Consider the following 1113781-nt stretch of genomic DNA (forward strand, 5'->3'; position numbering starts at 1 on the left):
GTGAAAACCCAAGTATACCAGATATTGTATATGTATTTCCATACATGCTATTTATTTAATCCCCACAAAATACCATTAAATTAATGGTAAAAAGCTGATATTCAGAGAAGTCAATATTTTAAGCCAAATCTATGGCATTCTGTAGCAGTTATGTTCCAGTAAGGAAACAGAACTGGTCTAAATTCTTCAACCTAAAGAGAGTGAATACAGAGTAATGAATATACAGATATTAAAAATGCTCAAGCCAACAACTCAAAACAGCTATTTCTGAGAATATCTTTCTCTGAAAGCTATATTCACCTAAAGTTGAAAAAAAATCTAAGTAGTTAACTTAACCAAAGCCTCCAGTAGAATCTAAGACCACCGGAAGGGGTTAACTGGCTGAATCAAGGACCATGAATTGGAAGTACAGGTATTACTGAAGACTCTGCCTTAGGGACAAAACAAACAAACAAACAAACAAAAAAACTACTCTATTTTTCCCTTCCTTCCAGTTTTCTTTCAGTGCCTCCATTGGTTAATTTTACTCCAAATTTAGCATATCAGGGATTCTGGGAAATGTAGTTCTCTGTGATGATGCAGAAGAAGGGAAGAACTAGCCGAAACCAGTTTGGCTCAATGGATAGAGCGTCTGCTTGGGGACTGAAAGGTCCCGGTTTGATTCTGGTCAGGGGCATGTACCTTGGTTGCGAGCATATCCCCAGTAGGGGGCGTGCAAGAGGCAGCTGATCGATGACTCTCTCTCATCGATGTTTCTAACTCTCTGTCTCTCTCCCTTCCTCTCTGTACAAAATCAATAAAATATATTTAAAAAAAAAAAAAAAAAAAAGGAAGGGAAGAACTGGAAAGAACTGGAAACTGAATTGAGAACAAAAAGGGAAATGCCAGCACAGATCCCATGATGCTACCTAGCATACTAGAGTAGGCAGAGTAAACAAAGACATACAGGTGAGAATGTATGAAGTGTATTCTGGAATAATAAGTCATGCAATTCAGTTGCTGCACATGAAACATAAACCCCTGTAAACATTAGGGTTTAAAAATTGGGTATTTCAACAACCTAGGGAAATATGAGGACTAGGCTAAGTTGTTAAAATTTAATTTATTAAGAAGACAATATTTACCAGAGACATGATTCAATTGGCATTTTATTTGGAGAATATTAACTTGAAAATTACATGTAGAATGCTACTGAGAAGACTGAAAAACATCGCCTAGCAACGAAGCAGTTACAATTATTTAGGCGAAAATTATGACAACGTGGTGAAAAGCTATAAATTACTGTTCATCTAATATGTGCCATCTATTGTTCTACATAATTTATATGTAAGCATTATTCCAGCTCATTCTTACAACAATTCGTTAAGGTAGATGCCACTTTCTCACCACACAGACATACAGCAGAGAAAGTAAGTAAGATTCACACAGTCATGTAGTGATGAACTGGTCAGGCCTGCTCTAAACTACTAGTAATAAAATGAAATAAATGGAATTATTTCAAATTATCCCAAATCAGTGTGTTTATGAATACAAAAACTTGATGCCTAAAGTTGCTATATGTTTGCTACCAGGCCAGATATCAATTAGCTGTATTGTTAACCTTAATTTCTCTAAATGTTAATGCTAGAAAACTTTTGGGGGATATTTATTAATAGTTTTGTGTTTTGCTCTGTTTTAAGTGAAACTTTAATACTATTCAAACATGGGCTTTTCCCCTCTTTTCTTTGTAGGTTGGATTATTCTTCAATCAAAACTTTCCTGTAATAAATTATTTTTAATAAGTATGCTCATGTTAAAATAATGTCTTCAAGACCTATATTAGAATATTTTAAAAAGCTGAAAAAATGCTAATATGGATAACAAACATATAAGAATGCCTAAAATCTAAATGTTTTAATATTATCTCCCCATGGGAATTTAATATATTCTCCAGTTTTTCATTAATTGCTATTTGCTAATCATTCTTAAATACTGGGTATTTATTGGTATTCCCTTAATTTCAGTAATTGATTGGCTCTAAGTGAACACCTCTGTCACAGTAAGTTACCTGTATAGCATTGGTACTGAGGTCAGTTCATTCATTCTAAATCATTTTAATACCCTGAAATTCTTAGTAACTCTTGAAGTAATTATGACTTTAAAAATTCTATAGAGTTTAAATTATCTAAGAATATAAAGTGGATATAGGGCTTATATTTTGATTGAAAGCAAAGGTCATTGTTATTTGGTCTAATTTTAATTTATTTGTTTTTTTTTTTTCAACAAACCAGTAGCATTAAAGAACCACTAAAGACTAATTCTCCCCAAAATTGGAACTACTAATATAGAGAGATCTGAATTTGGCAGGTATTTCATCCATAAAAAACAACTAGATGCTATTCAATCTGCCCCCACCCTGCCTCTCTAAATATCAATTGCAAAATTGGTCTTAGAAAATCATGGCATTTTAATAATATGAATCATAGACTGAGTCAGAAGTATTCTTAGTATCAAAGTGACTCATTTTAAAAGTATTATTGTTCAGTTGAATCTATAATGACCCTGTTTTATATTTATGCAATAACTTCTAATATTATGCCTGTTTCTTCTCAGAATATCAATCTGATGAGGAAAAACAAAACAAAACAAAACAAAAACACTAGGTCACCCCTTCTGAAATGGATGGCAGTACAGTATAGAAAGTGTTTAGGCTTATGATTCTCAACACATTTGAGTCATAGCTTCTGGATGACATAAAACCCACCCATATTATTGCAAGTTCTCAGGATATTCATCCTTATAAAATGTTAGGCCAAACCACTAAAAATCTATTGTCGTGGCCTATATATACCCAAAATTCTGTAGTAAGACAGAGATGTATACTTTCCAATTTCTAAATGCTTTGACTTTTCTAACAACCCCTGGTTCAAAATTTTCAGTAGGTGACACTTCTATAATTTCTATCTATACAAGTTTTCTTCTCTATGACATTTGCAACCTTCCCAAATATTTACCAAGCATTCCAAACATCACTGACAGTGGTGAGGACTAAAGCGAGAAGGTACCTTGGCTAGTATACTTCAGGGTAAAGAGCAATAGATTAAATGACCTCTCAAGACCCCTCGGTCCTATATTCTATGGGGACTGCTAAACCACAGAGATAGCCAAACAAAGGGGACGCAGTGAGTCAGGTTCTATTATCCCAGCATTTAATGGCTTTCTGTGTATGTAGTTCAAAGCTGAACGTTTCAACAAAGATTCCACCAGCACAGTGTTTCCTGCACTTACCACTTTTCTGCTTACAATACTGTCTTACATTTTCAAAGGACAAGAAAATGTGCTTTCTTTGTAATTCCAAAAGTAGTTTAAGTAACAGGAGATAATATTACAGATTTAAGAAAATATGACACTGAAATCAGAGTAATAGTTTTTGGGTTAGGCCAATAGAGCAACCAAAGGGGGAAAAAAGGCAAAAATATGATTTTTTTAAATTAGGCAGATAGAAAAGTAAATTTTGAGTAGAGACATACATGCCAACCAAATGAAAAAGAAAGAGGGAGAGTTAGAGGATATTAAGAAAGAGGAAATGAAATATGCTGAAAGGTAAATTAAAATATGTTCAAGGGCTATACCTATCTATCATCTAGGAATAAATATGGTTTTAGTTAGAATAAAACTAAATGTGGAGAAGGAGAAGCGTCCAAGAACTAATCAGCACCAAGAAAGAAGAAAATGTACATGATAAAACATGAGGCAGAGAGGAGCACTGAGATTATTGAATGAAGTGAAAAGTGTAAAAAAATATGATAAGAAATTAAGGATAGAAAATGAAAGGAAGGTTACCCAAGAGTTGGAGATAAATCAGGATCCTTTCAAGTAGAGAAAGAATAAGGGGTCAGGGCTCGAGATAATGGGGCCTCCATGAAATGGAAAATGTAACATATTCATTGAAGTGGTGGGTATTGCTATCAATTTTAATGACTTTTTTGCATCAGTTTCAGACTAGATAATGGAGAAAAGATATTAGCAAAGAGACATATTTGCATATCTCAGGAAAGGAAGATGAAATAAATATCAAGTTAGAGCAATGATTAAGTTATTAAACTACTGAATTTCTGGCAAACTGCAGAAAAAAATTGAAAGTCAATTTGGATTTCTGAAAGCTGCATTAATAAATATGAAGATTTCTATCGGGTACCTTTTAAAACTTTATAGGATTTAAGGAACTGATAGGAGAAATAGCCAGGATTTTTAGACTCACTTATTTTTATGCCAGAGTCTGAAATAATTCTTGAATACATGATACTGTGGCAGTTATGCAAATAAATTGAGACAGTCACAGAAAGCTCAATTAGCTTTCTCTGATAGAATTTTGGTGCGAATACACATCCACATTAATTTTAATTCCACTTTACTCCGCCACGGGAAGGTAGAATTTTTTCTCTTCCAGGAAGCATTTGCACCTCCACAGAGTATAAGTGTTCAAGGGAGTCCTTGAGGCGGTCATTCACACGCCTACAACTGTGCAAACGATGAAAACACACACGGAGACCAGCAGTGGAAGACCGAGCATGCTGTAGCCTTCACTGCCTCATGCTGCTCGCAGATGGAAGAAGCCAAAAGACTCACATCAAATTATCCCAGCCAGAGCTTCATACTTATCCATATACCGATGGGGAACACAGACGAAAATTATACTGTTCCCACCCAGAGCATCGTATGGTCAAGTGATTCATTAGTAGACATGAAGTCAAATCATCATTATGTGTTGATTGAAAACAATTCTGGTAAGACTTCTGTTAAAATGGTGCATCATTTGGTCAACCCTGGAGGGAAAAAATCTAGCTCTAGTCATCCCATAAAATGCTAAGGATAGAACCAATCTCAGCAGTAATGAGTTTGACTTCACAAGAGGATGCAAGATGGCCTGGGAATTGGTCACACTGAAGGCTGGCTTGGAAGTTTGGGGGTGGGGGGGAAGGGACATCCCAGCTGGACCCCCAATGCTGTGAGGCTCTTCTCATTCAGTGTGAATGTGACTACTCTCAGAAGCACAGGCAGTCAAGCTTGTGTCCATCCACAGAGTAAAAGTTCAAGTAATTAAAATAGTAAATTAGAGTGATTAGGAATAAATGGCATACAAAAACTTAGGAAACCTAACATCTGCATTCTGCCACCATCTAGGCAAACAACCTTGGAAAAATCTCTTGAATGTTCCTAGTGCCAAGTACCCCAAAAGGGGTGTAGCGAATAAATATATTAGAATTTGGGGAAAAGAAGAGTTCACCTCTGGCTGCAAGAATCAGGAAATTATTGGCATTGTGGGTGAGATTTAGTGGTATGCCAAATTTAGATGTGGAGGTGGAAAACTAGACAAAGTTCCAGGTAGACCAAAGAGCATGAACGAAATCACAGAAATCAAGAAAGCTCTAGATGTTCAGAACAAAATACGGAACAAAAGGGAAATAAAGGGAGGAACGGATGAAGCTGAAATGATTAGAGAACAATTTAGAATGGGAATTGCATGTCAGGCTAAGTTCTTTAGAATTTATTCAATAGGAAATAACTGCACACTGTATTTTGAGCAAACTGGTATCATGTCCTAGCAAAATTAACTTTGGATGATGTGCAATATTGGCGAAGCTATTCTGGGGTCTGCATTGAGGAGCTGTGATCTGGAGTGGAGAGAGCTTGGCTGAGAGTCACTGTGAAGGAAGGAGCCACAGGACCTGGAGGTAACTAAATAAAAGGCAACCGGAAATCAGAGAGTGAAGTTGAAAATCACCTGAAAACTAGCGTGATGTCAATCATACGAATAAGACTATTACGAAGAGAAATAGGAAGATAAAAAATAGGCCTGGTTTTAAAATCCTAAATTGGAGGTGATGACAAAATGTAACAGGGAGAAACATATATTGTTATGTTGTTTACTAGTGACAGAAATTGTTCAATAGCTATATCTATTCAATACCGACCAAGCTAATGATCCTTTAAGTTATAAAAATAATATAACTTTAAAATACTCTTTTAAAAAAATGTATTTTATTGATTTTTTTTACAGAAAGGAAGAGGGATAGAGAGCTAGAAACATCGATGAGAGAGAAACATAGACCAGCTGCCTCCTGCACACCCCCTACTGGGGATGTACCTGCAACCAATGTACATGCCCTTGACTGGAATTGAACCTGGGACTTTTCAGTCCGCAGATCAACACTCTATCCACTGAGCCAAACCAGTTTCAGCTAAAATATTCTTATATAACATTCTATTTCTGTGAACTGATTGAGAGATTAAGACAAAGTTCTTTTCCCAGCCTTCGTGGATCAGTGGTTAAGCACTGACCTATGAACCAGGAGATCAATGGGAAAAAAAAAAAAAAAAAAAAAAAATATATATATATATATATATATATATATATATATTTTTTTTTTTTTTTTTTAAGGCAAAGTTTTTTTGAGGGGGAAATGCAGGTTTAAAAACATTTACAAAATAAATTCTAACATTAAAATTTAAAAAAATGCAAGATAGGCATTTAACTAATCTAATATTAACAAAAATAATATAAATTTGGGACTATTTGGAAGTAAGCTAAAACTCACTAGTCTTGACACACACTCAGGTTCTAATGAAATTGTTTTAAACTAGATTCTGGAAAATAAAATACTTTCTTCTTAACTTAGATCCAACCTCTCACATCTCTATTTGTTTTTCAAGTCAAACATGGAAACATCTTTGAAAGATTTCAGGGGTGAGTATAAATATTTCCTCTACATGATTCTTGCTGTAGAAGTACTATTTGCCCATTGAAAAGCTGAGAGGACTAAAAATGGGATCAACTGTTTCTACAGAAATAAAGTCTAAAAAATTACTTTAGCAGAATTAAATCTTCAGCATGTTTATGAAGTAAACTTCATTTTATTTTCTATTGACTCAACTGTTGTCAATTTAAAGAAATGATCATAATCTTTAAAAATGACCATTCCCTGATGTACAACTCTCCATTTATTTGATTAGACATGGTTTAATTGACACTAGCTCTGACAACTTCCATTGTTTTATATTTTTATTGTTTACATTTATGTATTATTGCACAGCCTAGATTTAAAATCAGTACTAAAATGTTTATTATGAAATATGCATGTGGTCCAGCTTTTTTGCATTCTGTCTTTGCTTTGGGGGTACATCTGGAAAGTGAAAGAAACTGAAGAACTTGAAAATAAAAGTTTTACAAACTAGATCAGCTTGTAAGATAGGTTTCAATTAATATTTTTTTTCTTTTTTTATAGATGAGAGGCCTCAGAACTTCCTTTTTACTGTTGAAGGTTACCCCAAATCAAGTCACTCTGATGTAGTGTTAAGGTCAATAGAATTCTTGGCACACTTAAGTGTGACCTTGAGTAAGAAAGCTCTTTGAGACTCTGCTTTTCTTATCTGGAAGTAGGCATGATGACACTTCCGTGACAGAATAATTTGCAGCTAAAATAAGCTAAATATAGAGACAGTATTACAAAATCCACACACACTCAGTATTTAAAAGCAGCTAATATGTAAAGCTTCTCTTAATCAACTTGTCACCTTTTTTAATGCAACCCAAACCAACTAAGCAGTTTCATATATTTGCTAGCAAATATAGTGATTTTATTAAAACTCATGAGCTGTTTAGTTTTTAAAACCTTAAGTGTATCCATAAGTTGTGAGGGCAATTGGGGCATTGAAAATAGAGAGGGAAGAAGGCAATTTGGCCTCTTCACTCTACTAACATTGATAAAAATCGATCATTGACTAATCAATAGCATTTCTGACATCCTTCGGGACACTTCAGCTGCTGATATACCTCCTAAGTAACTTGTCACCTGCAACCGCATGGCCTCCATTTATCTGCTAAAAACTGTGGCTATTATAGTGTAAGTATCTTTTTACTCTGGGCCTCATCTTGATATTATTATCTTTATTACTTTATTGGTAGCAAATCAAATTTCTCTTCATAATTATTACTCAAATGTCAACACATAAAATAATTCTGGTTGTGAAGTTCCCTTTTTACTTTATGAATTTTCATGATCCTCTACATGGTAATAGATGAATCTTTGATTAATTCTGAGCTAATACAATATGTAATCAAAAAAGTTTGGCACAGATATTAAAAAGATTTTAGATTTAACATTGCTTTATAAATTATATCAGTATCTAATAGATACATTCCAAAATTACCCAACAGTTTTCTTATTGTACAATACACATTCATGCACACATGTTTGCCTGTACAAAGGCTATTTGTTGAGATTATGGGTGCAAGGATCTCTCGCAACCAGTAAAGCTGATCCCCTCGGGATAGAAATTTGGGTACATGCATTGAACCAGAAGGTACCTCAGAGGTTCTAAAAGAGTGGTTCTCAACCACTATTTTCAAGAAGCAATTTGAAAATCTGTGGAGATATTCTAGGTTGTAACAATGATGTGGGATTCCATGCCACTTATGTGGTTGGGGTCTGAGATCTCTGATGTCCCACAATGTAATATAGCTGCACAGTTTTTAAATGTTCTACCAGGTGTTTATATACATGAAGAGCTCACTTAAACTTAGCTTAAAAATGAGATCCACTTGATATATAAGTTCAAAATATGGGGGAAAGGAGGGGTTTAACATACCCTGTTTCCCCGAAAATATGACAGTCTTATATTAATTTTTTCTCCCAAAGTTGCGCTAGGTCTTATTTTCAGGGGATGTCTTATCTTTCCATGCACTAGGTCTTATTTTCAGAGGATGTCTTATTTTCGGGGAAACACGGTATATTGAATTTCCAGAAATGCATAGAAATGCATGTACCATGTAAATCAAAGGAAGATTGAACTTTATCTTACTTGCAGTTTTACTAAAAGTTAATCACCATTTCAAATGACAGGTGATGAAAGGCAAGGCTGCCTGTGATATTTGAGTTGTCAATACACATGGCTGTGTAGTCTTGTTCTGTAAGGAAGCGTATTTCTACAAATGGTAGCCTCTGATTACCTGTCTCTCATTATAGTAATGACCAAGCTTTTAGAAATTAAAAATACATTATTTTATTAAAGACTAGAGGCCCAGTGCACAAATTCGTGCACAGGTAGGGTCCCTCGGCCTGAATGGAGATCGGGGCACATAGGGGCTGCAAAAGGTTGGTTGGCTAGGGGAGGGGCTGCAGGAGGCTAGTTGGTGCGGAGAGGGGCCATGGGAGGTTGGCCAGCCAGAAGGAGGGGTTTCGGGATGTCCGATGGTGGGGAGAGGGGCCAAGGTAGGTTGGCCAGCCAGTCCAATCAGGGTGGATGGGGACTGGCCAGCCAGGGGGAAGGGCTGCAGGGGTTTGGCCGGCCAGGAGAAGGGGTCACAGGAGGTTCTGATCAGGGCCATCAGGGCTGGCTGCTTGGGGGAGGGACAGCAGGAGGTTTGCCAGCCAGTCCTGTGAGTGCTGGCAGAGGGTGGGACTGTAGAAGGTTGGCCGGCCATGGGAGGTTGGCTGTGGGAGTGCACTGACCACCAGGGGGCATTTCCTGTGTTGAGCATCTGCCCCCTTGGTGGTCAGTGAGGGGCATAGCAACCTGTCAACTGGTCATTTGGTCATTCGGTCACTCAGGCTTTTATACATACACTTTTCTCTTATCCCTCTTTACAGTAAAGACTAGAAGCCCCATGCCCGAATTCATGCATCAGTGGGGTCTCTCCGCCTGGCCAATGGGATCCAGCTGAAACCAGCTTTCCAACATCACCAGAGGAATCTCAGATTATGAGAGGGTACAGGCCAGGCTGAGGGACCCCACTGGTGCACAATTGGGGCTGGGGAGGGATGTGGGAGGTTGGCCAGCTGGGGAGGGACTATGGAAGGACTCCAGGGCATGTCTGGCCCATCACATTCAGTCCCCAATTGGCCAGACCCCAGCAGCAAGCTAACCTACCAGTTAGAGCATCTCCCCCTTGGTGGTCAGTGCCCAACATAGTGAGCGGTTGAGTGGCCTTAGCATATCATTATCACATTATGATTTGATTGGTTGAATGGGTGACCAGACAGTTAGCATATTAGGCTTTTATTAGATAGGATAGTAGACTGATTCATTTTGATTTATCATGTGTGTTGATAATATATGAATGGATTTTATTTCAGAATAATAAGGATTATTTCAAAATGTTTCTTATAAAAAATGAAGTGTTAGTTCTAATCTAGACCAAATTAAACTGATTTAGAGTATATTGAACATTTTCTGTAATTAAAGAAGTTTCTCAGGTTCTCTGACTCAGATCACATAGGTTTGCTCCATCAAAGTCAGACATTCATTTCTCTTACTGAACAGGGGAGTGATTTCTGGAGAGTTTAGGATGAGTGGGCTCTTTTGCAATGTAAACTTTGCAGAAGAACCCTTAGATGACAGGATAATTTAGTCTTAATTAATGGAATATAAACATAATGGTCATCGGCCTGATGACAAAGAAAAATGAATCAAATGAGTATCTGGTTATAGGATACTGCATAATTACACAAGAGCAATAGTACAATCATTACATAGTAATACAACTCTAGGAAAGCTCAAATACGTTCTTGAAAAACTAGCACAGCCTAGAGGTGTCCCTAGAAGGATTGTCCTCCATGTTTCGTTTTGACAATAACCTTGAGCTCCAACCTGTAGAAGTTTCTAGGACATTTGGAAATAGACACCAGTTCATTTATTGTGAGCTCTGAAAAAAAGAGCAAGAAGAAGCCACTGCAAGGGTTTCCCCTGACTAGGGTTACTTGTGGAGGTAAGTGATCTGAGATGTTGTGTCCAGAAACTACAAGGAAGGTGATTTGCATGTGGAGCTACTGTCCACCTGAGTTTCCATACAGTGACTATGCCCACTCAAACAGTAGGCTGTACCTCTTTTTTCCTGCCTACTTTCTCCATTACTAGGACCAGTTCCAGAATCAGCCCCAACAGAGATAAAATATAGGACTCTGGCTACCCCATGCCTGTAGTTCTTATTGAAGTGTCCTCATTCTGGCCTCTTCCATCTTGTTCAAGTCTAGATGTAGGAAGAAGTTCCCCACTTTGCAGTCCTGTGTAAAAGACGCTGACTGGGTTAGTTTGTGCCCTGCTGGGCTCTGGCCAGTCCTTTCTACTCCTATCCTTTTACCATGTACGTGACCTTGGACTTGCCTCTGGGATCTAATGTTGGGCAAAAACAGTCACTACCCAAGCTCCAGTGGAATGTGATAACTAGCGTGGAAGACAGACAATTAAATTAACTCACAAATAAAATGACTTCAACTCTGATAAATACTACGAAGTGAAGGTACATGGTGTCCTGAGAGCTTGTAAAAGAGGTTTTGACCCCCCAGTTATGGGGACCAGAAGAGAATTCCATGTGAAAATAATTGAGCTGAGCTTGGAGAATGTATAGGCTCTAAATGATGTAGTGGGTGCTCTAGGGTCATGCCCAGACCACCCCTTGAGGACTAAGACACTAATCCCCACAGATGCTGGGAAAGTCGGTGCATGGCCAGTCACAGCTAAATTGTTCTCCAGCTGCAAACAGTTGGGGCTGGATGGGGTGGGGTTGGGGTTGACTAAAGGTCTGTCTGGAATCTTTAGCCATTCCTTCTATGTCTTCACCCATAACATAGAGTTAATAACATTAACTCTAATCACCTCAAAAAAATTTGGGGATAATTAAATGAATCATGTCTATGTTTATAAAGTACCTATAAACATATGCACAAAATGTACAGAAAGTGCCTAATGCGGGGCTATCTGTGTAGGAGACCGTTTGACCTAATAGTGATGAGCCTGAACTTGGTAATAGAACATCCTGGCTTCGAATGAGGACCATGCCATTTACTCAATGTGGTGCTTGGACAAAGTGATGGAGTGGTTACAAAGTTTTCTATCATGTATGTTTGCTGAAGGTACTGTAACCCAAACAGTAAGCATTTAATACTGACATGAATACCAAGTAACTCAACTGGTCCAAGGATATTTGCTGATTATTTTTAATCTTTATATTTTAGTGCCTAGGATAGCATTAGAGTTTCATAAATATTTTAAATGAATACATGATAATTTCCCACTAGTCATTGATCCACCAATACATATATTCATTAAACATATTTAGGAATTTTCTTCTCTGTGAGGAGAAGTAGGTAAAGTTTCCCTGGTACAGCTGGAGAACTGATGGATACTTAAGACTGCCGGAAGATGTATACAGCACGTGAAAATCTGGTTTCTCATGAAGAGTATGGGCTTCAAACAGAGGTCAAGCCCAATACTTACACAATAAGAATTTGCTTACCCATCCATATATCCTGTATGATTTTGTAGGCTTTTTTTTGTTTTGTTTTCATATCCCCGCCTGCCTGTATTTCTTCCTCTTGTTTATATAAAAGCGGTTTAAAAACCATCTGTGAATTATTAGTTATTAACTTCACACAAGTTTCAAGGTGGCAATATATATCTGCTTCAGATTGCAAAGATATGTTCAAAGCCATATCTACTCAATGCTGTGCCATAAATTTTGGGTAAAATATAGCAGTGTCAAGTCAGAAAGTCTCTTTTCGCTTGTCTCCCCTAATCTACCATCGTTCCTTTATTAAGCTGTCAGCCAGAAGAAAATGTCAACAGGATACAGGTAGGAAGTGGCCCTCACCTTCTCCTACAGAGACACACTTAAAAGACTGAATTGCTATTTTGCTTTCTTAAAGCAAAGAAACTAATTTTTTTTTAAAAAGAAAGTATTTGAGGCCTTAATATCAACACAAAACGAGTATATCAGAGGGCAATATGACAAACTTTAAGATATCAAAAACAAATAAATTACCTGGATTAATCTGCAGTGCTTTTTGCCCAGCACACAGCGTCAGAGCTCAGAGTCCTTTCTGCCCAGCCCACAGCTTTGGAGCCCTTAATTTGAATGGGTTTACTTTCATTTAATTTCATAGATTCAATATTGGGAACAGTAATAGCTCCTCTTCATTATTAAGTCCCTGCTGCAATTTGTGACATTAATATTTTAATGCTGTCCCCTTCCCAGAGAGCTAGATTTTCCATTTGGCGTTCTAGTAATATTTATCCTGCAGTAACAAGTTATTGCTAGAGTAATATTATTAACATTATCACATAAGTGAAGTTTAGCCATATCACGTCCCCCAAAGATAAGGATGACTGACAATATGCCACGTATTTCTGAGTCCAGACTTGAGCGATAATGATTTCTTAATTTCTTTCAATAACCATGGAAATCTCCATAATTTTTCATAGCATTATAGGGTGTAATGGAACTCCAGAAAAATTCATTATTCTCACAATAGCCAGTGAGGCTAATATTAAACATTTAAAGTAACCTAACCTTCTAACTAATTTCCATGAAAAACTACTTGGAAGCCTAGAATTTAGTAAAGTATTTGTAGAAAGTAAGGGCATATTCACTTAGAAATATTTTTGTGTTTCACAATAGTGTTGATTTTTCAAGCCTGGTTTTATGGAACTAAAAACAAGATATGAACCAGAACAGTTTCTGTACTCTTTCGAAGGTCTGAGATAACTGAGTAGGATTTAAAATGATAACATAGCCAAAACCGGTTTGGCTCAGCGGTAGAGTGTCGATCTGCGGACTGTAAGGTCCCAGGTTTGATTCCAGTCAAGGGCATGTACATTGGTTGCGGGCACATCCCCAGTAGGAGTTTGCAAGAGGCAGCTGGTCGATGTTTCTCTTTCATCGACGTTTCTAGCTCTCTATCTCTCTCCCTTCCTCTCTGTAAGAAAAATCAATAAAATATATTTTAAAAAAATAAAAAATAAAATAACATATTAACAAATAAAAAAATTACTCTGATAATAACAATAAGAAGAATCTATATTTACTATGAACTAGGTGCATTATATATCTTAAGCATAAATCTAAATGTTTTATACCCTTCTGTCATTGCTACAAAAATAGTAATAATGTGGTAGGTGTATACCACTAAAGACTGTGCCTTGGAAAACTTAATAATTTGTCCAACATTATTACTTAAGTGGTAAACTAGGGTTTGAGCCCAGATTGTTCAACCACAGTTTTTACTCTTAATTATCCTTAAAACATTAAAATGGGTTTAGTATATGTAATATAGTGTAATGGTAAGGTTTTATGTTCAAGTGCACACCTGCAGACCATTTGTTGGAAAACCCTGTTCAGCCAAATTTCTAGCTTTATTTAAGAGAATCTACTAGGAAAATACATCTTCCTTATACTTTCTGTATCCCCCTTCAGATTTTTATTTCTAAAAGATATTTCTAAAAAAAACAAAACAGTACTTCAGAAATTTTTTATGTTAGCCAAAGAAATTCTTGGCTAAGGAAATATAAGTATAAATGCTTACTCCTGAACATACTTTCAGAGATACATTCTCAGCAGTTTTCCCTCAAGTTATCTATAGAAGCAATCATATAGAAAACAAACAAGTGCAGGGAGACTGTTTCCTATTTACTTGAAACACTAAGTAATTATTTCACTCTGTTACACCAAATCTACTCAGTGCATGACAATAGGCTCAACTTGATGAAGTATGTAATTTCAAATTCCTAAGTTTGTAATTTGAATGATTACTTTCCCCTGTAAGCTGCTTAGGGATTTTTTTTTTTTTCATTTGTAAAAGCTAAAACATTTGGCTACCCAAACACAGCATCGACTGAACTTGTCACGCCATCCATTGTTTATTAATCAGCTTCTACTGATAATCTAAATTATGATTAGTCTTGCCCCAGTGAATTCTTTACTCTTCTAATGCACATTTAGTTTAATCCCTGTTACCTATCATGACCTGTCATAATTTGAAAAGTGGAATTAAGGAACAGTTCTTTCAAAAACTAAAGTAATTAAGGGGAAAGAAAATATTTTAAATGTAAGAGAAATTGCAAAACTATTATTTTTAGCAAGGCCAGATGTTAGATGTAACAGAAAAAAATGCTTATGTACTTTACAGTCACTAATCCTTCCAAATAATCATAATTTGAATGAATAAGTGAATTGGAAGATATCCCTTTAATTTAGATATGCAACCTATTTATTTTCTTACCAAATATGAAACTTTTACAAATTATAATAAACAGTAAAAAAAACAAAAAAAAAACACACACACACAAACAACGAACAAACAAACAAACAACCCCCCCACACACACACACAAGTTTACCTAATTACTGGAGCAAGCTGCTCTCCATGCAAGTGAAATTTCAGAAAATATTGGACTAAACAAAAAGTCTAGGGAATAGATTTTATTAAATGCTTTCCCAAAAATCTCTTTGCTATTTGTTAGAAGGGCGTAAATAGGCAGAACTGGACAACCCCCAGACAGATATAAATTCAGTTTGGCAAACCATCATTTTTATTTTGGAGTAAATCAGCTTTGTGTGTATTATCAAATCCGTTCTCAACTCCTTAGTTCTCAACACTCCTTTTATCTATGTGGACTCATTTGTTATAAGTTTCATCTCTCCAGCCCAACTTTGTATTGCTTTCTATTTTTCTAGTCATGCTTGTAGCAATCTATCTTCCTCTTTTCTACATTCAATCTAGTTTTACATTTACTTAAACAGAGTCTCTTCACAAAAATGAATATTTTTCTGATACTTGTCAAAGGCAAGGCCTAGCCTTTTTATTTTGAGAAGACAGAAGTATGAGAAACAAACGTATAGAATGACAAAAAAAAAAAGAAAAAATTTAAAAATGTTTTTAAAAGTATCTACTTTGGAGCTAACCACCTGCTTGGCTAATACAACTGCTCTTGCCTGTGTAATTTAGTCTGTGAGCTCCTGGGACAGGAGCAAGTCCTTCGATGTGGTTTATAAAGTATCAGGCTCACCAAACGCAACCAACAGGAATCATGAGAACCTTGACCTTCTGAAGTCTTTTCATCTCTAGTATTAACCAGAATTCACTCCATTGCTATTACTTGTTTGAACAATTTCACTGAGTTTGAAAATGGTATATAGAAAGTATTGTATTTTCTATACTCTGCCATCTTCAACCATGTATTATTATGCTCTAGAGAGTAAATGAGTGTGGATAGTAAAAATAATTTCCATTTATGTTTTTTACTCAACAAAATCATTAAGATAAAATATGGCAAGGGAAAGAATTCTGATAAGACTTTACGATGCCAGAGGCTGGTGTTTTCAACGATTAGATTATGTTGGTAATAAAGGCAAAACCCTGTGGCAAACAATGGCTCTGCTTTTTTTAAGGCACTGGTCCTACCTGTAACATAGGCAGATGACTGACACCTCCAATAGTCAAAGGGTAAGGGAGCAACAGAGTGAGAATAGAATTACAAAAATCCATCATCACAATTGAGAATATAGTTTGAAATGTCTGCCTATACTAATAGTGAATTAATAACAACTGTTTAGTTAATAAAAAAGAGTTGGTTTGTTAGCCTACTCTAGTTTAGCCAAAGCAATGTCCATGGATTTGCCACCTATTTTACAAATTCTGTACAATCCTAAGAACCTATACATTTCCAAAATGAAATGTTGGCATACCATTAAATGAGGAAGCACCTCTGTTTGTTATGATCAGTAGGAATACTCATCTGAAATGAATAATAACCAATGGTTAAATAGTCTAATAAAGTTTTATTGTTTGTGCTATTTTGGGCTGATTATTTTTAATATTGCTTGCTTTACATGGTACCTATGATGAAAGAAACCTTATACCCACAGAAGGGGAGAACAAGTTTGCCAGTGATACATTTGATAAGGGGTCAATATCCGAAATTTATAAACTCAACACCCAAGACATAAATAATCCAATAAAAAATGAGCAAAGAACCTGAATAGATACTTCTCAAAAGAGAACATGGAGATGGCCAATACACATATAAAAAGATGCTCAAGGTCACAAATCCTCAAGAGAAATGCAAACGAAAACCACAATGATATCATCTCACACCTGTCAGCATGGCTGTGATCAATAGATCAACAAACAATGAACACTGGCTAGAATTAAAGGGAACCCCCATGTGGGATTGTAAGCTGATGTAGTCAGCGTGGAAAATGGCATGGAGTTTCTTCAAAAAAAAAAAAAAAAAAAAAAATGGAACTGCCTTATGACCCAGCAATTCCACTTTGAAGAATATCTGTGAAGAAATCTAAACATTAATTCAAAAGAATTTATGTAACCCTATGTTCACTGCAGCATTAGTTACAACCAGAGGCCCAGTGCAGGGATTTGTGCACCAGTGGGGTCCCTTGGAATGGCCTGTGGGGATCAGGTAGAAACTGGCTCTCTGGCATCCCCCAAGGGGTCCTGGATTGCAAGAGGGTGGTTCTTGGGTGACACAGCCTGGAATCAGTCTCATTCCTATCTGGTTCTGAACCGCAGCTGCCAAGTCACTGCAGCTCAGCAGCTCCGGCGTTGAGCGTCTTCCCCCTGGTGGTCAGTGTGCATCATAACTACTGGCCATTCAGTCGGTTGCTTAGGCTTTTATATATATATAAATAGCCAAGATTTGGAAGCAGCTCAAGTGCCCATTAGATAAGTGGACAAAAAAATATGTGGTTAATTTATAAATGGAATGCTCCTCAGCTGAAAAAAAAAAGAAAAAAAAAAGAAAAGAAAATTTTGTTTGTTTATTTTGTTCATTAGATTCTAAAAAGAATGGATGGACCTGGAGAGTATTATGCTAAGTGAAATAAACCAGTCAAAGAAAGACAAATACCATATAATTTCACTTATATGTAGAATCTAATGAACAAAATAAACAAACAAAATTGAAACAGACTCATAGATATTGAAAACAGACTGACAGCTGTTAGAGAGGAAGGGGGTTGGGGCTGGGAAGGTATTAAGCAAAGAAACAAACAAAAAACTCATAGACACAATAGTTTTGGTAATTACTAGAGAAAGGGGGTGGATGAGGTAAATGAAGGTAAAGGGGGGATAAATGGTGATGGAAGGAGACTTGATTTTGGGTGGTGAACACACAATACAAAACACAGATGATATATTATAGGATCATATATCTGAAACCTGTATAATTTTATTAACCAATGTCACCCCAATAAATTCAATTAAAATTAAAAAAAGAGACATTATACTTTATGATTATCTTGTATTGATAACATTAAATATATCCTGCGCTGACTATCTACATCTTTGATGCAAATAAGCACCCACTCTTAAGAATATTTAAATCCACTTTTATAATCAAGTCAAGTCCTCCAAGGATGATTTCCTTTGTCAGCGGGACCCTGTGCCTAGTTCAATGCCTTATACAGAGACATCTCTTGAACATGCTTGTGCAATTTCCACTGCCCCACTACTGTGCCTCTGTACATCTACAGGGCAACAGTATACCTCTGAGGGGCATGCTGATGCAATAATGTGGGACCTGGGCCGAATATTTTAAGTTTTTATCAGCTCAAGTGGAAATCGCTTGGGCATAGGAAAAGAATGACAAATTCCAAGTTCTCGTGAGGCCAGACAAGTAATATAAATAAGTAATAAAGGGGAGAGTGCGAAATGCTAGAGGATAATTGGAACTGGCCAATGGGAGAGCACACTCTCTCTAATGCAGCTGCTTCTACTAAACTGTAACCAAGTATCACCATTTAGTCATGAGCTTCCTCTATTACCAAATAATCTGACTTCTAAGAGAATCTGGGAATTCAGAGTTTTATATGAAATCTCAGAACATTAAAGTTAGGAAACATCTAATGTGTATAAGAATGTCTCCACCAGGGCCAAACAGCCCAGCTGCTGTTGGCGCTAGCTAGCCCTCACACCATCCCGTTAGGATCTTTTGTGAACTGCAAAGAAAGTAGAGCAAGAATAATGCAGATCTGGGTCCGAATTACTCATGTTTCAATTTTCTTATGTAAAATAAAGATTAAATTACACTATTGGTAAGGTTTCTTTCTGCAATAACAATTTATCTCTTTATGCACAGAGATGTATGAAATATAGATCAAGGCCATTGAATAAGCATGTTTACCTATGTAACCCCGGGGACAGTCCAGACGTACACTGTGAGATTAATTAAAGAAAGGGGCTAAAAGAAAGTTACATGGGAAACAGAAAAGAAGAGCAGACTGGGCGCCATTTTACAAGGTGGTTCTGTGGTAAATATTCACAAAACATGACTGAAGTCAGTTTGCCTGTGGCAGGAGGAAATTTATACAGTCCGTGGCAGAAAAGATAAGATTACTCGGAAGGCTGGTGAGAAGTCTGTTTTGGTCATTAGATTTTAGAAAAAGAAGGTCAGAGGATTTATTCTGAAGAAGAGGCTTAGGGAATCGGCAATGAGGCTCAATAGTAAGAGATATATTGTCAACAAAAGAAGTAGGGAGGAAAGTTAAGAACAGGATTGTTGGAAATGCGAGAGCCAAAGGAAATGTTTTAGTTATGGGATAAGGGAAGTCTTATTTAGAGGCAATGTCTACAAATAAACCAGAGGTAAAGCAATGACAACAGGAGCTAGCTAAGGGATTTTAAGAGACTCACTCAAAATTGGCAGGACTAGAAAAATAAGTCTATTTTGGCAGTTGCTTAGTTTAAAAAAATTTTTTTGGACAAATCTACAACACTATTTATCTCAAGCATAATCGTTCTTACGTAAACCTGAAATATGCTGGATTTTTATCTTACAAATTAACAGACATTAAGAATTAATTAGGAATAGCTGACAATGGATCAGCTTTTACTCTATATTGATCTTCTCTATCTTATTTTGAATTAAGAATCCTCAGTGGGTCAGCCTACAGACCAAAGAGTCCCGGGTTTGATTCCAGTTAAGGGTATGTACCTTGGTTGCTGACTCTTCCCTCGCCCTGGCTCTGGTCAGAGCTTGTGCAGGAGGTAACCCATCTATGTGTTTCTTTTACATTGATGTTTCTCTCTGTTTTTCTCTCCTCAGGTAAGGATTATATTAAAAGAAAAAGAATGTGAAAAAAGAATTAATGGCAAAGTCAAGTCCACTTGTTATTTGAGAATTAACAACAACAAAAAACCCATACTGGCTTGGTAAGTGGCACTGTCCCATACCGCAGGAGATATGACTCAGAAGAAGGTATGCTAAGCTCTACTTATAAACCACCTATATTTTGGGCACGCTGCTAACAATTGTATCACTGTATTATCTTCTACAGCTGAAAAGTTGAGGATCAGAATAATTAAATAATTTGCCTAAAGGTACTGTGAGAGATTGAGCAGATTTTTAAATTCAGATCAGTTGGACACCAGATTCTCTAGTCAAAATTGCTTCACTGTGTATCTGCCTCCAAGTGGGGAAGAGAAATCCTTATGGCAATTCTCAAAATGTTTAATGTTAAAATGCTGTCGTTTTTTAACTTAGGTTTATTAAGGGAGACATTGGTTAATAAGATGATATAGGTTTCAAGTGTACAACTGAAACATCATCAGTATATTGCATTGTGTGCCCCAAACCCACAGTAAAATCTTCTTCCGTTATCATACATTTGACCCCTTTACTAACCCCTTAAACCCCAAACCTCTGATAACCACCACTTGTTGCTTTCAGTTTTATAACCCACATATGAGTGAAGTCATATGGTTCTTTACTTTTTCTGTCTGGCTTATTTTGCTTAGCATGATATTCTCAAATGTGTGTGTCTATGAGGATATATATATATATATATATATATATATATATATATATATATATCTTAATCCTTTCACCTTTTTCACCCAGTCCCCCAACCCACTTCCCCTCTGACAACTGTCAGTCCATTCTCTGTACCTATGAGAATGTTTCTGTTTTGTTTATTTTGTTCATTAGGTTCCACATATAAGTGAAATCATATGGTACTTGTCTTTCTCTGACTGACTTATTTCATACTCTCCAGGTCCCGCCATGCCTTCGCAAAAGGTAAAATCCCTCCTTTTGCACAGCCGAGTAGTATTCCACTGTGGAAATGTAGCACAGCTTTTTTATCCACTCAGCTACTGGTGGGCACTCGAGCTGCTTCCAAATCTTGACTATCTTAAACAACGCTGCAATGCGCATAGGGGTGCATGCATTCTTTTGAAGTAATGTTTAGGGTTTCTTTGGATAAATTCCCAGCAGTGGAATCGCGGGCTCAAGAGACAGTTCTTTTTTTTATTTTTTGAGGTAACCCCATACTGCTTCCACAGTGGCTGCACCAATCTGCATTCCCACCAGCAGTGCACGAGGGTTCCCTTTTCTCAAACGTCTTTTTTACTTACTATTCTCTCTTCCTTCAATGGGGTCCTCCAAATCCCCACTCAGCTAGGATGCTTTTCATCATCCACGTGACATGACATTCATTTGTCCCCTTCTCTAGAGACCTTCTCCACCTGAGCTATGCACAGTGGCTCCGCTCTCCCAGTCACACCCCACCCCTGCACTGTGCTATCTTACATCAACTCAACCATGTTTCTCCTCTCCATCTATCTCCTAGCTCTAGATTGTAAACTGTGAAAAGGAAGTCTTCTTACCTGTATTGTTGGTCGCTGTACACCAAATACTTAAAACCATGCCTTGCCTATAGTAGGCACTTAATATATGTGTGTTCAATTCAGGAATAAAGAGTAATTCTCTAAGCTGACTTATGAAAAGTCAGTTTTGGATAATAGACAGCTAAAGGTGGTGTTCTTTAAACAAAAAATAGAATGAAATCTTGCAGTGTCTGATTCACAATTAGCATGGAACTAACTAAAAATTAATAAAGTGTACCAAATCCTTGATGAACTTCATGCCCATTCATTGTCTTGGCCCTTCCCACCAAATATAATATTGTAATCATGAACTGTGAGCCCCAATCCCTCGGGGCTTACTGGCTTCCTCAAAGGCCTGTGCTTCTGAAATACTCCTGCCTTCTGTGGCTGGGAAACCACAGCTGATTCATACTGACAGGCTCAGTTTTTCCTCTCTTCTTCTTCAGAACTTAGCTCTCATTTCCAGTACAGACCTCATTTAAGAAGATTGTCATGGTTATTTTCATATCTTCCCTCCCACCACACTTGCAGCTCCTCAAAGGCTTGGGACCATAGAATAATTGACTTGAAAATGATAAATTTTATTGTGTCCTGCCATTCTTGATGGCTGGTCCATTGTGTCTACAGTTTAGACTAGACTAATCACCAAGAATGATGAACCGACATTGATATTCATAACAAAGTTTCAAATTATTTATTTCATACATAAATTTAAACAATTTTATGACTAGTATTCATTCATGATAAGCAGAAGAAGGAGGAGATGGAGGAGGAGGGGGAGATTGCTACAATTAGGGTGAAATAATGAGAACCAATAGCAATGTGCAAATAACATTCATGAAGTGGGTGAGTCAAGGGATTTCTTGAAGTCCTGGAAATATGACAAATGACAACTCAGGAATTAAAACCATAGTATCTCTAAAACATCAACAAAGCCTAATTAAGGATAACCACAGTCCTAAATTTAAACTCTATTTAATTATATATGTAGGTGTGAGGGTGTGTGTGTGTGTGCTTAGTATATATAATAGTAGAATAAAAAATTTGTCGCTTACTAATTGAACTTTAAATTAAAAAAGACATTTCTGCTCCCCTAAAGTAGCTTTAAGGACTGTCTCATTTTTGTGGCTAATAAACTTCCAATCACTTTTATCTTTAAAGAATTAGAGTGACCCCTACTGTTCAAGTCAAGCAGAGATTACCCTTCATTTTCTTTTAGGGAACTTTCAAATGCAAATTTTGACTTATTGCTTACAATTTCTAATCAAAGTCAGAATCCATTTTTTTTCCACCTTAAACCTGATATTAAAACAGGATGAAAAGAGACATTTGATGAAAGTTTTCCTTCAATATAAATGTATGCACCTAACTTAGCCTCACTACATAGTCTGATATTTCCAGCACAAAAAGCATTTTTGTGGAGTAAAATTCTAATAAGCTAAGAAAAGAGGAGCTGGGGTGAAATGTCAACTTGACAGTGAAAGAGGCATCTGAACATTTGCAATGATTTTTAATATAAAAGAAATGCAGAAAGACTGAATATAGGGTTGTCTAAAATCAAGATTTCAATAATTCTCTCTTTTAAAGGCTAAATTACGAGTCCTGGCTTTTTTTTTCTTCTTTTTCTTTTTTTGCACATTTTTTTGTTTTGTTTTAATGGACATTAAAAGTTAATAGATGGCTAAGCTGTAGATAATAAAGATTTCTGTCATTTGTTGAAGTAGTACAAATCAATATAAAAGCTAGAGACTGCAGTCATAACAAAGACCTCAGTATGGGGCTACGAAGAAAGATGACGTCTCAAATTTTCACAGAACAAAAATTATAAAAGAAGCTGTTCTTTGAACTTCTAGAAATCCATTCTGCCTTTTTAGATAATGTGCCTAATTGGATTTTTTAAAGCCATCTTTAGAGACCTTAAGAACTTTTTGGAACTCGCTTAGGTTTTATTATTGAATATGTCTTTTTACCAGAGCCAACATACCACATTTACTTTTATTAAAATTTAAAATATGTGGAAAACACTTTTAACCATTTTTGATGAAAACAGATGAGCTACAAAATTATGCTCTAGAAATCCATGTCTGTACACATGGGGTCAATAAAGGGTTGATACATTTTCAAATAAAATTAATTTTGGCAAATAAAATGATTTTCTCAATTGTAGAAGTAACTATAGTTTAGCTATGATTACTCCATAGTTGTTTTTATCACTAGATAGCTGCATCCCAAACTTGGTTTAACAAACCATGATGTTGCGATAGAAAGTACTGGCATAAGCAAATCCTTAATGCATAATGCAATATCCCAAGCTAACATTGTAAAGAGTAATGCTGTTTTTGCATAGGCCCTCCCTAACTAAGCAATTGATTTGATCCATTCTATCCATTCATTTTTTATTTTGATATTTAGGGAGCAATGTAGCTTGATAGGATAATTCTGAAAAATCCATGGCACAATGAATGGGGCTAAAATAGGGTTGGAGTACTGGGAATGAAATTTAAGGGGATAAAAGGTAACAGAGGTAGTGAGACACTGAAAGAGATATTAATGTGCTCTATATTACTGTTACTAAATGTATTTGTTCAGCATGGTTTATTTGGTTTCTGCTTAAATTATATTGATTGTTATAAATATGATGTTGTACAATTCTTTTTCTTCCTGCCATCACTAAATAATTTAAGATCTGTCATAAAGAAAAATGCCAACTCCTCAAATTTAAGACAGTTTTGATTTTATACCAATACATAAAATTAGCATAAATTTCCTATTAACAATATGCTTTTTAGATAGAGGGATAGTGATAGCAAATATTACATTACGTCAAAAAAGTTATAAAATACTTATGTTAAAAATCTCATCTATAAAAGGAGGCTCAAGAACAGAAAATTCACACAGTTGCTCTCGGCATAAACTTTAGTTTAAAAAAAAATCCATATACAATATACCATCTGTCTCCTAAACCATGTGAAAAGAAAAGCTTTGAAAATCCAGCCTCCACTAATGTGACATGTTGAAACATTAATCACCCCCTTAGGCCAATATAATTGTAGCTCCATGTTAATTACCTAACAATTAACAGCAGTAATTTCTAAGGGGCAATCAATGAATTAGCTTGTGATTTTCCCACAGATTCCAGTCCCACACTGCCAATCTCAATGCATTTCAAATTCTTCATCGTGGTTCATCAATGACACTTCTGGTGTATGAAATAAAAATTCATTTGCACCCTTACTAATTAGGCTCAAATATATCCCTATGAGTATTGCAAACTCTATTCACTAGCACAAAATCTCTGCCACAGGCATTTTTCTCCATTTAAAAATTCATTTTCTATTAAATTAGAAGGTCACCTAGCAGGAAAATGTACTAATCAAGATTTTATCACTAACGAATTAAAGGTTTTTAATAAGGAAGTTTAATTAAGTTATCCTAACAAATGATAACAGCTATTTACAACTTATGGGGATGTGTGCATGTGAACTAGAGCATGGAGAGTTTGAAATCATATTCCTTGAATTCAATAGATACTGCTACACATTCCATATGTGGGTGGAAGTTGACTAAGTGCATATTTATAGGGTTGAAAAGTTTCAAAACATACAATCATCTTGGGGTGAGGAGAGGAGAATGCTTGAAAAAAGTTAATTATTTGTATTTTATGTGATAAAAAAAAAACATGGATTATTTAATTGAATAGAATTTTTTCTTCTCTTGACCCAACTTGTCTTGGTGTCAGGTCAATGTGTTACTAATTTACATTCTATTCTAAATACACAAAATTGTAGTTGAATTTTAATGATAAAAATGTGTTTCCTGGAAGTGACATATCATTTAAACAGACAAAAACATTACTTTAATGGAATTATGATATGAGCACACAGATTTCTTATGAAAAGTGTGCTACTCTCCAAAAAGTAAAAATGAAACATACACGGAATGTAACTACATATCGGCTCAAAAATCTTATTGAATTTACTACCACTTTTTTTTATTTTTACTTTATTACATTATCCCCTTAGAAAGTTAGTGATGAAGCTTAGAAATATAGCAATGCTAAGATTCCAGCAATATGACAAACTGTTCTGCAGGTCTACACAACTGGATTGAGATTAATCAATCCCTAAGTCATCTGATTCATTCATGAAGCACACAGCATTCTAATGTCGTATCTGATATAAATCACAAATAGCTATTTTATGTTATTTAATGGTGTCCTAAACTCCATGTGAGGCATACACAATGTAATGTGAGCAGCTTTCTCGGTGAGTGGGAAAAGGGAGTAAAGCCATGGGGTTACCAGGAGGGAGAGCAAACCCACTCTCCTGCATGAGGTCCATAGTGGGTACTAATGGAGGAATGCACTGGGGCATAGATCATTTAAGAAAGGCTCAAAATATGCAACCCCAAATATTATGAAATGCAAATCCTTTTACTTTCAGATCTTTTTTTTTTTTTTTTTTTTTTTTTTTTTTTTTTTTTAAGCAGGGTTTAACACAAATTATAACTCAATCTCCAGACACCCATTGCAAAATCATGGAATTTTTAAACCAGAAAGGAACCTAAAGAGTCAATTTAAAAATAAATGAACTAAACCTAAGTGGTGTAAAATGGCCTATGTATAGTCACACAACCAGTTAATGGGGGACATAGATTTACTGGCCTGTTAGGCCTATGCCCTTTACACCACATTATGCTGCTACACCGTTAGTAATGCCATTATCTTTTGTCATTAAGGTCATATTTAGCAATAATTAATATATTTTATAAGAAATTTTGGGACTTAGCTACCTGCCTTTCTGACCCATTCATTCTTTTCTAACATTAACTGTTAAGTGGTCATACAAAGAACACTATAATACCACTTTAGTCCTACAAAATAGTAATCCAAGAAAGCCTCCTTTCCTGGCTTTGAAAGCACCTATTAGAATGGCTCTCATTTGCTTTTATTCATCTCTATTTCCTACCACTCCCTAATAAATTTATCTATAGGCAGGGATTAGACTTTTCAGGTTAAAAACAAAACAAAACACTGTATCCCAAACTTTACTCTCTACAGAACATATGCACAAAGTAACAGTTCTGGGGATTACCAAATCTGTAGAGACAATTCTTCTACGTGTGTGTGTGTGTGTGTGTGTGTGTGTGTGTGTGTGTGTGTGTGTGTTTGTGTGACAAATCAGCCTTAATACCCACAGTCATGTCACAGTCATTTCCACATCTATGCTCTCACTCTATTATCCCTAACACTTTGGCTTCTTCCTATTCAGATCCAATACATTTTTAAGACTGACACGCCATATGAAGTCTAACTACCCTACTCGAGGCTCCTATTTTCCCTTCTAAAACTCTTACACTTTTAATGAGTGTATGTCATGGGTTAGCTTTAGTGAATATCTGGTTAGTGTTTTTGCTTACATTTACATTAATGTATGTATGGTAACTGAGTTATATACCTCAACTCAAATATCACTTCCTCAAAGAGATCTTATCAACCCTAATCAGTCAAAAATATTACCTTCAGCCAAAATCCCTGCCACACATTTATTTGAATTGCATTTAAAACTCTCTGAAATCATCTTGTTTCTCCCCCACACACTTGTTTCTTTAGTGCCTTCCCCTCAAATAATGTAATTTTCATGAAGAATATATCTTACTTGTCTTTTTTTTACTATTCCCCGGATCTAGAATAGAGTCAGTTTCAAATACAGACTGTCATACAATCATACTCAACAGCGAAGAGCTAAAAATTTTTTCTAAGACAGGAGGAAAGACATAGATACCTTTTCTCTTGACTTCAATTCAATATTGTTCTGGAAGTTCTAGTCAGAGCTATTAGGCATGAAAAAGAAATAAAGGGTATCCTAAAATTGTCTTTATTTAAAGATAACATACATAGAAAATCCTAAACAATACACACACACACACACACACACACACACACAAGCACTGTTAGAAATAATAAATAAATTTAGTAAAGTTGCAGAATACAAAATTAAGACAACATTTGTTGCATTTTTATGTACTAACAACAAACTATATGAAAAAAATTTAAGAAAACAATACCATTTATAATGGTATCAAAAATAATAAAATTCCTAGGAATACATTTAAACCAAGTGGGTAAGAGACCTTACTAGTACACTGACAATTATAGGGCATTGATGAAAGTCAGAAGACAGAGATAAACAGAGAGGTAGTCAGTGCTCATGAGTTGGAAGAAATAACACTGCCATAATATCCATACACCCACCCAGCTGGCATGGCTCAGTTGGTTGAGTGTCAGCTCATCCACCAGGAGGTCACTGGTTTGATTTTTGTTCAGGGCACGTGCTCAGGTTGTAGTCTTGACCTCCAGTAGGGGGCATACAGGAGGCATCCAATCAATGATTCTCTCACTGATGTTTCTATATCTCTCTCCCTTTCTCTTCCTCTCTCTGATACCAATGAAAGAACACAGAACATACAGGTAGGAGTGCAGAAATTTAATCTCAAGTCTTTTCATTGGCATTTTGTATATGTGGTGGCAGTTTATTTGTTTGTCTATTTTGTTTCCTTGTTTTGGAAAAGGCATGTTTTGAACCCTCACCACAGCTTCTGTTTTCACAGGTAAATGGAAAGGAATTACTGTGAAGCACTTTATAGGCCCCACCTTTCCCTAGATGACTATTTGCAATCATTTCCCATCCAGAGCACTGCCCGTCTAATATAACCATAAAGTCATCAAAGTGTAAATACAACCGTGAGGTAAATGATAATTGAATGAGTGGCATCTAAACAAATGGATAGCCCTAATTTTTAATATTCCTTTCTTTCTTTCCAAACCAAATAAAAACACACAATTATACATAAAATCTAGAATCTTGGGCCTTAGAAATGTCAATAGAAATAATAGCACACATTTCTTTTATATACTAATTATTTCTCAGTTTAAGTAAATGACTACATTAGTATTCAATTTTTAAGCCATCCAAGCTTATGAACATCATGATGCTTAACAATACTTAAAACCTAGTTAATGAAACAAGGATATCTTAGACTGGGTTTTGTGTATTTTAGTACTGGTTTTTTTCTGTTAAGACTTACTCCCTAGTTTCCATAGAATTCATAAATCCAATTATTTTCACCATCAATTTTAAATTGTCAGTCTTGAAATATACCCCCAAGATGATTCCACCATTTTAGGGCCAGCATGCTAAATAAACTTAAAAATATGAAAGGTGGATGAAATAAAGAAAATGCATATTTTATGTATTTAAATATATGTACACATTTTCTATCACCTGCAGGGATTTTCCATTGCAATATGATCAAAGATCACTCAACAAAGCAACACCAGTCCCCAGAGAACTTTTAGTGTTGTCTTTGAAATATGTTTTAAGCCATGAGAAAAAGTAGAACTAGGTAACAAGGGAAAAAAAGGCAGCAACCAAAACAACTTCTTTTAAATGCAAAATGCAAGGAAATGGGAGAGGTGTATGTGTTTAATGAAAAATGAATCCCACAAATAAACATTTTTGCCTGTAGTTGATTTGAAGTTAAACATTCACAGGATTTCCTTCCTCCCAGAAAAAGTACGGTGTATCTCTCTCACTTGTAAAAATAATGCCAGTTCTGAAAAGTCTGTTCAATTCTTGTCCTTGAACTTTTTAATCACATGGTGCATGCAGCATTAGAATAAATTGAAGTAGTAGCAATCAACGTATAGTTTTGAAACTTGCTTATTGTAATTTACCTTTTTATTCAGCTTTTATTGTATATGCTATCCAAGTTAAAGTTTTAGTTACCATCTTTATCGAGGTATTATATGCAAAGGGAAATCAGCATTGCCATTTTTATGGAGTAAGGCAATGTGTATAATACTTTATGCCAGAGGCCGAGAGTTCCACAAAGAAATATTTCCAAATCATTTCTTTTCTCTGACAGATCCAGCAAAGCCAACTGAATTAACTAAAACTACCCAGGAAAGTGTATAGTATAGACGTATAAACGAATTTAAAAGGATTAAAATATAATACAGCCAAAAACATAAGCAAAGAGAAAAGTCACTACATGCAAATTGATGCCTAAGAATCATATGTTCCATGCCTAGAAAATAGATACAATGATCATTTGAGTAGCTGAGATACAATCTAAAGAAGATTAAAGGAATGAAAAGGAAGAGAGAGTATGAAAATGGAATTTCAAATACTGGGTCTCTATAGAATTGAGAAAAATGTACAAAATAGTTATTATTGAAGTTGATAAAATTTGAAACAATTTTGGTAATTGGTCAAATTTGGCACTATAACAGTACTGGCATATTTGTAACAATTCTAACATTTTTATTCTAGTAATGCGTTTTATTTTTAAGGCACTTCGGAACCTTTTCCCCCCAGAAAACAAAATGATGTAACACTGCAAATATCTACTGCTTAAAGGGAAAGTCTTTTAAGAATAACCGTTTGCCTATGAAAGCAAAACCACATTTCAGGAAGAAGCCGGTGCTCAACTGCCTGCCTCCAGCACTGAATAAACTGCCTTCCTGCACTGTGCTCCTGCCTCTGAGCCAGTCCTTAGAGGAGTATCTGGAATCCTATTTCAACCAAAAAAACTGAGAAACTAAGACTTTCCCCCATCTAATTGGAGATGCCCAGCTGTACCCCTATTAGCATCTTCACTGACTCATCAGAGTGGCCCCATTCTGACCAATCAGGGCAGTGCCTTTGGAACCAATCAAACTGTGAGGATTTGAAGTCCTCATTTGCATGAGGACAAATCCACCAGGAACTAGCTTTGAGAGTTCTGCCTGTATAAGTCAACTCCCCTCGCTGGAAAGAGCACTTTACCAGAAGGCTGTGTTCCCTGACTGAAGCGGAAACACCAGAGAAAAGCAGAGCAGGACAGAGCAGAGCAGACAGGAGCCTGTAGAGCAGAGCAGAGCAATTAAGCCAAAGAGGGGCCTCCCGCAAGGGCCACCTCACATCCACGTTGTTCCTCAGCCATGCTTCATAATCGCGCTGTCACACTACTGAGCTGCTCTCCCGGCCCTGCTATACTCACAGCCCTGCTGTATCACAGGTGAGCTGTTTGCGTTGAATCAAGTTTTCTGCTTTATTTTACCCCAAATTGGGGGTTTCTGTTGGCATGGAAATGGTGCTAAAGACCACTGGTCGATGGGATCATCTAAGTCTGCTCTGCTTATGAATGCATCCCCATGCTTCCTTCTCAAATTTGGACCTAACAGGAGTTTTCAAGAGAGATGGTCAAACTAACTTTGGCATCTCCCATTGGAGAAAGACTATAGATGCATTTTTGTCTCCAGAGCAGAAGACCAGTACCCTTTTTCTGGGCCATGGGCCTGAGAGAGCCGCTCCCTCGTCTTTCTTCATAGCAGCCGCTCACAGTGCAGACACTTAATGTGGTGCAAAGCACAGAGGCTTAGCAGGTCAGTAAACGTGGGTTCTGCCACTAACTGCTTTTATAACCAGCAATAGGTCACTTTATATTACCTACCTTTAGTTTCTTTATTTTTAAATTAAGATTTTAAGGTTCCTCTGAGTTTAAAAATAATATGACTTCCAATATAGCATTGGCATAGCTGCTGCAGTCTTTTGCAGCCTTTTATTTCCTTCCCTGGCATCAAGGGGGACATTGATAACTAGAGCTTCCATCCATCCCAGGTTTCTCTTGACCTCTGCCAACGCCTGGACTCATCTGTGTGTTTTTTACTTGATGGTGTTTCTCAAATTTTTATTTCCAAAGGTTAGGAATCCTCATTCATCCTATCATTCGTTATTGAATTAGCATCTTTTCTGTTCATGTTAATCAGCAAGTAATAGAAAATTTCAATATTCTATTAAAATTAATCAATAGAATAATCTGATTCTAAATAACTAGAAACTTGCCTAGTAATTTAAGTACATCAATTACTAGTGATTTGGACATAGACCGACTTAGAAACACTCTTCTTTTTTATTTATTTATAGGCATGAAAACTACAAATAGCCAGGAAGCAGCCTCTCTTTCTGATTTAATGGTATTATTGCCTGGATAGAAGCACCCTCCTTTGGAATCAAGGGTCTCTGTTAAGATTTAACTTTTAAGTGGATCAAAGTGATATTAACTGTTAAGTGGATTGGAGGTGATATTAACTATAAGAATTTATAAGAATTAGCCACCTATCTTTTATCACAGTCTTATCAAGGGCATTTAACAAAGTCTCTTGTCCAGATATCTAAGTTATTTTCAAGTTGAATTTATCAATGGGTAATCATATAAAAACTACTTGGGAGATTCAAACTACTATTTCACATAAATGCATCATTAAAAACAATTCCATATAGGTAACATTTTGACGCCAAACTTTATTTTTTGATGGTGAAATATCTTGCTAGAATTCCATTAATAACAAGGAATTTCTGGATTAGTTACTTGGTAATAAAATAATTTCTCTGGCAATAATCCGATAACTTTTAATTCCAGCATTTTCAAATAATTCCTTGAGAAAAAAAAAGTTTTTGGAAAATATTTCTACTCTTTGTATTTTGGGGAGTTAATATTTATCTGTCTTCTTGCACATCCTTTCGCTAATACTCCATGATATATTTGGAAATTTTCCCACTAAGATCCTTATATCATATTCTTAAATTCCGTATTTCATTGCTTCCCATTGTAGAAATTATTTAAATGGAATGAGGAAGCAGAGAAATGATGATGTAAACTATGGAAGTAGGAGATATATTTCCTTAGAGCAGTTTTTGACCTTCCACAAGGACTTAAACTTCTCTTTGCTTAGCGTCCCTTACCTATTCCTCTCCCCTGGAACTATACTACACTTTCTACCTTATTTCTCAACATGTCTTACCTCCTTCAATAAACTTTATCCTTAAAGAAGGGACACAATGATTTCTTCTTCAGATGTTTATTTTAGCACTATATATGAGGTAAATGGTAAATAAATGTTTACTCATGAAATAATCAATGGTTCTGAGTCAATGAAAGAGAGATTCAGTCATAACAAAAGTGCTCATTCTGATGGTATCCAATCATGACTATCATGAATCAGAATAATCTACAGGCTAATATGCTAATCCTATAAAACAAAGAGGTAATATATATATATATATATATGTGTATATATATATATATATATATATATATATATATACATATATATATATATTTTTTTTTTTTTTAAAGAGGTGATATGCAAATTGACCATCACTCCAATGCATAAGATGGCCACCCCATGTGGTCAAAGATGGCTGCTCCCATGTGGACACAAGATGGCCACCACAAGATGGCCATCAGGAAAGGGCAGTTTTGGGCAATCAGGCCAGCAGAGGAAGGAAGTTGGGAGGAACTAGGCCTGCAAGAAAGGGCAGTTGGGGGCCATCAGGTCTACCAGAGAGGGCAATTAGGGGTGCCCAGGCCTGCAGGGGAGGACAGTTAGGGGTAATCAGGCCAGCAGGGGAGCAGTTAAGCATCAATTAGGTTGGCATGGGAGTGGTTAGTGGGTGATCAGGCTGGCAGGCAGAAGTGGTTAGGGGCAATTAGGCAGGCAGGGAGGCAGGCAAGTGGTGGGGGGCCAGCAGTCCTGGTTTGTGAGAGGGATCCCAGATTGGAGAGGATGCACACTGGGCTGAGGGACACACACATCCCCACCCCCATACATCCCCATGCACGAATTTTGTGCACCGGGCCTCTAGTTAGTCATAATCTACTCCCCTCCCTGAGAATCCAAAACAACTGGATTCATGGGTCTTTTAAGAAATTTCATGTTTCAGCCGAAACTGGTTTGGCTCAGTGGATAGAGCGTCGGCCTGTGGACTGAAGGGTTCAGGGTTAGAATCTGGTCAAGGGCATGTACCTTGGTTGCGGGCACATCCCCAGTAGGGGGTGTGCAAGAGGCAGCTGGTCAATGACTCTCTCTCATTGATGTTTCCAACTCTCTCTCTCTCTTCCTCTCTGTAAAAAATCAATAAAATATATATTTTTTTAAAAAGAAAGAAATTTCATGTTTCAGCACCACACATCTAAGAGCTTAGTTGGAAACATACTGTCTGGTGCCATTTGACTCTATTGTGAGAGGGACTCAACTGGTTATTTCATTCCTTTTCCAACACAAAAAGGCCTGTCTTGCCATTGGTGGAAAATCTATTTTTTTTTTTTTTTTTGTAGCAACAGGATCAAACATCAATACATCTGATGGTATGACTGTACATTTTCGAGGAATTGAAAATATGGTAGATTAAAAGTAAAAAGAAAAAAAATGAAGGCAAATGTTTGAATTAAAAATCTCAGAACCTCCAAGTAATTTATTAAAATATTTTTATAAGTGATCTAATATTATTAGAAATGCTATTTTCCTCATGCTTCAAATATTCAAATAAGTACATAAATAGCAGACATATTATTTCCATTCATCTTTTAGAAGACATGGAATTTTATCTATTTCTTCAGATATTTCAGAGAATTTTTTTTTCATCTTTTAGTTCATGAATGTAAAATCTAGACTGCACAACTGCAATATTGAATAGCGTCCCAATATATTGCATATCACCTGTGTGTGTTCTGTTCAATGAGAGAGAAACTGTATTGCAATTGTGCCCTGTAGTTGACTATTCCAAGTCAATCCCTCTTCTCTGTAGACTTGACTTGGTTCAGGAATCTGCCCCATACATGGAGTCCTGTCCTCCGGGAATGTCCTCATTCTCAATCTTGTGTTAATTAACAATGACTGGGACTCCACGCTAATTGTGATTGTCCCCTTTGCCTTATCGGAGATTAGTGAAGTCATAGGAATTTAATGAGATTTTGGTCAATGAGGCTGGAGGAAAAATAATCCAGAGGCTTCTGGGAGACTCTGCCATTCTCTTAAACAGAGATAAGAAGGAAGAAGTGGTTCTTTCCTTCCTATGAAAATTTTTGTGTTCAAATGTGGACATGAAGACAAAACTGACACACATTGAAGAGAGCAAAGCAAAAAGTTACAAACAACAAACAGAAAAATGAAACCACATGTGGGTGAGTCACTAAATTAACTGAACCAGGAGCTGCCACAGTTGGTTACTTGTTTCTTATGACTTATGAGATGTTTTTGTTGTGATTTTCCCTGGTTGCAGACAAAACTGCCCCCACGTGAAATCTCTCTCTCTATATTTTTTCTCTAATATTATCTACCTACTAAAAATATAATATTTAGTGCTGTCTGTAAAAAGAAAAGATATAATGTCCTGAATTTATTTGAAATGTTGAATATCAGTCCTGTTATCAAATATTTCAAAACCAGTTTCCTCTATGTTATTGTGATTAATGTGAATTTTAATATATTCACTTAAGGAACCTTAAAATTACATTTTTAAATACTTGATGTGTGTCATAAAAGTATAAAACAGATTTGTTTTATTCTTGTATTCAAAAAAAAAGAACAATTTTATCACTTTTTCAGTAGTGTTTGTAATATATTTTTATATAGCCATTACTCATAATGTTCTAACATGTAATGTTATTATGAGAATTTCTTTTTCTGTTTTTGATACAAAAATCTTCTGGTCTTTATCAATAAAGTTTAATTTATTAAAACCTAATAAATATACAACTAACTTTAACCCCAACTGATTAAAATTAGATAGGCTGTTTGACATTTTTTAGCATCAGGCTTCACAAGTTTTAGGTTGAAAATGTAAAAATACACATACTTAAGGAAAGTCCATTTATCATCTTCTATATAATGAATATGCTTTACTTTAAAGAGATAGATATATGTAATTTTAATGTCAACCCCAGAATCACCAAAAAGTACTCTGGCAATCAGTGGAAAGGTTTAATAGGTTTTCTGTCTTGTTCTTAATTTGTTGAAATTACAAAATCAATACTTTCAGTTGTAGCTGCAGTTACCTGTTTTACTGCTTTAAGATAAAGTCTACAAGAAAGTAACCTTCACTTTCAATTTGTAGCTCAGGATGTCAGAGTGTTCTTGGCCACTGGTTAAATAGCCTGTTCTCTGCCATCCTATATAAGATATTCCAAATGTGTGGTGGTTCCATTCCCAAGGAGATACATACTAAAAAGAACGGTGATTAATACAGAACAAGCAGAAATTCAGAGTTTTATACTTACCCTCTTTCTTTTCTCTTCACAACATACAATATACTTATGTCTTTTTATTTCTTATATATATAATATGTGTGTGTGTGTGTGTGTGTGTGTGTGTGTGTGTGTGTGTGTGTTTTATTTTGATTTCAGAGAGGAATTGAGAGGGAGAGATAGAAGCATCAATGATGAGAGAGAATCACTGATCGGCTGCCTCCTGTACACTCCACAGTGGGGATGGAGCCCACAACCTGGGAAGGTCCCTGACTGTGACCTCCTGGTTCATAGGTCAATGCTCAACCATTGAGCCATGCTGGCTGGGCTCCTCTTATTTCTTTAGCATGGCCTCATCTAAATTCTTATCATAACTTACAACTCTGCACTGCAGATTGGCATCAAATGTCCACAACACTCCACCCAAATAAGAAATAGTCTCATTCTGTCTGAACTTTGTCTTACCTCTAAGATTCTTGTTACAAGAGCAAACCCCTGCCACTTCGAAGGTAAAGAAATTCTCCAAGATAGACTCAGGTTAACACAAAGTATATAAGTAAGTATATTTTTATGATTTTAGTTTTGGGGGGAAATACGATAGATCTGAGTCACTTTAAAATGTCAAAAATATTGGAAGTGAAAAGAGGATTTAAGTGTGAGAGCTATACATATTTTTCATTGTGATAAGTATCAGTAAACATGGGCAAAATCACTACTGAGACTTCAGTTGTATATTGTAGCTCAGACATAGTGGTCATGAGGTGACCAAACACCAGAACTTCATGTCTTTGCAACCAAAGAAAATATTGACAGTAAAATAATCTAAGGGATCATAAAAGCTATAATCACTATAATCACATTCTATTTTAATTTATCTGTTTACATGCCTGTCTGTTTCAACAGCTTATAGTTTTTTGAGGAAAATAATTTTTTATTCACCTAGCACAAAACCTATTAACATAAGGCACTCAGTATGTTCTCTAAAATATGAGAAAAAATTAAATAAAACTCTAATTGGAATTATGATAAATTGTTGATAAGCTGAACAGATGAGAGGTAATGTCAATGTTAAGATTGCTATGTCTAAAAGATCCCCATGATGCTATGACAGAAAAAAGAAAAATTCCCAAGATAAAAAAAAATCTTTATAATGTATAAAGAAGTAAATGTTATAATTTCAAATAGAAGTTAACATTTACTAACTAAAATTAAAAGGTTTAGCCAACTCTTTCAGAAATGAGCATATTTGAAAGACAAAATAAATTTTTAAATTAAAATTGTAGGAGAAAATGCTTACCGGTACATAACCTGAGGACTATACAAAGCCTTCTTAAGTAACATAAAAAAGATAAACTATAAAAAGGAATACTGTTGAATTTTATTGAATAATATTTTAAATTTCTGTATGCTAAGGGCTAGCATTAAAAGTTTAGACTCACCATTTAAAAAACCACACCTTTTTAAGGAACATAATTATTCCTTATAATACAAATACTTTAGCAAACAGTCATAAAAATCTCATAAAGAAGAAGTTTACAGATGTCCACTGCAGTTTTATTTATAACAGTGATAAAATAAAATACCTATTAATATGAAAACAGCTAATTTGATTATGATTTGTATCCATTATAAATAATAAGCTTCTTTTTGAAGAAGGAGACAGAGCGATGAACACTGGAAGGAAAAGTCTCCAAATTATGCTCTCAAGTAAAAAAGTTGCAAAATAATAAATGTAAAGGAGTACATTTATTTGTCAACAAATATTTATATGCATTTCTCTATCAATCTCTATCTCCTTGTCCTTATTTATTTATTATATTTGGGTATTCTACACTCTAGGAAAAATTTGAATACACATACACATCCTAATTAGTCAACATTTAATAGCAGTTATAACTGCAGCAATGAGTTGAATCTGGGGAGACGGGGAAATAACTTTATATTTTTATTATATATATTTTAAATAAAAAATATCTCCAAATTGTTCTACAAATGAAGGCAAATACCAAGACTCACATTCTCCCTATCTGCTGAAACAGCATTCAGTGGAGAAAACTACTAAGACCAGGTGAGTAGCAGGTAAGAAGGTCCCCAATTCCCTTTTATTCTTACATAACACATACAGCTCCATTAAGGCTGTCCATTAGACTCCAGGTGAGCAACCTGATTTTTAGGGTGTGTAACTTGCTAGTTTCAGGATTAAGGAAACCCTAGCCCTGGACCTGGTCACTCAAGGACTGGGATAAAACAGAAATACGATCTTGAAGATTCTTCATTCCAGCACTAGCCTGGGAGTTGATTGCAATTTGGGATACCACTGGCCCCTTCTTGTCCTGCTTAAGGGCTGTTGCAGCTAATGGTAGAGCACACTGGCTTCAGAGTTTGCTTATCAACATTCCTTCTTTTGGAAGCAACAGGTCCTTCCCTGGTATGATTAAGGGATACAGCCATATCCCTGAGTTATGAGGTGGGTCAAAGTTGACTCCCTTACACACTGAAATGTAACTGGTTTCTATGGTTTTGGTACCCCGTCATATTCTTTTGTTAAAGCTTAATCAGCAGGAAATTAATCTTGAACAAATGCATCACTTTTCACATCTATTACTTAAGTAATTCACATAATATGAAAATGTGATTTAAAGGTAAGAAAAAATAAATACCTGATGAATCTAGGGATAGCAAGTCCAATGGCAATCCTGGAGAAGGTAGCAGTGTTTGAGGTCAAAGACTGAAGTCATGAGAGAAGAGAATGTATAATGAGTGTACAAAACCATTTGAGAACTATGACTTTGAAGGAGAGTTAAGAAGCAGAGGACTAACTGCAAGATGGATGAGTGTGTGAGAACAGATCCAGAAAGGTGATTTAAATTCTGTGTGATACAGGGTGGTAGACAAGCTGCAAGGTGCTTGAGTGAGAGTAAATTGAGAAGGGATGAGATACATGGAAGAGATGACATGACAGAGTGGGAAGGGACACAAACCTATAGTGTGTCCCTTCCCACTCTGACCCCGGATGGAAGAATGAGTCTCCTTTTCCCTGGAGCAGGAGGAAAAGGAGGAAAGGTAAGGCAGAAGCTAGCGTTTTTGTAGACATTTTTGATGAAAAATCGAGGGAGGTCCAATCTGAAAGCTTCCGTTTGATCTAAAGTCAAAAGGAATTCAAGGTGTTTTTCTGAGAATCAAAGGGAGAATATTGTGGAAGAAGAAGGTATTTGAAACAGTTGCCATGGAAGAGTTGGATTTTTCCAGCAGGGTGACATGTGAAAACAACATGCACTGTCGGGTTAGTTCCCCGATAGCACTAAGCAGGCCGAATGCAGATGTGGAAAAGACAGGTATTCAAACTGATTCACAATTGGAAGTTTTCCAATTTCATGTGAAGGGGAAACCGTGAGCTAATGCTCTCCAAAGGGCCCAGGACATACAAAGTGCTCAACATATCTTAGCTATTATAGCAATCTGTGAATTATAGATGTCCAAGGATTTAAAAACCAGTGTGGTGGGAGCTAGAAGCTTACAAAGTGGGATGTGTGGTTTCAAGGAAGGGCAAAGTGTGTTTGTCATCAGATAGCAAAGTCACGTGGGGCCGAAAGGCATTGCAGATGAGGTGGGTTCTCAGCTCTCCTAGAATTTTACTGTGGTGCCCACAAGTGGTTTTGGTGTGACTAGTTTCTATTCTTCTAGGTCTTGGGAATTGGAGACAGAAAATAGCAATTGTCAGAGCAGTGAGCAGATCCCCGTAGTCCTGGCTTTCTGTTACTGTGTGGGGGCTCTGGATGTGGAGAGGCAGCGTTCTCTTTGCACTCTCATAATTTTTATGATCTGTCCTCTAAATCTGGTTTCTTCCGAGAACATTTGAGAGAGAGGAGTTATGCCATTTTGATTTGCCTCACACCAGAATACGACTGTCGTTTCAAGAAGTGGCTCCTTGTCCCTGAAGAGATACAAATACTTGCCTTCTGCCCTCAAAGAATTTTAGGCCTAGTCACCGGATATAATAGGTGTATGAGTAAAACTTTAGTATTAAAATTAAAAATTAAATTAGTATTAAAATTAGTTTTTTCTATTCTCAAGGCATTTTATTTGTACATCCATTACTAAATTGTAATGGTATAAGTTTTGGGAGGCTTACTTCAAAACATCTCTATTGTAAAATAAGTTCATCATAGATGGGACATGTCTTTTCATATTTATCTATTTAAATTTAATGAAGGACTAGATAAAACTATGGCTCTGTGAGATATCTGTGTTTGACAAAGAAGGGCTCTTAGGGGGAAAAAGTGCTTTAAATTTAAAGGTGTTGAAAGAAAATCGGCTGAATTATTCTGTCAAAAATGTACAGGTATGTAGATATGATAAAATTCAGTGTCCTTCAGGCATATAAAACTAGAATCTCTAAACACATAGTCCAGGCAAACCCTAAAGTTTTGACGGACATCTCTAAAGACAGAAAGTAGTTGTTTTGGACTTGGAGATGACAACACTAAAAATAGAGAATATAGCTTGGTTTATTGTGCTACCAAATTCCAGAGGAAAAGCAAGTTGCAATGACAACATTTATTTTAATGTCACTTTTATGGAACCCAAGAATTGACTTTCCTTAAATTTAAACTCTGACTAAATAATCAGATCTTGACAACACTAAAGCCATTTGTTTCATTTCAGGCTGAGAAAAAGTCAAATCGTTTGTCTACCAAATAAACACCTGCTCACTAATCTAATGACCATCACTACAGTTTGCTGTGATTGGTTCCTTCCCGTTTTCAGCACATGCATCTCAGCAGGGTCAGAACCTCAAATCTATATTTAACTTAAACACTGCACCAACACAGAAATCTTTCCACAACCTCACTGCCAATTGAAGGGGAAGGGAATAAGATATTCTTTACAGAAGTAGTTCATTATCTCAAAAGAAGTAATAATTTCAAATATGTAATTCTTTAAAATATATGTTTTATTGATTTCAGAGAGGAAGGGAGAGGAAGAGAGAGATAGAAGTATCAATGATGAGAGAGAATCATTGATTGGCTGCCTCCTGCACACTCCCGTAAGTCGATGCTCAACCAGGACAGCTGGGCTCAGATGTATAATTCTTTAAAATTCAAGTATTTATTTAAAAAATAAAAAACCCACCCTTTTCTTTTATTCTGTATTTTAACAGAATTGAGAGAAGTTTAAGTTTTAATTCATTTCTATTTTAACTTCATGCAAAAAGTGCAAGAAAAAATTGCAAAGATTTTAGACTTAAAAATTGACTTAGTTAAGCATTGAATTTAGATTTTCAATGGCCATTTTTATCTATTGCTCATTTCTGTTTCCTGGTAGGAAAGCGATGAGAACTCTTAAGAAGGATTCATTGGCAGAGGTGTAAAGGGGTTTAAAAGAACTGAGAACTGCCCTGGCCAGTTTTATATGAATGTTGTCCTATGCACCCAGATTCGATTCCCAGTCAGGGTACATGCCCAGGTTGTGGGCAGCCCATCCATGTTTCTCATATCAGTGTTTCTTTCTCTCTCTCTCCCTTCTTCTCTCTCTCTAAACAAAAACAACAACAAAAAAATTATGGAAAAAAAATAAAAACACAGAAGAGCTGCTGAGACTGGGCTCTGCTGGGCTGGGCTGGGCTGTCCTGAAAAGGCAGGAAGAGGAAACTGAGGCCCTGGAGCTCAGAGGGAAATGGAGGCCTGAGAATGAGAGGCCCTGTCACCTTACAGCTATGGAGGGTCCCAGCAAGTGCACACAATGTGGCCAGAGAAGGAGCAAGTACACTTCTCCCATCTCTCCACTCTCCCGTCTCCCACAGCAGGTCCCATTGGCTGGAAACAACTCAGTAAGGGAGGCTGGGCGATGCATGCTGGTGTCATCTCTCAGGGAACTAAGTAGAGTCAGGAAAGATGAGGATGGGTCTCTAGGTTCAAGGAGGGGAGACAGAGAATGACCAAGACAATATTAGCCCACGATGAATGGGAATTTGGATGTTCCATGAAAGATGATAGTTCTTCAAAGGCAAACTCTCAGTCATTTCATTGATTTTATTGATCAAATGAGCTGTATGCATCTGGGCGCCAATTGAAGTAGATTCAGCGATTCGATGGTTTCCCCAATGCAGTTTTCTATGTGGTTGAGCCTTTTTCTGTGCCATAATTCCTATCTGAACCTACTGACAGTGTGAAAGCATTAAGCACTAATCAGATATAACATCAATGACAAATATAAAAAGATTAACAAGTCAGACATCATAATGTCTACAGGAAGAGTCTTCAAATGAATTGGAAATATGATTGTAAAACCGGACACTCATGAACCTTTGCTTGGATTCTCTGCCAAGCCCTTGTTTAATATTCATAATCATAAACCACCTCTCCCACCCATCACTCTGCCATCCACCTGTCCTGGCATCGTATGCACACCTGGGCTCTGCTTTTATATCCTACTAGAGGCCTGGTATACAAATTTGTGCACAGGTGGGGTCCCTTGGCCTGGCCAAATATCCTGTCTGATTGGGGCTGGCCAGCCAGTGTGGGGGAGGGACCGTGGAAGTTTGGCAAGCCATGGGAGCACACTGACCACCAGGGGGAAGCTCCTGCATTGAGCATCTGCCCCCTGGTGGTCAGTGTGTGTCATAGTGATTGGTCAACCTGTCATTTGGTCAGTTGCTCGTAAGGGCCACTTAAATTTTATATATATAGTTTTCTTTGACTCTACTGGATTATGCAAAATTTGTGCAGATACATTCTCTGCACCGTGCAGTCAGTTCACCTTACTATTTCTAAATAGGCATATTTTTTTTTTTACAATTTGTTTCAGAAACCAAAATTGGGCAATTTTTGTTTAATATTTATAATCCATAAAGTTAAAAAGTATTTTTGGAACATGCTGCAAGCATTTGGAATTAAGGTAAGCGTTAAGGTGCAATGAAAAGGTGAAACAGTTGGGTCATAATCTCCCTTCAAGGAATTCATAGGCCCTCTAGCTGGTGTGGCTTAGTTGACTGGATGTTGCCCTGTGCAATGACAGGTCGCTGATTCAATTCCAGGTCAGGGCATGTGACTAAGTTGTGGGCTCGATCCCTGGTCAAGGTGCAGTGGGAGGTAGCCAATTGATGTTTCTCACTTGGATTGATGTTTGTCTCTCTCCCTTTCTCTCTCAAATCAGTTTTTAAAAATTTCATAGTCTAGTTGGGAAAATAAAACATGCAAATAAATTTATATTTTGAAACCCAAGACAGCAACAGAAAGATTATCAACAGGTCCAACACAGTAATCTATTCAATAAATTAAAGAACAGCAGTCCAGATAGTTAGATGAGCACAGCTGGTAAGTAGGCTGGGAAGAGAATGTTCTAATGTATGCAATATTGCAAGTGCTGGTAATAAGACAGGTGAGCAAAGGAATTACACTGAGTAAAGCTTTTACTAAAGAAAATGACAAGAAAGCATGGGCAAAGGCTAGAAAGAAGGCAGGGGGAAATGTGGGATTTAAATGACCCGCGACCATAAGTAACAGGCTGAGTCATTTAGAAACTAGAAATACCTTGAAAATGGGTAGTAATATGTTCATTTGTCTGGTGATGGGGAGCAGAAAACGAACAGGAAGAAGAATTGAGAGGCTATTGCAGTAGGTCCTATAACTTCCAGGATCAAGGAAGTCACTGTGGGGATAGAAGGAAGAGCTATTGTGAACAAGTAATAGCCACTAATTTAATTTAACTACTAGGAAAGAAGAAGAGAGGGGGAGTCAAAGATGATCCTGAGGCTTTTGCGTTGTGAAGATTAGTGCTCTTCGGTGGCAGTTTCGGAGAGTCATTTTGGTCTTCAGAGACACGAATTCAGTCTTAAATGAATACGTTCAGTGATACATATGCATGATACGCTGAAGTGAAGCCTGGAGTCTGAGACAGAAGCAGAGGTACACAGTTTGTGCGCGGCACAGGCGTGCTGTGTGAAACTACAAGATGCCAAGTTGGAAACTCTGAGAGAAGAGATGTACAGAGAGATGTGTGCTAATATTGTGATCAGGGACACGCCATACTGCACACGTGTTATTTGACAATGAGGAAGCAACATGCCAGCCTGGCCGCTCAGTAGTTTACCTGACAAAATCCTGATCCCCGCGAGAACACACACTGCTCCCTAAGAAGACCGCCGGGGACCGACCCTAGCATCTCTGATGCTGCCAAGTTAGTGTAAGTACACAGTCCAGCTGTGAATTTGGGGCTCCCAATGAAAACGTGATTGCTTTTACCAAACTTAAAAAGACAATATGTAGCTTTCATATCTGAGGCAGATGAACTCACATTGCAACCATAGTTGTGAACTGTGTAATTGAAAGATATATGATATTGATTTTCAAAGAAAAGCTACATTTTTGCAAATATATCATTAGATGGCAATGGTTTTAATACCCCTTGATATGCTAACTTGAATCATGTGAAAACTGAAGACCACAAATCGTCAAATACTGGCAATTTTATATATCCCACCTATAATTTATATTCTACCTGTAACAGATTTATGAATTTTTAAAATAAATTTTAAAATGTTCTAATCATCCAGTAGTAACTTTTTTGGTTTTATTTTCTTTGACTTACAAGGATTCTTTTTTCAACTGTCTTTAAATTTCATTTAAAATATTACCTAAAACAGATTATATTTGATTTGTAAAAATACGGAAAAAGTCAGACAATGACTATTCTACTATTGAACGAAATGGTCAATGAAGACCTGGTAATTATTTGACAGCTTGGACAAAATACACAATTTACTGAGTAGTAAAAACAAAGAGATACAACTTTGTCCACTTAACGTTGTGTCCACATTGATTCTGTTAACAAGATAATTGCCAAACTCTATTTTACTTTGTACTCTGTGGACACAAAGCCAGTTTACTTAAAAGTATTGAAATGCTTAGCAAAGGACACAAAAATTACTTCTAAAATATCGATCTATTTTTAAAGTAGATTGGACAGTTCAGCATCAGGACACCTTGAAGCTCAGTACAAAAGAGATTTTCTTCTGGCAAGGCCGATACTATCATAATGTACTTGCTAAACGCATGCATTTGATATAAGAAAATTATGGTAATGTGACATTCCCACTACATGATGGAATACTCTTTTAGATAGTGAAACATATTAATAACACACATGATAGAGTTCTTTGGGGTTCTTGACATTTAGAACCAAATTTTTCAAAGGTTGTCCTTATTATATATGTAGACAGTAAGTATAAACCACACCACACAAATAAACAAATGCCTCCTCCTCTTTGCTTCAGTAGACTTTTGCACAAATTACCAGTTATCATAATTTCCCAGTTCCTTGAACTACAAAGTCTTTAAAGGAAACTAAATGAAACATTTCTTGAGAAATAATTTGCACTGACACAACCTTTGGAGGTAAAGCCTCCCTTTTGATAAAAGTGTTTGGGATGAAGGGAAGGTTAAAGAGCTACTCAAAATATAATATAATGCTATCTAATGCTAAAAAAAAAAAAAAACTGTGCAAAATAACATTTACTAGGAATCTGCACGCTGTATATATTTACAAATATTTGTGTGCATTTACATAGACCTAGCTAACACACACACACACACCGATATATAGATAGATAGATAGATCATATATATATATCTATCTTTGTGACTAGAATTCAATGACGTACTAAGGAAGTCACTATTCTGATCTCTTGGAGACAGTTATGAGTGCTGTGAACCCACTCCCCACAGAGCAGCTCCTGCAGCCTGTGCATGCCCTTTCAGGGCTTCAGTACAGCGCCAGAGCCCAACCACAGAATCTGCAGGGCTGCCTTCACCTCTAGGAGTCAGCAACCTTGCTGTCTTTGCAGGTTTTTATTAGATGGTATTGTTACTTTTTTTTTTAATGTAAAAATGTCTCATGTAAATAATGTTTATGCACCCATCATTAATATTTATTAGAAAGTAACAAAAGGCAGCTATAGTACAATAACACAGAACCCCCATTTGGAAGTTTGGACTGCCCAGATATCTGAATCTCATCCCCCCACTATTGGGTTCATTGGTAAGTCTCTTGACTTCTCTGTTCCTTAGATGTTACCGCATCTTCCAACCACAAGTAAAAACAATCAGCCCTGCCAGTGTGGCTCAGGGGTTGGGTGGCCACCTATGAACCAGGAAATCAGAGTTCGCTTCCCTGTCAGGACACGTGCCTGGAGTGTAGGCTCGATCCCTGGTAGGAGGTGTGCGAGAGACCTGCTTGATGATTCTCACTCATCATTGATGTTTCTCTTTCTCCCTCTCTCTTTCACTCTGAAATCAATAAAAATATATTTTTAAAACAATCATAAAGCACATATAAGTGCCCCTAAAATACTTTAGATTTAAAATATCAAGCTTAAACAGCAATAATTATTTTATAAGATCTATCTCTGAGGTATTCATATAGCACTGCTCCATGTCTTTTTTGGCCATCTTCTAAACTATCATTTTTCATATTTTATTCTATCCCATTGCTATAATTCATAGGCTATTAAACATTTCCCTTTTAGTGGCTGGAAAGTTGGGCACTGTTTGTTTGCTTTGCTCTGCCATAGATCGTGCCTCCCTGAACTGAACGTTATGAACTGAGTACAACCATGATAGTAGTTGGCATTACTGTAAGGGATACAGAAATAAAGATAACTACAAAAATTGTGGAAAGGCAAATTAGAAGTCATATGCCCACTATTATATACTATTTTCTCTATACAAAAAGGTAAATATATTTTTATTATTAAAAACATAAGAAGCCGAAACCGGTTTGGCTCAGTGGTAGAGCGTCGGTCTGCAGACTGAAAGGTCCCAGGTTCGATTCCAGTCAAGGGCATGTATGTTGGTTATGGGCACATCCCTGGTAGGGGGTGTGCAAGAGGCAGCAGGTCGATGTTTCTCTCTCATCGACGTTTCTAGCTCTCTATCTCTCTCCCTTCCTCTCTGTAAAAAAATCAATAAAAAAAAACCAAAAAAAAAAAAAAAACCCATAATGCTGAAACCGGTTTGGCTCAGTGGATAGAGCATCAGCCTGTGGACTGAAGGGTCCCAGGTTTGATTCCGGTCAAGGGCATGTACCTTGGTTGTGGGGGGTGTGCATGAGGCAGCTGATCGATGACTCTCTCTCATCGATGTTTCTAGCTCTCCATCTCTATCTCTTCCTCTCTGTACAAAATCAATAAAATATATTAAAAAAAAAAACAACAAAAAACATAAGAAGTTCTCAGCCATAAAACTGTGACACTTGAATGTTCTTTTTTCTGCTGCTTAAATATAACAAATCATCAGAAATTTTAAGGCCGAATGCCACATTTTAAAAAATATTTTATTGATTTTTTTACAGAGAGGGAGAGGGATAGAGAGTTAGAAACATCAATGAAAGAGAAACATTGATCAGCTGCCTCCTGCACACCTTCGACTGGGGATGTGCCCGCAACCAAGGTATATGCCCTTAAATGGAATTGAACCTAGGACCCCTAAGTCGGCAGGCCGCTCTACTGAGCCAAACCAGGGAGGGCCTAATACCAACAGTTGATGAAAACTTGCCACTAGCTACTGGCTTTTGATAACTGGCTTACTATTATACAAATTTAGACAAAAGCTACCTTAATAAATCCATTAAACTTGGCTTTGTTGTAGATTCCACATGATTAGCCAGTACAATGTGAAATAGAAAGATCCTGAAGCCAAACAATTTGGCTTACACCATACACATCTAGGAACATGGTGCAATAAAAATCAATTTAGAAACTGGCTCTCATTTTCATTAAAACAGAATTTTGGTAATTCAGTAGTTTAGTGACACTGTAGCGCAAGTATTTGTCCAGAGAATGGTATAACAAGAAGAGAACTAAAATGGCAGGTCAGATATCACAGCCAGTCATGTAATTTTTCTAGAAAAGGGTTTTCATTTTCCTGAAGCTCAGTTGAGCACCTTCTACTATAAAGTAATATAATTTGGCTACATATGGAGAGCAATGTCAACGTTTACCAATGCATGATCACTCCTGGGACTCTTCATTAGACTCCATCTCCGACTGGCTACAGGGACAAGACGCCCCAGTGAAGGAGGGAAGACATAGCCACAGGTCATCTTGCTACTACTGCAGGATTACATAAATAAATAAGATTATTTTAGCTCTAAAAAGTATTAATTGCTTATGGTTACTATTAAAATGATAAATAATACTACTCTCTGCTGCAGCTTTTGAAAAAATAAATTTGAATACACAGTGATGCCATCTACTAAAATGTATTTGACCTGGTAAAGGAATAAGTGCAATATAATTCTGTTTTTTTAAATAGAAATGCTGTTTTTACCACAAACCCCAAATTATCCAATGTGACTTGGTTTCTATCATAGGAAAAAGGTTTTATGCTTGGAAAATTGTTTGCACTACATGGCTGACACCTGAGTCTCCCTAAATAACAGCCTGAACATGGGCTGTGGACAGACTAGAAATGCTGCTGATCCAGAAGCTTCTTGAAAACAGAGCCCATGTCTTAGTTAACCTTGTGTCCCTGCTTGGGGTCTGACATAGATGCTAGGCAAGAAACATGGACAAAATTATACAGTTGTTTGCAGTCGGTACAACATTCCATGCAAACATTCACTGAGTACTCATTGAATCTAGTGCTAAGCTATGTTGAGTTTTTATTTTTTCTCTTCAATCAGTCATTCACCATTTAAGGTTATTTTTATGGTCAAAACCACATTATTTATTTGTATTTTATTTTATTGTTGACAGTATAACAGATATCTCCCATTTTCTCCCTTTTTGCCCCTCTTCTCTACCCAGCCCCTGCCCCACCCCAGGCATTCTCCATGCTATTGTCTGTGTCCTTGGGTTATGCATTTATGCACTTGTTCTTTGATGAATCTCATCCTGTCCCCTCTCACTCCCACACCCCCCAGTGAGAGCTGTTATTCGGTTTCAAGCATCCATACCTCTGGACTTACTTTGTCAGCTTATTTTGTTCATTAGCTTCCACATGTAAGTGACATCATGTGATATCTGTCTTTCTCTAACTGGTTTATTCTGTTTAGCATAACAGTCTCCAGGTCCATCCGTGCTGTCTCAAAAGGTAAGAGCTCCTTCATTACATCAAACACTCATTGATGAAATGCCTTACCATGGCTGTGACCTAGTTCCTGGCTGCAGAGCGCAGGGAGAGAAACCTCTGGCCTCCAGGTCAGTTTTGCACCCTTTCTTAGCGGAGGCCACAGAGGATTCGCCAGTGAGAGGGCTCCCGGGGAGATACGCGTGCAAGAGGGTGATCAGCAGATGACCAAGGAAAGGGAACGTGTAAAAGCAGCAGGGGCCAAGTTAGAAATGGAACGGAGATGCAGCCTCCATGGTCTCAACATGCTAATGTCTGTGGGATGCTCTGGAGCTGGGATGAACCTTAGGAGTTGTCTCAAGATGAGGCTAAGGTGCCCCCATGTTTTTCACTGGGAAGGTGGCGTTGGGCCAGAAGCTTCTGTTCTGCAGCTGAGGCTTTGTCTCAGGGAGCATTCGCAGCAGGGAAGGAAGTAGGTCCTTCATTTCTGATGGGGGTTTGCATCCTGCATCACACTCTCTCCCACAGAGCTGTGGTTCTCTCTTAAGATAGTAGCAACTGTCTAAGCACAAGACAGCACCGTCATGAAGGCCACTGCATCCTATGCTTAGCCATCGTTTCTGAGAATTCTGAGAGAAGCAATGTCAACCATCAGCTGGTGAACCATTCATTAATTCGCGAGGCACGGGGCCCACTGTGGCTTGTCCCGGGCCACGTCACCAAGGTGGTGGGAGGTACAGAGGCCAAATCCACCCTACCCCTGACTTTGCAAGCCTCGTCCAGTGGTGGCTGTGTCTGCCAGAGGAAGAAGTTGTCTTAATGCAATCTGCCTGCCCAGGGCCAGCATTTCCAGCTTTGAAAGAGGTGCTGTGTGTTTCAGTAAGAGGCTATGTCTTTATTGCTGTTCTTACATCCATATAAAAATTGTGAGCACATGCATAGCCTGTTTTTATTCCTTTCTTTTTCACTTTTAGATGTCAGCAATGACTGTGCTGGCTGTGGTGAAAGAATTCCATCTCTGAACGCTAAGTCTAATGGGTTGCACATCATCAAGAATCACTATGTTAATACACACACACACTGCATGATGGAATCTAATTTATACACTACCCAAAACATGGCCAAAAGAAACCTGGCGATCTCAAGGCAATTTTAGTCATCAACTTACTGTTAAGCATTCTGAACGGCTAGTTTTTAGAACACCTGAAAATTTCTAAACCTAAAGTCCATAGGATTAGAAATTTAAAAGGCAAAATCTTGTAGAAAAAATATTAAGTAGTTTAATTTTATTTGTACTGAAAAGTTAACATGTTCATAAATTATAGGAAATGTGTAAGTCTTTAATCACATTAATTGTCATAAAATTTAATTGGCACTTCTACTATTTGACATACTGCTGGTTGAATAAATAAAAGTAATTCTAAGTAATAGTGATAACAAAATATGCCCCGATTTTTAAAGTTTGACATCTGTGTTCTCATTTGTTTACATACATGAAATTATATTTAGAGACAACCCATTTCCACTACTCTTCGATTCCAATCAAAGAGTATTTAGGTAACAGTGCCACCTATTGCTGTAAAGTTAAAGTAACTGTATTTGTTCTTCCCTTAGTGTTTAGTACTACAATTCTTATTTTTCTGTTTGTTATCCTGTTTTCATTTTAATTTTAAAGCAATAGATAATTTCAAGTAATTTAAATATATGCATGCTTTCAGGAAAACTATGCTTATAAAGAGAGATTTATTTGAAAGTTCAAATATATAATAGGTCACTACGCACTATAAAAAATAAAATAATTTAGGGTTGATAGTTTTTCTGTGTTTGAAAATCATCATTATAGTGAAGAATGGCAGAAACATACAGTTTTAATTTAATTTTATATCACTATCGAGCACTAATAATGATCCTTGATTTTAACTCTGACAAAACAGGAAAATATATCTAAAAAAGATCATTGAAAAAAGGAAACTGAGTTGTCATTGTTGTGGTAAAAAATGTGAATTTCTATTCAGAAAATAGTTCATAGCATTAACTTGGACTTATATTACAATATGTAATTGTAATAGTTTGGACATTTTATTTCATTGTTTCTATATTATAATAACAAAGTTCAAAATTCATAGCATATTCATGTAATTAATATCAATCACCTATTTCCAATATCACGTATATAAATATATTTTAATATAACTACAATTTCAATATGGGTAAAATTAAAATGTTTATTTGCTAAATTACTGCTGAAAGACTCTGTCCTCACTTAAATATATGGTGACATTTTATATTTATTCTTTGCTTATATTAAAAGTAACTGGTTAGGGAACTATAAATGATGAGACTATCAAAAAATGTAAAGGAAAGATCTTGAATTTTCCGGTAGCAAATTCATCAGTGTAAATAGAGAAAAGCAGAATTTTCCTTATCTCCCTAAATGGATTGTGGTATGAAGTGGTATTTGTGGAGTCTGAAATTTAAAGATACTCTAGATGAGCAGAAGAATGGTTGATGTTTAATATATGCTTCTCAGTCTTCAGGGAATATCATAAATCACATGTTTCTAAAACCTAATTATGTGGATTATATGGCTTTCAAAATTATACTTCCTGTCATTTGTGTATAATTTTTGCAATCTAAACACAAAAATTATTTCAATCTTTAAATTATATCTTAATTTTTATATTCAATTCCTTTGAACTATTTGTTAATGTATATATTTGTCTGAAAAACAGTAATATTCTTGAATCATCTCAAATTGTGCCATTTAAATTCAAAATAAACTTTATGAATGCTACATAAAGTCTGAATATGCTGAAATATTGAATTGGTTTAATATCACTGAGTGACTGTGTATTCAGTTATGTATATGTTAAGAAAATGTTTGAATCTAATGAAAATATAGCCAATTACATATCTAGAAGAGCAGGAAATATATTTTATTTTCTGTATTCTTAAATAATTTACACTATGGATAAAATGTAATCAAGTATCTTCTAAGTCAGAAATTTTGTTCACATGAGCTAGCAAATTTCTTGGCGAATAGTAGGTGTTAAATAACTATTCAAGGTTAAATTAATAAATATTGTCACCATTTGGCCTCAAATGGATCATTTTTTTCCTCAATTTCAAAAAAAGTTGTGATTTTTTCAATATCTCTTATGTCTAATTGCTCTTTGTATTTGATTCAATTGATTATCTTATTCAAATATAGATTGTTTTCAGAAATATGTTAACTCTACCTTACAAAACAATGTATCCTGAGGTCAAGAGAAAACTTTTGGAAGATACCTGACTACTGTTTAAAAATCCTGTATTACACAATATTTTTTTAAAAGACTGAAAATTACTGTCAATTAATGTCTTCACAAACTTTTTAAAATTCCTTACCTTTCGAATATTTATTTATGTCTCAACTAGAAAAATATAAACAAATAACATAAAATATAAAGGATGGGCTAGGGGGACAGTGAAAATGTCCCAAACAATGATTTTGAATTATCCAAATCTAACTCTGTCATAAAAAGCAGCAAGAAACATGCTTATGTAAAACGTTTGTTATTGTTCATAAAAGAACACTGGTAATATACTTTCTCAAGTAATGCTTGCTTGAGAAAAATAAGCTTGCACAACCCTATGAGGACTAAACTTGGCAATTCTTGGAGTCTGCATGGTTTGGTTTATTTTGTGCTGCTGGAATTAAAACAAGTATTTTACATAATGGTTGTCACGGTGTTGGACTTAAATTCGAGGGTCATGGTCCTTTATGTCATTAAGGCATAATTCAACCTGGGATAAGAATGGGGAGGGGTGGCTAATGAGGTCTAATGTTTAATTATTTGTCTTGGCTTCCTCGCATAATTTCCCAAGAATTCAGCCTAGAAATGCAGAAAGAAGATGGTTCTAACCCAACACCTAACATCCTCATTGCTTTATGTCTTGGTTGTACTAGATCATGGCTGTAAATGAGCAACACAAAACCAATGGAGCTTCAGTCTCTGCATTTCCTTCTCCTCATAACCGTTTCCAATTCACTTTTTCTTGCATGTCATCATTTTAATGTAAATCTTTCTTTTTCTTTTCAATAAAACGAAATGATTAAGTAATTCTGCCGTGTGCATGATTAAAGATGACGGATAAGCTTGGGTGGATAAATATCAAGGCTCCTCACAGAATTGGTGCACCTCACATGTCAGAGCCCTCCCAGCTTGCTCACGGGTAATGACAGGAGAAATTAGCATGTCTGTGGACAACCCAGGGAAAATCCAAAGATAAGAAAAGGGTATCATTTTTTTTAACTAAAATTTAAATCATTTTCTTTTTTTTCTTTTGCTGTAATTAATCTCTAGCAAAAAGAGTAAAAATTAAATTATAGGTAAGTCCTAACAATGCAGGCTCATATAAAATTAAAAAGTCAGTCATTTTTAATAATGGCTCGGTAAGTACATGGGTCTAAGCAAATATAAGATCAAGAGAAAAATATGAGTGCAAAGACATGTACAGAAGCATCTGTGATAAGAAACATTGGTTACTCTAATAGCTATATTTTGGTCATTTTGTCATCATGATTTAAGGGGTAATCACAAATAAAAGTAACCATGCTTACTACTTTAGTTTTCATAAACCCTTTATCTTTCATCTTTTCACAGTTTATTCAGATCTAAATACCAGAAAGAAACCATTACAAGAGAACACATATGACACTCTTATTGCTTCTAGATATAGGAACTAAAATGATGCTAAAAATTAGGTTCTGGGCCTTGGATTAACTCAATGTTTTTAGATGGAAGGCTGAACACCAAGGTGATTTTTTTATTTTTTAACATTTTGAAGGACTCCTTCATATTTCCTTCAGTCAGTCTTAGTTTTATAAAATGAAAATCTTGGCTTGGCCAGTGTTGCTCAGTGGTTGATTGTAGACCTATGAACCAGCAGGTCACAGTTCAATTCCCGGTCAGGGCACATGCCCAGATTGCAGGCTCAATCCCCAGTGTGGGACATGCAGGAGGCAGTCGATCCATGATTCTCTCATCATGGATGTTTTTATCTCTCTCTCTCCCTCTCGAAACCAATAAAAAAATAACAAAACAAAACAAAAAAAAAAAAGAAAATCTTTGGTGTAAACAGGGACAGTGATAACAGTAAAGCGCCTACATTTGCTTGATCCACCAGGACCACACTACAGTGCTTCCTGGTCTAGGTTGTGGAGACATCTGTATGGTGGGAGCCCTGGGTTCCTTTATCTGACTTAAGAAACCACTATTCTCTGACCTATTTTATCTATTTATTTATTTTTCGTGTGCTCTGGATGGCAAAAGACGGGCCACAAAAATGCTAATTTCTAACCTAACACCATGACAGCAATCCCAGCCATCACAGGACGGAATAAAGAGAGCAATCTAGCATCCAGGGGTATGAGTTTCTCATCAGTGGCTGGCAGGCTGCCGTGCAGGCTTACGGTAATCCCATTGGACAGCCCTGGCTGATGAAGCCTGGGAACAGGCAGCCACAGTGTGGGGAGCTCACAATTGCAAGCATTTGTCCGTAATTTAAAGCTATAGGAGAAGAGAATGCGCATGTGAACGACAAGCTATAATTTCACTGGAGTCACCCTTACACAGTGTTTAACCCATTAACTCCTTTGTTTAGGCACTGACTTTCTTGTTTAAAAAAAAAAAAAAAATGCCTTCCTAAAAGGCCATGCGCAAACACCTACCACACGCTTACTGGTTAAGCCGGGAAAACCTGCCACAAAAAATAAAAGCTTTTTGTTTGGAAACGGCATCGGTGAGTGGCATTTCTAAATCTCAAGCTTGGCAGTTTTTTGATAGTTTCCTCTTCTGCTTAGAATACTTGAAATTCATGTTTAGCATATCACAAGCATATCCAGGCTGGTATTTAGTTTTCTGGGTGTGTTTTTTTTATTTTATTTGTTTCTTCTTCCTGTGTGCTGGGTCTGTGTACTAGTCCAGCCTGAGATGCTAGCAAATGCAATTCTTCAAGTAACTCCTATTTTATCATTCACAGGGCGCTGTGTGTGCTTGTGTGTGCCTGTGGAAGGGGGTGGGGGTGGGGTTTCCCCTTGTTCTTTAACGGAAATGATGCAGAGCTTTGTAACTGATGCCTCATTTGCTTCTCTTATTACCTTAAAATTGGGCATGGCTTCAAGAAAAAGAAACAAGGTGTTTTGTTATGCCAAGAATATAGAATGGTAGTTCTTAACTGTACAAAGCACCCTCCTTTCACGAATGCCAGTGGTTAGACTATCTGATGAGTCTCTGAAAGGGAGGAGCTTGCCACCCTCTCAAGCTCAGAATTGGAAAGAAGGCACTAATGGCTCTTTCTTCTACACACTCCACCTGTTTCCTCTTTCCTTTCATACCTTCTTCTTAATATCCTCATACCACAAATATTACCCTCAGACTACATTTCTCTTGCTCTCCTAGCTAAAAACAACAACAAAACAAACAAACAAACAAAACAAAAAAACGAAAGGCATTCACATATCATGATATTATCGGGAATATTGATCCTACACCCAGTGTTTAAAGAGCATCTGTTTTTCTCTCTATATCAATGGTTATTTCTTCCCACCAATGTTCTTCACTCTCACCTTTAAAACCACAGAAAAGTCCTATGATAACTCATATCACAATCCTTAATACCTTAGTCTCCTGGTCCCAGTTACTTCCTTACTCAATAAGTTGACTGAATGTTACAGGAATTTTGCTTGCCTGCTAATCCAATCATTTTAAGGACATCTAGGTCATTACCTATATTGTTGAAGAAGCAACACACAGAAAGAAGATTTAGCCATTCTCTTAAAAAACAGATATTCGGACAAAGATCACATTCTCTACCATCTGTTGTAGCAATATACATGCTCAAGAGGCCAAAAGGCACACTAGCTTTGAACCACAGCCTGCCTGGTACCGGTAGGCCATCCATCCCTCTTTCCTGAGCTGCTTCCCTTAGTTGTGAGCCTGGCACAGATACACTGTAGATACTACAAAATGTCCAAGGTGTCTGAAAAACAGTTTCTTCTTCATTTCTGATCTAGAATTCTCAAGAATAGCCACGTGCATTGCCAGGGGATCCTAAACGTGGTGTTTCTGTTCACTTAGCTAATCTCAAAAGTATCCATTCGGGTTCAGAGGTAAGCCCGTATTTCTCCAAAGATCTGTTCGTTAAACTAAAGATAATCCATAAATAATTGCACATTATCAAATTCAAGTCAGACGCTTTGCCGTAGCACTCAAGGCCTCAGCCTCTCTTTCTAACCTTTGAAAGTCTCCATGGTAAGAGAAAACGCAGATCTGGAAAACCACTCAGACACAAATGGTGTTGCCTAGTGCCGTGGTTGGCAAACTGCGGCTCGTGAGCCACATGCGGCTCTTTGGCCCCTTGAGTGTGGCTCTTCCACAAAATACCATGGCCTGGGTGAGTCTACTTTGAAGAATTGGCGTTAGAAGAAGTTTAAGTTTAAAAAATTTGGCTCTCCAAAGAAATTCCAATCGTTGTACTGTTGATATTTGGCTCTGTTGACCAACCACTGGCCTAGTGAAATAGCAGAAGGCAAGACACAACCTCGGGCAGGTTAATAAATGGACCTTTGCCTGCACCCCAGAATACCCTCCACACCCTCCAGGGGAGCCCAGACTCTGCATGTGTGTGTGGTTTCACCCACTATGTGTGTGTGTAGCCCTAGTCACTAAAAAATTATCCTGCCAAAATTTTGACTTGATATCTTTTAAGTTTTAAAGAATCCATATTCCCTTTCTCTATCTATTTTGTTTCTATACAACTTTTGAAGTGAAGAACATGCAACTGATATTATGTAAAGAACCTACAAATATGTGACCTGAGGTTGTCCGTCTAGACTTTTTGACTGCATACTCATGAAGCATTTTCACAAGTTCCTCTGTCCTTTGGACTTCCTGAAAATGGGCAGTACCAAGAGAATCAGCCAGGCTAAGGACTGATTGTTTTGAGGGTGTGTTCTTTCATGGGGAGGCACAAAATGCCTTCCCTTTCTTTGTGATGTTTGCAGCTGGAAAGAAAAATGCCTAGATCCATTCATTCATTAAGACGTGCAAAAAAAGAAAATTTGCCAGGCAGCCGGCATGACTCACTCAGTGGTTGAGCTTCAACCTATGAACCAAGGGGTCATGATTCGATTCCCAGTCATGGCCTGTGCCTGGGTTGCAGGCTCAATCCCCAGTGTGAGGCGTGTGGCAAACAGTCAATCAATGATTCTCTCTCATCACTGATATTTCTATCTCTCTCCCTTTCCCTTCCTCTCTGAAATCAATTACACACACACACACACACACACACACACACACACTAGAGGCCTGGTGCATGAAAATTAATGCACTGCAGGGGGATCCCTCAGTCTGGCCTGCCCCCTCTCACAGTCCAGGAGCTCTCAGGGGTGGGAGGCAACCCAGCAATCAGAGGAAGGTGATGCCCCATCACACCTCTGCTGCTGCCACTGCCAGCAGTGCAAGCCTCTGCTGGCCCTGATTACCCGAGCCTCAGGCAGTCCTGGGCGGCTGGGCAACCACCATCTGAGGCTTGCCTGTGCCTTGGGCTGGCCATGGGTGGATGGAGGGCTGAGGGGACTGGTGGACTCTGGAGGAAGGCACATGGGGCCGGACCAGCCTTGCTGCACACCTGCCACCCCAGTGGGGCTGAGGGGACTGGGCACCACCATCTTGTGGCTATGAGTTCTGCCATGTTTGAGGGCATGGCAGTCAATTAGCATATTCCCTCCTAATTGGCTGTGGGCACCACCATCTTTGTGACAGCATGAGGGTCAATTAGAATATTCCCTCTTTATTAGATAGGATTTGCAAAATGGTGATATTCTAATTCTACGACTTTGTTTTCACTTATTAGGTGGGATGATTTCATAAGGAGCTTTGTAGGATAGAGTTAATGTGCAGCTGGCCTTGAAAAGCTCTCTCATCTCCAGGGAGCCTTGGATATCTGTCTTTGACTCCTGACCAAGATAAGTGTGATGAAATATACAATGCTGGTGACCCCCAAGCCCCAGAGCAAGTTTGTGTAGTGATAGTCTTCAATTGGCATAGCTGGTTAGAGAGCCTGGGTGATTATGTGAACAGAGGAGCACAGAAGGCCTTCTGGAAGTTTCTACATTGATTTCTTCTGAAGCAAAAATTCATTGCACAGATTGATTCAAAGACAGAGTGCAGCTGTCTGCAAGTGAGAACCATAGGGAGCCTGAACATCGCCCGACCCCCTCTGCCTGCCTTCACCCCCCCTCTTTTGATGTGTCATCCTCCCTTCTTTGACTTTAGATAATGGCCTGAAATGAGCATGTTCTGTTGAGTCTTACAAGTCTTTTCAAATATCAAAAACTAAGAAATATTTCCAGAGGCAACTCTCCTCATCTACTGATTTTTCTTAATCTAATGTTTTACTTCATATAGATAGACAGGATAATGTTTACTTCTAGCCTCTGGTTTAACCAGTTTCCAAGATTATAAATTGGTTCCATCATTCCCATTGTGTTTCTTTAATTTTTTTACTTATTTGTTTAAACATATTTAACAAGTTTAGGTCAATTTTGATGTTTATCCTCTTGAAGGCCAAATTACCCCATTTGTCTCAGTCACCACTGTCACTATGCCTGAGTCATCTTTTCCACACACACACCCCCTCCCCAACTTGGTATCAACCATTGCTCCAAAAGCAGAGCCTGCGTCATGGGATGCTCACTGCTGCTGGGTCAGGCACTGTGTCTAGGCCTTTCTAGTTCTACACTAATACTTTGTGTTCAATTTAAGATCTTACCACTGATTGGAATTGAATCCTTATTTTATGTGGAATTGCTTATGTATAATTTAATACTTTCTATTATTTCACTCATTTGCCTAGAGCTTTCTTGCACATGTGAATACACGATAAGGTCAGGATTCCTTCATTAACATTTTTTAAATTTATTTATTGATTTAGGTATTACATATGTGTGTCCTAATGCCCCCATTATCACCACCCCCCCACTCATGCCCTCACCCCCTGTTGTCTGAGTCCATTGGTTAGGCTTATATGCATGCATAAAAGTCCTTTGGTTGATCTCTCCCCTTTTACCCCCACCCTCCCCTACCTTCCCTTTGAGGTTTGATGGTCTGATCAATGTTTCTCTGTCTTTGGGTCTGTTTTTGTTCATCAGTTTATGTTGCTCACTATATTCCACAAATGAGTGAGATCATGTGATATTTATCTTTCTCTGACTGGCTAAACTTTTATTTTGAACAGTTTACTTGAACATTTTGTAAAACAATGTATGTTAAACATAAGTGGATCATAAACCAGTTAAGGTCCTAGGAATTAATTTGTTAGAAGTCACCAGCATTTAATAGGTAGTAAACAATATAGAAAACATTAAACTTTATTAAACATATTGGGGCAATTATTATTATATGAAACTTATTGCTCTTGTTTGTGCGTGTTTGTGCACATCTGTGCGTATGTGCAGATTGAGGCACAATTCTAAATAAGCTTCATACTGTAGGATACAATAAAAAGGATTGAAAGTAACTGCCATAGCTAAATTCTTTCAGATAATATTAGAATAATTTTTTTTAAGTTGCAGTCTCCCCATCAAAATTTTCCATGGGGATATTTACTAGCATTATATTAAGCAGCAACATCTTTACTTTCCATTTTAAAAGGTAATTTTATCCAAAGCAGTCTGCAAGATTAATCCAATCCATTCCCATTACATTTTAGTATTTTTCAATGTGTTAAAGAAATCTAATTTGGGACTAATATGGATTTGTCTTCTGTAATTCCTTCTCGGCATATCTCTGAATTTCATTCACTACTTGGGAATGTAACTTTTACTCATATGTAATTTACAACATTTCTTTGCATCCAGAAAACCTTATTCCATTGGCAGAGAGGTGAGAGCTATTTTCCATGTCAAATGGGTGTGCAGCACACCCAATCCTGGCCCATTTTTATCCTCAAGTTGAAAAAGAAATTGACATATCACCAAGATGGTACAGGTAGCAAAGAAACATTTGTCTACACTAAGAAATTGAAGGAGTAGAGATTTTACATGGTACCTGGTGTTATATGAGCTTGTGATAGGAAAATAGTGTTGAGATTATAATTTTTTATAGGCAAAGTGAAAATTCATCAATGAATTGCCTAAATGTTGCAGATGATAAATAATTTGCATATATCTGCATACAGATAATTCTTTAGCACAAAGTTCCACACTGGCATGTGATTTGTGCCCAGCATTACACCAACAGCTATACGTGGGCTATCTCATTTAAACCTATACTGTGAGTTTCAATCTTCCTGATAGAATGATGAAACTGACACCTACACATTTAAAAACTTACCCAAGCACACAAAACTAGTATGTGGCAGATCCAGGCCTGGAAGTTGGAGGGGCTCACTCTTAAGCACCATAACACAGGCAGAAAATGAGCTCTGATGGGCTCTGTTGTTTGGTAAACCAATGGACAGAGAGAAGTGCTGTCCAAGTCCAGAGTCCCTTGTGGCACATGAGGTCCTTCCTGGGTGAAGAGTCCTGATCCCCCTGTCCCTCCAGCCCTAACCTTAACCCCAGCTCTCTTCACCCTGCTACTCTGGCTCCCCTCCCCACCCCCAACTTTTCCTGAATCACCATTTTTCACTCATTTAACTTTTTGAGAGAATAAATGATTCCTCTAATTGAACTTCATATGCAGAACAAAACAAGACAAGTTGAATGTTTTCATTTTTCACTTTGGGGGGAAAAAATAAGCTTTTAGTCAAATCAACTTACGAAACAGCTTGGATTGCGAGATAATGCTGCTCCTATAAGTAATTGCTTATGTGCTTGTCCTATTCATGGTGGAAGAGCTATGATTTATGAACATTTTTATTTAAAGTATAATCTTGGATTTATTCCAAATAATTGTCATCTTTGAAATGTTGTCAACCTGGGCTAGCCACAGGGATGCCAGAATTAAAGTATTATATCAGCTCACCACATGGTCCGCCCGTCGGGCTCAAGTAGGTTTTTATCTGCCGCTCTTTTATCACATATTTCCTTACTTCCCATTTATATTTAATCCATCGACTCCCAGGATTTCTTTTATGCCAGTGAGCATGTAGAACACAGGGGAGAATGAGGAGACATACACTTAGCAGAAGTGTCCTTGTTGGATGTCTCTCTCCCTCTCTGGCTGAAACTCCATTAGGCAAAAGTGTCCCTGGTATTAATCTAAGATGATTAACTGTGAAGTGAACAGAGGCCAGCGAGGGGTGGAGCCATCTGAGGGTGGGAAGATGCTTTAGAGCAAAAGGATCAAGAAGAACATGCATTTAAGAGGCAAACTTTCAAATAAGACAAGGCACAGGAAATAATGTTAGCTACAGCTGCAAACCAAATGGAAAAATGTATTTGCCAGAGCAGAGATTATTGCTGGCTTTGTGTAGAGCCAGAGAGCAATGTCAGTATATCCCAGTGTTTCTCTCTTTTCCCCTCTCTCTCTTTCCCTCCCTCTCTCTCTCCCTCCCTCTTCTTTTTATTTTAAATATATTTTTATTGATTTTAGAGAGAGGAAGGGAGAGGAAGATAGAAACATCAATGATGAGAGAGAAACATCCATTGGCTGCCTCCTGCGTGCCCTCTACTGGAGATCGAGCCCACAACGTGGGCATGTGCTCTAGACCAAAACCAAACCCAGGACCCTTCAGTTCGCAGGCCGACACTCTACCCACTAAGCCAAATTGGCTAGGGCTCTCTCTTCTTTTTTAATTGTGATAATCTGACCTCTTTTCTCCTACACCTCTCCACATCTTATTCCTATAAATGGCCCAACTTGCCATTATTATTCTGCTTACCAATTATATCCCCTCACCCCTAAATAATCCAGTCTCCCTGCCATTTTATTAGGCCGTGAGACTAATTCCAGCCAGTACTAATCGATCACAGGTGATTATCCCCATTAAAGATAACAGCAATATTATGTGAGAAGGGTGACTGGGGACACTATTCACTGGGACAGTTAAGGAAGTCCTCACTGTCTTGTAGTTAGCACACGGATGGAATAAAGGTGCTAGTTCAGATATTCAGGGAGAAGTCCTTGGGTGTAAATGATCTTAAAACATCAAGGAAAAGGAAACCCAACATGACTGAATCATCACAGCACAGGGAACCTGGAGAGACAGTGTTACACGAGGCCAAGGAATGACACCCAGCAAACGGGGTCTCTGGGAAGGATGTGCCATTTTATTCTCAATTCTGTGATAATATACTGGAGAAATTTAAGCAGGAAAATCTCGTAACCATGTCTACATTTTTACAAGTTGATTCTGGGCACGGTGCAGAAGTGGATATATGTTTAATGCAGAACTGACCAGGCCCACTAATAAACTGGATGTGCAAGGTGAAGAAATAAACTGCAATGGCGCCCAGCGCCCAGGGCCCAGACTTGCTCAACTGGGCTCACAGCGATACCTATGGCTAAGATGAAGGAAGCTGGTGGAGAAACTTGCCTTCAGATGGGGTTTATGATGCCGGTTACACATCCAAGAGGCATTGCTCAGCAGGCAATTAGATATAGAATACTACAGCCCATGGGAAAGCTAGAGTGAGATAAAATTTGGGAATATTTTGATGCAAATTTCACTTCATGGCACTGGAAGGGTTAAGGTCTCTTAGGGAAAATCACAAGAGGAGTTATCTGAAGATAGTCCTATTTCAGCATTTGGCCATTCAGTCTTAATTTCTCAATCGCTTACTCCCCTTCAAAGCAGATGAGTCCAACTTGCTAACAGCTTTGTCATGAATCCATAGGAGTGATTCGAGCAAAATTTCCAGTTTGGTGGTAAGCCATTGGGAGAAATAAAATCAGTAAGAGAGCACTTTTGAAACACACACACACACACACACACACACACAAAAATAAAACCTATAAAATCACACTGTTTGGGTGGTTGCTTATTCTATCTGCCACCCTAACTTAATTATCAAATAGTCATCTAACTGAGAGAATTCTCCTCATAGGGCTCTACACAGGAAAAATAAGGGCAAAGTACTTCCTTTAATATATACTGGAAATACAGTCATAAATTTGAAATAAATTATCACCCTGCCACAAATCTTGATTGGTTTTCCATGAATAGCCCACCAGTGAAATATTCACTTAGTCAAGGAAGTGATGAGGGGGCCACGGGAATGAGTAATTGTTTCAGGAGTGGTCTGACCTAGTTTCTGAGATGGCTTGGGAACATCACTCAAATTTCCTGTGTGTGTTTTGAAGCGAGTGCTTTGAAATGGCCAGCAGCCGAAGTTCCATTTGCCATCTTCATGGCCTCTTTCCACAGGCAAACCATGACCATTGCTCACCGGGTAGCGCAGGCGTAGTTTTTATCGGTAACAAAAGAGACATGAGGGACAGGGGCAAAGGATGTCTCAATGAGTAATGATGTTCAGCTCTTTCAAAAGCACCGATGAATTCCAGAATGCCAGCCAAAGGCCTTCTCTATAGTCCCGGGACCGCTGTACCCAAACGAGAGAAAGAGGTTGAATACCGTGCCGGCACCACAGTCTTAATGAGCAATCTCGTGGAAGATCTTAACAAGAAGGCGTTATTTGGGGAGGAGAAGAATTCTTCACTCCATCTGCTTTGGTAATTCCCTGTGTGCAAACAACTAGTATATCTCATCCCGAGCGACAGGAGACAAACGGATTGGGCACAGATTGGTCTGACTTGCCAGGAGCTCAGTGCCGCAGAGTTCATGTTGCTGTGTGGTTACAGTTGCTGTGATAAATTCGAGGAGGGGGAAAATCGAAGAGGGAAGGGAGAAAATGAAATATTATAAAGGGAGAGAGGAATCTCCACCTGACGGGAAGCCTTGGTTCCAGGGATCCAGCACCCTGGGTTGCATATCACACTTGGCATTTTTGTGTACACACTGTCCCCTCTCCAAAGCTTCTCACACACCAACACATGCCCAGTTTACGTAATGGTTAACCTTCAGGATATCTACCATGTTCCTTCTTCATTTTCCAGTGATAGCCCTGACGCTCTTCATTCCCCTCTGTTTTCCCAGCATGAATTAAACTGGTTAAGAATTGGGTGATTTTTGGCCCTAGCTGGTTTGGCTCAGTGGATGAGAGAGCATCAATCTGCAGACGGAAGGATCCTAGGTTCAATTCCAGTCAAGGGCACATGCCCAGGTTGTGGGCTCAATCCCCAGTTGGGGGCATGCAGGGAGGCAGCTGATCAATGATTCTCTCTCATCATTGATGTTTCTCTCTCTCTCTCTCTCTCTCTCTCTCTCTCTCTCTCTCTCTCTCTCTCTCTCTCTCTCTCTCTCTCCCCCTCTTCCTCTTGCAATAAAAATATATTTAAAAAAAGAAAAGAACTGGGTGATTTCTGAGTACATCAATGTTTATGTTTGTTACCAGTGGAAATTCTGGGGTTAGCCTGAGGAATATGGTATATCCAGTCATGATATCCTGAATTTATATTTAGAATTTTGCTTAACTTTGCTTGAACTTGCATTATATCAAGCAGCTTCAGATAGCCATCCAATTAATTTAATCATTGGTTAACTATTTATTGAGCATTTATTCTACAAGGGCTCCCCCTTATGATACACTAGATTTAAAGCAGTAGCAAGACAGACTGAGTCTATGCCCTCAACATGTGGTCGATCATAGAAGCAGGCATTACATTAAGAATTTTACAGTGAAATTTGATGCCAGTTATGTTCAGAACGGCACTGGAGCTCATTATAACTATCATCAGGAGTACCAAATAAACCATGTCCTATTTCAATCTGTGCGAGATCTGAGTGAGGACTCTTCCCAGACCCTCTCCTGAATTCCGATTCACATCGGGCTACTTTCAAATAAATTAGTCTGATCAAACTCTTTGTCTTCGCAGCAACCAACCGGGGCATTTCTCCTGGCACACCTACCATGTGCATTCTTTGTTGCCTGTTCATGTAAATCCTGAATGCATGACCTCACACAAGGTAGAAATATCACAAATGAGAACCATCCACTTAATCACAGACAGAAAAGTGGTTCTTCCCCAAATGCTCATTTGCCCTTTGCTGAGAAAGGTTCTGGAGTCACATTTGAGATCAGCAAGAAAAGGGGCTGATTTTGTGACATGAACATAAGAGGAGGAGGAATGACTTCGGTTTATTTGTCACCCCTGTGCTAGGTTGAGCACGCCCCCTTTTGACCAGATAGATAGAGACAAGAACTCCTACGGGCTGGACAGTGTCCTGTTCATTCTTCATGTATATAGGGGCTTAATCATTATAAATGAGAGAACAATTTCATAGAGCCTCCTTCCACTGAGAAAAATTCTTCGCAATTTAAATCTATCTCACATTATTGAGACAAATGGAAGAGAATTTGGTGAGAATTTTCTTGGAAAAAATGACCCATCACCTCACTATTCATTACTACATGATCAAACTGTGCCTTACTAATTCATATGACGTTTTTCACATACTCATGCTGATGTTATTATTTTCTAAATCCATACCCCATCCAGAAAGAATGGACCTGCCAGATACAAGAAAGTTATATCAAATTGGCAAGGTATGACATACATGCAATAAAAGGGGGATATTTTGCGCTGGCTGTGTGACTCATTTGGTTGGAGCATTGTCAGAATACCAAAAAGATCACGGGTTCTATTATCATTCAAGGCACATGCTGTGTTATGGGTTTGATCCCCGGTTGGGGCTAGTACAGGAAGCATCCAATCAATGTTTCTCCCTCACTCTCTTCCCTTCCTCTCTCCAAAATCAATACAAACATATCGTTTAGGAAGGATTAAAAATAAACAAACAAAAAGCAAACAAATAAATGAAAGAGGGATATTTTCCTGCTATTTTTACTATATTTTTCAAAAAAATTGAAGTACCTATAGGATAAGAATTCATGGTGTTGAGAAAAAGGAGAAAAAATACATTTGTGCTCTAATAGACCACATGTAACTCCTTATAAAATCACCAAATTCGGGTAGTTTTCTCTCCAGTAAGAAGTATTTTATTGGTGGGGATGTATAATAATTGAATTTTTCACCTGAACAAAATGGCAAATTGTTGTGATGTTTGTCCTCAGAGGACTTTTTTCTTTGTTTCTTAAGGGAAAGGTGTTTTTACAATTTTCTTTTTACCAGCACATTTCCTGGGTCTTTCTCCCCCAGCGCACTGTTTGTTTTGAGCAACTTGACATTTCACATGCTTATTTGGCACTTCCCTAAGTGCTTATAAAAAGCCTTTCAAATAATCATTCAACCAGATTAAAATTTTAGAAGAGAATCCTATTGGTACTTTCGTCAGGGTGGGCAACAGTCAAAAGAAAATTGTTGATGTTGTCTATGCCACTTACACTGATTCATGGTGAAAAATGTTTCTCAGTTTATTGCCTCCATCCGAACAGCAAATCTATGTAGAAAATCTGATCAAAGCGCCGTCTTTAATAATGCAGCATGCCTCCCTATTGACATTCTTAAGTTGTGTTGACTTTTATAGCACCGGTAATGGTCAGAGAAGCCCAACATTAATAAGTCAACGGATATTTAAGAAACATATGCTCCACCTGAGTGTTTGGAAAGTCACTGGAATGCTGTCTGAGGTCAAGTACACTGTCCAGAGAGACGGGGAAAAAATCTCTCCCAATAGCTTATGGAGTAAATGCGGAAACACATAGGCCAGTGTGTGTGCGTTTCCTTCTCAGTCCGGGAGAAGCTGGCTGCTGAGTTTGAGGGCTGCACTTCAGGGACTGGGTACCCCGCGGATCGGTCCTGTAGTGGCTGATTGGTGAGTGGTGAGTTCCCTGATTTCAACACCCTCGAAGGTGTTCCAGGAGTGTTGTCTCCTCGGTCGGTATTCTAAGGACCTTTCTGTGCTGCATTGAGACAAAGCAATGCCGCTGCTAATGGGATTTGCTGCAGGGAGGCCCGTGGTGGATTGCTGACTTCACCATGAACTCTGGGGCTACAGAACACTGCAACAGCGGCCAGGGTGAAGGAAAGAAAAGCGAATAGGGCAGAAAGAGGAAGTAATTAAAAAAAAAAAAAAAACCTGATGTGAACTTTCAGAAATGGCGTAAAGCATCATGTGATGTTAACACACAATGATCTCGTTTGTTAAATCTGCAACCAGGTCGGTGTCTTCCAGGGGTTAACTGAGCACGTGGCCATGCCCTTGCTCTCACTCCGCTCTGCCTTCCTGAGGATGGTATTTTACATGATAATAAACAAAACGCAGGCGTGTCACAGTTGGCTACGTTCCTATCAATTATGAACTTAATTTTTACACACATTTAATACTTGCCTCATTTCAGACCTTGCCATACGGAGGAATTTTCTTTTCAAGAAAAATGATTCGTACAGTTCACTTCCTGCCATAATCAAGGTCTTTCTAACCTGATATCTGAAGGTTATGCTTCAGTGAATAATTCAGTAGGTTAGTGAAACTCCGGCAGCAAAAGAAAGTGCTAATCTTAGATGGAAGCTGTGAGGGATATTAAGAAACAATTGCAAAAAGTGACATATTTAATAGAGAAAGATTACGCCATGCTACATCTATTTAATTTGAATTGAATAAATTTTATGAGATGCGGACTAGAAATTACGTGGAACTTCACAGTGTCACTTTAATCTAGGGAAGAGAATAAGGTCCTTAAAAATATTTTATTGTGATTTTTCAAGACTTCTCTGTCATTGAATCTTGTAAAAGCTGGGGAAAAAAGATCTGCTGCAGGACTTTATTCATTTGAATTAAAAAATAAAGGAGAGCAGAAGGTGATTTATCAAGAGATTTTTAAAATGTGGAATCAAAAGGAATAGTGTCATTGGAGTGCTTGAAATCAGGGAATTCCTTCTGGACTGTGTTCCTTCTCCATTTTTCAAGAGAAAAGTAGGTGATATGGCTGAGACACGTCTGAAATTATGAACAATTGTTAAGTATGAGAGTGATAGTGGGGCAGGTCGTGGCCTTGATGGCTAAATAGATCCTCATATAAAACCTATCTCCAGCATAATTACCTTTGGCAATGTGCTCACCTGATATAATTTCTAAAAAGAAAACAAATACTTCTAATGCTTACCCTAGCATTACTTAATTTAAGAACTTTAAACAGGCAAATTTATCAACTAATTAACTTGAATTGCATTTCTCCGTGGGGGAGACTACCTAGTGTGAAATAGCACAGAATCCACCCTTCCTCCCAGAACGTGTGCCAGCAGAACGGATTCACATCAGATAACCTTGGGCAGAAATACATACGTGACCTCCTTGGCTATTCACAATATAGCTTAGCATCTTAAAAAATCTGACGTGTCCCACAGGAAAACAGATTACAATTTTTTTTCAATGCGTGTTAACCAAAATCATAATGCTTAACCTCACCTGTCCCTATTTCATTTGACTTCCATCATGTATCCTCTTCCATGTGATACCTATGAGCATTCCACAAAATATGTTTTGGGATGTTGTTCCTTATATCGCTGTGATGGACCGAAGGTTTGTGACTTCCCACAACTCAGGTGGTGAAGCCCTAACCCCCAAAGTGATGGTGGAAGTGACACCTTTGGGAGGTAATTAGATTTAAATGAAACCCAAGGATGGGATTGGTGCCCTCGCAAGGAGAGAAAGAGATACGGGAGTTCCCTCTCCACAAGCAAAGGCCCCCAGAAAAGGCCAGGAAGAGCCACCTCAGCAGAACCCAGCCGCCCTGGTACCCGGATCTTGGACTTCCAAGCCTCCAGAACCGTGAGAAAATAAATGCCTCTTGCTACACAATCTGTGTCATGTCGGCACAGCAGCCAGCCAGACAGAGACAACCGCTTTATCGTTTCCCATTTTATTCATATTTTATACATATCACCAAAAATTTTTCTTAACCCACCAAGAAACATACATCGTAGTCTTTTAAAAGGTAGTGTGTGGCCTTTGAAAAGTGAAAAACAAACAAACAAACAAACAAAGCAAAACGAAAACAACGGCCATCTGTCTTCACCATGAAATTTCGCTGCGATGTATCCTGGGCTAATTTCCCCGCTGAGCATTTGTCTTCCCACCTAAACGTTGACTGTGGTGATATGATATCATTGAGGAGATCTAAGGATTAAGCAGGTCACCGTATGTAAAAGTGTAGAACCGCTTCTATGCCCCGTAGACTTCAGTGTATGCAAGGCTATCCCTGGGACGATGATGAGAGAAAGTCTAAACCAAACTAACTAGACTTCTACTAGCTTGCACATAGTTACATGTTAACGATTAGGATCCTATAGTAATACCATAACTTCCCAAGCCCTTGTTGGAGCGGGGCCTTCGGAAAGGAGCCCACTGGTTTTCTGGCCTCTTTGTTCTGAGCGCTTCTGCGGCAGACCGAGAGAGGAAACCTTGCCTGCTTAGCTACAGGGGCGGATGCTGGAGGAGCCTTTGCTCACATCCTGTGGGCTTGACTCATTCCGTGTCCTGCTGCCAACATCCGTGTGCCAGCCTGCTGCCTGGGTGGAGTGTGCCTGAGAGGGCTCTTCAACCGGCCACGTGGCCCACCTGAAGCAGGATGGACATAGTACCAGGGAGATGGATAGCAAACTGCCCACCCCCTTGGAGAGATGGTTCTGGAAAGTTGGGCACAAATCCCAGCTCATTGGGCGGGATAGTCTGAGAAGAGTGTGTTTCTCAAAGTTTCCTTGGACCGAACTCACTTGCCTACTTTCTTTTGGTGATTCCTGGACTGGCCAAATAAACTATTTGCACTTGAAACTATGTCTCAAAATCTGCTTCTAGGAGAACGCAACCAAAGACAGCGGTGATCCACCCCTCTGAGAGGAAGTGGGTGCAGGGTGGGGTGCGCCCACGCAGCTTCTCTGGGGACCCTACGTTTTGATCAATTTACTCTGATGTCTAGGCTTCACCTGCAATTGTGAGTTCCAACTGATTCCATCGCCTATTCCTAAACATCTTAAAGGCGGATGATCTGGAAACACTATAAAAACGAACAAAAACCAAATGCACTTATGAGAACTGAATCCACATTTTTGCACTAGAGGCACAAACTGCAATACTTGACCCTTGAGTATGAAATGCTCTCATGTCCCTGAATTCCCCACGGAGACCAGAGTCCCTCTCAAATGTCCCAAAATTCCCTGGGAAGACTGGGGAATTCTCAGTCACCTTGGCCTCCAAGACCATGCCTCTAGGCTAGCCTCTATGAATACAATATCCCCCGCCCCTCCCCTCAAAACAGTTGCATCTTGATTGAAAACCAGGAGGAAATGAGAAATAGATTGTATTGTAACAATTAGTACAGTCACTGTTCTTTATTTTACTGATTTCAGAGAGTAAGGGAGAGGGGTGGAGAAAGAGAAAGAGAGAGACAGAGACAGAGAGAGAAACAGAGAGAAAGAGAGAGAGAGAGAGAGAGAGAGAGAGAGAGAGAGAGAGAGAGAGAGCAAGAGAGAGAGAGAAACATCAGTGATGACAGATAATCATTGATTAGTTGCCTCCTGCACGCCCCCTACTGGGGATCAAGGCACCACCAGCTCTGTACCCTGACAGGGAATCCAACCATGACCTTCTAGTTCATAGGTCTGCACTCAGTCACAGAGCCACACAGGCTGGGCCAACCACTGTTCTTTCATAAAACATTAGCCAACCCATTGTTAAAATATCCGGCTACCATATTCTCTGAACTGTTCAAACATTTTCTTTCCTAGAACAGATTCCACCCCAGCCTGAGGCTAAAGCCATCCCCTGAGGTACTGGGGGATACATCTTCCTTTGGCCTGGGATCATCTCAAAGACCAGATTGCTTGTTGCCTAGACCTCCGAGTTTCACCATCTCCCCAAAATCACTGCGGGTATTCTGTCCTCTAAGAAGAATTCTGGTGCTACCTCATTATACCGTACATATTTAATTTCTATAGAATGTTCATTATTTAACTAAATAGGTCAGCAACAGCCAAAGTAATGTTTTGGGGTGGGTTTTTTTTGTTTTGTTTTGTTTTTGTTTTGTTTTGTTTTTGTTTTGTACTCACAGAAATAGCTGTGTAAGAAGAAACGACTTTCAAAGATTCTAATTCAAATCGAAGTTGATATAAAACAGAAATATTATCAAGAAGTCAGTAACAATTCTGACATGGTCAACCAATAGGATAACAATTATGAATCCGGTGTTCGACTAGCTGGATAAAATTTTTGAAATATTTCCTTAGGGTAATGGTGAAGTATTTAATAAAAAATGGCCAGGAAAATGTTTGTCATTTTTCAGGTCCTGCTTTATTTATCTCAAGTTTTATTTATTGCCTGAAAATATGCTACTCCCAATTGGATTGTTAAATTTATTTTGTCAGAGCTGAGATACTCATTTCAATTAGTAGTAACTCCCCATCTATTATTAAAGATTTAATACTGATTTATTAAGGAAGCTTATTTTTCTCTGGTTATTTTTCTTATATACTGACTCATACACACATGCACATATAGGTAGGTAAGTAGGAGGTAGGTAAGTAGATAGAAGTGGAAACAGTGGTATCTTCAACTGTGGTTCTCTTTTAATGCTTTCTCTTCAATATTCTCACTTTTAAAATATCGCCTTCTATGCTCTTTAATCCAAGATTCCTATTCCCTGCCCCTTAAATTTCAAAAACCATGACTAACAGTGTCCTTTATGCCACTGTACTGGGATTTCATTATTTTAAGAGTTTTTGTATAACTTTTGAGTTACATTTAGATCGGTCTCTAAAATTTGACAAGAAAGGGTGAAGTTTATAGTAACCTTCCAGAATGCCTCTGATCATCATTGCCCATTCATTCTCCAAATATGTATCCACTATTATGCTCCGGTTAACATAAATTCAAACAAACCACAATGTACCATAAAATTTTATATTTCATTTGCCCATCTTTAGAGTAAATGCAGTCAAGTGTCATTTATACTAAATATTAAACAATCTTGTTAGGACTAAATAAACAGCCTAATTTCAAACTTTGGTCATCGGTACAATTCAAAGCAGAGACTGGAATAATTGACCAAAATATTCTTCATCTGTAATTCTTTCCTACCTTGTCTTTGAATAATATTTTATACCTTTTTCCCCCTCAAGATAACGTCTCTATACTACCTGATTTATCCTCACAACAAACGAACCAACTGGATAGACTATATCATTGCACCCACTCATCGGAGAAGTAACAGATGTGGCCCTTAAGAACCGCAAACACCTTGCTTCTAAGCCAGCCCCTCCCACTTTGACTCTGTCTCCCATCCCCTGCGTGGCCATGGGCAGCGGCTCTTATTGGAAAAGGAGAGCCTAGGGAAGCAGCCATTCAATGAGAGGCCTCAGCCACCCACCCATTATCTTGAAGGACCTGTGCCTTCGCCTCTCAAGCACTCCGTCCACACATTTCCCCGCCACTGCTATGGATTCCAGAACAAGCAAAAGAATGCCCCCGCTGCCTCTGTCCGGCATAGGCGATCCGGTGGTCTGTTTAGACATCTCACAGGAAGGACATTTGTCTTCCCAGCGACCAGCCTTTCCGCCTGTGCCCTAAATCCTATAATTTTCACTTACCTCCTATTTCATTTCCTCTCCATCCATCCATCTCCTCGCTTCTGCCTTGGAGCACACCCAGGACATGTACTATTAAAAGAAAAAGAAAAATTTTTTTTTTCAACGCTATAGCTTCCAACTAGTTTAGATTTTATTTTTTCCTTCCACTGTATTTCCAAAGACTTGCCTTTCCCCAATCTGTCTGTGGGTAAACTTCCAGCAATATAAAGAAGTTCTTGGGTATCCGTGAGAATGGAAGGGGACCCCATGGAAAACACCTCTTTCTCCCAGGCCCCACTGGCAGCCCTGGTCTGTCTCCCAGAGACATTCTCTCCTTTCGCTGAGCGATCTATGGAGGTAGGCTCACCATCTTTAAACAAATGTGTCCCTAGCCTGCTTGGCTTTTCACAATCAGTTAACACAGTGCACCTGGCTGCGGGGGCTGTTTTTCCTCCCGATGTTAACACATCCCAGAGGCCATCCGTCCTGGGACAAGGCCGGGGCCCATTTTGGTTGTTCCTTCTGCTTGCTGCTTGTTTCTCCAGCTTCTCCTCGTCCCCGCAGGGAGTGACATCATTGTCCCCCTGAGCACTCAGGTGTCTCAGCCGTGGGAGACTTCAATGGTCTAGCAAACTGACTCAATTCTATATATGCCACCGCTCAGGGCAAGTACATACATGCACGATCAATGCCTACAAGTCGCTCATTTAAAGACAGAATTGAGCCAGCCAAGGAAATAGAAACAGACTCACAGATCCATAGAACAGACTGGCAGCCGCCAGAGGGGAGGGGAGTCGGGGGGCAGGGTGAAGAGGTGAGGGGATGAAGGGGGGGGGGGGGGAACAAAACCTCATAGACACAGACATTGTGGCAATGGTCAGGGGAAGGAGGTGGGGGAGTTCAAGGTGGTGAAGAGGAGGTAAGTGGTGACAGGTGCCTTTGGGTGGTGAACACAATATCCTGATGATGCATTAAAGGATGGTACACCTGAAACGTAAATAACTTTATGAACCGGTAAGTGAAATAAAAATGTTTAAAAAAAGAATTTTTAAAAGCTTACCATCTTTTCTCCTCCTCCTCACCCATTTATTGGCCTCCTTTCTGCTGACAGTACTCTCGTGCCCTTTTCTCCAGCGCCCAGCCATCACCTCCACTCTCTCGGGATGTCCTCTCAGTTACCCAAAACCACCTCCTCCATGTCCAGGCCCCAGTGTCCCTCCTGCGAGGACATGTCCCTGCTTCTCATTGCCTCCGGAGGTGAACTCTCCTCACAGGGAAGCTCAGGATAGTTAAAAAGCTCGCTTCCCCACGGGCCGGCTGACCTGCAGGTTTGCACTGCGCGGGACCCCTAACCTGCACGAGTTTCTACCAACACAGTCCAGCGCAACGCGTGCTCCTGAGTTTCGCATCCGCAGATTCAACCTTTTTCCCGGATCGTGAATTGAAAACGGTGTTGTTGTTTTTTTTGTTTTGTTTGTTTGTTTGTTTGTTTTGGGGGGGGTTCATGGAAGGATGAGGGCACATATGCAATACCTTAATCAATAAATGAATTTTTTTTGAAAAAGGAAAGAAAACGGTGTTTTTGCATTCGCACATTCAGATTCTGGCTGCATGGAAAATACTGTTTGGGGTCTGTGGTGGGTGGTAGGTAAGTTTTGGGGAAGTCAAAATTTATAGCGAATTTTCAGCTGTGCCCCTATCCCTACATTGTTCAAGATTCAAATGCATTTGTATTAATACTTTAGTTCCCACCAAATTTTTAAAAATATATATATATATTTTATTGATTTTTTACAGAGAGGAAGGGAGAGAGAGAAAGAATTAGAAACATGGACCAGCTGCCTCCTGCACACCCCCCACTGGGGATGTGCCCTCAACCAAGGTATATGCCCTTGATGGGAATCGAACCCAGGACCTTCTAGTCTGTAGGCCGAGGCTCTATACACTGAGCCAAACCGGTTTCGGCCCCACCAAATTTCTTGTGTTTGCTTTTAGTTGCTCTTAGCCACAGACCTGCATATTCAGTTGACTCAATAAATATCTGTTGCATGAATATGTTTTTAAATAAATGAATGAAAGTAGGTGGATAAATGAGCAAATGGCGGACATCTAAATTCTGCAGAGAATCACGTTTTAATTCAGTCTGGGCCTTTGTCTGGATCTACTTGAAAATTGTTATCTCCGAGGCCTTTGTGAAGTGAATAGTCTTAGGGTGCTTCAACCTCCCAAACAAACAGAGGAAGTGCAGTCCCTGTATGTTCAATGTTTCCCAGGTCCCTTTGACATTCAAAAGAAGACGCTGTTAGGAAAATGCGATGCCACTCTCATTAATCCCCGCGAACTCACTGAGAACAATGCGCGGTTTGTGGAGAAGGGTCCTCTCTCTGCACCACTGCTTGAGGAAGTCTGTCTTCTTTGCCAGGCCTCTGTGATTTTCTTTTCAATTCCATGGGGCCTGGGGAAAAAAACCTGGGCTCCACGTACAGCAAACCGGAGTTTCCTGAGAGATACACCGTGGAGAGAACTGCCATCATAAGTCACTGCTAATAACCACTGCTGCTCACCCCATTGCATAAATAACAACATCCAGGCTGGTAGATAACAGAGCCCTGACTTTCTCATGAGGGCAAACTGTGGCCGCCTTTTTCTTGTCTCTGAATCAGAAGACTGGGTCGATTGTGGAATTAATCATTAGTATTGAAATTTTTTTTAAAAAAATTTAGACATTCTCAAATTTGATAGTTTAAAAAAAACTGTGTAAAAGATTATGGGACCATCTTAAGACTACTAAGTTAAAACTTATCATGAAGGACCCCATCCTGAAGCTCCCTCTCTGTCACATTTCCCAGGTCCGTTTCCTCTCTGTCCTCCATCTTCTCATTGAATAAATAACAATTTAGAGGAGAAAAATGTGAAGGCCCATTTACGTCCTAATGATCTATTTAGGAGTGGGAGCGCTGGAGAGAGAAAACCTGCCTCCCAGACACAGTTCCATGGTTTCGTGCTAAGTGAGTCTTGGCAAGTTATTTAAGTCTCTGAGCCTCCATTGTCTTATTATTAGTATTTTACTTGGGAGTAATGATGCCGAGTCAGATAGACAAAGTAAGGGGGGAAATTTAATTCAGTCACTCCGTACAAATAATAATTACAATAGTAATCTCATGTCTTTCTTAATTATGAATAGAGACGATTCTCATTCTTATTGCACAGTGGTGAATGCGTGTGGGGTGGCACACACTGGTCGCCATCACCTAAGCTCTAGTTTTTTGTTTGTTTGTTTGTTTTGTTTTTTCTGTATAAGGTTCAAAGCTTTGGGAAGCTCACATTGAATAATAAGCTTTCAATACGCCAAAAAAAAAAAAAAAAAAAAAAAAAAAAAAAAAAAAAAAACACCACAAAAAAAAATAAATAAAACCTCCTTTATTTTAGAGAAAGAAAACACCTCTATGAAAAAAGAGGGCCAAATACCACACAGGGGTATTAGGAAATGAGCCAATACTAAAAAATGTTTAAGCGTATTCAGACTCAGTAGGTAACATTTCACATTTTACATCTGAGTCCCAGACACTTTCCTAAGGACTTTGCATGCATTAACTCAGTCAATAGTAATATCATTTTAATGTTATAGGTGAGATTAATTGAGGAATATTTTAAGCAATGTAGTCATTATTTCAGATCACACAGTCAGATCACATCATCAGAGATTATGAATGTAAACTTCCAAGCTCATAAAAGGTGTCTAATAGCAAAAGAATGTAACTTAATAACAAGAATTTCTCCTGGCTCAGGTATCCTACAGAGTCACAGAAATAAAATGTTGTATTGAAACCTTTTCATTACTCCTGTGCTCTTGAATATAATATTAAAAAAATGGAAAGAGAAAGAGTCTGCATGAGATGGGTGGTCAGCATATAGCAAAATGAAGAACTAGGGGAAATTATTTGAAATTCGTGTGCTTTTTATAAGTTGGGAGCCAGAATTATTAACAGCAATGGTGGCATCAGGGTAAAAACAATAGTTAGCATTAATATATTAAAGATATCCCTGAATATCAAAAGTATAAAGAAAAACTTACTATCTACTTAGTTTCTTTGTTGTTTTTCTTTGATTACTTGCATGTCTTAAAAAAAAAAAAAGATTCCTCAAAATAGAGAGGGTTATGGGAAAGAAATTCCTATTATTAAGTCTATGTGCCTGCCCTTTGCAACAGCAATAGTATGTTGTTATTGTTTTTTTATTTCTTTATACACGTGTGAAGATTGGCTCTGTCTTTTTTATGATTTATGTTGCTTGGCTACAGAATGCAACATTTCCATAATCAGTAACATTCGTCTCTCTTCCAATTAGGAACTAAATGAAAAGTCTAAACCCATCAAACATTATCATTGCAATAATGCTACCAACTGGAAGCAATTGGAGATTTTGAGAAACAAACTTGACTAAAATGCTTCAGGCTTAAAAAGCTTTTAGAATCTAAGGGCAATTATATCACTGATTTTCACATCATAGGCTTAGTCAAAGACTCAAATTGGAAAAGGTTGTGTTTCACAGAGAGTGATTTATTTGCTTTCCATATACAAAATGTTGTTTTATTTTTAAAAAATCACAGGCTTCTTTAAAATGGCTGGCTGACTTTCCTGTGAGCGTGGCAGTAGAATCAAAGGGCCGTAGGCACAGAGGACACAGAGATGAGAGGAGAATAATGTTCCTGAAAACCTTAAAAACCTCAGAAGCATTTATTATGATCAAATGTAGTTAGTGCGCCTAAACAATTTACCAAAGCAGAGCAATCCAGAGTTTCCCTTCCGTGTGTGTATGTGTCTGCATGTGTGCCCGCATGTGTGCGTGTGTGTGTCTGCATATGTGTCTGCATATGTGTCTGCGTGTGTGTGTGTGTGTGTGTGTGTGTGCAAGCACATTTTTTACAGGAGCTGTCATCTGCAAGCGCCCTTCTGTGTGATTATGTCACCAGGTGGGATGTGGTCTTGTCAAAAACATCCTTGCACATTAGGATTGTATTTCTTGGGAAGAGTGAGATGCGCCGTCCTCCACGCCAGCAGTCGCCAACCTTTCGGACCTCACGGGCGGTCCAGGCTGCAGTCACTGTGCTCCGTGACCCACACGTTCACCTGCAGCTAGCACTGGAAATTTGCCCCCTTCCCCTCACCCCCATGTAAGACGGTCACGATAGGTCCTTTGTTTTACATCCGGTTTGTTCCTAACTAGGGAAGAGCATCCTTCTGCTGCTGCCCGCAGTTTGAAGTCCCTGGTCCCCAGGAAGGCACAGGAACAAGGGAACATTGTCACTTCTTGCAAAGAAAAAAAAAGAGGAGGAAATATATATCCCGGTAATATGTAATTAACAAGTAGTTTTCCTTAAAACAAGTACCTACACGCTTAAAACAAGCAATCCAGGCAAAAGCAAATGGGTGTGTCTGATACTTCCTTTAATTCTCGCATTTAAAAATAAAGCCCTTCGCTGTGTATGTTTATAGCCTAGGCATATGCCATACAAATTGCATCATATAAAAATGTAATGCAGCTGTATCCATAGATAAAGAAAGAGAGCAAGAGAGAAAAAGAAAATGAGAGGAGGACGCAGAGAGGAAGAGAGAGAGAGAAGAGACGGGTTTTATGAAGCGAGGCTCTCCGGGACCGGGAAACACTTCATTTGCTCCGATCCCCGTCTCCTGGCAGCAGAGAGCTGATGGAGCCTTCTTACCTGGCTTAGAGATAAAAGGAAATCTCTTTACCTCTTCTCTCCTGACCCCTTCAATTAAATCCCTGCCGACAACCTATACTCAGTCTCTGCGCATCTCTACAAAATGCCGGGGATTACATTTAACTATATTCGGAAATTGAGAATAACCACCCGATTGTATATTTCCACACATAGAAGGAAATTATAAAAATGAAACCAACTCAATCAACAGTCTATATTTTAGAACCTGAAACATTGAAGCAAGAATAAATAAGTAAATGTGAACTGGTTGAAAAAACCGATATTCAGGCAAAATATTAAATTGGAATGAGAGTGTTTCTAAAATGCCAATTAGAAGGTATGTGTTCAAATTGTGAAGATGAATATTCCTTTCACAGAGCATCATAAATGTTCAAGTTGTCCTAACCCTAAGAAAAATATAATTATATCTCCACCTAGTGGACATTTATGGCAAAGCAGGTGTAAGAGGTAAAAAAATCTTAAGAAATTTCCACCATCTAACACAAAAGCAGCCGAGCGGGCTTGCCATAAAAATCTTGGAAATGAACTCCATATTGGTTAGTGATGACTTGAGGGAGTCTAAGTAAATCTAGGGTACTCTTGTTTTCTTTTCTTTTTTTAATCTCGGACGGGATAATTCTCATTCTAAAAGTTAGAGAATGGCCCTGTCCCTTCTTGCTGGGCATGGTGCCTTCCCTGAGCAGTGTTAGGCCAACTTTATATCAATACATTTCCTGCACCTTACTGAGGCTCTTATACAGAAAAACGTAAATTTAAAATGGAATTTGGGGTTTATTTATTCGATTTCACGGATTGTTTGGATAGATATTTACTTTTAAATTTTTGCTAAAAGAAAATAGCAAGCTTGACGGTTATCTTTGAAAGCCAAAGGGAATTCAGATAAAACAAAAGTAAAAGATATAAAGAGATCCTTGGATTGTATTGAGTATTTGCCTATCAGCAGTTATTTTGATGCTAATGGAGGAAAAGCTGGGCACTTGGATAATTTAATTTCTTAAAGAGAACCCTAGTATTTTTTAAATCAGCACAAGCTTTTTTATTCTACTAGCAAAAGCAAATGAAAAATTTTATTTTGGCTTTCTCCCTTAAGTGTTCAAGGGAACGTTATAAATATTTAAAAGCTGTGATTTACGGCTATATGACCTAGGAGCAGTGGACTGAGGTAATCTGCACCGTGTAATATATTTAGCACAATAATGTTCGTCTCTAAGATGGAGATCTGGGGGCGGGGGAGGGGGAAATGCATTTTCCAAAAGCCAAAGAATACATGGCAATAAAATACCATGACTTCTCAACTCAAATTCACATTAAAATAAATCCTTTGGTAGAAATCCAAGATCATTGATAGATTTTTATTGGTAGACCCAAACTAAGGGTGACTTAAAAAAATCATACATTCATTTTTTTAAAAGAATGTAGAAAAAAATATATAGAAAAACTACTTCTCGCTGTTGAAAGCAGCAGAACCTATAGTATTTCCATGGAAGACAAGGATGGAAACTTCTAATTTATGGACTAAATACATGATATCTAGAAGAGTATATTAATACTAGGAGAAACAGTATTAATAACATTATAACATTATACTAACAATAATTTTGGTTGCAAATCAAAAGTAAAACAAAGAACAGTTGAAAATTAAAATAAAATTCCAAAATAGACCATCAATTTTGCAGAGATTTATTTTGCTTGTGCTTTTATTGTGTTTTTAAAAATATTTCTCTTAGTTTTGTTTTTAATTACTCAGATATATGAAATATGAAATTTTTCCAATACTTCTATTTGGAAATTTTGTGATATATTAGTTGTTATTTTAATAGTCAGGTTTTTAAAACTACAATGTAAATTGATAGTTTCAAATGCAATTTAAATAAAATTTCCTACCCAATTTTATTGATTCTTAGAGGATTAAAAGTTAACTTATAGCTCTACTATTCACAACCTGTTTATTCATTTTTTTAAATTATTTCTCACAATCTTTTACTGGCCTTATATTTGGAAAAGATTTTGGATGACATTTTCATAAAGTTAGGACATATCTAATATTCTGCTACCTAAGTCTACCATTTTCAAAAATTGTCATTAAAAGCAATTTATGATTTTACAACAATCTTTTAAAAATAACAAAAACTTATAAAAAACATTCATGGAGATTCCTCTCCTAAAACATTGTGATCGGCAAACTATCTGAAGATCAAAAAGTTGAATCATGCATATTAGTATTTAGAATAATTTTTAGGCCTCCATAATGAGAAAGCTAATTTAGTCATATATAGATGTGTGTCCAATATTTCACAACAGCAGCAAAACTCTTTCCTATATGTCTTCACAAATGTTTTTGAAATTTTTTCTTAGGCCTTCTCCTCATTTATGAAACTAAGCATAGATACTGTGCCCGCTGTTGTCCTCCTGCTAAAGATTTAAATTTGAGAAATAATAGCTCCTTGTCTAGACAACCCTAAAATTGTTTTAGTTACTGATGTATGGATGACTGATAAATGTCATCTCTTCTGCCCGCAGTGCATTTTGAATCTAGTCGACTGACATTTCCCTACAGCTGACCTGTGTCTGCATTTTAGATTTACATGAAACACTTAAGTTTTACAACTACAAGCCTTTTGATTTCATTGTTCGTCCTCTACATCCAATACAATAAAACAATTAGATCCTCTCCCATGTTCCTCCGTCCTCACATGGATGTTTTTAATTAAACCAGCAGGGAAGATTGTAATCAAAAGAAAGGCAATGGAATTTACTTCATCCCTTACCTAGTGAAACAATTATTAAATTCCCTAGCTTCATATTTCTCATACCGATAAAATTAAATCTGCAGCTCGGCGAGGCAGGGTGGAAAAAAAAAAAAGCAGTCCCTAGTTATCAGAGCCTATAGATCTTCAGCACAATAATGCAAAATATATAACTCTGCTGTCCGGGAGATGGTTAGCTCCTCGCGAGATATCATATCAGTTTTCCTCATTTTCACTTTATTGGGAAGTGGCCCTATATTTTATCCATAATAACAGAACAGTAGCCCTTAGAAATGCAGTTAGAAGGCTTAATTGCGTTATTTCTGAACGTTGTTCTTATAGGATAATGGCTTACCTCGGGTTGACCCACGGTTCTCCCGAAAGTGTGTTCTTTGCTGATGTTGTGTTATAAACACAAAATTACCAAGAACATGAATACCAAGAAGTGTTTTTTTTTTTTTTTCCGGCTGCATGTCTGTGGGTCTTGGTTAGACATCTCATTACCCTGATACGCTGTGACATGTGACATTTCCACTTTTCACCTTTTACACTATTTACGATGCTTGGACAAGTTTAAAAATGTATGTAAAAAACACCCACCGTTCATTTTAAACCTATGGAGGAGATCATTTACATAAATCCATGACCAACAACGAAGCAAAGACACTGAGCAGCTACCGTAGCAGTAACACATGAACAATGATTCCCTGACAGCCCCCATCCGAGGCAGGTCTGCACTCCCTGTGCCACAGGCCATGCCCAGGGAAGACGTGCTTGCCATGTACATACTTCCTTACCAGCCCTTACGTCTAATAGGTCCGCATTTGTCACCATCACTTGACTGTGAGATGAAGAGCAGAAAACACAGCATTTGTCTCCATCAGGCTCCTTGACTCATTAGGCACGCAATGGATGTGCAATGCATTAATTAATATGATGAGAATGAATAAATGCGGTCATCGTCGAAATGCTGATGTTACGTTACCGCCTCCACATCCTCTTTCCCAGAGAAATATCGAAAACACGTGGGAACCTTCTGCACGATCCAACAAGGAAGCCCCCCGGAAGTCAGGCGTGAAGTTGAGTCACAGGTGAGAACACGAAGACTGAAAGGAGAAGGAGGACAAGCTCAGTAAGCAGAATGTCGGGAGGGGCTGTAGAAGGAAGCAGAGTAAAGCCATTGAGATCTACATTCTTTTACAGTATTTGGGTGATGCATTTGAAGCGTTAGACTACATTCATGGAAGGGACTTTGTGGGCATGAGGCCGCAAGCCTAACTTCAGGACTATCCCTTATGATTTATTTTGTCTGGATTCAAAAAAGAAAGCCATGTTCTGCGAGGAATGCAGACTCTAATTTCCGAAGTGATTTATACGGGCAGATGCAGACGACTTAGCTGAAGCTGGTGTTCGGTCAGGGATCCAGGAAATGGAGTGATAGCTGTGGTAAATGTGACTATAGTCAATGCAAATTTTGCAGACAATATAATTAGTAGAATGATAATGATTTTTGAATGCAATTTACAAAGATAAATTATGCTATCGTGCACTGTTTTGGACACGGATATGGATATAGGAAATTAAGAATAGAGTACAGGAAATAAATTAAGAGTACAGGAAAAATAAAAGGAAATTCTCTCAGAAAAAAAAGAAATAAAGATTACTCCCCAAAGGGGATATAGTGAATGAAATAAAACAAAATGTAGGTGAATCCATTCTTACTCTTCTTAAGAGGATTATTATTGTCTTCATGAATGTCCTTAGCTATTATTTTTCATCAATTTCTTATTTATTCTCAGTGAACATAAATGGGAAGTAAAAAAAAAAAAGTGAATTCCTTGAACTCACAACCAGAATAGATCATTTATAAATTAGAAGATAGATTTAATAAATTTACCCAGAATGCTCAATATATAAATGGGCATTTAAAAGTATCACAGGCTGAGGAGAGGTATAAGTAGTGTCAATCTTTAAAAATGAAAGTTAAGCTTGCTACATAGGGTGGGGCAAAAGTAAGTTTACAGTTGTATGTGAAACACAGAATTAAAGCTTGTATTACTATTTATTAATTGTTGTATATTTTCCATATAAACAACTGTCAGCCAACTTTTGTCTCACCCTGTATTCATCAGATTGTCAGAGGTCTCTTTCTCTCTCTCACAAACACACATTTTCCTTCATTTTTCTTTTAGCAATCCTCTTCTATTTTTTTTTTTTTCTTACACAAAGTCCCATATCAGAACCTTCTTTCCTGGTTTGATTTCTACATGTTAATGTACTCAACTAATATTTGTCCCAGCCTTATCTACTCCCTTGAAACTTACGTTTGATACCATGTGCCTCGGAAGAGTGACCATGGATCTGATGAAGTGACACAGGGGATGGTAATTTGTTTAATTATTGAATTAATTGACAGAAATTTTAGACAAGTCCAGCAGTGAGTTTCTAATTTTTAAATTCCTTAAGTAGCATCAGGTAGGAAACTTACAAATTATTTAGGTACTGAAATTCCACACCTGCCATCACATCTCTATGTAAATTCAGGTAGTCCATGATGCAGAATCACCTGGAAAATGGACATATTATTAGTTTTGAATTCACACAAGGGTTTGAGAGTCAAATAAAAATAAAACAAAAAACACATAAAGTACTCTGTAACATATGTGAGAAATAGAAGCCGTGAAATAAATATTACCTACCATTGTTGGTATTATTTATCCCAAGTAATCATTAAAACAATTCAGATCCTGTTGGTTTAATGGCTTAATTTAACGTATTCTGTATTCAAATATTATAGGATACGAAATAATGCCATTTACCATGGCATCATCTTTAAAGTATCTTCAGACTTTGGAGTGTAATGACTCTGTGATTCATACAACAATGAATTAAACCTTTGAATACACGTCCGGTCAAATACAGTCCTAAATACAGTATTATTATTGTATTTTTTGTAGGTTCTTACTGATTTATTTTAGAGTATGATTCCATTTTATTAAATTTATTATATATTTTTAAGAGCAAACTCTCTCAAAAGCAGTGAGAGTCCAGTGTCAATTTCCTTACTTTGACTTGAAGAGCCAATAAAATAAGCATGGAGGTGACTGCTTTATTGATGCTGAGAAAAGGAAACTAAAGTCACCACGGAGTGCCACAGAGGGCAGGACTGCTAAAGATCATTTCTTTGGGGAAGTGCTGGCCGACCATCCTGTAGACATCAGTGAAGATGCCTTCATTACGTGGTGGCCGGACAGCATGCCAGGAACCACAACAACTGGATGATTGTAATGTTTTTGCTCTTTCAAATCGCAGATTTCAAATCAGACAGGCTGCCTGATTATTTGGTTTAAAAATCAAACTAAACTCTTAATTCCAGTTATCATCTTGTTGACAGATTTGAAACAGACTCCCAGAGCTACACTACAAACTGTTGGGGGGTGGGAAACAAGTTGTGTTCCATTCCATAGCTTCCCCAAGACCTGGTTACCATTTGGTATTCTTAAATTGCTTATTGGATTTTCACTCAAGCAGCCTGGGCTTCTTCTGAGATTGTAATGCTCTGCAGTTAGAAAAGAAAGCTCGTCTACAGAAGAGCAGGGCAATCGTGGCTCAACCCAAGCCATGCCCATTCGCTCATCCCCACCCCTTCCATGAGCGTGTGCCGTGTTTGGACACGACCATCACGGCACTCAGAGTGATCAGTTTCCGGAGAGGTCTTGGTGCAACGAGTACCGATGAAAAAGGGCTGGGGTGGAATTTTATGTCAAATTGAAGCATCCTGCTTCAAATCAATATGTATATTGCAAAATATTTTTATAGCTTGTGTTAATAAGTTGTAGTCATTTTCTAAACCGAGGAACTTTTTAGAATACATTTTTTTTTCTTAAGAAAATGAATGACAGCAGTGATTTTGTTTTACACATTTTTGACCTATTTCATTTTCAGGGCATTCCTTATAGTTCCTTATATTTCCTGCGTGATGAAAACTTTATGGAACTACCAATTATGAATGGCTACAGAAATTCAAGTAATTTAAATTAAGAAGAGCCTTGATATACACTGAGTGGCCAGATTATTATGATCTCTGAACCCAAATTGGGAAGCTGGATTTTGGTAGACAGGACTTTCCTCTTCATCTTTACCTCAAATTCACACCAGGCTGCCGGCAGCTTCATAACGTAACATTTTTTATATATTGGCATGTGTGAATATAAGCATAGCAGGACACCTACAAAAATGTGCCAAAAAATAAAAAATAAAAAAAGGAGAAAAAGATTGGTCACAGGAAGTTTCATATATGTCATGCATTCCTCATAGCATTTCTTTGCTAATTCCTGACTTCAAAGTTTTGTTTGTTTTTTTTAAGATCAATACCTTTTTTGTTCTCCTTCCCTCTTACCATGTTTTCCCCAAAATAAGACATCCTCCGAAAATAAGACCTACTTACAGGTTTCCTTCTGAGTGAAATATAAGGCATCCCCCAAAAAAGCCCCCCCCCCCAGGCTAAACATGAGAGATTTGGTCCACTGATTCTGAAAGAAATGGAGTCACAAGAAGTTCACCAGGAAATTCAGGAATTGGATTGTTATGATGATGTTCCAGAAGATGATGACATGATTGTCATTGAATAAATGAGTAAATTCTTGATACTGTAGGATTCACAGTTTGTCTGGTTTGTGTTGACAACTACCATACTACCATACCGTATACAAGTAACAAATTTCCTTTATTTTCATTTAACAATAAATGTGTTCTGTATTCTTCTTCATGGAAAAATAAGACATCTCCTGAAAATAAGACCTAGCGCATCTTTGGGAGCAAAAATTAATATAAGACACTGTCTTATTTTCGGGGAAACAGGGTAGTATTTAGACATCTCTTTAAAAACCCATGACTTCACACTGTGGCCCTTGGCAATAAATGCAGTAATCGGACAAACAAATTATCTGGTGCTGTGTGCTTATACATTAATATTATCTGTCATTGTTATCCGAGTGCATGGATGATGTACTGTGTGGAGTGTCTGATAGTCAATGATAACCTGACTACTCAAATTAAAATGAATCAGTCCAAATAAACATTATGGAACATATAGTCATTTTAAATGCAATTTGAATAAATAAGAAGATTGCTTTTATACCATTTGCTAAGATACATATTATTATTTTCAATTTTTTTAAAAAGCTTTTGCTATATTGTGATGGTTTAGTGTGAATTAGTTACAGTAATAACCCATTTATAGAATTCCCCAGAATCTCCTTGACTAGTTTTGGCCATTCTGTCCGGAAATGAATGGAAAAGACAGAGCAGAGGAAGAGCATTTTCTTGATATTTTATTCCATGTCCTGCAGGCTCATTTGAAATTTTCAAAGTCCAGCATCTCCTATCTGCCACATGCTCATAGAAATATGGCATATACTGCCTATATCCTAACTCCAGAAATTTGGGAGTAAACTTAATTTTCTTTTATCTGTCTTTCTTAAAATAATAGCAATAACATACAGTATCATGCATGTTTTAAACTTACAACAAAATTCAGTTTTTATCAGTTTCTCATTTGTCACGATCTTGTCGGTCAGATTATTGAACAATGTCATGACACTATTAAGTCATTTAATTGTGTTTGCCGCATAAAACCAATATCCGAAATACCCAGGAACTCAAGCTTGGATAAAATGCAGTGGTTTCAAAGAGCTTCGCTGTGTAAAATGTGCTTTCTCCTTTCTAGTGGTTCTCAGCCCTGTTCTCTCTCTCTCTTCCTCTCTCTCTCTAGATCAGCAACAGTTTGAAACAGCAACTGTTTCGAAAAAATAAACTATTTTTCATTTTACCTCCTGATTACGTAAACCCCTAACCTTTGGAGACAAACGTCACTCCTGATCATGACCATGAGGAAGATGATAGCATCTTCCCACTCTTCTCTCAGTCTTTATTCCAACAGGAAGTCTTTATTCCGACCGCAGTTCTGCCCCCTGACTAGGTTTCTGCAGAGACTGGAACCTGCTCCATGGCATGCGTTCCCTGCAGTCGTTCTCATTTATTCCACCTGAAAAGACCAAGCGCACTCTGGAAGCTGTGCAAAATATTAAGCTGAAAACAAGCAGAAGCTGACCTGCTTTGAAAAAATGCAAAGCAAAAGCAAAAAATGTGGAAATTCGCTGCAGAGGCACGTGCTGGTTGGACGCAGCGGGAAAATGGGGGAGGAATAACTCAGTGGGTCATGGGAGCTTTCCATCCTTTAGAGCAGTGTTTCCCAAAGTGTGGTACGTGTACCCCCGGGGGTACGGGAAGAGTTTGGTGGGGATATGCACTGCACCGTGCTTAGCTGCGCCTAATTCTACGTTCTCATGAGTACAAGGGGTACTCAACGTTACGAAAATTATAGAAGGGGTACACATATGTCAAAGGTTTGGGAAACACTGCAGAGAAAGAGCTGGGATGAGGTCGGACTGTTTGGCACTGAGGAGTGTTGTGTTCAGGCTGTGGGCAGGGCGGCCAGACAGACAGCAGTGAGTTCTGGACACATGGGAAGTGTGCTTGAGGGGATGATTGACTGCCAAGATGGGCACACAGCTCTAGAGATGTTTGAGCATGTGCAACAAGAAGTGAAAAGCTGTAAGGCTCACTAAAAGAACTTGCATGAATCTGAATTAGTCATGGGAGTTTGTGGAATTAATTGCAGGTTTTTTTTCCCCCCTACATAGATTGGATTAAGGGTAGCTGAGGATGGAACAGCTAGCTGAGATGGTGGGTCCTATAGTGAGGGGGAACAAAAGATTTCCACTTGTTTAGATACCAACATTACCATCTTGGTTCCTTATTCGGCCCTAAGGGCACTCACAGGAGGCTGCCAGGATAATGGTTGGCTGACTTCTTGCACCTCCGCTGGGAGCTCCTTTGTCCTTCCTGGGTTCTGCCAGAAACAGGACTTGCATTTAGTTCACTTCACTTGAAGCTCCTTTCATTAGCTTGTAAGCTTGAGGTGATGGTCCGATTCCTCAAGGGTCAGCCTTCTCAACATTAGCCAAAAGGGTTATGTATCTCCACACGTAGTTTGGGACCATAAAACATTTGTAATAGAAAATGGAAACATGAAATAGGAATTCTTCTGACCCACCCCTCACCCTCCAGAAACATCAATTTTGACCATCACCCATGGGCAAGATGCTTTGTGGAAGTCCGGGAGTCAAAGGAGAAGTTCCAAGAAAACCACTGGAGCAAAATATCCGAGGTTGGACTAATTTACATGATTAAAAGGAAGAGTTTCACTTTACCTATGTCACCTCCCACCCCCATACACACACACACACACACACACACACACACACACACACACACATACACAACAGCAGAACCTAATGTCAAGAGAGGTCTCACAACAAAGAAGAGTGCAAGATCTGATTGTTTTACTGGTGAATTCTGCCAAACATTAAAGGAGAAGTAATGCCAAGCATTCCAAAAGTTTTCCAAAAAGTTGAATAGGAGGGAACAATAGTAAACTCATTTTATGAGGCCAGCATTTTCCTTACACCAAAGCCAGACAAGGATACCACAAGAAGAAACCATAGAAGACAATATCGCTGATGAACATAAATGCAAAAATCCTCAAGCAATTACCAGCAAACAGAATATAACAGCACATTAAAATGATCATGCACAATGATCAAGTGGGATTTATCAAGTAGGATTCATCCTTGGAATGTAAGCACTGTCCAACATACACAAATCGAACAATGTGAGACACCAACCTTAATAAACTGAGGGATAAGTCATATGTCATCTCAATAGATGCAGAAAACACATTTGACAACATTCAACATGTTGTGTGTTAACATCACATGATGCTTTACGCCATTTCTGAAAGTTCACATCAGGTTTTTTGTTTGTTTGTTTGTTTTTAATTACTTCCTCTTTCTGCCCTATTCGCTTTTCTTTCCTTCACCCTGGCCGCTGTTGCAGTGTTCTGTAGCCCCAGAGTTCATGGTGAAGTCATCATCCTTTTGTGTTAAAAACTCTCACCAAATTAAGTATAGAAGGAATGTATTCTCAATAGTATAAAGACAATATTTAACAAGCCCCTAGCTAATGTCATACTAAGATCAGAAAAAAGACAAGAATACCCACTCTTGCCACTTCTATTCAACATTGTAATGGAAGAGCTAATTCAATCAATTAGTTGAGAAAAAGAAGTAAAGGTATCTAAAATGGAAAGAAAGAAGTAAAATTGTCTCTGTTGGCATATGACATAAATTTATACATAGAAAACCCAAAAGATTCTACCAGAAAAAAACTATTTAAACTAATAAATAAATTCAGGAAAGTTACAGGACACAGACTATATTACAACGCTCTAGTAATCAAAACAGTGTGGTAACTAGCATAACAACAAACACACAGACTAGTAGAACAGACTAGAGAGTCCAGATACAAACCCATATACACAATTAACTAAGTTTGACAAGGGTACTAAGAACACAATAGGAAAGGAAAGCCTCTTCAGATGGTGTTGGAAAACTGGATAAAACTGGACCCTTATCTGATTCACTCACAAAAATCACCTTGAAATGGATTAAAACTTAAATGTAAGGCCTGAACCATAAAACCCCTGTAAGAAATCAGGAGGAAGATGCTCCTTGACATTGGTCTTGGCAGTGAATTTTTGGACATGACACCCAAAAGCAAGGCAACAAAGTAAAAAATAAAAAAGTAGGCCTACATCAAACAAAAAATCATCTGCACAACAAAATGAAAAGGCAATCTATAGAATAGAAGAAAAATATTTTCAAATCACATATCTGATAAGGCATTAAAATCCAAAATATAGTAGGAACTTAACAGCAACACAAAACAACATCAACATACAAATCCTAGTTAAAAATGGCCAAAGAACCTGAATAGACATCCTATATAATAAAAGCCTAATATCCAAATTGTCTCCTTGGGTGGCCATTGAATGGGAGTTTGACTGATCGCTATGATGTGCACTGACCACCAGGGGGCAGCGTGGAACATGGCCAGCATTAATGACGTGGCACTGGCAGCAGGCAGCAGTGAAGGCACTGCAGGCCCCCATGGGCCCCGATGACAGCAGGACCACGGTAGGATAGTGGAGTAGGTGAGCAGGTGGTACCAGGCCAAGGTGGGGTGCCAGGTGGGGCTGTGGGGCTGCAAGGATGGGGGCGCAAGCTAGGGCCCAATCTCCGCAGGCCACTTTCAGGGACCCCACCTGTTCATGAATTTCATGCACTGGGCCTCTAGTTTTTCCATAAAAGATATAAAAATGATCAACAGGTACATGAAAACATTCTCCACATCACTAATTACCAGGGAAATGCAAATTAAACTACAATGAGATATTACTCCATAATGGATAACAAATGTTGGCAAGGATGTGGACAAAAGGAAACTTTTGAATACTAGGGGATGGTCATGTACAATAGAATGGCGCAGTATGGAGGTTTCTCAAAAAATCAAAATTAAACTACCAGATGATCAAGAATTTCTGGGTATATATCCAAAGGAAACAAAATCAGTTTACTGAGGAGATATCTGCACTCTATGTTTAGTGGAGCATCATTCACAATAACCAAGATATGGAAACAACCCATGTTCCCATTGATCCGTGAATAGATAATAAAGATAAAATTGCATATACTAGTAGCCCAGTGCACAAATTCATGCATGGGTGGGGTGACTTGGCCTGGCTGGTGATCAGGACCGATCAGGGCCATCTTGCACAGTTCATGAGGAGGGACTACAGAGGTTGGCCAGCCAGGGGGAGGGAACATACTGACCACCATAGGGCAGCTCCTGCATTGAGCACCTGCCCCCTGGTGGTCAGTGCGCATCATAGAGATCAGTCAACTGGTCCTTTGGTTGTTCAGTTGTGACAGTCATTTTGGCTATATATATATATATATATATATATATATATATATATATATATTGCATTTTATTATTGCATATAATATTGCATATTATTAATCCATGAAAAAGAAGGAAATCCTGCCATTTGCAACAACATGGATGAACTTAGAGGCTATCATGCTAACTGAAATTAGCCAGATAAAGACAAAAACTGTGGAACCTAAAAAAAAACAAGTAGAACTCATAGAAATCTAGAGTACAATGGTGGTTACCAGGAGTTGGGGGTGGAGGGGGGGAGGTGTAAGAGATGGCAGTTGCTAGTCAAAGGGTTCAAGCCTTCAGTTCCCAAATGAATATTCCCTGGGGATCTAGGCACAGCAAAGTGACTATAGTTAATGACAGTGTGTTGTACATCTACTGGACATTTGCTGAGAGTAGTCATTAAGCCACACACAGAAAGAGGTAAGTCTGTGAGGTGATGGATGTGCTAAGTACCTGATTGTGGATATATAAGTAAAATTTTCACATTATACACTTTAAGTATGTGCAATTTTGTCAATTATGCCTCAATAAAGCTAAAACAAGAAAACTAAGTGATTAACATTCCCATGTAAAGCATTTGGGGAAAGGTGGGAAGAAATAAAGCAATGGGAGAACACAGAAGACTAGCAATTATTGGCCATAGTGCTTCAGAGTCAAGGAAAAATTATCTTTATAGATATTTTTGAAAAGCAAAGATTGGGTTGTTTAGTCAAAAATAAAAGCCTTTTAGCTAGTTGATGTATTGTGACTATCTTACATAACGGGCAGAAACAATTACAAATATTATGTACTGAAATTCCCCTTAGTTAGCCAATCAATCACACACTGAATCTAAACATTTTTATCATACACACCCTGCCAACAGAACAGCACAAAAATTATTCTAACATGCAAACTAGCTTCCCATTTCTTCTCATTGACTTTGTTTCCACCCACAAATTTTAGGTACATTCTCAATATGTCACTGAATATTCCTAGTACATTTACTCCTCTAAGGAAATGCAGCTACTAAGACGAAATTTTTTGTTGGCTTGGAATTTGTTTTTATTTTTATTTTGTTTTCAGCAAAGGTTGGGAACATCTGTGAACTATATTTAGGGAGTTAGGCACCTCTTTGGCAAGCTAGTATGAAAAACAGCATTTACACGTTCGAGGTTCCAGGAAGGGTACACCTACCTCAGAAATACATGGCATGTTAGAGCGTCCGAGGCCTAAATGACTAACTTATATTTGCTCTTTATTTGTTTCTCAAAGAGTATTCTAAAGGCTCCAAATATTTATTACATTTCTTTGGTTAGTACTCACCATGATGTTCTTCAAGAGATGTTTCAATGAGATCTAATGACTGTGAATGGACACACATCTTTACAATGGAAACTCAGAATCAAGTACAGTAGCGCTCACCCATTAAGACTGGAGACTGAGTTAACACCTGAGATGCTTTTTCTCTTCTATTTCTCATGCTCGGATTGTCACCATACTTAATTGTTTTCATTGGTATGCCCATTAATTTACTGAATTGCTTCGGAAGACACTATTCTAGAGTTGATACATATCTCAAGTCTCCAAATACATATTTTATGAAGTAGGATGGAAACTAATTTTCTAATTTGCAATTTTCCATTGTCGGTATTTTCTTATTAGGCACTTCAATGTCAGTATTACTTGTTTGCTTTCCTTCTCTTTGTGAAGGTCTGCTCCCTCTCCCTCCCCACCCCACCTTCTCTCCCTCTCATAAAATAATCACGATTACCATTTATAAATGAACAAAACTGAATTCATTTCCAAATATCAACCTGTTACTATATCCTGTTCCTTTGGGTCCTCATGCCTTTTTCTGTGCTAGGATCAATTGGCATACTGTGCATTTTGATGGAAATAAAATTTAACTCTACCTTTCATCCTATTGTTATCATTTCCTCTAGTTACTTAATTATTACTCTCTGGTTTAAATTAGGAGTTTTAAATCTATTTTTCAAAACTTTGGTCACATACATTTTGTACAAAATTGGGGCCGGTGGTCATGTGTAGGTTATTTTGGGTCCATTGATTTCATGAATTTTCTGTTGGTTAACCTTTTATGAATATCTTAAATAACAGCGGCAATTAGTAAAATTATGAACTAAAATGTCCCTTTATCAGCCATCTGATATCACACTGAGTCTAACAATTTTATCATATACATGTACTCAAAATCCCCACAAATGATTAACCTAACGTGCAAACTAGCTTCATGTTTCTTTTTATGGACACTTTTTGTTTTAAAAGTTGAAAACCACAGGTTAATACTCAATGCAACAAGTATTACTAAGAATGATACTGAGCACATAAGAAATAATTGAGAATATGAACAGTGAAGACAACAAAACACAGAAGGAAACAAATATGTCTCTCCTTGATTTTGCTGGAAACTTTTCGACGATTTATATACCACCATATAAGTTTTTGTTGGTCCACACATGAACTATTAATGGTTGCCACATTTTTTAAAAAAAAATACGACAATCTCATGGAGAATGTTATTTTTTCCATTAGAACTCAAGCCATTAAATCCATTATCCATTTTTGTTTCCTTGTCAACGCAATCTGTCTCTTCGCTGTGCCCCTATTAACGCCATATTGAAAAATTGAATCTATTCCTTAAGTTAGTCTCTAATCTCTTTTATTACTTGAAAGAGAGTTTAGTGCTTGGAAACTTGCTCAGGGAAATAGAAATCCCTTCCTAAAAGTTCCCACAGCACAAACATCAGTATGGCGAGGGTGTACCCCAGTGAGCTCCTGGCGCGCTTTTGAAGCATTGTTGAGCAAAATGACTGAGGTCAATACAAGGCCTCCGAGAGGCTCGGCTAATTCATGTGTTACAGTGGATGCTGATCCCTTCGACTACAAGGGAAAGCCATTGCTGCCCAAGACCCACTGTGTGCAGATTTACGGTCTCTGGGGAGGTTGTTTGTCTGGCCTATCCACTTCCTGGACCTAAAGAGAAAAAGCTTAATAAACCCAAGGCAAGTTTCAGATACCTTAAGGCACATTTCCTTTTTAGTCCAAGGTAGATTCTGTCCTCCCATAGTAAATTACTTTATGTATTGCTTAACAAGGTTAATGACCCACATTAGACATAATTTTTATACATTGGGTAAACCAGAATAATTTGAGGGCTCGCTATTGAACATATATGTATTGTGGATGAGGTCATCTAAATAACAAATGAAGTTTTCCCCCCAGCTGTATGGGAAGACCAATTAGCAAACTTCAGTCACTTCAGCCACCCTGAATGCTGTTCTGTCTCCTGAACTCAACTCGGTGAAAGCACGTGGCTCCTTCAAATTTCTCTCCCCCATCACTGCCTGAGGAGTCCGATGCTCCCCGAGGGAGGAGATTGCAGGACTAACGTCATTTTCCCCCTTAAGGAACCATGACCCTGCGCTTTCCACTCTAAAACCGGCAGTTTCATTTATTTTGTCCAGCTTTCTGTCCCATTGTGGGAAAGTAAGTCCATTTTCTCGGAGTCCCTCATGACAAGATGTGGCAACCCCTTCATCCATTTAAGAGGTTCAGCAGGTCCTGGAACAATGCTGTTTCATTAAAGTGTTGATGAGATGCCGAGGAACTTATTCGTATCAGTGAGCCTATTGGTAAAATTGGTCTTGTTATGTATCATTGTGCTTACATTTGCAGAATCTGTCAGCAACGTGAAGGAGGACTTTCTATCTAAACTTTCTAATTACATGTAGCTCACATACACAAAGGTGCGCAAACCATAAACACAAAGACTAATTTTCATGAAAGAAACGTATCAGGTATAGCATCCAGATAAAACATATCAGCGCCAAGCCCGGCCTACACCTCTCCAACCACTGTAACCACTATTTATTTGTCCTTGAACACCACTGATGACCTGCGCTTGCTTTTATTTTATTTATTTAGTCATTCATTTATTTATTTTAAATATTTGTATTGATTTCAGAGAGCAGGGAAGGGGAGGGGAAAGGGGAGGGGAGGGGAAAAGGGAGGGGAGAGTTTAGGGTAGGGAGGGGAGGGAGAGAAAAATGATGAGAGAGGATCATTGATTGGCTGCCTCCTGCAAGCTCCCTCCTGGAGATTGAGCCCACAACCCAGCACGTGCCCTTGACTGGAATCAAATCTGGGACCCTTCAGTCCTCAGACTGACGCTCTATCCACTGAGCCAGACCAGCTAGGGCTGTGCTTGTTTTTAAACTGATGTGCGGTACATACTGTTTACACCTGAGTTCTTTTGCCCAGCGTATTTTTGTGATTAACTGTGATGCTGCATGTGGCTCATTCACCTTATTGTTGCAGAATATTCTACTCTGTTGTATCATCTGTCTCCATCACAGCTGGGCAGTCTGTGCTTTGGAGCTCTCAAAACGGTCCCTGCTGCCACAAGACCCATTCCCCAAGGGCTTGTTTCCCAGCATATGTACCCACTGAGTTAGGAATGGACCTAGAAATTAGATTGTTGGGCCATAAGGTATATATTGATTTAATACAACTGAAAACTGGAAAATAATTTTCCAAAGTAAATTGTTTACAAGTTCATTAACAGTGTATACTATTTCCTCAAAAGCACCCTCAAAATTTGATCCACACCCTCAAACACACCAAATATTTTCAGCTTGTCTTGTTGAGCTACCTGGGTCGGTGTGCATGGGTACTGCAGGGTGCTTTTAAATTCCTTTTCCTGATGCCTGCTCAAGTTGAGCACCTTCCCATGTTTCCTGGCCAAGTAGGTATCCCTTTTGTGAGATCCTGTATAAGTCTCTGCACATTTTATATTGGCTTGCTTCCTGTTTTGAAAACTCATTTGTATATATTCTTCTTTGAATCATTTGGCAGGTATAGGAATGGCAGATATCCCACTCTCAGGCTTGTTTCCTCCACCACCACCACTATTTTAATGTTCTTTTGATGAAAATATTGTTTTTTTATTTTAATTCATTGTAAGTTGCTCTGTTTCTCCAACTGGTTGGATTTTGCATCTTTTTTTTTTTTAAGCTTTGCTTAAACTAAATCATTATTGTCCTTCTCATTTTATTTTCCTAAAAAAAGTTTTGTTGCTTTTACCTGGAACATTCTGATTTTGATTTTTCATGTGGGTGAAGGCAGGCTCTTGATTCCTATTGTTTACATGAATATCCAATTATACAAGCTATTGAACACATTCTCATTTCCTCACCATCCTGAAGAGTTACCTTGTGATAATATGTGTGTGTGTGTGTGTGTGTGTGTGTGTGTTCGTCTGTTTCTAGACTCTATTCTGGACATTGTTTTACTTTTTTATCTTTTCCCCCATTTCTGCACTCTTAATTTTTTGACCTTTAAAATGGGTTGGTATTAAGGTGGTAGTATAATCCTCAAAAGTAAGAAGCTTAGCTGTACCAAATCCAAACAAATTAGCCTTCAAGGCAACAAGAATTGATAGAGGTCAACAAGGTATTTGCCAAAGATGAAATGTTGGCCGCAGAAAAAGGCATTCAGCAGATAAAGGACTCTCATTTTGTGCTTTAAGTTTGTCTTGCTTGTTCTTGGTAGTTTGCATTCTTTCTTTTTTTTAAAAAAAAATATATTTTATTGATTTTTCACAGAGAGGAAGAGAGAGGGATAGAGAGCCAGTAACATGGATGAGAGAGAAACATCGATCAGCTGCCTCCTGCACACACCCCACCGGGGAATGTGCCCGCAACCAAGGTACATGCCCTTGACCGGAATCGAACCCAGGATCCTTCAGTCCGTAGGCCGACGCTCTATCCACTGAGCCAAACTGGTTTTGGCGATCATTTCCATTCTTGAGAGCTTGTTTGGAGGTTCTAGCAAAGGAGTATACCCTTGACCCAAAGACTGGTCCTCTCCTCTGGGGGAAGGTCCTCTTCTTTGACCAAACGCACAGCGTGAGGAGGGATGCACAGGGATAGGTAAGGGAGGAGGGGATACTCGCCTAGCAGGCCGATCAATGGGGTGACAGATGTCGCAGCCAGATCACCCTCACATCCCGTTTGCATTTTTGTATAAATTTTAGATTCATCTTATCCAGTGCCAGAAAAATATTTTGTGGGGATTTTTCTTAGAATTAAATGGAGCCTAAAAATATTTTTTGGGGAAACTGATTCCAAGTATTTATAATACTGAATCTTCTAGTCAGTGAAGTCAGTATAGGTTAAGTTTTTCATTTCTATTACCATTCTATGGTTTTCTACAGGTGAATACAAATGAATCCATGTGTAGAAAAGCACCAAAATCTTGGGTCATACCATAAGCCAAGTGATATTTTTTTACAACCACTTGCATCAGCAAATAAATCGTTAAGTTGTAAAATGAGTTATATATGGTAAGTTTTGTCTTCTACGAACTTTGAGACAGTTTTAAGGTTTTAAACTGATATGACAATATGAAACCCCACTTACTCATGTGGGTGGCTTCAAGCTGACAGGCTTCACGTCTCTCTACCCTTCCTTGAAAGAGGCAAAATTGCAAGTTTGTTGAAGTCATTGTTAGGGCTGGAGGGTTACCACGGGAATGAGGAATCCCACGAAGCCGTCACACTGTATTTTATGTGTAAAAGTAAAAGAAAAACCCAAGGTTTTATCACAGTGATGTGGAAAATGTGATGAATACGTGGCTGTTTTTGCACCGTCTGCTTCCCGTCACCTCCCCTTTACGTGACTCATGGGAACAGACGGCGCTAAGCACTGGTACAAAGCTTAAATATTAACTGGGCCACGCGATTGTTTCAGCGGATCTAACTGGCCAACAGGGATCATGGAAGAAAATGTTCAGAAAGTTGAATGTGATCAATCCAGGTCTCTATCTGGAGATCACTTCTGTTCCTCAAACTTTTCCCCTGCCCCACATTACCCAAGACCCAGACCAGTTCTCTCCTTCACCTTGCTTTTTTGTGTTTAGATATGGCCTCGGTGTTTGCAGTACCATCTATGCAGTTGCTAGGTAAATGGCAATATATGGCTATATGATTATATTTATAAAATTATGTAAATAAAATAATATAAATATATAGCTATGTGTATAATCATATATGACTTAAGGATAACTCCGATATTCTATGTCATAAATAAAATCTTAATTGAACACTATAACCCACAGGTTTCTGATTGCACATTCCCAAGCCCAAAGTCCATTCCAATAAATGAGTTACAACCAACTAACAAGAAATACTGTTGGAAGTTTCTATATTAACAAATTAGTGCTCCTATTTTATTCTTAAATAGCTAATTCACCCTAAAGATGATCCTGCTTACACACTAGAAAAACTAAGGAAAATATCTGATTGGTAAAGGAAAAATGCTTTTCATTTATTTGTGTAGATATTTTCAATAAATGCTATTACAAGGTGGAATTGCCATGGTGATTATCTAGGTTTTCTAATCGGTTTACCTAATTAGACATTCAGTTCCTACTGTGGGCTCCTCTCACCTATCTCAGATCACTCCCCTTCCTGTTCTTGGTTCTTACCATACTTATATTTTCACCTCCAGATTGGGAAATCTCCTCTTTGGGATTAGATTGTACTTGCAATTTTTCAGCATAATGTAGTGTAAGAAAAAGTATTGCCATCTCACTTGGTCAGACTCTTGCTATGAAAAGTTTAGCCTCAAGCCCAGAGAAAGATGATTACAAATGTACGTACCTTGGAGTCTCATGAAGGTTCATATTTGAGAGGTTGGCAACATCTCACTGGAGCTACAAAGAGCTAGGTCACCAAGACCTAGGCCGCCAGGTTCCCAGGGTAAGACTCTGTACCTCAGTCCCTGGTGAAAATACAGATGCATCTGGAAGTGAACACTGGACTTCAGAAAAGAGAAAATTTTTAATTGAAGAAACAGTCGTGGAAAAACAAAAGGATAATATAAAGCAAATTTCAAAATACCTGAACAATATTTCTACTAGACAATAACATCAGGAATTATATTTAGAATACAGTTTTAAGAATAAATTTTCTTTCTTTTGTTAAAATATTTTTATGGAAAAATCTTCAAACTATTCTTTTGAAGACTGCAATTTTCTTTTTATTCTCTTTTTAAATTTAATTCTAGTTGGTATGCAATCTTATACTAGTTATATTTGTTTCTGGTGTATAATACATGATTTTGACATTTTTATACCTTACAATGTATATAATCACATAGTCAACATTCTATTGGCTTTATTTTTATTATTTCATTTGCTTTCCTTTCCTCTTTCTTATAATTTTTATGAATTATATATATATATATATATATATATATTTGTCTTTACCACTATTTGCTTTTCTTCCTCTTCCTCCTCCTTTTCCTCTCCTCCTCCTCTTCCTTGTCTTTTCCCCTTTTCTCATCATTTCCTTCTCTTCCTCTTCATTTTTTGATTAGTATTGCATACAGTCTATATAACAGTATAGGGAGAATTAAAATTCTAACACTATTGAATATTCCAGTTTTCAACTTGGTATATTTCCACTCTACTTTTACTCAGAAAATATTTTGTAGCACTCATCATAGAGATTTTGCATGACTTTTTTTTTCTTTCCTCTCTTCATTGATTAAGGTATTTCATATGTGTCCTCATCCACCCATTGCCCCTTCCCCGCAACCCTCCACTCATGCCCTCACCCCCCTGGTGTCTGTGTCCATTGGTTAGGCATATATGTGTGCATACAAGTCCTTTGGTTGATCTCTTCCCCTTACCCCCACCCTCTCCTACCTTTCCTCTGAAGTTTGACAGTATGAGTGATGCTTCTCTGTCCCTGGATCTGTTTTTGTCAGTTTATGTTGTTCATTATATTCCACAAATAAGTGAGATCATGTGGTATTTATCTTTCTCTGATTGGCTTATTTCGCTTAGCAAAATGTTCTTGAGTTCAGCAAACTTCCCTGATGTGGGGAAGAAAAAAGTCACACAAGCATAGAGAGAACCAAACAAGATGAACCTGAAAAGACTCACACCAAGACACATCGTACTTATGATGGCAAACATGGCAAACATTCAGGACAAAGAGAGAACCTTAAAGTCTGCAAGAGAGAGACAGAAAGTTATGTACAAGGGATCTTCCATTAGATTTTCAAATGATTTCTCAACAGAAACACATCAGGCCATAAAGAAATGGAAGGAAATTTACAAAGCCATGCAAGCAAGGGACTGAATCCAAGAATACTCTATCCAGCAAGGCTATCATTCTTGCATGACTTTCATTTAATTTATGTTTTATTAAGTTTTGATGCTATTGTAAATAATATTTTTATTTCATTTCCCAACTGTTACTTGATTACTATATAATGGTATTTTTTTTAATATTTATTGTGTATTGGTGTTTGTTAAATTTACTTTTTAATTCTAGTAATTTTAGTGTTTCCTATATATATAATGTAGACACCTGTGAATAATGACAGTTTTATTTTTTTTACCATCTTCATGTCATTTATTATGAACTAGAGGCCCGGTGCATGACATTCATGCAATGGGGGTGGAGGGTCCTCAGCCTGTGGGAGTGGGGGACCCCTCGTGGGATGTTCCATTGCCTGCTTAGGCTTGCACCTCAGGGAGCAGGCCTAAGGCAGTAGTCAGACATCCTGTAAGGGGTCCTGCCACCGCTGCTGTGCTCGCCAGCCACAAGAGTGGCTTCTGCCTGAGCAGTGCTTTCCTATGGGAGTGCACTGACCCTCAGGGGGCAGCTCCTACATTGAGCATCTGCTCCCTGGGGTCAGTGCCCATCATAGCAATTGGTTGTTCCACCATGAGGTCAATTTTCATATTAGCCTTTTATTATAGGATTTAACTTCCAATGCAATTTTGAATAGAGTAGATATTTTTAACTAGCTCCTTCTTTCAGGAGGAGAATGAATGATTTTGGTTTTTTTCAGATTGAACAAGTTTCACTTTTTTCTGAGAATTTTAATAAATTTTTTTTTTTTCTGCACCATTGAGACTGTCAAAGGAATTCCTTCTTTATTCTGTCAATATGCTTAATTACATTTAATGAATGATGAAACAATCTTGCATTCTTGCAATAAGTTGCAAATAAACAAATAAAATAATAATAGTTATAAATAATAAACTAGTTGTGATACATTTTTTAAAGGTACTCATTGTGGTGACGGGAGAAAAGATAACTCAAAGAAAGTCTCTATGAAAAGGTGGCATAAAAGCTGAGAGCGGTTTGTTATCAACACGTTAACATGAGAAGAGTATTCTGAATAGAGAAAACAGCATAGCTCTACGTTCCACTAACCAAAATGATGATGATGATGATGATGATGATGATGATGATGATGATGATGATACTGCTGCCAGACCAGCCTAGTGAGTCAAGAGGGTCCAATGTTAAGTGATTAGGCTGGAGAGACAGAATGTATACATTAAATAGGGTGGGGGGGGCATATCAATGAATTTAAGTTCTATTTAGAGAGTAAAGGGAAGCTATTAAAGAGTTTTTAAAAAGGAGGTGGGGCATGATCACTTACGTTTAATTATGACACACGAATACAAATTTTCAACAGAACTTCTTTTCTTGTTCTACTTTAACATCTTAGTTCGGTTTTATGGTTAACCAAGATATCTTTCTGAGCCAAATAATTTTTTAAAATGACTACCTCTTTCAAAAGATATTTTAAACAAACCGAAATATTTTCACTTGCATGAACTGTAATTTCACTGATTGAAAGGTAAATCTAAGTAAATAGCTTCTTTTTATACTTATTACTACTAAAATGCCATGCTTTTGTAGCTGGTAAAATACAGAAGTTGAAGAATCTCTTTGCAGTTTTTCCGAAGTTTTCCTAAGAAAGGCTATGTATGCTGTGTGTCTGCTTTTATCTGACTCCTCCTGGGAGTCAGGAAACGGTCATGGCCCCAGAGTGAATTGCTGTAAATACTTGGCCAGATCTCAAAAGCCATGTGTGACAAGCACTTTGAGCTTGCTGTGATTACAGAAAATTCTCAACCTTTAGGAATCAGCTTGGAGTGATTCTCATTTATGGCACTCATGCAATTCCACCTGTGTAATTATTTACAGGACTTAGAGCAGCAAGAGCACAGACTGTGTCACTCAGACTGTCTAGATCTTAAGTATTGCCATTTAAAACCTGAACCCCTGAGCTCTGCCTCAGGGTCACTCCCACTATCTGTTTCAGGTGCATCATCAATTCCAGGATGAGAGTTAACCATTTCTTTGCATATCTATCATTCCTTTTTTAGCCATTTATTTCTTAAATAATAATAAAAGTATGGCCAAAACCAGTTTGGCTCAGTGGATAGAGCATTGGCCTGGAGACTGAAAGGTCTTAGGTTCGATTCTGGCCAAGGGCATGTACCTTGGTTACAGCACATCCCCAGTAGTGAGTGTGCAAGAGGCAGCTGATCAATGTTTCTCTCTCATTGATGTTTCTAACCCTCTATCCCTCTATCTTCCTCTCTGTAAAATAATCAATAAAATATATTTAAAAAAATAAAAATAAAAGTATGTAATAAAGTTGCATATATATATTTGCATATATATTCTTTTATTAGATAGGATATATATATATCCTATCTAATAAAAGAATAATATACAGATTGACCGTCACTCCAACACAATAAGATGCCCCCATGTGGTCAAAGCTGGCTGCCCCTATGTGGACACAAGATGGCCACAACAAGGTGGCAAACAGGGAAAGGCAGTTGGGAGGGACCAGGCCTGCAAGGGAGGGCAGTTGTGGGTGATCAGGTCAGCAGGGGCAGTTAGGGGTGACCAGGCCAGCAGAGGAGAAAAGTTGCGGGCAAACAGGCTAACAGGGAAGCAGTTAGACATCAATCAGGCTGGCAGGGAAGTGATTAGGGGCAATCAGGAAGACAGGCAAGTGAGCAGTTGGGAGCCAGCACTCCTGGATTGTGATAAGGATGTCCGACTGCCCATTTAGGCCTGATCGGGCCTAAATGGGCAGTCGGACATCCCTCGAGGGGTCCCAGATTGGAGAGGGTGCAGGCTGGGCTGAGAGACACACACCCCCTGTGCACAAATTTGGTGCACCAGGCCTCTAGTATGTGTGTATGTGTGTGTGTGTGTGTGTGTGTACACACACACACACACACACACCGATGTCTGACTGCCATATATATAGTTATATATTTATAAATTACCTGATTTATAACTATTATTTATAACTATGATTTATAAAAAATTTATAACTATATAAATTCACAATGCTTTTTGGTATATAATATATAGATGTTTGTTTGTCATTTTGTAACTCAATAATGATAATGTTTCCAGTCATATTTATAAAATGTTTGTCAGTACATCCTTGGGTAGTATAAGTAGCAAACTACAATGCTTTATCAGAATATAAAAATAGCATTGTCATCTTAGAATATCAATAAAGAAATAATAAGCAATATGTTTAAAAATCCCTATATATATTCAAGTTATAGTCAATACAAGATTATGTAGATTACTTTTAGAAGAAGAATGTAACCTGATAATTTATTTAACTGGTTAAAAAGCCTGGAAGGCATGGCTCAGTGGTTGAGCATCGACCTGTGAACCAGGAGGTCATGGTTTGATTACTGGCAGGGGCACATTCCTGTTTGAAGGCTCAATTTCCATTGTGGAGTGTGCAGGAAGCAGCTGATCAATGATTCTCTCTCATCATCTTCCTCTCCCTCTTCCTAACCAATAAAAATAAAAAATAAAAATATATATTTATTCACCCAAGCTCTTAAAATTCACCTGACAGCATTAGGATGATTTATTATAAACTAGGGGCCAGTGCATGAATTTGTGCCCCTTGAAAGAACTATGGGCTGAGGCTGCAGTGGGCACAGAGGCAGGTCTCAGCCCATCCTCCACACCACCACCCAGCCCCTCCTGCCACAGCCCCCATTCCCATCTGCAAGCAGCCCCGCTCCTGCCACCACTGCTCCCATATGCTGACAGTGCTGGCCCTGCTTGCATCCACTGACAGTGTGGAGTGATTGGGGCCAGCACCATCAGGGTGTTGGAGCAGCGGTTGCTGCCCTAATCACCCCTCAGGAGCAGGGAAAGGTGGAGAAGCCCTCAGGGGTGATTGGGGTCAGCAGCCCCCACCATCACACCTGCTGATGGCATGGAGTGATTGGGGCCTGCCCTGGGCACCAGCAGCCGGTGTGAGTGGTGGCTCTGGTGCTGACAGTGGGTGCAAGTGGGAGGAAAGAATTTTCAGTAACCACTAGAGGCTCACCCCAATAACAGTGACTGGCACCCCACCTTGGTCTGGCGCCCCCGCTCACCTGCTCCACCATCCAGCCACAGCCGATGCCTGTCATGTTCCACGCTCCACCACCTGCTGCCAATGCCTGCCATGTTCCACGTGAGCCCCCTGGTGGTCAGTGCACGTCATAGCAACTGGTTGTTCAGTTGTTCCGTCGTTCGGTCTATTTGCATATTAGGGCTTTATATAGATAGATAGCCTGAAAAAGACTCATTATTTTTCAAAATGATATCTTAAAGGGAAATTTCTCCAAAATATATTCTACAATAAGAAACTAGAGAAAGAGATACACATGTGTTAAAATATAATTAAGACAATAATCTAATATCTACATTCAATCATGACTTTGAAATAACATCACAATACTCAATATAAGAAATCATTGATTTTAAAAAAATGTATTGGTTAGAGAGAGTAAAAGAGAGAGAAGCTTGATTTGTTGCTCCACTTATTTATGCATTCATTGACTGACTCCTGCATGTGCCCAATTAGGGATCAAACCTGCAATCATGGTATATCAAGACAATGCCCCAACCAGCTGAGTTATCCAGACAAGGCAGTAATCATTGACTTTTTTTTAAATCTGTTCTCTCAGGCCTCATTGTTTATACCATTAATAATAGCTGCTAGTTTTTTTTAGTGTTTACTAAGCCTAAGAGCCCATTATAAGCACCAGATTCCAATATGAGAGTGACTTGAGTGAATTACATTCTGATAAAACCCTTTGTTTTGATGTCACTTTTCACATATAAAAATATAATACATTTTGTGCTGCAGAGTATATTTTTAAACAAAGTTTGTACTTTAAAATATGAAAAATAAGTTGATAAAGTATGTCTTAAAAACATCTATGAAAAAAAAGTTAATATAGATTGGGACAAATGGTAATGTTTTTCTTACTAAAAATAGTTTTACAATTTTTATTTTAAAAATATGATAAACTGTCTTGTTCAAATAGTTACTATTTTATCTAAATATAATCCATCGAATAAGTATATTATTTTAATCTTTAGCACATTTCCTTCTTGAGCTTTATAATAAAAAATAATAATTCATAGTTGTGACTAATCTCTTATCTAGTTGAGAAATCACTACTGATCACCTATTAATTGCTGGGAATTCTATTGACTCTTGGGAATTAAAAATGTACCCAATGTGGTACCTACTCTTTGGTGGTTCATTCTAATTGACAATAAACAATAATAAAAAGTATTGAAATAAATTCTATAAATGGAGCACATACAACCAACAGAGACACATGAGGAAGTCCTTAATTTTGCCCAAGAAGGTTGAATAAAGTGTCCATGGAAAGGGGAAGGTGATATGTTAACTCTAGTAGGAGCACTAGGAGGCCAAAGAAAAGAAAATGACCACCAACATAGTCTGTGGAAAGGGGAAGCTAGAAATTTGTCATCTGGTCTCTGACATTACAGAATCTTTAACCATAATAACACTTTCTAACTAAAAACCAGATCTAGCCAGTTTTTTTTGTTTTGTTTTTACTTACTCACATATTTCCAAACAGCTGTAATTTAACTCCATCAACACATATAATGCCTTTCTTTCCTAACCTATCAGTCTTCCATGCCTTAATTTCTCTGCAAATAGATTAAACTCTCATAAATGTTTCATATCTTTAGTGTTTCAATGTAAACATTGCATGATCATGGCCAGGGAGGGACCATGAGAGGTCTTCAGGGTGTGTCTGGCCCATCTTGCCCAGTCCTGATTGGCCCAGACCCCAGCAGCAAGCTAACCTACCAGTTGAAACGTCTGCCCTCTGGTGGTCATTGCAGGTCATAGTGACTGGCCAAACATTGAACAGATGGTCGGACACTTAACATATTAGGCTTTTATTATATAGGATATTTCATAAACCTGATTTTTATAAATTTTATTTTTACTGATATTATAGTCTTACGGTTGATTAATTTCATTTTACAATTGCATACCGTAATACAAAAATATAAATGAATTTTACATGTTGTTTCAGGTTGAGATCCCTAGGAATCAGACTCCAAGATTATCATGTAGGACATTTATTCGGGAATGCTCTAAGGATCTACACACAAATGAGAGCATGGAGGCAAACCTCGGTAGAGAAAGGAGTTAAGCTGTGAAGCAAACTCAACACAGACTGCAGCCAATCCCTTCGTGAGCACTGAAAATGGGATGGCTCTTCCCAGTTGTCCTGAGATGAGGGGAGACGGCCAAGCCTCTGTGCTCCTTGGATGTAAGCTGCATCCAGGAAGGGGCCTGGCGATGGATGAGGTGGCTTTCAAACGAAGGAGATTCGCAGAGATGTCTGCTAGCTGAGAGCTCTTAGCCAGCTGCACTCCAGCAATGGGTGGAGTAAGTCCTTCAATCTGGATCGTTGACTTCAATGTAAGCCTTGTGCCTCCCACTCAGCTGCATATCTTCCTCTAAATGGAGGGAGCAGCTTCTCCATGATTCTGGTGAACTGCTTTTTGGGAACAACGATAAGAGGAAGGTAAGCAGGACAGATTGGATGGTGCGCCAAGGAAGCTGGACTTGAGGCCATAGCAAATACTTACCTCATTCTTCTAGAATCTAACCTAGAGTCTCCTCGCCTTCAGTTGAACCTCTGCAGTCTCAGTGGCTCGCCTGGTGGCATCCTGGGCTCCTGAGCCTCCAGTCATCGAGCTCTTTGCGAGTATTTAAACAACTTCTAAGTCAGTAAAATATTGGTTTATTAAGAAATTGGGAGGCAGTCGTGAGAGTTGAGTGTATACATAGGAGCTTTAAAACTAAAAACAATACTGACAAAATGTGATAGAAACATTTTCTCTACGTTCAAACTGTAGAGAGAAAATATGAGCAGCTGCATAGCATAATACTCTCCACATCCCTCCATGTTGAGCGAAATAAGCCTCCAGAGAAAGATAAGTATCCCATGATCTCACTCATATGTGGAATCTAATGAACAAAATAAACGGAAGAACAAAACAGATCCAGAATCATGGAAGCATGTTACAGACTGATGAATCTCAGAGGGAAATTGGGGGAGAGGGGAGAGATTAACCGGGAACTTATATGCATATATGCATAGCCCATGGGCACATACAATACTGTGGTGAAGGCCTGGGAGGGGTGGTGAAGGGTGGAGGTGGTCAATGGGGGGAAAAGGGGAGGGCATCTGTAATACTCTCAAAAACAAAAATCAGCTTTAAAAAAATAAAAATAAATAGAGCAGCTGCAACATTTGAGTGTTGCTACTGAAGAGCAGAAGTAGGGAAGAAGGGAATGGTGGGGTGGAGAACTGCACTATAAATTCAAGCATAATTGTGTTTTAAATATGGTGTACTCTTTTCCCCTGATAAAAGCAAAACTAAAATAAAAACTAGTAGACTTTTACAAAAACTATTGGTCCTCATAATACAAGAACATTTGCAAAGAAGCTTTAACTATAACTACAGAATAACAGATGTGAAAACATTGAGTTAAAAATATAGGTGCCAAGTGTACCTATATAATGTTGAAACTAGCCAGGGTCATACATCCCATTACTATGACAAAACTTATAAAGCAAGCAATACTACATAATTAACACACAAATGTGAGGATCGTCGCTTTAATCAGTGTCTAATTCTATGATGATTTGGAAATGTGCTAATTAATTTTGCTCTGGCATCTAAACACCAGTATTGTAGAACTCTATGCAAATTTAACTAGATGACCATATGGAGGATATTAGCATTATCTCTACAATTATAAAATAATTTCTGAACAATAATGAGGTACCCCATTTCATTTTTTTTATCTCAATTTTTATTTAGAAAGTTCAGTGAAACATGGTATCACAGTTTTGAAATATCTTAATCTCACTATAATTTAACACTTTAAAAATCTAGTAATTTTTGATTTTCAACAATAAAATTTATAAAAATAATTTTACATTTATAAAATGAATCATTATTTCACGATAAATTATTCCATCTTATTATATGAAAAAGTATTGTGCTATATAAAAGGAATAACTTTATCAATATTTTGAAAATATCAGTTCCTCTCATCCAGCACTGTTGGCAGATAAATATACAAAAATATATTACAAAGTCCCTGACCACAGTTATTAAAACAAAATTGTTGGCAATAATTTGTAAAAAATAACTGTTTAGTAAATATAGGCAGATAAGTTATAGGATTTACTAATATGACTTTGTTTTATATTTTAAAGTTTATAATATCTTCTAAGGGAACAACACAAAAAAGCAGAAATCTACAGATAATAGCTGTATTTATAACAATCAAAAACATTCTTATTCATCACATAGAGATACCAAAGTAAATATTCAAAAAATGTAAGTAAGACAACTTCCCTCTTCTCTCTCTCTCTCTCTCTCTCTCTCTCTGTCTCTCTCTCTCTCAAAGATTTCCCAGTGGCACGAATGTACCAGCTCTTGAAAAATTTATTGATTCTATTTAACCAAAGATAGCATCTAAGGAATCATTTTCTACTATTTTAAGAGTTCAATTTCACTTCAAGAACCAATGGATTAGTTAACATTTACTGAACCTTTTTATTTGTAGGGTAACTGGGGGTTATATGATCATAATCTTAGAAACTTTAAAAAGTCCTGAAAATATCATTTAATCAGTCTCTTTCAGCTTGGCATACTTCTTTGTATCATCGATAATTATTCAAATATTTGTTGCCTGCTTCAGACAAAGAAAGGGGGCTGGGGGGAGAGAGAGAGGTCATGGGTTCACAGACAACCCATCTTTAATTGTTTTATTAAGAAGCTCCACTTTAGATCGTACCAAATGGTTCAGTATCCAGTGAACTGTGCTCCTCGGTCCAGAGTTCGACATTCAGTATATCCCTGGGTTGCTGGATTGTTGCAAACCTGATAACTTCGTCATTTTGCTCTTATTTTTGTGATAACCTATCTGGTGTATCTTTTATTTTCTTTAATTTATTTAAAATATTATTTTAGGGGTAAGACTTTTATTAAAGTACAAAAGTGGTTTCTTACCAAGCTGCCAAAATGTGGCACTCACAGCTGACATGTAAACATGTGTGGTAGGTAACATGACTGATAGCATTCCATCATTAGTCAATAACATATATTTGAAAACCATAGCAAGAAGCTCACATTTTTCATCCCACACCAAAGATATGTTTATTCTCATGAAAGTCAACCAGACCCTGGCTTAAATGAGGCTCTCCTACTCTCCAGGTTTTTGAATGTTGCTCACATTATTTGAACCCTAGGCTAAAGGTTTCTTTATAACTGAAAGATAACGAAACCTCTTTTACAGGGTTGTTGTGAGGATGGGCTGAGGCCACACGTGTGTGTGATATGGGGGTGGTTAATTTGTCTCCTGGGATTAGTCTCCCCAAGTTGTAGTGTTGGTTGGTACAGGCTTCCTTCCTCCTCTCCCAGTCTCCCTGGGAATTGGGTTTGGGCATGTGCCAAGTCCTAGGCCATGGATGACAACTCCCAGGTATTTTTTTAGGATGGAGAAATAAATGTCTCTCTGGGTGGAGCCACTGTTTTAGGGATTTCTTTTTCACAGGTTAACCTGTAACCTCTCTGCTCAAGCTAACACCTTTTATCTTAACATACGTCTTCAAATGCAGTCAGATCTGAAAGAATACACAGTCATCCTTGGAATGGCTATTTATATTTTTCTAAACTGAAAACAGGCATATTTAACTGTGGACCAAAGACACTTCTTAAGCCACAGAATGTCCATGAGAAATTGTTCTTCAAAGAACTGTGCCCTATTTTACAGTAACTGCTTTACTGTTTTCTAATTTGCAATTTTAAAATTTATTAAAAACTTGATTCATTGTATATTCACCTGGGATTTCTGATATAATAATATTCTCAGACAAAAAAAAAGAACACTTAGTTTTGCATAACATCACCCTAAAGCAATTATTTACAGATTTAAATTAATATGAAGGCAACAAATAGAAGTGGTACATGAGATTCAATGGCTTAAGGCCTGGAGCTAGGGGAGCTGGGAAAACCATAGGGTATAAATGTATGGAAACTCAGATATACAATGGTTGCAACTGAAGGTTTCAGACAATAGCAAAAACAAACAAAATGAGTATAAAAACAAGAGAATATGTTACCATCTTACAACAGCACCATGAAGAAGCCTTGGCTAAGAGTTTGCCAAAAGCACTATCCTGAGATTTTCAAGACTGGCAATGTTTCACATTGAAGCAGTGCTGTTCAGAAGTAAAGTCTCCTTACAATGGCTTTTGTTTGGAGAGAGGCTGGTGTGAAATGACTGAAGCTTGGTTTGCGGCAATTTTGTATTGTTCTTGTCCAGAGCCTTGTGGTGGGGAGGGGAGTGGGGTTTCAGGAGTTGCTAAAAAAAAAAAAAAAGAATCAGAGAATTGTATGTGATGGCAACAGTCACCCTGACCCATCATCCCATTAAGTCCTGTATGACACCAATACACATAAAGACCACACAGAAAGTAGTGGTTTATATAACACTGCAGGCCTGATACACGAAAATTGGTACAAGAGTAGGCCTTCCTTTCCTGGCTGCCTGCTCCGGCTTCCCTCAGGCACCCTAGACCTGGGCTGGCTTCCCTCTGGCCCGGCTTTGTCAGGAAGGATGTCCGGAATGATGTCCAGTCTAATTAGCATATTACCCTTTTTTTATTATAGATTATCAGCTCACTGACATACCACCGAAGGTGCTCCCTTACTCTATTTCACCAAATAGATTTATATTGGACCAAATCTTTCTTGAAAACCTTAAAGAGTCCTTTTAAGATGTGACCTGCCTTTCTTAATAGCATTTGTGAGCATCTGATTCTCCTAAACACCCAGCAGAAAAGTTAATGAAAAGAATTAATAGAGTGCTAGTGGGTTTTTTTTTTTTCTTCAAATCTTAGATCTCAAGTGTTATAATCCTATCTAATAAAGAGGGAATATGCAAATTGACCATCACTCTGCCACAAAGATGGAAGCACCCATAGCCACAAGATGGCGGTGCCCAGTTCTCTCAGCCCTGCCAGAGTCCCACAGTCCTGGAAGAGTGGCCACTGAGAGCAGGCAGCATGAGCGGCCTGGTAGAATGCTTGCTTTGTCACCGTGGTGATGAGGCAAGCATTCCACCCAGGCCATGGAGGGCCTCTGGCCAGGGAGGGCAGTTGGGGGCCATTAGGCTGGCTGGGGAGGGCAGTTGGGAGCCATGAGGCCAGCAGGGGAGGGCATTTGGGGGTGATCAGGCCAGCGGGGGGATAGTTGGGGGCAAGCAGGCTGGCAGGGGGGCAGTTAGGGGCATGCAGGTTGGCAGACAGAGTGGTTAGGGGCAATTGGGCAAGCAGACAAGTGAGTGGTTAGGAGCCAGCAGTCCCAGATTGCAAGAGGGATGTCCGACTGCCAGTTTAGGCCTGATCCCACAGGGACGTTCCCCTGGCAATTGGACATCCCACAAGGGGTCCCAAATTGGAGAGGGTGCAGGCCAGGCTAAGGGTCACCCCCCATGCATGAATTTCGTGCACCAGGCCACTAGTTTTATAATAAAAGTGCACATGAAATAAAATATGTTTGATTTGGCTTCCACTAACTCAACCTTCATAGATGACATCTTAAAATGAAGATATTTTTCAAGTGCTTTGAAATCTATGTTGTAGTTAAAGGTAGCTGAAAAATACTGGCTTTGTCACATCAAAATTACTCTATTATAATTGCTCTTATTTGTCAATTCCCCTGTCAATGCAAAGAGCAAACCTAGCTATTTCACTGTTTAGAACAGTGTTTCCTCCCACTGCAAACTCTTTTCATATTATAAAATAATCTAGGAGCTAGTCTATAATTTTTAAAAAGTTAAAAGTATTTTAGTACTCAGACTTATTATTATTTCCTATATTCAATAGTGTAGAAAATATTTGATAATCAGACTGAAGCATTGCAAACTTTATAAATTTTCTTTCTCCAAATCAGTTTCTTAAAATTTTTTTGGGGAAAAATTCTATACAAATATGAGGACAAACTCCTTTTGCTTGGTTTTCTTTACTATTATAACTTTGGTATTATTAGCCATAGATTAGCAATTACTTAGGAACAACAGTTTGAAATAGTTTAATTGACAGAGGAATAAACCAATTGCTTTAAACATTTATTTCGGGATACTTAGGGTGTATCTGAAACTTCAGAGGCCTGCTCTAAAACACCGAGAAAATATGCACAATTTGATTTTTTTCTGTGCTAACGTGTACATTTTGGTTTGGATTAAAAGGAATTATTCTAAATGAGCACAAGAAGAGCAAAGCAAAGCTTTCCTTAAACAAGTCTTATAAATACTATATTGAAAAAGGGGGGGAAATGAAAAAATGTGATGATGAGATTCTAAAAATATTAGAGGCAACAGCATGCTTTCCAACTATTAGAAACCTGGCTTTTAAAAAGTAAAGAATTCAACCACCAGCACAATTGCTCAACCTTCTTGCCAGCTGATGCCTAGAATACTTAATGTGTTGTTAATGTTCTAAGTTTATGAATAACTGAGCTTAGAGACACTGCGCCGAGTATTTTGGTGTGACACTGAGCTTGCCTCTCTCGGCTCCTGACCACCTGTTACTTGAAAATGGTAACATCTGCTTTGCAAGGATATTCCCCAAACTGGCTTTCAAGTGCACTGAGACCCGCAGGTGAAATGTGCCACACTATCTCCAAAAATTGTATTTTTTTTCCCTAGCAATTTCATTTCCACCTCTGACACAGACTCAAAGGACTCCTGCTTCAGACACAATTACCTAGGTCTACCAATGCTTGTGTACTACACAGGAGATGTGAGAACACACATTTTTGTGGCTGCTTCTTTCCTGGCCACTAGGTAGCAGCCGGGTAGTCCCACTGAATCGCTACATCCCCTTGAACACTGAGGTAAAAGAGCATTATAATGAGATCATGAGTGGCCACTGTTGATTCAGCAGGTCGGTCATACAGCTGTGCATGATCATGGCATCACAGTAACTTAAGACAGCTCGGTGAGGCAGCTGGCTGAGTGTTCAGAGGCGATAGATCCCAGGTAAATCTGGAGTAATTACTATCAATTCAGTGGTAATTCTTGATATTTGGTCAAATAGAGATTGTTTTCTCCAGGACAGCTTGTAGAAATAAAACTGTGTTAAATCTGCAATGATATCAGATTAACCATCCCTAGTACTTATATAATCATTTTAGTTTCAAAGTGTTTGCCTAAGAAGCCCTCACTGTGTACATTTCTGATATGCACGGATCTCAGCAGCACAGCTCCTGGCACCAGTGCTGCAGAAAACATGGTCAAGAGTTGTTAGCATGGTGACTCCCAGATAACTGTGAGAACCGCATAACGAGGAACCTCGCTGCGAACGCATTCCAATAATCACCTACGCAACAGAGGTCCCGTGATCAGCGACCTAAGGCATCACGTCTTTCCTCCTGTCCATATTTTATTCATATTGGCACCTAATTTATTCCATTCACACACTGACAACAGAGTGTGTACTTGAGTTCCCTCCGTGTCTCCCAGTGATAAATCCACGTGACGTTTTGCAAAAATATAGACATTTGAAAGAGAATTGGCTAAAAAAACAACAATAACAACAACAACAAAAAAACCCCACACAACACGATTCAAGTGCAGCAAGGAAACAACAATAGTTCTGGGATCACAATTCAAATGGCAAGTGGATGGAGTTACGGAAGACAGCTGACCGTGGGAATGTGGGCAGGACTGCTGTTTGAGACGCTACATATGCTTCCAGGACCTTCGGGAAGGGCCCTCGTCAGCCCTCAGCGTAAGTGAGGTGACCGGCTGTGGTGGAAAGGACAACGACGCCCCAGAGGAAACAAAACTGGCAAAAACCTCACATTAAATGGATTCTCCTACATATTTCAGGACACAGAAATCGGAAATCGCAAAGACCAGCCCAGGAGATACAGTCAGTAACGTTGTAATAATTGTGTAGGTGCCAGGTGGTACTGAACATATGAGGGGGGACACTTTGCAAAGTATATGATTGTCCAGCCACTATGCTGCACACTTGGAACTAATGCAAAATAATATTAAATATAAACTGTAATTTTAAAAAAATAATAAAAGGAGGGGGGAAAAGACAAAATGCAAAGGGTAAAATGTTAGAAGCTGATCCAGACTTCAAAAGAGGAACATTCATGAAGGCACATAAAAATCCTAACTTGCTCTTAACAAGTTGCAAGAGGAGGAGGAAACAAAAATACTGTTTAAACTATGCTTCTTAAAATTTTTTTACAAATTAAAACTTTCATTTTCAGTGCTTCTGATGTTTTACATTACAGTGCACAAAATAATTATTAGGATTACTCTATTTTTCAATTTTCCTATATTTATTTTTCAAACTTCCCTATATACTTCTAATATATAGTTAAAAGGGTCCTAATGTTTTGAAAAATATTTTTGTTCATTTGTAACTGAGGTATAACTGACATATGGCATGATATGACAGACATTTTGAAAGGTCACAAGTAACTGTAATTTTCCAGTGATAATTCAGGTTTCTGTGCATGGTCATCATTTCTGTAAACCTGCAGACCAGCAGAGCTGGGATTGCCCATATATTATTTTCTGCTCCCAAAACCATGGAGTAGAAAGACTGAGCTACTATAGCTCCATCTTAGGGAGCAAACTCATGCCTGGAGAATATGTGACTTGCTGAATGTCACAGTCTCCTGCAGTTGACTGGAGGATAACATACCATATTTTCTGGCGTATAAGACTACACTGTGTTCTAGTAAAAAGCCTGCTCAGATTGGCCAGAGTCAGAGAGGCAGTCTATTAAAAAAAGAACTTGTGTTGCCTCGGAAGTGGGGGGGGGGGGGGAGGGGGGGAGAGGGGTAGTCTTATACAGCGAATATAGGCCTAAACCTATGTTTTAACTGTAAAATTAGGGGGTCGTCTTATACGCCGGAAAATACGGTACCCAAATCTTGCAGCTTCTGGGTACTCATAGATTCTTTCCCCCAATGCCTCTTTTCCTCAAGTCATTACGTTTAGGACAATTTACGGTTGAGAAGTAACCCACATACTTACAGATCTGGTCTGTATGCACCAGTGTTGACATGGGGCCGAGCAGTATGGTTTGTCCAGTTAATGGATCCTGAGACAAATGTGGATGCACCGGATGATGGAGATGGCTGACGTCATTGGAAGCACCTACAGAAGATAAAAAGATGGTCGCGTTGGCGATGTTTAATCAGAAATGGCAAGTTTACCCTGGAACAAACGTTTTGATTGACAACTTGAATATTGCTATTTTTGCAAAGTGCTTTTTGGGAGTTCAAAAATAAATTAATAGAACCGCTGCTGTATTAAGGACAATGTCAGCTTTCACCGTACACTGGCTAGATGAATGCTGTATCATATTATGTTGTCTATTAATAATGGACCTTGTATGCTGCTTCCTGGAATCATTAGGGTGGCTGCCTGTTGTTAAGGCAGTTCCAAGAATCACTTACCTCAGGTTTATAGTATTTGGGGTCACCCTAATAGCATAAACAATTTTTATTTCAGGAAGACATCATTAGGGACACATTAAGCACCAGAAAACTAAAAATAAAATAGAGCGATTTTATCAGGAAATTTAATCTATATCAAAAGGCTTTCCTAACTTTCCTAACTATTCCTGGCATTTACTGCAGTAATGAAATCTCATTCTTTCCCTTCTCGTTGTCTTGTGTCAATTAATTATTTCAGAAGCAAAGTGTTCATTTTTATATATTATATATAATATATACGTACATGTGTACATATATGCATACATATTTGGGGTTAGTTTGCAATTCTGATATCTTTGAGTTTTTAAAGGAGTAAAGGCGTAGAAAAATACAATGATACTTCAAGGACTATTACAAATTGGAAAAACAGTTCTAGTCACCACATTTGAAGGACCTGAAATGTGAGGTTACTGGGACCGTGAGAAGAGCTAGATGGTGGAGGCTAGTAAGAATGGGGATTTCCATGCGTTCAAGTATTTTGTCCCCGTCCAGTGAGGATTGCAGATTTTCTAAATGCCAATGAAACTGAATTCATTCTGTCACAGACAGAAAATGAAAGGGCCCAAGGTGCCCGGGAGCACAAGGTGGGATGCTAACGAGTCAGAGAGACTCACCGCCCAGCAGCATCTCCTGCAGCAGGTTGTCGATCTTCACCATCCCGAAGAGCTTCACGAACTGGATCTGCTCGATCATCTGCCAGGTGATGCTCTGCAGCGTGGGCAGCAGCAGGAGCAGCTCCCCGAAGCGCCCGCGGGAGTCGTACTGCCGGTCGTTGATATAGTCCTCCAGGCTCAGCTGCACCTGGAACCGCATGTTCTTGATCTTCATGGGGTCGCTGAGCCCTTTGGCATCTGGTGAAGGAACAGAGAGGGCAGCTGGAAGGTTGGATCTTAACAACGTGAGACGGCAAAATATGCCAATATTAAAAAGTAGTAGTCTTATTTTCATCAGAATTATTTTTTTAATGGGTCTTTGGGAACAAACCTGGATCAAAGAACACAATGGCCTTCAGACAAGCGTACTCGTTGTCATCTATCTGGATTTCCTGAAACGGCCGGACCAGCTCGTCCAGGACGCGGTTGGCCACACGGCTGATCTCGACCTCACAGCTGTTGCGCTGAATAATGTAGTTGTTTCCTGGGGGGGGGGAGAAATAATAAAGTCATCCTGCCCCCAAAATTGTCAGATACTGTTTAAATTTTTACAAACCAATGTTTGAAATGGCCTTCCCTTGCATTAATAATAATAGCACTTCATTTCTCAGCAGTGTTACGTTAGAAAATCTTAAGAACACTTAAAGGATCAATAACATTGATAATGTGATCACATGCATTTTAATAGCCTCAGTCACTGGTGATAACACTAAAGTACAGGCTAATGATCAAGCTAATAATTGACAAGAGAGAAGCAAAGTATAATGATTAGCTTTCCGCTATGTCAGTTTTCTACCAGTGTCTTACTCATTAATCAGCTTAATTCAAAGCCTACAGAATCTTTCTGGCTCAGAGTGGATTAAATACACCATCCTTTAGTGGGGCTGGTATATGTAGGTATGACGATGATTGAGACACTTTTTAACAAACCTAAGTGGATATATTTTATTCAGATTGGTAATGTAGGGTCCTCTAAATGCAACAGAGCATTTAATAAAAATTGACGGCATGGTCTCTACAGCCACATGATGAGGCTTAGAATTCTGACTCTATCCCTCACTCACCTTGAAACCTCAGTTTAACTTTCTCCACCTGATAAATTGGCTGATAATAATAGTACCTATCCCCTAGGGTTATTGTGAGGATTAAATGAGATAGTGCTGATCTACATATCAAAAAGCACTTAGAGCAATGCATATGACATAATGAGTGCTTGATAAATATTAGATATTATTATATTACATTCAATTTATCCATGTTTGGGAACAAAATATTCATCACATAAATAGAATAAACAATTTAGTTGTCATTTCATACAAGCCAGGAAAAGTTAAAGCTAATAAGCATGAGAGAGATCTTAACTCTTTCTATAGGAAATCACATAAGTAAGTTAAGTAGGGTGAGAAATTGGAGATTTGATGAGGACAAAAGCTTTTCCTTTGTATCATATTTTCTCCACCCACCTTCCCTTCCACCTGCCTCCCTACTTCTGCTTCTTCTGGCACTATTATTGGGTCATCAGAAATTTTCAGACACTGTCACCAAATTATTTTTAACTTGGGATTTTGCACATATCATGGGCAATGATATCATAGGAGATACATATGCTGATTAAAAATGTACCCAACAGCATATATTACAATTAGACATATTACAGTGACTAAGTAGACAATTACAGAGGAATGTGAAACACTGAGATTCGCTACGATTGTCACACAAGTCATTAATTCTTTGTCCTGATGATTTAAATAGACTCAAGAGTCTGTTCACTAAGCAACTTAATCTTAATAGACCCTGACTATACTCTGAACTTCCCTGCCATCAAAGCAAGGAAAAACAGGACCCGGGTGAGGGTCTGACCAATGAAACAGAGTCTGTGAAAGGAGAACACCATCTGTCAGTGTCTCAGAATGCTCGGGACACACAGAACAGATCCTGTGTAAGAAGGAAGCATGCAGAACTTTTTCTTAAATTAAAAAAAAAAACTTACCCAAAAGCAAAATATCTTTATATATCATGGACCTCTTTGTAGCTCCGAGCAGTAAATGCTCCCCAGCATGAGCTCTCAGCAGGGCCACCTGAATGAAAAATTCCCAATTGAACAATTAATGATAAAATATGATGATTAACAGATGGTATCAGATGAGTCTGGGACTAACTTCATGTTCTTTAAACCTGAGACTTTTAATTATTTATTTAACAAACTATAATATTCATAGATAGTTGCCATCAGTAAGCCTTCTATTTTTCTATTTGAGAATATCATAGAGGTTAACTTTTCAAAATTTCTAAAACTAATGAGTCAATGTCAGCAAACACACAAACAAAAAAACTCAACAAAATAACTAAGTGTTCTGGAATGAAGTAAAATCAAACCAATTAGTGTTCAAATTTTGGCTTGGCCACTTACTACCTGTTCGATCTTGGGTAAACCAACCATTTATGTTTGGGACTCATTTGTTTTCGTCTACCCAGTAGAGATAGTGAATAAAATTTCAAATTCTAGGCATGAGGACTACATTGAAAAAATACATGTAAAACACAATCTTACAGATAATAAACTGAATAGACAAGAGCGAAGTGAGGGCCTGTGACATGGTGCATCGAAATGCTAACACACTCAAGACTGAACCCATAATTCCTTGCACTAAGTTCTCAACTGAGTTTCATGCATATCCCTCATTGCCTACTGAATATTACCATTAGAGATAACAGGAAGTGTTTCTCATTTAACACTGCAAAGTAATGCTTCTCCAGCATCTTCATCCTTGTCCAACTTGCTTGTTCATGACAAAAACAGGACTTCAGTTTGATTCTTCTCTAATGGCCCAGCAAATCCTACACCGCCCAGACCAAAGCCTTCGCCTTTCTTGCCCTGGCCTTCACAATACACTCTAAGAACCTAACGGGCATTTCCTCTTCCTTCCTGGTTCCTCCATCCTAAGTTCCTCCTTCCTGGTTCCTCCATCCTAAGTTCCTCCATCCTACATCCTTCTTGACAGAGCTACCAAGATGAGATTTGTAAAATAATAATCACCTAATATCACTCCTCTGCTGAAAACTCCTCACTGGTTTCTTATTTTCCTTAGAATAACATCCAAACTGCTTGACCAAGGCCTCACAGGTTATAGCTCAATGCTTTGTCCCCTGTGCACCTTGCAACATGTCTGCTTGCCTTAGGGTCTTCGAACATACTCTTTCTATACTCAGAATGCTATCTTTCTCCTTGACCTTGGCATGATTGGCTTCTTGTCACCTAGGTTTGAGGAAAAATCTTCTCTGATCCACAATTTAAAGTATCTGTTACCACTTGACCCCCAGTCATTATCCAACAATTCATCCCATTTTATAGGATTTATCCCCACCTAAAATGAACTTACTCATAATCTATATATATTTTATTGTCTGTCTCTCCCAAATAGAAGGTAAACTGCAATCTGAATGCTCACAGTTCCTAAAAATGAACCACTAGAACACTAATCTTAAGTTTTTGGGTGAATTTACTGAGTGAACTGATGCAGAGTTCAGTTTTGAAAACTATTAAGTGGAGATTATAAAACTTAAGACACAGAGCTCCTGAGAGCATTAAGTAAAAGAATCTAATATATAATGCTACTGAAAGCTAATTCCCCAGTGTATAATCCACAATAGACATTGGCAAGCCATGGCTATTAATGCTATATTGTTAATATTAAAGTCTGAACTCGTAAAGAAAAACTGTTTTTTGACAATTTCCCAGTTTTTAAATCACTATCTTCATATATAAGTCAGCAACTTTTAAAGAGGAGTGATAGTGAACATATAAAACTGATAAATAACATAACCCTACTTATATGGCTTGGGGTGAGACAAGGAGGTTTTAGCAATTTAGCATTATTCACTGTGAAAGCACCTTCCCAGCCAGGCTATCTTTATGATATGTCAATAACCATGACTCATAACAGGAAGGCAGCTACAGAACATTTTGAGAATGATTTCAGATTTCACAAGATTTTTTTTTTGTTGTTCCCCAAGTGGAATGTTCTCCTAGAAATGTAATTAAACTTCCTATGATTACTTTTATTTTTTCTGGTTGTATAAATATTTTGTCCTTTGAATTTTAAACAACTGCACCTTTCCCTTTTATTGTTTTTGTTTTTATTGTGTGTCCATAATAAAGAACACTGGTCAGAGAATGTAAGACATACATGGGATAAACTACGTATCCTGGTTAATTCAATGTGCAGGAATTGGAAGTTTTCAAATTATTTGCATCTACATGATATTATCTACTGCTTAGATGGAAGAGTTCAAAATGAATCTGAAACTAATAATCTAATCTTCATAGACTAATTAAGAAACTAAAGCTTTTAGCTAATGATTAAAATACCTTAATGTATGTATGACAAAGCATGACAATATATGTATTAGGAAAAATCATTATATCTGAATTTTCTCGGTTTCTCTGTATATTTCAGAACATGATTCTACAGATTTTTTTTGCTAGATGTATAATTTTTATACAGTAATGTTAGAATAAAATTGTCAACATACAAAGCAAAATGGTATATGTTAATTGTATAATGTGCCCACAAAGACACCAATACACATGTATGGTTTCCTCTAGGAGTGGTCTGGAATTTCTGAGAAATTTCACAGGTTCCTTCAGTAAGTACCCAGACACATTTATCTCCCAGGCAATTGCTCTGCAATCCTTTGTCCCACAGTAGCAGGTATCAGTCTCAAGTTTTTTTTTAAAAAAATATATGTTATTAGATTTTTTTAATTTTTCTAGAGAGAGAAAAGGGAGAGGTAGAAGTATAGACACATCAATTCAAGAGAAACATCCATTGGCTACCTCTTGCATGCCCTCTACTGGGGATCAAGTCAGCAATCCGGGCATGCTGACCAGGAATCAAACCAGGGACCTCTTGGTTCTTGGTTTGACTTTCAACCAGCTGGGCTCACTTAAGCTCTTTACACTCAACTTCATCAAATCAATAGATATGTAAGATCTAAAATAGGAGTTAAACAGCTGAGCCTCTGACAGAACAAGGAGGTGAATGGATAAGAAAACCAATCTTTTTCTCAGGAGATAATTTCACCTTTGTTATATATGGAAAATCTATTATAAACATAATTAAAAGAACATAAAAAACTGGGCAAAGTTCAAAAAACAGTTGTGGGTTTTTGTTTTTGTTTTTTTAAGCATTCAGAATTTCTTTAACTTCTACCTGATCATCCAGCGGTAACTCGCAGAAGGCAGGGATGTATTTTGCCCATTCAACCAAGACCAAGAGCTGCTGTTTCATAGACTCACAGACATCACCAATGTTTGCAATTTTCTTCACGTTTATGTCTGTGCTCACACCAGGGCTTGAGGCTGACATCTAGCATGAACAAAGACATTATGTGAACTTCTCATTTAAAACAAGACATAATCAATGATTCCAGTAAGTGAATGCATTGAAGTGGCACCATCATTGTCACAGTATCTTGAAAGATGCTAAATTTTTAAACTGAGAACTGAAATACCTTTCAGTACAAGTTTAATTGAAAACATTCCCTGCATAGCACATACTGTGGGAGCAATATCTGATTTTAATGAACACACTTGTAGAAAAAGTTACCCAACTTTTGGGGAGTGCCATAATCTAAAATGATTACACAAAGAAATAACAGAGTATTTACATGAAATATGCTCTGTGGTTTCCTTTTTCATTAAAAAGTGATATTCCCATTAAGAAAAATCCATCCTTAATTTGTTGAAAATATTTACAGTGGATGAAGTTTAACAAGAAGATTTATGTTCTACACTAAATAGAAACCCATAGAAATAAAATCAAGAAACCAACCTTTAACCTAGTAACATCAACAAGCTTAACCTAATGATCATTTTTACAACTATATATAATTTTGAACTCTATAAAAATATAAGTGGGTCAACATGCCCTTCTGCTGAAGAAATGACTTTCTGAAAGATCTTATGAACTTTTTTGCACTTTCTGAATGTGTGTGTGCGTGTCTTTCTGTAATGTGTGTCCTTCCTCACACCTCCCCCTAAGCCATTCTCTAAGGGCTTTATATGACCATCAGGTAATCTGAAGGCAATGATGATGATAACGGTGAGGTTAACCTCTTCATATTACCCTTGTGTTATCAAAAACGAAAGTAGTTACACTGACTCATTATGGAACTGGATTAATAGTTAGCTATTTCATAATTTGCTTTGTGATAGAAAAAATATCACTAACGTTTCTAATAGGAGCAATGCTAAAATGAACTCACTGAAAGGGTTTATTTGATTATTTTTAAAATTGTGTTCTTTATTGATTAAGGTATTACATATGTGTCCTTATCACCCCCTCACCCCCTCACCCCTTCACTCATGCCCTCACACCCCTATTTGATTCTTAAGCCACTGCTACTTATGTAGATAACAAATGTCCTATGTCAAACTTTAGAACTGATGTTCTCACACTAGAAACTTCACCTTTCCCCTGCACTTTTCAAAATCTGGCTCTTCCCTTAAACACTTTTTTCCAAAGCAGGTGCCAAGGTGAGTTCTTGAGTCTAGAAACTGTTGTAAGGAAGGAAGCTCTGATGATCTGTTCCAACGAAACTCCCCAAAAGCTGTGGTAACTGGTTTAACGCATTCAACCAACAAACCGAGATACTCCTCCCAGAGCCCTGGGCTATACATTAAGTATTTCAAATGTACTTTGTAAACAAATGTGTTATTTTACAATCTTCCGCTGAAATACATTTCATCGTCCCATTCATAAATAGGAACTGGTCCAGAAAACATCACAGTGCAGTCAACAGCCCGGCCACCATTTTCAAAGTAAAACTCTTGAATTTGCATGAATGTGATTTAGGTTAGTAATGAGCACATTTGAAAAAAAGTGAGATTATTTCATCACTACACCTAAATGCTGGTGCATGTGATTCTAGAAGCGGGTGTGGTGCTGGTGCACGGTGGGTACCTGGCGAGACCTCATCTCTGCCTGGGCCAGCGTGTTAATGGATGGGATGTTGGTGCCATCGAAAGTGCTTCTCCGGGTGCTGATTCGATCGCGTTCATTCTGCACAGCTGGGGGAGAAAAACCACAGTGTCTATTGGTCACTTCTGTTCACTACGCGTCACAAAATAAGGTACGGAAAGTGGGAAGGGATGCTTCTAAAAGACCCAGATGTAGAGAAGTGTGACTGAAGATACCTCTCACTCGGTGTCACTTTTAAAGACAGACAGAGCCAGGCTTGTCACTTGAGCTAAAAAATATATATATTGCCTGTTGGGATTGCATGATGGCATGCATGTCAGAAAGTGTGGGGTCAGCCAGTTCAGGCATGCTGTGTTGTAATAAGATGGTTTTTCAAACTGTTTGAGTTAATAAAACCTGTGAGATAACTGAAGGAAGAGTATCGCCCATGAGTTTGACCAGGTCAAAGATAAGAGTGTATTCACTATCAAAGATATGAGCCAAGTTGAAACCTCCATTTTCTTATTCTCCTAAGCCATGAGCAAAACTGGAAAGAAATTTTAGTTTAGTTATGGTAATTGTAAGATTACCAATCTTATGATCTCTTAGGAAACAATGTTCTTGGAAAAGTTTACAAACAGGAATCAAGCCAAAGGCACAGCAGGTAGGACGTCTTTCCTGAGAAGGCTGAGGTTGGAAATGCAGCTTTGGACAAGGTGAAGAAATCCCCCTATTATAGACAGACCTTTTTTCAGTGGAGGAAGAAAGAAAAATGTGTGTCCCCAAATTTCTTATTGAAAACTAAAATTCTCAATAAAGCAGGGACTGGTTTGGCTGCCAGGACAGGTTTGGCTCAGTGGATAGAGCGTCGGCCTGCGGACTGAAGGGTCTCGGGTTTGATTCCGGTCAAGGGCATGTACCTTGGTTGCAGACACATCCCCAGTGGGGGGTGTGCAAGAGGCAGCTGGTCGATGTTTCTCTCTCATTGACGTTTCTAACTCTCTGTCCCTCTCAATTCCTCTCTGTGTAAAATCAATAAAATATATATTTTTTAAAAAAATAAATAAAAAATTATCAATAAAATTTCCTCAAACCAATAAGGATGAATAAGAGGGGGGCTGACTTGTGTATTTGTCACATAAAGAATAACACAGGTCACATGTTAAAGTTGGATTTCAAAACTTAGGAGGTAAAATGATCTCTTTTAACCAAAAAGAATGGAAACAAGTCCTGTAGCCCTTAAATTGTTTAAGTTAATGCTCTGGAAGGATAAAGCAGTGAACTATCATAGTTTTTAATGAAGTTATTTCTTTTATTTAAAAAACTCACTAATTTCTGCCCAGCCAATGTGTCTCAGGGGTTGAGTGTCCACTCAAGACCCAAGAGGTCACCAGTTCAATTCGTGGTCTGGGCAATCCCGGGTTGAGAGCTCAATCCCCATGTTTCTCTCTCATTGATGTTTCTATCTCTTTATCTCTCTCCCTTCCTCTCTTTATAAAATTATAATAAACAACTTTGTATTTTAAAAATTCATGAATTTCTATTATCTATCTATCTATCTATCTATCTATCATGAATTTCTAATACTATCTATCCAAAACATACAAGTAACTATTAACTCATTAATTTGTAAGAGAAAATACTGAATGTTTTGCCTTTAAGAGTGAGTAGATTTTAAGTTGGAATAAATCAATAATATTTTATTTTAAAATCTTATTTACTGGTAGCTTATCCTCCCTTCCTTCCTTTTGCAGAAATTGTCATTGACTTTCAGCCTAAACTAATGAAATACATTTATGGAGATAAAAATAAAAATGTAAGTTATGCTTTATGAATTGAACTTACATAATCAATCTTTAGAAAAATGCTAAAATATATCATGGACATTTGTAGCCTTTCTACTGCTAAAGTTTTCAACAGATAACCATGTTTATAGACATTCCCACCTTAAACTGGATATCATGCTATCATTGTAAATAAGGGACCATGCTAAAATCCAAAAGTTACTTCTAATCTATTTAGAAAATACTAATGTCTTATTCTGTGACTAGATGATACAATTTCACTATTTTTGAAAATAATTCATGTAAAAAAAAGAGTAAAACTCTTAAAGGAAATAAAGGATGATGATCTGCAAGTGGAGATGGATGAAAATGATGGGCAAAGTATGGAATCAACCCATAAACTATCGATATTTGATATGCCACTAGATATAAACTGTTTTTTTAAAATAGTTTATTGATTTTTAGAGAGGAGGAAAAGGAGAAGAGAGAAACATAGAAGTGGATTGATGCGTCCTACACACCCCCTACCAGGGACCGAGCCTGCAATCTGGGCATGTGCCTTACCTGGAATAGAACCAATAACCTGTTGGTGCAGGGACGACGCCCAACCAACTTAGCTACATGGGCCAGGGCAGGCATAAGACATTTTTAAATAGGAAAGTGCCTCTCCTTTAACTCTGGGGGCTTGCATTTGCCTTCTTGTTTGATACTAGCAACGTGAACAAAGCTATTGGAACTTTGATCTCTTTAAAATATTGAGTGTCAAAAGAAAAAAAACTAGCTATGTCCAAGATAGGTTTGATACATGTGACATTTCTAAAGAATAGTGATTTGATTCCATTAATTTCTTAATAGCTTGTGAAATAGTTCTGAAAACTATCTCTGTGTATATGACTGACACAGGAGTGTGGAAAAAACTGATGTGCATAAATCTTATAGTGACTGTTTCCTGCCAAATGTTTAAATGTATTCAGCACCTTTCTAAATTAGCCTTAGTTAGGATGTAGGATGATAAAACCAGATTATTTAATATGTTCAAAACAGAATTGTTCACACTAAAATAGAGTATCCATTCTATGTCTCTATTCCTCAATAGATGATAAGCTCCATGAGGGGGAGAAATATTCTATTGTATTAACTACTGAGACCTGGGCACCCAGGGAAAGGAACAGAGCTCAATAAACATTTGTTAAATAAACACATGAATGCAGGCACAGTCCTTGTTCAGTTCATGTTTATGAAATAAAGGTATTCAATCTTATTGACAGTAAAAGTGTGCTTAACAATACAGTTATAATTTCAATTGATTAATAGATATTGGCCATCTATTTTTTAACAGGATTTTGGAATGTTATTTAGACAACAGTTTTGTTGACAGGTGTAACACAGCAGTAAGAAAATGGCATCTGGATTCAGTCATCAGATAGAGACTGGGTGTCAGTGTCCTAGGGTAAATCCTTAAACTGAGGGAACCACAGACTCGTCATTAAGAAAAATCAGAGCTCATGTGAAAATGTTATTATGATGAATTGAGAATGTGTATATAAGACTCTTCATCAATAATGCTAAATATCATTAGTATGTTATATATTACCTTCTTTCTTCATTCCTGCTCTAAAACACTTTCTTAACCGACAATATCTGCATTGATTTCTTTTGTCCTTGTCAACAACACATTGCCGACTGAACCTATAATATTAAAAAAAAAAGATGTATTAATTTTTCAGATAATTTTTTACAAAGAAACAGACAAATAGACTTTAAATAAGTATGCCCAAATTTGGCCCAATAGAAAGAATGTATAAGAGCAATTAACTGAACGCTCATACATGATTTTAAAAAAACACACAATAAACTGACTTCTCCAGACTGTGAACATTTGTAGCTTTCCGCCTGCTATCATTTCTAACATAAAACCATGATTAGCACATACATGGGAATGCGAGCCTCACCTCCCATGTAGGCTTTAGAATAAAATAAAACTGAATGACAGTGCGCATGGTCATTTCTATCATGAGTCATGAAAGCCAAACCTAGTTTAAACATCTTTGACATATAAATCTCAATTGCCTGTTGCTCAGGGTTTTCTGTGTGATGGGGACTATATCAGAACTCCATTCCTCTGCACTTTCATGCTTTTCTCACTGTAAATATTCTTAACTCATTTTAAATGTGTTTCACATCCAATTAAAGTTTACTCTAAGTAGTTGACCAATTCCATATTAAGAACAGCATTGAGTAGTCTCTGCACAATTAGATGTCACCTCACATCCACAAAAATGGCTCTAATCAGGAAAAAAAATACAACAGACAATACCAGTATTGATGAGGATGCATAAAAATCGGAACTTTCCCACATCACTGATCATAATATAAAATGCTGCAGCTGCTAAGGAAGAAAGTTTGGCAGTTTTATAAAATGTTAAAATTAGAGCTATCATATGATCCAGCAATTCCACTCCTAGGCATCAATCCAAAAGAAAGAAGCCATATGTTCACACACAAACTTGTACACAAGTGTCCATAGCAGCATTATCCTAATAGCTAACAGGTGGGGACAACCCTAATGCTCATCAGTTGAGTAGATACCTAAAATGTGGTTCCCCACACAATGGATATTATAAATAACAATGAACAGGAATGGAGTTCCAATACATGGTAGGACTTGGCTGACCCTTGAAAACACTATTTTAAGTCAAAGAAGTCAGACACAAAAGGCCACATAGTATATCATTTCACTTACATCAAATGTCCAGAAGAGGCAAATGTGTAGACACAGAAAGTAGACTAGTGTGTGCCTCAAGTTGGTGGGAGGAAGTTGGTGGGAAAGAGTAGTGACTGCTAAAGGGTAAGAGGTTTCCTTATAGGATAGTGAAAATGTTCTAACTCAATTGTAGTGATGGCTGCAACTCTGTGGACTGAATTGTACACTTTAAAAAAAAGAGAGTACCATTTTTGGAAATAGAAGCTTGATTCCCATGTTCACCATTCTTGATAGGATTTGCCAATGTAATTGAATATCCCCCCTCCAAGTTAATTTACAATTGTAAGATAGTAAAGGCTTGCTGTAAAAGGTTGTTATGTGAATGTACTTTAGAGACTTTGGGACAAATATTAAACATATAGTAAGCAATAACATTTCTTTAAAATTCTGGCTTCATAGTATCCATATGTATATCCCTGATTACTTGTGGTTGATTGGTAATGATGAGAATAAAATAACATATTTTGTGATATATATAAAATATTTCTTATAAAAATATGCATGGCTACTAAATATGAACTTAGTATGAAGCCTACTATAGATGACCTGAGCTGGAAGAGAGACTAACTTTCTGGATGAGGAAAAAAATCATGGTTCATTTGAGAATACATGGCTAAGGAGACTCAGGAGAGAGGGCCAGCATACCACAGCCGGAGAACACATTCAATTAACATTAAACTAATGCAAAATGGGATACATATGCATTAAGCACCTATTGTGTATAAGATTCTGGTGTAGGGATTAAACAGAGAAATATTATCTATCTCTTCCATCAAGGAAACTATGATCTAGTAGGGTACACATACAAGTTTGCAGACAACCATAATAAAGAACCTAATGGGAGAAGTCCTGAGACAGTAATTTAAAGGTCTTGAAAGGGCAAGTCCAACTTCAGTGTGATGGAAGAGTTAGAGTGGAAATAAAATCAGTAAATCTAAGAGAATGGATAAATTTAAAAACCAGCAAAATGTGTTTTAAAAAAACCTTTATGATCCTAAACTTGCATCAACATAATAATTTTCCAAAGGAGAATTATAGCATTTGCCTAAGAGCAAAATATGTAAAGAAGGCCAAGGTGATAGCAATGCTCATGATGGGAAGGTGTGAGCCAACTCTTCATGTTGGTGGAATCTTTTCTGAATTTCCAAAAGTTGCTATGGTAACACTCCTTTCCTACTTTTCTCAGAGTAAGCATGAAAATCTTGAAAGCCCTTTAATATTCTGATAGATTCTGATTCTTAAAAGTTTTTGATGGATTTTATTGTTTGGATTGCTATTTTTCATGTCTATTGATTTCACCTTTAACAGAACACATGACTCAAAAAAGTACTGTTTACCTGTTATGTTGTATTTATTTTTGTTGATGATTTGGGAAATCTACTTGGTCTACCTTTTATCTTTGGAGTTTTGCTGTTTATAAAAGTAAGATCTATCTACATATTATTTTTTGGTTTACCAAAAAGTTGTTAAAGTGAATGATTTACATTTTTTTCCTACTAAGGTTTCCTGTAAAAATTACTAGAAAATACTAGTTAAATATTTGGAGAGTTTTATATTAACTTTTCTACAACTTTAGAAATCAAATGGCATAATGCTGGAAAAGAATTAACTTCTTCCCTGGCACAATCTTCACTCAAGAACTGTCATTCTGAACACTCATTGTGCCATAGCTAACTCTCAATTGTGCTAGGACATTGACTTGATATTAAAACAGAAAAGCCAGCCTATTGGAAATGTGGGACACATACAATATAGTTTTATATAAAATGTTAAATTCAATGGCAAAACTGTGGCATGAGAAGTAAATTTAAAATTTTAGAACTGAAAATATAAAATCATCCATTAACTTTAAAAAGCTTTTTAAAAAAGCTACCAAAATCATCTGTATTTTTATAATTTGGTTTGAAAAGACTCAGGATATAATGATGGAGAAAATAATACCAGTACTTCAAAAAGGATGTACATTGTGAAACCACTGAAATGCAGATTTAAATATGCCCATTGGTGTATGAACGTGCGGTAAAACGATAAAGAAATGCCAGAAAAAGAGAAACTTCTGACCACAGTCCCCTCTGGGAGAGAGGGGAGGAAGAGAAAGCCTTCGGGGAGGTGTCCACTGGGCTCCAACCACATTGGTCTACGTTGACTGCTAAGTATGTGGCATTTTTTAATATATTTTGTATAACTGGATGGTTTATAAAAGAGAACCACCTTGGCGAATATGCGTCCTGCTTACACACCCAAACATCTTCATTCCTAAAGCAGCTTACAGAATGTGCTCTCAGGGTTACAGAAATGGAAAAGCTCTGAATTGTGTCCCTTTCGAAACACCTCTACAGATGCCTTTCCCGAAAGGAGCGCTTCCGGTACCTGCAGGAATACACGTGGCTCTTGCGAATGCTGCGTCTGAAGAAGCCCTTGCACCCGTCACAGCTGGACGCTCCGTAGTGCTTCCCGGTGGCCCTGTCCCCGCAGATGGCACACAGACAGTTGACCCCGTTGTCTGCGGTATTCATACTTGTCGTCTCTGGGGCAGAACTCTCTGTTCAGAAAAAGGGGGTGGGGTAGAGTTTGAGTCAGTACTGAGTCTTTCTAGTGACATCACCCAACTCAACATTCAGAGGCTTGAAACAGTCCACGCCTTGGTTTCTTGGAGGCCCCACGTACTGCTTCCTCTGAACCACTGGCTGCTTCTGCCAGTCTTCGTCCATTCTCCCCTCTGACTATTAAACGCTGGGACACTACAGGGCTCAGTCCCCCAACCACACTCCTTCTCAAGGGCAGCTTATCTAGTCCCACAGAATTACATAGTATCTGTCTGATTGACAGCCCCAAATTTTATCTCCAACCCCTATGTCTCCCACAGGCATCAGTCTGAAATGCCCAAATAACTATTTAACAACCTCACTTTGCAATTTAAGAGGAATTATAAATTAATGTATAAAGACAGAGCCCCTCGATTTTCCTCCTAGAACATGTTCTTCCTTCAGTCTTCCATATAAGTCTATAGTACCATCCAGAACCCAAGGCCAATAACCTACTAGTCTTCAATGAATTCTCTCCTTATCACTCATACCCAATCCAAAAGTAAAGTCCGTTTTTAAAATACATAGAGAACCCATAGCTTTTCTCCTTTTTATAATAGCCAGCCTTATCCAATTCACCATATCCCTCCCCCTCCTCCCTCCCCTACCCCTACCCCACCTCCCCCACTGCCAGGGTCATTGCAATAGCCTCCTGTCCAAGTTCTGTCCTTTCATCCTTGCTCCCTACTGTTCATTACTCCAAAACCCCACAGTGCTCCTGGTATAAGAAAGCCACATCCTAACAGCCTTCTGCATCTAACCCTTAGATACAGGTAAGTAACTATGTGGCTTCTGAAGCTCCATGGATAGAGTCCCTTCCCACCTCTCCATGCCATCACCCATCACCTAGTACTATCTACTTATCACCCTGTTCACCATCCACCAGCAAGGTGGCCTTTTTTTCTCCTTATAGTCTTTTTATATCTCAGAGTGTTTGCATTTGCTCTTCCTTCTGCCTGGAAGGAAAGTTCGTCATAAAACACATCTTCCAACTGGTTTTCCAGTTTCTGTTCTACTCTCTCATTTTCTGTGAAATACTCTCTGAACCTCCCAGAGTCACTTCCCATCTTCCCTTCAAGTAGAACCTAGAATTCCGATTATTTAAAAAATAATAATAATAACTTATTTGTTGTCTTATATTATATTCTGTAATGGCTTGCCCATTTATTATCCATCTCTGTCTATAGAATACAAACTCTGTGATGGCAGAGCATTAATCTGTCTCATCTGCCTTTGCTGTCTTCCAGCTCTAAGAACTGTGCTTGGCATAAAGTGGGATCTACTATATAGTTATGAAGAAACAGGCTTTAAAAATCCACAGATAATTTTACTTAAGTATTTAAATGAGTTAATGTTGTTGACTACATCTTTAAAAATCTGTATGTATTCGCCCTGGTCTGTGTGGCTCAGTTAGTTGGGCGTTGTCCCAGGTCAGGACACACGCATGGGTCGTGGGCTCAATCTTAAAAGCCTAAGAGACCAATAAAACAACCAGAACAACCAGTCGTTATGATGCCCACTGACCACCAGAAGGCAGACGCTCAATGCGGGAGCTACCCACAGCCTGCAGGTCCCAATCGCCAATAGGGCCTGCTTGCCAACCTCCTAATCCCTCTCCCTGGTTGGGCCCCCTGGCTTGGGCAGGGAGCTGGAGGTAAGTGAGGGCAGACATGGGTGACGAGGAGAGGGGGGAGGTGGGAAGGTGGGGATGCAGGGAATCTGATTGATCCTGATCACCAGCCAAGCCTAGGGACCCTACCCATGCACAATTTCATGCACCTGGCCTCTAGTCATGTATAGTTTCATCAAGTGAAAAAAAAAATAGTAAGAATATGCTTAAGGTTAACCATGTGACTTATAGTACTCAAATGTAGGAATTTTTCTTTTGGTAACATAAATATAATATATACTAGAAAAAGGCAGCTAGAAGTATTTTAGAATTGACATTATCCTATGATTATATGAAAATATGAAAAAAATTCAACTGCTTTCAGTTTAATGTTTTACTCATATGCTATTAACCATATTATTAGAAGAAATTAGGACTAAAAACATTTTGAAAAATCAATTATTTTAGTAAATACTTATGGTAGGCCTATCCCTACTATTAGCAATCTATAGTCTTTTTAAAAAAAATCATGATTCTACTGAAATAAATAATACTCTGTTCAACATTTCTCCTCAAATCTAAACATAAGGAACCAAAACAGTGACTTTCTAAGATTTGCACTATCGGTTCATTTTAACTCTCTTTGTGCTAAAATTTCAGAATTCATCTTCTAACAATTTGTAATACTTGTTCCACCAATAATACAACATACAAGAAAATTAAGATGATTTGAGTATGTTAAATTCTCAATTCTGAACTAAAAACACACACTCACACATACACACATTTTCCAAACTACCCATAATTACTAGATTTTAGGAGTTCTATCGATTATAACTGATCTTAGACAATATTTTTACTTAAAAAATAAATTTAAAGTCAATGGTGAACTATTTTATAAAAAGATCTGAACCCTAAACAACTCATGTCTTATTTAAAGTTAAAATGTTACAGTAGATACACACCAAGATCTTTTGAGGCTAACCATTAGCTTGTTAAGTGGGGTTACAATATAAACCTTTATTTCCCTTCATATTTGTGTGCACTGCAAAAACTTGGTAGTAGTTTTCAATGCAGTTTCTCCCTGGCAGCAATGGGGACTGGAATAATGAAGGAGGGGACAACCAGAAAACTGCCCAGTGCTCTATGGAAACTCTGTCCCCACTTGTCATTAAATGTTGCCTAGAAAATATACTTTACAGCCAATCTGCCAGTCACTTATTACTGTGATTTACAATAAACAAAATAAACCCTTTTTGCCTAACTGGGCCATGACAGAATTTTGAGGTTACTTTATTAAGCATAACTAAGCTTTTTTTTCTATCTCAAACATAAAACGGGCAGAGCATTATTAATTTAAAATTTGTAATGAAGGCCAGAAGCTCAGATGTGTGGCTTTAAAATGAGAGTCCCAAAGGATCCTGCAGGAAAGCCTGGGACTGCCACCCTGGGAAGCTCACTCAACTTCTCCCACTAGACTTACTTAAAAAATATGGATTTAAAGCAGACGAGAACTCACCATTTGAATTATACAGAATCTGCATGGTTTCAAACTCCAAGGTTGTATACGTTGGGTCCAAAACTTCACTGTAATTTGCCATATCCATGTCCAGGATCGGTTCCGATACCCTCATCATTGACTTAGAGACACACATCCAAGGCCTTCACAAGCCCAGGCTGTGTGAGGGCTGCCAGGCTTTGAAACTGCGAGTGATAACCCCGAGTTAACTGTAACTGAGTGACTCAGGAGAGGCCGTGGGTGGGGCCATAGAGCTGTAAGCTCCTTCGGCAAGCCAGCTCGGCTCCTGGCTTTTCTGCTTTATGGCATACGAAAGCAATTTCCTGTGATAATCTTGGAATGCTGCATGAAATCACCTTACCTGAAGTGCTTAGTGGACTAACTTGATTTCCTAAATTGATTTCCAGTAGATAATAAACGATGCCATTAAGAGGATTCAACATAGAAAAGAGAATCAAGTGTCAGGTTTTAGATTGTAATTGAACCAAGACTTATCCCATGGAAGGGGCTGAAATCACATACTACATGTTCCCAAATATGGGACTTTACCACTGTAAATGTGATACGCCACAATGCTCAGTTAACACTTAACATAAGCTCTTAACAACTTCAAGTGTTCTTACCCATACAGGAAAGCTAACTTTGTTTATGTTGTAATAAAACAAGCTTGTAATGTGAAAGGACAGGGATTTATTATATATTTCAGTAGAAGCCTGGGCATAACCTTAATAAGGCCTTTCACATATTCTCTCTATCAATGTATGAGTCTGTGTCTCTTGCATGTTTGCAAACCTCCCAAGGGCAGAAGCATTGAATAAATAATTGTGACATGAATAAGGTTCCATTTCTTTAGACTTCTGATGCCTATTATATTCTAGGTATTCACCGGAAATAAAGCCTTCCCTCACCAGTGTGGACCTACACAACCCCCTCATCAACCCTCTGTATCTAACTTCCGTGTAGCACCTGCTATCTTTCATGTGTGCATGTGACAAAGAGCATTTAGAAGATAGTAGTCAATGATTATATTTTACTTCTGAGAATACATTTGTTAATTTTTTCTTCTAAGAAAGAGTTCCACCTATGGTTTCACTATGAAGGCAGAATTTTGTTTCTACGTTTGTTAAAGATTACTACAAGGTACTATTTATTAAAACCATAAATTTTCAATTTTTTAAAACCATAAAACTTGTAAATAAATTAGTAAAGAAATTACTGTATTTTTCACCTGGGCAGGCTGGGCTGGCCTCTTAAACTGAAAACCACATGAAGAATTGTGAAGACAACGGCAGAGCCATTTTAGCCGCAAGTCTCTGAATCAAACAGCGACCCCGAAATAGCTCTTTTACCTTCATATTCTGTAGTCTCTTAATTGTGAGAACAATATTTGCGGGATATATTTTATGGGTTGGTTTTCTTCAGTGAAGGCTAACTGTAATTATCAGTTTTTGGAGAAGCAGAGAGCAAGCAAATCTGGTGACTTTCATGTGCATGAAGTGGTTCTCATTTGTGGGGAACTTACACAAATGTGTCTCCTGTGTGAGCCAAAGGACTGAATTGTGCGCACTCTTTCTCATCCTGGTGGTGACTCACTAGAGCTGAGAGATGCCACCAATGGGGGTGCTCCAACAGAGGGAAAAGAAGAAAAATGTAAGGCAGAGAGACCACCTATGTGGCTGGGGGGTTGAGCATTGACCTATGAACTGGGAGATGAGTGGCCAATCAGTCTTAGCAAGGTTTCTAGCTTGATCCCTGGTGGGGAGGGGCATGTGGGAGGCAGTGATCAATGATTCTCTCTCATTATTGATGTTTATATCTCTCCCTCTGCCTTCCTCTCTAAAATTAATAAAATATAATAACAAATATATATAAGGCAGAGAACCATTCATTTTTTTTCCTTTTTATTGAATTTATTGGGATTGACAGCAGTTAACAAAATTATATGGGTTTCAGGTGCACAATTTTACATCACCTGTACACTGTATTGTGTGTTCACCACCCCATCAAGTTTCCTTTGAGAACCATCTATACTCTCTCTATATATAAAAGGCTAATATACAAAGTGTCCCTTAATGAGTTTGACCAGGAGATCAGGAGTTCAATTGCTTGCTATGATGTGTGCTAACCACCAGGGGGTGGCACGGAACATGGAGGGCAACCAGTGGAGTGCTGAGGGAATGAGGGAAGGAGAAGACAGGGAGGGGGGAGGCAGGGGAACCTCGTGGTGGCAGCAAGGGTGTTGCAGGAAGGAAGAAGTGGGGAAGCAGGGAACTGTGCAGTGGCTGCATGCATGTCACGAGGGAAGGAGGAGGTAGGGAGGCAGGGAACCTGATAGGCCCTGATCACTGGTAAGGCCTAGAGACCCTACCTGTGCACGAATTTCATGCACCAGGCTTCTAGTTTATTTATCAGATTGCAAAACACTAAGAAAATGTGGATGCTAATCCCTCCTTATCTGTGGGTCATATGTTCTATGACACCCCCCACACACACACACACACACACACTGGATGCTAAAACTATTGATAGTGTCGAACTCTATGTAATGCTATGTTCTTTCCTATAAATATATACCTACGATCAAGTTTAATTTACAAATTGGGCCCAGTCAGAGATTAACAAAATAAAGAATAATAAAATAGAACAATTATAACAATATACTAAAGTAATGTGAATGGCAATGGGTCCATCATCAAATAAAATAAGGGTTACTTAAAAGACAAGCAATCTGATAGCAGGGCAGTCACACTGGTCACCAGCACAGTTACTACAGGACTAATGAGATGTTGGGCAAAGGGACAGAGCAGGAAGGCAGGATTACAAACAGCATGATTTAAAACACTTTTTTTTTTTTTAACTTCTTGAATTTTCCTTTTTATATTTTCAGACCGAAAGTAACTAAAACCATGAAAAGCAAAACCATGGATAAGGGGGATGGGGCGATGTAAAGCTCAGGAGAACAATGCTGGCACCATGTTGTTGTTCTACCTCATCCCATGCCGATAGGCAGTATCCTATGGGGCCATGGAATTCCACTTGGCACGGTGGCCAAACGTAACCCCTGGCAATTAATCAGAGCTGCCTTTTAAGGTGAAACCTGTTTGCCATTCATGTTGTTATTATTTCCCTCATTTTAAAGAGTAAGAACTGGAGAATTTCCAGGAAACACTGAAGATCCAAATAGCAGGCATATCTCCTCAAGTGGGCAGTTTGTCTTTTTAATGATATTGGGATCTGGATACACACACACACACACACACACACACACACACAGAATTCAGTCAGCTTCAATCTAGTAAAGGAAAGATTATCTTTGCCCCAATCCCCATCAAATAAATTAATTCTAGGATTTGTCGTTTTACTTAACTGGTTAAGCAAATAATATAATTAAAACAGAGAATCACAAAAATACACTTCTTAGTATATTTGACTTAAATATATATAACTAGAGGCCCAGTGAATGAAATTCATGCATGGGAGACTCCCTCAGCCCAGCCTGCACCCTTTCCAATCTGGGATTGCTGGCTCCTAACCACTCAACTGCCTGTCTGTCTGCATAACCACCTCTGACTGCCTGCCTGGTCACCCCTAACTGCTCCCCTGCTGGCTGATATGATTGCCCTAACTGCTTCTGCCTCGCCCCACACCAAGGACCCAGGATTCCCTCCTCTGGCCAGTCACAGGCACCTGGGATCCAGGCTTCCCTCCGTCTGGCTGGTCACAAGCACCCAGGACCCAGGCCAGTTCCACCTGGGCTGCAGCTGCAGGCAGTGGCGCCTGGAATTGTGGGGCCAGTGGCTTGTCCCTCTCCCGGACTGCGGGTGCAGGCATAGCTACTGGCACCCAGGACTGCAGGGCAAGCAGCTTGTCCCCCTCCCAGACCACAGGTGCAGTTGCTGGTGCCTGGGACCTTGGGGACCATGGGGTGTGAAGATTCTCTCTCTCCCAGGCCATAGGCACAGGCACAGCTGCTGGCGCCCAGGACCCAGGGTGGGTGGCTTGTCCCTCTCCCAGGCCACAACCTGGCTGGTCCCCATTCCTCTCTCCTCAGTGTTGAATGTCTGAGCTGTTACAGTGTGATGACCATTTGCATATTAGCTCTTTATTATATAGGATTTCTTCCTTTTGTTTGAATAAGAATCCATTATTTGGGATTCTTTATTAATTTTTTAATAAATCCCATATGCTCCCTTGATATCTAGTCTGTTTTCTTTAGTGGATAATAAAGTAAAAGCTATCTATAAAGCAATCTGAATGTTGAAACCTTCTAGAATTTTATGCTTTTTTCAAAATATTTTATGTATTCTAATCAACTTGTTTTCATATACTTCCAAAGTATTTCTCATGGTTTTCATAGAAGAAAAAATATCTTTTTTTCAAGCTCATATTTCATTGGATTATGAAATATTTAATTAAATTACAAAATAAGAGGAACAAATGCATTAACATGCTCGGTGACAAATACTAGTGCCGCTTGATCACTATGTGAAGTTGCTGAGATGTCGGGGGACATTGCAGCCATATTCACAATAGCCAAGATGGAAACAGCATGGAGGTCCATCAGTGGATGAATGGATAAGAAAAAAATAGTGGATGAATGGATAAGAAAAAAACAATGTAATATGTTCAGCCTTAACAAGGCGTGCACTACCATATTACCACGATATGAATGAATCCTTAAACGCAATGCTAAGTCAAATAGGCCAGCCACAGAAAGACCACAACTTCTCAAGTCCACTAATCTGAGAAATCTAAAGTAGTCAAACTCATAGATTCAAAAAGAAGAACAGAAGTTGCTAGGAGCCAGAGAGAGGGAGAAATGGGGCGATACCAACCAAAAGGTAAAAAATTTCAGTTAAACAAGAAGAAACCAGATCTGCCGTACAACGTTGCAATAGTCAACAGTAACATGCTGTACACTTGAAAATGTGTTAGAAGAGCAGATCTCATGTTAAATGTTCTTACCCAAAGGAAATCAAATAAAAATATTGATGGAGAAATAAACTACATCATGGGAAAGTGTTCAACCTTTTTAGTAATCAGAGAAATATAAAATAAAACAACTAATGCTCTTAAGAAAAGAAAAGGTGCCTGCTACCTGAGAAAGTTAGCCTACCTTGGTGTGCTCCACAAAGGAAGTTGAGACACCCAGTTAAACCAGAGAGTTGGCTATCTGGAAACTGTCAGAGTTTCTCTTGCATTAATTTTTAATATGAGATAACTTGTCTTTCTACATTAATTTATATCCCTTCTTGCGCCCAATCTCTACTTCTAAAATGAATGAGGCTAAATTTAGAATATTTTTTATTAGCTTAAACAAGAGTAGGGAAAATAATAGGGAAAAAATGAAGATGGAGAAAAAGAATATGTCACAGAGAAACAATTTTAGCCATAGTTACTTTTGAGTTTTGAATTATGCATCATAAACAAAGCAAATATCACCCCCACCCAAAAAACAGATACTCTCTTTAGTATTTTTTGGTGTTTTCCATTCAATGGTGATTGTGGAATTTTCATAATTTAGTAGCTCTGATTTTTAGAAGCATGTCTGTGATGCAACTAAACAAAATAAAATTATGTAATTTGACTCTATAAACCATAGGTACATGAAGCAGTTAAGGTATGTGTTTACATATTTCCATGTTAACTATCAGTTATTTTCATGCAAACAACAGGCTGATCTCACCCAGGGAACTTTCCATTATTGCTTCAAGTACTTCTTATAAGTAAACTCATTAAGATTACATTAGGTTAAAAGTTTAACTAGTTATAAGAAAATCTTATTAATTTTATGCATAGGTGACATAGTACCAATTACCCTTAAATAAATGGGACTTACAAAAATATCATAACATAAAGTATGAATACTTTTAATTTTATTTCTAAAGGTTTAATTGGGAAAACTTCATATATTCATGCTAATTTTTAAAAACATTGTATATATTTTTATTGATATTAGAGACAGAGAGAAAGGGAGAGGGAGACATAGGAACATTGATGAGAGAGAAACATCTATTGGCTGCCTCCTGCTGGCCCCCACTTAGGTATCAAGCCCACAACCCCGCCATGTACCTGACTGGGAATCTAACCAGAAATCTCTCAGTGTACTGGACAATGTCCAACCAACTTAGCCACACTGGCCAGAGCTCATGCTAATTCTTAAGATAGTAACTTATAATAAGTAACATATATATTCTAAAGTGAAATATATAAACTTAATCTGTGCCATAAAATATAACATCTATATACTATCTAATAAAATATGCAAATTAACCATCACTCCACTACACCCACAAGCCATGCCCACTAGCCAATCAGGAGTGAGTATGCAAATTAACCCCAACCAAGATGGCTGTGGCCACAGAGAGAGCAGAAGGGAGGCTTGGGTTTCGCCGGTGATGGAAGAAGCCAAGATTTCCGCACACCCTGGCCAGCCCAGGCCTCCACTTAAGACTACAAAGTTTCAATGATAGAAGATAAATAAATCCCAACAGAAATGGCTACTGCCATGGTGGGAGCAGAAGGCTTGGCTCTGCTCCAGGCTACAAAGTTTCAATTGCAGAAGATAAATAAATCCCAGATACCAGGGCCTCTACTTGGGTCACTGGGGGGCATGGCCAGCCTGCAAACCACCACAGGCCCCTTGCCCAGGCTGCCCCATGCCCCAAGGGAACCCCTGCCCTGATCTGGGACATCCTTCAGGGCAAATCAACTGGCCCCCACCCATGCAACAGGCCTCTATCCTATCTAATAAAAGAGCAATATACAAATTGACCATCACTCCAACACACAAGATGTCTGCCCCCATGTGGTCAAATATCCTGCCCCCATGTGGACACTAGATGGCTACCACAAGATGGCCAGCAGGGAAGGGCAGTTGGGAGGGATCAGAACTGCAAGGGAGGGCAGTTGGGGGTAATCAAGCCTCAGGGGATGGCAGTTAGGGGTGAGTAGGCCAGCAGAGGGGTATAGTTGGGGGCAAACATGCTGGCAGGGGAGCAGTTAGACATTGATCAGGCTATCAGGGTAGTGGTAGTGATTAAGGGGTGATCAGGCTGGCAGGCAGAAGTGCTAAGGGGCAATCAGGAAGGCAGGCAGGCAATCAGTTGGGAGCCAGCAGTCATTAATTGTGAGAGGGATGTCTGACTGGATCAGGCAGTCAGACATCCATTGAGAGGTCCTAGATTGGAGAGGGTTCAGGTTGGGCTAAGAGGCACCTCACCTAGTATATATATATAAAAGGCTAATATGCAATGTGTCCCCTCAGGAGTTCGACCGGGAGAATGGCAGGCAGTTCAATCGCTCGCTATGGTGTGTGCTGACCAACAGAGAGCGGCACAGAACATGGCTGGTGACCAGTGGTAGTGTCAGGGCACTGAGGTAGAGAGGGAAGGAGAAGGGAAGGAGGAAGGAAAGTGGGAGGAACTGCGTGGTAGTGGTGCGTAGTGGCAAGGGAAGGAGGAGGCAGGGAGGTGGGGAGGCAGAGAAGTGGGGGAATCTGATCAGCTCTGATCACTGGCTAGGCCTAGGGACTTACCTATGCATGAATTTCATGCACCGGGACTCTAATGTTTGATAAACTAAGATCTATTGAAAATCTATCTTAACAGAAGTCACTAAATAGAGGTCATTGTGCAGGAAGCTGAGCAGAATATTACTGTTCTGTGGCATGATCTCATAGTTTGTGAACTAAAATGGACCTTCTTAATCCTAATTGGGTCACATACCTCAGAAAAAAAAGACAATATTACTTACAGATAAAAGGTTGATTTTAAATAACACAACTAATTTTCTTGAGAAATGCTTCTCTCAGAACAATGTTTCTCTAAACCGGCATGTGAAATATGGCATTTATGTTTATTTAAAGCAACATAACAAAAGATGAAAACAAGTTTGTTTTAAAAAACAACTCAATTTACTATTAACTATACAAGATAATAGCAGAAGCATTTCTATCTTATCTGTAAGACTATTAAACTAGTTAAATTGTTCTAAACTTTATATTTGACTTAATCATTTCTTCATAGCGTGCTTGAAAATAGAAAACAGGCTAATAAAAGTCAAGGTTATTTTCATGAAAATAATTTTAAATGTTAATATCAATATTAAAACATTCTATTTTTCAGTTATAGTTAACATTTTTTTCTGTAAACGTATTCCTTTGAGATCATGTTTCATTATCAAACATAAATACTAATTTCAAAAGCACATTAGTAGTTTCTCTTCTTTCCATATTTCACCTTTTCAAGTGTGAAGGTTACACACATGTGATCACTAAAGTTCAAATGAAAAAGAATGACAACCCAAATCAACCCAGTATATATTTCAGTGTCAGCAGGGAACCATTAAGCAGAGAACTCCAACAAATCAAATGGTTTATTAATTCAAAGCAAAGCCTCCTTTCATTTCTAAAATTAAAAAAAAAAACTCAATTAAAAAAAAATCATTTTCCTTACTGCTACTGTCTTAAGCTAACCAGTATTCCTCTAAAAAAGAAATCTCATCTTTTCTCCATTGTACTTTAGATGAGGGAAAATAAGCATATTAAAAAAATTAAACAAACACAAATAGGCATCACAATCTTCAAAGCAAGTTGCTATTACAGACATGGAAAGAAAGATGTCTGAAATTGGCTATAATAATCGGACTCTATTTTCAAAGAATTTCACAGATCCTTTCATAAAGCCCAGATTACATATCATTTTTAGATAAACAAAAATAAATGTTGCTTGTCTCCACCACCCCCTCCCCCCATTCTTCTAGCTGATGACCATGCTGTGACCAGCAGAACACTGAGCTCACCTGGTCATTTAAACCAGTCATTCAACATTTAAAAAGTCTCTTAGTTTTGAAACATACTCCTATCTTCTAATTGCTGACCATTCTTAAGTTAGACTGAACATTCATAGATTTGTTTGCATTTGTTTAAAATCCCCCTTAAATAATTATAATTATTCCGTAGTTTATCACTCATTTATATTGTTTTTCAATTGATGTTAAGGCCAAGAAAACAATTTAAATACTTATTTTAGACTCATCTTTAATCTTGTCAATGCAAACAACTCACATCACTACTACCCTGTTTTCCCGAAAATAAGACAGTGTCTTATATTAATTTTTGCTCCCAAAGATGCTCTAGGTCTTATTTTCAGGGGATGTCTTATTTTTCCATGAAGAAGAATATGGTATACATTTGTTGTTAAATGAAAATAAAGGAAATTTATTACCTGTATACGGTACGGTAGTACGGTAGTTGTCAACACAAACCAGACAAACTGTGAATCCTACAGTATCAAGAATTTACTCATTTATTCAATGACAATCATGTCATCATCTTCTGGAACATCATCATAACAATCCAATTCCTGAATTTCCTGGTGAATTTCTTGTGACTCCATTTCTTTCAGAATCAGTGGACCAAATCTCTCATGATTAGCAATAGCACTGTCTTTAAATGAGTACTTCTCATCAAGGTAGCCTGCTCGCAGTGCATTTGCAATGCAACTGTCAGTGATTTTCTCCCATGAATTCTTTACCCAAGTCACAACTTCTTGCAGTTCAGGTTTCACAAAGTTTCTGAGACAGAGCCAGGGGAGCCTTATTTCCGGGGGGATGCCTTATATTTCACTCAGAAGGAAACCTGTAAGTATGTCTTATTTTTGGAGGATGTCTTATTTTTGGGGAAACAAGGTAAAAAAAAATGCCATCCTATCTAATAAAAAGGGAATATGCTAATTGACCCTCAGATTGTCACAGAGATGGCAGCACCCACAGCTAATAAGAAGGAAATATGCTAACTGACTGCCCCACCCTCAAATATGGCAGCACCCACAGCCAATAAGGAGGAAATATGCTAATTGACTGCCACATCTTCAAAGATAGTGGCTCCTACAGCCACAAGATGGTGGCACCCAGTCCCCTCAGTCCCACTGGCAGATCTGGCCACTCTGTGCTCCTGCCTCTGGAGTCCCTCAGTTCCCTCAGCCCCCCAGCAGCCCAAGGCCAGCCTGAGGCACAGGCAAGCATCAGATGGCGGCTGCCAGCCACCCAGAGACGCCTGAGGCTCAGATAACCAGGGCCAGCCGAGGCTTGCACTGCCGGCAGTGGCAGCAGCAGATGTATGATGGGGCATTGCCTTACCCTGCTCACGGGGTTGTCTCCCACCCCTGAGGGCTCCTGGTCTGTGAGAAGGGGCAGGCCAGGATGAGGAACCCCCCACTCTAATGCATGAATTTACATGCACTGGGCCTCTAGTTTTATAACAAAATCTAAACAAGTTGGACAAAAATACACAGCATCTTGCCAAATAGTGAAATTCATTGAGATATACATTACTATTCTTTATAATATTTTTCATTTGGCTCATGTTCATATCTGTTTATTTGCTAACAGATTAGTAAAACTATCTCTAAAAATAAATGTAAAATGCAAAACTAAAAAAGATTTGAAACTGTAATATAACTAAATCAGATGCTCTTTGGATAGACAAAAGGAGGATTGCACAGCTCAGACTTAAATGTAATCAAGAAAATACCCTGCCTAAAGCTAAGAGGTGATCTGAGAAATCTGCATATATTAAATTTACCTTCAGGGTCAGTTGCCTTGTGATTCTAAACAGACTCTCCTTTTCAGAAGATAAGGAGCTGATTAGCATTAAATTATTAACTGGAATATAGATATCCTGGTAGGGAAAAAGCAAGTGTGGATATAAGGAACATGTTAGCATTTGACAGTTGTTATTTCTGCATTTCCTTTTACAATGGGCATTATCTTTGTTGCTGCTGCAAGCTCAGCAGAAGTTAGTGGAATATTTAAGATTGTGGAGGCACTCTGATACCAAAGTTGCTGCACTGCGCAAAATGCAGACAAGGAGGTTTTCAGTTTGGGCCAATGATATATGAAATATATTCCAAAGAGGTATAATGTTTAATAAAAAGGAAGCAGTAACCCCCTGCCGGTTTGGCTCAGTAGATAGAGCGTGGGCCTGTGGACTGAAGGGTCCTGGGTTTGCTTCTGGCTAAGGGTTACAGGCTCCTCTCCACCCTGGCCCTGGTCAGGGTCCATACAGCAGGCAACCAATCAATGTGTTTCTCTCACATTGGTATTTCTCTCTTTCTCTTTCTCTTCTACTCTCTCTAAAAATAAATGGGAAAATATCCTCAGGTGAGGATTTAAAAAAAAAAAAAAAGGAAGCAGTTAATATGTTGACTGACAGACTATAACATTGGAACATGTGTATTATGACTGTTAAACTTTAATATCTGGCGTTCCTGGGAGCCTATACATACTACATGCGCATATACATGCATTCATACATACATGAGTTACTATTTCTTAGTTTCAAAAATGTAGTAGTAGATTATATGGACAGTCATACATTCAAGAACTGCTCAAAACCCCTCCTGAATCTTATTTATATAATAGGGAGAATGACATATTAATGTGATATTAACAAATTAAATATTTGCACTCCATTTAATAAAGATAGGCATATGATGGCCTCAAATGAAATGATAGACATGTCATATCCTTTTAGATAAATTTATTTTTGAAAAAACATACAGATTGTTTTTTTAAAAACACCATAATAAAATGTTACTATAATTGTACATACCTAATTTTTATTAATCTTTTCCCTCCTTGAATGCTATTCTGTCACACACAGTAAAACTTTTCCACAATAATATAAGTGGGGACCAAAACCTTCAATCTCATTACTGTGAAGTTAATAAAATGACCCCAGTCAGCCTTTGGAACTAGCTGGCTTAGAGGTGAGTGTCAGGGGGCTCAACCATGTTCCCAGGTCTGATACATAAAATGCAACTCACTTACCCACAGCAAACCACAAGGCTTTCTTTTATGATTTCCATAATTTTATCTTGGTAAAATTATCCTTGCAATATTTATATAAATATATTTTATTTACATATTTATAAATATAAATATATGCATTTATATATAAATATATAAATAAAATATATATAAGATAATCATAGCAAATTCAGTCTACTTTTTTTTTATCAATTCAATAATCAGGTCATATTGGTTCATCCTAAGTAAACATTTCTTACTTGTCCTTACCTAGTCATTCCCACAATTTTCCTAATACAGATGGAATCACTCCCAGGCCTTTCACCTACTGCTTCTCCTGTTCATCCGAATCATCACGTGCACTCTGTTCTGTATGCAGGCTACTGCTCCTAAAATATTTATTTTCCAGTGCTATCATTCGGATATAATGACTGTGACAACATGAAAAGCATACAGTTTGTAGACATAAATACCTAAAGAAGGTTTTCAAAACTACTCATAATACAAAATTATCCAACATTTCTCATGATGATCATTTTAACCAGACAGTCTGATCTTGCCATCTCTTGAGTCTTCACTCCCACTGAAGAAGAGGTTAGGCATGTAATTATGGATGTTTTACATTTTGACTTGAGTTTCCTTTTACCATGTCTACCAAATTCACAGCATTTCCTTCCAGTTATAATCTTACCTAGTTATTCATATTCCTTGCTGTATCTAGGTTTTTTTAATGTATATACTGTGCATATATGTATAGCATAAATTTTTATGTAATAAGTATATTAAAAGAAAGTCAACCCATGTGAAATGTGTGTCCACCATGGGTTTTTCAGAGATACTCAGATCTCTGTGTTCAAATGCTAATCTATGGATATATGGGAGTGTATAGCTGTGCAACTTTATCAAGCTATATACAGTTAAGATATGTGTAATTTTCTTTATCTATATTATACTTCAATAAAGAGTCAAAAACTTAATCTGCTAAAAGATTATATCTTAAGGAAATATCATTATTACTAAGAATTCAAGGTAGCCCATATAAAGTGTCTTCCATTAAATGTTTCCTTATACAACACACATCGGTACACCAAGAATATTCTTAGAGCTGAGCCAGTATGCCTCAATGGTTGAGCATCAAACCAAGAGGTCACTGGTTCAATTCCTGGTCGGGGTACGTGCCCAAATTGCTGACTTGATCTCCAGTAGTAGCATGCAGGAGGCAGCTGATCGATGTTTCTCCTTCATCTATGTCTCTATCTTTTTTTAAAATTCTTTATTGTTTAAATATTACATAAGTCTCCATTTTTCCCCATTGACCTCTTCCCGGCCACCCTCATCCCCCAGCACATGCCCTCACCCCCCTACTGTCTATGTCTATTGGTTATGCTCATATGAATGCATACAAGTCCTTTGGCTGATCTCTTTATGTCTCTATCTTTCTATCCCTTTCTTTTCCTCTCTTTCTAAAATCTATAAAACCACATTAAAAAAAAAGAATATTCTTAGAGAAGTGAGAAATATTGATATTTCTAAGAAAAATATAGAAAACCTATTATACAGAATTGTTTTTTCTGGTCATTATAATCATGTAAATGTAAATGAGGTGTCTTGGTAATCTTTTTACTAATTCTAAGGCTTTGGGAAGGTTGTAAAACAAATAGTTCCAGGGTTCAGTAGTTCCACGTGTATGCTTATATAGCACTATTAAGTACAGAAGCTCCCTCACGCATTCAACATACACACACAGATACCTCCTCACATCTTCAACTACTGCTCATCACTAGGGTTCAAAATATTGAAACAATTAGTTTAGTCTATATCTAGTAGTAGGGCAAAAGAAAATGAAATAAATGATTTAATTTTTTTTCTACAAGAAGTAACCATCTCAGCAATGGATTTAGAGGCTCCTTAGAGAGCCTATCAGGTAGTGACAGAAATATAATGTCCCAATTCCTTCATTCCTGAAGGCAGCATTAGCATCGGGAAAAAGCCTGAGATGGAAGATTGATCATCCTGTGGATTCCAGGCGGTTACTATTTCTTTGCATCATTTCTCGAGATCTGAGATTCAACACAGTTATTTCTGGTTCCAAAATCTTTGCTTTTTCTTTTTCTGTGCCATTTGTTTTTATGGTACTCTTCAGTTCACTTTGCCCAGCTGTTTAGACAAGTAACCAAACTCCAGTGAAAGCTTTTCCCCCTCCATGGGCATGGCATATTTCCAACTTTACATGAACTTATATGGCATATCACTCTTGAAATATCACTTCACCTAAATTAGGGGGCATATTTGGAAACCTTCTAACGATAGCAGTGGTTTTTCCATGAGTGGTGAATTTCCCTAGGGAACATTTGAAAATATCCGGAGACATTTTTTTTATTGTGACAACTGAGAAAGAGGGGGCATACTGGGACCCAGCTAGTGGGTACAGGTCAGGGATGCTGCAAACATCTTGCAATGACAGAGCAACCACTAAGACCAAAGAGTTATCTAGGTCAAATGTCAGTGATGCTGAGGTGGAGAAACCTAGGCCATGTGTCCTCATTTAAAACTCAACATATTTTAAATGAGAATCAATAGTGATTGTGTATTTAAGTATTTTGAAAATTATCAAGATCAACTGTGATAATAGGCTTCAATGAGTCTTTTAGAAATTACATAGAACTGTCTAATTATGATGTGTTTATTTAAACATGTATTTATTTTTAGTTATTGTAAAATAAATGCTTGCATAAATATATTCTGGTATACTCTAAACCAGTGGTCAGCAAACTCATTAGTCAACAGAGCCAAATATCAACAGTACGATATTGAGAGCCAAATATTTTAAACTTAAACTTCTTCTAACACCACTTCTTCAAAATAGACTCACCCAGGCCGTGGTATTTTGTGGAAGAGCCACACTCAAGGGGCCAGAGAGCCGCATGTGGCTTGCGAGCTGCAGTTTGCCGACCACAGCTCTAAACTATACAGACATAACCTCTTATACATCATATAAACCCACCATCCCATGAGAAAGGCAGTCATATGCATATAATAAATTTGTTTAGCTGATGAACTAGTACAGAAGCATAGAAGTTGTAATTCCTGGGCAGAATCTTTTACATGGAAGTCCAACAAAAACACTTTTATAGCCTTCCAAGTTAATTAATCACTAAGTATTGGCAACAGCATGAGATATGGAGTGAACTATAACTTTAAATAGATATGCAACAGACATGTTAAAAGATAATTTTCATCTAAAAGGTCATGCTTTTTATTTAGTATCATTGAAGATACACTGTTAATACACTCTTTGAATTTCCTGTTTGGTGTTTCCTCAAGTGAACTTTCAATCCTATAATCACTTCTACTCAGTTCTTTCTTTTTGCCAAACTTAAGAGCATAAGAGCAAACTTAAGAGCAAACTTAAGAGATTGCCAAACTTAAGAGCATAAGAACTGAAATAGCAAAAATTTTTGCTGTTTCAGTTCTTATGCTCTTATCTTTGCTGTTTCAGTTCTTATGCTCTTAAGTTTGGCAATCTCATCCTCATGGTTGCAATTATGTACATAGGAATAAAATTCACATATATACACACATATATAGACATACAGAATATAAAGGTATAGATGGGAATAGCAATAGGGAAAGAGAGAGATAGAGACAAAGAGAGAAATATATTATGAAAACTATAAGATATTTATAGAAGAAACTGAAGACACAAATAAATGATATTTCATGTGCGTGGATTGGAAAAATTAATAGGGTTAAATAGTCACACTATTTAAAGCAATATGCAGGTTCAATGCAATCCCTATAAAAATTCCAATAGCGTTTTTCACATAAATAGAACAAACAATAATAAAATTTCTATGGAACCATAAAAAAGCTCGAATAGCCCTAGCCAATTTGGCTCAGTGGATAGAGTATCAGCCTGAGGACTGAGGTGTCTCAGGTTCGATTCCCGGTAGGGGCACATCCCCAGGTTGTGGGCTCCATCCCCAGTGGGGGCATGCAGGAGACAGCCGATCAATGATTCACTTTCATCGTTGATGTTTCTATTTCTCCCTCTCCCTTCCTCTCTGATATATATATATATATATATATATATATATATATATATATATATATATATATATAGAGAGAGAGAGAGAGAGAGAGAGAGAGAGAGAGAGAGAGAGAGAGAGAGAGAGACCGAGACCTCAAATAGCCAAAGCAATCCTGAGGAAAACAATGCTGGAGACTTCATATTCCCTGATTTCAAAGTATATTTCAAATGTATAGTAATCAAAACAGTATAGTTTTAGCATAAAAACAGAAATATAGATCAAAAGAATGGTACAGAAAACCCAGATATAAACACACACATAAATATATGGTCAATTAATTCAGGATGAAGTTCCCAAGAACATACAGCGGGAAAGGACAGTTTCTTAACAAGCCTGTTTGTTCTCTTCCTTCAATCAGGAAATCTAATTTGAATTAGAAAGCAGGTCAAAGGGAATGATAATCTAGTAATCAACATATATGCTACCTTGCAGCAATTAAGGGATATGAAAATGAGGTGGCTTGTTAATTATTTTCTCTGATTAGGTTACCTATTTTTACCCACGTACATTTAAATATTAATCAGAGATACGCTATAGTACAGCATTACTGAAAAGGATAAAATAAGAGTTCAAGATAAACAGTGGCTTCAAATGCAGGATAAGAGTTCCCTACTTACTAAACTTTGTATTTAATAATTACCGAAGCTGCTTGTAAATTTTAAGATAGATTCCATTCTTGCTATCTTGTAAAATGAACTTTTATGTTTATGGAATTAGCTTGGTGTTTGTTGGAACTTTCAAACTCAGATTCTTAGAAAAAAATCACTAAACCCTCTATTTTCAGACCTATTATTATGTAACTTTGAGCCTGGCTATCCAGTGTCTAATAGACCAGAAGAATGGTATGCTGTGGAGGATAAAAGGTACAACTGTCTATAATGTATGCTTGATTTTAAAATATTTATATAACCATTTTTAGAATACTTGGGTGTTTAAAATGTAAACTGTCTCATTTTCACTAGGAGAGAAAAAATTAGTTAAACGGACCCATTTTAAAAATGCAGTTATACCTCCAAGAATGTTAAACTCTGGGAATGTATTTTCCTAATTAAGAAAATAATTGAAATGCATTGTGTTAGTTATTACAAACAGACTGTCAAGGGTCATTCCATTTAAATCACTGAGTCCTCAGCAGAGTTAATTATTCAAAGCTCATGTACCTACAACATATTTAAAATGTAACTGGGAGTTGAATGGATTCGTCACATTCTCCCTCAGACCAGTTTTAAACTACATGAAAAAGTGGCAAAGACCCTCAAACGTGTATTACATTTGCAAGGCCTGTATCTTTACTTTTTTGCAAATAATATTCTGGAGCGGCAACAGCGCTCTCTCTAGCATCAGGTGCATTTGCATCTGTTTTCAAGTGACAAGACAGTGATGCCATCAAAGAGGTAAAACAAGCAAAGCTCTTGAGTATTTCGCTTTAACTTTGCCCATATTTTGGTGAGTGAATATCATTTGAATACACTGTGGTTTGAGGGTTTCAGACTTTTGAAGAATTTGTACTGCTTTGCTTTGTGTTGGAAGAAAAGTTATAGACTGAGCTAGAGAAGCCAATTCATGGTTGATCATGAACAACCTCAAATTCATTTGGAAATCCCAAAGAAATATTTGGAAGCAAGAAATGCATCCTGTGGATCCAGTCAGAAAGGTGTAGCCTGCATGAAGCCCAGAGACATCGTGGGCTAGCGCTTCATTTGCAGCTGAGGAGACCAAGAGGTTAAAGTGACCTGTCAAAAGTTCACCAACAAGTTAGCAGGAGAATCAGGTTTAGAAATCAGTAACTACATCAAATGTAACCAAAGCAGTAGCTGCACTCACAGCTAACCTATTCTTAGAGAGTGTCAGCATAGACAAACAGAGACCTTCTCTCTAAATCCTAAGAGACTACTGACACAATCCCCTGAAGAGAAAAGTCCTCAGTGATTGTCAGGGTAAGTGTTTAAGAGTTGAGTGTATCCCAGATTCTAGTAGAAATTTCTAAAACGTTCGTGAGTGGACTTATGAAATATCTACCCTCATTTCCACTCATGAACCACCAAATGGAATAGGTGTAATTCAAAATCACAACAGGATAGAAGTCTACAGTCTCAAACTAGCTTCCACAGTTCATAAGTCCCTTTATTAGAACCAAGGATTAAGTATTTATAAGCAATGAGGCCATTTTAATTTATAATAAAAACATCAAGAACCTAATAAACAAATCATCATCAGCGAAATAAAAATACACAATTTAGACAAAGGGAAATATAAATGGAAAACAAACATATGGGAAATGCCCAAAGTTGGTAATAATCAAAGGACATTAATCTCAAAGTATAATTTTATGCCTAGTAAATTAGCTTATTTTGTAAATAACATTATTTGCCACAGATAACCACTAGCATCCATATAAAGTTAAGTATGCAAACTGCCCTCCCCCAAAATGTATGTATACATGTAAGTGGATATGCGCCTATCAAGAGCTATTAAAATGCTTATACCTTTGGCCTAGTAACACCAGTTCTAAGAATGTGTCTTTCTTAGATTTAATAACCAGAGCTGCACCTGGTATTTTAAAAAGCAGAAACCCTACTGTTTAATGTAAAGAAAGGGTAAGGTTATATTTTGTTTTTCTTTCCTGATCATGCCCAAAATTTTATTGACTTTTAGGATTATGGAGGCAATTTAGGCTTGTGAAGTCTGAAAATAGTCTACAGTGATTTTTTTATGTTCCCAGATCATCTCCAACTTGGGTTTTACTGACCTGAAACCAGTTCCCATCCGGAGCCAAGATTATAGCTTGTGATGATGTGATTTTCTCATACGTGGCTCCCTCCCGCAGGCACACCCAGTGTTGTCAGCAGTTCTCTGCACGGTGGCTGTAACTCCACCCATTCCTGTCTCATTCAAAAACTCAGTTCTTACTTCAAGCAAGTGCAAGAGTTTTTATAGGCACAGCACTGATTCAGTTCTACATAAAACAAACAGTCCTCACTTTGGTGGAGTATTATAAGAAACAAGTTAGTCACAATACACACAATGACTGCAACACATCAGCTTTTGCTGGCACCATGGGGAGGAAGCTCTGATCGAGATCAGCAGCCACTGCTCCGTTGGTTGGAGCATTTCTCCAGTATATCACAACATCACATCAATGTCTGTCTGTCTCTGTGTCTCTCTCTCTCTCTCTCTCTCTCTCTCTCTCTCTCTCTCTCAAAATCAAGAAAACCATATCCTTGGGTGAGCATTAACAACAACAACAAAAAAATCAGTAGCCACTGCTACATGTATATGTACAACGAAATATTGCTCAGCCATAAAAAATAAATGAAATCTTACCACTTACGACAGCATGGATGGACATAGAGGGTATTATGCTAAGTGAAATAAGTCAGTCAGAGAAAAACAAGTACTATTGACTTCACTTATATTTGGAATCTAAACAATAATATAAGTGGTCAAACAAAACAGAGTCAGAGTTGCAGAGAATGAACTGATGGTTGTCAGAGGGGAGAGGGGTGAGTAGACTGGGTGAAAAAAAAAAAAAAAAGGTGACGCAATTGAGAAGTGCCAATTGGCAGAAGTGCAAACCTAGACGCGGGGATATAAAGAACAGCACAAGGAATCTCGTCAATACGAGATTGTAGTAACTACTGTAGTAACTATGCACGGTGCCAGGTGGGGACTGGAAATATCTGGGACACACTTTGTAAAGGGCATGTTTCTCTAACCGCTGTTCTGTACACCTGAACCCAATGCAAAAAAGTGGGGAGGCCTCTGTAATACTCTCAGCAATAAAGGTTTAAAATGAAAATAACATTGAATGTAAACTGTAACTGAAAAAAAGACCAGCAGGCACCGACAGAATGTCTTCACCTCGACTCTAATTGGAAGCCACACACTCTCTACATTACTGTTACTGTTATTAATAAAAATAACATACCGCATTTAATGGGTGATTACCCTTTGCCAAGCCCTGAGTTGCTTTTCATGTGGTCTTATTTAGTACGTAGGCTGGCTCTTAGGTGACCACCATCTTCACCTTTATTTTAGAGAGGAAACTGAGGCTTAGAGAGTTTATGGAATTGACCCCGTGAAACCAAACACAAACATAGGGCTATCCAGGGTCAGACTCTGTACTCTTAAGCAAGCGTTCGTTTACCCTAGAGAACAATGTATGTTGGCACAAAGCCGTGGCCAAGAAAACCCACACTCTCTAGGAGCAAACCTTGCCCGGAGAGGATGGCACTGAAAAGGCCTTGAAGCGAGAAGCTGTGACGGCCTTCCTGTCCGCAATGGCTTGCTGGTCCTGTGCCATCTCCTGGCACGGACTTGGCACAGCAGTCTGTCTGCATACAGCTGGCTTCCTCTGCTTAGGCACCCTCACAAGGCATCTAAAGCTTCGTCTTCGAATGGCTCAGTGCTTCCTGTCTCATTGAGAATCACAGTGATCGTAGAAATGTGGTTTCATGCTCTTTAGATTTCTATCATTAGAAACAACTGCCCACATGATCCTGTGGTTCTAATGTACAATTATCAAATGGCTATTTTCTTCATTCTCTATATGTAACTATTGGTATTATATAAGAATGCAATCATAAAACTATAAATCCTTTAGCAAAAATTACATATCAATAATGTCATAACTATTACAAATATCTAATATGTACATTTATTCTTCCAACAACTCTTTGGTTAGATAGTATTACTATTGTAATATTATTGTTATTATTTCTTTTTGTAGTAGTAAAAATGCTGTTATTTATGAAGACCTAGTTATTTTCCTCAGGTCAAAGAGTTCATAAAAATCTGTACTCTTCAACATAATCAAATGAATGTTAGGGAATGGAGGAGACAAGTAGCTTCTTGGATCTCCAAACTAGAAAGGGCACTAATATAACTCCAACTCTAATTCGCAAAGTGTGTACAGGTCCAGAGTCTAATGGGATAGAAAGCCAGGAAGATGGGAAGGGAGAAACTCCCATTACTAAACACAGACCTCTTTCTGTGGAGTGTGTGTGTGTGTGTGTGTGTGTGTGTGTGTAGTTTCAATCAGCTAAAAGTAAGCAGTCATAATTTTAAATTGCCCTGTTTACTGCACACAAAGTACATTTTCATTATTTAAATTATAAACATTAAAAGCTCAGGGTTCACAAAATGAAAGAAAAACCTAAGAGATGAGAATTCAGGAAAAAAGCATTTGCAATTTTTTTTTTCAGAACAATGATCCCACTACATCATGAATCAAATATGTACCTCTGCTCTGATAAATAATATTTTAATAGAAACTGTTTCCTCCATCATTAATACATGTCCTTCCAATACTTTCACTTTTTAGTTTGAGAATATGCTAATTGACTGTGTCCAATGCTCAGTCTAGAATAATTAGAGGCCTGGTACATAAAATTCATGCAATGGGGGGGGGGGGGTGGTTCCTCAGCCCAGCCTGTCCCTCTCACAGTTTGGGAGCCCTTAGGGGATATCCTACTGATGACTAAGGCCCACTCCTTTGTGGGAGGCAACCAGGCTGATCAGGGGAAGGCGCCACCCCCATCACCTTGCTGCTGATGCCACTGCCAGTTGCCACAGCCACAAAGGTATTCTGATCAACATGGACTCCAGTCCCTTCACCACAAAAAAATGACAACTTCTTTGGGCATTTTCAAGATGTGTCTTTCTTTCTTTCTTTCTTTCTTTCTTTCTTTCTTTCTTTCTTTCTTTCTCCTCACATGAGGATATTTCATTCATTGAATTTGAGAGTAAAAGACAGATAAACATCAATATGAGAGGCACAGTTCTATGGGTTGCCTCCTGCATGAGCCCTGATCTGGGCCCTGGCCAGGAAGGAGCCTGCAACCTAAGTACACGCCCTTGATCAGAATCAAACCCAGTCTACCTGTGGGTTTGTGTCCCTGCTCCAGTCCCAGCAGCCCAGCACCATGGCCATGGGGCTGGGGCTGGGGGGCTGGCCTCCCTGCGTGTTGTTCTCTCTGACTCTGGGCCCGTGCCAGACCCCTCCTCCTGAGTTGGTTGTGACCATTATGGCATCCCGGCCTAATTTGCAATTATCTCTTTTTATACACACACACACACACACACACACACACACACACACACACACACGCATGCACGCACACACATCCAGCAACTGTTACTGTAGAATGACCAGAACAACCAGTCACTATGATACGCATTGACCACCAGGGGGCAGACATTACACAGGAGCTGACCCCTGGTGATCAGTGCACTCCCACTGCAGTAGCATCACTCAGCCAAAAGCCGGGCTCATGGCTGAGCCTCTCCAGCCTCTGTGGCAGTGCTAAGGAGCAGCAGTGAGCCAAGCAGTAAGGAGTGAGCAGGCAGGCAGTTAGGAGCAAGGAGTCCCAGATTGTGAGAGGGCACAGGCCAGGCTGAGGGACGCCCCTCCCCCCTGCATGAATTTTGTGCATTGGACCTCTAGTGTGAGTGTGTGTGTGTGTGTGTGTGTGTGTGTGTGTGTGTGTGTATATATATATATATATATATATATATATATATATATATATATAGAGAGAGAGAGAGAGAGAGAGAGAGAGAGAGAGAGAGAGAGGCACTGAAATTTTTATGAATAAAACAGGAATAAGAATGACAAAAGGCAATTTTAATAAAATCAGAGCAGCTCATATTTTCAAAATAAAGTAGGAAGGAAAGGAGTTCCACGAGAAGGCTGTGGTCAGCAAACACAGCGAGACCTTTCAATACATATGAGACCTGAGAAATCACAAGCACGTCAGACAAGAAGAAAAGAGGTCTTTACAAGGTGTCCAAGCAATAAATAATTTACAAAGCAATTTAGAGATCTCAGCAGTCACCACTCACAAGGCGGTGGTGGGGAACGGAGTCTATATTTGTAGAGAAGAACAGAATCAATATCAGGAGTAAGCTGTCAGTTTTCCCTATAGTGTCAATATCTCAGACGGGCTGCTTCTGCTGGTGCTTCTGTGGAAACAATTTCCAAAAGTATACCTCCGAGTGACATGCGGCATGGATTAAATGATTTACTTTAATCCCCTAACCGCACGTTGGCAGGCCAACAGCCCAAAAGGAATATTAGAGGGCCTGCGGACAAAACAACCTACAAGAACGGTGTGATTTTGGAACGGTTTATACTTAAGAAAACCCTGGTGCCTCAGCCAGCTCCCTCCAGAATATCGAGTCAAAATTAGAAGAAGCCATGGCAGACCTACACTATCTGGCTACCAGGAGGATCATTCACAGTATTGAGAGATCCAATTAAATAGAATCATTGGTCAACGTCCCGTTTGTAAGTCATCAGATAAAATGGGAATTGGGTCTTGGGACAGCAGTTTTAAGTCTCTTTTTGTTTGGAACTATCTGAAAAGATCTAGTAAGATATGTCTGCAAGTGTGTCTTGTGAAATTCACACACAAGTTTTAGCACTAAATAATTAGGCATGCTTTATCTGATTGAATCAGAAGGTAATACTATTATGTTGACTGCAAGCATACAGCAATGAGCAGGTTTGGAGACAAGGGTGGCGGGACATCATCTCTAGCCATAGAGGAAGGCTGAGGAAGGCTGACTCACCAACTCCATTGCGATGTGACTTTTAATCATTTAAATGGGAAGATGGGTTCCATTTGGCTCTACCTCCTTCCAGCAATACCGATTCTATCATTATTAAAAACGTCAATCATTGCTCAGGCCTTACAGCAGATTAAGAATTTGTGAGATACTGAGGGGTGTGGGAACATCTGTCCTTAAGTTGGAACGCACTGTACTGTTGGGATAAGGAACGAAGATGTACATATAAGAATAAGCTTCTTTTCCCAGTTCAGATTCTATTCACGTACTTATTCTATAATTTTGGACAATCTTCTTGCTCTAAGATGCTGTTTCCTTATCCACAAAATACAATCAAGATGGTCCTCACGTCAGACATTTTTTGTGGTGTCTCAATAGGATTACATGAAAGGTTCTCAGCACAGTGCCTTCCATTCATTCATTCATTCATTCATTCATCTCTTCAACAAATATTTACTGAGTTCATTCTGTGTCCCAGTCCCTGGGCCAGGCATTGAGCAAACAAGGCTTACACAGTTACTGCTCAATGAAACTTCTAGTCTATTGAGAAAGACAGACATTCAAAAGATACCCAAGGTGATGAATTATAATTGTTACAGGTACTCTGAAGAAAAATGAGTGTTGTTAGAACATGTCACTTGGAGACATATCTGGTCTGAAGTGACCCTGAGATCATCAAATGCTTTCAGGAGAAAGTAACATTTAGTTTGGAACCTGAAGGAGGAGTAGCCAAGTAAAGAGGTGGAGCAAGAGAATTCCAGAAAGGGTCCTGAGATGGCAGGGGTGGGGGATGTCTGGCTCATGGATCACACAAGGGCCTTGGAATCATTTGGTCTGGCCCTGCCCAGGCAACATCAGGCGGGACTAAAAATGTAATAAATCTAGGCCATTTTTTCATAGCAACAAAAATTTATATTAAGTGAATTCTATTAAGTAAATGATGTTATAAATATCCAAATGACCCTTGGCAGAAAAAGGATTCCTTACCCCTGGCTTAAAGCTTTGTGCATTGGAGTATTCAAGCTCCTGACTCAGAGGCGGTTTCTATAATTGTGATCATATGTATCATATATTGTATTTCCTCTCCTTTTCACTTACCATTAATTTTTCCATGTTATTAAATATATAAATTGTTATGGCTACTTAATGCTCATAATGAAAATAAAAAATAATATACTTAATCATTCTACCCTGTTTCCCCGAAAATAAAACAGTGTCTTATATTAATTTTTACTCCCAAAGATGCGCTAGGTCTTATTTCCAGGGGATGTCTTATTTTCCCATGAAGAAGAATACAGTACACATTTGTTGTTAAATGAAAATAAAGGAAATTTATTACCTGTATAGGATACGGTAGTGCGGTAGTTGTCAACACAAACCAGACAAACTGTGAATCCTACAGTATCAAGAATTTACTCATTTATTCAATGACAATCATGTCATCATCTTCTGGAACATCATCATAACAATCCAATTCCTAAATTTCCTGGTGAATTTCTTGTGACTCCATTTCTTTCAGAATCAGTGGACCAAATCTCTCATGTTTAGCCTAGGGGGGCCTTATTTTCTGGGGATGCCTTATATTTCACTCAGAAGGAAACCTGTATGTAGGTCTTATTTTCGGAGGATGTCTTATTTTCAGGGAAACATGATATTTAATCATTTGATATGCTTCTAATAATTTCTATTTTAAGAAATGCTGAGATAAAAATTATTTTTATATATATTTTTATTGATTTTTTTACAAAGAGGAAGGGAGAGAGATAGAGAGCTAGAAACATTGATGAGAGAGAAAACATCGACCAGCTGCCTCCTGCACACCCCTACTGGGGATGTGCCTGCAACCAAGGTACATGTCCTTGACCTTTCAGTCCACAGACCAATGCTCTATCCACTGAGCCAAACCGATTTCAGCTGAGATAAAAATTCTTTAAGTATACTTGAGACTACTTTCTCATGATGTTATACTGGGTCAAAGAAAAAAAAATATTATTAATTTCCCAAATTTTCAATTTATCCAAAGAGTAAAAATTTACATTCTGAAACGTGGCTATCCACTTGACTTCATTAACTTGAATCTTTCTTAACTTTAATTTTGAAACTTTCATAATTCATATGAAAGTGTCATCTGTATAAAAAATTGTTCTAAGAGGTTGGCTATTCATCAATGCTGGGCAGTATCATTGACCAAGTATACTAACACAGGGAGCCTAGTTGTAAGCAACTATAATGAATAACACTTATTAAGCTCTTATGATTAGCCTGTTTAATCCTGCAGTGGATATTAAGATAAATTTTAAGGTAAATATCTGCTAATACCTAGTTTTAACAAAAGTATCTACTGTCTACTTAAATGCTAACATTTCCTGAGAGAGTAGACCTAATTCTAACATTAAATAGGATTTAATATCATTAAATAACACACTTTTATTATATTTATTTTTTTTCTCCCCCCATCACAAATAAGAGCACCTTCAGATCAATGATATTCAACTTCATTGAAAAGTGATACAGACTGTATATCTTTTTAGGGAGCAGGTGAAAGGAGTCAACGGACCAATTCACGCTGCAAGACCGCTGGCTGAGGAGCAGGGGGCAGTGTAACAAAGGCAGAGGGAAGGAGGGCTGTGCTGCTGAGTGCCCGTAGGCAGGAACCAGGAACATCTGCCCTGGGTGCAATAGGTGGCTGGTTCTTTTTTGGGGACAGAACATCTGACTTTGCAAACAGGACAGCTGAAAAGAAGAGGCGCTGAGGGTGCAAAGAGCACTGAGCCATCCAGGCCCCTTACACGATTCCCTCTGTGCTGGAAAAGAAAGTCAACTTCTCTTGACTGACTTCCGATATAATTGGGGACATTTTTTTTTATCCAATCCATTTGAAATAAATGGATACATATTTTACATCAACACTCTTTTTAGAAATATCATCAAAATTTAGGGTTATTTTCAGTAAAGTGTAACATGATTTTGGGTTCATTCTACTTGGGCATAGGTTCTAGTTAGAACATTGATGTTCTCAGAAAATAGGTGTTTCTCTCCTGCCTGAAGGTCCGTTGAGTGCCTTTCTGCCCCCTGTACACGTGTTTCCAAATCTGGTCTAGAAATTGCTGGTAATTGTTCTTCTACTTCTGTACATATAAAGAGACTTGAAGGATTTGATTCTAAATATACAGGATCCAACAGACAACAGTACTTCTTTTTCCATAGTGTGAATTTTAATACATATTTTAGCACTAAAAATCCATGGTTAAAATACTAAGCTAAGAATCCTTTTAAAAGGGTGGGTGGGTGGGTGGAGGTGTGCAAAGAGGGGAAGGCTTGAGGGACATCTGTAATAGTGTCAACAATAAAATTTAAAAATTAAAAAATTAAAATTACAGTAGGCTTTGACCTCAGGGAACACATGCATGCAACAACTTGAACAGTTTCCTTTTTTAATTTTAGGATAATGTATAAAAAGAAAATATTTATGATACTTGAAGCTACCCTAGCAAATGTTTCTAGTTCACTCTACAAACTCCAGCGTAGGTGCTGTCAGTAAAATTGACAAGATGTTGATAAAACAAGTAGATTGAAGGGGAGTCTAATTAATTCTGAAGTTAAATAGGAAGTCTTTCATTTTGTTTTGAAAGATAAGGAAGCCATATTATCAACCCCTACATTAAATGAAACTTTTATGCTAAACAAAATAGTATTGAATGTAAGCTGAAAATAAAAATTAAAAAAAAAAACCTTTTATGCTTACTGTTCAGGCTAAATCTACTCTCAACTATTAGAAATAGTAATGGTTAGGTGGGGGCACTTACTCCTCTCTCCCGGTGTGTATTTCGGTGAAACAGGTACTATGTCCTGACCTCATGTTAACCAGTTCTCTGCGCAGTCCCAAGGGAGGGAAGCCACTTCCCTGGTTGGCACATTAGGGAACCCTGAACTGGACCCTCCGGGCCCTCTTTCCTTGGGGAACATGTTGCCATAAAGTTCCCACAACAGGTTACCCAATAAGCAATTCCTACTTCCCAAATTCTGAATACAAAAATATGACATGGATAAAATTACAATATCTGTGAAAACACCTTTTCAAAATTGTGCTTCATTATGTTATCTCTTCACAGATGCTAACACAGTATAATCGTGTTAGTTTTGCCAATAACTTCAGCCTAACGAGTGTAAGAAGCCTGATACTGAAGTTGATAGACATACATTCAAACTCAGAAGTTCAAGTTTGCATTGGAAATCAAAAGAAAATTAGAAAGTCACAAACGAATTGCCAGCTATATTCATTTAACATATAAATCTACTTCCTCCTCCATAGTAAAAATTGTATTTCTATGGTTTGTTGTAAATGAAAAATGAAACTGGGAATTGGGCATTTTCTTTTTGGCACTTTAAAATAAAAACAATAAATGAATAAATTAAAAAAAAAAAAAAACCTCACTGAAGCTGTAGGTTTCCAGTGCTCATCAATATAACTCACCCATGAGCCATTAGCATGTCATAAAGTTAGAAAGCTCAATAAAATAATCATAACCTCACGTTTATTTAGTTCTGAAGTTTAAATGATGGACCTTTGTACCTCACCATGCCTGGAGACAGTTTTATTAAACACACACACAGACACACAAACACACACACACACACACACACACACACACACAGTTCATGTCTCTCTTAATTATGTACTCACATACGACACGTGCTCACGGGCCATCTATAATGCCATCATAGCTTTCCTTTCATAAACAGCCAAGGAGCATTATTTAGTTTCATTTTGAAATAAGTAACTTAAGCCATGACTTTTTATTTTAAATTATAATTATTTATAATTCTTGACTTCTGAATGGCAGACACACCCAAATCAAAAAGAAAGGCTCAACTTATGTGAACATATTTCAACTCCTTTTAATTATTTTTCTAGCTTTCATTTTAGCAAGATTTTTAAGGACAGTTGGATTTGGGGCAAATCCATGGTTTTCATTCAATACTCACCTTTCTAACACAAAATATGGGAAATGCTCAAAGTTATATAAATTCTCAAGTGACATTAGTAAATTAGACAAATTTACTCTTCCTTCCAAGGTCATCGCTTTCAAATTGTGCTGTCTTCTTCAGGTTCATTTCTAGTCTGTGTCTAGGGGCCTTTTTTTTTTTTTTTTTTTTTTAAGTCTCCCTAATTGACCAAGAAGATTCTCACAACTTCCTGACCCTGTGGATCAGGGGTCTTCAAACTACGGCCCGCGGGCCACATGCGGCCCGCAGAGGAGTCTGATCCGGTCCGCCAGGTTTTTTGGGCAGTGAGCGCAGCCGAGGTGTTACAGTAGGAATTAGTAGTTCATATAGTCCGGCCCTCCAGCTCTCTGAGGGACCGTGATCTGGCCCCCACTTTAAAAAGTTTGAGGATCCCCAGTTCCAGTCCAATTTATCCACTCCTGACAGAATAGGCTTCCTAATCATTCTAGAGTGGTTTGGCTAAATCCGGGCAGAGTGGAGGACTGGAGGACGGAGACAACAGATGGCAAAGAGGATTCCTAATGGTTCCGCAACAGCTGAAGAACCTGATGGATTCCGCTTCCTCTGGATAAACTTTTTCTTGATTTCTCTATTCTTTTCACCTCTGATTTAGCTAAACTGTTAAAGTCACTATTCTCCACAAAACCTTCTCATGCCTACCTGAGACTCTAGTATTCCCTTGTCTAAAAACCATGGCCTGTGGTGAGACATACATTTTAAATTGTGACCAAGTGCACATATAAGTGTAATTGTACATGTGTGTTTTATGTTGATGCCAGTAAATCTAATCAATTTTCATGACATAACTTTTTATACTTAAATCATGATCCACTAAACTTATTTCATCACCCAATAGGGAAGTACAACCCACTATTTAAACAGCCTGATTATCTAAATCCTTGATCATCTTCTAAATGCGATTCATTCTATGTTTCATTAAATCATTCACTCATTCATTCATTTGTTCATTCATTCATTCAAAAAGGTGGGTAATAATCCCCTGATGGAAGTCAGACATTCCTGCATGTGCCAGGGATAAAATGACAATGAGCAAGCAGTACGTCCCTGCCCACAGGAATCTGCAGCATCCATCCTCAAAAGACAGTGATTCTCCTTGTTCCTCCGTTCTTGAAGCATTTACTTACTCCAACCATTTCAGAGCTATATCATGCTACTTTATGTTTCCCCATCTTTCACATCAGAATTCCATCTCCATAAATAAACTATAACATCCTTTAAGAGAGAAATCTTATTTTGACATATTTGCACTCTGTACCTTCACTCAGAAAGGGGAACAATTGGGCAAAAGCAAAAGAACAACTGCATTCTAGTTTCAGCTCAGTACTTACCAGCTGTTCAAGTCTGGGCCAGTCAATGGACTTCTCTCAAATCCAGGGTCCTCATCTGTAAAAGAAGAGGGTGGGATACATCATTGGTTTTCAAATTCTACCACAACAAGGTTACCAAGGTTTCAGGATCCATTGGAGGTCCCGGAGCATGACAGTAAGTAATCTTCACTCAAAAAATGGGCCTAGGGGCTTGGATCCCCATCTCCTGCCTCATTGGAGCTTAGAATTTTGTTCAAAATAGTCTGAGTGCTATTTTTTAAATTATTAAATCTCATGATTGTGCAATCATGTGCCCCGCCTTTTCTGCCATGCAAGGTTGAGATGAAAAAGGAAGAATACAGTGGGAGGAAAAAGAAATGGTTAAGAGGGAAGGAGGGAAAAAGAAAGTGCTTATGGTAGAGTATACTGCACTGCTATGTTTCAGGAACTATGTTAGGGTAAGCATACATGTTACCTTATTTTTTTCCATTCAACAACTTCACAAGATATAAATCATTAGGCCATTTTGCACATGAGGGAAATGAAGTTCAGAAAGATCAGGTAACTTGATGTAAGTGCCCAATTAAGAAGCAGTGAGGCCAAAATCTGTTCTCTTTCCATTATCCACCTACCTTAAAAGAAGCTAACATGGACATGACATGTGGTTTGTTTTCCTTTCCCTAATATTTCACAAGACTTTATCCTAACAACTCTGAGAAGAATACATCAGTACTATTCTGATTTTGCCAATTAGGAGACCAAATTTCAGAAAGCTGAAATTGACCTGCCCAATGTCAATGTAATGTAATGGGGCAAAGACATAATTAAATGCCTGAATTCACATTCTGTGCTCTTTCCATACAGCTAACTTCCTTCTTTAAACAGAAGAAAGAGAGACGGGGGGGGGGGGGGGGGGAATAAGAGAGAAAGAGGCAGAAAAGTTGAGACTTGTGGAGAATTATGAGAATCCCACTGCTTATTTAAGAAGGTTAGTGAGTTAAATGAGCTCATTGAATGGAAAGCACCTTGAAAAATCTGAAACCCTCTGTCAAAGGAAGTCGTTTTTATTAACTATTAAACAGTGTACTCTGAGGAAAACATTTTATATTTTTATAAAGTTCCATGTGGGGACTGCAAATATAAGAGGCCTATATAATGAATTAATTGCTCAGATAGGAAATCACACAAAAGAAGGACAATCTGACACTCCTGAGATTATGATACAAGAGTCGGTTTCATATGCCTGCTTTCTGTTCATGATATACAGCTCCGACTGGCAGTAGAATAATTCAAATTTTCAATTTTTCTTGGATTTCATCACAAACTCAATCAAAAGCATGAACGTCAGTATTTCAATACCCTTGCACCATGTGAAAATAATAGCATGCTCTACTACCTGAACTCTTAAGGCATTTTTTATTTTGATTGTCTTCCCATTATACTGAAAGATTGTGGGGACTTTATCAGGAAGAGCATCCAAACAAACTAGAACATTATTAAGGTTCCAGCAGTGCAGTAACTCACTGAGTGTATGAGTGATTAAAAGCAATGCAGTTGTGACAAGGACCCATAAGGAGATCAGACAAAGAAGTTACATATCTTTAAAAGAAGAAATTAAAAAAAAAAAAGAAAGAACTAGAATGATTTAACTCCTTGTATCTTTTACCAGTGCTAAAACTGTGGCATGATTTGATCAATATCCACAGCCTATATGGCTAGATTCCTTATGGCAAATAACTTACCAAGGTCAAAATAGTGGAAAATAGAATTAACACAGAATTATAGCATAACTATCGTCTTGTCAGGATGCCAGGATTCCAAAAAAATGATACTTAACATGACAAGAGGCGCTGACATTAGTAAAACACTGCCACTTTTGGAATTTAGCATTGATTCTAGTTACACTTTTTTTGGTTCGTTGCATTATTTGGACTTAGAAACAAGTTCCCATTTCATTTAATATTTACAAAACTGTGAGTCAAATTCTTGGTATTTGCAGACGTGGCACTGTTCACTGGAAACAGTGTGAGCAGAGAACAGAGGCTCCGGAAGGAATGAATGGTGTAGGGTCAGAGACAAACAGCCGAATTCATTATCATAAAAGGATGCAATATCAAAAATGCCTATGCCATGTTGTTAAAGGAAGCAAACAACCTTAACACTGGTACTACCACAATATTAACTGTATTCTCTGAAGCAAAGGAAAGCAGACTTTCTTTTCTTAGAACAGACTTTTTCTTTTTAAAATCATATATGTTATCTGGTCTTCACAAGGATTTTTTAAAATATTTTTATAATCAAAGGTAAAGAATCCGAGAAGGAAATTCTCTCCTGGCTATTTGAGTAGAATGCCAGAGGAGGACCCTGAATGTGAGCCAGACCCAGCCTGAGAGCTCAGTGACAGTGCACGGGCCGTGCAGGGTGCGAGGGGGTCACTGAGTGGAGAAGAGAGGGCGTGAAAGTCAGATAGTGAGAGGACGGTCTAGAAAAGTGTTGGAATCATCACTCCGCTAGTGTGAGTGGTGGATGCGGAGAGGAGACAGAAGCTGGATGTTCCCTGGGTGAGAAAACACTGAGACCAATGTGTAAAGGGCTTTTGATGCCATCCTAAGACACCTGGGTTTCATCCCAAAGTCAGGGGGGATGCTACAAGCTCCAAAGGTCTGCAAAGTAAAACTCTTGGTTAAAAACAAAGCTTCACCCTAACTGGCTTGGCTCAGTGGATAGAGGGTCGGCCTGCAGACTGAGGGTCCCAGGTTCAATTCCGGTCAAGGGCGTGTACCTTGGTTGCAAGCACATCCTCAGCAATGGGTTTGCAGGAAGCAGCTGATCAATGTTTCTCTCTCATCAATGTTTCTAACTCTCTATCCCTTTCCTTTCCTCTCTGTAAAAAATCAATAATATATATATATATATATATATATATATATATATATATATATACAAAAAAAAGCTTCTAATAGAATAAAATTGAGTTAGGGATTTGAAAGGTGCTTTGAGTTGGAACAGTGGATCTCATAGCCTACTGGATATAGGGATGAGGAAGAAGGAAAACTTGAGGATAACTCAGAGAGATCTGATGATGGGAAATTAAAGGGCTGAGGATTAGGGCAAACCAAGAATTGATGACATCACCAGTGCATAGTGAGAATAAGGGGCCTGAGGAATATTCATTTAACATTTTGAAATACAGGTCCTGTATCCATGAGAGACACTGAGGTCCTTTCAGCTCTGACTTTCATTTCTATGACACTAATTATATGACTCTAGTGAGTAAATGAGTAACCTTTATAATCTTATAAGTGAAACTCTAAAAAAAACACACACTTCTCACAATGGCCTGGATCAGCCATATTATACCCCTGGGAATTTAAAAATAAATACAACATCACTGAGCCACTGAGCATTTAATGGTGTGAGTTTGTTGTTGTTGTTGTTATGCAACATCTTTGTAGCAATAGTTGACTATTATAGCTTCTGCTTTACCTTGGAGTAAAAAAATACAGAGGTAAGGGGAAAAAACTGTAATAATCTGAGCAATAAAGATTTATTTTTAAAAATACAGAGGTATTTGTTTTTCCTTCAAACTGTGGTCTGCTATAAAGTTACTAGAGGTCCTATGTACATGAAAATGCATGCACTGGAGGAGGGTCCCTCAGCCCAGCCTGCCCCCCTCACAGTCTGGGAGCCCTCAGGGGCTGGAGGTGACCCAGTGATCAGGGAAAGGTGATGCCCCATCACACTTCTGCTGCTGCCACTGCCGGCAGCGCAAGCCTCGGCTGGCCCTGGTTACCTGAGCCTCAGGTGGCCCAGGGCAGCTAGGTAGCCTACATCTGAGGCTTTCCTGGGCCTTAGGCATTAGCTGGGCAGCCACCATCTGAAGCTTGCCTGCACCTCGGGCCAGCTCTGGGGTCTGGGGGGCTGAGGGACTCTGGAGGCAGGCACATGGAGGGGCTGGGCCAGCCTTGGGGGCAGGCGCGGCCTTGCCATGCACCTGCTGTCCTGACAGGGCTGAGGAGACTGGGCACCGCCATCTTGTGGCTGTGGGTGCCACTATCTTTGAGGGTGGGGTAGCCAATTAGCATATTCCCTCCTTATTAGATAGGATAATCTACTTGTTAGGCTATGTAATGCTGTCATCTGGAATGCCCCAAATTTGAAGATATCAATAAACAAAAGATTATATCATGCTCATGAATTACATAAATCAAAGTTCAATTCTTTGCAAATTAATCAATAAAATTACAGCATTTTCAATGAAAACCCAAGCATGACTTTTAGTAAATATCAATAAGCTCATTCTAACCATTTATACAGTATTCAAAAGAATAAGAATAGCCAAGACAATCTTGAAGAAAATATTTTATTTGCTTTTATGCATGTACGATACTTAAAAAAATTTTTATATAAAATTAATAGAAATAATTATAGAACTAGAAAGAGATTAAATATATAATAACCAAAACATAAAATGCACCAGAAATCTAAAAAGTCAGCAATGAAAGTATTTTTTATGTAAAGAGCAAAAATACAAAGAGAATAAAAATATGAAATAGAAGAGAAAGCTCAAATAAAAAGAATAAAAGAGATCCCACAAAGAGAAAGGGAGAATGAGAAAATAAAAGCAAAAAAAATTGGAAAGAAGTAATCATCAAAGAAAAAGCTAGAAAATATCCCCAAACTAAAGCACAGAATATACATTTCAAAACTGAACAGGCTGTGGGGATCCCAAGACAATGAGTGGAAAAGGCCCACACTCACATTCTTTTGAAATTTTGGGACACTGTGAATTGTGAGATTTTCAAAAATAATGTGGAATTCCACAAGGAAAGTTTCCAGAGAAGAAAAAAAAATCAGACAACATAAGACTTAGTGGGAGGGAAGAATGAGAGAGGAGGACAGAGTAACAAATTTGGAGCAGGAAGCAAAAAGAAACACAATTTCAAGTCAAGATAAAAAACAACCCTGAATGAAAAAGTCAAGGCCCAGATATAAAGGATAAAAGTGTAAATTGAAAAGATTTTAAACTAGTGAGTTAAAAAATACACCAAAAAAGAGAATTCATTTGAACATGGTAAACTTTTTCCTACATGTGTCTGAGGTTTCAAACCTGGGGTGGACCCATGTTCAAGAACACACAGCACACTACGGGACTCACCTTGGGACAATATTTGTGAAGGGCTAACATGCTTTACACGTTTTCAACTTTTAGAGTCAATACATTTAAAAAGGAAGACTTGTCAGTGGTTATAAAAAATGTAAATATAAACAAGCTTGTCAACACAGAAGTGAAAGTTTAGCTTACAAAGTAAGCCACAGGGGGAAGGAACCCTTGAAGAAATGAATAGGAATATCAATACCTTGTCTTAGAAAGTGAAGAGTATAGACTTGTTGAAAAAGAGAAATAAATACCAGAAGGGGAAAAGAACAGAATACTGGACAGCAGAATACCATTTGTTAAATTAGAGGGCGGGGGGGGGGGGGGGGGGAAGACCTTTAGAATGTTTAACAGTTCCAGAAAATAACAGTTTTTGCTAGTTTATTATCAGACAGCATTGGTGACATTTGAGTGGCCCATGTACTATTTTACCTGCCTTCTCTGTTGTTTTATAAAAGTGAGAGAAGAAGCATTTGTTGATTCCTACCAGATGCGCTGAAATATGTTTCCATTTGTCCTGAGGAAAAAGAAATTTGGTATAGCTTCCCACCATATCAACGCTAAAGAAATGGCACTAAGAGATGTACCTGACATTAGTAAATGATGGAGCAAGAATTTTTCTAGATTCAAAACCACTTCTATTAAATCATGCCACTATCGTCATTTTAGTGATCATTAATCTGAGTATATTTCGAGTCTAATAAATTACAATATGAAAATATTAATTTACAACTGTACTATGTTTACCTATATCTTTTTTAACTTCTGTGGTAGGAGAAATAATGGCCTTCCAGAGGTGCACTAAGTCTTGGAAGCTGTGGAAATGTTACTTTTAATGGCGAAAGTTGACTTGTAGATATAAAGGTCTTAAAATAAGATTATCCGGGATAATCTAGGGGGCCAAATCAGAAGGATCTTAAAAGATGGACCAGGGAGCCAGAAGAGTCAGAAACGGAAGTCAGACTGATGGGGTTGCTAATCTGAAAGATGGAAGATGGAAGGAGGGGCCGTGAACTAAGGAACTGAGGAAGACAAGAGAAGTTGGAAAAGGCAAGAGAAGAAATTCTCTCCCAAGAAATTTCTTTGGAATGGAGATCTGCTGACACCTTGAATTTAGCCCAACGAGACCTCCTTGGGAAGTCTGACCTCCAGAGTTTTAAGACAATGGGGCTATGTTATTTCAAGCCAGACAGTCTGTGGTTTGTTACAGCAGAATAGGAATCTAATGCAGGGTCTGCTAAGAGAATCAGAGAGATCTGGACCTCAATCTTATCTCCACTATGTAATCTGGGCAAGATTCTTAACCTCTATGGACTGCTGGTTTCTTTATCTGAAAATTTGAAATTATAAAGACATCTATTCAAGAAAATGTGATGATTATTAGTCTACAGTTAGAATTCTTTAGAGCAAACATATCAAACTCGAGGCCAGTAGGCCACATGCCTTGTTTATTTTGGCCCGCGTTTGCCTTTGACAAATAAACGAGGCATGTGACCCGAGGGCCACTAGTTTGACATGCTTGCTTTAGAGGGTAGATATTAACTACTAATTATAGGAGAAAAATAAAACTTGTAAGAAAGAATGATTAAGATTGTTTTGTGGGGTTTTTGTTTTTGTTTTTTGTTTCCAAAGTCCCAAAGTTCATCAGCTTGGGATTCTTCATAACATACTGGCTACAAGTTGAAATACGGAGGAAAACTGCTCCAATATTGAAACCACTTCATGATTTGAGCTTATTCACTCACTCCTTTAATATCTAGCCTCTTCGGAGAAGAGGCAATATCCTTGACTGGCTATAAATTTATGAGTGTAGTTGCTTTTATGGCTCTGAATGTAATAGAACCTAAGTAAATACTGATAAGTTCTCTATTCTTCTGAGATGTTTCCACCCACATAATATTGTCCCATCATTGGAAATCCCCATAGTTTTGAAAAGAAAGAAGGCAAGATCTCTTTTATATATAATACTTGTCAATTAGAATCAGAACAGCATTCATCATTTTAGTCGGAAAGCCTGTGTGTTTTTTAAAAAACCCATTTGAAGTCTGTATAATGAAATTTCACCCTTATTGTCTTTGGAGCACCTTTAATTGGTTGGGGAGGTTAATGCTGGCTTTTCCCCCCCAAACATCCTTTAACATGGTTTACATTTATGGATTAAGTGGTAAATTCAATTAAACAAAGTATTTCCTGTCACCACACTCTCCCCACGTAAACAGTCTGGATTTGAAAATCATGTCCATCGGTTCAAGACTATCTTCATTAACTAGACTTGTGGGGAATGAGATTAACTCTTTTAAACCACTTAGTTACCTATCATTTTTCAGGAATTCTCTGTGTAGATCATGTACATAGAGATTTTTTTCCCACTCTAATGCAATGTGTTGCTTTAAGCTTTCTGTGTACAGAACCACAACATGGCATGAGTTAATTAGTATTCAGGAGGCGTCACAACCAGGTGAAGTCTCACTAAAAAACCATGATCACGCTACAGAGTATTAACTGTGACTAAGAAAACATGCTTTACTACGAAACTCTCCCTACCCATGGTGTATGGTTTTTCACTGATATGTGCATCCTTTCAAGACATGACCTAAGTCATTGTCAGATGACTCATTAAGGAACCATCATTGATATCAACCAAAAAAAAGAGTTCCGTTATTTTGCTCTGGTCTAAGTAAACTTTTGCTTCGGGTGCTTCTTATCTAGCATCTGAGGGTGAATTCCAGACATCATCACACAGCAAAGTCATTCATGCACACAAACATAAGAGAGTTCACAGCCCAGAAGTAGAACCTTTTCTAGAATATGAGCATTCTGAAGACAGGTGGCTGTCCATGCTAACATCACATCACCAGTGTCCGGGTCACTCTTTTATGGACAGAATGTTTGTGTCCCTCCTCAAGTCTATATGTCAAAACCTTAATCCCAATGTGATGGTATTTGGAGGTGAGGCCTTGGGAGGTAAATAATTCTTGAAGGTGGAGCCCTCATGAATGGGATCAGTGCCCTTATAAGGAGAGGCCACAAGATAAATGACAGGTCAGCAACCCAGAAAAGGCTCTCACCAGAGCCCGACCATGCTGGCACCATGATCTTGGACTTCCAGTCTCCAGAACTGTGATAAATCAATTTGTTAAGCCACCCAGTCTATGGTAATTTGTTAGAGCTGCCCGAACTAAGACAGAGGTATGAATGAACATGTACATGATTAAATGCATAAATAAACTAACAACCCAAATGAACATATCTATGAATTAGTTACTTGATTTTACACCAGAATGTGGCTGAGTTTACTTCTCTTTACTAAAATGAAGCCAAAGTACACAGTGCATTTGTAGACACCATTACACAAGCAATATGATGGAGTCAAGGCTGAAATGAATACTTAATTATCCAGAAACTCACCACCCAACAAATCAACTATCTTCTTTGTGCTCCTATTGATTTCCTGATCAGATTTTATATAGTTTATGTGTTTAGCACAGATAAATCAGAATATTTTTTATATTATGAGAAAAACTCAGGCACAAGTTTTAAAATTTTGTATATAAATTAGGCTTCATATTCTTGACAGGCCAAATATGCTCTCTCCTTCCTAAGAACTTGTGATACTTTAGGAATATCATACTGACAAGAAATACAGCCACAGACTGCTGCAAGACATGTTTGATATTATTATTTAGCCAGCATTCTGTTCAATTTTATAGGTATTGTTTACCTAGCTACTACGAAATGCCTTCCTATTAGGAAATATAAATTAAGTCCCCTTATATAATTTAATCTGCCTAGAAAGGTGTGAAAGATACATACAAAAATGGATGAATGGATGGATAGATAGATGATAATAGACAGACATTTGTTGACTGATTATAAATGAACTAGTGGCCTGATGCACGAATGAAGATTTGTGCAAGAATAGGCCTTCATTCCCCTGGCTGCTGCCACTGCCTTTGCTCTGGCCAGAGCAGCCTTTCCACTCTGGCCCAGAGCCACTTTTCTGCCTTCCCAAGCTGCCTAGAGGTCCGGAACCTTGGAAACAACTCAAGCATCCTGCCCCATCCCTGGCCCCTTGGTGCCTGTGTATGCAAATTAGCCCACCATGTTTGTTGTGTTAATTTGCATACTCGCTCCTGATTGGTTGGTGGGTGTCACAATGGTATGGTTTATTAACATGTTACTCTTTTATTACGAAATATCCTATACAATAAAAGCCTAATATGCTATGTGTCCAACCATTCATTCTACTGTTTGTCCAGTTGCTATGACCCACACTGACCACCAGGGGCAGACACTCCAATCAGTAAGTTAGTTTGCTGGGGTCCAGCTGATCAATATTGGTTGAGATGGGCCAGACACACCCTGGAGCTCTCTCTTGGTCCCTCCCAGGCCCTGATCATGCACCAGTAGGGTCCCTCAACCTGGCCTGTGCCCTTTCAAAATCTTGGGCCCCCAGGGGGATGTGGGAGAACTGGTTTTAACTCTATCCCCGCAGGCCAGGCAGAGGAACCCTATCGATGCACAAATCGATGCACTGGCCCTCTAGTAGTCATTATAAAAGAACAAAAAATAAATGGAAAAAATGTGTAATATTTTATATTGTTGTGTTTTGAATATAATTACAATAGCTTTTTCATAACCTATATCACCTAAAATAAACAGCACTACTTTCCTTTGAAAAATACACTTTCAGATAACCAGCATTTTTGGTTAATATATCCATTAAACAGTAGTTAAAAATACCAGAAAGTCATCGGAAAAATAAAATGGAGCAAGAAGGATTATCATTATTCTCTTTAGCTTTCACTTTGATTTTAAAAATCATGCGTGAGATGAAAACTGTGTTCTTAACTCTCACCCAGTTACGATGCTGAAGCTATTTGAACTCTGCCCCGAGTGCCAACCTGGAAGTGGAGGTTATTGCTTCTTCCCACGAGGGTGTAAATTCAATTCCCTAAATGCTCTGCATTTAGCAGACATTCAGGAATCAATGAAATGAAGAAGACACTATCCCTGCCTTCAGGGAGCTTACAGGATAGCAGATATAAGTGCGTGTATAAGATTTTTTGAATTGTCAAAGTCAGAACAGGTTTTTGTTTTTTTCAGTAGAAATCATGACTATTTGATCCCTGCTTCCTTTGGGAATAGGAAGCCTTTGAAAATCAGTCTGTGCCTCTTGGTTCTTAGGGTTTCCCTCATTTTGACAACTATTTCTCCTTGAGATGTAGGTAAAAGTTAGCAAATTAAAGATAAACAAACAGTGGTCCTCTTTTCCAATTATTTTCTTCCTTCCTCATCTCCTCAGTCAAGGTTTACATTTTCCTCCCATCCTGAAGCCAGGGTTTTTAACCCTGTCTTGTTATTAATTCAGGGATCTAACATCATAAGAGCTGCTACTATTATTTTATATTTTGAATCCTAACCACCTCCCACTGTGTAGGTGAGTCTTAAAGTATAACAACTCCTTATGTTTTCCTTAAAATTAGCATCACTCTCTAATTTTTCCTCTATTGCAAATGGCCATCATTTCATTCCTAGGAATATATACATTTATATATACACACTAGTATTTGTGTGTGTATATATATTTGTATGTATGCATGTGTGTATGTGTTTTTTAAAGTATAACTGCTGTTCCTTCTTTTTATATACTGCATTTATCATGAATCCACTTTGAAAATTCCTCAGGAAGGAGACACTGATTTCTGTAGCAATAATAGCAAGTTTTTATTTTCATAAAAATTTTAACCATCTAATGAGTTGGTTTCCTTACCATGCTCACTCCTCTATCACTTAATTAGTCATCCCATCTTGAGGCTCTTGAACCCACCCTGGTAATGATGCCAGGCTCCCCAGGAAGCTGCTCAGGGTCCATGGCTCACCCCTCACTTCAGCCACCAACAGAATTCCAACAACTCTTCCCAATAAGTCAGGCCCAGATCCACCAGATCTTAGATCCTGCCACCTCACTTCCAGAAATGGCTCTATCCTACCCTATGGCAATGGTGCAATGAGGAAATATCCCTTTGCTGAGCAAGATCTAAGCAGCCATTAACCCATCACCACCACCCTCTCAATCCAGATGTTCCACATGCTTTTCAGAAGTGCTCTCTAAAGCATGAAGCAGGAGACCCACCTCCTAGATTCAGTGCAATAAGTTAGGCTCCATGAACGGTTCAACCTCTCTCAGATATCAGCTCTCCCCTCCAATTATTCAAATAATGGCTTTAGAGGCACAGAGACCCAGGTTTTTAATTCTGGCTCTGCCATGTGTTTTCTCATCCTGAAAAACTTGAGTTTCTTCATTTAAATAATGGTCCTAGAAAGATTTACCTTAGGGGTATAGGGAGGGATAGGCCTAAGGTACATATCTTAAGGTGGGCACCAACCTCCCATCTAGCTTAAGGCCAAGATAGTTTTTAGAAGGTGCTGAGATGAAGTCAGTCTTCACACAGAAAATATGCAAATTGCTAATATTTTAAAAGAAGCAAAAGTAACTTGTAGAAGAAATTGTGTTAACAGTGCATTATGGTTATTTAAAATTTTTTTAAATATCCTAGCAGAAAATATAGATGAAATTATCACTTCTGTGAGCTCTTGCAATTATCTCACTAATTCAATGACATCGTGGATGTGTCTGCAAAATCAAACATTGAACTGAAATAGTTTATCAAGATAAATGTTATTAGAACATTTTCTTTAATTACTTGCACATTTCATTTTGCTTTAAGCTGAATTATGCAGAAAATTATAGTTTTCCATGTTCATGCATAACGGGAAACACCAGGTCGTAGCAATTGATTTAATTGTTCTCTGGAGCATAAATTACCTGAACATTACTCATCACATTGATTGTCATTGTTGAAAATGTGTATAACTAAAGATACCAACATTCTATGAAACATTTTCAAGTTATTATTCACTTCCTATCCATTTAGAAGCAATGTGATTACCTAAAAATAAATAGATAAAATGTCTCTAAGTAGAGACAGATGGGAGAGCTTTATGAAATATAACACTTAGGTTTAAAAAGTCCATAAATTTTATGTTCTCAAAAACTACAGTGTTCTCAAGAAAAGCATGGTAATGTGGTAGTCATTTCTTAGGAAGTCAATCACCCAGAAACTTGGTTAGTATTTTATTGCTTTGAGGGCTGATCTATATAATTTGGAAGATGAGTTGTTTGATTTTTTGATGGAATAGAAAAATACATTTAAGGAACCTGTTATTTGCACAAAAGCAATGGGTGTGGGAGCTATGGGGAGAGAAGGATTTAATACCTACATCTCATTTTTCATATATGATTGACATTGTTATGCCATTCCCTCCACAATACTAACATTTATAGTAATATACATATGTTAGGAGTTTTCTAAATAATTAGATTCTTAATAGCAGCATTTTCTTAAATAACACCTTTTATTCAGTAAAAATAATAATAATAATAATAATAATAATAATAAAAATAGGTATTTAATGGTGCTACAGACCCGGTACTTTTCTAAGCACTGGAGATAAAGCAGTTAATAAAAAGGACAAAGTCCTTGTCTTTATGGACCTCATTCTCATGAACAAGCATATTCCACTTTCCTTTAACATTTTCTGAATAAACTCAGGTTTTCAGAGTATAATGTTAGAGGAAATAAACTTGGAAGGGCTCAAACTCATATAACTGAAGACATGCACTTTCAGTAACATCTCCTGTAGATACCCTGCATCCACATAATTAACTTTTGAAGGTTTGCATAGGAAATAAGAAAGGAACTTGACTTCTGATAAGTTATGTGCTGAAGCTCACATAATAAAACTCTAGAGACAAAGTTGTTGGAGTAACTCATTGAACTACGGGCTGAACTAAGCTGAACTCAGAAACTCCATCTTGAAGAAGCTTTGTCTTTCTCTCTAAAGTATGACATCTCTCTTAAGGAACTAAATCTTATTTCTCTACTGTAGTGCTGGTAAAACAAAGAAAACTTGTAGAATCCTAAGAAATGAATAAGCAAAATAGAGACAGACTCAGAGAGAGCAGGCAGACAACTCCAGTGACAGGGGTGTTTGGGGAGGGGATATTGGGAGACGGGAAGTGTTGAGCAAAACAGAAAAAAGAGTGAAATACCTCATGGACACAGACAACAGTGTGGTGATTGGGGTCATGGAGGAGAAGGGAGGGGTAGAAGAGAGTAAGGGGGAGATATATGGTGATGAAGGGGAAAATATTGCAGAGAGAAAAAATAAAAAGCAATATTTTAGATAAATTAGTCAGTGAAATGTTGAATTTCAGGTTGAACCTATAACATAAAGAAACTCAACAGTGTACCAAGTGGAAAGTTCCTACAGTCTCCACCCTCTTCAAAATGGGATAATCCTATGTAATAAAAGCCCAGAGACCGAAATGGTGGAATGACCAAAATGACCAGAGACCACAATGACCATGAACCCTCACACCAGCCAGCTGCCCTCTAATGAGTGGTTAGGGGCAATCAGACAGGTAGGTGAGCAGCTAAGGGCATTTAAAGAGGCAGGCAGAGTGGTTAGGGGCGATCAGGCAGGCAGGCAGAGTGATTAGGGGTGATCAGGCAGGCAGGCAAGTGGTTTGAGGTAATCAGGCAGATAGATGAGCAGTTAGAGGCCAACAGTCCCAGATTGCGTGAGGGATGCCCGAATGCCAGGTTAGGTCTGATGCACAGGGATCCCTAAAGGATTGGGCTTAAACCGGCAGTTGGACATGCCCCGAGGGGTCCTGAATTTCAAGAGGGTGCAGGCCAGGCTGAGGCCCTTCCCCCTCCCATGCATGAACTTCGTGCACTGGGCCTCTAGTATAACATAAAGGTGTAACTTAATGCTGTTACCATTCTAATAGAGGGAATCACTAAAATCAAATACTGTTCTAACACCAATGTATGTTAAAAGGAATTTGTTGTAATTACTTCCTAATTGTTGAATCACAAATCTTCCATTTGAGTTATTAAAAGTAAATTTTGACTGGTTATAATTAAATCTTGTTATGGTGACCAGGAGTCCAAGTTTGTACAAGAAAGTGACAGTTTTTGATTGTTGCAAAAGCGTAATTAAAACTAGTGTCCATTTAGGTCTCAAAAGTTTCCTGGTTCTAGACATTAAATTGTTTGCAGTACAACACCTTTATCAAAACTTAAAATAGTGTGATAATTGATAACTAAATTAATTATCAGAGAGAAAAAAAGGAAAGAGTTAGAATTCACAACTTTCAAGTAGTACTAGTATTTGGTGAGCCACTGTGAATGCTTTTGGTGCCACATTGATTGACTCTGCCTTCAACTGAAATTGGAACTCAATTAAATAGGCTGGAATGGTATTAGTCCTAAGCTAGAAACTAAAACAAATAGGACTTCAGAGATAAGCTCTTTCTTGATAGAAATTAAAACTTAAAAGAAAATAAGGTAGCCTACCAATAGGCATATAGGACCAAAAGCTAGCAAAGTAGAAATATAAAAGCAGCCACATGAAGGACATATATATGCCAGGAAAACACACTGATTTAAGTGACAAACATGTCCATAAATAGAATGAATTTCATCTAAATTTAATTTACTTGAGCTGATCAGTTTTCTAAACAAGTTCATCTTTTTTGATTAACCACAGTTGTTAGTACTAAAAAATTATATGACCAGTAGAAAGTTATTTTTAATTAATAATTTTATTTTAATGAAAACAAAATGTACAACTATTATAAAAAATTCTGTAAAGTGTTGCCCAAACCCGTTTGGCTCAGTGGATAGAGCATCAGCCTGCAGACTGAAAGGTCCCAGATTCGATTCTAGTCAAGGGCACATACCTTAGTTGCAGGCATATCCCCAGTGGGGGGAGTGCAGGAGGCAGCTGATTGATGTTTCTCTCTCATGGATGTTTCTAACTCTCTATCTCTCTCCCTTCCTTTCTGTAAAAAATCAATAAAATACGGGTATATATTTTTAAAATTTTTTGTAAAGTGTAGACAAGTATAAAGGATAAAATAACCTATAGTTTTATTATCCAAATTACACCTTTAATATTTTCTCACATTAAATACCATACACACACACACACACACACAAACACACACATATATATATATATATGTATATATATGTATATATATATGTGTATTTTCAAGATACATTATCCATGAATGCATAAATATACATATTATACATTCATGTACATAAATATCTGCTACATACAGATTATTCTCTATTTGGAGTTTTTCAAACTTTTATTTATTTTGACACTATATTATGTCCTGTTCCTTCTACTATATCATTATTATTTCAAAAGCTTCTTTTAATGATTCCATGACACACTGTAATGATTTACTACATCACTGATTATGTTTAAAGAGAAAAGCAATCCTAAAGGCGGAGTCATTAAGTGAGATGGTGTGAATGTCTTTACAGATGTTGACCCGCAATGTCAATGCACTCTCCACAAGAGCGGTTATTTTCATTATCTGCTAATGTGGAATGCATGGAGTGGAGTCGGGGCTCAGACACTCACTAACCACAGGCTTTCGTCTGAATGTTTCAAACTTCAGAGACTCATTTGGAAAGTAGTGACAATAAATGTACTCATCTCTCTTTAAAAAAAAAAAAAATAATAAAAATAAATAAATATATATATATATATATATATATATATATATATATATATATATATTATTGATGTTTTACAGAGAGGAAGAGAGTTAGAAATATCAATGAGACAGAAATATCAATCAGCTGCCTCCTGCACACCCCCCACTGGGGATGTGCCCGCAACCTTGACTGGAATCGAACCTGGGACCTTTCAGTCAGCAGGCCAACGCTCTATCCACTAAGCCAAACAGCTTTGGCTATACTCATCTCTTGACTAAAAGATTGCAACAGTTATTATTATAAACACCAGAGGCCCGGCGCATGAAATTTGTCCATGGGTATGGTCCCTAGGCCTGGCCTGGGATTAGGACCATATTCCCCAGCTGCCTAAAGTTGGCCCCTCCCCTGCCTCCACCCACTCCCAGTTCCTCCTTCGCCATCTGGTGATCGGTGCCTGACAGCTGGGGGAAGGCACCAAGAGATGGTCAGTGCGCCTCATAGTGACTGGTCCAGCGGTCATTCCAGTTGTTATGCCATTAGGGTCAACTTGCATATTACCCTTTTATTATATAGGATTACTACTACAACTAGTAATGGGCAATGCCAACTCTGAGTATTATTTCTGTTCTTTGATAGTACTTATATCACTTATTGTAAAACTATAAAATAATGTTGAACTTATTTGATTACCAGTTTGGCAGAGACCACTAGTAGTTCCACCTAAAGATTTGTAATTGGGCACTATTTGGAAGTGGAGACCACATTTCCCAGCCACCCCACAGCTGGGTGTGTAGCCAAGTGGCAAAGCTTTCACTAATGGGATATGATCAAAAGTGATGCTTGCCATTTATTGTCTAGGCCTTAAAATACAATTCGTGAAATACTCTCCTCTCCCCTTCCTTCAATCTGGAATGCAAATGCCTGTCTGTGATTTAGCATCAAGGAGGCAAGGCAAGACAATGCCCTATGGCAAGGGTCATATACCTATGGAGCTGCATGTTTTTGTAAATAAAGTTTTATTGGAACATGGCCATGCTCTTTTGTTTCTGTGTTGTCTATGGCCACTTTCACTCTACAACTACAAAGCTGAGTTATTGCAACAGACACCATATGGTCCCCAAATCCTACATTTTACTATTGAGCCTTTACATACTCACAAAAAAGTGCCCAATACTGTCCTAGGAGATGGCAAAGCAATCACCCAGAAACAACCTGTCTGGCCTCCACTCCAGGCTACAAATTTTCAATTGTAGAAGATAAATATATTCCAGATACCAGGCCCTCTGCTTGGGTCACAAGGGGGGCATGGATGTCCTGCAAACTACCACAGGCCCCTTGCCCAGGCCACCCCATGCCCAAAGGGAACCTCTACCCTGATCCAGGACAGCCTTCAAGGCAAACCAGCTAGCCCCCACCCATGCAACAGGCCTCTATCCTATCTAATAAAAGAGTAATATGCAGATTGACCATCACTCCAATACAAAAGATCAAGATAGCTGCCCCCATGTGGTCAAAGAGCCTTCCCCCATGTGGACACAAGATGGCCACCACAAGATGGCCAGCGGGGGAAGGCTGTTGGGGGGGCCAGGCTTGCAAGGGAGGGCAGTTAGGGATGACCAGGCCGGCAGAGGAGGGAAATTGGGGGCAAACAGGCTGGCAGGGGAGCAGTTAGACATCAATCAGACTAGCAGGGCGGTGGTTAGTGAGTGATCAGGCTGGCAGGCAGAAGTGGTTAGGGACAATCAGGAAGGCAGGCAGGTGAGCAGTTGGGATCCAGCAGTCCTAGGATTGTAAAAGGGATCCCAGATTGGAGAGGGTGCAGGATGAAGACTGGGCTGAGGGGGACCCCACCCCACCCCGTGCACGAATTTCATGCACCGGGCCTCTAGTACATTTATAAACATTCAGATATGTTTCTGAGCTTTTGTATTGTTCCATTGCTGTATACTTCTTTTCTTAAATCAGTATCATAGCATTTTAATTATTATAGTAGGAGTTCAATTATATTCAGTGTGGAAAGTCACCCTTATTTATCTACATTTTCTGTTTTTAACATTGGGTGGAGGGTGAGGAGGGGGATGCTTTTTGAAAATTAATTTTGTCATGTGGTAAATATGAAATAAATTATAATTGGTTTTACTTGTCCCATCTACAGAGAAAGATGAACAGATATTCACAACACAGATTTTTAAAAAAAACACTTTAGCTGAAACCGGTTTGGCTCAATGGATAGAGCATGGGCTTGGGGACTGAAGGGTCCCAGGTTCGATTCCGGTCAAGGGCATGTACCTTGGTTGCGGGCACATCCCCAGTAGGGGGTGTGCAAGAAGCAGCTGATCGATGACTCTCTCTCATCGATGTTTCTAACTCTCTATCTCTCTCCCTTCCTCTCTGTACAAAATCAATAAAATATATTTTAATAAATAAATAAATAAATAAATAAATAAAAACACTTTATATTACTTATACCACAGGCTCGCATTCTGAAAAGTAAACTTGCAAAATATCTAATTTCACAGAATTCTTCATTGGAGTGAGACTAAGACTAATAATTTTTGTCTACTAACATCTAACATTAGACTTTTAATGTGTTTTCTCCTATAGTTATTTCTGCAATACTTCTGAGTTTTTCATACTACTGCTATTTTCACTTTAGTTACTAGAAAACTGGGTAAAGTAATTAAGTGCTTTGATTAAAACCATGAGGTCACTAAGTAGCAGAGCCTGAGACTGGCCACCTGCTCTCTGGTTTTCCACCACAGTGATCTGAGCATTTGTGCTACGAGGGGTCTGGCAGACTCAATTAATGTGGACACTTTAATATTTATTTTTTTTTATCCCAAAACACTTAAAGAACAAGGTTTTTAGACTGTCATGATCAAATCCCTATACTGAAACTCAGTATAAAGTAATGACTATCTGTCCCTCCTAGGCCTCAGAATATTTATGGGTGCTGATTTTTGAATTTTGTTTATTGTTTTTCTGACTCGAACCAAACCAGGTGTGTGTGTGTGTGTGTGTGTGTGTGTGTGTGTATATATATATATATATATATATATATATATATATATATATATATATATATATTCAGGTGGACTAAAAGCTTCATAATCCTGAGTCTTCCCATTTGGGAATGTCTTCCTATTCACATCTTTGTATTGGCCTTTCAGAAAAGTCCTATTTTTTTAAGTCGTACATATTTATAATTTTAGTAATTTTATTAAAAAACCTGATTTACTTATATATAAATATAAATATTTATACATACATATATATGTAATAAGATATAATACCTATTCCGTTTAATAATAATAATAATTAAATGAAGGGCCTGGGTCCCTTTCTTGATTGAACCCCACTCCAGGTGGTAAATTAATACCCTATGCTAATAATTTCTTACATCTCTTTTGAACTTTAACATGTATCTATGAAGGAAGCACCATTTAGTTGTCCGAGTTTTTATATAAATGAAAATGTTACCATAATATATTCTTCTTTAACTTGATCTTTTGTGTTGTTTTGTTTTGTACTGAACATTTTGTTTGGGATTTCTCTGTTGATGGACAGTGGAGTGATTTATTTACTTTCTCTGCTTTTTAGTAAATCATCACATGAGCACACCGCAAGGCATTACCCATTCTACTATTGATAGACATTTTGGGGAGTTGCCAATTTCTTACTCTCACAAACTGTGCTGCTATAAACATTCCAGTGCGTGTTTCCAGGTACACATATCAACACGTGGTTTGCGGGCCCAAGCCAGCTCATGAATTGTGTTACAAGTCCTTGATGGGGTGAGACAGACAGGGAAGGTAATCATTGAGAGGCTTTAATAGTAATGGGACCTGCGGTACTATCCAAGCCCGCCATCAGTGAACTCATCTCATTTAACTGGGTTTTACCAGTTTGACAGCTCAGGCCTTAAGTCACAACATAACAAAAAGCACAAAGGAGTCATGCGTGCTAGGACCACGTGATAGTTTTAAGTTTGATTGGCAACTGTAATCCAAAAGTGAATATTGGAGAACACATGAGTACACACATATTGTATCTGTGCATTATGATCATTGTGTACATCATTTCACCTCCTACTGCAGTCTTATGGTACCACATGCTTCTCATTCAATGAGCCTAGAGTAATTACAATTATTGACTGAGTTAATGTCTACCTTCAGCAGAAAGCTCCAAGAATACAAGGATATTACTTAACACATCAAGCGCTCAGCCTGTTTTGTCCTCCTGACCGGAAGTTTAGTGTCAGTCACTGGTGTTAACATACTGTTATCTCTAAGGAACAGTTTATTTTCTTCTTAATTGAGAACTATGTCAGAAAAGGAATCAGGTAGAGATGAAATATTAATTATAAGTGAAACGCTGAGTAACATTACCCAAGTGAAGAAAGAGCACTGCCAGTCTACGGGAGCCCCATTTATGTCTTTCTGCAATCACACGCTCAACTGCCCAGTACACACCAACATAATTAAGCATTACCATGAGATTTTTATCATTATTCCCACTCTTCCTTTTACAGAATGTAACAAATAAAATTAGCGCTCATGATCACTTAGTAAAGCATATGATTGTCCAACCACTATGCTGTACACCTGAACCAGAGGTACACCCTCAACATGGTTGAATCTTAGAAACATATAAAGCAGTCTTTTATTTGCCGTACTACTAATGACACTGGGGTTGATTGTTGATGTCTGCTGCCTCATACATGGCCAAGAGCTCATCTACAGCACACAGAAGAAAAGAACTGCGGGCTTGCAGTGCTACACAAACTTCAGAGTTCACGAAAATTAGTAAATACAAGTTATTTCATATGCTACACTATGCACTGACAGTACTCTATAAATGTTATTTTCTACATTTTTTCTCAAAATAACCCTGTTATAATTTAAATCAAACATTCAAGACATTTTACCTATTTCATTAATATATTGACTCATTCAACATATATTTATTGAGGCCCCTACTATGTGCCAGGGACTATACAAGAGGCCAAATTATTCTTAGTTTTTTTTTTTAATTTTATTGATTTTTTACAGAGAGGAAGAGAGAGGGATAGAGAGTTAGAAACATCGATGAGAGAGAATCATCAATCAGCTGCCTCTTGCACACCCCCTACTGGGGATGTGCCCACAACCAAGGCACCTGCCCTTGACCAAAATCGAACCCGGGACTCTTCAGTCCGCAGGCCGAAGCTCTATCCACTGAGCCAAACTGGTTTCGGCTATTCTTAATTTTTTATATCCTGCTTCTTAGAGGCTCAACACTCACTGGTCTTCAGAAAATAAGCTTCATCCTGATACTAAGAACCAGAGTGAGAGCAAAAGTAAAAAGATGCCTGCAAATAGCCAGTAAGAGGTATGCTATAAATTGTTGATAAAAAAAAAAAAAAAAGTGTTTTAAAATAATCATGTTATTGCCGAAACTGGTTTGGCTCAGTGGGTAGAGCGTTGGCCTGCGAACTGAAAAGTTCCGGGATAGATTCTGGTCAAGGGCATTTACCTTGGTTGCAGGCACATCCCCAGTAGGGGGTGTGCAAGAGGCAGCTGATCGATGATTCTCTCTCATTGATGTTTCTAACTCTCTATCCCTCTCTCTTCCTCTCCGTAAAAATTCAATAAAATATATTAAAATAATAATAATAATCATGTTATTATGGCCTCACTTCTCATGTAATAGCAAATACCTTTAAATATTAACTCTAAAACCTTTTTTTTTTTAAAGTAAAGTCACTTAAACAACATGGAAAAGAACACACAGATCTGAAATATGTAAATCTGATTTTTGTCTTCCTTTCAAAATAAATCATTGCATGCCTCGCCCAACCCGTCTTGATCCCAGGCCTGGAAATGCCTTCACCTGATGGAGCTTTAACAAGCGACTGGAATACTTCCGGGGCATGGATGTAAACACCAACATGGTGTGATCAGTGCCAGGAAACTGCACAGACTCAGCCAATCATGATCACCTCCCATCTACTTTTCACTTCAGGTCCTTTTCTCTTCCAATAAATAAGAATTGCAACCATGGAAACACTGTCTGATCTGTGTCTCAACGATATTATTAAGCCTCTCACACCGTGGTGGCTCTAATTTGGATGACCTGGAGAGAAAATATGTATTGCTGACACACCCTAACAAACAAAAGAGGCTTAATGAGGATGCATGAATGCCAGTGCGGAAGGAATTTCTGGTGCCCACTTCCTGGTTCAGAGGTGTGAGAGAGGACATAAAAGAATCCTTTGAATCTTGTAGAGAACGTGTGGCCAAAGAGCAGAAGACGGAATTTACAATTTTAAATGTATTGTTGTCATACCCGAAATAAAAAGTATGTTTTAAAAATCATGCTCACTGATCCACAGGAGAGCTCGGGATTTGTGTGGGGGGAAGGGGAGGGTTCTGGGTGCTGTGCTTCCTATGAACTCTAGTTAAACCCGGCGTCATTGGGCTCATTAACATAAACAAATACCTACCTGTCAGTGGACAGTGTGTGTTCAGACTTAGGGCGTGTGAGCGGTCACACAGGACAATGGGGAACAGAAAGGGACTAGTGAGAATGTGACTCTGGGCAGACACAGTGAATGGCATGAGCAAAACCCTTGAATAAAAACGAAAGTATTTATAATAATAGTTGGATATTAATATCACAATACAAATGCTATTTGTTACTAACAAATTCATTTAGGAATACATTTATGTAAATGAATAGCTATTCAGTTTCACTTGCAATAAATTCACACTGAAAGAAAGAAGGAATTTTTTAAGTTTTGCCATGAATTAGTTTGTACATTCAACTAGGTTACCGCTTTTCTAATTATTCATTATCTCCCCTTTTGTATGATGAGTATAATATTCTTACCACTTTACAATATAGAAATTTGTCTACTAGTACCTTAAATAGACTTTAAAACTTAAAGAAAAATGCTTCCAAAACATAGGCATCCTCTGTGACCCAGTAATCCCTCTTGGGAATATACCCACCACAAATGAGGGCTCAGGTCCAATAAAAGACTAGAAAAATGATCAAGGTGGTTTGATTGGTAATGGCCCCAAACTGGAAGCAAATCCAGTGTCCACCAACAACAGACTTGGTAAATTAACAATTATATATTCATCCAGTGTCACACTATAGACCAATGAAAAAGGACAAGCTACTAATATACACAGCAACACCGTAAAGTAAGCAAATGTAATCTATGTCTGTGTAGGAGCTCAATGGTAGTTTTTTAGGGAACTGGAAATACTCTATTTTAGATAGCAATGGTTATATTTTATGTATGTAGAAATCTGAGCATATCGTTAATATTAGCTACAACTCAATAAAAAGAAAAAGTTTTAAACCAATCATCAGTGAAAAAATCCTAATACGAATTAATCATGGTGAATAAAATAACAAAAACATGCCCACAAACACACACATGTAATACTGGACAAAAATGTGCAAAAAAAAAATAGGAAATTATGAGCAACTGAAATTTTTATTTAAGAAAATTCCTCAATTGTCATTATGATTCTGCTCTGATCATTAAGAATACGTCTAAATACACTGAGAGTTTTGAGAACTAATTAATGTAAAATGTTATTGAAGGGCAGATCTTTGGAAAAGGAACAGTGATTATATTTTCAGATAAAGTGAGTGGCTTAGGAGAGATGTGGAGGAAACAAGGATTCTTAATTATGCAAAAGGGAAAAGTTCTAGGCAAAATACTCAAGTGGCTGTGCAGTTGGATATAAATTTGTAGAACAGCAGGAGATCAAGGGAGAGTGGATCCCGCCTTATGAAGGTTGGAACAAATGAAGGCTGGATCTCAGAGAGAATAAAATGTTAAGAATTTCAGAACATCATTTCTGCTACTGAGTGGCTGTGTAACCTGTGTCTGGAAATAAGGACACTAATCATAGAGGCACTGGGTTGTGAGGAGGACTAATGAGGTACTCAGGTAATGCATGGAAAGCAATGCCTGCCAATAATAAGTGTTCAGTCAATATTAGATAAGGCAACAAGAAAATTAGAGCCTGCAAAGAAAATAAAGAGAAATGATTTATTTCACTGGATTTCCAGCCCCCACCCCTAATTTAATAGGCTTTGTAAAAAAAAAAAAAAAAGTCAAACTCGTTGTTTTATTAAAAGTACACTGCTATACTTAGCTTAGTCATGATTTTTGCATCCCTCAGAAATTTAACATTCATTTTACCCAGTATTCACACAAAAATGTGTCATGAAATATCAGTTTTCAAGTGATCTGTAGAATAAAAAATGTGTCATTCATTCTTTTCCATTTTATTAACTACTAGAGGCCCGGAGCACAAAATTAATGCACAGGGGTTGGGGGGTGGGGGGCAGTCGGACATCACTCTCACAATCCAGGACTGCTGGCTCCCAACTACTCACTTGCCTGCCTTCCTGATTGCCCCTAGTCATTTCTGCCAGCCAGCCTGATCACCCCCTAACCACTCCCCTGCCAGCCTGTTTTCCCATAACTGCCCTCCCCTGCAGGCCTGGTCCCCTCCAACTGCCCTTCCCTGCAGGCCTGGTCGCCCTCAACTTCCCTCCTCTGCCGACCTGGTGACTGCCCTCCCCTGCAGGCCTGGTCCCTCCCAACTGCCCTCCCCTGCTGACCATCTTGTGGTGGCCATCTTAGTCCTCATGGGGGAAGCCATCTTGTGTGTTGGAGTAATGGTAAATTTGCATAATACTCTTTTATTTGATAGGAGGATAGAGGCCTGGTGCATGGGTGGGGGCTGGCTGGTTTGTCCTGATGGGTGTCCCAGATCAGGGTGGGGGTTCCCTTGGGGTGTGGGGCAGTCTGGGTGAGGGCCTGTGGTGGTTTTCAGGCTGGCCACACTCCCAGGTGACCCAACCAGAGGCCCTGGTATCTGAGATTTTATTTATCTTCTGCAACTGAAACTTTGTAGCCTTTAGCAGAGCCAAGCCTGCTTGCATAGAGGCGGTAGCCATTTTTGTTAGGATTTATTTATCTTCTATAATTGAAACTTTGTAGCCTTGAGCAAAGGACAAGGCAGGCCAGGGCTGCGGAAAGCTTGGCTTCCTCCATTATGGGGGGCAACTCAAATCTCCTGCTCTCTCCAGCTCCATGGCTGCAGTCATTTTTGTTGGGATTTATTTATCTTCTGCAATTGAAACTTTGTAACCTTGAGTGGAGGCCTGGGCCAGCCAGGGTGTGCAGAAAGCTTGGCCTCCTCCATTGCCAGGGAAACCCAAGCCTCTTGTTCGCTCCATGGCCGCAGCCATCTTGGTTGGGTAATTTGCATACTCGCTCCTGACTGGCTACTGGGCATGGCTTGTGGGTGTAGCGGAGTGATGGTTAATTTGCTTATTACTCTTTTATTATATAGGATTGAATACCATGACTCCCTTCCTTCTCCTGCTCCCCTGGCCTTCTGTTTTATCCCTTTTTACAATGTGCATCCAAGCTTCTGCTGCTGAGACCTCCTAGCTGGCTGGGGTGGGGGTGGGGGTGGGGTGTGTGATTATCTCAGATCTGCAATACACATGGAGGATGGAACATTTACAAATCAGAGGGAACTCCTGAAACTTTCTCTGTAGAGGTGTCATTTAAACTGAGAACCACAGGATGAAGATACTCTTGTGATGTTTATGTGTGGGAGGTGGGATGTTTAAAAGATCAAATGCAAAGGAGAAAGGCCTTCAGATGAAAAATACTTGGCTTTTGGGAGACATGGAGAAAAATTGGATGTGGCCAGAACCTAAGGAGTAAAGGAGAGTAGTCAGAGGTAAGGGTCAGGAAGATGGGGAGGCCAGAACACCAAATGCCTCAGAGTATGGACTTTATTCCTGGTACTGTGGGAAGCCGTGGGCTGGGTTTAAGCAGGGAGATGACATGTTCTTATTCGTGGTTAAGAAGATCACCCCTGAAGGGAATGGTATGGAAACTGAGGGATCATTGAATTGACTGGAGCAGATGTCTGCCTATGCAAGTATCACGGCTCCTGTGATGACACTGAGCAGGAAGAGGGGAGGGAAAGTGGCAATAGTGAGGCTCATTGGAGGTCATGCTGGCAGGTCTGCGATTCACTGACGAATTAGATCGGGTGTGAGGAGAAGACATTCTACTCCTAGGTAATTCTATAAAGCAAATGACAGCACAAAGACTGTAAAAGACTGTTCATAACAGCTCTATTTGTAAAAAGCCAAAATTTGCAAACAACCCAAATGCTCGACAGGTCAATGAATTAACAAACTGCAGCACATCCATCCAATGACATGGTATTCAGGGGGGAAAAAGGAACAGAATGAATGAATCTCAGAGGAATTCACAGTAGAATAATGTATGGTCCCCGTGGATATAAAAATTCAAGAAAAGACAAATTAATTTGCAGGGACAGAAAGGACATCAGTGGATGTCTCAGGAACCAGAGAGGAGGTTTACAGAGGGCCATGAGCACACCTACCAAGCTGGCCATACCACTGTCCCGATTGTGGTGACTGTTTCATGAGTACATACATGTGTCAAAACTTGTTAAATCGTGCACTTCAAATATGTGCAGTTTATGGGATGCCAATTGTACCTCCTAGATCTGTTTTGTTAAAGAGGAATATAGGCTAATGATACATACAACAAGATGGCTAAATCTCAAAATGACTATACTAAATGAAAAAAGCAAGACACAAAAGGCTGCACACTATATGATTCTACTCATATGTTATGTTAGACAAGGCAACCTTAGGGACAGAAACCACATCAGTGGTTGCCTGGGGAGAGGAGGAGGGGCTGACTGCCTAAAGGGCACAAGACAATTGGAGGGGACAGGGGCAAACACTGTTCTGTGTCTCCTTTGTGGCAGTGGTTTCACAAAGGCGTACATTGGTCAAACTCACTGAAGTGTATGCTAAAAAAATAATGGATTTTAACTAATGTAAATTACATCTCAATATAATTATCTGAATAACTGTATTCGATATCAATAAATCATATCCCTTTTAAATTAAAAATAAAAATTCATATGTCATCTCTTGTGGTAGCTACTCCAGAAAAAGTTGGCATGGCTCTTATCACAGTGAGTAGAAAGAGTGTCATTCCTATCCCCAACCAGACATGACAGCCTTAGGAGAGAATGGTTATAGCCACTGTTTGATCCCAATACAGAGAGTAGTGCTTGAACATGAGATTCTCAACACATTTATTTTATTGGTATTTCACCTTCCTTCTCCATTACAATTACTTGCTTATTCAGTGAACACATCCTCATTAAGCTTGAATTAACAGGCCCAATTTAAAAAGTGGTTCAGAGTAACAGAGTTCCTACCCTCAGATGTCTAACAGTCACGTCTGGGAGAATGACTGTCAACATCCAACCACAGTGTGTGATGAACTTGGAAATTCTGACAGGGGAAGAACAAGATACACCAAATTGTTATACTGGGTCAGTAGATTAGAAAAGATTTTGAAGGTGGTATTTGAACAAAGATAAATGGAAGCTGGCTAGAATGAGGTAAGGAGAGAATGATAGGGATGGTGCCTGTTTCAAATGATAGAAACATCACTTTTAAAGGCACAGAGGACAGTGTATTTGTGGAACTAAAATACTTCTTCCAATTGAAGTTTTAAGTCTGTGACCTCAGAAAGAGAGAGATGAGGCTTGGAGTGGAAGTCACATGGGGCCTAGTGATGTGAATTCATTTGGACTGCAGTGTATGGGCATTAAGGCATTAAAAAAAAATTAACAAATTGTGGGTTTTTTCAATATGTTTTCCTTTTTAATTTGAGAGAGAGATGAAGGGATAGGGAGAGAGGAAGAAACACTGATGTGAGAGAGAAACATAGACTGCTTGCCTCCCATATGCACCCCAACTAGGGTTTGGACCCACAACCAGACAGAGAATTGAACCAGAGTCCTTTAGGTGCATGGGATGATGCTCAAACTACTGAGCCACACTAGCCATAGCTTCACAACTTGTTGTTAAAAAAAAAAAAAAAAAAAAGAGGGAAATTATCAAATTGGCTTTCTCTCCATCACTCTAACTGCCATCTGGGGACCTGAATGGAGGCCAGGAAGACAAGGAAGGGGGAACAGTTAGTTGTTGCAAAAATTCAGGTTAGAAATAGCAATTACTTTGCTGGAAATTAGCCCAAATTATGGAAACGATAGTCTTCCTACATACCTAACCACCTCAGTTAAACGACCGAATAAAGTTTAGTTTTGCCATACAGACTAAGCTTTAAAGCATGAACAACTTGTAAGAATAGTTTAAAAAGCTATGAATTCCTTACATTCCATTTAAACACCTCAGAAGCATCACTCGATTCTATCCTATCCTGTTTGCACCTTCCCTGTGGCCAGGGGACTCTTGTGAAAGCTTCCTACTGTTGCCCTACTGTCTCTCCCTCTTTAGTCTGTCCTCCAAAATGCTGTCATTTAACCTGGAGCAGAAAAAGGGAGAGGCTTTCATAACCCAATCTACTTGAAGACTTCAATGGCTCCCCATTGCCTAGAAGTCGCCAACTGCCAACCGGTGGTCCGCGGATCACACTGGTGGTGCATGAGGTCCAAAAGGTTGGCGACCGCTGGTTTCAGGAAACCTTTGGAACAATGGTTGCCAACTGGTAGTTGTGGTGGTCTGTGAGGTCCGAAAGGTTGGCGACCGCTGGCCTAGATAACTTTGCCCAAATCTTTGTCACCCTCATTCAAGATGGCCAGAATCTAGCCCAGAGCTCCTTCCCCATTTCATTTCTTGTGGCTCCACCTATTCCACGTGTAATATCCTCTGCCCTAAACATGTGACTCTTCTCTATTCAGCAAGTTCTAATCAGGAAGTCACTAACTCCTCCGTGAGATCTCTCCAGACTATTCAAACTATGCTTTGTGCTTCCATTTCCCACGGTGTTTCTATCTATGGCACCAATGCCAGAGTTATCACATATGATATGGAAGGTGATCTGTATTTTCCTTCCAAGTAAATTATTTGTGTTTGAGGGTAGAGATGCTGGTTATTTATATTTGTGTCCTGGGCACCTGGTACAGTGCACATAAGTTCGTTCCTGCTAAACTAATATATATATATATATATATATATATATATATATATATATATATATATATATATCAACTATTTGCAGCCTATAGCCATGGCCCAAGGAAGTCAAGAGCACAAGCAAAGCACACTCAGTGTGCAGCCAGAAAAGAAAAACACTCAAAGACCCAAAACATTAGAAATAACTAAACTAAACTATCAGGCCCAGATGATGTTCCCAGCGGCCACTTTTAAGTGATGGGATACAATGCCTAGATGTCCATGTGGATGCTTTGCTCTCATAGATAAATGTGATTCTTCTAGATTGAAATAGAGCATAGAGAAAGTGTCAAACATTCAACATTTAATAAGTAACATGCTTAATTTAAATAATACAAGAATTAATTAATCCATATATACTCTGAGAGTCAGGACTATTATTCTCATTTAACAATTTTTTTTAATTTAATTTTTTTGTTTTATTATTTTATTGTCTAAAGTTATACATAGGTCTCCTTTTTTCCCAATTGTCCCACTTCCCCCATCCCTTCCAGCCCAGGCAAGCCCCCACTGCCCCAATGTCTGTGTCTACTGTCTATGCTAATATGTATGCATACAAGTGCTTTGGTTGCTCTCTAAACCCCGCCCTCCCTCTTACCATTTGTCTCCAGATCCATCTACCCTTACAACTTTAACTGATGAGGCACAGGCATTGAGAACTTGCTTAGGACACCGCTGGGAGAGGGCAGAGCTGAGAATCACTGAAGTGTGGATGATGGCAAAGCCCAGGTCCTAACCACAGGCAGGGCGATCCTTCTCTACACTGCCTCACTGAAAGCCCCATGGATTCGGGGACTGTGTCTCTTATTCATCATTGTATCTCCAAGCTCTATTAGAGGCCCTGGCCAGGTCTCTAGGGATTCATAAACTCCTGGAGCCATATACAATTTGAGAATGTAAGTATAATTTCTCCAGAGAGAGTGCCAATAAAAGCAGGTGACACATTAAGAACTTACTGTGAATCAAGCAATGTTTAGATGCTTTATCCATTCTATAACAACTACAACAGCAATACCAAATACTTATTGGGTACTCAATAAATGACAAGCATTGTTCAAAAGGTCTTCTTGTATTAACATATGTAATAATCATATTAAGTCTATGAGACGGGTATTATAATCATATACTTCAAAAATGAGGAAAGTTGGCCTCAAAAAAGTTAACTTGCCCAAGTCCTCCATCCTCTGCCCCTCCATCCCCCTTTAGTAAATAGCTTAACAGGAATATAAACCTCCCTGTGTGACAATAAAGCCTTTTCTCTTGGCTTATACATGCGCGCGCGCGCGCGCGCACACACACACACACACACACACACACACACACACAAATTCCTTATACCTTTTCCAGAAAAATGTCTTGATAAAACCAAAGGTATTCACAGCCACACAACACCACAGGCTCTGAGCGAAGTCTTCCATGTGGAGAACATACTGGGTCATCCTGTACTAAATATAAGGTAGGAAGGATAGGTCTTTGTTCTTTAAGATGTATCCATAATGAATGGGCAAGACAGTGCTGAGTTCCAAAGGTCCTTACATGAGCATCCAAATGTGAATACCTGTAGCTCCTGATACATCAGGAGCAGGTGCTTTGGCCCTTACAGGTGTGCTGTGACCTAGAAAGGTGCCCTCCCTCTGGAATGCCCAGCCAAGAGCAAGAGGACATGGCATGGCCTGTGGGTCCTGCTGAGGTTCAGGTTTGTACTCCCCCCTCTGTTGGGCACACCTGTGCAGTGAGCAGCCAATGACCAGATGGAGCAGCCTGGTTACTCTTCTAGACTCGTGCCACAGTGCCTGGATTTGAATCTCTACGTTTACCCTTGTAGATGTGTGACCTTACTCAACTTTTAAAATTTCTGCTTCAATTTTCCCATCTAAAAAGGGGGAGAGTATTAGCATGAACTGCACATGGTTGTTTAAAGAAACCAGAAGAAAAAAAAATGCTTATAAGTGACTGGAGTACTATGTAGCACATATTAAGGATTCAATAAGTATTAGCTAAAAATATGTATTACAAATATTCCTAAATCGTTTGTTCAGCTATCAGAGTAAACCATATTTGAAGCAGCCCTGTGTCTGTGCTGATTAATAAAAATAGGTGAGAGATCCCCTGGGGAGGGTGGAGAGAAGTGATTCCACAAGGATGCATCTTTGTGCACTCCGCTGTTGTGTCTGCAGCTACAACTTCTTAAGGATCCAAAGCCATGGGATCTCATTTACAATCAGGCCTTCACTCCCAGAGAACGGAATCCTGCTAAATGAAGGTGGCAAACGTGTAAGGCAGGAGCCACAAAATCATACCACCAGCTAGCAGGCACACTGTAGCCACCTGTTCACAACGCAGACATCGCTCTTAGTGTGCACCACTATCCCCAGGTCTCCAGTCAATGGAGAGGTAATAACTAATGCAGTGGCATCTTTTAGAAGCTCAAAATAAGGTATTTTGAAATATAGCTAATTCCCTTTCTATTGTATTATATTTTTAAAGCAAAATTCTCAAACTCTGCAAATCAGGTGTTCCAGGAGTGGTTCATATGATTTCTAAATATTAAACTACAACAATGAGAAATCAATGTTTCAGCAATCAGATGAGCAACATCTTCCATCATGATTATCCAGCGTGGGTAAGAGCACGGTCAATATCCTGTGGATAGTGAGGAAAGCTCTTTGCAATACTTGGCAAATTTAAAGCAAACAGCCCCCGGAGCCAGCAATACTCTCATAATAAATATTCTGCAGTACTAGCGCAAAGAAAGTGTACACAAATATTCATGGCAACACTGTTTGGAATAGCAAGAAATTGGAAAATCCAAGCGAATATTCTGGGGATATTGGTTGGCTACACAGAGTACATACAATAGGAAAAAAAAATTCTCTCTATATTGACAGATAAATATTTGAAAACTATTAAAGAAAAATAAGTTTCAGAACCATTACACAATTTTGTTTAAATAATGAAGAAAATATTACTGTTTATACAGAAGGAGGGACATAAACCCAGCCGGCAATGGTAGTTACACACACAGAGTGAAACAAGAAAGGGGGTCACGTTGTACTTTACAGTAATTTTTACGACTCTTTGTAAGCGAGTAGTACTTTCAGAATTCATAGAAACAATAAGAATTTTCAAAAGACACAGGGAACTCAAAAAATAAAGTCATTATTTACATGCAGGCATTTAGAAAAATCTTAACAATCCCCAAAGTGAATCTGTACTATCTTATATGCTTACACTCACACTTGCAGAATAAAACGCTTATGAGATGTTAAAGACACACCTTAGTAAAAGGGTTGCACTACCTTCATAAGGCACATTGACAGAAATTGTGTATTTGTAGGCTTATAAATGGAGCTTCGGAGAAATGGGAGAAAAGTGAAAAATGAGATGTTACCAGTTCTACTGGCCACTTCCCCCCCGCCCCCCCAAATGGTACCAGAGAGGAGCCCAGCCTTACACTTGGCCTCTGACTTCAAAGGCACAATCAAGAGTGATAGCAGGTGCACAGAAGAGGGAGACAGAGGAGGTGTGTCCTGAGAGGGTGGAGACAGGGGGATTTTGATGGGAAAGTGGTGATAGCTGGAGAGGAAGAACGTTTTAACGATGAATAAATGCTTGTGCAGAGAAGAGAAACATATGAAATGAGGGGGAAATCAGGAAGAAGTAACAAAACAGGAATGTTCCCATCAGTGAGGTGTTCAGTCCTCAGGGCCTCCCAGGAGTTGAGAGCTTCCACAGGCCGCACTCTCCAGCTCTGGCCTCCTGTGAAGGCTGCCTGGCCTCCTGTGAAGGCTGCACGCTGCAGAGGGGCCTCGGATGGTGTGGAGGAACCCTCAGAAACAGCACATCAGGTGTGAGTCACCTGTGATGTCCAAAGCAGAGGTCTTACCGTGTGCTGGCTCATCCCGGTAGACATGGAGTAACTTAACTAGGGCATTGTCTAAACAAGCTTGCAAAGAACATTTCTTCCCAAGGGAAGCTAAACCGTTTAAATATATATGTATATATATATATGTACATATAGATATACTTACCTATACATACATAGATACATATACTTATATATGTAAGTATATGTATCTATGTATGTATAGGTAAGTATATCTATTTTTGGGAAGAACATTTCTTCCCAAAGGAAGCTAAACCATATATATATGCACTATATGTATATATGTATAGTATATGTATATATGTAAGTATATGTATTTATGTATGTATAGGTAAATATATCTATATCTATGTACCTATACCTATCTATGTATCTATATCTATATCTATATAAATGTACCTGCAGGTACATATATGTGCTTACGTACATGTAGGTAAATAAACGTATATACATACATATATGTCGTTTTTCCTATAACATCCCGGCAGGGTCACCGGAAGACGCCCACTCCCCAAATGTCTCTCAGAGAACCCAGGGGAGCTGAGCCTTGGGGTGATGCTCCAGGACCAAGCCCTTCCCCATAAGCCTGCCCTGTCCACAGGCATCCAGGAGCCCCAGCCTTGGCCCAGGCCACTGCCCCATCCACCACAGCCCCCAGGGCCCTGGCGGCCACGTGACCCTCTGCCAGAAGCCAGAGCTCTCTCTGCAGCAAACCCCTTTCCCTTTACCAGTCCCGGCCCGCGCGTGCCCCAGGCTGCCCCTGCTCCTGCCCTTTCCTCCTCCCGCTCCCCAGGCTGCGGGAGGTCTCGGGGCATCTGTTTCCAACCTGCCCGGCCCGGGGCCTCCACCTGGCCCCTCCCGGGCGCAGCCCCTCCTCCTCCCGCAGCCCGCGGGGCGCAGGGATTCGCGGGGCGCACTCACCTGCGGGACCGTGGGTCGCAGTCAGCCGCGCGGGGCCGCCCCTCCCGCAGGTGCCCGCCGCCCGCCGCTCCGCCGCCCTGTGCCGGGCTGGACGCCGGCCGCGGGCGCGGGCTGGGTGGGGAGGGTGGGGCCGCGCTGGGGCCAGGAGCTCGGGGCCCGCGCTGTGTGTGCGTGTGCGTGTGCGTGTGCGTGTGTGTGTGTGTGTGTGCGCGCGCGCGGGGCCCCGCTCCCGCGCGGACTCAGGCCATATGCCGGGAGGATATGAGGTTTGCTCGGTGGCGACAAGACAGCGGCGCGACTCCCAGCCGATCGATCCCCTGAGCAAACGGAGCCGTGGGCGGGGACGTTAAACAGTAACCAGCGGCCGCGGGAGAACCGAAAGCGGCCGGGCCGCTCCCTCCCTGCGCCGGGCGCCGAGGGCCAGCGAGTACCGGCCGGGCCCCTCCGAGGCCGCGGGGCCCCCGCCGCCCGCCGCAGCCACCCGCCCGGCCCCGGCGGAGGCCCCGGCTGTCCAGGCTCCGGGGTCCCCGCGCCCCCGCCTCCCGCGCCCGGGGAGCCCCTCCCGGTGCGCCCGCGGCCCGAGGCCCTGCCCGGTCTGGGGAGACCCGGGCGCGGTGCCCTCCTCGCCCCCCCCCCGCCCCCCAGGTCGGTGCACCCCGGAGCGGCGCGGCGGCTCGGGAGCCTGCCCACCCCCGATGCAGAGTAACTCGGAGCCAGTGAGGCCCAGAAGGGCCGGAAGTGTGGTTAGAGGATTAAACAGGTTCCTATGGGCAGCGTGAGGCCAGGGCCCCTGGGGAAAACAACCCTCTCCACTAGCTGCACCTGCGCCGCGGGGTCCCCTCCCGCCCCGGCGCTGGGACCATCTCGCTGGGCCCGAGTCTGGGAGCAGAGGGAGAGGAGGGAGAGGGACCCAGCTCGCCACGGCCACCTGTGGCCGCGGCCACCAGGCGCCTCTGTGCACCCCCCCTCCCCGCCCCCCGCCCCGGCGCCCTCCGAGGGAGCGTCAGGCTGGGAGGAAGGATGCTCAGACCCACGGGCACGCGGGCCACGGGCCAGGCTCTGGTCAGCCACGCCAGAGGGCCGGAGCTGGGGCGCCGTAAGCACATCTTCACTACGTAACCTCGCAACCTCGTGGTTGCAGGAATGAATGACTTCAGGTCCAACAAGTAATTATCCTCGGGAGATAAATAGTTATTTAATCCGTAAGATTTCTCTTTTCCGACCCGGGGGTTGGCGGTTATTTTAAGACCTTAATAACAATGCCAGGGACATCAAAGGGCTAGGGTTGGGGGTGGGTGTTTTTTCTCTCTCTTTCCTTTAAGATCCAGTTTACTAAACTTGGTTTCCTCGTTCTGAATCTCTTGCCGAAAGGTTCTTTTTAAAAAAAAAAACAAGTAGTAGGTTGTTTTGGAAATGAGAACAAAGGGGAAGAGATCCTATACTATTTTAAGTTGACCTCCTTGAGCCAAACACACCCTTTGGGTGTCCGTTGCCCAAACAGTGTCAGGAGAGCGGCCTCTGTCCCCTGGCCGCCGTCCAGGGGAGGCCGAGGCGGGAAGCGACAGTTAGCGGGTCCTGTTCGCGATGCCAACCGGCCACAGGTGCGCTGTTTACCCATCACCCGTGGGCGGTCTCTCTCAAAGTGTTTCCAGCGACTAAGATAGCGAAGGCGGTCTCATTTTATGCCAAAATATTAACTATTCAGTTCCCATAAAGCGCTGAAAGTCTGCAGACAGAAACTCTCCACACACACACACACCCCCACCCCCCTTTCACGGTGGCTTTGATGCCACAGGACAGAGAAACCATATTTCAGTTCCATAGTTTCTTTCTCTGCAGATTCAGGATGTTGGGTGGGTTTGGGTGCTCAGCTCCACATCGCTGTGTGGTGGGCGCGCTGACCACCGAGGCAATAACCACCACATGCTCTGTGTTCAGAATTATTTTGGTAGAAGCTCTGCCAGAGGGTTTTATCCACGCCAGCATGTTGACCAATGACAGCAGTGTCTTCGTGGAAGGATAACCCATCCTGCTAAGGCTGAGTTTCCGTCCGAAGGAAGCACTGCCTTTGTGGAACTTGGGAAACTCTCTAAGGGTTTGTGGACCGGGGCCAGTCCTCTGGAAGGCGGCGAGGGGGGCGATTTGGGTGACAGAATAAATAATAAATAAATAAGAGGCGAGAAGGGGAACCGCTGGGCTCCGGGGCTCCGCCGTTTTCACTGGATCAACCAGCTTCAGGGACCGAGCTTCAGCGCACCACTTGTCTTCTCCCCGAAACTAACTGAGCAGGGTTCTTGGTGGCGTGGGCTCCTGATGTGAACATGGAAAATGCGCTCCATGGAGAGCTGGCTGTTCCTGGAGTGCTGGGAGGGGGCGGGGTGAGCATTAGGAGAAGGAAAGAGACCGGGATGATTTTTTAGGGAAAGAGTCTCAGGCACAAAATTCCATTTCAACAGTTAGTGCTTAGGGAGGAATTATATGCACATCTATCGATGCCACATCTGATATTTGAACCTAAACAAAATTCGGCATTAAGAAATTCTTTACTTCCCTTTTCTGTTAGATGTCTTATGTAGCCTCTGCTTTTCCTTTCCGCTTCCATCACCTATTGGACATCATTTTTTTTCTCTCCTTAGCGCCACAGACGGTCCGCACAGACATGGGGCTTTCCCCCCAGTGGCTCTGATCCTGTTTATTAAAAGATGTGCAGCGCGCTCCGGTGGGGCGGGCGCAGGCAGGCGCGGGACGTGCGGGGGAAAGGTCTTCCAGGTACCAGCATGGAGACCCTCTCCCTGAGGCCGCCCTGCACACAAAACAGCCACAAAATGCGACCGGGACCGGCCCTCCTCCTGCCGCGGCTCCACCTCCGCGGCCCCGGTTGAGCCCGGGTCCTGGCGCGGCGGCCGCGCCCACGGGGGATCCGGCTGCGCTGGGCTGGGCACAGCCCATGGGGACTTCCACTCAGCCTTCCGCACCTCTGCTCGCAGGAGAAACACAGAAAAACCCCAAACAGTTCTCCACCCGCCGGTCCTTTCTGGTTTGGATAAAGCCCAAGGACCCCTTCCAAGCCCCCTGGCTGGTAAAGGACCTCAGGCGGGGAGGGAGGGACCACGGGGGCGCAAGTGAAATCAAAAGTCCGGAACCCTGCTAAGTGCATCCCCCAAACACCACCCTTGGGCCTGCGGTGGACCCCGGGGGCGAAAGGACAGGTAAAGCATCCTCCACCAGAATGTCCCAGACTCCCGGAGGCCTCTGAATGTTTAATGTATCAGATGGGAGGCCGAGATTCCCGTCGCCAGGACCTGGAGGGGAAAGGGCTCAGCCAGCAGGGTGGTGCGGGGTGGGGGCGACAACAGCCTGAAGCTATCCAGGCCCCCAGGCCCGGGGTGCAAGGGCCTTTTTCTCCTGCCGCCAACCACTACCCCGCACCCGGGTCTCTTCCTAGTGTAGCGCAGTCCTTTTGGTCCCTAGCGCAGCCCAAAGGGGGCACACAGATTATCAGGGTGCAGAGCTGCAGGCTTCGACCCCTGGGAATGGGTCATCCACAGCTGCTGCATCTCCTCTGACCCCACGCAAGGCCTCCAGCGAGGTCTGCCCCCCACCCCCACCCCAGGGCTCTGATACCCTGTCTGCTAGTCTGCTACTTGATGTGTGGGACCTTCAACATGATCAGCACAACAGGCAGATGGAACAGCAGGGGGCATTGACTATGGTCTCTCCAGCATCAGCACCCTGGAGATTCCAAAAAGCAACCTCCAGACCTTGCCTGGCCCCTCTGGGGAGTCAGGTGCTTAAAAACACTCTTGAAAAGCCACAGGCATGGCCTCCAGGCCGAAGCACCCTGCTTGGCCACACATTGAGGCAGGTAACAATTAGTCTTTATTTTATTTTCAGGTCACAGATCAGTAGGTCCCGGGGGTGGGGGGGGGGGTGGGGGGGAGACGGACCATGTGAATGAGGCCACAGGGATGTCCCCAGACCACAGAGCCTGGTGACGGAAATGTAGAGCCTAGATTTCAGATTGTGCGTCTACACTGAAACTGCTTTGCCTATGTTATGCACAGGCTGAGGCTGTGAAAATGGTACATTCGACACTTCTCAATGCCAGCGTCAGGTTTCTGTGCCAAAAAAGCAAACTGCTAGGCTGGATCTCTTTTCCCCGCCCCCTCTCTCTGTAGACTTCCTGCTGGAGTATTGATTGCCAAGGTCTCTGCAAGATTTGCAAACTTTTACAGTCATTTATGGTGCGTGCAATAAAAAAAGGAGGCGATATGAGCATGCTCGTTCAGGGTGTGATGCAAAGATGTATTCGGTGCCCTTGGCAACTATCAGTGGGACCTGTTTGTCTTTGCAGAACACGCCCTTCTCTCCGTGAACCCCTCTGGAGCTAAGATGACCCTTTACATTTCCAAGGCTCTGGCCCCTCGGTGGGAAGGCACGCATGTTCAAACCAGAAAATGTGGTTATTTCTATCTCATTTCAAACCAGGAGAAAAAAATTCCTAACCAAAACTATGAAGCAAATAATAATAATATTTTTTAAAGTTTCTTACTTCCCTATTATGTCCTATCATAAAGAGAAACAAAAAGGAAATTGAGTTCCAAGTTGTAGTGTAATCTCTAACTGCCCCTTACATAACAGAGATCCATCAGACCTTCCCACGGTGAGAAAATAAAATGATTGAAATTATACAGAGACACACACCATTTTAGAGTATATGGCCCAAGGAGAAAGGAAAAAAAAATCTTTAATGTTTTACATGAAAAATAGTTGGCTAGTTAAGTACAGATTTGTTGCTAGATTTTAGTTTTACCATTTTTCAGTAAAGAAAATAAATAGGCAAAAGGGCTGTTGTTGTTTGTATTCTGTAATTGTAGACTGAACCTAAAAGCCTTATTAGTAATCCTATACTCCTTTACCAGTTTTACCAGTTCCTTTTTTTTTTTTTAAGGTTATGTGTAAGAGATTGAGGGGGAGAAAGAAAGAGACTCATTTCTAAATTTCCTACTTTGAACCAAATCGGTTTTCTCATCTAGTGTTGCCAATAAAACATCTGACACCTAGTTTCTGGAAGGTATTCAGAATCCTACACCTGCCATCTAGTGGGCATAAGAGAAAGTGATTATTCTAGACATCCTGGACTGAGTCTCTAGCTATTTTTATATTTATAAAACAGGACAAGTCTAAAAGTTGGGGGAAGATGTAACTTTAAAGTTAAAGGAAAGGAAATAAATAATTTTATCAGGGACTTCATAATATAATTGTTCAATTGAACCCCAATTTCCTTTTGTTTTGAGTAATCATTAAGGTTATTGATCTTTGCTGAATAATCAATTTATTATCATACTCACTTTTCTTCTGCATATTCTCTTCACACAGATCTTATGCTGTTTGTCTTCTTTGGGATTAAACTTATTTTAAGTTTTAGATATAGTTAATATTCATATTAAGAATTTAAAAGGAAACTATTAAATATCCCCTTCCTTTTTGGACTCTTAAAATATTCACACAAGCCTTTCCACTTTGCAAGAGAGAGAGGAAGAGAGAGAAAAAAGAAAAAGGGAAAAAAGAAAGAGAGAAGATAGAGTTAATTATACACTTGTTGTTGATGCCTTGTTACAGGTAATTATACTCTTTCAAAAAATGACTTCATAAAATATCAAAACACAGTAGGTTAAAATCTAGTTAGTTATGGCAACATAAACTGTGTTTCCTTGAGGTTTACACTGAGCATACGTAGAAGGTATGCTGAGTGAAAAAGTCATTAAGAGATCTTGACCATATGTTAATAGCTGGGTGACTTTTTCAGGAATGCTCACAATGTGCCAGGGTCTGTTTTATGGGCTTTTAATCAGTTGACACTTTGAGCACTTACAAAACCCTGGAAGATTTATATTATTTATACCACTTTATACGTGAGGAAGCTGAAGGTCAGAATTACGAAGCTGAGAAAAGAGGCCAAAAGAGACCACTGTCATGGGGTAAAACAGACATGGAGATACATGCACAAATAATGTGTTTGAATTTTTAAATTTGGTCTGAAAAATATCAGATATCCATACAAAAAGCATAAAAATCAGTTAATTACCCCTCGTTGTAAAATCTGAGAAAAAGATGTGGTCAGAAGTAAATGGCATATTCCTTTACCTCATCTGTCTAGTACAGTTTGGGACAGATACCATTGCAAACTTGTACCATAGACCTGCCCCAGATTCAATGCCCACTTGTACTTTAATTTCAAGTAATGGAGTCACCAATGCTAAGCTAAACCATTCTTGAAAAGCCCTCCAACATACAACCAAGCATTTATCCCTGAACTGAACTGGCCCTAAGAAAAATGTGTAAACACTGTGAACCTATTTTCTCTTCTCTAATTATGCAAAATATCCCCCTCTTTTCAGGGCAGCTACTTTATAAACATGAGTTGGTTGGAGAGTTAAGAATCTGAAATCATCACAATGAAATGTATTTAGATCCTCTCCTTACCACTGTAGCATAAGAACCAGCTTATGCTGAAACCGGTTTGGCTCAGTGGATAGAGCGTCGGTCTTCGGAATGAAAGGTCCCAGGTTCGATTCCGGTCAAGGGCATATACATTCCTGGTAGCGGGTGTGCAGGAGGCAGCTGGTCGATGTTTCTCTCTCATCGACGTTTCTCTCTACCCCTCTCCCTTCCTCTCTGTGGAAAATCAATAAAATATTTTTTTTTTAAAGTCTTAAAAAAAAAAAAAAAGAACCAGCTTGCGCTTGTAGAAGCATATTGATAATTGCAGAAACTGTAGGGTGACCCTGGGTGAGCTGTGTTTTTTGTTTATTTGTTTCAATCCACATGTGGAATATTAATTAAATATCACTATATTACGTAGATATGAATTTAAGAGTAGTGAATGCTTTCAAAAGCTGCCCACAGCTGGCTCAGGATTTCTGCTATGGCTTAATCCTACAAGTGATAGCCCTAGTTGTGTCTTCCTGATCTCTCACACCTTCAGTCAAGATCAGACCTCAGATCAAAGCTCCAGGCCATGGCAGTCAGACTTTTTGTGCAGCCGTGTCTCTGCCGTGTATCCGTGAGGATCTGAGTGCACCGCCCTCTCGGGAAGAAATGCTGACACTCTCAGGGGAAGAGGAGATTCAAGTCCCCTAAAAGGTTAATCCCTCCACCTGCGTTCTTGATCCCCCCCCCCCCACTTCCTGCCTAGGCCTGGCCTTGTTCTATCAATTATTTCTTTTTCTTGTATTTTCAAATTCTCCCTTTCCAATGGCTCCTTTCCTGAAGGCTATAAATATGTTCAATTCCTACCAAGAAACTAAAAGGAAAAAAAAAATGTTTAAAGAAACAGAATTTGTTCTTTCTACTCCATCCCCTTTTGGTATTTCCCTTCATTCATTCATTGTTTATTTATTTATCATATTATTTTTGTCCTTTGCAGCCAAGGATCATTAGTCAGGGTGACTTATGGTCCCTTTAAGTAACACCTTCATTCACTCTTCCCCCACGTTAACCTGCCTTCCTTGGTCCTCTCCACTGCTCTTGAGAAGGGCCTTCCTTACGGCCTCATGGTCAGTAATCCAACAAGCACATGTTCGGTTGTTGTATCAAGTTCACCAGAGTCTACATCCAACCCCCTTACCAGTAAACATTATTTTATCTGTATTTCTTATGACTTGTCCCAACCTTCTATAACTATTTCTATCTCCTAAGACTTGCCTCTTACACTCCTTTCTTCTCACTCTATGCACTCTTCCAGGGTGATCCCAGGCACTCTAACCACGTTCCCTGCCACAAAATTGGCAGCTGATTATTCAAATTATATTCAAACCCAGAACTTTCTCCTAAGAACCAGAATTCTAGGAGCTTTGGAGTTCCAGTTAACTTTTAAATAGTGTTGTGTGGGTTTTTTTGTGTGTGTTTTTTTTTCACGTGCACTTCAAGCTCTATGTTTCCAAGTCTCCTAAGTTATCTTTCTCCCAAATGTGTTGTCCTTCCGGGTCAATGACACCATCATTCACCCAGTTGCCTAAGCCAGCAATGTAAACGCCATCAGCGGCTCCTCATGTTCCGTTACCAGAGCTAGTATTTCAGCTATCCTTGCCCTGTGGTTAACGCAGCAGTTGCCAAGCTTTTGGACCTCACGGACCACTAGTGGTCTACAGACCACTGGTTGGCAACCACTGGTTTAAAGGAAACACTGCAGTTATGGCTCAAGCTGTTTCTGTCTTCCTGCTCCTCCGTCTTTAGTGCGGGATTCTCCTACTCCTGGTTTATAATATGCACTCATTTTATCTGCATTCCAGGCAGGAAAGAGAAGAAAGAGCAGAGGGTCTAAGCATCATGTCCACTCACAGAATGGCCTCCCTTTAGAATATTTCACTCTCAAATGCCAACCAGCCATTCACATTATGCCTCCTTGGCTAGAATTGATCACCAAGCTACTATTTACTGCTACACATCACAAGATGGTATCTTCCTGACATATCCCAATATTAACTCGAATATTCTTTTGCAGACTGTGTAACTATGAGCATGAAACAATTTAAGAACAAGCATCATGGAGGTCACTTTTCTACACAATGAGCATTCTATTCAGCTCCTAAACAACTGGAAAATTGCTTTACCCATCAATGGAGAGGAAAAATAATCCCATATGCACTCTACAGAGTAGACAATATACTAAGTCAGCAGTCAAGACACGCTCAATGGAAGAATACTTTGGGAGCAGGCAGACAGAAAAGCAAGCATTAGTATCTGTGTTGGTTAGCATTTAGAGAACAGATCTAACTTTATTAGTTTAAGCAGGAATTGGTTTAGTACATAGTATTAAATAACTTACAAACATGTTAGGAAAGGTGAAGAAACAAATTTTAGGAACTGTGTCATTCTGTTCATTACTGTGTCTCTACTCTCCACATGTAACTTGTACCTAATACATATTTTTGATTGCATAATGCCAAGCATTCGTGGCTTTGATTCTTATTGCTCTTCTCATTGTGCCTCATTATCAGCAAATGTGTGTGTTATATGTGGTCATAACCAAACACTTCTCAGCACAAAATTATATTGACAGAGTTTACACTTATGCTTACTCTATAGCTGTGTAGGTGAAAGGCAGGATATGCATTCCACTTGGTGTTCTGAGAATTAAATTTCTCAAGAGATGAGTTTGGAGCTGCTATGGATGAGTTTATAGAGCAATCAGTTCCCAATGTTAACTGAAGCCAGCCTTCAGAGAGCCAACAAATAAGCCTTGCTTTAAAGTTGGTCTATTATTATTGAACCGCACCCTTCACATAACATTAATTCTATCATATATCAGTTATACCTCAATGATGTCGATTTAAAAAGTATTTTAAAAAAGTAGGACCCAACCAGTGTGGGCTCTGAGGTTGAGCATTGACCCAGGAACCAAGAGGTCACTGTTTCAATTACCAGTCAGGGTACCTGCCAGGCTGTGGGCTCTATCCCCAGTGGGGGAGGCATGCAGGAGGCAGCTGATCCATGTGTCTCTCTCACTGATGTTTCCCTACCTCTCTGTCCTTCTCCCTTCCTCTCTCTCTAAAAATCAATAAAAAAAAAAATTTAACAATAGGGTATTTTTGGTTTTCCAGGGATTTGTGAAAATGTTAATATAAAACACATACTCTAAGATCCTGAAAAATAAGTGGAGTAAAGAACTATTCAAATACTAGTAAAAGAGATTTACTTTCATCCAACAAATTTGTTTAATGACATTTTTTTTCTGTTATGGAAACCCATTTCATGTAATCTAATCTATTTCTTCCCTCTGTACCTCTTATGTATTATATAATACTTCATTATAGGAAAACAGTCAAATTTAAGCTAATGTTTAAGGAGTAGAAGAGCTATTTTTGCAGCTGGAAATTAATTTTTCTTTTTTTAAATTCTAGCAACTAGGTGTTTGAAACCTGAATGATTAAGAAGGAAAGAGTAGCCTTGGTCGGTTTGGCTCAGTGGATAGAGCATCAGCCTACGGACTGAAAAGCCCCAGGTTTGATTCCTGCCAAGGGCATGTACCTTGGTTGCAGGCACATCCCCAGCAAGAGGTATGCAGGAGGCAGCTGATCAATGTTTCTCTCTCATTGATGTTTCTAACTCTCTCTCCCTCTCCCTTTCTCTCTGTAGAAAATCAATAACATTTAAAGGAAAGAGTACAAAGAAAGGTCCGTTTTAAAGCAGCACTAGACCAGTACACATGGGAAAACATACTTTTCCCAAACCCTCTTTATTTATGTGAGTAAACCTGTTCATGAAAATGTCCCATCCTACCAAGAGACTGTCCTTATATCAGGCAGCATTCGGTGTCTTCCATTCTCTGTTAACATCGGCGGAGCACACCTGGGTAATTGTGTGGCAACTGTGCAATTAACGTATGTCACCGCTGTACCTTCTCATTAGCGCCACTGAAGTAGCATTACCCTCTCAGTGACCTCGGCGTAAGTGATAGCATCCTTGGCTGTTAAAATGAGGAAGTAAATTAATGAACTTAGTGTTGTGAAGGGTGATGGAGTGACAGCCTCGGAGACAGGAGCCCTTTTATCTGTCGCGTGGCACAAGAGTGAAAATGCAAGCCCCTCATGCAAGCTGCCTCATTAGTCCATCTCACCTCTTTTCTCCAAGAACAGAAGATTCCTTACTTACCCTTTTACCTGCTCAGATGACTTGCCACGTTACCCACTGTGCTCTCTCGGATGTTCCCCATGGAGGCTGATGGCGGTGAGAGCCCTCCCAAGGTCCCTGCCTCCTTCCACGCGCCCTCCTTCAGGCCAGGCCCCGTGCTCACTAACGGAGGCACCTGGCGCACCCGTTCTCACAGCACAGCTTTGGGAACCCTGTGGGTTCTCCTCTATGAAGTGTCTCCCGGGGCCAGAAGCAAAAACTGTTAAACATTAAGCACTTTTACAGAAAACTCTTCTGTTCAAGATTGGTCAGGTGATTGCTCTTAAGGCTCATGGTCTCATGAACGAAATAAACTGAAGAACGAAAAAGATCCAGAGACATCGGAGCGTGCAGCAGACTGACATATTTCAGAGGGAGGGTGAGGGAGCAGGAAGAAAGTAACCAATGAACTTAAATTCACATGAGCACAGCCCGACAGACACTAGCGCAGGGGTTATCTGGGGATGGGGGGGAGTGGAGGAGGGGACCAATTTGGGGAGAGGGGTAGCTGTTATACTTTCAACAATAAAGACAAAATTCTTTTTAAAAAAAGTTAAATAAAATTGAAACATTTAAAAAAAAAATAAGATTCTATATTAAATAGTGTAGCCTTTCATGAACTATGAGACACTGGAGGAAGAAATAAGCTGAGCGTGATGGGGGTCTTACTGATTGAGAGCATGGGATTTGGATCCAGGTGCCGCATTACTGTCCACTGAGAGCATATAAGAATGACCCAGGTATTGGGAAAGGCTTCCCTGAGGAAATACTCTTTTTTTCTGTGATATGAAGGAGAATTAAGAGCTATCTAGGCACAAAGAAGAACGTTAGACACAGAGACTAAGCACCTGGCATGGGAAAGGCCCTATCATCAGAGACAGTTCAACACATGCATGGGTTCTCACTGTGACTGTGTGTGAGTGTGTGTGTGTGTGTGTGTGTGTGTGTGTGTGTGTGGCTATTGCAAGATTTTAGGTAAGAAATGAGAGTATTTATCAGGGTGCTGGCAATGGAGATGGAAAGAGGGGTGCAGGATCAGAGGGTATTTAAGAGCCAGGTTGATGGATGTGATTGTTGGGAAGTGAAAAGACTGAAGATCACGGACAACCTCAGGGTTTGGCTTCTGGAACTAGCAGCTCGACTCATTATTGCTTAAATCTGGAAGCCACCATGATGCCCTTCAGTAGGTGAGCTCATTAATAAACCATTATACATTCAGGCCACAGAATACTATTTTGCTTTAAAAAGCAATTCACTATCAAGCCATGAATGATGAAGTGAAAGAATTCAGCCTGAACAGGCTGCATACAATATGATTCCAACTGGTCTGGAAAAGACAAAAGTGCAGAGACAGTGAAAACATCAGGGGTCACCAGTGGCAGAGGGCCGGGAGCTGGCGGATGACTCGGTGGAGCACAGGGGACTTTTCGGGCGGTGAAGATACTCAGTATGGCACCATAGCAATGGGTTCTTGTCGTTATACATTTGTTGGGACTCATGGAGCATACAACACCAAGGTGAACCCTAATGCAAACTATGGAATCTCGGTGATTACGATGTGTCAGTGCAGGTTCACCAATTGTGAGAATGTACCACCCCGGTTGGGGAATGTTGATAATGGGGGGAGGGGGGTCTATGTTGATAATGGGGGGAGGGGGTCTATGCGTGTGGGGAGGGGCAGGGGAGCAGAGGGTACACAGGAAATCTCTGTACCTTTCTCTCAAGTTTTCTATGAACCTAAAACTGCTCTAAAAATATAAAATCTTTAAAAAATGATATTACCCTTTTTTTTTTCTTGGCTTGAGGAGAATAAACTTGCACTTAGTGAGGAATTAAGGAAACCAGTTAAAGCCAGAGTTCTCATGAGAACTTATTCAGATCACCATTTCTAGAGGGAGATGTTGGAGTTGCAAAATATGTGCTGTTGCGTGTTTAATGTTTGCCTTGGTATCAGATTGATTGTCTTCTCAATGTGCATCCTTGCCTGACTAAAACTCTGTATATTGCTCCTATCAGCTTTATTGACTGAAAAACTCACTGCTCATAAAATTGGCAATGAAGTCATACAGGATAAAAATATTACGCATTTAAAAATCAATTCTAAGTAGGGTTTTCACTGGGGTAATACCTGTAGACAAGCCTCCATATTTAAGTGAACATTACATTAAATCTCATCTGCAATGATGCTGCAAAGGCCCAGCAAAACACTCTGTTACCGATAAAATGATTGTGTTATGCAAATGCACTGCTAACCTCATAGACTTGCTCTTTGAACAACACTTATTTAAATACATTGAGAATATTATTTGCCTTTTGGGAAAAATATGCCACATGGATTATTTTTCATAGCTTTTAATTTTGTTTTCTTTCCCTCTTTCCTCTTTTTATGTAGACATACAGCATAAACAACCATCTGGTGAATTTATATATTTGTTTTGTCTCTGCCTACAGAACTGCACTAAGAATATCTATTTTTTTTTCATTTCATCATGGTCATATTAAATTATAAACTTATTTTCATTTCACTGCTTAAAAGATATATATATTGAAAAGAAACTCTTTTCTAAAAGATATACTAAGAATATTTGTAAAATTATGTAGATGAGATATAGTTATATAAAAGCAGTACATATGCAGATTTTTCCTACAAGTATCTTTCTTTAGAATGACATGATCTTTCTCTGATTTTTATACTTTAGTGAAGTTTAACAATGTTAATGTATGCTTATATATTATTACTCATGTACTTTTTTGTTATTTATGAAACTTGAGCTATGCTTTTCATATGATTACAAACCTCACACTTATTAGTATATATGTATTTATATATGCATATTGGTTGAAAAGTTCTACATATAAATATGAATAATACATATGGATATTTATAAAAAGATAATCCATAATTATCCAACTTTAATTGCATAGTCTATGTAGGGCTGATACTTTAGAAGAGCTATTATCTTGAAAATGTAATGATGACCTAACTTACAAGTAGCAAAGGACAATAGTATCTTTTACTAGTATTAGAATGGGGAAAGCTAAATGGTTTAAAGAAAAATATAAAATCAAATATACATTTCATAATGAATTAAAACATTTTAGATAGTCTTTACAATCATACAAATATTAATTGAATATAAGAATTATTTATTCTTTCTATTCAAATTCAAATATTGATGGGCATATTCAGATGTATTTCCCTAAATAGCCACCAGATGGCTACCTGGGCCCTTTCTTTCTTGATTCTGAATTTTAGTGTTTGGGATTTTTCCCCTTACAAAACTAAAGATGTAAGCTATTCTTTGCATAATATTTATGAAATTTTAAAATAACTGAAATGTGATGATGTAATGGATATGAATGCAATGCTGTATGTAATTTTTTCTTTTGATTGTAGAATAAAAATTGAAGACCAATGTGATGAATTTTAAAGAACCCCAAATCACAGAACTTTTAAATATTTAGCTATCTTCAAGTCCAAACTCTTAATTTTATAGGTTAAGAACTTGATACCTGAAATATATGCATTTCTTCATCTTTTGGACTTTTTTTTCATGTGCAAACTAAAGTCTAATTCAAATGCAAGATTGAGAAAAGAACATCAAAAATATTGTTACACTATAAGGAAAAAATAAGAGATTTATATCTTTAAATTATTCGTGACCTTATATAAGTCTAAATGCTGAAATTTTCACTTTGCTTTCAATCTGTCAGTTCACTTATAGGGGAAAATTGGCAAAATAGAAGACTAAAACATTTTTTAAACGATTAAATCTTAGCATATTGTGCTCTGGAATACTTTTTTTTTTTTTTTTTAACAAAGAAATAGCTTTATGCTAACATATAAAGAACTAAAATAAGCCCTAGCCGGTTTTGCTCAGTGGATAGAGTGTTGGCCTGTGGACTGAAAGGTCTTCCTTCTTTTTCTTTCCTTCTTTCTTCCCTTCCTCTCCCTCCCTCCCTTCTTTCCTTTTCTTTCTTTCCTTTTCTTCCTTTCCTTTTCTTCCTTCCTCCCTCCCTCCCTCCCTCCCTCCCTCCCTCCCTCCCTCCCTCCCTCCCTCCCTCCCTCCCTCCCTCTCTTTCTTTCTTTCTTTCTTTCTTTCTTTCTTTCTTTCTTTCTTTCTTTCTTTCTTTCCCTCTCTTTTCTTTCTCTTTCTGATAAAAAAAGAATTTTATCTTTCAACAAAGCCTAATGGTCAAAACTTTCATATCTCTATGAAAGTATATTTAACAAATTTGGGACTCAAAGTAGAAAAATAAACATCTTATTTTAGTCTCTGCTCCCTTTACCATTGTGAAATATGGAATTAAAGAATTAAATAAATAGGGTAGAGGAAAAACTAGAATGTATAGTGGAAAATAAAACAATGATTTAATACATCAAATATACTATTACCTTTTAATTATTAAGACATAGTGGTAGAAACTCTCATGCTTAGTCATTGTATTCCTGATATTTCTCCATTATTCTCAGCAATGGCACAGAAATAGCATGAATTTTGCATTTAATTGCCACTGTATTTTGATACCTGCCCACTGGGCAGACCATGGGAAAATACAAATCTGTCTCATGTCAAAGTTCATTCACTTATTCACTCGTACGCTCCATTCATTCATTCATTCATTCATCAATCAGCTGCCAGATGAATATGAAAAAGAACTAAACAACAATAACAGCACAACCTCACTTTTAGTACCACACAGTGGTGCTTAAAGAAGTCCTCAAGACATTAAAATGCAAAACCAGAGTATCAGTTTATGGTTAATTTTTTCATGGTGCAGTAAACTTGAGAGAATCCTTTGGGAAAGAAACTGGTTCGGTTGCACTTGTTATTGCTCTTATCATCAGAAAAAAAGAAGAGAGAATATAATAAGATAGCATGATTTTGACCTGCCCTTGGCCTAGCATTTGGCACTTCTAATTACAAAATGAATGTACCCAATATCTTACAGAATAAAGCCCTTTTATAACAAATAACCTTTTGATGGAGAAGCCACACTGTTTGTGCACTAAAAAGCCATTTTCAGGCTTATGTTGAGTTAATGCCAGGGTAAACAGAAGCGGAAGCTGCTTGCCCGTCCTTTCTCTTTACCCAGGAATCAAAGCAGATCTGTTTCGGCATCCTGCTTTCACAAATATTCTACTGTAAATTTTATGCCATTTGCAAGGACAAAATCCCGTCCAGTGACATTTTGGAACAAAAATGAAAATTCTGGATCTATGGTTGTGTGGTGACTAGATTTTAACAATCTGTGCAGAAGAAGCCTTATTGTGAGGGAAGCCAATTTTAATACTGAAAGGTTCCAAAGAGTTGTCAACAGTTCATTTAAGGAAACATTAAGGAAACATCTTACTCTTGAAATTTAATTTTGACCCAGTTAATAAAAGTCGGAAAGCCAGAGTATTTATGTTTTAGTGAAGAAAGATTTTTTTTTTTTTTTGGAAACCTGAGTTTATCTCCATAACTTAATGTATAGAACCGTGACTACATTAAAGGTAGGTTTGTTTGGATAGGAATTTCAGACTGCATAGTTCTCAGAAATCCTACCGTAGCAAGCTAATAGAAAGAATTTTAAAAATCACACACACACACACACACACACACACACACACAAACAAAAAAAAAAAAAAAAAAAAAAAAAAAAAATCAGTTCTAAAAGTGAAGACTTTAGCCAAAACTGGTTTGGCTCAGTGGTAGAGCGTCGGTCTGCGGACTGAAAGGTCCCAGGTTCGATTCCGGTCAAGGGCATGTACGTTGGTTGCAGGCACATCCCCGGTAGTGGGTGTGCAAGAAGCAGCTGATCGATGTTCCTCTCTCATCGACGTTTCTAGCTCTCTATCTCTCTCCCTTCCTCTCTGTGAAAAATCAATAAAATATATTAAAAAAAAATAAAAAAATAAAAGTGAAGACTTTAATGTCTTAACCATTAATAATTTTATTGTGATAATTAAATGACCCCAAATGGGCAATTTATAGGTGCATTTCTTGCCACAATAAATACTTCAAAAACATCACCAATGAGTAGTTACAGATTAATAAGCTCAAGAGATCTTAATCACTTTTTCATATTGTGCTTTTTAAAATAATATCAGATAATATCCCCATGCCTTTTAAAATTTACAAAATCATTTCATGAATTTTATCTTATTTGGTCTTTTTATGATGCTGTAGGCTGACTGGCCTTTTAAGTAAATCATGGAAATTAAATAAATACCTTTAAGAAAGTTCTATAACTAAACCCTGGATACTTTGAAATGCAGGATTTCTGATTTCAAATTTTTTGGCAAAATTTAATTTTCCCTTTGGCATAAACATATCACTCTCCTTTACAATTGTGTCTTCTTTCTTCTTCCTCAATATTTACAGCATCAAGAAGTTGCCTCAGTTTGATTAGGTTAGTTGTTTTTAATGCATCTCTTCTTCTTAGCCTTAACCACTCCCATTAAGCTCCAATTAGCTCTCCCATGAATGGAAAGCAAATTCTAGAAGATAGGAAAAGTATCTAGGAGATTGCCGGCTTCTGTTCTGCATGTGAGGGACTTAAAAGTCACAACGCCATCCTAAGACATGTAAAAAGCTGAATAGAGTGAAATATTGCCAGTTCTTCCTGGTCCATGGGAGAATAGAGGACACCCTGCACACTGGCAGTCTACTGGTCAGTCTACTGGAGACGCAGACACCTGAGCACAGGGTCACAGCCTCCCAGAGGAGAGACTCACCAGCAGGAATCGCTGTTTGAACCCGTGTCCGGGTAAGAAACTCCAAACTGTAACTGGCAAATTGCTAGAGGCTCAAGGTAGACAATAGCTCTCACTGATCATTAAAAACTTATAAGGGGCCAAAACTGGTTTGGCTCAGCGGTAGAGCGTCCGTCTGCGGACTGAAAGGTCCCGGGTTCGATTCCGGTCAAGGGCATGTACTTGGTCGCAGGCACATCCCCAGTAGGGGGTGTGCAGGAGGCAGCTGATCGATGATTCTTTCTCATCGATGTTTCTAGCTCTCTCTCCTTCTCTCTTCCTCTCTGTAAAAAAATCAATAAAATATATTTTAAATATATATATATATATATATATATATATATATATATATATATATATATATATATATAAAATAAAAAACTTCTAAGGGACCTTGTCATGAGATCGCTCATACTTTTGTGAGTTTTTAGCTTCTGGAGCCTGACCAAAAATCCCCTCACTCTTCAGGCAAGAGGAGGAGAAAAGAAATCACTGTGATGTATGCCGAGCACTTGATTCTTATCAATGCTAGTTAGCGGGAGCCTAACCCACTGAGGTATTGTCGGAGCCTAGCCAACAGGGCAGAAGAGATAATCCCAACTCCAGCCCACCCTAGCTATCCTATTTTACTTAAAACGGGGGATAGAAAACCAGAGCAACACTTATGGAGTTTATCGTTTAGAGGTGTAGACTAAAAGATTAAGACCGAATCATAGGACTCTAGAATGTTTTCCCTCCCTGATATCTCACCACCACATTACTAAAGGCCAATTTATCACAATCTTTTACCTAGTACATTATGTGTGTCTATCAAGAAAAAAAAAAATGACAAGGTATACTAAAGACAAAAAGACATAATTTGAAGATGCAGAATAAGCATCAAAATGAAATATGACAGGTATATTGAAAAGATCAGATAGAAATATAAAACAATTATAATGTACATGCTAAGAGCTCTCACAGATCAAGTAGAAAGCATGCAAGAACAGACAGGCAGTGTGGACAGATAGATAAAAATCTTAAGGAAGTACCACAGTAAATGCTAGAGATTAAAAAATGTAGCAAAAATGAAGACTGTCTTGGCTGGCACTGTAGCAGGCTTGAGACAGCTGAGCAAAGAATCTCTGAGCTTGGGGCTATCTCAATATAAACCCAAGTCTGAAAGGCAAAGAGAACAAAAGCTAAAAAATAAAACAGAACAGAGTACTCAAGAACTGAGGGACAACCACAAAAGATGTAATATACACAAATGGGAATACTGGAAGAGAAGAAAGAAACAGAAGGAGTATTTGAAGGAATGACTAAGAATGTTCCCAAATTAAGGTTAGGCACCGAATCACAAATCTGCAGGAAAACCAAGCAGAAAGAATGCCAAGTAAATGATGCCTCTGCAGATCATTGTCAAACTATAGAAAAATCGAAGATAAGAAAAAAATCCTTAAAGAAGCCAAAGAAAACAATCTTCTCCTCTACAGAGGAACATAGATAAGGATTACATGTGACTTCTCTGAAACCATTGGAGCAGGAAGGGAGTGGAGTGAAATACCTCAAGTGTTGAGAGATAAAAGCCACCAGCTTAGAACCTGTACCCTGTGAAATTATCCTCTCAAAGGAAGGAGATTAAAGACTTTCTCAGACAAACAAAAAATGAAGAGAATTTGTTACAAAAGTAGACCTTGCAAGAAATGTTTTTTGAAAAAAGTTCCTTAGAACGAAAAACAATAGTATAGGTGAGAAATTCACATCTACATAAAGAAAAGAACATCAGAGAAGGAAAAGGTAAAGGTAAAAGGAAAACTTTTATTTGTATTTTTTTATAATTCTTTTATTCTTAATTTATCTAACAACAGTTTGCTAAAAATAATATCAACAATCATTTCTATTATATATATGCTTATGTGCACATCTAATGTATAAATGCATATTTATATTCAGCATATATGTGAATGAAATGACTGCATTGTTACAAGGGACAGGAAACAGGAAACAGGATTATTTTATTCTTATAAAGTACTTACTATTCCTGTGAAGTGGCATCATGTTATTTGAAAGTGGACTTGAATTAGTTGTTAATGTATATTGCGATCTCTAGGGGAACCAATAAAAACATTAAAAAAGAATTACTGACATAGGATTAAAGAGGAAACAATGGGGTCATATACTAGTAAAATGCTCAATAAAAACCACAAACGACAGACAAAGAGTAGAAGTCCAAAACAGGTACAAAGAACAAGGGCAACAAATAGAAATAGTAACAAATGTGGTAAATATCAATCCAATTATATTAATAATCATTTTTAATGTCAATATTCCAAATGCACCAGTTACAAGACAGAGACCATCAGATTGGATCAAAAAGCAAGACCCAATGGTACATTATTTACAAGAAACCCTCTTTAAATATAAAGGCATGTAGATTAAAAGTAAATTGATTCAAACAAATATACCATGCTAACCCTAATCAAAGCAAAGCCAGAATAGATACAGTAATTTCAGACAGAACAAACTTCAAAGTAAGGAAAATTATCAGGGATAAAGGGCATTAAGTAATGATAAAAAGTTCAATTTCCCAAGAAGATATAATAATCCTTAATGTATATAGTTAAAATAATAGAGTACCAAGATGACAAAAAATCAAATAAAACAGAAGAAATATAGATGAATGCTCTATCATAGATGAATCCATATCATATCCTCTATCAGAAATGAATAGATCCAGGAGTCAGAAAAAAATGAGTAAGGGTAGTTGAACTCAACACCATCAATCAACTGGATGTAATTGATATCTATAGAGTACTTCAGCCAACAACAGGAGAATTTGCATTCCTCTCAAACTCACATGGGATATTCACTAAATAACCTATATTCTGGGCCATAAAAAAACATAATAATAACAAATATTAAAGAACCAGGAGACATACAATGTCTACTGTTAGACCACAATGGAATTAAACTAGAAATTAATAACAGAAAGATAACTGAAAATACCATAATGTCTGGAGTTTAACCAACACATAGACAATAAAATTAGGCAAATATACCCCATGGGACTTGATTTAGGATGAATGGTTATGAAAGTCGTTAAAGAAGAGATAGCATGTGACCTAAAGCTTGAAGATTTGCTGGCATTTGGATACCACAGAGAAGGGAGAACCCACTGAAGACAAGGAAGACCACAGGACATCGGCAAATACACTGGGCTAAGGCTGCCCCAGCTAGTACTTTCACCTGCCATAGACATTTCTAGTAAATCCCAGCATTCTTGCCTCTATATTGAGACACCCTCGCCAGTATCAACCAATCATGGCCTGTACAGGGCGGGGAGCCAATTTGCCATTGTTAGGAGGATGTGTGGAAAGGTGGAGTAGCAAAAAAGAAAATTTGGAATAAAAATAGGGCCATTTAGTTAAAACAGAATTTTTATGATAAAAGTGAGGGGAAGGGATGTGAAAAGATATGTAGGGGGTCCCAAATGGCACACTAAGATTTTTCTACTTATATTTTTATTAACAAACTCCTAGTTTTTCTTTAACTACCTCAATATTTGATACAATAATGCTGGAAATATTTGTTAGAACTTATTTATTAATATATCTGCAGTCTCTGCTCAGTTTTCTTTATTGAACATTAAAGGTAAATACTAATTAATTTTTGCAGACATTTATTGAGAGCCATGCAGTACACATAGGGCTCTCTTCTCATGAAGCTAATGATACAGCACAGAGCAGAATCCACTAAATAGGAAGGTTTATAAGAGAGAAAATACAAAGTATTCTACTTTTTCCAAACTTCATAAGATTTTTTTTATTCTGAGATACACATATATATTTATTTAATTAATTTATTTTCTACCTATTTATTTATTTATGGCTCCAAAAAGCTTTTAAAATCACTATGATTTTTCTGATTTTTTTGGACATTTCTCTAGTCCCAAAATATACAACCATATCTTATGTTGAAAGGCTAATCCATTTTTAAAAAAATCTTTGAGTGTTCTTAAATTTTGGAACACAAGAGTTCTTATTCTTACGTAAAAAAGTACTAGATTGCTCTATTACCATTGAGTTCTCTTGATAGGGTGGTAAGTCCAGCATTTATGAAATACAGTGTGCCTCGGCTATCCTACATGGGCTTAGTATGTGGGAGAACTTCAAGAAGTAATCATAGGATAGCAAGTGACCCAACCAAGCAAAACCATGTGTGTTCCTTCTAAAATCTAGTATGGCAACACACTGCCTCTTCCCATCCTACCTCATGAGTTGCCTGTAGTTACAGGATAAACTCTGGGGTATTTCTAAATTTAGAATAAAAAAAATTACCTCTAAGACACATAAAAATGAGATTGGACATTACTACCTTATTTTCAATGAGCCACTCATATTTCAGAACCATGATTTAATTTTCATATATTACCAGACAGAGCGGCCGGTACCTTCAGAAATATGAATGTAAGTGAAATCTATGTGTAAACATGGGGAGCAACTGTTTCAGTACCCTGCACATCTTTTTATGAAATTGCATTTCAAAATATATTGGATGTTAAAAACCTGATGCCTTATTATCATGATGAGACAAGAACAGAAAATGGCAGAGGACTACAGGCAATTTATTTTCATGACAAGCCTGCAATATCATGAAGAACTGTGAGCATCAACCATTCTCACTGCCATCTCAAGACTATAATCTTGTCCTCTAAAGATGTCACCTGGGCTCAGTGATGTTAAATGATTTATTTCATATTTCTAGAAAGGCTTGACCAGTCTAGCTATCAGATCCAATCATTTCTAAAGTAAATGAATATTTTTCTTGTCCACTCTATTGAAGAAAATTATGCCAACACAGAATGCTAGGTTTAAATATTTATGAACTATCCATTCAACTTGAAGAGAATTCAATTGATTTTGTTAAAAGTATAGTTTTTGTATACATATTTTCATTTGTATATAAATAAGTAATTGCAAGAGAAGATGTTATTTTAAATCCCTTTTTAAAAATGAACTGGACATTAGTGATGTATGTGTGTGAATGTGTGTATTGGGGTGGGGTGTCTGGGGCATAATTAAAGCTCTCATAACCTCAAGTGCTTAAATTTTATTTGCTGACATGACAACATCAGACCAAATATGTCTTTAAAAAAACCTTAAATAACCCCACATCAGAGATTTAAATACATTTTATAATTCAAAATAAATACATATTTATTAGTACATGTATTAGAGAGGAATTACAGAAAAATCTTTAATTTTAACGAGGTAAATGGTAATCTTAGATTTCAGTAAACCTATTATTATAATGTACTAGCTAAAAATATTGACCTTGACCTAATAATGCATATTTTTATTGTGCTATGTCCTTTAAGAAATATAATTTTAATATTATATGAAGATAAATACTGCAATTATACCTATGCATTTCTAGATTCCATTTATTATAATTTATGAGGGGCAATTAATGAATGAACTGTGATTTCATTCATTCCTGTTTGGTTAATTAACTTGCTGTCTGCTGTCTCCAACTCAAATGGTTCTCCTCACTTCAGAAAGATGTCCTATCAAATAAAAAATATTTATAGGATTCTTAATGTGTACAGTGAAGAATTCCAAAAATATACACTTTTAAATAACTAGAAGACAGTATTTGATTCTCTGGAGCATAGCTGTAATCTTTTCCTTTGGAACACAGACTACAGTACTTTTACTCTCTGATGCAAGGACGGAGGTGCTCTCCCTAGAAAAATTCACATTTAAATCTCTATCCTAATTCTTCATGGACACTCATGGGGTTTATATATCTCCTGTAATTAAGCTATGCCCTGGTTATCATACCCTACAGAAATGATGCTGGACTAACTCTATAACTAAAGGTAAGTTCATTAAAGTAATAATGCCCTCTGTTTCTGCATCTGTTATGAGCTGGGCATTTTTAGTTCCTATTTTTTGATGTTGCTGTAAGGATGAAAGTGTCAGTATATGCTATGCATCAAGTTCATTGTTCGGCTCACGATAGCACTACACACATACTTGCTGTTATTGTGGTTGCTGTAACATGCTTTAATTTGGCCAAAGGGAAATGGAAGCCTAGCTTTTGTTAAGCCTTTCTTCATGAGAATCTTGAATTTAGGCTAGGTCTTGAGGCATGATTGGATTGACAGAGAGGATAGTCAAATGTTTAAAAAAACGGTGACTATACTTTAGAAGTTGGACAGTTGTGTGGCATGAATCCCTAAGGCACATTGAGAAGCAGAAGGCTCTGTGAGTGGAGCCAGGGCGGCCCAGAAGGGAGATGTCCCCGGGAGGGAAGGCCCCTGACACCAGGCTAAGGAAGTGGGGCTGGATTCAGTCACAGAGGATTTGTTTCCATTGCCCAGCCTCCTGCCTTCAGCCCCGTTACTTATATTGTGCACACGTCACACAAACTAACACTGAGAAGCAGAATACTTAGGCTCAAACAGGTTAAACATAGCTACTAACAGTAAATGGGAAAGAAAGGAAAAGAATACTTCCGAAGCAACATCCATGGACTCATGGAAAATTTTGCTAAATATGATGACATGACACCGAAGAAGAAATGGCGAATTAAAGAAAAATAAAAGATCAAAAGTAGGAAAATGATTTGGCCTCGAAGGTGCAAACCTGGCATAAAGAGTGACGGTGTGAAGGACCCAGGCACAGACTCTAACGCTCGTGGATTGCATTACCTTCCCGCACGTTTCATGGTCAGGAGGTCCGTTTGGGAAAACCATGAGTGTCTATTCTCTTTTCCCTTTGAGAGGACCTCCATCTTGGCAAGCCAGGAAGGTCTGTCCACCCGCCTGGTAGAGGGAAGTAGAAAAGGAGAATTCTTGTTTTGCCGCAGAAAGAATGAACTTATGTGCAGCTTTTGCTTCATGAGACAGGATCCTCCAGCCAGAAGGAGGGTTTGTCAGGGTGCCTTTTCCCTCCTGACGCGGTTCGCACAGCATTAGGGGGCCAGAAGGGGGCAGCTCCTGGAGTCCCCACAGCTGGACTACTTCCGGGGAGTTCAGAGGCTGCGACAGAAAGAGGAAGAGGAGAAGGCAGGAGAGAGAGAAGCCCCACGTGCATTTCTGGCCTTAGGGGTGGCGGCAAGAAAGAGAAGTGGGGGAGGATGGAGGCTATTTCTCCTGTTTATCCTGAGATTCTGACAGAGACATGTGCTGGGCACGGGGAGGGGCACAGGGGGGGGAGAGGCTTTGTCCCAGCTTCTTGTTTGGGTCCCTAAGAAGGGGCACACGTCAAGCTTCTCCCAGCACATGTCAGTGGACTAACAGGCCATTCAGTGGGTTTTATTTTACGGTTTTATTTATTTATTTATTTATTTATTTTAAATTTATTTTAAATTTATTTTTTTTTAAAAATATATTTTATTGATTTTTCAGAGAGGAAGGGAGAGAGATAGAGAGCTAGAAACCTCAATGAGAGAGAAACATTGACCAGCTGCTTCTTGCACACCTCCCCACTGGGGATGTGCCCGCAACCACTTGACCGGAATCGAACCTGGGACCTTTCAGTCCGCAGACCAACACTCTACCGCTGAGCCAAACCGGTTTCAGCTTCCCAGGACGGTTTTAGCGTTCAGATCAGAATAGGACTTAGATTAGATTGGCCTGGTTCTGTCCCCCTCTTGCTAGCAAGTGGGTGGAATAGTAAGAAAGCGCAATTGCTTAGAGTAGGGATGTCAAACTCAATCAGAGAAGGGGCCAAAATCTAAAATCCAGCCTAAATCGCGGGCCGAATGGTTTACTGAACAGTCATAAACTGACAATGTCATAAACTGACAGCGGAGTGCAGTGATGACAGCGCGGTGCGGGCCACATTGCAAGGCCTGGCGGGCTGGATTTGGCACATGTGGCTTAGAGAGTAAATAAAAGCTAGTTAGTACATGAATTTTCTGCCTATTTGAATATTGGTATGAGTTAAACTTATTCCATTAGACACACTTTATGTGCTTATTTTAAAATATGAAAGTGAGAAATGTCAAAGAAGAAATATTCAACACCTGCTAAAGCACTGCTGGGAAGCCTTCCTTTGAAAGAGGGATGCGACTGTGACAGGTTCAGGGACCATGGCAATGGCCTTTTGCAGTGGGAGAGTGAGATTGGGCTCAACCCTGACACTCCACATGCAAATGAGAAATGATAGCTAGCGAGCAGAAAGGTCAGCGGGCGGAAAATGATGAAAAGGAAACACGGGCGGTAAAGGGGATTCTGCCTTACCCAGGACACAGGCCAGGTGACCAGGTCTCACCTGGGGGAGGAAGCCAGTTGATACTGAGGATGGTCACACATTTAGGGTGGGGGTTCCTTCTGAACTGGCTCAGCAGGGGTCTTGCATGAGCTGAATTTTACAAGAAGTGTACAAATGCGTCTAAGAGAGGGCTCGGGGGCCTGACTAAAGTTTGGTCAAGCCTAGAATCTTTGTCAGAATCTGTACTTATAGAAATTACAATTATGCAGTTACTACACTGTGTTCCCTTCCAACACACAGAAATACAACCAAGTTCTGGAAGATAAATACCTTCTGTTCGAAGCATTTCCTTTTAGGGATAATATGCTTAAGTAGCAAGCTTGTCATAATAACAAAACATATTTCATTGTTTTCATTTTAAACATATTCTATTTCAGTTGTATTAATTATTTTCCTGTAGTCACACACACACACACACACACACACACACACACACACACAAAACAAAAAACAACAACACTGAGGACAGAGAATACTGTTTGTTCTATGGTTTTATTTTCTCCAGATTGTGGGATCTGCTATTCCAGGAAACAATGCATTCAAATAAAATTTTCTGAGTATTTATAGTATAGGTAAAGTCTGAAAAATAATCTGTAGAAAACAATGACGTCAAATAATCTAAACATGTGGAATTTTCCACAAAAAAAAAAATACTAGTTCAAGAGAATGGAGGGGTAGGAGGAGACATCTGAAGTAGAGTGTAGATTTTAACTAGAAAGACTGCATAGTAAGCTCCCAAATTCATAAACAATGATTATGCTGACTAACATTCAGATTTTTGTAAATATGTGGAAATAAAATAAAGACATGATTTGGAACTGGGGAGAATTCCAGGGTGGAATGAAGGCTGTTCACACTTCTCTTTCATGGCACTGCCTTCCACAGAGTAGATACTTAAAAAAAAATTGTTTGCTGAGTGAATCCATTATCCTGCGGAGCACCTGGAATCAGTTAGCCTGATCCATTCACCTGGAATGCGCAGCGCATTCTTCCAGCGCTGAGGATCTGTCCGCAGCACATTTGAATAATCCAGCCCTTTCATTTCCTCCATCTCATTTCCCTTCACCCTCAAACTTGGCTTCCCCATAAATGCCTTCAACTGTGCTGACAATTTCAACGCCGACTGCTCCTCGCAGTGTCCAGGCCCAGACCCACTGCCCGGGGGCATTGCCCTGAAGTAACTCGAACATTCAGTTCTGGCATTTGGATTTTAAAATATCTGCCAACAGTATACCGACAGCACAATGGGCTTCTGGATTTTTCTTGCTCTTTTATTGAAGCGATTATTTTTCATGCACTGGTTGCTTTTTTTTTCTTTTCTTTTTTTCTTTTTTTTTTAACGAGTGTGCACTCTTTTCAGCACTGGATCTTCAATGGAATTGTTTCACTGGATGCGAAGCAGAAGGACAAGATTGCCACATTTTTCAGTTCAGGTTTATTGTAGCTCCTGTTGTTCTCAGGAAGAGCTTCTGCTATAGCTACACTGAATTATTGCACTGACATTTTAATTAGAGGTTTGTCTTCCTTCAGCTCCTCTGTGTATTAATTGAAGATACTCTACAGTTTAGGGTAAAAAAACAAAACAAAACACAAAAAACTAGTTCAGAATTCCAGCACTCTTCTATAAAAGCTGTGGCTTAGGCAAGCCACCAGACCTCTCCCAGGTTTTCTTTCCTTCTCTTTACAACGAGAGAGATACAATTAAATGAGACCTTGTGTCCAGCATACTTGAATTATCTATGAAGGCCAGGTTCACTCTCTCCTTCACATTCTTGCTTCCAACTGAGAGAAGCCAGGTTGCTTTCTGTCATTTAAAAAAAAAAAAAAAATATATATATATATATATATATATATATATATATATATATATATATATATATTATTGATTTCAGAGAGGAAAGGAGAAGGAGAGAGAGATAGAAACGTCAGTGATGACAAAGAGTCATCCATTGGCTTCCTCCTGTGCACCCCACACTGGGGATCGAGCCCAAAACCCAGGCATGTGTCCCGGCCAGGAATGGAACCCTGACCTCCCTGTTCATAGGTGGACATTCAACCACTGGGTCACACTGGCTGGCCTCTGTTGTTTCCTTTAGTTAACAGTTTAGCACGGGTCTACAGTTCAGTAGATGCTAGTGTCACAGACCCAGTTCCCCCGGTGACCACATCTGAAGAGAGGGTGAGGACTGATGCTGCCAGGGCGATGGGCACACAGTTAGAAGAGTGAGAGTGAGTGAGTGCCAAGAGCAGTCATGCGGGGACAGATGTGAAGTCATGAGAAGTGACACATTGCTGTCCTGCCCACTGCTTCGTGACGGCTGTTTTGGCATGAGGGCCTTAAAGGGCGGGCTGCACAGACATATCACCTCCGAATAACCTGCAGGACTCCAGGAACGCCTGCTTTCCTTTGATCACAGTTCAACCATGAGGAGCTGTCAGCCTGGCCTCTTCTGAGCTGGGGGAGTTGACTTCTTTGGAGGTCTCTATAGGTTAGGACTCTTGACTGAGGTGGTATAGCATTTCTTTCTTGTCTAGAAGTGGGGACAGGGACTGGACAACTGGGGGACAGGTGACTGATGGGAATGCGTGCAGCACCCCAAAAGCAAAACCTGGTGGATCTCAGGGAGGCCCAGCGTGTTTCTCAGAAAATAGGCCTGAATTAAAGGAATTGCTCTATTAAAATTTGTCCTGTGAGCATTCTATGTGAAGATGTTTCCTCTCATTTTAAATTAGATACGACACTCAAGAGAGAGCCAAGGTCCATAAATTGTCAGAGGGACGAGGAAGGTGCCTGTGCTCAGTGCCTTTCGCTCTTGGCTTCCTGGTCGGGGAGTTCCGTGTCATCTCCTCGATTTCTATGGGGGCTCGGTCTGCAAGTCCTGTTCCCCTTCCTTCCACCAGAATGATGAGAGGATGAGTATCTGTGGACACGGTGCAGCCTCTGGAAACAGCCGTGGCAGGTCCCACTCTGAGCGCTTAGCTCCGCGTGCCGGGGGCATGGGTGGTGAACTGCTGACGGGCATTTCTTGCATCTTCACAGCAGCACTGCTACCTCCTCTGGGAGACCAAGCAAAGGCTGTGCCTTTGTCTGTGGCCACATCCATTGCTGACCCTTCGGGGACGATTCCCTTCTACTGCGTTTTGTGGGAATGTTTCATTGTTCCCACAGAAAAGCCAAGAATGAATGCTTTCTTTTTTTTTCTTTTTCTTTTTTTTCCTTCCATTTTACAAAGGGTTGGCTCAAGGCTGGCCAGGAGGTAATAGCTGTGAAAGATAATAAGTATTGTGATAGAAGGGGAATAAAATAGGTTTCTAACACCGAGGGGCAAACACAAATCCTGGTTCTAGCACTGACTACCTGTCTGGCTGTGAGGACGTTACTTGACCTTCCTGGATTTCTGGATTCTCACCTGGAAGAGTCAGTACAGGGGAGACTATTGTAACAGAAATGAAAAGGTGTACAAGTTGCTAAGCTTACAGTAAGCTCCCTCCGCATGGTACTTAATATCAAAACCAGAAATCTCAGAGTTAGATATGCAATTCTCTCATTTTTCATTTGGGAGACTGAAACCTGGCAAAGGTAAGCGACTCTCCCCAGTGTTGTATGGCTACTTAAACCTGCTTCTCTTTACAAAATCGAATGTGCCTTCCACCCTAAAACAATGCCACCTTTACTAGGAGTACTGCCAAGATCATATTTCTGACTTGGGGAATGATTACATTTCTCATTGTCATAAGAGCAAATTTGGGTAATCTTATTTTATATTGGGGAGTTATATCAGCATCTTCTTTTGGCTAGAGAAAAAAATTTGTACAAAAGCAAATGCGTTAGCAATCCATAGTTTAGCTAAGGACCATGTAACTAAGTTTAAAACAACTTGATTTCCTTGGTGAACACTCTAACCTTTCTCCCAGCCGTCAGGGATAGTATATTTAAAGGGGATTTAACAGTACTTAGTTGCTACGCTATTTAATTTATTGCATTGTGCGCCTACACAATTTCATCATTTTCTGCAAAGCAAGCTTACTGACTAAGTGCTTGGGGTACAGCCACTCCTGTAGTATTAGGATGTCATTTTCTCATTATTCATGTATCTATTTCATTTTCTGCCGTGATAATTTTGAAATAAAAGGCATTCCTTACTTTCCTGTGTGTAAATGTATATTTATGTAATGTCCAGAATAATCAAGATGAAATGCTGCTCAGTATAAAAGTCCTTTCATGTTCAGAAGAAATGGTTCTGCAAAATCAAGGTCCCCACTAAAAGGATAGCGCTGCATGTGTGATGGCCTAATGGCTTTCCTGAAAATACTCTGACAGTCATTTTCGTTAAAAAAAAAAAAAAAAAAAAAAAAAAAAAAAGGCAACAAAAAACACCACCCTGCAAAACCAACTTCACGTCTGAAAAAAACAGCAGTGGTTCTAAGGTACAGATCTTATGGCAAAGGAAGCTTTTTGGCATGGGTTTCTGTGGGCGGGAAACCACTCACAGTGGAATTCTGGTGCGTCTGTACGTCAGGATCTTCTTACACTAACTGGCCACTGTTACTTTGAGGAAAAGGAATTCTGGTTCCTCTCCTCCCTATTCATACATAGTCGTTGCCTAAGAAGAATGGGTATTTCACCTTCTGTCATCCTCGGAAGAATGTTGTGTGGAATTCATTTTTCCTCTGTATTTCTGTTTCCTCAGTTCCATTCTCTTTGTCTAGTAACTTCACAATCTTTCTTCCCCGCATCCCATTTTAACGTTTCATCAAACCAAGACTTGGTCTTGCAAGTATTCCTTCACTAGCCCGAAATCTCCCTTTTCCCTTCCAGAGGGAATTTTCTTGTTTTCTCACCTTTGGTATAACTGTGTGTCAGAGCAGAGAACATTACAACTGCACTTGGTAGGTGCAGCAGGAACAGGACTAGAGATAGAGTGAAATTAACAGCATAATCCGGGGAATTGCCAGACTCCCTCCTGCCTGGCATGAAGGGGCCTGGAAATGATCACTGTCCTAACAACAAGTCAAAAGTGGAGTCCTGGCTGGTTTGGCTCAGTAGCTAGAGCATCAACCTGTGGACTGAGGGGTCCCAGGTTTGATTCTGGTCAAGGGCACATGCCCAGGTTTCCGTCTCAATCCCCTGAGGGAAGGGGGGTGCTGGAGGCAGTTTATTGATTATCCTCTCTCATCATTGATGTTTCTATCTCTCTCTCTCGCTCTCCCTTACTCTCTGAAATCTGTAAAAATATAATTAAAAAAGCTTGGGGGGAAAACACACTGAAAAACCAATAACTCTTCTTAGCCTTGATCAAGGAGTGAGGTCATAGGGCCAACTGCTGCCCCCACGACTAGTAACTGGGGCACAGACAGGAGGGGCTGGGCACAGACAGGAGGGACTGGGCACAGACAGGAGGGACTGGGCACAGACAGGAGGGACTGCACACACACAGGAAGGACTGTGGCACACACAGGAGGGCCTGGGCACAGACAGGAGGGCCTGGGCACAGACAGGAGGGACTGGGCACACACAGGAGGGCCTAGGCACACACAGGAGGGACTGTGCACACACAGGAGGGACTGGGGCACACACAGGAGGGCCTGGACACAGACAGGAGGGACTGGGCACAGACAGGAGGGACTGGGCACAGACAGGAGGGACTGGGCACAGACAGGAGGGACTGCGCACACACAGGAGGGACTGGGGCACACACAGGAGGGCCTGGGGACAGACAGGAGGGACTGGGCACAGACAGGAGGGACTGGGCACAGACAGGAGGGACTGGGCACAGACAGGAGGGACTGCGCACACACAGGAGGGACTGGGGCACACACAGGAGGGCCTGGGGACAGACAGGAGGGACTGGGCACAGACAGGAGGGACTGGGCACACACAGGAGGGACTGGGCATACACGGGAGGGACTGGGCACACACAGGAGGGCCTAGGCACACACAGGAGGGACTGGGCACACACAGGAGGGACTGGGGCACACACAGGAGGGCCTGGGCACAGACAGGAGGGACTGGGCACAGACAGGAGGACTGGGGCACACACAGGAGGGCCTAGGCACACACAGGAAGGACTAGGCACACACAGGAGGGACTGGGCACACACAGGAGGGACTGGGCACACACAGGAGGGACTGGGCACACACAGGAGGGACTGGGCATACACAGGAGGGACTAGGCACACACAGGAGGGACTGGGCACACACAGGAGGGACTGGGCACACACAGGAGGGACTGGGCATACACGGGAGGGACTGGGCACACACGGGAGGGACTGGGCACACACAGGAGGGACTGGGCACACACAGGAGGGACTGGGCACACACAGGAGGGACTGGGCACAGACAGGAGGGACTGGGCACACACAGGAGGACTGGGGCACACACAGGAGGGACTGGGCACACACAGGAGGGACTGGGGCACAGACAGGAGGGACTGGGCACACACAGGAGGGACTGGGGCACAGACAGGAGGGACTGGGCACACACAGGAGGACTGGGCACACACAGGAGGACTGGGGCACACACAGGAGGATACAGAGAATCTAATTTCAGAGCAGAAATCCTCAGAGCAGGAACCCTGCAGGCTCAGGAGTCTAATTCTGGCTCTGCTGAGTCATCTGGAAGAACGATTGTTGGGTTAAGAATAACAGAACAGTGAATAAATGCGTTTAAAAAGAATACCATCCTCACAAGCTGCCATTCAGTAATACAGAAATTATCTGAATCCCCAGTGACTGGGAACCCTAGCATTCCCAGACATTTCCCTTATGGTACAGCTTTCTATTTCTAATTTTAAAATATAATGGGAAAGAGAATAAAAGCAAGTTATTTTAAAACAAAGGAATATGCTATTCACAAAGATAAAAGCTAAAGTAAGAAAATGGTGGAAAATAAGGTTAATATTTGAAGGATAAGATAGATACAATATATACTATATTTTAAAATTTATCTTAATCCTATAAGCAAATAGGAAGTAAATGGCGATTTTTTCTTCTCTATTATTCTTTGTGTGTTTTTTTTTTTTAAAAGGATAAATAAATTCATTCTTGTTACCAAATTAAAGAACATAGAAGTATATGTAATAAAGTATGAAACATTCCTTTCATTTTCCTCACAACTCTAATTAAGACAGAAGTAGTAAATTGTTTTGTTTGAATTATTCCAGAATTTTTGCATATAAAACAATATGCAATTTGTTTGGTATATACACAGAATAATACACATTACTCTGCAATGTATTTTTTTAATTTGAGCATTATTTCACCAACATATTTTCATATCTGTACAAATGGGTCTACTATTTCCTTTTAGAGAGAGGAAGAAACAGGGAGAGAGAGATAGAAATATCCATCTACAGCCTCCCACACGCCCCCTGGGATCAAGCCTGCAACCTGGGCATGTGCTCTGACTTGGAATCAAGCAAGCTATCATCTCCTTGTCCATAGGTCCATGCTCAACCACTGAGCACACCACCTGGGCTATCTCCTTTTTATTTTATTATTTTTTAAAAATATATTTTTACTGATTTCAGAGATGAATGGAGGAGAGAGAGAAACATCAATGATGAGAGAGAATCATTGATTTGCTGTGTCCTGCCACACCCCACACTGGGGATCAAACCCACAACGTAGGCATGTGCCCTGACCAGGAATCAAACCTCTTGGTTCATGGGCTAATGCTCAACCACTGAGACACACCGGCCAGGCTATATCCTTTTTAAATGCAGTGCGATAGATACTTCACAGGGAAAAGAGATCCTAATTTTTTAATGTTCATTTAAGTAGATGCCACTATTCTGCATAGTTTTTTTTTTAATTCTAAAATAATAATATATTAAACAAGTTTATAAAGCTCCCATACATTTTTAACATTTTACATAATCAGAGTAAAAAATCATAGTCAGGAAGTTAAAATCAGTATCACTAGTAGCCAATGAAGAAACTTCACTCAAACGTTTCCCAATTGAATTTGAAGTTGAGGTAGTGGCATGCCACCAGCGGCCTCTTTCCCGATTCGGGATAATGCACTGTGATCAGCTGACTGTTAGCCTCCTCCATCCTGGGAAGTTTGAACTTACAAACTTTCGGGATATGGGTGGAAGCTCCAACCCACTGACCCACCCGGCCAGGGCTAGATCTCTCAACTATGAGTGTAACTTCTGTTGCTCTCATATTTTTGATGAATAATGTGAGATGCTCATGAATATCAAATACCCTGGTCTGAGTACTAAAACTATGAAGAATCTAAAAACTGCCTTGGCACAGTTTTTATGACTGGTGACTCATCTCTGTGCCTGCCTTAGCAGTGGGCAACCAGTCCTGACATTCGTGATGTGCTAAACAGCCTTCAGCACAACCGACTGGCTGGATTGTTCAATTAGTTTTTCAGCAGTGGTCCAATTCTCCTGTGGTCATGTAGCCAGAGCCTAGGAAAACATTTCCCTGTGGATGGATGTTCAGGGTAATAGGACGTTTAAAAATAAAAATAATAAATTTCCACAGACTTTTGTTTCAACGGTCTTCAGATATTGAGTTACTTTTGATTCTAACAGAATATTTTGGAATATAACAGAAAGTATGCTGTGTGGAAATCAAAATGTTGGGTATAACATAAGAGCTATTCTATTCTATTCTATTCGTTCAAATATATATTGAGATCCCATTATGGGCCGAACAGAGTATCTGCCCTCATGAAGCATGCTTTCTGGTGAGGGGGTCTTTGTTCAAACAGGAGAGCATCAGAACTTTGAAAGAGCATGCTGACCCTTCTTGATTTCAATTTAAGTAATCATGGTCATTCCCAGCATATCATAAGTTTTACTTAAAAACACATAATAAATTCAATACTCTTACTAGTATATATATTTTATTCTTGTTGCAGCCATTTATACCTTCAACATTTACAAAAACTTTTTGGGGGGCAATGAGCTACTTCATAGTCTTATTACTTTAGCTGCTATTAATAACCAAAGGATGAGTCACAATTACAATGTAGGGGAACTTAATGAGCAAGTCAATGTTTACCCTACAGAAAAGTATTACATCCTGGCAGCGTGTCTTTCTAAACTCAAAAGACAGTGAGAAAATATTAGGTGACATTACAGCTCACAGAGCACAGAAGCAGATGAGTACATATGTTGAACACTCACAACTAAATCAAGCCAAATCATGCATATCTCTGCTAGCTATGTATTTTGGGCATGCTATTTAGATTCTTCTATTGATAAAAAAAATAATAATAAGTGTTTATAAAAGCAATGTGGGTCTGGATTATAAATTGAATATATTTTTGAAGAGGATGTTTATGTTTTTCTCCGTGTATAAAACTTTATTAATGGAAAAATGTGGCTGATGGCTAAATACCCCGTTTCCCCGAAAATAAGACAGTGTCTTATATTAATTTTTTCTTCCAAAGTTGTGCCACGTCTTATTATCAGGGGATGTCTTATCTTTCCATGCACTAGGTCTTATTTTCAGAGGATGTCTTATTTTCGGGGAAACACGGTAGTATAAATATACAACTGTGGAAATGGTTGAATCCAGAATAACCAACAGGTGAGAATATGCTGATTTCAAAATTTAGTTTTCATAATGAGTTTTTTAAATATGTAATTTATTTAATACTGCTTCCTATCAACAATTCTTAATTTTATACCTCTTAAAGTTGTATATATAATCTGTAAAAATGACAAACTGCATTTTATTTATTAAATTTTATTTTGAAACTAGAGGCTCGGTGCATGAAATTCATGCATGGTGGGGTCCCTAGGCCTGGCCTGTGATCAGGGCTGATTGTGGCCAGGTCAATCAGGGCCAAGCCAGAGAGGAGGCGACCGTCACCGGGCTGGGTGCAGAAGGAATGGACGCCGCATGCTGACACCTCCATCATTGATGCTCCACCACTGTGCAATTCCCTGCCTCCCCACTTCCTCCCCTCGATAGGGGCCTGCCAGCCAGGGGGAGGGACAGGGCACAGGAGGTTGGCTGCCAGCCCCGAGGAGGGAGCTGGCCCTCAGTCCCCCTGGGAATGGGGCCACATCCACTGCCACCCACCCTAGTTCCCCATCCTAGCCCAGGGCCCAGCCCTAATTGGGCAATGAGGGCCTGTCAGCCAGGTGGAAGGACCGCGGGAGGTTGGCCATGGGAGTACACTGACCACCAGGGAACACCTCCTGAATTGAACATCTGCCTCCTGGCTGTCAATGCACATCATAGCAACCAATCGTTCTGGTCATTCCAGTCACTTAGGCTTTTATATATATAGATAGTTGAAATGACATGAAAAAATTAAATATATTAATAGCACATTTAAAATACCAGAGATCTCAGATTTTAGTGTCCCTAAATATCTGAATTTAATATAAAAGAAAATGAAAGGACACCTGATAAAGATCCCAGAGATTTATATGGATGCAAACTAAGTTCTCTGTTCAATTTTTGGCACACCAACATTATGTTAATTTGCTCACATATTTGCATCCACACAGACCTCAGAAGCTCAAGTACTTCCATAACATTTGTAAATAATTTAAACTCTTTGAAAACAACCCCTCAGCATACAATCACAGAAGATGTATTCTTTAATTAATGAATTTCTTACTCTCAAGAACAAGTGATTTTGGTCATAGTTGGGTAGCTAGGTTGGTTAGAGCATGGTGCCAATGATTGCAAGTTCGATCCCAGGTTAGTGTACATACAAGATTCAACCAATGAATGCTTAAATAAGTGGAATAACAAATCTCTCTCTCTCTTTCTCTCATAAATAAACAATAACAAACAAAATCCTAGTGATTTTGACAGGCTGGAGTCTCAGCATTGTCCATTGAGTTTTATAGAATCACTAGGTTGCCTCACAAGGTGAATTGAGGAGAGAGTGGAGGGAATACTAAGCCCACTGGCCTTGCTTCTACCAGATGCTCTCAGAGCACTGCCACATCTCAATTCAGAAACAATGCTGGCTGGCCAATACAAATCTCCTTGCTCTAATTCTGCACTTGCCCTGGGAGATGCTGCTTAGGGATGTGGAGGAACCAGGTGAATGGCTCCAGTAGGATCCCATGAAGCAGGAGCAAGACAGGTCTCCTGGACACGGGTAATTCTCTTTCTGGGGTCCTTGTGCTAAATTGTGGAGCACCTGACCAGATGGTATAACCTGACTCCATAACTCCCTCATTCACTCATAGGCATTCTGAAACTGTCCTCTTCTGCTGAGACAAACATTTTACCTTCACTTTTCTGCTTTTCCTCCAGTCCCAGAGGAGAATGAGTAATTATTTTTTTAATCTTAACTATGCTACTAATGCTCATAATCAATCACCTCCTTTTTCTTAAAGAATGTATTCCAAAACTATCAAATTCTTATTTGGTGTTACTTCAAAAATAGTCTCAAACTTTCTTCTTAAAAGAAGTACTTATGTTCTCTTTCCATGTCTTTCTATACATTCAGGAAATAATATCTTTGACAAAAAAAGAGGTTGAATTCATTGCCTTAACACCCACACTCCTTAAGCTTTGTAAATATGGTTTCTGCATCCTATTAAAACTACCTTCTACTGCTTACCAGTGACCACTAAACCCACCATACTCTTTGGTTTTAGTTTCTATGCTTCATTGCCTTTTTTTTCTTTTTTCCAGCAACTATCATTTTTTTCAGCACCCCAGTGCTTGGCAATGCCTTAATTCATTCATCCATTTATTCAACAATGTTTTCTGAGACCTAGCATGTGACTGACCCTGTCCAGGTGCTATGGATATACAGCAAACAAAAGAGACCAAACATCTGCTTTCAGGAAGCAGATGTCATAAATGATATAGTATATTAGAAAGTGATAAGGTCTGTGTGGGGAAATAAATCAAGAGACCGAGAGTGAAAGCAAGTGGGTTTGCAGTCTACAATTTTCTTAACGATGGCTAAGAAAAACCTGTTCGAGAAGGTGCCATTTATTTGAGCAAAGGTACAAAGGAAGTGGGGGGTGAGCTGCATGGTAATCTGGGGAAAGAGCCCCTCAAAGAAGGCAGAAGCCAATGCCAAACTCTAGACACAGAGTGAACCAGGAAGAGGAAGCAGGACAGGAGGTCAGAAAAGTAAAAGGAGTTGGGCAGCTGGTTTATCAGAGGTGTTGGCTGCACAGACAGGGGCTCCCCTGGAGGGAACAATGAGAGTCTGTCCTAAATGATGAGTAGACGTGCTCTGGAAAGAGAGGACATGTGCAGTGTGTCCACATGTCGTGTCAGGCAACTTGTAAGTCATTTAAGGGAACTGGAGCCAGGGCCCTTGTGAGGAAGAGAAGGAGAGGAAGGAAGGAGGCAGATCATGAAGGGACACGAGCACAAGGCCAACATGGTTGAACTTCAGTCCATGGCCAAAGAGGACTGATTGCAGGCCTCAGACACGGAGAGTGGTGTCTGTGATGTGGAGAAAGAAGTCTGAACCACATGTGAAAGCTCTACAAAGGGCAAAGAGTTTCCTGACCTCTTGGGCTTCCTAAGTGCCCTTCCCCAGCCCCCACCACAGTTCTGACCACCACACCCCTAAGACAGTGTGCTACAGTCATTTAGCATATCTATCTCTCCCTACCCCTCCACTCCCGCCTGTCCCCTTGTGTTGGTTATCAAGCTATTGTCTCTCACTGTCTTCTATATTCTGGTTTGTGATTTGGGAGCTGGAACACAGAAAACTGTATTTTTATCTGTCAGCTGTTAGGTCCTAATAGGTCTGGACAATGAGGAGAGATGGGAGGCTGGAGGGGGACCAAGAGAAACCCACTTCCTTTCCACTACTGTCCTTCCCAGTGTCACCTCGGGAATTACTCTCCATGCCTCTGGGACAGCAGCAGTTGGTTTCAGTGGAAATATGTGACAATTTCCTTTCTTTTCATTTGTTTTATATCCTAACTAGCCAGATCAGAGATACTAACACAGCCAAGTGGTGCCCAGCTCCTCAGAAGGGTAGTTTCAGCTCCATCATTTCCTCTCCCAAGCTCCTGAGGGCCAGCATGGCCTGGAGGGGACAGCTGCCGTCCTTGGAAGGTGTGGGTCTCAGCCCTGTGGGAACCCTGCTCCCAGCTCCCAGAGGCTAATGGCCAACTGTCCCCTTTGGTCCCATTGGTCCTACAGAGGAAGGCTGACCTGGAAATCACTGTCTGTTATTTCAGTTTTGTTTGTGCTTCGCCTTTAGTCCTCCAGCAATAATGTTACCCATTTCCTATGCTCAATTCTCTCCTTTTAAATAGCTGCTGTGATCACTACTTTCTTGATGAGGCTCTGGCTGACACATTCTTTATTTTCCTCCTTTTTCTGAACTTTCAACTGAAAACACTTCATAGGTCTTTGTTCCTATTGAATCTTTAAGACATTCTTTGTTTTATGTTTTTTTGGACTCAAATAAAAACTCATTGCAAACTAACTAAACAAGAGGTCTGAGAGTTTGCAATGTTCAAGGCATTGTATTAGACACCATAGATTAGTGACAAAGCTATGGTGTTCTTTCTTTACAGATAGATATATAGATATAAATATATAGATGTAGATTAGTTATATAGATATAGATAGATATGAATATAGATATAAATATGGGCATACATATACAAGTAAGTATAGATAAAGAGAAAAATAAGTTATAGATAGATAGATAGATAGATAGATAGAGATAGAGATAGAGATAGAGATAGAGAGACAGAGATATGGGCATACATATACATATAAGTATAGATATAGAGAAATATATAGTTATATACAGATAGAGATAGAGATAGAGATATGGGTATACATATACATATACATGTAAATATAGATACAGAGAAAGATATAGTTACATATACAATTTGATATAGACAGATATAGATTAGATATTGCTACAGATAGAGCAATAGATACAGAGATAGATAGAGATAGAGATAGAGATCTGAACTCAGCAATAATAGATCTCCTATATAACATAAGATTTTGTATTCTATTTTGTCAAACACATTTATATCTTTTTAGCAATTGGAGATTTTATTAAACACTGTTCTGGGTATATGGGTCTTATTTCATCATGGAATTGAAATGTCATGTTTTTATTTTGCATAGAGAGTTCAATTTTCTCATTCGTAGACTGGCATAACAAAAACTGGCTCAATTACCACCATTTTCTTCACTCCAATGTGCTGTAGACCCCAAAGCTTTCAACATCATTCCTCCATATTTTCTCCTCTTGACTAGGCTGTCTGGTGGGGAGGAGGAGGGAAAAAGAGTTGGTAGGGGATTGTTAACTTATGTAAACAAAGCAACAGCAGTTTAAAATTTGGATGAGAAAAATCTGCAGGCCCAGAAGGCAAAAAGAGAAGAGGCTAAAACTGAGGAGTCAGCAGCCTTATTAAGAAGGAACGCTGGCACTAGTTAGAAACTTGGAAAATCAAACACCAGTTTAAAGGCAGTTGGTACATTGGGCCTCTTAGGAAGTGGAGAAGACACATTTCACATCCTTTGTTTGAGATGAATGAATTCTCAAGCTGCTCAATTTCAATGAACTGAAAGGTACATTATTTGTGGAATATATTTAAGAATTCCTAAGGGTGCTAGATCAACAGGAACTGGCATAATTTATTATATTCCAGCTGACAGAGTGAAGAATAAAGACAATTCTGTATAAGGGTCAGATGAAAAAGGAAGTCAAGTGTAAAAGAAATCGGATCTTATTTTTTCCTGATCTCTAGCCAAACATTCAGTTAAGAGGTGAACTTTTTTTTTTTTCCAGCAAAGAAATGTTTCTTGCCAGGAATGTGGAGGTAAGCTATCTTATTCCAGGCCAAACTGGGAATGAATTATGAAAGCAGAACTTATATCTTTTGGAAAACCAGATCAACTAAAGATCTGATGCAAAATATTAAAAAGAGTTGAATTCAGGAAGATCTGGATTCTAACTTAATCTCAGGAAATTCAAGAACTTTGTGGTTTTCTTTTTTCTTTCGAATAAAAATTTATAGCTCTTATGTTTGTAGTAAAAAAAAAAATAATGTGTTCTGAAGTTTGCATATGTTTTGTGGGGCGTTTAAATCATCATTTTGTTTAAACAACAGCCGATGGTATTATATGTTTCAGTATGGCAGTTCTGTAATCAGGTGGGGGACAAAGTTGTTTGAACCTTTCTGCAGTATCATCAACAATTGCATTGGCTTGCAAGTCAACACTGTCCCACAGAAAAATTATTGATGATTGAAATCAAGCACAATGGTGCTATTCATTCACGCTAACAGTAAAAATTGCAGAAGAAGTATGATATATTCATAATTTTAATGCATAACTCAGTTATTTTTTTATGATTTTTAGTTGGAATAAATAAAAACATCCATCTATGTTCAAAGAAGAACATAACCACTGTCATTTGACACTGTCTACTTATAATAGATGATCATTTGCAATTGGCCAGCATTGGATTCTCTTGAAACAATAAAGCATTTCTGGTAAGGAAGTGTAAGCTAATAAAGTAAGTATTTAAAAATGCATAAAAATTTTTACAGTGGAATTTATAAAGATAAAGAATGTGGAGTATTGTTTGACTAGTGTAATGTGTAAAAAATAATTATTAATCCTTTCTTCAACATTTTGGGAACTAAGGATGCTAATATCAGTCTATTGTTCAATGATTATTTTTTAAATATATTTTTATTGATTTCAAAGAGGAAAAGAGAGGAAGAAAGACATAGAAACATCAATGCTGAGAATAATTGATTGGCTGCCTCCTACACAACCCCCACTGGGGATGGAGTGCAATAGGGCCTGTGCCCTGACTGGGAATCAAACCATGACCTCCTGGTTCATAGATCGATGCTAAATCACTGAGCCATCCTGGCCAGGTTATCCTATCTAATAAAAAAGTAATATGCAAATTGACCATAACTCTGCTACCCTACAAGCCACACCCACCAACCCATCAAGAGCGAGTATGCAAATTAACCCAACCAAGATGGCTGTGACCAAGGAGTTGCAGCAAGCAGGAGGCTTGGGTTTTCCCAGCAATGGAGGAAGCCAAGCTTCCCTGCCACCCTGGGCAGCCCAGGCCTACACTCAAGGCTACAAAGTTTCAAATAAATTCCAACAAAAATGGCTGCAGCCACAGAACGAGCAGGAGGCTTGTCTCTGGTCAAGGCTACAAAGTTTCAATTATAGAAGATAAATAAACTCCAGATACCAGAGCCCCAACTTGGGTCACCAGAGGGTGTGGCCAGCCTGCAAACCACCACAGGCTCCTTGCCCAGGCCACCCCACACCCCAAGGGAATCCCCACACTGATCCAAGACACCCTTCAGGGCAAACCAGCCAGCCTACACACATGCACCAGGCCTCTATCCTATCTAATAAAAGACTAATATGCAAATTTAGCCATCCAACACACAAGATGGCTGCCCCCATGTGGTCAAAGATGGCTGCCTCCACGTAGACACAAGATGGCCAGCAGGGGAGGGCAATTTGGAGGGACCAGGTCTGCAAGGGAGGGCAATTGTGGGTGATCAGGCCAGTAGCAGAGGGCAGTTGGAAGGGACCAGGCCTACAAGGGAGGGAAGTTGGGGGCAATCATGCCTATAGGGGAGGGCAGTTAGGGGTGACCAGGCTGGAAGAGGAGGGAATTTGGGGGTGACCGGGCCTGCAGGGAAGGGCAGTTGAGGGGGACCAGGCCTGTAGGGGAGGGCAGTTAGGGGAAATCAGGCTGGAAGGGGAGCAGTTTAGGTATCAATAAGGCTGGCATTTGTATTTCCTGAGAGAAATTAAAAAGGAATAGCAATGAGGAATATGATTGATAGACAGCATCTAAGTGATCCATGTCTACTAATATTCACATGCTTATGTCATCTTCTCCTTAAGTGACTCTCTTCTATGGACAGAATATAAAGGTGATTGGATGTCACTTCTGAGATTTCTATAACATGATATTGGCTTCCATCTACTGGTCTCTCTTGCTCTCTCACTTGCTCTGGTGAAGCAAGCTGCCAGCCATGCTGGGAGCTGCCCTCTGTGTGGCAGAGAGCTGAGGGAAGCCTCCAATCAAAAGCCAATGAGAACCTCAGGCCCTCCGTCAACAGCCCACAGGGGACTAAACCCTGTCAACAACCACACAAGTGAGTCTGGAAGTGAATTCTCTCCCCACCTGGACCTTGAGATACCCACAGTGGTGGTTGATGCTCTGATTGAAGTTTAGACATGGAGACAGAGTTCATCATCACCAAACCAGTATTACATGAAATGTTAAAGGATCTTCTTTAAGGAGAAGAAGAAAAAAATAAGAGGAAAAATAAAATGGCAATAAATATATATTTCTCAACAACTGAATAATAATAAAAAAAGAACAACCAGAACAGAAACATACTCATAGATACAGAGAACATTTTGATGGTAGTCAGATGGGAGGGCGGTTGGGAGGATGGGTGAAAAATGTGAAGGGATTAAGAAGTACAAATTCGTTGTTACAGAATAGATACAAAGTACAGCATAGGGAATATGAAAAAAATAAAATTCTTGACCACTCAAAAAGAGATTTCAAAAAGCTGCTACATAATTTCTACATTTTGAGAATTTGCACATGGGTTATAGTTAATTTTTATTGTGCCTTCAAAAAAAATAACCGCCCCCCCCACAATTAAACCCAAGTAATTAAATTAAATTAAGTTACTTGAAACATGTTATTTTTTAAAAGGAAGTATCTTTGCAAAAATAATTACATAGAGTTTAGGAAACTTCTTTGTGGAAAATAATTTTTTTAAATGTCAGCTATTGATTTATTTATTTACTTAACAAATCTTTTTATCTCCCTTAATCCATATACAAAGGATCATTCAAGGTGTTGGGGCATCACAGTAAATAAGGTAAATAGAATTGTCACCCACAGGGAGCTCACATTTTGACAGGTACTTCAAATTTATGACAGAATAATGACACTTTCATAAAAGGGAATGCTTAACTATATAGCTACCTCTGAAGAAGGCCATGCAACTAGCTGTAACAAATACAATGTCACATCTTCCACCATATAAGAACCATTTTAATGAAATATATTTGTGAGGGAGAGAGAGTAGGGGTTGTTTTGTTTTATATATATATTGATTTTAGAGAGGATGGGGGGGGGAGAGAGAGAGAGAGAGAGAGAGAGAGAGAGAGAGAGAGAGAGAGAGAGAGAGAGAGAGAGAAACATCAATGACAAGAATCATTGATCAACTGCCTCGTGCATGCCCTCCACTGGGGATCGAGCCCGCAACCTGGGCATGTGCCCTTGACCAGAATCTAACCTGAGATCCTTCTGTCTGCAGGCCAATGCTCTATCCTAGGGGTGTCGAACTCAATCAGAGAAGGGGCCAAAATCTAAAATCCAGCCTAAATCGCGGGCCGAATGGTTTACTGAACAGTCATAAACTGACAATGTCATAAACTGACAGCGGAGTGCAGTGATGACAGCGCGGTGCGGGCCACAGTGCAAGGCCTGGCGGGCTGGATTTGGCCCGCGGGCCTTGTGTTTGACACATGTGCTCTATCCACTGAGTCAAGCCAGCTAGGACAGATTTAGAATTGTTTTAAATCCACTTTGGTATTATTCACTTGACAGCTGCTCCTCTGAGTTGTTAGTGTCTATTAATTTCTATTCCACTTCTTATTTCATTCTTTGCTGGTTTGGGCCTGGAGCTCATTTTCCCCTTAATTCCATGAAGGTATCACATCCCACTTCATAGGATCTGGCCTCAACCCTGGTTCAATTCTCGGCTTCCCCTTTCCCCACCAGGCAGGCCATGGGACCCAGGAAAATTCAGCAGTACATTTCTACACATATGACTTACTAAGTCAAGAATAGTGCCATGATTATGGTGAGCTCCAGTAGTCAGAGTCAGAGGGCTGATCTGAGCAGGCCAAAGCAGAGTAGTCTTTAGCACTCCAAGTTAAGAACCATCAAGGTTTGTTATTGACACTCATAGTGCATGCAAACATTTGAGGTGTGATGGTAGTGCCCCAAGTTTAATTCCAGTTGTAATCTTCCCATCTCTTTATAAGCAACACAAAGTCTGGGACAGTTATGTTTGGTGATCTATCTAAGCATTTACAACAATATGTAGCACAAGTAAACAATCAAGAAACATTGTTGCATGAGTAAATATGTGGGTATTTTTCTTACATATCACAGTTAAGTTGTGGTGTTATCACTGTTTAACTTGGTTCATTAGAAAGATGGTCTAAAAGAATAGGTCCTACATTTCATATATGGACTGGTGTGTTTTATTCATTTCTATAGCTCTAAACGCAACCTTTCAACAGAGTCTTACTGGACACATACTACCATGTCCAGAATTGAGGAATCTTCCATTGACCTGCATACGATACACTTCTTAATGAATACATGCTAGAAGGGACCAAGAAGGCAAAGAATGAAGTAAAAGAGTAGATTTGGGAGGACTAATACTCCACTACAACTGGGAAAAAATGTTCAAATCAATGATTCAGAAATTCCATCTTTCTTCAATGACAGGTCATTATCTTTTATAGGTAATTCTACCAAAGTGGTAAACATCTGCACTTTATAATGATCAGGATTAAAATGAAGCAGAGCATTGGAAAATTTCCAGCAAATTGGGAAACCGGGAAGGATAGTCAGCACACTTTTGACTACTTTGGCTCAATTAGGAAATGCCTTCCCATCCCTACTCTGTTTCTTCTACTTATAGGTAGGAATTGCTGTAGAGTTACAACCTTGGATAGTGAAAATATCATTACTGTTTACTCTTGCTGCTGCCCCCTACTTTTTGAAAAAATTCACAGTGATGATAGGAAAGTCTCTATGAGCTTCTGCTCTCTCTCTCTCTCTCTCTCTCTCTCTCTCTCTCTCTCTCTCTCTCTCTCACCCTTCTCCATCTGAAACAAATTAACTCCTAGGAAGGAGATGTTCAAGAGCTTTCAATGACTTGTTTCCAAGGAAACAGCTTCTTTTGTCCATATGAACCCTGCAGTTCAGACAGTAGATTGCTTTGTATCTTCAGGCAAGAGTCTGGAAAAACCAAGGAGTTCACATGTCTTTTAGAGTGTTAAAATCAGGCTAATGATCCCACTGAAATCTGTACTAGATCAACACTTTTCTAAAAAGTCTCAGTCCACTGTAGGGGTGTGTAAAAGATGCTATGGGTGGTGTTTCAAAACACGATTTTAGTATGTTGTGTATAATCATAAAATGGCTTCTTCGCAAAAGGAACCTCCTCAAGTCTGTGGAATATGACTTCCTTCAGTCTTGCGGAGCCCTCTACTGGAAAGCTCTGTGAATCAAAGAAGGCATTTTGGAAAATCCATCCAAGTGTGAATTATGTTAGTCAATGGTATTTAACTTTTACTTATGAATTTATCTGTATTTAAACAGTTTCAAGTTACTCTAAACAGGTCCTCTTCATTTGTTTGCTGTTGTTTCCCAATTGGAGAACACAGAGCTGTGAAAGGCACTGTCTCGTTGCTGTGAATCATTCTGAATTAAAATCCTCATATGAGTATTTTATTTTAAAATATATAAAAAGATGCAAAAACTAAAAAGATAATAGTATTTACGATGGCACAATGAAACTTCAGAACTGGATTGCTTTAGGCTGAAGAAATTACAATATTTGCCATGCAAAGGACAGAGCCAAAGTTCAAATTCAGTGTAAAAGATAAAGTCAAACTAAGAGCAATTTCTTGAGTGTGAAAAGTTTAGAACGACAACATTAAAAAATGTACCATTAGGGATAGGTTATCCTATGTTGCTTATGTACTCAAAATTAACTATACTGATATTTAATATGATAAATAAAATTATATTTAAATCATATTCACATAAAGTACAGGGATGTGAATTGTTATTACTTATAATTTATGGTTTCAGCTTTTTCCCCCAGTTAAAATGAACTTAAGTACCTATTACAAGAGTTTTAGAATATAGAAAGCATTCTGTAAATGTTTCATTGTGTTTAGAATATGGATATACCACTGACTGTGAGGCTGTGCTATCTCTATTAATGCAACTAGAATCTGTCATAGCCAAGAGCAATGTAGGATCTAGCCCCTCTAGGTTTAGTGAGAAATGTTAAATTAGGGTGTTCATATTACTAATGGTCCAAACAAGGAAGTGTTTGAGAGTCAAAGGATATATAGTATGCCATGGCAATAACACAAATCAAATTCCTCTTGGGCGACCTGGGGTCTATGAGGACACAATGCGTGACTCAAACACATCTGCTGTATGAAGACTTAGTTATTTGGGGCTGAGATGGATATGCCTAGAAGATAATATTGGAAGTACTGATTGTGCTAGACTCAACAATATTTTTCTATTTTTGCATTAAATGGTTTATATTTAAGCCTGAGAGCTAGGGGCACTATATTTTGAAACCTGAGTATACCAGTGGGTTGTAATAATTCTGCTCACTATAAGTCCTTATGCTTACCCAAAGTATTCTTCATTGGCCTTGAGAGAATAGCATATGTTAAGAGCATTGCTTTGATTCAATTACTGGATTTGAATTCAAATAATGGATTTGAATCCTACTTCCATGATTTAATGTCTGGCACTGAAGCCCAATTTTCTCCACGTGTAAATTGTACATAATATAAAACTTACAACTAAAGGTAGTTATGAGGTTTTAATGAGCTAGTAACCGTAAATAATAATTAAAAATCCTGGATATATCATAAGGGTTCCAAATATGAAAACTATTATTATTTACTAGAGGCCCTGTGCACGAAATTTGTGCACACGGGGTGTGTCTCTCAGCCCAGCCTGCATCCTCTCCAATCTGGGACCCCTCAAAGGATGTCCGACTGCCTGTTTAGGCCTGATTCTACATGGATCGGGCCTAAACGGGCAGTCAGACATTTCTCTCACAATCCAGGACTGCTGGCTCCCAACTACTTGCCTTATTGCCTTCCTGATTGCCCCTAACAACTTCTGCCTGCCAGCCTGATCACCTCCTACCCACTCCCTTGCTAGCCTTATTGATGCCTAACTGCTCCCCTGCCAACCTGTTTTCCCCTAAATGCCCTCCCCTGCAGGCCTAATCACCACCAACTGTCCTCCTCTGCTGGCCTGGTCACCCCAACTGCCCTCACCTGCAGGCTTAATTGTCCCCAACTGCCCTATCTTGCAAACCTGGTCCCTCCCAACTTCCCTCCCCTTCTGGCCATCTGGTGGTGGCCATCTTGAGTCCACATGAAGGCAGCCATCTTTGACCACATGGGGGCAGCCATCTTGTGTGTTGGAGTGATGGTAAATTTGCATATTACTCTTTTATTAGATAGGATAGAGGTCTGGTGCCTGGGTGGGGACCAGCTGGTTTGCCCTGAATGGTGTCCTGGATCAGTGTGGGGAGTTCCCTTGGGGTGTCAGGCAGCCTGGGTCTGGGGTCTGTGGTAGCTTGCAGGCCATGCATGCCCCCCAGCAACACAGGTGGAGGCTGTGGTATCTGGGATTTATTTATTTTCTAAAATTGAAATTTTGTAGCCTTGAGTGGAGATCTGGGCCTGCCAGGGTAGGTGGAAAGCTTGGCTTCCTCATTGCCAGGGGCAACCCAAGCCTCTTGCTCTCTCTGTGGCCGTAGCCATCTTAGTTGGATTAATTTGCATACTTGCTCCTGATTGGCTGGTGGAATGGCTTGTGGGTATAGTGGAGGCACAGTCAATTTGCATATTACTCTTTTATTAGATAGGATTAATAAGAACAACTGTTATCTATTATTCATTAGTACTTTTAAATTTTCCAATAGTTTTCATTTTCATGGCTTGATATTTCCCTTTATGATTCCAATTTATATTATTTATTTATATTTTCTAAGTGATGGCACTAACATTCACAGGGTGTATGTGCTTTAGCCAATCTGGGCCCTTATTGCAAAATGTAAAAATCACGGGCAGCTATTTAAGAAAAGAAAGAGTGGGGAAGGTAAATCAACCAATTTGGTTAGATGCACAACTAAACTAGAATTCTTTCAAAAGTGTTTGACTATTTAAATCCATCTTTGGAGAAGAGATTGCAGCCTCTCTTGGAAAGGTGATGAAGATTTCTGTTTTTTCCCCTGTTAATCCTCTCCTGAGGATATTTTCCCTTTGATTTTTTAGAGAGAGTGGAAGGGAGGTGGAGAGACAGTGAGTGAAATATCGATGTGAAGCAGACACATTTATTAGTTGCTTCCTGCACATGCTCCAACCAGGACCAGAGGTAGAGTCTGCAAGCAAGGTATGTGCCCTTCAGAGGAATTGAACCTGGGACCCCTCAGTTTGCAGCCTAATGCTCTAACCACAGAACAAACAGCTAGGGCAGGATGAAGATTTGTTAGATGACTACCGGCGTATAAGACAACTTTTGAAATGAAAAAGAGCCTGCTCAGATTGGCCAGAGTCAGAGAGGCGGTCTATTAAAAAAAGAACTGGTGTTGCCTCGGAAGTGGGGGGTAGTCTTAAACAGCGAATATAGGCCTAAACCTATGGTTTAACTGTAAAATTAGGGGGGTCGTCTTATATGCCTGGTCGTCTTATATTCTTTCAGCTACATACTTGGACCAGAATTAGATTTCCCCACCTGAGGCATGTAGCATGCACTCACTGAAAGTTTCCATGGAACTTTGAGAAAAGTCTGAAGCCTGCAGGTTTTGAAGTGCTGCTCTTGCACCCATTCTACTTACACTTACATCTGTCTGGGAGCGTTATCATTACGACCAAATAAATCTTCTGGTCCTGATGCTGTGGTCAACTACTAGTCAGGATGCAATACTGCCCATCTTCCTTTTATTTTCATAACTGAGGTCCTAAATTTGTCACTTTCTCTTTCCTAACTTACATCTTTTCATCATTACAGCACAGTGGCTAAGAATATTCACAGGTGTGAGACTTTCTCGCTTGAAACATTGGTTTTACCTCTCACCTGCATAAGTTTGGGCAAGTTGCTTAACTCTCTGTTCTTTTATCTATAAATAGGCAAAATCGTGTATATCCCAGGGGTTCTTGTGATGATTAAAAATGAGATGATATTACAGGTAAGATGCTTAGAAGTGTCTGGATCACAGGAAAGAAATTAAATTTGAATTTCTATTATCACTGATACACGTTCCACCTCCCCAAAATCTCCTGACCTGACCCAATTATACCTGAGCCAGATAACATTCAATTCCATGCTAAAGAAACTTCCAACTGTTCTAAACCTTCAGTCTCTTGTTAAAGTTAAAACCTGGCCCTTGGAAGAATTCTGCTTCCCCTGTAGTATCTTAAATGGAGATTGCTTGTTGTCAAAAATTCTACACTCTCTAGGCTAGAAAGAATGTTAGACTTCTACTTCTTTGCTTGCAAAGACATTCCATCCCACTCAGATAAATATTTCTCTTTCAAGTTTATACTATTATGTTATCCCACCTTACTCCTCAATGCTGGCATCCAACCTCTCCATGGTCAGACTCTTTGTTTATTGCACCTGGCTCACAGTCTTCTCCCACCCACAAATCCCACCACCACCCTAGATGACTTCAATGTCTATGTAGCCCTATCCAATAACCTTGTACAGTAAGTTGTTGCACTTCTTACTATCAATGAACCACACCTCAACTCTACTGTAGCCAACCATGCTCATGGTCATATCTTAGAAGTGGTTATAACTAAGACTGGCACAACATTCCAAATATAAACTCCAATGTTCCAGCTTCCAACACAACTTCACTCCCATCAGCTCCTTCACATCTGTGCTAACATATCTTTTACTTTGACCTCTTAGAGATATGTAACACATAATTATTCTCTCTTAATTCTCTCTCTCTCTCTCTCTCTCTCTCTCTCTCTCTCTCTCTCTCTCTCTCTCTCTCTCTCTCTTCTTTCTCTCTCTCTAGCTCTCTGCTACATTGCTAATATCTCATCACTTGTCTATTAGTCCTTCTTTACAAACTTGACAAAATTCTACAGTACCGCCAAAACCGGGTTGGCTCAATGGATAGAGCGTCTGCCTGAGGACTGAAAGGTCCCGGGTTTGATTCCGGTCAAAGGCATGTACCTTGGTTGCGGGCATATCCCCAGTGGGGGGTGTGCAAGAGGCAGCTGGTCGATGTTTCTCTCTGTGTAAAATCAATAAAAATATATATATAAAAAATTCTATAGTACCTCCTGAAAACATTCTAACCTTGGATTAATATATTAATATACTTATTCAGCCTCTTTCTTACAGCCTGGCTGCCAAGAATCCTATATAATAAAATGTAGTATGCAAATTGTCCCATCTACCAGTTGTCTGTGAGTTCTACCAGGGGGCAGGGCTGGCTGGGGGAAGGGAGGGAGGCCCCAGCCAGCAGCCAGCAGCCACTAGGAACCCTACCAGTGCACTCATTCCGTGCATTGGGCCTCTAGTTTCTATATAAATAATAATTTTGGTTTCAATCATGATAGATTCATGGTCTTTAGTCTCCACTGGAAGCCCAATGCTGTCTTACTGAAATTTCTCAGGTCCCCATAGAGATACAACTTCCATTTTTCAAAACAGTCACTTCTAACCTTCTTTACTCTCATAAAAAATTCTTTTTTATAGCATTTCCACACTCACACTCAGCAGAAAACCTTGCCTCTTAATTCTATAACTAAATAGGAACTATGTGATGGAAATTCCTTCAATTCCATCCTTCACTAACAAGCTCACCTATGTTGTAATAAACAATTTGAGTGAGAAATGGAAGTTTCAGATATTTACCTGCAGAGATTGGCCAGGCCTTCTGATAATACATATATGCATACATATTCCTGGCAAATAAGATATAAATCTCAAAGTCATCATGAGCTCAAGCTCCAATTCCAAATTGATGTGAATCTTCTGAATTGGTCTCTCTCTCTTTACTATCCGTCTCCACCAGTTCAGGATTTAGACTGTCAATGGACTTCACAAAATGTATATATAATCACCTGTGCCAGGCCTGCTGCTAAGAGTAGTGAGCTGAGGACAAGATAAAATGAAGCTTCACATTATCACATGTCTAAATATTTATAAGTGATAGCCAAATGTAACAAACTGTTAAATAAAATCAATATTATCCTCCTACCTTAATTTTTTTCTTAACAGTAAAATCATAATATATTGCAAAGCTATGTTTTATTCAACCGTTTGACAAATTATCAGATAAATTAATAATTATTAGTGCCCATGTCTAGGTTTTTTGATGTTGGAGTGATAATAATTGCATAAGTAGTAAAATAAAGGCATGTATAATTCAGCAATAAATATTTATTTTTTTCAACATATGTTTCTTGACTTCATTTTAGCAAAATCACATATTATATTATTATCAACATTTGTATTCTATTGATAGCAATACCAAATTAGAAAGCTTTTCTTGAATTGCTGAAGCTCCTAATAGCTTTTTATCAATGGGAATTTGAAGAAACTTTTCTCTGCTGAGACAATGGCAATTGAAACTATCAATTGAGCCAAAACTGGTTTGGCTCAGTGGATAGAGTGTCAGCCTGCGGACTGAAAGGTCCCAGGCTCGATTCCGGTCAAGGGCATGTACCTTGGTTGGGGGCACATTCCCAGTAGGAGGTGTGCAAGAGGCAGCTGATCGATGTTTCTCTCATCGATGTTTCTAACTCTCTATCCCTCTCTCTTCCTCTCTGTTAAAAATCAATAAAATATATTTTTTTAAAAAGAAACTATCAATTGAGAGTAAATTCTTAAAGAAATGTTTAAATCACAAAGGAACAAATTTCAAATATAATATTCAAATTCTAGAGTGATGCTAAACATGATACATTATTGTTGCAGTAAAGATAAAATATTTTAATTTTATAATATGAATCAATATTAACCATATAACCTCTTAAGACTTCTTTTAAAGCAACATCTAGACCCACATTTAATATAAAGACTTGTCACAGTTATTCATCTTTTATGGTGTATCCTCCTTACATAATTCTAAGTTATTATGCAAAATACTCCTCAGTTGTCACGTGTAACTATTGCATTTCCACACCATGTTGTGAGTGCCTCCCTACCTAGAAAAGAAACAATAAAATGGATGCTTGAAACAACCAGAAAGCAATAAAATAGATTCAAGAATCCATTATATTTATGATATCTGAAGGGAAGTATTTGACAAGTTAATAAAAATTTGCCTTTTTTCTTACCTAAATATTTCTGCAGCTCAAATTCTGCCCATCCCCCAAAGTAGTGTCTGTCTGTGGTATCAACAGTGGTACAACGCATAATCCTGCAGGGCTTTCGCTTTGAGATTATGCGAGGAAATTATGTAGGGAGGCATTTCTCTGGAGTGTGAATGGATTTAATCTTGGGAGTGGACGCTCAGGGTTATGGGTCACGGTGTGGTAGCCCTGAAAGCCGTATGACAGATAAAAGAGGTTAGGGAGACTAACCACACTGGTTTGCCTGTGATTGCGGGCCATTCCTGGGATGCAGGGTTTTTTGTGCTAAAACTGAGAAAGTCTCAGTCATGCCAGGATAAGCTGATCATGTTACTAGGAGACTATCTGTATTTTAATGGAATTTGTGTGTATGTGTGTGATATGCATGGCTCTAGGTCAAGGATTCCTCTTACCCATGTCCAAGGATGGTAGTGTCTATGTCATTCCTTTCCTTTTCTTCATTGGCATTATAATAAAACACCCAAAACTAAGATATTAGACAACACTTCTTGTTTTTTCCTTTCTTTCTAGAGTTCTCTGTCATTGCTCCTTTAATCTACACCTTTGCTAAACTTCTCATACTTCCCAAATCACCCATGTATTCTCTTGTTCCCATATCTCTGAACATGGTCTTCTTGTCTTTTGGGACTCCTTGGGCCATTTCTACTTATTCTTACAATCACATCTCAAATATGATCTCTTCCAGGAAACAATATCTCATCTTTCTCTGGTCTCAGTTCAACACAGCACTTAAGAATATGGGTTCCAGAGCCTGCCCACCCATATCTAAATCTAATAAATCTAATACTTACTAGCTATGTAACCTTGAGCAAATAATTCAGCTTCCCTGTGCCTCAATCCTCTTATGTGTAAAAGAAAATTGGAACACTACCTACCCAAATATTAAATAAACGTGAACTCATTATAATTCTTCCCAGCCACTGTGATTGACAAATACTAGATGATCGATACATGTTTCAGATTGTCTGGGAGGAGTTTCAGCTTTCTAGGAGATTCAGAAATCAAAATGGAATAGCGACGAGGGAATTGATCTGGCTTTCACATTTTACTGCAGCGTGTCCAGTGATCAGGCCTGGGTATCCAGATAGCCGAACTCTAGAAATGGTCAGATCCAGCTCTTCCCATGTGGAATCTGGAGCAGCACAACTTTAGGGAATTCAGAAACAGTCTTAGGGAGGACAGAGAAACAACAGCAGAGGAGAGAATCCCGTAATTATTCAGAAATGTTGACTGCCTACTGTTTTCCAGAAACTATGCGAGGGTGGGGTTTTGATCAGAATTCCAGACCCGATCAGAATTCCAGACCCGATCAGAAAGTTGTTTTTTTTGTTGTTGTTTTTTAAAACATTTTATTGATTTTGTACAGAGAGGAAGGGAGGGAGATAGAGAGCTAGAAACATTGATGAGAGAGAGTTATCGACCAGCTGCCTCTTGCACACCCCCTACTGGGGATATGCCCGCAACCAAGGTACATGCCCTTGACCGGAATCGAACCTGGGTCCCTTCAGTCCCCAAGCCAACGCTCTATCCATTGAGCCAAACCGGTTTCGGCCGAACGGAAACTTGTACGACTCACTCCGGAGGGGTTCAGGGCTGGAGGAGCAGGGGGTGGAAGTGCACACACCCTGGCTACACGAACTGGTCATAGTGTTTGCTGGACCTTATTTGCAAGGAGATAGACAAACTGAGCAAAGTGGAGCCCAGCAGATGTCTATGAGTCACTGCATTTGGGGAGTAAAAATACGCCGTTGGCTGTTAGAATGCTCCCCACCTAAGCCAAGACTGTCGCTTACCCTGGATTGAGCTGCCCACAGGCGGCAGGGCATGGCACTAGGTGAGACGTCTCTGGAAATGAAGAGAGACCTTCTAAGCAGCTGTGTCAGAACTTCAATCTACTAGTAGGTCTGAATTCTGAATCTTGTGCTTTTACCATTTTTTAGGAACATGCCGGGCATCATCTTTAATGGAATAAATGTGTTCTAGAGAGTAAAAGTGGAGTAAATTGTGTTTCTACCAAATCCCTTTTCAGCAATTTTTATTATAAATGTGGTGACATGTTTCTACCAGCGTAGAAAGGGAGGACATTTAAGCATCAACATGTCAAAATACAATGTAAACAAACGGTTCCTTCCCTTTAACCTTACAAAGTCCTGTCAGGCGGGGCAGGTAGCTATATATATTTGCCTCCATGTTCTCTGAGTAAAAAGGAAAATGAAGCACGTTGGGGTCAAGTAATTTGCCAAAGGTCAGCTAGCAAGTTAGTGAAACTAACACTCTTCCAATATGTTTTCCACCAGACCATGTTAGACCTAAAAGGTCATGGATACACACTTGTTTCCAAGTCTGAATTGCATTTTGGAGTGTGGAACCAGGTGACTAATGGAGAAAGAGTGTTTGGATACCACGTTGTTGAGCTTGGAAGAAGCAGTCCTCTTTAAGCCAATGACTGAAACGGAGGGAAGAACCTGGTGGAGGACTTAATGTTCCAAAGCCAAGTGCTGCCTGCCTGTGTCAGGGCAGTTTCACCCCCGCACTAAGGAGGGAAACATCTGCGACAATGGAGCAGCTCCAGTGTGAGGGAGACGAGAAAAAAGGTGGCTGATTGTAACACTGACAATATCCACCTAATTTCACAAAAATGCGCGATTGCACAAGAACAATTTGCCAGCTTATAAAGCCTGCTGGACGGACCAGGTGGCATTGTTGGATGCAAATCTCGCTTTCCACTTTGCACAGGAGATGAAAAGTCCCTTTCAGTTTTGTGGTCTATGGAAATGTTTAATTAGCTTTATTGACACTCCATCATCCAACCTGCAAAGGTTGGAACTCCAAACATTGTAAACTTACAGAGGGATAGTTCATATTATATAATATATATACACAATATATTTACATTTAATTCAGATTAAATGTAAATATGTATTTATATTTTTATGAATCATGGGAATAGATAACACCTTTCTATTTTCACCTCTTGATCCGCACATTTTCCTAATCTGTTTGCTTGAGTCAGCATGTAAGCCTGTTTTAGGAGGACTTCTTTGTTGAGTAACACAAGAATCTTAAGTAATTGGTCTGTGTGAAGGGGGGGAGGCCATGAGAAAGTCACATCTCTTTCCCTGCTTGATGGCCTGTTCCTCACTCATACCTGCACTGCCGTCTGCCTCAATAGATTTGATATTGTTCTTTGCTACATTCCTTCCAGGGAATGTTATATACTGTCAGGGGTCCTGGTCTGTGTCCCCAGTCAGAGTGTGGCTCTTGAATTCCAGTAAAGAGAAGTAAGATGAATTTTGAGCTTCTTCTGAGTTAGATTTTCATGGTTACTTTTTTTGTTAATAAGTTTGAAATAAAGTACCATGATAGTTCAGACTTTTACAAAGATGTATGTTTGCACATTAAGTAAAGGAGATGAACTCTAAACTTAAAGAGAAATTACTTCTGTATTTTCATGATTATTTACCTTCATTTTCATTCAAGATTGAGAGATGATTTGGTTCATTGTAGTTGTAGTTCAATCTAGAAAATTATACTTTTTACTGAACCTCAAGTCAACTAGTAGGATCCATCAAAAGGGATTATGCATATAAATGAAAAGGAAACGAGATTAGAAGTAAATGCTTTCATTAACGCACATAGTCGATTGTGACATGCTTTGACATGACATTAATGTAATGTATACACAGGCTTACACAAACACATGTTTGCACAAGCATCTGCATGTAAGAATATGCCGATAGGGGGTAGTGGGCTGGGAATCTGGCAGGAGAGCAGTTCTTTGGGATAAGTTGCAGTTGATTCGTATCCCTCTTCCCACCCACTAAGAACAAGACCCTTTTGATGCTGTGCTCATTTCAAAACCTAAAAGAGCTCAGAACAAATGTTTCCCTAAACAGAAGCATGCAATTTATTATGCACATTCTTTCACAATGGTGGTAGAAATCCAGAGTATAAAGAAATAAACAGTGGCAAGTCCTGGCCTTTTTGGATGTGGCCAGACCTTATCTCTATGAGACAGTAACTGGCAATGGGGTGCTCTGGTTAAGGACCGAAGAGACTAAGGGAAGCTCCCTTGATTTTTACTAGATTCTGTTTTCTTGGCTAAATGAACCTTGCCTTGTTCTGATACCCTCCAGATACACTGTGTACATCAAACCTGAGATGCACGGGTCAACATTGACAGGTATGCTGCTTCTAACAAAGAGTAAAGGAGACAGCACAGAAGAATCTCACCACAAACAGGACAATCAAGTTCCTCCCACCCCCTCGCTTTCGTACCATAGAAGGCTGCATGCATGCCTGTACTCCAGGTATCTGTTGGCTAAATACAAAACACACTCATTTTTCTCATCTTAATACCTATCATTTGCCAATCAATTAATACCAACATGACCTTCCACAATACTATCAATTTTAGATCACCAATGATATATATTTTCAGTATAAAGTTAATGTAAATAGTTTATGCTTTAATTTACATAAATAATATATATGTAACACATACATATAATATATATGTAAAACACACATATATCTCTATCTATCTATCTATCTACCTATCTATCTTTCTCACCCAATGATATGTCTGCTTGTTTTATTGATTTTAGAGAGAGGGGGTGGGAGAAAGAGAAAAACATTGATGTGAGAAACATTGATTGGTTGCCTCCAATACATGCATACATGCCCCCACCAGGGATTGAACCCACAACCTTTTGGTGCACAGCACAATGCTCCAACAAAGTGAGCCACCAGGGCTATTTATATATTCAAGATAGGCATTTACTATAGTAACTAAAATTTCTAGAGCAATTCACCTTATAAGACATTTTCATGCCCATTAACACTATAAGATCACTTTTACTATCATCGCCTTGCAGATGAGAACACCAGAGCTCTGGAAGTTGACTGATTTGCCATAAGTTAGTAACTACTGAACGTGACTACAGTGGGACTTGAACTCAGGTACACTGCTGTCACATTCCATATGCCCTCAAATACAGCAGACTTATTCATATATCCCTACTCAAGGTACACAAGCTGTGTTCATAATGCGTGTTATTAATGATATGATTTCTGCTAGGAGACAGAGACAACCAAAATAGTGGTTTAAAGGACTGATGAAAACTTAGTTGCATGGGAACACCTGACTGCAAGACAGATTTAGAAATATGGCCTTCATTTTGAGAGCCATATGCCACAGACAGAATTAGGTTAATAATAATAATAAAAAGAATAGATGCATTCTCTGCAATAAAATGGAAATTAATTTCAGATCCTTTTAATGGTGCCTGAAGAGTCTCCATTTGTGTGTTTAATACTGTTTCCAACATAAGGACTTAAAACCAAAGCAGAAAGATAATCAGATTGTCAAATTCCATTTAAGAACTGAATTATTTTAATCAATAATTTTAACATAGGAGTTTTTAATCCCTTGGATCTCACTTTTATAGATTTTTTTCACCTGTATATTGCAGGAGTTTAATTGTTAGAGGGTTATTTATAACATCAATTTTAATTTTCACAATGTTCAGTTGAAATTCATGAGTTTGAAATTTAAATAAATAACTTTAGCACTGTTAAACGTATTGGAGGGAAAAGACCAAAATTGATCATGGCAATTTTGTGTTCCACAAGTGTGTAGATAAGCTGGTACCAGAAAATGGCTCTTTGTTCACTTAATTCAAATGGGCTCTGCTCATGGAACAGTCCTCAATCACCAGGAAGCCTTCATGGTTAGAAAGGAATGCCTTGCCAATGGGCCAGAACCAGCCAAAGGGACAGGCATTCTTTCTGGAGGCCTGCATTTTCCTTTCAATGAAAATACAAAGAGGCACAATAGCATTGTGATGCCAAAATGTTAAGCCATTTCACATTTCTCCACCTCAAATTTGTCTTCACAGGAGATTAGTTAGAAAACAGATTGACTTTTCAGGTAATAAATTCCCCGAACCACACTTTTTCTGGTTTTCATTTAGGCACAGGTCAGTTTCCTGTGCATGTGTGTCTGCTTTTCCTATTGGTGTCAGTCCGATATCTTACTTTTAAGCATCCGTGTAGCATGAAGCTACAAGGATTTGTCTGGGCTCCATGGTCCCTGGGCTGGAGTCGGAGGGAGCAAGTTCCTTGGGGCTTAACATTGATGTTAAAATTTAAATCATTTTTTTAAATTCTAGTTTTCTTTTCTTACAAGCTAGCAGTTACCACAATTGCAGCAGAATGTATATAATTTAATTTCCTCTGATGATTCTCATTCTTTCCTAATGCATCTGGTTCAATTATCTATAGTGAGGTGATATTGGATATAATTGTCATATAGACTGAAAATTATAGAGGGAGTGTATGCAGGCATCACTTGATTCATAAACCAAGCTTTAAATTTAGGGGATATTGCTGGAATGTTTTTGCTTTAATATAAGTTTATTTGAGGCCATGTGTCCTTTTTCAGGCTCACCTAATTTCCAGAGTAGTCAAGCTGAGAGAGAAGGGGCAGCTTGGCTTGGCCTGGTCGCTAGTTGGATGGAACAGGGAGAAGGTGACAGGAAGAGAAAACTGTAAGAACGCCAGGTCCCTAACACCTTTGGAATTGGTGTTTCCAGAATTGTCTGGTTATATTTTTAGCCACTGTGTGAATGTCTATCTTACTATTGACCACACTAATATTTAAATGTAAACACAAAACTACTCTAAGGTCTCTCTCTCTCTCTCTCTCTCTCTCTCTCTCTCTCTCTCTCTCACACACACACACACACACACACACACACACACACACACACACACACATTCTGAATGCAGCTGCAGAGCTCCAGTTTGAAATCTGACATCCCTCTGCCCAGGACTCTGCAACTACTCCCCACTGGACTCAGTTGAAGAGCAAACATTCCAGTGATGGCCTAAGAGCTCTCTCTCCTTCTCCCCAGCTGGAACCCACCACCTCTTGGCCTCATCACCTACTCCCTTCCCTTCACTGATTCATCTGCAGCCACATTGACGTGTCTGCTATTACAGGAACACACCAGGTCTCTTCTTCTTCATATTCATTTTTTGTTGTGTTTCCTTCCTGCAATGTAAGCTCCCTGAGGTCAAGGATTTTGCTTTGTCCTCCATATACTAAAAGAGCATTAAATGCTGCCTGACACCTTGTGGTCACTCAATATAAATGTATCAAACATGACACACAAATACTCCATTTCTCTCCCTCTCTCTCTCCCTCTCTCTCTCCCCCTCCCTCCCTCCTTCCCTCCCTCCCTCCCTCCTTCCTACACTCACATGCATATTAACTCAAAATATAATGAGCCATCCATTCACTATTTCAGATCCTGATGAAGTGGTTTTGCTAGAACTAGCAGACATTAGCTCTGCAATAGACCTCTATACTAGAGAAAGATTATTGTATAAATACATGAAGAAGAGAAGAAGCAAAAGAGAAGAAGCAAAGCCCATAATCACTTATGTGTTTGACTGATTCAACAGCAGGCAGAAGTATAAAATTAAAGAAAGGCTTCAGGTATATCCTGAGTGGTAGGTGTTGGCAGAAAACAGATAGGTGTTGGTAGGTGGGTAAACCAGAAATTGGGCATCTTATGTGATTGTGTTAGGGGTATGTAATTGCTTTCTCTGGTTGGTAGTAGAAATCTGGGGGGAATTTATGGAAACTTTTAGCTATTTCTCAAATCTAGTCTTTTTGGCCTGAGTTTTTACTCTTAGATTGTTACTAGGGAGAGCATTCTGATTTCCAAGTTTGACATATAGAAAACAGGTTGGGTTCCTGGGCAGGTTACTCTATGTAATGGATTAGCTTCGTGGGTTATGGCTGCAGGCTGTATGGGTCAGAGTTCTGTCTGATAATATGCTCTGGCCATTGTCCATTCAGTTGCACTATATACAAAGCAAATGAACTGACAGAGCAGCTTTTAAAAGATGGATAAACAGTACATATCTACACATTTGTTAGTGAAATTAATAATGGTCTCTAAATAATCTTTTAAAACAATCATTGTCACTTCTTCAAATTCTGTTGACTACTAGAATCTCAATGAATTACTTATTGACTAGCAAAATAAAAAATGCAAATGCAATTCTTTTTGGTCCCCATTGAGATTCTTCTCATTTGATTATAAAAATCTGTGGGGGGTAAACCCTCAGATTATTTGGGGATAAATGTAACGATTCACTGGTCATGTGAGCCCTAGATTAAGGTCAGTATTCACCAGCTTCCACCATCCATTCCTACTCTGCTCCAATCTGGTATTCCTACTGCAACTCTCAATACATTAAAACCTAGAATGAGGGCACATCTTATTCAATCATTGTTTCCTTCAGTCACTTCTCTGGTTTATTACTGCTTGGAGGATAATGTAGGAGATCATTGACACGGCCAACAAGGCTCTAAAGGTCTTAGCCTTACTGCCCTCTTCAGTTTCTCCTCATCTCAAATCCTCATTTTGTGCTCTGATCTCTCTGGGACCAGCCCCTTCAACTACTCATGTACTTTCTGTACTTTCCTGTACTTTCTCAATTCCTAAAACTTTTCCTCAGATCACCCTGCCATTATTTTGATGAATTAACTTATTCTCATGCTATACTAGTAGATGTCAGCTCAGGCCTAACCTTTCCCTAGCTTACATCTATTTATCGCTATCATAGTATCACAAACTAATATATTTTTATCTTAAGATATCAGTTATTAATAAGACCAATCAGACAAACATATGCTATGTCTGCCTTCTCCACTAGAATAAAGCTTTAGAAAGAATGAAACCATCATATTTCAACACAGTTTTGAACTAGGTGTCTAATACAGTGCCTGACACATAAAATATCTTCAATTAATGTTTGTCAAATGAAGGAATCAATTAATGGGTGTTAAAAATGCACACAAAAGTAAAATAGAACCATTGATCTGAAGGAGCTCAGTCTGGATACGAGTTAAAATAAATCAGACATAAATAATACAAAGTAATCTATAAAGTACTATGAAATAATCAGAGGGAAAAATTAGTTGCAAGAATAAGGTCAGCTTCTCAAACAAAGTACTCCTTACGTGTGGGTTTAGAGTAGGGCTTTTCCAGATGTTGAGGAAGATGGGAAAATCAATGACACTCTCTTATCTAGGATCCCTGCAACATAAACCTTATACAGAAGATATTTATTTGTAATTTTTGGATCGGCAACTGTTCTTGATTACCCATAATAGTGTTCCTGTGTTCATTGGGCATGATGATTTATGGCTGAGTCATAAACTATATCAAATATTTGGAAAAGAAATAATGACATTTCTCTTGAAAAGGATTAAGCAGCTATTTCTTTTACTATTCTTGGTGTAAATTAAAAAGGGGGGAAGGAAAAAAAATCTTTTCATAATGCTAATAAATCAAGTTATTCAAAGCTATTCTTTGATGAATAGAGAAATATTGAACTAGGCAGAGTGAGATCTGAAAACTAAGAAGTTTGGTTAGGAGACAGGGCTCTATTAGGAAGTTTTTCCTACAATGTTCAGTCACCTTTGCTGTTCTCAGTGAAAGAGGAAAAAACAACACTCTGTAAGTCACTACTGAAAATATAAACTTTCCTTATTTCCAAAATGTTTCTTCTTTGAAGAACTGTATATTTAAAAGCCAACATTCGCATACTCTTACACAGTCTTGCTTTTTCAAATGGTGCCATTTATAACAGATTCACTTGCTCCAAATGTTTAATATGTCTAAAGCTTTCAGGAATCCATACATGTTAGGTAATTCCGTAGTGAACTAAAAGCCTTTAACACATGGTGTCTCTTTTTATGTGGTACAGCATATAAAAGTCTAACAGTTCCTGATGCACATATTTGCTACTGGAGATGGGCATGGGGGAAGGTAGCAGGGAAATCTTTTAACATTGCAATGATGCTCTACTAGGGGTGTCGAACTCAATCAGAGAAGGGGCCAAAATCTAAAATCCAGCCAAAATCGTGGGCCGAATGGTTTACTGAACAGTCATAAACTGACAATGTCATAAACTGACAGCGGAGTGCAGTGATGACAGCGCGGTGCGGGCCACATTGCAAAGCCTGGCGGGCTGGATTTGGCCCGCGGGCCTTGTGTTTGACATATGTGCTCTAGACCCATTTACACCTGAAGAGAAATACAATATAATGAGTTGCCTTTAAATCTTTACCTATATGAAAATTATAATATATTCTTTATCACATCCAAATATTTAACCATTTTCCCAGTAGTTCTAACCGATGAAATTCAGTTGACTCTGCCACAGGGAGAGGAGTATTTTGAGACCTCACTGGGAAAAACGGGGCAGTGATAACCTGAACAGAACTGACATTTGAAGATTTTTCATGAATTTGCATCACTTACTATTATTGTCATGGAAATGAAGAAGGGATAAGGACAATGCCTTTTGAGTCAGAGAAACCAGCAGTACTCTATCTGATGCTAATAATCAAGAGTGGGGACATTGAAATAGCTTTGGCCCAGTGGGTTTGCTTCTTTTTTCCCTTTATTTCTTAGTCAAATATTAACCTTAACCAACTTTTGATATGTTGATAAATGTCATTCTATCACAGAGAATATAAAGAAACCTTGCCATTTAATTTCAAAATAAGTAAGTTTTGACTAGGCCATATGTTAAACAAATGACAATATAGCAGAAAGGCTTTCTGTAGGGATACATTTTTTAATAAAAGCTCAATGCCCCTGGAATTGCTTTTCAGTCTGTCTCAGAGCCAACTTAGGAGCCTGTGTGTGTACTCTAGCATTCACTGTGCAATTGATTGGTTATTATACTGTAAGTAAGATATATCTGTACCTAAATCTCAATCTATCTATAAGATATTTTAATTGCCACATTCATCTCTACTGATCCAATTGTTGATTGGACACTCAGTGAAACTAAGTAGAATCATTAAATTTTACATTTTCCCGTATCTTGTATTATTGACTTGTGGGAAGGTTACTTTCAAAAACAGACATTCATCCAAACAAGTGTCATTCTTGATATTTAATTGCTATGACTTATGTCTATTTGCCGAGTATATGACCTATTTTTTTTTTTAAGGAACTCATTGAGTAAGAACACCCACACAGCTGGTTGGCCTAACTTGACTTCCTGCCCAGATCCACAGTGAAACTTTTCTTACAGTTCTCTATGAACATAAGGTGTCAAAATAGGGCATCTGCTGCAATTACCCCAGCATGCCATTTCCTAAATTAACATAAAGTCATTCAAACTCTATTTGCTTTGATGACTAATAACTACCTACAATAGTCCTCTTGTTAACTTCCCATCCTTTCTTTTTCACTTTTATATTTCACTAGAGGCCCAGTGCATGAATTCATGCATAGATGGGGTCCCTAGGCCTGGCCTGCCATCAAGGGTAATCGGGGCCATCTCGCCCAGTCTAGACAGGGCCAGGCCAATTGAGGCCAGGCAAATCAGGGCCTGCTGACTGGGGAAATAGTAAGGGGTGGGACCATGGGAGGTTGACGGGCCCTGATGGGGTGGATTAGGGCCAGCTTGATGGGGGGAGGAATGGTGGGAGGTTGGCCAGCTGAGTAGGTTGGCTTGAGAGTGCACTGACCACCAGGGTGCACCTGTTGGTCAGTGTGCACCATAGCGACTGGTCAACCAGTCATCCTGGTCATTCTGGTTATTTGGTCTTATGGGTTAGTTAGGGTTTTATAGATAGATAGATAGATAGATAGATAGATAGATGATAGATAGAGCCAGCTATGATGCCAGAGACAGAGTTGAAATACTGGAGACTCCTTTTCTTATGCCTAGATATATATTTGGTGGTCATGATCCTCAGATGAGGCATGAACTTGTCCAAGAAAATAGTCTGGAAGCTATGCCTAGACATCTTCATTCTTTCTTACATTTGTCTATGCTTTTTTTTTTTTTTTTTTTTTTAAATATCCTGCTATGTCCTTTTGCCTTTATTAAAGCTTTATATGAGGGCACCGTGTAGCATTTCATGAGTGCTTTTCATTATCTGACCCTGTTTCAGGGTGCTCCGAGCAGGATACTTGAAGTGATCCTAGTTTATAATTAAATGATAGATAAGGCCTTGTGGGGAAGAAAGGAAGATGAGGAAGTGGGTTCTGATGCCAAGCTAGCGTCCCCCAGGCTAGTTCCCCCCTCCCCCCCCAGGCTAACCTACAACTGCGTGACACTATGACCACTGATAGGAGGATAAACAGATCCACTCTGAGTGGGTAGATCCGGAGCTGAGAGAAATACCTCAATGGATGAAAAAAGAAATTTAGACCAAAGGGAAGTCAGTCAAGAATTCTGTGCCTTGGCTGCTTTCGGCTACTTTGGCAAAACTGAGAGTAACTAAGAAAGAACATGAGGCTGATGGTCTGCCAAGTTACCAGTGCTGAATCTGTCTGTAACGGAACAGACATGATAAAAGCAGGGAGAACAAATACTTGTTTTGATCAGAGGTTACCCTGGCTAACCCATAATCCTGAAGACTCTACATAGATCTTGGAGGTGGATACTAGGTGGAGGAAAGTGGGGATTAAGATGCACCCAAATAGGGGACCATTCTAAGATTTCAGGAGAAGTGTGCATATTCTAATCCTCTAATGCAAGCATGTCAAACTCAAAGGCTAACAGGGGCCAAATAAACAAGACATGTGGCCCACGGGCCATAAATTGAACATGCTTGTTCTAATGGGTTGAGCTGGTGGAAGGCGGGGTAATGTAAAAATACCTTGAGGGAGGAATAGTATAATTTCACCCGTATATACTAAATGTAATAATCCTTAGAATACTAGAATGTTGAAAATGCAAGGGCCTTTAGATTGATTATATAATGATCAAATATGCTTCAATTTTAGGCCTTTTACCCAAGAAACTATTCATGTAATAAATGGAGTTGACATGTTTGGGATTCTTGTGCGATCCTGCTATTGGAGGTAAAAGCACTTGAGAAAATCTATCACTGGCTGAAGTGATCGGAAAAAAGATTAGGGATAGCTGGGGCAACAAAGGAACACTGAGGTGAAAAGGGATTAAAAAAAACCTCAGGACAACTCAAAATGGTGGGTGGGAGTGTTCCGAGGGTGAAGTTAAATGCCATGCAATAGAAGTGATAGATGGACAAACTCCGAACATTTAATAGCTTGCTAGAGCGTATGTGGTACAGCTGCTCCACAAACTCCAAAAACGATAAAAATATTTGTTTAGTTTATCCTAGTCATGATGAATTGTGTATAACCAGCACTGATTAAAGCAATGTGAACTGAAGTGAGTTGAAGAAGGCATGTCAGGCTGGCCGCAGCGTGGAGAGGGAGGTGCCCTCCGTGGCAGGGTTTCCAGGGCACTGGCATTGGAGTGGGTGAAATGTCATGACAAAGAGATTTTATTGAAATTGTTCTACACTGGCGCATAGTATACTGTCATCCCTAAACCTGCTAATAAAAAGCAAAAAGCCTGCATAATAAATAATTTATAGGGATGTGGTAAATTGTCAATGACTTAAAATGTAAAAATATGGCTTCCACTAGAAATTTATGAGCAAAGTTTTATTTGCTAATGGTCGTGCATCAAGTCTACCAGAATGTTCTGTTGGAATGTGTGTGGTGTCTTGAATGGGAGGGAGGGGAAGCTCTTCCTTTACTCAGACAGTTGGGGAAAGGGGAGTTGTAAAAATCTGTTCTCCATCCTGTCTGTAATTGGACGTACTAGATGGAAATTCTTAGAATGACTTTACCCAATCATGACCTGGGGTATGATAAATGATGGCACACATAATTATAGCAACATAGCATACTCAAGAAAAAGAATCCACATGTTTTCCCTGTGGGAGCAGGCCCTCTCCTTTCCCTTTCCCTGTCTTCCTCCCCCACAGGCATGCATCTCCTAAACTCTGAGAGACCCCAAGAGACTTACAACCAGGGAATCCATGGGCAGCGGCAGCTCAACCCAGGCTAACCCCCTGAACCTGTCAACAAGACCCCTTTTCTCTGACTTTGCCTCTCTTATTGTTTCTTCTATCTTAAACATTTCCTTTGTTTCACACGCCCCATTTTAAAAAAGAAATTTGATAAATTGATTTCAGAGAGGAAGGGAAAGGAAGGGAGAGATAGAAACATCAATGATGAGAGAGAATCATTGACCGGCTGCCTCCTGCATGTCCCCTACCGGGGATCGAGTACCCAACCTGTGCATGTGCCCTGGCCTGGAACTGAACTGTGGCCTCCTTGGTTCATAAGTCGATGCTCAACCATTCCAATTGGACCATTGTCCCCAGCTTTAATGAGCATAATCTCAAAAGCCATCTGGACTCATGTTGTGAAATCTTTCCTACACAAAGTCAAGAACCCACCCACCACCAACAGTCCCTGGGCAGACTTGCCCTAGACCCAGACCCCATCTAGTAACACCTCCTGGCAAGCTTTGGACTTCAAACAACACATTGTAAGTTACTAGCAAGTATGTTTAATCCCTATCTAGGCCAAGTGTCAGCATCCTGGCTTCCCTGGTCAGAAGAAGAGAGATACCACACAGATCAGTTTTTAACTTTTTCAACAAGTTTCAGAAGTCGTGTGTCAAAAATGTCTAGTACTAGTACATAAAAAAAAAAGGAAAGATTTTTCAACCATGTAATGTTTAGAAATCCATATTATACTATTACTAGAGGCCTGGTGCATGAAATTCATGCACTCGGAGAGGGGTCCCGCAGCCTGGACTGCACCCTCTTGCAGTCTGGGAGCCATTAGTTGGACATATTTAGCGCTGCTGCAGAGGCAGGAGAGGCTCCCTCCACTACTGCTGTGCTCGCCAGCCATGAGCTTGGCTTCTGGCTTAGCAGTGCTCCTCCTGTGCTCCCCCTGTGGGAGCACATTGACCACCAGGGGACAGCTCCTGCATTGAACATGTGCCCCCTGATGGTCAGTGCACGTCATAGAGACCAGTTGTTGTGCTGTTCAGTTTATTTGCATATTTGCCCTTTATTATATAGGATATGCCACAAGCATACCATTTAAAATGAAAGTATATCTTAATGATGGTTTTAAAACAAATTATTTGATTAACTAGACCCAAATAAAAACCCTTTTGATGATTGCCTTGTAGGGTCAAAATCATACTCTTACATGCTAAGGCATTTAAGTAATAGGAAAAATGTTCATAACTAAACACTAATCTAAAGTGCTTGGAGATGAAAAATATATTCCTAAGTATCTAATAAATACAAATGTCACAACTGAAACGAAAACAACAACCCCAAACCTCAAAGAAATGAGCTAGCAAGCCAGACCACATGGAGGAAGCATAAGAGCATATTTCTCAGTTAAGCCAATCAGAAAGGGCTACCTACTGTATGGTTCCAACTACACGACATTCTAGAAACAGCAAAACCATGTAGAGAGTAAAAATATCAGTGGTTGCCAGAATTGGAGGGAAGGCAGAAATTAATAGAGCACAGAGAATATTCAGGGCAGTGCAACCATACTGTATGATACTGTATCCATGGATACATGTCATTATTCATAGTTAAAAACCAGAGAATGCACAACACCAAGAGTGAACCCTAATGTGAACTTTGGAGGGTGGGGATAGTGATGTTTCAATGTATGTTTATAAACTATAGCAAAGGTACCACTCTGATGGGGGATGTTGATAGTGGGGCTGTGTGTGCATGGAGTCAGGGGGTCTATGGGAACTCTGTACTTTTCACCCCATTTTACTGTGAACCTAAAACTGATTTCAAAATAATTCTATTTAAAATAAAATAAAAAGGATGGATGGCAAAATATATACTAGGCACATTATAACTATAAGTAGTCTATTATTACCAGGCAAAATAGAGATACTAGAATCTTTACTCAGGAATTCTATCTAAGGCTGCAACCTAAAGTTCCTTCCTGAGTCCAATTCTTCTGTCCTGCCCCGTAGATCTTACATTCTAGGTTTCACCATTAAGTGTTATATGAATTGAGAGCCTGCTGCCTATCCTATGTAGTTCATACGCACCAGGATCCTGTGATCATGTGAGCCAATTCCTTAAATTAACTCCTTCTCCCTCCCTCCCTCTCTCTCTCTCTCTTCCTCTCTCTCTCTCTCTCTCTCTCTCTCTCTCTCTCTCTCTCTCCCTTTCTCTCTCTTTCTCTCTCTCTCTCTCTTTCTCTTTCTCTCTCTCTCTCTCTCCATATATATACAATATATCTATATATATAGATAGATAGATATATAGATATATAGATGTACACATGTATATAGATATATACACATGTATATAGATATATAGATATAGATATAGATTTTAAAGAAAATTTAATCTGGATTTTATTTGCATTTATTCCATGCGGCTTTTATTGTTACATTAACAAAATTTTATGTGGTTTGAAACTATTGAATAAATGTTCTCCAGAAGCACATAGGATGAGTTTACCTATATTCTAAGAGGTTGTAATTTGTATTTGAACAACTGCAGTTAAGATCACTTGAGAATCAATGGGATATTGAAGATGTGATGTTAGTTAAATTAATATATGAGGTGAAATGCATTCTTGACAAAACCACTGAAATTTATGGCAAGATGTAAAGATCTACTTTGTGGCCACTAGAGGGCACACAACATCTGCCACATTTTTCTGTACGTAAACCAAGAATTATTGTCCAGTCACAAATTGTCTAAGAAATAAGAAAATGGAGCCCCATTTATATTAAATCATTATCATTGAAATATAAATATTTAAAATTAATTTTAATGTGTTTAAATTTAACAGTATTCTCACCCTGGAATTGGCTGACCAGTCAGTAGTGAAAGAAACTTATGCCAGATGGAAATAAAGAACCCCAGAAATGGCAACCAACTCTGCAATTGAGACTTTCCTCTTACTATATTTGAATCTTAAAAAAATGATTAACGATTCAAAGAAAACATAATAAAATACACAACGATGGGCATAACATTTAGAAGTAAAACATACAGCAAGAGAACAGAGATCAAGGGGTCAGAAAAGAAAATATACCGTCTTAAGTTTCTTCTAATCTATCTAAAGTGATATAACATGAAATGAAGGTACAAAATTAAGCAGGGATACTTCAAAACCTACAGCAAACACTAAAATAACAATAAAATGTTACATCTAATAAGTCAGCAAAGGAAATAAAATAATGAATAAAAGAGGGAAAGTGAAACAAGAACAGATAGAATACATAGAAAACCAATGGTCAGGTGGAATATTTAATTGCAACCATATCATTAATAATATCATTAATAACAGTAAATATAATGGTCTAAACATTACTCCATTTAAAAGTCAGAGATTTTCAAGTTGAATTTAAAAAGTAAAACCCAGCAGAAACCGGTTTGGCTCAGTGATTTGGCGTCAGCCTGCAGACTGAAAGGTCCCAGGTTCGATTCCGGTCAAGGGCCTGTACCTTGGTTGTGGGCACATCTTCGTTAGGGGGTGTGCAGGAGGCAGCTGGTTGATGTTTTTCTCTCGTCAATGTTTCTAGCTCTCTATCCCGCTCCCTTCCTCTCTGTGAAAAATCAATAAAAATATATTTTAAAAAAATAAAAATAAAAAGTAAAACCCAATTATATACTATATATAAAACTTCTTTAATATGAAGATATCACTAGACTAAAAGTAAAAGCTGCCCTAAAAACGGTTTGGCTCAGTGGATAGAGTGTCTGCCTGCAGACTGAAAGGTCCCAGGTTCAATTCCAGTCAAGAGCATGTACTTTGGTTGTGGGCATATCCCCAGTAGGGGGTGTGTAGGAGCCGGCTGATCAGTGTTTCTTTCTCATTGATTTTTCCAACTCTCTAGCCCTCTCCCTTACTCTCTGTAAAAACTCAATAAAGTAAACTATATAAAGTAAAAGCATACAGAAATACATCATATTAACTATTCAAAATAAAGCTGGAGTGGCTACATTATATCAGAAAATAAACAAACTCTCCAAAAATTAATATGGAATAAAAAAAGACCTCAAATAGCTGCAGCAATCTTGAGAAAGAAGAACAAAGTTGGAGGGATCACAATAGTACAAATCAAGTTATACTACAAAGCCACTGTTCTCAAAACTGCCTGGTACTGGCACAAGAACAGAACAGAGAACACATGAATTGACCCAATCCATTATGCTCAATTAATATTTGACAAAGGGAGCAAGAGCATACAATGGAGTTAAGTCAGTCTCTTCAATAAATGGTGCTGGGACAATTGGACAGACACATGCAAAAAAATGAAACTAGACCACCAACTTCCACCAGACACAGAAATTAACTCAAAATGGATACAGGACTTCAATGTAAGATGGGAAATCATAAGAAATCTAGAAGCCATAGGCAGCAAAATAGCAGACAATTGTCTTAGCAATATCTTCACCAATACAGCTCCTAGGGCAATGGAAACTAACTAAAGAGAAAATGAACAAAAGGGACTACATCCAAATAAAAACCTTTTGTACAGCAAAGGAAACCATAAACAAAACAACAAGAAAACCCACTGCATGGGAGAACATATTTGCCAATGTTATCTCTGATAAGGGTTTAATCTCAACATTTACAGGGAACTCATACAGCTTTACAAAAGGAAAATAAACAATACAATCAAGAAATGGCAAAGGACTTAAATAGACACTTTTCGAAAGAAGATAGGAAGGCAAAGAGACATATAAAAACATGCTCAAAGTCACTAATATCTGAGAGATGCAAATAAAAACAACAATGAGGTACCATCTCACACCCGTCGAATGGCTATCATCAACAAATCACCAAAGACAAGTGCTGGTGAGGATGCAGAGAAAAAGGAACCCTCTTGCACTCCTGGTGGGAATGCAGACTGGTGCAGCCACTGTGGAGAACAGTATGGAATTTCCTCAAAAAACTAAAAATGGAACTCCCATTTGACCCAGTAATACCTCTTCTAGGAATATATCCTAAGAAACCAGAAACACCAATCAGAAAGGATATATGCACCCGTATGTTCATAGATTTGGAAACAGCCTAAGTGCTCATCAGCAGATGAATGGATTACATCCACACAATGGAATATTACGCCTTGGTAAAAAAGAAGGAATTCTTACCATTTGCAATAGCATGGGTGGAACTGGAGAGCATTATGCTAAGTGTAATAAGCCAGTCAGAGAAAGATAAATATCACATGATCTCACTCATTTGTGGAATATAATGTATAGCATAAACTGATGAAAAAAAATAGAACCAGAGTCATAGAAGCATTGAACAGACTGTCCAACCTCTGAGGAAAGGCGGGGGTTGGGGGGATGAAGGGGTAAGAAATCAACCAAAGGATCTGTATGCATGCATATGAGCATAACCAATGGACACAGATTGGGGGGAAGGGGAATGTGCCAGGGAGGGGGTGGGGTTGGCTAGAGAGATGTCATTGGGGGGAAAAGGAGACTAACATAAGAATTTAAATTAAAAAAAAGATTTTAGATAAATAATATTACTAGGAACGCTCTAGGTAATTTCATAATGATGGGTCAATACTTCATGAGGACAATAATAATCCTAAATTTTACATAAAATAACAGAGTTTTAAAACATATAAATAAAAAACTGACTCAAATGCAAGGAAAAACAGGCAAATTCACAGAAATATTTCAACACCCTTTTCACAAATAGTTGATACATAAAATAGTAAACTTAAATATAATAGTTTCAAGTGTACATAAAAAACATAACAATATGGTCCATATGTATTGAGACTATAAATGTCTCACTCAATAAATATAAAAGAATTCATGTCACACAAAATATACCATCTACCCACAGGGTGAATAAATTAGACAGCAGTAACAGCCATAAACAAGGAAAATTGCCTAATTTTGGAAACTAAGGAACAATTCATAGTCAATCCAGTGCAATGAGGCCAGAAAAGAAAAGCATCAAAATTGGAAAGAAAGCTCTCAAACTATCTTTATTTGCAGGCATGATTGTCAGTGTACAAAATCATAAAGAATATCCATAAAAGCTTCTAGAATTAACACTTGAGTTCCTCAAAGTGGCAGGATAAATGATAAACAAATAAAATTAACTTGTAACCGAAACCAGTTTGGCTCAGTGGTAGAGCATCCATCTGTGGACTGAAGGGTCCCAGAATCGATTCCGGTCAAGGGCATGTACCTTGGTTGCGAGCCCATTTCCGGTGGGGGGTGTGCAAGAGGCAGCTGGTCGATGTTTCTCTCTCATAGACGTTTCTAGCTCTCTATCTCTCTCCCTTCCTCTCTGTAAAAAATCAATAAAATATATTCTTTAAAAATTAACCTGTATTTCATTAGATTATCAGAGAACCATTAGATACTGAAATTTTAATAAATTTCAAATATAACACCAAAAATATAAAAATTTAGAGATAAATCTGACAAAGCATGGAAAGATCTGTACAATAAAATTTAGCAAACTTTGATGAAATAATCTAAAAGATCTAAAGAAATGGAAACATGCCACTCTCATGAAACAGAAGACTCAAAATGTGTAGGATAATTTTTCTCATGCTGACCTATATAGATCAATGCAATCCCATTCAGAATATCAGCAGGCATTTTTCAGAAATTGACAAGCTGCTTCTAAAATTCACATGGGAATGCAAAGAACCTAGAATAGACGAACGACTTTGAAAAAAGAAGAATAAAGTTGGAGGAGTTTCACTGCCTGACTTCATTAGCATGTCACATAATCAAGACAAAGTGATACTCGAGTAACATAACAATAGACAAATAGATCAATGGAACCGAATAAAGAATCCAGAAATAGTTCTACGTACATATGATCAATTGGTTTTTGTTGTTGTTGTTTTACAAAGTTGCATAGGCACTCATAGGGGGAAGGGTACTCTTTTCCACAAACTTTTCTGGAGCTAATGAATACCCATATCCAATTAAATAAATAAACAAACAAACAAATAAATAAATAAATAAATTTAAAATAAAAAACAATGACCTGTTCCTTGCACCACATAGAAACATTAGTTCAAAGTGTACCAATGATTTAAATAAAAAACCTAAAAACGTCAGATAGATTAGGAGAAGATCTTTGTGGCCTTGAATTAGGCATAGATTTCCTAAATATAACGTCCAGTGAACAATTCGTAAAGAAAAAAAATGTGGGACGTTAGTCTTCATGAAAAATAAAAGCTTCTGCTTTCCAAAAGACATGGCTAGGAGAATGAAAAAACAAGCAATGGATGGGAGAACACATGTACCAAACACATATGTGATAAAGGCCGGTATTCCAAACATGTGAAGATCTCTCAAAATGCAGTAGCAAAGAAAACAACGCAATTTTTAAAATATGCAAATGATTTAAGCAGATACATCACCAGAGAACATATATCAGTGCAATGAAAAATTGAAAAGATGCTCAATAGTTGAACACAGGAAAAAACGCTCAACATCACTAGGCATCATTGAAACAAAATCAAACTCTCAATGTGATACCCTATTTAAAGCAGGTTTTCTCAATATGGGCCCTGACCTTTGGGCCAGGAGAAGAGTGTATGGCTGGGGTTTGTGTTATATTTATAGGGGTCAGCAGCATCCTTGTCCTCTACACTGTCCAGAAGCACGACCCCCAGCCCTTCCAAACCCCTCCAACTTTCTCTAGGCACTGACACAGCGCCCCTGCAGGACAAAATCATCCAAGAGTGAGAATCACTGACTTACATGTGGCAACCACCTCAGGTGTGTTTCCACCCTATTACTCTTGTTCCACGTTCTCCTGCCCACCCCAGGACTGCTCCAGTTAGTTCCCAAAAGCCAATCTGATATGTCCATCTGCTCTTTAAGGACTTCTGGTTCTCAACCGCCTCCTAGGAAAAATCCACATTCCCTACAAGGCCATGTTTTTTATTCGTTTGCGTATTTACTTACCTCTCTTCACCTTCTCTTCCCTTGAGTTCTCATAGGAAGACTCTGGGTCGCACCAAGTCAAGGCTGTCTGCCGAATATGCCGCATCCTTTTGCGCGTTTACTGGTCAGAGCAATTGGCCATAGAATGAGCTCCTGTCCCGTTATCTGCTTCGCCTGAAATCCTGCAATACGCAAAGTACATCTTCGCTGTGAAAACCTTACTTACACAACAAAGCAGTGTTATATTCGGGTTCTTAGGGTATAGCTACCTGACTACAGGTGAGCAAATAAGAAAGCTTTCTTTACTGTTAGCACAAAAGGTCTCCGTGAAAGTATGTGTGCTCTCTCTGGCCCTGAGCAGAAGTCCTGTACACCGTATGCACGTTAGGGGGCGCTAAGATTAGTTCATCTTTCTCATGACTCACAAACAGAAGTCAGTCAGGAAAAGTATGTCTGGTGGGGCCGCATTTTCCAAACCCACAGCAATTTAGTCCCTAAGCTTACTATTCTTTGTTACATAAGAGCTGTGGAGTTTCTTAACTTTTTAAGATAACAGCTTAATAAACTGGGTTTCCACAGCACATATTTTCAAACTTTAATTACAGACTTTGTGTTTTTTATGGTTTAACAATATTTTAATATCATTTATAACAATGGATATTTAATAATAAATTTCTCAGCTTGAATTGTTTTCCTTCTCCACCTCAGAAGAAAAAAACAAAATGATCAGCACCCACACACATACACACTTAAAACTAGAGTAGCAGTGTAGACAGACTACATTAGATAGAGTTTTGCTGCAAAATCAAGGCATTTCCAAGAAGTGTTTGCAGGGTTGATTTTTTTTCCTTCATGAAACAGTTAATAATAGCAAAGCTATTCAGATGAACTTCTTTGTATTTTTATTTCGCATCTTTCCTACACATTCTTATTTCCCCAATTCAGTTATGAATCTTCAAAAGCAAAGCCAGTGTCTAATTTACCTATTTTTATCCTCGGTGTAGGTTAACCATATGTATGGTGATCACGTAAGGTTGTGCTATACGTGCACTGCCCGTAAGGTGGTGACCAGTGGTTGAAACCCAACGTCTGTCCCCTAGTGAAGAGTTTTAACCTCTAGGAAAAATCTTACCACTTCTCTGGACTGTAAAAAGATGCTAACAGACTAGCTTGGATGCTGCTCTAACATCTACTCGAGCTCATCATGGATACTCAACTAAAGACTGTTTGAATTCAGATTGCTCTCAGACACGTGGCAGGTTCAAGGCCCTGTCCAAGCCAGCCATCTCAGAAGTAACCGGTGGGAAAGTTGAAGCAGAGATAAAAACAAGGATTATTCTGTAAGGTCAGGCGAGGAGAGAGCTGGTTCAGAAGGAGAAACTAGATGAACAGTCAGAGAGCATCACAGAGGCACTTCTGTGCAGAGAGGTGACTGATGATAGTAATAATAACCCAAATGAATCAGCTGCTTTCTGTTGAACTTTCATCCTTAATAAAATAAAGAGAAAAAACACACACCTGATTTCAAAGAGTTATAAATAAGTTTATAAGTACTTTTGTAGGAATATAGTGACATCGATTAATGAAAAGAAACTTGTAAGAAGAAGACGATAAATTCACACTCATACACACATGCACACACTTATTTTTTAGTTAAAGAAAGTAAAGGTAAAATAGATGCAAAAAATATTCATTTAACCCAAAACTTAAAGAAGGAAATAATACAAATGTATGTTTTGGCAAAGTTCAAATTTTAGTGCAATCTGATAATGGTCAAGTATTTTATTCACTTGCCAAGTCAACTGGCTAAGAATCAAAATAAATTTTCATTTGGAAATTGGAAAGTCTATATAGTGAGGCTACCTCTAACCAAACTTCATTTAGTCATTGAATAAAGTTTTATAAACATGAATAGTCTAATAGTATTTTGACAAACTCTGGGAAGACTGAGGAAATATGAGGTCAGCCAAATTCTAGAGAGGATTATTGCCCTCTTTTTTTTACAGTATTATTTAGTGTTTCTTAAATAATTTTTGCAAGGAGTATCTTATTTTATATTCCATGAATCTTAGGCTCCATTCCATATAGACTAAGTTTTAGTGGCTATATAATATATATATATATATATATATATATATATATATATATATATATGTATGTATATATAATTATATATATATAATTATATATACTATATATATAATTATATATATATAATTACTTTTATATCCTATATAATAAACGGCCAGAGACCATAAGCGTAACGATCAGGCACTATGAGGTGCATTGACCACCTCTTGGTCCCTTCCTGCACTGGCCCCTAGGCTCCGATTGCAACATGGCAAACTGGTGTGGGTGGGGCAGGGTGGAACTGGAAACTGGCAAGGGGGCAAAAGATGGCCCTGATCGCAGGCTAGGCCTAGAGACCCTACCCACACACGATTTCATGCACTGGGCCTCTAGTTTGGTCATAAGAATGGGTCCCAGATACCTAGATGTCTGTTACTAGTGTATCAGTGAAGGTCCTAGTAAGAAATAAATGTTACACATATGTTTGAGGTAAAGTGACCACTTGCAAGGCAGGGGTAGACTTAATGGAAAACACATGAAGAGTGCAGTACTGCAGGGGCTAAAACGACTGGGAGCCATTGTAATGAATGTAAGAATAAGGATGAGAAGGCTTAGGAGCACAGGTTAAGGGAGAACTCTAATTGAGGGAGCTGTCTGACTCTGGCTGTGACTTTCAGCTGCAGACCATGGCCAGCTTGCAGTGACACTGCTGAGGTGACACCTGATACCCATACTAATGCCAGTATTCACTGTCCACACCGCACTCTAGATGCACCTCAGAACAGGCAGTTGAAGAGGACACCCAGTGAGGCCAGGCCGTTATCTGAGAGGAGTAACTAATGATGCCTCCATCTGCCAGCTCCTCCGCCCTGGGATTAATCTAATAAAAAACCAGGAAGGAGAGATCTGGTAAGTCGTGATGGGGGATGGCTCTTATTATTTTTCCACTTTCCTTTTTGCTTAGGCCTTTTTGTTTTGTTTTCTTTTCACTGGATAGCTTACTAATGCTCATGTTAGCTCATCCTAACTTGTCTATACTTAAAGTAGTGATGATTTTTTTACAAGCACGCTCCTCTCCCCCAATTCCTAGAGGAAACGCAGAGAACAGATGGACAAAAGCATTACTGTTAAGAAGCAAAAGCAAAATAAATATAAAGAAAAAACAGTAAAGTAATGAAAGGGTATTGAGGACAGTTACTAGAACTCTGAACTAAGGAGACATAATGTGACTGAATGAAAAGTCAACTTCCTAGCTAAAACAAAAACTGGATAATTTTTATTTAATGAAATGTGGTTTATTTTCTACATGTGGTTTCTACTGTCTAACAGATATTTCTTTTCATGATTTACTATCATAATATTTGTGATTCCCCATTATTTTTGACAGTTCTTACTGCTTTACCTAAACTGCATATGGCTTTCATGGACTGCCTTGTCTGGATTTTTTTAAAGCATCATTAAAATATTGGCTTCTGTTTGCCAATGAAAAAATTAAGAAATTTACTAAATTATCTGAAATATTTTATGATTGCAGTATGTTGAAGTAAAGGCTATTAGTACTAATGAAATCGTTTAACAATTCAATTAACAATCAGTACCATATAGATGAGATTACCTAGTCATATGGAAATATGCTCTAAGAGATAATGTATGAATCAGATTCAAAACATATATCTTAGCAGCCTAAGTCGCATATGCTGTTTACTTGACAAGTTAACCACAGGGTAATATCAGAAAAAAAAAATGCAGCTACACTACTAATAATGTTGAGTTTAACTAGTCAAGAGAAATGCATTGATAATATTAGGGGAAACTATAAGAGTATTAACAGAAGTCACTACTATCTTTCCTGAGAAAATTTTAAATCAAATTCACATAAAAGGTTGTTTCTTCTAGGTCTACTTTCTAATAGTGAATGTACTTTGAAAAACAAATAACCAAAGCCCTTTTACTCTGTTTAAATTGTGGTGTTTATTATTCAAAAGTAGAAAGATTTAATTTATTTTTCAGTCCAGGAAAAAGAATCACACCCTGAGTGTCAATCATCAAAATTTATGCAGTTTTCAAAACATTGAAAAACAAATCCAGGCTCTTAGTTGAATTAAGTTTGGCATATACACTATAAATACTCCTTGGCCAACAAGATTGTTTATAAAGTAGTGGAAAGCTTAAAGAGCATAGTAGCACTAATTTAGAATTATAAACAAAAATTTATAACAAATCCAGGGATTTCATGAAATGCCCACATTTCCCAGGAACATATTTTAAGGTAATTAGATGCCAATTAGTAGTTACTTCACTGAGAAATTTTTAAAAAATCAATTTTAGGGAATGAGATAAAACATATGAATTTTAATGAGAGGAAAAAGTAGTCACTAGAAGACAATGTTAAATTAATTAATACAACTGATAGCGAGGCTAAATTCCAGGGTATTGACATTCCTGATTTTGAGAATATATCTAGTCAGGAAAAAGTTGAGACATTTTTTTATCTTTAGAAAATCCCCAAATGCTAAGTATATGTACCATTGTCAGGTTAATGAAGAAAATATTTCTAGAGTACTTTTCTTGAACAGATTTAATTATGGTTTCCATCAGCATCAGTCATCCACCAGAACCAGTGATATCATAATTTTTTTTAAATATGCTTTTATTTATTTCAGAGAGAAGAAGAGAGAGGGAGGTAGAAACATCAATGATGAGAGAGAATCATTGATCAGTTGCCTCCTACAAGACCCCTACTGGGGATCAAGCCTGTAATCTGAGCAGGTACTCTGACCAGGAATCAAACTGTGACCTCCTGGTTCATGGTTGATGCTCAACCACTGAGCCACACCGGCTGAGTGAAACAGTCTTAACATTTAGTATCACTGCTTGAATCAATTTCCTTCATTGCCAGTAATCTCATTTTTTGTTCTATCCACCTGAGTGTTTCTTCTTAAACATTGACCTAAGCTATTCTTTACACATACCCACAGACAGAAGTTCCTCCCTCAGTAGTATTGAGAGAAGATGAGTGTTAAGATATGAAGAAAATACTAGTAATCACTCTACCTGTCAAAGGGTCCCCAACTTCAGGGGGATGGCCTGGAGATGGTTACTAACAATCAAAGAATGCAGAAAATGTCATAAACTAAAAGCGTGATTATGAATGAGCTTGGCAATAGTTTGATAGAATGGGTTTGGAGAGAGAATCATGGAAATGTATGTGAGTCACAATAGACAAAACTTGGGTGGTTGCGGGTGGGAATGAAGGCGGTGTCTTTTCTGGTTTCCCAGAGAACTTTAAAAGAAGTTTCCTGCCATGGCTGCTAAATTGCTTTCCCCAAAAGGACTCATTCATCTAGGCCAGTGGTCAGCAAAATCATTCGTCAACAGAGCCAAATATCAACAGTACAACGATTGAAATTTCTTTTGAGAGCCACATTTTTTAATCTTAAACTTCTTCTAACGCCACTTCTTCAAAATAGACTTGCCCAGGCCTTGATATTTTGTGGAAGAGCCACATTCAAGGGGCCAAAGAGTCGCATGTGGCTCGTGAGCCACAGTTTGCCGACCATGGATCTAGGCAATCCTTACTTGCTTGTTCAGTGGACACTGATGGCAGCACCATACCTAACAGGGCTTCTCCCAGGTGGTATTTAAAGCATTGAGCTTCCAACTCAGATCCCTCCAAATGAGAATACACAAATGCCCAAACTTTTGACAAAGCAGTAAGGGTTTTGAAGTAGAATGGGTGGGAACAGAATGTTTATCTCTCTGAGTATTACATTGATAAGTCACAAATACTTTTGGGAGCCTATAGAAATGAGAATTCCCCCTTAACTTTGAAATGCTTATATTTAATAGTCAACACCAACATCATTTCCACTGTTTCTTTTGAATATAAGTTAACACATGCCCTCGAGACTCCCACCAGCTAAAGATCCAATGCCACAAGGGATCTTATAAGGACGGATGTGAACCTGTAATGTTGAACTCTAATGAACAAGGTATACTATATAGACACATATTGCTAATACTTATCATCTAAGCCAAGTTTTGCTAGTATGTTAAAATGGCAGTTTTCACTGAATGTTTTAATTACTTTTCAGTGGGTGATTATGTAATTTCATGAAAATGAGCTATTCAGGGCCTCTTAATTATCTAATAATTATTTACAGTTTTAATTTATGATTACATTTTTAGACTTACAAGTAATTAAGGTAATTGAGTTTCTGAAAACATCATTAGGGAGATCCACTATGAGTTAAAGACATGGACTTAGTAAATATGAACTTGTGATAATTATTTTAATCAAAATTGCACAACACAGCCCCAACCACATTGGCTTAATGATTGAGTGCCAACCTATGAACCAGAAGGTCACAGTTCAATTCCTAGTCAAGGCACATGCTAGGGCTGTGAGATCGGTCACCAGTAGGGGTGCATGCAGGAGGCAGCCTATCAATGATTCTCTCTTCCTCTCTGAAATCAATAATATATATATTTATATTAATATTTAAAAGTGCACAGCACCTAAAACATATTCTCTGTAATAAAATAGCCCAAAGTCATAGAATAAAAAGGTATTTTCCTCATAAATGTTCACCAGTCTGTGTCTGAATAAAAACTGGCTGAAACACTTCACTGACAGCAAAGCTTGCTCATGTCTCAGTGGAGGATCAGCTGACCTGGACTGACTCTATGCCCCGCTCAGCCATGTAGCTCTCTCCCAAGTACATCTGCTTCCTTGATCAGAGGATGAGCTGCATTTTCTTCTCCTGATAGCAGAAGTTCAGAGCAACAAGCCTTTCTTTCTTTCTTCCTCCTTTCCTTCTTCCTTCTTCCCTCTCCCCCTCCCCCTCCCCCTCCCCCTCCCCCTCCCCCTCCCCCTCCCCCTCCCCCTCCCCCTCCCCCTCCCCTTCCCCTTCCCCTCCCCCTCCCCCTCCCCCTCCCCCTCCCCCTCCCCCTCCCCCTCCCCCTCCCCTTCCCCTTCCCCTTCCCCTTCCCCTTCTTCTTCTTCTTCTTCTTCTTCTTCTCCTTCTTCCTTCTTCCTTCTTCCTTCTTCCTTCTTCCTTCTTCCTTCTCCTTCTCCTTCCTCCTTCCTCCTTCCTCCTTCCTCCTTCCTCCTTCCTCCTTCCTCCTTCCTCCTTCCTCCTTCCTCCTTCCTCCTTCCTCCTTCCTCCTTCTTCTTCTTCTTCTTCTTCTTCTTCTTCTTCTTCTTCTTCTTCTTCTTCTTCTTCTTCTTCTTTGCCTTTAGCCATGTTAACATTCACTCATATCCATTGGCCAAACCTAAATGGGGAGAAATTGAGGTAACTGAGGTACCCTTTCATGGGGAGACTTGCAACATTCCATGACAAAGGGTTTCAATACAGAGAGTGGTGAAAAGTGAAGACGCAATGATTCCATCTGCCATAGGCACCTTTTTAATTTTACCGATAATTTGGTTTTCAATTGTTCTTCAGTAATAGAAATGGCTCAGTAATGGGTGTGTTGGTTAAGACTGGAGAACAATGATGTATCCTTCACTTATTCTACTCCTTCTACTCCATTCTACTCTGTTCTTCTAAATGGGGTCATTTAGAAGATATGCATTCTGGTCATGTACAATAGGAGAATCTACTATTAGAAAGTATAATAAGCATGAAAATATTAGGTTGATGAGAATGATTTCTAGTGTTCCTGAATATATAGGGGGACTGAAAGCCAACCTTTGGCTTTGCACAGGAAAGCAAATGAAAAGATCTGAACTGCCCTGCAAAAACAGTTCTTATAACTCAAGGGTTGAAAGATTTATTTCCCTGTGGACCAAGGTTTCAGCGGATCAATTAATAGAGCATGTTCTTCTCTTAGGCTGCCATGTGCAGAAAGAAAAATGTGTTGATTATGCCATTTCAGAGTACTGTAGACACAGAGTCAACTTTATGGGCCAGTCTAACCTACACTGCGGGGCTCAGAAACCGGGAACCAGAAAATAATCGGTCTCTGTCCACTTGGCAGCAGGAGCTATGATGAAGGCCAGTGCTTGGCAGACAGGACTGGAGCCTCGAGTGGCTCTCGCTTCACTGCTTCTGATCAAAGGCATGAAGCTCCCTAAACTCAGTAAAGCCTGAGATTCAAATTACCATATGACATGTGCTCTGAAATGTACAAAGGGCTCAGAGCAATGTCATCTTTCCCTTCCAGGCAAGGGTAGGTGCACCACTAAGATGATCAGGTTCTACAATACTGGGAAAGGAGAAAAATGCCATTAATATAATCAGATCAACCGAAATGGGTTCTCTTTCAGCACAGGGCTAATTTTCGTTTTGGCTTCTTCCCCTACAGAATGGTTTCTCTGTGTGGAGCCTCTGTTTAGGCCAATGGCAGACTTCCTGGGTAGTGAAGCAAAAAGTCAGCCCTTTATTATTATTATTAACCTGGGTTCCTTCAACTTTGCGATTTTTCAGAATATAATGAAAAGGTATATCATTCTTTGAACAATTTCTATGTATTCAAATGGTTTATTCGTTCTAAAATACATAATGAAGTTAAAAAAAAAAAAAAGTAGGTTTCTTTCCAATGTGATGTGATACATTGCAGGATATATCACTGTGCCTTGGGGCTGAAAATGAACTTGGAGATATTAAATCCAACTTTACAGTAAGGTAGGAATTGCTTCCATGATATTCCTGAAAGAATGCCATCCCCTTTCTTTCTGATGGAGAACTTCCAGAGATTGAAACTCTAAAAGATGGTGCGGAGCAAAATGAGCAGCGATTTGATTCCCTGATCAAGGGCACATGCCAGGGTAGTGGCTCAATGCCCAGTAGGAGGCATGCAACAGGCAGCTGATTAATGATTCTCTCTCATCACTGATATTTCTATACCTTTTCCCCTCTCCCTTCCTCTCTCTGAAATCATTGAAAACATACAAAAAAAAAAAAAAAAACCCACAAAAAAAACCCTGAATAAGAAATTTAAATCATTTTCGTTTCATTTTTTAAAATTTGACTTTAATTTCACTGTGTATTTGTATCTTCTCCTCCAGCTTATACTTTTGAAGAAAGGAGAGAAGATGTGAGAAGTGACGAGTCGGCGATATTTATGGTGCTGGAGAAAGAAATTGGTTTTCTGGAGCACAACCTGTGATAGCCGAAGGACGCCTGGCAAGACGCAGGTTATGTTTGGCCGGAGAGTCACTGTCCCTATCAAGTCACGCTAAGACCGCATTTGCCAGAGAAAGAGAAAGACCCGAGGAAAACTGTGAAACCGGTGGGACCCCGGGGACAGTGTGACAATGGAACTGAGCGTGGCCTGTCAAGCAATAAAGAGTTAACACACAGCTCTGGGCCTCTTCTTCTGGCCTTAAGACTCAGGTTACCATCTTCACACTTCATTTCAATGAAGGAATCAGGAAAATCCTCAAGCTTTGCAAGTGGACATGTTTGCTATTTTCTCTCTAAGGGTGAGATGTAAGAACCCTCCACCGGGGCCCCAACTTGAACATGCTGCAGGCGTACCAAAAGGAGGCAGACATTTGCCTGGGCTTTCCTCTGTTAGTAAGTAATAGACTGTCAAGTGGGCTGCAGAGGGGAGCCCCTAAAAATCTGATTCTACCATAAATAATAGCCATACCAGGAAATGCAGCCTATGGACAACAATAGAACAATAGCTGAAGACCTGGGGGGGGGGGGGAGGATGGATATGTGCCGGGAGGAGGAGGTAAATTATATATATAATTTTTAAAAAGGCTCCGGAGAATGAAAAAACAAACAAACAAACAAACAAAAAAACAACATACACACACAAAAACAGGCTATTTGTGGAGAAGCAGCAAAACTCGGAGCAACAGTGAGTTTCTCTTTTCTTTTCATGCACTTTGACCTGCTGTGATGTCATGGGACTGAGATTCTGATAGGGAACGTCACCATCTTTCTGGAACCAGAAGAAAGACTCCTATAGCAACAGCAGATTCTGAAGATGGAGAGGAAAGCTCCAGAGAAGAGAACCAGAGGTCCCTAATTTCATGCTTAAATTCACTATAAGGCCATGCTGTGCCCTGAGCCACTTCTGTGTGGGGCAAACTACCAGCAGGTGACAACCAAGGCTTGGAGACGGAGCTGGTATTTGCCCGGATTTGTGTCTCACCAACTTAATTGCAGGATGAAAACAAACATTAACACTTTGGAGCTTATAATTGGGAATCCATATACTACATCATATTTACAAAATTCAAGAAAGACAAGATAATTACTTACCACAAATTGAAACAGGAAAATGGGACCCAACCTCAAGGGAAAAGACAACCCAGAGATACCAACCTGAAGGAAACAGAGATGCTAAAATTTGTGTGACAAATACTTCAAAATAGAGATTTTAACTCTGCCTAGTGAGGTAAAATCAAATGTGCTCATTGTGAATGAAATGGCAGAAAGTTTCAGCAAAGATATGTGAATTATTAAAGACTAGAGGCCCAGTGCACAAAATTCGTGCATGTGGGGGAGGGGGCAGGAGGGTGTCCCTCAGCCCAGCCTGCACCCTCTCCAACCTCTCCTGGGACCCCTCGAGGGATGTCCGACTGCCCATTTAGGCCCGATCCCAATCCAGTACTGCTGGCTGCCAGCTGCTCGCCTGTCTGCCTTCCTGATTGCCCCTAACTGCTTCTGCCTGCCAGCCTGATCATCTCCTAACCACTCCCATGCCAGCCTGATTGATGTCTAACTGCTCCCCTGCCAGCCTGCTTGCCCTCAACTTCCCTCCTCTGCCGGCCTGGTCACTCCTAACTGCCCTCCCCTGCAGGGATGATTGCCTCCAACTGCCCTCCCTTGTAGGCCTGGTCCCTCTCAACTGTTTTCCCTTGCACGCCTGGTGCCTCTCAACTGCCCTCCCCTGCTGGCCATCTTGTGGTGGTCATCTTTTGTGTCCACATGGGGACAGGATCTTTGAGCACATGGGGCAACCATATTGTGTGTTAGAGTGATGGTCAATCTGCATATTACTCTTTTATTAGATAAGAAACTATAAATTTTAGACTAAAGTATGCACTCTTTAGTAGTAAATTCACTGTATAGTCTCAGTAAAATGGGACTGATAGAGGAGGAAAAGTAAATGAAGACAGAACAATCAAAATTACACAATTGGGAGAACAGAGATTGAGCTAAATAAATCAGCATATACTCAGAGGTCTGTGGGAAATTTTCAAAAAGCCAGTTAAAAGTGGAATGTTGTATAAGATAAAAAGAAGTAAGCAGAGAAATATATTGAAAAATAATGTCTGAAAACTTCCAAAATTGAATTAAGGACATACATTTATATTCATTAAACTCGGTACACCCAAACTGGATAAAATCAAAGAAAAGCATCACTAGTTCACCATAATGAAAATCTTGAGAGCAGTCAAAGAAAAAAATGACATAAATTAAACAGAGAGGAACTAGAAACAAAATACCAGCCACCTTCCTATTAAAAATCATAAAGGCTGGAAAGAAGTGTATTAACCTCTTTAAATATATATTTTATTGATTTTACACAGAAAGGAATTGAGAGGGATAGAGAGTCAGAAACGTCGATGAGAGAGAAACATGCCTCTTGCATACCCACTACTGGGGATGTGCCCGCAACCAAGGTACATGCCCTTGACCGGAATCGAATCCGGGACCTTTCAGTCCGCAGGCTGATGCCCTATCCACTGAGCCAAACTGGTCTCGGCAGAAGTGTATTAACCTCGTTAAAGTGCTGAAATAAAATAAATATTAATCGGAGTTCTAGACCTACTGAAAGCATTAAAAATGAAAGCATGCTTTTTAAATTAATGAATGTTTGTGCTTTGTTCTACTTGTAAACTGTTTGGTTCCCATAATCCATCAACCTATGCTGACACCAATATTGCACAGATGATTGCAGCAGCTTTGATAGTAAGTCTTGAAATAGGATAGTAGAAGTTCTCCAGATTTGTTGTAATTCCCCCCAAGTTGGTAAAACTGCCATCATCTTTTGTGATCTCCCTTCACGTACTGCAGTATGAAAAGTTCCTCCAGCCAAAACTTCGAGGCAATTGTAGGGCTAACTTGTTTTTCCCTTCTATCAGAGATCTAGCTCCTAGGCTATCCTCTTCTACCGTCTGAAACAATTTTTTTTTTTTTTTCAATTTGCCACTTACTTACAGTAGCAGCTAATACGAGTCTCAATTACCTCATTATGGCCAGGCATGGAGTTTATTTGCTGACATATTGCTAGTAATCTAAAAATAGTATTTCACATAGTCACTAACACTTAACGACGATACCGTTTTGGGGCTCAGCTGTGCATGTGTGTTTGTAATGTGGATGCAGAGTAATTGCCTTCCCCAAATGTTTCACACTTAATTATTTTAGATTGTTCTAAAATCAAAGTGGTAATAATTGTCCCAAAGCTGCATTTGTATTTTTCTGAACCTTTATAACAATTATAAGAAAAAAGCATTTTTTAAAGGTATAATTTTAATCAATGCATACTTTTATATGGAATAAACTAGTTTCTTAAACAGTTTTTAACCTCATGAGAATGCCACCATTCACTGCATTATGTATTAATGACAAGGTATAGAGACAAGCTTAATATGCAAAAGAAATTTTGTGCCAAGCCAAATGAAATCAACTTGGTGTACTGAACAAAGATTTTTATGGTTCAGTCAAAAGAGCCCAGGTGCAATACACTCATGACAAAAGATTCTATAGCAGTCAGCGTCATATATCAATTTTGAGAGTTAATTCTGTTTTTTTGTTAAACAGCATATGATCTATTACATTAAATTTTGTATTTTTTATATTTTACTGATTTTTTGCAGAGAGGAAGAGAGAGGGACAGAGAGTTAGAAATATCGATGAGAGAGAATCATTGATCAGCTGCCTCTTGCACACCCCCCACTGGGGATGTGCCCACAACCAAGGTACATGCCCTTGACCAGAATCGAACCTGGAACCTTTCAGTCCCCAGGCAGCTGCTCTATCCACTGAGTCAAACCGGTTTTGGCAATTACATTAAATATTATTACTGAAATGTTATAAATTTTGAATTTTGTTGACCTTGTGTCCTAGAACAAAATTTGTGCATATTAATGTGTAGGTAGTTATAATATTCTGTACATACTATAAACAAAAATATTCTAACAGTACTGGGTATTCAAAGATGTTTTCTTTTCAAGGTCTTTGTTTGCTTGTTTCTGTTGCTGCTGAAGTTTAAAAAAATTCTGATTTATAACAACAATAAAGAGAAAGTGAAATCTTTTTTTAAGAACTCTACTCCTAACTTTATTTAAAAGAAAAATGTTATTGGGCACGAACTTTTTTAAGGGACTTAATTAACTGTGTTTGTTTAATATAACTAGACTGGCTATCCAAACTCTGAACTGTTAAATAGAAATCCAAATGGTAGAGGAAAAAATATTAATTTTCAAAGTCATCACAGTTACTAGGAGTTATAGTTTTACAGTAAGTTCTATTAATCATAACTGTGACTGAGTTCTCTAATGAATTTAAATCTGTTGACTAGTTGGCTATGATTTCAGTCATGGGACATTTTTTAATGAAGTAATGATTATGCTTCACACATTTCTGTCAGAAGGTAACAAATCAGTCAATGAGAGGCCGTTTAACCGCATGAAGACTTAGGTTATTAAGTATAAATACCACCAATGTGAAATTAGTCTGTGTTTTAAAATAGCTCTAAATAAAACCTGATGCCTTTACCTTATAGCATCAAACTCTTTGGACTGCAAGAACAGTACATCCAATCTGATGTAACTTAAACAAGTAGAGGATATTTTAACTCATAGAGCCACAACAAGAGCAAAGAGAAATGGGTCCATGCACTCATCCAAGGTAGAATTTTCAGTGTATCCCATCTTTGGTTCTCTCACTGGGTTAAATTTAATATCCCCTCCTCATAGGATTATATAAATCCTAAGTCCATATCCTCAAACTTCTGACGAGGGCAGGAAATAACTCTTCCTTCTCTCAACTCCAATTTGAAAATTCCCAGGATGGAGTGTGAATGCTCAACCTGACTCTTCCCCCACCCCTTCCATTTTATCTTAATTTATTTTTTTATTCTTTATTGTTGAAAGTATTCCTCCTTCTTGCATCCATTACAAGGCTGGAGGCTGGAGGTATTCTGAATGTAACCGTATCATTCCATGGCTCTCAACTCCACTAGTTGCCATGAATATGAAAGCAAATTATTTAAGAAATGGTGACTTCAGATATTTTGAAGTGGGATTTTTAATGGTGGGAAGAATAATGTCTCAAAAGTGAGGGAGTGTTTTTCCAAGGAGAAGAGAGGGCACTAAGAAGGGAAACAATTAATGCATGCTGCAGTCAACTTTTGGCTCCGAGAACACACTCCAGACACTTCTCACAAACACTATACTTGACCCACTCCCCTGGCCCTTTTCACAATTCCAGTGAGGTCATTGCTTTAGCGAAGTCCATTAATAGCGCTTTATCCTAATAATGGTGGGTTATTTTTCTTCCCCAATGAAGACTCCAGAGTTAAACAATTCAGTGCTAATATATCATCTCCACAATGCCATCCATGCCCTACGTTCCTCTGTGTGTCTCTTTACCATCTGTAACTTGTGGCTTTCATTCTAATGTGTTTGTAAATTCAATCTCTTGAATCTGTAAAATGGCTTCTACAACTATAGCCTCATAACCACACATGCCATTAGGAAAAAGTGGAAGGATGAAACCAATATAAGAAAAGCAATTTTTTTTTTTTTTTTTTTTTTTTTTTTTTTTTTATGGAACAAGCTATCAAATTTCAGGTTACATACTGTTTTGCCCAAACTATAATAACTGGGTGATGAGACCTACAAGGAAAGCCTGAGATGGTTTCCTAGCTGGGAAGATTGCTGCCTTACATCAAATGCTAGTTTTATTCATAAAGAAAAAGTCTGGAAACTGAAATCTGCACCTAGCTGTGCCCTTTAGCTCCAAGGTTGAGATGACTTAATGATGTTTCACTCCTTCTAACTATTACACTTGGCTGTGACTCTGCAAACCTGTGTGATTAAGGGCAACTGTAATCACTCTGAACACACTTGAAGTGCCTGAAATAAAATGATGTTGAAGATAAAAAAAGAAGAAGAAATGCCTTTCCATTTCAGTAAAAGTAAGAAAGGGAACCAATATCAGTAGTTAATGATCCAATATATACCCCGCATCCCAGGGGACAGGACTAATAAGTACCAATTCCATGTGATTGGAGTATCTTCCTGGTCCATCACTGCAGGTCACAGACCCAACCCATGACAGCAGGTTACTTCCACAAGCTGTCTCTGCAACTGTGACTTGATTTGCACATGTCTCTGCTTATGTGACTTGCATAAAAGGAGCAGCACACTTCCTGTTTGTCGGTTGCAGGGGTAGAGAGAGGGAGGAGGGAGGTGTGGAGGATAGCAGGGGGATAAATGGTGATGAACGTACACTTGACTTGGGGTGATGAACACAATATAGTATACAGATGACGTATCATAGAATTGTACACCTGAAACCTATACACTTTATTAACAAATATTACCCCAATAAATTCAATTAAAAAAATTGCTACTAGGCATAAGCAAAACATGGTCTTCTCCCCTCCCTTTTGATAACAGGCTCACTGAAAATCCATGAGTCCTTTAACATAACTACCCATCTGTGATTTTTATTTGGAGAGAATACATTGGTAACCAACACTAGGAATAGTATCATATTATTAGAGGCCTGGTGCATGACATTTGTGTACTGGTGGGTAAGTCCTTCATCCTGGCCTGTGCCCTCTTGCAGTCTGGGATCCCTTGAAGGATGACCCCTTGCTGCGGAGGCAGGAGAGACTCCAGCCACCACTGCTATGCTTGTCAGCCATGAGCCTGGCTTCTGGCTGAGCGGCACTCCCTCGTGGGAGTGCACTGACCACCAGGTGGCAGCTCCTGCATTGAGTGTCTGCCCCCTGGTGGTCAGTGCATATCATAGCGACGGTTCTTTCCACCATTTGGTCGATTTGCATATTAGCTTTTTATTATATAGGATAAATTTAAAACCTGGGCCCAGTATTCACTTTCTCTCTTAGCAATAGGCCTGTCTAAACATTTAGGGTTTATCTTTGTGGCATTTTTGTCTTGGCCTCTATCTCTGAATCATAAACAATAGTCTGGGATAAGAAGACTAGGCTCATCTTCCCTGGAATGTGGCCCCAGACACCAGGCCACATCTCCATTATAAAACTGCATTGAAATACCTTTTGTCAGACAATGATACAACATGCTTCCTTGGGAAAGGTCTGAGATTGTCAGATGTCCCTGGTTCTTTAGGCTCATCTGCAGTTTCATCTTCATCATATCATCATCACCATCATCATCAACCTCCTCTCTTCTTCTTCCTTCCTCTCTTTCACTGCTCCCTACCTCCTTCCCTCCCTTCCTTCCTCTCATGCTCTTATTTACTCCTGTTCTCTTTATCCTCCTCACAATTTACACACTTGATAGATATCCAGAATTTAATCCAAAATCACAATAATTAATTAGCAAGGAGTACTTTTCCAACCGGTACCAGAAATTTAAAAAAGAAACCTCTGAATCTCTTAGAGAAATCTTGTATGAATGCTACATTAATGTTTTTCACATTTCCAAAGTGTGCCCTAGCCTGTTAAGCATGCTCTAAGAGTTTCCTGGATTGGGCTGTGGGTATGAGTTTACTTCAACAGTGACCGTGTTTCATGAGGCAAAATTTGGCTAATCTTCTATAGCTGTGTTTCGGCTATTTTCACTCTTCTATCTATATTCCACCTACTGCATTTCTGATGTTTCCCATTCTTGAGTTTTCTCCATTGAGAAAGACCTTAAAATTGTCATTGCCCATTAAGAAGTACTTTAAAAATATTCTTCATTATATGACACAGCTTTTTGAACCATTGTATTTATCAGTTTTATCTAAAAGGTTTGACACACAAAATCCACCAGATTTTTTTAAAACTCACTTGGGCTATATTTAAACACATGTGCTAGGCTGCATCCCACAGGTAGACATGTCATTTAATACTCAGGGGCCCAAACAGACAATCTGGTTGAAAACAGGTTATTCGATGCTTATCCTAAGTGAAAATTTAAAGATAATGTAAAACCTTCCAGCCTGATTGAAAATATAGGCATGAATATATTCTTAAATATTTTGTTACCCAAAGCTAATTTTCTGCAAAAGAATCCGAGTGTAATGTTTGATAATTAAGGAAGCTTTCCTCACATTATAAGTCAGCTTGCTTTTTGAGGGCAAATTTGATCCTATTCTGGATATCAATATGGGAAGTCTAATATGTAAAGAACAGGACAATGAAAATAGTGTAAGGAAGTAAAATATTTCATAGACTAACAATGGCTATTCCTTTTGGCAAGACTTTCAACATTTTAAATTATGTCCCTTATGGCTATTAAATGTGCATATAAATAAATATGTTTCCCACTGAACTTTCCCTTCCATCTTCCCTCTGTAAGAAATCCACACAAGGAAAATGGTGAAAATATTTCTCTGCTCTCTAAACAGTGCTACCTGCCTTCTTCAATCTCCTCACAGGAGTTGTTTCAGAATCTTGCTTATGTTACCAGAAAATGTACTACATTGATAAGCCATAAATAGCATTGTGATAATTTTCCTTTTCTGTGCTTCATTTTGTTGGCTTTGGTATTAATAACTGATTTGTTTCTTCTATCTCTCTCTCTTTTTCTTTTTAGTCCTCACCTATATTCTCCTTGGTTGCAGCATGTTTGTCTTCTTAAAGAAAGTCTTGTAACATTTTCTGAATTTAAATGCTTCTTATGACCCTCTAGGCTCTAAATGATCTTGTTCCTGCTCCCATCCAGCCTCATTCTGAGCCACTTGGCCCCCAGGTCCTTATACCCCATCGGTCCTGACTCTACTTCCCCACCATTCCCAACCCATCGCAGCTGAATTCAGTTCCCATTTTCTTTCTCTGCAGATGCCTTTCACACGCTAATCTCTCCCTTCTTTGCTGCGTAACATTTCTTATCCTTCAACAGCGCGATAAAGTACATATTCCTTAAAAACAAACAAACAAACAAACAAACAACACCTTCATATTCTTTCAAATTAGATTAGGTTCCTCTGTTTTATCTTTTCAAACCTATATTTGAGATGCAAATGGTAGTGAATTTTGATGCTTTCAATAAAATACAACAATATCATCTTAACAGTTCAGCAGAGTTGATGTGGATTTCCTTACTGTAGAGCAAGCATGTCAAACCCGAGGCCCACAGGCCTTATGCAGCCCACAAAGGATATTTTTGCTGCCCATCCAATATGATGGCATATAAGAAAAATTTTAATAAAAATTTTATAACTTAATTTTTACAATATCCTGTTATACATAATTATTAATAACGAACTACAATGTTCACTAATGACTGATTACTATCAATATAATCATGTCGCATTCATTTCCCTTACATTCCTTACACATAGGCACACCATTTCTCTCCACTAATACCAGCAGCGAATATTTTAGCAGCCGATTGCCACGTCATTAGTCTTGGACTGACTTGTTTGGTGTGCACAACTGAAAATATTTCGCTTTTGAAATACAAGAAAAATAGGTTTATTTGTGTTACACTTATTAATTTGTACAGTTATTCAGTGTCTGGTAAGTTAATGTACAAGAAAAAATATTAACTTTTATTAAAATGTTCTATTATTTTATGTTAACAATTACTAATTTCGTTCAGCCCTTTGTATTCAGCGTGTCTCTATCAAAATAAACCTATGTTTCAATGAAAATTGTGCGGCCCTCATAAACTTAAATCTTGTTTGTTTGGCCCTTGTTAGCCTTTGAGTTTGACATGTTTGCTGTAGAGGACTCACACTAGAGCACAGGAAGTCCACAATGGCAGCAGTATTTTAATAAACTACTCACTTGTTTCTAATATGATTATCACTTTTATCAAGGTGACACATGAACATAATTTAGAAAATAATATAGTTTACAAGTCTTGCAAGGAAAAGAGCAATGTAGCATCTACCTCTCCAATCACTCACTCTCAAACAGCAATTTATTTCAATACTTTTGCCACTTCTCTTGGTGACTTCTTCCATATTTCTAATAAAAGTTTGTATGCTACACCTTTCAATTTTAACTTTCTGATTGCCTTTCAGTGTGAATGATGACGCACCATAAAGGAATATGGATGTAAAATAATATATGAGGGAAGTTTAATTCTCTTTCACCCTTCTATACTTTGCCTCTTCCACACTCAATTCCCACTCTCCCATATTCCCAATAGCATTACATCTAAACTCTGGTTAAATTCATACTTTAAAATATAATGTGCATATTAATATTAAGAAATAAACTTCACAGGTAAGTCATAAATAATGTTATACTTTTCTATTCTTCATTTGGTTTTCCCTAATTGGATCCTTTCTCCCCTTCCCTCCCTCCCTTTTTCCCTTCTTCCCTCCCTTCTTTCCTTCCCCTTCTTCCTTCATTCTTCCCTTCCTTCTTTCTTCCCTTCCTCCCTTGTCCCTCTTTCTCTCTTTATTTCTCTCTTTTTTTCTCTCTTTCTTTCTCCCTTCCTTCCTATCTTCAATTATTTCTCTTTCTTTCTTTCTTTCTTTCTTTCTTTCTTTCTTTCTTTCTTTCTTTCTTTCTTTCTTTCCTTTTTCTGTTTGGAAAACTTTTTGGAAGCTTTGTGTAAGTTAATAAAAACCATATTCTTTTCAGTTGCATCAATTCAATTTTCTTGAAGAAAATCATCAAAAATCTTCTGACCTAATACTGCAACCAGGACTGGTTGCTCCTTAGGTTTCTTCCTTTGTTTATACTTCTTATTTCTAGATCCCAGGTCTTTCTCTTTCTTGATCTATTCTCTGAATTTGATGGGATTTTCTTCCTTAAAGAAAGCTATCTGAGTTAAACATTTGAGCTCTTTCCTGTCTAAAAATGTATTTATTTTACTCTCCACTAGACTAATAGTTTGGCTTGATGTAGAATTCCAGGTTGAATATCATTTATCAGATTTATAAAGGAAAACTGTTTTCTAGTTTTCTTGAGAAGCAACATCATTCTGATACTCAAGATATTGTATGAAATACTTTTTTTCTCTCTTTTCTGTAAACATCTTTTTATTGTGTGGCATTCTGGACTTTTACATTGATGTGTCTTGGTGGTAAGTTTTTATCCATTTTGTTTGGTAGTTAGTAACCATTTTCTTTCTGAATAGTTATATGCCAATGCTAAAAAAAATTAAGACATTACTTTTGATCATTTCTTTGCCTCAATTTTCCACATTTATCTCTCTTTGTGACTTAAATTACTTAGATGTTGGAACCATGGATTAGTTCTTTAATATTTTTATATTTCTATTTTCACTTATTTTTAAATTTTATCTGTTTTTTGTATTTCCTCACATTACTTTCCATCTTTTTTTTACTATTATGTTTTTCCTTAACCTTTTTTTTGTTACTTTGTATAGCCTTTTTGATGTTTTCTACAGATGCATTTTTTCCTCTCATGTTTCTTAGACGAAAACAGTTTTTCTTTAACTTTTGTTCTTATTCCTTACATGTTTTTTTTTTCTTTCCAAATTTATTTTTATTATTTTCTTCCCATATAAGAGGCTTTCCTTAAGTGTTTGATGATCTTTGATTATATGCTTATATTTAAGAGGAGGACACTATAAAAACTGTTTAGAAGCTTTGTGAAACAAATTTCACTGTAGGATAAACTAGTTGGGCTGATTCTTACACATGAGTATCTTTAGATTTGTTTGTTTTATGATGTTTTTAGTTCTTAAATTCTCTAAAGAAACAATTCTAGTCTTCTCCTTAGAGGTTAAAAATCTGGCAGCTTTTTAAGGTCTACTAATTAGTGAATAACTTAGAGTTTTCAAGCTTATATATTTCTCCTTCTATCCCTTCTTTCTCTTCTCCTTCTCCTTCTCCTTCTCCTTCTCCTTCTCCTTCTCCTTCTCCTTCTCCTTCTCCTTCTCCTTCTCCTTCTTCTCCTTCTCCTTCTCCTTCTTCTTGTTAATGCCTTAAAAATAACTTTATTATCATCCGATTGACATTCTGGGAGAGAACAACATAAATGAGTTCATCTTGCCAATCTGAAATGTTTGTTTCTAAGCCTGGGAGACACAACAATTAACAATACTTCTATACTCCCAATTAGAATAATAACACAATCAGAAATGCTAATTACTACTGTCTATTTCATTGGTAGGCCCATAATGATAGTTTAGGCACACATTAAAATGTCTTCTTTCATGCTTATGTAGCAGGCTGCACTGGATGAGCGTGAATGAGTCATGCTACTGATGAGGGGTGAAACGAAGCACTTCCCTCATATGTTATTTTACATCCATATTCCTTTATGGTGTGGGATACCTGCTGGTCAAAAAGTAAGTGCACCTTCCCACCATGATATCTAGGAATATACCATGAAGGCCAACGGAGGTCACATTTAAAGAAGAGGCATGAATCTCTGGGAGAAAACTCTCTGTAAATGACACTCAGTGTTATTCTGGTAAGTGTCTGAATGACACCCGAGTCCATCTGCTGTGGGTGACACATGACCATGCTTCCTCCAGGATATGGAAACCTGGTTGAATAGACATAATTCAGGAAGAACAGTCCCTTTGCTAGATCTTAGGAGGGACAATGCTTAATACCACTGGAGAAGTTCAGACATTGTATACAGTGATTTTAATTTGTACAGAGTAACCAAAGCATAGTTTTATTACTACATAGAAGGAAAACGTGACGGCTTTTCTATTTTTTGCTTAGAATAGTTTTTGTAAGAAAGGCAATCAAATAGAGTGGTTGAAATACAGATTTAATATCAAACAGCCCAGGATTTGAGACACAATTCTCTCAAGTGGAGAGATATATATCTTGTAAAACATTTTTCTCATTGCTACAGTAAAGTTGATGTTAACATTTACATCTTAAATATATTGTTAAGAAGTGCTATCACATAGTAAATGTTTGCTAAATTTCAGTTATTATTTTGTGTATATTATTGTTCAAGTATATTTGATAAGGCAAAGGTACACTACACATGGATTCAGGACTCTTCCTTCCAGCAAGATTTTCTGGACATATTTCCAAATCTATTTCAGAGCAAACAAATAACCAGAATATGACATTTGCATACGTTGCCACCACAATTCTTTCTATTCTGGTGAATCTACAAGGTCTGTACAATTTCAGGTGAATGCAGTAAAAAGAACAGCCTCCTCCTGCTCCAGGCCTCCCCTTGTGCGCCTGGCACCCAGATCTGGATTAGACATTCCTGGTTACTGAAGGCATCTAGGGATCTGGGGCCCCTTGAGCTAACTGTGAGAAAATTCCCTTGATAAATTGAGCCTGTGGATTTTTTTTTTAAGTAGCACCTCTTTAATCCTAAAACATTTAAAACAGTCCTGAGCTGATGCCATGCCTGTCAAACTAGTTCAGGAGAGTCTACAAAATGAGCTAAAGGGAGAGATTGGATCTGTGGTGGGAGAGCTAAGGCACAATAGTAAATTCTAGCAAAAGCTTAAGAGGTCCGAAGCAGCAAGTGTTCTCCTGGCAGGTGTCAGTAATTCAGACAAAGGCTTGAAGACTAAAAATGAATTAGCCAACCATGCTTGGGCAACACCAGGGTGGGCAACTTTTCCTGTCAAGGGACAGGTCATAAGTATTTTAGGCTTGGTAGGCCAAGCGGCAAAATCAATAATGTAATATAGGAACTTTACTAACAAATTCCACAATAATTATATTGATGAAATTCAAAATATAAAAATAACAATTGAGTATAGCTTCTTTTTTTGTAATGTAAGTCTATTAATGAAAAAATACAATTCTTTCTTGAGGGGATAACATTTTGCTAAATTAGGATTCAAAGCCAGTGTCCCTATTACCAAATTGATTTTAAATGATGATTTGTGTTATGAATTTTGCTCATTTATATACTGAATTTTGTCCCCTCAAAATTCATATCTTGAATCCATAACCCACAATGTAACTATATTTAAATATGGGGCCTATAAGGATGTAATAAAAAATTACAGTGATATCATATGAGTGAGGTCATAATCTATTAGAATTAGTGTCCTTATAAGAAGAAGAAGAGACACCAGGGATGAATGAGCACATAGGAACAACGATGTGAGGGCACAGCAAGGAGGCAGCTGTCTGCAAGCGAGCAGGAGAGTCCTCATCAGTATGATGTGAAAACTTTTAGCTCCCACACAATGGGCAAGTAACTTACATAGCCAGAGTATCTTGGTGAAATTAAAATGTTAAGGCTCCAGGCAAGTCTGGATTTTAGCATTCAGTCTGATTTATGCCACTGAGAAGACCAACAGAATAGGGCAAACATACAGTTCTCAGTCCTCTTTGTGTGGTCCTTGTACACTTTATAAACAAGTGATATAAAGATGGTCTTAACTTCTTTTCTATATAAAGTAGTCCTTGCTAGACCCGGAAGAAATCTGCCTAAAATGGGTTGAGGGCAGATGTCCCCATTCACATTACTGCATGTGATTATGGTTAAATTGTCTATATAGCAGGAAAACATTGGCACTAAACAACTATTGGACTTATATGTCTCTCTGACCCAAGGGGCAAGTTAATAGAAGAGATGATGAAAAAAACAAAATTCAGAAGGAAGGAGAACTGATTGGGGGAAGAGCAAAAGCATGAGAAAATGGGTTATGCTCAATAGCCCTATTTATCACCATCACCAAGACCACTCCTTAGATGTTTCATTGACAGCTCAGTGTGTTTGATCAGTGAAGATGTGAACTCTGGGAATCAGTTGAAGATTCTGTATCTGCAAATGGCAGCAGTAGATATAATGGTGGGGGTAGATCTAGTTTTTGTCCAGAAATCATGAGGAACCAAGAGAGGGAAAATGGAGTTACAATCTCTGTTTTGCAATCATGGTTTTATTCTTAGAAATCCTCATTCCATTAGAACTGATAACTCAGCATAGTTAATTATATTAGTACTTAAAAATTATCCCAAATAATAACTCAATAAGAAATGTTAATCTTTGTAACATATTTTGGTTTGCTTTTCTAAATCTAACTTTTTAATTGTTCTACTTTTCTTAGGAAGATGAATGATACATAAGAGAAAACATTTTTATTCAAATTAATAAGCAGTGATGAAAGTTAAAACAGAATTATAGCTCAAAACCTTTTCTGGAAATTGACTTTTTGGTAAAGTCTTGAGTTTTTAATCCTATTCAAGAGTTGAATTTTCACAGATTTTCTCTATATCTCATAAAAGTAGATTTTCCGAAGAGAATGACTATATAGCTACAGAATTACTCCTCTCATTGAATGCAGTATAATTTACCTGTTAAGTCATCTAAAAATTTTACTTATAATTTTATAAGTTATGTTTTATTAATTTTATTTTATCAATAATTAGTTTTATGTATCCCATTAAGGCAAAATTACTTAAATTTATTACTAAAAATAATAAATACTTGTGAAGACTAACACTGATCCATTATTACTGGTACCTCTAATCTACAGAGCCCTGTCAATTTTGCCAATAATGCCCTGGAATTCTACTGCCTGGGATCACATTTTCATTAAGTTGCTGTGTCTCTTTTATTTAGCCTTCTTCATTCAATCTGAAACAATTCTCAGCTTCTCAACTTTTTCTTGATTTTCATGATTTTGACCTGAGAAGACTCCAGGTCAGTTATTTTCTAGAATTTGGATTTCTCTGATGTGTTCTTGTGGTTAGATTCACATTTTGAGCATTTTGGTGGCTACTTTACCAAAGCTGAATAATATCTGGCAGTGTGCATTATCTACAAGGCCCATTCTTAGTTCTCCCTTCACATACTTGGTATTCTTTTTCTTTCTTCAACAGGCAACCTGCTGCTCTCAGGTAGCCAAACGGGCTGAGGCTAGAGCTGCCAGCAGTGGCAGCAGCAGAGGTGTGATGGGGCATTGTCTTCCCTGATAGCTGGGTCGCTTCCCACCCTGAGGGCTCCTGGACTGTGAGAGGGGGCAGGCTGGGCTGAGAGACCCCACTCCAGTGCATGAACTTTCATGCACTGGGCCTCTAGTACAAATATATAAACAATACAGTGCTCATATTTTCTTTTTACAACAATGTACTTGGGATTTGGACAGAAGTTTTTTTTTTTTTTTTTAAAGAACTTTAATTTATAAAAATAAGAAATGCTAAAAGATAGAGATCCTTGAAGACTATTCAAAATTCAAAATATTTATACCAGATGAGGAGCTATATATCTATTTTCCCACTGACACTTCACTCTCAAGTGATAAAAAATATTTACACTTTCCAGGTGAGAGTGATTTAAAAGTTCCAAAAATAATCCTCCACATATTAGTGAAACAATTTTCTTATAACTGCTAAAACAAAGTCCTCCCCAGCTTCTAAACTACAATTCTCTGACTTAGAGATGCTTCTTTGTTCAGATAATAATTACTAAAAAAAGATAACTTAATTAAGAAGTCATTTTTCAATTACCCAAGTAACTTGAAAGAAAGATAAATCAACTCTATAATTCTCTTTTGCAACATTAGAAACTACTTCTAATTCATCATAGTGACCCTGGTCCGGATCCTCAGATATATTACATGGTCCTGGGGTATGAAAAATACAGGAATGTTTGAGAATTGACCCAGTGAAGATTAAGCTCAAGGGCAGTTACTGAATGTTAGGAGACATGGGGTGGTGAGAGGACTGGGAAGAAACAGAGGAAACAGAGCAAGCCAAACTTTTCTTATAGCAATTTTATATCCTTTGGACCATAACCTTCATTATTAGAGTTTTAAAGTTTCTGAACTTAAGCCTCCCAATATTGCTATCAAATATACTTATATTGGTCTACTTCATCAAAAAATTTTAGCCAATTTAGTCAATTTCATAATTCACATTCATTGGTCACTAAGGTTAATTTATCTCCCAAATACTCCTGGAAACTTTCTAAAAACAAACTGAATAACTCTCAGAAAGAAGAGAAAGGCTTTGTATCATGATTTCAAAAATTCTGCTTCCAAAATACCTATTTTTCTTGAAATTTATTTGACCTAATTTGTTCAATCCTTGATCATTTTTATTCTTTATTGTTAATAGTTTTATTAGCATATTTCTTAGGTTGATGATTCCAGATCATTTCCCCATTTTATCAGTGAGTCTTTTAAATATATAGATTCAGGGTCCATTTTTGGAAAATTTCCTTCCATCACAATTATAAATTTTAATTTAGTGTCAATGTGCTATTTTACTAGTAGTCTTGAGTGAGGCCTGGTGCACAAATTCATGCATGGGTGGAGTCCAGCCAGCGCACGCTGTTGGAGGCCCATTGGGCCAGGCTGGTGGGAGGAAGAAGCCAAAGGAGGGAGGGGCTGAGGGAAGGGGAGTCAATCGGGGCCTGGATCATGCTGGTTGGCTGCTGCAGTGTATGTCATAGCCACCAGTCATTCTGGTTTTTCTGGTTGTTCTGCTGTTCTGGTTTCTGGGCTTTTATATATATAGATTAGGTCTTCTCCTGTGTTCAATTTCTACCAGGTTCTTATTTGCTCTTTTCACTATAATCTTTTTATTCTTGGTACCTATCCTAACTTATTATAAGATTTTTCATTTTATTCTCTCCTGGGCATCATGCATTTGCTTTAATTTCTGAGGTAATTTTTCAATCACTTCCGTTTCTTTAATGAATTTAATTGACCCTCCCTGATTTATTTTCTTTCTTTTTCTGCTCTTAATTTTTAAATTTCTAATTCAAGGTGTGTTTTGTTGTTTGTTTTTTATTTTGTTTTGTTTTTCTCATAACCCTAAATGCTTATTGGAGTATTTGCAACTTAGTCTAAGTGTTGTTTTACAGGATTTTTGTTGTTATTGTTATATGTTTTTCTTTATTATTTTTTGAGATATAGAGTTTTATCAAAGTTTATTGAATTTTGTTTTCTAAGTTTTATAATAATTCTGTATAGATTTATTGAGTTTTCTTTTGTTCATTGTTGTGCACTATAGTTTTTTTATAGAATGTCTAGTTCAACGGCATCTTGTTGGTCAGTTGAAATCCAGACCTTTAATGGGTCTTGTTATTTCTATTTTTGTGGTTGGGCTATATGTCATCTATCTCTGACATTTGGTTCTCTTTGTCTAGTAAGACCCTAAAATTTCCCCTTTATTATCCAACTGCCCTTCAAATTCCTCTCTCTTTTTTTCCCTGCAGCTTTTCTTGGCCTATCCTTGTTCATTGCAAAGACTGGAAGTAGTGCTAACATGTGACAATTATTTCCTGGGATTAGCTTTCTTTTTTAATTTACTGTTATTTTGAAGTTTGGTCATTTTTTCTTTGTTTTCAAGTCATGATTAAGACATTTTTTTTGTATAGTTGTTTTGCTGTTATTGTTGTGTCATTGCTTTTCTTGTTATAGTTTTTAATTGTTTGAGGAGAATGTATTTGAAAGATGCAAACTTAGACAGTCATCATTGTCTTCTTCTACCTGCAAGTTTTTTTTTTATTTAAGTTTTTATTTTTACTTGGCTTATGCTATTTAGACTGAATTATGTGCATTGACCAAGTATGTTATCTAATTGTTTACTATTACTAGCTTCCCCCCAAATCAATTCAAACATTATAATAACTAGAATAAAATCAGCATTGTTTTAATGCACTATAACCCATATAGTGAAACTTGAAACAAATAATATCCAGTCCTGAAGGTGGAGATTTCCATTCCATCAAATGCAAGGTAAATGTGCTGTGCAATCAAGGAGAGCATTTACCATCACCAAGTCCTACCCCTGCTGTACCTTCTATGTACCCACAGACAAAGGAGTTCAGTTTTCTGAATGTCAACTGAGCAGTTCTTACTAGTAATAAATTGTTTGAATACATTAAAACATTTAAATGAAACAGCATTATATTATCCCAAATGAGGTAGGTGTAGGTCATTACAGCATAAATTATTACCCATTTTAAAAATTGCTAGTTTCTTGTTTTCTGGCAAGAAAACAGTGAGCCATTTTAGAGACTTGGCAAAGCCAAGTATATTTTAGCACAGTTTCAAGATAAAAACAACTTGTCATGTCAATAGCTGAAGCAAAGAAGTTAATGAGATGTAGTTTTAGTACCAATATATCCTATTTTGCCACACGGTGTGGCTTAAAAACAAAAGTAGTGAGAGGTTTAACTGCACACTTCACCTGACCTGTGACAAATTATAGTGGTTATTGGAAATAATCCTTATCTAGATAATATACAATGGTGTATTTTGAAAGTTGTTCTCACTTGCACTTAGCTTGTTCTTTTTAGTATCCTCATCAAGAAAAACAAACATAATTTTCTTTTCTTCCCAATGTCTATAAGATGCTGATGTTGTCTGAAAATAACATGATGAGCTGTTTCACAGATGCTCAGAGGCCTTCTACAGTCAGAGGCCTACCCCAGAGCCCAGCTTCAGTGCCACCACAACCTCCATCTCCCTTTTTGTCTCTCTCCACTTTGCCAAATGGACTAGTTATTCTTTATTTCTACATTAGTGGTTGCAACCAGTCAGTTTATCTTTTGGGAATTTCTCTTTCCCTAAACTCGAAGTGAAATGAGGATGCTGTTGCCTTTGTTTATTATTTTCTTTGTTGCCACTGAAAATAAGCAAGCCAGTGAACTTTATAGCTAATTACTAAGGGGGGGGGGAGCTACCACAAAATTAAATAGACATAAGTTGCCAAAGTTATAAATTTCCTACTTCAAAGCTGCTGGAAAATAATTAATTTTCCTTTCTAAAACTGAAACTTGAAGCTCTTACTCAACTCTGCCTATTAGTTTTTATTCTTGAGATATGGCTCATCAAACAGATGGACCTTCCTTGTATTCCTGTCATATTCCTGTTAAATATCCTGTCTTTAGATATGAAAATACTCAATGGTCTGGATAACCCATTCCTTAAAGCCCCATGTCCAAAGACTGAAACACCTGGAAAAAAGTAAATCTGGGAGCCGAATTTTCATGAACATCTCCACGAAAATGATAACATGGAAAGGTATACCTCCTAGCAGTGCAGAATAAGAAAAATATTCTTCCTTCTTCTGCACTGATATTTGGAACACAGTTCATTTTTCTATCCCTTTCCTCAAACTTGGGATGGGAGGTGGGAATCCTGCCTTATATCCCTTTGGGTGACAAGAACCTGTTTCTTGCCTCATTCCATCGGTCTGCTTCCAGACCCAATACTAGAAAACATTCTCACTCTCTGCCCCTTCACAGGGGGTCCCTCTGCCTGTATCTCAGGCTTTGCCTTAACCTCTTCCATTAGATTGGAGAGTGCTTTGGATGTTTTTCTGTCTAGAGAAACAATACAGCCTAAAGCAAAGACCAATATAAAAACATTACCACAAATAGACCAGTGTGCAATTAAAGAAAGGTTGGCCTTGTGAAGAAACTCATAGAGAACATAAATAATGCGTGAGATACATTCGTAGGATATTGTAGTATTTGTGTTGTCAAAGTCAGCATATAAGGATGGGATGTTTCACAAGTTGGCTTTTGGCCCATGCACTTGAGAAATGACACCATTAGACCTGCTTAGTCCTCAATGGTTACAGCAGACAGTCATCAGGACACCAGCAAGGTATTCCGATGAGTTTCCTAAATCACACCGAATATTGGATTTTATTTTATCATGTATGTAATTTCAAAATGGTTTATCTCATCTGCCTCCTAGGCCAGTGAGATTAAGCAAATACTTCTGAGATCTTGCGAGGCGCAATTGAAGCTGACAAATGCAGTATGGAATTTCACAAGCCGCCCTTCCTAGCAGAGAAAGCTGAGTGTGCAGTACTTGAGGCATCAGGAAATAAAAACACCTGGTTACAATTTATCGCCATTTTCTTTGGCTAGACTGACCTCCTTGTCTTGTGATCTTTTATTGCTCTTGACTTCCTTCATTAACTCTCTCAAATACATGACTGCACCATGTTTTCAAAGTTCGCGAAAGTTCAGTAGATAGGGGATTTCAAAACATGCTGTGGTTTATAGATCAGAAACTCTGTTGCCAGACCCCTCCATTGGCATCAGCATTTGTCTTGTGTGAATTCAGATGCATCTGTTCCCTTCTCTCTCCCCATTGTTGCTTTGTAAGCTTTCAGGGAAAGGCATGTTAAGAATTGTTTTCGTTTAGGGAAAACCCTGTGGCCTATTGGCCTTGCTGTAGAAAAATCATCGGTAGAGGAGACCTTTGCATCTATAATTGTCATACTTGGTTGACCAGAAAATCTGGCCTCAAGCTACACCTACCCACAAACTGTTTGAAGTTTTCTTTCCAAGCCCAACATCCCCAGAGTTTCTGTTGAAATGAATAGGTTCATTGAAATGCATCTGTATATATAATATTATAGAGAAAGAAACTTTTCTTCCAATATTTGTCCATTTTCCCCTCTTACAATGTCACTTTTAGTAATGATGATTACAGTACTTTCACAAATTACTGAAGAAAACTCGTCTGTGTTAAAGATATTTAAGTCATTGACCTTGGCCAAGGAAAGTCTCTTAGGAATCAGGTCCATTTATCCAACTTCTTACCGATCCTTCACTTTCCGGTCCCACAGTCATCTAAAACTCAACATTTCAAAAACTCAACCTACCATCTCTTCCCAGCCTTTTCAGTCCCTCCCTCACGTTTCTTCTTTGTTTTGGACATCTAGTGACTATGCATGCAGTCAACAAAAACAAAAGTTTTGAGGTTTGTTCTAGACTACTCTATCTCACTCACACCAAAATTCTTCCACTGTGAAATCAGGTTAAGTTGATCATCCAAATATATCTTAAATCTATCCACTTCTCTCAAAAATACTAGTTCCTTTGAACAAATCACTACCATATCTCATATCTAAACTTGATTCCTTTCCTTAAACTTTATACATTCTCTAACCTATTATTCACATTAGGTCACTATCTCATAAAAATAATGAACTTATCACTTAAGTAATTAAAAGCATATAAATACCATTGTCTCTTCTAGGAATAAGTAAAAATTAAATAGGATATCTTACAAGGTCTTAGATGATTTGGTACCAGATATTTCTCTAGATTCTTTTATTACCATTTTTAATTTAAAAAGCTCATATCCTTCAAGTCATTGTGAATTTATAAACACTGTGCTATTTACTAGTAGCTTCATAAAATGCTCTTAAATTTTTTAAATGTTGGTATTGTATAGTGAGGAGTTATTAATTTTAATAGATGGCTCTTATATCTCAAACAAGATATTTCATAACACAATATTTCATAACAGCAAACCACTGATCATCAAATGTACTAAAAAGATGAAAAATATTGAAGGTATAGTTAAAACCTAATAGCTAAAATGCGAAAAATAACTTTAGTAAAAATAAGGTGATACTGAGGATCCAAGATGGCTGCGCCCAGGTGAAGACCTGGCCGCAGCCGCACACAACAATTTCAATAAAATACAACTAAAATATAAAACGGACATTGCCCAGAACTACAGGAAGGTTGACTGACTGGAAATTCTACAGCGAGGAGCAAGGACAAAACCAGAAGGAGGCGCGGAGGAGCTGGAAAAGCCCAAGGTACGGAGACATGGTGCGCGGAGAGGACGGAGCCAGAGAGGAGGGGGAGACGGAGTGCCTGGCGGGCGTTCCCTAGCGGAAAGGAGATAAAACTCCAACTGTGCTAGGCCCCCGACGGCTCTGAACCCCAGTTCCCCAGACCCCGGAGACCAAGGCTCATCCATAGGGAGCCGGGCTGTAAGGCGGGACCCCGGCTGTAAGGCGGGACCCCTGGGAAGCCGCGGCGAAAGGAGGTCCCGGCGGCGCGGACACCGCGCGCAGCGAAGGGACGGTTGCCTGTGCCGCGGGATTGCCCTGGCCGGAAGGAGACTGGGGCTCCAGACTGCTGTGAACGCCACCTCCAACTCCACTTCAAACTGAACTGAACCCCAATACCGGGCTCATTGTGGGAGAGCATAGACTGTTTGGCAGCAGGCGAAAATCGAGGGCACCTTTCTCTCAGAGGCGCCGGCAGCGAGCACTGAAGGACCCGCATAGGGCGGGGCTGACGGAAGCCAAAGCTGCAGGCTCCACCCTGAAACCTCGCCCCATCTGTAACTGCGAAATGCGACAACAAAATAAATCACAAACAAAAGAAATGGAGGACAAAAAGCGTCTGGATATAGAGTTCAAATCTACGCTTATAAGGTTTTTCAAGAATTTCCTAGAAAAGATGGATAAGACCTATGAGGATATGAAAAGAGATCATCAAGAAATGATAAGGGAACAACAAGAAATAAAGAATACATTGTCTGAAATAAAACATATTTTACAGAGTCCTAAAAACAAAAGGGAAGATCGCAAGAATCAAGTCAAAGATTTGGAACATAAAGAGCCAGAAGACACTCCTCCACAGAAGCTAGAAGGCAAGAGAATCCAGAAAATTGAAAATAATGTAAGAAACCTCTGGGACAACTTCAAGCGAACCAACATCAGAATTATGGGGGTCCCAGAAGATGAGAGAGAGCAAGATATCGAAAACATACTGAAAGAAATAGTGACAGAAAACTTCCCCCACCTGGTGAAAGAATTAGACTTACAAGTCCAGGAAGCGCACAGAACTCCAAACAAAAGGAATCCAAAGAGGACCACACCAAGACACCTCATAATTAAAATTCCAAGAGCAAAAGACAAAGAGAGAATATTAAAAGAAGCAAGAGCAAAGAAGGTAGTTACATATAAAGGAGCACCTATACGATTGTCAGCTGACTTCTCAACAGAAACCATGCAGGCCAGAAGGGAATGGCAAGAAATATTCAAGGTGATGAATAGTAAGAACCTACAGCCAAAGATAATCTATCCAGCAAAGCTATCACTCAGAATCGAAGGTCAGATAAAGAGCTTCACTAATAAAAAAAAGCTAAAGGAGTTCATCACCACCAAACCAGAATTATATGAATTGCTGAAGGGGGTTCTTTCAGAAGAGAAAGTAAACAAAGATAAAAATTATGAACAACAAATACGTAACTATCAACAAGTGAATCTAAAAACCAAGGAAATTAAAAAAAAAAAATCTGATGAACAATAGTAACTGTTGAATATAATAGAATCAGAGGTATGGAAGGGGAGTGAACTGATGATTCTTGGGGAAAAGGGGAGAGGGGGGCGTGGGAAGAGACTGAACATAAACTGTGTACCTATGGATGAGGACAATGGGGAGTGGGGAAAGGACAGAGGGTGGGGTGGAAACCTGGTGGAGGAGAGCAATGGTGAGGGGGGGGGGGGAAGGAACATTTGTAATAATATGAACAATAAAAATTTATTAAAAAAAATAAAAAAAAATAAGGTGATACTGATTAATATAAAGTGAAAATTTAACAAGTACAAAAGAAAATATGGGAGCTCATCCTTTATCTTGGACATAGGGAAAAACTTTCTAATTGTGACTAAAAAAAAAGAAATGAAAAATAATAATTGACTATATAAAATGCTTGGCAAGACAAAATTCCATAAATTAAATTAACATACAACTGACAATCTGGGAGGTAATATTTTCAACACATCTCACAGACTCAGGGCTAAATCATTCTATTGTATATATAATTCTTAAAAATTGACAGAGAAATGCCTGTCCAGTGTGGCTCAGTAGTTAAATGTCGACCTATGTACCAGGAGGTTACTTGATATTTCTATCATTCTCTCCCTCTCCCTTCTTCTCTGAATCAATAAAAATATATTTCTAAAACTTGACAGATAAATTACAAAAACCTGAAAGCATAATAGGCAAAAACCCCACAAATGAATAATTTAAAAAATAGTTGAAAATACTATCCTTAAACATATAAAAGCATATTCAACATTACACATCATTAGAGTAAAACAATTTAAAACATCACTAAGATACTATTTTCACTTTGGCAAAATTCCCCTCCCCCACCCCAACAAAAAACCTACCTGTTTACTTATTGATTCAGTAATTCAAATTTCAGGAATTTATGTAAATATCATCTTCAATAAAACTAAAATACACATGATATGCTCAAGGATATTCATTGCAACATTATTTTTTATTACAAATTACTGGACACAGTATAAATATCCACACATAGAGTGACTGAGTAAATTCTGGTACATCTATATGTTACATTTGATAGAACACTATGCAAGTACAATAATGAATGAGGAAAAACTGATATAAAGTATATTTATACTAGTTCATTTCCCACTAATAAATACATTCTTTAAAAGATGTTTTTTCATTCTTGATTTTATTCAACAGTACTGGAAGTGCTAGCCATAGCCATTAGACAAGAAGAAGCAATAAAAGGCATCCAAATTGGAAAAGAAGATGTAGAACTGTCATTATTCACAGATAACATGATACTGTACATAGAAAACCCTAACGACTTCATCAAAAATTATTAGACTTAATATAATGTATTTGGCAATATAGCAGGATACAAAATTAACGCCAAGAAATCTATGGCATTTTTATTCACCAATAGTGAACTTACAGAAAGAAAGACTTAAAAAACAATCCCATTTATCATTGCATGAAAAAAAATTAAGATACCTAGGAATAAACTTAACGAAGGAGGTAAAAAACCTGTACTCAGAAAACTATAGGACACTGAAAAAAGAGATAGAGGAAAACATAAACAATTGGAAGAACATACCGTGTTCATTTTTTTAAAAATATATTTTATTGATTTTGTACAGAGAGGAAGGGAGAGAGATAGAGAGTTAGAAACATCAATGAGAGAGAGTCATCGATCAGCTGCCTCTTGCACACCCCCTACTGGGGATATGCCCGCAACCAAGGTACATGCCCTTGACTGGAATCGAACCCGGGACCCTTCAGTCCCCAAGCCAACGCTCTATCCTTTGAGCCAAACCGGTCTTGGCACCGTGTTCATTGATTGGTAGAATCAGCATCATTAAAATGTCCATACTACCAAAAGCAATCTATAGATTGAATGCACTCCCCATTAAAAATACCAATGGCACATTTCACAGACAGAGCACAAACTCTCCAAAAATTCATCTGAAATAAAAATAAAAAAAAGACTCCGTACAGCTGCAATAATCCTGAGAAAGAAGAACAAAGTAGGAGGGATCTCAATACCAGATTATCAAGCTGTATTACAAAGTCACTGTTCTCAAAACAACCTGGTACTGGCACAAGAACAGACATATAGATCAGTGAATAGAATTGAGAACCCAGAAGTCAACCCAAACCATTATGCTCAATTGATATTTGACAAAGGAGGCATGAGCATACAATGGAGTCAAGACAGTCTCTTCATTAAAGGGTGTTAGGAAAATTGGACAGATACATGCAAAAAAAAAGAGAAAGAAACTGGACCACCAACTTACATCATACACAAAAATAAACTAAAAATGGATAAAGGACTTAAATGTAAGATGGGAAACCATAAAAATATTAGGGGAATCCACAGGCAGCAAGATCTCAGATATATGCCAAAGAGTATCTTCATGGATACAGCTCCTAGGGCAATGGAAACTAAAGAGAAAATAAACAAATGGGACTACATCAAAACAAAAAGCTTTTGCACAGCAATGGAAACCATCAACAAAACAACAAGAAAACCCACTGCATGGGGGAACATATTTGCAATGTTATCTCTGATAAATGTTTCATCTCCAACATTTACAGGGTTTAATCTCCAACTCATACAACTTAACAAAAGGAAGATAAACAACCCAATCAAAAAATGGGCAACAAACCTAAATAGATACTTTTAGACATAAGATGTAAGGAAGGCCAAGAGACATATGAAAACATGCTCAAAGTCACTAATCATCTGAGAAATATAAATCAAAACAACAATGAGGTACCATCTCACACCTGTCAGAATAGTTATCATCAACAAATCAACAAATGACAAGTGCTGGTGAGGATGCGGAGAAAAAGGAACCCTCGTGCACTGCTGGTGGGAATGCAGACTGGTGCAGCCACTGTGGAGAACAGTATAGAGTTTCCTCAAAAAACTGAAAATGGAACTCCCATTTGACCCAGGGATCCCACTTCTAAGAATATATACCAAGAAACCAGAAACACGAATCAGAAAGGATATATGCACCTCTACATGCATAGCAGCACAATTTACAATAGCTAAGATTTGGAAACAGCCTAAGTGCCCATCAGCAGATGAGTGGATTAGAAAACTGCGATACATCTACACAATGGAATACTTCGCTTTGGTGAAAAAGAAGGAATTCTTACCATTTGCAACAGCATGGATGGACCTGGAGAGCATTATACTAAGCAAAATAAGCCAGTCAGAGAAAGATAAATATCACATGATCTCACTCATTTGTGGAATATAATGAACAACATAAACTGATGAACAAAAACAGATACAGAGACAGAGAAGCATCAATCAGACCATCAAACCTCAGAGGGAAGGTAGGAGAGGGCGGAGGTAAGGGGGAGATATCAACCAAAGGACTTGTATGCATGAATATAAGCCTAACCAATGGACGCAGACACTATGGGGGTAAGGGCATGAACCCGTAGTGAAGGTGGGGGGCAATGGGGAATAAGGACACATATGTAGTACCTTAATCAATAAAGAAAAAATGAATAAAAAATAAAGAGTAAATTTTTTTAAAATGCCATTTAATAATAGTCTGCAATAAAGGGTTAAACATTATTTACAGTAAATAGAATGAGAAAGTATATCCAGATTTTTAAAAAGAAAGGAAGGCTAGCCCTGGCTGGTGTGGGTCAATGGTTAGAGAGTTTTTCCCATAGATCAAAGGGTTGTACCTGAGTTGCAGGTTTGCTCCCCAGCCCCTATTGGGACACGTGTGGGAGGCAGCCCATCGATATGTCTTTCTCACATTAATATTTCTCTCTCTTCCTATCTCCCACTACCTCTAAAAAATTAAAATAAATGGGAAAAATATCCTCAGGTAGGAATTAACAGGGGGAGGGGGGGAAAGAAGAAAGGAAGGCTATTATTTGAAAGCAGAAGTGATGTCATAAATAATCTATATAAATTTGTATCTAGGGAGGTATAATATTCTTACATTCACTATTATAAACTGTTTGTTCTGTAAGGGACCACTCCATTTTACACAAAAGGAAGCTGAATTCTAGATAAGCTGAGTGCTCACGTTCCCACAGGTGAGACTGGCAGAGCTGGAAATAAACCCAGATTTCTTGTCTGTACTGGTGTGATGATTAATTTTTTGCACTTTCCCTGTTATGGGCAGGGTTGAGTGCAGGACAGGGAAATTCTTTCTTAAGGGAGTGTGGTTTAGTGGTTTGGAGAACAGGACAGGGACTAAGGAGAACTGTGTCCTAGATCCAGTGCTATTACTCACTATGTAACTTTGGGGAAACCTATTCCAGCTCTAATTCCAAATGTGAAGCTACTTTCCCAAACTTTCACTTATTAGGACAAAAAAATAATTTAACATTTTAATGTTAAAGCACTAATTTTCAAGTAAAAACAGCTGTACCTATCCCATAAATACACCTTCGATAAACGCTTTGTTTTTCAAAATCAATTTGTGACTATCAAATTTGCAAATATGGCCTGGCTGGTGTAGATCAGTGGTTGAGCAACAACCTATGAATCAGGAGGTCATGATTTAATTCCCAGTCAGAACACATGCCCGGGTTGTGGGCTCCATCCCAGTGTGGGCATGAAGGAGGCAGCCAATCAATGATTCTCTCTCATTATTGATGCTTCTCTCTCTCTCTCCCTCTTCCTTCCTCTCTGAAATAAATTAAAATATATATTTTAAAAACTTGGCAGACATGAAAAAAATGGTGAAAAGGAAATAAAGTAGTATAAATTCTCTGAAGAATAATATAACAATACACCTTTAAAACTGTTGCTATTGGTATACACTGATAGAAAAGGTCCAAAGAAAATAGTCAAATAAGTGTCAAAAGGTATAAATACAAGCGTATCCCATCTTGACTCTGTAAATAAAACAATTAAAACCATCTTAAACTCCCCAAAATAGTGGACTGATTAAATGTACTATATCTACAGAATAGAATAAAATATTGACATTACAATATAACAATATTTATCAAACTTTTATAAAGAAACACTCAATCTTGGAATATATTCTATGAAAAATAAATGTGCAAAATTTATTAAATTAAATTAAATTAGCTGTCATTAATCCTCAGATATATTAATAATTTAACAACCAGTGTGTTTCACAACATAGAAGGATGCAAGAGATATCGTATGGAATGCTTCTAAATTTAACTTAACCCTATTTATTAATAGGGTTTTAATTTATTAGGATTTTAGATAATTTATTAGGATTTTATGGAACAAGAGTTAACAGAATAATGTATGAGAAATCTTGTTGCAGAATATTTAATGTTATGCAAATACTAGTCAAAATGTAGCTAATTAAAACATACAATAAAATGTATGTACATTATATAAAAACTATATGGATGTGTGTGAATTGCATGCCAAAAATTAATAATCCTGGGTTGAAGAATGAAAAGTTAATATTTTTCTCACGTTTAATTTTCAAATTTTCTACAATGTAAATAAATTACCAACTTTATTCAAAATATTTCTTTCATGCTACCAACTGCTGGCATTGGTATCTTTCTGCCCTCTGCTTCTGTAGCTTTCCATCCCCGTGTTTTTCTTTAAAGACTCCTGGTTCTAAAGTCAACCACTTGGTATTATTTTAGATGCCAACTGAAAGAATTCTGTTAGTGTTCCTTCCTTCCTAACATCCTCTCCTCTGTTTCTGCAAGGGCAGCCTGTACATGTGGGTGAGTGCATTTTGCCTCCAAACTTCCATATGCGGAGTCTCACCTCTCCACCCCGTGTTGTTTCCATAGCTCGCTTCCAGACACGTCTGCCAAAATCATCTCTGAAATGCAAAGCTTTGCCCACATCATGTCCTTTTTCACATCCTTCTAAGAGAGTATTTCTTTACACATGAAATTCAAATTATTCTTATACATGTTTACATAGCCATTACCTGCACGTGAATATAATCTGAGGTCTCTCTTGTAGCCTCTTCACATACTTCCCTTTGTTGTTTAACTTACCCAAATTCTTAAAATAACCATGTTCATTGTACTTAAACACAGCTTTCAAAAAAACATTTTTCTTCTTTCCACTAAAGAATGTAAGTTTGGTGTTTAATGTTTACACAAGGGATGGAAGGAATGATTAATATTTATTGAGTGTCTTTTATACTCAGGAAACTGAACAAGTTAACATACTACATATTGAATTGACTTACTAGATATTATCTTTTTATCATAATGGATAAATTAATTTATCCATTCTAAGTTAAACCATAATGATTTCATGAGCTAAAAAATAAGAGTGGTCTGATAAATTCTACCTTATACCATTTTGTTCTTTCCTATAAATTCTTTGACTATATTATACTGCCAATATACTTGATCTCATGTGTATCCCTGCTAAGTGAGTTGAGGAGTAGGGAGTTATGTTTCTTCCTTTTTTGTTACCTAAATGACTCCACTGTTTTATTATTTCTTTTCTTTTTTTTTTTTTTTTTACAGTCAACCTCTGTAGAGAATTAATTTAGTTCTTGTTTCCTAGGTAGTTAAATTTCTCTAGTTAATCCTGACAGAGTGTTACAATAAGTTCATAATAATAGTTATCTCAAAGGAAGAGAAAGTAACTAGATATGGGGGTATGGACTTAAAATTTACCTATAATGTATGACAGTGATGTATAAAAACAGATAAAACAGATGTGACCAAATTATAACAATGTTAAATTCTCATTGGTGGGTAAATGGTTATGCATTATATTTATTTGAATATTTTTATTTTATTTTAGAATTTCTCAACAATAACCACAATAAAACCCAGGGAATTAATTTAGTAAAATTTTAGTTATCCTATAAAATAAAAGGCTAATAATGCAAATAGACCGAATGGCAAAATTACTGGTCGCTATTATGTGCACTGACCACCAGAGGGCAGACGCTCAATGCAGGGGGTGTGCCTCTCAGCCAGAAGCCAGGCTCATGGCTGGCGAGCACAGCGGCAGTGACAGGAGCCTCTCACGCCTCCGAAGCAGCACTAAGGATGTCTGACTGCCAGCTTAGGCCCACTCTCCGCAGGCAGCGGAACTAGGCCATCAGTTGGACACCCCTGAGAACTCCCAGACTGCAAGAGGGTGCAGGCCAGGCTGAAGGACCCCGCCCCCCCCCCCCCCAAGTGCACAAATTTTGTGCTCTGGACCTCTACTTTAAGATAATCCCCTTTATTGACTATTTGGTGTGTTTAACATTAGGCAGTCGTTACACAGCAAGATTTGAAGCAGGAGTTGAACTTAGTATATCTAATTGCAATCTCTTTTTTTTTTTTTTTTAATTGGTTTTTTACAGAGAGGAAGGGAGAAAGATAGAGAGTTAGAAACATCGATGAGAGAGCGTCATCGATCAGCTGCCTCTTGCACACCCCCTACTGGGGATATGCCCGCAACCAAAGTACATGCCCAAGGTACATGCCCTTGACCGAAATCGAACCCAGGACCCTTCATTCCCCTAGCTGACGCTCTATCCATTGAGCCAAACTGGTTTTGGCCTATTTGCAATCTTTTTAACATTGCATATACATATAGGTATATTTTAAACAGCATGTAGTGTTTTTGTATTCTAGTATAAAAATACATAGATGATACCATACATTTTTGTATCATGTTATCATTTTACAATTCTATTGTCATTATGCTTTGAAACTTATTTTTTGATACATTGATTTTAGTTTCATTCATTTTTACTGATAGGCTATATCCCATCTTATAAATATAATGTATTTTATCAATCCCCTGTTGATGAAAATTTAGTTAATAACATCTCCTTTTTTGTTTATACTAAGAATGCTGCAATAAATATTTCTCTATGTATATCAGAGTTTTTCTAGAAGTATAAATATCTGGGCTGTAAAGCATAAACTTTTTCTTATTGTGCTAGATCAGTGGTCGGCAAACTTATTAGTCAACAGAGCCAAATATCAACAGTACAACGATTGAAATTTCTTTTGAGAGCCAAATATTTTAAACTTAAACTTCTTCTAACACCACTTATTCAAAAGAGACTCGCCCAGGGCGTGGTATGTTGTGGAAGAGCCACACTCAAGGGGTCAAAGAGTCGCAAGTGGCTCGCAAGCCGCAGTTTGCCATCCACTGTGCTAGACGATTGCAAATTATTTTTATCCTGCATTGATTTTTTAAAAAAATAAAAATCCTCAAATATAAACTACTTTTGCTGATCCCTAAAATTTTAGACACACCTTCCTTTCTTTGCTTTTATATCAGAGGCAAATATTTTTTTAAATAATAAGATAAAATAAGTAATAAGACAGAATGACTTTTTCTCAGCATTTAATTTAATGATTTAATTTGCAATGTGTTCACTTTTCTCTGCAAAGTAATTTTGTTGTATTGCTGGAGTCCTTTTTCAAAGTCCCAAGAAAATGCTTACTCATAAAAATAAAAAAAAACAGATTTTCTTTTGGAGAAAGTACCTCCAAATTTACCAGAAGAAAATGGAATTTCTATAAAGGTTTGGAAAAACAAAACCTAATTAAAATTACTAAAATTAGACAAATAGAAATTCCTTAGTCAAGAGTTTTTAAAATATATTGTGAAAAATTTACTAGGGCATAGCACTTGATTATACCAAAAAAATAACATTAGATTTGAAAGAAAATTTTTCACAATATCTGTTACATGGATATATTTTCCTTTTCATCCCTTCAAGTAAAGACTTCCTATTTTATTCCACTTTCCTATGTGTGTGACCAAGAAATGGAGAAAAGTAACACTTTGGAGTTACTAGTATTTCTGTTGGATTCTGAAAATAAAACATAAGCTGTTCTACACCAGGGGCGAATTAGTGAACTTGACTTATCTTTAAAAAGATGCTGGAACATTCTTTATTATGGAGAAACTCTGTTATCAATTAGAATTATTTTCCATCCTTTTTTCTTATTTGTCAAGAAATGATTTTCTAAATAAACATTTTATAAAAGCAGAGTGCATAGGGTAATTCCCACATTCCTCCTCACAACTTAGACTGGCTTTGCAAGGTTATAGCAGGAAAGTAGGTTTAAGGGGGGCTGTGTTTGTGCATGTGTGGGTGTGCTAGGGTGTGTGAAATGTGTGTAACTGTAAGATTGTGTGCATGTGGAAGTTTGCGTGTGTGTGTGTGTGTGCAAGTGTGTAAGTAGGTGCCCCACTTTCCTAACTCTCCCTCCCACCCTGAAGGAGAGGAAATGCCTCCTTACAGTGCAAAGATCTTATTTGACTTTCAGCCAAATACATTCTGCACTCTCAGACAAGGGGTATGTTTGAGGTCTAGAGGTAGACATTCTCTGGGGAGAGTAAAGTGGATTTGTTAATGTAAAGAAAAATATATGTGGCTAGAATATTTGCATGTTTCCACTTATGCAGTATGTTGGCTTTCCTTTCAGCTCTGCTACAGAATTTGGGTATCTTGAGTAAGAAGTTCCTGATGGTTGTGCTTTCTCCAGATTAGAATGGGATTTCTGCTGACTCTCTGAACCTGCCAATCCTAGTGGTCAAGCAGAGTCTGACTGACTGGTGTGGAGGTGGCTGGAGGGATGGAATGACTTCTAACTTGGAAACTATCCTATCTTATTTAGTAAGATATTTCTGATATTAACGTGTCATGATTCCATTAATTTGTACTAGGGAGAGAGAAGTTTGACTCAGTAGCTGGAAAAGCATCAAAGGAGCAGAAAATTAGAAAAGACCAGATGGGTGGGCTTTTCATGAGTGGTGACATTTGTGAAGGGTGATTCAGTCAGAGGCCGGACCCCAGCAAAGGTGCCATGGTGACGGTCATCCCAAGGTACCGTATTTTCCGGCGTATAAGACGACCCCTTAATTTTACAGTTAAAACATAGGTTTAGGCCGATATTCGCTGTATAAGACTACCCCCCACTTCTGAGGCAACACCAGTTCTTATTTTAATAGACCGCTTCTCTGATTCTGGCTAATCTGAGCAGGCTTTTTATGCATGCAAATTATACATGTTCTGTACCCGAAGCTACACTGTGTTCTAGTAAAAAGCCTGCTCAGATTGGCCAGAGGCGGTCTATTAAAAAAAGAACTGGTGTTGCCTCGGAAGTGGGGGGTAGTCTTATACAGCAAATATAGACCTAAACCTATGTTTTAACTGTAAAATTAGAGGGTCGTCTTATACGCCGGAAAATACGGTATGAATTTCTCTCATCAGCAACTGCTTTGCATAAAACCAAGATTAGGAACAACATGTCCCCACTCCTGAGTACTCCCTCTACTTTGTCAGCAGAGTGAGAGAAATTCTTGTCTTTCACACAATTTTAGACAAGTTGCTTATCTCTTACAAATAAAATATAAATTTATGTTTATAAAATATAATCTATATATATAAAAGCCTAAGCGACTGTTATGACCTATTGCAGTGTTTTTCAACCTTTTTTGGGCAAAGGCACACTTGTTTCATGAAAAAAATCACGAGGCACACCACCATTAGAAAATGTTAAAAAATTTAACTCTGTGCCTATATTGACTATATATAAAGTAATTCTCTTGAATAGGAATCAAATAAACACAAAGAAAGTATTTTATAATTACTTTATTATGAAATATTAAGTAAACAAAATAGTGAAAAATTATAAAATTCTTGTCTTGTCTGCACCTACGGCACACCAGGCAACATCTCGCGGCACACTGTTGAAAAACGCTGACCTATTGACTGAATGACCGATTGACCTGTCACTATGACGCGCACTGAACACCAGGGGGCAGATGCTCAACACAGGAGTTGCCCCTGGTGGCCAGTGCACTCCCACAGCCAACCTCCCTACACCAGCCAACCTCCCACAGTCCATCCTCCTTACCTCCCTGGCCAGCCGGCCCTGATCAGGTCCCAATCACAGTCAGGCTGAGGAATCCCACCTGTGCACAAATTCGTGCACCAGGCCTCTAGTATACTATATGTTGCATATTGAGAGACTATATAAACAATATAAAAACAGAAGTTTTCCAAGAAATGGGTAATAATATAAATAAAATATATTGGAAAATGTGATTTTTTTGTCAGTGTATCTTAAAAATTAAATAAATGCCATAGGATATATCTCCAAACTCTATGCTATCTATCCAATTGATTAGGACAAACTTATGTTTATTAGTTCAATTTAGGGATCCTTTATTAAACCATCATTATGCTCAAGATTGTCATTATCTCTACAAGAATATATCTATAATGTACTATTTGAAGTACAATTGGCCTGAACGTTAAATGTAATTACCGTAATAAAATTATAATTTGAGTCAGTAGCAAATTAACAGTTAATTATTTTTAACCTGGGAAAAACAAAGATTTAAACACATTCACACACACACACACACACATACACACACAAAGAAAAGCTAAGGTTTCACCTTGGGGCAAGTCTGTTGTTAATATACTTTTACATCTAGTTAGGGCTCACTTACCTTAGGTAAACCACCTCTTTTAAACCAAAATTGAGCAAAACATTCATTCAATTTCATGGTGTTTCAACGAGTACGCTTTAGAAATGATGAACTAAGGGAAACTAACCCCAAATCAACCAGTGAAGCCCATTAAAGTGGTTGTTTGCATACTTTGGCTTTATGTGGATAGCAAGCTCCAGAGCACTGCAGAACAAAAGCTCCATGAACCTCTGGGCGGAGGAAGATGCTGGGTGGCAGCCCATGTTTTCCTCTCTGGCCCATTCAGGGCTCACATGCTGGCTAATGCTGCTGACGGATGGGTCACAGATACCAAGAAGTTGAGAAGTATTGAATTCGACTCTCAGGACTTGAAGTGTGCCATTTAGAAAAATGCATCTTAGTCCAGTTTGGGTTCTTGACATCTAATTAATGTTCTTGAGATTTCACTCAACGCTGCATGATCTACCTTTCTGATATAAAAGCAGGAGACTGTATAATAAAAACATGGTTGGTTTATTCAGTGTCGGATTTCAGCTTGTGAGGGCTAACGGAGAGCCAAACAACCTACAAGTAGTGGATTTTGGCACAGAGGAACGGGGGGGAAAGGCCTGTTGAGTGATTGACAGGTTCAGATTCTGAGGGGGAAAATCACACCAACTTCTTTAAAGAGGCACCAATAATAATGTACTTATGAATATTCAGGCAGATCCTGTTATTTTGAAGTTTAAGTACACATGGAATTAAAAAAAAATAACAAAACCAAAAAGTAAAACTCAAACCAAGATAATCAGATGGGATCTGTTAATTAGACTAAAATTACAGTCCCACACTATCAAAAGTTATATTTTATACCTGAAAATTTTCAAAGTTCGTGTGACACAGTTCAAGGTCAAACACCTTTAACAAGAGCAGAATTACTCACATTGTTTCTCAATTTATGGATGTCTGAACAAATCACACTTAACATTTGAGAATTTCTAGAACCAAGTGAATGAAAGTTAAAGAGAATATGATAATTGATGTTTTAAATTATGAAGCCCATATTTTTTAGACAATGTAATTTCAGTGTTATAAAAATGAGTGACATGTTTACTTAATCCAGATGCAAAATCTACACTTTTGCGCATGCATTGGACCTAATTTTAGAGCACTATCATTCGAAAAACCCAAATATTCAAAATTATTTAATCATCAGAAATATGTGAGAAAATACTGATCTGTAAAAAATAAGCAGTTGCAAATAGAAGATGTTTAACCTTAGTCTGACATTTCAATACCATTTAAAATTATATGTTTATGTATGTATATTTGTGCAAATAACAAACACCTTACAGCATCTACTATGTGTAGAGCCTTTGAAATAATGGGAAAAAAATAGAAATATATTGGTTTCTGCCCCAGTTTTCTGGTACAGAGTCCCCAAACTCTGAACATTTCCTGTGTGAGAAGACCTGGGAGATGGGTATCAGTCTTTGACCCTGGTTCCTGACATCCATCTCCTAAATCCCTTGGCGTTGCCTGCCTAATAGGAATGTTTTTTGTTCTAATGAGGCAACTGTGGGTCCTGGTTGGGGGCTGGTCACTAGAAAGCCCAAGCCATGATTAGAAGCATGAATGTTCAGCCTCCCCACAACCCCATCCCCCATTCTCCACAGAGGAGAGCAGGATGGATATGGAGTTCATAATCAATCATGCTTATATGATGAAGTCTCCATAAAAATCCCCAAAGTATGGGTTTGGAGAGCTTCCAGGTTAATGAACATGTGGAGTTGTGGGGAGAGTGGTGACCCAGAGAGCATGGGAACTCTGCCTCTTTTCACTTTCCTTACCCTATTTATCTCTTCCATTTGGCTGTTTCTAAATGATATGCTCCTAAAATAAACCAATAATCTAACACATAACATGTGGGTTTGTTGGTTTGGTTTTGTTTTTTTGAGATCTATGAACCATTCTAGCAAATTATTGAATCTAAGGTGGGAGTGCCCACAGGTAAGAAGTACAGGTGACGACACCCTGGAACTTGTGATCGGCATTCCCAATTAGGAGGGGACTCATGTGGGACTGCGCCCATAGTCTGTCTGATCTGACAGTAACTCTTAGAGTATGAAATCTTAAAGTATTGGGCTATCAGGGAGAAAACAAACACAAAGAGCTCATTCTTATGGAAGCTTTCTTGAAGAAAGAAGATCTTTCCAGATAGGTGTATTAACTAAGTTTTTAGTGATACAGTCATGGTGAAACTGATGGTAGCCTTTCACCATGAAACGAGATGGAAGGATTTGTTGGTAAATTTAATAGTAGCTGCAGAGCCTATGTGTGTCCCGAGTTCTTCGTATACATATTCCACTTGGTGAGTATATCACAGAAATAATATGAGAGTGCATCAGATGTTCCTGCAAAATCTTGGTTGATTAAAGGTGTGAACAGTGGTCCTAATTTGTTTGCAAACAATCGAAAGTGTAATTGTACTCACTGAATCAAAGATTCCAGAATGCCACCCACACAAACAGTGTGGCTCAATGGTTGAGCTTTGACCAATCAACCAGGAGGTCAGAGTTTGATTCCTGGTCAAAGCGCACACTGGTTGTGGGCTCAATTCCCAGTAGGAGAGCATGCAGGAGGCAGCTGATCAAAGATTATGTCTCATCATTGATGTTTGTATCTCTCCCTCTCCCCCTCTGAAATAATATATATATTTAAAGATACAAGAGTGCCATCTAGTGTTCCAATTGCATCAACTGCAGATACACGGCCCTTAGAAACCCAGTCAATGATGTACTATACTAATACAAAGTATACAAGGTAACAGAAAACATGATAATTTCTCATTTATATGATTTTCTTACGGAATATAATTTGATGTTATTCAGATATGTAATTAAGGGTTTGGTTTTTTTTATCAGATGGATTGTTACATCCCTGTGTATTCCTATCCGTTTTTCTGAGATTTGTTTGTGTGTTCTCAAATACCATCAATATCCTGTGAAATCTGGGTCACTTGTAGGTAAAATACTAATAACAGGACAAAAGAACTTTTATAGGAAACACTCACCGTGGCTAGTATATTTTAGGTGCTTGATGTGTGTCAATGTGCTTTGCTCTTTACTTCTGTTATCTCTAATACTCAGGTATGCTTTAATTGAGGTGTTAATGTTCATTTTACAGAGGTAACTGAGGCACAAAGAGGTCATGCCTGCGATGTTGCTTTGATGGTAAGTGTGGGAAGCATTACGATATGGGTAATCTTCAGACATGACATTGTTCTGGATGGAGTACATGCTACCAAATCCTTCAGTGCTTCAATTATGCCAACCAACAGAGCAAAGCAAAAAATGACCACCGATTCAAGGTAATGAAATACAACATGTTCCTACTTGTGGCCTCATAATTACAGTGACTTCAAATATCACATAATTGTAGTTAAAACAGAAACTAATACAAAAACCAGATAATTAGTTTATCTTGAAAATTTTTTGAAAGGATATTTATTTTTTAAATATTTTATTAATCAATAAAAGAAGTATTGGTGACTCTTTTACTCTAGACCTGGTTTTCTCAAGTACTAACTTTGGCACCACTCACATTTTGGGACAGATGTTCCTTGATGTCAGGGGCTATACTTTGAATTTTAGGATGAGTATGGTCTCTGACCACACATGCTTGGGATCTGAGTGGTGAACTCTGTGTGGTGTTCCCTGAGGAAGGTCCTGTGCCAATAGTCCTCACCTCCTCAATTGTATAGAGACTCATTCGGAAATAATGTTGAAAATATCGGACTCCTAATAGAGCAGTTGTAAGATCAAGTGTCTAGTCTATAATGTTTAATGTTTAATGGGAGTAGAAGATTACATTTATTCAAAGTCTAAGGATTACCTCACAGAATAAATTAATTTCAAAATCATACCTCCAATAGTTATAGTCTCTGGCAGAACCTTTTCTGCAAAGACCTGATCCTGAGACTCCGGCATTGGCACAGGCTAAACAATGTACATGGTGACAAGATTACAGAGTTCCCATAATGTTGTGGTTTATCTTAATTTAGTTGTTTAAGAAAACTGATATCTAGTTCTAGATGGAATGTTTTAATGAACTGACAGCAAAAGCACACACAAGGATTTCCTAACTACTTCAATATCATGGCAGTTCTCTGTGTCTTATATCTAGATATGGATGTAGTAGAACAGAAGGATTGAAGAATTAGCAAATATAATCTAAATCTAGATGGTAAAAGAAATGAAAGCAAAATACATAGCGAGGAGCACTTGTATTTCAAAGATAATTAGAGTATAAATCATATTTAGTATAATTTTAAACTAATTGCATAGCTATAGGTAAGGCTTCATAAATATTTTTTTGGAAAAATGAATAGATAAATAACTGAACAAACTGAGTTCCTCTTTCCTCACATAGAAAGAAAAAAATTATATGTACTCTTCATATCACTCAAGAAAATAAGGAAATGAACTAAAGAGTTTAAAAGTAGTTCATTTGTAAAGATCAAATAAATGTCATATATTAATCCTCTCAAATGCCTACTAAAATATCCACTAATGTACAAAATATAATTATAAATATCATTGTAAGAAAACATTAGGCCACAGCCTGAGCAAAATTTCAACTAAATGCCTAATCATTCATTCCTTTTTATGTTTTTCAAATTATTTTAACATTATTTACTAAACATGAGATTCAATTTTTTTACTTGCAGATTCATTTAGCAGCATAATTTCTTGTCTTTGTATTTGACCCTGCCTTGGTAATGGTGACAATAGTTCTAAAATTCAGTTAAATCCTTTTTGGTGGCTAGAAATGATCACTATCTATGATATCCTCTCAATAAAGTAACTTATACTTCCTTTCCATTTGCATCCATAACTTTTCTTCATCTTTGTAAATAAATAAAAGCAAACAAAATAGAAATGGAATGCAATGAATGGAAAATTAATTGGGTGGGTGTATATCATTTCAACTGCTAACAGTTTACTCAAGGCTAAATGACTGGAAGTAAAGTACCTGATTTGATATATTATCAAGCCCTAGAAAGCTTTACATAAATTAAAAATAATTAAGTTTAACACAATTTCCACAAGTAATATAGGAATCCCTCATGATGAAGCAACAAAAGTACCAACAGGACCTACATAAGTATAGTGACTTTAGTGGGGGGTGGGAATCATATCCAGGCATACTGAAAAAAATGTATTCAGAGTACTATACACTAAAATAATAGACTAGATATGGATGAGTTTTAAAATAACTTTTAAATGCACAGGGTTAAACCAACTATTAAAAAAAAAACACAAAAAAACCAACCACCTGGGGAGTATTCTTTTAGAAAATGAAGTTACTCCTGTCTAGTAAAAAATTCACCTTATTTCAACTGCTTTGTGTGCTCATTTTCTGGCCTATTGGGCTCTCCTCAGGGGAAGCACGAGTGCACTTTGTAGTATGGAGAAACGTTCTATTAGTATTTACAAGCTCAATGCTGCCTTGTCCTGTGAAACATGTTATTAGCTGTTAATCCACACAACACACCTTGTTAAATAGGTCATTATTATTATCTTCCCTTTCCAGCTGAAGAAACACACCAAGAGAGGTCACAGCGTGAGTCAAGACCAGGATTAGCAATGAAAAGCACCCAGTAGTCATTGCTTTCCTTGGTCCGCCCGGCCCGCTAACTAGGCTTGGCCTGGGTAGCCACAAAGAATGGGAGCTGACCCAGAGCTTGTATAACCAGGCTCCTCATAAAGGCAGCCTGTGTAGTCCCTGCCTCTGGACCTCAGACAAGTTACCCTAAATTTGAATTGGTGGGGCTCTCACTAATATGCTTGACCTAGATCCTGAACGTTGCCCTCACTATGCCTCACCTCATGGCCCCATCCCTATTGAAACCTTAGGAGTTTACCTGTGGTTTGCTCTACTCTGAACCCATTTCTAAGGAAAGAAAGGTAAATAGTGCGGAGGGGATTTTACAACCTGGGGTGATATTTCTGGAGGGACTGGAATCTGCATTAGTTCTCTTGAAAATACTAGACCAAATTGACAGCCTTTGTGTGTCTGTGTTGTTGTTTTTCAATCTAAATGTTTGAGCGGGGGGGGGGGGGGATGCACATGCAATAAAAATGATCTGAACTTCTAGACAGTGGCTAGAATATAGGCAATAGATACGGTATATTTAATGGTACTGACAGACAATGAATTTTATATGCAATTCATCTTTAAACTGTTAAGAAGCCTTTCATGGTAGCAAGCACTTTGCAATCAAAAAGAAGATGATCAAGGAAATTTAAATAGACTCTTAAGACCAGCGAATAGCAAACACAAATACGTTGTTAGAACTATGGGGGCTTTACAGTTTTTGAAACGTGGAAGACATTATATTCATCAAACAATCTTATTTTTAAATTAATCAAATATTTCACTGGGAAACAGACATTTGATCAAAGTAACACAATGAGGTTGGCTTATTGGTAAAATATCCTATTAAAATTACATATTAACATTTTATTATATTTGATGCAATTGATAAGATTTATTTAAAAATTTACTTTGTATAATACAATATGATCCTAGTTATTTTTTCTTTAATTTGAATAAAAGGAAAGAGTATTCCTTAGGGGGGGAAATAATGGTAAAATATATCAAAGCTGACAGAAAAAAAAAAGAAACTCAGGTTAACCTATTATCTACTAAAACAATTGAATATGTTATTGCATTTTTTCACTTAAAAAGGAAGCCCTGGATGAAACCGGTTTGGCTCAGTGGATGGAGTGTCGGCCTGCGGACTGAGGGGTCCCGGGTTCAATTCTGGTCAAGAGCACGTACCTTGTTTGCGGGTACATTCCCAGTGGGGAGCGGGGGGGGGGGGGTGTGCAGGGAGCAGCTGATCAATGATTCTCTCTCATTGATGTTTCTATCTATCTCTCTCTCTCTCTCTGTGTAAAAAAATCAATAAAATATATTAAAATTAAAAAAATATATTTTAAAAAAGGAAGCCGTGGCCCCAATGACTTCACTGTTGAATTCTCCCACACATTTAGGAAGAAATGATCATTTCACACAACACTTCAGAGAAGAGAGAAACAAGGAACAATCCCTAGCTCACCTTGTGGGGTCAGCACAGCCTTTACTCTACAATTTGAAAAGGGCATTATGAGAAAGGAAAATTACAGACAATTTATTTCAGGAACATGGTTGAAAATTTCTAAATAAAATGTGAGAAAATCAAATCATAAAACAGATTCTACAATAACATTAAAGAGGGTTTCCTTTAGGTTGGTAAGAAAGCAATCAACCTACTCCATCACACTGACAGAATTAAAGGGGAAATGGCATGATTATCTCAGGAGATGCAGGAAAAGCTTTTGGTAAGATTCAATATTCTTTCATGATAAAAACTTTTAGCAAAGTAGGAATAGAGGAGAATATTTCTTAATCTGATAAAGGATATCTACAAAAAATATAGCAAACATAGTTTATAACAACATATCAAAAACTTCCTATCAAGACAGGGAACAAGATTTTAAAAAGTGTCCTATAATTAGTTTTACTCAACTTTGTACTGGATGCTTGATGTCCTAGCTTGTGCAATAATATTTTAAAAGTTAAAATTGTAAGGTTGGAAAGAAATAAATGACTGGATATTACTTGCAAATGAAATGATATTGCCTGCAAAAAATCCAAAAGAATTTGCAACGTTAAAATCAATAAGTATATTTAGCATGACTGCTATAAAAATAGACAAAAACAATTTTAAAACAAAGCATTAATTTTAGCATTGGGCACATTAAATTCTTAGATATAAATCTAATGAAAATTGTGCAAAATATTTGTACATAAAATTATGGGAAGGGGACAGTGTAGGGAGGAGGGTCAATGGGAAAAAATGAGACATCTGTAATACTTTAAACAATAAAGATAAAATTTAAAAAGAAAAATATTGCCGAAACTGGTTTGGCTCATTGGATAGAGCATCGGCCTGCGGACTGAAAGGTCCCAAGTTTGATTCTGGTCAAGGGCATGTACCTTGGTTGCGGGCACATCCCCAGTGGGGGTGTGCAGGAGGCAGCTGATCAATGACTCTCTCTCATCAATGTTTCTAATTCTCTATCCCTCTCTCTTCCTCTCTGTAAAAAATCAATAAAATGTATTTTTTAAATATTATAAAATATTGTTAAGAAAAATCAAAGTTAAATAGATGAATTTGCTAAATATTGTAAATATATCAATTCTTCCCCCAATTACATGTAGATTCAATGTAACCCCAATTAAAATCACAACATTATTTTTATTAAAAATTGATAAGCTTATTTTAAAATTAATATTTAAATACAAAATGGTCAATTTGAACAAGAAAAAGTCAGACATCAAGACCTTTTTAAAAAATAACAGTAATTAAGATGTTATGATATTGACACAAGAATTTAAAAAGACAGATTAATGGCATACAATAGAGTCCTGAAACAGTCATATGTATAGCCATCAACTTATGATAAAAGAAAAATTGCACTGCAGTGGCAGGGAGGGGTAAGAAGAATGAATCTTAATCCCATGACCTCGATACACAAAATTTGATTCCAGATGGTGTAGAGATCTATTGTAAATGAGAATTCTTAAAGCCCAACAATAAGAAAATGAACCACTGATTAAAAATGGCTCAAACATCTGAACAAGTATTTTTCCAAAGATATACAGATGGCAAGTAAGCATATGAAAAGATGCCCAATCCTATGTTATCAGAGAGGTGCAAATTAAACCAACAGTTTTAAAATTACACACTTATTAGAATGCCCAAAATCTGGGACACAGACAATACCAAATGCCCGCGAGGATGTGGAGGAACAGGGACCCTCAATCATCGCTGGTGGGAATGCAGAATGGCACAGACACTGTGGAAGACAGTTTGGTGGTTTCTAACAAAATTAGCATTCACTATACTCTTGCCATATGACCCGGCAATCACACTCCTTGATAATTACCCAAAGAAGATGAGAACTTATGTCCACACAAAACCCTGCGCACAGATGTTCTCAGCAGCTTCATCCCGAATTGCCAAAATCTGGAAGCAACCATATGTCTTTCAGTAGGTGAATGGATTAATAAACTGTGAAGCTTCCAAACAATGGAGTATTATTCAGTGCTAACAAGAAATGAGCTACCTGCCATGAAAAGACAGAGAGGAACCTTAAATGTGTATTACTAAGTGAAAGAAGCCAATCTGAAAAGGCCACATACTAAATGACTTCAACTATATGATATTCTAGCTAAGGGAAAACTGTGGGAACAGGCAGAGGATTTGTAGGGCAGTGAAAAACATTCTGCAATATGATGTAATGATGGATACTGGTCATCATACACTTTCCCAAACCCACTCTTGGTGGTGACCTCTGACTGTGACATGTCAGTGCAGGTCTTCAGTAGTGATAAATGTAACACCTGGTGGAAGATGTTATAAGGAGGAGGCTATTCATGTGTAGGAGCAGGGGGTATGGAAAATCTCTGTACCTTCTCTTGTTTTCTGTGAACCTAAAACTTCTCTAAACAAAGTAAAGTCTTTACAAAAAAGATTAAATGAAACACACACACACACACACACACACACATTGTCACCACTATGCTCCATCAGAAATCCAGAAATGCTGGGGGAAAGTATTGCCAGTGAGAGTGTAAATTGGAACAATCTCTTTAAAAAGCTGTGTGACAATATCTTCTAAACAGCAAAACATACAAACACCTTACAACACAGCAAGTACACTAGACGTCAACAATGTGTATATATGTGCATGGAAACGTTAGGTACAAAAATAAACAACAGCATTATTTGATTTAGTGAAAAACTATAAACAACCCAAATATCCATGAATAGAAAAATGTGTATCATTTTAGAATATTGAGCCTTGCTGGAGTGGCTCGACCTATGAACCAGGAGGTCATAATCCAATTCCTGGTAAGGACACAAGCTTGGGTTGTGGGCTCAATCCCCAGTTGGGGATGTGTAGGAGGTAGCTGGTCACTGATTATCTCAATCTCTCTCACATTCTCTCTTCCTCTCTGAAAACAATGAAAATATATTTAATAAAAAGGATAATTCATACAAATACTCTATGGCTGCAAACATTTTAAAAATCTACTTCTACAAGCAACATTAATAGACTCACAGACATACCATTGAGTGTGAGAAGCCAGACACACAAAAACATATACTCCATGATTACACTTATATAAATGTCCCAAACAGGTAAAAAACAATCTGTGTGATGGCAGTCAAAATAGCTGTTTTCTTTGGGAGTGCCAGGGGAAGGTGAGGGTTAGGAGAACACAAGGGAGACTTCTAGTAACAGTGTACATCTTGACATGGGTGGTGGTTACAAAGGTGTGACCAGCATGTAAAAACAATTGAACTGCACACCTAAGATTTTGTACATATACTAGAGGCTAAATTGTGTGCACAGGGAGCGGGAGAGGGATGTATCCCTTCGCCCAGCCTGCACCCTTCTCCAATCTAGGGCCCCTCGAGGGATGTCTGACTTCCCATTCAGGCCTGATCCCGGAATCAGGCCTAAACGGGCAGTAGGACATCCCTCTCACAATCCAGGACTGCTGGATCCCAACCACTTTCCTTCTTGCCTGCCTGATTGCCCGTCACCGCTTCTGCCTGCCAGCCTGATCACCCCCTAATTACTTCCCTGCCAGCCTGATCAATGCCTAACTGCTCCCCTACCTGCCCAATTGTTCTCCTCTGCCAGCCCGATTGCCCCCACTGCCTTCCCCCTGCTGGCCTGATCACCCATAACTTCCCTCCCCTGCCAGCCATCTTGTAGCTATCTTGTGTCCACATGGGGCGACCATCTTTGACCACATTGGGGAGGCTATTTGTGTGTTGGATTGATGGTCAATTTGTATACTACCTCTTTATTATATATGATAAATATATTATTAAGGCAATGCACTTCAATAGAAATATTAAAGAAAAAGTAGAGATTACTTCAAAGACAAAGACATACAACATTTTTCTTTTTCATGATTGAGACAATGACTCTAAATTTAAGTAACAAATCCTAATTGGTCAAGTTGAAGCTAAGAGAAAGACCCATATTATGTCCATCAATATCTAATCATTTCTATCACTTGTCTATAGCTATTTTTTTATTAAGCAACCATTGTTCATAGATGCCAATTGTTTTCAAGTGAGACAGAGAGTTCCTTCCATAGGTAGATATTGCTTTTCTTAGGTCCAGGCACTACTGCATAAATAAATTCCCAAGTCTTAAAAGGAGACCAACTCAGTCAACATACCACCACAATTAAAAAAAAATAAACCCCAAAGTACACATGTCTCTTGCCAGGAACCAAATTCAAAATGTTCGGGTTATCTGAATGAAGCCAGAGTGAGTCTTATCCTCTTCTTGATTCAAAACATCAGAGGGGCCCTCCCTGTCAGCTGGTTGCAGCAAGAGCCAAACACAGAAATGAATCAGCAAATTATACAGCTGCCTCCCACGTAAACACAGGGCCCTGCTATCAGATGCCACAAAGTTCCCTGCTCCAGCACCTCCCCTTAGTCAGCCACCTAGCCCTTCACCTCAGGCACTCTATCGCTCAATAATAATAAAATAAACCAAGTTTTCTAAATCTGCTCCCTACCTGCAGGCACAGATATTCTTTAGCTTTGCACACCATGCCCTGAGCTAATGTTATGATGGTCACTCTCATTATTAATACTTTTCTGGCTAATTGGTACCTTTGAGGCTCCTCCCCAGCCAATCCCAGGCCTAAGCACATCAGCCACAACATTTTACTTCAGTCCTTTACCCACCACATTCCTTTGGCAAATTTAGGATAACAGGCAAAGAGACAGGGTCCTATGAAGCATTATCGCTGTCTATGCTGCTCTGAGTACCCTGGGATTCAGATCATAGACGCCACGATAACTTCATTATCATGTGTTAAAGTTATATTTATTTCTAAAGAGAAGCTCTTTCAGCCTTGGCTGGTTTCACTCAGTGGTTAGAGCATTGGCCTGTAGACTGGGGAGTACTGAGTTGGATTCTGGTCAAGGTTGCATGCCAAATTGCAAGCTTGATCCCCAGTAAGGGGCATGCAGGAGGTAGCCAAATCAATGATTCTCTCTCATCACTGATGTTTCTGTCTCTCCCTCTCCCTTCCTCTCTGAAATAAATAAAAATATATTTTTTAAAGAAAGCAAAGCACATTCAGCCGTGGCCATGTGGCTCAGTTTGTTGAGTGCACTGGAAAGTCACTGGTTTGTTTCTTAGTCAGGGCACATGCCCAGGTTGCAAACTGGATCTTGTTGGATTACATGCAGGCAATCAATGGATGTTTCTCTCTCACACTAATGTTTCTCTCTCTTTCTCTCCCTCTCTCTTCCATTCTCTCTAAAATCAATAAAAAAATTATGTTTAAAAAAGGGAAAAGTACATTCATTCAATTTGTCCATTATGTTTAGAGCATAAGAAAATTCCCTTTTGCTTCAGTTCAGTATTTTATATTGTTGAGGCATAATGTACAAGCACGACCTGCTCTTATCCATATTGTCTGTGCCTATCAAAAACAACCCAATAAACATAATCCCATAATTTAGTATCAAATGAAATAATTACCGATCTTAGCACTGAACAGGATACAAATCTCATTATGAAGGAAATTTATAAAGACAAAGACTAAACGATGCATGATTTGCTCAAGATGATACCCCTACTCAGTCGGTATTAAGTGACCTGCCTCTATTTTATTAGTGTGTAACAGATAGACAAAGAAACTTGGTAGCAGAAAAAAAATCTCAAAAATAGTTTATAAGGAGGGTGCATAGTAACAATTTTTGAGACAACTGACTTAGCCAACACTAGCTTTCCAGCATGAAATTCAGGAGGATATATTTCAACTGTATTTATGCTTATGTATTATATATGTACAGTTGGACATACAGTTGGACTTCCATATCCACAGTTCTGTACCCATGGATTTGCACCAATGGTGGATGGAAAGATTTGAAAAGAAAAAAAGTTACATTGTTGCTGACAGCTGACGTGGACTAGGTAATCAGGACTACAACGGTTGCATCTATGCATGAACAGACATCTTTTTCTTGTCATTAGTCTCTAAATAATATAGCATCACAACTATTCATATAACATTAACACTGTATTAGGTACCATAAAGTCTAGAGATGGTTTAAAGTATACAGGAGAGTGGCGTAGGTTATAGGCAAATACTACCTCATTTTAGTACATAAGGGACTTGAGCATCTGTGGACTTTGGTACCCACGGTGGTCCTGGAACCACTCCTCCTTAGATACTGAGGGATAACTGTATGTACATATTAAATATTATACATTTAACTACGTTATACATGTATACATTAGAACTGAAAACTCACAAAATCCTCAGAAATTATGAAAGCATTCCACTCTAGACTAGAACTTCTTAAGCCCAGGAGTTTAAGAACTCAGGAGTTCAAAGTGTCTGTGAACCAGCTGATATTTGTGTCTGTACACGTAGAGGGTGGGCAGAAGTAGGTTTAAGATGTGAGTATGCAAAACACCAAGTTTATTCTTGTGTTATTTATTATTCACTGTATTCTTTTCCATACAAACAACCTTAAACCTACTTTCGCCCCAACTGATATATAAACATATGTGTACATTTCTGCAATATAATGTTTATAGCTTTTCCTAGATTCTCAAAGTTGTCTTTCATCCAGAAGAGCTTAAACAACAATGTTTTATACTCAATTTTGTATTATTTGCTCAGGCTCACTCAGCAAAAAGTTTCTTTACTTTTTTGGGTTCAAAAATATGAACCTCTCAGATAGAATAACCTGTATTCTGTGCTCTTCAATGTTAACCTTTTTCACATTGAAAATCTGGAGAAATCTGAGTTAGGTCAAGCCCAAATTAAGTTTAATTTTTAATTTCCACAGCATAAACTCTCCAAATTTAATTAATCCGTTTTGCTGAGTCCAAAAGAATTATTTTACCAGTGGTAGCACACACGTCTAAACTTCCACACTGTCCTTTGAGGCCCAAAGCATTCCATGCAAACATTATCAAATGGTATACTCCAATTAACCATATGACGTGGACACTATAATATGAATTGCTATGAGGAATAAACTGAGCTGACTTTTTCAAACATAAACTTTTTTTTTTACTTTTAAAGTTTTTTAATCTTATAATAAAACATTACCTAAGACTAATTAAGCCGCCTGCCTTATTTATTTGTTTATTTATTTATTGCCTTCCTATTGTCGGAAATGTAAACCTGGTGAAGGCAGGACTGTGTGGAATAGATACAGCAGACAGGCTCATACTTCATCTGTCCCAACTTCCTTTTGGGGTGACTTCCTGTATTGCAAAAGCCAGAGAGCCAAAGACAAACCTTTTCCAGAACACATTCCAGGTACGTTTCCAGTTGTGACCTATGCTCCTGAATCCTATGCCTGCATCTGTCTGAATCTAGAGCTATGTCAGATGGGGTAGGAAGTAGACACTGGACAAGGCTTCCAGTTTGGGGAGACAAATCTATTGGGTCGGCAACTAAGTAATTGCGGGTTTCACATATATATGGCTTCAGTTGAATTTTTAGGTTTGCAGACGTAGTACAAATGTAAAACACATTTTGTTATTTGATAGTTGGCTATTCAGCTGTTAATCAGTAAAAAAAGTTTTTTGATCTGTTTTGTAGTTTTCGTTTGGCGTTCGTTAAAAAATGGAAAATCAAAAGGAACATTTTCGTCATATTTTGCTTTTTTATTTCCTCAAAGGGAAAAACGCATCGCAAGCTCATAAAAAGTTATGTGCTGTTTATGGTGACGAAGCCTTAAAAGAACGGCAGTGTCAAAATTGGTTTGCCAAATTTCGTTCTGGTGATTTTTCACTCAAAGATGAAAAACGCTCTGGTCGTCCAGTTGAAGTTGATGACGCCCTAATCAAAGCAATAATCAATTCGGACTGTCACAGTACAACACGTGAGATTGCAGAGAAGCTTCATGTATCACATACATGCATTGAAAATCACTTAAAACAACTTGGCTATGTTTTAAAACTCAATACATGGGTTCCTCACGAAATTAAAGAATCACAGTTAACGCAACGCATTAGCAGCTGCGATTTGCTAAAGAAACGTAATGAAAATGATCCATTTTTAAAACGACTGATAACTGGCGATGAAAAATGGGTTGTTTACAACAATATCAAGCGGAAAAGATCGTGGAGCAGGCCAGGTGAACCAACTCAAACAACATCAAAAGCTGATATTCATCAAAAGAAGGTTTTGTTATCAGTTTGGTGGGATTACAAAGGAATTGTCTACTTTGAACTCTTACCACCCAACCGAACGATCAATTCTGATGTCTACATTGAACAACTAACGAAATTAAACAATGCAGTTGAAGAAAAGCAGCCCGAATTGACAAATCGAAAAGGTGTTGTATTCCATCATGACAATGCAAGGCCACACACATCTTTGGTCACTCGGCAAAAATTAATGGAGCTTGGTTGGGATGTTTTGCCACATCCACCATATAGGCCTGACCTTGCACCATCTGATTACTTTTTGTTTCGATCTTTACAAAACTCCTTGAATGGTAAAAATTTCAATAATGATGATGATGTCAAATCGTACCTGATTCAGTTTTTTGCTAATAAAAACCAGAAGTTTTTTGAACGTGGGATTATGATGCTGCCTGAAAGATGGCAAAAGATCATTGATCAAAATGGGCAACACATTACAGAATAAAGTTATTTAGTTCCATGAAAAAATTGTCTTTGATTTTCTTTAAAAAATCCGCAATTACTTAGCTGCCGACCCAATAGCAGGCCTGAGGGGGCTTTGGAACCAATGGTTCCAGTCACTGCTGATCTTGGAGTTGCATCCAAGATGCTGAGATCCGCACTTATCAGTTAGACAAGTCTTCTGGATTCCACACTGTCTCTTTAAAAAAAAAATCTCTTAAAATAAAAATCGTATTGTATACAATATGATTTCATTGCCATCTTGGTTGTGGTAGAGATAGCAGTCAGTCATGGGGGCCCAGCCATTCAAACAATTTGGAAGGACCCAATGCCTCATATTAAATCCATGTTTGCTGAAAGTAGATTGGTTTCTGTCTTTCACAATTCCTTTGTGACCAACACTGGGACATTCAGTTTTTTATTGACTGAGTGAACACAGTTGTAAGGAAACATTTAAAAGAAACCAACACTACAAAGAAAGTTCACTTCTTGTGTTCCCCAGGTAGTAAACTCTGAGACACAGATTTGCATGGTTAGCTCATGGGCAGGTGCTCTCAGTACGTATCAACACCTGGATTGGGCAGTGAGGGGAGCTGAACTCGGATGCATTTGCAGCAAAATCATCAGCTGCTCAGACTGAGGACACTCTAGAGCAGTGTTTCCCAACCTTCTCTCATGATGAGAATCACCTGGTGGAGTTGTTAAAATACAGATTCCTGAATCCCAACTAAGAAGTGCTAAACTAGAATTTTTGGGAACATATAGGTAAAATTGTATACTTAACTAGTGCTCTAAGACAGATTTTATATACAGAGCACTAAGTTAGGTATGCAATTTTACCTATATGTTCTCAAAAATTCTAGTTTAGCACTTCTTAGTTGGGATTCAGGAATCTGTATTTTAACAACTCCACCAGGTGATTCTCATCATGAGAGAAGTTTGGGAAACACTGCTCTAGAGCTAGAATGGTTCTTGTGAGTTGTCCAGAGCTGAGGACAGTGATGGGCTTGTATACTCTTGCACCAACTAGTGACTAGATGTGGACTGAAATCCTCCCAAAAGGAGGGTAGGCCATGCTTCTCTTGGGCTCAGGAAAGACCTACTTTTGCCTCTTAAGTAAAGAATTAACATTCTAACATGGCTGAGAGCTGTCAGCCACCAGCAACCCCAGCAGCTGGGGAAATGAGCTCCTTAGTCCTGGGAGGAGGCACCATGCAGGACATCTGAGTGTCTAAACACGTCTTATAAATGGTGTGTAAGTGCATGAAGGGTTTATTTCTCTAGATGCTGAAATTCTCACCTACATTTTTTAAAAAATCTAAATGACTTATCAAAACGCATAGACTCTTATATTTGAAAGTAAGAAGGAGGTTAGTCTCAAGGACTTTTCTGCAAGATGGTCATTCAGGTGCTGACTGAATATTCCTACAGGGAGAAAACCCACGCCAGGAGGTCAGCCAGTGCATGGATGCCGGAATCAGACTCCTTTCAATACCTCTTTACTTATTGTAGTTCTGCTTGTGGTACAACACAAACAGTCCATTCTCTCTGCTCTATGATATCCCAAGACCTTGTTTCTCATGATCCTCTTTTCTTCAGGTTACAGAGCCCATCCAGGTGTAAGGATTTCTGGTATAAATTCGAGAAGGTGTAGGACAGTGGTCGGCAAACTCATTAGTCAACAGAGCCAAATATCAACAGTACAACGATTGAAATTTCTTTTGAGAGCCAAATTTTTTAAAGTTAAATTTCTTCTAGCACCACTTATTCAAAATAGACTGGCCCAGGCCGTGGTATTTTGTAGAAGAGCCACACTCAAGGGGCTAAAGAGCCACATGTGGCTCGTGAGCCTTGGTTTGCCAACCACGGGTGTAGGATATCTTCTGCACTATCGTGAGAAATGAAGCAGCTACTTGAAAATGTGGAAGCAATACTATTTCTCCGGAAAATTACTAAATATTTATTTGTAAATGATTATTTCTTAACAATTTCCTCACAGCTTGACGCAGTGGTTACCCAAATGTAGACCCCAGACAAGCAGCACCAGCAACGCTTAGGAACTTTTTAGAAACGGTGATTACAAATGCGCCAGCCCAGACTCACGTTTGCTGAACCGGATTCTCTAGGGCCGGGGCCCCGTGACCTTTGCCTTACCGTTAGGAGAAACATGGGACTAGCACCAAGCTGTGTACACAGATTGCTTTGATGTAGGCAGGCAGAAAATGCTATCTAATACTAGACAATAATAATTAATTCTTTACTTACTAAAGTAAGCCACGATTTTTGTAAACATGTGTAACTTCAGGCTGGTTTTTTTTTGGTTTTTTTTTTGTTTTGTTTTTTTGCCTCTTAAGTAATGAATTAACAATCACATCTCCTGGGTTCAATAATAGATTACAAGTGTCTAGACGGTTTGCTGGTGATCATTTTCCTTCCTTTCATTGTTCTGTAAATATAAGGCTGTAATGAGTAAACGGAGAAGCCAGCTGAAGGGAACACTGTGTTTTGTAGAATCTTGTTCCCAATGTCCATTTGCCTGGCTCTGTTTTCCAGTTGGAAACAGTGAAGTCCTCAATATTTTTTTAAAGCTATAAATAATGTTTATATGACCCACATATTTACATGGTAAACCCACTCATGGGGGACTAAATTTTAATAACATTATCTGCCTGACTTTTCAAGATAAGAAAAAGTCACTTTTAGATACAATTAAAGACAGTAGAGCCTTTCATTCAATCTCAAGAGCATTAACAGAGAATTTCAAGATCATGATTAATGTTATATAGTGATTTAAATTATTCATTTTAAGTTTCAATAGGCCTTTGATTAGCTGCTATGTCCCAGGAACTGATTCATACCATCAGTGAGAGCAGAGCAGATGTTTCCCTTTCTCTCTGGTCTGTAAATCTCATTATTACCTTGTAAACAGATGTGGACATGTGGGAACTTCCAGAGAAATCGGAGGTATGGTAAGAGATAATACATGGCATTGCGACCGAGAAAAATGAGCATAGAATAAAGTTATTCGACTTAAACAAAAATTACTAAATAAATATGAATTTATCCAGAAATGAAAAATATTTACTTCCATTAATTTGGGACTTCTTATGCTTATATTTTTCACATAATTGCTAGTTAGTATGAGTCATTACTAAACATCTACACTAATAAAAGAGAAACATGCAAATTGACTATCACTCCGTTACACCCACTAGCCAATCAAGAGAGAATATGCAAATTAGAAGGACAATGATGGCAGCCATCCAGCTGCACCAGGTTCAGAGTGGTCAGTCGAGGCAGGACACCTGCTATGAGAGGAGGGTGTGGAGGAGGGGGAGAAGGGGTCTACACTCTGGCCACAGCGAAGATGAAGACTGTAGATCCAGAGTCTGCAGTGAAGACGAAGATGGCAGATTCCATCTTCAGTCGGCAGCAAAGACAAAAAAAGGAATACTCTGCCTGAATCTGCAGTGAAGATGACAGACTCAGGCCAAAGTGAAGACCTGGGTCCCAGCTGCCAAAGGAAAACTGGAGCTGGAAGCTAAGAAAAGGAATCTTAAAACACTTGGATTCCAATAAGCACAGTGGTATGAAAGAGGCCATGTGGTAACTTGTTTTAAAATACATAGAAGGGGAGGTAGAGTATTATGGGTTGGGATTTATACTGTGTTGGGATTTAAACTGACCTAGATTAATTCCAAAGTCAACCCTAACACACCAACTTTGGCCAGTTTACTTAATCTAACTGGACACAACTCCAAATTCAATTTTTAGTTGTACTACCTCTGACAAATTAATTGTTCTCTTAGAACAGTGTCCTCATTTGTAAGATGGTTATTAACATATCTGTTCATGGAGTTTTTGTAAAGAGTAACTGTTATTATGAAAGTATAGCAGAATAGGAGCCCTGTGCTGTGTGACCTTCACCTTATCCTTAACCCTGGTTGGCTGAAGTGATGCTATGAGAGGTGATCAATGTGAGTAATAAAGATGCCTTCCACATGGTAGACTTCCATTTTCCTCCTGTAACGAGAGATTATTTCCCTCGATTAGCAACAAATATTTCTCTCTCTCTCTTTCCTTCTCTCATCACACACACACACACACACACACACACACACACACACACTAGACATCTACATACCCATGTTAGTATCAAGTAGATCTGAAGGAAATCTTATTGGAACAATAACAAAGTTATAAGACATTAAGCTCGCTGGTTGCGTTCTGTCTGCAAATATATTACACTTGCATGTTACACTCAGATGTGGTGGGAACATGTGTCAAGAAATCTGGTTCCAGCCAATCAACAATGTCAACATTCAGTTAAGTCCTATTGCAACTGAGCTTACCGACCCAGGGGCTGGTCCCAGTTTCTTCTGCAAGCTTTGGGGTGCAGCATAGACACCTTACAACAGGACATCAGCCCCTTACAACAGGACAAACTATGGGTCACTACTTTCCCCCAAGGCAAAAGGTAGGAGAGTTCACTCCTGGAAGCATTTTATGCTGAAGACTTTCACACTTCAGAATTATTACTAATTGCAGTTTTGCCCTGAAAAAGACATGAGCAAAAATCCAAGGTATGATTTATCTATTAAAAATATTAAAAATCCAGGAGAAATTAGAAAATAGTGTGTGTCAGGGATTCACATTGCGTGCCTCTCCTAGAAAGTTCTCAACAAATCACAGCTCTAACATAAAAGATATCATACCCGTATGTCACTCCTTAGGCAAGTTACTGACCATCCAAAGCATCCGTTTCCTCAACTGAATGTTGAGAATAATAAAGACAATAAAACCCATTTCATAATATTACAGAAAGTTAATTGTGTGACTTTAAACCAAATAATCTCACTCTTGTGATTCTGCCCTCCAATAGGGAAGCAAACTTTTTATGACCCTGCAAGAGAGAGACACCGATGCTAAGATTTTAATTTCTTTAAGGAAAGGCTGTAATTTCAATGCTTCTAGAAATGCTTTATGCCAGTAACATGTGAAGAAACAAAGGGAAGAAAGTTTTAGAAAGTCCCTAAAAGCATTTTTGGATTTACAAAACAGACTTTGGAATAGAGAGTCAAAAGCTTACCATTGTTTAATGCCAGCTACTCCAGACCCTTGTGTTCCAGTATAAGATCAAAAACAAACTGATTTCAGAGTTACCCTATGAGGACACACAAGTTCCAAAAACAACACCACTGGCTGTTCCAGCAAGTCTCTTAGTTGGGAGATCTTTATTCCTAATGTCTGCCCTACCACCATCCAGTGACTAACACTCAACCTTCAGAGCCAAATAAAAACCTTCCCTCAGTCTCATTCTCAGACACTCCTTCACACTGACACTCTCATTGCTCGGGGAGTTTCATACCAGTCCACCTTTTCTGCAGGGGGCTGTAAGAGAGCTTTGACAAATTCTATATGAAAAAGAAAGAAGAAAAAAGAGCAGTGGCAAACTAGTAAAGGAGGAGGAGATCCAGGAAGAGACAGAGTCCATTAATGTGACAACTGGCAGTGGAACCCCAGAAAGAAACTCCCAGGCTTGGGGACAAGAAAAGGCATTTTCCCATCAGCAAGCTCATGGCATAGGCTTAACACACTGCTGGCTCGTAGCATCGACCTACTCTGCTTGCGCTAACTCTTGGGGAAGTGCAGCAATGCAAAGGACTTCATGTTATTACTAAGTTACTTTCTGGTGACTTCAGTTAACAAAACTATGAAATACTTGAGTTGCTAAGAGACATTATGATCTTAAATGTTCTCGCCACACACAAATATGGGAACTACCCGAGGTGATGGATGTATTAACTACTGTTATTATTTTGGTAATCATTTCACAACATATACATGTATCTAATCATTACATTACAACTTAAACATACACAATATTATAGGTCAATTATATCCTATCTAATAAAGAGGGAATGTGCTAATTGACCACAGCACGGCCAGGCTAGCGCCCCAGGTGTGTCTGGCTACTCCGTGTGCCTGCCTCTGGAGTACCCCAGTTCCCTCAGCCCCCCAGCCACTCAGGACTGGTCCAAGGCACAGGCAAGCCTCTGATGTTGGTTGCCCAGCTGCCTACGGCCACCTAAGGCTCAGGTAACCAGGGCTGGCCAAGGCCTCCGCTACTGACAGTGGCAGCAGCAGAGGTGTGATGGGGGCGTCACCTTCCCAAGATCGCCAGGTCGGCTCCCGCCCCTGAGGGCTGCCAAACTGTGAGGGGGCAGGCCAGGCAGAGGGACCCTTCCTTCAGTGCATGAATTTTCATGCACTGGACCTCTAGTCCTATATAATAAAGCCCTAATGTGCAAATAGACCAAACAGTGGAATGTCCGGTCACTATGATGCACACTGAACACAAGGGGGCAGACGCTCAATGCAGGAGCTACCCCTGGTGGACAGTGCACTCCCACAGGGGGAGCCCAACTCAGCCAGAAGCCGGGCTCACGGTTGGCAAGTGCAGTGATGGTGGCAGGAGCCTCTCTCGCCTCTCTCGCCTCTGTGGCAGTGCTAAGGACCCCTTGGAGGATGTCCGACTGTCACCTTAAAGAGAGGACCTAAGCCAAGAGTCGGACATTCCCTGAGGGGTCTCAGACTGCAAGAGGGCACAGGCCTGGCTGATGACCCCCCTGCACCCCACCCAGTGCACGAATGTCATGCACCGGGCCTCTAGTATATCTATAAAACTGGGCTAGCCTGGGATAGCCACAGGGAATGAAGTTTTCCCCAGTTTTATATGAGACCAATTTATGATTTTTAAAAAAATCAACAAACTGAAAATAAAAAGGGAGCTTTCTTATTCTGATAGATAATATCTACGAAACCTTCTATACCATGTCGTGTACTGCTGAAATAATCAAGTCTTTCTCTTTAATTTGAAAAAAGACAAGGATGCTATTCTCCTGCCTATATTTGTATCCAAGGCCCTGAAGGAGCAATGAAAAGGGCCCTAACAATGTGTCCACACATTCATATTTTTCTGTAAAATTTTCAAAACGAAGATATTTTAACTACATTTGGTTAAGAACACTGTCTCGTCTCAGTCTGACTTCTCCATTACACTTCTTTGGTCAAGTCGTGGCTATATTTTTTTTAATTTTCCTAATGGAACTTGAGTTGGAAAGACATTTAGTCTGGGTTTAGTGGGATATATATGAAAGAAATCTAATTATGGTTTCCCAAAGTTGACAACAATTATAACATTATCTGCAAAATTATTAAGGATGATTTCTGAGGCCCAAATAAGCCTTTCTAAATTATTGAGGATGATTTAAAAGAATTATTGCACTAGGTTAGAAGAAAAAAAATAAACATATATTCTTGTCTCTACTAAAATATTATAAAACAACTGCTATATAAAGTCGTTCAAAGTGCATGCAGTTAAAAATATAAGAAACTATTATAGAGGCGTGTTATGCAATTAATTAATACATAAAATGTTATGTTTTTGATTTTGTAATGTTTGAGGCATGAGTAAGTTTTTGGCTTTCTTGTAATATGATTTTTATTCAGCATGAACCACTTCCTCTTATGTTGAATTTAGCAGTCATATTTTTGGATCCTTTATCTTTTTTAAAATATATTTTTATTGATTTCAGAGAGAAAGCTAGGAGAGAGAGATGGAAACATCAATAATGAGAAAGAATCATTGATCAGTTCCCTCCTGCAGGCCCCCTACTGGGAATCCAGCCCACAACCCTGGCCTGTGCCCTTGACTGGAATCAAACCTAGGATCCTTCAGTCCACAGGCTGACGTTCTATCCACTGAGCCAAACCATCTAGGGCACATCTTTTAATCTTATAAAGGCAACCCAAAAGTTCCACAAGCCTAGGTTCTCCCCTGTCTAGCAAATAAAAATCTCAGTAATGACTGGCTAAGCATTTTTAATGAATTAATTAACTGTTAATGTTGTTTTACCTTGAATCTATGACATTCTGTTCCAAGCTTTTACATACAGGAGATTTATGTGGAAGTCAATACCGACCGAAACAACAGGGCTTTTCCTTCTTCCAAAATCAGAACTTCACAAAGAAATTCTGCTGTGAAAAGTTATTTAAGATGTAAGTCAAAGATGAAGTAACCACATTAAAAGCTCTGAAGGAAAAAAATAGAGAAAATATCCAAATGTTTTCCGCTTCTGTGGGTGGCAGGGGTAAGGCTGGAGTGTTCAAATTTTCCTTCACAGGCCATTAACCAACAGTTAGCTTTCATTTTTTTTAAAGTAATGCAATATATATATGAAAATGACCAAAAAAAAATTGTCATGGTTTAGTGAGCCCTGAATGATTGCTTGAAAAATTTATTAAATAAGCAAATGGAATAGTATGTATAAAAGAAGGTTTTTATATTCATTTAACAGTTCTACAACATTATTTATTCTTTTCCTACTTTTTGGTAAAAACATCTCTGACAACTTTCTAGGCTCTGAAATAGACTTTCTCCCCAAGAATGCTCACACAGATAAGATGAATTACACTTCCACTTCTTGTCACTAAGCCCTCTCTGAACTAGCTGAGGGCATATATTCCAATCAATATTGTGTTTGCCTTGTTGTTGATGCTAAGATCTTGTTTTTCATTTTGAAAACAAATATAAAATGGTCATTATTGCCTGGCTGGTGTTGCTCAGTGATTGAGCATCAACCTGTGAACCAGGATATCTGGGTTTGATTCCAGGTCAGGGCACATATCCGGGTTGTGGGCTTGATCTCCAGTAGGGAATGTGCAAGAGGGAGCCAATCAATGACTATCTCTCATCATTGATCTGTTTTTTTCTTTTTAAATACATTTTTATTGGCTTCGGAAAGGAATGGAGAGAGAGAGATAGAAACACCAATGATGAGAGAGAATTATTGGTCAACTACCTCCACACACCCCCCACTGGTGATTGAGCCCGAAACCCAGGCAATGTGCCTTTGACCAGAATCGAACCTGAGACCCCCCAGTCCACAGGCTGACGTTCTATCCATTGAGCCAAACCAGCCAGGGCTCATCATCAATGTTTCTCTCTATCCTTTTACCTTCTTCTCTGAAATCAATAAAAATATTTTTAATATTTTAAAAAATAATCCTATTTAATAAAAGGGTAATATGAAAATTGTCCCCTCGACCAGGAGTTCAACCAGAATTCAACCAAGGGGTGGGACTAGCCTGCCAACCACCAGGAACCATTCCCCTAGCAGGCCTTACCCTTGAAAGGTCCCCTGACTCCAATTGGGAGGCCAGCTGGCCAACCTTCCATGTCCCCTCCGCCCAGCCATCCTGGCCCAATTGGTGCAGGCCAGCCAGACCCCACCTATGCATGAATTCATGCACCAGGCCTCTTGTAATAAATAAAATAAAATGGTCATTATGTAAAGGAGCAGAATCTTAGTCCAGGATTTCTTCACAGTCCTTGAGGGGTAAGAAAGTCACAGGAAAGAGCTCATAATTGGAGTTGTTATCCAGGCCAGGCTTGACCAAAGGGACCCTAGACTTTGCTGTAGTACATTCAAAAATCAAGGTACACTAGTAAGAATCACTATACAAAAATGATTTAGGGACTCTGCACAAAAATTAATCATGCATAATAGAAGCTTTAGTCCACTGGGAGAGACTAATTGGATTTAATAAATTCAGCTAGTCCAAGACCAGATAGAGACTTTATTTCATAAAATGTCAATTCAATGCTCAGAGAAATAACCTATCTACTGTGATACCTGCATTTTTTTTTCCTGAATATATTTCAGGGTCTCAGATCCATGCCTGTACCTCCAGCCCACTACAAGTAATTAATATATGCTGATTAAACAAATGATAGCCAATGTTTATTTTCCTTATAAAAACCTTAATCCAAGAATTGCATTAACATGTTTCTGAGAAATTGAGAATAACAAATCTCAAAGCCTCTGGTCCAATATTCACATTGTGATAGTTATGCAGTGGATGTTTCAGAGTGTAAGAAAAGTAATTTATTTTTTATTTTATTTTTTTTTAGCTTTATAAGATACTAGAGGCCCGGTACATGAAAATTCATGCACCCTAGGTGGGGTACCTCAGCCCAGACTCCCTCCTCTCACAGTCCGGGAGCCCTCATGGGTGAGAGGCGACCGGCGACCGGGTGATCAGGGGAAGGCGACGCCCCCACCACAACTCTGCTGCTGCCACTGCCGGCAGCACAAGCCTTGGCCAGCCCTGGTTACCTGAGCCTTGGACAGCCCTGCTTGGCTGGGCAGCCACCCTTCGAGGCTTCTTTGTGTCTTGGGCAAGCCCTGGGAAGCTTGGGGGCTAGGGGACCTGGGGGATTCTGGATGCAGGCATGTGGCGTGCCTCACCTGCAGCACCAGCAGCGGGGCTGAGGGAACTGGGCACCGCCATCTTTGAGGGTGGGACAGTCTATTAGCATATTTCCTCCTTATTGGCTGTTGTCACCACCACCTTTGTGACGGCATGAGGGTCAATTAGCACAGTCCCTCTTTATTAGGTAGGATAACTGGTATGCAAAACACTGTACACAATTGGCGAGTTTGTACATATGTATACACTCAGGTTACCATCAACACAAGCCAGGTAATAAACATATCCATCGCTTCCAGAAGTTTCCTTATCTCTCTCTGCTGGTTTTTTGTTTGTGTGTCTTTTGTGGTAAAAACACTTAATATGTGATCTATGCCCAGCTGGCATAGCTTAGTTGTTGAGCATCTACCTGTGAACTGGGAGGTCAGGGTTTGATTCCTGATCAGGACATATGCCCAGGACATATGATCACAGTAGGCAGCAATCAATGACTCTTTCATCATTGATATTTCTACCTCTCTCTTTCTTCCTTCCTTTATGAAACCACTAAAAGTACATTTAAAAAAAATATGTTACCTACCTTCTTAGCAAATTTTTAAAGATATAATAAGCTATTGTTTACTATAGGCATTATGTTGTACAGCAGATCTGTGGAGCATATTCATCTTGTGTAACTGTAACTTTACACACACTGAGCAACTCCCATACCTGCCTACTCCATCCTTGCTAATCACTGTTCTATTATCTACTTCTAAACCTTTACTCGTATTAGAGGAATCATGCCCTACTTGTTCTGTGAGTGACTTAATTTACTTAGCATAATATCTTTCAGGTCTACCAATAAATGAATGGATAAAGAACATGTGGTACATACATACAGTAAAGTATTATTCAGCCTTTAAATGGAAATAAATTCTACTCTTTGTCACAGCATGGACTTATAATATAAAAATTAAATGTATTAAAAATCCCTGAATATCATAAATCTATTCACATTTTAAATATCAAGTAAGTCTTAAAGTAAAAATAAATTCAAGAAGCATGATTTAGTTTTAAACAATCAGAAATAAAACTAGTTTTACATATGCTTACAGAGAATGTTTTGATATAACTGGATCTCTCCCCCCGCCCCTCATCCTAGCTCTCTCCCTTATCTTTATTTTCTATAGTATTGTCTGATATTAACATCCCATGGATACAATTAACTTATTGTCAAAATTTTTATTGAAAATTAAGAGTGAATAAAATAAGAAGGTTAGCATATTTAGGAATTCTAATTGGATGAAGAAAATAAGAATAGGAATTCTACCTAAGAAACTTTAAGGTAGAATTTCCCTACACTGGATGAATAATAGAAACAAACCTAATGAATATTAGAGATAATATGTTGTTCCAATATCAATTCTCACTAACAGTTATAACTCGTTGAGAATTTAAAATTTGGTCAAAACTCGTTAAATGCAATCTAAATTTAGTGTTTTGAGGAAAGCAACATGCAAAACAAAAATATAAAGCAACCTATTTAAAAACATAGTTCATAAATATGAAAGCTCTGAGAAACTTTTTTTCATTTAATATGTAAAACTTTATTTGGGGCATTATGTTTAACCTCTTGCTATTGTAATAACTAAGTGAAAAGAAGAGTTTATGAGATGTCATATACTCATGGACTCTCTTTTTTAAAAATGTCGTTTAAGGAATGTATCTAGTTTGAAATATAGTTTCTACTTTGACACAATGGAAATGTAATGGACTCAAATACTGCTTACAACCTACAGGTAAAATTTGTATGTTTAATTACTTTCATCCTTCAATAAATTAGCAAGCTATAATTTCATTCAAGTTTGAGAGACATAATTATTTCCATAAAGGAAGACAATCATCTCTAAACTAAAAGCTATGGGATTTGGGCTGACCATTCAAAACCTTAGAGATATCCATTAGGATTTATATGTAAAACCTAAATCTAAAAGGATTTTTCTAGGCTTGAATTGAGACGTTTTCATGAAAAGAATTTAAAAGTTACAGGAATTTATGCCTAAAATAATTTTCTGGAATAAAGTTTGGAAACCAGATTTAGCTGCTAGGTAAAAAGGAAAATATGTTTTCTGTTGCCAAATGAAATAAAAATGGTTATTTTTTTTAAAAAGCTAATGTTTGAAAATTTTCTTTCCTAATTAAACAATTGAATATTCCCAAACCAAAACTCCAAATCTTGAGTGATTATAGATATAAAATTTGCATTTATTAGGTCATATTTAGCATTGTTCCTAGAGATAGTCTGATTTTCAATTCTAAAGAATATTTTACTTCAGCACATCTTTAGTTCTGCAAATTTTACAACTCCTCTTTGAAATATGTCCCTTTCATCCTAATATACATGAACAAGATTTTTCTTAAAAAGTGTACATCTCACACAGAGAGTGTGGCTCAGCGGTTGAGTATCAAACCATGAACCAGAAGGTCATGGTTCCATTCTTGGTCAGAGCACATGCCTAAGTTGCAGGCTGGATCCCCAGGAGAGAGTGCACAAGAGGCAGCCGATCTGTGATTCTCTTTCATCCTTAATGTCTCTCCCTCTCCCTTTCTCCTTTTGAAATCAATAAAAAAAACTTTTAAAAAAAGTTTTACATCTTTTGCCGAAACCCGTTTGGCTCTGTAGAGAGAGCGTCGGCCTGTGAACTGAAAGGTCCCAGGTTTGATTTTGGTCAAGGGCATGTACCTGGGTTGTGGGCACATCTCCAGTACGGGCTATGCAGGAAGCAGCTGGTTGATGTTTCTCTTTCATCAATGTTTCTAGCTCTCTATCCCTCTCCCTTCCTTTCTGTAAAAAATCAATAAAATATATTTTTAAAAGTTTTACATCTTTTATCAATATGAATATTGGAGCCATTTGTTTTTCTATTGTTAATATTTACCCAACAATATTGGATGATGTCTGATTGTAAAGATGAAGTATAATCATCTATTTTTGATTGAACTAACTTTTTCCTGTACTCTGACATTTCAATCTAATGATTTGTAAAAATACTAAAAAAATTAATTTAACAAAGATGATTTTATATTCTGAAATGGGAAGACCATATAAGTAGGGTTAGTTTGGTTAAACCTAGTACTTGACATGCTATGGAAGCTACATTGTTTGCTAGATTTTTACAAACTTTTTCAAATTGAATCTCCCTAAAACGTTTTTTTTTTTTTTAATACAGTTGTGAGGGGGTGAGAAATATAGGTCATTGGCTACAAGATATAAAATTTGATGATTTTTTTCTATTTTTTAAGGACATACTTGTGTGAAAAAAAAATGGGACTGAGGATATAAATAGCCATATGAGAATGTCCCTCCTACTCTAAAGAAAAATGTACATAGTCACCAAAATCATAGTTTTGGTGTCCTCTCAGGGGAGGCCATACCACTGCCACCTGTTCAAGAAGCTCCACAGGAGCCTGGGAGGAGGTGGGGCAAGGCAGAACCAGAGAGAGTTGGTGGTGCAGGTGGGCAAAACCTGCCAAGGTTGGCGAGTGGACTAGGTGGACCAAGAGAAGCCATTCAAACTGGCCCTGTGAGTTCCAAGGGGAGGTCAGCGCCCGCTAAATCTGCAGGCTTGAAAGCCTCCTGCAGGGCTGACGCTTCTTGGAAAAGGGCGAAAGTCACCTGTTCTTGGAGGAAGGGAAAGAAAGCAGCCCACTGCCAACCGAACAATGCTTGGAGAGAAGCAGCCTCTGCCCCTGGGAGAAGGACAAGAAAGGCTCCTGCCCGCAACCCCCAGCGAACCCCGGCTGCCTCTGTGGAAGGAAAGGGCAGAGAACATTCCCCACCCCATCAGCCGGCGGTGACACAGGGTGAGACATCCTGCAGGCACGGGGAATACACAAGGGTACCAGATCTTGAGTCTTAGGTCAAAGAACAACTAACAGCTGGGGGAGGAGGAAGATGGCACAAGTGATGGGTGAGCCTCTGAGAGGTGAAGGGTAGCAGGAACATGGAGAAACACTCCAGCGTGTTGGCCCTCACACTGAGGAGCACGTGGCTTCGGTCCACCATTAGAGGAATTTGAGTCTCCTGAGTCACAGATGGGAACTAAACCAACAAACTCAGACCCAGCTCAACACCAGAAGGGATTGGAAAAAAGATTAAAATCTGCTCTTTGAAAAATACCCTTAAGAAAATTAAATGAGAGAAAAAAAATTGCTCAACACATATCTGATAAAGAACTTGTTTCCAGAATATATAAAGAACTATTAGAGCACAACAATAAAAAAAAAATGCCTCGATAAAAAAATGGACCATGCAGCTGAAACCAGTTTTTCCTCAGTGGATAGAGCACCGGCCTGCGGACTGAAAGATCCCAGGTTCAATTCCGGTCAAGGGCTTGTACCTTGGTTGCGGTCACATCCCAGTAGGGGGTGTGCAGGAGACAGCTAATCGATGTTTCTCTCTCATTTATGTTTCTAACTCTATCTCTCTCTTCCTCACTGTAAAAAACCAATAAAATATATATTTTTTAAATGGACCATGCATTTGGACACTTCACTTAAAAAAATAAATAAATAAATCACAAATGGCCAATAAGCACACAGAATATCAACAGGGAAATCAGGATTTTCACTGTACCCACTACAATGGCTAAAATTAACAAGAGTTGGTAAGGATGTGGAACAGCTGGGACTCTCAGATGTTGCCATTGAAAATCCAAAATAGTAAAGCTGATTTTTGAAAAGTTTGTCAATTTCTTTAAAATGTTAACTATATACCTAATATGTAAGCTGGCCACTACATTTCTAGGTATTTAAGCATGAAAACTTAAAACATATTCACACAAAATGTATGCAAATATACCAACTTTTTCCATAGTAGCCAAAACATGAAATAAACCAAATGTCTCGTAGGGGTGTCGAACTCAATCAGAGAAGGGGCCAAAATCTAAAATCCAGCCTAAATCGTGGGCCGAATGGTTTACTGAACAGTCATAAACTGACAATGTCATAAACTGACAGCGGAGTGCAGTGATGACAGCGCGGTGCAGGCCACATTGCAAGGCCTGGCGGGCTGGATTTGGCCCGCGGGCCTTGTGTTTGACACATGTGGCTATGGACTCGTGAATGGATAAACAAATTGTGGTATATTCCTACAGTAAAATACTATTCAACAGTTAACAAAGAGGAACTGCTAATACATGCAGCAGTGAAGGAATCTTGAGAGCATTATGCAAAGTGAAAGAAGTGAGACATAAGATGAGTACATACTATTTAATTCAAGGATGAGAAATTCTAGAAAAGGTAAACTATGGTGACAGAAGATCAATGGTTTTAGAGATTGAGATCGGGGAGGAAACCAGCTAAAGGGACACAGTAGAATTCACTGAGATGATGGAACTATCCCACGTCTTGACTGTAGCAGTATTTTCTAAGACTATTTACAATACATTTGTCAAAACATGCTGGACTTAAAGTTGATAAATTTAATTGACTATAAATTATAGTTTTGCTTGTCTGGGAACCATACTTTGGGAACTACTGCCTTGCCACATTACAATAAAGTCATTGGACAGTTTCGTTTCCATTTTCATCATGTCCATTTATCATTGGACATTGGAAACTTTCCAAGATCTTAACTGTGTTAACTGTTTTTTTAAGCATGATGCTGCCTGATAATGAACTATTTCACATATTATTCCAACAAGTGCATATTTTTTATCCTCCCCTGAGGATATTTTTTCCATCTATTTCTAGAAAGAGTGGGAAGGAGGGAGAAGAGGAAGAGAAAGAGAAATATCAATATAAGAGTAACACATGGATTGGTTGCCTCCCGTTTGCATCCTGACTAGAGTCAGGGACCAAACTCACAACCCAGGTACATGCCCTTGACTGAGAATCGAACCCACAACCCTTCAGTCTGTGGGATGATGCTCTAAAGATTGAGCAAAATTGGCTAGGGTCAAAAAGTGTATTTTAAACTGTGAACCAAGTGGGACGTATAAATACATCAAACGTAAACAATATTGGGTAGGGGTAGGACATATGAATACGTCCTTGAAATATATGTTGCGCCCTGAAACGGGTGGGAAGTATATTTCCGAACAACAAAGGTATTAGTCATCCAAACATGTCTCGACATGAATTTAAGACACGGAGGGAATCAGTATAATTTCGCTATTGAGAGTGGTGGACGTGTTCTGGGTGAGCAGTGACGGGTACGTACTTACACTTACCTACCTATTTTCATATTATATATTATTTACTTATATTTTTTATATCTCCAACCTTTATATAATAGAAAAACATATAAAATTGATCTAATCATCAGTAATTTGTCAGAAAAGTTTAAAAGTTTTTATGTATGTGAACGAGAAATATGCGTAGATGAATCTCTTTTATTATGGAAAGGGAATTTATCTTGGAAACAATATATATCTACAAAAAGAGCTAGATTTGGAATGAAGTTGTTTATTTTGAGTGAAAGCCAATCTGGATACGTACAAAATATAATTTTATACACAGGCAAGGACACAAATTATGGTTCGAACTACCCACAAAAAACAATCAACAAGAATTGTTTTGGAGTTAACACATGACTTACTGAATAAAGGGTATAGGATTTACTTAGATAATTTCTATATGTCAATTCATTTGGCTGAACTCTTGTGTCAAAACAATACAAATATTGTTGGAACAATGAGGATAAACAGAGTCGGAATCCCCAGTGAAAAAAAAACAAAAAAATTACAGAAAAATGAATATATAGTGAGAATCAAAGACAAACTTATGGTTTTAAAATGGAAGGATAAAAAAGACGTATTGATGCTCAGTTCTATTCATAATGACGAAAAGACAATGATTGAAAAGAGAGGAAGAAGGCAAGAAAAACCGAATGTTGTCCTGGATTAAAACAAGAATATGGGTGGTGTAGATTTGGGAGATGGAGTTATGGTGGCCTACACGGCTGCCTGTAATAGGGTAAAAAAATTTTATAAAAAATTTTTCTACGATTAATTGATATGTGCTGCTTCAATGCATATATTATATATAAAAAAGATAAAGGTCATTTGGATCGATTACACTTTTTGATAGTGTGTAGAGAAATTGGTAGGTAACAACATAGTGAAAACCCACCCAAAGACATCAACAAGCAGCTCTACATCTAAACCATCACGCTTAGTTGAAAGGCATTTTCCAGAACAAATGAAAAGTGATATAGGAAAAACTAAATCCAAGAAATGCCGAGTTTGCTACAAAAAGGTGTTAGGAAAGAATCTACATAATGGTGTCCGGATTGTAAGGTAGCACTATGTATCAACAATGGTTTTAAAATATATCACACGGAAGTTGTGTTTTGAATTTTTACATCTATATTTCAATTTTTTAAACTTAATATTTCTATTTTATTTGTGTGCTTTTGTTTATTGTTCTGTAATTGTTAACTTTTTAATATTTTTTATTGTGTATAGAAATAAAAAATATATATTTTTTGTAATCTTTATAATTGTTTGTAAAATTTATAATTTTTTAATTCAATTTTTCCATTTTTTGTTGGTATTCTTTTCTATTTGTTTGTAATTTTGTATTTTCCTTTATGCTTTATATATAAATAAACAAAAATATATATATATTTCATTTATTTTAATTAAGTATAAATAAAAAAATAATATAAAATTACGTCCACTGGGCGTGACATACTGACACGTCCTAGTGAAAGAGTATGCGCCCATTGTACGTTACATAATTAAAAAGGGAACTCCCCGGTTAACAGGTTAAGCAACTACTGGCATATGCATATATGTAATTAAGCCAAGCACAAAGGCAAACAGGAAAAAAAAAAACACTTTTTAATTATATGTTTTTATTGATTTGAGAGAGAGAGAGAGAGAGAGAGAGAGAGAGAGGGAGGGAGGGAGGGAGGGGAAGAGGAATAAAGAAAAGGAGACATCAAACCAGCAACCTGGGTATGTACTGTGACTGGGAATTGAACCTGTCACCTTTTGGGAAAATGTTCCAACCCACTGAGCAACACCAGCCAAGGTAGAACCACTTTTTAAAAAATAATTTTCAGTCTAGTCATATATACTTGAAACATCAATATTACTATAAAATTGACAATTAAAAGGGGAGCTGAAAAATAATGTCCAATGCAGAAATGAGAAGATCAACAAGTCTTTAGACCATGGGCAAACAAAGCAGTTGCTAAAACATAATCAAGCTTCACCATAAAGAAATTATATAGTTCTGTAATTGTTTCCAAAGATGGTATGTGCAGCTTTTTTGTTAATAGTTTAACTACCTGAGTCATTAAGCAAGAAGTCAGCGTAATCACCACGTGTTTCTCAATCGACTTCTACAAACTCTTTAAAAATTGTTTAACATGGGTTTGTTGAGGGTAAAGAACAGGGAATGAGATTAGTATCCCCAGGTCTGGTATGTCGGGACACTGAAAATAGGCCACACAACAATATCCCAGGTTAAATGGCTCTGGGTTAAAGCATCATGTCAGTTACAGAGCCACGGTAAAGTTGGGAGAGGGAATGTGGTTCCTGAGATATCTTGAGAAAAAGAATTTTCTAAGACTCACGGGAGAATGAGATGTGGTAGAAAGGTTTATTCCTGTGAAATTATATCCCTCAGTTTTAAAAGCTCCATTTCCCTTAAACCAGTCCTGGGAAATGTGTGTGTAGCCGGGCCTTCGATATAGCTAAAAGCATAGACAGAGTCTCCACTCCATGATGGACCTGGGTTGGATGTAGCATCAGATTAGTAAAAGTCCTTTAGTCCACTGGGTGGGAGCCACAGGCAAATGTAAGGGAGTATGCCCCCTGCAACAAGAGAGCCAAGAGCACAAGAGGGCCAAGAGGGAGGGAGGGGACTCCCTTTGTTCAGGAGTGTAAATATCAAACCTTCCTGTGCTTGCGCTGCCCATGCCTCCATGCCTACTCTGGCCAATGCCCTATTTCCAGGTGTGATTGACAGGCAAGCACTTTTCCCAGGCCACTCAGACCTTATTGGGCATGTCCAGCCCCTTTCCCAGGCTCTGTGGGAACCAGACATGGAGAGTGTTAAACTGAAGCTTCCTGGAGAAGTTGTACAAATGTCATGCCCACATTATCTGACCTTCCCTTTACTCCTTTTTTGTTGATTAATAACCAGGTTATTACAATGGTATCACATCCACTACCAGAATCTGTGTGTGTGTGTGTGTGTGTGTGTGTGTGTGTGTGTATGTACATGATGGAAATTACAAAAGGGAAAAAAACTAGGGGTGTGACAATCAAATAGAATAGAAAGCCCAGAACTAACATTTGTTCAGGGATCCACATGCTTCACCCGGTAGGAACATAAAATATGGTTAAGAGATAAGTTATGAATTTGGACTAAGAGTTACCACATCTTGAAGAGCCATATATGCCCTAAAAGAGCTTTGGCATGTAGCAAGGACCTAGGCAGGAAAATGGGGAGGCTCTAAACAAGGGGGGAGATGACAATGCTTCAATTGTCTGCAGTGTTGACAATGGACTAAATAAGGGGAAAGACTGAAAGCAGAATCAGGAAATGGTTGTAGAATGGATTATGGAAGAAAACTGGTGTCCTAATCTGAAAGGCATTGATGGAATGAAAACAGTGGAAAGGCTTGAAAGGTAGGAGGGAAAAGAAATAGACTTTGAAGACTAGCTGTATGTAGGGACTGAAGGTCAAGGAAGGCCAATGGTAATTTCTTAATTTTGGATTTTGGTAACTGGATTAATGCTGTTGCCATTGACAGAGGGGAACCGGGAGGAGAAGTTTATGGAATTTCTTGATGAAAATGTTCAATACAGAGTTGGATATGCAAATCTTGATACTAAGAAGAATGATTTGTGTAAGCAATTTATAAAGGAAATGGAAACAATTAGGATAGATGAAAACAATTTAGGAATGATGTAGAAAACACAATGAAGAGGATATTGTCATTCACAATTGCACTAAGTAAAGAGTACCTATGAAGGAGATTATGAAGAAATTATCAGCTTATTAATTTTTAAAAAGGAGTAAAAACTGTAAGAACTGGCACCTTGCTTCCTTTATGTTCAATTTGAGAAGCAAGTAAAATTTCTGATAAAAATTATTTGGAAAAATAAATTACTATACAATCACTACTATGTTACTTAAGTGATTAATTTATATACCCTCATCTCTCACCATTCCTCTTTTGATTCTTTCATATTTTTCTCTTTTTTTGCCAGAACCTTAATATCAGTTGCATCTCAAAGTTCATTCCGGCTTCGTGATTTGTTTTCCTCAGACCCATTTCCAGGATTATCTCTTCAGAGCTGGCATATTCGAGCTCTGACATATTTTCTGAGGTTCAGAGTCACGCCTCTGGAGTACCTAGAGAATATAGTCAATGGTATGTCTTCCCAAATCCCAATTTAATCTGTCTTCTTCCCAAAACCTTTTATATAGAGTTGGAATCACACACTGTTCGAGCTTTCTAGATTGGCTTCTCTCACTTAGCAATGGGCATATAAGAAAACTCCGTGTCTTCTCAAATGAGCTCAGTAGCTCATTTCTTATTAGCATTGAGTAATAATATATTGTCTAGAGATATCGTATTTCATGTACCTACTGAATGACATGTTTACTGCTTTCAAGCACTGGGAATTTTGACCAGTTATAAACATCTGTGTTGGTTATTATGTTGATGTAAGTTTTTAATTCATTTGAGTTAATTCCAAGGAGCATAATTGCTAGTATGTCTGGTAATAGTATGTTAGTTTTATAAGAAACTGCCTACCTGTCTTACAAAATGTCTATATCATGTTCATCCAGCAGCAATGAATGTTAGTTGCTCCACATCCCTGCCAGCATTTGGTGCTGTCAGTGCCCTGAATTTAGGCCATTCTAATACGTATGTGGTGGTATCTCACTGTTGTTTGAATTTGCATTTCTGTGATGACCTATGGTGTGGAGCATCTTTGATATCTTTATTTGCCTTCTGTGTATCTTCTGCCTGTTCAAATATTTGTTATTAAGTTGTTCATTTTTTTACTGTTAAATTTTAAGAATTCTTTGTATATTTTGGATCATAGACTTTTATCAGGTGTGCATTTTGCAAAATAAAGATAATTTTTCCCAATCTTCTTTCTCTTGACTTTCTCTGTCTTACACAAAGCAGAAATTTTTAATTTTAATGAAGTCTAGCTTATTATTATAATTCTTTCTGCCATGGATTGTACCTTTGATACTGTATCTAAAAATGTTATCACCATATCCAAGGTTGCCTAGATTTTCTCTTAGGTTATCTTCTCAAAGTTCTATAATTTTGCATTTTCAAGTAAGTCTATAATACATTTTGAGTTAATTCTTGTGAAGAATATAAGATCTGTGTCCAGATTCCTTGTAACTCTTTTTTTTTTTAATCTGCCTTCTCTCCATCCTGATTATAATGTTCTTATTGTCTCATCAGCAATTAGGTGAACTGTTGCATTACCCACTTAATTTTGCCCTCTTTAAATTCTTTTTCCACCCAGCAACCAGGATAAGCTATCTAACAAGCAAAGTATACCATATAGCTGTTTAAGGCTTCCTCTGGCTCCCATTCCTAAAAAATATTTTAGTAACATCTTTAGCACCTCATCCAGTCTTTTGTACTCCCTTTCTGCCTCTCTAGTTTCAGCAATCATGACTCCCTTGCAGGATATCTATAATTCACATCTCTTTACATCACATGTGTCAAACACAAGGCCCGCGGGCCAAATCCAGCCCGCCAGGCCTTGCAATGTGGCCCGCACCGCGCTGTCATCACTGCACTCCGCTGTCAGTTTATGACATTGTCAGTTTATGACTGTTCAGTAAACCATTCGGCCCGCGATTTAGGCTGGATTTTAGATTTTGGCCCCTTCTCTGATTGAGTTCGACACCCCTACTTTACATTCATGATTGTTATTCCTTTTACTTGTGATTCCCTTCTGACTTTTTTTGTCTAAGACTAGAGTCCTTCAAACTTCAAACCAACCATTCTTTTCCTAAGAGAGTACTTCCTGTACCCACAGTTTATTTTAAGGTCTGAACTTCTTGAAGCCTCTATAATGCTCTATACACTCCTTGATATTAATACTTCATAGACTTTATTGTGTTTATATGTCTATCTCTCCTAATAAACTATCATATCCTCAAAGACAAGGACAATATTTAAACAATATTTGTGCTTTCATGCAGTTCCTGGGTAAATCTTTCCTGCATTTGCGTTGAACTGAATTGAATAATATAAATAATAATACTCATGCAGTACTATTATAATATAATATTTATATTATTCATAACACGTACACCAGTGGTCGGCAAACCTCGGCTTGAGTATGGCTAGGCATTAGAACCACTTTTTCAAAATAGATTCGCCCAGGCCAAAAACCGACTTCTGCGCATGGGCCATGAAGTTTCAATCGCACTGTATGTGCATGCCTGCACGTGACATTTTGTGGAAGAGCCACACCTGAGGGGCCAAAGAGCCACATGTGGCTCGCGGTTTGCCGACCACTGACCTACACCATTCCAAATTGTCTCTTGATCAAAACTTTCACCTTTTCTTCTTGTAACAGACTTTTGAGAACATAAAAAGAGATTAAAGAAAGGTCTGAGTTAAATTCAAGTTTAATGGTATCTTCTGCTCTGGGCTTTATTTTCCTTTTTCTTCTGTTTATGTGTTTGTTTTTGTTTCATTCTCCTTTTTTATTGAGGTATAATTGATGTAGAACATTATATTAGTTTCAGATGAAAACGATATTTCCTTTTAAAACCTGTTGTTATACGATTGCTTTCTTATGATTTCAATTGAAACAAATGATGAAATCTGGCATTTGTGCTAAGAATCTGGAGTGAGAAGGTCGGTTTACTGTTCCTGGCTTGGAGTCAAACTTGCTGAAAGCCCTTGAGCAATTTCCTTAACTTCTCCACTTGATTGCATTTCCTGGACTATAAGAGATGCCTATGAGTACTTCAGGTGTGGCTCAGGGGGATCTTTATTTGAAAGGCAGGACAGAAATGTCCTTATTCACATCTCTGTGAGAGTAAGGGATGTGAATGTCATCAAAAGTGAAGGAGCCTTCCCAAGAGGTTAAAATCAAGCAGAGGAAACCTGAAATCAAGTTAGGTGATGGATTGTAAAGCCCATTCTGCTTTTTAATACCACCACTGAGTTTATTACCCCCCGAAGCAATGTGGATCGGCTCAAAACAAGAAGGCTTTATTTTCCAGTCAAGTAAGGCAGGCCAGCCTGTGTGGCCACCCTACAAACTCACAGAATATGTTTTTGTACAGCGCCATGTATCCTGCTTTTATGTTTATTCAGTCATGTACAGTAAACTGGCTTAAAAATGATTTTCCCTAAAAATGACAAGTTGTTGAAATTCACTCCTCCTTAATTACACACTTTCAACTACACAGACAGTTGACTACATAAAACCTACTTTGACAAGATATAGAGAAAGAAAAGAGCAGGACAAAATGATAAGAATTTTGAATTTAGAAAGTATTATTAAAAGTTATTTTACTGACATGAATGGTAAAATCTAAGCAAGTACTCCACATGACTTCTTTTTATTCTGACAATATTTTTGATTCATTGATCAAGGTCTTACATATGTGTCCTTATTCCCCCTTGCCCACCCCCAACACCCCCTGCTTATGCCCTCATCCCACTGGTGTCTGTGTCCATTGGTCAGGCTTATATGCATGCATACAAGTCCTTTGGTTGCTCTCTCCCCCTTACCACCACCCTCCCTTACCTTCCCTCTGAGGTTTGATGGTCTGATGGATGCTTCTCTGTCTCTGGATCTGTTTTTGTTCATTAGTTTATGTTGTTAATTATATTCCACAAATGAGTGAGATCACGTGGTATTTATCTTTCTCTGACTGGCTTATTTTGCTTAGCTTAATGCTCTCCAGATCCATCCATGCTGTTGCAAATGGTAGGAGTTCCTTCCTTTTTACAGCAGCGTAGTATTTCATTGTGTAGATGTACCATTGTTTTTTGATCCAATCATCTGCTGACGGGCACCTAGGCTGTTTCCAAATCCTAGCTATTTTAGATTGTGCTGCTATGAACATAGGGGTGCATATATCCTTTCTGATTGGTGTTTCTAGTTTCTTGGGACATAATCCTTGGAGTGGCATTACTGGGTCAAATGGGAGTTCCATTTTCAGTTTTTTGAGGAAACTCCATACTGTTCTCCACAGTGGCTGCACCAGTCTGCATTCCCACCAGCAGTGCACGAGGGTTCCTTTTTCTCCACAACCTCGCCAACACTTGTCGTTTGTTGATTTGTTGATGTTGGTCATTCTGACAGGTGTGAGATGGTACCCCATTGTTGTTTTGATAATTGGTGACTTTGAGCATGTTTTGGATAATTGATGACTTTGAGCATGTTTTCATGTCTCTTGTCCTGCCTTATGTGCTCTATCAAAAAGCATCTTAGGTTCATTGCCCATTTTTTGATTGGGTTGTTTATCTTCCTTTTGTTAAGTGTATGAATTTCCAGTAAATGTTGGAGATTAAACCCTTATCAGAGATAACATTGGCAAATATGTTCTCCCATGCAGTAGGCTTTCTTGTTTGTTTGTTTTTTTGTTTGTTTGTTTGTTTTATGGTTTCTTTTGCTGTATGGAAGCTTTTTATTTTAAAGTGGTCCCATTTGTTTATTTTATCTTTAGTTTCCACTGCCTTAGGAACTGTATTGGTGAAGATATTGCTTCAGCATATGTCTGAGATTTTGCTACCTGTGGATTCCTCTGAGATTTTTATTGTTTCCTATCTTACATTTAAGTCCTTTATCCATTTTGAGCTTATTTTTGTGTATGGTGTAAATTAGTGATCTAGTTTCATTTTTTATGTATCTGTCCAATTTTGTCAACACCATTTATTGAAGAGACTGTCTTGACTCCATTGTATGTCCATGCCTCCCTTGTCAAATATTAATTGTGCATAGTGGTTTGGGTCAATATCTGGGTTCTCTATTCTATTCCATTGATCTATATGTCTGCCCTTGTGCCAGTACCAGGCAGTTTTGAGAACAGTGGCTCTGTAATAAAGCTTGATAATCTGTTGTTGAGATCCCTCCTACTTTGTTCTTTCTCAGGATTGCTGCAGCTATTTGGGTTTGTTTGTTTTTTTTCATTCCAGATGTATTTTTAAAAATATATATTTTATTGATTTTTTTTCAGAGAGGAAGGGGTAGGTATAGAGAGTTGGAAACATCAATGACAGAGAAACATTGATCAGCTGCCTCCTTCACACCCCCCACTGGGAATGTGCCCACAACCAAGGTACATGCCCTTGATCTGAATTAAACCTGTCCACAGGCCAACACTCTATCCACTGAGTCAAACAAGTTAGGGCCCAGATGCATTTTTGAGAGTTCATTCTAGGTCTGTGAAATATGCCGTTGGTATTTTAATGGGGAATGAATTGAATCTATAGATTGCTTTGGGTAGTATGGAAATTTTAATGATGTTGATTCTACCAATCCATGAACATGGTATGTTCTTCCATCCATTTATGTCTTCCTCTATCTCTTTTTTCAGTGACCTGTGTTTTTTGAGTATAGGTCTTTTACTTTCTTAATTAAGTTTATTCCTAGGTATCTTAATTTTTTGGTGCGATGGTAAATGGGATTTTTTTTTAAATGTCATTTTCTGTAAGTTTACTATTAGTATATAAAAAATCCATAGATTTCTTGGCATTAATTTTGTATCCTACTACATTGCCAAATTCATTTATTAAGTCTAATAACTTTTTGATGGAGTCTTCAGGGTTTTCTATGTACAGTATCATGTCATCTGTGAATGACAGTTTTATATCTTCTTTTTCAACTTGGATACATACCTTTTATTTCTTCTTCTTATCTAATTACTATGGGTAGCACTTCCAGTACTATGTCAAACAGGAGTGGTGAAAGTGGGCATCCCTGTCTTGTTCCTGTTCTTAGGTGAAATGGTTTTATTTTTTGCCCATTGATTATGATGTTGGCTATAGGTTCCACTTGACTTTTTACATAAATGCTACAAATTCTTTGAATGTTTTTTTTTTTTTCATTGTCATCAAAGGAGATAATAGAGTTCTCAGGAAAAGCTTTAATTTGTCAGAAATACAAAGACTGTCATAGCCTAAATCATGCATTTTCCTATATTCTGATCTAGGTACAAATTCAGGATACCCTTTAACTTTATAGCAAGGTGATATAAGAGAAAAATATTTGAATATTGCTTATAAATAATCCTTCAGATTAAGAACCGCTATTCATCACCAGTAGCCTCTTTTTTATATTGTCACAAAAATAAAGAGAGTGTTTTAAGTTAAAAAAGACTTTCCTAATTTAGTTACAAAGTTAAACATATCTCCTTTATTTATCCACATGTTCAGGTTCTATCAAAACATTTATTGGCCATGTGCTTTCTACAAATTATTGCCTGAGTTAGCTTTGGAAAACTATAAATGATAAATTCCACAGTGTAATGAAATAATTGGATGGCTATACATTGTTTAAAAAAAACCAACTATACATTTATTCTAATAATTGCATCTTTCATAACTTGCAAAATGTTTTTAATGAAAATTAAGTTGTCATTAATGTTAGCAAAATTTATTAAATGAAAATATTCATTTCTGATGAGTGTGGTTAAACAGATATCCTCAGGCACTGTTTTGAGGGCATAAGCTGATAAAAATATAGTCGAAATTATATTTTTGTTATTAAGAGCCTTATTTTGTATTAAGAGCTTTAAAATGCTATCTCATTCTTTTCTTTTTTAATCCTTACCTGGGGATATTTTTCCATTATTTTAGAGAGAATGGAAGGAGAGAGAGAGAGAGAGAGACAGAGAGAGAGAGAGAGAGAGAGAGAGAGAGGGAGGGAGGGAGGGAGGGAGGGAGGGAGGGAGAGAGAGAGGGAGAGAGGGAGAGAGGAGAGAGGAGAGAGAGAGAGAGAGAGAGAGAGAGAGAGAGAGAGAAGAGAGAAACATCTATGTGAGGATGCAAGAGAGAGACATAAATTGGTTTGCCTCCTGCACATGCCTGGACCCAGGCAGAGTTTCGAGCCTGCAACCAAGGTACATGACCTTGACCAGGAATCAATCCTGAGACCCTTTGGTCAGCAGGCTGATGCTTTTAACAACTGAGCCAAACTGGGTAGGGCAAAATATTGTTTCATTCTGATGCAATACAAAATAATTTTTATTTAAGTACTAATCTAAAGTCAAATTTAAAAACATGTCACAAAATACGCACATGCACACACACATACACACACACACACCCTAAAAATTAAATGCCTCATAATAGGAAAAAGGTTAATTATGATATATCTTTAAATTAGAAGATATGCAGAGAATTATTTCCTCCTTCCATTCTGGTATTGAAGAAACCAAGACTTGTTCAACACATACTGAGCATTCCTTCGTGGCAGTATGCTCATGCATTGTGATAGCATTTAACCAGAAATACGAAGATATCTGTCCTCAAGTAACTCATATTACCAGGGGAAAGAGGCGACAGCAGACACAGCAGAATGTCCACACTATGCCATGCTGCTTACCAGGCAATTTCTTCCTGTTTCACCTCTACTCAGAACATCCCTGGGAGGTGAGAACGGAGGCTCAGATTTACACAGCCAAGAAGTAGCAGGGCCAGCATTCCAACCTCCACTTATCTGATTTCAATGCCGATGATATTTTTCTAAAGAGATCTGTGAAGTGTAGGGGGTGGGCGGGGATTCCAGTTCTTTCTCTGGTTAAACTCACCTTGGGGGTACCAATCCAATCTAAAGTTGCTACAGGAATGTTTTAATGAATGATTTGGGAAGGGGGTTCATTTTATCCTTTTAATATGTTTTTAAAGGTGTAAAACTGACCTCAAGGCCTTCGCCCGGGGATAGATATGCCAACCGCTGGAAAGGTTGTGCTGGAATTGAAAAGAACAGTTCCCTAATGGAGTGTAGAGCTGCAACTTAACGAGAACATTTATATAAGCTCTTGGAGTGAACTCAGTGCTCACTGGAACTCTACTGTATTCAGCTTTTGCTCCTAATACACACTAATAACTCAGAGTCCCCCTAGGAGAGCTGGAGAACTTGGTGTTAAATAAATAATATGGAATTAGTTTCTCTGGATTCATTCCTGATTGTCACAGCTAACGAATTATTAATCCTAAGATTTATTTATAAACGGTAAAGTTGGCAGAAAAAAGTAAAATATGCCATCATTCAAAATTTAATGATGTAAACAGCCGCATTCACTCCAGTCTCACTAGGCTAACTTGCCAGTCTATGGCCTGCGCCAATCATAATAAGCAAGGCTGACCTCATGCCAAGATGGTGGAGCAGAAAGCCGAGGCTATTACAAGGTTTCCATTCTATAATTTTGTGTTAGGCTGCTTTACTCCTTGCCCCGTGTAAATAAAAGGATTTTTTTTTCACATGTGAGGTATATTGAGTTCAGAGGCTGACTTGGATAAGCACTCGGCTTAGACTGTACAGCTGTTTATGTTCTGAGAACAGACATGTGAAGGTCTTGAATGATCTTCTGAAAGGTTGTGGTTCAAGTTTTTCATCTAAAATTGTTTCACTGATAACAATATAGCCTAAGATTTTGGCATTCCCTTATCAACATTTCCCAGGAGAAAGCTTCACCCCAAAAATCATCAATCTCAGTATGGACACGTGTAAAATAAGAACTCGTCACTGATATTTGTACTTCTTAACTTTCAAATTTTGATAGAAATTATTCTATAAGAAAAAAAATTGTAACTGAATATCAAGAGAGAATATAACCTCTTCAAGTTCTGTTTCATCTTAGTGATTTTTGTCTCAGAGACTAACTACTACTCTAGGAACTGATCCTCAGCTTTATAGATTTCATCTCTTCTCCCAAATAAGATGACACATCTCAGGTGATCATAGTTTTACATATAACATTTTTACAATAAACTAATAAAATGACAAAATTTTAGTTTCCTCAATCATAATGGCAAACTAATGATCAGAATATTTATTGCTATAGTGACATATAGCTCTTCCCCAAAGCATCAACTAAATGCCTAAGAAACAAAATGAGTCAACTTAAGGCTGCTTGTTGACCACAGAATTCAAACAAATGAGACTGAATGCACTTGGGCTGTGCTTCACCCCTAAGAGAAAGTAATCTTTGATCCACAGTAGAGTACAACATTTTCATTTTAAGAATTCTTATGTCTTCCACCTACTGCTTCATGTCATTGTATTGAGTGATTAAACACTGAAAAATTTTAATATGCAATAATTGTAATTAGGAATCCATTTGAAAATGGGTACATTACTGCTTTCTCTACATTTATTAATCCATACATTTCCTTTAAAAAAATGAATTGACAAGGAGTTGAACAATTTTGTCATGTATTCCAGAAAGAAACAGGTCATATGTGGTTAGTGATCTCAACACAAATTTCAGATCTGGTCCATAGGCAAATGTTTAGTTATTGGTATCAGAATACCTCCTAAACCCAACTGAGAAAAGCTGTATATCTATCAAGTTCACTCATGTGATCAGAAAATAAAATTAATAACTTGATTCATTTCATTTCAGTTCCACAAATATTCACTGAGCAGCCACTGCAGGCCAACCATTGTGTTAGCCACTGGAGTGTGAAAGCAAAAAGATGAATCTGTTATCCTAGCCAGCAAAAAACCACTGGCACAGGGAACAAATTTAAGGTTAAAAATTTCAAAAGCTGCATTTTTCTCTATAATATCTTATTATCATATTAAAAAGTATGTCTTCTAGAATGTTTATGTTTTAAGATGAAAAAAGTTTTAAATAATAGCATAATTAATTAAGCATTTCATAAAGAGTTTATTTTTCCAAATAAACCAAAATTAGAGGATAAAAACAAAATACAGAGTGGGAAAAACATCCGTGGGGTTAAATTATCATTGTCACTCAAACTGGAATATCAAATTTCAAAAATGTATTCTGAGTTAAAAATCACATATACATATTGGACAAATATTAAGTCTGTAATTTGAATTTTACCTTTTTCTAAATATTCCATAAGTAAGGCAAATAACTTCTATATATATTAAAAGCAAATAGAATAAGAAAAAATTGATTTTGGTGTGAGCATTTGGGGGTTTATATGGAGCATTAGGAAACGGATGGAAGTTACGGGCTACCTCTGCCTTACATTCTGCCTTACTACCTTTCCTGCCCCCGTCAAGTCTCTCCATGAACCCTCTATGGATTGTGAACCCTGCTTCAGGCACTAACTATAACGCTCACCTTTGCACAAGATTATGATACCTGATACCTGCTGGCCCACTGTTTTAATATTCCTGTTTCGATATCCCCATTGATATCTGCAACTTTTGGTCCTGCCTACTTTCACTTACTTGCCTTAGAAAGCCTGTGTCTCAGCCCAGTCATCTCAATTCCATGCTCTGCCTGACCTTAGAGCTCTCTGGCAATGCAGAGCCAGTTTCTAGGACACACCAGTTTGATATTCCTCACTGGGGTTAGTATTTCCATCCCCACAGCCTTTTGAGACATTATAATGATCATAAATTTGTAACAGTGATAGAGGACAAGGGACAAATGAGGCAAGGAGACTATTTAGAGCTCCATTTCCATCATCAACGTGAAAGGTAATTAGAGTTTGAACTAGGGAAACATTAGACTTCACAGCTGTTGACTCGCTTGCCATCACAATCCAGCTGCTCACCCAACTTCCATCTATTTTCCTACAGCTTTCTGAGGCACCAGATCCCAGTTCTTTATACAGTGCAATTGCAAAGCCTGAGTTACTTTCCATTACTTAATTACCCTTTTCTATATTCTTATAATTTTTGGCTTTATCTTTTTTCTAGTTCAATTTAAATTGTTTTGAAAAGCTTTACCAAGTAACTGTCATTTGCCTATAATGGCTGGGATGAAATATACACACAGTCACGCATTGCATACTGACTTTTCGGTCAAAGACAAACTTCATATACAACAGTGGTCCCATAACATTATAATGGAGCTAAAAATGTCCTATTGCCTAGTGATGTCATATCCATCCCAACATCCCATTCACAAGGCTTTAGTCACATGTTTGTGGTGATGCTGGTGTAAACAAAACTACTGCTATCAAGGCGTATAACAGTACAACACACACGATTGTGTACAGTACATTGTACTTGATAATGATGATGAACAACTATATTGCTGGTTTATGTATTTACAATACTATATTTTTCATCACTGTTTTAGTGTATTCTTTCTACTTATAAAAATAGTTTGCTGAAAAACAGTATGACATGTTATGTCAGCAGTAGCTTTATATATCTTGGGTTTACCCAGTCTCTTGATTGCATCATTTTTTTTGTGCTTGATTTGATCTCATGTTGTCTTGTAAATTCAGTGTAGCCTAAGTGAATAGTGTTAATAAAGTGTACAGTAGTGCACAGTGATTGTCTATGCCTTAGCATTCACTTACCACTCACTGACTCACTCAAAGCTGTGGAGTTAGTGCCCTATACAAGCACACCATAGTTTATCTTTATACCACAGTTTTATTGTATCTTTTCTCTATTTATATATCTTTAGGTACACAAAGATATATTATTGTGTTTAAATTGCTTATCATTGTGTTTAAATTGCCTATAAGTACTCAGTACAGTAACATGCTGAATAGATTTGTAGCCCAGGAGCAATAGGCTATACCAGACAGCCTAGGTGTGTAGTAGGATAGACCATCTAGGTTTGTGTATGTGCACTCTGTGATGTTTGCACAATGACAAAATCACCTAACAACTCACTTTTCAGAACATATCGAGGTTGTTCTTCAATGGAGCATGACTATAGTGAATTAGCTTATACTAGGATTTGCATAAAGAGAACTTTAGGACTTCATTTAAAAAATTCTAAATATAAAGTTTCCTGTTTTAAGGAAATTGCATATGTAGTAGACTATGGTGGCTTTTGTTTTATCTACCCAGGACGCCACATCATTCTCCTTCTACTGAAAAACACCTCTTTCTTTTGGAGAACTCTCTCCCCATGCCACAAGGTTTAACTAGAGCTGTCAATCACAGTAACATACCTCCCATCCCCCAGAAATCATGGCAATGGGTGGGTTACTAAAGTTTGGTCGCTCAAGTATGCCCAGTTCAGGAATAGCTATTGGCCCAAATCTACCCAAACAGTAAAAATTCCGACATCCCTCGGAAAAATTCCAGGAGAGATGGCAGAGAAGGCTATCTTCCTCATGGGACCAGTGTGCTGAAGGAAATATGCCTGAGATGCTTGCTGACACCTCACCCAGCTATAAGATAATAAGAGGAAATCAGGTTACTTTACCAATAGCTTCATAGACAAGTAAATGTGAGACACAGATGGAAAGAGTGATTGAAAGCATCATTTGAGCTTCTAGCATCAGTGCTGGAATGAACATAAGGTTAAGAGTAAAATGTCTGAATTTCCATTTAATTTTAATCGATTTCAACAAATATCGGTGTGCCAAATACTATGATATGTTTGTGTGAGGAAGACTGCAATTAAATTGGTCCCAAGGGCTCAGTGCCTGTTTACTCCCAGTGCAGGCACATTTCCTTTCCAAGCTTCCAGCCAAGACGCAAATGTAAGGGAAGGTCCATGGCCACCATAATCCCACCCAGTCCCTATCTAGGACACTCACCATTCCCATAATCACCACTTCCAACCACGGGTCTCAGCAGGCTCCTGCATTAGGAGGAAGTTCATATTTTCCAAGTCCATGTCCACATTCCACTGCCCACAGTCCACTCTCAGATTTCAAAACAGAGAGCTCCATCCCTGTGCCGAACGAACATCTTTCCCATCAAAAGCACAACTGTTCCAGCTTCCTAGCCCTGTCTTACTGTCCTTCTCCATCTAATATGTCTGCTTAATCATGCAGCTTCCCCAGGAGCCCTAAAATACCCAAGCAAAATAGAGGCCACTCGGAACTATTTCTATAAAATGGGTAGGGGTGGGGGCAAACACCTTATCGTAAGCACACTGACGGGCACAAGGCCAACGGGAAGACAGCTAGGGGGAAGGTGCCATCTGACCCATTCTACATCGCCTGTGCAATCTGACCAGTGAGAAGCAGTAGAATAGCTCCCGGAACCTTTTTATTGTGCTGAGTCGTTCTCTTGCTTTTTTCAGACTTCTTTAATCTCCATTTAAGGCAATAAATTAGATACTTCAATTCTGTCTTTTGCTCTCAATCCACGGACTCCCCTCTTCACTCTGAGTGCCAGGGCCCTTTCCTGGAGATCAAATTGAGGGACCTTCTGTGAAGCCTCCTCTGGGTCCATGGGAGCAGGCCTGGCCCAGGGAAGCTATGGTGGGTACAGGCTCCTGTCCTGAGAGCAATGCCGAGCACATTGAAAGCAGGAGTCAGTGTGAAGAAACCTGACTTCCCACAGTTCATAGAAATGTCTGTACCACCAGAGTATTCTTCACACCTTCCTCTGAATTCAGGGTCACACTCCAGGCAAGCTAGAAACTTGAACCTGAGTCTGTACCCATGTCTTAGAACTTCTGTTTTTGTGTATCTTATCTTGGGCCCCAGGGTCCTGTGCACTCTGTTGTTTTTTATTTTTTATTTATTTATTTATTTATTTATTTATTTATTTTTAATATACTTGATTGATTTTTCACAGAGAAGAAGGGAGAGGGACAGAGAGCTAGAAACATCGATGAGAGAGAAACATAGATCAGCTGCCTCCTGCACACCTCCTAGTGGGGATGTGCTCGCAACCAACGCACGTGCCCTTGACCGAAATCAAACCCAGGACCCTTGAGTCCACAGGCCAAACTGGTTTCGGCTCTGTTGTTTTTTAAATCAAGGACATTTAACATCCTTATTTTAGGTTCCCTTGTGCTCATGCCAGGCAGATCACTGTCACTCTATTTCCACACTCCAGCCAAGAAAAGACCATCGCACTCCCTATTTGCCCCAGAAAGAGAACTGAGAACTGTGTGTGTGTGTGTGTGTGTGTGTGTGTGTGTGTGTGTGTGTGTGTGAAAAAGACTTCCTTTACACTTTCACAAATATTTTAGATGTCATTGAACTAAATGGTTTCAAAGAGAGATGTTGCTACCAATGACTTCTTGGAGTTGATGATTATGGCTATGTGCACGTTTCTTTCTGTGAAAGGCAAGTGCATAAAACAAATTCACGGCATTGGAAGTGGAATTGGTGAAGCGGGCCTGGAAATGGCAAAGTGCTGATAGTTTCCAGAGATAGCATGTCAACACTATGCATTCTCTTCGCATATCCAATATCCAAAAGAAGAAAGATCAACTACCTCACACTCACAGAGAAACTATCTGTGTTTCTTCAATCACATGAGGGGATTGAGTGAACTGATATAGTTAAATATATAAATATTCCTAATATATGATACATTAAGAATAAATATTCTGGTCAGTCTATGTATGCATATACCTAAAGCCACTCACACCAACAGCAGACAGATACACATGCTCAGAGAGAATTAACTCTGGGTTCCCTCAAAATCAGTATTGTCTTTCTTGCATCCAAGTCTTGCATGGGACTTAAAATCAAGATCAGCGGTTTTACACACTCATGCATTACCGGCAACCAATTGATGAATGTGAGTATGTCATTGGGGAGGGAAGAGAAAATTTAATTAGGTGTTCTAGGCAAATCAAGCCACCCACGAGTGTATTTTCTGGACATGGTGGTATTTTGACTGGCATGGCAGAGCTACATGATGTTATTTTCCTAAGTTAAGATTTTTTTTAACAAAAGTTTGACCAAAGCAGTTGGCAAAAGTCAAATTTTATTTTTTCAGCTGAAGGGGTAGTTCAGAGAAGGCATCACTTGGAGTTGTCATGTATGAATGGCTGTAGGTTCATATGTTGGCTAAAATGGCACTACTAGGGTAACATTAAGAATCCTTGAGAGAGAAAAAAAAATTAAAACCTGGTGAAATCTGAAAAACTCTCCAGGAAAACTGACTATCTGTTTCATAGCCATTCCATTACTACTAATGATTAGCTCATTTTCCTAAGGAAAGAAGAATCAATGTTCCAGATGGCCAGGGATGAAAATAAGTGCTCACCAACATGAAATATATTAGACAGCAAGAGTCAGGAAGATAGCCTATTCTATGTAAGCACTGCCAATGGTACAGAAGAATTATAACATGTATTAACTACCAAGAAATTTATAGCCCTGACCGGTTTGGTTCAGTGGATAGAGCATCAGCCTGCGACTGAAGGGACCCAGATACAGTCAAGAGCATGTATCTCTTGTTGCGGGCACATCCCCAGGAGGGGGTGTGCAGGAGGCAGCTCATGGATGTTTCTAACACTGTATCCATCTCCCTTCCTCTCTGTAAAAAATCAATTAGATGTATTTTTTTAAAAAGAAATTTATAATAAAAATTGGAGAAGGCTAAAATATGTAGCAAAGAATACCAGATAGCCCAATGGTACAGAAATGTTCTTTCTCGCCAATTTTGCCCAGCTCATTAATATCCATTTACACACTGGTCCTTCAGGAAGTGTGGCCCAACCAACAACACCTCCCTCAACCCAGGCCCACATTGCACTAGGCGGCATTTCATTGTACTCTATGCTTATTCCTAATATAGGGGAGGTCACACTGTATCACCACGGTCTTCCCAACTGGGCAGAGATATTGAGGGCCAGGTATACCTTGTTTTTTCCAGTACCTGGCATCACAGGAGCTCAAAAAGTGTTTGACATATTAGTGCTGAATGCCATTAATGGTGACCAAGAATAATGAAGGTTAAAGAAGTAAAAAAAAAAAGTTAAGTGGCAGATGTGGGTTTTAATATCTGCCAGTTGCAGAGTTACAGTAGGCAACTCTATCGTTTCTGCCCAGCATCCCCCTTTCCAGAGCAGAACTGCCCTTCTCTTATCCCGTGTGATTCTGGGATGTCTTCTCTTAACCATAGCCATGTGACCCAACCTGTGTGCAGAAATCAAAGAACTGGACACACAACTCAACTACAGCTGATCAGAACCTTTTCCTGAAACGCACCACCTAGACACAGGATGAGAGAGGGCTTTCTTCCTGTTAGATCTCAAGCTGTACACCTGTGAGCCACTACCTTGTCCTCTGTGTGGGGAGAGCGCATGCAAAGCACCAGAGCAGGGCCAAGAGAGAGGCAAGACGTGCCCACTGGGGAACGGAGTCAAGGCCAGTGTCAGATCCAGGTGTGCTGCACTGAGACTCGCAATGCATATTGTTTTGTGTCAGTTACAATAAAATGTGTTCTGCTCCTGGGAACACATCAAAGTGATAGTAAACCAAGCTCTCCCACATTTATGTATTTTAAACCCCCAAGTCATCTCCTTTGATTGGTGTTATATTGCCAATAGTATACAATGAGGCTCAAAGAGATAAAATATCTTGCCTTCAATCTCACGGGGAAGAGTGTGGGAAATTTACCTGGGTTCCCTGATTTCAAGGGTGATGCTCTTTTTCACGGTTCATTGTAGCTCTAGGATGGGGTTGAGACTCCAGCTCAAATTTACAAAAGCACAAGGCATCCTCCTCAGAGGAGTTTAGCACCAAATCTGCGGGGCTTTGTCCATGAATATATTTCTGGAACATCTAAGCAACGTGTGGATGGGGGTTGCTGACTTAGAAGCTGAGTAAAAGAGAGGAATCATCAACAAGGGAATCTTGTGCACAGAGGCTCATGTGTACCCTCAATATGGTGAAGCTCGAACCATTCAGGTTCAAGTTGTCTTCCTTGAATGACCTGTGTGAGTTTAGGAACTAAGCAAAGATGGAAATATCCTTGTTTTTATTAAGAAATGTTTTCACCTCCTCTTTCATGGATTCTTTTATCTGGAATGGAAAAGAAGATATTAGCTAGGAAGGGATGTATTATCTAGAAAGATCAATTATTTATGTTAAATTGTTATTTAAAGGCGAAAGAACTTGGTTGAAGTTCAAAATGCAAGATAAACTAGTTGTATGATCTTGAACAACTTCTTTAACTTTTGGTTTCCTGCCCAACCAGTGTTGCTCAGTGGTTGAGCATCAACCTATGAACCAGGAGGTCATGGTTTGATTCCCAGTCAGGGCATATGCCTGGATTGAGGGCTTGATCCCCAGTAAAATCAATGATTCTCTCTCATCTTGATGATTCTACTCTCTCCCTCTCTTAAATTAATAAAAATATATTTTAAATTTTTTATTTTTTCAGCTGAGGGGGTAGTTCAGATGGGGATTCAGAACAACCCCAACCCCCAGCACATGCCCTCACCCCTGGTATCCGTATTCATTGGTTATGATTATATGCATGCATACAAGTCCTTTGGTTGATCTCTTAACTGCCCCACCCTCCCCTGCCTTCCCAAACTTTTGGTTTCCTCACTTGTGACTATACTAATCACTACTAAGAGACTATACTAATAATTCCCCTCAGGATATTTGCAAAGATATGGATTAATATGTACAAACATGTAAAATAAATGTTAGAATAGTAAAACTCTTAGCTATTAATATTGCTGTTGATATCACATTCAATATGATTTGTGACTATAATACTCTCAGATTGAAAGATTTTTTTTCAGGTAAAATAAATATTTTCAGTAACTACTTATTTTGACTCCTCAAACAGAAACACATTTGCCAAGAGACCAGTTCTTTTGAGTGAATCTATATTTCAACACCTGTATGTATATTATATGCTATAGAGATAGACACAACATGAATTCAGTAAAAAACAGCTTTAAGGAAGCTCTTTCATCTTAAATAGTCTACTATTATTTATACAATAGTGAAATAACTATCTATTATAGTCACTGGCTAACCTGCCTTTGCATTTAGGAAACCATCCTATTATAGCTGTAAGCCTCTACCTTCTCATTTTTGTCAGAATACATGGCCTGAAGTTCTTCAACTTGCAGGCAAAGCTCTGCTCAGGACCTAAACCAAAGTCACTCTGCGTGCCAGTACAAAAGGACATGTGTGCCCGCCAACAGGTGAGGTCTGGCACTGAATCTAGTACCTGGCACGACCAGTGTGGCTCCCTGACCTGGATTTTCCTTCCAAATCCTTTTCTACCCCCACACCTCTTAATGTTTGTCCAAACCTCTGGGCTTCTCTGCCCTCTGGGTTGGCCTCCTGTCCTAAACCCATGATTTGCACCGATGGAGAGACTGAGTTCAGGAGGGAGCGGTAGGGAGAACAGTACTACACGTCTCCATTCTGCCCATCATTTCACCAGCTCACTTTTACTGTCCTCTCCCCTGTCCGACTGCCTGCCTCTCCTCTCTCAGTGGTTGGGTCTTGCTTTAACCCAGAGAGACTTGCCTGGAGTCAGGACCATTTTGACTGTGATTATTAGTATCACTGCAGCTCAGAATCCCTGCTCTCTAAACCTAAGGAGGGACCAGTGGCTCTCCATCTCAGCCCTGTTCAAACAGGAGTCTGCCACAGTCCTATGCACATTATGATTGGGACTGTGTTCCAATTCATGGGAGTCAACCCGACCCCGTGGGAGCCTCCTCCTGTGCTAGAGAAACAGATTATTTTCCCTATTTGTGTTGGCCTACTATAAAACCCCTGCGTGACCCAAAGCCAAGAACACACTAATTTTGAAAATATCCACACTAAATAGAATGTCTAAAAATAATTTATTTCTTTCATCAGTAAACAAGCTTTACTATTCCTATTAGCTATTTATTCCATATTATAGAATGATGAAAAAATACTTTTAAATTATTTTAATATATACATAATTTTATTTTATTTTTTTCCATCTCCACTTATCCCCATCCACTTCTACCCACCCCCCTACAGTTACCACACTGTCCATGAGTTGTTTCTCTTTTTCTTTCTTTTTTGCTCCATCTTTCCACCCTCCAGCCCACCCTGTCCCCAAGCTTCAGCCTGCTATCTCTGAGAAAAAATCATTTTAAAGGTTCTATTTCTTCAAATCTAAAAGTAATAATGGTTCTGTGATTTTTTTAAAAATATATTTTTATTGATTTTTTTACAGAGAGGAAGGGAGAGAGATAGAGAGCTACAAACGTCGATGAGAGAGAAACATCGACCAGCTGCCTCTTGCACACCCCTTACCGGGGATGTGCCCGCAACCAATGTACATGCCCTTGACGGGAATCGAACCTGGGACCTTTCAGTCCGCAGACCAATGCTCTACCACTGAGCCAAACCGGTTTCGGCGATTCTGTGATTTTTAAAATATATATTTTATTAATTTTTACAGAGAGGAGTGGAGAGAGATAGAGAGTTAGAAACATCCATAGCTGGCTCCTGCACACCCCCAACTGGGGATGCACCCGCAACCAAAGTACATGCCCTTGACTTGAATCGAACCTGGGACCTTTCAGTCCGAAGGCCGATGCTCTATGCACTGAGCCAAATTGGTTTTGGCAATGGTTCTGTGATTTAAAAAAAAAAAAAATCTAAGAAATACAACATAGTCTAAAAAAAGAATTTACAAAATTACTCATTATATTTGGTTCGGATAAAATAAAATTTCATGTAGACACACACATGTACATTATATTGGCTACTTGATAAATAACAGTGTATCTACTTATCGATTGGTTTAGTCCGTCATAAACTTCTGTAAAAGGAAAAGGTTGGCGGGCACATCAAATGTGTCTGGCAAAGAGCTAGACTAGAAAGACAGAAAATGTGGGCTTTGTCGCTGTTCTGTTGCCCTAAGTTACTGTGTGATCTTGAAAAAGTTCCTCGCTCCCTCTGATCTTTACTCACCTGTCACACAAGGGAACTGAACGGAATGCCCTCTGAGTTCTGTGTACATCTAAGAACTAAGATGCTGTGCGTCTGTGACTTTTGAAATTTTAATGTTAAACTACTAAATAAAAGTTTCAGCGGAGGTATAACAAACTAGATACCAGACCCAAAACTGAATGATGAGATGGAGCAACTTATTAGAAACAAAGTGTGTGGGTAGAATGGTGAGTGGACTTGCCATTTGTTGTCCTAACAAGATCTTTTTCTTTTTAATGGCATGATGGGTATCAAGAATAATGGAAAATAATCTAAGAAAAATAAATTATGCCGTGATATGAGAAAGCTGAATTGCTAGGATAAAAATATACCATTCATTTGGATATATACTAAGTAGTTACTGATGTTTCTGACAAGCCTATGGATATAACTGGGAATACTTAAGGAAGATAAATCTAAATTTTTCCCCCACCATTGTTCCTGTTATAGCAGATGCATTTTATTTCTGTTTATGTTGTTGAACCTGGAGGGGTACAGGAATGATCTATCCTTATGGTTTTGTTACTTTTTTAAAAGTATTTGCTTGATACCTGTGGTGTGCGTGTGTGTGTGTGTGTGTGTGTGTGTGTGTGGCCTAAGAATCTTTATTCCTAAAATTATCAGAAGGGCTTGTGTTTATTTTAATGCCTTCACTACGCAAATTCAAGTTCAGTATTATAATTAGGAATCCAACATAATTTTCTGCTACCATTAAAATTCACTTGGTTGGATTGTTAGCTCTTATTAATTGCTCTTATTTTTAAAATTCTAATCAGAATAAAACTCAACTATTTTAATAGTCATCAGACAAAGTATCTATCCACTTAATCTACTGTTCCAAAAGACACAGGTGATCATTATAATGTAGTTTCCTCAAATTTGATATTGCCCACCATAATTATAAAAGTACTAGAGGCCCAATGCACAAAATTCATGCAAGAGTAGGCCTTCCATCCCCCTGCTGATGGTACCACTTCCCTCCAGCCTCCCCAGCAGGCACCCAGGACCCAGGCTTCCCTCACAGCCTAGGCTTCGTCTGGAAGGTCATCCAGAAGGAGGTCCAGAAGGATGTCTAATTAACATATTATGCTTTCATTATTATGAATAGTTTTTATGTTATTTTTGCCAATTAATGTGATTTCCTCTTTCCATTTCATTCATTTAATCCTTAGCTAATAATTTTTTCTTTGAATCCTAAAATGTATTTCCTTTTCATACCTCATACCAAGTTTTGTTCTATTTCCAATGGATCCCCCCACTCCGCCCACCCCCACCCTCCCCCACACACAGACACACTGGTCTTTCAGCAACCTCATATGAAGTCAATCACAGTACCCAATGTTATATGCTGTTTCTGCATCAAGCACACTCCACCCTTGAGTTCATATTTCATGAATGACATGATTTGTGTTTATAGGGCTGTGGGATGGGAAGGTGAGGAGAAGAAGGAAAGACTATGTATATATTCATGTAAGGAACTGGGCTTGCTTTGGGTTGAAATGCCATATAAACACATTGTTGTTAGTAAAATTGAAGGCCTGGCTAAACTGGAAAACCAGAGGTAAGAAAGGCTTTTTGTTTTTAAATATGGAAACAGAAGAAGCCATAACTGAAAATAAAGTGGGGTTCCTGGATAGTCAGTCTTCTGTGTTTCTGGTTGGTAAAAGTCAATGGAATCCTTTCATAGCAAGCAGAAGTTGGCTGCAGGGGCAGCTGACATTGGAAACACAGCACAGAGCTCATGTTTTGTGGAGTTTATTGACTGCTTCCCAAACAGAAGAAATAAACAGAGGACTGGGTTTTTAATTTTAGGATCTATTTGCACCCTATTAAATTAGAGAACCCAAATGACGTCTGCCCGGAGGAACTCCTGGTGGCACCAGCGCTTTCTTTCCTAGCTTGACAAAAGGTGATTCAGTTCTAAGTAGGCACATGCCACTCGCCTGGCCAGAAGTTACCAGTGTCTGGGATGGAACACCAAGGGATACCTTTGCCATTGTGTCTGCGATAATGTCTCACCTCACCTTTGCCAGCTGCTTAGTTTCAATTCTGCTTTAGGAAGCATATGCGAACGACTTGCGATATATTTGAAGTCGCTAGTCACTAAGGTTGTTCAACTGTGGTTGGAATTAGGGGGTCTACAGCTTCCTCCTCAAAATAAGACCAAGTGAACTTCATCTTGAACTTTGTTTTTTACAACTTATCGAACACTTTCCATATATATTTTCTTCTTACCTAGTTTAGATATGTTGTAAATATATTTATTATGTGTATTCTGTCATTATAAGGAGAGCTCAAAGGAAAAAAAAAAGAACTTTCCTATACCTATAGAGACCAGGACACTGCCTATTACATAGTAATTACCCAATAAACACTTTCATAGCAAAGAAAAGGAACACAGACTCCCACTGTGAATGCTGATATGCTTGACTTTTTAGCAATAGATTTGCTCTGTGTTATCTTATACCTTCTCCAAAAGTAACTATGAATAAAAGGCATACCAAGAAATCTATGAAGCAGCAGGAAGATACAAATTGCTGATTTTTTTGTTCTCATAGCAGCTAATTTTTATTTGATTTCATGAAGTTTTACAGACAAATGCTTTCAGATCCTTTGAACACTGCCTTCAATATCTGAGTTACGTGTCTATAAATAAATAAGTCATTTACAGACATGTAACTCAGATATTGAAGGCAGTGGGTAATGAATGATGCCTGAATTTCCTTATTTTTAATATTTTATTTTATTTCAGAGAATAAGAGAAAGGGAGAGGGATATAGAGAAATACCAATGATGAGAGAGAATCATTGATCAGCTGCCTCCTGCATGCCCTACATGAGGATTGAGCCTACAACCAGGTTGTATGCCCTGATAGTGAATCTAAATGTGACCTTCCTGTTCATATATCAAAGCTCAACCACTGAGCCATGCCAACCAGGCAGGATTTCTTAGTTAAATGTTTCTGCTAATGTAATATTGATGTTTTACTATTGTTTTATCTATGTTGCAAAATAAAAATGAAAATAATTTAAATAGCCTTTAAAAGGCTGTGTTTTATTGTAATCTTAGAAAGACTTTACAATTCTTTGAAAAAATGAAATTATTTTTCAAAATAATGATTCAAGAGTCTTCCTCCTTGTCCAAACTGAAATTTTTTTTAAATATATTTTATTGATATTTCACAGAGAGGAGGAAGGGAGAGAGATAGAGAGCTAGAAATGTCGATGAGAGAGAAACACCGACCAGCTGCCTCCCGCACACCCTCCACTGGGGATGTGCCCGCAACCAATGCACATGCCCCTGACCGGAATCGAACCTGGGACCCCTCAGTCTGCAGACCAACGCTCTACCACTGAGCCAAACTGGCCTCGGCCAAACTGAAATTTTTTGAAAAAAATTATGCTTGTGGAAGTGTTTTCATGTTGTGGGGCAGATATCCATTTATACTTAAACTAGATGCCCGGTGCAAGAATTCATGCACCAGTAGGGTCCCTTGGTCTGGCCTGCGGGATTGGGCTGAAACCAGCTCTCCATCTCCTGAGGGGACCAGGATTGCAAGAGGGAGCAGGCCAGGCTGACAGACCCCACGGGTGCACAATCAGGGCAGGGAGGGGTGCAGGAGGTTGGCCAGCCGCAGGGGGACCAAGGGAGGGCTCCAGGGCATGTCCGGCCTGTCTCACTCAGTCCCATTCCACCAGACCCCAGCAGCACGCTAACCTATCAGTTGGAATATCTGCCCCCTGGTGATCAGGGCATGTCATAGTGACTGGTTGACTGTTAGACTATCTAACCCCTAGTGGCCAGTGCACATCATAGCAAGCCATTGAGCAGCCTTAGCATATCATTAGCACAGTGGTCAGCAAACTCATTAGTCAACAGAGACAAATATCAACAGTACAATGGTTGAAATTTCTTTTGAGAGCCAAATTTTTTAAACTTAAACTTCTTCTAATGCCACTTCTTCAAAATAGACTCGCCCAGGCTGTGGTATTTTGTGGAAGAGCCACACTCAAGGGGCCAAAGAGTCACATGTGGCTCGAGAGCCGTGGTTTGCTAACCACTGCAATAGCATATTATGCTTTGATTGATTGAACAGCCAACCAGACGACCAAGCACTTAGCATATTAGGTTTTTATTATATAGGATGACTTCTTCAAAGACAGAATTCAAAAATTCATAGGGTAGTAGGTTTAATACAAAGAATATTTCATATACATGTGTTATTATATATGAATTAAAGACATCTTATCATATACATATATACATATATATCACCAAAACTATGAACAACAAAAGAAAGAACAAATTGTACCTAACTGAAATTAAAACCTTTTGTGTACCAAAATATCGTATATTATCAAGAATGGGAAAAGTCAATCTACAGATGGCAAAAAATATTTGAAAATTATATATCTGGTAAGGGTCTAGCATCCAGAATAAATAAAGAACTCTTACAACTCAATGAGCACAAGGCATGTATCTCAACGAAAATATGGGCAAAGGACTTGAATAGCCATTTTCCAAAGAAAGATGTACTAATGACAAACACACACTTGAAAAAATGCTCAGGATCATCTGTCATTTAGAGAATGAAATAAAAACCGCAAGAGATACCACTTCATGTCCACTAGAACAGCTTTAATCATAAAAACAAAATAGCCAGGATTGGCAAAGATACAAGAAATTGGCACTCAAATATATTGCTGATGGGAATGTAAAATGGTACACATGTGGTGGAAACCACTTTGGCAGTTTCTCAAAAAGCTATAAACAAAGTGATCATATAACCTAGAAATTCCACTCCTAGGTACATAACCAAAAGAATTAAAAACAAGGAGTCAAACAAATACATACATACATACATATATATATATATATACATACATATATATATATATATATATATATATATATATGTTCATAGCAGCACTATCAAAAGCCAAAAGTTGGAAACAGTTCTCCAATGGTTGAATGATAAACAAATTGTGGAGACTATATACATTGGAAAATTACTTCACTATAAAAAAAAAAGAATAAAAGTTGATATGTACTATAACATGCATGAACCTTAAAAACATCACACTAAGTGAAAGAAGCCAGACATGAAAGGTCACATATTGTATGATTCCATTTATAGAAACTATCCAGAGAGATAAATTCATTGAGATAGAAAGAATACTGGTGGTTGCCAAGGGATGGGGGTAAGAGGAAAGGGGGAGAAATAGTGTATTTATTATGTATGTGATTTTATTTTAGGTGATGAGAATATTTTGAAACTATATAGAGCTGGTAGTTGCACAACATTGTGAATGTATTAAATGTTACTGAATTATTCATTATAAATAGTTAAATTTATGTTAAATCACTTTCACCTCAATGAATTTTAAAAATTGTTAACCTCAGAAAACTTTGATTTTAAAATATTAATTGAAAAGAGCAATTCTGCATTGTGGTGTGCTTTTATTAAACATCTCTGATTATAATTTATTCATCTCCCAGGCAATTTATAAGCAAAAACAAGGCTTTCCAATTTTTAAAAAAAATCCATATACCCTTTATTATTAGAAAAATAATACTACGCAAAGACATTGATTTAAGTTTGGAGTCAAACCTACTATTTTTTTTTTCAGAAAAACAATAATATATTTGTGTCTCGGTGTCTTGATCTAAACAGCAAGAATAATATTACCTATTCTATCTACCTCACAAAGTTCATGTAAGGATTAAGCAAAACTAATTTGCATCAAAGTATTTTTAAAATGCTAGGTACATATAAATAAAATATATTATTGTATTCAGCAATACAATTAAATAGCTATTAATCCCAAGCTTTGAGATAACTTTAAGAAGCAAAAAAACTTTCAGAAAAATGCAGCAACTAGCCAAAATATAATTTAATTAAAATATCTTATTGCCACTACTAGTATATATCACATAATATTCAATCACTTGAAATATAGTGAACAAAATACAGAACACGCTGCCTTTGGGAACTTATCATCTTGCTGAGAGATATTCCAGAGGGTGTGTGCTTAGAGAATGAGGGTATATGTGTAAGGTTCAAAAGAGAGGAAAGAAATGGTTATTTTAAATCCTAAAGATACTGTTTCTCCTCCATGCATCTATGAGAGCTAGCCTAATTCATAGCAAATCAAATACTAGTATATAGGTCTAAACTTCAATACATAGAGGGAGATTTGTTGAAGGTAGGGGGGGGTGGAATGAGTCTAAACTTCAAAACCTCTAAGTCCATTCTGTTTAATTAAATGAACTCATGAGAAGCCACCCTGAGTCAAGGGTTATATGGAAATTACTTTATTTATATTTGCAGGTGAGAGAATCTGAGTCTCCGGATAGAATCAGAAGCCTAGAATGAGGATTAGAAGAATAACAAGGTCTAAAAAGTGTAAAGCAAATGGCTGGTTTTGAAGTCCCTGGGGAAAAGACACATATTGAGAAATTCAAATAATGTGATGCCTAAAGAACTATAAATGACAGGAACTTATATCAATTTTGAATCATTTTTGTTGTTTTGATATAAATGCTTTCCATTTTTCTAGACTGAGATAAAGTCTGCTACATGCACATTTTTAAAAAAAATATATTTTATTGATTTTTTACAGAGAGGAAGAGAGAGAGATAGAGGGCTAGAAACACCGATCAGCTGTGCCCACAACCAAGGCACATGCCCTTGACCGAAATCGAACCCGGACCTTTCAGTCCGCAGGCCGACGCTCTACCCACTGAGCCAAACCGGTCTCGGCACTTTTTTTTTTTTAGCTTTTTAGGAAACTCAGTAAAAGTGATCTCTCCCCCTGCCGCTCCCCACCCAACATCTGTATTGATATGGAACCAAATAAAGAAAACGGTCCCGGAAGTGACACATGAAAAAGCCTGAACTGGGTCCAAAATCATCATTAAACCCCACCAGCATGGCTCAGTGGTTGAGTGTTGACCTATGAACCAGGAATTCTAGATTCCATTCCTGGTCAGGGCACATGCCTGGGTTGTGGGCTCAATTCCCAGTAAGGGGTGTGCAGGAGGCAGCCGATCAATAATTCTCTCTCATTATTGATTTTTCTCTCTCTCTCTCCCTCTCCTTTCCTCTCTGACATCAATAAACACACACAAAGTCGCCATTTAAAAAAAGACATTCGAATGCACAGCAATCTAAGTGAACACTCTGAAATACTGCCCCTCACCTTACACATACAGAAACAGAATATAGGTCTGTGGGTTTGAACGAAGTTCATTCTAATATCCATGTAGATTTAAATGGATGCCTTCAATTATTATGTGGGTAGTTTTTTATTCCAATGGGAAAGACTTCCTAAAACCAACAAGCAAAAGTTCAAAGGTGAAAAGCATCATGCAAACAGTGGAGATCTAAAGATACTTTGACATTGATGAGAGAGAAACATCTATCAGCTGCTTCCTGTACACTCCCCCACCGGGGATGTGCCCGTAACCAAGGTACATGCCCTTGACTGGAATCAAACCTGGGACCCTTCAGTCCAAACCAGCTTCAGCTAGACAAAGATCTTATATGCGTTTATGCATTACTTATGGACACAGACAATAGGATGGCAAGGGCCTGGGATGGAGTGGGAACCAGGTGGAGGGGGGGGGGGGAAGAGGGACATCTGTAATAATCTCAACAATAAAATTTAAAGAAATAAAAAAGGTACTTTGATGCCATTTAACCATACGTTCTGCGGGCAGAGTAGTAGATGAGACGGCTAATTGGGAAAAACTCACTTCATGGAGATGGAGACCTTTACATGGATGGAGAGGCGCTTGGAACACCCAGTAGGCAATAGACAGTATGAGAGTTCTAAGCAGGAAAGTGATATATCAAATTTATGATTTAGTAAAACCACTGGCCTTGAGGCTAACAGGACTATGAAGGGGACAGGAATATAGTTTGAAAGGATCCCCCCATGAATCAGTTTTCTTGCAGGATTAGCTACCCTCTGGTTATCTAACACCAGAGCAGTTTCATTCAAAACTTTCTTCAGAGGCCTGACGTCCCTGCCAGAGGAAAGCACTGAGGAGCAAGAAACCGCTGCCTAGAAAAATGGAAACTCAGATTTATGTTAAAAAAGACAAAACCACAGAAAGATGACTTTGGTGTTTTCTTTCAACTAATGAAAATATCAGAAATTGCTAATACCCACAGTTTTTCAGGAAGAAAGAATCGCTTTGCATGGGGCTTGCCTGCCAATGTTTCCTCCCCCTCACTTTTTAAAAGAGAGCCTTTGGGGCACCCTGTCTGCCATAAATTCATGCAGTGGATAAGGACTTGTTTTAATTTTATAAATTTCATACAAAAAGTAAATTATATTTGTAAAAAAAAAAAATGCTGTTGGCTATTAAGAGGGCCAGAAAATAGAGATGAATAAAAATATAGAGTGCAATGTATTCAAAAGATAAAAAGTAGGATCTTTAAACTATGATAAACTGGGGGAAATGATAAACATATAGTAAGAATTTTGTGAATAAAATTGAACATAGAATTACCTAAGATTACCTTTTTAAATCCCTTACCAAAAAAAAGAGAAAACTTTTAAATCGTGTTTTAAGAAATAAGATGAATAAGAAAATGAAATACCCAATGGTTGAAGAAGATAAAAAATAAGGCAGATCTGCTCACTTTCTTTTCATTTCTCTATCAAGATAGTTAAAAAAAAGAGATTAAGAGAAAAATCATTCTTCTAATTTATGATTACAGGATACCTTTCCATTTATGTGTGTCTTAATTTCTTTCATCATTGTCTTATAGTTTCCAACATACAGATCTTTCACCCCCATTTGAGTTACATTTATTCCAAAATATTTTGATGCTAGCATAAACTGCACTATTTTCTTAATTTCTTTTTCAGATAGCTCATTGCTAGTATATACAAATGTGAGTTATTTTTGTGTGTTGACTTTGTAGCCTGCAACTTTACTAAATTCATTTATTGGTTCTCAAGTGTTTTGGTGGAGTCTTTATGATGTTCTATACATACAATATAATGTCATTTGTAAGGAGGGACAATTTCCCTTCTTTATTTTAATGCCCTCTATTTTATTTTCTTTCCTGATTATTTTGACCAGTACTTTTATTATGTTCAAATATATTCCTTTATATTGAGAGTTTTCAATTTGTTGAGAGGGTTGTTTGTTTTTAATCATTAAAGGGTATTGAATTTTGTTAAATAATTCTCCTGCCTTTGACAAAATTAAATGATCATGTAATTTTTGTCCCTCATTATAGCCAAAGCAATCTTGAGCAAAAAGAATGAAGCTGGGAGGCATTACACTATCTGATTTCAAAATATGCTACAAAACTACAGTAATCAAACCAGCATGGTATGAGTACAAAAACAGACATAGAGCAATGGAAGAAATAGCCCAGAAAAATTTTACATTTACAGTCAATTAATCTTCAAAAACAGTGCCAAGAACACACAATAAGGAAAGTAGTCTCTTCAATAAATGGTACTGAGAAAACTAAATATCCAACATTCAAGAAAAATAAAACTGATTCCTTATTTCACACCATATATGAAATCAACTCAAAATGGATTAAAGACTTAAACCTAAGGCCTAAAACTATAAAAGTACTAGAAGAAAACACAGAAAAAAAACTTCTTAATATTGGTCTTGGCAATGACCTTTGGATATAACACTAAAAGCACAGGAAATAAAAATGAAATTGAATTATATTAAACTAAAAAGCCTCTGCACAGCAAAAGAAATGATCAACAGAGTAAAAAGACAACCTAGGGAATGGGAGAAAATATTTGCAAACCATAAATCTGATAAGGAGTTAGCATCCAAAATATATAAGGAACTCAAATAATTCAGCAGCCAAAAAAATAAAATAAATGACCTAATTTAAAAAATAAGGGGGGGGGGGGGGCAAAACCCTGTGATCCACAAGATAAATGAAGAAACTCCTTGAAAATTACCCTAATGTGTGAAATTATCTTAATTTCAACCTAGAGGATTTTGCTTCCCAAAACAAAAACAAAAAAAAAAAAAAAACTTACTAGTTCCAGTGCTAAAAAGGCAATCCTTAAATCCCAGAGCAATTTCCCCTTTTTATTTTAATCAATATCTTGGATGTTGAGATAGACTGTACTACTATTCAAAATAGCCCAAACCGGTTTGGCTCAATGGACAGAGTGTTGGCCTGCGGACTGATAGGTCCCGGGTTCGATTCTGGTCAAGGGCATGTACCTTGGCTGTGGGCACATCCCCAGTAGGGGGTGTGCAAGAGGCAGCTGATTGGAGATTCTCTCTCATCGATGTTTCTAACTCTCTATCCCTCTCTCTTCCTCTCTGAAAAAATCAATAATATATATATATTTTTTTTAAAAAATAGCTGGTGCCTTTCCTGGGGAAAGATTATATTTCCTTGCATCCTTGCATCCTTTAAATAAAAATTTGACCAGTGGCTCTGGCTATTGAAATGTGAGCAGAAGTACCATGAGTCACATTGTAAGTAGAAGCACTGAGTCAAAATATTTCACTGCATGCTCTTTTCTCAAGCAGTCTCAGCAGGCAGGTTCCAGATAGTGCTCTGGCAGCCTGGGTCCCAGAGTGAGGACCATATCATGTGGGAGGATGGATGCATCCATCTCTCCATTTACTTAGGTCTTTAATGTGCCCTTTGCAGAGTTTTCAGTGTGCAAGTGATTAATAAGACTATCCATTATATTAGCTTTTTTAATGTAGTATCCTTAAGACAGTTGTTTTTTTCAACACAGATCATGGCTCCTTTGAACAAAAACAGTATTACTTTTCCCCCAAAATATGATAACTTCTATATCTTTTCCTTGCCCTGTTTTTATTCTAAGGACAACATGCAAAAGAATGAAATTGGACCCTTATGTCACACCATATCCAAAAATCAACTCAAAATGGGTTAAAGGCTTAAAGCTAAAACCTGAGACTGTAAAACCACTAGAGAGAAGAAAACATGGCTTCTTGACCTTGGTTTGGGGAGTAACTCCTTGGAGCCCCAAAACATTAAACAGTAAAAAGTTGAATGGAAGCAGTAAGAAATGTCTCTCTCATACTATATGAATACTATTATTCCATGTTCTAAAGTCTACTTTACCTGATATTAAGTTAGCTATTTTGGCTAACTTTTGATTAGTTATCCATCCATTTTTCCATATTTTCCATTCATTTACCTTTAATATATTTGTGTATTTATATTCAAGATGGGTTTTCGGAGGTGGTTGTAACTTGCTTTCATATCCAATCTCACAATAAATAATGGAAGGCATTTCAGACCACTAGCTGCCCACCTCTACAATCTGTTTTTATCTTTTCCACACTAGATTAGTAAACATTAGAAAATGGGTTTGCTGGGTGGGAAGAGATCAACCAAAGAACTAGTATACATATATGCATAACCCATGGACAAGAAAACAGGTTTGCTAAACAGCTAGCTAACTAGTCTCTGCCATGCCTAATATTTATCCAGGCATACTGCCATTCAGAAGAAAAAAAAATCCCATTTCCTAGCTTCCACAAAGCAAGTGGTGAGAGACCATTCAGACTAACAGAATGTGAACAACCGTAATGGGGATAATGTCCTTGTTATCATTTGAAAGACAGGGTGTTTATCCTCATCTTTTAGCTTAAGATGAGCTGAAATGTGTTCACAGCAGGGACACAGGTTTAACCTTACAGTGGGGAATCATCCCAGAAAAGAGATAAACAACAAGGTCTCAACAGTACCTGGGTCCGTGAATGTAGGAGGCAGAACTACTTTCCTAGATGGCCACCCACTATTAGTGACAAATAGCATTGATGTAGTCACAAGGCACTATATTTTTCATTTAAAAATTATATGCTTTCTAGTTATAGTGACTATAAATTGACATGAGGCAAGTATACAAGCACTTAATCTACTCTGCTCACTTATACCTACTCTTCAGAACAAAATAAAAACAATCTCTACAGTTGTAGCTCCTTAACTTCCTGGAATGGCAAATAGTTCCATACGTGATGAATCAAAAGAGAAACTGAAATTTTGTGGCCCCTCTGACTTTGAAAATAGTTTCCATATAATCTAAATTGCCTGAAAAAAAATTTATTTTATTTTATCTGAATCCAAGCAACAAAGTTCTGTTACCATTGATCAGGCTTGTTCTGTACCAGAACAAACTTATAATTATTTTTCCGACAAATGTTTAACATTAATTTTGCATTTGTGGATCCTAAGAAATAATAAGGATGCCGGTGGTTAACTGGGCTCAAATTTAAAAAAAAAAAAAAAAAAAAAAAAAAAAAAGCCTAGCAGCCATTTCTAAACAGGAGCTTCTTACACACACTGTGACTCAGGGAGAAGCCTGCACTGACCTGCCTGCCTCCCACACCGAACTGTCTGCCTGCACTGTCCCTGACTCTGGAGCTGAGGAGGCTAAAAGCGGTAATCCCAATGGAACCCACATATGTGGATGCTAGTGACCTGAATCCAAGTCAGCAAGCTCAGTGTACATTCCTGATAACCTGTAACCTGTAATTAAGTCCCTCTTTTTCCCAGATACTGGCCTTGCAGAACCGGTTACAGGGGCCATTAGACTGTGGACAGTGCACTGCCCAAGGGGAGGGCTATTAACTCTGATGCCAGGCTAGACCATCAGATATGGCCTGGAGACCCCCAACACCTAGGGGCCTTCTTGCAAGAGTCGTGGAAAGGACTGGAAGCATAATCTATGCTTATGGGACAAAGATCACGGGGAGGGATATCTAAGGGAGGGCCCCATGAGAGCTCCTTCACTCAGATTTGGAAGGCTGTTCCCTGAGTCCCCTGGCATTATTAAACAGTGTCCCTCCTACTTCCTCAGAAGCGTCCTTGGTCTTCTTGGTCTTCTGCAACAGAAGCATCCCTTATCAAGGAGTTCCTGGAATTGTATTTCAACCAACAGGACTGAGAATTTCCCCATCAATAGAAACTACATAAATATAATCCCATCAGCAGCTTCACCAACCAATCATTGTAGCTCCATACTGACCAATCAGAACAGTGTTTTTTGGATCAATGAGAGGGTTTGGAGGGTAATTTTCAAGGAGTTTCTTCATTTATCCTGTAGATCACAAGATTTCGCCCCTTTTTATTTTTAAATTCTCATAAGACAGACCAATCAAGGGTGGGGCAAGAACTCTGTCTACATAACTCTGCTTCCTCTGCCTTGAGGCGCTCATTTTTCCCTTTCTACCAAAGACTGAAGACTGCATTTCCCTGGATGAAGCTGAAACAATGAAAAAGTCTCCCCAGGCCGAAACCAGTTTGGCTCAGTGGTAGAGCGTCGGTCTGCGGACTGAAAGGTTCCAGGTTCGGTTCCGGTCAAGGGCATGTACATTGGTTGCAGGCACATCCCCGGTGGGGGGTGTGCAGGAGGCAGCTGGTCGATGTTTCTCTCTCATCGACGTTTCTAGCTCTCTATCTCTCTCCCTTCCTCTCTGTAAAAATCAATAAAAATATATTTAAAAAAAGAAAAATAAATAAAGAAAAAGTCTCCCCAGACCAGAGTAGATCAGAGAAGGCAGAGGGGAGCAGGGCGGAGTGGGGCAGAATGGCATGGAACAGAGCAGATGAATAGGACTGAGCAGAGCTGTCTAGCCTTACCAGTGAGCTGCCTCTCCCTAGACGACTACCCCCTCCTTCCTCTCCCCCCCTCCATGACTGCCTCAAAGCCATACTGTCCCACAGCCCTGATGCTTCCTAGTAGACCTGAACATTACCAGCCATTCCACACCCCTACTATTCTCACAGCCCTGCTGTATCACAATGGAGCTGTTTGCACTGAATAAAGTTTCCTTCTTCACCATACCACAAACTCCGGATTTCTGTTGGAGTTGAACTGTGCCAATGACTATCAGTTGACACATTTATGCAAAATAAAGGAATATAGAAGTTACATGTCTTATTGTTGGTAGAATGCAAAGAGGGGAAAAAGAAAAAAAAAGTAAAGAGGAAGTGAATAAACACATATTGGTAAATATGCAATGTTCCTTAATTCATAATGTGAACCAAATTAAGACACTTCAATTCTAAAGAGGAAAGTAGAAATCTCTAAGGAAGCATGAGCAGGTACAAGCATGAAAAGTACAAACGTGCATATTTCTTAAAATATTTTTTAATGATTTCAGAGACAAAGGGAGGAGAGAGATATATACGGTAGAAATATCTATGATAAGAGAGAATCATTGATCGGCTGCCTCCTGCATGCCCCCTAATGGGGACTGAGCCCACAATCTAGACATGTGCCCTAGATCGGAATGGAACCCCAGACCCTTCAGTCCACAGGCTGTTGCTCTATCCACTGAGAGAAACCAGCGAGGGCTCACACATGCATATTTTGACTGAGTACTGCCACACTGCTCTACTAAATGGCTGTAATAGTCAATCTTTGCACCACAGAGGTCCATATTCCCCTCCTGCCCACACTCATCATTTTCCAATTTCCTATTTTTCCAGTTCAATAAGTATAAAGTGATATCTCATTATTCTTATAATATGTATTTCTCACTTATGAGTTAGACTGTGTCCTCATATTTTTGTTGGCCTATTGAATTTCCTCTTTTGTAAATTCTCTTCATCTTTTGCCTATTTTTCTACAGAGATTGGCGTATTTTACAAAACTTTTGTAGGCATTCTTGCATATTCTAAATAGTAATCTCTTATAAGTCCTAGTCATTAAAAACAATTTCTCTCATCCTGATTATTAATATTTTTCTCTGGTACTCCTTGTTAAACAGAAAATTTTAATTAGGGTTTGATTAAAATAATCAATTTGGTTGTGATAATCAGTTTGCTTTTAATAAGTCCTTTTTCACATGATCTCATGCATCTAGGGGAAATAATGAACAATATAAACTGAAGAACAAAAACAGACCCAGTGATAGGGAAGCATTGATCAGACAGTCAAACCTCAGAGGGAAGGTAGAGGAAGGTGGGGGAAATGGGGAGAGATCAACCAAAGAACTTGAATGCATGCATATAAGCCTAACCAGTGGTCACAGACAACAGGGGGGTGGGGGAAACTGTGGAGAGGGGTTTGGGATGAGAATGGGGGATGAGGACAATTATCGTATGTGATACCATAATCAATAAAGAAATTTTTTTAAAAAAAAGAAGTCCTTTTTCCTTTTAGGTCACTAAGATATACACTCTCCTTAGTTTTCTTACCTTCCACATTTTATCTTTCATATTTAGGACATTAGACATTAATGCTATATAATAATTCTATAGAATAAAGGGTGATATGTAAATTGACTATCACACCCTCACAAGATGGCTGCCTCCAACCTAGCTGGCAGGAGGGTTAGTGAGGGATGACCAAGCAGGCTGCGTGAGGCAACCAGGCCAGCAGAGGGTGCAGTTAGGGGCGACCAGGCCAGCAGGGGGGGCATTTAGGGGCAACTAAGCCAGCAGGGGGGTTAGTGAGGGATAGCCAAATGGCTGAACAAGCAGGCTGCATGGGGCAACCAGGCTGTCAGGGGGTATAGTAAGAGGCAACAAAGCCAGCAGGAGGGGTAGTTAGGGGCAACCAGGCCAGTGGGGGGGGGGGGGTGACGGTGGTGACCAGGCCAGCAGGGGGGTGGGCAGTTAGGGGAAACTGGTCTGGCAGGAGGGAGCAGTAAGGGGTGACCAGGCCGGCAGGGGTGGGGGGGGCACATTTAGGAGCAACCAGGCCAGCAGGGAGGGGGCAGTTGGAGGCAACTTGGCCAGCAGAGGCAGAAGTTGGGGCGATCAGGCTGGCACACAGAGGCAGTGAGAGGCGGTTGGGGTGATCAGGCTGGCACACAGGCCGGCAAGGGTGGAGGCAGTTAAGGATGACCAGGCAGGCAGGCAGGTGAGCGATTAGGAGCCAGAGATGTAGGATTGTGAGAGGGATGCAAGGATTGTGATCCCCCAAGGGGTCCCAGATTGGAGAGAGTGCAGAGTGCACTGAGGGGACCTCACCCCCATGCACGAATTTCATGCACTGGACCTCTAGTTAATCTATATTCATCTGTGAATGTGTTAAGTTGGAATGCATATTATAATTTTCATATCATAAACCAGTTCCCCCAACACCCTAGATAATTCATTCTTTTCTTATTGAATTGTTAGCGTTGAATAATATTCCATTGTCTGAATGCATCATAGTTTACTTATCCACTCATCAACGGAAGGACATCTTGGTTGCTTCCATGTTTAGGCAATTATAAATAAATCTGCTATAAACACCTATGTGCAGCTTTCTGTGTGGACCTAAGTTTGTACTTGGTTGAATTTTGTTCACTATCAATACTTCTATCTAAACACTTTTTTCAGTGTATGGTTTAAAAAAAAATCTAAGAAAGCAACAGTTACATGGTTATGAATTACATATGAATTTTTATCACTTTGAATCATCATTCTAAAACTTTATTTATTTATTTATTTATTTATTTATTTATTTATTTATGGGAAAGAATTCTCAAATCCTTCCCCCTGGCTTTTTCCTGGACTTTTCCATCTCTCCTCTTTCACCCTCGCCCAAGTTTTCACATCTATATCTGTTCCTCCTTTCCAGGCAAGGGCTCCAGCCAGGGGCCAGGCTGCCAGTGAGCAAAGATTGACTCAGCGTGTGAGGACGTGGAAGAATACTCGGCTGGTGCGTGCCCAGGCTCGCTTTCTCTGGCAGAGCTACACTGGAGACGACTGTCAAACACAACGTCATTTTGACCAGCGAGCTGGGGAAGAGCCATTAGCATCAGCAGAAATTATCTGTGGGTTGGTCTATTTTTTTTTTTTTTCACTGTAAAGGAACATTGCTCTTTCAGGATTGTTATATTTCTTCAATTGACATAAGGAAAATGTTTAAATGGTTTAAACAAGATGTGTTTTTATGAAGAAGGAACAACAACTCAGCATGTACAATAGTTTGTATTTAAGTAATGCTTTTTGTTAAAGAGCAAATAAAGGATTTCCTATTTTTAGTCAGGTATTCAGATGTTTGCAAAATGCTCACACTTATTAAAATATCATGCTGAATGCTATAATTTTAACATTTATGGTATGGTGAGGAAATAGAGAATGGACAGATAAAAAATAATGCATATTATTAGATAAATTCATTTGTCTTGTGATTATACATAAATGGATCTTAAAATGCATATACTGTGTGTGTATTCCTGTACATAAATAAAAAAATTTGCAAGTATTTGTGGACACTATTCTATGAATAAAAATATTTTAAATGATTAAAATATGGCAGCAGTCAATACACCATGATTTATAATGCAACAAGTCATGTAGAAGCTGTAACACATTCAAAATAGATCTTGCTTTGCTATGGACTAATATCTCCTTCGATAATCTTAGGCAGGTTTACACCAGGTCACATGCCTTACTACTTCTTCATATAAAACAAGAAAAGGAAGAGTGATAAACTCTCCCAGAGTAATATACACAAGACCCATATGAACATACTTACTTTTGTGAATTGACTACAACTTGTTGCCTACATATATTAAGAACTTCTTTGTGACACATTTGACACACTTATGTCATCTAAGTCCTACTTAGATAGACTAAGGCTAATTTTGTATCAGAAAACAGAAAAGGATGACCCCTCCTGGGGACCCTGCCAGGTGCCAAGCCCATGTGCCTGGGGTGGGCGAGTGGGGGACGGAAACATGCCACCACACTATGGACTGCATGTGACATATGACCTCAAGAAATAAACTCGCTGAAACCAGTTTGGCTCAGTGGATAGAGCGTCGTCCTGTGGACTGAAAGGTCCCGGGTTCGATTCTGGTCAAGGGCATGTACCTTGGTTACGGGCACATCCCCAGTGAATGGTGTGCAAGAGGCAGCTGATTGATGATTCTCTCTCATCAATGTTTCTAATTCTCTATCTCTCTTCCTCTCTGTAAAAAAATCAATAATATATATACATTTTTAAAAGAGATAAAACTCTAGAGATACCATCGATCCACTTTAATAAAATGCATAGAATTATGGTCCAGGGAAATGGAATGATAACTCAAAGCAAAGCATAGGGTATCTGATATAATATAGTGTTTCTTAAATTGAAATATTTAGCAGACAAAATAATGACATTTTACAGTTCTTATCAAAATTTAAACATGTGAGACTAGCTGGAAATTTTTTTAAAAAAACATCAGTCGTCAGACACAAAATACTGAAATATATTACAAAGCGAATAAATAAAATATGTTAGTACTGGCTGATAGATTTCTAGATCAATAGATCTGAAAACAGAGCTGACATTCATATCAAGTACTATGTATAAAAATTTAGTTCAAATACAGCATCACTTTCAATTTTATTTGGGAAAGATGAATTTAAAAAAAAAAAAAGTATTAGAAAAGAATGAATAGCCATTTAGAGAAATATAGTTAGATTTCTCCTTCCTGTCCTTATACTAAAATAAATGGTTGATTGATCCAACATTTAAACACAATACATGAAAATCTTCAAGGGCTTCAAGAAAACATTGAAGATTTTTTTTAAAAAAAAAAACATATGCTTGAAGAAAGAATGGCCCTTCTAAGTGAGATGCCACAAAATTCAGAAATAACTAAGAAAAATATTTGATAAATTTAATATCAATATACAAAAGTTAAAAATAAAAAGAAAGAGTGGTGAAAGTGTTTTAAATTAATAAAATAGTGTTAATTTCTTAGAGTGGTATAATAGTTAATGAGTTCACACGCATGTATGCACAAATTCATAAATACATGCAAACATGCCTATCTGTGATTATAAATGTATAACAAAGCTTAGTTGAATTATAAAGAATAACTGGAGCTGAAACCGGCTTGGGTCAGTGGATAGAGCGTCGGTCTGCGGACTGAAAGGCCCCAGGTTCGATTCCGGTCAAGGGCATGTACCTTGGTTGTGAGCAGTAGGGGTGTGCAAGAGGCAGCTGGTCTATGATTCTCTCTCACCGATGTTTCTAACTCTCTATCTCTCTCTCTTCCTCTCTGTAAAAAGTCAATAAAAATATATTTTTTAAAAAAAGAATAACTGGAGTCATGTTAGTATACTTTTCATCATATATCTTATTAATTTCTGAATTTTTAAAATTGTTATCATGGATTGTGTTAGGCTTTCTGAATAAAATACTATTTGTAACAATAAACATCTGTAGCCTTCTGATTCCATCCATATTAAAATAGCTTGCTTGATTTTAAACTAATCCTCCAGTCGAAAACAATGAAAAAGCTGGAAAAAATGTATAAAACATAGATTTAAAGGTTTTGGAAAGCATCCAGTATAGGCAGGGCTTGAAGGGCTAAAATCCTTGAGAGAAGGGAAGTATGTCATGAGAAATTCACATTTTTTTCTGGAAGGAAAGACTTCACTGAAACCATTTTCCAAATATCAGAGAAAGGAAACAGCAAGAAGTGTAAAGCCTTACTGAGCTGAGACAGGAGGCCAGATCTGGGGCTGCCCTTCTGGCAATCACCAGGAAAGGAGGAAACCTCAGAGATGGAGTTCAACAGTTTGTACACAACTTTCCCCTAAATCACTGGCTGACTTCTATCCTAAACTGCACTTACAGGAAAGACTCAAAAAAACATTTAAACAACTTAGTAGAATTAGCATCTGGGAGTTTAGAGTGCTAAACCAGAGATGGCAGCAGCCACAAGGCATTGAGAGAAAGAAAGGCTGGCCTTCACTCTGCCAAGGTGGGGTGGCTTTGCTAAGTGCCGAAGGCTTTTATCTGAGACCCCAGAAGGGCTATGCTCTAACAGTGAGATCGCACTTTGGAAATAAAGACAAAACTAAAATCAGTAAGCCTAAGGACCACTGAAAGCTAGCCTTAAAGGACCAGTGCTCTGGTGTTCCAAAAGAAAATTTAGGAAGATAGTATCATTTGGGATTTATATAATTTTCATCCAATCCAAACATATGAGGCATGCAAAAAGAGAAGAAAAAAATAAAAGAAAAATAAAAGAGAGAAATATACAGGTGATTTGTATTTTTTATATACCAGTTACTTTTTATATACAGAAAAATTTAAAAATAGCCAAAGAAAATCACATGTTGCTTTCAAAAAAGCAAAAAATAAAACTTACATCTTTATTTTAATGTATATATATATTGATATATATTTTTTTAAATTGATTTCAGAGAAGAAGAGTGAGATAGAAACATCAAGTACGAGAAAGAATCATTGATTGGCTGCCTCCTGCTAGCCCCCTACTGGGATAGGGTCTGTAACCCAGGCATGTGCCCTGACAGGGAATTGAACTGTGACTTCCTGGTTCATAAGTCTACACTCAACCACTGAGCCATGTAGGAGGGGCAAAAACTTACATCTTAAGGGTCATCCTTACTTGGGAGGTGAAAGACAATGGGGTATCTTTAAAGTGATCAAAAAGAAAAGGCATAATTATCTCTCTAGTAAAATACCTTCCAAAAATGAAGGTCAAGATCTACCAAATGCACAAAAAAGAAAAGTTGAGCAATACACAATCAGTTGGCCTGCACTCCATGCATATTGTAAGCTAATCCCTCATATTAAGTAAAGATGACACTCTAGAAACAGAACTTCAGAAATAAAGACAAACATTGGAAAGGTAAATGTACGTGAACATTGACTATGTCAATGAACAATATTGTCTTGTAAGGCAGAAGTAAAATTATGTCAACACGAGCACAAAAAGCAGGAGTGGGATAAATGGAGTTGAACTGTTCGAAGGTGCTTGCACTGAGAAGCAACAAATGTGCTAATTTAAGGTGGACAGTGATATGTTAAAAATGCATAGTACAGTTTCTGGAAATCACCACTGTAAGAAAACTGAAAGAATACAAAGTGAAAATGTTAATGGAGAAGAATGGAATAATGAAATATACCCGATTCATCCAAAGAAGACAAGAAAGCAGAAATAAAGAAAAACAAACAGACAGACAAATAGAAAATATAGACCAAGGGTAGGGGGAACAAAGAATTTCAGAGCCGATCAAAGGAAGGTATATAAGCACAAGATGGCAGAAGCACACCCAAGCTTCATTGGGCAATGCTTTGACAGGTTTGCATGGGGGCATGTCCCCTACCACTGACCAGAGGCTGAGGTGTGGGAAAGAAAGACAGCAAATATAACCAAGATGCTACGGTATCACGTAGGGCACTTACCTCTTCCAGGTGAGGTCTCTCAGCAGCCTGGTGGAGAGCTTGTCTGCCTGGTTATTAGAAGCTCCTTCACATCGATGACTTCTGGGCATTTGCTTTTTGATAAATTCTGAAAAGTATATGCGCATACCAAAATTAGACGCCCTATATACCAAATAAGACAAATGCTGGCTGTGGGACAGGGATAATAAAAGCAAAGACTCTCGAGTCATATTTTAAGAGTTCTAATCCTGGTTCCAATAGTTATTTTCCAGGTGATTCTGAGGAAGTAACTGAACTCCTCTTGTCATCTATAAAATGAACACCATAATAACAGTACTCTCCTCACCGTATAGTGTGAATTGTGTGATTATAAACTGCTCAGATAGTGCCTGGTGCCAAATAGCACTAAAAGGCAATTTCTATTATCAGTACTATTTTTAAAGACATTTGATAGACTTCTGAGGATTTCACACAGAAATACCAGCTGTCCGATACCTTTTTAATGTCTCAGAGAATATATGTTGAAATGTATGGTGGTTTTTTTTTTTAATTTTTAAAAAATAAGTTCTGCCCGGCTGGTGTGCCTCAATAGTTGAGAACAGCCATGAATCAGGGTTGTGGGGTCAATCCCAAGTAAATGGCATGCAGGAGGCATCTAAGCAATGATTCTTTTCTCATCATTGATGCTTCTATCTCTCTCTCCCCGCTCTAGACTTACTCTCTCAAATCAGTTTTAAAAAAAGTTCTGATGCAACAAACAAATATGCTTTTAAATTAATGCAAACTACCTACTTATGGTTATTTCTATCAGCATGATGCTCATATGTGTAGAGTGTAATATAATCACTAGCTTTTGATACAGTCTGAAGTTTGTGAGGATGTATTAAAGGTATTTAGGCAACAGGACTCTAACATTCAGTTTGTGCTCTTATTCTGGCTTTATCTCAGGGAAACATAGAAAATATTATCGGACATCTGAAGACCTTATTTAAAATCAGTCACAGCTCTTTCTGACTTTGGCCAAGTCAGTTCATATTCCTCCTCCCCCCCCCCCCCCCCCCCCCCCCCCGCATCTGCAAACAGGCAGGATGAATGGTGGTTCAACGAACATTTTTTTCTAACACACTATCAATCTGTGAAAAATGTAAATTTATGCACATACATCAGTTCACACAAAAAAAAAAATGCAGGAGCTGTCCAACCATGGTTCTCAGAGGAGCCTAAACTTTTGTTTTTTTGTTGATTAAAACCGTATCAAAGTTACGGGACAATTTCCAGCACATCTGTTCTGGATACTATTATCATAAATATTTCCTCCCATTGAACATCTCAGCAGCGCCAGAGCAATAAGCCACGTGGGAGCAAATGTTTTCTTATTAAGCAGTAACAAGTGGCCAATTCTCCTCTTCCTCTCCTGTATGATAATTGAAGTCAATGAAAGATTTCTGGTGGAATTCTTCAAGTTAAAGTAAAGGTTATTTGGACTTAGCAGCTACAGATGAACACTCACCTCTCAGCTAAGTGCAAAGACAGGGTTTGGCTCATCTTTCTTACTGGGAGGTCCAGCCGGTGTGGTCGGTGGAGGGGTAGACAGGGCCACAGGCTGGGACTTCAGAGGCACACACCACGGTGCCCAGGTCCAGCTTGTACCCCATAAGAGAGGCGCCTGTACCCCTAAAGCCAGCTCTCCTTAGTCCCGCCATCCGAGGCAGGGTCTGCCGGGAAGTCCACCCGTTAGAGAGACACCTGGGAGAGCTGAAACCCCCAGAGACCATGGGTGTCTTCCTTGCACCGGACGCCAAGGCAATGGCTCCAGCGACCTCCCCGACTCCACATCCTAAGGGGGGACCGCTTGGTCCCAGGACGCGGCCCGCGGGGCTGGGTCAGCCTCGGTCCGCTCAGGCCTCGAGGCTGGAGCTGGGGTGCGGCTGGCAAGAACTGCTGACCTGCGCCTGCGTGTCCTGCTGCTGCAGGTGGGAGCCAGGCAGGTGCAGGCGCAGGCGGGGCCACAGGTGGGGACGCCTCCGGAATGCCCGGATGCCAAGGTCTTCCTGCTGCAGAGCAGTTCTCGCGGGAACTCCCAGGCGGGACGAAGCCACGTGGGATGGGGACACCAGCCAATCCCGTGCCAGACCGGCCCTGGGTGGCTCCGTGCGCAGGCCAATAGGAGAATGGCCCGAAGGACCTTCCCCACTCCATACAAGAATATGTGGGGAGACCATGGACCCCAGGAGAATGGCCTGCAGGGCCTGCTAGGGTCCGACATGTTCATGGGTCACTCTCAGTGTTTGCTTAGCACCAGCCTGTTCACTCAAGTAAACGTCTAAGACCTGGGAAACCAGCGGTCTGCGGACGAAGGGAGCCATTTCCTGAGCTCAGGAAATAACCCAGTGAACAAAGCAGAATTCTCCAAAAGTTTTTCTCTCCTAATTTGTTACAGTTGGAATACTATAATGTATACTTTTCTATTCAATACTATATTTTGAAACCTTGAACATTTTTAGGATTTCTAATATTTTTCAAAGAAATGTAAATTCTTTTAAAGAGCACAGTGGGCTAAGCAAAGAACCAGTTATCCTTGGCAAACATAACAAGCTCCAAATTTTGAAATTAAGCTAATTTATTGCACAAAGAATTGCATTGTTTTGGTTCATTTAAAATACTTATCTGAAGTGATACTTCAACCCTGGCACCATAATATTCAAGAGTTGAAGAAATAGTTTAGCCAAATAATCGGATCCTCTTTCACTAATTTGTTGGAATTAGAGGGTAAATTATATCGGTCTGAGATTTTTAAAAGGCAGGCAAACTCTTTAGAACTCTGTTCTTGTGCTCGGCAATTAGATGCAGTGCTCTTTTCCTTTTATCATCAATCCCCATGTCACGTTCCACAACATAATCAGAGTGTAAAACAATGCCGATAAGCAAACATCTTCTCACTAGGCCATTAAATGATGAAAACAGCATTTTCAATGATTACTAAAAACTTTCCTTCTCATTAAAACATAATTGTCAAATATATTTTTTACTGTGCTGACTGTTCCACCATTTGATTAATTTGCATATTAGTCTTTTATTATATAGGATGGGAGGGACTGACAGAGGTCACAGGGGAGGAGGATGGACATAGACAAAAGTATGGTGATGTCCAGAGGTGGGGGGGTAGGGTAGAGGAGAGTAAAGGGGGGGAAAGGGAGACATCTATAATAGTGTCAACAATAGAATAAAAACAACAATGATATACCACTACACTACACACCTATTAGGGGAAAAAAGATATATTATATTATGACCTATGTATTTACTACTTTGATAAAATTTAAAAAATTAAAAAGAAAGAATTTTGTCCAGAAAGGAGTGTTGTTGAAATGTTTTTTATTTTATTTTTTATTTTTATGGTGAAGCTAAGGAAGCTTCAGAGCCCCTGTGAGGGCTGGATCTGTTCTGGGGGAGAGAGCAAGCAAGTTGCTACCAGCAGCATTTGGGATAACCGGCCTGAAATGATTTTAAAGAGAAAGGGACGGATTCTCCAAGCCTAGTTATTTGTAATTTATTTTCTGATTCTAAATAAAGTCATTTTTGAACCTTATTTACCCGCCCCCACTAAAATTAGTCCTTCAGGTTCAGTAAACTTTAGGCCTCACCAAACCTGTGTTAGTCCCTGAGGGTTGGGGTCCCCAGAGGAGTTCGGATTCATTCATTATATTTATTTGCTCCTTTTAATTCTTGTTCTAGAGGGAGAGTGAGGACAGTTCTTTACTCAGTAATTTTTATAAGAATTGTATTAGAACCTGCTCCTGCTTTGGCTGTTTACAGGTTTACCTTACCGGGAACTCACAGAGACTTTAAGCCCTTTGAAGATGGGGACAGAGCTGAATTGTGTGTCTATAATACAGGCACAAAGGTATTGCAACTTTTATAAATATGTGTTGAAGAAACAGATAAATTTCAGTGCCATGAGGCATTACTTTTCCTTCTGCTCCATCTCTTTATTGAGACTTTTGTGCAAAGCATAAAGCTGAGGGGATGAGCAGGTAGAGTGGAGTAAAGCTGCTTTTTCCAAACCCTAGATCCCACATTTTGATTTCACATAGTAGATGCATTTCTGAATGACATTTTGAATTGGGTATATTAGATTTTGCTAATATCAACTTCCTTTACTGATAGATTATCTTTAATGATGTTGAAACATTTCATACTATGAGGTGTAAGATATTTGTCTTATTTCAAGAATCTTTGTGCATTCTTTTTGTAGTAAACTGAATGATCAACATGGTGAGTTTATTTGGGGATGTCTGATTAAAATGGGGCATACCAGCACTAAATTTGGATTGAACAATGACTAATTTGCATACCACGTGTGGAGTTAGATGGCTGTTGTATGTAACCTTTTTTATTTGGTCCCTTTGCTCCCACAGCACCTGCTTCAACCAGAGGCAGTGTCTTGACCCTCTGTGACCTTTTTGTCATGGCGACCTCAGGGTGTCTACTGCCTGAGGCCTTGGCAGTCAGCTGGATAAGTGCAGGGAACTCCCTGGAGGATTCTACATTTACTTAAGTGCTGAAGGATAAGCAGTGTAGTATAATAGATGCATAGTTTCCCCATGGTAAATAACAACAAAAATAATCACTATGTTATTAATAAAAAAAAATAACACAAGTTGATCACATACTCTGATGTTCTTTTAAGTACATGACACGTAATATCTCAATTGATTCTTAGAGCAATTCCTAGAGGTATTATTTGTCCCATTTTTCAGATGAGGTAATTGAAGCATTGAAAGTTGAGCAGCTCACTCAATACCAGTGTGTGGAAGAGCATAGAAAATCAATATGGAACAAGACTACAGAGGTCTTTAAATCTGTAGTAAAATGTATAATATACTAATTAGTCCAGATGTCCTTCCAGATATCCTGCAGGACGAAGCCGAGGCTCTGAGGGAAGCCAGGGTCCCAGGTGCCAGGGGAAGCCGGTACCAGCAGCCAGGGGAAGGAAGGCCCACTCTTGCACGAATTTCATGCATCGGGCCTCTAGTGCTTTTATAAGATGATTTGGTTTCTTAAATGATGGCCACTTATAGAAGAGTGATTCCATTGAAAAAAATAAGAATGCATTAAAAAGAAATGGAATTGAACAAAATGAGGGGGCTCTAGTGGAAACATTGAAATAGTATAGGAAATTGATGATAAATATCTGAACTGGGGACAATACTAAAATCCTGGCTGAACTGATGGGGAGAAGTGAGAAATAGATGAATCCAGCTAAAGATTAGATCTTCAATCATGCTATTCCAGAAGGTGTAATGAGTCATTTGGGAAAATTTTCCCCACCAAATTTGCTTTAAGTTTTGAAATGTTTAATATGTAAGTGCTTAAGTTTTGATCACCTATATTTTGAACCATTCAATTCCCAGCCCATATTTGATAACTGGTCTTGATGTTCATTATTGTCACAATTTCTCTTGAGCAGCTGTGTATACGAGGTCCTCCTTTATCTTGTTTTATCCATCTTTCTTACTTTCCCTGACTCGTGTAATTTATATCTATTTTCTGCTCCTAAACACCTACTCATTTACTTTCTAAAAATATTTATAGAGTATCTATTGTCTTGTCCATTCTTTGACAATCACTTTCTATCTTCCAGATTATTTTATTCTAGTTTAGAAATTCATTTCCCTCATTTTATTCAAATTTTCCCTTAATAGAATATTTTTAAACTTATGATCATCTCTCCTTTCACATACCAATACCTACTCAGGTTGCCTTTGCAGACTTTTGGTATAAATGATATTATTTATACTAATGTCAATATCCCAAATTTAAAAGATAACAATTTTGAAGATTTTAAAATGATTTCTAAATGAAAATAAGGATGCCAAAGGCTGAAAATAATACTTTGAAACATGATTATTTTAATATGTGTACAGGGAAAGAGTAAATTCACCAGCAGAAAAAAAAAATACCAAAATTAACATTTTACAGATTTTTAGTCTCAAAGCACAATACATTTTTCATAGAAACAAACATATCACCATTATAGGCACCATAATATGGCAACATTTATACACACAGCCATGTACCATTACGAAAATCAGTGGCAATGGTGATGCAATACATTAGTTCATCTTCGTTCAACATTTTGCTATGATACTTCCTGGCCCGCAGGAGTATTTGCCAGGACACAAAAGAAAATGTGACGTCAGTGAGAACAGCACACAAAAAGCTCTGGCTACCCATGCTTACCCCTTTGTTTACTGTGTGACCACAAAGAATGCTTTCCAGCATCGCTCTGACTTCATTGTATTTACTACAAAAGCCATTCCCAGGGAATCAAACAGTATAACAGATCTATGTGGATATTAAGAATTTGTTTTATACAAACAAGAAGTATAGCACCAGGACTTAATATCCTATATGCCTAAACTTAACAGAAGAAGAGAACTATACAGGCACTAAGTGGAAAATAATTTGAGATTATTTGGAGTAGTTTATGGCATAGTATCAAACTGGGGAGAAATGTAATAACAGTTTCTTTCATTTTTAGAGTTATTATTTTTGTCACTATTGGTTTTAAAAATGTACCAGATGATTGTCTGAGGGCCATTCACATTCAATGTTTAGATTCATTTTATTAGTGGCATATACAAAGCACCATATAATATAACATATAAAATGTAGAACAACCATGACTATGTAATTAACTGTAGAAATAACTGCTAAGAAAATATAGCAATATTTAACACAGGATTTCTAAAACCATTACATATCCATTACTTTTTCCAAAGCTAATAATGTCCCATGTTTTATTTTACAGACTTTGTGTATCAAGAGTTATATGCATTTGGCTTTTTTTTTTTGGGGGGGGGGGAGCTGAAAATAGTTGCGACCTTCTGTACAGAATGTTACAGTTTTATACACTCAGAAATATGGTATTTGGAATAGTCTTCATGCTCCTCTTCCAGGTATTCCATCTCACACAACAGCAAATACCCTGAATGCTTTTCCTCCTGGGGGATTCTGTAAACTGCAAAAATATAAACAGTACATTGATGTCACCTCTACATATAATCCCTCCAATAAATCATGCTTTCTTATGACAGTCCAGTAAGCCACCCTAGGAGGCCAGATGGTCACCTGTCTTAGGCGGCTGTGATTTATAGTTATTGGAAAGCTAGAATGAGGATGACATAATTCTTTTTTTTTAAATTTTAAAAATATATACTTTTATTTTTAGAGAGAAAGGAAGAGAGAGAGAGAGAGAGAGAGAGAGAGAGAGAGAGAGAGAGAGAGACAGACAGGCATCATTCAGCTACTTCCTGCAAACACTCTACTGGGGATGGAGTCTACAGCCCAGACTGGGAATCCTACCGGCAACCTTTTGGTGCCCAGGAAATGCCCAACCAACTGAGCTATACAGGCCAAGCAGGAAGTGAGACATTTTATAGTCTTCTGCTGAAGACTCTTATTCCATAATTTGTTTTTGTTTTGTGGTTTGTTTGTTGTTTGTTTGTTTTTGTCTCTGGCATGGGTTCTGTAGGTTTGCACCTACATGATCAATACAACCTTTAGAATGATGATACAATTGGTTCTATGCTGAGTTGCAAGCTCACTAAAGAAACTTAAGGTGCACAGTAGTAATAATAGTATTTTATATCAACCTTCACTGATTCCAGATCATGTGTTCATAGATTTACCACTTCTGTTTCCAACAAAGCAGTTAGCAGCTGCAGTGCGTTTCCCTGGGGGAATATCAAGATGCTGTTATGAGATGCAGCTTCACCGCCTGACTGACCAGGTCAGATAGGAATGGCAAGTTAAAAAGATGGTGAAGCAATACTCTGGAGCCCTAGCATTATCATTTCCAAAGTCTGACAAAATTTAAATTTTATGGCTATCATATTCATCAAGATTTTTTAACATCTATAGTTTCAAGAAAACTCTCAGTAAGAAAATTTAATGGTCAAATTTGGAAGGTCCTAGGAATTTTTTCATTAAAATGAAACACACATACACACACACACACACACACACACACCCCACTCAATCTCATTTTGGAAATATTTTAAGACAAGTGAAAAGCGATACAGAATCATGCATTTTATTCTTTCTTAAATTACATATATTTTATTTGCCAATATCAATCAAGAGACGGTTTGTTTAAATGCCTAAAGTTTAAAACAGATTAATAATGCCATTAATCATTATTTATTCTAATCAAATGTATAATTTTGAAGTCTGATTGTATACAGGATTTTTTTAAGTGACAATATTTACACAACTTTTTTAAGCATCTAGTTTTCCTTTCTTAATGATAAAAAGGACTTTGGAGACCAACACAATAAATGCTAAGAGGGAGAGAAAGTAGAATTCTTTGTATATGTTTATTCATGTATAAGAAAGGGGAGAATTTTAGAATTAAAAAAAAAAAGGTGTGCACACACCACAAATGTAGGAGCCAGGTTTTTCCACACAAGCTGATGGCCACTTGGAAGCCATTTTAGTTAGAGGACACAGATTGACTAAGTTCTAGAAGTGAATGTGTTTTCTTTGCACACGGTGATAACACTGGGAAAATGCAGATTTCTGAACTTGCAGATCTACTGTAAACCTGAACTCTGAGACTGACCAGTTATGTGGCCTTGGACATACCACATATCCTCTCTGAGCCTCAGTTAATACTCTGCCGACATTAGTGCTGATAGAATCACCTTCATAGAGCTGCTGGGGGAACTGGGAAATTCATAGCAGGTTCTCAGGAATAACTATTCTCAGTCTTACTATTTAAAAATAAATTTAAGAAATATGAGAGGTGCCCTGGCCTGGTAGCTCAGCTGGTTGGAGGATTGCCCCATACACCAAAAGGTTATGGGTTCAATTCCCAGTCAGGGCACATACCTAAGTTGTGGGTGGGGCATGTATGGGAGGCAACTGATCCATGTTTCTCTTGCACATCAATGTTTCTCCCTCCCTTCCTATCTTTCTAAATAACAACAACAACAACATAACAACATATCCTGGGGTGAAGATTTAAAAAAAAAAAAAAAAAAAAAAAAGAAGTAATATGATGAGTATAATGAAACCACATTGTTCAGCTTAGCTTATAAAACTACATATCAGAATCTTATAACTCAAGAATCGACTTAAGGAGACCATAAGCAAGGCTGCAGAGAAGTCACCTTGACATAGTCTCATCTGAAAGATCAGTCTTTTCCTGGAGACAGCACCTCAATGATTCTGTGGAAGGCAAACCTGGCCCTGCAGGGCACACCCTTCGGGTCCTTTAAAAGAACCTTTAAAGTTTCTCTAGGTATCAGTTTCTCTAGGTATCTACCCTCATTATGAGACACAGGGAGAAGTTAAAAAAAAAAAAAAAAAAAAAAAAAAGGAACCTATCTAAAAGCTGGAGGGTTTTCTGCTTCTATACAAAATATATGGGATTTCACATTACGTCCACAAGTACCAGTGATTTGAAAAGTCACTATAGGTTCTTTCAACTTTTTAAAAAAATATATTTTATTGATTTTTTTACAGAGAGGAAGAGAGAGGGATAGAGAGCTAGAAACATTGATGAGAGAGAATCATCGATCAGCTGCCTCCTGCATACCCCCTACTGGGGATGAGCCCGCAACCAAGGTACATGCCCCTGACCGGAATTGAACCTGGGACCTTTCAGTCCACAGGCCGACACTCCATCCACTGAGCCAAACCAGTTCGGCTGTTCTTTCAACTTTTAGTACTTCATAAAGTAAGCCCCATGACTTTTCTCAAACCACCAAAATATATACTAATGATCCAGATACATCCAGATGACCTGAAAGAGTTCACTTATGTCATAGGAGGCACCCAATATCCAATCAAAAACAAAATGTGGCTCTGGGGAAAATCAGACTCTTTTTTTTTTTTTTTTGTCAAATATTTTGTCAGATAACTGGATTAGAGAGATACTCAGTGCCTAGCTCATCTAGGAAGAATTACATAGAAAAACCTAATCTGCAAAATCCAAAAGAGGATGAAAGACATTTCCTCCTTAGAAGACCAGTTAACAAAGGGGCAGTTCTGACTTGTAATCCGATTTTCCCTTTGATTTTTGAAAGCCTGCAGGAGACAGGCCCCTCTGGTACTCCGGCCTCTCCCATCCCTGGAGAACCTCCTCCTGCAATCAGCGAAGGGAACGCCGTTCAGCCACTCACCTCATGCCCACCCAGAAACGAGCTGCTTGCCAAGCAAGCACCAAAGGATGGAGAGATTACACACAGGGTCGCAAACGTACCTTTCGGAGAAGATTCCGTTCTGGAAAGAAGCCGTGTACGCCTTTCTTTTGTCCACGGGCATCACGTCTACATAGCCACCGTGATTGCGAACCACCCCGGCGTGCACCGCGGCTCTGCAGATGCTGGACAGCTGCGGGGACAGGGAGAGACCTGCCGTTAGAAAGCCCAAGGGGAACGCGCCCGCTCCCTCTTCTGCGGGACTGAGTGAGCAGCAGCAGGACCATGATGCTTTGTGCAGAGAGGAAGGGTTCAAAAGTCACCGAGTTAAAGCCACTGCGGAGCCAGTCTGAGGGCAGAGCTTAAGGGTGGCTGCAGTGATGAGATGAGATGCTCTCTCTGTCTAAGCCAGGGAACACAAGCCTGGCCAAAGGGCAGGCCTTCTCTGTTGTTGAAGCACTAAAATGCAAATCAGCTCCTTTGACCTCTTCTGGGCCTATTGATCGTTCTCCATTCTCCGCCTTTGCTAGTCCCTCCAGGAGTCACTCTGACCTAATGTTCACAGATTGGATTACCAGTGCCTGGTTTATCTTCAGCTTGACCTACAAACTCAAACATGCCTCTGTATATCTCTATGGTCCCCTTTCCAAAATACAGGTATATATTAAATGGGGAGGTTTCCCCTATTAAATAATATAGTGTCTTCGGAGAAAATTTGCCCCAAACAGTAGACCCTCTCAATCTCCCCCCGCCCGCCCCCCCCAATATAAAGAACAACCACAGCCTCCACCCAGACATGCAATGTTTGGGCCACCCCCGTGTGAACGTCTGACTCGAGGAACCAGGACCACTCGCTCTGCGATCACTGCATTGTGTCAGCTACTTAATCTGAATCGCATGGGATTTCTATGGAGGGGAAAACTGTTGTTTCAGATCCAGCACTTTCAAATTTTTTAAATGAGTGACTTCTAGAAGTCAACTCTTCCTTTCTGGCTCATTGAAGCCTTCTCTAAATTTTACATTTGCTTTAAAAAAAAAAAAATATATATATATATATATATATATATATATGTATATATATGTATGTATATATATTGATTGATTTCAGAGAGGAAGGAAGAAAGAGAGATAGAAATATCAACGATGAGAATCATTGATCAGCTGCCTCTTGCATTCCCCCGACTAGGGATATAGTCCGCAACCTGAGCATGTGCCTTTGACTGGAATCGAACCTGAGACCTCCCAGTCCACAGTCCCAAAGCTCTATCCACTGAGCCAAACCAGCCAAGGCAAAATTTTAACATTTGCTTTAATGCAAATGTTCTGCCGAAATCTTTCAAGATAGCTGGGTACAGCCCTAAACAGTTTGGTTCAGTGGATAGAGCATTAACCTGTGGACTGAAAGGTCCCAGGTTCGATTCCGGTCAAGGGCATGTACCTGAGTTGAGGGCACATCCCCAGTAGGGAGTGTGCAGGAGGCTGCTGATCGATGTTTCTCTCTCATTGATGTTTCTAACTCTCTACCCCTCTCCCTTCCTCTCTGTAAAAAATCAATAAAATATATAACTGCATACAGCCGGAGGGAATCCCACAGTGAAACACCAGCTGGTCCACATGGGTGATCCCCCTCCTTTCCTCACGGGCCTGTCTGAGCCCACTGGTGTGCTCTTCTCTCCTCTCCACGCACATGTGAGGGGCTTTCTGTGCTTTGTGAAGTCCCCACAAGCATGTGCGTCTTACGTGACCTCGCTTTATTACTGTGCTCTGAACCTTGTGGCATCCGTCAGTATTTATTAGATCAGAGAGCTAGAATGCCGAGCTGGTTAATCCTCTTCATGTTTCAATCCATCACAAAAGGCTATATATCTACACCACACATCCTCACTCTCTAGAGGCATTTTATCCAACCGTTAGAGTCCCTAGCTAAATTAGTAGTTGCATCCAATATGGTCAATAACAGATGGAATTAAAAAGAATTCCTTACACATTTCAGTATTTATCTTGCTCCGTCACAAGAAGCATTATCAGCATTTTTTCCCAAGGCAATAAAAGTGCTTAGACAGCATTTGCTAAATCCAAGCATGTAATATGATTTGAAACTATTGTTTTGCCCATAACTATGCAGTCAGCAGGCATTCCGATTTGAGTTCAGAGATCAGAAGAGATTTTTCTGTTCATGTCCACACTTTAAAAGCCTTAATAGATCATGGGGGGAAAAGAATTTATCTGTGAAAACAGGGTTTTTTTTAAAAAAAAAAAAAAAAAAAAACTAAAACAGTGTTTTTTTAAACACACAAAAAAACAACAGTGGAATTAAAAAAAATCATTTTTACTGAATGCAGTAAGTAACTTTATCTGTCACAAAGAAGAAATAAAAGCTAACAGCAATAAAACATGTAAGTTATAACTCTCCAGAGGAAAAGAGATGAAGGCGGGGAAGGGGAGAGGGAGGAAGAAAGAGGGAAGTGGGTAGATTGGTTCTCATCTCTCCGAATCTTGCATTTAAAGATGTGATATATTTTGTAGTGTTGGGAAGATTGGCAGGTGATGGGTGAATCTCTTTCTCTGCACTTACCAGTAATAGCAACCTTTATATTTCCAACTTACACTTAAAAGGATCTACATAAGAATAATTATCTTCCCATTTCACTGAAGTATAAAGATAAAATGATCTCAGGACATAACTCCTAACAAATCCTTCATTCTAGCAAAGAGATTTCTTATTGCTATAGGACTGGGAGGATATTTTGAAAGATTTTCAACTAAAATGAAAAGTTTTGGTGCCTACAAAGACAATCTGGAAAAGAATAATTTCTTTGAAACTCTCTGATGATTATAAATATTCTAGATATGCTCATTCATATACATGAATTCATTTTTTTTCAACAAATATGTATGTGCAAGGTATCTGCTTAGTTTCTGATGTTACTCTGTGCTCTAATCAGGCCAGAGGGCCAGTCTGTCTTGATTAGGACTGGGCACCCAGCAAATCGCTGATGATAAAGTGATGCATGCACTGCCCAGCTGCTGCCCTAGAGGGACTTAAAAACTAACAGAAGAGGTGGGGAGAGAATCATAACACCTCACAGAACCAGCTAAGTGCTATTAGGAGAAAACAAAGCAATAGGGTTGAAAGAAGGGCAACATTATCCCTGGATTAGGAGAGAAAGTAGTCACAATTTAGGATGTGAAGAGTGACCATGATTTAACAAAAAATTAGAAAAAGGATGTTTTTAAACAGAAACAATCCTATATAATAGAGGTAATGGGCAATCTAACTATCACTCCGACATATGAGATGGCCATCCTCATGTGGACACAAGATGGCCAGCAGGGGAGGGCAATTGTGGGCAATCAGACCAGCAGGGAGGGTAGTTGGGAGGGACTAGGCCTGCAGGGAAAAGCAGTTGAGGGTGACCAGGCTGGCAAGGGAGGGAATTTAGGGGTGACTGGGCCAGCAGGGGAGGGCTGTTGGTGGCAACCAGGCCTGCAGGGCAGGACAGTTAGGGGCGACCAGGCCTGTAAGGGAGGGCAATTAGGTATGACCAGGCTGGCATGGGAGGGCAGTTAGGGTTGATCAGGCCAGCAGGGGAGGACAGTTAGGGACGAACAGGCCTGTAGGAGAGGGCAGTTGGAGGTAACCAGGCCATCAGAAGAGGATAATTAGGGGTGACCAGGCTAGCAAGAGAGGGCAGTTAGACTTTGATCAGGCTGGCAGGGGAGTGGTTAGGGGGTGATCAGGCTGGCAGGCAGAATCGGTTATGGGCAATCAGGCAGGTGAGCGGTTGGAAGCCAGTAGTCCTAGATTGTGAGAGGGATCTCAGATTGGAGAAGGTGCAGGCTGGGCTGAGGGACACCCCATCCCCCATGCACGAATTATGCGCACCAGGCCTCCAGTAAGATATAAACAAACATGAGCACCAGCAAGTTAAATATCAACAGGACATTCCAGCTGCAGATAGCACATTGCAGAGCTGGAGCTTGGGGGAAATGGAGATGTGGAGAATAATTTCAAAGGTAAAGCTGACCTGAAAGAAATGCCTGCATTAAAAGGAACTCACCCAGACACATAAGGTAGTAGCATCCATATTACAGACTGCTCTTCACAGCCGCGTTTCCATAGAATTCAACTGAACATGTGCATCAAGATTATTGTCTCCTAAGTGTGATTTTGTAACTCTCTGGTTTAGAAATCTGTAATGGTTTCTAAATGTCTGCCACCCAAAATCCAAACTCATCAGCATGCATTCAGACTGTCCATTTATATGTTTCAAGAGCTGGATCCCTCTACATCACACTAAATTGGTTGTAGCCTTTTCTGTTTCCATTCTCTTCAGTGCAGCAACAAGTAAACTATGTGCTCTGCTCCCTTGCAGCTTATGTGGTCTCCATGCATGTCCCCACGGGAGCCATTCACCCCACCTACAATGTGTTTCTTTATCCCCTTTACCAATCCGAGCTTGAAACCTGGCTCAAGAGGTGCCCATCCGTACGTACCAAAGCCAACGCAGATCATATGCCTTGTCTGATTCCAGGAATGCCATCCATTACAGCACCCCTCAACTGGTTTCCTTTTGTATGTATTCTAGCGTATTAACTGTTTGTCATTCTATGCGCCACTTTGTAAATCCCCCTTTGGCAGTGAAGGTATTGTTCATACATTGGACAAATTCTTAATTACCCAGTTTATACTTCAAACGGTGAAGAACCAAAAGGAAGATTAAAGAAAAGCAAAATGCATTTTCCTTCCAAGAATACCTCCAGACAACTTCATTAAGTTTGTGATGTAAGAATCAAAATAAACCATTGCGCACCCATATTTACATATGGGTATTCATTTTTCAGTATTACTGATTGTTAACTCTTCTGAGAATATGCATGTCAGTGCAGAATGTTTTTCTATTCAGTAACACCCCCCCTTATCCATGGAGGCCATTCTTCCAAGACCCCTGGTGGATGCCAGAAGCCACAGATAATACTAAGCCCTATATAAGCTATGTATTTCTCATATATACACACTATGATAAAGTGTAACCTATAAATTAGGCACAGTAAGAGAGTAACATCAATATTAAAATACCACAATTATAAATAAGTTATGCAAATGAGGTTGTGGTGTCTTCTCGCTCCTGTCACCCCCGTAGAATATCTTACTGGACTGTGGTCATCTTTCACTTAAAGGAACACCTCAGGTTTTCTCTCTGGCATCATCACTACTCTTGCACTTGGGGTTGTTATGAAGTAAAGGAAGAGTGAGCGGAATGCAAGCCCTGCGATACCATGACAGCTGACGTGATAACAGATCCGGCTACAGGAGGGGACCATCTACATGATGGAGACGCCGGACAAAGGGATAATTCACATCCCAGGTGGGACAGAGCAGGACATCATAAGACATCATCAGGCTACTCAGAACAGCATGTGATTTAAAACATACGAATTGTTCATTTCTGAAATTTTTTTATTTCTTATTTTCTGACCATGGTTGGCTGCAGGTAACTGACACCATGGAGTGTGAAACCTTGGATGAGGTGGTTGGCTACAGTGTATAAGCGCCCCCAGAATGAGGACAAATCTAAGAATATACTGAAGCAGTTTCATATAGCCTTTAGTAGCAGTGCATTTCACAAACACTTCTATAAAGTAGTTAATAAATGAAAAAGTGTACATATACACATTTAAATGTGTGTGTATGGAACCTCTACATGCATGCACATACAACACACTCAACACATACGCACACAAACTCACGAATGCTGGCTGAGAACTGCATAAAGTAGGATACTTACATCAGAATAAACTCGAGTTCCAATCACACGAGCATAGTGTGGATTGGCCTGCATGCAGTTCCGAGGGCAGTATACTCTGAAAAATAAATAGTTATTTATGCATCATAAGTAGCTGGTTACTACAATTGTTATTACTAAGAAGACAGGCGCGCTTACACAAAAGTAACCTCGGCATTCTAAACCCTACTTTTTTTTTTTTTCTTCCGAAATAGGTCAAACGTAAAAAGACACACTTGCTTCTGTTTACACTAGCAACTTCCAGCTTTTGGCACAAATGTTTTTCTTTTCTTAAAAAAAAATAAAAATAAATAAAATATTACTAGGCAGGTTTCTAAAGTAGGGCTTCAAAGCAGAAAAGAACACCAGGAAGTAACTCTAAGTATCTGAATGTTTGGTATCCAATGTGACTGTAGAATTTACTAAACAGATAACTTGGAAAATCTGAATAATTGTTTGACTCATAGATCTCATAGTTTCTTTGCTCTGAGTTCACATCTTACGTGTCTCATCCAATTCCATGGTTTTAATTATCATCTATAAATTGCTGATTTCCAAATTTACATCTAGAGTGGAGGCCATCATAAATACGTTGTTTCTGCATGCTTGTCTTGAGTTAATATCCTTTCATTAATCTGCTCTAGAAATTTTTTCTCAGAATAGATTTATGCCTCAATTTATTTAAGCGATATAAAATTATAAACAAATGCACAATATCGTTCCCTAAAAGTTATGAAATACATACAAATAATACAATTATAAACTAATTTATGCAAATATTAAACATTTTCTGAGGGGGGGGGGAGAAAGCCTTTGTTTCACTGGTCTATAAGAGAAAATAGGATGGCGGCTTAACAGGCTAATTAGGATCAAAATTATGCATAAGTCATTATTTCCACTGATTTGTTATACTGGTGACAATGAAAGTTAAATTTAAAAATATATATAATTTCCCTTTTAAAACAAGTAAAAAAATAAAAAAAACTTATTTATTAATATTTTACTTGAATGATCTTTTCCTTTCAGAACAATATTGTTATAGATTGTTCCATGGATATAAAATTACCATTTACTGAGCATCTCCTCCAGGGAGGATTCATGCTGAAAAGCACCACTGTGATCCTTACTATTCAGTCCTCATAAACCTCTCACAAGCCTGAGAGAGGGCCTGCCATAATACTGGCATGTAGTAAGTATCTAAAAAACAGCTCAATGAAAAAGTCTAAAATTCTTCCCTTTCTCTCCCCATATCATAAGGTTAAAATTTCTCAGATTTACTTAACAATCTGTTTCTTCTCTCTATCAAGTACAATGTATAAGTACTGGGGTTAGAGATAACTCAAAAAGAAATTCTACAACATTTCTAAGATTATAAAACACACCGTGATCTTCTTAAATCTGTGAGCCTCATGAGACCAAAATAAGTGAAGTTCTAGTAAGAGGAGATGATACTTTTATAATAAACATATTTGATCCGTGTTTACAGCATCCCAAGCAGCAAGCCAGACATATGAAACCCCCGATTACAGGCACAAGCTTGCTGCCCACAACAGCGGAGGCCACTCTGGCATTGGGTGAAATAACACTCAGAATGCTCCCTGCTTCCTAGCAGTTTGAGATCACACACCCTTTGAGCCCTAGAGACTTTGTTATTAGTACTAAGAAGACAGACATGCTGTCCTGACTGGTTTGGCTCAGTGGATAGAGCACCAGCCTGCGCAGTGAAGGGTCCCAGGTGCGATTCTGGTCCAGGGCATGTACTTTGGTTGAGGGAACATTTCCAGTAGGGGATGTGCAAGAGGCAGCTGATCCAATGTTTCTCTCTCATCGATGTTTCTAACTCTCTCTCCCTCTCCCTTCCTCTCTGTAAAAAAATCAATAAAATATATTTTTTTTAAAGAAGACAGACATGCTTACACAAAAGTAAACTCGGCATTCTAAAACACCCCCCCCCCTTTTTTTTTCTTCAGAAATAGGTCAAAAGTAAAAAGACACATTTACACTAGCCACTTCCAACCTTTAGCACAAATGTATTTCTTAAAAAAAAAAAAAAAAATCTGTTTTTGCCCAAGAATTTCGGGCCAAAACAGTGATCACGGATAGATGCACATTACACGTTCCCTGGTAAGGGAGAATGCGAACACTCAGAAGACGTTACCTCGGGCAGTGTGAAGCTGGCTTATGGAACGGACAGAGCTGCTCCACTGTGGTCTCGCAGGTGACAGCCTGAACTGCAGAAATCAAACACAAACAAGGAACAAATTCTTTGGAAACAGTAACATGCAACACAGTCATAAGAAAGTGAGATGGAAAAAAAGTGCTAACCTGTTACTTTGGAGACCGTAAAGGAATTAGCAGACTGGTATTTGCTGAAGGTGAAAACAAAAAAAATGTCTATCATTTTCTTTTAAGTATCATCGTCCACAACTTCTGGTACGTTTTAGGTCTATGAATACTTTGTTTTTTTCTTAAACACTCTTATTTAAATATCTAAATGAGTAGTAATATAAGAATACATCATCTACTTTATGCTAAATCCATATTACTTTCAAGTATGAACCAAATCAATAGCATTCTTAATATTAGTGAATGATCTCTTCATTATCAATCTCAAAAACTTAGAGAACATCATAAAATAGTACACATTTATATCTATATATTTGTTTCTTATTAAAATTAAAAGAAACCATTAAAATCTCTGTATATGAATTCTCTGTCACCATACAACCAAACTATTCACAATAGTAAACAGAAGGTAGTGTAATAAAAACACTAAATAATAAGTACCTTATAGGAGTATGCATTATTTAATCTCCCTAGTATGCAGTAAATATGCCTACTGTAAATGAATGAATCCCTCTTCATCATATGCATTGTAAAAAAAAAATAGGAAAACAAAAATAGGTCTACCATGTACATTAACAATTTCACAGGTTTATCTATATCCAGATTTTCAGAAAAGCACCTACTGCAAAAGGGAAGGCTTTCATATGACACCTTTCAATTTCAAGAGTTTCCATAATAAACATAATCAAATAGGAGTTAAGAGGAAACAAATAAATAGGGTAAATGTTTTTAAAACAAATATCTAGTGTTTGCCTTACTAAAAATAATGACTAATATTTATTATTTATTCAAGGAAGTTAGTAAATATTTGCAGAATGAGTCAGTTAATGTTTCTATAAAGCTTTTACTTGAGAGGAATGGGGGTAATGGCTGACAACCACACATCAAGCCTTCGGTCAAAACTGTCAACATTCATTCCACAAATTTGCAAAGGTTTTAAATAAAATTTTATCATTATGAATTTCAACTTTACTGTGGAGTTTTGTGCAATTGCATATGTACAAAAAAAAAACCTGACACAATTCCTAATAAAAGGCATTTCATCTGAGGTTCAATAATGTTCCTTTTTTTACACAGAAGCAAGAGACACTACAAAAATATTTCCCAAACCCCTATTTTTCTACTCTTTATCAAGTACATATGAAAATATATAGGGTTTTGGAATAACATATTTCATGTTCTTAACAGGAGAAACAATTTTAAAAGATAATCACTGCTTTTATATTAGACTAGTGGCCTGGTGCATGAAATTGTGCATGGGGTGGGGATGGGGGTGTTCCTCAGCCCAGCCTGCACTCTCTCCAATCTGGGACCCCTCAGGGGATGTCCAACTGTCGGTTTAGGCCCAATCCAGTTGGACATCCCTCTTGCAATCCGAGACGGCTGGCTCCTAACTGCTCACCTGCCTGCCTGGCTGATTGCCCCTAAACTACTCTGCCTGCCAGCCTGTTTGTCCCCAACTGCCCCTCTTGCCGGCCTGATCGCCCCCAACTGCTGCCCCCTGCCAGCCTGCTCACTTCCAACTGCTTCCCCACTGGTCTGCTTGCCCCCAACTACCCACCTGCTGGCCTGCTCACCCTCAACTGCCCCCATCTGCTGGCCTGCTTGACTCCAACTCACCCCACCACCTGCCAGCCTGATCACTCCCAACTGCCCTCACCTCCTGGCCTTATCGCCCCTAACCAGCTCTGCCTCATCCCCACCACCACAGCTTTGTCTGGAAGGTCTCCCAGTCTAATTAGCATATTATCCTTTTATTAGTATAGATTAGATTAAATTACATTTAAATGAACAAAAGAAAGGTGATATATTTATACTAGAGGCTCAGTGCACAAAATTTGTGCACTGGGGGTGTGTGTGGGGTGCCCCTCAGCCCAACCTGCACCTTCTCCAATCTGGGATCCCTCTCACAATTCGGGACTACTGGCTCCCAACTGCTCGCCTGCTTGCCAGCCTCATAACCCCCTAATCACTCCCCTGCCAGCCTGATCAATGCCTAACTGCTCCCCTGCTGGCATGATTGCCTCCAACAGCCCTCCCCTGCCAGCCCAGTTGTCCCTAGCTGCCCTCTCCTGCCAGCCTGGTCACCCCTAACTGGCCTCCCCTGTTTGCCATCTTGTGGTGGCCATCTTTGACCACATGGGGAAGTCATCTTTGACCACATGGGGGCAGCCATCTTGTGTAAGGGCATGAGGGTCAATTTGCATATTACCTCTTTATTATATAGGATACTTCAGTGACTTTTCAAAATGCTCTTTGTTATCTATTCATCTCAGTTTATTAACAAAGTTACTGTTGTAAAAAAAAAACTATTCTCCCCTAAACAGGGCAGGGAGAATAAGCAAATCTATAAGCCCTATCTGCAATAGTTTCTGTCATAGCTGAAAAGTTTATTGGCTCTCATGGAAAATCATTATAAATTTGTGCATTCTTGATGAAACTAAAAAATTTGGAGTTTCAGCATGTTCTTTGGAAGCAAAGCATTCAACTTTAATTTCAATACTTTTTCTTCTTTTTGTCTATGGAAATGCTGTAGCCAAAATGAACCTTGAAAATGACCAGTTTCTCTCTGTATAAATTCTTCTATGCTTTGCCCCAAAATAATTTACTACCTCATTGTTACAATTTAAAATCAAAAGAGCAGGCAAGTACTTACCCGATTGTTTGGATACCATTTCTATTGGACTTGATGAAATAATGCTTTCTTCCTTGTCTAGTGATATCTACCCAACCGCCATCATTGTCTATTATGCCATAATGAATTGCAGCTTTACAAATACTGGATTGCTTGGTGAAAAGGGGAGGAGAAAAAAATATTAAATATTAGAATTCTGCATGAAAGACAACTAGTTCCTATTTACATTAAGCTTTAAATTTGACAAGCATTTCTGAGCAAAATATCTATGCTTATTATATAAATTATTTTGCACATTAAAATTATATATTATATGATAGGACTCTATCCCCAAATAATTGTATTTCTACAATAGTTACCATTTCATAATATACACTGCCAATAACTTTAGCTTTACTATCCACACAGCCAGCAGGGCATTCATATCTAAATGAAAGAAAATGGGGACAAAATTTAGTTTCTCTGAATGTCGGCAAGAAAATGAAAATATTTCTGACATTTTTGTCAGTTAATTTTGACAATAATAATAAATATTACCGATTGCAGGTTGTTCCTTTGCACTGATCTCGTAATCTTACTTCACAAGAAACAATTTGGGCTAAAAGAAAAAAATAAATGTAGAAAATGTAAAAGGTGCTATATAATTCTTCACAGTCAATATAATGGCAAGCTTTTACCATTCTAAAAATATTAAAGGTGATAAAATTTAGATGGATATTCCACCTATGTGAACCTTTTAAAAAAAAAAAGTTTTTTATTGATTTTAGAGAGGGAAGAAGGGAGAGGGATAAAGAGATAAAAACATCAATAAGAGAGAAACATCAGTCAGCTGCCTCCCACACATCCCCTACAGGGGATCCAGCCAGCAACCCAGGTATGTGCCCTGACCCGGAACTGAACCTGTGACCTTTTGGATCATGGGTTGCTACTCAACTACTGAGCCACACTGGCTGGGCTAAACCTTAAAATTTTCGTAAATAATGCGGAAGTCTTACACATTTGCTGCGTGCTTACAACTTCGTTTGTGTTACTATCATCCGCTCTTGCCCGAACGTGGGTGTCATGGACTTGTGACTGCTGCCGTTCAATTTCATTGGTCTCCTCTTCACGGGGGGTGTAGTACCTGTCTGATCCTTCTGTTGGAGAGAACAGAGTGAAGGAATATGAATCCCACGTAAATGTGTACAAATGATCAAATAATGACAAATCTTGACATACCAGTTTAACATTTAAAACTAGAAAAATCATTACTGTTTTTAAATTTTTACTATTGTTCAAAGTATTACAGGTGTCCCTCTTTTTCCCCCATTGACCCCCTCCACCGCACTCCCACCCCCTCCCCAGGCTTTCGCTGCACTATTGTCTGTGTCCATGGGTAATGCATATATGCATGTAAGTTCTATGGTTAATCTCTTCCTGCTTCCCCGCCCCCTCTGAAATGTATCAGATTGGTGCATGCTTCAATGTCTCTGGGTCTATTTTGTTCATTGGATTCCACATACAAGTGAGAACATGTGATACATGTCTTTCTCTGACTGGCTTATTTTACTTGGCATGATACTCTCCAGGTCCCTCCATGCTGTTTCAAAGGGGTCGGTACTATTTTTAGCACAGGTTTTGACTGAAGGAGGTGCCCTTATGCACCACATTGGAGTGAATGAAACACATGTCAGCTTTTGAGCCCTTGATTTATTGATGCCACCATTTGGCTCTTACATGGAGTCTTTTCTAAGCTTTGCTTGTATTGTGAGAAGCAGAGAAGCAGTACAACTCATGTTATCAGTGATGAGTTTTCATAAGACACTGTGAAGTGTACCCGGTGATCTAATAAAGTCAGGGCTTAGTGAATTTGAATTTGTTTTCCCAAAGGAAATCGTCCTCTTAATCGTTTCAGGAGGATCACATTTAAAATCCTCCCATAAGAAATCCAGCCCAAAGAAGGATTGATACACCCTTTTTATTTATTACATCAGCTTTCCTGAAAAGGCTGTCCTCTTTCAGAAGGAAACGCAATGTGCAGAAATTTAAACTTTGACAATGGAGAATAATTTCGAACTTTGAATTTAATATCTTTTCCAGGTTGGATTATATGAAGGAGTCAGAACTTAGAAAAAAGGGTCAGGCTAAAGTAAGGGTTAAGTAAAATGAGTGGCCATTTGGGAGGGGTAAGTAGGCTGGAGGTTTGGGGGCAAAGAGGACAGAGAACAGACAGACTCATATACAATGAAAAATGTTTCTAAAAATTAAAAATGGCTCATAGAACAGAGTGAAACATATGGTCATTTCTGGTCACTTATTATAGAGAATGAGCATTGAGTCATTAAGGAAAAAAGGACATGTCTCCTTATGAGCGGGGATGCGTGTACTCATAGATTTTCTAATACACTTAGTCAGCATTAGTCTTCATTTAGTCATCATTAACAAAAAAGTACAAGAGTAAAAATGTTCACATGGATGGATGCCCAACAAAAGCATGATGACTTTCACAAAGCTTTGCGATTTCTAGTTTATCTTCTGGTGCTATAGGTAGGACACCGTATTTGTTACTTTAGGACATCAAATGATTTGAGGGTACTGCTTTGTATAATACTTTTACAATACTATTCTTTTTTTATTATTATTATTTTGGCATGAGAAATTGTATACTCTACAGTAAGGAGCAGAGAAGCATTACATTTCATTGAGCATGGTTCAAGTAAGAATCATAGTCTTTTGGCAAAAGCTTTTAAAGTGCTAAAAATAAATTGTGTTAAATTGCTAACTCCTTAAAAAAAATGATTAGTTATGGAGACAATGCCAGTCAACAATATACCAAGATCACTTTTAAGAATGTAAAGATACTTGTCACTCTGGGATAAATTCCCAAGTACAATTAGAAGATATCTGGAATAATCATGAAACTTTCCTTTAAATACATGGTGGTATACAAAGTGTTACTATTAAGCATATTTTTAAATATTCTAAATAGTGTCTTCAAAATGTTTGAAATAGAGTTCTGAAAATGTTTTGAGTACTTGAATACACATTTGTTTGTTTGTTTTTCTAAAACAGTAATTAATGCACAAGTTAAATTAAAATATCAACCAAACCGAGTGCCAGGACACAATAGCACATACCTTTGTAGCACAGATTTTCCCGACAGCCTCCTCCAAAGCTGGGGGGGCAGGCGGAACAGGGCCTTCCGTGTTTGTAGGGGGCGTGGCCCCACCAGTTTCCCCTAAAGAGATGATCAGTGCTCTTAAGACGTAGCCTAATAGCATCATTTATAAGACATTGCAAAATATTACTGTATGAGAATCTCCTAAGTGATGATTTTGATTTAAGACATTTATGTCTTTTATCACAGAATCTTTTGGTCACCCATTTCAAATGTAAATTGCTGCCACATTCATTTGAAATCTACCATTTGAAATATACCATACTGTTAAAAATTATAAAATCAAACTTTGGCAGAACACCAAACTCTGCTATGGAATATTCATCTATATCCTATTTGTTTTAATAAAAACAGATTTTAGACTTAGCCTTGACCCTACATATGACTGTGTGATATTTTCAATGTCATCATTTGAATGGTCTTTACACAAGTAAAAATGCATTTCTCAGTTAATCTGCAGTTGTTCATCTCTAACAAATCAAAATTAATTTATATTTATGCTGTGTCATAGTAAAAATGAAGGCACAAATAGGATTCCTGTCTTCACCAGGATCATATTTTCAACTTCTAATTCCTTTGAAGTACTGACTTTACGCATCAGGCAACCATAATTATTGTCCTATTAAATAAACTGAGTTAAAACTATATACTTTACTCATTAGAACACCCTAAAAATGAGAAAAAAATCAGCAATATAAAGTTATTTTCATGTTATTAAGAAAAATTTACAAATGATACTGGTCTTTTGTCTACTTACTTTGGGGAATAATTGCACACCAAGTAGACAGCTTTGGGCCATATCTGCCCCCAGATGTTCATGTTATGGCACAAATTAATGGCACAGCCTATTCTGCTGCTTGTTGCCCACACCACCTACGGGAGAGGAAAAAAAAAAAGGCTCAGAAATGGCAAGTGGAGATGAAGTAAGACCCAACACATCGGAGAGGGAAATGTATAAAACACAATTTATCATTTAAAATAAAATGAGGCAATGTCCAAAAGGATACTTTTCCTCCCTAAGCCTTGGGAAAGCGCTTAATTCAATTACAATAACAGAGCGACAGCTGAATAACTCCATGTGGCTATAAAAAGCATCTCCAGAATACATTTACTAAATAATTCAAAAGTTATTTTTTCACAAACCTAAATTCTGTGTTAATGTTTCTATGAAGAAACTTATCTAACAAAGGAACAGAATTTCTCATCTTAAAACAAAGTACTGGAGCAAAAATTTAGGTGTTCACATTTCTTTTTTTCTTGTTTCTTTTTTTTTTAATATATTTTATTGATTTTTTACAGAGAGGAAGGGAGAGAGATAGAGACCCAGAAACATCGATGAGAGAGAAACACCTATCAGCTGCTTCCTGCATACCCCCCACTGGGGATGTGCCCGCAACCAAGGTACATGCCCTTGACCGGAATCGAATCTGGGACCTTTCCATCTGCAGGCCGAAGCTCTATACACTGAGCCAAACCAGTTTTGGTAGATGTTTACATTTCTTATACAACGTGATATTTTCATTGGGCCACTGGTTGTTGGGGAGTTCAGTACTGATCTTGTCACACGCAAAGTCATAGAGGACAAATTCTCGGCTTTATTTTCCCTAATAAGCAGCCCCAGGTCTTCTGGAAACTCTGAACTGTGGTGAGCTTTATCTAGCTGAACCTGCCGTCAGGTATGTGATTTCAAAGTTAAAACATACCCAATACCAAATATAGGCATTAAATAAAAATTAAAAAAAGATTAAATGCTGCACACAGGTAAATACCAGAAATCAGGGGTAAATAAAACAATACTTTTATACTTTGGAAAATAAAAAAAAATAATGACACCTGAATTTGAAGGTAGTAAATTTCTACCCCACTTGCATTTATTGGGGCCATATTTAAAATATTTCACATGTAAAATCATTGCAATGGTCTTTTTAAGTATATATATTTGGAGAGTTTTTCCTGATCATTACTTACATTGCTTGTAGGCATTTCTAAGCTTATTCTACATACATCAATAACTATATAATTAATAACCATACCAAAAGCTATAAGAAAGACACGAGTTCAGTAGCCTATGTTCTCCCATAGTTACACAAATTCAACTTTGAGAAATGAAGTATAATATACCCCAAACATACCTGTGTATAATGAGTACATACAGGACCAGAACATCTGAATGGACAATACGGGTTGCATTCATGTTCATATGGGTAGGTGAAGTCTCTCACTTCATCATACCATGCTTGGACATGAAATGTTGGAGGCCTATATCTATTTGAAATGAAATAACCACAAAAAGCAAGTCAAGTTGGAGAAAATGTAGAACCAAATATTGCAAATAGATTGATATAGAGAGATTTTTGTGTGAGGTATTAATCTTAAATACCTATACCCATTTCATTACTATTATATCTATGAATTAAAAATAAAAATAAGTCTCAAATACTGGTGATCATCCTTGTATGTTAATTTTTTTATTATTCGTGTTAGTGTGAATATTTGTTTTTCTTTTTGGCACCAAGCCTTTGAAAATGTGCTACATGAATTAATAAGCATTTCATTTCGAACATGTTGTCAGAAACAAAAAAGTTACATGTGAAGATACCTTCCCCAATGTGCTCCCAAATTCTGTCCAATGGATGGAAGCAAGCTTGCAGGCCCGTGTTCCCACAGACAAGTTTCAGCCCAGGACTCTGCAGACCTCTCCAGCTCGACATCCCATGTCTGTAGTTCAAAACAAAAGCAAAATACAGATACCAACATTTAATATATATGTATAGTTTGGACATGTATTCAAAATACAGTGTTGCTCAGTTCTTACGTTTTCTCCAGTTGTACTCATTTATAAAATCAACTTCTTAGTCTGGGTGCTTACCATCTCTCAAGATTTTTGCACTAGCCTTCCCCTTAATGTCCTTCCTCATCTCTCATCCCTCCACTCTGCTCTAACAAGCGCTGAGAACTACCTAAGTGGACACAGATACACTGAAGCGATTCCTCTGTCTGAACAACATGCAACAAATTCCCATATCCACGAAGTTCAAGACCCTTGATTCCTCTGTTCCCATCACAAACCCTGCTCTTCCTGTCATTGTTTCCTTTACCTATAACATTCTTCTCCCAATGATTTGTCCGACAGATCCCTAATATTCCTTCTCAATCCAGCTTTATATAATGCATTCTTGACACTTTTTCAATTCTCCCAAATGCCAATTATCCCCTTCTCGAATCTCCTGAAACCTTGTTAGACTCCTTTGTTTAACATTCCACTGAAATGTTAGTATTTGGCTATATGCTTCTCTCTTTCTTGAGACTGTGAGCTGCTCAGGACAGTTATTTAAGTCATTGGTGTCTTTGGCCTATTTTCTGTGTCATATGGACTAAGTGGTTAATAAATGTTTGTTGAATTCATGAATGATTGAGCTTGAAACCTATAAAACATATATGCATCTTGTACACAAAATTCAATGAGGGTAATTCATTCATACTTTAAAAGTAATTTATAAAGAAATATTAAAAATTGCAAAATTACCACCAAAATGATTTTGCCTATCTTGGGTTTCATATTCAATTTGCTAATTTGTAAAACAGACAGTGTGGTCTTGCCAGAGCGGAGTCAAGAAGGATGTACTAATCCTGGTTGAAGAGCCATTTCAGCTCAATGGGAAGTAGAGAAACAGGAACACAGAGGGTTAAAGCAACAGGAGAGAGAAAGCCAGGAAAGCAAGGGAGGCTTCTTTGTTAAGCATAGTGCAAAGGGGGAGAGAGGAAAGGGGGCAGGAGCTTAAAAAGCTGAAATGCCAGGGGCTAGGGAGAACGTGTTTGCTGAGTTTCATTTTGAAAGGATGGCAGAAGGCTAATCATGGCTGTGGATTCACAGGAAGAGATGCCAGAGAGGAAAAGAAAGGAGAATGTGTGGGGAGAAGTTTCTTCATTCCTTCGCATGCATTTTTATAAATGAACATGCCTCCTCACTCAATTGTGAATCTGAAATACATAGATTTGTGGTTTTGAAGCCCCAGAGTAAAATTTATACCAAATTAGAATAAGTATATTCTTACTATAGGACATCTTTATTGTCTAGCAAAAATACGAAAATGTACCTTTATAGTAACTAAAAAATTAAGAGCAGCAAAAGTAGCTGATTTTCATAAAAGCTTTAATTTTACTTTGAACGAATGTCGAATATTCAAGATGACAGGTTTTGTGATAGACACATCAGAAATGTATGCTTAAGTATTGATCAGGCAAGCCCTTTATGTGCTAAACATGAGCATACTATTTCTTAAATTCTTACTTAAACTAGACCTAATTATACAATTAAATATATTATGTAATTGATACTAGAGGCCCGATGCTCGAAATCCATGCAAGAGTAGGCCTTCTCTCCCCACTGCCAGCACCTGCTTCCCTCTGGCACCCGGGACCCGGGCTTCCTTTGCAGCCCCGGCTTTGTCTGTAAGACCGTCCAGAAGGATGTCTGAAAGGACGTCTGGTCTAATTATCATATTATGCTTTTATTATTGTAGATAATTCAAGTTGCTGCCATTATTGCCCAAACTAGGGAAGACAAAAATATTTGGCTACAGAGTCCCAGAAAATGAGCAAGAGGCTGGTTTCCTTTTGTGTCCAGGAGGTTGGAGATCAGAGAGTCACCCCTCAAAAGCAAGCAGGCTTCCCTACAGAGCTCCCGGGAAAGTAGTTTTCCCTAAAGAGACAAACAGATTCCCGATTTCAATCTTGGGAGTCAGGATCTTGCATGGCACTTCGGTCATAAGTACAGTGAAACTACCCTTAGCCATAAGTTTCTAATCTAGCAACCGCATATTCCAGGAGTAACCAAGAACCAGAAGAAAAACAAACAGTTCCTAGATGGCTTCTTTTAAAAAATGCCCGAAACCACTGTAATGATTATAAAGCCAAACACGTGGAGTTGAGTCCTCTCCCCTTCCTTTCAGTTTGAGCTGGATAGTGGTTCCCTTCTAATGAGTAGAATGACACTGTGAGACTTCGCAGGCTGAGTTAGGAAAGACAGCCTCTATCTGGGTCTTGCTCTTTTAAGACACACATCTTGGCAGACCTGAGCCAACAAATTAGGAACCCAGCGCCCTGCACAAATAGCTGGAAAGACCGTGTGGAGAGACCACACAGAGACAGGGAAATGTGGAGGAGCTCCTTGCTGGAGTTTTGCCAGCCCCAGCAGGAGACCTGGCAGTGTGCTTGTCCTGGTCACTGCAAACACATGAGAGACCAATCAGAACCACCCAGCTGAGCCCTTGGAAGAGACCTTAAGACCCTTACTCAAGGTCAGTTGCCTCTTTTCTGCACATAATGCCAGAACCTTAGATGTCAGTGTTTCCTGTGAAGGTGAGATGGATTCCTTTTAGAGAGGATATACATACAACCAGTCCCAAATTCACAAAACAAAATGTTATATTTGAAAATTTTGTGTTTATATCTGCTGTATAGAAATTGAAATAAAATTTGAAACATATCATTCAAATCCTTTAGACTAAGTTTTCTTATTTATAAAACGTGTCAGTTGACATAGAAGATAATTCAGGTCTCTTCGAGGACTAAAACTCATTTGAGTATATTATATGGGTAAGCGGTTTTTATGGCATGACACATTTTCTACCTAATCCATTAAAAATAAGGAGAGAAATACGTATATCAAGTGAATTATAATAAGGCTAAACGAGGGGCATATATTACCTTAATATAAGAACTAAGGCAGAGGAACCTGCAAGTAAAATTTACTATCAATCTCTCTATATAAAAGCCTAAGCAACCATAACTACCATAACAACCAGAATTACTGGAACCACTGGCCACTATGACACACATTGACCACCAGGGGGCAGACACTCAAAACAGGAGCTGCACCCTGGTGGTCAATATGCTCTCACAGCCAATCTCCCATGGTACCTCCCCCCAGCTGGCAAGCCCTGATTGCCTGATTAGGGCAGGCCCCTGGACTGGGACAGGGAACTGGGGGTGGGTGGTGGCAGACGCTATACCTTTCCCGGGGGGCTAAGGGCTGGCTCCCTCCTTGGGGCCATTGACCAACCTCCTGGGCCCCGTCCCTCCCCCAGGATGGCAGGCCTCAATCGGCCAGCTGCCTGCCCACTGTGGTGGCAGTGTGGTGGTGAGAGAAGGAGGAGTGGGGGAGACGGGGAACAGTGTGGTGATGGGGTTCCAATGATGGTGGCATCGCCATTCGGCATCTGTTCCTTCTGCGTCTGGCCCAGCAACCATTGCTTCCTCTCCAGGCCTGATCGCCGGCCAGGCCTAAAGATCCCACTTGTGCACCAATTTCATACACCAGGCCTCTATTATTTAATAAATATTAATTAGTGACAACTTTTAAAGTGATTATTTAAAATTCTATTCAAGACCTAACCGATTTGGCTCAGTGGATAGAGCGTCAGCCTGTGAACTCAAGGGTCCCAGGTTTGATTCCAGTCAAGGGCATGTACCTTGGTTGCGGGGCACATACCCGGTGGGGAATGTGCAGGAGGCACGTGACCGATGTTTCTCTCTCATCGATGTTTCTAACTATCTCTCTCCCTTCCTCTCTGTAAAAAATCAATAAAATATATTTTAAAATAATAAAAAAAAAAGAAAGAAATCTATTCAAGCATAGGTGTTTAGGTCAAGTTCAATAATACAAAACAAGAAGATTCTTTTTGAAAAAATACATACTAAAAATATAGCTGTCCTAGAAGAAATATTACCATAACAACATGGAATGTATATTTTTATGCCACAACATTATATGTCAGGTTTTTAGACCACCAGTAATTCATACCAATCCCATTTAAATGTAGGTTAGTCTCTATACATTTCTATTTAAATTCAGGTTGTAAATTAAATCAAGATGGCCTGAAGGGATTTTTTCCTCTCTGAACTATTCACCCAGCACTAATTTAAAGCCAAACCGCACTTAAAATTACCATTTCTTATAAGATGGGTACTTGAGGTGTATAGAAATGAAAAACACTCTATTTTCCACCTAAATCCTAGGCTGTTTCTTCTTAGAGCCCAGTAAAGCATCGAATGAGGTTTTATTACTAAAAGAAACAGAAAGCAATTGACATTCTTTGGCTCCAATGTTATTTTTAAGCTACTTCAACCTGGAGGCTCTACTGTGTGTGTCTGTGTGTGTGTGTGTGTGTGTGAGAGAGAGAGAGAGAGCTTAAATATTATCAAAGGGCTTTCAAAAGTAAACCTAAAAATATATAGTAATTTTAGTGCTAAAATGTTTTACATGTAGAAATTGCAAGTTATGTAGCTATCTAGACATGTACAGACAATCTCACTGGTTGCTATACTTTGGAAAGTATGAATGAGCATATACAATTCTGATTCCTACTTGAATACCTGCCTACACTGCTTTAATAACAAAGAAGGTTGGATATTACTCAACAATGTAGTTTCAAATAGAGTTTCTATTGCCAGTTGCCAGTACCTTGGGCGAAATCAGTACTACACACAAGGCAAAAACAGACTTTAGTCATATTAATTTTTCCTTCTCTTTGACATGGAAATAGTTTTCTCTCTTAAAAATGATGGTGTTGTCAAAAGCACCTCCTTGACCACAGTTAATTTAGAGCTTTTTCTAAATTCACATCATTTAAAAATGCATGTCCTGAGAATTGTTTAATCTTTATAGCTTAAAAATTATTGTAGTACATTAAATACGAGTTGAAGGCTAAGGTTAGTCACTAAGAATTTGTCTAAAGATGAGCATTTTCTTATGTGAAATCTGATGAGCAAAATAAACTGATGAGCAAAATAGACCCAGAGACGTAAAAGCATGGATTTCCAAGATAAATGCAAAAAATAACCCATGGACACAGACAGCAGTGTGGCGAAGGTGGTGGGGGGCAAGAGCAGGGTGGAGAGGGTCAATGGTAGGGGGAAGCGAGGCATCTATAATACTTTCAACAATAAATGTAAATTAATAATAATAATTGGTCTTGGACTATCATACCATTACATAGCCTAATTAATGACAACAATACCAGTTCATGATACACTTTAACATTTCATATGAATTTTTAAAATATGCACTGCTCTCTGGCAAAGTAATAACATGAAACCATGGTGGTGTTGAAAAGGCAATTTCACTGGAAGTCCAGATCTGAGCTCTAAGATCTTACCATCCTATCATCCTACGTAAGTAGCATTATGAGATTATTTTAAAAAACCATTCAAGCATTTGAAAACAATTGAAAAATGAACTATTTTCCCAGCAAGCCTACTTTAGTTCTGAGTTGTTGGAAATAATAGCACTCCAGCTTCCAATGGCATTGAGAATTCCCTTCCCTAGGGTCATGTCTTCTGACATTTGCAGGTGTCAAATGACATTGCCATTCGTGATAAAATTTCCTCTCCTTTCCTTACATTAATGGAGCTAAAAGTATGCTCACACTTGTCCAAATTACTCAAGTTATGCCAAAATTTTCCTGACTACTGCAATTGTATATTTTCACATGTATCTTTGAATATGTCAAATTTTGTTTGTTTGCTTATCTATATCATTAGGAAGCTGAAATAAGTCTCGTCCATTTTTTCTTTAGCTTCAAAATTCTATTATTTTGTACTTATAGTCTCTTACAGAAGAATACCCATAGTGCTTGTAAAACACCATACACTGTAAAATAATCTTCTTATTCCTAATTAAGGGCATTTCTTAACTATGAAGCAAGAGCTGTGTTGTGATTTTCAGGAATATAAAACTAACAACATCCCAGATCTTCCAATTAGGTATATAGAGCAGAGATAAATTATTTCTGACTATTCTCTATATGGTAAAGTTTTAATATCATCCAAAACTAACAGTTAACTGAATAAAATGAGAAAATATTCTCAGAAAAGGGAATGATTGGGCATGCAGCCTGGGCATGTGCCCTGACCGGGAGTTGAACCGTGACCTCCTGGTTCACGGGTCGATGCTCCACCACTGAGCAACACTGGCCGTCTGTTATCTCTACTTTGATTGAAACTCTGTGTCTGTGTTCCATAGAACACAGGCTTTGTTCCTAAGATCAACTGATTTTGACCAGAACCTCATTGTCCTAAGGCAGTGGTCAGCAAACTCATTAGTCAACAGAGCCAGATATTAACAGTACAACTATGGAAATTTCTTTTGAGAGCCAAATTTTTTAAACTTAAACTTCTTCTAACTCCACTTCTTCAAAATAGACTCGCTCAGGCCGTGGTATTTTGTGGAAGAGCCACACTCAAGGAGCCATAGAGCTGCATGTGGCTCGCCAGCCACAGTTTGCTGACCACAGTCCTAAGGGCTTGATGATGAAGGGAGTGGATATGAAGGGGAGGAGTCAAGGGATTCAGGGTGCTGCATGAGGCCAGTGTGAATTGAAAGGAAAGAAAGGAGAAAAGTTCACATTGAAGAAGTGAAGTTCCTGCATGCTTACAATCCCCCCTCTTATCTGACTCTTACCATCTCACACGCCCACCTCTTTCAGGATGGTCCCTGAGCTTAGAAGGGGCATTTTAAGTGTTCGATTTACAAACAGGAACCACAGCAATGGTAGAAGCAGCAGTAGGCTTGGATATCTGTATGCTAAGTAATACTCAGAGTAAACCACAAGTTAGTCTCTTTAAGAATGCCAGCTGAGCCTGGCCAGTGTGGCTCAGTGGTTGAGTGTCGACCTATGAATCAGGAGATCATGATTTGATTCCCGGTCAGGGCTCATGCCCAGCTGTAGGCTCAGTCCCCAGTGGGGGGCGTGCAGAAGGCAGCCAATAGATGGTTCTGATCATTGATGTTTCTATCTCTCCCTCCCTTTCCGTTTCTCTCTTAAATCATTCTTAGTAAATATTCTCAGTAAAAAAGTTAATACCAAGTCTCTCTTCAGCTTAGTCCTAAAAACCCAATGGGAAAATATTTGAAATAAAGCAGTTTTCTGCATGTAATTTCCCCCTCAGCTAAAAGGAACAGCAGGATTTTTTCAGCCAGCTCACGAATAGAAGTAGTTAAAGAACATCAGACATGTAAGTTATCTCTTTCTAAATACCACCTTTAATTCTTGCTGGGCCATCACTTCTGGAAAAAAAACATTTGCAAATTATCCATTCTCTGTCAAATTGAAATCCCTCCCAAACCACCATTGTGTTTTCCTATTTAAATCTAGAAAATGCAATTCAAGAATTGAATAGTAAAAGTGTCAGTGTGATGATCTTCTCAACACTGATAACTTGACCTCGAAAACAAATTCATTATTCTATGGAAGCAACTCATTTGACAGCTCACAAGATTTCAGATTTAAATTCCAAAAATAATGCTTCATTATAACATCTTTAAAGCCACCCTCTGTTCTCCCTGTTGGTGGTGTGATCAGAACTGTAAAGAAACTGGCATCGGTGAAATAAATAAGTTCATCCCTGCTGAAAGAGTGTATGATGTTTTCCTGACAGAGACATCTGGTATAAAAAGCGCTATTGAAAATAGCAATGCATTCCTGACAACTCCGAAATGACCTCAGGTGTTTAACTACACTGCTTCACCTGTTTTTGAAAAGACTTTGTAGTTACAGGGAAAATGCAGGAGGCTCAGATTTCAAAGGAAACACCTGTGTTACTGGGCAGACAGGCCTTGCCAGGTACTGAGAAAGTCGCATTACCTGGGGCAATGCACTTATTAGGGTCTCCTGGAAGTTAAGAGACAGGAGACAGAGTGGTATTTTACTTAAAATCCACTTTAAAGCCAGGCCTGAAAGTCTTAAAAATGCAGCAATCTAAAAATTGAGGGAATTGCCTCTTCATTGTATTAAAATTAAAATAATTCTTGAAATGGAAAATTAATAGGTAGATAAACTCACAAAATGATTAGTTAAACCTATTATTTTAATACCGGAGACACAGTGCACAGAATTCATGCATGGGTAGAGTCCCCAGGCCTGGCCAGTGATCAGGGCCACTGGGGGCCTTCGGGTTGCCTGCTGGGGCCTTCCTTTGTTCTGTCCCGCCTCCTGGTGGTCAGCACATGTCATAGCGGGTGGCCAAACTCCCAAGGGGGCAATTTGCATATATGCCTTTTATTATATAAGATTAAACAGACAGACTGCATGCATGATGTAGTGTAGGTTGTCCTTGTGAGGCAGCAGAGCCATTCATTTCACACGATCCTTACATTTCTATGGAACATCTGCTCATTCTTCCCATCTCACTCACTGCCAAGGCCCTCAGGAGCCTGGCCATAACTTACCTAGGCACGTATGCCCCACCTACTCCAACTTGGACTGCACCACAGCTGCCTCTCTGGCCCTTTAAAGAGCTTATAAAACACTGGGAGGTCTTTTTAAAATGAGATTCTGATGTGGTAGACCAGGAGATAAATCCAAGCCACGCTGTTAGTAAGACCAGGAATTAGGACCCAACACTGCATAACTGCGCCTTGAGGAGGTTCTCAATGTCTTGGCATTGAGTCCATCAGAGATTTCCCCCTAAAGCAGTTAGTCAACAGAGCGGCAAACCTCATGTGGCTCGCGAGCAGCAGTTCGCAGACCATGCTCTAAAGCACATGTGTCAAACACAAGGCCCGCGGGCCAAATCCAGCCCGCCAGGCCTTGCAATGTGGCCCGCACCGCGCTGTCATCACTGCACTCCGCTGTCAGTTTATGACATTGTCAGTTTATGACTGTTCAGTAAACTATTCGGCCCGCGATTTAGGCTGGATTTTAGATTTTGGCCCCTTCTCTGATTGAGTTTGACACCCCTACTCTAAAGGAACAGTTCTTTCTTTTCCCTCCTTGCCTCTTCAGTGACTTAAACTTTATCCTTTCACCAAAGTCCTACTCGCATTCTCTCTCCTCTTGGAAGTCATTCCAATGACAATACCCCATTTATCTCACCCCATTCTGAGCCTTCTTAATCACACACTTTACAGATTACTAGACAGATCTGTATCCAAGGCGTGGGGTCTTAATACAGAAACCCTTCAATAGCTGAACTTGGATTATTTCTGTAAATGCTATATCTTTGTGTTGACTTCAGAGCTATGATGTCTTCATTTCGTTTCTTGTCATTTAAGATAAAAGTAGTTAGTTAATTCTCAAGACTATGTTTGGATGCTTGAGGAGATGCAGCATTTAAAGAAATTCTTTAGCAATTGAGAAAGTACCATCTATCAGTTCTTTACACATGGACTCAATTTATAAAAAGGAACACCTGTATTTTAGTTTATTGATAGCCTCTTAATTTTAGAGAGATTCAAGACTGAACTGAAAGTCAAACCCAGAAAAATATATGAAAGGAAAGATAAACTCTCATAATAAATGACTCTATAGTATCTACTTATGCATTAGTTTATATCTGAATATCAAAATAATAATAACCTGGGTGTTGAAAGTAAATAAAATATTAATTGCTTTTATTTAATATAAATTTCTAATTTTCAAAAATAAAAAGAGATGGATTAGCAAATGAAAAACTTCTTGAAGAAGTTAATACAAGAAACGGTTTATGGACACATAGAAACTGAAACCTACAATTTAACACTATAACCGCAATTTAAACCAAAGGCTAATATTAAAACGAACAAACATGAACATGTATATGTTTACAGACTTTTAGTGAAACGGTATATTAAGTTTGCTCATTGTGCCTATATTGAGAAACCTAAACTAGATCTTCACTAATAATTCTTGCCTCAAGAATGATAAATCATTATGCTTCCAAACAGTCACTGGGAGCTGCGTAAGCCCTACATCTTCCTGTCTCCCCAAGCTGCCAGGAAGCTCAAAGCTAGTTTGATACCCATAGCACTTTCACTCGGTTTTCTTCAACTGTGGGCTCGTGAGGCAGAGGTGGTTCCAACTCCTTTCCTCTCTTAAAATCGGCTGGCAAAATGGGTATCGAGTAACCAGGTGATTCCTGGAATCTCTCTAATCTCGAAGTCACTATAAACTGAAAGATCAAGATTTGTTTGATTCCCAACAAATCAGAATGGAAACTCCCGCTGGTTTTTAAAAACTGCAGCTAGGGTTTGGGTGGATTTAGACCTGCACCTGACCAAGTCAATTTCATTCTTGAGTCCTCCCAACATCTCCTTGAATTTTCTGAGACTGATGTGATTACAAAGGGGTTTTAGGGTGTGTTCACACTCTGGACACTTCTCACCACCCACTTCTAGCCACCCCATCCCTAGCCACCACCAGCTGTTAGATGGATTACTGCAATAGCAAGTATCCTGTTCGCACCTTTGCCCCACCTCCCACCACCAGACGTCAATTCTCAACAAAACCTGAGTGATTCTGAGTGAGATTATATATCTGTCTGTTCAAATAGCTTAAATGTCTCCTCATCACCCAGACTGAAAGCGAGCCTTTACCCAGGTCTGTTTCTGCCCTCCTACTTAGACCTCTGGCCTGGTTTCCTACCTCTCACACACCCTCCCACTTGCTGAGTGTGCAGATTCAAAGTCTTTCACTCCTATTCCAGGCAGGAAGGACATTTTGTTGTGTGTTACTGGGCTCTAGACAGTGCCTGGCAGATGGCAAATTCCTAATACCTGGAAGGAATAAGGAGCAGTAACAATTTCAACATTTTGTGGCATTTTTCAGGCTCTGGGTGTTGGACTCTTCTGTTAAACCACTTCCCTCCTGCCTTGATTGCTAAGACCCTAGATTTGCTGCTTACATTTAATCTTTAATCTATCAGAACTCCAGGGTAAGTAAATAGTAAATTCAATAGAATGTCACTTTCTTCCCACAGGTATTGCCATCTACAGTACAACATTCAAAAAGAAAAATACATTAATTTGAAAGTGTTAGTGTCTTAAAAAAAATTTTAAAACAACTATCTATTCAAATTAAGGTTTTGTGAACTTTCAATTCTGTAGACCAAGATACTTAACACATAACTTTACTGTATCTAAACAGTATCATTAGATGGGTTATTGCAATAGCCGGTCTTCCTGTTAGGTGGATTGATATTATTAAAATAAAATTACCTTAGGAAAATTAGGTAACCTACTGCAAACAGAAATTTTTAAGCCTTAATAACTTTAAATAATGATAATATTCTTTGAAACCAGAAAGGCATTTCATGTTCAAGACATGTAAATTATCTACGCTAATAAAAGAGTAAGATGTAAATTGACCATACCATTGTGATGCCCACCAGCCAAACAGGAGTATGCAAATTAACCCAACAAAGATGGCAGGTTAATTTGCAAATGTAAGCGCCGAGCGGCTGGGGGCAGGGCGGGATAGTTGCATCATTGCCATGGTGTGGACACTCCGGGCCTCTGGGCAGCATGGGAAGGCAGAAAGGTGGCTCTGGCCAAAGCGAAGGCGGTGCCAGCAGCCAGGGGAAGGAAGGCCCATTCTTGCATGAATCTTCATGCATCAGGCCTCAAGTCCTATATAATAAAAGGCTAATATGCAAATCGATCAAACTGCACGACTGGTTGCTATAACACGCACTGACCACAGGGGGAGTGCCGCTCAGCCAGAAGCCTGGCTCATGGCTGGTGAGCACAGAGGCGGTGACGGGAACCTCTCATCTCCACAGCAGTGCTAGGGTCTAAGCCATCAGTGGGACATTCCGCACAGGCTTCCTGGTTGCGAGAGGCACAGGCCAGGCTGAGGGACACCCCCATTCCCCCGTGCATGAATTTTGTGCACTAGGCCTCTAGTATCATATAAGAATAGGTGCAGATATTTTTGAAATGATTGAATTTTTTTAAATTACCAGGCAAGCTGAGACCGGTTTGGCTCAGTGGACAGAGGGTCAGCCTGGGGACTGAAAGGTCCCAGGTTCGATTCCGGTCAAGGGCATGTGCCTTGGTTGCAGGCACATCCCCAATGGAGGGTGTGCAAGAGGCAGCTGATCGATGATTCTCTCTCATCGATGTTTCTAACTCTCTGTCCCTGTCTCTTCTTCTCTGTAAAAAATCCATAAAAATATATTTAAAATAAATAAAATAAAATTACCAAGCATGTGCCAGTGTACAGGGAGAAAATGGTCTTTTTAGAAATCGGGGCAATAAAACCTTAATTGCAGTGAATTCCTGTCACTTTTAGCAAGATAAGAAATGTGTAAACACTGAGCTTTATTTACCTACATGAGTCCTGAGGCCATCATTTCTTTGTCTGCATTTATTCTGAATATCGGTCTCTAGAGGCAAATGCGGTCAGCGGACAGGAATTCCACAAGAACAGAGAAACTCACAAGCTAAGAACACTTTTTCAGGCTGAAGTTCAGGCTATGGACAGTCAAAAATAGGACAAAACTCAGACTAGCATCACCCTGTTCAGCAAACAAGGATGTCCCACGTTCAGTTTCTGGAATTATCTGTTGGACTGAAGCCCAGAAGAAGAGACTAGAATTCCACATTTAAGCATGGCCTTAGGGAGAATGTCGGTGGCGAGCAGGCACCAAGCCACCGACATGCCCCAGGGGCCACTGGCTGGTTGGCTCAGAGCCTCCTCCGCTGCCTGGCACAGGAGGGGTGCCCGGCTGCATTGTTCCGTCTTTGGAAATGTGTGTTCCAAGTCTCACCCATGGGTCGGGAAGAGCAAGCAGGCACAGCCATCCACCCTCCCCGCACACCTACCAATGTTCTCTAAAATACCTGGAGATAGTTCGAACAGGGAAAAATGGCGCATATCACTGGCCCCTGTGTCTTTTTTTAGGTAAAGTGTCCCGGTTGCTGAAGCACATTCTAGACTTTGGTACATTTTGTAATACGGTGAACTATTTAGTTGATTTTAGTCAGCTATGTTAAAAATTTAGCCATCTATGTTAAAAATTTGTAGCAAGAGGTACCCATTAATTCATTATATTATTTAAATCCCAGAACTTTGGGAAATTTTTTCTATAATCTCAGTGGCTCTGGATTACTGGTCAGTTTACAGTACAGTGTGAATGTTTTTTAAAGTAGGAAAAAACCCTGCATTATTTGAAGCATTTACTCAACTTCATCTCTCGTGTTTCCAAATTCCAGGCAGGTCAGTATCTCTAGTGTTGGTGACTGCCTACCTTACACACCTTTTCTTATTTCAATCCTTCTTACCTATCCTCCATATGTATCTCATATATAATCCCATTGTTCCATCCACTCCTTTATTCAACGCTTATTTACTGAGCATTCAACAATATTTAATCAACCAATATTTATGGAGTACTTCTTCTATGCTTCAGGCCCGGGTTTATAAAGAGAAATAAGGCACAATCCTTACCTTTCTAGGAATTCAAAGTCTTGGAAAAGAAAAAGAACATGTAAATATTTAATTGCAACAACATGTTAATACTAAGTAGGTTTGAATAACGTCTTTTAGGAGCACAGAAGGAGTGGGCTTGGGCAGTCGTCGGCAAACTCATTAGTCAGAGCCAAATATCAACAGTACAACGATTGACATTTCTTTTGAAAGCCAATTTTTTTAAACTTAAACTTCTAATGCCACTTCTTCAAAACAGACTTGCCCAGGCCATGGTATTTTGTGGAAGAGCCACACTCAAAGGGCCAAAGAGCCGCGTGTGGCTCTCGAGCTGCAGTTTGCCAACCACGTGGCTAGGGAATGGGTGCACCAGAGAACGTCTTATAGAAAGATGCTTGTACTTGGTCTTGAGGAAGAGTTGGGGAGCAGACAGGAAGCACAGGCATTCTGGGTACACAGGAAACTGAGCAAAGAGGCACAGAGCACCGCCCCTTTAAGAACAGTGAGTAGTTCAATGTGAACACAGATTCAAATATACGCAAGGGAGTTGAGGGTCGGGGGCATATTGGATTGACCACGCCTCCTTATCTAAGCTCATCAGCCTGGACTTGAACTGTGAGCAGCAGAGAGCTAACACAAGTTTTGTGCAGCCGAGTAACCACCCGAGATTCATTTGAGAAAACAGAGATTTAGTAACAGGGAGGAAGGGGGAGTAAAGTAGAAAGAAAGTAGGAATGGACTGGTATAGTCTGCTGGCTGGGAGCCATGGTTGCTAATCTTGGGGTGAGCAAAGCTTAGGATGCAACAGAAGAGAAGGATTCAAAAGACATTTCTGAGACAGAATCTACAGAATTGGCTGGAATTGTGCATTGATGCTTGTGTGTGTATATGGAGTGGAAGTGGGTGGAGAGCAGGCAGGAGTTGAGGATGCACCCGATTTTCTGGGTGCTGCTGTTATTGTTTGCTTAGAGAGGACTGGGCAGGTGTCAGTGAGAGAGAATCCAGGGAGCGGAGTGGGAGGACAAGCAGGGGGGAGGGGGGATAAAGGGTAAGAGATGAGCATTTTCTTTTTGGACAGCTTAGCTTGAAGAAACTGTTGTGTAATATTACACAGCGATGACCCAGGCAATAGAAAATAGGAAAATGCATCTCACAGAAGATGGCTGGATGGAGATCTAGACTATGGAGCCATCAATATTTGGATGACATTTATAATTGAAGGAGTAGATAAGGTCCCAAAGGTACGGAGAAGGCCTAGCGAGAAGACTTGGAGAGCAAAGGGTTAAGAGATGAGCGGAAACAAGAAATGTGATTAAAAAAAAACAACAACAACAACAACAACAACCACAGAAAAATAAAAGAACAAAAAGCTGGGGTCTTACAACCCATGGAAAGGTTTGAAGAAAGAGAATATGCTCAACAGTTCAAATGTGTTCCCTCACTCCAGCCTGTGTGATTTATATCCTTACAGCAATGTCACCAGCGAGGAAAGCAAAGCCCAGGATGGTTGCTGATTGTCAGAGTACACATACCAGGAGGCAGCACAGATGACAGGTGGACCTGCTGCTGCTATCTAAGTCCAAAGACAGTTTGCTTTCCCTCTACAGTCCATTGCCTCTTCAACAACAGCTTCATTTGATAACCTGAAAGCTCCAGTTTCTCATTTTACCCTAAACTAAATGTGGGTAATCTCTCTCCTTAGGATCACTGGTTTCCATAATCAATAACTCACTCTCCCTTCCTGATTCTGCCACCAGTCTGTCATCAGTCTAACTGCTTCCGTTCCGGACAACCAGCCTGCCAACTACCCACCTCTCATTCCTCATCCTCTACTTCTACCTGAGATATGCCCTCCACCCTTTGCCACAGGGGATGGTGGTCCCGGACATCTTCCCCCCTCATTAGCCCTCACCGCGGGGAATATCCCATTAGTGTGTGCTCCCTTGGCAGCGTTCTGTACACAGACAGAGAGTGTGGTTCTCTCTGCTTACTTGAAATTTTCCAACTGTGTCTATTCTTCTCAATCAGCTTATAAGCTCTTCAAATGAAGATGTGGTTTCCCGGAGACAATTTTTAACCCCAATAATTAAATGAGCATAAGAGCAGGGTTATGTTAATAGGTGTGAATGTGGCTTGGCTGCCACAGGTTCGAGGACAAAGAATAGACCCAAATAAGCACCAAATGTAAATAAGGTAACTGGCTATTCCAACTGTTAATGTCATGTGACCTATAGAGTAAAAGTGGGGGCATTTAGCACAGAGAATTGCAGATTTTACAGGTAACAGCTCTTCAGCAGGCATTCATTTTTTTTTTCTTAGAATAAATTCCCCTTAAAAGAACTCTTAGAAAATCAATTGAAGGACTTGTATGCATGCATATAAGCATAACCAATGGACGCAAGACACTGGGGGTGGGTGGGGTGAGGGCATTTGTGGTGGGGGGGGGGGGGGGAAGGGAGGCAGGAGAAGGTCAATGGGGAAAAAAATGAGACATATGTACTACTATTTGTAATACTTTAAACAATAAAAAAATTTCTTCGAATAAATTATGTTTTCACAAGGTTGATAAACATCTGGACTTATTATGTAATACACACATGAACAGTATTTCAAATAAAGTAATATTGTTCTTTTATCCTCCCCTTAAATGTGTATTCCAGAAAATGTGGGTCAGCGTTACAGTTGGGCACTGAACTCCCAGCAGCCCAGCTCCCTGCCAAGTCACAGTTCCCTCCCTGGCTGGTTTCTGAATCTACATTTCAAGGATAGAATGAAACCAGTGAGACTCACAGGCAAGTCGGATAAACAGCCCAAACCAGACACCATACAATAGACAGTTATTTTCTTTGGAAGTCAGACATCAGAACGAAGCACAGAACTGCTTTCATTATTTCCATTTTACTTGAAACACACATAAATATTCTCAGATTGTTTTTGTGGGTTTGAACTCCCAACTTCTTCCTTATTTTAAATAAGAAGCAACAGAACCCTCCTCCACGTGGAATAAGCCTACGGTGGCCGCCTTAGGAAGACCACATACTTAGCTCTTTCTGTTTGAAAGCTCACAGAGGAAGAAGTCGTGGAGTTTGTTTACTTTGGACAAACACAGTTAGAAATGCGAGACATTACTGATGTCATTTCCTGCAAAGAATTTTGTAAAGAGATAACAATTTCCTCAGATATTCTATTTAAACAGTATGTGGAGACATAAAATTAGGTAACAGTATATGTTTTATTAACACCTCATGAGACCTTGCAATATGCCTGATACTGAGTTAATTTTATTTATTTATTTTTTATATGTTATTGATTTTTTACAGAGAGGAAGAGAGAGGGATAGAGAGTTAGAAACATTGATGAGAGAGAATCATCAATCAGCTGCCTCTTGCACACCCCCTCCTGGGGATGTGCCCGCAGCCAAGGTAGATGCCCTTGACCGGAATGGAACCTGGGACCTTTCAATCCACAGGCCGATGCTCTATCCACTGAGCCAAACCGGTTTTGGCCTGAGTTAATTTTAAGTAAGTTATCTCATTCAACACTCACAACAGCCTTCAGAAGTGAGTACACATGCTAGGTAGATATAAGGAAATGGAAGGAGAGTTGTCCACAGCCTCAAAGCTAAAGGGTATATATAAGGGCCAGAATTTAAACCCAGACAGCCTGGTTGCTGGGGCCCAATTCTTAATCTCCGCTGAGTTCTTTAGGGTAAAATAACCTCCCAGTGAAAGCTAAAATAACATAATGCCATATTTTGTAATGGGTAATGTAAACTTTGAAGTCCCATGTTTAGTGGGAGTTATCCATCAAATGAATGAAAATGCAGGAAAAAAACAGAAAAAGGAGAATGCACTGAAATTAACTGTACCCTGCAATGTATCCCAGGAGAAATGTTATCTCAATAGTCATTAAATAAATTTGCCATCACCAACGGTTATTTATTATCAGTCTTTGATGGTGCATTCCTAATTCATGCAAGGAGTATAAGAGGTTTTTGAATTTTTTTCCTAAAATTTTAGGATATAAAGTGGTATTATTAATGACTTACATGCTAGTAGTCTTAAAACAATAATGTGGTTCCCCAATTTGTTAGGTCACATATTTTTATTTAATCCTTTGCCCAGGCTGATTTTGACACTTCAAAGTTCACAAATAAATCCAGAAGAACAAAACAGCCATCACCATGCACTCAACATAAATCCACCACAAAAATGTAGCCTTTATAATAGGTCATTACATATTTGTAAGAAATAAGGGCCCATTTGAAAAAAAAGTTAAACATACATACACACACATTCATATATACATATTTTGGGGCAAAAGTAATTTGACAGTTTAAGTATGCAAAACACAGAGTTTATTCTTGTGTTATTATTTATTAATTATGGTTTTATTTTCCATATGGACAACTGCAAACCTACTTTTGCCCCAGACTGTATAATCAGCAACCCACAACATTTCTTCAAATGATCGGTCCCTGATTTTTCAGATCCACCACTCATACGAATGTTCCATTGGTTAAGAATTAGAAAGTAATTGTCCTACTAAGTCACTTAAAAGCAAATACACCAGCTGCTCGCATTTTCAGAATCGGAATGTTCCTGGTAAGAGAAGTATTTAGAGAGCTCAGTAGAAGCACTGACATCTCATGTATTTAATTCTACTCTGAAATCCTAAAAGCTCTTAGAATGAAATGAACACTAATAGAAGAATACGGCCAAGACCGGTGTGGCTTAATGGATAGAGTGTCGGCTTGGGGACTGAAAGGTCCTGGGTTCGATTCCGATCAAGGGCATGTACCTTGGTTGTGGGCATATCCCCAGTAGGGGGTGTGCAAGAGGCAGCTGATCGATGTCTATATCTCATCGATGTTTCTAACTCTCTATCTCTCTCCCTTCCTCTCTGTACAAAATCAATAAAAATATTTAAAAAAAAAAAAAAAAAAAAAAAGAATACGCATAGGAAGATACTCTCGAAGAAAATCGTTTGTGGGTTTTCGTTTGTTTGTTTTTTGTCATACAGGACAAATGGTAAAAGATTAAATAGTAGCACGAAGGCATTTAACCAAGCGGGTTGAAAGCATAACAATAAAAAAACCACATTTCTTTGTACATACCATCAGAAAAATGTCCTTACCATATACTCCATGTTAGACGCTGTTGGGTACACCTGACTTCGTAATTTGTTATGGAGGTCCAAGATACTCTGCATGTCATTGTCTGTGATGGCCCTTTTCCCTCTGTGCTTGGCCGTCCACCACTCACCATCCTCATCCAGGTACTTTTCCAAAAGTTTTTCCAACAAAGTGGCGTTAGGCACGACCATGGCTGGGATTGCTTTAGCCATGAATAGCAGCACTGTGGTCACTCTGAGCCACTCCCACGCGGTGCACTTCATAATGAATGATCTCAGGGTTTCCCTGGGAAAATCTCCAATTCAGGCTCCTCCAGGACTTTGGGCTATAATGATATGCAGAGTGATTAACATGAAAACCTAGGCACATATTCATCTTCTAGTAATAAAAGTAAAACTGTTGCAAAGGGTGTGCACCAGTTTGATTTCTCTCTATATGCCAACGAATGGACATGCACTTTTGAAACAACTAATCCCACCCATTTTTCCTCCAAAGAACTTAACACAATGAAATGTATTGTTTCCCAAAAACAGACAATACATTTTCCAAAAAAATAGCAAAAGTAGCCAAAAAGAGTCAAAACTAGAAAATAATTTCTGAGTCACAAGGTTCCACATAGCTATCATTACACAGCCAGCCTGCAAAGGGCATTGCCTATCTAGAATGTGTTATATCCCTGTAAACCATGTTTCTCTGTGTTCTGAGGCTTTACTTTGATCCCAGAGACCTAGCTACAGTTCACAATCAGAAAATTTTATTGATATTTTACAGAGAGGAAGGGAGAGGGATAGAGAGCTACAAACATTGATGAGAGAAACACTGACCAGCTGCCTCCTGCACACCCCGCACCGGGGATATGCCCCCACCAAGGCACATGCCCCTGACCTGAATGGAACCCGGGACACCTCAGCCCGCAGGCCGACGCTCTATCCACTGAGCCAAACCGGTTTCGGCGAGGTGGCTATTTTAAAAGGAACACAGAAAGGTATCCACACCTATGTCCCCGAGGACAATCAGAGGGCCCAGCGAACGCACGCGAATGCATGATTCGGTCCCTGGAGGAAGCCTCCTGAGACTCAGACGCCGGCCAAGAAGACCTCCATCACTATTTCCTGGAAGTGTGCCTACCACCCTGCGGCCCCCATCCGATGGACACAATCCACGGGCAGCATCAGAGCGTCCGCGGCCACGCGCCCCAGGCGCACGGCTCTCCGGCCCCGGAGACCAGCGCGCGCCGGGAGGAGGGGGTGAAATTCAGTCTCTCCCAAGCACCAGCGCCCCGAAGTCTGCATCGCAGCTGCTCCCCGGCTGCCCGCCCACCCTCGGGTCTGCTCTGCAAGTTGGTTGTATTGAAAAGCAGAGATTAGGAAGAAGAGGAGGATGCGTGGCGCCGGGGCGATGCGCTTTGGAAACCCCCTCACCTCTCCAGTGTGAAGCTCCCCCAGCGAGCGGAGCCCCAGCGAGCCGGCCGGCCTGCCGTCCCCGCTCCTCCTCGGGCCGCCGCGCTCGGAGAGTCCCCTCCGGGCAGGACCGGGCGCCGCGCGTCCAGGGCCACCGGGGCGCCGACGGCAGCGGGACCGAGCCTGGGCCTGGGCGCTCCAGGAGCACCTCCCCGCGCAGCCGGCACAGCTCAAGTTGGAGCCAGGGGTTGGAGCGCAGGGTGCCGCCTGGTGAGCCGGCCGGGGTCCGAGCCGAGCGGCTCCGAGCGCCCTCTGCAGGAGCTGGGTGCGGGGCAGCGGCGGGTCCGGCGATCGGCGAAGGCTGGCGGCGACCCGGGACTCCCGATCCGAGTGGCGGCGGTGCGCGGAGCCGGGCGCCCGGAGCTTCCCCCGCTCGCCCCGGCCCCGGGCATTTATTGCGGTCCCAGCGCGCACGTGACGTGAGCGCCCTCCTCGCCCACCCCCTCCCCTCCTCGCGCACCCCCTCCCTTCCCCTCTTCTCCCACCCCCTCCTTCCCCCTCCCAGCCCGGGACCGGCGCCCGCCTCTCCAGGGGCCCCGCGAACCAGGACGCTCGGCCTCCGCGGGGACCCTGGGGGAGGTGTGTGCTGGGAGAGCCCAAACTCCTCCCGCCCCGCGCCGCTCCCGCCTCCCGGTCCCTCCCAGGGAAGGTGCAGAAATGGTTTCTAAGGAGCCTTGCAGAAAAGGAGCTGCCCGGGAGACCGGCGGAGGGAGTGGGTGGTGTAAGCAGTCTTTGCGCAGGGAGTTGGAAGTTGCTGGAGGGGAGAGTGAGGAGAGGAGCGCCTTTCCTTTTAGGTATTTTCCCTAAGGGGCCGCCTCTGTTTCCAAGAGCCATTCTCCAGAATTCAGAAATTGCTTTTTTGGCTCCTTTAAGCCTTGATGGGGACCAGATGGGGAAGGGGTTTCCTGGGGTGAAGGTGGATCTCTGACTCAGGATTGGGGGACCGTGGAGAGCCCACTTCATTCTTCAAGGATGTGGCATTCGCTTCCCAAGTTGACCACAGCATTTTTTTTTTCCTGATGATGATGATGATGATGTAGACATTTATGGAGTTGATCTAAAGTGTGCAGTCAACTAATTTATCAGAGCTGTGTGGACAGGAATTCAAAACCCAAACTTAGCCGGGACAGGTTTGGCTCAGTGGATAGAGTGTCGGCCTGTGGACTGAAAGGTCCCGGGTTCGATTCCAGTCAAGGGCATGTACCTTGGTTGCGGGCACATCCCCAGTGGGGGACGTGCAAGAGGCAGCTGATCAATGACTCTTTCTAATCGATGTTTCTAACTATCCTTCTCTCTTTCTCTCTGTAAAAAAATCAATAAAATATATTTAAAAAACAAAAACAAAAAAAACCCCCAAACTTAGAACTGATGGTGAAATGAGCGAGTTCTCTTGCTGTTAACGCTGTAATCTGGAGTAGGAAGATTATTAATTCTAAATTCACAACGTCTCACCCTCCTGAGTGTGGTGTGACTTCCATGGGTACATTTTTAAATTAAGAAACAATTTACTGCCAAAACCAATTTGGCTCAGTGGATAGAGCGTCAGCCTGTGGACTGAAGCATCCCAGGTTCGATTCTGGTCAAGGGCATGTACCTTGGTTGCAGGCACATCCTAGGTGGAGGTATGCAGGAGGCAGCTGATTGATGCTTCTCTCATTGATGTTTCCAACTCTATCCCTCTCCCTTCCTCTCTGTAAAAAAAAAAAAACACAACACAATAAAATCTATATTTAAATAAAAAAGAAACAAATAATCTTTGCTTCACTCCTGTAGTGAGTGATGATTGAATTTCCTTTATCTCTAAATGCTGGAGTATGTAGCTTATGATCCAATAAAGTAAAACATTCTGATAGTAACTGCGAAAATCATCGCAAGCTGCTGCCTGTCTCCACCATCCAACTACACTCCATCAAACCGAAAAATTCAGATCCAGTCAAGAAAAGGGCAGCATCACGGGCCAGAAGGTCACAAAGGAGAAAGGTTTGGGCAACACACTTTCATAGAAGGCGTAATTTTGCAATTTCATAGCAGCGTAAGAACAAAAAGACTATTACAAATAGTTTTTTATAACCCTCATGCTTATATTTAAAAGGAGGGTTATAACAGGGTTCAGAAAACGGGCTTTCTTTCCCCCCTAAAAGTGATGGATGGCCCTGAAGTTTGTGATCAAAGAACTATCATGTATTATAGCAGACAAAGAGCACGTTTCTACACAGCAGTTTTAATGAGGTATTATAAAGCATACCGAGCATCAAAGACCGTTAAAAGTAATAACATCACTTGAAACATTTTCAAAAAGAATCCAGTTTAGGAAGAAGGCAAAGAAGAAGAAAAAGAAATGAAATGAGCCAAAACCGGTTTGGCTTCGGACTGGAAGGTCCCAGGTTCAATTCTGGTCAAGGGCATGTACCTTGGTTGCGGGCACATCGCCAGTAGGGGGTGTGCAGGAGGCAGCTGATCGATGATTCTCTCTCACTGATGTTTCTAACTCTCTATCCCTCTCTCTTCCTCTCTGTGAAAAATCAATAAAATATATATATTTTTTAAAAAGAGAAAGAAATGAAATGCATTGACTCTGGAATGTTCCCGTTATGAACGCCGTGTATATTGTATACACATTACACATCAGACACCTACAGACTTACATTAAAGAAAATAAGATTCGGTTTTAGGTTTCAATGCCAACACTTTCTCCAGGCAAGAAAAAAAGTTTACACTTCTTGTTTCTGTTGGCTTTCAATGTGGCACTGCAGGTCACAGTTTTATGTAAAGGAATGACTTAAACATTCCCTGTAAGTCAACATTCACATGCCTGATTTAATGTATCCACATAATCTGGAAATACCATTTTAAAGCGTAATCAAACGCCATAGTCTCAAAGATGATGCTGTTCCCATTTGTATTTGTCGCTGAGAACTATGTGCGCAGACCGGAGAAAACACCTCCACACAGAACTCGTGTAAAAGTGGCACTTTGGTTTGTGGCTGAGGCTGTTGCTTGTACAGCCCCGGTTGTTTTTAGCATGCCTACTTTCTTGTGGCGGGCACTGGTGGGTTGCCTAACCCAACCAGCCTTTAACCCCTTTCTTTCAAACCCATAACTCCCAATTAGCTGGGGGTGTTCCCCCTCGCCCGGGCTGGGAAACCAGCATCCTTAGAAGGTGAACGCTGGTCAGTCAAAGGAAGGGAAAAATGAACTTGAGGGTGAGGAGGGGGGTTAACAAGGGTTTTCCTTTGTGATAAAGACAGATGCACAATGAGAAGGTGTCCCTTCAGGGGCTGATGCGCAAGTTTGTGAAACTTAAAGATGCAGGTTCTATTGTGCAAAGAAAGAGACAATCCTGAGGACAGAGACTTAGCATCTTGGCTGAGCAGAAAGGTGCCTGGGGCTTCCTGCCATTGACCAATCATGAGCTCCTACCCTCCATGTTTCTGGTTATAAGAGACAATCAATGTATTGTTTAGGCCACAATGACTTGTTACCTGCAGCTTGGACTTTTCTGATATATTTCTACAAAGAAGATACTTTCCTCTGGCAACATCGTATTTCCTGCATGCTGCTGCTGCTGATAGTTTCTGCTCACAGGCATACTTAGGAGTTATTGTGACATATAGTCATAGGCGTTTTTTTCTCTCTGTGTACTTGCAAAGGTGTAATATTCATCTTTAGGCACTTTGCCCACTGTAAGATTGCAGGATCCCAAACCTCAATCTCAAGCCAAGGCTGCTCTAAGACCACTAAGTTAGTCAGTACGTCCTCCATGAGAGGATGTTAAAATGGAATTTGTGCCCTGACTGGTTTTGCTCAGTGGTTAGAGCGTTGGCCTGCGGACTGAAGGGTCCTAGGTTTGATTCTGGTCAAGGGCATGTCACCTTGGTTGCAGGCACATCCCCAGTGAAGGGTGTGCAGGAGGCAGCTGATCAATGTTTCTCTCTCATCGATGTTTCTAACTATCCCTCTCCCTTGCTCTATGTAAAAAATTAATGAAATATATTTTAAAAATGGAATTTGTGTTATTGAGGGAGGCAGAAACAGTGTAGTGTCTTAAAGTGTGTATATTTAAATGAAGATGTCAAAATTAGTTTCCTGACATGTCCCTAGCCATGCAACCTTGATGATGCCACTTCTATGAGGCCCGCACCCTTCCTCCTAAAAGGCAAGTAATAACAGTTGTTATCTCACTTTGTAACTTCATGAGTTAAGATGAGTTAATACATAAAAGATTTAAATATTATTCTAAAAACCAAAGTGGAGGCTTTATAGTTGCTATTTAGAAATGTAACAGGCTTTATTCAAATACCGTTCTGTTTAGAAGTTTAATTTTTGAATAGAAGTATTATAACTCACTGTGCACGTGGTAGGAAATAATGTATAATACCTTTGGCAATGCACAGTGGATTTGCCTCCCGCAGGTGATACAGTTTTCATGTCTGCTGACCACAGAGCAGTTTCCATTTTTATCCCAAGACCTGAAGGTACAGCTAACCCCGGAGCAATGCATGGCTAGGAGCACCGCCCCCACCTAGTGGATCTAGTCTAACTTTTGAATCCTCAGTCTGCCTTTGGCATCTGAGGATTCAACCAACTTTGGTTCAGAAACTATTTTCCGTCTGCAGGTGGGAATCTGCGGCGGAGAATGCGAAAATACCGTCTTCAATCTGCAGCTGAGACTCTACACCTGGGAGGCTGTGGCTGGGACTCCGGGGTGGGGATAGGCCATCGCTCCTGCAAAAATGCTTGTTTTCGACCTGCAGTGGGTTGAATCCCACTGCAAAAGGCCTGGATACAAAAAATTTTTATTGAAAAAAATCCATGTGTAATGGACCAGTGCAGTTCAAACAGGGTCAATCAAATATGCACACATATATGAAGCCAGGCGTAGTCCTTCTCTTGAATGTCAGCCAATGGAAGGTCACAGAGTTAACACACCTGTGCAGAAGGCGCTCCGGTCCAGAGAGAGAAGGTAACCATTCCGAACCTGTCTCCCTGCCCGGTGCAGCCCCTCCAAAGGTAAGTGCTATTTCAGCTCCTTTTCTAAAATTACTTTCGCCTGATTTTAGTTTTCACAGAAATGGAATCATTCAGGGGACAATTCCATTGCTTGCCTTCTCTTGTGTCTTGTGTCTTTCATTCAAGATTCACCCATGTTGTTACCTATAGCCGTGATTTTTTTTCTTCTTTCTTGATGAATGTACCACAATTTGTTTACCTCTGCTGTGGAATATTTGAGTTGTTTCCAGTTGAGGATTGTTCAAAATAATGCTGCTGAGAACATTCCTGTGACCTGGGATTCTGTATACATACAGGGTTGGCAAAAGCCAACACACAGTTTATTCTCTTATGATTATTTATTAATTATTATATTATTTTTCATACAAACAACTGTAAACATCCTTTTGCCCTATCCTATGTTTATACTTTTTAAATAATTGATTTTTAGCTGGAAGCAGAACTTTGGGTTCTAATAAACATTTATTTATATTGTAAGCTTTGGGAATATGTGTTTTAGATATAAAGTACATTATAAATTTCTTATTCCTCTTCTTTCGTTGACTTTTCAATCTCTTAATCATGTCGCCTGATGAACAGACTGTCCTAATTTTAACGAAATCCATTGTTTTCTGTCTTTTCCTGTATGTGCGACCTGTTGGGGAAATATTTTGCCTCTCTCAAAGTCAGGCAGAAAAGTCTCCCCTGTTGTCTTCTGGCTTTGTTTTTTACATTCTCCAGTTCACTCTGTCACCCATGTGGAAAGGATTTCTGTGTTATGTTATGACAAGGGAGTATACAAATTTTTAAAGAACGATTGCAATGATTATATGAAAGCCTGCAGTTCTTGTAATCATCACTATAAAACTCTTTACATTTATTCTGGAGAAAGGATACATTTCAGAATTGGGAGATGGAAAATGTCTTTGTTCTTTAATTTAGACTTCTTTTGATGTTTCGATGAGATTATTTTAAAATGTAAATGCTGAGATCCGTATTGATGCCATGACCTACAGACTCGCTACTGTTTCCTTGTGTAGACTCGAGTGATGAATTTAAGCTTATTTTTAAATTTGCTGCGGACCTACTTTATCATTTAAGTGTGACTGATCTGCAGCCACTAAGTGCCATGATTTAAGTTTAAGTAATCTTCTACTGCCACTGCTGCCCTCTCTGCATTTGAGAGAAAATGCAGCATTTTCTGTATGTGCTTCTGTGCCATCCTTGATACTGTTTTCACCGCGTGAAGTCTCTTCCACTCAGTCCCTGCTGAGTGTCCACACTCCAACTTCTCCACAGAGACTTTCACTGACCCGGCCAGCCATTTTCTCCACTTCGTTTCCTTCTACGTCTCATCAGTGTTTTGTTATTTGCATTATAGCTATTCATGTTCTTGTTTTATCTCTCCAACTATGCTGAAAGCTCTTTGAGGAAGGAAATCATGTTTACGTGATCTAATGTACTTACAGTGTGTGTTAGATGGGAAATTTGAAAATTGGGAATTTGGGATTCTGCAGTATTCTATACTTCTCAGAAAAGTACATGCATGTCCCTGGATGTATAAACCTGTGGGGAGGAACACTAGAATCCACAAAATAAGCAGAACTCATCATGCTAGCGATGACTAGCACCTGGAGGTTGTTTTTCATTTGGTTTGGTTTTTAAGGGGAAGTATCTTATACTGAAACAAACACTTTTGTCCTAACTGGTCTCTGAAGCAGACAGGCCATTCAGATTAATTTAAAATGAATACCAGGCGTGGCACACCTGTTCTCCCCAGTATCTCCAGACCCAGAACCAGTAATGGTTCTTCATTGGGGAAGTGTGAGGAGCACTGCCCTCCTAAGCCATTCATTGCCAGAATTCATGGATGTGAACTTTCTTAAAAATAATAATAATAATAATAATAATAATGCAATCCACTTCTAAACCACTCCTTTTCAGTGTATCATTCCTAAAGTCACAGGAAAATGATGCTTCCTAGAGTAAAAGAAAAGAGATAAATAGTTATTAGAAATTGTATTTCAGAATGATGCCCTACTTGAGCGATATCCTGCTATGTATGTTTTATCTACCAGTGTTTTATATTCTGTGAGTTTTTTTAGAGCTGTGGTTGGCAAACTGCGGCTCGCGAGCCACATGTGGCTCTTTGGCCCCTTGAGTGTGGCCACAAAATACCACAGCCTCGGCAAGTCTATTTTGAAAAAGTAGCATTTGAAGAAGTTTAAGTTTAAAAAATTTGGCTCTCAAAAGAAATTTCAATCGTTGTCCTGTTGATATTTGGCTCTGTTGACTAATGAGTTTGCTGGCCACGGGTTTAGAGCATAGACAAAGGTCTGACACATGCGTTGTGTTAGCTCATCAGCATTTACAATCACAGCAGGAACCGTAGCTGCAAAACTGAAAAGACGTATTACTTGATATACATACTGTTCATCCCAGTTGGAACACTGAATTTAATTTCTAAGTCAGAATGTACCTACATCAGCAGTAAGTAATGCTAAAAGCATTAAAATTAAAGAAATACCTCTGCAGTACATGGGAATGGGGCTGCAGCTTCGTGTTTCGATGACTTTGTCTCTGATCTTCAGTAGAGTGCACCTGTGTCCAGGCTGGACATGCCCTTCAGGTCCATGGGGAAGGGCTGCTGAGAGGCCGGCGCTGGGAAAGGAAAAGTGTTTACTCTTTCATCAGCAGAGTGATGTCAGAGACAGGCTTTCCCTCCTGATAGAGGGAGGAGGAAAACCTTCACCTGTCATTCATTAGCTGACCCACACAGAAATAGTTGGCAAAAAAGCCTGCAGTCCATCTTCAATAGCCATTTCAAAGAATTATACTTCATAAAAGTGAAACAATTAAATCCCTGGTGGTTTTCTATAAATATATACCCTCCACAATGAAACAATTCTATATAAAATATAAAAATTAAAAATTATATACACATGAAAAGTATACATGTATATATGTGTGTGAATATATATATATATATATATATATATATATATATATGCAATATTTGAATATTAACACATTATTTCCCTAAATAACAGGAGAGAGTAGGAACATTTTATTTTAATTAGGTAAGTTATAGGACAAAGCACTGAAAATTTGGAAGAAAATGTGCAACTTTTCATTTGCTATATCTTACCTTTAGCTATTCTCCTGAAAATAAGCCCAGGAATTAACAGAGATTTTAGAAACACTTTGGTCCAAAACAAAAGGAAATAATTAAAATATAATGGTTTGAGTAAACCTATCTGATAAAGAAGGAATATGCAAATTGAACGTAATTCTGTGACAAATATGGTGGTACCCACAGCCAATAAGGAGGGAATATGCAAATTGATGCAATAAGGCAAGAGGCAGAAGGCAGTTCCCGGCCAGAGCAAAGGCAGTGCCGGCAGCCAAGGGAAGGAAGGCCTATTCTTGCACGAATCTTCATGCATCTGGCCTCGAGTGACTTTATAAATAAGAGATATGTTTAACTAAACAGTTTTTATACACAGAATTGAAACATTCATAACCTGCACATTGTATAATTGTGATGTCCACAGAAAGTGCCATTGCCTTAACTCAGATACCCATTCTTGGTATCTCACTGTCTCCTAAATATTCCTCTCTGTATGCCCTTGGTCTTAGTTATTCCCCAAATTATAACATTGTTCTTGGTACATGTATTTCTCTGCCCCTTCCATTCAGGGTTTCATCTCAAATCTTTATTCTTCCAAGAAATCCCCCAAACAGTTCTTCTCTAGAAAGTATTCTATCTATACTCTACAAAATCCATGGATCCTGAAACGTTGAGAAAAAGCCAAGGTTAAGAGAGAGACATGTTTTTAGACTTGAGAAGACCTTGGTCTTAAAGTAGAAGGGCTATTTATACTGGAGTCCTGATATTTGGATCTTTAAAATATAAGCTTGTTTACATAAAAGCAATATCTACAAATCTAAATCCATAATAAACTCATAGCAAGCAAAATTAAATTTAGCATGGTCTTGCTAGAATTTAGGTATACCATTTAACATTGTAGGTATAAAAATGTGACATTTTAAAGGATGTGGCTTTTACAATTTTTTAAAAGTTTTTATTGATTTCAAAGAGGGGAAAGGAGAAGGGAGGGATAGAAAGATCAATGATGAAAGGGAATCATTGATTAGCTATTTCCTGCACACCCACTTCTTGGGATCCAGCCCACAACCTGGGCACATGCCCTAACCAGGAATCAAACCGAGCTCCTGGTTCATGGGTCCATGCTCAACCCCTCCACACTAGCCATGCTCTCTCTCTCTTTTGTTAAGCATTCATTGAAAACCAAGAATATTGTAACTGGCCTTAGATTGAATTATTTGCCTACAAATCTTTCTCTTTTATTGACTTTGGCCTTGGCCATGTGACTGGCTTTTCAGGTTAGAATGTGAGTGGAAGTTAAGGCCTTCATAGGCTTGGAAATGTTCTCCCATCCCTTGGATCTTAAGCTTTTGGAGGCTTGGAAATTTTTGTTTGCTTCTTGGAGCTTCTGCCTCTGTCATGAGGTGTTTTCCTTGGTGGCTGTCACTCCTTTAGCTTTGGTGGCACTGAACCAATCAAAGCCCAGGAGTCCAACCTAGTCCCACTGAGGCCAGCCAAGACCAGAGCCAACCTGTCCGATCCCTGAATACAAATTAAGAGTTTAATGCTGTGATTTCACAAAAGTAGTCACAGCAAAAGACTGACGAATAAATTCTTTTACCTTTAGTGTATCACATAACAACCCTTCGAAATACATATTATTGAGGTTCAGAAAGATTAAGTGACTGGCACAGAATCTGATGATGCACCTTCTCCCCAAGGCTAAGGAGCCTACGTCATATTCATCTCCCTGCCACCACTCCTGCTTAAACCCACTGCTCCTTTCTTTTCTTTTCTGTACAAGTAAATAATCTTTTGAAAATTGGAAGTAGGGAACAAGAGATAAGAAATAGCAGATGGCCCTGGCTGGTTTGGCTCAGTGGATAGAACATTGGCCCAAGGACTGAGGAGTCCCAGGTTTGAGTCCAGTCAAGGGCACATGCCCAGTTTTCAGGCTCAATCTCTAGTGGGGAGGCAGCCGATCAATAATTCTCTGTCATCATTGATGTTTCTCTTTCTTTCCTTTCCCTTCAATAAAAATATATTTTTAAAAAAAGAACTATAAGATGAACAGAAAACATATGTGACAAGCATTTTGTTTCAAAGTTTCTAAAATTCTTGGCTGAAAAATTTTAATGCATAAAAACATTTTTTTGTGAGCTTTGGCCAAATGCTGATTGATCTAGCATAATAATAAATATGAATAAAGAATGGTGTATAGGTGCTCTAACCAACTAGAATAATAGGATGAAAGATCCTATCATGATACTCCATAACTACCTAGAATTAGAGATTGCTCCTCTTTTGAATAATTACATCAGATCTCTAAAGAGTTTCTTTGCTTTAAAAAATTGGTAGGCAAAGTTGATCTAGCCAATCCCAGGATAATGTTCTATTTTAAGAACTAATAATATTATATGTTTTTAAAATATTATGGTTTTCTGCAGGATGGAAAAACAGCCTTGAAAGACTGGTTCCATGCTGAGCAGAATTCTTGAATTTGGAAGGGCCTAATGTTGAAAAAAAAAAAAAAAAAGAAAGAAAAGAAAAGTATATTCACTTTGTTACAGAAAACCGGAGAAGAACCAAGCAATGTTTAGGGAGATGGAGTTCCTATGTGCTGGGGCTTTAAGACCTCAGCCAAAGGCTTGGCCTGGCGCCAACACTGATAACTTCGTCTGGGGCAGGTTTACGGCCTCTTTGGAAGAGGGAGTAGTCTTTATTTCCTTATTATTTAAGCAAGCAAGCACTTACAGAAGCCAAAATCGCAGGGTTACAATTTCAAGCAGCAGTCTTTACATAAGATGGATGCTTCAAATTGACTGAAGACATGAACAACAGGAAGTGTATAGGCTCAAATCCAAGAGGAGAGAGAGACATATTTCTTGATATTGGAAAAGGGAAAACGAAGCACAAAGGCTTTCTGCCCTGGACAGTATTACATAAGAGAAGCTGTGTTCTGAGAGCAGCAGGGCCAGGCTCTGCCAGGGAGGAAGCAGTAGGTGTGTATGTTCTGAGATCTGAGGAATGGCTCTGTCCAGATGGCAGACAGGATGGCTGAAAGAGGAATCGGAGGAATTCAAGACAAGTTTTGCCAAGGCGGCCGTCTATCCAAGTTTATTCAAGATTTAATACTTTAAATTTGAGGTGAAACTGTAACTTTAATTATACATTTGGAATATTTGAAAATTAAGATGGCCTGTAGTTATAAAAATAAAAAGAACATCTGGAAAAGAATATGTAAGAAAAACCATTACTTCTGCAAATCCCAGAAGACAGATTCAACTTCTATTTGAAGCTTATAGCTTACCTATCAGTAACAATTCGGTTCACAGACCATCTATGAACAAGATGAAGCTCCCAAATGTTGAACAAATTGCCTTTGTCTTTTTTTTTTTTTTAATATATATTTTTATTGATTTCAGAGTGGAAGGGAGAGGAAGAGATAGAAACAATGATGACAGAGAACCATTGCTTGGCTGCCTCCTGTATGCCCCGTCCTGGGGATCAAGCCTGAATCTTGGGCATATGCCTTTGACAGGAATCAACCCAGAACCCTTCAGTCCACAGACCAATGCTCTATCCACTGAGCCAAACCAGCCAGGGCAAATTGCCCTTATCTTATCAGACCAGATTTCCAGTTCTACTTTTGGCCTCTCACTCTTTGTTTAAAGTCTACCCTTGGCTTGCTTTGTTAAACCAAGGGGTAGGAATAGAATTAAAGGAATGCAAACATGAAGAGAAAAGGATTCCAAGTTACACAATGTACTCTTTCTTTCAGCATTTCCCTACTTACTGTTCTATCTGCTATTTCTTTTTTATCCTTGTAACATTTCATTTTACTTTTAATATTAACATGTTTAGATCTTAAACATGCATTCGATTAAGAAAGTTCTTTTGGAGTTATTTTTCTAGACATTTAATTTAGTAAAATACACTTTGCTATTGATCTTCAGATTGTGGCATAAGCCTGGCATCCCTTTACTACTGGGGCTGTCTAAGGGAGAATATAATCTTACACAGAGGTAACTCTGTCTTGGCATTTCATGAATACTCCATAATTACGGCTTAATGATTCATGAGTCTACATGACTTTGGTTGCTTTCCGTTAGTAATCAACACTATAAAAACACCTACAGAGAGCAAGAATCAGCACATAGGGACATTCTCTATACTTATTTTTATTTTCTATAGCCAAGGTATTGCTTTTCTACATAGACTAGTTTACAAATAAACCCAACCTGGGAACTTTGCATTTATTCTGTTTAAAAGTTGAATGCTTAGGACTCTAGTCAAGGCACCTGCCACTTGATTGAGTTTCTAGTGAAATTAGGCCATCACTTTGGATGGAACCTGAGTATTGGTCCTTGAGGCTGCCTCAGAGGAAGTTCTGAGCATGCCTCGACAGAGTGATGGCCTTTGACTACCATCAGCACCAGACACTTCACCTGCCACAGGTGCTCATAGGTAAGGGGAGGAAGAAAAACACCAACGGGGAAAGGTTTTTGATGATATTAAGGGGTCAACTGTCTGTTTATAACATGAGAGCCAATGGGTTCACTCTGGTACTCAATCTAGGAATGTTTTCAGATATATTTTAATTGCTTTTATTGAACCTTATTAGTAGGGGAGGGGGAGTGAAAGTTTCGTAAATGAATGAGGGTTTTCATTCTTTCCATATTGCAAAGGCGTATTCTTTCTAACTTCGGAGCACAAACCAGAATAAAGTTCATCTATCTACACAGCCACCAATTCTCCCAAGGACAAATCTTGAGTAAATAAAATGATTCAAGCAGTAGCTTCATAAGATTTTAGAATTTTGGGATTTTAGAAAGTGTAGGAATCAAGTGTACTTCGACCAAAGAAGGAAACTTGAAGGCACCCTTCTCTCCTGGTCAAGACTATGAGGCATAAGGAAGAGCAATGCCCACTCCCACAGGTGGGAACACCGGGGCTGATAAAACGCGGTGGAATAGGTTTCAATAAGGAACACTGACAACAGATTTCTGTGGTTCTGTCTCTCCGAGGTCATCTTTTGTCCAGGGGTCACATCTGTAAGTGGGCACCATGGTCAGCATGTGGCAACTCAACAGGATTCAGGTGTCTTTTTAAAGGACTTGAAGAGCCACTAAAATGGCCAGCATGTCAAGAAGGCAGCAATGAGTTGACAGGGGGCCATATTTTGTAGATAGCACCCCATAATGATGTCTGCATAATAGAAGCATGCTTGCTAAAGATCTTGAAATATAACCTGACGGAAAAATAGTTAGTGCTGTCCATGTGCTTGGCCACTGAGCATCTTGTTAGTTATATTCTATTAGCAACTAGCAAAGTTTTCTCTACTTATTATTAAAAAGGCTTGCTGGTCTAGGAACTGTCCATTTGACCACTGGGTCAGAACGCATTTGGAAATATGGTATATAAAAGGTGTGGCATTATATAGAAAGAAATAAGTCAATAAGTCTTGCTGCGACAAAAATCGCTTCATTATGGAAGAATGAGTTTGTATACCTGTTTCACATCACAAACAAAGACAATGCCAGTTGTATTAAAGGCGTTTATCAGGGGGAACTTGAAATTTGTAGATTATAGAGGTGGAATATCTTTTTTTAAATATATATTTTTATTGATTTCAGAGAGGAAGGGAGAGGGAGAGAGAGCCAGAAACATCAATGATGAGAGAGAACCATTGATTGGCTGCCTCCTGCACACCCTCCACCAGGGATCAAGCCTGCAACTGGGGCAAGTGAACTTTACCAGAACTGAACCTGTAACCCTTGCGTCCACAGGCCAACACTATCCACTGAGCCAAACCAGCTAGAGCAGAATATCTTTTTAATACCAGTTTTAAGGAAAGAATTTCTCCAACAAGGTAGAAAAACTACAATATCCAAAAGAAAACTTGATATACTTAGATATGATAAAAAGTAATAGCTTTGGTATGATAAAAGAACCATTAAAAAATTAAAAGACAAGTCAGAGATTAAAAGAAGGTTTTTGTAACTTTTGTAAGTTACAGATTTCTATTCAGAATAAGCAAAGAAGCTCAAAAACTATTAAGAAAAACACACACACAAAAACAACACATGGAAAATGTTCAAAGAACAGAAGAAGAAAATGGAGTGCCTATTAAACTTATGGAATGCATTACCTCATTAGTGATGAGGAATATACAAATTAAAATGATAAATACCATTTAAAATTCATCATATTGAATATATTAACATTTGAGTAGGGTGCAAAAAGAGAGAGACTCTTACATTAACATTATTGGGACTTACTATATGCCAGAAACTCTGCTAAGTACATAGCGTTACTGATACAAATTTAAATATGGATAAATAAGTTTTACAGCAAGCATAGAAATATTCACCGGCTTAGAGTAGAGGTTGCCTTGAATAAGGATGACAGAGGAATGTAGTTAGATAATAAAGTTTGTCTACATCTGTCTGTCACCTTCTAAATTGAGAGAGAGGAGAGAGAAAGAGTTTTGACCTAAGATAATTGTTAGATTATGTGTGCATTCTATTTCCTCCTAACCTCTGCCACTAGCAATCCCATCCCAGAATTCATGCTCTTAGTATCTCTATAAATGCTTATAGCAAGTTATGGTAACTTTTTACATTTAGCAATGAAACAGAAACTGGCAGATGTTAAGTGATTTGCTCAAAGATAGCAACTGAGGGAATCAGAATTAGAACCCAGGTCTGATATGCTCCAAGAAATTTTTCTGACCAGCCGTTCACCAGCCATGGTTAACATGAAGCCAGGGAACACACTGGTGGGCACGTCTGGCACAGAGGGGGGCCATGGCAGGGGGTCCAGAGAGGAGACAAGCCCAAGCTCTGCCATTTATGAGCAGCATGAACTTGGAAAAGTCCCATACTCTCTCTGAGGCTCTCAGAGCCTTAGCTTGCTCATCATCTCTAAAAGAACCCCAATGACAGCAGCTGCCAAGGTTTGGTAGTGTACCTTACCACTACAAAGAAAAAGAAACCATTTCTCCTCATTAGGAATTAATGATCCCCAAATTCCCACCGCCTACCTCAGAACTTGAACATAATGAACATTCAATTAAATATGTGTTGGTGGTGATGTTGACCTAGTCCCATGGTCGGCAAACTGAGGCTCACAAGCCACATGCAGCTCTTTGGCCCCTTGAGTGTGGCTCCTCCACAGAATACCATGGCCTGGGCGAGTCTATTTTGAAGAAGTAGCATTAGAAGAAGTTTAAATTTGGAAAATGTGGCTCTCAAAAGAAATTTCAATCGTTGTAGTATTGATATTTGGCTCTGTTGACTAATGAGTTTGCCGATCCTGACCTAGTCCATACAGGAACCTGGAAGTAAGCTCTCTGTAACCAAGTCCCATAAAAATACACCACCCTACAAAGGAGTTAAGGATCCCAGGCTGACTTGTGGGTTTGTTGAAAGTCATTTTAGTGGAAAGGATGTAGAAACACGCTAAGGGGTCTTGCTGGGACACTATTGAGGTCCCAGGGCGGATGGGAAAATATTTGCATATTACACTTGTTTCCTTGCCTGGTCATTATGGGAGAGAATGCAGAACATTGGGAAGTGGCAGGAAGTTGCAGAACGGAGAAAACTGTGATGAGGCGCATGGTACACGGTGCCCACGTTCTGACAGGAAGCAGCAGGTCACCAGGTATGGCCAGGAGTCCACTCAGACTCAGAGCCAGGGCCCGAGTCAGCTTTTGTTGAAAATTCTGTCAGCTTAGACAAGCCTCTTTGAGAAAAATGAAACAAAAACAATTCAATGGTGAATAGTGATTAAAAATGTGAAAATAAATTAGGGATCACCACAAAAATGCAAGTTTAAAAGAGCTAATGAAACACCACGAATCTAGCTGGAAAAGTAACGATGCATTTTACATGCCAACGTGTAACACTTCTCGAATACTTCATCTTCTAGTGTTTGAGTGAAGAGTCTTTGACTGCCTCATCATAAGACAACAATATTTTATTATTTCCTAAGGAGATCATAGTAAGAGAGTTAGTCTTCCCGGCAGCAGAGTTGATAAAAGAAGAAGTTTCTAAGGCAGGCAGCCAGCAATCACTTAACTCTACTGAGGAGAGATTGTAAAGGGTCTACTCAAAACTAGACAACTGCTCACTTCCACTCCTATTTACTTAACAACCCTGGGGCCACATCAACATCTCCCTGCAAAAGGCAAAGTGATGGAGAAGAACTCTTAATTACTTGTCATCAAAATACAATACTTTGCAAATGGCACAGAAAAAACAAAACACAAAACCCTGCAGTGTGTAGTGCGGCCCTGTGGCTAGTGCCTTTTCTGAGGGCCTGGAAGGGCCATCAGGGGGGGCGGAGCCTAGACCTTGATCTTGTTGAGCCCCAGGCTCAGTCTGTTCCCACCCTGGGCGCTGTGCCCAGGGAGAGCGCTGGGAGGAAGTTGGTGATAAAAGGTGGGGAAGGGAGGAGAGCTGTCAAGCCTCCCTGACAACCTGCCAGCACTTCAAGTCTCCTCTCCAGTGGAAACTGGAGAGAAGAACAGGAGCTGCCTGCCAAGGCGCATGCTCTTCCACTGGGAAAGAAATTAAAATCCAAATGCCATTGCATTGATGTTTAAAAGAACGCAGCCTGACAGACATGGCTTTTATTGCCTCTGGAGAGAATGCTGTTCCTCCATGCTTTTAGAGGGATGCTTCCCGTCTGAGGCCTGAGCGGTCTGACAGGCACTGTTCCCTCTGAGTCACCCAGCGGTGGCCCAGGGAGGCCTGGGTGTGACACGTGTGAATGAGATTGCTGGTGGGGACAGCATGAACACTTCTTTCCGTGTGCTCCATGCTCCCTGGCGGCTAGGAGCATGACTCCCCGCCTAGCGTGGGGAGTAACACAACATCCCTGCCCTTAAAGGCAGAGGGTACAACTGGCATAGGGGCAGAGAGGGCGCCATGTGACATCCGGCCCTCTGGCTCCCTCCCACGGAGGCCAGGAGCAAAAGGCAAGGGGAGGGTCAAATGGGGACAGCTTCACAAGGCAACTAAAGAAGCACACACACTCACACACACAACAAGTCTGCAAACCAAACCACAACCATGCTCACCCTGACCTGGCCCGTGGCGCCCTCATTCCAGTAACACCCTTGGATCCTGTCCATGCTTCCCAAGGCTCTCTCTCTCCCAAGGCTGAAGGAGCGGAGGAGTAGTGCCTTTTTGCTCAAAGGAGACCCTCTCTTGGTTCTTAAGGGCGGAGGGAGAAAGCCGGGAACAGCTCTGAAGGGCAGGTTCATTCTTCCTGATTCACAGGCCTCAGGGATGGTAGTATGTCTATGATACAGTCACCAATACTGACCTTTCTTCCACATAGCCTTCGTTGCAGCCCATCTGTATGTAAATAAAACGGGTGTTTGCATGTTCCCCTGAATGTTCATGATTCTATATTTCATATACGTCCTAGAATTCTAATACTTAATACAGTCAGGTCGTTCATTATTTTAAAAACAAATGCAGAGGAAATTAATCTCCAAAGTATCTTACCTCATCATAAGACACACCTGGCTAAAATAAGCATGATCCTCAACATTTTAAGTTGAGAAATATCCATTGACACGTTTTTCAGCAAGGTCTTCTGAGACAGTATGTTGAATGTTGTAATTGGCAATGAAAAGTGTCAAGAAGTAAGGAATATTTATACCTGATATTATCCCTTTCTTGCAACCTTTAAGTGACTAGTTCAAAATAATTTTATATCCACTATTAATTCATTTCTACCTGTTTGTATTTATTAAGGTATCATAAAAACAAGAAGTAAATTGAAAACATTGCCCAATATCGCTTAGTCCAGTGGTCGGTAAACTGTGGCTCATGAGCCACATGCGGCTCTTTTGCCCCTTGAGTGTGGCTCTTCCACAAAATACCACGGTCTGGGCGAGTCTATTTGAAGAAGTGGCGTTAGAAGAAGCTTAAGTTTAAAAAATTTGGCTCTCAAAAGAAATTTCAATCGTTGTACTGTTGAAATTTGGCTCTGTTGACTAATGAGTTTGCCGACCACTGGCTTAGTCTGTTAGTGGTCACATGGTACAAATGGAATCAGGGCAATGAAAAAAAGAAATGAGCAGCAATTAAAGTACCTTTGACATTCTCTCTTTTCTATGGTTTCATCCTGACTGTATAATACTCAATATCTTCAGGAAAGGGAGGCAAATAAAAAGTGATTTGTTCCTCAAAATGTATTGCATTTTCTTAATACAATTTAGAAACTTTAATTTTTCTTACCTTTTATTTTTTTAAAAAAATCAATTTTAAAGTGCCAAAACACATGTTCACATAAAACAGTAGTTAGTATTCAATGGTTTCATATTCATACAAATTAGAGGAAGGCAGACTGATCAGATGTTTAGAGATTAGATTGCTCCCTCTTCTGGTAGATCAATATATTTCCATGGAAACATTGGATGTGTGGCATTTGGTTTACAGTTGTTTGCATCACTCAAAGGAATGAATATTATGATAAACTATTTAAAATAGATTACAATTAATTAGATGAGCCCCTAAACTGAGGATTCTGAGGGCGCTTTAAAAGAGGATCTCTTAGGGTGACAGGTAGGTTTTTGTTTTGTTTGTTGCCCTTGGTAAGCAAGGACCATTTTTTACCCTAGAGCACATGAAGTATTCCCTGACCACTACTCTTGCACATAATGTTGATTCAGAATAAATTCGAGATGTCTGGTAAGCACCATCTTGGGGTGGATGAGAGAGGAAGCCACTGAAGCAGAAATATGCTTTTTGGCTCCTTTATAAAGAGGCCTGAGAGAAGTTATTACCAACACTCGCTTTTCTCTTGAGGTCATATTTATTTAATTTTGACTCTTGCTCAGCAGGGTCAATTAGGGAATGGGGATCATGTGACAGAACCAGTTTAAAATCAAAGGAAAGCAAGCCCAGCACTTTGGAACAAACTATAAAAATAAACTTTTTTTTTTTCTTTCTCTTCTGTCTTGTTTGACTCTCGGTCATTTACTGAGAGTCATTTATTTATGAATGGGTTGTGTCTAAAGTCAGTTTGTAAATCATTGATTTGGGGTTTGTAAAAATCCCCCCTCCCCCACCCTCAGAGAATCAAGGCTATAAATGGTCATTAGAGTCTCTAATAGTTATTTAGCAGTGTAATAAATATAAAATGTAGGGGGGGGGAAGAGAAATTATGACTTTACCATCTGATAGAGAGAAGAGTCTTTCAGGAAAGTACCTGAATGAGGCTCCTTTCGGGAAGGAAAACTGTGGCCCTGAGAATTTAGTGTGAAAGAGGCACCCATCTGAGTGCTCTGGGTGCTGGGAAACAGGGAACAGTAAGAGAAAGCCCGTGCTACATGGCAGGAGGCCAGAATCTTGGGGACCACAAGCAAAGCAACCACCCCAGAATCAGCAGAACAAAGAACTTGTAAGGAAGTGATTTCTCATTTTGTCTTCTTCAGCTTGGCTCTGAAGTCATGAGGTGGCTGGCGCCCTCTAGAGGACCATTTTTGAAATGTGTTAGAGTTTGGGGGGTTCATGGTTTATTGGGAGGTGGGGAAGGTGCTCCTGGCCTGGGTGGCCAGTGGCCAAGGATGCTAGGCAGCCATGAATGATCTTATTCAAACTGGGCTCTCAAAGTACTTCTCTAAACAAAATGCATCTCTCTTCGTAGGTGTTACTACAATGATTTCTTTAATGAGCTACCTTCACTATAGCTACATGTTAACCAGTCTTTTAAGCCTGGCTTAAGAAACTTATAGTTAGTGACCTTCTCACTATAGATAGATACATAGATAGATAGACAGATAGGTAATGCACTTTTATTATGAATTACTTTCCTTATATTTCTTCTTACTGTTACAGTGAGGATACCATATTTAGTTTTGTCATTAAATTTTCAAGTTGAAATTAAAAGATGTGGGATACTAATCAACAAAGAAAAGAACAAGCTATCAATTGACACACACAGGAAAAAAATGGTTTTAAAAAGGGTAAACAACTCTTCACTAAGTTCAGACGAAAATCTCCCCTCATTGTAGACAGTAGCTGCATCTTGAGAAAACTCAGTGAATACTAAAACTGTGCAAAAGTATTCTGTGCTTTTATCAAAAAGAAAGGTTCTGGTTCACCTACTTATAAAGGGATGTTGCACCCATATGAAAGTGTATAATTCGGGTCATGTATATTGGAACGATGTACATGATCTTGAAATCTTCTTTAATGTGGTGGACCGCCCTGCAAATTGGACTAGACAACAGCTAAATTATATCAAGTTTCTTTTCCACTTTTAAATTAATTTTAACCCCATTATGTTTAATTTAAAGGGCCTATGACATGTTAGCTTAAAGTTTTAGTTATTAACTTCAGAACCAAAAAACTGACAATATTACCAAAAAAATAATTGATGTGTGAAATACCCTGGCTATTAGTTTGGTTTCATACAAAAAATATATATAGAAGTTAATCATTTTTTTTCCTTTTCACACCTTGTTTTGGAACATGTCTTACATATCTGGGTGAACCTGAACATGCACATAGAATATTAGAGGTGAGCAAATGATTAGGGAACAGGGATCAGGTGACAGAACCTTACTTACTCATCTCTAAGATGCCCTGCAGTGTTTTCAGTAATAACACTATGTTTAAAGTATTAACTAAACTACCTGACTTATAGAAAGACACAGCAATAGTAGCTTATTATTATGAGAATAGTTCATTTTGGAGGACTTATTTTTAAACTATATGTATATGTTGAGTGAAATTGTTTATTTGTCCAAATCTAGAATAATTTGAGCAAGAAAATGCAGTAGATCTGGATATAACTCAACATATAGATATCCTCGAGTCTATACTGATAGAATTGTTTGAATAAATAAATAAATAAATAAATAAATAAATAAATAAATAAGGGTCAATAGATCTCTCACGCATGGTAGGTCATCTAATTTACTTTTTATTTTTTTGCTTCGGAGGGTGAGACATAAATTCACTGTCATTCAGATATGAATGAGGAAATTTCTGGAAACTGATAAGATAATCAGCTCTCTCACTGACTTTCTTAAAACTTAAACTTTGAAGAGTGCTATCTAAGAATTATTTCTAGGAAAACTGTGTGTCATTGGTTAATAATAAAAGCCTGATTTTTCCCCTTGAAACTACCATTCTACATTTCTCTTTTAATCACAAATTTTACTTGGCTTTGGTTCCTTTTTCTTGCTGGTGTTTATTTGGAATTGAGTCCTGAAATTTGAAAGAAAGCCATTTCCATCTTAGACATTACAATAGTCTCTTTATCATATCCTCTGGTATGTTTTTAAATCATACGTGAGCTAATATTCATTTCAGTGTGAATTTCCTTAGAGGGTGAGTTATTAATTACAGTGGGAAGCCAACGAGTCCCAAAGTTAACAAATTTTACATTTCATGAAAGGGTTTATTGTTAGTAGGGTTGACATGAGATGACTAAAGAGCAGAGTAACAATTTATTACTTTCCGCTGCGACATCATTCCAATGGGAGTGTGAGAAGGATTAGGGGCTAAGTGGGAAGATGGCAGTGGAGTCCTGGTCTTGGAATTGGGACTTTTGACTTAAGATCACAGCACTCTGTTAGGTTAACAAGCTTGGTTTTCTGTACCTCACTTCCCCTCTTGTGAAATAGGTGAAATAAATCAAATCGCCATGGTTTGTACTGAAAAGTAAATAATGTGTCAAAGCACCTGCCATCTTACAGGTGTTCCTGTTGATTTTCTTCCTTCATTAGATGATGTGGCTAGATTAAAGCTTCCTCAAAAAGTGGCATACATATATATATACACACACACACACACACAAACACACACACACCAAAAGCCAGGTTCTTTTATAGTCACCTGGAGATACCTCAGCGAATGAAACACATAAAGTTAACTTCTCTCAACAATATTACATTCTAGGAGAAATGACACAGCTAATAAATAACATAATCAAAAGTGGACTACATAGTATTTTAGATAGAGATAGAAACAGTCATAAATCAGGGAAAGGAAGCAAATTATAATATTAAATAGACAAATTAAAGTGGACCTCATTAACAAGATGAAATTTGAGCAAACAATTACAGGAAGTAAAGGATTAATCCAATAGATAATTGTGGACACAGGATTCCAGGAAGGAATTGGGAACAATCAGAGGAAAGGTCACAAGAAGGAATGCACATGGAACCATTAGAGGAAAAATAGCAGGTGGACAAGAGAAGTAAAGAGGGGCCAAGTTATGAGAGAAAGATTTTGGCTTTGACATGAGTAAAATGGGGAGACTTAGATACTAAGAGGTCCTCTTACTGCTGTATTTAAATGGACTGTAAATATAAGGCCAGAAGCTTGGGATATGGTTGGAAGCAATTGCAGTAAACGAGCCCTTCGGTACTGATGGCTTGGACAGGCTTAGCAATCCTGGAGGTGATGAGAAGTGGTTAGATTTTAGATATACTGGGTGGGGCAAAAGTAGATTTACAGTTATTCATGTGGAAAATAATACAATAATTAATAAATAAAAATACAAGAATAGCCTGGCCAGGTGTGGCTCAGTGGTTGAGCATTAACCTAAGAACCAGGAGATCATGGTTGGATTCCCTGTCAGAGAACATGCGTGGGTTGTGAGCTAGATCCCCAGTGGGGGGTGTGCACGAGGCAACTGATCAATAATTCTCTTTCATCATTGATGTTTCTCTCTCTCTCTCTCCTTTTCCCTTCCTCTATGAAATCAATAATTACATTTTTTTTTTAAAATAAACTGTTTCACTTACAGCTATAAACCTACTTTTGCCCTCTCCTGTATTTTAAGGTGGAGTGGTGAGATTTCCTTGGCAGTTTAGAAGTAGGATATGTGAGGAAGAGAAGTCCAACGGAGAGTTCTGATTTAAGACAATGGTTATTGTTGTCCAAGATTTCTGTTCTGAACTGCTTGAATGATAGGGAGTCCCCTAAGATTGGGAAGAGGGAAGGTGGAGCAGTTTGAGGGAACATATTTGGAGCTCAGTTACAGAAACATTAAAGTTCAGATGTCACATCCAAGTGGAGACAAAATAAATCAAGAGTTCATGAGAAAGTTCTAAGATGGAGGAGATACATATATACCTATTAGAATATAGATGAGATTCTATGCTATTCATAAGGGATGAGATCATCGAGACAAAAAAATGTGGATGGAGATTACCCACAATTAAGCTGTATGGGTATATTACACAAAAATAATTTTACAGTGGTAAATTTGATCTAGATAGCATGCTCAGTTAGGATTGTAGATGGCTCCGGTGTGCGCTCACCTCTGAAGGAGTAAACAGTCTAAGTTTGAATTATACTGCCAAGGCTGATTGAAAAGGGGGATCCTTGGTAGGCTTGGGAGTTTTCTACAAGGCCCCTTGAAAGGAGAGATGAGAATACAAATAAGAGGACAGCATGATTAACTGACTACAATAACCAAATGAAGATAATCCCTAAGTCCACAGGATTTTGCTCCAGATGTGATACACTGCAAACATTTATGAATTCACTGAGTCCTACAAGATTTTATATCTGAAAATTACAGAAGGACATTTATGAATGGCATAGGTATAAAAACATCACTAATGCCAGTGCTTTTTCATGGGTTGAAATGTATGAGTTCCATTTCAACTTGAAGCAACGAGGGGAGTGTTCATGACTCATTACATTTATTTTCCACCTTCATTTAGTAACCATTGTCTTAAATCAGAACTGTCCACTTTTCATAGTGATGCTTGAAGTCCTAGGAAATCAGTTTTTAATTTTTAAGAATTTCAATAGAAGGAACTGCCAATGATGATAACGACAGAGAGGAAATTCTGTTCTTCTCTTCCCTAATAATAACAAACATCCTTTGGCTTTTGGTGGTTTCCCATCTGCCTTCTTAGAACTGTGTTTATTATAATCACGTGACCAATGGGTTCTGTAAGGAGGTTTCTGTGACATGGGGAGCAAATAAATAAGAGCAATACAGTGTTAGGTATATGGTTCAACTCCTGTGACGCCTTCGGTAAGAGAAACAAGAATGGTCAGCAGACATGAGTAATCAAAACCAGATGGTTCAGTGCTCTGTTTTGACAAATAGGTATGGGGTTATGGGATTGACAGACAGACATTGTCTAAATAAATGAACTTTCTATTTTCAAAACAAGGAAAGCATATTCTATCTCTACCTATTTTTACAAAGCCCTGCTTAGGCCTGTCTTATCCCTTTCCTGATATCCATCAGGAAGGAGTTTTTCAGTCTTCCTTTTTCTCCCATCTGCCAGCTGCTTTTCTCTGCCTCATCCACAGCTCGTCTGTTCTTCTGCTTGTGTTGCTCAAATTGTTGAAAGACATAACTTTAGTTTGCTTTGTGGGATTTTTTATGTGCTTTTGCCTCTGATTTCACTGTTTACTCTGTTCTAGTGGAAAATAAAAGAACACTGCTTCAGTGTACAATTAAAACTGCCTTTATTAAAGTAAGGATTACTTTCTTCCTTTTGTCAATTGAAAAACAGTTACAGCCCGGCTGGCATGGCTCAGGGTTTGAGCATGGATCTGTGAACGGGAGGTCACAGTTCGATTCGTGGTCAAGGCACATGCCCAGGTTGCATACTCAGTCCTCAGTGTGGAGCATGCAGGAGGCAGCTCATCAATGATTCTCTCTCATCACTGATATGTCTGTGTCTCTCTCTTTTTTCCTCTCTGAAATCAATAAAAACATATTTAAAAAGCAAACAAAAATAATTGCACAAAACTTCTCTTCTTCATTTCACCAACTCTATCCTCCTCCTCCTTCATTCCTCAAGGCAACTACATAACCCTCAAATCCACAATTTTTGCACTTATTTCTGCCTCTAAACAAATGTTTCCATCATATAAATTTTCCCACAAGTAGGGCTGCGTTGTACATATCTTGATCAACCAACTACCCACATGTATTATATTTTGACATCTCTCCATGCCAATGCCTGTAGCTCTAGGCCAGTGGTCGGCAAACTGCGGCTCGTGAGCCGCGGTTTGCAGCTCTGTTAACTAATGAGTTTGCCGACCATTGCTCTAGGCCATTCATTGTAACTGCTGTACTATTTCCCATCTCAGAAATACCAATATTCGTTTTCCTTCTTTCCAAGATAGACATGTATATTCTTCCCAGATTTCTATTCTTACAAGGAAGAGAACAATGACTGTTCTTCCACATGTCTTCTGAGCATGCATGTGGATTTTCCATGATTGACTTTGAGAAGTAGATTGGCTTGGTTTCAGGGCATTCAACATTTCTCTCGCTGAAAAAATTAATTTCCAAAGAGTTTTAGCCATTTACTCACCCACTAGCAGTTGAGACCTTTGTTCCTCATAAGAACACCAACATTTGGAATTGCCAAACTTTTTATTCCTATTCTTTGAAAATTTAATAGTAAGGTTGAGCATATAGTGATATTTGACTTTTGGCATTGTTCTATTGAAGTTTGTGTTTTCCTGAAGGAGGTTTAGAAAATATTGTGCATATTAAAACAGTAATACTTGACTGGTTAAAAAAAATACAGCAAATCTTTTATTTTTATTTATTACTTTTTAAACTTAATTGTGGTGTCTTTATGGTACAGGTGTTCTTGAATTGTGAAGAAAACAATTCATCAGTCTCTTCCTTTATGCTTTGTACTTTTGAGTCTAAGTAGTTTTGTAAACATAAAGGAAAAATGACTGCACATAGCACAATTGTGTTTAACAATTGTAATAGTGCTATATGTGTGTAATGGAATTTAAGAACTAAGTAAATAGGTCCTAGCCAGTTTTGCACCGTGATTAGAGCGTTGGCCTGAGCTTGAAGGGTCCAGGGTTTGATTCCTGGGGCACATATCTTGGTTGCAGGTTCCCCAGTCCTGGTAGGGCCTCATGTAGGAGACAGCCAGTCAATGTGTTTCTCTCCCCTGATTCCCTCCCTTCCACTCTCTCTAGAAATCAATAGGGGTGGAGGGGGGCGATATCCTCAGGTGAGGATTAAAAAAATAATTTAAAAATTAAAGCGAATTGATCTGCACATGAAAAACTTAAAACATTTTAGAAACAACCAAAATCCAATAGATGGCAGTGAAATACAGAACATTTGCCCATTCTTGAATTCTTACTTGAATGCTCTCAGTGGTAAGCTGCTAGTCTACTACCAATTAAAAACTCCCACCAATCACATGTAAATTGTACATAGTTTTAAACAAATATGGAGCACTAGCTTATGATAAAAATGCTGACTTATTTAGGGAGAAGTGCAGTGATTATCTGCATCCATAAACTGAGAAAGAATGAGAATAATGATGGATTGAGAGATGGATATGGGAACCTGTAGTCTCTTTAGAATTATAATCTATTTTATAAATACTATAAGGTCTTGGTTCAGAAATAGTTCCAAACCTGCTGAGCCCATTAGGATGCTGTGTCTTTATGGCATCAAAGGATTTGTTTTGGGTTACATGAACAAGTCTGTGGAAAATTCAAGTGGAAAATCAACATGATTCAAAAGTCTTTTTATGAATTCTAGATTGATATCATAGCTGACAGTTCTGGAAAGATCGAAGCTCTATTTAAATAATGCCAATGCTCTATGGGAGGGAAATAAGTGCAAGAGGAGTCTGCAGATGGGCAGGTTAAGTCACGAAGAGCCCTCTAGGCTATAATAGGGATTAGCCATTTCATTTTAAGTGCAAAGCATAATGGAGTTCAGGTCTAGTTTTTCATTTTTATAAGGATTTGAGGAGTTACAAAAAATAACCCATTTCCTTGCAGACCCCCAGAGACACTGATTTACTGGTATTCTTCCAGGAAGGGGTTTTGAGAATTGACATTTAAAAAAAGCTCCCCCAAATGATTCTAATATGCAGTCAGGATTGAGGACCTCTGGCATAGTAGTAATGACCATGGACTTTGGAACCAGAGAAACTTGGGATTTGATCTGTGCTCTACCCACTTCTTAGCTCAGTGAACTTTTATACACTACTAGAGGTCCAGTGCAAGAATTCATGCATGGGTGGGGTCCCTTGGCCTGACTGACGATCGGGGATAATGGGGGTGGGTGGGGGCCAGCTGGCCAGGGGGAGGGACTATGAGAGGTTGGCCAGCCATGGGAAGTTGGCTGTGGGAGTGCACTGACCACCAGGGGGCAGCCCTGGCATTGAGCGTCTACTCCCTGGTGGTCAGTGCACATCATAGTGACTGGTCATTTGGTCGTTTGGTTGCTTAGGCTTTTGTATATATAGATTTAATCTCTTCAAGCCTGGTTTGACCCATATGTAAAATAAGTGATAATAGTTTTACCTGTCTCACAAGAATCATTTTAGAATTACATATAAATCTCCACATTTCCAATGTTTTATTTCAAATGATTCTATAAATTCAATATTCATATAACTTCTTTTCAATGTGCTTTTCAGTTCTTTATACCTGGAACTCTATACTATTTTTACTGTTACCATGGTATTTTATTTTGACACTGACTCATGAATTTCATAGTTGACCATTACATCATGCATCCAAAGATATCCCTGGTGAAATGAATAGGTTAGTATCATCAAATTTGAAAGGTAATGCTATTTTTTTCTGAATAATGCCACCATTAATTTATTTTTTATGGCAAGTATAAGGATCCTATGTAATAAAAGGCTAACATGCAAATCAGCCGAACGAGGAAACAATCACTCACTATGATGTACACTGGCCACCAGGGATCAAATGCTCAATGCAGGAGCTGTCCCCTGGTGGTCAGTGTGCTCCCACAGGGGGGGCACTGCTCAGCCAGAAGCCAGGCTCACAGCTGGCAATTGTAGCAGCAGTGGTTGGGAGCCTCTCCGCCTTCAAAGCAGTGTTAGGGATTTCTGACTGATGGCTTAGGCTCATTCCCCACAGGGAGTGGCCCGAAGCCGTCAGTCAGACATCCCTTGAGGGCTCTGGACTGCAAGAGGGCCCAGGCTGGGCTGAGTACCCTCTCCCCTGAGTACACGAATCTCATGCACCAGGTCTCTAATTGTTATATAAAAAGAAAGTATGTCTTTATATCAGTTAGCTATAGCTTCATCACGAGCCACTTCAAATGAGAACAATGACTGAAGAATTAATATTTCAAAGGAAGAAATCTCCCAAAAAGTCAGTGGGGGTGGCAAACACCTAGTATTCTATGTATATGACCTAATAATTTCTATTGTTATCTTCATAGTGTCAAAGTCAAATCAATAGTTTCCATATCACTACAGGGAACTACACTAACCAAGAAATCACAAACTAACATTTGGAGGTGACCATCTAGCTCTAAGAGATGTCAGATGTCACAATTCGCACTCCTACAGAGAAGTTCTGAACAAAGCCACACTTGCCCATGCCCTCTCCTACAAAGGACTGTTCTCTAATGGCAGATACAGCTGTTACGGAACAAAGTAATTATATAAATTTCAAAGAAATTTTAAAGAAGATTGCATATGCAAAGCCAGTGTGTTTCACATATGACCACCATCTAATACTACTACATGGGTAGCAATAGTAACAAATAAAAAAAAAAGAGGAGGATAAACACAGATAGAGAGGGAGAGAAAGACAGAGACAGGGGTAGAGACAGAGACAAAGAATGAGATCACATCAAACTCACAGATCCACGTAGACAATATTCATGGGTAAGTGAATATATTATATTACAGAGGGTTAGAGAATAGTGGGGGGGAAAAAGTTCTGTGAAGAATGAGTTTTTAGGTTTGCCTAAAGTTGAGGTCGACAATAGATGTTCCCAAGGACACCTGATGTGGAAGAGTTCTGCTATGGTAGAAAGAACAAGAGACTTGGAGTCAGAAGATCCATTTCACCATTCCCCCCTTGTTTTCTCATCTGTGAAATGAAGATAACAGACCTACATACCCTCTTTTCCCGAAAATAAGACAGTGTCTTATGTTCATTTTTGCTCCCAAAGGTGCGCTAGGTCTTATTTTCAGGGGATGTCTTATTTTTCCATGAAGAAGAATACGGTACACATTTATTGTTAAATGAAAATAAAGGGAAATTTATTACCTGTAGATGGTACGGTAGTACAGTAGTTGTCAACACAAACCAGATAAACTGTGAATCCTACAGTATCAAGAATTTACTCATTTATTCAATGACAATCATGTCATCATCTTCTGGAACATCATCATAACAATCCAATTCCTGAATTTCCTGGTGAATTTCTTGTGACTCCATTTCTTTCAGAATCAGGGGACCAAATCTCTCATATTTAGCCTAGGGGGGCCTTATTTTGGGGGGGATGCCTTATATTTCACTCAGAAGGAAACCTGTAAGTAGGTCTTATTTTCGGAGGATGTCTTATTTTCGGGGAAACACGGTAGGATTGTGCCTTGCTCTTAAAGCTCATTATCCTGCCCACTGCCATCATGCTGCTGCCTCTGTATCCTTTCTCACCTTACCTACAGGCTCCTAACTAGTCTGCACATTATTCCTGCACATTCTCCACTAACTTTCTAAAGAAAAAATATGAGGATGCCACACTATGCTCTTTACTCCTATCCAAAGTTAAACTACTAGAAATTTTCTTCTAAATAGTAACTATGTAATGGCATATAGAACACTCTTTTAAAAAAGAGTTGGCACCATACTAATTCTTAGAGAGCTGTCCTGTTTTGGAAAAGAACATAGTGGTTCTCATACCCTCTCCTCTCATGACCCCTTACACACTTCAGGGCCCTCATGGGCTATTGTTTCTGGGTGTTGTACCTCCATGTTTACCATATTAAAAATCAAACCTGAAAAAATGTAAACATCAAGACATTGCAATCAAGCATCCCATTAGCCCTGAGAAGGATGCTGTCATCTTACGTCGTGTAGCACCTGGATATGTCCACTGCACCCTCATGAGATAATGAGAATGAAAAGACACATGATTTCTTACTAATACCATGGAAAAAGTTTTGACCACCTAGAGCTCTGACTGACTACACTTGGAGAATCAGTCTTTGTTCTAATAAGAAAGAATCCAAGGAATCTTCAGGAATCTGGAAGGGTTTTAGTCCTCCAGAGCTCATGGAGTCAGCAAGTCATCAGAGTACACTTACCAAGATCTAGGGAGGGGAGCCCTCAAATGACATTTGGGTCATATTATATAGATTGATAATATATTGGAAACAATAAGCCAACCAACAATAATTGGATGATGAGATAGCTTTATGGTAAAGCCAATTCAAAATACTAAAAATTATGCTTCTGACAAATATTCAGTGGAAAATAAAATGCCAACATATTAAGCGAATAAAGCAAGACTTAAAATGATTTAAATCCTATGACAAATGTAATATATACCATATAAAATATGTACAAAAATACATTAGGAGCAAATATATTTAAATATTGATTTTTCTCTGGATGGACTAGTAGGATAATGAGGATGTTTTTCTCTCTTTATAGTTTTCTGTAGTTTTCTACACTTCTACAGTACATATTTTACCTATTGGAAAATCTATAAATTCAGAAAATAATGTTCAAAGATCTCTTAGTACTTTTCCTTTGCTTCCAGGATGTAATCCAGATTGCTCAGCATGGATCACCAGGCCTTTATGGTGGTTGCCCGCCTCTCCAGCCCAAACTTCTGCTCGTCCATAATGTACTCATTTTTAGCGGTAGCAGTCTGCTCAGAATTCAGGCCAGATGTCCTCACGCCTCTGTACCTTTGTATACAGTTTTCTACAACGTGGAATTCTCTTCCCTGTTTCCATGCAGTTAAACCCTACTGTTCAGCACATAGCTTGTCACTCCTTTTCTGTAAGAAGTCCCTCTTCCATGCTCCCGTGGCAATCTTTGCATTTATGCGAACATTTGTGGTGTAATCTCATGTCCAGTTTATCTCTCCTTCTACATGGAGAAGTCCTTGTGGTTAGGGACTGAATTTTGTGGTTCAGATTTCTGTTGGCTTGACTAGTTCGGGTTTGAGGCTGGTTGTTTTGTTGTACTAAATAGTGAGACACATGCACAGAAATAGAGCACCAGGAAGCAAGAGGAACTCTTTTCTCTGGAATTCATTCCCCCAGCTGCTGCCTTTCCAAGAACATTTGAAGTAATATGTTGATAGCACTGTTGTTCAAACAGAATTAAAAAAAAATTGAATCAGTGTGAAGTACAGAAATTGAGATGCACAGAGAAGGATTCAGAAGTTGAGTCTTTTTCATGTGTTTTCTATAAGACAACCGAATGGTCTTTTCTACCCCGAACCATGGCTCCTTTTCTCTCATGTTTAATCCTGGTAGTGCTTTGATCAAGAATGGAGAGGCCCTCACTAACATTTCTTTCTTGAATGGCCAGGTGAGGGAAATTTGAACTGTGATACTTTATACAACTCAGCATGAAACAAACAAACAATCCAAAACATGGACAGAGAGGAACTGAACAGACATCTGTTCCATAAAGATGGACAAATGGCCAATAGGTATATGAAAAGATGTTCAACTTCACAAACTATTAAGGAAATGCAAATTCAAACTATAATGAGATATCACCTCATACCTGTTAGAATGGTTATTTTCAATGAGACAGGTAGTAACAAATATTCGGGAGGTTATGGAGGAAAAGAAACCCTCATTTACTGCTGGTGGAAATGTAAACTGGTACAGCCCACTATGGAAAACAGTATACTGGTTCCTCAAAAAATGAATAGAGTTATCATATGACCCAAGCAATCCTACTGGATACCTACCTGAAAAACTCGAAAACTTTTATCACAAAGACATATGCACTCTATGTTCATTGCAGCATAATTCCATGGCTAAGACGTGGAGACAACCAAGGTGTCCTTCAATAGGGGATTGGATAAAGAAGATGTGGTACATATATTCTATGGAATACTACTCAGCCATAAGAAAAAATGGAATACTTCAATTTGTGACAACATGGATGAACCTTGAGAACAGTATGCTAAGCAAAATACATCAGTGAGAAAATGCCAAGAACTATATGATTTCACTCACACAGGGGCTATAAAACTGGAACTCACAGACACAGACAATACTGTGGGTGTCGCCAGAAGAAAGGGGGTGGGAGATAATTTGACTCTGGGTGGCAGGAACGCAATGCAATATGCAGGTCATGCATCACAGAAATCTACACCTGCATCTTATTTGATCCTATTGACCAATGTCACCCCAGGATATTTAATTAAAAAGGTGATACTTTACACATTGTGGAAGCAAAGCCCAGTGCAATCATATTCTGTTCACACAGACATTACGAATAATGGTTGGCAGGAGAGACTCAGGTAGCTGCCATGCTGTGAATAAAGTGGATCATCAAACAGAAGGAAGATGGGGAAAGAGAAGAAACACTGTTTAAAGAAACACTGAACCCGAAACCGGTTAGGCTCAGTGGATAGAGCTTTGGCCTGTGGACTGAAAGGCCCCAGGTTCCATTCCGGTCGGGGGCATGTGCCTTGGTTGCGGGCACATCCCCTGTGGGGGGTGTGCAGGAGGCAGCTGATCGATGATTCTCTCTCATTGATGTTTGTAGCTTTCTGTCCCTCTCTCTTCCTCTCTGTAAAAAAAAAAATCAATAAAATATATATTTTTTAAATCAATAAAATATATTTAAAAAAAAATAAAGAAACACTGGAGCACACCTCACTTCGTGGATCCTAACTACTGTCAGCCAGGAAGCAACAGCTACAGAGTAACGGACCCAGCACAGAGCAGGCCAAGCTCGGATAGTCCCAGAGATAAAAAGGCAGCACAGGACATGATGCCAGGTTATACAAATGAGCAACTACTGCCAGAAACCAGAGGACTTTCTTAATGATCTTTGCCCTAAACACTGAACAGTGGAGAAATCATTATTAAACCCAAGCGTCAATCTCAGATGCGAAGAGCAATGTGAAACCAATGCATATATTTGTCTACAGGTGATTCAGACTTTTAGCTCCATCCCTTGTTTTCATAAGAATGGTAACGTTTCTTCAGTACAAGTTTAGATAACACCAGGTTAAAATGCCAACTCTCAGCTTACATGTATTGCTGGAAAGAACATTCTGACCACTGACTTAAAAGTCCATGATGAAAAATTTTAATATATATGTAGATAATTTGTTGAACATAGAAGTACAATTGTGGTTCTTCATCTCAACTTCATTTCTGCAGGATCTCTTAGCCACTTTGGATCACAGTCTTCTCATCTGTAAACTGAGGGGGTCGACATAGCTGAGCTCTAGGGTAACTTCCAATTCTCAACTCCCTCTATGATGCCATGATGGATTTAATCATTCTGAATTCTACTTTGTTCTGACAAGGTAAAATTTTGACCCCTCGGGGTGAAAACAGGTAATATTCAAATAACATTACATCTGACTTAGAAACCACAGACTCCATAGAATTTATAATATATATTAAAAATAATGATCTCTCTCTCTCTCTCGCTCTCGCTCTCTCTCTCTCTCTCTCTCTCTCTCTCTCTCTCTCTCTCTCTCTCTCTTCAATTGTTCTTTTATAATGCTTGGGCTGTCGTCTCAACCCATGAGCCTATTAGGGTTAATTCAGGACCTCAACTATGATTTGAAAATGTTTACAGACAGCACATGTTAGGTTGCCAATCCCATCTGTGGACACTGCTATATTAATGACACAATATTTGCTTTAGAGGTCATAGTGTTATTTGCCAGGTTAAACATTTGTAATCTGGACCCCGCTTTAATATACCCTTTCAAAGAAAGCCACAGGCTGCCATACACTACATCAACAGTGCTCTTCAATCGGATGGTTTGTCAGGATTACAGAGGCAGCCTAGCCAACAACAACAGGCACCTTCCATGTGGATGCTAATTAGAATGTTGACATAGTAAAACCCCTTACTAGGGACAAGTCAGCGTTCAGTGCTTATGACCCAGCATCATGCCTACGGCAAAGCTGTTAATAGAATTTGTCTCCAGAGTGCCCAGAGGCAGAGCACAAAGAGCTCCAGCCCCGTCTGTACCCTGCGGTGGTGGTGAGTGTGTGGGTGTTAGGTCCTGGCTACACACGGCTTTCGGATGACCACACAGTGGTTAATTTGTGCGTCTCCTCTCAAATATCATTTTTAAAGGTCACTCTTCTGTTTACTAAACTATACATAGGTAAGCAACATCGGAATAGAGCCCTAAGTGTGCATCTGAGGTTTACTATCTCACATGTCTAAAATAATTTCAAATACGTATTACCTTTATTGTACTTTTTTAATGCTATCCTAGAAGGTTTTTGTGTTTATACAGTGTCTCCCTCTTTTTTTTTTTAAATATATTTTATTGATTTTTCACAGAGAGGAAGGAAGAGAGATAGAGAGCCAGAAATGTCGATGAGAGAGAAACATCGACCAGCTGCCTACTGCACACCCCCCACCAGGATATGCCCGCAACCAATGGTACATGCCCTTGACCAGAATCAAACCTGGGACCTTTCAGTCCGTAGACCAATGCTCTACCACTGAGCCAAACGGGCTTCAGCCAGTGTCTCCCTCTTTTGAGCTTAATGCAATGTCCACATATATAATCTCATCCTCATTTTTAATAGTTCTGTGATATAGGAAAGGAATTTTTAAAAATATGTTTTTATTGATTCCAGAGAGGAAGGGAGAGGGAAAGAGAGAGAGAAACATCAGTGATGAGAATCATCTATCGGCTGCTTCCTGCATGCCCGCTAATGGGAATGTAGCTCACAACCCAGACATGTGCCCCTGACCAGAATCGAACCCAGGACCCCTCAGTCCGCAGGCCAATGCTCAGAGCCAAATTAGGTAGGGCAAGAAAGGGATTTTTAAAATGACAATGATATACACCAGTAATTTTCAATTAGTGTGCCACAAGAATTTTTAAAACACAATATTTGACTATTTAGTCAGGGGTACTGACCTCTTGCCCCTTAGATTGTCAATTTTAAAAATGACAATAGCCATCCAGTGTGAATGAGTAAAAATAATACTTATTCTTTTGTAAGATTGGCAAAAAAAAAAGACGGTATTTTTTAAAAAAAATACATTTTATTGATTTTTTACAGAGAGGAAGGGAGAGAGATAGAGAGTTAGAAACATCAATGAGAGAGAGTCATCGATCAGCTGCCTCTTGCACACCCCCTACTGGGGATATGCCCGCAACCAAGGTACATGCCCTTGACCGGAATCGAACCCGCAGCCCTTCAGTCCCCAAGCCGACACTCTATCCATTGAGCCAAACCGGTCCCAGCAAAAGATGGTATTTTTTGATGTGTCTCAGAATTTTAGTAATTAGTTTGTGTCATGAGATGAATAAGGTTGTAAATCACTGATACAGACTAAGAAAAATAAAACAGAATGCTATAACTTGTCAAATTTGCAAGTTGAACCCTAACTGGTTTGGCTCAGTGGATAGAGCACTGGCCTACGAACTGAAGAGTCCCAGGTTCGATTCTGGTCAAGAGTATGTACCTTGTTTTGGGCACATCCCCAGTAGGGGGTGTGCAGGAGGCAGCTGGTCAATGCTTCTCTCTCATCAATGTTTCTAACTCTCTATCCCTCTCCCTTCCTCTCTGTAAAAAAATCAATAAAATATATTTTTAAAAATTTGCAAGTTGACTTATAGCAGAATACAACAGAAGTAGCGACAACAAAAATGATAAGATAATGAAACAGAATATCAAAGGAGGTAAATGACTTTTGGAGCAGGCCTACCAGATAACTCCTAAAATCTCAGAATTCTAACATATTAAGACAACCAACCAGCAATTATTTTGTGCCAGGCTCTATTTGCTACTTTTACATTGCATTATTTTTTTTTCTTATATTGAACATTCAACCTTAAGTATTGCCAACAAGTAGAAAGAATGTAAAATGCCTTTCCTCTAATAGTGGTCACAAAGCAAATTCTCTTTCATTGTCTCTGTGGTGGCCACACCTTAAGTTAAAATGGTCCCAAATGATCCCGGAGTTTAATCCTGTCCCCTTGAGAGTGCATTGGCCAAGTGACTGACTTCTAACACACTGGCACAAATGGGACAGTACTGTTTCTGACTTAGAGAAAATGCATTCCAGGTTTGAGATTTATCATTTACTTTAAAGGATGCCGTGGCTTAATTATTGCCACCGGATAACCCATAAGAATTCCCTCCCCTAAATACTAGAAGAACCAGATACTAGAATTCACTGCTCATGTTCAGGTTTGAATTAACTTCATGTTTGAATAATTACCTATTGTCAGCACTCCCACATGTTTTTCCTATATAAAAATATTTATTAAAATGGAATAGTTAACTTGTGAAAAATAGTTGTCGTTTGATTAGAACATAAAGGATAAGAAATTACAGGTGAGGTCATTATTCGGAAAGTATTTTGGAAGAGATAGGTTGGATGTCATGATGTTAAACCTTAAAACTACTTTAAAAGTTTAAAAACAGCAGTGCAAGTTCATGGTACTGTTTGGAATAAGGAAGCTGCCAATGTTATCAATTTCCATATATTAAAGCATTCCTTAAATTTATATCTGAATAGCCAAAACAGGTTTGGCTCAGTGGTAGAGCGTCGGTCTGCAGACTGAAAGGTCCCAGGTTTGATTCTGGTCAAGGGCATGTACATTCGTTGCGGGCACATCCCCGGTGCGGGGTGTGCAGGAGGCAGCTGGTCGATGTTTCTCTCTCATCGACGTTTCTAGCTCTCTATCTCTCTCCCTTTCTCTCTGTAAAAAAATCAATAAAATATATTTAAAAAATTTATATCTGAATAGAGCTTCTCAAGCTTTATCTCAACTCCCACATATTAATTTCAATATGCAATGGTCAAATTTAGAAAAGTTAATGTTCACACTATTAACAGGATTTCTGATTCTACAGTCTTGGATTATATCACTGAATCACCATAATTTTTTCACTTTAAAATTATTATTGCATGCATGAGGACCATTCATTCACTTTATTATATTCACTGAGTTCCCTAAAGCGAGTCCAGTTTCTGTATGCAATCCATGACCAGCTCAAAATATTCCAGATGCACAATAATAAGATAGCACACTTTTCCTGAATCCCACCTAAAAGGGCTACCTGTTGTACTTGGTCATGGCTTTGCTGTGTGGTGCCAATGAGTTTAGATGGGGCATAGAACTTGGGAACAGATAAACTTGAACCCACTGTGTGTCATCGGGCAAAATACTTCTTTAAGATTTAGATTTCTCCTCTGTAAAATAATAATAATTGTAATCATCATCATCATCATCACAGTCATCACCATCCTCCTTGTTATGAAGAGTTACAGTAAGTGTACAGGGAGAAACATGATTTTGTTAAAATTCAAAACTGAGAATTTAAAAATGGAGAGTATAATTGCTCTCCAGGTGACTTTATATATATCTAACAATGCAAGAATATGAAAAACTCATGGGATAATTTGCAGTGATGAAAGCAAAGAGAAAGCCTAACTTCTCTGCACAATGAAAACACGTGGAAGTTTTGGAGAAAGGGAGAACACAGAAGAAAGGAGCTGGATGTGGGACCAAGAGCACAGTGTTGAGGTGGGGAGCTGGGTAGCTGTGGAGATCTGTGGAAAAACACCAGGATTGAGCAATTCCAGTGATGGGCATCTCTGAAAAATTGGGAAGTGATGCCAAGTAATTTTATTGCCGCCAAACTCAGTAGATGCTCTTGCACATGAACATTTATACTGTGGATGTTCTATGTGGAAACCAAACATAAGGGGCAATTGAGAACAACATCTGGCCATGGGGAAACAAAAAGAGTACAGTTAATAGGTTGTAATGAGACCCAATTGAGAATGATCCTTGAAGGTGACAAAAAGAACTGAACTTGAGAATTTGGGGAGATCAAACACCCCAAGGAACTTGGAAGAGAAAGTTTAAATTAATTGTTTGCAAATCTCAAATGACAAGATGTCCCAGCTGGTATTCAGATTACTTAAAGATTTAAAATACTAGAGAGAGCTTGTTTCAAGACTGAATAAATCAAAATTGGAGCTAGGCTCAGGGACTTTAAAGAATTACATTCCCAGATTGCTGAACATAATTCAGACAAAATTAAAGAATATGACTTATTAAAGAAATTCACCCATTGGGACTTGAGTTATTCCTATTCATTAGATGGATGTGTTAACCCAATGGGGGAAATTCTTTCACAATGTATATGTGCATCAAATAAATCACGTTATGCACCTTAAGTATCTGACAATTTTGTAAACTGTACCTCAATAAAATAATAAAAGAAGACGTGAGTCAATTATAATTGTACCAATTATTATTATTAGCTATATTCTGTATTGTAATATGTGTATATCTTTACACACATACAGCTATTAAGCTGCAATTCAAATGTATTGAGATCCTATTATTAATATGTTCTAACTGTGGAATTTGTAACCCTATTGCACATGTGGTCATTAGCTCTTCCCACTCCTAGAAAGGCTCCTTTTCTTTTTCCTTTTCTTTTTTTTTTAAATTTAAATTTTATTGATTTTTTTACAGAGAAGAAGTGAGAGGGACAGAGAGTTAGAAACATCAATGAGAGAAACATTGATCAGCTGCCTCCCTCACATCCCCCACTGGATATGTGCCCCCAACCAGAATCGAACCTGAGACCCTTCAGTCCAAAGGCCGACGCTCTATCCACTGAGCCAAACCAGTCAGGGCAGGGCTCCTTTTCTTACTCGCTCTGCTCAATCTTGTCCTAAGGTGAAGCCTCCCTGAACTGCACTCCTTCCAGCTCTCACCCTCCCAGCACACTCCCTCCATATTCATTAGTGTATTACCACTCCCCCAAAACAGTTACCACTATCCAGCACACTATAACTTTTACTCATTTATTTATTTGTTATTTTTCACAGTTTTCTCTCCACAACAAAAGTTCCATGAAATCAAGGGTTTTTATTCTTTACTGTTTTCTTCTAGATTGTTTCTCTAACACTTAGAACAGTGTGCATCCCCTAGTAGGCATGCAATGACTATTTATTGAATAAATAAACTAATGAATTACTAACTAGGAGTCCCATTAGGACATGCCACCTCGATTTGTGCTATTTTTCAGTTAATGTTATGGGTTCAGAGTGGCTTGTTCACCTGGTACTGCAATCTCTACTATTTGTAATGCATTCATATTTCTGAAACAAGACTTTGTTACACATAAGAGGACATTCTCATCATTTCTATCCAAACTTATTTTAAATTCACATTTTAAAGACAGAATATTTTGGGGATATCACCTTTTAAAAATTTGTTATTCTTTTTTAACTGGGAAAATGGTGTTAGTTGCTTCAGTTTATCCATTTTAATTTAAACAGGGAAGCACATGAGTGGTTCACAGTGTTACTGAGGCCTTCTCTGTAAGAGGCTACTTTCTCTTTCTTCTCTTGGATGCTTACTGCTGTCCTGATGGCCTCTAAGCCGTTATTGTCACCTAGTCTTTTCCTCCCCTCTCTGATTATTCTGCTCAACATCTCCTTCCTCTTCTGTTATCAAGGTCATTGGGACACTACAGAAGCTTAAACTTCAGAGACTTTTTCTTGCACAGGCCTCTTTCAAGACCCATACATCCTTCTCTATTTCTAGATCTTGTAGATTTTTCCTCACCATTTCCCCACTCCCATACACATATCAACTTGTGTATGTCTTAGTCAGTTCTGGCTAATTCAGTTCCTGGCAAGAGTTCTCTTCCCGGTTTTGCCCTCACAAGTTAGAGAGAGAGAGAGAGAGAGAGAGAGAGAGAGAGAGAGAGAGAGAGAGAGAGAGAGAGAGAGAGGTTGGAGGGAAGGAGAGAGGGAACTAGAGGGAGAGAACACTCTGTAGGGTTTCTTTTATAAGGGCACTAATACTATTCATGAGGACTCCACCCTCATGACCTAATCACCTCCCCAAGGCCCCACCTCCTAATAGCCATCACATTGGTAGTTAGGATTGGGAGGACATAAACATTTAAGCCATAACAACTCACAGAACCAGATTGCTCTTGCGATTGTCCCACAGAATTTTGTAGGGTATAAAAACATTTATCACATGTTATCATAGATATTTATCTCTGTGAATAGTATGTATGCAGAGTATGGCCTTCTCAAGTCCAGAGTTTTGTCCTATTATTTTTTTTATCCTGCGTGTGTGGCATGTAGCCAAATGCATAGTGGTCACTCAATAGGCAACCTTGGAAGTAATTATTTTTTAGAAAGAAATGGTACCACAGTTCCACAAATCCATCTCACTACATTCTCACCCTATAAACTGGGACAGGGGCCGGGGGAAGCTCATTTCTTTCCTGCCACCCATTAAAAAGTTTCTTTGAATTAATGCCCAGCTTAGGAAGGAGCAGTTACATTTTTCATGTCACTCTTAAGTCTGAGTTAAGCTGTTTACACACTGAGAGGGAACCTACCCTTATGGGAAGAGGGATGACATTTTTAGCTTTAGATCTGTAGCAAGCACCTGTATTTGCATGACTTTGGAGAGATCATTTTCTATCTGTGAGCTTCAGTTTTCTTATTTAGTAAAAGCAAACAAAAAGCAAACAAACCAAAGAGGCCGAGGAAGAGCAATACTTGACCTGGTAGAATCACAAGCTGTTCAGTAATCAGATGGAATTTTATATATGGAAGTCTTGACACTACATAAATCTAAAGTGTTAATATTATTTTGAAGAGTTAGGGGATGACTTTTATTTACATAATTTTATTTATATGTAAACGTGGGTTAGCATTACTCTTTAGTTAAATGATTATGATCTCCCAAGCTCACAAATTTAAACCCCAGGATCATAAAGTGATTCAAAGATCAAAAGAAAAAAATACATAAGTGCACTCATAATTAAAATGTCATAATAATAAAGTTCACTTGCTACTTTTGATTTCTTGGGGTTTAGAAACAAACAACTCGCTCAGCATGTTTTGGCAGAACTTCTTTTTAGAAAACAAGAAGGTTAACTACGAAATTATGAGGACAGCAAATGGAAAAAAACAACCGTAATGTTGCTAAATATAGATATGAACACAAATTCTATATTGGAAATCAAACTAGTGTGTTTTAAATTGGAGCTTGCGTGGGTTATTTTTTTTTTTCACTTTCTTCTTATATTGGATAAATTTTCCAAGAGTCTTATTATACTTGAAAAGGAGTTCCATTTTTTGGTTCCTTCCCCCCCCCCCCCCCCAATTCTCCCCAAAAAAGTATGAACTTTTTTTAAAAAAAACAAAACACAACAACTCTGTGACGTCTATTGACAGAGAAATAAATATGTTCCTCTATTTTAGTCTTATTTAAATACATGTGGTACATAAAGGTGTGATTAGCACTAAAAATACACATTCCATGTGGAGAAATTGTGTCTTTAGAATATAACATGTAGGAATGCAGTAAGAGACCTTTTGTTGGACAGTGTGTGTGCAATAATATTTTATGGCTGTTATACTATTACCTGAGGGCTTGCGTGTGGACTTGGCCTACCAACTGGGAGCCAGCCCCTGTGGGAGGAAGGCATAAACTCTCCCTAACAATTCAGGCCCACATGGCTTACCATAAGAATATTGTACGGCTCTACCAATTTTGGGGTGAATCAAATTGCCAAGTCCACTGCTCACATCACCACATACTTGAGTATTCGTAGATGCAGTTTATTAGAAAACATATATATCTTTCTTATTGCCAGGTAGGCTGGCAGTTTTCAAAAGATTTTACTAGTGAAACGAGGATGGAAACAAATGGAAATAAAGAGAATTATCTTTTAATGGCTTCCAGAGCACAGAGGAGTTATGCTAAGATAATTAAAAGTCACCTCAGTCTTCCTGGCTGACACTAGACAAGCATTTTCAATCACTGGTTGACATGATTAAAACTCATGGGTATAGACCAACCAAGCAGAAATGGCTTCAGGAGCTGTTGTGAATCTCAGACTATCTTAAAAGCTACTTTATGGGGTTACTCATAGGATATGAACACATTGATTGTACACTTTGTTTTCGGGGTTGGATGTCTTTCTCCATTAGGTTCCTCAGCAACCTTGGAGATGAAAGATATTGCCATTCCTCGTCCCTAGTTTTCATCCCAAGTTTCAAATTACTCTTTACCCAACTTGCAGGCAACTTTGCTTTCACTGTGTCACATGGTTTCTCTTCCTCCCTGGTCCCTTCTTTGCCGTCCTGTTTGACTTGCTTAAAGCATAATTTTTTAGCCAGTGTTTCTCAAATGATCAGAATGCAAAAAAAAAACAAAACTAAAAATAAATAAAAAATGTTTACATGCAAAGAAGGATTCCATGGTGAAATAAGTTTGGGGGAAACTGAGTTAATTGAAGAGTTTCTCAGGGTTGCTGTGTACAAAGTTTACACCCAAACTGCTGAGCATTTCCCAGAATCATTTAATTGTGGGACATTTTTTTCCCCTCAATGGAGAATACTTTGAGAAGTGATGCTCTGTTAGAAGTTATATAATATTGATTCTACCCATAAGCAATGTTAAAGCTTTCCATCTGTGTTTGCATTTAGCATCTGGGTGTCGTTAGCCAGCTCCTCCTTATCCCCATGTTATTGGTGTGAGAGGATGGAGAGGCAGGGTGGTGGAGTACAGGAAGGGGCACAGTTTTTCAAAGATCCTGAATTGACCCCAATTACCTCCTCATTTTATAGGACTATATTAGAACACTCAGTATTTCTCTCTTCGAATTCTCCATTTTTCCTCTAAGAATTTTTGCTAAGTTCCCCAGACCTTCAAATAGCTGAAATTATATAATTTGTGCTTATTTTAGGAGATTTATGGACTTTGAATGCCATACACTCAAGGTCTTGGCTGGCCCCACTCTCTATTTCTATTTGGTCCTGGCTAGAAGAATTGTGTGGTACAGTTTTAGTCTTTGTGATCCAATAACTAAACCATTAAGAATGCAATAATAATAATAACAGAGAGACCTTATTAGTTAAGTTGCTCACTTTTAAAATCTTGACTTCCAAGATTCTAAAGATTAAATGAAATAATGTGTATCTAATGTGAAACAGAATACCTGTCACATAGTGATTCAATAAATGGTAGGGGGACTCTTTGTCTATAACTATTGATAAATCTTAAAAAAGAAAAAAGAAAAAAAAGAATTGGATGCAGAGAATGAAGGACTATTCTATGGTAATTCCAAGCTTTCTAAGAAGGGTAACTGAGAGGGTGATGAACCATATAATAGAGGTGATGAAATGGGGACAAGTCATTCTGCTGAGGCAGATACCTTAAAGAACCATCAGAATACGTGGTTTTCCAGGTCACACACATAAAAGGTTGATGCGGTCATAGATTTGACACAGTCAGAAAGTCGGATGTGCTAAAAAATTATTTTCTTAGTTTCTCCATAACTGACAACACCTTTGTTCTTACGACTTCAACTCCAGTTGTACTAGAAAATGTAACCTTGCTATTCTAACGTAACTGGGAACCATTTAGGTCTTATTTACCAGTTAGATCTTAATAACTACTTGGATTCTCCAAGGATTTCTCCTACTTCCTCCACTTCCCTTATTACCAGGCAAAGGAGTGAACTATATGCTTGGTTTAGGAAACCTAGGGAAGAAGCAGAGAGGGAGGCGGGGTGGGTTGTAAATTGTCCTGGCATCAAGGAAAGTGTGTCCATTCTCTGGTCCTCGCATGTCCTTGCTGGCTTCACCTTGTAACCCCTTTTGCTCAGTGGCCTCTATCCCTAGGGCATCAGTTGCCAGTGTCCGTAGTCTCGCCACAGCCCCCACTTCTTCGAGCCACATGTTAGGCATCTTTGCTCTCCCCCAGTCAGCGGTCACTTCTTCCTTCTGGCCCTGAAAGCTATTTCTACACCTTGCTCAAAGGGTTTTAGGATTCCCCAATGTTTTCCCTACAACTTACTAGCATTGGCTGACACTGGTAAGCCTACACTCCAAACATTTCCCACAGACTTAGCAACGCTGGCTCTCAGGGACTGGACTCTAGGCTTCTCCCTAACTATCAATACATATACGATAAAAAGCAAAACACCTTTTCCCCCTACAGTTAGAATTGTTCTTTATTTTTCTCTGGTTGAACACAACTTATTTCTTAAGGATCTGAGCTCTCATTTATTCTAGCTATGAAGTTGTCTATGGATAGCTTGTATGATTATTAAAAAAAACCCTATGTTATATTTTTAAAATGCAAAAATATTGTTAATTATTATATTTGAGACTTGCAGATCCATACTTATTTTTATTTACTAATCAATTAAACTACTACGTTTCTATTTCAATTTGTAGTATATATTCTTTATCTATCATCTAACTAACTAGCTAACCAGCTAGCTATTTAGCCCATAAACCAAATACTTTCAATTAATGATTAATGTTTACCTTATTGAAGGTCAGCAAAAACAAATGATGACATACATATCAGATACTCCTTTCATAATTGTTTCTGGACACATCATACTCCTCCTATCACCCATGGTAAAAGGAAAGAGAAAAGGGCTTGTGGGAGAATTCAAAGTTGATTCCATAAATACACAAAACAGAGTTAAAAATTGATCGAAATGACAATTTTCCATTTTTCAGAGTAGAAAAGGTATGTGGTCTTTGAGCCATAAAAAACAAACCAGAAATAGGGATTAAAAACAAAATGAGATATAACAGATAGTACACAACTCTCCCCCCTGCAAACTAAAAGGAAAGCAAAGTGTAAATAAATTAAATGCAAAATATATAGAATTGCACATCAGTGAAAACTCTCTATATAAAAAACTATCAAATACAGCAATATCAGAAAAAAAATTAATAGTTACTCAGCACATAAAATAAGTAAAAATTCAACTAAAAAACTAAGAAAAAGAGTAACAAAATGAACCAAAAACACAGAAGGAAAAAAATGGACATAAAATAGAATTATTGAATTTAAGAAGCAAAAAAATATAATTTTAAGAGTAGAACAAATATAGACACAAATACACAATATACACATGTTGAATGAGTAATCACATATATTTGGGAATTAAAAGTATGAGACTCTGCCTTGCTCAAGTTTATGCACTTATATTTTAAAGTATAATTTAAGTAATTTCTTTTTACTAAACTAGAACAGCTAGAAAATGGAAAATACCAATAATTGCATGAAAAGTACATAAAGATCTACCCTTCACACACAGCTAGCAGGTCCAAATGGTAAACAGATTCTTTCTACCAGAACTTTAAAAAGAGGTAACTCTACTATTATTTACAGTTATTTCAGAGCATTGCAAAAAAGGAAATCTTTTGCATTTTTTATAATTCTAGTACAATATTTGAACTAAAAGCTATTAAAATGTAGCAAGATTAATTTTATTTCAAAGAGTTTAGCAAGTTTTACATGAAAATATGTCAAAAAGTTTACCAAAAAAATAAAAACTACAAGAAAAAATTTTAAAAATAGATACTCCAAAGAAGTTGCCCTGTTAGTGTGGCTCAGTGGTTGAAGGCTGAACCAGGAGGTCGCAGTTCCATTTCTGGTCAGAGCACATGCCTGAGTTTTGAGTTCAATTCCCAATAGGCAGCATACAGGAGGCAGAGATCCATGATTTCCTCTCATCATTGATGTTCTGTCTCTCTCTCTCTCTCTCTCTCTCTCTCTCTCTCTGGGGAAAAAAAATATGTAAATATATATATATATATATATATATATATATATATATATATATATATATATGAAAGTTAATCAAATTTGGAAATAGAATACCAACCAGAAAATAACAAAACAAGTAATAATTTGAAATTATTTTAAATTTATGTTAAAACTAGCCAAAAGATGAAAAGTAAAAATTAATGTAATGGGATATCACTTTTCTCTAATCAAATGTGCAAAAACTGAAAAATTATTGGTACAATAACAGTGTGCATTTCAGCATTCATTTTTGCATTTTATAGTCACAAAATGTGAAAACAACTGAAATGTCCATAAATAGGTTAATATATATCCATATAAATGTGTACATTTTATAATCATTAAAAGCAGTGGCCTGTGATTATTTATTTGGGCTAATTTCTAAAATATACTGAATGATCAAAAGCAAGAGGCAACACAATATACACATATTATCATTTGTGCCCAAAACATTCATATTTATGAAATAGAATAGGGAGTCCAGAAATAAACCTTCACCTTTATAGTCAATTAATATTTGACAAAGAAGGCAAAAAATACAATGAGTAAAAGATAGTTTATTCAATAAGTGGTATTGGGAATATTGGACAGATACATGCAAAAATGAAACTAGACTATCTTCTTTCATTATACACAAGGATAAACTCAAAATGGATTAAAGAATTAAACATTATGATTGAAACCATAAAAATCCTAGAAGAAAACCTAGGCAGTAAAATCTGGACATTTCTCAAAGCAATGTTTTCTCATATATGTCTCTTGGACAAGGGAAACAAAAGGGAAAAAAATAAACAAATGTAACTACATCAAACTAAAATGTTTTTGCAGAACAATGGAAACCATCAACAAAATGAAAAGACAACCCACTGAATGGGACATCATATTCACTGAAACATCTGATAAAAAACTTATAAAACTCAACAACAGGAAGAAAAACAATCCAATTAGGAAATGGGCAAGTCCTAAATAAACACATCTTAAAAGAGGACGTACAGATGGCCAATAGACATATGAAATATGCTCAACATCACTAATCATCCAAAGAATCCAAAATAAAACCTCAATGAGATATCACCTCACACATGTCAGAATGACTATCCTATCTAATAAAGAGGGAACATGCTAATTTACCACCACACCCTCACAAGATGGCGGTGCCCACAGCCAATAAAGAGGGAATATGCTAATTGCCATTGCCTCACAAAGATGACAGCACCCACAGCCACAAGATGGCAGTGCCCTGTCCCCTCACCCCTGCCTCATCCAGCTGGAGTTTCCCAAGCCCTTCAGCCCCATAGGGGAAGGCAGCTGGGGGCAATCAGATTGGCAGGGGAGGGCAGTTGGGGATGATCATGCCAGCAGAGGAGCAGTTAGTTATCAATCAGGCAGGCAGGGGAGATCAGGCTGGCAGGCAGAGTAGCTAGGGGCAATCAAGCAGGCAGGCGAGCTGTTAGGAGCCAGCAGTCCCAGATTGTGAGAGGGATGTCTGACTGTTGGTTTAGACTGGATCCTGCAGGGATATCTCCCGAGGGGTCCAATATTGCAGAGGTTGCAGGCTGGGCTGAGGGACACCCTCTTCCATGCATGAATTTCGTGCACTGGGACTCTAGTCATCAATAAATCAACAAATAACAAGTGTTAGCAAGGTTGTAGAGAAAAGGGAACACTCAGGCACTGTTGGTGGAAATGCCAATGTTCATAGTCTTGTCAGAGATTTCCTCCCACAAGTTTAAAAGAGTATATATTCTAATAAATTTGAGCTTTCATGGATAGAGTGTTGAGAAAAAATATTCCAATATATAACATTTTCACATGATAATAAAGTACATTGACATTTATGTATAGTTAAAAATCTTTAGTATTTAGCTATACACTGAGTAGCCAGATTATTATGATCTCTGAATGCATAATAATCTGGCCACACATTGTGTGTGTGTGAGTGTGTGTGTGTGTGTGTGTGTGTGTGTGTGTATATATATATATAAGTTATCTTTAATTTCTCCAGCTTATATATATATATTACAGGCTTGGTGCATGAATTCAAGCATGTGTGGGGTCTGACCAGCCTATCCAGGGGGAGGGGAAATGGGTGGTTGGCCAGCCTGCCTGTTGGTCGAACTCCTGGTCGAGGGGACAATTTGCATATTAGCCATTTATTACATAGGATATACACTTGGTTTATAACAAAAAGACACACATGGTTTTAGTTATTTTGAATACCTTTTTGATTGAATAAGAATAGTTTCTCAATCCACAATCCTAGATACTGAAACTAACCAGATTCCAATATGACTATAAAAACAATATGTCATTTAAGTACAATGCAGTAACATGTAGGTGGTTTTTGATTTTTGGCTAAATGGTACATTGTTATTCCAAAAGATATCCTGGGTGGAACAAAGGGTAGACTGAGAGTTGAGGAACATTAAATACAAGTCAAAAATATGAAAGGTAACCTCCTATATAATAAAAGCCTAATATGCAAATTGCCTTAATGGTTGAATAACCTGTGGAATGACTGGTCTCTATGACACACACTGACCACCAGGGGGTAGATGCTCAACACAGGAGCTGCCCCCAGCCCGCAGGCCCCAGGCCAGCCAAAGCAGGTGCAGCGGTGGTGGTGGTGGGGAAGGGAGTGCATCACCCTGCTGGTCTCCCTGCAGAGGGCTAGTCACCCTCCCCTCCCCCCCTATTGCAGAGGGTGGCGACAGCAGCGGGGGGGGGGGGGGAGGGGGGCAGCAAGCCTTACTAAAATCACTTCAGTTTGTCGGCAGAGCAAACTGAATTACAAACCTATGCGCTGACAGGTTCTCACTTGAAGTAGTTATCTTTAGAACTCGGTCGGCATGGCTCAGTGGTTGAGCATCAACCTATGAACCAGGAGGTCAGGGTTCGATTCCTCGTCAGGACACATGCCCCAGTTGCCAGCTCAGTCCCCAGTGGGAGGTGTTCAGGAGACAGCCAATGGGTGATTTCAATCATCATTGGTGTGTCTGTCTCTCTCTCCCTCTCCCTTCCTCTCTGAACTCAATTAAAAAAGAAAAAGAAAAGTTATCTTTAATTTCTCCAGCTTATTCTGTTGCTGCCATCAGTGAACCTGAGGTTTAGAGAAATAGCTCCAAGAAACAACTGCCAATCAAGCACCATTATCTGCCACAATGGCAGCAATTCTAGACCATAAAAGAATTTCCAATGTTTGAAATCAAAATATGAGGGTATGAAGATTATTTTCCATTCAGTCATTATTATCTTCCCTGCATTAAAAGTTTCAATTTCAGCAGATTCCTCAGATCTGTTTCTTTTTAATATTTTGTTCAAAAGTTGCATTTTTTTCTCCCACTAGCTTTGCTTCCCAGAACAAATAAACATTTCCACTAACCACGGCCGGCACTGTGGCTGGTCCCTGAGCAAAGGCCTTATGCTGGTACATAATACCTTTTCAAAAGGTGGAAAACTAGCTTCTGGCCTGAGGGAACTTGGAGTGGAGGCTACTTTATACTCTCTCTTATGCATGTACACAAGAATTTCTCTTTCTCAAATATCTTCAAGAAAATCGCCACCCACTTGCCTGTCCACCGGAAGAATCTACATTACTTTGACCAAGGCTGGGGAACTTAAAATCATTCACATATCCTCTGCATAGATTTTGTTATCAGGCACGGACTGTTGCTTCTATATTTAATGTAAGTAATGGAAAGGAAATATCAAATGCTCCTATGATGTAACTCTTCTAAGTTCCTATCAATTTTCAGCAGAACGCTAGTACTGCTGATAGTTACAAGAGTGGCATCTGTTGGTCACTCGTGTACCTGCGCGTATATGACTACAGAAGAAACGACGTAATAGAATGACCACAAAGTATCAATTATTTCAATAGGACACAGCTGGTCCGTGCTAATACTTGGGACACAAGGATGACCTAGCATAGATGTGTATAACAAAAACATCTTTAGGATTTTGTGAATATGCAGCAGACAAAAATGCTTGCTATCAGAAACAAGGTAATGATCAACTGTGTTTTTTGTGTTACCTTGTGCTTTCATTATTAAACCCTTTTAAATCTTGCTTCTGCCGGAATTTTCTAAGAATGTTTGTCAGTGTTTAATAGAGGCTGGGTTTCAAAACTAATTAAATCTCATCCCTGAGTCTCTAAAATGCACTATGTGGAAAGCCCTGAAAGCTAACAGCCACATGGGGCACCTCTCGGAGGGACACCCACAGGTGACACATAGCCCTTCCATGCATAGACCCAGGGAGGGCAGTCATGTCAGTCCATTAGCCTGTGGGAGATCTTGATAATGTCTTTCTGATTTCCTTGATAAAATTAAAACATAAGTAAACATTCTTGGGTTGTATGTTTTTTTTTTAATATATATATATTTTATATTTTATTGATATTTATTTATTTATTTATTTTACAGAGAGGAAGGGAGAGAGATAGTTAGAAACATCAATGAGAGAGAAACATTGATCAGCTGTATCCTGTACACCCTCTACTTGGGATGTGCCTGCAACCCATACATGCCCTTGACCGGAATTGAACTTGGGGCCCTTCAGTGCACAGGCTAATGCTTTATCCACTGAGGGCCATTCTTTTTTTGTTGTTGTTGGTTTTTTTTTAGCACTTCTCTCAGTGGTTCATCTGCTGTGCTTTCCGGGAGGACAAACTCCCCTTTGGACACCATTCACCTACGTGAGAATCGATGGGGGCTTGGATTAGGATGGTTGTAGCCTGCAGGGTGCCAATCAGAACTGAGAGGTGACAACAGCCTGAGTAATACATGCGCTGCTCACTCCTGGGATGCCACTGCACCGAGGGCCTTTCACCGATCAAAGCTAGCACATGTCAACTTTCAAAAAGAATGTAGCTTGAGTTCACAATTACATCTAAATGTTAATTTTTAATGATTCATCATTACTTAACTTCCTAAAAATTGTACCTCTTTTGGCTTACACTGAAAATTTTGGTCTAAATAAATAGCCTATTTCTTTCTTGCATTACTCCACTCCTCCTCCCCTCACTAATAATGCTAATGGCAGCTTTACAAGAGATTCCATTAAGGGTGTGCACTCAAAATACTGTTTCAAAGTCACTGGAAATATTTTTTGTCCCCTCCATCCTGTTTCCTTCTGCCTCCTAGAAATAATCGCTTTTAATCATTTTAAGTTTATGATTGCACCTTTCTTTTGGCAAATAAAAACAGGTATGTATTATAAATGCGTGTGTGCATATATATGCATTATTCCCCCTAACCTTTCTCACGGGAGCAGCATTCTAGCTATACTCCTGTGTGCCATGCTTCCTCACTTAATATCATCCTCAGAGACCTCTCTCTACCTGTTCAGAGAGATTTCTCTTAGTTTCTCAATTGCATAGACTCACCTTATGTGGACATAGCATTCAGTCTGCCTCCTTTTGGTGGACCTCTGAGTTCTTCCTGGCCCTTTACTAGTACAAATGATATTATAATGGTTAATGTATGCATGACGTTTTATGAATTGCCAGTGTGCCTCTGGAATGCATTTGTGGACGAGGAATTGCTAAGTCAAAGGGTAATGCAGTGTAAATTCTCAGTGTGACAGATTAAGGCTACATGCCAGGTCCTTGCTTCTCTTTCATCAACAGTGAGGATTGGGCCTGAGAGATTCAACTCAGGTTGGCGACGGGTCTCCGGTTGGCTAGGACAGGACCAGTGTTGGCTCAACAGTGTAAGCAGGACTCAGGAAGGCGTCTGTGCCCCTGGCGCTGCAATGTCCAGGCGACAGTCTCAGCAGGAACTGGTCAGAGCCACCCACAGAGGGAACAGGCTTTGCTCCCGAGAGCCTAGTCCACTGTTCCTGGGAAAGCCCGTGTTTGCCTTGTCAGGGTGTGCTTGCTTCTCATGTGCTTGTCTCCCAGACCTGTCCCTGGGGGCGAAGGAGGAATGAAGGAATGAGGCGAGGCACCCACTATGCCCCCCACCTGCATTGCCAGAGGTGTGCAAGTCTAGGAGGTTAAGACTGTTTTGCATCCATCAGGCCTTGTCTGAGGCTGGAATCTGCTAAACTCTCTCTCTCTCTCTCTCTCTCTCTCTCTCTCTCTCTCTCTCTCTCTCTCTGTCTGAATGGGGCCCTGTCTCCATTCCTTGTGGAGATAGATGGAACCTTCAAAATATGTGGATGGGAACCTGGAGACTTGGGAGGAGAAAGTGAAGTGAGCCTTAGCCTATTTTGCTCAGTAGATAGAGGGGTCATCCTGCAGACTGAAGGGTCCCAGGTTCCATTCCGGTCAAGGGCAATGCCTGGGTTTCGGGCTTGATCCCAAGTAGGGGTCATGCAGGAGGCAGCTAATCAATTATTCTCTCTCATCATTGATGTTTCTATGTCTCTCTTCCTTTCCCTTCCTCTGAAATCAATACAATTATATATTTTTTTTAAAAAAGAAAGTGAAGTGAGAAGGGAGGACTAACATGAGGAAGAGAAGCTGAGTGAGAGCCTCAGGCCTCCAGGGGATGACTCTCTGAGAAGTCTTGTGTTGGTGAGGCTTTCTCACCTTGTGTGAAATATGGCGAGGAATTTAGTTCTAGATTTGGGTGGGATCTACCATCACATCAGAAAGGAGTGACCCTTCTGCAAGGCAGAGCCACTCTGGGAACCACAGCCTTGGTCAACTGGTGCTTCTCCCCCATGACCACAATGGTTTCTCCCGAGGCCTTCGGTGTGGGAAGCATGAAAATATCTATGTTCAACTCACGCAATTTCCTCAGCCAGAACTTCTTGGTAGTTACTTTGGGTGTAAGTAGAAAAAGAAAGGAAGAAGGAAAGAAGAATGAAGGGATGGGGAGAAGGAAAAGGCAAAAAAAAAAAAGAGAAAGAAGATGTGTATTTCAGTGACGTTGTTTTAGAAAAATAGGTCATCTCTTATCAAAATTAACATGCCCTCTAGTTCTGAATGTACTTTAAGATTCTATTGGGGAAAAAAAAATTTAAAAACAAAACAATTAATTATAATTTTTTTATTGAAAGAAAAACCAATATAGCTGAATTCCAAAAGCTACTCATGATAAGCTTTATAAGGACAGAGGTTTACACAGCTTCTATGTATGTACACATTCATGACATTATATCACATCATTGCAGGCACCAAGCATGGCCACAGTGTTAGGTAATGAATAAAACTCATCCAAATGAACCCTTTTCATAAAAATAATCTAAAATGATACAGTATATGGTAGGTTTATGTACATATTTGAAACATTCAGATACCTTAAAAACACATTATTTTCATATGTGCACCACAATGATCTCTAATCCTTAAAATATTACGGTACCAAAATTCTGTTTGTCAAGTAACACAAGATGATGTAATCGATAGCAAGCACCAGTTAAAGTCAGCATTTAATTCTCCAAACAAGAGGCTTTCTAACACACGCACAGCGATGTGGGTATTTAAAAGAACCATTGAAGTAATTCAGAGCCTCAAACTTTGTTTCTTTCATTAGTTGATTATTTCAGAGACAATGGGCTGGGGCACCGGATGATTTACATCATTTTTTTTTTATTCTATGTTTGATGGGATCCTGGGGTTCTCGGAAGAAATTTCCAAGGCACTGGGGAAGGAGTGGGGGGTAAGCAGATTCATTTTTGTGTGTATTGAATGTCAGAGCTCTGTACTAGTGTGTCATTGAGGTCATGGAAAGGTTCTGTTGCTTTAAAATAAGTTTGAAAATACTGATTCGGAAAACAGCCTCAAAGGGTACTTCATTAGGTTACGTGAACATAGTTGAAGAAACATCTCTTTCCAAACAGATGATCACATCAGTCAATTACATACCTCACTGGAAAGTTTACCTAAGAATATGGCCCATTTAGTTACAGGTGATGTGATTTTTAAACATCGGTTAGGCTAAAAAAAGAGTTTGAATGGAATATTAAAACTGTATTAGTAGCCCAATAGTTCAGCTTAAAGAACATTATCACGTTATAGACCAACAAGTCAAGGTGAGGAGATAATCCTTCCCTATGTGGAATTAATTTTTTAACCTCCTTTTTATCTTATGCGCTCCGCAAAGTAAAAATAAATCATTGCTTCTGAAAGTGGAGCACCCTTATAATCTTGTTTGCTAATTTTAATTCTAATTGTATTTAAAATGTAAACCAAATAAAAATATTTTAATAATGCCTAGTTAAAAAGAATAAAACAACAACACTGTAATCAGCACCTCATGAAAACCATGAAAAAATTATTATTTAGCAAAATAGATACCAAGATACAGCATTGCTCTTATCCTCTTAGAAAAGTATGTCGAAAGAGTCAAGCATTTTCAAATACTGTCTGATTTAGAGAGTATCTGAGAATTATGAAATTATGCAGCTTAAACTTTTATTGGACAGAAGACAGGGCTTTTGTTTCAGGCCAAGTAACCCATCAAGAATTTGGTTTTACAACCGCCAGAGGGCGCCAGCGCCTGCAGTATGGTTGGTGTAGGTGTTTAACCTTCAGGCAATATTTGAATTTGGACATTGCCAAGCTAAGAAATGCCTTAAAAGAAAGTTAGTAACTTCGGAAAAGTAAATTCAGAAAAGTAAATTTACATTCTGTAACACTAAAATAATTTTTGGGCTGTTAGATTAAAAATAGAGTTCACCGGCCTGTTTCTGGTTAAGATTAATTTAACCGGATTTTATTATTATTTCCGAATTGTAATTGAATGCATAACACTTTCAATAATGACTAAAAAGAGCCTTACCAAAGCTATTAACACTAACAATTCATTTAGCACCATATATTTAGCACCAAAATAAGTGATAGTTCACACCTAATAAAAACATTGCAAAGAAACCTCAAAATTGTAACAATTTTGGTGTTTGTAATGCATTTTCAGCACCATTAGCCAGTTCATTGTTAAACCTCCTAAGTTTGTGATTGGCCTCTCATAAGTCAAAGTTACACCATGACATACTTTTAAAAAATCATTTTGTGTGTGTTTAAACATGTCTTCCCCATACATATAATGGCAATATTAAAAAATCATACGTAAGCAATGATAATGCTAGACTGGTAGAAATCTAATTCTAGATTTAGTAGTTAAAGGCTTCCATCCATGTCAAGATTTTCATCCTTGGAGACTGCAGGGCCCGGGGAATGTTGTTACACACGGCGGAGGACATAGACCTCAGGCTAAGCATCACTTTCCCTCCATGGACACATTCAAATGGCCTGCTCAGCTGATCATCCCGATAATAAGCAGGGGATGAACACAAAACACAAACTGGCCGAAATGTGTATGAGATTTGCTTATGGAGAGATTATAAGTTGATTCACATGAGTATGTGTGTGTGTGTGTGTGTGTGTGTGTGTGTGTGTGTGTGTGTATGTACATATATATGGTCTCGCATCAAATGTTCAGAGTAAATTGTATTGGCTGAACTTGCCCTAGTGTTTGGTCAACTCTGTGCCAAAACTGCCTGGAGCTTTCAAATGGCTGTTTCCATGGTTTCAAGTGAGTCTGACCTCCCTGCCAAATGACTTGGTAGGGACACTCTGATGGCCCAAAGAAGTGATGATGCTGGACAGAAGCAAAAGGGATAATAATCTCTGGTTCTGCCACATGGTAAAAGCAAGTTTATCTGTCAAAACCAGGAACATTAAGACTGTTGCTACCGAGCCCATATACAATTCTATAAAGAAATCCATCAGTTTAACAGCAAAATTTATCATTTTCCCAGTCTTTTGATGACATGAAAGCCAAAAAATACGTGATGTAACAGACTTATTTTTTACCTTTTTCCTACAAAACAAGGTGGAAATGAAAAAACTATACCATAAAGAGGATCCACACTGTAAAATATGTTTGCTAATTACTGTATCTTTTAAATGAAACCTTTTGAAATGAAAACTTCAATACTGACTGTTTAAAGCTGCTCTTATGAAATAGCTTATCCCCAGACCCTTTCTGCCTCTGGGAATTACAGTGAGAAATAGTTATCCTAGCACCTCCGTTGCATGCTGTAAAAATATGACAGGCTACTAGCAAACTGTCATTTGCTTTGGCCCGGGAATTTTACATGGCCACATTATATTACTGACTTTAAAAAGTAGAGATAGACTAACAAATATACCCGTTACATTTTCAGCTGAGTTGCTAAATTATAAATAAACTTAGCCATGATTTGGAACAGACTGCTGAGTAAATTATAAGTGTGTAGACCCTAGTCTTAATCTGAAGACTATGAAGATATGTCTGAAGATTCATCTGGATTTTTGATGCATTCAAAGCTTTGTACTGAAGACATTTTTGTCTTAATAAAAATGGAAAGGTGGGATTCCTCTAAATTGTTGCAGTTCTAGAGTTCTTAGTTAATGCTGAAAACCCATTCATAGAAACATTTATTGCATTACAACCACTGTATAAGAAGCTGAGATAAATGCAAAGAATTAGAGTTTCTGCCAAGGAAAAGCTCACAAAAAAATTACTTTTATCTTAAAGAAAAGTTTGACATTAATGATAATTTTAATCTTCATAAGTTCTATTACTATGATAATTTTATCTTCCTAAGAACCTCTGTGAAACGTGAAGCAAATATCATTGTTCATTTTTAGAGCTAAGAAACCAAGCCACACGAGTAAACCAGTAACAGAATTGGAACTAAGCATAGTCATCTTTGGTTGAATAGTACTTTTCTACTTCTGTGCAGCAAAATCAGGGATGGAAAACACTTTCTACAGAAATCAAGCCAACGTCCTACCAATGAGATTTCTCTCCAACTGCCTATTGCATGTTAGATAAAATTCGAATTGGGGCCTGAATCATATAATTATTTCTATTTTTCATTTAAATCTCCAAAATACGTATTTTTAATAAAGTCTATATAGTGCCCACAGAAGCGGAGTAATAGGATATCAAAACATTTGGTCATCAAATCCAGTTTGTAAAAGGAATCAGGCCAATTATGTGTCATCATGAACATCAAAACTCCAGATGGGTATTTCTCCCGCATTGAATGGATTTAATTAACTATCTATCCTCTCAATGCACCCACCCTGAGAAACTGCAAGTGTGCAGGGAATTTTAAACAAGTAGCTTCCTTCTGTTACTTACATTCTGGAACTAACCATATTTTCTTACTCAGAAGTTCTATGGAAGTATTATACAACCTAAGCACTTCTCTCTCTCTCTCTCTCTCTCTCTTACACACACACACACACACACACACACACACACACACACACTTACTCAGAAGTTCTATGGAAGTATTATACAACCTAAGTACTTCTCTCTCTCTCTCTCTCTCTCTCTCTCTCTCTCTCTCTCTCTCTCTCTCTCTCTCTCTCTCTCCCTCTCTCTCTCTCTTACATACACACACACACACACACACACACACACACACACACACACACTCAGATAATTGAGTTTTCTCTTAAACAGATTTCCTGAATGAGGAAATGTTGCCTTTCCAAAATCCCATGAGTGAAGTTTTCATAGTAATGTTGAGCTCCACAACCAAGCCTAATTGAGAACTCAACTGAAGTCTATTCGTGCACATAGAAATAAAATCTGGTAACTTGTCCTCAGAAAGTCGTTCTGAAGAGGGCTGTTTAACAAGTCATTGCTGTCTGTGGTGTGCACCCGAGGTCTCTCATATGAGCCCCAAAGTCCCACCATCACAGTGAAGCAGTGGCGGCATCCTTGGTACCCAGGTGTTTCTTTCTGGCATCTTTACCTCCTGCTGACAGACCTCACGAAGCCCTGCACCTGGAGTATTTGTGACTTTCATACCTGCCTCCTAAATCTTACTTCTCCTGGGCCGCTTCCATTCTTAGGGCCTAGCTTTCTGCCTTCCAAAGGCACAACTGTCCACTCCAACCTTCTGGGCAGTTGCTAATTTGTCTCTGCCTCTTCTGGCTTCAAGCACCGTGGCTGAACGTTCACGCTAACCAGGAGCCTTACCTACGGCACAGTGTGGCTTATTGCTATTGTGTTCACGTCTGCAAAGCTACATGGTCATCAACTCTTTAAAAAATAATAGCTGTACAGCCAAATCATGGGGCTGTATTATCTCCTGAAATGTTTTTGTGAGCTTCTGAAGGCAGGAACCAAATCTCATTATCTTTGCATTTTGAGAACATAACCAGAAGCGACTAAGTAAAAGGTAGGATCTGAACCTCACATAGTTGGAGCATAACCTTTCATAAACCCAAGTAAGAAAAAATGTCTCCAGAATGAAAGCTTGGATTGCTTAGTTAATTTAGTATAGCCAGATATCACTGAGGGTTATTTTGCAAACTGTTATTTTGTGGGTATTACAAAGGTGGGTGCTGTACATGCCCCACCACCTCACATCTATTTTGAATAGAATATTTTAAGTTTCCCTTCAGTTTACTACTGAATCATATTATTATTATTATCATCAATGTGTTACATCATCTATTATATTTGTGTATATATGGACATATAAATGCATATACATGTGTATGTCTATATATGCACACACATACCTTACAGGTCAAATAGGTTTTTTAATTCCGTAGGAACATAACATAATTCTTTTAGAAAGCACGTTTTAGAAGTGGATGCATCGATAATATCACTACTACCTATACAATATTTTAATTTAGGGCTAGAGATCAGAAAATAGAAGTGGATGTTCTGATGACCTCGAGAGATTAAACAAACATATTAGACAAACACTGATTTATACACAAGGACTAATAAAAGGAAAATAAGATTGTTATAAAATATGTATAATATGTGCAAAACTCAATATATATATAGACCTGTGATTCCCAGAAAGCATTCCACTTCCTGGAGGAGCCGGTAAGCTTATTTGAACCAATATAGGTAGTTTGACGTTACTCCCGGAAAACAGAGGTTGTCAGTACAGGACCCCCCGTAACTCGGAGGACAAGCTGAACATGGTACTCCTACTTTATATGGTGCTTCTCCAATCCAGTTGCCCCTAGAGAAAAAAAAAGAAAAGAAAAAGAAAAAAAAATGGTAGCATTAATGTTACTCATTTATTGTTGCCCTGACTGGTTGCTCAGTGGCTAGATTGTTGTGTCAGCCTGCTGATCAAAGGGTCACAGGTTCAATTTCTGGTCAAGGGCACAGCCTCAGTTTCTAGCTCAATTCCTGGCCCCAGTCAGGCTCCTGCAGGAAGCAACCAATGGATGTGTCTCTCGATGTCTCTCTCTCACACAGGTGTTTTTCTCTCTCTTCCCCCACCTCTCTCCCTTCTGCTCTTTCTAAAAAAATCAATGGAAAAAATATCTTGGGATGAGAATAAAAATTTTTTATTGTTGTCAAGCACACGATCACATGTATTGACATGATGATTTTTTTTGAGAAGTTTGTCATTTTTGGAAAAGCACTGTAAGTTATATCCATTTCTTATTTATATGGTAACTCATTTATATATCTTACTTTTAAAACACTTTCTCTCTGACTTAATAGTATCTTAGTTTATAGGTGATAAGTGACTCACTACAATGAGTAGTGACATAATTAGTCATCTGACACCAGGCTTAATGCTCATTCCAATTCACCACACCTGTCTCTTTCCTACAGCCATCCCCTGGAGCACACAGACCAGATTCACTTTATAAAAAAATTAATTTCTTTATTGATTAAGGTATCACATATTTGTCCTCACCCCCCATTCCAATCCCCCCCACTCATTCTCCCACCCTCCTATTGTCCTTGACCACTGGTTAGGCTCATATGTGTGCACATAAGTCCTTTGGTTGATCTCTCCCTTTTATCCCCACCCTCCCTCTGAGGTCCAACAGGCTGACCCATGGCCCTTTATCTCTGGGTCTGTTCTTGTTCATCAGTCTATGTTGTTCACCATTTCCCCTAGATGAGTGAGATCATGTCCTACTGAAAATATACTTATAAGAATCAAAAATGAGACAAGCAGCCGAAACCGGTTTGGCTCAGTGGATAGGGCGTCGGTCTGCGGACTGAAAGGTCCCAGGTTTGATTCCAGTCAAGGGCATGTACATTGGTTGCAGGCATATCCCCATTAGGGGGTGTGCAAGAGGCAGCTGGTCGATGTTACTCTCTCATCAATGTTTCTAGCTCTCTATCCATCTCCCTTCCTCTCTGTAAAAAATCAATAATATATATATATATATATATATATTTTAAGTGAGACAAGCAATAATCATTATGCTGAAAGGCATATGAATCAGTCTGTACAGATTCACTTTTAAAAAGCTCACACTAATAAGATTCTAAGGTTAATAAAAATATATGAGTATATACACCTTTATTACTGTTTTTGTACTTATGACAACTTCCTATGCATGTCATCATTTCTGGGAGGCTTAGAAATGATTACATGAACAAAAAGTTGTCATAAACACACACAAAAAGTAATAAATGTTCACAAAATTTGTTCCTGAAGTTGTAAAATATTGTAGATTTTCATTATTTATAAAATGAGATATCGAAAACTCCATTTTTGTAGTAAGAGAATGAGAGCCCACAGAAGCAATTAAAAGTGATTTCAAAACGTTTTCCCATATATACATTCCTAGCCTTTTTTATAGTAGTGCTATTCATTTTTTTTTATAATAAACACATTTAACTGAATTACTTTGTGTTCTCAATATTTTTCTTTATCTGTATTGATCGCCAGTATCACAATAATACACCAGTTCACTATTTAGAAGAGTTACCTACAGTTACCTTACTGTTATTTAGGTCCTTTAATTACAAAGGAAAGAGTAATAAATGTATTTGGGTAGCCTGGGTTAGTAACCAGCATACTGGGAAATAGCAATATAGCCAACAATGTGAAGGCACTGGAATGTCCAGAACATCTGGTTGTCAGTAATAAAAAGTCAGGGTAGAAGATTAGACGGCAGTAGGTGAGAGGCTAGCACATGAGACAGGTGGTTCTCAGAGTCTTTAAGACCCGAACGAGACCAAGCAGGGACTCGGAACCTGTCTCTATAGGGCGTGAAGGTATCAGTTTAAATCAGCCAGTTAAAAATTCACACTTATCTATAAAACATTTATCTATAGACATGTAAAACAGGCTGATTAACTATTCATATTACAACCTGAAATGAGATTCTAAAACTGTCCACCAAACAGAGTTTATTCTTTAAAAAAAAAAAAAAAAAAAAAAAAAAAAAATATATATATATATATATATATATATATATATATATATATATATATATATAATTGATTTTTTTACAGCGAGGAAGACAGAGGAATAGAGAGTTAGAAACTTTGATGAGAGAGAATTATCGATCAGCTGCCTCTTGCACACCCCTTACTGGGGATGTGCCCGCAATCAAGGTACATGCCCTTGACCGGAATCGAACCTGGGACCCTTCAGTCGGCAAGCCGATGGTCTATCCACTAAGTCAAACCGGTTTCTGCTGTATCGAGTCTATTCTACACTCTGACCTCCAGAGAAGCTTCCTCAAGTGTAACTCTGATGACATAAGCTTGCTCAGAAACATCCTAGGGGACCCGTTCTCTGATGAGTGCAGCTCCCTCCTTGGTCCTAAGTTCCCCATTTTATTGAAAATCATATTTCTCTAGGTATCTTTACCCAAGCTGCAACTTTATCAAGATTATGCTATTTTAATTTGATATTTTTCTTTTTATTTTATATACTTCTTGAAATTATACAGCACATATTTTAGTAACATGAATTTAGAAGTACAATTTTATTATCTGTAATAATTATATGTTATGTTATATACTTTTATATGAGTCACAGATTTTTATTGAATAGAGGATAACTAATTATATTCAATAGTAAATCAGCCAACTAATAAAACTATTATTTATTCTTTCATTGTTTAGTCCTAGTGCATGTAATTACATTCTCCCTCCCTGTCTCTGTCTCTTTCTCCCCCCTGAAAAACTATTAGGTTTGAGATAACTTCATACTGGCATTAGAAGAATCATATTCACGTATCAGTCAGGATTTGAAAACTTTCCTTATTGCCTAGGTTTCAAAATAACGGTCTTTTATTACAGCAAATAGAGCATATGAACACTGTATCTTAATCTCTTGAACCCATAAAACGATCAAATCTTTCATTGATAGTATTAGAAATTCTAGTCATTTGGCCCAGAACAGAGAAGTTAAATGAATAAAATACAAATGTCTTTCATCATCTGAAGAGGATACTTGGTTTATTTGTGTCAGAAACAAGGGTACAAGCCTAATAGGAAAATATAAGGACTGAGACTGAAAATATCAACCAAAGGCACAGTCCCATACTTTTTATAAAGCAGACACATTCTACTTTCCAAATCTTACTCTTCTAATAATTGTGGAGAGGGGTCCATCGGGGAAATTGCTATTTCTCTAACTGCAAAAACACTGGCACACTACCACACAATGAGTAATGCAGCTGCTTGTGAACCATGTTCTCATTCCCTCCCCACACTGGCAATGCTGGAGAAAATCTTTGGGACTTACTTTGGAAAACACCAAGAATGTCATAAATCCTTTGCACATTTTGGTATTTACTCCAAATGGGAACAGACTCATGAATAAATACTGCAATCTTTTATCAGCTGAAGAGTTATTGTTATCAAGAAGGCATTTTCTCGAATGTTAACACATGCTTATTTATTGCAAAAATGTTCATAAATATGTCCGTATTTTAGAAACTGCAATCAATTTCACAACATTTTTATGTATGCCATAGGATGAAATTACTGAGTACTTTTTTTAATACTGAAATTTAGATCATGGCAAAGCCTTGAAAAAGAAGTCATAGCTTGAAAATCTTCCCTTCTGATATTGAATGCCCCCCTAGCCATCTATGGAATTAATAAACTATAGTTTTAAATTTTACCCCTACTACAAAGATGGAAGAAAAGCTTGTTTTGCTTTCCTAGGGAAAAAAGTAAGTTGATATCTTGGCACTTAGGGGTAGGAATATTATGGTGTTGATAAATTCCCTAGGAGATTGTGTTCTGATGCTTTTTTATGTAGCTATCAAAAGCCTTGGAGTACAGAGTTTATTTTACAATCGCCATGACAAAGGAAAGAGTGTGAGGGAATTTAGTGAATCTCCATACTCGGATTGTTCTGCCACCAGCTTTGGCCCCGAATCCTTTTCCTTGTGCAAAGAAGCCTTTCAGCTCATTTTTCAGGTTTATGGGAATAACAAAGGATTCAAGACCAGAGGCCCTTGTATTTGATTCTTTCTCATTAAAGTACCCAGCAGACTGCCCTAGCTGGTCTGGCTCAGTAGATAGAGGCCTGTGAACTGAAAGATCCCAGGTTTGATTCTGGTCAAGGGCACATGCCCAGGTTGTAGGCAGCATGCAATAGGCAGCCAAATTGATGTTTCTCTCACTCCCTGTCCCTTCCTCTCTGAAATCAATTTTAAAAAAAAGTCATCTCATTAAGGTAACAAGAGGCACATTAAAAAAAGAAGAAAGAAATACCCAACAGACTGAATATATTGAATAATCACGAAAGGTTCTGGAAGCAGCAGGCCACCTGGGACTTACTTTGGGGCGTAGTTGCACACCAGGTACACTGCACGGCGCCACACAGTTCCCCACACATTCATGTTTTGGCAAGTATGAATTGCACATCCGATCCGATTGGAGGTGGCCCAAACCATCTGCGAAAATAAACCAATATACCATTACTGAGTCAGAGCTAAGAACACGCATGCTCACCAAAATAGACCCAGAGACGTGGAAGCATGCAACAGATTGAGGATTCTTAGAGAGAAGGAGGGGTGGGGAAGAGATTAAACAGAAAATTTATAGGCAAATATGCATAACCCATGGACACAGACAGTTGTGCTGTGAAGGGCTGGGGAGGGGGCAAGAGTGGGGAGGAGGGGTCAGTGGAGGAGAAAAGGGTGCATCTGTAATACTTTCCACAATAAAGGTAAATTAAAAAAAATAGTTAAGACCATTTTTTAAAAGTATGACCCCGAAAATGAACGAGACAGTTGAGATCACCTGTGTATAATGTGTACACATGGGGCCAAAACATCTCATAGGACATCTGGGGTTGCAGTCCTGGGGATACGGAAAGGCATAGTCTTTCACTTCATCATACCAAGGCTTGACCAACTGGAGAATGGAGCGATATCTAGATATCAAGATAAACAATGAGAGCTTAGAGCACGGCAGTGGGTATACACAGCAGACTCCTGTTAAATTGTAAGCTGTTCATTATGCAGATTATTCAAGATGAATCAAGAGCATACCCACCCCTCACAATTACCATCACTACCTTGTAGAATCCTCTCTTCCTTCAAGTAGGACCAACATAAGAAAGCCCAGAGCTGGATCAAGTGATTCTATATTTGCATAAGTATATGCCTGATGGTTCCAAAAACAGACATGCAGATATTTCAGGACTTATCATTTTATCTTGTTTTATCTATGTCAAAAATTTCTTCCATCAGAATCTTACACGCAATTAAGAGTTGATATAGTGGAAGTAGTCGCGATACAAGAACTCAGTGTGGTGTTTTTTTTCCTTAAACGTATATCACTTTAATTTTAAAAATAGGACACCTGATTTTCTTCCCCCACATGCAAGAGACTGGGCCTTTTGAACGTTGTGTGATGACATTCTACAGTGGTAGGAAAATTATCCCATCACTGGGAACAGCTTTTCCATAGCTGCATATGCTTGCAGATAGGTGTGTGTGTACATATGTGTGTATGCATATGTATGTGAACATGTATAATTTTTATAACAGATTTATGCAACCACGGGAAAGCTGCAGACACACAAGAATGGCTTCTGTCGCTGTTGGGATTTTCTTGAGGTAGAAGAGACAGGATAGAGGGTATAGCACGTGCTGATCCTTTCAAAGCTAAAGGAGGGTGCTTCAAGAGTGAAATGGGAAACTAGTCGTATTTGTCCCTTTATCCAATAAAATACTCCTTGGAGATATCTAAAATAGCCAGGGGTCCAGCCTCTGTGCCCGGCACATAGTAAACAATCAATATTTGCTGATTCGACTCGAAATTGGTGTCACTCCGCCTTGGAGCCTGTGAGCAGTGACGTTGTGTGGCTGTAAAGGGTACCAGGGAAGCCACTTCCTACCTTCCGGTTCGCACAGAGAGGTTCTGGCCCAAAAATCTCAGTAAGTAAGAAGGTCCATGTTCCCAAATGCAGGTGGCGGCCCAAGCCTCAGCAGATTTGGCAAGATTTTCATCCCAAACCTGTGAAGGGGAAGAAAAAGCCTTTAGCTTTTCAGGGTTTTGCTGGTAAGAAACAAAAAGCAAGAGGAAAGAAAGGTGCTACTGTCCCCTAAAGTTCTTGCAATGCTGGTTCCTGAGGCTGTTTTGATTAAAACAAAGCAAATCCAGGCACTGATACTTGAAGTTCTATAATGTAACATGATTATACCACCAAAACTTTGTTGTTTTTATAGTGTCCCTACACCTAAAGTCTAGACATCAGTTTTAGTAAAGGGTTGGTTAACAAAAATATTATACTATATCTAGGTGTTACTTGGGGATACCTCATACTGATCACTGAAATTTGAATTCCCCAAAGTCAGTTGATTTCCCTAGAGGTCATCTTCATAGCAACAAGGAACCATGCTATTAAAATCTTAAAAACTAATATGATCAAAGTTATTCAAATCAGTTTATCAAGATTAATAACATCTAATATTATACTGAAACTTTCAAAGGTTAAACTATATTAGCATGCAATGAATCCCATGGAATTTCCACATTTTATATCATTTGAACCTTTGGTAATAATAACATGAGATTTACATTTTAGTTGGCATGAACTGGAAACAGACTATGATAAAAAGTAATGACTATGTTACATGGGGCTGCTATAAAATATAGTGCATTATGATTCAATTAAATAGATTATGAAAAATATTAGTTCTTGAAAAGAAAGTGGTTTAAATTGGCAAGGGTGTTATGGTGTGTAATAACTTTTCTATAATTAAAATATTTGTGGGATAAAATTTAAATGAGCCTTAGATTTAGTTTACATTTGTATTAGTTACTATATAGTTTGACATTTTCATTTCTAAGCCTGTATGGGGAAGTCAAGCTCTGAGCATTTGTGGACCTTCCAACAATAAAGAAACACTAGAATGATGATCTATTTTCTAGCAAGTTACAAGATACAAAACACAAAGTAGAGAATATTTAAAATTCTTATACAAAAATATGGAAAAAATGCTTTAAAAATTTCTCCCTAGTGAAAACATTATTTAGTAAAATATTTATCTCTTATAAAAATAATTTTGAACTAAAAAGTTCAATACATGACATTATTTTATAAATTATTTAAATATTGATATACTATTCTGTCTGAAGAAATTTGTACAAATTGTGATTAGACAGTAGATAGTAGTATATTTTGGAAGGTAAGACCGTGTATGGAAAAAGCAAGCGATCCTATCTAATATAAGAGTTATATGCCAATTAATCACCACTCTGCTACACCCACAAGCCACACACACCAGCCAATCAGGAGTGACTGTGCAAAATAACCCAACCAAGATGGCTATAGCCATAGAGAAAGCAGGAGGCTTGGGTTTTCTTGGCAATGGAGGAAACCAAGCTTTCTGCACACCCTGGTGGGCCCAGGCCTACACTCAAGGCTACAAAGTTTTAATTATAGAAGATAAATAAATCCCAGATACTAGGGCCTCTGCTTGGGTCACTGGGGGACATGGCCAGCCTGCAAACCACCACAGGCCCCTCGCCCAGGCCACCCCATGCCCTAAGGGTACCCCCACCCTGATTTGGGACACCCTTCAGGGCAAACCAGTTGGCCCCATCCCGTGCAGCAGGTCTCTATCCTATCTAATCCTATCTAATAAAAGAGTAACATGCAAATTAACCATCACTACAACACACAAGATGGTTGCCTCCATGTGGATACATGATAGCCAGCAGGGGAGGGCTGTTGGGAGGGACCAGACCTGCAAGGAAGGGCAGTAGTGAGCAATTGGGCCTATCATGTGGACACATGATAGCCAGCAGGGGAGGGCTGTTGGGAGGGACCAGACCTGCAAGGAAGGGCAGTAGTGAGCAATCGGGCAGTAGTGAGCAATCGGGCCTATAGGTAGTTGTACATCCCTCAAGGGGTCCCAGATTAGAGAGGGTGCAGGCTGGGATGAGGAACACACACCCCCATGCACAAATTTTACGCACCAGGCCCCTAGTAGTCTTATATTACTCAAATTCAAATGAAGCTCCATAGATGAGGCTTATGGAGATGTCCTTCTGCTAATCATTGTTTTCCTGCTTCTCATAGTCTTCCTCATCTTATCATCCTTTTGGTGCCTTTCTCTTCCACCAGGTTGTGTGGAGCTAAACAAGACTCCCCTACATTAGGGTTAATAGCCATTAGTTTACTATGTGTTACCAAGCAAACTCATGGGACTGCTAGACCATAACACTATGAAACCATAGTTTTTCCCAAGGACAATGGGATACATAGGTGTATTTAATAAAATAATATGTTCAACTAAAAGGAAAATAATTTAGTGACTTTGAAATAAAACAGGAAAAAACAAAATAGATGAACTCTTCAAGAGACACTTTCACTGTGCCCTCAAGAGAAATTTGTTAGTTACTCAAAAGTTGTTTTAAATGGGAAAAGCAAAGCCATTACACATACATTGATCTAGAATTGCATTAAAATAAGCTCACAGCCAAAACCGGTTTGGCTCAGTGGATAGAGCGTCGGCCTGCGGACTGAAAGGTTCCAGGTTCGATTCTGGTCAAGGGCATGTACCTTGGTTGTGGGCACATCCCCAGTGGGGGGTGTGCAAGAGGCAGCTGATCAATGATTCTCTCTCATCGATGTTTCTAACTCTCTATCCCTCTCCCTCTCTGTAAAAAAATCAATAATATATATTTTAAAAAATAAAATAAAATAAAATAAGCTCACAAGCCCAACTGGCACAGCTCAGTGGTTGAGCAGCAACCTATGAACCAGGAGGTCATGGTTGACTCCTGGTCAGGGCACATGCCTGGGTTGCAGGCTCAACCCCCAGTGTGGGATGTGCAGGAGGCAGCCAATCAATGATTATCTCTCATCATTGATATTTCTATCTCTCCCTCCTCTTCCTTTCTCTCTGAAATAAATAAAAATATTTTTAAAATAATAAAAAAATAAACTTGTATAAAACCAGAATTATTTAGAAGGATCTGGAGTAATTTTGAGGTGAAAATTCTACTTCTCTTTTGCCCATGTACAAGGAGCTATAGCAAGACACACTTTTAGTTATCCATAATATAATTTGCCAATTTTGAGCATCACATTAAATGTGGCAAAATATTACATAATATCATTTTAATAAATAATATTAAATACAGTATAAAAATAAAGATAATGCTCATTCTATAATATTTTATGAGATAGTGTCTATGTATTTGTTTTTTTCTCTAAATTGATATCATGCTCTTTTACAATTATGAAAAAGATTTTGTACTATTTTTTTATGGTTAATTTCTTAGCTCAGTAAAATCACTATTTGACAGAAATTATATGAATCACTATTTCAAACTTCTTTGTAATTGTTTGTAAAAATTGGGAAAGTATATTAATAACATATAATAAATTTATAATGAAAACTAGAGGCCTGGTGTATGAAATTTGTGCATGGCGGGGGGTGGGGGTGGGGGTGTGTGTGTGGAGGGCAGGATGTCTCTCAGTCCAGCCTGCACCCTCTCCAATCTGGGACCCTTGAGGGATGCCTGACTGCCCATTTAGCCCAATCTCACTGGGATCAGACCTAAGTGGGCAGTTAGACATCCCTCTCACAATCCAGGACTGCTGGCTCCCAACTGCTCGCCTGCCTTCCTTCCTGATTGCCCCTAACCACTTCTGCCTGCCAGCCTGATCACCCCCTATCCACTCCCCTGCCAGCCTGATTCATGCCTAACTGCTCCCCTGCCAGTTTGTTTGCCCCTAACTGCCTTCCCTACAGGCCTGGTCTCCCCCAATTGCTCTCCCCTGCAGGCCTGGTTCCTCCCAACTGCCCTCCCCTGCTGGCCATCTTTTGTCCACATGGGGGCAGCCATTTTGTGTGTTGGAGTGATGGTCAATCTGCATATTACCCTTTTATTAGGTAGGATTGTAGAATCATAGGACTGAAATGAACTTTTAAAAGCATTTGTTTGGCTGAAAACCGGTTTGGCTCAGTGGTAGAGCATTGGTCTGTGAACTGAAAAGTCCCGGGTTCGATTCTGGCCAGGGGCATGTACGTTGGTTGCGGGCACATCCCTGGTAGGGGGTGTGCAAGAGGCAACTGGTCGATGTTTCTCTCTCATCGACATTTCTAGCTCTCTGTCTCTCTCCCTTCCGCTCTGTAAAAAATCAATAAATTTAAAATAAAAAATAAATAAAAGCATTTGTTTGGTGAACTTATTTATTACCTATTCTTCCGATGTTTGTGAATAAAATATGGGTTATAATTAATCAAAATACAAAACAACACAATTAATTCACAAAGGACTTCCAGATGGAATAACATTAACCTAGTTTGTCCCCTGGAGTGTTCTTAACTAATTGTAGTCACTTGAGGGAAAAATGCATCTAAATATTATTTACATAGTGTGCACACCAATCAATAACTGCTAATAGCACTTAGAGTCTTGTCCTGAAATATCAGCATGGCATGGCACAAATAGCATTGACCTAAGAATATAAAGTACTGTGTGCTAACCCTGATTCTGCTGCTAACATTGTCTGAGGGCAGGTTCATTATTCTTTCTGTCTCCCACTTAATTCACCTGTGAAGTAAGATTGAATGAGATCATATTTAAGGTACCTTTCATCTTCAACTTCTCATAACTTAATATACTTGAACACCCAGCATAGAGCCAGGAAGATCCATGATTTATATGTCTATGGTTTTCTTAGTGCTAGTCCTTTCCACACCCCAGAGAGCATAAACTTCTTTTCAAAATTACTAAAAACATTTAAGGCAGTTGAGGATTTAGCATAGATAATCCTATCTTTACACTCATTCACATATTTAAAAACAAAATATTGTATATGTCAAAAAGATAAACCAAAAGTTTATGCCTGAACAGTATCTTATGTGAGCATTCTTTATAACTGTGACAGGGGATTTTGATGGGAAGACAAAGTATTATTACTGATGCCTACATTTTTTTAGGGGTTTCTATGTACAAAAGTCACAATTAAAATTTTGGAGAAAATGCTAATTGTAGTCACTTGGGGAGCAGGATTAAAACCTTCTCCCTCTCTCTCTCTCTCTCTCTCTCTCTCTCTCTCTCTCTCTCTCTCTCTCTCTCTCTCTTTCTCTCACATTTACTTCTAGGGAACTGATGGCAGAAGTTTCTGCCTGTCTCCGAGTCCCTGAAGGAAGATGCTGGAAGCTTGGTGGGCACTGGCCAGATGCCACACAGATAGTGGGTCACTTTCCCTCCCCATGCAAGAGATGATCAACTGTCCTTTTGATGCCCACTATAGAGTAAGACAGAAGGTCCTGTACTCTTTCTTGCCTCTCTGTCCCCGAGTAGGACTCATACCCATCCTGTAGAGAGGGGCATATCCAGCTGGAGTAGGGAGCGCTGAAATTTGAGGATTACATTAGTCACATCTATTGGGAAAACTGACATCTGCCTTTGCTGTCTCTGTCTTTCTTCTTTGGTTATAACTTCCATGACAAAGTGGGTAAATTATGTATCCCCTTAATCTCTAGTGGTATTTGATTTATTAATTTGATGAGGGGTCTTTGAGGTTTGAAAATAGCAAGCAATGATTACTTTATCTAATAGCAATAGGAAATTTCAACAAAAAAACTGGGGCTGTAGGGAGTGGCTCAATATTATCTATTTTTTCTTAATGACCTAAGATTATCTGTTCTTTCTTAATCAGAAGCTCTAAACTACAATGAATGTTGCCAGTGTAACCATGTGAAAGAATTTTAACAACTTACAGAAGTTCAGGGCCCTGGCCAGTTTGACTCAGTGGATAGAGGGTCAGCCCATGTACTCAATGGTCAGGGTTCAATTCTGGTCAAGGCCACATACCTCATACCTTGGTTGAAAGCTTGATTCTTGGCCCCCACGGGGTTCTGCTGGAGGCAAATAATAGATGTGCCTCTCTCATATTGATGTTTCTCTCTGTGTGTCTCTCTCACTCCCTTACACTCTCTCAAAAAACAAATTTTAAAAAAAAGTCATTGGGTGAGGATCAACAGCAACAATAAAAGACTCAGGGAATGGCTGAAACTGTTTTTGGCTCAGTGGATGGAGCGTTGGTCTGTGGGCTAAAGGGTCCCAGGTTCAATTCTGGTCAAGGGCATGTACATTGGTTACGGGCACATCCCTGGTGGGGGTGTGCAGGAGGCAGCTGGTTGATGTTTCTCTCTCATCGATGTTTCTAGCTTCTGTCCCTCTCCCTTCCTCTCTGTAAAAAAAATCAATAAAATATTTTTTAAAAAGATTCAGGGAATGAAGATGAGAATTGCTAAGCATTTAAGTTGATATATAGGGTGTCCCCCTAAAATGTGTACATGCACTTTGAATAATTATTAAGGCAGTGCTTATTTAAGTGCATTTCATTTTCAAAATCAACTATCAGCTGTTAAAGTATCTATACATTTTTTGGGGGGACACCCTCTATGCATTTCTGTTTGCTTGATGGGCATCTGCTGAATTTCTCTGAGTACCTGTGGCATTTATTTGAAATGACTTTAATATCATCTCCCACAAATACAGCAACGGAGCAAAAAAGGGCACCCATGTGCACTCACTTAACGTTCTGTGGAATTCCTAGTAAACATACAATATATTATTTTCTGTTGGTGGGGGAAAAAACAAACACTGAACACCTATACTTAGCTTTTATTCAACCAGATTCAACATTCTGTATTCCTTATAAATAGATAGGATACTCTCAAAGGTAAGTTAGTTGTAGCACTTAAAAATTGATCTTGCCTCCTAAAAAATGAAGCAAAAATTAAGAATATGCATGGATACTAAAAGGTATTTATTGGACCCACTAGAAGATATTAGAACTAAATCAGATAAATCACAAAATCAATCTAACTTACGGCAATGTTGAAGCATGCATATACTTGTAGGTGTACCCTATTGACCCAAGTGGTTGTCTTCCATTCTTTGTTGTTAAGAGCCATTTAGTTGCTCAGCTCCTAAACTGGTTTAGCTTTGGGCTCCAATGTTCACCATGAGCTGTTCTGCTTATAAAGTCAGCACCTTGTCTGTGGCAACCACATAGTTGGACTAAGCCATGAGAAATATCCAGAATTCAAACTGATGTCATTTAAATATCTAAAAGACTTGTGGCTCCAAGAGAGAGGAGGGATGTGACAAGAATGCAGATTCTCATCAAGTTCAGAGGTCTTTAGAGCTTGAGCCAGAGACATACAAAACCGAGTGAAAGGATGTTCCATCCTGGGAGAAGGTTGTTGACATTCTCAAATGGACAGAAGAAGAGAGCATGACACGCTCCGGCCAGGGGTGAGGCTGTTTTCTCGGGCGTTTCTGTAAGTTCGGTATCCACAACAGAGTGGCAGCCAGATGCAGGGAACACGGTGCCATCGGAACCTCTCTTCTTAGATCCCAGTCACTATCTCTGGACAACAAGAAATTGAGTCTAGCTGGAGGCAACCTAAAAGGACTTGGGCATTTATCCCTAACAGTATTTGATGTGACAGACTATTTATTTTTAAGTGGGTAACATCTTTTAATTTCAAGCATAAGAATTAAATGTAGAAGTATTTGAAAGAATCAAATTGAAGTTAATAAAAATGATAGTTATATCTGGCTGAAGAACCTGTGCATATTTGATATTATTAAGATTTTTAATGGTTAAGAAGATGTGGCTTATTAAGGTAACAGGTTAGCCTTGTAATTTAATAAATATATCAAGTAATTATTTATATTTGTGATTTTAGGTTGAAAATTAGAAGACTTGTTAATTTTTTTAAACAGTATTGCAAAATTTAGAACTTGAGAGTAACTGTATGCCTTAGGACTTGTAAGACATTACATATATAGAAATTATTATTTTCAATCAATCAATTGAAATATTTTAAAGATAAATATGAAAACTAATGCTGTTTTGAGTAATTTAATTTTTTAAATTTGTTAGTAACAAACATTAAGGAAATGTGATTGCCAAAACTTGCTAAATTTATGGATACAACCAGAGATTGGGAAATGTAAGCTGAGTTAAGGAAGAACCAGCAATAGTACTTGACATAGCAAAAGATACCTCTTGACAAATGTAATGCACAGTTGGGATCCATCTTCAAAGACAACAAATGTTAAATTAAAAAAATGGTTCTTTCAGTCTTTGGAGATGTATTTCTAAACTGGTTATGATAGTAATGGTATTGGAGACAGTATGGCATATGCTGTAGACATTATTTTCTTGGAAACTTATGTGGTCATTCCTTGTATATTAAGATAAAAAACAAAGTCAATTTACATAGACACATTTTGAAGTTTTAAAAAAGTAGTTTAGCTAGGATTGTTTGCTCTTTTCCCGGATTGGTCAGATTGGGGAAGAAGTATTGACTTACAGAAGTGAGAAAGAACCATTAAAAAGAAATTAAGTGATGACAAAATTATTTCCCCTGAGGGCAGAAAAATGCTTTTAATACACTTTAAAACAGCTTTAAATCATGGGCATGATTGCAGTTTTGTTTTGAAATGTGTGGGTTTATTCCCATTAGGTAGAAATGTATATGGAATGCCAATAGAGAAAACTCAGGGTTAACCAGACAGGAGGGCAGAAATGAGTATTGGGAAGCAAACCTGGGGTCGGGTGGGGTACGGTAGGGCAGAGGAAGAGGAGGGGAAATTTCTGGTGTAAATTTGATTAATTAAATGAAGTTAAACTGATTCTACTTTATAAGAGAAGTAGAGAGTTAAAGGAACTTGATTAAAAAATTCCCTCAACAATACCTATAAAAGATGGGACCAAATTATATCATAAAATATCTAAGTGGAGTCCTAAGCATTTGACAAATATTTAAAAGAAGATAAGGAAGACTTCCCTCAGGTAAGAAGAATGCCACCTTGCAGGTAGCTGAGGTAAATTTTTGTAAAGAGATGATGTGAAGTGCACTTTTTTGGAAGGATCATTGCTAACAGCATATATTTCTTAAAAACAAACCAATGAAGTCCTTTTTCCTCATCCCTTTTTGTCTTCCAATTATTGCAGTATTCTCCTTCCTATAACAATAAGATTCCTTGAGAGTTGTCTTAATTGGAAATTTCCAGTTTTTATTCTTTTTTGAGCCCCATATAGAGATTCCCCACTCCACCTACACTCTTCCCAACTGCTCTCCTCAATGGCCTGGTCACCTACTTCCTTGGTCTATTAGCAGCTCTTGGCATGATCTAGCCACTTGCTCTTCCTGGACAAACCCCCATTCCTTGGTCTCACCCTGTACTTGCCTTGTTTAGCTCTGGTTGCTGATTTTCCATATTTGATGGTTCCTCCTCATCCCTCCAACCTCTATGTGTTGAAGGGCTTTCTCTCTCTCTCTCTCAATCTCTCTCTCTCTCTTTCTCTCTCTCTCTCCCCTGCTTTATCTGTATTCATTGCCTACATAATATCCTTCAGTCTTATGGATTGATATGCTCTTTACATGCTGTTGGTATTATCACTCCAAATTATATCTCAACCTCTCAGTTGAATTTCAAACCTAGGTACTTGAAGTCTCAACCTAACTCGTCCAAAATTGAGCTCCAAAATACTCACAACTCTCCCCTACTTCCCCCTCTCCCCTCCCCCCATAACCTGCAGTCTTCCTCTTATTAGCAAATGGCATAGCCTGTCTTCTAGTTCAGGGGTCACCAATCTGTCGGCTTGCCTGTTCGTATCTATGGCTGTTTCCAACTGCAACTGCTCTTGTATTGCTCAGGCTAAAAATCTAGTGGTACTCTCTGTGCTTTCTTTGTCTGATCCACTGGCAAATATTGTTGATCCTGCCTTCAAAACTACTCTATATACAAAAGATAAGTACTGGTTGCCACCAGTATTGCCACACCCGGTCATTGCCACCATCATTTGTTATCTGGATTACTGAAAGGAACTTTTAACATATGTATAAATAAACAAGGGTATGGATAAAAGCAAAAAAATAAATTTAGGATTTGAGGTAAAAATACTTAAATGAGATTGGTGATCTCCAAGACCGGTTTGGCTCAGTGGATAGAGCGTCGGCCTGTGGACTGAAAGGTCCCAGGTTCAATTCTAGTCAAGGGCATGTACCTTGGTTGTGGGAACATCCCCAGTGGGGGTGATGTAAGAGGCAGCTGATCGATGATTCTTTCTCATCGATGTTTCTAACGCTCTATCCCTCTCTCTTTCTCTCTGTAAAAAATCAATAAAATATATATTAAATAAATAAATAAATAAGATTGGTGATTAGGAAAAAATTGAAACCCTTTTAGTGTTTTAAATCTATGCATGGCTGTGACACTGTACATCAGCCAAGTGCTGAAAATGTCCAAACTTTGTAAATATAATTAAACTAAATTATTTCATTGTGGGGGTGATCTACTAAGGAAAATGACCAAATGTAGTATTGGGTATAAGATTACAAAGTGCACCTGCTGCCTGACCTCTGGACAGCAGAGAGAGAGAGAGAGAGAGAGAGAGAGAGAGAGAGAGAGAGAGAGACTCAGAAATGAGTGAATTTGCTGTACCCAAAGAGCCTATTCCTTCCCCCTCTAAGCAACTGCTAACTAGTAGGAAGTGGGCTCAATCTCTCTAGATATTACCATTTTAAGGAAAATCTAGAAATCCTGATATATATCAACTTTTACATCTGAGCAGCTAACTTTTAAAAATATAAAATTATGTACAATTCAATACTATACAGAGCAAATTAAACATACCTACTAGAGTGGTTGATGGGCCTGCAGTTTATGAACTCTAATGTAGGGTGTCACTGTCACCATTCCACCTGCACAAATGAGTCTTCTTCCCACCTCATATCCATGGATGGTGGCAGGACATAGCCACCCTTGACCTGCATTTGCCTCAAACCTCCTTGCAATAAACTTAACACATGGGGAGGGCTGCTTTGTCCTCAACAATGGAAAGTGCAAGAATGCAAGTTTCCATATTAACCAGTAGGATTCTAGGAAACCCATTCATAGACAGCCAGTAAGTGAACATTTATTGGGAGGCACTGGGTACTATGAATTCAGCTGTCAGCAAGACTAACAGCTTAGGGAAGAGACAGGCAACCAAAGCATGACCAAACAGATAAGCAAATAATTGAAACTACAATAAATTACATGAATTTAGTATTATACAACTAAACATACAGCTATATGGAGGTGGGGATAGGGAAAAGTGGGCTTACAGCTATAATACTAATAAATAATACCAGTTTTAATAAATAGCCAAAAACGGTTTGGCTCAGTGGTAGAGCATCAGTCTGCGCACTGAAAGGTCCCGGGTTCGATTCTGGTCAAGGGCATGTACATTGGTTGCGGGCACATCCCCAGTAGGGGGTGTGCAAGAGGCAGTTGGTCGATGTTTCTCTCTCATCGACGTTTCTAGCTCTCTATCCCTCTCTCCTCCTCTCTGTAAAAAAAATCAACAAAATATATTTAAATAAATAAATAAGCATAAAAAAAGAGACTGTGTTTCATGTACCCTCAACTGTAAACCTACTTCTGCCCATCCCTGTATAGCAGATATGATGCGTTATATGAAGAAGCTCTGAAAGAACCATGTGCTATTAAAGTTTGTTTCCTTTTGAAGTGTCCTTAGTCAATCAGGTGCATTCCCACGGAAGCCTTGTCCCATGTTGCACACATCTGCAGCTCCCCCAGAGCGCCCACATGCTGTTTTGTTGAAAACAGGTGCTGAGTGAACATTCAGTGAAATTTTGTGATGATATAGCAAGTATCACTGGAATATTTCTTTTGGGTTAGCCTCATCCTTGTTTCAGTGTACAGTCTCTCATTAAATAAGTGGCCACAAAATACTGTTCTCAGCTCAGTTTTGTGTCCTGAACCATGACCTAAGATACTTCTTTAAAAAATATATATATATTTTATTGAATTTTTTACAGAGAGGAAGGAAGAGGGAGAGAGAGCTAGAAACATCAATGAGAGAGAAACATCGATCAGCTGCCTCCTGCACACCCCCCACTGGGAATGTGCCCACAACCAAGATACATACCCTTGACCAGAATTGAACCCTTCAGTTCGCAGGCCGATGCTCTATCCACTGAGCCAAACCGGTTAGGGCCTAAGATAATTCTTAAAGCATGAATTTGAGATCTCACGTGGGAACTTACTTCTGGATCTCCAGGGGAAGTTAAGAAGAGATGCCTAGCCCACCTCTGGGCTAGAGTTGGGGATCTTGAATGCGTATCGCAGAGTGGCTCTGCTCTCCTGAGTAACAAGTTACCAAAGGTCCTATCAGATGGCGTGTCATTCTGATCACAAAAAACGTTGGGCCTCCTCTCTCCTATCTTACCCCTACTCACCCCTCTTTACCCACTGCACTCACCCCAGGAAAGGCTTTGGAAGAAGGAGCATTTCTGGTAGCTAATGTCTGTTAATTTTCACTCTGTGAGCCCTCACGTGAGTATCCTTTCTTTCAGCCATGGTCTGTTATTGGCTCATGAACCCGGTGACAGTGAGATGCTCTGTGAGCATGTCTGCTATGGTTACACCTGAAAGACTTGTGGGTGAGGGGGTAGACCCAGTCCTGAATGCTGCTGCACAAGCAAGCTGGTATCTCCCATTCTGAGGACCAGAATTCCAGGGGAGGGGACATGTAGTCCGCAGCTCCACGGGTACAAATTCTGAGACGACAGGTGGTGTTCATAGTGCCTGTTTGGACAACACGGGAACTCACTGAGGTACCGAAAGTAACATGTGGAAGAACAGTTTTGCATCACTTCCTGAAAAGTTTAAAAACTTGAAAGAAAGGGTTTAAAAGTTTAAAGCAAGGCCATCTCTTTCCATTATAACCTCAAACTTATATTTAGGTTTGACCTACACATGACTTAGTTAATGAAATCGCAGGAGATTTTGGCCACCAACTCTGCCAACCTCCCTTTAGGGTGCATCTGCAGAAGCAGAACAAATGGCGACAAATGTGTCATCACTACTATGTGCTGGTCAGGTCACCTCCATCCCAGGCACCTCCCTGTCAGAATAACTAACCGGGGATACCAACCAGGTGGAAGCCCATCTGTGACCAGAGCCACGCTGCTTGCCAGGAGTAAGGGGCAAGGGAGCACCTTGAGTCTCCATCTTCTTAACGACACAGCTCTTTATCTTTCCCAGGATTTTCAGAAAGCAAACCTCTTTGTTCAATCTTCCCTGAGAGGCAGCACTCTGGAGGCCAGAAGTGGTGTAGACAGCAGGTAGTGAACACAAAAGTCAATAGAGGCTAAGAAAGAGCTGGGCGACTGGGGTCAGGGGCCCAAGACCTAGATGCTCACAGCCTTCCAAGACCGGAAGCAGTATTCTAATGCAGAATTTTCCCTCATGGTGTCCAAGGAGGACTACAGGGAGCAAGGTTCAATTCCACGTGAAGAAATAGGTTCTAATATCCAGTGTTGTTCTCAGATGAGATGCATGTAGGGAAATTTCCTAGAGCAGGAGATGAACACGTGAAGGGGAGTGTGTGTTGTTGTCTTTCCACGCATGGACTTTGTGGTCAGAGAGAACTGCGTTCTTAACATTTTGACTTACTTGCCCTGTGATCTTGGCCACCTTACTTATGCTCTCCAGGTTCAGGTTTCCCGTCTGACTGTGGTGAAGGCGAGGTGAGCTAGTGACTGAGAGCATTGAGCCCAGCTCTAGAAGCGCAAGGATGTATGTAATGGTGAGTATTATTAGTTCTGGGGACCCAGGCCCTGAGTGGTAGTGGGTGAGAAAGCCGCCTAAAACGGGAAGCAGTGAGGTGCCCTTGGATCACATTATCTGGCAGCCTGAGATTTGAGAGCCACCAAGCTTCCATCTCAGCTAAGCATGCAACCAGATAAAGGAAAGCCAGGCAAGCCCTAAAGCAACTCAATGATCAGAAGCAGAATTATGTATAGATAACAAGGAACTTGCTTCCAGGGAAAACGAGCATCAGACAGTGGAAGATAAAAATTAGGGGAATTTTAGAAGTGATAAAACTTATGAATCCCCCAACTTAAACCCCTCTTTCACATATGTTGTGCCTCTAAATCTTAAGACCATTTCATGATGGATTTTAGCAATGCCTTGCTCTCTGCGGAAATATAATGCCCATCGACTATCTTTTGATTCTGGAGTTATGAGACAGGAAGACCTTTTCATGTATGGTTAATTCTTTCCCCCCCGAACTCAGTGTCACAGCAATCTAAAAAACGGATTCCTGGATTGCTACACTCTCCTGTGCTACACATGCAAACCCCCTCTCCTGCCATTGCACGGAAGGAGTGAAATGCCTTTCCGCCTACCTACAGCCTGCCGGGATGCAGAGACCCAGATTGGGGAGAAGGTTCCTATTTAACGCAATTATGAAATGGGAATTTGATGCACATTGTAGGGGAAAAAAAAAAACATGTGTCCTTAGGTAACATTGCTGGACTGTTTCCGTTTGGAGTAGGTGGTGTGAAATTTTAAAAGTCACGAAAAGTTTAGTTTGAAAATACAACTTGTTAGGCATTCTTTCATCTTTGTGTCAAAAAAAAAAAAAAATGCTTGATATCCAATTTTAGCTCCCTTTAGTGAGCATAGACTGGAAACACCGCAGCCCCACCCCTCCAAACCTCACTCTAGCATTCTTTCTTGACCCGTCTGAGCTGTTAGTCTTTCTTCTTGTTGCCCCTCCTCACCATTCTTAAGAAATTCTCACAGACAATTGAACATCTCAAGTTCCGCCCAGCTGTTCAATGGCCACTGACTGGCTATTAAAAGGTTTGCAGAGGAACTAAACTCAGGATGCCATGCTGCCAGACCAGTCAGCTGCTCCTTTTCTGAAGTGTTTTGGAGAGTTTCCAGAAAGACCTTATTCTGAATGTGTCAGAAGGCCTCGGTGGGCCTGGTGCTATTTAGGCCCCTGAAACGGCTTTGAATTCGTGTTGATTTAAGTCTCAGTATTTATTCTTAAAAAAAACACACCCAGACACACACAAAAAAAAACACCAAAAAACAAAAACATGAAGCTTTCTTGCAAACATTCTTGAGTTGATTCCCAGACACAAAAACATCCATCCATGCTGTCTCCGTGACACTCCTGGACTCCTTATGCAAAGTGGTCCATTTTGATGAGCAAAGCGTATGCCCACCCAACATTCTTTGTAGTGGAGCAGCGACTTCTAACCCTTTCCATCTCATGGCACACCTAAGCCCATCACTACAATTCTGCTGCACTCTAAAGTTTTGCCAATCTGACAACAAAAAGGAGTATAATTTTGATTCATTCGCACTGGACGGCTATTATTGTGCTGGCTGTTTTCATTTTTTTTTTTTTTTTTAATTTGACAATGTGAGAGAAAAGAAGTCAGTGCCCCTGACTAAGTAGTTGGCTGCGGCATGTTTTAACATTTCTTGCACTGGCTGAGGATCGCTGCAGTTGAAGAATGTCCCCTCCCGCACACGCTAGCTGTTTCTTTCAGCCTTATAGGTGAGGACCTGGCTGGTCCACCTGTAGTCACATCCCTATGGCCTTGAACTTTATGAGGCTTCAATTATCATCGCTCACCCAGACTGACAAGGTAAATAATGGCATCTGGATTGTGCTCCCTGCCTTTACTTCTGCCTCCCTCCAACGCCTTCCTCATGCTGGAGCCAGAAGGAATGATAGAACTTCCCTGCTTCAAACCTCCAATGACTGATCTAACTTAGATCTTAGAATAAAACACAACAAGTTCCTGCTTGCCTTCCCAGCCTCGTTAAACATCCCTTTTTCCTTCATATCCTCCCCCCACAGCCACCCCAGATTTCTATCCTTGCCTTCAACACACAAAAAGCTTTCTTGGCACATGCTCTCACTCCTACAACAGGTTCTCTCTTTCCTTCATGCCCTCCCGTATAACGTTTATTTATTTTTCATGTTTGATATTTGAAATATTGTCTTCTAGAAGCCTTCCCGGCCTCTCAATCTGAGTCCAAGTCTGGGCTAGGTACGCCCGCTGTGATCCCAAAGCACCTGTTAGCACTCGGCTCGTTGTGTTGCCCACTCACTGGTCTGTGCACAGTACTCCTAAGGAAAGGCGTCACGCCCCCCCATTCATTCCCGCAGCAGAGGCCAGGAGCCCGGCTAGACATTGCGGGATGGGGGACTGAATGCTCCATGCTCTTTAGCTACATGCTCTTTGCAGTCATGCCCGGAGGAAGTACTTCGTTCAATTGTTCCATAATATTCACCAAGTATCCTCTGTGGACCAGGTATGATGCTATGTTCTACCAATACTCAATAGGAATACCATAAATTCTCTTCCTGCGCTATTGTATTTGGTCAAGTGTCCTTTACAAAAAAAAAAAAAAAAAAAGCACTGTTGACTCCTGGGAAATATGATCACCCTATATGTGGCCTCTGTGTGATCATAGCTTTTCTGTCTTCCACCTAAGGGTGACCTTCTGAATTGCATTCTGCTCATTTGTGCTTACATCTGTGCTTCTTCTGAGTCTGTCTTCAAATGGTCTCAAACCAAATGTTCTTAAGCTTCCCTCAGCTGGCTCCATCCATGGAGAGCTGCGCGTACAACACCGAGTGATACTAAGCAACGTGCACCTTGAAAGAAAATTCCTACAAAACGTGCCCAGTCTCCCTCTGAAGCCAAGACACTTGAAAGGTTCTGCATCTACAACAGGAATGCGGAGAGAGCTGGACCCATGCCTCCTGTCAGCAGCCACCCCCGCTCGCCGCAGGCTGGCAGCGGCTCTCAGGAGGCCTCCGGGCAGTCAGAGAAGCATTCATCGAAAAGAGTTAGGTTAGACGCATCCAGTTTCTCATGTTTATAATAAGAAATTGAATTATCCTTCTCGAATGAGGGGAAACGCGCCATCTGGGACAATACATGGTTTTATTTTTTTCCCAAAATAATAGGACAGCAAAGACAGGTTTGGCTCAGTGGATAGAGTGTTGGCCTGGGTTCAATTCTGGTCAAGGGCATGTACCTTGGTTGTGGGCACATCCCCAGTGGGGGGTGTACAGGAGGCAGCTGATCGATGTTTCTCTCTCATTGATGTTTCTAACTTTCTATCCCTCTCCTTCCTCTCTGTAAAAAATAAAATACATTTAAATAATAATAATAATAATAATAATAATAATGACATCACATGTGTTCAGTCAACTGTTGAATAAAGAGGGGGGAAAAGCAATTTACATTATCCACATTCTCTTCTGTGTGAAACCCAAATACTAAGTGAAATCAGCATTTTTCATTATTCCCAAGTCAGAAATCACTGTAGGCAAGTAGTTTATTGGTTATTTCCGAGGGTGAATTAATCTATTCTCCACTCATTCACTTGAGTCATGCTTTCTGTTATGTTACTACCTGCTGTGACTTGGTAACTAGCATTGTTCTCTTTTCCAGAAAAGCACAGAAGGCCGTGTTCCTTTAGCTTGGCCAGTCACATCTGCAGGCACCAGACACATAAAATAGGCCACATGACCAATAGAGCTGTTTTGGCTTCTTGAAATTACATTACACCTTTTATTTCCAGCTTTAAGGGCATATCCATCCTTATCTTCACATTGCCCCTCACCTGCCTTCCCACCATTCTCTACTAGCTGTGAGGAATGCTATCTCACACGCTACACCCCAGTTAGTTGTTACTACATGTCACTGTACAGATGTAGGTGCCAAGCTTCCTCCTACCTGGGCCTAATGCACTGGCATCTCTGACTCAGTGATTGTCACCTCTCCTGTCACTTTCATTGCTGATCGAAGTCCACCAATTGCCAGGATCATCTTTCTAATATATATTTTTTATTAATTTTTAACAGAGAGGAAGAGATGGGGACAGAGAGTTAGAAACATCCATGAGAGAAAGAGAAACATTGATCAGCTACCTCCAGCAACCAAGGTACATGCCTTTGACCGGAATCTTTCACTCCGCAGGCCGATGCTCTATCCACTGAGCCAAACAGGTTTTGGCCAGGATCATCTTTCTAAGAGGCACTTCTGACTCTGCTCTCAACTCCCACAGTCTCTGGAACTCCTTTGTATTAAGTGATCCTCTGTCTCCTTTCAAACTCCCCCTAAATCTGATTGATGGACTGATTTTGTTCTGCCTCGCTTTAACCTAGCATAAAAGCCGACCCTGCCCCTTCTTTATCAGGGATCTCAGCGCCCCTCCTCCAAGGAGCTTTTTGATTTTTGTCAACTAGATATTATCACTACTTTCTTTGACTTCTCCATGGTATTTATCTGGACCTCTTTTATTACATCAATCTTGTGTATTATACTGAATTATATGCTTAGTGGTTTTTTTCTTGTTTGTTTTATTTTCTTTTCTACTGTTTTGTTTTATACTTTAAAGACAGAGATTTCTGTTATCTTTGGATCTCATATTCTCAGGGAGGGACTTCAAATTTTCTAAAAGTTAATTTACTCAATTCACTTGGATTCAAAGAAGATCCTACAAATTTTACTCCATGTGTGAGTCTTGCAATTTCATACTTTTGGGAATAATTCTTATTCTAAGAAACTAGTGTGGTTTGTGGTTGAGAGGCATGGTTTAAGCTGCCCTTAGGAAGAATGAAAAGCAGCTGGTGTCCAAGGAGCTTTGGAAATATGTCAATAAACTAATTGGAGAACAGAAGCCAAGAGGAAAGAAGTTTGACTTGCACATCTTAAACTCCAGCTATATTATGACTTTTTTGAAATTACCCAAAACTTATTTTGGGTGCATGTGATAAAAAGCTATTGTAAATGATGATAAACTTTATGAAAAATATAAATTATACAGTTGCCCCGTGGTATCTGTGTGAGTTGGTACCAAGATTCCTATAGATACCAAAATCCGTGGATGCTCTTGTATTAAACTATAGTCCTGCGCACAAGCCCGTGCACTGGGGCCTGGCTGATCCACACCCGCTACCGGTACCCAGAGGCCCATCCGAGGCTGGGAAATGCAAATGATTTCCTTCCCTGTTCTCAGGAACTCCAATAAAGGGCTTCCTTCCTCTTTCACGGCCAGCTTTCACCCCTGTGTCTCCGCCACCAGCCACTCCTGTCACACTATTCTCTGGCCCCCGGAACTTGACCTTGCCCGGGAGTTGGGGTTCCACTCGACTCTGCTCAGCTTGCCAGTTCCTTCTCTTCTTATACAAGCATTCCACACCCCGGCCTGGCCAGAGGCCCATCCGTGGCTGGGCACAGAACACTTGCCTTGTTGCCATGACAATGAAGCAAGCATTCTGCCAGGCCACTCAGGAGCTTCCTCCCCCGCCCAGGACTTGGGGATTCTGGTGGGGCTGAGAGGACTGGGCATCGCTATCTTGTGGCTATGGGTGCCACCATCTTTGTGATGGAGTGATGGCTAATTTGCATATTATCCCTTTATGAGATAGGACTAGAGTCCCAGTGCATAAAATTTGTGCAGTTGTTGGGGGAGGGGGGCGTTCCTCAACCTGGCCTATGCCCTCTCACAGTCTGGGAGCCTGTGGGGAGTGGGCCTAAGCTGTCAGTCAGACATCTTTAGTGCTGCCACTGCTGCTGCACTCCCAGCTGTGAGCCCAGCTTCTGGCTGAGCAGCACTCCCCAATGGGAGCCCACTGACCACGAGAGGGCAGCTCCTGCATTGAGCATTTGTCTCCTGATGGTCAGTGCGCATTATAGTGACCAGTCATTCTGCAATTTAATTGATTTTCATATTTTTATTATATATGGTCTAGTCTTTGCAGATAAGATACATACATCCTCCATATATTTTAAATCACCTCAAGGTTGCTTGTTATGCCTAATATAATGTAAATGGTATGTAAATAGTTGTTTTACTATAATATTTAAGGGATAATTACAAGAAAAAAGTCTACATATTGTAGGTCTAACAATATAGTACATGTCAGTAATAGGCTATTTCAAATATATTTAATCTACTGCTGATAGGATCCATAGTCAGAGAACCCATAGATAGGAGTGTTGACTGTCATATCAAAATTAATGCTACTTAAAAATAGAGATAAAAGGATGACTAAACATAGACTTAGCATCCTGAAAGCTTAAAATGAAGAAGTTTTTAGAAATATACAAATAACTCTAAATCCAGTTCGATTTCGACGAGAGCAGTATAATAGATGTATAGTTGATGGTGCTTCAAAGGAGAAATCAAATGAGGTTCTGATCATAGGAAATATCAACAAAGGACACACATTCTGATTACAACTTGAAGGGTAGGGTTATCGATAATGGCAGACATTAATGAGAAAACGTTAGAAGAAGAAGAAATGGCATAGGAAAAGGTTCCGAGAGAGAAGCTGGGATGAAAGAGATTGTACCAATCAATCTGGTGCCATTAGGAAAAGCCCTGAGCTGAAGACCGCCTTCCATGAGGCTCCCATGGTGATATAACTCACTGATGAGGGCAATTTGTACACGTGGCTGGTGGCCATAGTGAGCTTAGTGTCCCAAGTTTTTGAGATGCAGAGTAGAGCTGGGAACTGAACTCATTTTCAAATGGGTCACAATCCAAATCAACGTTGAACAAGTTAAGACAAAGATAACTGTTCAATTGAGATCTTCATTTTTCACCTGAGCTTAGAGATAAAAATCACTTACATCCTAACCTACAAGCTACCCTCAATAGTTTCTCTGAGTCTTCTTGAGGGGTCCATTGAGTTAATTCCATGGGTCATTTTATTCAGGGAGGTCTATAGTTTCACAACAGGAAGACATTTTTTAATGGAACTAATACATTTTCCTGTCTCAGGGCCTTGGTCCTTCCTTACTCTTCCCTCTCTGCAAATGATCTCTCACCTATCAGTGTGGCTCCCTCCCTCCCCTCTCTCCAGGATACTCTCACTGAGCTCTTCTCTGACCACCTTATGAAATGTCTCAACCTCATCACAACCAGCTTTCTGTTTCTTCATAATCTTATTATCTTCTGATGTACTGTGAACTTTATATATTTATCTTGTTTGTTGTCTGATTCCCCACCCCAGATGGCTAAGGAGTGTCTGTTTTATTCATGAATGTGTCCCTAATGCTTAGAATAGGGCTTATGTATTAAATTAATAAATACTTATGCAAATGAACTATATGCAGTGTTTATTTTTAATACATTTTTATTTATGAGAGAGAGAGAGAGAGAGAGAGAGAGAGAGAGAGAGAGAGAGAGAGAGAGAGAGAGAGAGAGAGGAGAGAGGGAGGACGGGAGATGAAGGGAGATGAAGAGAGAAACATGGATGCAAACTCAGAACATGATCCCTTCCTACTGGCTGCTTCCTGCATGCTCCCTACTGGGGAGCTAGCCTGCAACCCAAGAATGTGCCCTGACCAGGAAGGAACTGAACTAGTGACTTCTTGATGTATGGGATGACACTCAACCAACTGAGCCATACTGGCTAGAGATAAATGCAATTTTTAACATGATAATTGAGACAGTCATATGTTGCTTTATAAGACTTAACTGTTCTAACTACTGTTTTTCATTAACTTTCCCGAGTTAAGGAGGATTTGTAAAGCATCTATCATCTAACCAGCACTGTAATTGGTTCTTAAAAAGTAAATTGTATGTAATAGCTCCTGTATCTGAAAAAAGAAGGGAATGTCAAATAAAATATGGATGCTATAGGATTTCAGCTGGCAATGTGAAGAAGGACACAAAGATATCCCAACATCTCCGGGGGTTTCCTCTAGAATGTTCGCTAGATCTAAATGCATAGATGCGCCCAGTACAAGCATGGGCTTTGAAATTACTCAGACCTAAATGCTGAACGCAGTGATCCAGTTCCATATGGATAACAACCCACACCACCTTGGCCTATTCATGAACTTCTCTGGGCCTCAGTGATTCCAAGGGTAAAAGGAAGACCACAGTCTTAACCTCACAGGGAAAATGTGAGCTATCAAATGAGGTCATCTATGGAAACAATTAACCAAGTCCTTGGCACATAGAAGCAATTAAGTAAATAACATGTGGAATGAATTAATTCTTGATCAGAGGGGAGAGATATAACTAGAAAAATGTGGCTTTCTTCATTCAATTTCTACTGTGTTGTGCCCAACCTATGCCTTTTTTCATGATGGTTCCTCTTCCCTCCTTATCATAAAAATAGTGAATTGCACTATGTACTGACGGGTTCTTATGTAAATTATCATTCCCATTTTACAGATAAGAAAATTCAGTCTCAGCAGTTTAAGTAACATGTACAAGACATGAGAGTAAGCAGCAGAGTTAGGATTTCAACCCAGATGAGCTTATCTCCAAAACCTGTTCGGTTGTCTTGAGTCTCAGATGGCATAGTGATGAGATCCCCGCCTTAAACCCACAATCTAGATATTATACCTTTCTGAGTTTAATCGAACCTTATGCATAGACTCCATAATTGAAGGTAATTTTGAATAGTTTTTGCTGGGCACCTTTCACAAGAAGTTCATGGACACCCAGGAAGGTTAATATTTATTGAACATCTGTTTTGCAGTAGGCTTTGGTCTAATTGCTCCACCACTCAACTTATACATTCCTCATAACAACCCTGTATGGCAGATATACCTTTATCTTCAAATTAGAGATGATGCAAACGAATGAGGGGGTGAATTCACTCAGCTTGTATTCCAGGACTGGGATTTAAAACCACACATTTAGACTCCAGAATCCACAGTCTTAATCATGAGGCTGTATCGCCCCTGATGCACTAGGACTGGTTACCTCTTCTTTTTGTATTTCTTTTAAACATCCAAGGAACACGCATTTTTATAGAGTAAATTGCACTTCCACGAACTTTGACTCTCCTACGCTTGGCAAGCCTTTGATTGCCCTCTGACAGTGATAGCTGCAATTAGATAAACTTCAAAATCAGACTTGAATAAAATAGATGGCATCTTTCATCTGATCGGAATCCCAAAATTTTAGGTCAGCACTTATGAAAAGTTGTTAGTGGTATATCCACACACACACATACTCCCTCCATACACACACACACACACACACACACACACACACACACACCATCATCATCATCATCATCATCATCATAATCATCTTAGAAATACCATATCGGTGGTCTCCGTTGCCTTAAATAGGCTCCAAGCTGTGCTTGGAAGGTACTGGAATTTAAACCATAACCTTACATAAATTCAAAACCAAAAAGAAACGTTCAAAAGGCATCTATCCTTTCCGTGCCATCCCGATTTGAAACATTCTAAGTGAAACGATCTCTGTGCAGGGAGCCTATTTTAAGAGAGAGCAAAGAATGTGCTCAGAGCAAGTTGGAACAACACGCAAAGCTGTGCAGGCTGGCTCCCTGCTCCTCTGCGGGCAAAGCCCTAAATCACAGGAGCGGCGTGTTCCCCCTCACTGTGCCTGGGAAGGAGCTCTGTCCAAAACGGGAGAGGACTCCTACCCAGACAATAAATCATGCCCGCCAAACCTATAATTTGAAAAAAAAAAAAAAAAAAAAAAAGATTTCCAATGAATATCTTAACTGGGACATGTGGCTATTAGCTACACAAAGCCCCCAAGATTTTTTTTTTTTTTTTTTTTTTTTTTTGCAGTGGACCTTTCAACTGTGACCAGTCAACACACCTCCCTCTTTACCTTTGTTTCTTCTGTAGGACCTGATTCATCGATGGCTCTGGAGCTCACAAAAGTTCATGAGACCACTACCCCCCCCCCTCCCTTTCTTGCTGTCATTGGGACAAAGCCTAAGCTTACCAGGCACATAAGGTTATGGTTTAAATTCCTACTTCTTGTAAAAGTGCCCCCGGATCCCATACAAGCACTCCTGAGGTTCTTCTAACGCTCGAGGGAATAGAGCATCCTCACTCAGGACGCAAACGAAAGGTCCTCTTACCATATATTCCATGTTGGCGGCCGGCGGGAACACCTTGCCCCGGACTTGGTTGTGGTAGTCGAGGATGGCGATCATGTCATTTTGCGAAATGTAGCGCTTCCGCCTGGCTTTGGGGATGTCCGCAGCGCCGAGCTGAGCCTTCAGAGCGGCTTCAATATCAGTGAAATTATTGGTTGGCGAGGATGAGTCAGTGGAATTGAGTAAGACAACAGCGCCGGCCTCACAGAGAAGGGAGAGCAGGAGCGCGCCGCTGACCGCAGAGGTTGCTGTCATTTTTGAGGGTGGAGGAAGGCACCGAGTTCCCTTTGCTTTAAATCAGAAAGGTAGAGTTAGCGTCTATGGAAGAGGGGGGAGGAAAAATGGGCCAGAGAATATGGAGGTACAAGTTATTATTTGGGAGCATTGTTTGCTTTGGTTTTCTCAAAACAAACAAATAAATAAATAAATAAAATTCAAACTCATGTTGAATTCAAGCCCAGGAGACAACCGATATAGTAGTCTCTCTGCATTTTGCTTAGTGTTTTTGAGGCAGGCTCCTAAGAGGAATTTCCTACAGCTAGAGAAAAATTAACAGTCCGACTACTAACCCTAAAATGCATGAGAGCCATTTGTCCCAAATTTCTGAACCACAAAATGCATATGTATCTTCAGATGGAAATCTTTAGAAATTAAAACTCCTCTGAAGAGCGAAGAGGAAAAAAAAAAAATGCATCGCAGGTAACAGCAGAGAATGTGCTGATATCTGCCAGACACATCTGGGCAACAAGTGAGAGAAACATAATATAAACGAGCCATCACCATTCAAACTCATTTCTAAAAGTTAAAAAAAAAAATTCTTAAAGTGTGAGCTACTTTAAAACCAATGCATGCAAAATAAACTTGTTGAGCTAAATAGCTTACCTCTGCACAATGCCAAAATGAATATTTTGTTCTTCCAAAAATGTAAAGTCTTTGCTAAGTTGTAGTATGAACTCTTGTAAGAGGAGTGTGCCTGATTACAAACTCTGAGAGAGGAAAAGTCTGCAAGGTTTAAATGCTGCTGGCTACAGGAGCAGCAAACAGCTTTTATATGTCACTGTCGGCTACGTCCAGAAAGGGCAGTCTTTCTTAGGGTCTCTCCCAGCCAAATTCAAAGGGGAGGGGTTTGGGACAGAAAAAGAAAAGAAAGAAAAAAAAAAAATCAGTGATTGGGTGGCAACCTTTTTTATGTGGGTGGTGAGGAAATTGAGTCACACCCACAGCTTACAAAGTACAAACCATAAAAGACAACCCCCTTTTTCTCTGGGCTTCTACCTTTGCTGTGAGTGGTTAATATCCCCCATTTAATAGTTTCTAGTTCCTGGTTCCCATACAGAAAGAAAGAAAAAAAAAAAAAAGTGAGTTCTTGAAAACACAGATGCCTGAGTAACAAGGAGTACATTTTTTAAGATGCTAAGTGACATGGGAGCTGGAAAGAGCAAGCCGATATTAAATCCAAAGATCAGCTCCCGCAGCTCATCTGGGTGGCCACAAACAGGATTCAAGAGAGATGCCAGGCAAGGCGGTGGTAGCCAAGCTATAGCATACGGTATTAGGATAATGGATGCTCAAGTGCTGGTTCTCTGTCTCCATGTGGCTTTATTCCTCTAATTTCTATATTTATTCTCTCTTTTGTTCCAACCTCCCACCCCCTTTTCTTTCTCTACAAAGCGAGGCAGCAAATTACCTGCCTTGTATGTAATGCAAATGGACAAGCCCATGGCAGAGGACGGCCGCCAAGAAAACATCTGTTTCAGGTTTGGAGCATATAGTTGAAATTTTAAGCAGAGAGTGGCTCTGCCTCTCAGGAAGCATATTGGAGGGCACAGCTCAGAGCCCATGAGGAATTTAGCAGCAGCAGCAGCAGCAGCAGCAGCAGCCGCCACCGCCAGCAGTCAGAAGTGCCTTCCTTCTTAGAAAGATGCCTTGGGAGCAAAATCCGTGTCCGGCAAGACAAGAGCCAAGAACGCGAATATCAGGACAATCTGTAAGGAAAGCTCCCTCAGCAATGCCATGGGTCCCGGTGACATGAACAAAGCGTGGCCCAGTCACAGTGAGTGGCAGCAGGAATCCTGGAAAATGCACATTATTCCTTTTACTTAATGCACCGGCATGTCCAGGGGGCCGGTGCGCCGGTCTCCTGCGTGTTTCTGCAGGAGGAGTACTATGTGAATTCACAGCCTTCAGAAATGATGGTCATGTGGTTAGAAGCACACCGGACTGAGAGCCAAGTTTCCTGGGCTCTAGTCCCAGTTGGATCTCCAGCAATATGTGTGGCCTGATGCGCGTTCTTTAACTCTTTATTAGTGCATCGAAAAGCGGGAGGGGCAAGGTGCATTATTTCCTGCTGAGGCGGACTTCACCCAGTTCCCTAGGAGAGCAGAACCATGTTTGAAACAGGAAGTGCCACTGACATTCAAAGTACAGTGACAACCTTGACATCCCAGGAGGGATGTCTGATGGCAGATGTCAAAGTTCAGGTGTTGCTACATTTTGATGGGCATCAAGCTTTTCACTGAAGAGGAGTCATGTTAGAGAAGCTCCATTTGCAATACTGAAAGCTGTAAACGAGACTCAGCATCGTGGTGTTGAAAAGGCAAGACCACATAAGGGCAGGAGGTGAATAGGAAGAGTGTGGAACAGCTGGAGGAAATGCACGTGACCACTCACAGCTGCAGATGTTTAACAGCTGGAGCTGTCCAGCTAAGGTCTCACCCCTTCAGGAAGGACTCCTGGTGCCTTGAATGAATCTCAAGGATGTTGTGTTAAAGGTCCCTGAATTGAATAGGAGGTTGGACAGCATACTCTTTATGAGCCGTCCAGCTCAAAGGTCCCAGAACATGTTGAGAAATTAGTGACAGCACTGATTAGCCTGTACTTTCCAACATATGCCATGTAGCAGGGCAGCATATAAGGGACAACAGGACTCTTAATGCCTACACAGTGGACATGAGCCTTTCTTTCTCCAGGGTGGCTGAGTTCTTGCTTAGAATCTCATACATATCACCAGCTGCTTTCAAGGTCAAACCGTTGTCATGCACATAGAGAGGTATTGTTCTATCTCTTGGGATTTAACTTGAGGGACTTTTGTGGGAATAAAAAAAAGCATTCCTGGAGAAACTGGTCTGAGCCTCAAATGGGTTTACTGTGAGAGAGTGGAGGGAAAGAGGAGGCAGAAGAAAGAGGGGATTTCTGAGAGCAACCTAAACATGCCCAATTACATGAGGGCAGACCTGGTAGTTGCTTAATCTTAAGACCCTCAGACATGTCAATGGTTTTAGATATCTTTCAGCACACATGGATTATATTGTGGAATTTGGGACTATTAAGTAAACCCACAAGGATACGGAATCATAAAAAAATAAAAAGACCTGTGGGAGGAGAGTTCAGGATTCTGCTTCCAGGCAGATGTTATTGCCAGAAGTATTTAAAATGCTTTGAACATAATTTTAATTTTAAAATACTTGCAAAATGAAGAGGCATGCATCCAAGTTGTCAGTAAAAGAAATATTAATGGGCAAGTAGCAATGAGGTCGTTCTTTATGAGATCTCCTCTTTAAAAGGCCACTGACATATTTAGAAACCTTCAAGGAAATGCTTGCCAACGGAGACAGAAGTGGAATGCATTTCATTATATTACTCACAGGAAATATGTATACTCTTGGCAGCCAGTAATATCCACCTTGAAACCTGTGAGGAAGTGATTGGGATTTTAAAATCGAAACCAGGTGCATTGAAATTGTCTCAGAGTGGCCCACCTGCTTTAGCAAAGGTACTTCAATGTGTGTGTGTGGCTTTAGTCAAACTCCTTTCTAATCAAAATGTGTCCCAAGGACCAGCAGCATCGACATCCTGGGGAGTTTGTTAGAAATGCAGAATTTCAGGCCCCATCCTAACCCACTAAGTCTGAAGCAGCATTTTATCAGAATCCTCAGATGATCCATCTGCTCAAAGTTTGAGAAGTACTGTACAAATTTTTTCGGAAACACACAGATATCACCTACAACACACATGCCCATTAAGTAAGCTCTAGGTGGAAGTCCATTTGTCTGATATCATGGGAAGAATCAAGGAGAATGCAGGTATGCAAGTATCTTTGAAGAGGAGAACATAAGTCAATCTCTACTACATAAGGAAAAAAAAACATGACTTGGTATCACATCTCGCAAAGAAATGACTCCGTAGTGGTCAGAGCCTTTTTAAGCTTGCTTCATAAACCCTATTTATTATTGAATGCTTATGGATTTATCACAAGATTATGGAAACAATGGAAAGCAGTATAAATAGGAGTGTCTTGTAAATTGCAATGCGCCATATAAACAGAAACTATAACTTAACTGGTTATCCCCAGGACACAAGCCCAAATCATCCTCTTTTCCTCATTCTTTCTCAAATTGTTTTTAAATAAATCTGCAAAACACAGGATTTTTATCACTGAAATGTCTCAGAAATCTACTCCTTTTTTTCTTTTGTTATTATTACTATGACTGCTTAAAGTTAATCTTGTTATCTTATCTAGGATTACGCTAATGTCTCTCCTTTCTTGCATTATCAATGCTGTCTTTGGTTAACTTCCTAAAAATCAAATCAAATCACTTTACTCATTTACAGATAACTCTGTTGGTTCTCCATTGTTCATAGGTTCAAGTTCAAGTGCATGATTGGCCTTACAAGGTCCTTGAGGAGAAAATCAGTTTACCTTTTAAGCCTTATTTGCTGCAACCTTCCTTATCTATTTCTCTGCTCCAGCCACACCAAGGCCAATTAACCACTCTCTTTTTTCTGTTAGCTTCAGTAAGTTAGCACCCCAAGTGTGTTTGTTCATTGGATGGGGTGACAGCCTTCTGCCTCTGATATGTATATGATAAAAGATCTTAGCAAACAGTAAAATAACACTGCATTAACCTGTCTTTAATAAATTATTTTATTTACTTAATTATAAGTCTCATATAGATGCCTAAAAGACCTTTGCAAACTTTTTTTAAAAACATATTTAGTCATTTATAACCACTAATCAACCTAAAATGTATATAGGGGGTAATTTGATGAAAGGTGGAAGCTTTGTAAGAATGGTAAAGAGTTTTGGTGTCGAATGTGTGTTTTTACATTTTACTCTGTAGATATACACATTAGATTATCGTGAATTTATTGGATTCAGAAAATGTGCAGAACTTTGGCTCAAGTAAACTCTTATAAAACATTTTCTTGTATGCAGAATAAACATACAAAATATTTCAAATATCAACTTCTTTATCTAATTAATACTATAGATAAATATATGTTACATATAGTTAGTTATATATAATTAGAGGCTCAGTGCATGTATTCATGCACCAGTGGGGTCCCTTGGCCTGGCCTGTGGGATTGGGCTAAAACTGACTCTTGGACATCCCCTGTGGGGTCTCAGCTTGTGAGAAGGCATAGGCCAGGCTAAGGGACCCCACCATGCACAATTGGGGCCAGGGAGGGACATGGGAGGTTGGCCAGCAAGGGAAGGACTGCAGGAGAGCTCCAGGGCATGTCCAGCCTGTCTTGCTCAGTTCCTATCTTCCTATCTGCCAGACTCCAGCAGCAAGCTAACCTATTAGTCGAAGAGTCTTCCCCCTGGTAGTCAGTGCATCTGAGGATTCTGATAAAATGCTGCTTCAGACATAGTGGGTTAGGATGGGGCCTGAAATTCTGCATTTCTAGAAAACTCCCCAGGATGTCGATGCTGCTGGTCCTTGGGACACATTTTGATTAGAAAGGAGTTTGACTAAAGCCACACACACACATCGAAGTACCTTTGCTAAAGCAGGTGGGCCACTCTGAGACAATTTCAATGCACCTGATTTCAATTTTAAAATCCCAATCACTTCCTCACAGGTTTCAAGGTGGATATTACTTGCTGCCAAGAGTATACATATTTCCTGTGAGTAATATAATGAAATGCATTCCACTTCTGTCTTCGTTGGCAAGCATTTCCTTGAAGGTTTCTAAATATGTCAGTGGCCTTTTAAAGAGGAGTGGCCTTAGCATATCATTAGCATATTACGCTTTGATTGGTTGAATGCACTACTGAACACTTAGATATTAGGTTTTTGTTATATAGGACATCTAAACTAAGAAAATAGAAATATGCAGATTGACTGTACTTCCACAATACCACCAGCCAATCAGAAGTGAGTATGCAAATTATGACACGTTAATTTTCATATGCAGGCTCAGAGTGACCAGGCAGGGCAGGATGCCTGCTGTGAAGGGGAGGGCGGAGGGTGGAGGGAGCTACAGGAGTGGAGTTCCAGCCGAAGCAAACAATGAAGGCTCCGGCCAGAGCAAAGATGGAAGACAGCAGCCAGAGCAAAGGCCTCGGTCCCAGGTGCTGGAGGAAAACCAGCAGCCAGGGGAAGGAAGACCTATTCTTGCACAAATCTTGATGCAACAGGCCTCTAGTATACATATACTTTTATGTATTACATATTCATAATATATACATTTTATATATTATTCATTATCTCTTTTTTACAAAAATAATTAGCAACTAAATATTGCATATTGATATTTGTCATAATTATTTTAATTTCTCTGTGTGTGTTTTTCAAGTTAATAAAAAGCACTTTTTGGTTTTCTGCACTGAAATAAGCATAAAAATTAAAAATTTTGAAAGTGTGACCAAACTTGAGCTTTCTCGTCAGAAATGGTTCAAAAAAGCACGTTTCTGAAGTAGTTCTTTTAAGTCTATGATTCAGTTTGATTCTAAAATAAACAAATAATACAAAATAATAAGGAGGAATTGTTCAGTGAAATGTAATGTAAAAGTAGAATAGAATTGTTTATATTCATACAAAGTTTTCAAATATTACCATTCGTGTGCCCTTTTTGGAGAGCTATTGAAGAATTTGCTACAGGAATAAATCAAGAAGGAGGTAAATATGGAATCCAAAAAAATGGTGCTACAAAATTAGAACAGTGGATTGCCATGATGATGATTAGGAAGTTCTCAAGGCGAGAATGTTGTAGTTGCCCAGGAAAAGCCAGTCTATAGTGAAGTAGAATCACAAAGAGCATCAATCTAGAGTGTTTCCAAGGGGAAAAATGAAATTGATAGGTTTCATAGACTTTTTAAACATATAACATTTTGTGTATGTATAAAGGAGAAAGAAGATATATTCATAGCATTTTAAGTGGCTCTGTTATGAATATTTATATACATAGTAATACAAACAATCTATAGTGTGAGAACCCAAAGTTATGACATTATTCTATGGGAAGGATGAAGGAAGAACTGAGACTATGTATAATTAAGAGAATGGAGCAGGGCTTAGAAGAGAGCTAAATACTCACCTTTTATTACAGGAAATGTAGTGAAACTTATCAACCATTGCACAACAAATTATTCCAAAACTTAGAGGTTAAAACAACAATAAATATTTATCTCACAATTTCTATGGGTCAGGAATTTAAGAGGAGCTCGGTTGGTGTTCTGGCTCAGGGTCTCTCATAAGGTTGTAGTCAGAATGTTGGCTAGGACTTAAGTAGGGCTGAAGGATTAGCTTCCAAGATGGCTCATTCACTTGGCTGGCAAGTTGGTGCTGTTGGCAAAAGGCCAACACACATGGATTTCACCACATGGACCTGTTCATAGAGCTGTTTGGGTGTCCTCACAGCGTTGAAGCTGGCTTCCCCCAGAGTGAGTAATCCAATATAGCAAGGTAGACTACCCAGTGTTTTAAGGCTGACCTGTGGAAGTCACACACCAGCATCTCTACAGGGTTTTGGTAGTTACAGGAGACACATAGACCTGTTCAGTGTGGGAGGAGAATTCACAAGGCCATGATGCTCATTAAAGTTCATCTTGAAGGCTGGCTACCTAAGACAGTTTTAGAAAATAGTTAATTTTTTTTTATTTTAAATTAAGAAGTCTGCCTATAATTTGGAAATAAAAAGTTAACTACCAAAAACAAACAACAACAACAACAAAAACAACTATTAAAAGAAGTGAAAGCAGTTGCTTCTGGTGATCAGAAATATATGTGGGGAGTGAGAAACTTGGAATAACTCTATTTTTTATTTTGACTTTTAATATATATACATTTGCAACCTTATTAAACTAAAAGTTAGCTAATTAAAATTAATATGGTAAACCATTCAGATTAAAGTATATCTGTCTACTGAGCAATCAAACAAATGACAAAACGGGAAATGGAGATAAAGTGAAACAACACTGAGTTTCCTTAGGATCTCTCTCATTGGGTTGTATATGATACAGGGGTTTCTGACTAGAACATTCCATATTAATATTCTCACTCGAGAATAAGCCTCCTATGTTTTAAAGGGTCCTGTCTGCCTTCCTTGTCCTAGTGAGTTTGAGGCCATTTTCATCTTCCTATGACTCAATGGAGAAAATGAGCCCTAGTGAACATCTGTGTAGCAGTTGTGGCTATGGATGTAATGGGTTAATAGTCTGAGTATTTATTGGCCCTGGATAAAGAGGAGGTAGCCTTAACTCTTATCTCAGGGATTGTGTTGTTGCCTTAAAATCAAGTGCATGAATACCATTGTCCATGTTTTCTTTCGGGTCAGTGAAAGATGAAGACTTCCCTTCAATTATCAGATCAAGCCTGAAAACTGGTACATACCTTCCTTTACCTCCTCTATACATTCTTCAGAAATGTTGGGTAATCATATTAATACTCTTAAGACCAAAGGGTCTTCAGGATCAAAAATAACCTCATACCTTAACTAGACTTTAGCCATTAATGGACTTTGCCAGCCCTGCAGGAGAGTAAGCATGAAGGAACTCTTCAATCAGCTACTGTGTGTGTGTATCAGTAAAGCAGCCAGTTAGAGAGCTCTGTTGTTCTCCACTAAGAGGCTTGCAGATCCCTTGGAATTTATTGGCTCTAAAAGATTATATAATTGCATATATAACTATCTGTCTCCAGAAGTTATAAAAATCATATTCATGCTAAGCAGATAATACATACAATCACATTGATAAATTCAGGTGTAAAATATCACATATATCTGGTGAAACATATGAAGAGTCAAACATATTTAGAGGGAAATGGTTAGAGTTAGGTATGGAAATTGATTACTTAGTGAAAGAAAAAAGAATGTGTGTGTTAGAATCCTCCAGTAATTATGTGGTTACTCTACTGAGACAAGAATCTCTAAAGTTCTATTCTAGCAAAAAAAATTTTTTTATTTATTTCCCCTAATATAATATTTAGGATAAAGTTGCTGCTAGAAAACAAGAACAGTACAGTGACCCAAGGGTTGGCTATTTATTTTCCATGTGCCAGAATAAAGCCCAAGAGGTCCATGCTGTGGTCAAGTTGACTAAGAGATTGCAACGCACTTATTCATGGCATAATTTCAGACTTTGCCTACAGTAGGCATTCAAAAGATACTTGTTAAACTTGATAAATGAACAAATGCTGTATCAGCATGGCCTTTTTCTAATCCAGGACCTCAGAATACAGCCAGAAAAAACTTGGGGCTCTCCAAAAGCCATCTGCACTTTTGCCAGAGTCATCAATTCTCTTTGGTCCTTTCACTGTGAAGAAGGTCTGGATAAACTTTGTGGGAAAGTCTTGCTAACTGTCCAGTGAAATGTTTAGAAAGTCAGATAAGAGGTGGTGGTATTAGGATGACTGGCACTATTAGGCAGATTATCTTTCATGAAATCCACTAATTGTCATTCACAAAGGCAGATTATCTTTCATGAGATCTGCTAGTTGTCATTCACAAAGACCATGATTAGAGGTGTGCAATCAGGCTGCCCTTGTGAAGGGTGATGGAAAGTGCAATGAAATCTCTTGAAAACATGCCATTTCTGACATTTGAGAGTAACCTCGGACTATTGGTAATCAACAGTTAAGAAAAAGTCTGCTGAGTGGAATTATGCATAATTGGTTAATATTCTGAAAATAACAAACTGAAATAATTATTGTTTCCCTTAAGTCATGTTCCCACAAAGCCTGCCTGCTACTATGGCCCCAGTGAAGGGAACAGGATGAGCAGGTTATCGCATAAGAGATGTCCCTTCTAGACAGAAGAGGAAGACAAAGAAAGCCTTCTTTGATAGAGAACATAGTAAGAAGAGAAACAGGAAGTGAGATGCAATAGCCTAACTCAGCGTTTTTCAACCGCTGTTCCGCGCGGCACACTAGTGTGCCGCGAGATGTTGCCTGGTGTGCCGTAGGTGCAGACAAGACAAGAATTTTATAATTTTTCACTATTTTGTTTACTTAATATTTCATAATAAAGTAATTATAAAATACTTTCTTTGTGTTTATTTGATTCCTATTCAAGAGAATTACTTTATATATAGTCAATATAGGTACAGAGTTAAATTTTTTTAACATTTTCTAATGGTGGTGTGCCTCGTGATTTTTTTCATGAAACAAGTGTGCCTTTGCCCAAAAAAGGTTGAAAAACACTGGCCTAACTCATCATTCACATCACAATCCTGGGAGATAAAGCACGGTGGCAAAAGATAAGCCACGGTGCTTTATCTCCCACACTTCATCTATACAAAACAAAGCCTGAAGTAAAAAGGCTATGACTCACTTCTAATCTGGGCTTTTAGGAGGAGAGCTCTTTGCAGGCATCCCGCACCAAATGGGATTCCCACAGCTGGTGAAAGGGTGGCATTGGTGGCATGGTGTACTTCAGCGGAGAGAAGAGCAAATGTAAGACATGATAAAATTCCCTCTGATCACAGTATTACAGAAAGCAATCTTCAGCATGCTCCAGTGGCCGAGAGATTTGGGGGCTAGGGAGGGACAGTAATGAAGGACAGGGTAAGCTTGTAACAGAGGCTGCAGGTGGATGGAGTTGGAGAGCCCAAGTGAAAAGTGAGAATGAATAGCCTGATTGAAATTCAGAAGGCCCGTGGCACCAGTTAGAGCTGAACTGAAGGCACATCAGCAAGAGAGGACCACCGGATTTGGACTATCCTACGTGACAGATTCACGTTTCACCCACTACGGTTTCAAGCCCAGCTACTAGGCATACAGGAGACTTTGACACTTAAGCAAACTAGTTTGCAGGAGACATAAAGACAGACACAGAATTAAACAGTTCTATCTTCATGAAGTCATTCAAGATTTCCTCTTCCCTTGATGTCATCTTTCGTAGGAGGTTGGAGGAGAAACCCTGAATTATTGAGCATTTACCCTAAACACAATGAGTTAACCTGTGATCTTGGTGTTATCTCTGGATGAAGCCAAATGCCAACAGAGAGCCACACTTCTTTGACCCTGTTCCAGTCCTGCTTTTACTGACTCTTCATTGGTACTGTGCCTGAGAGGAGAACAGTACACTCTCAGTAATTCCAGGGATCCTGGTTAAGGGTGTTGCCAACCACACTGTCCAGTGTTTTCACCATAAGTCTCAGCATGAAAAGCTAATTTCCCATAGATAATAGGATGATCTTCATGTCTATGAAAAAATTGTGTGTTTTTCCTTTACGGCTGTTGCAAACCTTGAAAACAGCTGTTTTCTTTCTGCTTGGGTTGGCAAACCCCTGAGAGTCAATGTCAGTGCCCACCACTGAATATCTGCTTGTCCTTCTGGTTATATATCCCAGGTATAGCTGTGCTTTTGCAAGCCACGATTTTAAATTATTATCTTTCTTTTAATATGGCTCTTATTCGTTTTTAAAATTAATTTTAAATATCACTCAATATTCTTTCATAATAACAACTAGTGGTAATAATTTCCATGATATATTGAGACTAGCTCTTCTAAGATAAAATGTCATCCTCACAACAGTTCATAACCAATGAGAAAGTTTTCATATATTCCTATCTTAATGCTAAGAAAACAGTTTTAAAGAGATTAGGCAATTTTCTCAAGTTCACAGAGCTAGAAAATTTTCCCACTGGGATATAAACCTTTAACTTTCTGAGGGAAAAAGCTGATCTCATAGTTTCTATAATATTTCATCATTCTTGAGCAAAGTGAGCTTTCTATAAATAAATGATAAATTACTAAACAATTATCTGATGCTCTCTTAATTTTTAATCCTTTGTCGAGCACTTAAGATAATAACAAAAATAACAAAAAGCCAGCCAGCCTATGCTCTTAGGCTTCTAATATATTCATTGTGGAAATAAGACATATCTTGAATTATTACAAATTATGAAATTGAATTTACAACTAAATATATTCCTGTACTATGTAGTAGAAGAAAGTCACCTAAAATTTTTAAATGGAAGGAAACCTGCAAATATTAAGTTAATTGGGAATTTCTTGTCAAGAATTGAAAATGAGGTGAATATAAAGAATGGCTAAGAATAAAATTAATGAAGGAGAAAACAAAGCTTTCACAGAGACTTTGTCTTTCACATAAGGAAAATGGGTAGAAATTAGACAGGGGACAAAAATAAAAGATATCACTTTTGTAGGACAGAGTGATTAGATATAGTCAAGAAATAGGGTTTAATAGGTAGATCAATAATAAGGGTTTAAGCCAGGATTATTTTTAAAACATACCTATGACCAAGAATTTGGGAAGAAAATGTCATTTGAGGAGTAAAATGAGAAGCTTAATGTCTATGTGTTGAGTTTGAAATGATATCCAATTGGAAATATCAAGCCTTGGATTTGGAGCCATAGTCCTGGGGACTGGGAAATGGTCAGGATTTATGACTCTGAGGCACATGAGAACAAGACATAGAATATACAGTAGGCCAGGTTCTGTGGAGAAGCCAATCAATACTAGAGAGTTAGTTAATATGTAAATAAGTAACTTAGTATATCTTCTCACTCCAGGCAAGGAAGCATACATAAAGTTGAGGAGTCTATATCAATGAGAGGAAGAAGTGGAAACAAATCTAGGGGGGAAGCAAAACCAGAATATGCAAGGTCTTATTTGAGGCCCTAGTTACATGTTGCTGCCTCTAGGTGGGTGGTTAGTAAAAATGTGCATTTGGAAATAAACAAAGACTACATCCCATGAGGTTTAGTAGGCTAAAACATTACTCCCAAAAGAGCACTCGACCTTTAAAACTATTCTTAGGATTTCTTACCCTTTGCAACAGCATGAATGGACCTGAAAAATATTATGCTGAGTGAAATAAGCCAATCAGATAAAGAGAAATATCACTTGATCTAAGTGGAATCTAATGAACACAATAAACTAACAAAATAGATCAAAAGGCATAGAAGCATGGAACAGACTGACAGATCTCAGAAAGGAAACAGGAGGTGGGAGGAGGAGGGGGAGATGGAAAGAGATTAACCAAAGAACTTATATACAAACTAGAGGCCCGGTGCATGAAATTCGTGCACAGGGGTGGGGGTGTCCCTCAGCCCAGCCTGCATCCTCTCCAGTCTGGGACCCCTCGAGGGATGTCTGATTGCCTGTTTAAGCCCATTTCCAGTGGGATCGGGTCTAAATGGGCAGTCGGACATCCCTCTCACAATCCAGGACTGATGGTTCCCAACTGCTCCCTGCCTGCCTTCCTAATTGCCCCTAACTGCTTCTGCATATCATCCTGATCACCCCCTAACCATTCTAATGCCAGCCTGATTGATGTCTAACTGCTCCCCTGACAGTCTGTTTGCCCCCAACTTCCCTCCTCTGCTAGCCTGGTCACCCCTAACTGCCATCCCCTGCAGGGTTGATCGCCTCCAACTGCCCACCCTTACAGACCTGGTGCCTCCCAACTGTCCTCTCCTGCTGGCCATCTTGTGGTGGACATCCTGTGTCCACATGGGGGCAGGATCTTTGACCACATGGGGGCGCCATCTTGTGTATTGGAGTGATGGTCAATCTGCATATTACTCTTTTATTAGATAGGATAGAGGCCTGGTGCATGGGTGGGGTCTAGCTGGTTTGCCCTGAAGGGTGTCCCGGATCAGGGTGGGGGGGTTCCCTTAGGGCATGGGGCTGCCTAAGCGAGGACACCTGTGGTAGTTTGCAGGCTAGCCACGCTCCCTGGCAACCCAAGCAGAGACCCTTGTATCTGGAATTTATTTACCTTCTACAATTGAAACTTTGTGACCTAGAGCAGAACCAAGCCTCCTGCTCACTCTGTGGCCAGCAGCTATTTCTGTTGGAATTTATGTATCTTCTATAATTAAAACTTTGTAGCCTGGAGTGGGGGCTTGGGCCAACCAGGGTGTGCAGAAAGCTTTGCTTCCTCCATTGTCAGGGGCAATTCTAGCCTCCTGCTCTTTCCAGCTCCGTGGCTGCTGCCATTTCTGTTTGGATTTGTTTACCTTCTATAATTGAAACTTTGTAGCCTTGAGTGGAGGTTTAGGCTGGCTAAGACAGGCAGAAAGCTTGGTTTCCTCTATTTCCTGGGAAACCCAAGCCTCCCTTCTGCTCTCTGTGGCTTTAGCCATTTTGGTTGGGTTTATTTGCATACTTACTCTGGTTGGCTGCTGGGTGTGGCTGGTGGGCGTGGCTGGTGGGTATAGCAGATGGTGGTTAATTTGTATATTACTCTTTTATTAGGTAGGATATGTATAACCAATGGACACAGACAATAGTGTGATGAAGGCCTTGGGTGGGTCAGAGACTAGGAAGAGGGGATAAAAGATGGGGGAAAATTGGAGGACATTTGTAATACTGTCAACAATAAAAATATTCTTAGAAGACTGGAAGAAAATATAATCTTCAAAATATATATGCTACTAAAATCCTTGAAAATTAATAGCCATTTTAAGATGCAGTGGTAGGGAGATGATAATCTTTGGAAAACAAGAGATGTTAGTAGTGTTAGGGAGAAAATCAAAAGAAAGGGATGAAGGAATGAGGAAGATAAGGAGAAGGAACCAGGCTGGCATTCTTTAGCTATGATCACACACATTATGGTTAACTCTAACTTATCTGCATTTAAAGCTTATATAAAATATGCAAACATAATGTAATAAGCTATACAAGGCAATAAGCTAGAAAATAAAGGTCTTGACTGATTCAAAGATGTCCTTGTGTAGAGCTGGTGTTCCATGCCCAAATGGTGACTGATTATAATGTATATTTTAAAGAAATTTCAAGGCTTTACTTACCACTTAATCTTCTCACTCTCAATTATGCTACCCCCCTTTTGCTTTCCTAACGGAAAATGCCCAAACTTAGAATTCTTAGTAAAAAAGGCAACAAATGCAAAGCATATGTGTCCAAAAGGTCAATGGTAGCATGCATGTCTGATACCTAAAATAAACTTTATTTCCTTTCCCCTTCAGCACACTGATATACTAATGGATTTTACTATGTACCCCTTGAAAAGCAAAGATGGTCTGCCCCAGGGCCCTCCCAAACCCCAACCTTCCCCCAGAGGCTTGTAGGGGCTGGGAGCTCCCCAATTTTCTTGGAGCAGAGATTCTCATACTTGAGCAAGATTAGAATCACTTGAAGGGCTTTTAAAACCCATTTTTCTGATTTAATAGGACTCCATAGGCTCAAAATTCGCTTTTGTAATATATTCTCAGGTCATTATGATATTATGAGACCCACTGATCTACAAGAAGGTTGTAGTTATTTGTGCAGTTCGAGTTGCCAGTTGATTTCATACTTACCTTGTTCACTAGGCAATAAGGTAAAGCAAAGACTGTCTCTTGTTCATCTCAGATCTCCCACTGGGCTGACATTCTACCTAAGACAATGATGAACTTGGGCTGCATAAATGAATAAATGAGTGGATTAGTTTACCCTCATTTTTGCATAAAGACGTTGGGTTTTTAAATAATATATATGCCTATTCTCTGATTTAGTTTCCTCCTCTCCCACTCTTAGAATAAGAGCTATCTTTCTCTTAAACATTAAATCTTCAAACTTGCAGCTTAATTTCTTACTTTCCTGAAAAGGATAATTTTGGAGGCAAGGCAGTTCATTCCTTCCCCTTCCAGGCCTTCAATCCCAGGCCCTGGAATCTTTACCTTTCAAGGTACCTCCTTTAGAAAGCTGCCCAGACGTCTTTCCCTTCAGACTGAGCCACTCACTCAAATCCCAACCTCATACTCCATACCACCTTCTATTATATAATTTTGATTGCAACAATACCAGATTAATTGTCACATGCTTCAAAAAAATATTTCTCTCACCTTCTGTCTCTACTAGTTTCACCATTGGTCTCCTATTCATATCTGATATGCAATGTAGCCAAAACCTACCCATTTTCTCTTCATAAATACATGAATATCCATTTATCTCTCTCCACTGGAACTTTTGTCACCCCATTTAGGCACTCCTGCTAGGGGATGCTCAAATGAATGCTTAACTATTAGACTTCAGTTTTTCCTAATGCCCATTTAACCAACCTGTTATTTTCAGAATTTCATAAACACTTTAACATCTTATTATTCCTACATTTAAAGTTCCAATAGACTCTTACTTCCTGAATATGAACCCTTTCTTCATCATACTATCCATCCCTATTTCCCATTAACACTAGGCTGGTCAGGTCAGTTGCCTCCACATAAGGCAATGTTTATTCCTACTCCAGTCTCTGTGACTCTGCTCAGGATATGTTTCCAATCCCATAGATTCACACCCTCTTCACCTTTACAGATCTCTGCAGGCTCCTAGACTTCTTCCACAAATAGTCTCAAATGCATTTGGGGACAAGATGGAGAAGGCAAACCAATATTTATCTCATCCATAACTGATACCATTTTATTCTTTATTCAATTGTATGCTTTATTATTTCTCCTTTGCCTTATGTAGATTAATTTTCTAACTACCACAAAATCATAAATCCCTTATGGTCAAGGACTCTATCATTGGCAGCTTCCTATACCTAGAAAAGTACCTTGTGTAATATAAACTCAGTAAATAATTTTTAGCTGTTGAGTTAGATATATGAGTCAAAGAGAACATAGCTCAGCTTAATGTGAAGTACGTCTCATACTATCAGTGGAAGAAAATGATATAAAAAAGGTTTACATTATGAATAATACAAACTCTTAAAAACCTAAATAAAAGGTGCCCTTTTTACAGTGACTGCCCTTTAACATTTGCAGTGACATTGTCTTGCACAAAAGACTACATGCCTTTTCTATCTCTGACTAACACTGACTAAAGCAAACAGAACAATTTCCCAACATTGTGTGGGAAATTCATCTCCTAACCCACTTTTCTTGCAAATTTCAGTTGTTTATGAAACAGTTTTTGCTGTGTACACACTCCCACCACAGTGTAACGTCAGCGGAGTAATCTCTTAACTCCTCCACGCTGTGTTCTTGGCCTAGGGCCACATCCTCAGATCTACTTCCCAGGATCTGAAAAGTAACAAGTGTACCAAAGCACTGAAAAACCATAGAACTCAGGAAATTTCATTTTTATTTTCCAGAAAATGGTAGAAATTAAGCCATCAGGCATATAGTAAGTCTTCTTTCTTCCCAGCTCTAAAATCCTGATGCATGTACAGGTGCCTCCCTCTTTTACAGGGTGTCCGTATATCATTGGGGGGCAGGAAGAATATGGACAATGGAGTAGGACAGCATGTCTTCTGAAAACACACCTGCCTCCCAGTATGCATCCCTCTCCACCGCTTCCCAGCTCTAGGACTATCTGCAAATTACTGAAGTTTTCTCAAGCCTAGACATTCTCTCATTACAGGAGGGCTAATCATCTACCTCACAGTTTTCTTGTGAGAAGCGATCTGTGGAAAACACAACACACACACACACACACACACACACACACAAACAAACACACACACACACACACACCATAGCACATTTAGGGTATTACTCGAGAAATGGGAGGAAATTATGGGAGTAGGGAAGTGGGAGGACAAGGGAGTTAATGAAGAAGACTGTCCAGAATCTTGATAAAAGGAAACAAAAAACAACAACGCGTACTCTTAGAGTATTCAAATTTTCTTTAAATGGTACATAGTGGAGAAGATATTCAAAAAGAGCAAAAGAACCAAATTTGGGGTTAATGCATGTGACTTGAATGTCATGGAAGAGAGAAGCACGAGGATCACAAGGAAAGCACTGTAAGGAAGGGCCAGCTTCCCACAGCTGTTCATAAGAGCCATTCTCAGTCTCTGCATGAGGTGCTCAGACCATCTGCCAGAGGAGCACAGGCCAAATCCCCAAGAAGTTTCAGGCTGGACAAGGCGGAGGAAAGAACTGATAGGATGGAAATAAGAAGGAGTATGTAGGGCACATGGGCAGTGACATGACTCAGTTGGACTGTGGGAAAGCCCAGGTGGCTGGGCACACCAGTGAGGGCTTGGTGTCACACTGTCCTAGCACACTGAGTAACATTTAGAACTGGACGGACTCAAATGTCCTTTGGTCTTCCTCCCTGTTTCGTTTTCCCACCAATACCGATGGCCTCTGTGCTTACAGAATCTCTGTGCATCATCTGAGTTGCAAGAGCCCATTGAATGATGTACTTGTTCAGAAAGAGATACGTGTGACTGTCCAAACGGCCGAGCCAATGTTCGAGGGCGCCAAGCGAGATCCACTTCAACAGATCATAATTTATCCTGGCAGCTGGACAAACAAAAGCAGAGTGACGCATGAACCAGCTTAAGAAAATTGCCAATCCTCCACCAACTGCTTGTTATATTACTCTTAAATATTTCTAAATAGGTCAGTTAGAATAACATCATGTGGGCCATAGTAAGTCAGAAGAAAATAAATGTCACTTTTAGCAAGTTGAATTCTTCCTCTAAATGCCTTTGCTTCGGTCCTTTTATTTAACCATCATCTGGCTGAGGGTAAAAAGCAAAATTGTCATGGTTTTGTAGTGGTCAGCAGTTTCAATGATTCACATTTCAACATGGCCCTGTGACAGCTGTGGGTCTTTTCCAGGTGGTTTTTGGCATTGCCTACATGGCTGGTCATACGATGTATTTTGCCTTGGAGGCTGGAAGAATCATAACAATGACCCCATCTCTCAGAGAACCACAACCTCACTCTGGCAGAGGTTCTGAGCCAAAGGACCTGAGATCGTGAGTCTCTAGGATAATAAGGAGTTCCAGCACCTTGGGTTACCCAACCTCTCCTTCCTCAATAAAGATAATCCCTGGAAGTGTTCCAAATCAGTTCTTCTGGCTGAGGTTGGGTCTCACGTCAGATGTGAAGTTCTAATAGAGAAGGAGAGGATGGGCAGTTGAGAATGGAAGGTTATATAATTTACAAATTAGAGAGGAACCTTACTATTATGCTAAGAAATGTGAACTTTAGTCTCTACTAAGCGAAGAGCCATATCAAATGTTTTGAGTGAGTAAACAGAATGATGGCAATTGTACTAAAGAAGATAATTCATGTCACAACATAAATGCTGGTGAGAGAGAGAAAGAGAGAGAGAGAGAGAGAGAGAGAGAGAGAGAGAGAGAGAGAGAGAGAGAGAGAGAGAGAAGAAGAAGAAGAAGAAGAAGAAGAAGAAGAAGAAGAAGAAGAAGAAGAAGACATTTTAAAGAATTATTGTAATAAGTCCAAGTGGCAGGTTATAAATAATTGAACCACGAGAATAACACTGTGCTGTTCAGTGGAACAAACTCCAAAAATAAAACTTGGTTGAAGGTAAAATTGATTTAGTAAAAAGGTATGTGAAAAAATTAAATAAAAACAAGGAAAGTTTTCAAGGAACAGCTGAGTGAGAAGATAGCATTGCTTTGACAAAATGCATGGGGAGAAGCCAGTTGGAGCCAGGATATCAGAATTTGGTTTTGATCAAGTTGGGCAAGGTTTGAAAAGGGACAGTTGCACTTAGAAATAATAACTTCTTCATGAACTTCTGGAAATAGTAGCAATGAAGTAGTGGACGAAAACCAGATTTTAGTGAGTTCAAGTGAAGAAGGAAAGCAGATGTAGGCTTCTTTTGAGAGATTACAACAAACAGGATGTAATACATTCTTGGATCTGCTTGTCAAATACATAATATTTTAATATTCTTTAATCATAAAGAGAATTATTTTGAGTGAGGTGGTAGGGGATATTTAAATTCAGTTAGGTATTTGAAAAAAGAAAGGTCAGATAAAAGAAGTTAAGAGACAAAATTAGTCCAGACAGTAAGTTTCATAAGACAATAGATGGCTAGCTGATGTTATTGAGCTTGTTTTCATGAAATTAAACCTGGAAAATTATTGTACTTTTAGAGAAAAATGGCCTTGCATGTGGCCTCAAGAATTATATGTGAGAGCTGAAAATTATCTTATATATTACCCCATCAAATTTTTCTTGGAAAAATAGGCAAACATCTCCACCCAATTTAAATTTTTCTCCATAGTCTAAAACACTGCATGTAATAATTGATCAATAATTGTTAATTAATGGGAAAGATAAATTATAGAGAAGGTTTTGAAGGTTTGTTTCATTTTTATCGATAGGTGGGATATGAATGATAAGGCAATCACACACTCACTGTGTATAGGGTAGAAGAGAACCTAAGACATAACCTCAAGCTATGTACTCCAGAGAACCAGAAGCTTCAGACAAAACAGTGTGACCCGAGAAATGGGAAACTGAGATGCTGACAGGACACTAGAGTAATTTTGGGGACCAGAATGGGTTTGATGTCATGTGATGTTAGGGTTTAGTCTAGGAATATTTGGGAGAAATGTTACTTTACTTGTAGTTCACATAGTGTTGGGGAAGTTTTAGTGATAGGTTAAGGGACATTCCATATAGAGAAGACAGCATATTCATGACACAGAAGGATGGAAAACAAATGGAACATAATAGGCAATTAGTTGCTAATTTTTATTCTAGCTTAGAGTGTGGAATTGGGTATTGCCAGATTTTGGGGGGGGGGGGGGAAGATTACTAGAGTGTAAGTGTACAGAAAGCTATTGAGCAGATTATGAGGTTAAAATTGGATTTGAAAGTTGCATAAATTTTCAACAGAACCATGCTATTTAAGATAAAATCATGTTGAAAGGGTAACTTTGCTGAGAGTAGAAGATTACATAGAAAATTATTATAGAACAAAAGAACTTGTATAAAGAAGAAAGCAAAAATAAAAAAGTAGATCACTCTTAGAATATCCTCTGCTAAGTACTTTAAGTAAGCCCATTAATAAATAAATTGTAAATTAGTGATAAAAGTAATTGAAAAAACAAGAATTATGTGGCTTGTCCCTTCATCACTAATCTGAGCCTCCTGGTAACTCATCATCAGTCATTGAGAAATTGATACATAATCTATTGCCATTTTTTTTCATTCAAATTTCTGACATTATCCTAGGGGAGTCTATCATCCTCAGAAAATTCAACCTAGTGTCTTTATAAAATGTTCTTACTAAATCTGGCCTCTTTACTCTGACCTTAGCAGTTTTCACCTTCATTTCACTTTTTACAGCCTCCCATCCCCAGTCTCGCATTTTTGTCGTCAGTAGGAACTGTTGCATGTCAACAATCTTAATTTTCAAAATCACATTATTAGTTCATGTAATAAAAACCTCAAAATGTATGAAACAAATGTGTTGCTAGGAAAATTAACTCAAATCTTGGATTAAACTGTGAAGACTAAGAAATATTGTAGTTCTACCTACTTCACCACATAAAATTATTATTGTCCTTTTCCTTGTTTTTTTAATATATTTTATTGATTTTTTACAGAGACGAAGAAAGAGGGATAGACAGTTAAAAACATCGATGAGAAAGAATCATGGATCAGCTGCCTCTTGCACACCCCCTAATGGGGATGTGCCTGCAACCAAGGTTCATGCCCTTGACTGGAATCGAACCCGGGACCTTTCAGTCTGCAGGCCGATGCTCTATCCACTGAGCCAAACTGGTTTCGGCCTTTTCCTTATTATTATTATTTATTCTTATTTATATAGTTATAAAGCTAGATTTTTTTGAGATTAATTCTGGGAATTCCTTTTTTTTTTTTTTTTTTTTTTTAACTGATATCAACCTACTGATTATTCACAGGAGTGGACTAAAGTGGTGAGAATGTGAATTCAAATAATTCTAACCACAAGAAACCCTAAGGAAGATAAACACCAAGTGAACCACATAAAGTCATATCATACACTGATAAAAGCAAAGATAAGGGGGGAAATCTTAAAAGCAGCCAGAGATAGAGAGAAAAAAAAAGACAATATTCCTTAAAGAGGAAGATGACAGTACTAACAGACAAACAGACAATGGAATGACATCTTTAAAGTGCTGGGAAAAACATCCAGAATTCTATATCTCATAAAATCATCTTTTGACTACAAAAAAAAAAACAAAAAAAAAACAACGACATTTCAGATAAAAGATAATTGAAGAAATCCATCCCTGGTAGACAGTGCTATAAGCAATATTAAAGGAAGTTCTCCAAGGTAAAGAGAAGCAATACTTGACAGAATTTTAGATCTACAGGAATGGGAAAAGCACTGGAAACATTCATTACAGTTTATACTCTAAGAACTTACAACAAGCAATGGTCGAAAAATCATCACATTTTCAAAGAATTTTCCTTAAGGTAAGTGGAGTTGAGAAGATATTTTTATGGAGATATACAACAAGTGTGAGTTATTTAACCATGGAGATGTTCTACACGATAAGAATGAAGTATTAAATCAGAGAATGAAAAGTAGAGGATGTTTTGTTCCGTGCAGGTTGGGACAAAGCCAATCAAAATGAATTTAGAAGCCCAAGAACACTGTGTTACAGAGGACCTGGTGCTGCCTTCTTAATTTCAGTGTAGGTTATAGTCAAAGCTTCCAGACTTCAGGCAACCACAAGAAATAATTCCGACGTGATGCAGATGCCAAAGACCCTAAGATTTGTTATATCATGAAAAAATGGTTAGGGTTAAGATCAACCTAAAAGGTTTAGGATAAGATCGCCATAAGTGGCTTTTGGCAGTCTGTAGGAAGAGCCCGGCCTGGTGCAGGGAACAGCAGCTATCTGTATTTTAAATGGGTGCAGAAGATGACAGAATGCTTCCATAACCTTTGAGGAAGTAATGTGAGGAGTTACTGATATTGAGAACAGGCCCTACCACTTATTTGCCACAGATGGTTAAATTCTACTGAATCCTAATAATTCATCTTTCTTACTGTTCCAGGATGCCTAGATATCCTAACCAACTTACATATAAACACCAAACAATTACATTATAGAATACATATTTGCAGATGTAATGTAATTAAACGAATCTGCCTTGTCGCTTCATTTGTGGGTGGGAAAAGAAATGCCTGCTCACCAAATAATCCATTCACTGAATCAGAGAACCTCATCTTTGTAAATTCTGATGAGCACCTCATGGCAAAATTTATTTGATTGGATTGTCTGACTAGAGAGTTGATAATAATAAGATATCCAAAATATTAATTACTATTAAACCAAAACATGAATATTTCACCTCCCCCCTCCCCCCCCCCAAAAAAAAATAGAAGAAACCACAGCCCTTACGCTTTTAACAGAGAAAGGAAGGTTATGGGTGAGCTTTGTTTAGACTCTTTATTACACTGGTAGGCAAACTCATTAGTCAACAGAGCCAAATATCAACAGTACAATGATTGAAATTTTTTTTTAATTTAATAAATCTTTATTGTTCAGATTATTACAATTGTTTCTCTTTTCCCCCATAGCTTTCCTCCACCCAGTTCCCACCCCACCCTCTGCCCTTACCACCTCCCCATTGTCCTCATCCAGAGGTGTCTCTTCTTGCACCCCCCACAACCCTTTCCCCACCGAGAATTGTCAGTCACTTCCTTTCTTGATCTTGATTCTATTAAATTCACCAGTTTATTCTGTTCATCAGATTTTTTTATTCACTTGATTTTTAGATTCACTTGTTGGTATAATAGATATGTATTTATTGTTCATAATTTTTATCTTTACCTTTTTCTTCTTCTTCTTAAAGAATACCTTTCAGCATTTTATATATGAACTCCTTTAGTTTTGGTGTTGATGAACTCCTTTAGTCTTTTCTTATCTGTGAAGCTCTTTATCTGACCTTCCATTCTGAATGATAGCTTTGCTGGATAGAGTAATCTTGGTTGTAGGTTCTTGCTATTCATCACTTTGAATATTTCTTTCCCCTCCTGTATGGCCTGCATAGTCTCTGTTGAGAAATCAGCTGATAGTTGTATAGGTGCCATCTTGTAGGTAACTAACTGTTTTTCTCTTGCTGTTTTTAATATTCTCTCTTTGTCTTTTGCTCTTGGCATTTTAAGTATGATGTGTCTTATTGAGGTCATCTTTGGATTCCTTTTGTTTGGGGTTCTGTGCACTTCCTGGACTTGTAAGTCTATTTCTTTTACCAGGTGGGGGAAGTTTTCAGTCATTATTTCTTCAAATAGGTTTTCAGTATCTTGCTCTCTCTTTTCTTTTGGCACCCCCATAATTCTGATGTTGGTATGCTTGAAGTTGTCCCAGAGGCTCCTTACACTATCTTCATATTTTTGGATTTTTTTTGCTTTTTGCTTTTATGGTTGAGTGTTTTTTGCTTCTTCGTAATTCAAATCTTTGACTTGATTCTTGGGATCCTCTATTCTGCTATTAGATCTCTGTATAATATTTTAATTTCAATCAGTGTATGCTTAGTTTCTAGTTGGTCCTTTTTCATATACTCCAGGGTCTTGCTAAATTTATCCACCTTTTCTAGAAAATTCTTATAACCATGGGTTTGAACTCTATATCCAGTCATTTTCTTTTCTCCATTTCCTTCATTTGTGACCTGCCTCTTTGTCTCCACATTTTAGCTGCTTCCTGGAGTTGATAGAATGGCTTTGTTTGCCAGGTGTCTTATAGGGCCCAGTGGCTCAATGTCCCTAGTTACCTGAGGTAAATACTGTTGGTGCACCCCTTTGTAGGCTATAAACACAGTCTTGTTGAAGTTAAGCTTTTATTGTTGTTGGTATCACTGAGAGGAATTAACCTCCAGGCCAATTGGCTATGAGGATCATCTGTGTCTATGCTGGGATAACTTCTCTGCTGGAGACACCCTTATAAGACAAGACTTGAAAAAGTCTCAGTGCTTAGCTTGGATGGGGCAGAGACTCAGGGTGGAGCAGACAATAATGGCTTCCTATCAGCCCTGCCCTAAGAGGCCCCTGGGTCTCAGTGTCCCATGGTAATAGTTGTAAGCATCTCTGGGAAAGAGCCACCCTTGAGTTTCATCTGCTGCCAGACAGTCTAGTTTCTTCCCAAAAGAGTCTGGGTCCCCAGAGGCTCACCTGGAACTGGAGTTCAGAGCAGTCTGGAGCTTTTGTCTCCCTGCCGATTGAGAAAGCCAGTGACACATTCAGTTGCCAGTCCTCTTGGTGTGCGTGTGTATCTCAGTACCTCTGCCTCCTGCAGCTCCTCAGAGTCTGTGTGCTTTTCTCTTTCCTCCTAGTTGTAGAATTTTCACTCAGCCTGCCTTCCTGTGGTTCTGGATGATGTCCATTTTTTTCTTTTAGTTGTAGTTTTGAAATTGTTGTGCAAGGCAGCAGTTTAAGTGTTTACTTATGCCACCATCTTGGTTTCTTCTCTGAAATTTCTTTTGAGAGCCAAAGTTTTTAAACTTAAGTTTCTTCTAATGCCACTTCTTCAAAATAGACTCACCCAGGCCATGGTATTTTGGGGAAGAGCTACACTCATGGGACCAAAATTTGCCAACCACTCGTTTAGTAGAATGGTCACTGCTGGGGTGCAAAGGCTCATATGGGACTTTAGAAAGACTCTCATGGCCACAGCCCACACAGCTCATTTGCTAATTTTCTTCTTCAATTTAAGTGGGAAATCCTCAGCCTGGTCTCCCAAGTCTAATCCGTAGTGGGATTTCATGATCTTCTTTTTCTGCTTTGCTTATGCAATACTTTTGATTCATCTTATGAACTGCTCATTTGAAAAAATTTAGAATATAGATATGTTCCACTGGTTAGGACTATGTATATTATGTACAACTCTAGTTTATTTTGACCTCCTGGAGGAAAATTTAGGTGTATAAAAGTGTCCAGTTGTTCTTCCACCTTCATATTCTCTCTCTTTCTCATTTACTAACTAAATCACAGACATGTATAATTAGTCTTGCTGTCCCTCTGCTGGGAAATTACCTCATACCTTCCCTGAATCATGAGCTATATACACAGATACTGTAGGTCATTTCCCGCTAAAGTATTATATTTTGGGAGCAGAATACTAATAGCCTTAAAATAACAATAGTACCACAGTCCAAAAGTCTGAAATTATCCTTGGAAAAGCATGTGATATTTTATATTGAAATAGTGGAATGAGCAAACTTACCAGTTAATCAAGACTTTTGTGTATATTATTGAATATTTATGTGTATTAAGTACAATATATAGACATTATATTTAAAAGGAGCAAAGCTTGCATAAATGATAATGCAGTACATAGAAGCATGATCAAATGCTAAGTAAAACAGGTTACAAATGCAATGAAAATTCAGATACGACTGATAATGTAAGTAGGCAAAATTTTCATTGAGGCAGAGAAAGATGGCCTTCATTAAAGATGTAATTAAAAAGACATAATTACAATTTGGATTGGAATGAAAGAGGATAGACATGGCCAGCAAGTGGCATGAGCAATGAGATGAGAGTCATACAGTGTGTTTGTGTGTGTGTGTGTGTGTGTGTGTGTGGAGGTTGGAGGGGTAGAAAGAGAAGCTAAGAGACAAATTGTGAACACTATATTAAAAGCTTAAGTTAGGAAGGTTGGAGAGAAACATGGATGGAGGTCTGATTTTTTAAGAATCCTTAAAAATACAAATAGTTAATTGGGTAATATATCTTATCTTCCCTTATTAGACTGTAAATACATTGATGAAATCACAGACTCTCAATCTTGTTGCCTCTGATATTGCCTAGCACAGTGGTCTGCAAACTGCAGTTCGAGAACCACATGCTGCTCTTTGGCCCCTTGAGTGTGGCTCTTCCACAAAATACCACGTGCGGGCACACACATATAGTGTGATTGAAACTTCATGGCCTATGTGCAGAAGTCTGTTTTCGGCTCTCAAACGAAATTTCAATCGTTGTACTGTTGATATTTAGCCCTGTTGACTAATGAGTTTGCCGGCCACTGGCCTAGCATAATAGCATTAGCAAATGGTCCAACTGGCTTTGGAGAATGAATTAAACAATGAAGACCCATAGTTAGTGAGCCCCAAGTCATGGACATAAATGGAAATAAAGAAGTCAGTGTAATATCAAAATTCTATGTGTTATTATTGGAAGGTTAGAGAAAATAAGAAATTAGAAAAGTGGAGTGGGGCAGAGAATAATAAAGTTGAACAATGTTTAGATGTTGATTATTGGCTTTCTTACAATTTCTTCCTCTTAGTATAGAGGAGTGATACTGGTATTTTTGAGACCAAGAAGGAGAAGGAACAAATGTGTGAAGAGAAAAATTCAGATATTTGGATAGACATAAAATCAGTAACATTTTCCCATTCTCATCTTAGATCAAGACCTAAGATCTAAGATCATCTTAGATCAAGACTTTGATCTAAGATCTTTCTTTAAAATGGGTGTTCCTTCTTTTCTGTCTCAGTAAATAAAATTGACTAATTCTCTCTGGTGTTAGCAATGTGTAACAGCATATTTCTCACTTTACGATCTCATATAATTATTAACAATACTGGTCCATTTTTTCTATCACCAACATAGATGTAAGAAACAAAAGGTACTTTAAAACTCCTAGAATTCTGGAAAAGGTAATGGAAAGGTTTAAAACAATAGAGATGATTAGTCATCTCTCCAAAACCCACGGATTTAGGAAAGTTCAAACAAATCTCCACTATTCTTAATTCTCCAAACTAAACACGAATAATATTAATTTTGGAATCAAAATAATTTGGAGTTGAGGTTTAATATTCCAGATGACTCAAAGTAAAGACTCATAGTACACAAAAAACTAAAAGATAGTCTATTATCAATCTTATTGGCTATTTCCATTATGTCAATTTAGCATCAGATATGACTGTTACTCTATATTGGCCATCTAACATGTACTAGGTCTATATCAGGAACGTCCTGAAATTGCCCGTTCAGGTAAGTATTGTTATCCTAAATCTACACTCTAGTACATTAACATTTCAAAAGGTAAATTAACTTGTCAAAGATTAAATGAGCTAATAAATTTGAAGCTGGGATTCCAGCCAAGTTCTTTGGACTCCAAGTTCAGTGCTTTTTCTGATTATATTCTGCTGGATTGGGTATAACTGGAAAACTTTTTTAGATGGCTAAGTCTCTTTTGAGGCCAAAAAGAGGTTGTTTTGATATGTTTTAGATAAGTATGAGAACCTTGCCTGCTAACATATTCCAAACATCTTTAGAATCTTAAATCTCTGCTGATGGGAAACTGTTTCCCAACAGGAATTTTTGCTTGTATTCACAGATGTAGGCAATATCACTGCTGCAGAATATTAATTGCCCCCAGAAAAATAATTTCTCAAAAAACAATTACTTATTACTTATTTGATAAACAATTATTGGAAGTTTTCAAAAGTAAAAGAAAATTATAAAGTACTAGGAATATTTATAATTGGCTTTGACCTAAGATTTCTGCATAAGATTAATTCTACAGGGGTTTTAGAATTAAATATTAAGAACAATCACTTACAATTTGTAAGAGAAAAATTGCACTGATTTTATAACATACTCTAAATGAAAAAAAAATTATTTTCAGGTCTTTTAAAGAATTGATGATCATTATATTTGATAAAATCTAGAATAGTAGTGAGTTCAAAGTCTAAAAAGCAAAATAATGACAAGACCACCAAAATTACCTGAAATATTCACTAATAAAAAATCAAAATATTCAAGTTTATCATGGTTGCTTAGATATATCAGATTAATCAATTCATGGGTTGTTTTTCTGTGGAAAATGCAATTCAGAAACTATAGAAATAAATGATTGGAAAAATAAATGGTGGACCAATAAATGTTTTTTTACTTTCAAAACCATTTCCACACCTGAACAGTATGTTGCAGTTCTTAAAAACAAAAACAAAAAAACCCTAATGAAATATCTGGGAAAAGATTAACACTATGATTTTTTTTTTTAACTGATGATCTACTAATGTAGACCCACAGGTAATATCATCATTACTTTACTTGAGAATTAAAATGTGTTCTGTATCTGGTTCTTTCAATCTTTTCCCTTCATTCTTTCTCCTCTCCTTTCCCCTCTTCAATGGATTTACTTTTTCTTTACATTGTCTTCTAATGCTACATTCTGAAAGCACTTGGAAGAAGGATGTGCTAATTCCTATTGAAAAACCAATTAAGCAAAAGCTAACTATTTTTCTCAAATATATGTTAATTAAGAGTTCAAAAATTAACATAACTTTTCCCTAAAGGGAGACTCATATATTTTATTAACTTGAAGGTAAAGCAGAGATATAATACAATATATTTAATTAATTTACATATTTTAAGTGGATTGTACTATAATCCATACAGTGACTAGTCCAACCATAATTTACATTGAGCCAATAATATACTTTTTGTTTTGTTTTTCTTTTTGTGTGTGTGTTTGGGTTTTTTCTTTGGTAAGAGGTTTATTTTAGTTTTTATATAAGTAATTAAAATTATGTTTACCGGTACTTCATGAATGAGATCAGCCCAAATAAAGAATTCAGATTTTCCCACATAAAACCATATATAATAAATAACTTCACCTATTTGAATTGAATGTGAAAATTTAATGAAATGGTGGTTGCAGAAACTCTCAGAGAACATTAGGGAAAATACTCAAAGGAAAAAGCAAGGAGAAGCTATGACCTGTTGAGCATGTGTAACAGAGCCTCGGTTTCAGAGACGACATGGAACTCATGAGTAAAACATATTAGAGACTCATGAGAAAAGCTAGGGATTGCTTAATATGTTCAAAGTCTAGCTTGCTCAACTTCCCCTGAGCATTACTGAAAGTGCTCAAAGGTACATGAGGGAAGGTACATGATTCATTCTTGCAGCTCAGTTACTTATCTTAAATGGGTTAGCACTATTCCTGGGAAATTCTACATTTTAGAGTCAGAACTAGAGTTTATCAACTCACAGACATCTGATGACAGATAAAAAAAGCTCCCTTCGATCTTAGCCTAGTCTCCTTCTAAGCTTTTCAGTGCTACTCAGAACCAGGAAATTACACTTGCTTTCTTTTTGTTGCTAAAATTTGGCCCCCAGTCAGACAAAAGGGCAATGTTAGGTGTAAATCACAAGAGGATTTGGTCCAACTAAAATATTATTTTTGAACTGAGTCTTAGACTGGACCCTCATATATATCAGCTGTTCCCAGGCAGAGTAGCAAAAAAACATCTGTTCTAAAAACCTTGTTTATTTTATCCTATCTCCTAATATTGTGCTTAAAAATGATTATGACAATGCTGGGAAAAAGCCTGGGCTTTTTTTTCTGGTTTTGTATTCATAGCAAGGCATTTATTCTTTAAATAATAAAGCAAAGGAATAGAAGATCAAAAATAGTTCTCCTGCTGCTTAGTTTCTACAAATCGTGGACTTTTAGGTGAAGGAAGTCCATATTACACACTTCCCTCATCTCAAGCTTCCTAAGACCTTGTTTCCTCTTCATTGCTGCCCTCTGCACTGTTTCCTTTTCTTTTGCTTCTCTGGACGCCCTCAGTAGGATGTCTTTTTCAGTTCTATCTGTGGGCCACATTCTGTATCTAATGGGTCTAGAATAGATCTGCTGCCCACAATGGTGAATTCTAGTTAACAATTCTATCCCGAGATCTCAGGATTCTGCATGATTTCTCAACATTCCAGGGCACAGTTCCTGTCTTGAGCTCTTGATTCACAGGAAGCTCATGCCCCTTAAAGAATGAAGACACCTTGCCGAAACCCAGTTTGGCTCAGTGGATAGAGCATTGGCCTGTGGACTGAAAGGTCCCAGGTTCAGTTCCGGTCAAGGGCATGTACCTTGGTTGCGGGCACATCCCCAGTGGGAGGTGTGCAGGAGGCAGCTGATCAATGTTTCTCTCTCATCGATGTTTCTAACTCTCTATCCCTCTCTGTAAAAAAATCAATTATATATCTATAATGAATGAAGACACCTTGAGCCCAGATTGTTTCTGGTGTTGGCAGGCTCCTCCCCCAGCAGGCTAGTAGGCTGGATTCCATATCCTGTGTCCTTTCCTGTGAATGGATGGAGCTCTCCCATCACCGTGAGTATAACTTGAAATATAGCATATTGCCTCTATGAGTGTGTCTTATAATCGAAGGCTCTTCCAAGGCCGGGGAAGATCTATATTTCTGAAAGCTATCTAGGCTAAAATAAAGTAGGTCTGAAATCTCATGCTCACTGACCATCTACTGCTCCTACTAGGTCTAGCCCCTTAGATAGGTCGGTTTTATGGCCCTTCATACTGGTAGGTCTGGCTTCTTCTTTCCTTCCTTCTCATTTTTCTCCACTAACTGAATCAGTGGGGCTGGGCTTGCCACATCTTATTCCCATGTGTTCCTGTTAATCATATCCACACACCTAGACCTTTGGCAATGCTGTGTCAATTTTTATACCAGCATGGAGGGAACATGTGCAGCCCTATGTTTTCCACTCTGGCCCTGTCTCTCCTGCTCCAAACTCAAAACAGTATCTTTCTTCCTAATGCCAATCAAAGATAATAACAAAAACAAATCCTCCCCTGCTTCTTTCTTGTGGCTTAACTTCTAACCACCTCACACAGCAGCATAAATATTATTTCCTTCCCATAAAAAAGCACAAGCTTTATGAAGCAGTCTAGTAAGTCAGAGCATCTTAAAGAAGGCCAGAGTAGCTGCAGCAAGGTAGAACTAGAGCTGAGTTTAGAAAGGCTGATTGAGGCGAAACATCCTAAACCTTGTGGACCACAGACACAATGTGACATATAGTTTGTTATCTGAGCAGGACCTGTTTGAGATAAAAAGGAACACTACCAATTTTCCCAGGAAAATGATGTAAAATGCGACTATAGAAGACCAATTGGGATGCATGGTCAACTTATAAATAAGAGAACGTTGTCTCTAAAACAACAAGAACAATGGTTGAAGAGTTTTCAATTCATTTGGCATGATTTCTCTGCACTTGAAGACTGTGTCTGTGGAGAAAGGGTCAGTCCACACTGTAACTCCAAGGCCGCAATCCGAAATGTGTCTACACTGTGGGCAGATTGCTTGGTAATTGTCACTGGCACCAACATGTCCACTCCAACTTGTGCTAACACCTGGGCAATAACACTCCTGGGGCCACCACATGTTTTGTCTTCTGTCACACATCACAAGGCCACTGAGCTAACTCTGAAGCATTTAAAGATGATGTGAGCAGCCATGGTGGCAGGACCTTACAATACTCAATCATCAAGTGAAAACATGCTTTGAAAAAAAATTATCATTAATTTTTTTTATTTTTTCCTTAATTTTGAGGGCTCTGAATATCTTGGAAAGACTTTTTAAAATACAGACAATTGTGCAAATGATATTCACTTCCTTCCCATGTTGTTTTTTCACACAACATCATTTTCCTAAGTCATTGAAGTGTGTTGGTAAATATTATTTTAACTTCTGAATACTATATCATTATCTGGAGATATCTTATCTTAATAACTTCTCAATTGTTGAACTTGTTGATAAAAACTTTGGCAAAGATATGTATTCATTTATCAGACCATTGCTTAATAGTGTTTCTTAGATGTGGTGTTAGTCTATACACTGATAAAAACTTGTTGAATTCTCTTAATATATATTGCCAAACTGCTTTCTAAAAGTTTAAGGTCAGCATTGTATTAGGAAGCCCGTCACCATTATCTTGCCACCACTGAGTATTGTGCTGGTAAAAAAAAAAAAAAAAAAAAAAAAAAAAAAAAAAAAAAAAGTTTGTCAACCTGATAAGAAAAATATGGCATTTCATTAGTGTTTTAACTTGTATTTCTTTGCATTGTGATAATTTAATTGTGATAAATTGAAACAGGATCTCACATATATGACCTATTTTTATTTTCTCTTTTGAGAATTGCATAGTTATGATTCTTATCCATTTCCTATTTCTTATTAAAGTCTCTCTGTGTGTGTTTTTAATCAATTTGTTTAGACTTTATGCAAACATCTTTTAACCTTCCTTCCTTTTGTGTTCCTTGGATTTATTTATTCTAGATTTGTTAAATCATTTTTAAAGGTTAAATTGTTTGGACATAAAAATCTTACTTTTTAATTTAACAACTTCAAGTTTTAACTAGTTCATTTAGCAAGCGTCATCTATTAAATACATAGATTTAATGTATCAAAATAATCCTACAACCTTTTACTTTTAATAATCTGATCCTTTAATCTGTAATACTCATTTATGTAGCTGACATTTTGTATTCTATTGCTTTTCTTGTGTAATATCTTTAGTTTCATGTGTATGTGTGCGCGCGCGCGCGCGCCTGTGTTCATGCACATGCGCAAATCAGCTTCCCTAACGTCAATGGTTCTCATCCAGTTGGTTGCAGGCCTACAGAGCAGAGCCTGAGGTTCCCCAAGAAGAATGAACTCTGCTTCAAGACTGCACCATTGAAATGGCAGAACAGAGAAATCCTGCCTGAGTTCCAGCCTGCTAGCCTGGTTTGAGTTTTTCAGACTCAAAAGAGCAACATCAACCTGAATTTCCAGCTTGCAAGCCTGCCCTACAGATTCTAGGCTCGCTACCTCTCACAATTACAGTAAGTAAACCAATTGTTTTAAATCTCCATGAACACACACATATGTCTATGCATGTATATGTCTATGCATGTATTGGTTCTGTTTTCTGGAAAAGAATGACTAACCCACCATCAAAACAGGTGAAGTCTTTTTGGGTACAATGGCAATGACGCAAGTTTTACCAGCAGTAAATCTTCTCCTTAAATTATACTCACTGTCTGCTCTCTGTAGAAGCAGAATACTATGTGTGACCTAACAGAACAAAGAAGATAATTTTGGAATGTGCCCAAGAAGTATAGAGATTTTTGAGGGGGAAAATGATCATGTGAATGAGTGAACATAGACAAAATTGTCAAGGTTATATGTCAAAGGGACAATATGTGTACACTGTGAAGGAGTTTCAGAGAGAGGAAAGACTAAGCTGGCTGGTGTGGGTCAGGGACTTCTTTGAGATCTAGTGTCTGAGCTGGGTCTTGAAGAGTGGGCAAGGTTTTAGTAATATGGAGATGAGAAAAATGTAATATGAAAAGGGGAACAGTTACAGATATGGATTATATATATTATATACGTAACAGTGAGGAATATACTTAGAAAGAATATGTTTTTTTTCGTAGAAAAATAATGGAAAATGAATTTATGGAAAGGTAAATAGAGTCCAGATTGTGTGATACAAAAGGAGAAAGCTACAAAACCAACATCTACTGAGTACATCCTGTGTAGTTGGCACTTTAACTTTTGTTCCTTGGATGAGCATTCATTCACCAAATAGTTATTTTGACCTCTTTCTTTGTGCAAAGCAATATTGAAGGCAGTGGGAATTTAATATATTCACAGAGTACCAATAGTATTGTTTTGTAGCCAGAAATGCCAGTTGCACAGAGGTTAAGCTGTGTACCTTAGACAGTACCCTGCTTGTAAGAATCAGTGTCACGCTCGGAAACTGGACTCATCTGACTCTGAAATTGGTGTTGTCTGTTTGTTGTTTTCCGCTATAACACACTAACTCGGACCATGCTTAGAATTGCACTTCATGACTGGTCATCTCACAGAACAGGATCAACCTCCCATTTCCTGTACCCTCTTCTTATTCAGGTTCTTCGTATTTCCTGTACCAATTTGGCCGTCTCTCTGAGTGCCCTGCATAAAAATCACTTTGGTTTGAATACCTCCTGATTCCCCATCACCCCCAACACCGCAGCCATCTCTGAACTGTAATGACATAGTCTGGCCACACTACTGACATGGCTTGATATTTCATAGCTACTTTCATGCTTGTTAGCACAATTATTTAATTGTCCTAAGTCCCTAGAGTCTGAGGCTTTATAAACCAATAAATATGTCTGGAGTGATGGAACCAGTAAAAGAAAAGGTCCCCCCTTGCCCCAAATGAGGCCGTACCCTATGGAAGGGTCACACGTGTACACGGTGACAAAATAATGTGACAACTCCATAGAGTGCAAACAAAAACAAGGATACCTCATATTTAAACAGATAATTAGTAACAACTTTTTGAACCAAGAGGTTAAATCATTCATGTACTTATTCATGACAATATAATTTCTGATAAGTTACTCTGGATGCAGAGGGTGGGTCTTCATTTTAAAAATAAATAGGAGAAATTATATATTTCATTTTAAAACCATGAAAAGAGACATTAACTTAGATTTCCCCTGTTGGAAAGCAGGAATGTTCTCCTTACTGTACTTGGCTTCGCTGACACCTCCCTTCTTCAGGGGTCTAGATGTGAGATTAGGATAAAGTTGGCCTTCATTCTGTTTGCTTTGCCCATGCCACAAGAAACAGCATTTTCCTGGTATTTCTCTTGAATATACTTTTGGCTCATAGTCTTTGGATCTCTGGCCACAGGGCACATGCCTGGGGCCTGGGGGTGGAGGAAGAACGGGGCAGTTCTACAGGCTGGCAACCAAATCCTGGAGGAGAATTCATTAAAACAAGCCATACATGGTATTTTCCCAAGCCCCCAAGTGTCTGGATTGCATCTCAACCGAAAACAGGGAAATAAAGATAAATGTCAAGTTGGCTTGCCATTGGAAGACCGAGCACCTGGGTGGTCTCGGTGTAAAGAATCTGTTTCTAGTTCTTTAGAAAACATCCTTGTCAATCAAGGCACCCCAGGGTCCTCCTTGCCTATCTTTAGTGGCTATGTCCATTTATTTCCAAGTAGGGCCTTTGAGTTTCACAAACTGGTTTCCAAGATAGCAGTGCCTCCAAGAATTTGGCAGAGGAAGGGAAGAAAAGTACAGCCAGAAAGACCTTTGTCATCAAACTCTGCTTTGTTTATACTTACAAAGCAGATAGAACATAGACACGGATCCCTTCCTTAGCCCAGCACTCTGCCACGGCTGGAGAAGCACACACACACACCCTCCTCGACCCCCTTTGCAGCCTTTGGAACCTGTTCTCTCTCCCAGGGTGTGTTTTTTCCCTTGGCTTCGATTTGTCCTATAATTTGACAGCCACCCTAAGCCAACAATCTCAAATAGTTTTAAATATTATTCGGTGACAAGTTGTTCCAATTTTGAAAGCCCGAAGAAACCAAAAGCCAAAGATATAAAAAGATCGCATGGTAAGTTAGCATCAGATTTATGGTGTTTATCTGTCTTTAGTATATTATGCCATAAAACTGTATATAGATATATATGCACACATACGGACATATATATATTCACACTGTTTATATATGCATGTGTCTATGCATATGTAATGAAACAGAGCCATATCATGCAGTTATTCTTGAATCAGATAAATCTGGTAGGGAGTCTTAGCAGCGTTATTCACTAGTTGTTTACCTTGAGCAAGCTATTTAACCTCAGAGCCTTGCCTTCCTTTTCTGTACAGTTTGGAGGATCATGTCCACCTAACTTTTATTGTTAGGATAAAGTTTAATAACGTATATAAATCACATCACAGGACACTGAGTTCCAAGCAGGAGCTCAGTGTTAATATTGCTGTTACTTCTGTAAATGTCCCAGACTTACCCAGAAGATAACTGTAAAGGTTATCCCAGTTGAAACAGACCAAAAGTATACACACATTCCCCTGGTATGTTTTCCCAGGCACAGATCAATTTCTTTCCTATCTCCAGCGTGACTTACGTGTACTCACCACCAGTGTGATTCCAAGCAAAAGATGGTTGGAGAATAAGACACTGGGAGAATAAGCATTATTTTATTGGTTAAGTGGTGCTTTTTCTTAATGTTATTCCTCGTGTCTCCCTATATCATAGTCTTTGGTTTTACAAATCATTCACACTATGAAAGAAAATAGCCCATTTAGCTCATCAAGTTAATGAACAAGTCAGTTCCATTTTTAAAACCATCAATTCTATTGCTTTATGGAATTGGCTTTTTCCTCTCCCACTGGACCAATCAATTAGGTTATAATAATACAGTTTGTGTGGTTCAATTACAGTGAATTTCCCTGCCATTTACTGTCAAAACAAAAGCTGTATTCTTTTATTTAACAAGTACAAAGAATTATTTTCTTCACTCGTTTTGGTTCCCTAGTAACATGGAATCATGATTTAAGTGTTCACAATAGCGATTTGATTTTAAGCAATTATTGTGGTAACATCATCCAAGCATGAATCTCCGGTGAAGGTTATGAACTCACCATTACCTGCCGGCCCGTAGCAGTGTGAATGGCATTTGGGGATTATCCTTTTTGGCAAGAACCTGTTACAATCTGTTGCACCTATATACCTGCATCACCCAGAAAGTGTTAAAGCTCCTGCCGATTTCCTATGGTCACAAGGGGATAAAGATTATGTTCAGCGTTTGACATTTGAGAGGAAGAAGTGGGCATGGATCTTTTCTATTCTAGACTTGCGGAACAGTTTGATAAGGATTGGTCCAGTATAATATATATATATATATATATATATATATATATATATATATATATATATATATATATGCCAAGAAATGGACATCTTCATATTTGCCTTGTGCTGTAGACCTCTTTATGAATTTTCCTAACCCTCCACATTTTATTTATGCTTTGGAGGTCTCTCATAACTTTTTTAAAATATATTTTATTGATTTTTTTACAGAGAGGAAGAGAGAGGGATAGAGAGCTAGAAACATCGATGAGAGAGAATCATGGATTAGCTGCCTCCTGCATACCCCCCACTGAGGATGTGCCCGCAACCAAGGCACATGCCCTTGACCGGAATTGAACCTGGGACCTTTCAGTCTGCAGGCCTGAACAGGTTTCAGCGGTCTCTCATAACTTTTGAGGTAATTGTTTTTCTTCCCTCTGTAATCTCTCTACTTTAAAGTCAGTGTATGCGTCCGAAGTTTGTACCTAGAAATCACATACATCTCTGTAGTTTATTCTGATGGCCTATGGCCAATCGACACAAAAGTTAAATCTTGAGACAGAACATTTTTTCCTCTTTAGTATAATTGGATATGCTTGATGGTGGCTCTAACGTTTCTACCTTCCTAACTTTTTCTTGGAAGCATAAACTTATGAAATGCGTTAGACGTAACTGGCCAATGGTGCCAGCATTGTAACTCTTGTTATTTCAGCGAGAAAATGTGAGCTTGTGGAGGAATACTTCCAGGAAAAAAAATAATTAATATGCTCCTGGCTTTTAGTTGGCTCAGTTGGGTAATGCCAGTAACTCTTTTTGTTCCTCTGTAATATATGAATCATTTCCTTTCTGCAGTCATTTCATATGTCATAATGAATGCCACCACATAGACTAACATTTCTTGCCCTACTTTCTCGATGCTTGGTGTATAATAAACATTGTTTTTCATAACAACGAGGGCTGGGAATCTCTTGATTAAAATCTGATGCTCCTATCATACCTAATATCCAAATACTGTAATACATGTGACTCATGATTGCATTGGCTGGGCTCATGATGAGGATAAAGGAGGGAATATGGGAAAAATTATATCATCCTCCTTAGTTGATGACTTTCACCCTATAGCATATCCCATGTCATTCTTCACAATCGCTAAAAGCAACAAAATATATAACAACAACAACAAAAAAAAAAACAGATTTAGAGTCATCTCATGTTTAAGGAGGCCTGATTAGTTTTTTGATAACACAAAGCCATGAGATCTCAGAGGCCATTTTTGAAGACTGCCTACTTTAGTCTAAAATCTGCAACTCATGTCCAATCAGTTGTCAGTCATCTAACTTAGTCTCTGAAGGTGCCTTAGAATTCATATAATATCCTAGGAAATTCTCCTTTAATGGGGTACAGACAGAAGATTTAAATAAAACATTTATCTATTGCCCTGGCCGGTTTGGCTCAGAGGATAGAGTTTCGGCCTGTGGATTCAGGAGTCCCTGGTTCGATTCCTGCCAAGGACGGGCGCATCCCTGGGGCTGGGGGTGGGGGGGTGGGGGGGTGCAGGAGGCAGCTGATTGATGTTTCTCTCTCATCGGTGTTTCTGGCTCTCTATCCCTCTCCCTTCTTCTACAATATAAAAAAATCAATAAGATATATTTTTTAAAAACCCACATATTTATTAACTATAAAATGCAGTGATTTTTCTAGGAGGTTGAAATGGGAGATCATTTTGGAGTTGAATAGTAATGAAAACTTTCCTGGTTGTAATCAGATATTGAGTGAACAGTTCTGGTCCCATACTTGTCTACTGAATAGCAAAGTGCTCCCACTTAATTCCCCCAACTTGTGAGCCTTCCACATTCAATTACTATATGTAATTATTATATAGAATTACAGTTAAGCAAGTAGTATGTCCTTCTTAAAGTGACAAAGTTCTTTAGCCAAATTTCTCAACTGAGTTGATATCGTGCCCTACTCAGCACCCCTCCCCACCCTGAGACATTTGGCAACGTCCAAAGACATCTTTACCACTGGAAAGGGTGATGGTTCAGTCATTTAGAAGGTAGAGTCCAGGGATGCTGCTAAACAGCCTACAATGCACCAAATACTCTACCCACCAACAAGTAATTATTCAGTCCAAGTGGCAATAGTATTAAGAAACTCTGAGTTGGAGTTTTTATAAACCAGGGAAGTAGTGGGTGATAACTTACTTCCTGCAGTTATCTCACTCATTTGCAATTTTACTGTTTCGGTAGGATCCATGGTCACATTATTCATTAAGTTTCTATCATTCATTCACCAAGATGCTTTAAAGTGTTCCAGACACCTGTCGTATAATTACTGGTCTGAGCGAACACTGCCTGTGCCCATGCTCTTCCAGAGTGTAAGTCTGGTGGGGGAGTCACATCACATTGTGACACTAATAAATATACAACTGCAAGCAGGGACCTTTAAAGGAATGGAATTTGATTCTATAAGAAGACTCAACATCAGAAACTGATAAATCTGTGGTGCCAGAGAGGGCTTCCTGTGGAAATGGTGCCTGAGCTGAGACCGGAGGCTGAGCTGAGCAGTAGAGGAAAACACAGAGGAAAAGGGAAGCAGCACCAGAGGTGTGGGAAGAAAGCACAGGCCAGACAGTGCCATGCCTGTGAGCCATGGGAATGGAGGCATTTATCTTTATAGAAAAAGCAAAGGCAAGACAATAATGGTTTTTAAGCAGAATCGGGTATATTTTTAAGATGACTGAATAATGAGATTAAAAAAGTTTTAATGCCCTAGCTAATTTAGCTCAGCATATAGAGCATTGGTTCTGGGTTCGATTCTGATCAAGGGCATGTACTGTGGTTGCAAGCTCTATCCTGGCTCGATCCAGGCCCTGGTTGGGAGCACGTGGGGGAGGCAACCAACTGATGTATCTCTGTCACATCGATGCTTCTCTCTCTGTCTCTCTCCCTCCTTTATATTCTAAGAAATCAATGGGAAAATATCCTCAATTGAGGATTAACAAAAAATCAAAATGGCTGCACAATGATAAAGTATCAACTCTCAAGAAAGACTGGTGGACTGTCATAGTTTTCTGTTGTAATCCTTTCCTGTTCAATAATTTATTAGTAACTTGGATGAAAAAATATAGAAAATTGTGCCAACTACTAAATTAATAAGTGGTACAGCCCTAGAAGGAAACCCTTATATCAAAGAAAATAAAATACTTAAATCCCCAAATTATATCAACAAACCAGATCATTAAGCTAAAAGTAAGTCAGTTAAATCTGGGGAGATACATGCAAAAACCTTAATTTGGTCTTTTTAAATAATTAACTTTAGAGACCCAGTTATAGAACTGGCTTTGGTAGCAGTTCATGTGAAAACATCTAAGTGTTTTAGCTTACTTTCGTCATCATTACACTATTAATGCCCTAGCTAATTTAGCTCAGCATATAGAGCATTGGTTCTGAGTTGACCAATTTCATTAACCGAACCTGAGCAGGTGTTGGCTCATTCATGTAGCCATAGTTACATGAATGAGCCAACACCTGCTCAGGTTCGGTTAATGAAATAGCCTCTGCACCAGCCCACGGGAAGATATCATAGTCTTGTCCGAGTACCATACCAAAAGCAGGAACTTCAACAACTACCACAAGAAAGAAACCAACAAGAAAATGATTCCATGAAGTGAAAATCATAATAAAATCTCACAGACAAGCATCGCAGAGCCTCAGACTCTGGCAGTGCACAAAGTTCCCCATCATTTGAAAATCCAGGCAGAGGCTATGAGATTCCCCTCCATAGCGCTGTGAAGGAGACCTCTTCATTGAAAGAGAGTTAAGTAGATGAGTTTGGCATTTCCTTCCAGTTCTAACAGTCATTAAAGTCTATGAGCACGAATCCTCACGTTCATTTGCTTTTCTGGCTGCCACATAGCGGATCCCTCTTTCTGCACTTGGGAAATGTCTGGCTTTCTGAGTCTTGGTGGGAGACAGAGCCTTCCTAGAGAAACTGAAAATGCCAACTCCTTGTCCGAGTACCATACCAAAAGCAGGAACTTCAACAACTACAGTCCATTCTAGATGAAGACAAACTGTTTGGTACTCGGACAAGGACTTGGCATTGCATGGAGGACGTAGAATTCACTGTCTCCCATCCGTCAGTCAGTCACAAGTACCTGCTCTGGACTTTGTGTAGTGAGCTGTCAAAATGAAAGAAGCATCCCCATCATGAGCAGGTGGCCCCAGCAGATCCAGAAACAATGAACAGTGGGCAGTGGTGGAAGCTCAGCCACGGGCAGGACCTGAGCTTTCCCAAAGGCTCTGTGTTTTCCCCGACATCATTTTAATAAAAACATTTTTAGCTCTAGTCACCCCGATTTGGTTTTTGTTCCTTGCAATGGCGAACCTTGGCTGATGCAATCTCAGATGTGTGCAATGCCTTAAAACCCACTTCTCTATGAGACACAGAGAGATGACAGTCATCAGATTCCAAGGTGAGGATCCCAAGGCCTCTTTCCTAATCTGGGAACTGTAAGCCAGATCAAGAATATAGAAATAGAACAGTGAGGAGAGAGTTTGGACAGTATTTACAGCCAATCCTTGTTATTCATGGGCCCTTGTTATTCAAATATGTGCAAATGTGCCTACTCCCTAAAATTTACTTGTAAATCCAGGTCAATACTTGAGGCACTTTTGTGGTAATTCCTGGACATGGCACAAAGCAGCCAAAAATGTGCATTAACCTGTGAGTGCATTTCCAGAAGAGGTCAAAGCAGCTCTCCTACTGTAAACAAGTGGCCTTTTCATTTTTAGTGCAACATTTTTCTCATTTGTGTGCTTTATGTTTTGGCCACAAACCATGTAGTTGTCTTGTCTTGTATAATGAGTGCTATATGCTCTTTACCCCCTCAATCCTTTATTTCCATCTGGATTTTCATTACTCATTCCCCACATCAATAGGTTAACCTAACTAGAAAAGGATTCTGCATTGCTGAAGGTAGTTCTAATTTCAGATCCTTTCCCTCTTTATTTTTTCAAAATGCTCTTAATTGACACATTTTAGAAAATATATATATTTTATTGATTTTGTACAGAGAGAAAGGGAGAGAGATAGAAAGTTAGAAACATCGATGAGAGAGAGTCATCAATCAGCTGCCTCTTGCACACCCCCTACTGGGGATATGCCTGAAACCAAGGTACATGCCCTTGACCGGAATCGAACCCGGGACCCTTCAGTCCCCAAGCCGACACTATCCATTGAGCCAAACTGGTCTCGGCTTAATTGACACATTTTTAAAATTATTGTAACATGTGATCTATTTCTTTTCTCATTTATTCTTCCTCTTCTCATTTCCTTTTATCTCAGCTCAATAAGTTGCATTAACTTTCAGTTCTGCTATTTATTTTTCATACCTTAAAATTCCTATTTTCTACCTCCATTGATGGGTTTTGTGTTTCTTTTCTCCTTCTCTAGACTGGTCCCTGGAATTTGCCCATAGCTAAAATACTCTGAACAACAAAATAAAGGAGATAGCATTGAATTACAATCCCAAATATAAAATAAATATCCATCATTCCATACTGATATAGATTATCAATTAATAAATACCGGTAAATGGGGAAAGAGATAAATCTTCCATGCAGAAGAATTCCAAATAATTTATGTACACACTTTGCCCTCAAGAAGGAGGAGAATAACTGCCCACTTCTTAGATGTGGACTATGCAAAGTGACTTCATACTACAGTCGTGGTCGGCAATGTGGCTTGCAAGCCACATGCGGCTCTTTGGCCCCTTGAGTGTGGCTCTTCCACAAAATACCACGGCCTGGGCGAGTCTATTTTGAAGAAGTGGCGTTAGAAGAAGTTTAAGTTTAAAAAATTTGGCTCTCCAAAGTAATTTCAATTGTTATTCTGTTGATATTTGGCTCTGTTGACTAAGGAGTTTGCCAACCACTGTACTAGAGTATGGTGTGGAAAGGGGAAAAAGAATAACTACAATGGAGAAAGCTGACAAAGCACTGCTTCAGCCAGAATCAAGATAAGCATCAACAATGACGTCACCTTGGTGTTATTAGCCTATACTTGATATGATGTGATGGATGAAATGGCACATTTCAAGATAAGCATCAACAATGACGTCACCTTGGTGTTATTAGCCTATACTTGATATGATGTGATGGATGAAATGGCACATTTCAAGATAAGCATCAACAATGATGTCACCTTGGTGTTATTAGCTTATACTTGATATGATGTGATGGATGAAATGGCACATCACCCATATTGTCTTCTCCCAATAACACATAATTCCAATCTAACCAGGAGAAAAATACTCGACAAATTCCAATAAAAGAGTCTATGAAGAAATACCTGCCAAGCACTCCTCAAAATGATCAAGGTCATCAAAAGCAAGGGAAGTCTCAGATACTGCCACAGCCTAAAAAGATACAACCACTAACTGCAATGTGGTATCCTAGATAACATCTTGGAACAGAAGTAGGACATTTGGTAAAAACTAAGGAAATCTGAATGAAGTATGGATTTTTAGCTAATGATCATGGATCCCTATTGATTCATTAATTATAATAAATGTATCATATCAATGTAAGATGTTCATAATAGGGAAAACTGTATGCAGGATATATGAGAACTCTACCATTTTCTTATTTTTTTTAATAAACCTGAAATTAATCTAAATCTAGGAAATAAAGTCGATTTCTTAAAAATCCAATGCAAAGCAAACAGGGAAAGAAGAGGACAAGTAAAAATGGTATTTCAGGAGTTGTCCTGGGGGTGAATTTATAGCTTGAAAATGACATCTACAACAGAGAATGGGTCCCAGGGATCTTCACCCAGGAGTGTGAGATTGGTGTGGAACCTGTCTGTACATTGATGACAAAGACATTCCTGCATGGTCCTCTCCAGGCCTCAGGGCTGCACCGGCTCTGTTCGCCCCATACAGCGCTCCCACACACTTTGGGGCTCAGTGTCAACTTCATATCCGCAGGAGAGCAAGCTCTTCAGAGGAAGTTAGATGTCTCCGAGCTATGCTCCCAACAGCTTCTACTTCTCTTTCACTGAAGACACTTTTTTTTGGAAAGGAAATTATTTTGTGCCCTTTCTCACAAAGCTGTAAGTTTCACAAAAGCAGGAATATGGTGTTCAGGCAACAGCCTGAATATGTCCATTGATCGATGAATAAGGTGAACGCTAAGAGTAAGAAAGGGGAAGCTGTGTCCTTGTGGAAGGTAAAAGACCAGACTAGAAGTGGAACGCAGAGACATCAAAATATCGAAGATGCTACTATTATACTTGTCCAGATCAACCAACCATGCATGATCCTAATGCTAGTTACTACATAATGTAAAAACACATTTAGGGACTATAAGTAGGTACATAGATATTGGTTGTATTTATAATACACATATGGTTCTAATAACAGTGATGCTGAGGATGGTGACACAGAAAAGTCATAGACTGAAAGCAGCAGAGGAAGGAATGCACAGGAAAGCAAGGAGAGGTCTGATGCCAGATCATTTATTGGCAGAGAGAGTTCTGTCTGTGTCCTGAAAGGGCTTCCCAAGTCAGGGCATGCCCATCAGAGACCTGGATTCCTCTCCTCTCACTCTTTCCCTCCCCTGGCCTCCTCCGCCTTGGCTGCCTGGCCGCGATCTGGATTCTTTCTTAGAATGGAGTGGGCTTTTCTGCCCAGGCTTCATTCTTAGGAGAGCAATTCCAAATATGCAGCACTTTTCAAGCAATCTGTAGAGATGGGAATAATAGAGAGGATTGTGCTGTGTAGCCAAAGAATAGCTTTTTCTTTTTGCTTTTATCTGTCAAAGAATAAATACCATCTGAGCTGAACTGAAAGGCCTGAGTCATTGTGAAGTCACATTCTGAGCATTTTTCCAGAGCCCTGCAGGGAGCCATGACTAATAGCCTAGAAAAAACAAGAGGTAATTAGATGCTATTCAGAAGACTATAGAAACATTTCATGAAGTTTCTGTAATTGCATGCTATTGTTTTTGCATGGTGATGCAGACTGTTGATAGCAGCATTGTTTTTCTGATAAACCAATTGAATTTTCAGAAACAAATATAAATCTAAATTGTAAAGACTAAATCAATGGACTGTATAAATATAAATATGTGTTTATAAAAATATATATACACATTCACATACCTATTTAGGATCTGGACAAAATACTTAAGAAACTGCTCAAGAAATGTATTAAAAGCAATGAGTATATTGATAATGGAAGAAAACAAAATTCTCATATATATCCACCAAAAATCTGGTTAGATAGATCTAGGGAGAATTTATGACATTTATAAAGCATCCCATATCTATGACATAACCAGACACTATAGAATAAAGCACATTTAAAAAAAAAAAGACTGGAAGGCCATATTTTTTTAATATATATTTTATTGATTTTTTTACAGAGAGGAAAAGAGAGGGATAGAGAGTTAGAAACATCTATGAGAAACATGGATCAGCCACCTCCTACACACCCCCTGCTGGAGATATGCCCGCAACCAAGGTACATGCCCTTGACCAGAATCGAACCCTGGACCCCTCAGTCCACAGGTCGACGCTCCATCCACTGAGCCAAACCAGCTTCGGCTGGAAGGCCATATTTATTAAGGAGAACAATGATACCTGTTGAGTAAAAAGATGAAGTGTGACTTTACTCTTTTCAGCATTTTCAAACTGCCAATGATAAGCATGGATTCCATTTGAATGCTATTGCCAGTTTTGCTGTCACTTTGACATTTTTTTCAAAAGACAAACTAAATGAAAAACCATGAAAAAAAAATAACATAAATTAATCACCCCCAGTGAAAAATACAACTCAAAATTTAGGCTTTACTGAGCATGGCCAGTACAATTGTGCTGTCTGTGATGTATGAAATCTGGTAATTTAGCTGACATAAATGCAAGTTAGATCTAGGTAACTGGTAAAGGACGCTTTGAAAAAAACAAGTTTTCAAGGAAGGAAAAAATATGCATATTGTAAGTTCTTTTCCCCATAAAAGGACCCCTTTTTTGGTCATATGAGGACCCTTACATTCAGCAGAAATCTTTCTAGCAAGGAAACTACATTTTCTTGGGAGAAATAACTTGATAGGTGTTAGGGTGAAATGGGAAGCCTACCCTACATATTAACATATCTATTAACCAGAAGAACGAGGATAAATGAAAAATAGGAATAGAACAATACTTGGTGAAAGTCTACTGCCCTGAGATTTGACCCAAGAATTTTAATTACTACAAATAAATAATTATAAGATAATAATGATAGCTATGGTAGTAGCAATTGAACATTTATCCTCAGCCAGGTACCATGCTACATCTACTCTGTGTATTAAATTATTTAATTCTTCTAACCACCCTCAAAGGCTGGGTTCACAATCTTTGTTTTAGGGGCTAGAAAATTGGTTTTTTGCAGACATGGGTACCTTGAGGCAGAAAGCCTGGTGACCATGCAAAACCAGGGCTGATCCCTAAAATCTTATGTAATTTGGGATGAGGGACAATTACAGCCAGATTTTGAAGAGAAAGAAGATTCCAACTGATCTGAGAGAGACCCTTATCTGAAAAAAATTCAAGCTGGAAAAATAGCAAATGCTACATTTTGCTAACACCCCTGCTTCCTGGCAAAGGGTGGGAAGTCTGGTGGAAGGTGTATTGGCTTTGGAATCAGGAAGCAGAAATTACAGTATTTACTTTACCCTTCACTGAATGTGTGACCTTAGGCAAGTCACTTCACTTCTTTAAACATCCGTTTGCCTCTCTGTGGGGCTGGCTTTATGTACATGTGACCTGTGCTGTGACACTGGACCCTATGCTTTATGTACATGTGACCTGAGCTGTGACACAGGACCCTGGAGCTTTGCCTGGTTCAATGCTCTGACATTGTCAACTTGAAATTCTTATTAATTTTGAACAAGGTCCCATGTTTCCCCTTTGCATTGACCCAACACGTTATGTGGACAGTCCTGTCTATCAATCAAATGAAGATAACAATACCTGACTCACAATCAGTTTGAAATTACCATGTTTAGGACCCATCAAAGAACCTGACACACAGAACTCAGAGTTATTCCTTCTAAGCTTCAGTCACAGAATAACCAAGACCAGTGTACGTTCAGGCCCAGGTTCTGATTCTTTGTTAGATAAAGTGGTGGAAGGGGATAGAAGAGAGTGTTATAGTTACTGTGGTGGTGCGATATATAGTTCTCTCTTTTATCTAGCAGTGGAAATAGGACATTTCTCAAGCTTCTCAGGACAGCATCATTTCATAAATAAAATATTATGGTAATACATAGAGATTTTTGGAACTACAAGCTCTACACTGGAAGAGTTTTGCAAATAATAATTCCATAAATCCTACTCAAGACTATAAAAATACAGAGTCCAAAACTATACTTGGGAATAGATCCTTGTGAATTATAGAAATATTAGGTAGTTCATCTCAATTCAAATCACTAAACCCAGAAAATACACTGAGCGGCCAGATTATTATGATCTCTGAATGCATAATAATTGGGCTGTTCAGTGTATATCCTATATAATAAAAGGCTAATATGCAAATTGTCCCCTCAACCAGGAGTTCAACCAGCATGCAGGCCAGCCAACTTTCCATGTCCCCTTCCCCCTGGCCAGGCTGGCTGGAGGCTACCCATGCACAAATTCATTCACCATATATTAAATGACTAGATTATATATATCTATATATAGAGATCATCATAATCTGGTATATAGGATAAAAACTGAAACAAAAGGAAGGACTAATTTGCACCAATGCCCTGGGTAGATTTTGACCAGGTAGACAAAGGGAAGAGGACTCAGTGCAAGTAAAAACATCCATCAGGGAATGGCAGTGCTGGGAACATGAGTAGCTCAGCAGGTCTTGGGGAGCAGATGCAGTGACAGCTAAGGTTAGGGAGATGCTATCCTGGATTTGTGCAATTAAATAAGAAGGAAAATCAGTAAGAGATGTCTTTTTTTTAAACATGTAAAATAAGTAAAATATTAAGATATCAGAGCATTTTTATATAGTGAAGCATTAAAGAAATTTAACTTTTTCCCCAAATATATTTTGTTGATTTTGGAGAGGATGAGAGAGGTATAGAGAGATAAAAACACAAATGATAAGAGAGAATCATTGACTGGTTGCCTCCTGCGTGCCCCACAGTGGAGATTGAGCCTGCAACCCAGGCATGTGCCCTGACCAGGAATAAAACCATGACCTCCTGGTTCATAGGTCAATGTTCAACCACTGAGCCACACCAGCTGGGTAAGAAATTCTTATATTTCAAAATATAGCATATTCAAAAAATGCAGAATCCAAATTACATTTTGATTAATCTTACTGAGAGGAAAAGTTGAATATGAGCCATGACTATTTCAACATTGGAAAGATGAACCTAGAATAAAGCTTTGCTGCATTGAACACAACAGATTGTAAAAGTCAGCAGCTCCGACCATAGAAGAATGAGTATTTCTGACATAGTCCATATCTTATTTATTCTTTGTTTTGTCATTATACAGACACTCTATCAGATTGTTCAAACACTTGACAACTTTCATAGAAGGTTGGGCTGACATTTTTTGGTATCTTGGAGAAAAGGGAATAGCCATTTCTTTTCTTTCTTTCTTTCTTTTTCTAAAAGAAATAGGGGGCTGGAAGTTACAAGCTGATTTTTAAAGGAACATAACAACCTCCTGACTAAGCTAGGATTATTTAACTGTGATAAAAACTAAGGACTCTTAAATATTTATATCAGTTCTTTCTCTGAATATTAATCACATTTTTACTGGAGAACCTGGCTGTTGATCAGATCTAGGTTAAAGTTTTGAGACCACTTACCAATAGTTACATGACTTTAGCAATTGATTTAATCTCCCCAAATTCATTTTTCTATTCTATATAATAAAAAGCTAATATGCAAATCGACCGAGCAGCAAAATGACCAGTCATTATGATGTCCACTGACCACCAGGGGGCAGACGCTCAAGGCAGGAGTTGTCCCACTCAGCCAGAAGTCAGGCTCATAGCTAGTGAGCACAGCATCGGTGGCAGGAGCCTCTCCGGTCTGTATGGCAGTGCTAAGGACTCCTCGGGGGATGTCTGCCTGCAGGCTTAAGCCCATAGGCTGGGATGAGGGTACCCCTCCTTGATCCCCCCAGTGCACGAATGTTGTGCACTGGGCCTCTAGTCTGTAATAAAGAGACAAATTTATTCCTTGGGATTAGGTTATTGTGAGGATTAACTGAGATAATTCGTGTAAATCCTCGTAGACCTTAGAATCCTCATCAATACCATGATTATGACATCCAGAAAAAGCCAATTTCTTGAATAAGGGTTATTAGTAAAAAGCTGCCATTGAGAAGAAATGATCCTGGCATGTAGATGTAGTAAGAGACTGATTTGTGTTCTTTACAATGAAACAGAAATTGTAAGAATTCCCGAGTTCTCTGAGGCATTCTAGAAAATTATTGAACCTGAGGGTGTCACCAGAACCTTCAAATATATAGAGCTGGTCATGCAAACATGCAGGCGTCTTGGGATTCCAAGGTGGCTGATGTATGAAATAAGGGCGACCTTAATGGGGACTGGGCCCTTCAACTTGTGGGTTAGTACTAACTCCAGGTGGCTAGTGCTAGAATTGAGCAATACATCCAAGTGAGATTGAAATGGAATAGAGTCTTAGACTGATAACTAGCCACATCATTGGACCTTAGTAAATGCCAATTACCTAGGACTTCACTCCATGCCTACCATCCCCACCTCTATCCCTATTTCCATCATCTTTCATCTCAAGTGGCTGGTGGAAGAGTCCTCAAACATAGTGATGGCCGTGTTTTAGGAGCACCACATCTTGCATGAACCAAGACAGGGAAACAGATGGGCAGACAGTGCATCTGAGAGTTTAATCTCCTTAAAGTGCTAAGAAGAATCTTAAAGGCCAGAAGCCAGGAGGACATTTTGTGAATTCTTCATTAACTGGTTGATGCTGAGAAAACCGGCAATGTCATCTGAATCTATCCTACAAATTCAAGTGTAGTTCTACAAGAACTGCATGTTGGCTCGTCACCAAAGCATGACTTCCCCAGAGCCCATGTTAGCTACAATGGCTAATATGGTCAATGACAAATAAATCTTCCCAACTAAAACACATACTTGTGGTTAACAACTTAATCTTTTTGGGAGTCTTTTGGCATTGTTTATCTGCAACTCCTCCAATACACACATAACCCATCACTTCAAAGACTATTCTACTGCTGTTTCAGCAGCAGATAAATGGTAAATATATAAATGTCATCATGAAGACCCAAAAAAATTGTGTTTGAATTTTTAAAAATATAAGGTCATTTCAATTTTTGAAGACCACTTTAATCCCTAGAAACCTGTTCACAATTAGTTTCCCCTGAAGGCTGTTATGATTTAGAAGATGCAGGCTTTCGAGGGGGAGTGAGCGACTGTTTCTTCTCATGCTGATTCAGCTGTGCATTGCCCAGACGACCTCATTGAAGCGCCTTCATTTCTCTATTTGATTGTCCCAGAAAGTGGGCTAAGGGGTCACAGCATGTGATGCTGGGACATTATGAGAATGAACAGCAGCCAACTCTAAGATAGCAATGGCTAATAAAATGAACAGAGAACCCAAATGTGTTACTTTAAGGATGACACATTTAGATATATATTTCCCTTCATTCTCCCACCGGCCCTTTAAAAATATCAGACCCATTAACTACTAAATACATCGGGGGTTAAATATTTATTTCTCTGCCTAGTTTGTGATAGAGTTGCTAACAATAAAAACTTCAGTGGTCAAGAGGCAATGAATATAGTAAAGAAGTTCAAATAACCCAGGATGTGTTAGCGCTTAAGTAGTTGAAGTGTACTTAATTCAGTACCCTTCCTTCCCTTTCCATTGCCTACTAACTTGCGGGGATCCTCTGAGGATACTTGGCACACAGTTCTATTTTATGCCTTCATCGCTTACCTCGGACTGGGGCTGAAAACCATTCTAAAACAATAGCCTCAGTTTGTAGACCTCTTCAACTCCAAGTCATCCCCTCTCCACCTTACCCACCATTTCCCGCATTCCCACAGAACCTAGTCTCAGAATAACTGAACTCCCAAAATTCTGGATCCTAAATTCATAGCTCCAATTCCCCCTTTTCATGTCTCTGCTCCTAAGCCAAACATACAAGCAATAAGGTTCAATTAAGTAATAACCACTTGCCAGATACTCTGGATCTTCCAAGGTTTCCACCAGCCAGGCTACACAATTTCACCAAAGGTAACATTTATCATATGAAATTAGGGTAACCAATAATATGAAATACTGTGAAGAGACTAAGAGAGGAAATAAAGAAAAACGTGCCTTGGGTTTATTTGTTTTGACAGACATTGTAGAGTGTTGACTGTGTGTTGAGCACTGTTCTATGTGTTTTTTATTGTTTGATTTCACCCTCATAGCAATGCTATGAAATAGGCAATGTTCTGCCCTCCATTGTTACACAGGAGGAAATTGCAGCATGCAGGAATTAAGAAACTTGCCCACCACAGAAAGTGACACTGTTTAAACATAAGCTGATTCACAGCCTGAATTTTTAACTGCTAGTCTTTGCTAATTCTCCTTTGATATTGGGCTTTTACTGGTAACCTCTGTTTTTCCCAGGAAGAAATTTCACAGAGTGCAAGAAGGTAGAGTCTGATTACCAAGGAGAATGCATGCGACATTAAGGCTTATCTAAACTATTATAATAAAAGGGTAATATGATAATTAGGCCAGGAGACCTTCTGGGAGACCTTCTGGATATCCTTCTGGACAAAACCATGGTGGTGGGTCTGGGCCAGAGGTGGTTAGGGGCAATCAGGCCAGAAGGGGAGGGCAGCTAGGGGTGAGCAGGCTGGCAGGGGGGCGGCAGTTGGGGGTGAGCAGGCCAGCGGGGGGGGGGCAGTTGGGGGCAATCAGGCTGGCAGGGGGGCCAGTTGGGGGTGAGAAAGCTGGCAGGCAGAGTGGTTAGGGGAGATCAGGAAGGTGAGCGGTTAGGAGCCAGCAGTCCCAGATTGCGAGAGGGATGTCCGACTGCCGGTTTAGGCCCAGTGGGATTGGGCCTAAACCGGCAGTCGGACATCCCTCTCAAGGTCCCAGATGGAGAGGGTTCAGGCCTCGCTGAGGAAACCACCCCCCCCCTCCCCCGGGGCATGAATGTCCTGCACCGGGCCACTAGTCACATTAATAAATTTGTTGAATGGACGGAGATACAGTAAGGAAAGAGCATATTTTTAGGGAGAATGCTTTCCATAGATAGTTGCAAGGAGACGGTAATAATTGGATGAGACTGGAAAAAATTAAGGGTATGTGAGATGACTGAATCTGGAGAAAGGGAAAAGGTTGTGGGACATTCTCAACCAGTCATCTGTGGTCAGGTCTTTCAGCTTGACCTGGGAGTCAGAGGGAAGCAACAATGGTTGGTGACAGTGGGAAATCTGAGCAGGCATCCATTCAATGAGAGATGAGTAAAATAAAAACATTACAATGCCAGAGAGTCTCGATAAGAACAGAAGGATCATAATTGCAATAGTAGTTAAGTCTTTTTCTAGAATGTTCCTCAGCCTTAGTATGGAGTTAGAGAATCTCTGTAGCATTTGCCACTTCTGCAATGTTGATAGCGTATTTTATAATAAAAAATTATTGGGACAAACCAAATAAAGATCACTTCTATACTTTGCAATAGTCGAATGAAAATCTAATTGAGGATCTTAACAGTATATACAGAAAAAGAGCATCTAGGAGCCCACCTACCTGGCAGCTTATTTCTATATTAAAAGACAGAGTCTTTAGTCTTGATGACTAAGTCATTAACTTTTACTTACTAATCCATTTGTCTGGACCCCATTCACCCAATACTGAAATTATTTCAACTTTATTTTAATTTTAGAATAGCTAGTTAAGTTGATCCAGAAAACTTACATTCCTAAATGTCCCAACCTTATGTGTTTAAAAGGACATATTTCTTTTGATGAGATTCATAGCTGAAAATTAGTTTACCCCATTTAACATGGTTTGCAATGCAATATGGCAACTCTTTCTGTCTTTGGTGCTAAATAGCCACGTGTACAAAGCTGCCCTATGAGGGAGTCATGCAGGTAAATCTGAGATGCTGTCAGGGATAGTGTTTAAAGGCAAATAAAATTGAGCCAGTTTTAACTGAAAGTTTTTTCAGCTGCTACATATTACGAAGGGTGTGTTTGCTCAACTTTGGTCCTGGCCCGTAGCCAAGAGAAAAATTAATCATTGACGTATTTGTATATTGTTCATAATAAATGGCAAGGAGAAGCTGTTGCCATCATTCTTATTTATAAATAATCTAACTTTCTCCTGATTGTTTGCAATCAGGACTTATGTCTTTAAAAATTCAACAAAAGTACAATCAAATGCTTGTTGCAATGGCTCAGGCACTTTAACCACAGCACATAAATATTGAAAAGAGCTAAGAAGTCAGAGAGAAACTATCTCCCCCACTTACTTCCAAATGAACTCTTCAGGAACTCTGGGTAGGCTCTCAAACTGGAACGAATTTAGAAAATGTGTCTACCTGGTAGCTGGGCCGAATGATGGCATCATGCATTAAATGCACTTGACATGGGATGAAAAATGCTCCCAAAATGAGAGCCAATGGTTAGGAGTCAGCAGTCCCAGATTTGAGAGGGATGTCTGACACTGGTTTAGGCCCAGTGGGATCGGGCCTAAATCAGCAGTTGGACATCCCTCTCGAGGTCCCAGATTGGAGAGCTTGCAGGCCTGGCTGAGGGACACCCCTACCCCCATCCCATGCATGAATGTCATGCACTGGGCCACTAGTCATGTTAATAAATTTGTTGAATGGAAGGAAATACAGTAAGGAAAGAGCATATTTTTAGGGAGAATGCTTTCTGTAGATAGTAGTTGCAAGGAGATGGTGAATAATTATTGACTGAGATTTTGGAAAAAGTGAAGGGTATGTGAGATGATCAATCCCTTTATTAAGAGCTATGATTTTGAATTTAATAACTGAAAATTGATCTTATAAAATCCCAGACTGTTTTAACAGTTTCTTGAAAAGTCTTCTGGCAATGGATTTGGATTCAGTGAGCCTTTAAAAGATAAGACAAAGGTATTAACTACATCACATTAGTTGAATTAAGTCTCTATATTTATTTTTTTAATTTTACTTATTTTTTACAGAGAGAGGATTGGAGAGAAAGAGAGAGATGGAAATATTGATTTGTTTTTCCACTTATTCATGCATTCATTGGTTGACTCTTATATGTATCCTTACTGGGGATCAAACCCCCAACCTTGACATATCAGGGTGACACTCTATCCATCTGAGCTACCCAGCCAGGGATTTAAGTCTCTGAATCAACCTTTGTCATGATATCCAAACAGTGTTCTTATTATACAGCATCTCAATGCTTGTTTCTCAGTCATAGTCCTAAATATTTCCCCGAATTCAATATATCACTGTAATTATAAATATTTACATGCGAGTTCTTTTAGTTTATTTTATCATAATATGTCTTTTTGTTTGTGTTTGTAAATAATTTATGGAAAAAGATGTGATAGAATTCATCCTTATTTTTTGTGGTAGTTATGTTCTATGAAGTCATCACAATCACCAAATTAGAGAATACTGAACGATTGCAACCAGGGAAATACAGAGGTAGGTTCCTAGAACCTCTGGTGATAACATTTATCAACTCATCAATACATAACCTCATTGTATGTATGTTTCTGTTCGAAGCCCCCTTATCTATATAATAAGGATAATTAGACCAGACGTCCTTCTGGACGAAGCTGGGGCAAAGTGAAGCTTGGGTCCCAGGTGCCTGCTGGTGGCCAGAGGGAAGCCTGCATCCTGGGTGCCAGAGGGAAGCTACTGCTGACAGCCAGGGGAAGGAAGGCCTACTCTTGCATGAATTTTCGTGCATCAGGCCTCTAGTCCTATATATACAATAATAAGCAAATCAACCAAACCATGAAATGACTAGTTGCTCTGATGAGCACTGACCACCAGGGGCCAGATGCTCAATGCAGGAGCTCCCTTCAGGGGGAGCACCACTCAGCCAGAAGCCGGGCTCAAGGCTGGTGAGCACAGAGGTGGTGGCAGGAGCGTCTCCTGCCTCCATGGCAGTGCTAAGGATGTCCGACTGATGGCTTAGGCCAGCTCCCCGCAGGGCCATCAGTCAGACATTCCCTGAGGGCTCCCTGACTGCAAGAGGGCACAGGCCAGGCTGAGGGTCCCCGCACCCCAAGTGCACGAATTTCATGCATAGGGCCTCTAGTTTAATATATGTTGTAAATTCATTAACACCAAACTCACGGCCTACAGCACTGTAACTTACGTAATGCTTATTTAACAAATGTGTACTTTCTCTGCAAAGCACATCACAACTTTTGCACACACAGCAATACTAGACAAAACCTCAGCACAATGATCAGAGGCAATCTTAACCAAGATCACCCACAAAAAGCACAAAAATGAGGAAAAGCCTAGCACTAAATAGACTGTGAAATGGACACTTGTCTCCAGGAAAAAAGCTGAAGCCACAGGGCCCCAAGTGGCCTCATTCACCCAAATGGGAACATCAACCTCAGGCAACTCGAGTGTTTTGCCGCTCTGCACTTGCCCATGTCCAGCACCACCACAGAAGAGCCTCATCCATTGATTTTGAGGTTACTAATAAATGTTAGTGAGTAGGAAATTTTATAAAAACAGAATCTTTGAATATAAGGACTGTATTTTTTTAATTGTTTCTAGGATATCTAGAGTTCTTAGTAAAAATTCAATAATGTCGTGAACAGTGTATAATTTATGAGGGAAAATTCTGCCTTTTTTCTCATGTCTGAAGAAAATAAGTATGTTGCAAGATGAATTTTTGCTCCTTCTTTGCAATCTTTGACACTTAGCTTTCTTTATCTACTAAAGTTACTGAAATTATCCTTTAATCTATATTCCTAGAGAAATATAAAGTTATAGGGAACAAGTCTTGATGGTCCTCTTTTCTTTGAAACTGTGGGAAGACACTTTCCTCATGCTAAATATAATGCTAGCTGTCCTTTCTAGGAGAAAACACTCAGATCAAATTAGTGCAAGGCTCTCAAATAAAACCTAACTCCTGTTATGACCTCCTATTTGTTTTAAATGTAATACTTGACATTATAAATTGACATGTCTATCTTTAACATTACACTGGCAAGACTAGATCTTATGATATGTTAGCTGAGCAAGTATAATATACACACGTAAGACTAGATTATTGATGGCTGTAAAATCTGTTACAACATGCCTCAGATGCTGACTTATCCAGAGAAAGGAAAAAGAGATTTTCACTTTGATAAAGTCTTTTCTCTTTCAGTTGGCCCTATACAACTGAGCTATAATCTTACTTAGGGAATAGAATTTGCTGGGAGGAAATTCAAATCATAGTCTTGACTTCCATTTAGAAATTTAATTCATTATAAATAAGGCATATGTGACTAAACTACTTGCTTGGTATAAAATATTACTGCTATATACCTTTGTAAAATGATCAGATGCTTATTTCTGAGAATGTTTTAAAGTTGATATTATACCCAAATGAAAGAGTCATCTTTCATTGCAATATTAGGATCATCTGATAAGCTTGTTCCAGCAAACTAAAATGTCAAGCTGACCCTCCACTGGGATCTGTGACTCTAAGAGAAAAGAGAAACATAACCAACTCCAATTCCAGCTCATAAAGTCTAAGGCAGGAGAGGAAGGGCATGCATTTGTATGAGTCTTGAATGGACTATTAGTTCCGAAATGTCTCAAAATGCATGTCAAAGCTACTCCAGATATAGCTCACAGTGCTTATTTAATGCTGTCTTTATGATGTCTAACCTGATCATTATCTGGAGATATTTTCACCAGTTGGACAGTCATTTGTTTTGAAACTTAACAGCTGGTTTTAATTGGTTCTACTTCAACTAAAGACACTGCTTTATTTTATTTTATTTTATTTTATTTTATTTTATTTTATTTTATTTTATTTTATTTTATATTAGGTGAGTGGAAGTGGCATCATCCATTCCACTCTGAGATATTCCAGGACAGTGATCGATTTAGTATGTCCATAATTCAGTGTACAGAGCTTTTAGTCAGAAAAGAGAATCTAACATGGTACAGAGTTAACTAACATGGTTTTGCCATTTGGGATTTTCATAATATGAAAGACATGTTTGCTGATGGGGTAATGACAGTATAGGGCAACTTTAAACACTTGTTCTAACACCTTTCAATATATTACATGAATTTCATAAATCTTTGCTTTTCTTTTTCTTTTCCAAGGGCATTCATTATTTTTTATTATTAATTCTTTATTGTTGAAAATATTACATGTCGCCTTTTTACCCCCATTGTTGCCTTTTCCCCCCATTGACCCTCTCCAGTCCTCCCCTGCCCCCTGTCCCAGGCCTCATCACCTCATTGCCTGTGTCTATGGGCCATCCATATATAAAGTGCATTTATTATGATAGATATTTTGTATAACTATTATAGCTGTCAAGCTAAGACACTGAAAATAATTAGTATATAATGTTTAGAAAAATCATTGTCCTATGTTTTGCAATTAATATAGAAAAAAATAAGTTGACCCATCAGCTTTGAAATGTCCTGAGATTCAACAAACCAAATTTTCCCCTCATCTGACTATCATGAAAACATAATGATACCCTCTACAGAGGAACACCATATAGATGGTCTTTATCAAGTCATTACAATGGTAGAAAGGAAATATCTATTCACGTATGTCTCATTGCAGAATCTATGCAGACTCTATACCTTTAGCTGTGAAAATGGGAGTAGCCAAAGGGAAACCTTCCCTGGGTAGTCTCCAGAGTCCCAATTTTCTCCTCGGGGAGTCATATTGTAATGTGTTCATAGATCTGAGAGAAAGGATAAAAGCTGGCTTGAACTGCAGTGACTCATTATATAGTTTTTATAATCTACAGAGCAGAAGAAGATCCAATACAAATCCACAGATTGGAGCTTTTGTGTGGGAGGCCAACTGCAACATTCTTGTGTAGGTACATTGTGTTTGTCCTATCTGGGTTCAAGAGTGGCTTTCAGCAAGAAAGAACGAAAATGCCTATGGCCCTAACCGATTTGGCTCAGTGGATAGAGCATCCGCCTGCAGACTGAAAGGGCATATACCTTGGTTGCGGGCACATTTCCCAGTAGAAGGTGTGCAGGAGGCAGCTGATCGATGTTTCTCTCTCATCGATATTTCTAGCTCTCTATCCTTCTCCCTTCCTCTCTGTTAAAAAAAAAAAATTAATAAGATATAAAAAAAGAAAAAAGAAAATGCCTATGGGACAGGGAATGTTCCAGCCTTCCATAGCTTTCAACCCTTCTATGGACAAACTGATGCTCGTGGACCTTTTCCGAACCAAGAGCATCATTTTCTGAACCCGCGCCTTCCCTGTGTTTGACAGAGTTGGAATCTGGTTTCCACAAAGATTATTTAACAGGTCCACCAACTTACATGCAATAAGCCAACTTGTGAGTTTCTGCCTTTGATTTTGGCATTTATTTCAATCTTTCAGCATAAGACCAGTGGGGGAGAGGATCTCTTGAGAGTACCTAAAAACATAACATTTTTAGTAGAAACCATTGCCTTCTAGCTACTTCTGAGATCAAAAATCACAGAAATAGACTTTGACAATGAGAACAAAAGCCTCCAAATAGCAAAACTGGTCATGAGCATAAGGTGAAATATATACATAGATCCAATGCTAACTATCAATATAAAGAAACATTGTGAGAAAAGTTTTCAGAAGGGGATGACTCTGTAGTTTTTGACTGCTTCCCAAGGTACTATGAAGATAAATTATAGATTAGAAAGAATATGAACCGAATAGAATGTATTGGGCTCTGTTTAAATACTTTTTTTTTTTCTCCTAAAACATTGTCTTCCAAATTGGAAGTAAAAGTCTCTAAAAATGTAGCTAAAGTCTAGCCTCTGGGTGAGGTCTGCTTAATTTAGAAATACCCAAACCTTTAAACAAAAACATCAATCTATTCTCGTTTGTATGTCCTGCCATGTATACTTAGTCATGTATACCCAAATACATTTTTCAGAAAATAACCTGATCCATTAATCTACTTGCAGCTTTTTAGGTTTTCTATCGATAGTATATGAGGACTTGTTTAACCTTTCAAACTGTACTCTAATTGGTAAAAACTACTATTGTGAGTCTCTCATTTTGTTTTTCCTTGATTTGAACCTACATAGTTACCATCTCTTGAATTTATAAAAAAATAAATAAAAAGAAAGCATCTTCTAAAACAGCGGTCACCAACTGGTGGTCTGTGGACCACTGGTGGTCCATGAGGTCTGAAAGGTTGGCGACCTCTGGTCTAGGTCATTTCTTGATCACATCATTCCCTTTTTAATACTTTCCATTTCTCTTCACATCAAGCATGATCAAATGTAACTATTTAGCTTGGGCAATAGGGCCTTCACCAGCCCTGGTCGTAAATCAAGCTTTTCCATGGTTCTCTCTCTCTCTCTCTCTCTCTCTCTCTCTCTCTCTCTCTCTCTCTCTCTCTCTCTCTTTTACTCTCTCTCTCTCTTTTCTTTTTTTCATATTGTTTCCTCTGCCAAAAACTCCAATTACTATTTCCCACTTCTGCTCAGCTACTCTCTCACCTTCACTTTGCATAAATATATTCTCCATCTCTGTCTCTCTGTGTATGTCTCTTCCTCTCTCTGATAAACATATATACACTTTTCCTCTAAGAATTAATCACCTTTCCAACTGCATTCCCATGGCACTTGAAGTCCTTTATTGTGACACATCTTCTCTAGGAGTTATTTATGTATCTGTCCCTCCACTGACATGACCTACTTGAAGTCTAGGGCTGGATTATTCATCTTCCTATACCTATCACCTCATGCTTGGCATAGAGGAGACGCTTAATCAATGTAGTTGTATGCAATTGAACTGAAGTGAGTCTAATTGAGCTGATATTTTTATTCCATATACAAAAGAGAATTAGAGATGGTGCACAGCTCCATTGCTTAAACTGTTTCTACCAGAAACTGATTTTAGTTGTTTCATTCTTTTGCATCTTGCACAGTATCTATCAGTGTTTGACATAAAGATGGTGTCCAATACATTTTGAGTGAATAAGTGAATCCATTGGATTTACCCAGTATCTATGACAGAGTCCAGAACAAAATCACTTTCCTAATCATGGCATTCTTAGGATGCCATTCCATGGTATTCATGGACTTTAGGACCAGTCTGCTAGGGTTTGACTCCTTGCCCCCCACTTACTGCCCTTGTGACCTTAAGCAATTGAAGTGAATGTCTTGCTTTCTTTGTCTATAGAATGAAAGTAATATGAAAGCTAAATTAATGGATTTGTTGGGAAAACTAAAATGAGCTCATATGTATAAAGTGCTTAAAAGTATGCCTGGGATATAGTCATCTTGGCAAAAGGGTTAGCTAAGGCTATTATTTGTTGTGACTTCCATTTTTTCCTATGCTTTCTCTGTACCCCTCTATGCCTAACTGAAAGACATTGTCAAGAAAATAATCTCATAAGAGGAAATGCTAGGTAGGTATACTCCTCCACATCCAGTGCTTTTCCTTCATAAGACTGAAAGGTAGATATTCCTTAATTTCCACAGTGTTCCTAGAACACACATTTTGTTTTCTTTGTCTACTCTAGCTTTGCAATTCTCCTATATAATAAAAGGCTAACATGCAAATTGTCCCCTCGGGAGTTTGACTGCTCGCTATAACATGCACTGACCACTAGGGGGTGGTGCAGAATGGAGGAAGGCCCCAGCTGGCAACCAGCAGCTGGAGGAAGAAAGGCCCCAATTGGCCCTGATTGCTGGGGGGACCCTACCTGTGCATGAATTTCATGCACTGGGCCTCTAGTGTTTATTATAAGACTTTTCCCAGTGCAAAAAAAACAAACATAATATTACCTCATACACAATGATCTTCTTTCTCCAAATGAAAAGTTATATGAAAATAGACTACATAAAATGTAAAGCAATGAAAATTGTTAGAAATTTAATGGTGAATGCTAATTTACCATTTATCATGAAAATATGTTCTATAGTAGCAATATTTGACTTCCATTATTGTTATTGTTTTCTTTTAATGAGATCTTAAACTATTGAACTTTTCATAGGAGAAAACTTTCCACATCTTGTATTTCTATTCAAAATATTTCTATTAGACATTGATACTAACCTATAGGGTTTTTTTTGTTTTGTTTTGTTTTTTTTCTCACTTCATTCTTGCCTGTTTGAACTTTTAAACTTTGTCTTTCATTTCCTGATAGAACTGCTTTTCTTTCCTGGTGCAATAAGATTTTCTTTATAGTTTTTGGATGAACGCTTATGACATAAAACCAAACCCAATAGATTCATCACACATCCAAAACAACCTTGACTTTCTCAACTCTCACTCTTAGCTTCTGCAATAAAGTCAGCTAGGGGCTTATTTCTTATTTGCAAGCCCTCAATGCAAACCGAGACTGTAGATTAAAACAGCAATGTATGTGAGCTATTTGTATTAATACGGCTTTCCTTTTGTAAATGTCTAATTGGAAACACATTTACCTTCTAATCTCTTTCAGATTGTTCTAGTATGTTAACTGTGGCATTAACAGTTTTCACATCAGCTGACTCTTCCTCACGGTGATTTTCTTGTAAGGTTTGCAATCTATTAGAGTAGGTTTATTTTTAGCTTGGTTTTTAAAAACTTTTGGAGTCCAAACTGCCCTGGGTTAGGAAATGATGACTTGTCGCTTGCTTTTGGTGGAGACCTAGAGGATTTCAGTGATTCTGGACTAGGTTTTAAGGTTACTCTCTCAGATCATGTTAACCTTACTATCCAGGTATACAAATGTAGACCCATTGGCAGTGATTCAGACCTAGCATTTTCACTTCTCAGAGTCTGTTTTCTTCCCCAACACAAGTCCCAGATACATGGCAAATCTGTTTACGTTTTCACTGTTAATTGTTTGGAATTTTCTTCTAGGACATGAGGACTGGAAGTCCTCAGAGGTTTTGTGTTTTATGTAAGACTCTCAGATTAAGCTTGTCTCCTTTATCAGTGTTTGCAATCATTTTTCCAGCCTCCTGGTTATTGAAACCCACTTCCAGTCAATAGGCCTATCCCCTTTCTGAGATGCATTTGAAATGCATTGATAACAGCTTTCTGCTACCTCTCTTACTGATATTTCTTTTCTTATAATTATGTTTTTAATGATTTCAGAGAGAGAGGAAGGGAGAGGAAAAGAGAAATAGAAATATCAATGATGAGAGAGAATCATTGATCACCTGCCTTCTGCCCGCCGCACACTGGGGATTGACCCACAACCTGGGCATATGCCCTGGCCAGGAATCAAATCATGACCTCCTGGTTCATGGGTTGATGCTCAATCAGTGAGCCACACCAGCTGGGCTGATCTTTATTTTTCTTATAATATCTGGTGATTTCTCAGTCATTTGATTTTTCCTGGTCTTTAAAATTAATCATTATATTTTACCCAGTACTTTAGGTGGCTGCTAATCTTTTCAGTTATGCTTATTCCACCATGTGACCAGAAGTTCATTGCTATCTGTTGAAATTTTGTAGGTTTCCCTACAATGATTGGTTATCTCTCTTAGAGATGTCTTCCTCTCTCCCCACTTATACCTTATTCAGCATCTCCATCATCTTATTTTCTGCCACAGCCTAACTTTACACCATGACATCAAAGGGATTTCAGACTAACACACAGGCTTTATTGCCTCCGAATGAAACCTCTGCCCAAAACTCTTCCATTTGGTCAATTTTAAGAATTTCACAAAAATTTGCCAATAATAACACCCCCCAAATTGATACTGCCTATATCTGAAGAGATGATGGCTATAGAATCAAAGGAAGCACAGTTAACAAGCAACATGGTTGGGTTTGGGGAGGAAGAGGATTAGGGAGCTTTCCATGATGTCATTGCTCCCACAGCAGATGAACAGGGTATAGGGCAACTTTTAAGGGCTTCACAGCAATGACTTTAAATTACTTGGATGCAAACATGTAAAACTTTATTTTTAACATAGTTGGTATCTCACCCAGAGGTATAATATATGTATCATCTGATTATAGACAACATTTTCCCAAAAATCAAAGATCAAGGAACTAGAGCTTCGGTCTTCAGACCGAAGGATCCTGGGTTCAATTCTAGTCAAGGGAATGTATCTTGATTGCAGACTCCTCCCCAGTTCATTACGTGGTTGGGGTTGCATGCAGGAGACAACCAATCGATGTGTTTCTGTTACATCAATATTTCTCTTTGTCTTGCACTCTCTCTAAAAATCAATGGGAAAATATTCTTGGGTGAGGATTAAAAAAAATCGAGGAGAAACTAACTAGATATGGTTCTTTATAGATTCTAAAGTTAAATCTGAACAGAACTGTAGCTAACATTTCTTTTTAAGCAGGTTATAACATGTTTGTTTATGCGGGATTATAATTGAAAGTCATGGGCAGGAAACTATCATTAGCCATACATATCTATATTCTTACCATTTTTCTATTTAGAACATTAAAGGTTCATGGTATAAAAAATATAAGCACATTCTTGACAAAGGAATGATTATAACACAAGATGATCTTGAGGAAATCCCCTTTAAATGAATATTTTATGACCCTCCAGTTAGTTACTGATTCAGAGTCCTAGAAATCAGTAATACAATTGGGAGATAGGAAGTGACTAGAAAAGGTAGTGCTTCTAAATGGTCCTCATCATTTGTGGGTTTCCTGTCAGCAAATTCTGCTACTTCCTAAAATCTACTATTTGTAGCCCAAAGTCAACACCTGCCGCACTTTCAGGATCATTCAGACATGCACAGAGCAGTGAAGCATTTGAGGTGCCTCTTACTATGTCCTCAGCTGAGGTTGAACTCTCTGCCTTCTGTCTTCAGCTCTCAAACTACAAACAAATGTTCTTCCTGTGATCTACTCAGTGTCAGGTTTTTCATATTTCTGTGCTTTTGCTTGGTAATTTTGCTGTTTAAAATACACCCCTCCCACTTCTCCCCACCCCCCAAGTGTCATGCCGAAGTGTATCTAATGCTCCTAAGAGCAAGAAGGTTACCTTATGCTTCATGGAAAAAATATCTGTGTTAGGTCAGCCTCTCTCAGGTGTGAGTTCAAGGTTAAAGAACCAGCAATGCAGTAGATCTAGAGAAGGGAAGAGGAAACTCGCCTATCTGTAGGTGAGGCTGCTCTGGAAAGTGCTAAAGTGACATCCATAGTTCATCATGAAGGTATGGGGCGGGGAGAGTTTTAAATGGTATGGAAAAGAAGCCAAATTTCTTTGATGAGATGACCATCAATTTTTGTTAATACAAAGCATAGTGGACAGCACTGCTGTGAAGCTGAAACCCAAAAGAAATTTACAGTCATGTTTCCCAGGGTCAGGAAATGGTAAACCCTTCTCAGCTAGCTCAGACTGGCTTATGCATTTCAAAAGGTAATATGGTGTGAAAACTGCTAGCCTTGCAGGCAAAGCCGGTTCTGAAGATCAGTAGGCTCCAGTAGAAGTTTAAAAATATTTTCTAAGTGTGATACAGGGAAGAGGTTATCTAGAAAGGCATATTTCCAACGCCAATGAGACCAGCTTGTTTTATAAGGAGGTTGGCAAAGGAACCGTATACAACACCAATGACCTCCAATGTCCCTGGATTAAATCATTCAATGACTACCAAATTAATTATTTACAAGCCATCTATATTAAAGAAGGTGTCCATATACAGAAACATGGGTAAAACAAGGTTATATATTGATCAGTTGAGAGAAATAGGATCAGAGGCTCACAGGAACCCAACTCTTTCCCCCCACAGCATGGTTCCAAGGGTGCTAACTCAGTGCTTGCAGCCACTGCATGGAATGTTTCTCTGAATAACCAGAATGGACTATAACACAGATAACTGTTATAACTGTTTGGGGAGAGCAAATAAATCTTTAGTTAATTACATTCAAATGGAAATAATATATTCGAAAGCCACGACCAAACCTCAGCTTTGAGGAGAGTACCACTACACATAACGACCAGTTATCTGGAGACATGTCGTCCACTTGCTAAAAGCAAAAAGCCACTTTTCTAGGAGGCATTGGCCATACACTCAACTCTACGTCTGATATCTGGCAGTCTCATTCCCACATTATCATTTCTCTCATGAACTATTGAGATGATCTAATAACTGCCTAATCGATTTGGCTCAGTAGATAGAGTGTCAGCCTGCAGACTCAAGGGTCCCAGGTTTAATTCCAGTCAAGGGCATGTACCTTAATTTTGGGCACATCCTCAGTGGGAAGTGAGCAGGGTGCAGCTGATTGATGTTTCTCTCTCATCAATGTTTCTAACTCTCTATCCCTCTCCCTTTCTCCCTGTAAAAAATCAATACACTATTTTAAAAAAATAAATAAATAACTGCATTTTACTTAGCTTTCTAGCATAGCATTTATAGAACTTAGCTTTAGTCATACTTTTTATGGCTTCTTTTCATATTAACTATTAAATTACAAGCTTTTCAAAGGCAGGATCTTTATCTTACCTATTTTAGTATCCTTGTTGCCAAACACAGTGCATGGTACATAGCAAGTATTAAACAAAACATTTATGGAGCTGAAACAGGTTTGGCTCAGTGGATAGAACATCGGCCTGTGGACTGAAAGGTCCTAGGTTCGATTCTGGTCAAGGGTATGTACCTTGGTTGTGGACACATACCCAGTAGGGAGTGTGCAGGAGGCAGCTGGTTGATGTTTCTCTCTCGTTGATGTTTCTCTCTATTCCTTTCCCTTCTTCTTCTTTTTTTTTTTTTTAATATATTTTATTGATTTTTTAAAATATACTTTATTGATTTTTTACAGAGAGGAAGGGAGAGAGATAGAGAGCTAGAAACGTTGATTAGAGAGAAACATCGACCAGCTGCCTCCTGCACACCCCCTACTGGGAATGTGCCCGCAACCAAAGTACCTGCCCCTGACCAGAATCGAACCTCGGACCTTTCAGTCCGCAGACTGATGCTCTACCACTGAGCCAAACCGGTTTCGGCTCCCTTCTTCTCTGTAAAAAAATCAATAAAGTATATTAAAAAAACATTTATTGAGGAAATCTAATCAATAAGATCAAAAATAGAATTAATAATCTCAGAAAATGATAACAATTGCTTTTAAAAAATCATAATCAGATTTTAACTTGAATTTTTCTGTGATTTCACAGAATTATAATTCTGGATAATACTGCAGGATATGTTTTAAAAATTATTTTTAAATTACATAAACAATACATGGATGCATAATTATAGTAAAAATTCTAAACATGAATGTAATAATGAAAAGTAGATAGCTACTTGCCATCCTCTCCATCATACTCCCTTCTCCAAACATTTTTATATGAATAAATGACAAAGATAATTGTGGCTAGAGAAAGAGTGTACAAGCAACACACACACACACACACACACACATACGTACACACACACACACACACACAGTTTATTTGTTTTTAGTATTTATGATGCATCTCAAATATTGATTTTAAAAGTATCAGGCATCCAAATATATAGTTTTTTTAACCACATCCTCCAAGATAACTCACATATGTATTCCTTCTGTGCTGTACACTCAAACTAAAATGTGTTTGCCATTAAGTTTTCCCAATCAGTGAAGACATTATTATGACTATATTTACATGACCTTAGCATTCCCCATTTCCTGTGAAAGTTCAAGGCTCTGCCATCTCAGTACACTCTGAAATATCTGCTCCAAGGAAAATGTAATCTTATAACTCAAGAAATATTCCAATTAGAAGTAAAAGGTAGATACTTATCACAACTCGGAAGCTGTCAATGGGAGTGCATCCAGAGTTTAAAGAAACCCAGAAGTACATTCATATGTCAAGAATTCCACGTCCCCGGCATGCTGTGAGGACAGCTTATAGTTGATTTCCCAACTTGGATACAAACCAGTGAAAAGATTATCTGAATTGAAGAGCTGATGCCAACAAAAAGATATCACTATCATATCAGAAACAAGACTACACAGAAGTAAGGAAACATCTCATGATGCCTTTGCATCGGCTCAAAGCGTCCAGCACATCAGCAATTGCTTACTATGAACAGCAAAAAACAAATATATAAATAAAAACAAAAACAAAACACACACACACTGCTCTAATTTTTCACAGGCTGGCTTCAGAGAAAATGTTTGCTATTTTTACATATTGACACTCTCCTTGAAATGAATTTAAAAATCTTAATATCCTCAGCACTTTTCTATTATATTCATTAGTATTCAGGAGGGAAATCTTAAACAAGCTCACTTGATCTTTTTTCATATTGTTTCCTCAAGTTTAAACATTTTGATCTCCTAATGACCAATATCCACTTAAATGAGTTGAGCTAAATGCATGTAAACATCAGCACAATTTTCTGTGTGGTTTTGCCTTCTTCCAGAAAATCTACAGTGTCTGCCCAATGTAGGAAGCTACTCTACTTGCAATTAATAACTTCTTTTTTCTATGAGCCTAAAGTGGAGTTATCTTTGAAGTTGGTGAGTTTGAGGGACATGTCACCATTTTGTGAAAATAACTTCTGCATATAGAAAACAAGATTATTGATGTGACTATTTCTCTTAACAAGGTTTATTGAGTCGCAATAACTGTTATGAGTGCACAATAGATAAATGATGTAGAACAACAACAACAAAAAAAAAGTAAGAACAGTTTCTTCTACTACTGGTTTCTAATATGGATCTCTACCAGTTCTAGGTGGCAATTGCTATAAGAACTAAGTAATCCGGCCGAAACCGGTATGGCTCAGTGGTAGAGCGTCGGTCTGTGGACTGAAAGGTCCCAGGTTCGATTCTGGTCAAGGGCATGTACATTGGTTGCGGGCACATCCCCAGTAGGGGATGGGTGTGCAAGAGGCAGCTGATCCACATTTCTATCTCTCTATCTCTCTCCCTTCCTCTCTGTAAAAAATCAATAAAATATATTTTTTTAAAAAAGAACTAAGTAATCCGGAGACTAAGTACTACCAGGAATTGAGAGGATAGAGCATGAAGACTTTAGACTTTAATAGATGCTTGTACTGAAAAGGAAGGATTACATTGCACCTTGAAAGAACATTAGGAATAAAATGTACGGTGAGGAGGTGAGAGAAGGGCATTGGTGGCCTTCTGACCCAGGGTGATGAGGGTACCATGCCCACTGGGAATGATGACCAGAACCATCCTTGCTGAAAAGGAGTTTTGGAAAGAAGAAAAATGGGAATATGACACAGGAAGAAGGAGAGTGATCAAGGGCCTTGAATGTCATGTGCCCGTAAATGGCAAAAAGTAAATTAATTAAAAATTCACTCTATGTATTCACTATACCCAGCAAAATATTTTCAATATTTAGCAGGATGGCATTGTATAGCAAAGCTGTTACACTAAGATTGGGGAAAATGGGGCAGAACTGGACAGGAAGGGCCAGAGGAACAAGTACAAAAACTATGGGTTTAAAAACAAACAAAGACCCCTGGAGATTTTGTTGTTCATGGTAATCAACAAAAGAAAATTGATCAGCTTAAGATGGTGAGCAGTCAGGGTGTAGGCTCATGAACTCAGGCCAGGAGAAGGAAGAATTAGAACTTGGGCTATGAGTGATAAAGACATAAGGCAAAAATGTATGGGATCTGAGAGGTTTGAGGAGGTATGAGTAGCAGGTAGGAAACATCAGTGCCTTAATAAGCAAGACGCTCCTACCCTGGCTCAGATGTGGCTCCAGTGAGCCCAGTATAGCCTCTGTAATGGTCAGGCCTACAGGTGAGGAAAATGAAGGACTCTGAATGGGGGAAGGGGAGACATGGAGCAGAGAAGAAGGTGGTTTCCAACTCCAAATATCCAGAGAACTCAAGCAATTCTTTGCTATCTATCCAGGAATTCCGATGCCACATGGACATGCAGACTTAGACCAAATACCAGTTACTGGGCTATTAGGCAGTGGTCTTCTTAGCAGTAATGTTTGCTTTTGAGAACTCAAGTTCAAATTCCATGATTCCCACAGCCTTGAAATGCACACACTTTTTTGGGAGTTGAAGTTTCCCCATGCAAATAGACCTCCATAGTCTTCTTGTTTTCTTAGCAAATTGCTGCAAGCCTTTGCAAGATTTTTCTTTATTCCCTCTCCCACATTCCCCCAGAAAACATTTTTAATAATGCCATTCATGGAGTTTTTATGACTCTTTCAAAATGACTAAATGTATCATATTCCAATAGCACTTTTAAATTATATATTCCCACTCTTTAGAGTATCATTGATATACTCAGAAAGATAAAATATTTCTTCAGCAAGTCGAAGAGTCTGTACTACTGGGCTTGTTTTAAATAAATATAAGATTGCAATGAAAGAAGAGAGACCAAAAGTGTATTTTGGGAGTTAAGGGACTCAGGGACCATGTTTCTAAAACTGGGAACATTTCACAGATTAAGAGACTTTAATCAGCCAGTGTGTTTGTGAATCTACATATAAACTTGGAATTCCCTACCCCATCTCACTACTTATTAGTTATTCTTATTGTGTCAAAATATAAAATCGAGGATACTCTCAATTATCTAAAAGTATAGCCCAGCTGAAACCAGTTTGGCTCAGTGGATAAAGCTTCGGCCTGCGGACTGAGGGGTCCCGGGTTCGATTCCGGTCAAGGGCATGTGCTGTGGTTGTGGGCACATCCCCAGTGGAGGGTGTGCAGGAGGCAGCTGATCGATGTTTCTCTCTCTTTGATGTTTCTAACTCTCTATCCCTCTCTCTTCCTCTCTGTAAAAAAATCAACAAAATATATTTTTTTAAAAATAAAATAAAGTAATAAAAGTATAACCCAGCCAGTGTGGCTCAGCAGTTGAGCATCGACCTAGGAACCAAGAGTTCACGAGTTTGATTCCTGATCAGGGCACATGCCCAGGTTGCAGGCTTGATTCCCAGTAGGGGATGTGCAAGAGGCAGCCAGTTGATGATGTTTCTCTTTCATCAATGTTTCTATCTCTCTATCCCTCTCCCTTCTTTTCTCTTTAAAAATCAATAAAACACACACACACACACACACACATTTAAATAAAAGTCTAGCAAAAAATTTTAATTTGATTATAGGATTTTTCTACTATTCATCACTTGTTTTTGCTGATGAAAAGACAGTGAACGCTGATGTCTAAGAGACAAGCCCATGTATTGCCCACTGTATCAAATTTGCACATTGCACAAAGAAGTGCTATAAAGTTCATTCTCAGCACAAGGAATCTACTACTAAACTCCCAATATCCTTTTTTATTTCACAAGCAAAATTGGGAAACGGCACTCGTCATTTGATTCTTGCCTAATATTTTTAAGTTCCAGTATTGGAAAGCATCCCCCGGCACAATTCGTTTTCATAGGTCAATGAAGATATGTGTAAGGTCAGCACCATAAATAGGCAGTACTTTATCATGAATTTCACAAAGCAATGAACTGTATTCTTCCTGTGAAGCTTCACCTTTAGGTCTCAGGCTGTCTCGGGACGTTTCGAGCACCCACAGCGAGCAGTAGGCTTTGAGGTAGGGTGCTGCCCATGGTGGGCGCATGAAGCACGGGAGCCGGGAGCACGTTGCTTTCTATTCTCTGAGGGACTTTGGACAAGTCACCTGCTCCACTGGACCGCGGTGTCCTCATTTGGAAATGAGATTGAGGACTGGATACTTTCTAAGGTCTCTTCCCATTTAAAAGCCTGTGAGATGAGCAGTCCTACAAGTAAGAGGTAAACAACTTCTTGGAAGCGGGACTCTGCCTTATGACTGTCCATACCCAACATAGAGAACTGACAGCCACTGAGAGGGCACAGGAGCCGAGAAAGAACACTGACACTTATGTCTCTTCTATGTCTGTGGCCAAGAACTGGGCTTCGCATTTATTTTAAACATAACATTATGTTCCACCCTCACAACCACCTTATTTGAAGTATTTTTATTGTGATCTCATACCTACTTCATCTCTGGGTAAACTAAGGCATAAGGAGGCCAAGTAGATGCTGCTTATATAGTAAGGAGCAAAAATGTGATATGAACAAAGATACAGATGACTCTCCATTGTCATCTGGCCAGGCCATGGATAAATATATCTGGCACAATAATTTCTTGCTCTGAGATAATTTATTTGAGAGCTGAACACACACACACACACAACATTGGGAAGAAGAAACTAAAATGAGTTGAGTAGGTGCGGTTTTCAACTATTCTCTAAACTTTTGCTCCCTCTCCTAGATCTCCTCTGAAACCACATAAATCCCTCATCTGGCATCCTCCAAGGTTTCGCAGGGGTCAGCGGGGCTCCTGCACAGCTGTGTGCTTTGGCACAGGACGGTGGGGCTGCTGGCGGAGGGGCAGCTCAGGGGCTGCAGCTGTCAGGGGGCTGTCCCTGCGCCAGCACAGGTCGCCTTTCTCTCTCTCGTGATCTGACATATTCCAAAGTCACAGTCTGTTTCATAAGCTTCCTTGACCCACAGTTAGACTGGAAAAGGAGGGGTAGAAATAATGACCCACCAGGATTTGTTTTGAAATCCTCCCTGCAGTGCTCCTGAGCCAGATCTGAACTTGAATATCTCAGCATTGGCTGTGGATAGAGCGGCCTCCTCACAGTGGGCCCCCGTCAGGGCTGCTCTGGGTACTATCTCTGATGTGCCTTCCCGTGGCCACCATATAACCTACCTGTTTGGGAACATCAATGAAAATCAAGTTGCCGCTACACACAGCACCATGGGTGAATCTCACAAACAGAATGTTGAGTGAAAGAATCAAAGCACAAGAGAACACTTCCTGTATGATTGCACTTAAATGTTTCAAAGCAGACAGGTTAGAGCAGGAGAGGGGCTACTTTTAAAGAGAAGAATAGTGGCAGGGATCAGGACATGGGGGTCTTTGAGCCCTTGCTACTTTTCTATTCCCTGATCTGAGAAAATAATTGCACAGGCACATTCACTTTGTGATATTTGTCAAGCTGTGCACTTAGGATTCATGCGCCTTTTTATAATTCAATAAAAATTTTATTTAAATAAGCAAATATGTACACCACAAACCCCGAATTTTTAGCTTTTATAAAATTACATCAATGGATGTCCTCATACAAATCTCCATGTAATTCGTCTGAGTGTATCCGCAGGTTGATTCGTGAAAGTAGATTTGTTGATCAATATGAAGTTTTAAGCTCCAATAGGAAACATTAAGTAGCCCATCAATAAACATACACCAATACCTACTCCTATCCACACCTTGACTAATATTGAATATTATCAATTATTTTAACTTTTTGCTAATCTCACAGGCAAAATAGGTGTACAATGTACTTTTTAAAAAATATGTATTTTATTGATATTTTACAGAGAGGAAGGGAGAGGGACAGAGAGTTAGAAACATCGATAAAAGAGAAACATCGATCAGCTGCCTTCTGCACACTCTCTACTGGGTATGTGCCCACAACCAAGGTATATGCCCTTGACCGGAATTGAACCTGGGACCCTTTAGTATGCAGGCTGACACTCTATCCACTGAGCCAAACCAGCCAGGTCAGTACAGTGTACTTTGATCATCACTGGTAAGAATCAGTATCTTTCCCCGGGTGTATTGGAAATTGCATTTCTTCATCTGTGACCCACCTTCTCACTCTTCTTATGAGCAGTAGGAGCTCTTTCTATAGCGAGCATAGTTTCCTTTGGTCTCATTGCTCTCCTAAGAGCACCTGACTTATAATAATAAAATGTTTTTGTCATAACAAAGGAAACCCACCTTTGTGATGCAGTGGCATGGGGCCCCTGTCTGGTCCTCTAAAACTAGTCTCATATTATCAAGGGAAAGGGAAAGGAAACAGGGGCTCTGAATAAACCATAGCCTTGTTTTACATCTTTGGGGACCACAGTCTTATCTCCTTCCAGGAGTCTTTACCACCTGGATGCTTGCAGTGGTTTTAAATGAGATTTGACAGAAGCTTTAGGAGTCAGGGGCATGTATTAGGCTTCTATGTTTACTCTTCACTCATCCTCAGCTACTACTTTGCAGACCAGTTAGAGAAAAAGAAAAGCTTATTTGCACTTCCCAGTTTGGGTTATTCCTACCCCACTCCCCAAATGTCTCACTAGTTCTTTCTTTCTCTACAGTCCCTATGCCTTAACTACTAGCTTTATGTTGGTCCATTTATGACTATAGAACACAAAAGTCTTTCAAGAGTGGTCAGGACCAAGGAGAAAGTCCTTCACTTTAATAAATCTGTACAATCCTACTTGGGGAAGTCAAGAGGAAGCTGACAAAATCCCACAGATTCAGCGTGTAGCAAATCTCCCTACAGGAATGGTCCCTCTACATTGCTTTATGGAAGACTATGATGTACATTTAAGATCAAATTCTGTTATGTTCCTTCCAACACTTAGGATCTGAAGCACAAAGCATGTAGGTGTCTGACTTGATTTTCTATTTTTCTTCTTAATTTTATAAAAATCAGATAGACAAAAATGACCATCAAGCTCACCATTGAATATTTATCATTGGTGTTAACCATAATTTTCCAGTTGTAAGAAATACATTATTGCACATTTTAACATCTCTGAAATTGGAGGACAGCTTATGACTGGATAGCATGTCACCTTTTAAATGGTGGTGTTTTATATTCATTTGTGTTTTAATGTTACATGAAATAATGCTGCACCTTACAACTGATGGTATGGTGAATAGGATGAGATTTAATAACAGCATATTAAATGAAGCCATAGAACTTGGTTCTAGTTCAGCCTTCCTATCTAAGTTTTGCTCTAGTGATCCTATTTTTGGCATTAAAATAAAATATTTGAGTCTCTCTAGCAATCAAATCAAGGCAGTTTAACTGTTGACGTTTCTTTTGGGGCAGTTAAATGCCTGAAATGTGTGAACAGTTACAGAGATGTGATTGTTGGAGCCAGTTGTTAGTTTGCAACCAGGGAAAGTATTATTAAAGTAATGATAATATTTTTCTCTTTAATACTTAGATATCTTTAATCCAAATAATCCCTTGACTGTTTTCTAGACATTGCAGGTTAGAATTACATCTGCTCCTAATGAAATCCATTTACCTGAAGGGAAAAGCCTGGAAACTCTTGGATGACCAAAGGCAACAATATAGTAAGAATTCCTATGCAATTAGGGTTCATTCTGACCAAAACAATAAAGAAAACTGGGAAGAAAATATGTAATGCTTGTTATTGCAAGTTAACCAGGATGGCACAACAGATCTTAAGGTATTTTGGGTGTGTGTTTTAATTCTTTTTAAAATATATATTTTTATTGATTTCAGAGAGGAAGGAAGGAGAGAGAGCTAGAAACATCAGTGATGAGAGAGAATCATTGGTTGGCTGCCTCCTGCACACTTCCTACTTGAGATCTAGCCTGAAAACCTGGCATGTGCCCTTGACTAGAATCGAACCCAGAACCCTTCAGTCCATAGGCTGATGCTCTACCCACTGAGCCAAACCAGCTAGGGCCAGATTTTAACTATCATCTCTAGGTTTTTGTGAAACTGAACTCTCTGCCTTGACGATTTTATTTTTTCTCCTTCATGTTTTGCCTCTTTCACTTGTTAGTTCCTATTTGTGTCCCTGTAGCTCTCATTTCTCCTGCATAGCCTCCCTGATCTTTCCAAAGCGGTCAAGTGACCCCATTAAACATTCTTTGGCATCCTGCATTTGCTCTTAGCAAACTGTGCTGTAATTGTGTGTTTATTGGCTTCTATTCCCCCCTAGACCATGTGTTTTTGAAGACAGGGAAGATCACGCACCATTGTACATCAATTATCTAACACATACATGGTCCATATAAATGTTAACTAGTGCCTACCCATCATGGCACAGTGGTTGAGTGTTGACCTCTGAACCGGAAGGTCACAGTTCAATTCCCAGTCAGGGCACATGGCCTGGGTTGGCGGCTCTAATCCCCAGTGTGTGGCATGTAGGAGGCAGCCAACCAGCGATTCTCTCTCATCATTGATGTTTCTATCTCTCTCTCTCTCCTTCTCCCTTTCTCTCTGAAATGAATAAAAATATATATATTTTAAAATGTTAACTAATCATTGAATGAGTGAATAAAGGTATTACTAGCTATCTTATCTGGAATTCCTTCAAAAAACCAAGAAAGAAAGGAAGAAAGGAAGGAAGGAAGGAAGGAAGGAAGGAAGGAAGGAAGGAAGGAAGGAAGGAAAACCACAACCAAGTCCTTTAAACAATCTTAGATTCCTGAAGCTAACAAACCAAGGAACACAGACCAAGCCAACTCATCTCAACCTGGACTCAGTAACTGCCCCGACCCGCGGGGCAACAACGGGGGTACGCAGGAACCACCTAAGAGAATGAAACAAACAAGGAACGCGGAAGAATGGAGGCAAGACAAGGTTCTGATCAAGCCTCGAACTTTATTTTTTGAAAAGGCTGTATATATACAGCAGAAACAAAGGGGGGCAGGGTTGCCTATGCAGAGGGGTCTTTGGCAGTGTATAATTGGTTAAGGCACTGAGTGACAAGGTGGTAAGATATCTGGCAACACAGGATTGGCTAACTGCCAGGGCGGTGTAACATTCCAAGGTGTAACATTCCAAGGCTGGGCTAGCTATGGGGGAGGATCAGGAAGGGGAAGTTGCAAAGATGCTAAGCGGCAGGTTAATCTTAGCTTCTGGCCAAACCCTCAGGGCACCGCATAACTTCTGCTAGAAGGAACTTAATTCTATTTCCTTAAGACGGATTTGCTTGTCTCAACTCTGATGGCTCCCAACAAGTAACCTTAGTGTCTTGCAAAGATAGGCATTACCTCAGAGACAGGAAATAGCAGACCACACCAATCACAGTCAACCTCTTTCTGAGCTTGAGCAATGATTTGGCTTGCTATGACACTCAAATAGAACTTCCTCGGGCAAGTATCATACTAGTATGTACTATTTCCCTCCTCCATAGTCTCATTCCATAGAAAGCCCCACAGGAAAAACAAGCTTCTATTGCCTTAGCCCCTGCTCAAAACAACGGACAGTGTGTGTGATACCAAATATAGGAGAGGGGTGCAAGCCCTTCGGTTGGCACTTTATAGATACATGACTGGTGAGAAAGCTCCTTCTACAATGAGAGTGAATTCCTGGTACCGGGTGCCATCAGCCAAACATCCTAGAAATATAGAACAAGGTCCTTGACAACACTGTGGAGATTGGCCAGCAAGTGTCACCACACCCAATAATAATGACATTCAAATAATCCAAACACACCCAGAGCTCTTTAATTTATTGTTTTGTTTTTTTAGTATTTTTATCTCTGTTTAAAAGATTCATTTTTCTTTTGCTGTTTTTGTTTTATTTTTTTCTAGCTTTACAGAGGTAAATATCTTACATTTAAATATCTTTAAATATCTTACAATTTTATTTGCCAATTTTATTGGCAAATAAAATTGTAAGATATTTAAAGTGTACATCATGCCGATTTGATATATGCATACATTGTGAAAAGATTCCCACTGTCATCTTAATTAATACATACATCATTTTACATATTTATATTTATGTATTTATTTATTTTTAGTGAGAACACTCACATTGTCCCTCTTAGCAAATTTCAATTACATAATACAGTGTTATCAAGAATAGTCACCACACTTGATATGAGGTCCTCAGACTTGATTCATGTTATAGCTGAATGTCTTTATCATTTTACCAATCTCTCCCTAGTTCTCCCACTGAATCCCACCCCAGCCAGCCCCTGGCAACCACTTTTCTACTCTGTTCCTATGAGTTTGATATTTTTAAAGATTTCACAAATAAATTATACCGTGAGGCAGTGCTTCTCTTTCTCTCTCTGCTTTATTTCCTTTGGTATAATGCCTTCCAGTTTTATCCATATTGTTGCAAGTGGCAAGTTTCCCTTCTTTCTCCTGGCTGAATAATATTGATACATAGATCTCTCATCATTTTTATCCATTCATCTGTTGATGTACACTAGTGTTGTTGCCCTATTTTAGGTATGTTAATAAGGTTTAAAGGCCTGATTTCAGTAATTAACCAAGTCAGTAGATACATACTAACTGCTAAACTAGAAAAAATGCAAATAAATATTTTTATATTGAAAAATCTAACACACTAACTTGTCTTTTGTTGTGATCATTGTTCCCAAACCAAAAATGACAAAATTTCTCACATTATGGCAAAACAACATAATGGTAATCATGTCACAGAATATCTGAACATATGGTCTTTGGTTTCATTGGACTACCAGAGGAAGAATATGATATTGTACAATATTTTTGATCTCCAGGCCTATTGAGCCACAAGTTCTTCATATTTCACTGAAATAAATAAGTGATACAATTAGTTAAGTGCAATCCTGGAAATAAATGTAATAAAGCATTCCTGCAAACCCACATTTTAGATACTGCTTTTCTCATGAGACTTTTTCAATCAGTATAATCAGGACTAATTGGCAGATTGTTACAGAATAATTAAATTCTTGCCAAATATTCGGAATAAGAATATGCTTACACAAATCTTTATCTTGTGTATACTCAATAGATTTTAACTTAAAATGTTTAAGTGTGTGTTGGGGGAGGGAGGTCCAGAATTGGGGTGGAGGCAACACCATATCCCAAACAAAATGTCTAAAACTCGATGCCACACTTTTTAACAGACATCTTCTGTCTCTTCCCTTGGCACCCTGGTTGAATTTGTCCATTCTGGCTAGAATTTTTCCCAAGGACCAAGAAACAAACTGATGTAATGTTCATTTTCTATTCAAACTTGGCATTGGAAAGATAACAAAGTAAAAGCCAGTTTTCTTCCAAAAACTAATATAAACATGAGTTATGCCAAAAAACCCTAAAATATACTGGGCAGCTTATGAGCACTATCACTTAGTGCCATAAACAGAGGACAGCTTTCTGTGCCTGCTCCTCAGCAAGACTATATCTGCATGAAACCCAGGTGGTCCTACCATAGGCAGAATAGCCCACCCAAGCCATGCCATCTAGTGTTCCCTCTCCTGACCCATGAATGACAACTGGGGACACTGCATGGTCTATGACACCATGGCTCAGGGCTACTTGTGTAAATCCATTCAGTTCTGAGTTGTTTCCTCCGGCAACCTCCTGGGTATGCCCTGGGGCGAGGTGGGAGGCTCATCTCATTAACTTTGTCTGACTCCTCCCCTTCCTTTAGATTTGATTAAAATCTTGAAAGTACTCCTTTACTGGAGGACTACCTTGGCCATGGGAGATTTTAAGAATCTGGGAAGAGTGGACGCTAGCCAGTTGCCTAGTACTTGTACCACCAGAGATTTAGAAAATAACATTTTAGATCTTGAGGTCGTGGAAGTAATATAATTGGCAATCACAGCAGTAAATCTATTTTAGTTTTCACAACAGTAATAAGTAAACTTTAGATGCTCAGAAGGGAAGAGTGTACTTCATCCAAAAGAGTGTTGAACCAACATTGCAAAGTGGTTTTATAATCTAACTTTTGAAGCATATTATGGTCTCAGTTTTGGACATTGATTCTTACATGCAAGATTAGACCTATACAACGAATTAGGGAGTAGTGCTGCCCTTACAACAGCCCAAGAGTCCCCATCCTGATGGGGAGTACCACCTGCCCCGCTGGCTTGACTAGCTCTCCTGATGAATTAGAATACAAATGCAGGCACCTGATCTGGAGAAAAGCAACTAACATGCTGGTGGGCCAAGGTGGGGGCTATCAGAGATAGCAACAAAAGGAACTGTGATGACCTTTTGACCTTTAGCATGATTTTAAGTGCTTCCCAGAGTAGTAATTACACTGTGGATGTGCTAGGAGGTTCTAGCAAATTTTGGTGGCTTAAGGGAGTTGAGAGGAGCAAGAGGGAATCCAGCGTCCAGTAGATCAGGACACAGGAGGACATCAGAATTCCAGTGTTTGCTGCCCACCAAAGCGCCTGAATGGAGAGGGTTACAGCAGAGTGGCCAGGGCTGTTAAGTATTCCCGGTTGTCATTATTCATTCCAGGTCAACATGATGGGGCAAGTGTGTGGGGTTAAACTCGTTTTATAAATGGTGAACTCTAGACTAAGAAGTTATGAGACAGGCATCCAAGGTTGCAGGTTACAGGAAGGGAAGAACAGGAAATAGCCTGCAGGACTCCCAGACACAATGTTTATGATTCTGTGCTTCATCCCACCTCACACTTCTACCATCAACCAGCTGTGAACTCAGGGTCAAAGCCATGTGGGCATGTAATAAATGTGAGAGAATGATGAAGTTTCACATCCCACTGCAGGTAGAAAAACCACTGTTGGCAGATTCATAAACTTCTGTGCTTATTTTTTGGTTTCTTTGTTAACATAATACTATTGCTAAATCACATCTTTTTTACAAATATGGCAAACATTGTCTTAACAGTTTAATAGACAATATCTGAGATAAACAGCTTTAAAATTAAACAAGAACAACCTCATCATTTTTTATTAAAAATGAACACATTAGAACACAATAAGGCATAATTAAAACAATGAATGAGATCAGACTGAAAAAAAAAAACACACAAACTCATCAAAGTTTAATTGCTGGACAATAAAATTTCCCTGAAGTTTAAGTGGTACAGAGACTTAGAATCAATTGGATGCTGAATGCAATGCTAGTCTGTCAGCCTGCCAACAAAAATAAGAAAACCAACTCATTCTTTTAATTATTGTTTAGAAATAAGATTACTAGTGAGCCAAATTTAGGCGACAGTCTTCCCAAAAATTGTGCAGAAATTAGACTGATCTGACCTCAGAGTTTTGACTTACTCCATCCTAATCTCAAATGTTAACCCCATCCTAATCTCTAGAGCCCATAAATTTATGAATATTGAGGATGAAGCCAACTAGAGATTTATATGTCATAGACATCCTATCAATATAAAAATAACAGAATTTTAAAACATTTCTATAACAAAAAGAAAGGGATTATAGTCGGGGAAACATTTCAGTATGGAAAATGTAGAAATAGATTAAAAAATAATAGTGATAACTTCTGCAAGTATTGATTCTTACAAGAATGCATAGAGCCATAAATTTTTTTCACGTAAGATGGGGAAAAAATGGTAAGTTTCACCAATTCTCAAAAAAATAATATATTTAAAATGTAAAACTTATTTAATGATTTATAATTTCTGAATAAACGGGAATATTTTAGGGACAATGGTTTAAATCTAATGAAAGTACCTTCTGTCAGAGGCTTTTAGCTATCATTCAAAGTCTATTCTTTCTTTCATGACATAAAGATCTGATAAATATCTGGTGCATTGCCATCGAGAATATGGATGTAGTCTCCAAAGACAGTGCTCACCAATTCTTCTCTTTCAAATATATGCATGTTACTCCCTCCATGAAAGGGCGGAATCCCCCCCACCCCCTTGAAATAGCCTGCAGGACTCCCAAACATCACGTTCATGATTCTGTGCTTCATCCCACCTCACACTTCTACCATCAACCAGCTGTGAACACAGGGTCAAAGCCATGTGGGCATGTAAAAAATGTGAGAGAATGATGAATTTCCATGTGCCACAATATAAAGAACTTGTGACATGCTTTTGTGGAGGAAATATATGGGGCCCACAGAATTTAAGAATTTAACTTTATGACCCTTCCCACTAGTCTCACTGGCAAGTGCAAAGTGTCTTCTAGGATCAACACATGCCTATTTTTTTTTTTTTTGGCAAATTGTTTTTATGGGGTTCTGTTTGTTCTTGGCAAGAGATACCATTGCTTGGGAAAAGTTACACCCTCCATTTGTAAACTAATGGATTAAACAAGACAAATATGTTTCTTTCTTTCTTTGAATTAAAAATCTATCTATCTATCATCTATCTATCTATCTATGCCTTGGAGAGGAACCAAATGACCAAAGTGTTCATTTGAGTGTCCAAATATAGACAGCTGAAAAATAACAAACAGAATGGTATCTTTTAGGACAAGCACCATTGAAATCATGGTAAGGCCACTGGCAAGAAGAAGAGGTTTATCTCTTTCTGCTGTGAGCCTAATTTTGAATATTTATTGCAATTAAGCAAAAGATGCCTTTGCCTCTCTTCTATGTATAAACTAAAAAAAAATATTTCCTAAGATTCTACTGCCAAACAAATCTGTATCTTTCTTTAGCTATTTCATGGCCCCTAAAAGTCAACAATACTTTGTAATTTGCACCAGGACCCTCCACTCAGGAGCTATAGACCTTGACTTGTCAGTCATCAGAATTTTCATGCACTCTAGTTCATTCATGCTTCCTGGTCAAGATCATGTTAATTGTATACTAACAGTAGTAGAAATAGTCTAAGAATTAATTCTTCTTTGAGTCTATTCTCTTTCAAAAATATTTGTCCTGCTCAGCCAGTGTGGCTCAGTGGTTGAATGTTGACCTATGAACCAGGAGGTTATGGTTTGATTCCCAGTCAGGGCACATGCCCAGTTTATGAGCTTGATTCCCAGTGTGGGGTGGGCAGGAGACAGCCAATTAATGATTATCTTTCATCATTGATGTTTCTATCTCTCTTTCTCTCTCCCTTCCTCTCAGAAATCAATACAAATATATTTTTTAAATGTGTATCCCATTTTTAAAATTCATATCTATTCTTTAACCTTCAGGGAAGATGTGTTTGGTGGCAATAAAAACAACAGAACAGGAAAAAGTAGGCCTCCAAAAAGCAGAATTTTATTATTGAGAAATTATTCTAGATCAACCATCCCATTTCTCACATCCTAAAATCCCAGCACACACAATTGCAGAAAGTTTAAGAGAAACAAAAGGAAAACAGTAGAAAGCCACACTAGCATTAAACCATTGTTCCTCTCAGTCTTCTAAAATTATTTAATATAGAGCTAGATTCATTGAAAATATCTATATAACTTTTATTCACCGTATGAATCTTAGGAAATATATTTTTTAGTTTATACATAGAAGAGAGGCAAAGGCATCTTTTGCTTTTATGCTGTATGGTTTTACCATTATAATTTCCTTTCTTTTATAAAACCCATGAAAGGATACATATCACCCATATATGCCATTATTAATTTTACAACAAATTAACACTTAGTAAATATAATTTCTGATTCATGAGGATATACTTATGAGCACCTGAGTTCATATCCAACCACCCTTCCTAACTGAGAAACAGGAAAGGACATTTTACAGTTCCCTCACTTTGGCGGTATTCCTGCCAAGGAAACTTTTCAATTGCATTCTGATCCTAAGAGATTCTCAATAAATCTTTATTACAATTAATTAACTCAAAAAAGCAACTCATTTCAATCCTTGAAACCTAATCTAGGAACATGATGGAAGCCCTAGAAAGTAAACGAGTTTCCACCAAATCTCTTAGGAATTCATAAACTTTGATTGACATCTGGGAAAAATAATTACGGATTCTTAACTGTGTTCCTTCTATCTTTTCTCCCAAAAGATGCTAATATTCTGAACCCAATTTAAGATAATCTCTTAAAAATGACTTTTAGCCCTAACTGGTTTGGGTCAGTGGATAGAGCATTGGCCTGCAGACTCAAAGGTCCCAGGTTTGATTCCGATCAAAAGCATGTACCTCGGTTATGGGCACATACCCAGTAGGGAGTATGCAGGAGGCAGCTGATTGACGTTTCTAACTCTCTATCCCTCTTCCTTCCTCTCTGTAAAAAAATCAATAAAAAGACTTTTATTTAGGAGGATGCTTTTCCCAAAATATGTTCTAAGAGTGTGTTCATATAAGAATAAAACACTACTCAGGGAACATTTACTCTAAAAACTCTTTTACACACTTTGCCTGCATTAACTCCTTTAATCTTCTCAATAACCTTACATAGTGGGCACTACCATCATCTCTGTCTTAGAGAGAAGAATAACAAGGTACAGAGAGTTGAAGTAACTTGCCCAGAAGAAAACAAAATAGTAGGTGACAGGTATGGGCTTTGAACTCACTCGGTCTAGTTTCTGAATCTACACCTTAAATGCCACATTCTCCAGACTCTCTTAACAGAGCACCCACCCACCGGAGGCGTGGATGACCTTTCTGAGAGCCGCATCTGCTCCTCCCAGCTGCAACTGGCCCGCAGGGTACTCAGTGCCAGGCCCCAGGAAGCTGCAGGAGCTCAGCCACTTTCCATCATTGGTTGCCCTGCACTCAAATGAGTTTATATCTGTAGTTACAATTTCCACTTGAATTGAACCAAAGGCATTCTGAATTTTTAGGAGCAAAAGGGGTTAATTGTAAACTTTTCATTTCCTATAGCATGCCGCCATTACTCCATTTGGTTACTAATATACAAACGTGAGGGCAAATTATCATGGTCTGGAATAGAGTAAATTCTGTGAGCATCCTTTAATCTAAGACCACATTTAGGAGGAAGGGTCTGTGTTGTTATTGGACACAAGCAACAGTTCCATCCACATGCTGAGAAAGCTTGTTTTCCTCCACAGAACTGTCCCTGGGACTGAAATTCTCCCCATTATTCCTCAAAATCCTCCTTGCGAAAAGGCCTCATAGGGTGAATTGAGGCAATATCCAATTCAATATTGATAAGGTGCCTAATACTGTCTAGCTAGCTGCACTTCTGTTTGCTTGTTCGGCACAATGATTGAGAGTGTCCTACCTGCACCAGGCATGGTGTTAGGAAATGGAAAACTGTGAGCAGTACAGATAGAGCTTACAGTACAGTAAGGAGAGTGTGCCCTGAACTACTATTTATATAAATGCCTAATCATACTTGGAAAAGTGCCATGTAGGCACACAGAGAGACCTGCAAGACTGCATCAGGAGGGCTCTAACCATGGCCTCCTGGTTCGTAGGTTGATACTCAACCACTGAGCCATGCAGGCCAGGCTATCTACCGTGCATTTTTTTTTTTTTTTAGTTAGAAATTTTAAGTAGTAATTTTATTTTAAAATTTTAAGATTTACTAACATGTTTTATATCCATAACTGTATAATTAATCTAAAAGTTGCATTAAAATTTTTAGGTTGTCATCATTGCACAATAGATTTAAATGTCCATCTGAACTTTGTTTAGCCTGACAAAATGTGCTTTCATTTAACAAATGGGAGCAGTGGCAAAGAGCCAGTCCAAGATTGATAAGAAAGATATCTCTTGGGATTGAAATTTTGCTGTAACTATTCTGCAGTCTAGGCAATCCCCAGAGACTTTGGGGTTATCCATTCCTTTGGAAGCCCCATCTCCTTCTTGTCTTTTTGAAAGCAGGCAATTTGAATTCACAGACAAGTGATGCAAACACACTGCTTTGGTTCTTGTGAGGCAGGTTTTCATCTATTGGACTGGAATGCCCCACTATTTCTAGGAACTGTGTCTGGAACAAAGCACTTCCTTGTGATGCATCTACAATGAGTCATTCTTGTTAGATGAAGAGAAAGTTTTGCAATGGTTTTTCCCATTCAGATGATGACTTCCCTGGCAAAGAAGGTTAAGGTCCTGGGAGTGGGTTCAATTGTCTGCCAACTTATGGTGCCAGATCATAGGGTCTCTTCATAAAATTTACAGTTGGAACTATCCCCTGGGGCAAAATGGTTTATGGATTGGGAGAGCCAAGATGTCTCGATTAAGGGACTTCCCTGAGTCTCCCTTTGTTTTAATTTTTTTTTTTTTTTTTTTGCGGTGGGGGGGGGGTGGGGTGGTGGTGGTGTTCCATTTGCATTTGGAATCTAATGTTTTTTCATCTTGTCTTCTTCCAAGTAAAGTTCTCTTCAATGTTTACATCATAAGGTCCACCTTCAAGAATATCATGAGCGCCTCCTGAGCTGACCTAACTCTTTTTAAGACTATATACCCCTCTCTGTCAGTTCTATTCTTGCCTTCAACTGATTTCTTTAATGTTATCTCAAGCATCAGAGAATTGCATGATTCGCACAAGAATTGTTGTTCATTTTATCTCTGGTGTCTTTTTGGTCAACTTCTATGTCCTGTAAGAGGCAATGTCCACTCAGCAGTTTATATTGAAAGTACAGACAAGGCTTAGTAAGCAGACAATGCCTCATACACCAAAGCCCTCCAGCTACACCGGGCCAGTTTTGTCCGCTTAATTGATAGCTTATAAAATGTAGCTCAACAGACATAGTTGTACTTTAAAAAAATCCACCTGCTATGTGGACATAAAGCTATGAAACTATTGTATTATAACATTTTGGGTAGAGAAAGAATATTTTGAGTGGCTAAGAAAACAAATTCTGATTATTTACTCCCTCTGATCATGTATTTTTCTTGATACCTTTATGACTTGTCCACATCAAAAATACTATCCCAATTGCTTGTACAAATTTTATTTTTATTTCTGGTGTTTTATTGGTAAAAGTGCCTATCACTGTGTTAGGGGAGATATACTCTGAATAAGACTTCAAGTCTCACGAGGGCAGACATGGCCATTAGACCCAATGGGGTTTAAGATTCTTTCCCACCTTCAATACCACGCTTCTGTTGAACATGCTTTAAGCCAGGGATGGGGAACCTTTTTTTTTGCCAATGGCCATTTGGATGTTTATAACATCATGCACAGGTCATACAAAATTACCAACTTAAAAATTAGCCTGCTGTCCTTGGTCAAACATTTAAGTAACTCACCCCCAGTACCTTGGCAGGGCCAGACCAAATGATTTTGGGGGCCTTATGCAACTCTCAGGCCAGACATCCCCACCCCCGTGTTACGTGGTACCCAGCAGAGTATCTTCCACATGTTTAGGTCAGATAATAAGTGCTCTTATGTGATTGCAAATATCAACATTCAAGAGAATTGTGTTCACATGTTCCCTAATTCCAACATTGGCTGAAAATCCATAGGCTTAGAGTATAGTTATTTTATAAATATTGAATTTTCACTGGTTACAGTGACCACAGGTTACTGGTTGCCCATAATTTTCAATGTAGGAATGCAGTGGGATGAAAAATTGTGTTGTATTCTTCTTTCTTGTTTGCTAGCCAATACATTCTCAAAAAGTGAACCTGACCTAATGTGGGCATGCTTGGTCCATATGTGTCCACTTCAGACAACTCGCAAAACCTGCCCCTGTGGTTTCCTCTCCAGAATATGTCCCTCCCTGCCAAGAAGCTTGGGAAGAAAAAAACTTGAGAGCTGTCCAGTCCATACAATAAGAAATCATAGTCCACTTTTTTACGTGTATAAATAGATCCCTAATCGGTTTCAGGTTTTTCTTGTTTTCACAATCGCTCAAGCATGGATTTTGCTGTCCGCACATCTTTAAGAAGTCATCTTTTATACTACACAAACAATATGGTTTTCTTTACCTGCTCCAGCTGCCAGCAACTGTAACGGGAATACAAGAGGACTGAGGAGCAAGGGGGCCTCTCCTGCCCTGTTCCAGCAAAAGCCAACGTTGCATATAATCTCAGGATTTGGACTAAAATGTAGTTGGGTGGCAGCTCCAGAAACTCCCTATAGGAAGGACCTTGCACTTCAAAGATTTCTGGAAGTGATGGCTAATTGATTTGTCTTGAAGCTACACTGTAGCAAGCACACTTGATCTCTCTTAGGTTGCTTAGATGATACGTGTATTAGGGGTGACTGGAAGGGGGAGTGCATGGAGATTTATGATGGGATCCAACCCCCACCCCCCAAGTGCTATACGTTGGCAATGCCCCTGCTGAAGTTCTCAGAAGTACAACTACTGGAGTCTGTGTTGATTCAGTAAATGAGAGTCAGGTCAAGCCTGTTGCCCACCCACATTGCTCTGCAATTTCATACTTCCTTGTGAAATGACTTGGAGGTTCAAGCTGGATCCTGCCTTGGCTCTGATGCCAGACAATAATACTTCCTGTTCAAACCTCATACCGAGTGCAGAGCAGAGCAGAGCAGAGCAGAGCTGTTCTGAGCAGTTAACACATGGGCAGGAGCAGGATGGATTCTGTATTTTGTTTTGATAGATGATTGCTTTGATAGATGATTTACCCTATCTCTTTGGCAGATCATCTTTCAGAACATCGTTTTCTTCTAAGATAATTTCCCCAGTGATTTCTTAATCCAATGGATATAAACTGTATAGGTTGCCTTTTTTTTTTTTTTTTTTTTTTTTTTTTTTTTTTTTTTTTTTTTTTTTTTTTTTTTTTTGCCTGAACATGTTGATTTCTCCTTGCTCCTCAAGAACTGAGTTTTCTCTATAAATATCTTTTTATTTAGACTCAATTACACTGGGATCTGCTTCTCCGTAATGGAAAGGAATCAGTCTGCTGTGGACTGCAACTTGTTTTGATAGCTGGTGACTTTGAACTGAAGGGACATTACTGATATCAAAATAGCAACTGCTTTTCTTGGAAGTAGAAACTGACATGGTCTTTTCCCCCCAGTTTTTCTGCCTGAGGTGGTATCCCTTGACGACAGGCACACTCTCCAGGCTCTACTGGAGCCCTGTCCCTTTCAGATCTCATAGGCAACCACGGGAAGATCAGAGCGCTGGGCAGAGCCCGGCCTCAGAAGGGAACAGTCCAGGGCACGAAAGGCCATAAATTCAACCAGAGGAGTGCTCTTTGGAAACAACCTTGAGTCCTAATTTTGGAAAGAAAATATCTGAAGTTCAGCCCCAGTACAATGTTTGAGGCTCTTTGTTTTTTCAAAGAGGGCCGAGAGAGAGAGGGCTAGCACTAAAACTTTCAACTTGAACCATATGGAAGAACATTAAGTTCTTTTCATTTTCACAGGGGGTGGGGAGGAGGGAATTGGGGGGAGTGTCTGCAAAAGTACTTAACTGAGGAAGTTACAGAAAACGTAAAAACTCAACTGAATTTTTTCTGTGGAACTTTTGGCATGTCTCTATTCTAGAGTTTCTTGTACTGTTGTCAAAATTGGGTCAGACGTTAACAGTAGTCCATCAAACTCTGATGCAAAACTGGCCCCATTGATCCTGACACTTCCGTTAAAAAAAAAAAGAAGAAGAAGAAGAAAGAAAGAAAAGAAAATGGGAACCAGAGCTGCCATCCCATCATTGGCAGTGCAGCTGTCTCCTTAACAATATGGTCCTGGGCTCTGGAGAACATGGTATCATTCACACAAACTCCAGACACATCGACTTCTTAATCACTTCAAAGTGCTTGTCCTAGCCTATTGAGAGAGGATGCTTTGTGAGAAAAAGATGTATTTATCTACTATTCATCCTGAAGTTATTACAAAATTACATTGAAGAAGTAAAAAGTATAGCAAGTCAAAAGGATGAAACATGTAGGAGACCACAGTGGATGAAACGTTTCTACTAAGTGTTAGAAACCAGAAAGTGTAGAAGAATGATTAGCATGGTAGCTGAGTGAGGGACCTAGAAATGAAAGCACAGTTGTCTGTACTTTGGGATACCCAAGAAAGTCAAGTTCGTTCACACTGCTCTAGAGAATTGAGCATGGTGTTTGGCACATAGTAGATTATTTTCAAATATATCACTCCAGCCCAGCAGGTTTGACTCAGTGGTTGAGCATTGACCTATGAACCAGGAGGAGGTCACAGTTCAATTCCTGGTCAGGGCACATGCCCAGGTTGCAGACTTAATCCCCAGTGGGGGGTATGCAGTAGGCAGCCGATCAATGATTCTCATTACTGATATTTCTATCAGCTCTCTCCATCTCCCTCCTCTTTGAAATAAATTATATATATATAAACATATATGTATAAATATATACTTACTTATATATTTACATATATATAAAATCACTCCAAATCAAAGGAGGTGAGGCTGGATGCTTATTATCTTTAGTTACATATACCCTCACTGTCTGTAGCTGCATACTTTTCTGATGATCAATCTTCTCTGTTGTACATATTTATTCATGCACAACTATATGTATAATACACAAACACAGACACACATACACAACACAATACATGCTCATGTGTTAACCACTCCATCACTGTCTGTCTATGTACAGTGTGTCCCCAAAAATGTACACACACTTTGAGTGATTCTAAAGTCAGTGTTTATTAACATACATTTCATTTTCAACATTTAAAAGAATCTACACAAATGAAGAATTTTTTTTTTATCAATGCCTGTTTATGACATGATGACTATTCTGGTCCAGGCACAGCAGATAACGCGAAGCAGAGTAATCACAAACATCAAGAATTATTTTGTTCGGTATTTGTGGGCTCTCAATTCATCAACTGTTGCCAGTTTTGTACTGTAGACCTTATCTTTTATGCATCCCCATTAAAAAAAGTCTAGTGGGTGCTCTAGCTGTCATGGCTCAATGGATAGAGTGTAGGCCTGAGGACTGAAGGGTCACAGGTTTGACTCCATTCTGGTCAAGGGCATATGCCTGGGTTCGATCCCCAGTAGGGGGCGTGCAGGAGCCAACCAATCAATGATTTTCTCTCATCATTGATGTTTCTATGTCTCTCTCCCTCTCCCAACCTCTCTGAAATTAAAAAAAAAAAAAAAAAATGTATTTAAAAAAAGTCTAGTGGAATTTTAGAGTAAATTTTTTGTTGTTCAAAACTTAGTCTGGCTTCACTCATTATTTCAAACCAGTTAAACCTGAAAAGGAGTGAAAATTGAGTTATCAGCTGTTAATTGTGCATACATTTTTGGGGGACACCCTAAATATATACATAATAATGTAGTGTATAATATTTCTCATGATATTAGTTTATAGGCACTAAAGACATAGAAACATATATATCAATTATCTGCCACTTCATAGATCTTTGACAGTTATTCTAAAAATACTTTCGTTTCCTCAGCTTTCATAAAGTAAACGTACTTTACTTTAGGTACAATGGTTTTACTTCCATCGTAGGGTTGTTAGGAGAATTAAATGAGATCATCTTCACCACAGTGACTCATAAGAGGGTAAGCACTTAATGACTTTTAGCTATAGTTTGCAAACTAATCAAATACCAAACAAATGTATCCTAGTATTGAAGCCTATTGTTCTAAGTATGGGATTAAACGTTGTTGACAGCACCAGGCTGTGTCCATCACTGGGAATCGCTCCCACCTGCAGAGTTTTACCTGGTCTCCGCAGCCTGTGATTGACGGGTGCCTATATTAAGGGGCGGGGGCACATCAACTCAATTCAGTGCTGCTGTGAAGGGCTGCGAAGCTCCCAGTAGAATCAACCAAGGCCTCGGGGCAACCGCGTTACAGGTTCGTTTCTCTTTTTTCTCCCTCGCTCCTCTTTCTTTCAAAAGAATTACTGTACAAATCTCCTGTAGGCAGTTCTCCATCTCAGATCCTGTCTCCGGGGAGCTCCATTTAATACAAGCCACAGGAAATAAGATTTGACCGAAAATGCACCATGGATTCCAGGCCTTAGCGTGCCCCTAGCAGATCCCAGGGCTTTGCCTTTTCGGTATTTTGTTTATTTGTTTTTTGTGTTTTGTTTTGTGTGGGGGTTTTTTTGTTTGTTGTTTTTTGTTTTGTTTTTTTGTTTGTTTTTTTCTGAGTGTCTCTGATACCTCCTCATAGGTACTAGGCTTCTTCATCTCAGGTCAGAACCACTTGTATGCCCCCTGCAGCCCCTGTGTGGGCACTTGTTCTACTGCGTAGGGTCTGTGGGTGGGGAATACATCTGCCTTCCCTGTGGTCATGCAACATTCTGTATTTCTCTCTCTGCTTTACAGAGAGTGGGTTGTACTGAAATTCACAACAAAGTGCAGGGATTCAACGAATACACACGTTATACCTAAGGTGAAGCACCTTTGTGAAACCGCTAGAGGTAAACTTTGCTTGATTCCCAGGGCTTTGCCTTTTCAGTGTTTTGTTTGTTTTTTGGGGGGGGTTTTTTTGTGTGTGTGTTTTTTCTGAGTGTCTCTAACACCTCCTCACAAATACTAGGCTTCTTCATTTTATTTTATCCCATACCAAAGTTTGCTCAAGACTTGGAAGACCTGAAAAAGCATTTAACAAAGGCTTTCACTGGCTTAACCCTCTTTAACTCCAAATCTAGCCCCAAATCTAGGACTATTCACTGTTGGCTAAATACCTCCCCTTTCCTGCTTCCATAAATTAGTTCACAGGGATCTCTCTGCGTGGAATCCTTCTTTCCCGGAACACTAGCAATCCTTCATGAAGCTCTCCCTGCTAACACCAAAGAGAATTAATTATTCCTTCTTCTATATTCCCATGTCCTCTGTGGCACTCAGCATGCAATAAGTGGCTCATCAAGCATGGGTGTCAGCTGCGCTACAAAATGTTGCCCTTATTTATGCTGCACGTAATAAAACACAGAAGAGGAACTGGTTAGTGAGTGGGATGATGGATGCACTTCCCTTGCCTCCCCCCCCACCCTTGGCCTTCTGTATCGTGCTGTCTACACCTCTATTAGTGCCGGATCATGACGCTTAGTCATTGCTTAATTTATGGTCCATCTTCTTGAACAAACTGTCATCTTGTTGAGGGAGGATCTTCTGTCTTTGGTTTTAGAGTGTCTGACCCACAGGAAAGGCTCAAAATGTATCTGATGAGTGTCTGTTGGCCCCTCCAAACTGTGAGGCCATGTAATGTTGCTCGCTTTCTTCATGGCTATGTCCCCAGAATCTCACATGGTGCTCAGACATGGCAGATGTCGTTGTAATGTTGTTTTAGTGGATGAGTAAGTCATTGCTCTTATCAGGTGGTATATGGATAATAGATATTGCTCATCTTCTATTATTTTCTAGATGGAAAGCTGCAAGAACTGGGACTCATCTTTTCTTAAACTTTCTACCCTGAATTTCATTTTATGGGCTTTTAATACAGAAGTGTTAAATTAAAGGACTTTGATTTCTATAGGGAATAAATGTCCAAAGATTATACCATAAAGTTTTAAATATCAAGAATTAAATTCTGATAATAGATTTTTAGACTTACTTAACTAATAGTATTAGACAAAGGAAAATGAGCTCTTAAGTCATCTCACTTAGTCCTACATGAAACATTTATTGGGTAACTAAAATGACCTTCTGAAATAAAAGGGCTTACAATGTTTATTAATAATAGAGTTTCATAATCGTATCAAATTGGATTGGCAAGAAGGGAAAAATAGAGGCAAATCACATAATTCATGTTGTTTCTTGTGACTTAAGAACTCTGATGCCTCATAAAATTGTGAATAAGAGATGACTTTTCCCATCCTAGAGCTCTTTTTCTCCCTACTTGTCACAAACCCTCTTTCTAAGACAGGTCCCAAGCACACCTCCCCTCAAAGCTTTTACAGATTATGAACTGCAGATATCTGTGGTTGTATCTACACAGCATTAAAACAATGAAACCAGCAGGACAAAAGAAATGGTTAATTAAGGGAAAATAAATATTTTATTCCATACAAAGTAGAAATAATAACTCATTGACAATGTATTCTTTTTTCAATTACCTTAAATGTGAGAAACCAATTCTTATGCGTTTCCTCATTTTGAAAAGCAAGACTCAGACTTCTATATTGAACTGTGTTATAGTATGTTGTGCACATTTATGTATCACTAAACCAAAGAGGAAAATCCAGGGACCATAAAACACGATAAAGGGTGCACATTCTCTCGGCCTCTCCTCAGTTCTTCATTAATGCCCTGCGTTTACCTCTACTAGTGTTAACATCATGGCTGGTAAATATTATTTCTGACCTTTTCAATTAGATGGTCAGTTTCATGAACACATGACTGTCTTCTACATTCTATCTTTCATATCTATGAGTGCCTAGTCTATGGTAATAAATGTTTGTTCATTAATAAGTTAATGAATAAAATAATGGTTTGTTATACAGTGTATATAAGTATGGTGATACATTTAAATTCTGATGTCAGAGCTTAATGAGTAATTTATACCATCTTAATTCTGCTAAAACATACACCTGAATACTCCTCAGCCATCACTATTAAAAAACTATGCCATTATGTTGGAAGACTGCATAAACATAAGACAAAGAAGTTTATGAGGACTAGTCATGTGAGCACCCAGTTCACATCTCTGAGCCCCATAAGCAACAATCAACCTTTTTGAAAAGTCCTCATATTAAGTGAAGCAAGATGTTAATGCCCTATAAACCTATAACATTTTTACCTCTGACAGAGAATATGTTACAAAAAGTAACCTCCTGGAAATCAGAATTACATCTGCCTTTGACCTTCAAAGTCCATCAGGAAAAGAGATTCTACAGAAAAAAAGAACCAGATTGTTGTGAACCTATCGTTTAATGGGCTTTGCATGTTTGTGACTACTCTTCAATATGAACTGCCCTCTGTTTTATCAGGGTGAGTGGTCACTCTGGTGAAGGCCAAGACAAGGACAGGTAACTAGTGAGGTCTGAGGGCGCAGGACCAGCGCTGTTTACAGGACAATCTATGAATTCTCTAAGCATATACATTATTTAACCCTCAAAACAGCTCTGGCATAGGATACTATTGTTGTTCCCATTTTGCAGATAAGAAAACTGAAGGACAGAAAATTCAAGGAGGTTGGCCATGGTGACACAACTGGTAAGTGACAGACCTGGACCCAAGTGGCGACAGGCTGTAATTGCTGCTTTCCTGTTCTTTGTTTTCTGTATTCTGGCTCATAGCAGAATGCCTGGTACTGGAAGGATAGATGGAAGGAATGGAGGAAAGAAGGAAGGAAAGAAAGAGAAGGAAGGAAAAAAGAGAAGGAAAGAAGGAATAAAAGTGTTGAAGCTAAAAAGTTCTATAAATTATGCTCTTTATCAATCAAGTCAAATAAAATAAATATCACTTTATTAAATATTAAAAATAAGTAATATTTGACTGATAAAATTGTAAGTTAGAGGCAGGTACTATCTTTCTGGGTAGGGAAGTGTCAATGTCAGTAAGACAGTGGGGATCAGAGCTAGACCTAGTAGACTGTGGAATTTAAAAGTTGCTAAGGGCCCTAAAAGGAGATGGAATTATAAAATTCAGCTTTGAAAAAGTTGTAGTCAAATAGAGGCAGAAGAACCAGAAAAAAAAGGAAGGTGCTTTTAAGCCAAAAAATAAAGAAAATATTCTGAGATTCAGTTTCTTTATAAATTTTTTCTTAAGATCACTTTTCTTTTTCAAAGTATAGGCAGAGCAGTTGTCCTGGATGCAATGAAAGGCAGAGGGGGTGAGGAATAAATGTCCCATGTCATCTTACATCATCACCTAGATGGTCTTAAACAGCTGGTTTTGAAAGTCCCCAAAACAAAACAAAAAATTAATTTAAAAATTGGTAGGGCTCATCTGATCATTTGAAAATTGGTATGTTTTTCTGACTATGATCATTATAGTCATAATGCTTACAAAATCAATTATTATAAAATTTATTTGACTGATTATATCCTATACACTTAGGCTTGGCCATTCACGTAAAACAATGTCTTATGTAAGGTTTCTGTTTCTTTATTACTTCTGAGTAATCTGGCTGTGAGAACTCTTCTACTCCATGGGCTGTTGCTATTCTTAAAGTCTTGCTCTGTAGACACATTATGGTATCTGGGTTTTACACACTGGAAGGGAATTATGCAAGTGGAAGGCTAGGATGGAGAATTGAAAAGTTATGTGACCCACACCAAATGCTAGAGAGCTGTATAAATTTCCAGAGTGGAAGCAAAAGATAAATGCCAGATTCCAACCACACATGGTTGTGAAAATTTTCAAAGGAAAATTCCAAGAAGCCAAAATTCTACTGTTTCCTTTGTAGTTATTTGAAAATAAAGCAACCAGCTGGGATCCCTTTATTTGCACATCTGAAAGTATGCAGCAGTGTGGCAAATGGTTTTCTGAAATGAATAAATTTTGGAATCATTGAATCATAGATTTTGAAGAGTTCCCAGGAGGATATCATCCTATTTTCAAGTGAAATTATATCTTAGCTGTCTTAGAGAAAAGAAATTCTGCTTTAAAAGACATCCAGGAAAGTCTACAAAACTTCTTATGGTATATGATAAATGTTTCCAGAATGATAATGGCAACTTCTAGAGTGTCAACTATCAGATATTATATTGAGCATTTCACATACCTGTTCAGAGATCAGCAGACTACATTAAGGATGATATTAGCACCCTTTTACAGACTAGACTGTGAGGCTTAGAGAATCTAAGCAATTTACCAGCTCACACCTGGCAATCATCAGGGGCCAAAATTCAGAACCAGATCAGTCTGGTTTCAAAATTAGAGCCCTTCCCACAACATCCCAACTGCCGTCGTTCATTAGGTAAACCCCGAACTCGTCATGCTGAATTTTAGATTACTCCAATCTGCTGTCAGACTGGCAAAAGAACGTACCTGGTTTATTTGTCACTGATTGATTATCTGCTGATATCTCATTTGAACACACATTCCTTCTAAAGGGTATGCAGACTGAGAGAGTCTAAAATCTTAGTGACGGTTCATTCTCTGAAATGAGGTTGAAAGTTGTCACTAAGCAAAGAAAGATAAAAAACATTTTGTATTTACTCTAAATGCCTCTTTTTACCCTTGCATTTTTTATTTTGAATTATATGAGTGTTGGGTTATTCTCATTTCTTTACTTGTTCATGTGATCTGCAGTATATGAGAAGAGGAACAGAATACACACACACACACACCATTAATGTGGAGCTTTGATGTCTGACTTGCTTTAGCTAATGGAATGTAAGTGGCCATGACTACAGTAAAGGTCAAGAATGTGTTTGCTTTGGCTCCTTGCATTCATGTGATCTTCCCTGAAAAGAGTAGGCTTGAGGTAATCCTAGATCCAAGAAGGATCTGGAGGCATGTAGAGCTAAGATCACTTCAGATCCATAGACTGAAGTGGATATTTGAGTAAGAAATTCCAGTGCTTATTGTAAGCCACTGAGTATGCAAGCTTTTTGTATAACATTACTGTGGCAATGGTTAACTAAAGCATTCATATTGTGATCTAACTATTATATAGTTCCATAGCTTAAGGAGACTGGTACCCTTAGACAAGCCACCAGTACTTGTATTTGAATAACTGATTTTTTTACTTAGGACAACTCAAGGGAAATAAAGATTTTCACATAAAGTGATGGCAGGTGCTAATTTATAGGCCCCAAATTCTGATATCAAAAGTAGATTGATAACCTACTCAGCTGATAATTCAGTCCAGTTCTTCTGTGGCTACTTAACAAGTAAGCAGGGGGCACTATATTCGAAGACCCTCACAATTCTTTGTATGATGTAACTTATAGTTTATGTTCAGTTAGGGATCATGTTAATGAATTCAATTTTCCATTAGTATTTCTTCTTTTTTTAATTAAATTTATTTGGGGTGACATGGTTAACAAAATTATTCAGGTTTCAGGTGCCTACAAGTATTAATGAAACTCAGGAAGACCAAGTTATTTAATGAGAATATCAGTATCTTCAAAATCATTAAATATTTTACTAAATTCTTTATTCCCAATTTCTCCTTAAAATTGTTATCCTGAATAACGAATATTTAGATGACTTTATTTTGTGATATTTGATATATACATAAGAATGTGTATATATATATATATATATATATATATATACGCATAAGAAAAAAAATATATATATATATCAGATGTACACATTGTGAAGCCAATTAGTAAAACACCTGGGACTCCTTCCCACCCCCTTCCATGCAACCACTATTCTGAATTTTGTACGTATCATGTCTTAGTTTTAGGCTTTTATTACATATATATATATATATATATATAGAGAGAGAGAGAGAGAGAGAGAGAGAGAGAGAGAGAGAGAGAGAGATAGATATACACACACACACACATTTAATATTGCTTGACTTCAAACTTCATAAAAGTAATATCATACTGTATTCAATCTTCTTAACCTCATTATGTCTAAGACACAACCATATTCTATATGCAGTTATGGTACTTTGATTTGCCCTGCTGTGTATTATTTCATTGTGCAAACACATCATACTTTATTAATTCATTCTCCCGCCTATAGATAGTTGGGTTGTTTCCAGTTATGTTTTGTTACAGATAATTGTCCTATAAAATATTCTTGTACAATTTCCTTGGTGAACATAAATCAGAATTTCTCACGTTTATATATTTAGAAGCTGATAGCATGGATTGCAGTGGGAGAAAAAAAAAAAAAAAAGAGCATGTTCTAAGTGATTGCACCAATATACAGGGTGAAGGAAAAAGTAGGTTTATGGTTGTTCATATGGAAAATAATATAATAATCAACAAATAAGCCTGGCCGACATGGCTCAATGGTTGAGCATCAACCTATGAATCAGGAAGTCATAATTCGATTCCTGGTCAGGGCACAGGCCCGGGTTGCTGGCTCAATCCCCAGTAGGGGGCAGGCAGGAGGCAGCTGATCAAGGATTTTCTCTCATCATTGATGTTTCTATATCTCTCTCCATGTCCTTTCCTCTCTGAAATCAATAAAAATCCTATGTAATAAAGCCTAATATGCTAAGTATTCGGTCAACCGGTTGGCCATTCAACCAATCAAACTGCAATATGCTAATGATATTCTAAGGCCACTCAACTGCTCACTATGATGTGCACTGACCACCAGGGGGAAGATGCTCTGTCCAGTAAGTTAGCTTACTGCTTGGGTCTGACTGATTGGGACCAAGTGAGACAGGCTGGACATGCCCCGGAGCCCTCGTGTGGTCCCTCACCAGTTGGCCAACCTCCCATGTCCCTTCCTGGTCCCAATAGTGCACCAGTGGGGTCTCTCAGGCTGGCCTGATTCCTCTTCCAATCTGGGACCTCTCGGGGTATGTCAGATTTTGGCCTGATCCTGCAGGCCAGGCCAAGGGACTCCACTGGAGCACAAATTCATGCACTAGGCCTCTAGCATAAAATAAATCAATCAATAATAATACAAGAATAAACGTGGTGTTTTGTGTACTCACAACTGTCAAGCTATTTTGTTCCACCCTGTATTCCATCACAGGAGTGTGTGAGAATTCAAAGTACTGGGCTCACTCTGGCTTCTTCCATCTTTGGCAATATGTGGGTGCTAAGTTGTATCTCATGTGGATTTTATTGCATTCTCCTCATTTTTAATAAGGTTGAGCATCTTTTCATAAGTTTTTCTGTTTTATGTGTTTTCCTATGTTTATGTTTTGCCTTTGTTGAAATGTCTGCTCATATCTTCTGAAGATTTCACTACTGGTATTTGTCTTTTTTTTAAGTCATCTGCAACATTTCTTTACATATTCTTACTGCAAATTTATTTTAAATTACACTTCTTGAAAATATATTCTTCAGGTTTTGACTAGCAGTTTGAGAAAATGGAGTTATTATTTTAAAGCAGTTAAACATATCGACCTTTCCTCTTTTGTTTAGTGATTTCATACCTTCTTTAAAAATACTTTCAAATCCTGAACTCAAAGATAATCCACTTTATGTTAGTCGCTAAACATTTGAAAGTGGCCTTTGCCTTTTAAACTTTCAGCCCATTTGGAAATGGTTTTATGTGTACAGTGTGACCAGTCCCCAAATAGGACAACCAAATTTCTCAGCATCATTTATTGATTATGTCCCTTTCCCCAGGGATCTGCAAGGACATCTCCAGCGGATATCAAATCACCAGAAATGTATGGGTCTGTTTCTCACCTCGTGGCACCATTTATTGGTCATTGTTCCTATCTCTGAGTTAATACCAGACTCTATTAATGATTATTTCAAAAATATCTTGCTTTCTGGTGAGCACATCTTCCAATTCATCAAAAATGGCTTGGCTTAGTGTTAACCCTGCTCTTCCATATATACAGGGTGCCCCCCAAATGTACTTACACTCATTATAACAGCTGATAGCTCAGTTATGAAAGTGAAATGTCTTTTAATAAACACTGATTTAATACTTATTCAATGTGTGTGCATCCATTTTTTTGGAGCACCCTATATTTTTTTCAATAAATATTTCACACTTTTACAAATCCTTAAAAAATATTTTGCTGGAATTGCACCGTACCTAAAAATACATTTTTGGAAAATTGACGTCTTGGTGGCATTAGTCTTTCTATCCGTATACATGGTTGTATCTCTCCTTTGGTTTAAAACTCTTTAATGCCTGTCATAGGAGTTTATAGCTATTTGTACAAAAGCCTCAGGTAGCCATTTTAGCTTTACTCTTGGATACCTGTTTAGCTCTATTCTGAATGACACTAGAGGCCTGATGCACGAAGTTCGTGCAAGGTTCTCGGCCCCCACAGCTGTGGTGGTGGCTTCTGCCTCAGCCCCCACCGCCACGGCTTTATCCAGAAGGTTGTCCAGTCTAATTAGCATATTATGCTTCTTACTTCTGTACTTAGATCTTACTATACGCAGCCAGCATTTCAAACTGCCTATTGAATTCTCATTGCTTCTCTACAGATATATTTGAGTTTCCTAAGTAGAAAATGACATGGTCTGGGAATAAAGATAGTTTTGCTTCTTTCTTACAATATTCATAGATTCTGTATCTGTTTCTTTTCATTTTGCTTTACCAAATAGCAAAGTTTGTGGTATACCCAGATTTGTAAGTAGGCAAGCTTGAGAGACCTTCCATGGGATTTAGGATTTTGAAAAATTTGGGACAAAAGGTTGTATCCATTTTTCACTCTACTCGGAGCATACAAATCTGCTTGGGAGTTGAATGGCCTGTGTAATTGTCTAGCCAGAAACCTCTCGGTGGCGCCTGGATTTCATCCAGATGTTTCCAATTAAAAATATGTGAGCTAGAAAAACTCCAGGACTCTATGGTGATAATTCTCAAGCCGGCCTTCATTTAAGTGTTACACGGAAGCTCTTGAAAACATGAGTGCCAGGGTACTGTTTCAGAAAAAAATTAAATCAAAACTCTGGTAATGGGACTTAGAGTCTGATAATTTTAAAATTTATTTAAACTAGAAATAAAAAATGGTTTACCTATTTTCCCCACCCCTGTATCCAATAACTCTGGCAACCACCGATTGGTTCTCTGTTTCTCTGAACTTCGGTCTTGTTGGTTTTGTTGATAAGAAAGATGATACTGTATTTGTCTTTCTCTGCCTGATATCACAATGCCCTTGAGGCCTATTCATGTTTTCACAAATGGCAAGATATTTTTCCTCTTATTGCTGAATAATATTTCATTTTATTTATTTATATACTTATGTTATTGTTTGTGTTTTCATTGGATTTGAAATGAAATTGGTAGATCAAATGGTAATTCTATTTTTAATTTTTCAAGGAACCTCCATACTGTTTTTTATAGTGGCTGCATCAATTTACTGTCCCACCAATAGTGCACAAGGGTTCTCTTTTCTCCACATCCTCCCAACTTTGTTGTTGTTTTGCCTTTTTTTTTTTTTTATAATAACCATTCTAACAAGTGGCTATTTCAAAGGTGGAAAATGCCATTGGAATTCTTATAGGGATTGCATTGAATCTGGATATTGCTTTGGATAGTATAGACATTTTAACATTATCCGTTCTTTCAGTCCAGGAGCATGGAATATCTTCTCATTTATTTATGACTTTAATTTATTTCATTAATATCTTATAGTTGTCAATATACAGGTTTTTTACCTCCTTCGTTAAATTTATTTCCAGGAACTGTAAATAAATTTACAGTTTTGATGCAATTGTAAATGGGTTTTCTTAATTTCTCTTTCTGATATTTTGTTATTAGTGTATATAAATCCAATATATTTTTGTGTATTGATTTTGTGTCCTGCAACTTTACTTAATTTGTCTATTGGTTCTAAGAGAGAGAGAGAGAGAGGAGAGAAAGAGAGAGAGAGAGAGAGAGAGAGAGAGAGAGAGAGAGAGAGAGAGAGAGAGAGAGAGTTTAGAGAGTGCTTAAGGTTTTCTCTATATATGTCATCTGCAAATAGTGGTTCTTCCTTCCTAATTTAGATGCATTATATTTCTTTTCCTTGCCTAATTGCTCTGGCTCAGACTTCGAACACTGTGTTGAATAAATGTGGCAAAATGAGGTTTATTGTCTCCCTCCTGATCTTAGAGGAAAAGCTTTCCACTTTTTACCATTGAGTCTGATGTCAGCTGTGGCTTTGTCATAAATGGCCTTTATTATATTGAAGTATGTTCCTTCTATAGTCACTTAGTTGAGAAGTTTTATCCTAAATGAATGTTGAATGCTGTCAACTGCTTTTTATGCATCTATTGAGATGATTATATAATTTTTATCCATCATTTATTAATGTGGTGCATCACATTGTGGATAATGTGGATATTGGACCATTTTTTACATCCCTGAATATGTTCAACTTGACTATGCTGTATGATGCTTTCAATGTATTGTTAAATTTTTTGCTATTTTGTTGAATTTTTCATCTGGGTTTATAGGAATATTTTTCCGTAATTTTATATTTCTTTCTTTGATACTGTGATAGCTAAAACCTACATTTAAGCACTATATAGAAGAAGTTATAGTAGATACTCTTATCCTGCTGCTAATTTCAGAGTGAACACTTCTAACATTGAACCATTCAGAATTTTCTATGACATTGTTGGTAGGTTTTGATTCTTCTATTCTTCTCTCTAATATTTTCTATTTCAGGTTTGATTTGAAGTTTTTTCATGATGGAATTTTGAATGTCCTTTAATGCTTCCTACATTGATTGAGAGGATCATAAGGTATTATGCATCTATTGAGATGATTATGTAATTTTTATCCTTGATTTTGATTCTTGGTGCTATAAAACATTTATCATATTTAATCTTTTAAATAGTGTGTAAAATTTATAGGATGATTATTATTTTTAGTGAGGTTTATGCCAAATATAAGTTTTTTGGAAAGAACTGTCATCTTTAAAATATTTACTCTTACAGTCCCCAAACTGTATTCCTGTAATTTTTGTAGGGTTATTCCTAGATTTTTTAAAGCATGTGTGTGTTTCTTTCTGCTATAAGCCTGACTTGCTCATTGTAAGTTATCTTTTTTGGGGTAGGCAAATGGTAAGATTTTTCACTTATTATTATATAATGTCCATTTTTACCTAGCTTCTGTATGAAGATCATACTGACCTCATTAAATGACTTGAGAACTATTGCTATTCTTTCTAGTCCATGAAAAAAGTGTATGGCAATCATTTTCTCTTTATTGAAAATTTAGTAGAACTGATCTATAAAACTATTTGAGCCAGTTGTTTACTTTGTGAGAAGATTTTTAACTATAAATTTAATTAGTTACAGATTATTATACAATTCAAACAATTTTCACTTCAGTCAGTTTTTGTATTATGTGTTTGCTAGGAATTAATACATTTCATAGTGCTATAAAACATTTATCATTAAGTTTCCTATAAAAATCTAATACATTCTTAATTTTACTCTGTCTTCAGTTATGATTTTATAAATCCATAATATTATTTGTAACTTTTTAATCTCAATCTCATAAAAGGTTTGTTCAATCTTTTAAAAAAATCATTTGGCCTTTACTAATTTCTCCATTTTTATTTGTTATAGCCATCATATTTTCTTGGGTTTATTCTAGTCTCCTTTTCCTTAATAATTTTAATGTCTATCTCATTTCAGGTTTAGTCTTTCTTCTTTTCAAATATTAGCATATTTACACTATCTATTGCTCCCAAACATGTTTCTTTTTCAGCATACTACAGTTCTTGATATGTGATAAATTAATCATAATTCAATTCTCCATATTATTGTATTTTATTTTAACTCTTCTTCCTATTCTATGAGTTATTTAGAAGTATGATTTTTAATATCTAGTTTTTTGATCTGTTAATTTATCTTGTTGCAATTTTAAAAACTGGACTTGAGATGGACTGTGTGATACCATTGTGAGGTGGTTTGCATGTTACCGGGTTTGTGATTTTTTTTTAATATATTTTATTGATTTTCTTACAGAGAGGAAGGGAGAGATATAGAGATAGAGAGCTAGAAACATCGATGAGAGAGAAACATCGACCAGCTGCCTCTTGCACACCCCCTACTGGGGATGTGCCCGCAACCAATGTACATGCCCTTGACCGGAATCGAACCTGGGACCTTTCAGTCTGTAGACCGATGCTCTACCGCTGAGCCAAACCGGTTTCGGCTGGGTTTGTGATTTTTGTTGAGACTTGCTTTTTGGGTTAATAATGCATGCATGATTGACTTTTTAAAATGTTCTTTGTGAGCTTAAGAAGAATGTGTGTTCTCTAATGAATACATGACTCCATACAAATTTAATGACTTAGCTTGATTGATTATGTTGCTCAACTCTTACAATGTGCTATCTTTTGTCTGATTAGTGCACAAGTTGTTAGAAGACCAGAAATTCAGACCTTTTAATATTATGTTTAATTTCATGAAGCTTCTTCCCCTTACTTTTTTGTATTATGTATCATTATGATGCTCTAGTTTTTTTAAATTAATCACTAAGTTAAATCGTTAAAACTCAAGAGAAGGGGAATGGAGTGAATAAGGAGTGAGAAGTGAACCAGCACTAGAAATCATTACTCCAGCTTGGTGGTAGTAAATATATAGCTATTACTATAACCGACACCTGATTAAGAAATAACTATTCAATAGTACACTCATTCTGAGCACAGTCGGTTTTTTTTCAACACAGTGATCCAGGCATAGAAGATAAATCCTACTTGCCTTCTCTATGCTAGATGAATAGTACAAAATAAAATCTGAAGTGGAACCAGTCTAAGCCATGTATAGTGTAATGAGGTGTGTTAGCAATGTCTATAAGAATTAATATAGACTGATCTTGATTATACTTACTTAAGACTTTTAAGATTTTTCATGGCCAAATTAAAAAGAAGATGGATTGATTATAACAGTTAACTCCAAGCCCAAAAATGATTTTAAAATGTAGGATAAATAAATACTGCTTAACCTATCAGACACTGTACCAGATAGAGAACAAGACAATCCAAACATAAAAGGAACTGACTTACAAACTTATTCTAAGAAAACATGTCATAGTTTTAAAGGGAACTAACTTTTACAAACTTATTGTAAAAAATATATATAGTTTTAAAGGAGAGACAAATATGAGTGAACTACACCATGTTCCTTAAATTTGCCCAAACCCAGGGACTAAGGGATGAAATTTAAAAAAAATAATTTAGAGATTATTGAAGAAAATTATGTGAAATCTGCCCTGCTTTGAGCCTAGAAATAAAGTATAACACAAGCTAAAAGGGTATCGCCTCTATTTCAGTGCATCTCCTCCTCTCCCATATGCTATTATGCAAAGTGTCCCGTCATCCAGTTGGCCATTCAACCAATCAAAGCATAATATGCTAATGGATGCTAAGGCTTCTCAATGGTGAGTGACATGCACTGACCACCAGGGGGCAGATGCTCTGACCAGTAGTTAGCTTACTGCTGGGGTCCAGCTGATCAGGACTGAGTGAGATGGACTGGACATGCCCTGGAGCCCTCCTGCAGTCCCTCACCAGTAGGCCAACCTATCACATCCTTACCTGGCCCCAATTGTGCACCCATGGGGTTCCCTCTGCCTGGCCTGCTCTCTCTCATAATCCAGGACCCCTCGGGGATGTCAGAGAGCTGGTTTCACCCAATCCCGCAGGCCAGGCCAAGGAACCCATTTGTGCATGAATTTGTGTACCGGGCCTCTAGTAGGTAATAAAAGGATGTCACTGAGCTGAGCAGTTAGATATGGAGCCAGTTTTGATAGCCAATCGTTGCAGTCAACATTGGAAGTGGGAGAGAATATCAGTTCAGCACATTCTCACCTACATGATGAGTGACAGGATCAGCTGAGAAGGTAAATACTAAGTGTAGGAAGAAAAGGGCAGTGGTAGTCCCCCAGGAACTTATTAAATCCCAGCAGAGAGGGATTTGAAAGAGAAATGAGATTCCACAGATTCTGTCATTTCCTTATGGTTATTTTGACCCTATTTTCCCTTCAGGCTAGGAGGCCTTTGCAAACATCTGTTACATTCATAGTTTAAGAGTGTCTGCCCTTCTGAATAATGCATAACGATCCAAACAGCTGGAGTTCCTTCCTCTCAATAAAACCCACAATGGTTTTTTTGTTTTATTATTTTTTTTGTCTCCTCTTCCTTTACTAATTATCTCATTATTGATGAGAAGTGTCACCAGTGGATTGAAAAAAGGCATCATCCATCTTGCAGCTGTGTTCTCAATAATGGTAGTTGACCAGGAAGCATATCACCCAGTAAGGAGGCCAGCCCAGCATGGGACTTTCCTTATAGATTGAACTCTGAATAATTCAATCTATATTTTTGATAAAGGAATTTTTTGTTAATGGATAAGCTTACAAATAGACCCCCCCTTTTTTAAAAAATATATTTTATTGATTTCCTACAGAGAGGAAGGGAGAGAGATAGAGAGATAGAAATGTCGATGAGAGAGAAACATCCACCAGCTGCCTCTTACCCACCCCCTACCGGGGATGTGCCCACAACCAATGTACATGCCCTTGACCGGAATCGAACACGGGACCTTTCAGTCCGCAGACCGATGCTCTACCACTGAGCCAAACTGGTTTCAGCGTTTCCCCCTTTTTTGATTGAGATATAATTGATGTATAGCACTGTTTTTAAGTTTAATGACTTGACTTACAAATGTTGATGAACCATTACCACAATGTTTAGTTAGCATCTGTCATCTCGTATAAATATATAGAAAAAGAAAAGGATGGAAAAAATGTTCCCTGTGATGAGAACTCACACATATATTTAAAATTACTATTGAATATCTGAAGTTCCAAATATACCAGACAGCACTGGGAACTACAGTGATTGTGTTGTACATTACATCCCTAGTACTTCTTTATCTTATAACTGGAAGTTTGTACCTTTTGAAACCCTTAATTCAATTCTCCATGCAGCCACCAACTGCTGGTAACCATAAATCTGATCTCTCTCTTTTTCTAAAATATGAGTTTGGGTATTTGTGTTTGTTTTAGATTCTATATGTAAGTGAATCATATAGTATTAGTCTTTCTCTGAATTATTGCGCTCTAGGTCCATACATGTTGTTGCAAATGACAAGGTTTCCTTATTCTTTTTATGGCTGAATAATATTCATAAAGTGCTTGTGTCTATGTGTATCCCACACTCTGTATATCATTCATCAGTAACTAACACTGCTGTGAACATAGGAGTACAGATCTCTCTTTCAGAGAGAGCGTTTTCATTTCCTTCTGATATATCCCCAGAAGTGGGGTTGCTGGGTCATCTGGTAGTTCTATTTGTAACTGTTGAGGAGCCTCCATACTGTTTTCCACGGTGCCCGCACCAGTCTATAATCCCACCAACAGTGCACGAGGGCTCCCTTTTCTCCACATCCTCGCCAGCATTTGTTATCCCTTGTCTTTTTAATGATGGGCATTTTAATAGCTCTGAGGAGATATCTCATTGTGGTTTTGATTTGTATTTCCCTGATAATTAGTGATGCATTCATAGGCCATTGGTACTTCTTCTTTGATAAAAATGTCTATTAAAGTCCTTTACCCATTTAAAAATTGGGTTTTGAGGTTATTTTTCTATTGAGTTGAAGGAATTCTTTATATATGTTAAAATATCAACCTCTTACCAAATATATGATTTGCAAATATTTTTTATTTATTCTATGGGTTGCCTTTTTCACTTTATTGATAGTTTCTTTTGCTATGCAGAAAGTTTGTACTTTGACATAATTCCACTTGTTTCCTTTTTATTTTGTTGCCTGTGCTTGAGATGCCATAACCAAAAAATCATTCCAACACTCAGGTCAAGAAACTTTTTTTCTGTTTTCTTTTAGGAATTTTATAGTTTCCAGGTTTTTTTTTTTTTAATTTATTTTGTTTTAATGATTTCAGTTTTACATTTAAATTTTTAATCCATTTTGAGTTAATTTTTGTGAAAGGTGTAAGATAGGAGTCTAATCCCATTCACACTTTAAAGCAATGCTCAACAGGATCTGAACAGAGCTCAGCAGATGTGAAAACCATGCAATATTATATCTAAAAATACTTTCTCTGATATTAAAACATGTGATTTGCAAATTGCGAATAATAGTTAAGTATTTATAAATTGTTGATTGCTGAGTTTCTCTTCCCTATCTCCCTGAACCTTCATTGGACATGCCTCCTGAATCTTCATTTTTCCTGCTTTCCAGCCAATAATAGATCTCAGGAGAGATTCCTGGAAACCTACTTAGCCATCATTACTAGTAATTCAGTCAAGTGCTGTTTAGCGAAGGTCCTTCCCATCACCAACACTGTGTGATCATACTGTGTCATATCCTTGGGCTCATCTCCACTTCTGCATCTTCCTCGGATTGTGCTGAGGTGCACCAGGCCATCAAACGGCCTGCACAACAGCCCACCGAATTCCTGTGCTTCGGGTCCTTCCATGTGAATGTCCTGTGTCTTCCCTGTGTTCAGTAAATGCCAGGCGTGCAAAACCCAGATAAGCACAGTCTCTGTGAGATCACATCTGTGACATTTTCTGTCTCCTAACATCGTTGGGAAAATGTGAGACATGGAGGCCAAGCAATGTAAGACAGAGGGAATTACAAGCATACGGTTTAATAAATACTTCATATTAGTATGTGGATAAAGCAGTAATCTTAGCTATGTGGTCACACACTGCCAAAGCAATTTGGGGTTTAATATTAGCAGGGATTACAGGAGAAGACTGATACTACTATTGACTTAAAATTCATTATAAAAAGATACCCCGCTTAGTGCTATTTTTTTTCTGCTTGTGCAGTAATAGCCATCTTGAAAGAGATCGTTTTCCTTCTCCTGAGTTGACCTGCAGATGTTTGGATTGGTAGGCCACTGAAGCCACAAAGTGGACTCCTCTTAGTGGGTTTCTGTTAATGGGAACTGAACCTTTGAGAATGAAAATGATAAAATGCAACCTTAGCGAGCAGATCAGAAAATACGAAGCGTTGATCCTGCGCGGAGCGGCACCAAAGCTTTGTTATCTTTGACCGCGAAAGACCGTGATTAGGGAAACCTCAGCCACTGTGAAGTGCACAGCTCGCATACTTCTCTCCTTTTCAGTCCCCTCATTGTTACCAGCGAATTCCTCTTCCAACGGCCCCAATGTCCAAACTTCGGGTTTCAAGACCAGTTGGACGTTAACGGAATTTTTATATCTCCAGATGAGAGAGGACATCAATTCCACTTTTAGTTCCTCGCTGTGTAAGTGAGGGTGAAAGTACCTAAAGTAGTTGTTTTATTGCACTCAAATATACCACTTCACTGAACAGAAACCTACCCATTAGAACCAGAATTAGACTTGCAAGAACTACAAAGCAAGAAAAGCTATACTTAGAACATGCATTAAAAAAAATACCTCAAATAACAGAATCAGTTCTGGTCAACCAGAAATGACAGGATTCCTTTAAGTGATAGAAACATATTTTGGCTACATAAGTCATAACAAACAAAATGCATAGGAGTTTCTTCCAGATATCTTATAGATCGCTGACAGCAAAGGGAAATGAGCAACTTTAAGATTACACGCAGAACTATAAAGACCTCCCTTCTGCCTTTTCCCACTCCCCTTCCCTGTGTACTCCCTCCCACAGACATGTGTGTCTCTCACAGGCACACACACACACACACACCTACTCTGATCCCAAGCTCATTGCAGTGGGGCCTCTTCATCTGCATTTGTCTGGCCTGGAGGGTGGTCAATATGAAAGAGTCCATCAAATATCGTCTGAACAGATGAAAGAATCACAAACAAATGAGAGAGGAAAAAAGAGTAGGAGAAGGAAGAAGAAGAAGAAGGGGAGAGGGGAAGAAGAAAAAGAAGGGGAGAGGGGAAGAAGATATGTTTCTGTGAAAAATTAAATCTTGTACCCAAGTCATATAGAAATCTCTCCTCACCTTCCAACCCTGGCCCTGTTCTTAGGAAACTTTCCAAGCCTTTCCCAGTTGGTTTGTTTTAATCAATGCCTGATAAACTTACACCAACTGCTTGACATGTTCTTCTCTTCGCTTGTATAAATATTAGAAGTCTTTCCAGGATTTGGTCAGTTATCTAACTTTTATTTTTTTACCAGAATACACATAAATCTCTCTCTCCCTTCCCCCAGTGATTAGGACATCAACTCAGAGCAGTTGCCAAGTCTCTCAACATTTGTACTTTCCAGTCCTTTTAGAGCCTGAGTTTTTTCTCTGTTTTATGAATTTAAATAGATGTTTCACAGTTGATCTATATGGTTGAATGATCTAAGCTAGAAAAGTTTCTCTAGATGTATACCTGCCAGAAATTGCAGCACTTAATATTTATACATCTGTCTTTTCCCTCAAGCTAACTATTTTTCAAGGCAGCTATCAGGCAGCCAGTTAATATAGTCTTACTAAGTGCCTATAATACACCAGACACTCTTCCTTGCACTGGAGCTACAGTCATGAGCAAGGAGATGCCACCCTGCCCAAGAAGCCTGCTATTGTATGATGGGAGATACTAGTAGATCACAAACATGTAAACCAGTAAGCAAATACATTAGTCCTCTTGGACTGCCATATCAAAATACCACTAACAGCATGACTCAAACAACAGAAATTTATTTGCTTGAATTTTGGAGATTAGAAGTCCCATGTACCCAGCCATGCCAGCATGGTTGGGTTTTAGTAAGGTGTGCTCCTGGCTTGCAGATGGCCACCTTCTAGCAGTATGCTTATATAATGAGAGAGAGAGAGAGAGAGAGAGAGAGAGAGAGGGGGGGGGGGGGGAATACAGGGTGGGGCCAAAATAGGTTTACTACTGTTTATATGGAAAAATAATTAACAAATAATAATACAACAATAAACTCTGTGTTTTGCATCTCACAACTGTACACTTCTTTTGCCCCATCCTGAATACTATGAATATATATTTTTTTTCTTCTTCTTATAAAGCCCACAGTTCTTTTGGATTATGGCCCCACCCCTATGGCCTCATTTAACCTTAATTTCTTCATAGAGACCCTATCTCCAGATATAGTTGCATTAAGGTTCAGGGCATCAACATATGAATTTTGTAGGGATACAACTCAGTCCCTTACAACAACTATCAGGACCAATAATGGCATAAAAATTATAAGCCTGGTCAGTGTGATTCAATGGTTTAGCATCAACCTATGAACAAGGAGGTCAAGGTTCGATTCCCACTCCATCATATGCCCAGGTTGCTAGCTTGATCCCAGTGTGCGGTGTGCAGGAAGCAGTTGATCAATAACTCTCTCATTATTGATGTTTCTATCTTTCCCTCTCCCTTCCTCTCTGAAATCAATAAAAAAAAATATTTTTTTAAAATAAAGATGATCAAATTATAAAATACTATGGGGGTTGTATTATCTGGGCGGTCAAGATGACCTTTTCAAAGAAGTGACATTAGAGATTTAAGGAAGGAGGAGGCGGCCAGCAAAGATCTTGGACAGGAACCTTCCAAACAGCAGAAATTGCAAATGCAAATGCTCTGGGACAAAGAAGGAATTAGTTTGTACAACAGATAGAGAGAAACCTTATGTGCCTGGGAAATGGTGAGGCATCAGCAGATCGTGAGATGTGTATGATGTGGAGCTTTGGTGAGAAGTCTGGATTTGATTCTTGCAGGGGGAACTATTAGAGTTACTCAGGAGGATGACAAGGTCTCATTTAAGCATTAGATGAGACATAACTATAGGGGCAAGAGGAGAGACAGAGACATAGTCAGGAGCCCATGGGCATGTGCCAAGTGAGAACTGATGGCAATATGGATAGGGCTGTGGCAGTAGGAAGGTGAGAGTGATTGAATTTGGGATGCATTGAGGTAGTGAGGCCAACAAGGTGTTGATCAGTAGGATTTGGGTCTTGAGAAAGAGACGAAATTCAAGAATGACGATTAGGGGTTGGGTGAAAGTATCTCCATGGCTGGTGGTGGCATTCACGAAACAAGGCAATTGTGATAGGAGCAAGAGCTTTCAGGAATTCAGTTCTGAACATGGTAAGGTTGGGATGACTTTTTTTTGTTTTAGGACTGTGAACATCTTTTCTTTTTAATTTAAATTCTTTATTGTTTAAAGTATTATATAAATCTCCTTTTCCCCCTCACTGACCTCTTCCTGGCTGCCCCCACTCCCCAGCACATGCCCTACCCCCTTTCCCCATTGTCTGTGTTCATTGGTTATGCTCATATGCATACAAGTTCTTTGGTTGATCTCTTACCCCCTCACTCCTCACCTTCCCTCATAGATTGAACAGAATGGAATGACTTTTAGAAATGCAAGCAGAAATGTTAGTTAAACAGTTTGATTTATGAATCTGAAGCTCAAGGAAAAATAAAGTTGGGGGTGAATTTAAGAGTGTTGCTGGTTAGGTTCTCCAGGAAGCAGATTCTGAGACAGACTTTATGTGTACATGGTTACCACAAGTGCTCTCTGATCAACTCCTGTGAAAGGGAAAAGAAGAAAGAAGACTAGGGCAGGAGAGAGCTTGAACTATAAGTTAACACCCACCCAGGAGTTCTAAAGATGGAATGAGCCTCCAGAACACTTCTGAGTTGAGGGAAAGGAACAGGCTTCTAAAACCCATGACATGAGTTAATCAGGGGCTGCCAGATGCTCCATGATAGGAGCATTGTCTCTCTGCCAATGAGGTGATCCCTGAACATATCTGATGACCTAAGATTGCTTTGGAGGCAGCCCTGCCAGCAACTGGCATAACAAGCCCTTCATTCCTGAAGAGAAATCTGAGCAACACTTCACATTTCTCTCATCCACCAAGAGATTTATCAGTTTTAGGTCACATGAAAGGGCAGGAAACTGAATGAAATTAATCTTGAGAAACTATTGGTAGAGAAGCAAAGGAAGCTGAGACCAAAAGCCACACTCAGTATCCTGCAGCTCTGTGACATGAAGCTCAAGTTCAGGTCTATATTGTATCATCAAAGGAAGAATAATGGTATTGGCTCTCTCAGCTGTGAGAGAGTACCACTCTGGCAAATTAGGGAAGAAAAGGCAAGAGAAGAAAATTGGAAACCCAGCAGTGTCCTGGAGAAGGTATTCAGTATTGAGATAAAAAATTGCAGTAGGAAGACTACACAGGGAAAGCATAGAGGATCCCTGAGGGTTTGGAAGCAAACCATAATAGAAGGAGCAATTCAAAGAAGACTGTGGGGGTGAATTTTATATCTTGAGGAAAAGGAGATATGTTTGGAGGTGTCAATATGATTCTGGTATATTGACACCTGATATTGACAAGGAAGCTTCATAGTGGATCTGTATCAAATTACAGATGCAAAATCCAGAAGGAAGGGGTGGACGGAAGGAAATTTGACAAGATGTACAAAGGACAACAACTGAAGTAATAGAAAAATTCAAATTGATAAGCTTCCTAGGTATAGTTTTAATTCTTTATGTTGGAATCAGTAATTGGGATCAGAGCCCTGCCATGCTGAGTTAAGTCTACTGAATCCTTAAATCAAATTTTCCTTAAGCTGCCATTACAGTCCTTAATACTGGAGGACCCTTCTTTCCCATCACCTATATCACCAGCCATGCTTTCATGGCAGAATATGGAAAAGGAAATGATTTTTTGTCTTGAGTGTGAGAGAACTTCCTGAGGTGTTCTGCTTAATCACTATTACCTTAGCTCATGAGTTCACTGTTCTTATGAGTCCAGATCCATGGAGATACAGTGCAGTGGAGGCATCCAAACTTGTAAAAATGCAAAATCCCTAATACAAATAGTCCAAGGCAAATGCTACTTAAGTTTGGATTTTTTTTTTCATGTGTTTCCCAAATTCCCAAAGAACATTGAATAAAGATATTTATTTGGTTAAATGAAATGAAGTTCAATGAATTCCTCTTTGCCCTGTGAGATTCTGCAGCTTTGGTAAAACTGAAATGATTTCCTTTATAAAAGTAAGTTAGACCCATTAGCAGTGTTTGTAAGGGGGCTGCTGCAGGGGTTTGCTGTTGAACATGTACTTGTTACCAGCAGGAAGCACTGTAAGTGGCTTCTCTTTCTCTCTGTTTAGAAAGAAAGAGTTTAGAAACTGCCTCAAGCCTATCCAGCCTCTCATCCTGGCTCAGTGAATATTTCCTAAGAGACACTGTGAACTCAATTGTAGTTTTAATATCAGTAAGCTGTACACATCTGGATGGGTAAAACAACAACAGTCTGAAAAACACAGTGTTCTTAAACAAGTTATATTCCCTCTCTTATCCTGGCATGCACACCAAAAAATCCAAGTCAGAGATGTATTATTCCAGTGTCCACCCAATAAACTTTGCCATTACTTGAGCTTTGGTATGGCATTTATTTTTTTTACCCCTGGGCAAAAATCAGTTGGTATCATTTGCATCTAGGTATATTCACTTCCTCTAAACACGTGGTTACCATATTGATACTTTCATATTATCAATAGTCGTTATGGATACATAATGCTAAAGAACTTCTGGATCCTATGGTCGATAAACTTAGACTCTCTGGTTTTATGGCTTAATAATTCAAGATTGAAATAGGATGCAATTTTATGTCACTTTATAATTTTGGCGATCATGTTGAACGCTAGCATAGTAAAAGTATGTGGTACTATCATGCATCTTAAAAGAGTATTTTCCAAAATACCATATAATATTTAAAATCATAAAATTATAGCTGATACATATAAAAGTATGACTCATTCCTAGTGGAAAAATATTTATTTTTGGTGCTTTTTTTTTACATCCCGTGTTTAAGAGCCAAAAATCTCCATACTGCACTGATCCCTTCCTATCCTGAAGGAAACTATTGTAATAAGCTCATTCTTACTAAGACCGTAAGGTGTTTGCATCCTTTAGACATGTGTGTGTGTGTGTGTGTGTGTGTGTGTGTGTGTGTGTGTGTGTTTAAGCCAAAGAGGGAAATTCTTCTCCTGAATAACAACTGTCCTTGGACGTGAAAAACAGTTTGGACTTCTTAGTCTTCAAATTAAGACTGCTTCTTCTCGAAGAGACCAGTTCTGTAGGGAGCCCCGCCCTTTCTTCCAGAGGCTGAGATTTTATAATGTTCTTGGAACATCTAAATAGACAAATATTCAATGGTCATATTTACAAAAATGAACTGATGCCTGTGGTTGACATTATTGCGGGAGAGAAAATGACTACTCAAGTCAACTACTAAGAACTCAAAAGAGGCTCTAATATTATAATCTTGAATGTGAGAGCCAGGAATAAATGCCGATGTTAGTGACCGCTTTCAGGGAACTCCTGTTTCAAATCCATAATGCTCTCTCCTAATACTTGATTGGCTGTGAGGAAATGTCCTATGTTTCTTGGAGCTGAAGGGTAGTTTGTAATCTATATTGTTAGGGTTTACTAGTATATCTATTCAGTGCTATGATTGATAAACCTTTATTTTTGTCACTGGCAATATTCCTTCCCCCCTCCCTTTATTTGTAATTAGTATCAAGCCAAGGTATGTGGTTTCTATTAATTAATTATTAGTCAGATATTCTGATTCTTTAATAATAGTTCCTACCCAGCATAGAAATACATTAGGGTCCAGTTAAAGGAGGTATAAAAATATCTCTACTCTGTTTCTGAATTATAACCTCAAATTTGGCCATCTGAATCAGATTTTCCTTTTCTTTTGGTTTGTTTGCTTGTTTGTTTGTTTGTTCGTTTGTTTTTAATGTAGCTTAATGCCATTGTGTGAGTGATAGAACTTTAAATTCTGGATTGAACAGGATACAAGATATGGAAAAATCCTTGTTCTCCATAAAATTTCACGTAAGTGTATTTACTCAGTGGGACAAAGGTCAGAGTAAGAATCTTCAAAATGTTACCTCTTAGAACCAGTTTTACGGCCAGAGCTCGTGGCCCCGGCTGGCCCCCATGAGATTTGTCATTAGTATTGGGAAGGACCTAAATTAGCATTGGTCCAAGCTTTTTCTCATAACCAGGGCACCAGGGCAAACCAACTATGAACTGGCAAAGCCAAGGTCAGAATTCAGGTCTGCCTGTCCCTTCTGTTTGGTGTGCTTTCCCAGGCTGGTTATTGTCTCCCTTTTATGGGTTTTCTGAGCTCCAGTTGCTGACAGAGCAGATTTTTCTCTGAATCCGACATCAGACTTAGGTATTTTTTGAATTATTATTTATTCTCTCCTCTGCTTTCTCCAGGCAAAATAAAACCTGCTCCAATTGTTATCAGGTTTTCACTGGATCTCCTCCAATTTTTCAACTCTGTCTTTGTTTTTTTAATGTAAACCCTGTATAACCTTAGTATGGACCAAATCCAAGATTCCTTTTTTAAAGGAATATTTCAGAGATCTTAGAAAGAGAAAGAGAGCAACCGTATTGAAAATGGTACAATAACATACCATTTGGTACAATCTTCAAAGACGTATTCCTAAACAGTTATATAATTGATGTTGTTGTTTTCTTAAAATCCAGACAGATTAAATGAAATTCTGTACTTTGAAAGCATCCACACCCTTTCCAAATTCAAAAATCCAAAACATCTCAATTCTTGAAAAAAGAAACAAGTAATATTTTATTTCCCAAAGAACATAGCTGGCAAAAATATGTTGCTGGAAATTCTCTTCTGGCTGGTGAATCCTGGAGTCTGTATTTTGTGCACTTCAACCTGAGCACCAATCTCAACACCTTTTCCACGTGCTTCCCTTTTGTAAAGAGAACCCAGCTTTCTCAACCACAATTTTCTCAATTGTACCCCATGGCTCACCCATAGGATTCAGTGATCAGCAGCCTGGATCAAAAGTGAGCTGGGCCAATCAGAGAGCTCCTTCGGGAAGGAGACTTGGCTTGGGTTGGTGAGTGCACAATATTATACAATATACCGATGATGTATTACAGAATTGTAAGCCTGAAATCTATATAATTTTATTAACCAATGACACCCCCCAAAATATTTAATAAACATTTTTTAAAAGACAGGCTGTGGCAGTTAAGCTGAAAGATGATAGAGAAAACTCAGGCCAGAGGCACTATGGGTCATTTGAAGCTGAAGCTGAATTTATGAGGTCAGTCATAAGCAAAGTAAGAGAAAATGATTCAGATGAGCAGAGAGAAGCCCTCATGAGGACAATCAATCTTAGCCATTTCTAGTGGCCTCCCAGTTCCATTTTCCCTGAGGCTGGATTGTGGAGATGCTGATGTATGTAGTCCTGCCCAAGGACACAGGCTTTCATGTCTCTTTATCTTTGTAGACTGTCTATTTCTTGAACTAGTCTATGTTCCCCGTAACCAAAAGAACACTAAACAAATTTCTAAGTAAAACAAAACAAATTATTTGCTATACCTTATATTCAAATAAAAGAATACATGAATACCTTTAGACTCTCCTAATTACATTAACAAAATATTTACCTTGGTTCAAAACTTGAGAGATTAGAGCGACTCAATTGCCCTGAAAATGTTATAAAGAGAAAGTTTATAAATAGCAAAGGCTCCCCATCAGAAAAGCACATAGCAAACAAGACCTTCCAGTCAAAACATGGTAAAAAACCAGGAAAGTTCTGTTTCAAACTATACATGTTATTTTTATATTTGAGGATACAGAACACAAGAAATGTTTCACTTGTTTTTCACAAGTGTGGGTCTTAATAGATATGTAATCCATCTGTTTTTTATTTAATTACACTTAACTCATCAAAATGCTGTGTAGCTCAAAAATTACTTTTGTCCAAGAAGCCCTCTGAGTCTTCTTTATGAGCACAGTTAGCCTTTCTTAGAAACAGGTCTGTGCGCCAGGAGCCAGTGAGCCTGTACAGCAAAACACTCAAGTTTGGATGGAAACAGAAAACAAAAGACCAGGTTTACTTCTTTGGGGGAAAAGGCAGTACACATAATGTTCAGACACTAATCTTGTTAAAATTGTCTTAGATGAATCTCTCTGTGTTTCCTTAGCCTCTCAGGAGAGAAGTCCATTGGGCTAAATGTGAAGGAATTTACTGCATTGTTTTAAGTAAAGCTTTCCTTTATTGAAATTGTGGAGATGCCTATAATTCAGTCTCCAGTTAGAATAACTTGCATACTTTGTTCAGTGCCCTTCTTGGTGAAAACTTAATCGACTGGTAATTTTTTTAAATATAAAGTTTATTCAACGCAATCATTCAATACATATTTCTTAAGCATCTATTAGGTGGCAGGCATGATTCTATAAACTAAGGAAACACCAGAAGCAAAACAGACAGAAATCCCTGCCATCAGGGATTGGATTCCTAGGAGAAGACAGAAAATCAGCATAATAGGTCAATTCTATAGTATGTTAAAAGCTACTAAGTGTTTAAAGGAAAAAAGAGTAAGGGAAGTTGGGTGTGCTGGCATCTGGAGATGCAATTTGCAATGCAAGCCTCATAATGAGCTGGTCTCACTGAGAGGAATAAAGGCAAAGGATGAAAGAGAGTGGGTATATAGATATTTGGGGAAAGGCATTCAAAGAAGAAGGAATAGTCAATGCTAAGACTCTGGGGTAGGAATGAGCTTGCCTGTTCAAGAATCACTGACACCACTGGAGTGGAAAACAGAGTTTTGGTGTATTAAAAAACAAAAGGAAGCCCAGATGTGCTTGCTACCTTCCTCCCCTCTTACTTGTGCCTCAGGATAGCCCTTCCACAAGAAAGTTTGAGTACACACTTTTTAAATATATATATTTATGTATTGATATCAGAGAGGAAGGGAGAAGGAGAGAGAGAAAAACATCAATGATGAGAGAGAATCATTACTAGGCTGCCTCCTGCAGGCCCTAACTTGGAGATTGAGTACAGAACCCAGGGATATGCCCTGACTGGGAATTGAACTATGACCTTCTGCTTCATAAGTCAACAGTCAACCACTGAGTGACCCTGGCTGGGCTGAGTCCACACTTTGATTGCACTTAAGACATCTGCTTCCCAGGTCCAGAAAGAACAGAATTAACATACCCCCTTGTTCAAGTCCTAGATTATTAAGTGTGGACCAAGGACCTGAATTTTAAAAATTCCATATCAAAGGAGCTTAATATTCCTACGTAGAGACCTTGTTTCTCTTCTGCGAAGACATGGAGCAAGCTACTCTATATTGGTCCTTGATCATATACTAACTTGAATTATTAGAGAAGTTTTTTGTTGTTGTTTTCTCTTCCACTAAATTCTAGACTCCTTAGAGAACTAATATTTGCGAAGTGTTAAGTATCCATATCACAGAAGCCAGAAATATATTTGTTAAATGTTGTACTTTTCATGACAAACAAAACAATCACTTCAGAATAATATATTCACACTAAGTGGATGTAGCTACCTTAACTAATGAAGAATTCTATTCAGATTTCAATTATCTGTCAAACGTAGTTGTCCACCTCATAATTTAGTGGAACTATATCTTTAAAGCAAATGTTCTTGAAGAGAATAAGAGCTTCTTGACAACATTATACATCATTGAAACCAGTCAGTTCCCAATAGCTCTGGTGGCCTCATATAATATAGAAAAAATGAGCCAAAAAGCAAAAGAATTTATTACCAACCCACTCCAAGCATAAGAAAAGAAGAAAACACATAGACACTCACACATGATTTCCAAGTCAGAAAGGAAACAAAAGCATTTTTGTCCAAGATAATGAGGGATGACACCAAATGCAATAAAATAGATGGATGATGAGACACATTAAAATGACAGCATTTGAATTATCGAACTGAAACCAATACAAGTTAATATTTCACTTTATGAAAAGGAAAGTATTTCATGACAATAAAACCAAGGCATATATACTCCAAGTGCTGGTAGCTGAGAGCTCCAGGAAGATTTACTTGCATTCTGTCTTTTTTAGTAGAGAAACGTTGTTTAGTCACATGCTAATCTATAGTTTAAAAGTTTACAAATACCCAGGGGAATACCCAAATGTAAACAACTGACAGCTCCCAGTGCTGCTGAGGAAGTGAGACCCACACAGGGCACTCTGGCATTGCTGATGGGACGCAAATGTTGCAGTCACTTTGGGATGCAGCTGGGCAGGTCTTATCTACCACACCTTACCGGATACAGGATCCATAACTGTACAACTTCAAAATTCCACGCCTAAGTTTTTACCCCAGAGATATGAAGACAATTTTTTAAAATAAATCTTTATTTTTCATATTGTTACAAAAGTTCCTCATTCCCCCCCCCCCTCCACTAGGTTCCCACCCCACCCTCTGCCCTTTCCCCACCCCCCATTGTCCTCATCCATAGGTGCACAGTTTATGTTCAGTCACTTCCCACACCCCCACTCTTTTCCCGGAGAATCATCAGTCCACTCCCCTTCCATACCTCTGATTCTATTATATTCAACAGTTAATATTGTTCATCAGGTTTTTTAATTCCCTTGGTTTTTAGATTCACTTGTTGATAGTTACATATTTGTTGTTCATAATTTTTATCTTTATTTTCTTCCTCTTCCTAAAGAACCCCATCAACAATTCATATAATTCTGGTTTGGCGGTGATGAACTCCTTTAGCTTTTTTTTATTTGTGAAGCTCTTTATCTGGCCTTCAATTCTGCGTGATAGCTTTGCTGGGTAGAGTGTTTTTGGCTGTAGGTTCTTGTTATTCATCACCTTGAATATTTCTTGCCATTCCTGTCTGGCCTGCATGGTTTCTGTTGAGAAATCAACTGACAATCATATGGGTGCTCCTTTATAGGTAATTATCTGCTTTGCTCTTGCTGCTTTTAATACTTTCTCTTTGTCTTTTGCTCTTGGAATTTTAATTATGATGTGTCTTGGTGTGGTCTTCTTTGGATTCCTTTTGTTTAGGGTTCTGTGAGCTTCCTGGACTTGTAAGTCTATTTCTTTCACCAGGTGGGGGAAGTTTTCTGTCACTATTTCTTTCAATATGTTTTCGATATCTTGCTCTCTGTCATCTTCTGGGACCCCCATAATTCTGATGTTGGTTCGCTTAAAATTGTCCCAGAGGTTTCTTACATTATTTTCAACTTTCTGGATTCTCTTGTCTTCTTGCTTCTTCGGAGGAGTGTCCTCTGGCTCTTTGTGTTCCAAATCTTTGACTTGATTCTTGCGATCTTCCATTCTGTTTTTAGGACTCTGTATAATATTTTTTATTTCATACAATGTATTCTTTATTTCTAGTTGATCCCTTTTCATATCCTCATAGATCTCATTTATTTTATCGGCCTTTTCTAGGAAATTCTTGAAAAACCTTATAAGCGTGGTTTTGAACTCTATATCCAGTTGCTTTTCATCCTTCATTTCTTTTGTTTGTGATCTGTTTCCTTGTCTCGGCATTTTCGCTGCTTCCCTGAGTTGGTAGGGTGGCTTTGTGTGTTAAGATGTCCTATATGATTCAGTGGGCCAGCCTCCCAGTTATCTGAGGTGGACTCTCTTGATGCACCCCTTTGTGGACTGTGTGTACAGTCTTTTGTAGTTAAGTTTTAATTGTTGTTGGTATCACTGGGAGGAACTGACCTCCAGGCCAATTGGCTGTGAGGATCAGCTGTGTCTATGCCGGGAGAAAGCCTTATTTAAAAGTCTCTGTGTTCAGCTTGGATGGGGCGGAGTTTCAGGGTGGAGCCTACAGCCTTGGCTTCCTGTCACCCTGCCCTATGAGGTTCCTGAGTCTCAGTGTTCCTCAGTGTCCTTTGGTACTCGCTGCAAGCACCTCTGACAGAAAGGTGCCCTCAAGTTTCGCCCACTACCAGACAGTCTAGTCTCTCCCCCAATGAGCCTGGAACTGGGGTTCAGGGCAGTTGGAAGTGGTGTTCAGAGCAGTCTAGAGCTTTTGTCTTCTTTCCACTAGGGCAATCCAGTGGCATAGTCAACAGTCCCTCCTCTGTGCACAATGTGCGCAACTCCAGAGCTCTGCCTTTCGCCGCTCCCCTGAGTTTCTGCCTTACAGCCTGGAATCACTTTGTATGAGCCTGGGACCCCAGGGTCTTGCCCAGAACTGGGGTTCAATGCAGTCGGAACTGGGGTTCAGCACAGTTTGGAGCTTTTATCTCCTTCCCACTAGAGAACGCCGCTCCTCCTCTCTGGCTCCGTCCTCTCCCCACATGTGCACCATGTCTCCGTACCTTAGGCTTTTACAGCTCCTCTGATTTTCCTTCTGGTTTTCTCTTTCCTTCTAGTTGTAGAATTTCCAGTCAGTCAACTTTCCTGTAGTTCTGGATAATGTCCACTTTATATTTTGGTTGTATTTTTTTAAATTGTTGTGTGAGGCTGCAGTTAGGCATTTACCTATGCAGCAATCTTAGTTTCCTCCATGAAGACAGTTATGTCTGCACATTACTTGTATTTAATGTCTATAGCAGCAGTGTCCAAAATAGCTAATAACTGGGAATAAAAAACATTAAATGCCTAATGACTGATGAACATATAAAAGGATCATGGTGTATCTATACTATCATCCCCCAATATAAAGGAACAAACTACCAATACATGCAACAGGAATGAACCTAAAAAATAGTATGCTAAGTCAAAAAAAGTCAAATACAAAAGACTATATACTGTATTATTGCATTTATATGAAATTCCAGAAAAGGCAAACTACGGTGAGAAGGAGATGGGCTGACACTGGTGATGAAAGGTTTCTGAATTTTCCATATCTCAGTGGTGGTGGTGGTTACAAACTGTACATAATTGCAAAAGTTCATCAGCCTGACCCCTGTGTATGACTCTTCTTGTATACAAATCATTTGTCAATAAACCTGGGGGGAAACTTCATTAATATAATTAAATATAAGATAGTGTCATCTACTATAGAAATACTCAAAATCATAAGAAGTATCATGTTAGCAATACCAAAAATCTAAATCCTGTTTCCAAATATACACACAAAAGAGGCATTTAATAGAAATGATCAAAGCTAGGGTAATGAAAGTTAGGGCCAAATGTTGGTGAATCTCTAGATATACAGCATTCTTTGAAAAAAAGTGTGAAGTATTATCTAAACATGTAAGCACATCAGAATCCCAACAAGCACTTACCCTGAAAAGTTGCTCTTCTGTGATGTTGAATTTGTGCATCCATGAGCTCTCCACAATCAATTCACAGACTGCCCATGGGAAAATTATCTCATGTGACCAACTTCCAGAGGCACCAATGAAGCAAAAGTATGGATCTATAACACCCTTGTATTTTTATAAACACAAAGAAATTTATAAGTTTCTTTTATACTTTAAAAGAAATTATAGAACAGAAATATTTGGAAACCAGGTACATAAAACTAAGGCATTTCTTATCAATCAATCAGAGTGTCTAATAATAATGGTTATGATGCGTATATATGCATGTGTGTGTATTATATTCATGTTGGAAAGACCATGATCAACACTTCATTTTCTTGAGAATATATCCCTAGGATTTCTTTAAGTTTTTTCCATCTTTATTTCACTCTTTTAAAATATTTTTTTACTGATTTCATAGAGGAAGGAAGAGGGAGAGAAAGAGAAACATTAATGATAAGAGAGAATCATTGATTGGCTGCCTCCTGCACGCCCCTAATTAGGGATCCAGCCTGCAACCTGGGCATGTGCCCTGACCGGGAATAGAACCATGATCCTCAACCACTGAGCCATCCAGGTCATCATCTTTATTTCATTTATTCTGTAAATCCCACTACCACAATCGCAGCACTATTTTTGGAAAATATCTTAAAATTAAAACCAAAAAATGCAATTCCACACCAAAAGAAATGACAAAAAAAATGTATTCAAGGTGTTATTTCCATAAGATATTCCAGACCACATACTCAAAGTTTTATAACGTGGTTTAAGAAACCCATATTAGTGTCTTGGAATAAGCAGATTTTTATTTCCCTCTTTCTTAAAAATCGGTATTAATCATATTATCAACATTATCTCTTAAATTACCAAAGCCAGCTCAACCACAAACTCAGCAACCCAATAGCTGGCAATACCCTGAGTGTGGGCACTGTTGACTACTATGATTTCAGTGTGGTTTATTCATTGATGATCGGAATATTTGAATCACACAACACCTATTTTTGTTCTCCCACAGGTCACTCAAATTTAGCATGTTTTAACCCAAGCTCATCATCTCTTCACTATCACTACCCTGTATTTGCTCTCTCTGTCATTGGCAACCCTATCTATCCAGTTGTCCAAACCAGAAAACTGAACATCACTTTCAATAGTACCTTCACCCTCTGTATTTATGGCCTATGAATTAGTACCTCTAATAGTGTAGATTGTGCCTCTACCTCTTCAAACTGTCCTCTTTCTTTACTCCCCTATTCAGATCACCATTCCATTTGTCTAGACCAGTGTTCGGCAAACTCATTAGTCAAAGGGGCCAAGTATCAACAGTACAACGATTGAAATTTCTCTTGAGAGCCAAATTTTTTAAAAAATATATTTTATTGATTTTTTACAGAGAGGAAGGGAGAGAGATAGAGAGCTAGAAACTTCGATGAGAGAGAAACATCGACCAGCTGCCTCTTGCACACCCCCTACTGGGGATGTGCCCGCAACCCAGGTACATGCCCTTGACTGGAATCGAACCCGGGACCTTTCAGTCCGCAGACCGACGGAGAGCCAAATTTTTTAAACTTCTTCAAAATAGACTCGCCCAGGCCTTGGTATTTTGTGAAAGAGCCACCCTCAAGGGGCCAAAGAGCCAGATGTGGCTTGTGAGCTGCAGTTTGTCAACCACTGATCTAGACTACTACCCCGGCATTCTGAATCATCTCCCTGCCTCTGCTTCCTTCCCACCCAGCCCACTCTTCATAGTGTACTTGGAGTAATCATGGAAAAACTTAAATGTAAGCATCTGACTTCCTGCAGGAAGTCTTCCCTGAGTCCCCATATCTGGGAAAACCACCCTCTTCACACACCGGTGGCATTCTGTACTCCCCTAATCATGGCGTTAACCCCACTATATTGTATGGACTGCTTATTTATTTGAATCCCCTCATATGAGACTATGAGTTGCATTGTGGCAAAGACGAAGGCATAGGAAGGAGAGGGAGTTTAAGAGAACTGTCCAGAGAAGGGCAACTTTGTTACATAGCTTTACAGGTTTCTTTCATTTTTTGGAAACTAGGTTTTTTATTTGAAAGTCAAAACAGAGAGAAGAGTCTTGATAGCTTTCAAGATCAAGATCTAAACAAATTTCTTTATTTTTAATTTATCTTTATTGTTGAAAGTATTACAGATGTTCCCTTCATTTGTTTTGTTTTGTTTTTTCTCCAATGGACTCCCTCCAAGGCTTTATCACACTATTGTCTATGACCATGGGTTATGCATATATGCACATGAATTCCCTGGTTAATCTCTCTCCACCCTCTCCCCCCTACCTCATCTTACCTCTGAGATTCCTCAGCCTATTCCATGCTTCTATGTCTCTGGATCTATTTTTTTCATCAGTTAATTTTGTTCATTAGATTCCACATATGAGTGAGATCATGTGATACTTATCTTTCTCTTACCAGCTTATTTTGCTTAGCATAATACTCTCTGAAAGGGGAAGATTTTTTAAAAATGCTTCTTTTCTAATATTTTGTATTCCAAATCTTATTGTCTCACCCTTATCTCAGTTTGTATTAAATTTTCTGGGATCATATTAAATACACAGTGATGCTTAAAATAATTTTATATCTCTTTCTCTATTTGGTGCAGAAACATTTGGGAGTGAAGTCATTTTGTCAACCAGCAGGCTTAGAGGAAAGGCTGATGGGTAAACTGTGAGAGCTACAAAATACATCAGGGCCCCCAGAAACACTGGCAGATAGAGCGGTCATGTTCCTCTGCTACTCTGCTTCTAACTCTGCCTCCAAGTTTCTCGTTCTTTCAAATGATTTCTAGCCTTAAAGGGAATTTTTTAAATTCAACCAGGTTTCAAATTGGTAGGTGCTTGTGAAGAGGACCCAGAAAGCATACCTGTTACCATACTTAGGGGAGAGATGGTGGAATCCCAAACCCATTGTCCATGGCACAGATGGTGATGAGGGCGACTATTGGAACTAGTATAAGAATGATTTTCTCGAAAGACAGCCAGGTGAAAAGTGGGCTGATTATTGGCTATTACTACCTGTGAACCCGCCCCACCTGAGGATCTGATAAAGTGTTAGGAGGAACAGTGGACATATGCCTGGGAATGTGTTCCATAAATCATGACTATAGTATTGCAACTGTAGAGGGGAGGAACTTAAGAAAAAGGAACAAGGTGACCTGCTCTTCATGGTGGTCAGGCCCCCAGGTAGCTTCAGAACTGTGCTTCCCTGCCTTGTGAATCTCCCCAGGGCCAGTAGGCAGAAACTAAAGTCACCTTTAGAATTTGGAGGACAAGGGCTCTGCACAGCGCACAAGCAGTGAGGCAGAGGGAGGGTGAAGAGAGCCGGTCACCTGGTATAGTGGGAGCCTCAGGCTGTTCTCTTCCAGTCCATAGAAACGCTGCAGAGCCCAGGACGTGAGTCTGTGATAAGTCTGTTTTGTAGTCAAATGAAATGGGCTCACAGCTAGGCTTGAAAGTCAAGGCAGCTACTTCTTGGTAGTGCTCTCTCCTAAGTACTACCGTTCTGTATTTAATTGCAATTTCCTGGGAGCTAGCAAATATGTAAAATACCACTAGTATGTTTTAAAACTTTGCTGCAACTTGAAAATTATTAATATAATCTCCCCAGATACACTACCTTCTTAAATCGAAACTGGCGAGAATGTCTTCATTGACGTTCTTGGAAAGTGTCTCTGATGTGCTGCCTCTTTTGCTTCAGCATCTAGAACTGCCTGGCACAAGCAGAGTCGCGCAGCGGAAGCGTGCTGGGCACATAGAACTGCCTGGCACTGAGTAGCCAGCTGCTCAATAAATGTTTTGTTTTTTTTTTTGAATGAAATGCCCAAGAGTCATTATAGGTCACGATAGATTAATTATGCATAGAAATCAAATTTCCCATCATCTACACATTTCTTCAGACTTCACAAAAGACATTGGCACAATTCCATTTTCTTGAGGTATCCCAGCCTTGGAAGCAGCCAAGTGCCACGCAGTATCCACCGTGATAGCAACCAAGGAGAAGAAACTGAACTGACTGTGGGGTCATGGAAAAGTGTTCAGACCCCAACTGCCACTCACCCATTTGTGATCCTGAGCACATTTTGTGAATGTTCTAAGTATCTTCATGATTAAAATGAAGATGATGTTTCACATTATAAAAGGGAGGATTAAACAATACAACATTTGAAAAGTTGTTTGTACATATCACACCAGTCACTCACACCACCCCCATCCATCATTACCTTTCCCACACCCGACTGCCTCACCAGCACCACTCATACCCCAGTCCCCCACAAAGCTCTCCACCCCCTCCAGGCGTTTGCCCTCTTTCTGCCTCTAGAATGTCAGCTGAGGTAAGATATCCGGCCACTTAGCACCATAAGAAACACCTAGACGTTTCCACCTTCTGAGCATTATTAATGTACTTTTGATTAAAAGAGATACTCTAGGTAGCTGGATAGAACCTACAGGAAGCTTATTTTGCTATTATAATCTATTTTAAAAGGAAGAAGGATGAATAGGCTTGTGTACCTTAATACAGAATTATTCACAAACAAATATTCTATTATGTTAGCTTGTCTTTTGGTTAGAGCAAAACATGAAATGTTTCCTTGATTTTTGTAATTGTTTTTCTGTTGAAAAGAAATTGAGCCACAAAATGTTCCATTTTGCTTTCTAATCAGTCATAAAATGTTTCAAGAAATAAGAAAAAAATATATACCAATGCAATTTCTGCAGGTCACCGGAGACAAAATCACAACCAAGAAAAAAAAATTAGCTTATTTTGTCTTTAACCAAAGCAAATGGAAGAGTTACTGAATGTTTCAGTTCAAAATAATCAATCGGCCCATGATGACTTGAAAGTGGTTATGCTTTTGTTGCCTTGGCAAGTTGCTCTGTCAGCCTTTAACTCCCGAGGTAATGATCGTGTCTTTCTGGCTATATGAACACGGCCACCACACAGCCCAGGTAAATGAGAAGGCTTCTAAGGACTCATTAAAGGAAACTCACCTGGCAGGATGATGGGAAGGCAGTTTTTATTTTCAGTAACTCATTTGTGTACGTGTAGTAGCAATTTCCTACACGGACTATCTTCATTATCAACACAGCTTGACCATGATCACACTCCCTTTGAATCTTGATTTCACTTCACACCATGAAAAAGGCTCCATCTCCGTGCTGTTGGCTGTAAAAAGCCTCTGACCTAAGCAGAATTGCAATTCACTCCAAGAAGAGGGTGGCTCTGCTCTGAGCCTCCTGGCAGAGGCCGAATTTCAACAACTAAACAAGCCAGGCAGGCAGTCACCCTGCCCCAGAACTTCAGACCTTTCCCCCAGTTTATTCTCGCTGCCTGCCGGGAGCTAAGGCAAAGCTCTGGCAGCGATCTCAACAGGGGGCAAAGGGTTTCAAGTGGTTATTTTTCTGCATGTAGCTCTTTAGGGCTGGGTTATAAAAAGGAGGGTGTTTATAGAGAGCTTTGCCCGGGATACTGTCAGATCTCTCTCCCTGGAAATGGTACAAAGGAAGGGTCTAAAGCAGACATTTATTTTCCCTAATTTGTACCTAAATCCTTATAAGAACATGAAAAGCAAGTGGATGCATGTTGGGGGGAGGGTATAACTGCTGGAAAACTGATGGTCTGTCTTTCTCCTTGGATTGCTTTCAGGGGTTAGAAGTGGGGAAAAGGGAGAGAATCATGGCCTCCATATCCCCCACTGAGAGAAGGTCCTTGTTCAAATGGATATAATTAATTTAAACAATCTTGGTGTTCAAAGTGGGAATTAAACAAGCTAGGGTGAAATGGAACATAAGAGACCAAACTTAAATAAGCTAAAGGCATTGAAGGAGCTGCCTTGGCAGCAGTAGCCATGGTGGGACTGAGGTGCAAAAACCTATAGTTGTTACCATGGCTCCAGAGGCTCCCAGTCAAGGTGCCCGTGGGAGGAGAAAATACTAGCATATAGCACTCCCGGTGCCCTCGCCCTGCAGAGGAGTACCTCAGATACAAATGCCCGGTGGTTCCGAAAGGTCTTTATCATCACCACTATTAAAGTGGTAAAGACCAAGAAATGACCATGCCATGATGCACCCAGCAATTCATAACAACTAATGGAAATTCCAATAGGGACATCACTGAAATAATTTTCCACCAAACAAAAATAAAAATATTAAAGAGAGCATGCAGCATTTGAATTGGTGTTTTTTACATATCATGAGCTAAACATGGAGGATAAACCCATCCACACAAATGAAACCGAATTCCTGTCTCTCAGAGCCCTGGGACTATATCAGGATGGCTATCTTAAAATCCTACCAAGACTAGTAAAAACCATCTGCGACCAGTCATGCAATCCTGATTAATTCAACTTACATCCTCTATCCCTCCTCAAGGAACATTCTAGGTTATTAGGAGATATATGTCCATGTGATAAAAAGCCTATTACAAAGGCTATCTCGGTATATAAAAGTCAAAGGTTTCCATAAACTGAGAGAAAGTATCCTCGACTGGAAGATGGAAAAGATTTTTAGGAAGCAGTTTCTACTTAATGGGGGTCTTAGAAACTAAGTGGAATCCTGTAAAAGGACAGAAAATACGATGAAAGCGTGGGATGCAGGGCAGGAGAATAGTCTTCTAAAACTGACCAAGGTCGCCCATTCCGGATAGAGCCCTCACGAGAACACATTTCAGATGTGTATCTCAGGGCCACTCAAGCTTGTTGACCCATAGAAATACTTTTCCTTTTTGAAATACTTTCTTCTTTTGATGACTTTCAAGTCATCATTCTCTCTGCATCTTCCTCTTATCAGCAATGGCTCATTCTCAGATTCCTTGACAGAGATGTTGTCTTTTTCCTTTGGTCATGTTCTAATGTTTATGTTGTTGTTGTTTTTGTTTGTTTTATTGTTGTTTTGAATTTCTTTATTGATTAAGGTGTTACATATGTGTCCTTATTCTCTCATTACTCCCCGATCCTCTCCACTCATACCCTCACCCCCTGTTGTCTGTGTCCATTGGTTTAGGCCAGTGGTTAGGCCACATGTTGCTCTTTGGCCCCTTGAGTGTGGCTCTTCCACAAAATACCATGGCCTGGGCAAGTCTATTTTGAAGAAGTGGCATTAGAAGAAGTTTAAGTTTAAAAAAATTGGCTCTCAAAAGAAATTTCAATCATTGTACTGTTGATATTTGGCTCTGTTGACTAATGAGTTTGCCGACCATTGGGTTAGGCTCATATGCATGCATATAAGTCCTATCATGTTCTAATGTTGATGGTCTTCAAAACTCAGTTCTCAACCCTTTCATCTTCTCACTCGATATATGCTCCCAAAACAATCTCATCAATTACTATTGATTTCATTTCTATCCACATGTTTTGTGACCCCTCAGAGTTTCAACTTCAAACTGCTGAACTCTTTACACCTTTATGTAGATATGCTAAAAGCCCTTCCAGCACATGTCCAAATGTGAACTCACTTCTTCACCCATTACAGGCCATGCTTCCTCTCCATCTGCCTGAGCCTGAAATCTTGATGCCACATTGAATTATTTTCTCCTGTATTCCCATTACCCTCAAGAAGTCCTGGAGTGTGAAATTATCTTCTCTCCATAGCTACTGTCACCACACTCACTCAAAGCACCATCATATTGCCCCTGAGCAATTCCAAGGGCTGGTCTCTCACCTCTGGTTTCACCCCGCTAAATCATCTTTCATCCTGCAGTCATTTAAGATAAAATGTGGAGTTGGTCATGTTTCCCTGCATAAAACCCTTCAGTGGTGGTATTCCTATTGCACTCAGTATATTCATGTTCATTCACAGAGCCCATGAGCCTTCTGCAGCCAGCCCCTGCCTGGTCTTCATTTATCACCATCCTCCCTTTCATGCCCTAGGATCAAACATGTTGAATTTCCAACAGTTATTAGAAGACTAATTTCTCAGTGGTCTGTGTTGCTCCACTGTGATGCTCTTCTCTCTTCTTCCTTCCCCCATTCCCTTCACACACATCCTGGCTCACTTCCATTATTTCTTCAGGTCTCAGCTTAATCATCACTCCTTCAAGGATGTTTACACTTAGTCTCAGCGTGAGATTCTGGTAATTTTACATTTCTTCATAACATTCATCACAATGTATTGCATTTACTTGTAAATATCAGTCATCTCCATAGTAATATAAGCTCCTTTAAGTCGGATTACAGGTCTGCTCAGTGTCACCATTGACTCACAGTTGATAAAATCCTCTGGAGCAGGATAGGCATTGCATACATTTTATTGTTCAATGAATAAAGGATGAATACTCCAGGGTTATGGTAAGAAAAGCATTTGGGGGAATACATTAACAGATGTGCTAAAACACAACTGGAGCTAAATCATAAAGGATCATCATAAAAATCATAGCTCTTATCTGGAAACATGGGGATCCATTCACAATGCAGCTAATTTATAGTAAGTCAAGAGAATGTGGCAGCTTTGAGCCGTCTGCCTAGAAGAGTCTCAAAAAGCTCATGTATGTTTTTCAAAGTGATGCTCATGAGAGTTCTTCAAAGAGTGCTTTTATATTTCCCTTGGAGACTCCAAGTTATAAAGGGAAAGCATGGCTTCTGGACAAAAATTCACCATTAAAAGAGACTGTTTCTTCTTCGGATAAAATTGATTTGGGAGCAAGCAAAATGACAATTTGATTAGGACCATTTGTGTGTGATATGTGTGAGGGTTGTGTGTTTCATTTCATTTTTATCCCCCCACTTTCTAGCCTACAAAAATACCCAGATGTGTTTACCTATGTGTACTGGGAGATCTAAGCTAATTAAGCTGGCTTCCTTTCCAGTCCTCTTTTCAATATGCACCATAAGTCCCAGGCACTTGCATGTGTGGACATCCATGAATTCTGGCAGGTTTCTTCCGTCTAGAATATCCTCTTTTCCTGCTTCCATTCTTCACACCTTCCTAGACCCACTTCATTAAAAGTCTGTTTTTTTATGACACCTTTCTAAACATCTACTCTTCACAAAATAAATCCTACCACCTTTCTGTCCTCAATGAAACATGTTGCATTTCTAGAGTAAAAGTGTGTTCTATTTCTTTTCATGTGCCTAGAGTCTTCCTTGTGTTGTGAATTACTTTAATAAAGAGAATCCCAGAGAGCTTTGCTCCTCAATATGTGGTCCCCTGACTAGCATACCTGTGAGCTTGTTAAAAATGTAGACATTCGGGCCCCACACTCTAAATCGACCTCATGACATAGTTCCAGTTTACTTCTATCACAGTAGAGTTCTAAAAGTGCAGCCACTGTGTACCTAGTATGGTGGATACAGAAAATGGGCTTCTTACAGGCTTAATGGGTGAATGGATAAGAAGTGAGGAATGCAAAATCAGTGAGGACACTTGGGCACTCATATCAGTGTACAGATGTGGCTTTGAAGTTATCTCAAGGTACACAATTGATAACCTGGACCATGTATTTCCTTTATGGGCCACAGAACATCACTCAGAGCCATAAAATGATGAAAGACGCTGATGCATACCCAGATTTTTTGGCAGGGAGTATTATAAAGTACTCTGTGAATTGCAGATCTTTAACAAAAAATCACTATAGCTTGACATTTTTTGGATTCAAGCTATTTCACTGCATTCAAATATTTTTTTACTCCTGCATATTTTCGCCTCCCTCTCCTTCCTGTATAAACTTATATATGGAACTTAGTTAACTCAGACTGTCAGCTGGCTTAAAACGGTCTTCTGAGAAAAATGAAAATATACTCAATCCAAAAACAAGAATTTGCAGGGTCAGTGGAATTGGGATAGCATAGAGTCCGAATCATATTAAGAGCTGGATCTCCAGCAGGACTTGGAACAAGGTAAGCAAGACAAAAAGGTAAAAGAGAAGCGGAGGTGAACCTGTGAACCTTCCAGATTTTTCCTCTAGAAGAAATAAAATGAAATCACTCCAATTGTTTTCAGTTGCCAAGGCCAAGATTGTATTAACTAAATTCCAAAATGGTGTCTCACCCCTCATGGAAAGCAAAAAGCATCGGAGTGGAGGCAACTGAGGACATCTCAAAGGACAAGATATGAACAAGCAAGGGGGCCTGACATTGAACCAGAGATAAGGAAAGAAATGATGAGTTTGTTTTCTCTTTCTTTGAAAGTTGTAATTCCCACATTTCCATTACTTAATGTGTCATTATTTTACTTTTCAGCGGTTGGCAAACCAAAAGCATTTCACCATTTATTTTAAAATGGATCGTCAACACACAATACATCAGATTTTTATATTGCCTCAAAGGAAAATTCTCGAATTAAATCTCAAAGCTTTGCTGTAAATTTCCCTTTGGAGGTTGATCCTGAAGACCTTCAACATCAGTATAGAGTCTTGACCAAAGGTTTACTATCAGAGGTTATGATGACACAGACTAATAAAATTCAGCTACATATTCCAGCCACAAATGATGTGTCAACACTGATGGATAACACTTCTCCATGTTTTAAATAAAGATCATATCCCCAGCCTGGCTTTGGAGGTCTTATAAGGTGGCCCCAGTTTGAATTTCCAATCTTATTTCCACAATATTCCTACTCTCTAGCCAAGTAGAACAAATTCTGCTCTGTATGTGTCTTTCATTTATTGTCTTTGTGATTTTGCTTACAGCTCTTTCCCCCTTGTAATTCTCTTTTCTTCCCATATGTCTGGATCCCAAACCCATCCAGTGGGTAAGACCCAGGACAAATGGAGTTCCCAGTGAAACTCCAAAGATCCCCAATAGCTGAAAATTCACTCTTTCAAATATCTCTAAGGGCCTTAAGTTTTATTTCACATTATATTTATTTATATGCATGTAGAATGCATCTCACTATACTGAGTTTCCTGATAGTGAGAAGTCATCCATCTTTGTTTCTTGTTTGTATCTCATGTTCTCCCACGATTTGTTGTTGGAAAACTAAGAGGTAGATGCATGTCTGATTTCCCTCCTACCCCACATATGACCCCACAGAGGGGGTGCCAATAAGCTGGGACTCACCAGCCCACCAGGCACCAAAGGCCCATGTTTATTTTGAGAATGGGATGGCATGACTATGATTGCCCTGTCCTCAAAATACCCTGATAGGAAAGTTTCTCTTCAAAACCCATCACAATTCAGAAAAATCTGATCACCCCTGAAATCCTAGATCTATGGACAAATTGAGTGGTGTATCTGCTTTGGGTTCACTTGACAGGTTTTAAGTACAGATGAAAGAATATGCCACTGAGGAACTGTATGAACTTGGGCAAATTACTGACTCTCTGAGCCCTGGTTTCCTCATCTTTATAATGAAGATGGTTGGTGGTCGGTCTGAGGATCACGTGAGGTGGTGGATATGAAACACCTCACAGTCACTGTCATGTAGGAACCACTAACTGATAGTAATTTCTTAGCACTTTCTATTCTTCTTCTTCTTTTTTTTAATATATTTTATTGATTTTTTACAGAGAGGAAGAGAGAGGGATAGAGAGTTAGAAACATCAATGAGAGAGAGTCATCGATCAGCTGCCTCTTGCACACCCCCTACTGGGGATGTGCCCACAACCAAGGTACATGCCCTTGACCAGAATCAAACCCGGGACCTTTCAGTCGGCAGGCTGACGCTCTATCCTCTGAGCTAAACCAGTTTCGGCTTTCTACTCTTCTTGTCAGTGTTTGGTGTAGCACAAAGCAGACTGCTAAGAAGCAGACCTTAGGCCATGTTCTCTGTAGCTCACTGCCAGGAATCTTCAGCCAACCTCCCTCCCTCCCCTTTTAGAGGGCTTGTTTCTGAGAGCTCAGTCGCATGTTTTCTCCAGCTATTTGTCCCAGGAGAAGTCCTTATCATCAAAGATTTGTGGTCTGAAGTGTGCTTCATTTTATTTATTTTTCTGAGAAATCTTTTTAGCACTTCTGTCCTTTCTTTTAAGATTCCTTTCTCTTTCTTGAGGGAAAGCCTTGCCCGGGCACTCTTCCTCCCTTCTCTGCGTGGACAGAAAGATGGACATTTGCAGATAACAGGATACCAACCCTAGCCTGCCTTGTCCCTCTCCCCACCCCAACCCAGAGCCAGCAGCGACCTCAGCCTGGGGGAGAAAAGAGGAACTTGATTTTCAGTCATTTAATTAAATTGTCAGATTTCCTCTCTTGGCAACAAAATGGACAGGGAAGAGAGGGTTTGGGGGAGCTTATCTAGAGTGCCTTTTTTGAGGTGAACACACACACAAAGTAACGATTTGGATTAAAACCAAAAAAAAAAAAAAAAAGTGTTTTGTATTATTAACAGAAACAACCAGAACAGTTCACCTGTGTCTCATCCTGATCTGAACTGCTGCTACAAATCCATTGTCCTCCCAAATCCCTCTCTTCTCTATGCTGTTGAACAACTTTTTTTCTCCAACTGGAGGAATCTTAGTACATTTATTAATTCGCTAAACATTTATCGGGGAAACGCCTGGTTGGATGTAAGGGTATGAGAGTCATCAGGCCATCAGAAGGTAGTGATGAGCTGCAAATGAGAGTAGTAGGCACGGCTTAGGGAGAAATGTCAGTTTTGAGAACTTGGCCAAGGATGTTTCCTGGAAAACCTATGTTCAAGCTTCTTGAAAGCAGGATCCACATTGAATATCTCTATTACTCATCTCTCAAGCACCCTTGTGGTTCATTTGGTAGCTATTGTAGATGCCCCAGCCAGGCCCCTCTTCCAGAACCAGAGCTCCCTCCCCAACTTCTGCGAGCATTGGTTGCTGAAGCCCCACAGCAGCTCTCCTTCTCCTTGGAATTACCCTCAGCAGTCAGGAGCTGTCAGGAGTCTTTTCACTCTCTGCAGTTCACACCAACCCCCTCGAGAAGAAGTCCCCACCAGACTCTACACTGGAGGACAAAGTCTAGCCCCCTGGTTGTTTCATGTGCCCAGGCCTTTGTTTATTCTCCTGTTCTCCTAGACCACTCCCATCACACACACACACACACACACACACACACACACACACACACACACACACACACACCCTGCATCACCAACTCCAGAAAACTTCCAGAAATAACCTCCCAGGCCTTTGTTTATTCTCCTGTTCTCCTAGACCACCCCCATTACACACACACACACACACACACACACACACTGCATCACCAACTCCAGAAAACTTCCAGAAATAACCTCCCCAGCTACGTTCAGTGCCCTCTTGCTGCTCCTACACCCTCTGCTTTCTTCATCACTTGCAATCCTCTCATTGTGGCTTTGCCTCTCCACTGAACTGGATGCTTCGATGGCAGAAATGTTTCATTCACCTTGGAATTTCTCGTATCAAGAATACTTTCTGGCTCAGAACATCTATGCAATAAAATTTGCCGAGTCAAGTAATGAGTAAGGAAGCAATAAGGAAAAAAGGAAGAAGTGAGCAGCAGCTAAAACATTGCTTATGTATTTAATAGTTTTTCTTCGCCTGAAGGAGAAAGTCTCTGCCATCAATTAAATTACTTGCCAACATCCTTAATTTTTTTAATGTTTATGTGATGTTTAAATGGAAAAGCATGCTAGGGCAGTGAATTAATTTAATGAAAAAAAAATGCATATGAAAGCAATTAAGACACTGGCTGACATAAAGAGGGATTCAGTAAATACCAATTCAATAAATAGGTAAATGGGGGGGTCTATAACAAACCTTCATAGATTTTTTTTTCAAATGAATGTTCCCCCAGATTAATGGAAAACCATGCAGCCTTGTATCATGTAGTAGGATTTCACATTTTCTTCTTTCCCACCAAATCCTCTATTTCCTGTAGCATCACAGGCTACTCTGTACGTTAGACAATTTTCAGAGAAAAGTCGCCACCAAAGGATCACACAACATCACCTTCCCTTGTAACACTTCTCCAACTCTAAGTACCTTCCTTATCCAACTTCTAAACCCCTGGAAATTACACTTCACTTTTATTAGCGCTGATAACCCTGGATCATCACCCAAGACTCACCGTTCTCTTTTAAGCCATTTGGAGCCTGAGTCATGGAGATCAAAGCAATAAGAAGTCTCCCACCAAATGCCCCATTTTCTGGTTTGCTAATCCTAAACATCAATTATCTAAAAACAAACAAACAAACAAACAACTGAACACAAGCTTCTCCGAGCACTGACTCACAGGAACACCAAGTTAGGTTGACAGAAGGGATCCATCTCTATATCAGCCTTCAGAATCTCTCAGGGGTCCTCAAACTTTTTAAAGTGGGGGCCAGATCACGGTCCCTCAGAGAGCTGGAGGGCCGGACTATATGAACTACTAATTCCTACTGTTACACCTCGGCTGCGCTCACTGCCCAAAAAACCTGGCGGGCCGGATCAGACTCCTCTGCAGGCCGCATGTGGCCCGCGGGCCGTAGTTTGAAGACCCCTGTACCTAGATTCTGGCAGTATTTTTCAACTCTGTCTTTCATCTGAGCCACATGAACATATCTTAATATTTTAACCTGGATCCAGAAATGATCATATTTTTTTCTTTCTCTCTTGTCTCAAGGTAATGTTGTATTGCATTAAGACCATGCAGATCCTTTAAAAAAAAAAAAAAAAAAGTTTCATTTCAGCTTTCATACAAAGGCATTTGTCAAAAGAGTTCCTGGGTCTCCAGCTGCCTTATTACCTTTGGTTTTAGGCTCCCCTTATCTCTCCATCCCGCTCCAATGCCCCGACGCCAAATCTTTTGTAATAGATATTTGTCTAATTTTTAACTGGTCTATAATTCAAACATGAATTATTCTCTCTTCCTCTTGACTGTCAACAATGAGAATAAGCAGAACAAGGCAATCAGAGGGCATCACTCCCACTTTCACCACAGTCGCATAAATTCCAGCGCTAATGGAAAGGGAGAAGCACTTCTTATCACGATGTGGAGACATAAGCCAGCAATCAGCTCAACCTTTCAGCAAACTTAAATGGCTATTAACTTGATAGATTTGAACTTGAAGGCTTTTTAGATCCTTCAAATCACTGATTGTAATCATGCTAACATGTAAACAAGTCATTAAGAAAGTGGGAGATTTAATGGTTTTATTAAGTATTTTAACTTTTAAAAAATGCTTGTTCCATACTTTAATTCAATGCAGATGCCATGGTAGATTTCCCCTGTACACAAGCACATGTAAAAACAACAAACACACAAACACATAGTCACATAGACACCCACGATGACATAGTAATTCAGGTGATATAGGAAAAATTCACTTTTACTTCTCCCTTTCATTACCTAGCTCATGTAAACGTAGAATTGGGCTCTTTAAATCTCTGATCTAAATGACCCAGGGAATAGCCTTAATTTTCCTATTCTTATAAATTTAGACCAAAAATAGGAAAGTGTTACCTGAAACTTTCAAAATAGGCATTAGATAAATTTATTCCACTAGTGTTATTTTTTAAAGATCTTTCTAATAATATCCAATTATTCATATAGTAATTTAGTTTGGTGGAATTTTTGTGAACCCATATTATTAGTTATTCAGCAACATTCATCAGCCAGTGGTCAGGGACTTACTAAGTGCTAGTTTTAGAGATGGAATGATAAGCACAAACAAGAAATATTCTTGTTCTCATGCAGCTTACAGTAGAGTGGGAGATTGACATTAAACAAGTGGTCATAACAATGAGTGAATTAAAATGTCACCTAAAGGAAGGGCATACGATTTCTTGAAAATATAAAGCAGAGGAATCTGACTAGAGTGGAGATTTTTATAAGATGGCATTTTTCTAAAAGATGAATGAGTTTTGCCCAGCTGGTGTGCTAAGTGGTTGAGTATCAACCCATGAACCAAGAGGTCACTGGTTCAATTTTGGTCAGGGGACATGCCCAGGTTATAGTCTTGATCCCCAGTAGGGTGTGTGCAAGAGGCAGCTGATCAATGATGTTTCTCTCTCATTGATGTTTCTATCTCTCTATTCCTCTCATTCTCTCTCTAAAGATCAATTTAATATATATTATATATATTAAAGATGAATGAGTGGGTAGAGTAAGAGGCAAAAAGGGACCAGAACAAGTTCAAAAAGATCACAGTGGCTACCAAGCAAGGATCAAGAAGGAGATGGGGTTATTTGAAGGCTGGAGAGCTAAGCAGAAGCTAAAACATACAGGCCTTAAAGCTATATTAAGGATTTTTTTTGTTCTTTTTCCTAAGAAGATGGCAAGACATTAAAGACTTTAAGCAGGCCTGTGTTCTAATCCAGTTGGTGTTTGCAAAAGATCAGTCTGACTGCACTGTTGAGCATGTGTTGGGGTGCAGTGGGGTGGGGGGCAGGGGCATGCAGAGTAGGATGTGGGGGTGTCCAGGTGTGAAATGATGGTAACTTTAGCCTTATTAACAAGACCTGAAAATAATGAATGATTCAAAAAATATGGAAGGAGGTGCACCCAGTGATGACCGGGCCTTTTCTATTAGTGGTAAACAATGGCAGAATGGTTAGCACCTGTTACTTAGAGCCCTGAGATTGAAACTTATATCCGGGACCTTTTGTAATAGATCTGACTCCAAGTTCCATCCCATGTCCTAAGAATGTTCTCCACACTCTGAAAGAAACTGGTACCCTTTCCTGGAACCCTCATATTTCCATCCACAGAGAAGGTGCTCCCAGCTGAGACTGGCTCAGTGTCAGCATATAGTTTGCTGCAAGGGCATGATCCACTCAGCCTGAGCAGCCACATCACAACCTCCCAACATACAAAATGGGACCAAAATCTTATTACCATCAGGAGCCTTATCCAAAGATCCTAAGGAACCACCCCAAAGGAGTGGGCTCCAAAGGGGTGTCTGGTGATTCCTGCTGGCAATAAAATGGAAGCAAAATCCACATTGCTGCTCTGGGCTGAGGCGCTGAGAGTCGGGGAGACGTTTTCCACCAGGGCACCCACTTCAACAGCAGCTGCCCGGTGCCGCCAGGGGGCCGAGTAGCTGCTGGGGAGGTTTCTATCTCAGGTGCCCAATGGGTATAAAGACAGCCCAGGAGTATGGTCTGAGGTTTGGGGGAAGGAAAGAAGCCTTTTTGGCCTCATGGTTACAGGGCACAAATTTTTATCTTTGCATTTGGCTAAGTATGCATAAAAAATACTGCATGCATAAAAAAAATACAGACTCAGCCGAAACCGGTTTGGCTCAGTGGGTAGAGCGTCGGCCTGCGGACTGAAAGGTCCCGGGTTCGATTCCGGTCAAGGGCATGTACCTTGGTTGCGGGCACATCCCCAGTAGGGGGTGTGCAAGAGGCAGCTGATCAATGATTCTCTCTTATCGATGTTTCTAATTCTCTATCCCTTTCTCTTCCTCTCTATAAAAAAAAAATCAATAAAATATCTTTTAAAAAAAATACAGACTCATTATTTATCTGAAATTCTCAATGTAAAAAGACCAATTGGATTCAAATTCAACTTGCATTATTACTTTAACCTTTAACATTACACTCATCGATGAAAGAAAAAGAAGTATGGTAAAGTGTCATTTCAGTTGTTTAAAATCTGGCTGTGAGGGTGATCTGGCTGTGGCACCTGTCACCCTTTGATTGCCAGGGTTGATTCTGCTATTCTGGCTGGCTAAGTGGCTGTCCCCCTCTTCCCTCCCCATCCATATGTGTCCCTCTCCAGGCTGCACACACCCGAGCTCTCAAAGAGAAGGACCTTCCCTCCAGAGGAGAGGACCAGTCAAGGGTATACACGTAGCTGTGCTCCCCTGCTAGAACCTCCAAACAAGCTCTCCATTGTTCAAAATCTTTAAATTGTATCAAAAATGTTTTTAAATTTATTAACTACTTATGTAAACCATTTCTTAATGATGGTATCAGGATTTCAGAGAGCTAATTGTTATGATAGTATCTATCAGAATTTCAGAGAGCTAACAAGAATTATGGATAGTCCTTGAAATAGAAACAGAAAGAAGCTCAATTTTTTCCCAAAAATTTGTGACATTTTATCACAATTAATAGTCATGTATTCCTATAAAATTTTATATTTTTATTTTTATAAAGATGCCATCAAACACTATATAGATGTCTTCAAAAGTCTCCCAGTTTACCTCAGTGCTCTATCACTTTTGTGTACTTTCAGAAGGATGTTCAGTCCCATGAGGCAGGTTGTAAGAGAAAAAAAAGTCATATTTCTTCTGCATCTGTACAGTTTGAGAATATGTGTACTTGCCCTTTCCTCCATTCATCTGCACTCTCCCAGCTTGCCTTGCTCTCCTTCCATACCTCCTTGGCAGCTAATGGTGAAGAATCTATTTCCTTCTTCCTTCAGATTTCTGATTGAGTTATTTTAGAGACTAAGGAACTTATGAAATCACAAAGGCAGCTATTCTCAGAAAGAATAAGCCTCAGAGCATTTAAGTATCATAAAGCACTGGAACATACATGCAAAGGTGCCATCATGCTTACAATGGAATTATTAAGTGGAAATGCCTTATAACTATTAATCAAAATTGGAAATATCAACAGGTCAATCCAATGCACTTACAGGCATTTTTTTGAGTGGGTAAATAGTGTTTTTAGTACATGTCAAGTGTACAAACTCCATAAATTCACTCTTTGCAAAGGTCAGGGAGAAAATAGTCGGGAATCTGGATTTAAAATATAAATAACTGAAGAGCTGATTGTGTACTTAATAGTATGAAGGCCTAGTTAGTAGCAAATGTTTCATTTCAATAACAGACAGTTTCCACCAAAATCCTCCAGTGTATTTATAGTGAGTCAATCTAATCACATCACACTGGTTGCCCAGAAGAAAGATCAATAACGTGCTTGAAGTGAAATCAGCCCTTTTTCGGAGCTTTGGGTAAAGTGACTTAAGCCCAGGAATTTGGCTATGGCAACAATGATGTTGAAAAGAATGACATGCTTTCAATTTGAAGAGAATCATTTGGCCATTGGGTGGTGCCCTAGCAACTATACAACATGTTTGTGGCTAATTGTCCCCAGAGCAAAATGGAAAGTCAGTTGGACCAGAATGCCCATTATCTCCAACTTCACCGAAGTTCAAATATATATTAGTTCTTCTCAAAACATTGCCAATTAGTCACAAGTTGGCTCTTCTTGATGGCGCTGTAAATAGTCTTTGGAAAGGTACTAGAGCCAGGAGGCCAAGCAGAGTGGGGAGTGTCACCAGGCAATGCTTGGCTCCAGTGCTCCTGAGATGAGTAAAAGGAAGTACTTTTCTAATTTCGTGATTAGAAATTTTGCCTTTCTAATATTATTGACTCAAGGAACCTTAGACAAAATTTTGCTTTCACTGGCTTGCTCAATGTTCATATAGATCATCAAACAGTTTATTTAGCAATTGCAACAAAGACCTAATTTTAAAACTCTATTCTGAGACTCAGGTGACCTCAACTTCTCTCTTTATTTAGCAGCCATTTATTAAACATTTATTAAGGTCTAACCTCTGGCAAGATGCTGGGAATATAAAGATGAACATGATACAAGTTCTACACTAAGGATATTAAGATTTGGAACTTAGCGGAAACCGGTTTGGCTCAGTGGAAGAGCGTCGGTCTGGAGACTGAGAGGTCACGGGTTCGATTCCGGTCAAGGGCATGTACCTTGGTTGCGGGCACATCCTGGGCAGGGGGTGTGCAAGAGGCAGCTGATTGATGTTTTTAGCTTTCTATCTCTCTCCCTTTCTCTCTGTAAAAAATCAATAAAATATATTTTTTTAAAAAATTGGAGCTTATATTGAGGAAATACTCAGTAAATGCTGCTTCATAGAGAGGGAAGGAAGATGTGGTACAGGAGACAGGGGACCATGGTGTAGCTTTTCTCACATAATCCTTTTGACCCTGGAAGGAAAATCTGAATATCTATAGATTAATTTAGAAGAACTCAAGTGCTGAGTAAGAATGGCATAGTGAACCTGGGTCATAGAGACTCCTTCTCCCAAAAGTGAAAGAAACAAACAAAGCTGTCAAAATTCACAGTGTCTGAACAATGGAAGGAAGGCCTCTGAAAAAAAGAGATGAAAGTGTCAGTTCCTTACTGAGCTCCGTCATTTTGAAGAAATATTGAGGAAATATAGTTGAGACGATCATGATAATTTTCATTAATTCCCTCCATTTGAAATGGTTTGAGAGTGAGCAGGAACATGGGGAGAAATGTAAAAAAACAATTATCAGGAGAAGAGAAAGATCTATTCTGGAATCTCAGCTGATGGAAGATGGGTATCAATGCCTGGGTTTTGTAGGGCAATGTACTAAACTAAGAGAATATATCAAAGCCAATGAAAATGGTTTTCACCTGTCTGGATATAGTGGTCTGGAATATAAAACATTTAAAGGGATCTCATGAATGAGCAGACAAGGAGCCTGCTCAGTGGCTGGTTGACTTGCCCCCTTCACCCACACACCTAGAGATGATGGCATTTGGAATATGGTGACAATAGGCCTCTGTCTCTAGCCTTTGCTGTACTCGTTAATTTTCTTGGGGCATAGCTTCAGTGTCTTCTTGTTGTATTTATATTCAGTTAAATATATTCAATGTAATCCATAGTAGTGACAGGGTCAAGAAATAGTCACCCACACTGTATCAGAGCAAATAGCTGGCCAGGAAAATTCCTATTGTTAAAATTTGCTAGGTTAAAAAAAGGAGGCTGTACATTTTTAAAATGGAGAATGAAAGGAAGAGAAGAAACAAAGTAGAAATTAGAATAGAATTAAAGAAAAGAAATATAAATTAAATAAATACTATATAAGGAACCCAATCTGGAAAAAAAAATTACCCAAGAAATAAAAGATAACTTATTTTTAAGGAATTTATGCTATAAACAAACTTAATGAGAATATGAATTCAGTATAACTAGAACTCAAATATATTATTCTTAAAAGGATAAGGTAATAAATTGGCCATTTAAAAGCACAATTATAGACCCAATAAATCAATTAGAAAAGCAAGGAACAAGATAAACACTATCAAAATTCAAATTACTGCCTGGAGAACAAGGGTAAGATAATAATTGGCAACACAGAGAAAATGTTTTAAATTTTCAAAGAAATGAAAAACTGATAGCTACAAAAGACCAACAAAGACTATCTGAGAGTATAATTGGTGTTTTTTACAGTACAGACCCCAGTAGCTGATCAGAGAAAAGATTCAGTAATATATTATATGCAGTCATGCACAGCTTAACAATACTAGTACATTCTTAGAAATATGTCCTTGGGTGATTTCATTTTTGTGCAAACATCATAGAGTGCATTCAAACAAACCTAAGTGGTATAGCCTACTATATACCTAAGCTATGTGGTATAGCCTACTGCTCTTAGGCTACAAGCCTATACAGCACAAAATGGGATTAAATCAAGTGCAAGAGATAATGATGCAATCAGAGACACGCTAAACATAGACATATGGGGCCACTGATAGCGTAACATAACCTATTGCTATATAGAAGTTAATTTTTATATAAGTAGAAAGAGTACACTCTAAAATAATGATAAGCAATATAGTATAGTAAATAATAAGCCAGTTACATAGTGATTTAATATCATTATCAAGTATTATCTATTGTACGTAAATGTATGTGCTATACTTTTGTATGACTGACAGCACAGTAGATTTGTTTATACCACCATCACAAACACGTGAGTAATTCATTGCTCCATGACCTTACAACTGCTACAGTGTCACTAGATGAGAGGAATTTTTCAACTTCATTATTATATTATTTGACCACTATGGAATATGTGGTCCATTGTTGACCAAAACATTGTTATGTGGGCATGACAGTAGTTCCTTTACAAGTTATCATGTGTCAGTTTCTAAGTCAGAGAAGAGAAAAATAACACGGAATTTTAAAGGTTAGGTAATTCAGTGAAAGCAGAATATTCAAAACATCTAAACAACTATTCAAATCATCTATTTGACTTTGAGGAACATACATGAAATCATTTATTGGGATTTCTCAAATTTATGTAATTATTTAAGATTTGGAAGAAACTCTACTGCCCATCAGTAGATGAGTGGACAAATAGCTATGGTAAATTTACACAATGAAATACTACTCAGGCATAAAAATAAAAAGGAGAAGGAGAAGAGGAGGAGTGGGAGGAGGGGGAGGAGGAGGAGGAGGAGGAGGAGGAGAGAAGGAGAGGAGGAGGAGGAGGAGGAGGAGGAGGAGGAGGAGGAGGAGGAGGAGGAGAAGGAGAGAAGGAGAGAAGGAGAGAAGGAGAGAAGGAGAGAAGGAGAGAAGGAGAGAAGGAGAAGGAGAAGGAGAAGGAGAAGGAGAAGGAGAAGGAGAAGGGGAGAAGGGGAGAAGGGGAGAAGGGGAGAAGGGGAGAAGGGGAGAAGGGGAGAAGGGGAGAAGGGGAGAAGGAGATCTTACCCTTTGCAACAGCATGGATGGACCTGGAGAGTATTATGCCAAGTGAAATAAGCTGGTCAGAGAAAGACATGTACCATGTGATTTCACTCATATGTGTAATCTAATGAACTAACAAGCAAAATATAAAAAGACTCATAGGTAGAGGGCAGGTTGAGGGGTTGGGGGGATGGAGGGATCAAGCCAAAAAGAAAGAGAACTCATGGACACAGGACAACTGTGATTGTAGGAGTAGGGTGGATATGGAGAAGGCTTTGCAGAGATATATGGTGACAAAAAAATAATTTTAAATTTTAAAAAATATACCTAAAATTCATTGCATAACAAGTTCTACTCAATTCACAGCCTATAAGGTCTTATTATACCTGAATGACACATAAAAAACTTCAAAACCAGATCAACAAATCTTGATGATGGCTTAAAAAATCAGACTATTCCTATCTCTCTTCTCCACTCAGTTAAGTGTCTCATATCGATGAAACAGTCATTGTTTCTAGCCTGAAAACATGTACTTCCTCTTCTCGAATGGTTTGTAGCTATTTTGTGCTTACGATAAAAAAAAAAAAATCTCCAAAATGCTGTAATTGATTTTATTTTATTTCTCATCACTGATGAATACTAAGCCAAGATGGATGGCTCTCTACAATATTGTGTAATATTCATAAAGAATTCATCCTTGCTTGGGTGCTTACATGTATTTTGAGAACCAAAAGCACAACTGCTATATTTGTGGTTTCCAGTCTCCAATCCTTCAAATATCACACCGGAGAATTCCATGTCGGCTTTTCTTTAAATGAATTTTTATTGATTTCAGAGAGGAAGAGAGAGGGAGAGAGAAAAACATCCATGATGAGAGAGAATCATTGATCGGCCGCTTCTTACACACCCCATATTGGGGATCGAACCTGCAACCAGGGCATGTGCCCTCCTCGTTCACAGGTCTACCTCGGAAGTGCCCCTTTTCTGAGAAAACTGGCTGCAGCCCCTTTCTCCAGCAGGGATCCCCCTTTGCTCCCTTTTCCGGGTTTCGCTGTGTGACTGAAACAGCTGCTTGTCCTCTGTGAGACCTGGCTTCCAGCACAGCACAGCTGCACGCCCGGGTTTTCCAACCTCTTTCTCTTGGCTCTCCACTTGCTGCAAGTCCCCGCACCTGTGTCTTAGGACTTGGGGATCTCAGAGGACCTTAAGAGGAACATTTTATTTTTAATAGATACATCTTAGATTATTTTCCTGCTGCTTTTACTCCACCACATAAGGAAAAAAAAAAAAACCAACTGGAACATGTTAAAAATAAATGTATTTTAGCACCATAAAATGACTCCTAAGACTTAGGTAGAATTAGTGAGTAAATCATTTAAACAAATGGTCCACTTTTCAAACCTTCTAAAGGGCAGGGCAGTTAGCAGAAATACTCCTCTTTTCTTCTGTGGCTATCCAGAGCATAATTCATGCTTGCAACTGCACCTTGGTTCTTGCACATGTTACCTATAAATTACTGAACAGTGAGCATGGCCTGTGGCCAAACAGAAGGCAACCAGAGGACAGTGCTCATCCACCCAACTCCAGCTGTCTCCCACCCCGGCTGATGTCCTCTTCTCTCCATTAGATCCTGGCTCTCACACCTCAGGGTGAGCGCAGCTAGAAATGGTGGAGCTACAGGCACTATAATAATGTTGTAGCATGAGAAGTGCTGAAATAAACATCTCAAAATATTTTCCAAAAACCTCAAAAGTTCAACATCACCTCCTAAATTGTAGTCTTCATTTTTCATCACTGGACAAAGAAGCGTGCATGTGATATAATTTTGAAATTTACTCATTTGAGAAACCCTAAACTGGTTAACTAGATTTTGACTCAAATTTTAACAGGTGCCAGAATTACCTGGAAGACTGCTTGTTTACACACTTTAATTGAGGTATAATTAACAGACAATAAACTGCACATGTAAATATATATCCATGACATTACTACAATTAGGGTAATGAATATATCACTACCCCCAACAGTTCCTAGTGTTTTTTAAATATTTTTCTCCTTCCTGTCACCCCGCATGCTTAGCACTTTCCACTGCTATTGCCTCCCTAGCAACCAGTGATCTGAATTTTATCACTATATATAGGTTTACATTATCTAGAATTTTGCATAAATGGAATCATATTGTATGTACTCTCTCTTTGTTTGGCATCTTTCACTCAACATGAGTGTTTTCAGGCTGATTCATATTGTTGCATGGATGAGTAATTCATTTCTTTTTATTTCTGAAGAACATTCTATTGTATATATGAACCATGTGTGTCTAGCAATCCATCAGTTAATGGACATTTTGTTTGTTTATATCTTTTGGTTCTTACAAGTAAAACAGCTATGAACATTCATGTACAGTTATTTTCATGATCATACACTTTACCTTCTCATGAGTAAGTAAAAGGAAAAATAGTTATGTCATATGATAAGATTCATGCTTAATTTTTTAAGAAACTGCCAAGTTCTTTCCAAAATATTTGTATTATTTTATATTCCCACCAGCTAGTTATGCATGCAAGTTCCATGTGCCCCACATTCTCTCCAAAGCCTGGCATTGTCAGTGTTAATATTACACACTTGTAATAAGTGTAGAGTGATATTTCATAGTGTTTTAATTTTGCATATATTATAATGTATTAGTTTGCCATTAGTATGTCTTTTTTGGTGAAGTCCATTTTCAAATATTGGGCCCATCTTTAATTGATTTTTTCTTATTTTTATTCTTTATTGATTAAGGTATTACATTGTCTCCTTTTCCCACCATTGCCCCCTCCAGCAGTGCCCTCATCCCCCTTGTGTCTGTGTACGTTGGTAAGGCTTATATGCCATGCATACAAACCCTTTGGTTGATCTCTATCCCCTCCCCCTCAACTCCCCTGCCTTCCCTCTGAGGTAATTGCTTTTTTTCTGAGTTTTGAAAGTTTTTTTTTCAATATGTTCTAGATATAAATTCATTATCACATATGTGACTTAACAAATATTTTCTCTCAGTCTGTGACTTGTCTTTTCATTTCTTAATATTATCTTTTTAAGAGCTGTCATTCTTCATTGTGATAAAATTCAATTTATCGATGTTATCTTATATGGATCCTGTTTTTGGTGTTGTATCTAAGAAATCTTCACCCAACCTAATTTTCTCTATGTTTTGTTCTAGAAGTTATATATTTTTAGGTTTCATACTTAGATCTGTTCTCCATTTTGAGTTAATTTTTATACATGGTGTAAAGTAGAAGTATTTGTTTTTTGTATAGGGATTATCCAACTGTTAGGCAATATTTATTGACTAGACTATTTGTTCATTGAATTGCCTTTGTGTCTTCGTCAAAAATAAATTAATATACATGTGAGTCTTTTTCAGGACCCATTTTTGTGATGTCAATTTCGCAATTTTATTACCATAGCCTTTAAAAAATATTGAAGTCAGATAGTATAATTCCTCCAACTTTGCTCCTCTTTTTTAAAATTGTTTTGACTATTCCAACATTTGAGGGGTGTGTGTGTGTGTGTGTGTGTGTGTGTGTGTGTGTGTTTCTCGGGAGGTTGTTTTTCCATGCAAATTTTAGAATGAGCATGTCAATTTCTTTAAAAAAAAAAAAAAAAAAAAAAAAAAAAGACCTAGTGGGATTTTGGTAGATCACATTGAATTTTTAGCTCAATTTGGAGAGACTTGATCTCTGAATCATATTGTCTTTAAAACTATGACCATGCTACATCTCCCCTTTTTTTAGGAGTTTAAAATTTCTCTCAGCAATATTTTATAGTTTTCACTAATATGTAGGTATAACATATCTTTTATAGATGATTCTCAAAGTAGTTCATATTTGGGGATGTTACTATAAATAGTATTGAATTTTACTTTCAATTTATTACTGTTGATTATGAGCATGTAAGACTTGAAATTGAATTTTGTATATTATTCTTATATCCTGCAACCCTTATTAATTCTGTTGTCTTTTGATTATTTTGTCTACAAATAAGAACAATTCTGCTTTCTTTCTAATTTCAATGCCTATTTTTATGTGTTTGTGTGTGTGTGTGTGTGTGTGTGTGTGCATGCTATCTAAAACTTGCAGTACTATGTTGAATACAAATGGTGAGACTGAATATTCTGATCTTATGGGAAAATAATTCAGTCTTTTGCCATTAACTATGTTACCAGTAGTTCTTTCATAAATGTCCATAGAGGATGAAGATGCCTCTTTCTAGTCCCAGTTTGCTGAAAATTTTTTTCAGTAATGGATATTGGATTTCTCAAATGACTATATATACTGAGATGATAAAATTGGTTGTTGTTGTTTTTTTAGTTTGCTCATTTGGTAAATTAGAATGATTGATTTTCAAGTGTTAAACCGACCTTGCATTCTTGGGAACTTGGTGTATTATCATTGTTATATATTGTTGAATTTGACTAAAATGTTGTTTGGAATTCTTACATTCATGCTCATGAGGAACAGTTGTATGCTATTTTCTTTCCTTGTTATATCTTTGTCTAGTTTCAATGTCAGACTAATGCTGGCATTGTAGAATTTATGGGAAAAATTTTCTTTTTTAAAATGTTCTGAAAGAGTATTGATATTATTTCTTGCTTAAATGTTTGACAGAATTCCCTAGTGAAGGCATCTGGACCTATAATTTCTTATATGAGAAATGTTTTGACTATAAATTAAGTTATTTACTCAATATGGAACTATTTGTGTTATCTGTTTCTTCTTGAGTAAACTTTGATAATTTTGATCTTCCAAGGTACTTGCCCATTACTTGTAAGTTGTCAAATTTATTTACATGTTTTTTTAAATATTTCTTTTAATATCTATAAAATCTATAATGATGTTACCTTTCTCAATTCTGATACTGGTCACTTATATTATTACTCTTATTTTCTTAATCAGGCTAACTAAAAGTTTACTTAATTAATCTCAACTAACCTTTGGTTTTATTAATTTTATTTTTTATTCATTAATTTTGGCTGTGGTCTTTATGTTTTATATCATAAATAACAGTTTCTTTGGAATTTATTTGCTCTTTTTATTCTAGTTTTTAGAGATGGAAGCCAAAATCATTCCTTTGAGTCTTTCTTCTTTTCTATTATTATAGGAAGGTAGTGTCATAAATTTCCCAGTAAATATTGTTTTAACTGCATCTCACAAAATTTGATATACTGTATTTCCATTTTCATTCAGTTAATAACACTTGCTAATTCCCATTCATTTTTTTCTTTGACCACAGCTTATTGATAACTGTGTTTATAATTTCAAAATTTTCAAGAATTTCTCAGAGGTTTTTCTGTTAGTAATTTCTAATTGTGCTTTGACAAAATACTTTGTTAAATTTATTGAGTTTTGACTTATGCCTCAGAACATGGTAAATATTTAGTGTACTCTTGAAAAGAATGTGTAATCTGTTTTGATTTTTGATTTTTGCATGGTGTGCTTTATAAAAGTCAAATAGTTTAACATGGTTGATAGTTTATTAAGACTTCAATATTCTCACAATTTTTAAATCTCTTTCTTCTATGAAGTATTAAGAAAGAAGAGTTGAGTGCCTGACAAAATTGTGGATTTGCCTCTGTCACCTTGCTATTATGTCAGTTTGGTTTATGTATGTTTTGATACTTTGTTATTAGGTGCATAAATATCTAGTATTGTTATGCCCCCATGAAGAACTCACTCCTATTGTCAATGTGATGAAGCTATCTGATCCCCAGTATAGCTGCAGGTAGGAGATGAGCGACAACCTGGAACTGAGCAGCGGAACACACACTATCCCTGCTCACTGAGGTGATGCTTTAGGACATTTCACAGCGAATCATTAAAAGGTTTCCCAGTCGCTGTGGTCTTCTGACATTTAGGAGGGAACTGAAAATAGGCTTGTGAGTTTCTTATGTTCAGTTATGAGTTCTCTCGGGAATTTTATAAGAAAATCAAAAGGAGGGCTAGTTGAGAAAAAAAATACTTGGAGACCATACCCTTTGAAAATAATGCCTGTGTTTTTGAGAAGCCATGATGGGAAAAATGTCTGTAGCATGACTGAAAGCACATTTCAGCACTTCGTAAATATCTAAATAATTTGTACTGAGGGTTCCAACACAGAAAATTTATTTTTGACAGTCAAAAACTCAGATTTGAGTGAATAACAGACTGGACTCACACAAAAATTCTGAAGACCACTGGAAATGGTTGTAACAAGAGTAAACATAAAATTGTATTTTCTTATTATTTATATCCTTTAAAAATAAACTTTAAATAAATTGTAGCATGCAGTAAGTAAATTATATCAATGTTTTGTGATGTTTGTAATGTATATAAGAATAAAATGTCTGACAATAAAATCACAGAGGAAGGAGGGAGATGTGAAAGAATATTATTTAAAAGCTTCTTTTGTGATATGTGATATAGTGTACTATCACTTGTAAGTAGACTGTGATAGTTAAAATTTTAACTACAAAACCTACAGCAACCATTAAAATTCCACACTAAAGAATGTAGCTAGTAAGAACAAAAGAGATAAAACAAAATAAGAAAACCCCAAATTAATCCGAAAGAGGGCAGAAACATAAAGCAAATTAAGCAAAGAACAGGTGGGACATTTAGAAAATAAACAGGGAGATTGCATATTTAAACTCAACCATATCAATAATTATATTAAATGTAAATGACTCAAAAACCCCTTGTGTTTTTAGTTTAGAATTAAGTTGCTCTTTTTTGATAATTAATATGTAGAATTTTATTTCATGCTGACCTTTAAAAATTTATTTAAGGTTGTAACTTTTTCTGGAATTCGTGACAGTTCTTATTAGCAATTCTCCTTCTTCCTTTTCTCTATGTCATTCATTGCTCTCGAACTTTTGTCAAAAAATTCCTCTTTCGGGTATCCCATTACTTCTCAAGTAGAATGAAATTTAAAAAATATTGTTCCTTTCAATACTACTTCCCTGCCTTACTAACCTCAGGTGGTAACTTGTTATTAGTTGACAGAATGGTATTTATATGGAAGTCACGATAGTCTCATGGCGCAGAGGTTAAAATCAGAGCTTTCAAAAGCACATTCCATTCATAGAGCAATCAACCCAACACAGGTTCCCAAACTGAGGTGCACATCAGAACTGCCCTGAGAACTGTTTACAAATGCAAATAACCCAGCTCCACACCCAATGGATTCAAGCAGAATCTTTGGGGTTGGGGCTGGCCATCAGAGTTCTTTGAAAGCTCCATGGCGATGTTCAGTCCACGTTAACAACCACTGAGCCTTAACTTCTCAATTCAGGGTAGAGAAGTGATCATACCTTGTTCACTTATTTCCTAAGCATCAAAAAGAGAGACTATATAAACCTATATATCTTGCCTCAAAATATTCAAAAACCTTCCTCATGTCTAGTCCCTTAGAAAGAATAATCTGTAACCAATCAATCTTCTTTTTGATAAAGGAACATGAATCTTCCCTCTATTTCCTAAAATACCGTATATTGAGGAATGGCCAACCAGTGCTTCTTGACCTTTAAGTGTGTCAGAGAGCATGGCAGATTGGACGGGCATGGGGCTTGGCAAAGATCCAGTTGAGAATATGAAAACAACTGTGGATCCTCTTTCAAGCAAACATGGGCACACCACAAAGTCTGGCCTGCCTTTCCAGGAGTCCATGCATGTCCTGATGCCCTACTGTGATGCAACTCACAAATCTCTATCCTGGATCCCAAAGTGGATAGCAGTTCTTGTTTTATTCTCTTTGTTTCCCAAAGGTCTCGATGCCGGAAGCCATTCGTTAAGACTTCAGGGAATTTTTTCATGCTTCTTTTATGGTTATTGGAATGTCACTCAACTTAAGTTATTCATAAAATGCCTCTTCTTTGGTAAACAAGCTCATTCCCGATGAACAAAGTGTTCCTTCTGGGCAGGCAGGAAGAACAGGAGATGATCTGTGGAATGGAGCGCTTTGCTTCTTGGGGATTCCTTCAGACACCAGGGCTGTGATTTGAAGTCTGGTTCACGTGGAGGTCTACTCGGTGAGGAGAGAGCAATCCAGCACAAGGAAGCTGGCCGAGGGCCTTCCCCAGCCTCCATGGAATGAGAACACCATGCAGGCAAGCAGTTCTTTCCGTTGCTGGTAGGAAGAAACAAGTCACTGTGGTTCATTTCCTCTCCCCCCAGGCTAAGTGGCAATGTGAACTATGTGTTGGCCAACCCCGTAGGCTTTTATGACAACCTGTCCACTCGTTGCAATTGCTCTTTGTTTGTGGTCAGACCTTGTCTCTATCATGTCAGGATCCCTCCATCACCAGTCTTACCCTCTTTTCCATTTTGGGACTGTTTAGTGCAATGGGAGACACGTTTATGGCTTTTATCTCACCTAATAAAATGCTCCTGTTTTCAAGCAACGTTTTTACATTTAACTCTTGCTTGTGCCTAATTATTTGTTTTCTTTTCCAAAATGTCTTTCTTAAAAACAGTAAAATATGAAAAGCCAATATCATAAGATGAATTATATGGAGGGTGTGGCATACAGGGCCAGATGAATCTAATGGCGTGCTGGTAAATGTTTCACATACAGATTTCCAGATCCAAAATAGCCCCAGCCCAAATTTGTAACATTTGACGATTTCCATGGTGTAAATACTCCCACCATCATGGCTAATTTTAAGCTGCTAACATCATGTCAGCTATTTAAAAAAAATTATTGAAAATTTAACCATTAGCTTTCACATGACATTTACCAGTCAACTCCAGCATGCCATTGTATTGGTCTAATCAAACTTCCTATCTTATCTTTCCATGTTTGCTTGAAGAAGCATTTGTGTTTTTTCCCCATCCTGGGATCCCACCCCTTTGCTCATTCTAAATAACTGGAAAGCACTTGCCTCATCACCAATCATAATTCCAACTCGCCTTCCAAGACAAGCTCATAGATCTCTTGGGGATTCCTTCAAACTCCAGGGCTGCGATTTGAAGTCTCTTCCACGTGGAGCTCAAAGGGCATTCAGTGTTTATGCTTCCAGGGCAATTCAAATCCTCACTGTTCTGTTATCCCCTTACATTTTATAACACATCTACTTCGCATTAATTTTACTATGTAGGTCTTATTTCCCCTAAGTTAAATCATTTTGAGAGCAGAAGCCATGTCTAATTTATAGTTATAGTCCTTAAAATAATTAGAATCACGCATTGTTGGCAATAGAGGCAACTCATATATTTGTTAATTAAATATAAGTTTGCAAAATTTTAGTTGCTGTCAAATATGTAACAATATACAATGATGCTAATTTTAAACTTCAAATATAAGCTTAAGGTTTGAAATGAATTAGATAGGATGCATAACAGGGCTGTGATTTGAGCCAAATGAATCCTGGATAATACAGTAGATATTTTGCTAATTGATAAAACTAAAATTGTGTTATACTATACTATCTGGTTAACTAGAAAAATTGCAAAACCTATTCAAATAATTTAAGAAATATAAACTTTGCAATAAAGAATATTATCAATATAAGAACTGAGAAACACCAAGTTGTCAGCACAAATCAAATAAAAAATATATATACCAAGGAACACTTAGTGTAAGTTCCAGTTTTATTCTTTTGCATGTAAATATCCAATTTCCCAGCACCATTTATTAAAGAGACTCTCTTTTCTCCACTGAATATTCTTGTCCCCCTTGTCAAATATTACTTGATTATATATGTAAGGAGTTTATTTCTAATTCTGTTTCCTTGGTCTATGTGTTGGTTGTTGTTTCATTACCATGTTTTTTTGTTTTTGTGTTTTATTCAAATCTATACTAATAAAAGAGTAATATGCTACTTAGACAGAGTCAACTGGACATCTTCTGGTCATCAGGTCCTCCTTCCAGACAAAGCTATGGTGGTGGGGGCTGAGGTAAAAGTGGTTAGGGGAGATGAGGCAGGCAGGCAGAGGGGTTAGGGGTGATGAGGCAGGCAGGCAGAGTGGTTAGAGGTGATCAGGCAGGCAGGCAGAGTAGTTAGGGGTGATTAGGCAGGCAGGCAAGTGAGCGATTAGGAGCCAGGGGTCCCAGATTGCAAGAAGGATGTCCAACTGCTGGTTTAGGCCTGATCCCTGAGGGGTCCTGGATTGGAGAGGGTGCAGGCCAGACTGAGGGACTCCTCCCACCCCATGCACGAATTCCATGCACCGGGCCTCTAGTAGCTTTATAATATAGTTTAAAAATTAGAAAGTGTGATGGCTTCAACTTTGTTCATGTTTCTGAGAATGACTTTGGCTATTGAGAGCCTTTTTTTGATTACATATGAATTTTAGAATTTTTTTTTTTACTTCTATTATTAGAAACTTAACAGAGATTACACTGAAATTATAGATGGCTTTGGATAGTATGGATCTTTTAACAATATTAATTTTTCCATTAACACAGAATATCTGTCCATTTATTTGTCTTCTTCAGTTTCTTTCTTCAGTGTCTTACTGTTTTCATAGAAATCTTTTACTTCTGTGTTCAAATCTATTCCTAAGTATTCATCTAGGATGTAACCCTGGAATTGGCTTTTTATATAATCTATTTATCCAACTTTGGTATTAGGGTAACACTGGCTTAGTGTAATGAGTTAAGAAGTGTTCTTCCATTTTTGGAAGTTTGATAATTGGCATTAATTCTTCTTTAAATATTCACCAGTAAAACCACTTGGTCCTGAGCTTTTCTTTGTTAGGAGATTTTTTTTCCTGATTCAATTTTCTGATCCATTATTGGCCTGTTCAAATTATCTGTTTCAGACTTGGTAGGTTGTTTCTAGGAATTTGTCAATTACTTCTATGCTGCCCAGTTTGTTGGCATATAGTTATTTATAATAGTCTCTTATGATTAATTGTATTTCTGTGGTATCAGTTATAATGTGTTCTCCTTTTTTCTTATTTTATCAGTTGGTTCCTCTCCTTGTTTTTCATTAGTTAGTCTAGCTAAAGGTTTGTTGATTTGTTTGTTTTTGAACAACCAACTCTTAGTTTTGTTAACATTTTCTATTATTTTCCAGTTCTCTATATCATTTATTGCTCTAATCTTTATTTTTTCCTCCTTCTAACTTTGGGCTTAGTTTGTTCTTTTTCTAGTTCCTTTAGGTTTAAAGTTATATTGTTTATTTGAGATTTTCCTGTTTGTTTTTTTTAAATATATTTTTTTATTGATTTCAGAAAGGATGGGAGAGAGAGAGATGGAAATATCAATGATGAGAGAGATTCATTGATCAGCTGCCTCCTGCATGTCCCCTCCTGAGAATGGAGCCCACAGTCTGGGTGTGTGCCCTGACCAGAATTGAACCTGGGACCCTTCATTTTGCAGGCCAATACACTGAGTCAAATCTGCTAAGGCTCTTTCTGTTTTCTTGGTGTATGTGTTTATAGCTATAAATTCCCCTCTTAAAACTGCTTTGGTTCCTTCCATACAGTTTGGCATATTGTATTTCCATTTTCCTTTGTCTCAAATCATGTTCTTATTTCCCTTTTAATTTCTTTGAATTCTTGGTTATTCAGGAGAATGTTCATTAGTTTTCATGTGTTTGTGAATTTTCCAGCTTTTCTCGTGCTTTTGATTCTAATTTCATACCATTGTGGTCAGAAAATATACTCGTTATCACCCCCAATTTGCTAAAGTTGTTTTCTAGCCAAAAATATGGTCTATCCTGGCAAATGTTCTATGTGCTCTTAAGAGTATATGTATTCTATCGCTGTGTGGAGGGTTCTGTATATGTCTGTTCTGTTCATTTGATCTATAGAGTTGTTCAAATCCACTTTTTTCTAATTGATAGTCTTCATGATCCATCCATGTGGAGAGTGGTATAGTAGAGTCCCCAAAATGTTATTGTGTAGCTGTTTATTTCTCCTTTAAGTTCCATTAGTATTTGCTTTATATATTAAGGCGCCCCAATGTTGGGTGTGTAAATATTTATAATTATTATAACTTCTTGATGGATTGACCCTTTTATCATTACATAAAGACATTCTTTGTCTCATTTTGTTAATGCGTTGTTTTCTTAATCTTGTTTGTATGTGTGTTCTTGCCATGCACTAAACTTTTTTTTAGGAGGATCTTTCTGCATTCTTTCGAGTCTGTTATTAGAGCTTTATTTGTTTCCTTTGGTGAGGTCATGTTTATCTGATTGTTTTGTTGCCCTTGAATCCTTACATTGGTCTCTGCTCTCTTGAAAAGTGGTCTCTTCTTCCAGGCTTTACAGATTTGCTCTGGCAGAGACATTCCTTCACCAGTGAGCTCGGCTTGGGGGTCCAGATGGGTCAGCTGGTGGCATCTTTGGGCAGGTGGGACTTGCTATTGGGGTCTATTTCAGGGCACGGTCACTGCCTGAGCTTTGAAGTGGGGAAACGGGTGTTGCCACTGGCTGGGAACAGTTGGCTCGGACTATTGGCTTGGTGCGCTGCCCAAGCACAGCTGTAAAATGAACTCTGTGGTTGCCGGGAATGTCTGGCCAGATTTCCTAGTCAGGCAGGACTGGGTACTACTATAATCAGCTGTAGATGGGACTACACATTCACTTTACTGCCCAGGCAAGATGGCAAAATGGATGTGCTACCCTAGCCTGTTTGGCTCAATGGGTAGAGAGTCAGTCCCGGGACCACAAGGTCCCAGGTTCAATTCCAGTCAAAAGCACATGCCCAGGTTGCAGGCTCAATTCCTGGCTTGGTCAGGGCACGAGCTGAAGGCAACCGATTGATGTGTCTCTTTCACATCAATGTTTCTCTCTCTCCTCCTTTTCATTCTCTCTAAAAATCAATGGAAAAATATCCTCAGGTGAAGATTAACAACAACAAAAAAGAATGTGTTATTCAGGGAGCCATATCAGGCATAACTGCACATGAGTTCCCTGGCCAGATGGCATCGCCTGCCTTATTCCACAGACAGGTACAGCCCCTGGCTGGCTCTCTGCTCCCATGGACTGTGAGCAGGGCTATCAGTAAATACAGCACCAGCCTTTTGAGTAAACCCTACCCTCACCAAACCAAAATTGACTAATGTTCCAACCATCCATCTCAGCTCTGGGGTATGTTCTTTTTATGAATGAAAAATTTATTCCACAGTATTGCTACCTATTGTTTAAATTTATTAAACAATTTTCAAACCTATTTTCAGTTCTCTTCCTCATGGTTTTCTTCCCATACCTAAATTCCAAACGGTCTATGCTATTTCATTCTTGGAATTGGTTCACAAAAGAGCATAGTTAGCTTCTGTTGTACTCCAGGCATGGGAGGCCTTAAAGTAGGGGAGCGTATATTTTCTGTTATGTATATAGATAATTAAAGAAACCCAGTCTGAAGGAAGAAAGAAAACTGAAGCAGCAACAAGTAACCATGTCACACAGAGAAAGTAACTTTAATTCTTGATGGCCTCCAGCTCCTAAGGCCAGTCCCTTGTGAAACTGTGATGATCTTCCTTGAGTTGAAATAGCTCTCTTGGATGATTCTCTGCCTTATTCCTCAAGTTTAAAAATATTAACTTAATTTGAATGGATTTCAGTGGCTTACAAATAAAGAAGTTCAATGAAGCAAATATGTCAAAATGATACAATTTTTTTATAGCATAGGCAAAATGTCTTAATTTCAAGAAATTAGAGGAACTACCACTTACCCTCCTGGATTTTGATGTATACTTCTCCCTATCTTTATCCACAATGGGTTAACAAAATAAGAAAATTAGAACTTGAAGGACTTTAAATCCTAAGGGAGATCTTGACCTTACCAGTTTAGAAAATGACACGCTTCTTCTTCCAATTAATCTTTCCAAGGTTGGTTCTATTTTCAAGTTGATATTTAAGAAAAGGAAGTAACTCATGACTCAGTTGTAAAGTCACCAAGTTCCAAGTGCGGGGAAAACTAGGTACATGACAAGGTGACCCAAACAAGTCAAAAGCCCTGGGAAAGAACCAGATCTGTGTTTGGAGAACAAGCAGTAATGGAAGAGAAGTATAAGTAGGTGGAAATGTGGTCATAAAGGGATGGAGAATTCTTGAAGAATTTTCAGAACTCAGGGGAGAAATTAAAATGAATATTCTTCTGGAAAAGAAGATCAGAAACACAGATGGTAGACAATATGGTCCTATTCCTTTCAGAAATGGACTCTGTTTTAATATATAGAATCCCCTGAGGCTTAGAAATAATTATTATAATGGGAAATGCAATAGCCAACACAAGAAGGAATTTTAAGTAGAAACGTCTGTCACCTGTTAGATGGTGATGCAATTGAACAAGATTCCATAAGCTTTTTTTCCACGCTCCAAGGAAAAACCTTCTATTTGGACTGTTTCATGGGAGCCACCATGAGCAGCTGTGTAAGGAGAGGAAAATTTTCATCATAGTGGCTTAAATTTATCTTTGGCAATTTGAGTAATTTTTTCTGAAAAATATGTGATTTTTTTCTCTCACATATATAAGTGTGACAAATGAATGCCTTAAAAATCACTTTAAATGATTATCCTATATGAACATAACAAATGACATCTTTTATACACCACAGCATTTTTAAGAGACACTGCCCATAACTCCTTATCCTTGGGTGAAATCCATTCTAAATCATGCTGTTGACACTGTCTGTAGCCTTTTTTAATTATCTAAGAGAAGGCAGCTATAAAAATCAGTATATCCTATGGGCTTTCTTAAAGAATGCATCCGCTCTTGTTTTTATGGACATTAACAATGAGTCAAGAAAAGAAAACCCAGACGTGTGGTTTTGTGGTTCTCCTAATGAGCCCTGGGATTTCATGCACATACACCTTTGTTCACACTGGCCTCTGCCTGAAAGAATCTCTACCAGCCCTCACCTCCCACTTTCCTATCTGCCAGCACTACTCAGATCATTTTCTGCAGAAATCCTTTCCTGGTGCCTTCGAGTCAACTCCTTAAAACCTCTGCTGTGTCCTTTTCCCAAGCATTTGCAATAGGTTATATTTGTTTGTTTACTTTCCGATCCTCCCACATACACACTGACCATATAAGATAATAAATTTTTAAAAGGCAGATATATGATGTATCTGTGTTTATATTGAGCCTATTAATCCTGGCACAGTGCTCCATAGATGCTCTATAAATGTTACTGGGTGAATAAATACATAGAAGTTCATAATTTGTCAACCACATCATCACCTTTTGGCCTCTCTAGATCACAGGTGCCCAAGGAAAACATCATTTGTCCTCTTGACAGTTAAAGAAATGAAGGCTCAAAACGTTGTCTCCTGTCCAAGACCTCAGAGCTAATACGGAGCAGATCTCACAAGTCCTATTCCGATGCTCTCACACAACAAATTGCTTCTTATTGTGCTGAACCACCTTTCACGGGCAAGCTAAATGCATTTTTTGAAATTGTATTTAAAAATGACAAATGGTTTTGGCACAGTTTGCTACCTATTACCTGCTGCACATATTTGAATCTGGGAACGTATGTTTCACTCCACATTTACAGTAAGCCTTGCCAGATGCAACCAGCCCCACGAGCCTGAATTAATCTCAACACAGCAATGCACATTACATTATCTCCTTCCTGAGATGAATGTGCACTCCAACCCAAAATGCCTCATCCAGTTTGTTTTGACTTTTGGATTGTTTAGAACCTTCAACAGACAGTTCAATGCTCCTTTGTTTCAACCCTAAGTTGAACTCTAGGTGCCATATAAGAAGAAGGTAATCCCAAGATATGGAGACCAGATCTACTGTTGGACACAAGACAGAATGACAAAGGGCTTCATGTTCTTCAATTAGATCTTAAACTTTGAAGACCTTATCTTAAGAACTGAAGATTGGTTTTAGAAAACGATGCTCCAATAATCCTGGCCAGGTAGCTGGGATGGTTAGAGCATTGTCCCTATACACCAAGGTTGCAGGTTCGATCCTGGACAGGGCACATACAAGAATGAGCCAACAAATGCATAAATAAGTGGAACAAGCCCCGCTGGCATGGCTCAGTGGTTCAATTTCTGGTGAGGGCACATGCCCAGGTTGTGGGTTTGATCCCCAGTGGGGGCATGCAGGAGGCAGCCAATCAATGATTCTCTCTCATCATTGATGTTTCTATCTCTCCCTCTCCCTTCCTCTCTGAAATCAATAATAACATATTTTAAGAAAATAAGTGGAACAACAAATCGATTTTCTCCTCTCCCTCCTTTCCTCTCTCCAATCAATCAATAATTTTTTTTAAAGTGATGCTTCAGAAAAAGACACAAAAACCATTTTATTATCGACACAGAGGATAACACTGTGCTTCAGACCAGCAAACATATGTCATAGTGACCGTTATGGATTGTGCTGGACCCTTATTAACAGTTCTTTGTGCCTCTTCTCTGCTTGGAGCCTGGTGTTAGTTTGCCCAGGAAGAATAAACTGGAGAAGTAAAAAGCAAATCTTAGATTGACTGCTCCAAGTGAGAGACTAGATCTGTGACAAATGGAAGTTCCCAGCTGATAGCCCAAGATCACTGAAAGTATTTAGTTATCGGAAATTCAAGACTAAAAATTATTCTTAAGCACAAGCTAAAAGGTTTAGTATCAATGGACTTAGTCCTTATTTTATCATTGTAGTTAAGTCTCCCCTTTGTTTAGACCTCATCCTGAGACACCCAATGATAATGAGAGAGAAAAATAGTAAAGTAAGCACATAATGATGTAGGTGGTGTGCCTTGGTTTAAGAAATAATATAATATTTTATTTATTATATTTTATTTAAATAACGTATTTTATTTAAATAATATATTTAAATAATATATTTTATTTAAATAATATACAGTCTACATATAGAAAAGCATTCAAATTGAGTGAATGAGTAAATTAGAAGGCTTGATTCATATCACAAATGAATTTTCTAAGAAATTTATTTTCAAACAACTATTCCTCCATCACATTTAAACACAACATTCCATGACCTACATTTTTTTTTTTATCAAGGAATACATTCATTGATTGGCTAACAGGAAATCCATGAAGAATGGGCGAAGAAGCAAGATGAACAATATTCAGAGGATATTACTAATTGCATGGACATGATTGCCAATGCTTCCCCACGTTTCTGTAGTTTTTTTGCCCCCAAATGTGAAAATATATCACAGAAAAAACTTCAAGAGATCTTTCACTTGAAGAAGATTGGATGATAAAGGAGTCTAAAAACAAAACAAAATGTTCACACTTAATAATTACTTAAATAAGTGGCACCTCGTGGTCTTCATGAGAGAACTCAAAACCCAGGTTACGAGGCCTGGCCCTAAAAATTAAACCAAAACAAAGAGAAAAAACAAAACTATTAATCCCTAAAAATTTTAGTTTCTTTAAAAAAAAGTTTTAAAAGAAGGGCTAATGTAAACATTAAACTGAAACATAATCCATGTATCTGCTTCTCTCTTCTTTCCCCTCCATTCTCAGAACTGGACCCTGTCTTTTGGGCTCTCCTTCATTCTATCAGCCTCTTGCCCTTCATCTCAATAGACTACTATCTCTCTATACAAAATGATCATAACAAAACCCTTTCCTAACCCTGACGTATTGTCTCAACTACTGCGCTTTCTTTGACAATGGCTGAACTTGTTTTTATACCTTTATCCAGAGGTCGGTAATGGTGACCAGTCGTCTTAATCCCACCCTCCATCTGTTTTTGTAAATCAAGTTTTATTAGAACAGGGCCTGTGTCATTTGTTTATCAGACTGTCTATGGCTCAACAATGGCAGAGCTGAGTAGTTCAGCAGAGACCATATGGCCACGAAGCCTAAATTATTTACTCTCTGGTCCTTTACAGCAGAGGCTTGAGACCCCTGCTTTGCAGTCAAACAGCCTCAATCCTGAACTAATCGTCTACACTTGCTGTTGTACTTCTTTACCTCTCATCAATCTTCAACCCATTGTGCTCTGGGTTCCGCCACAACCCTCCTAATGTTGACCCTGCATTAAAAAATTATCAGCATGTTCCTGAAAATCTCCAAAACGCAATACTCTCTTGCTTCTCCTTCTAAATGCTGACCACTCTTTTATCTCTGGCTTCTCTTGTATTTCTCATTCTTTGATGTCATTATTTTCTGCATGTTTCTGTTCCTCTCTTCTCTCTGTGTATCTAGTTCTAAGCAATCTTATCTAATTTTATGGCTTCAATTGTTGAGTCTATGTGGACTGTTTCCAAATTACTTCCAGCCCTGATCTGTCTGTCTCCCAAGCCGAACATTTCCGATTACATGCAGGGCACTGAACATCACATGGAAAATTCCAAAGGTCAAAAACAGAATGTTTTATTCTCTTGTGATTCCCAGTTCTTAATGTTATTGCTAATCTCCTCCTTCCCAAGGCTTGAAGTTTTAGAAATGCTATTCTGACCAAATGCTTACCAAATACCAGGATATTGACCACTTCTGCATCCACAATGACTTTTGCCCATGTGTCATTTCCATCCACACAGCCCTGTGTCTAGTCCCGGTCCTTGTACCTTTTAATCAGGACAATTGTGAGTCTCCTGCATGGTCCATTTAATACACTCTCTTATGTGGCTTCCATATTAATCTCCCATAACACAGGTCTGTTCAGATCCCTCTCCTAACACTTTCTTGTTTCTTGTTTCCTACTAACTGAAGTCCCAAGTCCCAGCAGAAAATAGATGGCATACTCAAACTGGACCCCTGAGGAGAGTTTAGAAAAAATGTTTCTAAGTGAGGGTATCATGTAATACAGGACCTTAAGGCGAGGGAGAATGGAAGCCTCCATATCCGCAACCATGGAGAGGCAAGAGGAAGGAGAAAGTAGGAGAATCTGGACATGGTGACATAGGGAGAGGGACTACTTGTGGGGAAGGAACCCAGAGAATAAACCCAGGCCTCCCTTCCCTCCCCCTGTGCTAATCACTCCTAGCATTTCCTGTTGCCTGAACCCAAATAGAACCCGGTGACTAATGACCATTGAGAACAATTCATAAGGGCAGCTTATGAGATATAAAGTAGAGAAGAACTGAAGGTGGATCTGAAGGGAAGTTATCAACACATCAGCTAGTGGTAAGTGGCTTTCTGATCTAGCCTCAAATGACCCTTTTACTTTATCTATGACAGATCCCCTTTACACGTCCTTTAATCAAGCCAAGCTACTATTGATGACGTCCGTTCTTCACTGCCTATATCTATTCTGTATCTTTATGTTATTTCTGGGCTGGACATGTGACTAGTATGGGGCAATGGCAATGGAACAAGGCAGAAGTGGCACAGTACCAGTGCCCAGGCCTCAAGAAATCTTGAACCTCTGCTTGGGCTTTTCTACCACTGCTGTCACCACAAGAAGGACTTGCCTGGCTTTCCTCCTGGGACATGAAGGAGAGTGAAAGAACCATGGAGCAGAGCCAACATGCAGATGTGTCACTGGGCCAGTTGAACCGCAGATGCATGAAGAGAGCCCAGCCAAAATCAGCTGGACCCTACAGATGCATGAGAACTCATTGGCTATTTTTTTATATGCCACAGGTTCTGAGATTGTTTTGCTAAGCACCAAGTAATGTAATGATAATATATGTTCTCACTGCCTTTCCTGATGTCTCAGAATGTCCCTGCTTTTCCCAATGTTCCCCCTCCAATTCTGTCCTCAATCCTGATGTAGTAACCACTTCTTTTCAAAATATTACTCTGGAGGGGAAAGGAATCACCCTGCTTTCTCTTTTATCTTGAATACCTCTTTCTCCACTTGTTATTTTCCCTCTATCTACAAATACGCTATCTAACCCACACCAAACTTAGCCTTTGGCAGTGTGGTACATGGAATTCTAAGATTAACTCTAATGACCCATGTTTTTGTACAATCTTCTCCCATCTGAGTATAGGAGGAACCTATGAAGAGAACAGAATATCATTCCTATAATTAGCTTATGTTGTGTGGCACACTTCACTTCAAGAAAGGGATTATTCCTGATAGGCCTAACCTAATCAGGTGAGCTCTTAAAATGGATGGTCTTCTATGAGAAAAGATTGAAGTGCAAGCGCAAGAGACTAACGCATAAATTGTCTGAAGATGGAGAGAGTCTCCTTGGCAAAAATGTGCATGACCTCTAGCGGCTGAGAGCCAGCAAGGAAATAAGGACTCAGCTCTATCATCACAAGGACCTGAATCTGACAACCTGAATGAGCTCGGAAGTAGATTCTTCCCCAGGCCATGCAAACAGGAAGGCAGCCCCACCAACCAACACCCTGATTGCACACTGATGAGAACCAGAGCAGGGAGCTCAGTCGAGCATTGCCAGGCCTCCCGACCTACAGGACTGTGGGATAATAAGTGGCAATTGTTTTAAGCCTCAAGCTTGCGGTAATTTGAAAATAGAAGGCTGATATTCACCCTTCTCAACCTTCCTTTTCAGACAAGCTTTGTCAAAGCATAATATTGAAAACTGCTAACAATTATAGAAAGGACTTACTATAGACGGGTATAAATCTCAGTGCTGTACATACCAAATAGCACATTTGATCCTGACAGCCATGACCTTTGCCTTGTTTCAGATTTGAAACATCAAGTACAAAGAGTTTAAAACTTGCCCAAGGCCACAGCCACTAGATGGCAGAACAGGGAGTCCAGAGGGGTCTGGTCTGTGAATCTAGACTCGATACCATTGTGTCCCTCTCCTCTACTTCCCCAGCTACATGATGTTTCCTACAAGACTGTGGATTCCAACCTCAAAACTCCACAGATATTTCTCTAGCAGAAATGCAGGATCCCATTAATGTTCAAATTCAAATACTGCTCAGCCATTATCTTGGTTAGGTTCTCATGGCATTTACCATCGTTTACCTTTTTCTCCTCTTTACAACTCTCTACCTTTCCATGGCAGTGCTTCATCCCTGATGCCTCTTCCCTCACTCACCCTGCTCACCCTGTATGTTCTTTTCAGTCTGTGGCCTTCTCACTGAACAGGAATTATCATGAATGGCCTCAAATTGTCATGAGCTACCATCTGTGTTCCTGTGACATCCAACTAGCATAGCCTTCTCTTCAAAATTCAGGACTCATATTTCTGTTACCTGTGGGAGTGGAGTTCTTGGGGTGCCACAAGAAGTTCTGAGGCCCCCAGGGGAGGCCAGGGTTTTGCGAAAAGTTTTAATGATCATGTAATATTAAGGAGATTCCCAATCTCTGTCTTTACCGCCATGGAAAATGTCATACTGTGTCCTCAGCAAGCACAGAATGAAGGCCACTTCCCCTAGTTTCTAAGGCCAAATGGCTACGGAGAGAGAATGCATGAACTCACTGGGGAGTGTGGGTCACAGAGCTCTTGCAAATGAGAGGAAACCCTTTGAGGGGGATTTTAACCAGGAGCTTCTTCAAACTAACCAATTAACTTCCCACTGTTTCTCCCACATCTGATGGGGTCCACCCCCTAGCTAATCCTTTGTTCCCAAATTAGAGACTGACAGGCAAACACCTCCCCTGGGCCACCTGACTTCTGTGCATGTGCCTATTTCTTCTTTCTCCCCCAAACAATCCAGCATCTGATGGGGGAAAGGAGGGGTGTTAATGCCCCTGGAGAAAAAATGCTGTGTGAAGCTGTAGTTCCCTGGGGAAGCTTTCCAGGGACCATGCTTACAATGTCTGACCTCCCTTTGCTTTCTTTCCTTTATTATTATTAACTAGAGGCCTGGTGCAGGAATTCATGCACAGGTAGGGTCCCTCAGGTTGGCTTGTGGAGATCGGCCCCAGCTCATGCCCCCAGCCTCACAACTTCTCCTGGCACTCCACCTTGACCTGGTACCACCCCTTCACCTGCTTCACCATCAGCACAGGGCCCCCTACCCGGCTCCCTCAGCACCTGGGAGCCAGGTGGTGCCCCGCTCACATCTGTCTTGGCCTGGCACCACCTGCTCACCATTCCACTATCCCACCATGGTCCTGCTCTGGTCAGGGCCCATGAGGGCCAGCAGGATCCCCACTGCTGCCCACTGTCAGCACCACATTGCTGACACCCACCATGTTCCGCGCAACCCCCTAGTGGTCAGTGAACATCATAGCAAGTGGTCAAACTCCTGGTCTCCTGGTCAAATGACCACCCAAGGGGACAATTTGCATATTAGGCTTTTATTATATAGGACTAGATAATTACAATGATAACATTTCCAGTTAGCAGCAAGACAAGCGCAATTTGATGTATATCCCAAACCTCCAAGATACCCCAAATGGAAGTCCCTGTCATCTCCCTCTAACTTCACCCCACCTTTCAGCAGCCCCCAGCCCTTGCCTCTTGAACCCATGGATTTCTTATGTTTTCATGATTCTTAACTTTTTATTCTCAGAACCTATTCTGCTCTTACCCCAATTCAAAATTTCCACAAAATAATTTTCCCTGGACAGATCCTTCATCTCTACTAAGTGTCTGTGAAACAATCAAATAAACTAATTTCTTAAAAAAAAAAAAAAATTCTTCAAAAAAATTTATTGTTCTCCAGATTAGCTGCCCCTTAAGCAAATAAAATACCCAGCCTTCCTATAAAAGTGCTAAAGGAAGAAAAATGGTGCTAAAATTTAGTAAAGAGGGATATATTTGGGGAGGAAGGGGGAAGGGTGGAAGAAAGACAAGGAGACTTTAGTACATGTTCCTCAAATGGAACCTCCGTGATTTATCTACACCTTGTCTCATCCAACATTCCATCAAGACTAAGCGCCCTGGAGCTTGGAATTATGCGCCAGACATGCCCAGGTTCCAGTAACCAACCATTTTTTTCCATCTGCAAAGGTCCTTACTAAGAATAGGGACCTAAAGTCAACCTCTTAATCTTATTGGCACCACCAGGAAGAATGCTGAGACGACTTAACCCCACAGCCCATTTCTGTTGCCACCTGATAACAAGAGTTTATATTTTCTTTCTCTACTTGTAGTTTCAGAAAAATCTCTGCTCTCTCCTCTCTTGGGCTGGTGTCGAGCCTGAAAGCATATATCTAATTTTTAAAATGAACTTACTTGACTTAAGATGTGGTTCAAATTATTTCCTCAGCCCTCAGCTATGCCACTGTGGGAAAGGCAGTGAGGTCATTGCCCATGTTTCTGGCCTCCAACCAGGGCACCCACATGCTTACCTCTAAGCAAGAGAAGAAAGTGCACATCCTAATCCGCGATGCCCGAGGGCCCTTGGGTTCTGCTGCCCACTTGAAGTAAGCGCTGTGCCTCAAGAAACATAATCAAATGAAACCAATATTGGAGGAAAATAGTATTAAAAGTGCAGAAACCAAAGTCAGCACATGAGGGTGTGAGCACATCAATTCTTTCAAAGCCTCAGATGACCACTTAGACCATTACAGTACTTTGTCTGGTGACGTAAATATCAACCAAATACTTTCAGAGGCAATGAACTCTAAATGACCACCTGACTCTCAGAAGCTTCCAATTCCATAGGAGATGGACCTGAATCACCGCAGGCTGAGGGTTTTGATACATAATATGTCCTTAGTATAAGATTATATTATTTAGTGGGGTTTTTTTTCATATACTCACTTTCATATGCATCTTTTTTGAAGTAGAGTTAAAAAGGGGAGAAAACAATGAAAATAAGTATATGATACACCAAAAGATAGTATTGGAAGTTTTCATTTACATTTCAGAAAAGGATACATTCTCTTTGTTGTAATAAACATGAAGTTCTGGATTTCTAGTCTTATAGCTGCTACTCATTAGCCCTGTGATCCCATCCATAAAATAAGCCTTGTCTGTGCAATTAGATTGATAATCTCACATTCATTAGGAGAAAATGAGGTCATAAGTGAGGCACTCAGAAGTAAATGGCATTTTTGTTATTGGTTCATCAAAGGGAGTAGAATCTGTCAACCTTTCAAAGCCACCAACTGCAAAACCAGAGCAACACAAAACAGAGGTGGTCAGCGTGCTGTGCAGGTTTGCTTCTCAACAGGGAAGTTCCCTGAAGTCACATTTCCTTTCCACATCTTCAAACTCTAGCTGAAGGGAATGGTCCTGGAGCAATGACTCTTCTAGTCCATACTCTATTTTCAAGTTGCAGCCCAACTGGAATCAGCTGTCATAACGCTCCTGAGTGTGCAGATGAGAAATGTTGAGTTGATGATGCCCGCACAGCTTCTTTATGCCTCTGTTCCTCCCCTGTGGCCCCATGTGCCACCTAAACATCCCCACATTAGAGGGACCTAGAGACAGGAGCCCCTTCTATATTCATAGCATCTGTCTGGAACTACTGGCCTGTCAGGGACCTCCCTGACTCAAGCTCAATACTCATCTTCTGAGTTTCACTTTCAACTTGACCTCCAACCCTCCTGGGCACTCATCCTCAATGGTACTGAGATTCTTTTCCCTTTTTTTTCTTTAACCTTAGATCACCCGGTCAACTCTGACCCCAAGATTCTTCTATATCACTTGCCAATTGGCAGCTGCCCTCCACCAAGGTTCATGAGAGACTGTGGAGGGGATCTGAGCAGGTCAGCCAAGTCCTCGGAGCTGCATCGCTCAGTGATGCTCATGGGTTTCATGATGTAGCCTCTCCCCCGCCTCCCCTCCCCCACCCCCGCTTCTGCCTCCCTGCGCTTTTCCCAGGCCTCCTTGTGCACTTGTTGCCTGCACGCTATTTCAGCCAAAGTACACAGGTGGTCACAGAGTTTCCCTCTGTTGACGTGGGCTTTCTGTGAGCTTAACCCCAAGGCCAAGGTCTGTCTGCCAAGGCTCTGTAAAGCCTCCAAGCTAGGGGTGAGGTCAGAACTCTCTTCTATTTCCCTTCTGAGATAAACCACATCAAGCCCATTCTGACCCGCCCTTTTGGCCATGGTTGTAAGTTACAGCCATGCTATTCCTTGCCAGAGGTGCTGGTGTCAGCCGCTGGCGTGGGGAGGGTGGATTCTGTAAGCTTGCCTCATCAGTAGGCTCGGAGGAATTGCCCCAGGGAGCCAGACATGTACATGCTGCTAGCTTGTTCTTCACAGTTATTGTCCTCCTGGGAGCATCTCGGGTTTCAGCCTCAGATAAGACCAGTCTGTCCCTCACCAACATGCTCTCTGTGCCAAGAGTTGCAGGGAAAGCAGGGGGCAGTACACATGTCCCTCCCGCCTACTGGTCACCTGACATAAAAAAATCTTTTCTTGTGATTGATATTGTGAGCTGATTGTTTCAGACAGTACTGTTATGATCATCAATGGTGTCTTTTTTCTCTTTCCTTCCTTCCTGCCCAGCCTTGGGTTCACCATTGTTCACTGTTGCTGCTGTCAGAATGGGAAACGGTTTGAATGAATGACTGCGACCTCTTTCAAACTGATCTGAGATCTGATGTGCCAAGTGCCCAGTGTAGGGCTTGAAAACACTAAGGCCACTCAGAGGTGCCTGGACACAACACATGCACCTTGATGAGTCTGGAGTTCCACACGGACAGTCCACAGTGCGCCCATGGACTAAATGCTGGTGCTGCATGCCCGGAGGCTTTTATGGGGTGTGCTTTGCATGTGTGTTTTTGGAAAGTAACTTAAAGAATTTCTGGAAATATGCGCTGCTTCATACATTGGCTTAGGGCAGAGCCTGTTCGTTTGAGAGAGCCACAGATAAATATTTAGGTTACTAGACTGTTAGTGTTCTCCAGTTCACAGAAGATGGTGCCAGGTCTCCTTGGTAAAACCAGATGTAGCTGAATTCCCTGGTAAATGTTTATATTGGTCCTAAAACTCCTTTGCATAATAAGTAATATTTATTGAATGTTTATCATGGGCTAGACACTGCTGTACATATTTTATATGCATGGCCTCATTTAATCCTCACAAAAACCTCTTAAGGTAGGATTACAACCCTAATGAGGTACTCTCCTTGCCCCATTTTCCAGATGAGCAAACTGAGACAGAGGATTGAGTAAGGGGCCAAGTCACATCCTATTCCTAGCAAATGGGAAATAGCATTAATGGTGGGCAAGCCAGCTGGTAGCCAGAGTCCTATCAATGAGTGCTATGGATCCTGAACTGGAGAGGGGGAACCAGTAGCTATGGTTTTATTTCTAGCAAAATGTGGCAAGTTCTCTCCATGTACATCATGGCGCCCATTCCTATTTGCTGCTTTCTTAACATGACACACACATATAACTTCTTTTACTTTACCCAAGCATTATCTAAAAACTTTAAACCCTATAGCAAAAAAGTATTGAATCCCTCAGGTTGAAAATGTTTCTGTATTACTCATCAGGAGTAAGATTCCCAGACTGGGGCTGGGGACAAGGCAATGTGCCTCTCACACAATCCTAGATAGGCTCATCCCACTAAAAGCTCTGCACAGAGTCAAAGGCTGTTGCTTTCCAGCTATCCTCAGGGTTCCTCTTGGCCTTGGCCTTCATAAACAAAATGATGTCTCCCAGAAGTGTGGAAGAGGACCCCAAGCAGTCTTTACTCTCTCACCTCATTCTCTATGACATCTACCACATGGCGTTGTCAGAGTCTGCTAGGGCTCGGTGCTTTGTTGCATGGAAGTGCACATTTGGTCCTTAGTGAAATCCTAGAGCAGTCCTAGAAAAAGAAGTTTCATATTATGATCCAAAGATTATTGGAAATCTTTTTTTATATATATTTTAATGGCATACCTGTTATGTGCAGGGTATTGGACATACGTAAGGATAAGAGAAAATCCCTGGCCAGGTGGCTCAATTGATTGGAGCATTGTCCCATACACTACAAGGTTGTAGGGTTGATTCCTGATCAAGGCACATACCTAGGTTATGGGTTCGATCCAATCAGGGCTCATAGTGGAGGCAATCATGTGATGTTTCTCTCTCCTGTTGATGTTTTTTTCTCTCTCTCTCCCCCTCCTTCTTTCCTTGGCTGAGACTTAAAATAATAATAATAAAAAGAGAGAAAGTCCAGAAGATTATTTAAATTCTATACTTTTCAAAATTACATGTTTATTGTTGAAAATACTACATATGTCCCCCTTTTCGCCCCATTGGCCCCTTCTACCTGCCCCCTGCCCCAGGCCTTCATATCTGCAAACAGTGACAGTTTTACTTTTTCCTTTTCAATTTGTATGCTTTTTATTTCTTTTCCTGTCTAATTGCTCTGGCTATAATTTCCAGTACTTTGTTGAGTGAAAGTGGAACGAGTGAGCATCCCTGCCTTGTTCCTGATCTTAGAGGAAAAGATTTCAGCTTATCACTATTGAGCATGATGTTAGCTGTGAGTTTGTCATATGAGGCCCTTATTGTGTTGAGGTATGTTTCCTCTATACCCACTTTAAGCTATTTTATCACGAAAGAATGTTGATGTTAGGCAAATGCTTTTTCTACATCTATTGAGATGATCATATGATTTTTAGTCTCCATTTTATTAATATGGTGTATCTCATTGACTGATTTGGGGATGTTGAACCATCCATCCTTGCATACTTGGAATAAATCTGACTTGATCATGGTATATGAATCTTTTAATGTATTATTGAATTCTGTGTGCTTATATTTTGTTGAAGAATTTACATCTATGTTTATCAGAGATATTGGGCTGTAATGCTTTTGGTTTTTTTTTTCTTGTGGATGGCATCCTTGTCTAGTTTTGTTATCAGGGTAAATCTGGCCTCATAAAATAAGTTTGGAAGAGTTCCCTTCTTTTCTATTTTTAAGAAGAGTATGAGAAGGATTTGTATGAATTCTTCTTTGATTGTTTGATAGAATTCACCAATGAAGCTGTCTGGATTTGGACTTTGGCTTGTTGGTTTTTTTTTTTTTTTTTTTTAATACTGATTTCTAAAGGAAGAGATAAATAACAGAGAGAGACTGAATGCAATTCTGTTGTTTGTGAAAATGCTACATTATATTTTCTCACAGAAAGAAGGTCATGCATGTCTATGCCTTTGGGAGTCTTAAACCCAAAATTTAAGATAATGCAGGGCACAAAATATTGATATAATGAAATACCTTGTTTTGAAGTCACCTGTTTTGATGGCACTAGGAAATAAATTATTTTAAAAGTTTAAAGACACAACCCTGGCTGGTGTGGCTCAGTTGATTGGGCATCATCCCAGGCACCAAAGGTTTCTGGTTCAATTCCCTGTGAAGGCACATGCCCAGGTTGTGGGCTCAATCTCCAGTAAAAGGTGTGCAGGAGGTAGCCAATCAATGTTCTACTCTCACATAAATGTTTATCTTTTTCTTTCTCCTAAAACAAATCAATAAAAATATTTTTAAAAGTTTAAAGACACAAATGAAAGAAAATATGTGAGGACTATTACATTTTTACAACTAAAATAGTATTGAAATAGCAGACATTTCACAAAGCAACTTAGATACTATCCCATTCCAACATGTTTTCATAATCCTCTATACTTCACATATCCAGCACCTTGGCTAATTTCTTATTTTCCTCACTAAACTCTTAAGCAGGGAGACCTGTTCATCACTGAGCACTGAGCCCAGCACAGCATCCACCATCTAGTGAGTACTCACTGGACATGTTATTATATAGACTGAATGTTTGTGTCCCCTCAAAAATCATTTGTTTAATCCCTAACCTTCCCCCCCCCCCCCCCAATGTGACAGCTTCGGGAGCTAGGGCATTTGGAAGGTAATTTAGGTCCAGACATCATGAGGGTGGGGTCCTGATGATAGTATTAGTGCACTGATAAGGAGAGAAAGAGACACCAGAGAGTTCTCCCCATGCCCACTCCTCTCTCTTCACAACCCATCCCCAAGAAGACAGCTACTGGTATCTATGAGCCAAGAAGCAAGAGAGTCCTCACCAGGAACCAAATTGATCTCAGGCACCTTGATCTCAGATTTCCCAGCATCCAGAACTGTGAGGAATAAGTGTCTGAGCTTTAAGCCTCCAGATCAGTTATATTTTGTGACAGCAACCTAAGCAGACTAATATATATGTATTCACTGTTGACAGTGAATGGATGAACAATACCTTCTAAAGAGCTAGATGTAGAATGCAAATGAATATAACTATGATTGTTTCCAAACAGTAGCAAAAAAAAAAAAATGCTTTGGTTCCTTGCTTCTCCTTTACCCTCCCCTGAAAATAAAGCTACTGCATTTTTTAATTACCAAAGTGTAGGAAAGGAAGTGTTCAATCTGACTAAAAAAAAATAAATTAATTAATTAAAAAAAAGATATTTGACTTCAAGGCTGTCATTCATATCATTCACATGAACAGGAAATAGTTGATGGTAGGTGTGCAGGACAAGGTGCAAAGAAATGGTGACATTTATTTACAAAAGTTGATCAGTCAAACTTTGTTTAGCCTAAGCCAAAAATACTTTGCTCTTTTTCACTTTTCAAATGGACCCATTTTGGTGACTGAACATTTTAAATAGCATCTGAAAAGGTTGATTTTTGAGCCCATTGATACACTTGCTGTGTTTCTCATGAACCAGTCTGATAATAGTTGCTTCTAGAGACCTATTAAACAAGGACAACATAGGAGATGGACAGAGGAGAGGAAGCAAATGGCTCTACGGCTTATTGAGGATGAAAAGCATCTGATTTGTTTATCATAGCTTTCCATAGATTTGTGCAGAGCTATCGTTTTCAATGTAGACATAGCGATGAAAAGTATCTCAGCGACATAGGGTCTTGTGCTATGAAGACCACTGTGCAGAAATTTATTACTTTAAATGTCGTTGTTGTTTTCTCCTTAAATTAACTGAAAGCAGCTTGGGAAGAGGAACTTCAGAAGAACTTTCTGGCTCAATTTTAAGGCAGCCTGGGACCTACTGTCAGAAATGTTTGAGGAAGCTTATACGCATTGATCTGCAAATTGCATCAATTAAATAGAACAACACAGGGGCCTTTTTCAATTAGAGGAGAATGCCATCCGCAATCTGCTGGATGGAGATTCTTTGGATTCCTATTTATCACGTTTAAAAAAAAAAAGAAGTTTCCTTTGGAGTGGAACTGGGAGCCCTCCAGAGTGCAGAGAGGAAAAGTTCTCTTTCAGTGTCCTGCCCTTCCCTCTCTTTACCAGACGAAGACAGCTGGCTTGGGGAATAAATATATGAATGAGTAAAGAACTAACTTGAAGCCAGAAGCTTCTAGAGGCCATTAGTAATGAAGCATCTTTATCTTTTTCTTAAGTCAACCCAAGAAATCAGCCTTAACGAAATACATGGAATGAAGAGGATGCAAAGGTCAGTTGAGATAGTGTAGAAAACCAGGTCAGATATGGTTTATTTTCCATCATAGATTCTGTCTTTTTCACCTGGGCGATGCATTTTTTACTGGTTCTGTGAAACCTAAAAAATAATTTTGACCCCATTAAGAATTTTTACTTCACCCACTGGGTCAGGCGGTGTTGAAACTAAGCTATGAAATGTTTGGTGATATGTCGATTGTGTCTATTGTCATATAACAATGAAAATCACATAGAAAAGCAGTAAGTAGACTAAAAACAGGCCTAAATATATATGATGCAGCTCTTTAATAAGGCTGTGGGATTTTAACTTTTCAGTGTCTGGTGACACCAACCTAATAGACCAGAGTCATAAACAGATGCAGAGATCTCTGGGCCATTATCTAACAACTTAAAAAATAAAGCAAATATATGCCATGCATTAAAACAAGGTAGAGCAAAGATGTTTTCATAATACCAGTATCTTAGAAAAAAGCAGCAGGTATCTCTAATCTTAGAGGAGCTGAAGTTATGGGCAAGCTTTCGAAGGAGAAACTTGGGGACAGAGCAACAGGGCAGAGGCCAGACACAGAAATTGATGAAGAAAATAAGGTTTTGGTACAATACCTTCTCTTCTACTCATGGTTAATATTTCTCTGCATTGTGCCCCTATTGAATACCACATATGCTTGTATTCAAATATGTAATTTTGTTCATCATTATTTAAACAATTGTATTGATTATTTCTGTTTATAAACCTCATATACTCTTTTTATTTATATCCATTGTTAAAAGCATTACAGATTTCCACTTTGATTTTTCCCCCCATTGATCCCCTCCACCCTGCTCTCAGGCCTTCACTACACTATTGTCTGTGTCCATGGGCTATGCATATATGCATAAAAATTTCCCAGTTAATCTCTCCCCACCCCACCCCCGCCTTCCCTCTGAAATTTGTTAGTCTGTTCCCTGCTGCTGTGTCTCCAGATCTATTTTGTCCATAAGTTTATTTTGTTCATTAGGTTCCATGTGTCATTATTACATACACTCTGAGTCTTTAAAAACACCTGGGTACATACAAATACACACATACCTACCATTTGAGGCCCCAGTAATCCTCCCACCATCATCACTAATCCCCTCTGAAATAAACAGTACCCAAAGCTGAATGGGGATTTCTCCAGATTTGTTATATCCATGTACTAATATACACAATGTTTACCAGTGGGGTGCCCTCCATGTCCCCACCTATTGCTGGTGGAAGTGGAAGTGGGGTGCTGCGGGAACAAGAATTTCCTTCATTCCTTCCCCATGGGAGGATGAAGTATCAGGGAAAGCTTTGTTGATGATGAAGCATTAAGGGAGTTCCCCTCCAAGGTCCCATCTGCCTTTGCCCCATGCTGGAGAAAGGCCAGCTGTGTCTTCAGCAGGGTGGGAATCAAAGCCACCGCCCAGAGCATCCGCTCCATAGTGAAGCACAGCCCAGTGTCCAGTTCAGCTTCTGCTCAGCTCGGCTTGTGTTCCCAGGTGCAGTCCATTATGCTTCTAGGGCCATGTTGCTTCTGGGGGCACTTGGTGAACTAGCACAGATCACGGAGCGAGTGCAAGGAAGCAGGGGCAACCCAAGGGGAATAAGCGAGAGAACAGGCATGTTAACTAGGAGCTTAACCAACAAATTCTTCAGGATTTCCAGTCGCATATACAGGGTGTCCCCAAAAAATGAATAGGCATTTTCAATACAGTAATTATAAAGTCAGTGTTTATGAGCATACAGTTCAATTTCAAAATTAAGTGCATTATCAGTCCTTAAAGTATCTGTACATTCTCTTGGGGACAAGCTACATAAGTTTTTATCCATTCATTTGTCATTGGACACAAGTTGTTTCCATGCCTTGGTTATTATAAATAATGCTTCAATAAACAAAGGGAGTGCATATATATTTGATGTAGCAATTTTGGTTTCCTCAGATATATACCTAGAATTAGAATTGCTGGGTCATATGATAGCTCTTTTTTTTAATTTGGTGGGAAACTCCATATTGTTTTCTATAGTGGCTATACCAGTTTACATTCCCACCAACAGAGCACAAGGGTTCCCTTTTCACCACATCCTCATCAACACTTGTTATCCCTTCTCATTTTGATGATAGCCATTCTAACAGTTGTGAGGTGATATCTCATTGTGGTTTTTATTTTCATTTCTCCAATAATTAGTGGTGTTGGGTACCTTTTTACATGTTTTTGGCCATTTGAATATCTTCTTATGGAAATATCTACTCAGGTCCTTTGTCCGTTTTTAAATAGATTATTTGGGGATTTTTTTTTTTTTTACTAGTGAGTTGTATGGGTTCATTATATATTTTGAATATTAACCCTTAGTAAGATGTGTGATTTGCAAAAATTTCTCCCATTTTGTAGGTTTCCCTTTTTATTTTGTTGATTATTTGTGTTTCTGTGCAAAAGCTTCTTAGTTTGATGTAGTTGATTTGTTTATCGTTTATTTGTTGCTTGTGCTGTAGGCATCATATACAGAAAAGCACTGCCAAAACCCATGTCAAGAAGATTTTTCCATGTTTTCTTTCAAGGAATGTTTTGGCTTCAGTTCTTACATTTATGTCTTTAATCTATCTCAAGTTAATTTTTGTGAGTGGTAAAATAAAGGGTCTAATTTTATTATTTTGTGTGTAAATATCTAATTTTCCCAGCACTGTCTTTCCTCTGGGAAGTATTCTTGGCTCCCTTGTCAAGTATTAGTTGACCATGTATGCATGGTTTTATTCCTGGGCTCTGGATTCTGTTCCATTAGTCTTATTTGTCTGTTTTTATGCCAGTACCATGCTGTTTTGATTGCTATAATTTGTAATAGAGCTTGAAATCAGTAAGTATGATGGATTCAGCTTTGCTCATTTTTTATTGGGATTGCTTTGGCTAATCATGGTCTTCTGTCTTTCCATACAAATTTTAGGAATTTTTTTTACTATTTCTGCAGAAAATGTCATTGGAATATTGACAGGGATTGCATTGAATCTATTGATGCCATTGGGTAGTACAGATATTTTAACAATATTAGTTTTTTTAATCCGTGGGCATGGAATATATTTCCATTTATTTGTGTCTTCTTCAATTTTTATGCCAATATCTTTGTAGTTTTCCAGGTAGACAAATTGTGCCACCTTGTTAAATGTGTACCTAAGCATTTTATCCTTTTTGTTTGTATTATAAATGAGATTTTTTAAAATTTCTCTTTCAAATAATTCATTGTTAATGTGTAGAAACACTACTGATTTTTGTATGTTAACTTTATATCTTACAACTTTACTGAATGTGTTGATAAAATATAACAGTGTTTTGGTGGAGTCTTTATCATTTTCTATGTAGAAAATCATATAATCTGTAGAGACAAGTTTATGTCTTCACTTCCAAGGCTGATGCCTTTATTTCTTTTTCTCATGCAATTGCTCTGGTAGAAATTTCCAATACTATATAGACTAGGAGTGGGGAGAGTGGACACCATGGTCTCTTTCCTACTAGTAATCTTAGAGGGAAAACTATCAGTCTTTCACCTTTAAGATGATAGGTATGGTTTGTCATATATAGCCTTTAGTATATTGAGGTACGCTCCTTGTAAACTTAATTTGTTGAGAGCTTTTACCATAAAAACGAAGTTGAATTTTGTCATATGACTTTTCTGCATCTATTGAAGTGATCATATATTTTTATCTTTTATTCTATAATGTCATTTACCATATTTATTGATTTCCTTATGTCGAACCATCCTTACATCCCAGGGATACATGCCATAATCAAGAAGAAAAGAATAAAGAATAAGGGTTCAACATGGGTGAGGTTTAGAAATAAAATTTAGGAATGCAGTCACAGATTAAATGTGAGTAATAGCAAGGAGTCCAAAATGATAGTAAGGTTTAGAATCTGACTGTCAGAGAGAATGTGAGGCCATGAACAGCATGGCCAAGAAGAAAAAGGATCAGAAGTAAGATAATGAGTTCAATTTTGAACATTTTTATTGAAAGTTTAAGAACATCCAAGTGTACTGTGGAGAAGAATTCTGGATTATTCACCAATAGGCCATCACTTATTTTAGCAGGAGATGAAGGGAAAATAAGAGTGAACAAAGCTGTGAATATTGGCTTAATGCCTACTCTGTGCCCCATCCTCTGCTAGGTCCTGGTTTAGGAGGAAAACTGAGACTTAAACTGGTGTTTATGATCATTGCTAAAAGTGGCAATGGGAGCTGAGAGGGATGAGCATTGAGTGATTTCATTGTTCTTGGAAGCTCCATAAAGAAATCAAGAGAGCCGAAACCGGTTTGGCTCAGTGGATAGAGCATTGGCCTGCGGACTGAAGGGTCCTGGGTTCGATTCTGGTCGAGGGCATGTGCCTTGGTTGAGGGCACATCCCCAGTAGGGGGTGTGCAAGAAGCAGCTGATCGATGATTCTTTCTCATCGATGTTTCTAACTCTATCCCTCTCTCTTCCTCTCTGTAAAAAATCAATAAAATATACTTTAAAAAAAAAAAAAAGAAAGAAATCAAGAAAACAAAAGCACCAGAAGACAAGAAAAGGGCTGTGGTTACTTTATCTTCCAATCATCTATGATTTCAAAATTCCCTGACCATGTTCATCTTGATAACCAAGCTTCTGTTCAGCTTGGTTATCAATGCCTAGGATAAAGACATTGAAGATAAATGTCTAAAGCTTATCAAATATGGAGCAAATATGGAGTTCCTTGGTTTGGCTGGCTAGGGGAACATTGGCAAAATCAGAATTCAAAATTATCTCTCTAGCAACTAAAATAACAGAGGCCCAAATGAATGTTTAAATGATAAATGTTTGGAATCTTGGCTTGGTGATATTTCCTATGAATACTAGATTTGAGGTTTTCATTGAACCCTAAGTTTAATAAAAAGCCAAAGTGTAAACCTGGACCACAATAATAAAAGTTAAATTTTTAAAACTTGGCAAAAAAAAAAATAAAAAAAATCCATCATGTCCTTTACTGATCAGGACACATCTTACAGTTTACTGAATTTGGGGTATTAGATTTTTATAGGGGAGGTGGCAAATTTGAGCAATATAAGGAGAATAAGAAGGATAAAGTATATGAAAAATTGTATCATATTTTTTAAAGAGTTGGTGAAGATATAGTGCCCAGAAGAGAGTCAAAGGGGTAAGGGACATTATATTGTCTAAAAGAATGAAAGAGGAAGGTAATGTGGAAGAGTATAAAGCTTCACCCAAATTGGTCCGAAGAGCAGAAGTAAAAGCAATCAGACAAGACTGGGCGTGTTTAGGGTGGTATGGCTGTAGACAGAACTAAAAGCAGGCAGCAGGCAGCAGGCAGGAAGATATTTCACTCTGTTTAAGAACAACTTCCTACAAAGTACCAGTATAGCTGGCTAACAGAATGGGCTGAAATAGAAACAGCTTTGACTGAGCTTGTCAAGCCTCTCTCTCTGCCCTGGAAGGAAGTCACTTGTTAGGTAGGCCATTGGTTTTGGGTAACATTCAGTGACCTCACATTTTCAGGAAGATCCCAGGAATCATGAATTTCCAAGCGAGAAGGGATGTACTGAGTCAGTACAGGGAGTGATAGGGATAGATCTAGAGTATGGAATCTTGGATTGGAAGCTTAATTCTGCCCATTGCAAGTTGTGTCACTTCACAAAACTCACTTTCGTATTTGTGAAAATGGTGAGGATATCAGTCCCCTTTACGCTCATGAGAGGACTCGGGGAGACAGTGTGTGTGTGAAGTACCTTGTATTGCTTTCACAAAGATGCAATAAATTGCAGTTTTTATTACTAAACTAGAAGCCCAGTGTACGAATTCGTGCAAAAGTGGGGTCCGGCTGGCCCAGCCCCAATCAGGGCGGATCAGGGCCAGGTCTGTCAGGAGGAGAAGACAGCAGGAGGTTGGCCAGCCAGCCTGCCCTGATTGCCCCCCACCCCCAATCAGGGCCAGGCTGACTGGGAGGAGGGGCTGAGGGTGACTGGCCCATGGGCCCCACCCCCAATTGGGGTGGGGGGCTGATTGGGGTGGGGCCAGCCATGGGGAGAGGCTATGGGTGGTGGGCAGGCCTGCCCCACCCACAATTGGTGTGGGGGAGGGCAATCTGGGGTGGAGCTGACTGGGGGAGGGGCCGCAAGCCAATTGCGGTGGTGGGGGCTGATCGAGGTCAGGGCTGGTCATGGGGAAGGGCCAAGGGGGGGAGGGGTTCGCCAGCTGGCCTCACTCCCCTATCAGGCTGGCTCACTGGTTGCAGTGGGCATTATAGCAACTAGTCGTTCCAGTACTTATGGTGTTTCAGTCGCTAGCTTTTTATATATTTAGATAACTATCAAAGATTAGTCTCAACTCTTCTAGTTGAGAAATTAAAAATATTCTGCCCTTATTAAATTGATATTCCAGAGGGAAAACAATGGTCTCTTCTGCTTAGTTCTCACCAAGCTTATTCAAATATCAAGTAACATGATTCCAGGCATTAATTAAAACCTGGTGTAAATGATCATTTTTCGATAAATCAGTCAGGATCTACTTCTTATTGCCCAAAATCTTTATTTCACTGTAACTTATGAATTGCTATAAAAAGGTACAATATTTGCATATCATTATGTGCATGTGAAGAGTTCATATTGTCAAATTTATTACTCTATAACCAATAAGTACCATGTTTTTTCCATTTATTCAGTTTTGGCTTTGATGTTTTATAATGTGCTTATAAAGATCAGGTCTCAGACACAGTGCTGACTTGAAGTTATTCTGCTTTTCCTCTTTCCTTTAGAATTATCTTGTTGCTTTAATGTTTTCCAGATTGGAGTAGTTGAGAGAGAGAGAGAGAGAGAGAGAGAGAGAGAGAGGCCTGATACTGGTTTGCTTATAGCAGAACCCATACTAAACAAGCTGCTGCGCCAGCAGTGGGTGCCAGGACCATGATGTAAGGTCTTTGCATGCACTTTCTCCAACAAATACCCAGTCTTTTTCTGCTTTTTCCAGTGTCAAACCTGCTTGCCAGTTATTTCTAATATATTTCTGTCTGATTTATCTGTGAATTGGAGACAGAGCTATATTTTAAGCTCAAGGGCAATGGATGACCTCCAAACCCAAAGTGAAAGAAGTATCTAATCTTCTAGTTGAAAGGCACAGAATAACATGTAACTGGAGAGTATATTCTGTGTCAGAATCGATCAAATATTCAATTACATTAATGTTTACCCTCCCAGTTGTCAGGGGTGACCTTTTATGTTTAGCGTTGATGCTATAGTTGGAAATAGCAAGAGGATCAATGTTGTATTTATAATACAAAGTAAAGTCAAGGTGCTAATACATAATATCTTTCTAGGGAAACACAGTTATTTTTTTTTATTTTGTGGACTTCATTATTCATCTTGGATTACTGTTTATATCCATTCAAATATCCAGCAATTATATATTTTTCCAATACAGAATTTCAAAGTTTCTTGCCTTTGGGAAATTGACTTGGTTTAATGAAAAGGTGAAATAGGAATTTGTACACCTGAATTCTATTCCAAACCCTGTTGAGTGACTGTGTGAACCTGTGTAAGTAACCTGACCTCTCCCCAACTTGCTATTTCATGCACATAATGAGAGAATGGATTTGTTTCCTTACAAACTTCTGACCCACTCAGACAGTCTAGGGTCTGCTTATTTGGGGATTCCATGATACCTGGCTAAAGATTATAAGTAATTATTTCAAGTTAACAACCTATTATCTAAATAAGCCAAATATGGGAATAGGAGGGGGGGAAAGGATTGTTGAACAAGAACAAGTTGAAATGAAGCTGAATACAGTGAATTTGAATGGAATAGTCAGCAGGCCAAATAAATGGCCTCCAATATGCAGCAGAAGCTTGTTGGTCTCCTAACTGCATGTAAGTGAATGAGATAACATACAGAGAATAACACTTCCTGAGAGAACCAGATTCATAATGGTCATGGTCTGACATAATACTTCCATTAGGTGGTACTTTACAATTAATCCTCCAGTGAAGCTCTTTTTCTTGCACATTATAAAAGGAAGCATCTACCAAGATTTTGCCAACTGCCATAATTTTGATAATACCAAATACATCTTATGTCTGAATAGCACTGTTTGTTTTACAACTTTCCTACTTATTACTCATTATTTCAGACTAGAAGCCCATTGCACAAATTCGTGCATGGTAGGGTCCTGAGGATGGATGCCATGGGGGTGGGATAGGGGAGTGGGCTGGGACTCGATCAGCCTTTTGGGCAGTCATTGGGACACCCTTGCTTGCCCAGGATCCAGACCTGTCTGCTGATACCCTCACGGTTGTCAGGAGCCACCTGGTGGCTTTTATATTGTTTCTTCCTTGTGGAACATCTAGATAGGGGAAGCAGCCATGATGTGCTGCCGAGATCCTGCCAGTGGTTCTGGTCCGTTTGTGCCTGGCCCATTTTCCAGAGATTAGACCTGCAGGACTCCTGAGGGAGGGAGTGGCTTCCACTGGGCTGGTGGGCTGCTGGGATGGGTCTGTTGGCTGAGCAGCACTCCCATTGTGAGAGCTCACTAACCACCACGGGGCGTCTTCTGCGGAGAGCATCTGCCCCCTGGTAGTCAGTGCACATCATAGCAACTGGTCGACCAGTCGTTCCGGTTATTCAGTCCTAATGGTTGCTTAGGCTTTTATATATATAAATGATTGTCCTGTGCAGTCAATGATCTTTCATCCCCATTTGTCAGCTGAGGAAACTGAGATTCAAAGAAATTAACCATTGGTCATGGAAAGCAAACACTTGAATTCATGGTTTCAGAATCTTTAGAAAGTGTGTTGTTTATTTCTCTCCCTTTCTCTTGGTTTTCTTCTCTTCTCTTCTCTCTCTCTCTTATTTTAATACAATTAAAAAATATATTTTTGAGTACCTAGGAGTCAGACATTGTATTAGGTAATGAAGTTAGGGTTTAACCGTTGCAGAAAACACTCCCTACCCTTTCCTGATTCAGGGGCAATAACTTTGCATTCCTCCTTCCTACCCATTCCCATCATACATAACTCAAGAATATTATACAAGCATTTGCTTACATAAAATTAATTATTATATTTCATAACCTCTGAAATATTTGGTTTCTTTGACCTTATATTTTAGCCCAGAGGATGGAAGCAATAAGATCCAACAAGATCTCACACCCAGTGGTCTGTACACTACAAAGCATGCTGATTTCATACCTCTGTTCAGTCTACAATTATAAATTGGTTGGTAGTTACATCAATAAGACTGTTACCTTTTAGCCAGTGCTATTATCTACGATTATCCCATTCCATTAAATAAACTCACAAATACATGTCGGGAAAATGGAACTGATATTACAGGGGAAGTCAAATGTTTACTTAATCTAGTTACTAAAGTTGAAGCCCAAGATGTTTCCCTTGTTTCTGGAAAATGTGTTCCTTGTTCATTGTTCATTATTAATCAAATAATCAGTTAATTTTTAAGCTGTTGAGTAATTTACACTATTTTAGTGAATTAAAAAAATGGAAGCATTCAAAAAGTATTCTAAAAATGCAAAGCATTTTTAAAAACTGGTGGTTATCAGTAACTTCAAAGATTTTGCAAGAATTCTGGCTTCATCTTTTTGTATATCTGAAGCTTGTGTTACAAACAGAATTATGCTTCATGTTTATATAGACTCTTCAGAGAAAATCTGACCCCTTAAAGCAAAAAAAAGGTAGAATAGGTTATCCTCTTAACACACCCAAATGGGCCAAAAATGACCTAATTTTTCCTTAAGGGGGTCCAATAGTGATAATTTCCAAAATATTTTCTTGTAAAAAAAGAAAAGCATCATTTTTATTCTTCTTAATGTTATATTTTCTGAATATTTAAAATATAAACTGTCTTACAATCAGAAAATGTGGAATTTGTCTATGATCTAAAATTGAATCTCAGGTGTTGAGAGTTTTAAATAACAGAATATGTTTTTATAGATACATCTAATATATATTTCCTCTAACATCAACATATATTTATTTACTGAAATAGTCATATCAATGTAATTTACTAGTCTTAGGCCTATGTTATACAAGCCAATAGTAACAAAAATCTATTTTATTCCAAATTAAACTGTTGCTACCATAAAGGAAGTTGTGTGCATGAAAGATACACCCTGGCTCAGCCAATACTACCTGCTTGTAGAACTGTGACCATAAAAAATTCTTACTAGGTTATGTAACTTTGGATCTACTGAGATTATTTTTTAAATAAGAAGTCAGTACACTGTTTGATTATAAGCTTATCTTGCAACTTCTTTGGAATACTCAGTGGTAGACTCCACCTGCCATCTGAAAAGTTCATTCAAATCCTCAAGTAGTTGTATCTGGAAAATATTTTACATCATCTTTTATATGCTATTTATTCTTTATCTTCAACATTTGGACATCTGGTAATAAGCTAAGTATTTTCAATGGAAATAAAAGGTAAAGCAGTAAAAAAAAAAAGCCATTCCTAATTTTCTTTTAAAAATAATATATTTTGCCCAGCTGGCATGGTTCAGTGGTTTAGCATCAACTTATGAACCAGGAGGTCATGATTTGATTCCCGTTCAGGGCACATGCCCAGCTTGCAAGCTCAATCCCTAGTGTGGGGCATGCTGGAGGCAGCTGATCAATGATTCTCTCTCATTATTGATGTTTCTATCTTTTGTTCCCTCTACCTTCTTCCCTGAAATATATATATATATATAGAAAATAAAAATAATATATTTTGTCCTTAAAAAAATTACTATCTCATATGTTGTCATTTTATTAGCAACCCAAAGCCAGCTCTGCCAAATATAAAAGCATTATATTGGAAAAAGACTATTTAGTCAGCCTGGCTCATGTAAAGTCATTTTAATAGCCCTTGAGCAGAAAAGTCAACTCCTGATCACTGGCGTTACGGCCAGCAACAAATAGGAAAATGATTGCATTTCAGTATGTAGGCCCCATTACTATGAAGCATACAGAATTTCAGTTGACTCTGAACTAGTCTGGCTCCCTCGCTGATCATTACACGAGTCAAAGTCAATGGCATTTTCCAGTTCTAGCTATGACAGTTGGCACAGGTGGCTCTAATCAGCACATTTTCTTTTAGCAACTTCTGAAATTAATGCCAAAACAAATAGACATTGAAAACATCTCATAGGTAGTATTTCACCTATTCTATAATAATTTTTTAGCCAGCACCTTCCTATATTTTGGTTACATAATCATTATAAAAATCATTCCATGTCATTATTCAGATGGGGATGTCCTCTGAATTGTCAACTGAAACGTTAGAGCAAAGGTGTTCTCAAGATAATGTGTAAGACATTCTTTCACTCTCTGCATTATAATAGATATGTAGCTCTCTATTTCGGAGGCTTGTTTTATTTTCAGAAAAAAAAATTAGAACATTCTAGAAATCTTTCTTTCCTCCTAACTTCCACCTCTACTCCTTAAAAGTCAGGGAGCCTGGCATGATGGTACTCCATGTTCATGGATGCTGCACTCTTTTTTTTTTTTAATAATATATTTTATTGATTTTTTACAGGGAGGAAGGGAGAGGATAGAGAGCTAGAAACATCAATGAAAGAGAACCATCGAACAGCTGCCTCCTACACACCCCCCACCGGGGATGTGCCCGCAACCAAGGTACATGCCCTTGACCGGAATCGAACCTGGGACCCTTCAGTCCACAGGCCAACAATCTATCCACTGAGCCAAACCGGTTTTGGCACTCTTTGACTGTTGTTGCATCCTGTGCATCACAATTTTTAAAGTATACTTGAGATTTCAAAACCAAAAAAAAAAAAAAAAAATAGTATATAACAGAGCCTTCCTTCCTTAGCACAATGGAAAGGAACCCGCTCTGTATCCAAACACTTTTGGAAGCAGATGTCAGGCCAGAACTCGTAGACATAAAGCTTCTTGAGAACAGGCACTGCGTCTTGTCTATGTTCATACCCCCACGCCTAGTACAACCCTGTCATCTTATAAATACTCGGAAAATATTTACTGATCAAATGAACAGATGGGTAAGAATGACTATTTCAATTTCCGGAAATGGCAAAGGGGTGATAGCTGACCATCTCTGACTTAGGGAATAAAGCTAGGTGCAGAACTCAAATCACATGGAGGCCAACCCTCTACTAGGAGAGAATGTGTTGAAGAGGAAGGAGAACTGTACAGGCCAGAAAGCTGCGTGTTTGTGCTGTTTCTGCCATTTCCTATTGTGGTGGCCCTGTATGAATCATGGCGCCCTCTGAGCCTTATTTCTATCACCGATAAAATGGGGAGAGCAGTAGATCCTCATGGCTGATCCTGAGTGTCATGCCAGATGCTCTCCATGTGGAAAGGGGCAGTGTTGTCCTGACAGGTAGAGCACAGTCATGTGCATGGCCACCCTGTCTTCAGAAAGAGAGTGGGGTCCTGCAAAATTCTGGAATCGTCAGTTCAATTATTTTTACTGGAAGATGCTAAGCTAATGCTAGAAGCTAAAAGGACTACTTTCATAAATTTTTTTTGTCATAAAATTTGAAATAAAATATGGCTTTCTAGACTTGTGAAGATCAGTCATCAGGAAGAACCACTCTCACCATATTTGCAAGGAAACATTTTAATGCGACTCTTACTATTTAAATTAGAAATAGAGCAAAACACAGACACTACCACGATACAGCCTAAATGAAGTAAACATCTGACTACCCTAATATTTTAGCTAAAAGCACTTTGTACCCAGAATCCCTTCCAGTAAGGGTGAATTTATATCCTGGACCTTGTTAAAGCCCATGCCCCCTTCCCAGCGAAGCCTCCACACAATGCCTGATGAATGGCACCCCTTGGACAACTCTGAAGGATCACACCAGCTTCAGAGCTCCCACAGTGTTAGCCAAAGCCCCATTGAAACTGGCCGCACAGCTCAGCTCTTCCCTCAGCCCAATTCTGTTTCTTCCCTTCCAAGGTGTGGGTCTCAGAGCGCTCTCTAACAAACCTCCTGTCTGCTACTCTCCATCTCAGAATCTACTTCTCATGGAGCTTGCTCTGCAGTGACTCTCAGAGTGAACATAGTAACTTTTGCAAATGGAAACTACCTTGTATTCACTAGACTGCACCATCGTGGCACAAACACTGTCTCTCCTTGGCTTTGTGTAGCACTTCAACAGCCACAAAGCATTTTCCCATTCCTGTCCTATCGTCGTCTCCAAGACAGCCTTGGAGAACAAATAGCCTCAGTTCCGTATTAAATATGAGGAACTGAAGATCAGAGAAGTTGAAGAACTCAACCACAGTTACTTCTACATGTCAAGTAGGTAGATGAGTAGGTAGGTAGGTAGACAGGTAGGCAGTCAGTCAAGTCAGTCATTCAGTAAGTGCCAACCATGGATTCTAGTCTTAATTTTCTGATTTCTCATCCAGGCATAATTTGACCATACACTGGTTTTCCTCGGGAAAATTTAATATGTGTTTGGGGTTCTTATTCTATGTAAGTAGTACTTAATGACTCACCCATGGACAATTTGAGGAGTTCATTTTAAAATATCTTAAAACCCTTTATGAAGCCTGCCAGCATACTGAAATATCAAGATACTTGAATTGGGAATAAGTGTTCTTTGGTTAGAGATTACTTCTTTCCATGGTTTTTTGTTGAAAAATCTTGGAGTTGTTTTATTTCCTGACTAATCCTTACTCATAAAAAAAAAAAGTGCTTGGTACTTTTAAGATGTGTTTCTCAAACAAAACAAAACAAAAATGAACTTTTTTTTTTATTTTGTGAAAGATGAAACCCAGTTCTAAATTTGTGTGTATAATTACTTGACCCTCAAGTAATTTTATACTTGCTAGCTTAATCAGACAAACTTTTGCCCTAATTCCCCTCTCTCACACTCTCTCTCTCTCTCTCTCTCTCTCTCTCTCTCTCTCTCTCTCTCTCTCTCTCTCTCTCATCTTTCTCTCTCTCTCCTCTTTCACCCCTCTACCCCCATGCACACACTTTTCTTTAGAGGAAATAATCTCTTTATTTCTTCAAATTTATTTAGGGATCCAGTTCTCAATGACTTAAAAGGTTTTATGTTTGTTTGAGGGTTTTTGTGGGATTTTTTTTTTTTTTATCTTTTGAGTATCCATTAGTAGGAGGAGGTAGCTTAAACAAATCACAGGGTTTTGTTTTGTGTGTGTGTGTGTGTGTGTGTGTGTGTGTGTGTGTTTTAAGTAAACATTAATCTCAACAATGCCATAACAAAATAGTCTGGGTTTTTGTTTGTTTGTTTGTTTGTTTGTTTTTTCCCCTCACCTGAGGATATTTTTCCATTGATTTTTAGAGAGAGTGGAAGAGAGAGGGAGACAGAAATATTGATGTAAAATAAACACATCAATTGGTTGCTACCTGCAGGAGCCCCAATCAGGGCCCTGGCTGGGGAGGAGCTTGCAACCGAGTTACCTATCAGAGCCTACAACCAATGCCTTTGTCTGGAATCGAACCCGGTACCCTTCAGTTCTCTGACCAACACTCTATCCACTGAGCCAAACCAGCCAAAATGGTCTGGTCTTAAATTCTTAGCTCAGTGAGGAGAATCAAAAGTGAACCATCTTGTCCAGAAGATATCCTGAAGCAAGAAACTTTTTAAAGATAGAATTATCTTGTTCTTGTGAGATTCAGTGGAGAAACTTTTTTCCAGAAATATTGTCAGACACAAAACTCTGGCTTTGTAAATTTCCAACAGTCTCAATCTTTCTGAGAAATTCAATTCACAGTGGAATATTGTGTGCCCCTTATAAGAGAGCAAAAGTGGGAAATCAGGGCAAATGGTGGTGTAGAGAAGTACAGCTAGTCATTGTTCTTTAACTGATTTAATGAACATAAATTGGAGATGTCCCGGGAATATGAGGACACCAGCTGGCTGGTGATCCGAGGAAATCAGCAGTGTTTATAGAGTCTGAAGTGATGTGATCAGACCAGGATGTTCCACACCTTTTTCCAATAATGACACAATTATAAAGGTACTATAAAACTAAAACTGGTTTTCCAGGCAAAAATCTACTTCTCTTAGACTGAAGGGGTACATTTTCTGATTCTTCTGAGACCAAGACAGGTAGCATACATCTACATAAGACATCGCTCAAGTTCCTTTATTGTTTCAGTGTCTAGACATTTACTCCCAAGGAAAATATCCAACTTTCAGTGATGTCACTTATCTTACATTTAATCTGGTGCTTTGTAATCATTTGCTGAAAGACCTTAGTCAAGTTAACTTCCGTAATCAACTGAGGTTAAGCAAACTCTTTGTATTGACGGCAATGTTCTTAAAATGACAATTGCCTGAAAACCAAAATATTCAGCAAGGTTAAACAATTTTCCTTGTATCACAAATACCCAGAATGCACCAGGGCTCCATTGGAGACTTATAAAAGACAGGGCTTTTGTTCAGTGAAAAAGGTCTTTGCTCCTCAAAGCGTGGACCAGACTCTTGACTTGGGAGCTTATTAAAAATGCAAAAACTCAGGGCACAGTCCAGACTTACTGAATCAGAATCTGCAGCCCCAGGTGTTTTGCATACATATTCAAGATGAGAAGCCCAGCAGTAGGTCATTTATTTCACCATATCTATTATGTAAGACATGGTAAGTGTCACATGGTCTTTGTGTAATAGATCCATCTCCTGTAAAAGTCTACTAAAATCACATATCAAATAACGGGTGCTGCTTAATCACATATGGTCCACAAGCCTGGAATCATGTTTGAGATGATGTTTAAGCCCTACCACCTACATCTGCCCACCAGCTTTCCCCTCTAAAAGAGCCAAAAGCACAAGCAGGATCTGATATTCAAGGATTCAACACTGTGGTCCAATATGCTTTCCCATGTTGATTTTCCATAATTTCCTCCTTCGAGTTTAACTATAACAGCTTTCTACCCTTCCTTTAAAAGCCTTGTATCATTATGCCACTGGGTCTTTGCTCATACCGTATCCTTCATGTGGAATGACAGTTATCACTTAACAAAATCTATTTCCTCATTTAAAGGTAAATTTATATCTCACCTGTAAAATGACCCTGATGTGACCAAATAAAATTAATCCCTCCTGTGCACCCCAATAGCACTGGATATTCAACAAATGTTCTGGCCGAAACCGGTTTGGCTCAGTGGATAGAGCGTCGACCTGTGGACTGAAAGGTACCAGGTTCGATTCTGGTCAAGGACATGTACCTTGATTGAGGGCACATCCCCAGTAGGGGGTGTGCAGGAGGCAGCCAATCGGTGTTTCTCTCTCATCGATGTTTCCAACTCTCTATCTCTCTCCCTTTCTCTCTGTAAAAAATCAATAAAAAATATTTTTTTAAATGTTCTGTTAATTGTTTAGGTCACCTGTAAAATGACCTTGATGTGACCAAATAAAATTAATCCCTCCTGTGCACCCCAATAGCACTGGATATTCAACAAATTCCTAGAAACTATGTATTTCTTAAAGACAGGGAGCACGCCTTGCTTAGGTTTGTAAAGACAAGGTCTACCATAATCATAGACAGTTCTCAATGATCATTTGTTAAGTTGACTTGAAATCTTATTACTGTGAACTCAAAGGAACTACCCAAATTCTATTGTCATTTTAGCACTTGGTTGCAATACATTTTTCCCAAGACCAACATATAGCTAATTGTAAACTAGGGATTTTAGGATTATATGATTTTGGAAGAGTAGATTTGACATCAAAGGCATGTAACAGAGGCCACCAAATTTCCTATTACAGGAGCAGAGTACATAGAGAAAGTTACCATGAATCTGCTAACTTCCCCTCCCTTCGAATGACTCTACAGCTCCTTGGAGGCATAGAAACTGGACCATGATCTCCAATGCATTTAAAAGGGTGAAAGTTATTATGAGTAATTTACCAAAGCCATGATTTTTCTTCAGGAGGAAGCATGGGGCTTGGGGAATTTGAGTAAGGTCTGTGTCCATATTCTCAACAAATTAAGGTTTGTTTTTTTTTTAATTATTTTGTTAGTATCCTCTTGGACAGGAAAAGGTATAAATCATTGCACTTCCCACCTACATAAGCTAAAGATGATGATGATGATGATGATGATGATGATGATGATGATAATGCCAGTCTAGCCTATTTCATATGCATTTCATAAAAATCAAAAGTAGCTGCATGCAAAATCACTTTGGAAAACATAACCAACGAATGTTTATTGAATGATTGCAAAAACACTACTCTATCCTAGATGAAACCATGCCTATGAATGAACATTTTTCTCACTACTAGGAAAGTTGCTCTCAAATTGTTGGCACAGATGTAGAGAGGAAAATGCTTTTGCTAGCCTCTTTCAGCATCTTCTTAAAAACATATTTATCCCAGACCTGAAAAATGTTTTATGTGGTCAGATATGCTGAATGCATGCCCAAGTACTTACTGGCTTTCAAGGCAGGTAGTTTGAGAAAGGCCTAAAAAGTGCACTGGTATGTATTGAGCATTTGTTGTGTGCCAAGCACCAGGAATATAACAGTAAACAAGACCATTTACTTCTGTCTTCATGACAGAATAGTGGGGATACAAGCAAGTAAATTAAGGTAACCAGATGTCCCGCTTTTGGTGGGATAGTCCTGATTTTTAACAATTTGTCCCACGTCCCGCGGCGTTTTTAAAAAGTCCCGGTTTTGGGAAAGATTCAAGTTGTTAAAAATCGGGACGTCTGGTCACCTTAAAGTAAATAGAATTCTTACATACCTATACAGTTAGTCCTCACTTAACATGATTGGTAGGTTCTGTGACTTGAAGTGAACAGATATATAACAAAACCAGTTTTATCACAGGCTAATTGTTATAAACAGGAGTTAAGTTCCTAGGGCACTTCATCAGTGGCATAATAAAATTATGTTGAACAAAATGCTATTGCTTGAGGACCTGCATTCTTATTTTGATTTTACCAGAAAAGTACGAGGGATTAAATATTGATATTCCATCCATTTCTAAATTGACATCTAAGATGCACCAAAACTTCAGAAATGACATCCAGAATGATAATAGATGTCCAAAGGAAAATTTGGAGAAGACTAAAGTCAGCCAAAGGTGGCCATTGATGATGTTGAGTGTCTGTGACATTCGGGGAAAACCCTGTACTTCAAACATTCTTGTCTGCCTTTTTTTTTTCCCCACCTGTTTTATGAATGGTTTTCACTGTCTATTTGGAAAGACTAAAAAAAAAAAAAAAAAAAAAGAAACAAAAAAGAACTGGAACAAGAATTCACTGCATATTTGATTTTAGTCCTGCCTCTAACCAGATGTGTGACTTTGAGCAAATCAAATTTCTCTGACCCTCAGTTTGCTCTCTGGAAAATAGGAGTTTTACTTAAATAAATTATTATGTCCCTCCTATTCAGTCATCTCTCATTTAAATAGGAAGTTGGGCTGGAAGACTTAGAAGAGAAAATTTAAAGTACTGCAGTAAAGAAAAGACTTAGGAGGCCTGGAACTCTTCAAAGTAAACTATTAACACCTAGAAAAAAAGTATGTCTCATAAAGTACGTTTATCATCCTTTATTTTTATCATGATTACCCAAAATAGTTTATCTGTGGGTCTCTGGTATATCATCTCCCTCAACACGCACATGATTTCTCAGACAATATTTTTTTTTAAATGTTTTTCACCCTTTTTCTAGGACTCTGAAGTTCAATTTAATTAATACAAAATGCTTTCCATTAGTTAAGTTTAAAGCGAGTTAAAGTAAACAGCTACAAGCAGAGCCTGAGGAGGCCTGATGGTCTTGACCTTTGCTATACCCACTCCTTCCAGGCAAGGACACTGCCTTTTCCAGAAGACCTGGGAGGCCTGGCACCCCCTGCTGTTTGCATCCCACTTCTCCCTAGAACCCCAAATGCGGCCCTTTGGCCCCTTGAGTGTGGCTCTTACACAAAATACTACGGCCTCGGGGAGTCTATTTTGAAGAAGTGGCATTAGAAGAAGTTTAAGCTTAAAAAATGTGGCTCTCAAAAGAAATATCAATCGTTGTACTGTTGATATTTAGCTCTGTGTACTAATGAGTTTGCTGACCACTGGCCTAATGAGTTTGCTGACCACTGGAGCTCATTGTAAAGAAACATGAATCTGCAAGCAGATGCCTTTAGAGACTGAGGCTCGCTTGGGACTGATGGGACAGCCATGGCAGAAGCCCAGGACTCCCGGGCAGGCTTCTGGATAGAAAGTCTCAACTCAAGCCGAAACCAGTTTGGCTTAGTGGATAGAGTGTCAGCCTGTGGACTGAAGTGTCCCGGTTTGATTCCGGTCAAGGGCATGTACCTTGGTTGCGGGCATGTTCCCAGTGGGGAGTGTGCAGGAGGAAGCTGATTGATGTTTCTCTCTCATTGATGTTTCTGGTTCTATCTCTCTCCTTTTCTCTCCGTAAAAAAAAATTTAATAAAATATATATATTTTTTAGTCTCAACTCAAACTTCCAAAAATGACTTCATAAGGAATTCGGTATCCTGAGGTCACATTTACCTGGGTTTCTCTTGCTCAGAATAGTGTGTTCTGAGATCCCCAGTGGGTAGGCCCTTCTATTGTTACAAACAAAACATAAAATTCCATAGAGTTGGTAAAACATATTTAAAAGCACATTTTAACTGCTGAGGCAAATCTCTCCATATCAGTAAGTCTCGTTTTCCTTTTCTGTCTAGAAGGCTAGCAGTATTTGCTCCAGAATCTTTACAAAGAAGGTGTGAGAAATTCATGAGATTATATTTATCAAAACTCTTTGTGGGCAGTACGTCATGGCAAACATACACTGGTCTCATCCATCGCCCCACTTAAATTATGCTTCAGAGATGAAGATAGTTCAAAAGGGAAGTCATGACTTTCATTTTAAAAATAATTCAGAACCATGGATTGCTCCCAAAGGGATTGAAGGGAGAGGAGGAGAGTACTCTGAGTACTCTGAGATGACTCCAAGAAAAATGAAAACTCAACGTGTCACGTGACCTGCTCCATCCGCCCTGCATCCCCGTTGGAGTGCAGGGAAGGGCAGCTCTTTGATGGCATCTGCTGATTAGCATAGTGTGGTCCAGCTGCAGGCAGACAGCGACCTCATGAATTTTAGCCTACCCATTTCCAGCATCTCCTTCTCTTCATTCTCTTTTGTTATGTTCAGTGCCTTTCTGGTTCTGCTTCAGCTCCTTCCAAGAGCTGCTAAAGGATGCAGCCAGGGCTGTCAACCACTGGCTCCTAGTGGCCACCACACATGCCCCGCCTCCATGTGTATTAATAAGGAACAGTGGGAGGAGGAAGAGGCATGGGGGCTGAAAGACATTGCCTATCAATGAATCAGTAATCCGCCTGGGTACATCTATGCAACTCATCGGCTGCTTGGAAACCACTCTTTGCCCAAAGGAACGGTTTATAGTCATGAAAATATGACTAAAACATGAAGCGTTAAAAGCACAGGAGGAAAAGACTGCTTCCACAGGCTTTGGGGTGAGTCCCAGTTGGGGTTGACTCTGTCCTTTCCACATTCCAAATGCATCCGCTCGCTTCAGCAGCTTGGCCCCGAGAGCAGCTGATGAAGAAAGAATTGATTGAACGCAGAACAGTGCCTTCAGGATCAGATCATCTGGATGGCTGGAAGCATCAGCCACCTTCCATAATTTCAGTCTTAATAACTAAATGAGAGGGGATGCGTAGCAATTCAAGTGACTATGCAATTAGTCCGGAAACCAGCTCACTGCCATCTACGGTGTGGCTTTGTGCATCCAAAGGTCAGCTAGCTCATAGAAGAGAGGAAGAAATGGCAATTTGAAGGGGATTAAACTTGATCGCTACCGATCATCATCTAAACAAGGTCCTGCTGTTCCTTGTTAGGCACGGAAAAGTTTGGAAGCTTCCATTTGTTAATGTCATTCAAACATCTGCTATAGACATTCTACCAATTGGACTGGGAGCCAGCGGACCCGATTGTGTGAATGCTGCTAACAGGCAAAGGGGCCCGGTAAGCTGCCCAGAGGAAATGTCTTGCCACCAACATCTGGAGTTTTCCTTCCGTTGAAAGTTGAATACTTCTGGTACCCCAGAATCATGCAGGAGCTTTAAAAAAAATGCAAATGTACATCTCAGCCCCAAACCCTCAGTTGTTCTGGGGTGTGCTCTGGCCATCATGAAATTTAGTCACCCCAGTTCACCCCAAGCGGTGCTAATCTGGGTGATAGAAAAGTTCTCAACAATCACTGACCTTTTGCCCCCGCAGCTTACCCCCATTTCCAACATCTCATTCTCTTCCTTTTCTTTTGTTATGCTCAGTGCCTCTCTGCAGAGGCAAAGCTTCTTTGTCATGCCTTTTAGGGGGGGGGGGGGATTTTTTCTTCTTATTTGACCCCAATTCCTTCACATTGTAGTTTGGCTTCAGTGATGTGTATTCATTTCCTTGAGACCTGTTTCTCCGCTGATCCTGTTCTCCTGCTAGATCCGTGTTATTTGCAAACCCTGTGCACGGTGGCTCTGTGGGGAGCAGGCGGGCAGCGGGAGGAGAGCACTTCTATTGTCCTCGTGGCCCTGCGCCTCCTGGGGTCCCTGAGACTCTCTTGGAGACCTTCAGGTGGGAGAAGCATGAACCAGCTCTGCCTGGTCTGCTGACTGCGTGGTGCAGGGAGGTGAGCCTTCTGGGCTCCCCCTGTTTCTTCCATCTGTCCCCTGAGCACACGCAGTGGGCACCACATGAGTATGATTTAGACCAGTGTTTCCCAAACTTCTCTCATGATGAGAATCACCTGGTGGAGTTGTTAAAACACAGATTCCTGAATCCCAACTAAGAAGTGCTAAACTAGAATTTTTGAGAACATATAGGTAAAATTGCATACCTAACTTAGTGCTCTGTATATAAAATCTGTCTTAGAGCGCTAGTTAAGTATACAATTTTACCTATATGTTCCCAAAAATTCTAGTTTAGCACTTCTTAGTTGGGATTCAGGAATCTGTGTTTTAACAACTCCACCAGGTGATTCTCATCATGAGAGAAGTTTGGGAAACACTGATTTAGACCTTGACCTGTTACTTGGCAATTAAGAAGAAGGCCCGTACGATCTGATAGATAATCATCTGGAATAGAAGTACATGTAAAGGAACATAGGAAATTAAAACATGGAGTCCGATGTCAGTTCTAAATGTACCCTGATTGAGTACACACCCAGTATCCACTCCAGCGCCCTTTCCTACTATCTCATTGGCCTTTTTATAAAGGAGCTGGGATTCAATGGTTGATGGCAGGCCAGTAACTGCGTGCACAGCCCAACAAGCTCAGGCCTAGGGCTCCAGCAAGGAAATAACAGAGTGAGATTAGGCATTAGACTCAGGAAGGGGCCCTTTTTCTGCTGTTTTTACAGTCACTTGCACTTGAACAAAAGTTGTTTATTGTTTCAATAAAACTGTACTCACAAATGGTGCCGTGGCAGTGATTCTGTCAGCATTTCCATTGTAACCTCTGCTTTCAGGGGGTTTCAACTCAGCCTTAAAACTTCCTCTGGATTAAAACCTGGCACCAAAAATAACTTGGAATTTCTAAGGCTCGGCCATGAAGGAAATAGTTGTGCATGAGTGTGTGTTTATGTACCTTTAAAAAGAAATTAATTTGACAATTCTTAAAGAAACACCACAAAATATTTTTCCTATGATTTTTTTTTGTGTTGTTTTTTAATTTATTTTTTCTTTCTCTTTTTTTGTATTGTTGACAGTATCACGGATGTCCCCCAACCCGTCCCCCTTTAATAACCTCTTCCCAGCCCCTGCCCCACCCCAGGCCTTTACCACACTATTGTCTGTGTCCATAGGTTATGTATATATGCATATAAGCTTTGGTTAATCTTTTCCCATCTCTCCCCACCCTCTCCTCTGAGATATGTCTGTCTGTTTCATGCATCGACACCTCTGGACCTGTTTTGTTCATCAGTTTATTGTGTTCATTAGATTCCACATATAAGTGAGATCATGTGATATTTGTCTTTCTTTGACTGGCTTATTTCCCTCCACATAATATTATCCAGGTCCACCCATGCTGTCTCAAAGGGTAAGAAATCCTTCTTTTTTTACAGCTGCATAGTATTCCATTATACCACAACTTTTTATCCATTCATCTACTGATGGGCACTTGAGCTGTTTCCAGATCTTGGCTATTATAAGTAACTAGAGGCCCAGTGCACGAAATTTGTGCATGGGAGTGTACGTCCCTCAGCGCAGCCTGCACCCTTTCCAATCTGGGACCCTTCAAGGGATGTCCAACTACCCGTTTAGACCTGATAAGCAGGCAATCAGACATCCCTCTCACAATCCAGGACTGCTGGCTCCCAACTGCTCGCCTGCCTGCCTGTCTGCCTGATTGCCGCTAACTGCTTCTGCCTGCTAGCCTGATCACCCTCTAACCACTCCCCTGACAGTCTGATTGATGCCTTACTGCTCCCCTGCCAGCCTGTTTGCCCCTAACTGTGCTCCCCTGTAGGTCTTCCCCCCCCCCCCCCCCGCCAGGAGGCTTGCCCCCCGCCAACTGCCCTTCCCTGCAGGCCCGATCACCCCCAACTTCCCTCCTCTGCCAGCCTGGTCACCCCTAACTGCCCTCTCCAGCAGGCTTGATCACCCCCAACTGCCCTCCCTTGTAGGCCTGGTCCCTCCCAACTGCCCACCCCTGCTGGCCATCTTGTGGTGGCCATCTTGTGTCCACATGGGGGCAGTCATCTTGTGTTTTAAAGTGATGGTCAATTTGCATATTACTCTTTTATTAGATAGGATAGAGGCCTGGTGCACGAATGGGGGCCAGCTGGTTTACCCTGAAGGGTGTCCTGGATCATGGTGGGGGTTCCCTTGGGGTGTGAGGCAGTCTGGGCAAGGGGCCAGTGGTGGATTGCAGGCCAGCCATGCCCCTGGTGACCCAAGTGGAGGCCCTGGTATCTGGGATTTATTTATCTTCTATAATTGAAACCTACCCTGTTTCCCCGAAAATAAGACAGTGTCTTATATTAATTTTTTTTCTCCCAAAGTTGTGCTAGGTCTTATTTTCGGAGGATGTATTATCTTCGGGGAAACACGGTAGTAGCCCTGAGTGGAGCCAAGCCTCCTGCTTTCTCCCTGGCTGCAGCCATTTTTAATCAGGATTTATGTGTCTTCTATAATTGAAACTTTGTAGCCTTGAGTTGAAGCCTGAGCTGGCCAGGGTGTGCAGAAAGCTTGGCTTCCTCCATTGCTGGGGAAACCCAAGCCTCCTACTTGTTTTGTGGCCACAGCTATCTTGGTTGGGTAAATTTGCATATTTGCTCCTGATTGGCTGGTGGGCATGAACTGTTGGTATAGCACAGTGGTGGTTAATTTGCATATTATTCTTTTATGAGATAGGATACTGCTATGAACACAAGGGTGCATATATTCTTTCTGATTGGTGTTTCAGGATTCTTAGGATATATTCCCAGAAGTGGAATCCCTGGGTCAAACAGCAGTTCTATTTTTTAATTTTTTTTGAGGAAACTCCATACTGTTTTTCACAGTGGCTGCACCAGTCTATCTCAGAATTTCATCTGTACCCCATTAAAGGTGAATTCATTTAAAAAAATACTTTACATATTAAATGTAAGGTAGAGTTATCTTTTTTTTTTTTTTTTTTTTTTTTTACCTATTTGTCTCTCCTCTTACCTCTTAAACGCACTTACAAAGTAAAATGACTGCTAATTTCCTTGTATTTAAATTACCCAGTTTTGTTACCACACTCTCATAGCTTTTTGTCTTCTGTGTAGTATATAATAGTATCCACAACACAGACCAGGTAATGGCATTGGCTTTTGAAATCTACCATCTGTCCATCTTTTCTCTTAAGCATCTATAAATGGTATGAAATTAAGTCAATGAAGGGAAAGTCCTCAAGGTGATTAGGAGATGAGGCAGAGTGGGAATTGGAAATAGTGAGATTTTAGTCTTTTCTCTCCCCACTAACTTTATATGAAAATTCTAACAAGTTTATACCATCTCTGGAAATTATGTTTTTCATTTATCATTCAAAAGCATGCATTTGGAGTGCATGGTCCCTTGTTTCTCATTCTCACCTGGAAACAGCATTGGCCATTCGGGCCCAACATCCAAATACCCTTCCTGCTTCTGAGGAGTTCCAAGGCAGGTGGGAGGCAGGACTATCCCTGAGAGGGATTGCATTTCAGTGGAGTGAACCAGTGTCTCAAGCTTAGGACTTTGAATTTTTTAGAGAATGATGCAAAGCTCAAGGACTCCAGCATTATTTGCTGCACTGATAGCTGCCAAGAACCCAAGGGACTTTCAGAGCTGGTGCTATTGGGACCATCCTAAGCAGACTGTTCTTGCCTTGCCTTCTCTCTAATCCTGAGCACTTTCTTGAACATGGTTCCCCAGCATCACCATTAATGCCGTGACTGGCTGATACCTTCTGATATATTCCTTTTCATTGAACATTGCCAGCATTACTTTGGCATTTGTGGTAATGATGCACCAGATAACATATAACCAGAAGAGCAAATTATTTTTCTTTAATAGGTAGGTGTCTGTATGTGTGTGCCTCAGCCCAGCCTTTACTCTCTCCAATCTGGGACATCCTTCTCAAATACAGGACTGCTGGCTCCCAACTGCTCACCTGCCTGCCTGCCTGATTGCCCCTAACCACTCCCCTGCCAGCCTGATCAATGCCTAACTGCTTCTGTGCTGGCCCAGTTGCCCCTAACTATCCTTCCCTGCAGGCTTAGTCACCCCAAACTACCCTCCTCTGCTGGCATGGTAACCCCTAACTGCCCTCCCTTGCTGGCCGAGTTGCCCCCAGCTGCCCTCCCCTACAGGCCTGGTAGCCCGTAACTGTGCTCCCCTGCAGGCCTGGTCTACCCTAACTTTCCTCCCCTGCAGACCTGGTTCCTCCCAACTGCCCGCCCCTGCTGGCCTGATTGCCCACAACTGCCCTCTCCTGCTGGCCATCTTGTGGCAGCCATCTTGTGTCCACATGGGGGCAGCCATCTTTGACCACATGGGGGTGACCATCTTTGTGTTGGAGTGATGATCAATTTGCATATTACTCTTTTATTACATAGGATATGCAAAAACCATGGACACAGAAAAATAGTGTAGTGAAGGCCTGGGGCAGGGGCAGCAGGCAGGCTAGGAGGGGTCAATGGGGGAAAGGGAGAGAATATTTGTATAACTTTCAACAATATAAATTTTTTAGAAGGCTAGGTAGCAAAGAATCTGAGACATCAGTAAGTGTAGGATTCTCACAGCACAAATGAGGGAACCAGAGAAATGCTGACTGGTGATGCTCTTAACATCTCCTGTGTAACCTGGGAAATGCAGATGTCATCCCCTTAAGATTCTTGATAATGCTGTATAAACTAGGCACTCTCACCCCACTTTAAAGATGAGGAAACTGAGGATCAGGGAGATTTATGTGTCTTACCTGACCAGCCAGGCAATTCCCCAGACCCTGGTCTGCAGCATGCACACTCATTTCAGTCTCCTGTACAGCATCCCTCCAAAAGAAGGCATGGCACATGCACTCAATAAGCAGCAACGGAGGCTTATTGAACTCAGGTTGTCCTAATTCAATGTTCTTTTTTAAAACATATTTTTTATTGATTTCAGAGAGGAGGGGAGAAGGAGAGAGATAGAAACATTAGTGATGAGATAGAATCATTGATTGGCTGCCTCCTGCACGCCCCACACTGGGGGATCAAGCCTGCAACTCAGGCACGTGCCCTTGACCAGAATCGAACCCAAGACTCTTCTGTCCATGGGCCAACACTCTATCCACTGAGCCAAATCAGCTACGGCTAATTCAATGTTCTTAACAAGACAGTTTTTATATATCTTGGTAGAAAGAACAGATGATTTAGAGTCAAAAGACTTGAGTCTTAACATGACCAAAACACTAATTATCTAAGTTGACATTTTTTAATCTATAAAAGAAAAATAAGCATCGCAGATGTGGGAATTTTATGACAAGTACTTTAGAAAAATAAACAGCTATATAAATTTAGCTGCAGCACCATTATCAGCTCTCAGAACTGGTAAGAACAGCATAACAGCTGCCTCTGTCTTTGCAGTTACACATGAGAAATGCCTCTTAAAATCCCCCATGTGGGAACATGAAGGAGATGGAAGACTCCTAAGCTAGTCCCATCACCAGACTTATTCAGTGGTCTGCCTTTGCTGTTTAGTTTCCAAAAGTTGCCACCTTTCTGTCTGTTCGGTGCTATCAGTTAATGAAAGAGCTCTGTTAAAATCAGCTGCTATGATTGTGGATTTGCCTACTCTTTTTAGTTTGGTCAGCTTTTGCTAGGTATATTTTAAAGCTCTATTACCAGTTGTGTACAATTTTAGAATCGTTATATCTTCCTAGTGGAGTAAACATTTTATCATTATGAAATGTTTTTCATTCTGTCTGGTAAAATCTTTGACTTGAAGTCTACTTGTGTGGTATTAATTTATCTCTGCTAGCATTTTTTAATCTTTACCTGTCAATGTTTATTCTTTATTTTCATTTTTAAACTTTTCTATGTTCTTATATGTAGTGGTACACAATGATGCTTGTGTGTAGTTTTTAAATCTAGACTGACAATCATCTCTAATTCATTTAGTGTAATGACAGGCATATTTTGTTTTATATATGTACTAGAGGCCCGGTGCACGAAATTCATGCACAGGGGTGGGGGGGGGAGAGTAATGGGTTGTCCCTCAGCCCAGCCTGCACCCTCTTCAATCTGGGACTCCTTGAGGGATGTCCGACTGCCCGTTTAGGCCCGATCCTGGGATAGGGCCTAAAAGGGCAGTCGGACATCCCTCTCACAATCCAGAACTGCTGGCTCCCAACTGCTTGCCTACCTGCCTTCCTGATTGCCCCTAACTGCTTCTGCCTGCCAGCCTGATCACCCCCTAACCACTCTCCTGCCAGCCTGTTTGCCTTTAACTGCCTTCCCCTGCAGGCCTGGTCACCCCTAACTACCCTCCTCTACTGGCCTGGTCTCCCCCAACGGCTCTCCTCTGCAGGCCTGCCCCCCCAAATTGCTCTTCCCTGCATGCCCAGTCACCCCCAACTTCTCTCCTTTGCTGGCCTGGTCACCCCTAACTGCCCTCCCCTGCAGGCTTGATTACCCCCATCTGCTCTCCCTTGCAGGCCTAGTCTCTTCTAACTGTCCTCCCCTGCTAGCCATCTTGTGGTCGTTCACATGGGGGCAGTCATTTTTGACCACATGGGGGCAGCCATCTTGTGTGTTGGAGTGATGGTCAATTTGCAAATTATTCTTTTATTAGATAGGATTAGATAGGATAGAGGCCTGGTGCATAGGTGGGGGCTGGCTGGTTTTCCCTGAAGGATATCCCAGATCGGGGGGGGCGGGGGGGGGTTGGGGGGGGCGTTCCCTTGGGGTATGGGGAAGCCTGGGTGAGGAGCCTGTGGTGGTTTGCAGGCTGGTCATGCCCTTGGAGACCCAAGTGAAGGCCCTGGCATCTGGGATTTATTTATCTTCTATAATTGAAACTTTGTAGCCTAGAGTGGAGGCCTGGGCCGGCCAGAGCAGGCAGAAAGCTTGGCTTCCTTCATCTCCAGGGGCAACTCAAGCCTCCTGCTCTCTCCAGCTATGTGGCTGCTGTAATTTTTGTTGGGATTTATTCATCTTCTATCATTGAAACTTTGTAGCATTGAGTGGAGGCCTGGGCTGGCAAGGGCAGGGGAAAAGCTTGGCTTCCTCCATTGCTGGGGAAACTCAAGCCTCCCTCCTGCTCTTCATGGCCACAGCCATCTTGGTTGGGTTTATTTGCATATTCACTCCTAATTGGCTGGTGGCATGACTTGTGGGTGTAGTGAAGGTATGGTCAATTTGCATATTACTCTTTTATTAGATAGGATACCATCCCATTATTTGTTTTTATTTGTCTTTCCTCCTTCATGTTTATCTCTTGTCTCATATTTTATTGTTTCCTATATAGTGTTTTATTATTTTGTTCTAATCTGATTTTATTATTTTAATATATTTTCTAGTAACTTAGTAATTACTTTACTTTTCATGTGTATGTGTGTGTGAGTGTGTGTATTTACTCTAAAATTGCCCTGTCATATAAATGCCCATTAAGCCCTAGCAAGGTGGCTCAGTTGGTTTTGAGTTCAATCCCCTGGTGGGTGCATATGGAAAGCAATTGAAATCAATTTAAAAATATATCTTCAGGTAAAACAAAAAATAATAATAACAGCAATTAGACTTGTATAGCTGTTTACATTTAAATTAAAGGACGTTCTTTTTACAGCACTACAGAGATTATAACATCCATTCTGGACTAAGGTAAATTAAGTTTATCCCTCTGCATTATTCCATTTACTCCCCAACTAAATCCTTGGCTATTATTGTTGTTCATTTTAATCTAGATATTTTAAGCCCCACAAGATATTACTAGGGTTTTATATAGCTAATATTTATTCAAATTTACCTGTATGTCTACCTTTTCCATTGCTCTTTATTTTTACTATCTCTGAGCTTTCATTTATTTTCCTTCTACCTAAAGAATAATATTCTTAACTGTTTTTCAGTGTGAGTATGCTGCTAACAAACTCTCTTAGCTCTTTTTGTCTGAAAATGCCTTCATTTCTCTTCTTTAAAGGATAATTTGCTGAGTATAGAATTCTACTTGGCAGTCCTTTTCTTTCAGTACTTTGAAGATATCCCATTGTCTTCTGGCTTCCACCTTTTTCTATTGAATGAGCTCTTGGGTCTTACTGTTGATCCTTTGAAGGTAGTCTGTGTTTTTCTAGGTCTAATGTTAAGGTTTTTTATTTTATTTTATATTTTTAGACATTTTAGTATGCTGTGTTCAGGTGTAATTTGTTTGTTTAACTGTTTTGATAGAGCTTTCTAACTCTTCTTAAATGTGTAGCTTTTTTATTAGGTTTGAGAAATCCTTATTCATTGCCTCTTTAAATATTGCATCTACCCCTTTTTTCTCTCATTTTAACTTCTGCAATTTCCATTTCATGTATATTAGAATTTTTCTCAATACCCATTTAGTATATAATTCTTTTTTCTTTTTCTGCCTCTTTTATTTTTAATCTCTACTTCAGTCTAAAATTTTTCTTCAGTTTTAGCTTTTAACACTCTAATTTCATTTCCCCTTCAACTGTCTCTACCATACTGTTATACCCATCTTATTTGGTCATAATTTATTTTTTAACTTTTTTTTATTCTGTTGTTTTTATTAGCTTTTTAAAATAGTTTTTAATCTTTTGCTAAAATTTTCACTTTTGATTTTTTATTCCCTTGACACAATAAGCACTGTTATTTTAAAATCTAGGTCCATTAACTGTCATCCGAGTTTGTTTTTATTAGAAGTTATTTTTCAAGATTTTGAATTATGGCTTATCTTGTATTTTTATCTAATCATGTAATCACCTAAACTACTGCTCTGCAAAAGTTTATCAAAGTAAACAAAATTCATCTATTATATGTGTTCTGGTTTTATGTTCTCATTACCAATGACTGGGAGGCAAAAGAGGACAAATGCCTTGCAAAGGTTCCTTTCTCTTGTCAAATGGATGTTATATTAGCATTATTTGCTACCACCTTACATTTGTTCAAAACAATTTGCCCCATTTTTTTATTCTGTCTCATCATTTTTTAATAAATACCAATATCTGCCCTCTAAATAGTGAACAGAAAAGAACCTACAGTTAGTATTAAGGTAGATTTTCACTTTGGAATATTTTAGTTATTCCTAATTATTTCCTCGTATGTAAATCATTATTAGCCTCCGATATCTCACTCTGTTTTATTACTTTAAAATAGATAAAATATATAGCAAGAATCTTTCCTGGATTGAAAAGAGGAAATTTTCGAATGCGATTCCTTCAGCACAAAAAGTTTATTAAATAGTACCTAATCTGATTTTCTACAATTACTTGCCTCACCTCTTTGAATAACTTATCTTTGCTCTTTGAAAGTCCCAGGGGAGAATTTTAAAAATACAACATAAGTAGGGACTGTCACTGAACATCACATCGTCCTCTGGCTCATTTGGCTTTCTTTTCACTTAGTCTCTTTCAACAAACTTCCTCTTACTTCTTTCCTTCAAACTTCGTCTTACATCTGCAAAATCCCTTCATGCAAAGATCAGGTTTTCTGAGTTTAGGGTTTCACATTTCACTGAGCCTTTCACACCTACAGTCCTCATTGTAAAGGGAGAGTGAAATTGGACACTTTTTTGATATCTTGTCTTTAGGCAAACAGCCAAGACTAGAAAACTTTCCCTCAGAGCTCTTTACAGCCCTTTAATAGGGTAGGAGACCGCCTGAGCCATACTCTGTGTATGCTGTTGCCTCTTCTTGCAGTCAAAGTCTTTTCTTTTCTCCATTGCTCCTGCCACCATGTTGAATTGCTTTCTCACTGTCTCTTTCATGCCATATTGATATTCTTTTAAATTTGAAATTTCATCTTCCACTAATGTGATGAGTCTTCTATTCCATTGTACTTATAGTCCCTCAGCTATCTTCCCCTGCAAAGGGTCTGTGCAGATAATCAGATATTTTAATCCTCACCCGAGAATATTTTTCCATTGATTTTTATTTTTTATTTTTTTTAAATATAATTTATTGATTTCTTTTTTTAACAGAGAGGAAGGGAGAGGGATAGAGCGTTAGAAACATTAATAAGAGAGAAACATCGATCAGCTGCCTCCTGCACACCCTACACTGGGGACGTGCTCACAACCAAGATACATCCCTTGACCGGAATCGAACCTGGGACCCTCCAGTCCACAGGCCGATTCTCTATCCGCTGAGCCAAACCAGTTTCGGCTCCATTGATTTTTAGAGAGAGAGGAAGAAAGAGCAAAGGGCAGAGAGAAATATTGATGTGAGAGAAACACAACTATTGGTTGCCTCCTGCATGGGCCCTGACCAGATCCTGGGCTGGGAAGAAGCCTGCAACTGAGGTATGTGCCCTCGACCAGAATCAAACCTGGGATCCTTTGGTCCAAAAGCCAGATGCTCTATCCACTGACCCAAACCAGCAAGGGCTGGTTTGATTATTTATGCTTTCCAAACCTTTCCTCCTGCCTACCTAGTCTAAATCTGGGTAAATAGAGAAATGATCTCCTTCCTTATAAAATTTCCCAGCATATTTAAATTCTATCTATATACATATCTTGCTAATAATGTCTTCTAGAGCCAACATATTAACAACTTTGAGGTGAGGCACTTACCAGGTAGCTTTTGAGTGCATATTTTCATTTATAACAGGTATATGACAGCCTCTACTGCTCAAGTAAAGTATTCTAGACAATAACAAAAGAATTGGACCTGGGCCGTCTAACTTTCTCACATTTACCTTCACACCTAAAATTTGCCAATATATTACTCAACTAAATTGCAATACTGAATTCTTCTTCGAGCTAAGCCATCTCAAACAGCCCTTGAACTTCTGGACGAAGCATAGTTTCCTCCCTTGGCCTGCACAGAGGTATTCTTTCAAAGCAAACCATCTGTTCTCAATTCCCTTCCACATACTTTTTTCCATATGCAGCTTTCATTGCCTGCTCTTCACGTTTACATCATTTTCTTCATTCCTGACATCTGCCTCATCTGAAGTCATCCCTGGGAATCTCGTTTGGCTAGACAGCAGTCCCCCATAGGGTTGTAGTGAATTCTTTTTACCTGTAACTATTCCGTAAGGTCTCTTCCTCTTTGAAACTACCTTTACTTTTTCTGATTACTCAGAAAACTGAGATAAATAAGCAGGTACTGAAATGTTCCTTCTTATGCCATAATTTTAGTTTCAATGCAATGGGAGCCCATATGCTTGAAATAATTTATAATGGGTCAATGACTTGCAATTTCTCACACAACCAGTGGTAATTCTGACCTGGTGAGAAGAAACCAAAACTCAGGACCTCAGGACTTTCTTCAGGAACCATAGCATGAGTAGTAAGTTTCCTCTAACATATTAGCATCAGGAATATTCACCATACTTACCTGTTATATAATTGAGAAGCAGGAGCTCAATATAATCTACCATTTGCTGTTTATCTGCTAAGCATCAAGCACTCTCAATTCCTGGGTGTGTGTGTGTGTGTGTGTGTGTGTGTGTGTGTGTTTGCGTGTGTGTGTTTGCGTGTGTGTGTTTGCGTGTGTGTGTGTTTGTGTCTTGTTTACTCCTCACAGAAGCCCTAAGATGTAGGCATACTCTGTTTTATAGTTCAGAAACCTGAGGATTAGAGAAGTGACTTGCCTAATATCCTAGAACTATTCAATGATGAGGCTGAAATTTACACCCAAGTTTATCTTTAAATATGGTATTTACTAAGCCATACACTTAGGTACTATGCTATAGTACTTTTTTAAAAAAATTAAACACATATTGATTAATATTATAAGACTAAAGAAGAGTAATTAGATTATCCTGGGGAGTAGGGGCACAGTTACAGGCTTGGAAGACTTCGTATTATCAATACCCATGATTTGTTTTGTTTTGAGATATCAAACAAAAGTATATCTCTAAAAATAAAACAGCATTTTCAGTGTCCATCACTGTAAGCACTTTGGTGAGTGGATATTCTGCTTCTTTTTTTTTTTAATATATTTTATTGAATTTTTACAGAGAGGAAGAGAGAGGGATAGATAGTTAGAAACATCGATGAGAGAGAATCATCGATCAGCTGCCTCTTGCACACCCCCTACTGGGGATGTGCCCGCAACCAAGGTACATGCCCTTGACCAGAATCGAACCCGGGACCTCCCAGATCCACAGGCCGATGCTCTATCCACTGAGCCAAACCGGTTTCGGCGATCTTCTGCTTTTTGTTCATAGGCAATATAGTTAGAGAAAAGGAAAACATCTCATTGAGTAATGGAAACTTTTTTTGACGGACTTTTCATTATATGTAAAAAACACAATGAGTATTAACTATTCACAAGTTGGCTAGAGTATACAATTTTATATGGAGAAGGGGAAAACCGTATAAATTCTTATCTTCCAAGGGCTAAAAGAGCAGAAAATGGCTTTTCTTATTCTTTTTATACTGCTTTATTGTTCTACAGAGTTTTGCTACGAAATAAGAGGCAATATCTGGATTTCAAAATAGAAATTCAAGCTCTGACTCAAGAAATTAACTTCATCTTGCCTGTGGTAACTACTTACCATATAGATACTTCATTGTAGTCCAACTTTACAGGTTTTGAACTCATGGGGCTCTGAGGACAGTAAAGGTATATTGCTTTTGGCTCTGCATATGTAATTGCTGTTGCAGTAAATTCTCATTCAACCACAAAGGCAGCATGAATAACTTTGAAATGGAAACAGCCAGGAATACTTTTTATGTCAAGTTTTAATATTATCTTCTAATTATATTAACATAGAAACCTTCAACCTATGTGAAATTCTAATTTGTAATCAATTTAGAAAGCAAAGATTTAGCTTATCATTTTTTTTTCCAGAGTCATTAACCTTGCAAATGTAATTTCCAAAAGTTATAACAATCTCCACCACTATGGGAACAGGAGTTCATTTTTTCAGGAAAACTGGCCCTGTCCTTTAGTATTTTAATTATTTAACCCTTCTACTCATATTGAACAAGAAAATATGTCTATTTTTCAGTGAAATTCTTTAGGTTTTTTTTATCTTGCAAAATGGAAGAAGTATTTTGAACAAACTGGACCAACTAGAGAAATTTTTAAAGGAAACTTAGTATTACTATTTCATTTATTGTGTTCGTGCTGTGATTTAAAATGAGACAGCCATATGCAATAGTGACACCTTCCATTTTAATTATGATAAGCATGGGCTTAATTTATTACTAGAGACCCGGTTCACAAAATTTTTGCACGGGGGAGGGGGAGGGGGAGAACGTGTGTCCTTCAGCCCACTCTGCACCCTCTCTAATCTGGGACCCCGCCAAGATTGAGCCTAAACGGGCAGTCAGACATCCATCTCACAATCCAGGACTGCTGGCTCCCAACCCCTCACCTGCCTGTCTGCCTGATTGCCCCTAACCGCTTCTGACTGCCAGCCTGATCACTCCCTAACCACTCCACTGCCAGCCTGATCAACACCTAACTGCTCCCCTGCCAGCCCAATTGCCCCTAATTGCCCTTCCCTGATGGCCTGATTACCCACAACTCCCCACCCCTGTCAGCCATCTTTTGGCAAGCATCTTGTGTCCATATGGGGGCAGCCATCTTTGACCACATTAGGGGCAGCCATCTTGTGTATTAGAGAGATGGTCAATTTGAATATTACCTCTTTATTATATAGGATTATATAGGATGTGTTCTCTCTCCTCCCAAGTATCTGTAATTTAAAAATGAATAACCAAAGACTTTTGATTTGTTTTGTCATCATTTAGTTTCCTTAGTGGCTTCTTGTGTTTCCATTTTTTGACAGCCTTTTAAAAACAGTTGTTAAAAATCTACTTACTAAGCTACACAATGTTATTTTATATCTTTCTGATCAGGGCAATGACCCATAGGAATTAAACCTTACATAATAATGGGCCTTTCCCATGCCAAAGGACCTATTATGGTATAGCTGAAGCACAATTTAAAATAGCTTTATTTTACATTTGCCTCTTCAGTTCAAGAAATGGAATTCCCACATACTCACATCTCTGGACAAACACGCGTTTCTGCCCAGAGCCTAGCACAGTCACTTGCTACATGTCTACCATCATGTCTACACAGAAGGTACACACCTGAATAATACCGTCTATCCCTACATCCTTTCTCTTCTTCACCTTTTGATTACCCAAAGTCCTCTCACCTTTACCATTGAGGCAGGAGGTCAGTAATCTTGAAGGGGAAAATAATTAAATATTTATGTTCAGTAGCTTCTGACGGTAATTTGACATTTCCTTGTAGAATGAATATAATCAACATAGTAGCAGTGCCTTGCACTTCATTACCATTAGAAACTACAGATATTTTCATACCTATAACTATTTTTTAGCTGTGTTGGAATAATGTTTGTCTATCACTACTTTGAAGTTATAGTGGTTATCAAACCCACTTCTAATTTTTATTTACTATATGACTGAAGCCACAAATATATTATTTCACATTTTTAAGAATATTTTGGTAACTACATTTTAATACAATTGGCTTCCTTTTGAATGCTATGCATTTTAGACCATTATTCTAGAAGGCTCTATAAGCTTCACCAGACTGCCCCAGGGGGAAGGAGCTATCTTGAATGGCAACCTTTCCCTCCATCTCCAGTGCCACCAGCCCCGTGGAACACATTGTCATCTCCTGGCCACATCGCCCCAGGGACTGGGCTCTCTGCTTCTACTCTTGCTCCCCTAACATCTGTTTCCACAGGATACCCAGAGACACGTTCTAAAAACATAAATGGAATGGCATCACTCCTTTAAAAAAAGAAAAGAAAAAAAAAGAAAAAAAACAACTTTGAATGTTTTCCCAATGCACTTGAAAAGAATTCTTACAATGATTGAGGTCCTGCAGAGATCTGACCCCTGCATACCTCTTCCACTTGACTTCAGACTCTCCTGGTCATTCATTGTGCTCCAGTCCCTCTGGCCTGGCCCTAGTTCCTCTTCATTAACCTCTGTCCTGTGGCAGGATGCTTTCCTTTCTGTCCCGTGTGCCTGGACTTCAGCTTCTATCACCCATGTCTCAGGCCAAACTTCATCTGTTTGGAAGGTTTTCCTTGAACTCCCAAATCACAACCACTCACATCACCCCTCACAGAGCTGGTGTCTCTTTGTTCCCTTTTCTTTTGCACAATGCCAGTCCCCACCTGAAATTAAACAACCTGTCTATTGGTGGGCTTCCTCAGGAGACTGGAACCACCGTGAAGGCAAAGATTGCCATTCTGCTTTGCCTCTAGCTGCACCTGACATGATGGGAACTCTGTACACGTGTGTGTGCACTGTGTGTGTGTGTGTGTGTGTGTGTGTGTGTGTGTGTGTGTGTGTGTGTGTGTTTTAAATGTAAGAATGAAATAAGCAGATCCTGCCTGTCCTGGTAAGGCTGTAGAAGTGGTGGAGGACCTGTAAGCATGTAGAAGTGGTAAGGATTCTAGAACAGTAAATCCACAGAGCAAGTCATGCCTATGATGCATTAGAAGGTCGGCATCTGAAATGTAATCTCTGTGTGTGTTTGTATGCTTTCCTTCTAATGGCACCCAATTTACTCTGCAAGTGAGCAGCCCTCCTTGGTTAGGGCTCCTCTTGGGACCTGGGCATTGGTGCACCAAAGACATAGCCCAGCAGAGGGCGAGCGAGGACAGGTTGCAGTTCTGAAAGGGACCCTCACTAAAAGTGGCCAGCACAAGAGAAAGCTACCTATGGAGAAAGGCCAGCTCTGCGTGGGTTTGTCTAAAATTCATAGTAGACGGAATCATTCAAATAAATCTGCAATATTATATTCTTATATTTTATATTAATTTCATGTTTAATCTTCACTTAACTCATTTAAACTGTGCCTCTGTACTTTTACCTTTCAAGGCATTGTTATATGAGTGAGCATATAAAATACCTTTGCCCATCGATTTCACAAAGTCACATAGTGTTGCATACAAATTAAAATAAACATTTCTCAGTTGTCTAATACATTAATGTAGATGAAGAATTGGGCCAATAATTAAACCTTCTATGAAGTATTATGTAATAGATGTGTTTTTCCAAAGACAATTCCATTTAAAACCAATATCAAAAATGTTATTATATTCTCCAGGTCCATCCATGCTGTTGCTACATGAAATAAGCCAGTCAGAGAAGGACAAGTACCATATGATTTCACTCATCTGTGAAATCTAATGAACAAACTAAACAAGCCAAATAGAGACAGACTCATAGATAGAGTGCAGGCAGACAGCTCTGGTGGGCGGGGATGCTGGGGAGGTGGGTGTGTTGAACAAAAAAGGAAACAAGAAAGAGAGACGTAATGGGCATGGACAACCATATGCTGACCATGGGGTTGGGGAGGGGGGTGGAGGTGGAAGAGAGCATAGACAGGATAAATGGTGATGGAAAAAACAAAATAAAATAAAAATGTTGTTATATTCCCAAGCACACATGGGTACTAACTGAGGGAAAAGGGAGCTATATACCTTCAGATAATGTGATGGCTATTCACTGATAATTTTCAATGTAAAAAGTCTTTAGAAGATAGGTGTCTATTTCATAGATGATTAAACTGAGAACATGCAAGGGAATCAACTTGCTCGTGCTAATACTCATCCTTAGGGAAGCTGAGATTCAAATCCAATCTACCCACACACAGTAACACTGAGTTCCACTGGATTTCAGACACATGGAAGCACTGGTTAGTTGCAGTAACGTGAAAATAGAAGTGATGGGGACGGGCGCGGTGTGTTGTTTATCTGAGCCAGAGATTGCAAATAAATGGCACAAATATTCCTCTTTGCCATGCCTTTTTCAAACATGGCTAGTTATTTACAACACTCCCCCAACCACCACCACCAAATTTAAATACAGCCTCAAAATCTCCCAGAAAAATAGCATGCAACATAACATTACCAATTACTTGGAAATGATAGAGAAACCCAAAACATTTGCCATTTGTCTTTTACGTAGCAGTATGTATACTGCATAAAACTGAGCTGCCGCTGAACGAAGATGACCTATTTTTCTTTGTCATGGAGTTTCTTATTATTTAAATTTTTTTATTTTCAGCTACTGGAACTTATTAAAAAATGGAAAATTTAGAAATTACCTATGCAGGTTCTATTAGGTAGATGGTTTAGATCAGAGTATTTTCTGCTGGAAATATTAAAGGTCGGGTAATTTTATTTAATCTTCAGGATATGAAAGAGTGTCTAGTACAAATAGGCCATTAATAAATATGTAATAAGTAAGTGAATTCTCTGAAATCAATGTACAAGCTCTTAATAATTTTTAAATTACAAATCCATAGAAGTGATATGATTACTAGTAACATAAAACCATTTTTATTAAAATAGATGAACAATGAAATAATATAATAAAATTTGCTAATGGCACTCATAGAAGAAATGAAATTACATAGTATTTAGAAGAGTATATACTCTAGAATTCTGATCCAAGTTAGGCTTTGACTGTGTGACTTTGATCAAGAAAAGTAAAGTTATATGATTTTTCTGCCATAAATTGATAACAAAAATATTTTCTTTTTAAATAATATGATTTTTTTAATAGAGAACAGCCTTTACCAGTTTTTCAGTGGGTAGAGCATGGACAGGTCTCGGGTTTGATTCCGGTCAAGGACAAGTATGTGGGTTGCAATCCCTGGCCCTGGTCAGGGCATGTGTGGGAGGCAACCAATCGTGAGGATTAACAAAAAAAGCAAACAATAAAAAAAATAGTTGGCAGAGAATAAGGTAATCTTATACATTCATAGGTATGTCATTCTTAAAAGCCCAAAGTAGTGTTTCCATGTATGCATACACATTAAATAGTAGTGGGGGTTTTTTAGTGGATTTTTATGTTCATCAGAAAAACCTACATTTAGGTGGTATCTACACATAAACAGGGTGGAGGAAATGTAGTTTTACAGTTGTTTATATGAGAATGATACAATAATTAATAACTAATGATATAAGAATAAAGTCTATTTCCCATATTTACAACTGTAAACCTATTTTCCCCCTGCCCTGTTGTAACTAAAGCTAATTGGACAACAGAAAGTAGTCCCAGTAGAAGCAGTTTAATGGTCCCTTCCTTCCATTCAACTTTGTTCGTTTCTGAATGCACCTGTGTGTCCACAGGGAATCTCGGCTCTTCCTGGGTATGGCCTTTCCGGGCTGTGCTTTCTTCACTAATTTTGTTGCCTAAGTCTGGGCAACCATTTAGAATGGCCATCTTGTTTCTGATTGTTTTCCCTGACTGATTAATCAATATTTGAAGACATCATTTCCAGGATTCACCCTTTGGTTTCCAGTACCATAACCAGGTAGATGTTTCTACTAAACATCACAGTTCAGGAAAACACTGTCGAACCTCCCATCTCATTTCTACTCTGCAATGAAAACATGTGACTGTGGACACTCCCTGGCCTTCAGTTTCCTTAACTGAAAGTAGAAATAATACATAGTTATCTAACTCAAATTAGTGTAGGAACAGCAAATAAGATGAGATGTATGAAAATATTTTATAAACCATTATTACACCAACATAAAATTATATTACTGTGCATAGGAACAAAATGAGAGGGTTATGTTGGAGAGATCTACTTGCTACATACCTACTAAAATGCTATGCAAGGCATCTCACTTAAAATTCTAATAAACCTAAAGTAGTCATTCTCGTCCTTTCATTAACTATGACAGCTTGTGCTTCAGAAAGGTTAAAGATCTTGTGAAAGGCCGCATAGCTAATGGTCAGTGTTTTCCTGAAAACTGGAAGATTCGTGTGAATCTCTTTGGGGAAAGTAAGAATCAAATGGAATTTGAGAAACTGTCAGTCAAGACTTAAGGAAATAGCCGAAACCGGTTTGGCTCAGTGGATAGAGCGTTGGCCTGTGGACTGAAGGGTCCCGGGTTCGATTCCGGTCAAGGGCATGTACTTTGGTTGCGAGCATATCCCCAGTGCGGGGTGTGCAAGAGGCAGCTGATCGATGACTCTCTCTCATCAATGTTTCTAGCTTTCTATCTCTCTCTCTCCCTTTCTCTCTGTACAAAATCAATAAAATATGTTTTAAAAAAAAAAGATTTAAGAAAATAAAATTCCAAAAAGTGGACAGAGTTGTGGCAAGCACAGAGAGAAAAGGGCAGAGTGATTCCGCAGGGCTGCAGAAGAGGAATAAGGAACTGAGGGCACTAGCTTGGAATCTGCAGGGGACCAACTGTCCCCAGACCTTCCAGGTGTTCTTTGTTGTTGTTTGTTTATTTGTTAATCCTCACCCAACTATATTTTCCCATTGATTTTTAGAGGGAGTAGAAGGGAGGAGCAGAGATAGAGAAACATTGATGTGAGAGAGCCACATCAATTGGTTGCCTCCTACACTTGCCCTGACAGGGATTGGGTATTGAGCCTGCAACCAAGATTCAGTCCACAGTCCTATACTCCATCTACTGAGCCAAACCACCTAGGGCAACATTCTTGTTTTTGACCAATCTAAACTTCAGTTGTGCCTGTCTCTATACATCATGAGTTTTAATGTTTTAATGTTATAATTTTCCCCTCTATGATATGGAAAATTGAGCAGCCTTCCTCTGGATTCAGTCAGTCTAGGAATCATTGTAGGTATTCAAGCCAAAATGTCTGGGCTCTCTCCCAATATTTAATGTAAACATTCTGGAAAATTGCACTAATTCATTATGAAACTCTCCTATACACAGACAGCCACTAGTGTCTGGGAACATTTTCAATATGATGATCCAAAATACATGGAGGGTATATGTATAGTCCTGTTGGGAGAGTGGAGTTGGGGAAATCAAGTCTCTTCTCATGGTGAAACTGGGATTTCAACTTGAATTGACACAGAAGCATTTTAAAGAGTAGTAAGTTATACAGGGCAAGTGATTTTGTCAATGTGAAAGCTGGATAAGAAATGCATTTTACAGAGGGGAAATGTTTGACAGAACCTTGAGTTTAATCAAAAGTAATAAAATTAATGAATGAAGAGCTTACCTTTCTTTATGGAGAATTTGGCAAAAGAATGTATTTTCAACTGAGCCTTAGCAAGCGGTGAGAAAAAAGTTGGTATATTCTTTTCAAACAAAACTTTAAAACTTTTCTTTTAATATATTTTATTGACTTTTTACAGAGAGGAAGAGAGAGGGATAGAGAGTTAGAAACATCGATGAGAGAGAATCATCTATCAGCCGCCTCCTGCACACCCCCCACTGGGGATGTGCCCGCAACCAAGACACATGCCCTTGACCAGAATCGAACCTGGGACCTTTCAGTCCGCAGGCTGACGCTCTATCCACTGAGCCAAACTGGTTTCGGCCAAAACTTTAAATCTTAACACAAAACGCCTTTATTGTTTTTGAATCAACTAGTAAATTGCACAGTAGACAGATTTAGACCATTAACATCCATTCAACACAAGTCAATGATATGTCATCTGGAAATCCTCCAAAGGCCAGGGGAGCAATAGAAACCTTTAAGAAAACCAGGAATCCACACACTCATTTCAAATTCTACAAGGTACCATTGACTCTGCAAGCACAGTGGGTTGAAAAATATTTGTGGTGTCCACAGCTATATTGTCCAGGGCTGGGCTCTTTTGCCAACCTCTCTTTTTATAAAGCAAATCAAAATACAACGTGTATTTCCAATGCATGGACTGATTTATAGACTATAACTATTCCACTAGCAATGATTTTTGGCACAACTTTGTGTTTTCCTATAAGGTATGATATTAAGTTAAACTCTAACCTTACCCAAACCCAAGAAAAGGAAAGGAATACTGACTAGAGTTATGCCTGCAAATAAAGATCTCTTCTTCGTTCTTATATGCATGGGAAGACATTGCCAAAACCCCACACACTGCGCCTCCAAGTTTGTGTTCCATCCAAACCTCTGAAATGCTGACAACTTCTGGGTGGTGCAGTACATGATGTTAGGAGTGGATCTTTAGTCACGAGTCCCCTTCCGTACCTGCTCTTTTGTAAAGTGTACCCCTTTGTTTAATGCAATGTAGGATCCCATGCCGGTGGATATGCGCGCTGTAAGTTTTCATTAGTGGTTCAGAGAAGAGAACCTCACACCTGAAAGTGTGTCTGCTCTGTGAGCACAAATCACTAATCCTGCCAGGGTGGAAGGCTCCATTGCAGTCAACTTGTGCTCAGTGGTCAGTTGGTCTCCTCAAGGAGCTGAGGAAGGTCTCCGTTGCTGGCAAATTGGATGTTCATCCACGGCAGCGACTAGATGAGCTTTGGTGCCTGAGTGCATGCCACTGGGACCATGTGTGATCTCATCTCTGCCGTCGCAACCACTTCTTTCATGCCCATCAAACCAGCATTAGGATGGCGGGTGACAGAGACTGGAAAGCAGCAGTCAGCCAGGTGATTTTGTCCAGTTGGCTGTTCACTGCCTGGTGCAAGAAGGATGTGTCCTGGTGGGTGTAACATGTACAAGGGTCTCCAACCTTGTGCCCACTCCCCCAGAGTTTCCCAAAGTGTGGTACGCATATCCCCAGGGGTATGGGGAAGAGTTTGGTGGGGGTACACATTGCACCGGAGTTCGGTGGGGATATGCACTGCACCATGCTTAGCTGCGCCTAATTCTACGTTCTCATGAGTATGAGGGGTACTCAGCGTTACAAAAATTATAGAAGGGGTACGCATATGTCAAAAGTTTGGGAATCACTGTATAACCCATGGTCCTCCTTGGCCCTGTCTTCCCGTTTTTTCCCTTCCGGATTTTTTATATACCTTCTAATCTCTTACCATTTCTCTTTCCCCACAAAGTGGTTTATGAGAAGGATTTTCCCTATCATCATCTTTCAGGAGCACATCTGAGACCTTTGTACAGAGGCCATCCATGTAAGCTGTTATCCACATACCAAGCTGGCCCATCTGTGAAATTAAGCTCAGGATTCCCCACTTAGTCACAGGTAAAAACTGAAGAAGGGCACTGGTCCAGCCATGGTGGATGACATCTGGGCTAACTGTTCGTGCAGTTTGTTTATGCCCTAACAGAGAGTGTACCTCCTCCTTCATGTTAGCAGGAGCAAGCGGCTATAATTTATCTTTCATTTCAAAGGAGATATTCTGGCATGACCCCTCACCACAGGTCTCCAAACATTTCTCAGATATAAGTTGGCCCTAAAACTTAACAAAACTATGAAACTGTTGTTAGGTAATATAGAATAAAATCTAGATGACCTTGAATTTGACAATGATTTTTTTTTTAAATAAGGTACCAAAATTACAAGCCATGGAAGAATTGAAAAGCTAAACTTCATTAAAAATTAAAATATTCTGCTCTATAAAAGACAATGTCAAGAGAATTAGAAGATAAGCCACAGACTGGGAGAAAATATTTGCAAAAGACATATCTTATGAAGAACTGTTATCCAAAGTATACAAAGAACACTTAAACCTCAACAATAAGATAGCAAACAACTTGAATAAAAAGTGGAATAAACTTACACTCTTCACAAAAATTAACTCCAATGAATGATGGACCTAAATGTAAAATACAACGTTAAAAAAAAATCCTAGAAAATTTTTTTCCTTCAAAAATCCTAATGTAGGAGAAAAACTAGATCACCTTGGATATTGCGGTGCCTTTTTAAATCAATACCAAGGACATGATCCATAAAAGAAATTGATAAGCTGGATTTTACGAAAATGAAAAACTGCTTTTGAAGGACAATATCAACAAAATGAGAAGACAAGCCACAAACTAGGAGAAATTATTTGCAAAAAGTATATCTGATTTTTTAAAAAAAACCTATTATCTAAGATACACAAAGTACTAAAGAACTTCTATGCATATATGCATAACCCATGGGCACAGACAATAGTGTGGTGAAGTCAAACTAGAAGGGGTCAATGGGGAGGAAGGGGAAACATATGTAATAATTTCAACAATAAATATATTTTAAATAAATTATAAGAATAAAATAAAATATATAAAGTACTCTTAAAGCTCAACAATCAGAAAACAAGTTGATTTTTAAAACTCCCAGCTGGCATGGCTCAGTGGTTGAGCATTGACCTATGAACCAAGAGGTCACAATTCTATTTCCCATCAGGGCACATGCTTGGGTTGTGGGCTCTATCCCCAGTGTGGGGCGTGCAGGAGGCAGCCAATCACTGATTCTCTCTCATCATTGATGTTTATATCTCTTTCTCCCTTTCCTGTTCTATCTGAAATTTAAAAATATTTTTTTTTAATTTTTTTAAATATACTTTATTGATTTTTTTACAGAGAGGAAGGGAGAGAGATAGAGAGCTAGAAATGTTGATGAGAGAGAAACATCAACCAGCGGGGATGCGCCCGCAACCAAGGTACATGCCCCTGACCAGAATCGAACATGCGACCCTTCAGTCCGCAGGCCGACGCTCTACCACTGAGCCAAACCGGTTTCGGCTAAAAATATTTTTTAAACGTGCCCGACATCTTAACAGACACCTCACCATAAAGGTCTACAGGTGGCAAATAAGCATAAGAAAAGATGTTATATATCTTATATCTGTAGAAAAATGTGAAGTAAAACAGTGCAATACCACTATGCACCTATTAGAATGGCCAAAATTCGGAACACTGACAACACCAAATGCTAGTGAGGGTCTTAGCAGTGGGAACTCTCATTCATTAGTGTGGGAATTCAAAATAGTATAGCTACTTTGAAAGACAGTTTAGAGGTTCTTACAAAACTAAACATACTTTAAACATACAGTTCAGCAATCATGTCCTAGGGTATTTGCCGACAGGAGTTGAAAACATATATCCACACAAAAACCTGCACACAGATTTTTATAGCAGTCGTATTCATAATTGCCACAACTTGGAAGCAACCAAGGTGTCCTTCAGTAAGTGAATGGATAAATAAACTATGGTACATTCAGACCATGAAATATATAATTCAGTGCTAAAAAAAATAAAATATGCTATCAAACCATGGAAAGACATGGAGGAAACTTAAATTAATAATACTGAGTGAAAGAAGCCAATTTGAAAAGGCTACATACTGAATGGTTCCAACTATATGACATTCTGGAAAAGACATAACTATGGAAATAATAAAAGGATCATTGGTTACTGGGGAAATGAGCAGAGTTAGGGAAGGAAAGAATGAATAGATAGAGCACAGGATTTTTAGATTGGTGATACTATTCTGTATAATATAATGGTGGATACATGTCATTATAAATTTATCCAAATGAATAGAATATACAACACAAAGAGTGAACCTTATGTGTGAACTATAGACTTTGGATGACAATGATGTGTCGATGTAGGTTCATCAATTATAACAAATGTACCACTGGTAGATGTTGATAGTGGGGGGGGGGGGGCTATTTTTGTGTGGGAGCAAGTATATGAGAAACCTATCTTCTACCCCATTTTGCTGTGAACCGAAACTGCTCTAAAATATTAATTTAATAATGTAAGCACCTTTACTCCCAAAACCAGTATACTTTAGTGGGAAAAAAAACAGACATACATATTCATGATATATTTATTCACATAATAGGGGTGTCGAACTCAATCAGAGAAGGGGCCAAAATCTAAAATCCAGCCTAAATCGAGGGCCGAATGGTTTACTGAACAGTCATAAACTGACAATGTCATAAACTGACAGCAGAGTGCAGTGATGACAGCGCGGTGCAGGCCACATTGCAAGGCCTGGCGGGCTGGATTTGGCCCGCGGGCCTTGTGTTTGACACATGTGGCATAGAACATTGAAAAGCTATACATTCATTGGTCATCACTTGACCATATTTCTGACTCTCACTATTTCCTTCAAAAGGGAATCAAAACAGAGAGGATACTGTTGATCACCAGTCATTATCTGGAAATAAAGTAGATAAGCATTGAGGAAAAACTTGTCTTTTTTTTTTTTTAGGTATAATTGACATACATTATATTAGTTTCAGGTATACAACATAACTGATATTTGTACATGTTGTGAAGTAATAATCAAAATAATTCTTCTTAGCATTTATCATCATACATAGTTACAAATATTTTTTCTTGTGATGAGAACTTTTAAATATATTATCTTAGAAACTTCTTAAAAAGCATATAGAGTATCATTAACCACAGTCACTATGTAGTACATGACATCCTCAGCATTTGTTTGTTTTGTAATTGCAAATGTGTGCCTTTTGACCCTTTCACCTGTCTCACCCACTTCCCACCTTCTGCCTCTGGCAATCGCCAATCTGTTCTTATATCTATGAGCTTATTTGTTTTGATTTTTTGGATTTCAGATATAAGTGAGCTCAGACAGTATTTATGTATATTGTATCTATATGACTTATTTTACTTGGCATAATGCCTAGTTATTAAAACTATTACAGTTGCACAAATGGCAAGATTTCATTCTTTTTATGGTTAAATAATATTTTATTGTGTATATATGCTGCAATTTCTCTACCTGTTCACCAACTGGTAGGCACTTAGATTGTTTCCATGTCTTGAATATTGTAGAGAATACTGCAGTGAATATGGTGTTCAGACAGCTTTTCAAGTTAGTGCTTTGTGTCTTTTTTGCTCTTGTTGTCGTTGTTTTATGAATAGCCAAAAGTAAAATTGCTGGGTCATATGGCATTTCTATTTTTATTTTTTATTTTTATTTGAGGAAACTTCATATTGTTTTTGACAGTAGCTATGCCAATTTACATTCCCACTAACTGCACAAGAGTTTCCTTTTCTCTACATCCTTCCCAATACTCGTTATTTCTTGTCTCTTTCATAACAGTCATTCTGATAGGCATGAGGTAAAATCTCAGTGTGGTGTTCATTTGCATTTCCCTGGTGGTTAGTGATGTTGAGAACCTATTCATGTAGCTGTTGGCCATCTCTATGTCTTCTTTGGAAAAACACCTATTTAAATCCTCTGCCCATTTTTTTTTTTTTTTGTAATTTTTTTTTTTTTTTGCTTTTTTTTTTTTTTTTCCTATTGAGTTACTTGAGCTCATTATATATTTTGGATGTTAACTCTTTATCTGATCTGTGATTTGCAAATATTTTCCCCATTTAGTAATAGGTTGCCTTTTCTTTTGTTGATGTTTCCTTTGCTGTGCAGAAGCTTTTTTAGTTTGATATAGTCCCACTTGTCTATTTTTTGCTTTTGTTACCTTTGCTTTTGCTTTCAAATCCAAATAAAAATAAATAAAAATAATTCATCCCTAAGACCAATGTCAAGGAACTTGCCCCTTATGTTTTTTGATTTCTTGTCTGACATTCAAGTCTTCAATCTATTTTGACTTAATTTTTTTGTATGGTATGAGATAGTGGTTCAGTTTTAGTCGTTTGCATATGGTTGTTCAGTTTCCCCAGCACCATTTATTGAAGAGAATGCCTTTTCCCCATTATATATTCCTGGCTCCTTTGTTGTAAATTAATTGACCATATGTGTGTGGTTTTGTTTCTGGATCCTCTTCTGTTCCATTGATCTATGCGTCTGTTTTTATGCCAATCTCAGTATGCCACAGACCTATAGGTCTTGTAGGCACAAACCTATTGGTCTTCAAATTGGATATTTGGGGGCTTGACTCTCAGATGCTGGTGTTAAAAGTTGGGGTGCCTGATGTGGGGTATGAAGCCTTCACTCAGAGAAGCTCCGGGTTTTGAGTTTCCTCCTGATCATGGTCACCATGCCGAGGTGGGGTTTGGGGTGAGATTTGATCACAGTCTTTCCTGCCCACTTTGATGCGGTTTCCCTCTCATTTGCCCAGTGCGAAGGGGTCGCTATGCCAGATTTTGGTTGTTCTTCAGAGGAAATGGTTTCATATACAGCTGTAGATTGAGTGTGTCTATGGGAGGGAAGGAGTTCAGGATCTTCCTATGTCACCCTCTTGAACTGGAACCAGATTCCTTGACTTATTAATCTCTTCCCTGATATAGTGGGTACCCCATTACTTCTGATCCAACTACACCCTTTCCAATATGGATCACAACGCAATGTTTAACTCAGAAAATCTCGGCTGTGAGACGGGTTTTTAGTGATGAAGAGACAGGAAGGCATCAGGCACTTCTCCCTCGTGTGCCAGAGATGATGCTCACTCAGCGGCACCACAGACCTGCACCTGCTGGCACACACCTGGCTTTGCAGGCTGGGCCACTGGCATTACACAACTTTCCACTGTGCCCTTTGAGAAGCGGATTTTGCCAACTCCCCTCCTTCTTTCTCTACAAGCATAGATGTTAATGGCAAGTTTTTACGTTTTCTCAGAAATTGTGTCCTTTATAATTGATTTTGCCATGGGAAATGCAACTCTGGCTACCTGGAAGTTTGGGGCTCATCACTACTTACCCGTATTTTCCTGGCGTATAAGACGACCCCCTAATTTTACAGTTAAAACATAGGTTTAGGCCTATATTCGCTGTATAAGACTGCCCCCCCCACCTCCGAGGCAACACCAGTTCTTTTTTTAATAGACCACCTCTCTGACTCTGGCCAATCTGAGCAGGCTTTTTTCATTTCAAAAGTTGTCTTATACGCCGGAAAATACGGTAACATTTCTAATGGAATCTTCTCTTAAAAAAAAAAAAACACCCCAAACATTCAAATGTTTTATACAAATGTCTTATATTTCAAGGCTTTATTCTTGCATTTGACAAGTTTATAACATCAAGGGACCAATAGGCCTCAATGGCAATAATACCCTATTTTTAGCTATTTATCATGCATCCTATTTACGCTTTATTTTTTCTTGCGCAAAACAGTAACACTGCAGATTTACTCACTCAGCCCGTACATGTTCATACTAAGTATTGGGATCAAAATGTGTTTACTATTCAAATTTATATGTCATAAATCATAGGGTTTCTTTTACTATTTTTATTACTACCTTAACACCTTAATGAACTGCTTTTGCACCACCAGTTCATTTGTTGTGGATTCGGACAATTGCAAAAACAATAATAACAACAATATAATTGCAAATATAACTAATAAAAATTATTATATTACATAAAAATATTAGGCAAGATAAAGTGACCAATACAATATTTATAGTAGATGGGCATCTTCAAAATAAAGTTATTAAATCTATTACAGACTTTCTAGAAAAATCCCAATTCTCATATTTCAAATATGGTAAATATATTGACTAAAATTATATAATCACCCTTTGCTCTAAAACTACCAAATTTCCTGAGAACATATGATCCAACAATCACAACCCCAGCAGTGTGCAGACCACAGTTTGAGCAACACAATATCAAGAGAACAAAGGAACAGGTGGTTTAAAAAATTTTTAACTGTCTATGAAAAAGAATCTCTACTGTTGAATTTATAAAAGGATTAGCAGTGACAGTAATATCCCCAAAGAATTCTATAATTCAAAAATTCACATTAATCTAAGAAGCACAAATTCAGACTTCATTCTGTGCCAGACAGTGGGGGTTGGAGGTGAATGGATAGCTTTATGACCTCATAAGATAGCGAGTACAGAAATGAATGGTTGTATTGAATATACTTCAGTGGAAAATATGGTTTGAAAATTAGATCTGATTTTGAAATCAAATGAAGTAAAGATTATTTAGTGTTTATGCTTATAGACTCAAAAATCTTCAGAACTTCAAGGGACACTTGGAGATCGTCTAGTAAAAACTTTCTGCGACTGTTATATGTCTACATATCCATGCTCTTCTGATGTACCTCACAAGTAATAATGAAAATATCTCCTGAGGCAACCTAGTACAGTTTTGGACAATTCCGGTTTTTAGGAAATAAAATTATATACCCATGGCACTCAGTATAACTATAAATGATTTTTGTATAAAAATACATATCAATCTTTACATCTAATGTCTTCTCATTTGTCATACCTTAACACTCTCATCTAGTCCTATCCTCCAAATACACTCTCATCTGTCAATATTCCACTTAGACCATGGTATCAAAAGTGAGCCCCAGATCCAGTTGTAGGTCTTAGCAATACTTAGCATCATTTGCCATTTTCTGGACCAAAAAATATATATTTCCATTAATCTACTTAGCATTGCATTGCTCTGGGACAGCCACATCATATTGGTGATTCTGACTGAGTTCTCAGCTAACTAAAAGCTTTTCCATAAAATAGGACAGCAGTTACCCAGTTTCAGCCAACTAGTGCCAAAGACTCAGAATTTCTAAGTCTTCTGATGGACTTCTAAGAGAATCCAGAAATGTATATTTTGGTGTACCTAGTATGACTGAGGACCTAGAACAGCCAGATGGAATACCTGAGAAAGGCAGCAGATATCTGGTTGTTGAGGGATTTACTCTAAACTTTAGGTGTCTCTCTCACATCAATGTTTCTCTCTCTGTATCTCTCACTCTCTCTTGAAGTCTCTCTAAAAATCAATGGAAAAACATTCATGGGGGAGGATTAACAAAAAATAAAATAAAATAAAAAACTGTAGGTGACAAGTAATTAAATTTCCATGATGCTGACCTGGTCACTGACTACAGTTTTCCATGGTAAGAGGAGGCAAAAACTCTTCCTAGTGCTGAAGAGTGTGCAATTGGAGTATCCTCAGGTTATGTACCATGAAAACATAAAAATAAGGTAATTTAAATCCTCAAAAGGGTCTGGAACCACTGGAACATGGTTTTCATCCCTCTGCTCTTGCCCCATAATGGAAAAGGCCTATAAGATGCCAGGCTTTCTTGCCTCCCTTGTTAGTGAAGGAGTGAGCATGGGGTGCTTTCTGCTTCAAAGGCTACAGTGTGGCCACTTCATACCTCCAGCCCTCAGATAGACCACCACCTCCCCCACCTAAGGAGTGAAATTTGGAAATGAGCTTAGAGATTCAATACCCTAACCCTTTGTGTAAACAAACAAAGCTTTTTAGGGAATAGCAATAAATATAATTATATAATTTCAAACAATAAATTTGTCTTGAATTATGTCTTTCAATTAATCAAGCTGTGTTAGGCCTGAGGTAGACTGTAAAGCTATAATTACTGTCGTAATTTGGGTTCTAGCAAAGGTAGATGCTGAAGCAAGGGTTAATGTTTGAGCAATTCATTTAGTTGAGGAGTGGGAAACTGAGAGAAGAAGATGGCCAAGAAAAGCAAGATGGCACTGCTGTGGGTGACTAGGACTTAGACCTGGAAGCACCCAGGAAACGTGCAACCAGGAATTGTCTTGCCTGAGAGGTGAGGGAGTATCCATACACCAATTACTGTTGTTTTTGGTAGAGGGGCACTAATTTCTATGCATGAGCCAAGTGGTTTTCTTCAACTTTAATTTTTTTTTTTTTTTTTTTTTTTTTTTTTTTGTACAGAGAGGAAGGGAAAGAGATAGAGAGTTAGAAACATCAATGAGAGAGAGTCATCGATCAGCTGCCTTTTGCACACCCCCTACTGGGGATATGCCCGCAATCAAGGTACATGCCCTTGACTGGAATCGAACCCGGGACCCTTCAGTCCCCAAGCCGACGCTCTATCTATTGAGCCAAACCGGTCTCGGCGGTTTTCTTCAACTTAAAAAAAAAAAAAATGTCTTAGGAAAAGAGATGGAGGTCAACTGGTGTGTCTTATATGAAACACAGTGGGGCATGGGCGTGGTTCCACTCTTGAATAAGTGAAAGTCCTACCCTTCTGAGCTTGCAAGTTAGTAACGAGACGTTAGAAAATAAACACAGCAAAATGTGAATAATGACACATGTGCACGTGTATTGGGAAGTTAAATTTTCTGGGAGGTTTTTTGAGTGTCAGTGATCTCCATTCACTTAAAAATGATCATGCTGAGCCGAGACGGGTTTGGCTCAGCATCAGCCTGCTCTAAAATCAATAAAATATATTTTAAAAAATGATCATGCAGAAATCATAGCATTATTTGAGTATTTATCAAGCAATGTACTTGGTGCTAGCCTTCTCCTTTGAAGTATTGAATTCACAGAGCATTTTACTTTCTTCCTATTATTGATATCTTTTTATTCCTCACTAATTTATCCTTGTGTCACTTGCTATGTTTTTTATTATTATTATTATTGTTATTTTACAGAGAGGAAGGAAGAGGGATAGAAAGCTAAAAACATTGATGAGAGAGAAACATTGACCAGCTGCCTCTTGCACACCCCCTACTGGGGATGTGCCCGCAACCAATGTACATGCCCCTGACCGGAATCGAACCTGGGACCTTTCAGTCCCCAGACCGATGCTCTATCCACTGAGCCAAACCGGTTTTGGCTCACTTGCTGTATTTTGTTTGCCATTTGAAGCCACCGTAAATCCTATTCTAAAACAGAGAAAAAAAGATTGCACAAGAGAGCAAATGAAAGGAGGGGGGGAAAGATAATAGAAAGAATAAAGCATATATATTTTTATTTGATGCAGTGGCCCTTTGAGAAGTAAAATGGGTTTGGTAAAATCTGCCTTTTCTTTCCACTTACATTATGTGTGGTTTCCTGAATTGGTAAGATTTTGAAAAGATTCTTCTTGCAGGGAAATATTTGTTCTCCTTTCGAGAGAGCCTATTAAATAAGTAAATAAAAAATAGATGGCCCTGCTAGAAGAGCTGATGAAAAAGTTCATACTAGGTAGAAAGGATTTAGAAAACTTTACAAAGCTGATCAAATGAACAAGTATCCTAGGTCATTTATCTAAAATGTTCTGGTTAGCAGTATTATATAAAAAGAAGAATGCTTTGAGGACTGTTGAAAATGGTCTCAAAAACCCAGAAAACATGATGATTGAAATAATAACAGACAGACTTGGAAGAAGCACTGTGTACTCTTCCCAGAATCGTCTTGATACACTAGGAGATCTGAGAGGAATTATAACTGGATGTGGAGTTTCTATAAGGAAGACATTGGCAGGACTGATTCAAAGCATGTGCCTATTTGTCAACAGTGGTGTAATTTTTTACAGTCACTTACGGAGCTGTCTTCTTAGCAGAGACAGACCCTAGTGATCACAAAGAGAGACAAAACTGGAAAATGAAAGGAGCATACTGATTCAGTTAAAGACTTGGGTTCAAATCCCAGTACTACCACCTACCACTAGCTGAGTGACTTAGGGAAAGTCATTTAACTTTTTTAAACCTTATTTCCTAATCTTCCTAATGGCATGACCTAGGATTAGTAGATATTAATAATACAAGATGGCAGCCCTTGTTAGGTAGCCTCAGTTACACCAAAGTTTCAAGTTCAATCCCGGCCAGGGAACATATAAGAATCAACCAATGATGGCATAAATAAGTGGAACAATGATGTTTTGTTCTCTCTTCTTTATCTCTCTCTCTCTCAAATCAATCAATAAAAAATAATAATACAAAATGGCTATAATAATCAAATGAGATAAAGACTATGCAAGTATTAGAAATCATGGTTGTTAACACATTTCCCCACCGTCATATTAATAAAAAATTTTAAAAAAGATGTTTTGTTTAAAGTCCTAACATAGTTGTTATCAGACAATTTAGGAAGATCTTGGTTATCATCTACCTTTTTATATTGTCCCTATCTCAATTCTATGTCTATTGAAAATATACAGTTTTAATAAATAAATATTGATTCAGAAATAGTGATATTTCTTACCATGGTAACATCTTGCTCTCTAGTGTCCTGAACTTAGTAGCATGTTGACATCTGAAATGTTTCTGATGTGGAAAGAGATATTTCTTCCCTGCTAGTTATACATGATAGATAGCTGTGTATGTTTTTATCAAATACAAGGTGTGTGAGACCCTAACTGTCCCTCAACCTGAAGCATCATTCTGTTATCAAACGAGATGCCTGGCATGGCATACCCTGATAAAGCCCCAAAGCATCTGTAGTTGTATGTGCTTATACATGCCAGGACAATAAATCACTGAGTATATATACATATTAATTCAAAAGCAGTCTATCTGGTTAATATCCCTCGAGTTATACTACCATTCGTCCAGGCCAAGCCACTTCAGCTTAAATTTATCATATATGTCATAAGTCCCAACAACTAAGGTTTTTTATGATCGAGCTCATTGGCTTCCTCCTCAACTTTTTAAAACATGTCCATAACCCTCTATCTTTGGCCTGTAATCCTGGTACAGTCTGAGTCCATTGTGAAGATTTATTGACTACTCTGCTTTGAAAACTAATGCAGGACCAGAAAGACAAGACAATTTCCACACAATGTTGATTGTATAAAATAAGATAGCATGGGGGAGAAGAAAGCTCCAAACCTGTTTATTCATTATTGGCTAATAAAATGTTAATAATGGATTTTCTGAAATGAACCCAACTGTCAGGTGCCAGATCAGCTCTGTTGTTGATACGCTGTGTAGGCAGCCAGTTCTGCCAAAGCCTCTGTTATCTTTGGCACCAGATGAGGTATTATTACATTGGTAGACTGGATGTAAGCTAGAAATAGAAAGCAAATACACCCATTGGATAATTGCATCAAAATGAATCATGTTCTTCAAACATCTAATTAGATAGATAGCTTGTAAGAACACATTAACCAAAATAAGTTTCAGTGCGTATGTGAAGATAATAGTTGTGGCTAGCTCGGTCTATCCACACAATTGCCATGACAGACCACAACCTTAGTTACTTTATTAGAGTCCAAGAAACCTCCTTATGCTCAGCTATGATTAGAGAGTTACACTCAAAATGGATGAGTACAGGACACTTCCCAAACTCCAGTGGAAACAAACAAACAAAAATTCCTAGGAATTGTATTTCTTAAGAGCATGACAAAAATCCAACAGTGATATATGTATCTTTTACAGATGCTTTAAGAGGTAAAAAAAAAAAAAAAAAAAACACATATATTCTTTACCCATGACTTCCATAGGAAAAGGTACAATCTCTTCTGATTATTGACTGTTTAAGATGCTTGTGGCAAAAGTAGATGAATGAATGAATGAATTAGGAAGTAATTTTTACTTAAGTAATTTTTAAATATAGCTATCAGAGTCTAATGGTTGCTTTTCTAATATTTTATCAGTGGAATCACTAGAATGTATAAGAAATGGAGTGTAAGTTGAAAACTTGCAGCAAATGAGTATATTTCAGAGGAGTAGTCTCTCTGTTCCAGTATGGAATGGTCTGAGTAGAGTATTTTGAATGTGGGTGTGATATTTGGCACAGAAATCTCCATTCTTATTCCGACCCCAATGTTTGGACCAAGATGTAACTTCTTAGAAGCATGCTAGGTGAGCATGTCTTTCAAACCATAGCCTACCTCCTTCAGAAGCTGGGATGCCTTTCTTCTCGGTACACCTCAAAGTTCAATTCAAAGCTTGATTCTTAGATCCTAAGATTAAGTTAGAAGAAAATCAAACAGATCCTTTGGCCTAAATGACCTATTTTATCTCTCTACCACTTGAATTTTCTAGAAAATAGTTCATACTATAATACTTCCCAATCCTTCTAGAAAAGCAAAAAGGACAAAGGGAACTCATGAAGCTCACACTTGACTTCAACCATCCTGGTCTATCTCTGCCAAACCTGTCATTTTCACTGAATGGTGAATATTCATATTTTCCCCTTTTCTTATTTATATTAGGCCAGGCAGATAAGGAAGACCAGCCTACATTGCCAACCTAGACAGAGAAGTCCTAATTCCCTTTAAAGAGGCAGTATATCTTGACTTCATAAGATATTGGAAACCAGGATAGAGAAAAAGATAGGACTGAGAATTAATATTTTAAAAATATATATTAGTTTTCTTGTCTCTCCCCACCCTTGAGTTTACATTCACTTTCTTTAAGGTATATTTTTGCTTAAATAGTTTCCTTCATTTCCACTGTCACATATCAAAACTGCTACTTTAGGATAACTGAGAGATACTTTGTGGGGAAGCTCCTGTTTTCATACATAATGTGGACAATAGATAATATTATTTGAGAACTATTTCCCTGGCACTGTACAACACTTTTCTTAAGCTTTATTGATATGTACTATTAATTGACATATAGTAATGTGTAATTTTAAGGTATACACATGATGAATTGATATACGTGTATATTGTGAGGTGATGACCACAGCAATACGGTTAGTTAACACATCCATAGCCTCACATAGTTATCATTTGTGTGTGTGTGTGTATGTGTGTGTGTGTGTATGTGTGTGTGTGTGTTGAGAACTTAAGATCTACTCTCATCAACTTTGAAGGACACAATACAGTATTGTTAATTATAGTCACCATGCTGTATATTATTCATCTTTTAACTGAAATTTTACCATTTGACCTTCTTCACCCAATTCTCCCACCCTAACCCCATTTCTGGCAACCAGTAATCTGCTTTCTGTTTCTGACTGGAATTTTTTATAAGTGAGATCATGTAGTATTTGCCTTTCTTCTGTCTAACATATTTCCTATAGTATAATACCTTCCAGTTTCATCCCATGTTGTTGCAGATGGCCAGATTTCCCTATTTAATTGCTGAATAATATTAGATGATAGATGAAATAGATAGATAGATAGATAGATAGATAGATAGATAGATAATCTTGGCTATTGTAAATAATGCTGCAGTGAACATGAGGGTGCAGATATTTCTTCAAGATAATGATTTTATTTACTTTGGATATTTATCTAGAAATGGGATTGTCGGATGATACGATTGTTCTGTTTTGAATTTTTTGAGGAACATCCATACTGTTTTCTATAGTGGCCACAACAATTTACAGCCCCACCACAGTGCATGAGGGTTCCCTTTTCTCTAAACCATTGCCAGCTCTTGTTATTTGTTGATTTATTGACAGCAATGCTGCCAGGTGTGAGGTGGTATCTCATTGTGGTTTTAGTTTGCATTTCCATGATGATTAGTGATATTGAGCATCTTTTCACCTGTCTATTGACCATATGAATGTCCTCTTAGGAGAAATGTCTATTCAGGTCCTCAGCCCATTTCTTAATTGGATTGGATTTTTTTCTGGTGTTGAGTCACATAAGTTCTTTATATATTTTGGATATTAAACCCTTATCACATATATATTATTTTTTAGTATTTTCTCCTGTTCAGTGGTCTTTTTGTTTTTTTAATGGTTTCCTTTATTGTGCAAATTTTTTTTAAGTTTGATGTAGTCCTTTTTTTTTTCCTTTGCCTGAGAAGACATACTCAAAAGGATATTGCTAAAAGTTATGTCAAAAAGTTTACTGCCTATGTTTTCTTCTAGGAGTTTTATGGTTTCATGTCTTACATTTGGTGTATATGGTGTAAGAGAGTGGTCCAATTTTATGTTTATTTTTTATATATATTTATCCATTTTTCCCAACATCACTTATCGAGGAGACTGTCTTTATCCCATTGTATATTCTTACATCCTTTCTCATAGATTGGTTGACCATACAAGCAAGAATATACAAAGTAAACTCAACATGGATTATATTTCTGGGCTCTCTATCTTCTATACCATTGAGCTACAAAACTGTTTTTATTATTATAGTATAAAGCTTTTGTAGCTCAATGGTATAGAGAGCATAATACCACTTTGTTCTTTATCAAAATGCCTTTGGCCCCACATTCTTCTCACACTGAACCTCTTTAGAAGGATTATTCTGAATTCAGCCAGTTCTGAATCTCTAGTTCTTTAAGGTCAGCTATGGGAGCCTTATAATTTTCTCTAGTGGTGTTGTGTTAACCTGATTCTTTATGATATCTGAACATTTGAGTAAGCAATCCCCTATTCCTGACTTTACAGGTTTGCTATGGTAAGGAAAGACCACCAGACGGCTCAACCTGGATTACTGTATGGATCTGCTGGTAGCATCCACAGGTAGGCGGATCTTCTCATTAGTATCTCTGGTTGGGTGATGCCACAGCTCTGGGGTATACAACAGTACTATTGTCTGGGCCCATGTCCAGGCTGGGTCACTGGGCAGGCTCTCTGATGGGTCAAGGTGCTGGCTGTGCTCTACAGTCAGGTAGGTCCACTAGCTGGACTCTGTATCACCTGAGGTTGGACATGGTTGCAGGTTGTGTCCCTGGCAGGATTGGTGTCACTGGTTGGTCCCTGCCATAGGACGAGGCTGTAAGCTGGTCTCTGTAATTGCTCGAGGTCAAGTGGGAGCTCTGGCTGAGCTCTCCAAATGTACAGTGCCTCTGGCCGGACTCTATGTTCAGGCCGGGCCACAGGCTGGCCTTTGCAATCAGGTAGGCTGCTATCCATGCTCTGTTGTTGGGCAAGGTCACTGGCCAGTCTCTCTGATCAGGTAGGGCCTCCAGCTGTGTCCCACAGTTGGATGGGACTGGAAACTGTGCTCCAAAATCAGGTGGGGTCACTGTCTAGGTTCCTTGGTCAGCTGGAACTGCAAGCTAAGCTCTGTGATTGTGTGGCCTCCTTGCCTGGTAAGGACATGGGCTGTATTCAACAATTGAGCAAGGTTGGCCTCCACTACCAAGTGGTATGATAAGCTGGGCTCTGGGGTGCCCATGATTACTGTTTAGGCTCCCTGGTTATGTGAGGCAGGAGAGTAAGCTTACAATTGGACAGGGTTGGTGGCATGGCTCCCTGCCCTAGCAGAGATGTAAGGAAGATGGGCTCCACAACTGCCCAGGTTCTCCGGCCAGGCTTCCTGGTTATGTCCCAAAGTTGGGCAAGCCTGAATATTTGAACTCCACAGCTGATACAACCCATTGACCAGAGACCCAAACCAGGCAGGACAGGTGGGCCACCTACTCTGCTCTATATCTGGGCAGAGCCACTGGCAGAAACTCTGCTTGGACGCTCCTACAAGTGGAATGTGGTTCACCAAGATGTGAGTGCTGGTCGCTGTGAACCCTGCCCCCTTCTGAGTCTCTATCTGGTCCCCAGTGCTTGAGCCTCGCAGATTCCCTCAGAAATCCCCATGAGGCAAAAGCTGAATGGGCCTCCCAGGAAGATCTCACAGTGCTGGGGTCGCTGGATGTCCACTTCGGGCTCTCTTTCCCTCTGGAGAAACCGTGGGGCCAGGGAGGAGGAGGGAGAGGGGCTAGTGAGACTCCCATTGCAGTCCAGCACTAGCCCGGAGGAGGGGCGATGTGGTCCAGGTGAAATTGCTCCGAATGCAGTCCTTCTCAGTCTCTGTATTGCAGGGCGGGGAGTGTTTCAATGTTGCCCCGTTATCATATTCTCACAGTAGTATCTTGTCTGTGCATAGCTGTTAATTTGTCTTCTCGGGGTAGGGAGTGGACTGAATTAGAAACAAACTATGTTGCCATCTTGATGACATCATCTTCCTACAATATTTTGTAATACACACCTTATTTACTAATCACAACAACTCTATGAAGTATGTTGTTATTTTCACCATTTTACAGAACAAAAAAGGAGGCTTTTGAATGGTTCATGAGAGAAAAATATAAGCCAGTTCCATCTAACCCAAAGCCCATTAGATTTCTAATACGACTGTGTTCTTGCTGCTCCAACTAACAATGAAACTTGGGGATACAATGAAAGACAGATTCTGTGCATAATATAAACTTTAATATGTTTTGACTGCTGACTTAGATGATATTAAAAACTCATATTACCAAAAAAGAGTGAGAGAACAAGCAGAAATAGTGAAATACACTAATATCCAATTAGGGGATTTCATGTGCATTCTTAGTTGAGAGGAGAGATGGCTTCTGGTTATCATCCTTAAGGTAACAGTTTAATGTATTGTCCAGGACAAAAATCACAGCAGCCTGCACTAAGCAGTGAAGCCATTCACACTTCTTGGCTCTGTTAACCCTCAAAAAATCTTTTCTAAATTTTTGAGGATCCTTTAAGCTCTTTGAGTGAAAACGCAATTATGGAAAGCAGAAATTCTAGGATCATCTGATCATTCACTAATTTATTCATGGAATACTATTGATTACTTTTAAATAGTGTGGTGTTTTGGTCAGTTTATTTATGAAAATGTGTGGTTAGTATGAGAAGGGATAAACTTGCAAAGTCTGAGAATGGGATTCAAGGAGACATTAGACAACAGTCTAAAAAGTGACGAGGGCTTGAACTCGGACAGTGAAAATGGGAGATGATCTAGATTTCATAGATTTTTAGACTTATCCATAGGTGTTGAAAGAGAAAGAATCAATATGACTAAGTTTCTGGACTTTAAGGAAAGTCGATGGACATGTTCAGATTAATGAAGTTTGCCTCACAGAAATAATGAGCAGAATGCATAGCTAGACACCTACAACCTTTGTGTGTTGTCTTAATAAGATCATTTTGACCTGTCCCCAGTATTTATGGACAGGCCTACAGACTCCCTGGAACCAAGTTTAGAAATAAAATCTAGTTCCTCTCCCCAAAAACAAAATAACCTAGGACTGGAATAGTATCAGGTATCTCCTGTCACTTTCCACTGATAGAACTGGTTCTTTTGGGGACTGGTAAAGCATATGTATTCCATCTCATGATTCAGGCTTATGTCATGGTTAAGTTGGCTTATCCACATTCCCTAATTTACAACTACACAAGATTATTGCAGAATCAGTAATGTGATGTGTGCTGTTTAGTTGTCATTCTTTTACATCTACTATACCATGTGACCCTAAATGAATGAATGACTTAAAGAGCAACTTAAGTATATATTTAAGCTGACTGATACCAAGTCAACCTACCAATGTCTCCTAGTGAGAAACAGCATCCAAATTCAACCTGAATTTAGATGTAATTGTTCAGCTCATTGTATAATTTTAGGTCACCTGACTTTACTTTTTAGAATCTCTCAGCTTTTGTAAGCTGTTGCTATGGAAACTTTTTCTATCAAATTATAGTTTTAATTTTCCTCTCCAATGAAGAAAAGACAACATAGATATTTGTGAGCAGAGTCACACACATAATAGTAGTTTCACTGTTGAAATCTGTGACCACTGGAAAGAAAAGATATCCAACTAGACCTTAATGTAGCCTCAGAACAAATACCCCTCAGCAGAAGGGGAAATGGCTGCATTTTAAGCAAAGCCTGACTCTGGTTCAGCAAAAAGGAAGAATTAGCTCACCCACTTCCACTCAGTGGAAGCCATTTTTCCAATATGACAGGAGTTAAGCATAACCCTTGCCAGCTGGAAAAAAATAAAAAATAAAAAAATAACCATTTCAATTGTTCTGGGAAGATCCTTCTGCCCAAGAATAAACTTTACCTCTTGCTTAGCAATGTCTCTAAGAGTATGAAGTTTCTTATAACTAAAGACAGTGTTATAAATGTATATAACTTCATAAAAGATGACTTCTAAAAATTCATGTCAATGCACAGATGGTTTAATCAGCACTCTTTCTAGAGAATAAGCTTCAATAAGGAGGAAAAAAGGAATGCCTCCCTATCTAAAGGCACTGTCACTTCAGTACTCGGCTAGAGGTCTAGAGTCTGTGTAAAGCCTTCTTCTGAAGAACTATGGTGTAAATGTCTACCCCCATCCTGTATTTCCTGTTGTTATTGTGTGTTTATTTGTCTCCTCTATAAGATAGAAACTCTGAGTGTTTGATGGGATACAATCTATAATAATAAAAATGTAATATGCTAATTAGACCAGACGTCATTCCAGACAAGCCAGGAATGGCTTGTAAGGTAAGCCCGGGTCCCACGTGCCTGCCAGTGCCGGAGAGAGAAGCCTGGGTCCCGGGTGCCTTTCTTCATTGTAAATAAAGAAAGAACTGGACAGTTTATGACACATCTGTTTGCAAACATTGCACAAATGGCAATGCAGAATTTTGATCACTGAGAGAAGGGAAACAAAGGGAGAGAGCCCTAATATGTATGTCCCTGATTTTCTGCCTGGAGAAAACTTTCTAGATCATACAGAGTATGTGAAAGGGGTTTCTAAACAGCACGGTGGTCTCACTGAGTTGGGGAAACAGATCGAGGATCAGGGAGGCTGTCGTGGCTGGACTTTGTGGACCAGTGTATCAGAGAGAAGGGCATTGCCCAGATAAAGAGCCCCAAAAATCTGCACGGGAGTCTCATTGAGTCTCTAGCTGCATACTGTGCCCTGCATACTTACAATGAGATTTCAAGTGGTTGGTCAAAGAATAATTACTGAGAACAGAACAAACTACTAGGAAGCTATAGGCTAAACAAGTTCCAGCGCTAACAGAGAATTGAGAGAGAGCAGAGTTCTGATCCCACACAGTAATGAGGCCTTTTTGAACATCTGGTATGGTTAATAGAGACCCCAGAAGAGCCATGCCTTAATATTAAGGCTAAATAGCCCTAGATTAAAGGCCACCATAAGTCCATACCAACAGAGCTTACATTCAAGTCTTGAAAGCTGATCTGCAGGCAATTTAACTGTCCTCCAAGTAAAGCTGCTCTTTAAAAGAAGAACAAAAAATTTAGATACTTAGCAATTACTGGGAAGAAGCAGGAAAGTGGGAATCAAAATCAGGAAATATAAATAGACTAAAAAAAACAATAATGATTGAAAGCAGACAAGAATTTTAGACAGCTATTATAAATATGTTGAGGAACTTAAAGGAAAGCATTAACATAATGAGATAAATAGAAGATATAGAAAAGAGCAAAATGTGCCCTGGCTGGTTTGTCCCAGTGGATAGAGCATCAGCCCATGGACTAAAGGGTCCTGGGTTTGATTCCAGTCAAAGGCATATGCCTGAGTTGTGGCTTGATCCCCAGTGGGAGGCATTCAGGAAGAAGCCAATCAATGATTCTCTCCCATCATTGATGCTTCTATCTCTCTTTCCCTCTCCCTTTCTCTCTGAAATAAATAAAATATATATAAAATAAAATAAAATAAAATAAAATAAAATAAAATAAAATAAAATAAAATAAAATAAAATAAAATAAAATAAAATAAAAAGAGCAAAGTGCAACTTCTAGAAATAAAAGATCCTATGATAAAAGGCTAATATGCAAATCAACCAAACGGCAGAACAACTGGTCGCTATGACGTGCACTGACCACCAGGGGACAGACGCTCAATGCAGGAGCTGCCCCCTCCTGGTCAGTGTGCTCCCACAGGGGAGCACTGCTCAGCCAGAAGCCCTGGTGAGCACAGTGGCAGTGGGGAGCCTCTCCTGCCTCCATGGCAGCACTAACGATGTTTGACTAATGGCTTAGGCCCTGAGCCGTCAGTTGGACATCTCCTGAAGGCTCCTGGACTGCAAAAGGGCGCAGGCCAGACTGAGGGACCCCCACCCTCAGTGCACAAATTTCATGCGCTGGGCCTCTAGTTCTTTATTTTTCCCACGGCCCTAGCTCAGTGTCTCATAGAACTAGTTAACGTCCAATAATAATCACTAACATGTATGGAGCTTTAACTGTCTTTCCAGCAGAGGGCTAGCTCTGTGGTCTCACTTAGGTATCGTTATCAGTAATGATCTCATGAAGTAGGACTATTTTTGCTTTCCCTTTAAGATGCTGACACTTAGGACTGGGGCGTAACTTGTTCAGGTTACACAGCCAGCAAATGGCACAACCATAATTCAAGCCCAGACACTCTGAGTCCAAAATCCACAAGTATGAGCACCACCCCGCACTGCCTCCATGACCACTTGTTAAACCAGAGGAAAGAGCACAAGGGCGCTGAGTTCTTACGGTCACAGAGGGTGCAGAAAGGCAGTGGATGGTGATGAAAACTGGATCATTTCACACCAAAGTCCTGTTAGGAGTTGGCACTGCCCAGGGGCACAGACCCAAGGACTTCCCTCTACCCTGTCAGGGCTTCTTTCGTGTGTAGAATGAGAAGAGGGAGGCCATCACATCCTGTGTTGTTGAGAAAGAAACGTGAAGACAGCGCCTCCAAATGAGCAGTTTCTAAAAGAAGGAGGAAAAATTACCCCAGAAGGAACACACGGTCCAGGTCCTGTTTTTGAACATATACCTAGTAAATGACTTTTTTTTTTTTTTCATTTTTGAACCACAACACATACATTTTCTCACACACGTAGTTGATGCCCTGCCTATTCACAGACAGAGTCTGGAATACAGAGTGACTATTCAGTGAGTGAGACAAATCCCCAGCGACTCCTCAGGCTCAGAAGAGGAATTGGGAAGCGAGAGGAATGCCCCTAGAAAGCCTGTTGGATTGCTGTATAGGGATCATTTGCTAACATACTCATTTGTGGAGGCCAAACATCAGGAACCCTTCCTGATGTTACCTGAAGGGATCCCAGATCCACAGGCAAGATGCAGCTTCTGGGAACTACATAGCAATATAACTGAGACAGTAGTGTCAATGTTATATAACTTGATTCCGGAAGAAAGATTATTCCCACCAAGCCTCAGTTAAGATTGAGAAACGCTTGGGAAATCTAATGAAAAGCCCTCCACCTTTGTCCTTATCCTGCGTTTTTACTCTCCTCCCATCTCCTGATACAAAATCTAACCTCCGCGACACCAGAGTCCTTTTCTAGACTCCCCTGGTGAACCACAGTCTCCTGTGGTCAAGTCCCCATTGTCTGATGGCTGTTCCTAGTCTGAACCAAATGATGGCAAATTAGGTAATCAGTTTCCATCACCAAACATAACAAACAAAAGGTTGGGGATTTTCCCAGCCGCTCTCAAGCTTGCTCTTCCCTCTTCTCCTTATTGGGCCTTCATGTTTTGCATTATTGATAGGAAAATTATTCAACAGGAGAAAAGCTTATTTAATAGGACATGGAGGGGCCAATTCTTGGTTTTTGCCTCCAGAGTAATGAGCAAATCTGAACCGTGGCCTAAATGGAGTCTGACCAAAGCCAAGCCCCGGGGGGTGAACAACTTATCAGAAAGGGAGGAGTGGTTGCCCAAAATGAATGTCTCGTTGGAGAGCAGCAACACCAAAACAATTAGAGATAAGGAGAGAGAAACTCACTAAACCAAAGCAGATGAATAGCCATTATTTTATTTTTAGTCAAAAGAGAAAAATAAATATCTATAATAAAGGTGTGACCTTGGACAGGTAAGGCTGGCATAGTCCAAGAGCAAATTTAGAGCCAGAATATCAGAAGTGCTTCATCAGGGTAAGTAGCACATTACAGATGCCAACATTGGCGCTGTTTCCGGTGCCACCAGAGGGGAGACAGGACTCCCTTGGCTTAGTCCCTCCCTTGCCCGAGGTGTTCTCAGAACAGGAACCATTCCTTCTCATCCTGCCCTATTTCTGCTCGAGTTCCAGCCCACTGGGTGTCCCCAAGAGAAAGGCAGCTACTCAATGGCAGAGCTAAACTCCAAACCCATTCCGACTGTGGAGCTCACCCACTTGGCAAACTCTGTTGTCTCAATTTTCAGTGAAAATGATCATGATAATCTATTATATTAGCTCCCTAAATGGATTATTATATGGATTAAATTGTTTAAAATGCAAAAAAAAAAAGGCATTTAGAATGGTTCCAGGCACATTATAAGTGTTGAATGTATTGTACATCACCTGCTAGTCTCATCCTAGGACAAAGACAGATGAAGAATGCTTTATTGAAATCAGGGTGCTCACTCCTACATCCCCAGGGAGCTATGTTGGATTCAGGATGAATGTCCTTACCTGGAAGGCTTTAAGCAAATGTTGGGTAAAAGTTCCACCATAATGCCAGTGGAAGGATGACCACAGGCCTCCGCAAGAGATAGACAAATACAGTGCAATCCCCAGTACTTTGATCTCACTAAGCATCAGACTGTAGAAATGTAACTCAGTTAAGTGATTTCAGACTTGACCAATCTATAGACATACTCTGTTCCCTCAGAACAGAAGAGAGTGGGGGAGAGGAGCTATGAACACACTCCCTCTCATGCTATTCACACACCATCCAGGCGAGCAGTCACAGATTAAAGAGTCTTCAGTTCTTCACACTCCCTCACTTCCAGCTGCCCACACTGCCACTCTTCTAGTTCAAGCCTTTAGCATCCTTTCCCTGAATACTTTCCAAGTCTTCCTGGAAACAATCTCAGTCTCCAATTCAGGCTCTATGGCAGTGTTTCCCAAACTTCCCTCCTGATGAGAATCACCTGGTGGAGTTGTTAAAACACAGATTCCTGAATCCCAACTAAGAAGTGCTAAACTAGAATTTTTGGGAACATATAGGTAAAATTGTATACTTAACTAGTGCTCTAAGACAGATTTTATATACAGAGCACTAAGTTAGGTATGCAATTTTACCTATATGTTCCCAAAAATTCTAGTTTAGCACTTCTTAGTTGGGATTCAGGAATCTGTGTTTTAACAACTCCACCAGGTGATTCTCATCATGAGAGAAGGTTGGGAAACACTGCTCTAGAGTGACAGCACAGTTAATGTATTTCCTGCAAAAATGCCACCATACTTTACAGTTCCTCCCAACAAGAGACAGAGTCTTCCCTGGCTGGTGTGGCTCAATTGGATGGGCATGGTCATAGGGTTGTGGGCTCAATCCCCAGTAGGGGGCATGCAGGAGGCAGTTGGCCAATATATCACTCTCTCATTGATGTTTCCCTCTCACTCCCTCTCTTTTCCTTTCTCTCTCTCAAAAAAAAATAATAATAATAAACTATTTTTTAAAAATAAAGAGGTTAAGACTCTCATGTAAAAAATAAAGAGAGACAGAGTCTGTCCACACTGGAATAACCATGTGACTCTGGAATAAACTATTGGGTCGGCAGCTAAGTAATTGCGGATTTTTAAAAGAAAATTAAAGACAATTTTTTCATGGAACTAAATAACTTTATTCTGTAATGTATTGCCCATTTTGATCAATGACCTTTTGCCATCTTTCAGGCAGCATCATAATCCCACGTTCAAAAAACTTCTGGTTTTTATTAGCAAAAAACTGAATCATGTACGATTTGACATCATCATCATTATTGAAATTTTTACCATTCAAGGAGTTTTGTAAAGATCGAAACAAAAAGTAATCAGATGGTGCAAGGTCAGGACTATATGGTGGATGTGGCAAAACATCCCAACCAAGCTCCATTAATTTTTGCTGAGTGACCAAAGATGTGTGTGGCCTTGCATTGTCATGATGGAATACAACACCTTTTCGATTTGTCAATTCGGGCCGCTTTTCTTCAACTGCATTGTTTAATTTCGTTAGTTGTTCAATGTAGACATCAGAATTGATCGTTCGGTTGGGTGGTAAGAGTTCAAAGTAGACAATTCCTTTGTAATCCCACCAAACTGATAACAAAACCTTCTTTTGATGAATATCAGCTTTTGATGTTGTTTGAGTTGGTTCACCTGGCCTGTTCCACGATCTTTTCCGCTTGATATTGTTGTAAACAACCCATTTTTCATCGCCAGTTATCAGTCGTTTTAAAAATGGATCATTTTCATTACGTTTCTTTAGCAAATCGCAGCTGCTAATGCGTTGCGTTAACTGTGATTCTTTCAGTTCGTGAGGAACCCATGTATCGAGTTTTGGAACATAGGCAAGTTGTTTTAAGTGATTTTCAATGCATGTATGTGATACATGAAGCTTCTCTGCAATCTCACGTGTTGTACTGTGACAGTCCGAATTGATTATTGCTTTGATTAGGGCGTCATCAACTTCAACTGGACGACCAGAGCGTTTTTCATCTTTGAGTGAAAAATCACCAGAACGAAATTTGGCAAACCAATTTTGACACTGCCGTTCTTTTAAGGCTTCGTCACCATAAATAGCACATAACTTTTTATGAGCTTGTGATGCGTTTTTCCCTTTGTGGAAATAAAAAAGCAAAATATGACGAAAATGTTCCTTTTGATTTTCCATTTTCAACGAATGCCAAACGAAAACTACAAAACAGATCAAAAAACTTTTTTTACTGATTAACAGCTGAATAGCCAACTATCAAATAACAAAATGTGTTTTACATTTGTACTACGTCTGCAAACCTAAAAATTCAACTGAAGCCATATGTGTGTGAAACCCGCAATTACTTAGTTGCCGACCCAATAGATAATGACTCTGATCAATTGTGAGTAGCAGAAGTGCCAAGTTCTAGCCTAGGTCTCCAGAGGCTGTACAGCCTCTGCCATATTGCTCTTAGAACCCGTGCCCACCAGGTAAAGGACCCACATGGACACACTGCCCAGTCACCCTGACACCTGACTGCCAGCCAGTCATCCCAGAGGCTGCAGCTGCCATGGGCCCTGTCAGCTGGCTGCAGCTGCAGGAGAGACCTCACAGTGGCAGCTGAACTGGCCCAGACAAGAGTCACTGACCAGCTGGCCTACAGAATGCGGAATGAAACCCATAATAGTTGTTGGAAACCCCTGGCTTTTAGGTAGTTTGCCATGCAACAAAAGAAAACAGATAAAGATTTCACTTAATGCTTTTAAAAATACAGTTAAGGATATCAATTGATAGAGAAGGACCACTCATAAAGGAGAAATTTTAAAGGATACAAAGATAAATAGAAACACTTATAAATAGAAGATTTTAATTTCCCCTTCTCTGTTCATGAAAGCTAAGTGTGTGGGGAGAGGGGAAGATAATAAGAATATAAAATATCTAAAAATCATAATTCTAAGATAGCCTTGATTAATACTTATTGAATTTTCTATCTTAAAGACAGAGAATATACCTTTTTTTTTTAATGCCATAAAAGTAGAAAGTAGATACAAAATAAAATAATAGAAGACTTTTACACATGGAAACTTAAAAACTCATAATCTGAATTTCTAGAAAGCAATAATGATGAAAATATTACAAATTAAGCCTATAAAATGCAGCTAATGTACTGTTTAAGAGAGATGTTTGGTATTAAATTTTATATCAATAAAAATAATTTAAAAATCTGCCTCACAAATTTAAAGAATAGCAAATAATCTAAACTAAATTTAAAAGAAACAAAAGATGAAAAATAAATAAGAAATTAATTAAAATAAAAGGATTTATTGTTTTGTTGATCAAAAGTGCTGTTGACCAAAGTATCTGAGTCTTTGTAATAGATCTATATCTACTTCCCTTGGAATTTATTTGTCCTTAAAAATCTAACTCACGTACCACCGTAATTTAATCTCTCTTGAGACTGTCCTTGTTAAGCTCTGTGGTGCTTCTCTCAGTGTGGCAGGATACATAGATATTTATAGATTTTTATTCTCTTTACATTCGATCTTTCAATAGTTGGTCTCTACTGACTGAGTCAAGCTGTCACATTTGGCCTTTTGCATTGATTTATTACCTGTACACACCCGCTTCTGTGTGTACAAACAACAAAGCACAGGAAGGCTTTGATTGCTATTACAGTTCCTGAAGTGGTTTCTTGTCATTGTGATAGTGACTATTTTAATTGGGGTGTGGGTCTCTCACAGCTTTATGACAACTATGCTTAGCACAAGATACTTTTCTGCTTCGAGGATACTTTGGTCACTGGGGATGCATCTCAGTATAGGTAGCAGTTGTCTTTGAAGATGCTCTTACTCATGCTACTGTATTACATTACTTTGTTTCAGCCCATGTCTGACAATCTAAGCAATGCTGTTATTTGTCATAATTTTTCACCTGAATTACGTACATCTTATTATTACTAGTTTACCCATCCTAAAGTTAAGCTGTCACTTGTTATAGTGTGGTTCTTTTCCTCGGTTTATCCTAACACAGAAATATTTGTGGTTTTTCTTTTTGCACTTGATCTTTTAATAATTTGATCTCTTCTGGATGACTAAACCCATCAGACCTGTCATTTATATGGATCTTCACTTACACTATTAGAACTATTATTGCTCGAATGCTAGCTAATTTACTAGAATTCCTGAAAGCTTGTTTTTTAAATTTTTCCTTTATTGCTTCAAGTATTACATATGTCTCCTTTTTTCCCATTGACCCCCCCTGGAGGTTTATTTTAATATTGGCATATACTTTGAAATCATTCAAATATAAAGGAAACCCTATCATCTTCATTCCCTGCTTTTGTTTTGCTCTATTTTTTTTTTCCATAGTGGTTTCTGTGTCAACTAGAAGCAGGAAGAATTAAATGATCCCAAATTTCTATTTCTTTTCCTTAAGAATGTTGCTGTGTTAAGTCTCTGTGTCTCAAAATAGTAATAGTTAATTTCTACTTGGCAGAAATCACTTCTTCCCTACAGAACAAGTATTTTTATCAATTTTTTGCTTCATTCTAGTATTCTCTAACCTGGGCCAATTGAAATGTTAGACTTTTATCCTGTTCAGCTCTAAGTGTCCCATGCTCCAAAGTAAGGTGCTCTTTAAATGGGAACAATTCAGTCAATATTTGTTGAATTGAGTCCTTAGACATATTGAAGGAAAAGCTTACTGGTCCAAGTCTCTTAAATTACTGTGAATATCTCATCTGTGATTGCTCTCGTACCCTAAATGGTTCTGTTTTCCCAGTTGTTGTTTTTTTGTTTTGTTTTGTTTTGTTGTTTTTTTGCTTTGTATAGAACACACAATCAATTTAAAACAAATAGCACAGCTCATCTGGGAAATACTGGATAAAGGATTAACTCCAAGCAAATAGAATTCAAGGAGCCACTATATGTAGTGGAAATTACCTAGCCATTTTCCTAGCTCTTCTAAATCTCAATGTATTTCAGCAAGAAAGTATGTTTAGATACAACCTAATTGAAAGCCCTTTGTTAAAAAAAAAAAAATCTCATCCCCCTAGTTCTGCCTTAAAGGAAGAAAACAGTCAAGTTTTTATGTTTATTCTGAGACTTGGTGATACTATGATTTCATGTATTTTTTATTGTTCACTTGCTGGAATAAAGAGAGGAAAATTTTATTCCTTGGGATGAAATGCTTTCTGCTGGAACACAATTCTTTTTCTTATTCAAATCTCTTAGTACTTTATGAGATTTAAAAGCAATAAAATATCTGCACCTGCATTTTTGTGGGACTAGAAAACATGAGCGAAACTGAACTGTGTTCATGGGGGTCAAGCAGGAAAAATCTACTTGACACCATTAGCCTCGGGGTCCCAAGTGAGCACATAAAACATATTGTACTTCCCTATCTGAAAACATATCCAGGATCTATTTATACAATGCCAAACATGTGGAATATGAACAACCCAATCAATTAGTCACCTAACAGTCCACATGGTGCCAAACATCTGGATACTTAGAAACTTCCAGATGAATGAGTGAATTTTTCACTTTTCTTCTGAATTTTTTTGGCAGCATATGAGCACAGCCAAATGTGGCACTTTTGATTGTGTTGTTACTTTCAGACATCAAGTTCCAGAATATCTTAAAAGTCCTAGCCCTTGAATATCCAAAGAAAACTTATTTGGAATGCAGTATTTCAAGATTCATTGTGATGAAGAATTGACATTGAACACCTCCAAGGGCAAATATCAGGGCTGTTACATAAATTTGTATGTTCGTTGAATAGATTTTAGGGAGCAGAGCATTCATGTTCTGCTTTCTGGGGGAAAGATGTACATTGCAATCATCTGCCTTACGTTTCTTACGTACTGCATTTTTAATTCATCCTGTTATGGTGCCCATCCTCTAAGCTTTCCTTGCTATCTATCTGAGAGGTTTCTCCAGGAGGGATGTGGTATAGGAAAAGCTGGCAGCAGAAAGATGAAGAAGGGAAGGTTCTGACATCCAGAGGCCAACATGGGACAAAGCTTTGGCAACAGCCTTAGTTGCAGAGGGAATGATAACTGACATCTTTTGGGAAAGGCCCACGGGGTGGAAAATACACTCCCCCGCACAAGGACGGCACAGAAAACCTTAGGGAATTTAGACCAACTCCAAGGAAGACGAAGAGACTAGAGTCTATGACTGGATATTTTGAAAGTGCTACCATAATTATTCTTCTCCTCCTCCTCCTCCCCCTTCTTCCTCTTCTTCCTTCTCTTCCCTACCTCCTCCTCCTTCACTTCATCCTCCTCTTCCTCTTTCTCATCCCCCTTCTCCACCTCCTTCTTCTCCTTTCCTTCCTTCTCCCCCTCCTCTTCTTCTTCCTCTCTCTCTCTCTCTCACTCTCTTCCTCCCTCCCCCTTCTCTGCATATCCATGACTCAGACTTAAAAATATAATCCACAGCTCCACAAATAGAAACTCTTCATGTGCTCCTGACTTCATTTTTACCTACCGCTCCATCTCCTCTTTCTTCCCAGCTAAATGCCTCTGATCCCTCAGTCTTCTAGAAGCACTCCCAGCCTAGCTACCAGACACTCTCTTACTCCCTGCAGGCCAACTTCTGTCCCTGGTATTCAGTGTCAGATCTACCCTGAAGCTAATGAAACTGATACTGAAGGACCCCTCTCTTCAACGGGCCTGTTATCTAAGACCTTGGGAGTGGCCCTAGTAAAGTGTTCATATAAACATATATTTTGGTAAAATTTGCAATGTGACATGAAGTTGCAAGCCACCTGGCACCAGAAATATGTTGAAATGGAGGCAAAACAAGATTTGAAAGGTACAGAGCCAGAAACCAGCCTATGAAAAGTTACAAATAAAAGATCAAACTCTCACAAGTATGTAGTCAAATTAATGTTCTTTCTTATCAAAAAGTATTTAATCAGCATGAGACATACAATTATAAACACACTATACATTTTTTTTCCTTTTTAATGAGATCTTTATGAATGAAATGAATCAAAGGTTCTACATGGCAGGGCTATTATGTCTGTGTTTGAATTAACACTATTTATGCATCTGAAATCATTAAATGGCATCTTAACATACCTGATACATCTTGTTCTGATCAAAGACTATAGATGTTTCACTCAAAATTACACACAGAATTTCCATCAACACAGAGAAATTGAGCGAAGAAACAAGTGTCTCAATGAAAAAATTCCTTGGCTTGTAGATGCATCACTCTAATTTCTGCCTCTATTTTTACATAGTATTCTCCTGTGTGTGTGTGTGTGTGTGTGTCTTAATTTTTCCTCTTCTTATAAGGACATCAGTGATATTGGATTTGGGATCACCCCAATCCATTAAGACCTCATTTGTACTTTCTTATATCTGCAAAAACCATATTTCCAAATCAAATCATATGCTCATTAGGAAGTCATCCAATGGCAGCAGAAGAGTAATTTTATTCACAGCTTAGTACAATGTGAATACAATTTAATACAATTTAAATGCATTTGATTAACTCTTGAGCATGCCTTAGTTCAGATTAATTTTGTATATTTTTTCAGAATTATTGATTCTATTAAAATCAATATATTCTAAAGAAGTATGCCAGTGGGAGCCAGACACTTAAAGAGAAAGAAAGAAAATTGGTAGAAGATTCAAACTGTCTTAGTCATTTGAAATAATTACAATATTTTTAAATTTTATAATTAGTTATTTCTTTACTCATGTTAAGTAAATATCACCTTTCTTCCTAATTTTATATTAAAATTTTGTATTCTTTTTCTTAGAAAAAGTCCCCAAACATATTGGTTTCAGGTTGCACAACCCTAGATTTACCCCTGACCTCACTGTTATAGCAGCATTTCACCAATTAAAATTCAAGAAGCTCCTGCCTCAGAATCACCTGAGACCCAATTCCACATCTACAGAATCAGCACCGGCAAAGATAGCTCTGAGACTTGCATTTTTAATAAGATCTGAGTGTCATTCTTGTGCATATTCAAGATTGAGAGATGCTGCTCTTGTAGAAATGTGTCTTGAAAATATCTAATAATCTACTTCTTGCCAATCCCATTTTTCCAGTTCTCATCCTCATAATTTCTGTGACATTTGACACAGTTGAAGCTCCCTTTTTCTTGAAAAGTAGAGCTTGTTTGAGTTAGTTCCTGTACTTCCCTGATTTTTTTTCTCCTACCTCTTTTGGATCTCTGTCCTCTGAGTGTTGGCATATCATCCAAGGTTCTTATCTTGACATCACTATTCCATTAGTGAACCGATTCACTATCAGACCCAATTATCACTTGGAATAGTTTCCTAGGGTTGCCATAACCAATTGCCGCGATGGGGAGTGGGGGAGAGGGGGGAAAGCCAAAATTTATTCTCTCACAGTCCTAAAGGCCAGAAGTCTGAAATCAAGGTGCCACCAAGGTGTCTGAAGAACTTGCTCAATGCCTCTCTCCTAGATTCTGAGGGTTCTTGGTAAATCTTGGTTTCCTTGGCTTGTAGATGCATCACTAAAATTTCTGTCTCTGTTTTTACATAGCATTCGTGTGTGTGTGTGTGTGTGTGTGTGTGTGTGTGTGTGTGTGTCTATGTGTGTCATAATTTCCCTCTGCTTATAAGGACATCAGTGATATTGGATGTAGGATCATCCTAATCCAGTAAGACCTCATCTGTACTTGATTACATCTGCAAAAACCATATTTCCCAATCAAATCATACTTATAGGTTCCAGGTGGTCATGAGTGGTATGGGAAGACACCACTCAACTCAGTGCATTACCTCAGTGAAAATGGTTCCCCACAACTTGAGAACTGGTCTTTGAAATGTCCCGATAACTCATTAAACTAAATAAACTGAACTCGATTCTTCAAACTGTCTTCTCCTTTCCACTCACCTATAAAACAATTCCCTGAATAGTGGACAGACCTTGAAGTTGTTCTTCACATAGACCCTGTCTGCCCCAGTGTGGTCAGATCAAACCAGGACACCCATGCTACCATAGCGACAAAGTGTGTCCATATAACTGTGTCATAAACACCTTTCTCACTTTGCATGTATCATTCATCCTGGCCTCACAAAATTAGACTGAGTGCCGTGCCCTTGGAATGATTTCATCATTATCATTCAGTCTTAGCCTAAGAAAACAAATATTTCAGTATTACAAAGTGGCTTAATTTTCACTGTGATTAAATTGTTAAGGTTCAGTTATCCACTTGAACTCACCATCTCAATAAGCAGTTTGCAGTGAGTTAATAGAGTTAAGAAAAACAGAAGCACACAATATATTGTGTTTATTGTATCTGTCTAAAACTGTGGGGATATCCTGTGTTTGGGGGTAATGATACCTGCTCATTTAGGGACAGTGAACTCTAAAAATTAATGCCCCATGCACCAGAAGGTTGCTGGTTCAATTCCCAGTCAAGGGCACATGCCTGGGTTGTGGGCCTGATCCCTGGTAGGGAGCAGGCAGGAGGCAGCTGATTGATGTTGTGCTCTCACATCCATGTTTCTCTCTTTCATTCCCTCTCCCTTCCTCTCTCTAAAAATCAATAAATTCTTTTTAAAGAAAACTGAATGTTATCATTTGAAGAAGGAATTATCATAACTTAAATAAGTAGAATCCTACTTCTAAGGACTATGAAGGGTTTTATAGATAATCTGGTGGTATCATAATTACATGTTTGGAAAAATAAATAGTCAGAGACTGATAGCTTACGATATTTGTTTCTGATAGAGTTCTAGTGCCTTGTAGCTGAATCAAAGTGAATCTGAGTAATTGCGGTCATTCTCTAAACATTTTTGTCAATTGCCAAGTAGTCATAACTTTCCCCTGAGTATACTTTGGAAAAGGGACAAAATTGAAATCTCTATAAAATTCTTTAACTGTTCTTTGTTTTAAAAGAAACACACAGATGTTTAACATTTATTTATATATTTTCCTATTTCTATCAAGCAGAATATTGTAACTACTTCCTTAATTATTACATCTGTTGAAATCAATGTTTATTCTGCCCAAATGAATTATATAATGTGATAAATTGCTTGAAACAATATGACAACATTCTGAAATCATGTTTTTCCTTTGCTCTATACTAACAGAGAAAGAAAATTTTAAAGGAAAACTGGAATTCTGCAAGGTTGCATGGCTGAATTTTAGTTTAAAATTCAAAGTACTCAGGCCTTAATTTTGTGGTTGAATAGGTGTCCCTTATAAAGCATTCTTTATCTAAGCAGCAATATTCCAAGCAATTACACAGAGTTACAAGGTCATTTATTGCTCACAATATTAGAAATGGGATAGTTGCACCGGTAATTAAAATGGATTGTGGACTCATCAAAGGTTATTTTGAAATGGTCTGCGGAAAGGGCACAGTTTTCTGTCACTCACTTAGAAATTATTCTCTCCAAGACTTGCCAGTTGATTTTTTAAAGGGCAATTCAAGAGCCAGAAAGGGGTATTGAATATAATTTTAAGATATAAAGAAAAATTACAGTGTAGGTTTACAATGAACAAACTGTCCCAGGCTCCCAAATGGTGCTATTTGTAGTTTGAACACAGAAGTGGGGGTGGGGGCAGGGGGATAGCCATATGGCATGGGCCACCCTTCTCCAATGCAAAAAGTTATTAAATCTCCTGGAGTTGGCTAAAGGAAACCATAATTATTTTCAAATAGAAAAAAAGCCACAAATTTTCTTTCCCTCTTTTTACAGACCGTTTTCTTATCCCAAGTTACATATTTTCAACTCCATCACACAACAGAATGGTAGGTCAAACTCCCATGCTCAGCATATTAAAATTCTTTCCTACCCCTGAACCTGTGGCACCAACAAGACTGCTATTTCAGTATCATGATTATTTTATAATCGCCCTGTGGTTTTCCTATCAGTTGTTTTTCAGGGTCAAGATACACAATTGAGAGCAAATATACTAGTCATTATAACTGTCTTCAAGAAATAGTTAAGGCTATGTTTCCTATTTTCTTTACTAGCATTTCCACAAAGCATCACAAGTGTGTCTTTACCATCTCTAGTGAAGTGTCAGTACCATCCAAAGAAGACATTGAGAAGCAAAGGGAATACTACAAAGTAGTATTTCTAGTGAGGGTCATGACCCAGTTTTCTCAATCCAGATCTTTATTTCATTTACCCCAAACCCTACTGCCTCCCTGTACATGTACAATGGAAATTAAGCAGTCACAAAATACAAAAAAAATTGATACAAAGTTATTCTTTGTTTCTGGTAGAGACATTTTTCTAATTTAATGAAACCACTAAAACAGAATTTACTAGAGTAGGGTTTTTTCTGGTAAAAGGGAATCTGCTTTATTAAAAAAAAAATCCAAAATTGAATATAATATTGTATTTCAACTGTAATTAAAATATTTTTCATTATTTTTTAAAAATCCAAAATGGTGCATCTACTCTTTCCCATGACAGAATCATCATGCACTTCAAGTGAGTTCCTTTGCATTTTCGTAATGCCAAAAATTGCAAGTGTGCTCACGAGGGGATTGATACAGCATCAATACAAGACCCATAAAGTGTCTGTCTCTGGGGTGGAATTCTAAAGTCACTACAGAAATACTAAAGAAAGAGGAGTTGATCTTGGGGATGGATTGCCTGTTGTCTAAAGAATGTGACAACGTCATTTGAGCAACTCTTTGAGAAATACTTGGGGGGATATTTAGGGTGAGCAGAAACCTTGCTTGTTTATGATTCCTAAATACATCCCCGTTACTCTTCAGCTTATCATCCTGGTGAACCGAAGGCATCTAGCAGCACACATGCCCCTCCCCAATGTAAAGAACTACATCAACTGTATGATGGTGGTTATTCGGTTTGTTGACCATCCACCGAGCTATGAATGTTTGAGGCTGTAGAATGGTCTGCACCGCCAAACATACTTATCAGATGAGAAATGTCTAAAAATGATCACTTGAAACACTTAAAATTTTTGAGAAATGCTGTATTAGGGAAAGAATGAAGAATATGGGGTATAATTCCACATATTACTCAGGAACTCTTCAAAGCCTGGAATCAGGTGTCAACACTAAAATACTCAGAAGAATCCTTATAATCATGAACTATGTGTTAAAAGAGTGAATATTCTTTAGATGTGTTATATACAATAGTTCCTAGCTTCTCAGGGTCACATCTCTTCACAAATTAACAATTCTTATATGAGGGTACATTGTACTATTGATGTGATGGATAATTAAGTTTTCTATCTTAGCTGGATTGAAAAGAATAGGTTGTCTTACAATCAGTAGAGATTTAGTAATGGTGTATATTTCTATTTCATTTTTTTAAATGCCCTTGGGCTGTTCTGATGAAGTTGTGCCTTGAATTTGAACTCCATGGATTCATTTTTAATGAAAAACTTTATGTAAGGTTTTATCAATTTTCATTCTGCCAAGAAAGGTGGTTAAAAATACAAGGTACCAAAAATAAACCAATATAAAAATTTAAAAAATATATGTACACCAACACTATCTGTTTCAAAAAGTATATTCTAATAACAAAAATATAGGAAAATCTTCATCTCAAATTTTTTTTTTTTTTTATAAAATTAACTCTAGCCAAAACTGGTTTGGCTAAATGGATAGAGCGTCAGTCTGTGGACTGAAAGGTCCCAGGTTCGATTCCAATCAAGGGCATGTACATTGGTTGTGGGCACATCCCCTACTGGTCGATGTTTCTCTCTCATCGATGTTTCTATATCTCTATTCCTCCCCCTTCCTTTCTGTAAAAAATCAATAAAATATATATTTTAAAAAATTAGCTCTATGAAAAATTCATATTGTCCTTCATTTTCTTTCCCTTCTCGCTATGAGGACTTGTATCAGTTGAGGGTCTGGCATATTGGAAACACTCCTTTGGGACGTTGTGGCACAAACACACTCACAGCTGTGAACAGCCCCATTTCCTGTAGACCAGGAAAGCAAAGCATGGCAACCGCACTATCGAGAGTGTAGAGACATTTCCAGATACTTTTCTCTTGGTCGCCAAAGTCAAAATAAGTTCTAGCCCAGCTTTTTTGAAAGAAGAAGACATGTTTTGTTTGATCTAAATGGTATCTATTTAAACTAAACTTTATTCACATCACTGTTAGGGCCCAGAGCAATGGCTGCACACTGGCCTTTGGTTGAGGTCAGTTTCATATCTAATCTTCTCCCTGTTCAAATGTCTCCTGAGCTGGCAGGGGGACAGGCCTGGTAATTTTATCCTGTGAATCTTTTCTGTCTCTAAGGTCTGGGATCTAAAATTAGCTTGCTTCTGGCTTTACCTCCTCGATTTTGGCTCCTTCTCCTCCACCTGGCCCACCGACAGCCAATGGAAGCCAAACCCAAGTTATGCACTCTTCTGATCCACAAAGTGTACTCCCATGTCTGAACCACCCACCCCAATCTTTCTTCCTTGCTCACTACTCTGAACTCCTCCCAGGTAATCACATTTGGAAAGTGTTTAGGTTCATTTCTGTAGCTGATATTTTGGCAAACCTTTTCCCTGGTCCAACTCTTATAAAAAGAAGTTCAACCGCAGGCTCAAATACCGAGTAAATATTTGTTAAATAACAGGACAAAAACAGAATTAACTGATTAGCTCCAGTAATTCTTACTCACATACTGTACTTAATAACTATCTTGATTCCCAGATTTGGCTGTAGAAGGAATTTTCCTTTAGGTTTTTCGAATACTTTTGTAAACATGTGTTTTCTTCAGATGAGTAGATAATGAGAAAACAAAGACTGTCAACAAAAGAATAACCAGTATATTTTTTTTTATTTAATTTCTCAACTAGAAATTTGGTAGGGTTGTGGAGAAAAAAACTGTGACTGGACATGGGACTTCTTCAACATAAATAAAAACACAGACTCAATTCTCCTATTATAATACTCTCATCTTAAGATGGTGGCTGAGAACAAAAGAGTGGAAATGACTTGTCCCAATATAATATATGAGGAGAGGAGAAAATGGCAAACTTGGAATTAAAACATCTCTTGACAATAAGTTGGCTTGCTCTGGAAAAGTAGATATGAAATCTTCCTAAATCATGTGGAATAGTTAATTCAAATGTATAAAATTAAAAGACTAAAAGTACAGAAAAATTTATTATCATATTTGTTATTTAAGACCTTCTCTTCAGTAATTAATAGAACATTTAGAAAATAATAAGAAATCTAAACTATATTATCCATACTTTAAATGACCTTGATCTAATTAACATTTATAGAACATTAAAACTACAAAGACAATTTACATTCTTTTTGAGCACTTATTAGGTGTTCACAAATATAGTCTATATCTTGGGAAATGTAATAAGTATTAATAAATGTCAAAAGATTGAAATATTATACAGCATATTCTCTGACAACAATAAAATTAAATTAGAAATCTATAGCAATAAAATATATTTTTAAAACTAGTACTTGTAAATTAAATAGCATGTGAATAACTACTGAATCAAGGAAAATATTTCAAATTGAATGATAAAATACAATGTATCTTTTTTATGCAATGAAAGCAGCATTTTAAAAGGAAATATATAATTTTTCATATCTAAATTTAAAAGGTAGAAAGTTCTAAAATTGTAATTAATCATATTAACAGAATGAAGCAGAAATCATAATTTAATAGATGCAGAAAAAACATTTAAGCCATTCATGATTTTAAAATAAATTCTGAGGAAACCAGGATACTTAAGGGAATTTTCTCAATATGAGTTATCTCAAAAAACTAGCTAACATCATACTTACAGGTAAGATAGTAAGTGCTTTGACTGAGATTGAGAACTGGGCTGATATTTCCACTCTCACTACTTTCATGCAACATTGTACTTGAAGTTTTAATTTAAAAAGTTCATACTAATTGAAAAGGACAAAAAAAGAAGGTTTTAGTCATAGATGGCATCATCCTGTACATAAAAAAGTCAAAGGAATCCACAGAACAGTGACTGGGTCCAATAAGTAAGTTTAGCAAAGTAGCAGGATACAAAGTCAATATAAAAGTAACAGCAAAAAGTTGAAAAATAAAATATGTGAACAATGACATTTATATTAACATGAAAAAAAACCAAAATATTGGGAATAAATTTAACAAAAGATATGTAAATCTCTGCACTAAAAACTACAGAATATTGTTGAGAAAAATCTAAAAAGACTTAATAAATGGACATATAAACCATGTTCGTGAATTTGAAGAGCCAGTAGAGTTAAAAAGAAAGCAAGAAAGAAAGAAAGAAAGAAAGAAAGAAAGAAAGAAAGAAAGAAAGAAAGAAAGAAAGAAAGAAAGAAAGAAAGAAAGAAAGAAAGAAAGAAAAGAAAAGAAAGGAAGGAAGGAAGGAAGGAAGGAAGGAAGGAAGGAGAAAGGAATAGTTCTTCCCAAATTGTTCTACAGATTCAATGTAACTCCTGTCATAATACCAACAGATTTTTTATATAAATAGACAATTAGAATTATATTTAAGCATGTAAGAGAATAGCAAAATAATCATGAAAAGAACAAAAGTGATTCGAGTTTAAGTTTAAGAATTACTATAAAAGTATACTGGTCGAGACAGGGTGTTAGGAATCATAAAAAAAGGTAAATCAATCAATAAAACAGAATGCATTACAGAAATAAGCCCACATATATATGGTCAATGAATTTTTTACAAAATATCTCACTGTGAAAAGAAAGACTTTTCAATAACAAATGGAATAACTAGATAAAGCTTAGAGCCTTCCTCACACCATACACAGAATTAACTTGAAATAGCCTAGGCCTAAATATAAAACTAAAACTCTAAAGCTTCTAGAAGACAATAAAATAAAATTTTGCTCATCAAAAATATAGTTAAGCCTGGCCCACGTGGCTCAGTGGTTGAGCATCAACCTAAGAATCAGGAGATCACAGTTCGATTCCCAGTCCCAGACACATGCCTGGGTACAGGCTCAGTTCCTGGTGTGTGGTGTGCAAGAGGCACCCAATCAATGATTCTCTCTCATTACTGATGTTTCTATCTCTCTCTCCCTCTTCCTTCCTTTCTGAAACCAATAAGAATATATATTTTTAAAAATAGTTAAAAATATGAACTGGAAATCTACATATTGAAGAAAACATTTGTGTTACACATATCTGACAAAGGATTTGAATCCAGATATATAAATAACTCCTACAAATAAAAAAACAAAATAACAATAATTGTTAAAATGAGCAAAGAACATGAAAAGCCACTTCACATACGATATTCAAGTGGCTGATAAATACATTAAGCAATACTCAAAATCATTAGTCATCAGACAAATGCCAAGTAAAACCGTAATTAAGTACCATTTTATATCCACTAAATTGGCTTAAAAAGATTAACAAAACAAAATATTAGTGGGGATATAGAGCAACTTAGAACACTCATTCACTGCTGGTGAGGTTTTAAATTGATATAACACTTTGGAAATTTATTGGTAGTTTTCTTATAAATATCAAGAGAAATAAAAGCATGTGTCCACAAAAAAACACCTGTAGAAGAATCTATATACAGTATGTCTTCGGGTTACGTCAGAGATCAGTTCCTATGGCGCAACTTTCGCCGTAAGTCAGAACCCACCTACATAAGCACCTGCGTCACTCACATAGAGCACATACACAGCAGTAATGAAGTGACACAGTAAAAAATACTTAAAAGGAACATGACAATTCTGACCTTTACTTGTGGTAAATAAATAATAAAAAACATAAAGTATATATGTACATATGACGAAATGGCAAAACTGTTTTTTATAAATAAACTAGAGGCCTGGTGCATGAAATTTGTGCATGGGAGTCCCTCAGACCAACCTGCATCCTCTACAATCCAGGAACTCTCAGGGTGTGTCCTACTGATAGCTTAGGCCCACTCCCATGGTTCTCTGCTCTCTGCAGTGCCTGGGGGTTTCACTGTAGCTATGGCTGCCACCGCCATGCACCATACGCCATGCAAAGGAAGGCCCAATACCCTGCAGTGTGCTCTGTCTGCCAGGCCTGGGGCTTCCCCACCATCACCCTGCAAACGAAGCCCCTAAGCCCTGCTGTCCAGGTTCTGTCTGCTGGTCCTGGGGCTTCCCTGCTGCTGCTGCACTAAGGAAGCTCCAAGCCCTGCTGTCCGGGCTCTGTCTGCCATGTCTGCGGGCAGATCCAACTTCACTGCTTGAGCTGCGCAAACCCCTGCAGGGCTGATGGGCCCAGATGCTGCAGCACTGGTGGAGTGGGAAGATCCAGCCTCGCCACTTGGTTACCTCAAGCCTGTCCCGGCTCTGTCTGCCCACCGCTTAGTGCTCGAGGAGCTGAAAGGCCCAGACTCCGCAGCACCGGTGGATCAGGAAGGCTGGATCCACCCCCTCGGGCAGACAGGCCCAGACACTCCAGCAGCAGGGCTGAGGGGACTGGGTGCCGCCATGTTGTCGCAGAGTGATGGTTAATTTGCATATTACTCTTTTATTAGATAGGATGGGAGATGGCAACATAACCCGAGGACTGCCTGTATATAAAAACTCAGCAACTAGAATACCGGAACAACCAGAATGACCGGTCACTATGACGCCCACAATGGCCAGCATACCGGCCATTTGAGGGTGGAGCCAACTGGCCAACTGCCCACAGTCCCTCCGCACAGCCGGCCCTGCCCCAGATTGCCCCACCCTGGCCTACCTCCTGCAGCCCCTCCCCCTGCTTGCCCCCACCCCAGATCAGCCCTCCCCCCCCACCTCAACCAGGGACAGGCCCAGCCAAAATCTGCCCCAATTGGGGCCGAGCCAGCTGGCCCCACCCGTGCATCAATTCATGCACTGGGCTTCTAGTATAACATAATAGCTTTTATCAAAATTACTGTCTATCAGTAGGAGTACAGGTACACAAATGTGGCGTGTTCATACAATAAAATGCTCCTTAGCAACAAAAGAAAAGAATGGACTATTGATGGCCAGAAAAACATGGGTAAACCTCAAAAATATTATGTGGAGCTGAAGAAGCCACTCATAAAAAAAAAAAAAAAAAGCACACACTTCATATCCAAAATTCACAAATAGGCAAAACTAATCTGTCAGGACAGAAATCAGAGGTAATGATTGGTTGCCTATGAGAGGTAATGATTGGAAAATTTTTAGGGTAGGAGAATTGTTTTATATCATGAGACAGTGGTCACATTTATCAAAACTCATTGAATTGTACTCTTTAAGATCTTTGCATTTCACTGATGTAAACCTTCCCTCCAACACAAAAATTCAAGAAAGAAAAATATGCTCCAAGTTAGGTAGAAAATAATGCTTACCCCAAATAGGTAATGTCTTTAATTTATTATGACAACAATGTTCACCCAAACATGAAGGTAGAAACAATAGAACAATGAACTCCTTTACAGGTGTCTTGGCATTGATAGCTATGAACTTGTGGCATGAAATAGCTTGAAATCTCATGAAATAACTTGTCAATGAGAAAGAGATACTGGCTCCTAGAACAAAATTGGTAAGTGAATTAAAGACTATAATCAATAGGCAGAAGGCAAAAAAAAAAAAAAAAAAAGCTATAAAATTTGATGGTATTTCACCCCCATGATAATAACCTCATTCTACCTTGTATTTAAGTTATTAATTTGGATCTTTTGTACCTATAAGGGATAATTAAATTCATGAAGGCAGATTCCTCTCTCATTCTCTCTTATTTTTTTCATTCCAGCTCATATGTTATTTAGGAGGGAAAAGAAGGGAAAGTAGACAGTAATCTACTTTCTGTCTCTGCCTATTCTTGATATTTCATACGAATGAAATTATGCAATAGGTGGTGGTTATTTGTGTCTGGCTTCAACCATGCTATGGTAAATTTCAGTACTTTATTCCATTTTATGACTGGAATAATATTCCTTTATATGGATAGATCTATGTTTATGTGAACCTGGCACATAGTAATTGTTCAGTAAACACTACCTTTCATCTTCATTTTTTAATAAATAAAAAAAAGGAAAAAGTTATGCCCTAGCCAGTTTGGCTCAATGGATAGAGCATTGGCCTGCAGACCAAAGGGTCTTGGGTTGGATTCAGGTCAAAGGCATGTACCCCATTTGCCTGGGGCCTGGTCAGGGTGCATGTGGGAGGCCACCAATCTGTGTTTCTCTCACATCAATGTTTCTCTCTGTCTATCCCTCTCCTCCAAAAATCAATGGAAAAATATCCTCCAGTGAGAATTTAAAAAAAAAAAGGAAATTTTAAAGCTCTTCCAAATTTGTGACTTGAAAATGCATAATTTCACTTTGGCCTTTGAATTGAAACAGGTGCATTAATGTCACTTTCAGAGGTGTTGTATTACAGGCTCAACTGTTTCTAAGAGAAGACTCTTCCTAATAGTTTCTGACAAAGGATTCTTGGTGGTCAGAGCAAACAGATACTTTGTGCTTCCTAACCTGCTCAACCACACCCTTCACAGACAGTTCAGCTTTTCTAGATTACAAATCCCAGATCTCTGGAACCTTTGGAGCAGCCAAAAAGTGCATCACAACAGAGAAACAACTGGACCTTTTTTCCCGTTGTTTTATTATTTCTCTGCTGATCATGTTACCCTAGGAAATTCTCTGGAGGGATTTTTTTTCCATGTTATGTACATGTTAACATATAAAGGGAAAAGAAATTTCTTTAAGGACCCCAGGACTTTGGTGCTTCAATCATCTCTCTGAATCCATGGCTTAGGTTAACAGTATGGCGATAGAAACTGAGCTGTCCAGGATGGGAACAGCAGGAGGCTAATTTTGGTCATCTGAGTAGTTGTGGCGGGGGATGGGGGGTTATAATTGCATTTTGTTGGACAGATTTATTTGAAATGTGACATTTTCTTGAATCTAAAGACCAGCATTTTTCCCCTAAGGGGTAACTGGTTGAAAATCCCTTTTAAGATTGTTCCCAGTACCTCTGCATCACTCAACATGAATCAATGTGGCACTCCTGTTGAGACGCCCCATTGGAAAAAAATTGATAGCTCAAGACTCTCTTTAACTTACAATAGGATCTGATTTGATGTCTCCTTAAACTATGATCTAGAGCGACTATAAAGTATTTTGATCGGCATGTAAAATGTTCAATTTCCAAGGGTTATATCAAATGGTAATTTTCTTAGCCAGATCTTTTTCAATCAATTTAGGGAAAGTGAAAATGAAAAAGGCGCGTTCTTTATTGACTGAAATAATGGAGAAATTTCCATTAGTCTTATTTTAAGTGGTTTGTAAGTTAGCATATGTGTATAGGATCAAGACCTGAAAGCAAACAGAAATGATCTAAAGATAGGGAGGGTGGGGGAAAGGGGGAGAGATCAGCCAAAGGACTCGTATGCATGCATATACGCCTAACCAGTGGTCACGGACAACAGGGGGGTGGGGGCATATGTGGGGAGGGGATTTGGGATGGGAATGGGGTGGGGGGGAGAGATGAGGACAATTATGTGTTACCATAATCAATAAAAAATAAAGTAAACGATCTAAAGGAAATCTGGTTGCACATAAATAAGAATGTGGACTATCAACCATAGCAGTGGAAAGATGCTTCTTTACGATGCCAGTGTCTTTGGCTGTCATAACACTAGGACATTGTGAAATGATTGCTAGAAAATACCCATGCTAAATATATTAGGTCTTAATAGAACTCTACAATTTTAAAAAAAACAAATAAATAATAAAAGCAAACAACCGCTCTGACAGGTTTGGCCAGTGGATAGAGCATCGGCCTGCAAACTGAATGGTCCTTGGATCAATTCCGGTCAAGGGCATGTACCTTGGTTGCAGGCACATCCCCAATGGGGTTATGCAGGAGGCAGCTGATCAATGTATCTAACTCTCTATTCCCCTCCCTTCTCTCTGTAAAAAAATTAATAAAATATATATATTTTTAAATGCAAACAACCTCACCTATTTTCACTTATTGATCTTGATTTAGTTAAGAAGACTATCAGAGAGAGAATAGTATCAACAATAACTTTGTAGTATTTCACTCATATACTCTAGATTATTCTGTCCTCCTTTCAGATCTTAGGAACTCTGTAAAGCATGATTCTGGTATCATTCCTGGAAGCAGAGGATAGAATTAGATTACTTTTGGATGCCCTTTCAACTCTATGATTCTATGATTGATTGTAACTTAATGTGGATCCCCCAAAGACTTGCTTGTTGACTAAGACATTGAACTTGACACCCCAAAAATACACAAAGACTAAAGAAAATTTGTTCTTGCACAAAAGAGAAATTTTGCCAAAGTATATTAGTTCACTGGAAAACCCTGGATCCCCAGAATCAAACTAATAGATTTATTATTTCTTAACTAGAAATAGAAAATTATTCCTTCTAATAAAAATGAGCAATTGAAGCCTTTAAAACACAGAGGAAAGGGAATGTATGTTTATCCCTTAAGAATGTCCTTAGAGATGTCCAATCCTTATCACTAATCTGATTTCAAAGTGATATAATTATGTTCCTACTTTGGATCTTAAAGAAGAAATGTCATTCCTCTAAAATAAACTGTTTAGCACTATTAATTTCAAAATATTTCATACTAAACCCTAACCCAACATATGTTTTCTTTCTTGTTATTTCTTTCCCTTCAATTTTGGCTGACTTTTTTCTCATATTATGTAGAACTGGGAAATTTTACAGAATTTTAATTGAAATAAATGTGACCAAAATTCAAGTTTGAAGTTATTTCGTTGTGTAATCATAATTCTCTAATTCTTCTGTTTAATTCTTACCACGTTAACTGACCACAGCTGTTGTTATTGGCTCTTTAATAGCTCCTTCTGAACTTCTCAGACCCTAGAAATCAAAGGAGCTCAATGAGTACTGACAACCCAGAGTTTTCATGTAGACTCAATCCCTAATCTCAAAAGATTTTCTGGCAATTTTATGCAAACTCTGAACTATGGCAAATGCCACACGTTATCTCTGTGCTTCGTGTATCTTTACTTAAAGGTGAAAATAGCCTGTATCTGCAGAAGGGGAAAGGGGTGTGTATATGTGTGTTAGGTAAAAACCTCTGGCTATAAACACAAGAATGCAAGAAATGTACTTTTGTGCATGTGTGTAATTAAATTATATTTCTTTTTTAAGAACCCTTTCCCTAGGGAGAGAAAACATAATCTGATCAATTCAAGGTTCAATTCCCTAATGAACCCCTAAATTATCTGGACTTTAGTCTCTTCATTGAAACATAAGAGGATTTGACTCACCCTTAAAGGGTACTTGTAGGTCAGGCATTCTCATATAATGTCAGAGGTAGCCCTCAGAGCACACTCTGGGGCTGAGGACAGGGAATTTTTCATGGACACTGCCACCTCAACTCCACGGAGATATGAAAGTATCTAGAGTCACTTCACTTGTAGCTGCCATTAAAACTGACAGTCTCTCACCTTGGGTGTAAATTAAAGAACCTAATGGAGCCAAAACCGGTTTGGCTCAGTGGATGGAGCGTCAGCCTGTGGACTGAAGGGTCCCGGGTTTGATTCGGGTCAAGGGCATGTACCTTGGTTGCGGGCACATCCCCAGTAGGGGGTGTGCAGGAGGCAGCTGATCAATGATTCTCTCTCATCGTTGTTTCTGACTCTCTATCCCTCTCTCTTCCTCTCTGTAAAAAAAAACACTAAAATATATTTTTTAAAAGAACCTAATGGAAAGTATAAAAGGATGGTAAATCTATTTTTTCATTCATTTCATTGGGCTGAGAAGATTATTTTAAAAGGCATTTGACTTTAAAGCTGATGTATGTGGAGGGAGGAAGAAGAAAAAGCACAGCAGTGTAAATGCCTTTACTCCACACGAATGTAGGAATCTGAGAAGTGGCAGAGATGCCAGGTAAATCTACATATGGGACGGTAGAAATCTAGGGGTGAGGAAAAAGTTCACATAGGAAAGGTAGCTACCCGTGGCAAGACTGAAATGGGTAAAGGGAACTTTGACTGAAGGTCAGGAAAGACTTATAAATACACTAATGCTGAGAAAGAGCCACAGCTGGCAGGAAGCGGAATGGCTGAAATGCGGCCATATTAAAATGTGGGTGAAAACATAAGAAGGGTGGAGGAGACTGAGAACAGGCCTGAGCGGAAGTCCAAAATATAAAGAAGAGATTGGCTGAGGAAGTCAATTTCCAGCCTGCACAGGCACAGAACAAACCTACTTTTCCCCTCCACTGTGTTTTACCCAGACTGGGCCAGTTAGAATCTGTATCCTAGGAATTAAAGGGTTGGAAAAGAGTGGCCAGGAGGCCTGAGGGTATTTGGGGCTGCATTTTGAAAATGGTAGCACTCTTGGGAGAAGGCCAATAAATTTAATGGAGATATCTTTTTTTTAAATATATTTTTATTGATTTTGTACAGAGAGGAAGGGAGAGAGATAGAGAGAAACATCAATGAGAGAGAGTCATCGATCAGCTGCCTCTTGCACACTCTCTACTGGGGATGTGCCCGCAACCAAGGCACACGCCCTTGACCGGAATCGAACCCGGGACCCTTCAGTCCCCAAGCCCGGTTTCGGCTTAATGGAGATGTCTTTAAAACTTTGTCTTTCTTTGATTCCAAGAGGTACTCAGAGTTGTTCCAGTAATTTTTCTCTTGGCTCCTGCCCCTGCCCCCCGAAATCCAGCCACAACCAGTTTCTGTTTCTTGCACTATAAGAACCTAAAGTTGGCTGAAACAGGTTTGGCTCAATGGATAGAGCGTTGGCCTGCGGACTGAAAGGTCCCGGGTTCGATTCCGGTCAAGGGCATGTACCTTGGTTGCGGGCACATCCCCAGTAGGGGATGTGCAAGAGGTAGCTGATCGATGATTCTCTCTCATCGATGTTTCTAACTCTCTATCCCTCTCTCTTCCTCTCTGTAAAAAAACAATAAAATATATATATATTTTTTTAAAAGAACCTAGAGTTTTATCAGTAGTTCAATGAGGACTCAAAAACTTTACAAAAAAGTAAGAGGTTATCCAACTATCCCTTACCACACAGCAGAAGGTGAGTCCGTGCAGGTTGGGAATAGTTGGTGTGGCAGAAGGAGAGAGATGATTTTCTGTGAGGACTGATCAGAATAGAAGGTGGATATGGTTGGAAAGGAGGAATGGCAGGGCACTTGACACAGTAATGACCATGAATATAGCGGTGAACAATTGAACAACTGAGCATCAAAGTGTACATTCATAGCTTCCATTTCAAACTATACTTTAAAATTCAAATTGTTATTCAAGCTTTTCTTGCTGAAAATTCGGTAAAGTGGTTTGTCTTGAATTCAATAGCTGTAAAGTGGTCCTTAGAGATGATCTGGTTCAACTCTTTCATTATATGGATGTAGAAAATATGGCCCAAAGAATTTAAGGGGCTTGCTTGCTTAAGGGGTCAGCTGTCCATCACGGCACAGCCAGGAATCCAGTGCTTGCATTTACTTAGTTGTGAATTATATGTGTCTTATACTGTCAATTTGATTAATTTTAAAAGGATTCACGTCAAGACTTATTTGAGATGCATATTAATATATTATTTAATTTTGTATTTTTGAAATTTTTTAAGAGAAATGGCAAACTGGAGAAGGTGTTCAAATGGTAAAAACTTCCGGTTATAAGCTGCCCTGGGGAGGGAATGCACAGCATGGGGACTGCAGCTGGCAGTTGTGTTCTACACGTGTATTTGGAAGTGCTGAGAGAATAGGACAACCTTCTCTGGTCAAATTCTGACTTTTTCCTAATTTCTTGAATGGAATTAGCTCATTAACTTTTTCCTTTTCATTTTGAATATATAGAGCTTTAAGTTTTCCTTAAGTGGCTTTTAACTGCACCTGGAAGTTTTGATGTGCAGCATTTTCAGGATGGTAAATTTTAACTATTTTACATTTTTCATTATGACTTCTTCTTTGAGTCATGAGTTGTTTATAAATATGCTTTTTAGCTTTCAAGTATAGAGCTTTAAAAAAAAAAAAAAAGAATCATCTTCCTGTTACTGATTTCTAAATAATTGCATTGTGGATAGAGCAATTCTGAATGACTAACTTACCAAACTACCCGGCCAGGGCCAGGAGCACTTTTCTGACTGGAAGGATCTTTCCTGATGATCACTGGCTGAACTCCCTTTAAATTTAATTCTCTCTGCCATATGCTCTCTCTCTTGGCCATTGTTTCCTTATGGGCTGCCCTTAGCTCTTCTCACTTCCTGAAATAATATTCATGAGAGTGGTAAACATCAGAAAAGTCCACAGAGAATCCTCCCTTATACATGTATGCTCATCCGCCCCAGAAAAGCTGGGGTTAAAATCAGCCAATGCTCATACTACGCTGGCATCCCCTCTTCTCCTCTTTTTCTTCTTCCTCCACCAAGGCTGCCACCAGGGCCTCAGAGGGGAGCTAGGTGTGTGGCTCCGGCGTTGGAAGGTACCCAGTACTGCAGACTGGAGGCCACCAGCTTTGCTCTCACAGCACCTCCATGGCCCAAGAGCTCACTGCCCTGGGGCTAGGGAAGCGGGGGCCTGTCTCCTCTGTTTGAAAATCCGGATTGTAAGTCCCTTTTCAGTGAATTTCTCCTGTGAGAAGTCTTCACAGCCTGGCCAGACAACACCTTCCACTACAGAAATTTTATATTCGCTTTTACCCAACACAGCCAGATTGGAATGTATTTGGAGACATTTCTGCATTCATGACAAAGGTTTGAAGATTTCTCAGCCACACGTGGACAGTATACATTTAAACCTATCCAAGTTTTTATAACAAGTAGTGCAAAAAGACACTTCATATAAAGTATGGGGGATTTTTGAAGCAATCATGTGAGCTAATGTTTATAAAACAAAAATAAATAAATTATACTAAGTAACTGCTATTTTAAGTAAAATGTGATAAACTAGAAAAGATAAAGCTATTTAAGTTGAAGTCTACAATTTTTAAGTAAAAAGAATGGACTGAAATCACCAAATATCTATTAAACAACTAGTTTACTCACAATTTTAGTCTAGATCTAATATTACAAAGATGAATTCATGTACTTTAAAGTATCCCACTTTAATGCAAGCCATTTTATGTTAAATGCAATTATAACCCCCATATTTAAACAATTCCAAATATGGTAACTCCAATGATGGAGCAATTCTTTGGCTGCGGGGGACTAAGTGCTTTTTTACAGAAGACATACTACCACATTTAACTTGACACTAATCAGTAAATAAATTTGTGATTCACGCAAGAAGGGCGAAGAAAAGGGTGGCACTAATATTATCTAAGATGTAGATCTTTTTGCTATACAATTACCTATAAGGCATCCATATTTCAGATACAATATTGCATACTGTCTTAGAGTATTTGTGCTTTTTATCATATTAAAACATTGTTATTCATGAAAAAATAAAATAAATAAAAATAAACCTATGTCCACAGTGGGGCAGGTCTATGGCAATAGATTTTAATAGAAATCTTTTCACCCCCAGCCCAAGGCACACTAGTCATCTTATTCTCTCCCTGTGTCAGTGTCTGTTTTTTCTCTTATTCACATTTTCTTTGAATATGCATCTCTTACATAGTCCCTGATTTATATATAGGATGTCAACATCAGTTCCTCACATACCAAGTTCTTGTTTCTTGTTCTTGTATAAGCAATAAAATCCAAGTCCATCATGTTATCAAAATCAACATGCACCCAGCGCTAGCTTAGACGTTTGCATAGTCACTTTTCTTACTTCCTGTTTCTGCTCCTTATCCCTTTGGTTTTTTTTTTTTTTTTTTAAGTGTTAATAAATCGGAGTTTGCATTAAAATGATGTTTGCTATGTTTCCAGATCATTGTAGTGGGAGCTAATCATGTCTACCACGTGAGGGTTAGAACAAAAATATTAAATACCATCAACATTAAACTCCAGAATTAGAGTTCAATAAAATTAGAACGCCAAACAGCATCATTTCTATGGGAAATAATTTATTTCCTACAATATTTAAAGTGCCGATTAACAGTTATTTTGCCACCTGGCATAGAAAGTAGCCCTATTGGGAAATACACATTGCAAACTCATGTCAGTAACAATTGTCGGTAGATTAAATCACTCAAAAGCAAAATATTTCCCTTTTCATAAAATATTAGGTTTCATTATACTTTTTGAGAGGATGCTTCAAAATATTTGCAAACCTATGTTAATATCTGTCCTTTACAATTAGCCATTCTTTAAAGGAAATTAGTAATCTGAAAGTATCCTAAAAGTATTTTTCATATTTTACTAAAGTTCAAGTCCATCAGTTTGCATTTTCTGAGAAGTCCAGGATTTGAGCTCAGTGAGTAGGTACTTGATGAAATCACAGATAATAGAACGATGACAGATGTGGGCCACTTGCCTGCAGGACTGTGCCTTGTATTTACTGCCATTTTGTAACATGTGAGGCAGATTAATGAGTGGACAGCTTTATGGCTTCCTAGGTCCATCATGAGCTTCATGTGATAAGGGTGCACCACAGATTACACAGTTAATCACATGCACATGGATTTAGCATCTTATAAACAGGCTGACTGGATTTTGGTTTCTTTTTGTTCCCACCTTTGAACTCATGGAGCATAAAATAAAAAAAGGCTGAGTGAAGAAGCTTTATGGCCACGTGCTCATGTACTGAAGTAATTTGAAAAGATTAATGAGATGGGCTCATTATGTAAACCAAAGTTGGAATAAACTTTGTAATAGTTCTTACTCTACATGTTTCCCATTGAACCAGCAGAGTCCTCACCATTTCCACATGTTGTTATTCTAACTTCAAATGGGAGTGATCCTGAGTGTTGTAGTTTTTAAGTACTCAGAACTTATATTTTAATACAAGGTGGGTCAAAAGTAGGTTGACAGCTGTTCATATGAAAAGTAATATAATTAATAATAATACAAGAATCAACTCTGTCTTGCATACCTATAACTGTAAACCTACTTCTGCCCCACCCTACATATTACTTTTAGTTCAACTGGCTGTATGGACAGAGTCATGTATTATTGACAGGGTCCAGCCTCTGAGTATTAATGCCGACTTCCAGAAAGTAATTATTGGAGACCAGAAGGCAACACCAAAAGTATCCTCCCATGAGCAGTCTGTGCCATGACGTGGGTCAGGTGAGGAAAATGTGTTTGCCTGCTTTTTTGTTAACAGCTTAAAGAGTTTCACCCTGGAATCAGCACAGTGAAATTCGTTTTTTAGAATATTTCCATATATTTCTCCTGTTCTGGACATTCTGGGATGATTTGAACGTTATTGATATTTATGTACTAATACTGAGCCACAAGTTGGAGCATTTTCTCCCATTGGTTTTATAACACATTTGGTCTTTTGAAGGCCCAGAAATACTGGTTGATTACTTTAAAAATTAAAACAAATCAAGCCTTACAAATATGCAGAGAAATCAAAGAGTTGATTTGTGATATTTTGGGGGGAACAAAGTAGAAACATTCCTAAAAGTCTCTTTCTGAGATTCAACATAGAAACCTTAACAGCCAAGTTTAATGTTTATTGCAGATTTTAACTCTTTGCTTTGAAAGCTAATGAATTTGCTTATTTTTCTGGAGACCCAGAATCCTTCTGCTTTGATACAATCTACTTGTATGGTTTACAATTCATATGTGTTCCAGGAATTTTTACAACCATGCAAATTATCCTCTTTAACATTCAAGCTTCTCATTTGAATTGGATAGAGTAACAAGCAAAGACAGGCTTAGATTCGAAATTTCAACTTTTTCATCACTCTGTGCATTGACACTGAATCATCACTGAAAAATACACTCTTGCTTTTTCCAGTGGGATGCTCCTCTAGCTCTCTTCAAAAATAGCAGAGTCAGCTCTTAAGTGTTAGTCTACCTGTATCAGGATTCATAGTTATAATATTTTATGTCACTCCTCTCCAGTTTTAAATAGTAATCTTTGTAGGATTTCAAGCTGTGTCTTTTCACTGCTTAGTACCTATCAGTGTTGGGTTCCATATTATATCATACCATAATAATACCAGAAGGCAGAGATTTCTAAGAAATAATTTTTAATAAGTGGTCTCCTATTTATTTTATTTATAAGTAATATGGACTCCCATTACTTTCATGTAAGTAGAAAAGGAATTATATCATGCAAAAGAAATGACCGCCATATAAGCTGTTTTTAGAACTAATGGTTGGGCTGAAATATACAAATAGAAAAAAAAAATTCATTTTCTGCAAAGAACAGAATGGAAGTTTAAATGCATTATAAAGAAGGCACGGACTGAGGTATTTATCTTTAAGCTCACATTCGTTGAAAGATGGACATTTCACTTTAGTGTAAAGTCACTTTCTGTTCTCTATTTGAAACCACCTAAATGTCACATATTACATCGACTGTCACCCTGAAAAAGTATCATAAAATGACTGTAATGTCTTCTGGAACAGGGTGACAAGAGCAGTCTGGAAAACGGTAGTTATTTTTAGGAAGGTTGATGGTGAGCCCTGGGGGATAGTATTTCACATTGAACATGGACATCCTTCTCACCTGCTCATAGCGATCTGGTTCTCCTGATCATGGAAACAACCTGTGTTGTTTCTTTGTATGTTACCACTCTTTAGAGCAAGGGTGGGGAATCTTTTCTCTGCCAAGGGCTACCTGGATATTTATGCCATCATTTGTGGGCCATACAAAATTATCAACTTAAAAATTAGCCTGCTATATTTGGTCAATCATTTAGCTAGCTCACCCCTAATGCCTTGGCAGGGCCAGGCCAAAGGATTTCTTTGGCCTTCTCAGCCTTTGGGCTGGATGTTCTCCACCCTGCTTGTAGAGGAACATCATTTTCCAAGATAGTGACAGTCTCCCCACTTTTCTTCCTCAGTGACTATTCTTTAGGGGAAATTAAAAGACCATGCAACTAAATCAGTGGTAAATATTGATCTTAAGCATACTTGCCTCTAGATACTTGGATGGCACCTAGAATTTCAGTAACCACAGAATTTTATTAAAAATTCTTGCCTTGGATATTGTCAAGGATTTTTTAAACATTTTAATGTGAATTAATTGTAATTACTTTTTAAAAATGATAAAAGGTAATAGATGTATAAGACACAAAATTCTAAAGCTTCCTTACAAAAGGGTAATGCAGACTAAAGTGTCTGTCCACCCAGGTTCTACCCAGGTTCCAACAGTTTTCTTCTAAATGAACACTGAAAAGGAAAGTTAAATGCAGAACAATTAGTCTACTTTTTATTTTTTGCTCCTTTCTTAATGTTGCTTTTTATTGGATTTTTCAATGATAACCTATAGTTTAAAAAAGTCCTTTTATGGTACAAAAAGAAGAAATCAATGACACATTAGGTTAAAAGACAGAATCAAAATAATTATCTGCTTTAGGACAGGACTTCTGTGAAAAAAAATTATTTTTATAACAAGAGAAATGATTGTCCAAGAAGAATGAATGCTTCTGAGACTCATGTATCCATCCCTGAGCCATGTGTCATGAGCTTTTATCAGCTCTATAACAAACCCCTTAAGATTTGCTGTTCAAAAAAAAATTTTATCACAATTCTGTGAGTCCATAATTTGGGCTGAGGGTGGGCTCAGATAAGCAGCTCCTATGCTGGTTCCACCAGGGACCACTCATATGGTACAATAATGTGTGACTCAGCTGGGACTGGCTGGAAGAAAATGGCCTCATTCACATGAATAGCAGGATTCTGGCTGCCCATAGGATCGGGTGTGTTCAACCCACTAACACAGGCTCTTTCAGAAAATGCACATTTCAAGAGGGAAAACCCAGATGTGCAGCATTTTCCCAGCCTCAGTTTGTTTCTCATTTTCAGAGTCCCATTGGCCAAGTCTTGTCACATGGCCAAGCCCAGAGTCAAGGTAGGAAAGAACCACACACAGGACACAGAGAATCGGGAAGCCATTATGGTAACAATCTACCTCATAGGTACTAAGATCAAATTAAGCAAAGTGCCATCAGGATAGAGTCCTATAATTTCCAGGTGGGGATGTCAGAAAGAAAAAAAAAAAAAAAACTTTAAATAATGAGGAAGATAATCCCTACACTTCCTGTGTAACATACTTGAAAAAAGTTTAATTTTTTAAAATTTCTTTATTGATTATGGTGTCACATAATTGTCCTCCTTGCCCCCATTCTCATTTCAAACCCCTCCCCATCTATGCCCACCCCCTGTTGTCCATGACCTCTGGTTAGGCTTATATGTATGCATACAAATCCTTTGGTTGACCTCTTCCCCTAGTCCCCACCCTCCCCTACCTTCCCTCTGAGGCCTGACAGTCTGATCGCTGCTTCTCTGTCTCCAGGCTGTTTCTGTTCATCAATTTACGTTGTTCATTTTTTCTCCTAGATGCGTTAGATCATGTGATACAAGGAATTCCCTTATAAGGACCAAAACTGAGACAAGCCACAATGGTTATGCTGAGAGGCAAATGAATCAGTCTGCAGTGAGCTCCTTTCTGGGCCAATATTCAAATTTTTAAAATCCCTGAGAACATGACAGTATGTTATGGCAAACAGTCAAAGAGATATTGTTCAAAGAGAGAAAACTAATTGTCATAGAAGCCATAGGAAAACAAAGAGAAATGAATATTAGAGATAGTCCCTCTAGTCAGCATTCAGCATCCCCAAATCTAAAACCTGAAAGACCAGGGAAACAGCAATCGTTATTTAAGAAGAGTAATATAAATCAGTTATAAGAATATGTTACATTTCCAGGTGTAACTATGATACACAGAATTGAAAGAAAAACCATGAATCTAAGAAAAGGGTAAAGTTTTTATTGTATAGACTGCTGACTAACCTGAAGCTTTAAATTTTTCAAATATTTTTAACCATCTAACCTGGGAAATAAAACTTCATGTTAGATTAAGATTTGTGGCTGTTGCTTTGACTCTCCCCAGGCCACAGCTTAGTCATAATGTGTCTGTTCCCAAGAGCAAGAATGATCTGTCCTGCCAATAGAAGAGAAATCAGTGTGTGAAGTCCATAGCATTGAAATCCATATATACCTTCGGATTATCCCAGAGTTTTGACAAAAGTGATAGCAACAAAGATAAGGAAAGTGAAGAAAAATAGTTAATCATGATCATGACAGAAAGGACCCAGGGATCAGTCCATTACAGTATAATTTAAAGTAAGCAGACTTTAGTTCCATCTCTAAGATCTGTCTACTGCCTCCATAGTCTGCATCACATGACACACACTGAGATTCAGTTCCTGCATCTATAAAATGGGGATGAAAATACCTCTCTCTGAGAGCCACATTAAGGATGAAATGAGCTAAGTAACACAGAGCACTTAGCACAACATCTGACATAGTCAATACATGGCACTACAGATATATTTGTTAATGATGATGATGCTATTCTTGTTAAAGACCATGAACAGTTAGAAGTCTTTATTACCTGAAATTTGCTTACAACATTTGGCTTGGCTCTAATCTATGTTAACCTACAAAGTTTTTTTGCGTTTTTTTTTTTTTAAGTTTGGAATGTCTTTATAAAGTTAAATATTGAGTGTTATCATATGACTTAGCAATTTCAATCCTAGACATACTAGTATACTCATGAGAAATGAAAACATATGACTACATAAAAACTTGTACACAATAGTATAGATGTTTTACTTATAATACCCCCAAGGGGAAGTAATTCAGATGTCTATCAATGGATGATTGGATAAATAAAATGTGGCCTCTCCATACAATGGAATTTTATTAGCCTTAAAAAAGAAGGAAACTCTAATACAAGCTACAACATGGATGAACCATGAAAACATACTAAGTAAATGAAGCCAGAAACAAAAGGCCATATACTGTATGATTCCATTTATACTAAATATTCAGTCCACTCTCTTTCTATGCCCCTGATTCTATTATATTCACCAGTTTATTCTGTTCATCAGATTTTTAACTCACTTGATTTTTAGATTCACTTGTTGATAGATATGTATTTGTTGTTCATAATTTTTATCTTTATCTTTTTCTTCTTCTTAACATACAAAGTTGAAAGAAAGCTTAAAGTTCCTCTTCGACAATCCTATATAATAAAGAGCTGACATGTAATTAGACCAGACAGCCAGACAAACTTCTGGAACGACCAGTGGGTGTGGCTGCGAGGCAGCCAGGGCTGTGATGGGCCAAGCCCCTTGCATGAATTCCATGCATCAGGCCTCTAGCCATTTTATAAGTGGAGAAAGTAAGGCCCTGAAAATTTAGCAATTAATCCAGTAACACGAATCTGGGTCTACAAATTAAAATGCTAAGCTTTTCCTACTACATTATGTTGCAATAGCCAGAACCTGGGCATAGAAGGCCTGGCCACTTCCATTTTCATGAGATTCCCACTATATTGAGAAAAAAATCAAGTCCCTGTCAAAATCTCACTGCCCTTTTCTGAAGAAATGGAAAAGTCAATATTAATATTCAAATATTTTTATTGATTTTTTTACAGAAAGGAAAGGAGAGGGATAGAGAGATAGAAACATCAATAAGAGAGAAATATCGATTGGCTGCCTCCTGCACACCCCCTACTGGGGATGTGCCCGCAACCAAGGTACATGCCCTTGACCAGAATCAAACCTGGGACCCTTTAGTCCGCATGCCAATGCTCTATTCACTGAGCCAAACCAGTTAGGGCAATACTAATATTCATATAGAATTGCAATAGATCCCAGATAACCAAAGTGATCTTGAAAAATAAAAATAAAATTTCCAATATCAAAATTTACTGCAAAGCTATGGTAATCAAAAGAGTATGCACTGCCATAATAATAAACAAATATGCCAATGTAATAGAATGAAGAGTCCAGAAATAAATCCATACATCTATGACCAATTGATTTTTATCAAGGGTGACAGAAACATTCGATGGATAAAAAATATTCTCTCTAATAAATGGTGCTAGAACCAAGTTTCAACTCCCTACCTCATACTATAAACAGAAATTAGCTTATAATGAATCAATAACCTAAATATAAAAACTAGTTTTGCAATGTTGAATGGGAGTTATTGTACTATTGCTAATCTTAGGGATAAAGCATTCAGTCTTCCACCATTAAGTGTGACATTAACTCTGGGTGTCTTAATAATGCCCTTTATCAGGTTGAAGAAGTTGGTAGAAATATAAATCAGTGTATTTACTATGGTAAACATTATGGAGGTTCCTTAAAAAATTAAAAATAGAACTATATATGATCCAACAATCACTTTTCTGAGTATATTTCCAAAGGAAATGAAAACAGTATATCAAAGAAATATCTGCACTCCCATGTTTAATGCAGCTAGCCAAGGTATAAAAACAATCTAAGTGTCCATGAATTAATAAATGGATAAAGAAATTATGGCATATATATTTATTAATTTATTAATATATATAATATTATTCAGTCATGAGAAAGAGGGAAATCCTGCCATTTGTTATACCATGAATGGACTCAGAAAGAGAAAGGCAAATACTGTATCATGGTACCACTTATATGTAGAATCTTTAAAAAAAAAAAAAAAAAAAAAAAGTCAAACTCAGAAACAGAGAGTAGAAAAGTAATTTTCAGAAGTTGGGTATGGAGGAAAAAGAGAGAGATTGGTAAAAGCATACAAACTTTCAGCTGTAAGATGAATAAAATCTAAGGATTTCATGTAAAACATGAAGGTGATAGCTGACTCCATATCATTGAAATTTGCTAAAAGGGTAGAACTTAAATTAGTTATAAATTTCCATTTGGTTGTTCTTTATGTCTTGTATTTACTTTGCTGTGATTTTCCATTTCTTTAAGGGATGTTTGTCCCCCTTATGTGAGCATTTTTGTAAAAATCAGCTTTCAGGTATTTGTTAGATAACTTCAACATCTTTGTTATCTCAACATATTAATCTGTTGTTGTATTCTCCCCTGTGAATTGAGATTTTTCTGGTTCCTTATTCCCAGGCAATTGGGATTCTATCCTAGACTCTGAATATGATGTGATGTCAGAGAGTCTGGCTTTCTTTCTCGCCTGTGGCTAATATTGATACTTTTGTGTAGGCAGGCAATGGACCAGTTGGATTCAGTCCACTCTCTAGGGGCTGTTGCTCCAATATCAGTTCCGTTTCAAAGCCTTTCCAAAGCAGTGTTATTGTGATCTCTCCTGCATGTGGACTTGCCGTCGACTAGTCTGGGGTTTTGGTAGTGGTCTATCGCGTGATACTACAGTACCTCTCAAAGCTGTATTCCTTTGAAGTCCATGCGTATTGGTATTGTCAACTGGTTTATATGGAGACTGCTTCCCTTTCTCAATGGCTTTTGAATCTATTCAGAGTTATCTCTCCTTCCGATCATCTTTCCAGTCCCCTGGAGCAGTGTTTTTCAACCTTTTTTGGGCAAAGGCACACTTGTTTCATGAAAAAAATCACGAGGCACACCACCATTAGAAAATGTTAAAAAATTTAATTCTGTGCCTATATTGACTATATATAAAGTAATTCTCTTGAATAGGAATCAAATAAACACAAAGAAAGTATTTTATAATTACTTTATTATGAAATATTAAGTAAACAAAATAGTGAAAAATTATAAAATTCTTGTCTTGTCTGCACCTACGGCACACCAGGCAACATCTCGCGGCACACTAGTGTGCCGTGGAACAGTGGTTGAAAAACGCTGCCCTGGAGGATTCTCTTGGAACACTGAGGGGCGGAGTATTTGTTGAACTGAACCAAATGGAAAGGCAGCATTGCCCGTGCTGGCCGAGGAGGCCTCCTTCATGCTTTCTGCTTGTGTCCTCTTTGTGTCTTTATATTTGCACTTACCAAAAGTTGGCTGTGGCCTGTGGACGGAATTCTTTCCTTGGATTTACAAATATTCCTTTTAAGTAAATAGACAGTCACATTATTTTCAAAATTGCTGCACCAGTATTGATAGGGCAGAGTTGAAGCATTAATCCTGACATGGAGCAAGGAGAGAGGTTGAGGGACTAAAACATGAGTGAGCTCCTTGAGGGTGAAATCTATCCAGGGGAGTCGAATTTCAGTCTTCCAGCCCTGGAGGCCAGTCATGAATATGACATTGAGAACATTGAGGGGAGCTGTCGGGGTACGAAATGCTGTGTTCTGGCAAAGAATGGATGTCTGAGGAGACATTTTGAACTGCGAAAGTTTCCACATGGGACATTTTCCAAGGAGCCAAAAATATATTGGAATCAATAAATGTCAGTAGCTTGCATAGGCTTTTAAACCGTTTTTAATGTAGGAATATCAAGCCGTTGGCGTAAACAATAGCTAAACCGCTCAACCAGATCCACATGCGTTGGGACATCCAAGACACTCACCTGACCTTGTATTAGTTTCAATCCTGTTTTTAATCACCGCTGAGCTGCAAATGCTTAGACCCGGCAAGGCAGACGAGGTAAAAATGTGTACTGCACATGTCTTTTCAGCAACATGGCAATACATTGAGAATATTTGTGGCTCGAATTAAGGTTTAGGACAGGCGGTGCCATTTAATGAATTCTGGGTTAGCAATGATAAATAAACAGTGACTCAACAACACTGTTTATTTTCTATGCTCGAGACTTTACTTTGGAGCAGGCCCCATAAACACACATGCACTTCTAACAGGACTGGCATTAACATACTACTCTGTGATACCAAGAAAATCTGGTCTGAAACATCACTTCTGTCTCAAGTGGACAGTTTCCTTCACTCTGCATTACAAGAAACTATGAACGTTACTTACAGCAGCAGCCTCATTTGATGATCTTGTATAGTGTGGATGCAATTAAGTTCACAATAAATTCTGCATCAACTACTACTTTGAAACAAACAGATAGGAGAAGGGAGATCAAATGAGTTGTCTGTCTCCTAATTGTTTTTCTACTTGGTGGGGCTCACACCTAGTGGGGAATTTTACATAATAACTCAATACCACTTCATCCTTTACTGCACCATGGTTTCCAACAGTGAACTGTGGCTTTTGACTAATGATTGTTCAAATTGATACTAGCAAAGTCCCAGAAGTTAACTCATCATGAGATCATTCATTTTCAAAGCTAGAGTAGGGCATTCATAAAGAACTTTTTGCTAGTTATTTGTGATTAATTCACAGGGAAGATTGAATAACCGTGAGTAAGCTGCCCATCAGGTTCATCTTAGCTGCCTGTTCATAGAGTCATCAAATTATAGTATAGATTTCTCTGCTGATGTTAGACTTAATTGCAGTTGACACAATTAAAAAAAAATCTAGCTGAAACCTGTTTGGCTCAGTGGATAGAGCGTCGGCCTGCAGACTGAAAGGTCCCAGGTTCAATTCCGGTCAAGGGCATGTACCTTGGTTGTGGACACATCCCCAGTAGGGGGTGTGCAGGAGGCAACTGATCTATCTCTCTCTCATTGATGTTTCTAACTCTCTATCCCTCTCCCTTCCTCTCTGTAAAAAATCAATAAAATGTATTTTTTTAAATCTTTATCAATTGCCTCTGTCATGAAATGTTTAGGCTTTGACCAAAGAAAAGTATATATATATGCCATTAGTAAACAGTGAAATCATGGCTCTTAGAGAGAAATATCTTCCTAGAGAAAGTGCCTAGTGACACCTTGACAAATACAAGCTTTATTCCTAGGGAAAACTTCTGTCCTGGCTCCCTGCTTCTTTTATTCCACTGGCAAACTGGCCTAGACCCGTGGTCAGCAAACTGCGGCTTGCGAGGCAACATGTGGCTCTTTGGCCCCTTGAGTGTGGGCTCTTCCAGAAAATACCACAGCCTGGGCGAGTCTATTTTGAAGAAGTGGCATTAGAAGAAGTTTAAGCTTAAAAAATTTGGCTCTCAAAAGAAATGTCAATCGTTGTACTGTTGATATTTGGCTCTGTTGACTACTGAGTTTGCCGACCACTGGCCTAGACAACCAGAAAAGTACTTATTTCTTTACCTCTCTTCTTAAAATAAAATGAGACTGCAGGCCTAAAATACTCTTATTTTTTCTTCTGGACTTGGTTCTTATCCTTTACTCAACACCCCAGAATCAAATGGAGTTCCCCAAACTATAATCCCTAGAGTTCAAATGACACCTCCATGGATACACAGTCTGCTGAAGTATCCTCCAATTTGAAAAATGCTTCAAAATAAGAAGAGGAGGAAAAAGACAGACCTAAAAAAAAAATTCTTCTTGTATCTGGACAATCTTGTTTTGCATTGTATGAGGGTGTGTAATGGACTCTCCATCAGAGCTGGGTGCATTCTCTCAAGGTGTGGGTGACAGGGTAGAAGGTGGCCTCATTCTCCCAGTCCTCTGCCCTGTGTTGATTTTAGGACTTGTTTGCTTCTAAAAAGAGGACCTACCTGGAGTCCAAGTCCCTGAATTCTTCTAATGTATTCATGAGTAGCCCGGCTAGGATCACAGGAACCAAGCAAATGCACCCTTTATGACTGTCTGGAAATTGGTCACAAAGCCCTATCTAATGCCCTCCCCAGCTGAATTGAGATGGATCCCTTGAAGAACCTCAAGGGCAGTGTTTGTCTGATGCTGCTGCATCAGAGCCATTTGGGATGCTTATAGTCATATGTCCTGTAACAACAGGGATACATTCTGAGAAATGTGCCCATCGGTGATTCCCTCCGTGTGCAAACATTGTTGTATGCCCTTCCACAAACCTGGATAAAACAGCCTCCTCCACACCCAAGCTGTGTGGGATAGCCTACTGCTCCTGGTCCCCAAACCTGTACAGCATGTTACTGCACAAAACAACATGAAATTAAATCAAGCACAAGAGAAAATGATGCAGTCAAGAGTCGCAGTAAACCTGAGATGTATGGGGCCGCTGTCAGCATAACACGTCATGCTGCTATACAGAAAATATTTTTCATGTAAGTAGAAAGATTCTACTCTAAAATAATGCTAAACAATATAATATAGTCAATGCATAAACCAGTAACAATCATTTATCATTATCGAGCAGTAGGTACTGTACATACTTTTATACACTGTGGTGTTGTCATAGAGATTTCATAGCATTCTGACTTATTTGTACTGTATAAACCCAAAATATTCACCATCCTAGTCTCTCTCTCTTTTAAATGGCTCATATTTAAAGATTGTATGGTTTTAATAAAGATACTAAAAGACAAAGCTTTCCAGATACCATAGGCCTCAACACCTTACACATAGCACACAATTCAAGTATTGAGTTTTTTTAAAATCTTGACTTAATCTGAATAAAAAAGCAGTTCCATTGAGTGTCATGTTTCAGCATCGGCAGGCTCTTTCAGAGGATTGCAGCTCATCCCCCCTGTTCGGTGGAGTGGTCTCTAAAGGTTAATGGGGCGTACTCAACAGAGACCCTGCAACCGGAGGAACCTGCTCAGATGTCTCACCCAGATCCTACTGACCGTGATCTCTGTACTTCCACCAGAACTTCCGGCGAAATTCAGTGGAGGCGCTTCATCAGCCAAAGCTAAACGGAAGCATGTAGAACATACACACATTTGGAGGCCTCGTTGAGAAGGAAAAGTCCACCATTGGGGTTCATTTGCAGTTCTAGCCCTCTCCCATGGAAATTGAGGGGATAAAGATAGTCATCCAAATAAAGCATGTCAAATGCCCTGTGTCTGTTCTGACTGGATGGGGAAGAAATTAAGAATTAAGCTTTTAAATGTTTGTAATCTCTCTTCTTTTACTTTTTACTTTTTTTAAAATATATTTTCTTGATTTTTTTTTTTTTTTTTTTTTTTTACACAGAGGCAGAGAGAGGGACAGAGAGTTAGAAACATCGATGAGAGAGAAATATCTATCAGCTGCCTCCTGCACACCTCCTACGGGGGATATGCCCACAACCAAGGTACATGCCCTTGACCAGAATCAAACCTGGGACCTTTCAGTCTACAGGCCAACGCTCTACCCACTGAGCCTAACCGGTCTCAGCTTACTTTTTTCTTTTAAATTTTATTCAAATGAAACAGTAAAATGCAGTCAATACTATAACAATAATGGTGGGATGGACTCCAATATTAATAAAACAGGCAATTAAGCAGAATCATCAATCCCATTAAAAAAATACATGAATGTATAATAATAAAACTATATTCATGTGTTTGAAAAAAAAAAAAACACATACCCCAGTGAATGACTATTTGAAAGTATAAAATTAGCTTATATTTTTAATACACTTTTTAACCATGTGGTCATGTATGTACATATAATGAAAATGTTCATTACTATGTTATAGAGATTTTTCCATTCATGTAAAATTTTACATCTTTTAAGTTTTTCCTATTAATTTTTGAAGGATGTTATACATTGAAACCATTTTTTCTTTTTTACTTCAACCAAGCTCAAAAAAAAAAAAATACATACATACACACACACACACACACACACACACACACACACACGAATAAACACAAAGAATGTGGAGGACCAATTATCTATTCAGATTTATTTTGATAGATAATTTTATGGAAGATTAACTACTATTAAATTGGAAGTTTTAAAGATTAACTTCAAGACCTTTCACATATTCAAAAAAATATTTTTTTTATATTTGAGAAAAAATATTTTTGTTTTTAGTGCAAACATTAAAAGTTTTCTTTTTATGAGATAATTTTACAGTGGAACTGTGAAAACCAATAACTACATGGGTTTTTGTTTCAATTTTTCTTACATTTAAACATATCTCCTTGGGAATTTCAAAAATAAAAAGCTACATGGGCCGAAACCGGTTTGGCTCAGTGGATAGAGCGTCAGCCTGCAGACTGAAGAGTTTCGAGTTTGATTCCACTCAAGGGCATGTACCTTGGTTGCGGGCACATCCCCGGGAGGAGGCATGCAAGAGGCAGCTGATCAATGACTCTCATTGATGTTTCTAACTCTCTATCTCTCTCCCTTCTTCTCTGTAAAAAATCAATAAAATATATTTTTAAAAAATAAAAATAAAAAAAGCTACATGGAAAAGGGGTTTCTAGTTCCCAAAAGATTATTACATAAATTCCAGTGTTTTTTCAGCAAAACCCTTAAAGTAGTGGCTCTGAAACTCTTGATTACGACACACAGTAACAAGTACCATTTACATCAGACCCAGCACACACGTGTGTCCATGTGTGAGAAAATGTTCTGGGAGAAAATATTTCTCCTTTCTGTGTGGGGTATTCTATTTCTTCTTCTGTTCTCTTCTGAATTATTTCCTTTCTTTCCTTTTTAATGTCAAGGAAGTGGAGAGAAGGGCTTTAAAATTTGTTTTTCTACTGAATTAATTTCACCATCCATTAATGAGTTGTTACCACTAGCTTGAAAATGCTACCTTACACCTAAAAGGTGTCTTTCAGTTCTTTGAACCTGTTTCTCTGTCACTGTGAGATTTAAAACAATGTGAATAGATGCCAAATAAATGTGAGTGTATGGTTATTTTTTAACAAACTTTCATTTAGCCTAAAACTATATAACTAGAGGTGTAGATACAGGCATGATAAAAATATGCTTTAGTTAAGTTTAACTGAAGATGCAATTAAACCCACCGTCAGTGTTAGAGCATTGTGGTCTTGACATCCCCATACACTAAAGCATCAGGAAATTAATAAAGAGCAATATGGTGGGGTCATTCATTCAAAAGCAGGACTGTGTGATCCTATACTTCACCTCAAAGTACTTCATGCATACGCTCAACAGAACGGTCCTGGGATCACTCTACACCAGTGATCGGCAAACTCATTAGTCAACAGAGCCACATATCAACAGTACAACAATTGAAATTTCTTTTGAGAGACAAATTTTTTAAACTTAAACTTCTTCTAACACCACTTCTTCAAAATAGACTCGCCCAGGCTGTGGTATATTGTGGAAGAGCCACACTCCAAGGGGCCAAAGAGCCGCATGTGGCTCGCGAGCCACGATTTGCCGACCACTGCCCTAGGACAAGACATGTTAGAAAGTTCTGTCCAAAGTGGTGGGTTAGCTCTCCTCACTCAAGGCAAATATTCCCATGAGGGTGTTATCAGACATTGCTCAGGGAAAAGCAGATTATTGAAGAAGGGAAGGGGTGGGGAGAGGGTGGGGGGGTAGTGTGTAAGGAAGAGAACAGGTTTCACCAAATAGCCAATGTGACTTCCACCAGGATGGTTTATTCTCTCAAGGTACACCTCTCAGAAGCTAAAGAGCTGTTTAGTACTTAATTTGGTACTTAAGTATTCACAAAACATATGACTTATTGAAAGACATTCATCCCTATTTATTGAACTTACAATAATTTTTAAACTGTTAGTTGTGGTAATGTTTAATTCTCTTTTTGTTGGCAGGAGTTTGGTTTTTTAATCTAACAGGCAATATATGTTTTTATTTGTCCAGGTCAACATGAGACGCTTGGATTGTCAAAATCCATGGAAATTTTTTTTAAGATTCTGTCCCATAATTTTTCTTCCTTGGTACCAATAAAAAGACCTAAAATGGTCATTATCATCTTTGTAGGCTGCTCAGGACATTTTGATCCTGGATATCTTACATACTTCATGCACATTAAACAGAAATGTTGGGCCAAGTTTTTCTATCTAAAATTCCCTAAGGCCTTTTATTCATACCTCATGCCTGCCCATCATCCCTCATCCCAAAAGTACTCAGCTCACTCAGCAACAGAGAGGAAAGCACTGTGCCAAGATTCCCAAGCCAGTGATCAAGGAAGTGGAGAGAAGGGCTTTAAAATTTGTTTTTCTCGTTTTTTTGTCCACGCCCAACATTTTCAGGTTCTCTTTTGTATTTTTGACAGTCTCTTTACTACAAAGGACCAATTGTTTACATTATAGAGCCTCAACTAGGAAATATAAAGATGGCTTATGTGTTATAATGTAATTCTCGTGGTGGTTAAGAATTATCCCATATGATGGAATGCTAAGACAACACTAAATATATTAAACTTTCTCCTTATAAATATAAAGTTCTTTTTAATAACTGAATTTTTTGGTATTGGTAATAATAACACACATAGAAGATGAGCATAAAATACATTTTGTATTAGAATGATGCTAGCATCTATAACAAATAAACGCACGAATGTTCATGTCTTAGCCCTACAGATTTTTCTTGATAATGTAAGTGACATATGGTTGTTCCTGATCTGCGGCATTCCTCTGTGCTAAATAGCTCCTTCTGTCTTTTCACTCTGCCATTCTCTGAGTCTTGACTTAGTCTGTTCCAATGGGAAGAGAAAGATGTGGGAAGGGCCAAAGATGGTTTGTATGGGCCAAGTCTGTCTATGGAAGAAAACACTTGAATTATACCTTCTTTTGCAGGTATTACTTGAATCTGGTAATACCTGCAAAAGAAGTATCATGGTAAAAAATAAAAAATAAAAATTCCCTAGAACAGTGGTTAGCAAACTACAGCTCGCGAGCCACATGTGGCTCTTTGGCCCCTTGAGTGTGGCTCTTCCACACAATACCATGTGTGTGCAATTGAAACTTCGTGGCCCATGTGCAGAAGTCGGTTTTCGGCTCTCAAAAGAAATTTCAATCGTTGTACTGTTGATATTTGGCTCTGTTGACTAATGAGTTGGCCGACCACTGCCCTAGAATTTTTTCCCTATAGTCCCTTTCACTTCTGTGATTCTAGGTCTCTTAGATGTTAAATGAATAATATTTAACAACTAGAGGCCCAGTGCACAAATCCGTGCACAGGTGAGGTCCCTCAGCCTGGCCAGTGATCAGAGCCAATCAGGGCAGATTGTCCAGAGGATGGGTCATGGGAGGTTGGCCGGACGTGGGAGGTTGGTTATGGGAGCACACTGACCACCAGGGGTCAGCTCCTGAGTTGAGCATCTGAGCCCCTAGTGGTCAATATGCATCATAGTGTCTGGTCAACTGGTTGCTCGGTTGACCAGTCCTAACGGTCGCTTAGGCTTTTATATATAGAGATTAGTATGTATATCACTTTTGTGTAAGCCTTAATATCATTCAGCTATTGTTTAGAGTAGATCCACATTTACACAATGCTGTTCCTTGGTACACTCTTGTGTAATTTCAAGATATAAAGTCAGCAATGGAATTTTAGCTACAAATAAAATGTGCATAGTTGTATTGACTGTAAAACATAGAGAGGGCTTCAAGACTTAAAGGCATGCATCAGTGCTGGTATGCAATGATACATATGCATGACGTTCCACTGGCAATGAGGACCATCTCCATCTAGTGTTGCTTAGTGCTTTTTTTATAAAGTCATATTTAATTTTTATATTGAAACCTGAAACCAAATGAAACTTTCTTGATGCGGGGTTTATTTCTGGAGGTTTGGGGTTTGCTGTAAACTCCAAATTTATGTGTGGTTCATAGAAAATGTTGGTAAGACTCAATCAACTTTTAGAAAACCTGGATAGAATTTCAAGCCATTAGGAACAAGAGAATGAATGTGTTTTGTTTACTTTAGACCAAATTCTGTGGGTTTTGAATTTAGAATTGAACAATTGGGGTTTTAGTTCCATTCACAGGGAAAACATGACTTCCTAGTGGAAAGAAAAGACCTGAAGAAAACAACTTCTACTTTGGAAAAATATAAAAATTGTTCATGCATGGGCTCTGGAACAAAGCGCCGTGGTTAAAAGGAGGTAGGCCGAGAGGAATTTAAAGAAATTGTGTAATCCAGTATGTTACTGCTGGTAGTTATTCTCCCTGCTGAAGTGAATTCCCAGAAACTATAAGAGGTATCGACACACAGTCTTCTTGTTGGGCAAGAAAACGTTAACATAAGCTTTATATTAATGGGCAAAATTCAACAAGTTGTTTTTAAAATAAACAACAGAATGTTTGAAAAAGCAAACAATTATTTAGCGCATTGTCTGAATTCAACCGGTTGTATTCCAAGTAATAAGTTCCTGGGAGGTAATGAATAAAATCGTTATTCTCATCATTTCTGAGGCAGGAAGTCTGCCAGTTGGTGTTAAGAGTTGAGTCCCTGTGCACTGTGTGATAATGCGAGCCCTGCAACCCGACGGCTCAGAGGCCCACTAGACAGCTACACCAAGCCAGCTTGATTCACACAATGAAGAAAACCCTGACTGTTGTGTATTTGTGAGCTTATGATTTTTCTTTCTGGCGTCTCATACATTTTGATTGGAAGGCTTCATGGAAGAAGTGAATCTGCAAGAGGAACAGCTCAAAATAAATAAATAAATAAATAAATAAATAAATAAATAAATAAATAAATAAACAAACTGGCATAGTAAGAGGAAAAAAATCCCTTCTTCCAATTATGTGAAGAGAGTGTGAAGAGGTATGGACCACAAATGTCAGAGGATGTAGTTAAGGGTGATTAAGTCCCAGGGCCAGGAAGATGAAGAGAGAGATTTGGAAGCCAGGAGATTTCTGTCATGGCTTATATACAGTGTTGGAATCTCTTTTGCTAGAAAAACACATCTCAAATTAAGGATGGAAATATTTGTCAAAATTCAAACAGACTATTAAATCTAAAACTTTTGAAATCAGTTCTATGCCTCAAAACACAGCCAGGTTCTTCTCTCCCAGGAGAAAAAGAGATTTCTAGAGATGAGTTTTGGACTAACCTGGGCGGCAGTTGGAGTGGGATTCATTTGTTAACAAGCCCAGGTCAATGCTAAAGCCAATGTGGTGTGGTTTTCAAATAAGCCTGGGCTGGGTGAAAGGTTAGAATGTAAGCCATCAGAGACCTGCAAACAGGTGAAATTTAACAAAGCAAGAAAATTGAAACTGACTTTGAAAATTTCCCTCAACCCAGTTTTGAAGGGGCCAACTAAAATACTGAACGGTTGTTCAAGTTTGCTTGCAAACACCCAAGAAAACAAAATGTCATGTTTTGTGAAACGTAGGTTAATTTGAAAGCTATATCCTGAAAAGACCCGGTCTTAACCCAGGTTTATGGAAAGCATTGGAAATTTTTACATTCTGTGAGCTGATCGACTTGTCAGCAAATTGAGGAAGATGTTTTCTTTTTCATTTGGGGAAGTTTTTTGTGTTTGTTTTATTTTGTTTTTAGTTTAATGTAATTCAGATTTCATGGATTCTAAGTGTTTAATTCAACAACAAGGGAGTGAAAAGGATAGAAATGCTGGAAAGAAGAGATTTGTAATAGGGAGTAATTGAAATAAAAGGTAGACACAATTAATAATCCAAAAGTTCTCCACTTGAATAACTGAGAATGTATCAAGCACAGATACATACTCAGAAAAAATAAATAAAATAAAAAAGAACTCTCAATGAAGAACTTGAGAAAGGTGAAGGGGGAAATAAACTCCAGCCTGCCATTTTCTCGTCATTAATTCTTTTCCTAAACATATTATTTTGAGGTCCCAATAATTAGCTTGGTATAATCATCTGAATCCAGCAATGATAAAGAGAAGTCAGAGTATGGAAAAGAGGATGATAAACTCGGGGATTAATTGAGAATGTAGTACTCAACATTTTTTTATTCTTAGACAAAAATTAGCAAACTACAATTAAACTATAAATTTACTGAAGGTCTGTGACAGTATTTCCTCTATCCTTTTTTAAATATCCAAAGTAACTAACAATGTTAGCTAGAATCTAGGTCCCACTGCAAGCTCATGCTTTTAAAAATGCTTTTAGAACATATCAAGCTCCATCTACTGAAAAGATCTAGAAAAAAAAAATTATCAACCCAACAGCAACAACCAACCATCACATCAATTTCCCATTAGCAGGAACCAGAGCTCTTTGGAAAAATAGCTGATTCCCAGTCTGGTGCAGGAAACTTAAAATGTGCACTTGAAGCACTTTATCATTCCAGAAATAGAGGAAGCTATCAAATTATATTATGAGCACAATAATAACTTGGGAGCCAACTTGAATAGGCTTATAGTGGCCCAAGATAAGACAGTTTGAGTATCGGTAAGATGATAAAGGCAATGGATTTGAAACACATGAAACATGCTTAAATTCCTGAGTTTGTAATATTACCCAAAAAGCCATCATTGGTCATATTTGGAGAATACTAGAAAACCAAGCCACTATTTTTAAAACTGGAAAATAATCTAAAAGGATCAAGCTTTTAGTTGTTAATGTATACTCCATTGTCATGTCCAGTATTGGAGGGTATGAAGGAGAAAGTAGAGGATCAAGCTCTCAAAGATAAGCCAGCTAATCTCTGACAATACGGAAGGTAAAGTAAGAAGTTCATGTGCCTTTCACAATTCTAACAATCCCTCCAGAGTCAACCTCTGTTGAGTTTTGTGTTAATTTTTATATGTGCTTACATATTTCTTTACATAAATGGAATCATATAATATACACGTGTTAGCCTTCAGTTTGCTCTTGATGATCTTTCCACTTATTCTTTTAATAGCTGTGTAGTATTATGAATGTACCGTAATTTGTTTATTGATTTTCTTATTGATAAAAAAAAAAGATTGTTTCCAGTTTTTTGTTCCAAACTCTGTTACCATTTGTTATTCACATGTTTTTATATACATATGCAATTACTTTAATAAAATTGAGTCTTACAGTAAAGTCAATTTTGGGGTAAAATGATATATGTAATCTGAATAGGGCTCTTGGGATATAATTTATATTAATTACTCGATTGAAAAATTTGATAAATTTTGGCATACAAATAAATATATTCATGACACTCACAGCCTTACACACACATACACACAAAGAAAACTGTGTCCATCACCCCAAAGTTTCCTGTTTTTTTTTTTTTAATCCTCACCCCAGGATATTTTTCCATTGATTTTTAGGGAAAGTGGAAGAGAGAGGGGAAAAAAACACTGATGTGTCTCACATCACTGGTTGCCTCTTGCACACACCTGGACCAGGGCACAGGCCAGGGAAAGAGTCTGCAACCTAGGTAAGTGCCCTGGACCAGAATAGAAACCGGGTCCCTTTGGCCTAAAGGCCAAACCTCTATCCACTGAACCACATTTTCTCATGAGCCTTTGTAATCTCACTCCCTCACACCTGCCCCTATCCCCAGGCAATCAGTGATCTGCTTTATCAGTTGTCAAAGAAAATTACACTTGATTGAGTTTAACAATCTAGGAAGACTATTCAACACTATTGCAATAAAGATAAAAACTATTTCAATAGAATGAGAGAGTATTTACATCTCAAAGGGGATGAGAAAGAATTGAAAATTGTAATTTTGGAAAGGAAATGCCCTAAGAAAAAAGGGGGGAGGGGTCAGAGGTTAGAGTCAGAGAGAAACCTGCCTAACATTTAATTTTCCTAAGGGGACTATTAAAGCTCTCTGTAGATTAGTTTGCATTTTGTAGAATTTCATGTAAGTGGAATCATAAAAGACATAAACTTTTCGTCAGGCTTTTTTTACTCAGCATAAATATTTTATAGTCATCAATGCCATTGCTCGAATTGATAGTTACCTTTTGTTGCTAAGTTGTATTGTATTCACATACCACACTTCGTTCAGCCAGTTACCCACTAATGAATATATGGATCATTTCCAATTTGGGGCTATAACACATAAAGCAACTATGAAGATTTATGTGCCAGTCTTTACATGGAATATATTTTCATTTCTCCTGGTTAAATACCTAGGAACAGAACAGTTGGTATATAACTACCATATGTTGTTTTGTGTTTTTTTTAAAGAAACTACCAATTGGTTTTATTCTGCATTCCCACCAGCAGTATATGAGATTTCCAGCTGTTCCACATCCTCACTAACACTTGCAATGAGCCATCTTTCTAATGGTAGACATTCCAATGGGTGTGTCATAGTATATCCGTGGTTTGAATTTGCATTTCTCTCAAGACCATTTCCCTAAAGACCTTCCCATGGGCTCACTTGTTATCCACATGTCTTTGATAAAAATGTCAGGTTAAATCCTTTACCTATATTTTTGTTGGCTTATTTATTTTCTCATAAAAAAAGTTTTGATACATTTAGCAGCACAGAAATCCTTTACCAGATATGTGAATTGCAAACCTTTTCCCAATTGGGGTTTGTCTTTTCATTCTGATAACAGTGTCATTTAAAAAGTAGAGCTTCTTCATTTGGAGGAAGTTTGGCTTATCTTTTTTTTTTTATTTATTTATTTTTTTATAGAGTGTTCCTTTGGTAGTGTGTTATTAAGAAATCTTTGCCAAACACACTGTCACACAAAAATTTTCTCCTATGGCCGAAACCAGTTTGGCTCAGTGAATAGAGCGTCGGCCTAGGGACTGTAAGGTCCCAGGTTCGATTCCGGTCAAGGGCATGTACCTTGGTTGTGGGCACATCCCGGGTAGGGGGTGTACAAGAGGCATCTGATAGATGCTTCTCTCTCATCGATGTTTCTAATTCTCTACCCCACTCTCTTGCTCTCTGTAAAAAAAAAATCAATAAAATATATTTAAAAAATTTTTTTCTCCTATGGTTTCTTCTAGACATCTCATAGTTTTGGTTTTACATGAAGATCTACCATCCGGTTTGAGTTGGTTTTTGTGTATGTGTGAGCTTTGGACCAACACTCTTTTTTGCCCATAGATATCCAATTATTCCAGCATCCCTTGTTGAAAGACTACATTTGCCACTGAATGACTTTGGCATCTCTGTCAAAAATCAATTGAACACATATGTCAGCTAATGAGGAAATGTAGTGTTGCCTACTCAGAGTCTATAATGCATTTGCTGAGGGAAGCAATAGAAAGCAAGGGGCTGCTAATCGGCAGTTACTTAAGTGATTACATCAGATGTGATTGCTGTGAACCCATGGCCGTGGTCACATGGTCACTTGGCCATACCCTTTCGGCTCTCTCCTGTACAGGCTTTCTTGATCCTTTCAATACACACAGGCTGAGAACCTCCCGAAGCTTTAAGGTCTGCTTCCTTCCTGATTAACAACTCCATTTTTAGGTCATTTTTCTCTTCTCACATTTTATTATAAGCAGTCAGGAGAAGCCAAGCCGCACCTTCAACACATGGCTTAGAAATTTCCTCACCAAGGATCCAATTTCATCACTCAGAAGTTCTACCGTCCACAAAACACGAGAACACGAACACAATCCAGCCAAGTTCTTCACCACTTTATAACAGGGACGGACTTTCCTCCCGTTTCCAATAACATGTTCCTCGTTTCCGCCGGAGACCTCATCAGAATGGCCTTTACCACCCACATTCCTGCCGAAACTCCGCTTAGGATTACTTAGGTTTTCTCTAAGATTGAGGTTTCCACTGGTGCTCTCCTTTCTTTCTGGGCCCTCACCAGAATTGACCTTGATCACTTAATATTTCTGACTGGGTTTTGTAGAAGATGCCTTCGGATTTCTATACAGATAATCACATCAATTGCAAGTAGAGACAGTTTTTCCTCTTCCTTTCCAGTTGTATCCTTTTTCTTCCTGTTAGTTGCCTTAATGCACTGACTAATATTTGGGTCACGTAATGAATAGAAGCGATGCCAGTGGGCACCTTTGCCTTATTCCTGATCTAAGAGGGGAAACATCAGTCCTTCGCCATGAAATGGTATTAACTGTGGATTTTCATGGCTGCCTTTATTAGACTGAGGAAGCTTTTTCTATGCCTATTATGCCCAAGTTTTTTATCTTGAGTGTGTGTTGAGTTTTACCAAAATGTTTTTCGGGATTTGCTGAGATGGTCATAAAATGTTTCATCTTTATTTGGTCAACATAGTTAATTATATTGTCATTTTGGAAAACTAAAGCTTGCATTCCTTCAATAAACACTACTGGGCCATAATGCAGGATGTATTTTTTATATATTAATGGATTCAATTTGCAAATACTTGGTTGAGAGTGTTTGAATCTATGAGGGTACTGGTCTCTGCCTTAGTCCATTCAAGCTGCTATAACAGAGTGCCATACACTAGGTGGGTTATAAACAACTGAAATTTATTTCTCACCATTGTGGAGACGGTAAGTCCAAGATCAAGTTACCAGATGGTTGAGCTCTGGTTGAGCTCCTATACCAATTTCTCACAATATCTCACATGGCAGAGAATAAGCAAACTCTAATTCTTTTCACAAGCGTACCCCCACCTCAGATCTCATCTAACCCTAATTACCTCCCAAAGGCCCACCTCCTAATACCATCATGTGGTGGAGAGGTGGGAAGGGGGAGTTTAACATATGAATTTTGGAGGGACACAAGCATTCAGCTCATTGCAGGTTCTGATCTATTCTCTTACCAATCTTTGTTGAATTTTGTTATCAGTGTTATACTGACCACATAAAATAACCTTGCAAGCATTACCTTCTCTAGTTTCTGAAAGTTTATGTCTGATTGATATTATTTCTCATTTTTTACTCGATAGAATTTACCAATGAAACCATCCAAACTGCTTTGAGTTTTCTTTGTGGAGAGGTTTTTTTATTGTTACAAAGTCAAGTTATTCAATAGTTATATGGCTATTCCAATGTTTTACTTCTTCCTGAGTCACTTCTGGTAAGCTGTGTTTTTTAAGAAATTTATTCGCTTCATCTAGTTGCCAAATTTATTGGCACAATTTGTTCCTAAAATCCTTTTATTTTCCTATTAAAATTGGTAGGATATGTGATGGTATTCCTTCTTTTATTTGTAATATTGGTAATTTATTTATCTTTCTATTTCTTGATTTGTTTCATTGGGTTTATCAATTTTATTAATCTTTCAAATAATGACTTTTGAGCTTTGTTAATTTTGTTTGTTTCTAAATAATAAACTTCTTTACTGACTATTATTTTTTATTATTTTGGGGGGTTAAATTTACTCTCTTTAGTTCTTAAACTGAAAAGTTACATCAAAATTTTAAACCTTCCTTCTCTTTTATTGCAGTATTTAAAGCTATAAATTTCCCTCTGAGTGCTGTCATTACTTTATCCCACAAATTTTTAAATGTTGTATTTTTATTATCATTCAACTAAAAATATTTTCTTATTATCTTGTGGTTTAATCTTTAAGCCATGGGTTACTTAGTTATTTAATTCCAATTGTTTAGAATTTTTCTGAATATTTGAATTACTGGTTTCCGGTTTGACTCTATGGTCATAGAATGTACTCTGTAATATTTAATTGAAATTTCTTTGATGACCCAGTATATGTCTACTTTGATAAATATCCCATATGCACTTGAAAAGAATATTTACTCCATAGCTATTGGGTACAATGTTTTACAAATGTCAATTAGCTTAAGCTGGTTGATCCTGTGCTCAGATCTTCTATATCCAAGCTAATTTTTATTTACTTGTTCTATGAATTACTGAAAGAGTGGTGTGAAGCTATCACACTATTTTTTCCATTGGTTCTGTCAGTTTTTACTTCATGGATTTTGAAGCTTCCTGTTATATGCATATATGCTTATGATATGTCTTCCTAATGAATTGATCTTTTATGATTTGTAAATGTCCCTCTATATCTCTTGTAAAATGCTTTGTCATGAAGTCTACTTTTTGGTAGTCTAATTTGTGGAATAATATAGTCATACTATCCCTCTTATGCCAGTTCCCTGGTATATCACTTTCCATTCCTCTATGTTCAAATTTATGCATAGCTTTACATTTAAAGAATATCTCTAATACATCCACATAACTATATCTTACATTTTTATCTAATTTCAAAATCCCTGACCTTCAACTGGAACATTTTGCATTTAATGTCATTTATATTTAATAATGCCCAGCCTGCTCTCTCTTAGTCTGGGAGCCCTCAAGGGATATTTGACTGATGGCTTAGGCCCACTCCCCATGCAGGAGGCAACCAAGCAGGCCAATCAGGGGACAGCACCAGCTGGCAATTGGCCATCCCCACACTTCCCCCATCACCCTCTGCTACCCCCCCCTCCCATCGCCATCCCCTCCCTCTACCAGCTGGCATGCTCCTTGGCTGGCCTGGCATTACCTGTTTGCTGGCCCCACCCCCAGCTGTTCAGTTGATTTGCATATTATGCTTTTATTATATAGGATAATTATTGTTGTGTTTAAGGGTACCACTTTGTTAATTATTTTCCATTTATCTCTTCTGCTTTTTCACTTTGTTGCACCTTTCATTAGTATTTTGTTTCTATTCTTCCTATTTATTTCTTAGCTCTTCTTAAAAATTAATTTTTAATGTTCTTCCAGGACTAACAATGCATTCTTAATTTATCGGTCTATTCAGAATCAAAATTACTACTTCCCACTTGTTACTTTACACTTGACACAGCTCTCTTCACACTTCCTACTTTACACTCAACAAATCTAATAGCCTTAGAGTATCGTATAATTCCATTTATCCATCATCCCCAACTTTTGTGCTTTTTTGGTTATATATTTACATATTTACATCTACATATATTATGAAGTACACCTTACAATGAATATTATCTCATTTTGTTTTTAAGTCAATTGTCTCTTAAGGAAACTATGAAGTGCCAAAAGTAATATTTTTCCATGAAGAAGAATACGATACACATTTATTGTTAAATGAAAATAAAGGAAATTTATTACCTGTATATGGTACGGTAGTACGGTAGTTGTCAACACAAACCAGACAAACTGTGAATCCTACAGTATCAAGAATTTACTCATTTATTCAATGACAATCATGTCATCATCTTCTGGAACATCATCATAACAATCCAATTCCTGAATTTCCTGGTGAATTTCTTGTGACTCCATTTCTTTCAGAATCAGTCGACCAAATCTCCCATGATTAGCCTAGAGGGGGCCTTATTTTTGGAAGGATGCCTTATATTTCACTCAGAAGGAAACCTATAAGTAGGTCTTATTTTCGGAGGATGTCTTATTTTTGGGGAAACACAGTAGTATGTATGGATGTAAATATTGCTGTTGGCATGGAAACCTGACCCTTTGCTACATCTCATTAACATCTCTTTATTTTCACCCATACCATTGGTTTCTCCTAATAGCGGAATTTAATGACAACATACTGTAATCATAGAGCCAGTGCACAAACAATGAATAAAGTGAAAGGCTGAAGACAGAAACTTCTGGCCTTCCCAAAGGAGTTTTATGACAAGGTCCTATGAATGAGGTGCACCACCATCCTTGAATCAGGGTGCATCAAGGCCCGTCATAAGCATGTTTTGTCGGAAGCTCCACATGGCCTTACCCCATCCGCACCTCTGAACCTCATGACAGTCCTTCCTCCCTCCTATGTCCAAACCCAGAGCTCAACTCAGAAGCAAGAAATACAGGGGATTGCTTTTATCATGCACTCCCTGCCTTTCTAATCCTCCACGAGGCGAGTTCTCTTTCTCCCCGCCTCTCTTCATTTGCATTATGTAACACACAGTTAAAACTATCCTCCTCACTCTAGAAATTATACTCCCTCACGTGGCTTCCAATCTACCACCTAACCTAGTAAAACACAGTGTTCTGGGGAATTAGACAGTTAAGACATTCTGACTTGAATGGTGGAGATAATATAAGTGGGCCAGATATTTGGCATGAATAATATGAAGGTGATGTCCAAATGCCAAATTATTCGTTGCATTATTTTTATTTTTGTGTCTTTACCATGGTGCTCGTTTCTTTTCTGAAAAGACTATTGACTTGTATATGCACATGAATTTCCCTGGGTATTCAAAATTGCTCCTTTTTTTGTTTGTGTTTGCCTACTTAGGGAAAAAAAGGTCAATTTAATTTTCATTTCATTTGCTTTGCCTCAATATAAAACAAAAGTAGTACTCAGTTTCTACTTGATGATTAGAATAATAGCTAAGCTTATCAAGGCCAGAAATGTGGATGGTAACTTGAAATTTTATCACCTATAAGTCAATAGAAGAAAGAGAATTAGCTATATCAAAATAGATATAAATATCATAAGTAGAGTCATATTTGAAACCCAGTATATATGTAATAAAACTGTTTTGGAAAAAGAATACTTTCTCCTTGTTTATCATTTTCATGCTACCCTCTGTGAGGTGGCTGGCTATAAAAGAGTTCCTTTAATGATCAGATTCAATATGCAATTCTTTAAGCTGCCATTCATTTTAACCATAAAATTGTGTGTATGTAAGTAAATCATGGTCAGTAATTTTTGTTATAAGGAGAATATGGCATTCTATTGCTAAATATCTTGAATACCTAACTTCTGCTTGTTTTACTATTTCCCACATTATGCTTTGATTTTAAGTGAAACAAACGCATCTGTTTTCTCAATAAGATTACAAAATTAGTACTTGCAGGGTACATATTTCTTTTCCAATTATTTTTATTTATCTTACAGGCAGAATAGTATCTTGACCTCTCTATTACATTCCACAACACCAAAATATCTACAACTCTGTGTCAATATCGACAACTACTAAAAATTGAGCAAGCAATTTACAACTATCTGCAATTAAGGAAATGGGATTCCAAAGGCATATCATTGTAATAACAATAAAACCGTGTTTATGCATTAAGACACAAATAGCCATCATAAACTTAGTACCTCGGGCATTTTTCTAATTGTGATAGTTACACAAATTTGGGAAACTGAGGAGCACATTGGCCAGTCACCAATGATCATGAAGAAGAAAACACAAAGAAGTGCCTATCTTGCTGATAATGCGTGTTCAGCTCTTTAGCTTGACATGGTGTTATCCCTTCCAATTCATCAGAAATCAATACCACATGTGCCTCGAGCTTTTCTACAGATGATTTGATGAAGATGTCCTAATTTCGGAAACTGAGATCATTCATGTTTATCTTCAGTTGAAACATTTCAGAAGGCTTTGCTAAACCTAAAGAATGCCCAGTCTCAGACTGCTGGGTGATCAGCGACATCTAGTGGCCATGATGTCCCTAAACAAACGTAGTCAAGGGTAGTCATAAAACAAGCAGAATGTCCGCGATGCATCATCTTTAATATTGACACAAGCTTATTTCCAATGAAACTTTATCGGAAAATTACGGACACTTCCTAATAGATTTTCTCTGGTTCAGTAATTATATAAATTTAAGGAAAAGCCAGCACTGGCTTCTAATCTTTATTCTTAATGAACCTCCCTGACATCAGTAAATATCCTTTGTAGTTTTTATAAAAATCCAATTTAGGTTTTCTCATGTCTGAGTTCTTGCTTCTAACAAGGTGACAAACAACAGTGAGAACTACCAAATAATCAGTTTTGTGGATCTTGTATGAGTACATGGACTGCAATGTTCCAGCAACAAATTTCATTCTATACAACGGTGCGCTGAAGTGCACAATTAAGACATCATAAAAGCTGCCTGTCTATTAATGATTGCTGGATTGAGTTCACACCGGAAATGTTATTAATTTTTTGTAAACACAGAAAATCCAGTTCATCAAGCTTTTCTGAAACAACTGGATCATGAAATGGAATTATAGAAGCCTTTACCATCAAAAAGCCATTGTGTCCTAGCAGTGACTGATTCCTATTAGAGAAATAGTCCAGTCTTGGCTCTCCTGCACAGCCAATGTGGGGCAGTCAGTCCAAGCAAGCTCATGTGGCTCGCTGGACCCTTGGATCCTTATTCTCTTTGCCAGAGACCTGAGACTCTGGCAAAGAGAATAAGGCATTTCTGCCCAGCTCTAGAGCATCTGTCTGCCTGGCACCAAGAAAGATTTCTCCCGAGCCAAACTGTTGGATGCAGCTCTGCGGCTGTCCATGGGACACACTGGGATTGTCCTTTCACATGGACTGAGGCACCTGCAAGATGCCTAGGTGTATATGAACGGATATTGGTGACATGACTATCTAGCTGTTTACTTCATCTCCTGTTCATTAACTGCCAGCGGCTAACACTAGATCTTTCTCTTCCTCTGGAACCTTCTAAAGATTTGTTGAGGATCATAAATCGATGCAGGGCCCAGATGACAGTTTTTGGGTGAACACACCAGCCTCCCAAATGCAGAATGGGCATGTTTAGTGCTCCCACCTCCTCAAAACCCACTACTCAGCCGCATGGGACTGGACACAACGGTCCATAGGCACCAGCGAATTGGGGAACCGTGAAAAGAAAGGAACTTTTTTTTTTATGTCACTTCATGTCTTCATGTAAATGCTAAGCAGACATGTCTTCATGTAAATGCTAAGTGGGCATCTCACACCAAGTACATAAGCAGTTCACCTTATTAAATCAACAGATGCCAGCGTGTCTCAGATGCAGTTAGAGTTAACACTCAATTCAATGAGGTGCTATACTAGAAAGCCTGGGTTTTCTCTAGCCACTCCACCTCTTAAGTCTTTAGCCTCATTTTTCCAAGGCTCTCAGCTACGGGAGGACGGGGGGGGGGAGGGGGGGCAGTGGGCACAGGTCATCAGAGTAATGTTTCCTTGGGGGCCAGGCAGCTCTGGAGGCTTCTGGAGGCTTCTGGAAGTTGTACTCCACGGCTCTGCTCTGGACAGCGTAGACTTCCTTCTCCCTTTCTCCCTCTCCCTTTTCTCTTCGCTCCCTTCTTTCTGCCTGAAGCCCGCCCTGCTAACATGGAGCACTGCTGCTCCCTGCTGCTGTCTGAACCCCACGCTGTGTAACAAATAGGACGCCTAAATTCCAGGGGCAAATACTGCTAACTACTCAGCACTCGGCATATCAAAATAGTCTCAGATGAAGAGCTATGGGCAACCTCAGGTTATTATTACTGTCTGCTTGTAATAATAACCTTTCCCCCCCAAAAAAATATAAAATTCAGAACCTAAACTGGCATTTTGAGTTCAGGGACTATTCTCTACCTATCAGCGTTAACATGCCTGGTCCTTCGCGCGTGTTTTAAGGAGAGATTCGTTTAGGTTTGCAAATCAGTCATCGCAGCATGACCAGCCCCGTAACGTTCGTTGCCACCTCCCTGACAGAAACTACCCAAAGAGTAAAGTAAGATTATGGTTTGTGCTGGTTGCCCAGGATCATTCCTCGCTGGGCCTGGCAGAGTGGACAAGGCTGAGAGCTAAATGTGTAGGGTGAGTTGCCACCACCGGATCCCCGCAAGCCTAGAAATAATTTGGTCTGGGCCTAATTATTAATACCAGGTTCCCAAACCTCTTTCTGAATAGCATGAAAGCAAAATAAGCCACTCCCGCGAGCAAACCAACCACCAGGGTGGTGCCAAGGACTTTGGGGGCCCTCTTCCGGGCCACCCGGAGCGCCGTGGGCAGCACCGCGGAGATTAGGATGTTGTTGACATGCCCCAGAACCTTGTTAAACGTTTTCCTCTTCAAGACGCGCTCGTAATAGGTTTCCAAGTTGGGTCGCTTTCCATTCCCCCAGTTTCTCCGCGCAAACCCCAGGAACTTCAGGCGATGCAGCGTGACAGCGAGCGAGACGTCGGCCAGGGTGAAGGACTCCCCGCACAGCCAGGGCTGGCGACCCTCTTCTAATCAGAGAAAGGGACACGGGACACGGAGAGTTAGGGCCTTGCCCACACACACACAGGCCGACTCTACCTGGCGGCATCTTACGTCTCAGTCTTGAGGGCAGGTGTGAGGACAGCAGGAGATGAAGGCCATGGTACATTTCCCTGGCAGTCCTACTCGGCGAGTAATTTTATGCTAAAAACAAAGGCCATGTATACGTATCCCAGGCTCAGGGAGACTTAACATCTGCCAGCCACCTCAATGCCTAAGTGGAACCAGGGTCCTTTGAGCTCAAAGCCCATCTATCATTTGGGACAACAACAGTAACACTGAATGTAGGAAAGCCCTGATATCTCATTGCCGGTCAGTCTGCATCGATGTGAAATAGGACCCCTGAAGTACTCTTCTGCACAATTTAGGTTATGATTGTGCAATTCCAACCTCGCCTGTTTCAAACATGTCGCTACAGGAGTTGGTTTAGTTGAGTGACCTGAGTAGGTGCTTGAATGTTCCCTCTGATTCTTTCCTTAGGCAGAGGGACAACTTCTCATCTACAGTCAGGGATGAAATGAGGTCAGCACGTGCAGACGGGCAGGCCAGCTGGGGAGCATCCACGCACTGTACCTGTGCACCTGACTTAGCATGCAGCCAGGGCTCCCGTCCAGGGTGCTAAGCAGGTTGACAGCAAAGCTGATGACCCCATTAGCTGAAACTTGCTTCGCGTAGGGACTCTGGTACACTTCCCATCGTGACTGAGAGCAGCACTCACCAGGTGACACTTCAGGCCGAAGTGTCTAGGATATTCCTAAAGCCCACCTATCGTTTCCCTAACCCAGAGGAAATATAGGTTAACTCCGCCGGCATGGAGGCTCTCAGCTTCTCAGGATTGTTTACTAAATCCAAACTGCCCATGAAAATAATGGGAGAGCATGGTTATTGAAGTCTACGACTGTTCCCTAGACACTCCCGGGGTCCAGGAAAAAGGAATACAAGTGAGAACCTACCTGGGGTTTCTTCGTTTCTTCTTTGCAACTCCGTCTCGACCTGATCCAAGACTTTCTCCAGCTCATCCAGAATTTTCTTCAAATATTTGACATTGTCATGGTCCAGCAGCTTTGACTAATTAACAAAAATAATGCAATGGATTACTTAAGCCTGTAAAAACAAGCGATGAAGAGCAAAGCAGATGTAAACTATCGTTGGGAACCGTTTGTTGGAATTGAAAAGAACTACAATAGCTTCCTTAAAGCAAAAGCTAAGTTGTGGGGGAAAGGCGCCGCCATGCAAATGTCCCAGGACCAGGGCCATTGCTCCCTGGCCACTCCTGTGCACCAGAGGGCCAGAGAGGGCGAAGAGGATGAGGGCACAGAGATGCTTCTCGGGCCCAGCTCAGGAGGGGAATGTCAGTGGGCTTTGCTGAATGAGTACCTGGAATAACTGAAGGCTCTGGGTGAGGGAGAAACCTGAAGGCAGTGAGGCACGGAGCAAGTGGGAAACAAGCAGGGCTATGTGCAGGTGTTCCGTCTCTTCTGAGATGCTCCTTTAGCTCAGAAAAGGTAAAGGAAGATGGGAAGCTGCGGGAGGGTGGGTGTTGCTGCTTGCTAGATCTTTAATATGGGAGAAGCTGGCACGCATAGCTGGGCCATAGGAAAAAATCAACAGAAAGAGAAAGGCCGCCTGGTTGGCATGGCTCAGTGGTTGAGAGTCAACCTATGAACCAGGAGGTCACCGTTCGATTCCCAGTCAGGGCACATGCCTGGGTTGCGGGCTCAGTCCCAGTGTGGGGCATTGCAGGAGGCTGTCAACCAATGATTCTCTCTCATCATTGATGTCTTTATCTCTCTCTCTCTCTCTCCCTTCCTCTCTGAAATCAATTAAAAGAAAAAATTTTAAGAGAGAGAGAAGGGTCAACGGTAACTGATGAAGCCATTAGGAGGCAGAGAAGCCACAGACAGAGGACAGCCTAGGCCTGACGTGCAGAGCACCTGCAGTGACAGAGGCCTCGAATGTTCTGTTAACCTGCTCTTACCTTTTAGGGCTGTGCTTGGGAGCCAGCACGCAAAATATCCGCTGTGTAAACAGCTGCCATTAGGTCTGAATAGCAAGCAGACTAAAGAAAAATTCTTTCTGAAAGCGCAGCATGAGCCCAAGGCAAATGGTGTGCTGGGGACCTGCGGTCTCTGACAGGAGAGGTTCTAGAAACAGTGCTAAAGTCAGAACACTTAGCACAAGCAGTGGGGGTCCGCTGAGGACATCTAGTCTACTCACTTTCAGTCGCTTCTGTTTTGCAATGTAGGCCTCTTGCAAATCTGGGTTTTCTTCAGCGAGTTTCTTCAGTTCGGACTCTGTGTTACCAATTTGGCCTGAGAAGGAAATCATTTTTGAAATAGAAAATTATTTCCTGCCTTCTGTGCGAGAAACAAGGAGAAGGGGAAACTCGGCGGTAAGAGCAGGAGTTCGGGGGTTCATGCCCTGCCTCTGCCTCAGGCTCCCCCTCTCTGTGCCTCAGTTTTATCACCTTTAACATGGGCCCATCAGAGTGCCTGCTCAGAGGGAGGATTCAATGAGAAGCTGCGGCACAGCCAGGGGGAGCTGAGGGAAGGAGCTGAGGAAAGACCCAGAATGTCATAAGTGCTGGGTGCAGGGTACTTGCTCCACCTTTCCATACCTTTCAAGTTTTCTGTAAGGAACTCCTATATGCAGAAAAGGGCAAAGCCTTATTTAAAATATATATACAAATTCTAGGTGGCAGAATTATATCTATTGGAACACTTGTTTCAAGTCATAGACGAGTCTTTATGAAGAGAAGGAGGGGGAACAAGAGGAAGATGAGAAGCAGGAAGAGAGAGGAGAAAAAGAGAGTGTGGAAGAGGAGGGAAGGGAAGGGAGAGGAGAAGAGGGAGGAGGAGAGGTACCAAAAAGAAAGAAAAATAACATAAGACAATGATAAAGGTGAGGCTTGGAAAGAATGTAGTTTCTAGGTTTAGAAGATGGAGGTGTGTGTTTCTAGTCAGACATCCACAGAATCTGACCACAGCCACCTTCCCCAATTTTCCTGTCCCCAATTATTATGCCACAGCGCACCCTCCCTCTGTTCCACACCTCATGTAGCAACCTACTCCTTCCGCAAGCCAGGACAGGGTAGAAGAGAGCCAGATGGCGAATTCAAGCCCTATAATTCTGCAGTCATTGAATTTAGAGGAAAGTGAAACAGCCTGAAGTTCAGCTCCCTCACACAATGAAAGGGAAGAACCAGAAATGTGAATGAGTTCAATTGCCTCTGTTCCCCATGGATGCCAGCTTTCCTGATTCCCAGTCCAGCTGTCCATGAGAACACGTCATGGTCTTTACTTAGCCAAACTTGGCGCTCAAAGCCAAGAGCTGGAAAATCAGGACCTATAGGCCATAAATGCCCAGCTGAACAGCTAAAGCACAGATCACTCTGGGTGCATGATCCATCTATCACACTCCCATCCGTGAAGCAAACTCAACAACTCTGTTCCCATCTCCTCTCAATGCTCGTGCTAGATCTTAAATGAATTAAAAGAAACTCAGGACAGAATTCAAATCATTAAGGTTTTTACATACTGCGAATCCTTGTTGTTGCATAAGCTGGGATCATAGAGTCCACGGTCAGCTCCGGGTGCAAAATGCAGCCGTGCGTATAGGCATCCATTGGCAAGGAGTCGAGCAGTTCCCGATAGTGTTGGACCCGTGGGTAATACATGCTTCCTTTGTCAGGCATTAACCTGGGCGTTTTTTCTAAAGTGCATATACAAACACATACACACACATTAGAGGGAACGTTATCAATGAAATATTACATCAGAATCAAAAACCCAACATCTCATCATTAACATTTTCAATATTATATCAAGGCTTTAACAGATATCTCCCCAGCCCAGAGATTCCAATTTCAAAATGGCCTAAAGTACCAGGCCAGATCCCAAATCATGATCTTTCTGGCATTCTCACACTTCTCCGCCTTACTGATTACTGCTCAGCCCTCAAGGTGCAGACATGCCAGCTCTTCCATAACTACAACTACCCGTATCTAACTGGGCCAGGCGTGCCTTCCTCTATACACACAAAATACCGTGAACATACTCCATTAGAGCCCTGATCATCTTAATTATTTGTATCTTTTTGCCCCATGAACCTCTGCCAGGGTAAGGGGCCTATGTTTTAGGGTCTAGCATAGTGCCCCATACATTTCAGGCCCTTGGTGAAGGTTGGTTAAGAATGCAAGCTCATTACAGACAGATGTGCAGGGACTAATCTCTCCTAGGTTTCCAATTAACCCCAAGAGTTACCCTATTGATGCTAGTGAGTGTGAAATGACAATCTTCATGGAATTTCTAAAATGTTATCTTTGGAAAGTGGATTTTACATGAATCCTCATTTTCTGGTTAAAATCTAGACTTATAGACTCCTTGAGGACAAGGACCATGTTCTTTTTTGCATCCTCAGTACTTAATACCATATTTGCCTCAAAACAGGTACACAGTAAATTTTAATTAACAAATTAATTCATACATTCCCAAATTACTAGGAATTATAGACAATAGCAGATACATGTATGTATTCATGGTTTCACTTTCCATTGCTTCAGCTACCTGCATTCACCCATGATCCAAAAACATTAAACGAAAAGTTCTAGAAATAAGCAATTCATATGTTTTGCATTGCACGCCCTTCTGAGTAGCATGATGAAATTTCATGCTGTCCCTTCCTGTCAGTCACTTAGTAGTTGTCTCAGTTATCAGATCCAAGTGTCACAGCATCACAGAGCTTGTGTTTAAGTCACGCTCTTTATTTCATAATAGTCCCAAAGCCATTCACATAACTTTTATTGCAGTGTGGTGTTATAACTGTTCGGTTTTATTATTATTGTTATTGTTGCTAATCTCTTCCTAGGCCTAATTTATAAATTAAACTTTATTACAGTCATGTATGCATAGGAAAAAACATAATATGTAGGGTTTGGTACTATCCACAATTTCAGCCATCCACTGGGGTCTTGTATCTATCTCCAGCAGAAAAGGGGACTAGTGCATTTGAGCTGGAGAAGCTCTCCAGTATAAGGGCACTGAGATATAGAAGCCAAGACATTCTCCCAAGATCCCACAGCTAATTAGAGGCAGAACAAGAACTAAAATCATCTATCTCTTAATACAGTTTTATTACATCACCATAACATCTTTAAAAAAAAAAAAAAAAAAACTTACTTTTTAAAGACTAAAGATGATAAAGATGAATTACATGCCCCAAAAGCGAGTGCAATGTCCCTTCAGAATCACTTCCCATTTCCACCTCTCAAACTGCCCGGAAAAAAACAAAAATGCCAACTACCTTCTTCCAACAAGTGAAAAGAACAGTCTCGGTTTTATTGATTTATTTCTCAGTTTGGGTTATTTATTGAACTTAGAATCCTTTTGAGCATCACCCACTCATTCATAAGTGTTGACAATTCAGAGTTGGTTGCAGGGAAGATTTCATAATGCCAGACCCAGTAGCACAAGTTTTTGAAGCCAACAGGCTATTTCTGACTCTCTAAGAAAACACAAGATGGATTGTTCTTCAAACTGCTAGGTTATCCAATTCTGAAGGCCGCATTAGGATCATCCAGAATGAAGTGTCAGCTACACCCCGCCTGCCAACAGGGGATTTACCCAACCAGAGCACACTTCCTTGCTGACCTTCCAAGATCTCTTGATCTCAGTGTATCACTGGGAAGCCAACCAATCAATGCACGGTACACACATCCCACTTCCATAGTACAACACGCCAGATGCCTTCTAAGGTCCTTGAAATGCTGAGAGTTCTTAACCACCACCCTCTGCTCAAAATATTATTCTTAAATGTGTGAAATACAAGCTGTGTTAGCACTCTGTGTGGTCAAGTAATCCATTATAAGAATCACTCATTCCAAATAGATTCTTGCCCTTGATCATGAGTCTCAGAAAGAGAAGACCTGAGCTGACCCTGCAGTCTGGGGTTGAGGCCAGCCTGTATGAGGCAAACTCAGCTAATCTACAAGACATGTAATCATGAAAATAAATTCTTGTTGTTGTTTGTTTGTTTTTAAAGGCATAAAATAGAAGCATATGATTGTATAGGAAATTGATATTAAAATACAGTTATAAAAGTAATTTTAAATGATAAAATACTAATATGGGTGCCTATGTGTAAATATATCAACAAGATTTAGCAGCAAGTCTAGCATTCAAAAAAAATGGAGCATAAATGATCGTTTTATTTATTTATTTTTTAAATATATTTTATTGATTTTACACAGAGAGGAATTGAGAGGGACAGAGAGTTAGAAACGTCAATGAGAGAAAAACATCGACCAGCTGCCTCTTGCACACCCCCCACTGGGGATGTGCCTGAAACCAAGGTACATGCCCTTGACCGGAATCGAACCTGGGACACTTCAGTCCACAGGCTGATGCTCTATCCACTGAGCCAAACCGGTCTCGGCATAAATGATCATTTTAAATATCTGCAATAACTTGATACGTTATGAGCACATCTGTGATTCCTATTGGTAACAAAGTCAGAGGCATTCCTGCTACTGCTGTGGGATTATGCCTACATTAGAAAGGAGAGGAGATAATAAATGTCTACTGGAAATTAGTGAAAACAAGATATAATTTCCCCCATCTAAATGAGATCTCAAATCTCCTGAATTCTATTCATAGACCACAAAGGACAAGTGTCCTCTGAGAATCCCTGAGCTTTCCCAAGACACTCTCAGGGGCTCCCCAAGGTCAAAGCTGTTTTTTTTGTAATTCGAAGATATTGGTTGTTTTTTCACTCCCCTCTCTCCATGTACAGCGTTGCACAGGGACTACCTGACTCCTCCCTCCCACAGTGCATGGCGCTTAGGCCTTTGTGTTATTGTGTTTCAGACTTCTCTTCGCTTTATCTGCCAGTGTGGTCGATATTGATGGATGTGGCCCAGGCATTCTCAATAATGTCTAATACAAAGTGACCCAGAAACCAAAAAGTTTAAGAACCAGTTACTGCTTTAGGACTCTAAGAACCTCAGCTTAATACCGTAAATGGTGCAGCATTCTTAAATGCTTCCCAGGTGGTTAAACTCCTGGCTCCTGGCTCTGGCTGCCTTCTGGTGCCAGGCCTGAAGCTTGTGTCCAGGAGAGTAGCCTCGTACCCCTGGAAGGTGGGAGAGAGCAGGGAAAAGAGGGCTGGTTGCTTTCTGGGGAGGGAGGCTTTATGCGGCCAGGCTGAGTCTTCCAATGTTGAAATGCATGCAAGTAATGCTCTTGGCACAGTACACCACTGCTACGGTGTTTCCCCGAAAATAAGACCTACTTACAGGTTTCCTTCTGCGTGAAATATAAGGCATCCCCCTGAAAATAAGGCCTATCTCCAGACTCTTGATATTGCAATAAACAAGCCATTCAAAGACAATTTACACATGGAAATTAATGACTACATTGAAAATGGAATGGAGAGAAATCAGCATGGAAACTTTGTGAAACCTAAACTGCAAGAAGTTGTGACTTGGGTGAAGAATTCATGGGAGAAAATCACTGACAGTTGCATTGCAAATGCACTGTGAGCAGGCTACCTTGACAAGAAGTATTCATTTAAAGACAGTGCTATTGCTAAACATGAGAGATTTGGTCCACTGATTCTGAAAGAAATGGACTCACAAGAAATTCACCAGAAAATTCAGGAATTGGATTGTTATGATGATGTTCCAGAAGATGATGACATGCTTGTCATTGAATAAATGAGTAAATTCTTGATACTGTAGGATTCACAGTTTGTCTGGTTTGTGTTGACAACTACCATACTACCCTACCATATACAGGTAATAAATTTCCTTTATTTTCATTTAACAATAAATGTGTACTGTATTCTTCTTATGGAAAAATAAGACATCCCCTGAAAATAAGACCTAGCGCATCTTTGGGAACAAAAATCACTCTCTCCCAAAACGCTGTGTCAGCACAGAAAACACCTGCGGGTTCTGCTCAGCCTCGCCCGAGCGCACCTTATCCAGGACCATGTGCACCATGGGCCGCCACCTCCTGTCACCAGAGCACAGCAGTCCAAACACAGCTGGGAATTTCCTCTGAACTACACACCTCTTCCCTCTCACTCTTATCAACTTTTATTTGCCAGTCCTTTCAGCTTTGTTATCATCCTGCGGAAATTAATAAACAAAACCCTCATTTCAATGGAGTCGGGAGGCTGGTAGAACTCTAACACAATGTGTCCCTCAGAGGTCACTACTGACCCCACGGTGAGACACACACCAGCACCTCCAACACACTCTCCCACCTCAGCTGGAGGAGGAAAAGGTTCCTCCCAGCCCAGTAACAGCTCCGCCAATGGAAGGCTTCCAAACTCAGCCAATGAGAAGTCACTAACTAATCTTTGCACTTTCAATTTCTTCCAATGGGTTCTTTGTTTACAACACTCCCTCCTATGTCCATTCAACAGTGTATTCCCCTTGTTTCTCTGCACTTGCACATGGTTCACCATTAGGCCACATGTCCCAAATTGCAATTATTTGTTGTTCTCAAACACTGTGCTGGAGAGAGATCTGGCTATTTGTTAAAGGTCAATATACTAAAACTATACACATACATACACACATACACACACATCCTACTGGGGATGGTGCCTGTGACCTGGGCATGTGCCCTTGACCTGATTTGAATCTGAGACCCTTGAGTCCACAGGCACACACTCTATCTACTGAGCCTAACCAGCCAGGTAATAATCAAGAACTTTTAAGAAATGGCAATGGGAAGAGTTTCCAGCATTGGGGAACAGGGTTGCAGTAATGGAAGCCATGATTAGCAGTCACTGGAAGAATAAATAAGAATAAATAGCTTAGCTGGTGTGGCTTAGTGGTTGAGGGTGGGCCTATGAACCAGGAGGTCATGGGTTCAATTCTGGTCAGGACACATGCCTGGAATGCAGGCTCCATTCCCAGTAGAGGGCATGCAGGAGGCAGCCAACCAATGATTCCCTCTCATCATTGATGTTTCCATCTCTCTCTCTCTCTCCCCCTTTCCTTTCCTCTCTGAAATCAATTTTTTTAAAAAGAATAAATAAATAACTGGCATAAGATATGACTTCCTAGAAGACAGGTTTTGTATTGCACCTAAATTTAGGCAACAACTTAGAAAAAGGCAGATAAACATAAAAAAGCAGAATAACGTGATAAACAATGAGAGAAAACAAGTTTTATGTTTTTTTTAATCAGAAAGAAACAATAAAAGTATTCTGCAGCCCTTTAATTCTCAAGTCCCTATATTGCTGGTGATAATAACAATGTCCTTGAATCATTTTTAAAAATCACATTCAGTTCCAAGAGCAAAAAATAAAAAGGATCTAAGGACTTAAAGGCATAAGCTTCCATTATTTTACTAAATTCACTAATCTGCCTGCATTCCCCAGTGATGCAGATAAAAGAGACATTTTATACCTGTTTACAAGAAAGACTCTCCCAAGTCTATTTGAAGAACTTTCTTTACTAGCTCAATGAAAACAGAGTAGATTTCATTTCTAACTTGGTCCTTTTGTTGATTTTGTTTTTCTATTCTACTTAGATCACTTAGTGATGATATCCTATCTAATAAAAGAGTAATATGCAAATTAACCATCACTCCGTCACAAAGCTGGCGGTGCCCAGTCCCCTCAGCCCCGCCGCTGGAGTGTTTGGGCCTGTCAGCCTGGCCAGGGGTTTCTGGGACCAAGCAGAGAGGCAGGATCCATCCACTCCGATGGGAGATCCAGCCTCACTGCTCCCCAGCCTCTGGAAGTGTCCAGGCCTGTCAACTGGGCCAGGGGCCTTGGCCGGCTTCGCTCCCTTCTCTGATTTGCTCAATCCTCAGGAAGCCCTATTCTTACAGGAATCTTCCTGCAATGGGCCTCTAGTTAGTATATAAGATAATATGCGTCATCTAGCTGAACAAGATTATATCCCTCAAGTCACACACCTGACCATTAAAAAATATACTAAATAGTAAACAATTAAGTTATGGCCTGGAGCAAAAGGTATGGTTTAAAAATATAATTCAATGTTATTTTAACTTTGGTGCTAGCAAGGTCAAATCTAAACACAGACAAGAAAAATTATATGGTGTCAAATTACACAAATTCACCATATGCACCCAGGATTTTTCATTATATATTAAATTACCAAAATTCAATATTCACCATAACACATCCTTGTTTCCAGGTTACCACTTGCAGTAAAAAATAGCATATGTTCTAGTATTTTGCAGTTATTTTATGCCCACGTTTTTGTTTGTTTGTTTGTTTTTTATCTAGTGGCCAAATTAAAGTTCACCCAAAGAGATTATGAATAGTATAAGAAATATCTGGATTTTAAATTCTTATTATTAGTGTGTATATTTACTTTCACATCCATTTCTCCTAAGTTCTCCTGATTTGCTTACTATCATACCTCATCTAGATTAATAAATAGCTTGCTTTACTGTAACTACTCTGTAGCCATTTTTAAAAATTACATTTAGTTCCAAGAGCAATAAATTAAAAGGATTTAAGAACTTAAAGGCATAAGCTTCCATTATTTTACTAAATTCACTACTCTGGTTGCAAACAGAGTTAGATGTCATTTCTAACTTGGTCCTTTTGTTGATTTTTTTTCTATTCTACTTAGATCACTTAGCAATGACATCCTATATAATAAAGAGGTGATATGCAAATTAATTGTCACACCCTCGCACAAGATGGCCACCCCCATGTGGTCACAAGATGGTTGCCACAAGATAGCCAGCAGGGGAGAGTAGTTGTGGGCGATCAGAGCCAGCAGGGGAAGGCAGGTGATAATGCCCAGGTAAGAAAAGTTGTCATATATATGAAAACTTAGTAGTAATTATAGTGCATGCATGTCTTGCAAGCAGGTTTGGCATTGTCCAAGTTCATAGAACAAAATTGTCTTTGAAGATAAGTAAGTTTTTAATGATTTGGGGTCTTTTAAATTGGGACCTTGTACCAATTAATATCGAATAAATATCTACTGAAAGAATGAATCAAGAGATTGCTCTTGGCCAGCCTTTGGTTGAGCAACGGAGTAGTTCTAAATTCTTTCTTTGACCCAACCTCTGACCTCAGGAACATACCACTGTTAAAGTACAAAATTCAACTGGGTACATTTAAAGATCTAATTGGCTTTCTTAAGTAATTCATTAAGTCTACACCAGTCTTCCATGTAACTGCTTTTAAAAAAAATCAAGTATAGCCATCATTCACTTTCTTTGGCTAAATCTTAGAAAGACTGTCTTGGTGATCAAATTTCCTCCCTAACTAGCAGTGATTTAATGGACTTATCTCATGGAAATACAGATAACAGAGAGAGATTGAGAAAGGTCACTTTTAGTATAATCCCCAGCTGATAGACTAACACAGAATTCAAATAGTAACAGTGAAGGAGATACCAGTTCACTGCACTCTGTTCTTTAGAATGGATACACTTAATTAAAGGCCCCCTGTTATAACCGTGGGCAACTATACACCTCATAAAATCCATTCACTTATCATTCTAATTTGCCAACTCCTTCATAGTTCCATCCGCAACTGGCCAAAATGCTACATATTCCAACCAGTTAAAAATGCAGCAGGTTACAATTCCCCATGTTCTAGATAGAACCTACACTTTTGAAACGATTTCAGATCATACTAGCCTTTTGTTTTAATATTGGTTTTTATTGGTAACTTATTAGCCAGCCAGGTCTCCCATCCTTCATGAACGGGTATGACTTTTAAAAACAACATTTTAAAAATGTTGATTTTGTGAAATCAACATCCACACACAACATTTAACCTTGTTAAACTTTACCTAAGTTATGTTTCCATCTTACTGTTCCATTAGAAACATTTCCTAAGCTAGTCATCATATTAACCATCCTAGCTTTTCTGTCATTTACAAATCTAATAATATTTCTGCGATGTCTTTATTCAAATCATTTGTGGATATTAGGTTCCTCGGAGAATAGAAGCCTATATGAACACCAGTAGAGATCCCTGTCCAGGTTGACATTTATTTTCAATAATTTACTTATTTTAATAATTCAAATGCATGTATTAAGTTCCTTTTAAAGAATGTTCACTATATGAGGCATTGGAAATACTGTTGTTAATAAGACAGACACTGCCCCTACCTTATGATGTTTGAGTGGTCTACAAACAATTAAAATAATTAAAATAAAGTGAAATAAAAATTATTATAGGATAAGTAATACGTCAATCTATGGCTAAAGGAGCAACCTAGTATAAGAAATCTAAAATGAATATTCTTCAATACAATGGTTTATTCAATTGAAAATGTGCATTTCATCAAGCCATATCTGCTCCACAAGGATATCATATACAGCAACTGTAAATGCTCTACTTAAATCAAGATACACAATATTTAGAATCACGCCTGGCACATAATAGACTCTTTTTTTAAGTGTTAGTTAATGACATGTCTAACAAGCTCCCAGTGATACCAGTGCCACTGGTCAATGGAAGACACTTTAAGTAGCACGAATTGGTAGAATCCCCCATTCCACCTCCTTGACAATTGGGATAACATTTGCCTGTCTCTTGTTTGGCTCTTTTCCTAACCACCCTGCATTCCTAATGATAGGTATAAAGTATCTCAATGATAATTGTGATAACGCTTGCACATTTGTTTTTTTATTTAATACGTTGGAATAAACTTCATCTGTAGATTAGACTAGTCTTCATTTATGCAACTAATTGTTCTTGTGCTGGTTTGATATGGATTTTAGGTCCTTTAATATAATCTTTTACAACCCTATTACTACTCTCCTACGAAAGAGGAATGAGTAAAATAGAAACCAGCTGGACTTGCTTTATGTCTGCAATTGATAAAATTGAACAGAAGTCAAGTCACCAAGGACCTGGAATATGTTAGGGTCAGCTTCAGACTATAAACTAGGATTCTTGATTTCTTACTTATTCTGTTGGTACACCAGAATTAAAGTCCTTAGTTTCCATATTTTTATCTTAACACTTAGCCCACAATGCCTCCTCCTCTGATTCAATAAATTACAATAAGAACCAAGTATTTCCCTTGTTAGAGAAGAACTCAGAATGTGTTTCAGTTTTTTTGTTATACAGTCAAAGGAAAAGCCTAAAGAACATTTTAAAAAAGCCTAATAATCATTAACATTACTATGTTATTAAGTAACATATTTCATATTACTCAATACCTCAGAGGAGAAACAATGTAAGGAGGAAGAGATAAGGAGAAGGTGGAGGAGGAGGAAGAGAATCGTAGTAGTAGTAGTAGTTTAAGAGATACTAACAAAAGATTTAAATATGATTTCCCATTTACTGTATCATTTTAAAGCTAGTGATTATTTAAAACGGAATTCTTGTACAATTATTTTTATTCACATTATTATAATCACTTTTACCAATAAATAACAATTACTATTTAATAGGCTTGTCCATTTCCAAGAAGCTCAAAGTTGAGAAAAATGATATCAAATCAATTAGCTATCACTTTCAAGACAATCTCCAGCATACAGACTCAGAGGGATGGCAGGTAATGATGAAGGAAAAAGCCATTCATTAAATTCTTTCATTTAGATCAATGGCCACCTCTAACACCTCCAGTCAGAATCCTAGAGAACTGAATAGCTGGAATAAGAGCAGAAGCAGCCCATTGCTCATGGAATTCCCTGGGCTCCCTGCCCCATTCAGATCCCATATCTGTTTTCCTTCAAAGTTGAACCTCAGACATTTTTCTTGGACAATTTCCTTACTCGGTTTCCAGTGATTTGATATTACATTTTTGGTTTTAATTTACCCAATCAACATCAACACAACTGATGGGAGATGGAGAGCAACTGGATCTCATCTAGCCTCTTTTTGCAGAAGAGTGCTCTGCTGAAAGCTAGGAGTTCTGTGTTCTGTTCTCAGTCCTGCCAGTCTGATCAGCTGTGGAATCTTGGGCAAATCAGTGAAGCCACAGTCTCCTCAGAGGATTGTCATGAGGAACAACTGACACATGTGTAAGTGGCAATGACTATGGGAGACAGTTGGTACAATATGAAGATATGGATTTGGAGGGCTTGCATTCCAGCCCTACCCTGAAAAAGCTATATTACTTTAGGCCCCTGGTCAGCAAACTGCGGCTTGCGAGCCACATGGGACTCTTTGGCCCCTTGAGTGTGGCTCTTCCACAAAATACCATGGCCTGGACAAGTCTATTTTGAAGAAGTGGCATTAGAAGTTTAAGTTTTAAAATTTCGCTCTCAAAAGAAATTTCAGTCGTCGTGCTGTTGACTGATGAGTTTGCCGACCACTGCTAGGCAATCCCTCATGTACAAAATGGGAATAGCTAGTCTCCGCACCTGTCTCAGGTGGGTTCTCTGAAGGCTGAATGGAACAGAAATTATAAAATGGCTGATATAAAGCAGGCTATCAATAAGTGATTGTTACTTAAAGGCACTGTAATTCCTTATAAGAGATGACATTTAGCTGGGACCGGTTTGGCTCAGTGGATAGAGCGTCGGCCTGCGGACTGAAAGGTCCCGGGTTCGATTCCGGTCAAGGGCATGTACCTTGGTTGCGGGCACATTCCCAGTAGGGGGTGTGCAAGAGGCAGCTGATCGATGATTCTCTCTCATCGATGTTTCTGGCTCTCTATCCCTCTCTCTTCCTCTCTGTGAAAAATCAATAAAATATATTTAAAAAAAAAAAAAAGAGATGACATTTAAACTATACAGGAGTAACAGGGGACAAGAACTCAAAAGTATACCAACATTCTATTCTCCCTTTCCTATAATTTATTCCTCTGTTTCGCTCTTGTTGCTTTTAAGGTGGAACCATTTGGTAGAACAGATGAGACTGATTTTCATATTGTACATTTAGAATCAATATCATGAACTTGACCTTAAAGCAACTAAATTAACTACAACAAGCCACACACCTGCAGGGTTTTTTTTTTTACATGTAAATTTAAAACATTAAAATGTTTAGTTTGCATGAAATTTAAATGGAGTTATACTGGTTTATACAAAATTTATGTTATTGGCCTAATTTATTTTTGTGCGCTTATGGAAATGGAAAAGTTTTCATCACTAAACCACCATCATGAAACCAAAAGGAGAAGAAGAAAAGGAAGAAAGGGAAGGAGTGGGGAAGGAAGGGAGGGAAGAACAGATGGAGGGAACACACAGACTTGCATTAAAAGTAAATCCAAGAAATCACAAATAGCCTTAACATTACCATCCAGGAAAGTCTGTTCAAGATAATCAATGATCTGAGTGGCCTCACAAATAATGCTTTCCCCGTGGATAAGGACGGGCACTTCTCCAGTTGAGTTCAAACGCATAAACCAAGGCTCATTGTGTTCACTCAGGGGCAGACTTACATCATGTTCCTCGCACTTCAGTGCCTTTTCAGCAATTACCAAGCGCACCTGGAAGAGGTCACACCGGTTACCACAGAGCATGGGGGCTTTCCATTCAATGGCATCCCTGGAGACCACTAGGCAGCTTTCCTGTGCTCCCCGGAGTTATTAATGTTTTCAACATCCTCTTTAGCTACAGTCCTGTGCAGTGTGACTATCGTTGAGTCAACGACAGACTGCATATATGATAGTGGTCCCATAAGGTTATAATGAAGCTGAAAATTCCTATCCCTTGGTGATGTCATAGCCATCCTAGCATCATAGCACAACATTTTACATGTTTGTAGTGATGCTGGTGTAAACAAACATACTACACCACCAATCTATAATTATGTATGTGTGTACTATTATGTACAGTACATAATAATACCTAATAATGACACTATATGATTATGTTACTGGTTTTTGTATGTACTATACTGTACTTTTATCCCAGTATTTAGAGTTTACTTGTAAAACAATATGTCATGTCACACCAGCAGCAGCCTCATATATTTTGTTTTTAACCTATCTCTTAATTGCCTCATTTTCTCTTGTGTGTAAATTTGATCTCATGTAGTTTTGTACGTGAACATGCTGTACAGGCTTGTAGCCTAGGAGCCATACACTATACCATGCAGTCTGGAATGCAGCAGGCTAGTACCGTCTAGGTTTCTGCATGTGCACTCTGTGATGGTCTCAGAGCAACAGAATCGCCTAACAATGCATTTGTCAGGACCTGTCACTGTATTCCTGTACTAGGATTAACAAGTCAGATATAATCTGGTGTCTTGTTCCTATGAATTAGAAAAGACCAGTAATGACCATGACTCTGGCGGCAATAATTCAGTCACCCTCCCCATCCCCAATACTTCTTTGTGCCCTAAACCTGATTATACCCTCCCCAAAGAAGAAACTGCAATACAAACAAGCTAGACCTTGTGAAAGAGAAGGGATGGGAACAAAATGGAGTAAAATCTGGGTCTGGGCTGTTGGAAAGCGCTTCCCTCTGCCTCCCTCTGTGAGGCCCAGGGGACAAGGCCTCCAGCCCGAACACGGAAAGTGATGCTTTTGGTCTTGTTCCATGAGTGGCAGCGCCTCGGGCACCGCCTTTCCATCTTAGGCAGATGCTCCCTGGTCCCCCACTAAGAAGCACCCCTGCCCTGGAGGGAGCTTTGGTGGGGTCAGGGCCTGGGAGGCCTATTTCCAGGTGGGCCAGTGCGGGTCAGGCCCCGAGGGAGCTGTCCTGGTGCTGAAACCCAATCCTCTGCGCCCTCCACCCGGCTGAGGCCTTTACCTTTTGGGAGCTGAAGGAATGTGTCCAGTGGTACAGAATGAGCTTAACCTCCGCCTCCGACCTGCCTTCCGCCGTCAAGGGCGCGCCCCCTCCCTGCTCATCCTGCATCTGAGCCATTTCGAGGTGCTGTCTCTGTGTTTCTCCCACCCGCACTGCCCAGCAAAGCTTGGGTCGTTTTCCCGCGATGCCTCTCTGAGCTTGGAAAGCGAGTTCGTGCGCATGGGCCGCTGGGAAGTGTAGTTTCTGCAGCCAGAAAATTGTGGGGCAGCGTCTGCAAAACTGGGGTGTACGTGAGCCAGAAAGCCTCTGGGGCACCGGAGTCACATTTTTTTATAGGAAACAACCTAAAATGAACCCCTGGTTATTAAAGTAGGTAATGAACAATGTTGGTAGCAAAGTACTCGTTGGTTTTGGAGGTGGAGTAGAGGTTGCTCAGATATAAAAACAGCAATTTTCCAGGATTTTTAGAGTTCCTCTGGGAAAACCCTGCCTTTGGCAAAGGGGAAGTGCCAGTTGCCAGACAAAGTAACAGGATAAGGATCTAGGTATTGTCATTAGAAGAAGCTATGGAGTCATGCAAAATAATTTATCATTTTTTAAAATTTTTATTTATTTCAGAGAGGAAAGGAGAGGGAGAAAGAGAGAGAAATATCAGTGATGAGTCAGAACCATTGATTGGCTGCCTCCTGCACACCCCCCACTGGGGATGAAGCCTGAAACCTGAGCATGTGTCCTCACTAGGAATTGAACCATGACATCCTGGTTCATAGATCCACGCTCAACCACTGAACCATGCCAGCTGAGCCAAACTAATTTATCATTATCATCATCACCATCATCATCATCATCATAAATAACTAATACATAATAGTGAGGAAAAATAGTTTAGTTGTTAAATACAGAAATTCTGAGAACAGATCTACCTGAATTCGTGTCCTGATTTTCCAATATTCTCCATTTTTGTAGTGGAGATAATTTAATACCCTAATAAGGTTTTTATGACAATTAAGTAACTAAATACAATGTTAAAAACTTAAAACAGCCTGTCATGTTGTACGTACTCGATGTTATTCACAGGTTCAGTTGACTTATAAACACTCTCTTTATAGGCATGGTCAGAATCATAATTTTGTACTAGTCTAGTTATTGTACACCTCTTAAAATGTATCACTAGTAAATTAATGTACTAATATGACTGTGGATGCTTGTATAATGCATTCAGCAAATATTTACTGAGTGCCTACTATATTCCAAGCATTATGCTGGCACTTGGAATGCAAAGATATGTAAGACCTGATATCTGGCACCCAGGATATAAGATTGGTGGCAGAGACAAGAAATAAATAGATGGCCATAACAGAGATAAGATCTATATGTCTTAGAGTAAACACAAGGTACTAAAAGAAATCAAAGTCAGGTATCCAACTCAAGTTTAAAAAAGGGAGCCAGCAGTTCTTTTGAGTCCCAATTTCAATGTCAAATAGTTCCTTATGTGTACATGTCAGCCATGATATTTCAGATCTGGTTGGTGGACAAACCATTATGGATTGTCGCAGTTTAGGTTCTTACAAGGGTATTTCTTGGATCACATGATCTCACATATCTGGAGGAAATAATATACAACATAAACTGAGGAACAAAAACAGACTCAGAGAAACAGAAGCAGCAATCAGACTCTCAAACCTCAGAGGGAAAGTAGGGGAGGGTGGGGGTAAGGGGAAGAGATCAACCAAAGGACTTGTGTGCATGCATGTGGGCCTAGCCAGTGGCCATGGACAACAGGGGGGTGGGGGCATATGTAGGGAGGGGTTTGGGATGGGAATGGGGGGATGAGGACAATTATGTGATACCATAATCAATAATAAATAGATAGATAGATAGATAGATAGATAGATAGATAGATAGATAGATAGATAAAAGGGGGGCACGCTTGGAAGAGACAAATCTCATAATGTCCCTCTTCCCTTTCCAATACTTCCCACTAAAATCCACTTGTATGTAATAGAAAAACCTTGTTATCCATTCACATTTTTATTCAGAGCTTCTGCTAAGTCATGTGTGTATTCTGTTGCTGTGTGTCTTTGTACATTAAGTTAAAATGTGGGCTCCTGGGGAACAGGACCCAGATCCAGGTCAGTGTACACTTACTGAGCTTTCCCTCTTTCAGGAACAGTGCTAGAAGCAGAAGAGATGGAGTTAAAAGTCACAATAGCTAGTCAAATGAAGTCAAGTGTGGGGAGGGAGGGAGATGAAATTACAACACAGCATGGCTATTGCTTGGATATCTAGGATCTTGTGATGGGAGTGTAGAAAAAGACTCCTAACATAGAGGCTTCTCAGAAGAGGTGATGACTTTTACTGTAACTAGTACCATACTGGTGCAATTCCCAACATATCTAGTGTTGGGCTACCTCTGGCTCATACAGGCTGATGAGAGCTGACTGCTGAATTTTAAGGAATTTTGCAAGCTGGATATTCAGCATAGCCAATATTAAAAATGAAATAAAATTGAATTGCATTTAAATAATTTTAAAACAGAGCTAGCAAATACTCAAAACTAATTACTTCCTAAATCATTTTGCAATGTTCATTATTGTCTATACTCTTGAAATTATGTTATATATAAGGGTGTGTGGATATGTATCTCTTCCTGACTCCCTGTTCAGTGATGTCATTTTAGTAGCCTGACATTGGCCATCATAGAGGTATTTAAACTATAGCAATTGGCCAGTGCTATCTATTATATGTTTGTTTTCCAGAGAATTGGTTGTTAAACATTTACCTGCACCCTGTGGAGTGTATGAATTTTATTTAATGTTTAGTAAATTGTTTTGATGATGATGATGATGATGATAAATCTGAGAATGAATGATGAGTTTGTATATTAATCTGCTTTTGGTACCTTTTCCTGTCCTGACAAGCTTAGTTCTGTTTCTTTCCCCTTGACTCAGACACCCCTTACAACATTTTTATTTTCTTTACTGTACTTAATCTGTACTATCTGATCACAATCAAACACAGCACTTTCTCTAGCACATCTTCCCAGCAGCCCGAAAAAACTGAATGAATTGATTATTGCAGTGGTGTTTCATATTTATAATACCCTATAGACAAAGTATAATGTAGAACTTCATCTAAAGACCACAGGCCAATTTCTTGCAGTTTCATATGATCCCTCTGATAGTCTGAGGTAGCTACCATCCCTAATTTATAATTGAGGAAAATAAGGTTTCATGACAAAAAGACTGATCCAAAATCCTGATAAATGGAAAAGCTGTATCTCAAACACAACTTTTCTGACTCCTAGTCAGGTATTATTTTCAACTACACTATGCTAGCTCTAAAACCAAAGAGAAATTTGTGGACTTTCAAGTTTTGCAAGGCAGGGAAAATATAGCCACTTTCTTGAAATAACTCTACATGGGTATATATACTTTTATGGAAGCACGAACTACAGTATCAGAAACTAACTGTTTTTATGTCTTTCTTGTGCATTAGATTCAGAGCTTTGTAAGGTCGAGGCCCAATATTCATTGTATTGTCCCCAGGAATCCAAATTAATGCCTGGTACATGAAAGGTGCTCTAAAACTGCTTATTAATTAATGGAGCAAGAGTAGATCACCAACAACAGCCACAGCAAACAATGACAATCAGCAACTAACAACAATAATGATAAAATATAGCCTGTTTAGTCTATTGCTCTCAAAATTCTATGTGTACAGGTATTTTCTTTTGACAGAATTTGGTATTTACAAATTTGGACTGGAAATTATGCCTCTGTAAACTGATTGTCTTTTATATTAATATTTATTGAAATTCTTCAATCATTTAAATATTCCTACATAAATGAAGTTAAAATGAATTTTGATTGATATTTTAAAATAGCAGATCACATAACCTCTCTGAGCCTGAGTTACCTTACCTATAAAATTACATTAGAAAATCTATCAGGCATACTGGCTAGAAAGAGAGATCCAGTTCAGGAAATTTCTTTGAGTTAGACAATTAGGATTTGTTCACTTTCCTTTATGTCTTTTGCTTCAATCAGATTTTAAATTACAATCTAGAACTGTTATGGCAGACTGATGTATATATTTATAAAAGTTACTGTTATGTAAAGTCCTAAAATCCTATTACTGATCTTATATATTTTGACAGGTATTATGGGATAGATATAATTTTATAATGTATTTCAACAAAGTCAAAGTTCTTGAAACCTTTTGACAAATTGGAACACTCCAGGTTTCTATTTTTTAAAGTACTTTTATGAATGACCACAAGAGGTCTCTATTTTTTAAAGAAAAATCAATCCCCAGATATTTTCTTTCTTGGCAATTAGAATATAGAAACATCTCTAGTCTCTAAAGAATATATTTAACTAATTAAGCTATCTAGTTCAAAATCAAAATTTTCAAAATTGGAAAAAAATATTTTATATACTAGTATATGTTTTTTTTTAAAAAAAAATAGAATTTCCACTTTCTCCCGAGAGTAGCAACATTAATATTAACCAAGCACCCAGAGTTTGCCTGTTCCATCCTGACCCATGCTTACAAAGAATTTCAAATGCTTTGAAGTTGGTATACATATGCATAAAAAAGAAAATAAAGGGGATATTTAGAAATTCTTTTTTAGAATTTTTATGTCAAATATGAAGAATTCTTACTATCTGATATTCTTGAGCATCTACAAAGCTCAAAATATTACCTAATCAAGGCTCACCTTCATACATTAATTTGGTGATAGACTTGTGATGGTTCTAGCTGGTTGACCGGAGCCCTAATCATTGACTCCTGTGTTTGATTTATCTTCATAGTGTGGCCCCCAGACAAACAACAGCAACCGGGAACTTGGTACATCTTAATGAATCAGAAAATTTGGAGGCAGAGCCCAACAACTGGTGTTTTAAAAGGCTCTCCAGTTTTTTAAACTGATGGGGAAAAAATGTCCATCAATTTTTTTTATACATATTAAGCTTGAGAATTGCCAATTTAGTATAGAATTAATGAATCATTCCAATTTTCAGTCCCTAGTTTGCCCCATCCATGAAACCTCAGGAGCAGAATGGTGTATGAAACTCAAAGGCTTACTTATGGTAGCTGGGGGGAAAAGTTAGATAATCTGGAACCATTTTCATAGAACAGCCTGGTTAAAAAAAAAAAAATGGTGTCAAGCCACCAGTATATAGACTCAAGATGCCAAGACCCCTCCACTTTTCCCTCAAAAACCATAGATTACCCAATGTGGGCTTCTAAGAGAAAGCCTCCATGACCTTAAATAGCCCAGACTTACTCCTGACACTCTAAAACGTTTCCTCTGGTCTTTCTCGCATCCCAGAGCAAATAATCATGCATACTACCTAGTGCACCGTATTAATACAGGAGGCTCTGTAACTTAGACTAATTTGATTAACTTTCTTGTTTCTCAAAGAATAACTGCTAGGATAAATAATGCATGAAATTCTTTATTTTTTAGTAGAGATTTTATGTTGTGTTTGTCTGAGAGGGTTTCACATGTTGGCCACCCTCTCTCATCGTCTGTACTGTGAGGAATGGTGTCCTTTCAGAGGAAACACTTGACTATTGACCAATAAGCAATTCAAAGATGTACTTGCACGACAGGGTTGTTATTTTTTTTTTTTTTTTTTTTTTTTTTTTTTTTTTTTTTAGTGTTTAGTGTGTGTCAGGAGCCATTTGGAGGAATTTATGTAGATATTAGAGGCCCGGTGCATGAATTCATGCACCAGTGAGTTCCCTCAGCCTGGCCTGCAGGATTGAGCCAAAACTGGCTCTCCAACATCCCCCAAGGAGTCCCGGATTGTGAGAGGATGCAAGCCAGGCTGAGGGACCCACCAGTGCATGATTGGGGCTGGGAAGGGACTGCGGGAGGCCTCCAGGGCATTTTCAGCCTGTCTTGCTCAGTCCTAATCATCAGGAACCCAGCAGCAAGCTAACCTATTTATTGGTCAGAGAGTCTGCCCCCTGATGGTCAGTGCACATCATAGCAAGCAGTTGAGCAGTCTTAGCATCTCATTAACATATTATGCTTTCATTGGTTGAATGGATGGCCAGACCACTGGACACTTAGCATATTAGGCTTTTAGTAATAGGATTTTATTTAACACATGCAAAATCTCTTAAGGCAGAGAGAATTATATCCATTTTATAAATGAGGATATTGAGACTCAGAAGGGACAGGTAATTTCCCAAACTCACTCTGTTGTCATTAAATATCAAAACCCGGACTTCACCCCAGAAGACTGGATTAGAGGTCATGTTCTTACCACTGCAAGAGTCAGCCTCAGTCTGTGAGGGACAATCACAGAGCCATCAGCTCAGATTTCACTAGTGGCATGCAAATGTTACTCCTCAAGTCTCTAATTGTTTTTACTTCAGGAATTTTTTTGCCCAAATTGTTTAGGATTTATAGAAAGAAAGAAAAATTGAGAGGAACAGAGTGGGGAAAATACCCTCCTAAAACTAAATCAACACTTACTACAAATTTGTGCCAACATTCCCCTAAAAATACCTAATTCCCTGCTAAAAGTCTGCAAATGCTTTAAAAACAATAGCCATTTGATTTTTCCACCTATCCCCTTTGTGAGATAAGGAATCAGCATTGAGATATGAGGCCAATTACCCTTCTAAGTATTGATGGATAGGAACCAACGCAGCAGACTTCTAGCTCCAAATTCTATGCATCCACTGTATCCCACAGTTTCCACGTGGCCCGCTACTTGCCTGAGCACAGATCTAGGCCAACTCTAGAGCCTTCTACTATTTATGTATTACATCACAGTCTGACTTCGGTTCGGTTTATTGACTTGACAATTATGGATTTGGACACAATGACGCAGTCCTGTGGATCATGTCACTGTACGAGAGCAGTGCCTGGAGTTGATACTTCACTGGTCAACTTCTCCACGTTAACTTAGCATTACCCTTCACTTAGCATTAACATGGCTCAGGCTCCAAAGTCAGAGCTGCATTCATGTTACGTGGTGAAAGGAGTCCATATGAATAGGCTACATGGTGAATGATTCCAACTCCAAGACATTCTAGAGAAGACAGAACTGAGGACAATAAAAAGATCAGCGGTTGCCAGGGATTGTGGGGAGGAATGATGAACAGTCGGAACACAGAGGGTTTTCTTAAAATATAGTTTTATTGATTTCAGAGATGAAGGGAGAGGGAGAGAGAATCATTGACCAGCTACCTCCTGCATGCCCTCTTCTGGGGATGGAATCCTCAACTCGGACATGTGCCCTGAACAGGGAATGGAACTGTGACCTCCTGGTTCATAGGTCCATGCTCAACCACTGAGCCACACCAGCTGGGCAAGCAGAGAGGATTTTTAGGGCAGTTAAACTACTCTATGTGATACTACAATGGTAGATACATGGAATTATACATTTGTCAAAACACATAAATGTACAAGAGTGAACCTTATTTTAAACTATGGACTTTGGGTGATTATGATGTGTGCTGTAGGTTCATCAGTTGAAACAAATGTGCCATTTTGTATGGATGATGATAGTAGAGGAAGCCAGAATGTAGGGGTAGGGGGTATGGAAACTTTCTGTACCATCCACTAAATTATGTTGTGGACCCAAACACTTCTCTTAAAAATGTCTGTTAAGCCCTAGCTGGTTTGGCTCAGTCCAGAGAATGTCGGCCTGCAGACTGAAAGGTCCCAGGTTCGATTCCAGTCAAGGGCACATGCCCAGGTTTCAGGCTCAATCCCGGGGGGGGGGGGGGGGGGGGGGGCAGTAGGCAGCCAGTAGGCAGCCAATCAATGATTTTCTCATCGTTGATGTTTCTATCTCTCTCTCTTCCTCTCCTTTCCTCTCTGAAATCAATAAAAATATTTTTTTAAACGTCTGTTAAGTCTCCAGAGAAAAAAGTCAGAACTGCATTCAGTCACTGGTGCCACTGATTGCCAGCTATGTTATCATGGGCACAGCTTGCTCACCTATAAACCAGGTACAATAATCATACCATCTTCGTTGGGATATACAGTTGACCCTTGAACAACATGGGGTCTAGGGACAATCAAAAATGCATGTAAGCCCTGGCTGGTGTGCTCAATGGTTAGATTGCAGGTTCGATCCCTGGCCCTGGTCAGGACCTGTGGGGAAGGCAACCAAACAATGAGTCTCTCTCACATTTATGTCTCTTCCTCCCTCTCTCTCTCTGACTTTCTCTTTGCCCTCCCCTTCCTTCCTCCCTTCCACTCTCTCTAAAAATCAATGGAAAAAAATATCCTTGGGTGAGGATTAACAAAACAAAACAAAAAAAAAATCCATGTATAACTTTTTTAAAAAAAAAACATATTTCATTGATTTTTTACAGAGAGGAAGAAGAAAGGAATAGAGAGTTAGAAACATCGATGAGAGAGAATCATCGATCAGCCTCTTGCAACCCCCTATTGGGGATGTGCCCGCAACCAAGGTACATGCCCTTGACCAGAATTGAACCTGAGACCTTTCAGTCCATAGGCCGACGCTCTATTCACTGAGCCAAACCAGTTTCAGCCATGTATATCTTTTGAATCCCAAAAAAGTTAACTAAAAAAGTTAACTAAGTCCACTCTCCAAATCTTGAAATTTTTAAAAAAATATATTTTATTGATTTTTTTTTTTACAGAGATATTTCTCTCTCGTGTGATGCTCTGTCCACTGAGCCAAACTGATTTTGGCCACATCTGGAGATTTTTAACCACAGACAAAAAAGATTAGTTTCCATGATCCATTGGTTGAATCCATGGATGCAAAACCTCTGGACGCAGAAGGCCAACTGTATAGGAAAGAAAAAAAAAAAACCTGAGTATAAGTAGATGCATACAGTTAAAACCTGTGTTGCTCAAGGGTCAACAGTATTGAGGATTAATCATGATGTTTTAAATGATAAGCATCTTACACAGCGTTTAGCACAAGGTATATATGACAATTGTAAAAGACCCCTATAGAACAATAAAAATAATGTGCATTTTTTAACACTCTGGGTAAATGGTAGCTATTAATACATGTCCTATGGTCAGAGGTGCATGGCTGCCAGGCTGGCTGGACTTTGGCACTTCATTTTGGCAGTTCTAATGATGTCATGTGAATTTTAGCCATTTTTACTTCAAAAATAGATATGAAATAATCAGTAGTGAGTGGAGATCAAATATTTCTATAGAAAGAAATAACAACTGATAAAAAAAAAATACTTAGATATTACTCATAGCTGCATTCAGGTCCATTCCTGGACTTCATGGTGTACCCACTGGAGTAGATCACTACAAGAACATTTGGTGATTATGTTAATAGTATGCAAAGTTCTCTTAGTATGTGAAGGCAAGAGAAGTCAGGGAGAAAAAGAGGAGTCCTTTCCCAGTGTGCCCTCTTGGCATCTATAATATAATAATAAAAGCATAACATTCTAACTAGATCGGACGAAGCCGCTATGGCAGGCGCTGAGGCAGAGGCAGCTGCAGAAGGGGCGGGGGCTGAGCCCCTTGCAAGCATTTCGTGCATTGGACTTCTGTTATGAATAATATCACTAAGGCTTCTTTCATTAAAGTAACAATAATGAAGAGGTCTGTTTATGAATGATTGCAACTATAAAAGCCTCCAGTATATTTAGATGCAATCTTGGAAAAAGTATATTCCATATAAGATACCTAATGCTAGCCGAAACCGGTTTGGCTCAGTGGATAGAGCGTAGGTCTGTGGACTGAGAAGTCCAAGGTTCAATTACAGTCAAGGGCATGTACATTGGTTGCGGGCACATCCCCAGTGGGGGGAGTGCAGGAGGCAGCTGGTCGATGTTTCTCTCTCATCGATGTTTCTGGCTCTCTATCCCTCTCCCTTCCTCTCTGTAAAAAAAAAAAAACAATAAAATATACTTTAAAAAGAAAGACACCTAATGCTAAGATCTGAAATTAACAATTTTTCATGTTATATTTCCTAAAGTTGAGTGCTTTCTTACTAATTTCAATGTGCTTGTCTGTGATTCATCCTTCACCATAAGCACAGAGCGTCATCCTCACAGTGGAAGGAGACTTTTTCTTCCTATTTCCCAATAAGCGATTGAGGGAGTCTTCTCTTTTTTATCTTTAAAGGGATCTTTCCATGAATCTAAAAGCATTGGGTACTTATCTTTTAGCCACTAAATAGTAAGTGGAGAGGTTAATTTACGCCTGCATTGTCTCTGGCCACATGAGAAAAAATGGCATTAAAAACTCAGAGACATAAGTTTTGCAGAAAGAAAGTGCTAACATCGCAAGGGTTGCTCTAAGGAGGCTTTCGCTTGGTGGATGTATAAATAGGACAAGATAAGGTTCTGGCAGCCGCAGGTCCTGGGCACTGAAGAGTCGTCTGTGTTCCTTTGGCACTAATTGCAACACACTGGAATGGTCTTTGTTTTTCTTTTTCTTAACCACCCAGAGTCGCCAGGGACGACTGGAGAAGGAACGTGAGAGCTGGCGCTATAAAACCTACTTCCTTTATCTTGTTGGTCTTAATAAGATCCTAAGGAAGGGAAGATAAGAGTGATAGTAGAAGAGAGTGCTAACTTTTGCACTGAGATACCAAAGCTTACAGCAACATTTGCTTTAATCCTTTACGGACTCCCCTTTTCAAATGAAAGCAAAGTTGTGGTTCATAGAGGAAAGACTGCTTTCAGGCCTAAGCATGGAACTGAGACCAAGGAAAGCATGGAACTGAATCTGTGCATGTTACATGGGTGACATGTGGCCACCATGAACCTGTTTCCAGTGACTTCCTGCATAGCATTGAGGACTGGTTGAAGAGACCCGTGATCCACCGAGGTCGTAGAGAGGAGTGTGGCTTTATAAGAAACTAGAGGCCTGGTGCATGAAAATTGTGCACCTGTGGGGGGTGGGGTCCCTCAGTTCAGCCTGCGCCCTCTTGCAGTCCGGGAGCCCTTGGGGAATGTCTGACTGATGGCTTAGGCCTGCTCTCTGTGGGAAGCAGGCCTAAGCTGGCAGCGGGAGGGGTGGGGGTGGAAGGAGGACTGCTCAATCAGAAGCCAGGCTCACTGCTCCTTAGCGTTATCCCTGCCCCCTGCCCACTGGGGAGGGGGAGTTGATCTGGGCAATGCCAGCTGGGAGAGGGGCTGTGGAAGGTTGCGGCACTGTGGTCGCGCCTCACCCCACCTCTGTGGAGGCGCCAGAACCACACCACCCCCTCTCCTGCCACCTCTGCAGAAGGTGTGGTCCATGGGTCATTCTGGAAGGTCATTCCACCATCTGGTCTAATTAGCATATTATCTATTTATTATATAGGATTCTCTTCTTTTACAGTAGAGGTGTTTAACAGGCAAAGGGAAACTGGTCACATTCAGGTGATGCTTTGATTTCCAAAACACAGGAATGATGTATTAGCTTAAAAAGGTTTCATCCTGAATGACAACTGCTCTGTGCGAGTTATACAGACGTGGTAGCCCAGTCCTGCCTATTGCAAATGGCAAAAGAACGTGGAGATGCTAAAACCGCCACCCTCCAGAGATGTGGCCATATCGTAGATTAGGGGTGTCGCACTCAATCAGAGAAGGGGCCAAAATCTAAAATCCAGCCTAAATCGCGGGCCAAATGGTTTACTGAACAGTCATAAACTGACAATGTCATAAACTGACAGCGGAGTGCAGTGATGACAGCGCGGTGCGGGCCACATTGCAAGGCCTGGCGGGCTGGATTTGGCCCGTGGGCCTTGTGTATGACATATGTGATGAAACTGAAATATATGGGAAATATGACCAACGAAGGAGCCCTAGAAACGGCTATGGGCCTGCTGGCTTGGTCTGCAAAGGAGACATGAGGAGTTTTGAAGGGAGAGAGATGGCCCTTGGTCCAGGCCTCCCAGAGCAGAGGTGCCGCTTCTGCTCGTGGAGGGACTGACATCCGAAGGGCCCTCTTTAAATAACTCGTGACCGCCGGAGCCTCTCGTTCACCTTCCTCACTACACATGTGCCCTGACGGCTGTGGCAGCTGCAACGCACAGCAAGTTCTCAGGCAGCGGAGTTCTCGGCTCAGCTCTCAGGAGCCAGCTGTCCCCAGTGCTGATTTAGGACACACTCCCCTGTGGCCAGGAGGGTGCCGAACACCCCCAGCTCTGCAGGGAGGTCCCGGGCCCCCATCCCTCTTCCTGTGCCCACTAAGTCACAGCTCTGTCAGCATCCACTGGATGCGTGTTTCCTCCGAGCCCCTGAGCCCGCCCCACAGCCGGGGGGCCTGTTGGGTGCCACCAATGTGATCCTGCCTGTCGCTCCAGCCCCAGCAGAAGAGCTCCATGGCCATATTTATTGCTGTTGCTATTCTGGGGGCTGGATGACGTTTTTTCCTCCCCTGGTGGCTGAGCGCTGCCCGTTCATCTTTCACCACCCCCTCCAAGTCTGCGAGGCTCAAACCGGGGATACAAATAGAGCCTACCAGGAGGAGAGTTAAAATGAGCAGCTCATGAGTATCCTCAATTCGATCTGCGGTTGGCATGAGACGCTTTATATGCTGCAGCCCTGGATTTGAAATGAGCAGCCCACCATGAACATCCATGGCGATGGATGGTGACTTTGTGAAGGAGAGAAATCATGGATGAAGGAGGGAAAACCAGCCTGACCGATCGTCACAGCTTGGAAATTTGGCAAATGTTGAGTTCTCCACGGCCTGGTGTTAGGCGATGTCTGACTTGCCTCTGTCCCTTACTAAGACGCTCCTTGTTTGTGACATGAAAGGGATTCGGTGACCAGCCGCAGAGAGTCCTACAAGGACACGGGTGACAGCTCCTGGACCGTCACTGGATGAAGACTTTAGACTCATAACTGCTGACACGTGCATTCCAGGATACACCACGTGGGGATGATCCTGGCTTTACTAACGACCCCTGCTCATGACCCATCAGTCATCATGGCTCCTATTCCCTCCATGTCTGCGCCCCCTGGGTGACAGTCCACCCACAGCAACACTTATGTCTGAAGCTTGGCTAACATGGCTCTTCAGATCTCAAGCCCCCGGACACAAATGCCATTTGCAATGTGCACGGAGCAGACGTAGGGAGGCAGTGGGTCACAGTGGGTCACAGTGGGTGGCAGTGGGTCGCAGTGGGTCACAGTGGGTCACAGTGGGTGGCAGTGGGTGGCAGTGGGTCACAGTGGGTCACAGTGGGTCACAGTGGGTCTCAGTGGGTGGCAGTGGGTGGTAGTGGGTCACAGTGGGTGGCAGTGGGTGGCAGTGGGTCACAGTGGGTCACAGTGGGTGGCAGTGGGTCGCAGTGGGTCACAGTGGGTGGCAGTGGGTGGCAGTGGGTGGCAGTGGGTGGCAGTGGGTGGCAGTGGGTCACAGTGGGTCACAGTGGGTCTCAGTGGGTGGCAGTGGGTGGCAGTGGGTCGCAGAGGCAGCAGGCGAGGCTCTGGAGCCAGCCGCCCGGCTCTGAATTCCTTCGCAGCCATGGCCCAGCCCGGGCCTCTGTGGTCCCCATGTCCTCTCTAAACTCAGGGTGATCACAGCGAGCCCTCACGGGGTGCCTGTGAGAATGACGTGAGGAAGCTGTGTGCAAGCGCAGTTAGAACCCACTCCATTGTGGCTCCTCGCCGGCCTGTCTGTTCCTCTTCGAGTGACAAGGCACAGGACTGTGCTTCCGATCGCGATGTTTCTGGCGGCCTGCTGGGGAATACTTTTCAGGAACCAGGGTGGTATTGGATGTGAGCAGGTTGGCAAATTTTCACCTAAAAGTCCATAAACTACAAAAATACCTAAATAGAAGCCCTGAGGACAAGGCCCGGTTCTTAGAGTTAAAAAAAAAAGTGATATCTATAAATATGTATCACATACATGGATTTCTTTTTTAATTTTTTTTTTGCCCCAACTGGTTTGTGATTTTGTCGTTCATCCATCTTTTTAGTTGCATGTTTCTGCATCCAATTCCACTGATGGTGGAGAAACTCTTCATTTTGTTCCTTCCATGGTCACTGAGCCACCTTCCGTCTAGTAGAGATCTCTCTGGGGTCAACATCCAGTCTGCCCCTCCCTCCCTCTGGGGGTGGGATGTGGATCTAGGGGGCTCCGTGCTCACCTGCCCTCCGGAGGGGGACATCTGGATAATAACAGCCTCTGGTCCTCGCTGGCCTCCCCGGGTGTCTTGCCCAGCTAGACCTCTGGCCCTTCTGCATGTGCCAAAGGGTTCATAGCTGAGGTCGCCTGTGGCTGGCCCTTCCGGCATGGCCAGGCATGGTCAGCGTGTGGCTATCCATTCTCCCCTCCCCCCAATGCTGACTCAGTCGTGGCTCTCACCGATCCTCTGAAATTCAGCCACGTCGTCCATCCTGGCCTGTGTGACAAACACTGGAAGCCTTACCTCTCGCCACACGATGCAGCCCACAGGCTGCCCGCCAGCTCGTGATCCTCATCTATGTGAGGCCAGCAGAGCCCATCTCAGGGTTTCCTCCACACTCCAACCCCAACCCCACAGCGAGGGAGACCCAGGAGGCCTGTCATAGCTCAGGCTCCCCAGGAAACTATAAAACATTTACTGGAGAACGTTCTTCAGAACAACAGCTGGAAGGGAGTAGAGCAGCAGGTGAGTTTAGACCTGCCCGGCAGTGGCAGAGCAGCTGATCGCACAGGTTGCTCTGGAGCTGGGAGGCTTTCCCAGTTGTTCTAGGCAAGCGAGGGGCGTGGACTTCGTACCCTGCAGCCCCCAGCCCTTGGACGTGGGCCGCCCTGGAGTACACTTGGCCATGGGCGAGGAGGCCTTCTTCAGCTAAGGGCGCAGCCCGGAGAAGGGCATCGGCAGCACGGCGTCGGCTGCCAGTACTCACAGCTGCTGCGGGCACGAGGGCCCAATCCAGAGGGGACGGGGCAGCGTGTCAGGGCCCACTGCATGGCCGTCTCAGGCTCTGTCTGCCTCCGTACCCAACACGTCCCTCCGTCCCAACATAGCTTGTCCTGTGTTCCTTCTAGTTATCTGATGAGGCTGCTCCATCTCTGCCCTCAGATGTCTGGGACAGAAATGGAATATGTGACTCCTCTCCCCTCATATCCTCAATAAACCTGGGGATATGTCTGGGAATTGTTCTCCCCCGTCAATCTCTCCCAGCCGCTTTGATATCCTGAACCACATTCTTTCTAACCTGCGGTTCACAGAGCAAACCCTCTGTTCCATTCTTGAACTCGGTTCTTTCGGGAACCTCACAAATCCTTTCATTCCTCCCAGCAGAGCCCGAGTCTTACCCATGTTCGCCTGGATCTCTTGTGTATCGTTTCTCCCTCAGTGAAAGTTTGCTTTCACGTTGGAAATTTCAATTCACTCCTCTGTCCCTTCTCTGCCCCCCTCCCTGAAGTAGTGGGCCTCGAGGGTGGACAGGAAGACTTGTGATACTCTGGAAGAGTAACACGTAACTTCAGTTGACATTTCGCGTAAGTTATGATCGCCTCACAATAATAGACGGCATCATTTGCTGTCTGGTCTGGAAATTTGCGTTTCTCTCTCCGGCCGATCTGTGCGCTTGGTAAATCATACAAACTGAGGGCGTGCTGGGTCTCACAGAGCCCAGCTCACACTCCTCTGGCAGCTGTTGGCTCTGAGCTGAGGGCAGGGCTCAGCTCTCCAGGGCCCCGGTGTTTTCTGCCCACACTCCAGAGGGCTGGTCTGAGCCCTGGCTTGGGAGGCCCAGGGTGCTATGAGCCTTTCTCAGCCACATGGCCCGGAGGCAGACACCTCTCAGTGGCCTCTTTGTCATCTCATCTGTCCTGAGTCCCAGAAGCAGGAACCACAGGGACTTGTGACCAAACCCTCGTTGGTCTCTGCTTACACTCAAATTTTAGGGATCCCTCTTGACCCTCCCCAACCTTCCATTCCAAGAATGCCTTTTTAGAACGAGAGAAGGGATGATGTATCCTGTCCCCATGGCTCCACAGCTTCCCTTTTCTCCTCTAGGAATAATCCACTCTCACAGGTGGGACTGTTGTCCAAACAGAAGCCCCCGCACCCATGGGGGTTTTCCCACAGGTTCTAAGGAGTCTGGTAATTCTTTCTAGGGTTTCCCATCTCCATGGACAGTGACTTGGTTTCAGGGCTCTCCTGTGCTGATGTGTAGGCTGACTTGGGACTCGTTCTTTCCACTTTGTTTCTGACTCATGAGCAGAGAGGCAGACCTATCAGTGTTTCCCAAAGTGTGGTACTTGTACCCCCAGGGGTACGGGAAGAGTTTGGTGGGGATATGCACTGCACCGTGCTTAGCTGCACCTAATTCTACGTTCTCATGAGTACAAGGGGTACTCAGTGTTACGAAAATTATAGAAGGGGTACACATATGTCAAAAGTTTGGGAAACACTGAATGATGCATCTCCATCAGGCAATAGCCAAGTGGTGCCAGTTCGCTGTCTAAGAAAAGGCTTCCTAATTCATCCACAGAGGCATCCTCGAGGCATCAGCTGTGCTGAACCAGGGAAGCTGGGCCTCAGGTTGTTAATTTCAGTATTACTTGTTTTCAATTTGCGTTGTCTTTGTGTTGTAAATAAGCATAGGGAGGTATACCTTATTTTATAGTTTACATATTTAACTGCACATAAACAATGGTTGTATATTCAAGTTAAATCAAAATTCATTAAATAACCATGGGGGAGAGGCCTGAACACATTTTTGTTTTCCTTAAAAAACATTTCTCAAGTTTAAAAACCACCATTCTGTAGCAGGAGGCTCACATCTTGCTTGGAGGGTGGGGAGTGTCAGAATCAGTAGGAGAGGCGGGCACTTAGAAGCCTTTCACATTTTCTTCCCAAAGTTACGCTTCTTCCTCTTTGCCCATCTCTGCCCTACCCCAGCCATGCGGAGAGTGACTGAAGAGTCATCATTCCTTACTGAGCTCTTAGAGTAAGATCACACACAGGCCTGGTCCTGGCCTCCCTCCCACTAGCATCTCTCCATTTCCTCATCTCCAGCTGATCTCCTATTTACTTTCCCAAATATCTCCTACTCAGCCTTCAGAGATCAGCTTATTGCCCAGCTGCCTATTACAGAGGCATCGGGGCAATATCTGTTGGCAGGATGGATGGATAGATACATGAGTGAATGGACATGCCTTTCTTGACCCTGAAATATAAATGAAAATGTTCCTTGATATTACTTTATAGCATACTTTTGCTTATATAGCACAGAAAATGTCGATGATATGTTGACTTAGTATATATCCTCCCCAACCCAGTGGGGTCAGGTGATTATCTCCATACCCGTCAGAGGCATTCTATTCAGGAGACATCCACTATATCTACTCTGAGTAAATGAATACAAAGAAAACCTGAGGGTTACATTCACATCACTAAAATAACTGTAAGAAGGGGTAAGACTTTTTTTTTTTAACATGTTAAAGTCTTTTAATTAATGGGTTTCATTAACATGAAACAACCCAAAAGAATGACATATCTTGGGGGAAAGTAACATATGGCCTTTGAGATAGAAGAGAGCCGTCCTATACACAATCTCAAAGACACAAATCAAAGACAAAGTATACACTGCAATCAGTATGAAAGTGCCCATAAAGGCTAGAGATGTTTTAGCAAAATTCAGCTTTGACTTGGACAGAGGAGCTCATAAGATATATGTGATTCACTGGTCAACAAACCATTTGCTCAAAATAATAGAAAAGAATTATTTTTTCATCTATCAGGCATAATTATTTTTTTATATATGGAAGGGATGATCCCAGGATCATTCCCTCCCTATGTGTTCAAACCTAAGTGCCTCCTGACTTAACACTACTCTAGGTCCCCAGGACAGATAGGCAGAGATGCCAGTCAATGCAGGTGCCCATAATCAGGAGCAGGGAGTAGGCCTGTGTGCCCGCTGCCACAGTGCCCGCCAGTCCAAGCCCTTGTGAAGTGTGCCAGCAGGATCAGGTTACAATTCTAAACTATCTGGAAGTTGTAGGAGCTGGGACTTGGGGCACCTTGCTGTGTGGTAACCCTAAGCTCTTCCCAGCTTGGCCGAGGCCCTGTGCCCTGGAGAAAGGGGACAGACCTCTCAAGGCCAGAGATCCTAAAGACAGCACGTGTCCCTGAACCCACGCTCCAGAGACCTTGAGCAAGGAATGGAGACCTTACATGTGCACCAGCTTGTCTAGAGTTACCAGATTTTTGTTAAGGTGTAGATTTCAAGGCCACCCCTTAATGGCTTGTTTGATTTTGTAAGTATCACTATCGTTCTTAGTAGGCACGCTCTTATGTAGTACTTTTGAATTATGCTTTTTAAATGATGAAAACATCCTATATAATAAAACCCTAATATGCAAATCCACCAAATGGTAGAACGACTGGTCGTTATAATGCCCACTGACCATCAGGGGGCAGATGCTCAACACAGGAGCTGCCCCTGGTGGTCAGTGCGCTCCCACAGGGGGAGCGCTGCTCAGCCAGAAGCCGGGCTCATGGATGGCAAGCGCAGCGGTGGTGCTGAGAGCCTCTCCCACCTCCGCAGCAGCACTAAGGACCCCTCGGGGGATGTCCACCAAGGGGTCCCGGACTGTGAGAGGGCACAGGCCAGGCTGAGGGGACCCCCTCCTCCACCCAGTGCACGAATGTTGTGCACCAGGCCTCTAGCTATTTATAAATATCCAAGAACTTTGAGAGAGAATTCATGCAAGAGAAATGAATTCATATTAGGATCACTGGTATGAGGCAACTTTTGAATTTATTTTGTCAATTTCTGGACTCTAAAGTAGTCCACATAAGAACACTCAAAAGTCATTATTAAAAACAAAACTGAGCCCTGGCCAGGTAGCTCAGTTGATTGGAATGTTATCCATACAATAAAAGGTTGCAGGTTTTATTCCTGGTCAGGGCACACACCTAGGTTTCAGGTTCCACCCGTGGTCAAGGTGCATGGGAGGCAACCCATTGATGTTTCTCTCTCTGCTTCTCCCTCTTTCTCTAACATCAATGAAAACATATCCTTGGGCAAGGATTTGTTAAAAACCCACAAGATTCCTGAGCCTCAATTCAAACTCAGTGAGTAAGAATTCACCAAGGGAGTAACCTGGACATGCGGATAGTTAGCAGGTGTCCCCAGTGACTGTCACAGAACTTGCCCTACAGAAATGAGTCTTCGCTAGAAAAACACCTTGGGGTCACTGGGGAGGCTGCTAGAACCTGTGTGATGGAGCCTCACTCAGAGATGTTTTTAAGGGAGGGTGTAGCTAGACAAGCATCGTTAATTTTTAATATATTTTTATTTATTTCAGAGAGGGAGCAAGAGATAGAAACATAGATGACAGAGACACATTGATCGGTTGCCTCCTGCATGCCCCCTACCGGGAATTGAACCCACAACCTGGGGGGTGTATCCTGATCAGGGAACCTCTTGGTCCATGGGGCGATGCTCAATCCACTGAGCCACACCACATATTTAGTATTTTCACATATTTTTACATACATTCACATACAGCATGCCGCATATACTAGTCTGGATCTTGCTTCTTTTCCCAGCTAATCGATCTTGGGGATTTTTTCGTATCAGTATATAGTTTCCTCTTCCGTTTTTGAGAATCATGAAATCTGAATTTCAACTTGGATTTATGAAGTTCTGAAAAGACTTTCATCTCTCTGACCAAGTCCTGTCTGCAAGTGTGTATGAGTGTGTGTATGTATGTGTGTGTTTTGAAAAGATCGCTGGGCATCTCAGCTCAGGGTCTCCAAAAAGCAGGTGCCAGGACAACATTCAATATGCCGAAGAGTTACGGGAAGAACACATTCAAAAGATAAACGTCAGAATAAGCAGGAGTGGTGGGGAGAGCCTCTTGGTCAGGAGGCAGGTCTAAACCTGCCAAAGGAAGCAGGAAGGAAGGGGGCTGGGGGAGTGAAGGAACCTCAGACTGCAGTGCACCCTGAATAAGCTTCAGACAAGTCGATGGGGAGCACAGAACACAGCAGCCTGTCAGAGGAGGCATGACCCAGCTCCGCTGTGCCCAGCAGTTGGCTGGAGATAATCTAGGAGGCATGTGGCCCCAGCACAAACCCTGCCAGGACCAGAGGTGCAGCAGCTCGAGCCCGTTCATCTCTCGCCCTCCTCACAGTAGGTTCTCTTGAAGGAAGCTCTGAGCAGTGTGCACCCATGGCCCACAGAGTCACCCCTTTCACTGCAAGCATCGCCTTGTCCACATGTTGAGGAGCAGTTCCCATTGATCTCTCTTCTTTCTTATTTTAAAAAAAAATATTTTTATTGACTTCAAAGAGGAAGGCAGAGGGAGAGAAAGATAGAAACATCAATAATGAGAGAATCACTGATTGGCTGCCTCCTGCACACCCCCTACTGGGAATCGAGTCTGCAACCTGAGAAATGTGCCCCGACCAGGAATCAAACCCTGATGCTCAACCACTGAGCCACACTGGTCAGGCCATCAGCCTGTCTTCTTGAGGGAAAGCTTAGAAAAGGAAAGTTAATAAGACAACTAGGAGCCCCGTCTCTGCAGTTGGTCATGGGGCTGCAAATGCTTATCTTCTCCCTCTCCTTCCATGCATTCTGCATTCCACTCACCCTGCGCTACAAGGGATCTGAGGAGACCCAGGAAGCATGCAATGGGTCAGCTGAGTTCTGCACATCTTCCTTTCTGTCCCCATTGTCCTCTTCCTGCCAGTATGGTGATTCCTCTTCTCATCTGCTGATCCCTGTGCTTGAGGAATCAATGGCACGGCCAGGCAGCAGCCAGAATTTGCAGTTCAACCGGACTCTCACTTTGCCCTCTTGCAAGAATGAGGTCCACTGGGAACCCTGCAGAATGCAGAGCTGCGGGGATAGAACGGATAAAGATGCTGGGGAAGTCATTCAGATGTGATGATAATGAAGTTATCACAATCTCGCTTCCACCAGTCAGTTCCCAGGCCCATATGTTCTTCCTACTTGGACTACCATGCTACCAAGAATTCTGATTTAGTGAATACGGTGCATCCTGAAGGCCACACTTGCTCTGTTTGCAGATTATTTCCTGCAACCTGTGCCTTCGGGAGACCATTCACCTCCTCATTGGACAAGGCCAGCTCCTCGTAGATAACAGAGGGATGTGGGGAAGCAGGCTGTGGTAAGACCCGTGGTCAGGGCTCACTTTGGCACCTCCTTCACTGTGAGGTGGGGTCCCCCGGTCGGACGCTTTATTGTGTGGAATTCTACACCTGTGGATCAGGCATGCCATAGCTCCTGGACAGCGGTGACAAAGACTGAAGCTCTGTGGGCAGAAAAGGTGAACCTATACCTAAACCAGGTAAACACTGGCTATTCCAAGCTGGAAGGGGCTGCCCGTGGTCAACCTGCCGCCAAGTGGATGATTGGTGTTTCTATTGCTGGCGGGTGGGACAGAGGCAGCAGTAGCTTAATCAGCCTTGATGACTGGGAGGCCTTCTTATTGGGCCCTGTAGAACCTCCATCTCTGCCACCAAGGCCACAAGTTTGTGTGGTCCTTGTTTTAGGGCTGGGTTGGCTGATGAGGAAGGATGGCTGCCATCGCCTGGCAGAGTGGGGGTTTGCCTCTTCTGTGGAAGCCATTGACATGCAGTGCAAAACTCCACACACACTGCCCATCACTGAATATTCATCCACATGTCCCTAGCTTAGAGCTCCACATCTCTAGTCTTCCAGTGCTGTCCCTTCCAGGCCCCTGACCAGATGGCCAGGCTGTTAACGCTTGTCCAGAAATGTACATATACTCCCACCTCAGGCCCCTTTCACACAAAATGGATGACCAGGTTCACAGCTCTGGCCCCTGGAAGGAATCCCCCCCCCCCCCCCAGGTGGCTGTAATGCAGCCTCCATTCATTTGCAACTTCATCTGGCTCCTGAGCCTGTCCATCAATAAACTTAATGCAGGCTTTTATCCCTCCTTTAGCTGGGTTTATGGGACCTCATCTTCCCGTTGTGAGAGCTGGGGAAAGGGTACTGGTGAGACCAGTTCTTGCAGCTTACTCGTGCCCTCTGGTCCTAACCAGCTTGATCCTGGACCTACGGTGTCCATCTCACAATAGACTGCTACTAGACCTGTCTCTGCCTGGGCAGGTTCACGGAGACCCAGCTCATAATGGGAAATTCTAGATGATTGTCCCTTGGTGTGCTTTGGTCAAGCATTCCCTTTCTATCAAGATCAAGTAACTTAACCAGGAACTGCTTCTCAAAAGCTATAACATTCTCTTTTGCAAATGACATGGCCTTGCTTCAGAAGACCTTTGGTGTGATTCTCCACTAGGGCTTGACATCATCTCCATATTGTATCTTTTCTCACTACTGACACCAGACACCGACACCAACGAATCTGCCTGATCACAGGGCCCAAGAGGCAGGGCTGCTTACAACACAGCCCGGGCCTCCCGCAAAGGCCTCCCTGCTCTGAACCCTCTCAGAGCAGGCAGCCCATCTTCCATGTCACTCAGGGTACAGGCTGCAGCAGCTTCTACTAGTAAGTGTGGTATGTGTTGCTCCCAGAACCCGAGACCTACCAAGTGCCCTGCTCCTTTCTTGTGTTGGAGGTTACAAGATGCACAATTTGCCTCTTATCCATAGAGGATATCCTGGGAGAGCTTGGCCTTAACGTAAACACGGCTGAGCTGAAGTCGCAGCAGCTGGAGGCTATCTGCCGAGTGCCTTCCTTCCTGCAGCTGAGCAGATTGCCCGTGGGCTGTGCCTACTTCTCAGGGAGCTTTAAAAAGTGATTTTCATGCCCGGCTGGTGTGGCTCAGTGGTGTAGTGTTGACCTATGAACCAGGAGGTCATAGTTCGATTCCAGATCCAGGCACATGCCTGGGGTTATGGGCTCGAGCCATAGTGTGGAGCATGCAGGAGGCAGCGGATCAATGATTCTCTCTCATCATTGATGTTTCTAACTCTCTTCCTCTCCCTTCCTCTCTAAAATCATTTTAATCTTTTTTTAAATTTTTAAGTGCGTACCATGTGAAAGTAATAGTGAAATGCAAGAGATGACAAAGAGTGAGAGCATGTGCAAGGAAAGGAAGAGGAATTTAAGCTTTCTCTGGAATGAAATCAGTGCCAAAGAACCCCCGAGGGCTTTGAGGTGTGCTGTTGAGGTGACACATGGGCTGGGACTGCAACCCTTGGCAAAGACAGAGCTCCCCCATGTCACTCAGAAGACAGCCTCTTCTGTTACCGGCTATTGTTTCATGTCCCCTTCCAGAGCCCTGGAACCATTCCTCCCCCAATTAGACCAGCCTTTCTTTCACTGCCTACAAATTGGCTTCCTTTTCCTGTCCTTCTGCGGTCATCATTTGGTCGCTGTGTACTCCCCAGCAGTGCTTTCCGCAGTAGTGTGTGCCTCCCTTCTTTAGTCAGCTCTCCAGAGAAATGTCATCCCGTCAGTTTTCACAACTCTTCCCATCTCAATACCAACACTCCCAAATATACTTCCATGTTCCCTTGCCACCCCCAAGTTGTGCTATTTCAAATACTGAGTTGCCCCAGTATCTTCCTGGCCTCAGAATAAAGCATTCGGATTTTCAGTATGCCACGAGAGGGGAGCTTGTCATCTTGTTTCCCCAGATCCCAGGGACCTCTTTCCCAAGAGGTCTCCTCTGTGTCAGTCACAGACGCGGACTCCTTCATTCCTTCTGTCTCTTAACTGAAGACCACTCCTCTGTAGATGCCTGCAAGGATGCCCCTTCCACTTTATCCCAAAGCTACACAATATGCACTTGATCCCCCAAAACAGCTTCAACCAGCAGCCCACAAAGCCACTCTGTCCTCTGAACTCTTAGGACTCTTGACACTTACTTGCTACTTACAGTGGTCACCCAGGTACTTTTATTGTCTTTTTTTTAATCTCTTACCTCTTTAGAGATGTTTTATAGTCTTAAGAGCAAGGTCTGAGCCTTGCTTCTCTGTGTCTCCAAATCTAACCCAGTAAGTAATCATATACACATGTACACATATGCACATATACACACACACATGCTGTGGTTTGTTTCAGGAAGAGAGAGATAGAAACATCAATAATGAGAGAGAATCTTTGATCGGCTGCCTCCTGCATGTCCCACAAGTGGGATCAAGTCCAAAACCCAGGCATTCGCCCTGACTAGGAATGGAACCATGGCCTCCTGGTTCATAGGTCAATGTTCAACCACTGAGCCACACCAGGCGGGTGAAAACCATTCATTTTGGAACTCTCTTCTGCTGGCCTCATGTTGTCTGCAAAGCTTATGACCACATTTCTTTTATATATATTTTTTTTTTTTTTTTTTTTTACAGAGAGAAAGAGAGAGGGATAGAGAGTTAGAAATATAATGAGAGAAACATTGATCAGCTTCCTCTTGCACACCCCCCAATGGGGATGTGCCCGCAACCAAGGTACATGCCCTTGACCGGAATTGAACCTGGGACCTTTCGGTCCACAGGTTGACGCTCTATCCACTGAGCTAAACCAGTTTTGGCTATGACCACATTTCTTAACATCTATATTCACCACAGACAAATTTCTTAAATTTCTTGGATGCTTTATTGCAAAGGTGCAAATAATACTCATTTTGACATAGAGTAAGTCATGGTCCATCTCTCAGAGTTGCTTTACATCGGGGTCAAGGTAGAGCCCAGGCTGTAGACACACTTGGAATCACATCCTTTAAAACAATAAACACTGGCAGATTTGTAAATGTTTTATTAAAAATTCTCCAGAATTAATTCTAATCTGTCAAATAGCTATTAATAAATTTTAAACACACCTTCATTATTTTTAAAAAGATTAAAATCGAAGTTAAACACCCTCACCCACATGTTGTTACTAGAGTCACACTCAGAACGGCTCACCTTTGGTTGCAGGGTTTTCTGAAAGGACAGTCTCTACTCGCTGGGCTGAACAGAGGAGAATAAACTGCCAGGGCGGTTGTTGGCCCCTGGGCTTCCATGGCCTCCCCCACCCCACCTGTCAAGCCCACATTCACATTCTCCTCTTACTAATCCCTTCTTAAAGCTAAATTCAACTCCCCCTTATCCAGGGCAAAGGTTCAGCGTGAGAGGGAAAATAAGGACATCACTAACCCTGAGTTCTCTCTGCCATCCATCATTCTTGGCACTTCTTCCTAGTTCACCTTCCCTTCTTCTCCAACCGTTACCATTGAACCTGAGCCCTGGCATCAGAAAACACATCAGTGCACTGCGGGAAACATTCCCTTGTGGTGGCAGCAGGTACACGGGAGCATGGCTTGTACTGTTACTTTGCCAAATATTGTTCAGGGAGGAACCAAGCATCCAATAAATAAATGTCTTCCATAGAGAGAGTCAATGGCAGAGTCAGGTTACAATTAAGATGATTTGAAACTTAATAGCAGATAGCTGGTGGTGGATTCTCTCGTTTAAGGAGGGTTCCTTCCAAGGAAAACATTATTAGGGAGAGGAAGAGAAAAAGATTAAAAGATAAATAGCCATGTCTTCTATCCTCCCCAAATTTCCATATTCTACCCAGATGTATATGTACCACGATCCCAGGTCCTCCCACCATAGATGGACCAAACTTTTTTTTTATTTTTACAGAAGCTAGAAACTTTGTGCTGTATATTCCAGAAAATTTGTCATTTGTGTGAGAGCAAAGTAGGCAAAGTACAAATCATTCAATGTCTACTATGCTTGCAAACAAAATCGTAGACCTTAAATGTTCCTATATGGATCCAACACATACGGCTAGTTCCAAGAAAAATGTGATCAGGGAACAAGGATACTCTGAAAAAAAGTTTTAAGAGAGAGAGAAAAAAATGCTGTCTAATGTGTCTACCTGTGCTATCTGGCTGCTGATCCCAGTGTATCCCATAACAGAGAAATGCAGTTAGGGCTCAGCGGCAAAGTCCCGGAACCTCCTTTTCCCAGTGGCCTAAATCAATCCCCAGCCCAGGGCGAGATGCTGAGCAAGATGCGGAATAATTTCAGGCCACTGGGGTAAGCACTATTCCTGGCAGCCCTGCAGGCAGCGCCACAGATGAGGGTTTCCAATTCTCTTTGGTGATTTGGTTCTGTGTAAACTGAGATTTTTTTTTCAGCGTTTCAGCCAGATAAGCAGGAAAGGCCCGCTCCTGGCCTGACATGGAGGCAACCAAGGTCAATTTCAGTTCCTTTTCTGTGCCGTTTAGTCTACTTTCCCCTGCTGCCTTCCCGACACCTGTCCTTGTGTTTTTATCTGATTATCAGAGACCTAGGAGAGAACCTCCCGCAGCCTCTGGTGCTCACTCAGTCACCCAAAGCCTCTCGGCCTAAGGAATCGGGTGAATACTCTGCATAGCGTGTCCTTGGGAGGCGAGCCTAAGACCCCGGCTACACACCAATGTCTCCCCGGGGCATTTTGAGGATGCGGTTCGGACCAATGCCTGCTCTCAGCGGAGACAGCTGACTGATTCAACCTGCCTGTTACCAACTCTCTAATTGCCCGGCTTTGCCCTGCGCCAACAGTATATTAGTACTTAGTCGCCATCTACCATGGAAAGGGGAAAGCAATTCGTGTCTCTTCCACGTGGAAGATGGTGATACTGACGTTTCAAAGTTTAATGAGTTGTCGAACGTGAATTCAACAAAGCAGTGTTGTAGCTGGAAAGATCAGCAGACACCTGTCCGCGGGTTTGTAGGTCAGAGGCTCTCTGTAAGTTTAGGGCAGTGTTTTACTTAGCGTATACCTCCTTGGAAGCTTCTGTTTACTTTCTTACACTGTGGCTACCAGCGGGAAAGTGTTGGGTGTACATTCCAGACACTTAACCAATACATACACATTGAGCCGTCCGCCCATAGGGTACTCACACAGCTTCAGGCTGGAGAACGTCTAAGGTTGTTAGAAGAACAAATGAGGCATTAAGGGGGGTGGGCTCTGCTGTCCAAGCAAAATGGCCCATCCCCCTGCAAAAAGCAGGTTTACAACAACCTCTCCGTTATTCCAAGTTAAAAAAAAAAAAAAAAGTAACTAATTGCATACTTTTTCGAGCCGCATGGCTCTCCCCTGCATCCTCATCCAATAAATGCACACACATGTGCTTTGAAACGGGTGGGTGTACGAGAACGCCCCGCGCCATTATATCTAGGCTGCCCCCGATTTATATATCACAGGCTTGCCTCTGGCTGGGGGACATTGAGTCATGACGACAGCTGGGCATGACACATGCAGCAGAACACACAGGTTGGAATGCCGAAGGGATGCGATTGCAAAGCCCATGCAGACGATCCTGCACCCAGGAGTTCTCCCTCGGCGCGCGCGCGCGGACACACACACACACACACACACACACACACACACACGTGGCCCTGCTTAGAGGCGCTTCACCACCTTGATTAACCCCGAGCACAACCCCCGGAGGCTCCGCAGCCCGAGAGAGAGCCGCCTGCAGGCATGCAGCCGCGCTCCGTGTGCAGGTGGGGACTGACGCGCGCCCCTGGGGACACGCGCCTCCCCCCCACGCAGCCCCTAGCGCGCCCCGAGCCCCCCGCCCGAGAGGCGGCCGCCCCGGGGCGGGGCAGGGCGCGGCGGGGCGGGAGCGCCGGGGGAGGGGCGGGGAGGGGACAGGGGCGGGCCGGCGCCCGGGGAGGGGACCGGGGAGGGGACGGGGAGGGGACAGGGGCGGGCCCGGGGCGGCGCCCGGCTCACGTGGGCGGCGGGAGCAGCTGAAGGTCCGCGGCGGAGCCGGGGCTGTCCTCTCGCGCGCGGCGCTGGCCAGGGCGGCGGCGGTGAAGGCGGCGGCGGAGGAGGAGGAGGAGAGGGAGGAGGAGGAGGAGGGAGAGGAGGAGGAGGAGGAAGGCGGCGGTGGCGGCGCCGGCGGAGGCAGAAGGGAGGACGGGGGCGGCGTCGGACTGGAGCCGGGCGGCGGCGCGAGCTGCCCGGGGCGCTGTGCAGCGCCTGCCCGCCGGGCCCCCGCCGCCGCGCCGCGCCCCGCCGCGCCCCGCTCTGCCCGCGCCCGTGCCCCCGCGGGGAGCGCGCCGGGGCTGCCCCCCGAATGACGGGCGGAAGGTTCGACTTCGACGATGGCGGCACCTACTGCGGCGGCTGGGAGGAGGGCAAGGCGCACGGGCACGGCATCTGCACGGGGCCCAAGGGCCAGGGCGAGTACTCGGGCTCCTGGTCTCACGGCTTCGAGGTGGTGGGCGGCTACACCTGGCCCAGCGGCAACACCTACCAGGGCTACTGGGCGCAGGGCAAGCGGCACGGGCTGGGGGTGGAGACGAAGGGCAAGTGGATGTACCGGGGGGAGTGGTCCCACGGCTTCAAGGGGCGCTACGGGGTCCGGCAGAGCCTGTGCACCCCGGCTCGCTACGAGGGTACCTGGAGTAACGGGCTGCAGGACGGCTACGGCGTGGAGACCTACGGGGACGGAGGTGAGCGGCGCGCGGGGGGCGCGGGGGGCGGGCGGGCGGGGGCCTTGGCGGGGGGCTGCGGGGTGGCAGAGGGGACAGGAGACGCACGTGTCCGGGACCCGCCAAAAGCCCTGGATGCCTCCCACCACCTTCCGCGCCCGCGTGGACGGTGTGATGGGACGCAACTGGTGCGAGGGGGCTGGAGGGAGGGATCGGACCGGGTGCCGGGCGCGGGGTACCTGGCGGGCGCGGGCGCTGCTCTGCCGCCGGGAGGAGCCGCCGCCCGCCCGGGACGCCGGGCCGGAGCGGGGACCTGTCACTTGAGCCCATCACATTACGTTCTGATCCCTCCCTCCCTCTCCGGCCGCGTTTGAAATCGCCTCTCCCTGGGAGTGAGAGCGAGCGAGCGAGCGCCCGGGCTTGCTGGCGAGGCTGGCGGCGGGCGCTGGCCGCTCCCGGATGGGTTTCACCGGGAGGAGTCGGATTTCGCTGCCGGTCCTCTAGGAGCCTAAAGATAGCAGCCAGGGCCCGCAGCTGGGGTGTGGGGGGACGGTGCCTCGTGTGGGGCGCATTTGGGAACGTCCCCGGCGAGGGGAGTGGAGAGGGCAGGCACCTGGCCCGCAGGTGGAGCTCGGAGGGTGCGGTGTTTTGTGACTAGTTTTCATTCTTTGGCTCCTGGAGTGTTGGTGTTTGGTCAAAGGCATGGTCGTGGTTGTTGGTCTCAAGCTGTGTGGACAAATCACGAGGAAAACATTGTGGAAATGAGCTAGGAACTCTGGGTTTTTAAATATGCAATGGAGAGATATCATCTCGATAGTTAAGTGAGCAGCTGCTTTGCTCCTGAGAATGGCAGTTCCCAAACCTGATTTGCACAAAGGTGCGTGACCTAAACAGTACGGTGGACAAAACTCACCTGACAGCCCTTGCAAAAGAATGTGTGTGCATGGACAGCAGGCTTTTTCTTTTCCGCTGGGAGAGATATACATTATTGAAACAGGTGTCAGAACCTGGTGCATTTCCTTGTGTAATGAGCTGAGGAAGATGAATAGGGTTATGCTTTGGCAAAGTATTGTACATTTTCTAATAATAAGCATAACCATAGTTCATTGAAAGGGGTTGTAGGACGCCATCTTTTGGAGTTAGGCAGCCCGGAGGGGGAAGATATTAAAGGGACCCAATTAAAAGTTCCTCCAGCCCAGTGCAACCCCACTTGCCTACTTAAAAAAAAAAAAAAAACTTATACAATTTGTACACTTCACTTACTCAGAACACGGGCCATGTTTCAAATGCAAAACAGTAGGATATGCTAAAAAGGACATTTTTTGGTCCTGAATAAAAGACATGTTTCTCATGGATGAAGGGGAAGGGAAAAAAATCATTCTCGAATACTGTTCTACGGGCTGTTTGAGTCCCAAGTTCCACAGTAGCTAATTAGGGCCTTCAATGTTCTGAATGGGGCCAGGGTGCCTTGGTAGGCAGTCCTATCAATATGTGAGCTTGTGATTGGATTTCCTTGGAGGCCCCAGCTCGTCAATATAATTAAATTCCATGCTCAAAAGTGGGACACAATATTTATTTTTTAAATGTGTGCATCATGTTATCACCTTTTAGGAAGGCTGTGGATAGTTCTCTTCAGTTCGGGAAGGTTAAAAATAAATCAGTCTTCTTTTAAAGTTACTATTCAATTAAACAAAATCTCTTGGTTTAGAGTATTCATTTTACCTAGTAATCAAAAAATATATATAGCACAGTGAAGGTCTCTGTATGTTTTGTGGAAGCTCCAGAAGTGTTTAGGCTGACTTTGTGGATAATCTGCCTTCTGTTTAAAATTTAAAAAAAAATAAAAATAAAAACCTTAAAATTTGGCGACACCATAAAACAGTGGTTTTCTTTTTCTACAAAAAAAAACAAAACAAAAAAAAAAAAAAAACAAATCTAATATGCCACCAATTAAGAAGGGGAAAACCTTGAAAAGCACCATTGTGAGTTTATTTGTGGTAGGTGGTTCCCTGCTTTCTTTCATTTGTCACTCTTTGATTAGAAAGTCCTTACTCATAAAAGGTGGGGTGCACGTAGAAGTGTATAACTTATTTCATATGAAGGCTTTGGCCGAAATAGGAATTAATCACTTTCCCTATTGGTACTTGAATTAGCTTGGGATTTTTTTTTAACTTTTTTTTGCCCTCTACACAACTCGATGTTTGACCCTGTACACCCTCTGTGGGACTTAGGGAAAATCTGATCCCGAGTATTTTGGGGTGACAGTAAGTTAGAGGAGGAAGGAAGTAGTAATTCTATGTGAGGAGGGTCATGTACCTTATAGGTGATGTGTGTGTGAAGTCTTGCTGAATAGAAACCCCTGAATATCACATTGGAATAAATAGGTACTGGACTCATGAAATCCAAGTTGAGGTGCCCAGCATGTTTGGTGCAAATTCTGATCTGCTGTACTTCATTTTTTCCCAACTCTCATAAAACCACTGGAAATGTCTAGGAAGACACATTGTTGTTAACGGTATTTGTACTTGCACACACCCATCTGTAGCATATAACTGTAAGTTTGCATGCAACGGTCTTCATTTGATTGGAACTCATTCTGAACTAGAGGCCTTCCAGTACAAAACGGCTCTATCTAGAAAATCAGCTCCCAGGTGAAAAAAATCATAGAACAGAATCTAAAACCAAGCCCGTAAAAATGAGTCTTAGCGCTTGTGAAATCTGCATCTATCTTTAAGGAGCAGAGAGGACCTCATTAGAGCTTTAGTTGAGCAGCAAATAAAGACGTTGAGACCCACCTGCCTCATAAAGAAATAGTGGCCCTTTTTTCTAGTTTCACTGACTAAACTAAATATATTTTAAACTTCAGATAAACTACTAACAGTTTGGTTGTAAATTGGTTTCTAGCAAATCCACTAAGGCTGTGGTCGGCAAGCTCATTAGTCAACAGAGCCAAATATCAACAGTACAATGATTGAAATTTCTTTTGAGGGCCAAATTTTTTAAACTTCGACTTCTTCTAACGCCACTTCTTCACACTAGTCTCACCCAGGCTGTGGTATTTTGTGCACACTCAAGGGGCCAAAGAGCCACATGTGGCTCGCGAGCCTCAGTTTGCTGACCAAGGCACTAAGGAATTCTTCCATAAACTGTGATTTAACAGAATAGGATGGAAATGTGGCCAGCTGTTCGCCTGGCCTTCCCTACGTGACAGTTAATCAGAGTCCTAAACTTTCTAATTGTTGTTGCTGTAGACTGCTTGGGTTTTTCAAGCAATACTTCTTTGGAAATTCCAAATGTTAGTCTTACTTTTGAGATATCAGTTCAAAGAAACTAGCTGTTGGTATTCTCTCGCTGCTAAACACTTACTAGGATAATATGATTGCAGTTTAAAAGTATAAAACTAAAAAACTCTACTTACTGATTCAAACAGCACCCTGGAAACTTTTCTGGCAAAATTAACTTGTCATTAGGTAGGAAAGTTAGAGGGACATAATCTCAGTATTCCACATTTATTTAAAAGAAACAAACTATGTAAAATAAGGTGATTTGTTTTAGTTTGTGTAAGATTGTATACATTTTAACCTAGAATTTAAACTGTATCTATATGGGCCAAGGTAAAGTCAAAATGGACATTTCCCATGATTCCATTTTCCTCTCTGTTGAGGTGGTGATGTTTGAAGATGGCTAGTATTCAGCAGGGAGTTTCTCACCTTAAAATGTTCTGTATGACTGGTCCTGCCCTTTGGGTCTACACACCTCAGAGAAAGACATTGCCCACCTACCGCTCAGAAGTTCCTAGATGTCTGGTGAAGACTTACTTCTGCCAGCATGTGACATTCTCAGTACCAAACCTATTTCACTGTTGCCCTGCTACATTACCTGTTACTAGTATAACAGAATGAACAGAAAGGGAAAGTAATTTTGAAATTAGTCCAGGTTTTCTTTTTTATTTAGGGGCCACTGTGGTTTTAAGTGCAGCCCTTGTTAACACAATGACATAAAACCAGCATTTTTGCTCAGAATTTTGAAATGAAATGCATGCCACACAATGGACATCTGATGTGGCAATTTAAAACGAAAAATGACTTCAAGGTAGCTCTAGGAAATCAGAAACAAGGAGGTCAAGACAGGCCGTAGTGATGATTCATTTTCTATGATCCTGTGAATTGTTAGGAATACAAAAATAATTGCATCTTAACATTTCCACATAGCTTTGTTTGGGGAGGTGCTATAATTTATTTTTTATTAGTTTGCATAAATTAGCTATAATGTATTCAAAAGGTTTATTTTTTTCAATTATGTCTTACATTCAATATTATTTTGTATTAATTTCAGGTATAACAGTTAATGGTTAGACAATCATATTTTACACAGTGTTCTCCCTCTCTCTCCTCCTCCCCAATATTTCCAGGGGAGGTACTATAAATTTTGCTTTTACTGAAAGGAAATGGCCTTGATTGTGAAAAGAAAAAATTTAAGTTTGCAAATTTTAACATTCAATTCTTCTTAAGAATATTTAAAACTCTGCACCAGTCTGTTTTTTAAATGTGCCTTTGCTAATTTATTTAATAGAAAACCTTACTGAACGTAAATTCTTTAGAGATTATTTTCTTCCTGGAAAGGCATACTATTCATTGAAAAGGGGATCTGGTATCAAAGTTTTAAGACATCTTCGCTCTGAGATGAATTCCATAATGTTAAGAATGGGAGGTTTCCTTTGGCCTGATCCCAGTTTTTCTGGGGATAAATAGTGTATTTTTTCGCCATCATAGCTGTTTACTATAACGTTACCAAACACCTACAGGCTACAAACCACACAAGCCATGAGTCTAGAAATGTTGTGTTCTCTTTTATAATTCCTGCCCTCAGTGTGCTTCTAGTCAGTGCAGTGGCATGGGCTCGGGCAGTGGTCTGCAAACTCATTAGTCAACAGAGCCGTAAACCCTGGCTCGCGAGCCGCAGTTTGCCGACCACTGGAAATTGGACGGCCTGGGGAAAGCAGAAATTTGGCAAGTAATATGGGATAAACCTATTTTTTTAAATATACATATATTTTTTAACTATAATTGACATGTTAGTTTCAGGTGTACAACATAATGACTCCATATGTGTGTATCTTTGAAATGATCACCATAATAAGTCTCTTCCACATCTATGTCATAACCTTTCCACCTGGAAGTAGACAGGGTTAAAACAAATTGCCTAGTTTTTCATGATGGTTCACTGTATTCGGGATATATATTGTTTTTGTCAACTCACTGTTAGCGCAAAAACTTCTACCCAAATTTAAGTAAGAATCCTAAATATTAAACTTTTCCCCACCCCCTCAAAAGGATGACCATGGTAGAAAGAAAATTTAAGACAGTTTGTCTGTTGACCCACACCTTAATCATGTTAAGTCCTTGATCCTGTTGGAATGTTGTACCAACAGACCCAAGAGTCATTTTTAGAGTTTTTCGGCTAAATTAGAGTCATTAATAGTAAAATTAGAATGAAATGCACAAGTAGAACTCATTTCATCTTGCACTGTGGCACTGCCTTTCTAAGAGGGATTTCTTTTTATTTTTTTACTTTTTAAAAATAAAAAAATTCCACTACAGTAAACATTCAATATTAGTTGTAGGCGAACAGCACAGTGGGTTAGACATTTATATAACTTATGAAGATCAGAGGGATTTCTGCTGTGATCATTTCAGGGCTGAAAAGTTGGTTTCCGGTGATCCCTCTTGGTATTTGAGTTCTGGTTCTATCGGAAACTGGCAAACATTTCTAGATGAAAAGCAAAACCAGTCTATTGGGAAGTCCTATACCATTCCAAAAAGGCATGAGGACACCGTTACAGGGCAGGGATTGCCGAATGAAAAGGTTCCCTTGGTCCGAGGAGGCTGTGGGCTTTGACCTTGGGCCCCTGTGCGCGCCTGGCAGCGGCCCTGGCGAGGATCCCGAGGTTCACACTGTGCTCTGGTCTCTCCCAGGTACCTACCAGGGCCAGTGGGCCGGCGGCATGCGGCACGGCTACGGGGTGCGCCAGAGCGTGCCGTATGGCATGGCCACGGTGATCCGCTCGCCCCTGCGCACCTCGCTGGCCTCGCTGCGCAGCGAGCAGAGCAATGGCAGCCTGCTCCACCAGGACGCGGCGGCGGCCGCCGACACCCCCGCCGGCACCCGCGGCGGCTTCGTGCTCAACTTCCAAGCCGATGCCGAGCTCGCCGGCAAGAAGAAGGGCGGCCTGTTCCGCCGCGGCTCGCTCCTGGGCAGCATGAAGATGCGCAAGTCCGAGTCCAAGTCCTCCATCTCCAGCAAGCGCAGCTCGGTGCGCAGCGACGCGGCCATGAGCAGGATCAGCTCCAGCGACGCCAACTCCACCATCAGCTTCGGCGACGTGGACTGCGACTTCGGCCCCGCCGAGGACCACGTGGACGCCACCACCACCGAGACCTACATGGGCGAGTGGCGCAGCGACAAGCGCAGCGGCTTCGGCGTCAGCGAGCGCTCCAACGGCATGAAGTACGAGGGCGAGTGGGCCAACAACAAGAGGCACGGCTACGGCTGCACCCTGTTCCCCGACGGCTCCAAGGAGGAGGGGAAGTACAAAAACAACGTGCTGGTCCGCGGCATAAGGAAGCAGCTGATCCCCATCCGAAACACAAAGACTAGGGAGAAGGTGGACAGGGCCATCGAAGGCGCGCAGAGGGCAGCCGCCATGGCAAGAACCAAAGTGGAAATAGCCAACTCAAGGTAGGTGAGCACCGGTTCTGCCGGGCCCGTGCCCTGTCCGTTTGTCTGTCCGTCTGTCCGTGGCATCGCCAATAGGTCCTGCCACTTTCCCTGCCGGAATCAAAGGTGGCAAGTGATGAAGCCCTATAGAATCAGAGTCAAACATGTCCCCACGCTGTTCTGATATTTTCCATCATCAAACACACACACACACACACACACACACACACACACACGCTGAAGGCACCTTGAGATCCCCTTCCTGTTACAAATTACTTCCCTCCTCCTTACTGGGATGGACAGTTTACGCAGGCCCTGTGTCCGAGTCCAGAAAGTGGGGCATATTTTAGAAAGTAACTCCTGAAATACTGCCATGGAAACATACCTGGTTTACATGAGTTCCCTCTATCCTAATATGTCAGTTCAAAGTGTTTACAACGCCCTCCTAGTAGAATTAGCCTCATTTATAAAATTCAGGTTCTGTTTTCTTAAGCCTCGTCGGTGACATTGGTTTTGAGAAAGCCTCCATCCAGGATCTAGACTGGCAGACATTTGGGTGTTACATGACAAAAGCTAGCATGCGTTCTTGCACACAACATGGGAGAGGCAGAGGCAGAGGCAGAGGCGGAGGCACGGAGGCTCACAGAAACCGCCTCATTCTGGGCAGGAGAGATTAGATCACTGTGTATTAAAAGGAGGGGGGCGGGGAACCTGCCGTGGACAGATGGGACTGTCAGTGCGCCAAGGTTGGAAGAAAGTAGAGCAGTGGAGACAGGCTGGAGTGAGGAGGAGAAGGTGGGTGAATAATAGATTGGGAAGTGGGGTGTATGTGGGCACAGAAGGTCTCTGTGCTTAAAGTTTTGCCTTTAATAGCCGGGTTTGGGGATCCAATGAGAGGGGTGGAGAAATCTGGTGGGAATAGAATTTTATGATGGATGGATGTCGTGTCAGACACAAAAGAAAAAGGGGCGGTTGTGGTTGGAAATACTTTTTAGCCTTATTTCAGTGGGTGCTGAGGGACCGCAGTTGTGTGTGACTCGAAGCAGACATTTAGCATAGAATATTAGCGCTGTGTTTACTGTCCACAGGAGTCAACCTCCTTTGAAACCACAAAGTATCATCATGTCTTCAGGTTTTTATTCTTAGCATTGAATGAAAGACACCCACCTTTTTGTTGTTGTTGTTGTTGAAACATAAAATTTCTGATATTTGAACTTTTTCATGTGGCAATTTCATATACTTCAAAACCTATAAAGTTTGTGCGTGTGGTGTTTTTTTGTTTTTGTGTTTTTGTGTTGTTGTGTGTGTGTGTTTGTGTGTGTGTGTGTGTGTGTGTGTGTGTGTGTGTGTTTAATGTCCCTATTCTATGGCTACTCTTCTGAGTGTCTGAAACACTGCTTGACAAATGGGAGATTTTGCATTATTTATAGCAGGGGTGGGGAATGTCTGGCCGGCGGGCCGGATAAGACCCATGAAATCATTTAGCCTGGCCCTACCAAGGCATTAGGGGTGAGTTAATTAAATGTTTGACCAAATATAGCAGGCTAATTTTTAAGTTGATAATTTCGTATGGCCCTCGAATGATGTTATAAATATCTGAATGGCCCTTGGCAGAAAAAAGGTTCCCCACCCTTGACATATAGCTACCTATTCTAACACTAAAAGTTTTTGAAGGCTTCCATTGCATCTCAAATCCCCATTGAAACTTAGTATTTCTTGTTAATCAGCAGAAACTTTTATGGAAGGTCTCTTCTATCTTCATTGCCAAGCATCTTTTATGTTAGATCTTGGTTTTCTCTGATCACCAAGCAATGTATCTTATCTGCTTTTCCTCTGGCTTTGTAGATAGAATGCTTGGCACATCTAATCTGCCGGCTTCTCTGGTCCTCAGCTAACTAAAACCAGTCATACACCTAGCGTGTAATTTCTAGCACCCTCCTGGATTCTTCCATTTTATCTCCACCTGACAACCTAGTGCTATAGTTCAGTCTTGCCTGTTGGAAAGTAAGCCATGCAGGACACTCTGGCATCAAAAGACTTTCTTATGCTTTCTGTGGTTACTGAGTTTATGATTAGTTTATATTGGAGGAATCTTCATAATGAAAGGGAACCGCTTGCAATACAAAGCTGATCTGTGATTATATTAGTATCATAAAGCTCTCACACAAGTCCTAGCCATGTCCTCTCTGCTGGAAGCCTTTTGGGAGTGCTATCATGTAGTTTGGGAATACTGTGTTATACAGCTTACAATCGAGAGTTCTTTAGCTTAAGGCGTTATACTTTGCACTGGTTAACTTCGTAAAAGACTTTATTTAACTCTTCAAAAAGGCTCGGTCCATTCTGCTCACAGTCACAGGGCAAACGCTGCTTGACTCCACTTATGAAAGTGTGGAAAGTGGCCAAACTCATGGAAACAGAGAGTGAAAGTGGTTGCCAGGAGCTTGGGGGAGGGGACATGGGAAGGTGGGGTTCAGCAGGTATAAAGTTTCAGTTTAGCAGGAAGAAGGGTGCTAGAGAGCTGTGCACAGCCTTGTGTCTGCAGCTAACAGTATGCTAGTGTGCACTTAGCGTGTGCTCATAGGGTAGATCTCACCTTAAGCCTTCTTAAAAGAAAATAAACAAAAAAACAAAAAACACCTCTTTGGATGATACACTAAACCAGAAATGCCCACTCAGTGAGCACTTTCTATTTTACTTACTTTCGCTGCTGTAGCCCCCACCCCTTGCGTAATGACTGCTTCAGGTACTGAGCTTTGCAGCTCGTCTTGGAAGGAAGTAACAAGGACTGGCATTCTCCCCGTACTAGCTCTGAGTTTAGAGTTCTACCTTCTTATGAAACTTTGTTTTAGAGTGGGGAGGGGCAGCTTCTGTTCAGTTTTTGGAGATCACTGCCTGGACAGGCCTTCTAGCTGTCTGACTGTCATAACCCTGGCTCCAGACTCTAGGATGGAAACAGATGGTGACAGGACGGGAGAGCCAGCTAAAGCAGTAACTACCACAGGCCTTTGCTTGCACCACCTTCTACCTTCCCTTTGTCAGATTAGAAGAAAGGGGAAGTAGGAGACGGGAGTAGCCGGCCTCACTGGAGCTAGCGGGATGCATGGCTGCGAGCTCCCAGAACTAGGGGGAAGGGTCAAGCCAGGGGCGGGCCAGCCTGCCATGTGGGGCTGTGCTCCTCCCATTACCCCGTTAGCATGATATGGACTCTCAGTGCCCTGGCAGCTGGTAACAGCCACAGCCAGGCAGGTAGTGTCAGGAGGGAACCCTGTGCGGTCCCCTGTTCTGCTGGGGCCCAGCCATAGCTGCACGGGGAGTGGGGATGACGACACGGACCAGAGGGGCCAGGTAGAGGGCAGAGGGCCTCATGCTTAAGGTCTGGCACGTGGGTGAGCTGGCTGCATCTGCTCCCAGAGCTGGGTTCCATGTTTGCCAATTTTCATCTTCAATATAAAAAATGACATAGTCTGAAAAAATCCTTCAGGAAAAGTATATTTCCCATACTTTTCTTTAAAAAGACACATTACTGTTTCCGACCACTCTCCCCCTGCCCTCCATATCCAGAATGACCGGCCACGACAGCTTCCCTTTGCTGAGCCCTTCCCTCTGCCTGCCCTTGACCGGCTGCTCCATCCTCAGGTTTTGCCACAAAGTCTCTTCTTCACTGAAAGTCTCTCTCCAACTCCACAACCTCCCACCCCACTGCCATCCCCCCGGGCTACTTTGTCACTTCACTTCAGCCTGTTTGTTCAATAGCTCTTTCTTCAACGAGGCCAGAAAGCCAGGCTGCAGGCAGCTTTGCTCACCTCTGTACGCCCAGCAGCTAGCATGGATCAGGGCACTTCCCTAAGGCCCCGAGTAAATATTTGATGAATTAGTGAATTAAATTCTCCCTGCTTAGGGTCTGAACACGGCCAGTGCTTCTAATTCCGTTCTGCTGGACATTTATAAGTCACCGTTTCAAGAAAAGAAGCATCGCGCTCATAATTCACCAGGCTCCACTCTAACAATAGTCAGGGACGTGCAGACGGTGCGTAAGGGTGAGGGGCAGGTACCCTCTTCTTCAGTGAAGTCAACATCATGAAAGGGTCCTAACTCAGGCAGGGCCAGGAAATGAGAGCTTCAGGTTAAGCCAAACTGTTCTCACTGTTCCTCACATGTGTGAGCTGGTCCACGCTGCATGCGGGCACTTCCAGTAAGCAGAAAGGGGACTCCACAAAGTGCCCTTACATAACTACAACAGCATTAGTTCCTTCCTGCGTATTGGACATCACCAACATATATGAGAAGTCAGGACATGAGGGCTTACTGCCTTTTCAAAATCAACGTTTGCCGAATGTTCAGCTGGCTTATTTTTTTCCTTTTGAGACATTTTTCTTGTCTTGCCTCTCTAGGGCCATCTTTTTAATGATCCCCAATGGAACTGGCCCTGGCAAGGTTGCTTGACTCGATCGGTACTTCACGTATTAGTCTTTAAAACCCAAGGGCAGGAGGGAATCAGTGCGCATGATGGATCCCAGTGGAGCTTCCTGCCACCAGGAACAAGCTTGACCTCCGCCAAGTGGCTGGGAAGGGCAAGGAATTCGAAATTCTTCAATTCCGTTGGACAGAAGGATTCTCTTTCTCTTCTGCAAGTCAGAACTATAGTTCACACTCTGTCTCTTTCCTTCCAGTCTTGGGGTCATGTCATATCTTTGAGAACAATTTTAGATCACCTCTTCCGTGAACTTTTTGCTGCTTCTCCTGGGGCTCTGGTTCATTCCCAGTTGTTAGCATAAGTCATTTTTGCAGGAAGGCACATCCTTGCAATGTCTAACAAGGCATCTTAATGAAAAGGCCTTTAAGTGGGGAAATAAATTTCGGAAGGAAATTACCTAAAATGTGGGAGTTTACCGCTCATGAGAGTATTAGTTATTTTCTGTCGCTGTGCACCTGTGTTCTTCCATATCTGCCTTGCTGCCTGTCCCCTGTCCCCACCTGTCATCCCAGCCCTTCTCCACACTCATTCCAAAGGCTCCGTTAAAGAACTCCACTCCAAGCTGCAGACAAGTCACCATGAGTGAGGACTGGGAACTTGCCTCTTTCTTCACAGGAGGGTTACTGTCAGAGCTGAATGAGGGAATGGGTGCCACAGGGCTTTGTAAACTGTAAGTCACTACATAGAGTTCATATTTCCGAAAGCACGTCAGCCCTGCAGGTACCATTCCCCAACGTGAAAGCGGAGGGGAGACCAAGAAGTCAGGCTGGGGTGGAGGTAGAGTGGGGGAAGGAAGGGAAGGCAGGCTTGAGAAGCAGAAAGAGGGATAAACAAGAGGAAAGGAGTTAACCAACTCCTTCTCCCCACCCCCACGCTTGACCACTGTGTGCAGACGTGAGCACGGTTCAGAACTCGCCCCCTTCCCAGCCTCCGGTCTGGGTGAAGTCAGTATAGTGTCAACAGTCAATTCTAATTTTTAAGAGAAGTGTGAGACTCTTCTCTGTGTGGGTGTGAGACTCCTCTCTCTGTGTGGGTGTGAGACTCCTCCCCCTGTGTGGGTGTGAGACTCCTCTCTGTGTGGGTGTGAGTCTTACACCCACAGAGATGGAGGAGTCTTACACCCACACAGAGAGGAGACTCACACCCACAAAAACTATAATCCAGGGTGCTGATAATGCACGGGGAAGTGGCATATGTATTATTTATTTCAAGCTACACTGGGGCACTATTCTGAAGACAGCGTAGGAAAATAAAGATTTTTCTCTTTCGAGCATTTAGGCTTATTCGTGTGGGTCACCAGTACCCTGTGTGTGCATTATCCGTCTTGTATGGCACATGACAATCTCAGATACGCATTTCTCCTCTTCGCCACGAGCACCCCTGTGCCATGCCGAGAGCGAGGAGCCTGCTGCTTGGGATTTCCTGCCGTTCTTCTCCAGGCTGTTGTCTCAAGAAAGTCGCCCTTCTCTGTACCAAAGGCCCAGACCTCCTCATGGGCCGCGCAGTTCCTGAGACTCCTCTCTCTGTGTGGGTGTGAGACTCCTCCATCTCTGTGGGTGTAAGACTCCTCCATCTCTGTGGGTGTAAGACTCCTCTCTGTTCCTCCATCTCTGTGGGTGTAAGACTCCTCTCTGTGTGGGTGTGAGACTCCTCCCTCTGTGTGGGTGTAAAACTCCTCCCTCTGTGTGGGTGTGAGACTCCTCTCTGTGTGGGTGTGAGACTCCTCCCTCTGTGTGGGGGTGAGACTCCTCCCTGTGTGGGTGTGAGACTCCTCCCTCTGTGTGGGTGTGAGACTCCTCTCTGTGTGGGTGTGAGACTCTTCTCTGTGTGGGTGTGAGACTCCTCTCTCTGTGTGGGTGTGAGACTCCTCTCTGTGTGGGTGTGAGACTGCTCCCTCTGTGTGGGTGTGAGACTCCTCCCTCTGTGTGGGTGTGAGACTCCTCCCTCTCTGTGTGGGTGTAAGACTCCTCTCTCTGTGTGGGTGTGAGACTCCTCCCCCTGTGTGGGGGTGAGACTCCTCTCTGTGTGGGTGTGAGTCTCCTCTCTGTGTGGGTGTGAGACTCCTCTCTGTGTGGGTGTGAGTCTCCTCTCTGTGTGGGTGTGAGACTCCTCCCTCTGTGTGGGTGTGAGACTCCTCCCTCTCTGTGGGTGTGAGACTCCTCTCTGTGTGGGTGTGAGACTCCTCTCTGTGTGGGTGTGCAGAGGGAGCCGCTGGAACCAGAAAGATCACCTGGGCCAGCGGCTCTGTCCCACCCCCAGCAGGGGGGAGTCAAGCTAGGATAACACCGTCCCCAGAGTCCTGGCCAGGGAACAGAGAGAAACTCCTGGCCCGGCCCCTGTCCTTCAACTCTGATCTCTATCACCTCGCCGTGTAGCGGGTCATTGTGCAGTACATGGGAACATGCTGTGTTATGAAAACTTTGTAAAACATCCCGAGGCTATCTTGTTGCTAAATATCTTGCAATAAAAAATAAAAAACTCTTTGTCCAGCCCTTCCAAGTCCAGGCCCATTCAGAAACGGTGTGGCGTTGAGGTGGCCCAGTGTTTCAGTGATGAACACAGAGGTTCAGGCGGTAGAGATCGAATGAAAATTGGTCTCGGGCCATAATAATGGGAGGCTCACACAGTTTTCCAGACATTGGGCCCACGATAAACATACTTTTTGAACCCTGACTCAGGTAGGCATGGCTCTCCACTTTGACTAAACAGAGAGGGCAAGGAGAAGGTGCCGTGTGTGGTGTGGAGGGGATAGGAGAGCATGTTCAATTCAGGACTTGGTGAGAACTGGAAAGAGAGGGGGAAAAACTATAATCCAGGGTGCTGATGATGAACTAGGTTTTGGGACACGTACTGGCCTTGTTTTTAGAAATCTGCATTTACTTCAACTGTATAAACTGCAGCAGACCATCTCATTTAGCTCTAAATTATGACTTTTTTTGTGTGATTCTGTGAATGGGAAGCATCCAAGCAGCAGTGACCCTGCAGGAGAGCTGCGTATGTCATGACATCCCCCCTCCCGTAATGTCTTCCGGGGCCAGAGGCATGGTGACGTTTGTGACCCGCCCCAGGTGCTCCGCATGAATCTGAGCTTTGACCTGGAGAAACTCTGCGTTGGGGCAGGTGTCGAGTTCCGTGGCATCTGACAGCGGGGAGCCGCCTCCTCCGGGCAGCTGCCGGCGGCCCAGCCCGCCCACTCACAACTTTCCATTATGGATTAAGCTGCCTGCCAATCTCACTTCACTCAAGACACCACGCTGGACGCTTGCAAGACCAGTGCCTTGCAAATCTTTGAGATGCTTTTCTTATTATAGATGAAATATGAACATTGTGTTTAGGAACAGGATCCAACGAATGCCAAAGGTATTTATGTAAGTCATTCAGCTTTAGTACAACAGCCTCTTGAGAATTAAACCAAATAAGCTTTTAATAACGTTGCCCTTCTGTCTTAGTTGGTGTTTCCCGTTTATTTGGATAATATACTCAGTTCAAAATAAGCTGCTTTATCAGAAATTTAATTAACATGTAAGGAATCAAGGCTGCCTCCAAAATAGGGCAACTCTTTGAAGTCCAATCTTCTTAGCTTCCCCCCGTGTGCCAAAAGAAACTTGCTCAAGCCAAGGAAAACACACTCACTTTCTAGCGTCGTTAAAACATTCACGTATGCCAGAGATTAACTAATAGTTGTGTGAGTTTTTCAAAACTTTGTAAGTAAGGAAAAATTTCGCTGAATTTTACTATAGCAAGTCAACCAAATCAAATTTTGGTGGTCTCAGTTGCTAGGTCTAGAAGCCCCCCAATGTTTAACATTTTACATCTCTGTCAGAGTTGTTTTGAGTTAGTATATCAAAATTTCATACATTCGCGTCCATCCATTAGGGCCCAGGGTTGAGCGTCCTATGGGGAGCCTGTTAGTCAAAACATGTTGAGATATCCCATAAAAGCTAGAGGTTAGGGTTCAAGAGTTGAAGGGAGGAGCACTAGGTGGCCAGTTTACCTGTCCCTGGGTCCACCCCCTCTTGCTGTCCCAGTGAATGGAGAATCAGCTGCGCTTTGGCTGATAGATTATCTTGGGAGGATGCAAATGCCCCGGATGGGAGGTGCCTTAGCCCTTGTCTGTCATCAGTTACACGTTAGGTAGCACTCTGGTTGGGATGCTTAGCCCATTTGATAAGATTTGGTTCTTAAACTCAGTGAAACATTGATTTTATTTTTTATAAGTGATTTCACATATGCATATATAATTATTTACTTTAAGACAGAAGGAAGCCCGCCTCCCACATTAGTACATCTCTACAGTAGTTAGAGTCCTGATAAAGCCATTTCCGCTGTCAATGCCCACCTCACATTTGCTCTCCCAGGCCTCCTCCCACCAAGTGTATGAAGTGCTTGTTAGAGAAGACTTCTTCCTATCACTGCTCATTTTAATTGACTCTTTGTGGCATTCATTGATTACGTAAAATTACGTAAATGTAGAATTATGATTGGGACCCAGCCCTTCCCATGCTAGAGTCTAGTTGGGACGGAGAAAACATCTAATTACCTGTCGGCTGATCGGGACCTAGCTGTGAGGTTAGGTAGCCCAGGGGAGGAGCTTAATCATAGCCTGGGGATGGAGGCGTGATTTTGCAGGTGGTACCCAACCTGAGACCCAAAGGATGTGCACATGTTCTCCAGAAGATGGAGAAGAATGCCAAGGACAACAGCCCCGTGTATCTGGGCCTCTGCATAATCCTGGGCGTGGCTGGAAAAGAGAATGCTAGGTAGGGGTGTTGAGAGATGAGGTGGAGAAGCAACGTCACTGACCTGTAAGGGAAGGTTTGGACATTATCCTTAAGACAGGGGAGGGCTTTTGGTAGTCTTAAGCAGGAATTGCCTGGTCAGACTTAGAAAGATCACTTTGGTTACCGGTAGTCTAGGATTAGGGAAGAGGGAGGGGAGAGAGAACTGGAGAAAAATGAAGTAGTGACCTGCTAACTAGCAGCCTAGGGAAGGAGAGCCCATGGGCTGAGCTAAGCGATGGCAGTGACGATGGAAAAAAGCAAATGCTGGGCGAGAGCCTCCCAAGCAGACTCAGTCGGACTCGATGGTTGGTTGAATGCGTGCAGCGGACCTGGAAAAGGTCATCAGTGTAGTTCTGGAGGGCCTCCCGGATGGGCAGTGGTCCTATTGATTCACACACGGGCCTGAGAGAAAGGTACCGGTTTAAAGAGGAAGATGAATTTGCAACGGATTTTTGACTTCTTGAATTTTTGAGGTGCTGGCCCCAAAGACAACAGGGAACACGGGCCTAGAATGCAAAAAAGATTCCCGCTCTTCCTACGGAGCTCAGACCAGAACTTGGCAGAACAAAGATAATGCCAGGAAAGGAAGTGTATGCAGATAATGTTAGAAACGGCTCTTTTTAAGAAGCACACACAAAGCCGTCCTCACATTAAGTGACCATAAATCTGTTTGCCTTGGAATAATGCGACTCGAGTATCAGAATTTCTGCACTTGAATTTGTGAAATATATGCTTTCAAAGATTTGTGCTGACGGGACCCACCCGGTGAGCAAGATCTGCTGGCCTGTTTCTTTCTTGGCAACAGAGTAGAACAGAGTATCACCCTTGCAAATTATTATGCTAAAGAACATCATTTGGCAAACATTTATTTAGTGTCAGCTCTGTCCAAACATGGCAGTAGGCCCTAGGCATACAGAGATGAATCAGAAGCAAAACCTGCCGTGAAGCACAAATACCATGTTAATGGGTTGATAGTGCTTCCCTGCAGCTGGGCAGGTGCTGTGAGCACGGTGGGCTCACCACGCCCCCCCCCCCCCCCAAGTACCTAAGCCAGCCTAGACAGACACTGTCTAGACTCTTGGCATGAGCATCTCCCTGTGCCTGAATGCCCTCACCCCCAGCCCCTTTCTGTTGCCTAACCCCACGTTAAGGTCTTCCAGGCTCGTGGTCGGCAAACTGCAGCTCGCGAGCCATATGCGGCTCTTTGGCCCCTTGAGTGTGGCTCTTCCACAAAATATCACGGCCTAGGCAAGTCTATTTTGAAGTGGCATTAGAAGAAGTTTAAATTTTAAAAATGTGGCTCTCAAAAGAAATTTCAATTGTTGTACAGTTGATATTTGGCTTTGCTGGCTAATGAGTTTGCCGACCACTGCTCCAGTCCATCGGACGATAGACAGTGCCTCTCCAGGGGCAGCCCACTACCTGCTGCAGCACATCTCAGGGGGTTCCTAAAAATCCCTGCCCCCCTCCCCCCACCCAGTGCTAAATTAACCTTTCTCGGGGCAAGGCCCAGAGTTTCCCAGGTTACTGTTGGGCACACTAACCCCGGTCAGTAAGTGTAGGTTGAGTTTTGATATGAGATCATGAAGTTTCAATGAGATCATGAAGGTTTGGCAGCTGATTTTCTACCGATGGCTTTGGGGAGTCTTTAAAGGGATTTGAAGAGAGCCATCAGCCTTTGTGATGGAGGTAAAGGGGCCAAGACCCAAGGCCTGGCCTGTGAAGAGAGGATAAAGACCCAGTCAAGGTCAAGGTGGTAGAAAGGCAAAGGATAAAACTTTCAGGAATTGATGGACCAGAAGTGGTGGGTAAGGGATGGAGGCAAATCTTAGATACGAGTGTCTGATATTGCAATGGCTCTCAGTCATGTTAGTGAAAAGATTCATTCATTCCAGAACATGGGGGAGTTTTGTCAAGCATATTAAACAAGTAACCTTCTGGGTCTCTGACTCCAGTCCATAAATCCTCAGCGAGGAGTAGGGCTGAGGAAGTGGGCAACTGGACCCGTTTGTCACAGAAAGCCCAAGTCTGGGCGACTTCCCCTCCATTTGCATGGTTTTTGAAGCTGACGTCACATCACAGTTCCAGCAAGGTTTCTGATAAAAATTATTCATCAAGTGAACATAGTGAAACATCGCTGACCACTTACATTTCCAACTCCAGGTGTGTCCGCACTCAGAGGAGGGTGGGCTGGAAGGGGCAGTGTCCCGCTGTGCCGTTGTTGGGATCATAACCCAAATTAACACGCACCAACCACGTTGAAGGACTCATAAAAAGCGCAGGTCACCAAGCCACGGCCCTGGTCTTCTCAGAGTTACTGAGCACCACATGCACACTCAGGACTGCGCTGGGCCTGGAGGGGGTGAGGGAGGGGGAAGGGGAATAGGCTGGGGCCCCGGCCTCCATAAGCTTCGAGCTGGTTGCACCTATCTTACACTCACAGGAAGTAGTTAAATCACACTGAGAGGTCACGGTCAACCCTTCACTTCTCAGTGTCCTGCCTCGCGCCATGCAGGTTTCCAAAGTTCTGTAAAGGGTCCATCTTACAGAAATTCAACAGGAATCGGTTGACTTGTTCAGAAAGCACTTCCAAAGACTTTTGACGTAGCTTCTTGGGTGGGATTTTCTTTTTTTCATGTTACTGCACAAAGATGATAGGAAAAGCATTTTTCAAAATTATCTTATTCTTCTTGCACTTCACTACATTGGAATAGCTTTCAGCCACTTGTTGAAATGATGAAAATCTGATTAAGGAGTGAGCCGTCACTACTGTTTAATTCCATCAACGAAAATGAGGGTCAGGAAAGCATATTGAGGGATTTTCTTTTTTTCCTTTTTCCTTCAGAACCTTCAGTGATTTTGTGGTGTTAGAGTTGTTAGGAGACTTTATTGTTGAGAAGTTTTCTTTAATTACAGTTGCTCTATTGGTAACAGTTATAATCATTCCAGAGCCTTGGCTGCATTTGGTGCCCAGTAAGATCTTAAAGGTATTTCAAGGGAATAGAAGGGACAAGCCAACAAAGGAAAGAAAAATAAAGTCTCAAAAAACCATCCCCCACACAGAGGGTCTGTGTAAACACGTGTGTAGACGAGTCTACATGAGCATGCATGCATATGAATGCTGGCCCTGAAGAAATGCCGAGTAATGAGAAAAAGGAGAAAGATCAGAGACGGCAGGGGTTCCTCGCATAACTGGTGTGTCTGGTGCCAGATGGAATGGGTCTGGGATGGTTTCATAGAGATTTGGAGCCTTGAGCAGTATTTTGAAGGGAAGCGAAGGCATGATTTTGTCACCCGGCTAGCGGGGCTTTTGCCAGGTGGGGGAAGGACAGCGTGTCCGGTGACTCACAACCTGAAGAGAGTGAAGACTGCTCAGAGGCACTAAAGCCCAGCAGTGCTCATTATCCGTGGGCAGCACTGTCTCGGACCTTCCCGAAGATCTTACCTTTAGCTTCTGAGCCTCATGACTCTTCTCCTTGTGTTCTGTGTCCTAGCGGCCTCCGTTGCCTATAGAACCTGTAAATCGGGGTCTTCCCTATGCAGACAGCCCCGTCCCGCCTCCAGGAGAGATGATCCAGAAAGGCAGCAGATCTGTGGAGGGCGGGGGTGCTCGTCTGAAATTCCTGAAAATGAATGCTTTCGGTGTGTAGAAAAGAATACACACAACGGGAAAGTAGGAGGCCAGAGATGCTGGCTGTCACGTTTCTGTGTGATTCAGACTGCAGCGCTTCCTCCTCGTTTGAGAAGTCTTACAAACGTGTGTACAGAAGTGTCCTCAGCCCCCTCGTGGGCTGGGCACCCCCGCTGGTGCGTGTCATCCCAGATGCACCGTGTGGTGCCTCGCCGTGGTGGGAGCACCGCTGAGTCATGGGGAGGGGAGAGGACAATTAGATAAGGGTGCTGGCTGCTCAAGGAGCTGAGAAGCACTATCAGGTGTTATGCAACGCGCAAGTGGAAGCCGCCTGAGTTCCCAGCAAGTGGGTAACATGAGCAAGGCAACATCTGAGGAGCATGGTCCGCACTGCCGTGCACAGGGGGTGGATCCCGGCGGCAGCAGCCGTTGGGACAGAACCATGAAGGACAGGAATAAACGTGTCCAGCCGCAAAGGACTGGGCCCTTTAAACTTGCAAATAGACAGCTGGTTCTGTCCAAGGGAGTTAAAACGCTAAGGATCTGAGCACCGTTAGCTCCGAGCACAAGGGCCGTGAATCATGGTGGAGACATTTGGGGAGGAGGAGGAGGAATCTTTTGACTCATGGGCATTTCAAGGAGGAACAAAAGAGATGAGAGTCCTGTAAGAACGGTCACTCTCAGAGCTTGGGCGTGTAAGAGCTTCCAAAGGAAAGGAAGACATCAAAATCAGATTCATGTTGTCCTGCATAATAAGAGAGTTGTTCAGAAAGTGAGTAGAGGGGGCTGGGGTAGAGAGATTTATGAGGAATTTTCCAGGATGGTGACCCATGTGTGGAAAGGAGCAGGGAATTATTTTATCCTAAAACACTCAACTAAGACAAGGTACTGAGCCAGGTTTGAGTGTGGTTATAACTAACATATCTATTTGCATAATTCCATGATTTAAAAATCAAACCAAATTAACAAATCCCCCTCCCTTTCTTTTCTTTTTTTAATTTACTTTGTTAATAGAGTAGCCATTGCAGTATCTAGCTCAAGCATGTCAAACTCAAAGGCTAGCACAGGCCAGATAAGCGAGGCATGTGGTCCATTTGACATGCTTGCCCTAACTGGCCAGTCAAAGGGTCTTCAGAGTTCTCATGGGATCCTCATGCTCACTTTTGTTTTGGACCAAGTCCATATGGACAAATGAAATGAACATCTCTGACTCTCTTTGCCTTCAAAGAGGCATCTTTCATTTTTATTAATTACTGTGCGTGCAAAATGGACCCAGAGAATAAGCACAGACACGGCTTGCATGGAGATACCTGTCTTCGTAGTTAAATAAAGAATGTGGGAGCTTTGCAGTGGCTAATTTCAGGCCTTGGACCTTACCACCCAGGGCTGCACTGCAGGAGGACGTGTGGAGGTGTGTTACCTGCGTGGAGTAGGGAGGTAGCATGGAGAACAGGGAGAGAGATGGGGGCCCCACAAAGAGCACTTGGGTTCATCTTATGATCAAAACCAAGGGGGTCCCAGGGGTCCGTGTTTTTTTGGTGTGTGTGTGTTTTTTGTTTTTTGTTTTTATGTTCCATGATACCATCTACGGCCTTCCCTGGTCCCTGCTCTGACCTGTCACTTTTGTGAGCCCTCCTCTCTTGTAGCAGAGAATCTGCCTAATCTTCCGGAGCTGGCAGGTCCGGCTGACAGTCCGGCCTCTCTGCAAATCCTTAGTGGCAACTCCCAGCTTGAAAGGACCCCCTTGCTCAGCCGGGTGTGAGAAGTCCCCTTTCCTGCTAGAAGGCAGTCAGGGGTAAAGTGTTGATGAAATTCAGATGACTCTCTTGAACAGTCTGACTCTCCTGTTATAAGAGGAATCTGGTTGCATGTATATTCTGTTCTAGTCCATCAACAGTGTTCTTATTACTCACAAAACAGGAAAATGTGAGAAGAAAAAATACTTTTACTAAGTGGCAAACACCTCTTAAATGAATCAAAATATAAAATTATTTGTATTACATGCTCTTCGGGTATAAACTGCTCTTTCAAAATCATGGGGTGCAGCCCTAGCCAGTTTGGCTCAGTGGATAGAGCATTAGCCTGCAGATTGAAGGGTCCCTGAGTTTGATTCCAGACAAGGGGATGTACCTTGGTTGCACACTCAATCCCCGATATGTGGGAGGCCAACCAATTGATGTGTCTCGCTCACATTGATGTTTCTCTCTGTGTATCTACCCCTCTCTTCACTCTCTCTAAAAATCAATGGGAAAAATATCCTCCGGTGAGGATTAACAAAAAAAAAACAAAAAAATGGGTTGCACTGAGTCATGCTTTATATGTTTGTCTGTAGGAGGACTCTGAATCAGCCAGAGATGTATAAAGCTTAAGTTTTCAAGCCATGGAAATTAAAAAGGGATTTCTTTGTAGAAAAAAAAAAGTTTTTAGGCAAATTGATATAATTATAGTCCTTGTACCAAAAACGTATAAAGACCTTTAGAACTTAAAACAGGCTGTGCATAACTGGATTTTCTCATGACATTTGCAGGATTTCCCCCCCTCTTTTTTCAATTCCTTCCTTTCCCCTTTCCATTCAACCTCCAGATGAGTATGAAATCCTGCTTGCTTAAATTCTAAATACTTTTTAGAACTCTGAATTAATAAGTACTGAACTAATGAACAGTGAAGCTATTCAGACTTACTAAGTTTTCCCTGGTAATTAAGCAGAAATCTAAAGCTAGCTGGGATCATTTTTAGAAAGAATAAAATGTTTACTTATTCAACGCCTGAGAAGAAAATAATATGAATAGGTGGTTTTTAGACTCCAGCGGCCTATTACGTTTATTAGTATACTAGAGGCCCGATGCACAAAATTTGTGCAAGGGGCTCGGCCCTCGCAGCCCCAGCCTCGGAAGGACATCCGGAAGGTCATTCAGCTGTCCAGTCTAATTAGCATATTATACTTTTATTATTATATATACTGTATAGCAATGATTCCTAACCTTTCTTTTGGCCAAGCCCACCTAAGCATCTCTAAAATCCTGATGGCGCTTCCTCCCTCCCCCCCATGACATATAATTCTTATTCAAAAAGTGAACTCCTTTTAACATGGAGGAAGTCTAAAAGGCCATTAACTTGGTCTAAACAAGTTTCCAAAGAACACAGCATCCATGAAAGAAAAAATAAAAGAATGAAAGGACAGTTGAAATATTGAGGAAGAAATCACTAAGAAATTGTTTAAAAAATAATAATTTTAAGTGATATGAAAAAAATAGCAAATAAAGTTTCACAACTTATAATAGAGAACTGAAATGCATAAAAATGTCACTATATATATATGAGGCTCCTAGAACCATAAGAAATGCAAAAAAAAATTACTGCTAATAACTCATTCTCGAATTGCCTCCCTTAAAAATCAAATTACCCCCCTGTGGGAACCACTGCTGTGTAGTTAATAGAACTGGTTTTATTTGTTATACCTTGCGTGGAACCCAGCACAGATGTCAAGACATTCTAAATACTTGGTTTTCTTTCCTTTTTTTCTTTTTATTGAGGTTAGTTGGGGTCTTTTATGGTTCTATATAATTTCATTATTTTTTATTGTTTAAAGAATTACAAATAGTAGTACATATGACTCCTTTTTCCCCCCATTGGCCTCCCCCCAGCCTCCCCTACCCCCTGGCACATGCCCTCATCTCAACCCCCAAGTGTCTTGTGTCCATTGGTTATGCTCACATGCATGCATACAAGTCCTTCTGTTGATCTCTTACCCCGCCCCCAGACTTCCTGCTGTAATTTGTCAGTCTGTTCGATGCTTCTCTGTCTCTATATCTATCTTTTTGTTCATCAGGTTATAATGTTCTTTATTATCCATAAATGAGGGAGATCATGTGGTATTTCTCTTTCACTGTCTGGCTTATTTCACTTATCATAATGCTCTCCATTTCAATCCATGCTGCTGCAAATGGTAATAATTCCTTCTTTTTTATAGCAGCGTAGTATTCCATTGTGTAGATGTACCATGGTAAATGGTACATGCACAGGCCAATTGTAGATGTACCCTAGTACTATTGTAAATTGTGCTGCTATGAACATAGGGGTGCATATATCCTTTCTGATTTGTGTTTCTGTTTTCTTGGGATATATTCCTAGAAGTGGGATCATTGGGTCAAATGGCAGTTCCATTTTTAAATTTTTGAGGAAACGCCATACTGTTTTCCACAATGGCTGCACGAATCTGCATTCCCAACAGCAATGAAGGAGGGTTCATTTTTCTCCACATCCTTTCCAGCACTTGTCCTTGTTGATTTGTTGATGGTAGCCATTCTGACAGGTGTGAGGTAGTACCTCATTGTTGTTTTGATTTGCATCTCTCAGATGATTAGTGACTTTGAACATGTTTTCATGTGTCTCGGCTTTCTGAATGTCCTCTTTCAAAAAGTATCTATTTAGGTCCTTTGCTCATTGGGTTGTTTATCTTCCTTTTGTTAAGTTGTATGAGTTCCCTGAAAATTTTGGAGATTAAACCTTTATCGGAGATAACATTGACAAATATGTTCTCCCATGCAGAGGGCTTTCTTGTTGTTTTGTTGATGGTTTCTCTTGCTGTGCAAAAGCTTTTTATTTTGATGAAGTCCCATTTATTTATTTTCTTCTGTCTTGCTCTACGATCTGTGTTTATAACGATATTGCTATGACATATGTCTGCTATTTTGCTGCCTATGGAGTGTTGTAGGATTTTTATGGTTTCCCATCTTACATGCAAGTTCTTTAGCTATTTTGAGTTTGTTTTTGTGTATGGCACTAAAGTGGGAGATTTCATTCAAATATTGGCTAATTAAATATTGTTTAAGCCTCAGCTGTCTCATCCCCCAAATGGGGGGTGACTTGGTACCTGGCAGTTCACAGGAAGTTGGGAGAATTAAACGAGATTAGTGTATGTGAATGTCCCTAACCCAACAAATAGCACTTAATAGCCAGTAAATAAACTGATATGGACAACCATTATTGAATGCCTCCACGCTGACTATTACAAAGACACCGTCCTTGCCCTCCTATGCTGGGGCAGGAGATTGAGAAGAAAACCAACAGGTATTATATGATGTGACCTAGCAAATGACGGTATCTATAATAATAAAAGCATAATATGCTAATTAGACCGGACAGCCAAACAACCTTCCAGATGCCCTTCTGGATGAAGCTGGAGCTGCACAGGCTAAGGCCAGCCTCCACAGCTGCGAGGGCCAAGCCCCTTGCACAGATTTTGTGCACCGGGCCTCTACTGTGTGTATAAGAACCCAGAGGCCCCACAACACCTGGAGGGACCATGGGAGACCTCGAGGGGTGACTCTTGAGCAGCCTTGAGGACACAAGTAGCTGTTTCCAGGAACAGAAAGAGAGAGGGCTCTCCAGGCAGAGGTAGCTGCCAGGGCAAAGCTGGAGGATTAAGAGCTCTTGCTGGTTTCTTCCCTGCCGAAACGCTATTGTTATTTATATTCATGTAGACCCAGGGCCCAGAGAGGCAGTCCTAGCAGTTAGTGGTTAGGACCATGTAGACCCACCCCCCCTCCCCCAATCTGCTTTCCACAGTTTCAGTTGTTTGTGGTCAACGGTGGTCCAAAAATATTAGACGGAAAATTCCAGAAATAAACAATTCATACGTTCTCAAGTAAGTGCCACTCGGAGGAGCGTGATGAAATCTCATGCTGTCCAGCTCTGCCCTGCCCGGGTCATGACTCATCCCTTTGTCCAGTGTCTCCGCACTGTAGCTGCTCCCTGCCTGTTAGTCACTTAGTAGCCATCTGGGTTCACACAGAGCTTGTGTTCACGTAACCTGAATTCACTTAATAATGGCCCCCGTCATGCCCACCTGGCGTGGCTGTATTTGAGCATCGACCTATGAAGCAGGAGGTCTCGGTTGGATTTCTGGTCAGGACACAGGCACAGGCTGCAGGCTCAATCTCCAGTGAGGAGCGTGCGAGAGGCAGCCAGTCAATGATTCTCTCTCATCATTGATCTTTCTCTCTCCCTCTCTGAAATCAATAAAAATACTTTTAAAATAATTACAATAATGGCCCCAAATTACAAGATGCTGACAATCAAGTATGCCAAATAGAGAGGACGTAAAAAGCTTCCCTTCGGTGGGAAGGCCTGTACGTATAGGGAAAAACACACACAGCATCTACAGGACTCGGAGCTGTCTGCGGTTTCAGAATCCACTGGGGTCTTGGTGTGTATCCAGAGATAAGGGGTCTCCTGTACACCACGCCAAAGCTTGGGTTCAGATCCTGAGTCCCCGTGCTGGGGTACAAGCACATGGCTTAACCCCCCACGTCTCTCTCTCCTTCACCTGCACCGCGGGGGGGAAAGCAGTATTAGCTCCTCACAGGATGACCGTGGGGTGAGACATTTGGAGTGGAGTGTGGATGCTTACTGTTTCATGTCAGAGTAAATGCTGTAGTCATTTCAGCCGTGAATGAATGCCTGCTCTGTGTAAAGCAAGCAGAGCTGGTGGTTTGGGAGAGACCAAAATGAGAAAAATAAGGCCCCTGTCCTCTAGAAAATTTACAACCGAGTGACAGAGACGGATCCGTAAACAAGCAGCAGCGCCGCTGGAAATGAACCAGGAGCCGCTCGGAGGCAGAGGCGGAGGCGGGGGCATCAGCAGAAGAGACGTTTGTTGCAGGGACGGGAGGGACCCCTGGGGAAGAGGGGCTGGTGCCCACGTCGACCTTTGGCTGCGTCGTGTGTGGGTGAGGGCAGGGCTAGCCAGGCCGGGTTGGCCCCGGTTCACTCCCTGTGGCTGACTCGGCCCTGGCTCCCATCCGCTACCTGGCCGGAGTTCACATCTTCCCCTGGAGCCGCAGCTGGAGAGGCAGGTAGGGAGGTCCCTGCTATCGGCTTGGGAGAGGAGCATCGGAGAGAGGTCAGCTCACTGACAGGTCCTGAGGCTGGAGCTTCGGGCCCCGTTTATGGGATTCCCCTCCCAGCCTGTTGCTCTCCATTCTAGCGGCTCCCAGGACTCCCACCGTGGAGGGAGCTCCCTCAGACGTGCAGGGGGCACCCCCATCCCTCCCTCAGCCCAGACCAGGGGGAGGAAGACCAGAGGGAGGTCTTTGCTATGCTGTGGAAGCCGAATCTGAGAAAGCAAAGAGGTTAGCACAGCCCTGCCCCGCAGCGCCCACCCTGTGCCTACTGTGTCCCCCGCCGTGTCCACGTGTCCCCCAGCCCCCGACTCCCAGGCCAAGATCGAAATACCTGTCCTTTGGCCCCAGTGTCTTCCAAGAGTTAGGTCCAAACTATCCTATTTCTGGCAAAAATATGTCCCAGGTGTGGTGTGTGCCTGGCTCTGTGCCATAGATTCCAGTGTGATAAACGCTGTCTCTCCTCTATGGGCCAGTTTGCCCCAAAGTCGGCTCAACTTCAGTATCGTTACGGGAAAGTCGGGGGAGGAGTGAGCATGAGCTGGCTGCATGGCAGAGAATTGCAGGGAGAAAATTTAAATAATTTTTTTAATATAACAGCCTGATTTTTGCTCAGGGAGATGCAGGGAATTCTCCAGAAATCTTTCTGCATTTCAGTATAGTGGTTAAGTCTTGGCTCTGTCACTTTTTAGCTGAGTGGCCTCGAGCAAACAACTTGACCTCCAAGCTTTGGCCTCCTCACCTGTGCGATGGGCATGGTCGTTCACAGAGCCTCCTCCCGGGGTTGGAGCAGGTACTCCCATGGGTTGGCATGTGTTGGGCTTGGAGTGATGCCTGGCAGCAGTAAGCACCGCGGGTCTGAGCTCTGACTCTTACCGTGGGCACAGAGAGAGGTCGGTCCGGGTGCCGTCATTCCCCGCCGCCTCACAGGCCATCCCCGAGGACAGGATGGTGCCTGTGGGCCATTAGCCAAGGCTTTTGTGAAGTTCCGTCACATCTGTGCCCAGTGATCGGGCTGGCGCTCATTGGCACTCCTCGGTCTCTGAGAAGGAGAGCTGGAGAAGTTCTGACCTGAGGTCTGGAATAGGCGGGCCGGCTTCCTCCTGGTGCATCACACGGACGGAAGAGAAGCCCGGCCAGCGGTGACCAGGCCGCACCTCTGTGTGTCATGCCTGAGGGCCGCTCCAGGGGTGTGCACACTGTGGCCAGAGCACAGGTTTCTGCGATGCAGGTTTCCTGTCGAGGCCCCGACCAGCTGGCTCACACCGTGTGCCGTCTGCGAGGGACGTTTCACCAGCTCTGAGCAGGACACCTGTGCCTCTGCCCTGGGTCTGGCCTTATGTAACCGGATTTGCACAGCTGGCCATCTATATGCTTGCACGTCTCCATTCCCACCTCATTGTTTCAATCAACTTATTTAGAAGGAATGGCCAGACTGGAAAGTGTGAGAAAGTAACATTCACATGAGGTAGAAAATTCTCCTTATGATACCTTTCGGTTTAATTAATGTAAAAAAAGGGTGCAAGTCTACCATAAGATTATTGAGGTCGTGTTATATTTTTTTCTCAGTGTGTTTGTTTAGGCTTTAGGGAATACCTGAAACCAGTACTTCCCCCTATACAGTTAGGTCAATTGTCATTGCAAAACGGCATCAGAAGAATAGAGTAAAAGCAGGGAGAGTCAGTACGCACAGACCCACATGCCATGAGTGCGTGACAATTCATGGACGCCCTACGCCACTGTCCTGACCACAGTGAGCTTGATGCTTCCTGGGAGCATGCTCAGTGCGGAAGTGAGCAGGACACAATCCCGCTGTCCAGCACCTGGTTCTCCAGGAGCGAAATACAGCAAGTCACTATGATACACGGTGAGGCATAGTGCTGTGGGCAAGTCAGTGTCTCACAATCTTCTCTCTTCTGGATAAGGTTTTTAAAGCAGAGGGTTTTATCCATGTGGGAGCATCGGGAACGATCTCATGAGGTTACAGTTGGCTCTCAGAGCATGAGAAGAATCTGCCAGGCAGAAATGGAGGAGGGAGAGGTGTTCTAAGCAGAGAAAAAGGTAAAGCGGGTGTGGGCACAGCAGGTTACAACAGAGAACATCTCGTGATACACCAAGGCCCACAGAGCTCCTGGATAGTTGTGATGTGGGTACACTTCTTCAACGAAATGCCTTTGGGGTTCGGTCCTTTTTTAAAACTATCAAAGCTTGAATTATCGCTGCAAACCTGTTAGGCCGTCTTGTTCTTGCTTAGAAGATGTATGCTACCATCTTTCTCTAAAGAGGCCCGAGCCGTGGCTGGCGGCATCTTTGTGATGGATACAGACGCTTGCTGCCCTGGCGGCACTCAAGCTGTGAAGCCGAGGGAGTCGGTTATTTCCATTTAATCCTGTAAAGAAGATGTGTTTTCCCCTACTGAAGGCAGCGTGGTGTAGCGGACCCTGTGGGGCAGGAGGGGGTATTTCTTTGGACGGGTCTGCTGGGTCTTTCAGAGATCACGTGGCAGCCTCTTTGCTGATGGCTCATCCACTCCCTCCACGTGTGGCTGCACCCGTGTTGGCCAGGCAGCAGACTTCCGGGACACCCTCAGTCCGTGCACAAAACCATCTGAGGGATGCGCCCGAGGCCACGTCAGCCTGCACCATGAAGATATGTCCTAGCTCTTCATGACCATATGTGAAGCAGAGATTATTGACATAACCTAAGGCTGTTGTGGCAGTGATACAAGTCTATCGTCCCAGGACCTCTGTTGTTTAGCGTTGACCGGGAAGAACTCGCACACTCATCTCCCCTGGAGATACTGTCCACGGGCTCCGCTCTCTGCTTCAGCCTCCTGGTTACGCGTGTCCTCCAGGCTCACCTGCTCCCTGCCTCTTGGCTTCTGCCTCTTGCTCCTTTCTTGCCTTCCTGCTCGCATCCTTTCACCCCTTTTTCTACTTTCCCCAGACCCGCCATCCGCTGTCCTGGGTGTCATTTGTAGATCCAGTTCACTTCATGGGTGTGGACATGACATTGTGCGTGTTTGAGAAATGGGTTTTCCAAGGCAGTGCTCACCCTTTGGGTGAGACAAAAAGTAAACAGCCACCTACAGGGCGGAAGTGCTGGTGCAGCTGAAATCCTCCTGGAGAAGGTGCGGGAGGCTTAGCGGCCCAGGAGGCAGGGAGGCGGAACCCTCCCGGGGCACCTCCTCCCATCCCCCAATCTTCCTGTGCTCCGAGGAACAGGGTGCAGATAGGTCTCCATACTTATTAGACTTGCTTGTACATATACATACGCACTTGCTTGTTTAAGTGAGTCCAGCCAGTTATTAGTAATTGCACACCTCGCAGTGCATAGCGGGTAGAACACAGGCGATACGTTGTGAGTCCCTGGGCTTGGTGTTTTTCATCTGTAAAGTAAAAGGGTGACCGAGAATTCTTGCCAAGATTTTTCTGGCTTAAAAAAAAAAAAAAAAAAGGTCTGTGATTATCAGTTAAAACAGCTATATATGTGTTTTGAAAACTATGTAGATGTTTTGCCTTTATCTTGTGATTATATCACCATGGTTTGCAAGTAAATTTCTTTACCAGGATTCGTTTTTTAAGGGTACAAAGGGGAGAAAATGTCGTTTTTCTTTTTGGCTTTGGAGGCAAAGGTTTGTTACCAATGCCAGAGCAGTAGGATTGAATGGAATACATACTCAGAGGGGAATTGTACTGCACGGCATGGAATTCCACTCTGTGCTCTGTCTTAAAAAGGAGAAACGGGACTAATTGTTAAATCAGCTATGTTGACCTTTTCAAAAAGTCGTTTGGAAGTGATTCCAAGGATTCTAAGCAAGATAAGGATGGTGTTATTTCTAAATTTAGTAGCCCATGATTTTTTAAAGATTTTGACTCCTAGTTTATGCCTTTGGGACTCATTACAATCAGCCAGTAACTTGTTATTTTCATATCTCAGGGAACAAAGGCGATTTTTAACTCACATTCTTATGAGGCCTCATCTTGCGGAGGCAGGGGCACCAAAGTCACTGGGCTTTCTCTGCCATCAGTGCACGAATCAGCGCTGGGAGAGTGTAATCTCAGAATAATGTCTGCAGCCCAGGCCCTGCTTCTCACGGCCCTCACAGGTGGCACTTGAGTCTTCAGAAGCCTGCCTTGATTCTTTTCCCCTTTCCTCTGAAAGATGAAGCCTCCCTGGGGAATGTCTTTGTTTTCCAGGCTTAATCCAGTTTAGTTTACACTTATCACTTGCTACTCGGGTGGACCCGGGGGCTCCTTAGGAAAACCAGATACACACACCGTATAATTGACCCCCAATGTAAGAAAAACTGTGCCAAGTAAAAGTTTTAAAGTTAAAAGAAACTCACTACAGACTAATTCATTTGCCTCTCAGCATAACCATTATGGCTGGTCTCATTTTCGGTTCTTATAAGTGTTTTTCTTGTATCACATGTTCTCACACATCTAGGGGAAATAATGAGCAACATAAACTGATGAAAAAAAAACAGACCTGGAGACAGGGAAGCATTGATCAGACTGTCAAACCTCAGAGGGAAGGTAGGGGAGGGAAGGGGAAAGGAGGAAAGATCAACCAAAGGACTTGTATGCATGCATATAAGCCTAACTGGTGGTCACAGACAACGGGGTGGGGGTAAGGAGGGATGGGGGAATGAGGACAATTATGTGATACCTTAATAAATAAAAAATTAAAGTTAGATTATTTTATCTGTACTTTTATGAAATTCCATGGAAATTGAAAGGCTAGGACAAATAAGTGAGCATGTATCTGGCCCGTTACATGAGTTTTATCGAGTTTTAGATCTAATTGAAGAAGCCACATGTGGGTTAGGGAGACAAAAACTTTATTTAAGAAATGAACAGTCTGCAGTGCAGCAGAACCTCATATAGTGTCATTTCATTATGGCATTGATGAGATGCCATAGGCACTGAACTTGGTTTCGTTATATTTGTCGTTTGGCTTAAAGTTGCAGAACTTGTAGAGAGTGTTAAGTGAGGACTCTGTAGTTCAAAGGAAAAGACAGCAGCATTGGAAAGACCCAGACATGCTTAAAATGAGAGTCAAGAGAAGCTAAACTGAACAGGTGCTAAGGAAGGCTGGTCAAAGGGATCCATTGGCAGTGGGTGTGAAATGCTGCTTACTGAAGACTTGTTAACAGGATGTATTTTAAACAGATTAGGCTCTCGTCCTATGCTCAGAATTCGTGATTTTTTTTAATCCTCACCCAAGGACATGTTTATATTGAGTTTTAGAGAGAACAAGAGAGAGAAAGAAACATGGATGTGAGAAACATCAATCAGTTGCTTCCTGTACTCACCCCAACTGGGGATCAAACCAACAATCTAGGGATGTGCCCTGACCAGGAATGGAACCCGAAACCATTTGGTGCACAGGATGACACTCCAACCAACTGAGCCTCCTGGCCAGGGAAGAATTGGTGATTTCTTAAAAATTTTTAATGTTGTTTATGTTTTAATAGATGGCCCATGTTTATGGTTCAAAATTTTAAAGTTGTAAAATGATCTAGACCAGTGGTCAGCAAACTCATTAGTCAACAGAACCAAATATCAACAGTACAACAATTGAAATTTCCTTTGAGAGCCAAATTTTTTAAACTTCTTCTAACACCACTTCTTCAAAATAGACTCGCCCAGGCCGTGGTATTTTGTGGAAGAGCCACACTCAAGAGGCCAAAGAGCCGCATGTGGCTCGCGAGCCTTGGTTTGCCAACCCCTGGTCTAGACTGAGTGATAAATCTCCCTTCCACTCCTAATTCCAACTCCTAATTCTTCCTTTCCCTGAAGATAAGCAATGTTATTGGCATCTTTATAAAATTTTTCTGGTGTGTATACACACCGATATACGTTTTGTCCCCTTTGACACATATGGTTGCATTCCACAAGTTCATAATTGCTTTCCAAACCTTTTGGGTCCCAGTATGTTTTGGAATGCACCATATTAGATTTTAGGAAAGTACAATAATATGGAGCATATAGCATCCACAGGCTCCGAGCAGCACCCAGTAATCAAGCACATTCATTCTCTAGGGAGACAGTATTCACACAGAAGGGGATAAATCAGAACCATAAATAGACTCCTGCCAGTTACCTTACGGTGCCATAGTCAAAGAAGTTTAGGCCCTAAGCTTATTTTTTTTTAAATGTTGGTTTTTAAAGTTTTTCAGATGTTGGAATTGTAGATAAAGGATGGTAGCCCAGAATACAATGTTGTGTGCCCTACTTTTAATTAATTAGCAATATATATTAGAATGTGTTCCATTCCAGTACCTAGAAAGCTTCCTCATTTATCAGCAACTACACCTGGCTCACATGCTAGCCTTCTTGCAGAAAATAATTTACATATATAGTGGTTTATGTAAATATGCATACATAATTTACATATAGTGGTGTATGTACATATACATAAAATAATTTACATATGTAGTGGTTTATGTACATATGTGTATGTAGGTAAAGATGTATAAGATTCATTGAGAGCAGAGTCAGGTCTAGAGCAAGTTATTGATAGATCAGCCTGTCACCAATACTCTAATGCCTGTTGTTTTTATAATAATACAGTTAGAAATAGTGTGTGTGTGTGTGTGTGTGTGTGTGTGGTAGGGGGTGGGGATGGAGCATGAAGGATTGAGGAGAAAAAAGGAACTGGACAATAGTGTGGTGATTTGGGGCAGGGGGGCGTGGAGGTGGGAGAGGGCATAGAGCACATGTGTCAAACACAAGGCCCGCGGGCCAAATCCAGCCCGCCAGGCCTTGCAATGTGGCCCGCACCGCGCTGTCATCACTGCACTCCGCTGTCAGTTTATGACATTGTCAGTTTATGACTGTTCAGTAAACCATTCGGCCCGCGATTTAGGCTAGATTTTAGATTTTGGCCCCTTCTCTGATTGAGTTCGACACCCCTAGCATAGAGGGATAAATGGTTATGGAAAAAATAAAATAAAAAATGTTCACTGATCACAGATCAATATAACAAACATAATAATATTCAAGTAGCTTAAAATACTGTGCAAATTATCAAAATGTGACACAGAGGCAGAAAGGGAGCAAGGGCTGTTGGGAAAATGGTGCCCGTGGGCTTGTTCAGCGCAGGGGTGCTGCAAACCTTGAATTTGTAAAAAAAAAAAAAAAAAAAAAAAAGAAAGTATCTGTGAAACACAATGAAGCAATGCGCACACGCACGCGCGCGCGCGCGCACACACACACACACACAGAAGATGAAAGAAACAGTAATTGTAGTGGTTTATGGGGGAAATGTGCAAGTTAGCCAACCCTATAGAATCGCCTTATGTAACCTCATCATGTGCTCAGGGTTGGCGGCAAGAAAGCCTTAGGACCTGGAACGTGGTTCCCGGGGTTCCTCGGAGAATTCATTGCCACGCAGATACATACACATTCGGGGCTTATTTGTGATGCCGTTGTTCTTTGCGGAGAAGTCGCCCCTCGGAAAGGCGAGAGGCTGTTCAAATCCCAGAGAGCCTTCTTAATTGGTGTGTCAGCACCAGCGGCTGGAGGGGAGGGCCGGTCGCCGCTTACGCAGTTGTCACCGTGCCCGGCGTGGGGCAGAGCAGCCTGACTAAATAAGGCAATGCCCCGGCAAGCCTTATCAGCGTCTGGCCAAGGGCAAGGGGCTCGTCCACCGTGGGCTCCCGTGTCCTTCACCTCCTGGCAGGTGCGCCGCTGTCACACACATCCAATGCCGCTGCCCCCCGGGCGCCATGTGGCTGCACCTGCATTGCATTTTCTCTAAAAGCTGAGACGTCTGGTCCCCGGAGAGGAGGAAGGCGAGAGTTCAGCTTACCCGTCCACAGCGTGTTGTGCATGTAAGCAGACTTATTTTTAGGGATGTGTCAGGGGAGAGTTTGTTCAGGAATCCATTCAGCGCCCCTGGCTCCCCAGCTCTCTCCCCTCCGGCCCAGCCCAGCCCCTCCACAACAGCCTGAGCGTGAGGCTGGGGTCCAGGCAAGGAGAACGGGATCAGGGCCACCCCCGAACCTCTGGGTGGAGGGGAGGAAGGAGGCGAGGTGGAGCTTTTCATCACATATGGTCATTCACTCCCTCTCCTCTTCCATTGCAATGGCCTCTGTGTTCTGCGTGTTTAAACGCTGCCAGTCTGTAGACAGTAGAAAAAGAAAAGGGAGCTTTTTTTTTTTTTTTTTTTTTCTCAGAATCAATCCAAGTGTTCCATTCCAATGCCCACAAGTACTATCCTCCGTTTCTGTTCGTCTTCAAGCCTATTTCTGTTCGTCTTCAAGCCTACAAACTGGCTCTAATCCAGGCGTGGCCATACAGGGCGTGGGGGTGCAGGGTGAGTGTGTGCCCACACATGTGGTGCAGACCTGCCCCACGCTGAGGGCTGCGTGTGATAACAGCACAAGGTAGGAGGAAAGCTCACAGGGGGTGTTAGCGCTGAGCTGGATTCACAACTTGTGTTCACCCTCTATCAAGTCCTCTGTCTTCCCTCCTCCCCCACCTCCCCTGCCCTCTCCTTCCCTCCTGCCTTTTCTTAACCCTTCAGTGTAGAAGGTGGAAGGAACACATTCCTCCGGTTCTGCCTTCTGTGTGCACCATCACCCCCAGGCCTCTCTTCTGTTCTCTTCCCTCTCTCTCCATTTTCCCCTGTCCACTCCCTTCCCTTTGGAAGTGCTCAGTAGTTGGTATTTATTCTAGCTCATTAATTCTCTATACATGGAAACATGTTGTGTCTCCTGTGTATTTTTTGTTTGTTTGTTCATTTGAGTATACACCGAGTGGCCAGATTATTATGATCTCTGAATGATAATAATCTGGCTACTCAGTGTATATCCTATATAATAAAAGGCTAATATGCAAATTGTCCCCACCACCAGGAGTTTGACCAGCAGGCAGGCCAGCCAACCGCCCATGTCCCCTCCCCCTGGCTAGGCTGGCCTGACCCCACCTATGCATGAATTCATGCACCGGGCCTCTAATATATATATATTGAGTGGCCAAATTATTGTGCATTCAGAGATCATAATAATCTGGCCATTTAGTGTGTGTGTGTGTGTGTGTGTGTGTGTGTGTTTCAGAGAGGAAGGGAGAGGGAGAGGGAGAGAGAATCATTGATTGGCTGCCTCCTGTACACCCCACACTGGGGATCAACCCCACAACCCAGACATGTGCCCTGACCAGGAATCGAACCATGACCTCCTGGTTCATAGATTGATGCTCTACCACTGAACCACACCAGCTGGGCTCTCCAGCGTTGTTCTACACCTTAGGATACTTGGTAGTGCCCATCCCTGCATGAATACCTTCGGCACCTCTGTCCTTCAGGAAAAAAATCGAAACTTTCTGATCGGAGGTGGGATGCCTCCTGGGGTTGGGCAGACAGCCTCTGGCTCATCTGTTTTAGAACAAAATATTCGCACACCTGCCCTAATAATCGTTCAGATCTTTGAGGGGCCAAACTGGGAGGAAGATTCTAGACTATGGGGGAAGGGAGTCTGATCTGATGCACATACTGGAACTTGAGGTCATGAGTGCAGGATGAGCACGTGCTTTGGAATCTGGCAAAGTCTCGGCTCCTCCTTGGGCAGGTCACTGAACCGCTCTCAGCCTTGGTCTCTTCCCCAATGAAAGTGGGATCATTATAGAGCCCTCCTCAGAGGGACACGGAAAGTGCATGTGCGCGGTGGAGCGTGTATGATGCCTGACACGGTGGGCAGGCCGTAAAGGGGACGATGGGCCTTAGGAACGCCGCCTCACCCCAGGTTGGGTTAGAGAATTTGGCAGACACGTTTCTCAGAGCTTCTAGGAGCCGCTTGGTCCTGCCCAAGAGCTGCCTCTCGCCATCTTCCAGCCGCTTATGTCAGAGCCGCTGCTCAGCCCTCCTAGGAAGGTAGAGGGCGGCATCGGTGGTTATGGAAGAGGGCAGGGTGCTGGAGGGGGTATGTTTAAGATCCATCCCAGGACCCAAGACATCAGAGCGGGAATAAATGTGAGGGAGTAATTGTGGGTCAGAGGACAGGTGAGACAGATCTGGACCTGTTGCGTAGGCCAGGGTGTGGCACGGGGACCCTGGCCCTCAGGGGAACATTGAGCATCTCTCACCAACTCCCTGGAGCCTGAAATGTCCTCATCAAACTTCAGTTTACAACTTGTCCATAGATGCTTGCTTTTGAAGAAGAAGGGGGTTATTTCAGTGTGTTGGGCACCAGGGCTGGGTCTGCACGCCTGGAATAATTGGGTACACACATCTGTCCATGTGGTGTTTTCAGCTCTCTTCACCAAATTGTGTTTTGTTTGGTTTTTTGTGTGTTTTTTTATTTGTTTATTGATTATGGTATCACATAATTGTCCCCATCCCCCCCATTCCCATCCCAAACCCCTCCCCACGTATGCCCCCACCCCCTTGTTGTCCATGACCACTGGTTAGGCTTATCTGCATGCATATAAGTCCTTTGGTTGATCTCTCTCCTTTTCCCCCATCCTCTCCTACCTTCCCTCTGAGGTTTGACAGTCTGATCGATGCTTCCCTGTCTCCAGGTCTGTTTTTGTTCATCAGTTTATGTTGTAGTTTATAAGAACCTGTATCTGAATGATCAACTTTAGTGAAAGGTCATTTTACTGGGATTATGTTTGACTTAAATATAAAAACCAGTTGTAATAAGCAAACAGTGTTACCAATGGCAGAATTCCCCCATAACCTTTTAATTCCTTCCAGCTGATAGGTGGCACAATGTGGAAGAAAGAGTGTGGGCTTCATCATTAAAAGTCCCCGGGCTCCGTCCGATGCTGCTGTCAGAGCACACTTCCTTATACCTCCTTACAACAGGGACTCGCGGCCTCGAAGGGTGGTTGGGAGAGCTCAGCGTAATAATTTTGTTCCCCGAGTGTTTAGCAAGATCCCTGGAATATAGATGCTTAGCAAGTAGCATAAAATTATATATCTTGAGAGTGTGTTTGTGTGTATCCACATACACATGACAGTGGTATGTAAATATTAAAATCGTGATTTTCACATTTCTCTCAAGGATTTAGTAGAGTTTTTCTCGGTGAGCCTGCTGGGCGTGTCTCCTGGGCTCTGTGGAACCCTCACTAGTCCCTGTGTTGCTGTCTTTCCTCTCCTCCGATCACCCACCTTTCTCTGGGTCTTTCGTCCCCCTCTCCTTCCTTCCATACCTTCTCCCTCTCTTATAAGAGATGGGAATGCATTAGAACATTTCATCACCTCGTGGTCGCTGCAGGAGAGCCTTTAGCCCAGCGCCTGGGACTATTATAACTTTGCATCTAGTATGGCTCTGTTATGGTGCCTCCCACCTTCCTGTCCCTGTGGCACTGGCGCCAGCGAGGCTGGGTCCCCGCAGGCAGACATTTGCAGGGTGTACTTGAGTGTGGATGCGTGTGATTAACCTTACCTGCTCCGGCCGGTGCTGATCTATATAAGTGAATCAAATTTGGTGATCTCTGAAGCCTTTCTCAGTTTCCAGATTTCGTGAAACAAGTTGATATAATGTGAATTTGTTCCAGGTTTAATTTAACAGATTACAGGACGTTTAAGGACTATGGTTAACATTAGCGATCCACTTATAAAAATAATCAACCAAGGCCCTGGCCAGATGGCTCGGTTGGTTAGGGTGTCGATCTGGGCACCAGAAGGTGGTGGGTTTGATTCTGGGTCAAGGCATTTACCTAGGTTTTGGGTTCAACTCACGGTCAGGGTGCATGCAGGAGGCAACCAATCCATGTTTATCTCTCACATGTCTCTCTTTTTCTCACCCTCCTTCCCTCTCCTCCTATTCCTCCTCTCTCTAAAAATCAATAGAGGGCATATCCTTAGGTGAGGATTTAAATAATAATAAGAAGAAGCAGCAGCACGAATCATTTAAGATGTTTCTGCTCTATGCTCACCTGTGTACGCATCTATTGCTAGACATGTTGATCTATGTTGTATGAAATAGATTCAATTTCATATTTCACTTCCAGGGGTGATTTGATTGCTATGTCCACGTTATTAGTTAGTGTTCTTTGCCATTCAAGTTGCAGGAAAACTTTAGCTAGAAGGTAGAATCATCTTACCTCTACTTGATCTACTAAAGCAAAATAATTTATTTCAGTCAGCCCTGGCCCGGAGGCTCGGCTGGTTGGAGCGTTGTCCTCTGCACCAAAAGGTGGCGGGTTTGATTCCAGATCAGGGCTAGTCTCACTTTTTAAAGATGATAAAGAGAGATCTAGTTTTATTTATGTATAATAAGCAGACTTCTTTAGAAACAAAAGGAAAGCTGCCACAGTTTCTGAACATTCAGGTTGGAGGGAACTTTAGGATCTTTACTTGGCACCTCCAAGCTGTAGTTTCAGGTTCTATGGGCATTCTTAGAATCTGTGGGCATTCTCAGGATCTGTGGGCGTTCTCAGGATTCATGGTGTTCTCGGGATCTGGGGCATTCTAGGGTCTGGTGGAAGGCCTGTTGATGAAGGTGGGGAAAACCCGGGTCCCTGCCAGCCAGAGCATGCCCCCTGGTATCTCACTGGGTGGAGGGTGGAGGAAAGTGAGTTAAAGTTTTGTTGTTGTTTTAAATCTTTATTGTTGAAAGTGTATGTTAAATTTTGTTACAAGAATAGATTAGAATTCTCACTTGAACCCCTTCATTTTATAGCGAGGAAGCTAATGGAACACTGGGAGGTGAGAGGCCTCTGGTCACAATAGTAAGGAATCAGCAAAAGAACCCAAATCGCTAAACCTACAGACAGCTTCCCCTTGACCAGTGCGCACACAGCGCCGGCCCACATTGCCAGCCCACGTGGCCAGTGTCAGGAACACCGTGTCGGCCACACTCGGGTGGTCAAACAGGTCTGGCTGCTGGTGAGGAAGGGAAACCGCTAGGTCCTGTGTGTAACCCCCTCTCCTTCCAGCCTCTGTCTCATTGATTTTCACACCTTTAGCCTCCCATTATGTTGACACATTTGGGGGTCAGCTCTCAAACTGGACCCACGAGCAAGATAGAGCTACAGCACAGAGCGTACCCCACACCAGCTAGGTGCCCCTAGACGAGGAATGGCATCTGTTTGGCCAGATTCCGGGTCACAGATGGAGACCTGTGTTCTCATCACTCCACTGGGATTTCCAGAGGAGGGGGAGTGCCCTCAAGGGTTATGGTAGCTTCTAATTGGTAATAACGCTTGGTGTGTGTATTTTCAATTTACAAAATTCTTATTGTTTTAAAAAAACGTTTTTATTGATTTCAAAAAGAGGAAGGAAGAGGGAGAGAGAAATAGAAACATCTATATATATAAAAGCCTAAGTGACGGGTCAACCAGTCGCTGTGATGCACACTGACCACCAGGGGGCAGGAGCTCAATGCAGGAGCTGCCCCCTGGTGGTCAGGGTGATCCCACAGCAGGAGTGTTGCTTAGCTGACTGACCTGTTCTAACGGCCCACCATCCTGGTGGCCCACCAGCCAGGCAGCAGCCACTCACTCCCTCAATAGTCCTGCAGGTCCAATCTCTGGAGAATGAGCCAGGCATTGACAAACTGGTGCCACCATCACAATCCAGACAGCCCCGCTGGCCTCCTGAAAGTTGGCCTCAGGCACCATGGCCGATTCCCCTCCCTAGACACTTCACAAGGAAGAAACGATATAAAAGTGGCCTCCAGGTGGCTCCTGACAAACCGCGTGAATGTCAATGGGATAGATCCAGATCCTGGGCCGTTAAGGGCGTCAAACCACCTCCCAGAGGGCTGACCACATCCCAGGCCTCCCTCCCCACCCCTGTACCTCCATCAGGATGGGTGCCATATGCAGAGCTGGCTCTCACCTCTCCCAATCAGGACTGACTGGGCACAAGCCCTCAGCAGGTGCAGTGGGGCCAAGATGAGCGGGAGCGACAGGCAAAAGTGGCAAGTGGCATTGGACTGCCAGTTTTGGTCCAATCCCTACAGGCCACGCCGAGGGACCCCACCCATGCACAAATTTGTGCACCAGGCCTCTAGTCAGTGATAAGAGAGAATCACTGATAGGCTGCCTCCCGCATGCCCCACTTTGGGGTGGAGCCCACAACCTGGACATGTACCCTTCACCAGGGTCAAACTCCTTGTTTATGAGTCGGTGCTCAACCACCAAGCCATGCTGGCTGGGCTTTTTTTTTTTTTTTAAATCCTCACTCAAGGTTACTTTTTTCATTGATTTTTACAAAGAGGGAGAGAGTGAGGAGCAGGCAGGCAGGCAGACATTGACTGGTTGTCTCCTGCACACAACTCGACAGAGACCAGGGATTGAACCTGAAACCCACGTACATGCCCTTGACCTGGAATCAAACCCTTGACCCTTCATTCTGTGGTCCGATGCTCTAACTGAACCATACCTACTAGGGCTACAAAACCCTTGCACACAAATCTTACACCCCTACAACAAACATAGTGATGACCAACTCCACACCTCCAGCACTTTTAGGTAATCTGTCCAGGACTGCACAGCCTGCAAATGACAGGCCCAGGACCCAAACAGAGGCCTTCTGACTAGAGCCCCACCCCTCTGCTGTCCCGGCTTCTCCCGGGTGGTTCCACTCACTGCCACATCTCACGATATTCAAGGGCTGCCATAGTCTGCCACAGTATAAGGTTTATGCTCTCATCGCTGTTTTCTTGTTGCATTTCACAAAGGAACAGACACGATGTATGTATTGCTTTCTTTTGTATAGAAAAGGAGAAAATAGGAACTTTATTCTATTGTATACACGTAAAGAAACTATGGAAAAGGTTCTTTAAAAAACATCGACACTGGTTGGCTATGGCTGGATCAGGACCAGGTAAAAGAGAGTTTCCTTATTCTCTTTTTTATATTTTTTTGAACCATTTGAATATCTTATTCAGAAGCTTACCATATATTTTAATATGTTTTTATTGATTTTAAAGAGAATGGAAGGGAGGAAAGAGAAGAGAGACAGAGAAACATCAATGTGAGAGAGAAACATTGATCAGTTGCCTCCTGTATGCAACCCAACTGGGGATCAAACCCATAACCTGGGTATGTATGTGCCCTGACCTGGTATTAAACTGGGCAACGCTCAACCAACTGAGCCATACTGACCAGGGCAAAATGTAATATATTTTAAGTTATTGAATTAATTGATAAATGTTCATTGGTAATGATGTTGAGTACCCTATGTGCACTCTCTGTTCTTTGGGTCTTTCCATGTGTCATCTGTGATCCTCATGATAACCCCAAACGGTGGGTTTACCACCATTCCTGAAGCGAAGGCACGGCTAGGTGAGGAGCGCCCCGGGGTTGCAGGCCAGTGAGGGTGAGAGCTAATTCGCATCCAGGCAGTCTGATTCTAGAACTCACGCTCCTAAGCACGCTAGGAGGGGACGCGACACACAGCGAGAAACTCCACTTGGAGTGTGTTCCATTGCGGTGGAAGAGAGATGTTCAGGTCTGAGGTCTGTGGATCCGCAGTAACTTGTCTCCATCTATAGAGCCGGTCCCGGGAGACCGTAAATCTCCACTCTGCTAATCTAATCCGAGGGTTACCTCCATGCTGCGGCTGGAGCAATAGGCCCAGATTGAGGTAGCAGGTTTTCACTGCCAAATGGCACAAATGCAGAGACACCTAAGGACATGGCGAGGGGAGTGGGTGAGAGGGAACCGTCAGAGCCTCCAGATGGAGGACACAGCAGGGACCAGGGTGGATGTAGAAGTGGCCTCAGGGTGGCCCAGCAGGCAGAAGGCTTCATATGCCACCACAACAGGTGCCAAGTGCCTGCGTTGGAGGGCTTGGTGTGTGTAGGATTTGGTGTGTTTTGCCACTGAAACAGCAGCATGTCGATGTCTGAGAGAGATGTTAAATTTAAACCTGATTTCAATGGTTGTTGTTGTTTAATCCCTTTTCTTGGAGTAGATTATTTGAAAACTTAGTGCAGCTTCCCCCCGACCCCTAAAAGGTTATTATATATAAGAATTAACTCATGGGAAAATGAGAGATGTATATGTTAGTTTAAGAAAAATATTAAATGTACCTGGAAAATAATGTTCATCTTTATTCATTTAGATGATGAAGGAAACCAAGTATTTATTTTGGCTGGAATGAGAAGGGTGACCAGAGTCTACAGAGTTTGAGCAGGATTTGGCTGGGTGGGTGTGTATGCACAATTCTGACATTCGATTCACATGAGCTCCCACCACACACTAGTCTGTAATCCAGCATGGATCGTAGGAGACACTACATGTCAAGTTCTTAGAACAGAAAATGCAAGTTTAGGCCTCTTGTATAAAAAGCACTTGGTCAATCTTAACAGTAATTATCATCATCATCATCATCATCATAAATACTTTCTTGCTTGATTAACTTAATGCCAGGTATTTATATTTTTCCAATGATGATACAGCAGGTCCTGGAATAAAGTCATTTCATTATGTTGGTGAGATGCCCTAAGAACTTAACTCTTGTTTATACCCATTAGCCTATGACGACGTTCATTTCCTTATACGTTTTTCTTAAAGTCACAGAACCCACCGCGCTGTTAAGTGAGGACCTGCTGTACTTGGTGGATTACAAGTCAATACGTTGTCTAGGAAGAGACTGCACCTCTCCTTTGTACCTTGTCCTGCCAATGCCACGTGATGTGCAGGAGACAGCGGATCAATGATTCTCTCTCATCATTGATGTTTCTATCTCTCTCTCCCTCTCCTTCCCTCTCTCTGAAATCAATAAAAATATGTATTTTTAATGGAATGAACTTAAACTGTATCTTAGGAGAAGACAAAGTAGGAAGGCCTCAGGACCTCGGGTAATTTTAATTGTGTGTGTGTGTGTATGTGTGTGTGGTGTAGATTTTCACCTGAGGATACTTTTCCATTGATTTTAGAAAGATTGGAAGGGAGGGGGAGAGACAAAGAGAGAAGCATCGATGTGAGAGAGACACATTGATTGGTTGCCTCCCACACAAGCCCCAACCAGGTCTGGGGATCAAGCCTACAACCCAGGTACATGCCCTTGGCCGGAATCAAACCCAGGACCCTTCGGTGCCCAGGCTGATGCCCTAACCACTGAGCAACCAGCTAGGGTGCAAGTAATTTTCTTACCTACAAGAATATCAGGATGTCAGGGAAAGTATTTGGGAAAGAAGACGGCATGTGATTTCTTAACATTAGAATTAGCTCTCTGAAAGCTTAGAGCACTAGGATAATACGGGATTTATTTCGAGTTGTGTTTTCATGATACTCAGAGCATGATATATTCAGTACCACTTGCGTGCCTTCTAGTAAAAGCAGGTATCTCTGTTTCCACCCATTCTCTCCATCTTTGTTTGTCTACTATGTCGAGAAATTTGAAAGCTGGTAACCCTGACTACATGTAACCAAATAACCTCCTAATGGGCCCTCCTTTGTTGGGGACGTTTAAAAGTGGTTTCATATGAATTGACTGGTGAATGCTCTTTTTTTAGCAAAACATTTCCACGATGGTTTTCTTACTCAGCCCAGAAAACAAAAGCCCAGTCTTATTTACTACCTGCGTGGGTATAAAGTTTATTCAGAAAAAAAAAAAAAACAGAAGTACAATCTTGGCTGACAAAAGGTAAAGTGTAATAGCCCAAGCAGTCTAAGAAAAAACCTCAAAAGGCCTATTTAGGCAGAAATCCTGAACCTCCGAGAGATGGGTAGGATCCTATAGCCCGTCTGAATTTTAATTCCCCTGCCAGTGAAATGAGTGTGTCGGTATTAGCATTTGTGCATTAAGGTCTTGAAGCAAAAGCCCTAGACTGTAAAATATATATATATATATATATATATATATATATATATATATATATATATATATATATATATATATATATATTTCAGGTTGATTTTCTCTGGTTCTTCACGACAGAGTCTGGCTATAGGCTAGCTTTGAGCTGTGGGCATCTATCAAACCTCTTCTTGATGTTGTATTTAGCTTTTAAGGATGAGGGGGCACTTTCGATGTATTTGTCTTCTCTGACGGGACAGCTTAAGTCCCCGGGGAGACATCTCCCTCCCAGCACAGATGTGCAGAGGCCTCTGGCCAAGGAGCCCGCTGGGCCAGCACAGGGCGGGGTAGGACCAAGCTAGTCTTCACAAGCCCACTTCTCAGCACCCAGGAACCAAAAAGCTGGCTCTTCACGTGTGCGAGCAGTTTCCCTTAAGGCTCTCTCGATCCATGGGTTACATTCTGCAGAATTCCTATCTGGACACTGGTCTTTGAAAAACCACTCTGCCAGTATTCCAGAAGCATCTCGCTTTTCTTCCCGTGATGGTTCCTGTTTCTCCGTTTACTCTCTAGTTTGGGGCCCTGCTGTGGGTCATCCCTCCCAGAAAACCACCCCACCCCCACCGCCCACCCCAACGGGCGGTGAGCACCTGGATGCAGAGCGGGAGCCGAGCCAGGGTGGACGGTACCAAATCTTGACTCAAAGCCAGAGCACAACTGGGTTATGTCAAAAAGGGAGAAGGTTGCCACTAGCATTTGCCGTATTTCTGTACCGCACAGGCCAATTTAAATATAGCAGCTACCACAACTTGTCCAGAATTAAAATAGCCCAGAACAAGTGGCAAATGGCAGGGAGGAGGGCTGGTGGCCAAGCGATGGGCTAAGGGAAAGGGGAAACGGGCGACTGGCAGGGACTGACCGGGCTCGGAGAACAGCAGGCAGGCCACCCGCGTCCAACATCACCGCTTACCTGTCTGCTTGTGTGAAGTCCCAGAGCGTAAAGGAGAAGGATGGTTAAGACACTCGGAAGCTTTTCTATTTAAAAAGCTGATGAAACCGTGCAGTAGTATAATTTTTTTTATTATTACGGTCTGGTTACTGAATCCCCGTTTAATGATTTCCCATCTGCAGGCCAGGACAACGCCGTTACCATTAGGTTTGCCAGGCCTAGCAGACCTTTCTCACCTCTATGTAACAACCCGGAAACAAAGCCTTACGTACTTGACAAAGGAGCCTGGTGCCGCCCATAATGAAATTATAACTTAAAAATGACTTACCTAGATGCCAGGGCACTGGTAGTAGCCAGTACTAGAGTTTTAGCTGATATCTCTCTTAGAAGTGTTCATTCCTGAAATTTTTGTTCGGTTGGTTATTTTTTAGTTTTTCTTGATTTCAACTCTGTCACATTCCCTGAGAATCAACAAAACTCCCCTCCCCCCTCAAAATCATTAGAGGATAATAGGTACAGTTAATATTTGTCCCAAATGAGAACAAACAAACAAAAAAACTTCAGGCACACATAACACTGGTTCACGTTGGTTGATTCAGATATATACAGGAGTGGGCTAAAGTAGATTAGTAATGATAATAATACTATAATTAATAAGTAATAATACAAGAATAAACTGTTTCATGTACTCTCAACCATAAACCTTCTTTTACCTATCCCTGCATTTCAATCAAATATTACACCCACACTTTAAATTTGTGTATTACATATTTACATATATTTATGTATTCCTTCCCCAAAATTCACTATCAGATTAAGCCTACCAAGCCAACACTCCATGCTGCTGTAGGAATTTTAATGGTACAAGAGATTCCTCTTCTCATAGTAGTTAAGTTGATGGTTACTTGTAAGATGACAAAGCAGATTTAAAAAGTAATAATAACCCTAGGCCTTTTCATTACATTTAGAATGAAAAGAGGTTTGCTTCAAAAATCAATTTCAGACTTTTAGAACCAAGGTAGATAAGCTGTTTGCTGGGAATTAAGCTGACACCAGAGAAAAAATTTTTTAACAAGTAAATGACACGAAGTTCTTCATCATATTAACACATGTCACTCATGGTGACTTGTGCTGACTCAGAGCCCAGGTGTGACAGCCTCTCCCCCCCGCCCCAGACCAGAATCTGAAAAAGGGGGGAAATCTTTTTATTTTTTCCCTTCACCCTGCAAGCTCTCTCTGTAAGCTACTGTCACCATGACATTTCAGAAACATGCTGCAGAGAAATGTCATGTGTACAGTCCACTGTTGTCAGCAGTGATCACCTGCCCGAGAGAAATGCAAGGGGAAAGGAGCTTTCTTTCCACAACTAGCATCGCAGAGGGCCCCGAGCAGGAGGGCAGTGCGTGCACTACGTGTATAATACGTAGGAAAAGAAAAAGGAGCATGATCTTCAGAATTCAGTAGAATGAATTACTTGTGTCCAGAGTAGCAAAGAATTTAAAAGGATTTTGAGACATCTGTGAGTCATTACGTATGCTGAAGTTTTCATTTGAGAGAGAGAACTTTAGAGCAAGCCTGTCAAACTCGGGGCCCGGGGCCCGCCTGCCTCGTTTGTTTGGCCCGTGTCAGCCTTTGAGTTTGACATGCTTGCCTTAGGGGTTGGCCATGAGGTGAGGGTTGAAACGGCATTGGAAAGGTGTCAGGAGAGACAGGCCAGCGGTGGTTTTTTTCAGGATCTAAAGCCTGGAGAGGTGGCCACAGGAAGACGGGGAACAGCAGGACCTTCGCAACCTTAGTAAGAGCTCGTAACGGCATCAGTGCCAGCCGCCAGCTGCTCACCTGCCTAGAGCTCCAGGCTCGGTCCCCGCTCCGTGTCTTGCATGGAAAGAGGCTTCCTAACCCCTTCTCTGTGGAACAAATGCCATTTTCTAGGGCATTCCAGGCCTCCCTGGAAGAAGCCCTGTCTACAGAAGAGTGAAGGGCTCTGGGAGATAGGCTTACTCTTGTATTCCTGCCCCTGAGGAACTAGAAGGGGGGCGGAGGGGTAAATCTTTATTGTTGAAAGTATTACATAAGTCCCCTTATCCCCAGTGATCTCTTCTAGCCCACCCTCAACCCCCATCCCAGGCCTTCACCACCCTACAGTCTGTGTCCATGGGTTATGCATATATGCACACAAGTTCATTGGTTGATCTCTTCCCTCCCACCCACCCTCCCCTGCCTTCCCTCTGAGGTTTGACAGTCTGTTCCATGCTTTTGTGTCTCTGGATCTATTTTTAAAATGCCACCCAGACATCTTTTTTTTTTTTTTTTCTTATATGAGGGTGAGCTTTATTTGTATGTTTTTATTGCACCCATCCCCCAACTCTTTGGTAACCATTAGTTTGTTCTCTATTATCTATGGTTCTCTTTCTATGTTGTTTATTTGTTTTGTTTGTTTAGATTCCACATACAGGTGAATTCATGCAGTATTTGTCTTTCTCTGTCCAGCATATTTCACTTAGCATAATGTCCTGTAGGTCCATCCATGTTGTTGCAAATGGCAAGATTTTATTCATTTTTATGGCTCAGTAATACCCTGTTCTTAATATATACCACATCTTCTTTATCCATTCATCTGTCGGTAGACACCTAGGTTGCTTCCATATCTTGGCTAGTGTGCATAGTGCTGCAATGAACATAGGAGTGCATATATTCTTTTTAATTAGTGTTTTTGTTTTCTTCAAATAAATACCCAGTATGTAATTTCTGGGTAATATGCAGCTCTCATTTTAGTTTTTTGAGAAATCTCTATACTATTTTTCATAGTGGCTGTACAAATTTACAATCTCACCAACAATGCATGAGGGTTTCCTTTTCTCTAACTCTTCACCATGTTATTTATTGATTTATTGAAATAGCCAATTTGATAGGTATAAAGTGATATTTCATTGTGGTTTTAATTTTCATTTTTCTGATGATTAGTGATGTTGAATATCTTTTTATATGTCTACTAGAGGCCCAGTGCACGAAATTTGTGCACTGGGCAGAGGGCTGTTCCCTCAGCCTGGCCTGTGCCCTCTTGCAGTCTGGGAGCCCTCAGGGGGGGGGTGTCCAACTGCTGGCTTAGGCACTCTCAAGCCAGCAATTGGACGTCCTTAGCTCTGCCATGGAGGTAGAAGAGGCTCCCGCCACCACGGCTGTGCTTGCCAGCCATGAGCCTGGCTTCTGACTGAGTGGCGCTCCCTCTGTGGGAGTGCACTGACCACCAGAGAGCAGCTCCTGCATTGAACATCTGCCCCCTGGTAGTCAGTGTGTGTCATAGCAACCAGTCATTCTGTCATTAAATCAATTTGCATATTAGCCTTTTATTATATAGGATGGGCCATGTGTATAGGGAGAAATGTCTATTCAAATCCTCTGCCCATTTTTTAATTGGACTGGTTGTTTTTTTCGGTGTTAGTTTGTATGAGTTCCTTACATATTTTGGGTATTAACCACTTATTGGATGTATCATTGCCAAATATCATCTCCCATTCAGTAGTTTGTCTTTTCATTTGTAAATGGTTCCCTTTGCTATGCAAAAACCTTTTTACTTTAATGTAGTCCATTTTGTTTATGTTTTTCTTTTGTTGCTGCCCAAAGAGACATATACAAAATATATTGGTAAGACCCATGTCAAAGAGTTTACTGCCTTTGTTTTCTTCTAGAAGTTTTATGGTTTCAGGTCTTACTTTTAAGTCTTTAATCCATTTTGAGTTTGTTTTTATATATGGTTAAGAAACTAATCCAGTTTTGTTTTGTTGTTTTTTTTTTGGGGGGGGGGGTTGGGGTTTTTTTTTTTTTTTTTTTTTGGGGGGGGGGGGGGTTCCGTGCATCCATCCAGTTTTCCCAGTACCACTTATCTTCAGCGAGACTATCTTTACCCCACTGTATATCCATGCCTCCTGCATCATAGATAAATTGACCATGTAAGTGGGGAATTATTTCTGGGCTCTCTATTCTATTCTTTGACCTATATATCTGTTTTTACCATACTGTTTTGATTATTGTCACTTTGTAAGATAGTTTGAAATCAGGGAACATGATACCTTCCACTTTTTTCTCTCAAGATTACTTTGGCTATTTGGGATCTTTTATGGTTCCATATAAATTTTAGGATTATTCCAGTTTTTCGAAGAATGCTGCTGGTATTTTAATAGGAATTACATGGAATCTTATGTTACTTTAGGCAGTAAGAATATTTTAACAATATTAATCCTTCCATCCATGAGCCAGGTATGCCCTTCCATTCATTTGTATCCTCTTTAGCTTTTATTTAATGTTTCCTATAGTTTTCAGAGTATAGGTCTTTCACCTGTTTGAATAAATTTATTCTTAGATATTTTATGCTTTTTGATTAACAATTACAAATAGGATTGTTTTCTTAATTTCTCCTCTGTTTTTTACTGGTGTATAGAAATGCAGCAGATCTCTGTGTGTGTGTTGATTTTGTATTCTGCAACTTTACTAAATTCATTTATAAGTTCTAATAGTTTTTAGGGCTTTTTCTCTGGATAGTATTATGTTATCTGCAAATAGAGTTTTACTTCTTCCTTTCCAATGTGGATGCTTTATTTATTTTTCTTGTCTGATTGCTGTGGCTAGGATTTCCAATGCTATGTTGAGACGTGGTGATAGTGAGCATTCTTCTCGTTCCTTATCTTAGGGGGAAAGCTCTGAGCTTTTCACCTCTGGTTATGACATTAGCTATGGGTTTGTCATACATAGCCTTTATTATGTTGAAGTGTGTTCCTTCCCTACCCCTTTTTCGAGTATTTATCATAAAAGGATGTTGAATTTTGTGAAATGCTTTTTCTGCATTTATTGGGATGAACACTGAGCTACATTGGCGGGGCAATCTTTGTAATGCATTGTTGGATCTGGTTTGATAATATGTTGTTGAGAATGTTTACACCTATGTTCATCAAGGATGTTGGCCTGTAATTTGCTTTTTTTTGGGGTGGAGGGGTCATATCTTTGTCTGGTTTTGGTATGAGGGTAATGCTAGCTTTGCAGAATGAGCTTGTAAGTTTATATATGAAGGTGGACTTGTTCTGAACATTATGATTGACTCTCATAGGCCTCTCCTTTCCTTAATGTCCCTCACGTTTCAGACTAACTAGTCAACCCAAAGCAACCCCACATGAAGCTATAAAAGGGTTTCTGTCCCTCATCTCATTCGTGCCAGAACAAAGTGAAGAATGTGAAGCACCAGACTATGTCATGTCCATTGGAGCATTACGTGGGTCCACAATTGTATGCAAATATACTTCACGGTTTCAACTGGGAACCCACAGAGCCTCTCAAGGCTCCAGGGTTCTCTGCCTTAAGTGCAAGGCATTTCTATGTTCCCACTTTAGATAGCACAGGACAGCCATAGGCGAGGGCACCCCGAACCTGTGGTCATTTTGGTAGGTGCTGTGATTATATGAAAAGGAAGGAAGAGCCCAGCTGGCATGGCTCAGTGGTTGAACATCAACCTCTGAACTAGGAGGTCACAGTTCGGTTCCCAGTCAAGGCACATGTCCGGGTTGCAGGCTCAGTCCCCATGTGGGTTATGCAGGAGGCAGCTGATCAGTGATTCTCTCTCATCATTGATGTTTATCTCTCTCTCTCCGTCTCCCTTCCTCTCGAAAATCAATAAAAACGTATTTTAAAAAAGAAGAAAGAAAAGGAAGGAGTTGTTTCCAGCCCTTGTATCGCTGGCTATAACATGACAGTCAGGAAACATAACCTGCAAAGGAGCTCGATGCTCCGAGGTAGACCGAGAGGCCTCTGGGGCAGCTGTGAGAAACGGCGGGGCAGCCAGACTTGAGACCCACCCTAGACAGCTCCCAGCTGCGGGAGGCGGGCTTTGGTGTGGTGGGAACTCCCTGCCCCTCCGGAGTCCAGCCTGGCCTCCCCCCAGACAAGGTAGCAGTGAGTAGATTGTGAATCCTTGGGCCTCGGGGAAAATTCTGACCTCAGTGTCAGTCACATCCCCATGTTTGGGGGTGGGAGGCGCAGCATTCCCTCTCTGCCTGGAATGCTTCTGGAGATTCTTAGGATTCAGGGTGGGCCTCAGATTGCCAGGACTGGTTCCATTCCCGTGAATGCATCTGTCACCGAGGAGTCGCAGAAGGCAGACCCTGCATTCCCCAGTGACTGCAGCCGGCGTCTGTCCATCCTGCTGACAGGCACGCATCCCAGGCCCCAGAGTCAATAAATTCCACCCTGAAGAAAAAAACAAAGGTTAAAAGTTCACCAAAATGTGTCTAAAGTAGATACCCAGGCAGACAGCAGGCTCCTGGTCAAGAAACCCAAGTATTTATTATAGGCACCAGAAGGATGCAGTATTGAAGCAGACTACGGGCGACCTTCCAGGACTAGAAGGAAATATTCCTGTCCTTTGAGCCAGAATTTAACATGATTCTTTTATTTAATTTGAATCCTGCCTTGCACTTCTACCATGGTCTTTAATGAAGTGGAAGTATGTACACATTCTTATCTCCCAGTACACATAGTCATCTTAAAGACCACCTTTGTCTTCCCCCCCAAGGAATTGCGTTATTTTTATTGAAAGGCACTAAACAGAAAACCAGTCGCCCTAATTTATATATTTGTTTCTGCCTGCATTTTTCTCAGTGCCTTTGGGCAAGCTATTATTTTATCTGTTGAGTATTGGGGTGAAAATCTTCTCGGTTTAACACAGCAAATGCTAAAAACAGGTACTGAGTTTTTTTGTTTTTTTTAGATTCTCATGAGGAAAAAGAAGAAAACTTTTTAAGAATTCAGGAAAAACTGAATGATCTGATATTTCCTCTTAAGTTTGGAGGTGTTGATTACTAATTTGTGATTTGGGGAAGGCAGCTATGAGTTGGATGAATCTGCAGTATTTTTAACACCACCTAAAAATGTTCTAGCAGAATAGCCTTGATGAAAACCAAGTCTTTCTTACAGTTTCCAGTGAGATGTTTTCTAAGCTGTGTTATTTCATGTGAAAGTCAGCCAAAACTGGCTTTAATATATGTGTGTGTGTGTGTGTGTGTGTGTGTGTATGAAGAAAGCTCAAAATCTTAATTTTCAATGGGAATCATAGATTTATTAAAACTAAAGAATTAGAGAAATAAAGAGGGCTACAGATTTAGAGATAAAAATGAATATAAGAAGATAGGCCTAGGATTATGAATATGTTTTTACAACAGAACAAACATATAGGTGAGATCATTAAATGGCAGCAAAATCAAGAAGTAGTACAGAAATCTCTTTTCACCGAGGTCACCCAGCTTTGCTCAAAAGGTTAGGAGACTGGTTCTGCCCATTCAGCCCACTGAATTGCTGTGTGACTTTGCCTATGTTCCTTAGCCTCTCTGCGCCTCAAAACCCTACAGAAAGAAAAGTAATTGACCATGGGGCTCTCAGAGGCCCTTCCAGTCCTCATTGTGGTTTCCAGCCTGTCTGGTAAAGCAGAATGTTCAAGAGCCACTTACTCAAAATCAGAAGGTCACTATGAATCAGAGCCAATCCTTTGGGCTCCTTAGATTGTTGTGCCCAGTATCTTTGCTGCAAAAGACCGATGATTTAAAGTGAAGTTAGTCGAGGATTTCTTGGTTGAACTATCGAGTGATTTCTTGTTACAGGCCAGGCATGAAATTTATGTAGGTTATAAATGAATTACTATTTCTACAAGGAAACACGAAACAAATAAAACTAGTTTGCTGAGAATAACTATAACCTACCATCCTAACATTCCTCACAAAGCAGTCTTCTCATAAGCTCAACAACCTCAAAACCTGTACATTGAGTGAGATGGAACTAAAGATGCAGGATGGCTTTGCATAGTTAGTCCCCATCAAGTTCTTGTTCAGACAGTTCAGCATCCAATACCCAATAGAGGAATAGATTCCTTTGTTGTTACTAGTTAGGCATTCAAGACAGGACAAAGGGAAGGGGGAAACTGGTAGATTCGGGATTTTTTAGAGAGCCACTTTTTATGATACTAAATTTGTGATGTTAATGTTATTCTTAATACTTTATAATTTATTGTACTGAGGTATAATGGACATACATTATATTCGTTCTGGTACACAACATGATTCTATCTTCGTGTCTTTTGTGAAACATCACCACAACAAGTCTAATTAACCTCTGTCGCTATACATAGTTACAGAATTTAGAAAATTATTTTAGATACTATAGGATAAAAAATGGGTATTTTGGGCCTTAGCTGGTTTGGCTCGGTGGATAGAGCATCAGCCCGCAGACTGAAGGGTCCCGGGTTTGATTCATACCTTGGTTGCAGGTTCCCCAGCCCTGCATACAGGAGGCAACCAATTGGTATGTCTCTTTCACATTGCTATTTCTCTGACTCTCCCTCTCCCTTCCACTTTCTAAAAAAAAAACAAAAAACAAACAAAAAAAAACCAGTGGAAAAATATCCTCTAGTGAGGATTAACAAAAAAGAAGAAAAAAATGGGTATTTTATTACCTAAGAGAATGTGTCTCAATGGTGAGTTAAAGGAGCAGTTCTAAAGGATCTGCGTCATTTTTTGAGGAGTGAGTGAGTGATGGTTGCTTCATTTTTTTCATGTAGAAGGATGTAGACAGTGAGAATTTGAGCCCCACAGAGCATGCACTTGCTGGGCACTGGCAGCAGTGAGTGGAGAAGAGGCCTGCCTTCCCTGCGCACGGCTGGCTGCCACGATGGGGTGGACCATTCGTCTGGAATTGCTCTGATCCGTAGTCATACTTTAATTTGTGCCCATAACGGACCACTGGTAAAGCACAGGCTGCACAGCCGCGGTGTGCAAACAAAAGCCGCCTGGATGTGACCGTTCTCGTTCTCATTACCCAGGTCCTAGGTTCCCAAGGTTGCAGCGTCCTTATCGGGCACAACCAGATGTGTGTGTTTCAGTGAAAATGTAGTCCTGGTTCTCTCTGGTTTCATTTTATACAATATGCATTCATTTTGAAATGATTTGGCCCCCCTTTGGTTCTCAAAAGCCTCTAGCTGGTCATTTGAACTAAAGTAATTCTTTTTAGTAGTGAGAATCAGGCAGTTCCTATAGAATTTGAATTTAGTCAGAATTAGGCAGTTTTTATAGAATTTGCCAGGGGAAAGACAAAGCCTCATTTCAGTTCATTAAAAAGCACCTGCCCTAACCGGTTTGGCTTCGTGGATAGAGTGTCGGCCTGAGGACTGAAGGGTCCCAAGTTCGATTCCGGTCAAGGGCATGTACCTTGGTTGCGGGCACATCACCAGTGGGAGTGTGCAGGAGGCAGCTGACCAATGTTTCTCTCTCATCAGTATATCTAACTCTCTATCCCTCTCCCTTCCGCTCTGTAAAATCAATAAAATATATTAAAAATAATAATAATAAAAATGAAAAGCACCTGAAACTATAATAGCCTACAGGTATGGACATCACCATGATCAGATTGCCTCCCCATTTTCACTTGATCCTAACCTAATCCTTCCTGCTTCCTCCAGCTCAGGGTCCACAGTTGGCATGAGCCCTTCCTCCCTCCCCAAAGCCCTGCAGCGGGGACATCCTCCTTGCTCGAGTCTCTACCCTGGGTCAGAGCCACCTTCTCCCTCTCCTGTTTCTCCCAGAGGGAGGGCCTGATGGAGAACGAGGCAGAATCATATAGACCGGAAGCCAGGTCCTCCTGGTCCCATCCAGCAATTCCAGTGCTCCTTCCTGCCACCCCACAGCACCTCTTTAAGCCCCCGGGGTCTTCCTCCAAGCCCTACGTTTCAACGGAAGACTGACCATGGCCATTTATCGATGAAATACCCTTAGTTGGTGCCAAGTACTTCGTATAAATCAGTTCTGATGCACAACAGTTCCTTAGACAATAGCATCTCCATTTGACAGGGAAGGACCTTGAGGCTAAAGTTACAAACATGGCCTGTATGTGATAAACTGGGGATTGACCCAGGTCTGTCTGCTTCTAAAGCCCACAGTTCTCTCCATCTCTTAAAACAGGGGTCTTCAAACTACGGCCCGCGGGCCACATGCGGCCCGCAGAGGAGTCTGATCCGGCCCGCCAGGTTTTTTGGGCAGTGAGCGCAGCCGAGGTGTTACAGTAGGAATTAGTAGTTCATATAGTCTGGCCCTCCAGCTCTCTGAGGGACCGTGATCTGGCCCCCACTTTAAAAAGTTTGAGGACCCCTGTCTTAAAACATTAGATCAGCCTAGCTGTTCTTATAACTTTTCCCCATTTCCTTTCTTTTGCTTCATCTTGGACCCGACTCCGACCATTGTCACCTTCTCAAAGCTTCTTCATTTGCTTCTCTCCCCTGGGCATCTCTCTGCCCAACTTCCAGCCTGACCAGCTCTTGTTGTCTTCAGCTGCAGATAAAACGCCCTTTCCCTTGGCCCACTTCATCCTTCTGGTTACTGTCCAAATTTCCTCCTTCCTTTCCGGGTCAAAAGTGTCCAGCGTGTGGCTGACACCTGCTTCCTCTCCCTCCTCTGCCCCTTTCCTCGCCGACTCCCTTCCGTCTGGCTCCCGCAGTGGCCTTTGGGTCAGCACTGCCCTCTCAGAGCTTCTTAGCAAACACTCTGGGCCCTCAGCTCTCTCCAGCACATGGCAGGACTGACAGGCCACCCCTTCCTCACACTCTCCGGGCACATGTCACAGTGGCTAGGGCCCAGGGAAGGGACAAATTCCCATCTGGCCCACTTGCGTCCTAACAGGAGACGTGGTTTATCCAAAAACTCTGAACAGTTTTATTGGAAGTCCACCTTCCACCTGTGCCCTGCTGCCTCTCAGTTCACTATGTCCTTCACCACATCCCAGGGGCACTTCTGTCTCTGTCTTTGTTTTTTGTTGTTGCTAATTGTCACCCAAGGATACTTTTTCCTTTGATTTTTTTTTTTTTTTAAAGAGAGTGGAAGGGAGGGAAGGAGAGAGAAACATTGATGTGAAAGAGATACATTGATTAGTTGCCTCCCGCATACGTGATCAGGGCCATGGATGGAACCTGCAACCCAGTACATGCCCTTGATCAAGAATTGAACCCGAAATTCTTGGATGCATGGGCCGATGCTCTAACCACTGACCCACACCGGCCAGGGTGTCCTTTGGGTTTTTGACTCATTGACTTGATAGGTTCATCCACCTGTCATGCACTCATTCTCTGTGATCATGATGCCCACCTCCCTGTTTCTAACCTTGACCTTTACTCTGCAAGGCAGCCCTCTGAATGCCTGTGTCACGTAGGATCCTACTCGCCTTAAACTGAACTTGTCATCACTTTCAGACTGTCTTCCCATCTGGGAAGACAGTTTCTATCTGTAGCAAAGCCATTCATCTGGATACCAAGTTAGAGATCTTGGGGTTTTCCCTCATGTTCCCATCCTTCTTCCCATTTCTCCATTCAACGAGTACTTGTTGACAGCCTCTGTGCCGGGCTGTAAGAGCTGACAGTGCAGGCTGGAGGCTGCCCTGGTGTTTCAAAAGGGTGGTAAGTTCTTCCCTCTTAACGCCCGTGGCTATGCCTTCTCTTATGGCTCTTCCCCCTCGTGACAGGCTGCATGCCCTGGCTGAGATTTCTTCAACTTCTCATCTGGGAGCCCAACCTTTGCTCTTTCTCCTCACACCCTCTGGACACATAGGATGCTCTGGAAATACTTTGAACATACGTAACCATGTTTTCTTTGTTTTAAAAACTATACATAGCCTAAATGTGCCATCTTAACCATCCTTAAGGGTTACAGTTCATAGTGTTAAGTGTATTCACAGTGTTGTGCAACCAATCTCCAGAACTTTTCCATTTTACACAACTAAAATGCTACAGTCATTAACTAATAACACCTCATTCTTTCTCCCTGTTCTCTGCAAACACCCTTCTACTTTCTGACTCTGTGAACTTGACTATTCTAAGTGCGTCATATGAATGGAATCGTCGTTTTGTGGCTGGCTTGTTTCACTAAGCATAACGTCCTCCAGGGTCATCCATGTTGAAACAGTTGTCAGGATTTCCTTCCTTTTTGAAGTCGAATAACAGTACATGGATGTGCAGTCCTGGGCCATTTGACATTGGCATGCATTCTGAGAAACGTTCCATAAGGTGATTCCGTGGTCATTCGCACATCGAAGAGTGCACTTACTCAAATCTATGTGGTCTAGTGCACTACTGTCATTGTATGTGCTGTGCTTTTATACCACAGGCCGCACAGTGAGTTTGTTTACACCAGCATCACCACAAACATGCGAGTGGTGCATTTCACTACAGTGTTACAACAGCTGAGGTCACTGGGCCATACGAAACTTTTAGCTCCATTATAATCTTGTGGGATCATCTTATATGCAGTCCATCATTAACCAAAAAATTGTGCGGTGTATGACCATATTCACCACATCGTGTCTATCCATTCACTCGTTGGTGGACACAGGTTGCTTTCCCCTTTGGATGACTGTGAAGAATGCTTCCTGCACATGGATGTACAGATATCTCTTTGAGACTCTGCTTTTCCTTCTTTGTGGTATATACTATGCCTGGGAATAGAATTGGCAGATCCTATGGTAATTCTATTTTTAATTTTTGGGAAACCACCATACTGTTTTCTTTTTCTATTCTTAATTTGTACAATTTAATTGGCAAGTATCTCTTAAAATAGAAGTCCATTGGGGAGATTCTTATTAAAATATGTCTTTGACAATGAAAACAGAGAACCAATGGGCAGGGGTCTCCAGATTGCCGCTGCCTCTAAAATACTGTGATCCCAGCCCTACCCTCCACCATACTGTTTTCTACAACAGCTGCACCCTGTTACACTCCCAGCACTAGTGCACCAGGTTTTTAATCTCTCCCCATCCCCCCAACAATTGTTATTTTTGGAGGGTTTTTTCTAGTGACCATGATAATTGTTGTGAGGTAGTATCTCTTGATTTTGATTTGCATTTCCCTTCATATACATGATCTTGATGTTTTTTTTCACATGTTTATTGGCCATTTGTATGTCATCTTAGCAGAAATACCTATTCAAGTCCTTTGCCAATTTTTAATTGGGTCCTTCATTGGTATTGAGTTGTAGTAGTTTTTTATCTATTCTGGATGCTAATCCATTGTCAGAGATATGGTCAGCACATATCTTCTCCCATTTAGTAAGTTGCAGGTGACTCTCTTTCAAAGTGAACTTTTAATATTATTTAGTCATAATGTCTTTGAACTTCTAAATGACTGCTTTTCTCTAAAAATTTTAAGAAAATAACATTGTTAATTTTTTTACATCCGATTTTTCTCAGTGCACCAATTGCATGCGAAAGTAAATTTTAGATAAATTCTATAAAACTCAGAATAAAGTAAAAAAGAGCCAATTATTTGCCATATTTCAACTGAGGATTAGGAATGTGCTTTTGACCTGGCCTATGCAGAGGATATAGCCTTTAAGCTTATTAAGTTTGATCAAATTTTAGGGAATAAAGTCTGTAAAGTACTTAAGAATGAGGACTTATTTTCCAAGCTTGAAAATGTTCTGAACGTAGAAAAAAAAAAATGCTATACAGGAAGTTGACTAATATGTTCAGCTTTTCCCAAGTTAGTACATGTGTTCCTGAGCATTCACACAGTGTGAGGGGCTAGAGTTCAGAAAACAGAGAGCTTTATTGAGCCAGTAATTTTTTTTTTTCTCCCAATATCCTGCCAGTTTCCAAAAAGGATTAGCAAGGGCATTATGATGAGTCACACATACATTCCTGACACGGGGGAATGCAGCAGCCATGTAGTTAGGGAAGATAACCATATACACAGATGGAGGGTGGGTTTGCTCCAGGTTTCCCGGCTGCCTTAACAAAGAGAGAAACAAAGCTTACGTAGCTCTTAGGTATGATACAAGGAAGCACACCGGTTTATCAGCAGAGACCACATTCTTCCTGGCACTGAACTTTACGAGGAATATCTCACCCAGATCTCTGTAAACATGGCAAGGACACATACAGTGAACTGCATTTTACAACAGGTATGGAAACATTCTTCACACGCATCTTGGTTCCTCCTGTCTCCGCTTGATAAAAAAAAAAAAAATCAAGGGTGTGGTATAAATGATGATTCTACAAAGACATTTCTGTGATAAAAGTAACATGGTTTAACTTTTGATCTTATGGACAAGGATTATCTGTGGTCTAGACTGGTCTTAACCTCGTCTCTGAGTGTTAGTGCTTCCAAAGCCTGTATCATCATCCCTCTGTGAATCTGGGCCTTTAAAAGATCAAACAGCAAACTCCCATGGGGATAGCTAGCTCCTTAGTTTACATTATATATCTAAATAAGTTGATGTTGCTTACTTTTTAGGGACGTAAGACATGAACTCCTGCTCTGGCAAGAAAGACAAATGTTTTCTGATGATGGAACAAGTTTTTTGTTGTTGTTTGGTTTGGCTTTTGGGTTGTTTTGTTTTTTTGTTATTGTTTTGATGGAACAAGTTTATAGCCAGGATCTAAGATTTTTGTCTTAAAGTTACTATTCTAGGTCCTTTTAAAAATAAAAATAAAAAAGCAACTCTGGGAGAAAAGTAACATTCAAGAATATATAAATGTAAAGATTGGCCCTTATGAAGCTGTCTTCCCACCCCAAATTTACTTAGAATGTAAATTTTAGTAGAATCATAGTAGATGATTCTAGAAGAATTTTACTAGAATCATAGACCTTTCTAGGTTAAAATCATCAGCTATGTCAGTGAACAGAGGTATAAACGAGGGAAAGTTAGAAGTTGGGACAGGCATGTAAGGGACCCATGTGTTACTTTAGCTGGGTATGCTCACTGTATTGTTTATATGCTTTTTTTTAGTAAAAGTATTATTATGTTTAAGAAATATTGGGAAAGCCAGGCTGTGTTGTTCTGAATAAGGTGACATGAAACACTATTTCAGTCATTAAAGCGGGGGAAAGCTCAGGTCCTCATAAACTTACTGTTTGGAAAAAATAGGTTGTAATTAAGTTCTTAAGTTCAGGTGGTGCCTGAAGTTCAGAAATTCCACCCGGACTGCTCTTGGCCTTCACAGGTGACCTTTGCGGGGCTCCTGTCCAGGAGGGAGACATTTAGCTCCCATGTGCGTCTAGCCAGCTGCCCACGTGTCTGTATCTCTAATTCCTACATAGTAACGCTCTACCAGTTAAAACTTTTTTGGTTTATTTCTAAAAAAAAATAGGACCCTAAAAGAAGGTCAATGACAAATGCCTGGGAGAAGTTGCTTTTCACTTACTGTTGGCTGTGTTTTATGGGAAAAAGTGTGTGTGATGTCAGTGTTTGGAGACCGGTGAGGGTCTGGAGATTTATGGGTGTCTGCAGTCGTTTGATTGAATGAGAGGTTCTTGGGCACGCGTGCTGCTTTTATGCACGCGTGTCTCCCACGTGACCAGCGACAGCAGCAGGGCATTTCCTGTGAGTGGCTTGAGCTCCTCTCTCCAGATGGACCTGAGCTCCCACCCCCCAACCCATGAACAATGGCAGGTCTTACCAGCTGGCTGATTAAAGGGACCGTGTGTTGCTTTGGAACTGAACCTGGGGTGTGAGCACAGGAACTCACTAACCTGAGGCAGGGTCAGGCCCGGATTTCCCCCCAGGCCAAATCTAGACATGGCAGGTCTGGCCACCCAAAGCTGGTGGGGACGGCAAAGTCCGAGTGGGTTCTTGTTCTCATCTGCTTTTTGTGATTGGATCCAGAGCTAGCGAAAGCTCCCCAGCAGACCTCGGGTTTCGGGGTTGAACATGGTTTGGACTCATCTCGGCAGGTGGGGGGGGGGGGGATTGACACAGGCACTGGATGGAAAGGTCCCCCCTCCCTGTGTGGTGTGACAGGAAGGAGCAAGTGAGACAGGACAGGGTTAAGGCTTCACTGATGTTCCGCTTCCAAAACATATTTGCAGAAAGGTTAAGCTGTGTTTGTCTGTGCCCTGGTCTCGCATATTGTGAAAAGCGGCAGAACTAATGCCTCCATTTCATTGGGCGCTGTGGTGGTGGGCTGTGATGGTGTCACCGTGAGCTGTTGGTTACTTGAGTTTTGTGGATTTGTCATTGAAAGGGGAGTAGGTTTTATTACAAGGTAGCATAACTGAACTCCTATGGTTTCATGTATGATGACACCTGGACATGAGGAGGCTCTAGTTAAGAACATGAGAGAACATGAAAACTAGCCCTGGGAAGCTGAAAAGGACATAACGGAGGCCCCATAGATGCTCAGGCACCGCACATGGGACCGACGTGTCACCTGTCCTCAGTGAGGGCTGCCCGTGGGGTGACGAGGCCAGGATTTAGGAATGTGTTCTCACCCTGGTGATTTAGTCTCCACTTCATGAGACCCATCAGACAGAGACCAGCTAAAACACCCTCCGGGATTCAGAAATAACCATTCTGATGACTGGACGTTGATCCACTTCATTTTAATTAAAAAGTTTTATTTTTAGAGCAATATTAAGTTTACAGAAAAAGTAAGTAGACAGTACAGAGAGTTCCCATGTGCCTCCTCTCCCCACACCCACACCGTTTCCCCCGTTATTATTTAACATCTTGTGTGAGCAGGTACATTTGGTACAACTGATGAAGCAATATTGATACATTAGTATGAACTAGAGTCCACGGTTGGCAGGACTTTGTACAATTCGGTGAGCTTATGCATTTGTCAAATGTCATGTATCCCCCATTACTAATGTTCCCCAGACTAGTCTCACTGCCCTAAAAATCCCATGATCCACCTGTTCATCCCTCACCCACTTTCACCCTGGACCCTTGGCAACCACTGATCTTTTTACTGTCTCTGCAGTTTTGTCCATCAATTCATGGGTAACTACCCTGTTTCCCTGAAAATAAGACAGTGTCTTATATTAATTTTTGCTCCCAAAGATGCACTAGGTCTTATTTTCAGGGAATGTCTTATTTTTCCATGAAGAAGAATACGGTACACATTTATTGTTAAATGAAAATAAAGGAAATTTATTACCTGTATACGGTACGGTAGTATGGTAGTTGTCAACACAAACCAGACAAACTGTGAATCCTACAGTATCAAGAATGTACTCATTTATCAGTGACAATCATGTCCTCATCTTCTGGAACATCATCATAACAATCCAATTCCTGAATTTCCTGGTAAATTTCTTGTGACTCCATTTCTTTCAGAATCAGTGGACCAAATCTCTCATGTTTAGCCTGGGGGAGGGGGGCTTTATTTTTGGGAGGATGCCTTATATTTCACTCAGAAGGAAACCTGTAAGTAGGTCTTATTTTCGGGGAAACACGGTACTCAGCTATTTCTAAGGAAGCCTCGTTCATTCGTTTATTTATAAAGTGAGCCCTCAATAAATACTGTGTGCCGGGCAGTGTTCTGGCATTGGGCACTTAGCCAAGGACCAGATTTAAAATCCCAGCCTTCAGGAGGCCTCCAGGCTAGGGCGTACATAGGAGGGAAACGCCCCGTGAGAGCACAGGGTGGGAGGACATAATTGGAGAATGGGGCCTCCTACCAGTTAGCCCCATGGTTGCAGGTCCGACCTCAGCTTCCTGCCTCTTCCTGGAACTCTGTCTGCCAGCCTCCTCGGGCTGCCATCTGTGTTTTCTCTCCTAAGACCAGCCAGGGCACAGTGCCATTTCCCAACGCCTCTCTCTGAAATGAGTCCAAGCACCTTTTAGACTTAAGTTCTTAGTAAGTCGTTATCTATAGTCCTGTCCTGCTGGACTATATGAAATAGAATAGATAGGACGTTTACAAAGTTATAAGCTTGTGATCATCATCCAAGGACTAGCTGGACAAGGTCTTCTCCTTGGGAAGTAGATGATCCAAAGTTCTCAGTCACACCCTCCAAATCCCCACTTCAGGCAGGCAGGAAGCAAATCAGCCAACCACACATACCTGTTGTTGCCATAAGAAGTTCCATTGTTCTCCCTCCTGCCTCTCCCTAACCCTAGAGCAGTGGTTCTCAACCTTCCTAATGCCCCGGCCCTTTAATACAGCTCCTCATGTTGTGGTGACCCCCAACCATAAAATTATTCTTGTTGCTACTTCATAACTGGAATTTTGCTACTGTTAATGAATCGTAATATAAATACCTGTGTTTTCCAATGGTCTTAGGCTCAACAGCAGCGGTTCTCAATCTGTGGGTCGCGACAGTGAAATTAGTCAGTGCTACCCATCAGAGTTTTACTTTATTTCTCCCCCAGGGAGCTCCTTTACCCACAGCACTGGGCAGACCCTTAATCAGATTCTACCCTAGGAATTAAATCCAGAAAACGCCATGTTGACGCATGTTCTAATTCTGCTCTCCACGGTCGGGGAGAGGAAGGGGAAACCAAGTGAACCAGATATTCCATTCAGTGAGTTCGGCATCAAGCCGTACAGAGCGTGCTCATCCTTCGTGTCCCTGGGAAGAAGGACTGAGGCATGTTACTGGTGGTTTAGTGCATGTTGTCTCTGTAGAAACGACTCTGGGCCTTGCTGGTGCAAGGCCGGATCACAGTTAGCACTTCTTTTCGGCCACAGCCAGTTTGCATGGCCGCGTGGAGCTCACAAGGTCCCACCCTGATGGCTGCCGCTTGTGCCCCCGCAGGACCGCACACGCCAGAGCCAAAGCCGACGCCGCGGACCAGGCCGCGCTGGCCGCCCGCCAGGAGTGCGACATCGCCAGATCCGTGGCCAGGGAGCTGTCGCCGGACTTCTACCAACCAGGTAAGGCCGCGCTGTCCTGTGGTGGGAGAGGTAAGAGCATCGCCTCCGATTTCCTTTTTTTTTTTTTTTTCACTCTTTCCCATTCAACTGACGGGTCTGTGCTTCATGAAATACTAGAAAACAAATGGGAGCACAGTTAGAATCAGCTGAGGCCTGAGGTTATCGCTGGAGGTGGAGTATTTGCCAGTGTGACTCCCCTCCACCACTCCCAGCAACAACCTTTACGCTGATAGGAATCCAAAAGAAGCATCTGATTCTAACAAAGTGTGTAGTTAGTGGCCATTGCAGATGTAACAAATAACCCCTAACTGGCAGTGAGAGGAGAGCCCATACATACAAACTGGTGTGTGTGTGTGTGTGTGATTTATTGTCTAAAGTTTTACATATGTCTCCTTTTTCCCCAGTTGGCCTCCCCAGCCATTCCCACTGCCCCAGTCTCTGTGTCCATTGGTTATGCTAATAAGCATGCGTGCAGGTCCCTTTGAAACATACGTGAGCTGAGGCTCCCAGGACTGTGGTTAAGAGGTATAGGAACATCCCACTTAAAGACTGGTGACTCTGCACAGGCTGAGATGACGATGTAAGTCATGACAGACACAGAGAAAGTGACAACCTCAGAAAATAAGTCAGTCCTGATTGTCTCTCGAGTGTTATAAAATAGCAATCAGCAAATATTTCCGTGGGTTTAAACATTGGAGTCACTTCCTAGAGGTTTCCAGGTAGACTGCCTCCATCCCTTTCTATAATATACTGGTGGTAATAAAATGGCAACAGCCATTTTTGTGTGTTTCTCCATTGTCTTGTGAACATCTTTCTCGGGATTGGTTGAGGGTTCAATAGATTTCTAAGTGAAGAAGAACCAAAATGTCCTAAATATCAAAATATGTATTTGCTTGGAAAAGAATTTTCCACATTGGTGTCTATTAAATCAAGCTGGATGACTAGCATCCTGCACAGCACGTGTGTTCCATACACACTGGGTTCCAATGAAGGTGAGAGGATAGTGGGACACCCCCCCGGGACATCGCTGTGACTGAACGAACAAGGTAAGTCAGAGTGAACAGAAGAGCAAAATCCATATAAAAGCTAGAAAGTTTGGCTGTGATAAAGGACGGAGGGGAGAGAAAGTAACAGGATGGTGGTGTTTTTTTCTGCAAAGAATGAAGACAGTCAAGGCCAGGTTCGGAAGACTGTTTGTATGAGAGAGGCCGGGGCGAGGCCCGGTTGGTGAGGTGATGGACTTGTCACAGAGTGGCTTCTGTATGACAGCTCAAGGAGGCCGTGGGGATCGTGTGTGTTCTCCTTCGCGTGCGCTATTTTTTAACCTGTGGCTGAGATTGAAATCATTTGACATGTATGTATATATGGTTTTGTCCAGAAAGGGAGACTTTCCGATTTTTATGGTGACCTCGGGTGGGAAGGAACTGTTGGCTGGTACCTGGTACCTTAGCGGCTGGCCTGCCGTTAAGGGGAGAGCTGGGAGTGTAAGGGGAGAGCTGGGAGCGGCTGGCTCCTCCCGCAGTGCTCACACCACCCGGAGCCCACACGGCCTCTGAAAGCAAACAAGCCTTCTATTGTCTGCAGATGGCCGCTTCTGGGTTCTGTTGGGGGAAAGCGCTCCCCATAGGTTTCTATTAGGTGTGTTACCAGGAGGTAAATGATCCAGGTCATCTCCGTTTCCCAGACTAAATGGTTTTAAAAGCCTTTTATGGAGGAGGGGGGCAGGGAATATTGTGGGGAAATGTAATTGCACCCTTTCTGAGGGAAACCGGCTCCGTGGAGGCGAGCTGTCGGTCAGTAATGAATACAGCCCCACAGCAGGGGGTGACAACAGGGCTCTGTCTGCGACAAGGCCATGGATGGGGGAGGCTGCAGTCCCCCTCACCCACAGCCAGCGCGTCCTGCGGCAGCTGTCTGGGAAGTCTTCTCTGTGCTGAGTGTGACTGAGCTTCTGCAGGGAGCTTAGCTCAGTAACTCACGCTTTCCCCCGCCACGTTACAGGGTGAGCACGTCAGGCACCTCTTACGTACATTGTACGAGCAGCCTGGCTTAGAAAAAAATACTTACCTCACCTATAAACGTTCCCGTTGTTGGGAGTGTAGGTGTCCTGCAGAGAAGGCGTTAACCCTGGGGAAGAATGTCTGTCAATATGGCTTCTGTAAATCTTTGGTTGTAAGACTTCTCCTCAGCCAGTTATTGAGATGGTTGTTGAGATTGCTTACTCTATATATTTTAGTTGTAATTACAGTTTGGTCCAGCGAGGAGATGAGTGTAACATTCACCTCCTCTGCTGCCATCTTGGATCCCTCCTCTCTAAAGAGATGAAGGCGATCAGAACACCTGGAGAACTGGATGATGCTGCAGTTTAGTTAAAACTAAGGGGGGAGAATTTCAAGCCCTGTGGGATGGCTTTGAGTAAAGGGTTAAATTCTAGTAAATAAAGCATACCAACGGCTGTGAATGTGTGTAGGTGACTGCATACATGCACGGCAGAGTGAATCCCCCCCCCCCCCCAAGAATTTAGAAAAAGGTTGCGCTGGATTATAAAATGAGCCCGGGATAGTACGCAGAGATATATAAAGGGCTCAGAAGTGATCACCTGGGTTTCAGAGTTGCGAGATGTTCCTCGTCACCTGATTGAGTGTATTAAAATATCTAAAGACAGAACTGGCCACCCAAAGCGTCCAGGGAAAAAGAGTCACAGAGGAAAACGTTGGCAGCACCCACGTCAGTACTGTCCAAGGAGAGAGGAGCCCTGGCCAAAACGTAAGCTCGAGGCTGCGGTTGCATTGGAAGGACATTGCTATAACGGGGAAGGATGCAGGAGCTGTCACCAGCCCTGTGTGGCTTTATTGGCAAGATGACCCCACTGAGGAATTGGCTGCCTCGGGCCTTCAGAAATTTGACTCATCTCATGCTCCATGTCCCGATTCGTGTTCACTAGCAACCTTCTCGTGTTGATTGAGCTTCTGGTGGAGGTCGGCCACAAGGAGAGCATGCACTGGTGGTGTCAGGGCAAGTCCCCTGGCCTGTGTGACATTGGCGTCGGTGGTTCTAAAATAACAAGCTGGCCTTCTGCTGTCCCGCATCAGTCTGTGAGCTTTGGTGGCAATGTGAGTCTGCTTCCAGTGAAATCAGGTAGCTAAGCCAGGAAAGGTGAGATGAGAGGCTTCAGGTGGTCCCTCGGGAATGGGACATGGTGAGATCAAGGAACTATATACGTATGGTTGTTGGTCCCTCTATTACAATTATTCCTTTTAGTCAAAATACTTCATTTTTAATATTAAGTGATTTAAGTAGAGTGTAAACTTTTTCTGTTTATCAAAGTGACAGGGCATGAATTTAAAAAGACCAAGAAACGCTGCCCTGGAATGTGGCGGGTGTCTCACAGGGAGCCCCTCTTGGGAGGGAGCAAGCCCCGTGCAGGTAGAAGGGAGAGGAAGGAGTGGCCTCCTCCCCACTTCTCCCCAAGGACGAGAAGTGAGTGGGGAAAGGTAAGTAGATAGTGAGGGGGACACTTCTTCCCTAGGATGAGAGCTTGGTAGGATAAGGGAGGTGGGTGCTAGGGAGAATTCTCTTCCAGGACAAGAGGCAGGTAGAGAAAGGAAAAGGAGGCAGTGGGATGATGGGAGAATTCTCCCCAAGGACAGCGGAGGTGGGGAAAGGAAAGGGAGGTGGGTGCTGGGGAGCCTTCTCCTGCCTTGTCACGATGCTGGCGTCATAAGGGAAAAGAGGGCTGTTCCCAGAACGTGAGGTCACCTCTCCTGGGCACAGAACTCTATATCATGTGTAACCTTATGATGAAATCAATCTAATCCTACTTTCCTCCCTGTGACCACACCTCCAAACTATGGATTTTTGGGAGCACACATACCATTCATAGTAGCATGTATTTGTACACACCAGTAAAATTTAACATTTTAAGTAAAAACTGAGGTCTTTGGCATAGGTTATTGTGGGCTGAAGTTCACATTTCTGTTACGAATTAGAACTCTTTAGAGAGGAGGGATCCAAGATGGCAACAGAGGAGGTGAATGTTGCTCACCTTCTCGCTGGGCCAAAGTGTAGTTACAACCAAAATAGAGAGCAAGCAACCTCAATAACCATCTGAAGACTAGCTGAAGAGTAGCTGAAGAGAAGTCTTAGAACCAGAGATTTACAGAAGAAGCCACACTGAGACTGGTAAAAAGGGTGGAGGCACGAAGAGGGCTGGCCCCACTCCCACAGGCATCCCGAGATTTGGAAGGGATTCCCCCTGAGAAGCGTGGGGGCTCAACCCCAAACTGTTACGAGGAAGAGGATCCCTCATAGCATCCAGCTGAGCAAACCAGCAGGGAGTCTGTCTACCAGGGAATGTGCTAGAGACACAGGTGTCCTCCTACAGTGCCAATGCATGAGATCTCATTTGCTGCCACTCACTCTGGGCTCTGGCAAAGGGGAGGTAGAGCAGAGTCAAACGAGGAGAGTCTGGGGGGTGTGGCTCTGGGGAAAGAGCTGAAGGGATAGCCACCAGGATCCCTGTGCTGAGTCACTCTCCCGCACAGCAGAAGCCATCTTTCCTGGGTGGAGCACTCCCCTCCACACGGCATCAGCTGCCCGCACCAGGATAGAGAAGTCCGGGAAGACTCACGTGCTGTCAGTAACTGAGGTGTGACTTTAGGGTGGAGGCCATTTCTCCCACTCCCCCGTGAATCTGACGGGAGATCTACTGGCCCCAGTGTCTGGGCTCCACCCTACTAAGGTCCAGGCAAAGTGAGGGACAGACTGAGTTACATGTCTCTGGGGCAAGGGCCATTCCCCCCACCCCTAAGCTTGATCAGCACCTCCTCCTCAGGGGAGACCCATTAGCCCCATCCTCCTGGCACCCTTGCCCTACTGAGATTGAGTTGTGTGGTGTAGACCGAGGGACACTTGTCTCTCACACTCCCAACTGGTGCAGAACCCTCCATTTACAAGGCCACATCTTAGTCCCTTGGGGACTAATAAACTCTGTTGCCTCACCCTGATGGCTCCGAGACCCCCCTCTCACCACAAAGGCTTGCAGGCACCCGGCAGATGGAGCTAGACTTGGTGTACCCTGCGACTTTGCCTCAGACCCAGCAAGGACACAGAGTTTGAAACTGTATCAACCTAGTGAACACCACTCACCTCTACCTGGTGACTCACTGAGAACGTACCTCATGCAATTTGAATACTGCCAGAGAACAGCCAGCCTCCAAAGAGGACATACAAATGGCCAATGGACATGAAAAGATACTTAGCATCACTAATCAGCAGTTAAAACCTCACACCTGTCAGAATGGCTATATCACCAATAAAACAACAAATAACAAGTATTGGTGAGGATGTGGGAAAAAGGAACGCTTCTCCACTGTTGATGGGAAAGGAAATGAATGCAGCCATTGTGTAAAGCAGCATGGGGCTAACTCGAAAATTCAAAACGGAACTGCCTTATGACCCAGTGACTCCACTTCTGTAAATGTACCCGCAGAAACCCGAAACACTAATTCAAAAGAACGCTAGTATATGCACTCCTGTATTCAGTACAGCATTGTTTACAATAGCCAAGATTTGGAAGCAGCCCAAATACCCATCCTTAGATGAGTGGGTTAATAAAGCTGTGGTGCATTTATTTACACAACGGAATATTACTTGGCCATAAAAAAAAGAAGGTAATCTTACCTTTTGCTGAAAAGTCATACAACCAAAGATTTACGGAAGAAACCACACTGAGACTGGTAAAAAGGATGGAGGCACAAAAAGGGCTGACCCCCTCCCACAGGCAGCCCCTGAGATTCGGAAGGGATTCCCTCTGAGAAGCGGGGGTCACAACAGCATAGATGGACCTGGAGAGTATGATGCTAAGAGAAATAAGCCAGTCAGAAAAAGACAAGCACCATATGGTTTCACTAATGAACAAAATAAATTACCAATGAAATAGGATATAATAATAAAGAAATAGATAGGATATAATGATAAAAAGGGACTGGGTGAAAAAGGTGAAGAGATTAAGGTGGAGGAAACAACTCGGACAATAGTGTGGTGATTACTAGAGGGAAAGGGGATGGGGGACGTTAGAAGAGAGTTAAGGAGGAATAAATAGTCATGGATGGAGACCTGACTTGGTGAACGCACAATACAGTATACAAACGCTGCATTGTAGAACTGCACACCTGAAACCTATATAATTTTATTAACCAATGGCACCCCAATAAATTCAATAAAAATTGAATTTAGAGATAAGGCACATATTCATTATGTAATTTCCTGTGCCTGTCATTAGTATGTAAATTTTATGGTTAAGACAAGAGAAGCATTCTGGAATAGACAACTTTTCTCAACTCGCTTGCCAAAACCTGAACCAACTGTTTCATAGAAAACGGGAAATGGAATAATCTACTAGCTGATATGTAATGAATAATTCATGGTTTTTCTGGTTATTCTTACCACTTACTCATTCAGTTTCACAGCTGTGTATGAGTGCCAGCCACAGGCAAGGGACAGAAATGGACGTCCCGCAGACAAGACGGCCGTGGCTGTGTTCAGGAAGTCCTGTAGGAAAGTGGTTTTCTCCCCACCAGCCCTGTCATCTTTTTAGAATTGTTCCACGTGGCTCTGCTTTGCTGAAAGGCAGTCTCCATAGAAGAGACCTCATGTCCATGTCATGCCTTCTGCTGATGCTCCAGAGCCTCTGCTCCCAAGCACTACCCCCTTGCAGACATGTGTTTCGGGGGAATCTTCATGGTGCTGCGTCTGCCCATGGCCAGCCCCCCGAAGCTCACCTGTGAGAGCCAGCAGGGTACCCTGCTGTTACCATCTGCCAGAGCTGCTCGGCACCTTCCTGCCCACTGCAGCCAGTAACCTTCCCATGGTTCTGAATGGCATTTTCTGAATGTTCTTGGTTCACATTGTGTGGTGTCCGTGAGCATGTGACCCGATTCCCAACAGGAATCCTCAGGGATAAACCCCTTAAGACTCTTAGATCCTGTGGGTGAAAACAGATGAAAACGCCTTGTGCGCCCGCCCTCGCCATCCTTTTCCTCCCTGGCACTGTCCTGACAAGTCTTTCTCGTGAACTGCTGCATCTCATCAGCTTCACGCTGGCCTGGCGAGGCTGACACACATTCCTACATCAGACAAGTAGCAGACACAATGTGTGCCTTCCAAGAAGGTAGTCCAGGAACAACATCTGTCCTCTGCCTTATATTAAATGTCTTGTTCCAAATGCATTTGGTCTTATTCTGGAAATGTTAACTGTATATCCTCGATCAGAGCCCAGGCCCCATATGACGGCATCCCTGGACTCATTGCCAGCAGGATGTAGTCACGCAGGGCTGGAGCAAGGACCACCACCGGTCAGCATGTTTTCTGGCTGCTTTCAAGCGCCTGTGGCTGGATCTGTTAGAACCTCCTAAAACACTCATTAAACCTCAAGATTTCTAAGCTTCTCTTCATCCTCATGGAATCTAAGTCTCTGAGCGTCGTACCGCAGGTGTCTGAGGCGGAAGCCCCGGAGCCACAGCTGTGGAGGACATGGAGTCCCTGAGCCAGCGACGCTCAATGCATAGTAACGCTAAGACCCTTTCAAATGGGACAGCCTGTGCTAGAGAGTACTTCCATCCTTCTAGTAAATTCTTGGAACGCAACAGATTTTGAATTTCACTGGAAGCCCTATAGAGAAATCCACAGGAATATGCCTGAAAACTGCGTCTTAGGAGAGTGTCACAAGCAATTGCAAAAGAAATGCCTTTCCTAACACATTTAGAACAGAAAAAGTGTCGAAAGAAGCAACACATCAGGTTTCTACAGATTTAAGGGAGTAGACTGGTTAATAAACATAATGAGTATGTGCAATGGAGTCCAAACAATAGCTTCATAAATCCGTTAACACATATTCCTCCAGTGGCCAGAGTATTGCCAACTTGGCCTATTAATGTGAGCATAAGTGAAGAAGTAGGGACGACCCAGCCAGTGTGGGTCAGTGGTTGAACATCGATCTGTGAATGAGGAGGTCATGGTTCGATTCCCAGTCAGGGCATATGCTCAGCTTGTGAGTTCGATCCTCAGTGTGGGGTGTCCACGAGGCAGCTGATTTTTTAAAATATATATTTATTGATTTTTTTTTTTTACAGAGAGGAAGGGAGAGAGAGAGAGAAACATCGATCAGCTGCCTCCTGCACACCAAGAAATGGGGATATGCCTGCAACCAACGTACATGCCCTTGACAGGAATCGAACCTGGGATCCTTCAGTCCCCCGGCCAACTCTCTATCCAGTGAGCTAAACTGGCTAGGGCCAGGAGGCAGCTGATTAATGATTCTCATCATTGGTATTTCTATCTCCCTCTCCCTTCCTCTCTGAAATCAATAAAAATTTATTTTAAAAAAAAGTACAGAGTTGTATTTACAAAAAGCATTTTGAAAATATGCTTTGTATTTAAAATAGTTTCATGCTCTTTTTCCAGATAACTAAAGCATATTCCCTGAAGTGCTGACTTTTAAAAAGTTACATTTTCCTTGGACCCACGATGACTGAATTACTTTAAGGTCGTTCCCCCCAAATAATCGTCTCTTGTCACTGTTGGTGTTTCCTCTGTCTCCTCCTCGCTGTCAGCTGCTTTGACAGAGGAGAATGTAAAAATTCCACAATCGGAGGAGGAGGGGCCCTCCGTGGACACCCAGTGGAAGTGACCCAAATGGGTTCTAAGCCCCGCAGCCAGCCTGCCGGTGAAGCCCAGCCCTCAGGGTGCCATGTCCCTGTCACAGCACCAAGAAAACTTGGGAAAAGAAGCTGCAGTGTCTCCTTTTTCTTCACTCAACCAAGAGGCCTTTCTCTGTGTCGATAATTTATTTTTAAAAGAAAACTGTCAGCTTTTAAAAAGAGGGTGCTTATACTGAACTTAGAAAAAACACCACCACTGTTGACATGTGATCATGAAAGGAGGGAAGGGGTGAGAGAGAAACATTGATGTGAGAGACACATGGATTGGTTGCCTCCTGGACCGGAACCAGGGAATGAACCCGGGACCCTTTGGTGCTCAGGCCACCGCTCTATCACTGGCCACACGGACCAGGAAATTCGAACCCTCTGAGGTGGGTTTGTCTTTGGAGGAAGGAAGGTGGGATAATGCTGTTATGTTTTTGCCCTGAATACAATTATAATTGTGGGTCCTTAGGAATTCTCATTTATGGGCTTAAATCATCACCTTACACTAGGGGTGTCGAACTCAATCAGAGAAGGGGCCAAAATCTAAAATCCAGCCTAAATCGCGGGCCGAATGGTTTACTGAACAGTCATAAACTGACAATGTCATAAACTGACAGCGGAGTGCAGTGATGACAGCGCAGTGCGGGCCACATTGCAAGGCCTGGCGGGCTGGATTTGGCCCGCGGGCCTTGTGTTTGACACATGTGCCTTACACAGTGTAATCACCTTACACAGTGTATTCTATCTCATCTTAAGGATGCACAGGCTCTGTGACATTTGGTTTTTCCACTTCAGTAAAGTCGAGATAATGCCTGCTTCTTAAGTTTGGTGAGGCTTGGAATTTTGAAAAATACCTTGTATAATAACGATCTCCTAACAAATTATTCCTCAGACCGCGCAATTGAAAGTGTAAATAGGCAGCATGTCTATTAACAATGAGGATCATTGGTTTTCGGCCCCTCAGGGTTGTCAGGGGTGCAAAATGGAAATGGATGCTGTGTGGTTGACAAGAGCTGGTCAAGTTGGTCAGGTCCTGTCAGCAATTGGTGGGGTGGTTTCTCCCTTGTACACGGGAGAGATGACATGTCCGCTCCTGCCCACTGCACTGTGTGACCTTGGCTTCGCCGGGTGACGTGAAAAGTGGCTGGTGGTGGAGTGGCGGCCAGAGGTGTGCATGGCCTGGTTCTGGGAGAGGGGCTGAGAGGCGAAGTCCCTAGCAGGAGGAAACTTCCTGGGAACGCTGTCCCTGCCTGGACCACTGGCATCCTTAAACGCTCGTGACTGGTACCATCTTGTGCTGCCCTTTCTGTGTCTCTACTCCTCACTCCCCCCCTCCCTCCCCAGATCTCCATATAAAATAACAATGCGCCGAAACCGGTTTGGCTCAGTGGATAGAGCGTCAGCCTGCAGACTGAAAGGTCCCAGGTTCGATTCCGGTCAAGGGCATATGCCTTGGTTGCGGGCACATCCCCAGTAGGGGGTGTGCAAGAGGCAGCTGATCGATGATTCTCTCTCATCGATGTTTCTAACTCTCTATCCTTCTCCCTTCCTCTCTGTGGAAAATCAATAAAATATATTTTAAAAATAAAAATAAAAATAAAAAATAACAATGCACTGGAGTCCCTGTTTTGAATGAAAGGATTTCCATTGATAAAAATAACATGGGATTGCTATAAACCGTCCTGAGACCTGAGGGCCAAAGACTTGGATGCCTGCAGTGCAAGCCCATGCTGGGAAGGACTGAGTTCTTTTGTAAAGTGCAATCTAAACGACAGACACGGCTCCGAATGAGGAGCTTGAAATTATCCTTTGAAGGAGGATCCTTAAAAATAGGTTCCCCTGGTCCGTGTGGCCGGTGGTAGAGCGTTGGCCTGCGCACCGAAAGATCTCGGGTTCGTTCCCTGGCCCCGGTCCAGGAGGCAACCAATCCGTGTCTCTCACATCAAAGTTTCTCTCTCCCCACTTCCCTCCCACTCTCTAAAAAAATCAATGGAAAAGATATCAAGCGAGGATTAACACAATAGATATATAATCTGTAGGTGCGCCTCAGTGTAATTTATTAAATATTGAGCGCATTTCACTGATAACGAGTGTATACAACCCAATTTGAGTGTTCAGATCCCTACGGCGTGGTCAGCAGGGCTGACTGTGAATTCTGCCTCTGTGTTCTGCAAGTAGACACGGCCAGTGCAATTATTAGGGAAGTCACAATGGTTTCACTTTTATGGCCATCAGAATAGTATCAATATAAGTACCACATATGTTAATGTAAAAAACACATTTTCAGCAATAGGTAACCTTTTTGGGGAATGAAATGTGCTTGTGCTTAGTCAAAGCCTCAAAAGTATATTTAAAAGAAAAAGAAGGTTCAGCTGCCTTACTGCATATTTGCTGAGTCCTCACTTAAAGTAACAGAACCTATGGAGGAAGTTAAGTGAAATGACTTATCATGAAACCCGTCTTCCCACCGGCTAATTGATACAAGTTCCTAGGGCATCTCATCGGCATTGAACGCAACCACATTTTTGGGGACCTGCTGTAGATGCATAGGATGAGGGTGAAACCTTCATGCCTTATTTTTTATCACCTTCCTTCTTTCTGTTGTCGCTTTCCCCCCCCCCTCCCCCCGCCAGGCCCAGATTATATCAAACAGAGATTCCAGGAAGGCGTGGACGCGAAAGAAAACCCAGAAGAAAAGGTACCGGAAAAGCCGCCTTCGCCCAAGGAATCTCCTCACTTCTATCGCAAAGGCACGACGCCCCCGAGCACGCCCGAGACGCACCCCAGACAGAGCCACTCGCCCCAGCCTTCCCCCCAGCCCGCGAGGAAGCAGAACCCCAGCTCAGGGGCCAGACTCAACCGTGACAAACGGAGCGTGGCCGAGGAGCAGGTGACGGCCGCCGTCAACAAGCCCCTGATGTCCAAGGCCCCCTCCAAGGAGGCGGGAGCCGCCGGGCCCCAGTCCAAGTACTCTGGCCGCCACCACGTCTCCAACCCCAGCAACGGCGAGCTGCACTCCCAGTACCACGGCTACTACGTGAAGCTGCCGCCCAAGCACCCCCCGGGAGATGGGCGGGAGGACGAAGGATCCGGCCACTCCTCCTCGGCGCTGGTGCACAAGCCGACACCCAACAAGTGGAGTCCCCCCAAGTCTGTGACAAAACCAGTTGCCAAAGAAAGCAAAGCTGAGCCAAAAGCTAAGAAGTCTGAACTTGCCATACCAAAGAACCCAGCGAGCAACGATGCGTGCCCTGTTTCGGAAAAAGAAGCCAATTCAGTAAGTCGTCCGAGCCGTGTGTTCCCCTCCTTCCCCCTCTCTGGTTCTTTCGGGGAGCAGCATGGGGGGGGGGGGGGTGACTTGCACCTTGAGGGCAGCTAGGCTCGCCAAAGTCCTGGCACACACAGGGTAATGTTCAGGGTAGAGCGGAGCCCGTGTGTAGCTGGAGACGGGAAAAAGCTTTCTGGACAGAAACTCCTCCGTGTTCAGCCAGCCACCCGCCCACCTTAGACATCCTTCAGGTAGGTTACAACACGCATCACGCCTGGTAGGTGTCTTAGTTGGGACTGCTCTCCCAGAAATACCACAGATGGGGTGGGGAGTGCCAAGGTCCAGTCCCCAGAGATTTGGTGTCTGGTGAGAACCCACATCCTGGTTCATAGGCCATCTCACCGTGTCCTCACCCAGCGGAGGGGAGGAGAGAAAGCAAGCTCTCTCTGGCTTTCTTTTATAAGAGCACTATCCCATCAGGAGGGCTCTGCACTCATAACCTAACTGCCTCCCAACGACCTCCATCTCCAAGTACCACCACATTGCACTGGTGGTTAGGGTTTCAACATCCGAATTCTGGAGGGACACAAGCATGCAGTCCAGAACAAAAGCTGACTCCCCGCTGGCTACAAAGCTCAGAGCTCTAGCTAAGAAGAGGGCTTCACCCCCATTTGCTAAGTTCTTGGCCCACCTTTTGACTCCCCAAAACAGTACCTTTAGACAAAAAAAAAAAAAAATCTTTTCTAGCAATTTGAGTTATTCTCATAAATATTTTGTTTGGATTTTACTTAATTAAAGCCAGGTTTCAACTGTTTAAGATGATGACCATGGTCTTCTAACACCGAGGTCAGCAAACTTCAGCTCGAGAGCCCCTTGAGTGTGGCTCTTCCACAAAATACGATGGCCTGGACGAGTCTATTTTGAAGAAGTGGCGTTAGAAGAAATTTAAGTTTTAAAAATTTGGCTCTCAAAAAAAATTTCAATTGTTGTACTGTTGATATTTGGCTCTGTTGATTAATGAGTTTGCAGACCACTGTTCTAACCCCTCAGAGTGTTAGTGCTCCTGACATTTCATATTTCTAGTAGATGCTAGTTTTATCATCAGCCTTGAGAAGCTAAGTTTTTGTTGTTTAACCAGTTAGTTTTCAGTTATAGATAAATGTATCCTTAATCAAATGAATTTGTTAATGATAAATGGAATTTGGATTTTATCAAATTCTATAGAATTTATAAAATCTGAAGCAGAGTATTTTCTGATAGACAGTTGACCAACCTATTCATATGCCTTTGGAACAGAGTTGTTGCATGTTTAGCTCATGGTAGAAGCCACAGCCAACCCAATGTTTACTACTAATTTCAGAGACATATTTGCATAAAGGTGTGGGTTAGTATTTTAGCAAACAAGAATATTAATACAATCACCAGTTTCTTTTGTCTGTTTAATGTACTCACAGGTTTAAACAATTGAAATTCATTTTTTTAATCAACTTATGTTTGAAACTTCTTAGGTTTGTTGACTTTGCTAATATCTGTAAACACTGGTTCCCACCCTATTTTTCAAATTCTCATCTTTTTAATTATCTTAGTATATATATTAATCAGATTAACTGAATTATCTTTCTGAGAGTCAGTCCCCATGAGTATAGATGGTTTCAAAACAGAATAACTTTGAGACTCTTGACTATTCAATAAGCATTCTTTTTTTAGTTTTTAACATTGATATATCAGTATCCTGATATTATATCTATAATATATACGATATCACTACTGAAGTTGATAAATGTAATAATTCACTTCTCATTTGGCTTTCAGAATTTTTATTCACAGATTAATAAAGCTTCTTCACATTTTTATTAGTATTAGTTTGAATTTCCCACATGTAAATTAGACAAACACTGCCGAGCCCTGTAATCTGTAGCTTTGGGTTCCCAGGAGTGGGGTTCAGTTGACTTCCAGAACTGCCCCAGGGGAAGCATATGCCCCGGTGTCTTACAACTGGGTGAGTGACCTAGCTCCTCTCTGCAATAGTTCCCTCTATAAACCTCAGTCTCCGTGTTTAGAAAGAGCGTCTGTCTGACGTCTGTGCAGAATCGTGTGGTTCTTGGAGTTAGCCAAGCATCTCCAGCTCAGTAGGTTGGCTTCCACACCCCAAGGAGGCAGAGCAGCTCTCACCTCTGTCTGCCACGGGCACCAGAAGTCAGGATTGACGTGACACCTTCGTGGGAAGATTTTCACAATTAACCTTCTGTTTCTAATAACAACCAAAAGCTGCCTTTCTCACCCTGATCACTGTTTTCTTCACAGAGATGTAGGAAGTGACGGAATTACCCTCAAATTAGTCAATGAACAACTTTTAAAACCAGGGAGGCCCTAGCCAGTTTTGCTCAGTGGATAGAGTGTCAGCCTGCAGAACAAAGGGTCCCGGGTTTGATTCTGATGAAGGGCACATACCTCATTTGCGGGCTCCTCCCCAGCCTGGGCCATGTGCAAGAGGCAACCAATCGATGATGTTTCTCTCTGTCTTTCCCTCTCTCTCCTACTCTCTCTAAAAGATCAGTAGAAAAATATCCTCGGATGAGTATTAATAAATAAGTAATAAAACTGGGGAGTACTAAAATTTAATGCAATTTTGAGATTAGAAGACACTGTGTAAGTAAGAGATTGATAAAATAACAACTTGGAAATTCATAGGAACATTCGCACTGAAGCAGACATTTGAGGGAAAACAACACTGAATCAGCCAGTGCTCTCTGTGGGCAGCTGGCAGATCTGGTGTGAGTCAGAATCGCCCTGTGTAGGGTGGCTCGCCAAGCCAGATCTAGAATTCCAACCAGCCTATGGAGACAGGATAGGCTAGTGGCTGAGGGTGTGCACTGAGCTACCAAACGCCCTAGGTCCAAGTCCTTGCCGTGTGGCCTGAGGCAAGTTCCCTAACGGTTCGGCGACTTGGTCTCTTCATCCTCTGTCGTAGAGTTGTTGTGAAGATTAAATGAGCTAATACTTATAAAGTTCCCAGCCTGGTACCTGGCACAATGTGAGTGCTCAAAAACTATGACTAAATTTGCTTCAACACGGAACTAGCTGAAGCATGAATAGTTGATAAATACAGTAAATCCCTCCTCCCCCTTCATGTCATCAGCACGCAGACAGGTTCTTGGACATGGCCACTTTAAGTGAGATGACAGGTAACGAAACCAGTTCACCACAGGCTAACTGGGAAAAGCCAGAGCTAAGTTCCAGCCTATTTCTGGTCACAAAACCATCACCAAACTTCTAAATAAACACCCAAAACACTTATAATATTCAACACTGAGATAAATGCGAGCTACATATATATGTAAGAAAGATAAACAAAAACAAGTACCATCATTCTTTTCCAGCCTACTCCTTCCAGCTCAGGGTTGTGGGTGGCGGGAGCCTGTCCCAGCAGCTCGGCGGGACCCACCCTGGACAGGCTGACCTCCCGGCACAGGGACACTGGAGACACAGCAGTGCATTCATGAGCACACCATCGGGATGGAGGAGGAAAACCCACGCAGACAGTGGCTCTGGCCGGGAATTGTTTTTTTTGTTTAGTGTTGTGTGTTTTTTCTCCTCCATCTTACAATGAAACCATGTTGAACAAAACAACATGTTCGAGAACCTGCTGTCCTCCAGTGTTCTCTGATCACCCTCAGGATCACCCTGGTGATTAAACCCCTAGAAATCTATAAAATCTTCTGGGACACAGGCTAATCACTCAGAGCCAATGAATTACTTGATTCTGAGAGGGGGGTGGGGCCATGGCAGGGATTGCTCTGTAACCCCCTGACGAAGTTTGTGGCCCCTGTGGACAGGGGTTGTATGTAGACTCACGTGATACCACAGTATTTTGAGGATTTTGTAACCTGGCAACTTGGATAGGGGTCAGGAGAAGCATCTGTAGAGCCGTGTCAGCGAGAATGGTGAGGGGTCTTCTAATTAAGAATCTCGACCCCTTCTGGCTACTGCCTGCCCTTTTTCCCAGCTGTTCCTCTGATCGGCTCCCAAGTTCATTTTGAGATTTGCCCGTTATTTCTTTTGAACTATTGGAAAACGTTTTTGAAAACCTTGTCAGGCCATGTTTGAACCACACTCATAAAGAAGTCAATTCATATAATTAAAATTTGCTGTTAATACTAAGCTAAGCTTTGGTCTTTCTGTTTTGGGGAAAGTTTTCCATTTAACGTTAATAAACTGTGCTCTCCAGCAGGAAATTAATTCCTCACCATTTTAAATGAACGGATAGTCTCTTAAAGAAAAAAGGGGGGAGGGATTGATTTCTTGCGTTAGCCAGCCTCCCCACATTGACTTCTGGCGCTTTAAAACGGCCCAAAGTTTTCTTCCAATCAAGACTTGCACTTCGCCCTGAAACAGCTTTCTTCAAGACACCTGTCCCAGTCCATCTTGAAAAGCAAGACTGATTTTTTTTTTTCCATTTTGCTATTTTAAGCTACAATTGGCCAGCAGTCACATTTACGGGCCTTCACCTTAAAGCTCTGCACCCCGATGAGCACAGAGCTCGCGTCCTGACACCCGCCTCTCAGACAGCGTCCCAGAACTCGCTTTTCCCCTGGCTGCAGGTTGAACCTTTTGTTGCTGGTTTTACTGAACCATCTTTAAAGAGGGCACTATAAACGGTAGGATAAGTGGGTGTGTCTGCTAGAACAGATCACAGGATGAATATATGTCTAATAGAGAAATGCCCTCATCTTCTTTCACATCCCTGTCTTTGGGGATTGGGAATTAAATCCACTGACCTCAGAGCGTGGAAACAATTCCAAAATTGGTAGCACCTTCATGAGCAAAATCTAATCAAAGTTCGTGGCATTCAAAGCATTTCCTTAATCTCCACACTGTTGTGATGTTAAAACTTCATCTGGATTATCTCCTGGGTCTTAAGAGCTTCCCACCTGATATGGTCTAGGCTCACCTTGATTGAGAAGTTGCCTGGGATAGTCCTCTCTTAATAGATTACAACACAAGTATTCCACCAGAAACACGGGTCCTTCCCAACATCTGGTGTTTTTCCGATATTAGAAGCATAGGGTATAGAAGAGAATGCCATTTTAAGGCAGTTGATGGGAAGTCATTCTTTTTAAACGGAGACCTGTGGCTTTCATAGGGGTGCAGAGAAAAGGACATGAGCACTGGAGTAGGCAGACCAAAGTTTAATTCTAGTTCTAACTTGTCCAAACAGGCCCAGTTCACCTTGGGAAACACACTCTCTCAGCTCCGTGAAATGGAACTAATAATCCCTTGTGAAGAATTTTTAAAAATAATTGACACAGCGTCTTGGCCCAGACCTGGCATAGGAAGACCTGCAGTCAGTGTTTTCTTTCTTCTGTCATTTCCTTGGGGGTTAGGAACTAACACTACCTATGGCAAGGGCATCCACTTTTACTTCTTCCTTTCCACCCTGATTCTACTAGTCACCCTGTTATTTTTTTTTTTTTAAATATATCTTATTGATGTTTTACAGAGAGGAAGGGACAGGGATAGAGAATTAGAAATATCAATGAGAGAGAAACATCAATCAGCTGCCTCTTACACACCCCCTACTGGGGATGTGCCCACAACCGAGGTGCATGCCCTTGACCGGAATTGAACCTGGGACCCCTGAGTCCAAAGACTGACGCTCTATCCACTGAACAAAACCGGTTAGGGCGCCCTGTTCTTCTTTTAATGCCATGAATTAGCCTGCTCACCACATCCATGTCCCCGGAAAAGTGCCAGAAGATGGGAGTTTTCATTAAACACAGAATCAGGCACCTGTGTGGGTGCACAGCGGTGAACAAGGCGGGCCCTGCTGCTTCAGGGATGGCAGCAATTAACAAAGATGACAAGCGTGAGGTATTAGAATAGAGAAAAATGGTGCACGCACCCTGCCCTCCTCCAGGGAGAGGACCTCCTGAAGGATATGTGACCTAAGCCCTAGACTCTGCGAAACAAGCACTGGACCAGTGGCAGTTCCTAACTTACTCACCCCACGCCCCTCAGAATTCCAACAAGACATTTGTAGACCAACAGTTTCATTGTGGTCTCGCTGAGTAGTCAAACATAGTACAACCGTTCTCTCATCTTTAAGAACAAAGCTTCCTCCCCGCCTAAGTCAGGAGACAAGTTTTAGAACACTTCTGATGCTATTTAAGAATGCAATACCAGCCTGGCTGGTGTGGCTCAGTGGTTGAGCATTGGCCTATGAACCTGGAGGTCACGGTTCAATTCGCAGGCAGGGCACATGCCTGGGTTTTGGGCTCCATCCCCAGTCGGGGTCATGCAGGAGGCAGCCAATCAATGATGTTTCAATCATCAGTAATGTTTCTGTCTCTCCCTCTCCTTTCCTCTCTGAAATCAATAAAAATATATTTAAAAGAATAAGACACTATTTTAATAGTAAATATCAAGATCATGTCTTTGTAATCAGCAAGGCCAAGCCTGGGCAGATCTGAAAAGGTGGGTCATATAAAGCTGGCTTGTTTTTGTTTTGGGGATTTTTTGTTTTCTTATTGAGAGAGAAAGAGAGAGAGAAAGAGAGAGAGAGAGAGAGAGAGAGAGAGAGAGAGAGAGAGAGAGAGAGAGAGAGAGAGAGAGAGAGAGAGAGAGAGAGAGAGAGAGAGAGAGAGAGAGAGAGAGAGAGAGAGAAGCATCAATGTGAGAGCATAATCAACATCAAGACTGGCTCCCTCCCATATGTCCCCTACCGGGGATCGAGCCTGCAACCCAGGCATGTGCCCTGGCCAGGAACTGAACCAGTAACCATTCAGTACACAGGATGACACCCCACCAACGGAGCCACACCAGCCAGAACTGGTTTGTTTTTAAACAAGCCAACCCAGTTTGGGTTCCTTGGGCTGTGAGATATTTATTACGACAGTATTTATCAATCTTCTTCAGGATAACTTGACCTCGGAAAGGTTAACAACAAAATTAAACCTGTAAAAAATTTCTGAAAGTGTTCAGCTTCCCACTTGTAGTTTTTCACTTTAAGGAAGGGGTGGTGTCCAGAAAAAGACACCCAGTGAAGGCAAGAGAGAACCTTGTTTTGAGTTTTCCCAACGTTTTTCCCCCGAAGGCCTCGCGGTCCCACAGGTCTCCCTCCCGCATTCCACTGCCTCTCTGAGGAAATCCCTCTTCCTCGTCTTCCTCCTCCGGATCATGCCTTCACAAGTGCCTGTCCCACCCCCAGCAGTCCCTAACCTTGTTAGGGGCCCGTGTCTCACCCAGGCTGCTGCCCGGCGTTGCCAGGCGAATGTAGCAGGTTGTTTTTTTTAAGTCCTAGTTTAGATTCCATCAAGGCAGGCTTCATTTTTAAGTGAAAGTTCAGAGATGGCTCCGTCTAAATACGGCATTGCTATTTTTAGTTCACACCTTTTGGAACTGCTGTCATTATTCATGCCTCCTTTACCGCAACTTGTGTTGGGTTATTTTTATATTTTTAGTAATTGCTTTCGCAAGCTGATTTACGGACTGATACGAAAGTGGCAAAGTTATGCTTGTTTTTGTTCTGTTTTGTTTCCAGGGCCCTAATTCAGTCATGATTGTCCTGGTCATGCTGCTGAACATCGGGTTGGCCATTCTTTTCGTTCACTTTCTGACTTGATCGGAGTGAGGAAAGGTAAGACTAGCCTTGATTTCTAGTACAAAACCACAGAACATAGCATTCTTGCCCCACGTTCAGGTTCACATTCTTTTTAACAACGACCTATTGTCCTTCGCCTTAACTTTGGCCGTGCCTGAATGTGATTCCACATAGCTCCTCGGTGATATAACTGCTTTGACCCTTCGGTGGAGCCATGACAACTAGTAGCCTTCGCCCACGGTTGTGCCCAGTGGTGTCATCAGCCCTTTAAATGGCACAGCCCGGGCAGACTCAGACCCAGGGAAGGCGGCTTGGGGTTAGGATGGGCGAGAGAGAGAGAGAGACAGGAACCTTGGAAAATGCAGCCAGAGGCCCTGTCCGGTTCCCGGGGGCAGTGCCGTGTGGCTTTGGGGTCCTCTGGGAGCTGAAGCAGGCAGTGGGGTTGGGAGCGCAAACCCTAATAATCCTTCTTTTTAAAAATCTGCTGAAGCAGCCCCATCCGGCGAAGTTCCTGGCACTGGCTGCTCCATCTGTCCTAGCAGAGTGTGACTAAACTGGAGACGTATGGAGCTGCGTGTTTGGTTGTTGATGGAAGTCAACAGCTGCCTTACTATTTTACCATCTGACGTTTGCGGTAGGAGCGGGGCAAACACGCGGCCCGCCCCGAGGAATGCGGCCGGAGGATCGTGTTGCTGCCGCCGCCTCTCCAGCGCCCGCCCCGGCCTCGGCCCGCGGACCAGGCAGCAGATCACTCAGCAGTCTTACGCCATGGCCTGCTGCTTTCACGCCCCCACACGTTCTGGGAGAGAACGTTGCGTTTGCTTGTGCACGACTATTTTTTGCTGTTTATTTAAAGAGGATGCATGGTCACTGACCACGTGCAGGCCTGGCTGGATGAAGCGCACACGTTGCATCTCAAGGAAAAGGAAAACAATGAAAATCTAGAGGAAACGTGTTGATGTTGACAAGAATACAGCATTTTTTTTTTTTTTTTTTTTTTTTGTAATGCCACTTAGTCTTCCTAAACCTTCGGTGAAAGGCTGTTTATCTTTAAAACGTTAGCCATTGGAAAGCATCCTACCTTCCTAAGGAATAATTTAATTTTAAATATTTTTAACGTTAACTGCGATGAGTTATTTATGCACTCGGGAAGGTGCTAAATTCTAAAAACTGAAAAGACAACAGAATTCTAAGAAGCCAGAATGTTGCATGGGTTGCATAAATCGGTGTTTAGAGGATTCGGTTTCATTGCTGACGTACTTTACAACCAAATAGAATCTTGTCGGTGGCTATGTTAATTCCCATGAAAGTTAAGCAAGATGCTATTAATAACTGCTCTTCTCTTTCCCGTTATTTTTCTTTTTCCCAACTGAAAATTTTTGTTGAAGACATGCAGGTAGAGCAGAAAGCTTTGTAAAATCACCGCTTCTCAATTTTATGCCTTCTGTGTTTTTCCGAAGTCCTTTTTTAATTTTATTTCACATCTTAAAGGCTTAGATGTTTTTTGTTTCAATAGTTGTCTCTCGCCGTCCTTTGTTATTCTGGCATAATCTGATTTTTTTTTTTTTTTTGCTGTTTTATAATGTATCCTTTATTACTCAGAAGCATGCCTACTTCGAGAAACTACAGGGTCTTTCTCAAAGTAATTATTTAAAAAAGCAATCAGGGGAGGAAAGGTTTCTGTTAGAACTCTGTGAAACATGACATTGTGGAGAGGGAGCTATTCCTGAATATTTTTCACCATCTGCATGGTTTAATCCGATTCTCTTGGCCTTATTTGCTACCCTTTCAATGCGGAAGAGACCATTCACGTGTTAGCACAGGGGTGGACTGGGTGCTTGGTCACCAGCAGGGCCGTCACCCAGTGGCGTTTCTTGCAGAAGTGCAAGGTATTGAGAATCCTGGGTGTGAGCAACATGGAAAAGAGCAGGAAGCAGAAAGAGAGCAAATGAAAATTACAACTTGTATATTTAATTATTTTTTACATTTTGCTTTGACTTTGAAATTTAGGAAGAATGTTTCTACCCAAGAAATGTTTAAGTTCCTGGGTCATTCTCAATCCTCTCACTTCTCCTTCCTAACCCCATAGCTCTTTACGCTGGGAAAGCTGATTTTTTTAAAAAGATAAAATATTTAATCTTATTAAGTGTTTATTTAAAAATGTGTAAGGCTTTGAAACGATGGGTTAACAAGATCATGGAAAGGATATGTTTATACAGTAAGCATGTTGGTTCCATTTATAAATATATGTATGATTTATAAGCTTTTTTAAAACAAAGCCCAAATTGTCGGTATTTTTCTAAAATGTGCACAGCTGTATTTTACATGAAAGGCTCTTTCTAATGGGTTGTTATACTGTACTCTACATTTTGGACAGCACATGAAGTCTGCCAGTGTACTTAATAAAACATGACTTTGTTTATTTAAAGTTTCTTGCTGTGAAAAAAAGAACTCCCTACCTGTGAGTTCCTTTATTTATAATCCTTGAAACCAAAATGTATAACGTACAGTTTTCACAACTGTATTTGCTCTAATAAAAAAAAAAGAAAGTTGGTTATTTAAAAAGTGGTAGGTGTGTCTCCTTTGTACATAAATTACTGCAGAGTTAGGTGGAATTTTGGTGGTGGTGTTGAAAGAAAGCTGCTGAGAAATTAGCCATAGAAATGATGGGGGGTTGGGGCTCGAAGTGGCAGAGGGTAGCTGTACTACACGGTTATTTCTTTCTACATTTCTCTCATCCTGGACCTTCCAGGTAATTTTGCAAAATAAGATTCACTGCTCTGGTTCTTGCCTTCGTTAACTGGATTAGTGCCCTACCCAGGGTTCCGAGTTTTTTTCCTTTTGGTTTTTTAATATATTTTATGGAAGTCAGAAAGGAAGGGAGAAGGAGATAGATTAAAAAAAAAAAAAAATCAACAATGAGAGAGAATCATCAATCGGACGCCTCCTGCATGCCTCCTACTGGGGATTGAACATGTGTCCTGACTGGGAATCAAACCGTGACCTCCCGGTTCATAGGCCGATGCTCAACCCCTGAACCACGCCAGCTGGGCAAGGGTTTAAAGTTTTTAAGGAAAACTCAAATTTGAAGTCGGTTCCCTCCTGCATGGGTACTTTTCAATTAATTCAAGTATTTTGGACCAAATAAATTAATACATTTCTATGGCCCCTACTGCTTGAGCACACTTCTGGAAGCTTACAGTTCAGGGAGCCTGCCGTCGCTAAACCTTCCAGCCCCTCGGCGCCCTTTGAAGCCATCCTCAGAGCTGGGCCAGGCAAGCTGCCTCGGCGGTATAACTAAAGGACCTCCAGAACAGCTGCCCAGGAGGTGCCAGGCGCTTTTAAGTTCCCGGGTTTGTCACTCCTGCCGAGGGCTAGTATACTGAGACCTCCGTATAAATAACACACAAAGTGATCACCTCTGGCTACTAAAACGATTTATCAACTTACACGATGAGTCTCCTAGCAAATCCTAAAGGAACGCCACACAGGACAGACTGTCCCGGAGCAAGCGGGAAAAGCACAGGGTGCTAGAAACATTATTGATTCCAGACTCATGTCCAAACCACACGTCACGATGGCTGAAGCCAAAGCTCAGGAGGATGCTGTGTGGCCGGGAAGAATCTGGGGGAATATTCTGCATGGCCACTGAGTGCAGTCCCCGTTTTTGAAAAGTCATGCTGAGTAGGCTCCCAGGCTCACACTCTGTGCGACCCGCCGCCCCTCTCTCGTGCGCTGGGAAGCTGTGTAGCCTCGACTTTCCAACTCCACATGGAGTCCGCCCCTCCCCGGGAGCAGTTCACGCACCTGTGTTTGCTTATCCGAGGCCTGTGAACGAGGTCCAGCATTTCATTCTTACTCCGAAGGTACTGAAATTGTTGCTGCAGAGGTACCCCCTGCGGAGTGAGGTGTCTCAGCCCCAGACTGGGCTACTCTGCCCGAGGCTCCAATGCCAGGAGGAGGATCCTCCATAACATGGTTGTGGAAACCACAGGAGATTGTGGCTGAGACTGAGGTCGCTGCAGATCTAGACACCTCGGGTCTTAAAACCTGAGCACAGACTCACTCACTCACCCTGGGCTCCAGTGCTGGGGCAGCAGCCACAAAGGCACCAGAGTCATATGAGAAGGAACTGAATTTACTGGCTTCAGCGCGAGGGCTGGAGGGTAGGGATCAGGGCAACTCTCTCCAGGACAGAAGTGCCGACAGATGCCGATGTTCCTTCGTTGAGTTACCACCATCATCCCCCCACTCCCATCCCCAGCCTGTAGTGGCAGGTGGATGCCAGATCTGAGCTCTCCATTAACTTCGCTAACATCATTGGCCCCCTCGTGGTGATTCCCTGAGACCCCACCCCACCCAACTCAAATGCCTGGTTGGAACCTACTCAGATGCTTTTCCACACAAGTGGCCTTCCTCACCTCACACAGGGATAGCAGTATTATATCAGAAAAAAGTAGACTTTAAAGCAAAGACTGTAACAAGAAGCAAAGAAGGGCATTTCATAATGATAAAGGGTCAATCCAACAGGAGGATATAAGTCTTATAAGCATGTACACACCCAATGTAGGAGAACCTAAAAACAGGGTGTCCCCAAAAATGAACACACACTTTGAATAATACTTACCTGGCAGGGGAGATGCCATGATCTTTGAATAATTATAAAGGCAGTGTTTATTGAAATATATTTCATTTTGAAAATGTAATTGAATCAGATGTTAAAGTGGGTATTCATTTTTGGGGGGAGGGATACCCTGTATATAAAACAAATATTTATGGACGTAAAGGGAGAGATCAACAGTAATACAGTAATAGCAGAAAGAGTAGGGGATTTTAATGCTCCATTGACATCAGTGGGTAGATCAGCCAGCCAGATGGAAAATCAAAAAGGAAACATTGGCCTTAAATGACACGTTAGACCAGATGGATTTAGTTGATATTTTTAGGGCATTTCACACCAAAGCAGCAGAATATACATTTTTCCCAAGTGCACAAGGAATATTTTCCAGGAAAGACCAAGGATAGGCCACAAAACAAGTTTTAATGAATTTAAGAAGATTTTAATCATATTAAGTATCTTCTCTGATCACAATAGCATGAAACTAAAAATTACATATAATAAAGAGGTAATATGCAAATTAACCCTCACACCCTCACAAGATGGCTACCTACCACCAGGCCATCTGGGGGATTAGTAAGGGGTAACCAAATGACTGAACAAGCAGGCTGCATGGGACAACCAGGTCAGCAGGGGGGTTAGTGAAGGATGACCAAACGACTGAATAAGCAGGTTGCGTGGGGTGACCAGGCCAGTGGGGGGAGCCATGAGGGGCAACAGGCCAGCAGGGGGGTTGTTGGGGGTGACCAGGCCAGCAGGGGGGGCAGTTGGTGTGACCAGGCCAGCGGGGGGGGGGGGCAGTTAGGGGTGACCAGGCTGGCAGAAGGGGGCAGTTTGGGGGACCAGGCCAGTAAGGCGGGGGGGGGGGGGGGGGGGGGCAGTAAGAAGCAACCAGGCGGGGGGAGTTAGGGACAACCAGGCTGGCGAGGGGTTGGGGGGGAGAGGGGAGGGTGCAGTTGGAGGGGACCAGGCAGGCAGTGGGGGCAGTTAGGGGCAATTAGGCTGGTAGGGGGGGCAGTGAGGGGTGACTAGGCCAGTAGGGGGGGGGCAGTTGAGGACAACCAGGTCGATGGGGGGGGGGCAATTAGGAGCAACCTTGCTGGCAGGGAAGGGGCAATTGGGGGTGACCTGGCTGGCAGTGGGGGGAAGTTATGGGTGCCCAGGCCAGCAGGGGGGGCAGTTAGGGACAATCAGGCCAGAATGCAGAGGCAGTGAGAGGCAACCAGGGAGGCAGGCAGGTGAGTGATTAGGAGCCCCCAGTCCAGGATGTGAGAGGGCTGTCAGAGATCAGGCCTAAACTGGCAGTCAGACATTCCCCAGTTGGAGAGGGTGCAGGTTGGGCTGAGGGGACCACCTCCCCACGTGAATTTCATGCACAGGGCCTCTAGACAATTATAAGAAGAAAACTAAAAAATATACAAACTCATGGAGGCTAAATAACATGCTATGAATGGGTTAACAACCAGGTCAAAGAACAGGTAAAAAGATATCTTGAGACAAATGAAAATGAAAACACAATGACTCAAAATCTATGGGACACAGCCAAGGAAGTTCTAATAGGGAAAGTTCTAGCAATACAAGCCTACCTCAAGAAACAAGCAAATATTTATGGATATAAAGGGAAGATCAACAGTAATACAGTAATAGTAAGGGATTTGAGAATAAATAATCTAACCTTACACTAGGACCTAGAAAAAGAACAAAGCCCAAGTGAATAGAAGAAAAGAAAAATAAAGATCAAAGTAGAAATAAAATAGAGTCTGAAAAAGATAGAAAAGATCAATGAAACCAAGAATTGGTTTTTTGAAAAATAAAATTGATAAATTCTTAGCTAGACTCATAAAGAAAAAAATAGATATGGGCCAAATAATCAAGTAAAAAATGAAATAAGACAACTGACATTGACAGGAATACAAAGGATTATAAGGAAATACTACAAACAATATATGCCAACAAACTGGACAGTCTGTAAGAAATAGATAAATTCCTAGAAATATATAATTTCCCAAGGCTCATTCAGGAAGAAACAAAAAATCTGAAAAGATCAATAACTACTCATGAAATTTAGTCAGTAATCAAAAACTTCCCAACAAACAAAAGCCTTGGACCAGATGATCTCACACATGAATTTTTACCAAACATTCAAAAATAATACTTATCCTTCTCAAATTGTTACAGAAAATTGTAGAGTAGGGGAAGGACTTAAAATCATTTTACAAGGCCAGCATTACTATGATACCAAAACCAGACAAAGACACTACAGTGAAAGAAACTTAAAGGCCAATATCCCTGGTAAATAAAGATGCAAAAATCCTCAACAAAATATTAGCAAACCAGATCCAACAATACATTAAAAAGATTATACACCATGATCAAGGGGATTTATTCCCAAGATGCAAGGTTAGTTCAATACCTGAAAATCAATTAACTTCATGCACCACATAAACAAAATGAAGGACAAAAATCATATGACCATATTAATAGATGCAGAAAACCCATTTGACAAAAATACAGCATCCATTTATGATTAAAAACTCTCAGCAAAATGGAGATAGAGGGAACATATCTTCACATACTAAAGGCCATATATGACAAATCCAAAACTAACATTATACTCAACAGTGAAAAGCAAAAATCTTTTAAGATCAGGAACAAGACAAAGATGTATATTTTCACCACTTTTATTCAACATAGTATTGGAAGTCCTAGTATAGCAATCAGACAAGGAAAAGAAGTAAAAGCATATCCAAATTGGAAAGGAAGAAGTAAACTGTCATTATTTGCAGAGGACTTGTGTGTGTGTGTGTGTGTGTGTGTGTGTCTGTATCCCTAACAAATCCACCAAAAAAGCTATTACAACTAGCACATGAATTCAGTAAAGTAGCAGAATACAATATTAACATTCAGAAATTGGTTGCATTTTTATATACCAACAAACTATCAAAAAAGAGAAATTTAAAAAACAACTCCATTTACAATTGCATCAAAAAGAACAAAATACCTAAGGATAAACTTAAACATGGGGGTAAAAGACCTGTACTGGAAAAACTATAAGACACTGTAGAAAGAAATTGAAAAAGATAAAAATAAATGAAAGGATATACCATGCTCATTACTGAAGAATTAACATAATTAAAATGTCCACATTACCCAAAGTGATCTGAGATTTAATACCAGTGGCATTTTTTACACTAGAACAAATAATCCTAAACATTTTATGGAACCACAAAAGATCTCAAAAAGTGGTATTGTAAAAGAACAAAGTTAGAGGTAGCACACTACCTGATATCAAACTATACTACAAGACTATAGTAATCAAAACAACATAGTACTGGCATAAGAGCAGACATATATTTCAATGGAACGGAATAGAGAACCCAGAAGTAAACCCAGGCCTGTATGGTTGTTTAATTTATGACAAAGGAGGCAAGCCTATACAATGGAGTAAAGACAGTCTCTTCCATAGTGGTGTTGAGAAAACTGGATAGATACATGCAAAATTATGTGGGTCACTTTCTTAAACCATTTACAAGAATAAACTCAAAATGGATTAAAACTTAAATCTAAGACCCAAAACCATAAGACCTCCTAGAATAAAAACATGAGCAACAAACTCTTTGATATTACTCTTAGTAATATTTTTTTATGTCTCCTCAAGCAAGGGAGACAAAAGAAAATTAACAAACGGCTCTATATCAAACTTGTGAGTTTTTACACAGCAAAGGAAACCATCAAAAAAAAAATGAAAAGACAAACCAACTCAATGGGAAAACATATTAATTAATGATACATCCGATAAGGATTTAATATACAAAGAATTCATACAATTTAAAAAAAAAAAAAAAAAAAAACACCAATCAATCTGATTAAAAAATAGGTAAAGGACCTGAACAGACATTTCTCCAAAGAGGACATACAGATGGCCAATAGACATATGAAAAGATACTCAACATCACTAATCACCAGGGAAATGCAAATTAAAAGCCCAATGATATATCATCTTACCCCTATCTGAATGGCTATCATCAATAAATCAACAAAGAACAAGTGTTGGTGAGGATGTGGAGAAAAGGGAGCCCTCGTGCATTGTTGGTGGGATTGTAAATTGGTGCAATCACTATGAAAAATAGTATGGAGGTTCTTCAAAAAATTAAAAATGTATCTACAGTATGACCCAGCAATTCCACTTCTGGGTATATATCTGAAGAAAACAAAAACATTAATTTGAAAAGATATATGCACTATGTTCACTGCAGCATTATTTACAATAGCCAAGATATGGAAGTAACCTTAGTGTTCATTGATAAATAAATGGATAAAGAAGAGGTGGTACATATGTACAATGGGTGACTACTCCGTCATAAAAAGTAATTAAATCTTGCCACTTACAACAGTAAGTGGATGAACCCAGAGGGCATTATGCTAAGTGAAATAAGTGAGACAGAGAAAGACAAATACTATTATGATTTCACTTATATATGGATTCTAAAATATAAAATAAGTGAACAAACAAAATTCAAACTCATAGATACAAAGAAGAAATTGATTGTTTCCAGATGGGAGTGGGGGTGGTGAAAAAGTGGAAGGACTAAGTTGCACAAATAGCCAGTTATAAAAACAGTCACAGGGACTTAAGACAGCATAGGAAATATAGTCAATAATGTTGTAATAACTATGTATGGTGTCAGATGGGTACTAGATTGACCACTTCATTACATAACTGTCTAATCACTATATTCTACACCTAAAACTCGTATAATTACTATGTTAACTCTAGTTGAAAAGTAAAAAATCATTTAAAAAAGAATACAGCCGGGACCGGTTTGACTCAGTGGATAGAGCGTCGGCCTGCAGACTGAAAGGTTCCGGGTTCGATTCCGGTCAAGGGCATTTTTCTTGGTTGCGGGTACATCCCCGGTGGAGGGTGTGCAAGAGGCAGCTGATCGATGATTCTCTCTCATTGATGTTTCTGGCTCTCTATCCCTCTCTCTTCCTCTCTGTGAAAAATCAATAGAATATATTTTTAAAAGAATACAGTGTATCAATCCTTGAAAAGAATTTTATTTTTTTAAATATATTTTATTGATTTTTTACAGAGAGGAAGAGAGAGGGATAGAGAGTTAGAAACATCGATGAGAGAGAATCATTGATCAGCTGCCTCTTGCACACCCCCCACTGGGGATGTGCCCGCAACCAAGGTACATGCCCTTGACCGGAATTGAACCTGGGACCTTTCAGTCCGCACGCCAACACTCTATCCACTGAGCCAGACCGGTTTCAGCTTAAAAGAATTTTATAGAGAGGATTTGGAGATAGAGATAAATTCATTAAAGATTATTATAATATTTATAAACAAATCTTTCCTTGTCCTCCATCTTTCCCCCTGGTGAAATATGAAGAACACCATAGAACTTTCAATGGAATTCAAGATGATTATTTACTTAAGGGTAAGCAATGGAGGTCTTTGGTTTCAGAACTGCATATCTCACATTCCTGCCATCTATGGCACGTGTTTGGAAGAAAAGAACCTAATAGGTGACTATCACCTCCCCTGTGCAGTAAATGCAAAGGTGAGAAGAAGCCGAGATCATCGGATTTCCTCATGTTGGGGCAGGTTGTAACAACCTGTAGAGCAGGTACCTAAAGGTCAAGTTACTGTTTCTGATGTTAATAAGGCCAAGAAGATGCTCAAACGTGGAATTGCTGTAGAGCTAATGGAATCTGAGAATCTGAGAATTAGAGATGGCATCTTAAAAGTAATTGAACATCAGACAACTGGGCCAAATAAAAAGTTAGCAGAGGTTAGAATTACTCAAATCCATACAATATTCCAAAGGATAAAGTGTCATTAAGTCCGTTGTTACTCATCAGTCCATTGAAACTAAGCAGAAATCTGGGAATAGTCTCACACAAGAAAGTACCCAAAAAAATGAATTATTCTGAACTCGAAAGGTTTGTTGTTATCTGCATCCAATGTGTTGTGATACAAGCAACGTAAGGTATTCAGCTTAATTTGTCATTTCTCAATGTCCACTTTTTCATTTCCTGTATTTTCTTACTTTACAGTTTGGTGGGGGGAGGTGGGTTTTCCATTTCAATTTTTGTGCATAGAAACATCTTTCCATTTATTCTAATAAACATGTTCTTTTTTTTTCTTCACAAAAAGAAAAAAATCTAAAAAATTTTTACAAACTGTAAAAATCTAACCTAAAGATCCTAACAGACTGTATTTGGGAATCTCCATGGATTCACTCAAACTATTAACAATTTACCTGTGTTTGTGTTGACATGCTAAAGACTACCTGAGCAAATTACAAAGGGAGCATTCGAAACCTAACTGCTGTCCTCCTTCCAGCTTTCGGAAACTTTAACACTGTGCTCAATACACCACCCCAACATGAGGAAATGTGATGATCTCGGCTTCTTCTCACCTTTGCATTTACTGTCTCAGAGCCTGCAAGCCTGAGCTCTCCATCCCACCTGAGCATAGCTCCTGGTCAGTCTCCTCAGCCCAGTAGCATGCAAAGACACACACAAGTCACCATGCAGGGTGGCAAACATCCCAGCTGAGTTGAGGAGATTAACTCTGCCAGAGAAGCATGAGGCAGCCTAAACTCAGGAATGCCACTTTCTCAAATGCCATTTCTATGGAACTTCCTTTGGAATTGTCCCCATAACCACTTGCTATATCCACAAATGTTCAAATATCACATGTCCATGTTGTACACTCTAAGGATAGTTTTTATGCCTTTAAGATAGGAACAATAAAATCTGCCTCATTATGGGGGGGTTTTCAACTACAGTTGATATTCAATATTATTTTGTATTAATTTCAGATGTACAGCATAGTGGTTAGACAATCATATACTTTACAAAGTGTTCCCTCTGACATTTCCATTACCCACCTGGCACCATACATAGTCATTACAATATTATTGACTATATTAGTGGCCTGGTGCACAGATTCATGCATATAGAAAGGAAATTAATTGGAAGAAATATTTTATTTTTTAAAATATATTTTATTGATTTTCCACAGAGAGGAAGGGAGAGGGATAGAGAGCTTCGATGAGAGAGAAACATCGACCAGCTGCCTCCTGCACACCCCTTACTGGGGATGTGCCCAGAACCAATGTACATGCCCTTGACTGGAATCAAACCTGGAACCTTTCAGTCCACAGACCGACGCTCTATCCATTGAGCCAAACCAGTTTGGGCTAGAAGAAATATTTTAATATCGCTATTCACCCTTTCTCTGTAATAGAAGTGTCAGAGATGAAAGAAAATTAGTGAAATACATATGAAAATATATAAATTGATTGTTAAACAATAACAACATGATATAACAACAAAGACATGATATAAAATAATAAAAACATTATATAAAACCAACATTGATAAAAACAATGACTGAAACGCAAACCAGGATCCTCCAGCCTCTAGGGTCAAAGACCTGTGACCTCAACTGCAGACCCAGACATCCAAGAATCCAGACATCCCGGCAGCAGATTTCTGTGAGTCACAGAGCCCAGCCCCCTCCCCACAGGCTTGCTGCAGCGCCATAGGAACTGCTAGACCTGCTCCTCACACAGGAGCTGCAGCTTCGCTACTGGAATTTGAGCCTGGGCACGTGCGTGTGCACTGGAAATCTGTTCCCCACAGTGCGCAATTGAGCGACAAGCCCCCACACCCACACAGGGCGGCTCCACTGCTGGAATGTAAGCCTGGGCACACGCAAGCACTAGGAATCTGTTCTCCACTGTGTGCAATCACACAACCAGACCACAGGGCAGCAGAGCACCCAGGGAAGTTCTACACAGTGCAGGAGTGGACCCCTGTCAACACAGGGCAGCTGTGCAACCCAGTCCCCCAAGCAGACCTGGGACCCTGGTTCTCCGCCCAAGAGGCAGCACTGAGCACCAGTGACTTGGCTCTGTTTCTCATCATGTGCACGAGGGATCCCTGATTCCCAGTGCATTCACATTAAGAGCCAGTGACTCCAATTCTTGGCGCATATGCACACAGGGACCCTGATTCTAGGCATGAGGCCACACCAAGCAACAGAGACTCTGACACTCAATTCTCAATGCAGACACAGGGGGACTCTGACTCCTGGCATGTGTTAGAGGACCCTGATTTTCAGCACACATCCACGGGGTCTCTTTCAGCATGGTGCAAGTGGAGTGCCTGATTCTAGGTGCGTGCATGAGGCCACACTGAGCACCAGTGACTCTGATCCTGGGTGAGCTTGGCTCCCACCAACCACGACAGCCACATGTCTTGGTGTTGGAGCTCTTCAGTGACACTCAGATGGTGCAAAGCTCCCACTGAACATGGCCAAGGCCCCAGTAACTCAGCATTTGAACCTACTGGTGATAGTTAGAATGGGGAGACAATGAAACAATCCCCAGAGGAAAGAAAAGGAGGAATTGCCAAGAAAGGAAATAAGTGAAACCAAGGCATACAACATGACAGAAAAAGGATTCAGAGTAATGATGTTAGTAATTCATACACTAGATGAAGGAGAAAATAAAAAACCTATGCAAAATCAGGAAGAAATCAAAAGTGATATAGCTACAATCAAAAACACCATGTAAGGTTTCAACAATAGATTATAAGAAGCAGAAAAGTGAATTAGTAAGTTAGAAGATAAGGTAGTGAAACAAGCCCAATCTGAACAGCAACTAGAGGGGAAAAAATTAAAAGCAGGAAGAGAGCCTAAGGGAGCTTTGGGACAACACAAAATGAAGTAACATATGTATAATAAATAGAGCTGCCAGAAGTCAATGAGAGCAGGAAGGATTAGAATATCTATTTGAAGAAATAATGACCGAAAACTTCCCTGACATGGGGAACAAAAAAGTTACACAAATGCAGAGAGTCCCAACAAAGATGAATCCCAAAAGACCCACACCAAGACACATCATAATTACAATGGCAAATGTGAACAACAAAGAGAGAGTCTTAAAGGATTCTTTAAGGCTGCAAGAGAGAGACAAAGTTACCTACAAAGGATTCCCCATCATATTATCAAATAATTTCTCAACAGAAACACATCAAGCTAGAAGGGAATGAAAGGAAGTATACAAAGTGATGCAAAGTAAAAGACTAAATCCAAGAATACTCTATCCAGCAAGACTATCAATCAAAATTGTAGGGGAAATCAGGAGCTTTGCAGACACACACACAAAAAAAGACTCAGGGAATTTATCACTACCAAGCCAGCAATGCAAAAAATGCTGTAAAAAGAAGAAACAACAGGGGAGGAAGGAACACAGGCTTAAAGCATAGAAATGGCTACAAACAAGTACCTACCAATAATAACATTAAACATAAATAAATTAAATGCTCCAATCAAAAGAAATCCAGTTAATGAGTGGATAAGAAAGCATGACCCATATATATTCTGTCTACAGGAGACCCACCTTAGAACAAGGGACTCACACAGACTAAAGTGAAGGGATGGAAAAATTCTATCAGGCAAATGGAAATGAAAAAAATTGGGGGTAGCAATACTTATATCTGACAAAATAGACCTCAAAGTGAAGACCATAACAATATACAAGAAAGGTCACTTGATAATTCTAAAGGGATTGATTCAACAAGAGGACATAACTCTGGTAAATATATGCACCCAATGCAGGAGACTCAAATAAATAAATAAAACTTCTTAAAGATATCAGGGGAGAGACTGACAGCAACACAATCATAGTAGGAGATTTTAATAACCCATTAACATCACTGAATAAATCCTCTAAACAAAAAATTATCATAGAAACATAAATCCTAAATGACTCACTAGATCAGATGGACCTAATCAACATCTTTAGAACTTTCCACCCCAAAACTACAGAATATACATTCTTCTCAAGCACACTGGGACATTTTCAAAAATAGACCACATATTGGGACCCAGGCAAAGTCTCTCCAAATTCAAAAGGATTGAAGTCATATCAAGCATCTTCTCAGATCACAATGGCATAAAATTAGAAATCAACTACAGTAAAAACAATCACAAAAATTCAAACACTTTGAGGCTGAATAGCATACTATTAAACATTGAGTGGGTTACCAAAGAGATCAAAGAAGAAATTTTTTAAAAAACCTGGAAACAAATGACAATGAAAACACAACAATCCAAAAATCTTTGGAACACAGTAAAAGCAATCCTGAGAGGGAAGTTCATAGCATTACAAGCCTAAATCAAAAAAAAAAAACAAAAACCAAGAAATGGAGAAACCAAGATGGCGACATAGATAAACACCTGAAATTGCTGCCTTCCACAATAATTTCAAAACTACAACTAAAAGACAAAACAGACATCATCCAAAACCACAAGAAGGCTGGCTAAGTGGAAATTCTACAACTAGAAGGGAAATGAAAAGAAAACTGAGACTCAGAGGAACTATGGAAAGCAGAGGTACGGAGGTGCATGCATGGAGAGGGCTGGCAACTGAGGACACAGCTGTCTTTTTCAAGTGAGAGGGAGACAAAAGCTCCAGACTGCTCTGAACTCCAGTTCCGGGAGAGACTCTGGGGACCCAGACTTATATGGGGAGAAACTGGACTGTCTGGCAGCAGGCGGAACTCGAGGGTGGCTTTCTCTCAGAGGTACTTGCAGCAATTACCATGGGACACTGAGACCGCAGGCCTCATAGGTCAGGGCTGGCAGGAAGCCATTGCTGTTTGCTCCACCCAGAGACTCCGCCCCATCCAAGCTGTGCACAGAGGCTTTTGAATGACCTGGTCCTTTAAAATCTAAACTTACATAACAAACTACAGCTGAGTCAGTGAGACCCAGAACATTCAAAAGAAGGCCCAAGGCCCCACAGCAGTTTGCATTGCTTCACAGCTGGGCCTCATCTGGGTACCTCTAAAACCCAAACAAAGAAGAGAAATCTGCAGATATCTCTGTAGTTTCTGCTAGGTGGCCTCAGGCAGAGGCTAAATTAGAACCTCCTTAGAGATCCAAGAGCCAGTGTACCCAGAGGTCAGAGTAGGACCATCCAGATTACAACTCCTCAGATGGACACACTCAAGGGGCAGACATAGTGAGCACCAAAGCCCCACTAAAGCAAGTCTTGCCTCATAAGGATATATCCAGCACAGAAGTTCTCCCATCGTAGACACAGATGATCCTCACATCCAATTGGCCTGTAGGTCAATTCCTCCCAGTGATACCAACAACAATCAAGGCTTTACTACAATAAGACTGTGCAAACAGCCCACAAAGGGGTACACCAAGAGTGTCCACCTCAGGTAACTGGGGAGGCTGAGCCACTGGGCCCTATAGGACACCTAGCACAAAGAACCACTCTATCAACTCAGCAAAGCAGCCAAAATGCAGAGACAAAGAAAGAGATCACAAGTGAAAGAAATGGAGGAAGATAAATGACTGGATATAGAGTTCAAAACCACAGTTATAAGATTTTTCAAGAATTTTCTAGAAAAGGCCTATAAATTTAGTAAGACCCTCAAGGATATGAAAAAGGACCAACTAGAAATTACGCATACACTGACTGAAATAAAAAATAATATACAGAGATCCAACAGCAGACTAAAGGATCGCAAGAATCAAGTCAAAGATTTGAAATACAAAGAAGCAAAAAACACAACTGGAAAAGCGAAAAGAAAAAATAATCCCAAAATATGAAGATAGTGTAAGGAGCCTCTGGGAAAACTTCAAGCGTACCAACATCCAAATTGTGGGGTTGCCAGAAGAAGAGAGAGAGCAAGATACTGAAAACCTACTTGAAAAAATAATGACAGAAAACTTCCCCCACCTAGTGAAAGAAATAGACTTACAAGTCCAGGAAGCACACAGAACCTCAAACAAAAGGAATCCAAAGAGGACCACACCAAGACACATCATAATTAAAATGCCAAGAGCAAAAGACAAAGAGAATATTTAAAGCAGCAAGAGAAAAACAGTTACCTACAAGGGAGAAACTATGCAGGCCAGATGGGAGTGGCAAGAAATATTCAAGTGATGAATAGCAAGAACCTACAACCAAGATTACTCTACCCAGCAAAGCTATCATTCAGAATTGATGGTCAGATAAAGAGCTTCACAGATAAAAATCTAAAAGAGTTCATCACCACCAAACCAGTATTAAATGAAATGCTGAAAGGTATTCTTTAAGAAGAGAAAGAATAAGAAAAAGGTAAAGATAAAAATTATGAACAACAAATACTTATCTATCAAGTAAATCTAAAAATCAATTAAATAAAAAATCTGATGAACAGAATAAACTGGTGAATATAATAGAATCATGGGCATAGAAAGGGAGTGGAATGACTATTCTCAGGGGGAAGGGGGTATGGGGGTATGGGAAGAGACTGGACAAAAATCATACACCTATGGATGAGGACAGTGGGGGAAGGTAAGGGCAGAGAGTGGGTGGGAACCAGGTGAAGGGGAGCTATGGGGAGAAAAAGAGAACAATAATTTATAATAATCTGAACAATCAAGATTTATTTTAATAAATTAAATACAATAAATAAAATTAAAAAAACAAGAAAAACTGGCAATAAACCATCTATTCTTAATCTTGAAGAGTTAGAAAGAGAGCAACAAGAAAAGCCCAGTGTGAGCAGAAGGAAGGAAATAATAAAGATCAGAGTGGAAATAAATAATATAGAGACAAAAAAAAAAAACAATAGAAAAGATCAATGAAACCAAGAGCTGGTTCTTTGAAAGGATAAACAAGATTGATGAACCTCTAGCCAGGCTCACCAAGAAGCAAAGAGAGAGGACCCAATAAACAAAATCAGAAATGAAAGAAGTAAAATAACAATAGACCCCACAGAAATATGAAAAATCATTCTTAAAAAAAATACTATAAACAATTCTACTCAAAAATTTTTCAACAAACAAAAGTCCTGACCAGACAGCTTTACAGGAAAGTTTTATCAAATATTCAAAGAAGAAATAAAACCTATCTTCCTCAGACTATTTCAAAAAATTCAAGAGGTAGGAGCACTTCCAAGCTCTTTCTTCAAAGCCAGCATTACCCTAACCCCAAAACCAGATAAAGATAATACAAAAAGAAAGAATTACAGGCCAATATCCCTCATCAACATAGATGCCAAAATCCTCAACAAAATTCTAGCAAATCAAATTCAAGATTACATTAGAAAGAACATACACCATGACCAAGTGGGATTTATTCCCGGGATGCAAGGATAGTACAATATTCGCAAATCAATAAATGTTATACACCACATAAACAAACTTAGATATAAAAACCATATAATCATATCCATTGATGCAGAAAAAGCATTTGACAAAATCCAATACCCTTTCTTGATAAAAACTCTCAGCAAGGTGGGACTAGAAGGCTCATACCTCAACATAATAATAGCCATATATGACAAACCCACAGCCAACCTCATACTCAATGGGCAAAAACTAACACCATTTCCCCTAAGAACAGGAACAAAACAGGAATACCCAATCTCATCTGTTCAACATAGTACTGGAAGTACTAACCATTACTATCAGACAAGAAAAAGACATAAAAGGCATCCAAAAGAAGAGGTAAAACTGTCCTTATTTGCAGATGACATGATATTGTACATAGAAAACACCAAAGACTCCATCAAAAAACTACTAGACTTAATAAATGAATTTAGCAATGTAGCAGATATAAAATTGAAGTCTATGGCTTTTCTATATACCAATAATGAACTCACAGAAAGAGAAATTTAAAAAGCAATCCCATTTACCATTGCAACAAAAAATAAGATACTTAGGAATAAACTTAACCAAGGAGACAAAGTACCTGTACTTAGAAAATTTCAGGATGCTGGGGGGGGGGGGGGGGGAGAAAGGAGATAGAGGAAAAACAATGGAAGAATATACCATGTTCATGGATTGATAGAATCAACATTAAAATGTCCATTCTACCCAAAGCATCAACATTAAAATGTCCATTCTACCCAAAGCAATCTATAAAGTTAACGCAATCACCATTAAAATACCAATGGCATACTTTAAAGATCTAGAACAAATTCTCCAAAAATTCATCTAGAACAAAAAAAAAATAGCTGTAGCAATCTTAAGAAAAAAGAATTAATGTTGGAGGGATCACAATACAATATATCAAGCTATACTACAAAGCCACTGTTCTCAAAAATGCCTGGTACCAGCACAAGAACAGACATATAGACCAGTATACCAGTGCAATAGAACAGAAAACCTAGAAATCTACACAAGCCAGTATGCTCAATTAATATTTGACAAAGGAGGCAAGAGCATACAATGGAGTCAAGACAGTCTCTTCAATAAATGATGTTGGAAAAACTGGACAGATACATGCAAAAAAAATGAAACTAGACCACCAACTTACACCATACACAACAATAAACTCAAAATGGATAAAGGACTTAAATGTAAGATGGGAAAGCATAAAAATCTTCGAAGAAGCCATAGGCAGCAAAATAGCAGACATTTGTCGTAGCAATATCGTTACCAATACAGCTCCTAAGGCAAAGAGAAAATAAATAAATGGGACTACAGCAAAATATCAAGCTTTTGTACAGCAAAGGAAACCATCAACAAAACAAGAAAGCTTACTTCATGAGAGAACATATTTGCCAATGTTATCTCCAATAAGGGTTTAATCTCCCACATTTACAGGGAACTCAGACAACTTAACAAAAGGAAGATAAACAATCCAACCAAAAAATGGGCAACAAACCTAAACAGACACTTTTCAAAAAAGAACATTCAGAAAGCCAAGAGACATATGAAAACATGCTCAAAGTCATTTATCATATGAGAGATTCAAATCAAAACAACAATGAGGTACCATCTCACACCTGTTAGAATGGCTATCATCAACAAATCAACAAACGACAAGTGTTGGCAAGGATGTGGAGAAAAAGGAACCCTCGTGCACTGCTGGTGGGAATGGAGACTGGTGTAGCCACTATGGAGAACAGTATGGAGTTTCCTAAAAAAAATTAAAAATGGAACTGCCATTTGACCCAGTAATACCACTTCTAGGAATATATCCCAAGAAACCAGAAACACCAATCAGAAAGGATATATGCACTCTTATGTTCATAGCAGCACAATTTACAATAGCTAAGATTTTGGATAGAGCCTAAATGTTCATCAGCAGATGAATGGATTAGAAAAATGTGGTACATCTACACAATGGAGTACTATGCTGCTGTGAAAAAAAGAAGGAACTCTTACCACTTGCAACAGCATGGATAGAACTGGAGAGCATTATGCTAAGCGAAATAGGCCAGTCAGTGAAAAAAAAAAAAATACCACATGATCTCACCCATGTATAGATAATAAAGAACATTAAAAACTATTGAACAAAAATAGAGGCAAAGAATCATTGAATGGAGTGCCAAACTACAGGAGGAATGTAAGGGAGGGTTGGGGGGTAAGAGATCAATCAAAGGACTTGTATGCATGGATATAAGCACAACCAATAGATGCAAGACACTGGGGCAGGGGAGCGAGGGCAAGTACCAGGAGGTAGGGGAAGCCCAGGGGAGGTCAATGGGGAGAAAAAGGAGACATATATACTATTTGTAATACCTTAAACAATAAATTTATTTTTTTTAAAGTTTTGGTTACACAAAATGAGTAACTCCTAAAGACATGCCTAATAGCAAAACGCTTATAGTTAACAATCCTGTATTGTATACTTTAGAATCTGCTAAGAGGGCAGATCTTATGTTAACAGTTCCTATTACAATCCAGTAATAAAGAAGAGGGCAGAAGGAAACTTTTGCAGGTGATAGATACATTTATGTCATAGATAAGGTGACGGTTTTACAGATGTATACTTATCTCTAAACTCAAGTCACACATATTCACTATGAAAAATGTTTTTTATACCAATCATACTTAAATAAAGCGGTTTACAAAAAAAAAAAAAATTCAATGACTGCTCCCCCAGCTCCATCTGCGACCTCGAGGGAGGCAGGGGTCTATGCCCTGGCCTGGGAGAAGCTGGACCACCTAAACTTCAGCCCCCTGGGAGGCGCTGGGAGCCTGCAGGTGCTGCCAGCTGCCGGAACCGAAACCTAACATTGTCAAAGGTATTAAAATGTAAAGGGAGCTGGCCAGCCAACCTTGATGGCTCTGAATGGTGGGAGCTATTAACTCAGCATCTAGTTGAGATAGTGGCAACTTGAATTTGTTGATCATATGTAAATTCTTGTTGATTTTCTGTTGTTGGAATTTCCCACCTAAGAGATGTCTTTGTCTCAGCATTTCAATAAAAGGAATGGTAAAAGGCCAGAGAAGGGATAGTCTTCCCACTAGAGGTAGATTTCCTGCCTGGCCCCCATTTTCCAAATTAACTCTTTTCCAGTTTCTTCATTTTAGGGTGCGGCCTTCTCCATAAACCAGACTCTGAGTGGGTACTGAACCACGCGGGTTGTGTTAAAGGATCTCAAAGCCAGCCACTGAGGATGGCACATGTGTGCGGCACACCACGGAGGAGACGGCGGGACTGGTGGGCTAGGAGGGAGGGACCCGTGAGTCCTCCAGTGGCTGCCCCCAGTCGTTCGGGCACTGAGCCCACAGCCTGTGCTGCTGACCCAGCGCCCCCCCGCTCTGCAGGGGCCCAAGCCTGCCTGGGAAAACCTGGGAGGAGCACATCCAAGACCCAGCTGCGGTTCTAGGCATGGGGGTCAACGGGGAGCAGTTTGGGACATCTGAGGAGTCATGAGGAAGCAGTCCCTGCACCTTAGGTTCAACCTGTTCCTGAAGGACAGCCCTGAGAGGCCTGCGCCTGCGGCAACCAAGGCCAGCAGTGTGCCGGGCGCTAAAGCGCCCTCCTGGGGGGACCCACCCGAGGCCCCGCTGCTGGACCTGGACTCCATGGCGGGGCAGGGTCTTGCTGTGATGGCAGCATAGAAGGAAGTCGTGTAGCTGAGGAGCCAGTGTGAGGAGCTGCACCAGAAAAACCTGGAGATGGGGAAGGTCATGGGCCTGTAGGAGAAATTCCTGGACAAGGCGATGGAAGAGGCTCAGAAACAGCAGGAACTTGCCAGAAGGAAGTCTTGTAGCTGATGAGCCAGTGTAAGGAGCTGCAGCAGAAAAACCTGGAGATGGGGAAGGTCATGGGCCTGTAGGAGAACTTCCTGTACCAGGCGATGGAGGAGGCTCAGCAGCAGCACGAACTTGCCAGAAGGAAGTCATGTAGCTGAGGAGCCAATGTAAGGAGCTGCACCAGAAAAACCTGGAGATGGGGAAGGTCATGGGCCTGTAGGAGAAATTCCTGGACAAGGCGATGGAGGAGGCTCAGAAACAGCAGGAACTTGCCAGAAGGAAGTCCTATAGCTGAGAAGCCAGTGTGAGGAGCTGCACCAGAAAAACCTGGAGATGGGGAAGGTCATAGGCCTGTAGGAGAACTTCCTGTACCAGGCGATGGAGAAGGCTCAGAAACAGCAGGAACTTGCCAGAAGGAAGTCCTGTAGCTGAAGAGTCAGTGTGAGGAGCTGCACCAGAAAAACCTGGAGATGGGGAAGGTCATGGGCCTGTAGGAGAACTTCCTGTACCAGGCAATGGAGGAGGCTCAGAAACAGCAGGAACTTGCCAGAAGGAAGTCCTGTAGCTGAGGAGCCAGTGTGAGGAGCTGCACCACAAAAAACCTGGAGATGGGGAAGGTCTTGGGCCTGAAGGGGAATTTCCTGTACCAGGCGATTGAGGAGGCTCATAAACAGCAGCCATTTGCCAGAAGGAAGTCCTGTAGCTGAGGAGTCAGTGTGAGGAGCTGCACCAGAAAAACCTGGAGATGGGGAAGGTCATGGGCCTGTAGGAGAACTTCCTGTACCAGGCAATGGAGGAGGCTCAGAAACAGCAGGAACTTGCCAGAAGGAAGTCCTGTAGCTGAGGAGCCAGTGTGAGGAGCTGCACCACAAAAACCTGGAGATGGGGAAGGTCATGGGCCTGTAGAACTTCCTGTACCAGGAGATGGAGGAGGCTCAGAAATAGCAGGAACTTGCCAGAGGAAGTCCTGTAGCTGAGGAGCCAGTGTGAGGAGCTGCACCAGAAAAACCTGGAGATGGGGAAGGTCATGGGCCTGTAGGAGAACTTCCTGGACCAGGCGATGGAGGAGGCTCAGAAACAGCAGGAACTTGCCAGAAGGAAGTCCTGTAGCTGAGGAGCCAGTGTGAGGAGCTGCACCAGAAAAACCTGGAAATGGGGAAGGTCATGGGCCTGGAGGAGAACTTCCTGTACCAGGAGATGGAGGAGGCTCAGGAACAGCAGGAACTTGCCAAAGCTGAGATCCAGAAGGTTCTGAAAGAAGAAGACCAGCTGAGCACAGAGCTGAGCTCCATGGAGAAGTCCTTCTCCAACCTCTTCAGGCGGTTTGAGAAGCCGAAGGCAGCGATCGAGGGCTACGGGCGAATGAAGAATCACTGAAGAAGTGTGTGGAGGACCACATCGTCAGGGTTCAGGAGGAAGGCCAGCGGTACCAGGCGCTGAAGGCCCACTGGCCAACAAGGAGATCGCCCAGGTCCGGAGCAAGGCCCAGGCAGAGGCGCTGGCCTTCCAGGCGAGCCTGCGGAAGAAGCAGCTGCGTGCAAAGTTGCTGGAGAAGGCCTTGGAGCAGAAGACAAAAGAGAAAGACGAGCTGACCAGAATCTACGACGACCTCATTTCCATGGAGAAGACCTGACATGGGTCCCTGCCCTGCACACACCCACCTCCTGTCTGTCTGTCTTTCTGTCTGTCTGTTAGGTTTCAAGTTCTTTCTCCTCTCTCACCTCAGCTCATGTTTAAACTGATTACTTTAGAAAGGAGACTAAATAAAATGTGAGTTCAGGAAAAAAAAAAAAACAATTACTGAAAAATTGATTAAACTTATCTAATATCTCCCTGTATACAACATTAAGAGTAAAAACACTTTGAGTGCTTGACTAATTTCCCTTGTGATGAAGTATTTACAATTTTAACATGCTCTTTGAACTCAAGAGAAAGCAACATATAACTGACCAAAAATGTCCAAAATGTCCAAAAATGGTTTCAGGTAGGAACATTCCTATTCTGTCTAGAGTTTGTCCTTGTGGTTTATTAATAATTTTCGCAAATGCTGGCATCACGGGAAACTGTCACCGAATCAATTTAAATGGGAGGCCAGTGTCAGACGGGGACAAATATCGCACATGCACAAGTCAATGTTTATTTTTTATTTGCCAGTGTGCATCAAATGTACTGACCCATCGGTCAGTTGGACACACACATGGACAGTCTGTCACTTAGCCTTTTATATATATAGATTTCCTATGCTATAATTTACATCCTCATCACTATTATATAACTGCCAATCCGTACTTCTTAATCCCTTCATTTTTTTCACCTAATCCCCCTTCAATCTGGCAACCATCAGTCCCTTCTCTGTATCAATGCCTCATAGTGTTTGTATAAGAATCAAAGCAGGTAACATCAGTCAACTCCCTAGCACATGGTAAACCCTCAAAATATAGTAGGTATTACTCTTAATATTCTCACCTTTATTAGCAATTTTTACTTATTACTTCATCAAATTGCATTTATTACACATAATTGATGTTTCTTAAAACTCATTGAAATGAAATTCTACCAGCCTGTGGTCCTGCCCAAAGGAATGTATTCTGCATATAGTATCTATTGTCCTTTAATTAAATGGGTTTCTTCAAAAGCAAAACGCAGGCAAAATTCAAAGCTCCTAGTGGCCATCAAAAGGTACACTGGCAAGTATTGATGCATTCTCATTAAAGGCTTAGGAATAGTTAATCATACAGAACACTCATTGCACACAGTAGGTACAGCTATTTATTAGTGTCTATTAGTCAGAAAAAAAGGCATGAGAAAAGAGTTAAGGTGTATGAGAAATGAGCCTGACAAAGGCCTGCCACAGCGACTGTACTCTTGGTTATAGGGACCTTCTGAGGTATGTAAATATATCCTATCTAATAAAAGAGTAGTATGCAAATTAACTGTCACTCCATCACAAATATGGTGATGCCCATAGCTACAAGATGGTGGCACCCAGTCCCATCAGCCCAGCCGCTGGAGTGTCCAGGCCTGTAAGCCAGGCCAGGGGTGTGGGTGGGGTGGCGAATAGCAAGGCTGGAGTGTCTAGGCCTGTCGGCCCGGCAGGAGGTCACAGGGACCAAGCAGTGAGCAGGCCGTCAGTGGGGGGTCAGTTTGGGGTGATCAGGCCAGCAGGGGGATAGTTGGAGGTGAGCAGGACAGTGGGGAGGGCAGGTGGGGGTGAGCAGGCCAGCGGGGGGGGGGGGGGCAGTTAGGGGTGAGCACACTGACACAGAGGGCAGTTGGGGGCAAGCAGGCTGGCAGGCAGAGTGGTTAGGGGCAATCAGCAGTCCCAGATTGTGAGAGGGATGTCCAATTGCCAATTTAGGCCCAATCCCTGTAAACTGGCAATAGGACATCCTTCGAGGGGTCCCAGATTGGAGAGGGTACAGGCCGGGCTGAGGGATAAAACCCCTACCACCACCACCACCACCACCACCACCACCATGTATGAATTGCATGCACTGGGCCACTAGTATATTCATATATATATATATATATATATATATATATATATATATACACATATATATAAAATTAAGATTTTCAATGATATGCAGAAATGTGTTAATGTTATGTTTAATCACTGTGGTTATGAACATAGGCAAATGGCTCTGTCTTTACATAAAATTAAAATATATGTAATCAGAAACAATAGCAAAACATCATGATGTCAGCTCTTCCAGAGCTGAGTATTCCCTGTGGCATCCATTAGCTGATAAGTCCTGTTCTTGGCATTGACAGAGAAAGAACAGAAGTTAATGCCCCAGTTCAGTGAAGACATCCAGGTAGCTGAGCTCAAATCCCACAGGGAGCTAACCTCGGGGGCTTTTCCGCAATGGGTAACAGGGAACAGTTCACTGGCTTGAAACATTCCGCTCTCCATTTTAAAGAAAACCTAACACAAAATGAAAATCACCTCCTGGGACTTTAACTAGTTTTAGCGATGGGGAATCTTTTTTTTTTCTGCCAAGGGCCATTTGGATATTTATAACCTCAATTGCGGGCCATACAAAATTATCAACTTAAGTATTAGCCTGCTGTATTTGGCCAAACATTTAAATAACTCACTCCTAATGCCTTGGCAGGGCCAGACCAAATGATTTTGTGGGCCTCTGACAGTCCATGGAACATCGCCCACCCCTGTATCGGCCACAACAGAAAGATGACCTTTAGAGGTTCTCAAACTCTAACCAGCACTAGGACTACCTATGGGTGAATCCCAAGGGCAGAGCTTCCAACGGAAGTTGTGGGGAATTCATTTTTAATATGTTCCCAAGTGCTGCTGCTGCTGCTGCTGCTGCTAATGCTGCTGGCCAGGGAACCCCACTTTGAGAACCACTTCTCTTTGTAATCAAGCAACACACAAGTATCAAGCACCAGCCACATTCAGACTCTGCTTGGCTGCATGTCTGGTGTGGCAAAAAGAATAAAGAAGAGAGAAAAGGATCACAGATGTACCTAACGAATGTCTAGTCATCATGTTATTTAGTCCTTATAATGACTCCAGGAAGCATTTTCCCCATTTTGCACAGGAGAAAAACAAGGCGCAGAGGGATGGAGAGAACTGGTTTTTACCGAACACCGCTGATGGGTAGCGGAGCCAAGACTGACACCCAGGAGCCTGTGGCCCCGAGTCTGAGGTGCTCCTTCCCCTTCGTCTCAGCAGCTCTGACCCTGTCCTCTGGCCACCAACAACTTAGAACACAGACACAGTGGGAGAGCCCTTCTGACTGCCACGGGGCCAGATAACACGAAGATTGAGTCCTCGGGGTTAATTAGAACAAAACATTGATATATGAGGCTGAATGCAGGTACCCATGAATGGAGTCCATCTCCTAGACACTGAGCTTTTTATCAAACCAGATATGAAAATGGACCACATTCTTTAAGATGGGACACTCAAACACTTCCATTTTTTCAGCCAGTGCTCCCACTCACCAGCCTGCCCCTCACCCCCTCTGTCTGTGCAGACTCTCTCCCCTGGCTCTTACAGGAAAGAAAGCAAAGGTGACGTCAGCGTCAGCACATACAGATTCCATCCCGTCCCACCAACTCCCTCTGCGACCAACCGCCAGGCTCGAAGAGGAAGCCTGGTTATCAGAGAGAAGGCAGAGAGGGAAAGGAAGCAGGGGGCTTCTAGGAAAACATCCTAATCCTTATTCTTGTGGAAACCCGTGTGTGGGGTTAGGAGGCCAATCCTTCAAAGAGCATCAGGCCAACGGGAGTCAGACTAGATCTCAAAGCCAGACCACCTTTCCTTTCCAGATCTGGGGATTCAATTGAACAACGTCCCTCCTCAGTGACTCCTGACCACCTCGCTTGATTCTGAGCACTTCACTGGGTTAAGTCACGTTTTCAAGCCTGTCTCCACCACCAACCAGGCTGTGTGCTCCTTGCAAATGGAGACTTTGTCCCATCTCTCTACCCCAGTAGTGCCTGGAGCATACATATGTGCAATAAGCATGATGCGTGATTAATAAAACTGAAATATCCTTGCCCTTGGACAGCTTGCACATGAGTGTAAGAGCCATCTTCCATAACATGCTCTGGGGACATGACACCCAACTCTTTTGTCTTTCAGGATTAGTATTACTACTATGTTAACCAGGAAGGGAGGTTAACATATCTTAACTTTGTAGAAGACAGGAAGTTTTAAGTATATGTAGAAATTATGTTAAGATATCGCTCATTTCCAGTTGGCAAAAATTATGGCTGAGTGCCTTTGTAAAATTAGTTTTCTAAGCAATCTAATAACATATCCAAGAAGTCTATCTGCTCTTCTATCCATTGGTCTTGGTTAAGAAAATTATTTCTAACCAACAGGTATAAATAACACTTTAGTGAAGCAAAATTAGTAAGTTCTAGAGATCTATTATACAACCTTGCGTCTACAAATAACAATACTGTTTTGTGCACTTAAAATCTAAGAGGGAAAGCCTCATTGTAGGTAATCTTACTACATTCAAATAAAAATGTTTTAATCCTCACGGGAGGATGTTTATTTACTTTAAAGAGGAAAAAAGAAAGAGAAAGAGAGGGAGAAACATCGATGAGTTGCCTCCTGTATGCTCCCCAACTAGGGACTAAATCTGCAATTTAGGTATGTTCCCTGATGGGGAATCAAACCCGCATCCTTTTGGTGTACAGGATGATGCTTCAACCAAGCCACCCAGCCAGAACGACTTTAAAATTTTTTTTTTATTAATTTCTTAGCACTATAAAATTTTTGAGGCATTTAAGAGTAAGGGGTGGCAGGATGAAGCTTGGAGCTCATTCAGAAATCAGTTATTTATTCCTTATTTACCTTAGAGTGGTAATTGTGGAGGTAACGAGAAATGAACAGATTAGAGCCACACTGAGGAGAGATGACCCTGAGATGGTGAATGATTTGATGTGGAGAGTGTGGGAAAAGTAAAATTCAAGAATGATGTCCAGGTTTGAGGCCCTTACCTAAGACATGGAAGGTGGGGAGGAGGCGTGCACAGGTCAACTGAAGATGCCAAGTTCAGTGTGAGACATATTGGACCTGTGAGTTCATGAGATGGCCAAGTGGACAGAATGCCATTGGGCAGACAGGTCCAAAGTTCAAGAGGACACTCCATGATCGAGACATGTACTGAGTATAGAATGGAGGAGAGGGGAAGAGACATCCATTTATATGTCGCTATCTGCTCTTCTCTTTATAAATTATTCTCCCCATTTATTAAGAAGGTTCCTCAAAAGAACTACCGTATTTTTCGGACCATAAGACGCACCGGACCATAAGACGCACCAGTTTTTAGAGAAGGGAAATGAAGAAAAAAAGATTCTGAAACAAATAGTGTCCTAAAATATTTTATGTGCATTAAAACCCAACATCACAGTCATAAACACATGTAATCAACCCTGTAAAGTAAACAGCAGCATTTAGAACCATTTTAGAGCCGGGCAAGCACAGAGAGACCACACAGAGCCGGGCAAGTAAAAAAACTTTTTTTTTTACAGTATATGTGTAGGCTATATTTGGACCATAAGACGCAGGGACTTTTTCCCCCCACTTCTGGGGGGGGAAAAAGTGCGTCTTATGGTCCGAAAAATACGGTATATTCCTGCCCGAATGGCATGGCTCAGTGGTTGAACATCAACCTATGAACCAGGAGGTCACAGTTCAATTCCCAGTCAGGGCGCATGCCCAGGTTGCAGGCTTATTCCCCATTGGGGGGCATGCAGGAAGCAGCCAATCAATGATTCTCTCTCATCATTGATGTTTCTCTCTCTCTCTTTCCCTCTCCTTTCCTCTCTGAAATCAACAAATAAATATTTTATAAAAAAAACACATTCCATAGAATTTTTTATTGTGGTAAAATATCCATAACAGATTTACAATCCTAACCATTAAACGTTCAGTTCAGTGGCATTAAGTACATTCACACCACTATTCATCTTCAGTCGATTTTTAAAAATTGCCTCTTTTCAAAAACATCATGATTTTGTAATTAATTTCACTAATTTGAGGTTTCTTTTTTACTAGTTCAGAGGTGTTTGAAGTTATTTTAAGTTGCTTTATCATCGAGTCTGAATTCACTGAATAGCACATGAAATATACGGTTTTTCTCACTCGTTTTAGAACAAAGAATGTGATGGTTGAGCTACCATAAATATCTGTGGGTCCTTAAGCTATCTTCAAATCAAGGAAGTTTTTCTCTGAGAAGGAACCAGCCCTGCCATCAGGCCCTCGGGCAGAAGACGGGCTGCCAGTCACGTCTGCAGGGCCCCTTCCTGCTCCTAGGAGCTGGCCTTCCTTGTCCCCTTTCCTGTTGTCTCAGTTTCCTGTGTAGTGAGGCCTCCTGCTGAACTCAAAGTTAAAAAACAACCAAGTTTAATCGTGAAGCCCACCGGTGTTTTTTGTCAATACCTAGTTGGAGAGATTGTTATTTGTTTGTTGAAATTGGAGGGGTTGGGAGATGTGGAGGTAATTAAAGCTTCTGGGAAAGGGAAAGGGAATTAGAGCTTTTGCCCGAGGAAACAAAAAAGACAAAAACATCACAGGCTGCCTACTCTTCCATGAAGATGTGCACTGATCTACAGCTAAGGGTATGTCATTGGACACACCAGACTTCTCAGATGCCAAAATTTCACGCCAAAAATCTCAGCTGCTTAAAAATCTCCCCTTTGCCTGGCGAGCATCGCTCAATGGTTGAGTGTTGATCTATGAACCAGAAGGTCATGGTTTGATTCCTGGTCAGGGAACATGTCCTGGTTGTGGACTCAATCCCTACTGTGGGGCATACAGGAGGCAGCCAATTAATGATTCTTTCTCATCATTTATGTTTTTGTCTCTCTCTCACCCTCTTCTTTCCTCTCTGAAATCAATGAAAATATTTTTTAAATCTCCCCCTTGAGTGGGAAACCACTGACAGGCAATCCCATTCCTCTTTGCCAGTTTTTTGCTTTCCTGGCCTTTTTTAACCCTTGGAGATGACGAGGTGACCAAACTCTGGCCAATGAAACTGCCGAGTCTTCTGGAAAACGTTTTGCTTTCCTAATAAAAGCAACAGACAGCAGAGACCTCAATGGTGCTGCACCTTCCTCTTGTCTTGTCTTGAATATAGATGTGATGCCTTAGGCAATGGCAAATTTCTTGTACCATGAGACCACAAGAATCGGGGAGCAGAAAGCCAGAAAAAGCTAGGATCTTTGATAACATTCTTGAACTTCTCTTGTTAAATAAATAATCAATGTCAAGGTTTAATCTCCTTTTGAAAAAATATTTCAGCTGTTATTAAAATAATAAAAGGACAAAAATAACCACATTATCTAAGTATGAAAGAAATTATCAATAGTACTCACGCTTGTCATTCACAGCTACCCCGAAAAATGAAAGACTGTTTTATAAATCAGTTCATTTCTGTGCTTAGGAGAGTTGGACTTCCCAAAACATCAAAGACCCGAAGAGACCCCAGCACAAACTCTGACTCCTCCACATGACTCCCCTGAGCAGCTCCCCGGACCCGGTCCCTCTCTCTGCGGGCCCCGTCTGCCCAGTTCACCCTCACAAACTGCTCTCAGCGGCTACCCATGTATTGGCCACTGACCTATTATAAATGCTTCGTGGTTATTTCTCACTGAATTTGTTCCTCACAATAAATAACTAGGAAGTAGTCACTGTCTTCCCAGACTTTACAAATTAAAAAACAACAGATCAGACTGCACAGGTGCCAGGGCCACTGGCACCCTCACAGCCCGTAGTAACAGAGCTCGAATTTGAAACCAGGTCTATTTTTGAAGCCTGTCTCACAGGGTTTGTGAGCACTGCCTCCCCGGTTCCTTTTCATGGCATTGCAGCCACCATTCCCTCAGGGCTGAGCCCGGACTGCTCTCTGCTGGAGCCATTGTTACCTCCCACACATTCTGCCTCCCATCAGTATGTCTCAAATGACCACCTGGTTTCCACTCCCAAGCCTCCATGGGTTCCCCGTGGTCATCCGGTCTCCCAGCCACCATCTGCCCTTTCTATCTCTAAGACTTGCTGGAGATACAAAGCCACATCTTCTAACACTTAGCTCTGAGCCTGAGACCCCCTCAGGAAGGGCTGAGAGTAGAAGAAACAGGGGAAGGGCCCCCATGCATTCACAGGGTGAGGCCAGGGCCTTTCCAAGCATGAGGTCATTTGGCTAACTTCGGTGGGATCCTCATTGTGTAAACATCATGGGTTAGCCCACTGCACACCTACGCTGTGAGGGGCAGCCTGTGTGTGACAGTGTCTAGGGGTGTCGAACTCAATCAGAGAAGGGGCCAAAATCTAAAATCCAGCCTAAATCGCGGGCCGAATGGTTTACTGAACAGTCATAAACTGACAATGTCATAAACTGACAGCGGAGTGCAGTGATGACAGCGCGGTGCGGGCCACATTGCAAGGCCTGGCGGGCTGGATTTGGCCCGCGGGCCTTGTGTTTGACACATGTGGTGTAGGCTGTGTGTTTTAGCCTACAAGCATGTTACTCCACAAAACAGCACAGAGCCCTAACAGGTTTGGCTCAGTGGATAGAGCGTCGGCCTGAGGACTGAAGGGTCCCAGGTTTGATTCCGGTCAAGGGCATGTACCTTGGTTTCGGGCACATCCCCAGTAAGAGGTGTGCAGGAAGCAGCTGATTGCTGTTTCTCTCTCATTAATGTGTCTAACTCTCTAACCCTCTCTTTTCCTCTCTGTAAAAAATCGATAAAATATTTTTTTAAACTGCACAAGATTAAATCAGAAGTATGTAAACATGAGAGGTCTGAGGCCACTGCCTCCCTACACAACAAACTTTATTTAATAAGTAGAAAGCATGCATGTTAAAATTATGATTGAAAGTATAGTATAGTAAGTATATAAAAGTAGAGTATAGTAAATATACTCTAAAATAAGGATTGAAAGGATAGTAAAAACATAAACGAGTAGCAGGGTTGTTTATTTTCATTACCATATACTGTACCTAACTGTATGTGCTACACTTTTATATGAAGGGCAGCTCAGTAGGTTTGTTTACACCAGCAGCTCAAACACGTGGCTAATATAGTGGCTACCACATCACTAGACAAGAGGAATTCTTCAGTTCCATTATAATCTTATGGGACCACCATGGCATATGCAGTTCAGTGTTGACCGAAGTCATTATGGGTGCATGACTGTACAAGGTTCTCTGTATACAAAGAACAGGATACTCTGCACCCGCACCCCTGTGGGAACCAGTCCCCTGCTGGGTGTTGGGCTTTCAACTGGCCAGCACGTGGCCATGAGAACTCCGCCAGAGAAGGGGCAGAGAGCCGCTCAGAAAACTCCCTCGAGACCTGAGTGCCACGTTTGTACAAGCACAAGCAAGCCAGGCAGCTCGGAGGGACTTTGGCAGGTGTATGCCTTCCTGGTGTGCTCAGGTCCCTGGGGTCCTGAGGTCCCAGAGCTGCTAATGGCTCTGAGCCCTGGCTGACAAATTTCCCAGGTTCACGTTTCAATGGCCTCATTGAAATTGTGCTTTCAATGGGGGGTAGAGGGGTCTCAGTGTTACAAATTAGAAATGCATATGCATGCAGTGGAATGAGGAATAACTTTCTTCTTTCCTCACCCGAACTACAGGAAATAAGTCCCAGTGGACTCCTGGGTGGGGGGTTGCCAATACTGGGTGCTCTGTGGGGCACAGGCTAGAAGACGGAGACCAGACACTGATCCTCCCTCTAGGCCAGTGGTCGGCAAACTCATTAGTCAGCAGAGCCAAATATCAACAGTATACAATGATTGAAATTTCTTTTGAGAGACACATTTTTTAAACCTAAACTTCTTCTAATGCCACTTCTTCAAAATAGACCCACCCAGGCCATGGTATTTTGTGGAAGAGCCACACTCAAGGGGCCAAAGAGCCGCATGTGGCTTGCGAGCCGCAATTTGCCGACCACTGCTCTAGGCTACTCATCCTTCTTGGCCACACCCTCCCCACGCTCCTGCCCCAGGCTCTGCTCCTCTCCTCATTTGGAAGAGCAGCTGAAAGGCATATACTAGTAGAACAGTGTTTCCCAAACTTCTCTCAACAGAACACTAGTTAAGTATACAATTTTACCTATATGTTCCCAAAAATTCTAGTTTAGCACTTCTTAGTTGGGATTCAGGCATCTGTAGTTTAACAACTCCACCAGGTGATTCTCATCATGAGAGAAGTTTGGGAAACACTGTAGCAAAAAATGGGTGCCTCCATGTACCTCCCACCCTCTAACCACTACCATACCCTCTGCCCCACCACACACACATACATACATACACACTCAGGTCTTCCCCTTTATGCTCAGGCATAAGGGATGTGTTCCTCCCAGACAAGAATTTTAAGGGGACAGGCCACAGGTCTTATAAGAAAATACATTAATGGGTCCGTGGGTCCTTCCTCAACCTTCTACGTTGACCTCTGTCCTGTCACCACACAGCTCCCCGGACAGACTCAGCTGCAGTCTGATGTCACAGGTGGGGGCCCCAGGAAGCTGACTGAGATGGGGTGAGCATGCAGATGCCTGTTAGGAGTGCTCCTGGGTCAGCCGCTGTGGAAGGGTGGGAGCAGGAGTGGGGAGGGAGAGGCTGGGCTGGGATGGAGCCCCAAGGACCTCAGCTGACCCCATGGGGGAGCTTAAGGGCTGAGATCACCTTCAGAGTTGTCCCAAGGTGGGTGGGAAGACCAGGCCTGTCACCGGGCCTCGGTCAGTCCCTGGGTGTGGGCTTCCCGTGGAAGGAGGAGGAGCCTGAGTGAGGCCGCTGTCTCCAGCTGAGGCAACGCCCAGGGGCTGGCAGCTGGAGGCCATCTTCCCAAAGCATGGCCAGCAGCTGGGGTAGCAAGTTCCTCGTTCCTCAGAGCAGCCCCTCACAGCATTCCCCGCCCTGGGATTCCCTCCTCCGCAAAGTCCACGGGGAGTTCCGCTCCCCCGACTGGCCCCTCCAGGGACCGCTTCTCCTCTGAGCCCGCTAGCACCCAGCACTGTGGCCGCTTTTGTTTCGAAGCCCAACTTCCGGTGTTAAAGAGGCCAGAAGGCCACCTTCTTGAGGGCAGCGACACCCCTTTTTTAGACAGCCCCTCCCTGGCCGGCCTTTCTCCGCAGAGCAGTGTGTTTGAAAGGGGAGGAAGTGGGCTCCGGGCTCAGAGCCAGCTGGGAGTCTTCTCAGGCAGCTTAGACAAGATAGTTAAACTCTGTGAGCCTCACATCTCTCCACGCTGAAACGGAGATCACATGCCCAGGCCTCTCTCTGGCCTGTTTATTCCAACAGCAGACCTATGGCGGGAGGCCACGACCTACCAAATGCCCTTACCTATGTCACTCTTTTTTTTTTTAATATGTATTATTGATTTTTTTACAGAGAGGAAGGGAGAAGGATAGAGAGTTAGAAACATCGATGAGAGAGAGAGAGACATCGATCAGCTGCCTCCTGCACACCCATCACTGGGGATGTGCCCGCAACCAAGGTACATGCCCTTGACTGGAATCGAACCTGGGACCTTCCCGTCCGCAGGCTGACTCTCAATCCACTGAGCCAAACCAGTTTCAGCCCTATGTCACTCTTGTTCGTACAACATCTCTTTCCCCTTAGCAATGCCGTTCCCGAAGGGCAGACCGCAGGATGCCTCCCAGGCCACACAGCTGTGAGGGATGTAACAGGCCGGAGTCCGTTCCTCCTGCTTGCACACCTGCAGAACCCCTCGGGCTAGCGGCCAGGTGTAAGCTCCACGGCCGCCAGATTCCTTAACTAGCAAACAAGATGCTCTGGGATTTGACACCAAGCCACTCTGACCTCATTGTCCATGGCACCCCACAGCCTCACGAGTCTGCGCCCCCAGCCCAGCATCACCCTCCCTCTTCCTCCCCGGCTAACACCCTCCTGTCCAGCCACCCACTGAACAGCACTCCCTCCCTGCACCTCTCGCACCTGCCTTCTTAATGCAAAACACGTCACTCCTACCTCATATGAGCTCTCACACCAGCCTCTGTCCGTGTGTAGTTAAGTCTCTTCAGCAGACTGCAAACCCCTCAGAGACCGTCTCAATCACCATGGTACTCAGATAAGCTTTTTTCCCCCCAATAATAAGTGGTGAACACACAATTCAATCTACAGATTATAGAATGGCACCCCTGCATAGCTTTACTAACCAATGTCACCCCAATAAATTCTATCAAGAGGTGTCAACATGCATCTATTGAATTTCTTCAAAAAAAAAACCATAGTTCATTCGTTCCACAAAGCCTTTTCAAAGCTCTGTGTCACCTCCTCGAGAAGCCTCTGGTTAAAGTTCGTTCCTACCTTGTCTGTGGCAGGCGCTGGGCTTTGGAGAGTCGCCTGGGCCTGATGTCCCGCTTGGCTTTCGTACCCGGTGGCGGAGGCTCTGTCTTCGCCTGTCGCCGTTCTGGGCGGCATGCTCTCGCCCAGCCTCGCAGGCAGACAAGGCCAACTGGCAGGGGCTCGGGAGCACGAGCGAACCAATAAAGGGTGGAAGGTGGGCCTTTGGCAGCAGCCAGCAAATCAGCACCACGCACCTGAGGCTCGGGAGGAGCCTTCCCGCCCGATCATCTCGATCATCTCGTGCTGATCGCCAGGTGGTAGCCATGGAAGCCACAATTGTCCAGGGTCGGCCTCCTGGACAGCTAGGAAAGTCAGTGTTTTCCCAAGCCCCAGGAGGCAGCTCCCTCCCCTTCAGACACCAGGAGAAGGTAACCCTGGGCCTGCTCTCAGCAGAGACCCTGGGAAATGGGCGGCCCGTTGCCTGCCCCAAGCCCTAAGAGCTCCCCTGAGAATGAGCTGGAAAAGAGAGGGTCAAGGATGCAGCCGAGCTGCTGCTTCCCCGAGCCAGGCGCCTTTCCTCCTGGAAGACACTGTGCCGGGTGCGGTGGGAAATCAAGAAGTTATGCCCGCTCCCCTGTCCTCAGGCAGCCTGCAGGCTAGCAGAGGAGACAGGCCCTGACTCTGGCTCCCCTGAGTCTCCTGGGCCTGAGGAAGGGGGGCACCTGCCCACTTATCTCGCCATGAAAAGCTGGGTCACAGCTAAGCAACAGCAGAGCCAAAAGCTGGCTGGCTCACCACCCCAGCCCCATGGCCCCAACCTTCACTTGACATGGGCCATTGGACTGTTTGGAGCCATCAGCGTCTACAGCCCAGATCAATGTGTTTCGGATTCCCCAAACGGAGCCTGCTCCCTGGAAGCCACAGCTGCACGGGGAGAAGCTGCACTCGGTGGAAGCAGGATTTCAGACACCAGGAAGCTTGCCAATTACCCGCATTTCCTGTTCTCACAACAGCTTCTCCTCCCTGCGAGGCATCTGCTAGTTCCATGCGGAGCTCTTACCCAGGGAACCAGCAGGAAAGCACATTCCTTTTATCCACTAGGACCTGCTGCGTTCAGCAAAGAGAGGAACAACAGCACGGGAAAAGCAGTGCTGGGGAGCCCTGGGTTCTTCTTTGCCCCAGCTTGCAACCAGCTCCTTCAGCACAAATCTGTAAAAGAGCAAAGGAAGGGAAACTGGGCAGAGGGATGGAGGGAGGAAGGAGAGGACAGGAATAGAGCCCGAGCCACTGACATGTTAGCAATAGCGTAAGGAACTCTGGGTTTAAGAGCTCACAGGGTAGACACAGAATTGCCCTTTGAAGAAGAGAACATAGACAACCTCTTTTTTTTCTCCAGCAAACATTTTTATTGTGGTGGGACTGGGGGGACAAGAAGAGTCAAACCAAAGAACTCATATGCATAGCCATGGACACGGGCAATAGGATAGTGAAGACTTGGAGGAGTAGGTAAGGGCTGGGAGAGGAGAGAGAGGGAGGGAAGGGGAAATGGGAGAGATCTGTAATACTATCAACAATAAAAATATATTTTTTAAAATTTTTATTGTGGTTTTGATTGAAGTTGTGTTACATTTTATAGCCTTTTCTGTAAAGGTTAAATACAGATACTAAAAAAATAGAATTTTCCTGGTGTAAAAAGGGGGGAGAAATACATTTCCTCCCTTTTTTCCTTAGAGCAATTCCTTAAGAAGAACTCATAAGTGTCCGTCTTTTCTCTCTCCCTTTGAGATGCAGGTAAATCTTTTTCAAAAGAAACTAAGTCTCTTACTAGTTTTACAGCACAGGAACATCTTTTTTTAAAAAAAAAATTCTCTTATTCTATCCATTTCAGGTGTATAGCATTGTAATCCAACACCTGTTTCCACTGCAGTGATCACAAGCCCTGTTACACCCATTGCCATTCAAAATCTATAAAGACTGCATACAACTCAACAGCAAAAAAGCAAACAGACAATCTCATTAAAAAATGGGCAGAGGATCTGATGAAACAACCTATGCTGGCGCCTTTTGGAAGTGACACACCTTCTCTCAGCCCATGGGGAGTGGCACAGCACCTCATAATGGTTTCCCATCCTTCCCTGCACCCCTGTTCCGCGGGCTGGCCACCTGGCCGTTGTACCTCCTCCCCCAGTTCACCAGCAGCCTTAAGCTTGCCTTCCGTTTCTCTTTGCTGGGCTCAGACAGCGTGCATCTATCTTTTAATTTAAAAAGGAGAGAGAAAAACTAGTTAATTTTTTAAAAACCCAACAAACAAAATTAAGGATTTTGGACCCTGGCCCGTGGGTTTGAAGTCATTCTAGTCCATACATGCTTTCATTTCTGCAGTTAACCAAACAATTATATGTAAGGCCTGTTTTTTCCCAACACAGCCCAACATTCTTATTTTTCTTAGAGCATCTTATCAGGACTTTCACTCGGTCTAGTGAGCTGTGAAACCGGGGAGTGTATAACCACGATACATGCGAGGGTCTGAATTTTCACTGAACGACTGAAACACAAAGGGACAGCTCCCAAGGCCAAGGACACAGGCGAGCACCTGCCGGTGCTGTCCTCATCTGACTGGGTGCGAACCTCAGCGACGGTCACAACCCCATCATCCTGGAATCCGATCTCCCCAGCTGCAGGATCAACGTGACCCACGCCAGGGCCACGCACTGGTTGCTCTGTTGACACGCACTCGAAAATTCACTGGCAGCCGGCGTCAAAGCGGCAGGCCCGGGGAGCCGTGTCTCTGGCGCTAGATGATCTCAGTGAGAATCCTCACGATTGCATTTCTCAGAAGCTGGAGGAATGGCTGCATTCCTCGGGCGTGCTCCAGCGTAACACAGCTTCAATGTGGCCAGCTTCTGCTGCTACAGCAGGGAGCCAGGACGGAGACCAGAGGATTATCAGCCAAACACAACAGCGCTCACAGCAACAGGGCAGGGGCACCGGCCTCGGCCCCAAGACCCCAACCTGGCTGTTGGGCTGAGGAGCGGTCAGAGACATGCATTTGCGCCAGGGCACATTGGGCCCCTGCACACTGGTGTCACCCTCCCCATGTCCTCTCCGTCCCTTCGAGTCCTTCCGTGCCACGTAAGGAGATGGCAGCACACTGCGAACTTTCTCACAGCTGTGCCAGGGACCAGCTGCTGCGTCTAGGCATTCTGGATATTCTGAGCATGCCTCCAATGGAAACCCTGTGGGCAGGGCCCCGTGCGGCACTGCCTCAGGGGAAACCAGGTGTCCACACAGAGGTGAAGTCAAATTCTGCGTGAGCAGCACATCGAGGGCTTCTACACCCACGTTGGTAGCAGCATTATACACAATGGCCAAAAGATAGAAGCAACCCACGTGTTCATCAACGTATGAGTGGATAAGCAAAGGTGGTAGAGCCGTACAATAGAATATTATTCAGGCCAAAACCAGTTTGCTCAGTGGATAGAGAGTTGGCCTGCAGGCTGAAAGGTCCCAGGTTCGATCCCGGTCAAGGGCATGTACCTTGGTTGCGGGCACATCCCCAGTAGGGGGTATGCAGGAGGCGGCTGGTCGATGTTTCTCACTCATCCATGTTTCTAGCTCTCTATCTCTCTCCCTTCCTCTCTGTAAGAAATCAATAAAATATTTTTAATTTTTAAAGAGAATATTATTCAGCTCTGAAAAGGAATGAAGTTCGGACACAGGCTACAACGGGGATGAACCTTGAAAACATGCTAAGTGAAATAAGCCAGATACAAAACGACAAATCACTTTAGCATTCCACTGAGTTGGGTACCTAGAAGAGGCAAATTTATAGAGATAAAAAGTAGGATAGAGTTTATCAGAGGGTAGATGGAACGGGGAAATGGGATTTTTTATTTAGTGGGTATTGAATTTCTATGTAGGATGATGACAAACTCTGGAAATGAATAGTGGTGTTGATTGCACAACAATGTGGATGTCCTTAGTGTCACTAAATTGTGCAATTAAAAATAGCCAAAATGGCCAAAACCAGATTGTCTCAATGGATGGAGCATCAGCTGGTGGACTGAAGGGTCCCAGGTTTGATTCTGGTCAAGGGCATGTACCTTGGTTGCGGGCACATCCCCAGTGGGGGGTGTGCAAGAGGCAGCTGATCGATGTTTCTCTCTCATCGATGTTTCTAACTCTCTATCCCTCTCTCTTCCTCCCTGTAAAAAATCAATAAAATATATTTTTTAAAAATATCCAAAATGGTAAATTTTATGTTATGTATATAACACATTTAATTTTTTTAATCAAGATAAAATGTCGTTCTGTTCATAGAAGTATCCCACTTACAAATAAGCTATGCCTTTCACAAGCATTCATGAAATATTGATTATGTGCTAAATTTTGAAGCAGGCCTTTTGTGGGATTCAAAGCAAGCCTCAGAAACTGTCATTGCCCATCAGTCGTAAATAAGAAATCAGTATGGGAAAAGTCAAATGATAATACTTGTGTGTGTGTGGTAAAGTTTAAAATAATTAACCATAGTATTAGATTTACTCTAGTATTTCACTTAACCCAAACACTATGGGGCACCTAAACTGAGCTACATGCTCAATAAAATGTTAGATAGACATAAGTACCATTATGTCTTCTATTATTATTACTAGAGGCCCCATGCACAAATTCATGCATCGGGCCTCTAGTAATCTTGTGCTTCTGGGTTCTCAGCCTGCAGCCTCTCTTTTGTAGTCCAAGATGATTGCTGCGGCACCAGCCATCATGTCAACCTTCCAGCCTACAGAAAGGGGGACGAGTGAGTGAAGCCCTTCCCCTTTAAGGGCACAGCCCAGAAGTCACACATGTCACTTCTGTGCATATCACAGGACTTGGTTGCATAGCCACGCCTCAGTGTAGAGCTTGGCCATCACTTGCTTCTGTTCAACCCGGGGGCTCTGCAATGAACAGAAGAAGGGAGGTTGTTGTGAGGGAACAGCAGGCAGACTCTGCTGTCTTTACCTCGAGACAAAGTCAAGGTCCCTGTCTCCTGCTCTCCACTGGGGAGGCTGCTGCAGGGGGCTTCTCCTCCCCAGAAGCCCACACTGTGTGTGCCACCCCAGGTGCTGAGCCTTCGGTCTCTGACAGGCTGGTGCTGATGTCGGGAAAGCAATGGGACAGGACAGTCTCCACCAGGAGAGTGGAGGTTTCTGTAGGAGGAAAGGAGATGTCACTTCACATCAACTCAGTCTGCTCTGCGTGGAACGTTCGCCGGGAGAGATGTGAGAAACAAGAAACTGTGCCCCACAGCCTCCAAAACACACAAGCCAACGAACGGTGGCCTGGCCACGGACCCAGGGAGCGCATGGCCGCAGAAAAGGAGAGCAAGACGCAGGTCAGCCTGGGAGAGCAGCAGCAGCTGGGAGGTGGGGAGAAAGGTTAAGAAGAGTGTGCAGGGGACACAAAGAAACAAAGAAGGCACGAGAAACGAGAATGGGGAAGAGCCCCAGGAATGCCCAAGGCAAGGAAGAAACCGATGGGGTGAACACTTATTGAGCTTCGATGGTATACCCAGCCCTGCACCAGGAGTCTCTCTCTCTCTCTTCAAGTGCCTGGAAAATCCCCACGAGCGAGTAGTCTGTATCCTAATTTAACTCCCATGGAAAGTGTGGTCCCGCGAGGTGAAATAACTGGCCAGGGACTGCATAGTTGTTAAGTGGTGACATGGGAAGGTAGCCAGGCCTTGCCGGCTCCCAAGTCCATAATACCCTTTTCATGGCAGAAATGGCTCCAGAAAGGCAAACAGCGCTGGGAAGGGCCAAATGAATGTAAGAAGTCATCCCTCAGCCAAGGGTGAGGCTTCGTGGCCGTGAGCTGCCAAGGGAGTGGAGGCTGAGTACACAGACACACACAGAGAGGTACAGTATTTCTTTGTAGAAAACTGTCCTCACCCAGCCAACAAACATCCCAAAATATTTTCGGCTGTCCCTGTCCTATGCCATGCACTGTTCTAGGCACTGGGGACACCAAGTCACTGCTCTCAAGGACCTTGCTTTTGGGTGATGGGAGAGAGACACTTAGACTATGGTTTCAAAGATACAACAGGAAGTGCTAAGAAAAGAAATGAAGCCGGGAAGGGGGTAGATGAGAGGCACAGAGAGAAAGGGGAGTTCTAAGTGGAGGAGGGGGTCTCTGATAAGACTGAGTAGATGCTTGAATGGAGCACTTGAAGGAGCAAGACTTGCAAATAGCCAAAACTGGTTGGGCTCCATGGATAGAGTGTTGGCTTTCAGACTCAAGGGTCCCGTGTTCAATTCTGGTCAAGGGCATGTACCTTGGTTGCAGGCACATCCCCAGTAGGGGGTGTGCAAGAGGCAGCTGATCGATGTTTCTAACTCTCTATCCCTCTCTTCCTCTCTGTAAAAAAAAAAAAAAAAAAAAAAAAAAAGGACTTGCAAACAACCCAGAAGGAGTGGACACAAAGGCCCAGAGGCGGGATCACACCTGTCCGTCCCAGGGTCAGCAAAGAAGCCAGCAAGGCTGGCGGGAGTGATGCAGTGCAGGGAGTGGCGGAATAAAGTCCTGCAGGCACTCTAGTATGCAGGACCCTGGAGGATGGGGCAGGAAATCTGGGTTTTATTCTGAGTGAGATGAGAACCCTTGGAGGCAAGAAGTGTTCCTGTCGTCATCCATCCCACAGGGAGAGATTAGCAGGTCAGGGCTTCCTGGGAAATGCTGGTCCCACTCTCACCTCCTTTCTGGCTGGAGCTGCTGGGGGAATGGGGGCCGGGGGGGAGGGAATAGCTGTGTAGCAGTGATGAGCAGAACATCTGGTGGCCCAGGGTCAAGCCTGGAGCAGGACACTAGGTGACCCTCCTCAGCCACTGCTTCAGTCATCCGGGTTCTGTCCTTGGTAGGGCAGAGCCCTGAGGACCCTGAGATTTCCTACTTGGAAGTCTAGATTTTGACCCACATCTGCCACCCAGCCCCCCTCCGCCCTCAAGCATATGTCCTTAGACAATGGGAAGGGAATTCTTAAACAGTCAGCACCTTGAACAGTCTCAGAGAGATGCTGGGTCCAATACAGCTTCAAAGACTCAAGGCTGATCCTCTGATCAGACCCTGTGTGTGTGTGAATTCCAGCCCTGCCCTGCCCTAGCAACATAGATAGTTCATCATAACCATGCAGAAAACACAAAGTCCCTGTAGCTGACCACACTCAGTCATCTACACATCCCAGGAAGAGTGCATGGGAGGGAAACAACAGTCAGGCAGCCACAGTCCAGGGCCATGTTAGCCCTAGCAAAGTTTTGGAGGTAGTCTTCCAGCAGAGAAAGAACCATTTATCATGATTTCGCTGTCATCCTTTCTATTCTTTTATGTGAACCTATATGAATGGAGGTCACTAATACTGGATGCAGTCTCCCTTCCATCTCTTTGGGAAGAATAGTGGCCAGATTGCAAAGGAAGCTGGTGGGGAAGGGCTTTGCCACACACAGAACCTACCAGGCTCGAGGGGCAGCAGAGGCCATTGCAACTGATGTGCCCCTGTGTCTTAGCCTGGTCTGGCTGCTATAACAAAATGCCATAGACCGGGCAGCTTACAAACACAGAAATGGATTGCTCACAGTTCCGGAGGCTGGAAGTCCAAAATCAAGGCATGGTCCCCTTCTGGTGAGGACCTCATTCCTGCTCCATAGTCATGAACTTCTCGCTGTGTGCTCACACAGTAGATGAGAAAAGGAGCTCTCTGGAGCCTGTTTGATAGGAATACTAACCCCACTCATGAAGGCTCTGCCTAATCAACATGAATTTTGGGGGAACACAGGCCATAACACCCTGGTTATTAGCATACGTTAACATACCTCTCTTAGTTGCATCTTGAACACTTGAAACTTTTCACACCCACGATTGAACTAGTGTCCTTTATAAGAGAGGGAGACACCAGAGCCTCTCTCTCTCTCTCTGTCTCTCTCTCTCTCCCTCTCTCCCTCCCTCCCTCCCTCTCTCCCACATGGGGATTTAGAAGGCACCCATCTGCAAAGCAGGAAGAGAGGCCTCACCAGACCAAATCTGTGGGCACCTTGGTCCGGGTCTTCCAGCTTCCAGACTGTGAGAAGTAAATGTCTATTGTTTAATCCAGCCTATCTGTGATACTTTGTCATAGCAGCCCAAACTATGACAATCACCATTTGTTTTCATATCTCTCTTTCAACACCACTAGACTGTGAACACAAGACAGGAAATATAACTTTTTCTTTCTGTTTCTGGTATCTTTGCATTTCTAGAACAATCCATGGGTCATAGGAAATGTTGAATGAGTGAGCTGAATGGACGAATATGTGCTCACACACAGGAATTTCAGGAATGGGGCAAGTGAGAATCTCCGGGCCCTCCATCTTGGCTTTGCCTGGGTGAGCCCTACAAATCCCAGTGCTCCTCGCTGCTCCTCTTCTCACTTCCTCTTCACTGGGGCTGAAACTGAGCCCCTGGTGTGCGCTTCTGCCAAATCTGTGGGCCCGAGAAGCCTCCTCCATGTGAAGACTGTGTCACCCTTCCCTTTCGGCTTCGGGCTTCACCCTCGCTGCACCTAATGTGCAGGTCTGAAGGGACTCACTCACCGCACAGACCTTCGCAGAAAAGACAGCCTGGAGCAGGATGGGATTTTCTGACCTAAACTCTTCCAATCACTGAGGCCCGTGGTCGGCAAACTGCAGCTCGCGAGCCACATGCAGCTCTTTGGCCCTTTGAGTGTGGCTCTTCCACAAAATACCACGGCCTGGGCAAGTATATTTTGAAGAAGAGGCATCAGAAGTTTAAGTTTAAAAAATATGGCTCTCAAAAGAATTTTCAATCGTTGTACTGTTGATATTTGGCTCTGTTGACTAATGAGTTTGCTGACCACTGGCCTAGGCTACCCATAGCTGCCAGCTCTGTGCGGAGAAAACCCTGTTCTCTCCCTTCTCTCACAGCGAGATGGAATCCACATCCCTCCATATCGTTTACAAATTCTGCCTCCTATCGTTTTTGCCCCAAGAGAAACATGCGCTCTCTTTTTTTAACCACCCCCGAGAGTCAGGCTGGAAAGTGAGATGAATCATCAAGTTTCCACGGCCGCTATAGGGAACCCAAGCCGGGCAACTGGACACTCGCGTCGAGAGGACTCGCAACACCCGCTTCACCCAGACGGAGCTCACTTATTTTCCATAGCATTTTAGAGCTCGGGCCTGGCACCGTGATTCGCCCTATTTATAGTTGAACATGCAACATAATATGTGGTCCGGGCTCCAATAGGAATGCTTCTTACAAATGTCAGTGGATTATTTACTATGGTAAACTAATGCGTTACATAAGTGCTTTCCTTTTCGGGCTGCGCGAGGAGGAGGCTGCTAATGCTTCTTGGATTAACCTGTTATTATTGCCGTTTGAAGTTCTTTTACATGGAAGGTCGTTATTGCAAGACTTCCCGACTTTGCATGCAAAGCACATCTGTTGCTTAAATCACGCGAGGCTGTTCCGTCTTAGCTGACAGGGTGAAGCACAGCGGTAGGATAGGAATGCATCCTGAATCAAGAGAGGATCATTACAATGTGCACAGGAAAAAGTAAGTCAGTATTGTGAATCCACTCTACTTTTTATGATAATTAGAGTACATATGCAAAGTAGTTGCACATAAAAGAAGCATCAAGGTCAGTGACCCCTGAGAAACTATTCCAGTGGCCAAAGGCAGTCTTCTCCCTGGACTTCTCAGGAGAAAAAACAGCAAATGAGATCTGTCAGCGTTTGGAGACCGGCCTCAGACAGGAATGGTTCATCCTGGGGAGTGGGAAGACATGTTTTTCCTCAGTCCTGACCATAAAGAGATTATCAGTGTGAAAAACAAATGTTAATGGAGCTTAAAATATTGAAAAGGACAGAAATCTTTTCCAAATAGAAAACAACAATGTGTAAGTCATCCCACACCTTATTTTTCCTTAACAAGAAGATTTAAAGGGGAGAAGGGGAGTTACATTCCTGACAAAGGAATTAACATAGAATTAAGTCTTATCCTATATAATAAAAGGCTAATATGCAAATTGTCCCCTCAGGCAAGAGTTGGGCCTACCAGGAGTTCAACCAGGGGGCAGGGCTGGCCCGCCAACTGCCCACAGCCCCTTCCCAGGCCAGCCTTACCCCCAAGTGGCCCCCTCACCCCGATTAGGGGCAGGGCCAACCTGCCAACCCCCCTGGCCAGCCTGCCAACCACTGGCCAGCCTGCCTGATGAGTCCCAATCCGGTGGGCCCGCCAGATCCCACCCGTGCATGAATTCGTGCACCAGCTCTCTAATATGTGAATAATATTCTCTCGCAGATCAGAAATAATCAAAGTCTATGTCTATTTAACAATCTATGTCTATTTAATAATGAGCCCTGGACTGTGTGGCTCAGTTGGTTGGGTATTGTCCTGTGCACCAAAAGATTTCCAGTACGATTTCCAGTCAGGGCACATACTTAGGTTGTGGGTTTGATCCTCACAGTCAGGGTGCATATGGGAGGCAGCCTATGGATGTATTGCTCTCACGTTGGTGTTTCTTCCTCTCTCCTTTCTCTCACTCTCTAAAAAATCAATTAAAAAATATTTTTAAAAAAACACCAAAAACTATAGTAACGACTCTGAAGGATTTTTGGCCCCAGGCACAAGTCTAAATGCATCACATCATTTGCTATTTGTTACTCGGTCCATTTTAAAGATGGAAAAATTCAGGTACCGAAAAGTTCAATAACTCGCCCAGCCAAGGTGGAGTGGCGGCGCTGGACTCTGCTAAGGGACAGGTTCTCAAACTGTGCTATGGGGACCCCTGGAGGTCTCTGAGACTCTAGCGGAGCCCACAAAGTCAAAACTATTTTGTAGTAATGCTAAGCTATTATTTGCCTCTATGCTCTCTGGATATACAATAAAGTTTTCCAAATGCTACATGACATGTGATAGTGCAACAGTCTAGATGCAGAAGCAGATAAGAGAGTCCGGGCTAGCTGGCTGCTATTAGGAGATATGCACACATGAACGATGCCACTCTTCTCATTAAGTTGTTCTTGTTTTCAAAAATACATGTATTTTCATAGAAATCATGTTTATGTTAATACGTACTCGATTTATTCATCTTATTTTTAAATGAATTAATAAATAAATGTTTACATTTTCCTAGATTTAATCCGTAATGCAGTAAATATCTATAGATGTAAGCCTAATAAGCAAAAGCTCTTTGGGGTCCTCAATAATTTTCAAGATTGTAAAAGAATCCTGCTCTAGCTGGTTTGGCTCAGTGGATAGAGCACTGGCATGCAGACCAAATGGTCCTAAGTTCATTTCTGGTCAAGGGCATGTACCTTCGTTGCAGGCTCCTCCCCAGCCCAGGTCCTGGTCGGGGCACGTGCAAGAGGCAACCAATCTATGTGTTTCTCTCACATCGATCTGTCTCTGTGTTCCTCCCTCTCTATTTCACTCTCTCTAAAAGATCAATGGAAAAATATCCTCGGTGAGGATTAACCAAAAAATATATAAATAAATAAAAATTATAAAAGATTCCTGAGATTAAAAAAAAAAACTTGCAAGCAGCTGAAATACGTTCTCCCACTTCCTATGAAATGGGCATCAGCATTGTCCTGTTTACCAAAGGAATTTCAGGTTTGATTTATGGCCAGGGCACATACTGAGGTTGGGGGTTCAATCCCTGTGCCCTGGTCAGGTTGTGTAAGGGAGGCACCCAATCGATGTGTTCTCTCTGTCTTTCCTTTCTTCTCTCTCTAAAAATTCAATTTAAAAAGTCTACCTACTTTCTGAACTAATTTCAGAAATAAAAGGAATGGGTTAGGGGCTCTTTTGGGAGGGTCTCTGTGATAACTGGGACTTTGTTAACGAGTCTGTGTAGATACAGATCAATCCTGCGCAGTTGATAGAATCTCAGGTGTAGTGGTGGAAATTCGTAATTAATCAGTGGCGCAAATTCTCTTAAGAATGCATGCTTAGCCGAAACCGGTTTGGCTCAGTGGATAGAGCGTCGGTCTGCGGACTGAAAGGTCCCAGGTTCGATTCCAGTCTAGGGCATGTACATTGGTTGCGGGCACATTCCCAGTTGGGGGTGTGCAGGAGGCTGCTGGTCGATGATTCTCTCTCATCGATGTTTCTAGTTCTCTGTCCCTCTCCCTTCCTCTCTGTGAAAAATCAATAAAATAGATTAAAAAAATAAATAAAATAAAAGAATGCATGCTCAGCGGGGAGTGTTCCTGTGCTGTTCAGTGGTTTGTGCTCCCGCCTTGCTGGGCCAGAGTTCCTGTCCTGGCCCCACCCAAAGCCCAAAGCCCTTCTGACTCCCCAGGGTGCCACACGCAGCGACACACCCAGAGTTTGCAGAGCTTGTCCTTGGAAAACTTGGAAGGAGCCACTTTACAAAAAATAATAGAAATGACTAATATTAGGTGAATGCCAAACAATTTGCGATTTTTAAGAAAGCTGATAAATACCACTCACAACAGTTGTCTGACACATCTCCTAATTTTTTCCCAAAGGTTTTGGCTACATACTCTTACATGACAAATATTTTCTGTTCAAAACGGAAGATCATGTATTATTTCCTCTGGCATGGTTGGTTAATTTTTTTTTTTTCATTGAAAGTTTAGAAAAGTTGTTTTCCGTTTATTTTTAGGATTGGTGAAATTTTTAAAAAGTGTCATCAAGTTTCTCTTCAATTTGAACTGTGAGGTTTCAGGGTATTTCAATTTTCTTGTGCAGGGATTAATCCTATATAATCTGTAAAGGGATGACACTCAAAGACCAGCATATGGGACACCTCGTGGGTTCCCCACCCTGTCGGCCCACCTTTGGCTCCCAGCTGCTGCTGTCAGTAGCGATCTGGAAGCACGGCCACTGTGTATCACCTGTTTTCTGTCAGGCCTTCTCTACCTGGACTGGATCTGCTGCAGGGAATTGTTAAGCCATCTGCCTCACACCAAACCTGGAATGTTTGAAGAAGTTACAGCTCAAGGAGCAACCCTTAACCATGGGTTGGGGGATGCTAGATATACCCTCTCCACCTATGTGTCTCAGTAGACAATTCTCCATTAAATATATGTCTTCACACACAGCCTTCCCAAGTGATACCCTTCCAGCACAGGGATTCTGATCAACTCTGCTTTGAACCTGCAACCAAAAAGAAAAAGGTTGATGGTGCATATATAATTACTAGAGACCCGATGCATGAAGATTCATGTAAGAATGGACCTTCTGCCAAAACCAGTTTGGCTCAGTGAATAGAGCATCTGTCTGCGGACTGAAAGGTCCCAGGTTCACTCCAGTCAAGGGCATGTACCTTGGTTGTGGGCACATCCTCAGTGTGGGATATACAAGAGGCAGCTGATCGATGATTCTCTCTCATTGATGTTTCTAACTCTATCCCTTTCTCTTCCTCCCTGTAAAAAAATCAATAAAATATATATATTTTTTTAAAAAAAGAATGGGCCTTCCTTCCCTGGCTGCTGGCACCGCCTTCACTCCGACCAGAGCTGCCTTTCTGCCTTCCCACACTGCCCAGAGGCCAGGAGGGGCTGGGGCGGTGTGGAACATCTGTGTCATCATCATGGTGACAATGCAACGTCCCACCCCCACCTCCAGCCACTTAGCGCCTGTGTATGCAAATTGACCCACCATCTTTGTTTGGTTAATTTGCATACTCACTCCTGGTTGGGTGGTGGGCATCACAAAGGTACAGTCTATTTGCATCTTACTCTTTTATCAATGTAGATATGTGCCATAATAGCAAGTATATGCCTAACAGGGAGAACTTTTATTTTTTACCAAACATCTATAAAAGACCAATGATGAGATGGATTGACTCCATAAAAGAAGCTGCAGGTATATAAAAGAGTCTACAGGAGCTGAGAAGAGCTGTTGAGGAAGGACATTGTGGATGTCACTCATTCCTAGAGCTGCCAGGAGTCAGAGCCAACACATTTATGACAACTGAATTCTCTCCTAATTATATGCATCTGATGAGTGGAAGAATTTTCCCATAGCTTGCTCCTTATTTAGCTCTGGTTCCACCTCAGACCTAGTTACCCTCCATCTCCCACTTATTTCAGGCTCCACAGTACACCTTCACAGGTGGGAAGAACATCTGGCCCTGCAGCTAGAAACCAGAACACTGGTGTCAGGTTCACGACACTAGGTAGGTCAGCAGAGTGACTATAAACCACATAGATACATCCCACCAAACTAAACTACATGAATCCCCAACTCAACTGCACCTTAGCCAGGTCCCCAAAATGCCCTCGGCCCTTCTGACACCCCCTGACACCAGGGGATATGAATTCCAGAAGACACAGCAGAAAGAAAGCAATCCTAAATATTTTATTTTGTAAAATTTACAGCAACACGTGACCATGGGAGTCCATTCCTAGGGTTCTCCCAGGACCTGGGAAGGGACTGGTGCAGAAGAGGGTCCCTGCAGCTTAAGTTTCAGTCACTGCATAGCAGATGCACTTCTGGGCACAGGTCGTCTCCAGAATCAAGCTTTGGGCCTTGACTCTGGAACCAAACTGGATGGGGACAAAACCCTTGTCCCACAGCTCAGTAGCCAGAGAGCTGAACCTCTAGGATTCACTTTGCTCACCTGTAAAATGGAGGTCCTGTGAGTGGTGACCTCAGGGTGTTGAGGATTAGGTGATTGGCACATCGAGGGACTATCTGTAAATATCGTGTTGTCTCTCTCAATGGTAGGGAGCAAAGGGCAGCATTAGTCTTCCATTCGGAAGGGACCACAGTGCTGATTAGCATGGAAGGCATGCCTAGTTTGCATCCAAGCCCCTCATCTCCCCACTGAAATCCAGGACATCTCCATAAGAATCCTCACCTTCAGAGAACAGTAGCTAAAGAGCTTCCCAAAAATTCAGGGTCCCCTCACCAGTGTATTTTCCAAGGTATTGCAAAGGGAGGGTCCTGGTGACACACTACACATGATCAGGTCCCTGCAAGATGCCTCGCTCTTGGAATTCATCCTGTACCTGCTTACAAAAGATGTTTAGTGCATCAGTTTCATTTGATGTGAGCTGCCAGTGAACTCAGTTTTGTTTTTGTTCTGGTTTTCTTTTTTTGTCAACTAACCAAGCTAAAAACTGGAATGATTCTTGGCTGCTGAAACTGCTGCACTAATTCCAAATCTCTGGGAAGCCCAGCCTTACCAATAAATTCAGTTTGATTTAAAGTTAGATGTCTTCCTCTTGATTGGGAAGCATCCCATTAGAATGCATTCCCACAAATATTCCACAGGATTTTGCTGCTAGAAAGTAACAAAGTCCTATGATGCTTTGTTATGAAAGCCTCCCCTTCCTAGCCAGATTGTATTGTCAGCTCCTGGGGCATGCTGGGATCTGTCTCTGGTTAGAGACTTAGAGAGAGGATCGTGGGTTGAGGGGGTGAATGGCTCAGACCTGAGAAGAACTGGCTTCACATTGGGAGGGAGTTACAGAGCCTTCCAGCAAGGGAACATCCCCCACCCCACAACACAGGATGCTGCGGGGCTGCTCCGACTGCCAAGGAGGACTCACGGAAGGGTCTGGAAGTCCAACTACCTCCCTGGGTCCTTCAGATCTTCCCACGGATCCTCATTCTAATTCTTCCCATAGCTCAGTGTGTTCCAATTAGGTTCACTGCAAGCAGAGTCCTTTTAAATAGAAGAGAATAAAAATAGCAGAACATTTTGCCTATAATAAAGATAAATATTATTTCATCACACCTTTTTTCAGTTGTGTGTGTGTGTGTGTGTGTGTGTGTGTGTGTGTGTGTGCTGGGTAAAAATAAAATATAGTTCTTCTAGGGACTTAAGTAAAAAATATATTTGAAATCCATTGTGTAAGAGATTAACAAAACTAGGTTTTTTATATAATTATAGTGGATTTATTAAAAACCAAAGTTTAGCTTATTTATACATATGAGGGGGATCTATACTTTATCAACGATAGAAAACTAATCTTCAAATTAACATAAATTTAGAATTACAAAGCTGTAGCTTGGACTAATGTAATTTGGCAACTTACATACACTTGGAATTTGGTGTGGGGCTGCCTGAACCATTCAGCTTCAGGTGGTAAGAGAATTCTTGCTGGAGAATTAGTGCCTTGGTGGATGGCCTTTGCACCAGAGGGTGATGGCCATTCAGTCATTGATGCATCCCTTTCTGGCCAGAAACACAGTCGTGCTCCTGGTGTAATATGCTCTATGGACACTGAAATATTTTCAATATTTTATATCTCAGACTTTCACCCAAATAAGACAACTTAGAATCTCTCCAGGGAGCCACTATTTCTTACCCTTTAGGTTTTGTTAAAACGATTTTATTGAGCCCTAGAAAAGAGGCCTTCAATAAGCCAGGTGGCTAGAGAGATGAAACTATGATTGGATGCCAAAACCGGTTTGGCTCAATGGATAGAGCATCGGCTTGGGGACTGAAGGGTCCCAGGTCCGATTCCGGTCAAGGGCATGTACCTTGGTTGCGGGCACATCCCCAGTAGGGGGTGTGCAGGAGGCAGCTGATTGATGACTCTCTCTCATTGATGTTTCTAACTCTCTATCTCTCTCCCTTCCTCTCTGTAAAAAATCAATAAAATATATTTTTTAAAAAAAAGAAACTATGATTGGACATCAAAGTCAACTTTTTGACTTGCAGTATGATTTGCATTCATTGAGTTATTCAGAGAAACATAAAAAAAACTTCTGGGAACTGGTCATATCTTAAGAGGAGTGGCTTAAATCAATGTTTATCTTGTTTCTTTGTGTCTGTGAATTTAATCCTCAGAACCACCAATATTTTGTAGTTAGGTTCCTCTTATGGTTAGGTCACGTGTTCCATGTTATTTTATATTATTGACATTTCCCAAGCCTATTTCAACAGGAAACATGCCTCTCTCCCAGTTAGATTACAAACTCCAAAAAAGGTGGAGCATATAACTCACACTTTTTATTTCCCTAAAATACCTGGTCCAATATTTTGCTCCATAAATATCTGATCATTGGCTGAACCAGCAGGACATGGAAAGGTGGAGGAGAAGACCAGGAAACGGGAGAGGTGAGCCGAGCCTGCGCCCAGCACCCAGAGGCTTCAGCACATTGTCATAACTCATCAGTCACAGCAGAGAGGGTGACCCTAGCTCCCCACTTGGAGATAATCACTTGGTTCTTGCTGTTTGGCACTTGTCTCCATCTCTTCTCATTTCATCTGAGTTCTAATTGCCACTTACTCCTTTGGGCTCCTCACCTCCTCCCTCCTGTCCCTTTGGTCTAACAGGGTAGCAAAGGAACGTAAAGGAAATGCACCAACACACTGTCACGTACACAATAGGCATCACTCTCAGAAAGAACATGCTGAACATGTAGAACCAGGCAGATCCCCAAGTCACGGATGCTCCCTTCTGGTTGGGGCTTGGTCCAGAAAAACCTGAGAGCGTCCGGTCCTTTTAAGAATGTCTGTGATACTGTGACTTACAGTAAGAAATATATAATTGGTCTTCATCCTATTTTCGGGCACAGAACCCCTAAGACCCTCAGAATTTGTGTTTTGTTATATGAATGACTTAACTTTTGGAAAGTCCTTAAGGATGGGTTCTGGTTGATGGTAAAGTTGACCTTGTACTTACAGGGCTGAAATTTTTCATCCTGCCCCACTGACCTCTGGAAGAGCAGAGGGGCTGACGTCTGAGTGATTGAGTTCAATCACTGATGGCCTATGATTTTATTGATCATGCCTGTGCATTAAAGCCTGTGTAGAAACCTAAAAGGTCTGGGTTTTGAGAGCTTCTGATAAACAGGTGGAGATTCAAGGAGATCTGAGCACTCAGAGGGTGCATGGAAGCTCCCCACCCTTTCTCCATATCTGGCCCTACGCATCTCTCCCATCTGGCTGTTCCTGAGTTACATCTTTTTATAATAAGCCAGTGATGGAGTAAAATGTTTCTCTGAGTTCTGTGAGCCATGCTAGCAAATTAATTGAACCCAAGGAAGGGATGGTGAGAACTTCTGATCTATAGAACCTCTTATCTATAGCCTGTGCATTAGAAGCACAGGTGACAACCTAGACGTGTGATCATTGTCTAAAAAGGGCAATCTGTTTTGAGACTGAGCCTTTAACCTGTGGGATCTGATGCAATCTCCATGTAGGCAGTCAGAATTGAGTTTAATTGTAGAACACCCAGCTGGTGTCCAAGACTTGCTTAGATATGTGAGGAACGCCCCCACCTTCCTCCCCACCCCACCCCTCCATCCCCCACACACACACACTAGAATTGAGTGTGGAATTATTCAGGCCCTAAAAGCTAAAGGCTGCTCCCATATTTGGCCTGATTTACAAAAGATCTGAAGAATAAACTATGTTCGACATCAACCCCAGATATAACTCCAATGCAGAGTTGGATCAGGGAACCTAATTTGGTCTGATATTCCAGCTGAACTCACCAGACTTATCAATTTAAAATATGTATTCAGGAGCTACACTGTCCAAGACAGGAACGAGGCAGGTGCAAAGATGTCAAACGCAGGTGTAAAACTCACTCAGTATGCTGTCTGGTGGAGGAGATGCAAACGCATTCCTCATGAGCTATAAGACAACATAAAATGTGATAATTGCCACAGAAGAGGGGCATGAGGAGAGTGCTGTGAGATTGAGAAAGTGACAACAAGCAGGGGAAGTTTCGAGCCAGCACAGCATAGAGATGGTTGGGTCAGGGCCCAAACTAAGCATCTATGAAGGGAAATAGTGGGAGATGGGGTTGGAAAGGGGTTTTATGGGACTTGGATTCTTAAAGGAGCCTTAGGGGGACCTTACATTCTCCATCAAAGAGTCTGGATTCCTACCAGAGGACAGAAGAAGCCACCCTTGCTTGATGAGCAGGAGGGCCATGAACTGTTCCTGAGGGTGAGGTTCAACCAGCAGCAAGGGACAGAAAGGACACGGTGAGGAACAGTGGAGACAGACAAAGCTAAGGTGCTTCTTGGTGGGAAGAGGAGAGCGAGCAGAAATGAAAGCCCAGGTATAGCCCTTGTGAAAGGACTTGTGTGTGAGAGAGTTGGGCAGCAATGATTCTTTTTTGCACAAAAAAGACCTAATCCAGAACTGTTTGCTGTGCCACCTACAAAGCAAGTTGCTGAGAACTTCTCTCACTAAAAATAATTTCATCCCTGTTGCACATTTCAACTCTTTATTAATAATCTTGGTACCGTGAGGGAACTTTTGGTACTGAGCTTTAAATCTGAAATGACAAATGTGCTCCCATGACTGAACAAAATGATCATTTGGTGCCATATTACTGAATTGTCACCTAGCATGACAAATGCCCCCTGGAGCCACTCAGCCCCTGCTGTGTGCCTGAGTATCCTTTTACTCAGTTTACAGTTGGGTTTGGCCAATGAGATGCACCTGCGAGAGATGAGAAGCCACCACCACAGGCCCCTCTTCCAGGTGGGTGGCCCTATCACAGCTTCCAGAGATGCTGGGGTTCTTTTCCCGGCCTTACAAAGGGTTCAGCATTCTGGAAAAAGGGGCTGCGCATAGATGATTAAGAAGGAGTCTATGGATGAAAGATAATTTTGAAAGGCATTGGGGGTCAGAGGATCTTCAGCTGAAGGGAGCTAAAGACTCTCCCTTGACCAAGGACCCAGTGCTTTTATTCAACACGATTTATCCTAAGGCAAAGTAGAAATATACACTTCAAAAAGTGCGGTATCAAAGGGTACAGAAGCATTGTCAGTTAGGGGAATAGCCTACAGCTGTTCAGGTGTTTGGCCAACAGGAGGTAATAAAATGCCCTGAGCTGTCCCACAGTTAACAATTTTTATCCTATTCAGGTTTGGGGGAAGTGCCGTTGAGCAGTTTCCAACAGGTAAATTACATTTGACTCAACCCTGTTGAGCTCCCCAAGTCCCATCAGCCTTTTGAGGGAACTCTTTTAATTATTACATGCTGGAACAGGTTCTCTGCACAGAGACCATGGCTCCCTGCTCTTACTAATCCCAGGGCACTGTGCGATACATTGTTTCCCAAATCCCACCCAGGCCTTGAAAAATGTCCCTGTCCTAAACTATCTTCGCATCTCCAAACTTGCAGGTGCCATCTGCTCCCCACAGGATATGTCAGGAGTGATATGAACGTCACCGCTGTTATATAAGTGAATCACACCTCTGTTTACTGCGACTCTGTGTGAAAAATGTTCTCCCCTGGCCAGAGTCCAGAGGACTCGTGACCATAGCTCTGTCACCAAGCCAGAACTTAAACGTGGCCCCTCTCCCAGTACCAAGCTCATTCCTGTGGGACCGTCGGGTGAATTATTTCTGACCAGCAACACTCAACAGCTCTGGGCATAGGGCAGATTGATTTCAGTGAGATGGCCTTTCAGCACATCGGTCTTTTGGCAAAATGATTTGTGGCTCAGTGGTTGAACCAGGAGGCCACAGTTTGATTCCTGATCAGGGCACATGTCCCAGTTAGGGGCTTGATCCCCAGTGGGGGGCGTGCAGCTGATCAATGATTCTCTCTCATCATTGATGTTTCTCTCTCTCTCTCTCTCTCTCTCTCTCTCTCCCTCTTTCTTCCTCTCTGAAGTCAATAAAAAATATTTTTTTAATGATTTGAACAAGTTGGTATTTGGTAAGGTGACCTGATTCCCCACTCAATGCCTCCCTTGCTGTTCTGGTTTTGAACTCAATGTCTTTCCCACTCCATTGCGATCCTTGGAGAGGGAGAGTCACGTGCTGCTGTGGTGTGTTTCCCCAGCTCCCTCCCGGGGCCCAGAGTGAGCGACTCAGTAAATGTTTGCTGAAAGAAAGACAGTGAAAGACTGAAACAGATAGACAGACTCCATCAGAGAGAGACACATGGACACAGAGGGTTTCCATCTCAGTGTGAAACAGTCATGGAGGGCGGGAAGGAAAGGCATAGAAGGAAGGGGAAAAAAGAAGAGAAGGGGAAATTAAGAAAAGGAAGAGAAAAGGAGACTATCCTTTTGTAAATCTACCTTAAGTAAAAGGAAATTACATAGTGACATACATAAACAGGCGCACAGTTGCAAGGACTTTGTCCCTAGACATCTCAAAGGCCACTGAGAAAGCCGTTTTTTAAAATGCTGGTAACTGGCCGAAACCGGTTTGGCTCAATGGATAGAGCATCGGCTTGGGGACTGAAGGGTCCCAGGTTCGATTCCAGCCAAGGGCATGTACCTTGGTTGCGGGCATATCCCCAGTAGGGGGTGTGCAAGAGGCAGCTGGTTGATGACTCTCTCTCATTGATGTTTCTAACTCTCTATCTCTCTCCCTTCCTCTCTGTACAAAATCAATAAAATATATTTTTTTAAATGCTGGTAGCTGAAACCGGTTTGGCTCAGTGGATAGAGCGTCAGCCTGCGGACTGAAGGGTTTGATTCCGGTCAAGGGCATGTACCTTGGCTGCTGGCACATCCCCAGTAGGAGGTGTGCAAGAGGCAGGTGATCAATGTTTCTCTCTCATCGATGTCTCTAGCTCTCTATCCCTCTCCCTTCCTCTCTGTAAAAAAATCAATTATATATATATGGCTGGTAATCACAGACAGAATGCCCAACAGCTTCTCTTCCTTAACAGTATTTTCCATTTTTTATTCTGAAACTCCTTGCAGATAGATCACTTTAGCTCTCCCCAGAAAAACCTCTCTGGAAATGTAAAACTCAAACCAGAAGGCTGCCCAGGATCCAGACGTGAATATGGAGGCTCTGTCTCTGATTTCTAAAATTGGACCGGAGCGATGACTTTCCCAGCGGTATTTTTAGCCGTGGGAGGGAGGGCGCTCCCTGTGCTGCTGCTTGGCGGGCTCGCAGTCTGCCACTCTGAGCCTGTCCCCCGAATCCTCCTGTCACGCCTGTCACCCCGTCATCTGCACCAGTCGGCACCCACACCCCTGCCTGGGAGCCCCTCGAGGGGTCCCCACAGCTGACGAGGGCCTTTCCCGAAAGTGGGCGTTTAAGACACCAAGATCTCCTCCCGGGACTGCGATGCAGAGTCCACGTCTTGCTCAGCTACACAGTTCCAGACACAGTGCCACTTAAAGGGGAGCTAATTCGTGTCTTCCGAGCAGGCACTCTCTGTATTTATCATCCTGTGGAGAAGCAGATCTAATGCTCCTCTTGCCACAGACAAGGAAAAGGGCAGCTTTGGGAGTGAAATAGCCTGCCTGATGCGCCTCAGCTCGTTAACAGTGAAAGCAACACTAAACAAATAGCCACCAGGTGTGCAGTGCCCACATGGCCACGTGCTTCTGCTTCCTGATCCTCACAACAAACGCAGAGGATGCATTGAACAGATATTGTCAAGATTCCCGTTCTACAGAGGGGAAAACTGAGGCTCAAACAAGAAAAGCAAGTACTCATCTGGCCAGTGTGGCTCAGTAGATTGAGCATTGTCCCATGCACCAAGACATCACAATTCCTGCCCTAGCCAGTTTGGCTCTGTGGATAGAGCGTCGGCCTGCAGACTGAAGGGTCCCAGGTTTGATTCTGGTCAAGGGCATGTACCTTGGTTGTGGGCACATCCCCAGTGGGGGTGTGCAAGAGGCAGCTGATCGATGTTTCTAACTCTCTATCCCTCTCCCTTCCTCTCTGTAAAAAATCAATAAAATATATGTGTGTGTTTGTGGCGGGGGGGTTGGGGGGGGGGAGGGGGAAGACATCACAGTTCCCCATCAGGGCACATGCCCAGGTTGTAGGCTCAATCCCCAGTAGGTGGAGCATAGGAGGCAGCCAATCAATGATGTTTCTCTCTCATAGATGTTTCTATCTTTCCCTCTCTCCTTTCCTTTCTCTTTAAAATCAACCTATACTTCACTGATACTGTCCCTAGGGCAATGGAAGCTAAAGAGAAAATAAACAAATAGGACTACATCAAAATAAAAAAATTTTTTACAGCAAAAGAAACCATCAACAAAACAACAAGAAAGCCCACTGTATAGGAGAACATATTTGCAAATGTTATCACTGATAAAGGTTTAATCTCCAAAATCTACAGACAGCTTATACAACTTAATAAAAGGAAGATAAATGATCCAATTAAAAAATGGGCAATGGATCTAAATAGACTCTTCTCAAAAGAAGACAGAAGGAAGGCCAAAAGGCACATGAAAACATGTTCAAAGTCACTAATTATCCAAGAGATGCAAATCAAAACAACAATGCAGTACCATCTCACACCTGTCAGAATGGCCAACATCAACAAATAAACAAACCACAAGTGTTGGCGAAGTTGCGGAGAAAAAGGAACCCTCGTGCACTGCTGGTGGGAATGTAGACTGGTGCAGCCACTGTGGAGAACAGTATGGAGCTTCCTCAAAGAACTGACAATGGAACTCCCATTTGATCAAGTAATCCCACTCCTAGGAATATATCCCAAAAAACTAGAAACACCAATCAGAAAGGATATATGCACCCCTATGTTCATAGCAGCATAATTTACAATAGCTAGGACTTGGAAACAGCCTAGGTGCTCATCAGCAGATGATGGGATCCAAAAACTATGGTACATTTACACAATGGAATATTATGCTGCCATAAAAAAGAAGAAATTCTCATCATTTGCAGCAACCTGGGTAGAATTGGAGAACATCATGCTGAGTGAAATAAGCCAGTCAATGAAAGAGAAACACCACATGACCTCACTCATTTATGGATAATAAAGAACATTATAAACTGATGAACCAAAAGATAGATATAGAGACAGTAAAGCAACAAGCAGACTGTCAAATTACAGCGGGGAGGGTAGGGAGATCTGGGGTAGATAAGAGATCAACCAAAGGACTTGTATACATGCATATAAGTACAACCAATGGACACAAAGCTCTGGGGAGGGAGAGTATGTATGGGAGGGGGGGGCAATGTTAAAATATGTACACAGATAATAATTTAATTTTAAAAAAAATTAATAAAAATAAATAAATAAAATCAACCTATAATAATAAAAGCATAATATGCTATTTAGACCAGACAGCGATGTCCTTCCGGATGTCCTTCTGGACAAAGCTGTGGCTACGAGGGCCGAGCTTCTTGCACAAATTTCATGCATCGGGCCTCTAGTAAAAACATAAAAAAAGAAAAAAGTAAATTCTCTACATCCGTACACTGGGAAGGAGCAGTATCAAAGGTTGAGCCTGTGACTCCCGACTTCCCTGAGCCGGTGCCCAGCCGGCTGCCCCTGGCCCTGGCCCTGGCCCTCCAGGCATCACGCTCAGGGGGCAGGCCTGCTCAGCACCGCACGCCTCAGGAGTAAGCTGCCCGAGTCAGGGCAGCCTGGCCAGGGTGTCTAAGGAGGAAAACAGGAAACGTCGCGTCTATCTCCACAGGATCCCTAGGTAACTGCATGGCTCATCGGATCAAACAAAAAACAAAGCCAGTGGGGAAGGGTGTAAAACTGACAACACATGGCAAGTGGCTTATAGAACCCTCCTTGCAAAGCGTGACTCAGGAAAGCTGGGCGGCCATCTGTCCCATTTGCCGGGGACCATTGCAGTCTAGGCTGCTGTCCTGATATAGCTGGGCACGGTGCCCTCTTTACTCTCAAAAGCATCCTCGCCAGCACCCATCGCAGAGTTACCCCGCACACAGGAACTGGCAGCTCCTCATTGCCTAAAGCTCAGTGCCTCTCCTGCTCCTTCGACACCCCAAACTGTGACAGCCATGTGAGCAAACAGGTGTGTCACAACCCACCGGTGTCAGGAGCCCACAGGGGCAGAGGCCAGACTGAACCCTGAACCGATCGGTGTGGGACTGGCACTTCCTCAGCCTTTTCGAGTTGGTGAACAAAACAGAAACGCGCATGTTTTCCCGCAGGTGCCCTGAGATGGAGGCTCCTCAGAAACCTTCCCAGAACAAGGGTCACGGCTAAGTGACAGCAAGGAAATGCCTTCCCGCCGGACCTCTGTGCTGCCATAATGAGGAAATGACATTTGGAGGGAAAGAAGCAACTTCGTTTTTTAAAAATCACACCTACACAAGATAGAACCCAAGACAATACTTTAAGCTTTAAAACACTAAAAAAAATTTTTTTTAAATAAACAAAAACAAAAAAAAAACACCCAAGTGTCCTTTTTCTCCAGCGCTACAACTGTGTAATGAAAATGTACTCATCAGCTGAAACCAGTTTGGCTCAGTGGTAGAGCGTCGGTCTGCGGACTGAAGGGTCCCAGGTTCGATTCCAGTCAAGGGCATGTACCTGGGTTGCGGGCACATCCCCAGTGGGGGGTGTGCAAGAGGCAGCTGGTCGATGTTTCTCTCTCATCGACGTTTCTAGCTCTCTATCTCTCTCCCTATCTCTCTCCCTCTCTGTGAAAAATCAATAAAATAATATTTTAAAAATTATTTTAAAAATGTACTCATCAGAGGTGTTGAATTACATTGTCCACTCTCAGGCACGGCCGCTCACCCTTAGACATTTCAAAATCAGCTCATGAATTTACAGGTTCCTGAGCAGCCTTTCTGCCTTCTAATTGCCTTTAAAAGGACCAGCAGGCAAAGCCAGAAGGCGCTCCGGGCCCTTGGGCCTCGCCCAGGAAGGCACCGCTCATCCTCTCCCACATCAGCAGATCCGGTTACTATGCAGGAGGGCGCCCTGACCGGCCTCCGGGCCTGTGAGGATCCATGACTGTGTTTTCCAGGCACCTATGGGGCTCCGCCCTCCGGTTTCTCACTTACTGGCTTCCAAGGCGACTCTCAATGTCATGAGATTAAACCAGATCTCAGGGAGGCAACCTAATGCCCTGGGTCAGAGCATCGGCGTCAGCGCCCGAGGCTGGGACGCAAACCCCGGCTCTGCCATTCACAGGCCTTGGGACCTGGTCAAGCGCCCACCTCCCCACCTGTAAAATGGGATGAGGACGGTGCACAGCTCACAGGGTGGAGGGGGAGTCGAGGGGAGGGGCGCGATGCAATCTTTCATGTAAGCAGGAAGCACCATGCCTGGCACAGAGTATGATATGTGCTCAAAAAAGTATCCATCACCTGTCCCTAGAAACGGAATTTGGCCTAAAATGTCAGTTTACCTCAGATTGTCATGGCGAGGGAGAGGAGGGATTTTTATCAAAAGAAGACAGAGTTTGAAATCAGAAAACCTAAATCCAATTCTTTCTTTCCTTATTCACTGCTTTCTATGGCTTGGGATTGTTTCGTTTCCTTGACCCTCAGTTATTTCCCCCCACCTTGTGAAATGATGATAAACATATCCTAGGGTCGGTAAGAGGATCCAGTGAGATAACATTTGGAAAATGGCTTTGTAAACCCAACAAATATTTATTATCATTAATCAGAGTTACGATGAGTGAAAATATTAATCGAGACAAATATGTATTATTATTTATTATTCAACATATCTGCACAAACCTAAGGGCTAACATGTAACTAATATGCCAGGAACTTGCTGGAAAGTTCCATGTACCAAGGTCTCAGGACCAGGGGCGGGGGGGGGGGGGGGGGGGGGGCTGTGGTGGCCCCTCCCAGCTCCTGGGCCATGCCTGCCTGGCTGCTCCCGCCTGCCCCCTGCTCCAGGTCATGTGATGGGAGGGGCACAGCCGGATCTTTGGAGGTCATCAAAAGGCCTGTGTGCCTGCCAGCCCTGCAGTGTCTGCTCCTCCGCCATTTATTGGTGTGCTGTAGCCTCATTATATCTGCAATCATCTCCTGTGTGTGTTCCCACACATGCCAGCTTGGCCTTTGCAAAGATCACCTCCTGTTGCCCACTCCTCCCCTCCTGTGCCCACGGAGGACATCACCCTGCTCCTCACCCCTCCCCAGGCCCCGGAGAGGAGGGGATCTGTGACCGGTGAGTTTGGGAAAATGAATGGGGAGACTCCTGCACCTCCTTCTGGGTTCTTGCTGAGAGCCAGCCCGGCTGCAGAGAGGAGTCTCAGGGCTGCTCTCTCAGGAGCGAGAACGGAGCCTGCGTGCAGAGGTGGCCAGCTGTCCCTTCTTTCTGGCCACCATGACAACACCCGTCCACTGCCAGGGTGGCTCAGCTCCGCCTTCCCCACACTTCCATCCTTGGCTCAGTGTGACCTGGAGCGGGAGGAAGTGCATCAAACTGTAATCCCAACAGCCCTAAAGCCTGGAATTGTATTAACTCCCTCATCCGATCTTGCTGTTCTTTTTCCTTTCCGGCCAAGGAGAAGTTCTCATCTGTCCCACCTGCCTGTCTTACCTCTCACTGTACCTTCCTGCCGTCAGCCTCTTCCCATTCGCTGGAAGGGACCGAGCTGCAGAGGGCCTAGTTGACCATTCAACTTGGCAATGAGGAGATCTATCTGAAGAGGAAGTTGGCCATCCCCGCTCTCACCGCACGTGCCCAGGACGCTGTCCCGGGTATTGGCAGGGAGACGCACTGAGCCATCTCACGCCATCCCTCTGGTTCCCATGGTGAGCAGCCAGCCAGCCCAGACAGTGCCACCCAAGGTTGTGCAAAGAATGACTAACACCCGGGCGGCACTCCCACAGCCCGGGTGTCTTGAGCTCAGCACCACAACAACAGAGCAGGTCATTTCAGGCAGAACGGCAAAGGGGGTGGCTGTGACCCGGGAGAAGGCTGTCAGGAGCTGGGGGCTGGGGGTCCAGCCCCGGCTTCAGAGGTGCTCTCCCGCCATGCTGCCTCAGCTTCCCGTTCCCAAAAGAGGGGTGATGCTAGTACCCGTCTCTCTGGCTGGGTACAGTATTAAATGAATTAATGTTTGTAAACACTTAGACGGGGCCGAGCATGTAATAAACATCCGCTGGGTAGGAATGTGCTGCTATCCACATAGAATCTGGTAGCATTCCACTTTGTCATCCCGAGGGGACTCCATCCACAGGAGCTCCACAGAGCCCCTTTTGAGGTCAGTAACGTGGCCAGCCTCCTTCATTCTACTCCACATAACTAGGGACATTTAGCATACATTTCCGTTGATTGGAGAATTAGGCGCTAAATGTTAGTTGCGCTTCTAACGACAGGTGTGACGGTCCAGACAGCTCGGAAACCAGTAAGATTTCCGCTGTCGTGGGTCTTTGGGAGCACCGCCTGCCACAGCATCTGCTGGAGCACCTCCGTGTCACATCAGCTCCGCAGGCGACTTCTTGCCCAGAGCTTTGGTGAGCAGCTTCTATGTGGGACATCGCAGAGGTGAGCCCAAAGCAGTGTGGCAAGCAGAGCAAGGGGGTCTGGGCAAGGAAGGATCGGGGTCAAGAGCGTGGCTTCATATTCTCCTAATGGCACAGAAAGGCGGCGTGGTGAGCAATGATCAGTTTCCACAAGGAAGATCCGTCCGTCCGACGCACCCAGCGAGTTCCATGGAGTCCTTGGGAATTCGGGTTCCATCCTTCCTTTGCACCTGCACGCGATGGGTCCCGTCCCCTGATTGCTGTGTGTTGCTTCAGAGGCAAGAAACACAGTGCGCTGTTTTTATGGTAATTGAAGGTCTGGCTCAGAAAACATAAACCTCCACCAGTTGCTGAAACAATGAAGCTGTCGCTGGGTTTCCAGGCTGGGTGGCTCGGCCCTCCCTCCTCTCCCAGCGAGGGCCTCTTTCTGCTTCGACAACAACTGCCTCCAGGGCCGCCACTGAGGATCCGGGTCACCGTGGGAGAAAGGATGTGGTTTCCAGTTTGTTTATTCCTGCAGCACGGGCTCCCTGCAGGGAGTTACCAACCCTTCACAGAGGTCGGAGGAGGGTTTTTAACAAATGCGGCTACACATAGAGTGAAAGCTAAGCAGCTGCTTTTAACGCGGGGCCTCGGGAGAAGTGGAAAGACATCTGAAAAAGCTCGGAACTGTGTGCGTGGAGAGTGGATTTTGGAGGAGTAACGTCAGCATGGTGGAGGGAGGGCGAGGATTTTGTGGAGAGAGAGAGAGAGGGATGGTGAAGGGAGAGAGAGGATCTCTGGGAGCCCAAAGATTGGCCTAGTGGCTCCGGCCCATGGGTCTCTGCTGGGAACTCGAGGTGCACAGGTGGATACATAACATCTTTCCTGACTCAAGGCGGCAGCTTAGAGAGGACACCTCACACTTCAGGGGGTGAGGTGGCTGAAAGGATTTTGCAAAACTCCCCTTGGCTCCAAACTCTCTAAAAAGTGAAAAGGTCTCGGTGCCGTGGCAGAGACGCCACCAGCAGGGGCGTGCAGCCCAGCTCTCCAGCTTCCATGCCGAGTTTTAAGTAACAGGCAGCTCTCCTTCCAATCTGCCGTGGGGACTGATTCTAACCCTTCATGATAACGCATTGAGGAGAACGTTAGTGAAACGTAAGGAAGGCAAACGTCTCTGATCAGCTCTGCCCAGGGTGTCTTATTCTTTAATCACCAGGTTTATGTCCATACTGTGGTTCTCATTCTAACAGACCCAGCTTTCTGACCTTTGGCCTCGTGCACCTTTGATACCTGCCAAGGCCGTTCCGGCACGTCCATTTCTTTTACTAGATGCTAAGGTTTGTCCAAGCTTCTGGAACTTGTGCCCTCCACATAGGAGGACTGGCTTCAACGTGCTTTTGCCAATATATTAAATTCTCCCTCACGTCAGACATTGTCTATTATGTTCTGTCTTCTCCGATCCAAACTTTCAAGATCAATACCCTCTATAGTCACGACCCACAGGTTGAGAACCGCTAGCAGGGTCGCCTAAGACCATCGGAAAATACAGATATTTATGTTACGATTCATTAACAGTAGCAAAATTACAGTTATGAAGTAGCAACAGGAATGATTTTATGGCCGAAACCGATTTGGCTCAATGGATGGCACGTCGGCCTGCGGACTGAAGGGTCCCAGGTTCTATCCCGGTCAAGGGCATGTACCATGGTTGCGGGCACATCCCCAGTGGGGGTTGTGCAGGAGGCAGCTGATCGGTGATTCTCTCTCATCGATGTTTCTAACTCTCTCTTCCTCTCCCTTCCTCTCTGTAAAAAATCAATAAAATATATTTTTTTAAAGAATAATTTTATGGTTGGGGTCACCACAACATGAGGAAGTGTATTAAAGGGTCGTGGCATCAGGAAGGTTGAGAACCGCTGTCCTGAAAGAAGAGCCTGAGACAAGGACGGAGAACAGGAGCTTGTTTGGGACGTGATCCCTAGAAGCACCGCAGGGAATGGAGAGGTGAGACAGGAAGGAAACAAAGCTAAGAGGGGTGTGCTAATGAGCTGGTGACCTCTGTGGGCAAGCGGGCTCCGTCCCACTGAGGAACTCTGGGAAATGTCACAGGACTCACCTCAGGGTATTTGCACCTGAGGGAGGGACAAGGACAGATGCGGGGAGTACATATCCACGGGCTCCCATCTGTCGCCCACCAAGTGCTACACTTGCGAGTGTTGACTTCACAGCAATTCTGATCTGCACCCGGCATGGGTCAGCCATGCCCCTCAGCCAGAGAAGGTGCCAGAGTGTCAGAAGCAGCAGTTGCCTGTTCAAGAACAGTGATGCCGAGGGGTCTAGGTGCAGCACAGACCATGGCTTACACCCAATATGACAGACTCAAGGACAAAGGAATGCACCCCCGGGTCATGCGGACTTGAGCTAGAGCAGAGGTGAGGCGAACTCTGAAGTGGGAGTGTGGGAAGAAAGTGGTGCTCTCTTCTTTACTCACAGGCCTTGGTTCTTCTTACATGCTCAGGGCAAACAATGTGAAGAGGCCATCTGCTCCAGCATGGAAAAATTAGCTCTGTTTACTCAGTTCAAGGGATCCCAGTTCTTCCTGGCTGCTGGATAGAGTCTACAGTCTGCTGTATCATAGAGGCTCCCTTTTCTTAGGTCAGTCAGCTCCGTGTGACCGAGAGGCTATTTGCTGCCCTGGCTCAGGAATGTCTTCTTGCTACTCCTGCAGCCACAACGCTAGAAGAATTTTCCTGGGATGGGAGCTGGAGAAGGCACCTTCTAGACAGAATGCTAACCCAAAATAAGCACACAAACTGAAGACATCACACCGAAGTCATTTACTGGACTGCTGTTTCTTGGGTCACACCCTGAGAAGTCAGCCCGTCTCCCCAGGTTCAAAGGCAGCCTTCCAGCATCTGTTATGTAACTATTTCCAGTGAGGATCGCACTCCAATGTAGGGAATGCCGCCATTTGGAGACAAACAAATGATATGCTCTCCATAAAATACATTAGCGTTGGTCTCGAAAGAAATCAAAGCAAATACAAACGATGGTGTCAATGGAGTTGCTGAGCATTAAAAACATGTAAATGTTCCCCTGTTCTCTGCTTCATGCCAAATGGAACCAGGCCTAGGATTTCAAATGAAGGACTATCATGCCAGCCCCCCAGATGGTAAGGACCTGGGCAGGACAGAGTGGACAGTGATCGCCAGTAATGCCAGGAGGAGGCTGCCTGCCTCCTGTGTTTAGCAGAGAAGACATAAAGTATTTTCGGTGATGAATAAACTTTTCATAGAGTAGATTTGAACATACGAAATTGCTGATGCTCTGTCATGTTTTTTTACCACAGAAAAAAGTCAAATTTCATATTGTTTACATTAATAACTCCCCAACTGAGTTACATGAGCTTTCCTGGACTCGGTATGGGTTTAAAAATAATGAGCGACACGTGTTAAATTAATATGTTTAAAGGCTGAAGGAAACTTCTGGTTTTAAAATGACATAAGAAAGCTGGCACTGCCCCTTGTTCTCTTGGAAATCATCCCAAACAAAGAAAACAGGGAATATAAATCAAGCCAGATATTTGATGAAACCACATGCAGCCCCCGAATACAAATAAAATGGGAGGAGCTGCCCAATGCAGGGAGATTCCGGTGGGGGTGTGGGAAGATGCTGGAAGAGAATACCTGTGGCTGCAAATCGCAGCAGAAGGAGCAAAGCACAGACCCTGTGAAGGAGGTGACACATCCCAGGAGGCAAAACCAGTAATTCCTGGTTTAGAACAAGCTCTGTGAACCAAGGAGAAGCAGGGAGGCTGAGCTACATGAGAAATCAGTAGTTACGCCATGTTTGAGGAAGCCATCTGTCTACAAGGCAGGGTAGGTAGAGTCACTTACTCTCGTCAGCTAGGAAAAGGAAAGGCTACAGGCCCTACATACCACTGCCCCATCTCATTAAAAGTATTTCTGTGAAATGGGAAGAATTCTTGCTAACCTGAATATGGCCTGACTACAACCACTACACAAGATCCCTCCCAGTCACACACAGAGAGAGAAAGAGAGAGAAAGAGAGAGAGAGAGAGAGAGAGAGAGAGAGAGAGAGAGAGAGAGAGAGAGAGAGACGGAGACCCCATCTGGTTAAACAGGTTTACAAGGTCTCACTTCAAAGTAGAATAAGAATTAAAAACAGCCAAAACCGGTTTGGCTCAGTGGATAGAGCATCGGCCTGCGGACTCAAGGGTCCCAGGTTCGATTCCGGTCAAGGGCATGTACTCTGGTTGCGGGCACATCCCCGCTAGGGGGTGTGCAAGAGGCAGCTGATCGATATATCTCTCTCATCGATGTTTCTAGCTCTCTGTCCCTCTCTCTTCCTCTCTGTGAAAAAAATCAATAAAATATATATATATTTTAAAAAAAGAAAGAAAAAAAAAGAAATGAACTTAGGACCATTTGGTCTCATCGATGTTTTGGACTTTCTATCCCTCTCCCTTCCTCTCTGTAAAAAATCAATAAAATATATTAAAAATTAAAAACAATTGGCCCTAAAACAACATAACTTGTCACCGCCACAATGTCTGTCATGGCAAAAGAAGAGAAATACCTAAGGGCCCATCCATAGGCAACTAGTTGAACAAATTATAGGACCTCCAAACAATAGATTTCTGTATATCTATTAAAAATATTGGAGTAACTCTGTACATATAAATAAAGTACTCTATATCAACCAGAATAGCCTAGGTCCATGATCAGCAAACTGCGGCTTGAGAGCCACATGTGACTCTTTGGCCCCTTGAGTGTGGCTCTTGCACAAAATACCACAGCCTGGTGAGTCTATTTTGAAGAAGTGGCATTAGAAGTTTAAGTTTAAAAAATTTCTCAGAAGAAATGTCAATTGTTGTACTGTTGATATCTGGCTCCGTTGACTAATGAGTTTGCCAACCACTTGGCCTAGGTTACTCTGCAATAACAAGCTTTAGTAGTTTAACATAACAAAACTTTATTTTCCGACTATACCACTCTGTTCCATACTATCCTTGCCAAGAGGCCTGGGTTCATCATCTAGAACACCTTAACAGAGCAGTAGCGGGGAGAGGGAAAGAGAATTATTCACCTGCTCTTACATCCTTCTTTCCTGTTTCCTTGGTTAAAGCAAGTCCTATGACCACCTAACTGTAGACACAGAAGTGCATTCCTACTGCATTAGCCAAAAGGAAAAGTGGAAAAAGTTCATGAGCAACCATCTTTACCACCATCTTCATGAGATAGCATCAAGTAAAAGGAAAAAGCTAGCTTTTTCTTCATATTGAAAAGCATGTGACATGTTCATTTACTGGCCAAAGAGTTCTGTTACTCCATAGATTGGATTTAATCTTATTATTATTCATAACTCAACGTGTGGTTCCATTTTCGGTGGTGGACACTTGTTTCACTTAAGAAAGGCCTAACCCGGCATTTCCTCTGAGAAAAATGACACTCAGTCATCCACTGCCCGTTATAAGTGAAAATGCTGTGAAATAATGCTGACACATTATTTACAAAGAGTGATTATTGTGCCCTTCCTGTTGTTGCAAAGGAGAAGTCATTTATCTCAGACTTGAACATTACCTTCCTTTGTCATGAGATGCCATTACTCACACAGGATGTGCTAGCCAAACCCTTCTTTCAACAAGCATTTAATGCATGGTTATTATGTTTGGGTCAGGGATGGGTAATTTTGTAGATTTGATTCTCTTAACTGCAGGCATCTGTCAGTGCCAATCCAAATGTTCACCTTATTAATTGATATGCAAAAATAAGGAGTTAAAGTAACACTAGGACAATATCAAAAGCATAATCATTCCAGGCATCACACTAAATTTATTTTTCTAATTTTGATTCTGGTTACTCTCTTATTAATAATAAAAAGAAAGAAATTACACTAAAAATGCCCATTAAGTAGGGCATTAAAAGCTCAAAAAAAAAATTTTTTTCAAAGACCCACCTTAGGAGAGTAGCGATTTGTAAAACTCATGTGTTGGACTTTGAGGACCAGGGCAGGGATGCTCAGAGGAGAGAAACGTCTTAGTCACAAAATGCAACCACAAAATCCCATACAAAACAGTTTGAATAATGTACAGCATAGTAATTATAGTTAATAGTACTGCGTTGTATACTGAAAAATTGCTAAGAGAGTAGATCTCAAAATACCTCACAAGAAAAATAATGTTGTAAATATGTGTGGTAATGGATATTAAGTAGATTTATTGTGCTGATTATTTGGTATACAAATACTAAATCATTATGTTATACACCTGAAAAAAATAAAAGAAATAAAAACGTGTGATATACTTTACATTTGTGATATGCATTGAATATTTCTGGAAGTCTATATTGATATTAAGGCGATATCTCTAAGTAAGCCTCGAAAAACTGGGTGGTCTAGTTTTCTAGAAGGCTTCATTTTTCACTGTATGTTAATTCGAATTTCATGTATTTCATACTATACATGTATTATCTACTAAAAATGCATTTTAAAACAAACAAAAATAAAAGGAATATGCCCTTTGACTCTAAAACGTAAAAGGCAATATAAGAAATCTATTTCACTCAGCGGGCATGGTTCAGTGGTTGAGTGTTGATCTATGAACATCCATTTGCGGGGAGTGAACTCCCTGAGGAGTGCACATTATGAAAAGCATTAGGTAATAATTGATCGCAGCATTATGGACAGGGCGTGAACCAGTCATCTGTCCATCAAAAAAAAAAAAAAAAAAAAAAGCAAAGCCTGACCACCTTCTAAAAGCAGCAAGGCCTATATCGGGGAGAGGAGGATGTTCTTTCCTTATATAAACCGCACGGCCAGCACATCTCCCCGGCCCGGGTCATTTTTAATGTGAACGTCATCTGGTTACGGAACACCTCGTGCTTTCAAGGTTCTTAAATCATTCATTAGTTATGCCACATTAATAGCCGCCTCTAGGTTCTGTTTCTGTCCACACTGACAGTTCTGTTTAGAGAGAGAGCGAGAGAGAGAGAGAGAGAGAGCAAGACTAGCTAAAAGTCAGGGAAGACACTGATATTTTCTGGGCACTCACATACCACCCTCCTCCCCACATCATGGCCTCCGGCCACACGTCCCTTCCAGAAACACAAGAGCTCACAGTTTAAATAAACCATTCCCCATGGCCCAGCCTGGGCTGGAGACCACCAGGGAGAGTGAGGCAGGTGGCATCCGCTTTGATCTAGCTCTGTGCCCTGAGGCCGGCCGGAGCCCATCTCGGTGCCTTTCCAGCCGTTCTGCTTCAAAGGGCTGCCTCGCTTACAGGTGCCAAAGCAAACCTGGGATGAAAAGGTCTTGAAATAGCCTGCCCCTAAAGAGACAAGCTCCGGCACAGACGCACGGAAGGTGGAGTGAGAGGGAGAGAGATGCTGTCTCCTTGTGGAACAGGCCGACGTGGCTCCTGGGAAAGCTGGATGAGAGCGAAATCAGCCTCCGCACGCCTCCCGCGGGATGGTGCTGATGGGGACGGGGCCTGATTCCCAGGAGTCCACAGAAGACCAAGGCCCTGGGGAACCCCACGTCAGCCCAAAGGAAAGTGTAATCAGAATAAAGCGGTTTGGGGAACTTGTCAGAGTCCGTGTCTCTTTTTCAGCATAGCTGATAGAATAAATTAATTTTAATAGCGTTCTCCATAAATAAATCTACTAATAAGAAAAAATGCTTTGCCAGACCGTATGTCTTCATTTCCTATTTAGGAACTATTGCCACTGTATCTTGATTTATTCAAATAGAATTTGTTGAGCACCTACTTACTATATGCCAGGCACTGTGCTAGATATCAGGAAAACAACATTAAAAAAAAAAAAATCACTGCCCCAGACCTCAAGAGTTTACTCTCTAACATGCAACAAGTAAGTCAATATAATAGCTGCACTGATCAGAATGCTTGGCACCTAACAGGAACTGAGCAGATATCTGTTGAACAAAATAAATTTTATTTTTTTTCTTTTTAAATATATTTTATTGATTTTGTACGGAGAGAAAGGGAGAGAGATAGAGAGCTAGAAACATCGATGAGAGAGAGTCATCGATCAGCTGCCTCTTGCACACCCCCCACTGGGGATATGCCCGCAACCAAGGTACATGCCCTTGACCGGAATCGAACCCAGGTCCCTTCAGTCCCCAAGCCGACGCTCTATCCATTGAGCCAAACCGGTCTCGGCACGAACAAAATAAATTTTAAATACATGGTAGAGCCGAAGCCGGTTTGGCTCAGTGGTAGAGCGTCGGTCTGCGGACTGAAAGGTCCCGGGTTCGATTCCAGTCAAGGCCATGTACATTGGTTGTGGGCTCATCCCCGGTAGGGGGTGTGCAGGAGACAGCTGGTCGATGTTTCTCTCTCATCGACGTTTCTAGCTCTCTAGCTCTCTCCCTTCCTCTCTGTAAAAAATCAATAAAATATTTTTTTTTAAAATACATGGTAGAGAATTGCAATAAAAGGCAATCCCTAAGTCTGAACACATTCATCTCTTTGGCTGAGAACTCTGCCCCTCTGTTAATATGCAAATAACTTCCATGTGTGCATCTTAACTATTTATGTATTGATAAAAAGATGAGAAGAACTATTGTCAAAATGAAAACAATGATGTTTCCTCTGGGTTGTAGAATTATTGGTATTTACTTTCTTTCCTTTCCTACATACATATTTTTTTTAATGAGCCTGGGTGTTTTTATAATAAGAAAGAAAATGTCCCAATGATTTTCAAAGGCCAAACGACTGGACCCTTCTCCTCTACCAATGACCTTGGGAGCGGAAGCCCATTGAGCTACGAGCCCGGGAGGGAGGTACGAACACCTTGCTGTTATTAGTCAGAAAGCCGGCCCGCCCATAGCAGAGGAGGGAGGAAACGAGACGCTTGCTCTGCTCGGACCGGATGGAGTAGTTCTATGCTGGGTGAAGCCAGAAAGGTGAGGGGCCTCCGTTGTTGGTGAAGGCATCCAGGGTCAAGAGGAGAAGGCGTGGCAAAGATGAGCCTGGCAGACACTGCAGTCCCTTCACCCCTCACGCCCCTGTCATCGTCCCTCTCTGGCAGGAGACAGCTGGATGTGAGTTTGCTCCTTCTGCCCAGGTGGGACTCCTGCTCAGACCCCCTGCCTGTCTCCTTGCCTCCTCCGATGGCTTCTGAAGTCCCCTTTACGTCTCGCCCTTGAATGCAGAGTCTAGATCCAGGCCAAAGCAGCTACTCCTTGTCTCCCCTCCTCTGAGCCCTCCCCTGGCCCTGCTCACCGTCCAGAGCACAAGGGGCCTTCCAGCCAGAGACCCAGCCAGAGAGACGGGAGCACAGGCAGGAAAGGGACCGCCCCCTGGGCTGGCCTTGTCTGTGCTCCATCAAGGCTGTCACCTCACCTGTATCTCACGTCCCGGCTTCCGACCACGCTGTCCTCCCAGGGGGCGCACTGGCACCTTGGTTCCCACTGGTGCAGTGCTGCTCCCTGGGGTCTGCTGACTTCTAATGGGCTCGCAACTCAGTGCTGCCCACCTGTGTGGGAGAACGTCCAGGCTTCCCCCCTGCTCTGTGGGAGACAGAGGAGACTCGGGGCTGAACCACAGACCTGTCTCTGCCGATGATCCCTGTCCCCACTCCTAACTGGCCGACCCCCCTGTGTCAGCAATCAGGCCCCACCCTGCACGTTTCCCTCATATCCACATGCTGCAGAGCCTCCACCCCACCCCCACTGCAGCTTGGCCCAGGGAGCACGGGGGCAGGGGGAAAAGGAAGGAGCCCGACCTAGTACTTTCCCCTTCTCAGTTCCCAGGGCCCCTGGGTCCCTTTCTACAATCTCCTGTGCCCCCTGGCTTTCCCTTTCAAATGCCAGCATCGAAGTACCCTTTCTGAAAGAGCCGCCAGAGCCTGCTGTTCCTGCAGACACAGGGAACTGGGCATGTCTGAGACTTGCGTCACCATGCCCAGCCCCTCCCCTCATGGTCCTTCACCAACAGCTAATGGGGCAGAAACGTGAAGGCTATTTCTGTTAAAAATATTGAAGTCATTGTACATATTAATAAAGTACTCTAAAACACCACATGACCTCACTCATTTATGGATAATAAAGAACATTATAAACTGATGAACCAAAAGATAGATATAGAGACAGTAAAGCAACAAGCAGACTGTCAAATTACAGAGGAGGGAGGGAAAGCCAGGGGGCACAGGAGGTTGTAGAAAGGGACCCAGGGGCCCTGGGATCTGGGGGAGATAATAGATCAACCGAAGGACTTGTATACATGCATATAAGTACAACCAATGGATATAAAACTCTGGGGAGGGAGGGTATGTATGGGAGGGAGGGGGGCAAAAAAAATGTCAAGAGCCTTGAAATAGAAAAAATAAATAAATAAATAAATAAATAAATAAGAACAGGGGGAAAAAAAAAAAAGTACTCTATATCAGCCAGGATAAGGTTATTCTGCAATAACAAGCAGCCTCAATACTTTAGTAGCGATGGGGGGGGAGGGGGGGAACGCAATGGGCAGATAAGGACACATGTAATACCTTAATCAATAAAAAAAAAGAAAGAAAGAAAGAAAGAAATAGATAGATAAATTAATAAATAAATAATACTTTAGTAGTTTAACATAACAAGACTTTATTTTTCTACCATACCACATGCATACCCAGAGCCGGGGTGATCTGCTCCCTCCCAACCTTACCCAGAGGCCTAGGTTCATCATCCAGGCCTTGCTGTGGGTCCAGACAACTCAGGAGCACCACCTGCCCCTGAGGATCGGGATGAAGCTGCCCCCTGGCCCTCCTGTGAGCTGATCCCCTCTCTGCCCTTTCTCCATCCCCCACGTCCTCACACACACACACATCCCAGTCACTCTCTTAAACTCCTCACTTGCATATAAGCCTGAATCTGGGTCTGTTTCTGGGGAACACATCACTCTACCCCTCTTCTGTCTTCTTCCTGGAAGGAGTGATCTCAAACCCCTCTCTCCTCTAACTCCCACTACCATAGTTCAGCAAACCTCACTTCTTTTTTTTTTTCTTCTTCTTCTTTTTAAATATATTTTATTGATCTTTTACAGAGAGGAGGAGAGAGGGATAGAGAGCTAGAAATGTCGATGAGAGAGAAACATCGACCAGCTGCCTCTTGCACACCCCCTACCGGGGATGCGCCCGCAACCAATGTACATGCCCTTGACCGGAATCGATCCTGGGACCTTTCAGTCCGCAGACCGACGCTCTGAGCCAAACCGGCTTTGGCCAAACCTCACTTCTTATGGTGGAGAGACCACTGACTTTCAAAATGTTCTAATCAAGAAACACCAAGACTGACTCAGCACAATCTTAACAAGACAGATACCTTCTGGAAAAGCCAGGTACTTCTTGGACTTTGCAACAACAGGCAGCTGACAGAGCCTTGGGCCAAACGAATTCATCTCAGAATTTTAAACTTAGAATATCCCTGACCCCTTTACTGAATTTCATGTTAACACTTGTTCAATTTTTTTAGCCAAATTGCAAGTTATTCTCCAGATGCTGAACTTGACCTGCTTTTTAGAAAATGGGTTAAAGACATTCGGTGAGCTCCCTCTGCCATCGTTCGGTATGAACATTAATTTAAAAATCTGAGCCGAATTTTTAACAGATGGCCAGGAAAATGGGGTCTGCAAAGACCTGACTGGGTTCGCTTCTGACTGGCTCTAAAGATTGAATTTGATACAAGAAGCTCCCAATATTAGGTTGATTCCTTCTTCAAAGCAACTCTGTTCCTGTGGGGCATAAGGAAGGCCCAATAAGCTTAGCTTGGTATAATGAGGCCAAACCTAAAGTTAAACCATTTACCATAAAATAAAAGGTCACCCATCACTATCAACCAGAGACCTAGAGTCTCAGTCTTGGGGGAAGGTTCCATCTTATCTTCCCACCAACATTCTCCTTGGACTTTCGGAAGATCCTTTTACAGTCTCTAAGTGGACATGTTCCAGTAAATGCTGAGTGACAGAGTGAAACATCCTATCCCATGACTTGTATCCTCCCTTGAATTCCATCAGATGCTGCGAAACAGAGCGCAGTAAAGCAGAAACCCAGGCCCACAGTCGTGGGTAATTTGGAAATTCAGGAACACGCTTCAACCTGAAAGAAGCATTGCTGCAGAAACAGTTTTGGCTCAGTGGATAGAGCATCAGTCCCAGGTTCAATTCTGGTCAAGGGCATGTACCTTGGTTGCGGGCACATCCCCAGTAGGGGGTGTGCAGGAGGCAGCTGATTGATGTTTCTAACTCTCTATCCCTCTCTCTTCCTCTCTGTGAAAAATCAATAAAATAATTTTTTTTGAAGATGCATTGCTGCTAAATTACCATCACACTTCCACCATCATTCTCTTCTTTACAGACAAATTAATAACTGGGCCAGAAATAGCAAGCAACTCTTGGAGAGCAATTCCACACATATGGTATAGGAAAGAGACTGTATATGGTATAAAAAGTACCGAACAGCCCTGGCTGCCATGGGTCAGTTGGTTAGTGGCATCCTGTGCACGGAAGGGGGGGTTGCGGGTTCAGTCCCTGGTCAGGGTACCTGCGGAAGGCAACCAATCAATGTTTCTCTCTCACATAGATGTTTCTCTCCCTCTCCCTTCCTCGCTCTCTAAAAATCAATATTTTTAAGGGTTTCTTTTTAAGCACCAAATAATGGTAGCTAAGGTTTTTGAGTGTTTGCTATATGCTAGACTCAGTTTTAGAAGCTTAATCGCATTAACCATTTATTCCTCACAGCAATTCAGTGCGATAGGTATTCTGAGTATCCCAGTTTTCTAAAGAAAACAGCGGCACAGACAGCAGGCTATGTGTGCCTGTCACACAGCTGTAAGGGGCAGTCAGGACTTAAACTCACGCTTTTGCTGCAGAGCCCATACTCTTATCAACAGCCTCATCTCGCTGCCTCTGGCAGCCTTGCCCAATCAAAAAACCCTCCTCTACAGCCTCCGTGAGCCCTAAAATTCCTTCTGCAGGCCTGTCCAAACCCCTGGAAAAGGACAGGCCTCAGGAGGCTCATATGAATGTGCAAATGGGAGATGAGGCAACCCCGCGTGCCTGTGAGCTAACATGGGACAGAGACTACAGTGTGAGTGGTGCCCCCTGGAGGTGTTCAACTCTGAGGCCGAAGTAAAGCGATCCCGTCTGTGAAGCCCTGGAGATTCAGTGGGTGGATCTGGGGGCCAGAAAGAGAAAAGGAGGGGAGCCTGGTGCACTTCGAGGCCAGCCAAGCAGTGTGAGCTGTTGGCACAAAGCACTTGGAACCAGGATAAAGCCCAACACAATGAAAGCTGGGTGGTGATTAAAGAAATTCTTGGGCTACTCAGAATCTTGGCAGATTGGGTCAGCGCTTCAATTGCCTCTGAATTCCCAACTGCCCACTGGTCTCCTCTCAAATCCACCCCAGCAGGCTTTCCTCTGGGTTAGAGAGTCAAATGACCACCTCCGCAGCCTCCTCTGCACCTGTCACCAACATGCTTCCCTCCAGTAACACCCACCACACACACTCTAGGCGCCATCCCGTCTCCCTTTGCAGCAGAGTTCTCTTAGACTGTCTCCCTCTCACCTGGGAAATGTCTACTTGTCTTTCAGGACAGTTGCTATATCATCTATAATATATTATAGAGAGAGACTGAGATGATAAATGGAGGGAGGGAGGGAAGGAGGGAAGGAAGGAGACATAGAATACACAGTGTAGACTATATACTATAGCATATTCATACTAAAATTTTGGTATAGTATAATTGGCTTCTCCAACCCCTTAATATCTAGTATAGTCTATATACTATAGCATATGTATACTATAATTTTGGTATAGTATAATTGGCTTCTCCAATCCCTTAATAATTCCATCTGGATCAGGAAATGAGGATTATCTCAATGGACCAGGCGCTGTGCTAAGGATCCAAAGGTCTCTGTAAAAGCGGCCCCTTGTTAATGTCTCCCTCATATGAGCCCTGGAACTCGCAGTGTTCACCAGGCTCACTTGAGGCACTTTGGACAATGTTTTTGCCCAGCTCCTCCCTGTAGACATTCTGATTTGCTGTGTTTCATCAAATCTAAGATGTCACTGGCTATCTGAAGTTCATTCAATGTACAACTAAGAAAAAAATGCTTGCCCTAGCCAGTTTGGCTCAGTGGATAGAGCATTGGCCTGCAGACTGAAGGGTCCTCTGTTCGATTCCGGTCAAGGGCAAATGCTGGGGTTGTGGGCTTGATTCCACTGATAAGTGGTTCTCTCTCATCATTGATGTTTCTATCTTTCTTTCTACCTCTCCCTTTCTCTCAAAATCAATAAAAATATATTTTTAAAATGCTTCAAATTAAATTATGACACATCTCCTTTTTATCACATTGATTATAAGAAGTATATAAAAGAAGCATTGATAGGGGAGGTAGAAGAGGGTAAGGTGAGAGGGTAAAGGGGTGATAAATGGTGATGGAAGGAGATTTGACTTAGGGTAGAGAACATACAATACAACACATAGAGATATATTATATACCTGAAACCAATATTTATTAACTAATGTCACCCCAAAAAATAAATTAAGAAATAAAAATAAAAGAAGCATTGGTTTCTGTGATTTTGAAATGTGGTGGGAAATTGTACCTTAGAATCAACTAATAATAATAATTGGTCTAAGCATCAGTGTGCTTTAAATGAGTCCCAGATGATTCTATTAAGAATCATGCCCTACTACCTTTGCCATACACCTTATTATTCAGCCATTCTTTCATTCGTTCAATAAGCATGCTTTGATGGACACAGACAACAGGGGGGTGAGGGCATGAGTGGCGGGATGGGGGGGGCAATGGGAGGATAAGGACACATATGTAATACATTAATCAATAAAGAAATTTTAAAAAAAATTAAAAAGGAAGCATGCTTTGGACACTTACTAAGCTGCAGATGTTGTATAGTGTAATATATATAGATGTTAATATGGCATGGTTCCCACCTCAAAGAGCCTACAGTATGGCACAAAATAGGTAAGTGAGTGATCACACTTATTTTCTGTCTCCCTCACTAGACTATGAATTTTCCTTGAGTTACATGGCTCTGTTCCTAACAGATGAGGAGAGAGTACGCAGGCCTTCTGTCTAACAGATGAAGAGCCTCGTCTCTGTTCGCTCTAGTGTCTGGCTCCTCCATGTATCAGAATACCAGCGACAATATTGCCGTTTCCAGCTGAGAAGCAACTGGACCTTTACCAGTAATAAAAACAAGGAAAGAGAGATGTACTTGACTAGAAATAGCTGAAAAAGCAAAACCCCGTTATGGACAGTCAGGGGAAAGAAAGAGAGGTCACAGCATTAAAATAAAAAGTGGAACACAGGAGGAAAAGAAGGGTAAGCTGCGGAGGTGGCAGGTAGAAGATATGACATTAGAGATGAGAAGCAGTCAAAAGCCACAAAAATTACCTGCAGCAAAAGGTGACATTAGACAAGAGATTTGGTAACAAAAGGCAGGGCTGGGGGGGGGGGGGGCGGGGAGGGAGGCGAGGAGACTAGAATAGGTAGCAGCTTAAGAGCAATAACATCTCTTGTCAGGAATTAGAAGAACGAGTGGAGTCCCACCCCCAGAAGTCACTCTTTTACTAAGTAGAAGAGCAATTGACTCATTTAAGATTAATGATTATTTTCTACTGTTAACATGGCCAGCCAACCCCATTGAAAGCTTTGGGGCTTGCAGGCTTGACAGAGTCATACTTCTGTCCCCCTTTGAGGACCTGCTGGGAACACCAGGAAGCCCAGGCTCTCTGCACTGTGTCCATGTGACAGCTCAGTGTCTGGATGGATGTCGTCTCTCCTGATGTTACTCATCACTAGAAAATCACACTCCCCGTGTACACATTACCTGGAAACCTTTCACTGAGTTTGCCATACATGTCTACTCTTGACAGTTTACACCTACCTTCACTCGAAGTACTGAGTTTAAAATACAGCCGTGGATAATCCAAAAGGAAGTAAAGAGTAGATTCCTGCCTCTAAATCACATTCTTATTCATGCATCGTTCTTATTCCTTTGATAACGTATTACGTGGATGATCCAAGTATAGAACCAATCCAGGAGGCTTCCACACTAAACCCACATTAGCAAACAGCTGCCTGAAATACTCAAAATTCTACCCAAAAAGGGACCAGAGGAAAGGCAAACCCTATTCCAATACAAAAACCTAGTCAATAATGCATCTAATAAGATGCTAAGGTTATTTTTCTAAAACCTAGTAAGCATCCCAGACTCCTTGATTTGAGCAGGGACAACCATCCCATGACAAGTGTGTATTGAAGGCCTGTGTTTGGGCCTAATCCTGTGCTTCATCTGTGAGAAATGAGTAGTTAGGCTATGCAGTCCCTTCCCATCCAGAATTTGCATATCATCATTACCTCATCATATACCCATCTATCATTTATTGAGTTCCTACTTTGTGCCAGGTGCTGAGATAAAACCTCATACTACAGTGGGAGAAAGACACACATAAACATATCATTGCTACTATAAGAGAATTCCAGACACCAAATTCACATTGGCTGACCTGGATGAGCACAAGTGTTCATGGGACCACTAGGAGTCCTTTAGCCAAAGGACTCATTATCGGGTAATACAGAACAGGAGCTGGAAAACTAGGCAGGGAACTGGATTATTAATAACTTTCAGGCTATGTCAGAGTTCTGATTCCTTCTAGCAGTGGGAATGACTGAAGGTTTTTAAGCCGAGTGGTGACATACTCTATGCTCTCTGGGCGATAGTAAAGGTGATGGATTGAAAGACATGAATCTGGATCCATGGGGACCTGTTGGAAGGCCAAGTGAAGGATGGCAAAGGCTTGAATAAGACAGTGGAGCCAGGGATGGAGAAGAGATACGAAGGCATGCATAGGAATAGAATTGACAGAACTCAGGAGCTGGATGATGAGCTTCTAAAAGAAAGGGAAGAATCAGGAGGGGATTGGGCAATCGCTTAGGAGCTTATTTATAGAAACTGGAGCAGGAGTGAGCTGGAACAGAAGGGAGAGGCAGGTAAAAGGTAGCACTTCAGATATGCTGACGTTGAGATGTCTCTGAGACATCCAAGGTTATATCTCTAATATCCATCTGGTGCTAAGAAAAAAATATCCGAGGCAGAGATACCTGTTCTATGTCCAAAGATGTAACTAAGGAGACAGGACAGTATGTACACATGGAAACGATTAACAAACAAAGAAGAGTGGAACATTTTTTGTGCTGAATTGCCTTAAATGGGGTAATCATGGGTTCAGAGTTCACAGAACAGGGAGAAGTGTGTTAGCTGGCTCAGTAGGGGAGGGAGCTTGGCCCTGAGGGATGAATAGAATTCAGAAAAGTAGAGGAAGGGCATTTCAATGGTCAGAACCTGCACCAGCCAAGTCAAAAGGTGGAAGGAGAAGCTTAAGCTAAAGAGCATGGGAATCTTGAGTGAAAAGTCAGGGCAGGGCAGATTCCTGCCTGAAAAATCAGGAAGAAGAATGAGTGCTTGTCCTAACCAGTTTGGCTCAGTGGATAGAGCATCGGCCTGCAACTCAAGGGTCCCAGGTTCAATTCTGGTCAAGAGCATTTACCTTGGTTGTGAGCACATACCCAGTAGGGAGTGTGCAGAGTCAGCTAATTGATTTTTTTTTTCTCATCAATGTTTCTAACTCTCTATCCCTCTCCCTTCCTCTCTATAAAAAAATCAATAAAATATATAAAATAAAATAAAAAGAATGAGTGCTTGTCTCGATAGAAAATAAAAAGCTACGACAGATTTTTGGAGAGAAGAATATCATGATGAAAGTGTTTAACCATCCAATCCAAATGTAGTTTATATGGGGATAGAAATCATCTTATTGGTATTTATGTCTGTGCTGAACAAAAAGTTATCATTTCTTCAATAAAGCCCTTAGACTGCCTGAATTTATATAGAGGATTCTTAAAAAGGAAACTTTATAAAAGATAGACCAAGGTGAAGAAGCAGAATAACAGTGAAATTTCACAATGCCAAGTATCATTACAATACATGACTCTGCTAACGAATATTTCTATGTTTTGCAGATGGTCTGTGATAACAGTGTTGTGTTGAGCAGCTTAAAATGTGTCTACTGTCTTGAGAAATCCCGTTGAACACATGCTTTCCTCTATCCTCAACCACCCAGGTCACTATCTATGGTGAATCTGAAATATTTATGAGCTACCCAAAATCTTGGGTTAAGATAGAAAGATAGGAACAGAAATCCTTTTTTTTTTTTTTTCTTTCTAACTGACAATTACGTCAAAAATCTGATAAAGAATTTTCATGTTATTCCTGGGTAGGAGAATTAGCATAGGAGTCATAGTTTGAATAATAGGGACCTGATTTCTTACTCTGAGATTATGTGAGTTGAGCACACTGATACACTACTTCTACCTACCACCATGGCCACCACCTCCACAGCACCCCACAGAAGACATGTGATGAGGGTGGTCATTGGGATTGGCTCAGGAATGCATACATAATACTGGCAGATACTGTTTGCTACCCACACTGTCCACCACTTCTTCCTTGCTAATTGAACGGATTTTGTTTAGCTATTGGGTGACCTGAGAGACATCCATGGGCTCACACCTAGCCCCCAGGAAGAAAGCTGAAAGCTACCAAGATACGTGTATTTCCCTTGAAAAGGTTCGGTAAAGAGGGAGCATGTGATATATTTCACCCATGAGATATGTCTGTCCCTTCAGTGGCTTCAGTGGAGATTTTCTGCAGAGTGTGTGTGTGTGTGTGTGTGTGTGTTCCAATAAAATCTGCATAGCCCTAGCCAGTGGTTATAAAACTAAAGGGTCTCAGATTCGATTCCAGGTCAAGGGCATATACCTGGGTTGCAGATTCAGTCCCTGGCCCAGGTCAGAAGGTAGCCAATTGATGTGTCTCTCTCACATCAATATTTCTCTCTCTCTCTCTCTTTCTCTCTTCCCTCCCTCTCTTCCACTCTCTAAAAATCAATGGAAAAAAATATCCTCAGGTGAGGATTAATAACAAAAACAAATAATCCGAATTCTTAAAAAGAGACACAAAGCAGGGACTTATTCTTTCCTATCTTTGGACATTGTCATAAGAAGATGTGATGCCGGGAGCTGGGTCAACCATCTGAGTCAAGAGAGGCGTGGGGAAGCCACCCAGGTGCCCTGCCATGACTGATGCCCTGAGTTCACCAGCTCTGGAGCTGCCTCTACCTCCAGGCTTCTTGCTAGATGAGAAATGTAAGCCCCTTTTATCCAGTTTTGCATTATTTGTGGATAAAACATCCTAAACTGATTCAGGCTCAAACCTGGCACTTGCTGCCATGCTTGGAAGTGGCAGTTGTCCTCCCATTGATGGCATGAGCCCCATGTGTTGTGACCCTGCAGCTCACTCCAGCCTCGTTGTGTGGGCACTTGCATCCAGTGTTCCATGAAGTTACCCCCAAATCTTTCATTTTCATGAAGCAAAATTCCCTCCTTTTTGCTCTTTGAGGGGTTTTTCTTCCACTTGTAATTTAAAGAGACCTACACAAATTTAGGCAAAGAGAGAGAAAAACAAACTGCCTGAAATATAGGAACCTTAGGTGTCTGGTCCACAGCAGGCGCTCAATAAATAATGGGGGACCGTCAACCTAAGCTTTCTGCCCCTCTTTTATACCTCAGTCAAAACATCATAGTGGAGAAAACATTGAGCGAGTTCCAGTATTGTCCAACGCCCCCCACCTCCCCAATCTCGAATGTTCCATGACCTGAAATAAAATCTGTATCGAAGCATCTGCAGCCATCCCCAAGGCAAGTAAGAAAAGGAAGCAAGGTGGCCAATGAATATGGCCTTTCCTTCCTTCCCTTCCTACTTTATAGAAAGGTGTTTTTTTTTTTAAGTATTAGGTCATTTTCATATAAATTATCCCCAGCTGTCTCACCCTCAGTTTCTGCCAGATGACTAGGAACAATTCCCAGCATTGTGTCAGTGATGATCGCAGGCCACATCTGGCTCCGTCCTCAGTTGTAGCGTCTGGGTTTATACGCTAACGTCTGTCTGCTCCACAGGCGCTGAGTCCTGGAGACTAGGAGCAGGCTTCCCTGCGGAGCACTCAGTGCCTACTGCAGCGTCTTACACGGTGAAGGCTCCTAGCGGCGTTCGCTGATGGACTAATCAATGTTTCCCAAACTTTTGACATATGTGTACCCCTTCTATAATTTTCGTAACGCTGAGTACCCCTCGTACTCCTGAGAACGTAGAATTAGGCGCAGCTAAACACGGTGCAGTACATATCCTCACCAAACTCCGGTGCAACGCGTACCCCCACCAAACTCTTCCCGTACCCCTGGGGGTACGCGTACCGCACTTTGGGAAGCACTGGACTAAGTGAATGAATTCAGCCTCGGTCTCCCTTCATGGACATGAGAAAGCAGGGGTGTCCTTTCAAGATGAGCCACGCCACAGAGCCCAAACCCGATCCCTCCTCTCTCGGGAGCACCTCTTCACTGCAAGCCGCAGGAGCTCACCCTGGTTAGGAAAGGGGTTTATTTAAGAGCTAGTGGGTAGCACAGAAGGAGCCGGGAGGGCTAGAGAACAGACCTCGCTTTCTATAAACAAAGCCCCATTTCAGACCACAGATCTGGCCAGATAAGGAAGCCGCCTCCATGCTGAGCCCTGGAGGGAAGCGCTGCCATGGCCACCAGGGCCACCAGAAGCGCAGGCTCATGCTTCCTCATGCTCCTCCCGTCTGAACGGCAGGCTCACACCAACGCCTGTGGAAGAAAAGAGCCACATGCCAACCTGACAAGCTCAGGGAAGGCCTGCGTGGCAGTCTTGCAAACTCAGAGACCTAAGATAACCACAAAAGATGGTTTGAAAATTAAATATTTTAACTACAAACAGGTTATAGTGGATAGTCATTTCCTAGGCCAGTATTTTCCCTGACAAAGATCAACTTTGATCCTCTTTACTGAGCCCATTTGCCTTTTTTGCCTCTAAGATAACATATCTGTGAGATGTCTGGATAACTTGTAACTTCCCTTTTTCTGGAGCCCCTGGGACACAACCAAATGTAGTGGGCGCCAGGACAGATGCCTCAACTTCCTTCGTTATCATGTTAATTGTTCCTGCACTCACCTAAGTCCATTGGTGGAGGCAGAGGCACTGGGAAGCTTGAGCCCTTTGTGCCAAGGTGGGAGCAGTGCACAGCCAGAGAGAGGCGGTGCCTGGGCCCGGGCCTGGGAAAGGTACTTCCTGCCCCCGGAAGGAAGGGGCCTCCCTCACCCACAGGCCACGGCCACAGCTCCGCCTGGAGCCTGGAGACAGGCCAGGTGATCGGGTCCAGCAGAGATGGACTAACCGAGGAGCATGGATCCCAGGGGAGCATGCAAGCCCTGCACATACTGAAGGGAAAGTAGCCCTCGGGATAGAGGCACCACAGCCATCACGTGGATAAACCAGCATCCAAAGAAGCAAAGGTGAGGGAAGAAACAAACGGGAACAGGGGTCTTCAAACTACGGCCCGCGGGCCACATGCGGCCCGCAGAGGAGTCTGATCCGGCCCGCCAGGTTTTTTGGGCAGTGAGCGCAGCCGAGGTGTTACAGTAGGAATTAGTAGTTCATATAGTCCGGCCCTCCAGCTCTCTGAGGGACCGTGATCTGGCCCCCACTTTAAAAAGTTTGAGGACCCCTGCTTAGAAGATGCAGGTGCCATACGTACAGTGAACATCCTCAGAGGAGTGAGAGGGGAGAATGGCTCCTTTTAACTAAAATCAGTTATTACAAACAACAACCAGGAAACTTGGAAAGGAAAATTGTGGTTATTGGAGAAAACAGAGTTAACACAATAAATGTGCAGAATAACAGGAAATATATCATTGAAGAATGATTACTCAGTTAGAAGGTACAACTGAGGGTTTCTCCTGAAACATCGATCTCAAAGGACAAATAAATGATAAATGTTAAAAAAAAAAAAATTTAAATTTCAGCCAAAACCGGTTTGGCTCAGTGGTAGAGCGTCGGTCTGCGGACTGAAGGGTCCCAGGTTCGATTCCGGTCAAGGGCATGTACATTGGTTGCGGGCACATCCCCAGTAGGGGGTATGCAAGAGGCAGCTGGTCAATGTTTCTCTCTCATCGGCATTTTTCTAGCTCTCTATCCCTCTCCCTTCCTCTCTGTAAAAAATCAATAAAATATATTTTTTAATTAAATTTCAAAAGAAAAGAGAGAACAGAGAGAAGAAATACAGATTAACGAGAAAGAAAAAGATTTTCAGAAAAGATTTAAAAATTCTCATAATAAATGGATTCAGTAAATGTCCAGCAGGATGAGAGAAGATAGACCAACACTCAGGCACACCAAGATGACATTCTGTGGCTGGGGGTGGAGATTAGCTACAAAGAAATAAGGATCAAGGTCTTATGAGTTTCTCACAGAAAATACTGAATGCAAAAATCCACTGAACCAGTATTTTCCATTTTACATGGTAAATAATTATGATTTTGAAAATCTATATTCAGTCCCAGGGTCAAGAAGAAATAAAGCTATTGTAGACATGCAAGAATATAGGAAGTCTCCCACCTACATTTTACTAGCTGAAAGAATATTTTAAAAATCAGTCCTGGCCAAAAACTAACCAACCAAGCCCTGGCTGGTGTTTCTCAGGGGTTAAAGAGTCAGCCTGCAAACTGAAGTATCATGGGTTCTATTCTGGATCAAGGGCTCATGCCTGGGTTGCAGGTTCAATTGCCAGCTCAGTCAGGGTACATGCAGGAGGCAACTAATCGATGTGTCTCTCTCACATCAATGTTTCTCCCTCTCTCTCTCTCTCTCTCTCTCTCTCTCTCTCTCTCTCTCTCTCCCCCCTCTTCCTCTCCCTCCTTCCCTTCCACCCTCTTTAAATATCAATGGGGAAAATATCCTTTGATGAGAATTAACTAAAAATAACAAACAACCTAATTTAAGAGAAAAAGGTGATGCATTCAAAATGAAGAGCTAAAAACCCTTACTGTTAATGACAGTTTCAAATGATCTTGACATGAAAGATGGTGTCCAGAGAAAGAGAAGAAAGTGGAATCATGGCAGGAAGACTCAGGACTGAAAGGAGGAAGTAAAAGTGGGCTTTTGTTCTTATCTGGTTTAGGGAACGGAAGTAGATATTATATTAACTCATTCTAGATGTTGATTCTAAAAATATGCTTACAGGTAAGTGGTAAAAATCTTAATCACCAAAGGACATTTAAGAGTTCACTTCCACATCAATGAAGGTGGGGAAATGAAACCTAGAAAACTCAATCTTCACCCAAAAATCAGAAATGGGATTAGAGTCCAGGGCAAGGAAGAGAAAGAAACTAAGGAAAAGAGAAGTGGAAATTAAGAATGTACACAAAAACCACAGTAAGTGTGAAAGTCCTATAAAGTCTATTAAAAAGCTCATGGCTTGTTTCTCTAGTCCAGCCAAATGCTTTTTATAATAAAAAGGGCCTTTAATTCAGGTAACAAAACAAAATTTACTCTCAAAAACAATACACAGGAACATTCCAGCTGCTTATTCCACAAAGCCCAATAGGCACTTGGAGTCATCCAGAAAGTTATATATTTTTATTATCATTATTATTTTCACTATCCGGAAGCTATAAATGACAGTAAGATTCCTTTTGTTCGTTCTTGCCCAAATGTCTCAAACTTCTTCTCTGGGACTTAATCTTCCTTTCCATCCTGAAAACACCCATGGCCTAGGCATGTAAGCACCATAATTAAAACTTACTTTTTAACTTAGTTATGGCTCTGTGCAGCTCCACTGAGCTCCAACTGTAACCCCTGAAAAACAAACATTTTCAAAGTTTTAATATATTTTATTGATTTTTTACAGAAAGGAAGGGAGAGAGATAGAGAGCTAGAAACATCAATGAGAGAGAAACATCGACCAGCTGCCTCCTGCACACCCCCTACCGGGGATGTGCCCGCAACTAATGTACATGCCCTTGACCGGAATCGAACCTGGGACCCTTTAGTCAGCAGACCAATGCTCCACCGATGAGCCAAATCGGTTTCGGCCATTTTCAAAGTTTTAAAATCAATTGATAAAGTAACATGGAATGCCTTTCTTTTCAGCAAAATAAAAGCTTGCTATGGGGTGAATGACAATAAAAATTCTGTTGTTCCACCAGGAATGGCCATCTTTAATTCAAGATCATTTTTTGCTTCACTTCCTAAGATATATAAATGTCTAATCACTGTGCTGTGCACCTAAAGCTAGCATAATATTATATGTCAGCTCTAACTGAAAAATACATTTTTGAAAAGATTTCTTCCTTTCCCTCCTAACCTGTAGCTAAATATTCATGACAAAGCGAGAGGTTTTATAAAATACTTCCAGAGAAGGACTGAATCTGTGGAGATTTCTTCCCATAGCACCGAAAAAGGGAATTTATACCTTTAGGTTTACTAAGTATCTCTAGATGATGCTTGAATAACATAATGCATGTTAGATCACTATCTCCACCCCATTCCATTAACACAGAAATTCTTAGGGGAATGTTTTTACTTTTAAATTACCCTCTTGTTTAATGCTACGCTGCTATAAAAAAGAAGGAACTTTTACCATTTGCAACAGCATGGATGGAACTGGAGAGCATAAGCGAAATAAGCCAGTTGGAGAAAGATAAATATCACTCATAAGTGGGATATGTGGGATATAATGATCAACATAAACTGATTAACAAAAATAGATCCAGAGACAAGGTGGCACTGAGCAGACCGTCCAACCTCAGGGAGAAGGGGGTGAGATCCACCAAAGGACTTGTATGCATGCATATTAGCATGATCAATGGACACAGACACTGGGGCAATGGGGATTTGCCCTTAGGGGTGGGAGTGGCATTGGGGGATGTTAATGAGGAGGGGGAAGGAGACATGTAATATTTCAAACAATAAAAAAAAATTACCCTCTTTTTTACTCATAAAGATATGGTGTTTACATTGATTTTTTTAAGAACAACACTAAAGTTTGGACTGCCCCAGTGGGGCTGAGAACCTTTGCATTTTAGAGCCATGCCATTCTCTAGATTGAGGGGCAAAATAATTCATTCTCCACCCATTTCTTATTGAGTTACCAACCCCCAGCTCTCCAGAGACTCAACTCCAATCCCCCAGAATTTGAAGCCCTGCTCAGAGATTGAATGTCATCCACATTCTCAGAATGCTTGCCGAAGGGAGTTCAAATCCTGATGCACTGGCCAGTGTCTTCTTCACCCTTCCTTTCTCAGGCTTGATCTTTGCCTTCTATTCTGGTAACCCAGCATTCCCTAGGGCCGGTTATCAGCCAGTTCCACAATCTACAAAACTTAGCCAGGCACAGAGCCATCTTTGAAATCAAAGCACACCACGCTCAGACCTACTCTAAACGCCAAACTTTGGATCTGCCGTTTGTTCTCTCTTCCCTTCCCTCCCGGGATCAAGGCCCAGATGGCACTCTTCGTTGATGCTGTGTCCTGCCCCTGACACAGAACAACAAAAGTTCTCATTTCCAAATATGGAAGCACGGGTTCAGAACTGAGGGTACTACGCCGTGTAAGGTCATAGATTTCTCAAGGCATCTCAAAGATTTGGATATCTGCTACCACAATTGATCATTCTTCAAGTTGATGTTATGTTGACTAAACTATAAATATTTTAGCAATAGATTCACTCATGTTTTAAAGTCTGCGCACTTACCCAAACACAGGTTCATTATCCGTAGACTATTTCAGGTAGCTTAGGCAACTTCCTTTTACAGTAGTAAGGAAGTAGAAAAAAGTTAAAGAGATGGGATAGATTTTTTAAAAATATACTTTATTGATTTTTTACAGAGAGGAAAGAAGAGGGATAGAGAGTTAGAAACATTGATGTGATCGATCAGCTGCCTCCTACATACCTCCTACTGGGGATGTGCCCGCAACCAAGGTTCATGTCCTTGACCAGAATCAAACCTGGGACCTTTCAGTCCACAGGCTGACATACAGTTACCATCCATTGAGCCAAACCAGTCAGGAAGGTGGGATAGATTTGCATTAGTATCTTACTCATAAAGGTGAGGAGGTGAAACCTTTTATTTTATTTTATTTTTTGGAAGTTACTAAGCAAGAAACCCAAATAGACTAGAAATTTGAATAATGAGAATCCAATAGCAGAATAAAAGCCAATTCTCATTTACGTGCCCCTAAGCAGAATTATTTACTAGTACATGGAGAGGTGGGGGGAAAAGGGAGGGAGAGGAAGGGAGGGAAGGAGAGAGGGAGGGAGAGACCTAAACAAGTCACACATGAAAGAAAAGATTTGAGTTTGGAGGTAGAGATTTTGAGACCTAGTAGGATAAAGGTGTGAAGTTACTGTGACAAATGGCACCATATGTAACTAACCCTATTTCCAATCAAAATTTAAAACCAAAATTATTTGCATGATCAATTATTGTTAAGAGACTGTGCAAGGCACCAGAAGAGATACAAAGAACAGTATATTTTCTTACATCGATAACTCCTTTGCTTAAAAAAAATTCAGTAACTTTCTCTGCCAGGTTTAAAAGATGCCCATGACTAGGTCCCTGAGCATCTCCTTACATCCCAAAATCAATGATGCCAAACTGTGTTAGGATTCTCTCATTTCACTTTTTCATATCTTTGCATATGCTGTTCAATAGCTTGTCCACCCATCCGGGAAGTATTATTCATCCTTCAAAACCTGGCTCAGTTATCTTCTCTTCTGACAGGTGTTATCTTCTAGTTGGTGTGACAAACAAGCCTTCAGCAAGCCATGCCCTCTTTGCCACCAATGACTCTCCATTTGAAATGCAACTTCTGGCACTCTGGCCAGTGTGTCTTCAGTCCTGTGCACCGAAAGTTTACCAGGTTCAATTCCAGCCAGGGCACATGCCCAGCTTGCAAGCTCAATTCCCAGAAGGAGACGTGCAGGAGTCAGCTGATCAATGTTTTCCTCTCACATCAGAGTTTCTCCCTGTCCCTTCCTTTGTCTCTAAAAATCCATTTTTAAATCCTTTTTTAAAAAATAAAAGGAATGCAGCTTCTGTCTTATTCCCAAGCCCTGATAGAGAGTGAATGCCAGACCATGAGACATCAAGAGGCACAGCGATTTTGGACTATCATGACCTGGGTGTTTATTTGATTCACCAAATTATAAAACCTACTGTGCACAGCAGCACATTGAGTTACATTGGAAAAAGTACAAGCCTCAGTGTGTTTGGGAGGCATATCTCTTCCTCAACCTGTGGTGTCATTGGATGTTCTCTGGGAGCAGTAAAAGAAGGAGGAAATGCTTGGGCCTAATGGCAGACAGATCGGCAGTGTGTGTCTTGCAGGCCGTGGGCACAACTTTGGAGCATACATTTGCTTGTCTGCTTCATGAGAAGGAAAAATATGGTTGAGGTCTAGATCTACACTGACACATGGGCAGGGGCTAACAGTGTTGGCTGGCTGGTCAGGGACTTGAAAAGAATAAAATTAGAAAACTGGTGACAAGGAAAAGCTATGTGAATGGACAAGATATGTGAATGGACTCTTGACAGGGACGTGAAGTATGAAGGTACTGACCACAAGGATCACTTTGTAGGAGGCTCTTCTTGATTAGGACAAAATGACCTATTCTGAGTGTCAGGCAGGCTCTTTCCTTGGCCTCCGCAGAGCTTGCTTGATGGGCCCATGTAAGAAGTGGCTCTATTGTCAGGGATGAGGCTGTGCGTGGGCTCACCAAGCTTATCTAGCTTCCACGCCTGTTGAGTGCCCAGTCTGCCAACACCAAAGCCCTGATATAATACGATTTCCCAAAGTTCTAGCCAGTCCCCAGGAAGTAGTAAGTTAAACTGGACTTCTTCCATGAGTGAAGGGGGTGTAAATTTGTCCTCATGTTAGACTCATATTCTGGGTGCAGATTTGCTTTCTCAGTCTGAAGTGCTTTTTCCAGCATCTCCATTCATGGACCTACAAAATGCTTTCATCCTTGTCATCAGTGTCCCACACAAACGCTCATTTGGAGAAAAAAAAAATTAATTTTTAAATTCTTTCTTTAGGCAAAGGAAAAATAGCAATGAGTTCACATATATTTCATTCATTAGTTTAACCGTCATCTTGGCTTGCAAGAGAAAGATACGTATCACATGATCTCACTCATATGTGAAATTTAATGAACAAAATAAACGGAGGAACAAAATAGATCCAGAGACATAGAAGCACAAAACAGAGTGATGAATCTTAGAGGGAAGGCAGAGGTGGGGAAGTGGGTGGGGAGAGGTTAATTGGGGAACTTATATGCATATATGCATAGCCCATGGACACAGACAATATTGTGGTGAAAGCCTGGGAGGGGTGGGGGCAGGGTGAAGTGGGTCAATGTGGGGGAAAAGAGAGGACATCTGTAATACTTTTAATAATTTAAAATAAAAAAAAAACTGTCTTGATAAAATGGCAGGATGGCCTGTTCAAAAATCAGCTATTGCATCAGCTGGAGCCACACACTGTGAGGTTGGGGTGCTATCCTACAGGATGTAGTAACATAGGCCTTAAACCAGCTTCTACTAGATAGTCCTGTCTCTCCAGGAGCCAGAGGGAGGAGGAGATAGAAGTACTCCCTCACGATTATATCTAGTGAGTTTTTCATCTTGTCCCCACACCACAAAGAAATTTTGTATCCTATCAACGTGACATTGAGCTCAATGAGTTTAGATGTCCCAGTGTCCGAGGAAAGCACACTTCTGCCAGGAAACACAATCACTCTTCTAATGAATTCTGACGCTCTCCTCTGGCCTTTTTAAAATTCTGGCGCCTCTGAGTCAACAGACAGAGGAAGAGGGTCACTCAAATGGCCAGGGTGATTGATCCCAATTACCAGGAGGAAATTGGATTGTAGTTACATAACAGAGGCATGAAGAACTGTGTTTGAAACGATCCCCTGGAGCATCTCTTAGTACTGTCTTGCCCAAATAGTCCAGGTCAATGGAAAACTACAGCTGCTCAATTAAGACAAAAATCCAAGGATGCAGGCCTACAGGAATGAAGGTTTGGGTTACCTCGCTAGGTAAAGCACCATGTTCAGGTGAGATGTTAGCAGGGAAAGCATGGAATGGTTGCTGGACAAAAGTCAATTAAGTCTTGTGACAAGCTATGGCGGTAGAAAATGTAGCAGCTACATTTTATATTAATTATTTATTTTCCTCTTCTTCCCCTATATCCTTGTATATATGAAGAACAATGGTGATTGCTAGTTTTATGAGAATATGACTGGACTGATGACTTCGGTGCCAATGATTAACTGAAGGAGCTGATGGGACCGAGTTACCTGTGTTGGGACACAGACATTTACTGAGTGAAGGACAAGAGTTGATATAGAGAGGCAAGAAGAACAGAGTAAGTTAGATATCTTCTTTTGCCCTCCACACCTACTCTCCACTCTCCTCCACCCCATTCTCCTCTCCCAGAAGTTGACCTCTAATGACTAGATCAGTAAACATCCTTGCCTCCTGATCTCTGGTTGAGGGACATCAGGAGAAGATCCAAGGACAGAAGTAGAAGGAGGATGGGGTATTTATTTCCTCCACCCATCTCCCTCTCTGTAAAGTGCCCCAGTCCTCCCATTTCTCTCTCTCTCTCTCCCTCTCTCTCTCTCCCTCTCTCTCTCTCTCTCTCTCTCTCTCTCTCTCTCTCTCTCTCTCTCTCTCTCTCTCTCTTTCTCTCTCCATCCCCTCCCCCCCCCACTGTCTCTGTAGGTTCCAGTAACTGTTCCCATCAACCCTTCAGAAGCCCTGCAAAGCTAGCCCCTAGATCCTGCACTATCCCTGGTGAGTTCCCTGTACTCTGACCTGTAATAGTCTCTTTAGTATATTCCCTTCCATTCATCCTGTGGATGGACGATCTGTTTGCTGCTGTGACACTGACGGACAAGCATCCTTCTTACCCCCTAAGATAGGAGTTCCTTGAAGGCAGTCTGTGCCTTAGTCATTGTCATACTCTCCAGAGCTTAACCAGTGCCTGGTTTATAATAGGTGCTTATTGAACACTTGCTGATTGAATGAACGATGAAGTACAAATACCTATCATACAAGTCAGATTATGAATCATAACAGCAGAAGTCATTGCACAAAAAGGAGAGACAGTGGGTTTAAAAACCAGTCTACACAGAGCTGACCCAGAGAAAGGGGAACTTTTTTGGTAATTATCCAGCTCATTAATTAATAGGTGTACCTCTTGGTGATATGCACAAAGAAATGGTAGATTCTAGCAGGTGGTCTTGCATAAGAAAAAATGCGACCTAAGTACTTTGGGAAGTAAGAGAAAATATTTTTATCTGCTTGGGAACAACAAAGAAAACTTCAGCTAGGACACATCTCATAGTTACATTTACCATAAGATAAATGCATTACTATTCAGTTACTTACTTATAACATATTTAAAAATTATGAATACCATATAAGGATGAAGTAGGGTCTTTCTAGCCAAGTCTACAAAATCCCATAATGGGATTTTTTTTCAACTCCAGTCCAGTTAGTTGAGGGCTAACTGTGTAGTGGGAAATGCTTCTATACTCAGCTGTATAAGTAAGGGGCTGAGCACATTTTTCATGTTCTAATTTGGCCACAGGTGTTCTAATTTGGCCACAGGTATAGAGATCAGGATTTACATAAAGCTTCAGTTCTCTCAGGTAAAGAAGGTAAATGATCCAAGACCAATACATGTTTTTCAGGTTGCTAAGCGAATCTCTAAATACTATGAGATAAATAATCAAAAACTTAAATGGCAATGCCATATTCCAACCCACCTGATAAATAATGGTACAGAGAATGCCAAATGCTCAACTAAATTGCTATTAATAAGACGAATCAAAGATTAGCACCTGCTACAAGACTTCTCTTTATTTGGTAAATCAAAGTTCATTTCGATTACTTGCAGGAAATACTTTCGGGAGATACTGAATCTGATTTTGCAATGATATTTTAAAATCTTTGGGATAGACCCAAATACTCTGATATTAGCATTCGTGACATTCTCGGGTACTTAGTAAAAATTATAGGGTTTGGGGTTTTGTGAAAGAATTAGTAAGCCTTCACATTCACAAAGGAGAGTTTATTTTAAGATTTCCAGGCACAAGTGGATAACTCAATAGAGAACTCACGCATTTTAATGGTTCTGTGTGACCAGTCCTTTAGCAGACAAGGGAGGCAGCTTTAGTTCCTCTGCTGCACTGGGTGCATTTAAACCACACCTGTTCAGAAGGGTGACTAGGGAATTCTGCAAGTTCTGATCTGCATCTCCTCATTTAGAATGAATGAGAGTTTGCTCCTATATCATATTTGTCTCATGTTTCAGAACCCTCTGACAGGGAGCAAAGCAAGTTTGCCATTTTGCCAGGCACTCCCAAAGAAAATGCCTCCTTTCACATTGTTCTACGCCAGGCTAACTTAGATTCAAATTCTGATATTCCTGTTATTTTAACCGTGTGGACTCTAAGATGGGCCATTTCCCTGTTTATAAAATTGGGCTAACAATCACTATCTTACAGGGATACAAAAATGCATATAAAGTTATCAGGAATCCTTTATAATAAAGAGGTAACATGCAAATTGACTCTCACACCCTCACAAGATGGCTGCCTATGACTAGGCTGGCAGGGGGGTTAGTGAGGGACAACCAAACGACTGAACAGCAAGCTGCATGGGGCAACAAGGCTGGCAGGGTGGGGCAGTAAAGGGTGACCAGGCCAGCACACAGAGGTAGTGAGGGGCCAGCGGGGGTCCAGTTAGGGGCAACCAGGCAGGCAGGCAGGTGAGTGATTAGGAGCCAGCGGTCCAGGATTATAAGACAGATGTCTGACTGCCAGACATCCCCCAAGAGGTCCAGAATTGGAGAGGGTGCAGGCTGGGCTGAGGGAAACGCCCCCTCATGCATGAATTTTGTGCACCAGGCCTCTAGTATAAAATATCAGGAATATAAAAATGCATATAAAGTATCTATTGCAGTACCAGGTGTTTAGTTTTTTAAATATTTACTTCAGAGAGAGGAAAAGAGAGGGAGAGATAGAAACATCAATGATGAGAGAGAATCATCAATCAGCTGCCTCCTGCATGCCCCCTACTGGGGACCAAGCTTGAAACCTGGGCATGGGTCCTAACCAGGAATTGAACCATGACCTCCTGGTTCATAGGTCAACACTCAACTGGCCAGGCATTACCATATGTTTAATCAGTGGTGGCAGTAGAGGAGTCATCGTTTTTCTTATTGTTATTATTACAAGCAGGACTTCTAAGATACCAATTTAATTGCAAGAACCTGCAGTGGTTAGGAAAGAAATTATTCAAAATTATTCAAAAAGTCAGGGTGATCACTAGTAAGTCAGTTATATTTTATTCAGTGATATGTACCTGGTGATATGATAGGATTTTTCTAGCCTTTTCACTATATAAAGCATGTGCCTATTAAAACAGTCAGAGAAACGGTGAAGTGAGAATCCAGGTGAGGCCTGGGAACCGAAGTCGCCTGCAGAGCACTGCAGAAATGGGTTTTTCTTTGCCGATGTTGGTCCAGGATTTAGCATCCCCTGTGAGCCATCGCCAGTTTTCACTATTGCCTAAAATACTAGATCTCCATAAAATGGTTTCTGGCTTTGTGCTGCTGTAATTGCTGCCGCTGTTCACTGAGACATCATCTATAGCTCTTCTGTCAAATAACGGAACAAAAGTCCAAATCCCTTGAGAAAGCGGTCCACATATGTTTCAGGGGCCCTTCCAGCGAAACTAAAAATCCCAGAATTCCAGCCATGGGATAGCATCATTGTTGAAACACATTTGCATAAGGAATCGGAAACGCTTTCACAATGTGCTTACCATCCCACATTATCCACCATCTCCACCTTTCTTCCCCCCCCTCCCCACCTTTTCTGAGATGAATCTAACAATATTAATTTGCCCTCCTCTTTCAAGGCATCCAATGTCTTTTTTCCTTGTTCGAATGATTTGATCTGAGAGATATGGCTTGGAAAAGCATCAGGAGTATCAGGTTTTATACCAAATCATGTGGGTGAAGGGCTTTGTTGCATTAGGGGTTTTTTGTTTGTTTGTTTGTTGGCTGATAGCAAACAAGTCTATCTGAAAACATGCTAAGCTCCAGCAGGTGCCCAGAGCTAATTTGGTTGGACCTATTTTTAAAAAAAGCACCAGCTAAGTTTTATAACTAGTCACACGAAATGGCTGTACTGTTTTTCTGTCTCCCAGAGGCCAGTTTTGAAATGTTACTCTAAACATAAGGCCACAAACCAGCCACAGACTAAACAGATCTAAAATACCCAGATCCTACCCAGCCAGTGTGGCTCAGTAGTTCAATTCCTGGTCAGGGCACATGCCTGGGTTGTGGGCTTGATCCCCAGGAGGGGGGAAGCAGGAGGCAGCCGATTAATGATTCTTTCTCATCATTGGTGTTTCTATCTCTTTCTCCCTCTCCCTTCCTCTCTGAAACTATCACAAATAGATTTTTAAATAAATAAATAAATAAATAAATAAATAAATAAATAAATAAATAAATAAATAAAAACCCGAATTCTTAAACCTTCTCACTGATCCCTAGACACAAAGCACGTGGTGGTTTACACTCGAGTCTCCTCATCAGACATTCCTTCATGAATTCTTTGCATCTGATGCCCGTTGTTTTCACTGAAATGTAACGAATTTGGCTCTGGCCATCACGGATGATGTGAAATGCTTCCCGGCAGCCAGATTCACACGGGTTTGTGGATTCGGCCACCAGCCCACGCACCTGCGTGGCTCCGGGCTCCCCGGCGGATACTGACGCTGCCTGTGACACCTCGTGGCAGCCCGCACACTGGCATTCTCCTAACTCTCCCAGGTTCAACGCCCTCGTCGGTGCGGTGTCTGAAGAACCCTCAGCTTGAATCTCTCTGATACGGGCAACTCAGCCTGGCCTTTCCTTCCTCGAATACAGAAGTTCTACTTGGATTAAGATACAAAGGTTGGATTCTTGATGTGTTCGTTTTTGGTTGTTTTTATCTATATACATACAAGTACAGAAATCACGAGTGGACTGCCTGGAGTCAAAATACGTTTGTCCTACGACTGAGGCAGCCAGTGCCAGGGGAGGAGCAGGGGTTTTGGTGCCAGGTGTATCTGGATTTGAATTCTGGAAAGTCCTTCTAGCACTAGTGAAATCTTGGGCAAGTTACTCAGCCCCTCGGACAAAAATAGAGTAAATAGCCGAAACCGGTTTGGCTCAGTGGATAGAACATCGGCCTCCTGACTCAAGGGTCCCAGGTTCGATTCCAGTCAAGGGCATGTACGATGGTTGCAGGCACATGCCCAATAGGGGGTGTGCAAGAGGCAGCTGATCAATGATTCTCTCTCATCGATGTTTCTAACTCTCTATGCCTCTCTCTTCCTCTCTGTGAAAAATCAATAAAATATATTTTTTAAAATAGAGTTAATAATACCACCTCACAGGATTGTGATGAAGACTAAGTGTGATTATGTATGTAAAATTGTTTTTTTAATGTATTTTCATTGATTTCAGAGAGGAAGAGGAAGGGCAAGGGGGAGAGAGAGATGGAAACATCAATGATGAGAGAGAATCATTAATCGGCTGCCTCCTGCACACCCCACACTGGGGATTGAGCCTGCAACCCGCATGTGCCCTGACCAGGAATCAAACCGTGACCTCCTGGTTCATAGGTCAACACTGAACCACTGAAGCACACCAGTGGTTGAACCTGATGTAAGGTTAAAATTCTTAACCTTACATCAGATTCATAATAAATGCTCAATAAATTCTAGACAATGAAACAACCCAAATTTGTTGCTTTGTGTTCATTGTGCCACAGGGGACATTGTCCATCTGACTCCCCTGGTAGCTCTGGAACATGTCCGGGGCCGCTATGGTGAGCCTCCTTCGGGGAAACTGAGGTGCTCAAAGGTGAAGCCATTTTCCCAAAGCCTCACAGAAGGCAAGTAGAAGGCCCAGAGTAGGACCTGAGTCATTTAACCCTAAATCAACTCCTTTTTCTCCCATTTCACTAGTTGCCATTGAGTTTGTTCACCACGCTCTGAATTATTTCATGGAAACCTACTCTACCTCATCTCCATCTCGGCAGACTTGGTGAACAGGATTGTGAGCAGGCAATGGAGTGAATCACAGCTGTCAGAGCATGTCCCCACTGTCCCTGTCTGTCCCTGGTCCTGTCCCTGCTACTGCCGCCAAGACCGTACTGGGGGCGGGGGGGGGGGCGGTCCTGTCAACTCTAAGAGACTGGGGTATTAGGGCCAGAGAAGACCATGAAGGGCGGGTGGTGGCCTAAAACCACGGTTAAGATGTGATGACTTCAATGTTGACATTTTGAGGTTGGAGAGACAATAGGACGGCTAACTCGTTCTCTTGCAGAGGGTTCGCTCCACAACTAATACAGGGTCCTCTCAGTTGCCCTGGCAGGTCCCAAAACTTAATTCCCAGATACGTGGTCTCAAAAAATGCTGCCCAGTGTCTCAGTGTAAAAAGAAAAAAAAGAAAGGGTTTAAAGCATCGTAGGAATTTTCTTATTTCCCTTGACCCTCACAATCACACTGTACTGTAGACAAAGCAGGGGTTATTTTTATAAGGAGTGTGAAGTTGGAGCATGCCCACTGCTAAAAGGTGGCACGAGAAGGGGGGCCCAGGTCACCCAACTCCTCATCCTGAACTCGCTGAGTCACCTTGCCCTTGGAGGCGTGGGAACACAGTCCGTCTGGTTCGGCACCAGAAGCAGAAAGGGACTTCTGTCAACATTGGGATGAATGGATGGGACCACAAAGGACAGCGGGAGCTGCGTGCTCTAGTTTTCTGTGAGCTCTGACTTACGTTGGGAGGGAGTCTCCCAGCAAATTCAGCTCAAATAACCCACTTACGTTTGTCCCGCTGGGACAATCTGTCATGGGGCCGCACGCCACAGAGGCAACTGATCCAGGTCAAAGCACCCAGAAGGCTCCTGAGGAAGAAACTTCTCGATCGATAAGGGGAGGGTGCCCAAGACAATCTCAAAAATCAAGGGAAAGGCCACAAAATTAACGTGCCCCCACCTTCGGCCTTCACCCGGGAGGCATCTCCGGTTAGTTGCTCTCGGCGGCTGACCCATGAAAATGTGTAAATGTGATTTCCGAAAAGCATGAATGTGATGAAAACCTTTGGTCAGCTCAGAGGTCAGACTCATCGTGCCTCAAAAGTTGGAGCGTGAAAGCGTGTAAAGAAGGCAAACTGACAGCAGGCCTGTCAGAGGAGAACTGCCTCAAGCAACACCAGGGTGATGGCATGAGATGTGGCATGTCTTTGTTGCCACGTCTGTCCAAACAGTCAAAAAAACCCCTCGGATCAAATAGATTCCTCCTTCCTTAAAATCCCTTTGAATAGTTCACGTTATTATTTTGGGCTAGAGCAGATCGATGAATCAGGTGGACCTGGCCCACCTTTGTCAAAGCATCCTTACTTAGACTGGAACAGGCTGGTTCTCCACAATTGCATTGCTGGTCACTCCAGTCCTGGATTCTCATTCTTCTTTAATGTGGCAAAGTGGCCTCTCAAAACCCAGGCCATCTTGTTATTGGGTCACATTTCTGTTCCAGATTTTCATCTACATTCAAGGGCAAAACCTTTGATAGCGAAGAAAAAGACCCCTACAAAATGGGAGGGGGAGAGTGTGTTTGAAGCCTTGGTTTGAGTTCTAGGAAATGTCCCATGTCTCTCTGGTCTCTCTGAAGGAGACATTTATCTTTGTATCCATCCCCGTCAAGTGCTAAGTGTGGGGAAATCATGCTATTTCACCTCTCAAAGCTCAGCTAACACATGATGCATCTGTGCAAGTAGAAAAGTCTCGTGTGTCCAAAGCATATAAGATGCAACGGAGTCTAGCATACAGGTGAGAGACAACTACTAAGGAACACCAAAAGTCAATATGCATATATTTCTTTTCTTTTTTTTCTAGTTGAGGGGCAGGAATCTTAAACAGTGATTCCCAAACAACGTTAGCACGTGCAGGGGACATTTGGGACATGTGTGGGGGTTATGTGGTTATGGAATACTAAAGACATAGGGGGTGTGGGCCAGAGATGGCCAATGACCTGGAATGAGCGGGCTGGTGCCACGGTGCAAAGTCCTATTCTACATCCCATAGGACTCGCTGAGTGCCTTACCCAGCATCCATGTAGGTAAAAAACCTATGTATAATGGTCCAAATCCTATGTACATGTTTTAGATTTAAAATCAAATGGTTCAGCAAGTGCCTGGCTAGCTCAGTCAGTAGAGCATGAGACTCTTAAAATCAAATGATTAATGCACTATTTTAATGTATTTGAAGTAAGTGGAGGGATTACTGTGCTCTATTGTGTTCTAAACGTTACCAAGAGTTGTTCACCATTTTCCCAAAAATCATGTGACTGATATATGCCCCTGACTGAGTCTGAGCCATCGGTAAGCCACCTCTGGTTGAAGAGGCTGTCCCTATCAGCAGGATTTCTCACACCTGACTCCCTCCTGAAATACACATCACTTTTACTATAACTCACTCTTCTTTCCTTTCTCCTTTATGTTATAGTTGAAGTTACGTGTAGGTAGGTTATATCATCTATGAGATATATTGTAGGCCAGTAAAGGGAGAGTTGCAGATTATTTTCTATAAAAACAGTTCTGATTTGCTATCTCCATCACTTCTACTTTTATCACTTGGCACAATGGAGCTAGGAAATTATCAATGGATGAAAATGTAATGAGAGACGGGCTACTTAGGCAGTCAGAAAGCATCTCCTCACAAATTGCTCACTAATTGCAGAGAAAAATAGTACTTTATAGTGGAGAAGCCTGGAAAAATACCACCTTAATTAAGTGATCAAGGCTTAGAAAAAAATTAATTTATTTTGCATTGCTGGTCACTCCAGTCCTGGATTATCATATATATAAAGTGTGTGTGTGTGTGTGTGTGTGTGTGTGTGTGTGTGTGTGCATGTGTGTGTGTGTTTAGGGGAGGGCAAAATAAAGAACAAACTAAAGGTTGAAAGAATTAACCATTTTAAAATTGTTATATATTTTATGTGTAAATCTGGGAGGATTCATTATATATATATATATGTATGTATGTGTATATATATATATATATATATATATATATATATATATATATATATCATTACTGTCAATTTTCCATTTCATACATGTAGACAGACTCATGGAAATATCTAACAAGGTAGTAACAATGGGTGACAGCGATATTGAGGAAGAAGAAAGAGAATAGCACGAATTGCTAGGAGCCGTGAATTTTTAAAACAAATGTGGGTGTTGACATATATTAACACATATCCCTTCACTCTGGTTTGCAAAACTTTTATAAACTCAGGTGAGAGTTCTGAACATAAGAGACTCTGATAGAATTTTTATACCAAACAAACAAGACCAACATCAAACACCTCCTTCTCACCCTGTTCCATCCAACAGCGAGGGCTCTGCCAGCATAACTTACAGTCCCACATAGCAGTGCGCAGGGCTTCTCTCTGAGGGCCACATCAAAAGCTCCCAAGAACAAGTGCTAAGTAAACGATCAGCCTATCAAAGACCTGTGAGGAGATGGCAGGCTCAGGACTTCACAGATCTCAGTGTCTCCCACGAGACCCCTGAACTTGCCCACATTGTGTAAAGAGGGGTAGGTGGCTGGCATTTCCCCTCCCAAGAGCACAGGAACCACTGTCCCTCCCGGAGGCTAGGACCCTAGCACAGCCCGGGAGGAGGGAAGGAGTTTCTCCTTCTCAGGCACGTGTCTTTTTCCTGGCACAGACCAAGTGCCAGGACAGTTAGCCAGATAGGGAGGGCAAGGGAGGAGAGGAAGCAGAAGAAGGACAAAGGCTAAGCAAGAAAAGAGAATCAGCCTTAACTGGTTTGGCTCAGTGGATAGAGCATCGGCCTGCGGACTGAAGGGTCCCAGGTTCGATTCTGGTCAAGGGCATGCATGTACCTTGGTTGCGGGCACAATGTTTCTCTCTCATTGATGTTTCTAACTCTCTATCCCTCTCTCTTCCACACTGGGTGGGGGGAAGAGAATCATTAGAAAAGTGAAAGATGGTGTCAAGATGGTTACAACAGGAAATAGTCTCAGAAAAATTAGGGTCTCCAAAGCATTGAAAGCCTCTCAAAGCTCTGAAAAGGCATAAGCCTGCAGAAAAATAGGACACCTCCCACCAGAAGTCACCAAAGTGTGCACTCTGTGTGAGCGCCATTCACTGCTGGTTGCGTTTCATCTCTTTGTCCTGAAGAGGAACTTCTCACAAGTTACCGCCAACCCCAGGGACGCCCTGCCAGCCCGGTTCCCAGGGCTGTGTCCTGCTGAGCTTTCCTCACTCCCGTTCCTTTCTATTTGTCTGTCACACACCCCTCTCCCTTCCTCCTGAACAATGGTTACACCTTTCCCAAGTTCCTGAATTAAATCTCATTTTATCTTACAACTACCCGGGGGGGGGGGGTGGGGGGGGACATTTGGAGTCATCTCTTCAAGGTTGAGAAGCCTGAGCCACCCACCTGCTCCTGCTCATCAAAGTGGAGCCTGCCAAGTGCTGAGTCGCTTGAACAAGTCCGATTAAGTCATTTAAAGATGTAGCTCTCCATACATCTAGCAAAGCATGGCCTTCACTTGAGACATAAACATTGCCACAATCACAGAATGTCTCCACAGGGTGTTTTATTTATTAGAAAATAAAATAAGCTCCCATCTGGAAGTGTTATTATTTATGTTTCCTGCCTGTATTCCTTACCTCCTTCACAAAAAGAACACTCTTTAGCCCGGCCAGTGTAGCTCAGTGGTTGAGTGTCACAGTTTAATTCCCGGTCAAGGCACATGCTCTGGTTGCAGTCTCAATCCCCAGTAGAGGGCGTACATGAGGCAGCAGATCAGTGATTCTCTCTCATCATTGATGCTTCTCTCTCTCCCTCTCCCTTTCTCTCTGAAATCAATAAAAATATTTTTAACTAAATAAATAAAATTTAAAATAATAAAAATAGCAGTATTTAATGTAACCACTTGCTAATAGTAAATAATTTTTTTTTAGTACAATGGCCTAACATTATTTTAGTTTCAGGTGTATGAACAGCCATCACCATATATATAGTTACAATTTTTTTTTTCTTGTGGTAAGAACTTTCAAGATCCACTCTCTTAGCTCCTTTCAAATATGCAATACAGTATTAGTACCTATAGTCACCAGGCTGTACCTTTGCTTCACCCATTTTGCCCCCTCCTTGCTGCAGGCAACCACCTATCTGTTCTTCAGGTTGTTTGTTTAGAATCCAAATATAAGTGAGGTCCTATTATATTTATATGTATGTATACACACTTTAACAGCTAATAGGTCAGTTTTTAAAATGAAATGTATTTTAATAAACACTGCCTTTATAATTATTCAAAGTGTGTGTATACATTTTTGGGGACATTACACATACATATATCTCACAATTTCTTCATTCATCCACTGATGGACATTTAGGTTGTCTCTATGTCTTGGCTATTGTAAATAACTAGGCACTCTAACATGAGAGTGCATTTATATTTTTGAGTTAGTAGTTTTATTTTCTTCAGATAAATATCCAAAAGAGGAATTGCTGGATCATATGGTAGTTCTATTTTTAATTTTTTTATTTTAAATTTTTTTTAAATATATTTTATTGATTTTTCACAGAGATGAAGAGAGAGGGATAGAAAGTTAGAAACATCGATGAGAGAGAATCATCGATCAGCTGCCTCTTGCACACCCCCTACTGGGGATATGCCCGCAACCAAGGTACATGCCCTTGTCCGGAATCGAACCCCGGACCCTTCAGTCTACAGGCCAACGCTCTATCCACTGAGCCAAACCGGTCCCGGCTATTTTTAATTTTTTTAGAAACCTCCAGTGTTTTTCGTGGCTGCACCAGTTTACATTCCCACCAACAGTCCACATCCTTGTCAACACTTTTTTCTTGTCTCTTTTCATAGTCATTGTAACAAGAGTGAGTTGACTTTCCTTGTGGTTTTTATTTGCATTTCTCTAATAATTAATGTTGAACATCTATATGTGATAGCATTTCATTTGCAAATAGTGACAGTTTTACTTCTTCCTTTCCAATTTGAATGTCTTTTACTTCTCTTTCTTGCCTAATTGCTCTGGGTAGGACTACAAATGCTGTCTACATATATATAAAAAGCTAATATGCTAAGTGTCCCTCCCACCACCCAACCAGTCGCTATGATGCACACTGACCATCAGGGGGCAGACACTCAACGCAGGAGCTGCAGTGACTTGGCAGCAGCGGTTCTCGGGTAACACATCTCAAAACCAGAGAGGAGGGAGCTTGATTCCTTGAGGGGCCACACAATTCCACCTTCGGCTGTGGGTTATGTTGTTGCTGGGGCACTGTCTCCCCGAATCTGGTTGACTACACACTTGCATTTGTATTCCATACCCTGTACGACAGCAACTTTGCAGAGTGCCCTCATGCATTCCAGAACCCCTCAGGGGATGTTGGAGAATCAATTTTGGCCCAATCCCCACAGGCCAGGTCGAGGGACCCCCCACCTGCTGGAGAGACCCTGCTCATTCCACCACGGTGTGGCCCAGGTGCGGCCGGCCAGGGACAGGCCAGGGGAAGTTGGCTCCAGGGCATGTCTGGCCCATCTTGCCCAGTCCCGCCCTGCCAGCCACCTTCTAATTAATTTCCTTTCAATGTGCATGAATCCGTGCACTGGGTCACTAGTGTTAAATAAAAGGGCATCCTTGTCTTATTCTTATCCTAGAGGAAAAGCTTTTAGCTTTTCATAGCTTGGTAAGATGTTAGCTGTGCATTTGTCATATATGGCCTTTATTATGTTGAAGTCCATTCTCCCTATACTCACTTTGTTAAGATTTTTTATCATAAATGGTTGTTGAATTTCTCAAATCCTTTCCTGAACCTATTGAGATGATCATATAATTTTTATTTAACATTTTGTTAATGTGGTGTATCACATTGATTGATTTGCAGATGTTGAACCATCTTTGCATCTCTGTAATAAATCCTATTTGACCATGATGTATAATCCTTTTCATGTATTGTTGAATTTTGTTTGCCAGTATTTTATTGAGGATTTTTTATTTACATTCATCAGGGTTATTGGACTGTAACTTCTTTTCTTGTGGTATTGTTGCCTGGATTTCTTGTGGTATTGTTGCCACTACACTTGTGGTAGTGTTCCCTCCTCTTCTATTTTTTGGAAGAACAATTGGTATTAATTGTTCTTTGAGTGTTTGGTAAAATTCAGGAGGCCATCTGGTCCTGGAGTTTTGTTTGTTGGAAGGTTTTTTATTATTGACTCAATATCCTTACTAGTAATTAGTCTGTTTATATTTTCTATTTCTTCATGATTCAATTTTGGTAGGTTGTCTATTTCTAGGAATTTGTCCATTTCTTCTAGATTGTCGAATTTGTTGGCATGTAATTGTTTATGGTAGTCTCTTATGATCCATTGTATTTCCGTAGTGTAAGTTGCAATGTTTCCTCTTTCATTTTTCATTTTACTTGTGTCCTCTCACTTTTTCTTTTTCCTTTTTTTTTTTTTTCGTGAGTCTAGATAGAGGTTTGTCAATTTTGTATGTTTCCAAAGAACCAGCTCTTAGTCTCATTAATCTTTTCTAGTCTTTTTAGTCTCTATGTGTTTCTGCTTTTACACATTTACTGAGAACTTGTGTTATATACCACACCAGATGCTGGGATTGAAACAGCATCTGGTGTGGTATATAAGCCCCTGCCCTCATGAGGATGACATTTTAGTAGAAGAGGCTGACAATTTAAAAATAAACATAGCCCTGACGGGTTTGGCTCAGTGGATAGAGCATTGGCCTGCGGACTCAAAGGTCCCAGGTTCGATTCCGGTCAAGGGTATGTACCTTGGTTGCAGGCACATCCCCAGTGGGGAGTGTGCAGGAGTCAGCTGATCGATATGTCTCTCTCATTGATATTTCTAACTCTCTATCCCTCTCCCTTCCTCTCTGTAAAAATCAATAAAAAATATATTTAAAATAAGCATAATAAATAAGCATGTTATATAGTGTCTTACTAAATAATACATGCGATTAAAAAAACACACATATAGAGCAGAGGGACCAATAATGCTAAGGTGGGGTGCAGATTGCAGTGGCTATTAGGGTCATCAGGAAGCAGATGACATTGGAAGAACTTGAAAAGAGGGAGTTAAGTACACCCATCTGGGGAAGAACATTCCAGGCAGATGGAACACCCGGTGCAAAGGCCCTAAAATGAAAACACACCTCGAGTGTTTAAGAACCAGTAGAGGCCACACTGAACCTGCAGTAAATGAGCAAGAGGGGAGGAAGTGAGACAGTAGCAGGTGGGGGGAGGGGCAGATCCTGCAGCACTTACAGGCCCTGGTAAGGGTTTTTTGGCCTTGACTCTGAAGAAAACAGGGAGTCGCTGAGCAGAGAAGTAACATGCTCTGACTGGTGTATTAGACAACCTACTGGCTGCTCTATGGAAAACTAAGGACAACATGGATAGAAGCTTGGAGACCAGTTAAAAGGCAATTGAAATCATCCATTCGAGGGATATTGGTGGGTCAGACTAAGATGGTAACAGTGAGGTGGTGAGAAGCCCAGATGTTGTGATTCTTTGAAGGGTTGGATGTAGAACTAAGGGGAAGAGAGGAGTCAGGGATGCACCTGGAAGGATGGGGTTGTCCTTCACTGACATGCACAAGACTCTTAGGGAGGTCAGCTTGAAGGGAAGACCTGGATTTTGCTTTCAGATACATGAAGGTGCAAATGCAGAGAGAGACACAGAATGGTTGGCTAACGATGAGCCTGGAACTCAGGGACAGCTCTGGGCTGGCGATGTATTTATGCAAGGTGTTAGCGTAGAAAGCCATAATACCAGTGAGATTGCCAAGGAAGAGGGACAAGTGGAGAAAAACACAACATCTAAGTTCTGAGCCCTGGATGGTCCATGAAAAGCAAAGGAAGCAGCAAGCTTCTGGAAAGAAGTGGCCAGTGAGATAGAAGGAAAACCAAAAACTCATGATGTTTTAAACATCAAGAGAAAGAGAAAGTGTTTCCTGTGCCAACTCTGTCAAAGTCATATCAAAGGAAGATGGGACTGAGCTTTGGATTTAGCAAGGTTGGGGCGACCTCAGAGTTTCAGAGAGTAAGAAGAGGGATTTTATCTACAGAAAGGCTGGAAAAATCTCAATGATTAACAAAACGGTGTAGTGCCTGGCACTAAACTTTTAGGAAGGGGAGCGGAAAGGAATGACAGTGTCTTTGGCATTTAAGGGACAGGCTTGTGTGTGAGCCAAGCAGAGATGTTCTGTGTGTATAAGCCTTTTCCCGTGACTCCACAGATGCTGCTGCTAACGCACTGACTTTTTATTCTCTCTTCAACTCTGTCCTGACTAAAGCTTAATCTTTTAAGTGGAGGGGGGAGAAAGTAAAGGTCACCACCAGCAATTAAGACATCACTCATGCGAAACCTGAACTTAATTCATCACATGAAAGGGAGGCTGGCAACACCCTTTCTTCAACTTGAAAGTCATGTCTCCAACAATGGGTTTTTGCTTTTAATGTTGTTGCCACACCTTTGGAACAACAATACTGGGGAATACACACTGTCCTTTCTCAGTGTTCAATCCAAAGAGGCCAGGCTTCCACATTCAAGGCCAAGCTCGCTGTTTCTATCATCGCACACTCCGTCTCTGTAAAATCATCTCCTATCACCAGAATTCCTGCCAAGTTACCCATTTAGAACTGTCGCTTTCTCTTCACACACAGTCATATGCAGAATGCAGAAGAGAGGATATACTTAAACCCATCAGAAATTTTTCTTTATTTCAGACATGGAAGATCTGCCTCAAAAATTCCTGAACAGAACCTTCTAATTCATTAGAAATTATCAATTGTTTATTTCTCCAGTTAAAACAGAAAATGAAATATATTTCTAGGAAGGGACCTAAGACATTATATTTACACTGCTTACCCCCTGCTTTGTTTCAATTGGATGAAGAGAAATATCTTTAACTACTATAAAGAATGGAAAAGTTGTAGTAAAACCTCATTATTTCAGATGCTAGGAGTTTGAAAATAACAGTAATTCAATCCTGATGGAAGATTACTTTTGTGTGGCCTATTTGAGAAAGGTATTATTGCATTGCCGAAACCTGTTTGGCTCAGTGGTAGAGCGTCGGTCTGCGGACTGAAAGGTCCCAGGTTCGATTCCGGTCAGGGGCATGTACGTTGGTTGTGGGCACATCCCCGGTAGGGGGTGTGCAAGAGGCAGCTGGTCGATGTTTCTCTCTCATCGACGTTTCTAGCTCTCTATCTCTCTCCCTTCCTCTCTGTAAAAAATCAATAAAATATATTTTTTTAAAAATAAAAAAAGGTATTATTGCAAAGAAAATTAAAACATTACTAGTTTTCAGTAAAGATATTTAGCCCCCTTAAAACAAAGTGTTTCAGATATTATCCATTTGTTAAAGAAGAGCTACCTATACACTATTAGTACAGAAAGGCATTGTGTATGTGTTATGAGAAATATGTATGTGCTCCTGGTATCATTCTACTGCTTTTTACTGATCTACATACACACTCACCTACAGACAGGCAAGTATATACAACCTACCAACCCACACATTTTTTTTAAATATGTTTTTATTGATTCAGAGAGAGGAAGAGACAGAAACATCCTACCTAATAAAATATAGTTAATATGCAAATTAATCATCACTCTGCTACAGCCACAAGCCTCGCCCACCAGCCAATCAGAATGAGTATGCAAATAAACCCAACCAAGATGGCTACAGCCACAGAGAGCAGGAGGGAGGCTTGGGTTTCCCAGGCAAGGGAAGAAGCCAAGCTTTCCGCCTGCCCTTGCCAACCTAAGCCTCCACTCAAGGCTACAAAGTTTCAATTATAGAAGGTAAACAAATCCAAACAGAAATGGCTGCTGGCCATGGAGCAAGCAGGAGGCTTGGCTCCACTCCAGGCTACAAAGTTTCAATTGTAGAAGGTAAATAAATTCCAGATACCAGGGCCTCCACTTGAGTCACCAGGGGGTGTGGCTGGCCTGCAAACCACCACAGGCCCCTCACCCAGGCCACCCCATACCCCAAGGGAACCCCCACCATGATCTGGGGCACCCTTCAAGGCAAACCAACTGGCCCCCACCCATGCACTAGGCCTCTATCCTATCTAATAAAAGAGTAATATGCAGATTGACCATCACTCCAACACACAATAGCTGCCCCCATGTGGTTAAAGATCCTGCCCCCATGTGGACACAAGATGGCCACCACAAGATGGCCAGGAGGGGAGGGCAGTTGGGAGGCACCAAGCCTACATGGGAGGGTAGTTGAGAAGGACCAGGCCTGTAAGCAAGGGAAGTTGGAGGCAATCAATCCTGCAGGGAAGGGCAGTTAGGGATGACCAGGCCAGCAGAGGAGGGAAGTTGGGGGCAAACAGGCTGGCAGGGAAGCAGTTAGACATCAATCAGGCTGGCATGGGAGTGGTTAGAGGGAGATAAGGCTGGCAGGCAGAAGCGGTTAGGGGCAATCAGGAAGGCAGGCAGGCGAGCAGTTGGAAGGCAGCAGTCCTGGATTGGGAGGGGGATCCCAGATTGGAGAGGGTGCAGGCTGAACTGAGAGACACCCCCATCCCACCCCATGCACAAATTTCATGCACCGGGCTTCTAGTCAATGATGAAAGAGAATCACTGATTGGCTGCCACCGGGGAACGAGCACACAACTTGGGCATGTGCCCTGACGGGGATGCAAACTGTGACCTCCTGGTTCATGGGTCAACATTCAACCACTGAACTACGCCAGGCCCAAGCCACACATTTTATTTGCCAGTGCCCATAGCCCACCAGCAAGTAGGTTTCCCAGATTAATAAATGAAATAAAATCACTGATCCTCTTTTTGTCCACAGCAATAGCCGCTCTATACTCTAGTCTTAAGTAGACTACTCCCCAAACTGCTTTTTCATAATTACATAATTGCAATTTTAGCAGTGTAAAATAAAAAGAAAAATATGTCCTTTCTTGGTTGACTAAGAAGTCACCCACAAAAGAGACGTGTCTCTTCTCCATGCCTGCAGGCTTATCACAGAGCAGAAGGGATCAGAACCCATGCTTAATAAACATAAAATAGCCCTCACCGGTTTGGCTCAGGGAATAGAGCATCCGCCTGCAGACTGAAGGCTCCAGGGTTCGATTCCGGTCAAGGCACATGCCCGGGTTGTGGGCTCCAGCCCCAGTAGGGGACATGCAAGAGGCAACCAATCAATGATTCTCTCATCATTGATGTTTCTATCTCTCTCACCCTCTCTCTACTTCTCTGAAATGAATAATATATTTTTAAAATATATAGATAAATAAACACAATACACCAAGATGCATTTGTAAATAATAAACAATATTTTTCAAACATTCCTTTCACAGGGGTTGTATAAGCAACCTGCAGAGGATGGAAGTTGAGGGCGGCTCCTCACGCCGCCTAAGTGTGAGAGGCATATATTAAGAATCTCACCAGCCCCAGACCTGCAGATGATGAAATCTGACAGATTGGCTGGCGTTCCCCTCCCCACGCTGGGTGCTCGTCTCATGCAATCTGCTCCCACGGGGCTGAGACACTGCCTTGTTCTAAAAACACCAACCACACACACAGCCCACCTCCGACCCTGGGAACTGAAGATCTCTCCACGGCAGTAAACATGTGTTCTCCGAAGTTTCCTCAACCAAACTTTTAGGATTCGTATTTACCGCAGGGTGAGAGTGTACCAAATGCACACCATTCAGAAAATGTCCCCCCCTGCTAGCCACAATAGTTCAAACACATCCGTTCAACAAACAGCCCGGAGCGCCTGCTGTGAGCTAGGCGCTGCAGCCACCATTGGAGATGTGCAGCGAACTCGGAGGCCGGTTCTTAAAGGACACAGGAGTGTATGTGGACACAGTGTCACCACCACGAGAGGGGCCGCGCAGGGGGAGAGAGGAGGCAGAGTGATCCGTTCTGCCAGGGAGGCTGAGGGACACAGGCCGCTGAGGTTATATTTGAGCTGGCTGCTTAAGGATGAGGAGAGTTCGCTGAGAGAGAAAGACAGAAAGAGGGGCCCCGACATCACAAAACCGGGACACCTCTTTGGGAATCTGAAAACCTAGAAAGGAGAGAGCGTAGAGAGGACGGAGCTGAGTGACACAAGGGCAGGACAGACTTTGAATGCCATGCTTTTATTTTATGCTGAGACAACGAGGTTGTCAGTCAAGAAAGAACAATAAAATCAAGTTCCATGAAGACAATTGGGGCAGTTTGGAGGATGAATGAAAAGGGTGAGGACTGCTGAAACCAGTTTGGCTCAGTGGATAGAGCGTAGGCCTGCAGACTGAAGGGTCCCAGGTTCAATTCTGGTCAGGGGCATGTACGTTGGTTGCAGGCACATCCCTGGTAGGGGGTGTGCAGGAGGCAGCTGATCGATGTCTCTCTCATCGATGTTTCTAGCTTTCTATCCCTCTCCCTTCCTCTCTGTAAAAAATCAATAAAATATTTAAAAAAGAAAAGAAAAGAAAAGGGTGAGGGCTGTCTCAGGATCAGGAGCAAGTCCCAGAGATGAGATGAACAGGTTTCAGGGCTTTGGAGGGAGGTCAGTGGTGAGGATGAGAGAGGAGCACAGATGAGTCCAGGACCCTCATTACAATGATGGTGACAGGCCTCCATGATTCCAATACAGCAGGGGGACAAGTCTGGGTGCAGAAGTGAATCCAGCACTGGCTGGTGAGGGGGCAGCTTTAGCGTAGTGAGGAGAGGGGCGGGGCGGGGACAGCAAGGAGCTCAAAGGCCAAGAGACATCAATGCTGGTGGTAAAGCCGGCCAGGATGAGAAAGGAGACAGCAGCCAGCAGCGGAGAAGTGGTGGCCCAGAAGCGAATGCATGTGACGGAGCGGCCTGGACGTTGATGTGTGATGGCAACGCGTAGGAAGCTGGATTGAGGGGGCCTCAGGGGCGATGCTCTCATTGGAGGACTCAGGCGCCAATCTCCAGCCCCTTCTTCCTAAAGGCAGACCCTTCTTTCCCAGCATCTCAGCGAGAGGGACTCAGCTGGGAGCCTATGAAAACTCTCCCTTTTCTGACTAAGAAACACAGACATAGTTTGGCTTAGTGGATAGAGTGTTGGTCTGCGGACTGTAGGATCCCAAGTTTGATTCCGGTCAAGGGCATGTACCTTGGTTGCAGGCACATCCCCAGTAGGGGGCGTGCAGGAGGCAGCTGGTCAATGTTTCTCATCAATGTTTCTAGCTCTCTGTTCCTCTCCCTTCCTCTCTGTGGAAAATCAATAAAATATATTTTAAAAAAAAAGAAAGAAAGGAAGGAAGGAAGGAAGGAAGGAAGGAAGGAAGGAAGGAAAGAAAGAAAGAAAGAAAGAAAGAAAGAAAGAAAGAAAGAAAGAAAGAAAGAAAGAAAGAAAGAAAGAAAGAAAGAAAGACAAACATGATTGGTCTGCCTGGAATGAGAAATGGATGCCTAGAGGTTCTCAGAGCCAGCTGTGTCCCCGTGAGGTGACAAAAAGCCAATACATGAGTGATGGTAAAAAGATAGAGAAAAAAGAAAAAGAAAAAAAAAGCAAGCTCCCATATCCGGAGGGCTATAGAGAACTTTCCGTCAAGGGCCAAAGAAAAGCTGTGTCATCAGAGGAAACCCGGTTTCCAACGAGGCACGGAGCAGGGAACTGCGTGCTAAGGAGAAGCTGAGGCAGGAACTGTGCCCGCCGCCTCCCCAGCCCAGCGCCTGGGCCCAGTGGGCACACGCCACACGTTAGCTGACTCGATGAGCAGTGAGTGGATGGCAGAGTGGAAGTCGTAAAAAGAGCCAGCGGAGCCAGGGGGTCCCTAACAGCAAAGAGCTGAATGCAAAAAAAATAAATAAATAAATTGTACCATCAAAAAAAAAAAAATCTGAATGCTAGCCAGGCCGGCATGGCTCGGTGGTTGAGCATCAACCTATGAACCAGGAGGCGAATGTTCAGTTCCCAATCAGGGCACATGCCCAGGCTGCAGGCTCGATCCCCAGTGTAGAGTGTGCAGGAAGCAGTTGATTGATGATTCTCTCTCATCGTTAATGTTTCTGTATCTCTCTCCCTCTCCCTTCCTCTCTGAACTCAATAAAAGTATTTCTCAAATAAATAAAATAAAAGCAAAGAGCTGAACAAGATAGGGACCTGGTAGACCGGTCACCTCCTTTGTCTCTTGGACAGGGGTCTCTGATGACAGCGAGGAGAGGAGGTGCTGGCTGAGAGGAGGAGGGCCTAACTGCTCTCTGCAGTTTCGGGGCCCAGATTCCCGGGAAGGCAGGGGCGTGGCTTGGGTGAAAGTAATCTGACATGGGCACTATGCTGACATGGGCACTGTGACCGGCCCACCCTCCGGCAAAGGCGCTCTGAAGGCCTTCCCTTTCGGGAGCTTATGTTCTTAGCGGGGTGAACAGTCTCACCCTAGGAGCCCACAGCTCTCCTCTACCGGGGCCTCTCCAGGGGACACAGGTCATCTGGAAGTGATGGTTAGTCAGACGCCTGCCTCAGAGCAAAGCCAGGGGTCCACCAGAATCTCAGATCTTCTGATTCTTTTTTTTTTTTAATATATTTTACTGATTTTTTTTTTTTACAGAGAGGAAGGGAGGGGTATAGAGAGTTAGAAACATCTATCAGCTGCCTCCTGCACACCCCCCACTGGGGATGTGCCCGCAACCAAGGCACATGCCCTTGACTGGAATCGAATCCAGGACCCTCTATCCACTGAGCCAAACCGGTTTCGGTGGATCATCTGATTCTTTAGGCCTGACCATACCAGCGCCTCAGGATAATAGCTAGATCGCATCAGGAGGATCAATCCCAATGGCAGGAAGGTGGGTGTTGGACAAGCACCAGCCACCTGCCAGCTTTCTGGCTGGAGAAAGACAGTCGGGAAGCCGGAGAAGGCCCGAGGATGGAGGGAACTTGCCATCTGAAAAGTGTTCGTGGAATTCCCACAAGACCGCCCAGCCTTCTGGATTTTACTGCAGCCTCTTCTCCCTGTCAATCAATACCCCTCCCTACATTACTCCCTCCCTCTCTTCTACCTCCCTGAACAAGTTCCATAAGGAAAGTAAGTCTAATGACACCTTATGTGGTCTTCCTCCAAAGCGCAGTATATGTAACATTATGCAAATTATACAAAATGCATATACATGTCACAATCACATGGATAAGGAAACCAAGTTCAATCCTCATCAAGCGTTGAAGGCAGATCTCTGCAGCACGTGGGCCCTGCTCCGTTTCCAGTATTGAGATATACTTAATATCATTTACATGGCATCTAAATGTTCCACTTAAGGAGGAATGACATTTTAAATGTTGAGTTTTATACGTATAATTCCAAGAGTGTCTTACCAAATTACTGGAGAAGCGAGTCTAATTGCCAATGATAGACAAGTGCATAATCCAGTTAAACTGCATTTAACACTTGGATCTGTATGCACAGGCTTCCGCTTCCATACGCAGGACCTGGTGGCGATAGAGCCCTAACAAGGTACAGCACCACCTACTGACCACACACTGAAAATACAGTCTTAAGGCCCATCGGAGCAGATTCAGGCTGATGGCTCCGTGGCTCTGAAGCACATCACCTATTTTCTGTGAACTGGTCTCCAACATTTCTTGCAGATTTAATAGAAGCAACGTAGGAATAAACTATATAACACTGGCAAAGCATTCTGCCTCGCTTCCTTCTTTTTATGTTCCATCTTCATTACAGAAATCTTATTAAATACTTGATTCCCTCACGGGCCCTTGAAGTACACACTTGCTGGGCACCTCTAGTGTGCTAGGGTGAGGGTTAAGGTGTTATGTCTGTTGTTGTCTTCCCCAACCAGATTTTGAGATCGGTGAGGGCAGGGACTTGGTTTTGTGGATGACAGAAACCCCAGAGCCCACAACAGTGTAGCCTGTACGTTTGTTGGATAAAATCTCACTCGCTTCCCGAGTACCTTTCTCACCCTCCGGGTTCCTGAGGACAGGAAAGGAGCCAGGAACGGGAGGCCCTCACACTATCCTCCGGTCCAGGACGAAGAGCTCGTCCCCTGTGTGTGTGGGGCGGTGGGCTTCCTGGGTGTGCACAGGGCTCCACGCTCAGAGGGCCTGTGCTTGGCTGAATGCTCAGTCGTCACTGACTGGGAGTTCTTCACGGTTTCTGAGTAAGGAGAACTGCATTTTTCATCCCGCACTAGACCCCACCTATCATACAGCTGGTCCTGTTTTGAGGATTGGGGGTCAGAGATGGGTGGATAAGAGAGCCCACCGAGGACCTCCGGAAGCTGAAGAGTTCGCACAGTGCGTGCACCTTTTGGCCAGTCAGAGCCACCAGCTAGCCCGTCACTACTAATCCGGGAGGGGTGCGTGGCCCCTGAGCAGATGGCATTTTCACTCTCAGACTAAAACAGCCAACCCTTCTGTGAGCCATGGAACTGTTCTCAGCAACTCTCTCCTCTGCACCTTTCTCACCCCCAACCCCCGCCCCCGCCCCCGCCCCCGCAGGAATTCCCTAACCGGGGTCCATGTCAATGAATGGCAAGAGGGCATGTTAACATGATAAAACTGTAGCATTCACTACTGTAGAGCTTCAATTTAAAATAGACACTAGAGCCAAAGCCGGTTTGGCTCAGTGGTAGAGCGTCGGTCTGTGGACTAAAAGGTCCCGGGTTCGATTCCGGTCAAGGGCATGTACATTGGTTGCGGGCACATCCCCAGTAGGGGGTGTGCAAGAGGCAGCTAGTCGATGTTCCTCTCTTATCGGCATTTTTCTAGCTCTCTATCTCTCTCTCTTCCTCTCTGTAAAATATCAATAAAATATATTTTTTTAAAAAGAATAATGAGATCGTACATTTAAAAAATAAATTAATTAAATAAAATAAAATAGACACTAGAGGCCTGGCCGGCGAGGCTCAGGGGTTGAGCATTGACCTATGAACCAGGAGGTCACAGTTCAATTCCATGGTCAGGCCATATGCCCAGGTTGCAGGCTCAGTCCCCAGTAGGGGGCGTGCAGGAGGCAGCTGATCCATGATTCTCTCTCATCATTGATGTTTCTGTCTCTCTCCCTCTCCCTTCTTCTCTGAAATCAATAATTTTTTTTTAAAAAATAGACACTAGAGCTCCATTTCAGTAGGAAAAAGATGGTTTGTGGTTCTAGCTGAGATGTTGATGGGAGAGGGGAGGGAGGAGCCCAGGGGAGGGTGAGTGTAAAGCAGGGAGCGGGGCGAAAAGGGGAGGAGGGAACACAAACACCTCTGAGGGCTTAGCCACTGCCTGGCCCAGCTGAGGGAACCAGCAAATGGCTCCTTGTGCTGCCCGGGTCTTGGCGAGAGCCCTGGCCCAGGGACAAGCCGGAGCAGAGGGTGTGCCTGGCTGACCCCTGCTGGCTCTTGAAGGAAATGCCCCTGTGCTCCCCGCTGGAGGTTTTCCTGCGGGGGTTTTACAGAACGATCAATCCACACCAAACAGGCAAGATTCCTGGGAGTGGGGAAGTGGCAGGGCGTAACCTGTTTCTTTTAACCGAGTAAATATTTGGTGACCCATGGGGAAGCCACGGGAACAGAGCAGGTCACATGTCCAGAGAGGGGCTGGAATGCCCTCCCTCAGACAGCAGCAACACCGAGACCCTGAGGAGGGACCAGAAGGCTGCAATCATGAGACAGAAACACATGAAACGGATTCGATGTGTACTCCGCCTCTCGGTTTGCTCTCTTCCTGTCTCCCTGAGAGCAGGCAGACAAAAGGCCACTTTTTCCATTCCAAGTCATTACCGGCCAGTCCTCTAGGCATTCCTCAGCAGCATTACACACAGCATTTCATTTTCATTAGATTCAAAGCAATTTGTCTGGACAGAATTTTGCAGAAAGGTGTTTCAATGCCTTAAAACTCCTTGTTGATGATACAGGAGTCCACTGTTATTTCCTTCCTAAAGTTTCCCAAGAAGCTTAGAAGAATGTTTCTCGTGTTTCCTTTAGCGTCTAAAAGACAGTTTCGTAAATTCAGACTAGTATTGCCTCACGGCAAAACTCAAGGACAAAAAGGCATAAAGATGGATGTGGCTGGGACAATGTCCACGTCTGGTTTCGAATACTGGGTAGACTAACAAGGCTACCGCTGCCCAATATCCACCCTCCCACCAACAGACAGACACTGGGACCCTTGTAAGGCCTTTGCCCTGGGTGAGCAGTAGGGATTGTAATCGGCTGGATTCGCCCCAATTCTTCTGCTGGGCTCACCCACAAACCCACCAACAATCAATCATTTGAACTTGTCAAATACGCACCAGATACTCAGCAAAAGCAGCAGCCATGCTATTTGGCTTCAAAGATATACCAGGGCGAGAACAATACCAAACAATATGTACAACTGTCTGAGAGGCACTCTTACAAACAGTGTGTGCCCTCGCCAACGCATATGGTGAAGCCCTCACCCCGAATGTGATGGTGTTTAGAGGCGATTCACTTGTGATGGGGGCGTGAAGGCAGGTCCCCATGATGGGATGACTTACCTTATAAAAGAGGAAGACAGCCCGGCTGGGGTGACTCTGTGCTTGAGCGTCGACCGATGAACCAGGAGGTCCCAGTTTGATTCCTGGTCAGGGCACATGCTTAGATTGTGGGCCCCATCCCTCGTGTGGAGCTGCAGGAGGCAACCGATCAATGATTCTTTCTCACCATTGATGTTTCTGTCTCTTCCCCTCCCTTTCTCCCTCTGAAATCAATAAGAACATGTTATAAATTTCTTTAAAAAGAAGACAGTGCAGAGCACGCAAGCGTTCTCTCTCTCTCTCTCTCTCTCTCTCTCTCTCTCTCTATCTCTATCTCTATCTCTCTGCCAGGTAAGGACACAGCAAGGTGGCAGTCATCAGCAAGATGACCTAATACCAAGAGCCAAATCTGCCCGCACCTTGACCTTGGACTTCTCAGCCTACTGAACAGTGAGGAGTGAACGTCTGTAATTCAATCCACGTGCAGCAGCCCACGCTGCCGGACACAGGTGCCGCACCACACCTGCGGGCCTCCCCTGGCGCTGATGTGAACGCGGAGTGAACACATGTCCCCCACCCCTCCCCTCTCCCATCACAACAAATCGTACATCAGAGGAAACACACGAAGCTCGCGCAAACAGGTTTTCCTTAAAACATGAACCATATTGGCCCTCCGCCGCATTCGTAACGGGGCCTAAGCCTGACTGTGTTTGTTAGGTTTTGCTTTATAAATACAACAGGGGGCGGGAGCCTTGGCTTTCAGGGAAGCGCAGATTGCCTCCAGCTGTGGTAGGTCCCGGGGCTCACTGGAACGAGCAGGGATGGGCGTGGGGTGGAGATAGGCCTCCGTGGAGAGGGCCGTGAGCAAAAGACGCCTGACGGGCCCACTCAGCCAGCGAGTGCCTACCAGGTGCCACTCAGCCAGCGAGTGCCTACCAGGCGCCCACTCAGCCAGCGAGTGCCTACTAGGTGCCACTGAGCCAATGAGTGCCTACCAGGTGCCCACTCAGCCAATGAGTGCCTACCAGGCGCCCACTCAGCCAATGAGTGCCTACCAGGAGCCCACTCAGCCAGCGAGTGCCTACCAGGCGCCCACTCAGCCAGCGAGTGCCTACCAGGCGCCCACTCAGCCAGCGAGTGCCTACCAGGCGCCCACTCAGCCAGCGAGTGCCTACCAGGCGCCCACTCAGCCAGCGAGTGCCTACCAGGCGCCCACTCAGCCAGCGAGTGCCTACCAGGCGCCCACTCAGCCAGCGAGTGCCTACCAGGCGCCCACTCAGCCAACGAGTGCCTACCAGGTGCCCACTCAGCCAGCGAGTGCCTACCAGGTGCCCACTCAGCCAGCGAGTGCCTACCAGGTGCCCACTCAGCCAGCGAGTGCCTACCAGGTACCAGGCTCCAGCAACCCAGCCCTGAGCCGCACTGGCCGGGTCCCCCCACATTCCAGCAGGGAGAGAGGGCATACTTCAGGATGGTAAAAAGCTAGAACATGAGAACTAGGTCAGAGTGAGAGGAGGTAGGGAGTGGCTGTTTGAGGTGGCCGGCGGAATGTCTCTGGAGAGGGACACTTCAGCAGAGGCCTGCACGGCCAGGGGAAGCCAGGCACGGGAGAGCAGCAGGTGCGCAGCCCTGAGATGGGAGCCTGGCATGTCTGAGGAGAGGGGAACAGGCCAGTGTGGCTGTCGCTGCTGAACAACAGGGAGGAGTTGGAAAAGTGAACAGCATCCTGACCGGCAAAGCCATCGCCATGGCTACCGTGGCCGAGAACAATGCATGCTCCTGGTGGCAGAGCGGGGTTTGGTGGGCAGTCACCAGGCTCCGCCTTCTGCACCCACAAGGCGTCTTCAGGCAGATGACTCCAAGCTTGGGAAGCCGTCCTCTCCCCTGGCCCCTCCCCTGCTGCTCAGGAGGCCTGGCGTTACAGCAAAAAGGCAGACAACCCAGGGATCCCTTTCACATCGGCCACCTTTTATTTATTTTTTTTAATAAATCACTATATATATGTATAGATATAGATATAGATATAGATATAGATATAGATATAGATATAGATATAGATATAGATATAGATATAGATATAGATATAGATATAGATATAGATATAGATATAGATATAGATATAGATATAGATATAGATGTAAATATATATCTATATATATAGATATAGATATATGATTGATTTTTTATAGAGAGGAAGATAGAGGGATAGAGAGTTAGACATTGATGGGAAAGAAACATCGATCAGCTGCCTCCTACACACCCTCTACTGGGTATGTGCCAGCAACCAAGGTACATGCCCTTGACAGGAATCGAACCAGGGACCGCAGGCCAACGCTCTAGCCACTGAACCAAACCGGTTTTGGCTCGGCCACCTTTAGCTGGGGAGGGGCTTGGCTGCCTTCCAGAGGTCTGTGTTCACACAGGCAAAGGGGTCTTGAACAACGTGTTTGAGGTGTGTGTTTGTGTTTTCTTTCCCAGTCTTTTTTTTTTTTTTGCATTCAACATGACGGTGTATTAGTTTCAGGTGTACGCATAGTGGTTAGGCAATCACATACTTTACGAAGCGTTCCCTCCAATATTTCCAGGACCCACCCAGCACCACACGTAGTTATTACAATATTGTTGACTAGATTCCCTATGCTGTGCTTCACATGCCCATGACTATTCTGTAACTACCCATTAGTACTTGTTAATCCTTCACCTCTTCACCCAGACCTCACCCCACCCCATCCCTGACCCCTCCCCCCCTCTGGCAACTCAGTCTGTTGTGTGTCTGTGAGGCTGTTTCTTTCAGTCGGTCTGTTTGTTGAACACCAGGTCTAACGTCATCTTCGGAGATGTGCTTCCCCTTCCGCTCAGATGCATGGCTCTCCTCCCCCCACCTCACCCCACTCCCGCCTCTCACCCCCTCCTCACTGCAAATGTGTGAACTCGAGGAAGAGACGCGCCCTCCCTGCCTTCTCTCTGTCCGCTGTCCTCATTGCCATGTCCCACCGCCTGGATGTGGGGAAGGGTCTGCTCCCACTCCATCCCCATAACACAGTCTTTAGGCTCTACCTTTTGGAATTCACTGCTGCCGAGGCCAGTTTGGCTCAGTGGATAGAGCATCTGCCTGTGGACTGAAAGGACCCGGGTTTGATTCCGGTCAATGGCATGTACCTTGGTTGCGGGCACATCCCCCGTAGGGGGTGTGCAAGAGTCAGCTGATCGATGATTCTCTCCCATCGATGTTTCTAACTCTATCCCTTTTCCTTCCTCTCTGTAAAAAATCAATAAAATATATTTAAATGTATATATTATTGTGGTAAAATATATATAAATAAAATTTGCCATTTTAACTATTTTTTAAGTGTACAGTTCAGCAGCATTAATTACACTCACAATTTCCAAAACTATTACTTTGATCGCCCCAAACAGAAACTCTTGAACAATAACCGTTAAACAATGATTCTCTCTCCCCCTCCCCCAGCCTCTGGGAACCTCTGTTCTACTTTCTCTCTATAAATTTTTTTTTAAATCAATCTTTATTGTTCATATTATTACAAAGGTTCCTCATTTCTTCCCCCCTCCACCAGGTTCCCACCCCACCCTCCGCCCCCTCCCCATCCCCCATTGTCCTCATCCATAGGTGCACAGTTTATGTTCAGTCTCTTCCTCCCTCCCTTTCCCCGATAGTAAATCCCTTTTCAGATAGTTAATCTGTTACTTAGCATTTTCTCATATCAATAATACCTCCACATGCCCAAGGATACACTTCACACAAAAGACATTTTCAAATAGGTCAACCAGCCTCATCCAGGCCCCACCCAAGGCACTCACAGATCAACACCCCAGCGCTATACTAACTCAACACATCCAGATCTAAGCCTTCATCACTTGATTCAGCAGACCCTCAAGTTCCCGCAAAAGTTTCCAGCTATGTCTGAGAGGCAGCCGTGGGCAGGTACAGGCGAGGAGCGAGCTGTTTCGGGCCTGGCTGCTCCGGGCCTGGCCTCTGTTGCTCTGGTTCGTTCCACAACCAGCTGCTCCGGGTCTGGTCACTGCCGCTCCCGACCTAGTTGCTCTGGACTTGGCTGTTGCTGCTACAGGCCTGGCCGCACCCGACCCGGCTGCTCTGGGCCCGGTTGCTCCGGTCCCGGCCGCTCCGGGCCTGGCCGCTCCCAGCCTGTCAGCCACTGCTCCGGGCCTGGCCGGACCAGACCCGGCTGCTCCGAGCCTGGCCGCTCCCAGCCTGGATGCTCCGTGCTTGGCTACTGCTGTTCTGGGCCTGGCTGCTCCCAACCCGGCTGCTCTGGGCCCGGCTTCTCCGGGCCCAGCCACTCCGTGTCTGGGTGTTCCTGGATTGGCCACCCTGGGCTTGGCCGCCTCTGCCTCAGGCCTGGCTGCCACTGCCCCAGGTCTGGCTGCTCCAGTGCTGGCCGTTGATGCTCTTGTTCTGGCTGCTGCTGCTCTGGGGCCTGGCCATTGCTGCTCCGGGCCCAGCTGCCACTGCCTTGTGCCTGGCCACTCTAGGCCTAGTCGCCGCTGTTCCAACATTCTGTCCCTTTTTTCTCTTTTTTTTTTTTTCTTTTAAAAAAAAAAACAAAAATGCATTTATGTTGCAATGTTGGCTGGTGCGTTGAGTTCTGACTTAGTCTTTGATTTTTCAAGATCTTCTTTGTATTCTTTCTTAAGTAATTTTACTATCATTTGCTCTCACTTGATTTCTTCACATTGAGAACTTCTTTGGTTTCTTCCTCCTTGTCCTGGGAGCTCAGCAGGTTGGCCTGTGGCACCCCTTTGTTCTCCGCGGGCTCCCGCGCTGCTCCAGCCTGTTGCCGGGGTCGGCACCGCCCAGGAAGCAGCCCCCGTCCTTGGCTCCGTTGCCCGTGCTCAGCAGTCGAAGGCTCAGGGGCACCCCCCCCCTTGGGGGCCCCGTCGCCCGGCTCCTTGCTGGCGCCCGGCTGGCCGGTGTCCGGCAGGGGCTCCTGCTCCACGTCGCATTCCTCCAGTCTGGAGCTTTCTTTCTCCCTCCCACTAGGGGAGTCCAGGATCAGAGTCAACAGACTGTCCTCTGCGCACAGTGTGCGCGACTCCGGGGGCCCCGCCTTTCGCCGTCCCCCGGGATTGTCTCCCCCTGCCGGAGCCTGGGTCCCCAGGGTCTGGCCTATAACTTGGGGCTCAGTGCTGCCGGTTCGGGGTTCAGCCCAGGCTGGGGGTTCTATTTCCTTCCTGCTAGGGAACGCCGGACAGCACCCAGCCCTCTCCTCCTCTCCGCCTGCGACCTCTCCGCGCGCGTGCGTGCGAGCGCGCCGCATGTCTCCATACCTTAGGCTTTTTTTCAGCTCCTCTGATTTTCCTTCTGGTTTTCTCCCTCCTTCCTATTGTAGAGTTTTCAGTCAGTCGACTACCTGTAGCTCTGGGCAATGTCCACTCTACATTTTAGTTGTATTCCCTTGAAATTGTTGTGAGCTGCTGCGGCTAGGTGTATACCCGAGCAGCCATCTTGGATCCTCCTCTCTCTATAAATTTGATAGCTGTAGGTACCTCATGTAAGTGAAATCATGCAATATTTGTCTTTTTGTGTCTGATTTCACTTAGCACAATATATTTAAGGTTCATTTATGTTATATCATGTATCAGAACTTAATTCTCCTTCATAGTGGAATAATATTTTATTGTATACCACATCTTGTTTACCCACTCATCTGTAATATTTGCTATTTATCCAAAAAGAACATAATTAACCCAGGGGAATTCACATCTGATAAGTGATGAAAACAAATCAAAATCATGTCCCTCTGACATGAAAGTCAATGTTTTTTTCTCTACTTTACTGCCTCTCAGAATTATTATTCTCAGTTGTTTTTATTAATGCTATTAACTTTTATTATCTATTATTAGTGAATATTTTAGATCACACGACATTTCATTTTATGCAAGCTCCACATATGAAGATCTGGGTTTTACCAAAAAAATAAATGCTATAGAAAGATTTCAAGATCCTTCATTTTACAAACGGTCTTAATAAGGACTGATTTCTTTGCAAGGAAAACTCTTTGGGTCCATTTAAAATGTGATTTAACTTAGGAAACGTTAATATACAGAGAGCATGAGTAAGGACAAAGAAGTGAGAAGGATTGGGTGTTTGAAGAAGAATGAGTAATCCAATTTGGCAGGAGTGTCCAGCGTATGCTGGGAAGTTGGAGGTAAGCCTGGAAAGGTAATTTTATTATAATTATTTACACATAAACCCGCATGTGACTGCGCCTTAGTAGGTTGCATCTGCTCAGTCTCAGAAGAACCTAATCAAAAACACAGGCACCAGTCCCGTTAAGAATGCACAGATGAGTAGAGTTGTTTGTAATGCTTTACTGTTCTAACGCAGGTATCGTAAAGGGCACGCATCTTCATTGTACAGCTCAAAGGATTTTCTAGCCCCCACCCAGATCAAAACACCGAAAATTTCCAGCACTTCTTCAGACACTCCAGTTAATACCCTCCCCCAAAAACCACTATTCTGACATCCACACAGATGTGGGAGAGAGAGAGGAAAAAAACTTGCGCCTGGACCAGGGAACCAGTGCATGGAACAACACTCAACCAACTGAGCCACACCGGCCAGGGTGAAGCGAGGATTTCTTACTCGTGAGACACTCTCTGGACATCATCTTCTCCTCTCGGATGTAGACAGGAGGCAGGTAGCCCCCAGAGTTGCCAGCAGCTGTCTCGTGATGTCAGCCTGGGGATGAAGGTGGCGCCCTAAGACAGAAAAGGAGGAATCTGGGTCCTCGGTGACATCCCTGAGCCACTGTATCAGACCCACCCTGAGGCCTGCCCTCCTGCTGACATAAGTAACGAATCTGCTTTATTATGTAAGCCCGTGTGAGTAGGGTTTTGCATCACGTAGAGTTGAACACATTTCTGGCACAGCAAGGCAAGTTCATTCGTTCTAGGTAAGAGGTGCTGGGAGAGCAAGGGTAGAGGACAGACACAGCGTGACTTAGAGAAAAGCTGCTGCATTTGTGCTGGGCCTGGGCCGGGGTCTGCACACAGACTAGGACGGAGGCTCACAGGCAATGGGGCTGAAGCTGTGGGCAGGGTCCAGAATATGAGGTGCAATGTGAATGTGTGTGTATAGTCAGTAAAATTGCAGTAATCTGCAATTGCACAGTGACCGATGGTTACTACCGTGTTTCCCCAAAAATAAGACATCCTCCGAAAATAAGACCTACTTACAGGTTTCCTTCTGAGTGAAATATAAGGCATCCCCCCGAAAATAAGGCCCCCCTAGGCTCTGTCTCAGAAACTTTGTGAAACCTAAACTGCAAGAAGTTGTGACTTGGGTGAAGAATTCATGGGAGAAAATCACTGACAGTTGCATTGCAAATGCACTGCGAGCAGGCTACCTTGACAAGAAGTACTCATTTAAAGACAGTGTTATTGCTGCCGAAACTGGTTTGGCTCAGTGGTAGAGCGTAGGTCTACAGACTGAAAAGTCCCGGGTTCGATTCCAGTCGGGGGCATGTACCTTGGTTGCGGGCACATCCCCGATGGGGGGTGTGCAGGAGGCAGCTGGTCGATGTTTCTCTCTCATCGACGTTTTTGGCTCTCTATCCCTCTCCCTTCCTCTCTGTAAAAAATCAATAAAATATATTTAAAAAAAAAAAAAAAAAAGACAGTGCTATTGCTAAATTTGAGAGATTTGGTCCACTGATTCTGAAAGAAATGGAGTCACAAAAAACTCACCAGGAAATTCAGGAATTGGATTGTTATGATGATGTCCCAGAAGATGATGACATGATTGTCATTGAATAAATGAGTAAATTCTTGAGACGGTAGGATTCATAGTTTGTCTGGTTTGTGTTGATAACTACCGTACTACAATAACATTCCGTATACAGGTAATAAATTTCCTTTATTTTCATTTAACAATAAATGTGTACCGTATTCTTCTTCATGGAAAAATAAGACATCCTCTGAAAATAAGACCTAGCGCATCTTTGGGAGCAAAAATTAATATAAGACACTGTCTTATTTTCGGGGAAACAGGGTAGATTCAGGGTGGTGAGCACATTGTAAGGCTCACAAATGTTGGATCATTGTATTGTACACCTGAAACTCGTATAATATTGCATCCCAACTATACTTCGATTTTAAAAACCACACCAGGACCGGTTTGGCTCAGTGGATAGAGCGTCGGCCTGCAGACTGAAGGGTCCCGGGTTCGATTCCAGTCAAGGGCATGTACCTTGGTTGTGGGCACGTCCCCAGTGGGGGGTGTGCAGGAGGCAGCTGGTCGATGTTTCTCTCTCATATATGTTTCTGACTCTCTGTCCCTCTCAATTCCTCTCTGTGTAAAATCAATAAAATATATTAAAAATAAATAAATAAACATGTTCTATAAAAAAAAAAAACTATTGGGAATAGGATTTGGGGGACAAGGCAATGCCTTGTTCCAGTTTTTATTTTAGACAGGTCTCTAGAGTATTAGACCTGGTGACACTAAAGACTGAGAAATGCCCTGACCGGTTTGGCTCAGTGGCTAGAGCGTTGGCACTCGGACTGAAGAATCCCAGGTTCAATTCTGGTCAAGGGCATGTACCTTGGTTGCAGGCTTAACCCCCAACAGGGGGTGTGCAGGGGCAGCTCATCAATGTTTCTCTCTCATCAATGTTTCTCTTTATCCTTCTCCCTTCCTCTCTGTAAGATATCAATAAAAGTATCTTTTTAAAAAAAAAAAAAAAAAAACTGAGAAATGGGTCAGGCCAGGAAAGAACAAAGACAGTGAGCTCAGGGATGTAGATTAGACACCGAATGTAAGAGACAGCGATTCCACGTGGCTACGTGGCCTGTGGGATGTGAGGCAGAAAGGAGAGGGCGGAGTCGGGAGTGATGGCCAGCCTCCTAGCTGAGTTCCTCGCTGACATAGGGAATACAGACTGAGTTACACTTTGCCATGTTGAGTTTCAGGGGCTGTGGAATGTACACATGTGGTTTGGCAGGTCCCACAATGATGTTTTCTAAATTTTTTTAATCAATAGCCAACATCGTGTGATTAAATCTTGGGAGGCATAAAAATCCAAATGTACCCCTTCTCTTGAAAAAATCAGAAGATCTGACCACATTGGACCAGTATTCCCATGGGGTACACTTAAATTTGCAGATGCCTTTTATTCACCATAATCACACGCCTCCCTGTTATCTTACACCCGGCCTGCTCTGTCTGGCCCCTTAACGATCTGAATTTGCACCCCCTCAGAGTGCTGCAATGGATGTCCTGGGAGTGATTATCACCCCCGAAAGTGCGTTCCCATCACTCCCATGTCCCTGCATTCCTAGAACCTTCTAGAGCCCCGGCCACCACCCAACTCTTTGGTCACCAAGCTCCACCGCCTGCCTGGCCACCTTCCTTCTTCTGTATTTGGGCTTTCTGTCCCTGAAGGGTGCCCGGTTTCCAGGTAGATATACTGTCTATAAGCTCTGAGCTCCCATCCAGCTCTTTCCCTTACTTTGTCTTTTTAGCCCTGCTCCCTTCTGCTCCCAGAGTGGCTTCTATCGGACTAGGAAAGGGTCAGAAATGGGCCCACCTGGTCAGGGCAAACCGGGTAACTTGGGTGAAGCTAACGGTTACAGCCTCGGGTACACCTGCTTACCCAGGGCTGCCACCAGTTCTTTAACAGAAATTGTAATGGAGGCAGTTATGTCATACTTTCTTTTTTCTCTTTTAAATATATTTTATTGATTTTTTTTTTTTTTTTTTTTTTTTTTTTTTTTTTTTTTTTTTTTTTTTTACAGAGAGAAAGGAAGAGGGATAGAGAGCTAGAAACATCAATGAGAGAGAAACATCAATCAGCTGCCTCCTGCACACCCCCTACTGGGGATGTGTCGACAACCAAGGTACATGCCCTTTACTGGAATCAAACCTGGGACCTTTCAGTCCGCAGGCTGATGCTCTATCCACTGAGCAACACCGGTTTTGTCTCTACTTCCTTTTCTTAGCCCCTGCTGCCTACCACCTCCTCCACCTCCAGCCTGGTGTTCATATCACACACACACTCACTCACACGGTACCCACCTACTGGCCAATATTACCCTTCCACCAAAATCTCCTTTTCTCCAAAATGACCTCATCTCGCCAACCATATTACCAGGTATTTCCTTTTCCTTGGTGGTGGGTTCGCCCTCTCTAAGTAGGTGTACGAGTCAACTTTACTCAGAGAGTGCTTGAACTTGAAAACTCAGTCATTTACATTGAGGAGAGGGTCCCATTGAACCCAGCTGAGGACTTTGTCACTGTGGGAGAGAGGCTCCCCGGACTGGATTAACAGGGACTGAGCGCCCATTGGGGCGTCTGCAGTCAAAGGCATTTCTGAGCAGCCACTGAACCCCTTGTCAGCAGGCTACTCCCCCAAACCCAACTTACACCCAGCACAAAACCACGAGGTCCCGCCAAAACCGGTTTGGCTCAGTGGATAGAGCGTCGGCTTGCGGACTGAGGGGTCCCGGGTTCAATTCCGGTCAAGGGCATGTGCCTTGGTTGCGGACACATCCCCAGTAGGAGGCGTGCAGGAGGCAACTGATTGATGATTCTCTCTCATCAATGTTTCTAACTATCTGTCCCTCTCCCTTCCTCTCTGTGAAAAATCAATAAAATATATATTAAAAAATACTATTAAAAAAAAAAAAAAAAAAAACACGAGTTCCCCGGTGCCGCCCCTGTGCTGACGCCAGGTCATCTCCGCGCGGAAGGCTGGCGTGCACCTTTTGTCTGGAAGCATGCTGTTCTCATCAGCACTAATGTCCCTACGGGGCCTGCTCCAGAACGCCGAGGAAATAGCAGCTCTTCACTTGCTTTGCCTTGAATTATTGCTTCCGCTCTTGGCTTTCGGAATTACAAGTGAGTCTTATACAGGAAAGGGTGTCTTCCGCACAGTGGCCACATACTTGCTTGTATTTAGAACAGCCTCCTCTTCTTTTCTCTTCTACCAATAATTTCTTATAGGGCATATGTAGTTTTAAAAGGGCATTGCTCTGAAGTTTCTGCAATTAAATTAAATATTTTTTACAATGTAAAAATAAATAAATAAATAAATAAATAAATAAATAAATAAAAGGGCATTGCTGCCAAAACCGGTTTGGCTCAATGGATAGAGCATCGGCTTGGGGACTGAAAGGTCCCGGGTTCTATTCTGGTCAAGGGCATGTACCTTGGTTGCGGGCATATCCCCAGTAGGGGGTGTGCAAGAGGCAGCTTCTCTCTCATCATCGATGTTTCTAACTCTCTGTCTCTCTCCCTTCCTCTCTGTACAAAAGCAATAAAATATATTTTATTTAAAAAAATAGAAAAATAAAAAATAAATAAAAGGGCATTGCTAACAGCATTGGTTTTTGGTAGTTAGGTTTGGTGAAAGTAATGGTAATATGATTTAGCTTTTCCGAAACTGGTTTGGCTCAGTGGATAGAGCGATGACCAGGTTCAATTCCAGTCAAAGGCATGTACATTGGTTGCGGGCACATCCCCAGTGGGGGGTGTGCAGGAGGCAGCTGATGGATGTTTCTAACTTTCTATCCCTCTTCCTTCCTCTCTGTAAAAGAATCAATAAAATATATTTTTAAAAAATATATATGATTTAGCTTCATTAGCAGCAATATGACAACAATATTAAGAAAATAATGTTAAGCCTGGACAGTGTGGCTCAGCATCAACCTTTGAACCAAGAGGTCACCGGTTCGATTCCCAGTTGGAGCACATACTCTGGTTGCAGGCTTGATACCCAGTAGGGGGTGTGCAGCTGATCAATGTTTCTCTGGCATCAATGTTTCTATCTCACCTTCTCCCTTCTCTCTCTAAAAAAATCAATAAAACATATTTTTTAAATAATAATGTTAAAAAGAGTATATCTAAATTTCACCACTCTCACATATTTTAATTTTTTTCATATAGCTTCATTCAGTGCATCCTTATTAAATATATTTTATATTTTTATGTTTTTATTATCACTTAACATATGATAAGCAAAACATCTGTACCCATTGGTAGTTGGTGTGGTTGGGTGATTATCATTAACACCATCTTTTTTTTTTTTTTAATATATCTTATTGATATTTTACAGAGAGGAAGGGAGAGAGATACAGAGCTAGAAACGTCAATGAGAGAGAAACATCGACCAGCTGCCTCTTGCACACCCCCTACTGGGGATGTGCCCGCAACCAATGTACATGCCCTTGACCGGAATCGAACCTGGGACCCCTCAGTCTGCAGACCGACGCTCTACCACTGAGCCAAACCGGTTTTGGCAACACCATCTTAATTAAACTAATTCATTTATCAATACAACATTAATCTTTACTGAGTGCTAGAACTCTTAGATATTTCTGTAAATAGAAATGTAAAGTACCACCTAAGATAAGTGTGTTTTCTTATACAACCAAGCAATTAACTCAATTCTCTGATGGCATGGACTCAGTGCCCCACAAATCTAACTCAAACCTGACACTATCCACCTAGAGATAGCATTAGATTCCACAGATTAAGGGCTCAGTCCCCAAGACTGCCCCTACTGCAGATGCCAATTACAGGTTCAGGTGCTTCTGACGCACTGCCTAAAAATCAGAGTTCCCATGACCCCTTCCTTAGGTTCAATTTATTTGTTAGAGTGGTTCACAAAACTCAGGAAACCAGTTTTCTTGCTACATGACCAGTTTATTACAAAGGATATAAAAGGGTACAAATTGGGTCCTCCCAGGCCCGGGCCCAAGTCAGGGCACATGCAGGAGGCAACCAATCGATGTGTTTCTCTCACATCAATGTCTCTCTCTGTCTTTGGCTCTCTCTTCCACTCTCTGAAAACCAAAGGGAAAATATCCTTGGATGAGGATTAAAAATAATAATAAAGTAAAAATAAAAGGATACGAATCAACAGCCAGCTGAGATACAAGGGGCAGGGGGGTAAGCAAAGGAGCTCCTTCTGTCCCATGGAATCGGGGGCCCAGCAGGTGGCACATGCTGGCTCACCAACCTGGAAGCCCTCCAGTCCCTGTCTTTTTGTGGCTTTATAGAGGCTTCATTACGTAGGCACAATTGATTAAATCATTGGCCTTTAGGGATCAATTCAACCTCCAGACCTTCTCCCTTGGTTGAGCGTCAACCTATGACCCAGGAGGTCATGGTCCGATTCCCGGTCAGAGCACATGTCTAGGTTGTGGGCTCAATCCCCAGCGGGGAGTTTGAAGGAGGCAGCCAATCAGTGATTGTCTCTCATCATTGATGTCTCTTTCCCCCCACCCCCGCCTTCCTCTCTGAAATTAATAAAGTAAATTAAAAAAAAAAAAATTTAAGTTCCAATCTAATCACATGACTGCTTTGCTGGACTTGGGGGCTTTCCAAAAGCCACCATACTAACATAAACTCAAGTGTGGTGATAAAAGGCTCAGAGTGGGCCGGGTCACACACATATGACATGAGGCCACAATGTACCAAAAGAACTTTTATTGCAGGCACCGGGGCGCAGGTGGGCTGAGTTGGAGAAAGGAATCAGCGGTGATGAAGGGGGAGGCAGGGTTTTATTAGCGTCTGCTGGCTGCACACAGCCCTGCAGATGGACACAGCTCTGCTGATGGACACAGCTCTGCTGACGGACACAGCTTGACTTGTCCAGCCCGCCCTTGGTTCCTCCCGGCGCCAGATGTCTAGTGGTTATCTCCGCGATGCCGAGCTCAAGGCTGCAAGCTTTCTGCTAAGCACAGTAAGTTCCCTCTGCCCTGTTTTATTCTCTTCAACCCTTTCCGTCGAAAAGGGTTTGTTATGAGAATCAAGACATCATCATAGCTCTTACCATTTAAGAAGTGCCAAGGATTTCAGAAGCTCTAAAAGGGTGCCAGAAAGGATGATGAGGAACAAATATGTGTTTCTTATTATAAGTCACAATATCACTACAGATTCTACACAGAGAATGTAACCGTTAACACTGTGTTCCCAACCCCTGTGGCAAACTCAGGGGTGAGAAACTGCTCAGGCAGAATCCACGGATGCCCTCCTTCGAGCATCGCTCTCCATCCTACTTCCTCTTCAAGAGAGGCCCTGTCCTGTGTGAGCCCCCTGCCTCCCACCCATGGCAGCCACTGGACTGTTCATGCGCCTCAAGGGATGCTGATAGAATTGGTCACATCAAATCTCAAAACAAGAAATACAAATGGAAATATTTGAAAATACGTATCATCTCCAAAGTCATCAAAAAAATTAAAACAGTGCGATGACTGTGTTTGCTTACCATATTAACCAAGATGGTGTTTATTTTTTAATACATTTTATTGATTTTTCACAGAGAGAAAGGGAGAGAGATAGAGAGCTAGAAACGTCGATGAGAGAGAAACATCGACCAGCTGCCTCTTGCACACCCCCTACTGGGGATGTGCCCGCAACCAACGTACATGCCCCTGACCTGGGACCTCCCAGTCAGCAGACCAACACTCTACCATTGAGCCAAACCGGTTTCGGCCAAGATGTTTTTTAATGGATAATTAATACATTAGTAGGCAAGCACAAGTGATTTGGTCTAGCCGGAGTGTCAAGTGTGAGACAAGGAAATTAGAGACCCAGTATATGTATTCCAGTTGTTGGCAAAAGTAGGTTTAGTTTTGAGTACACAAATCACAATTTATTCTTATATTATTGTGATTTATTCACTTATTATTATTTATTATTAACCTACTTTTCCCACCCCTGTATTAAGGTCCTACTATGTACCAGGCATGGGGATAGATGATGAGGATACAGTGGTGAGCAAAACCAGATATGGTCCCTGCTCTTGTAGAGATTACCATGTAGTGGGGTAGATAGATACTAATCAAATAATACCACTACTTAGTGCATTGTTGCAAACCAGGCTAGGTGTTCTGCTATAGACCACTAGGGGTCCCTGTGTCCTTCACTCTATCTATTCTATAGTAACATCTTCAGGTTCATTGCTAGGTATATGGCAGTCAAGACAAAGGCTACTTTTCCCAGCTCCCTTACAGGGAGGAGTGGCCATGTGAAAAGTTCTGGTTGGTCAGAGGGTTAGTAAAAGTACTAAGTGCAATTCCTGTCATGCCCTTAAAAGGAGTGAGTGTGTCACTTTTCCTCTCCCTCCTTCCCACTGGCTGGAAGGTGACCATGGCAGAGGGTCATCTCAGCATGGGGGAGGGGGAGACCAAGATAAGGGGACTCTGGGCTTCCAACATCACAGCTTCCCGACAAGCCCTGGGCTGCTTAGGCACACGCTGTACTGTGAGCAAAAATGAAACATCTACCTTATCACAGCTAGTGCTTAGTACTGAAGGGAGTTAGAGTAGATTAGATAGTTAGGGTGAGGGGTGGAAGAATGAGGAATTGTGGAGCCAGCTGAAACAAAGAATGTGTTTTGCAGGAAACAGGATGTTTTTTCTTGGACATGAAAGAGAACAATGTTGCAAAAAAGGCCAGGAACCAATCAGAGAGCGGCACAGACAGACAGAGAGCAGGCCTTTTGCTGATGTCAGGGGAAGAGCAGAATACTAGGGGGCAACCCATTGAATGTCCCTCCCCAGCGGGAATCCTGCGTTTGTTTGCAATAAACTCCCGCCTTGTTTGAAGGCCTCTGGTCTGTGGCTTCTTTCTTAGGTTCCGTTAGACAAGACCCTGGGAAAAATTCCTGCTCACGGGTTCCTGTATATTCTACATCTGTACTATAGCCTATACTATAGATTCTATAGAAAAAATTAGTTACTAAATTACAGTATAGCCAAACAATAGAAAATTATGCAGCCAGCCGAAACCGGTGTAGCTCGGTGGATAGAACATCGGCCTGCAGACTGAAGGGTCCCGGGTTCGGTTCCGGTCAAGGGCATGTACATTGGTTGCAGGCACATCCCCAGTAGGAGGCAGCTGGTTGATGTTTCTCTCATCAATGTTTCTAGCTCTCTATCCCTCTCTGTAAAAAATCAATAAAATATACTAAAAAAAAAAAATTATGCAACCATTTTTAAAATGAAGTGTATATATATATATATATATATATATATATATATATATAGTGACATGGATTTGAATTTCCCAAATTCAAATTAAAAACAGTATATAGTAACTTCATATTTAGAAATACACATATGCAGATACATGAATATAAAGATAGCATATATAGTATGATATACATATGAAGCAAAAATCTGAAATTCATATACCAAATTATTAAAACGGTTTAGGGAAACAGTATAAAGAAATGAAAGGGGGAATTTTATTTGTTATTCCATGCACTTGTGTGAACTTGATACAATGAAATGCATTAATTTTTATTAAAGAGGCCAGCAAAGATTTTTTTTAAATATATATATTTTTATTGATTCAGAGAGAAAGAGATAGAAACATCAATGATGAGAGAGAATCATTGACCGGCTGCCTCCTGCACGCCCCACACTGGGGATCGAGCCCCCAACCCGGGCCTGTGCCCGGCCCTGGAAGCAAACCCTGACCTCCTGGTTCATAGGTTGATGTTCAACCACTGAGCTATGCTGGCCAGGCCAGCAAAGATTTTTATTAATCTAAGGAGAAATTCTCATTTTAAATTTAAAAAAAAAAAAAAGAAGTTTTAATTAGAGAACTGCTAGCAGGACCTTCCACCTGTTGTTGTTGTTTAATTTGTCGACACCCTAGGAAGAACAATTTCAAGTTAAAAATAGCAAAAGCAAATAAGTCATCTAAAAGCTTCCAGTTGTATTCATCTTAAAGTGATATCAGGACAGGCATATGTTAACACAGCTCTGCGGGAGGAAGGGGTCAGTCTCTCTGGCCTCCAGGGGTCAGTCTCAGGGAGAACAGCCCTGGCTTTGGGGAATCGGGGCCTCGGGCTCATCCGAAAACTGGCCCCCGCACTCTCTCTGCAGCGCTGCAGTCCAGGGATTCAGCCTCAGCTGCACAGGGCCACCAAGTGAGCCATTACAGTCATGCCTTTTCTTAATTCCTGAGACAACCAATGTGAGGCAAACAGCCATTTCCACAAACCATGGGGTTTCCCATAATAGGCTTATGATGGCGCTGCAAACTACTCAGGATAAAAGAAGTGATGTTTTCCGGACTTCTTTAAATTGTAGCTCCAGAGGTTCCTGAAAACAATTACATTTACTTACTAGAGGAGAGATGAGAACTACAAAGAACAAAGGGTGTCATTTTAAAATGACTTCTGAGAGGCAGCACAATGTAATAGCTGCAGATTACTTGATAACTTCACAAATGAAATTTCCTCTTCCACCGGCAGCATGGAAATCCCCAGGAACAATTCCTGTAAAGCTCAATGGAGGGTGAAACCAATTATTTGAACAGGGCAGAGAGGAGAAATATGAGGTCATGAAATTGTTCGGGTGCAGGGAAGAGTTTGGCTCCGTATACTTCTGTTTTCTTAGTAGTGGGGCGCAGGGGCTGAACTGAAAACTGAGATCGACAAAGCCTGTTAGGACAGTGAAGACATGCAAAAAGCAATTGTGCTGCCGAAACCAGTTTGGCTCAGTGGATAGAGCGTCGGTCTGCGGACTGAAGGGTCCCAGGTTCGATTCCGGTCAAGGGCATGTACCTGAGTTGCGGGCACATCCCCAGTAGGGGATGTGCAAGAGGCAGCTGGTCAATGTTTCTCTCTCATCGATGTTTCTAGCTCTCTGGATCTCTCCCTTCCTCTCTGTAACAAATCAATAAAATATATTTAAAAAAAAGCAATTGTGCCAAAAGCTCTAATCGACTCCAACAGAGAGAACACCAGGCGAATATCTAAGAAATATTTTGACAAGTTATTAACCCTTTTTTTTTTAAGTCATTAACCCTTCCTGAGCAATGAAAGACCAGAAATAAACAAGAATTGAAAGAGTGCATCTGACCACTTCTCTGTGCACCTGACCACTTCCCTGTTGGCTGGTGCAATCCAGTGGTGAGCTGAAACTAAACCCCAGCTTAAGAAACAGGGTTATTCTTCATGTGGGTGACTCTGTACCGATAGCATGGGAACAACAAGGAAATAAAAAATAATAATAATAATAATAAAAATTGAAAGAGTGATGTCTGGGGGGGTGAAGGAGGCCTAATATATGGTCTCTGATGATGATTTGACTTTGGGTGGTGGATCTTGTAACATAGATCCACACCTTAAACCTATATGATCCTATTAAGCAGTTACCCCCAATGAGTTTAATAAAAATAAATCAATATAAAAAAAAAAAACAACTGTGGACGAAGGCTCTGGAGTGGGAGGGACAGTGGCTTATTCTGGAACACAGGCAGGAAGGAGAGGATGGTGGGAGATGCAGCTAGAGAAGGAAAAGATGGATAAGGCCCAGCAGGCCATCCAAAAATTCCAGCATTAGCCCAAAGGAATCAAAGACCCAAGAAGGTCCTTATTTGTTCTTGTTTTGTTTTGTTCCTTTGGCCTTGTGGCTGGGCCTGTATTTTGAAAGCAGGAACTGCCTTTGTGGAGAATACTTGGCCTGCGGCCCCTGGCCAGCTGCAGGGCAAGACCCTGGGGACCCAGACACATAAGGATGGAGCCTGGGCTGTAAGGTGGAACCTCAGGGGAGCGGCAAAAGGCAGTCTCGGGGGCATGCACATTGTGCGCAGAGAACAGACTGTTGACTGTGCTGCTGGATTGCCCTAGCAGGAAGGAGACAAAAGCTCCAGACTGCTCTGAACACCACTTCCAACTGAACTGAACCCCAGTTCCGGGCTCATTGGGGGAGAATCTAAACTGTTTGGTAGCGGGCAAAACTCGAGGGCACCTTTCTCTCAGAGGTGCTTGCAGCGAATACCAAAGGACAATGAGGAACACTGAGACTCAGGAACCTCATAGGGCAGGGCTGACGGAAGACAAGGCTGTAGGCTCCACCCTGAAACTGCCCCATCCAAGCTGAACACAGAGACTTTTAAGGCTACCAACTCAGGGAAGCTGCAAAAATGCCGAGACATGGAAACAGATCACAAACAAAAGAAATGGAGGACAAAAAGCAACTGGATATAGAGTTCAAAACCACGCTTATAAGGTTTTTCAAGAATTTCCTAGAAAAGGCCGATAAAATAAATGAGACTTATGAGGATATGAAAAGGGATCAACTAGAAATAATAAGGGATCAACTAGAAATAAAGAATACATTGTCTGAAATAAAAAATATTATACAGAGTCCTAAAAACAGAATGGAAGATCGCAAGAATCAAGTCAAAGATTTGGAACACAAAGAGCCAGAGGACACTCCTCCGCAGAAGCAAGAACATAAGAGAATCCAGAAAGTTGAAGATAATGTAAGAAATCTCTGGGACAACTTCAAGTGAACCAACATCAGAATTATGGGGGTCCCAGAAGAAGAGAGAGAGCAAGATACTGAAAACATACTGAGAGAAATAGTGACAGAAAACTTCCCCCACCTAGTGAAAGAAATAGACTTACAAGTCCAGGAAGTCCACAGAACCCCAAACAAAAGGAATCCAAAGAGAACCACACCAAGACACATCATAATTAAAATCCCAAGAGCAAAAGACAAAGAGAGAATATTAAAAGCAGCAAGAGCTAAGCAGGTAGTTACCTATAAAGGAGCACCCATACAATTATCAGCTGATTTCTCAACAGAAACCATGCTTGCCAGACGGGAATGGCAAGAAACATTCAAGGTAATGAATAGCAAGAACCTACAGCCAAAAATACTCTACCCAGCAAAGCTATCACTCAGAATCGAAGGCCAGATAAAGAGCTTCACAAATAAAAAAAAGCTAAAGGAGTTCATCACACCAAACCAGAATTATATGAATTGCTGAATGGGGTTCTTTAGGAAGAGGAAGAAAATAAAGATAAAAATTATGAACAACAAATACATAACCATCAACAAGTGAATCTAAAAACCAAGGGAAGCCGGGACAGGTTTGGCTCAATGGATAGAGCGTTGGCTTGGAGACTGAAGGGTCCCGGGTTCGATTCCAATCAAGGGCATGTACCTTGGTTGCGGGCATATCCCCAGTAGGGAGTGTGCAAGAGGCAGCTGATCGATGACTCTCTCTCATCAATGTTTCTAACTCTCTATCTCTCTCCCTTCCTCTCTGTATAAAATCAATAAAATATTTTTTTTAAAATAAAAAAATAAAAACCAAGGGAATTAAAACATCTGATGAACAATATTAACTGATGAATATAATAGAATCAGAGGTATTGAAGGGGAGTGAACTGACGATTCTCAGGGGGGTGTGGGAAGAGACTGAACATAAACTGTGCTCCTATGGATGAGGACAATGGGGGGTGGGGAAAGGGCAGAGGGTGGGGTGGGAACCTGGTGGAGGAGAGCAATGGAGGGAGGGGGGAAAAAGGATGAACATTTGTAATAATATGAACAATAAAGATTTATTTTTTTTTTAAAAGGCTAGTTAAGAAAGTCTTATGCCCATTGAGCATACCTACTAAACATAAAAATAAAGAAGTCAAACAGTATTTAGAGACATGAGACTGAAGCTGAAAATAAAGATAAAGAGGTTTACATACGAAAACAAAACAAAAACTGTGGTACATCTATACAATGGAACTCTACGCTCCTGTAAAAAGGAAGGAACTCCTACCGTTTGCAACAGCATGGATGGACCTGGAGAGCATTATGTTAAGCTAAGTAAGCCAGTTGGAGAAAGATAAATATCACAAGATCTCATTCATTTGTGGAATATAATAAATAATATAAACCAATGAACAAAAATAGATCCAGAGACACAGAAGCATCGAACAGTCTGTCAAACCTCAAAGGAAAAGCAAGGGAGGTTAAAAAGGGTGGGGTAAGCTGAAACCAGTTTGGCTCAGTGGATAGAGTGTCGGCCTGTGGACTGAAAGGTCCCAGGTTCGATTCCGGTCAAGGGCATGTACTGTGGTTGCAGGCACATCCCCAGTGGGGGGTGTGCAGGAGGCAGTTGATCGATGTTTCTAACTCTCTATCCTTCTCTCTTCCTCTCTGTAAAAAATCAATAAAATATATAATTTTTTAAAAAGGATGAGGTAATAGATCAACCAGAGGACTTGTATGCGTGCATATAAGTATAACAAATGGCCGAAGCCGGTTTGGCTCAGTGGTAGAGCGTCGGTCTGCGGACTGAAAGGTCCCAGGTTCCATTCCGGTCAAGGGCATGTACATTAGTTGCGGGCACATCCCCGGTAGGGGGTGTGCAAGTTTCAACTTGTCGATGTTTCTCTCATTGACATTTCTAGCTCTCTATCTCTCTCCCTTCCTCTCTGTGAAAAATCAATAAAATATATATATATTTTTTTAAATGAACACAGATAGTATGGGGGTGAGGGCATGTGCTGGGGGTGGGGGTTTGAAGAGAGGTCAATGGGGGAAAAGGAGACATACTAGTATGTAATACTTTAAACAATAAAGAATTTAAACTTTAAAAAAATAAAAGGAGAGGCCTCAGAAGGAACCAAATCCACCAACACGGACCTCCGATTTCCGGCCTCCAGAATCATGAGAAAATCAATCTCTATTGTTTAGGCTACCCACTCTGTGGTATTTGTTACGGCAGCCCTAGCAAACTAATACACTTTGCAAAAAAATAAATAAATAAATGAAGAATAAAACCTTTGGAAAAAATATATATACTATATAGGAAAGCACGAGACTTTGTTGGAAAGTCTGTAAGGAGGAATCTCGGAAAGGTTGAGGGCCTCAAGGGGGGCCCTGCCGAAGATGGCAGCCCCTACTTTGACTTTTCCAAATAAGTCAGAGTCCCTGGGTGTTTTACTGGAATCTCTATGTTTAGTCTTTAGACACGACCTTGTAGAAGTATGTGCTTTCTCAAGGATACTTACCCTGCTGATTGTATCTAAAGGTTAATTTGAGTTCAAGCTGTGATTATAATAAAAGCCTAAGAAGGCACACAAGTGGGGCTGTTTGGTGCCAATAGCCAAGCAGTCCCTTAGCCTCTCTTTCACAGAAATGAATGTCAGACTAACCCATTCACCCATCACTCAGCGTCTGCAGCCAGTCCTGGCACATTAGATTTATTCTAACTGAAAGCAGAGTGGTGTATGATGGTAAAATTCAAACAAAAGAGCATTTCTTCAGTATTTCCAGCAATGGCTTCCACAACGCATCTGTATTTTCCCTAAAATGAAGAATAAGAAACACAAGTAATATAAATATTATGTGCCTCTATTTTGAAAGACTTTTTTTTATTACTAGGGGGAAGTCATTTAAATTGGATTGGTTATCATTTTCTCAGTTTTCTAATGAGATGAAATTTTATGTTTTTGAATTCAGCAGACTCAAATAAAACTCATTTATCTCCCAAGTATGAGCATGTTTTTAACAACTTTTGAGACTAACCTATGAGATTTTCAAACATTAAATGTCATTTGTAATCAGTAAAGAATATGCATTGTTAAAGTTTATTTTTAAATATTCACCCAAAGTGAAATGTGCAAAATTTTCATTGCTAGGTATCTAATGCAAACATCTAAAAGCACATGGTTATTATTCATAGAGGCAGCTACGGACTTCTGACAATGCTTTCACCCAGAAGTCATAATAGTGAGCATTTGCATTACTTTTAGCCTTGTATGTTAGAGGGGGAAAAACATGATGCGAAAATGAGCTTTCTTTCATGTAAGTTTTTTTTTTTTTAATATATATTTCCATATTCTTCAGAAAGAAGAAATAGCAAAATATCCAACAGCAAATAAAAGTAGAGGAAAAATCTTGAATATCAATTTTTAGAAGTTGCACACTGCTTGTTCAAATTCTTCACACATCTGTTACTGCCAAAGATGAAGAAAGGACAAAATGACGCTTAGACAATACCTTATTGAACAGGATGCCGCTGAAGGAGAATGGCACTGACGTATTCACAGTCTCTGCAAACAAAACACAAAAAACGGGCATCACTAAGTGACTTTTTTTTTTTAATATATATTTTATTGATTTTTTACAGAGAGGAGGAGAGAGGGATAGAGAGCTAGAAATGTCGATGAGAGAGAAACATCGACCAGCTGCCTCTTGCACACCCCCTACCGGGGATGTGCCCGCAACCAAGGTACATGCCCTTGACCGGAATCGAACCTGGGATCTTTCAGTCCACAGACCAACACTCTACCGCTGAGCCAAACCGGTTTCGGCAGTCAGTGACTTTTTTGATAGTACAGCATTCGCCTTTGACACTTCGACCACTGGCAGCAGCAGTCCAAACAAAATTGTAGAGAAACAGTAAGTCTTATTCCCTGGCTCCCCCTCTCCCGTGGCCCCTCTGCCACTGCAAGCCTCTCTCCGGACCAGCATCAGTACGGTAGATGCAAATTTTTAAGGCCCACTGGTCTCAATGGTGAATGAGTGATGAACAAGAGAGTGCTGATCTATGCGCATATTTAATACTACTGCTCCTTTAGCAGGGTATAATAGAGAAGGACAGTTATTTTAAAAGTAGATATATCTGATATTAATTTGAGTCCCAAACATTCAAGGATCTCATGGTGTTTCTTTTTTTTTTAATCTATGAAGATTTTAAAAAAATATTTTTAATTGATTTTAAAGAGAGAGGAAGATAGAGGGAGAGAGAGATAGAAACATTGATGAGAGAACCAGCATAAGGATGGGCTGCCTCCTGCACACCCCCTGCTAGGAATCAAGCCTGTAACCCTGGTCATGTGCTCTGATGGGGAACTGAACCGGCGGCCTCTTGGTGCATGGGTTGACACTCAACCAACTTAGCCACACCAGTCAGGCAGCATCTGTGTTTCTTAAATCAGAATGTCCTCTTTCTGGGCCCATATATCAGCTGCCAAATGGACATGTTTATTTGAATGTTCCAAAATCACCTTAAGCTCAACATACCCAGATCAGAACTCATTATTGTTAAGAATTTGCCCCTTCTTTAGCACTAGAATTCCCAGTCCCATTAAATCTTACTAGTCTCCATTTCATCCCCACTACCACAACATTAACGCAGGCCCTCATTACTGTGAGCCTAGGATACCACCAAACTTCCTAATTTGTCTCCACTTCCCATCTTCTGAGGCAGAGTATAAAGAACACTGAAGGTAGTTCTGCAGCAAAATTGAGTAAGATTCCATGAAAAATAATAAATGTGATGTTTAGAGTCAAAAGCGGTTTGGCTCAGTGGTAGAGCGTTGGTCTGCGGACTGAAAGGTCCCGGGTTCGATTCCGGTCAAGGGCATGTACCTTGGTTGCGGGCACATCCCCGATGGGGGGTGTGCAAGAGGCAGCTGGTCGATGTTTCTCTCTCATCGATGTTTCTAGCTCTCTATCTCTCTCCCTTCCTCTCTGTAAAAAATCAATAAAATATATTTTACAAAAAATGTGATGTTTAGAAAAAGAGAACCATAACCGAGGGTAAATATACAAATATTATCTGAACAAAGTAAAAATTCTAATGTTCCTGTAAACACATGCTAGTGTCATCTTAATAACAATTCAATAACATAATTATAAAATTAAGTTGTTCAAACTGCTAAAAGTAAAAATTTTGAATGGGAAATAAAGAGTTATTATCAGAAAAGGAACTTCACATTTTCAGGGTATTAAATTTTCATAACATTCTTATAAACTCTTATATTTTATTCTGAGAGTAATATAGAGTAAATGCTTACCTCCCTTTAGAGCTCTACAAAAAGAATAATCATCATCAGATCCTCGACAAATGACTTCTTTGCGCATTGGAAAATTCATGGTTTTAAAAGATAAATACAGATTGAAATATAAATTTTTCATGTCTCTTCCTTAAAAAGAAAAAAAATCCCATTAGCCCCTCAAATAAAGAGATTATTTTATAAATAATCCTATCTAATAAAGAGGGAATGTGCTAATTGACCATCACTCCATCACAAAGATGGCTGCACCCAAAGCTGACCCATTGGGCTAGATCACTATAAGGAGCCTTAGCGAGCAATCAGCAGGGACCTGAGGCTACGCCCTACCCCGCCCCCATGTGACTTGACAGGGGACCTCAGGCCACGCCCCCCACCCAGGCACCAGGCCAGGGGACCTGAGGCCATGTTCCCCCCGCCCAGTGGGGCTTGACGGGGGACCAAAAGGTGGGCTTCCTGTTTTGGTGCTGGACTAGGGGACTTCAGGCTGCTCCCTCTGCCCCAGCACCAGGCCGGATGACCTCAGGCTGCACCCCTCCACCAAGTGGGACTTGACAGGGGACTTCAGGCTGCGCCCCCCACCCCAACACCAGGTCAGGTAACCTCACACTGCACCCCCCGCCCGGCAGGGCTTGACGGGGAACCTCAAGCTGCCATGCCCACCCCAGCACTGGGCCTGGGGACCTTTGGTGCACCTCCCTGCCTGGCTTGGCTTGACAGGGAACCTCAGGCCGCACCTCCCGCCTTAGCACCAGGCTCGGGGACCTCAGGCCATGCCCCCCATTCTGGCGCCGGGTCATGGGACCTAAGGCTACACTCCCTGTCCAGCAGGGTTTGACAAGGGTGGGACTGGCCAGGTCTGGATCCAGCCCAATGGGTCTCATGCGATTTTGAGGCACATATGAGTGGGTGGGGACTTGACTCTGGATCCCGTGGTGCGCCCTAGACTCTGACAGGGGGAAGTTTTTCGTATACCATTTACTAATTTTCTTTTATCTCTGACACTTCTATTATAGAGAAAGAGCAAATAGCAATATTAAATTATTTTCTCTAATTAATCCCTTTTAATGTGCCTGGATTTCATGTACCAGGCCACTAGTAATTAATATTTATTATATACTTAAAATATGTCCTATGCTTTTGCAACATTATTTCATTTAATCATCACAACTACCTATAATGTGGGTATTGTGATCCTTATTCTGTAGATGAGAAAACTGGAGTTTTGAGAGGGTAACTAGTGGATTATAATCAAATAGAATATTCCACAGTAAGAATTATATGCTATGCCTAAAACTAGAGAAAATTATTTTTTAGAAAACTATCAAATGAAGATATAAAATTTTCTGTTCTAGTTACAATTCTGCTAGAAGTTCAAAGAAAAGAAAGGAAATAATGATAATTAACTCATGCCCACTTTTTAGTAGTTTTGATGACAGATTTCTTGGAGGGTAAAATTAAACATTTTAATTAAAAATTAAGTGTATGAATCATTTATTATTTCCTCATGGTTTCCCTAATAATAATTAACATGAGAAGAACCAGTAAACAATGCATTTTGCTCAATTCTTATATTATTCAGTTAGCCCAACTGGAAAAGATGCACAATTTTTTTTATAATAAAAATAGTTTATTGTAGCCACCATCTCAATGAAAATATTTTCCTAGCCGAAACCGGTTTGGCTCAGTGGTAGAGCGTCGGTCTGCGAACTGAAAGGTCCCTGGTTCGATTCCCGTCAGGGGCATGTACGTTGGTTGCGGGCATATCCCCGGTAGGGGGTTTGCAAGAGGCAGCTAGTTGATGTTTCTCTCTCATCGACGTTGAGAGAGATGTCTCATCTAGCTCTCTCTCTCCCTTCCTCTCTGTAAAAAATCAATAAAATATATATATATATATATATATATATATATATATATTTTTTTTTTTTTCCCCCCTAATAAGGTCACCAGGGTTCACTGTAGCCATAACCAAAGGAAAAGTTTTCCAACCTTAACTTGAATTTGACTGTGGGTAACAGAGCTGCTGGCTCCTCCTCAAAACTCTCTCCTTGGTTTGGTGTCAGTGCTCCCACTCTCTTCTGGCTGTCCTTCAGCCCCTCTGACTCCTCCTCAGTCTAGTTCATTGACTCTCCTCCCTAAGGTTTCTATCCTCAGTTTTCCTCAATATTTACTCTGCACACTGAGATAGTAAGATTGTGGTCATTTGTTGCATAATAACAGAAAACTAATACATGTACATTTGGAACACAATCATTTGTCATCGATATCGCCTGGATTCTTTTAACTGATGTACATTAGTGAAACTTTGGACTTACTTGGAATGTAGGAAATAAGCAAATGTCCTTTGCTTCCCTTCAATTCTACACAGGGTTCACTTCTTACTGAGATAGGATAGTTCACGTTATCTAAATGGAATGAAGATAATGTCAATACATTATAATTTTCCAATAAAGTAAAATCTTCTGAAATTCACCCCCCAAACGATGCCTTCAGTATTAAAATTGAGATACTAAAATACTAATGAGAAAAGCTAATGTTGGTTAAAAATATCTCCCTCTCCAGAGGAGTGGCATCGCCAGATGGCAGAGTAGGGAGTCCAAGACCCTTCTTTCCCCCACAAATTTCGAATTCAGCAACAGTTCGTGGACAAATTCCCTTTGTGAGAAATCAGAAACGAATCAAAGTTTCCTGTGACCCAGGAGAACGCCAATCCAGACTCACTGACATTGGTAGGGAGACTGGGGACACCCCCTCAACAGAGACCCTGAACCTGGCACAGCAAAGACAGAAGAATCCCCTAGCCTCCAGCTTCACTCGGAGGGCAGAGGTTAATTCATGCATCCAGATGCCCAAATTTTCCAAGGGGGTGGGGGTCCCAAAAGGACTGAAGAGATAGAAAGTTGGAACAGACCTAAAGCTAGTATGGGACTTGAATAAGGAATCACTTGTACGATCATCTGCTGAGCCCAGCTGGTGTGGCTCAGAGGTTGAGCTTCGGTCCGTCTATGAACCAGGAGATCACAGTTCGATTGCCAATCAGAGCACACGGCCTGGATTTTAGGCTTGATCCTCAATCGCTGTTTCTTTCTAACTCTCACTCCCTTCCTCATGCTCTAAAAATCAATACAAACTTTTTTTAAAAATCAAAAGACAGCCCTACTTGGTTTGGCTCAGTGAATAGAGCATCAGATGGAAGGATTCCGGGTTCAATTCCGGTTAAGGGTACATGCTTGGGTTGTGGGCTCAATCCCCAGTAGGGGATGTGCAGGATGCAGCCAATCAATGCTTCTCTCTCATCATTGATGTGTCTACCTCGCCCACTCCCTCTCCCTTCCTCTCTGAAAAAAAAAAAAAATCAAAATCAAAAGACAAATCAGCTCAATTGGTTGGGTGTCATCCATGCACCAAAAGGTTGCGGGTTGATTTTCAGTCAGAGTATATGTCTGATTCCCAATAGGGGATGTGCAGGACACAGCCCATTGATTCACTCTTATATTGATGTTTCTTTCTCTCTCTCTCCCTCTCCCTTTCTCTAAAAATTAATTAAAATATTTTAAAATATATTTTATTGTTGTTGTTTTTTTATAGAGAGGAAGGGAGAGGGATAGAGTTAGAAACATTGATCAGCTGCCTCCTACATACCCCCTACTAGGTATGTGCCCGAAACCAAAATACATGCCCTTGACTGGAATCGAACCTGGGACCCTTCAGGCTGCAGGCCGATGCTCTATCCACTGAACCAAACTGGTTAGGGTAATAAAAGTATTTTTTAAATATTTTTATTGATTTTTTACAAAGAAGAATGGAGAGGGATAGAGAGCCAGAAACACGGATGAGAGAGAAACATCTACCAGCTGCCTCCTGCACACACACACACACACACACACACACACTGGGGATGCGCCGGCAACCAAGGCACATGCCCCTGACCGGAATCGAACCTGGGACCCCTCAGTTGGCAGGCCGATGCTCTATCCACTGAGCCAAACCAGTTAGGGCAAAAATATTTTTTAAAAGACAAATCAAATTATTGATATTAGAACCTTAAAAGCTAATTATAGTATGAAGTGGGATATAAACAAAGGCCCCAGAAACTTAGCACAGAGAAGGTGGCATGATCAACGTGTAGGGCCTGGTGGACGGAGGAGCCTTTTTGGAAGGGGAAATAGACACTGATCTTGTAGGATGGAGAAATTCCAGAGCCAAGTTGAGAGGGAATTCAGCACAACCCACGAAGGTGAGATTGGTTTTGCTCTCACACCTGTCAATTATGCTAACTCCCCGGAAGTAACGTCTATTAGAGTTTGCCAGAGTGAATTTCTCAGGATAGTCAACACACACTCAAAAAATGAAATAAAATAAAACTGAAAACCTGGAGATTAAATAAGGTTTCTTTTTTCCAGAACTTCTTGGAACTCAGCATGCATTTGTAATTCTCTCCCAAATGATTAAACCATAAATCCCCTTCCCCAAAAGAATCTCAAAGAACTAGCACTTTGGCAAGCCTCTCTTTCAACCTCCCTGATATTATATCCAATCCGTGGCGAGCAGGGCAGTGGGAAGCAGTGAAGAAAGACAGTGGCCAGGCCCTGAAGTGGTGCTTTCAGGAAAAGCAGTCTGGGTAGGGCAGTGATTGGAACAGTTCACAGCATTAGAGTAATCCTGGTTTTTTATAAGTACTCAGACTGTTTCTGTGTGGCATTGTGTTAAAATTTTACCTCAGATAGATTCTAAAATCACTTTCATTTTACAGATTAAAATGCTGCAGCCCATCAAGAAATATATATATATGTATATATATCTGATCCGGCAAAAAAGAAAAAGAAGGTATTTTTATTCATTTACACCAAAAGGCTATTGAATTGGCTGCTGTCAGTTTATTTGACAGTCTAAGAACAATTTTACCTATATGTTCCCAAAAATTCTAGTTTAGCACTTCTTAGTTGGGATTCAGAAATCTGTAATTTAACAACTCCACCAGGTGATTCTCATCTTGAGAGAAGTTTGGGAAACACTGGTCTAAGGGAAAAGAGGCCCATGCCCCTGACTAAAGAGCCAGCTCTTGCATGTTTTAAAAACTATTGTGGTGCAGCGGCTGAAAATCGCTGGCCACAATAAATCCCTTCCAGGAGGCACCTGGGACTGTACTTCCTTGTCAAGAGGAACTAGTCTAGGGGGCTGGATGCAAAAGCTCAGAAGCAGACTGGGAGGGATCTGAGGCTAGGCTCCAGGTGGGGAAAGTTAACACAGGGAACCACAGAGGCCCTTGGAGGTTTAGAGACTGGAGAGGCCTGTGAAGGATCGGGATAACCCACACAGGGAGGTCATCAGCCATCACTCTGGCTGCCGGCAGCAGCTGGAACACACTCCGCTTCCCGAGTCCCCACCACGGCAGGAGGAGGTTCTTGTGAAAACACACCCTCGAAATAGTTGGCACTACAACTGCCGGTTGCTGTGTACTTACCGCAGTAGGTGTACCAAAGGCTCACATCGGAGGAGTTGCAGACCCAGTACTGCTTCCCAGGTTCAGGCAACGTGGAAGGAAACAGGGTGGAAAGAAGCATAAGTGGGAACATGATTTAATATCCCCCAAACTTGACAAATGCAAGGAGAACCAGCAAGTCATCCTCAGGCTCTTCTTCCCTTTCAGTAAGTAGGAAAGAGTCAACTTAGTCATCAGTCACATGACTTCTAAGTTCCAATCCAACTGTTTCCTCTTTTTGGTGTGTGTGTGTGTGTGTGTGAGAGAGAGATATTTGAGCACTTCCTGCAAGGGGAGAAAAGAAAGTGATTTAGAATATATGTACTCTTTTCCAATGCTTGATGCAAATTAGAGCACAGAGCTTTACACACAAAACAGGGTATTTCCCAGTCAACAGTAACAAAGCCAGCCTGTGGGTTTCCTTTAGGATCCCAACAGAGGACACCCCTTTTCCATTCTCCCTCAGAGGCTCTTGACACAATTTCTCGTGGCCCAGAGTACTGGGCAAATAGATCCCAACTGAACAGCCCTATGCAGACTGTTTCTGCTCAGCAGCAGTTCAGCCAGGGGCAGAGCCGGGCTGGAGAAAACCCCAGACAGTCCATCAGCTGTAGTTCTGCCTTGTGGGCTGGGGCCCTGCCAGGCTTGAGAATGCACTTCCTTAAGCAAACTGCAGCTCCAGGAAGTATTTTGAGCCCCACCAATAAAATGACCACCATTTCATGTATGGCATGAATTTATTTCATTTCAAAACTCTTTATTCCCTTCCAGAAAAAGGTGATCCTTTAGATTCTTTGCTATTTGAAATCATTTATAGGGTATAGTTTGGGATTACAATGGCATGGAGTTGGGGCCTAAAAATCTACAAGTTTAGATGGAAATAAGCACATGTTGGTAAAAGGTTTCAAGAAGTGTGTAACTTTCCCTTTTTAAAAATGTTTTTAAATATTTTTTTTTTTATTGATTTCAGAGAGTAAGAGGGAGAAATAGAAACATCAATGAGAGAGAATCATTGATCAGCTTTCTCCTGCATGTCTCCTACTAGGGATCAAGCCTGCAACCTGGGCATGTGCCCTGACAGGGAATCGAACCATGATCTCCTGGTTGATAGGTTAATGCTCAACCACTGACACACCAGCTGGGCTTCCATTTTTTAAAAGGTACAAATCCACAGAAGATATGGGGAGCTAATAGATATTTTCAGGTTTGCAAGATAAAAACGTTCTAGAGATCTGTTGCATAGCAATGTAAATATAGTTAACACTATACTGAATTGTACTAAACTGCACATTTAAAATTGGTTAAGATGATAAATTTTTGTTTTATATTTTACCATAATTTAAAAATGTGTTTAGCCGAAGCCTAAACTCAGTGGTAGAGCGTCGGTCTGCGGACTGAAAGGTCCCAGGTTCGATTCCAATCAAGGGCATGTACGTTGGTTGCGGGCACATCCCTGGTAGGGGGTGTGCAAGAGGCAGCTGGTCGATGTTTCTCTCTCATCGACGTTTCTAGCTCTCTCTCTCCCTTTCTCTCTGTTAAAAATCAATAAAATATATATTTTTTTAAATGTGTTTAGCCAAGGTCAGTGTGGCTCAGTTGATTGAGCAGCGCCCCACACACCTGGGTCAGGATACATGCCCGAGTTGCAGACTTGATCCCTAGTAGGAGACATGCAGGAGGCAGCCAATATTTCTCCTATTAATGTTTCTCTCTCCTCCAGCTGCTCCCCTCCACCCTAAAAGCAATGGGAAAATATCCTTGGGTGAGAATTAACAAAATGATATAGCCAAAACCGGTTTGGCTCAGTGGTAGAGCGTCGGTCTGCAGACTGAAAGGTCCCAGGTTCGATTCTGGTCAGGGGCATGTACGTTGGTTGCGGGCACATCCCTGGTAGGGGGTGTGCAAGAGGCAGCTGGTCAATGTTTCTCCCTCATCGACGTTTCTAGCTCTCTCTCTCTTCCTCTCTGTAAAAAAATCAATAAAATATATTTTTTTAAAAAGATATGCATCACATTAAGTGCTAAGATAGCAACAAGTATATGCCTAAGTAAATGTCAGAACAGGCAGGCAGAGACCCAACCTGAGAATGGATATGTAACCAACTTATCTTTCTGAGACCCCAGAGCCCGCTGCTACGCAAGCTGGCAGATCCTAGCAGAAGGCAGGCTCTGGGTGTCACAAAAATGAGCTCTTTTCTACCTGAAGCAGCTTCAGACTTGCATGCTCCTCCCTATGAACTAGTGATAACTCTGCTGCTTCCCCATCAGCCTCCCTTATGGAGGCAAGGTGTGAGGATTAGACTCACCATCTTGGCAGGCAGCAAGACATGAGGTAGCTCCATGCAGCCTGAGTGTTAACTGTGACTGGCAATTAGGACAGTACCTAGCATACACCAGGCACTACAGATCCAAATGGTTTGAGCTCTTTTGCTCCTGGCTGAAAATCCTTCACAGGAAACAACTTTTGTTTTACAACTAGAGGTAAAGTCTTAAAATGCCAAGGGTTAGCAGAGATCGCTATAAAACACACTATCCACCTCAGTACATGTTCTGTTCCTACTGATGGGATGCACCAGAGGAGTGCGTGAAGGACCACAGAAGACACTGCCGAGGTCACCATTCCCCACAGCTTACCACCACAGGGAGAGCCTTATTACAGGCAGCCGAGAACCGAGGTAACAAGCTGTTACCAAAGGAAGCAGATTAACACTGCTTTCCAGAATATATAAAATTTTTAAGTTTTTAATGTGAGAAAAGATTGTATCTATACCTTTAGAAAAATCCAAACACAAAGGAAAAATAACTCCCTTTATTTTTATTATTATTATTATGTGCCAGATATCCAATTCCCAGCTGAGAGGCAATCACATTTACTTATTAGCCATGCATATGCCAGCATGTACATGTATTTTCACACCTTTTTTAAAACACAAATGGTGGAGTATTATGTTTTGTTTTTCAAGCATAGCTTGTTATTATAAAGGAATATAATTCTCTGAAAATTAGAAGTTGTTTGTTACAGTTTCAATTTAACAGTCACTAACAGAAAACACAAGTGAAGGCAATTTTATTATTATACACGGGAAAATAAATCACATGTAAGCACAAACATAAGAACAACAGACTCATTTCTCATCTTCAAGCTGTTTCTTTACACTGGTTTCTTCCATATCAAAAGTGAATGGTTTGTCATAACCCATTAGATGGTCATAGTCTTTGGGGTTTGGAAAGAGACCTGGATTAACTAACAGTGATTTTGTGTTAGCGAAAAATGTGGTAAACAGATGTGTGGTGCTTGGAATCTTCACGTCATTCTGGTGAAACACAGTACTGGTTTCTGAAAGCAGAACACTGTAAGTGACGGCTTTGTAAGTGTCTGTGGTGGCCTCATGATACAACCGAATGACATAGCCTTTGGTAATTAAGTGAAGCAGGACCGGAGTGACCACTGTAAAGCTTCCTAAGATGCCGTAAAATAAGATTTGCAAAGGCAGACTTCCAAATACAACATTACTTTGGGCAAAAATGTATGGCAGAAATGCAAGGCTGAGCGCACTTGTAGAATAAGAGAAACATTTCACACCTAAATAGGAAAAAAAGGGAGAGGATTAATAATTTTAAATTTTATAAAAGAATCAATCTATCCAATACAACTCAGTGGCATCAATCCAGGTTTCCCAGGCCAGAGATGTGACACAGCACAGGCTCAATGACCTAGTCATGTAATGACTTCTAAGAAATTTCTAAATTATTAGAATAACTTCAGGGCTTCACTCAATAGCGATAACAACCTGTCCTTACTCCTAATGTTTTAAATAGCTAAAAATGTACTTTAAATGTACTCTATTTTAGTATCAAACATACAGATTTCCAGAGGAAATTTTAATAATTGATACCAGCATGATCAAAAATGCAAATGCAAATGTGAGTATTCAAAATCTAATGTCGAACTTGGTTATAAAAACAATCCTCCATATAGTTCAGGTTATACTTATTTTAGAGATTATATAATGAGATACCTAAGTTCTCCTGATCTTCCCTACTAAATTATTCCATACTAAATTCTAAATTATGATCCAAGGAAAAAGTTTTAAATTTGTAGCAATTTTAGCGCTCCATCTTTTCCTTCTCCATAATTATCCACCACCTGGAAAAGCCACAATAAGCATGTTTGTTGAAAGTTCTAAGATAACCTAAAAAAATGTAAAGTATTACATGCTCATTTTAACTGCCAAATTTTTAAATATATGAAATAAACATTCCCCAAAAATAACTTCTTCAGTGGTATTCTTCCTTTTTTTCTGTATATTCAAACGTTACCTGAATATACATTTTTTGCTGTTTTGTTGTTAAGCAGCCCAAGAGGTGACCAAAGGAAGGAAGCTTTAATACCTCGCTGTAAGATAACAAAGGCATAATAGGCTTCAAAAATCTATTTAAATCTAAACATGCAAAGGTCTCAACCTCTAAATCCTGTATCAACAAACTACAAGAAAAAAAAATTATAGTTTACTTTTTCCTTATGTCTTGCAATTAAGAGGTGTTAAAAGTAGCACATACTAAGAGTTTTGGGGTTTTTTTACAATTAAAAGGAAAAGATGATACCATCATTTGATTACCCACCAAATACTGTTCGGGCCAAATTCCCAGTATAAATCAGTCTTCCGTCTTCGGGTTTTTCAACTTGTTTGTGTAAGCTTCGAACACATCTTTCCCAACAAATGGGTACCTATTGAAACAGACCTTTATAAGTAGATAATAAATTGTGTTAAGGACAACTTTTAAATTAAAAAAAATTAATGAAAAGAGAACTTCTCACATGAGATATAAGGAATATCTAGAGCTAAAGAAACCAAATTTGCTAATAGAATGTCTTCCCTTAATTCCAGTCATAAGTAGATGCATGTTGAATTAGAGTTTGAAGGCCTAAGTTTTCGTCCCAGCTTCAAGCTTTTTAAATAGTGTGACCTTGAACATATAAAGACTTTACTGGAATAGTTTCTTCTATGCCACTGTTAATGAGAACATCACTCTCGTTTGTCCAAGATACATGCATTTGCTCTTCAAAGACAAAAAATTTATTAATGTAAGTAAAACACTGAAAAATCAGATTGTGTAAGTTCCAGAATGTTTTTATTACTTCTAAAATATTTATATTATAGCTAGTACAAAAAAAGAAGAAAAAAAAGATAAAAATTATGATCAACAAATACAAATATATCAACAAGTGAATCTAAAAATCAAGTGAATTTAGTTGGTCCGAAGGTTGTGGGTTATTGTTAAGCTGATTAAAAATCAAGTGAATTTAAAATCTGAGGAACAGAATAAACTGGTGAATATAATAGAATCAGGGGCAAAGAAAGGGAGTGGATTGGTAATTATCAGGGGGAAAGGGGTGTGGTGGGTGCAGGAAGAGATTGGATTAAAATCGTACACCTATGGGTGAGGAAAATGGTGGGGGGAGGTAAGGGCAGAGGGTGGGGCGGGAACCGGGTGGAAGGAAGCTATGGGGGGGGGGGGGGAGAGAAACAATTGTAATAATCTGAGCAATAAAAATGTATTAAAAAAGAAAGAAAAGAGAGAGTAAATCTTGAAGGCCTTGTATCTATCCCCTGGCATCCCTTGTTCCTTTTAAGGAAACCGAATTACTTGAAATCCAACGTTCAATTTCATGGGAAGAGTCCTCAGAACACGGGAAAATGAACTTCACGGCACACAAACTTCAAAGGGCATGCCTAATTCCTTTCTGCTGAAATATAATTAGTTCCCAATTTCAACCTTGTCTGCTAATCCTGATATTTCACTAGGCAGGATTAGAAGACAATTGAACCAGATTAAAACGAGAGGATTAGCATCTCTATCCTCTTTTTTCTTGAGGGCAAAGGAATTCCTAAAAATAGAACCACATAATAAAATAAATTTAAAAAAACGAACTCAGCCCCACGGGTGTGGTGGCTCAGTGGTTGTGCACAGACCTATGCGCTGGAAGGTCACGGTTCAATTCCCGGTCAGGGCACCTGCCCCAGATTGCAGGCTGGACCCCCAGTGGGGGGAGCGTAGGAGGCAGCCAATCCATGTTTCTTTCTCATCGATATTTCTGTCTCTATATCCCTCTCCCTTTCTCTAAAATCAATAAAATATATATATTTTAAAAACACAACTCAAAGTCAGATTATCCAAGTGCGTAATTAGGGATATAATGTGCATGGGAATTGCATGTTGCAAATTAACCCTTCTGAGCTTCTGCAAAAAGGGCAAACGAGAAAATAAGTCTCGGGGGGGAGGGAGATTGGTAAGGTATGTAGACATATAATATTTTAATAAAAAGTAAATAAAAGACAAAAAAAATAAGTCCCCACAAACCCGCTGGACTTGCTGTAAAGTGCTGGGAACCACCCAGAGAATAACAATAACCCCTTTCCAAAGGATGCTCCGACACTCGCGGGAGCCGCGGTCCCCAGGACTGTTCCCGAGCCGAGTCCGGCTTCTCCTGCGGACCCCGCGGCCGGCTCCTTCCGCACCCCAGCCCCGGACCACCGTAGGGGAAGCCGGGCTCTCCAGGCAGGGATGCCGCGCCCATCTCCCTCCCTTCCTCCGGCCCGCAAGCCGTCCGCCGGCCGACCTGCGCCAGCCCGGGACGCCGGAAAACCTGCAGCCCGGCGCTCCGGCCGCCGCCGCCCGGCCCCGCGGAGCTGCAGGAGGCCCCCCGCGAGACGGCAGCCCCGAGGCCTCGGAACGCGATGGCCGCCCATGGCGTCGCCCTCTTCCCGCAGAGCCGCCGTCCGGCCGCCAATGGGCCGCCCATCGCCAAGAGCAGCATCCCGCACGTGAGAAGTGGCGACAGGGCAGCGCCGCGCCGCGCGCCGGGAACCCCGAAGGCCGGCTCCTCGCGCGAGGGCGGCCGGGAATGGGTCACGCTGGCCCCGCCCCCCCGGAGCCCTCCGGGCCGGATTGGCCGCCGCGCGTGCGCCGAATATGCGGTCCGCCGGCAACCTTCCCCCGGGACGCGCGCGTTCCGGGTCCTTGGAGCTAAGACGCCTAGACACCGGTCCCCTCGCTGCCACCACCCGCAGACGCCCAGCGGCGCGCGGGGCTTCCCCGCCCCGGAGTCTGTGTGCAAGGACAGAGGGGAGAACCGCGCTCCAAGGACAAAGCCTGGATGCCAACGTTCAGTCTTTCATTCTCGTGGGCGTCGTTTTTTAGACCCCAAAAAAACTATTTTCTTTGGGGAAAGTGATGCTTAGCCTGTTGACACAGGAATAACAACATTTTAGGATTTGAACGAAAATGAGTGGTAATTTAATGCAACAAGTGGGTTGCTAGAAAGTAAACGGAACTCGTTTCCTAGAATGTTCCTACTTGTCCAATTTGTCTTGTGGAATCATTCACATCCATGTAAACACTCATTCATTCCCTGCTGTTCAAGTGCTGCAGCGTCTATTGGGATTGTTAGGAGCAGAGGATTCCAAGATCCTGGATACAGTTGAGAATCCACAGTGCGTGCTCGCAGAGCGAAGGAAACACTTATAAATATGCCAAAATATTATCAAATAGACGAATTCTCAAAAGGCTACAGAAGCCCATAGCAAATCACATCATAAATTGGCCAGCAAGAAAGACCAGCAAGAAAGATCCTGTAGAGGCAGGACTCCAGGCCAGGGAAAAAACGAGCAACCAGACCCACAACAAAGAATGTAGTATAAATGTTAGTCATAAAATAGTTCTGTTGCAAGGCTCAACCCCCAGGCAAGCACGTCCTGTTTCCAGTAGCCACAAGGCAGGACAAACAGACCAAACCAGGTCAAACAGAGACTGCTTAAGCTGAAAATAAACCCAGGTGTTGTATAAACTTTAAATGTTACTGTACTAGTGGAATTTTTCTATAACTTATAACTGACGTTTCTTTGTTAAAACTTTTAGACAATCATAATCTGCCAGGCATCCCTAAGACGGGGATAAAAGTAGCATGCTTAGAGTGGGTCGGGGCTCTCGTTGCTCGCTGCTGTGTCAGTTGAGACGTGAGCCCAGACTCGGGTTCGTAATAAAGGCTTCCTAAATTCCAATTTGGCTGACTGGTGGTCGTCATTCGAGGGTCGCCCACAACAAAATCATTTGGCCTCACACTGCCTAGAAGCTTCATGTCCAGCTGGGTCTTGAAAGATGAGCCTCCAACTAGTAAAATCACACTTTTGTTTACTATTTGGAAACTGTTTTTGATTCAACATGTTATTTGCATAAGAGGAGAACAAGCTAATAGTCAAAAATAATATCACCATGGCAACTCCTGTCCACTTTTTCTCAGTACCCAGAAGGATACAATTATACTACTTGTTTATGAATAATTTCATTCTGAAAATTACCCACTTACATTTTAAAAATTCTTCTAAACAGTGTAATTAGTAGGCAAACATCATCGCTTACTCATTATTTTACTGACATATATTTAACTTTTTCTTTAATATTGTTAAAAATGTAAACTGAGGGATATTAAGAATTTTGAGTTTATTCGAGCAAAAATGTATTCAAATTGGGTAGTACCAAACTGAAGTTAGGAAAACTCTACTGACCAGAGCTAAGCTTTTATAGACAAGGTGCACAGGCAAAGCAAAGGACTTATTTGATTGGTTGTAAGTTAAGCAGTTGCATTATTTGGGAAAACTTAGTTGGTAGTTGTTCTTATCCTTGAAGCATTTACAGGAATTGACTCTGGCTTAGGTTTTGGTTTCCCTACCAGGCAACCAAGTACCAGAGTTACCTCACTCTGATAGCCTTCTCTTCGATTATTTTAACAATATGCTGAGAAAACCTGCATTTTTACCTTCTGTTAAACTGACTTTCATCCTACAAATATAGTCAGTAAGAAAAGCATTTGGTCTACTTCTCAAGGTTTCCAAATAGCTAAAATGAAATATTCTGTGCTATAAAATTATAGGGAATTGTTATGCATTGTTAAAATAAATTTCCCAAGTCTAGTAATTTAGAGACGTTTGTTGAATGTAAACTACTTGAGTGACATTTTTAAAATGTTTTGCTATTTAAAAAATAAGCTTTGATTCCTTGTTCATATCACCTGAGAGGTTCCCTTTAAAAATAGAGGCTGAGCCGAAACCGGTTTGGCTCAGTGGATAGAGCGTCGGCCTGTGGACTGAAAAGTCCCAGGTTTGATTCCGGTCAAGGGCATGTACATTGGTTGTGGGCACATCCCCAGTAGGAGGTGTGCAAGAGGCAGCTGGTTGATGATTCTCTCACATCAATGTTTCTAACTCTCTATCCCTCTCCTTTCCTCTCTGTAAAAAATCAATAAAATATATTTTAAAAAATAGAGGCTGATGGAAAAATTGAAAATGGCTATCACTTTTAGAATGCCATCATTATTGTATGTAATTTTTGTTTATTTAACTGTCTTTCCTCCCCATTTACCAATACCTTTCCCATTCTTTAAGGTGAGCTTAAGATCAGAATGGCATGATGGAAAAAATGGGGGGGAAAATTTGGTAAAGCTAGTGTAAAAACCCTAAATACGCCAAAACTGGTTTGGCTCAGTGGACAGAGCGTTGGCCTGCGGACTGAAAGGTCCCAGGTTCGATCCGGTCAAGGGCATGTACCTAGGTTGTGGGCACAAGCCCAGTGGGGAGTGTGCAGGAGGCAGCTGATCAATGTTTGTAACTCTCTATCCCTCTCCCTTCCTCTCTGTAAAAAAATCAATAAAATATGTTAAAAAAAAAAGAAGAAGAACCCTAAATACTTTGTTTTTTAAATATATTTTTATTGATTTTTTACAGAGAGGAAAGGAAAGGAAGAGAGAGTCAGAAACATCGATAAAAAAGGAACATTGACCAGCTGCCTCCTGCATACCCCCTTCTGGGAATGTGCCCGCAACCAATGTATTGATACATGCCCTTGACCGGAATCGAACCCGGGACCTTTCAGTCCGCAGGCCAACGCTCTATCCACTGAGCCAAACCGGTTTCGGCGATTTTTGTCTTCTTGATGTTCAAATGTAGTCCAGCTTTGGCATTTGCTGCTTTCACTTTTATAAAAAATCATTTCAAATCTTTGCCAGTAATATGGTGTCACATGCATATTTTGTTATTGATATTCCTTTTACCAATTCTCACTCTTCCTTCCTCTGAATCTATCTAACTTTTCTGTATACCGGTAGGTTCTGCATACAAATTAAACTAATA

General features: G+C 40.4%; 7 protein-coding genes and 1 long non-coding RNA gene across 12 annotated transcripts; 2 read left to right on the top strand and 6 right to left on the bottom strand.

Moving 5' to 3' along the window:
* The first annotated feature begins 23043 nt into the window (after positions 1-23043).
* On the top strand, positions 23044-817773 carry LOC311612207. Of its 2 annotated transcripts, none has more exons than XR_014793249.1 (3): positions 23044-23086; positions 615753-615827; positions 817735-817773. It is a non-coding gene; the product is annotated as an uncharacterized lncRNA (long non-coding RNA). The 2 variants fall into 2 exon arrangements; XR_014793250.1 differs by lacking the exon at positions 23044-23086 and adding an exon at positions 25878-25925.
* Positions 107560-133302, bottom strand: HNF4G (hepatocyte nuclear factor 4 gamma; the record flags this gene model as incomplete). The annotated part of the gene is made up of 10 exons (XM_084864418.1): positions 107560-110125; positions 114827-114949; positions 115905-116141; positions 116275-116427; positions 117934-118021; positions 121157-121312; positions 122909-123015; positions 126284-126378; positions 129824-129995; positions 133167-133302. 10 exons carry the CDS (start codon positions 133300-133302, stop codon positions 110004-110006), a joined length of 1389 nt encoding a protein of 462 aa, XP_084720544.1. The 3' UTR covers positions 107560-110003.
* CRISPLD1 (cysteine rich secretory protein LCCL domain containing 1) lies at positions 399563-439669 on the bottom strand. Its single transcript, XM_084865010.1, has 15 exons — positions 439591-439669; positions 438172-438494; positions 419448-419566; positions 418981-419113; positions 417606-417721; positions 416808-416908; positions 414687-414827; positions 414229-414289; positions 414051-414117; positions 413713-413843; positions 411036-411079; positions 410869-410941; positions 408714-408789; positions 402987-403117; positions 399563-399740 (listed from the first exon to the last, which is right to left on the bottom strand). The coding sequence occupies exons 2-15, from the start codon at positions 438430-438432 to the stop codon at positions 399689-399691; spliced, it is 1506 nt and encodes a 501-aa protein (XP_084721136.1). The 5' UTR covers positions 438433-438494; positions 439591-439669; the 3' UTR covers positions 399563-399688.
* On the bottom strand, positions 496611-529253 carry PI15 (peptidase inhibitor 15). The gene is made up of 6 exons (XM_084864267.1): positions 529133-529253; positions 528233-528540; positions 504365-504483; positions 503263-503395; positions 502798-502913; positions 496611-498256 (listed from the first exon to the last, which is right to left on the bottom strand). Exons 2-6 carry the CDS (start codon positions 528503-528505, stop codon positions 498121-498123), a joined length of 777 nt encoding a protein of 258 aa, XP_084720393.1. The 5' UTR covers positions 528506-528540; positions 529133-529253; the 3' UTR covers positions 496611-498120.
* A 4986-nt stretch (positions 817774-822759) lies between the features above and the next one.
* Positions 822760-843832, bottom strand: GDAP1 (ganglioside induced differentiation associated protein 1). 3 transcript variants are annotated; one of them, XM_084865015.1, is made up of 7 exons: positions 843664-843832; positions 842204-842396; positions 830534-830707; positions 829214-829308; positions 827950-828064; positions 826787-826965; positions 822760-824435 (listed from the first exon to the last, which is right to left on the bottom strand). In XM_084865015.1, exons 1-7 carry the CDS (start codon positions 843778-843780, stop codon positions 824418-824420), a joined length of 891 nt encoding a protein of 296 aa, XP_084721141.1. In that variant the 5' UTR covers positions 843781-843832; the 3' UTR covers positions 822760-824417. The 3 variants fall into 3 exon arrangements, with proteins under 3 accessions (XP_084721141.1, XP_084721140.1, XP_084721142.1); XM_084865014.1 differs by having other exon boundaries at positions 822760-826965; XM_084865016.1 differs by having other exon boundaries at positions 822760-826965; positions 842349-842396; positions 843664-843753.
* Positions 843833-871412: 27580 nt separating this feature from the next.
* On the top strand, positions 871413-957786 carry JPH1 (junctophilin 1). 2 transcript variants are annotated; one of them, XM_084865004.1, is made up of 6 exons: positions 871413-871980; positions 877935-878697; positions 935673-935791; positions 947130-947773; positions 955305-955400; positions 955855-957786. In XM_084865004.1, exons 1-5 carry the CDS (start codon positions 871602-871604, stop codon positions 955383-955385), a joined length of 1986 nt encoding a protein of 661 aa, XP_084721130.1. In that variant the 5' UTR covers positions 871413-871601; the 3' UTR covers positions 955386-955400; positions 955855-957786. The 2 variants fall into 2 exon arrangements, with proteins under 2 accessions (XP_084721130.1, XP_084721129.1); XM_084865003.1 differs by having other exon boundaries at positions 955858-957786.
* Positions 957787-1095490: 137704 nt separating this feature from the next.
* LY96 (lymphocyte antigen 96) lies at positions 1095491-1103793 on the bottom strand. Its single transcript, XM_084865019.1, has 5 exons — positions 1103578-1103793; positions 1100429-1100518; positions 1098117-1098245; positions 1096315-1096367; positions 1095491-1095619 (listed from the first exon to the last, which is right to left on the bottom strand). Exons 1-5 carry the CDS (start codon positions 1103687-1103689, stop codon positions 1095521-1095523), a joined length of 483 nt encoding a protein of 160 aa, XP_084721145.1. The 5' UTR covers positions 1103690-1103793; the 3' UTR covers positions 1095491-1095520.
* Positions 1103794-1106388: 2595 nt separating this feature from the next.
* Positions 1106389-1110517, bottom strand: TMEM70 (transmembrane protein 70). The gene is made up of 3 exons (XM_084865018.1): positions 1110217-1110517; positions 1108218-1108323; positions 1106389-1107177 (listed from the first exon to the last, which is right to left on the bottom strand). The coding sequence occupies exons 1-3, from the start codon at positions 1110412-1110414 to the stop codon at positions 1106720-1106722; spliced, it is 762 nt and encodes a 253-aa protein (XP_084721144.1). The 5' UTR covers positions 1110415-1110517; the 3' UTR covers positions 1106389-1106719.
* Between the last annotated feature and the right edge of the window lie 3264 nt (positions 1110518-1113781).

The sequence above is a fragment of the Pipistrellus hanaki genome (genome assembly GCF_964339955.1).
Source record: "Pipistrellus hanaki genome assembly, chromosome: 17".
Classification (NCBI taxonomy): domain Eukaryota; kingdom Metazoa; phylum Chordata; class Mammalia; order Chiroptera; family Vespertilionidae; genus Pipistrellus; species Pipistrellus hanaki.

Excerpts from the sequence above, each read along its gene's own strand:
- CRISPLD1 (XM_084865010.1), bottom strand. The coding sequence starts at position 438,432 with ATGAAGTGCACCGCGTGGGAGTGGCTCAGAGTGACCACAGTGCTGCTA. Across the intron at positions 414,290-414,686 it reads TGTAAGCACGCAGCAAATGT|CCCAAATTGTTTCTTGTGAA; the intron begins GTAAGACTTCCG and ends TTTTTCTTTTAG. Across the intron at positions 410,942-411,035 it reads TACGGTCTCCAAAGTAACAG|TTCAGGCTGTCACCTGCGAG; the intron begins GTTAGCACTTTT and ends TGATTTCTGCAG.
- PI15 (XM_084864267.1), bottom strand. The coding sequence starts at position 528,505 with ATGACAGCAACCTCTGCGGTCAGCGGCGCGCTCCTGCTCTCCCTTCTC. Across the intron at positions 502,914-503,262 it reads TGTGTACACATTATACACAG|ATGGTTTGGGCCACCTCCAA; the intron begins GTGATCTCAACT and ends TTATTTTCGCAG. Across the intron at positions 498,257-502,797 it reads GTGTGCAACTACGCCCCAAA|GGGCAACTGGATTGGAGAAG; the intron begins GTAAGTCCCAGG and ends TTTTTTCTCTAG.
- GDAP1 (XM_084865014.1), bottom strand. The coding sequence starts at position 843,780 with ATGGCTCAGATGCAGGATGAGCAGGGAGGGGGCGCGCCCTTGACGGCG. Across the intron at positions 842,397-843,663 it reads ATTCCTTCAGCTCCCAAAAG|GTGCGCTTGGTAATTGCTGA; the intron begins GTAAAGGCCTCA and ends GACCTCTTCCAG. Across the intron at positions 826,966-827,949 it reads AAGAAACGAAGAAACCCCAG|AAGAGGGTCGCCAGCCCTGG; the intron begins GTAGGTTCTCAC and ends TTCTCTGATTAG.
- JPH1 (XM_084865004.1), top strand. The coding sequence starts at position 871,602 with ATGACGGGCGGAAGGTTCGACTTCGACGATGGCGGCACCTACTGCGGC. Across the intron at positions 935,792-947,129 it reads GCCGGACTTCTACCAACCAG|GCCCAGATTATATCAAACAG; the intron begins GTAAGGCCGCGC and ends TCCCCCCGCCAG. Across the intron at positions 947,774-955,304 it reads CGGAAAAAGAAGCCAATTCA|GGCCCTAATTCAGTCATGAT; the intron begins GTAAGTCGTCCG and ends TTTTGTTTCCAG.
- LY96 (XM_084865019.1), bottom strand. The coding sequence starts at position 1,103,689 with ATGTTCCCACTTATGCTTCTTTCCACCCTGTTTCCTTCCACGTTGCCT. Across the intron at positions 1,100,519-1,103,577 it reads CCTTTGGTACACCTACTGCG|ATAACGTGAACTATCCTATC; the intron begins GTAAGTACACAG and ends CATTCCATTTAG. Across the intron at positions 1,096,368-1,098,116 it reads TTGTAGAGCTCTAAAGGGAG|AGACTGTGAATACGTCAGTG; the intron begins GTAAGCATTTAC and ends TTTTGTTTGCAG.
- TMEM70 (XM_084865018.1), bottom strand. The coding sequence starts at position 1,110,414 with ATGCTGCTCTTGGCGATGGGCGGCCCATTGGCGGCCGGACGGCGGCTC. Across the intron at positions 1,108,324-1,110,216 it reads GGCGTCCCGGGCTGGCGCAG|GTACCCATTTGTTGGGAAAG; the intron begins GTCGGCCGGCGG and ends CTGTTTCAATAG. Across the intron at positions 1,107,178-1,108,217 it reads TTTGGCCCGAACAGTATTTG|GTGTGAAATGTTTCTCTTAT; the intron begins GTGGGTAATCAA and ends TTTCCTATTTAG.